Here is a 1,145,548-nt window from a genome sequence, read left to right as displayed (position 1 = left end):
TAGTCACTGTTACGTATTTCCACACAATTTAGTCTAGTCAAGCCTTATCGCATGCCATGGTTCCTGGCCACATGTTGTTGCCATGTTCATGGAAGTAAGTGTTCCATGTGTAATTCTACACTAAACTGACCTTGAGTTAGGCCAGCCACCCTTAACTATTTATACGTTGCTCTTGCTTATTCTATGTGTACTTCGCATTGACCAGCTCGCCTATGATTGCCTACGAAGTTTTAGCGAACTTTCCCGGATATTATTTAGTGTATTTTTAAACGAGGTGTTCTGGGTGAACATATTAGTTATGCATTACTTAATAATAATCTTGTTTATTCATTCACGTTTTATTCGGTTAGTTTCATTGTATCTTAGTTTTATTCCTATTGTTACCAGCCCCTCATTTTCTTTACCAGCCTCTCATTTCCTGAGTAAATGTATTTTGTGCTAAAATGTGCTATGAATTATGTATTTTGCCTTATTTGAACAAAGTACATCAAGTCCTCTCAAAATCATATCAGCATTGAGGCCCCCAACTTTTTCTGGGTATACTTGTAACTTTTGGAAGATAGAGGGCGCTCTTCATCTTGTCTCATTGACATGTCATTAAAAGTCAATAAGCAAAGTTTCTGTAAAACAAAAGGTCCGAAGAAAATCTTCCTTTTTCATCTCAGAGTATGTACTTTCCATTTTCTGTTATCAAATATGGAATCTTCATATATTCAAGTTCATTTAGAGCTCATTATTTGTGTTGGAGATTGTCTGATATTTAAGGATTGAAATGGATTGAAAAGGGAGTTGTTTCTCAGACCATGTGACAAGCACATTGTATGTATTGCATTTAGACATTGGGGATAAATAAGCACATTCCTCGAGTGACACAAGATATGTCTTAGATTCTATAGAGATAATGTAAGTAATTTCTATTCATTTAAGACCAGTGTCCCTCTCTGGTTGTGGCCAAGTAGAAATGCTGAAGCACATGTAGGCCTACAAGAGGTGTGAATTGATGAACGGTTATTTAGATGGATCTTTAGGGGTTGGACAGCATGATGTACATGTAAATGTGTAGTGTTTAGAGTATGGCAACAATCTGGAAATTCCAGATGGACTGAATACGCACATGTACTTAGTGAGAAATGCAGAATTTGGCAGATAAGTTCAGTTGCCACATAAGAATGTGATGCATGAGAATCTATGATGAACAAAGGTGCTTGTGCATTTTTAGTTTTCTTGAATTACAAGGACTGCTTGTTTTAAATGGATGTACATGTGTTCACGTATGTGTCCAAGGTAATGTGTGTACCAGACACATGAGATGGAAGTTTAAGAGTTATGCATGTACATGTACATGGAAATTGAATTATTGTTGTTTCCGAGTATTTGACCAGTTATTGACGGACAATTGTCAAGTCAAAGGCTCAAGTGTAGTGAGGAAATTCTTTATTCCAGTTTATAGTCATGACCAAGTAAATAATTGTGTATTGTAAGAGCAGGTATTGGATACATGTACTTGTAGGTTATTCAAGGACTAAAGTACAATACAAGTGATGCTACTGTGTTGGGTCATGAAGGACACTTGCTGCACACAAATTAATTGTACCTTTTCATGATTTTCCAGTCATTATTAATAATCTGATTTGACATGTCATTAAAAGTCAATGAGAAAAGATTCTGTGAAACAAAATGTTCAAAGAAAATCTTCCTTTTTCATCTCACAGCTCCGAACCTGGTAACACTATCATGTAGTTAGGATTATGTATTAGTTTTGGTGTAACTAAACAAGACTGTTGATCTTTAATTAATTAGAAATTAGCTACAAAAAGATTATACGGATACTCACTGCACTCGGTTAAGTTGAGTATGGCGTGGAAGCATTGGCACTACTTCGGCAGCCGTCGGCATTCCCGCTGTTTTGGGAGCAATTACCAATCCCGTGGGACTAGTAATGGAAGGCATCGCTATTGGCGCGTTTCGCGTTTACGCGATATTAAAATACGCCAGTTGCAGGCTGTCTTACAAAACCCAAAAGCACGATCAAATTCGAATACTCGCTGATGCAAAGCTACATACAATCGAGGAGTACGTCTCGCGCGCGATTGAAGACAGTTATGTATCGCAAGAGGAATTTGTACTGATTTTATCCGAGCACCAAACTGCAAGAAAGTAAATCGACGAGCAAAGAAGAATTCGAACGGCAAGTCAATGAAAGAGCAGAAGCGCTAGCCAACGAACGCGCGGCTGTTTTAAAAAAGATCTTATGCAAAAAACTTGGCAAATAAGTTTTGCCAAGTCGGTTAAATATGAAGCGAGAAAAACCGAGCGAACCTCCCGCTTACCAAGCGAGCGGGTTCTGATGCAATACTAAGCGTCCCAGCAGCTCTCGCGGCGGCCACTATGCTACTTACAATCGTACTTACGGCTAGTGAAAAAACCGTTAAAATGCTTACTATCGTGACGCCTTGCTCTCTAAACAACGTTTTTATCTTCTCGCGTTAAGTTAAATCTTTAATTCATGACCTTTTCAATTGTTTCCTTAATGGGATTAATTTGGCTCCTTAATTGATTGGTGTTTCTAGTGATGACTTCTAATCTACCCCGTCTTTCGTCGCGTAAGTCGTCTAATTGCTGTTGAAGTTCTGTACGTTCTCCTTCTGATGCCGCTTCTTCTAACTCATTTTCAACCTGTTGAATTTTGGCGCCTTACTGATCTAATTTACCTTGATTTAAAATTAATTCCCCTTTTACCGTTTGTAACGTTTGAGATCTTCTGCGATGTCGCTCGCTAGATCTGATGCTTGTGGGAGTTTTCTTAAATTTAAACTTTTGGGGTGAAGTTGTTCCGGTTTACGAGCCACTTCTTGCGCCTGCTGTTTTGTTTTGCCAGAAACGTAGTCACGTAAGCCTAGGACGCGTCTTATAAAATCTGTATTTGTTTTTTGCCTAATTCTATTTAGGCTAAGAAATACGTTACTATTATTTTCCCAGGTTAAGAGAACTGTTTTACCTTCGAAATTTACGTACAGGCGGTCTCTGCTATCTAAATTAAAAATGTTTGGGTCTTTAATTTCTGGGTCGCAACCGTTTCTTTTTTAATAGCAGAGTAAAAATCGTTCACTTTATTTTTGCGCAACAATTGTTTAAGCCTCATTAAGTTGACTTGTCTTTGCAGTTCCGTTACGTCTTTAATTCATTGTATCGCTTTTCGATTTCTAAACTGCTATGTATATCTTCTTTGTCTGGCCCAACGGTAATAGGATGTGTAGGATCAAAGTCTTCTAGCAACGACGTTTCATTATAGTCCCAATCTAAATCATTTTGATTTGTTTCTTCGTTATCTAGATTCAACAGAGGATATTCCTCAAAAATTCCTCAAAATCAACCCCGCCGTAGATCTTTAGTTAACGCTTCTTCAGAATTCAAGTTTGAAACCGAGGAAATCGACGGGAGTGGCAATTCCGAGTAAACGCACGTATAAGCTTAGAATTGCGTTACCATGGGTGTTTACGATTTCTTTTCCAAAGAGTGCTTCGTATAAATTAAATAATTTCTCTTGATCTGCCGGCGCAAGTGGTTCAATTTCCTTTACGGAATATTCTTTACCCAGGTATTTTTTAGATTCACCTGAGGTCCATTTTAATATATGGGTTTTAGAATTGTTAAAGGTGTGTTTAAGTTGTAGGTATTCAATTGTGAGGTAGGTCAAGTTAATCGCAATTACTAGCTCGGTAACTACTTGAATTAATTGCAACATTGCTATCATTTACTTATAACAAAAATAAAAAAGCTACTGTCGAGCTTACACAGCCCGACTGTAGCATTTTAAAGCAAATACATAAGTTACATTAGCTTACAAATCGGTCGACTCGGGTACCATATGACATTTTTTAATTAAGTTGCACCTTCGGCAAGCGAGCGTGCAATTCCATTTCACGTGCCCAAAGTCCGTGTGTAATCTTTCGATGGTTGCTTGGTCGTCTCGCTCCTCGATATATTGTAATTTCACGCTAAAGTCGTTGTAATAACAAAATTCATGATCGCCGATTAATTCTTCTAGAAATTCTCTATCAATAAATTTTTGAGGGTTAAATAAATTATATTTTTAATCGTAATACTTGCAATGACTTAACCAGCGTCTAATAGTAATTTGAATTGCGTTGCTACAAATCTTGCATGCTAATCTCTGTTTTTTATGAGGACATATTGAAGTGCCATCACATTCAATACATTGGTATCTCCTTCTTGCCAATTTTTAAAAATAGTTTATAAATTTTGTTCACGCCAAAAACCACGAGACGGGTGGTCGAGTATTAACGACTAACTTACTAAATTTAAAATTTCGTAAATACTTCTTCAATCTATCACCTTCTTCATATGGTACCACGTCGTTCTCACTTAAAATTTGATCGAATAACGATTTATCTTTAAAATACAAAATTGCAACCCATGCCGTATTGCTTCTGTAGTCTTTTAAAACGGCATTATATTTTTTGTGTAAGAAGCCAGCACGAATGCGAATAATGACTCCCACTAAACGCCATCTTACTTAATGCACACGTGTTGCTATTTTTTATCTTTCCGATATTTAATAATTTGTACCGAGGCACAATCGTCGATAATAAAAAGCGTACTTTATCCATCAAAAATTTTCTGATATAAGTCAATCACCTCGTTTAACTCCAACTTTTCACGATCTAGATCGCATAAATAATACGTTTTCATCGATATAAATCCATAAACGATCTAAATACGTTTTATTCTTAAATAACGTGGAACATATGATCACGATCGCCTCAAATGTGTGGCGGTATTCAGTCTCTAATAGATTCCAATTTATTACACACAGCTCTTAAAATTCCCATCTTCCACTGTCAATTGGGCGTCCATCACCAAAAACACGTACATCATTAACGCACCCGCCGACTCTTCCTCGCGTTCCATTTGAATCGAAATATCGCCCCCGCCTCTCAGAGGTCTACCCGACCCGTGCGCTGAGTTATCATCGGGACTCCGGAAATCGAGCCACAGACCGTATTTATCTTTTAGATATTCAGCCATATCAACCCCGGTTAAATTTAGATCTTTCAACACCGCGCAAGCCAACTCAGTATTCCAATCTCCGAAATACTAGTTCATTTCTGGCCAGTGCTGATATTCAAAAAGTCCCTGTGAATACAATTGATTTGGCTTACCTTCAACCCTTACTACCGTCTTTGTGATCTGCGGGTAATAAAATCGCTGAGCCTTTCAAGCTCTTGATCGATATTAATATTCCATAACGTATCTGACTAATTGACCGCATGTTTCTTCCACGAGTGTATCCTGTCAAATAAATAATATACAAGTCCCTTGTGCTTGGTCCGCAGGGCCTGTGCCAAATCTCGATTGGTGACGACTTCATATTCCAATGTCAAATCCGAAATTGAATATTCCGCAGCCGTGTCTGACGAGTTAACCACTTTGTCGTTGACGGTTAAAAGTCAACTGATACGGCAGAGGCTCTTTTAAACCCGTCTAATGGTATCGCGTATCGATTTTTAAATGCGTCTGCAATCGCTTTATCTTTACCGTTGGTCACAGCTTCGTTTTTATCGCCCGCGTTCAAACGTAACTTGTCACGTTTTCTCGTTCTAATCCGAAACACGCCATATTTTTCGTCTACGACAGAGGTAACCAGTTGTCCTTAAAATTATGAAATGCGTCCGCGTCTCGGTAACTGACGATTTTATTGCTTTTTAAGCTGACGTTGATTTCCGAGATCAAATTTCGCGCCACGTTGTTATACACGGTTCTGTTATCGTCTGATGCTCCATCTAGATCTAATTTAAAAGCCAGTTTCGCGGTACCCAGGACGATTACGTCGTCGATTCCTAACGCTGGGAATTTACGGTTAACGTGAGACCCGCAGCTATTGTACTCGGGTTATGGGTGATTGATTCGACATTTTCTTAATATATACGATTTATATTTTACGTAAAAATTTTAAACAGGAATGATAACGCAATAAAGGATATGCCAGCTGCAAAAAAATAGATCTTCATATTCCATTAATTTATTTTGCTTTCTAAACGTTTCACTTTGAATCTTTAAGACCATGTCACCAATGTGATCGATATCTGCGCGCATGTTGCCCAGCATTTGCTCGATATCTGTTTGATCGGCCTGAATTTCTGAAAGTTGATTTTTAATTCCGCTATTGATATTTTTAAATTATTAAAGCGGGTGCTTTAATGATGGTTGGAGGAGCGATAGTGAACACTTTGGCATTTAAAAGCTCAGATTTTTTATTGAGCAGTTTATCAAAAAGTAAAGTCGACGAGGAACGAAAACGTCACAATTTAGCCCTAGACCAATTGGTGCAAGCGAAAGAATCTTGGGAGCAAAATCGCCTTCATATGTTACATTTTTTAAACGAGCGAAACCGACAAGAATGCGCGAGCCAGCAAACGTTTTTTAAACGTGCATGAAGCGTTACGAGCTTACAGCGAATTAACCGGTAAATATAATGCCGTTACCGCCAGAGGCGAAGTTTTCAGATTTCTACGTACCTTCCGAAGATCAAAAAATTTGCGAATTTATATGGATTTATATGGATTATATCTGGGACGGCTTTAGTCGGTTCTTTTAGTAGTAGTAGATTCGCTTAACTTAAATAAATAGTATTTTAGTATTTTAAAGTGGAGCAAGAATTTTCAAAATTAGTTTACAGCCCACAAGGCTATTGGCGAAGTGAAAGCGCGGTCGATCATTTACACGAAAAGACCAATGCAGACAAATCAGTTATTAGAAACTGGCTAAAACCGCGAGCCATTTGACAAATATATTTACCCGCGCCAAAGTACGTACCACGGCCTATGACGTTGCAATCGGAATTTGTGACCCCAAACGAAGCACATCAAATTGATATATTATACTTGCCTTGGGGTCGAGTGAATCGTAAAACTTTTAAATACACTTTGACCGCAGTAGACGTCAGCTTGCGTTATAAAGAGGCAGCTCCGTTGACCAGTTAAACGGCCGAGCAAACGTCTGAAGCCGTGAAACAAATTTATAAAAGATCGCCGCTAACCTGGCCTAAAATTGTAATGGTAGACTCTGGATCAGAATTTAAAAGCGAATTTAAAAAGTTAATGACGAAAAATAAAGTAAAAAATGTAAGTGGGCGAGCCGGGCGTTCATAGGTCACAGGGGATCGTGGAAAGGTTTGATCGAACTTTAGCTGAAAGGTTATTCGGCCATCAATATGCTCAAGAAATGTTAAACGTGGGTGAGTGAAACGTAGAATGGGTAGAACGTTTGCCCAAAGTCGTGAAATCGTTAAACGAGGAAAAAACGCGTTCAATTCACAAAGAGCCCACAGAAGCTATCAAATTAGACCGAGTGAAACAAGCACCGAGTGCACCTCCAAGAGCGAGCAAGCAAGAATTACCTCCAAGCGTGGTTGTTCGGTATTCATATCAACCTGGCGAGCAAGACGGTGGCACCGTCAGAAGAGCAACCGATCCAGTCTGGTCCGTTGACGTTTATCAAATTGAAAAACGCACCAGTCAATTTAAACGAGTCGCTGGCAGGCGGGTAAAGAGGGGCCCCACTTTATATTATTTATTAAACGGGCCAAATTTTGATCTTCCGTTAGAATCGAATACATGTTTGGATGTATACAAAAGACTTCCGAAATGACCTTACCCCCAAATTCATCTTTCATTTTGCCATACCTTTATTAACTTTGTCTTTAAGGTCTTCTTAAATATCCCGGTATCATCATCTTCTTGACACGAGTAGCTTTTGCTTGAGTGCTTAAAGGGTCTCCAAATTGGCCGTCTGCCTGGATTGATCTTTACCCTTACCCCGTCAATGTAATCTTCATATTTTGTTCTCGAAATTTCGTCAGCGGCCTTCACTGACTCTTTTAACCAATCTAAATAGGTGACACTGCCTTGCTCATACCACTGCAATGACCAAGTCTCGGTAGATATTGTTCCTTATAAAATCCCAGTAAAATTCCCTTTGAACATTCCCCTATCAATGCAAAATAAAATACAAGCCAATATATCTATGTCCTTTCAGTCAGACGGATAAATGCCGCCCCCTCTCATCTCCGTTTTAGCCTTTTGTCAAGGCAAAAGTGGCACCCTGGATGTTCAGCTAGGGTTTGTTTTGGCTACCCAAACCATGAAATTGGTCATTGGTAAAGCGTTTTGCGATTTGGATATGCCTTTATATGAAACCATTGTTCCGACCGAACGAGAACCAAAGATTTTGAGTTGGCTCAGCGAAGGTTCAAATGCCGGAAAATAAACAGAAAAGTATTGTCGTCCCTCAAATGAGAGAATTTTACATTTCAAAACTTGTTATATGCAGTAAATGAAAGAGATATCTTATTTAAAAACATGTAAAAAAAGTGATAATCAAGCCGAGGGAAATTAAAGCGCTTCATGGGATCACTCTAGGGAGACTAGATTTACTATACCGAGAGATGAAGCAGTCGGTATTTGTTTTAATCACGCCTTTCCCACAGATTTTCCACAATTTAAGCTAAATCTAAATCAATAATAAAACACCCAAGATCTTTACAAAATTGGCAGATAAAGGTTCATGCGACCGGACATTATGTTGCTATAAAGAACCCGTTGTCCTAATGTTATTCAAGTGTTGACACCGAAGAGATAAAGTGTTGGAACATGTAGGACATGGTAATCACGTGCATTAATATGAACAGTTGAAACTATGCATTGGAGCATTCTATTGTGCATATTGTTTGCATTTGGTAGTGTTTGTTCACATCAAAGTACTAAGTATATGGAATGATTATTTCAATTTTACTCTTCTAATGGTCGTGCATAATTACTCACATTCCATCACAGTATTAAATATGCCAACCTGCATTACCATTTCTCTCACTTGACTCTAAAGAAACTGGATATTTGACCCTGTTTTGGGCATCGTGTCCGCCAGTTGTTCAAAACTATCTCTCGGGATGCGTACGAATCTCTGCCCGTGCTGTTTGGTCATATTGGGACAGTTGAGGTGGCCGTAAAACTCCGCGGCGTTCTTGTTAGCTCCCCCTAGCAGCCAGTTCATGCCCTTGCAATGGTTTTTAATAGCAACCTGATGGTTGTAATCCAAGATCAATAAAGCTGTCAAATACACATTACAACAAATTGGGTCTTACAACCTAAAAGAGCCTCGCCAAATTGTCAGGTTTTCCAAAAGCTTTACCAGCAATGTCTTGGTATTCCTTGACTCTAATTTTGTGAAAAATCAGGCATACCGACATACAAGTGCCAAAAAAATCATGACCAGTGAGCCAATCATGCACTTCATTCCCAATGTGCCCAGTACATGTTAATTGACACGCAGGAAGACATAAATTACAAGCTTGGCCTTAAATCCATGCCTAGTTTGAAATAGACTGGGATTGAGACCGTTGACTTCTTGGGAGAGAGGATCTCCCAACATGTAGCAGAGTTATGTTTAAAAAAAAATCTGGTTCTTTTAGGGTTTAGTTTGCATGACAAAAAGCTGACTAAAACCTATCGAAACGCAATAAACCTTCAAACACAAACATACCAGTAGAAAAATCTTAAAAGTCCAACCAAAAATAAACCTTCAAACACAAACATACCAGTAGAAAAATCTTAAAAGTCCAACTGTCATTTTGGTGCAACACATTACGGTATTAAAAAGGAAATACCTCCAAAAATAACCTGACGGTGAGAGTATGTTTCTAAGTAGTCTGATATTTATGTGCACGTGTACCGTATATGATTGTACTCAAAATATTAATTACACATCATCACTCACCTCGGCAGCTTTCCCCAGTAGCATCCTTCCAAGACTTTTTCCTGTGGGAACAAAACAATCACTGTCCAATTAATCACTTGAAACAATTTTTGTCGCATTATATACTTGCACTTGAAAGTAATGGCTAGGATATACGAAATATTACAGAGCCTTTAGTGTCCATAGGCACTGATAACTGAATAACATTTGGTTTTCTCCCAATGCACCAGTACTACACAGCCGCCAAAATATGTTGTCCTACAAAAAAATATACAACTTATCACTATAAAAATTCTGTGTTGGATCGAACTGAAACCTGACAGCTTTCCCTAAAAGAACCAGTGTCTTTACATATGTAAGTGTATGCAAATTAAAAAAATGAGCAAAGGAAAGCCAAGTTCTGGACAGAGAATGAGAAAGGAGTTCCGGCTGTAAGATGGCGAGAAAAAGATCGGCTCTTTTAGTTTCAAATGTTTGGCCTTACCTCTGTGGGCGGCTTGAACGAAAAGCTCATCCAAAAAAAGCATCCGTCCTTTTAGGGAGCAGTAGGCGAGGAAGTAACCAATACAACCAACGACCTCTGGCCCTGCTGTCTCGCCTGGGCCATCACCTGTTGTCTCTAACACCAAGAAATGGAAGGGAGCCTCGTCTCCAAAGCTGTGGCTCCTCAAGTCTGCACAAGAAATGAGGTGGACAGAAAGTTGCGCAGGTGCACGTTGCCGTCAGGCACGGCATCGTGCTCCCGCGGTGCTTGGCTGAGCAGGAAAATAGTTTTTCCTTTTTCTTCATTCACATTAGAGTTTTCTTCCTTCCTACTTACCTTTCTTCCTAACAAAGTGAACTAGGTTCAATACCAGAAATTTGTGAAATTTGGTGAAAGTGAGTAAGGAAGTGACTTCAATTTGAATATACCGTTTTAACAGTCTACGGGTGGGTTTACAAAATATGTCTTGAAACAGGGTTGCGTGCATAGACCCAACTGATGTGAAATATTCAACATCTGTTCATATCAAATAATGTCAAATAACTAGAGGTACCAAATTCTTTAATACAGAAACAAAACGTTATTACAGTAAATAAAATGGTTACTAATCCAAAAAAATGGTCATACGTGTGTGAATTGAGCTGTCTATAAAGGTTGCCTAAAACACCATGAAATGTACTTTAAGAAATTTTTCGAAATCAAAACAGAAGTTGCACATATGATAATGAGCGCAGCCCTATAGTTATGCCATGCATATTATTCTAAATATGGTTGGACAATTATTCAGTCAGAATGACTTTGTTCGTGGCCATTTATTATTGAGGAATTCGACTGATAGGAAAATTGACGGTGTGATGGAGCCTCCTTTAAGTTCTTCGAGTCCAACAATGTTAGCCGGGCTGCAGGCAACTAATAGTGCGGAATGTGTATACATATTATATAGATGTACATGTACATCTGTATCATGAACATCGCACTATAAAGTGTCATATAATGTCATCCTAGGCTTGTCAAATTTCCATGGCCAAACTAGTGACCCCCTCCCCATTGCCAATCCCATCCCCCAATTTTCGTCACAAATTTACATCACTGGTTATACCTATTGAGAACGCCTCATAGGTCACAACGTACTCTGGTTTCTAGTGGGTTGTCACGCAACCAATGCTCTTAATGCAAAAAGCCTAGAAGAAAACCATGTATTGCTTTTTTGACTATTCCGTTATATTTTTTACCTGTCATCTGTGCCTTTTCATACAGACAACATCACACATCCCCAGGCGACAAGTACACTGCTCTTTGTATTCGGAGTCTATCGTTAAACCTACTTGTAGTACCTACACACATTCCATGAACATATTGATCCCCTAATACATAATTCATAAACATCTCAGACGTGCAACTTGACCGTGTATTAAAATTTGATAATGCCTGCTGAGAAGTGATAATGCACACTGCGTAAATCACGCGCTGGCGCCTTCATCGATACAAGAAAGTTTGATCGATTCTGATTGGTCAAGAGTCTGTGGGCATGCGGGTCGCCACACGCGCGCCAATTGAATAACTTGCTCAAGGAATATTGTATAAAATGGGCGGGGTTGTTCGGGAAATAAAAGTAAACTTTTCGAACAGAATCGCTGGAAATACATCAACTATTGACTTCTTTTGACATTCTGACTGAAAAGGTTTTTATGAACGAGAATAGAACGTAATTATTTATTCCCTTACTAATATATCATTTCCCTGGATTTATCGTGAACCAACAAAGCACGGTGCTTTCAACACACTGGGGATAATATGTCTGTGTACAGATCCTAAGAAACATCCTGGGATGAGCTTTCCATGAAAATCCGGTTCAATTGCCAGAGCAGAAATCTTTGGTCTTGAAAACTAATCTACCACCCGTAACCTAAGTTGTCCTTTGTCAATGTGCACAAACTGTCATGGTGTAAAACTGTCATTAAAACATCCACGAAAATTCCTGCAAGATCAATTCAATAAGCCTTGGCTAAACATCAAGTGATTTCCATTAATACAATGTTTATCTACCTTCCCCAACACGTTTTTGCCATTATTGAAATAGCTGGTCACACTCGTGAAACTGACTGACTGACTAACTGACCTCCGAAACCGTGGGGCACATTGCCCGACTGTTCCCATTTTAATTTTACACTTGGCTTACCTTCCTCCGCGTGTTTGAGAGCAACGGCAGTGAAGTCCTCGATCTTGGAGTGTTCTTTCAAGAACTCAAGGATAGTTCCGGAGTCTTCCGGCTTACCGTGTCGAACCGTGTACTTGTAAACCATCGTTGCTCACTTCTGGAAAACAAAACGCATTTTAGTTCTTGACTGGCGAAATTTCAGGAGCTCTCCGATTTTTGCAGCTGGGGATACTGCAACTTCACACTCTTTAAGAGTATCACCCTGCACAACCAGCAGCTGTACCTTTGATCTGTAAATTGGCTAAAATCAGTCAACAGTCAAAAGACCATAACCATGACTAACACAATGACCGAGGTACCAGTACTCGGTACGATACACGTCATCCGTATACATGGCTCATAGTGCGACATGATTATTCGTTCCACCACTCCACCATTTTGCACGATTGAAGCGGCATCGTTTAACCATAGATTTATAGCTCTGTGGTTTAAGAGAATGACAGGAGATTTGTTACGTAAGTTCTTGCCGGGTCATTCCATATGAACTCAACCAGACGTAAGACGTAGGCCCCTAAGGTAAATGATGTGCTTTTTGGAGGGGGAGATCCATCAGCAAATAGGTGATTGACATCATTAAGCTTAAATGTAGAAGTTCATCAGACCCTCTGAAAAGGATTTTAGCTTTAGGGACCCAGTTTTTGCCGATAGTGTTGCAACGAGTCACTAAATTTGTTGACTCGAGTCGATTCACTTTGTGTGGTCGAGTCGAATAGAGTCAAGTACCGAGCTTGAGTCAATTTGAGTCAAAAATTTTTGAAAAAAAAATACATTAAAAACACAGCTACATAAGTCATTTTGGGTATTTGTATTTTCAGTTAAACATACTGAAAATAAATTAGGGTGACAGGTGTCTAGCCAATTAATGGCAAAACAAGTCAAGTCACTGTAATCCTGTGTAAGTCGTTAACGTGAACACATGGTTTGACTTAAGTCGGGACTGAAGAAGTTTGGCGGGCTTGAACGGGCTTCCGAGTTTTTATTCCGGAGGACTGCTGCTAGACAGCTGGGTTGATATACGTGGTGATGGCTCCTCTGAGAATATCCTGTAGCATATAACACATATTGTCCAAGCAGTTTTCATTAATGACGGGGCAAAAAAACGACTCCAGTCCAAGTCTTGTGCCTGCCGAGGTTTCTGTTTTTGCCTGGCCTCCAATTCCCCCTTCAATGGCGGACAGACCGCCACCTTCTAGCGATCGGCCGGGGCCCGACCGCTATACGCCACCACAGCTGGTTCCATGTTTATAGTTCTGTTTTCCACGGAACAGGCGAACTCACACTTGTCACGTGCTGTGCACAGTGATGGAAGGAACACATGACACCAGTTTGTTGTTAACATCCCAAGACATAAAATATGCTGTATAGTACCCAATCAAAAATTTCCATTGCATTGCAAGCTCGTGCACAACGAACGTCAATTTCTGAAGGACGGCTTCGGCATTGGTTTCGGCGTCCACTTATGTTTGGGCCCTAAGACTGAGACTGAGATCTGGGTCACATTCAGCGGTTATTTTCTTAATCCAGGGCTGAAGCCTGTTTATTTTGTTCAAGTGTTCGAGGCGTCAGAGTGGAGACAGAGGTACCAAAGATTTGAGGTAGCGGTAGCTTGAAACCAAGTCAAAGACGAGGCCAAGAGAAGTGAAAGCGTTTTAAGTCCGGTTCCGGGTTAGCATTACATGCTACAGAATCACAACGTGATAGTCCGCGAAACGATGAATGTTTCCCATGCTTGGAAGAAGAGAAAGACTGGCGCACGTATGTGCCGCATGTGTACATCCTGTACTACGTATTCACAATCGATATAGCAGTGCATGAGTCAGATTTCAAATATTTTTTTGCCAAAGAAATTTGATTTTGATTTTTTTTGAGACACGAGTCTTCTTGTGCGCAAGTAAAGTCTCCACGAGAGACTCGAGTCCAGTCATTTTTTGACTCGAGTCGAGTCGAATCGCCAAAATGTACTTCGAGCTGGACTCAAGTCATAACAAAACTGGTTCTACGTCAACTGAAAATTTGTTCTTTGAAAACCTTTCTGATTAAGAGGTTGATCTCTGTCTTATTGTTAAATACTCGTGCAACATTAAATTGCTAATGGAAATGGAAATCTTCGATTGCGAAGTAGGTCTAGGCCTACATAAAATCTAGCATTTTTTTTAAATTCCCGGCGTGATACAACACTGAAGTGCCTTCGATCAAATCACAGTGTTGTTCATGAATATGAATAGGAATCAAACCCAAAAGAGCCCATGTCAAATAAATTTGAACAACACGGTGCTATTTCAAGGACTTCAGTAAAACGTTTCTGCTACACGTGGTCCCTTTATGTTGTTTTCCTACTGCAGATGGACTTTTCCCTAAAATTGGAATTTCTGCAATTTTTTTTTAAATTTTTTTAACACATTTTGGGTTGACAAAGGATATTTCAAAATTTAATCTTTGATTTTCATCAATTAAAATAGAAATTATATTTCATACAACTCTGAAAGTATTTTGGTATTTTTAGTAAAAGGATTCTTTTAAATAAGTTTGCCAACTCTTACAGTGGCAAATTTCGAAACTCTAAATGAGTTCATATGGAAAAAAAACAGTCAAACAAACTCAGTCGGATAGGCATGAAAAACAGAATTCACAAAAGCAGACTCAAAATATAGACCCCGCAAACCGTGGCAAATAAACGCACCGAAAAATAAACCCATAATACAATGCATGTTGCAGTACGTTGTACTGTACATCCCAGATCAACCTTAAAACGCTCGACCTCGCTAGGGATTATAAATTTGTGCTGACTAGATAACGAGCCTACATAGTCAAAGAATACATCTACAGGCATATATTTAGAAAAATAAGCCCTAAAATCATTATATACCGTTTTTGTGTAGTGGACTCAATGTACATGTACAGTGCATGTACATGTATATGCACGGCATACACGGCAGTAAATTTTATCGAAACGTCGGAAAAACCTAAATGGCGTCCAATTATTGTGCCCCGGCAGCCAACAAGTCAGCCTACCATGTTAGATACGCTAAAAAGAAAATGAAAAAGGACGTTGCTTGACCAACTTACAAAATTTTCAGGACGAGTAACATCAAGCTCTTTACAAGAATCTGCTGTTGATAGATTGTGCGCAGATAGTTACGTTCAGACGCGTTACGGCTCGGCCCGCTGGTCAGCAGACCGTGCTACATGCGCTGTTCCGTTCTTTCCGTAAACCCCCTCTGAATTATTACAAATAAAAGTCATCAAAGATTAAGAAAGTATTTTGCTGTCGGAAATTTATAGCAACAAAATAAAAGGTTTCCCGAATTATAAACCCAGACTGTCGGTGAGTCTCTGTTATCTACAGTATAATGACTAGGGAAGAAACAGAAAGGTATACTTCCCAAGTCCTCTGCATGTGTGCCTGCATTGGAAGCACTGTGAGTTCAGCGAAAGTTCATACCGCACCCATCACCCCTGTGAACAAAATTAAGCCCTTCCGTGGCTAAATAGTCACAAGAGAGATCCCAACATTAACATTGACCTACTGTTTGGCCTTTCTTGTGAGTACCCTGCGTGTGGAGGGGCAGTGGGCCTAAGATTTGTGTCTCCGTGAAAACGCAACCACACCAGTGGCGTATCCAGCGGGGGCAGGGAGAAACTTCCCCTCCCCCTGATTTTTTGTTTCACTTATTTATATTTATTTATCAAATCTTTTTATGAATATTGAATTTTATTTATCAAATATTAACACCATAACCCTAATAAAACAACATCACAAAAAGTACTGATTTCGGGACCGTAAGAAAGGCTTTCGATATTTTTTCTCCACCCATATCATGATGTCAAATAAACCCGAAGCCGCACTGCTCGCTTTTGAATTTGTCCTCCCCCCACGCCAAAAGCTGGATACGCTTCTGACAACTACTCTTGTTAGGGGGCCTTTGCATATTCTTTTTCTTTCTTTTTTGTGCATTGCGAAAACGATGCGTTCATGCGTTTCACTTTAACGGACACAAAAACTCGACTCTATTAACATAACACACGTGTGCGTTGTGTTTGGCCATCAAAATAGCCCCGGAGGCGATTTTGACGAATACCTCGGCGCTCTGTGAGTGCCATCCGACTTGTTCAAATACTGAGATAATTTATCTCAGTAAGTCGACTTGTAAAGCGTATTTAGTCGATTTAACGAGATAATATATGTAGTTAGGCCGACTTCCTAACTATATCGCGAGATATTTTATAACATCAACCTGTTTCTAGAGTTCCTTATATTGACTTGGAGAGATAATTTATTAGAGATAATTTATTATGTAATTAAGTCGACTTCCTAATTCAAGTAAGTTGACTTAGCAAGACAATTTATGTCATCAAGTCTACTTCCAGAACTCGGTATGTCATCTCGGAGAGATAATTTTTGTTGTCTACTTCCGGATTTTGGCTGTATCAACTTGGCGAGATAAGTTAAATACTCAAGTCGAATTCCTAATTCTATAGTAAGTCGACTTGGCGATACAATTCATGTCATCAAGTCTACTTTCAGAATTCACTTTGTCGACTCGTCGAAATAAATTTTTCTGTCAAGTCGATTTCCCACTTCTTGCAAGTCGACTTGGCGAGAAAATACGCTGCAGGTCGCGTTCACTTGTGAGTAGTCAGTTTTAGCCTGCGTGTTGTACACTTGATGACATGGATTATCTCGCTACGTCGACATACTAACATTATGAAGTCAACTTACAACATAATTTATATCGCCAAGTCCACACAGCAAATTCTAGAAGCAGACTTGATGACATAAATTATCTCGCCAAGTCGACCTACCAGAATTAGGAAGTTGGATTGACAACGTAGATTTTCTTGCCAAGTCTTCTTCCCATAATTTTAAAGTCGACTTGACAACATGAATTATCCCAACAAGTTGACATCGCGAATTCCAAAAGCACTGTGAGACTCGATGGCACAAGTTATCTCGCCAAGTCGTCTCACCAAATAGGGGAGTCGATTTAACTGCAAAAATAATCTCGCCAAGTCGACACAGGGAATTCCGAAAGTAGACTTGATGTCATGAAATATCTCGCCAAGTCGACTTACTAGATTTAGTAAGTCGACTTGACATCATTTATCGACTCGATAAGTCGACTTAATAAGAAAAATTATATGGTATCTAAACAAGTTGGATGGCACTTCCAGAGCTCCGTAGATACACAATGGTTGGCGTATGTGTTGATGTGGACAATGGAAAGACGCCTTTATTCTTTTATATAACGCAGGAAGGAAGAATGCTGGTTCGCTGGTTCACGAACGACTAAAGAATGCAGGTGTTGGAGTCGCATTGCTACCAACAAGTGAACACTCCCAACCAATGTTGCTCTTTTCAAACGACGAGGGTACGCTTCTGCTCGAGGGGGATAACATATGAAAATTCTAACTTGTTAGGCCCTAGGCCAAACTGTTTTACAGCTGTCTGAAGAATGGAAACAGTGGCGTAGCTGTTAGGGCAATCCCCTCCCGAAGCCTGACGTATAGTCCCGCTCAGAGCTTGATGTTTTCTAGAAAATCCCTTTATATTGTTAAAAACTATGACACTACAAAAAATTTCGTTCCTTGGCTTACTAACTAATGAGGGACAATTAAGTGCACAGACGGAATAATTCGCTGTAATTTCTCTAAATACTGTATGCAACAAGAGACTTGTTGGGTTGTTTAATGAAGCATTAAACGATTAATCTAACTGAAATAAATTTTAAAAAATAAAGATTTGAAATAAACAAATAAATGATTCACAGAAATTTTATGCAATAAATAAAGTTTTGCTAAGCGACAGATCGACTAGCTCAAAACCCTACTCCCACGGGGTGGAAACAGTACCACATATTTACAAGAAACACCTATTTTGAAAGGCCAACACAAGCATTTACTTGGTACTAAACTGTAACAATTGTAAGTGCACAAGCTACTCTGGACAAAATATTCCGTAAAAAAGAGTAAAATGGTGTTGCTTAATTATCAATTTCCATGTGATAATGAGATTTGAATGCACTATAAATATAAAATATAGCCTTCAAAGACCATTACCTTTTCGACCAGTAATGGTATATTTAGCTTGGATGAATTGTGATATTTGCTGGAAAATTAAGTCATAAACAAATCGTATTCATGCTGCACACTGACGGATTACGCATATACATGTATGTATATGTTTTTGCAACAGTTATTGTTGCAAGTGGACATTTGCATGAGAAAATTTCCAAATAATCATACAAAAATGACATATTTCTTGGATTAAACCTATGTTTGAACTGTTATTGCACAGCATTGCCTGTTTTTACTCATGATGTAAATTGTTTTAGTTGTTAACGATGTAGAAAAGTAGTTCATATTTTTGTGCCAACCTGAGCAATCATGGAACTTGATGTAAGCTTTCAGAGTTCACAAAATCTTAAAATCTTGTTAAAATGTGATAACGAATCGATATGGATAACATAGCACATTATTACATTATAACTGAAACAGAAGACTTAATACTTATGCTCCCTCTTATGCCTTTGTATTACTCTGGGTGTTGATCTGTTATAAGAATTCAAACAGATTTGACTGATCTTCAGCGTTTTTTATTTTATGAAACCATTGTCCATTGTTTCATGTTGCATTTTATTCTGACGTTTTACTTGTTTTTGCTTTTTCATCTGTTCACTGTGCAAGGGATAATCCTAGGAAACACAAAGGAAAATGACTTTTAATTCCCAGTTGGTGAACGATGAAAGAATAAAGCAGAACTTTATAGTAATACTTGGTGATTATTTTCATGTGTAGGTGTAAATATCTCGTCTTGTGAAGAGTGATTGAACTTATTTACAAACACCTCAATGCTGTAATATACATTTATTTTCATGAAAGAGAAAATCAGTCAATTCTGTTAGCTATCTTTTTTTATCGCTATTAACAGGCAAAGTTTCCACGCCATATTTGTTGGTTAAGCTTTCCAAAGCTGGCACAACTCTCCCGAAGACATTGCTCCATACTCCTTACACTGCGGGTGCGTTGAGCCACTTGACTAATTTTTTTATAGGATTTCCATCGTACAAAAATAGCCAAGTATATAAACTATGCAATCGTACGTCAACATGGTATTACCACACAAACACCTCCAACAAATTATATTTAATAGGGAAATATTGATAAAAATTTTTAAAATGGTTCAACTCTCTTGCACTTCCCCTACACTGATTTTCAGGATTCAAGCTCCTTTGTCGAAAACATTACTAGTGGTTGATCGATAGTGCGCATGTAGGTTTATTCTTTCATATGACCCTGGCCTGCTGGCCATGCTGACTGTTTTGTCGTTCGGTTATCCCCCCTCTGAATTACCATAAAGTCAGCTTATGTTAAGTAATATCGAAATATCGTTGTCTTTTTTTACAAGAACTGAATAAGTTTCCAAATCAATGAGTTTCCAAACTCATCAGCCCAGATTGCCACTGAATCTCTTGTTTCTGCACGGTGCCCTAATTACTGCAAGATGGATAAAGCAAGTGCTCTGCCTGGCTTGGCAGAAAACGGCACTGGCAGGTTAGGTTCATTTCGTCGTTCATCTGTATGAATGCAGTGTTTCCATGCATACAGTCACAGGAAAACTAACTTTATTTACTAGAAACTTAACGAAAGCAGTCCTTTCAAGATAACTGAAACTGCTTTCCAAAGGCTACAGCCTTTGGGGGAGTCAGGTTGGCGTAGTGGCTCTTTCCTCGCCTTCCACCTCTGCAGCCCAGGCTCGAATCCGGCGGACCCGGTCCACTTGTGGATTGGGTTTTCAGTCCCTGCCTGATTCCGTGGGTTTTACTCAGAATATTCCCTTGAGGTTTTCCTCCCACCTCTACAAATGTAACTGCTTCTCACTGTCTCCTCTCTACGGGTTTCTTCAGGCTTGCGAGCTACTGTGCCTGGGGCGCTTTTGAGGAATCCTTGGTGTCATTACCAGAAATATATAATAATAACAACCCTCACATACAAAAATTACAAAAATAAAGTAGAGAACAATCACATAAGTACAGAATATACACGGTAAAAAAACAGAAAACTACCCATAGCCAAGCAACCCAGGTAATGCATTGTACAACCAGAATTCAGGATCCCTTATAAAACTACTCCTCGAGCTCTGCACACACAGATTGCAAAACAAAACGCAAATACAAAAAAACACCTATGTTTTTAAAAATGGGCTAGCTAACCACATTTGTAAGATTTTACTTATGCAGTGTTTTTTATCAGAAGTGTTTACTTCCTGTTCGACTGTTGTCATTTTATGGATGACGTAATCCATACGATTTGCACTTTCTTACTTTTGCCCTAACTCATACAGTATAACTCCATAGTCTAGGCTATTATTATTTCAGAAATGTTTGAGTAGAAGCAAGCAACCTACACCTTACATCGGATTAATATCCCAGGAGTCCAAAAAGTGAGGATACCAACCTGATTTTGTTGTCGTTCATCCAAAGAATTGAGTCTTAGTTTTATTAAGGAGGGTTATTACTATTTTTAATTTTAACGTAGGTTTAGCTGTGATTCGTTATTTTAGTGTCACTATGTCTGGTATAATTACCTTTTTTTATCGTAGGTACGATTAGAGGCGTTTGTCCCCGGGAAAGATCGAAACATCGCTGATGCCAGCAGGGTTAGGTTTGGGTTAAATTATTCCCCATGTTGGTGGGACAGACGTATCCCCATACTGCAGTTTGGGTACTAGCGCGGTGATAATATTATTGTCATTTTATCGTTTCGTAAATAATATTTAACGTCAGTTTGTACTGCGCCGTTGAACATTTTTATGGACACGGCGCATTATAAATTTTCAATTATTATTATTATTGTTAAAACAGATATAGAAATGAGTTCATAACAGCAGGTACTCGATAGCATAGAAAAAACAAAAGATTTTTGGTAAATATGTCGTGTTATTGAAAGCAGAGATGTGCCCTTTCCGAGCTCTTGGGCGAACTACATCACTTTGTCACAAAACAAGGCAGACACTGCTCGTTTCTTATCAAGAGAGCTCCTTGCAAGTGCAGCACATTACAAAGAAATTGTTGTTGGGGGTTGCTTTGAGGATGAAACTGAGGTTTGGTGTTCTATACTCAATACCAATGTCATTCCTGTCCAAGCAACCCACGGAGAGGTTGATACACGTCTTTATTCTACATGCCATCAATGCCCATGTAATGTACATGTATACACAGATATTGCAGCATGGGACACCGATGCCCTCCTGCGTCTGACATATCACTTAATTATGCAACATGTAAAGAATTGTGAATGGTGGCAGGATCTGCTAATAAGCAGAAATACATACGGATGAATAATGTCCATAGTTAAATGCCACTGGTTGTTTGGATGGGCTTTTGCTATACCATACACTCACTGGCCGTGACACTACTTCTTATTTCTTCGGTCACACCAAACAATCATCCTGGTCAGTCTGTATCCAATACAACCATCTATTGATTAGGTTTGAAGTAGAAACACTGAGCGACTCCCCTCTCCACCGAGAAGTTTTTTTATGCAGATGTATATGGCTATAACAGAATTGACCTGGTCAATGATGTGCGAGTCAGAATGTTCTCCAAGGTTCGCAAACAAGAGTTGCTTTCCCGAAATAGATACTCGATTCATTTACACATAAAGTTAGCTAATTTAATATCAACCAGTGATCTGGAAGCAGGCTCACTGCCCCCTAGTTCCAGTGCTCCCAGATGTAGAGCAGATATGGGTTGGCAACGTGATGAAAATGGCCTCAAACTTGTTCTGATGACCCGTGGTACTATTACCGATGCTTGCCGGGAGTTGATGTCATACAGCTCCCGTACAAATTGCCAAACCCTTCAATGTGAATGTTGAAAAGCCAAGCTTCCTTGTAGGCGCCAACAAAAGGAATCGGAAGCATTTTTCAACATTGAAATCCAATGACTTACCGTACTACACTGGTTGATTTACTTGTTCCTCAATCAGTTTGTAGATCATCTATTAGGTGAGACTAGTAACATTCATATTTTTTTACAGCTGTGAGATAACGAATCTTACAATACATGTAAAGGAAACCTAGAAGTATTTTTTTCTAAGAGAAAAGATAGCATGTGCAAACCAACAACTGGTTTTCTAGACAACATAGTATATTTATTTTCCAGTTAATTTCGGCACATAACCATACTGGAATGGAATCAAAGCATGGCAGCATTTTATCAAACTTATAAATTTTATTTTATCTAAAAATGTTTAAGTTTCAGTGCTCTACCCTTTATGCACTTTAAAGAAGAAATAGAGGAAACTCCCATTGTAATTCTGTCTACTGAAAAATTACTTTGCCTCGTGAAAGTACATTTATGTATAATTTCCTCCCAAAGGACCATGAATAGTTTTAAAGACGTAATAGCAACATATGCATGTGCTGTACAGTTACTTAGCACTTAAAGATAGAGAAGCATATCACCTGATCAAAAATAAAAGCAGCCATTTGCAATAAGCGAAACGTAGGTCATATGCTGTCTATTTAGCCGGTGTTTTTGAGCCTTCATTTTGAGGTCAATGGAAAAAAGTAGGGCTTTACCTTTAAAGGTAATGTGATGAATTACTTATTTCAGCAATGATGACCCTTTAACTCAAAATTCGGCTTGGTATCCATCATTTTCGGATTCAGCACCCCCAAATTAGGTTAAATAGGTCACATTACCAACTTGTATTCAAAATGCTCCTTCTTCCCCCTAAAACGAGCCCTTTTAAAAACTATCGTCCAGACTATCAGGCACCGAGTCCACAAACTGACGGGGTCACGGTAAGCCGGTTTTCTAGCAATGTGAAACTCACGGTCAGTGACAAAACACCATGCCTCATTTCAAGTGCCACGGTACCTGTTTTGGATGCGAGCAGCAGCCTGAGGTTTTGTGACCATGCACTGGCAATAAATCAACCATTGGTCAAAGCTGTCTCGCATCACTGACTGCAGCTAAAATGGGTGAAAGGCAGTGAATCAGTGACCTTCGATCGGGGGCAATGCTTCTTCCCATATGCCATATTTATCGCTATACATAGATCTTCAATAAACTGAATGGTCTTCGTTCCCTGCAAAATTAGATGAAGAAATCGCTGCTGCTGTTGTTGTTGTTTCGAATTTAACTTCTGCTCAACGTGGACAACATTTTATGCAGGACTATGTGTAGGCCTTGAAGGCGTGGGCTTTGATATTATTGACAAGGTCTGCCAGATCATGACTGAATCGTGAATTTGCAAACCACGCATTTGCAAATGTGATCGATTCTGTAGTTCTAACATCACGGGCAATGAATGTTCACACAACGGACTGCTGTTAGTTTTCTCTTCATCATAAGCCTGTTTACTGCATTAACTATAAGAAAAACCCTAACGGCTAGGTGAAAGCCAATGTTTATTTTATCATATTCGACCGGGAATTCAAAATTTTATCTCTCACAATAGATTTTCAAACGATTTTAAAGTTATGAAAAATTGAATGTCCTCTCATCATTTAACTTCGGGTCTGCTAAACTCATTAGATTCGAACCTTACGCCTGCGTTTTTACGAGAGTTTCAAGAGTTTCTTGCTTGGTATCCCTATATTCATCTTGGTAGAAAAGCTTTTCTAATTAGGCCTTAGCCTCATTTTTGGACATCACTCTGTTACAGGCTTTGTTTGCCTCAATGCCTCTTTAACGTTTTTCCCTGGTCTTCCCCAATCCCTTAGAATCAAGATCTTCCGAGATGAAGGTTATTTGAAGAAAATCCTTATATCTGTTGACAGCCCATAGTATTTTTCTTCAAGTCTTTTCCTTCTTCAGTTCCATAAATTTCAATCACCGATTCTTCAAAACCCAAGATCACTAAAATTGTGTTCAGTTTTACCCACGTCAGAATGTCCCGAGTGAATAGCTTCAAGTTCGTCACGGTTTTCTCTTGGAGATTTTTCCTCTGCACCCACATTGGTTGCACTCTATTCGGAAAGGACACCACACTGGTAGGAACAAGTACATTAAAATGAATTTGCAGGAAATTGTCCCTAAATTATTCAAGAATCCTTCCATGAATAAGTCATTATTTCGACTGGACTACAGTCAAATCCCATATCCGTAAATTAATGTTAGAAGAACCCTTGTTACATTATTAACAGAGTTTTTCTTATTCCTCTTTCATTCTTTTATTCCTCTTTTACGTGAAGGTGAAATGATCAAACTCCTTCGGGATCAAGAGAGTAACGACTAAGGCTTGTTAAAATTCACTGTGCTGACAAAACGTTACCGGTTCTTGATTTGACTGCACAATGATCGGCCTTTCTAATCCAAATAAAAAGGGGATATCTATACACATACACTGATGATATTAACTACAAACGAGAAGACAAACTGCAACTTTTTGACTTTTTTTGGAAGTACAAAATGTTAAATTTAGATAAGTTATATTTAATTATTAAATAGTAATCTTAATGTTAATCCATAAATTAAATCCAGGTGAGTTTAATTAGCCGATATATATTGGGAGATAGCTGTAGAACGCAGCTCCAACGAACATAATTGTATACCCTTTGACTAACTTGTGACAGTCGATCATGACTCAGTAATGAAAATATCAGTCCAAGCATTATTGATAAACATGTATTCTATAATTGAAATTCCTCCAGCATGATGAATGCAGCCACATTAACAAAGGAATTGGATGTCGTTTTTTACTTCTGGCTCTGTCAAATAGTTGCCAAGCTGCGAGAGGTGATCCCCTTGTACACACATGACACTCCAGCCGTCCTTTTCACTGATGTCAACAGCGTTGAACCCATCGAAGAATTGACGGGCGGCTTTGTTGGATCCCTGCATAAACATCTGCATGCCCTGGCAGCCTTTTTGTGCTCCAATCTGCAGAAAATCAAAATCAAAAGATGACCAACTGACTGGAAAAAATCAAAAACGAGGAGAAAGCGAGAAATAAACGCCCCCAAATTTCTTAAACTCGTCAGTACCTATTAACACAGAAACACACCCACGTGGAATCTATGGCAGCTGTAAGTGGTGTACACAAAAGTTCGAAAGGCAACAACGTTTCTGCTTCTAGTCAGAGTTTCTTGAGCATCTGGGACCTTGCAGTTTCCAGATGCTCGCTTACAATCGCAAACCGCAATATGTGACCAATGCTTACATTGCCATCACTAAAAGTCCAGCTAATTGGCAAACAAACTCAGGCACAAACGGTACACGCACGAGCAGGGTTCCAAACCACATACCTTTGCCACCTTGCAGACCATTGCCTTTCCTACACCTTTTCCTGTGTAATGAAATTAAATGTGCATGTTCGGTTAGTAAAGACAATAATGCTGACAGAAATAACGGAGATAAAAGAGGATGGCATTTTGCCTACACAGTTATGTGTGATGGAGTGGTACAAATATACCTTGACCTCGACATCAAAAAAATTGCATTCGAAGTCTACATGTAACCATTCGTAACCAAGGTGCTTGTTGGGAGTTTAAGAAATTCAAGTACACATGCTTGGAGGAACTGTGTGATGAGAGTACATGCCCTCCCCCCCAAACAAAAAATTAGTTAGGCCTCCCTTACACCTATTTCATTACCTCTGTGTGCTGGCTGGATAAAAAGATCATCCAGGTATATCACCCCTCCAGTCCAGGCGCTGTACGTACATATGTATATGGCATATCCCACCATTGTCCCCCTTTGCGCTTCGTCTGTTGAATCTCCATCATCAATTGCTTCGGCCACAATTGACTGGAAGACGGGATGGTCCCCAAAGCCGTTATCCCGCAAGTCTAATTGAGTAAAATTCATGAATGCTTCAGGACTGACTGCATACATGTATTTTACATGTACGCCTACATTTACGAGAAACTGCACGATAAAAATGAGTTTACAATAACAAACTCTCTTGGTTGAGTTCCTTCAAATACCTGCACATGTAGCTCTTAATTTACGTGTAAATTGAGACTGCATTATACTTTTGCAGTATTTGGAAAGTAATCGTAGTACCTCAGATCATGCACATGTGAAGTACATGTACCTGAATACAGCACTGAAATTCCAGTTCAGAGTAGTTTTTAACAATATACAGGGCCCTTAAGTTGAAAGGCATACCAATTTATAAATCGTACCAGTAGTATTCTAAAAATTGAAACATTAGTAAATCTAAAAAATAAAACAGAACAAAAATAAAACGAAAAAATTGCCTCAGTCTTAACGGAATATGTACACATATGTACTTGTGTCTTTGGAATTGGCCACTGACATTGGGAAGAGCTCCTTGTCCATGGGCTGAATGAACGCCACTCCCCAAAATAAACATTAGGTTTTCATCTGTCATGTACATGTCGGTGTATAAATGACCACATGTCAAGGTCATGTTCACTGTGACGTGTCTGGTACGGTTTCAAATTCGTACGTCATATTTCATTTAGTGCTGATGCAGTGTACTGACGAATTTCATAATACCTCAAATTTTCATAGACACTAGCCAGTAGCCTTTGTGCCTGCATCATACGTTCCAGCATTGATTATTACCATGGGGAAATGGGATAACTTTATTTCTTGAAAATTTTCAACTGAACAAGGCACATGCATATGGACTGATAATGATTTCAGGGAAATGCTAGACCCCAAAATATATTGTGCTCTGCAAGCTCAGGATAAATGTGGCCTCTAGAGGCCACCTTTCAACTTGTCAGTCAATTGCTTGCATACCAGGCCCAACAGAACAGCTCTTCTTTTTTTTTAGTTATTCAACATTTATTTCAACACTGCCCTACGAAGACACACAGGTAGTACATTGCTATACTTAAAGACAAGAATGCACGTATTTAGATTCAAAATACATTTGGTATCACAATGGTAAGTTCTTAATGTTGCTCTTTGGTTAAGCAACACAAATTTACATTTGAATGCCCCACAGAAACCATTCTTTGCAAAATTAATCCCAATACAGAGCATGGATCAGGTTAATGAAACTTTCAACTTTTCCTTGCCTTTGTCAAAATAACATACACACATACATAATGCTTGTACTCCACAATTTTGAAATGGATGCAAGCATTGCCCATGGTTGATATGGTATGTGTTAACCATTTAAGTAAAAAAGTTCGATCTATACAAAATGGTGGTCAATAGTTCTAAACAAAAGAAATGTCTACAACCAGGACAACAAAATAGACCGATTGCACCCGCTAAGTCATGTGACCACTAGTGGGTGTCTAATATATATATATCAACAAACACGGTATCCACCAACAGCGAAGTGTTTCACAAGTATCATTATTTTCACCGAAAATAAAGCCGACCGTGGGTACTCAGACTATATGCTGTTGTGCTGGTTATTATACCGTAAATAGGTTCTGTTGTTTGTAAACAACATTCAAATCACGTCGCAATGGGGTTGATCACACCCATTATAGGTCACGTGATTTAGTGGACGCATCGGTCTTTTCCATTAGACAGGAACAGTTCACCATAATTATAGTGCCAGAATCGTTCGAAAGGACTTCATCAGGTGCACAGGCAGTGTTTTTTTTTTTTATCTATGATAAACGCCCTTGGATGGAAACATGATGCACTCGACTAGGCCCTACTAGACTAACCCTGCTTTGTAAATCCATAAATCACAAAATTGCAACTGATGTTCCTCAATACCAAGTCGATCCATAACGGTGCAACATCTCAACAAGGAAATCAACTTCACTATCCTTTATTCACCCTACATCTAAACTTTAACTGTGGCAGTCGTTGAACGACTGCCTCAGACTTTTCATTTCTGCCAAGTACAGCCCATTGCCAGCTACCGTACAAAGGAAGATACTTCTATGGAGCCCTTTTATGTGTACAGGATACGTTTCAGCTAGTTCTAATTGAAGGGGCCTACCGGGGCAGTCGCTCCTGTATGTTCATAAGTCCTTAATGTCCTTAATACATGTATCCAAGGTGGAGTTTGCTTAAGGTGGGCGATACTTGCAGACACAAAGTCTAGCATGCTACAGAAAGTTCTAATTGCGATGCTGATCTAGGCCTGTGCGTGCCAAATAACCGCAAATTCACACAGGTATGTATATTAAAGCAGACGTGGTTGGACCAACATTTACACTCACTGACCTTCTTCGGTGTTTTGGACTACTCGGTCAGGATCTTTTCCCAACTCCGCCCACTCATGGATCAATTTCAAGATGCTTCCGCAGTCTTCAGGCTTCGCCTGACGCACAATATATCGGAAACCCATTGCTAGGTCGCCTGGAGAAATGACCTTTGATTAGTTAACGCTCAAAAACCTCGCCGCACCACGTACCAGACAGAAATCACGCGGTTTTGTTCATGCATATCGAATAGGCAGTATCACAACCACCCCGGCAAAGGAAGGGCTCTTACGATAATTTATTCAATACTACGCCACTTATGCCGTTGCACTCCGTGGCGGGCGGTACGCGGTAGGCAGTATCACAACCGGAACATTGTTCCATGGGTCATATGTCGTCACTGCTTGTGAAACATCGGTACAGTAATATGCTTTTGGCCAAATGTAGCACGATGCAATGTGCATTGTGCTCGAGGTACTTTTTTAATCTCTGAATCTATTTACAAAACTATAAATAGGCCTTATTTAATGAAAACGGTAGAAGCCGGAAAATGTACAAATGACAGGAACAAGCCTATAATAACAGTTGCCCAAAATACAGTTGTTTGAGGGTTTAATGCCCCTTTCATCAACTATTCACCAATAAAATACAGAAATGCAATCAGACCACAAGACCTATATTTTTAATTACTTTTTACAGTTGTAATACTGCCACTACCGAGGCTGGCATTCCATTTTGTACGTTACTTCTCTAGTAGTCATCCTTGTGCACACATCATGCCACTACACTAGTTCCAAGTTCCCTAGAGCCTGAAAGATTAAATGTCACCGACACTGATCGGTTCCAGAACCCCCTCGCACTGCCCACACGGCGCCATCACGGTCGCTGTTTATTAATTTTGGAAGAATAATTCTAACTGAAGAACCCTAAAGAAATACTCACGTTCAGTAATGTTATTAAAAATACACATGCAAATAGGTTGAACTATATTGACAACCTTTCTTTTCTGTCGTTCCCATGTTCTTGTTCGTGCATACGTGAGAAGGAAAATGTATAAACGTTGAGATGTCCCTACCTAAAAAAAGGTAAAAAAAATAATAAAAAATTAGCCGGCCGACGTGGTTCTCGTTAGTGACGGTTATTATATAGACTAGACATTTTTCGTGCATGCCGATTATATCTTTAAGTTCATTTAATTAATTGTAAACTCTTCTCAAGGTTTCAGCTAAACACTCAGTGTCATAAAATCATGTTACTTTCCATTAAATGGTATTTTAAATACGAGTACGCGCAGCAGCATTTGTCGATATGTATTATTGGACAGGTTGGTTTTTAAGTTTAGATCGAAATGTTAAAGTTTTGGTTCTTTGTCTTCGTTGTTCGTGTCTCTAAAATCCCTCATCCAAGTCTCCATAACATGAGCACCGTCAACACGTCAGTGTTGACTCTGGTCGTTACTCAAAAATAGTATTTTCAGAATTATTAATTTGGGCAAGAAAATAGTTCTTTAAACCAGTTTTAGGCCTACAGATAAAAACTTATGTTTCAATAAAATATTTCTTTCATGCTCAGTGTAAGGCCCAAACAAGTATTGACCATGCTAAAGGCTTCACTGTAAAAATTTATTTGATCCCAAACGCCCAAGCAAGGGCGATAAAAATCAGCAGGGCTCTTTCAGCATGAGCTTACAACAAACTGTACGATTCATGGTACCATGCAGACCTTTCGAGCGAGTGAAATTGCTGGTAGCTGGGGTTTTCCAAATTTCATTGAAAATATTCCAATTTTCGAATACTACACAAGCGTGTCACAACTGCAGATTTCTTACCACTACGGGTGCACTGCCCAATTCAAGGGAAATTCTTCGGCAGGCTGAGGCGCTCAAAAAGCACCCTTATAGTTTATTTGGAAAAGAGGAGATTGTGTGGCCCAACAACTTGTGGGATTGTGAAAGAATGGCCCAGAATGAACTCCCTAGATTCAAGGGCTCCCATCCCTGGGCGAAGCATAGAAAAATACCACTGAAAAATTGTCCCAAGAGCCTGAGAGGTGGAGGGAGTGTCACTTGAAAAATGGCCGCTGACGGACTTGAGAACGTTCACTTTTTGGAGGGTGAGTTTGTTTTGGGTGGATAATTAAAAATTTCATTGGTTAACCTACTAAAATTTGAACATCAATTGAGAGCTGAATGACCCCAGAACACTTTGTTTTTTGTTTGACAGGCCTGAGGGACTTCGGTTGCCCGCACCGGGGCTGCAAACGTGGTCGATTTTACATTGTCTTCAATGCGGCTTCAATTAGTTCAGTGCACCCCTACAGGTGGCTATTGGCTTTGCCGATTGAGGGCGTTATTATTGCCAGCCGTGCTAACCTGGAAGTAACAGCGTTTACAGTAAGTTGTATTTTGGCCATCTTAGCTTTACGCCAGTTTTACATGATTCGTAAGTTCTAACTTTGATGGTGTTACTGTTACATTATACCTTATATCATTATGTCATTGAAACATTTCTAAGTCCTTACCAACATGGCATTAATTATGCATAATATCATGAAAATGTCAGACATTACAGACGTATTGCGATGTCGGTGAGTTTGCTGGGTGTTTACTATTATTGGCCAGCCAGTTTGGCACAATACTTAATTAAAATAATTACTATGTGTGCCTGGTGCAAGCTGGCTGGCCGATTAAGGTTGAAATGGTCGTTGTGTTGCGTACCCGTGTATCGAATTTCTTGCAAAGCACCAAGAAGAGTTTATTAAAATTTCTGGGCTGAGCAGATCACACTTTTGTGAAATCTAGGATGGTACAAAATCGTTTGAAAACAAAAATCAGCCCAGAAAGCGATATTCCCGCTTTTGTTCCTAATCGGGTGCATTGACTCCTGAAATCTATATTATAGAGCGATTTAGATTTTTGCATTTTTTGTATTTCACACTTTCAAATAGATTCCCGCACTCTTTGATATCTCTGCTCAAATTCCATGCTTCTTTACAAACCACCGAGTTCATGTGACACCAACTTTCCTAACAGACGAAAAATTGACAGTATAGAAATTGCACTTCGGTTGGTGAAGGCATTATTTTGGGCCATCATTGTCTGTACTAGCACCCTTATCCATTTTGCATGAAGGCTTAGTGTTTTTTCGTACATATTCCATCTGTGTTTCCTATTGGTGGGAAAAAAAAATTTCAGTTGTTCACGTTGTTTCAAAGCTAAGATACATTCCAGCGAAGGATTTATTTAAACATTGCTTTTTTTCTGTAATTTGTTTGTGGACGTTTATGGGCTCTTTCTGCTATGCTGTGATCGGCCTCCGTAGTATTTCTAGCCGGCTACGTGAACGGTTGCTTGCAGCCGTAAAAATAGCGTCCAGCCGAAAATCAGGCCAGCCAAAAATCCAGCCCGAATTTTGTGCCAATTCCAGCCTGGTTTATAGGGTCGACCGATTTAGTATACCCTGTACATACTTCATTTCTGCAGGCGATTAGATAGCCAAGTAACATGGGTTTCCGATACGTCGTGCGACAGTCAAAGCCCGAGGACTGTGGAAGCATTCTGAGATTAATCAAAGAACTGGCAGAGTTCGAAGGAGAAGATCCTGATCGAGCTGTCCAAAACACGGAAGAAGGTCAGTGTCAAAATCACGGAAGAAGATCAGTCAGTGTAGCCTGTAGGCGTAGGAGAGGCCCAGGCTGTATGATATACATGAGTACAAGCCAGTCCCCATACTACATGTAGTAGGCCTACTATTTTACAGATTCGTCCATGTACAATAAGAGACCTACAACAACCACAATTTCCTCAGAAAATTTTTGTTTTAGGTCATATAATGTCTTGTTTGTCTTTAGTTAAGAGCAATGCAGTCAGCACGTCTAAGAGTATGTATTACGTTATCACATAGAAATCATCGAAATACACAAAATGTCCAAAAAAAAAAAAAAAATTGTGTTCATGTTTAAATTGTTTTGTCTCAACAATTGACTAGCAGGGTTAAATGTGGTACATGTACATGTTCAGTGTTCTTGTAATTTTCTAGCCAGTAATGAAACCACAATATTGTGTAAGTAGTTTTGTTAAATTTTAATTCTTGAACAGGCAAAAAAGTGGTTATTTTTAATTGTGCACATGTAGATGTACATGTAGTAGTAGGCTTATTACATGTACAGTACATGTACATGTACATTATACTTCACATGACTAAACTCTGAGTCATTCTTTCAACATGTTCAAGAAAGAAAAATTAAAATTGCCTTCCTGTTTCATGGGTACACTAGCTTGGAAAACCTACATGTGCATGTAGCTATGTGGTTAAAAATGATTACATGTGATGACATGAGCAGACTAAGCTCTCATGCCAAGAGCTATAATATGTACTATTATAGTACACTTGGAGCTGGGTTATCCAATTGCAGGTCTTTCTACAAAAAAACTTACATGATTATTTTATGAAAAACTGACAAAGATTGGATAACGATGATGTTATCAAATATGTATCAAGGATATATCAGAAATACAACCAAAATAATTGGTTGATGGGTCTGTTTATTATTCTCTTACAAAATTGAGTGTTAGATACTGTGACAACTGTGACTGTGAGAAGCCGGAAACTGTTGCTTGTTCTCTCTGTTTCAGTCCAAGTATGAAACTACATCTACAGTACACATATATTTATGGTGTCCAAAGACTTGAGTTTCCCCCATGTATAAATAATATTAAACATGACCACTGCGAGCTCACTTCCCAATACATGCCACCTGCTAGAAATGCAGTTACCCACATACATGTAAGGTCCGTGGTCCATCAAAATGTTACAGTCCTTGGGTAATCCCAGTTATTGACATGACCCACTTTGTGCATTCGTGCACTGTATTTCAACAACAAAGGTACATCTAAATGCACTGACCATGTGAAAAACACAGGGGTTTGGGAGGTTTACTGGGGAAATGTTTGGGCTAAAGGTAAATTATACATGATTCGCGGGGTGATATTATCCACAGTGATCACCCACACTTGACACAGAAACACCTTCCTTGACTGCTGGGGCTACGTGTACATGTACCAAGGAGTCTGTCCCTGTTACGTAAGTAATATCCCTTAAAGGCAGTAGGCATAACCCTTAATTGTTATGCTAGAATAGAGAGTTCTCTTTTTAGCTATTTTGTGAAAAGGTTATTGTACTGTCCTTTCTTGCTTGAGCATTTAATCTTCTCCAAGCATTTTTTAATTTTTAGGTTAATGTCACATTCTTAACTACTACAGGGTACACGTACATACTGTAGAAAGACCCTTGTTCATGGCCTGACCACAGAGGTTGGACCACCTGCACTTTACATTGCCTGAAAATAAAAGATAATGTCACTGATAAGGGGAGAAAACACTCGTCCCTGCTTCAATGAACTTATCATGTTTACAATATGGGAATAATCCGTAGTTAATTACACGACTTATGGGGCATTGTGGTCAGATGGCAGTGACGTTCTTGTACATGTATTTCACTATTTTGACTGCACCCGGTACATGTACATGTACCATACCATCTGGTTTTGCCTATGAAACTGAACCCCCTCCCTACCCCTGCAAAAAAAATGAGTTTCTACCGACAGAGGAAAAGATACATGTACTTAGTGTCTTTGCTCAATCCAGTCTTAAACTCCTGAGACATTGCGGTATTTCATGGGGAAATGACCACAAGGGGTCAGTGTTTGTAAATCCAAATTTGTAATGGGTAGGTGTACTGTATCTCCCTTTAAAAAGTCAGTATTATGAGCTGAAAATAATCGTTACTGTCAGGAAATCCTTAGCTGTCATGATGTCTAAAGTGTGTCAGTGCCTACGTGCGTGTATGTACTGTACATGTACATGTATGCACATACATGTATTGCATCCCTGACTGACATAACTGATGAAAGGATGCTTACAGTTATGTTATCAAAGAGAAATGCTGCTGTCATGATTTCTTTGACTTAGTGCACTGTGTGAAAATAAATGAATCCACCATAAATAGTTGTGTTTCTGAAAACAAATTACGGCTTTTCAAGTCTGGCTGAATTCTTTTTTGGGAGGGGCCGGGGGGGGCTTATTTTTCAAAAGCCCAAATACATACCGTGGTAAATGCGTATACATGGTCAGTGAATTGTGTGTGTCTGTATATAACCAGTGACGTTAATACCGATATCATCACTGTACAAATGCATGTATATTGAATGGATAATGTCTTAATTTACAATGTAGATGGCAAATGATTGCGAGTTCAAACAAACAATAAACCGATCCACTTGTTCAATGCAAATCAGCTTTAAAAAACTAGGAAAGACTACATGTGCATCTACTCCAAAATTAGGCGCAGAGGTTGGCACCATATGTAAGTTGTTTTGTTCTGTCCATTCTTTCCCTTTCTAAAGATTTGTCTTGCATGACTTTTCTGTGGTAGCTCATGTTGAGTATTTCACTGGATTGACTGGAGAGACAGTTTTGGGCTTGGTCACAATGACATTAGGCAAGAGTGCTCAAAGTCCTAGCTGATGATGAGCAACACTCACCCTCCTCACTCCTGTTCAGATTTACAGGATGACTGCTTTGGAGACCATGCTTACTTTCGCTGTCTTGTCACCGAGGCAATCAGTGATGCAGATCATGCGGACAAGGCGGAGAGGGGAACAGTGGTGGGTTATGCCATGTACTTCTGTGCATACAGTGCCTGGATTGGCAAGCTGATGTACCTAGAAGATCTCTTCGTTCAACCTGCACACAGAGGTACAAGTGCATTGGTATACATGTAGATACATGTAGCTTCATGCTTAAGTTGAAACCAGTCGTTGTTTAGAGTGGTATATGTACACGTATGTCCATAAATATGGGTATACGTGCACACGTACACCCATACACGTATACAAATTCCCTTACATACGTATACCTGTGGGGTATTTCCTTTGTTCTCGTGTACAAAACTCCCACACAACACAGAAAAAATTTCAAATCACTGCCATTTCAACCAAATGCAGTTTTCTGGGTTGAAATTTCGACCATACATGTATGTCCCTTATAAAACACTTCAATTTGCGACGGATGAATGGCACTTAAAAATTCCTCCTTTTTGAGTAAATTTGACATATCTATTTCGTGAAATTCTTGTGGGGTACCACAAGGATCAAAATTGGCCTTGTGGGGTACCTTTCATTGTTCCAGTACCCCACAAGGCATCATGTACAAGCGCACATGTACCTGTGCTGGCACATAAAGATTATGGGGGGGGGCAGGCGATGTAAAAAAAATGCATGGGTACTCGGCATCCATGCTGACCTCCATAATATTGAATGGGGCAGGGGTAGGGGAAGCCCGACAACCTTTTTCAAGCAGTGTGTGTCAGACAATTAGGGGGCACTTTTCAGTTATGAATGCAATTTGTGATGTTCAGTAACTACATAGTAAACTAAAGGACGTACAATAGATGTATTAATTACAAAGGTACACTCATGAAAAGGGCACAAGTTTTGATACAGTGCTCCCCATTATGTTACAAAATATTGGAGACTACAGTATATTCAAGTATTTAGTGTGGCCTCCTGTATTTCTGATTACTTAGGTATGGTATTTATATAATAATAATAATAAAAATTTATTTATATATATTTATTTATATTTATAAAATTAAGTTTTATAAAGCGCCCAATCCATTAAGCTGCTCCCAGGCTTTGTATAGGAATTGAAATGCACAAAATACAAATTACCAGTGCATGTATCAAATCTCAACAAGGACAGTGCAAAGGGCACACATACCAGGAAAACATTTTGTTTCTTTTGGGGGAACTGTAAACTCATACAAGACCATTATTGATGTCCGGTAGATGTAGGTACTTTGCCAGGTCCTCTTCTCCCTTGGAAGAAAAAAAAGCTTATTAATGTGAAATGTATGATGGAAGTGCACGGCATACTCCACCACCACCATCTGTCATTCCAGCACTTGTCATGTCTACATGGTCCGTTGGTTATGCGTCATTGATTGCCTCGGCTTGAATGGAAGAAGGAAGCTACTGTACCTTACATACATACATGTACATGCCCATGTTTTCCAATGCTTTCTCGCTGCTGGTAAATACTTGATTTTATTATTTATGGGCTGACTGATCACCCCGCTCCTCAAAATAAAAGTTTAGCTTTTCATCAGTCATAAACTGTACTTAGATGTGCACCTCACATTGAGGTCTCAAGCTGTCTGGTATAAAGTTATACGTTGTACTTACATGTCAATATTACGCATTGATGCAATGATGAACATGTATCATAAACTACATGTACATGTACATGCATACATGTTGTACATGCACAACATGTGGCTAGAGAGAAGCATGATGTGTCTCTGGTATCTCAATTTTTTGTAAGCCCTGACCATAATGATTGTTTTGACCCAATTAAACAAGCCATCACCAATTATTACCAAGAAATTAGATTACATTTTTAGTAAGATCCATTTGTTTTACATTGTACTTTTATTTTTAACAAGAAAAATGGTTTCATCTTGAGTATAAAGTATAATGCTTGTCCAAATGTCCTCAAGAAGCCACTTTTCAACTTAACGGTCAAGTTTGTACTTGTGCATGTTCTCATGTACATGTGTGATAATGTACTTGGATACTTGTACCGGTGTGTTCTACAGTTCCTCATTTGGTGCAACTTTTTAGGTGCTTCATTAGATACCTGTAAGTGTATGGTATCACACAGACATTTGGAAGCCTTACATGTACATAAACTGTTCTTTACAGAAACAATCCCAATAAAGCGCATGGATAATGATGGTCTTGAAAACGTGGAACTGTGAAGTTTTTTGTTTTTGCAAAATGACATTTACATCTATGCACAGTTAGTGTTGTGCAGTGTTATCAAGTTCGGATGCCATTTTTTGCCCTGGTTAAAAGCATGCATTGACCATGAAGTGGAAAAGTGACCAATTTGAGGCAAATGTTTGTAGCATCATGTATTAAACAATTTCACCTACGGTACAGGTTTTCGGAGCATTGCAAATCATAAAAGCACAAGTAATCAAAGACCTGTCAATCCTTTGCCTGTGAATCATGAAGCCTAGAGCATTCATGTATTTTACTCATCCACCAGTAGACTTGCGGGTAGACAACTTTGGAGACCATGCCTTCTTTCAGTGTCTTGTAGCCGAGGCAATCGATGATGGAAATCCCACCGACAAAGCGCAAAGGGGGACAGTAGTGGGATATGCCATGTACTTCTGTGCGTACAGCAGTTGGATTGGGAGGTTGATGTACCTGGAAGATCTATTTATTCAGCCAGCACACCAAGGTAATAAAACATGTGTTGGTGCAAGGAAGGCCAAAAAATTTTGGATGGGTACTGATCAGATAGGGGGCATGTTGCCCTCGTCAAACATCTTAGGAAGGGTACCAATAAGGGTACCAATGAAAGGGCTATATACACGTATCTACATGTACATGTATAGCAACATCAAGACTTTCTGATTTGGGGTGAAGAGCCATTTGATCACCTCCTTTCTCCCTTGGGAGGGAGAACATGCACACTTCGAGGTGAGTTCAAAATTTGTAATATTAGCAAAAATGGAGAGAAGTAATACGAACCTTTACACTGTTATAAGATAAAAATATGTAAAATATTTATTTGGATTGTAATATGTGATGTGGATATCTCCCACCTTTGACTGGGATTCCAACCTTTAAGCTTTCTTTTTTTGTGATGAGAAACCGAAAATGATTATTTTGAGCTAATAACCTAAATGGGTACCAGGTTGTCGAAACATTTGAATGCACCTTTTTAATGTGTATTTGGGGTTAACACACAAGCTCCCAAATGAGCAAACTTTTTTTTTACGTGTTGCCCAGTTGAATAGGCAGTTTAGGGTTTTGGTCCACACTCGCGCACTCGCCAGATTGACACCCGTGTGCACCCTTTTGTGCTTTGTTGCCTGTGACCATTCTGGCCATCGGAATTAGTTTTTCCAGTTGCAAGTAAAACCACAACACGTGTACCAGACATATAACATTCATGCAATGGTTTGAGAGCATGTACATGTACACTTAGTTTTCATTTGAATGTGCACAAACCCATATTGCTTTAACAGAGGCACACACACTTAAACGCAGATAATGGAAATCACAAAGTTCTCTCTTACATGTATCATTGAGGTTTTTTCACATCTCATACTTGTGCATATTGGTCAAATACTTGTTTTATGTGTCTATTAAAGGTGGATCTGCTCACCACATTCTCTTTACCAAACTAAGCATATACACGTATATGTCAAGTTTAACTGCTATTCCTACAAATTTTACGTTTGCCACACAGGACAAGGTTTAGGAAAAGCATTGGTCTGCAAGGTTGCACAGGTATGTGCCATGGAAACTTTACTTGTACATGCAGTGTTTGTGACTGATTATTCTGTACAGAGTGTTCTGCCATCAGTGCCTAATGCTAGCCTATAGTCATACATGTACAGTACATTGGATGTGATAATTGCAATCAAATTATCTAGAAAGCGAAGTATGAACTTTGTCAGGAACTTTTACTGCATGTTCTACAACTGAAACCTATGTGTTCCCTTCCTTGGTACACTGCACGAGTTGCATATATACCGCATATACGTGGATGTGATTATGTACCAGCCCCTCTTATAAGTTCCAGGAAATACAGCAATACAGTGTAGCTCAAAACACCTTACATTCCAAATACAAAACAGCCTTTTGTGATTTGAGACACTTCTTGATGTGTTTCTGTGTTTGCCTGAGAATTCTTGAGATGTTCTTTGCTGCATGATTTCTTAAATTTTAGAGTCATATCTGAACCCGTTTGGTTAATTTTCTGCAGATTGGATCAGAAAAGGGCTGCAAGGGCATGCAGTGGGTTGTTCAAGACTCCAACAACAGTGCCCGGCAGTTCTACAACCGGCTCGATGCTGTTGACATGACTGCGACGGATGGCTGGCGAGTCATGGGGTTACGAGGGGAGAACTTTTCACACGTCGCCAACTCGTTGACAAATCTGGAAACCAACAACATCCAGTGGCTTTGTTGATGTCCCTGTTAAGGTGGCTCCAATCCTATGGTGCCACAACCTGCTGGTGGAAGAGTGGTGACGGTCTCATTACCTTGGAGCAAGTAAATCAAGATTAACCCTCCTATGTTGTAGTCACTCTTTGGGTCAGTTGGTAAACACCTCAAAGAAGCACAGCTGTGTTGTGTTGTGCACTGCACCAACGGTCCCTCACAGGAATATCAGATTGCACTTTTGTGCTACCCAACAACTGTGCTTCACTATTTCATGTGCATAATTGTGCAGTAAACCAAATGCAGTGAAGAGGACTGCACAAAAGACCCTGGGTCATTTTGTGCTGGCAATCTACTGTGTACCCACTGAACCTGTGCATGTTTTAGTTCCATATAGAAACTACATGCTCACCAGTGACTGTGGGCACTTGTGCACATTTGTGCTGTAAAACCAAAGCACGGTTAATCAATGATTTTTGGACTGGTCTTGTTGATAACTGGCAACTCAGACCAGCATGAGTTGATTACTGATGAACGACTGTCAGAAGTTAGTTATAGCATGTACATTCATTGGTTCCAGGACCAGGAGAGTGCACGTGGCATCCAGCATAATACATGTAATTTGACTACATGTAGACATGCTGCATTTTAACTGTAAGGTTGCAAACCCAAGGCACTGGTGGCTCCTATAGCAATACCTCAGTCATTGTATGTAAATATAAGAATATATTAAAGTAAGTTTGAAAGAAAGTACGGGTACCTCCTTCACTTCTGCACGCGCGAGTCCCTTCTTTGTACACAATTCAGTATTACACACGTACAAGTTTATACTGCAGCACATGTTTAAAACGATTTTTAAAAGGCGTAAGCTGTTTGCTATTCTTCAATTCAAAATTTACTATACTTCCGCTCATTCACATGGGACTGTACATTCATGCATACTAATGTTTTTGCAAGAAGCAGAACTGGTCGAGTAATGGACCCCAGTACAACAATGAGACTTTCACCATTAGATATTACCGTTGGGCAAAGTAAAACAAAACCCTACATGTAGACATTAACAAACTGGATATTTGAGACAAGAGCATATGAACAACAGGACAAATGAACGGCATGGGAAGATATTTTGCAATTAAACACCATAACTTAAAATGAAAAAAACCGCTGTGTTATGAATATTTATTTTCTGTTGAGAAAGTAATAGCAAGCGCGATCGGGCAGGCCGATCTTACATACTAAGTGTAGAACGCTGTAGCAGACGTAGCCTATACGAGGTCAAAAGTAATGGGTTTGCTATTTTGAGGCTTGATATGTGCATATAGGACGGTGGGAAAAAACGCCAGCAACTTAAAATCTGTTTAAAAAAGACTGGCTGTATGTTCAAAGCCTGCGAAGACAGTGAGGCTTCCGGAATGCGTTGGCACTTCATCTCTCAAATCTCTTCCGCCGGTTACTAGTCCATTGGCAGTGGCCTTCTGCGTCTCTTGGATCCGCGGCGACGGGTGAACTGGTCACGGAAGCAGGCTTTTAGTGGAGCCTGAAGCATCTATTCAGTTTTGCACGTATGGTGGTGCAGATCAGATGGTCATAGACGACCAGGAGAAACGGTACCTCAGCCAAGCCAGCAACCTTCGCAACTGGTTGCCTTGCAAAGCTGCAGAAATCCAATCAACGATATCAACGACTTGGAACATTTTTATAAGTGCGGCAGAGCCATTGTTCATGTCCTATCCTGTCAAAACTGCGGATGGTACAACCCTCATTAAGGACCACCTTGGTGTTGTTTCCCGCTGGGTAGAACACCTCAGCGAACTCCCGAACCGCGTCAACCCATGTGTCGCTGCTTTTACAGATCTCCCGACTTTGCAACCCATATTTGAGCTTGAAATGTTTCCTTCCTCAAGAGATCCTCAAGAGAAACAAGGTTGCTGGCCCAGACAGTTCACTTGGGCGTCGGGTATTGTACTCTGGCATTTGAAAGATGCCAGCATTTTTATTCTTTTCTAGGTAGACTGCGGAATCTATCGCTGATTCTTGCCTTATTTCTTCTCTGTACCGCGTTGTCCATACCGTTGTCGATGTTGTTCTTCGTAAGTGCTAGTGTGGTATGTTCAAGGGTCGCGGTACCACCAATATGATTTCTTTGACGCGACCGCGGCTGCAAGAGAAGTGCCGGAAGCAGCATCGGGGTTTAGTATGAAAGCATTCGGCACAGTGAATAGGGAGATTCTATGGAGGATTCTTGCTGTGTATGCCCACCAAAGTTCGCTGTGCTGAAATATATCTACAACAATACATGTGTGTCAGCTGGTGGCGTCTTTGTTATTTTAACCTGTAGTTCGCTGGAGTAACCCCCCTCTCCTGGCAAGACCTCCAGATCAGCGATGTTGTCAGGTTTTGCAACCGGCTGGACGGCAGCATATTCAACTTGCGACGACTGGAGGCCACTATAAAATCTGCTCTGGAACAAGCTTTGACCGTCAATAAGCTGACGATTCATCTTTCCTAACTCTCGTTAAGGAATCCCTGCAACACAACCTTCATACTATGCATGCCTCTCACGCCCGCGGCCTATTCACCAACACTCGTAACGCCGAAGTCCTCTGCCAGCCCCCGAGATCCGAGGATTGTGTCACTACCTCAGCTTTATTTTCTATTCCTTGGGCTCGATTGATGAAGAAATTCAATTGGTGGTCTACGGGATCATGTTTTCCTGAAAAGGGGCCTGATCAGTCTCAGTTTATACATCTATCTGCCTCTCAATCCTTTTATCTGGCATCGAGACTTGGACTCTGTACAGGGTTCACATTAAACAGCTCAAAGCTTTCCACATTAACTTCCTCCAACGATTTTGATCATTTTCTCTCAGGTTTTCTGGCTTTGTTCATTTTTTTTCTTCAGAAAGTCCCATCAAATCCTTTTTGGTATAAAACAGCACGAAAGGAGAGCGGCTTAGATACGGCAGTCTCGCATGCACAGGGAAAATCACGATTGTGAAGTCTGTGTACAGAGCATCAAAAATCCCGCTTAGATTAGAAAATAATAGCAAAAACGATTTAATGCAAATAACGGGCGGTATTAGGTGCGTCATTCTCAAAATTAAGGCAAAACTTGAGGTTCTTCAGTACTATAGTGGTGCTTGCGGCGGACTAGACGTACGTTGGCATTATCCAAAAATAAGTCAAGGTTTCGAACTGACCTGGACTAGTGTCTGTTTTTATGAACTACAAGACAGAAGGCAGTGAGCTTACAGCTATGCCATTGATACATTCCACTTTGTGGAATCAGCAGTTTGTTAATGGTAGCACAGGCTATTTACTGATCTCCTTTTTGAGGCTTTGGGAAAATTAGTGGTCCTTCACTCAATCATGTCACTGCCATAAATAGGCACTACAGGAAAACCCATTCCAGCGGTATTAGACTTCAGGCAACAACAAAAACCAAACAGCTTGATAACGTGCTCGGAATATGGACAAATTTCATTCTTGAAAAAGTTAACACTTTTAACTTGAGGAAAATGAAAAGACAAATGTCCCTCATGCCCAAACGCTACCATCTTTATTCACCATTCTGTTAAAAATAAAACAAATCAGTGGGATCTTTTGTACTTAGCTCTCCGAATGATTGAAATACCACAATCGATCATCACGAATGAAATATTTCTGTGTGTTTCACTTCAGTAGGTGATAGCAAGATTTCAATTTCCCTAGGGACACCCCTCATTTAGCCACAGCAAGTCACATATAATAATTGATAAAGAGGCTTTGCGTTGAAACCATTTTGCCGGGCAGTTCTTTTGTTCCACAAGGAAGACCACCTTTTTATACATAACCTCTGGAACAGACACACTGACCTGCAAGATGGCAGCCATGCAAACCCTCAGTACCGCCAGTAGACCTATTGGCTGTACGCTTACAGAGTTTCAAATTGCAAGTTATTTTCATGTATAGGAAATCTGTCTTGAGGATATTTTTTGGAAAGCAAATGGGTGGACACTACCATCTGAATTGCGTGAAATGTAAGCATGACTTTATTGTGGATATTTTTACCAATTTAACTTAAGTATTTTTACTACATTGGATTGATACATTAGCATCAGATTTCTTCTGGATTTAATAAACTGACAAAATGTGATCAAAGTATTTAAAACAATATTTGCATTTCAAAATGTCTACAAATCTTTTTGATTCACAAATCCCAATAAAATCTGGTACACTGAGTTCTTTAAATTCACGTGAAAATAACAATTTGAATTCTAAATACAGAACACAAGTAGTGGGAAATGGAGAGTTCTGGACCACTTTTTCCCTCAGGTACCCACCCAACCCTAAAAATTGAAAAAAATCTCACACAAACCCTATGAGAACCGCGCAAGGACCAAAGGGTGACGCGGGAGACAAAGGTTATCCGGGCGTGTGGGGAACAACCAGAGATCAAGGTCTCGCGGGCGTGCAGGGTAGTTTAAACTCTAGCTCTCGTTGACAAAATTGAAAAATATCATCACACATTTATATCACAGTCGCCAAACCAAGATTTCGAGTCAGAAAAAAAAAAACCTTAAAATCCAAAAGACCCCACTGGATCATTTTTGTATTCTATTTTCCTATCAACAATCAAAGCTCGCTCCCATATCCCCTCCAATCGGTTCCCTTCGGTTGCTTCATATTTCCTCAGTTGCTCGACCTCTTCAAGGCTCTCTGCCTCGTTACTATCAACCCCCAAAAGCTGCCTCGTTCCTATCAACTCCAAAAGCTCACTCCAAGTTCCAAAGTATCTATTTGCCAGACATCTCGGTTTGGGAGAAACCGACAACCCCTGTTCCAGTTTTGGAATAGGGGTTGAATTTATTGACAAACCAAAATGCGACAAAAACCCAGACAATTTGTTGGACAAAACCTCAGTCTAGAGTTTGACAAAACCTCTCGAGTCCGAAAAAACTTCTAGAATCGAACAAAACCTCTGGAGTCGGACAAAATATCTCGAGTCAGACAAAAAGGTTGATTTTTGGTAAAATAGATAGAAAGACACGTTTCACCATCAGTAGGAAAGCAATCTAACCAAGTAAAATCTAAATAGTTTCTACTTTTGCAACCAAATAAACATACTATGAAAGAAAACAAAATGCAATTCCATTTAGAAAACAAGTGTCAGAAGTCTACCACACCACCACAGCCACACCACCACAGATTCCACGATTGATTGATTGAGAAACCAAATGTACTAGGCGCGGGCTTAGAGATGGATTTAGTGAACGGCAACCAAAATCACCAAAGTCTGGTGCAAGCCCCAAAGTAGACATGTAAATCCGAAAGTTTGATGCCAGGCAACCAAATTAGACGTGCAAACCCCAAATCTTGATGCAAATTCTAAAGGAGACATACAAATCCCAAAGTTTGATGTCAGGCAACCAAAGTAGACGTGCAAATCCCAAAATTTGATGCAAATCCTAAAGTAGACATACAAATCCCAAAGTTTGATTCAAAATCCTAAAGTTTGGTGCAAATCCCAAAGTTTGATGCCAGGCAACCAAAGCAGTATACAAATACTCCAATAGTGGAATGTACAAAATAACTCGATTCAAATGTTGTAGATGTTCATAAAGCGTTTGTCGAAGTCGCAGAGCAACAGAGCAAGATATTCCAACTGACGAACGAAATTAATGAAAGATTATGGTTTCTGCTTAGAATGGCATACACAATTTTAGCAATGAAAAAAGGTACAGAAATACCCTGTATAATGCCAACTACAATTGACAAAAAATTGATACTACTTCTGAGTATACTCAGATTAAACTCAACCAGAATACCAAAAAAGTCAACAACAATCGATAAACTCCAAAACCATTCTTTGTCTTGATACTTTTGTCGTTGACCTTTGACGAATGGGGTGACCTTTGACGAATGGGGTGCAAATCAGAATCTTTTTACTTGTGCTGCGTGAGAATTCCTTACATGTAACCTTTCAGAAACTGCACCTATCTGCTACAGTTGGGGTTTTCTGACAGAAAAATTCCAGAAAATGCGCAATGAATTAGTAAATGCAGCGTTCGTTTTCGAGCGAAATAGAACGAGCATTCAATTCTCTGTTTCCTTTTTAACAAATACAAAATTAATTGTATTTCAATGAGGGTACATTCAGTCTGTATCAATTTCCGATACTGCACTGGTCAAAAACGAATGCCCCTCTGCAGTCCTGTATTCGTGTTATTTTCAACTCAAAACGTGCAGGCAATTTCGTGTGAAGCGTTACTCAAGGTAATTATGCCTGGTCAAAAATTGGAATTTGTTTTTATGCTAACAGAAGTTACATTCTTTATTAAAGTGTTTACAATTCATGTCATGTACTTGAATGATTAAGTGTTTTAATATTCATGATGTAAATAACCATTTATGTATTCTTTGGAAACGAATTAACATAGTACGAATCCTATTAACACCGACGATGAGGGAACATTCCTATGCAACGTTTTCGTCACAATTGCATCATACAGCGACGTACAAGTTCACACGGGCTTTCTTGCGGTGGCTAAACTAGGAGACACGGAAAGAAATCATGAAGACCTTAACAGTTTGGTAATAGGCACACTATAATCCTTCATGAGTAACATTACATTCATTATCAAAGCGGTGTCATGATTTGTGAAACCCTGTATATACTGTGACGGGACAACTGACACCTTTTTGTGGCGGACCAGCAGACTGGCCGGATCGGAGATAGAATTGACCTGGCCTACCCCACAAATATATTTATTAACCTTACGTAAGAATGAGCGGCTATCCTGACGCAAGGGGGGATATCAGTTAAGGAACGGTGGACTTTGCCTTAGGGGCTGTTCGTTTGGTGGAAGTTTACCACCGCTCTGTGATTAGGTAATTGATCCCAATATCAATAAAGATTACAGTTAATGTCAATATAAGTGATACAGGACTGACTAAATCTCACGGTGACCAGTGATTTCTAAGGCAATTATATGATTGGTTTATTCAATGTCAGTGCTCAGTTATCCTTTATATACAACAGCAATTAATTATATAGAAAATTATCCTCACGGGGAGATAGTCCTACGTGGTCAACTGCACCACAAACGTGATTAATCAGCCTTATCCTTAACCTACACCAGAATAACCCTCACGGTGATCAGGGTAAACCTCACAGCGATCAGGGTAACCTTCACAATAACCAAGTAACCCTCAAAGTGATCAGGGTAACCCTTACAATAACCAGGTAACCCTCACAATGATCAGGGTAACCCTCAAGTTTAAATAAATAATCTACTGATGGCTTATAACTGATAAGTCTTGACCACACAAGCAATTACAATCTTCGTAACTGTACAACACAACAGGGTAGACTTATACAAGAATAATCTATACTGCCTTACAAAGCAACACAGTTCCCAAACTGCAACAAGGTTTAAGGTGACTTAAATAACCCTCACCCACTTCAAGTTATTATAAAATAACACAGGTAAGTTGATTAAGAAGGCAATTATAATAGTCCTCACCAGACTCTAACGGAAACCTGCACCCAGTAAACCTCAACGAGGAAAGCAAGCTCCCAGACCAGGACCGCAACAAACCGTCGCTATGCCAACAAGCATGGAACAACGGCACACAATCCGTCTAGTCTAAGCTTCACTAATTCCCCAATTAACTGGTTCGCTCGGGTTCCCTAACCCTATAATTTACCGCTTCTTTAATAAACGAGACTGTCTAACGATTCCCAATCTTCAAAGAGATCTGATATAATCGGCAGCTCCGGCAACTGAGAACAAGCACCATACTAACCGATCGCACCAGGTACACTTGAGGTAGATCCCCAACCACCAGCGGTCGTACGTCAGATTTACTCTCGAAACACAACTCCACAGAGCTCTGGTAAGCACGCTGCCATCTTGAGAAGTCCCGGCAACCCACGAAGCCAGCGCCCAGACCTAAGGTAATGCGCGCCTCTGATTGGTTGCCGCATGCATGTTTAATGCATGATTAAGACGCTCCTGAATTATTAATGACCCAGACTAAACACAAGTCTGCGCAGCTACCCTGTTTCGCCACAATACTTTGCAATTGAACGCGTGTGTTGCGAATTTGAATCACATGACAGTGAATACGCAATACCGAAGCGTCATGGTGTAAGACAGATTTTCAGCGAATAAGATTTCACATTTGTTGTAACTGGCAACGAATACGTCAAACCAAGATCCCATACACCTACTTGTAACCTTTCAAATGAAACGTAAAGCACATTCATTCATTTTGAAGGATGCAAAACAAAGTCAAATGCTTTTAATTACGAAAAAGAAACCAGGTTTTAAGTCGTTTGGAAGCCACAGAACCGAAACCTCAACTCAAACTAAAAAAAAACCGAAACCGAAACCGCTGCACAAGAAAGCATATTTTGTACATGGCCTAATATGTATGCACGTGCTTAGAGTAGAGACACATCTCACCTCCACCCATCTCGGCAACGTTCCCCACCAGAGCTTTTCCAAGACCTTTTCCTGTTAGAAGATAATTATTATCCACTTTATAATTCAAAACAATTTTAAGAGTTTCGGTCTGTATAAAAGTGTCTTGTATGTACCTGCGTTTGGAAGCAACGTTTGGGATACTAGATATTGCTTTTGTATGTTCACAGACACTGAGAGCAGCTGGTTTTTCAATTCAGTTTTTCCCTTCTACCAGTACTATGGCGAGGGAGGATCTTCAGACCGTATTTGGAATAAGGAAATTTGGAAAATAAATGTATATGTCATGGTATAAACATGGCAGCTTTTCCTATTGATGTGCTCAATAATTTACTAGGGTTGACCCGTGTAACGTGAGGCCAGGGACGACAACTATGTTGGATTAAATCGAAATTTCATGGTTGTCCTCATCATGACGTATATGTCTCTTTTAAAAACCTAGTCGCAACCCAAACAGGATTTCACTGTGTATCTTGACAACCGCCCAATCTGTGAATACTGCCAGTTGGCAAGTCCACCCCAATTAGTATCATCTGCCAGATCTACCAAACATCGTTGGTCACTCAATCTGCTATATATCCCGGGCTTACAGACAACATAACATGCTTACAGGATTTGCACTAAGTGCGGTGTTTGTGTTCCAATTAAAGCGATCAAAACTAGATAATATGGTTGTAAAACTTCGTAAGATCAATTCAACGTTAGTGATTAATTTTATTAAAGTCAATGTGTTTGTAAAAACGTATAGGCATACCCCACGCAGAGCAGGAGACCTGTAAAATGATAAAACTCTCACGGCTGCGCATCCCATGATCATTCACCTATACGAGCTGAACTTCTTTTGTCTTATCGTTGGAGCCTTACTTGGCAGGGCATCGTAAGTACGATAGCTTGAGTATAAGCCCCATATTTCCGGGCAAGCTCTGAACATGATGAGATGGTTAACGAGGAACTGGTCTGTCTACCTGGCCTGGGCTTAGGAAATCATGAGGGGAAAAACTCGAGATCTCCTGCTGCGGATGACTGCATACTTTGCGGACAGCACCAGCCATTCCTCAACAACCCGTTCAGAAAAAAGCAAGACAATATAAAAGCACACCAGGCTCACCCCAGGCCTACCATAGGTACTACGCCAGGTCAAAAGAGAAGCTGTCCATTTGCCGGCCTGAGAAATCAGGTTCGGAAACGGGCCTTTAATCTAGAGGAAGACCTCATGCGGGGCAAGGCTCCTGACTGCCTCAAAGTAAAAAAATGGCGGAGTTTTCGATGGAAGTGGGACACTGAACATTAAAGGAATACCACTCAAAATTCACTTTGATTGAGACCCAACTGGTTCCTGCAGGGATAGCGGGGTTAGGCCTGAAGGATGCTCGAGTAGAGAACGGTGGGCCTATGGAGCTGCGGCAGGCCAAGTCTTAATCATCATCGTCGAGTGTGAGGAGCAAAAAAGGATTTGTTTCCAGCTATACGGGACGGGCGACAATGAGTAGTTCTTTGCTCACCACAAACCAAAGGCTCTTTTCAGAGCCACCAAGCTTTCACAGAAGAGAAAAGAACTGTCTATAACGTCTTCCAAATAAAAGAAACAGTACTCCTCCTCTGTGAACTAAGCCAAAAAGGCAAAAAACAAACAAAAATAATCCATTTATTAGTTCAAGAGCGACACTCAACTCGGTCACTTTTTCAGTCCTTAGGCCTATAATATGTACTAAAAAAATGCGAGAATGGTCCTCCCCTGTTCCTCAATTAAGAGTACGGACTTCTCCATAATCATATTGTCTATTATACACGTAGTACTAAAAATGCAATGGTGGTTCTAGAATTCTAAACAAATACACTCTTTCCAATTAAACCCTCATGGTGTCACCACTCCGACATTTGACTATTCACAATTAGGAATGGCAACCCCGGATCCTTGAGGATGCACCGACAATTAAAAGAAATAACAAGATAAAACGGTCTTCTGGAATTCCAATATTCTGTATTCCAATATTTACAACACGAGCTCGATATGGTATTAGAAAGTTAACTTCTTACAGAATTATTTAATTATTTACAGGTCTGTGATTAAGTCATAAAAACTCAATTATACTTAATAAGTCAATCAAGTGACTCTGGGATCATCACATCAATCATAAAAAAAGAAAGGTTCCATCAGATATCCACTTTAAATTATTGAAATAGCAACATTAATCGGTCCACCATCTGTTGAAGTTTCTGTAGCCCCCTGAATCTGGCGTCTGACAAAACCTCAGTAGATCAGCCCAAAGCTCGGTCAAGGAGAGCAAGTGGGTGGGTGGGTGGCTGGGTGGGTGGGTACCCACCCAAAAGGTCAAAAGCTCAGGAAAGAACAGTTACAGTATTCAAAAGGAAAAACACAGTCATAAATAAAATGAAATTTGAAATTATAACCCAAGACCTCTTTTGGGACGGGGTCTCCAAACTTTGTCAACGACCTTTGCTGCCAATCTCGTCACATCTACAACCACGCAAACTTAAACACGGGTTATTGGGTGGTAAAACTTTCTGCAACCGAAACACATTTATTTCCAACAACGTGTTTATTAATTAAAGTTTACAATTAACGCAGTTAACGCAATTAACGTTTATAATGGGCGTTTGGTTTTACAGTGAAGACGCTGTCATCAACTCTGTCATCTAAAATCGAACCTTTGCATCGAGAACATGTAGGTTTTATCAAATAATATATCTTTTAATACCTCACTTTAGTGGTGATTCTGACACGTTAAGTAGACGAGCTTGTTTTCAGAGTTTGTGTGATTTTGTGTTATGGTCTTAAGATTGACCCCTTATTTCCCCTTGAATAAAATGAAAAAAAATTCATTCCGGGTCAAACGTTTGACTTCTTTTCCCCAAGAACGGCAGGCCATCATCCCCCATTAGGAAAGGTTTGTAAATACTATTTTTTTCCTCAAAATTTTCCCTTTTTGACCACACCTCTTATATTAACTGCTGTGTTTATTTTCTGTGATTCTTTGAAACGGCTTCATTATAAAGGCTGCGATAGATCTATTGACATTTATGGCGTACGTGAGATCACGGATTCCGCACTTGACTTCGATCTTTAAACTGTTTTCCTATGTTTATATTATTTTTGTCCAATGTACATTGACACTTTGTTCGGCTTCGCTGTATGATCCACGGCTACAACTTTGAAAAGTGATGCTTTTGTTTAATCTGAAACCACTAGATGCCAGATTATTATTTGTCTCGAGTGTTGTGGTTGAATCCATAACGGTTAACGTGTGCAAACGAATGTGATATACTCAAAGTCGGATCCAGAACTAAATTTTGGGGGGTCCAGAACTGGGGGTGTAAATTATTTACCCAACCTATTAAATGGCTTTTCATTGAAAAAAATCTGTTTGGGCAGTGTACAGTGCGACGCCCGAGCAGATACGACCCACGCGTAGTCTCAGCACCCGGTCGATGATTGACTGGGTCGTGTACACTGAGGTTCGTCTGCCAGCAGACCTCTTCTTAACCCTCACGATGATTATCTGTGGGAACTCATTGTTTTGCGTATTGACAAATGCCCACCGCAATCGACGCCAGACTTATTCCTCATGCAGGGTTCAAATTTCAACGCCCTTTCGTGAATTGTCGCCCTGCAACAGGGCAGCATGAGACCTTTTGCAAAGATCTCGAGGAAGGTGAACAGTTTCTAAATTTTTTCAAAGACCTTTGCCGTTGAATCTCGTCACAAACGCAACCAAGCAAACTTCTGTGTAGCACCAAGCGATACAAACACAGAGAATTGCAACAAACCTGCATGACGTTTACAACACACTCTCAAGCTACATCATGGCTAAAAGTATATTGACTGGTGTAGTTCTCGCCTCTGTGGTGGGCATTGCCGCATACTTGGCTTACCTACCATTCCCTGACGACGTTGCTGACAGCCCATGGGCAGTCCGAATATCTTCGTATAAACTGATGCTGGTAAGTTGAAATTGCGTTATGAAGCCTATTAATTCTTGGTTAAACGTCTCATGCGTAGAGGCAATATCCGTTGTGAAACGCTTTCCTCTAGCAAAATATATATTTGCCCCATATAGTATTGTCTCTGAGTACTGGTTTGAACATAGTTTCCTTTTAACATTTAGGGTATTTATGGCACCCCATTTATACCTACCGGAATCGTGGAATGGCTAGATGAAAGGACCGCGGCGAACCTCCGGGGAGACGGGCCTGGTGTGCCGTACAGAGACACGGTGTTTGACCGGGTACCAGTCCGGATATTTACCGATGAGCAAGCGGGAGGAGATACCAGTAAACAGCCGGCTATCGTTCTCTACCACGGCGGAGGGTTCATATGGGGCAGTCCTGGTGAGACTTAGAAACACAACTCGGAAGCATTGCTTTCTCTTTCCCTTCTCATTTCAGGATCTTTTTTGTTCCGTTTGATCAAGTTAAGTTACCTTAAACATAAGACTTTTTCGGATTTTTGGCATGCCACTTTTGACACGAGTATCTTTTCATAATGTAAAAAACAAGAATCAATCAAAATAAAATACAGGTTTGATGCCAACACACATGTACAAATTTTACCTTTATGCTTACGCATGAAGTAATATTTGAGGTCTTCATCGTTGTCTCAAGTGGCGTTTTCTCGCGTTGGAGTTACATTTGAAACTGATATTCTTAAAACTTTTTTTCCAATTTCGTCACGTTGTAATTAGTCAGGCTCCTAACACTTTTTCATTCAACAGATTCACACCATGCACTAGCGTCGCAGATAGCAAGAGAGCTGAAGGCTGTGTTTATATCTGTGGAGTAAGTTAGTGGGTGTTATTCTACATAACATTTCTGAATTTATAAAACCACGTTATTGATGTTTAAAGACTAAGAGATATCTTTGAAGATATTATCACCATGCTACAATAGCACATGTTGTATTGCTACTTAAGTTCAATGAGAGGATTGACCTTCAACAGTAGAACCGCTTTCCAAGTAATGAGCCTCACTTAAGGAATGACTGGTTGAACCACAAGGCCCTTGGGGAGGAAAGCAGGGCTGGACCGGATGAGTCATGAGGCAGCCCACTGGCCTTAAAAGGAAAAGTCGGTGTTCATTAATTTGACTAACCCTACTCTCAAATTCAAATGAACCAAACATATTTATGCACGCTGTATTAATATTCAAAGAATAGTAGCTAATACCTAATAAGGCAAGGAAACTTGTATGATGGATGAAAAATGGAATGTCCAGCAAATGTATAAAATCCCTATGAGTTCTGGCAATTGGGCAGAGAGCCACACATCGAGCCAGCCGAATAAACTACATCAACTGCAGTACAACTTCGTCTCAAGTCATCCTCAGTCTTGTGTCGATTCATATAACCTGTCGGGTTATAATATGTTATTATGTCTTTAGTCAACAGTACAATTCCAAAAAGTGTGTCCACTCTCATTGGCATACCTTGGACAGGTGCACTTTTAAAATGTTTCAAGGGATGGTGTTTTTCTGAGGTACACGTTTACGTAATTTTCACTTTTTTAAGTACTTGAAAACCACCCGGTGCCTTTTGGGTCATCCCTCATATTAAATATTTGTAAATTTTCGCGCTTTTCCTGACAAATGACACTGCTTTGATGTAATTTCAGCCCAAAAGTAACTTCTTAATCTTGGGGGGCTCAAATTCTCAAACTTGCCCATTGGAAATATTTTTAAACATTACAGCGTCTTCAATGTAATATGTCCCTTTAAGAATGCTAGAACGTTTTTCATTACGACCATCTCAACCCTCATTGATATGATGATATCGTATTTTATTACAGTTACAGATTAGCGCCAAAACACCCCTTTCCCGCAGCAATAGACGACTGCACGGCTGCTACCGTTTGGTTCCTCGAACACCTCAGTGACTACAACGTCGACCCTGCAAGAGTTGCCATCATGGGTGACAGCGCTGGCGGAAACCTGGCTGCAGCAACAGCACAACGACTTACCTTTGATCAGAGGTATCGAGACCTGCCTAAGGTCAAGCTCCAAGTCTTGATCTATCCAGTTTTACAAGGCTTTGACTTTCAGACACCATCCTACCAATGGAATGGTCACTACCCAACATTGCTCAATAAAGTCTTGATGACATGGATGATTGACCTCTACATAAATGGTAGAAAGGGTGGGCCACGTGTTCAAGATGCAATGCAGATCAACAACCACACCTCAGCTGCCGCCAAGAGAACCCCACTAGTCCAAAGGTGTCTCTCTCACAACCTGATCCCAGATGAGTTCAAGCAGTCCGGGTACAAAGTGCCTTCAACTGACTTCGGGGACGAAAACGTCTACGTCGAGATCAAAGGTGCTCTTGGGAATCCAGACTTCGCTCCTCTTATGCAAGAAGACCTGAGAGGACTCCCAGAGGCGTACATCCTGACTGCCGAGTATGACGTCTTGAGGGATGACGGCATCATGTACGCCAAGCGACTGGAGAAGGCAGGAGTGCCTGTGACCTTGAAGGATTATCTTCGAGGTTTTCACGGCATGTTTGGCACTGGCGACAGTTGTTTCATGGCTTGTACACCGATGGGGGATCAGAGCTTCTGGGATTTCATTGCATTTGCAAAGAAACGTCTCTGAACGGTTATCTATTAGTTGTCTATAAGTTGCTTTAGGAGTGTCTGCATAAACTTGAGAGGAGCCGATACAGTTCATGTAGTCTTGTTATCATACATTACTTTTGATTAAATTTGTTGACAAGGCTTTCATGTCACACTATAAAGACTAGTTATTTTGAGACACTGCCTTGAGGCCAGTTCATACCACATCTGAACATGTAAGCAAAGCGAATTTGACACCGTGAAATATTTGCAGCGATATTTCGATCGAGTTGAAATGTGATGAACTGTTGCGAATTCGTAGCGCGAATACTCGATCTGATATGACAAAAAGTTGCTTTCGGGTTCGCTTTTGCGTGAAGTATGAACCAGCCTTTAAATGATTATGTTTGACTCTTAATATAAGGTTCCGTTTGTAGCAGCAAAAGTAACTTTGAGTTGATTTCATAGGTCTTGTAGGGCTAGTTCTAGGAAAATACCCAATAAGCTATTAAAATTTATTCGAGACAAATACACTGCCGCTGGACGTAAAGACTCACAGATCTTGCTTCCTGCTGTGTCATTTCTTGCTAGAGTTTTCATAAACATATACACATGCAATAAACTGCAAAGTCAGCAAGGAAAATGAATACATGCAATGAATGAATACAATACATGCGTCCGACTCTGCATGTATTGTCTTCCTGGTGTTTTGAACGTACACAGGATAGTCATTTACGTTCCAGCCAATGGAAAATTTTGCTTATCATGCTCCACCCACAGTTACCGCCTATCTGACTGTCCCCAGCCTTACTCTTGTTATTCAAATTGTTCGCTTCTTGAATTTTTCGTGATGCAGCAGCTCGTTGGGTGGGCGATCACAGTTGATAAAGCTGACTCGGAGGAAGCACAAACTGAATATAATGGTCAGATATATCGAGCAATAAATGAAACAGATAGGTACCCCAACATGTCCAATCGCCTTAAACACAATAGACTACTGTTACCTAATACATCCCCCTTAAGTGTCTGAAAAGAATTCCTCAGATTCCCGTCAAACAATGACCAACACGAAGCAGGGGGGTCTCCGTCTCATATTTTGCTTTATATGTGGTCAGAGGGGAAAGTGAAAAATCCAGCAAATTGCTTTAAAACCATTTAAAATATTTAGTTACATGTTAAATTCGGCTCTTAGCTCTGTAGATATTCATTAACAGCTATAAATATGTGCTTAAACGTCTAAGGCTGACACAGAAGAGTGTTAGAATGCACGTCAATGATGTCTCTCTCCTTTGGCCGGGGCCGTACGCAGCGTCCATAGCAGCGTCCAGTCTCGTAAACCTTTGCTAGAGGAACAACCATTCAAGTGCTGGGAGCGGAATTCACCCCTCTCACTACCCCCCCCCACCGTGTGACCATGGGCGTAAATCCCGGGGAATGGGGTATATATCCCCCTACACTTTTTGAGGTGGCAGGATCGGCTATTGAATCATCATCACCACTTTGTGGTGAGCAAAAAAATAAAAGCGGATTGTGAAGAATTTTTCAACGAGTCGTTGGCTGAATAACGTTATCACCGGTGAATGGTGGAGGGATCATACAACTTCGTTTATGTTTCTATCCGGCTAATTTTCAACTTCAGGTCAAACATAAGTTAAGAGGTTCAAGTCGTGATTACGTAATGCTGATAGGCCTATATTATGCTTTATCAATGATTATATTTGTGAGGTTTACAATTCATTCGGGGTGTGTTGATCACTTCGCAGAGTCATCCGCGCAATGTTGCAATGTTTGAATTCTATTTCATGTTTTTCCCCACGGTTAAGAAACCAGAGGTAATGACAAGTGTGGCTTTCCTTTTACATGTTAGCAATCACCTGAATGCTGCGCATTAAAATAAGCGCAAAAATTATTTTCACCGCAAAACATCTCTATATCCCTACGCCCTCGAACATCAAACCCCATGAGATGCTCAGTACCACCCCACCTTCAGTCCAAGGAGTCCTTCACCAAGCACACCGTGGTCAACATGAGTAAGCGCTCCTTATCCTCTAGCGAGGAAAAGGTTCTTGCCCTAGGCCTGAACTTTGCGCTCACTCCCCGGTCCCTGCCCAAGGAAGGGATTATCCAAGCCACTGAGCCCACTCTCCGCCGCCTTGACAAGACCAGCGCCGATGAGATCCGCCTCGACATCAGCTAAGCCCTCCGGAAGCACAAGAACCCCAAGCCCAACACCACCAGAGAAGACCGTTCGGCCATCATGTCCCTCCGCCAAGACAAATCCATCCACATCCTCCTTGCGGACAAGGGCAACGCCACGGTAGTTATGGACCAGGTTGAGTATGACCACAAGGTCAGGGATATACTCAATTCCGGCAGCTACCGTGAACTTCGAAGAGACCCCACGGCAGCCACCGAGAGAAAGCTGCAGCAGAAGCTTCTCTCCCTCCACCGCTCTGGGAACAGCACAGAACAACTATACAGACAGCTACGTCCATCCAACTCAAGATGCCCAAGATTCTTCGGCCAGCCCAAAATACACAAGAAAGAGACCCCATTACGCCCCATCGTCGCTTCCAGAGGAGGGCCCACCTACAACACTGCAAGACACCTAGCCAAGATCCTTCGCCCCCTAGTTGGCAACACCCAGCACCACATCAAGAACTCAGATGAATTCTCGTCCATCATCCAAGACCTCCGGCTGCAGCCAAGCGACATCATGGTTAGCTTTGATGTCGTGTCACTTTTCACCAGCGTTCCCACCTCGGACGCAACCACCATAGCAACAGACCGACTCCAAGCCGACACCAGCCTGAAGGACCGCACCGACCTCACCCCCAGCCAGCTTCAAGACCTCCTCACCACCTGCGTCGATTCTGCCAGCTTCAAGTGGCGGGACAAATTCTATGAACAAACAGCTGGAACCTCCATGGGATCCCCTATATCCCCGGTTCAAGCTGACAGATTCATGGAAGAGTTCGAGCAGACCGCCATCGCCACAGCAGACCACCGCCCCAAGATCTGGCTCCGGTACGTAGATGACACCTTCGCCATCTGGGAGCACGGACAAGACAAGCTTCAACTCTTCTTGGACCACCTCAATGGGCTTCACAGCAGCATCCAATTCACCATGGAACAAGAGCGGCATGGCAACATTTCGTTTCTTGATGTTGAGGTGTCCAGAAGGGAGGATGGCAGTCTTGCCCGGTGGGTTTATCGCAAGCCCACCCACACCGACCGGTACCTCAACAGCGCCTCCTTCCACCACCCCAAGATCAAATCATCGGTCAACAGAGCCCTCATCCGCCGAGCCTACAACATATGCGACCAAGAACACCTGCACAAGGAACTCCACCACATCTCCACGGCACTCCAACGCAACGGATACCAGCCCCAGCAGATCAAAACTCAAGACCCAAGATCAAGTCCCCCTCCCGGCCGTCGGGTCCCCTACACCCAAAGCCAACTAGGTAAGGCCCCTAGTTCGGTCACTCTCCCCTACCTTGGACGTACCTCCCACCACATCCAGCGTATCCTGAGCAAGCACAACATCAAGGTGTTCCACACAACCCCCCTCAAGATCCAAGGAATGCTGACTTCTCACAAGGACCGGCAAGATCCACACCGCCGACCAGGTGTATACAAGATCCCCTGCCAGTGTGGCAAAGTGTACATCGGAGAGACTGGTAGGGACCTCCCTACCAGGATCAAAGAACACAGAGCCCATGGCAAAAAGGGGGAATATGAGAAGTCAGCCATCATCAAACTTTCCCACGCCGAAGACCACACCATCAACTGGTAAGAAGCCCACCTCATCGCCTACAATGAACAGTGGTACCCAAGACGCATTAGAGAAGCCTTGGAAATCTCCAAGCACCCCACCGTACCTCAAGACATCGGCTTCTCCATCAGCGATATCTGGCAGCCCCTCCTCACCTCCCGGTCTGATGGGTCCTCTATACCCTAAGACTCCCCCCCCCCCGCCCAGGGTCTCCTATACCCAGGCAAACTTCCCCCACCACAGCCCATGACCAACTGAAATGCATCAGTACCCAGGAGGATCCACCGTTCCACCTGACCACACAGCAGGATCCGTCACACTCCAGTACCTCCAACCAGCATATAAGCCCCACTCCCTGTCGGCATCTCTTCAGTCTCCTGACGACGGACAGAGCACACTGTCCGAAACGTTGAGCCTCTCCGGTTATCAGAACCACACAGACTCAAAAAGAGATATTGCATGGTGCTTACCGCAAGCTTTCCATCTTAGCAAAAAATCTCCTTTGAGCAATCTTTCACTTCAAATGGCCACTACAGTGTTATGCGTGATCCATGTAAGAATCTATGCGCTAAACCGGGTCCTTACTTCGCTCACGTATAGTTATGTGGTTTATTAAAAGCAGCGACAATAACGAATAACGCAGACGAGGGTCAAAATAGGCCGTAACTGTGGGTGCAGCCTGACAAGCAAAGCTTTCCATTGGCTGGAGTGTAAGTGACCGTACGGTGTACGTTCAAAACGAAGGAACGCTAAAAGCACGTGTTATATAACTTAGCGCAACCTGTCCACAGCAAGAACAGGCCAGGAGCGCTGCTACATGCACCCCCTTCCAGTGGTAGCCATGCTGCATCATGGGTTATTAAACACATTTTGCCTACACATGCTCTTGGTGCTGTGAAGACTCAAATGTTTCAGGTTCCACGGTCATTGTTTTTATTTTTTTTATATTTTTGCGATAGTTTAACTATTTTAGCGACATGGATCGTAGTGATAAATGTGTACTGTTCTTATTGCACTTTTAATCATCTTTAAGGAAACAGAGCATTATAAGTTTTCAATTATTATTATTATTGATTGAAAAAATGCATTTTTATTACTTGCAGACAGAAATCAAATCGAAAGGCTGTATACGATTTTTCTAATATTTTGTATGGAGTTTTGAAATGGTGGGCAACGTTGTGATGATCATTATTGAAAAGCTTGTCGTGATAAATAAAAATGCAATAATTCCTAACATAGCAAGCACAGTGAACTCCTAAAAAATCACACTTCATGAAGTTTATACCAAGGATGATAAAGTAAGTAAGTTGTGAAACAAAAAAACTCACTTAATCACGTTTATTCTTGCTAATTGTAAGTTTTCCTTCCTGATATCAAATTGTCAGGGAACCTTCCTAGAAAAATAGTAAAATACAAGCAGCGAAGTAAAGTAATAACGCATTATGACTGCGTTGGCCAGACATTATCGACATTATAGCGTTATCGAAACATTAAAGTAGCCCTCTGGGATTCAGACCGAAAACTTCTTGATAATTGACACACAATGTACATCATTATGCCTATTCCTTGAAGCAGAAATGAAATGAGCTTAGGCAGGCACTGTGTGAAATTACTTACGAAGCCCAGGTGACTAACAGACCTATAACTCATGTGGTCACGCTAATAAGCGTACGGATCAAGGACCTGCCAATTTGCCCGAGCCCTCACAAAAGTCTCGAACTTTGTTACTAAATTTTCTGGAAGTATTATATTGTGGCGGTTTCTCCTCTGTAGTCCGCGAACCCTTGGCTCGCCGGGCCATTCAGCCCGGTCGCGGCGCCGCTCGCGCGTGATTTGGCCAGGGTCTGGATCCGTTTGGGTGGAAATATACCGCCCGTTACACCAAGGACAAGGGACACTGAACGAAATGGTACGCCCGGCAAAGATATGTGTGATACCATCTACTTCTAGCGGGTTTGTTCACTTCCACTCACTTCCTCAATGCGTGAGGTACCCTAACAAACTAATGTTAAACATTTACAAATGGCTAGGAGGGGGCATGAGGACCCTGCCGAGATGCACTGTCGCAAAATTAAGTAAAGGTACAAAACCGGTTCATGCACTCACATGAATTAATTACAAACGTCCTGTCAGTACCCAGTCCTTATGCACAATCCAAGATAAACTAACGATTCAGTCATAATCGTCTACACATTAACTAAATCCCGGTACCAAAGTTGTGTCAGTCGATCCAATCTGAACTCCTCGGCAGCTCTGCTTAGACTGACTAATTTTCCCAATTCTAACATTATTTAATTCCCTCCCCGGGCCCTGTTTTCCACAGTCATAAAAGCACCATCTTAGCACAAAGATGCAAGAAAATGGTCCACAATACCCATTTCAACCTTTCTTCCATTTACTAATTTATCATACTCCAGACACTGTCAAACTCTCCCCCCTTTTTCCATCATGGCAGTCTTATTAGTTCAGTGTCCCACTTTCCACAACATAATTTACTCACTGAAAACACGTTGGCAAATCCCTGACAGTTACACCAATACCCCTTTGTTCCATACCCCTGACTTGACATACTTGACGGCCCCCGGTTTCCAAACTCCTGGACCTAACCCCAAACCTAATTAAGCGCATCACTGGTCAACCCCACTGCCATTCCTCTGGAGTCTAAAAAGGTCACCAGACATTTGCATTACAATATAAAGGTCTGTTACACAGGATTCAAAGTTACCATGATGTGGCCGTACATATCCTTGGCCCAAGTTTAGCTCAAATGATTTACAAGTGTAGGCAGTAATTGGATATGAGCTACTAAGGCAGTCGTGTCGTTTTGGCACTCGATTAAAAAAAGCACTCTGAAATGTTTGTACCTCGAGCAAGCATACGTTTTAATGATTTTTAATACCTGTTTAACAATATGGTGCATTTTCTGCATCAATCTTTCTGTTAGAACGTATACTTTCAATAGTGGTCGTCAAATCAGTCGTTAGGGGCCTACTACTGTACTCCAAAACGTGAGCGATCAAGTCTTAATCAGGACATTGGGCACATTATGACCTTTGTCGCCCTCCTATTGATTATCTTTAACTATGTGTTGTGTGGCATATCAACAGATGCATACAATTCTCGCACAAAAGTTTTCTGTGGGGTCCAAATTTCAACGGCCCTTCCCTAAAACGCTGCTCCAATCAAGCGCTATGTAAGTTAGCACTGTAAGTTAGCACGGACAACATTTTCTGTCAATAATCAGCGAAGTTAGCGCCCGACGACATATCGATACAGTTGTGACACCAATTTCTCTAAGACAGGAGTTCTATTCCAAGTTTGAATTACGATAAGAGGAAGACGGTATAAGTATCATGGGAAAAGGCGTGCTGGCTGGCCTTGTTCTGGCCTTTTTGGTAGCCATAGTGGCATATTTGGTTCATCTACCATTCCCCGATGACGTGGCAGACAGTCCCTGGGAAGTCCGAAAAGCTTCGTATGAGCTAATGCTGGTAAGTTGAAACTGCATTTTGGAGGCTACGTTGACAGTGCTGACGATTGAGCATGGATTTAAAAGGCACATGAGGCTAGGGCCACTGTGCTTTAAGGGATGCTAAGAGCTTTGCATTCATGCACGTTATTTCCATGGGCTAATTTTGTTATAATTTTTCCTGTTTATAGCAATGCAGAAATATATTGGCTTTCTGAGAATATCAGTTTTTATGTTTTTAATTTCATTTTCATGACATTTGCATGATAGGCGTCGGTTTGGGAATCGCATGCATGTATAGACTCATTTCACGAGATATAGTATATCTCGTGAAATGAGTCTATACATACATGCGATTCCCACACCGAATTTTTACGGCGCCGTAAAAATTCCCAGTTTATATACATGTATACCTCTCCGTTAAACCTGCCGGCAGCAGAAATATGTTAAGCTAATAGTTATCAGCGTGCGACCATGCAGTGTCTTCACAGTAAATAAAACTTAGAATAACGTGAAACAAAGTTTGTGGGCCTATAGAGCTTATCTAAATAGACGTTTGTCTCCTTCGCTGTAGCATGTTTATGTTGACCCGTTCCTCCCTACCGGGCTAAACGAATGGCTTCACGAAAAGATGAGAACGCACGCCCGTGCAAGGGGGCCCAGTGTACCATATAGAGATGCGGTTTTTGACAGGGTACAAGTCCGGATATTTGTTGATGATGCACCAGGCGGGAAGACCAGCAAACGGCCTGCCATCGTCTACTACCACGGAGGAGGTTTTGTACTGTTCGAACCAGGTGACTGAAAGTTGAAATTGATTCCATCAACTTTTCTGCACACACAACAAGACGTTGTTTTCTCAAGATTTCATGTTTGTTCCGTTCCATGAAAAAAAGTCTTCAGAAATTTCCGCTCAAATAGTTGGCATGCTACAATGATAATACATAGTAGTTGCCACAAACTCCATATGCGTGCACTGATCATGCAGACCAGCTTGATTTTGGCTGTAGGGACCTCTTTCATCTGAAAATGATACAATACTAAATACTGGTACAATAAAGTCCATTAATCACAATAACAGTACAAATCTAGTACATTAATTATATTACAAGTGGAACACAAAAAGAGGACAAACAGCGTGACGTCATGCCTCTGCTGGACTGCCATAGAGTGAACTGAATCACTGTGTTTTGAGCTCCTGTCGGATACCTATTACAGTAAACCCATATTTATATTTAAAAACATTTGACCTGATTTATTCCACAGATACATATCATGCACTAACTTCGCAGCTGGCGAGAAAACTGAATGCTGTGGTGATATCTGTAGAGTAAGTTGGGAAATATGAATAATTTTCACATATTCCACTGTTGAATTTGTGTACTGGACAATATTATAACAAGCGTGCTCTTCAGTTTAGATTGTGAAGAGGATGTTCATTTGACCTACTTTGACCAGTATAAGCGGATTGTCTGTCGGGCAAAGCATTCAAAGCTTTAAAGTATAGATGGATTAAAGGAAGTCAGTAATTTTGTGTTCCGAACTGACAAAGTTTTAAGGCGATAAGGAATTTTCCAAAAAAGGAATATGTTTCATTAAATTATGAGAAACACGAAGCTTGTAAGTTCTAACAGCTTAACCCTGTTGCAGTGATTGGTGTATTTTCTAATAGCTACAGATTAGCACCAAAATATCCGTTCCCCGCAGCGATAGACGACTGCACGGCTGCCACAGTGTGGTTCCTCGAACACCTCAATGAGTATAACGTCGACCCTGCACGAATTGCACTCATGGGGGATAGCGCAGGCGGAAACTTGGCTGCAGCAACAACACAACGACTTACCTTTGATCATAAGTATCGAGACCTGCCTAAAGTCAAGCTGCAAGTCTTGATCTATCCCGTTTTACAGGCTTTTGACTTTCAGACACCATCCTACCAACGGAATGGCCACTACCCAATATTGCTCAACAAGGTCCTAATGGCATGGTTCATGGACTTCTACCTTAATGGAAGAAACGGTGGGTCACGTGTTCAAAATGCAATGATGAGCAATGACCACACCTCAGCTGCCGCTAAGAGGTCGCCGTTGGTCCAAAAATGTCTCTCTCACGATCTGATCCCAGATGAGTTCAAGCAGTTGGGGTACGAAGCGCCTTCAACTGACTTCGGGGACGAAGTCATCTATGAGGAAATCAGTGGAGTCCTCCTGGATCCAGACTACGCTCCTCTCATGCGAGAAGACCTGAGAGGACTCCCAGAGGCGTACATCCTGACTGCTGAGTATGACGTCTTGAGGGATGACGGCATCATGTACGCCAAGCGACTGGAGAAGGCTGGAGTTCCGATCACTTGGAAGGATTATCTCAGAGGTTTTCACGGCATGTTCGGAACTAATGACAGTTGCCTGATTGCTTGCACACCGATTGGTGACCAGAGCTTCTCGGATTTCATTGGATTCGTTAAGAACCGCCTTTAAATTGTTGTCTTTATGGTGTGTAATGTCATACAAAAGGTCTGGCTCAAATCGTGTTTTAGTACGCTAATCAAACTTTACTTAGTTTAGAAAGCACTAAAGCTCTCAATATTTTGTTCAAGCAAAATGTTTTTAAGTCCATATCTAAACGTATCAATGTAACAAAACTGAAGTGGAAACCGACCAAAGTAGGGGACCATGACGGTATTAAACGTCACTCTTTCTGTGCAAACGTTACATGCATAATAATGGTGAAGTAATTTACATATAAATTTGCCCAAACAATGTAACTACTAAACAAAGTAACAATTATTTTCTCCCAAAACAATTCTAAGAAATTGTAAATTTGACATCAGATTAAAGCTGAAGCCTTCATTTAAATCTGATGGTGCGTTGTTGAGACGATGTCGAGTAAGTACGACAACTGCTTTTTTGTTCTTTCTAAATGCGATCTACCACACCACTCAAAATACTGGTCTACGCCATTTAACACCCTTCAACGCATGACATATTGGAATGAGGATAATGTACTAAATGAAAACATCTTTTATTTTCTGTCAACAAACACGATCCTGAAAAGGTTGGGAATCGTTATTGTTAGAGAAGTTTATACGAATCAGCACCTGCTTTCAAATTGAATTGAAGTTCTACCGACATTGTTTTCTCTGAAACAAACTATGAAACTCTGAAACAGCAAACCCTGCACAATTCATTATTTTTCTAATACTGCTTTTAATAATTAGCATTGCATTTATTTCTCACATGCATCGCCAATGTCATGCAGTAAAACTACTTTATGCTTTTATACTGCATATTGAGTGGATTTTTTGTTCGTGCTTTTTTCTTCATCATCAATTTCGTTTTTGTTAATAAAATCCCTAAGTTTGTTGTAAAGTTCATCAACTTATTTCTTTGTCCTGTTTACTTTCCCTCATGCTTCTGCTACTGCTTCAGTATGCCATTTAATGTCATTTTCTTTTAAACCGTATCATTTTGATATTTTGAGCCTTTATGGAAATGGAATTACTGTCATTCCCTCAAAATTTAACTTCAGGTCAATAAACACTCATCAACCATTTCACCTTTATCCTTGTACTCTATGCGTCATAACAAAGTAGTTCTGGTTTTGTTTGATTTGTCCAACCTGCTCACTCTGGGTTTTTCTGTTCACTGGACCCTCACTCGACGAGCTTTTCTCTCTGTAAATCATTTGAACTATTGCTATGTGTAGTTTTATATGTTACTGAACTCTTAATGCATTCTCTTTTTTTAACTATACGTAAAATTGGACATGAAATAAAGTGAAATGAAAGTATGTAAAATCTGGGGCATTTAAAGAAACTAATGAGAGAATATGTGAAAATCATCAACGTTGCACCAGGCTGCTAGGAGGGGAAGTGAAACCAAAATACATGTACAATTTGACCCTTCTCTCCGAAATGAGTGAGAATGCAATTTAATGAAGACTTGTGAAATCAAGATACAGTATTGACTGAGACAGATTATTGCAAAGTACACCTACTGCTATTTTCACAAAGTGACTAAAACTAAGCTAAAACATAGCTCGTCGTGTGCAAAAAACGCCTTTTTATGTTGCTGTTTGTATGAGGTGATGAAACTTCCACAACCTGCTGCAGCACCGACATTTTCTTTGCTAGTAGTGCAAATTTGACACTTGGCTCACTCAAAACATCTTTTTTACCCCAAAATGGATTTTGTTTCATAGCCGACAGTTTTTATAAACTCTTGCCACAACCGCAGAGAGTTCAAGGATGGAAGGCATTGTCAGCTCCCAAGATTCGTTGGTAGAGGCCAGAGAATCCAACAGAGAAATGTGGAGTAAAACATGTGACAAGTAAGTCAACGAGGGTATGGACGAAGATCAAGCCAGAAAAAGGGCGAAAAGGAAGACCCTTTAGGCATGTAAGCAACTATTTTTCGACAACAACGAGGAGTTTCTGTCAGGTGTAATACTTATATCTGAAAGATAAATGAAACCCATCAAAACATTGTCGGTGATCTTGAAAAAACTCGACACAGGCATGGAAGTAAGCAACGCCTTAAACAGGGTCATGCCTAAACACTTTGTTAAATATGACAAACTGTTCCAGCTAAATGACGAAGAAGAAAATAACTAGAAGATAGTAACGATTAAAGAGTTACGGTTCTAATAAGAAACGTGTACGCTGCAGTGTCTGAAATCAAATATGAAAATATAATATACCTTACATAGTCACTCTAGTAGTAATTGTTATATTTGTTATGATAATAGTAAAATTAAGAAGATGACAATAAAAGAGAATTAAGAAACTGTATTTGAACCAGTGTGTGGAGTCTACTGAATTGTGTCGTGCGCTTATTGACTAATTAGATTATCATTCAGTATTGATGTAGAGTTCTTCATAATTATGTTCAACAATGTAATTATGTATTTACTCCATAAAAAAATCACTTCACTCACAGTTGCGCTCAGCCCTATTCGGATTTGCAGAACTATGTACATGTATAGGGTAACGAAATAAAACGTTTGTTTAAAGTATTTCACTGCAATAAGAAATGTAGCCAGGCCTAATTGCTATACTGATCGGATTTGCTCCTTAACAATAATAAATCGTTCAAAAGACTGGTAGCACGTGCCCACCTATTCTCGTCCATTATCCAGGGATTATCTACCCACATCATTATTTCTCAGGCTATTGCACTATTGCCTGCAAACGATGAATTTCTTCGGTCGAAGATAATCATCATGTCATATTTCCATACGTTACGCAATCTGTTCGAAACAACAGATCAAACTGCGCCAGAACTTTTACCCTAGCACTTATTCCATGTTCACATATTTCAATTTGCTGTGCAATATTTCCATTAGAAAAGGTTAAACTATCAGCGTTTTTTGCCCTAACCTCATTCATATTCAGAAATCAGACGTGATGTCATCGTATTTCTTTAGAATAACTCAAAGTGTGCCAGAAAGTCCCCTACGCTATTCTTGTAGGATTTTCACGGCATGTTCGACACATGCAAAAGCTGTATGGTGGTTTCCACGCAAATGGGCATCAAAGCTTCTTGGACTTCATCCCATTTGCAAAGAAACGCCATAGAACGATTGTCATTATGGATTCCCAGCTCTCGCATGGTATAATCCACTTTAACATCTAAATCAATCTTTGCACTCAAAATATGTAGGTTATTTGTAACAAATATATCTTTTAATTGCACTGTTGCAAAGGTGTTTCAGACACGTTAAGTTTCTTTTTGCATTTGTAAAATCGATAGGCAGTAAGCGGTATGAATGCTTGTTCGCCCTTCATTCTCTATATATGTGGCGAATGAAACGTTCATTTTGTGTCGACAGTTTGACTTCTTTGTCTAAAACGGCATATCATTTTCCACTGCAAAACTACCATAGCTTCAGCACAAATAAAACAATGCACGTTCTAATAGACACGTTTTCCAAAGTACTTTGCCCTTGCCTGTTAAATGATTAGGGTAAGGTTTGTAAAGCACATTAACCCCCTGATCCTCAAAATTGTCCCTGTTTGACCCTGTCTCTTTTATAGTATTTGCTGTAATGTCAAAATCATTAAACCGGCTTACTTTATAACTACAGATTCTGCAACATTTATTACGTGTTGTTCACATAAAGAGCTGCTTAATGCTGCTTTGTATTGCGGCGTTCTGGGGCATTCGAAATAGGGGTCTGGAACCAAAGCTAATGTGGGTAGCTGACAAGACAGCTGCATTCTGTGTGGACATTATTTTTGGGTACTGTTCAAGCAGAGATATCGACGGGCAATGAAAACAGTATCGGTCGTGCTAAGATAACCCAGATTACACAAACCAAGCCCAGCTCACGCACACAAGGCAGTGGATATAGTTGACAAAGGCAGATCACATAAAGGTTACTAGGGAGTGTCGTTTCCAAGACTGCGGATGGAAAAGTTGACTTTGATCTCTATACTGTTTTGCTATGTCGTCTTTTGGCATTACTCGCAAGGTGTTTGATCCATGGCTACGACTTCCAAAAGTGGTACATTAATATAATATTAATCCACCTGAAGATAATGCTGTCGTGGCTTTGGTGCAGGGTTACATTCATTTATTTACATCCAAAATATCTTTGTGGCGGTATAATATTTGCCTTAAGTACTTATACAGTAATAATTTTTGTTTGGGAAGGATTTACATTTATTGACTTAATTTAGAAAGCCTTTCATGAAACTAGTACTCTTTTGGGCTATATACGCGAGGTTCGAGCAAATGAGACCATCGTAACATCTTACTCTGAGCTCAACGCATTGTTTCGCGTATTAACAAATGAGCACTGCAATCGACGCCCGTGACAGCACTAGATTAGGATGGTCCAACTTTCACAAATTTCAATTGCCCTGCTGTGAATTATCGCTCTACAGCAACGGAACATGAGACATTTTACGGCATGTCGATTAATAGTTTCCAAACTCAATTGTCAACGACCTTTGCCGTAAACTCGTCACAAATTGCACCCACACAAATTTCAGCATTGCGCCAGGATACACAGACAAGAAGAGTTGTGACGCCTGCGAGACATGAACACCATAACCAGAGGCTACATATATCATGGCTAAAAGTATCGTGACCGGTGTTTTTCTCGCCTCCTCTACGATAAGCATGTTCGCATACTTGGTTTACCTACCATTCCCTGATGACGTCGCTCACAGCCCGTGGGCAGTCCGAATAGCTTCGTATAAACTGATGCTGGTAAGTTAGGATTGCATTTTGAAGCTTATAAACTCCAAATGCAATAAAATCAAATATTTTCTATGAATTTTATGTTTTCAGGAATCGCTAAAGCTTATCAACGTTTATACCTACTAGCATCGTGGAATGGCTAGATGAAAGGACCAGGGCGAAACTCCAGGAAGGTGAGCCTGCTGTACCGTATAGAGATAGATAGATAGGGTACCAGTCCGGATATTTGCCGATGAGGAAGTGGAAGGAAAGACTGGTAAACGGCCGGCTATTGTCTGCTATCACGGCGGAGGGTTCACATCCGGCAGCCTCGGTAAGACTTTGAAATACAACTCGGATACAGAAGTTTTTCGTTTCCTTCCGATTTAGGGGTCTTTTTCTTGGTTCTCTTTGATGACATTAGGTTTTTTTAACATAAAATTATATTTATCACCAGACTGGATGCATGCAATTTTGACGCTTGATTGTGAGTTTACGATAACGCATAAAATGGAGAACCAGAGGCAGAAACCAACCAATTCAAAAGACGACTTCAGGTTGTCACAAGCAGAGAAATATATTTATACCCTTTTGACTTTTGTCTGTGGTCATTGCCATGGTCCAAAATGACTTCTTTCCTCAGAATGATATCTGAGTTTGACATTTTTTAACTCTGACTCTGAAAAGTTCTTGACACTTTTTGCAAGAGAAATGAAGGCTGTGGTGTAGAGTAAGTTGGTGATAAAGGTATTCTATACGACATTTTAAAATGTTGAAAGCCTTGTTTCTCCTGCTTAATGGGTCCTATTCTCATGATGCAAATCCAGAAAAGTGTATGTCTTCTGAATAGCAGACCGTGAATACATTCTGAAGGTTTCTTTGTTTTGTTGCTCAGGTACTCATTTTTGTCCTATTTTCCACTTCTCCTGAATGTTTGGTTAACCCTAAAAGTGCGTCTCTTTAAACGCTTGGAAATTGTTAACGCTTTTCCAAACATATTATGACGCTTGGAGGTAATTCCAGGAAGACACCGCATTTTGAATTTTTATCTTCAAATTCACGTCCAAAATTTGCCCTTTAAAAATTATTTTTGACATCATTCCATGTTCAAGTAGGCGTGTTGTTTCAGAAGCTAGAAGAACGCATTTCATTCCTACCACCTTTAACCTTATTGACTATGATGATTTTGTGATACTTTATAACAGCTACAGATAAGCGCCGAAATATCAATTTCCTGCTGCGATAGACAACTGCACGGCTGCTACTGTCTTGTTCCTAGAGCACCTCAGTGACTACAACGTCGACCCCTCAAGAGTTGCCTGCATGGGTGACAGCGCTGGCGGAAACCTGGCTGCAGCAACAGCACAACGACTTTACCTTTGATCAGAGGTATCTAAACCTGCCTAAGGTCAAGCTCCAAGTCTTGATCTATCCAGTTTTACATAGCTTCGACTTCAGACACCATCCTACCAAAGGAATGGTCACCTCCTAACAGTGATCAATAAGGCCCTGACGACGTGCCATGATGACCAACAACCACACCTCAGCTGCCGCCAAGAGATCAGCATTGGTCCAAAGGTGTCTCTCCACGATCTGATCCCGAAGGAGCTCAAGCAGTCTGGGTACGAAGCGCCTTCAACCGACTTCGGGGACGAAGGCATCTACGAGGAGATCAAGGGAGTCCTCCTGGATCCAGACTACGCTCCTCTCATGCGAGAAGACCTAAGAGGACTCCCAGAGACGTACATCCAGAATGCTGAATATGATGTCTTGAGGAATGACGGCATCATGTACGCCAAGCGACTGGAGAAGGCGGGTGTGCCAGTGACCTTAAAGCACTACAGGAAAGGGTATCATGGCATGTTCAGTTTGGAGAATTGCCAACTGCTTTCTAGTTCAGTGGGCAACCAGAGTGTCGCGGATTTTATTCAGTTTGAACGAGGGATTTTGTATGAGGGATGAACTAAAAAGACCCATTAAAATATCTATGCTCTAGTCATCAAGAACCCTTTCTCCTGATATTGATGTCAAGTATTATTTTTAACGCAAAAGACCCTCATTTCATAATTTCCTTTAGTCATTGGTACCGGGATAAGTTTGAAAATCGTAATCCTAAATCAGTATTAAAGGATACTATATATTGTGCACATATACACGCTGTGTTCCGTGAGCGACCCGGTGTCATGTGAAATCTGGACCCCAACAAAATCTGTCTTCTTAACATTTTACACGGCATCTTATCCCTCAAGTAGCACTGGTTTTCCAAACTGTTGTGTAACAGCCAAAGGCCGAAGACTTTGGAAGCATCAAGAGATTAATCATAGAACTAACATTGGTAAAGGGAGAAGATCCCGACGGAGTTGTCAGAATCACCGAAGAAGATGATGTTCATTGATGTTGGTTGGTGGACTGTATACTTTATCGAAACGTTCTGCAGCAAATCTATTTGCGTAACCATCGACGGTTATGCAAATAGATTTGCTGCAGAACAACTAACAGCTAACAACTTTTGATGAGAAACCCTTAATTGATCTAAATGCTATGATTTGTCTTTACCATTTTTGAGGTCTTCTTTGGGGACGCCCTGCATAATCCTTGTATAGCAATTAAAATGCCATACCAATTATTATTAATGCTGTATTGCCAGACAAACAAATATCAACTGAATGTTTTCGGAAGTAAAAGGGTGATGACAAATACTGTAAACCGTCCGTTTGTGTTTGTGTGAAGAGGAGATAAATCCTCTTTGTAGCTCTTGATCGGTCCTTTGCGTTTTGTTATGCGCAAGTAATTTTCTTTGAAAGTATTCTTGACGGTGCGTGTACTTGCGAGGACAGTCGAATACCACTGCAAAGGAATACTGCATACCTACACTCATTTTAAAAATAATGCTTAGGGCCTATCTCATTCTTCCGAATGAGAAAAGGTCGCAGAGTGAAATTTAATATCAGATTGTGGATCTTTGTCGGAAACAGTGAAGTAGGATTTTTGGACACTAAAAGGGACTACTCTTTGAAAGTTATGGTCGTGTTTTTCCTACAATTAGCTGGTTGGCCGGTGGTGCAAAAGTAATAGAATGTTACAAAGTGTGTTAAAAATCCCACGTTATTACCAGAACTCCATATAATACACGTACAATTAAATACTAAATGAAAATATAACCCGACTTGACATGAATCAGACAATTGTCCATTCTGAATGAATGGAGGTAAACTCGAAAACCAACCAAAAGATCATATTCGGCAGACTTTGGCTGCCTATACAAGTTGTAGACAAAATGAAAGCGGTTTAAAGACTTCAGGTCCATGTCGACTCCAATCGACAGATTCATTAAACACGCTTATTAAAAGGCCCTTTCCAAGTTTGAAAAGGTTAAGGCTACCCTGGAACAGGAGGACAGTATTTCTCGTGGTGCAATGATGGACAATCGACACAAGAAAACAAGTTTACAGTGCGATTATGATCTGGCACTCGACCCTCACTGTGTCTGTCACGGTGGTGTGGGCTGTCTTTTTTATCAATGTGTTTACCTTGATTGACCTGCAAACCAAAAACGGTGCTAAAGGTAAGTTTACACGAACACTGTTGTGACGACTGGAGTTATTGTCACAGTTAACAGTGATTCACCACAGAGCCACGAAAAGGGATGTGCTATGAGCTTCAAAATTGGGCTCCGTCTAGCGTGGGAAAATTTCCCAAGAGCATTTTATGACAGCATGATGGTCTATGCGCTGCTGAGTGTATTAGACTGTTGAAGAGACAATATGGTGCGGGTTATTCTTGCGGGTCTAGTGGTCGTGACGGCGTTGGTAACGTACGTGATAGTCCTACCGGTCCCTGACGAAGTAGGAGACAGTCCCTGGATGGTGAAAACCGCTGCACTAAAATGGAGACTTGTAAGCTAGTTTTATAAAAAGATATGAACTATGCATCCATAAAAATTTTAAATCATACTTCATATCATAGAAAGTAATTTAGTCTTCTCCTATCCAGGAAAATACGACTTCCCTTATAGCGTGAAAAAAGGAGATTACACAACAATAATTGTTCATAATAGTTTTGTATCTCAAAAACGTGGAAACAACTTACGGAAATGTTCTCACTGTAGTAGGCACTCATTAGTTGTTATTATTCAGCTTTTCGGGTATACTTGTATATATTGTAGCAATATGTCTTGAAGCTCGTCACACCGATTGGTATCAATGAGTGGTTCGATGAAAGGGCAAGGGAAGACTCTAGGGCAGCTGGCCCAAATGTGCCGTACACAGACGCGGTGTTTGACCGGGTTCCCGTCCGGATATTTACCGACGAGCCAGTGGGAGGGATGACCGCTAAACGGCCGGCCATCGTCTACTTCCACGGTGGAGGGTGGATAAGAGGGAGCGTAGGTGAGTAGGTCATGGATCACTCCTTCGTTCGCCTTGTGTTAACCAGTGTCGCATCAAATACTACGGATAAAGAAATTGACTCTTATCTTTTCCTTCTCTTCAGATGGCTACCATCCTGTGACGGCTCTACTAGCTCGAAAACTCAACCTGATTTTAGTATCTGTGGAGTAAGTCTGCACATTTTATTAGACACAATGTGTGATAACATGGAAATAAGTGACAAGCGATGTACATTGTATGAACTAATTAATTTTGCGACCAGAAATCGAAGCCGTACTGCAGTGGCATCACTCTCACACACGTGTCACGTTCCTTTTCGACGAACACGAAACATATATATGTGACTTGCCAAGACTTCGCATAAATCCCGAAATGGGGGTACGTATCCCCTCCAATTTTGACCAAGGGATGGGCTACTGAATCATCTTCCACTTTTTCGTGGTGAGAAAAACAATAAGGCAGTTGTGAAGAATTTTCACGCCTACCAACTACCAAATTGTATTCAACAGCACAGTAAGGGAGAAGAACATTAAAAGCCACGAGGAGTGTAATACATATCACAGATGTACGTCGCTATCATTAATATTGCCCATTATTTCATATGGTGTCAGCACTCCCGCCCACCTGCTTTTAAATTTCCATGGCCAGGTAAGTCATACACACACTGACAATACTCACTTTTCATCCCCCAGTTCCCCGCAGAGTTTTACGCTACACACTTGTCCAGATGTGTGAGCTCTCGATTTTATTTGTAATCCCCTCATAAAAAGTAGCAGCTCTGATATTTTAAACTACACCTGCCTCATGCAACAGTTTGTAACAGTGTGGCTGCCGCTTTCTAAGGGCTACTTTGGCTGTCTCAGTAACCTTCGTTCCAGTAATTATGCCCTGAAAGACAGACGCACTGTGTTGTCATGGTGCACAGTTGAAGTAGCTTATGCTAACGTTATTACTGCATGTTTGTTCCTGTGACTATTCTTCCCTCATGCAGCTACTGTTGCCTTCAAGGCAGTCTGGCTTGAGTTGTTAAGCTGTAATGGTCCACGTGGAAATTATTAAGTTGCGTCGAAAGGCTTAATACGCATTTTTCCAAATACAAAGTTCTTGCATTTTACTTGTACAGGTATCGTTTGGCTCCAAAATACGTGTTTCCGACAGCGATAGATGACTGCACGGCTGCGACAGTCTGGTTTCTAGAGCACCTCAACGAATACAACGTTGACCCTGCAAGGGTTGCCCTCATGGGGGATAGCGCAGGTGGAAATCTGGCTGCAGCAACAGCACAACGACTTACCTTTGATAAGAAGTACCGAGACCTGCCTAAAGTGAAACTGCAGGTCTTGATCTATCCAGCCTTACAGGCATTCGACTTCAAAACGCCGTCGTACCAGCAATATGGCGACTACAGTACTTTGATACTGGACACGGAAATTGCAACGTGGATGTGGAGCCTGTATGGTCACGGTAGGAAGGATTTAGGTAGCCTCGTTAAGGCAAAGATGACCAACAACCACACCTCGGCTGCCGCCAAAAGGTCCCCGCTGGTCCAAGAATGTCTCTCTCACGGTCTCATTCCAGATGAGTTCAAACAGAGTGGCTACGAATCTACCTCACACGATTTTGGAGACGAAGGCATTTTCGAAAAGATCAAAGGAGTTCTCCTGGATCCAGACTACGCTCCTCTCATGCGAAAAGACCTGAGAGGACTCCCAGAGGCGTACATCCTGACTGCTGAGTATGACGTCTTGAGGGATGACGGCATCATGTACGCCAAGCGATTGGAGAAGGGGGGAGTGCCGGTTACCTGGAAGCACTACATGAAGGGTTATCATGGCATGTTCAGTTTGGAGAATCGTCCACTACTTTCGACTACGGTGGGCGATAAGAGTGTCTCGGATTTTATTCAGTTTGCACGACAGAATCTGCATGAGAAATGAACTGGAAAAAATACCTAATTATTATTATTATTATCTTTGATTTATCAGGGAGGCCCATTTACACATGATTGTGGTCTTCCCTGGGGCCCTGGGAAATAAATTAAGTTAAAATTTATTTATTTATTTTGTTTTCATAAGCAACAGCAAGCAAATCGCCGTTCACAGGTTAGGTATTAAAAATAAATATAACACATAGGACTCTGGCAGGAAGCTAAGTGATCCCTGGAGACGGAAGACTCCCTTTGGTTGAGCTCTTCAACGAGGCTTATATTTTATTAATTCCTAAGCACTTACAATCCTATATATACACCAGTACAGCACATTTTGCCTACCTTGTCGGTCTGGTGCGGCGGATCAAACGCTTGTGCGGAGCAGAACCTAAAATGGTGCGGCGGTCAACCCTTTCCGAGAGTAGTTTGGTAGTTCCGAAATAACTGTTCTTATGGTGAAGTGCGCGGGTAGTCACATGAAGGCCCAGCTAGCTTAGGTTGGACCGATGCGAGTGCGGTGCGAACTAGCCTAGGGTGCTAGATTTTGCAGCATCGTAGCGGCGCCCGTCACGGCTACGGCCGAACTGTTTGCCGGGTGAGACACCTCCATATCCCTCACCGCTGTGGTCCTGCTAAATAGCCCTGGTCCTACCCGTCTCCACACTGAGTCAATGGTGCAGTGTGGCTATTGGATCATTACGCTCACCCCAGTCTAGTCTGAGCAGCAGTGTGGCACGGACGTATGCAAAAATCCTGGACTTGCAACGCCTTTGTATGAAAGAGAGGCCAACCAGCAGCCATTTTACCGAGCCGAATAAAAAGCGTTGGTTGGCTCCCTTCTATTGACGTCAGGAAGAACAAAGGCGGACATTGCCAGGAAAGCTTTGTACTCGGCTCGGTAAAATGGCCGCGAGTGGATTCAATGACTCTGTAAGCTGATTAAGGGCACTGCGAGTCCAGATTTTATTATACATGTCCGTGCAGTGTGGTCGATACAGCTGGCCCGGTCCAGCTGTTGCTTGTCACCATGGTGCCTCGGGACATCTCCCACCACGGCCCGCGCCCGATGGGTCCGAGTTATGCGATGCAATACGCGCGTACCGTACTGGTCTTAGTTCCAAGAACTTCCAGTTGTTGTAGGACTTTTATGACATGCAGAGAATGGAAAGAAGTATCTCCTCCATCCTTTATGAAGCATGCCAGAGACAGAATAGGAAGGCGTTATTCGAAGTAGCTAAATTTGGAGTAAACTCAAAAGATTTTACCGGAACCGAATACCGCCCTGGTTTTGTGTTCGCCATACCTCAAATGGACTTTTTTCACCCACGTGTAAACAATACCACCAAGTGCGGACCGCCTTGGCCACGGTGATCGCATACATGTATATTCCTACGGACAGCTGCAACCACGTGCGAGCGCTCTATTCCCGACTAGTTTATCTTGAATAGGTAGATTACCATCATAACACGTCATAGGTCCAGCACGATCGTGACATCACTGGAAAAAGGTCAAAAGGCGAAAGTGCCAGTGTTGTAGTCGAGTACTTTCCGAGTACGAACGTTCTCCGCAAAATACTGAACTGGGTAAGAGGGAATAAAGCCAGAGTGCACAGGCATTTGATGGTAAATGTGCAAATGTAAGATTACAAAATAAATGTTAGACTTCAGACACTCCCAGTTATGTAAAATTTAAGTTTTAAGGAGAAAAGTACTTGGAAAGTACTCGGCCGATACTTTCCGAGTACTTTTGTCCTAAAAAGTTAACTTTAATCAAACAGTGATTGTCTGAAGTCATTATGTTGCTTTGTAATCTTACCTTTATGAATGTACCATTAAATGCCGACGTACTTAAGCTTTGTTCCCTCCTAACTAGTTAAATATTTGGTAGAGAGCTTGGTTCTTAAAAAGTACTCGACTACATCACTGAAAAGTGCACGTGCATAGATTTGCAGTAGTAGACAGCACCATTTTTCAGTGTCGTTATTAATGAACATTTATCCAAGCCCAACTGAAGTGTCGAGCGTGACGCAAATCCGAATGCTGATACTTTGAGCATCAAGAACGATTATATCAACGTCCAAGTATATACTCAGACCTTTAATAGTGTTTTTAAGCCGAATGGACACTTGGATCTGCATATTCAAGAGAATACTTCATAATTACTCAAGTTGAAACAAGTAAAATCTCAAGGAATGAGTGGAAACTGCAAGCAACGCCTCAGTAACACAGTGGATTTAACTGAAGGCCATTGTCAGACTTTTTAGAAAAATATTGTGCATTATATTCAGTTCAAACTGAGAGCAAAACATATAATTAAATTTAACATCTTGAAATACCCGTATTTATCCGGTGCATTCTTCTGGAAATCCGAGCATTTCAGATAAATGAGACCGTTACACCGGCAACCTCGGTGGTCGGGAGGTAAACGTGTCTGCACTAATCAGGAGGTCGTAGAGTCGAGTCCCTCCCGAGTGAGCTCTCGGACAAGCACTGAGTATACAGTGCTGAGTATATAAGTCGATGTTAAGGCAAAACCCATGATTAAAATTCACATCTCCCTGACGCAAAGTACACCTTGACACAGGTTCAAACAGTAACACTGTCATTCAAAACTGCGCGTGTGTGTGTAACAGTCATATGTAATACAATATCATTACAACATCGATGACAGCAATAGAGCAATTTGTCCTTAAATCCCAGGTGTGCGGGCTATAAGGACCAAGTTGGGCGATCTCGGTAAATTAGCTCAGTAAACCTTCCATGTGAACAATTTGCCGCCGAAATACATCTACAAACCAAGGGACACGGACAAATAATTATTTGTAACTGGTTTCATTTTCAGGCCTCCCACGGTTGTCCAAGTTAGTCAATTGTTCTTGTCTTGTAATTTTTTTGTAACTTAAATCTGTCTCCGTGCTTCAATTACTACTTTTTGTTTTCCCTTTGCGCTAAATCGACTTGACTTGCTGTTGTACTTTACCATCGTCGTGCAATCATGGCTTTTTGTAACAAAGTTATATCCAGCAAGAAATGAGACTGAGGGGTACCCCCCCACTTGTCCAATCGCCATACACACTGTGGACTATTTGTTTGATTAATTTGAGTTCATTTTAAGCTTTGATATTTGAGGTTTGCAAAGCCTTAGAGTGAGATAAGTTACCTAAAACTGCTGCTGAAAATGAAAATTTGTTGGAATTAACCTCATATTTTGTTGTGAATTGTTCTGAGTTTGGATTGTTTTCTCGAGTTTGAGTTAATTATGTTCAAGTAAATTTTAAGTTGGAAGTTTCGACATTCTTTCATCTGAATTATTTAAAAAAAAAAACCTAGCTCAACAGCCACTGTATACAGTCTTCCATCGTCACATAATCCGAGCTCAGGTGATCGCTCTTTTGCATAACTTCGAAGATTCCAATCTTGCCATTGAAATGTTTTCGAAACTGTGACAGCTGGTGACACAGGTTGGTAATACAGCAGCGCATGCCCAAAATGAAACGCGTCCGAGGTCATTCAAACGCGTGTAGGGTATCTGCCCCACAGACATATAAACACATAGACCACCAGTCTTGCGCGCATAACCTTGATTTTAAAAAGCAAGCAGTGGGTGAAACGATGAATGGCAGCGCGTTCAGTGCAAATTGCATGTTACTCACTAAGATTGCATGTATTTGCTTACATGTGCTATAAAAAGACGTTCCCTTTTTACTCGTTTGTAGGGCTATCTCTTCTTTTCAAATGTTGCAACCGCACTGTTTTGCATCTGTATGAGCCAGATTAAGTAAACAGAGGATTTTTTTCCAATCGAAAAATGGCTTTATAGAATTTTATGGTTGGAATTCTTCAACTGTGTGTAAATTCCCTATACCTAGGGTCGAATTTGCCCACGCTTTTAGATTTAGTCGAGTGCCGTCTCGGCTATGGTACCCCGCCGTTGTTTTGAATAGGAGCTGTCCGTTTATGTGTTTCTTTGTCTGTGATCCTCCCGGAGCTGAAGTGCAGCCCCCCCCCCCCAAAAAAAAAAACGGCGAAAGACAGGTGGTTACAAGCGGGTTCTTGCACGCGTTCTGCGTGTACGCAAAGACCATAAAAACCGGAATAAATTAGTTACGCGTACTCAGCGTGCTCCGCGTCAAACGCGCATATACGTGCGCGCCTCATGGCGCGCCTATGTGGTCAGTACCAAAAAACATGCCCTATATTGTTCCGCTCGAAGTGGATACCCGGCAAGATATGGGACGGAAGGTCCCCGCTCCATGTCCAATCGGTATACACACTCTAGACTATTGTTACGTAACACATTCCCCCTCCCCCCATGTCTGAAAAGAACTCTTCAGATTCCGATCAGTGACCAACACGGCGATGGGGAGGGCGCTCTCCTTCCCATATCTTGCTTTCATATGGTGTAGGATCAGGGTGCACTTAACTGTCAAACAAAAGAAATGTGTTGTCTGGTCCTTCAGAATTCATTTACTTTTCAAATTTTAGTAGATTAATGAATCATTTTTTTTAATTATCCGCCCAAAACAAACTCACCCTTAAAAAGTGAAGGTTCTTGACGTGTCTTGACTTCTCTTAACTTTCTCAGCTCTTCTGACAATTTTCAATAACATTTTTGTTTGCTTTTCCCCCAAATGGGAGACCCTGAACCTATGGAGGGATCCCAATACGACGCGTTTAGCATCGATCTACGCACTTCCGTTTTTGAAAACGAGGCTGTATGTGTCAGCTTCACACGACAACGCCGCGGCGAGATATGCACGATGCGTGTACATATACTGTCTGCCACAAAGTGACGCTGTGCCTGCTGCAAACGATTCTTCGTCGTATTATTACGATCAGACGATTGAAAGTAAGGAGTCAAGACACAAAGCGCAAAGGTATGATCATCTTGGCCCCACCGACTCCTTTTTTCGAAAGAGATTTGGGGGTACTTTTTTAACCCCCAAAGCTTTGCGGAGAATTCTCCTTGAATTGGGACAGTGCACCATGGCATTAGCGCAGCCCACGGCCCGAAGTCGGTTGAAGGTGGTTTGTAGCCTGAAAGCTTGAACTCAGCCGGAATAAGATCGTGCGAGAGACATTTTTGAACAAATGGGGACCTCTTGGCAGCTGCTGATGTGTGGTTGTTGATCAGCATGGCCTCCCGAGAACTTCCCTTTTTACCGTGGAGATACGAGTCCCACATGAATGTCATTGTAGCCCCGTCCAGCAGCAATGTTGTGTAGTCACAGTATTGCTGGTAAGACGGCTTGTGGAAGTCGAATGCCTGTAAGCAGGGGTAGAGCAAGACTTGCAACCTGATCTTGGGAAGATCCCGGTACTGATGGTCGAAGGTAAACCGTTGCGATACTGCTGCAGCCAGGTTCCCCCCGGCGCTGGGGCCCACGAGGGCTGCTCTAGCAGGGTCAACGTTGTAGTCATCGAGGTGTTTCAGGAACAGACCGTGGCAGCCGTGCAGTCGTCTATCGCTGCTGGAAAGAGGTACTTTGGTGACAAACGATAGTTGAAAAAAGAAATAGACATGCATTATCAGTTATGCATTGCAGCTTTTCTCACATCCATGCCACGTGCACATTTGAAAACCTCCGAAGGAAAAGTTTTTACAAAACACTTGGAATCATAAACCATAGCTAAAACATTACAAACAAGCATCTTTTACATCCATTTTGATTGCCTTCGTTTGCTACTCTTCATCATCTTTCCTCCTTTCTTGCTTGCTTCTTTATAGCTCTCACCTTGAGCGGCCTTCATAGACCTTGCATGGGCGGCTTGTATATAGAGTACTTTAGAAACGAGTAGATTCGGGTTAGACTTCGGTTTCGCTGGTTCCAGTCAGCGGTTGAACATATGGTTTCGAACGCTGCTTCAAAATGGCTGGATCCAGCGAAACCAAAGTCGGTCTACGCCAAATCCACTCGATTCGAAAACGCTCATAGACAGTGGATATTTAGCATTGTTGGGAAATGAAACTGGACGGTATTTAGCTGGCTGCAAATATTGAGCACCCTCTTTAATGCATAGACACAAGTAAGTCATAAAGGTAATTAAATTTCAAGTGGGTTCAGCGGTCTAGTGGATAATGCGCACAACTTTGGATCACATGATGTGCTGCCAGCTGGGATTGATCCCGAGCTGACGTCCTTTTTTCTCGTCCCAAAATGTGAGACGTTTCTTTTGTTTTTGTTTTTTTCAAATTGACTCCAGCATTTCATTACAAAATATTAAATTTTCTTTCTGCTGATTCGTGGCTATGGAGGATTTTTCTCAATGAAATTGAAAAATGGCTGATTTTCACTTTCTGAATACCAAGTCACAGCGACTATGTAGGCGCAGAACCAGACTAAGATTTGAAGAATTTCTAAGACAAGAAAGTTGCTGTGCAAAATAACTTTTGGTTAAGTTTCCGTCAACAACCAAATATCCACGGACGTTCATATACATCAAAAGTTAGCTTTGTAAGTCGAATCCACAAAGAACAACTGGTCCCATTTTCGTCCTAAAACGGATACTTATTTAATGTGTGAAAATGACAACGAAGTTTAGACAGTGAACAGAAAAATGTTAAGTTTACTTACTCGACAGAAATTACAACGGCGTCTAGCCCTCTCGCTAGCATTGCTGTTAAGGGATGATAGGAATCTGGAAGCATAGAGGGTATATGGACGTTGCAGTCTTTAATGTCAGCACAATTCAATGCAAATTGGCTACCTTTAAAAACGAAAAATTGTTTGAAAAGGGAAAGTCATTGATCTGTACTCTGTTGTACAAGGAGATAGGGTTGTAGGATGAGACTGCAGCGTGAATTTATAGGGGTAGTTTTTTACATCCGTTAAAGGCATTCCTAGATCTTCCAAATAGTTTCCTCAAATTTTGATCATGTCCTGCAATTATACATAATTCGGGCAAATATGCCCCTGGTCCTGGAAATTTCTGAAAGACTGTTAAGCAGCGTGTAGACTCGAGTCTCTTGACTTGGACTCAAGCCGCAATTTTTTTTCACTTGTGACTAGACTTGTAACTAACAGTTTTTAACTTGTGACTTGACGTAGAATTGCCAAAATGACTTGTGACTTTACTTGGATTTGCAAAAACTTGACTTGATACCACATCTGCTTTCATAACTCCAAAAATAATACGAACAAATGGTATAGCAAATAAATGATGATTTGCTAGTAACAATGTAATGCGTCTGCAAGTCCGCAAAAATATGACCAATATGACACCCCCCCATGCCAGGATCTTGCTCCGTCTCTTTATTCTTTTATCGAGATCTTAAACTGGAGACAGTAGGCATTGATCAGACTACACACCCAAGTTTCCCCCTATAAACCCTCCTCCGTGGTAGTATAGACAATGGCCGGCCGTTTTCCTTCTGCTGGCTCATCGGCAAATATCCGGATTGGTACCCGGTCAAACTCCGCTTCTCTGTACGGCGCGCTGGGCCCACCTGAACGGGACTGCACCCTGGATCTTTCATCTAGCCACTGGTCGAGGCCAGTCGGTGTCCACCATTTAACGTAGGTATTCTTTTGTATTGAAAAAAGTAGAAGGCAGATCAAGAAAATACAGGACCAACAGAATCTGAATGAGTTACATATACCTAGAAGTATTCCTTTTTCAAACGTACTTGTGGTGAAATGATACGGTGATAATCTGAAACGTTTCTTGTCGCATATCGAAGAGACTGTTTCTGCAGGGTACATTGTACGTTGTAGAAATCAGTTGAGGTGGTTTTTCTAGCTAACACGATGCCCTTACCAGGGCCGTCATCGCACACGTGTTTTTTCAATACCAAACTGGCCTCAATGCCAAATGCACGTGGGCGTCAAGCGAGTCCGTGTATGACCGCGCTATTGAGCTCAATGAAAAACCTACAGTGCGTACTCGTCGCTGACCTGAAGCAACGACCATAGAGTACCGAAGTGTGACGTCACTGTGAACCAGAAAGTGCAGTGCAAACGAACGGAGTACGCGCGCATGTTGGTTTGCGCACTGGTTCTCGCGCTTATGGTTGTACTACACCAAATATGCGCCTACAGAAAACAGTGCAACATTGGACCGAAATAGCGCCGCCTGTTGACTCTTGTGAAGAGGTTAGCCTTCGCTTTTTTCACTGGAAATTCAAGATTATGCCCAGAAGATCACTTTTCGTTTCAATTTCATGGGGGTTAGATACATAAAATTTTTGTTCGCCTTTGAACAAAGATACCCCCAAAATAGCAATAAACTAAGCGCTCATTTCTGAATGTGTCCGCCCGCCTCTATCCAAAATAGGTCCGCAATTTCGAGCTTTTTGTGAAAGAAATACCCTGAACTGGAGACTATCAGTCCTCAATTCGAGATTTATAGAAATGTTTCTATGATGCCTCCTGATTATGGCCTGTCTTATTTTAAAAACCCCGTGGGATCACAACATATTAATGAGCTCGTGCGCAGAAATACAACCATTTGGTGGAATGCACCCTTATACCTTTTACAAACTAATTGTACGCGTGACGTATTCACTTCGGTGCTCTATTGCCATCGTGGAAAAATTCAAACATGCCAGGCGCGAACGTGCGCGCGGTGTTCGTATCCGGTTCGTAAGTGTAACGTCACTTTATTTTAAACCACGCCCACTGCACACGTGCACTGCATAAGAGTACCGAAGTGAATACGTCACGCGCACAATTAGTGTGTAAAAGGCATTAGCACGAGAACCAGCGCGTAAACCAACACGCGCACGTACTCCATTTGTTTGCACTGCACTTTCTGGTTCAAAGTGACGTCACACTTACATGCATTGATCACCGTTTACATGGAACCATGGAACCGGAAGTTAACGCTCAACTTCAGCGATTGTCCTATGAGAGCCTGCAAATCGTGCCGCGTCCACCTTTGTGACGAAGTCACTTACGAACCGGATTGCTCGTTACGTGTGATACGTACAGATACACGTCACAGAAGCACATTCTGGTCCCAGTGAAACCTGTTTAAAGGCAGCCCGTGGTTATATCAAAGATCGTATAGCGCCGCGTAGCGGCGCAAGATGGGGAACTTCACCCTAAATATACGTCAAACGTTGTTATCACATGGGCGCCATTCTGGTTGGACTAAGCCTGCGCAGTGCCGTTTAATGCACAGGCGCAGGCGCCGCAACAGGCACACGCACACACATTAACGTTCACACTCGAATGGCGCCCATGGTGATAACACCATTATGGCCGAATTACCCATCTTGCGCCGCAGCGCGGCGGTATATAATCTTTGGTTATATCACTTCCGGGCACTTTTAGCTTACTTCCGCCCACAATGGCAATGGCGGCTGCACATCCACGTCAGCACACGAGCACTCTAGGTTTTGCACAGAGCTTTATGGACCGCGCTGATAGGGCAGACCTCGTGCACGCGTATTGCTGTATTGTTGAATTTCCTGAAACGGTCCGAATTGTGTTCATGCGATGTGTCACCATCAAGTTTCGTATTTACTTGTCATGAAGGTTTTGCCCCGTTCAAATGAGCTGGTAGGCCTATTGTCAAGGCTTCACATGGTTTGCTTAGTATGTCTATATATAGGACTAACTGCCGATCTTGGGCTCTTAATTATTTTTAACCTCTCGTTTAGGGCTGTATTGGTCATTATTCGAAATTAAATTTTCCAATTTCAATACTCTGAGTAAATATTACACTGAAATTTTAAAAGGAAAAAAATCATTTGTTTTAAAGTGGCTATTTCTAGATTCTATAAAAGCAAAATAAGATGTTACCAGTAAACTTCAAGTCAGGTAATGCATATGTTCAAAAATATACCTCAAATTACTTTTCCTTCAAAGTTTTCTTTGCCCGCCATTTCTATAAATGTGCATATTGTTTCTTCGTTCGTGGGAATTTTGAACAGCTGGATATTTGAATACTTGTATTCGATTGGAGGACGGTCGAATATTTTCTAGTATAACTGACACTCAAGCTGTCACTTGTGCACGACACTAACGTACTCATCTTGGCTGTAAGCCGCCCTCAGTGCTTCATGACGTGTACATTTTGTAGATAGGCCTATATTGGGAAGCGATGAGCTGAGGGAAGCGCTCTCGTGTATGACGTATGCTGTTCGCGAAAACCCTCAGCCTGTTTAGCTCCCAAAGTTTAGCTCCCAAAGTCAGTAAGTCAGTTTTTAAGAATGTACAGTTAACCGTACAACAGACAGATAGACGCAGAAAAAGCAATTGTGACATAGAATAGGCCTAATTATAACTTTAAACACAGTGAAAAACGCTCTAAACAATTAAAAACACCGTTCTACGGTTTCATATTCTCTATGATTTTTTTAGATTTGATGCGCTAATATTTTCTGTTGTAATTACAGATTTCATTTAAAGTGAAACACTTCTTTCCTTGAACAGGTAAGGACACGATGTTTACAGTTTCTTCCGAGCAAACTGGAGAAAATCTGAAACACTCTGACGGCCTGGCGGTGTGGACGGTACGGGTAGGCTTTCTGAGCTGGTGAACATGCCGTGAAAACCTTTCTTATAGTGCTTCCAAGTGACATGAACTCCTGCCTTCTCCAGTCGCTTGGCGTACATGATGCCATCATCCCTCAAAATGTCGTACTTGGCTGTTAAGATGTACGCCTCTGGGAGACCTTTGAGATTTTCTCGCATGAGAGGAGCGTAGTCTGGATTCAAAAGAACTCCTTTGATCTCATCGTAGATTCCTTCGTCCCCGAAGTCGGTTGAAGGCGCTTTGTAGCCCGTCTGCTTGAACCCAGCTGGGATGAGATCGTGCGAGAGACATTTTTGGACAAGAGGGGACCTCTTGGCAGCTGCTGAGGTGTGGTTGTTGATCAGCATGGCCTTCCGAGAACTTCCCTTTTTACCGTGGAGATACGAGTCCCACATGAATGTCATCATAGCCCTGTCCAGCAGCAATGTTGTGTAGTCACCATATTGCTGGTAAGACGGCGTGTGGAAGTCGAATGCCTGTAAGCAGGGGTAGAGCAAGACTTGCAACTTGATCTTGGGAAGATCCCGGTACTGACGGTCGAAGGTAAACCGTTGCGATACTGCTGCAGCCAGGTTCCCCCCGGCGCTATCACCCATGAGGGCTACTCTGGAAGGGTCAACGTTGTAGCCGTCGAGATGCTTCAGGAACCAGACCGTAGCAGCTGTGCAGTCGTCGATCGCTGCAGGAAAGCGATACTTTGGCGACAACAGATAGCTGAAATATGAAACAGACAAGCTTGAAGAGTGATGCATCTCAGCCACTTTTTGCATCAACGTCCAATGCTCATTTGAAAATCTCCGAACAGAAATAATTAATAGAATATTTGAAATTTCAACCTGTGTGTGTGTATGTGTTTTATTTTTATGTCTTCAGTTACACAGGGTTAAAAGTCAAATTCCAGAAACAAAACAAAGGCTTCTAGCTTTGTCTTCTTTTGGCCCTATTGTTTTGCTTTCTAGTGGCCCTCATCCTGAAATGGCTTTCAGAGGTCGTTGGCGACTTGTGTTTAAAATGTACATAAAAACATAACTTCGGCTCTCCTTGTAAGGAACCACTTATCCCATTTTCGTCCTGACAATTAATTAATAGCACTGATTAGGCGGTGAACGCAAACAGAAGTTTACTTACTCGACAGAAATTACAACAGCATCGAGCCCCTTCGCCAGCATGGCTGTTATGGGATGGTGGGTATCTGAGGGCAAAGGGGGAATTGATGTTTCAGTTTTTAATATCCGTCGAATTTCTGGCAAGATCATGACTGAAATCGAAGTTTGGTTAACTTTACAAAATGATCTCTTTATACACAGGGAGCGTCTAGTGTTTTCCAGTAATATGTTTTTTCTCCAATTTTTGTACTTTGCTGTACATGAACAAATGATTGGGGTTAACACAGAAGTATAACTTTAAAAATGCACTTTATTATATCTTTAGAAGGTGTTATGAGATCTTCAAGCTATTTTCGTCGATTTTTCTTGCAAGCCACGCAATAAAACTTGATTCCCGTAAATATGCAACGAGTCCCAAAGTTTTCTGGAAGTCTGTGAAAATATCACAAGTTCACAGCTTCCCTTCATTTCCCCAACAATCCACAATATACGTTGTGTTTTTTAAATTTCCTCGAATTTGTGCACAAACAACTAGGTAAAACTCCCAATCTCCCGATCTATTCTTAAGCTTTCTAACTGTAGACTGTAGGCGCTGCTGAGGCTACGCACCTAAGTTTCCTCGTATAAACCCTCCTCCGTGATAGTAGACAATAGCCGGCCGTTTACCGGTCTTTCCTTCCGCTGACTCATCGGCAAATATCCGGACCGGTACCCGGTCAAACACCGCTTCCCAGTACGGCACCTTAGGCCCGCCTTCCTGGAGGCTGGCCCTGGTTGTTTCATCCAGCCACTGGTCGAGGCCACTCGGGGTCCACCATTTAATGTAGGGTTTCTAAAACAGTGAATAACAAATTTAACATCTATAGAAGCTCAAGAAAACACAACTGCAATATCACTGAGGAATTAGGGCAGTGTTGAATGTCCTTTGATGCTGATGTCCCTGAAATCACAAGTGTAGCACAGAACCCCAGGGTCAGGGGTGGACACAGAATTTTTTTCCAGGGTGATTAAGGCCATTGTATTTTTTTTAATGTCACGAAGTACACATAGATAATAAATTAAATTGTTAAATATGCACTCAGAAGTAATAACTTTTCATGGATGTCATCTTTTTATAGTATGTTTTTCTATCGTTCTTTTAAATTATTTCATTTCTGGTGTCCAAGCAGGGGGATCGACCCCCACCCCTTGATCCGCACGCGAGGGCTGGACATATAGAATTACGGGCCCTTTTCAAATGTGCTCGGGCCAAAAATTGTAATCGATATGACATCAAGTGGCTTGTCGACAATTATTGTGTTTTCCAGGCACGTCATGCGCTGGCTGGAGACATCATCAAGCCCATAATTATTTTACCACAAAGTGTATCGTTGTTGACTGAGGTGCAACTCCAAGGTATCTGAACTTTTTGACAACACAACAATTCTCATCTCAATGTCTGCGTTGTGGTTTTTCAGGCAACCCTGTGCATCTTTTACCCTCGGTTCCTTCCCCTTCCATGAAGCCTATTTTTAGGCCGAAGTAAACAGGTTTTAAACTACAACTGAAGTCTTTGGCTTTAATGAATTGATTCACAGAGTCAGAGTCAGCCATTCGCATGCCTGACCCAATAGTGTAAATTTGTGCCGGGGACTAGGAGAGGGGGTAGGAATGACTGATAAAAAAATCCCAGGGTTGGGGCATTGCTGGACGCCAAGATACTTTGAGAGTTTTCCCATGACAAAGTTAATATGTAAGCCTAAACTCTAAACCATACAACAAATTACATACTTTTAAGGCTGAAAATATATTTCGTGCTGGGAAGTTAAAAAATACCTAGAAATCCACCCTTTTTTCACCATAAAAACTGTGAAAAATGATCTATCTATCCCCCCCACACACACACACAAATTGGGGAGATACCCTTCATCCTCCCGCAGGATTTACACCCCCTGTGTGATCCAAGCATCATATTTCGGGCTTTAATGTACAAACTTTTCATGAGGTATAAACTTTGAAAACTTGCTACATTCACCAAGAAATCCCGGCTTCCCTTTTTTCTTCTTTTTTTTCAAGCACTTCATTAATATGGGACTCTGCAGTCGGTTCACTTTATGGCATTAGTATAGTTCTTTATGTATTTAATTAATACCTGTTGTAGATTACTTTATTGCGCAATTTTTGCTCGGTCTTAATCCTGTTTGACTGAAACACTGTAACATAAATTTGCGTTACTTATGAATGGACGCTAGAAGTCAAGACATTGAAGACGCGTTAACAATCGACTGGTCACAGCGCCCTTATGATTTGAGCAGCATAAACAGCACTCAAAAACATAATCCAGGTATTTGCTGGAATTTTTGAATCAAACAAGTGCATTTAAAACCCTGAAAAGTTTCTGTTCTTTTTTCAAGCCAGGACACATAGGCGTGTACAACACGTGTAAATACATAATTGAGTAGGCCTACTAGGCCTATCCGTTCAATATAGTACATGTAGGGCCTGCCTAGAAAATGGAATGAATGAACTAACGGATCCAATAAGATGGTACTCGCTGTACAGCCATATTTCATCATTAAGCAAAGGCTTTCAGACAAGTAAGTAATTAAGCTGCTATTACAGTGTTAAATGAATGACAATTACAAGTTTCTCAGGTGTTCAAGACACACATCAAATTAAAGCTCATTTCCTCATTATTTATTTCCTTTAAAGATATATATCTCTGTCAAGAGATGATTACCATAAAACAGTCACAAAACCCATTGTCGGTTGTTAAATTGATGCGTACATTCCATTTCAAAATGGACCAACTTGGAGGCCCTTGTTGTTTTGTTTAATATTTTCAGAAACTCAGCTGGTAGACCTGCTAGTACAGTACAAGTAGCTTCCATCCTTTTCCACAAGCCGGACGGAGAGCAAATATTGATTTGGCCCGCGCAGGCAGTTTGGGGGCCGGCACTATCTAATGGCCATTTTTCAAAAATTTAAACTGCATGAAAACGCTTGTAGCCTGCTTCCTAATCATGAAGTCATTGTGCACAATGACTACACAATCCATGTGCAGATACTGGTCAGCCAGCGTGATATGTCGTCGACCTACCAAACTTCGCCGGAGTGAAAACAATTTCACCGTCCACGGGCTGTCCCCAACATCGTCCGGGACCGGTTCCAGCACTACGTACGCCACCACAGCAACCACGACCACTAGCGCGGCCAGGACAATCCGCGTCATGACGATTTTGTTCAACCTGAGTTGCTCTAGACGAACAACGTAGGCCTGCTGTATAGGCGAGATATCCAATACGTGGGATTGCATATATAGCTCGTATCAGCTGCATGATCAAGACGTCACTGAACATTGCGTAATCCCGGCTAAGGTTGGAGGTCACAGGAGCGATTGAATAGCTTGTTGCATTACAAAAAGATAACACCGCAATTCAACTCACTGAGTGTTATTATTATTATTAAGCAGTCTGATGATTATTACTGGAAACAAATATCACTGTATTTCCTTTAGTGAAAGGTTAATCATATTCCCTGGAAAAAACAGAGGTTTAGTTTAAAAGGGGGAAGGTCCCTGTCAATCTTCAATAAATTTGAATCAGCCTGAGTTGTTTTCACGCGATGCGTTATACCATGCTTATACCTTCAAGTTCCGGGTTTATCAAACGTGTGGGGCCGGGTACTGGCCTACGCGTGAACAAATCTATGAGTCCCTGAACACGTTTACTCCCATACGCAAAGGTCAGCAGGTTACAATATGAAAGTTTGTGGTCCGTCCTCCATGGTTACGCATGAGAGATTGATGTTCAACAAATAAAGCAGTAACCGGCAAACCCGAGGGACCATAGGTGGATTTCATATTAGCGTTGTCTGTGCATATCAGCATCGAAACCATGGGCCTCTGTGTTGAACTCGGTCGCGCGCCGTGCCCGCCCGCGGAGTCGACACAGTATATGCAGTATCCGTTTCTTAAGCGTGATGCCACTTCAGTTCGAACCACGCCCACTGCACATGCAGATACACGATCATCGCAGGTACGTTAATTTGCGGTAAATTGCCGTTATTTTTTCGTTTGATTTGACGTGTGGAGTCATCCTGAAAGACTCTTCCACAAAAAAATTGCAGCCTGAAAAGTCTGATTCAACATAATTTATGTATTTTGCGTCTTGACTCCTTACTCTCATTCGTCTGAACGTATTTAGAATTGAAACTGACACATACAGCCTCGTTTTCAAACGCGGAAGTGTGCAGATCGACGCTAAAAGCGTCGCATTGGGATCCCTCTATTGGTTTCTATATGTTCCAGCACCCTGAATCTTTTCTGGGGTACTGGTGTATGGCACCTCGTAGGCCTGCTTTGAATACACGTCTTTTATAACCCAGCTCTCCACTGAGTCCGGCACACTCTCCAGAGGCAATATGTTTCCTTCTTAAACTTAGTTTTGCTTATTCAGGGTCCTACACTGGAACGCCGGTGAGTTGTTGTGATGGAAACAGCCGTCTGATGGATAATTTTTTAGTTAATGATCTACGTAATCAGATATGCAGTAGCCTTTTTCGAGCAGTAATCTATCTTCAAGTTGACTTGTGGGGAATGAAGACACTTCGCCCTACGATCCACTGTGTGTGACTTAAACATGCCCTGTTCATTAAAAAACAGTTGTGCAGCCAGCCCAAAGTTATATACTCCATTAATGGCTTGGGCTGGGAGTAAAGCTTTTGTGTAAATACAGGTGTACATAGCTAGCCAACACTCGATAGGTGAATTCATCTCACGCCTAAAAGCATTACTAAAGACGTTTTCTTCTCATGTACAATAAGGATAACAGTGGAGGGATGAATATGTTTAACTCGAAGAAACATTAAAAAGGTTGAGATTCTTTGATTAACGGGCGAATCAAAGAATTTCCTCTTTTTGTCGTTTCTCATGAACATAATTTACAGTGGACTGTAGTGTAAATTCCTTTTAAGAACTCGTCCTTTCACGCTGGGATAGATGAGCGCGACCTGTGCTTCCATTGTCATCGGGAAAGTCTTATCCAGCCCGTGACCACATGTTTGCCTGATGCTGCTTCAGTGGCCATGCGATCATTCCACTAGAAATCTGGTTTTTGAATTAGTCCAATCATGACCACTGGCCCACATGCAGTCCTTTTTATACAGGGCAGCCGTGCTCATGCTTCGAGTGCACGACGACAAAAAGTAATGATTTGCTATTTTGATCACTTAAATGATTTAATACCTTTACCCAAGACTGCTATAGTAAATTACGAAAATGATATTTTCGTCTGACACCTACTACGCCGTCAGATTCATATCAGGAAGAAAAAGTGTCAATATTTGACGTTAGAGCCGGGCAGAGGAAGCCCAAAGAATCAAGACGTCAGTCTGGCGACCGTCGATGGTTTTATAACCTTCCTCGCGCTTATTAATTTCCAAGAATAATTATTTTGACATTCATATTAATTCAACTTAGAGATTCTTTGTTGTTGATTCTGCCTTACTTTAAATACTTCTTATATCATATCCCATATTGAGATTTTTTAATGCTATTAATTAAAAATTTGATTTTGGCGATTCCGATTTTAAAGTGATATACTGAATAATCGAGTAAAATCGATACACAGACGGAGTCTGAACTCACATAAAACGAGGACCAATTTCGGACATGTATATCTGTCATGGCAGCAACTTTGTTGCCATTCTCAAATACTAGAGGTTTGCATAGTTAGTTAAGACAACAACTGAAGGTCTTATTTGTTTGCTATCATACTATATTCGGTTTGCCACCAGGAAATTGGATAACAGGTAAGGGCACGATCTCACAGTTTCTTCCGAGCAAACTGGAGAAAATCTGAAACACACTGACGGCCTGGCGGTGTGGACGGTTCAGGTAGGCTTTCAGAGCTGGTGAACATGCCGTGAAAACCTTTCTCATAGTGCTTCCAAGTGACATGAACTCCTGCCTTCTCCAGTCGCTTGGCGTACATGATGCCGTCATCCCTCAAAATGTCGTACTTGGCTGTTAAGATGTACGCCTCTGGGAGACCTTTGAGATTTTCTCGCATGAGAGGAGCGTAGTCTGGATTCAAAAGAACTCCTTTGATCTCGTCGTAGATTCCTTCGTCCCCGAAGTCGGTTGAATGCGCTTTGTAGCCCGTCTGCTTGAACCCAGCTGGGATGAGATCGTGCGAGAGACATTTTTGGACAAGAGGGGACCTCTTGGCAGCTGCTGAGGTGTGGTTGTTGATCAGCATGGCCTTCCAAGAACTTCCCTTTTTACCGTGGAGATACGAGTCCCACATGAATGTCATCGTAGCCCTGTCCAGCAGTAATGTTGTGTAGTCACCATATTGCTGGTAGGACGGCGTGTGGAAGTCGAATGCCTGTAAGCAGGGGTAGAGCAAGACTTGCAACTTGATCTTGGGAAGATCCCGGTACTGACGGTCGAAGGTAAACCGTTGCGATACTGCTGCAGCCAGGTTCCCCCCGGCGCTATCACCCATGAGGGCTACTCTGGAAGGGTCAACGTTGTAGCCGTCGAGATGCTTCAGGAACCAGACCGTAGCAGCTGTGCAGTCGTCGATCGCTGCAGGAAAGCGATACTTTGGCGACAACAGATAGCTGAAATATGAAACAGACAAGCTTGAAGAGTGACGCATCACAGCCACTTTTTGCATCAACGTCCCATGCTCATTTGAAAATCTCCGAACTGAAATAATTAATAGAATACTTGAAATTTCAACATGTGTATGTTTATATGTTTTATTTTCATGTCTTCAGTTACACAGGGTTGAAAGTCAAATTCCATATTCAGAAACAAAACAAAGGCTTCTGGCTTTGTCTTCTTTTGGCCCTATTGTTTTGCTTCTAGTGGCCCTCATCCTGAAATGGCTTTCAAAGGTCTTTGTCGACTTGTGTTTAAAATGTACATGAAAACATAACTTCTATTCTCCTTGTAAAGAACTGATTAGGCGGTGAACGCAAACAGACGTTTACTTACTCGACAGAAATTACAACAGCATCGAGCCCCTTCGCCAGCATGGCTGTTATGGGATGGTAGGTATCTGAGGGCAAAGGGGGAATTGGTGTTTCAGTTTTTAATATCCGTCGAATTTCTGGCAAGATCATGACTGAAATCGAACTTTGGTTAATTTTACAAAATGACCTCTTAAACACAGGGAGGGTCTAGTGGTTTCCAGTAATATGTTTTTTCTCCAATTTTTGCATTTTGCTGTACATGAACAAAGGATTGGGGTTATTACAGAAGTATAACTTTAAAAGATGCACTTTATTAATATCTTTAGAAGGTGTTATGAGATCTTCCAAGCTATTTTCGTCGATTTTTCTTGCAAGCCACGCAATAAAACTTGATTCCCGTAAATCTGCAACGAGCCCAAAAGTTTTCTGGAAGTCTGTGAAAATATCACAAGTTCAGGGCTTCCTTTCATTTCCCCAACGATCCACAATATACGTTGTTTTTTTAATTTTCCTCGAATTTATATACAAACAACTAGGTAAAACTCCCGCTCTATTCTTAAGCTTTCTAACTGTAGACTGTAGGGGCTGCTGAGGCTACGCACCTACGTTTCTGTGTATAAACCCCCCTCCGTGATAGTAGACAATAGCCGGCCGTTTACTGGTCTTTCCTTCCGCTGGCTCAACGGCAAATATCCGGACTGGTACCCGGTCAAACACTGCTTCCCAGTACGGCACCTTAGGCCTGCCTTCCCGGTAGTTGGCCCTGGTCATTTCATCCAGCCACTGGTCGAGGCCAGTCGGTGTCCACCATTTAATGTAGGGTCTCTAAAACAGTGAATAACAAATTTAACATCTATAGAAGCTCAAGAAAACACAATGGGGATTTCAGTGAGGAATTAGGGCAGTGTTGAATGTCCTTTTTCCTTTAATCCTTTAAATCACATGTATAGCACAGAACCCCGTGGTCAGGGGCGGACGCATAATTTTTTTTCAAGGGGGGGTTAAGGCCCATCAAATTTTGTTAAATGTCACAAAGTACACATAGATAATGCATTAAATAGTTATTCATGCTCTCAGAAATAATAACTCTTGATGCATGTCATCTTTTATATTAATAATCTATGTTTTTCTAATTTTCTTCTAAATAATTTCATTTCAGGTGTCCAAGCACGGTCGCCCCACCCCCCTTGATTCGCGACTGAGGACTGTACATATAGAATTAACGGGCTATCTTCAAATGTGATTGCGACAAAAATTGTAATCGATATGACATCCTCAAGTGGCCTGTCGAAAATGATTTTGTTTTCCAGCGCACGTCATGCGCTGGTTGGAGACATCATCAAGCCCATGGCTAATTATTTAAAGATTATTTAACTCAACTCTAAAACTCTGGTATCTGAACTTTTGGACAGCACAGCAATTCTCATCCCAATGTCTGTGTTCTGGTTGTGCAGGCAATAACTCAAGCCCTGTGCATCTTTTACCCTCGAGTCTTCCCCTTCCAGCCTATTTTTCGGGTATGCAGTTAACTGATAAAGCCACTGTAAAATACATGTACAGAGTTGCATACTTCTAGCTCTTCTGTAACACAACAGACTAATAACCTGGTCAACTACGCATTAAATTACCACTCTGCACCCTACTGCAATTTGCTAGGTATTGCTAAACATCTCACTTCCGTAAAATTTTAAGTCCCCCAATACCAATTTTTCGATTTTTCCGAGAAGACTCAAGACCAACGTCACGTGTTTGTGATGCAAATATGCCTGTCTTTTGTCGGTTTATTCACAGCGCCCTCTGTTGCTTGCTGATAAAGTTATCAAGCTGTCCCATCTTGCCCCGTGTCCCATCATGTCCCATCTTCCCTTAGTTCTTCATGTTTGATACCTGTTGCAGATTAATTTATTGCACAACTCTTGCTTGGTCCTAATTCTGTTAGACTGAAACACCAGTAACATAAATTTGCGTTACTTGTGGAATGGACGCCAGTCGAGCTAGACACTGAAGGCGCGTTTAATAATTGACTGGTTACAGCGCCATCACGATGTGGGCAGTATAAAAAGCACTCAAAAACTGAATTCAGGAAAACTAATTGCTCAAATATTTGAATTAAACCAGTTCATTGAAAAGCCATTTAAACATCTTAACATTTTCTTTTCTTTTTTTCACACCAGGACGCATAAGCGTGCACAACACATGTAAATACATAATTATGTACATAGATTCATTCAACTTAGTACCTATAGAAAATGGAATGGATGAACTAATGGAAAATAGTATTCTCTGTGCAGCCATATTTCATCATCAAGCAAAGGGTTATAGACCAGAAAATAATTACAGTGATTAATACACCCACTTCAAAAATGACGACAATTACAATTTTCTCCAGTGTTCAAGACACACGTCAAATTTAAAGCTCCTTTCCTCATTATTTGGTTATTTCCTTTGAAGATACCTCTGTCAAGAGATGATCACCATAAAAACAATCACAAAATCTCCTGCCAGTTCTTAAAGTGATGCGTACACTCCATTTCAAACTGGACCAACTTGGAGGGCCCTTGCTGTTTTGTCTATAATTTCAGAAATTTAGCTCGCAGACCTGCTAGTAGCTTCCATCCTTTCCTTTAAGCCTGAGTACAAATCTTGATTTGGCCCGCGCATGTAATTATTTTTGGGACGGCAGTATTTGTCACCCACTCGGCAAAAAAGGCCCTGAAATAATGCTATGCCTCCGAATGTTAAAGACCATACCATACACCTGCCAGCGCCAGAGATCAATTCTAAATTTTACTGTATCTCGGGAATAGAATGTGCAACTGACATCAAAAATACACAAATTTAATCCTCATTAAAATGCCTCTCTATCCGTGGGCATCACTCCAAATCAAATCGTCACACATAGGCCCAAGGGCCATTTTTGCAGAGCCAGTCATATTTAATGGCCTGCAACCATATGACCATTGAACCTGATCACATTTTTATGGTGGCCCTGAAGGTCAATTAAAGTTCACGACTTGTCGCAAATGTTTGTGCAACGTCAGGAATTCACTCACGACTTGTCTTGAATATTTGTGCGACGTCGTGCATATTTTTCACGACTAGTCGTGAATAGTTTCCCGTCTAGTTGTGAATATTTGTGCGATCGTACATTTTTAAACCACTTAAGTTCCGAATTTTTTTTCATTAGCTTGGAGGGCAAGTGCGCAGTCATGTAGTCGAGGCCAATTAAGACCTTCACAAGAACCAGCACAAAACCCCCAGTCTAAATTCAAGTCATGAGCTAATAAAATAAACTGCAACAAAAGCATTCCTTTGTCACTGTTCAGCCTGTTACTTGTGACTGGTCTTGTGTCTGGTCTTGTGGTGGTCTCGACTACAACACTGTAAGTGTGCTAATAATTAAACCGCAAATACATGATGCCTGCCTGGCCTTGCGCATTCTTCATGCAAATGGCGGTGCAGTGAGCATGCATTTATATTATTGCATGGTTGTCCACTTGCGATGCCAAATGGACAGTGAAACTGTGCATTGAGGAAGAAAAAAGGACATTAAGAAACGACGTGGCCTTGGCTCAGAAAAACAAGCTTTGCTTTCCCCATAGTTTGTTCCAACTGTTTCCTAGAGCTAGGTGTAAGTCTTCTCCCCCATTGGAAAAACGGGGAGACGCAGAGACAACAGACCTAGCCGTAGCCTGTAGTAGCCTGTCACGGACGGCCTTAACAAGCCTTTGTGTGCTGGTCGGGCAAATATCAAACCCTTCAAGTTACTGGAAAAATATTCGCGACAAAGTTTGCGACTAGTAAATTTATTCATGACATGTCGTGAAAAATATTCACGACATCGCAAAACTATTTACGACTGGTCGTGAAAAATCTTCAGGCGTCGTAAAAAATATTCACTACAGGTCATGAAAAATATCAACGACGTCGTGCGAATATTCACGACGTCGCAAAAACATTAACGACTAGTTGTGCATAAATTCACGACGTCGCGAAAATATTCGCGAATAGGTGTGAATAATTTCATGACGTCTCAAATATTCGGGACAAGTCGTGAATAAATCCACGAAGTCGCACAGAAATTGACGACTGGTCGTGAATTTTATGTCCCTTCAGTGCCACCATACCTTCCACACCTTCACAATCTTCACAAAATTTAATTTGCATGATGCCTGAAGCCTGCTTCCTGAACATGAAGTGCACAGTGACTGCACAAACCAATGCAGAATGAGTTACCAACCATGTATCGTGATATACCGTCGACCTACCAAACTTTGTTGGAGTGAAAACAATTTCACCGTCCACGGGCTGTCCCCGACATCGTCCGGGACCGGTTCCAGCACTACGTACGCTACCACAGCAACCACGACCACCAGTACGGCCAGGACAGCCCGCGCCATGATGATTTAGTTCACGGTGATCTGAACCCAAATCTGAGTTGCACTTGATTAACAACATAGGCTAGGCCCGCGCGCTGTGCATGATAAATAACAACATTGCCTGATCCCGGCCGAGGTTAGAGGTCACAGGAGCGATTGACTAGCTTGTTGCGCTACACAAAGTAAAAACACCGCATTTCAAACTTACTTACAAGCGGCCTGCTGATTATTACTGGAGACAAATATCTCCTTTAGTGAAAGGTCCATCAAAATTATTTCCCCCGGAAACTTCGGTGGAACAGGATATCATGATTTCCCGAGCAATAAAGTAGTAACTGGCAAACCCACGGGACCACATACGGGGGATTTCTATGTGTTCCATCTTTGAGGTGGAGATACTAGTGTGTGGCACCTCGTGATGTCACGATCGTGCTGGACCTCTGATGTGTTGTAATGATAATGAGTGAATAATCTACCTATTCGAAATAAACAAGTCAAGCATGCAGCGTTCGCACGTGCGCTTGCACGAGGTTGAAGCTGCCCCGAAAAATATACGCGATCACTGAGGCAAAGGCGGTCCCGCGTGGTGGTGTTGTTTACATTTAATCACGTGGGTGAAAACGGTCTATACTTTGAACGCACATCTTAGAGAGATCAGGCTTATAATCTTGCTCTATGCTCTATGCTAATCATTGGGAATTGTTGATCGTAATTTGTAACAAGATTTAATAATTAAATAAAATCGACACTGTGCATGTGCTCTGGTAACATATCGCAGTCCGTTTGGCAGACAAGGAAGAATAAGTTGAAATATTTTGGTGCAGCTGTCGGAAAGGGATGCCACGTGTGTCCTGTGTATTGGCGAACGTGATATCACGACGACCACTCGTAATGTACATGTACCTCCAGGCCCACCATAACACAGGAAATATATTACATTGTACTTGTAGTTAATGTTAATGAGGGGTAGGCCTACTCTCGACACTGCAGGAAAAATCCTTTGCAAGGCTGAGAGGACTGTTATAGGCTTAATACTACTGGCTACGCTTGGTCGTAAAGTTTTGTACCCTTGACATGAGCTTGTTATTGTTCCACTCAAAAAGTTTTCCTCATGTCTGTAAAACGGCCGATCTAAGGCACCGGTCTCTATATTTTTGTTCTTTTAGGTCTGTGCCGATTATTCAAATATTCAGATATTCGATCAAATATAGAACATTCGTAAATGAGATGAAATATTTGGGGTGAAAATCTCAATGAAATTTCAAACGAGAAAAATTCACTTATTGGTTACAAAAAAATAGCCTCTGAACGCATATTCGAAGGTGTTACGAGTAAACCTCAAGATTGCACATGCACATGCTCAACAGTAGTAAAATTATTTTTTCCTCCATTTTTTCTTCACTTTGGATAAAAATATATGCATATGTATTTTTTCTACATCCATAGGAATTTGCACAACTTAATATTTGGATATTTAATTATATGGCACGCTGAATATTTCCCAGTACCTCGCGTAACCAGGTCACGAGTATTCCATTTGTGCACGACACGTGCGCGTTTCATCTCGATAGTAAACTGCCACGTTAAAATGCTCTGTGGCGTCTGCGTTTTGAGCTGACCTTTTCAGAAACAATGACAGAGGTGCTAGGATAAAATGAAATGTTCCAAAAATCCGCATCCTATTCTAGCCAGGCTTTTTCCCTTCTTCTGGTTTCATGGAAAACATGATTGAAATGAAACCTTTTGAATTTCAAAACGGAAAATATGTGTGACGACCATTTTTCAACCTACTAGTCGATTTGCTCTAGTAACCTGTGCAAAGAACATATCTTTAATACCATGGTTGGGACAAGATTGTCGTTCGAAGTTGCCCCACAGTTCAGTAAGATATTAGCGTGAGATCAGTTCATATAAGGCCAGAAAGTCAAAAGGAAACAATTTCGTGTTGACAGTGTGTAATTTTGGTTTTATTGCTTTTGAAACGATCATTAAATTGCAGTTTTAATCTGACAACATACATAAATTTCCTGTTCAGTGAAATGCAGTAAATTGTTTAAAATTAAGCCAACGTGCAGTTTTTTCAAGAATTAAATTTAAAAAAACGCTCAGACAGTTATTTCGTGTGCCTACTTGCACCACATGCACTACATTGTGGCACTACTCAAACAGCATCGATGTGAAATTCATGTAAATTTCATGTGTTTAACGGGGGTACTTCAACGCTGAAATCCTCCTCACTCTGTGTAATCTATCGCAGTTGTGTTTGAGTTAAGTGCATTGCAACTTGCGTACCTCCCTTTATTCCTAGAATTCATGTTGACAAACGGAGACTTCACACTGTGTATGTGAAGGTGGGACCTCCATGGGTCATTTCTGTAAACAGGTAGCAATAACTAACATTTGGCTTCAGCTTATTTATACATCCCTGTCATTATCTGTCCCAACAACGCATGAAAGTCTCTGATATCCTTGCTGACATCATGCAAAGTTCATTGTCACTTTTTTATAACATAATAAATACAGCATTTTACAAATTTTAATCCCGTTGTACAGCACATGTTAACAATACTTCCTGGCATATGCATATGTTTACAGGAATGATTAATCGATATAATGTCAAGCACACTCGGAAAGGGCCAAGGGCTTCGGACCCTTCTGGCATCACCCCACTTGACATAAATGTGAACTCTTCAAAACTTTAGATCCCTTACATTTTTACTCACAGTTAGAAATGTTATAGACGTTTTTTGGTGAATTTAATAAAATCTTCTAGCGCCTGGTCCGCCGATGGTGATGCAAAAACTCCGTTGGTAGGGTTGAACATGGAGTGAAAGCCGTTCTTGTAATGCTTCCAAGTGACTGGTACTCCAGCCTTTTCCAGTCGCTTGGCGTACATAATGCCGTCATCCCTCAAGACGTCATACCCAGCAGTCAGGATGTAAGCCTCTGGGAGTCCTCTCAGGTCTTCTCGCATGAGAGGAGCGTAGTCTGGATCCAGGAGAACTTCCCTGATCTCGTCGTAGATTTCTTCGTTCCCGAAGTCCGTTGAGGGCGTTACATAACCCGTCTGCTTGAACTCATCTGGAATGAGATCATGGGAAAGGCACTTTCTGATCAAGGGAGAACCTTTGGCTTCTGCCGTAGTGTGTTGATTTGCTGACATTGGTGTCTTCAGCGGGTTCCTGTTACCGAGGTACATCGCCCAAAACTCAGCCATTCTCATCCGGTCAAGAATCACCGTGAAGTGTTCTCCGTTCTGCTGGTAGGAAGGTGTCTGGAAGTCGAAGGCTTGGAGACAAGGATAGATCAGAACCTGCATCCTAAGCTTCGGCAGGTCCTTGTACTGTGGCATGAAGGTCAACCTCTGAGCGACGGCAGCAGCTAGATTTCCGCCTGCACTGTCTCCCATAATGGCCACTCTGGTTGGGTCAACGTTGAAGTCTTCAAGATGTTGAAGGAAACCGACAGTAGCTGCCGTGCAATCATTTATGGCGATAGGAAATACGTGCTGTGGGGCCACCCGGTATCTTTGACAAAATAAGCAAAGGGAAAGGTCGGTGGATGGGGCTCACCTGTGCCCATGGCAAAATTCAACAATATCACTTTATTTGTCTTTGGGCGAGCTTTTTTTAGATTACAAAGTTGCCTTTTTTGTAACCCTGTATAATTTTGATGTTGGATGATTGTTGTATACATGTCATGTTTTGCCTGGTAAGTTATCCTATGTTTTGCCTCATATTGAATTATTCGCAATTTACATCCTTTCATTAATTTTGAATTACTTTTCTCTTAATTTTGAAAATAACTTCACTTACTTTTCGTGCAAATTCCCTATGCTTTTCTCGACACCATTGAAGTTGACACCAATGAAATTCGCCGAACCCTTTTCCTGAACAAATTACTCGTGACTCTGTCAATATCAATTATATTTAGTTCAAGGTTGATGTAAAAAGCCTCATTTCAATATTTTCTCTCATTCTCGCCATGAATGAGGCATCTAGTGTCATCTTCAAAAAATATAGAGCACAGCCAAATACTTACTCAACCGAAACGACCACTGCGTCTAAACCGCTTGCTATCTCAGCCGTCAGAGGGTGGAATAAATCTGTGTATAATAAACAGGAATGCAAACAATGAAACAGTCTTGATTCCTCTATTTGACTGATGCCCATTTGTTTGTCAACAGTATGCCTCCTGTTCTGCGCAATTGTCCTCAATTTGGGCTCAATTTGTCCTCAATTTGGGCTCCACTGTCTCCATATAACTGGGGGGGGGTAGTAACGAACGAAATCTACAGTCTTTCTGTGATTACAAGGGCACTCTCTATCTGAAAATGTTTAGTGGCGGAATGTATAATCCATGTGTCTTCGCTCACAAAATCGTGACCCATCCTAAAATGAGGTTTTTTTTTCATTGACGGTGTACTACACGTATTTTGTTGAATCTTTCTTCGACGCCTCCTCCATTTTCAATGTAATGCAACCTCACAACATATATTTTTAAATCAAACTCTCCAGGTTCCAAATTTGGTTGGATAGGCCAACATAGGCAATGGGATACGCCGTGCTATAGCCGCGTCAAATTCAAATAATAAGGCACAGGAAGCTCTAGTATGCCGCAGTAATCAGTGTTCTGAACGACAGTGGCAGGACGCTGCTCTATTAAGTTTAGAGCAACCAGTGACGTAGCCGGGGCTTGGGGAAAATGGCCCTAAGCTTGGGGAAAATGGCCCTAAGGGGGCTGTCCCCCGCCCCCTTTCCGGGAAGAGCCTGGTTAGCGTAGTCAAGTGGAACGACGAGGGGGCAACTGACCTCCCCCCCACCCCGAGGAACTTTGCCTCCCCCAGCCTGGCTGATGGGCCATTGAGGGCAACTGCATGCTGTATTGCGACACTCCTGCTAATTTCGAACTTCGGTATGTCAGTAGCACTGCATATAGAGGCCTCAGAAGGGAGAAAAATCACCCTTCGAGTAAAAAGGACATTATTTTGAATTAAAAGACTGATTACTAAATTAGACCTTGTCCACAAACCTTACCACGTGGAAACATGGCAATTCACTTCGAGCAGGGACCCATAATTATACAGGAATTTGATCAGTAACTCCATTGCAATTCAAGGGCCAGGAATTTAAATGACTAAATGTACTCAAGACTGACCCACACTTCCAAGGGTCCAGCCTCCACCGTGAATAAAGACAATGGCTGGGCGTTTGCCCGCTTCCTTGCTGTCCTGTTTGTCGGCAAAGACCCGCACAGGGACCCCGCCGAAGGTCGTGTCCGTGAAGGTGACATTCGGGCCAAGGGATCTGTGGACATCGTTGATGACTGCGACGAACCAGGCGCGTACTCCGTCTGGGATGAAAGTTGCAAAGTACGATTCCAGGGGTGCCAGGCGGCAGTGCTATGGGATTTGAGGGATTTAGATCCATAAGTTGAGGAGAGAGTCTGTCAGTGATTAGTATTTGTGAATTTCACTTCGGACTTCGAAATCCGCAGAGTCCGCCCAGCTATACTTAGATTTTATCGTTGTGAAACTGTCGGTTTTCATAAATGCGACTTGTGTCTCGTAGGTACGACTTATAACTTACACATGTACGTATGACCGAGGGAAGTTTCTCCATGTCCCCAAGATACTTTCCTAGTTTCAATCTGGAGATTGTCTCCAGATTGGCAGTTTCAAGGTATGCACACTGCCTGGTCTCAACCCAAGAGGTATCTTTATTCTACGCTGGGCACGCACTAGCACTTACCATCTTGAAAATTTGAGTCAGAATTTTCAGTCTCCATGGAATTTCAATATTTTCTGGCGTTGGCTCAAAGGCTGTATACAAAGCTAGCCCGGCCAAACACACGATGAGTAGATGTCTGATTTTGGCCATGACTTTATCGCTGTCTTGAAATAAAGTGAGAAGAGAAAATAGATGTTAAAAGTTTGACAGCCCCAGAAAAGTGTATATATTAAAAAAATGCAATAAATACATGTACTTTACAATTTCATAAATATGTGCAGCTTTACAAATGGCGACAAAGCAAAAAAATTCACGAAATAAAAACCTCAAAAATGTTCGATTCATCTTTCAAATCTTGTTGCAATGGCTGATTACGTTAGTTGGCCTAAACATATATACTGACCTAGTGGCTTTACTGAACCGTTGGGTTGAAGCTTTACATGTAATCCCGTTACTGTAAGATCAGGTGCGAGGATTCTTGTTGCCAGCCGTCGCAGCATGCACGACACATCCAATGAATCAAAGAGAGCTCAGAGTCATAATTGGAATCAACTGTGTATCGTCCCAGGCGCGTAACAGTGAGTCGGTCACTACCCGTATTTTTTAGCTGCCACAAGTGGTCTTGGCCATGTACTGAACTTTTTCAGTACCGGACAAACGTACGTGCATGTATACATACAAGCCTACGTTGGATGTTTCCAAAATGGATGCGGGTCAAACATCCATTTACAAATACCGGATTCAATCGTTGTGTCCGCTTTGAATAACATCAAAGATCGCAGGTACACAACACCCACACACACAACACAGATCATCTACGGTCTCGCCCGCGTTCGGGTTCCAGTTTGTTGAGATCGTTCACGGCCCACTGAGCAGGCGTGCTCAAAGACCACTGACCGCAATGGACGTTTTCATCAACCTTGTTAGGCCGTTACCCACTTGTGGCTAGGTCACGAGCTTGCATGGAAATAACTCACCAAAGTAATACAGTCCCCCGCAGCCATGTGATCACATCATGGAAGGGGAATATGCCCTCTGCACACACAAAATGAACACTCATTCCTTTAAAGGGAAAATTTAGTGAGATCCATTATCTAAAATGAAGGCATTTTCAATGCAACCCACCTTTGCGGTTGAAGGTAAAAGCAAACACACAAACATGAACAAAAATAAATATACAAAAAGCGGAAATGCGTGCACCGCTTCTGGCTTCATGGCACTTTAAAAAACATTTTCTGCTGGTACAAGCTGTAATTTCCAAGATCTATACTTTATATGCTAATGTTTACCTTGAACCTATACGTCCACTGCTTGCATGCCAAGTGACCCCGCCTACTAGGCACTGCATTATTGGAAGATATTAGCATTCTTTTGTAGCTGTAGGTTCGAAACACACTTATACGCACCCTTACAAAAACATTGTAAATCGGACAGAAATAGTGCCGCCTGATGACTCAAAGAAAAAGAGGTTCAAGATTATGACTGCATGAACAACTTTATTTTCAATTCCACGAGTGTTAGCCAACCCAGTTCTTCCTTTCCCCCACCTCCCCTTGCCCCTCAAATAGGAGTCACTAGTCTCCAAGACGATCAAATTTGTATATAGCAGCTCACCTCTATGCAACATAGGCCTAAAGGTTGGGGGTTTTATGAGCCAAAAACCCCGAGTTGGAGTCACAAGTAACTAAATCATGATTTTTAGAAATATTTTTCCAATCGGTCCTGATTTATGGCATCTCTTATTATAAACAAAGCGTGGGCAAGCAAAATAGTAATGAGACGTCTGCGCAGAAAAAAATAGATATTCAATGATTTGAGTGTTTCTCCGATCCCGATGCAGCTGATACGCATCCATTATCGGTACTTCATCTTGGCTGGGTTACATTGGCGCATTTGGCGCTAGATGATGTGATCCTTATCTCTGAACGTGGGACAAAGTCTTCGGAAACAGTGACTTAGTGAACCCAGTAAACAGAATGAAATTCCTGATTCTTCCTGACCTATGTCAAACGCATCGAGGCAGGATATATTACTTGTTTTGAGATCACTTTCTCGATTAGACATTAGGAAGCGCCTTTTTGTACTGTTATAATGCTTCAACCAGATTATAAATAATCAAGAAAAAAGACAAATATGAGTAAAGATATCCAGTTTGTGTCAACCTCTGCTATATAGCTGTACAAGTTGTAGTTCATGGTATCAGCGAAAATGTCTATGACGTCCTCTTCGGCACTCTTGCTTTTACTGTTTCCAGCTTGTTTGAAGAGTAAATTTGATGCACATTGCGCAATTGGCTGACTTTTACATTCAAATGAATTACAAGTGACTTCCTCCATTCATATGACACAACTTTATTTGAGAAACTGAATGATAAGTGCGCTTTGGCAACCAGCATCTGGTGCGCATGAATTAGAACAGAAACCTCTACTTCTCTTTGTAGTCGTCTGACCACTCGAACATCGATTTGCCAAGCAAAGGGTTCGAAGTTAGAAAAGTCGGAGATGCCTGCACGAGTTACACTCGAAGATTTCATCTACTCACGCAGACAGACAAATCTGTGGATGATTACCTCCAAATAAAAAGTAAGCCTCGTAGTAGTTTGTTCTGATAATTTATCAAGAATTGTTATTCAGTTTACTTTGTTGCTACAACTAAATATTCATCACAGACTCCTCCCTGCAAATTCGAAGAAATCTGCCACTGCCACATCGCCTGATGGCGACGTCAATGGCCCATTCTTGGTACTAAACATCGCGTGGAATCCCTTCTCGTAGTGCTTCCAAGTGACCGGCACTCCAGCCTTCTCCAGTCGCTTGGCGTACATGATGCCGTCATCCCTCAAGACATCATACTCAGCAGTCAGGATGTACGCCTCTGGGAGTCCTCTCAGGTCTTCTCGCATGAGAGGAGCGTAGTCTGGATCTAAGAGAACTCCTTTGATGTCGTTGTAAATACCTTCATCCCCGAAGTCGGTTGAAGGCGCTAAGTAACCTCTCTTCTTAAACTCATCCGGAATGAGATCATGGGACAGGCATTTTTTCACCAAGGGGGATCCCTTCGCCTTTACCGAAGTGTGCTTGTTTGAGGTCATCTGATGCTTCAGAGATGGTCTGTTGTTTAGATACACGGCCCAACATTCTGCCATAATATTTATATCTATCACAACAGTCAAAAGGTTTCTGTTTTGCTGATAGGAAGGTGTCTGGAAGTCGAAAGCTTGCAGACAAGGATACAGCAGGATCTGCATCTTAAGCTTAGGCAACTCCTTATATTTTGGGTCGAAGGCCAATCTCTGCGATACAGCGGCTGCTAGATTTCCGCCCGCACTTTCTCCCATGACAGCTACTCTGGCCGGGTCGACATTAAACTCTTGCAGACACTGCAGGAAGCTTACGGTTGCCTTCGTACAATCATCTATACTTGAAGGGAAGAGGTACTTGGGCGTGAGACGATATCTGTGCCATTTAAGAGGTAGAACAAGTTTATATGTAACTAGCTTGGAAAAAACAAATCCAATGATAATATTTAACTCTTGACTTTTTATGATAGACACAGCAAATAATGTTCACTGGCGTCGGCAGGCTTTTCTCGTGGTGGGCAAGACGGGGGCACGAGATTCAGTTGACCCATTTCGCACACTTGGCTAACGGTAGCCATAGGCTATTTTCATGGGGGCAAGAAGGAGTAAGAAGTTCCCAGAGGGGGCACTTGCCACCCTCTAACCCCCCCCCCCCAGCTATGCCACTGTCAAAATTGTACTTACTCTACAGAGACGACCACGGCATCTAAAGTTCTCGCCATTTCTGCCGTCACTGAGTGGGCCATATCTGCCAACAAATTAATGTATGCACTTTTAAACATTAACCTAATACAAATTGTAAAGACTCAAAGAAGCAGAACAGTTATATTACCTGTTCAAATTGCCGATGGAGCGATGAACGCTTAAAAAACACTGTATGAGACCATTGTGCTCACCAAATTTTCACTCTTTCAGTGTTTCATGCACTCACCAACGTGACCGTACCTCCAGCCTCCTCCGTGAAAATAAACGATCCCTGGGCGTTTACATGCATTCTTCCCCATCTGCTCGTCGGAGTAGACGCGTACCGGCACTCCGTCAAACGTGGTGTCGGCGTAAGGAACGTTTGGTCCAGCAGCCCTCATGCTTTCTCGGGAGCCCTTGTCGAAAATTTTCTTTAGTATCTTCGGAGTGTAGGGCTCAAGGGCAACACCCTGCGGTTATAAACGCATTAAAAACTGTGACAGTCGACCGAATATTTTCTTTATGAAAATTTAATATGCAGACGTAATTCCGCACAACACAGTTCTGTCCTACCATTCTACATTCATTCGTGTTGCTCTCGGATTTTTGGGACGACTGTATAAGTAATATTAAGGAGATACTTGTAATTATTTAATGATGCATCCAAAGTATGATTCATACGTAGTCATGTCCAACCTTAAGTCACTACATTGATTATAAAAAGGGCAGGCGACTGTTGAAAAAGAAATCAGACTTGCAAAATGCCTCTTCAACACTGTAATATGTTGGTCAAACAATGTTGGGTATTTGTTATTTGCCGACCTGGGTTAAAGTTGTAACACTGTTGGTCAATTTCCATCACATACTAAAAGTACTGTTGCTACACCTCGTGATTTGGGGGGGGAAGCTTTTGCTTAGTTACATAAGAGATGTCTAGCAACAACGCACTCTTTCAGAGACAGTGGTCGCTATGCAATAGCTTGCCCCGAATCGCACTATGAACATCCAACAAAAGAAGTACGGTGTACTAACAATGGACGCTCATTGTTAATGCACTGTGTTTCTGTTGTTAGTTCGTAGTGTCACGAAGTATAGCAACAGTCTGGGGAATTCAAATTGTTACGTTTATGTGCAAGTAGATAACTCAGTGTGCCAGATTTTATTCAAATTTAACTAGCAAATGGCTTATAGTCAGTGAAACGTGTTATCTTGAAAAATACGCACCGCCTTCATAAACCAAAGGACTTGGATTTCAGTCAAGAGCTGTAAATGATATCGCGTTTAGAACTTGTGCATTCTAAAAACACCAGGGTCATGCCCAATGGGATCCAATTCTGGAGTCAATCTCACCTTGGAGTTTTTAGAATGCCTGTATGCAAAAAAACACCAATGAGTAACCTAACGTGGTCAGATCTCGGTCAATATTCCGGTTTACCAGTACATTATTTTGTTAATGCTTGTACATACCACCATTATCAGCATGGTGAAAAGTTTCAACCTCCAAGGGGATTCAATTCCTGCCGGCACGGGTTGAAGAGCCGCGATCAGGAGACTTCTTATTATGGCAAGGATGCTACACATTTTACTATATCTGTCTTAAAGAACAATGAAAAGGCCAATTCATTAATATACGGGTATACCACGCCAATTATCACAACCACAAGATATGAGGGCGATGAGGGTAAGTATGATTTGGGAATATCTGTGAAATGATGAATACACAAACCCATTCGCGCAAAACGTATCGTAGGCATTTTCAGCAGTCAAAATGTGCACCTTCAACATTTATGTACCATAGATTTGTTGTGAGGATTTTTTTTTCGTTTCACCCGGTTTCATTTTCTTCGTCCTTTCTTTTTGTCGTGCATGGGGACTCATTTAACCCTGTCCTCCACCGGTGCTCAAGATACTGCGACACTTCCTGTACTTGGCCGGCGATTGGTGTCCTGTCTCCTCTCCTTATTGACGGCTACGACGGAAGATGACAGGCTGTGAAGTCAGGAGTGAGCATGCATCATGTCGTTTCATCTGTGTCCTTTCTCTATGGTCGTTCTTAATGCGCGCGCCCTGACTCTGTATTCGCGTAGACTGTTACCAGGTAGTGCACTCAGATTTATGTACATGTTATGATTCCCCCTAACATAACCATGTAAAGCCGTTTACCTGCCTACAAATTGACAAAATGCACTCAATTCCACTTCATCCAGCACCGCTGGATGAAAAGGAATTGAGTGGTGAGTGGCAGGGTACTCTGTAGTGACTCATTATTTGACAAGTAAACTAGAACATTGAGGAATTAAATACAGACTTACGTGGTTGGCAGTTACACCAATAGCCGTATACTAAGTTGTGGCGTATGGTAACTAGTCCTCAGTACACGATGAATCTCAACTTCTCAAGGTCTGTTGCACAAGCTTCTTTGCTCTTTGAAGCAAATGTTTGAAATTAAGAGGTGCATGCTCATCAGAAGACCTGAACTATCAGGAAAGATTAAATCTAGCCCACCTGGCCAGTTTTTATGTCAAGTATCGGGACAGTACAATGTACACGACTCGCCGTCGTTGTGTACACAGACGGATTGCTGTACAGAGTTGACAGTGCGTCAAGTGGAAAAGGTTCAAAGATTATAAGGTTCATATACTGGACTTCAATCAAGTCGTACATGTCTTGATGGAGGCTTTCACCGTACAGGTCTTAGGCCAGAGCTGCGTGTATGTGAGTTCGTTTCTGCATTCAATTGGGGACAATGAACAATAGAAGACAGTAAGGTCCCCGATTGACAGAGGGTTCCCGATTGACAACTGTGTACAAAACATATGGGTGGTCTTCTAAAAAAAAGTACTAGCAAAAGAGGAACAATAGGGGTCCCCGGTTGCAGGCAAATACACACTTTCATGTGTGTGTGTGTGGTTTCGGGGGGGGACTACACAAATCCGGGGGACACACCATATACAGTACGCTCTTGCTGGAAAATCGTTTTCTTGCCATTCTTCAGAGGAACCTGGCAAGAGGAACTGTAGGGTACAGTCCACTCATTCAAGCCCCATTGAAAACAGAGTAAAATCAGCACTGTTCAGGGCCCATAACATGCTAGCCAACATGCCTGAGATTTCTGAAACACCAATGAAATTCTTGTCTGGTCACTTATCTTTCAATTTCTTTTCAAGTCTTTGTGAGTTAACCAGTTACATTTTTGATTATTGCCACAAAACAAAATCACCCCCAAAAAGTGATTTTTCCGAAGTCTGATTGCAGCCATTTTTCAAGTGGCAACCCTCGGGCACTTAGGACCATTTTTCAACAGTAGTTTTTAGCCTGAGCCCTTCTGCTCTCATTTGAAAGTTCAAAGACTCAGGGAGTTGGTCCTGGCAAGGATTTACACAATCTCACCAATTTGGGGTTTCAAACAATCTCCTTTTTCAAAAGATACTGTGGGGGCACTTTTAATGCCAATGAGCTGTCCAGAAACTCTCACTTGATCTTATCTGCATCCTGTATGGAGAGTAAAGCCAACTTCACAACTTGTAAACCAAAATGGCTGCTCGTTATTGTGTCTGCAGTATACAGCATGCAGCTATTGAATGCTAATGTACACTGACGCATAACATGCCGTTTTGGCTCCAACAATTGAGGGGTGCATCCTAAAAATAAGTTCCCATAGGTACTAAGGATAGATCCTTATATTTCAAAATTATTTTTAAAATACTCTCAACTCCCACAGGTATCCAAACTGGACAGCAAGATGATGTTCAACATGTCCTTTTTCATTTTCCTTTCAATTTTTAGAGGGTTGACCGATGAATATTTAAGAAATTCTCACCCAAAGCAGACCACCCCTGAAAAAAATGCAATTTCACTGCCCGGAAAGTATAGCCATTTTAAAAATGCATCCTTCGGCAAAACGGCTAAGTAGTGCCACTTTCGGACGTGACTGCATCAAAATTTCTCAGAATTGGAAGCTCTGAGTCCATGCTAGAGGCTGCCCAATTTCATGTTTCTCAGGACTCTCTAATGTAGAATATTTTGAGTGGATAACCTTTATTACTGAGCTCGGCCGACAACTATTTGCCGGGGTGCACCCTGAGACACCCATGTGGCAATCAGATTATACATCATTAACTGCGCTGGCAGCGCACTCTCACGCACATTTTTTTTCAACGCGCATGTGCATTTGGCAAATCTCTGCACCTTATTGGTCGAACAGGCATGTGACATGCGGACCACCTGTCCACGAGCGTTGTGCCATTGCACTAATAGCTTCTAACGCTAGTTGTCGAATTGCACCATGACTATATATCATAAAGCTCTGGACTGGTCCCCGTCCCTATTATATAGGTGCTGGTAGCTTGCTGCTGTTTCACGTATGCGATTAGACCTGCTAATTTGGATGCTGAATATTTACGTTTTGGTCAGGCCAATAGTAATGCTTTAACATGAAATACGTTTCAGCGGGAAGGCAAATTAAACACAAGTACGTATCCTTGTTAAGCCTGTGGACAGGTGATCACAGCGTGGTAATTTATTTTTCAATAATTATCATCTATAGCCGAAATCATTTTACGGCAATTCAAATCAGTAGTTATTGTGTTTAATTTTAGATAAACAAACAATTTATGGTGAAGTTAGTTTCAATAACAAAGAAGAAAAAGCAAAATATGCTATCAGCTCCTACTTGATTTGTTCATTGAATAGGCATTATTTCCTCATTTACATATACCCGGCAGGATTCTGCCGGATTCATTACCCGCTACCGGTCCCTACGTCATGTATGTTCATACCCCTCATTGGCGCGCATGTGTACAGAATCCCACTACGGTCAGAAGCGGGTAAAATGGCTCTTGACTCAGGCAGGTGGATCCCGATGCCACGGTAATCAATCAATATCAATCTCGGATATTTGTTTGCCCTTCATTTCCATACCGATTGGAATTTAGACACTCAAAGTCCCTTTTGCTAACTTGCACACTATAAAAATCTATGTTCTGCCTAATTTTTGCCCGTCTTTGTCACGTACCTCTAAAGCAAGAAAGTCAGAAGTTGGAACTAGAACCAACATTTAAGAAAGCTTCTCATTTTTGCCAGGTTTTCCCAGCATTTCTCTAATTGTGAATGGTGAGGAATATCATGAACACTCTAATAAGAAAGTATCATGCAAGAAGGAAACCGTGTGATTGAGAACGGAAAGGTTTTGTTTGTGCTGGGCAGTTTCACATCATTGTACGTATTATTGCCATGCAGTAAGAGTCAACTCGTACCGAAAAGCACTCGTATCCAGTGTATGTGTACGCCATGCCCAAAATCCGGACATCTTTTTTGACCGCTGTCCGACACAGTGCGGAAATTTGAATCCGCATGAAAAACGAACCGCATTTCAGACAAATGGCTCTCGATCTTGGAGAAATGAACTGATGGATACAAATGATTCATCAGTCTTGCAGATGGTATCACCAATGATCTGAGGGGAATTCGACAAAAGTGTAAAAAACAGGCACTTCCGTGGTAAAAAAAAATGACGAAAATGGGTCCCAGTGAAAAATGAAGTGCATTTCAAAAGGGTTTCTTCCAACGTGTAGAAAGTAATAAACTGTTTTGTTCATAGGAGTTACTAGTCTTTCATTATGGCATCAAAGTTATCTGAAGGTAAACCCGGCAAAATTGTGAAAATTAGACACAAAGTTATTTATCAAAGAAAAAAAAGATGAGTATTTCATAATTATCCTTTGTCGTAAAACTGACATTTTCCACTTCTTTGATTAGGCCTGTTTTCTTGAAAGATGTCTTACAAGCAGGTATTAGATATCACCATTTGATAGATTCTTGGCAATTTATTCCCACATGAGGTGTTCAAGGGAAATGGCGACAGAAATCCTTCACATGGGTCACCACCGATATGTGTCGTCCACAAGTTTTGAATAATTTCTCGGCCGACGACCCATTGTCATTATTGCGCATGCGCGAATATACAACAAAATGCACGCACAGTCTATGGGTGCACCCTCGAAAAAAAAGCCAGAATTATGTCCGCCAAGCTCATTACTAAAACTCATACACTCAAAATATTCTATATTAGAGAGTCCTGAGAGCCATGAAATTGAAGAATTGTAAAAAATAATGCATTGAACCTCTGGCCTGGACTTTGGGCTTCTAATTCTGAGCAATTTGGGTGCAATCGGGTCCGAATGTGGCACTGTTTGGTCGTTTTGCAGAGGGATAGTTTCCAAAATGGCTTTTTTTCTGGGCGGGGACATTTTCTTTATTTTAGGGGCAGTCTTCTTGTGCTAAAAATTTCATTGGTTAACCCCAAATACATTGAAAGGAAAATGAAAGGGAACATGTCGATCGTCGTTTTCTGTGTAGCCAGAACACCTGTGAGAGTTGTATTTTTGAAATAATTGTGAAGTATGGAGGTTTGTCACTGCTGTCTATGGGGTTTTTATTCTACTCCGAACGTACGTGACGTTCATAGTACATCTGTAAAACGTCTGGAGACTAGTACGGGATGGTACCCAATCTACTCTGTCTTAATCAAAGCGAAAGTGCCCTCATTTGTCGTGAAAAGTATATAAACCATGATTCAAAATGCATTCCACTTAGTCTTTGTTAGGTAGTTTTCGTGCAAGAGTAAAATTTTGCACGAATACTTTTAAGATTGAAATTCCTCAATCAATGGCCCTTTCTTCTGAAACAAGAACAATAAGAGTGAAATACTCAAATTAGTTTTTACAAGTCAGCAACTATTCTCAACTGTATTCTGGATCAATATACTGTTTGATTCGAGATATATGCTGTTTTGGGCACGAGTAACACCTGGAGTACAGTTTCACCATCAAAGATGCACCATTAACTCTTGTCAGCCCAAAGCCTGGGCAGTGCAGCCGAGCGTTGAATGCCGGTGCCTTAGGTGACTGATAACTTGCTTGGCTAACATAACTTTGCCCCGTATCATAGGGTTTATTTGCAGTTTAAAATCTGCTTGGAGCTAATTGCGCATAGTATGCACATGTGTATACACGTGCCACTAAGTGAGACAGCAGTTTTTAATCAAAGTGCAGTTGGACGTTGAGTTGAATGTTGGATTGAAGCTGCGGGATTGGATGTCTACACGGTCATAATTATTCGGCGCTGGACTGAAGCTAAATAATGTAAGAAATTATATCCGTGACAACGAGATTACGATAGGGCATTTCATTTTGGTTATTATATTCTTAGTACTTTAGGTAAATCATTTTTTTCAATTGATTTGGTGTGGGCATTGCTTCCTCCAGACAGAGCATTTGCTGAGTCATGGGTGCGATACGAACGACACTCCTTGTCTGTTTGCTCGGGTCGGCTATCTACGTGTACCTCGAACCCATCCCTGATGCCATTGAGATACCGTGGAAGTTGAAGTTCTTGACTCACGTCGCTCGAATAGTAAGTTCATGTAAAATCGCAAAATAGCCACGGACGGATGATTGCCAACTGCATATTTTTCACTGCGTCTGTAGCCTTGCTGCGACGAGGCACCAGACGCACACTGAGACTTGCAACAATTCTCGCTCTCAATCGATACGCAAATTCTCCAGTGCTGTAAATACATTGTGCAATTATTCGCAGTGTAGTCTGGTTTTCAGACCAAAGAAAATCTCTTTTAGGCCGTTTTCCAATACTCAACTTCGGCTTCGTCTCAGGCTTTAACTAGCTGACGTTGAAGCTGTAAGCGCAGTAATTAGTTTAATAGAGCCACAAAACATCAAATAAGATGCAAGAGAGCCAGAACTTACAGGAATCCAATTTAATTTAATCCCTTCAGGCCCACAATCGGGGATTGGTTTTGGGAACGAAGCCTGAGACGGAGCCCAAGTCTAGTATTTGAAAAGGGCCTTAGACTAAATGTGAACTGAGGCTTGAACTATAGTGTCATCTAAAACAAAATGGAGTTTGATGAAAAAAAACTTTCAGAATCTTTTTTTTACGATCAGTATGAAATATTAACAATTAGGATATATTTACCCGCGGGATTATTTAACTCGGTTGTAGTTTTAACTGTCATAACAACTTATACATGTAATTTAAAAGAAATATATGTTACAAATAGGGAAATTTCTACTTGAACGGAAGTAAAAGTGACAAAGTGGCATCAATTAAGTAACAATTGATTAATAATGTCCCAAGGAGTTGATTCATATTTTCTTTAGTTTGAAAAAGCCGATCGTATTCATCCCATGCAAACACATCAGGATGGTCTCTAGAGCTTGACATAACGCACCACAATGATATTCGAATTCTCAGAATATGCGCCTGACGTCCATCATTCCGGAAGGTGTGAGCGCATGGGTCGGTTCTGTAATTTTAGAAGCCGGTAAGTCCACTGGCCCAAACGTATTCTACGAGGACACGACCTATGGTGGTGTACCTGTGCGGGTCTTCAACAACAAACAAGACGGGGAGAAAGCCGCCAAACGCCCGGCGATCCTTTACTACCACGGAGGGGGATGGACTTTCGGAAGCATAGGTGAGCGCATGGAAAATCAGGTTGGGTGTTAAAAATAATTTAAATAACCTCTGGTCAAGTGGGGCACATGAACAACCTTGTTTATTATGTATGTTGTTCGACAATTGTTCAATGTTATTGTACCTATTCCTCATCTGTGTGTCCAAACAACCTTGGTTTACACAAGGTTGTTCATATGCCCTGCTTGAACAGCGGCCGTTCGAGTTATTTTTTATAGTGCACGTTGACTTTGTAACAAGCATTCCTTTAGTTGATTTTTCCAAATTGTAAACTGAAGGTATTGGGTTTATACTTATTTCTTATGCTTGGCTGAAACTTGCTCTGACGACATGAGATTATTTGTCTCACTGTCTAGATATGTACCATCCTCTGACTGCTGAAATAGCGAAGGAAACGGGCTCGGTAGTCATTTCTGTTGAGTGAGTATTACCCCCGCTGGATGCACTTATTCGTTTTACTTTGTACTTCTTATTCGCAACGAGCTGGTGGCTTGAAATGAAGCATCTTGATAGAATGCCACTCGAGACAATTTATAATTAACACTGTGATTGATTGGGAGTACTTGTTTCAACATCGAGCTACACTAGGAATTCTAAGTGTTAAATAAGAGATACATCTCATATGGGATGGGAGATTATCGATTAAAGGAAATAACGCAGCATTCTCCAGTAACTGGACTTGTATGTTTTTGCCTCACTTTCATTTTTCGGGAATTGCATCCTTCAACTGATCATTCTCAATACTGCAGGTACCGGTTGGCACCAGAGCACATATTCCCTGCAGCCATTGATGACTGCACAGCAGCAACTGTCGGGTTCCTACAGCATCTTGAAGACTTCAACGTCGACCCAACCAGAGTGGCCATTATGGGAGACAGTGCAGGCGGAAATCTAGCTGCTGCCGTCGCTCAGAGGTTGACCTTTATGCCACAGTACAAGGACCTGCCGAAGCTGAGGATGCAGGTTCTGATTTATCCTTGTCTCCAAGCCTTTGACTTCCAGACACCTTCCTACCAGCAAAACGGAGACTACTTCACCGTTCTGCTTGATAAAATCATGATGGCAGATTTCTGGGCGGTGTATCTCAACAACAGACCTTCCTTGAAGATTCCGATGTCTGCAAACCGACACACTTCGGCGAAGATGAAGGGGTCCTCCTTAGTCAAAAAATGCCTGTCGCACGATCTCATTCCAGATGAGTTCAAGCAGACAGGTTATGATACACCTTGGACCGACTTTGGAGACAAAGGCATCTACGACGAGATCAAAGGAGTTCTCCTGAATCCAGATTTCGCTCCTCTCATGCGAGAAGACCTGAAAGGACTCCCGGAGGCGTACATCCTGACAGCAGAGTATGACGTCTTGAGGGATGACGGCATCATTTACGCAAAGCAACTGGAGAAGGCTGGAGTACCGGTCACTTGGAAGCACTACAAGAAGGGATTCCACGGGATGTTTTGCCAAAAGGACGGGCCATTTGCGTCGCCATCAGGGGGGTGTGCTACGGCAGATTTCTATGAATTCACCAAAAAATATCTGTGAACCTTCGGGTCACGTAAATCAAATGGAGGTATTTTGGGCTAGAGCAAATAAGTCCCATGGTAATGAAATAAGAGCGATATTCAAACAAATCTGTAGGCTGAAAGATGTATGCAAAATTTCGATTAAACTGCTTTGTCTATATTCGCTTATACCCAAGCAGGAAAGTTGTTTGAAATATAAGTATAAAACTATACGTTATTGACGAGAGTAATTGAGCCAGCTAGGTCACAAATGGAGAATAAAAAGTCACAGATGGTTGACAAAAGGGTTTATCGAAATGCACTGAAAACGTACTAATAACCGTTTACTGTGTAGTCTTCTTTCTTTGTCATGTCGGAACCGGCTATTTTGTGGCTAAGGCTTTTGACATTTACCCTCAGCGTGTTACCGTGGAGAGCCGGAGCCGTACGTGCCTTTAATGTGCAACTTTTTGTTTACACAAAACAAAAGGGATCCAAAAGATTTGTTAATAGACCATGCAGTTCACTAATAAGTTCTAATTTAGGTGTGTATGCGCATAAATAGCAAGTGGAGTCAAAAGGCTTGAGCGGCCCGTTGAAAATGTACCAGGGGCAGAAATTTCAATGTCATTTTCTCTCAGCTTCTGCACTTTCTTTCACTTTTGTCTCAGGAAAACATCTTAGATTATTATAGATGCATGCACATGTAAGTTACTAAAAGGATCTCATAATGCATCAAAATGAAAAAGTCTTTGCTTTCTCCCCGAGCGCACGAGGTCAACTGATATTAACAGGGCTCCTTGCCGACCATGTCCGATTAAATACTTTCGTACTGAAGGGTCCTGTTCATCACCCGTACTATGCTGAATCGCGGGATGAACGCAGGCGAATCACAGGATTTTCGCTACTTAGGCAACGTTGTCGACCGTGAATGATGGATGGTACCCAAACGTATCTCACAATTTGTTTTACAGCTCACACAGAACAAAACCCTACTGATTTCTTTCTACCACATGCTCTTCGAACGAACGAACGAACTACTTCAAGTTTTCATTTTGTTCTTTAAATAATCCTCTCACATCAGAAAGTAATATCTATAAAGATTTCAGATTTTTTCTTCTAGAGACAACGGTGAAAAAAGTGCAGAAGCTGATGAAATCAGAAAGATGAAAGCAGAAAATGACGTTGAAATTTGTACCCCTGTATATTTCCAATGGGCTGCTCAATCAAATTGCCCCCACTTGCCATTTAATATATATAATATAATATAATAAAGCATTTATAAGGCGCGCTATATCTGCAAAGCATTCAGAGGCGCCGGTCTAGGTGGAAAAATGAAAAATTCAATTGTGCATTCATAGTGAAAAAGCTTGTGAGAAGAAGAATGTTTTGAGATGAGGCTGAAATTGCTTGATGTCATGTTCTTGTCTTAGATGATCCGGGAGTGAGTTCCATAAGCGTGGTGCAATTGTAGAAAAAGCCCTGTCTCCGGCACTGGCCAGCCGAGTCCGGGGAACAACTAGGGTATTACTTGTTGACCTCAGACCCGGCCTGACAGAGCGGAGTTGCAGCATGTTTGCAAGATAAAGGGGACTAGAGCCGTGGAGTGTCTTGAATGTGAGGAGGATCTTGAACTGAATTCTGTATTTGATGGGTAACCAATGTAGTTTGTTGAGAATGGGAGTTATGTGAGCTGTTCTTTTGGTGCTCGTTAGAAGACGTGCGGCAGCGTTCTGTACAAGTTGCAAACGATGAATTGTACTGTGCGGAAGACCGGTGAGCAAGCTATTGCAAAAATCAAGTTTAGCAGTGATAAAGGCATGAATGAGTTGCTCTGCTGCGTGCTGAGAAAGTAAGTGTCTGATACTTGCTATTCTTCTTAGATGCATGTTTATAAGCACGCACGTGCACAAAAATTAGAATTTATTAGTGACTTGGTCGGTGGTATGCAAGTGATGGGCGTTATTCTACAGAATGGGGCTTGAAGGGAGCCTGGATGGCGTGTAGTTTACCTGGTGATTTATACCTTGGGATGATGTAGTTACACGTGTACATTGAAAAGTGGTCGCCACGTGTGTCGGTTGGCCCACTGCAATTTTTCGTGTTGACTGAGAGTTGCCCTGTTTGTGAGAGAACTCCAAAGAAAATGAGCTGTTTCCCTTTCTCTATTGCTCATATCAAAATCGTGCAGAGTCAATTTATCTGGGGAAAAATGTTTCATAGTATCATTAACAAAATCTCCGAGGGTTTGCCATTTTTATATTTCAATGATATAGATTCCAAGCCGATTTGAAATATGCTTTACTGTTTTAATATTTTTTAAAGAGATCAACAGATATTACGCTGGAATTAAACTGTTACATTTCACTTTATACATCTGAAATTATTTTGAATATTGATATTGTGCACAGTATTGATTTGCTCACTGTTTTCGTTTTCATGGCTTGTTTCTTTTTTCAAACAGTAGTGCTGATTTTACTGTACTAAGGATATCTCACTCTTATACTTTTTCTCTGATCAACTTCATTCTCCGCGATTCTTGCTTTTGTTTGAAATATTTGGAACTTTTGCTGCTGAATAAAACCCACAGAAAATAGGAAAAAAAGTGCGTTCAGCGGAAATATCTTTTTGGTATAGCAATAGCATTGTTCAAATGTACGGCATGTTAATGTTTTTAAATTAATTGTTTATCTTTTTCAAAAACTGCCTTGTTATAGAAGTTTTCTTTGGATGGAGACGATAATCTTTTACTCTATTGTGATCTTTTCATGTCCAATAGCTGCAGGCTCTCTACACTTTTCACTTCGGAGGTTTTGACCTTCTCTTATCTCATTTCGCCTTTCACCTGTTTTCATCCTCCTTCGCCCAAGCACGGTCTCCTTCCTTAAACTTATTCATTCTCACTTCCACCCTCTTTTTTCCCATGTGATAAGTAAGTATAGGCCAGAAATATGTTCACCGAGCTCATTAATAAAAGTCATACACTAAAAATATTCTGTATTAGAGAGTCCTGAGAGCCATGGAATTGGGGAATTGAAGAAATATGGCACTGAAACCTGACCCGGTCTCAGGGCGTCCAATTCTGAGCAATTGGGATGCAGTCGGGTCTCAAAGTGGTATTATTTAGCCGTTTTACAGAGGGATGCATTTTCAAAATGGCTACTTTTCCGGGCAGTGGCATTTCCTTCATTTTGGTGGTCTGCTTTGGGTGAGAATTTCTCAAAAATTCATTGGTCAACCCTCTAAAAATTGATAAGAAAATGAAAGAGAGCATGTCGAACATCATTTTGCTGTTGAGCTTGGACACCTGTGAGAGTTGTGAGTAACAATAATTTTGAAATAAAAGGATTTATCATTGGTGTCTATGGGAATTTACTTACAAGGGTACGCCATCTACGTTGTCAAAGACCATCGACTAATACAGCGCCCTCATTAGTCAGGGTAATGCATGAGTAATCACAGTCTAAAACCCACGCACACAATGCTTCGCTGTTATGCTTCCGGTAGGATACCAGACCTACTATCTATTTACAAACATATAGGGTGCCATCACTCAGTAGTACTAGTAGTACCTCTTTGGGGAAGAATTGTTGGCTTCATGTAGTGCAATTCGTGGTTTATTTGCTTTCTTGTGAGTATCCCATTATCATTTATGTTGAAATGGCCAAATTGCAGGAACATCCTTGGTTATATTTTGGGCAGTACTTCACGTAAATCAAGTACTGTATTAGGGACAGTTTTTTAATAATTTAGTTTTAAGAGATACATTTTTCTTTGTCCTTATAACATGTATAACTGTCGCAAAACGTGATATGCTGCTCTCTCCCATGAAAATTGTTCTTATTGGGCCCAGTTTAGGCATCCCTGTATATACAACATACGTACTTGTACATGCATAGATACACCGAAATGGTAAGTTCCCACTTCTTGTGCCCTTACTGTGTAGATTACTAACCCGTTCTACATGTTGGCTGTTCATCTGGGAGCTTTTGCAACCCAAGGTCACAGCAAGGTGAAAACATTGCTGACTTGTCGTATTGTCTTTGTACTTTCACTGCAAAAGGTCACAAAGCACTCGGATGTCACAGAGTGATGCAGCGTCCATTTAGCTGCCAGCAAGAAGTTATAGTTTTACTTCAGTGAAGGAGTGTGGAACTGATTAAAATCTGTGACATCTTGCATCCTTTCCCTTGTATTGTGACGTGTTTTCGAATGTGATTCTGTTTCCTTTCTTGTAGGGATTGTGACTGTGTTTGACTTTATTAACTGTTAACTAGTCAAATGAAATAAATTCACGTGCCATGTTAAAACTGTTTTTACTCATTAAAAAAGAGCTCATTAAATATAATAACGAAAATAGCCCCCATGAATAAGTATTTTGCTCTCCCCCTTGTATTTTTAGTTTAGTCAGCCCCTCCCCTCCATCACACCCCCAGGGCTGTGTGTGTCAGTCCAGTCAGCATGCCGTACATGCATTGTTAGCGTACGTAAATTACTATTATTAGACCTGTATTCTGACATTAAAAATAACTCTGTGTACTTCAGTCTGCTGGGTGCTGTGCTAAGGGTAGGATCTGTGTGGAGGGCTTTGCAAGGTTTGCCTGGGCATGGCAAGGGCCAGGGAAGACCTGAATGTGATGACCAAGTAAGTTAACTTAGTCAAACCCCCTGGGTAGAGTTATGGTGCTTTAGCCATAAGCTACCCCACACTCTGAGACCATCATAAATGTTCACAATATCGTGATCTATGTGACCTATTAATTCAAATTGTACACCACTTGCCCTTTAAATAGTACAGTGGTACAAGTACGCAGATAGTTTTGTGTGTGTGTTTAATAAAATGATTTAATTTCAGCCGGCAAACATCTTTGATTTTTTTTCTAGGAAGGTTTGGGGTAATTATTGTGTACGGACGTGGTAAAAAGCTTGATGAGGTTAGTGGACACTTAGAAACTTAAAGGAACCAGGAAATAGAAATGTTTTTATAAATTTTACTAAAGCCCTTGAAATTGCACCTTTGGGTTTAAGTTAACCTAATTTGAAATTTTTGTTTTTCAATTTTTAACCCATATCTTGATGCTATGATGTCATCCAAGGCACTGAATCTCAATGTTGCACTGATTTCTGCCCAGAAAATTTCTAGATTTATTTAACCACTGCTTTGGCAGATTTTATTGTCTTTGGCAATTTATTGCTCTGTAAGTTACTTATTGCCGTATACTTGAAGTATATGGCAATAATCCAGCAAAAATCCTTTTCACAGAAATGTTCCCAGATAGCAAATTTGAGGTTCATAATTTGAACATGAAAACATGCAACCTGAACCATGTCTTCCTGGATTTACATCAAAGCAAAAGCGCTCTCACTTGTCCAGAAATGCTTGGTCAATTTTTAATGTTTGCAAAAGTGTACCGTTGAGTTCACATAACTCAAAAAGATGTTAGTCTTCATACATGGAAGAAGAGTACACAGATACACAAAAAGTGATTCTAAAAGAATTCATTTCCTGGATCCTGTAAGTGCTAAGGTAAATGTGGGGCTTTACTTTCCGATTATAAATACATCCTTCAACCAACTCCCCACCAAGAAAAAAAATAACCAGACTATGTAGACACGAATCCTCAGCTTGTTGGTTCAAAGTATAACGGTCTTCTAACATAGGTACACGTACCACGAAAGTCGGCCAGAAAGACAATTTTGTTTTATCTTAAACTTAAAGGTTCGTGTACCCCATTTATGAGAATTGACCCCAAGCTTCCTAGATGAAAAACGCATGCGCAACGGTTAAGATAACACACATTTTTCATAGTTACCCCTAACCTCCCTAAGAAAAAAGGTATTTCCAGCGCAAATGTGTCCTGATTCGGCTTCAACAGCTGGCACGAGCGACGACAACCCCAACGCTGTAAAACACAACGTCAAGTTAGGCACGATTTGCGTCTGCACATTTGCATTCCAGTGAGAGACACAACAGAGACGTCATCAGATCGGTTCATCATTTAATTATTTTAGATTCAAAGGTCTGGCATGAGGCGTCGGACACATAACTTTCGTCAAGTATCTTCAGGCATTGTCCAACTGAAGACATTTATCTGCATAGGTGAGAGCACATTAAGCCACAGTGAAGTCAATAACTGTACCGTAAAAAGTTCGTTTTGTTCTCCTGTCCGTGATTTTCAGCTAATTTGGCTTCAAGGCTCGGTTCTCTTACACGGATATCTTGTAGCACATCATGGGTGTGATACCTACAGCAGTTCTTTTATGTTTGGTCGGGCTAGCAATCTACGTGTACCTCGAACCCATCCCTGATGGCATCGAGATACCGTGGAAGATGAAGTTTGTAACCCGCTGTATTCGAATAGTAAGTAATTTATACCCCGAAATAACCTCAAAGGGATGACATACAGACTATATGTAATGTGATTACCAGTTAAAAGAAGTACTGGGGAATCCAATGAAATGTGATCCTTTATTCCGTTCTTGCAATTCATGTGTTTATCTTAAAAGTTGACCGTAGTAAATGGACAAAAATGGAAATTCTGCTGGCTTTTTATCAGATGTGGTATCCACAAAGCTGCCCACATACCCTGCTATGTCCCAGTTGTTCACAATATTGTCAGATTAGTGGCACTTTTTAACCGTTACGGGTAACCAAAACGTTACCCGAACACTAGTCCTACGGCAAGCGCTGCCCTCATCCAATGTACGTGCAGTTCAAGTTCACCGTGAAGCATACCGTGGAGAACACATAGCACTTGATAAAAAGAATACATGTGTGTTTATTTGATGATTAACCAGCAGCCGCGACGACTGCCATGGCTAATTGTTTTTCTTCTGATTTTGCAGCAATACTAACCATTTATTGTACAGAAGCTATCGACGCTCTCTCACTTCGGCGAATAAGATAACGAAAATATCGGACGTGGCCGGACTGGACTCAAGCCTGTAGAACATCATCTCATGCACTTGTATAGTATAGAAAAATCATTTCAGCACATCACTTTAAAAAACATTCTTATCATGTCTCAGAGCACTCGCTTGGCGTCGCTCATGCCGAAGAGACTAAGTGCGTGGTGTGCTGCCAAAGTAGAAGAGGCCAGGGTGTCCGGTGGCCCAAACATTACCTTCACGGACACGACATACAGTGGGGTCCTTGTGAGGGTGTTTGCCGACAAACCAGATGGGGAGAATGCAGCCAAACGTCCGGCGATCGTCTACTATCACGGTGGGGGATGGACTCGCGGTAACATAAGTAAGTGGACCCATGGCAGCGAATAACATATTACAGTGTGGGAGCGGGGGAGGGGGATAATTAATACATACGTGTATAGCAACTTCAGAACGCATTTTTCAGATCAGTGTACATTTTATGCTTGCACTACTAATGATTAAGACCCAACGTAGTCTGGACACAAGATTGGCTACGTCATTTGTTTACGTGGACAAATATATGTATATGGTAATTTATATAATGGGTTTTGCCCTTACCCAACGTATGTATTGATAAACACTCTATGCTCAGTGCTTGTCCGAGAGCTTGTGAAAAAATTCACAAGCTTACTCGGGTGGGACTCGAACCCACGACCTCCTGCTTACTAGTGCAGACGTCTTAACCACTCGACCACCGAGCTTACCGGGGTCGGTTGGCCGGTCCGAGTCAGGTGAAGCAGGTGAAAATATGTAGATGGTTGACCATAAGTGGCCATAATTGCTGCGTGTTTACATTGCTTCTGCTTTGTTCACATGTGCAATAATGTTACTGGTGGTATATCTTACGTACAGAGTTTTACCATCGTCTGACGGCGGAAATAGCGGAGGAAACGGGGTCGGTAGTCATTTCTGTGGAGTGAGTACCCATGTTAGATTCTCATTATTTTATCACTTTGTATTACCTCAGTGCAATGACAGATGAATCAACTGAGGTAAATGGATCCACTAAGGACTCACTTGAAATAAATTGGCCTCATCATATTAGGATTTGGGTCGTCCCTCGCTCCCCCACTTACAGGTGCAAAATGGATTTACACCACTGACTTGAAGTAAACATAATCACTCTGCCAAAGCCTAGAGTCAACAGTCAAAGACATGTCAGAGTTGTCATTCCTCCATAATAAAATCAACATTAGTTTCAAGTTATAAATCAAATCGTGCGTCTGTAACTGTACCAGTTACAAGTCTGGCCAGTGGCTAAAATTAATACGAGGAAAAATGGCAAAGACATGCTCATTGAGCTTGGTCGTAATCCAACAGTGCAGGCACAAAATAAAGAACCCCGAAGGGCCTTTTTGTTTCACACAAATCCAGATCACAATCAGTGGTCCCCATGCTGGTGCCCTCCTCCCATTAGGCGAGTTGTGGTGTCAGTGGACCAACGCCAGAATACTGAATCAGGTCTGGGCCTGTTTGGAATAAAAAAAAAGGCCCTAAATCACTTATCATTTGGGAGGTCGTTCTCTGAATCACGTGCACCGAATGTATTGGAATTATTTGAGCTGGTGCGACATCAGTGCTGAACCGTTTATTGTTGAAATTCCTAATGGGCGTATTGGATAGCTTGCGTTGAACGTCCCTGAGAGATGTCAAAAGTCTATTAAGAGGATGACAATTAAGAGCGGATTTTCTAAAATTAGTGAGTAAAATCAGTGAGCAATCAGTGCACCGGTATGACTACACGTGTACAAAGTTTCAACATATCTTAGATTTGTATTTAGAACTAATTTTGCTGCCTCAATCTCACAATACAGTTTCACACTCATCATACTCAAAACTGCAGGTACCGGTTGACCCCTGATCACATATTCCCTGCGGCCATAGATGACTGCACAGCAGCAACTGTCGGGTTCCTGCAGCATCTTGAAGACTTCAACGTTGACCCAACCAGAGTGGCCATTATGGGAGACAGTGCAGGCGGAAATCTAGCTGCTGCCGTCGCTCAGAGGTTGACCTTTATGCCACAGTACAAGGACCTGCCGAAGCTTAGGATGCAGGTTTTAATCTATCCTTGTCTTCAAGCCTTCGACTTCCAGACACCTTCTTACCAGCAGAACGGAGACTACGTCACCCTTATGCTTGACAGAGCGATGATGGCAGGTTTCTGGGCCGTGTATCTGGACAACAGGCCGTCCTTGACGACTTCAATGTCAGTAAACCAACACACTTCGGTAAAAGCCAAAGGTTCTTCCTTGGTAAAAAAATGCCTGTCCCACGATTTGATCCCGGAGGAATTTAAGCAGACAGGCTACAAAGAGCCTTCGACCAACTTTGGAAATGAAGGCATCTACGAGGAGATCAAAAGAGTTCTCTTGGATCCAGACTACGCTCCTCTCATGCGAGAAGACCTGAGAGGACTCCCAGAGGCGTACATCCTGACTGCCGAGTATGACGTCTTGAGGGATGACGGCATCATGTACGCCAAGCGACTGGAGAAAGCGGGAGTGCTGGTTACTTGGAAGCACTACAAGAAGGGATTCCATGCGATGTTTGGCTCCAAGAACGGGCCATTTGCGTCACCGTCAGGGAATCTGGCGTCGGCAGACCTCTTTGAATTCTTCAAAGAATACCTGTGACGTTCTCTCCTGTGTGAAACAGTTAAACTTTGAAATGAACTGCAATAGCTATTAAAATTTCTCAATAAATGTGTAGCAAATTGTCAAACTTTAAAGGGAAAGAGAGGCTCCTTGTCACCTGTAAGTATTTCCAGCTTGAAATTTTGGTTTTGGTGGAATGGGAGTACCATAACCACTGCTAACTCTGTTCAACCTTACGGCCTATTATAACTTACAGGTTTTGCGTACACGAAAGTGTGTAAATTTTGTAAATACTTCTACATGCGTGCAACAGAAGAGGAAAGTTCGCAAGTTCATGTTGTTTTGTTTTACTAAGCATATTCTGTACTTGATGGCCAAACTTCAGTTGCGACAATCAGTGTTGGTCGAAGTTCAAGGGTATGGAGGGCTCCCAGGCGCCAAGTGGACGAATTTTATCAGTGAAAGCATGATGAACTTCTTCGAAATTAGGAAATACGGAAAACGTTCATCCGTGCATGTAAAACACTAAAGGTACAGTACATGTATAATAAAGACCACTTTCTATTATAGTAGTGTAGTGGGCTGGGAAATTCCCTATTATCATTAAGTCAATATTTTGAGCTTTGAACTCTGCATGGATGCAAGGCGTGGTTTTGGGCAGGCCCTTGCTTGTATTTAGCCGCAAGTGGCCTACTTTTTGGCGCGACTTGTTTTACCTTTTTGGCGCCACTAGAATGATTGCTAGAAGTTTCCCACAGTCCTCAGTTTGCTTTTGACTTGGCTTGGGATCTTTTTGGTTTCGACTGGGAAAGCGAGCAGTATGGCTACGCTTGGGGTTTCTTAACAAAGCGAATTTTACCCCGGAATAAATATTCATCGAGCCAATCCTACAGAAATGTGAAGCACCAGCAATTTTTTCCCTGCCCCCGATTCGGCTTCCAATTCCTCCAGTGACGGACGGACCGCCCTCCCTGAGCGACCGGCCGGGAGACGCCCCGGACCGCTACGAATGGCGTCATAGACAAGGTGGAGGCTATGAGGCAGCATTTTATGCTTAAATTTTATCCGGAACTCGGTCTTGGATGTCTGCTCGGCCTGCATAGGTATATCCATTCGTTGAAGCATCCAATTTTCATCCATATACATAAAATAAATGTTTACGAGTGCAACAGCATAGTCGAGTCTGTGACCGGCAATTGATACGGAGCAGACCACCCAACCGAGCCCTGTACGCTACCTAAACGATCACGGCACGTTAGGCTAGTCCGTACATGGAACTCGGACAGCATTGAACTGACGTGCGTCATCAAATGCATGCATTTTTCGTTGTCTCGACACCGAGTTTAATCATAAAGTATGTTCAATTAAGACCAAATAATGCTGAAGTTAGAAAAGATAAACGGTTAAAATGTATTTTTAGACCTACCTCAATCAGACCATTTCATTAATATCAGAAGGAGGGACATAGACTCGTTCGGCTGGAAACGGCTTTTGATAATCACATGGAATTAATATTCTAGCATTTAATTACCGGTCACCTAATTTGTCACTCACATTTTAATTCATCGTTCAAACATTTAGTGACAAACCTGATAAGTAAATCTGATCAAAACTAATTGGTCTCACAGCAACATTTGTTTGAACAAAATCTGAATCTAAAAAAATAGATTAGTATTTCAAAAACATCGATTTGTCAAAAGACATCCGATCAGTTTTTAAATGTAAAAATTAGTTCTTAAAAGACTAATGTTATTTCTCAAATTGACGAATTTTCGGTGCAAGATGACCAACTCGTGTTGTCAGTGTGGCATTTAGTCTCGGTGTATGACTGTATTTTTTGGTTGGAGAGTATTGTTTGAAGCAATGGGCTAATCCCCATACAAGTGTGAAGCTCCAGTAATTCCTGTCGTCCGCCTGTCTCTCTCCGTTCCTTTTTCCTGCCCCCGATTCGGCCTCCAATTCCTCCTTCGATGGAGGACGCACCGCCACGCCTGAGCGATTGGCCGGGGGCGGACTTCTACAATAATTAATCGGCCATGTATCGAGAGCAAAGAAGGAAAAATTTGAAGTCCGCGTGGCGCAAAACTGAACGCTAACGCAAAATTATAAGGTCGCATCAAATATAGGTGCTTTGAATTCGCAAAGCTAAACACATTTCAACTAAAGAAATTTTCGCTTCAAGTGTTTTGCGCCGTCGAATCTGCTCCAATGTCGCTTTCACCTCAAGCATGAACCAGCCTTAACAATGCGTTAGCGGATACAACCATAGAGCTAGCTGTGTTCCTCTGTGATGCAACAAACCAGAGTTCGTTTAATAGAGTTCGTGAATTTACGAAATTGTCTCAGGGTAAATTGGTTCGTGACATTTTGCTAACCACGGGACTCAGCCTCGAATTCGTAATAACATCTAGGATGTCTTTTGATAAATCTTTGCTGCAGATATCGAAAACTCCCACTTCAAGCCTGCTTCAACTTCCGTCAACCGGCCGTTTTCACAGTCTGCAGTGTTCGAAGAAAACACCTTTCAGGCGAATGCTTACGAAGATTGGACTTGGAAACTATGTTTATACTGTTTAAAATGTCATCAACACAATATATTAAACTGTGGGACAGTACATTTAGTTAAGTTGTTGACATAAAAGGAAACTCGTTTCTCCCTCCAAACATTTAATGGTTCAGGAGCTACTTTTCAATTTTGAAACAAGAAAATTAAATATACAGACAGAAAGCACTGTGACTACTTTGGTTGTTCAAAGACGCCTTTTTAAAAATGCAGCGAAATCCAACTGTCCGAGTTTTTCTGTCGGAGAGCCAAATAATGCGCCAAACATCCCATGAAAGCCTCGCCGGTAGTGCTTCCAAGTGACCGGCACTCCAGCCTTCTCCAGTCGTTTTGCATACATGATGCCGTCATCCCTCAAGACGTCATACTCGGCAGTCAGGATGTACGCCTCTGGGAGTCCTGTCAGGTCTTCTCGCATGAGAGGAGCGTAGTCTGGATCCAAGAGAACGTCTTTGATCTCCCTGTAGATGCCTTCATCCCCGAAGTCGGTTGAGGGTGACTCGTAGCTCGTCTGTTTGAACTCGTCCGGGATGAGATCGTGCGACAAGCATTTCCTCACCAAAGGAGAGGCTTTGGCGCTTGGCGAGGTGTGTAGGTTTGTCCTCATTTTGTAGTCCAGGCTGGAGTTACCGTTCATATAGTTGTCGGCCGCCATGACCGTGTATCGCCTGTTCATGATTACGCTTGTGTAATCTCCGTTCTGCTGGTAGGACGGAGTCTGGAAGTCGAACGCCTGAAGCATCGGGTAGATGAGAATCTGGAGCTTCAACCTTGGTAGGCTCTCGTACTTTTGGTCAAAGGTCAATCGCTGCGCCACGGCGGCCGCCAGGTTGCCCCCGGCGCTATCGCCCATGACTGCAACTCTGGTGGGATCAACGTTGAAGGCAAGGGCGCGCTGCATGAACCATATGGTAGCCACTGTGCAGTCATCGATGGCGGCAGGGAAGCGGTGTTTGGGTGCCAGACGATATCTGTTCGGTACAAATGATAAAATGAATTAACCTTCTGTAATTTGTTTTAGCTATTGCAAATAGATCAATGCCTCCGATATGTAAATTAAAGGAGATGGACGTGGTGGGAAATCAAAAGTAAGTTTAGAATCTGATTTGTTTCTCTTTTTAAAAATCTCCTTTAACACTTACTCAACAGATATCAGCATCACGTGGAATTTTCTTGCTATATGCGCAGTCTGACTGTGGTAGGAATCTGACAGAGCATAATAGAGGAAGCTATCAATTTTTTTTCACACCTACAAACGAAGGGAAAAGATTCGTCTTCTAATTTCAGTTGAATTTAATCAAGAGATTAATATTCTTTGAAGCATTCAGAACTATGCAAGTATTAGAGTAAGAAAGTATCAAAACAAAGTAGCAATATGAAGTCACGTGTTGTTGCCTCCTGAAAGTTTGCTGCATTTTACCCCTGGTGTAACCATTATCAAATATAGGAAAACAAGACCAACATTACTTTGCCAAAGGTAAAGTCCTTGGACACTTAATAGAGGTCAAAGTGTATAACAAACTTTTTCTTATAGATGAAACTTGACTTGAAAAACATGACTTGTTGTGTTCAGCTCAAATGTAATATTTTCATGATGCTGCATTTTGCTGAAATGCAACCTGCAATATGTGCCCACTTCCATTTAAATCACCAAAGTTACCCAAATTCATCATCATGAAGCCACCCCCATGGAAGAAGACAATCGCTGGGCGAAGCGTCGGCTCCCCAGATGTTCTGGTGGCGCCTTTGAAGTCATAGTCGAAGATGCGCACTCGTACTCCATCGAACACGGCGTCCGTAGTCGTTACATTCACGGCCACGAGAGGGATCACAGAGTAGATGCATTTTTCTATCCACAACGCTAGACGGGCTGGCAGGGCAGGAACGAGGTTGTGCACGACTTCACTGTAGAAGAGTCCCTGGAAACACGCACGTGACCTTATTGAAAGCCCATCCGACATGCTTTCAGGTTCATATTAATGGCTAGAAAAAACTATACATGTATCTCCAATTATGGTAATTAGATTCTATTTGAAAGGTTTGACTGCTAACTTATTTTTGCTTGAAGGAAGTTTTCTATTCTCAAAACAAGTCTAGTGCTTACTGCTTTAAACTGGCTTTGTCTAAAAAGTAACTCTTGAGGGAGAGGAGGCAATGTCAGCTGCCCGATCTTAAGCAGATATGGTGCAGGTTACACTTTCGGGATTTTTGTCAAATACATTCCTTACAGAAAGCCAAAATAAAGGCCTATTCCATGGCAAAAGTTATCTGATTTTAAGTATAGCTTTGTGCCCGCTAGCATGAACAAAACTCACATAATCAACTACTCTGGAGGCCATCTTCAACTGCCAAGGGCTGTCTAGCTCCGGCGGTATGGGTTCAAGCGTCAGACAGAGTACGATAGCAGCAATCACGGCCAGCAACACTTTACTCCGTCCTGCCATCTTGATGATCCACGATCATTGACAAACAAATGCGATGAAAAGTGCAGTCTTGCGTAATGTCAGATCGAAATAAGTTTTGCAATTGTTTATAAGAATATTTTCAGTGTTAAACATAGCTGAGGTATTCCCTTGGTAGAAATGCCTTTAAAGTTGTTCGTGTGAATCTCGTTGGACTTTCCTTCACATGAGCTTTATCACTTGCTGAGTCAGAATGACACACCATGCACTCAACTTGAACTTAGAGTTTGCAATATTTACTTAATTATTCCTATCATATCAAAGGACAAAGTCAACCAATTGTAACGTCAACTAACCGCAGACGCGTAATCTGTTGAACTTTGCCGCAGTGTCCTCAGCATACGCCGTGAACGAATTACACAACCACTATTAATAGGCCTAAGCATGCCTGGAAAAGCCGCCAACACGTGCAGCTAAAGGCGCCTTTCCATATGCGCAGCAACACTTGCTCCACGCGTTGCGTATTTGTTAAAATCGCTCTATGAGCAAGTTTGACGGCCGAACGCGACGCACACATGTGTTATGTTAATAGGTCGACTTTTGTGTCAGAACGCATGAACGCATCGTATACGCAACGCGCCAAAAAACATACATTTGGAAAGTCGCCTTTAGGCGACCGCCTATCGGCGCTTATGCTATTGCTGGACGTAACCATATAGCCCGGGCGAAGTGATAGAATTAGCCAAACCCGATTGCACGACGTCACTGAAAGGAGCTCTGTCACATGACTTCTTATCATTGGCCTTATCCACAGTAGGCCATCTTGAATTGAACTTGTGGTGATCCCTTTAAAAGTTTCTAAAATACAAGTCCAGACCAACTTATCGATATGATTATAAACGGTCGGATTATTACAATAATTCAGGAGGGACTGCCATTATACGTATACATGTATAACAATGCAGTTTATGATGAAGAAGTGAAAACAACTGACCAAATATGAAAATGCATATGAGTATCATCTGCACCTCTTTACAACTTCGAGGAAAATCCAATTACATTGTACATTGATTATTGATAGGTAATATTTTCTTTTTGGCACTAGCCACACTTTTTCTTCTCAAACGTTTGGTACCTTTTTTCCATTTCTTCAAGAGCGTTCGAGTTTAAATATTTTGAGATGTTCTTTAGCGAAATCTACGAAATCTTGGAACATTTGTTCGCCAACGTCGAATTCAAAGGGCCAAGAAGGACCAAAAACTCCGTGGAATCCACCATCATAATGCACCCATCGGACCGGTACCCCAGCTTCCCTGACTCTAATGGCGTAGAATACGCCGTGGTCCCTCACGGCATCATACTCACAGGTGGCTACGAAGGTGGGCGGCAACTTGCTCATATTTTGCCTCATCAGAGGGCTAAGTCGGGGGTCTAGGACTTTGTCTTTGATTTCATCCCACAAACCCTCTGCCTCGACATAATGTTCGTGACTGGCAGGGTTTAGGAGAGGGAGGAAGTCATAACTGCGCAAGCGGAGAGGAAGAAGGGAGTGATTCACGTATTGCAGTTGTGGTGCGTTGCTGAGCCTGAATTCTAAGGGAATGTGTACATTGCGGAGAAGGGCATTTTGCAGTCTCTCATGCTCGCCACCTATCAAGTAGAAGCTGAAGAACATGCTAGCTTCATCCCAGGTGACTATGGAGCCGTCCATACCAAAATGGAACTTGGATAGGAGAGTTCCTGGAGTGTGGCTGTCAATGAGCTGGGTGAGAGGGTAAATGGGTGCCTGGAAAGCAAAATCTGGGTAGGCCTGGTCGTCGTGCAACTCCTGCGAAACTGCAACTGCTAGTGTACCGCCAGCGCTATCCCCCGCGATGCCGATTCGCGAATGGTCCACCCCAAACTCATGAGCGTGGTCCATGAACCATTTGGAGGCATTTAGGGTGTCCTCAAAAGCAGCTGGGAAGGGATGCTCTGGGGCAAGACGATAACTACGAAAGGAATCGCAAATTTACAATACGAAAATGGACGCACTTAAGAAGCTTTAAGGCAATGTCAAGGTTCGTATGAGCTGCAAGATTTTATCTCCTGACTTATTGTTTCAGATTTGAAAAGCAATCAAACATTAATCACTTACTCTACTGATACGACAGTACAGTTTAACGTCTCTGCCATGCGTCTGGTTATAAGGTCAAAAGAAGCTGTGAAAATAAACAATTAGAAAGGGAAGAGACTTAGTTTCAGTAGGGGCAGCATGTCTTGTTTTGTCTAAGAAGATTCTGAGAATCTGGGAACAATTTGAGAAATTATCACTGTGGAAATATTCACCAATACAATTGTCTTGAAATAGAAATTACCCGAATTTGAAATTAAGCTTATGTATAGAAGCTATAAAAACAACTCCACAAATATGAATCATTTCCAGTAGTTTTAGTGAAGACAGCTCAGTGTGGGCTGTTTCATGGTCTTATGATTTGCTTTTATTTTGTTTTGTTGTCTTATCTGTTTTTAGCTTCTTACCTGCACTCCCGACAGCAAAAGCCCCTCCGTGAGCATAAACCAGCGCTGGTCCATTACCGGGCTCCCTTCTGATAGGCTGGTAAAGGCGAACTCTGACCCCACCGAAGGTTGTGACAGAAGCCCGGATGTTTGATCCTGGAACTTCCAAAGGCGTAGGTCGAACGAGGATGTCAACAAAAAAACGAAAACTGTCGACGTATGAGGTAGACGCTAATAGGGACAGTGCCTTAGACTGGTAGAAAGCCATACAAAAGTGAAAGAACAAAGTGGTTAACAGTTTATTGGTACATATTGGTGATCGTCGAAAGATTGTTGACTTTCAACAGGTACATGTGATGACTAAGGAAATTCTCATAAGTTATCATTGACCTTTACTTAAAACGCTACAGGGGTTAACACCTTTTTCGCATTTTGTATGTGCCAAGACACTGAATGAACCTGCACATTCCATACTGAGAGGTGCAAGAAATAAGCAACTGCATATGCCATTTCCTCAAGATGCAATGCGTCTTTCGCTCTTTGTAATTGAGCAAACCGCAGAAAAACTTGGCACGCTGTCAAGTGCAAAAGACGCAATGCGTCTTAATGTGTACAAGACACGGCATTTTCCCCACACACCTCTTGTGTTCATTCTATCGTCTTCCAAAACCATCGCAATGTGAATCTAATTTTGTAGCGTCACAATACTGTTGTGACTGTTGAGGTCAACTTGTCAAGATATTAACTACATATGCTACACATTGACAATAACTGCTTTGGCTTTTGAATGATTTCTACTTATTAAAGATTTCCAAAGGTAAGTAAATGTAATTGGTTTCCCCTTTACAGGCTTATGGTTCCACATCTGTGCTTCCATCACGGTTTTTTTCTCAACACATATGAATTCAAATCCAAATTACATAATAACTTTACCATATCAGACACCAATCGCTTGCTGGCCAGAAAACACCTGTACTTCCACGGGTTCCGGATGCCGTCCGGTGTTGGCGAACCGAGGTAGTAGGCGGTTATCAAAATGGTCACCGTGACCACGAGAACCACGCCAAATTTGACACGAGATCCTTTCTGAGATTGCTCAAATGACCTGGTGAGGAAGCCGTGACATACAGTTTATTGAAATAAATTTAGTTTTGGAGGGGGGACACGGTCGTATGCCGCTCTCTAGACGCGGATTCAGGCCAACGTTCGTGACGTCCTCCAATTCTTGAGGCTTTTGTACAATCGTGCACCGTTTGGGAGCTTCCAAAATTGTTCCAAATGGTTGGAAATATGTCCTGAGTACTTAGACAAATTTCAACAGATTTTGTAGTCGGTTCGAGCAGGAAGGTGACATACACCCTCTCAGAGATGTTGGTCCTCCCCCATTTGTAATCGCGGAGGTGGACACTTGAATGCAAGGAAAGCTTCAGGTCCCGATGGAATTTGATATCGTTTACTGAAATCATGCTCTGGTGAACTTTATTTTATGTTTACATCAATTTTTAATTGGTCTTTAACATCGTGTAAAATTCCACAGGTTTTAAAAAAATCAATTATAGTTCCAGTACCGAAAAAAACTCTTGTAAACAGCTTCAACGATTATCAGCCAGTGGCACTCACATCGCAAGTCATGAAATCACCAGGGCGTATTGTTTTGGATTATCTTAAATTAAGTCTGCAATTTCAAAATCCCAGGATCCTTTACAATTTGCATACCGTGCCAACCGATCTTTCGATGATGCTGCATCACTCGTACTTCATTATGTGTTCAAACATTTAAACAGTAGATTTAACATATGCCAGACTTTTGATAATTGATTTCAGTTCTGCATTTGATACAATACCACCATCTAAATTATACAATAAGCTCGCTGAACTCGGTATTAACTCATCACATTGTAGCTGGATTTACGATTTTCTGATACTGATCACAGTCAAGTTGTTAGAGTGAATTCTTTCATCCCAACTCAGCTGTTACGAATACCGGCGCTCCCCATGGGTGTGTGCTATCACTATTGCTATATTCATTGTACACTTATGATTGTGTTTCTTCATTTGATGACTGTAAAATTGTCAAATATGCTGATGACACAACCATTGTTGGGCTTATTATGAGTAATGATGAGTATAATTGTCGCAATCAAATTCAGCAATTTACTCAGTGGTGCTCTGATAATAATTTATACCTCAATGTAGTGAAGACAAAAGAGATCATTGTCAATTTCTGTACAACTCCAATTGCAATCGCTCCCTTTGCTATCAACGAAAATGATGTAGAAATTGGAGATTGTTTTAAATTTCTGGGTATTTATTTAACAAATGATCTGAGTTGGAGTACTTATGTTATGCATTGCATCAAGAAAGCACAGAAACGGCTCTTCTACCTCCGATGCCTGAAGAGTTTCCACTCATCCAGTGATCTGCTGGTCAAGTTCTATCGAGCAGTGGTAGAAAGTGTATTAACACAATCCATCACTGTGTGGTATGGAAGTACCACCATGGCTGACCGGCAGGCACTGGAGAAAGTGGTTAAGTTAGCTGCACGTATTATTGGTAGAGATCTCACGCCAGTTTTAGACATTTACAGATCTAGAGTGGAGAACAGGACCAGCGGTATTATTATTGATGAATTCCACCCAGCTAATGAGTTATTTGAGTTGTTAAGATCAGGGAAACGGTACAGAGTAATTGAGTGTGATACAGAACGGTTCAGAAGAGGCTTTTACCCAACTGCAGTCAGGGGACCGAATGAAACCAAGTAATTTGTCAATTTGTTCGTTTCGAGTGTTATTAAAATTAATTCTTTTTATTGCTTAATTATTTTATTGTTATAAATATGTATTTCTTAACTTTTAGTACGTATTGTATTTTAATGCACGGGAGCCGAAGCAATTTCTATTGTAAATGTATTTATATAAATAGCAATCAATCAATCAGCGCACTAAACTCACTACAACTTCCATGTTGTAAATTCTCAGGTTTTGTACATTAAACTGGAAATGTGTTTCCCGTTTTTCACCTGAAAATGGTGCATACATTCTGTGCCGGTGTAGTTGCATCTGTCATGTTTCCAAAGACTTGTGTAGATTGTACCTCAAAAGTGATGTGTTGTATATGCAGTCTTCCAGTTGTAAACTTCAACCATTAGAGTCGTTGTGGGTTGTTCAACATGTATGATCATTTTCAACCAAAGCATTATTGTCTACTGGCAAAATTTCGCAGTAATAGTTCTCCGTGGTCAAATCTATTAGTGATTGTTTGGCAGCACCATCAACACCGGCGAACGTCAAGCCGGAATTTCCGGAGAACAAATTAACTTTGCAACCTTTGGCTCGATATTCGACATAAAATGCCGTTAACGTAAGTCGACCATTAGTAAAGCTGTTTCAGCTGAAGATAAAGTTGCGAATCTACCTTGCCTTGAACCCTGTACGAATTGATAATGATGATATATCAAATGCACGTTTGTGTCGATATCTAAGCTTAATGTCCATTGATATAATCCTTGTTGAAGGCAATCCTGTTTATAGAGCCATCAAGGATGAAGTAGGATTTTTTTTAATGCTAGATAAGTTTAGATTTGCACCTAGTTTTGTATTGGGAAGCATTTCTAGCAGTGATTCCCGAAGATTAGTTGAAATTTTAACCGCCACTGTACAAACGTTTCTAGAAAATGGCTAATGGTTTATGAGGACCTTTTGAAAACTTTAGGTAAGAAATCTTAAATGTTGACGAGGAGCTAGTGTAATTTCTGGAGGCGACAACGTTAACAGTTGGAGTGGTGGGAGATGAGAGTTTTAAGGTCTTAAAACCTAAATTTAAATATCAAAGATTTTTTATGGTACCTTTCCGTCAGACACTAAAATCAAGTGGTTTTTATACGACGCAAGCGACTGTAATACACTGACACGCCCTATTTCGGGAATATAAATGGTAGTTTGGAATCATGATTCGTGAAGGAAATGTGTCATAGAAGACAGGTCTTGGCTTTTGGCATTTTGCGAATATAAGTGTGGCAACCACTAAACTCGCCATTAAGCTCTAGCTGTCTTTAGATTTACTATTTTATCATAATTTCTTAGTTCCGTTAGACAAAACGCCTCTGAAGAATAGGTAGATGTCCACTACGATCAATACACAGTCTATTATTCGGTACATGAATCACCATAATGGGATCATTGTGTTTTCAGATGACATCAGTGGCGTAACAAATTTACAAAGGGCACTTGGCCGGCCCTCAATCTGTGGAGGGAGGCACTCGGTGGATTTGGTCACAGTTAAAATAATAACCAAGGTGGCCCATCACCAGATTTTGCTTCAATCCTGAATATTCTGGGCCTGGAGGAGAGGTATACAAGCACGGATCCCAAAGCCCCCACCCCCCCACCCCACCCTAGTTACGTCCCCATATTACATTTAACAGTTTCTCTTGTCGGTGGTCTGTATCAGTAATATATGTAGTTTAAGGCATTGAGAATTCACACTTACATTTTTCGGCCTTTGGAAAACTGGAACTCAGTCTCCGTTGTTTCTACAAACACGCATCCGATGTCAAAATGAAGACGGTAACGGTGACGGATAATTTTGAAAAGGGAAATGAGTTTTAGTTACTAGTGTGATGCAGGGGACACTTTGGCATTCAGTATCGACTCCCAGTCACTAGCAACTTTGGAATGAAGTTCAAAACTAATTAACACAGGCAACTGAAATATCCTCTGACTGCCCAAGTTTATTAAAGGTCGAGGGACTTTGTACAAAGGGGTTTTATGCGTACACACGTTATATACAGTTTGCGTCTTGGATTGTGATAAATTACTATTGACAATTCTTCTGCATGCACTTGACCGATCAAAATGTTATCAAATAATCCTGATAGTCCTTATTTAGAATCCGTTCAGTAAAATATTAACCAGAAAACTTACAAAGAATGGGGGCATAGGTCTAACGACAAAGAAAGAAAGAGTCGAGGATGATTTATGGCTACAAAGCACTGGTGCACAGCACGCACGCCGGGGAACAGCAAGCTTAGCCACTGTCAGACCAGCCCAGTGCAATCTTCAGCCTTGACCATAATTTCTGACACTCTTTTGGGCTTAAATTTAAAATGGAATCGTGCAGAACGTAAAGATTGGACTGAGTGGAAACTATAGGAAGCGAGCGCATAGACGGGAAAAGGAAAAGACATGAAAAGTGGAAACGTGCAGCAACAGACGCAAACGCACCTAAAACTGCGATATTCGGGACATGTATACACAAATCATTTTTGGGTGTTTGTTTTTTAATAAAAAACCCGATTTTAACAAACAAGCACAACAAGAGTTAATATGCACAAACAAAAGGAGTTGCCGCAATAATCGCCTGTAACCTTTACTTGTATTTACGTAGAGGTTCGTAACCGCAACTATCCAGCAGTTGTGTTGGCGTTCCTTTCATCAGAACAGAGCAAGGAACAGCCATAGAAAAGCAGCCATCTTCGAGGGATTTCCTTTTGTTCCTTCTATATTTATCATTTTATCATTAATTGACGTATACAGGTTCCTCAAAGAGTGAAACCTGCTGGAACGGTCAACGCATGCGTATCCTTGTAAAGGCCTTTGCAACCTTAAAGTTGCACCTACCACAGGCAACATAAACTATTAACATATTCCTCCCCCCCCCAAAAAAAAACCCTCTTGGGCATTGCCAGGAAGGGGCAAGTTTCCAGGGTTCAAAGAATCAGCAGCAGCTTATGGTATAGAAGGGGGTCAATTCCGAGGTGTTCACAAGTGCATTGCTGATTTTATCCCTCCCCTCCTTTCTTTTTGTTTGTCTCCCTTTTCTCCCCCCCCCCCCCGAATTTTTTGAATTTTACTTTCAAATTAGTTTTGTTTGTCAGTTTTCCTTCAGTTTTCCTTAGCGGCAACCCCTCCCGCCACTCATTGACTAACTTCGGCTGCGGCAGGCTAGGTGCCGGATGCCAATAGCTTGTTTTTTCTCACTGCTGTACCCCTTCTTCAATAGACGATCAAATAAGCCCTGCCCTCTGTGTACGTGGACACTTACTATTCTCCCAATATACCTTTTCACTAATAAATTCATAATCGTTAACGCATGCACACAAATGGCCTTGACAGCAAGGGCCATTGAAAATGTACAGGGGTGCGATTTTGATCAAGTTTCTCGGGTTTTCTGGCTTTTTCCACTTTTTTTAATCAGAAAATATCATTACATTGTTTTTTCTATTAGTGTCTAATCTAAGCGGGATTTTTAATGCCCTGTGCACTGTAAAAATACTTTGCAGTCCAGATTTTTCCTGTGCCCACGAGATTGAGCGGGGAAATTTAAACCCCACTTAGATTAGAAACTAATAGCAAAAGCGATTTAATGGGATCTTCTGATGAAAGAAACTGAACAAAACCAGCAAACCTAAGAGAAAATGGTAAAAATAGCACCCCTGTACATTTTCAATGGCCCTTGCCTCCAAGGCCATTTGTGCGCGTGCGTACATAACTATGCCACACTACATTTTCCAGCTGCGCGCATCACACGCGCGTGAACGCATGTCGGACTTTTGTGCAGTCTGTCGGACATGAATCGGTCAGCCTATTCAGTGAAGAAAATCCAACCAATCAAACCGTATTTTTCCCGTGCATAATTATGTGCTATAATAGTTCAAGGTGCAGCTTAGCACCACGGCCTTGTTAATTCATTACTGTTTTGACACACGGTTTGGGAAATTTCTGGTACCGCTCACAGCTACATGGTTCATGAAGGAGGGAATCCATGCGTGGTTTCAGCCTGAATATGTTAGGATGACGGATGCTGGTATTATGAGTTACGTAATGACATATTGATGCGCCCTGTAATGCACGACTGGGCATCAGGACGTGTGGCAGGGACATTCGGCCTGTGCTTTTTAGCAAAGGTGTGTGTTCTCTATGACCAGGCAGTGATAGGGATCAACCAATGCCAAGAGTGGTGTTTGTGGGCAGTTTGTCTTGCTCCGTATAACCCTTATGCGCTTGTCGGCGCTGAAAGGATTGAAAATTCCGAAATTGTACAGCAGATAAGGTAATATACTGAAGAACGTGTGCTCTTCACGTTGGGACTGTTGTCCACACTTAGAGACGGACCGGCCAGTACCTCTTAGTAATGTTCAAGGTACACGTCCGCGGTACATTGTCACAAAGCACGTTAATTTGTTCAGGCTACTGTAAACATGGGCGAAGGTCCAGCTGAGCTGTCTGCATGATTAACCTGCAGTTGAACGCACTGTATGTACACGTAAATGCCACCCTGGATTTAATTGTAGTTATTATACATGGCAATGGAGACATGACTCCCAGCTTGACTCAGTGCGCAGGCTGCACGTCCATTTAGTACTAGCTAGTTACAAGCCACGGATGAAGCACAGTAATATGGGCCTGGCTAGAAGGTAAGACCAATCCACTGAGTTGACTTAACCGAATTATAGAGAAATGAATATCGGCGTATACAAGTCTGAAAGACTTTTGTCCACACGTATGATGGGACTGAGGGTTCAATTATTTTTGCAGGCCACCGATTTAATATCTCTCTTTTCCCCAGGCTCGTGAAAATAGAACTGGGCCTGAACTGGACTGCTTTAAGTTCCCCGAGCTTTGCATCGGCTTATAAAGCAGGGGAAAACCTTTGCCCAGTTACGATTTGTTGGCGTCTCCATCATGGTGTCTCATAGCATTTAGTTGCTATTACTTGCTATAGTTGTTAATCTAATCGAACCCATGCAGTCCAGGCTGCAGAGATGGAAGAGAGGAACCCGTACGCGACCTCAATTACCCTCAATACAGCAAGTATCATCAGGCGAGGGAAGTGTAACAAGTAGTACTTTGTGTGGGATTCAAAATGTAATTTTATCGGTAAAAAAAAGAAAAACGAAAACAGAGGAAAGGGATGAACATTATGTTTTAATACCAGTTTACTTAAAAAGACCTCGGAAATTACCCCTTCCACCGTTGCTTACAAAGCCTTAGTGCGACCCAAATTGGAATATTGCTCTTCAATGTGGGAACCATAGTATACAAGCAAGATCACAAAACCAGTTGGACGCAGTACAAAGATCAGCTAGATTCGTCTGTAAAGACTCAAGAAGGATCAGCAGTGTCTCCTCTACTATATCTGAATTTGGTTGGGAATCACTGGATATCCACCGGGCCGTATCCAGACTCACACTCATGTTTAAGTCCATACATCATACGATAGCCATCAACACTGACAAGTATCAAATCAAACAAGCCGTCGATAAAATTCACACCCGGAAATCAACTGCAACTTCCTTTGTTCACCCCACCATCAAAAAGGATTGTTACAGATACTCATTTCTGCCAAGAACCATAGTTGGGTGGAGCCTACTGCCGAAAGGCATACGACAAGTAACTACAGCTGACAGGCTGCAGACAAAATTAATCAACATGGATCCAATTCCTTTTTTTTAGGGGGCCATTATTAGTTTACACTGGCCACGACACCTGCAACAGTATATCCCGTTCGAGGAGTTTGTGTGCAGTACTAAGAAGAAGAAGAATGGTTTATCAGTTTGCTGCTGATAAGTGTTATAGGCACTTCAAGGAAAAGTCCAATCTCTTGAAAAAAAATCCTTTAGCTGAGCTCCACTCCCAGTCAGAATCCTGCAGTGTCCTGAAGACGGACAGTGTACACTGTAGGAAACGTCGAGTTATTCCCCGGTTCTTCTCAGAACCACACATACTCAAGAGAGTGATACATGGTGCAACCGCAACCATTTTACTCATCTGGTTTCTTTCACCTTGAAAACCTTCAAGTCTTAAATCCTATAGCATTGGTCATTTTCATCATAATTTCCATCTTGGAGAAGTATATAGCTTTTTAATCAAATTCCTTTGAAGTCATGCTACATCCAGTCAGTCTGGAGTCCGGACTGCTGCAACATCATTGCTACTCATCTTTTGGATTCTGGTGGCAGCCTACTACCTCAACAACCCCACACCAGATGGCATCCGAGACCCCTGGAAATACAAGGGCTTTGTCGCTGCAAAACGAATTGCGATCGATGCGGTAAGTTATCGGAGACACGTCATATAAGATAATTGTTTAACATCATATGGAATACTCGTGCTTTTATTTTGATTATGAGACAACCAAAATAAATCTTAATTATATTTTTATCGACCCCTAATATTATTGCTATCATTATTAAAATACCGCCGACAGGAATCCAGCGTTTCCGTTAGTTAAAGTTCTTTGAAATTCAAAACGCGTTTTGCGGTATTAGAGCTGACTATTGTAAATTTTAGGCTAAAATATCGTAACAGTTATAGTTATTAATTTACCATTGCCTAAATTCTCTGATGGCATGCGTTACACCGATACTGTCGCGCCCTCAGCAACACTTATTTAACAGCAGCCATTATGCCAGCGAATAGTTCCTACTCTTTTATTTACAAGTAGTAAATGAAGAGCCAAGGAAAGTTGTTTGGGATTTCGTTTCGTTGGAATTATTGCTTGTACACAGCAATTGTATTTACCGTAGTAAAGATTGGATTTAAAAATATTTGGCTATAAAAGTGCGTCGTTGTTGAGATAATAATCCAAAATGATATTTGTGATGGCGCTATTGCTTGTACAGAACGATGTATTTAATGATTGGTTTATTTAAAAAGATTGGGCAAGACTAATAGATAGACTAATATACTAATCGAATATGTTCAAAGTAAACCCAGTTTTCATTTTACACATAGGAAATGCGCGATTGCATCATGTACGCCTATGATTTTCAAAGAAAAGTAATGCTCGGCTATCTTTGCCTTTTGGTTCGTAGGCGTACGTTCTCTCTCTCTTTACATCTTCGCATTATGTTCAACTTTTTCGCTCCTTCGTCGAGAGCGCAGCTTTCGTGGTGGCTTCTCCTCCGGAAGTGCGGGGTTCCAACATCCGGTACACGTTAACAACCTTTGAGGGGGTCAAAGTTCGCCTCTATGAACCAATCAAAAGGAGGGCTGACTTTGGACCGGCAGTGGTATTTATACATGGTGGCGCTTTTGTCATTGGAAGTACTGGTGAGTGTGTGGCGATACCGGTATATGTGTATGAAGGCTAGCAGCTAAGTGAGCTCATTTTCACAGAGCTACTGAGTAAAACATTTTTGGCAAAAGACACATTTTGATGAAAACCTGCTGAAAGAAGGATAAATAGCACAATATTTTTGAGCCCCTCTGTAAAAATGAGTCACCAGAGCCACAGTTGGGTTGAAGGCCTTTGAATCTTGCACACAGGAATCCTCAATTTTTTCACCCACATACATTTTCATTATAATGTAAATGAAGAATACCAAACTGAGTGATATGTTAAAAGAGAGGTCTGACTTTGCTCTTTCCAATACACACTAAAACTCAAAAGTGGCTCTGGCGACTTCTAACTCAGTTTCGGTTAACCCTAACCCACTATAGGGCCTTTTGCTTGGGCTCGCCCTCAATCCTCCAAAATCCTTCAGTGGCCCTAGTCTAAAAGTTGCATTCATCGTCAATCCTCCGATCTTTGCCTTTATGCTCCAAATCAGAGGTACCATGTCCTTAATCCTTCAAAATCCTCCAGAAACTCCTGCCATTATGTTGAGGCGGTGCAAATGGCTTGCTCGGGCAGTGTAGTTGATTTCAAAGTAATATCAGGTAAATTTATGCATGACTAAGCATAAGCAACACAAGGTCCAACCCACAACATTCACACATGGCATCCTTTGCAATCGGCCATACACTTTTGCCATTCATCCGCAATGCTCCAAAATCCTCCAAAACCACCCAAAGGATTTTGGAGGATTGAGGAGGGTTAGGGTACGTGAAATCTGTGGCGAACGCAAGTTATAGGCTCCTATGGAGCTGTAAGAATCTGCCAGTATAGTAACAAAATTAGCATGGAATTTGTAACAGTGCCGGTTTTTGTGCTTACAGTTTCTTAAGATCCCTCTCATTTAGCTTATGTAATACTTGCACGGGTGACTAAAGTTTGCGGAAATATGACCTTGGGTAGCTTAAAAAATTGCATCAAAATGCTCATAATAATGCCCAAATATTTGGGGGGAATGTTCATATTTCTTTAGCAGTGTCGTTATTTAGTTTTTCGGTAGCTGTGTGAGATATTTTCAACACTTTTCTTAGAATCTTTTGAACGTGGAAGCTCTTGACCAATGAAAGGAAATGTATGTTTTTCAGTATACACAAAGTTAGTGTAATAACAAAAGTGTCAAAACCAAAAAAAACTGTTATCCCTCCAAGGTGGAATTGCCATTTCATTTTTCTCGCCCTAATGACTTTAACCTGACATTAATAGCCCTTATGAAAGTGATTTAACAAATACCAACCTTCCACCTCGGGCCAGGACAACCAGTCACCCGTGTTTGATCGAGGAGTATTAAGATGATTGGTTGGCTTCTGGAAACCTGTTGTCGGTCAGTAAGGCGGTGGTTGGACAGTCAGCCGGAGTGATGAGAATAAAATCGCGTAACAGCGAAGATTAATGTGCGACAGATTGAGCATGTACATACACGAAGAGAAGAAGACTCCGAAGAGCCTGAGAACAAGTTACATCTATTAGCTGTGAAGAGGAAGCTGATAATTATATTTCTTGGCTTCCATTTTGTCCCGACAGCAATGTTTGACTTTCTGACAAGGCGTTTTGCGGAAGAGCTGGACTGTGTTTTGGTATCTATTGAGTAAGTGTTGTGTAGTCCATGAGTTATAAGAGTTGGGGATGTGTTGGTTTTACCCGCCCTGATTGAAAGTTGGTATACACATAATACTTGTTTCTGTTGGGTTTTCCAAAATAAATTTGTGTTGAACTTTTGTTGTGGGGAAGGGTTAGTTTTAGGGTAAGAGGTTGATTACAGTCAAACACATAGAATATTGATATTATAATAGGCTACAAAGTCATGTTTTATAACAAGGCAAATTGTCCCAAGTCTTTGTTTTTCATTGATGATAAAAAGAGGTACCTCTATAACAAGGTAATTTGGAAAGTCCACAGGACCTTCGCTACTTAACTGTTTGCGTGCTTATCAATGGCTAAAAGAAATCCATGCTTTCTTTTTCTGCAGATACAGACTAGCTCCAGAGCATCCCTTCCCAGCTGCATACGAGGATTGCCTGAACGCCACCAAATGGTTCATGGACCATGCCCAGGAGTTCAACGTTGACTCTTCGCGAATCGGCATAGCCGGGGACAGCGCTGGCGGTGCCCTGGCTGCTGCCGTGGCTCAGATCCTTCACGACGAGCCGGAGTATCCCGACGTGGCCTTTCAGGCTCTCATCTATCCAATCACACAGTTCATCGACAATCACACACCAGCAACTTTCCTCTCCATCTCGCTCTTCGGCGAGGAGGGGTCGATGGTAACCTGGCAGGAGGCGGGCGAGTTTACCTGTTTCTACCTGCTAGGGAGGTTGGATGAGCGCGTGGTACGAGCACTTGTCGATAACACCCATACATCCGTGGAGTTCCGCAGGGAGTCTCCCTTGGCGCAGTTCGTCAACCACACCATGCTGCCTCTGCACATGCAAGACTACGGCCATCTCACCCCACCCCATCTCCAGGAGCAGAGAGGAGACGACTACGTCTGGGATCAGATCGATGACATAGTCCTGGACCCGCGAGCCAGCCCGTTGCTGCGGCGAGAGATGGCCGGCCTGCCACCAACATTCGTGGTTACCTGCGAGTTCGATGCACTGAGAGACCACGGCGCATTCTACGCGATCAGACTCCAAGAGGCCGGAGTACCAGTGAGGTGGGAGCATTACCAAGGCGGGTTCCACGGCGTGCTTGGACCGACCTGGCCGCTGGTGTTTGAGGTAGGGGAAAATATGTTCCGGGATTTGATTTTGTATGCCAAGGAACATCTTGCGATTGAAGCAAACTGATGCAAGAGATCAATGACCACTCCACAATTTGTTAGACGTTTTAAATTTAGTAACAAAGAGGTTTCTAAAATTCTTTTACGAAAGATATTTTGTAGAATGGAATACAGTCTCCGTATGTGTCCACTACTGATTCTTGCCAGTGGGCGTCCAGTAGGGGAGACGATATGTTTTCTGTAAATATCTGTGCAATCTGACTGACTGATGTTTGAAACATGTGTGCCGTTATATGCACTTATATGACATTTAACTTTGTTCAAATTGTAAAAGGACTGTTTTTGCTTTTTTTACTTGATCTTTTAATGTGCCTTTGTTAAATTTCAATCATTTTTAGTCATAAAAATTACATTATTTTTCATGCTTGAATTTTTATGTACTTAATTGTAGGAGATGTTCACCATAGGAGGAATTCACCATAAATGAAATCACGTTTAAATAACCTCTAACTGAACTTTAAACATTTTAATTTCCTGAATAACTATCCAGGAAATCAAATTGGTTAAGAGATAAACAAGTTTTTAGACACATTCTGTGTAATAATTTCATTTTTAATGTACAAAGCCACATTATTTCTACAATTTATCATAAGAACGGATAGAAAGTTTAAAGTGGAATATATACAAAACTGTTTTAAATTAGCAGTATTTAAAGAAAGGAATTACTTATTTACTGAAATTTTACTGGAAATATTTTGGAAAGGTTTCCTGAATGTTAATACAGGATAAGAAAATGAAGACCACATGAACTACAAATAAACACAGAGAATATTTCACAATCCCTGTGTTCTATCTACTGCATGGAAATATTGAATAACTAGGTGCCCTGGAATGCTTCACCAACTGTCTTCTAGGAGGAGGTCTTGAAGAAATTCTGCAAAAGCCCAAAATCTCAGCCCTAACCAAAATCAGTCACTGAGGATTTGACAGTAAAAACACTAATCAGGATTCCTGCAAAGCATGACCTTTCCAGGACTAAAATATAAAAGTTTTAAATGACATTTGACAGAGAAATGTTGTTTGGTATTATGAACTGGAAGACTGACATACTACAGACTGACGAGGAAAGCCTGTAATTTATCTTTATTCCGTCAACACATCAAAAGCTGCCCATCAAAAATAACCCTTGCATTATTTGATTTCGTAGACCTTTCCATGACCATTTTTCCCTCTGACAACAACCTTTTTTTTCCAATCATCCCATAATCCCACAACTTTTCAATGACTTTCGAGGACAACCTTTTTACCAGGATTTTCCATGACCCTTGGAACCCTAACTAATGTCAATGTTCACAGGGCATGTGGGGTTCCTCCATTTCATATGTTCCACTCATTTCAAGTGATGTCACAGACAAAACAAGGGGAAGCACTAGGCAATGCTGGAGGAAGTCTCCCTTGGTTCATCAAGCCATTGGCAAATCAGTCATCCATGTACAGCATCTGCGTGAGCGACTCCACGCTGGTCAGGAAGGAGTCTCGGCAGTAAGGGGAGCAGGAGGTGAAGAGGAAGGGCAGCTTGCGCACCCCGAAGGCCTTGCTGCAGGGCCGGATGACCCGTAAGCCTGGCCCATACAAGGGGCCCTGGCAACAATCGCACCTGGAGTAGCTGTGCAGAAAGGAATTGGAAGAGATGAAATGTGTGACCGTTGTCACAGACTGAAGTGCAAACTTGGGTGTGGGTACTTCATGAAAATTGTGCAATAAAAAATCGTGGTTTAACAACTGACATGCACACACAGTTAACACAGACGCTTTGCTCACAGGTGAGCATGGAGTGGATATACATGTACACCGTTCAGAGAAAATCGTTAGGATTTTACACGAATTTATTTCATTTATTTACTTGTGGGATTGAGAAAAAAAATTCCTGAATAATTTTCTTAATTGGGAAAATTGAGAAAAGTTTCACTCTGTAAAAACCAAAATGCAATGAGTGTGTGCATGCAGTACTCAGTTACAGTTGGCGAAAACTACAATTGTGCAGTTTCGTAAGTTTTATGGAAGCAACCTCGAGTACCATCGAGTGTTGTGGTGTCAGCAATGTATTACTGGCATTAAGTGAGTTTGATGAGCACGTCCACTGTCCCCAAAATGAGTAACCGATACATCTGCCTGATCTCAACCCAGGGACGAATCTAGCTTTCGGGAAAGGGGGGGTTGATGGACGTACTGAAGAGATGCCCTGCTAAAGGGGATTCACCGGAAATCGATGTAATTGTTTAACCGTAGATGGATAGATCAACAGTGCAAACCTCATCTAGGATTTTTTTTTTGGTAGGCCTACTCATTTTCCATCATTTCACTGGTAGTTCCATTCAATCCGCAGCTGAAGGGGGGGTTGCAACCTCCCTCTAGATCCACCCCTGCAACCCGTTTTCTACATCCCATACAGACTCGCTTGGAATTTCAGACAAGTCAGTCCATTTTTCTCAACACTGTGCACAACTTCTGGAACAGTACCTAAATGCCCCAATCTATTAACGAAAACACATTTCTATGCATTTCCCTACATGCCCCTGTGAAAATGATTTGAGTCTTCCCCCTGCTGAAATTGTACACATTTATTCAAGGATAAGGTTTCCTTCCATGTGTAGGCTTTCTAGTCCGTTCCATATCCACATCTGTTTACTGTATGTCACTCCTGTACAATTTCGACAAGTGTGGATTCAAACTCAATTTTCAGGGGCAGGGGCCAAACTCGTTTTGGGACCAAAGAATTCGGAAATTTTTTTGTGAGGGGCGAGGCTGCAGTTTGGAGCTTTTGCATGCTCTTTAAGGGAAATGAAACAGACCACAAAATCGCCTTTCTCTATTCTTATTCAAATTGGTCCCCTTTGGATCTGCCCATGAATTTTGAAGAACACTCTCCGAAACCTATGCACATGGCACGTTGAAATCGTGTGTATAAGAAGCCACCTTATGTAACAGCAAATCTGGAATAATGCCTGCTTACCGATTTAGCACGGAATGCAGGGAATCTGGTAGTACGCTGGGCTTGAATCTATCCAGCCCGCTCTGCTTCACAGCTAGTGAGGCTAGATCCAGCAGTCGCTGCAAAGAATACAGGAATACAGCAATGGAATTTATCAAATCATCATGCACAGGACATGTTCTTAGGGATAGATTCATGACACAGATTTTAAAATTCTAATCAAGTTAAGATGTTACAATTTCAGCAACAGTCTGACTGTTTGGACTAATACACTGTACGTATACCATGAGATCCTTCTCATCTTTGAAACAGAAGGCAAATCACATCTGAATTATTCATCAGGATTGTCCAAGAAAGGGTATTGCATGCTCACTGGCTATACAACATTAATCCTAATGCTCCAGCATCTTTCATAGTACAGCAAGAGCTTGAGAAGGATCTTGCATGACTGAGGAAGTTGTAGAATGTAATGGAGTTTAATCCTCCACAAAAGTATTGTTATTTTTCTTCTCTGTATTCTGAGGGATTCAGAGGATTCAACGCTATTGCAAAAAAACCTTTGAAAATGAGGTTCCTGCATTTCAGGTATCCCAAACAGGCTCAGAAATTTGCCTTTTCAATACCTTCCACGCACGTTATGGTTTTGAGTTTACACACAGCCTCTTGCCTTGCTTTAACAATTTCCCTGATGAGTGAGACATTCCAAAGCCTACCTGTGGGTCATTCTGGCTGTTCTCCTTCCAGAAGAGGGGATGCATGAAATTATTGGTCACCCTCAGGTAGCGTAATTTCCTGAGCTTGAGGGCAGAGCAGGGCAGGGCGGGCAGCTGGTTGCCCTCAACGTTTAGTTCCCGCAGGGTGGACCTAGAGTTGAATGCAAATGAAAGAATCGCTGCTGGTTGGACAAAAGGTGATCACGTGGGTGAATTGAGCCATCGAATTTTTTTAGGTCAAGCTGAAAAAATAAAGCAGCCATTAGAATTCAGATTTGAAAAACTGCTCTGTAGTCTACATACATGTACCACAGAAATAAGACTTCGGAAATGAATTCCTGTTCTTTATGTTAGAGCAGAACGCGCACAGGCACAGAGAGTGAAGCATGCTGGCTCTCTAGTTTTCCACTCCACTCTGTACCTTTACTGGATGGTGGACGAGCATGGTCCAGTGGTTAAGGTTTGTTACTCATGACCACTGGGCCAGGGCTTCAAATCCAACGACTGCCCACATTACATCCTTGGGCAAGCCACTTTGGAGCAGCCGACCACTTTGCACATATGACATACATAGCCCTGTTGAAGAAAATGAGTTCTAAAGTTGCCAGAACAGTGTTGCTACATGCCTCCAAGAAAACATCAGATGACAGATGTAGACCTGTTGCCAATGTCGCTCGTATCTGCCTCTAATGAAATGCCGAAACCAAATTGAATGTGGAATGTTTAGAGGCTTATTCTGTGAGACTGGTGCCTCAAGAGTATTATAAAAAAAACAAGAGGTTGCTTTGCTTTACTATTGGTATCAATAAATCGGAGAGTAAAAAATTGATTAGTTACCTTAAATGTCTTATTTCACTTTGCAGAAATGTAAGCTTGTTGTAGGACAGGTCCAAAAACTGAAGCGGCAATGTAAACAAGCTGTGGTTGGGAGATGAGAAATGAGAAATAGTCACTAAATGCAACTTCCTGGACCAACCAATCTTACCGGTTTCAAATTGAATAATCTAAAATGGTTCAGCTCTGATTGTCTTCCAAGGCAAGATATATCAAACTTAGGAGAGCTACGGACAACAAAATCAACTGATTTGAACAACATCTATGGTTCACGTTTCTTTAATAAGATACACTGTTTAAGAAAATACTGCTACAAAGAACAAGTTCTGAGAATCCCAATTTTTTCAAATTTAATTCTCATGTTTTTCTTTGTGTTTCCACTCCTTTTATAACAAAGTCCTGGTTATAAAAAAGCAATTTACCTGGTCCCTGTAACTTTGTAATGACAGTTTACTGTAGTTGGAAAAGTGTAATACGTAAAAAAGGCTGGTGAAAAAAAAGTAAATTTGGTCCACTGACCAAACACATAGAAAAGGGCTCCTAAACAGCTCAAATTGTGAATCAATGTTTCAATAACGAAACTCTGTGGTTTAACAGTTTTGAAAGGTACTAAGCATAGATATTTATATTGTACATGTGTACAAAATTAAACGGAACACTGTCACTGAATGGCCAAGATTCAAGCCCCCCCCCAAAAAAAATCTCAGCACCTTTCAGGGGTAACTGGAATTCCACTAGAGCTCATTTCTACTTTAATGTAAAGCAAGCAGTGCGTGGGCAGCAATGAAATGCACCGAGGCAATCGCTGGTCGGCTGATGAGTCTTTAATGTACAAGTTGCCCTACCTCGGTGGAAGTGCGGTGATGAGATTGAAGGATACCACCAGCGTCCGGAGCTTGGACAGACGGTGGATGTCATAGGGAAGCTCCTTGAGGGGATTATTGCGCAGCTTGAGGACCTCCAGGCTTCGCAAGGTCAAAAGCTCGGGGGGAAACACCTGCAAGGTTGAAGCACAAACAGCAATTTAGTTCAGGCTGGAAAGTTTATGAAAAGGGAGGCTGGCATTTGTCAGGTATTGGGGAAACGTTTCACATTGTCTGTGTTTTACGTTACTACACTCCTATTCTTTGAATGTGACCTGCTTAGGAATAATGAGTAACAATCTTCAATTTTGAGATACGTAAATGAGAGGAACGAGCAAGAAACAGACTTTCTAGTGATACAACGTGTGCTTGCATCTTACTTCTTTTCAAACACACAAGAAAACTGACAGGGAACATCACAGGGGTGAAGACCCCTTGTCGGCAGGTCACAAATGTGGTGTTCATGATCATGGTGTACATATCTGGTGCTCAGACTGCTTGGAACACTTACCCTGAAGTCATTGAAGGATAGATTCAAGTAGGTCAGAGTCTTGGTCAGTGGAGTAATGTCAGGCAAGGCTAAGATGAAATGAGCCTACAGAAAAAAAGGAGAAATATAATTCAAATCAGCAGCAAAGTGACAAAAATCAATGTCCTAACATGGTGAGCTTCTAACAAGTTATTATTACATAACTGTGTATGATGACATCATTCTTTACTTTGATGAGTGCTTTCTTATGGGAGCTAGGTGAGGATGACAGATTTGAAGCCCCATAGGAAAGGGACATGTAAACAAAGCTTGACATAATCAGTACACGATCCTGTCGACTCAGAAAGGGAGAAAAGGGCTTCCTTTGTGATATAAATATGCAACAGCAAGTTATGGATTAGGTGTGTTAACAACATGTTCACTTCCCAACGACATCTAATTCAAATGGTCACCCAATCAGCTGCTTTCTCGTTTGCTGATGGTATCCATGCACAGATCACAAACGCAAACAGTATTGCCCCAAATGACTGTATTCCATGGGTTTTGGGCCCATTGTCAGTATCATTTGGAGAGAAGTGAGTTCAGGGGCATCAAGTGGTTTTGCCAGGCAATAAGTCTCACAAGAAAACTTTAAAACTGCTGTGTAAGCTGTTCAGTTAGTAAGTTATTGTGATTAAGTGTGACTTTGTTATAGTGATGTAAGCATCTACCGATAAAAGATATACAATAAGTACATATGTATTCGAAACAAGATATGCTCGTGCATTACTCTCAGAAATTCTTCCATTCAATAATTGTCTGGCAAGATACCTTCAAGCTGAGTGCGAGACCGCCGTTGACGAGGCAGTCCAAGATGGCCAGCTCCGATGGTGTGATGGTGGAGGAGTCTTGCTCATCTGCATAGGAAAAACAACATTTAGCACATCTCATGGAACACGATTTAAAAGTTATTATTAAAACAAAAAATGTCAAAAATCTCAAAGTAGAAAACAAAAAACGAATGGCAAAAAAGGGACGAAACAAAAATATATAGACATAGACAACGATAAGAGGGCATTTAGACAAGCATAAAAATCAGCAGAAATATGATCATAAATGATTGGGAATCTAAGCGTATGAGGCGAGAATGCAGGTGTGAGAAAAAAATCACTTGACAACAAAAAAACTTCCAGACAAAACAAAAAAGTACCATGCAGGCCAGGGACAACAAAAACAAACTTCCTATTGCCCGGAAGCAAGTTATCCTGAAAATATATAGTATAAGACAAGAAAACAGAAAAAAAAAATCCCCTCACCCCACAGGAATGACTATCAAACATACATGTAACAGTAGGTCCCTGTTTCAAGATAAGGACATGACCCTGCATTTTCTTTCTTATTATGGCTGAACCATATACATGTATCATGCACGTTGACTCTGAGCTTAATCTGATAAGCTAAAAGACAGTTGACAGAGAGAGACTTACTGAAAGGAGAGTTGCTCCTTCGAGAGCCCTGGAAGTACTTTGAGACGGGCATGTTGAACATGACTTCATTGACTGAATCTGCTTGCCTGCTGCTAGGCAAAACAAAGAAAGTGAGAGTGTTTACGGACTGCGACACATCCAGTAAACATGTTGACTGCCATGCATAATTTCAAAGGGGCGTTCCCATTTGCCAAACGTCGTACGAATGCGACAATATTTATGTGCATGTACTTGTGCCTTTCAGGTGTCCCTCTGAACATAAGCATTTTATGGAAGTGTGTTCTAAACACTGCCAGCAATGTATATGTTGTGTTCTTCGGTGATGCCAGTGTTTTCAATTTACATTACAGTGGCCTTTCATTTCCATTTGTAGTGGCAGAATCCGGTTCACCTGTGAGTACGAGTATACTCATAGTCAACGTATTAAAGGCGTTTCGAGTTGTGGTAACCTTGTTAATTGTGGCCTGAATCTCAAAGACATTTCAAGTTAAAGAGTGTGGGCTACACTTCAACTTAATCAAAGTTTAGTATCTGGATCCAGTTCATCTTGATTGGTCACTGCCAACAAGGAATCATGTGAAAAGAAATGTGAAACATGGCATTGCATGTGTTTTAAAGTGCACATAAATGAAGCAACTTTTTTTGTTAGCAAATGCATACAAGAGACATGCGGAAATACCAACTGGATATCATCTTAGTCCTAGCCCTTCAGAGACCCTTCAGCGTTCTCCAGAAATAAATCCAGAATTGAGGATTTGGGGCATTATTTCTTTACATGAGAGCTTGGTGCCTCTATAAAGTCAAAGTACAAGTACATGTATCTGTAAAGAATGTAACTCAAATTTCCAGCACAGTGGAAGGGCTGAAGATGGTTGGTAAACCAATGAAGCCATCGACTTCTTCACTGGCGGTTTTTTTGCCCCTAGGAAGGTGAAGTACATAGCGTGGGCCACAAGACAATTTCAGAGGATTCTGAGACTTCAAAGCAACCAATAAACCCAAGGTTTTAAGGGATATCAGTGTATGCACGTGCATGTAAATCAAGATGCTCTCCCAGCAAAACCTGACTTTTTACTGGGCTCAAAAGTCTTCAGGCTATGACAGTCAGGTGAAGTCCGAGACTGAGACCAAGTCTAGATTTGGACGGTAGGCTGAACACCTGTTCCTACCTTGACAATGCCGTCAGGGCACTGGAAGCCGACTCAGCCTGCTGGTAGGCCAAGGCTGCCGTGGCTGGGGTGGTCAACACCGTTGTGGGCTGGTCAGTCGTCACAGGGCCTGACAGGCTCCCAACCATCTCCTCGTTGATCATGGTCCTCATCTGCTGGCGGATAATGCTGGCCATCTCTATAAGGAGCTGGTGCTGGGGGACTCGGGGGACAACTTCTGGGATATCCTCACCTTTGAGGGGAGTTCAGAAACAAGAAAAACTCTTTCAAAAAAGGGGACGAACATCAAATGAAAGTGTTCACCAACAAAGTCAAGCATAGGCACTGTACTTCACTTGTACACAACTTCTCCTCACTTCACTTGACTAAAAGTGTCTCCCCAACCAACCAACTAGCAAAGAAGAGAAAGACTGGTCGGAGTGTTTCAACCGAGCTTGAGCACACAGCCAGCACACAAGCAGACATGTACAAGTTCAAGCCAACAAAAACTGGTTACACATGCTCAGCATGGCCTCCACCACCTGTGCACGAACTTGTCCAGGCTACGATGGCTTATCTCTGCCAAGAACAAATATTTTCCTTTCTCTGATATCATCGTCACTAGACATATTAACACCCTGTGAGATGTTAGAACAAATTATGATGACTTAACACAGCATTATAACACCCTATTGCTACATTACATGGACATGTATAATGCACAATGCACATTGAAACTCTACAGAATTAGGGTGTTTTAAAGCTGTAAATTTAGCTATAATAAAAAAATAAAATTGATCTTGGTGGAGATCAGCGCTTGTAGCAGGCACAAGATGAGTTCCCATCAAAGGGTTGTTGTTATGCAAGGAACAAACCATCTCTTCTTCCTGCTAGGAGTAAATATTTAGCAAATCCCTTGCTGCCCACTTGATGTGGTTTCTAGATAATAAGATCAACCTACCTGACTGAAATTTTTGACTTGTGTCTTTGAGCTTACCTTTCAATTCCACAGTGTTGACTTTCTCTTGCACAGGGGAATCCACAAAGGAGGCAAAAAGTGTTGTCAGTTTCTTATAGTTTTGCTTGGATAGTATCGCTTTCTTCAAATTTTCCCGCTGAAATGGTCTCCCGTAGGTTGCAAACTCCAACTGGAAATCTTCTAGGGTGAAGTCTGGCGGCAGGTGGTACCTCATGTGCTCGTGGTCCAGGTATAAAAGCTCCTTCTTGACTTCTGGCAGCCGCTTTGGGTTCCGGAATGGGAAGCCATCTGGCCCACGTGGCTTGTACGGCTGGACCAGCGATCCTGGGCGGAAAGTCTCAGCAGAGGCTCCCCTGGGCTTGTACCGCATGTCCAGGATGAACGGCAGGTCGGTTTTACTGAGGGGCGGCACCCGGGGGGAGGTGACGGGGCCCGAGTGGGACCGGCGGGCCCGAGGCGAGTGCTTCATCAAGGGGATCTTGGGGGTGTTCTGCGGGGCGAGCTGGGCCTCCTGGAAATCAGAGGCCAAGGAAGGGATGACACTGGGCACGGGGCTGAGGTTGCGCCCCTGGAATACAAGCTCCTCCATATCATCCTCCTCCCCAGCATCCTGGCTGAGACTGGACAAGGATGGTAGGCTTCTGCTCTGTAGGTTTCCATTATCAGTCTTCCTGGACAGGCCTGTGTTGGATTCAGAAGGCTTTGCAGCTGGTGGGGTTGGGGGTGACAGCGGTCGCCTCAGTAATTTAGCACCTGAATGTCTGTGGCTCTGATCAAGAAAAATAACAATTATGTCAATATCGGAAAAAAATTTACATACACAAAAATTACAAATTACAAAGTGCTGTCTGATCTTTCAGCTGAGTCCATAGTGCAGCACAAGTGTCTGGGGTGACTGCTGAATTTCCTGGATCTTCAACAAGAAGCATTCTCACCATTTGAAGTGATTTTATCTCTCAAGCTAAGGATGTGATAGTCTCAATTAAAGCAAACTCAACTAATCTAGACACAGCTCAGTCATGTTATTATCATGTCTTTATCTTCCTACTAAATGAACACCTGCTCATGGTGCTGTAGAGCCTTTGTTAACAATTTCGGTGTCATGAATTTCACTTTGAGATTTACTCTGGAAATTGGGCACAAATTGGTCTTGTGCACGTATTAACTAACAAACTTGAGAAAATCTGAAATTAACCTTTAAATAAATAACCTTTTAAAAAAAAGTCGGTGAATTCTGATAATTATCATTATTACCTCAACTCACTTATCAAAACGCAAGTTTGTAAGAGAACTACCTTTTTTATTTTTAGAGATTTTTAAAAAGGGACTTTTTATTGTGCACTTTGAAATTAGGCCTAGAAAAGTATCAGACCTATATATAATTGGAACTACAAAACTGTAGGCTACACAAACTCCAGATTAATGAATGATTAATAAAATGTGCTATAAAATACTGCTCTAACATTAGCAAGGCACTGGAGATAAAAATTAAAAGATGCCACCTTAACTTAAGGACAACGCATGCGCAAGCATGTCACATTAGCAATGTTAGGGTACATCAATGGCCGCAGGCATGCACAGTACTACTTCCTGATCCTGAACAGTAAGGCACTACTCTGTGGGCCTTACTGATGTTTGATGATTCCGTACACGATGGCATTTTGAAAAGTGCCCTGCAATCATACTAAAGAAAACCTCCTTTGCATTTTCTTGATCAAGTCTTCCCCTAAAAACCCATATGAAATTACTGGGCACGTGTGTATTTTGTAGAGTGTAACTTACATTACTGGCAAAAAATGGGCTTTTTCCTACCATCCTGACCTATAATCCCCGCGATGATCCGCACACATCTGCATTCTGTGGTCATACGTCACATGACAAAAACAGGCACAGCGTAACGAGCGTTTATGGGGCTTTGGCTACCAGATCCAATAATTCTGACTACTCTCATTAAGATTATGTATAGTGACATCAGGGAAATCTGTGATCAGGGAATCACATTAATGCAGATGCCAATAAATACACATGGCACTAGTTTCATATAGGGGCCTACACGTAGGTCACCTTTTATGGGCTTTTTAGGGGAACATTTGATTGTTTTTTCTGGTATGATTGCAGGGCACTTTTAAAAATGCCTTTGCGTACGGAACCATCAGTAAGCTTAAGCCTATGGAGTAGTGCCTTGCTGTTCAAAGCCAGTGCACCAAGTCTCAGTGACACTGTGAACAGGACTGTACACGTCACGTAGGGTAGGCCTACATGCTTGTATAAGTTGTAAGTTGTAGGCGTCGGGCCAGCAATACCGACAAGGTCCAACTAAAGACGTTACTTATTTTATTTTACTTAGATGCATTTAACATATTATTTTATCATTATCGTCAAGAGGTTAAGTTATCGTAATTTAGGAGTGAGGACCACCTACTTACAGGCATTTTGCAGACTGAAGGTCTACGCCGAGTCTGTTTACTACTCCATTTTGTTTGTTGTAGCGATCACTATCGACAGCGCCCTCTATCACCTGAAAGAATTTAGCACTTTCGGAACGGCGTTCGCTCGTCACCCGTAGGGTGCACCGCAACAAATGAAATTTCCCACAGACAGCAATGATAAATCCCCATACGACTCTCACAGGTCCAAGCTGCACAGAAAAACGATGATCAACATGTTCCCTTTCATTTTCCTTTCAATTTTGGGGGTTGAGTGATGAATTTTTGAGAAATTTTCACCAGAACCAGACCACCCCTACAATGAAGAAAATATATCTGCCGAGAAAAGTAGCCATTTTTGAAAAAAAAATCCCTTGCACCCACATTGCTCAGAATCAGAAGCCCAAAGTCCAGGCCAGAGGTTCAGTGTCATATTTCTACAATTCCTCAATTTCATGGCTATCAGGACTCTCTAATAGCTCTCAGGACTCTCTAATATAGAATTTTTTTGAGTGTATAACTTTTAGTAGTTAGCTAGGCGGACATATTTCTGGCCTTTTTGCATGGGTGCACCCCCAGCACCCTGGGGCGCAGGGGAGGGGACTGATGGCCCTACACAGATTTTAGTGAAGGAAATACGTCACACAGGGTCACATCTAACAACTCGCAGAGCAACGGTGGGTAAATGTCTGCCAGGAAGGCGCGCGGGCTCTCTCACTGTGTGACACAAGCGGAGGTTATCAGTTCGACTTTTTCTTTCTCTTCTTCATTGCTGAAAATATTCTCACTACACTTTATTCGTGCATCCAAAATTGATTAAGATATGTAATGATTTGAAATGTACCGCTAAAGACACTTAGCGATACTTAGCGAGAAGATAAATTTCCACGAGACGTAAATTACCAAAGGTTAGCACCATTTATCTCTGAAAAAGTTTTGTCATTCCACATGGCTTATTGCCCTCTAAAATAATGATACGTGTAGATCAGTACATGTAACATGTAACCAGGAAGAATAACCCAAAATAGGTTTTGTGAATAAACGTATGTTTATCTTGCAGCATTGCTGATAGTACAGTAAGAACACATTTTATAAATTAAAAAAACAAAATACTAATGATTGTTTCAAAACAAATTGACTTAGAAATTTTAAAAGGCAGCCGAAAATGCACTTTCGCCAAAACGTTCAGCATAAAATTATATGAAACACTATGTGTCTTCATTAAGTTTATGAAATGCCAGAACTTTTCTGCAACTCTACCTAGCAGCTAAAAGGAATTGTAGAACCCTGTAGAACAGCTTAAACCCAGGTCTTCGGACTAGCCAGGCAAAGCGCATTAAGAAGTCGCATGGCCTGACTTGCTCACATCTGTTCCGCTGGTTGTGCGTGAATGGAAGCGTAAAAGAAGCTGGATTAGTTCTCATTTGCACTTACATATTTTCGCTACAAAATCACTTCATCTACTGTTTACCTCGGACTTCATGCATACAAAACTGCTCGTGTCATCCTGTTTTGTTGACAAAAATCAAGTAACTTTTAAGATCTCCATCAACCGCGGTAACGATGGAAAATATATCAACGTTAGACATCGCCTGTGGTGTTTTGCACCTCGACCGCGACCGTGTTTAAGCCAAAAGCAACAGGGGGCAGCTGGACCTCGAACATCGCCCGGAAGCCCATGGCCCGCACGGTGGCATCCGACTGGAATTTGATGAAGACTTCCCCTGTGGAAGACGACACTTCTTTCGGTGGCATCTTGCTTCCGCAAAACCTGTCCGGGTGGAAAGAAAAGTAAGGTTCGTTGTAATTTGGTTTGATCTGTTCTTCTGAGAGTCTTTGGGCAAATTTTGAATGTTTATCTGTGGTGATGTGTAAAAACCAAAAATCACGGCAAAATGACGATCGTCTTGAAATACGCTGTCTTCTACCTTCCTATATGCCTGGACTGCGGATGGTCTTTGTCGCCATCTTGGATATCCAGGAAGTCAAACGAGCACTTGGCCTCCTTCTCTACGTCAAAGGCCTCAAAGTGAAGCATGATCGTCCTCCCAGTAATCTTCCATACGCAGTGCACTTCGTTGGGGTAGGCGTTCGGGTACCCAGGAGATTGAAGCATACCGGATCCAGCTGTGATGAAATATTAATGTAGACAAAGTAACATCAGGGACCAGACAAAGGGAGGTGTTAAGAAGGAAACATTTCTGATCGAAGTTACATGCTCAGAAAAATAAAACAGAAACAAAACGCCGAGAGTCATTCAAAAGCACTACAGGCACGAGAAAACTGGGGTAGACGGAAAAGAAAGCCACACAGAACGACTTGCTTCATATGCATAATTTTATTATGCTCAGAAAGACGGTACGTACATTCTGCGTCCTGAGCGTAATATGCATATGACGTACGTCGTTCTCTGTGGCCTCCTTTTCCGCCTACCAAAAACTGGTTGATAAACTTGTCATCTTTCTGTGTGATGTGACATCTGATCCGCAGGTGGAACGCGGACATGTGAACGTCTGATGCCGTGGCTTTGGCTTTCCTATAGGCACGCTACGGTGAAGGGCGGGAACCGTAGATATCGCTACATTTCTTGCTCAACCACAGAGATGCAGTTTATTACCGACACCAACCTTGCAACTCGCCGCCGCACACCGCACTCTCGTTCTCGCGCCTCCGCGTGAAGTACTCCACGTAGAAGGCGCCTCCGTGCGGCCACAAGGAGCGTGACTGCATCCATAGCAAATTGGAACTGGTGTGGTAGACATGCTGGGCGTCGTCATGGTTACAAATCTGGACGTGAGGACTGGACGGCCCTTGGCCCTCCAAGAAACTGATGTAGTTCAGACAGAGGTTATCGCCAGTCCAATTCAGTAATTCGATTCTGAAGACAGAGCAAAAGTAATGAGACAACATCACAGGACCATAACGCTTGGATGATGCAGACAGGCTGTTATGATCAGTGTAAAAGCTAGTTGTACACAGAAGCGTTGTAGTTCAGTCCATCACAGGTCCCTGCAAGTCCAACCCAAGTCCACCACATACCGTCCAATTACAAATCAAGCCCTACACTATTGCAACGAACTATGACAAAAACATCCCTTTGTCATCCCTTTGCATTGGTACAAGGTCTTCAAAGAGAAAAAACAAACAAAAAGCATTACGGAACCTGAGAGAGATGGTGAAGGTTGAATCCACCTGAATTCGCCAAACACAATCCAGCGTGTTATAAAAAACGGCAGGGGGCAGAACAGGGGAAAAGAACGACCCTTCGGTGCCTCCGTAGCTTCCACCACAATTCTGGACAGCTGCATGGGAAATACAATAAATACGCGTTATTAGTCTGGGGTTATTTCGGAAGTAGCTATAAAGTAGACTACGGAGTATTAAACCTGGGCCTTCTTTCCGTTTTAAAATCTTGTCTGAGAGAGCGAAACTGGTCGCAGACCTACAACTTTAACAGTGAAGATGTCCTGATGATTGGGCTAACGGCATATTTGGGCCAGCGAAATACAGTTTGATGCTCCTGAAGCAAAATATGACCATTTTCATTGAGCTTAAACCTCCAAAGCTGGGGAAAATTAAGACAAACTAAGCCAACATTAATTTTTGTTACATCCAAATTCTGAATGCTCTCACTGCAAAACAAATGATCGCGTCCTATTGCCATTAATGAAAAGCAGAAACAAGATGAACAACAGAAGGTTTGCATGGCTGCCATCGTGCACGCCAGTGCTTTTGTTCCACAGAGTATGCACAAAGGAGCTTTGCCAGTGAAACAAAGGGACTGCCCTGCAAGATGGCTACCACGCAAATTCTTAATATCAAGGACGTGCATCTGCCATATAATTTAGATTGATCAGCTTGGGTCCTTAATTGAGACAGAATAACTCCTGACTTTTCGATGATGACTTGTGGTGCCTAGATGATTGCGAAATTTGTGTAAATTCACTACACTCAAGTGTGGATCCAGAACCCCTTTTGGGGTGGGGGTTTTTCGGGGGGGGTGGGAAGTTTTTATGTAACCTTTTGCGACCTTTCTGAGGGGTGAGGCTACATTTTTTTGAGGGGGGTGTTGCACGTTTCTCGAAGGAGAGGAAATGAAAAATTAACACAATCGCCTTTCTTTCATCATAATATTTTTTAAAACACGTTTTTTTTTGCTCCCTTTTTGGCCCGTGTTATCACCCCCCCCCCCGATTCACCAGTGACTACTTAGCTGCGGTAGATTTTAGAAAATCTTTTTCAAAATTAAGATCTCGTGAACAATTATGGCAGTGTAGCTCAAAGCTTGTCACGACTTGGCCATTTCCTTACCAAAACAGTCCATTCCATTTGGCGCCAAGACAAAACCCGGACTGCATGCGCATGCGTATCTGCCGATTGTATTGTAACAATGTTGCTTGCAATGGTTTCGTGTAGGATCGTCACATTCGTTCACGTCTGAAGAAAATAGAGAAAAAATCAATTCCACGACTGTCTACAAACAGGGTTTATCAGTATTCTGAATACAAACCTTGTTCTAATCACTGTTCTCTTCATACAAACTTAAAGCTCCGCCCACAGCTTCGTGATCAGTAACACGGTTGCCATTATCGTCAAAGCGTGTTTTGATCTTGTGTGCGCGCGCGGATATTATTACAACACAAAAAGCAAGTTAACTACAACGCGGTTCCGTCTGTAGTGTGTTTATTTACTGTCCTTGACAGCATGTAAACTTAGCGCACAGTTTCTTCGAGCCAGTTCCGACTCAACTTGATATTGTACACCCAGGTCACACTTTAACCACACAGGTATAGGTTGCATATATCACCGGTAAATCGGCCTTGCTTTAGATGATAAGAAATGGACATTCGTTATCTGTTTAATCGTATTACAGGTAAGTGATCGTCTTATCAAGTTCTCTAAATCTGCACTCCAAACACATAAAACTATAGCATCGAACCTGGCGATTTGAAATTAACGGTATGCACCACTATAGCTATGCAGGTGTACATAAAACCAAGCTTCCCGTGTACATGTATCTCTAAAAATTCACGCGGGGAATCAGTGAAGACATGGAGAACCAGTAAGGATAGAACTTTAATTCTCATCATAGTCCATGTAACTGGAATAATTTACCGATGCTCTCGAAGTCTTGACCCTGCACACGTTACTCGAGTCTTGGAGGAAGGAAGGTGATGAGTATACAAGTATCGATTCGGGTAATTAACAATATTTTGCTTGATCTAACATAACCAAATGTGTTGAAACGCCATTTCATTCTTCTTCACTGCTGGCGTCTTAATTGACTGGGATTGCAGATTTACAGCCGAATTGCTGGAGACTCCCCAACTGTTTGGGGTTGGAAAGCAAACGATAGAGTGAAATACACCATCCTGAGATCATAACTTTTGACGGCTAGGGCCGATGAAAATCTTGCAGTCCTGCTGCGTTGTGTCAACTGCCGAATGAGACGAGATCAGTGGGGGTGATGGGGACTATTAAGAAACCTGACATAATGTGACATAATTCCCAGAATCGAAGACATCCAGCAATGTTTCCTTCCGCAGTTGACCAGCGACGCATCTAAGGTATGAAGTAAAATAATAATGTTCCACCACTATTTTATTGGTCCGAATTCACAAGGCTGAACAACCTTACTCTGTGGCGTCATAATGTCGAAGTTCGAGTGGGAGGTGACCCAGGCCCGTTTCCAGTCGGCTATGGACCGGTTGGGGTCCGTCATTGAGGAGTACACCTCCTTCCAGTCAGCGCTGGAGGCGGAGGAGAACTTTTTATCCAAGAGGCGGGCACGACTTCAGCAGGTCCGCGCTCATTTTGCCGCCATTGCCCACAAAGTCGCAGACACTAGACAAGATCTGGAGTTACTAAGGTAATTCTTTGTAGGTGTCAGCACGCGAAAGACACGTTCATTATGTCTTCCCCTTTTTAGATCAAAGTTATGGTCCTAGTGTCAGAAAGTGTGTTGTTTTGGAGTCCTTTGTTAAGGATAGGCAAGCATACTAAAGTAACTGTTATGACGTAAGAATCCTGAAAATATGCTGTGTGTAGTTTGGGTGCTCAGTCGCTAAGTATTAGACAAAGGACTATGGTGAAAAGCACGCAGGTTTTGTTGAACAGAAAACAAGCAAGAGTCTTTCCAGAAATGTTTACATGCTGGATGTAAGGCCATTGTGTGTCGAAATTCATTTAAGGCCTTACAATAAATTACTGGCAAGTTTGAGCGGCGGCTATTTTGGCAACTACCGCCTGGTACTCATGCAGAATATAAAGTTTGTTCAAACGTAACGAAGAAGAAAGTTGTCGACAAAGTGCCGCCACCTGAACTTGCCATCTATTTTGATGGCACTCATATAAAAGAAAAACTACACAGACAAGTGAGAAATCACATAGCTCAGAGCTAATTATAGTCATGTCTATCAGTGTTCGGTGAAGAGGTTTTCCCACAGTGTGACTTAAATCCCATTCCCCAGTGTCTCATCACTTACGGCTTTCGCATCACAGAAAGGAAAAGAGTAATCGGCTAAGCGCTGGGTATAGATTAAAAAAAAGATGTTTAAAAGCACTGCATAAATTACATCTTGTTTGCGACGGGCTTTTATTTTTCAGGCGAAAGACAGTTGAAGAGGAAGCGACAGCGGTGGAATTTGAGAGACGACTCTCCCAACGGTTCGGTCCGCTCAGAGGATCCTGGTAATCTGCACAGAGGCATACAATAATTGAGATAACTTTCGGACCTGTACGTTCGTGGTAATCCCTGGATTTTCCACATGTTAAACTCCTGATGACAACGTTCTGACAAAATCCTGACAAATATCACCATTATTCATTTTTTTCACGAAGAACTGTTTTAAAAGTTGACGGCTTGTTGTTATGTGCATAGCTACCAAAAGACAATACAAAACAAAAGCAAACAAGTAAGCATTTGAAAGAATAAATCAAAGCAAGAGTAGCGTTACCTTTCACTGCTTATGCCGCTGTTAATTTTGGCGATAGTAAACAGTTTGAGCTCTTGTGGTTAAAGAGAAAATGACTCTAGGCCTATAGAATGAACAAGAATATAAATAAATTGAAACAATTTAAATTTAGTCTGAAAATTTCGCTCATTCTTGTTTAGACTGTGAGTGTCAGAAATAATTTCAGTCCCTACATATGCCTCTGTACCCCTTTTTCATTTGTGTATAACGTACCGGTAACTATTTTTCTTGTATGTTGTCAAGCGTGATCATCCTTCGTTTATCGCCCCTCTGCATAATTAAGTATGTTGCAATATGGTGTTGGCACCATGTTTTCAATATTGAATGGAATACTGAATGAATTAGCATCATTCATGAGAAACAAAACGGAAAAATACGGCAGGTGTTCCGTTGTCATATGAACAATGGACGACCGGAAACGATGCTACACTTTAGCCGTGAGCCGATATCTCTTCTGGCGTCAGCCGCGCTGTATTACCCACGTATAAAAACGTCGTCATACTAATACCAGTCATCGGACTGAATAAAATATTCAGTGTAATGGTTCTCTGCCTTGTCTTTGATGATGAATGAGTCACATGCTTCTATTTTTGTCACCTTGAGTTTGATATGATGCTGACAACGCACTTCACACCACAACTGATGAAGTGAAGAATGCTAAAGCTTTACATGATGTGAAAACAAGCTACATTGGGGTAAAATTGAATACTTGTCACTGTACTACTTATGATTCAAAAGAGCAGTTGTAAGATTTTTTCCTCCAAAGGCACGTGTAACTACATGTAACCCCTCTGTACGCCGTTTTCATCTTGGATTTGTGTGCAAGTTTATTCCACACGCACGCAACAAGCAAACGCGACTGTCATGGAGAAATGAGTGCCATGGAGACCATAACGCGCTGTTCGAAATAGTCGCAACCGCACGCTAGTGATAACACTACATCGCCGAGAAGAAATCCATCCCAAGGTTTCTCCTCAATCTACTCAGAGCTGAATCAAAAGCAGACGATGGGTCAAGACGTCATGCCTTTGGGCAATGCCGGCCCAGGGTTATCTTCCACTCTACCCCAGCGGGAGCGGGTGTTTCTCCGCGGTCTCTACTCGGACGTCGAGGCCCGGCTCGGCCGCGTAGACTCGGGAATTGAGGCGCTACGACGCAGGGTCCGGGACTTCGACGGCGTGCTGGACGGCCAGATACGGCGCTGTGAGTCCGCCGAGGATCGGGTCAGATCCCTCCGCGACGACTTCTCCCGTATGGACCGTCAGATCTCGGAGATGTCTGCCGAGCTGGAAAGCACTTTGGAAGTAATGGTGGACGACGAGCACAATGCGAATGGACAGGATCTCTCGGAGGATATTCAGGGGACTGATCCCTCACTCAACTGTGACATCAAGGTGAGTCGGTCTTCCCCGGCAAATTTAAATGAGACCAATGAAACGTGCGTTACATCCAAACGTAGAAATGCACGTTATAGCTCTTCAGAATCGGGTCAAATAATGGAAACCTCCGAAAATGAATCTCAAACAAATGTAACTGGTGCAGATGCACCGGCGAGTATAGCCACAGCTAATACGTCATCGCAACATGATCAAGCTGTGAGCAGCCATATTGCAAATTCGTCACAATTACCGGACGAGCAGTTCAGCGATTCTGAAGAACACCAGGTTTCCAGTCCTTATGAGAAGAAGCAACCAAGGAATCGACGCCAACCGTGTGATGGAAACGAGGCAAGCATTTCGATTCGTCAGGACAACAGCGCAGTATCGATCGGAGTCGTCTGTAATTTAAATCAGCCTACCGCAAATGGGCAAGGCCAATCAAAACCAGTCGAAAGAAATCCGACTGAACTGTCACGTGCTGAACAGCGGCTTATTAATTTAGCCAGTGAACTGGTTGAATTCAGGAGCTTAATCTCGTCTAAAAGAAAATCCGAGGACGGCTTGGTCGAGCACGCGAGTCTAACGTTGGACAGCGGTGCAGCGGGAACCGAGCAGGGCGAAGGAAGAAATCAAGGTGTAACGGTGCTTCGAGCAGCCGCATCTACCGTTAACAGACTCCATCATCCGCCAAATCCGGGTTCGCAACGAGTGTCTGTCGAAGAGCATGACAACAGATACGAAGAATTCGATAGATATGTGGAAGAGATAATCAAGCGCCATTCCAGTGACTTATGTCAGGAATTTAAAGCAAATGCCCCAACGGACATTGCGAAGACGTTCGACGACGACGAAGTGACACAAGAACTTGACCAACTTAAGACACAAAGGGGGGAGCGTGTCACTTTGCCCTCTTCCGCAGTCTGTGGGGACGGGAAATCCGAAACGAACACGACCCAATGGCCTGCCCCAAAGGCAGAAGAACCGGATCCAAAGTCTGTAACATCGACTGCGGGGGGATATACCACTAGTGAGGAAACGGACAGCCCTTGTGATTCAACCTCGCGTCAAGACAGGGTGAACATCGCCTCCTGTAAGACTGGAGCAGCAAGACACTGTTCTTTCGCCTGTGACGAAGAGTGCTGCCACCAAGTTGCGAAATACAGATCTGGACACAAGTGTTCAAATCATCGCTTCTCACCCGATGAAGAAACTCGAGATTTCTGCTGCTGCTGCCTTCGCGACGTGCTTGCCACCTACGTCCGCCATTTCCTGCAGCTGCTACACTCTCGCGTGACCAAAGAGACCAAGAAGAGGACGAAGACCAGGCGTCGGGACGAGAGCGACCAGGGGCGGGTGATGGACAGTGACATCGTCCGCGCACGCGACGCCGTGTTCGGCCGTCTCGGGCTGACCACACCGATGCTGGAAGTTCTGCTCGAGTTTGACCAACATCATCGGGCAAAATCACGGAGACAGCAAATCGACCCGGCCCACGTCAGCGATGACGAAATCCACCGGTTGCTGGTTACCATGGGAATGAGCTGGCACACCATGAACAACCACTTGCATGACAACGACTGTGCATTCAGAATTGCAATAGCAACAGTGCACGCTCAAATGCACCACATGGACTAGGTGACTGCGTTGTTAATTTATTGTTCACACCTGTGCCTCCAAAGGACAGCTGAAAAGTACATCATCACATTACAAAATACATTATGGACATTATCCTCCGAACTTAGAGGACTGTGCAAAAGGTATCTGTTGTCAACACTGAAAAGAAATGCTCTCATTCGAGTAAATGAATGAGAAACCATGTAATTCATACTGATTTTTCATTGTTCATTTTTCGCACGCAAATGAAATTAGAGTGGTCTGGTTTCTTTGAAATCTTGGAACAAAGATTACTGAAATCAAAATCTGCAACATTTTTAAAGTACCATCAAATTAATGATGATTAATAGGTTTTACCGAGACAGTGGGATTGGTTGTTTGGAGATAAGTAGAAGCCTTCTGGGCATGCGCAGTGATAGGCACCCTCTGTGTTCACGCAGAGGTCGGAGCATCCGCCGTTGTTATCCCGGCACTCATCAATGTCTGCCAAATCAAATTAAACTCTGAATAAAAAACTCAAAATACCTGCGCGACAGTTTTAATGATAATGTTTTCATGTAGTTTTTAATCTACGAACTTTAATCGATGTTTTCGATTTTTAAAATTGGGATAAGTTTGAGGGTAGTTACTGGCTTTGATTTCTTCACAGAGCTAAGTAAACTGTCTCCAAGTTGCACAGAAGCTCAGGGAGCGGAAACGGGGGGGCAGGGGACCAGTGGCCACCCATTCTTTCGACTGGGGGGGTGGTCCCCACTCTTCGTAGGTCCTTTAATTGAGTGGGGTCCTTTAATTGCATCGACCTATTAATGGCTAACGCTCGATGGTCTAATAATTGCCCCCTTTGAAAATCATTGTTATAAATTACTGCTGATTCGTACATAGAATATTCGGTAGTCATTCAATAATGGACTAATTTTTCTCAGTCCGAAGGTAACTATTTAACCATAGTACAGTACATAGGAAATGCTTCCCGTAATCCACTATACTCTAAAAAGGTTAAATTGGTTCCAGTCTATAATATTTTCACAGAAGGTACAAGTGGGCTTGAAATCCACTCAGTGGTTGGGTCAGGCACAATTTGAACAATTTGGGGAGAAACGTAAAGTTTTCTGTATTTACAGCAATGAAAGCTTCACTTCTGGTTATTGCCAAAGTGCCAATGTTGCTGCCTTGTTGCTCAAAATACTGGGCCTTGGAATGTCTGTCGGAGTAGTGGCTGGCACAGTACTATGTCCCTGTTTACGACCATGTCTGTTGCCTTTTAAATCTCAACGAAATCGTAACGACTGCACTTCGCTCTAAAATTTGTATTAATAAGTCCTAATCATTCAGCTTTTTGGTCTAAACTCGTACTCACCCGTGCAGTTTCGGTAGTTATCGGCCAACATGTACCCATACTGACAGCCACACACAAAAGTACCAATCATGTTTAGGCAAGCTTGCTCACAATTACCGTTGTTCTTGCGACACTCGTTCACGTCTACAGGGAAAATTTCAGAAAGACGTTAAAGGGCGTTACAATGAAGTTAAACTTAAGGAAGCCAGAGAGCCCAGTTCCTGACATGATCTTGCATGGTTTTGAGTTTTTTCACTTGTTCGAACGTGGTCTTTATTCTGGATTGAATATTCATTTAGAACTAAAAATACGTGAAGTGAATTGCGAGCTTAGTCTTTGAATGTTTTAGGAACATTCGAAGCAAAAGGATTGACAGTGTCAAGTAGATTCTCATTATCAAATGGAAAGCAGAGCCGTAGATATCTGTTTCACAAAGAGGATAGATCACTCGCAGAATCTTTTCATGAGAATGTATACACTGCACCTCGCTTCAAGTACTTTGCGTGGAATCTGGTTGGCTGAGTCTCGTTGCCCCGCCTGTCCGGGTGACCTGAGTGCATCTCAACGCGCAGGCTCCGGCCGCTAGAGGCCACGCCCACATTGAGCTGAGTCTGGCATATCTTGGTAATGAGAGGAGATTGTCCGGTGTCTCCGTCAATTATCTTGAGAAAGTCGCCATAGCAACCAGTTGCTGAAGACACTTTAATATTGAAGAGGTCAGCAAGGAGAGGTAAATTCGCTGACGGGAACATTTTTCATTAAACAAGAAAAAACTAATGCATACAACCATGCGATGCAATCATTTTCGCACCATGTCCCAGCTCAAGCGCAATACGTACAATTATTATCTTTCACACTGAATCTGACATGTCTTTGTTTCTATATAACCCAAATGTACTTCACTTTTTATTTCTTTGTCCTGTAGCGCTCACTGATAGACCTGCTGTAGCACAAAAATTTCCCAAACAAGGAAAACTATTTAAGTAAAGATTACCCGTTAACATATTGTGCTAAAGGGCACTGCATGTTATGTAATTGTACTTGGTTTAGGACAACTTTAATGCCTGCTTAGTAAGAATGGCAGCGCCAGTTTAAGGCAGAGGAGTCTTTATGGTGTGTCCTACCTGGTATAAGCAATTCCAGAATCCGGAGGGTAACGATGAACCCTTCATCTACAGTGATCTGCCAGACGCTGTCAGTATCAGGCGGGAAGCAGCCGGGATAATTCGGGCTTTTCAATATGCCACTGCTTGCCGTCAGAGGACTGTCAAAAGCTGTATTGGATAAACAGCTCGTCAAAATGCAAGGCAAAAGAAATTCAAACCACATATCTGGTAAAAACACGCTATTCTAAAGCGCCCTGGAAAGGCAGCTTAATCAACTCTTTTTCTTTACATTTACAGACGCACCAAAAACATGTCACGTATCACCAGGCCTCGGCGGGAAAAAAATCTGCAAAGTCTTTTAACTTCCCGTTTACAGAAAAGTGATAGCAAATATTCCGTGTTCAACCCCCCTATATTCTGCAATCAAAAATTTCTCAATGCTGACACTATAAGATCAAGTGGAACCCAAAACAACCGTTGCATGTAGTTTTCACACCAAGAAGGGGTTTTTGTGCCTATAACAGAACATGCAAATTAATACAAACTGACTCTAATGTTCCCTCGAAACACGTCTTAACCTTTGACTCCAAAAAGGTCCCCAGACCATAACGCAACGTCAATGATAATAAAACGGTACATGTGTAGTTATATGTAGGCCATGGTTACTTTGTTATTACATGTGCAGCATTTTCTCATCAATCCTAGAATCATGCAACTTCTATTCCTCACGTCGTGTATCCGCCAGGATACATATAATTATCTCTTATCCCTAACAACAGCTGCTAAAACAAATATGTACAACCACCAGCAACTCCCCAGCGCGCTAGCGATCTATTGTTCTGATAACATTACTCTGGTATCACATATCGACAGGTTAACCTCCTGGTGCGTGAAATAATATTTAGGCCCATTTGCAAAGGTGCACTGTGTTTCATTTGAAATGCGACCACAGGTAGGTTGCTCCATGGGGAAATCTCGTATAGTGGGCTATATGTCATAGCTGTAAAACAAACACATGTGAAGCTGGTTATTGCCAAATACTCTTCTACTTTTGCTTATAGGGGAGAAAAAAATAAGAAGGCAAATATTTTGGCGATTTTACTCTACTTTGGCGGTAATAATAGGGATGAGGTTAATCTGATATAAGGAACACCCGTCTACATTTATTATTCTGTATTTTATTTGTTAAAAATCATTTTCAATGGGCTTCGAAATACTTACACACCGATTCAAACTTGGCTGCGAAGCCAGCTCGGGACTGGAACTCTGCACTTGTACCAGACCGGAAACGGAGCCATGCCCTTCCCGAGTCCACCGTAATGGGCTCCGGTGGGGTGCTGCCGCAATATTGGCCAATCAGGCGGCCCAGCTCCCCTTGACCATTCCGGACTTCCACGCGGGCTCCGGAACATTTTCCGTCTTTGTCAACTACCAATTTAAACGTGACGGGTCATCATGGATATCATGTATAAATAAACTGGGTTTGTAACTGCACTGGAATTGTTTGTACGACCGGAGCAGTGGATGGTTTGGGCAGAACCCTTTTTTTGTTTGGCAATATGTAGAGTTGTAACCAGTAACTTTTGTGACTGAAGTCGAGTCGTTGTAACGTAGTGACTCGAGCAGAGTCATTAAACAAAAAAGTCGACTCGAGTCAAGTATTTAGCTCAAGTAAATTTGAGTCACCAATATATTGCAATATTTAAATACAACAAGATAAATAAAAACAAAGGAGAAAGTCATTTTGGGGCATTTTTGATTTACCTGTGGATTTCCAAATGTGGTCACTGCACATCTAACTCTTTAAGATAATAACACATGACATCAACATTATAAGCTGGCGCTGTAAGTCATTACAAATATTTTCTTCACAAAAAAGTTTGCTTTTATTTTTGGGACCCGAGTCTCGTTCACTTTCACTCGAGTCGGGTCTTCTGATGGGGGACTCGAATCGAGTGGAGTCATTCGCTTGCAGTGACTCGGGTCGAGTTATTACCCGTTGGGACTCTAGTCGAGTCACCAACTCGGGCCATTACAACTCTGGAAATGCGTCAAAGACAACAGTGACAGCTTAAACAACCTTCTACAAGGTAGCCACAAATTGATTTCACATGTCTATGTAATCAACTGTTGTGAAAATATTTCATTTTGGAATAAAGAGTTATGAATTATTCATAACAGCAAAACTGGAACGATGAACCTGACAAGTGAAACTTAATGAACGTGCGTTAAATTAATTGCGCAGATTAGTTGTTTGCTTCACCGCATAAAAAACTTAGTTTCCATTCGCATTCCAGGTACACGCATATAGGCAAAAGAAATCCCTGTTGGGGAGATAAGTACATCAGTGCTTTTTTTCTTTGGTTAAAAACTGAATAATTTAAATGCCAAACAGCCCAAAACATTAGAAGTACCTCAAAATTGCTTAATCGATAACCTTTAGTTTCACTCTCTGAAAAAACAAACTGACATTGAAATTAAAAAAAAAAATTCGCTTGTCAACAAATAACGTTTCAACTATGTCATGTTTTACTCCTGAAATCGCCGACCCCAATGCGACACTGATGGTATCCGAATAGTTCCGACCCCTTGGTACTCGTGCCCCGCCGTCTGACCCCAAGATCGGGGGTACCATGTCAATCTGTCGTTGCCACTTCAGGTTTCAGACGTTGAAACACGACCGATCCATCCTTGGGGAAATTTGGTGAGGTTAAAAACAGCAAAACGATTGACATATAATTCTGGACCTGACACACAGGAAGTGGGAACGAGGCAGTGAATCCCGAGGGAACTTTACATGGGAAGGCCAAAGCTTTAGAAGGTTAATTACACTATACTTTCAATAATGTCAAAGCAGTGGGAACGTATACACTGCCGTCAGAAAGTTCGAAGTGCCGCAATAGTTCACATTACTATAAACAAATACCGTCATTTAATAACTGTCGATTTTAATTTATCTACAAATTTGGTAAATGGCTGGCAAAATAATCTCTGTCAATCGTGCCATTTTCGGAAACCAGTTTCGACATTTTCAATTGAAAGTGATTAACAAAAAACATGGATGTGAATTATAGTCGCTGTTTTTCCGTCTGACATGGGTAAAGAACGATCGGCCACCCCATGGGGACTGAGGAAGAAACAGCAAGAGTATACCTCTTTCACACACAACGTACACACTCCAAAAAAATCCATCAAATTGAAAAAAAAAGAAATCGCCTAAAATCCCAAGCTGCGCTCCCACCCTCTTTTCACAAAGACGTGGTAAAGCCCTCCATTCCGTCAGAAACACTACTTCCATTCCATAGAACATTTCCTTTATTAGTTCTGTACTCAGTGATTAATAGTCCCAATGATATTTCCCCCTCTTTCCTTCGCTTTCATTGACTGACTGTTAACCTCAGTGCACTCCTTTCCTAATGATGTGCCCCTTGTTTTTGTCATGCTGGATCTGCCTTTAAACAGTAATGTTTTTCATATTGCTTCTGGATAGAAATCAGTGTATTTTGTTCTGGCAGACTCTGTATAAAAACAAGACGCGAAAGATGTAAATGCGCATACCTGGTAGATCGATGTCAATGAAGATGAGCTTTAGTGCGTGGTCTTCGTCCACAGAAATCGCCCAATCACAGGTCGTGTTGGGTGCAAAGGGTTCTGGGTAATGTGGTGAAGTAATCTGTCCACTGGACTTGAAGATGGTTCCACCACACCCTGTAAGTGCAGCATACAAGAAGGTAATATTATTATAGGGACTATGCACAAACTGTTCATTCAGACTTTGCAAGTTGCTTAATGTCTTGCAAAAGCCTTGGTTATGGAATGTACTGACTGTGCTTCCAAAGGAATCATCCGTAACTTTGTACACCGTGATATTTTGTAAGATCGGGTTGCCTATCACAGTCTAACAGAGTATGGTACAATCCGTAGTGAAAACTTAACAAAAAAACCGACTCATAGGTTTTATCACCTGGATTTAATTTAGGATAATATTATTTTGTTTCTCCTGTACTTACAACCAAACCGTGAACACCTGTAGAGCAGGTTGGCCTGGAGGATGTCCCCAACGCTCAGCCCGCTGCGCTGTCCGATTGGCACCTCCTTCTTTGGAATGATGGTCCGCTCGTAGTTACGACTGAAGGACCGAGGTCCGTAGTGCATAATGGAGTCATAGTCATATGGCTGGTCCAAGGAGTTGATCTGACATTGTGAAACAGATACAGTTGACAGGCGAACTACCAAATTGAAAAAAAAATAATAGCTATATTCTTCAAGGCAAGTTTCTTTTGTGTCAAAATGTGATGACGACCAAAGTTCGCCAAGAACTTATTGTTAAGGTATAATTTGCTTTAACTTTTTTTTCTTTTGGAAGTATCCACATAGGCCAAATATTAACTGGAAGCTACAGAGTAAAAAATTCTTAAGTTCCTAAAACAGCAGAAGTTGAATATAGGAGCCTATACTGTATGTCCAAATCAAGCAGAGTATGGGGACTGAAATAACACGTACACCTAACTGAAAGGTCATTCCAAATCAGGGACCCATTTCACAAAGTTCCTAAGCATAGAATATGCTTAGCAAATTTAACACGATAAGCAACACAGCGGGGGAGTACCAGTCCCCACACTTGACTGGTGTACCTCTATTTTCTTATTTGTCATTCTTCCCAAGATTGTCATTTTGTATTACCTCAGTGAAAACCGGCCCTCCGGTATTTTTTCTAGATCACGTGCCCAATGACGTTTTTGGCCAGTCAAATACGCACGCACAGTGACCGCCGAAAACCAATCCCTTCCCAAGTTTGCCTTACAGTGATCATCATGCAACATCGTCAATTATCAATTATCAATTAATCGTCATTATATTTTATAGTATTGTACACACTGTTATTTTCATCAATGAACATAAATTTGGTTTGTCTTTTGCACATGCCAAGTTGGTTCCGTGTGACTAGAACACACATTTTTGTAACCAATTGTTAGAATATCTATGCGGGGAAAACCGACACCCGTTGCCACGAAATGCCATGCAGTCGAAAAACGCTTAGGCAAACATTATAGACCCTTCACTGATAAATTAATTATAATTTATGATTTTCTTTCATTTTTCACTTTTTTCACTTTTGTCTTCGGAAAACCCTCTAATATTATTCACAGCTATTACTTTCCGGTCTAAAAGGACTTTACAATGGACAAAATAAAAAATAGTCTTTGCTTTCTCCCTAAGCGCACGAGGTTAAAAGAAAACAAAAGGGCTCCTTTCTGACCATGTCCAATTCGATAGCTATGTCACCACTCGTACAACGCCGAATCGCGGGCTGAACACAGGGTGAATTGCGGGCTAGCTTCAGACTGGTGTTAGGTTTGTTTTGCCTCGCGCGGCGTCGACTGAGAATGGTGGATGGTATTCTGACGTATTGCACAATTTGTTTTATAGCTCACAGAGAACGGAACCATACTGATTTCTTTCGCTCTCTTGCACTTAAAACGAAGAAATTTTTTTGAGTTTTTATGTTGCCCTCAAAACATTTCTCTCACACCAGATATTAATAGTTATGAGAATCAGATGGTTTTCCGAAGACAAAAATGTTATAAAGTGTAGAAGCTGAGAGAAAATGACGCTGTGCATTTTCAATGGGCTGCTCAAGCTTTCTGTTTCCGATTACTTTTTATGCGCCTGCGCACATAAATGGGTTTTTTTTGGGGGGGGTTGATATTTTGGCACATAAATTAGAATCTATTAGTGAAAGAGTCTATTACCACGCGATGGTCAAATCGCTGGAAATTAAAGTGGTCCCCGGGTGAAACGTTCGACTCGAAGACTGTGACATAATCATCTCGGTCCGGCCGGCTCTGCTCGTGCCAGAAGCCGATCACGTGACCCAGTTCGTGGATGATGGTGCCGAATTTATTGCACCCAGGACCCAAGGAAACCACCTGCCTGGCGCCTGCTCGGCCGATGAAGGAGCAGCATCTGTGCAGCACAGATTAATTAAAGGTAGTATTAGACATTCATAACACAAAATCCAATCCCTCTGCCCACTCATTAACCATTTGACATGTATCTATAATACAATACTGGCCGTTGTTTTCGCAGTTTAGGCCAAGTTCTTGTACACTTTCGTCAGCAGGTTCATGAAGAACGTCGGTGCTGTAATCGAGACCCTCAAGACCATAAAACTACACAAGACCTCCAGTCTGAACTGCAACAAAAGCACTCCTCACTCGTCTTGCATTTGGTATCACTTTGTTAATGGTCTTGGGATGGTCTCGACTACATTACAAGTACATGTACATTCGTGTGGATACCAGACCATCCCAGAACTTGCAATTGCTAGCAAAAGATTAGGCTTAACCTGAATCTTAAAATTTCAGCACAGGCTTCATTCAGTGACTCACAAGTAGTTGTTACAGCAAGTGTCCTTTTCAGGGGCCTCTTTATAACATGTATAGTCCGAATGAAAGTTTAAATAACTTAAATTTACACACATCCCGCATTTGCAGGCCTATCCGTTCAAGGCCGCAGAATGCGAACTTGCAATTGGCCAGAGTCTGACAAGCATTTCTCAAATCGCGGCTTCGATCCCCTTCAGCCCCCCACAGCATCGACGTTGAAGTCCCAGTAAATGGATTGTGGCATCTGGATTTTAACGTAGTTTGTCAAGTCTGACACCAAACCACTGACCCAATATCCTCATGCCACGAACGAGCGTGACTGTCAGACGATACGCACCCACCGGTACAGACGAGATACACGTAGGCAGTCTCGTTGATTCGCGGCAGGAACCGGATGCACGTGTGCTCCTCCCAATGGCGCATACCACGTAGAACCAGATTCTTAGTGTCTTCTACAAAGTGATAAACAGAATGCCAAAATCATAATGGTATGAATTATGTTGAAACAGTGGCAAGGGCGCAGCAGGGAAGCTTTTTTGTAACATTACCTTAAAATGCAAAATGTTGAAGTTAGCATATTCAAGCATAACCTATCTACCCTCGCAGTTTGCGTGGATCTCATACGGAACCAATCCGCCGGGCCACAACCTCGCCTCCTGAGCTGTCGTTCCACGGCGCACGCGAGACCTTTCTTCACGGTCACGGCGCCAGCGTCGATCCATCTCGACCCTGGAGGCCTTCTTGGTTCTGTAGTGTTGTCCCTCTTCTAGTTGCCGTGGGTGTTTCTGTGTGTGTCCGTCGGTCACCTTGACGACATGTGCATCAGACTCGTCATTGTCTTCTGTGACCGCATACTGGACTTCATTCTGCCAGCTGTCCATCACTATATCTTCCTGGTAGATATCTGAAAAACAATCACAACAAAATACCATAAAATGGGTTGAACTTATTTTCAGCTGAATGATGGATGATCCATTTCTTCCAATAGAAACAAGCTGGTGATATCTCCCCTATCCCCTCTTTCGAAAAATTTATTTTAAACAGATTTCGGCAAAGTACAACTCAAGCCAAAGAAGGTTTTAATTCTTGTCTGTGTTAATGCTTCAGTAGGTTTGAAACATAGATGATAAACAGAAAACAAAAATCGATACAAGACAAAACATAGATTAAACTTACTTCATGTCTCGGACTGTTTTAAAACATTATTGAGTTTTAACAGGGTTCCAAACAGAATGAAATCAACTTTTGATATGACTGGATTTGGGATTTGGGGAGCTATTTGTAAATCACACCGGATCCTCCAAAGTTTGAGATGGGTGTAGACTCATGAAGTTGAGCCTAAAGCCACAAAACGAGACACAAAATTGAGAATAGCAAGTGTCCCGAGTCTTTATTTGCGCTTTCCTGGTCTACATTAAATCCCACCATTTGTGTGAACTCACGCTGGTAGTTTTCTCGTGGGGATGGAGATAGAGTTGGGGAGCAAGAAATGTTTTATTTAGCTTAACTTGAGTCTGGCTTCAAACCGCACCAAAACGAGACAACTGACAACTCCTAACCTCAATTTCGCTTCAAACCCCATAATTAATTTCAAATACAAAGGCCTGCGGGGAAGACAGTGGTTTGTAATTCATTTTCTTGTGGTCATGCGTGTTCAGCGAAAGGAAACAGTGAGGGTGTTAACTTTCCTATAAGAGGAAAACGCCTGCTGTTTGCGCATGAGTGTACATGACTTGTAGTCAAAGTGTGGATTTTTATATCGGTTGGGCGTTTTGCAGGAAATGACGGACGCCGAGTTACACATGTAAAAGTGCTGCGGGGTATCTTTGTCTGCGGTACGCTTTTTTCATTGACGGAATACGCAATGAGACAATCTTGTTTAATTATTGTAACATACATCGATATATATATTCAAGAAACTGAGAACGGGAACGCAAAACTTACATTTGAAGTTTCGTTGAGATTTGTACCTTATAGAGACATGGCGCCTTGGGCATGGCCGGCTACAAAACACGCTTAATATCCCACCCCAATTTTTGAATAAGTTCAGTCAACCCTCGTTAGGCTTATAACAAAGTTAGGGAACCAGACAAACTAATATGATATAACCAGGTTTTGTTACAAAAGGAGTGGAAAAAAAGAAATAAAGGAATTCAAGAAATTGAGAAATTTATAACAGTATTTTGATATACAAAGTTCTTTATAACGAGAGTCGACTTTTACATAGTTTCATTGATCATGCGAACAGTGTACACTGTTAAACGTGCCCCCATAAACTTTTCCAACTGAAGGAGCTGAAGAAAAAAAATTACTCTTTTCTGCGGAAGATTGTGTCATTTTCATTCTACACTGTGCGCAAACAGTGCAAGGGCTACTATACATGTGTACGGGACATGTACAGCTGCGTGCACAATTCTCTTCGCTGACATAATGCCCATTGTTGGAATTCGTTCTTTTAAATTCGCCGAAATCTCCAAACGCGCGACCGCATCAAACAGAGTTATTTCGCCAACTGTTTGCCGAACTAAACCGCCAATTAAACGCCAAGTCCAGGGGTACACATGTACATGGAAACCACTGAAAGAAATATAAACGGTGCACGAGAAATTTTTATTGCTGGTACACGTATTTGAGGGGGAAAACCTCCTGTCTTTGAAATATTCTGGCTGGTTCCAATTTTGACTTATCGCAAGCAAAGGCAGATATCCTCAACAGACCTAATAACAACATGGACATGACCTTCACCTGTCTTGTCTAGACACCGCGGTATTTGTGACTGAGAATCTAGATCTTCCGATGATGTCACAATGCGCCCAAAGTAACCCGGATTAAAGGGATTATGCAACGTTCATTTCAGAACGTCAACTAAGGTACAATTCCAAATACAGTATCAACCACATACAAAACCTGACGACATTGAAGTTCTAAGCTCAAAAGGCTCCAAACACACTCAACTTTTGTTTCATGAACTGGAGGGTATAACCAACCGAACGTCATACATAGGCTACTGTCTACATATCGTCTGCCCGTAGGAAGTGTTTACTTTGTCAACGCATTTTGAGAAGCAACTATTTCCAAACGTTATGTGGCCATGGGTGGGCTGTAAATTTCCAGGATCAAATGTTACGATATGGCTATGCATACTGGCATTCCGAATGGAATCATCGAATATCCTTTCATCACCGTGAAACGCACATTGTTTTTTATTTAAAGAATTCATTTGGTTTTTATGATCTCTTGAAATATCTTCCGACTGTCCCCCAAACATTCTTCCATTTAATCTTTTTCCCGGTATTGTAAATTAAATTGAAATTGTGCAATCGGTGCCGTGATTGTAATCCGTAACTGGAAGCAAATCGTATTTGCCGTTCTATTGCTTGCAATAATATGTAAGAAAAAAGTGGCATATTTCACATGAACTTTCTTTCACCTCTTTTGACCAGCGGTTCTTGTTCCTTGAGCAGGCTTTTCAAATGTATATTGAATTTAAAATCTATGGAAAGAATTCCGTGTGAATGAGACCAGAAGGAAAATACCATACAAATGATGAAAGAAATTGAAAAAAAAACAAGAATAAATACATTCCTAAGGAATAATGGGCTCATTTTGCCCGTTATGGCTACATACGTAGGCTATGTCGTAAATCTTAGTATGTAACAGCCCGTATTTATAAGGAATGCGCGTGACCTTTGTACCTGAAAACAAAGAAACGATATATTTAATGAGCCATGTGGGAAACTGTCGTTTGATTCATTCCAGATGTGGGCAACTTAATTATAACCTTGGGGAACAAAACACGGGTAAAACGCGGTGGAAGGGCCTTAAAGCTCCCAAATCGATCCTACGCCGCAAACTAGAGTAGAACCATGGAGCTATAAAAAAGGAGTCGTACAGGGGCTTGGCATAATATTATTTTATTGTAGGCCTACGGTAGGCTGAACTTCCAAGAACCCTTGGGCTTAAGGTATTACAACTGACTATCTTTGAAACAAAATTTCATCCTAAAACTAAGGTCGAAACGGGCTTCCAGAACCACGGCTGGGTCTATTGTCTATGCGTCTCCTTGTATTGCCAATGGAGTGAAGACCTAGCTCCAGACAATTAGTTAAAACAAATTTAAAGCATCACAGGTGTCCAAAAGATGGAGACCCAGTAATAATCTCACAGACACTGCCATTTCAGAAATCAACTAATCTGCACTAAAGAAAAATCAATCTCTTCCATTATGATCAATAAACCGCTAGCAAAACGACGGAATAAGAAGCCACACCGCCATTCACTTTCAAAAATAGGGCCAGTGATTGCCGCGCTATTGTAAATTTTTAAAAATCTTACCAGTCTGTTCCTGTTCTTAATTTCCCCATAGGGGATTATAATTGAGCATTTGAAAAACATGATTTGACTTCCTGTCAATCTGCAATTGCAAAGACATAACCATCGACCTTCCTCTGTGCAGTTTGACATGGTCATAGGGCTAGGGTCTGGGCGAAACAGCAGGCAATTCACAAAACGAGAGTCTTGTTACCCGCGTTCAAATCACCTGGCTGAGGCTTGATATGACGCACGACTGGATAAGAACTAGCTGCGGCCGTTTCCATGAACTTGTGCGTAATTCAGGTCGCAGCCAAGTAATTCGGACAAAGCTTTATACCTTCACCGTAGCACGCAAGCCACGCGTCTTCATCCCGCTCCTGTCCACCGGCACTCTCCTCACTATGGTGCCGTCCGTACCGCCCGCTTCCCCCCTCGCCGAACCTCAGTCCGCCTGGTAAGTTAGCAGCAGCAGCCGGGAGACACTCTGCGACTGGGACACGTGCGGCCTCCCAAAGTGCCGAGGTGAGCACCAACACAAGACAGCTCAAGGCTGGCCTAACGCGTGGCCGGCGGCCAACTTTTAAGACAAATGAGCAAAATCTCAGCCGTGATGGCATGTTGCCGTCTCTTTACTGATCATCTGAAGGAAAACCCGGTTGGTCGTATTGCTCTATGGTATAACACAGGGGAACCCGATTAATTTGTGAGAGGATGAAGCTACGGTCATGAAGGCGTATAGATTCTACAGGCGGACAGCCCAAGTGCGATGTGAGCCAGCTTGACTCCACCGTGGCTTTTATAGTCGCGCGTTGGCGGCGCTGGCAATATTCGAGTGGCAACACTTCCAAAATTGAAGTTGCGGGCTGCATGAACTGAGTTAGTCCATTCCGAGCGTGGTCCGATGTGGCCTGGGCCTAACGTGGAATGAGGGCAACGAACCGCCTGAAGTGAAGGGTACTTCCACCTGTCACCTGTCAATTTGAATCGCAGCGCACGCACGAACTGGGGCTGCTGACAAAAGAATGACTCCCCGTTTTTATTAAACTCGTATGCCTAAACTTCAAGTCAGCATTGTGATACATATTGGGATGGTAGGAAAACCGCTTTGCTGGAACTATCACGAAGGTGGAATCTAGAAACAATGACTTTATGCATTCATAGTATGCTATGGGACTGTCCAGAGGCTTCCTCCGTGGCAAACTTGGCTATTTGAATGGATTCTTCACCTAGAAGTTCAGTATGAACATGGAACATTTCATTTCCCCAATGGAATATAAACTACGCAGCAACGACGTGAAGGAGTATTCAGTGTTTTGCCGGTGTAAATAATTTTCCCACTGGTAGATTAGCGCCAGGGCAACAACACGCAGATCCTATGGGGAAACAGACGAAACCAGCATGGCAGCATGGACTGTTTTATGGTCCGTGTGTGTAGGGGGGTCATTTGTTTCATACAACGTCTAGGGAGGCCGAGCTGAGGTTTTATGACGGTCACGTTGGATCACAGTGCATTTGGCGCGGGCTGTATTAAAGGTGAGGCCTGCGTCGGAATCGGGCACAACCATTGCCCCAGGTCAGGAGGTGATTTTGTTCTTTACAAACATGCTGGCGGAAATTCGAGTTGAACAAAGCTTGAATTAAGAATTTGGAGATTTTTTTTTCAAAGGGAAGTACATTCTGACATTTCAACAGGGAAATTGATTCCGTGGGGGCCTGAGGAATGCTCATCTCAAGACTGGCAATAAAAATGAGAAACACCTCCCGGGCGGCGTGTTATTTTGTTACTCAACTGTCTGAGGATTTTCCATGTAATTTCCCATGGGAAAATGGTTCTTGCAGCTTGAAAGGAGGCTAGTCTTTACGCCTCATGGAGGCTTTCCGTGTTTGAATGTCGGGCTCGACCTTACCAGAGGTGCCGGCAAATAGTTTGCAAGTCTGAAGCCAAGTCACAAGTGATTTGGTTCAGCCACAAGTCATTTGATCACAGGTAAAGTCAAGTCACAAGTCAATTTGGTCCAAAAATGGAGGTAGAATCACATGATGATTCTACCTCCATGGTCCAAACATAAGCAAGTAACACTAAGTCTTTTTGTCCAAGTACAAGACTTTCAATAGTCTGAGTCGCGCGATATGCGTGATTTCAAGCCACAGTTAAGTGATTCAGACTTGGCCTTAGGCGGACGAGACCGAAGTAGAAGTCGTGAACCGAACGAAGTTTTACGCTAATTATTTTAAGATATAAGTTGATAGGCTAAAACTTTAATTTAGTTGAGTAATTTTCTGACTTGCGTTGGTAACCGTCATAATGTTCAAGTCCAAGTTAAGTCAAGTCTAGTTTTGCAAGTCCAGTTTAAGTCACAAGACAAAAAAATGATATCTACAAGTCAAGTCACGTGTCACAAAACATGAGTCCATGGCAACTTGCTCAGTCGAGTCTAAAACTCTGGACTTTACTAGTACTACTTCCCTTTGAAAAATCGTCCAGAGGCACGATTATAGCCTTTATTCAAGTCGGATTTCCCCCAGCCTCTGTGTTGTGTAAAAAAAAATTGTGCCCAGGAGGAGTAGTTATCACAGTAGCGCCATCAAGCGCTCTAATTTTGCCAGACAAAATGGCGGCCTGTTTTTGTTGTTTCCGGTGTTGGCCCGGTGGAGGTTTTCGAAGCGGGCATGTACCGCTGAAAGAAATTCCGACTGTCACATTGGACACCTCACACATGGGTAAGACTTTGCCATGGCGTTCCGTGTTACATTGGCCTGTTTTAATTCTTGTGTTTTCGAAGGGAAATGTTTGTCAAGCCGGTGCAAGTTCATGATATTAAACTTCGAGATTACAGACAATACAGCCTTTACAGGTCATGTATTTTGACACTTTTTCGTGTTGCACCTGTTTCGTGATAACCATTGGTGTCCTCAATGCCTCCACCCCCACTGGGGTCTGACGTCCACCCCGCTCCCATGAACCCCACACAAAACAACATGAAAACAAGCCTTTTTTGCCACAAGCTCTAGGCCTAGTGGTCATTCTAATCAGCGTCAAAACACCGCCAACACGCGTCAACACATTGATAGTAACGTCAACACATCACCAACACTTACAAAATGCATGGAAAACAGAAAACAGACGTACCGAACTGTAATGTATACGCTTAGAAATAATTTCTATTTAATCGAGTTTACATTTTACTGCATTTCAAGGGATTTTTTTCACGCGAAAAAATTGTCTCTGAGCAGCGCCGCTGTTCGCCGCTATCTTGCCTTCTCAAAGTGTTTGGATCGTACCATGGTTTACTGTATAAAGGTGAACCCCTGTAGCGTAATGGTATGGTCCTTCTGATCAAGGCAACATGGCTACCGTCTTTCGTGGTTGTGCGGAGGGTGTTATTTCGTGAAATAAAATGGCGTTTCCCCCCAAATTTCGCCCACTGTTGTTAGCCAAATTGTATTTTAGGCATGATATTGCTATCGAATTGTGTTTCTGTAAACTTAGAATGTGATTTGGGTTTGTTGACAGTGTGTTGACGCTACTAGTACTATCATGTGTTGACGCGTGTTGACATTGTATTGACGTTAATTAGTACGACCGCTAGTAGTAGTAGTACATGTACATGATCACATGACGTTTTACAGGGCACGAACAGGGATTTTGTGGTTATGTACGCATAGAAATGCTACTCCATTCCCCCAAGAATTCTATTTAAGGTAGCTTACATATCTTCGTACTTTGTACCAAGAAAAAAACAGGCCCAAACCTTGCTGATTTACAGAAAAGGTGCAAATATGTCCCGATCATCAGCGTCTGAGAGAGTCATGAGGTTCACATGTGTACTTGTGACGACAAGCCATGACCAAATGGTTGACTACGGCTGCGATTGATACACAAGATATGGAGATTGGCTGCTGCCACTCTCTGTAAATGTTTATGTAATTCTTAGCCACAACTGGACTGACTTGTTGAAATGGCAGGTGGCTGTGGCCTGCTGGGGGTCACACCGATCAATCACAGGGCTCCTCATTATTTATGCCCAAATGGCAAGAGTGACAAGCAACAGCCATTGGGTCAGAGTGCACGTGACTGTGCTGTTGCACTACAGTTTCTTATTAGCCTATTTGTGGACCAAGTGCCATCTTGCACTTGGCTCGCTGCAGTCTTTGGAGCGACACTCTGCAGATTGCCTTTCCTGACATTTCGTTATCAATCATCATTGTTATGGCATTGACATGAACACGATGAAAATGAATGATAGGCCTAGCCCTATGCCTAGGCTACTGCGAGAACTCTAAGTCACTACATGGAGTAGTGACTTAAGAGTTCCTGAATTGGCCCTGTAGCCCTAGGCCAAATAAGCCCTAGGCTTTTGAGTCCGAGTGCCTTTCAACTTTTCAGACAGAATCACACATACAGGCCTAAGCCTTATCGCTAATACTGCATACATAGTAAATTTGCACAAGGGTAGAGAGGTACTTTTGGAAGGAAAAGTGTTCGCTTCTTTTTCCTTCCCACAATGTCTTTCTACCATTGTGCAAAATCACCATTAGCAATTAGGGTTATTGGCTACCAAAGCCAAAAGATCATGTTTACCATGTTTACAGATATGTGCCCCAAGGACTCACATTGAACCACCGAATGTATGACTCCCACAGGCCCACTTTGCCAGAAACCAGCAACTGGTCCATATATACTATTTTTCAGCTTATTTTGGCTGTCAGAAAAGGTAACTAACCATCTGTCTGCCCCTTCAAGTCCTCACACCACCTGTTTAATTGTTGTAATGACATTCATGAATGTACACGTATAGACTTACCGGCTCATGTGTAGCAGATGTGCATAATTATTGTTTATGCCTATTAGTGAATGTCACTTGAAAGGCATAATGGATGTTAGTGCATGGCCGTTTTTCAACCACATGCTTACAGCGTGTACATGGACATTCTGACTTTAATGTACATGTACTATGTGTACATATGCAGTGTTTTAGCCAGCCATATTTTGCGCAGGACAATTTAGTAATGGTGAACAGAGGGATTGAAGTGAATGGAGTCTCGTGGGTCACGGCCGGGGGTCCACTTAAGGGGACTCCAGATCACTTTTTTATTGAATTTTTCTTTCCAAGTTGATTAAGAGTTCAATTTTTTTTTTTAATTCTTCCAGGTAAAATTATGAAATTTTCATGGTGACTAATGTTTTTGAGGGGATTTTTAAGGATTTTTGTGCTGGTCGATTGGCTGTTTCATCAAGCTCAGTGCTGGACGGTAGCACGCTATGGTGGAGATCCCTGACTGGTGTCGACCAGCATAGCTACTGTGTACATGTGCATGTACAACGTGTACACAATGTCCATACATGTGCTGATTTTCAGTGCATAGATTTTGGGTGCCCATGATACATGTACATAGGACAATTTCAGTGGAAATGGACTTGTAATTAGTAAACAGTCTCTGAGGATGTGGGATATGCCAAAATCTCTGATTAAATGTATAAAAAAAATCAGTGAATGCATTCTTTAATTACTCAGTACTTGCATCTACACTGTGCTTTATTCAACTACGTTCTTAGATTTCCCGCTCGTGAATTTAATTTTTTAATTTTCACAAGATAAATTCTGGCAAATGTCTTCCTTCACATTTTGCAGGGAGCGACGTGGTCATCGTAAAATCAGGACGAAGAATATGTGGAACAGGAGGAGCCCTCGGCAATGCCCCACTAGTCCAAGACAAGGCTTACTTTGAAATGAAACTCCAGTCAACAGGTTTGTGTGCACAGACGGAGAAATAAATAGTTCACAAAGTACAATGTATTCTGACCTGCAGATTGGAGCAATCTGATGAGTACCATTTGAAATGGCAGAGGATTCCATACCGGTACCTTGTATTCCATGGAGTTTGGGTGTTTTGCCTACCTTGCACAAGGTTTGCAACATTTCCTCGGATCAGCTGATTTCATTTTTGACTTCACACTCCTGGCATTGCAAATCAAAAAACACTGTACAGTCTTGTAAAGACTGAAATTTTCCTTTTTTTGCCAAAGTCTTATGTATTTGCAGTAAATGTTCAAAGCATATTTTGAGCCGATGTTCAATTTGTTTTGCAGATAAAGGAAAGCAAACAGTTAAAAAAGGAAATCAAAATTAACATGTGCACGAGTGTCATGAGTGTACATGTACATTGATCAAACTGGTCAGTTTCTCATGTTTGTTACCTCTGAGCACCAACTTGCTGAGACTGGGAAAGGTTTACCAAAAAAAAAAAAAACGCTTTACCAGCCAAAAGTGAATATGTTGTGGAATCATTTCTGATAGATTTTCAGCTCTGTCTCTATGCTTGTTTGTTTGGCTCTACCATAATTTCTGCTTACCTCCAATGGTTCCTCCTCCGTATATCACCTCAAAAGATCTTAGGCCATGTCTGAATTACTGTGCTGCAGCTTGAAATTACACAACTCTACAGGAATTGGCTGCGGCCGCAACCATAGACTCATGTGTAATTGCAAGCCATAACCAGGCAATTCAGGGGCGGCCTTACTGTAAGTTGTTAACTCACTATTTGCAGGAAACTGGGGATTCGGTGTCGCTACCCGAAAATGCAATCTGAACATCCTGCCTCTGGGGAGCAAAGCAGAGAGCTGGATGCTGAGATCAGATGGTACCATTTACCACAACGGGGAGTGTCTGAATAAGCTGGAGGCAGAAATTGCCGAGGGTGATATCATCGTACGTCATTTTGTAGAGTATTTTGGAGATTCGCTCGTTTCTAATTTTCAGTTGAATGAACATAAAATCCTTGTGCACCTATTGCTGCCTGTGCTTGTTTACATGTAGGCGTAAGTGAAGCTTATCTGCAGGCTACTTGATACGAAAGTATCCTTTGAAACAGATCGGCCATAGCTTATTCTGAAGACAAGAACGAGTTCAGTTGTATAAGATTTCAAGTGGTTTTGACTGCATGGTCGTTTTTTTTTGTAGGGGATCACATTTGATCACATCGAGTTAAACTTTTACAAGAACGGTACTCCCCTCAATTTGCCTATCACAGGAATCCGTGGGACAGTCTACCCAGCAACATATGGTAAGCTCACTCCAAGAAGTACTCAAAATTATAGAATTTGCCGCTTCTTTTTTCAGCACCTTAGGGAGGTTGCATTTGGTTGAGGTCTACATCAAGAGTTCTCTACTTCCACCCTCGATTCTTTCAACCCTACCTTTACTGCCTCTTCAGTTTGTTTTTTTCTGATTGTTCATGATTGTACAAGTGAGGTGGTGGGCACTTATTAAAGTGCAACAGCAATTTAGACCAAGGGTGGATCTTGGGGTGGGGGGTCATCAAGGACCATGCCCAAGGCATTTGAAGCAAGGCGCAGGACAGAGAGAGCCCTTCCCTCCCCACCCCCGTTGTATTGGTCATTGTTCAACCAGAATCTCATGAATTCTTTTGAGATACCTATGGTGGATACATTAAGTAACAATAGTCTCAAGTGTCTACAGGGTTTGGACATGTAAGGGGGTACCCCTCCATCCCATATCCTGCCAGGTATAGCCCAAGGTCCAGGCTTTTAATGCATCCTGATTTTTTAAAACCGTTTCTCTCTTTTTTCTTACTGCTCTTCCTTACTGCTCTCCACAGTTGACGAGGGTGCAATTCTCGATGTGCAATTTAGTGAGTTCTACCACACACCACCAGCTGGCTTTGACAAGGTCATGTTTGAGCAGTCGTTATTATGACATTATTTTCATCCCACAAGGAACTGGGCAAGCCTGTTTTGCCGTTTCGCCGCCACTGGCATTTGCCTCTTGCCGCAACAACTCTGATCATGCAATTTGCTGAGACGTACCGTAATGCAGCTACAAACACAAATCGGTTACGCACTGGTACAAGTTGCTTCTCACATCCAAGCCACGGGATGCATGCCTTGTCCAGGAAGGATGTCTTTTTTGCACAGCTGCCCTCAATGCAAAGTTGTATGCAGTGTGGATGGTACTTTCATGGTTCAACTTGAGAAGGTGTCTGCAGTGTTGTACAGTACGTGTAGCCGACTACTTACTCCAGTGTCAACATCATCAAAGTGCATTTGCACGCAAGTTCAAAGAGCAAGTTCCGACACTATTGAGTTTGAGATTTCGACGTTGAGTCTGAACCATTCCAACTCGTCCGTTTTTGAGTCATTGTACTATGGCAGTGTAACATGAATGTATATTTGCTTATAGAGCCCATGCTTCAGAACGTTGGTCGATAGAGCCTTAATAAATGAATATTAAACACCAGCAGCACCTGAATGAGATTAACAACACTACACTGTGATTGATAATCAGTTTTTGGAGTGCACTTTGTAGGATTTGTCTATGTGTTTGTTTGCATGTACGGTGCCATCCAGGTATGTAGCAATGTAAAGCAGTGTTAGTACAGTGACATTCTGCAACCTGTCTAAAAGCTTGATATAAGGACACAGGTAGGTGCAAAGGGAACTTCAGGCAAAAATAATTAGAACTACTGTAAATTGTTGAACTTGTGTATCTGTACAGATCATAACGTAGCATGGTTAGGAAAGGTGAAAAGTGGTCGTCTGTAGTAGTGGTGCTTAATGTGATGCATAAGAAAATAAAGTAACACAAGTGCAGGTTTTGACCTTGGTGTTTTAAGAGGCTATGGTGAGTGATTTTGGCATGAAAAATTCCCTAATCAATGAAATTGGTTAGATACGGTATTTCTTGTTTGCAGTGCAGGTTGTGAAGACACTAGACTTGCTGGGGTCCACACATTTTTCCCCCTTCTAAAAGGAACAGTTTTGGGGGGCTTTGTGGGGTAATGATTATCCATCACAAAATGAAGAGGAACAGCCAAGAGAATCATCAAAAATCTCAGTGGAGTATTCACACTGTAAGGAAAATGAACTGTGTGCGAAAGCCAATGAGTATCTACCCGAGGTGCACAATGTTGATGTGTGTACATGTACAGTAAATCCAATCCCAGGGTTATGACAGGCACTACCCACAGTAGGCTAGCAGCTTCACTTGCTATGTGATCTGTAGAGTGAAGCAAGCTCTTTCTGCAGGATGCATTAAATTTGGGCAGTTTTGTAGAAGAAATTTCAGCGATGTGAGGTGCAGTGTCTGAGCTACCCACCTGTCCTTAGCAACGGCAAAACAAATTTGGACAAGCCGTTTTTTTGCGTGTTCAAATTTTACAAGCCCTCATTTTTTCATAAACCTTGAACCCTTGTGAGCAAATCCTCACGTTTCTCCAATAGATTGGGTACAGGGGAAATACGGCCTCAAATAGCACCTACATGTACAGATTTCAATTTCAAAAATTTACTGGGCCAGACAGTTTTGACCTTGGCCCAGGCTGTGCTTGGAAATAAGATAATTGTCCCGGTTGGATTTAAAGCCAAATGCAGAAAGGTTTACTCCTAATTGAACTCGGTTAAAATAGTCTTTACACAAAATATACCAGTACCTTTGGATGCGCATACATGTGCATGCTGTAGGCTCTAGTCTTCTTGTTTCAGGACTGTTGCAGTACATGTATATGCATGTACAAATTATATTTAAATCAGAGGATTGAGGACTGTTCATAGGGTTAATATTTACATGTAATTCATTTAGTGAAGTAGTTTGAGTATGAGATACATGTGTGCTTCAAAACTGCTGTCAGGAATGATGTGGGATAGTATGATGGTTAGAGTTTTATTTTATTGGGATAAACTTTTACAATTAGATGACGACTGCTATTTTGAAAAGATGAAACTTACCTGCCAACTGGCCTCCCATTCAAGATTTTCTCATGGATATGAATGCCTAGGGTAAATGGCAGTATGACTTCACCGAAAACGCCATCCTGCAAAGTGTCTTGAAACAAGCGTACATCTGAAGTGGCAATGTTAGTGTATGTGTACATCGTATTTATTGAGGGATGCAAAGCACTTCCTTGGGGGAGGAGGGAAAAACCAAACATGGGGGGGTGTGCCAAGTAGAAGAGTTTTGGGCCTAAAGAAAAGTGTGCATAGTTAACGATTATATGATTATGCCCTGTGAATTTATCACTGTAATTCCTCAAAACAGAAAGTAGCCCCCGGCTCTAATAGAGTACATTGTATAGTATGTCTCATATGGCAAAGCATGTCACTGGTAAGGCCAAGAAGGTCGGGGGGAGAACATTTTGTGGATTTTTTACCACATTCATGGCTTTTGCATGCTTTTAGACAAAACAGAAAAGTCAAATTTTAAATCAGTAAAAAGGACAAATTGTTCAGTAGACACCATGTGAGATTATCCACCAAGGGAGGAGGCATCTTTGCGGCATGTGAACATTTCCTTTGCACAGGCCACAGAGGCACAATTTTTACTTTGAGGGATGAATGTGCTGATAGTGCTGTGTGGAAAGTACATGTTTATGTAGGAAGAACCTCGGTTGTAAATATAGTAAATCGGTATGCACTGGGGTTTTTTGGGTGGAAGTGTGCTACATGGTATATGTATTTAAAGATCCAGCTTACAGAAATACCCATATTAGGCAGAATCACTGAGATAGGAGAAATAGATCCCTATTTTGTGATTTTTTTACAAGATGATTTTTTACAGACAGAAATACTCATTTTATTATCCACCGCTATATACATGTAGCATGCCAGATATTTGTTATGAGGTTTTTGCAGATTTATGCAAATTGTGTAACCTTTTGGCAACGTTGTTTTTCATGCATTAAAGTGGAGCACCTTAACCTTTTCTAGGGCAGTGTTGCCTTTAAAAGTTGTGTACGTGTCAAGGTAATGTATAAGGAATATATGCCAACAGTTCAGCATTAAATGTTATGCAAAGTGGACTTCGCAAGTTGGAATCCATGTGTTGTGTGTATGATTGGTCAATTAGTTTCACATGTGCATGTACATGTCTTTTACCACAGTATCCAAAAGGAAAGTGCAAGTACTGTCAGCCTCCGATTGTCAGCAAGAGAGCTGAGACAAAGGAAGATCCCAAATTTGGACCTACCGTACATGTAAATTGCCAAAGCATTCACTCGATGTTAGTAATTCATAAAAAGGGAACAACTTGCTGTGCTTGATGAAAAAGCAAGATCTCTCTCCCTCCAATAGCTCTACATGTGCAATCTAGTTTACAAAATTCAGAGAGGAAGGCTACAGAACGTGTTAGCCCCCTACATGTACCTCCGATGACTTGATGTTAACCACTACACACTATTGGTGGGGGGAAAAAATGAGATAAAACACAAAACAACCTCCTCCCCATCCCAACCCCCCCCCCCCGAAAATTACAAAAGACAACACTAACAAAAACTGAAAATAATCCAAAGCATGACAAGCAATTCTACAAATTAACGTCTCTTAATATTCAACTATACATACTCCAAGGTGTTTCAAGCAGAGGACAATGATGTGATGCCTTTTCGATTCTTTCTATACTGTCTTCCAAACGGGAAAAGGAAATTTAAAGGATTCAAAAAGAAAGATGTGACGGATGTTATTTGTGAACCCACACATCAAGACCAAAGATTTTGTTCGCAGCACAAAGACAAAAATAAGCAACCGCTTCAACTGAAAGGCAGTTGAAGTTGTAAGTCAAGTGTTGTCCAGCCATTAACGTCTAGGAGTGCGTGTACAGTATGTATGTGCATATATGTAGGTATGCAGGGGGCAATGTGACCAAACAAGGGGCAGAGTGTGCAGTGAAGTGGTTCCCTGCATCTTTGTTTCAAAACATCGCATGGCAACAGATCTTAAATGTTCATTTGGAAGAGAGCCGTGGTTAAAAGACATTTGAGGGTGTGAAAATAACAACCACATAGTTTCTGGTAAGTCTGACAAAGGTTTCAGGCTGTTTTAGCTATCAAACGAAAACATCTTTTAGGCTAATTTTACGGGCACAATACGCAACTGAACCAGGCTACAGCTGTCACCCAACAATCACCTCCCTTATGATGGAACACTTGCGTAGGCACTCTTGTTCATGTACTGTAACAGCAACATATAGCACAAAGTAGGTCCAAGTAAGTTTCTTGGGGTCTTAGTGTGGTCACTGAATACACAGAGGCAATGATCTCCATGCATAAGCACAGTCCTCTGCCAGGCACTGAGACCTAGACCAGGTCAGTGGATCATCCATAACATGTGTCAGATATTCCACACAACATGCTGTTGAACTGGTACGGATGGACATGCCTATGGTCTTTTTTGTTCCATCACTATCACACTTTCTCAACTGAATTCAATTCAAAAGGGTTGTAGTCACCCGTTAATTTTTTTATTTCCATATCCATAACCAACTACGTGTACATTCCATATCTGTAACCAACTACGTGTACCTAAGTATTGGTCAAGACAAGAGGGTACACGCAAGTCCATAGTGCTGATTGTCTTTGTAGGCCTTAGCAGATCCCTGGCAATGAACGGCGAGTGCTGCTTTCCTTCCACCTTTATCGGCAGAGAAATGAGCCAAGCCAAGAGAAGGCATTTGCTTACTGCCAAACAGGTGCTGCCACTGACAAAAATGCTACCTTTGAGGTAACCATGGCAACCCCGAGAGGGTGTGGTGAGCCTCTCCTCCATCCCAGGGTCTCAATCATCAGCAAAGGAAGGAGGCCAGCGGAGGGAAGGGGTTCTGTTTACTCACAACCAACTTCTGGTGCTGATGGGAGATATAACCCTTGATGTAACCCTGTAAGCAGAAAACATCACAAATACGCACAAAGATTTCAAATACGCATTGTTTCCCCAAACAAAAATTCATTACATTTCAGAAATATAAATCCAAAGTAATCACTTTGACAGTTTAAGTGATCAAAGCAATATAGAGGCATTTTTATTTTTCTCAGATCATTCCTTTTTCATGCACGGTTTCAGAAGCAAACAGCAAAACGTTGGGTAAATTATAGCAACAAGCAGCCAAAAAAAAAGTCACCAGCCGGCAGATCGTTGATGAACAAACCATATACAAAATCAGTAGCAGTAATGCCCACAAATTCACATTTTAATAACTATAATACCTTCTCACTTCTATTTCAAGTTAAAATACTCTCTCGAAGGTTTCGTCACACATGTATTTATTTCAACAAAGTTTGCATCAATACATCATTATTACAAAGACTATTATCTTGGTGCATTCATTTTTTTTGTTAAAATGCTATTTCCATATTCCAGGATGGATTCTATGTTGAACTTTTGGGCAAATCAGGTGCCTTCAAGGGTCTGGAATCTGCTTCAATCAAGCCTCCATTGCAAGGTTTTCTCATTTAAAAAGAAAATTCTCCCTTCTTTTTTCATGAATTTGCATTCAAATATTCAAATTCGAAAAATAATAATAATTATGCAACAACAACCTGGACTTTTTTTTGTTGCTGCATAAAAATAACAATCAAATATTCAAGATTCGATTGAATATTCGGTACAGCCCTATAAAGCAACTCTATGTACCAATAACTATTTTTTCTTGTGCAATTAAGCATGCATTCCTGAAAGTCACATGAATATGACATTATCTCTTCTATGCCAACTTAAAACCCTGTGCTCTTTCTTGGACTCACCTGGTAGATAAGATTCGCCAGAATGCACTCCACTTCGGCAGAGTCTACATCTTCAATTTCTAGGTAGGTCAGCACCACAACAAACCTGTTGATGCTGAGCTGGAATGACTCAGTGAGCATGTATCTACAGCGGGCAAAGATGTGTACATCAATTAACCAAAAACGTCCAGTTTTATTAGGTTGAGTGAACGATCACATAAAAGTTGGTTAATAGAAAACTGTAAGGGCTAGCAGTGTTCATAATGCTGTAATCTTTCTTGGCAGTTTGTTCAACCTACAACTTGAGCCATGGCCTTATTCAAGAGTTGGCCATCTTGAATCGAGAGCAAGGCGATCCCTGTAAACATTTGCTAAACAATAGATATGTGCGGGAACAAAGACGCACTCTGACAGATAGTGCCAAATTACAGATAAATAAGTCACATCACTTTTATTGTCTGAGGAAAAATTATTTTTCAAAGTGACAAGTAGTCAACCTCCATACCATTTCAGAGTGTTGGATAAATAGAGTGGATATGGGGAACATGATCCAAAATGGCCATCTCATAAACAAAGACCATAAAAACTACATATGTATTTCTACATGTTATCTAACTTTCAGAAGCAGGTCCACCACAGGTGTTGGGGGATGTGTATATAGGGTCCACTGCCCTACCACAGAGCAACTTATATTTTAGCAGAGTAAGACATGTCAACCTTTTTGACGAGCTGGCACAACTCTCTGTCTAGTTTACAAAGCACAGCATCTCACATGACAGCAGCCAACAATTGTTAAATACTTTATACTAAGGGGATTTCAAAAGTGCGGAGGCTCTGTTTGTAAGGCACTACAAAAACTTACATACTCTACATGTACACTGTAGATGACTTCATTCTGATGGGTAGGTGCAGGTGTACGAAACATGAAAATGACAGCACTATGAAACTAAAGGGCTAACTCACACTTTCTTGAACAGGTTGCGGTAGGTGATGATTTTCAGCTTGTCGACAATGAGGTAGACACCACACTTGGCGAAGAACGCTTCGTGAGTCTCGATGGCACTGTTGAGGAGTTTCAGGTCGCCCTGGATGACGGCCCGGGCCACATCCGCAAACTGCATCAGGTCGTACTTTTGAAGGAGCTCGATCTTTGGCATTTGACCCTGTGATGGGTGCGACAAGAAATGGCATATGGCCTGTTCTCTGACCCTTGGTGAAATGAAATGCACTGCCTCTGTGTTAACACAGAGCAGGAGCAGTTTGAAGGACCCACTGCCATACTTACAGGTCATGTGCACAAGTTTAGAACCACCTATACAAAATGCATTAACCTGAAGAAAAACCAAACTTAAACCTAGCAATCATGGCAACTTATGTTTTTTTCAATGTGTAATCTCAGTATCTTGGTTAAACAGCTATTCGACTATATTTCCATGATTTGAAATGATAACAGTCTAATATTTAGTGTGCCCTCGTTTATTTCTGAACACCCATGCTTTCATTTCGACAAAATGCCATACAAGACTTGCCTTTGCAAAGAATCTCATTCAAATGGGTATATAGAACTACACGGATGTTATGCACCTCTGTAAAAACATATTAGGTAATCATTCAATGAGGCAATGTAATGCAGTCCCATTGACAGAAATCCCAATAAAATTCCAGGTGGACTTAAACTTTAGCAAATGGCTGTAGCTGGGCACTACAGCCTTGCTATTTCTTGCAGTAAGGCTTTCTTTGTGCAAATTTCACAAAGACTTAAATGAGCCCGTAATTCTTAACTACTCCAGAAGCAAATGTGGTATCACAAATATAGTAGGAGGCAATTTGTGTATTTGAAATGCAAATGTCAACAAATGTTACTTTAATATGCCTCATGCAAAGAAGTATGCAGGCAGTTTTTGTACATCAAGGTCTTTGTAATTAAGAGGCAGTTCACGGCTCAACAGCAATTAAAGGTTGACTATTAAACTTTACATATTCTGGTCCGTTTTTCATCAAAATCAAAGCAATATCAACAAAGTGAGAAATGCATTTATTTTGGCATAACATTTTTAAAATGGAGCTGGCATCAGGGTGATTTAAAGAAATGAAATTGATGCTTTGCAAATGGATCCAAGATTAAGGTCAGGGGTAGAGCTAGCTTTGGTGCTTACCAGAAGCATTTTGACGGGAAGGAGGTAGATCAGGATGAGCCTTTTGTTTTGTCTGCTCGCTCCATGGCATCGCTGGAATGCAAAGGTTAAGAAGTCTTCAGCTGCACATGAAATAAGAAGGAAGCAAGAAGGAAGCTCAATGGCGTTAATGAATACTGTTCAACAATTCACTCAAAGTTGACTTTCATTCAGATAATTTGCACCCAACACCATCAAAATCGAAATAGTACACAACTGTGCACCAATGTCAGTATCGATACATACGTGTATTAGCGTAAAGAACATCACAGTGGGTCGGTTTCAAGTAACTCTCACACAGAGAGGTTTAACATTTAAGCCTGCACATGTACGCGTACGCAAAGCCAGCCACGGTGGTTATCAGATACCATATCAACTATACAAACAACCCCATGCTTCCGTGAACTCACCGCTCTTGAAGTCACTGTCAAACATGGCCTTCCTGCCTACGTAGTACCTGTACGTGACCCGCTGGGAGATGCTGAACTGGTCCTTGAGACTGGAGCTGTCGATGGCTCGGATCAGCGGCTTACAAAGCTGAAGATTGTTGGTCTGGTTATTTAAGGAAAAAGTAACAGGTGGGTACCAACTCTCGTTTTACTCAGAAATTCATTCCTTTCTGTCTGCCCTATGGCCACCTGGTGAAGTATTAAGTAATGACCTGTAGCTAGCGTGCCAAGGGCACAACTTGTTTGGGTTTTTTTCGTAACTTGTGCATTACAAGGTTTATGAGTTGGCACCAACGAGAATGCATTCAACAGTGTTTATCAAATTCTTTAATACTGATGATTCAAGTAGGCATTTCTTGTCTGAGAATAACAATGGTCTTCACTTATAGGGTGCGTTCGTGCCATTACTCCTGTTAACACGAGTAGGATGCGTGTGCATTATACTTGTGTACAGGAGTATACTCCCCCTCTAGCGACAGTATGCTCTCGCTAACCCTCGGGTCGTACTTCAGCCGTTCGAGTACTCAGGAGTATACTCGTGTTAACATGAGTTGCTTGCTCTAACGCACCCATGAGGTTTTTCAGTGCATCTGGGCATGGAAGGCACTGAACGTAAATGTTGAAGAAACCATACTTGTCAACCACTTCCTGCCAGGGGACCTGGTATCCGGTACCTTATGTTTATAAGCGTAGAAAGGGAGCCTGAAATCAGACAAAGGAGCCAGGTCTAGTAACAAAAGACCGCACTCTGAACAAAAGACCAAGCTGCTGGGACTTGAAGAACATTTTTTTAGTTGTCAATAGCGGAGGTAATCTGTCCTTTTTTTGACACACTATGCCACTATTTGTGGCATCCAATTTGAAGGATTACAACCACGGACGAAAGCTCTCCAGTACTGCAGTGCCGAGCAACACAATACTGCTGCACGCTAATATGGCCCCATTGAAAAAGACACCAGTAGCGAACTACTCTAGTTTCGAGAACAACAGAAAATTACGCAACACCGCACAATCGGGGCTCTCTTTAGGCAGCAGACCTAGCTGAAATATATGGGCGCCAATAGATGTTGCCTGTCAAATTAGAGTAGCCACCAGACAGTCATTTGTGTGGGTGTAAACGTCCAGTAAATGAAGTATTAAATTTCTGAAGAATTTTGAAATGTAAAATTCATGAAAAATGCCCGTATTTCTGCAAGGCCATTTTAATTGAACCCAGCGCGAAGTGGTTAACTTTAGAAGACTGAAGTGGAAGGTGACCTTTTCAAAGCAATTGCTTACCGCGGCCACTGGTACATGTATGCCAGATTATGATCCTCTATTTCAAGTTCTTTTATCAACGATGACATTGAAAGCATTTCCAAACTTTGAACATTCCTGTTCTTTTTGGAAAGAACATCATACATTATGAACTGAAAAAAACAGCGTTTCCAACGTTTCCTAATGTCACTGGTACTTCCACAGGCAAAAGTTCCGATTTGGGAACAGCCAGGTTTTCACGCATCCCACTTGAAATGAGTGCAAATTCCAAGAGGTTATATTATTTCTGATGAAATAAGCAATGTTTGGATTTGAGGGCGAGGTGTTTGCCTTTGTTTTACAAGCCAAAATAAAAAATCCCTGAAATATTCATTTCATCCCATGGTTTTTATTTGTATCTCTTGTAGCAATATGCATACATGGCCATCAAGGTTCTACTGTTTTGATCTGCAGTTCATTTTAACCATGCTATTCCCAAGGGTATAAGATACCAGGGTGCAGCATCACCTAGCACACCCAAATGTATAGATTACCGTTATACCTTGAAGTAAATTTTGAAGAGTTGATTCACCAGGTAGAGCATCCCCCACTTTTTAGAGTCTTCAACTGCTGCTCGACTAAAAGACAGAATACAAAGAGATTTACTTTTGAGCCAAAGCACCAAGGCTTAATTTGTTGACAGACTGGATGACACATGCACCTTGGGAACAGTCTTGGACCCTTTTAATACTTTTATAGCTTCCTCTTTTTCCAAATACTCCAATGCCTACTCATCACGTCCAAAATCCAAAGCCTGCATTCTCAGATCCACATAATATCTGAATTGTTTCCGTAAAAAGTAATGAATTTAAACAACAAGGGCTGAAAACCAGATTCTTAATCTTGTACTGCATAAAATGCATAAGGATGAGGTGATTGGTGGCAGAAATCACAGGTGGAGATTGTCAACCGTGAAACTTAAAAGAGGTCTCTGGAAGGCAAACACTAGCCGAAACTTTTCCATAGTGAACGCCCCCATCTGCTTTACAGATCTGTTTATTTACCTGTCGGCTGCGCATATTCTGAAGCACCCCATCAGGGTGTCGGCTGCTTTCTCCAGTTTCTCCCCCGGTTTGCCCTTGCCTCTCTTGGCAAGTTGCGCATCGGCCTGAAGGGAACAACAATCAGACCGACCACACAGCTTACAACCCATTCCAAGGCACTTGATGTAGTAGATACAGAGAAGGCCACAAACTATTACAACATGGTTCTTCTGTCATCCTACATCCTTGATGCTGGTTATTTGCTGCCCATTACTGAAAGCACTGTGAGATTTTGGCATGATTTAAACAGCATCGCTTACATGTATAGTAATCATGCTCTCTATCTTCCACATGCTTAATGTGGTAGCAAGCACTAGCAATGGTTTAGGCAGAACTTCACGCTGCATGTTTACATTTCTGCTGATGCACATCATCCAGGACAGGCACTTATGCCATTTAAGTAATTCTACAGCACGTACATTTTGGTTAAGGATTATCTGGCAAAACCCAAAGGCACAGTGTATGTAGCCTGCCTCCACTGGTCCCACTGGAAACAGAACACCTGTTCTGACACTGCAGTGTCTGAGGCCTTCCGCTCACTGACACTGCGATCTTCCCCTCCCAGGTGGACCCCTACTGCCTGGTGTGCAACAGCTTTGAGTTTGTAATGCCCTCATTAACCTACCCTGTCATCACCAAAGAGGCTGTTCAAGGATCTCTGAGGATGTGCTGACTGAAACATCAACTGACTGCCCCACATGCACATTGACATCGTCAACAGGCCTGTGTAGCGACGATGCCACATCTTTCCCATGGAGTTCATGACCGCGAGCCTCCACTGACTCCATAGAAAGTGCACACGTAAACAAAGTGTGGCCTGTTCATTACACAGGCCTCTAATTTCGTTATTCCATGCAAAGAAAACCCTAAAAAACGACAGTTTTGAGCATACTCACGCTGTTGGCAAATAACCTCAGGTCAAGAGTGACTCCATACATGATCGGTAGAGCCCTGCAAATGATGCACATTCAAAATTGCCAGGTCAAAGCTAAGGCTGCGGTTTGCATATGACTTGAAGAACATTCACGGAAAAATATAATTTTGGTCGTCATCAACCAAATTAAATTATTTAATTCTAACAGTAATTCTAATCCCTTGAGCTTCAAGATAACTGTGAATTATGAGCACAAATGAGCATAAGAAACAAAATGTTCATAACTTACCAGTTCTCATCTTTGTGGCTCTGGAATATTTTGTTAAATGATCTGACGATTAGGTTAAAGTTAACGTATCTACTGTGATAAAACTGCACTCATCATGCATGCATTTGCTGAAAACTGTCATAATGAAACCTAAGCTTCTCTTTTTCCCAATAATGATTGCATTTGAGCAAATAAACTAAGAATAATTTTATACAAACTTATTTCTAATTCTTCCTAAGGACGGTTTCCTGATCCTTTAAAATTCACAGAATTAGATATAGACACTTGAAAAAAAAGATTTAGAAGGTTTCAATCGAAAATGGTAAGTCTTTCAAGTGATGTTTTCCAAATGCGTGAATAATGCTGGCCAGTCCATACACGCTCATGTGTAAGGATACTGCACAACTACGGACTGGTAGGCATAGGCTTCCACAAAGTCATGGTTGGCAACACACTGGATACATCTGAAACACAACCATCAGGCAAATGAAACAGTCAAACTACATGAAGGTAGCTACACCAAGCAGACGGAAAGTATATTCTCGTGTTTTGTAACAACAGACTTTTCCAGCACACTGCCAAATCCAACAGTTAGACTAAAGGTCAGTGCACATCAGGAATGCCACAAAGCACTCTGTTTTTGATGACCATGGGGGGTCAATCAGTGGGGGACAAGTAGGGGGTATCATATCACTTATCTCTTCTCTACTTTCTTCCCTACAATTGATTTATATTTCATATAAAAATTATTTGGAAAATGAAATAAATCTTGAAAGTGGATTTGCTAAAAAATTAGTTAAAAGGGTCAGAAATGGCCTAAGATCGCACCACAATGCATCTAGAATCCAAATTTCCTGAGGCGTTAAGTGGGCCCCGGAACCCATGTTGTTTAATAGAGCTTTGCCCTTTACGCTAACATGAGTTCTAAATGTTCTGATCGAAGGTATGCCCCCCACCCACTTTTGAAAAGAGACTGACACCCATGTCGGTACTCTTGTACCTCACTTTGACAGATGAAGATGTCACAAATTACAAGAAGTCTTAGGGTCTCCAAATAATAGCCTTGTAACTCACTTCAAATGTGCAGCAATCATCTCATCGTAGGGCTGGTCGAACCACTGCTCACACTGGCTCTCTGGACTCTCCAGTCGCTGTAACTTTGGGTTGGCAATGTGGGGATGCTTAAAAGACAACAGTTCCTTTTATGTGGGAAAAAAGGCAACAAAAAGAGGCCCTTTAATGTAGACAATGATGTACACCATGCAAAGTTGAAATTATAATCTGATGGTTTATAATTCGATACAGCCAAACCAAAAGGCAGAACGGCGGAACAATGTTTTGGACTTATTTGGAATATAGAAAACAATACAATTGAAAGCTTATTCTATACATCATGCAGAACTTGTTTTCTTATAGTATTTCATTTATAAATACTGATGGCCAAAAACTGGAAAATTGATAAGCAAGATACATATATTTGGGGCAACTTTCAAAAACAGCCAAATCCCAGAAATGCATTGAAATTCACTTGGAAAAGAGCAATATATACCTGTATTTGCTACATTAGTAAAATAACAGGCTGTGTACAGAGATCAAGTCCAACAAACGTTGTGACCACTAGACTTCTTGGGCATCATGTGCACATACATCAAACCCGTGGCAGGTAATAGAATTATTTCTGCTGCTGGAGACTCGGGCAGGGGACAGCATTTTCAGTCCATCAGCCCTCCCAACACTTCTTTCTTTTAAACCCTAACAGTCCTGAATCCTCCAATTTTAATAAGATTTTGCACACACCCTAGGGAGCTAGGGTTCACCCTAACCCCCTAGGTACCATTGAAATCCCGCATAACCTTGTTGGGTTCAGGATGGTTGCCCCGATCTTGAAGTTCCTTATTTTGTACCTCTGTTTGTACAAATCCCCAGGAATGCCTCACAGAGATCTGAATACACTGTATTCTGTCATTGAGATCTCGGTGCAAATGCAAGCATTTGTTTCTATTTCAACCTACCGCTGCTGTTGGGCCATCTCTCCTGTTGAGGGCATTTTCAAGCTGTGGGCAAAGAAATGTACACTAGTTTAAACACAATATGCAAAGGAATTTATCAGTTCATACATGCTGAAAGTGTTAAGTAATAGCTATCTCTGATTTGCAAGGTTACCATACATGTACATGCAGGAATGACCCTGATGAACATTCAAAAACTGATGGCTGCATTCGCACCATACACGTGGGCCGACTCAGAGCACACAAAAATGTCGTACACACACATTACTCTCAGATCACACTGTGCACACAGAAAATGTTTCCATCAACTTTTATCCCGAGTGTGCATACAGAACCTTGAATAGGGCCAACATGTACGATTACATGTGCATGAACCTGCCTACTCCTGGCATGCCTAGTCTGATGGAAAGCATGCTTTCCTTCTCCGCGGGTCACATTTCTGGGACTGTTCACAAGGTCTGGAGTATGTTAACATAGGTGACATCCCAGAACACAGCACCAGGTTAACTTCTGGCAAGTTTGGGGACTAAACCCTACATGTAAGCAATCATTGCTGTCACAGCCCAATACTAGGGGGAGTCTACTGGACTACCTCAATCCCCTAGCTCAATGCTAGTGGGGACTTTATGAAACAGGGTCCTATCAGCCCCATATTTCTCATACATCACTACTCAAGTGAACTTTTCACAAATGTAACAGTTTCTGTGTTTGAAATTTTGAATTTTTATTCATGACAGACACCCAAGATTACCCCAAGATCTGTGGGAGCAGACATACGTCGGACCCCACGGGGGTAACCCAAGATACATGTATGATGTATGGTTTGATAAATGGTAAGAATAATAGAGATCCAATCACTTTTTTCCCTTGCAGCGGTTTATTAATAAGCTAGGCCTACAAGAAAGTGATAACATGCCCCAAGAAGTCAAATTTAGCAGTGAAAATGTTGAATCATTTACTTCGAACATGTCGTCGCCGAAAACACTTACATGAAGGCCTAGCTAAGCTAGGCTACAGACTTAAAATTGCAGTGCACATGGTGCCAATTAAGTGATCAGATAATGTCCGTATATGTGGAACTCTTTCAAGAAACCTTTTCTGCAAAGTCCCCTCCCTGTTCCAAATTTGGGTTTAGGACTGGGAATGCACAGGTAGGCCTACATACATACATGTAGGCTACATGTCTTGCCGAGCAATGATAATGTTAGTCTACATGTATGTCCGGAAACTGGTAAATCTCGTTCCCATCTACACTGTAACTCAATAGGCCTATTTACTTGCCACTAACAAACGCAATTTGACGTTAATTTCGTTTCATGAGGAGTTATTCTAAACCTCCATACAAAAATGTGGCAAAGCAAACAGTTATCAAAAGGCCAAACCTGCTGCAGGTATTGATTTAAACTTGAGTGCGCCATTTCAGCTTTGCAGGGTCCACATGTCAACGAGCTGGCCATGTCCATCAGAGCTGTTTAGCGCCCCCACCGGGGCAAGCAATCAATACAAATCAAAGTATGATAAAAGACAACGATGCCGCGGCGCAAGCATGGAAAACAGAAACTTTAAAGGTGCCACTTATATTATACGCCGATAATATACTGAAGGATAGCCCTACCCACCAGTAACGCAATACATAGCGGCCAATAACATTCAGTATTTTTGCATGTTATTTGATTACCCCCTTTTGCCCCTGTTTTGTTACCAGGATACGGGGGGTCGAACCCCTGCTCTGAGACAAAAAAAGAGAGGGGGAAGGGGGGAAATGATTTTAACAGTAAAAGCTAATGCGCACCAATACGCCTGTAAACAATGTAAGTCATGTATGTTTCATCATCGTTTCCGTTTATCTGCAAAAATGAGACAAAGATAATCTCCAGCCTGAAGTCCCCACCCCCCTGGAGAAGTTCCTGGATCAGCCCTGATACCTTCTGCGTGATAAAAAGTGATAGCGCTCATTATCAGTGACACAGACCAATTCTTGTAAGATATTGCACTAAAATGTTTGCTCTCCAAATATTCGATATTTGCCTTTATTTTTTTACACTGTCTTGGAACTTGTACATTTACCATCAATATTGATTAAAGTTTACAGATCATAGATTTCTCTACCAGGATTATTTTGTACACTACATGCAAAAAATCTAAAAACTCGGTTTAAATACAGATGTAGAGTTGTAATCATTATCCCATTTAAATACCTCCTAACTCATTTTCAGCTTAACTTTTTTCTTTGTTTTCTTAAAAACTCGAATAATTGAAATTGTTAAATTCAAGTAGCTGTTTGTATCTGACCATAACTTGGCGTTAGAAGTAAAACTTCGGAATAATTTGAAATATCTACGAATTTTAGGACGACATCGTAAAACAGCTTATAAAAACTGCTGTGTCGGTTGAGAGACAAAGGGAAAGGTACAGCAGGAAGTCAGAATTTCGTTCATAACACGATATCTCCAATAACGTCATAGGTTTTGGGACGATGAAAACAGTAGCCTAATCAAGAAGAACTTACTCTGCACATTGCAGATACCAGCTTCGATATGAATATCCGTTTCTAGAACACATTTTCCACATTATTAACATTCTTGCCATGATTATAACAGTGCTATTGTATGAGTAGATCAGGGTATTTTTAATTAGGCCCTAACTTTTATTTATTCAATGCTTTTTGCAAGTTTTGGAAGTAATACTGATTCCTTATTCTATTTTGATCATTGCTTTAGGGTTTGCAGCCTTACATTTTATCAATTACGACATTTTGCTGCCTGGGCCAACTTCGATAACCTATTCAACCTTTTTCGGATATCTGCCATAGCCTCTTTCACTACATCACAGCGGAGTCTCTCCAAATCATGGACAATTGATTCCATCGTTGGCCGATCCTTCGGCACTCGACGACACTGACAATAAATGGAGTCGACCACCCCCAGTTCTGGCTTTTGGAAGGAGACGACGCTGAATACGTAACCCAAACTGTAGACGTCCGTTTGGACTCCGTACTGACAGGTGCCCTCAATCAGCTCTGGAGCTAGTTGCATACAGTTCCTGTAACAGTTTGCCTTTTCCTCAATGCTGTACTGGAAGGGAGGAGGTGGGTTGTCTATCCTCGTAGCCATCCCCAAGTCAATTATCTTGGCACCCCAGTTTCCGTCCGACTTGTTGCTTGGGTCTCGCCATACCATGATGTTGCGAGTGTGAAGGTCATTATGTGACCATCCAGCTTGATGCAAAGCGTGAAGTCCCCTCGATATATCGAGGCATATGTTGATCCATCCCAGCTTGGTGAGTTTAGCTGGGGGATAGTCCACCACGCTGCGTAGGTGTCTGGACTTGAGGGCCACTGAATCACCAACAAACTCTACAGCGAAGGTTGTTCGGTTCACAATTCCCACCACCTTGGGGAATTCACGACGGTGCTGCACGGCCATCATTACCCTCACTTCTTCTAACATCTCTTTGTAAGCTTTCGCGTCATCAGTCACATTCTTGAGGCGTTTCAGTGCAATCAGTTCTCCACTTGTCCTTCTCTTAAGTAGGACCTCACCGTATACCCCACTTCCGAGACAAGTGGGTTTCCCCTGTGCGAGCACGTCCTCTAGCTCAATCTCCAAGAGCACAGGGATGATTGAAGATTCGGCAGGTAGAGGAGACGGGCTTGACGAGGCACAAGCTCCTCCCAGCCCACTGGTTGAAGTTGGTGACACCTGCTTTTGTCGCTTACGAGGATTGATATCCATTGGGCTCTTTGCAGGATTCATCGGTCTCCTGATAATATAACGAGATATTGAGATTGCTAACTACATGAACTAAAGGTTGAATTACACGATAATGTGAAGGTCAAAAGAACGCATTTTGATGGAGCGAGTCCAATGTCCCTTATATAAATGTTTCCCCTTGAGTGAATCGCAAGCCATCTCGTTTCAAACTTAGTCTTAAGCTATTGGAGTATAATCCACGGCCACGGATTTATTTTTGTTGTGATGGACTGGTCATTGGCTTGATTAAACAGCTCTCCTTGGATATTGTTACATTTTCAAGCTTGATTGATATGATAATTAAAAGATCGGTGTCTCTTGAACGAAATACCTCTTAGCTTTGACTGCTGGTTGAGGGGTTGGTTGCTGGACTGCTTGCTGCTGATGAGGGGGCGTGCGTTGCGGTCCAGTAGTAACCTGCTGGCTAAGCCTGGGTACCACACACAGGGGGGGTTGTCCGGCCTGCTGGATATTTCCTCCACTTCCAAGAAAAGAACCAAAAGATAAAACATCAGTTCAAACACTGAGCTAAAATGATGCAGGATTTGATCATGGAAACAGAATTTACTTTTTAGAATCTATTTAAACTAAAAATGTCGAACCTAAATTAAAATTCTTGGCCCAATTCATTTGTTCCCGACGGGATGTATGTTAGTAGATTTACCTTGTTGCCAGTGGCAGGGGCAAGATGGTATCGACCGTGTTAATGACTGCCGAGGCAGGCCTACTGTGCCTCTTGGTACAAGCATTCCTCTGAAAAGACAAAACTTAATACTAGCAAATGTAACATACAGAATAGAACAAAAACAAAAACGAATGGAATGGTGAACTGAAAGAGGCCATCCTATAAAAGTAAAATCAAGGCACTTCGCGCTGACGAGCAAGAGCTATTCTGAACCATAGCTATCCTTTAAAATAATTAGACACACGTGTGGCACCTTAATTCCTCCGTCTCGGTGCAAGGTAAAGCCGCAAACACAACTACAGATTGTACCTCATGTCCAATGGGTTTTAATCCCGGAACCAGGGTAGCTGTGCTTTGCCCAGCCTGAACCGGTGATGGACTTGCGATGGCTTGCCTAGGAAGCAGTGTAGGTGGCTTGGGTGGGGTTGGAGGAGGCAACTGTTGATCAAGCACTGGCTGAGTTGCTTGACGCATCCTCTCAGCACGTCGTAGTGCTTGGAGCCACATTGGTTCAGGCCCATTGTTGCCACTATGAATGAAGCAAATCAATACAAATGGATATTTTCAGTGTATAGAAAACCTTGCAGGATAGTTTCTAGGCAAGATTCATATTTGATTATTCAGTGTACCTGTTCGCCTGTGCCGTCATGGCGTGAACCTTTTGCATAATCTCACGGACAGTCTTCCGTTCTGAAATATCCTGAAAAATCAGATAAAAATGAATAGAAGTTAAATATTAACGCACAAAAAACCAACAGAATATTAAACACCTGTCTAGGAACACAAAAAAAGAATTTGACCAATTTCGCTCTCACCAGATGATCTTGTGATCTGGAGCCCAGTCTAGTTGACGTCTTCTTCGTCTCTGATGAAGAAGTTGCAGAAGAGTCCGGTGGTGGCTGCGGCGCCTGGACTGACTTCCGCCACTTTGGTTCAGGGCCACTCTCTCCACTGTGAGAATTATTGGGACAATGTTAAGGATGTCTGATATCCAGATAGGGCCACTTTCTCCACTGTGATAGTTATTGGGAAAATGTTAAGGATGTCTGATATCCAGATGTCAAATTTTGTATCAAACATTTCTCTACCCTGTCAACAAAACGTATTATCCACTGTTACCTTTTATCTTGTGCGGACATGGCTTCAACTTTCTGCATGATTTCCCGAACGGTCCTCTGGTTTGTATCTTCCTGAAACATCAGATACAAAGTGATTCATAGTTTTAGATACTGACCCTCAGAACATATTGAGAGAAGCGACATCAGTTCCCGATTAGAAACAAATACATGGCATATGGGTACTCCAAGCTAACCTGATGATCTTGTGGTCTTCGTTTAACAGTTATTTCCTTTGCCTCCCTCGAGGACGAGCTTATAGAAGAGTCGGTCAAAGAAGACGATGATCTTCTAGGAGGTGAGATGGATGGTACGGATTGAAGACTATGTCCTGGTTTCTGAGCAGCGTCTGCCATAGTCCCTGGTCTAAAATTCATTAAAATGTACGTACCCAAACGGTACTGAAGCCACATTTTGTAATTTTTTCTTAATTCCTGTTTATACCAAAGTATATCATTTTCATTTCCAGTAAGTTCCAATTGATGTATACTGTTTATGCATCATTCACGATTTCAGGAACGGTGTCTGTTTTTAACATTCTCCTTCAAATGCAGACATATTTCATTACTACCCTCGAATTTTAATGCACGTTCAAAGCTTTTCTGTTGAAAATTCATCGGCAGTGCCAGCCACATCTTCCATAATTCATAGATCTATTTCATACAGATTTTGCTTTTGCTCTTCGTCGAATAAATTTACTACCTTACTACCCTCATATTTCAATGCACTTTCAGGACTCCTTCTGTTGAAAATTCATCAGCAGTGCAAGTCACATCTTTCATAATTCATAGATCCATATTCCTACAAATTTTGTGTTTGATCTTAATAAATTTAAAGTGCCATTAACAATCTCGACCGAGCAGTGGTAATTGGTGAAAATGCTGAAGACGTAAACAAAGTTTTCTCATTGAACACAGTACCTGAGTTGCGATGGCGCTGCCATCTTGGCTTCAGCTGGTTTCCTGAACTCTCTTACGGTTGACTCCTGCTTGGAACTCTCCTGAAAAGAAAACATAAAGATGCAGTCATCCCACGAGATTCCCCCGATCAAAATATAGAAGTAAAACCCTTCCTGATATCTTCGCTTTTTTAACAAGATAAGAAGATACGAATTTTTAAAGCCACTTCGAGATTAAAGAAAATTGTGGATAAAATGTTTTCTGTTTTTAATTAGCAACAATGTGCACAAGGCTGACTGCATCCATACCTCCCCGCTCGAGAGCTGATTTCTACGATGTGTAGACGATGAGGAGTTTTTCTCATCCTTCAAATCTTCGTCATCAACGCGGTAGTCTTCATTGTTCTCGCTCGATGACGACAGTAAAACAGAAGGCACGGTCTCTCTTAATGTTTCGGTGTTTCCTTGAAAATCTCCCTGTGTACCCCCTGGATCCGCTGATACCTCCCTCCCCTCCTCTAAGGCCGAGCTCGTAGAAGAGTCCGCAGAAGAAGATGGCGTTCTTCTTGGAGATGAAATCGACAGCTTGGATTCAAGGTTATCTGCTGGCTTTGGAGTAGTGGCTGCCACATGCCCTCCTCTAAAGTGTCGTTAAAATAATGCAAAAATTCTCACCATTCGATTCCTTTATAGTACAATACCTTCACGGTATCACTAATTGCATAAGGGCTAACCAATTGCAGAGCTAACTGCATGAGGGCTAACCAGTTGGAGAGCTAACGCGCAGACCACCGAAATCTGTTCCTCGTTAGAAATCCTACGGTGTTTTGGGTGAAACTACTAAACATGCAAACAGAGTTTTTGCTTACGTTTTCTCACTGAAGTGCGATGGCAGTGGCATCTTGACTTCAAATGCATTTCTTACAGTTGACTCCTGCTCACTGCTCTCCTGGAAGGGAAACACAAAGACCTAGCAATGCAAGACGATTCCTTCTTCTCAAAACACGTACTAGTCTGCGTAGTTATGTCTGCTTTTTCAACAAGACAATTAATAATTATAAAGACAACAAGAGAGAAAAAGCATGGCATAAAAGGCAACAATGTGTACCAGGTTCCGTACCGCTTTCTTTTGGAGGTGAACTATACGATGCTGAGATGCCTCCTTCAACTCTTTGTCATCAGCATCACAGGCTTCCTGGTTCTCGGACTGTGTATCATTACCTCTTTGGAAGTTTTCTCCAACCTCAGTAGCAGGGATGGGCTGGACACCATCCTCCAGATGGTTGATCAGAGAGAGCTTGCCTGATGCATTCTGGCCTTGAAACACTGGCTGATCGTGGGGGGTGGACCTACTCTCACCTTTTGCATCATTTGTTGGCCTGTGGAGAAATGCAGAAACTCTTCGTCATTTTTCAAATAAAGTACAAAATTAAAGGTTCTGATCATCTCATCAAAACATGTTTTCTTTGGGACAATACTAATAGAAAGTTTTGGTGCACCAGTGTGCATTTTAACTAAATGGGTATTTGGATAATGAGTGAACACTAAATCAGACAAAACGAAAAACTGGACAGCTGGTTATCACAATTAAATTTGAGCTACACTGTGCGTGAAGTGAAACTCATAAGCTGTGACGTGGATTCGTTTTTAGAACAAGTCGTCTGGAAAGTCCCTGCCTGAGGCCACCCGAGACAAAATAGAGTGTGTCTGAGACTGTTGTCCACTCACCTTTCAGCCAGGCTAGTCCACGGAGGTTTCGCTTCTTGCTCATCAGAGAGATTTCCACTGTCACTACCAGGAACGGGTGCAACAGTTGTCGCATCTCCTTGATCTTTGAGTGGAACAGCCGAGTTTTCAAGAAAATCTTCTAGCATTGGTTGCAACCTGAATAGTAAATGACAGTTGAGTTAATCTCTGGTTTCTTAAAACTGATACAAATGCCACAATTTTTTCTGCATATGCACAACAAAAAGCACAGCGGAAGACTATCTGTGTGTGCTGAAGAGAGCAAAATACTTATGGAATTCACAAGATGGTAATTAAAAATACCTTTAAATGGAAATGAGATTTTGCAAAATACAACAATGTTCTGTGTAACCAACTAACCTTTCGACCAAGTTAGGGACATTAGATAGCCCAGATTGGTCCGGGGCTAACTCCTTCCTCGGTTCATCGCACAATGGAGGAAGCAGGGGTGGTGGATCGGTACGTACCGGCCCCAGGCTCAACAACCGATCAGATGGGGGCAACCATCCGCTGGAAAACCACTTGCTGTTGAAGGTATGGCAGGAAAAGGTGTGGTTAAACTTTAGGTTGTTTTTCTTTTGAAATATTATTTCGTATCGCTAAACACTGAAACATCAATGGAAACAGCTATCGCAGGGATGGATATTTCAACATTGACAGGCTTGTGACTTTACCGTGTCTTACTTTAAACTCAACGTCTGTATTGTTTTTTTTTTCAAATATAAACCCAAAGGGATTTTAACTTCACTTGAAGCAACAGGACATCATTATTTCATATTCATATTATATAACCGACGTGGTCGTCTTTATTTTTCCATTTTCTATTCAAGCAGTGACCAATGAAAGAACATAACATTCAGCAGGAAATTATTGATATTCCTTAAATTTTAAACTACAACTTATGCATTAGATACATAACTGGCTCTTGTCCGATGAGATGTCTGAAGGCCAACAGTTAAATGTTTGAAATTTTATTTTTCTGAAACTTACCGGTAATCCACCGTCGTCAGCTCCTCAGCTATACGTAGCACTGTTATCATTGTCACTAAGTATTGTCTCAAGACGAATACCGCAGAAAAATCTCTTAGATCGCATCCGAAAACGCACTGCCAAGAGAAATCCTTGTGTAACGAACAAACGCTAAACAAGAACAGAGATCTCGGTTGTTTTCTGTTTGCTTTTATGCAACGCGGTTGCGAGGCGATTTGAGACGCGCACGTAGTAATCGCGTTCTTGTGTCGTCACAAAAGTCATAATACATACAATACGCACTTGTACGCATAGGCGCTCGTCTGGTTTTTTTTCATAACTAAGCATGGACGTTATCGCAGATAGCCTGTTTTATTTCAGAGTGGACATAAGGTCCTCCTCGGCCTAAGACATATCTCACGATATGTCAGATGTTGTAAACTATCATCACGGAATGGGACAGATTTAAATCATCCATAACAGTATGCCAATATGAGGACGACTGTATATGGAGAATACCTTTCGGACTTTGTCCATTTCGGCAAAAAAGAGTATAAAGGAGTTTTTAGGCCAGGTGTCCGAGTGAGCCCGCTTGGATAACACGTGGTGGGGATAGGGCCGATGGGTTTCGGGACGTAAAATTGTAATCAAGTAGGGCAACAAAATAATGTCACAAATGTTGAGTCTATATCTAGTAGGTTCAAGGGAAGACACGCTGTGTGTTTACAAGTGACGAACTAAAACAATAATTAAATGTAAAGTGCAAGGATATATAAATTAATCTAGTTGATAGCATTAATTGTATATAAAATACAAAAAAAATCTTTTGTTCATAGATTACGTGACAAGGTGCTAAATACGGTGTGAGTGGATATGCTAGAGCAGGTGGATTTTTACAGTGGAAGTGGATTTCTCAGGATAAATTGGTGAATACAAAGTGGAGCTGGCATCCCGTGGTTACATCAGTAGAATAATTACTGAGCTTGTATTTACAAGGTAGGGGAACAACTGGAACATTCGTGGAAATGGATCTTTGTGGATATACCGATTGGATAGTTACTGAGGTTGTATTAACAGAGGAACGTGAGCAGTTGGATAGCATTATGAAATATATGTCTATGGATAGATCAATGTACTGTGGTGAACTAAGATCAAAGATCAAGGCCTAACATAGGGGAAAACTATTGGGTGGAAAAACTAACATGCCTATTATGTATTGGAGATAGGAATTGTAAGATTATGAACAATCGAGGCGTTATACATGGGAATGGAGATTACTATTGGAAAAGCAACTGATACGTGTTTGGAATTAAGAGTTACATTAAGAAATCAAGAGTGACGTCGGGGGATTAAGGAGAATATGGATGACTTGGAAGGAATATAGGAGTGTAAGAGAAATTACAGGTAAAAAGGAGAGCGAGTTTATACGTGGGTTTATTAAGGGTTAGGGAATTAAACAGGAGACGTAGAGATTTTTCCGGGGTCGTAACGATGATCATGACGAAGGCAGGCACTAAGGGCTGGCATGCGATATCAGCTTGAAACTGAAAAAGCCAGTCTGTATTACATGATTAGGGACAAAATAGTGACTGGTCGTAATTCACGGAGTTAGGAAAAAGGAATTGATTTTTACGGTAGAATTTACGGCTGATGAAAAATTAACTCTTAAGATTCTTGTAGTTGGTAACTGAGGCTTGGATATGGAATTTGTTTTCGATTGATTTTTTGTATTTGTGCATGATTTCTGGCATAGAATTTTATTATTCGTTTTGCTATACTTGCTCTTGTAGAAAATATTAATCTTCTTGTTGTTGAGAATGTGAAATGTTCATGAAGAAACGTAGTCGAAATGAGTTTAGTATTGATGAACGATTTCTAAAATCTGCATTTAATTAATCTTGATTTGAATAGATTGCTTATATGGATGGATTCTTGTAGGGGTAGTTGGCAGAGTGGGTTCGATATCCGTGGTATTCTCTTTTAATTATGCAGGAGAAGAATAGGAAACTGATTTGAACTGGAATGTGTGTATGTGAAATTTCGAAAAGGTATTTGATAGATTGTGAAATATATTTTATTGTGTAGTGTGTGATGGTTAATAGATAATTGTAGGTCTAGGACACGTTTCTTTTTTTATTGACTGTAAAATTGATGGGGTGTATGTGGGGTATATGGAGGCAAGTAGATTGATAATTTGTATGTTATCAGATTGACTGTGATGTGGTGGAAGATGAAGCCGTCATCAATATATCTGGCAAAAATCTTTATATTATTGTTTATGTTTCTTTAAGAACAAGTATTCTTTACATACCAGCACAAGATAAGCGATCTATGCAGAATGGTAGCTCCCCATAGCCACGCCTAGATTTTGTTTAAATAAAATTTACCAGTGCTGAAGTTGCTGTATTTATAAAGGTCGAACCAATACATAATAGTAAGAGAATGGTACGTCGCAGATTGCAGTGACGTTAAACAGCGTTTCTGCAATGTCTTGTGGAGTGATTTTAGTATATAAACTGTCGAAGGAGATAAAGGAAAATCGTCAGAACCGATCAGGTCAATTAGTGTTTTAGAATTTAAGAATAGGCTAAGGGAGGTTAAACTCAGAAAACTTATAGTCAAAGAGCCTAAGCAAATAATTCAAATAAAAAACCGAGAATTTTAGAAACGGGTGAAGTGATCCAACAGCATGTGGGCAGTGATAATTGGTCTTCCTTTGAGAAGGTGCTTATTGGAGGGGAGGGCAGAGATTTTAGTTTGTGGACTTTTGGAAAGCGGTCCATGGAAGGTAGTCTGATAGGGGGAGAATTTAGGGTAGAAATGATCTCTATAAAATCAGACTCGTCTGTATTCATTTATATTCATTCATGTTTTTGTCAGAAATTCTGATGATGTTTCGTATTTAGCGATGTTTTTTGTATTTCTATCAGGTTGTCTAGAGTGATGTTGAGTAGGAGGTTGCGGTTAGGTTTAAGGGTGCATCGATGGGGGATATTTGCGACTTCTTCTAATGGACGTAGTCGAAGGTGATTTCATGATGTTAGGATTTGAGCTTCAGTGAAATGTTTGATTTTAGGTAGTTTTGTTCTGGGTTGGAGGGGATAGGTATTTGTGTGTCTGTGGTTATGGATTACATATTTTAAAGAGAGATTTGAGGTTAGATGAATGGAATTACTGTACCCATTCGATTCGCTGCTTTCTGCTCTTGGGAATTCTGTAGAACCAGATCCCTTTCTCTTTGGAATCTGCATTTTGTCTCGCACAACTCCAAACGCAACAACTTGATACCCTTTCTTTCAGTGTTACTCCCTTAATAAGCTATAACCAGGTTCAATGGTAAGCTATGTACGTACAGTACATGCACATTAACATCAGTGTACGTGTTTAAAAATGCACAGGTTGACTCCAAGAACACTAAAGATGTAATTTATACTACTTACGACGGAAGGGGCCATACTAAGAAACGGCGATCTCGTGCGCACAAGAAAAATCACGATCATTGAGTCTTTGTACAGAGCACTAAAAAACCTACTTAAATTAGAAACTGATAGCAAAAGATTTAATGGAATTTTCTGAAGAAAAAATGAACCAAGCCTGAAAACCTAAGAGAAAAATATCGTCAAAGTCACACCCCTGTACCTTTTCAATGGCCCGCTCACACTTCTTACCGCCAAGGCCCTTTGTGCGCATGTATGCATAATTATGAATATATTAGTGAAGTGGTTTAAAGACCGATTGCGCCTGCGGAGTCACATGACCAATTGTGGGTATCAAACATCAGCAAACAGCCTCCTCCCATAGAAAAGTTTGTTAAAAGTGTTATTTACCGAATAACAAAGTGGACTGCCGGTACAGCGCTGGGACTACTACCCTGCTGAGTACTGCACTGACAATTGGCTGTACTTTTGCTAAACAACACCTACAACGCACTTTACTACGGGAGCACGCCATGTTTCAACCACTATAGGTCACGACTAAGCGGAAGCAATCAGTTTGATTATGGTTTGTGGCACTCACCGTTGCAGATGTTCAACATTAATAATAGGGGCCGATATGATGTTGGGCAACAATATGAGAGGAAATAAAATGTGCAACCGTCATACTAAAGAATAAGCCACGGCTTGTTTCTGAACCGATGTGAACCCTAGAACGATGTTTGGGGACGGTACCTTCCGTCCAAGGCGAACAGACTGTAAACCCCTGTCTTATTTGGAAGAAAAACATGACAGAATCTGATGAGACAGGTGGTTGTAACTGTTAATCCTGTTACAGAGGGGCTTGACACAGAACTTTCTCTGGGGTGCAACAGATACGGCGACCTCCTAGATCCTTTGAGGGAGCCTTTGCGCGACAAACCCTCCTGATCCTGCAACCATCAATTTTCACCATCTCCTTTTAAAAACTGTGTGACCACTCCAGATCAGCGACTTAAATTGTGTTTCATTTATTTCTCTTTTATTAATTTTAATCTTTAGTTTTTCCTCACGACCACAGCGTACTAAATCGCAATGTCACCATACCACTGCCATCCGTTGGAGCGGATTAAACAACTTTACTCCCATATCTGTAGATAATACCACATCTTCCGTATGCTGCTCTTTTGAACAGCTTTTATCTGCTCGTGCAGAACCTGCCAACATGCTTCGGTCGCAGCGTTTGGGTACCAGCACTGTTTGTTGACCCATTCCATGGGCTTCCATGTGTGGGTCATTGAAGGAGGTGTATAATGTATATCAAACTAACAAGGCAAAAAAAATCAGACGAACGATTGTTTTCGAAGTATAATTGCCAAACTATTCACATCTCTACGATTTACGTGTGAACTTCACTTTGCTTTCTTTTCTATTCCATCAGATAAATATTAAACAATTATGTAGCTTTATTCATTATAGCCGCTCTAAAGTAAAATGTAACTCTAAAAATGAATAAACAAACACAAAATGGCTTTAAGATATTAAGTCTGCTCATGGACGGAGTTGAAGATAGCCGGTGGCCAATGCCTACCAAAAAAAAGATAGAAAAATGCAAAAAGAAACTGATAAATATTCTAAATAAAATCTATAAACAAAACACAGGAATTAAAGCAGTGATTTTCATGACAAATTGTGAATTTCAACAGAAAGTGGGGCAATACAACAACAAAATGTGCATTTGTGCAGAAAAAGATCTAAGCAGTAAACGCAAGAAAAAACACAACAAGCTGTTCAAAGCTGAAGAGTAAAATTCAATTCAATGAATACAATTTGCCTAAAGTATCAAAAAAGGCAAAAGTAACTGTTTAGCAAAAGAAGAACAGATAAATGAGAATTACCGTCCCGTTAATCATTCCATGTGAACTTCTGCAATGCAAAGGGACAAACATTTTGTTATGATATTACACCAAATATGCTTACAGTTTTAGATATTTTGAGGTTTTTAATTTGTGCAAATCTCAGCAGAGCCTCCAAAGGTAAAAGTCTCGTAATCAATGACACTTAATACCGAGAACCAATCATAAATTGTATTTGTTATTTCCAGGCTTTTCAGCTAATATCTGGATTGACAAGTGCCTTGCCCCATTCATTTAAACATGGCCTCTGAATTTCTCTTGTAAACGTTTTCACTGAAACACATTTTCCTCTTCATAATCAGAGCGACTCCTGCTATACTAAATTAATGGCAAGCAATTGTTCCACACGGTTTTCGCTTGCAATATCCTTACAAATGACACTCTGGCACTAAGATGGACTCAGCTGTGCAAAGGTGTGCTAGGCATTGTTAATGATCTTGTTCACCGTTTCTGACAAACCCACTGCATTGATGGCAGTCAACGTCAAGTGGTAGTCGGTGTACAGTGCCAGCGGTGAGACACGAATATCGGTCTCCATGGTTTCAACCCACTGCATGATGTCACTACCTCCTGGGATGGTACCCAGTGATACCTCATACACCAAGGAGGAGGATGGGTTAGAGAATAGGCTATCCCAGGCAAGCACTACCATCCCATCACCCAGCCAAGAAGATCTGATCAGGCTTAGATCTGACGAAAAAAGGAAACCACAAAAGCTGAAAGGTGGCTACCAATGTCACGTGTCAGGGTTCATTGTTTAGAGGAGGTTAAAGTAACTTTTTTGTAATTTACACCTGTGTTTGAAGCACTAAAGTCCCATGCAATCACAAGGTACTATCTTTATGAGACAAAACATTTCCTGGTTAATTTGGTTTTTTACAGGCTCTGCTGATTCAGCTGTTGATGTGGGCAAATTTAATCCTCATGGGTAATGTGTTCAAGATTGCGAGTGTATATATGAACAACACATGATTTCAACTATTAGCCAGGACATCAAGGTGTCTCGGATAAAAATGAGACAGTACAACTGTGACACTTGGAAAAATTACTGTATGATAGCACTGGTTTTAAGTAAGCTAGCTATTTAAACAGGTATCTTTCAGCGAGATGCATATCTTGGCTTGCTATCAATTAAATTCTTTATTCCCAACTTTCTTCTCGGTCAAAACTTTAATAATAACACAACGTGGAAGTTGGGAACTGAAAATCACCATTAATTCTCATAATGATAACCCTGCTAAACCTTTTTCCTTCCCACAGCAGGAAGGTTTTGAAAGTGGTCACATACCTCCTACAGCTGGCTTGGATGACACCACTGTGAAGTTGCCACAGACAGCCTCACTGCTCAGACCAGCATGATTGACGGCTCTGACTGACAGGCTATATGTTGCATCATCAACCAGGCTAAGACCTGACCAATCAAGATGGGTCTCTGATGCAGACCCACAAGGCTTCCAGGATGCAACGGCACTGGGTCCACTAAGATGGCACTGGATTGGGGGAGAATGTTCATTTACAATGATGTTATGGTTGACAGGGTTTTTTCCTAGCCCACAGAACTTAATGTGATCTTTCAACTGATGGAACTCACTTTATCTTACTGTATATCAAGACCCAACTCACTTTTCCCTTAAATTTCTTATGGTATGAGGATTACAGAAAAAAGGATATGAAGAGACTATTCTTGTTCACATTTCTCCTAAACGCACCACACAGACAATTAAAATATATATGTACTCACTTCATAATAATCAATGCCAAATGGATCTTTAAATCCATCCCATGATCCTTTGAGGGAATCTCTATGAGACTGGTAACCATCTTGTGTTCCATATTGGGTCTCTGATAAGGTCTTCACTTTGACAACAGCAGCTGCTGAGGTGGGAGGCTCTGTCACTATGGTGACACCATCAGATGATTTCCATGACGACTGCTCAGCTTGATTATAGCATGTGACAGTGACATACAGGCGCTGACCTTCAACCATGACCTGGGGTAGACTGGTGGTGATGCTGGAAGTGGCATTCGCTGATAGAGAGCTGGGAAGGATGTCATCGAGTCCAGGTTCTGATCCTGGACATAAAAATAAAACCTGAAGTAAGTCTCTTACCGGGGTCAGTTTATGCACTGACCACGGGATGATCAAATGCTGAAAAACTGGGCATCAGATGTCATTGAACAATGTTAAGACATTTACCATGGGTCAGATGCTTCCCAGCTGATGGTTAGATGCTGGAGTGAGATTCTGAAAAATTCAGCATCGGATGCCGATTAACTGCTCTGACGCTTGCATACTTAGGGACAGACATTAAAAAAGTGTCACAGTCCAACCTAAACACGGTCAGATATCTGCTGAAGAGGGGCAGACTCTCATGTTGGATTAACATGCTGCCCAACTGACATAAGTACTGACCAATTAACAATCCGATACCCTCAAGCTAGGACAAACGATGGCCACGCATTAAGAGTAAATAACCTTAAAACTCAGATGACAACTATCAGATTCTACCACACTGGGAATCAGACACTGGTGACCTGATAGTCAGATGAAGGGCAACTTTTACTCTCTCAGGGCTGATGGACGCTAAGCAACTGATCAAGTCAAAGAATGGCAGATGTTAACTTACCAAGTGCCCACTCACAGCGGTCAATGCCACTCTCAGGGTCAGATGCTGACCAATGGAAGGTGAGAGATGTACCATTTGCAGTAAAGTCTACATCTGTGGGAGAAATGTTGTAACTGCATAAAACTGGGTGTAGAGTAAAGTATTTTTAAGAACTGTCTGCACTGCATTGTAATACACTGGAGTTGAGTGAATGCTTGGCTGTCAACGAAACAAGGGGACATGATGTGCCCTTACAAACTAGACACATTTCATTTAATGGGTTCCTATCCTCACAAGAAGTATGCAAGAATGCAAAGATATCGTCATCTTTTTTTCCTAAGGCAGAATCTACATTCCTGTCTCCTTGTTGCTGCATTCCTTAAGCAATATTTATTGTCTCGTCTCTATTCACAGAAGAATGTGAAACAGAGGGGATAAGATGTCTGTGACACTGACTGAGACACTCTATTATCTATTGCCTCTCAACCCTAACCCCCTAGGGTGCATCTAAAATCATATTGACATTGGAGGATTTGGGACAAGCTTGGTAGACATCGCAGCTATGCCTGATCTTCTGGCTGCACGCTCTGTGAAACCTGAAATTTACTTGCAAGGCTAATAACTTACAAGCAGGGATAATAAATCGGCTGTGAGCATAAAGGAATATGTTTGCATGACACATATTTATATAAATGTATTTGCGATGGGATCTGAGAAAGCCATTCATGTTGTGAAATTTGTAATTTTATGACAAACATCAACATAAAAATAAAGACACTCTAATTCATCGCTCTAGGTTGTCTATAATTGAGTTGCACTCTCAGGGAGTTTTAAGAACCCGGCTGACCAAATTTTCAGATATCAAGCTCTAAAGTTCTGAGTAAACATTTCATTGAGAATACACCAATTCGACTGACCCACAGACCGCATATCGAATCTGTAATGGCATCAAACAAGAATGTTTTGGATATTAACAATTAAAATGGTTTTTAAAAATCTCAATTTGTTCAAAACCAAAATTTGAGACTATTTTGCCATTATCTCCAAAACAAGTTCTGCGACATCCTATGGGTTTTCCTGGATCATATCACATAGTTTCCATATTTAGTATATCTATCATTACTATCGGTGTTTTGTCATACCATGTGCACCACCACCGTCAGTTACATAATGCACTGTGGGCGGTGTTAGATCAATCAGCTTGGGGTCAGAAATTGCTGTGGCAACTAGATCAGCAGCATTTCTTGCCATCACGGTGACATACACATAGGAGCCATGTGCCAATCTCAGGTCAGTGTTGATAGCATCTGTTTCTGTGCCCACTGATGTGAAGCTCTGTAACTGGGTGCCGCCCCTTGTGGTGCCTGGCATATTTACAGAAAAACACAAAGGTTATTCCCTCTGTTGCCCACCATGAGGTTCTGAGGGACAATAACGTGCCATTCTGCCTGAATGACCATGGCAGATGCCTCAACCTACCGATGGCCCAGCTGTAGACTACTATGGGGCTCTCAGGATCCATGAAATGCCACTTGGCCTGTATGGATGACCAGCTGTGAATAAACTGGGTGTGGACTTCCACAGATCCATCCCCACTGCTCGGTCCAGTTGAAACTATCCTCACCTATGGAGATAGCATAAACACCTTTCACATCTAAGAATGTGAATAACTGAATCATGCGAGTGTCTCGGATTACCAAAAACTGACTTTTGTGGTAAGGTTTCTGATGAGAAGCCTAAAAGTTTTGAGCCATTAATGCTGTTCATCTTAAGTAAAGAGTCTATGCACCTGACAATCAGAAGTAAGTAAATGATTAATACATTAGAAATTCGAAATTATAAAATTGCAATGTGTATATCAGCTCTAAACTGAAGTTTACAGTGTATAAAGACAGAGGTTCTGGTTACTTTATATATTTTTTCAGATTAGAAGGAAGGTACTAATTCTTCCAATGACAGATCTGTTAATCTACCTGCAAGTCATCGAGCAGGATTCCATTAGATGGTCCCACTGAGGAGATTTTCAGTGTTGAGATATCTTCACTGGCTGTGAAGTAAAACCTGTGCTGTTGCCACCTGATGGACCCAAGACTCTGGTCAGAGTGGCCGTGTGCAGGTCTGTCATACAACTTAAAGATTCGATGCAACCCTGGGGCCTCAATGCGACCTTCCTGATTCAGCAAAGGATTGTGGGAAGGCACAGCATGACTGGCAAAGACCACTAGCTGGTAGTGGTCTCCCGGTGTTGTGTTGAAGGCTTGGGAGATGGAACCATGGAGAGACAGGAAAGAATCTCCATCATGGGCAACCTTCTTCCCCGCAGCAACCAGAGTAAAATGGCTACCCAAGTCAACAGTCCAAGGCTGTAGTGACAGTAATTGTGCATCATCGGTAACATTACCAGTTGCCAATGTTGTTTGAGTGGTCAGAATAGTTGGAGCTGTGGGATAGCTGTAAGAATCACTACTGTGATTGGATTCCACTGTTACTGACTCTGTTGACGACACTGCCGTAGTTTCATACGTAACTGAATGAGCATCAAAAAGTGATGTAGCTGTTGTGCTTGTGTGTGTCATGTTTTCAACACTATCTGTTGATACATCTTCGAGGCTTATTTCTGGAAAGAGAAAAATTGTCAGAAGAGTCACTCTCAGTAATCTTGAATACCTCTTGTTTGTGCCTGCTGATGTATGTTTCAAAATGTTTCAAAGCAATGTATTGGGTCACCTGTTGGGTTAATAGACTTCTGCATCCCCTCGAATGATGGATTCTGGATCAAGTTATCTCCAAGAAGGACACATTCTTCTGGCAAAGGGGGAGTAACGTCCACCACGAACCCATCTGAAGTGACTGTCAGTGACTGCAGGCCAGCTGCATCAGTAGCTGAGATCTTGGAGTAATACCTCACACCTGATGACGGAAAGAAACCAAATCTTGTCCTCAAAAACTCATTATTTTCACACACGTACCAAATTTATTTTAAAATTCTATGCTTCCAAAACCTTGGTATGTTAAAGTCGATCAATATTCACAAAGCAACATCAAAACTGTCTTAACCAATGCACTGAACATAAACAATTCCGGATTCCACACGGAAACAAGGCTCACCAATCTCCTACCTTCAGTGAGAGGAACAGCTAAAGCGCGAGTAACAGACAGATTAATCCCAACATTGGTACATGGCAAAATGTCGTCATCTGCCGGGCCGGGGGTCTGTCCAACACACCACTCATAATGGTCTATGTAGGATTCCAGATCCACAAATCCGTGCCAGGAGGCTGAGATGACCGCGCTGGAGTTCTGGTACTCTAGATCGTGTAGGTCTGTGGTAAACAGGGAAAGATTTCCATTGATCTTATGAACCTTGTTATTAAATCTCAAGGAAAACTGTCACAGATCCAGAATTCTCGATTTCACATGGCTAAATTAATATTAGACCTGGTAATAAGACACACTCAGTACCATGGGTGAATATTGCCAGCATTTTGACTTTGGACGTAAGATCTGGCCACACCACAAACATGGAACTACTCACTGGGACTACTGATTTAGGCTTAGATGCCTTAATTGAAGGAGCTGATTAGTTTTATAAATTGTTGAATTAAATTCGGTTTCAGTCACATTCCTTACTCTACAAAAAACTGGCACCAATGAAAAACTCAAACTGCATACCGATCCCATCAAACACCAGGCCTGGATCTGGCCCCCTCCTGTCCACCACAAACCCATCACTGCTTCTGAGCGTGTGCAGGCCGGCTTTATTGAATGCACGTACGTTGCTGTAATACCGCTGACCCCTGAGTAGGTTCAGGCTGCTGAACTGCGTAGAGGAGACACTGGCTGGAAAGGTGTGGTCTGCAAACTGACGGACATCTTCACCTGATATCCCATTAAGAAATATGTTTATTCAGGCAGGTGATTTTTCCTGTGGAAAGTTCTTCTCTTTTAGGAATTGGTGTTGTGTGTCCATAAATACAAGAAATATCTGTAGAATTTGATACAGAACTGAAATGAAACTCTCCTCAGTGGAAGTCCAGAGAGTGAAGGAAAAGACCAATACACCAAACTGATTACTTACCTCCTGGATAGGTACTGAGAGACACCTGGTAATGCGACATCGCACTGTCCAGAAACACTCCTTCCCAGGAGATGGAGACAATACTTGGTTCCGTTATGTAATCAGTGTCTTTCCTGGAATCAGATCTTGCAAGATCCTTGACCTGAAAATGAAAAAATGTCTCCCTGGGAATCCTCCTCGCACACTAAAATAACCAGCATTTGTGCCATGCACAAGACAGTGAGGAGCTCCTCATACGCACATGGACATGTTATCGATTTCTACCAATGTGCTACCAACCTTTTTGCCTCTGACCGTCGAGATTTTGGGTGGTTTGATGTCAGGAGTTACGCCATCTGATCTGAACACAGCATACGTATTGGCATCATACCAGGCCCGGATGAACACGTGATATCTGAGTCCAGCAAATAGTTTCCTATCTGTAAAAGACAACATGCCAACACACTGCTCATCATCTTGCAAACTTGATGGACCTTGATCTTGCACAAAGCAGTGCCAACGCTAAAAATTAAGCAAATATTTCTGAAAATTTGGTCACACATGACCAAAACCTATATAAAAAGCTAAAGTTCTCTTGACTCGAACCCCACAAATTTAAAACTCAAAGTCAAGGGATAAGCCCCTACACTAAAAATTTAGCAATTCAATTGGAATGGATGGGATAAGGACTGATATTTTGTGATGCTTTTTCTCACATTACAATATACTACATTAGATTGTTATAAGCACAAAATACTCTGGCTATTGTTTTCAAGATTTTCTAGTCTAAATCCTGCATTAGACTGGCATAAGTTTTTCATCAAGATTCGGAAGTATACAAGTGCGTTATGCACAAAGCATCACAAACAAGCACAGAATGCAGAAGTTGCCTGTGCAACCAGTCTGGCAGGCAGCCAATCAGCTATCCACAAACAACTTAAAGTGATCAAAGGCACAACGGTCAGCATACACAAGAAAGTGGAACAGACGGAAGAACCTGCCACGTACGCATTTCCGTATACCTTTATCAAATGTGATAACGGCATGATTGTCCTGGCCGACATCGAACCATATTCTTTCCCTGGCTGGATCAAAGACTCCTGCCGGCTCTGTGGCAGAGGAATTGGAATCATCACCTACACTCCACTCATACCTATAAAAGAAAAAATGGTTTTTATGGTGAAACAAGACAAGAACAGAAGAACTGTGTCAGTGCACATATGCTGACAAGATGCATATTCAATGTGTTGTCCACTTCAAGTGCATTTTATTGCAAGGGAAACACGGTTCAGGCTTTCTGCAAGTGTTATCGAGGTATACTGCTGGTTATCAGGAGAGGAAATCATATACCAAAGGGTGAAATTGTCAGCCCCACTTTTTGAGAAAGGAACCTGTAATCTGAATGTCTTCATAAGCAATAACAAATTCCAAACTGATACGCTTTATCATCAAGAATCACTCCATGAAATCCAGCCCCAGAGAATTTCAACACTGCAACTGTCGAGTGCTGAGCACCATTATCATTATTATCAATTTTATGACATTTTATCAAACTCACCACTTGACATCCAGCCCTTTCTGCTCAGTGACTCTCCACACTGCAGCCATCATGTGCTGAGTGGCAGTATCATCAATGTCATTGACAAGGTCAGTATCGTTGAATGACATTAGGCTCAATACATCCAAGACTTCTATTTCATGGTTGGGATTACCTGATGAAAAAAAGCACAAGGCAACAAGCTAATGTCAGGACCAAAGAACAGAATCAACTTTATACATAAGGTGTCATTACTTAAAGTTGATTCTTTCAAGACAACTCACAGAAGCAATCTAAGTGTAAATTTTATGTCTAAGCTGAGAGTTGTACATTTAATGGACGTTACATCGATGTGTGGATTTTTTAACTTGGCTTTGCAAGCCTTCATTCAGTGGACTTTTTCAATCATTTCCCCTTCAACGGGCTCTTTTTAAGTTTTCTCTCGGTTACGTACTACCTCCAACACCATCTAACATCATCCAATGGTATCTAACAGCCACAGAATGAAGTCTGTCAATCTTGTTCCAATAAACATATCCGAAATGGATTAGTCCACTGCATGCAAGTGGTATTCACAATAACTGGAGGGAAGTAACAGAGGGGTCACGGTAGGCACCTACTTTGTAGCTATACAACTCCTACAGTAAATCACTAATGCCCACTTCTACCCCATCGGGCCAAGTGCACCCCATATGCATTTGAAACTCAGATGGTTTTTGTAGCCATAAGCTCAACTTACTATTGCTGAAATCCACACACGACCCCGGTGAAGTCGCACAAACTCTGTCAATCGGTGCGCAGGCGCAGTGGCCCTCGCAAGTTGCAGGCGAGCAGCGTCGCATGAGAACCAGAGCGCCCTCCCCGGGCAGAGTAGGGGAGGCTTCAAATGTTGAATGGTGGCGCTTACTAGGCAGGCCAACCTGAGTCAAACAATATAAATTAATACAAATTTATAAATACCTCAGACAGTCTCCCTCTTCAACAACGTGCAACTTGACCGTGTATTGACATTTGGTAATGCTTGGAAGTGATAATGCCTGCTGTGTAAATCACGTACTGGCACCTGGATACGAGACAGTTTCATTGATTCTGATTGGTTAAGAGTCTGTGTGCACGCGGCACACCACACGCGCCAAGTCCATACAAAGAGATTCTCTTGGACAACTATACAATAAAATGGATGAGGGTGTTCAGGAAAAAGAAAGTAAAATCCTACAACAAAATCGTTGGAAATCCGTCTTATATTGACTTGTTTTGACTCGCTGACTAAAAAGGTATTTATGAATGGGAAAAAACGTGCATTCAGTCTCAGAAGACTGAATGCCTGCGGCTCGGGCATCAATCGCGTACTGAGCCGGTCCTAAACGCATGTTTAAGACCAGCCAATCACATATTTGTTCCCTTATTAATAATGCATGAATTCCACAAGTTGTAGATTAGATGAGTACTAACTTAAATATAATCCCAATAGAGTTTAAATTCATCAGAGAGGTTCTCTATTTGAACTTACAGAGGACATGTTTGTCAGAAAAGGGTGTTCTGATTTTGAGGACCCAACGTTTTTTACTTTGTCACATTAAAACATTTGACAAAGGAGTCGACTTTAACCTACAGAGGGTAAATACTTGTTACAAAACAGGCAGACAAGATATTATTGTTGAAGACCTTCTAGATTTTCACCATTACCTCACTGTCTACCACAGGACAGGATAAATCACAATGAACTCACTGACCCTATTTACAGCCCAGATGGAGATGAAGAGATAAGGATGACTGTGGCCTGTGATGCTGCCCTCTAGAGGTATGACAGCTCCCTGTACGATGCCTTCATCCAATGGTATGCCATCGTTGTTGTGGCTGACACGGAATGGTCCACTCTGTCAAAGGGAACAGAGGAACATGTATCAATACTAAGCAGATGATAGGGTAGTATTTTGTTTCACAAAATGTAACAAATATGAGGGAAAAAATAAAAGATGGATTTATTTTTTTAATTTAAAACGCAAGAGGTAGAAGTTAACAGCAGTTGATGAGAGAATACAGATTAAGATGATTCTCACAGCGTCATCATAGAGTTTCATCTCCATGATATCATGAATTGGTATTACATCCTATCCTAAAATTGAAGTACCAAAAACCAGGGAATTTGAATTTTTTTAAAGTCCCTGTTTGAGACTTGTTAAAACTAAAAGCAGATGCTACCAAAGTCTCACCAAGAGACAACTGAGAATATGAAATTAGAACCGTCAGCTTTTAGTACAACATAGCACATACTTTTACCTGCCTAGCATTATTCAACAGAAATATGTCAGTACTCTTGCATCAGAGAAAGACAGCCTTCAGTGACAATGATAAAATGCAACGTCGTTATTACTGAAAAATATACCAGGAGCCGAGTTCATGAAACATGGCATAACTTTGAACCATGAGTAAGCCTTGCGCCACAAATTTGTGCCCTAGATGTGTAAATATATTTCAGTTTGATATCATGAAGAGTTGCTGAGCCGCACAATGTTTTAATTATCATTTCTTGAACGAGGACAATCATGTCTTTTGCAATGGCGGTTCCTTCGTAATATTACAGCATTCATCAAACAGCAAATTTACCTTCACCAGTCATTTTGAAAAATTCATTCTCTTATCTTCTTCCGAACCGGGAAGAAAATCTCGCAGTTCTATTGCAACCAAACAATTGGCTTTCATTACGTTCCAAAACTAAGTTGCATGTTTCCCATATAAGCTTCGAGTTCAGCAATGATGAGCCTTAACTAAAAACGAAGAGTCAGTCAAATTATTCATTTCTGCTTTGTTCAGCACAACTTACGCCACCTAAACATGATTGTGTAAGTTATGCCATAATTTGTTGCACAAGTTGCAGACTTTTGCAGTGCACTCATCTGAGGAAATCACTCTTGCCTTGTTGTGCAACGCATGCAATAAAGTGTGGCATATTAAGTGACATTATGCCAGAGTGTAAAGTTTCGTGAAATCAGCTGCAGGAGTGCCATTGCCCATAGCGAACAGATTTGTACATACCGGAGTGAGCTCTGAGCCACCATATGTGCGTCCAACAGAGACCAAGTAGTGGCTGACCCCAGAGTGTACATCGGCAAATCCCAGCCAGGCGAGAGCTAAGGAGCCAGTGGAGGTGCTGGTGTCTTCCAGCCACGTCATCCAGCCGGAGTGGTGGCGCGGGGGAGATGGGGGAGCATTGGTGGTGAAGTCATTTCCGTCAAGCTGTTTCAAAAACAGGATATGGTGTAATTTCTGAAAGTTTCAAGGGTTTTCAAATGCCAAGAAAGCTACTCACAGTTGTGCTTAGCTTTGCTGGTTCGGTTGGATCAATCCAGATGATGTGATGGCGCTCCAAGTTTGCAGCACTTTCTGTACCTACAGCAAACGTCCCGACGGACGGTGGGCTTCCATCAACCTGATTAAATTCAAATGACATGACATATGTAAGATATGGATGTACACCCTCGACATATGTTAGATATGGATGTACACCCTCTATGACACAAGCAAGAACGACAACAAATTTGAAAAAAAAAGCTACAGTCACCGCTGCTTGATGCTTCGATTATACGATGTCCAAAACAATCCTGATGACATGTTGCCTTAGGCATTTGACAAGCTGTAGCCATTTGACAATCTGTAGCCATTTGACAAGCTGTAGCGGTTTGACAAGCTGTAGGCATTTGACAAGCTGTGGCCAGTTGACAAATTGTAGCCATTTGACAAGCTGTAGCCATTTGACAATCTGTAGCCATTTGACAAGCTGTAGCGGATTGACAACCTGTAGGCATTTGACAAGCTGTGGCCAGTTGACAAATTGTAGCCATTTGACAAATTGTAGCCATTTGAGAAGCTGTAGCCGTTTGACACGCTGTAGCCATTTGAGAAGCTGTAGCAACTGTTGTGAGATTTTTCTGAATGTGTTAATGACAAAAAGTCTCTTAAACTGGCTGATTTGCAATTATCATCTGGGACAGTAAATACTACTCACCAAGACAGGTTCAGTCTCGGCCTTGGTACAGAGGCCAGCATAGTTGCAAGCCACCACGGTTATGGTGTAAAGACTGCCTTCATGTAACGTCAGATTGGTGAATGTGTGGTCCAGCTCACTCCCTGCAATCTACCAAATGTTAAGAGTACAAAAATTCCAACAATTTCATTGAATCACAAAGACATTGCAATCAAGACAGCAATATTGTAACTTACTTCCCATTTTCAAAATGTTAATCAGTTTTTGGATGATCCTAATCACTACTGTTTCCCACACTCAGTTCCTTTTGGGACACTGAATCTTTGGCCATATCTCAAGCCATCTTTGTTGTCTTGGATTTCTGACTTTTGAGATTCTGGATCAATATATGTCCATTTCTTGAACAAGAACATCAAGTTTACACCTTTGCAATCCTCTCCCCAGAAAAAATTAATTCACTAGAGAGGACCTCAGCCTGACTTGAGAAATGATCACAGTCAACTTCTTTCAATGGTCACCCGTCCATTTTCCCACAGATAAGCTCTGTACCTTTATTGGAGGAATATTTATGTCTCCACTGTGGTGTGTGCTGACAGAGACGAACTGATCTTTCACACCACTCTCAGGGTCACTGAACTTCCACGAGAAGCGAATCAAATCACAGAAAACCTAAATAGAAAATTTACACAGATTGAGATTTAAAGTCAGAATTTGAAAACTAAGACAGGAATTGAACCACAGACGATGGAAATATTTGCCCACCTAGCGCAATACAATACAAAGGTTACAGTAGATAAAATAATAAATAATAAATCTGAATTTTCTTACTTCGGAATTGCTTTTGGATTGTAATTACCAGTGTGTTTCTGACAGCCATTCCCTGCGTCTCATAAACAGCAGGTGCATCCACCACATCAGGGGGGCTAGAGTCCACACGGAACCCATTTGATGTAGCCTCGATCCACATACCGAGTCGGTTATAGGCGCGCACTGTGATGTAGATATCGGTGCCTACTGGCAGCTGGTCTGATGCCGGCAGGAATCTCAGAGCATCCTCTGACAGCTCAATGCGGGTAGAGGGGAGAATGTCCGCAGCTCCTGGTGTAGTGCCCGCGCGCCATTCATAGTGGGAGAGGCCAGAGTGAGGGTCATGAAAACCCCACCAATGAGCTCGCAGCTGGAGTCTACATTGCATAATTGTAATGGACAGTGTGTTAATGTGTGAGCTGCATGTTGATATGTAAGTTGAGGGTGTGGCTCCAGAGGTGTGGCGCCTTTGATGTTTGCAGTAATTGGTTATAATGTGGTACTAAGAAAAATTGGAACAACAGTGCTCTGTAGACCGATAACTAAGTCACTTCTTCGGAATCTTGATACCTCACAGAGGAAAAGTCACAGCAATAGGGATGTCAATACAAGTAAAAGTGACTGAATGTACAGACGTAAGGTCCATACCTCATCGAACAATTACTTAAAGATAGCCGAGTTGACTTCTGGTTCTCCATTGCACAGAATGTGCATGGTGCAGTTTTAGGCCTCAATCACCCTTTGGCTGTTGTGAGGGGTGCGGGGTGCACTAGTTTAAACTGTTAGACAGAACTGGAACTCCATGGGAAGGAATAACTATTGTTTTGTATGAGCTCCATTTCATCCCTCTCACGCGTGGATACATGCATCACATGCAATTACATTGCAAGTTTTGTGCACATTCAGCTGACATTTGGATCCATAGTGGCTGTAAACATAGCATTTCCTTTTATGATGCAACACAGCATTAGATCTACCTTGAGGACTGGTAGTTGATGTCCCCACCCCCTGGACCCCCGTCATAAACACGCCCTGGCACAGGGGGCGAATCATCCACCATGACCCCATCAGAGGTCACTGAGATGCACAGGTCAGCAGCATTGCAGGCTGTCACCGTCACAAAGTAGGTCAGACCCGGAATGAGGTTCAGGTTTTCAATGAGAGCATCTGAGAACAAAATGTTAAGATCATATCATCAAAGTTTACATTCTTGTATTTCTATCAAGACCCTTCAGAGACAAGATACGTGTATCAGGTACTGAAGAAGGGTTTTTGTAGGAAGTAATCATCAGGCATGATGTTTGGTGAGATTTACCAGTGTCCAAGCCCACGTGCTGCTCAGGCACAACATCGCCGCACCCTGGACAAGTTCCAGCTCTACAGGAATAGCCAAGGATGGCACTGTGCGGGTCATGAAACCCTTCCCAGAATGCCTTGATCACGGTGCGATCCTCCTGAAAGTCTCCATCCTTGTGATTAGACGGTGCATTGGCCAGAGATCCGTCAAAGACGTGGCCGGCGATTGGGGGGCTTGCATCTACCACAAATGCTCCGTAACTCTTCAATGTGGTCAACCCAACTTTGTTGACAGCCTAAAAAATAATTAGATTGAAAAACACAAAAACATCTACCGGATGGTGCTTACAATTCAAATTCTTTTTAACAAATATGAGGCTATAAATGGCTTCTCATTGACATGCATGACAGAAAAAGAACTGAGTTCAAACCGTAAGACTTTCCTCTCCACAAATAGTCAGGACAATAGGTACAAACTTTTATTGTGGAACTTCATAAGGTGGTAATTATAAGAGGTACAAAACAAATCTTAAAGTTTTTATTTTATTGGCAATCACAATTCACATCTCAAGTCTGGTTACAATTGACAGGGAAAAGCTAAAAAGGCCCCTTTTTAGACAGTTCATTGGAATAACTTTATTTGATGGTTGATGACTTAACTGGAACTGAAAGGTTTTAACTGAGTACCTCTCGGGGACTTTTCAGGACTTGGCAATTATACCAAAACTCTCTGGTAATATTCACAAAGCCTTCACATAAAACAGTTGAAACCTTCCTGGAATCGCACAAACGGACATATGTTCAGTAAACACCACTTGAGGATATGAACAGGCAAATCACCTTTCACCTCTGCTCGGCTCGGTCCACATGTGGATTGGGTTTTCAGTCCCTACCTGATTCCGTTGGTTTTACCCAGAATATTTCTTCTGGGGTTTTCCTCCCACCACCAAAACTGTAACTTGTTCTCACTGTATCCTCTCTACAGGTTTCTTCAGGCTTTTGAGCTACAGAGTCTAGGGCACTTTTGAGGAATCCTTGGCTTCATTACCAGAAAAACTTAGTAATAATAACTAATAATCCACAAAACCTGCAACTTGCCTTCACAGAAACAAAGTATGAATGACCTTCTTGGAGGAGCAAAGGTCGAGAGGAGTCACTGACCCCAGACACTGAAGTCTGGCGAGTGAATGGCATGATGTCTGCATGGCCTGGATGTGACCCTACAGCCCACTCGTAATACGCTATTCCACTCTCCTCGTCAGCAAATATATTCTCCCAACTGCAGTGAACAAGGTAAACTGTTCTTGTTAGTCAAGTTTTGCTCATGTTGCTTCCTTTCAGCCCTTCGGAATTAATCTTTAATCAAATCTGTCATCAGGTAGGATGTCTATTGTCTTTAATTTGAAGAAATGAGGATCTTTCTAAACCGCTTGCAAAAATAAGAAACATTTGATAATAGTTATTAAATTCTGCAAATATAAATATTTCTGGCACTACCTCGCTGACACAGAGGTTGTTGACCGAATGAAACTACCTCCAATGTCCAATGTATGGAGAGCACTGACGACAGGAGGCGACGTATCAATAATGACGGGCTCAGACGTTGCTTGAGAAGACAGACCAACAAAGTCAGTAGCTGATAAATAGAGGACAAACAAGTATTCAGTCATTAGCAACAGGCCTGGAGCACATTATACCATCTTGAACCTTCCAAGTTCAACACAGATAAAGGTAAGCATGCATGTAAAGTCGTGCTTGAGAGTTCATATACACTTGAACTGAAAGTGATTAACCCCAAATAGACTAAGCTAAGTCTTGGCTTCCATTCTGGTTGACTGGCAGGCACATCCAATTCGTCGTCACATGACATACATGTATAGGATAATTTTGGTGCACTACGAAGTGACATACTGTCCATAGACTTTGTACACACCATATGTGACTTTGCGGTGCGGCAACTATCCATGATACGTCACTTAATGGTGAAATCAACGAATTTATTAATGTGTTGACACGAACATAAAAAAAAAAGAATTAAACTACATAAGACATTCAACTAGTCAGCTACTGAAGAATACATGACTACTGGATATGGTCTTACAAGCTGTATACAAACATGTACACTTCAAGTTCATGTGACCTTTCATATCATAAACTTTGATATGTACATTGATATTATCTGACATGATATTCACCTCTGATTGTAGCATAGTACATGTGTCCACTCTGCAACCTCAGGTTGTGTAGAATAGCGCTGTTGCTGATGCCAACACGGGTGAATTCTTTCACGTCACTTCCACCTTGCATCGAACCTGGTGACAGGACACGCAATATGTTCAGGTTTAAATGACAGCTCAAAAAAAGATGAAGCTGGCGATCTCTGAGACATCCAATATGCTGGCTGATGATGCAAGACATCAGGAAAGAGAAATGGCTCCTAACACTGTTCAAATTAAAGACACATATAGCTCACCAACTGTAAACCCAGAAAATCAATTTCAAGTACTTCACGCACAAACATGGGCAAATTCCATTCCGAGAAATGTAAAAGCACATAAATATGCCAATTGACTCTGAAAGATATACATAAGGCAAACAGGACAGGACACCAGCTAAAATGTATTTAATGCACAGTCTCGCTGTGACTGGTACTCAAGTATATTTTTTGCACAGCCTCTTCAGTTTTCTGAGCAATAATTTATTGCTCATGAGCTACCCAAACATTTGGAGTCAAATGAACCTTGCTTACCAACGGCATACTCATAGTATTTGATCCCGGAGTGATGACGTGCCAAGCCATGCTCCTCAATGTCAGTGAAGGATTCCCAACGTAGCACCAACTCAGAGCTAGAACTCTGTCAACAAAACGGAACACAAAGTGACCTATTTCTATATTAAAATTATTAAACATTCTATAATTAAAGCTTTTAGTGTGCGTACATTTTTTGGAAGAATGGATTTCGGTTATGGCGTCTTCACACCTGGTCGGGCGAAAGTGTCACAAAATATCTAAAAAGAGGAGCAGAACTCTACAGCATCATTTATCAGTTTGATGGTTCCCCCAGAGATCATTTTTCTGGGGTTGGGACAGAGATTTGATTTGATATAAAGAATTCTTTGCGTAGTTCACAGGATTTATAACATCCTTGGAAAGGTTTTTCACAGATTTTTATTTGAAAGACAACTAAAAACTTATATTATGCACATGTACATGCACATGCACATGATTTTCCACCTTCCCAAATATCTCAGTCTAGAGCACTGGGCATGTAATGCTTTTAACTACAAAAAATGCAGCTAAGAAAGTGTATAACATTTATTTTCCAAAAAATTTTTATCTATTAAAGGAAAATCTGAATGATGTAATTTTAAATTTGATTAAATTTAAAGAACTTATGATATACATGTAATTAATCTAATTATGTGATTTTAAAACACTTCTGCTCGGGATGCAAAAAGAGAATTTCTTTATCTCCTGTTAACTGGTCTATTCTGAAAAGATTTAGTTAAAGCAATGTTAACTGAGACATGCTGATGAGCAAAACGTATTAACTTGATAGGTTCGATGTTGGCTCCAGCCTATCCACACGGGGCCAGGAGTTGGCGGCGTGGTATCTACGACAACCCCATCACTGCAGCTGGATACAGCGGGCAGCTCTTCCTTCCAAAGCTCATGTTCCAGCGTGACCTCATCGGCGTGGATGCAAATGCGGTAACGCATGCCATGCTCCAGGGACAAATTGGGAACGTTGACAAATTCTTTATCTGTAAAGACAGAAATTTTGACATGAAAGCTGGTCAGATAAAAATGTGCCAAGCACAAACGACTCAATTCTGCCATACACAATGAACATGTAGAAAGGGCACAAGAACTGTCAAATTCCCTCATTTACAGTATTACAGATACACAAAGGTCCCTTTGTTAAACATCCAAAACTTCCTTTTCCTTCTACCTTTCCAACTTTTTTGAAGGCTTTCCAACTAAGGATAGGTTGACAAACAATGACATTAATTGTTATGTGATTTATTGACTCTACACTCCCATTTTACGTGCACAAACAGGCTGGCAGATAAACACAAGTTTGAAGACTTCTTCTGTTTTAAAAATCTACATCGTGGGTGCTTAAACACTTTTCAAATAGCGCTATCCGGCGACAGCAGTGTAGTAAAGTGCAACCTCATTCTCATGGGTACGATCTTGCGCCGCCATGTTGGTTCCTACCATGTTAGAAGTGCCCATGAGTGCATTAGGAAGCAAACCAGTATGTTAAGAGTGCATCTTTAATGTTACTCTTTCAAACGTGTCTTGGTTGGTACAGCTTTCACCTGAGGGCACATTGCCAACAGGGAGCCACATGTATAGCCCACTTATTTTGTGTTCCCTGTAAGCCCACGTAGGACTCCTAACCTGTCTTCCCACAGGCCTTTGCCCTCGGGTGATCACAGGGGTACTGCAGGCCATTGTCCAAGTTCCCAAAGTCGGTGGAGCCTGTGTCTTCAATAGCTGCCCAGACGTAGGCCCTGTGGCGGAGCGTTGGCCAGACGGCCGATAACAAGGACGTAGACGAGATGTAGTTCTTGTCCGGTTCAGGCCACAGTGCATTCTGCTCCACCTTAACTTCATCTAATTCAAAAGATGCATTCAATAATATACTGTTCCGTAAATCAAGACAGCAACATTGGGGGCCAAGCAATAAAACTTTATTTTGACATAAATTTGGGACATAAAAATCAATAAATCTTAAAAAATGCTTTGAATATTCCTCCCACAAATAACATAAGTAAATAGGTGACAGTCAACACAGGCTTCCCCTAGATTGGCTGTAGGTTCCCTTAAATTTTCTCCCTTGATGAATTTTTTAATTTTCAAGAAATGTACTTGTGGTTTTCAACATCAACTGCTACTATTAATCACCAACCTTTAAACCCTGTTCCTCCAGGGCTTCACAAACTAGGGCCGACACACGATCGATACATTTCCAGTTGGTATATCAAAGTCAGAACATAACAGTAAACAAATATTTTCAAGACCGGACATTTGAACTTTCTCCAGACTTCTTATTACGAAAAACTTGGCTGTTCAAAATCAATCTTAAAAAAATGAATCCCAACAGATTCAGCATGTACACGACAGAAACACCGGGGAACGTACTGAGTAAAGCAAATATCAACAGACTTGGTGGAAATCCTAGAGCAAGCCGTAAATATGAAACTCACGATCTGCATCAATGACAAGGTGGGGAACGATGAGTGTCACATCGTCACAGTCAACAATCTCGGCGCTGGCGATGGAGGACAGGCCGGCCTTGTTGTAGCCCCTGACCGACAGCCGAAGACAGACGTCCAGGTCTAAAGAACCGCTCGAAGATGCTGTGAAGAGGGCCTTGAAAACAAACGAGACTTCAAATGAGGTAATCAAACATTACATCTCTTGTTATAAGGCTGACAACTGAAATGGATACTGCTCTCTTATCAACCTGTTGTGAAGAGGTAAAGATGTTGAGTCATCCAGATATTAAAGGTGCATGTAAATTCAAAACCATTTTAAATCAACCCAGGGCTCTGACTGTCAGGGTGGATCCAGATTTTAGCATGTAAATCAGCAATCTAGATTTTAACATGCAGAGTGTTTACATCTTACAGACTACAACTTGACTCACTGTTTCCCTAGTAACCAGGAGATCCTCAATTCTTGTCCACTGACTTGGCAGGGCTCCATCGCTGCCATCCTCGGCAATGCTCCACTCATAGAAGTCCATCAATTCCTGGGGGTCATCAGGACGGACGTAATCATGTGCAAAAGGCTGAAAGCCCACCTGGATCTCTGTCTTGCTTTGGGTGGTCACAATGTTGCTGACTGTGACCTGACCCACCTCAGGGGGTTGGGATAATACCCAGAATCCATCAGTGACGATGGGTTGGAAGCAAACCACTGTATGGCAGAACTGAATCTAAAGTCAAAATCAAAAAACATGTTCTAATTAAAACTACTGAAATTACTATCCACTGTACATGTAGGCCTTACAACGTAAAACAAGTGCATGGTATTTCACTCAACAGGAAAGAGAAGTTTTCTTTTCTAATACCTTTGATCTGTAGTGGGCTCCAGCATGTAACCCCATACTAGACGCAACATGTTGGAATGTCATGCCAAGATCTTGATCATCAAGCAATGGGATCCACACCATGGTAGTGTTGCCCTCGCCTAAGGAAAAAAAATCAAATACTTATTTTGTCACTTTACTGACTTTTGTAATAATACTATTAAGAAATAAACAAATTTTTCCACAATGTTCTGGCAATATAAAAATCAATACTGAATGCTAAAATATAGCAAACAGAGACAGAAGCGACCAACAGTCTTGCCTCATGAAAAGATATGTTCCTTATGCTTAATGTCTACATGGCTGATAAATTTACAGACAAAAAGTTTTAAAAGAGCAGTACATTTTATAACACTTCACAATACAGACTTTTCCTTGATTTTTGGTACTTCCACAAGTCCCTGGATGACCTAAATCCACGGTAGGAATTAATTTTGATATGACTCACCAAAATATACCTCAACCTCCTGCTCGATGGTCAAGAGGACGTTGGTCACAAAGGGCTGAAGCATTTCAGGGATGGTCCATCGAGCTGAGATGTCCGAGGTAGAGGCCTGGTAGGAGATGTCATCCTGGCAGGGTGAATCAGCAGCAGACGAGTGATGGGACAATCCTGATGGTAGAGGCCCTGCAAGACAAAGATGACCAACTGTGAGAGAAGAGAATGTAGAGACCGGGATGATTCAACTGATGAGACATCTCATGTAGCAGACAGGTAGGTGGCGTCATCCTGGCAGGTTGAACCAGCAGCAGATGATCCAATGGGACAAGAGAAAGAAGAGAGATCTATACGGATGATTCAATGTAAAATTGATGAGATGTCTCAGGTAGCACAGATAGGTGATGTCATCCTTACAGGGTTGACCAGCAGCAGACAAGTGATGGGACAATCCTGATGGTAGAGGCCCTACAAGACAAAGACAAGCAACTTTGAGTGAAGAGAAAGAAGAGGGATCTACAGGGATGATTCAATTGATGAGATGTCTCAGGTAGCAGATGGTGATGTCATCCTGACAGGGTGAACCAGCAACAGACGATCTGATGGGAAAAGAGAAAGTAGAGAGACCTACAGGGAAAGGTCTAAGAGACCTAAGAGAAAGTAGATATTTACTGAGGAATGTCTGAAGCACATTGTTGGTGGACTGTCTATCATTCTGGCAGGGTCAATCAGCAGCAGATGAAAGGTGGGATAATCATCACAGCGCAAATACTGTAAAATGGATGCAGTGGTTCCATTTACTGCTGCTGGAGTTTGCTTGAGCACTTCGGATCAAAACCTCTACACTCCAACAGGCTGGGGTGGAAAAATTTCTGGTTATATTTCACCAAGGACAATAAAGATCAGAGCTCTCAACTATGTGGTTACCCAGCAATTAGGTTGGCTCCTGGCAGGAAGACAAGGTTGGTCTACTAGAACATTACATCGAACAAAGACACTTACCACTCTGCTCGTCACAGCCCAATCCATCCTTTACCACAGCCCCCTCCAGTATCTGCCCCTTTGGAATGACTTTGACACCGTCTGAGGTAACACTGACATTTCCGACTTCAGAGTTGGCCAGGACAGTCACATAATAGCTCTGTTGACACCAAGTAGCAATGATACCTGATCTTAATAATGTTAAGAAGATTCTACTTCAGCCCAGGGGAAAAATAAAATTCCATTGGAATCTGGTCTCAGCAAGAAAGCCAGCATTGCTGGTAATCAGGTACTCTGACCTCATTTACTGAAACCAATGGGTAAGAATAATGCAGACCAATGGGATGGCACAGCTACAATTTTGTTCGTCATCAACAATTCAACCTTTCTTGTCAAGCTCACCGTGAGTGGTGTTAGGTCTAATTCATCCAGCTGATAGAAAGTTGCATTGCCAACACTGATGAAACTCCCACTGACATCTGAGGAACCTCGCTCCGACCCAACAGCAATATCATAGCTGACTTCAAGGTGGGGATGCTCAAACCCAAACCAACGAGCTGAGATGCTTGTGGTGTCCATCTGAACATCAATGTCCTTAGCAACCTATCAGAACAATTCAAGAGGACTGAATGAATGCCAAACCCTTCATCTGGTTCATTTTTTAGAAAAGATAGATTGCAGCTACCAGGATATGTAGAATGAATGTATGTAGTAGCAGTAGGATGCATATAGAACAATCCTCAAAAAATACTTCCAGAAATACAATAAAACAGGGTTGACTTCAGGTCAAATGCTTATTTGTATCTAATTTATCTATTACTTGACAATTGAGACTGAACAAACTAAAGTCTCTGTAGACACACAAAATTTTATCCACTGAATAGACTTTCCTGTAGTCAAGTACTCTTCATATGGTGTCAGAAGTGGGATCAATGTTTCTGATGCATGTAAACAGTACTGTCTGACACTTACCAACCTCAAACTAAAAACACTGAGCAAATCGTCTCTGGCACTGTTAGTATCTTGCTGCATTTCTTTCATACAACCCAAGTGTAAATGATCCCTCATAGCAGAGGATGACCTTGAATTTGTTGCCATTTCATGTCCAAAATCAAGAAAAGATCACCACAATCGAACCTAATTTCTGGGTCAATGCAATCTCGCCTCTTTTGAACGGTGCTCTAAAAATATCAACACTAGTATATCAATTAATGGGCATACCCCTAAGTTGACAATTACTGCTTCCTGAGGGGGCGCAACATCCAATACGACACCCAGGGACGGCAGCTGCACGATGTGTCTGTAAACAGAAGAGGTCCCTACCGTTGACAATCCAGCACCATTCTGTGCCCTGATAGACACATAATACTCATGATCACCCTGGATATGCCAGTCTAGGCCATCCAATAGGAATGCAGCACAGAGTGTTCGGGACAAGCATGGGCCAATTTTGTAGTCTCTCTCCAGTTGATATGGAAGTGTTTCAGTGCCGCCTGGACTACTGCCTGTAAAACAGAAGCAGTCATGTTATCACCATCTTGGTTTCGTTTGTCTGTGGATTATCTGCGTTTGTCTTTTTCGTCTGTTTTGTGTGTATGTGCATCTAAATTAAGCTTCAGTGTATCTGTAGTTTGTGTAGTGTGTCCAGGTTGTTCCGGTTACAAGCCTTGGGCTTATATGAAGGGCCTTGCAACTCTCCTCCAGTAACTCTTATCTCATATTTAATTAGTAACAATTAATCTGGCTTTATTTATTTGGCTTTCAAGTATTGCTCTTCATAATTGATATTATTTTCTCTCATAACCTAGATTTATGGCTTTATTTATACCTGTACCTCTTAGTATTGAGAGTTCTAAATGAACGTTTATTGAATCGAAATAAATCGAACTGAATCAAATTGAATCGTCATTAGTTTAAAAAGTGAACAAAGATCAACCTTCCAAGGGACTGATGCCTCCAGTTTATAATAAATACACTGAAATATCAAATAAAAATTTCCCACTCAGAATATTTCTCATGTTGAAGACAACAAGAACATATATGTACAGTAGCCAGATTTCCCCCACAATTTCTGCGAGTTCAATTAGAAACTCACCAATAGCAACTTGGTACCTCAAGCTGGTATCCTCATCATCAATGAAGCCATCAGCTCCCCATTCGGCAATCAGGTACTCATCGTCCACACGTACAAAGACATTCCCAACAAACATGGGTGGGGTTGTATCAACAACGATCGGACCAATCACCTTTGTAAAAAACAAAACATTCAAAGTGGTCGATTTTGGATTCAACTAATTCGAAAGTTCAGAAGGTTTTTTTCAAGCAGACTAAAGGCAATGTGCCATAACCCAACAAGTGATTAAGAAGTCGAACTTCAAACACTGCCTTCATTCCTCTTTACTTGGCAAAAGCATTTTTCACACACACCTTGAATGAAGCTAACTGAGCCTTGTTGGTTGCCTTCAGGACAAGGTAGAATACAGATCCATGGCTGATGTGGGGATGGTACATCACAAAGTGATCGTGGCCTGATGTGGATGTGAAGGTTACAAGGTCAGGAGTCGGGTCTGAAGGTTGGTCAGGGACTGGGTTTGAGGGTTGACTGCTAAGACCAATCTCGTAGTCATAGATAGAGCTCTCTGCATCTTCCCCGGTCCAGGATATAGTCACCTACAAAAGGAAAAACTAAGATCTTTAAAGTCCAAGCCCAGCTCAGCCCAACTGAACCAAGCTCAGCTCAGCTCAGCTGAGCACAGTTTGGCAAAGCTAAGCCAAGCCAAGGCTGGGCCAGTCCAGCAAAGACCAGCTTAGCTCAGCCCAGCCTAGCCCAGCCAAGCCCGCCTCAGCCTAGCTGAGTTCATCAGTCCAGCTGAGCTGAGCCCCCGTTCAGACAAGCCAAGTCTAGCTCTTCCTTGAAAGCCCAAATCAGCAAAGTCTGATCCAAAAATGCACTCATGGTTCCAATAGGCCATCAACAAAAATGCTCCTGCAACCTTTCACATAATTTGTTTTACATATTCTCAGTCCTCTTTATTTCCTTTCCTTTCTAATTTTAATTTGTTGAACAGTCTTTATCCGCAAACTAAATGCAAAATGTATCAATATTTTTGAATATTACTGTAAATTGAACATGTTAACCTTCTGCCTACCTTGCTCATTTTTTGTGTAATAGAGTAATAATAAACTTGAAGGGTGCGATACAATAATTATTTACATGTTTGTGAGTGGGTAGAAAAAACTTCTGCTCAGTGGCCCAGATCCAGAGACAGTCCAGGTCTCCTTGGAGTACCGATGTGGAGTCGTTAGTGCCAGCCATCTCAGGATAAACAGACAAATCATCCAGGAAAACAGCCCTGGAACTGAATGGAAGCACAAGCAGGGAGTATTGATCAGAAGCTGTCATATGTACACTGTCCTTGTTAGATCTTCTGCAAAATTCCTACTTTATCCCCATTTCATATGAGGTAATCTTAACAAAGAATCTTTATTTGTAAGGTCTTATGTAACAATCCTTTCTCCTACACTTCAGGAGGGTTTAACTCCATAAAGTGTGTCATTCTTTTCTCCATGTGCCTTTTTTTACACTGACAACCAATGAAAACCCATCAATATTCAATATTTGGTCTCAAGGTTTCACCCCACCGATGGTATACTGCAGTAACAATGGTCAGACGAACATAAGCAATCAATGTAATCACTTCCAAAGATTCAGAAACCATTTTCAGAATAATATGTTGGTAAGTTTTCATTGCAGCAAATTTATTTTTATTCTTGAAGCCATCGGTGGCACTGCAGTTCACGAACTGTGAACTAATTTTGGAGAAAGGATGAAGAAAACTTATGAAAGTGTGAAGGAAATTCCAAATATTCTGGGGAACAAAACGCAAGGCAGGGAGTGAAACAGCGATCCACACATGAACTGGGCTCGGGTCAGCTCCATCTACATACCTGCAGCCGCTGGATGCATTGAGCACCTCTGTCTTCCTACGGTGCTCGTTGATGAACCACACCCGACCCTCAGCATCCTTGGCCAGGCCGGGCCACATCCGAGCGTAGCCCAGGGCGATCTGTGACAACTCCGGTGGACTGGTGTCAATCACGACACCGTCGGAACAGACGGGCTCTGAGGGTTCCAGGGCCCTGTTGTATGCGATGACGGTGACGTAATACAGACCGGGTGAGGGGGCCGTCCAACTCGCATGCGTGGAGGTAGTTCTCGTCATCTGTGCAATTCACAGCGTTAGTACAGTGCACACCTGTTACTCATTTGCTTATAAATGCAAATGTTCCCCGCCACCCTTCTCCCCCTATCACATTCCTATAGCACTTCTTCAACTGCATGACATTGCTGAATGCTACCAACTTTCAAAATGCCCCACAGAAATTCTACTTCACTTGGGTAATTCTCTGAATGGTACAACTTCATGCAGCGGTGATATGTGATACTGCTTAGCAAAAGTATGGGCCAACCAAATTACAGATGAGAACCAGTCAAAGCTAGCACACACTGCATGGATTTTTTGTTGGTAACCAATTTAAAGGAAGTACTGTGCTTAGCCAAGTTCTGTGCATCACAATTCCACGAAATTGGACCCTTGACATGAGAAACATACACCACAGCAAAGAGATGCAACATCTTCAGGTTAGATGCCATACTGGTCCCACAGTTGGCTATGGAAACACAAACCTGTGGATATCACTGGACACGTATTTACATGGAAAACCATTCAATTAACCAACTCCGATCAGCCCTTTACCCCTGTGCAATCAATTTAAAAATGTATACGCAGGCAAAACAGCCAACTATTTGGGAATCAAAATGGTGTCTAATTACACGACATCTTGGTGCAGCTCTCTCCACAAATGGCTCTGACTTACGCGGTCTTTCACAGTACCGATCATCGTCGTGTCATTCCAGCACGAACTATCAAACAGATACTGATAGAACTTGACTCCGCTCTCCCTGTCAAAGAACCCCTCCCAGTGGGCCGAAAGGATGCTGCCCTCCTGAAAGTCCACCTCGTTGGACCCGCGTATCCCATCATGCACCACTCCGGCTTGAGGGGCTGAGGTGTCCACAGTTACCTGCAGGAAAAAAAATTAAGATAATGCTAAAGTGAAAACACTCAGGAGTTTTTCACCCGGGTTGCTTTCTCTGAAGGTCCAAAAGATTTTGAACAATCCAGGCCCCAGACAGGACGATTTTTTTTAATAAAAAACACAACAAAAATCTACAATCCATTGGTATGTGAGCACACAGAGCATTAACTGAACTCAATTCAATTTTTTTGGCTCAGAAGTTTCCACCTTTCTCCAACATCTCTAACTGTGCAAAAAGCAAATACTTTCAAGACACACTAAGTACATCATGAGGTAATGACTTCAGTTCTGCCTTCCTCAACCCAGAAAAAAATTTGAAAATCTCCTAGCTTTTGATGTGTCTTGCAAGTTGTAGGTTGGGTTGAATGCCGTTCACGTCAACAGTTCATCGCAACTTTTTAAACATGGGCATACACAACGTACTTCATCAAATCTGCGGTCAGATTTTATCAGATACATCTGGCCAGTAATTCAAACATTCCTCTGTACATAAAAGACTTGAAAATTTGGGAAAAAAACCACTCCAGTGATGAAAAATCTACATGTATGCATCATACCTTGATGGTCTGGGTTGTGACAAGTCTTGCTTCATTGGTAACCGTCAGTGTAATGAAGTAATCATAGTCATGGACACCGATGTGGAATGTTGGATTGAAACCGTAGTCTACGGCATAACAGTCGCCAATCACGTCACCAATCGGGATGCACATACAGCTGACAGGATCACAGTCCTCAGTATCCTGGGAAATAAGCAAATCATTTTAGAGTGTATGGGGGTCATGCTTTTTTGTACTTTTACTGCATGCGTTTTCTGTCGTATCAGAAACCTGTAGATGTTGCTAAAGCTGTGAACTACTGAGCAAATCAAGTAAGCTTCTGTAATTGTAACAATGAGAAAAACCACTTTAGCAATTTTTGGACTTGTTTTCACATCTGTGACAATATGTACTGCTGAACTGTCTTACTGCATTGATTTTCCTGGCTGGTACAGTCTGGTGTCCATGCTCCATCTCTGTGCCTGTGTAGTTGTCAAACAGTCGCCACTCGATGGTTCGCACTCCGCTGTGAATGTCGTACGTCCGGAAGGTAACACTATAGAGCAAAATATCAAAGTTCCATATGCATAAAAAGTTATCAATAGATACCTCAGACAGTTTCCCTATTCAACAACGTGCAACATGACCGTGTATTAACATTTGATTATGATGATGCCCTGCTGCATAAAAGTGTGCTGGCACCTGGATACGCGACAGTTTAATCCATTCCAATTGGTCAAGAACTGTGTTTGCTGTGGCACGCAAAACTCACCAGGTGAGCGCCAAGTCCATGTAAGGAAATTTTTCTGGGCTACTTGCTAAAGGAATATACCATAAAATGGACGGGGGTGTTCAAAGTAACGACAGAAAAATTCTTGAACAAAGTTCTCGCAATTTATCGTATATTGACTTCTTTTGTCTTTCTGACTAAATCAGTATTTATGAGTGGGAATAAGCATGTGCTTGGCCGGTCTTACACCAACATTTAAGACCGGCCAAGCATGTATGTATTCCCTTATTTCAGAAAGGTAAAATGTGCCAGCATTTTAGAACTCAACATACTGACAAGCTGTAACAGATAAATGTATATAAAGCCAACAATCTCACCTCATTTCATGCAGATCGGCTGAGTTGTGAACAGCAAGATTCACTTCCCCATCTCGTACCAGCCACAAGTCTTCGATAATTGGCGGGGATGAATCTGCGTGGACCAGCACACTGTCCCTCACAAAGTCACCGGCTAGGTCCCTGGCCTCCACCCAGAACCGAACGGAATCACCATCCACCAGGCTCAGGTCGTAAGTCGCCTGCGTGCTTGTGCCTTCATTGCTCCAGTTGTCAGAGTCGTCGTCGCTCACGGTGACCGTGGTCCGGCCACCGCTGTGGTCGATGTCTCTGAAAGCCCGGAACTGTGTCACGCCCAGGGCATTGGGGATAGATTCGCGGCCACGCTGGCCAAAGTTCTGATCGTAACCTAAGGAGAAAAGGAAAACAGTGAACCTGGTGAGTTTCCAAATGGCTTTTTTAGTATGAGACACAAAGACATGCAAGGTCTTGAGCACAGCTGACAATAATGGTGATGCAACTCAAGTGCCATCTTTTACATAGTAACATGTTTGCCACTCATGACTACTGACGACCTGATACACTGTTGGGAGGACCATGTATTGAAAAAAAAACACTAAACTATTCTTAAAAAACACAAAAGCCGCATCACGTCAAATAGACTGGTTTACATTTTACAGAGAAAGGTGGTGTGAGACACGTATATCAAAGGCAAGTTGCAGGTTTGGTTTAAAACTTTTGTGCTCAAAAATGTAGACAAGCAGGACTTTGCAAAGCACTATCGTAAGTTTACGTAAATATTTCAATAAAAAGACAAGCAATTTCAGAATAGGTGAATTGCAACTAAGGGCAAAATTTATTACCACAAAGCGCTACATACCCTACTTGGATGGAGCGGAAGAGCACACTGCTGCAATAATATTAGGTTCAAATTCAAGTCTATGAAAACATCAATCCAAAACTACATGTACTCACTGCTTTCTATGCTGCCATGGTCATTCAGGTAGTACCCAATGCCTTTCAGCAATCCTTCGCTGTGATGACGCACGTTGGTGAAATGGTTTGTCCAATCAAGCCGCACAGAGGTGGTCCCTCCGCTAGAGTCTAGACTAGTCAGCCACTTGTAGCTGGTCTCTGGGGTGGCTGAGACCACGCGCAGTGGGGCATCACTGCGAGTGGTCACGTCATCGGGATCGTCGTCAAAGAACACAAACCGCCTGCTGCGCTTGACGTTGCCAGCGTTGTCAACGACGTCGAGAATGATGGAGTAAACACCTTGGGGACGCGGGGGACGAAAAGCATGTGGAAATGCCAGTCAAGTTTTGGTCTGGAGCCTCAAAAGACGGCAATAAAGGCAATATACATGCACCTTGCTCGGGTCTGAGATCAAAACAAAATTTTAAATGAAAAAGCCTGAAATCTGGCTTTAGGGCGTCAACAAGTCTTTGATTTCTTTGTTATGGGAAAAGTCTTTTTTTTCAGGGTGGCAAGCTTTGCTTTGAGTTTATTTTAATTAATTCTTTTGGATTGATCCGCATAAATGTAGTGGAAAGGTTTCACACTTGTAGGTAAAGAGAGTATCATTGAACAATTATAAACAGCAATGGGACTTTTGAATTTCAGTGTCAGATTTTTTGCATCAAAGTAGAGGCCATTTCAGCAACACTGGCAAAATTCACGGCATATGTTTAGTGATGTCAAATTTGTTACAATTCATCCGTTTAACCCTGAAGTGTTTCTAATAACAATACAAACACAGCCCCGCCACACACTCTATCTCCAACGTCTCATCAGCTACGACATGACCTTACCCACATGGGGAAAGGTGACACTGTGGCCAGACGTGGTGACCCCCTGATAGACAGCGGAACTGTCAAAGATTTCTGTCATCTCGCTGCCGTGGGTGCCCGACAGCTGTCGCACTTGGAGCTCGTATTCCTTGATGCCTGCAAGATCGTCTGCCCATCCTTGCCAGCTGATTGATGTTGTGGCCTTTGTAAAAGGACAAGAGAGAAGGAAGTGATCACTGAGTAAACTGGTGAAGATGGTCACGTAACCAAAATAACATGCACTGAGCATCCACTGCCATTTCCCACAAAGTAGTGGAATCAACAACACTCAATTAAGCTGCAAGCCGGGTCTCAGAATTCAGTGTATTCACTACCAACATCCACAAATAAGGGTCAACTAACCTGTGAGGTAACATCATCCCCTGCGTTCAGCATGGTACTTCGGCATCCACTACTAACGTCTACACAGTGGTAAGGGTCAACAAAGTCAAAGGTGAAAGTTGAGTACCCAGAGGTTGTCCTACCACTGTAGTACCGCGTGTAAAAGGTGCCGGCATTATCCCTGTTGTGGAGCTTCAGGAATCCACCATTTGAGGAATAAACGTCATATCTTAAACTGTGACAGAAGGGCAGAATGCAGATGAATTTACGAAAATTACAGGTTAATGGCACAGAGATGTTGGTAAAATGAACACAAGAACTAGGATGGGCATGATGAGTTTACAAGTATTCATTATTAAAGGCACTGTCACGTAGTCAAAGGATGGTGTTGATTCAAAATGATTCTGTGTGTCACATTATAGTACAGGGTATGAAACAGACTTCATCATTTTGGTATTTTTGGAAGGCCTTTGTTTTTGTAAAGATTTTTTCCTGTTTTCTCCTTTTTTTATATTTTTCTCCCCCATATTCCTGTAGACCTTGCTATTGGTCAAATCTTTACTTCACATACTTGCAATCATCCAATCTGAAAGAATGCTGGGAGGATGTTTCTTGTGTGTGCCTCTCAAATATGAAATGAAGTCACTGGGTGAATTTTTACCACTTTTTTATTTACTCATTGTTTCCTATAATTTTCTGCTCTAGTCACTTTTAGCATTTTCCAAGAAAAGCTAAATTGTAATTTCACAGATATAAAAATCCCGACAAAGAGATTAAAAGTATCCAACATAACGATGTCATGATGATGCGCCTTCAAGTAATTTAATGTGGCTTTTTACATCTTTAACTAACCATTACAACATTTTACACATATTTCCTTACAGCAAACCCAGAGAGCTGTCAACAGGAGGAAATGCCTTGCATTCTGTCTTGATTGGCAAGCTTTTTCTTATCAGCAAATGGAGTTCACAACGGCTGATATACCCCATCCACACTAATAGCTCAGTGCTTTAATACATTAAAATTCTGACTCAGCCAATCAACAGCCGTTTTGGGAAAAGCAACTCTTTCACGCTATAATGTGAAACTCCTTACCTTATATCGTCACCAATTAAAATGGCTGCTAGATAAAGTTCAGGAATTGCTGACATCTTGCATGTCAATGCCAGCAGCATACGTGTATGTACAATACACAGATCATTTTGAGAATTATTTGGGGACTTGAAAATATGCTTGAAGGTGCTTACATGTACTTGTGAAAGAAAAACATCCAATTGCAATATCAAAAACTTTACCTCGGCCCTGCATCAAAGCAACCGTCAAACGCAAACCCCAGAATTTGTGCACACTATTTAATCACCATGGAAACAATTCACATATACTTACACGTCTCCAGTGGCAGGAGTCCAGGAGGCGTAGTTTATTGAGAACTCCAATTCACTGATGACAAGATCAGTTCTGGGCGACAGCTGAGATCCAGCTCCCGAGTAGGACTGCGAGCCAACGGTATGTGTTCCTCCCTGGGCCCCTGTAGTATACAAGGTGAAAGACAAGTTCAATCAGATCACCAGGGAGTGCGTAATCCCAAACTCCCCCCCCCCATTACCATGACAGTTGTTCAATATTTTCAAACAGGATGAATACAGCCCAGTGGCTCAGATGTTCACAGAATGATTCTTAACCCTAACCCCCCAAGGGTTGCTTGCCCTAACCTTTCCCATTCACACAAAGTAGGCTGTTGGACTTTGTTTTTCTGAGGTATGCCAAACCCAGTGCAAAAGCCAGCTGTCTGGCCCTACCAGACCTATCCCCACAGAATTAAACACTTTAGTACTGTTTAATTCTGTGAGGTTGGGGAAGGTTAGGGTTAAAGTGATTCTCAGCTCTGGATGTGGTTTAAGTGAGGCTGCAGCTGAAATCACATCTTTCCTTTTCACATGGACAACTAAAATATTCAAAAGTTGTTCCTACTGTGCCAACAAGGTGACAGTTAAAAGTCTGAAACTACTTCCCCTCTTTAAAACCTTTTCACCTTCCATTACTTATTTTTTAAAAAGGAAGGCTATTAACAGCGACAGATTTTTGGATCAACACGGGAACACACAAAGCTAGACAGAGTCCACACAAACCAAGTTATGTGGGGCCTTTTTGTTTTCAAAGACAAGCATTATACCCTGCAAGCTGAAGGGACCTTAGCCAGAAGCTCAAGTAAAACTTTTTATAAATCTTAGACAAGATCAAATTTCATGCGTTGGTTTTTATCTTATCACTGACAGGAAATAGCAATTAAAATTATCTTCAATCATACCCTTGGGACTTTTAACTTACTGTTAACAACAGCTGTTGCTCGCGCAGACACAATGCCCAGCCCATAACTATGGACATATGCGTGATTTGTGCTGCAGGAGGCTGTAAATAAGTTATTGACCATGTAGGAGCTCTCCCAATTGATCCTGATGCGTTCAAAGTCCCTCACATTGGTGTAGACAGTGGCTGTGCTGCCTTGGACCGTGGGGGATTCCAGAGTGGTTGTCCCCATGATCAGGGTGGCTCGGTGCTCTGACAACACCGGGGCTTGACTGCTGCCCACTTCAACCGAAAAGAAAGCAATGAGTTTCATATTTCTCGGAGTGCTGCAACATGACCAAGATGCAATGCACTGCATCACAAACCATTTGCATCCAAGAGGCAGATTTCAAACTGATGTCTTCCACGTTGCATACTGAAGTTAAACACCTCAATTTCAATCAGCCCACAAAATAATGACACAATGCATATTTGCAGAAATGCACTTTTTCATGGAACAAGCCCAAGTTCCCAGAGAATCTGAAAATCAATTTTTGTGACTGTTCCAGGGCTTTCCGGGACTAAAATATAACTATCTTTCATTTAACACTATTTTGAAAAGAAAAGCTGTTTATAACAAACATGACAAACTGAAAGACTGTCCTAGCCGCTACAATAGACAGACAAGCCTGTATAAAATTTATTATTACTTTTTTTTACTGTTTATTTACTTTTTATATCATGTCAAAAATGGTCCATCAAAAATAACCCTTGCAGGATCTTGACTTCCATGACTTTTCCAAACAGGATTCCCTGTTTTCCCACTCTTCCATTACTTTCCAGGACAATGTTTTCCAGAATTTTCCCTGACAATGGAAACCCAGATGGAAGTTTCACAAAATTGAATCGCTGCTGCCACAAAAGACACCAACAAATTTGATTTTCAAGATGTATTTTTGCGTTGGGGATGTTAATTTATATAACAGGTTTTGCCCTTACCCAACGTATAAACACTGTATGCTCAGTGCTTGTCCGAGAGCTTGCAAAAAAGTCACAAGCTTACTCGAGTGGGACTCGAACCCACGACCTCCTGCTTACTAGTGCAGACGTCTTAACCACTCGACCACCGAGCTTGCCGGGGTCGGCTGGCCGGTCCGAGTCAGGTGAAGCAGCGGGTACCGCAAACTATTTTCAAGGTGTATTGGGGAGATTGTATGGGCGTTGGGGAGATGTTAATTTATATAACAGGTTTTGCCCTTACCCAATGTATATATTAATAAACACTGTATGCTCAGTGCTTGTCCGAGAGCTTGCGAAAAAAGTCACAAGCTTACTCGAGTGGGACTCGAACCCACGACCTCCTGCTTACTAGTGCAGACGTCTTAACCATTCGACCACCAAGCTTGCCGGGGTCGGCTGGCCGGTCCGAGTCAGGTGAAGCAGCGGGTACCGCGAACTCTTTTCAAGATGTATAAAAAGATGTATAAAAATTTGAATAGACAAAACATACTGACATGTTCTACAGTCGGGCCCCGAGAAGCCAGAGCAGCAGGTGCACTGAGCGTAGTCTGCGCAGGATCCTGGAAAGCAGGCATTGCTATCGCTCCTCCAGGAACATTGCTCTGGGGAAAGGGTGACATCATGTTAAATTGAAGGACCATCTAAAAATCTTCCATCAGACACTGTCCATCATGGATACATGTAGGCTTGATTTCTCCTGAGCTATCATTGGATTGGATTGATTGTTTCCCCCGAAAATGGGGAAATGGTATTGCACTCGACTGGACTACTCCAAAGACTTAACCTTAAAATCTTAGATCAAATCAAAAATCAAATCACAGTGCAGTTTGGGATGAAATAAGAAATCAGGTGGACCACAGCGAAAACACAAATCTTGAATGGAAAGGCGTAGGTGATCGTACAGTTTTTATGATTCTTGAGTGCTAGTACATACACTAATGTGCTTCACTGATGTTTCTATAATGCAATGTTATATCATGGAATGTTATCTAGGCATTAAAATGTAAATCTTTCACGATATTTTATTTTTAATTGTATTTTTTGTTTTGTACACTGAAATCTTTTTGCCCTTGGGCCAGCAGTCTCAATTTCTGTTAGAAATAAATGAGTATTCAAATTCATTTCTCTAATAAAGTGTTTAAGCAAGGACGTTTGAATGGAAAATTGTCTACCATGTCACATACAGTATGCTTAGCCTTCAGCAACCCATGATTCTTACCTACATTTGTCTTTTCATGGCTACCTTATCCACTAAAAAACCTGACTCTCCTAGATGTGTGAAAATAACAACTTAGAGTGAACAGAAAAATAAGTGCACAGCTTTTTTAAACTTATTCACCAACTTGTTCTACAATTTGAATTAGTTGTTGATCTTCTCTGGGAAAAAAAGACCTGATCATTTTTACCAGGTAGAGGTTGATGAACAATTGCATGCATCACTTTGATTTGAGAGATAAAGTTGCTTTGTTTGCTCTTGACATAAAATGGGTATAGTCAGTTATGATATTCAGGTCAGCAAACCTAGACTACTGGGCTACAGCTAACACTTTGAATATAAGACTGAGGTATTCTACAAGAGTGGCAGAAAATGAAAATGTCACTTTAGCAGGTAAATATCCAAACTACTCACTGATACACTGGGTTCGGTCAGAGGACGGCTTGTACGCTGCCCCGAATGAAGTGCCATAGTCACCATTGCAACTCTGGCAAATTTGGTTGTGTGAGGTAGTGCAAGTCACACTGTCACAGAATGAGATGCGTGTGCACTCTGAATTGGTAAATAACAAGAAAAAAAAGAGTCACAGCAAATTTAACTCTAGTGGAGGAGCACAAAACTTGTCAAGCGACCGATTGCGCCCGCTACATGTTAAAGTCACACGGAATATTATGGGTATCACTCCCATAGCAATGTGAGTTTTGAGTGCTGTTTACAAAGCAAGCCGATTTACAGTATAGTATCCAGCACATCGGTAGTCTGAATACGGTACCTACAGTCAGATTTATTTTTGGTAAATGATAGTTACTATGAAACACTTTGCTTTTGGTGGACACCATGTTTGTTGATATTTAATACCTGCTATAGGTTACATGACTCAGCGGGGTGTTAACCAGGGTGTCTTTTGGACATCCTGTAGACCAATTGATGCCTTGTTCCAATACACAAATGCATTTAAAAGCATAAAGCCTTGTACATGTATTTATAAGGTTGGCACTTGTTGACAACCCATTTCCAAATGCTGGCTAAAATCCTGATTGGCAAGACTCATGCAATTCAAAACCTGCCCGATCCAACTGAGAAATGTACATTATCATGAGAGTATGGCTACATAAAGGACAGTTATACAGCTAAACAAGACATTTTTATAACACAAACATCATATAACTTCATACATATTATCAATGCATGGTGTGCCTTAAATAAAAAGTCAAAAATTCAAAACTAAGTGACAAGTGGCAACTTTATTTTTTCGGGGGATGAGCACAATTTAAGTCAGATTTTTCGATGAAAACTCATCACAAGAAATAGACCTATTTTCAGTTACACTGTCCACCAGCGGCTGGAAACTCTACGACTGGCCACCAGCAATTGGAAAAAAAAAATTTAGAGTAGAAAAAAAAACTCAGCCACTTCTACATATTAAAACTCAAATAAGCCCCCTTTTAGATCAAATGTGACATGCAGTGATGACATTTCTGCAAACTTCAGCAGTTCTTACAAAACAGCATTGTAAAAAACAAGGATCCATACAAAAAGAAATATTTAAGCACAAAGAAGAGAGTACCGTCACATCTTGGCGAGTAGTAGCCCGGGTTACAGTTGATGCAGTTATCGGGAGTGCTGCAAGTGCCTCCGTTGGGACAATAATTCACATGGCCATGACATATGGCTGAAATGAGCACAAGAACATTCATATGTGATAACAGCAAGAATATTGCACTTGGATGGTTCAGTTTTAGGCCATTTTCCAATACTTGACTTCGGCTCAGTCTCAGGCTTGAACTGTTGAACTACCTGACTTTGAAGTTGTAAGTGCAGTAAGTCTGATAGTGTCACAAAACATCAAATAAAATGCAAACATGCCAAACATTACAGAACTTCAATCTAATTTAAATGCTTCAGGCCCACAATCGGGGATTGATTTCAAAGACAAAGCTGGAGACGAAGTTGAGTATTGGAAAACGGCCCTAGACATCATGCAGCCTGACCTCTGCTGGGCCACAGGACTGCTGCGAAGAACTGGCCATTACATTTTCCATCCGACACTTTCTTAAGAGTTTCCGATGGACACACGATGCTTTGGGGCAATATTCAGATTTTGGGAGGGTTTCAGACTTACTTTTAGTACAAGTATGTGTCAATTGGCCAAGATTGTCAAGAATGCACATGGGAGAATCAAGTCATCCCAAGGTAGTACCATAGGGTGGCTCAGTTGGGACACTTCAATGTAAACCTTTGCAATCAGGTGGAATGGAATATTGTGGAACCAACTGTTACAATGTAAAAGTTGCACAGTGCTCTTTTTGCAGATTGGAAGTTGCTCCCGGTCATTGTAAATAATTGGAAGATGAGGACCTGCGTCGGCCTTGTACAGTTTTTATTGTTGAGTTCAAATGCGTACACGTTGTTCACATTACAAAAAGAAGCCAAGGTCCTTCATTAACCCTAACAGTCACAAATCCTCCAATTTCAATACGATTTTACACACACCCTTGGAGGTTGGGGTTAATACAGTAAAACACTTTTATTATGTCCAATAAAATGTTGCAAGATGCAGATATTTTGACCATTACATCAACAAACTTGACACTCCGTCCTGACTCGAAATGCACCCTCAAAAACAAAGAAGAGACAAGCTGGTAGGAAGTTTTTCGACCAGGCTCATGCACACACCAAGTGCACAGGCACCAACCTTAAATTCAAAAAGAAATTGGACACATGTGCTCAGGGTGTCTTGAGCCAAACTGGCGTGAACTTGTGTGCCTGCAAAGTGAGTTCCCGACCAGAAAGGGCCATTGTTGAGCACAAGATAAAAAAACCACATGCCCTCTCTCGTTAATTCACACCATGGAGCAACTTCCATGTTTTGCAACGTCCCATGACATGTTCAGGGAAAGTCTATGTAACAGAATGTTGCAGACGAGCATTCTGGAGACATTTAGGCTGCATCCAAATCTGTTTTCTAGAGTTAGGTTAAGTCTTCACGCCATTCGAAATGCGTGTAGATGCCCAGATAACAGACTTAGCCTTAGCTCTGGAAGCCTGTTTCGGACAGAGCCACAGGCTCCATAGAAAAACGAATGATACTCAGATTAGCAAAGGGGCATAATGAATTGACCAAGTTCAAACATACGAGTGTCACAACCAGTGGTGCCTGACACGGTACCAGTCCATCCATCGCAACACCGATAGCAGTCTATTTCCCTGCCAAAAACCATACGTAGCATAACAAAATTTCATTATCAGAAACTGTACAGCATGGTGGGCATGCACACATATCCTTACTTTCAGGATCCTGGTATGTATGTAGGCAATGGTGGGCTCAATGTCTTCATTCAACCATGAATTTCAAGCAACTCAGACATTGTTCAATTGTGTAGAGTTTCTGAGGTGGCAAAGGTAAATTTAGACTGACACAACGAAACACACCTTCAAAGAAGTTTACAAATTGCACGCAACAACAATCTACAGACAGGCATCTCTAAAACTTTTTGTAAAAGTAAAAGATTCCCATTCAAACGGTACCATGCATCACATGGGTCTTAGGCCTAGAGAATATCAAGGTAGAATATCCATGTAAAGTGAGGAACTCTATATTAAGGATTTTTCAGGTGGACTAGAAATAGTTGTGTTAACACCATCTCTTTTGAGCATGTGGGGTTCTGAAAAGAGATATATCCATGGTGCTACCACAAACCTATCTAGTATACCTCCACCATGAAACACTTCAACTCTCAAGGATGTTTCATTCCCAAAGTGAAGTGTGAATTACGGGCAGTGGAAAGAATTCCGTAGGCCTAATCAGATGCCACCAGTTTTCCCTTTCCCTACAGTTACCCATAAGGAAAGAGTTCCAAGACAACACAAATTTACCCTTAAAATCTTACAACCGTCAGAGAGTCGTAGCCTATCACTGAGCAACAGTAAAAAGTGAACTTTAGCCAAGAAAATTCCGAAGCATTTACTTAGTAAACACTCAAAATGTCCGTCCATGGTGTGGAACTCTTTCCGAATCGTTTTGAAAATGAAGGCCAGAGCGACATTGCTTTGAAGTAGTTTTTAACTTCTTGATGCGCCGAGTAGCCCTTCTTTTAACATTTTGTTATGACCAATGGAACGATGAACAAAATGATAGAAGAGGAAAGAGACCTACATCACATACCCACGTCCATGGGTACGGGTGACACTGCACGTTGCCCAGACGAAAATCCACCTTGCACCAAATAAAAAAACTGACCTGCGCGCCTCGTGAGCTGAGCGAGAGCCCTCTGTTGTTTAAATTACGTCAACTTTTTTTTTTCGAGTTCCGGTCCCCGTTTCCGACAACTGACCTTTTTATCAATTTATTTATAGAAATACACATGATTTCAAAACTGAGTGATATTTGTGAAAACTTGTAAATTTCATTTGGGAGAGACTCTCGATAGACATTCTAAATTTAACTTTTGGGGCAATGCAGCAAGCCTATATCGGGCAATAATTTTTTGGTGCATTTGTTTTATTTTTTACGTCCCTTAGACGTTTTGTCGGCCTAATTGTAAAATGTATGAACGGAATCTTAATTTTTACACGAGTTGTGTTGTACAGATTTGTACCTTTCCCTGAAAATCTTACCACAATCAATTATTAATTTTCAGGCAAGGATAGAAATGATCGATCCATCAGCACTTTCAAGGCTTCCATTCGATCTTCAGCATGGCTTATTTGCCTTTTAACCACATTAGGCCTAAGTGGAACTTCTCTCTAAATTAAAAAAGTGAAAATTCACTCCATTTGACTGAAAAATCAATCCCTCAGATTGAAATTAAGGACCAGACGAAATGGAGTGAATTTTTTCACTTCAAAAGACTGAAATTTCACTCAAGCTTCTACTGGAAGGGGCTATTTTCAGCCTTTTTCAGTCTAAATTCAGAGTGATTTTCACTCTTAAATGTCTTGTCCCTAATTTCACTTTTTCCGATTTAGAGAGCTGCAGAAGCTGAGTGTTCAATAGGATTGAGAGTTTATGGTTTCAGTTCCTAGAAAAAGTAAAAATATTGACAAAACTTCCCTCAACATTTATCTGGAAAGCTGTGATCCAAAAAGTTACAGTCTTGTTAATGGGAATTATTATCTGAAAACGTTTGACCCACCTGTGTCGAGTACAACTAAAGAACCCCGTTATATCCCAGCAAGATGTATAGTAACGCTGCTGGCACTTGTAAGAGCAAGCAAGGGCGCTGAGGAAAGAAAAAAAGGAGAGTAAGTAGAGAAAAATGGCCAGGATTAGAACCGGCTCCTAATGTACACAGCCTGACCTGTGAACAAACACCACTACACACAAGCGTGTTTTTAAAGGACGAATGATACAACACATCGCAACCCATGAAACGATTCGATGCGCTGATATCTCTTAATTAATTATACCCAGGTAAATCCAGACTAGTGTGAAAAGGGATCTAGCCTCTTAACTTTGGCGACGGAAATTCTCCTGTCAAGGGCCTAACTGATCAACTGTAATTTTGTGCGGCAGTTTCAGCGAAATATCTCTGCAAAGCACTTTGCTTCAATTTTGCCTTTTCTCTCTTTTGAAAAGTTGTTTGGCCTACCTGATTACACATCAACAAAGGCTGATGACTAAAATTTGCCCATTGCACGGGCGAAATAGGGGACTTTTCCCCTACATACACTAATTTAAATTATAACACCTATCGCACGGAGGACAATAATTTATGGCTAGTTGAATGCTAATGAAATATGGAACACTGCAAAAACTGGGGTGTTAACACCCCGGTGTTAAAAGAGAACTACACCAACACTTTTCACTGGTGTTAAAATTTGATGTTACATGTATTTGGTGTTACTTTTAACAGCCTCCAGTGCGTTGTAACACTTATAGGTGTACAAAGTAACACCAGCAGTGGTAAAGTAACACCCTATGGTGTAGTCATTTGATAACACCAACAAGTGTTGATTTTAACGACACAGTTTTTGCAGTGGACCTTGGAGGGCGTTGAGCGAATACACGCCCACTGCTTCCCGGACACAGCTTTTGCAGTTTGCAAGAGATATGCAATAACATGACGCTAGGTACATAAAAATGCATACTGAGAAGATGCGAACTTACCGTGAACAAGGCAGTCTTGCAACAAAGAGGATCACCATGAAATGAACAGCGATCAAGGTGTGTACTCGAAGGAACATTGTCAGACCTGCAACAGGTATAACAGTAGGCACTTGAGTTTTAGGAGAAGCAGGTGCAATTTGACGGATATACACTTGAGGGGGTGGGGCGAAACCGCCCCAGTGGGGACGCAAAGTCCTTGGATGATGAGGGAGGGGGAAACAGTTATTCCGTCTATCTGCTGAAAAGGAGATGAATATTCTCATCACCCTCCACACTTTTTGGTGGTGAGAAACAAAAGAAGGTTTTGAAGTTATTTTGTTACTATTCTAACAGCCGACTGTATCATGAGCAATACCCCCCGTCATGGTCAACCCTCAGTTCTCTCCATTTTTCGAATGTCTAAGGCCAGGTTTTTATATCATGGACTTTGAGGTCATCATCCCTCACATTGGGCAATGCGGATTTACCCCGAAACCCCGCAAGTTAAAAGTAATTGTATCCCATCAGCACTGTTGTCAGCACTTGATGATAACGTCCTCCACCCACAGGGTCTGAGCTGCGCAATTATGGCAATCGGTCATTCGGTCTATACCAGGCAAGATATGGGACGGAGGGATACCCCCCACCTGTCCAATTCTTATACACACTGTAGACTATTGTTACCTAACACGTCTTCCTAGAAGTCTGTAAAGAATTCCTGAGATTCCGATCAAACAATAACAAACACAAAGGCGGGGGGGTTCTCTCCATCCCATATCTTGAATCATATGATTCGGTCTGGCCTCCAATTTGTGGTAGAGGTACCCACCAATTGAAAAGCAAGAGGCCATCAAGCCAAATTTCATTGTTGTCGGATTGTCCACCGTCCTTCTGTTAATGGTGTGACCATAACAAACTGTTGTCAATGACTCCACCTGGATACTTAATAACTTATACCACTGAAATCTACAATCACTATCGTACAAATTGTACCGCAGCCGTGTTAGCAAGAAACATTGATTTACTTTGGACCAACATTTAAAGGCTACAATTTTTAGTGAGTAATTGACGCAACACAGAGTACAATGTTTTTATTGTTATTTCTAGAATCCAGTTCTCACTCTTCAAGAAGGCCATTCATAAGTTACTTTGCCGAAAAGCTGCCATTATCCGAGAGACAGGCGTGGGTATTTTGCAAGTTTCAATGTGCATTAGAGTGTGTTTAATAGGATTCCCACGCTCATGAACTGACCATAACAAATAAATTTCTGGAAGCAAAACTCAGTGGACATCTCAAGGCGTGAGGCTGTCAAATTCTTGCATTGCCTCCGCCACAACTTTTAAACACGTGAACTGGCAGACTCACCTGATCCGATCAAGTCAGTAATGCAGAATTAAGGCACCTTGGCCAGTTTCAACGAGAACAATTCGACGTATGGACCGGGGAACGAAATTAGTCCGATGTAGGGCCTAACTCAGACTGTGACTAATCGCACTTCAGTCTCCCATGAGACATTGTTATGGCCACAACGCACGCGAGCTTGGCCAACCGTCACTCGATTCCACGGCTTTGTGTAAATGTATTCATCATTCATCAAGTTAAGTCTATTTTCCTGGAACAATATTTTCATGATCATTATGTACCGTGCATGTTTCTCAATAAACAGGACCTCGAATTCAATTTATGCTGAATGTCGTGTTTGCGTGTTATGGCATGTTGCAAATTGAAAAATAAATAAATTCACCGATGTATTATGGATATCCGCATCCTCCTTTTTAGTATGCAAATCGTGTACGCTTTCAATGCTTCGAGTTCAGTAAAAAAAAAAAACACAAACAAACAACAAAAGTAAAAGGCAAAATAACCTCATCTTTCAACATAGATACAAGAAGCAGGAAGCCACCAGGACACATCCCATGCTTGTCATACATCTCTAGCCCTGTGGTAGGAAGAATCACGGTTATAAATCTCTGTCCTAGGTAGGAGCAACTCTTTCTCCTCAATCTGTCCTCATCCTCTAAACCAAATACGATCAAAGCAGACCAAGCCCGTGTAGTTGATACGTAATGGCGAGCATTAGGTCACTTTCGCAGTTTCGAATTCTGGAGATAAAATATCAGCTCATTACCATACACTGTTTCCACAGTTCAAACCAGTATAGCACTGTTCACCCTTTGCATCAACACTGCATATAGAAACTATGATTATTGGCCAAACAGCTAGCCAGGCGGCCTGAAGGAGATGGACATTCAAATCACATGACTAGACTAAGAGATACTAAAGGCAAGTAAGGGTGAGGGTCAAGGAGAAACAAGATTGGGGACGACATCGATGAAACCACACGGGGCACCCTATGGGGGGAAGAGAACATGTGACAGAGAGAAAGTTTGGTTGAGAGGAACACCTCACGCATGGAAGTAAGCAGGCTTGGAGCCCGGCAGACAAAAACAGACAAATATTTTGTAATTTGGAGTTCAGTCTCACCTGTTACGGTGTTAAGATGTTAGGACTGCAGTTAGGCGGCCGTTCTGCTCTTCAGTCTCGCTTGTTCTCTTCAGTGCAGAGAAAAAGGGCTCGTGGGTCGGTATTAGCAATGTCACACTGCTCTGACTTCGAACTTCAGTAACCAGCCCCAATGAGCACATAGATTAAGTCATAATACAGTGCATGGCAACTCACCTGACTGACCAACTCACCTGTTTGCCACAAGGTCGTTGTCAAGGGCCGTGGCCCATCAAATATTAACCTTTTATTACAGAGTACAACAGTGTGTTTTGTCGTCTAACAAAACTTGAAGCCATAGCGGAGCTCCGATGTACATATACTTTTGACTGGGAAAGGTGATCGCTGGATGGCATGAGGGTGGAGGCTGTAATTAAACAAACTGCGTTGAATTTCCAAGTAAAATGTAACGCAATAGGCTGAGGCTTTGTTAAGATTTTTCATCGGGAATTCAGTGAAGTGCTTATAAAGGTCTGTGAAACTAGAAGCTTAAATGTGTCTCGAGAAAATCTGAGCAATTTTGTCACTTTCGTTGGGATAGTTGAGACCAACGCAATTATCGTTATACCCAAGACTCTTTGTTGACACCAATAGAACACGGAGGTCTCACGAAGGTGTTTGTCACCTGAGCTGAGAAAGGGAATATGGATCGAGGACAAGCTTGGGACCTAATTTTGCTACAGTCGCTGTAAAACCGAAAACACAATCATCTGTGCGTTATCATTTCTTCTTGGTTTATTTTCATCTGACCAGGCTGTTATTTATAAAGGAATAAAAACTCACTTCTTTCGGTTTGTCTATGCATGCTTTCAGCTGGGAAACCCTATCGAATCCATGTTTAATGCGTTACGGAAAGGAATCGAGAACTATATACATTCGAAAATCCAGAACTGATGATTTATCAGGATACTCTGTGTACGTCAGTTCTCTGTCGGGTGCAACGTCTTGTTTGTGAAGGCATTTATTTAAATAATAATCAAAGACACCGTGCATGAGTCGGGATTCGCCTGACCAGCCACGTAACACATCATGCATCTCGAGGTCGAGATGACAAAGCCTTCAGCTGCAAAATGTGCATGCTACAATGTATAGTGAAGTTGTGGTGAGTCGCGAACTCTCTAAATCGGAAAGAGTGAAATTAGGGACAAGACGTTCTCGGAGTGAAAATCACTCTGAAGTGAGACTGAAAAGGGCTGACAATAGCCCTTTCCAGTGGAAACTCGAGGGAAATTTGAATCTTTTGGAGTGAAGAAATTTCACTCCAATTCGTCTGGTCCTTAATTTCAATCAGAGGGATTGAATTTTCACTCTTTGGGATTAAGAGAGAATGCATGCAAAAAGTCAGGTCAGCAACCTCTATTCATCAATAGAGTATAACACTTTCGCTTGTACATATTCATTTTGTAAGATGATACAGCAAGCTCTTGTCTTTGACTGTAACTGCGACTTGAGTATTTTGCTGATATTGGGGACTACATGCAACTCTTACATGTGACATGGGGAAAAGTTGCTGATCACATTACCAGCTATTTTGTGTAGTGATTGTTCATTGGGCACACAATTATGTAGTCGCCGCGGCGTCTTGTGTTGCGTAAAATTTCCATACATCTTACGCTAGATCGAAGCTTGTGAGGTGTAGCTTTGGGGGATCGGTGAACTTCGCAACCGGAGCTGAAAACTAATGTTCCAAATGTTAGCCCCCCCCCCCGAACGGGCAATTTTTGTCTTGCACGATGGTCCATGGGAGGGGATGCATAAGGTGTGAAGTTGTCCTTGCCTGCTCCATCCAAGCATAAGTAATTCGTAGGTTAGCTCCTGATCAGTTTGTCTATACGAACATCGAGGACTTTTTCTCGATGGCTTCATCTCTTTCTGACCATTCTTTTTTGGGGGGGGGGTGTTGTTTTGGATATAATTTCCGACTGAGGATACCTCGTCAATAGTGGAAGCGTTATCATTTATTGTTATTGCGTCCTTCGGTATCCACAGTATTCCCGGCAGCTCGAACTTTGATCATAGTACGATATCATACAAAGTGCAGCTCTGTGGTCCGCAAGCACACCAGACGTCGGTATTTGTGTTATGTACACCATTACACGTATACAGGGATTATTTTTTAACCAGTGATTGCGGCATCAAATTCTCACAACTTAAAATTCTGACTTCCTCTGTAAACTCCCGGATTTCCCTAACTCTCTCAGTAAAAAGGGTCCCTGATACGGAAAAGGCGTGAACCACGAGGCAGTGATTGTCAACTGGCACTGGTTGCTTAGAGCTAGCTGTGAGCCCGCGACCTTTGGTCTCACTGTCCACGCAAGTTCATTAGTCGTTCCTCATGCGCTTGCGAACAGGAGCGTCTTTCAAATGAAGAACTAATTTCGCAGTCTAAAGCTGCACCTAAGAGATCCAGCATCATTCTACTGATCTGAATTGGTACTTTCGAATAAGGTAAGTAGATCTGAAGGCCTATATTTACCCGTCAAAGTTTTCTTATGGAGAATGTTGTTGAAGCAACATCATACCTTTACAGGGAGGAACCCTCAGAACAAGCTATGTGTGAGTTCGACAGGTGTCCCGATTAACAGTACTCGCAGCAAGTAGGCTCAGCCTCAGTAGAAGCATATTGTTCTTTATTTTGTTGTTTTGTTTCAACACAGAAGATTAACATAAAATTGACGTGTTAACTTTTTGGTGTCTGTGGATATGTGAACAGGCCGAGGGGACGGTATCCTATACGTTATCATGTATATCTCTTTCGTGGCTGACACAGCAAATTCATTTGGAAATTCGTGGAGGAATCACCGATTTGCAGGAAAAGCACATTAATTTTGTTTAGCATTCGCATAAGCTTTTCAGCTTAATCTGCAATGAGGTTTGGGGTATATCCATCACTTTTCCTGACTTTATTGTTGAGCGGTAAATGCTTCCAAAGCACTCCCAAATCTGCTTACCCGTTCGTAATTCGCACAGTCCTGAGACGATTCACTTGTCAGTTTGATATTACTGGGGTGCGAGCTGAATTTCGTGGATGAAGTCATCGGGTGACACATCACGGTCAACATGGCCATGACCAGGCTGGTCTTTATCCGCTTCAAATGCCCAAATTATGTCAAAATCAGAAATAAAATTGCATTCCAGCGAATTAAATGCATAGGTCCAATAACAGCATATTTATAGCCTGTCCTGGCGAACTATATATAAGCGCAAGAAATTGATTAAATAAAATTAAAGGCATTTAATTTTCCTATTCCTTTCTCTTCGTAGATAAACAACAATGATTTTAGCTTTGTTTACATGTTCTATTTCCTATTGCAGAGAGGTGGGATAAGATAGTGATTCCCACAGGAAAAAGCACGTTTAAAAAAAGAGTGCGCAGAAAAAACCTGAGGGGATGTGTCCGGTAACAATAGTCTCTAGAGTGTCTACAGGTTTTGGACATGCAGAGGGTACCCCTCCGTCCCGTATCTTGCTGCCATGGTAATATGAACTGTTTATGATGGATCCTTTGCCCCTTTTTGAGTCAATGATGGAGTAATAAAACCCTGCCTTTAAAACAATCGTGGTAATATCTCTTTGTGGAATATGCATTCCTAAATGTACCGTGCTGCAGTGTGGTGATTATGCCCTCTCCCTAAAAAAAAAAACGGTGGGATTAGTTGTGGATACGTGGAAAGCCACAAAGAAGCAAAATAGGAACAAGTTCCTCTTTTCAGGTGTGTGGGAAGTCCCTGGCTGATCCCTTATGGCGCCTGGAAACATAATACCTCCTCATTTCATTTAGTAAATTGTAAAATTTATCTCTTCATAAAGTACTTACGTTTCTCTGTCTGACCTAGGCCCTATATATAACAGCAAAAATCAAGGTAAGGTTTCAAATGTACACTTCTCTTGTGACGGTTTTGAGTCCTCCCCAAGGAAGTTCCAAATACATGTACTAGAGGTGGTGGATCCTTTTGCAGTCCGGTTATGAGTGGTGCGAAGACAGTGCAATTCAGAGCAATTATGCGCCAGGAAACTTGAGTATGGAACAGGGTGTCTCAGGCTTTCCTGCCTATTTTAACTGAATTAATACTTTAAAAACCTCCAAATCTCGTGTGCATGTATGGATTTCTACGGCAGACCACCTCAAAAAGTTTAATATAATTTTCATTTGTAATTTGAGACATATTAATTAATCGCATCGCTTTCAGTTGTGATACATGAATCAAGAAATGAATATCTTTTCCCCTGCGCCCAACGAAAAAATCATGGACCGTTTTCATCGCACTGAAGATAAACATGCAGGAAGTGGTACTTTACTTTATGGCATTGCGTCCTGTGTCATTTCAAATACTGGTTACGGTTTATCAGATAAGAGTACAATTTATTGTCCGTTCGGTTTGACACATAACACATGTATTGCTAGCATGAGGTTGTGTTTCCCTCCAATTAAGGTGCCTGATCTGAACAAAATGCCCGGAGTTTCCATGATCTGTCTGTCTAGTTAATTAACCTTTCACAGGCCATTGACGAACGTTTCCCGGGAGAAAAATGTTCTACGCGACATGTTGTTGTTTTGGGGGTCGGGTAAATTTGCGAAGCATTTTGCAGGTTGAAAATTCATGATACATTCACTTTTTTGAAACAGTAATTTCTAGCATAAAGGATGCACGCAGTAATTATTTTTGTATCGAAAAACAAAGCTCCTCGCCGATTTCTCTAGTCGCCAGACAGCTTGAGTGTACGTGCATTAAATGATTTCCTCACTGCCTTGCTTTCTTATAGCCGAGGAGGTACTGTATGACACTAAATAACAAACAATGAAAGGGGTTACCCTGGGGGTTTCCCTCTTTATTCAGCCTGAGCATCTCAAGGTTGGGAGACACGACTGACGAACAAGGAGCTCGGATAATCATTTCGAACGCTGCCTTTGACGAACACAATGACGTCGGCGCGGTACACTTGTGTTTCGGGTTTCAACCCGTCTTCGGACAACGCCTTCGTTCTTTCCAGGCCCAGAGCGTAAGCTTGATGTGTCGTGTGCATGAAAAAATGTCAGTGTCACTAAGATTTCATTACCCCCACCTCCCTGGCAGCCGTCCTAAGGTTCGGCAGGGGTTCCCTTGTCTTCAGTAAAACCCAGATTAATTTTATGCTCTGCTAAGTGCTATGTTTATTTTGATTTAACTGTTTGGTCCAGTGTTCAGTTTCAACTCCACACTTTTGCTTCGTACTTGATTTGCAACAGAATTCCTAAATCTCTTAACCTGTTTTCGAGTTAGATCATCATCCCATAACACGAATTGAAGAGTCCAGTTCTTTCCGCACGCTAGGCCCTATTTACGACGTAATCTGAGGACGCAATACGTGACCTTCAAAACGATGGGCCCGGAAAATGGCCTCAACCCTAACAGTTGAAAAGCTATCCTTCCCTATTGTCACTCTCACGGATTTCCCTGTGCGGTGTTAGGATGGGGCTGTTCAGGCACAAGTGACACGGAAATCCACACCTGACTAGGCACGCGTCTAGTGGCCATAGCAATATTTGAGTCGATACCGCTTTAGTGAACAATTTACATGCACAAAGGTGTGAACTTAGTCATACCGTAGAGCTAAGAACACACATGTATCAATGCTTCTCACCGAACTAGATCAAAGTCTGTGACAGTATCAAAGGTGTTTTGCAACTCGTGCGTAAGATTATTTTTTACGAACGTGTCCCACTTCAGCTAATTAAAGGTGACCAGGAGGCCTGCTTCGTGTTCCATTTACTTGAACGCTACGTACGTTGCTGCTGTGGAATTTCGGTAAGTCTAGCCAGCTCCACGATATGCCAGTGTATGACCGAGGCTGACTCTTCAAGAGTTTTGAGCGTTCTGAGATACAGTTGTAGTTTATTTGCTGTTGTTTAGACAGGTTTCAAGGTGATTTGTAGATATACCTGCACGGGAACATTGTTTACAGAAAATATAGCCCTTTGAGTTGAAGCTCATTTTTTTCCCTTTTTGAAACAGTTTTTAAATGATAGCCCCTGGTAATGAAATAATGCTTCCAACACTGAACAAAAAGTCTACATAGCTCTACTGATTGAATATTGGTTGCATCTGCACTACGTTGGACGATTGATATCAATTTTCACTGAAGAAATTTTGGTGTATTATATTTTAATGTTGTCGTTTAGCTTTCATCTCCTGCAAACCCTTGTATTCTGCAGCAAATTAAAAAAAAACTATCGTCATGCAAGGTCCTTCGGTCGTGGCACAGCAGTGCTTGATTATTTTCCTATTGCGGAAGTCTGCGCGATCAATGAAAAAGACGAACGCATGATGGTGGAATCATTCGCTTGTCCCCATCTGCGCTCTTACACACCACTGAGACGGGCTTGGGCTAAGTTTCAAATGTCACAAGGCTTAACCAGTGTACGTTCACTCAGCGTGCACGTCACGTTGATTCCAGTTATTGCGCAAATTATGTAATTGTCCAGTGAGGGCTCGAGGAAATGACGTCATGCATCTGAAAAATTAAGTTAACACATTCCAGGACCCAGTAAGGGTGGTGAAAACAGACGAGAGGGATTCGCTGAAATAGACGTTTGGCCTGTTATACAGGTATAATAATCACCTACACTTTTTTCTCATGGGGTCTTACATTGAGACATACTCACATGTAGTTTGCAGCTTGTCGCAGTTGCCTCCTCAGTTTCTTTTTTGTGCGTTAATCTTTACAGTACATGTTTTTTGCGTCTGTAGTTCAAGCTTTGCAAGTACTGTGGTCGTCATGTTTAGGGTGCATGCATGCTTCAGCCCATTGTCAACACTGACCCACGCTGACAAGAACAAACTAGTTTTCGACTGTGGGGATATTCCCCAGATATGCCCCTTCATTGAGTCCGCCTGATACAAAAAAATTGTCTTTGTGAATGATTCTTTGTATCTGTTTCTGATTGTAAATCACTAAAAAAAGAAGAAGAAAACTGTCCATGGAATTGTCTCTGAGGTTCTCGTCCCTTGTGTCAAAAAGGAAAGAAACACTTGCATAATAAGTACTATTACACAGCAAAGCTCTGCCCACGAACTCGTGAAAGTTTATACTGAACCAGCTGAAGTCTTTCAGGGGTATCAACTTGTCCAGAATTTGGCTTTCTCAAGTTTCTGATTTTAACTTTTCGATCCGAATTCTTGAATTCCGTTGCCGTCATCATGCCTATGGTATTGGAATAATATACCTCTGGCCTTTGGGTTTAACTGACTCTGGTTCGGAAAAAGAATAGACACATCACAGCCTAAACAGTTAAACGATATAACTTATCTCATTTCAAAGTGCGTAGGGATTACTTTACAATACAGGTTGCGTAGGCCTGTAGATTTCGTGGCCATACATTTGCTGAAAATTCCTATTTCGGTATCCCTAGAACTTACTTTCATGCTTTACAGGGCTTCCGCACCATTCAAGCAGGCCTTGGGTTGGCCTAGATTTGGTGTGATGGCTATGCCGGCACGTAGGACCGATCTCTGGTCCAATATCACCGTGCTACGCAAGGCCGTTCTCATCTTCACCGTTCTGGCTGGCCTGGTCGGTCCCGTCCCAGCAAGCTTCATCCGCTTCAAGCCGGATACAGAGTACATCTATTCCTTCCACTCTTCCACGGATTTGAAGAAAGTTAGGACGTTGCGTGTGGAATCCAAGGTACCGGTATTCTTATTATTCGGATCGAAATTCAAAATATTTACTTTTTTTACCTCTCTGTCAGTGTAAACAAACCCAAGGTGAACCCCCCCAACAAAACTCAGTGAATTTTTGTGATAAAAAAATTAAGTAGCATGTTTCCTGTTCCGAAAGTTGATATATTGAAAGGTATAGCTTGGGAACGTTGCCAAGGGCATATCACAGCAAACAAGGAACTTTTGCAGGAAATATAGCAAAGAGGAAGCCAGAAGAATTAATTACCCGGTACCTGAACTACTCCATTCAAAGTTCAGCAATTTGGCTGCGTGAAAAAGGAGAAACGGTCAGGTTACTGAGACATCCGGCAGTATTTTTCAGATGAAATTACACTCTGCAAACTGGGGATTCATGGTACTGACTTGAATCCGGTTATGCATTCCTCACCGCAATTTCCATCCCCTGGATGACAGGCAAGGGCAAGTTCACATCCGACTAAACCCAATTTCCGATTAGTAGAGCAAACAGCGGGCTTCCTTTGAACATCATGGAGGGGAGTAGTTGGAAACTCTCCAGATAACAACAAATTTAAAAGTACAAACCGTCAGAACATAGTTACTACATGTATTATATACTTACCTCGTGTAAACTTTTGATGCTTATTAATCACCTCAAAAAGTGAAGGAAGAACACTATAATAATTTTAAAGATTCACCTGCAAAAATCCTGAATGTAGCCATGCAAATAAACATGTAGGCTAGATGCGCTAACCTTAGATACCTAGTGAGGAATTGTGAAGAAAAGATGTCCACACGATGCAGGAAAGGAAGACGTTCTGTGGACTTACACTTGTCCACAGGACGTTTCCCCTTCTCTGAAAAAGGGGTTTAGAGGCATTTTGGGGTAGGGGTCATCTGTCGTAAAAGGAAGAGGAAAAGTCAAGGAAACCTTGTTCAAAAAGCCAGTTGAAAATCGTGTTCCCAGTTCAAGAAAAACGAGTATTTTCACTAAGTTTTCTTAACTGTACGAAAAGAAAAGAATGTCCACACTAGGTATGTAAGGTAAGTGGGTATACACGTAACATCCCCGATAAAAAAGAAGGTTATGGCTCTGGTCGTATTCGCCTCCTCAGGGAAAAGTTTATCATAAGCCTACGTATTCCTGTTCTCAAATGACAAACTGTAGTGCTGTTGGACTGCGTTTTAACGCCATCACAAAGACGAAAATGCTGAGTTGGGTTATTCATTTGTTTTGAACCTTAGATTGGCTTCGTTTTGGTGAAAAGATCGAACAGTGATCATCAAGAAATTTACCTTCGGGTTCACTCTGCGGAAGTGACCAGCGAGGAAGAACAAGGTAACTGTAGATTTTGTGGGATTCCCCTGGGTTACCCTTCATTACTGGAGGGATAGGGCCAAGGGCGTATGCCTCCTTCCTCAGCGGATATCTGTGCCTCACCAGTGCCGCTCCTCTTGCATGAACAAAACCTGTATACTGGCGTCTTTGTGTTGCCTTTCATGTCCCTCCCCCGAAAAAATGTGTGAACCCTTCAAGGCTCGAGAGCTTACGCCACTTGTCCCTGACGATCTTGTTAATAGTATACCAAGGTACATCTGGTTTAGCCGTGTCGTTTAATTTCAAATATGATCCCGATATTCATTTTTGTCTGTATTCCGTTTCATGTTGTTGTTGTTTTTTTTTTTTGGTTTGTTTTTGTTCTTCCGTATTCCCCGTGCACGTGTTTTGAGGTGCCGTGACGCTATTTATGCGAATGGTTTTACGGGCGTCAAGAACCCCATTTCTCATGTTTGCGAAAAGGTTTAGTATTTGCGTATGAGGATGCATGTTTTCCAGCATTGCTCTCTGATGAAACCAGTTCCACTTTTTTTCATGAACTGAAGCTGCTTTGTCATGTAACAATTTTCTTCAAAACACTTGCGCAATTCTTTCTGTAGTTGTTAAATCGTATGTTCCTGGTGTCTTCCAACTTTTGTCAGCGTGAGGAGAATGTAAAATGCACTCAAACTCTTTTAAAATAGGTGGAAAACACCATTATAGCCTGCTTTCTTACAGAAAAACACCCTCAGTATTACGGCATGTGCTCAATAAGTACTTTCAAATTCAGTTCACAAACTAGAAACAGGATGTTTATTGGTTGCCATGGGAACCATTGAAATGGAAGTATGTACTGATATACGAACTAATTTTTGTTTGAGCCACGTCAGTTAAACGGAACTCGTTAATATTTGCAATTTACTTTACACAAACCGGACTCGTCCCAGACTGGAATTTTGAGCCATTCAGAGACAACCATCGGGACAGTCGCACAGAATCACTCCATTCATTTTGTTATGGAACCCCTGCATGTGTTCCTAGCCAGGTATACAGTACAGGACATGGGACAAGTGAGCCCAAATCATCAGGTTTTGTTGTTAATCGCACAGCAGGTTCAAAAATAGTTTCTTAAGTTGCTCTGGGGTTTATTTTTTAATGCTCTGTTCACCGAAAAACGGGCATTCCTTTAAAAGAATACATTTTGGAAGACCACACGCGCGGTTCAGTGAGCTAGATATCATTTCCTGTCCCGATTATTTGGATGCATGATCATGTCGCAGTCACTGGTTGCTGTTGTGATGTAACTAGGCCCCCCTATGTCTGTTTTGCGGATGCAGGGACTAAAGTGTAGATCAACAACAGCCTTAGGTTCATCGGTGGGCAACATGTTCTTATAAGGTGTGGCACGGCTCAGTTCTTTCCGAATACGAGGATCATTATTACTCAAATAACGTGGTATTCAGAATTAAATCGGATTTCCCTCTGCTTCCTTTCACAACCTCAAAAAAACCTCCCCAAAGAAAATTCTATTCATGATGCTACTGCAAGCTACAGCTGCGAGGCAGTTGCTCCGACGTAGAGAATAAATCGAGAGATTGAAAGAGCATTATTCTCTCGTCCTTTGCCTTTGAGGTTAGCAAATGAAATGAAATGAACTCGACCAACCCGGATGTTTATTGGTTGCCATGAGAACTATAGAAATGGAGATACTGACCAAATACTTGGCGGCAAATCTACACAATAGAATTTCTAGTGCCCTCAAGCATTTTGTGTCCAATCGTTTTCACAGTTTAAATCTAGTGATAATGTCGGTTCACGCTTGGTTCGAAAAACAATCAAGAACGCAACACTGTGACATCAGAATTCGCAAAAGTTGAGCACATTTCAACTCAAGCGAGTATTGCTGCAAATGTTTTGTGGCGTGGAAATAGCTTACTTTCGCATTTGCCTAAAATGAACCGGGCAGGCCTCAAATTTGGTGTGTTTTGAGCCGTTTTAGTGAAGAACCACAATACCACTTTTCTAGCAGTTGTAATTCAGGTTTTCATAAACAGTTGAAACATGTTCAAAACCGTAGGACGAGAAGACCGAACCGTTTCCTGTTTTCTGGCAACAGTTTTACTGGTTGATCTGGATAAAAACACTTGGCGCGGAGCGAGCTTAACGCCAACTTCAAACGCCAGACCCAATACTCTTAGTGTAAATTGGAAAAATGAGCACATTTCTAATTCAAAGCAAATTTCTCCGCAACTGTTTCATGAAGTAAAATCCGCTTAGCTTTCTCCGTCACCTGAATATGATCTATAGTTCTAGTTAAAAAAAAATCGCTTTTCAGCGGCTTCATGCATGTCAAGATTGTGTTCCTCAAACCTTGCCCATCCTGATTTTTCGTATCAATGATCCTGTCACAGCTATTGTGTGCTGTTTTTCTCGCTGGTTTTTCTTTTCTAGTGACTCAAGTGTTGACCATGAATTAAAGAGCCCCAAATTAAACTGTGAACAGCACGCACTCTTTGTCAAAGTTGACCTTCACACCCTTGTGCTTACGGGCAAATGCATCTGTTGAATATTCGTGCAAAGAACCTTCAACGGACGATGACGAAAACAAACATGCCGGTGTTGGGATAAATAAACTGCATTTTTATACCAATGCCACCTTTTGTTGTTTTTTTAATTGATCTTTAAACATATTCTTTACAGTTCCCGTAAGCGAGGAGAGAAACTTTGATGAGTGGTAAGTTTGAAAAGATGGTCCTAAGAAATTCCTCCCAGAATGTTTATATAGGATTACTGTATAATAAGCAATTATTGTACGAACCAAGAGGCTGGAATTATAGCAGATATTGCCTTTTGTCCTGGGAGTCCTTTAATTTAGCAAGTTTTAAGACGTGAACATGAAAACATGTCATCAACTATGAAAATATATGCCATATGCAGGGAGTTTCCCGTGCAGAAAGGGCATGGAAATCAATGATTGATCACCATTAGCTCACGAACTAAGATTGCTCACTCTTAGGTTACAAACTAAGATAAATGTCGGTTTCTTACTCTTTTGGGCAGGTTTTCTTTTGATGTCAGTGAGAATGGAGTAATTGGTCATGTGTACTACCCCCGTGATGAAGATGATCACGTGATCCTGGCCAAAAAGGGTCTGGCCAGCTTGTTGGCCAGTAACCTTCAACATCCCCCCGATGGCACGGTATGCTGCTTTGATTCACTCAAGGCCTACTCAAATTATCAAGATGTAGTATATTTGGCACAGTTTGCCTATTACGATTTCGGCATGCGCAAAGAAGTCATGTAAAACTTTCCGTTAGCAAGGGCTGTGAATTTAGGGTGACAATTGCTCTATACCGTGAGATATTTCAGAAAAGCATAACTGCTTCTTGGTCATTAGACTCCCAAAGTTTCCTTCACATCTTCCGTCGTCTTTTGTCACGTTTCTCAGTTTCCTCCTGACTGGAAACTAACTGATTCTTGGGGAAATGACTTGTATCAATCTCAGTGTTCTAACTCGTTACAGATCAAGATTGTACTGTTTCACCCTGTTACTCGTGACTGCTCTACGGTGGAAAGACTTATGACAAGACATTGACTACATCCCTTCTTTTGTTTTACCAGGTGAAAGAAAACGGTTGGAGCTACAATTGCACTGAGTCGGGTCACGAGGGTCACCATGAGGCGTCATACACCGCTCAGATGGCTCCGGGCAATGATGGGATCATCGTCTTCACTAAGACAAGACATACTCATCCAATACCATACGGCAAATCCAAACACCAAAAGGTGACAGTGCATTTTGTTCAATCAGTGGTCATTTTGTAGACAAACAGAGAGAAATCCCACAATTATGTTGTGTCCCTTAAGTACTGCCGCCGCCATACTTTGAATGGAGACAAGACTAAGCAGACAAAGAAATGAAGATACCAATTGGGACTACTTCGTTGTCAGTCCTTTTTCTTCTTCTTTTGAAACTAGAGAAATTCAAGATTTTTTTCTTTTAGATAATTATGTAAAATATTGTTTAGGATGATACTTTTTCGTCTGGTGTCTTAAAAGGAGTCATTTAAGGTAAAGGGAAACAGGGATTCCTAATTCCATTAGCAGAAATTATGCTTTAATGCTTCAAGTAACCATTTCTGACGACTTAGTATCATTTTTATTCCATAAATATATTCAGACTTTAGAATCTAATTTGCACTTACATGACCCATTCCGCCTCGATGAACTGCAGGAGATCCACTATCACCAGGGCATGCAACTACCAACTATGGTGAAGATTATGGACCACTTTGATGCTCCCAGGAAGTCAACACCAGGGTATGATTGGGGCTTCATATAAAAATGTCCCCTTCAAAACACACATTTAAAACGCTAAATGTTTCTTTCAGTCGAGTTCATTTAATAAAGTGCATCTCAGCCCAAGATTCTGTCAGCCATTAAAAAGAGCTATTTATTGCAACCACTAATCTACTTAAAGTGATCTCGTGATCGCCATGCTAAAACGTCAAAACCTTTTCAAGCAAAATGAATTGATCATTTTCTTTCATCTTTCTGCATCGGAGGGGTCGTCCTTAAGTGGAGTTCACCTTTAAACATGCCCATTACAAATATAGCATTTTTAGATCCTATTGTTCGGTTCAACTTGGGTTAAAATCTTTACAGTTTCAACTTTCTTGGAATCTGCAAAATTCCAAATGTCTTCCCCCATTTTTCTGTATGCCTCACAATTTCTATTGTGTCGCCCCAAGAAAACGTAATATTTTCAATCTGATAGGTCTTCGTTAAAAATGTTTGAAATGTTTTTCAAAATTGCAGTCAATTAAAATGTTGAGGTCACTTTTCCACGCCCGCAGTTGCATGTTTTACCCACAGAATAATTGTTTTTGTTTAATTAAAAACATATGGAATGATGCATGGTTTCCATTTCACAGATTTGAGCATGGGCTCCAGAGGAGTGAAGAAGATAAAGGAGAAGATTTCGGTATATGTCTACTTAAATGCATATATATGCACTTTTCGATTATTTCCTCTTTTCCTTTTGCGAAAAAAACTTAAAGTAAGACCGGCAAAACCGAACAGCTACACCTGTCATTGTCATATTCAATCACAGTCACAATGAAAGGCCATTAGAGGCTTAAACACATCAAATTCTGAAGAAGAAAACCAAATCGATACTTTCAGGGTTTTGCCAAGAATTATCGCCCAGTAGCTCGCAAAACAAATCACGCTCATCGCAGTAAGTTTGTTGAAAGACAGCGGCTGTATCACAGATGGGCCACGCAGTTGAAATAATTCGTTTTAGAGTGGAATTCCCACAGTGAAAACCGTGACTTGTACAATTATTAATTGCAAGCCTTTCTTTAGCACCAGAGGTGTCTTTTTTGGAGATCATTTTCCAATCTGAACTGGGGTAAGAATTGAACAATTTCTTGCTGTACTGTAATGTTGTTCAGAGCTTCCGGAGATGCAGAGCTACTCCGAAGGGCAGCTGACCTTTGTCCGGGAAGCACGCTACCCCTCACCCACGGGGCCACCCGATGAGGAGGATATCATCACGGACTCAATACACCTGAAGATGGTCAGTCGACCGACAGTTCCTATTTTGTTTTAGAAATCGAAACTTCCCTTTACTCTAAACCCAGCTTCGTAGAGTCTTAAGTACAGAAAAAATCGAAAACTCCATGAAGTTTTTTCTTGCTTTTATTTAACATAATTTTACATCGATTCAAAAAGGCAGAATTTAATTTCGTTATTTAGTTTTGGAGGTGTACGTTAATGCTGTTGAGATTTTTTTGAAAAGCGACATGTGCAGTTGGAGTTGTTTCCACATTTTTCTGAACAGTCATTTACTTCGCGACCATAACCTTGTTAAGATCTGTGTCACAAATCGGCTGAGGAAGGATTAGTTTATTGGTAAGGCAATAAATGCGTTTTTTGAAGATGAGGGGCAGATGAGAATTAAGCAGTGTGCACTCCACCTGATTGTTTGTCAGCTTTGATGTCCCAAGTCTTGAAAGTGGTGCATTCCATTCAAGAGCTTAATTTGTTTTTCTAATTAACGTTGTTGAAAAACTTTTTTCCTCAGACACCAGATAGACACCAAAATTTCAACTTAACAGAACTGAAGGAAGTCATAGCAGGTAACCTGACCTGCATGAGAACGGCATCAGTGAAAGGTAAAAGCACATATTACTACAGTTCTGCAAGAGTAGATTTTAGGGTACGGTGTGATTGGTAATTCAAAACTCCTCCTTTTGTCTGACCGGTCTTACTCTTTGAGCGTATTTCCTCTCCTCAAATTATACAGAACTTTAAATCTCAGATTGGGCTTGTGCTGTCATGAACAGTCAACCATTGATCAAATCTCAGGTTAATGCATTATGAGGTGCTTTCACATCATCATTTAATGAACAAAATTAGCATTTTACCGTACTGTGCTTTTGAAATCAACAGGTCCCAATGATCCGAACAAGTGTTTCCAGGGTTTAGTAAGAGCTTTCCAATCTGTGCCCGAAGGACAGCTGAATGAAATTGTTTCTCCTATGTATAAGCTGCCACTCTCCAGGTAATTTCCTCGGTAGCATGTCCTGATTAAGGGTAGGGATGGGAGCCGAAACGCCCTTTATTCTGCAAAGCGTCAGAAAAACTGTTAACAGCACACAGTGCTCCTTGTGAAACGCAGATGCTTTCATTTCAATGTAACTTAGAACCTGACACCTCTCTATATATGCTTCAACCAAAAAGTGACAGACAGACAGATTGAAGAACATTGTGTGAAAGAACTGAACTCAAAAGGCCATTTTGGAAGCCTATACTGAGCTGTTTGGCATCTATATCCCAATTCCCCTATGCTGTGTGAATTTTTTGAAATAATCCCTCGGACATAAATTGAACTTGTTTAAGTGAGAAATGTTGAAATGATTATTTACTCAATTAAAAATAGCTGCTTTTCCTGGCAAATGATGTAAAATTAAGTACATTTTGTATTATATAACAATATAATGATAAATTTGGAAGATCGTTTATTAGCTTTCAGAAATAGATACTCATATTCAGGTTGTGCCAGTGTCCAGCCTGTGTCGTAGTATGCCAATGTCGATTGAGACTTTCTCTTCTGCTCCTTGGTGTTTCAGTTTTCCGTGGTTGCAGAGTTCAGTTGCAATTAAAACAAACAAAAAACAAGCAAAACAAAACAACGTTTCATGGTTCTTTTTCGGTCAGACGGAATACTACATTATCAAAAAACACACTTTTACTCAACGCAGACGTGTTCGCGACAAGCAGGATCGGCAGAACATGATGGATGCGGTTGCCGCCCTGCTGACAGATGCGTCACTGTCACTCCTCACCGATCTGATTCTACTGTCTCCAAAACCAAACAAGGAGCTGGTAGAGAGACTACTCATCACCTCAGCTGGTTTCGAGCACACCGTTTCGGAGGTGATGCAGGTCTAGTTTTTGGTACAAGTTTCTTTTAAAGTATCCCCTTCGCAGAAATGAGAATCTAAAAGAGTGTAATGATGTGAAATATTTGGTTTTAGCAATCGTGCGGGTGAAAAATCTTTGTTTTTGTGTTTGTTTTTCGTGCAGCATTTCCTGGCGACTGTTGAAGATATTGTCTTCCAGCCTGGAAAATATCCAGGTAAGTTTTGCGGGTAAAAAAGGGAACAAAATGCATATAGTTATTTTTGTTCAGTTAGAAATTTTGTTTCCACTGTATTGAAACACTCAGTTACTAAATTAACAGATCACATCAGATGGAAGGCCTTTAATGTTTAGATAATTACGAACAAATCTGTTCAAATCTGTAATAATTGTTCCATTGTCTAGAAATTTTAAGACATCCTGAGACACAGAGAATAGCTGTTATGGTTCTTGGTGCTCTAGCCGGCCATCAGTGGAAGACTGGATACAAACATCAAGCAGAATCTATTATCCTAAAGATAGAAGACAAACTGGGCGTTCACGGTAAGTTTGAAAGCTCTGATAAAAATAAATCTGGCACTATTTCCTTCGTTTTACTTCTAATTCTGAACTGGGTTCAGTATGTTTTGGGCAAAAGCATGTGGAGTCTAAAAGCATCTGATGCAAGAAAAAAATGAGTATTTATTCATTTTCCTAGCCTAAAGGTGTATATCCTTTTGTCGTGCAAACTTTTTCTATCATCGTAGATCCCTGGGGATATGAGAGAACCTTGACGTCTCTCACTGAGGACGAACAAGAAGAGTTCCACCACGACACAGTGGCTTTGATTGAAGCCCTGGGCAATGCTGGGCTGCATCGCTCCTTCGCTCACATAGAGAGCTTCACCAACTCCAGCGCCACTCATCCGCTGCTGAAAAGGGCCGGCCTGCACTCCATGAGAGACTACCATCATGACTTGGTAGGCAAATTAGTTAATGAGGCCTTGGCTATTATTACGCTGTGCCATAGCTGCGCCAAATTGAAATAATCTGACTTTTGAAATATCGGCACGGCAATTGCACTGCGTTTAGCGCCAACATAGGTTGGCACATTTGGCTTAGAATAAGCTCGACAGAGTATGCCGCGCCATCTGTGTTCTAGGCGCTGATGGCACAACAGAGTTTCATTAAGTTTTGCATGTAGCATATCTACTGCGCTATTACCATGCCGTGGCCAGTAGTCAAGTTCTAATTAAGTTTAACTGACTTTCTCCGAAGGGAGTTATGGTGTTTCAATATGTTTAAATTTTCCGAAAACGTGATTTTTTCATCACTGGTGAGAATTACTATTTCTGGTTCCGGTTGTCAGTTGCTCTCGTTTTTATTTTCTGTAAGAAAAAAAGAGATGTATTTCTCCCCAACAGAAGTGTTTAAAGTTGTCAAGCCTGATAACCTCACCCATTCGTGCACGATATGCGATTGTATCAAAAGATTAGGTCTCAAATATCCGTGATACGCTTAGTTTCCTTGCGTTCGTTTGCATTCACTTGCAATTTTTACATGAATAGGCTGCAGAGACTATGTTGAAAGCTGCCCTGGATGATAACGAGGATGAACATGTCAGATATGAGGCTTCACTGTTCTACAAAGTTCATCCAAACGGTGGCAAGCAAAACATCTCCAAGTTTATCAGCCCCGAGGGGTGAGTTCACTTGTTCGAATGTTAATGTTATTTTTGATACGTAAGCTATCATCATCATCATCATGTGCAAATACATTTGATCAGTTATTTGATATTAATTGTTATTGGATATGAACGTTTTTGAAGAGCAATTTCGTATGAGCAAAGTGTTCTTCTTTTTTGTTTGTTTTTTTGGTTTTTTTGGCCATTTTTAAACTCTATATATCTATTCTATCTTCCACAGTGTCTCCGGCTCCAATTCTTCCCAAGACGTAACCACTACAGAAGTAGCGAGCGTTCCTTCCAGGCACCGTGTCCGGCGCGGTTTCTTTGACGGCATCGAATTGAAGTTGGCCAGCCCGTCAAAGGATTGGAAGAAGCTTATCGGCAAAACACAGACAGGAGCAGAGTTTGGATTGACCATCAGAAACCAACTAGACATGAAAATAGGTAAAGAGTTTGACTCAGTCATGAATGTACCGATCAGAATGCTAGCCCATTTCTTGTCGGGGAAAAACATTTTTGTAAACAGAGCGAGTTGTACATCAGTGAAAAGATCTCTCTGCACCTTGTTGGATCTTTAGTTGCAAAGAACTCGAAGTAGCCACTTTAATTCGAAAGCTGAAACTTTCAAGCAAAGCCGTACTTTCCTCTATTAATTAAATTACTCTCCACAGTAAACCGTGATAGCCTGTGCGGCCAAAATGCTCAAGTGTCACTACACTTAACAAAGCTTATGACCCGCCTAATGGGAAAAAAGGATGCCTTGAAGATGAGGACATGAACTCTCAAACGTCAATAATTTTTTCATCAAGATTTAGTAAGTGTCTCGCCTTTTCAACATAACAGCTCCACTCAGCGGCCATCTCCGTGTGGATCTTTACGACGAGGCTTATGCCACTGTTCTGGTTGGACTTGTTGGTCAGAAATTTGACATGGCCAGAGCCCGCTTCTGCTTCAATGGGTACATCGAGTACAACCTCAACATTTTACAGGTACACTGTACGAGAGAAATGGATTACGCCTATCAAGATTTCAAGATGCTCGGGTACGCTCGAGCCTGCTGGAGACATTCTCCTTTTGCAAAATTCAATGATCATGACGAGGTTGGTGACTTGTTTCAGGAAAGATAAGAACCAGAAATTAGGACCAATGTATTGCAGTCACGTATACAATCACAAATAGGCCCTACATTATGCATGACCACTGAAACAAGCCACCAGCTTTGTACTGATTAGTTGTTTTCAGCACTCATAATGACCAGATAGATATATAACGTTGAGTACAATATGATTGGTATTTCGTTTCGATGACAGGAATTTGGCGTCGACCGTATTAATGAACTGACAAAATTATATGACACTGTCATTGGGAAAGTCGTTGGTAACATCGTGAGAGGAGTGGACATCATCGTTGATCTATTCAACGGTGACAGTAGAATCAGCGAGCTTTTTGATGAATTAGTGCAGACACTTGAGGGCATCCCAGGACGTATCAGTGTAAGTATACTTTCATCACTGTGGTTATTAAATTAATGTTCAGTACCTAACCTTCATCGGCCTTAGGTGGTCTTTGTATCTGGCAATTTGACAACTTTTGGCCCTTCACCCGTAAATGTGTTTCATTTTGTTTTCTTTACTTCTGTGTCATTTTGTCACAAGTTTTCACAAACATATGGGGCACATAGGTTCATAATTGTTAAGATCAAAGAAATTCCATCAAATGTCTCAAATTTCAGGAAGTTGTGGTCACGTCACCCACCGAGCAGCCCAATGATGGCAATTGTGATCATGGTAATGGTCACACTGATTACATACAACCCAAGATACCGTCGGGGTCACATCCCTGCTTTGTGTAATCTAATGCGAAATTTCCAGTTTTCGTGGATCAAAGAATCTTTTGAGTTTGGGTTTTTAAGTTAAAGATGATACATAGTCATGTAGTAAATAATCTTGAAAGTTGAACATTTCTCCTCTGTTTTGGAATAGAATGTAAGATCGGCAGCAGCTAATGCAGTGGCCCGACTGTCTCAGTTTGACCCAGACCAACTTCCACCTTCCATCAGGGGGGTCATCGGTGTGGTCAACAAGGCTGCCCAGCTCTTCAGTGATATCAAGACTGATGTCATGGAATTCTATCAGGTTTAGTTTTACGTTCTTTATAATTTTGGAGTTTCAGATGTGTTTTTTTTAATGAAACATCTTGTCTGCACCTTATTTTGTGATGTGTTTAATGTTTTATAATTAAGCCGAAAAAATATATGTAAAAAGGTTTGAGAACCTCTTCAGATAGTGTCAAATTTATCTTAAGTGTTAAGAAATAACCTTTTTGTGTTATTACAGGCTGTCAATGAAGCAATCACTGTCACTTTGCCCTGGGCAGCAGAGCAGATCTGGACGTCCATTATTTCAATTTCAGACACCATCGGTGACTTGTTAAAGTCACCTTTGAAAGCCATTGGTGATATCTTCAAAGGAATCATCAAGTAAGAGTTTACAGTTGTTATGACTCTTAACTAAAGACCCACAAGGCACTGCGAGCGATCTGTTCAATTTTCAAAAGAAGTTTCAATATAATCTCCATTTGAAGTCCTGCTAATAGCGACTGCTTCAGTAAAAACGGAAGGAAAAGAGAGAAGTAACAAAATTGCTGCGACTAATCTAGCAGAAGTGCATGCCAGAATAGCAAAACATACTTTTATTGCACCTTAAGGTAAGGCTCTTGGAGATTTGAAACAGGCTGACTTGTGTTAATCTGTATCTACTTTGATCATGTGGGATCATACTTTTTTTTTATATTTCCTTCGCTTGGGCTGCATCCGAATCTCTTGTCTAGAGCTAGGTCTACGTCTTCGTTCCATTGGAAATGCGTGGAGACGCGTAGACAATAGACCTAGCCGTAGCTCTGGAAGCCCGTTTCGGACACGGCCTCAGGACGGAGTTCTTTCCAATATGATCGAATTCTTTATAATCCATCCAATACAGTATCAAGACGGCAGTCGATGCAGTTATTGAAGCCAAGATGAGAGTGGATGAAGCCAACTTCTTCAAGGAAGGTAAGGGACATGAGGAATAAGTTGAAGAGGAAAGTTCAGAAAAGGGAAAGAGCAAAGGGGCCTTTGTGGAAAAAGTTTCCTCTTTTGATTACTTGCAACAGTTCAGCTTATACACGACAAGGGAAGGGTGAAAGACAAAAAGGAGAACATGAAGCAACAGAGGAGTTGCATAAAAGAAGTGTGATGCAGTGATTTGCTCAAGACTATCAAAAGCAAAACAAAGGAGGACTTATGAATAAACTTGTTACGAATGGATGAAGTACACCCAAATAATTATAGTGGACTGGGGGGAGTGTTGGATAAAAGAAGAGGAAGTCATTACAAATGATGATTACATGTTGTCAAAGGATAGAGAAGGTATTTCCCATCTTGTAAATAACCTTTAGGATGTATGGTCGTGCCTACTTCTCCTGCTTTACAGGTCAGAGGCCCTACTGGTTTGATCTGCCTAAGGTCATCAGTGATATGCTCAGAGAATTGAGAGAGCACCTCAGTAATATCAAGAGAGACCTGGTCGACTGGGTGAAAGAGATCGCAAGTTCGTTAGATCCGATCAAGAGGCTGACAGGGGGCGCAGTTGACTCGGTAAGATCACTGTAAAACCAGTTTCGTGTGGGGATACTTACAACATGGGGCGATCTCAATACTGTGTTGTACCCGATATCAGCTTGACAAATTAGGAGGCCCACCTTATGGGTACATATTGAACAAAAGAAACCTCTCCGTCAATGGTACAACACCTATGGAAGTAAAAGTACTCTGTGCTAGTAATGCCAAGCCAGCTCTTACGGTTTGCAACATCGGTAGAGAATCAACCAGCAATGCTTATTTTTTTTTCTTTTAAATATTCACCAATGCGTCATCTAGAGAAGCACTTGTTTTCATTCTGTTATTTAAACACCAAATTGATCTCATCTGCCTTAACAGAACACCCTCAGGAGACAAATTGCCGCCGAGATCGAAGCAATCATTTTGGATCTGATAGGTCCGATAGAACCGATCGAGAATCTGCTGGCACCATTTTTTGAGCTGTATGATCTGGTTGTCAACACCATTGAGGGCATCAAAGAAGCCTACCTAACTCTGAAGAATTCGTGAGTGTGGCATGGACCTTATACTGTGTAATTTGCGCCTTCCTAATGCGAACATTGTAATGTTACTCGCGTCATTATTTTAACCTGTCTTTAGTCATGAAGTCAATTGTTTTGATTACCGTTAGGATTGTGATGTCAGCTGAAGATCTGCAAGTAACTCTTAAGAAACTGCACTCTGATGCAGGATTCTCAGCAGTGCTGAAGTTGAGACCACTTCAGACATTCACAAGACCAACACAAGACCACCAGTCTGAATTCAAGTTACAAGCAATTCAAATAAACTGCAACAAAAGCATTCCTTTGTCATTGTTCACCCTGTTACTTGTGGTTGGTCTTGTGCAAGGTCTTGTGTCCGGTATTGTGATGATTTTGATACAACACTGACTCTCACTGCACATCGGCATGCACGAGGAAGTTGAAGAAGGCAATAACTTTTAATATGTATAAATATTTTCGTGTGTAAGTTTGTGCTTTGGATACACAAAACAAATTCGCCATAAAAAGAGAAAAAGTTTGTAATCCTTAGAAACACTTTTATAAGTAAGACTCTTCATGATAATAATCTTTTTTTCAATCTCAGTTTTAACATATCATCAAAATAAAGGAAATCACTTCAGAAACTCTGACAGACAGTGAAAGATTGACCAAATGATTTTACTCCGTTTAGAAACACTACTTGTAGCTCTCTCACGTACAAAAGGGGTATTTATAGTTTAACTACTCATCATTTAAATATCAGTTACTTTTCGACTGTGCATAATTACTGTAAACCTTTTAGCAAATGGTAACTTTAAACAGCTTAGCACCTGTTGATTTATAAGAATCTTTTATCAAGTACAGATACTAAGGGGGTGACAAGGGGAAATAATTGCAAGAATTCTGTTTTAAGGTTGAAACAATCGTCTCTTCAGATACCAAGAGTCTCAAGCTCTCATCATGAAACTCTTCGGACCCAAAGCCCACAAGAGCTTTCCAAGGAAATTCCGTGAGCCTGGATCCGGCGGTTGTGCATCCGGTGGCTTCTACCCAACCGACTCAAACGGACGTTACCGGGACAGAGGTGTTGATCTTGAGATACCGCCAGGAATACCGGTAATAAGCGAAGAGGACCAAAATAATGATTTTCAAATCAGCCACTTAGAAAAAAGTGTGTAAAAATGATAAAATTGTCAATATGTTCATTTCTCTGCTGTTTACTGATAGAAAGCAGTACAATCAGTAGTTTCCTTTGACCTACACTAATTAACCTTGACCTTTTGAAGTGTCTTTTAAATTTCTTTTGGAATATCCTTTAACCGAAGAACAAAATGAAATAAAACAAATTGCCACCTGTGAAAAGTCACAAAGTAAATCCTAGCGTGGTGCTCACCTGTAAAATGAGGCCCATGCACATGGTCTGATATGTGAGGACAAGAAAATAAGGGGGTAAATACTTCTTTAACACTCACCCTGTGCATTCTTAATGGTTCCGTCTTTTTGTAGCTGGTGGCGCCGTTTTCAGGCCTTCTTTTCAAGAGCGCCGGTACACCCAACCAAGTTACCCTGCTTGCCCGTGGTGGGGCTTTCCGTAACATCAAGATCTACATTGACAACATTCAGCCCAACAGCTCCCTGTCTGTTTCCAAGGGAGTAAATGTAAGTACAGATCATATTTCCCTTCGTGAATTTTAAGGGCATTTCTGGTTGAGATACGCCAGTTGCCAGACGTTTGCATTTGGACAAAGTGTACGCACTAATCAAAAGTTACTTGAATACAAATAGAATATCTCTATTAGATATTATAAATTGGTTGTATTCAGGGTTTTATTTGCAACAAGGATTTCCCTTTGTACATTTACAATGAACATTTTCATTGGCCAGTGTCACTCGTCCTCGATGAACTTCAGTAATTGAGTGAACTTCAGTAATAACACTCTAAGAAGTAAAGGTTCAAATTTGCACGCTTATCATTGATACAACTGTTACAGCAGCACCAATTCAGGTGCAAATCTGTCCCCCAGTGCATGGTGTATGCTCCCCTGCAAGTGCGCATACACCCAAGTAGGGATTATCACACCCAAACCGCCGGGGTGCAAGTTTTCACCATTTAATATGGGTGCTGCTATTGTATCAATGGGGGTGAAAATGCGAACCGTCATTACTAAGAGTGAACCTGACAAAGCAGGATTCATCTGTGTCAACTTCTTTTTCACTGCTTTCCAGGTCATAGCCGGCGCCAGGATTGGCACAGTTATCCGATCCACGTCTTGCACGCCCCCTAACTACATCCACTTTTCTATGAAGAACATCAAGCCCAACCGCCTGGCTTCTATCCTGGACAGTAATCTCAATGACGACCCCTCTCCCGCCGATGATGCTGCCAAGGAGGGGTACGTGGACCCCACCAACTACCTGGCCAAGAGGCCCCTGGAGATACCGCAGTGGATTCAAGTTTGCGACGACTACAAGCTGGTGTGGAAGGTAGGTCCTGCTTTGAACGCCAGGTTTTTATATATTGAGTGAATAACAATTGTGCTAGAGTGGTTTTAATCGAAATGTTAAAAAGAACAGAGGCCTAAGGATGATACCGAACCGAGCCCAAGGCGAGATCCATAATCTGTCAATGAATTTCAGTGTTTGTTATAATTTTTCATTAACAGTGTATAGTGTTTTTCTGGACTCTACTTTAAAAGGAGATGGGGTGAATATTTTCAATTATTCATTTAACCTATGCAGGGACGGACAGTGAAAGAAGGTTCTCTGCTCAACCGGGACAATAAGAAGGGGAACAAAAAGAACACCAGCCCCGGACGGAAACCTCCTCCAAACACCCAAACTACAAAGCCTAACCCGGCCAGGAAACCACCAAAACAGCCATCTTCCCTTGACAATGCAGTATCGTCACCAGGTATTTTTCGTTTGGTTATCATGCTCTTGATAAACGAAGTGGAAATTGCTTGCTCCTCACCCAAAAGCATAAATTTCACAGCACCTGCAGAGTAATGGTGGCTTTTACACTGTTCAGCAGATTACATCAATGCACAGTTATCCTTGCAAGGGGGGGATCATGAGGAATGGGGTCATGCCCCCCCATAAAAGTTTCTAAAAATAAAACGTAGTTGGGATTATTTCGTTTTGTTTCCTACCAAAACTGTGAATCATGCCCACACATTAACCCTCACCCCTTAGAAAAGCCGTAAAAACTTGCACAAATAATCTCCAATCTTTTTGGCCCTGAAAAATTGGTTGTTGAACTACAGCACATTTTAAATGATGATGTTATTCTTTCTGCCATGCAGAGAAAAAACAAGAAACTATGGAGGCGCTTGACCTTCCTGAGACAAAAACTGGCTCAGGATCACCTTTCAAGAACTTTACTCTGCGGAACCTTAAGATTGGATCCATTCTGGCATTTGCCCGAAAGTTAGGCTTGGAAAAAACTGCCGATGACCTGCTGACAGTTGTCAAGACGATAGTTGTAAGTTCACTGTTATGCTTGTGCGTAACTTGTGCACCTGGTTACTGAGTTTGTTGTCATGACAACTGTGAATATTATAGCGACAGTGCATTTGTGATAGACACTTTACAGACTTCATGCTTATTATTATAGAGGCATATTTTGCCATTCAAGAAGGAAAAGATTTTCCAATGTATAATTATCATGAAAACTGAAGGGTGTTACTGAATACCAAAATGATGCCTTGCCGTAAACGCTCAACCAACAACTTACATCCAAAACCGTTACCGGTTGTGACCACCATATCACATCCCAATTCGATTTTAATCATCGTAACCGCAGAAACTCGTGAGTGATAAGCCGTGTGTGCTGCCTGAGTCTTTGACAACAGATTCCTTGAGGATTGAGCTCCAGCAGCGTGGTCTGAGCTCACAGGGAGATAGGGAGACCCTAATCAAGCGATACAAACAACCCGAGGATCGTAAGTGATTGTTGTGAAAGTCAGTTAACTTTGTGTTCTGTTTTCTTACATTTTATAGATGTCTGTGTCTTACACTCGATGCCACTAAAGACGGGGATTTCAGTGTACAAATGCTAAATGTCCATGAGTGAAAATAGTAGGAATAATATCATGACGTGACAGATGGAATTGTCCACTCCATGCGGGAACACCGATTGGAGTAGAATATTTCATCTGTCACTGAACGATTTATCAGTGCCATTTTGGTACCTTCCAAGATGCCACCCTCTCCCGATTGCCCACAGTCATTTTCAATGGCGTTTATATATTTCAACACAACCTAATAAGTCCAAAAGAGACACCTGATTTCCTCTTTTTTTATTCTTCAACATTTCATTACCGTGGAAAAATTGGACAATTTTCAAATGGATATATTGTTTTTTAGAATTTTCGATTTTTCCAACTCCTTGTGACTGTTGAATAGCACGCACTGTTTTCCGTGAAATCGGACTTCATCTTCTGTGATGCAGCTGTGCTACACGCCAGGTTGAATAATGACAACCCACCAATCAAATGAGGGGATTTGTTTGTGCATTATATAGATTTGAATATGTTGTATCTAAGAGTTTTGTAATGTTGACACATTCAAATTTGAATTTGAGTCAAACCAATAATGTGTTGGAACCACCTAGATGTGAAGTTGTCCGCTTAAGACAGCCCCCTGTAATCTCAATTTTAGGTTAATAGCTTTTCATCTTTCCATCAGTCATCTTTTGCTTAATATTCGCATTACTTTGATTGATTGTAGGTTGTCCCCTACTTCAAGTGTCCTTGCCCAAGAATGTGTACTGTAAGATTGACGAGAGCTGCCTGGGTGTTGAGTGCTGCATGAATGTCAAAGTCTTCATGGTGTCTCTGGCCTTCAAGGCATTCATGCGCTTTGACCCCTGCGAGTTCCAGTTTGTGCTTGGGGTCAATCAGTGGAACCACACCATCCAGATATTTGATGCTGAATTTGGTGAGTTTAACATTTTGCTCCATGTGACTGAAACTAGTCGGTCAAAAATGTAATTGGCCGATAAAAACATCAAGTTCTCTTTGGAAAGTTAGTTAGTTTTCAATTAATGATTTGCTTTGTTGTGACTGAATTGTCATGATGTTTTTTGGCATTAATTTGAGGCTAATGCTCTTCTCTAGGCGAAGAGTTGGAAGTGCCAGTCCCCTTTGACATCCCATTTATTGATGACATGGAAATGCGTCTCAGGTAGGCATTGTTTGATTGAATATTCTTGTAATTAAGCCTGTTTGATTTTCAACCATTGGAATGCGAATAATTAGCATGTAATATTGGTTAACAATACCTACACATTTTGGGAAGGGCGCTATAAGTGCATTCACATGACAGTGATAATCAAAACTCTCTATTTGTTTGAAATGATGAGAGTTTTAAACCAGACGTGCCACAACATCATACATTTCAGGAGGAGGAGTTGAAGGATTGTTTTTGCAACTGTTCATTTTGCTATACATCTAGTTTGAGTCGTGACTCGAACCTGGTTCCCTGATGATTGTACTTGTGTTGACTTTATTGTAATTCACATTACCGTAGGTTTGGCATCGAGAAGAGCAGGACTCAACTTCTGGTGAGCATGGCCGTGGGTTTCTGCCCAACAACCGGAAATGCCGAGTGCTTGTCATTCATCGATGTCCTGAAGGATTCAGCCATCCCTCTACCCATCTGCCATCCTAATGGGACCTTCACATGGCCAAACAGTTAGTCTTCATTGGTTTTGAATACACAAGATACAAAAAAAGGGCAAACGTTTACTTTGATTGTGTTCTTGTGTAAGTTGGAAAAAATGGATGCCACTTCAAAACCTCTACAGTTTTTCATTAAGCTAAGAAAAAAAAAGAAGTAAGCTAATCATGAAGACTTTTAATAAACGACAACTTAAAATTCTTCTGCTAGTTGGTATGTGTATTTCTGTTACATGAACTTCCTTATGTCTTTGTTTTAGTCGACCTGGAGGAGTACTTTTCTAGAGCTGCCTTAAAGAACCTGATCAAAGCGACGGGAGAGGAGTTACTGCAAGCAGGAACAGAAGCTGCTTTGAACTACGTCCTGGATGAGCTCGGCATACCAAGAGTAAGTCTTGTCGTATGCAAAGTGACCTACTCTGCAACATTTGGTCATCAATACGAAAAGGTCTTAATCTGTTATGATGTCATCGTATAATTACTCTTGCAGGAGTTTTTGAGTGACAAAGAGCCGTGTCCAACGCCGACAAGTATGAGTAAAATGCAGCTGATCGACACACTTGAGGAGAGGCAACTTGCAGTTACAGGAACCAAGACAGACCTGGAAGCCAGGCTGTCTCTAGATGACAGAAGTAAGTAGAATGCCAGAGAACTCTCTTTGATCTTTTTCACTATTTTCACGTGACCAAAATATTTGACCTATAAGCTACTCCATGGGCAAAACATTTATTGATTCTGAGTATTTGTGTTTAAAACTATTCCACCAGTTCTAGTCTTTCATTAAGGAAAGTCTAGGGCTCTAGAGCATGATCAAGAAGGTCAAAACACCCACTGAAGTTTGGAACTGATATAATCACTTTTCTCTCCCCAGCTTGTCAGTTCTTCACATTGCCAGCATTCCCCCCTGAGCTGGCCAAGGTGGCCTACTGCTCACTGAGTGACAACTGCCTCCGTCTTGATTGCTGCCTTGAGCTCAACATCGAGAACCTGAAATTCCGCCGGTCGTTCAAAGCCTTTGTGGAAGTAGATGCCTGTGACTTCACCTTCTATGTTTCCTTTCAGCACTTGCAGTACAAGAAGTTACTGCTAAGTTATGAGTGGGGTAAGTTGACTCTATGTGGGTTATTGGAAGAAGTTAAGAAACCTGCGTATTGTCCCTTTGGGATTGTAAAGTCATTGACTCTGCAGAATTTTCGTTGCGAAAAGTCGGCATTTTTGGGAACAAGGGGAACCATTTTTCTCTTTTATACATTCATAAAGTTTTAAAAGGGATACTGCTGTGTCACAAGGTTTGTCACCCCATTTCTAAGCAATGAAAAAAAATGAGAACTGAGGGCTTAATTTTGAGCATAGCTAGTGGGTGTAACATGAGCTTTATCATAATACTTTGAGTCTTGGACTCTTCATCAATCCGAATTACCCCCTATCCTTGCATTTTGTGTATACCGGCAGGCCGACCAGAAGAGCAAAACATCGGTGACGCCATCACCCTCAGGTACTCCATCAACAAACTGGATGCCCAGAAGGAGTTTGAAATTGACTTTGGGGCATCTATTTGTTCCGGCAGTGATGATTGCATCTTTGATCTGGATATCATTCAGGACTACAGAGTCCCCATTCCATTCTGCAATTCCAATTTCTCATTCTCTTTACCAGGTACAACAAAAGGCTTGGTTTGACATCATAACTTTTTTGACAATATGTTATGTTATTGATTACAGGTGTTTTTGATAACATGTATGTATAATTGCATATCTATACACACAGTCAGCACTATCATTACTTTAGAAAGACGTTAAAACAACAGGTACTGAGGCATATGTGGAAATGTTTCAGAGATTTCTTCATCTGGCTTTGGATAGAGTCGGGCCAATTAAGATATGAGCATTATTTTCATTTAGAATCTGAAAAAAACATAAAGAGGCTGTTAAAATATGTTTATGGTTTAACCATGCTGTGTAACCTATTAAAGTGCACTTATAGAATAAAAAATTTATGTGTATTTATGTACACTGAAAGGAGCTTTATCAATGCAAAATGTCTGTTGAGGCAGGCCATAACCTAGATTCCAATATTATTCATACTTCGATCCCTGGTTTTTGTCCTTAGGTGGTGATACCTTGAAGGATTTTGTGACTCAGGTTGGCCGAAATGCAGGGCAACAAGCTGTTAACATCTTCCTGGAGTATATTGGGCTCAGGGATAAGATTAATGATGGGCCATGTGATACAAGTGCCCTTGTTGGAGAGGATGAAGAAGGTACATAGAGTAACTGCATTGAAATCATCATTTGTAGCAATGTTTTAAACAGTGGCCATCCAGGGTGAAGGGCATGTGGGGAGCAACTCCCCCCCCCCAACTTTTTTTTTCAAAGTATACTTCATGGGTAAGAAAGTAATCAGTATATCTATTCATTTTCAAATATTAGCACCAAAACCTGACGAAAACAACACCAAACCACACCATGACATAAAAGTGAGGATTTTCTGGGCCGCAAGTAAGGCTTTTAATTTTCTTTCTCCTGCAACATCTTGTTAGATAAGCCAGAAGCCACATTCGCCTAATTTAACCCCTCCCCCGCCCGTTACACCAAAAGCTGGATATGCCACTGGTTTTAAATCAAAGAAGGCAAAATATTGCAGTACTCTAAATTGAAAGCTTTCTGATTTCTAATCTTTTTTCTTTTAATAGATTATTTCTTGACTCCAAGATAGTTCGATCCCACATAATGGCTGTTTTTTTGTTTTGCTTATTGTCTGATTGCAAATTAATTCTGTCCCCAGAATGCACTGCTATAAGTCTCCCCTCCCTGCCCGCTGGAGTGACCTGCGAGCTATCACACCGATGCCTTGGCATTCGCTGCTGTGCCGAGCTTGATCTCAGAGTGACCATATTGTCAGTCAACACATGGCTGATACTGGACCCTTGTGAGTTCACTCTGTCTATGGGATTTGGAAAGTGGTCCTTGACGTTCACCATATTTGACTATCACTGGGGTAAGTGCATTAATTGAAGCTGATATTGATCAATTCAAACTTCGGTTGTTTCAAACATTGGAAAGAGTTGTTCCATTGTGAAAATTAATTCTCTTCAAGTGAAATTTCTAATTCTTGTGTGGTTAGGTCAGTTTGTTTTCCTTCATGTCTTTTTTCTGATGTTATCTTTTGATAATTCTTTCTTTGCTATCACCCAAGTTAAACGCATTTGTCTCTTAGCTTAGCTGAACAGAATAGTAAAATGTAAATAAAATTTGGTATTGCATTAAATTTAATTTGAAAAGTTAAGAGTCCTTATAATGTACTTGCATTGTTACCCTTAAAGGAACAGTTTTTAAGATTATGTTAGACTTTACCAACTTTATTTAGTCTTATTTAGCATTTCTACACATTTATGTTTAATATTACAAAATTTGTTGCAACTCTGTGTAAAAGAAATGTTTCTAAGTGACAAAAAGAAATGCAACTAAAAGGATAAAAGCGTTTTCCTTTCAATTGGTAGTATGCCGTCTTGATTCCTCCATACCCAAACAGTCCTCAATCCGCCAATCCAATTTTACGTACACCCTTGGGGGCCAGGTCAATTTTTTAGTTATAACAATGTTTTAATCCATGTGACACAAAGGTACCCAAGAAGAACTCAAGATTGGCAAAGCCTTGACCCTGATCTACACCATTGACAAGCTGACAGAGGACAAGGTGTTTGTGCTGGATCTAGCCCTGTCACTGTGCCTGCCAGAGTCAGAGTGTGACACGCCCTCTATTGACATCCTGAGGAAAACCCGGGTCCCAATTCCTCTCTGCAATGAGAATGCTACATTCACTCTTCCAGGTAGGCCCCCATGTCCATTTTTTTCTCTTAAACCTGCTTCTGTCATGTGGCATAAGCCTACTTGTTTTCAGTGTCATCTGTTTTCTTGTAGGAAATTCTGTGCTGGAAATAACTTCAAGTGGTTAGTCTGTGTACTTGGTATAGGCCTAGTGATACTTTGTTGAAGTGCTACACTTTCATGACAACACTGTAGCCTCAGTGTAGGCCTAGTGGAAGTCTTGTGTGGGTGCTTGTATGCCTGCACTGGAAACCAGGGTAAAGATTTCTAAGACCTGCTGTAAGGTGAATGAGTTCTGCCAAATCAAACATGAAAAGTTTGCTGCTCACTGCTCTGGATTTTGCATAGCCTTACGCATCTGCATGTCACATTACAACCTGTTTTTATGCCACAGGGGATGGAACTATTAAAGGTTTCCTGCAGACGGTTGGTCAGAATGCTGCGGAATCAGCTGTCGATGCCATTCTAGAATATCTTGGGTTGTCTGTAAGTGTTTGCTAAATTAAGTCATTCTGTAATAATCAGGGGAGTTCAAACTTAAGTTTTCTGATTTATTTTCAGTTGTTTGTACAGAAAATAGAATATGTCCAAACCAATAGTTAAATTGGAGTATGAAGTGAATTGCCTACTTCCGTAATACGTATGTAACAACAATGAAGAATTATGAGTGAACATGCATTTATGTTAATGGTTGCACATGGACATGTGAAAGCAACCTAAAAAACGACTTCACAATTATCCTTCAACTAAGATTGATTTTTGTTCTTAAACTTTTTTAGAAATACATCAGTAGGGAACCATGTGTTCGTCCACAAGTCACACAGAATGGTTGGCAGAGACGTAAGTTGTTTGGGTTTTCCTCAATACAATTTGGAGTTGTTGTTCTTTTTTTTTAAGAAGCAACCTAGGATGCGGCCTTTTAAAGACGGTAACTAAAATAAATATAAATTGGTACATGTACATCAATACTACTGTGATGCCATTTTACTTTAGATATGTGCGTTTAGTATAATTTCATCTGTAATTTAAACTTCAACACCCCAGCATCACCCCTAGTCCTTAGTGAAAGCAAGTTTATTCCCCTATACAGTGTGTCCCAGAGATGTCAGACTTCCCCGTCTGCCCAAAAACCTTGTTTGTACCCTGCCGGAGAAGTGTCTCGGGTTCGATTGCTGTCTGGAGCTTCCCATCCCAGGGATTACTACCATCAGCACCCAGGTGTCCTTCATCTTTGACCCTTGTAACTACAGACTTTCCTTGAGTCTGGGCAGCTGGAGCTTGGAGCTGCAAGTCTTGTCCTATCAATGGGGTCAACAGGAAGAGGTCCCTGTTGGAAAACCCATCACCCTGAGGTATCTTTTTAACAGTTCTACACAAACAGTAGCTTATATACATTTCATTTTTCTGTCATTTTTAAAGCAAAGTTCAATAACAGCCATGGTGAATATATAATTTCTTAGGTACCAAAGAATTTGGATGGTAGTTCATACAATATTACTCTTATAGTTTGCCTCCCAGTTCTTTGCAAGGAAGCATTCCCATAGTGACCCCACTCCCTCGGTCTTGTTGATAAAAGACAACTTCTTGACATCTGCCTTGGGCAAATGTTGGGCCACTGTCAGGATGACAACCACGATAGCTTTAATGATGAACTGTAAACTAATTAAGCCTAATATACAATGAATAATTTGGCTCTGTGTAGGGATTGCTTATTTTATAACAGGTTTTGCCTTCAAACCGATGGTGTAAGGGCAAAACCTAGTACAGCTATAGCAAAGCATATTCCTTCCTTGATATAATGAAATGGAAGTACTAAGAGATGTAGGCTTGCTGATACACCATGTACACCATCCTGTTCTATGCTCCACCGCCTCCGGATTACCTTTATAACCCAGCTCTCCACTCAAGTCTGGCACACTCTCCTGAGGATGGCCAGAGCATCCTCTTTCAACAGACCTTGATTCCATGGTGTACCAGCAAGCCTACATTTCATGCAACTTCCACCATGCAAAGCTTCAATCCTGAATTCCTTGAGAAAGAACTAATAGCCAAAAGTCGGCCCTGGAGAATGCTGAGAAACTAGTTGAGAATCTCAACTTCCAAATTCTTGCTTCTCTTGACAATTCAATGTTTTTGGTTTGTTGTTCTCTCAGTGTGACTATCGACAAGTTAGATGCAGAGGAATCCTTCCGCATCAATCTGGACATCTCGATTTGCATCGACAGTGACTGCACCACCACACCAGTGCTTCAGGATTCCCTGGTCCCCATCCCATTCTGCAATCTCAATGCCTCTTTTCAGCTGCCAGGAGATGGCAGCTTTGCAGGGCTTGCCAGGGAACTTGCTGGGAATGTTGGGGAACTGGCTATCCAGGCTGGTCTCCAAAAACTTGGAATTCAGGTCAGTGTTTTTGTTTTTGTTTCGTTGTAGTACATGTACGTACTGAAAGCAGTCTGTACTTCATGGAAATGTAATACAGGTTACATAAAACATTTCATTGTCAGCTGCAGGCTGGTATTTGAGCCTCCAGTGCTCCCTGTACTTCCAGCATATTTGTGTTTAAGATGTAAGATTAAAATTTTTTTTTTTAACATATCCGTACAGCTTGTAGATGGCAAGCTTACTGCAACGTCATCATAACCCATATGATTTTTTCTTTCTCCAAAAGGACTAATTCTTCTTTGCCTCCAAATTCAGCTACCTCTAAAGACTTTATAATAGATTTTTCCTTCATTTTTCCCTGTAAAGTGAATGGATTTTCCGCGTTAGACATGATGTCTTAAATTTTCTATATTCTTATTATTTCTTTTAGCAATATGTTAGTAACCAGCAGTGTGATATGGAGCTGCTTGCCCCAAGCGAAAACAGTAAGTTCAGTGTAACTAGTCTTGACAGGTCTTGGGAGGTTCCATTCCACGCCACATACATGGTCCTTGGTCGAAGATAATTTTGTGAACCATTTTGTCACGTAATACTGAAAAGTTTTTAAAATACTAAAAATATTGATTGTGATGGAGTGAGTGACTTTACAAAATGCACTAGGTTGTGAAAAAGAACATGCAGTTATGAAATTGGTCTGTATATATTAGATATGCCCTTTATCCGAACTAAAGCAATTTTTTGGGTTTTATTTTCAAGCATTATATAAGCAAAATATATGGCATTGTCACAAAACTGTGATGGATTTCACATTATGCACGCTTATTATTTATGAGTAATACCAGGCCAGGCACATAATCACAGTGCAATTTATAGGCACAAGTAATGACAGCGGCACTATGCCAGCTACTGAACAAAATCCCTGGCCCTCATTTGTTTTTGCACAACAGATAGCACAGAGCTCTTTTTCGATCTCATATGAGTTTTGCCAAGTTGAAAAATTTAAAGGTATGAGTGTAGACCTACTCTTATACCACCATTTTCTCTCCGTCCACGATAGAATGCCCTCTTCTGAGGCTGCCCCCTCCAACCAACTTCCTAACCTGCAAAATAGATGACCGATGCCTTGGCCTCACATGCTGTGCCTCCCTTGACCTCATCTTCACCCAGCTGTCCACTACCGCTTGGGCTGTCTTAGACCCCTGCGAATTCCAACTGTCTGTTGGGCTTGGTTCATGGTCTATGAATCTGACACTCTTTGAATATGACTGGGGAGTGGATAAGGTGTTTGATATCAGTGATTCTGTGCGCATAGAGTAAGTACAAAAGTTTATCAGATGGAAATAACTTGAAAGCTTTATGTCAGAGAGATACGTCCATTTAGTGTCACCCTTCGCTAGCAAAATTGATCACAACTGCTTGATACTGGATGCTTTCCTTGGTGCATTTGCACTTCTTCAAGTATATTTTATTCCAGCCTTCTCTTTTCTCTCAAATTGCTCAGGTATAATGTTGATAAATTGACAGCACAAAAGGAGTTCCTGATTGACCTGTCTGTAGTCCTGTGCATAGACGGCAGCTGCAGACCTATCCACCTGCTCCAGGCAGCCCACGTGCCCATTCCAATCTGCAACCCTAATGCCACCTTCACCCTGCCCGGGGATGGCACCATTTCTGGCTACCTGGAGAGCCTGGGGGGCCAAGTCACGGACGCAGCGATAGACCTAGTGCTGGAATACCTGAATCTCAAGGTATTTTATGCAAGCCTTGGTTTTGTTTTTCTTAAATAGCACTACTCTCTATACAAATGCAGCAAGGAAACAAAGACATCCTTTGTTGTCGGTGTCATGGATGTGAGCAATGAATGGAAACTACATGTGTTGTCTTAAATATTCCTACTACTTTGCTCACAGCAACACCCATTCTTTTGCACCACATGGTGGTTATCTTTAAGTTGCATATTTCTCAAGCCTGAACAACTTTCAAAGTGCCTCTTTTTATGCTGCCATCTTTACTGCATGAAGAAACTTTCCTTCTTACTCCAATGTGGAGTTTGATACGTAACATCAAAATGAATCCTGCTGCAGCTAGAAACCTCTTTCAAGTAGTGCTGCAGTATTAGCCGAAGCAACAGTTGTCAGGAATGACACCCTTGTTTACAGTAAGCTCCCCTGTTTAGTTTTGCGGAGGCGTTGTCGTTACTTGACTAATGTTCAAAACTTCTTTTATTGTCAGAACTTTCTGTCCAGAAATCCTTGCACTTTGCCTCCTGCCTTGCCAACTGGTGGTGACAGTAAGTGACATTGGTTCTTGAATTCCGAACTATCAGTAAAACAATTTGAAATATTTGGTGAAAAGGGAGGGTGTCTATTTACAAAGTACGTCTGTTTTAAGGTCTGTTAACAAATTTGTAATTCTTTCTATTGAACAATGTTTGTAATCTAGATGGTCATGCAAATTGCGCTTTCAAACTAATTTACAACATAGTTTGAAGACAACTACTAAGATGAATATCACAATGGAAAATATAAATCATTTCAGTTGGGACTAGATTTACCTCAATGCCTAGATTGTCTCAAGCGGAGGGCAGTGATTTTTACAATTCTAATTTTGCTCCAGGTTGTCCCGTGCAGTTTCCTGACACCCCTCCCCAGTTGTCGTGTCGAATTGGTAGCCGTTGCACCAGTCTCCACTGCTGTCTGAATCTTGACATAAAGGTGACCCAGATCAGCTCCAGGGCCTGGTTCATTATTGATCCATGTGATTACACCCTGTCCGTCGGCCTGGAGTTGTGGTTCTTTAATACATCGCTGTTTTCATATGAGTGGGGAACTTTGGAAAGCTTCATGATCGGAGATGCTCTTGATGTGAGGTAAATTTGTGTAGCATTATAGCTACAAAAGAATTCATAATTACCTGTTAAATGTAGTAATTTTCTGAAAATGGGCCAAGCGCTAGTAATTTGGGCTAATCCTTCTATACGGGATCCAACAAGTTACGAATACAGTATGAACTCCATGTAAGAAACTGTAGATTAATACGCCATGTAGATTATTAATGAACCTCCAGATCCTAAGCTTATTCACTGGCTCAGGTGGACATAATGAAGTGTTACTAATTTTCAGCCCAGTTTCAGTTCTTTTATTTCAGGTGTAACCACTTATTTTCTGATTTACCATTGTGATTTGCCGATTTACCTGTATGTTTTGCAAGTAGAACAATGCCAGACTAAGTTTGACTACAATTCATGCAGAATTGTCCACAAAATCAGTGCTGTGCCATATATTTGTATAAATTACTGTTGAGGTGGATGAGTTGTTAAGTTTATTCGGTTCCATGTAGGTTCACAATTGACAAATTGGATGCCACCAAGGAGTATGAAGTGGATCTTTCCTTCTCCTTCCGCATCGATGGCGTGGCCACAGACTTTCCCCTCATGGCTGACCAGAGGATCCCGATCCCCATTTGCAATGCCAACTTCTCCCTGGAGCTACCCGGGGACGGCTCAGTGAAAGGTTTCCTGAAAGAGCTGGGAGACAATGTGGGCCAGGCAGCCATACAACTGGTCCTGCAAAAGTTAAATCTTCAGGTAGGACTCTTAAACATTGCTGTCAAACAAATCTGAAGGCAGATTTGGGGGTGGTTGAGGTAGCCAGTTAACCCACCTTGAAACCTTAAAAGTCCTTGCTCTGGTACTGCTCTGGTACTCAGAACAGCGGTGCACCCATGCAGGGCTCATGGGCTTAAGGCCCCCCTCCCAGATTTCTATTTAAACTTTCTGAAAATGAAGATCAAACATAAACCTGTTCTAATCTACTAGCTCTTATAAAGCCATGCATCTCAGTCTCCCATGGGGTGACCAGGAAATGGAGAATTGAGCGTCAGCTGTGGGGGGGGATTCTGATCTTAGACCCCCATGACAGATCTTGAGTGTTTCACTGTTCAGAAACGAGATGTTTCCATTATGTAATTCAGGATGTAGTGAAATTGCATAACCAAGGATCAATATGTGAAAACAAAATAATTGCAAACTCTTATGACCAGCCTCAATTTTTAAACTCCTGCCACTCAAATTCCTGTATTTATTAAAATGTTTATCGTAAAAATGGTTCAACTAAATTGGATTTTATATGATTCATTATATATGTATGCGGTGATGTTTTTGTTGTTTTAGGACGTTATCAGTGGGGAAACCTGTGATATACCACCAGCTAGTGCAACAGGTAATCGTAAGTACTATTTTGAAGACCTTCTCAAATTCAAGTTTTCTCCAAACAGGTTTCTTTTCAATCTTATTTTAACAATGAAAATACCAGCTTTCTTTACGCACAGAGTCAAAGCATCAAAGATCTGTGCTAATTCCAATGGGAATCACCCCCAACCTAAAGGGGTGTCATCTAACCCTCTGTCTTTTTGATGCTTTCAAAAAAGTCTTGACTTCGACGTTGAGGTTTATACTCAGGGGGAATTAAAATATCAATAACACGCTGTAACAGCCCTACTCATTTTTTAGTCCATTAGAAATGAATATTTTATTGCTGCTGTTTTTCTGATGCATTAGATTGCCCAATGATCTCCCTACCCTTCCTGGAGAATGTCGTCAAGTGCTCCATCGACGACCGTTGCCTTGGCATCCAGTGCTGCATCACCCTGGACTTTGTCATCACTGAGCTCATGCTCAGTGCAAGGCTTCACCTTGACCCGTGCAACTTCCAGCTATATATAGCCTTTGAGAACTGGAACCTGAACGTCACCCTCTTCAGTTACACCTGGGGCAAGGTCGAGACTGTGGATATCGGAAATGCTATGGCAGTGAGGTATGCCATCATTCATGTGGTTTTGACATTTTGTCAGTTGCAGAATTCCAATTTTTTGGGGGGAGGTTTTTCCCACCCCTATAATATGTATTTAAAATTGAAGATGTTTGATAACTTTTAATGTTTAAATGGTCCTACGATGCTCATTGTGATAAACTTGTTCTTTTTCTACAGCTTTACTATTGACAAGCTGACAGCAAGGAAAGTCTTTTCAGTCACCTTGAACCTCATGCTGTGCATTGATGACACCTGCACCACAACCCCAGTACTGGACCATGTCTGGGTTCCCATACCACTGTGCAACACCAACGCCACCTCATTCACCCTACCGGGTGATGGGACGGTGGATGGATTCATACGAGAGCTGGGCGGACGCATTGGAAACTCTGCCATTGACCTAGTGCTGGAGAAATTTGGCCTGAGTGTAAGTAAATTTCAAATTGATGTGGACTCAGTTTTGCAACTGATTATCTGTTCAAGGCCAGGGAAGAAACTAGAGGCCATCTTGGAAGTGGAAGTTGTACAGTTTGACTGAAAGAAAAGGTAAACTAATTATTAAACTGATTTTTGCCAGCTTTCAATAAAATCAAGCATAAATTATTAGCCCTCAATTCCAGCATTTTTTTATTGGAAATAAACAAAATTGAGGTATAGAGGATGTGGGAAATGATTGTTCAGGAAAGCTGGCCACAGTTTTTTATCTATTCAAATTTCAAACGGTAAGGAAATTTTCTTCTACTATTTATGAAGTGCTGAAGTTTTCCATTTTGAAAGCAAGGGTTCCCTGTCGCTGATAGGTAGCACTGTAGAGACACAGAGAAATTAAAGCCAGATGAAGATGTAGGCCATATAAGCTTTAGTGCATGGACAAAATGCAGCTTTAAACTGCTATTTAAAAGTCTCTCCTAGATGTGAAGCTTTCTGAAATGGGTATATGAATTTAGTGCAATATGATCAATGAATACACATTTTAAAATGTGTGTACAACTGTTTCACTGTGACAGAAATTGAGCTTCAAATTATGCAATTACTGTTTTTCTAATGTGATCATTTCATTGCAGGAATATCTCAATACTGGGCAATGCAACATGGGAACACCAGGGACATTGAAAAGCAGTAAGTCTTTTATTCATTTCGCCACATGTTGCTCAACTGCGTGCTTCCAAATGATCGATGGGGCAATTTTGGAAAGGGGATCATTTGGCCAGGAGCAAGATAGCTTGTGGAATACTTGGCTAAGGGCAAAGAGGAATCCATAGGTTTCTATTTAGATATGAGGTGATTGGCAGGTACATTTTGATGTTGTTAAATCGGTCAATTAGTATATGCACATTAGACTTGACGTTGTTAGTGTTCAGAGTTTTGTTTTTTTTTTCAATCAGAGCATACTTATATGCAATGCTAAACATGTTTCTTGAGTGAGGTACAAATTTCATAGCAATCCATTCAATCAGCTTTCAGACATCTGTTGTTGTGCTTTCACTGCCTAATGATGTTGCGCTATGTTATTTACATTGCAAGTATATGTATGCAAGGTTTTTTAGTTTTACCTTTGACCAATCATCGGAACTTATCTTCAGTATGATAATTGCACAGACTCCTGTGTTCTGTTACATGCTATGTCTGTGCAAAATGTTGTTTGTTGATTGTTTCCTCGCATTATTATGTTTGAGCGTTCATCATGACTGTAACTTTTCTTGTTCATGATTAAACAGTGACTCTATCTTGATATTTTCCATTCATTGTTTTCCTTCTCGTCAGGCTGTCCGGCCGTGGGTGTCACCCAGCTCCCCGACTTCCTCTCTTGCACCGTCGCCGATTCCTGCCTGGGCATCCGGTGCTGTCTGGAGATAGACCTGAAGATAACCACTCGCAGTGTCACTGCCTGGGTCACCCTGGATCCCTGCAACTTCACCCTGTCTGTGGGATTCGAGAAGTGGGAGCGCAGCGTCACCTTGTTCCATTACCCCCTGGGGGACGTCATGGAGGAGGTTGTGAATGAGGTCCTGAGAGTAAGGTATGACTCTGACCCTGAGTGTTTAGTCACACGCTTAGTCGATCCCCATAGTTCAGCTATTGATTGCTGAAGTATCCCTCCTGGATAACACATGATTAGTTGCTGTTTGTTTAACATTGATCACAACCAGTTGCGTAAATTTGTGCTGGAGGATGGGCACAGGTGGGGGGAAGACATGAAAATTCGAAAAGTTGGGGGGTGACACAATATGACTCTACATGAGGTCAATGTTCATGATATTAATGTGCATCTGTAATATGTATCCAAAATGGTATGTTTATGGCTTTCAAAACTTGCTTTCCCTTTTTTGAGTGATTTTGAATTCATTTTAGTCATTGGAAGTCTACAAAATTCTTCACCAACTTTAACTTTTACTCACCGCAAAAAAGGGGAGTGGGGGGTAATGATTCAGTAGCCCATCCCCCCCTCAAAAAGTGGGGGATATATATACCCCATTCCCTCGGAGATTTACGCCCATAATTACAGTAGATAGGCCATCTAATTCTTAAAACCTAAATCTTGTTTGTCCTTAATAACTAAGGAATATATAGAGAATAAGTCCAACATCATAAGCGTGGTCAACTATAAGTTTTGTTGGCCTCGCTGCTTTAGGTAAATTGCTACCGATGCATTCCTCATGTTATGTAAACATTGTGAATAACAGTATCTGACCTGATGGGTACATTCTGATGGTTTTTTACACTCCAGTCCATTGTACATATGTGCCTATCTATACATTTGTATCTTGAAGATGGCGTGTGGCTAAGATCACGGAAGACAAGCAATTTGAGGTCGACTTGTCCCTGGTCATCTGTATAGATGGAGCATGTGACACACTCACCATATTGGATGGCAGTCGTCTACCAATACCACTGTGCAACACAGAGGACTCTTTCACCTTGCCTGGTATGCTTCTTCCTTCTTTAGCAGATCATACAATACAGTATTTTTGTCTCACTTGATTATTTGCTTTTCAAATTATTTAAGGAACAGATTACTTGGTTACTAGGTCATATTCAGAAGGTCACTGCTCCGATCTTCAACTAGACACTAGAACCACAGCAACTTCAGAAACCTGAAAACATCAACTTGAAGTGTGAGAATTAGCTGGAGATATTGTTGATTACCTTGTTTTGTTGTTTTGCTTTATTGTGAACTCACTAGGTGATGGCACCATATCAGGCTTCCTGTCCTACCTGGGTGGCAATATCGGTCAGTTTGCTGTGGACGCAGCCTTGCGTCATCTAAACCTGGCCAACTTCCTCACAGGGAAGGCATGCTCTTATCACAGACAAGGTAATAAGTTCAAATTTTGGTATGGTCTACCTCTTAACATGATAAAATGGCTCAGCAATCACTGTGCAGGGTCATTGTAGGGGTAGTAGGGGTCCAATTTTTTTCGTGTCCCTGTCACATCTGACATATGATTGACATATGTAACCAAACATATAGATAGAGTGTGAAATCAATTTCAGTGAGAGATCCGTGTAAAATTGCACAGGTCAGGTGTAACAGGGACATAAAATGTCACACTTTTGGGTCCTGAATGTACAGAATGATCCTGTAACTAATCATAATGCCCACCTCCTTTTAGATCACACAGAATAAGTTGGTTAATTTGTAGGGGGTGCATTTTGGATGATGAGATATGTTAAGGAGAGACAGAAACACATTTTTCAACTGTTTCACCAAGACATCATAGAAACAAATGCATAATAATTAAAATGGTTGTAACATGGATAATTATGAACTTTAAAAACCGATGAAACCTAATGTGAGAAAATATTTTGAGAAGCTCGGGAAGATAGACATATACACCTGTTACTAACAATGCCACGACCTCACGACCAAACACTCATATTTACTAGCCGATTATAATATTTACATTGAAGATGTCTGCGCAAGTTCCACCAGTATCCTAGGCAACTGCTCCCTGATTGGAGAAACCTGCACAGAGCTACGGTGCTGCCTGGAACTAGACCTGAAGATAGCAGACGTCTCAGCCACGGCCTGGTTCAAGTTTGACCCCTGTGACTTCACCTTCACGCTGGGCCTGGAGAAGTGGTCCTTCCACGGTTCTGTTTTCAGCTATCAATGGGGTAAGAGCTTTCTGGATTCTGGGTTTAATTAATGAGGAGACATTTCTGGTAAGCCCGTGTTCTGGAGCTCAGCTAAGCAATTGGCTTTCAGCTTTCTTATTGGCAACGAGGGAAGAGGTGTCTAATTTTAGGGGGCACGATTCCATCAAAAAGGATAAGATACACCATGTTCAAATCAAGAATGAGTTATACTTATAACCTATTTATTTCCATATCTGTGAGAAAACATGTTTGTTCATGCCTTTTCAGTCAACATCCTTGGGAGTTGTCACCTGGCACAATACTGCCGTCTTTACTGCATTCTCACACTGAAGGTGTGAATGGAATAGTGATAAAATGTATTGCACTCTAAACATAATTTTCCACTTTCAGGAGAGGAAATGACAGAATCGATAGCTTCTGGCATGACCTTGAGGTAGGCACTGATTTTTTTTACTCATGAAATCTGATTGGATGACTCTTCCATTATTTTATGCAGCAGTAAAATGGAGTTTACTGTACTTTTTTCTGAGAGATTCATGACAGTGACATGATTTCACTGGAGGATAAATCTGATTGTGTTGAAGGCATGAAGGCAGCTCAGTCGTTGATTTTTGTCGCAAGGGTGAAAAGGTTCAGTATTTGGGTTGTGCATTAGAGGATTCAAGGATGGTTTTTAAATAATAATAATAATAATTTATTCATCTATAAAGTGCAAATTCAATACAGATATGTTCAAATGCGTTATACAATGAAGACATTAAATGTGGTCAAATGAATGGAATACAAGAACTTTATGTGAAACATATTTAGCAATCTTTTTGCATTCATTCGCATAGATTAAGTGTGGAGCATACAGGTAGAAAGTATTTGGGATAAACATCACCTGTCAGTTTGATAGTTGGAAAACAATTTGATCGGATAAATTTTTTAGAACTCCATTTTTTTGTAATTGGCTTTTATCTACATTTGCATGCCCCTTCTGCACATGTTCAGATATTCTATCAACAAGAGGGATGATACCAAAGAGTTTGAGATAAGCGTGACGCTGGAATATTGTATTGATGGATTGTGCACTGACATCGACATCCAGCATAACATCCCCATTCCTGTGTGCAACCCAGACTTCAGAAACTACACCCTCTCTGGTGAGTCAAACCCAGCTTGAGACTTCCTGTTTCTTATGTCCTGAATCAGTCCACTCCTAATCAGTCCACTTTTCAATTTGATCTGAAAGTATTTCAGTCCCATCCAGTTCCTTACCTGTATGGGCCTGATGAGCTCAACTTTATCAACTTCCTCACAATGACAGCCATACCAATTTGATCAAACCATTGCACGTGCTTCCCCAGTGTACAACACTATCTCCAAAAAACTTAGTCCCGATTTACATGTATCTGAACCCAGTTGGTTTCAACACCAAGCCTGCATAGCCATACTTAGACTAGCCGAAATTGATCTCAGGTTTTCACATTAGCCCCCACAAACCCCACATACCACTACCCTTTACACCTCAGTTTGCATTTCTTCTAGTGAAACTCATGTCCTTTTCAATTATGCACTCCAGCCGATGGATTCATAGAGACTGTGTCAGGACAAATCATTCAGGGAGCAACGCTGGCCCTTCTCTCACGGCTTGGAATTGACCCAGACTTCTTCAGCAGTCAACCGTGTGTCAACCCCAGTGGACCACAGTCCTTTGGCAGTAAGTTCAATTTGCTGGAACTATAAATTGCATTCTCTGACCACTCAAGAGAGACACTGATTTGTGCATAAATTGCATAATGTATGAAGGCTCAGTGTATTTTCAACTGAATGTATTCAAACTGTATGGAAACTTAGAGCTTGACATTTAATTGCGTGCACATAGTGCTTTCTTTATCATTGTTGAGATGTACTCGTGCATATATTTAGAATCCAACACCTGAGAAATTTTAATCAGGATCTTAATCAAGTTTTTATAAATTTGTCTGATTGAAGATTGCCCTAGCATGCAGCTTCCCAGTAATCTAACCTCCCTAGCCCACTGTGGCATCCTCGACTCCTGCTTTGGCGTACAGTGCTGCCTGGACATAAACCTAGGACCGCTGATTCACTCATTCAGTGCCTCCATGGTGATAGACCCTTGCCTTGGCCAGCTGACACTCCAGTTTGGCAACTGGCAGTACAGCAAATCCCTCTCACACCTTGACTTTGACACTAGTCAGGAGGTCACCATTGGAAACTTCATCACGCTCAGGTAACTGCATCATCTTTAACATAAAGAAGAATTTTGCGAGTGTTTTGTTTTTGAAAACAGACACAAACTTTTTTTATGATTTACAAAGACAAATGTATTCTTGAATATTTGCCCCCTTCAAATTTCAGGGTGTCAAACAAAGGCTGACATGTTTTCCTAATAACAAAAATTAAACAACAAAGAAAAGCTCCCGTCTTCATTTTCATAATTATTATATTAAAACATGCTCAGCTTATGTGGTTTATTTTAAGAACCTACTACAATAAGTATGGACCAGCCATGTAAGACTCATGTTGAAGATTTTTGCTTAACTGATGGCTTTAATTTACTCTATGGAATTTGCCTTTTTTTCATGGCACACGTCAGAGTGCTCAGCTGATTGAAAAGACAGGCTCTCTAACTTGTATGTCAGTTTAGCTATTCCTGAGCAACACGGGAACTAAGTTTGGTGAGGTACACGTACCATTAATTAAAGTCTGTGGATTGATTCATGACGTAACTTGCACATAATCAAAAGTAGTGATCCACATATCACCTGTGATTGAATTTCTCACAATTGTCCAGTATACTTATTACAGTCTTTAATACCAGTCTTTGAGTCAGCAACGGTTTATGTATTGTTTGTTAATATAGGTACACCTTAGAGTTGATGAATAGCAAGATATCAGTCAATCTGTCCGTAGATGCATGCATTGATGGGCACTGCACTGGAGAAATCATGATCTTAGATGGTGCAGTGTCTCCTCTTCCCATGTGTTACCCTAATGGAACCATCTCCTGGCGTAATTTACCAGGTATGTTCATTAATAATGATGCCAGTTGAAGAATAAATCTATGTGGAGTTAGTTTCAACATAATTGTCATGATTGGCATTGGGGAACCCCCTTTTAAATCTTTTATAATCATTCATTGTTTCATTAATAAAACGACCGTATAATAGAAGTCTTCGATTTGTCTTATTGGGTATTCAGAATGAACTAGATTGCAGGATTTGATGTTCTTATGAACATTTTCCAAGCCATTGCAATATCGAACCCCCTTTCTCATAATCCTGGGTATGTACACCCCCTTTCATCAGCATGACAGTGCTTGTTTATGTATTATGCACTCCCAGGAATAACCTCTGTGTCTCAGCTGGGAAGCCTGGATGCCGGATTTGAGGCTGTGGCTACGGCTCTTGGCTTGCCACCTCGTCTAGTCTCAGCCTCACCTTGCCCTCCTGTGATCCAGCCAAGTCAGTCTGGAGGTAGAGACAGTATATGTTGTATTCAAACTACCATTGGTGATCCTCAACATTAATACCTTGAATTCTTTATTTTTCTGTGAACGGAAACAGTTCATCTCTTAAAACAGTGAGTAATATAAAATGGAAATTAGTCATTGCAAAACGATTGCCATCAGTGCCATTTTAACAAGTCCCTGTTTTCTCTTCTCCTTCAGTATGTCCACACCTCCCCACTCTGCCCACCCTTCCATCAGGGGGTGTATGTCACTATTCTGATGCCTGCCTCGGGGTCGAATGCTGTCTGGCAGTAGACCTCGGCATCATCAGTCGCACCCTGAGGGCATGGCTGACTGTTGACCCCTGTGACTTCAAACTGAGTGTGGGATTTGAGAACTGGAGTTACAATGTTACTTTGTTAAGGTAAGATAGCCAACAGGATCCTCAAAGCAAACAAACAGAAAGATTTCTATTCAAGTATTGTAGTGCTATTTTGTCTGAATGGGGAGTCTTCAGATGCCCTTTTTTCTCATAAGAAAAAAGGGTTTAATGGCTTCGTCAAAATTTCTAAGAACATGTAATGTGATATTGTGCACATGCTGTAATGTTGTTGGGTAAGCAGTTTATGTAACATATCCACACGACTAGAGTAGAGTTTACTGTAATTGGAAGGTTCGAAATAAATAACGTGTCACGTTGAGACTCAAGGACACGATATCTGGCCATATCTCATTTCATAAAATACCACGTCACCTTTACAGTGCACATAAAGATCAAACAGATACAACTCTCCAACAGAGCAGCTGCAGAAAGTTGCAGTCCGTAACAGTGAATTGTCTCTCTGCAGTTACAAGTGGGGCAAGGTGACAAGGGAAAGACTGAGCGATGCCGTCTCGTTGACCTTTACCCTCGACAAGACCGCTGACAACCGTAACTTCCTCCTGTCCCTCTCCCTCCAACTCTGCATCGCTGGGGTCTGCGCTCCAGACCTTGTCATCCTTCAGGACTTCACAGCACCCATACCATTCTGTAATCCAAATGGCACATTGGAGTGGGCTCAAGACTTGGGTAGGTCTCTAGTTCTCTGACTTAATTATTCATAAAACTGCCAGTTGCCAGACAAGCCTTTTTAAGTAGGTAAATCAAGTCTTCTGCAAGGTTATTTACTTTTTGTTAATGTTCGTCACTACCATTAGTCCTCCTAATACAAAAAGCCGTGGAAAACACATCCAGGCATGAAAAATCAACGGTTAGTGCGAACTACTTATTATCATTTGTGCTGTTTTACAGTGGCTCTTTTTGATCAAAAAATTGTTTCGGAGTCTGAAGCTAAATTTTGGTCTGTGCCTGTATTTCTCAGTTGGTGACATTGGTGACTATGCAAGTGGCCTGGTTGTCAACCGTCTCAGCGTCAGTGCCGATGTTCTCCTACCTCAACCATGCAGTGGTCCACCAGAGCAGATCACTCCAGCAACCACAGGTGTGTATGTGTGTGAAGAGACGTTCACTAGTCTTTGTAAGTTTTATGGAAAAATTTCTTTTTTTTTCAAACAGTGAAAACTTGGTATTTTAAAAATCACTCTTTACTGATTGAAATACTTTATTTTATTAGTACTTTCCTCTTAACCCTATCCACCTCTAGTAGAAGCACCCCCTAATTGGTTGAAACGAGCTATATTGGTCAAGAATGTTGATTTTTCGGTAGTGATGCAACTGTAATGAGGGCATTTCATAGTCCTTCGTGATTAAACAAAGTTCAGTTCCAACCAAAGGAGCCTCTGTTGCTAAGGATATTGCGCCCTCTCTTGGTCCAGCTCAAGGCTCATAGTTGTACTTTAGCTGCTTCATTGCATTTCCAGATCTGTGAGCGACTGTTGCAGCACCAAAATGCTGTAAGGAAGGCACAATGCAAATGAAGTATCTTGCAATTACTGAAGATATTAAAATAGCAGACTTTTTCATGCCTATCTCATTTTAAATTCATTGTGAGATGACAACTATACCTCATTAATTACTCAAACATTCCCAGGAAATTTTTCGGTATAGGAAATTGAGGGTTTGGATGGAAACAAGGAATTCTCTGCAGGGAATCATCAACATCCTTCACGCTTCTGCAGCAAATCCAACATAGTTCTTAGGTTCAAAACTGTTAAAAGCTAATGAGTATTCCAATTTCTCTGTTGCCAGGCTGTAGCTCCCCTTCTCTACCATCATCCATCGCACAGTATTGCTCGCTGGATCAGTCCTGTCTCGGGGTCGGTTGCTGCTTGAACTTTGACCTGGGCGTGGTGCAGAGGTCATTTTCTGTGTGGGTGAAGCTGGACCCGTGCGCTCGTACATTCTCATTTGGGTTTGAGAAATGGAGTCACATTGAGAGCCTTGGCATACAACTATTGCAGTGTAAGAAATAAAAGGCTGAATATCAGATTACCTTTTGAAACCAAATCTGGCAAACGTTTCTGATAAATTAAGGGGTAAAATGACCTTTGGCAGATACATAAAACGCATAGGCAAAATTGTGCATTGTATCTTTGTATTATAGGTCCAAAATACATGTAGGATTAAAAACAGTTTGATCTGAAGAAACTAAGTGAAAGCAAGGTTTAGCAGTTTTCTGTTTGGTAAATTTCTCCAATAAAATGATGGTCCTGCACCTTTCAGTTAAGACTACGTACAGACAAGGATTTAAGTAGTTTATGAAGGCTTGAATGCATAGCACAAATGTGATCCTTCGTTTCAAAGATAATCACAGTTTTGTCATTTTATTTCCACAGCTCATTCATTTGAGAAAAACCTGGGAGTTTTGAAAATCAGGTAAGGTCAAACACACCAAGTAACAGTCAGTGCAGACATTCAAACCACTGTTTTTGGCTAACTCTTGCCTGAAAACCTGTCAACGTTTTCCATGCATACTCAGGGGCTATAGGTCTCTATATCCCACGCATATCATGACCTTTGCACAAGAAAACCCCTCCACCAAATAATATCAAATAATTCCTCTATTTTGGCAAACTCTCTCGTCACAGGTATGATGTAGAGCGTCCTCACAATACTGTCTACGATGTTGACCTGGACATCAGCCTGTGCTGGCAAGGTGTGTGCGACGAGCCCATCATCATTCTACGGGATGCAATGTTCTCTGGGCCAGACTGCAGTGGAGGCAGCAGCACAAGGAGAAGGAGAAGAAGTGTGGATGACCTGTGAGTTGAAAGACAATGCTAATTTCTGTCATCCTGAGGGGTCTTCCATTTTCATGATTTTCACAAGCATACCAAGGTTAATCTTTTTGCTAGACCCCATTCTTCACACAAAAGTTGGGGGTTGACTGGTAGCTGATTTGGATTTTACAAGTTGTGTAGGCCTCATCAATAATGGCGTCCCCAGGAATAGGACCGTGGGTTGGAAATTTTTCCGTTTCTGAAATGCAAGTGGGGGGGTGACTGTTGCATCAGCCCATCCATTGATGAGGCATATCAGATGTACCACCTGTCAAGGAGCATTGTCTGCTACAATAAAAGTTCCTAATTCTTATCCTAAAAAGATATTTTTAGTCCTTTTTAAGTCTGTTTTGTAAAGAATATTGGATGCATGTGCGAACACCCGTCACTTTTGTCGTAGGCCCATATACATTCTTATTGCTGATCGGTTTTGTTCCACCCTACCATAGCTCCGATGACTCTGCTGAGGGAATAGACAACATGGACCTAACAGCCAATCCCATAGACAAGGCCAGGGACTATTTCAAGGCCCTTCTCAACGGATCTTCCACCTCGTACTCGGCAGAGGACAATGCCATGACAAAGCTTCAGCCGGATAAGGTTGTCAAGCCAAGTGAGTTACAGGATTCCAGAGTTTTTGAAATGGAGGTCTTATAAACTAAGTAAGCTTGCACTGAATCTGAACTTGAACCAAATTGAACAACCCTTTAGAAATGCTCTCATAAAATGTTGTAAAATCTCTCTCAAATACTAATCTTTTTCTCCTTTTTGAAAGATTTTGCTTGGATTGAAACATCACGCCTCCTTCCATTTCTTTGATTTATTCCAACCTTATAACAATCTCCCCCTGAAACAATGACATTACACATTAACAGCATGAAGTCTGGAAGGTTTGAAGATTGTTCTAATTTGATAAAACTTATAAGAATAATCAGATATGAATCGAATAGAAATAATTATGATAAACTTCTCACTAATTTGAATATAAAATAATATAAATATCTTCTGGCACTATGCTTAAGTATAAAAATCATGGCATAAATCTTATCGTCAACCACAATAATGTTAATTTGCAAAGAATTGTACTTCGTTTTAGAATTTAATCAAGCTGTGTATCTGATTGATGTTGTAGCGGTTGCTGACTCGGGTACAGCGAGCCGTCGTTCCATGGGTCTCCTTGTGTTTGGAGAAGAGGAAGAAACTCCGGCTACCAGGAGGCGGAGGAGGGACCTCTCTGTCTCAGTGACTTCAGGTAACAATGAGAGAGTGGGGACCGGAGTGCTATTGAATTGATCAGTTTCAGTCAGTATTCTGAGGTACCTGTTTTAAGATTATACATGTCCGGTCACCTGTGTTGATGGGTGCGGCCTAAAGTGGTTTCCTTATTTCACTCCAGGGGGAGCTAGCTTGTTCGACCTCAGCCTGACACCTGGTGCTGACTCTGGCACTTGGCAGGGAGATGTCATCGTTGGTGGAGGATTAACACGTGAGTTTTCGAGGAGTTTGACCTTTGAACACACAGGTTTTGAGCACTGGTCTCTGATAGTTGGCCTTTGCTATCATCCATTGTACTCAAGAATGTGCATTGATTGTGGTACAGCAGTGGTAATGAATTCCTTACAAGTTCTAACTCCCAATTGTTTTGGTGCATTGATGCTGTGGAGGCATCTTGGATGCATTCATTGTTGTACTGATCTGTGAATGTACTCAAATTAAAAAGCACACCTTAGATTAATTGGACACCATATCAGGCATCCATGTTTCATAACTGTTTCCCTATGGACTGAATTTTTCAATGATAACAAAGAGAAAGTTGAGGCACACCCTTGAACTTCATTGCCACAGAATGCTCATTACTCACATGGACATTTAAATGACGAAAACATATTGGTTCTTTATCAAATAAAAAATATATTGTGCATGCTCTGTACTGCATGCTTAAACCAATTTGTAAAAGTAGCATGTCCTCTGCGCTCGAGCTGTAATTTCCTGGATGATAAATCATTCACTGTTTCCCAATGCATCCATAAGCTGACTCAGGCTCGTGAACAGTACACATTGTATTAAAAAGCACTGCTACTTCAGCATTCGTTTGTTTAAAATTAACTGTCTGTGTATTTGCATCAATGCTGTAAATTCGTTTGATTTTTATGATTTGACTCCAACAGAGAAGGGTCTGGATGCTCTCGGTCGTCGCATCGCCAACATGACCATCGGGGAATTGGAAGCAATGCTGGACCTTCAAAACATTGACCCGTTTACTGTGGTTCAGCTGATGAAGGACCTACGCTCTCTCTTCAGGACCTTTGTGAGCCAAATTTTATCCTTATGCCCACATATTTGATGAACTAATGATCTGTTGCACAAATGTGAAGCATTCGTGTTGTCTTGTTTTACACAATGCCTGGAAAAGCATGAGTCAGTCCCTACCCGAGTAAGTCCTAGCATCACCTACAAGAAATTCTCGTGAACAAGCAAAGGAAATCCATTTGCTGGTAGATTTGAACTTATGGTTTTAATTATTGCCAAGCCACATATAACCAATGATTCACCAATCAGCTAGTGGGAAATCGTTCAAGCATTGTATGAAAGTAATTGCCTTGAGGGCTGTCAAATATTGTGTACGATATAGCAGCTGTAATTAACACTGGGAAAATCAGAATTAAGATCACACAAAAATTACAGCTCAGGGTGCAAGAAATGATACGTGAATGAACTTGCAAAATGGTCTCAGGAAATCTTTGGACTTAATGATGGGCAGGAGTAACAAATGATGTAGTTTCATCCTCACAACGTTATTGGAAAGCTCACTCAAGGCTTTATTAATACTGACATTGCTATTCAAAGTCTGATGATGAACTATCCAAAGAAAAACCCTAAACTTACAACAGACCTACATATCTTTTGACTTGCTGGCAGGTGGAAGAGCTCATCGATGTGTTCACTGAAGGCATTGCAGAGGATAACTTTCAGCAATTTGACATTGTACTGAGCGGCACCATTTCATTCCCCAGAGTGAATGCCGTGTATTTCCGATACGAGTACAGGACACTCCTTGGTGGGCTGATATGGCTGGAGTTCAGTAAGTTTTATTTTCGAATCATGAGTTTCTCCTCTCCTAAAAATAACAAATCTCCTTAATCATATTAGGGTATGATTATATATTAGGTATGATTATATTAATCATACGAGGGTTCTGGGGTTATGTGTTTTCCAACATTTTACCTTTTTTAAACCACTTTGATTAAGATCTGTTTTTCCTTCTTTTTGAAGTTGATTTGGCAAATTGTGTGTCATATATCCAGTTTGTTAATAATTGTTGTCACAGGCTGTTACATTTAGAAAAGGAATGTGGATCCTGTTACAATAATCACATTTGCGCAAACCTTAGTTTTGAGAATTCCAAATAAGCAACCTGACTTCACTGAAATGAGAACAAACGTGATCTACAGCTATCATCTGTTTCATTTCATTTTTTTGGAAGATGTGGACCATAACAATTCATCCCTTTCAAAGAAGCCGGTTGGTGGAGATCAAAAATGAAAGCATACATATAGCACCTGTGTAGATGTTTGTATAAATATTTAAATTTTGCGACCTTGCTTGTAGTCATGGTGACCAAAATGCTCTGAAACTGGCCTCTGGTTTTTGATCCTCAAAATGGAGACAGTGATTGGATCGTGAGCATTGATTAGTCAGGGTTTGGATCCTCCTTTCTCATTCAAGAATTTATTTACAGATCAGTTCATTGTTTGGTTTCGTTTCAGTCGTGGAATCTGGTGGTTTCTTTGAAATGCAGATACCCGTGTCAGTCTCCCTTGTTTCAATGCGTGCTACGGTGAGAAACACATGGTTGTGTTGTTTTAGACTTGTATTCATCTGTATCTGCTCTGTGTTGAAGTACTCCCTTGTTATCAATGGCAATAAGAGACAGGGTGGTTGGGACTGTTTTAACTGGGTGCAAGGCACCAAAGGCAGATCCGGGAGGTTACAGGGGCCATACCCTCCCCCCAGCAAAAAAAATGTTTAAATGATGAATGGTGACCTTGTGGTCTTTTTGATTTCCTTCTATTCTCAAAACATGTAAAAGACCCCAAAGGAAACCTCACCAGTCAAAAAGGTCTTGAAAGGTTGCATAAAAAAATTCAAATTTTATCCCCCCCCCCAAATAAAGTGCATAGTCAAAGACTATACATTCCAAGTGAAAGTAGTCGGATAAGCTCATGGCATGGCCCATGTCAAGATTCTTTGAATGAAGGAAGTGTGTCCCCCTCTCTCCCAAGGAGGCAAACTTGGAAGATCTGCTTAATTGTATTATATTATTTGAGGAATTTTTCTGCAGAAATAATTAGCCTTGGTCAGGCAGAAGGGGTTTCATTTGTTAAGCCAACCAAGTAAACCACATCCACTATTAAATAAACCTTATAGGTGCAACATCTGTAAATCACTCTTTCTAACAACTTACACTCTTATACAGGGCGGGGCAGTGCCATCTGTTGGGGCATATGCTAGGGCTACCGTGGCTATTTGCTATGGGTTGTGTGGAGAGATGGAACTCACCGCTGAGATGCTCCGAACGTCTTTCCCCACAACGGCTGAGATATTCTTCTCCAAATTCCCGCTGGATGTTGGGTAAGCTGGGATGGCTGACATAGTCTCTATCACACCCGTCTTTAAAATTTTTTAACCAGGCAAAATTAAGCACTTCACTTTTGTAATATTTTTGAAATGTCAAAACCAATTTGATGGCAATAAAACACTTATTGAACTCTTCCCACATTTCCAGACAGCACTTAGGTTTTACCCAATACCCTCAAGGTTTTCATTATTGGCTACACTACTGTGTATTCTGATCGTTCTTGATATTAACTATTCAATTGTCCCTGAAAATGCCCATTTGCAACAATCAACATTTCAGAGTGTTCAACCACATGTCAGGTGTGTACATACCAGAAGACTCACTAAATTCAAAATAAAAATTTATGACGGTGGTCAACACAGTTAACCCTACTCTTGCTCAAAGCCTTTATTCTTTCAATCACCTTTGTATTGAAAAGAGGAAATTTTAACATGATTGACTTCGTCTTCTCTCTGCAGATTGAAATTGGATGTAGAAATGATCCCGTTGACAATTGTGCTGAAGGGCAAGGTCACCATAAGAATCCCGTTCTTCGGGAAGAAAACGCTTTTCCAGAAGGACCTGTACCGCTACCAAGCCTCCAAAATTTCCAGCAACATCTTCTACATTCAGACCAAGGATCCTGATCCCTCCCCACCAGAGATTTCAGAATATTCTACAGAGGTAAAAATACTTTTCAAGTCCCTCTGGGGGTTTCATCACAAGTCGATCACAGGTCCAATTAGAGGTTAGGTTGGTAACTTGACACAGGGCTACAAGACTTGGGATGAACTTGGCTGTAGTGTGTAATTTTTTTTTCTGTTTTCGAATGGAAATGGCAAGAGTCAAAGATGGATGCTGAAAGAAAATGAAAATTCTGATGTGCATTTTTATGAGGAATAACAATATCCTGGATGTGTGAATTCAAAAAGGGGGTGGGGCTGGACATCATCTGAGGAATACCATTTGTGGTAAAGAAGTACATGCATGTGTTCTCATGTGGCCTAAAATCTTCCACAAAAACGGGGTTTTAAATGCTTCTCCCACTTAAAAATCATTCAAACAACTTTGGAAATGCAGTGTATTGCAGCTACTATCTGCCGTTGAAAAGAGTAGACTTTTTGCTATGGAAAATGCATCCTCAAACCAGCATTTCTTCTTTGTTTCATGCCAAGCTTACTCTGGCATCTTTTGCTTTTGTAAAGGATGGTGTCAGTCAGTCTAGTGCTGGAGGAAACAACTGCGGGATAGAGCAGGTGCCAGGGCTAGACTACACAGAGCCAGCCTTCCAGCTGGAGATGGTGGCAGCTGACGACAAGAGCTTGGTCACGTTCTTCTACCAGGTCGGGACAGCCCCAGGAGGCAGTGATGTACTCTCCAAGACTGAGTTTGGAGGACCCTCGGCAATCATATCCCAGGTGAGTGTTGCCTTTGCAGCCTGCCACCTGTTCCATAATGACAAATGTAAATGTTATGTTATCCTATTCCAAAATCTCCAAATCTAGCATATCTCAAATCACTGATCTTCATACTATTAACACTGGGCAAAAATCTAGATGCAGTCCAGAAAGTAATTTTTCCTGCATTAGATATTAGCCTTATTAAGAATTAAGGTGAACTTTAACCCTCATAGACAATTAGGAAATATTTCTTTTTTTTATCAAATAAAAGGACAGTGTTGAAGCCCACGATCCTTGAAATTTGTTTCATTGTTAACAGATTCTTCTTGGTGGGCATCCGCTCCACTTCACCGTTTACGCCATGAATAACGGAGGAGGCACTGCCACGGCAACCTGCAGCCTTCCGACCTTTGATGTCACCCTCCCGACGGGCCGCATCACGCCAGACTTCACCTCTACCAGCCACCCGCACATACTTCGTGCCTCGGCAGTGGTGTATGACGACTCAGTCATCTTGATGCAGAAGGAAGGCGTCGGGTTTGGCCCTGAGATCTGGGGGGACCAGATTGTACCATGGCATACCGTTGATTTCACAGAGAGGGAAAACGTTGGACCATCAGGTATTAAGACTAGTAGGTCCAGTGCTCTCCTAAATAGGATATTTAGAGATAGATATTTACATTTTGAGATTAGATCCAAACTCCCAATGATGTTTGCAGCATAGACAGATAGTGCTCTGAAGAAGGGATTAAATAGGAAGTTGCCAATACATTCTGTTCACATTGCTGTTTTTTATTATTTGCAATAAATCAATAATATGTAATTAGAAACATATAATTAAAAAATTATAAGAATCATTGTGCAACCATTTATTTTATATTTATTTTTTCTGTCTACAGTTAATGACTTTGACTCCTTCACTGCTGCCAAGCTTGGCCGCCTTATCTCCACACCGACATCGACCATCATCCACCGCAACCCCAACTTCTGTGCGAGGGACTGCCTGGCCCTGCCAGAAACCAAATGCCTGAGCATCAACTACAACTACGGCGACTTCACCTGCGAGCTGCTGGAAGAAATTGAGGGCCATGGGGTAGAGGTTCGCGAGGTAGGGCAAACGTACTCTTGCTGTTATTACAACAGGGAAGGCATGCAGGTCACACTGGATGCAAGAAATTGTGAAATGTTGAAATGTCCATCTATTTTGGAAAAGAGGGATGCTGTTGATCAGTTCCTATTTTAAAAGAAAGGAACTTCATCCGCGGGTTACCCATTTTCTTTGCGGAAAACATCCTTTATAAGGAAGCTCCTTGTTGTGGACATTTTTATTCAATCTAGGTACATTCTGTCATATTAGGACACTCAAATAGTGCAACTTGTTTTGTCAAACCAGTCATACCTTGACATTCTGAACTTTGAATGGGTTCTTCCAGTTTTTCAAAAGGCAGGCAAGGCTAAATATAATGTATGACTTATAACATTTTCTGATTGTGTTCATTATTTGTGGCATATTTTTCATACAGCTGTTATATCTTTATCCTTATGAATAATCTGTTCAGTATCGTAGAAAGCTGTTACCATGGAAGACTTATTTTTTTCCTCTCCATTTTTAATTCATGTTCAAATTATGCCACTTTTGAGTGTGTGGACTTTATTTGTATTCTGTGCACTGATGGCGTTGCCCCCGGCGCCACCTTTTAAAAGGTAGTTATTTTGCCCCCCCCACTTCATAGGCCTACCAGCTGTTGCAGGTACATATTTTGCAACCTCATAATTGTATTTTGTTCAGTCTAATGGCCGATGCTCACCCCCCCCTTTTAAAACCATTCTGCCGCTGTTGACTCTGTCACAGACAGCAGGAGTACTGGCAAGAGGTAAAACTGTGCTTCCAAACTTCATCATCATTTGTACTGTGGTCAACTTAGCACTGAGCTTGACTTCTGTCAGCTGGTGCCTGAGCAGCATAGTGTTGAGAAAGCAACCTCATACAGTGCCCTCAACAGGGCACGCTCAGAACTAATAGTAAACCACGCTTTATGACCTTGCATTTCAGTCTGGACTCTTTTCCCACTTTGAGCGGCTCGGTGTGGGTCACGCTGTTGAGTTCAATCATGAGTCGCTGGGGCTTGTCCACAACAACCTCTACTACTTCAACATTGAGCTCTTGAATTTCGTGGCTTATGAGAACATCATTTCATCCGTGGCCATCACTGCAGACTTTACGCCACCAGAACCAGGACTGATCATCAACAGGACCAGGGATGAAGTGGTGCATGAGCCCTGTGTGGATTTCACTCCAGAGGAGTGGGAGAGACGATGCATTGAGGACACACCACTGGATAACCATCGGTACAAAATGACAGCTAATACAATCTTCTGCTGTTACACCTTGTGCCATTTATATTTTTTTCTATATTTTGATGATACCTACCACAAATGGGCATATGCTGTTAGGGGTAGGAGTTCTACTGGTTGTTAATTGTTCAGCAACTTGTCTCATGCCCTCAAAATGTTATTTCTGATGATAATGTTATCTTGTTCCTTAACCTCAGATATATCTCTGATGGCCCTGGTTCCATGACGGTGTTCAACGGCCATGAGGAACTAGTGGACATGCTGTACACAAGAAGCAATACCTTCATGGCAGGTAAGGGTGGGTGGAGCTTATAAGATGGGGGCAGAACTGTATTTTCTCATTATTCTTCGAGTAAAGCTAAGGTCTCTTACCAAATGGCCAAAACAGTAATCATTGGGCTTGAGCAATCAATTTCTGTTTGCTCAACGTGAGAATATATTATCTCCCAGACATGCTGCAGATAGTGTTATCAACAATATTTAAGTAAGTCACGTCACCTCTGTCTGTACCCAATCACTATTGATCGAGTCACATGTCACAAAGCCATTTAAATAAACTGTAAGTTTCCATCAGTGGCATATGCAGTAGTGGGGCAGGCATGGCAGGGGGGTAAGGTGTCCCCCTGACAGATTTTTTTGCTGCTATGTTTATTTTAAATGTATTTATTCAGTTTTTATTTTAATATGTATGTATCAAATGTTAGCACCAAAACCGTAAGAAAATAACACCATGAAATGAAAGCTAGGATTTCGGGACCGTGAGTGAGGCTTTTAATATTTTTTCTCCCCAACATCATGTCAAACAAGCCCAAAGCCACATGCCCCCCTGACACGAAAAGCTGGATACGCTGCTCCTTTCCATCCTCCAGTACTGCAGTACTAGTGTAACTAGACTTGCAAAGTGCCTGTCTTTTACAGACCAGGAAGAAAAGTAGGAGCTTCATGTATGTGCTTCTTTGTAGTTAAACTTTGAACATATTCCTGCTACATGTATAGTTCTGGCTTGGGATAATGTTCAGGGACAAGATGAACTGATGAGCAACAGTTCAATGGAGAATGGCATGTTTCTCTCTTTAGTGTGTATTTTTTTTTTTTTTTTATTTAAACAAAGCAGTCCGTCTAACATCTGAAATAAGTTCGACTCCTTCACTTATGTATTTAAGTCCCCCTGTTTCGAATTGGCTTTCTCTTTCTGAAGTTATCTCATAATACTAAAAATGCTTGTGATCACTTCGAAAGTGTTCTCTTTTGTGCAGCCAACTGGGAAGGTTTCCATGACAATGAGACCGGCATCCATGGCTACACCTGGTCCATTGGTTATGATGTCTGTGACGATGATGTCAGTATGCACATTGACCCCCATGCTCATCTATTTGATGAATCAGAGTGGACCCATCAGGGACTCGTGGTCAACGTCAATCTCCCAGGTATTCCAACATCAACAATCAACAACTTTGGGGGTGCATTCAAGCAAGTTACTCGTTTTACTCCTGAGCGCTCGAACGGCTGGAGTACAACCCACGGGTCAGCGAGAGTATACTCTTGCTTGAGGAGGAGTACGCTCCTGCACCTGAGTGTAATGCGCACGCATCCTACTCATGTTAACAAGAGTAACTGCGCGAATGCACCCGTGTTGTCAGATAAAACTATTGGATAGGATTGCTACCATATATTGGCAACTATAGTAATTACTGTAGGGCAACCACAAGTGTGCATGGGTATTGTAGTTGTCTAATACGGGCGATTCACAATAGTGTGCCTCCAAGAGTTTGCAATGCATTGGCCAATCACAACGCCCGAAATTTGTCGACCCTTTAAAACGCGCATTGGGTCGACAAATTTCGTGCACTGTGATTGGCCAACGTGTTGCAAATTCTTGGAGGTGCACTTTTGTGAAATGCCTGTATTGTTACTCATCAGATTTTTGAAGAGTGCATCAAAGGACCTCTTGAATCTTAACTTTTTCAAACCATAGACTGCAAGGGTTTTATGTTGGGTGAAAATATCTATTAACTTACATATTTTGATGTGGCTCAAAGTTATTTACTGTATTTATGATTTTTAAATCCTGGATCTGTGCCTGCCACTGAATAAAACTATGCAATAGAAACAATTTTCTTGACAGTTCCATTAGAGTTTTGAGAGCATAAGATAAATACAATTTTCTTTGTTTCTCACATCATCAGATGGTGCATATTTCATCACTGTGCGTGCCCTCAACAAGGTGCAATTTGGTGGTCCCATGGCACTCACTGTGTGCCACAGCACCCCACTCGTTATCGACAACACTCCGCCCATCATTTACGGCATCCATGATATCACCTATGACTCATCCATTGGGAGGATTGGACTGCAGGTCAATGCAACGTAAGCAGTCTTTTCTCGTAATAGTTTTAAATTCACTTAAGATTGCTCAATTGCACAAAGATACACATGTAGGTTTAAATCAGGTATTTGTTGTTGATCGGCTGTAGCAGCAATATTTAACATTAACCCTAACTCTCCTCAATCCTTCACCTGTTGGAGGATTGAGGAGGGTTAGGGTTAACAAGCAAGGTATGACTAAGTCTGCAGGAGCATGGCTGTGCTCTCGTATCCTCTTATATGTATTATATGACTTCTTAAACCTTTCCATACATGCACGTATACGCACAAATGGCAAACTAGGTGGGCATTTGGGAACCTGTTAGAACTTTCTCTCTGTGCTCGCTGTGTGCATTTGGAGAATGGAAAGTTGGAAAAATGTCACTTGAGGCACATACATGTCTGGTTTCCCTGGATATCAGTGAATTTATTTTAAATACATAAGAGTAGCATATGTGATATGCAGAAAACACTAAATAATTTTTTGTGTACTCAATGATTTTGAAATTTGAATAAAAATTTGTTTAGGACATAAATCTTGTTTTGTGAGTAGAGAAGAAGGAACAGATAGAGTGGAACTGATTAAAATATATAGACAGGATTTCGTCCCAATAATATTTAAAATATGTTTTCAAGCAGATTCTTAACTATGCACCTTTAAGACAATTTAAATATTTTATTCCATCTTCTTGGTTTCTCTTGATCTTACACAGCGACCCTGATTCTCATCTGTTTGAGTATCACCTCGCAGCAGGTAGGACACCTAGGGACAAATCGCTACGTGATTGGGAGGCTCACGTGTTGGCCGAGCAGCTCTTCATGGACTTCAAGATACCAAACGGCATACCGTGCTGGCTTAAAGTCCGAGCTGTCAACAATGGTAAGAAAGATGCTTGCACTTTGGAAAGGGCAATCAAGGCAGATGGTGAACATTAAATTATCAGTGTACCTATCCATTTTAAATTTCACCACACTTATTTGCATAATAAAGTATATCGCTTATCATTTATAAAAACAAGAATTCTTTAAAAGTGCCTATATATGTCACCTGGCTCATAAGCCTATGGGTGAATCCAGAACTAAATTTTTAGGGGGTCCAAACTCGTTTTGGGGGCCAAAAAATTGTGAAATTGTTGCATATAACCTTTTATGGCCTTTCTAAATTTTGGGACTTTCTGCATGCTTTTAGAAGGAAGGGAAATAAAATAGGCCAAAAAAGTCAAATTTTTGTCATTAGTCCCCCCCCTCAAATTTTTGGCCCCTTTTTTGAGGGGGGCATGGCGCCCGTTTGCCAACCCCCCCCCCTTAAGCCACCCTTGCACAAGCCTAAGGTTCAGAAATGGGAGGAAATCCCCGAACAAGTTTTGAAGGGAAAGCCCCTTGAATCAGGAAGGATTGACACTCAACCCACACTTTAGCCTTGGCAGGATTCGAATCTGGATCGCAGAGTATCTGCGCTTACCTGACTTCCCCAAAATGTGGATACACAACATTGTTTTAAAACCAAAGCAATTATACCTCCATCCCTATTTTCAGTGGTACCAAGCCCTTTACAGGCAAGTCCTCAAGCATTGTCAGATCACTTGACTAATGTCATACGCATTTACATGTGCACTTGAAAAGTGATAGACCTTGCGTCTTAATATGGCACCCCTTATTATTGCTGGCTAGTGTAGGCAGACAGATTAAATATACATGATGTGGGTGTGTTTTTAACTCTTTCCAGTTGACCTGAGAACTATCGATCATGCCGATGAGCCAATTTTAGTCGATGACAGTCCTCCAATAGCCGGTGACCTGTTTGATGGGCCCTATGCTGGACGAGATCTTGTATTTACCAAAGACAGGAATGAGGTAAATCTCTCTAAATGACATGTAAATATTCCCTTTCCACGATAGTGCATTTATTTCTAAATATTGTATGAGCTTTTAAGAAATGGATATCTCAAATTAGACCTCGTCAGCAGTATAAATTAAAAAAACTGCTGTAAAAGTAACCTACGGATGTTCCTCAGTATTTGACTTTTAAAATTTTTGTGCCTTGTTATCTAGATTTGTGCCAATTGGTACAACTGGTATGACCCCGAGTCAGGTATTTCCTCCTATCTTTGGGCAGTCGGGACCCAGCCCAGCCTGAGTAATGTGGTAGACTATATCAAAGTGTCTCGTCGAGAGCACAGCGCCTGCTCCGGCTATGTGACCCTGCAGCATGGTGAGACGTATTACTCCACACTTGTAGCCTTCCATGGCGGTTATGACAAACTCAACGTGTCAGCTTCTTCAGATGGAGGTATGCAATCGTATTTAGTGACATTTTCCTCAGGGCAATGGAATACTTACTCTTCCCCAAAGCACAGACGGAATTTCATAACTGTCTCAGTGGTGGTTATTATTATTCTCCCAGCCATAGTTATCTTGATCATAGCATATTCATTATCTTCTATGTTCTCAGTGACTGTGGATCTAACTCCACCGATTCAAGGAAGTGTCTATGATGGCCTGCTGCCAGGACCCACAGATCTAGAATTTTCCTCAAAGCCCGCCACTGTGGAAGCCCAGTGGGAAGGATTCTCAGATCCTGACTCAGGAATTGAGGATTACCAAGTCACAGTCTATCGTAAACACAATAGCAGGTACAGATGGATTAGTTTGTACTAGACTGCAATACTGGTGTATCCAATGTAAAGACCGCTCAATGTGAGTTTCTCTATATTTCTGCTTCCTGGATAGGGATTTTTTCTACTGTAAAAGCCGTTAGAACTCAATAAAATGTACTGTATATGCCCCAAATCCTTTTGAATGTTTCATTTCATGCAGCTCTAATGTCACAAATGACTTTGAGGTAATCCACAAGGCCGAGTCAGTTGGCAGGGATACATCCTCCATCGAATGGCATCACTTCCACCTCAAACATAAAGACCAGGTTTACGTCAACCTACGCACCATCAACCAGGCTCTGAATCATATCGACACCCCTACTAATGGCTTCTTGGTGGACCTGACCCCACCGAACCTGCGAACCCTGGGAGACGGGCTGGTGTATGGAGAAGATGCTGACTTCCAGGTGAGTGTCATCCTCATGTAGGTGCTGCGCTGTCTTACTATATATAAGGCACCTTATGCCACCCAACCTATACTGCAAATAAAATATAGATAGATAAGTGATGAGACAAGATACACACACTATTAAGTAAAAAATGTCATAGTTATAAATCTAATTACTGTCATTCATTTGTCCAGAACAGTCACACGTAAATTGTATAAACAAAAAAAACAATTACTAAGATTTAATTTGGGACATAATTGGATAACCTTTTTATATGATGTGTGAGTGCAGACCATAACCTCTTACTTTTATCCAGTTTGAGAGCTGGTGGAAATAAACGGTTTAATACTGCACTCTTCAAACTAACTCATTTCTGACACAGTGAGGCACAGTGTTTTTTAATCTGTATGATTTGTTTACATTGTATCACGCAAGTTTTGACTGCTGCTTGTGCCCCCCCCAGATTCCTGTTATTAACCTTTACTAAATGTAGCTTAGGTATCGTGTGTTCTTGATGTACACAAAATGCTGCAATAGACATCCTAGTTGTCAACTAACATCCACTAACTTGTGTTTTGGTTTATACAGTCACATTCTGACAGTCTTGCTGTACACTGGGACTACTTTGATGATGAGTCAGGCATTGAATCCTTTGAACTGGCCATCTATGAGATGCGACAGGGGAACAAAATCAAGATCTTCCCTGCAGGTGAGACTGCATGTGGAACACAGCTTTTGGCTAACATTACTCGAAGCCAGATGCTGTTTACATTTTTGCATTTGCTTCTTCTAAAACTTCTCTCGTTGGTTTCAGACTCTGACCCAAACAGCTTCGAATTGATCTCGGACGTCAACGCAAAGTCGCACATGCAGACCGGTCTAATGTTGCGCGGAGGGTCTATCTACATCACGCGTCTCAAGGCCAGGAACCAGGCAAAATTGGTAGCATCTCACGAGACGAGCGGCATTAGGGTGGACCCCACCCCTCCAGTGGTGAGTCTCGCATATGCTGCATTCTTCTTCTGATAGTTCTATATTGGCCCTGCAATTTGCATGTATCGTGCATATATGAGTAAGCATGTTGTGTACTTTCATTTTATGCAAGCATATTGAGTCATGTACATGAATATTGTTCACTAAGGAATTTAAAGACCTTGTCCAGAAACCCATCAAGAGTTTGTTACTTTGTACACCTAGCATGGCACGATGCTGCCACACAAATACTATAAGGGCCTTTCTGACTTACAGTTATAATGCGCAGCAATTATCCATACCATCTGACGCATAAATAAGGTAAAGATAGAAGGGGAAATGATATAAGGAGGAATTTATGCATTTATCTAAAATGCATTTCACAGATTTTATTTACATTCTTGGGTAACGTCACCATTGGGTAGTGTACAGAATGAATGGGACTTTTTGGAAATAATTTCCCATGGAACATTGTCTTCTACACTAATCCGAGGTGATGTTGTGTGATGGCACTGCTCTCGCAATGAACATTTATACACTTAGCATGCACGTGCATCCCGCGCTGTTAGTCGAAGAGTTGAAGAAGCAAGTAGGCCCTAATGAACGTATATATCACCTGTCCACAAGTACACTGCTGCAGGTTAATACTGAATTACACTATATTATATACACAGATTGAAAAGCACTTCTGGAAAACGTACTGGAGAGTTACTGTATTTGCATTCACAGATGAGATATGTCCGTGGTGGCAACCTGGATGGAGAGATTGAAGAAGTCATCTATGGGTACTTGTACCAGAACAGTCACAGCACCATCCAGGCATCTTGGCTGGCTGTGGATGGACAGAGTGGTATCAAGAGCTACTGGGTGGCAATTGGAACAGCTCCAAGTCAGTAGAACAAAAAATAATGCCTCCAAAAGAAACTGATCAGAAATTTTTTGCTAAATTCTGAATATATTTTGCAAAGCTAAGGATCTGTAAAGACCAATTATTTCTGATAATAACCTTGAGTTACCAGCATCGTTTAAACATCCTGCTATATCACATTTCCATTGTTTAGCTTTAACTGACCGTTAAAAAGCTGCCACAGCATGCATCAAACAGCTATTTTGATAGTAATATCGGGCCTTGAAAACGTTTGTACGACCTCCTTCATGATGTTGGATGGGAAACTTGTGATATTTAACAGGCTAATTAACTCACTTAGCTGTGTGTTTTTAACGACAGGACAATCGTGCTACGGACAAAAAAAAATCAGTGGGAAACTAATTCATTATTATGAATTACAAATTCGTTATTATGAATTATTATATGGAATTATATTCGCTGTAATGAATAAAGAAGCTTTAACAACACCTAATTTCATACCTTAGCTGGTGATGAGTATTGTTATGCGCAGTTGAGTACATTTGTGTAGTATCTGCACAACATGAATGTTTCCATATTATTATTATTAATTACTAATTCGTAGTGTTGGTAATCCATAATAACGAATAAGTAATCCGTAATAACAAATTAGTAATACGAATTAATGATTCCTAATAAAGAATTAGTAATTTGTATTAAAATTAGTTTCCCACAGACTTTTTTGTCTGGGGCACAAGTGGGCTTTCGTAGTTTTTACCAATGTCTACTGAAACTCACTGTGACACATGTCAGTAGAAAAAACTAAAGTTGTAGCTCCACAACAAAATGGAAAGGAGCCCCAGGAGAATCTGATTATCTGTCTGGCATTAAGGATTAAAAATTTCTCTGATTGTTCCTTTAGATTCCGAGGATATCCAACCTTTCACCTCTCGCGGCCCCAAAGGCAACAGTGTCCTCTCCAATTTAGATCTTCAGCTCACAGACCCATCTACCTGCAGCGACGAGGCATTCACTGAGGGTTGCCGGCCAGTCTACTACGTGTGCGTTAAGAGCGAGAATGGAGCAGGGGCTTTCAGCGATGTCGTCTGCTCCTCCCCGATCAGAATAGTTGAGGAGGATCAAACAGGTTGGTGCAAGGCCTACCACAAACACCACATTAACACACACACACCAAAATTATTTAGCATCTCTCTTTGAACCTTCATTTTTGGGAAAGCCTCGACCAGTTAGGTCACAGCTTATTTCAGCTTAATTAACACAACACATAATGCAAAGTTTCAGTGTTTAGCTGTGCCATGAAATTTTGTGCTTGTACATGGACCAGACTCAGTGAAGTGTGGCCTATGGTGCCGAAAATGTTGGAACGGCTAGTGGTGCTTAACCTGTGGAACACTATGCTCAGCAGATTTGGTGAAACTCCCTGCGGAAATGTCAGTATTCTGCTAAATATTTTTAAATGCACAGTAAAAAAGATGTCGATCGTGAAAAAGCTAAGAAAATTTAATGTTACTGTGCACTTCAAAACTTACTTTCACCGTTTGCTTATCGTAGGGTATGTAACCGATGGCCCCAGCATGCTGCAGGATGTAGATGCACAACATGAGAGAACTACAGTCACCATCTGGTTTGATGATTTTGAGGTAAAGTTAACTTTTTTGTTGTGAATCTGCATCACTTCTTATCCAGCCTTTAAAATGACTTGTTTGCATTGCAGATAAATTTACCTGTAACTGACCTGAACTGTCAAGTTGTTAGAAGTTTCAGGACTGGTCGGGGAATTGTTTTGTTTTTTTTTCTGCTTTTTTTAATTAACACTTTCTGGATTGAAATTATGTTAAGTTTCGGAAAACCAAAAATTACTTCTTTTAGCATAGATGTCAATAAAGCCTGTACATGTTAAGACCATTAAAATACATATTCTTCTGTGCTTTGTAACTGTCGATTTATAGAGCCAATTGCATGGCATTTCTCACTACGAGTGGGCAGTGGGCACAACCCCTGGTGGTGAAGACATCCAACCTTTGACCTCTGATGGCATAGTGCCTGGCAGTGATGAAGACGCACCAGGTAGGATGCTTAGCATATCTGTACCTCATAATGGCAGTTCTGGGTAATACCTGGCTTGCCCGGCCGGTTTGCCTGGCACCCTGACTTGGAGGCCATCACTGCGGTGTTACCATTTAACATACCTCTTTGACCAATTTGGTACCTTAATCTATCAAAATGTGTCCCTTCCTCAAGTTTAAGAGCATGTGTGTAAGTGTTATTACCCCCACATTTAGAGCACCTCTTCAGGTTGCCTAATCTACAAGTTTCATTGTTGAAGTCGAGTCCATTACCAGGTCCTTTCATAACGCCATTCATCAGTACAGGGTGAGAAATGACAGTTTTGTTACAGTTCACCTGAATAGTTTGTGACTTGGCTAAAGAATGTATTGTAGCGTGTCCTACGGATCAGGGTTTGATGCTGGTATAGAATCACACACAGCCGCAACTCGCTGTTTTGGTCACGAAATCTGTTTTAATGCTGTCGTCCACAACAATGCGTTTTCAGCTCAGCTCTAAACATGGCGCCTGTCGGCAGGGACTGCGCAGGCGCGAGGTGGGAAAACCGCGGGCCATTCGCATACCAGTGCGGGCAGCCAGCCAACTCCATGCGGGTCCGAGCTGGCGCCCCCACCGGCCGGACCCGCCGGCGCTACAGTATGAAATGTGATGGTGGCAACACTATATGGACTCAAGTACAACACCGATAAATTTTTTAATAAACATGTTATTAACAACTGGCATGTCATAATACAGGGAGTAAGTAAGTTTAGGGCTCAGTAGCTCTAAAATCACCTTCAAATACCTCTTCCTTTTGGATTGATGCATGTTCTGTAATTGTGACTTTATTTCCAGGATTAGCAGGTAAGGGCAAGGCCCAGTCGCCTCTACCCCTCCAACACGGCATGACGTACTACAGCACGCTGCGAGCCATCACCAACGGGGACAACGTCTTGGAATCCACGTCCAATGGCTTCACGGTGGACATCACACCTCCTGAGATCATGATCACCGACCTAGGCCAGTATGATGCAAGCGTAGATCTGGTGAGTGGATTAACTTCTCATGGGGAAATGCCAATATTTAAGCTTGCACCTGCTCAATACAAAACCAAAATTCCATCCAGGTATGGAATTGGTTGATTGGCCGTAACAATTTAAGATAATGATTTTAATCTTCAAACTTTTTATCAGCAATTTGTCCCACACATGCAAACTACCATGAACAATTGCACAATGCAGTTAATCTGTATTTACCAGTATTTCACGACTTCACCTTTATATTTAGCAAAAAATTGAAATGCAGTCAGTAACCTCAATGACTAATTTATCCATGGAAGTCATGACATCTTTGAAGAGTGGTACGATGTTCACCCATCTTTAATCCCCAGAGTCTGGAAGGCGGTATTGCCCTCTATCAACCCAACACAGACTCCATAGACGGCACGTGGGAGGTTTCAGACGAGGAGAGTGGCATTACCGCTACCTACTTCTCCATGGGGCAGTACCCAGGAGGAAGCAATGTGTATCCTGTCACCCAAACCAATAAATCCTATGTGCCCCTAGCACTAATAACTCCTTCAGATATAGGTAAGGTGCAACTCATTGCCTGTAGGGCTCCTTTTGGGGTTGTTCCTTTCCCTGACTTTAGGTCTCTTCGTTTTGGTTGTTTGGAAGTAGTTTTTATCCGTGAAGTGATGTAATATGGTAATTTTCTGCATATCAGCCATAAATGGTTCATTCATAAAAGTTTCCATTGTGATGGAAAGGGCATGGTGATGGTATTTGCAGTAATGATGATGAATCTGTCAGGCTGTTTCCTTTCTTCTACCCCAATTCCTGGATACACCAGGAATGTATGTTGTTTTGTTAACTTGCTGGTTGAAATTTGCTGTATGGATGATTTTTCTTCCCACTGAGCTATTATATTCTGTTCCTTCTTATCTACAGGGCTGCCCAATATTCTCACAGTGCAGGCCATCAACAGCGTCGGGCTGAAGCGGACGGTCTACACCACAAGTATAACTGCTGATAACACACCACCCAGTGTTGGTCAGGTATGTGTTCTTGTTGCTGGCAATCAGTGAAAAAGGCTGTGTGTTGCAGGTACAGTTGTTCTGTAGATGCTACATAAATGTATGTTTCACAGACTGCAGATCCAGCATACTTTGTACATACAGCCACTTATCCTGGCATATCAAAGACCCAGATCTGAGGGCCTCATAAATTTTGCACCATCCCTGAAGAATCTGCACACCAGGCACTTCTTGATTAAAATGACTTTCACTCATTAATCCAAAAGTTACGTTCACTAAAAAAATTCTGTTCTGTAGGTTAAAGGAGTTAATCTGAGTTTTCGTCTTATCCTTGAATGCTGTTTTAATGGATCATCCTGGGATCTCCCACAAGATACACTCAAGGCTCAAGTCATCACTCAGATGAGAATAGATTGCCTGAAATTCTATTCCAGTGATAGAGATAATGCAGACTAATATTTTGCACCATCCTTTCATCCCGTTTTCTTGTCAGGTCCACTGTCCTGCGTTCATCCATGCTAACAGCGCCCTGCTGTGCAGCTGGTCAGATTTCCTGGATGCTGAGTCTGGTATTGACCACTTCCACCTGTTTGTTGGCTCAGCACAGGGTCTTGATGACGTGTTTCAATCTGGCTACCTACCTGGGCATCTTTCTCACTACAGTGTCAAAGGTTGGCTACTCTAACAATGGAATCATACTTTCATTCAGAAGAGAATACTTACAAACACAAACAAAGCTTAACTTTTCTGAATTATCAGACAATCATCATAAACAGTGTTACTCCACACTTGCATAAATCCCCGTCATCTAATTGGTGGATTGTTGATCACATGGCATTGAATTATTTGTACCCAAATGCAACACGTGCACGAAGCATGCGCGATGCATGCAGAGTGAAAAAAATTTATAACAACTGTGCATATACAAACGAATAATGAACACCTCTGGATCAATTGCACTGTAGCTTTTAGTGGTGCAATTTCTCAATGGCAAAATGATGAGCGATCAAGCTCCGCTGTCCATAATTCTACAAAATAATTTTAAGAATTTGATTTTGTAAGTAATGCTGATGCTGCCAACATAAGGAAACAGATAAAAGGCTGCCAAATGATTAAACAAGCTCGGAATACGATGTCGAAAAATTAACAGATTCACAACTGGACAACTTCCAGTTTGAATCAGATACTTAATCCAGCTGTACTCAGAGTGTAAGAATAATTGCATTCGGTGACAGATGAATTAGTCTATTCGACTTGGCTTTGCGTCGTGGTATCAGTGGCGTAGACACAGGGGGGCACATACCCCCCACAATTTCCCTTGTCCCCACCAGGTGCCCCCCACTAAAAAAAAGGATTAATGGATATTGAACAAGGCCAACAAAAACTTGCCCCCAAAAAACAACACCACTGAAAGCTGGTGCCTCCCCATGAGATGCTGGTGCCCCCTTGTGCCCTCCCCACAAGTAAAATTCTAGCTACACCACTATGTGGAATAGACCGTTTCATCTATCACCTCGTGCAATTATTCTTACTATTGCACTCATAAATATTCATTATTTGTATATTATAACATTATCAAAAGAGAGTCAGGAAAGATTGCATTGCTTCCAAGAGCTCTGTGTTTGAAGTGCCTATGTTGGATTCTGTTTGTGTGATGTTGCTTTGTAAAAATCTCTCTTTGCTCAGATTTACAGAAAAATCTTGGTGGAAAGTTTCCAGTGACAGTAATGAGCATGCAGAATGACATTAAATTTGGAATTATGTTATTGAAAAATGCCACTTTTCTCAACAGATTTGAATCTGATTCACAACAAAGTCTACTATGTCACCGTGGAAGCTTTCAATGCTGTCAATCAAAGTACAACAGCATTCTCTGGTCCTATCGAGATTGATGATACTCCTCCATCTTACGGCCTGGTGGTAGAGCTGCCTGGTGTGTACACCTTCAATTTCAGTGATCCTGTGACTCTGCCGGAATGGGACTGCACAGATGAGGAGGAATGCTTGCGCCTGGACGGAGAGTGTCTGGAATCACTCACCCAGCTACAGATCCTGTGGCAGGCATTCACCGACGAAGACACCCAGATCACTAAGTACGAGGTTGCCCTGGGCACCACGCCTGGAGGATCACAGGTCAAGCCATTCTACGAGGTAGCCAAGGACCAGACTTCAGAGCTCATCTCTAATATCGATCTGAGCGATATCCACAAGGTCTACGCCACAGTCAGGGGCTATAATGAAGCAGGACTTACCAGCACTGCGGTGTCCAATGGCATCTACGTCAGCCGGTTCAGTGCTGGACTCCAACCACTCCGACCATTCGAGGTCAAGGACGGAGTAGATAGCAATGACATGGATGACTCAGACTTCCAGACCGCCCTACAGGAGCTGAGTGCAGCATGGGATTTCAGTGGAGATCCTTGCCCAATGAAGAAGTATGAGTGGGCTATCTACAGAATTGATTGGACAGGAAATTCAAACCATTGACTGACGTTGGAGGTAATTGCACAAATGTTACCCAAATATTAAAGTTTCATCCTTGCATAACAAGGCTGTGACCCTTGCCTCATTTTGCAATCAGTGAAAATCATTGACACTGTTACAGTTTTAATTCTTTAGTAACAGCATTTCAATGTTTTCCGTGCCTCGTTATTTAATCACACAGCAATCTGTAGAACGAAGAGAGGCTTGGTTTAAATTTCCACATAATTGTTGTAACAACATGTAAAAAAAATTAATATGATGCTGTGACTTTGAAACCACTTTCTGTTGACCTAAGGGATGTGAAATTAAAAAAGTATGACTGCTGCTCTCTTTATGCAAATCATGTGAGCATGTTTAATAAACCGTGTCTGTCATTTGTTACATACAGAACAGACATCTGACTCCAACACAGATGTTAATATGATAGACGATGAAACCTACTACACCGTGGTACGGGCTACCAATGCCCTCGGCCTGGCTGTCACTGTTCGATCTGATGGGATTACTATCAAGCGGGAACCCTTGATACCTGGCCAGGTCTACGATGGCCTCCTGGTGGGCTTCGATTTGACCTACCAGAAGGAGACAGACACCATATCAGCAAGCTGGAAGGGTTTTGGAAAGGGGACACAAGTAGCAGAAACTGTAGAACATACAGGTTTGTCTTGCAGGCTCAGTTCCTTTCTTCCATAAAGTGGAGTCTTAATATGTTTTGCTATGTTGGCTGTTATCCTGTCATTGATCTCTTGTCCAGTCAAACCAACTATTAATGTGTCTTAAGTGTCATATATCTGAATCATAAGTTGGATCTAGTATTTTGGGGTTTGGCGTAAAGAGACTCATCAGACTTAATTTAAGACTATGATTATTTTGCATGATTTCAGGAAAGATAATTTTGAAATTTAGACATATTTTGGTCGGTTTTTTGGTGTTGAAGCAAAGCCAAACCCATCTTCACGACAAGTCGGAGTCTGAATAAACAGAGTGACTTGAGCTTGATTGAGGAATGGAACATGATTTGGACTTTAAACTGAGTCATGTGATGCATTTCCACATTTCCAATACATACTGACCATCTACCTGCTGTTCCCAAAGGAAACGCTGAGGTCAACAAAGGCCAAACCACCCAGCAAACTGTTGATTTCTATGAGGCAGCAGTTGGCACTGACCGTCGCTACCCCAAGACCAGAGACAATGTAGTACCCTTCACCTACATGGGTCAGAACACGTCAGTCACCTTCAGAAACCTGGATCTCACTGCCCTCGACTCTACCTATTATGTAACAGTCAGGGGACACAGCGCTAGTTTCTCTACAGCTGAGGTAACATCAACTGGGATCAAAGTTGGTGTGGATACCCAAGTGATCGGTAAATATGTGTATCTGTTTCATTCTTCCCTTCATTTCTACAGATGGCAATCTTCACTTTTACAATTCTATTTGGAAATCTTTGTTTTGTAAGAAAAACGGTAAAATAAAGAAAATCATTACTACGCTTTCAGGACTATTCATTCATAGCCCTAGCAATCCCAAATCCTCTGATTCCAATATGATTTTACATACACCCTAGGAGGTTAGGGTTAATATATTGGAAAGTTTTGACATTTCCAATGGAAGACATGCTAACTGAAAGGAAAAAGTGTTTCTTAAATTTGTTACAATAGTAAAGTTCCTAATCAAGACTGCCCAGGTTGTACGTGTCGAACAAGGAAGACAAATTTTTATGTTACATTTGTTCCAGACACCCAAAAAGCCACCTAAAGCCAGATAAAAGCAATACCTGTATGATTTCTTTTCTGACATGCACCTGTAGTGACATAATCAACTGAAGAATCATATTCTGTTACTTTCTTTATTCATCTAGTAACTGAGGTTGAAGTTCCAGATTTTGTGAACTCCCTGTCTGAGGTCAAACTTCAGTGGGACAAATTTGAATCCACAGTCCCCATTCTGCTCTACTACGTTGGCCTGGGCAAACCCTCTCCCTCTGTCACACCACCTGAAGACATGGATTGCCTGGATATGCTGCTGGTAACTCCACAGTCCCGGGCTACGTTCAGTGAGAGATCAATGCATTTTGTGGGCAAAGACACCTTTGTGAAGCTCAAGGGCCTAAATCTGACACAGGAGGGGTCTTATTACGTGACTGCTGTGGGTGAGTTTATAATGATCATATATAGTGATCAACTGGTGTTCTCAAGTGAGGCATTCAGAAAGTGATGGATTCATAGGATGTATTTATAAAAATGGAGTGAATGTTTTGAAACCTTTTAAATCTGTTAGATACCAGTAGTTTGTATTAGGGGTTCACCACCAAAGCGTTTTTCAGTTGTCTTCTACATCTGGGCCCACTTTTGTAAAGCTGCTTAACAGTTAGCAAAAAAGTCGTGCTTATTATAGCAGAAAAATTTGTAACCTTAAGCACTATGTTATAGCAGTGCTTGCCCTGGTTGTGCCTACGATTGCATGCACACAGAGTTTCCATGGTTTTGCCACTTCCTTAAGCAAATTTTCCTCTCAGGGAGGTGCGCCTTATACTGTGCTTACTGCTTACGGTCTCCATGAAATACAAGGATCCTTTGTTACCATAAATTTGTGTGCTTAGCAGTGCCGTGAAATGGGTCCTATAATTTCCCAAATTTTCTTACAATTTGTATTTCTGTGTATTAAAAAGCACTGTGGAGCAGTGTTGTAGTTGAGACCACTTAAGACCTTTACAAGACCATGCGAGACCAACACAAGCTCTTCAAATGAACTGCAACAAAAGCGCTCCTTTGTCATTGTTCACCCAGTTACTTGTGACTGGTCTTGTGCATGGTCTCGTGTCTGGTCTTGTGATGGTCTCGACTACAACACTGCTGTTGAGTCACAAACAATTTCAAAATGTTTTCTGATGTTTGACAGTTCATTGTACTACTTTCAGGCATGAACGAAGCAGGGCAGTGTAATGCCTCTACCAGCTACTTCTCTATTGATGTCACTCCTCCCACTGAGGGTCGATTGCGTGCTGGGCCTTTCTACGACATGGTAAGTGCAGTCCAGATTCTCTCTTTTATTTTTCATAATAATCGTACACATCCTATTCATCAGGGTGTGCTCAGTGCTGAATTGTTCTATGTTGCAGTGACTTCTTTTGAGATCGCCTACAAGCTACTCATTTTTTGGATATCACACCTCCCCTGAATCTTCGTGTGTTGTGGTGAGACTTTAAGATCTTTTGGCGTCCCACTTCTAGTTGATCACTCCTTTACTATGCGAAACCATAACATGACTTTCTGGAGGGCAGTATAACACACCTGCACAGCCATAGTGATCTCCTAACAAGATAATGTGAGGGAATAATTGGCATGAGAATCCTGAAAAGCTGAACTAAATTAAATGGGCTGGACCATCTCACTACAAAATGTACTCTTCAGTTTTGCATACAAAGTTTTGTATCTGCATATCGTGTCATTACCCAGCACTTTGTATCCTTCCACATTGAGTGAAAAATTGATTTTAAATACTAAATATAGTTAAAAGGTGGACTTTGACGGAGATTGGCATCGTTATTATCGAAATAATAATCCTACCAGTTGCCACTAATTTTCTACCTTCTTCTTCACTGCTAATATCACTACATCTAAAAAGAACCAGGCTTCTTTGGACCACCAAACAGACCCAATGGTCTCAGCTATCGCAGGCCTGATCTTTTTCAAACTTGGCATGCATGTTGAGATGATCATTATGAGTACATCTGTGCAGTTTCAGTTTAATCCGATGGTTGGTTTCATTTTGTTGCAGATTCTGCCCCCCCTCCCTTAAGGTCAATTGCTAATTATCTACTCACTTTCAACCATTGGATGAATCCCATAGGAACACTAGCATCCATGCAGTGGCATACCAAGGATTTTACTAGTGTGGGGGCGCAAGGGGACACCAGCATTATGGGGGCACCAGTTTTCGGTGGAGTGTTTTTTTGGGGCCAATTTTTTGTTAGCTTTGTTCAGTATCCATTCATCTGTTATTTTTAGTGGGGAACACCAGGAATTTGGGGGGGTGTCCCCCCCATGGCTACACCCATGGATCCATGAGAACGTTCCCACATTAAAGGGAATGGTCCACTTTGTGAAAAGACCATTCTGAGGTAGCATTGGGAATGCAGTGTTTCAAGTGGAACAGCTCCCCATTCCAGAATGAGAACAAGGCATTCCCAGGGGGACGTTCCAACTATTCAAAATTGTAAGATACTCCTATATTGCACCCTTTAGTGTGTAATATGCCAGACTCAGTCTTTATATAATAGGGTGTAATAGGGTAATGTACTGTACCTCCATGGTTTATTGCTCTTTCTTTTGACTGTGAAACTCTTTTGGTAACCACAGCTGGTGACATACACCGACAGCGACGAGTCCGTGTCTGTGGTGTGGGAAGATTACCAGGATGACGAGAGCGGAATCAAATCCTTCAATCTCCGCCTTATGCAAGCTGCATCATGTGATGTCAGAGATGACAACAACTTGACACCGGTACCCGACCAAGACTGGTTGGTACTTGGCCCAGGCATCAGGGATCACACATTCGTGGACCTAAGCCTAGAGGTAAAGCAATGGCAAACCTTGTCTTTTATTGACAATAAACTAATTACTAGATTAATATTGTTGTTTTGAAAATCCACAGATGCCAGAATACTTAAGGCCTAATACTGACATTTGTCATTCAGGATGGTAAATTATTTTGTCATTTCAACATTTTAATATAGAAAAGAATGTAAGAAAGAATTAGAGGGAAACAGGTTGCAGCTTTGGCATTTGGTATAAAGGGGTATAGTCCTATTTTATCACAGTGTATAAATCACTGGATCATTTGTATGTGCACAAAACAAGTTGCTTCCTAAAGTTACACTTAGAATCCACCACAATGTATTGGTCTTTAAACTCCAGGTCTTGTAGCTAGACCTAATTTCTAATCTTTTTATTAAGCACTTTAAAGCATATATCGTCTGAAAAGTTTTAAATTTATAAAACGTTCCTGTACCCTTTTCACACTGTTAGCTCTACTGAGTATGGCCCTTTTTGGCATATTTCATCATCTGTCTGGAGAATTATGGAAATAAACTTCATATTGACTTTACATTTATGCTGGTGTTCCTCTTATCAAAGCATGCTGCCGTTCTTGGATATTTCAGTTTTGGTTCTTTTTTTGATTTAGTCTTTTTAAACTATTTGTCTACTATTGTACTTTCCAGATGAACCACCCTTACTATGTTCAGCTGTTAGCTGTGAACCAGGCAGGCGATAGTGTACAGACCCAAGTTGGACCCATCTTTGTGGACTTGTCAGAGCCAACAGTCGGGCTGGTGGCAGATGGAATGGACTTCAAGATGGATATAACAGACAGTGGAGACCGAAGCCAAGTCTCTGGTAAACTGATACTCCTTGACAGTTTATTGTGCCATTTGCTGATTGTGTTATGTTCAGCTGAAATACTTGACTTTTGAAAAGAGTAGGATATTCCACCTCGATTTTAAAATGCAGCCAAATCCCATAAAAACTGACTATTGAGAGTCACTTGAACAATATTTGTACAATTCTTTTTACTGAAAGCTCATATTTTGCAATGTTGACATGCTGAGATGCCTCCACAGAGCAATACTTACAACAGGTAGCCATATGGGTCAGGTTGAAGTTCAACACATGCTTTGTCTTGGTCTTTGGACAGCACAAAAAAAATGAAAATGAGGGATTACAGTGGCACACACATCCACTGCCAGAGTCTTGAAATGCTTAATGGTTCATCAACCCATCAGCCATTCCTGTAAATAGAAATTACCAGATCCTATTTACACATCTTCCGACATCAACCGGTTAATTTTCTTGTTTTTAATGTTGTGCTGAAAGGCTATTTCTGTAATGCCCTCATCTTTTTACAACTTACAATTTGACTTGATCATTACAGGCACAATTCTCCACCTGCCCAACCCAGTGGGTCCCGCCTGTCCATTGAGGGACATTCCCTTCACTGATCCGCAGTGGTCAGCACTTGACTTCAAGGGACTCTGGAACATGAACAGGGACAAGTGGGACTTGGAGTACCATTCACAGCAGGTAGGTCGACAAAATACTAGGCAGTGACTTTCTTAGTGCACATGCGTGCATTCACAGGGACATTTGGGTATCTTGAAGGAAGAATAAATTTATTTTCCACTTCAAAAGCACAGTAACCCTCAGCTTGACAAGCAAAGTGTTGGTATTATTGACGGACAGCTTAAAAATTAAAAATGTTTGCTGAGGTTAAAGTTGAGGCATACAGAGACTCAGAGGCCAAGTTCTGAAGCAAGATTTAGTGATATTTCTTTACTAAACATTCAAAATAAAACTGTCCAGATGAAGGAGGGTGATTAAAACTAGATTTCCAGTCCATTCCTCCTATATCTCCCAGTGTTATTATCGTTAGTGTAATTGTCAGAGAGATCAGCCATGCTGTGGGATGTAGTGAAATTTCTACTGGTTATTAATTTGGGGCCTTTATTCTTACAGCAAGACACGGATTTAAGTGTGGTTTGAGTAAGCATTTGCCCTGGGGATGATTTGATGTTGCATTCTTGAAGCTTCTCAAATAATTCAGAATTTAACTTGTACAGGTGTTTGCAGCCAACGAGAGTTTGACACTGAAGATGGAGCGGGACACTAGAGGGCCACGCATGCTGTCTGGGGCCTATGTCACCAATGCTCAGATTGTCAGGAGCTCTGAGTATGAGGTTAGTGTTCTCAGTCGATTTTGTGTTAAAAGTCAACAAAATATACAGCCCATCATTCCGTTTATATCATGCCCAAAGGATTCCCCAGTGAAATCAGCTTTCAAGGTGGCGTACTGACCTTAGTTGTTTGATAAGTGACAATTATAGTGGACTTGATTAATACATCACATAATGCCAGACACCTTGAGCTTAAATCCCAGGCGGGTATATATCCCCCCCCCCCACTTTTTAAGGTGGGGGAGATGGGCTATGGAATCATCCCCCCACTTTTTTGTGATGAGCAAAAAATGTAAAGCAGATTGTAAAGACTTTTCAGTATTTCCCAATGAATGAAATGTTTGCAATATCACTAAAAAGGGGAAGCAATTTTGAAAAGCCATGAATATCCCATTCCGATGTAAGATTTTGCATGAATTTGATACACATTACAAATGTACATCTTTACCATAAACATCGCCTCCCCCATAAAATGTATATGGTGTCCCCCCCCCCTTTTTCAAATTTCAAACTTCCATGTCTGGGCGAGTCATCCCCCCACCTTTCCCCATCCTCCAGTTTCCAACACAGATTTACGCTACTGCCAGACAATCTCTTCGTACATTTACAGAGATGCATGTTCTGCCACTAAAAGTGGTCTTCTCAGATAACTGTATGTGTCTTGAAACTGATCTGACTGAAGTGTGTTGGCTCCCTTCTAACAGCAAAACCCGGTTTTTCTATAAATTCAGGGTCCAAAAGTGTTACAGTTTTGTGTCCCTATTACATCTGATGTGTAATTTAACCTGGAAATATTACTGAAATTTGACTTCAAACTGTTTGTAGTTGTTTGGCAGATAATTTGCATTAATTACTGATCAATCTGGAACATTCAAGAATATGTTGTAAACTTGCATCGCATGTCAGATATGACAGAGACATCACAAAAGAACTTGGGTGCCAAATTTACAGAATGATCCATTTGTCTTTGATTTCAATCCATTACATTCAGTTCCCCAATTTCCATCTGATGATTTCTGTCTCGTGTAATGCAGAGATTTACTGAAACTTCAAAGTGTTAATTTCCACAGTCAGTTGGGATCTCACGGAAGTCTGATATTGATTTCATCTGTCACTCAGACACTCCTGTCATTTGGTTTGTAGGGTTTTGTAGGAGTTCCCTTACAGCTGTTTAAACTTCCAAAGAATTGCTGGAAACTTTTATTTAAAACAAGGCACTCTACCATTTTTTGTCACTGTTACATTATCTAGTTTGACTTGAAAGCCGCATCATCGGAAACTGCACAGCGTGACCAGTGTCCTATTCTGGGATGGCCCAGATGGAGTGATCGGAGAGTTTGACTTTGGTGGACGAGAGAACTGGCAAGGAAGGGATCTGTCAGTGCTGCTACACACAGCCTCTTAATCAGGTAGGTATAAACATGAAAAAGATAAGGAGTCATCCATCTTTTTTATCACTTTCACTAGTATTGAAAGAGTACCGTACTGTTACTTCTCTCAGTGAGCACAAAGTGGAAAGTACAGGCTGGGTAAGGCTTAATTAACAAGGCCTCTAATACCCCATCCAGAGTACGGTTTGTACACTCAGGAAAATTCTGCAAACAACAGATGGCCGTTAGGTATATTTGCTGATCATTGTCTTTAAACACTGCATTTGATTCAACAAAAAAAGAAAACAGATACCTATGCACATTTTTAGTTCAGATTAAAATTGCCTCAGTGTATTCCATGCCACATATGACTTCATGCACGCATTGTGTGGGCCCTACATCAAATGAACTTTTCCCTATCTTTTACATGCACAAAGGCTGTTTGTGTTTTTAAAGGAACTAACTGGCTTCTTGAACGTATATTTGGTTTTGAAGCAAAAAATGATCAGACAAGATAAGAAATTCTCAAATCAAAGATGCATTGAGAAGTAACTGACGTTTTCCCTACTTTTGCCGTTATTTTGTTTCCCCAGTCGGCTTGCCCATTGTGTGATTGCCTTGACTTCCTTGGCATATCTGATCCTGCGGACAGTAATACGACCGTTGCTATTCCCACGGTCAAGTCGCAACCCAACGGTGCAACCACAACAGAGGCAGCCCAAGGCCTGATCATGACCACTGCCAAAGTACCGTGGTCCATCGAGAGACCTGACGAAGATGGAGACAGTATCTCTGATGACAAAAGTGGCAGATGGATTCCACAGAGAGCCTGTGGCTTCCAACTCTATCCAAGTGGGTTGATATGTCCAGTAACTTTTTTGATAAATGAGTGCCATTCGAGTACATACGACAACTGCTGTCAACTGCATGTCTGCAGACATTGATCAGTTAAATTCAAGCAACGTAATGCATTCACTTCACATTAACAGTGGCAAAGATGTAAAATTTTTCTGTCATCGTGGGACACTTATTGACCACCTTTTGTTGCAACTTTATGTAATGACGATGTAGGATTGTGCACAGTGAGTTGAAAATTAAAATTAGTCGCAGGATGTGTTCAACTTCCCTTATGCTATGATGCATTGTTGATTGTATTGTCTTTTGCCAGATGGAAATAAATCGCAGGCTGTCTTGTGGTGTCGCTACTTTGAGGATGACTGGCCAATGACGTCAAACATTGTGGATCTGGACTACGACCCATCAGTGGAAGAGCGTCATTATTCCATTAACTTCAGGGTCATGCCATTTGATGCTGATGAGGTAAATTCTGTTCATGAGATATTTGCTTCGGCCAAATGCCCGTGCTGTATCAACTGACATTGCCACAGGGAGTTCTTGTAGAAATCATGAAATCATCAATTTCGTGGATCATCTCAGCACCTTTTTGCTGAGTTTAGAAATAAGCTTTACTCACCATGAACAGCTTTTTAGGCCAAAATTTTAATTTGATGCACATGTATATATCTATTTATTTCTCCTCATGAAACAGTAGTTTTTCATGTAGTAGCTTAACCAAGTGTCTCATCTCAATTAAGCAGCTCAATCAGTTCTGTTTTGGATTCAGGAGTAGGGATCAGGAAGCCATGAATAGAATCCCAGCAAGTGAAAATTGGTAATTCTGTCAGGCTCTCATTTCAGGAGTGTGCAAAGTAATTGTGGTCTTCCATTCCTTGTAACTCTCATTGATGCTTTCCCCTTGTCGTAGGATGAATGGTCCTTTGAAGTGAATGTTGATGGTAAGCTGCTCTCCTCTGTGACTGGTGTACCAGTCATGTCCTCATCTACAAAGCTCATCCTTCATGTCTTCAATCGTAACAGCTACATTCCTGAACTGCTGGATCCCTTCAGTCCTCCATCGGTCACAGCAACACTCCGAAACCTGAGGTCTGTATAATTTGCTTCCTCACTTGTTTACCCTTTTGTGAATTTCAATTTTGAAAAGGTCACTTACCACTTCCACTTTTGCATGTTTCATTTTTTTTTAAATTCTACATCATGCATCCATGTATTCAGCCACATGTTTCCTTTTCTTCTGGTTTAGAATGCCACCTGACCAGAGTAAGCTGTGTCGTTATGGGGCACCATTCAGGGCTGGGACCAGTCCTGTCTCCCGCTACTTTGCTGGTGTGGGCTCAGTGGCAGGGGCCACAGATATCGTGGCATTCCAGGAGGTAATAAGCTTACAGTGCTTCAGTGGATTAGTCAACCATTGGGAAGCTGAATTAATTGTAGGCTGTGAACTATTCACCACCTAGTTCTGGTACACATTTATACTTCTGGTAGGTGGAGAGATGGTAGTATGGGTAAAGTGGCTTGCTCAAAGACATGTTGCTGGCAGCTGGATTCTCTATTGTCCAACCCACTCATTATGAGTAGCAAATCCTAACCTGTAACACTCATGCTTCAGATTTGATCCTACACCCAAGTTGATTGTAAAAATGCACAAGCAAATTTACCTGAGCTGGATATGAGCTTGTGACTTCCAGAACACCTTACTTGTGCTCCAATTGAGCTCCAGCTTTACTGTCAGTAGTTCTTCCCATTTATCAATATCTCTGTTCACAATTCAGAAACCCAAATTGCAATGTAGCTGATATCTCTGTTGCTTGTTTGTCTGTTTACAGTTTGGAAGGCCATGTGTCCCTTGCATCAGTCCCTGTGATCGTTACCAGTGCGACCCCTCATGTTCCATGGATGCTGTGGCCATCACGTTCACACTCACTGACCTTCATCTGCCCAGGCTGGAGCTCCTGAATGGAACCAGTGTTGATAATGACACAAATGCAACAATGCCAGCCCCCGGACAAGATGGGTTACAGTATCCATTTTTCTTGACAGGTGAGCTTTTCTGTACATAGAAGCCAAAGAAATAACTATCTTTTGTTTACAGGAAATGTATAATACTGATTAATCGATTGCCAGTGTTAGATGGATGGACATACTTTTTTAAGCAGTTTTTAAGTCAAAAAGAAATTCAGTTGTGTATTTTTGTTGAAAAACCATACTCATATACATGTTTATCGAATTCACTAGTTTTTGTGTGTCTTCTAGTGTTGTATGCATTAGCCCCCGCTAAACTTCATGCATGTTATTGCAAAGCTGGCTTAGATGATAACCTAATTTTTAATTTCAAAGAATTGATTACACATTCACTGAAGACAAATGTTGAGTAGTCCGCTAGTATCCAGATTATCAATACTTCAGTGATAAATCAAATGTGTCACTTGGTACCAATCAACATCTCCAATGTAAGAGAAATATCCAATGAATTTTGAACTTTAAATTATTAGTGTTTTAAAGATTGATTGTCAACACAAACTTGACGCACCTCACTGTTTACTCCACAGTCAAAACATACTTGGGAAATGGTAAAACTGCAGTGGCTTCTTCTAACGGTTTCTACATTGATGACACTCCAGCTCAGCTTGATGTGTTCTTCTACACTGACCCCAACTTCAATGAGTTTGAGCCGACAACTTTCCAGTCCTCAGGTTCTACAATTAAAGTCTTGTGGAGTTTCGTAGATTTGGAGAGTGACATTAAGGTAGAATTTGCATTGTCGGACAAGTTTGCTATATAAAAGTGGGACTTGCAAAGCAGGGCAGGTCTTGGCTTAGATGAAAGGCGGGATGGGTTAACTGTGAATAGAGGGTTAGATGCAGGTATCGTTTCTCTGTTTTCTAAATGTATTTTGGGCAATTCACAAGGGGGTATAATTCCCTGACACCTCCCCCCCAGCCAGTATCCCCAGCATGAGGTTTGGATGGTGAAGAATCAGTACGTCACAAAGATAAAGAGTACCGTGTATGGATATGTGGTGACCTTAGCAGTGTAACAAAGGGTGGGCACAGCCCCACTCCCCAGAAATTAGAGAAGGTGCTCCCCTCCTGTAATTGAGGACCCCCTAAGTCCCCCCCCAAAAAAAGGTACTCAACTTCTGCAGATTCTGTGGATCTACAGAAGGTTTTCAATTATGAGCCACCAGTTGTTGTTAGAGCTGTGCAACCAACAAGATTCAAGTATCAAAGAGCACTTTGACATTTGGTGCTGATTAGTTTTTTCTGAGCACATCTTTATGCAGAGTTGTGATGAAGGTGTAGACAATAGGAAGACTGTACTTTCCAGCACCAGCAAACCGTTTTTCTTTCAGGAGCATTATTGGGCCATCGGAACCTCTAGAGGTGCCACAGACCTGCAAGACTTTGTCAACGTTGGGTTGAACCAGACGGCTATCAGTAAGAATCTGACAGGGGTACTGCAGCACAACACAACATACTACGTAACCCTGAAGGCTGTCAATGGAGCAGGCTTGGAAGCTGTAGTGGAATGCGATGGTAGGTAAAATATGAACAGTTGGATATGCAGACAAACAGACAGCAGTCATGTGGTGTGATTAGATTACTGCTCTGAACTCTGAAGACTATTGTAATCAACAATTTGTATAGTGTCTTGTTCAGCTGGCACTCCATTATTTAACCACCAGTGAAGGGCTGTCAGTGGAGGGCCTCCAGCAGCTGACCTGGTTCTTTTATTGCTTACGATAGCACATTGAATTAGTATCTCTTTTTGGGTTTTCGTTAGGTCACATGGGAAGGGGTTGGTAAGTTCTAAGGTGGGGTAAACTTGTTACAGTGTATTACATTTTGTTTCATGATGTGTTTTTCTGTGCTGAGAATCAGCAGTTGTTTGGATAGCAGTGCATTGAGTTGTCAGCAGAGTTCTTTCGGAAAAACAGCAAAACAGATAAAAGTTGGTTTTGGAGTTGGAAATCCTGTGTATGTGTGCCCTTTCTAGCTTTTTGCTTGTTTTGGAGGATAGGAGCCCAATAAGCTCACACAACACTATCAGGAGAGCAGTCTTGGAAAAACAAGAACAGAATGTGATGGTATATTATATATAACGGGTAGAGTAACTTGCAAACAAACAGTTTCGCACTAATAAGACAGAATATATGCAGGCCTGTGACTGCTGATAAACACGAATTGGACAGGAAACTAAGAAATAATTCACAAGACTCTAAATAATGAAAAGTCGCTTTTGGATATCCCAGGCATAACTGTCCTTCTGGAAGAACCCACTGTGGAAGGAGTTAACACCACCTCCATGTTTAGCGAGAAGTTTGAGGAAGAAATTTTCCCACCAGACGTGGAGAAAAGTAGTGACCCCTCGAAGACTGGGACCTCCTGGTCAGAGTCCAGTGACAAATCAGTTGCTCGCTACGGTAAGATTGTCAGACTATGTGCACAGATTAATGTGACTTCTTTCGAAATTCATTATTAAAATAAAACCACTCCCCATCAGTGTGTTACCTAGGTTACCAACAGTGGGTCTCCCCTCTTCATTCCTTTGCATTTAGTTGCATGTTACCACCTGTTACCACATGTTACCTCCACGTGACCTCCCATTCGGCCTTGCCTTTTGTATCTGAAGTTGTCCTTCATATGTTATCTCATGTGACTTCCTTTGAAAAAAATTACCTTGGGAGCTTTCTTTTCATCAGTGCGGTAGTCTCTGTAAGCATTGTTCAGATTACCATCTGAATCCATCTTCATCTGGATAGTTGACTCCAGATGCCTCCATCTCATCAGAAATGATTTAAAAGCCTTAATTCAACAGGACAAGCAAGGCCAGACATCTTTTATATGTTATGGAAGTGCCATTCCCCACATTAGGGCAGTCAAGTGCTGTTTAATATGTGCATTTAATTATCCTATCCGATGAAGTGTATTCTGAAGACGCTTCCAAACCTTGAAGGCTCTGTAATTATTCTGTTATCATCAGTTTACTTCAGAGTATAACCTTTTCGTTGAGCAATTTTCACAAGCATTGGACTTCCCAGTCCTTGTCAGAGAGATTCTTGTTATCCTGGGTTTAGTTACCCTTGCATTGTATCTCCTCTTTTCCATGCATCTGATTATCTTTGCTTGGTGTCTGCCAATTCATATACTTCCACCAGAGTACTGTGTGAGCAGTTCAGCAGAGCTCCTCGAAGACATTGTTCCCTGCATGGTCGTTGGAGGCAACTCGTCTGGCTCAGTTGCCATTGAGGATGGTGTGATCATTGTCCGAGCCGGTGACCGGGAGGAGAGGTACAGCCTCACTGACTTCCAGATCCCAAAAGACTCAACCAACATAACGGACACTCCACCTAAGTTCAACATGGAACCTGGCAAGTAAGTGTGCCACAGTGTGTGTATTCTGATGTCTCCAATTTGAAGACATATTGTGTAAAATGGACAGTTTTTCAAATTTTGAATTAGGTATTGGATATGTGCCATACATTGGCAGATGATGCCGATGGGCCACAACTCCGCCACAAAGGAGCACTATTGTTTCAAGAATAATGTGAGAAAGGTGGGTGTGGACCATGCCACCCTTCCTTCCAAGAGGAAGTAAAGAGTACCAAGACTTAGCCTTACCCCGTCAGAAAGCTCACAATAGGTTACATGAAGAAATTTCACATTTTTTCTAATTTAGGCCCCTTCATACAAATTTATCCTTGATCTTTTTTCCTGCATGTTCAGGACTCTTCACACTTGGATGAGGGTGTGCAATGCGGCTAAACGCTGTGTGACCAAATCTGCAGGAACAACCACTATACTCGGTCAGTATGTAATTGAAAAGGGGTATACTTAACAATTGTTGACTGCTGTGATGTAGGATTTATGATGTTTTGAACACCTGAGGGACGCATAGTGCCCCAAGGTTTTAAAAATAGTTAGAGAGGGACAAATAATGTAATGCACCACCCTGCTTTGTGTAATGTACCCAACAGAGGATAGTGACATGATGATGACATCCACTGACGGTACAGACCTTGTCCTGGCATCACCAACTATCCAGAGGCGGAGGAAGAGGGCAGTAGATAACCACTTTGATTTCACTCTGGCTACAACAGGTGGTAGGTTCAAGGAGAAATCAGTTTACATTACCAGTACATAGAAGAGTGCTTTGTGATAATTTATTACACAGCCACCATTGCGTCTCAACTGAAAGTTTTAAAGAGCGAGTCTTTGGATTGTTTTGCCAGTCCACTTCTCCGGTAGTGTATAATAAACTTTATATGTGACCCACCATCCCTAAACAAGGCTGAAGTCGGTATTTGTGATGTTGGGCAATTCCTCTCCTTCATCTTTTTTTTACACTTTAAAGTGAAATTTCTGTTTGCAGTGAGCTTCTTACGGGTAGTGATAGCTGTAAAACTCCCGTGAAAATCCAAAGAGTGGAAGTTCCATTTTATGGTTATGAAGTTAAGTACTTCAGCCCGGTTTGGGGATGATGGGTCACATATTCAGAAATTCTTGTAGTGCTGTGTACTTCAAACCACAAGGTAACCTTGGGGGATTGTGCAAGCATAGATCCAACGTGGTACAATTTACTCCAACCAACATCACAAACATCCACAAATAAATCTTCCTGGGTATCTACTCACTTGAAACTGTTCTGTTGAATTTAAACTGTTCGTTGAATTTAAACTGGCCTGCCAGCCTGCATATCCTCACCAGAATACTGAATGGTCCACTAGTACTCAACGCCAATCTTGTACTCATGTGTATTACAGGTCTCCACCAGGGCGGCTCACTCCTCGTAGGCTTGCTAGATGTGAACCGAACCAACCAAGAGTTCACGTCTGATGCCTCCCTTGATTATAAACCTTACATCACCGATCCTCTGAACACTATCCCATACACATCAAGACTGCTCAGGCAACGGTGAGTCTGCAGAAGCACATTTTAACATACCAGGGGCGAATCCAGGAATATTTGGGGGGGGCAGGCCATTTAGATTTTAGTATAGTATGTGGACACAGAATTTATGCATTACATCGTTACTGATGCCCTAACCTTTATACATGTAGTAGGATTGTATTTCTTTTATTGTAATTATTATTTAATTGCACTGTTATTTTTTTTTTATTTTTGGTGTCTGATGAGGGGGTTGACCCTCACATCCTCTAGATCTGAGTCTGCATGCAAATGGATTTGGTTGGATGTTGTGTGCAGCAAAATACAAACAATTTTCACTATTTTAACAGAGATACAAGCACATTAGTGTAGCAGAAAAACAAGCATTTATGTCACCTGGGCTGTTCCTCTTATTTCAAATTATGTCCCACGGGGTGCAATTGTACAGCTGCTCATTGTGAAATACAGTAACATGGTTCTTTCAAAGCTAAATTGATGGGTGATCCAATGCCTTTAATCGACACAAGTAAAGTGATTAATTCACAGAAATTAGTTTAGATGGCCATTTGTTCTTTACAATATGCTTTACTCTGATGAGTGCATTCAAGGGGCAGGCATATCTGCATATCTTTAATTAATGTGGATGCAGAATGTACTGATGAGATGGTGATTCTGGATGCAGTTAAGAAACTAAGTAAACTTTGCTTTTTACAAATGTTATGTAGCAATAAGCCACTTGCGAGTTAAATTTGAATAAAACTTGATACACTTTGTTATCTGATTGCACAGAAATGTAACAATTTGAATTCCTCAGACCAAAGACACTGTTGCTATACCTCATGATTCAGGGCAAGCTTTTGCATAGCAACCACCATCTCTGGAATGGACTGATTCCTGTGTGCCATTCTTCTCCATTGAGAAGAGTGTATTGTTGCAAGACGTCTCTTATGTAACTAAGCAAAAGTTTGCTCCGAATCACAAGGTATAGCAACAGTGGTTTTAGTATGGAGAATTCAAGTTATGTTCATGTAAAAAACTCATCAGTACACCAGATTTTATTCAAATTTTCACTCGCAAATGGCTTATTCTGGCAAAAACCCCAAAAGTGAAAAACTTTGCAAAGTAATAACAAATTTATTTGATTGGCCGTGTTCTTTTAATTAAATGTGTCTTATACATGAGTAATTTGTTGTTTGAGATATTTTCATTATAAATGTGTGTATTCAACAAGTTTGTTATCATATATTGTACTTTGTCCGATCTCAAGCAGTACAGCTGGCCATTTTTGGAAATCAAGGATAATAACTTTAACATTCTATGCTGTGTATAGGATACGTTTTGTGTATGAGCCAACATTCTATGTCACCAGTCTTGGGCAGACAGAACTGCAGGGACCAATGGTGGTCAGCCTTACTCTAAGCGCACCGGGGAGCTGGACCAATGCAAAACCTCGGCTTATCTACTGGAATGTTGGTAAGGAAATAGCAACTGGACAATTACCGTAGTCTTCCTGTTCTATTGCAAGTCCTTAGTATGGTGCTGATGTACCTGTCACGGCACATCCTACAGCACCATGTTCTTTATTTGTTACCCCAATTCCTAGATAACAGCATTATCCCAAATCATGCCTCTAGTGAAATGTTGCAAGGATAAAATGGTTTCTGTATAATAAATCTTGAGTTAAGGATGCAAAGAAGTACGGTGACATTAAAAAAAACCCAGTTTTTAACTCTAGCCCCCTAGGGTGTATGTAAATCATATTGAAATTGGAGGATTTGGGACTATTAGGGTTAAAAAATGCAGTTTTTTAAGAGAATCCACTCTAGGACACTCTGGTCTCCGAATGACATACATGTACCCGTCTTAAGAAGCACACAAGCACTGTAAGAAAACTTTCCATTGAATCAAAGTTTTTCTTTGCTCTATTAAGAGATCTAAATATTATTTGTATATTATATTTCTTTTGATATTATAGCTTACTGTAGTATAATGATATTTTCTTGATGTACATTATTTTGTTAAGGCTTTCCCCAAGCAGCTTTTCCTTTTCTTGTACTTGCGTTTAATCTTAACTTTTACATTATTAAATGAAAAGATTGATCATAGATGGCATTTTGTGAAACTAAATATCCCTTGAATTGAATGTGAACAAATTTGATTAAAACTCAATTGAAGCATGAAGTCTTTCACAGCTCTCTGTCTATCCCTCATTTCTCTGCATCTAGATCAGTCTGAGTGGCAAGATGCCGCCAAGACATGCAGTGAAGTAGATAAGATTACTTATAACGATGGTGCAAATCAGGTCAACGTGGAGGTTTGTGTACCAGTCTTTCTTCTCAGTTGTAATGCTATAAACACAAGTGTTCCATACCGAAATGGATTGCACATGTAAAAACAATCAAATCTGGTTAAAAATTTGAGATAGAAAGAGGGACTTGTTAGCATAGCCTTTGTGAACATGGTTAGCTCTCTACAATCAGGTGGCTAGGCACATGGCATATCCAAGTTTTGAGTCGGGGGGGGGCAAAATGGAGATTTTTCTAAATGATTTTCACATTTCTTTTTTATCTTTAAAAAAGGAATTCCCCATCCTGAAGGCATTTGCATTGTTTGTAAAGTATCAATTATTTCAAGGAAAGTAGCAGTCTGACAAATGTGCAAACTCTTACAAGTGTGATACATTGAGCACATAATATCAAGTACAACTTAGGATTGCATTGAAAAGTGAACAGGACTTTGAAATGTCATTAACTTTTTGATGATGAAAGCAAGGTGTATGAAGCACAAGAATTAAACTTTGGTAAACACTTCACTTCCTTTATAGTAGAGTACTTCCTCGTCTTTTTGACTATTAGTGACTTGCACTTTTAATAGGTTTGTTCTACGAGGTCTTCAGCCTCACCACCCTCAGAGGGGAGTCGCAGGAGGCGCGCCACGGACGACGTGACCTTCTTCAGTCGGGAGACCCAGTTTGCCTTGGCCCAGGTCACCAGCACCATCCCAAACAACGCACCAGAGATCACAAACCTGCCCGACAACTTCTTCATGAATGAAGATGAAGGTTTGTATAATATGCACCAGTTCTTGCTAGGGTGTATTCTATGCCCTGGAGACACAATCAAAGTCAGTTTTCAAAAATGTAATATGCTCAGCCTATACTAAAGATGACAGGTGTTTCAAGTTTGCTGGTATGATCAAATTTTATTATTCTTTGGTTTGGCACAAAACAAAGTTTGGAATTGAAATGGAGTCTGAACGTATCTGGAAGATTGGCCTCATAGACAATGTGACTTTCACGGTTACAAGTTTTTCTTTGTATAAGACACAGGTTTTTGCATAACATACTAAGCCCCCTTGTCATTTATCTTTCTGTGGTTCTTTGCAGGTACTTTGGTTTACACTCTCCAGGCCAGCGACCCTGAAGATGATATCTTAATCTTTGAGCTGGTACCAAATGGAGACATGAGAGGAGAAGCAAATATCACCCAGGAGGGTGTTCTGAGCTTCACGCCGTGCCTTGACTGCCAGGGAACGTTCACTCTGCAAGTCACTGGTTAGTCTTCCAGAGCAATTGCCTCGCTTGCTGTGTTTGTGTGTGGGCTCGTATGGCTGGCAATCGATCCCAATCTCATTTTCATGTATTGCCTCTGATGAATCTTTCCGAAGAATTGCCAGGTTTTAACCTTAAAAGAAAAGTTTTTTTGGGGGGGGCCATCTCATACTTGGGGGAGGACAGAACCTGCCTTCGAACAAATCAGCTGTACCATGCCCAATGTTTTGTATTAACCTTGACATGCATATAAAGACACTCATTATTATAATATGAAGTTTCAAATTAATTTACCTTTATGGTTTTGTTTTTACAGTCATTTGAAGTCTGTGGGCTCATGTATATTTACTCACATTTATCAAGGTCTTCATTGAAATCCTTTGTGGAGGAGTAACGAAATTAGTGATTGACTACACATAACAGATTAAAGATAAATTTAAGTTTGATAGTTCTGCTTGATCTTTATGCACTCAGCGCACGTGCCCCCCCCCCCTTGGTGTTGGCAATGAGAAGAATGTAGTCAATGCTTGAATGTCTAGCCACCCTGGATACGGTTCTCTCATAAAGACTCTCTGAGCTTGTGTACGTTCAGGTGAAAAGTTGCTCTTTTATGAGTGTCACATGCGCATAAAGGAGTGCGAATATGAGCTCCATCTTGTGAGTGAACAGCATCAGTAACTGTTCAGCATGGAATCCACACTGTTTTCATAAAACTGCTTTCCTTCATTTTTGATGTAGAAGCTCATGTTTTTGTATACCCCAAAGTTGTCAACATTTCTTCATTCTTTCCCTCAGTGAGAGAGGTACAGTCGTTGCTTGAGATAACGCCACTGTCTACTACTGTTGCCATTTCTATCAATGTCCAACCAGTCAACGATAACCCTGTGTTGTACATCGCCCAGGATGGGAACTCTGTTGGAAATGGCAGAATGGCATTGGTAAGCCAAACTGTCCTAACCATAACCAGAACCTTGACCACTAAAATAACCTGACACTAGACTTGACCATGTCATCATTACGCTAGAAGTCAATTTTTTTTGCTTGGAAATGATCAGTCTTATACATCTTTGCTGATTGCAATACTGCATTAGATATATCAAAGGTTTCCCTTATCTTCTCCGGCAGCTCACTGTGGAGCAGAACACAGGATTCAACGTCGCCTACAAGGACCTCAGCTTTCAGCTCGGAGCCTTTGACCCAGACATCAGTGACAACCTGACCATAGTGACCCAGCTTCCATCGTACGGCACCCTCAGGCTTGCAAGGGAATCGAAGGCAGTGCCAACTCCACAGAACTGCCACCAGTCCTCTGGTGCGGATGACAAAGTACCAGCCATCCCCTGTGGACTCGATATACCACATGAAGTGGTAAGTGGGGTTGTAATTGAAGATGTCATATTCTAGGGTTCTGTCAAATTCAAGCCTCATTTCATAGGAGCATCTGAGCACTGAGTTGTGGAGAGCAAAGAATAGATTTGTGTTGCACCAAGATGTGGTTACCTATCTGTCTCAAACAGAAGCACCCCTTCATCGGTTTGAAAAGAGCCGCGTTGGTCGGGAGTATTCATTTTGTTGGTAGCAATGCAACTGTAACGCTTGCATTTCCTAGTCGTTCGTGAACATGCCACGTGCAGTTAGTACCAAAGGAGCCACATTGCTATGGAAACAGCACCCTCTCTTAGTCCAGCTCGAGGCCATTACAAACTCCAAAGTAGTCTTTTTGTTTTTCAATGTTTGGATTTTACCCCTCACTGAGGTAACATAAAATGAGAATTGCACACGCATGCCTTGGCTAAGCTCATACTCTGCTGTACGTATCAAAATCAAACCGGTGATTAGTCATGGAGTGGTTTAGACTTGAGTGTCACCTGAGTATGCTCATTAACTTTGCCATGCTGGTTCTTTACACAGCTTGTGAACAGTTAAAAGTGAACATAACTTATTGTGGCAGTGCAAATGTGAAGAGCAAAAGTTTTTCCAGGACAAAATTCCATCACAAGTCTGATTTTTGTAAAATTTAATTTGGACTCTTGCACATTTTGGGCTAAACCCTAACTTCTCCAATGTGACATTTTTCCATTCAGGAGGACATGAGTTGGACAACATCCACATTCACCTATACTCCAAATTCCAACTACCATGGCAGGGATAGCTTCCGGGTCCTTGTTGAGGACCAATCACAGGCTGTGTCTCAGCTACTGGAGGTACAGATTGCAGTGCTGGTCAACCCGTGCATCAACGAGGGCATCTGCAGAGGTGAGCTATACTGTTTGTACCCATCGAATAAATTCCCAACTGGGGCATTATAATCCAGCTCTAGATATGAGCTGGAATGTGTCAGCAGGAAGCAAATTTCAGCAATAAACTTTCAAGCCACCATCCAAATTGCTCCAAATTTAGGTTTTCTCTTGCAGATTCGTACCCCATTCTCATGTCTGTGATGTAGTTTTTACATTCCACAGTGGGATTTTGGAGGATAGATTGAGAAGCCATGAGCGATTTATGACACTCAGATCCCTCTAATGCAGCAGGTCTGTACTGAATGTACAATCACATCATGCCGGTCCCCCGTATACATGGCCAAGGATTAAAAGCATCCAGTGGACAAAACTATTACCTATTTAAGACAAAGAGGGCAGTATATCCACTATCTTGGAAACAGTTTTTTCATGATTTGAAAGGGAAGGAACTCATCACTACCCGTAAACCTAATGATTTTTTCTGTAGTTTATCTACAGGAGTTAGTTTCCCCAAATGATATTTCAAACTGTGGACAGAATTGAACAGTTTCCTTCTTCCCACACTACAGGCCCTGCTGAAGACCCAGACTGCACCTCTCCAGAAAGGAGCAATGGGTTCGATTCCTACTCCTGCATTTGTGAGCCCGGATGGGTTGGTGAGATCTGCCAGACCGATTTGGATGAATGCCAGTCCATACCGTGTGAATACCCATATGTCTGCTATGACCGCCTCGACGGATACGACTGTGCCTGCCCGTTAACTGACCCGGTGTGTGATGACCTGCACTGGAGGTGGGTATTCAATAATGCCTGTAATAGCAAGTTGTGTTTAACTCTAGAAAAGCCGGTCTTTTTTCAGACCAATTCACAGCCGGGGCAGAATCTGACCCCTAGTTTTCATCAGCTTTCCCATGCCCAACCTTTATGAAACTTGGCGTGTGTACAGGTACCTCTGGTCTGTGAAGTTCGAATTTAATCCGGTGAACGGTTTTCTTGTTATAGTCACTTAAATTTATGGCCACGCTTGCATCAGACCACATGCACTGCGCACTTTAATCAAGAAAGTTATCATTTTTGGCTGGCGTCAAGGGCAGATCCATACCAAATTTTCAGGAGGGACTATCCCTGTTTCTTGAGCCAAATGTTTGAAATTTTTGGATGTAATCTTCTATTGCATTTCTGAGGGGTGAGGCTACATTCAGAGTTTTATTTACATATTTGTGGAGGGAACAATGAAATAGAGTAAAAATATCACCTTTCTCTTTTTAAACTTTTGTTGGCTCCCTTTGTGGGGAGCATGGTCATCATAGTGTCCCCCGATCCACTGACTTGCCCACCACATGACCAACCACAGAGGCCCGACTAAGAGCCCTCTGAAAGGGTCAATATAATGGGTTTGAGCAGAGAATGAAAGGCTAGGCAAATGCTGCTCTGGAGCTGTTACCTAGTACAAGACCGTAATGTACAGTACCTCACTTGCTCCCCTGAGCAAGCTCCAGTACACAGAGCACCATGTATTTCTACTGGGATCTGGTGCACAGCACATTTAAAATGTTAAAACAACTCTTTTAAAGCTCTCCAAGAACTCATGAACAATCATAGATGTGCAGTAAATCTACACAATGTTGAATTATCCCTTTTTAAGCTGCATTAACTATTTTTGAAAATCTTAAACCTGGGGTTTCGTAGTTTAGACCTAAGGGATTTTGTAGAAGTCATATTTCAATCACTGTACGGTCTTCAAGGTATCTAAATTTAGACCGGTATAGTTGTTGTGGATCGAAAGTTGTGACCCAAACAGTTGAGAATACTTAATTAGAATTTATAATTGTGTACAGATTCATAGGTGCATGAGTGCACAAGCAATATGTAAAATGAATATTTAAATGTACTTGAGGACTACATAAACAAGATGTTTCCTGGGCAGGTGCAGCTATGCTGCACGTGACTATGCACACTAAGGAAGAATGGAAAATAATATTTAGTATGGATTTGATCTAAAAAATAAGTTATTAGACGTGTTATGGAAAAAGAATGTTTTGAGGAAGTTGGAGAATGGACGGGGAAAAGTAAGCATTGAAAGGAAAATGAGTGTATAATGCACAACAGAAGTGAAGGAATTGAAAACGCTGATTATGCCTTATCTGCAACTCGTAAGACAGTGTAGTTGTCAACTTTGTTATCTTGTACCGTCCGCGATCCGGTGTTTTAATATTCTCCTCACCTCCACACAGAGACTTAAAGTCGTTCCTCTACAACAAATTTGACACGCTGCTGTATTTTCATAACTTTATGGACCTGTGGCCCTACATTGTGTTGTACACGTATATCAGAAGTCCTAGTTGTTAAGGTTTTAAGAAGTATTTTTGAATTCTTCTGCAGAGTGAAGGTAGTCCTTGGCGTGGTTTGCAGTTTGTTGATCCTGTTCGTTATTGCTGCTGTTGTCTTCTTTGTGTATAAGAAGCGATATATCAAATCGTAAGTGAACAAATAAATGCTTTAAACCAGTGGTTAGCTAATTTTGTCTCTCCAAGTCATCCAACCAAGATAAAAGAATCATAATTTCATTTTACCTGCAAACTTCCATTTACCAGCAAACTTTGGATTCACAAAGGCTTGAGACTCTTCAAATGAAAGCCTATCTCAATTTTCTCAAACCAGAGAAGTTTTTGCAACTTCACAGTAGTATTTTCAGGTTGTATGTACATGTGCATTTCACGTAAAGATTTGATATGGGCAATTACATCCAGGTTGACTTCACTAGCTCCTAGTTTGGGCGTCTTTAGAAAATCTGAGAGAGCATGCCACTTGAAATTCCAAATATGATTGTGTTTACCATTTGGTATGCAGATGGAGCGTATCACCTGAACCTGATGACGATGGACTCCCAGCAATTTCCCATGAAATCAAGGAAAACAGTACCTCCACTGCAGCTGCTGATATGTCCATGTTTGTAGTCAGCACTGGCGAATGCAAACATGTCGGCAGTGATGGCGACAACCAGGCTGGCACCAGCAATGTGGGTGATGCTTCTTCTGAGAGGCCCAAGTCAACAGCATCGGTTCATTCCAGTGGTTCTGGCAGCTCTGCAAGTTCCAGCGGCTCTTCCAAGAGGTCAGGCAAGAAGTCCAAGAGGCCCCTGTCTGGCCTTGGCCGCTCCAATGCCATTGGAGATTCTTCCCTCATAGTGGCCAAGGATAGTGAGGGTCAAGATCCAGGGACGTCCACTTCAGTGGACACCAGTCCCTCAGTGAGCCCCACTGTAGCTGATAAATGGGCAGAGCCAACCTTGCACACTCAGAGCTCAGGAAGTCTCAAGAAAGATGCCAATCAGAGTGGAGATTCTCCAGATGCCAAACCTACGGAGCTTCAGCAGGAAGCTTCCCCGGGGTCTGACACCGAGCCCCCTGATCCTCAGCTTGTCCCTTCAGTATGGGTGGAGCCCCCCAAGAGCACTTCAAGCCTGAAGAAGAAAACTGGGGCCAGTAAAGGAGAGGAGATGCTGCTGTTTGAAAAGAGGACTCCACGCTCTGACAATCAGGATGATTCCGACCAAAACCAGGTTGATGTTACCACTATTTGGCAAATATAATATAATAATACTTTATGTTTAGGATTCCCCTCGAGGATTTCCTTGAATAAAATGGCATCCTAATGTACGAAAAAGAACATACTATGTGAATAAATATATATCTTGACAGCTTCTCTCCTCTGCAGCACCGTGATGAAATGCATTTTCAAGTTCAATCTACATGACATCTTTGAAGTTTGAAAGCCCATTTTGGGTGCAAGGCACCACTGTTCTTCAAGAACAAGTACTTCTGCTGTAGAAATCGTGAAAGAGGAACCCCCTGACGAGCCGAGCCTGAACAAGTGTAAAACAAAATCACCAAAATCAATAGTTTATGCATTATTTTCTTTTCTCCACAGCCTGCTGGAAGCCGTGAGAGCTTCAAGGATTTCAGAGACACGGACCTACTAATGGATATCGACGAATCGCACGTGTAATGTCAGAGGCCACCGAACCAATGTTTGCCTTTGCTCCCTCTCCACATCTGGTCAAAAACACGACAAAAACGTCCCCAATCAAAACAAATAAATCAATCACAGATGGCAAAATTTCACAGATTTCAAGATTGTTAATCCCCCTTAAAATATCCCAAACATCGCCAATTTGGAGTATGGTTAAATAAGTCCTTTTCATCTAATATTCCCTTTAAGAGGATAAAATCTAAATCACAGGATCACCGGACAACTTGATGAGTTAATATCCTACAAATTCTCCACATATTAGCAAGAACACATGCTGTGTGCAGACTGCAAACATAAAAACCCTTCGATCTTCCAGCACCTGTTCAATCAGAATTTGTGCAAGTCTCTTAATTTTGCCAAACATCATAAAATGTGTAAAGAGGCAGATCTACTAAACGTCTTGTTCGCCTAGGCCCAGGGGAGAAATAAGTCAAAGGATTAAGGACCTAGGAAATGATTTTGATAGCATTTTTTAGTTTATTCTATGTACTCATATTCCGTTAAGTAGCAACTGGTAATTTAGTTCCACAATCTTCAGTAATATCACAAAATAATTGTGATCGAGACTAGAGTGTTGGTTGTTACACCTCGAAACGTTTGCCTCAAAATATCTGCCCTCTTTCACAGATAAGATGGCTTAAATGTTATCACTGACAGATACAACACATCATTCAATGTTTTGTGGAAACAATTTGGAACACTAGATTACAAGACATTATACCACCTAATCCTGGATACAGCAATAATACAGATTCCTTACAAGAGTTGAAAAAATAATTAATGTAGCCGATGTAGCAATGAATAATATATCAGCACAACATAGAAGAATTATTTGGATATTTAAACAAGGACCAACAAATTACACTTTATTACTCATTGTTACACTACAAGCTTAGTACGAATTAGAGTAAAAATTCAGTTTTCCTTTTACATTTGGCCAATTAAGTAATTAATCTAGTTCATTACACCTGTTCAAGCTGAACTGAAATGTGTTTGTTAGTAACTATATAAACCCAGATTGGATTTCTTAAAATATATCATTAATCAGCAGTAAATGTTACCCTATACATTTTGAAACCTAGAATACATTTGGCAAATCAGCCAGCTAACAAACCATTCATGTGACCAAAAGTTGAATTGAAATATACATTTGGTTAATATCTTATACTCGAAATTAGCACTGTATCCTACAAACAGAATAAGATTCAGATCTCATATACTGTAGCTACTGTAGTTAATAAACTGTTGTCGTGAGCAACAGCATATCCATGAATTGTGTTCTGTACTTAATTGAAGCCAAGTTTAAACAATCCGAGATGCCTACATTAGGCCTGTGCCGGGTACCCGGGTACCCGCCCGTCGATTTCAAAACCCGGTTCCATTTTTCCGGGCCGGGTACCCGTAAAAAAGTAAATAAATTAGGAACAAACAGTCATGCATAAAATGTCTGTGAAATTTCTTACTGAAGGACAGACTTCATGGAAAACCACCGTGCCGATGAAAATCCGGTCCCCAGGTCATACATGAAACTTGAATTCGGAGAGCGACAGCTAATTTTGTTACCCACTCCGCCCATTGCACCGCAAGTCGTTTTCCTAGTTCCGGAATTTCCTAGTTCACAAGAGCGAAAAAACCACTAAAATTCACGGGCGATAGGTCACTCGCAACGTGTGATTTTAAATATTTCTTTAAATTGAATAGTCATATAAACCTTTGCATCTAATGTCCGCTTAATCAAAATGACTTTTTTAGAGTTTCCGTTTTTGTTAATTTAGCGAAAACTGCAAGCTTTTCCCCCACTCTCGGATCACGCGGCGTTACCACGCAAAGTCGTTGCGAACTCAACTACACGGGCGCAGCAGAAATGTACGTGACGTAATGGGTTCGTCAACTGTGCGGCGCGGGTAGGATAACGTTGATAGCTCACTGTACAGTTTAAAAGTCGAGTCAAACCGTACACAATTTCTACCTTTTTAATTCATTGGAATTCTTATTTTTCATCTAATTTTCTCAAAATTAAAAGATTCTCTACTAGAAAAGCAACTTTTTACAATGGTTTTGGCTGAAAATGGATTTTTCGTGTGGTTACTTTTTATTTTTGAAGACGTTTTTGTCTCGATCCGAAACCGATCCAGAACTAGGAAAGGTGTCATCATCACTTTCGTCGATCGATCCTGTGAATCCAAATATAAAAGCTTAGATTTTGAAAAAAAAACTGAAGTATATACAAAGCACAATGTTGACTTCTGACCATATTTCACTCGAATTTGACGATTTTTTAGCTGCAGTCTTACTGAATAATTTTTGCGATCCGGAACTAGGAAAATGACTGTACCAAACCTATATGAACAAGAGACCGAAGGAGTTTTGTCTTATGAGGGGGAAGCGCTGTTGATGTACACTTGCATGACTGTATTTGTAACTATCAAACCCTGTAGGCCTAAATGACTTTTGTGCGGAATAAGTAGTGCTTACTGTTTGAATTAAGAGTATTTTTGTCAAATAAAACAATATGAATGAAAATTACTTTATGTCGGGATTGACGACGAAGCGAGAGCGGATTGTGTAATATTCCTGCGGTACTGAGACCCCACACGGCGTGCGGTAAGTAGCGATCACGCACAAATTGTGTGGTTGATCGGCCTCTTTTTATAATCAAAGCACTAAATGTGCGCTACAAACCCAAAGAGTCAGAGAACCAGTTTAGTTAAGTTTTATACCAAGAAATATTCCGTTTCAAAATTATTTTTAAATTAAAGCAACTTGAATTAGTTAAGTTTTATACCAAGAAATATTCCGTTTCAAAATTATTTTTAAATTAAAGCAACTTGAATTTCCTCAGTAATTCACCGGAACTGTGGATGAGGAAAAAAGCAGGAATGATTTTTCTGTATGTACTAAAGCATTTCAAATCCAAGTATTTTTTCATTCGAAAAAAAGGAAATGTTGACAGGTGCAAGTCATAATACAGTCGGCCAATCAAATATCACTTGTCGAAGTACTTATGCATTAAAATCTCGTGGTACGTACCTTCGTGTGGCAAAACTTTCGTATCGCTTAGTCATTTAACAACGTGAAGCGCTGCTATTTTTTTCACTTGGGCTTCCTTATGTGTGGTCACATGACCTTTCTTTTTACGGTCACATGGCTGCTGCAGTGTCAGCGATTGGACTGCCTGAAGGGGACTACAATTGGGCCCGCGTTGCAATCAGGTTAGTTTTAGCGTCTTGAAAGCCATGAGTACACAGTTGCAGCTACGTTGATTTATGCAACGTGCTGGTCCTCGTCAGAAAAGAAATGAACTTGCGATGACTCCTGACCCTATGTAGACTTCCGATTCTTTCAACGCCGTTTGAAGCATTTTGGTGGCGGTGTTTTGAATCAGAAACTTCAAAATAAGTGGATGTAATGGTGTGGGCATTGTTCGAGTTACGGTGGTATTTTTGTACATAAAACTTTAGCCTTTTAACCCGTGACGTACATAGCACTGATCTGGTCCGCACGTGACACGACCCGCGCTCACCATTCGTGCACGCCACTTGCGTTCCGCGTGTCCGTGGTCATGCAGCATCCGGGACATTTCCTTTGAGCGTTTGCAGGTGCGTATATCATGTACGTGGTTTGCAGCTCTGTTCTTTTTTCTGACGTTTCCCGTGAAGACTTGTTTTTCTGTTTCATACACCCACAAAAAATTTGCAAACTGAAGGTAACAATTTCGTTTGATAAAAGGGTAAGAGAGATTATCTCCGACGTTTAGAACAATGTTCTGCTTGCTTCGTAGGTACCAAAAAGAACCGTGTTTCGGGCACATGATCCACCGGGTTGCGCACAATGCCATTTGTTATTGGGCGATCTCTTTTCATGTTAACAAAAAACGGGTACCCGGCTCTAAAAATACCCGCAAATGCACACCCCTAGCCTACATGGAACATTATTGTAAAATAAGGGTGACCTTCCCTCAATGTTTCTTTTGTTTTGTTTTGTTTTGCGTTTATGGTTTGTTTGTGTTGCATCTCTCTCCATCAAGCGGGTACAAAGTGGCCTGGAATGCATACTCCAGGCTGGCGCTGAGAGTGTCAAATTGGAATGGAAAATGGATTGTCAACACAAATTCATGTGGGGAAAAAATATTACATTGACTACTGTGTTACAAAAAAATCAGCGAATCCACCTCTGCCTTACTTGTATTCATAGCCCCATCTTATTTACTTCAAACAAGACAAAAGTAATATTTGTCAATGGGTCAACAAAACCCCAGCTATGCATCTGCACCTCCCTCTTTCCTTTTTATTAGTCTTCCATGTAGGCAACCTCAACCTACATGTAAATTGGATTGGGACAACATTTTCTTCCCTTTTTTTTTCTCGTGCAACATCACTAGGGAAATGTTCCACACTGAGTTTGCAAATAATCTCTTCTGGTTTATCAACAAACTCGCAATCCTACCACTGTCATTACTAGCTAGATAGGCAATGAATGCTGTGAAAAAAGTGAAATATGTGCAGAGCATAAGCATAAAATAAAACTTCTTTCCATAAATGCCAACATAACCCATAGTTACATGTACTCGCAGAAAAAGACTTTTAGCTTAGCATAATCCGTAAGGAATGCCCATCAACTATGTTCCATCCCTCACATATATTCCCGATAACTTCATTTTAATATCGTGGCTCAAGAGCAATCATAACCTCGTGCAAAGGTTTTAAGGCAATTGTCAGATGAGGAACCGGCTCGGGCTCACCGTCAACTAAACTCAGTCGGAACTGCCTCAAAATTCGTCCCACCAGCACTTTGATTTGGTTATAGGCAAAGTGCTGTCCAATACAGTTTCTGGGGCCGGCTGAGAATGGAACATAGCTGAAAGGGTCCATCTTGGTGAAATTCTCTGGCAGGAACCGAGAGGGCTTGAAGTCCATGTGGTCCTCACCCCAGACCGTTGGGTTGTGATGGAGCTGGTAGGTGTTGAAAGCAACTAACGTGCCCGGTGGGAGAATGACACCATCTACATCGTAAGGAGCTGTCAGCGTGCGGGACAGCAGAACAGCAGGAGGGTACATCCTCAGTGTCTCTTTGATCACTAGAGACATATACTCCATGTGGCTCAGATCTTCGCTGTAACATGATGCCAAACAATAAGCAATAAGTGTGCAAGTACAAATAAACACAGCTCCCAAGTCTGGTTTTCTATTACAAGAATTTCACTGACTTTCTCGGCAGAACATCAGGTTACAATACAAATAATCAAGATTGTGCTTATAAAGCAAAACGAGTGAGAAATCTTATACTTTTGCCCAATTTTATGAAATATGGTAAAGAAGGGGGCAAGCTCAGATGGGCATACAGGGTTTTCTCTGATCGAGTGTAGAAATGATTGTCTGGTTAACCTAAAAAGGAACAGTGGTAACGATGCAGTATTGACATCATCTGGGTGTCTATACCTATTGATTCTGTCTGAGTCTCTCTTCTCTAGTATCTTGTCCACTTCCTCTCTGACTTTTGTCTGGTGTTCAGGATATCTAGCCAGATTATACAGCAACCAGGTAGTGGTAGTAGCCGTGGTTTCATGGCCAGCGAACAGGAATATGTTGACTTCGTCAGTCATTTCCTGGACTGTCAGCCCTTTGCCATCAGTATCGCAAGCCAGGATGAGTGTGTCCAAGAAATCACGGGGCTTGACAAGAGGGTCTCCACCCTCTGCCTGGTAAACGACAGTACATAATACAAAGTACAAAGGTGTGCATTGGCCGACAATAAAAAACGAGATTGTTACATCTGAAGACAAAAATTAATGGTTTCAATATTTCAAAATGAAAAACTGTGCTAACAAGTCACGACTCACATTTTTAATTAATTCCACTGAAATAATTTAAAACAAATGTAAACACAGTCTGAAGACGTATTTTATGTGTGCTGATGGCTCATTTCTCATTTAGGAATAAATGCTATTTGGAGTTAGTTGATTGGTGAGTGACAGATTGTCAACTTGCAGTACGCTATGATGTTAGTTCAGCAAATTTTCATGATTGCAGCTGTGAAGTCAGGGAGCTTGACTTCATCAGGGCAGAATAATTGAATGCTTTTTACCTTTTCAGATATTTCTTTCTTCCTTTTTTCTATCAGTTCATCTGCAATTCGATGTACATACTGACAGGCTCGTTTCCAATCAGGATACAAGGAACTCAGCCGGAACAGCCAGGGGTTCACGAGTAGTGGGCTGCCGGTTTTACGCTCTTGTACAGTGCTTACGAGAATTTTGGTTGCTGACAGAAAGTCCAAATCTCCATTTTTCTTCTTATCCTCCAACTGAATTCAAACATCAAGGTGTAGAATTGTGTTTGATATTTTCAAATATGAAATGCATTTACCCTAGATAGATCCTATTGCAGCTATCTCCTCCCAATTAACAAATGTTGTAATACATGATTGTTACACTATGCGAACAGCTGTGTGACAGTAAGTATAAATAACAAATTGGGTGCTGTCTCTCAAACACATCAACACTTCAACTCCACACCTGATCAGGGAACCTATCGCTCATCTCAGTGAAGAGAAGGAAATTTGAAACTTCCATATCCGGACATCACTTCACACCTCTGTGCACAAACTGGCACAGACGGGTCTCGAAACATTGTACATATTATCCGAGAAAATGCTTCAACATTTTCACTGCTAAATTTGACTTGGTTAGAGGTTCATATATTGTTATTGTAGTAAAATCGGAGACCCGTACGTCAATGGTATAGTCCACCCATAGCTTTCCCCCTCTGAGGAAGATGTGGACCAGTCCATCCGGTCATCCCACCCCTTTTGTTACATGTAGGCCTATCCTTTTGTTACTAATTCTAGTGGGCACGCCTAAACCCAGTATCCCTCACCCATTAGGTTTCTTGCTTTGCTGATTTGCATAGTTCCTTTGTCTGGGTTCCCTACACTGGGTATTGGACCAGTTAAGACCTAGGTGCTTGGAATTTTGGGGGGAATCCAGCAGTTGGGTTTGGTATGGTAACATCTAGTGGAGGGCAAGGCTCTCGCCATACCTGGGTTTGGAGAGATTTTCATGTAAGTTGATTGGTTTTAATTGCCTCTGGTTAATTTGTTTTATTTCTTTACCAGTCACCAAGTCCTGTTTGCATTTCACAACTTGCCATGAACCGCCCTAAATCCAGCCAATAATTGTAGGAAAGGCAGTTAATAATTTTGGTAATTTTCTAAATAAAACTTGATTGTTAATGGCCGGCAAAGTCTGATTTTAAAGTCTTGTCTCTTTTGCTGTTGCACGCCCACGCTACAATATCACGAATTTTCCCTAGCAGTGGATTTTCCCTCGTACATGCGTGTAATACACGAATGTACATGTACATATAGATCCTTTGTTGTACAATGTGCTTTATCCTAAGCTAGAGCAGCATGAGGGCACTCATGCATAACCAATTTGCATTGAGTCATCCTTGAGCTAAGTTAGGCTCGGTATCGATTTAGGCAAGGGTGTCGATTATGTTTCTTCAATAGTCAGCAAGAATCGATACTTTTATCAATACCAGGATCGATTTTTGAGTCTCATGTAGTTTGGGTGTTTTACAAACCTATGCTCGAGAAAAAATTTGATACTCATTGGCCACTTGTAAAGGGGCACAATATAATTAGGGGGGCTAGAGATGTGAGAGTATAGCAAGTCAGAAGATTAGGTTTAAAAGAAGGCACCCTTCCCATTTCACAAGAAAACAAGAAACAGTGTTCTCTTATACCATTTTCATTGTCATGGCAGCCTCCAACGTGTAGTTGATCATGTAAAATGATGCTCAAATTTATCCCAAATGTATCTCCAAAGACTACAAAAATCGTTTCGCATTCAACTACGAAACAATTCATTTCAAAGTCTTTAACATATTATTGCGATAACCGGATGTTTGGCGATGACGATACTCCGACACATATACTCATCGTCACATGAGCTTGTGGTAGCAACAGTGTCATCAACTGCATGCATCCGGCTTTTACTCTGCAGTTTGGCTGATTTGCCACAACTCAGGCAATTGTTGGCAAAATGATTGAGTTTACCACACGAGTGGCATGTCACACCTTTGGCTGGGCATTGTTGTTTGTGAGGAAACATACCTCCACAGGTGCGACAGAGTACAGAGCGTCTGGGCTTGATCGAGCGTGAGGCCCTGCTCGAACCACGTCCCTTTTCATGAGGCTTTGCAGTTATACGGTTGGCTGCGCTCTGGGAATGCTGTTCCATGACTTTGGATTGGCTGTCAGCAGTTCGTAGGCTGGGACTGTGGTTAGCAACTTGAGCATGGAGGAAGGACACAAACGTTTGTGTCCGTCCTCCAAGCTTTGAGACTCGGAGACTGAGCTCCGTTTCGCGAAGTGCTTAGCGTCTCAGCTTTAATGAGGTACAACCATGGATGATTTGTGACTTTGGGCGGGTTGCCAAAGTCTGCGACAGTTTCGCTGTCGTGTTGTTTGGCCTCGCGAAAAACCAAGCGTTGATACTAAATGTTCTTGCTCGGTTCGAAGTATTTTGCAAGACCATCTTGCCCTGATTCATATGTAGAACCAGTGTCCGATAGAGTCTCAAAGATGTCCATTACTTCAGGGCCAGAGTAATGTAGGAGCAATGCCCGCTTTTGTTGGTCACCAGTAGCCCATATTGGACGACGTCTACATTACATTTTGACTAACCGACGTCCAGGGTATGAAAGTCCTTAAGATAAACAATGCGACTTTTTTTCAACGCTTTTTTCTCACATTTTTACCTGACGAAGACAGATCAAAATGTCGTTTACAAGTGCCTTGTATGCTGAATTGCTTCATGGATACTACGTCTTAATCACGGTCTCTATTTCGAGTTTGCACAGCTCTCACAAGAGACGATACACTCATGCGAAGCGAGTTTTCCCAGAAATGTTAGGTCCACGTAGTTTTGTGGTTCGTTGCCCGTGCAGACCCCACTCATGCACAGTCCTAGCTGCCACGCTTATTCGGAGTGTTACACGCCATTGCAACTTCAGTTTTTTGTAAAATTTTAAGAATCAAGGCTTCAAATATATTTTTACATCAACGCATGTTTTGCCACTTTTGAGAGTCTCCATTTCGACAGCTTACGTCCAAAATTCCAAACCTCTCCTGTGTTCTTGGCAGCGAGACAAAATTAAACTGCTTGAAATTTCATATAAAAGTAACTATTCCTACAACGTACACGTTCCGACAGACTAGTTTCACGCAGAACACGGATTTATCTTACCCCAGGCGCTAAGCACTTTCGTTGTGTTTAATGTACATGTACATGTACGTGTACGCTGCCTGCATGCATACAATGTACTTAAGCAGCGCACGTGAAAGGTTCACCTGAATGCTAATGAGTTTACAATCATGCATGATGCATATAGACAGGCGAGGTGCGTCCTGGATGGTCAGTCACGTTCACATGACTCGGACACTTCCATTTTCTTCAAGGGGAGGGATACAACTCTTTTTAAAAAACAACAGAAGGAAAACTTGTATCGAGTAAAATATTTTTAAATCATTTTGCAATGAAAGAAATTATTACCATATGCATACCAAACTTTTTTATTTCACAAATGTTTATACATTACAAATTAAATACAGAAACAACAAATGATCCCGGTGTGTACATTCATTGCAAATCCTTTTTTTACTTCACAGACATGTATTAACACGCAATAATTCCAAAGCTTAAAGCACAGATGCAAGGCCCCGCTCAATAATACAGGGGTGAGATTTCTCAGCTTTTTAGCTGATTTCAGCTTTTTTTGTTTTGGATTTCAACTTTTTTTCCTCACCGGCTGTGTACAAAAGTATAGGACATTTTCGCAGTTCAGCTTCTTTATGTCTTTTTTCAGCTGTTTTCAGCTATTTTTATCATTTGTCAACCTCACCCTGAATAATAATAATAATATCTTCAAGAAAGAAGGAATCATGTTTGCGCTGTGTCTAGTCTAATCATGTCCAGAGTGGACTCGACTAGCTGCGGCTGTGATGCTCGGGCACCGCGGGCCCACAAGGCCGTGTCCGAAACGGGCTTCCAGAGCTACGGCTAGGTCTATTGTCTGCGCGTCTCCATGCATTTCCAATGAAGTGAATACCAAGACCAAGCTCTAGACAAGAGATTCGGATGCAGCCTAAGTTGCGGCTGCACGACTGCGAATACCATGGAGGAAGGAATAGCCATGACAATACCATCGAGACAGGAGACCAGATATTGGTGGTCACTCATAACTATGAAGTTGTGTAGCGTGTGCGAACCGCCTAGCTAAGCTAGGTGTACAAACTTTACATGGGTATTATATATGGGCAGCGTGTGGCTGCTCCATGCACACGTGGCGCAGCGCTCCACGCTCTGCGTCTGCGGGGCTTGGCGGGTACTCCACTGCACAGTTGTGGCGCGGCACTTACAGGTACATGTACAGTCGCGGGCACCGAGGGCTACCATTTCCAGCCACTAGTCGTAGCACAGTCCGACTAGTCGACGCATGAGGCGTCGACTATCTGGAAATTGATAGTCGTGACCATCAATCACCTTTTAGTATTGGCGACGAGTTGCACTCGTCACACGGCGATGTCATCCAGGAAAGTCATAATTCAGTGCATATAGATTTTCTATTGAAACTGTAAACCCAGAATTGAATTGCTGAACACATTAATTCTGAGAGAGGGAGTGATTTTTGCTTAGTGCTATGCACATTAACAATATACAAACAAAACAGAGAAAATTATGTCCAGCAAAATTCGCACGTAATTTCTCGATTTATTTTACTATCTCTCCATAAAATTCTAAGTTTGTGGAATCACTTAAAAGTATTAATGGTTTTGTAGTAGTTTTTAAAATGCACTTGCAGTATGATATTTCTGTCTTCGTAGGGGTGTGACTATATCCTGCAAGTGTTATAGTTTTGAAAACCATGACCTGGGTTATGTGTACATGCTTTTATTTCGAATGAAGAATAAATGTTTAAAATTGACACAAATGTGGGACTCTGAGTGCACAAACCGATGTAATATTCGGCAGCATGCACTAAAATTGAAACTTTCTTCCGGAGGTAACATCAAAGTTTTGTTCATAAATATGGACATATATTAGCATAAAACAAAAGACAATAAAATATCCTTTGAAACAGTTAAACAAAGGTTTATTTTGAAGGTCTGTATTATTAAAATATTGATTGCAGCTTCTCTTTCATGACTTGTTTGGGCCTATGTACATAATGTACAGGTACAGGTACGTACCTGGCAATGAGATTGGTGGGAGCAAGCAGTTCGAAGTATGGCATCAAACGTGCACAAGCCCAGCTCATGATCAGTTCTCATGGGTTTTCCCTCTGCAGCCAGTCGGTTCAGCTTGCCCAGCAGCACCTCGGCACAGTCGTTGTAGGCGGGGACATAGGTCCGCAGAGTATCCAAGTGGAAGGAGCCCGTTAGGAGGCGCCGATTTCTCTTCCACTTGGCTCCGTTTGCGACCGCCAAGCCCTCCCCAACCCAGTCCCGGAACAGGCTGTAGAAGCTGGACTTGACCGAGCCCGTGGGACTGGCCAGCAGGGACTTGAGCGTGTCTGGGTGGACGAGGACAGGAATCGGAATGAACCCACGCCACAGTGTGTAGGCACGGGGGAAGGCCGCCACCGTGTCCCGCTGCCATTGCAGGCCGGGGCTAAATGGGGACTGCTTCTGGTGTCCCGCCAGCCAATGCGCTCCCGGTGGGGATGGGAGCTTTTTGATGGCACGTTGAATTTCTATGGTTCTTTGAAAGAATGACAGTATGCGAACGAAAAAAATGCTTCCCAACACTACGCACAGCGATAGCCACAGCATCTTGGAATTAATGTCTGATCTAGCTAAGTGCAACCACAGCCTTTCAAACTGTCAGCAGTTAGGTACGTGTAGGGCCTACATGTATGTACACTGTACATGTAGGCACCTATGACACTGAATTTCGAGACAAGTACATGTACATTCGTGAACGTCACGTTTGTTACAAAGGTAAGTACAAAGGTCACTAGTCATGGAAAGGCCCTGAAGCTAGGTGTGCAGTGTCCCAATTCAAGGAAAATTTTCCGCCAGAACGAAGCGCTTAAACCGATTCTTCGAAAAGAGGGGTCTGTGTAAGTATGGCCCAGGATCATCTCTGTAGATTCAGGGGCACCCATCTGAGGGCAAATCAGACAAAAATGTGATTGAAAATTTGTCAACTTCCCTTTTTGGGGGGAGGGGGTGAGTTTGTTTTGGCAGATAGGCCTAATTTAAAAATTCATTGGTTAACCTACTATAAAAATTGAAAATCAAATGAAATCTGAAGGACCAAAGAACACATTGTTTTCTGTTTAAGAGGCCTCAGGCACTTCAGTTGTCTGCCATTGGGCTCCAAATTTTGTTGATTTTACACTTTTTTCAATGGAGCTCGAATGAGTTCATTGCACCCCTAGACTGCGCGCGATGGCGCTGTACTGAAACCTTCGAGTGATTATGCTACTCCGTGAACTCTGCTCCATGCTACTAGGGTGCAGTCCACTAATTCAAGTGAGAATTTCTGGCCAGCCATTAGCATTAAAAGTGTCCCCCGTAACTTTTGAAAAAGAAGATTACTTGGCCCCCAAAATGTTTTCGGGCACGTGGAGCACGTGTCCGAGATACTGAATGGGATTGTTGTTTGAAGCAGGGCAAAAAGTATGAACAGTCATAATAAAGTTATAATAATTTACATAAAGAAGCTCGGAGTACTTCAGGTTATCACCTTTATTTAATGAATTTCCTCAGAGTAGTTATGTCTTTGCGCCAAGAAGGCACACAGTTCAGATACAACAGGCATCATCTAATGCCTGTTGTATCATCTAATGTGGGTGTCGGTACACATCCTTCACAGCTCTATCTGTTTTGGAATATGCCATGACATGTTCGACGTAAATTCTACACCTGGCGTGCGGTCATCATTATTGGGAACCTGCTGTACTTGATTTGCTCTGAATTTCGTCATTTGCTTATCCACTGTCACCAAGAAGATACGTTTCATGTGGGAACGGCAAATGCATCCCACTGCATATCTTTAATGAGGCACGCGTACGGACACAAATGAAGCAAACTGTGGGACAGAAAGACCCCCCCCCTCGCCTTTGTTGGGTAATACTGGTATCTCAGGAATCTGTTCAGACATCTAGGGGATGTGTTAATTAAGTGACAATAGGCTGGAGTGCGTACAGGGATTGGACTTGTTGGGGGTACCGAACAGGACAAAGGAAGCTATGATGCGTTAAAGTGTAGCTACAATGAATTTTTCTTCGACACAATTTTGCCGCATCTTTGTACTTTTCTTCAATGTATGAAAACTCTTGCACATTCCTACTTGGCTTGATGCATTGAAAACTGCACATTTTTAAAGAATAAAAATAACCAATGTTTCCCTAGACAACTCAGGGCGCTGTTGCTGTGAAGTCATCCAGGGAAGACATGGTTCACAGTGCATACATATTTCTGTTCAAATGTGAAGCCAGAGTTTACCAATGGAGAGCATTTCTGGGAAAGGTATTGATAGTTTCTTATTGCTATGCACATATAAACAACTATGATAAGCAAAGAAGAAAAACTTGGTCCAGGAAAATCTACAAAGACACAGGACGTTTTGGTGTACAAACCAATGTAACATTGAGGCTTCTTCCTGAGATGACGTCACAGTTTTATCCTGAATATGCAAATCTCATCAGCATAAAAATCGAAAAGGCATCCAAATACCCTTTGAAATGGTGAAACCAAAGTTGGAATTACTACGCTGCCCTTTAATTGTTGATGAATTCAGTTACTTTCAATCGAATTCATTTTTTTAGCCCACGAAGCTAATTCTATGCTGCAAATTGACAAATAAAATTGCCCATGTCTTACTACAGTAATCAGAGAAAGAACTATATTGTATAGGTTGAAAATTACATGAGAAAATGAACTTGTTTATCTGGATGCTCATGCAGTAAAAACGAGGATATCCATTGTAAAATTCGTGTTGTGGCTGTGTTAATTGTCTCTGAATTTCGTGGAAAGTACTGTCGATTGCACCAACTGCTTCCGGAAAAGGTCGGCCACCGACCTCTAAATGATAGCCATTCCTCCGGTGTTGGCCAAAAGATTTGTAAATTGAAATGATATCAGTATAACAATGACAAACACAAAGGCAGAGGGTTCTCTCTGTCCCATAGTTTGCTTCATATGTACCATAGAGGAAGGACACAGAATGAGTTTGAACTGGCTGGGCTATACAGGCCAATTACAGCTTTGTGGCATGCCTGGTATGTCCATAGCCAGAACGCAGAGAAGACTTGCCACACAATTACCTGTTTCACAACCACAAGCTCCGTTTTTTGTCAAGCCCCGTGATTTCTTGGACACATTCATCCTGGCTCGCGATACCAACGGCAAAGGGCTGACAGTCCAGGAAATGACTGACGAAGTCAACATATTCCTGTTCGCTGGCCATGAAACCACGGCTACTACCACTACCTGGGTGCTGTATAATCTGGCTAGATATCCTGAACACCAGATAAAAGTCAGAGAGGAAGTGGACAAGATACTAGAGAAGAGAGACTCAGACAGAATCTTAAGACAGCACTCAAGTGATGTCAATACTGCATCGTTACCACTGTTCCTTTTTAAGTTAACCAGACAATCATTTCTACACTCAATCAGAGAAAGTCCTCCAGGTGTATCTCTGCTTACCCCTTCTTTACCACGTTTTGTGTAAATTGGGCGAAAGTATAAAATTTGTCACTCGTTTGGCTATATATATTACAGCGAAGAGCTGAGCCACATGGAGTATATGTCTCTAGTGATCAAAGAGACATTGAAGATGTACCCTCCTCCTGTTCTACCATCCCGCACGCTGACAGCCCCTCGGCCTTACGATGTACACGGCGTCATTTTTCCACCGGGCACGTTATTTGCTTTCAACATGTACCAGCTCCATCACAACCCAACGGTCTGGGGCGAGGGCCACAAGGACTTCAAGCCCTCTCGGTTCCTGCCGGAGAATTTCAAGATTGACCCCTTCAGCTACCTGCTATTATCGGCTGGCCCCAGAAACTGTATCGGACAGCACTTTGCCTATAACCAAATCAAAGTGTTGGTGGGACGAATTTTGAGGCAGTTCCGACTGAGTTTAGTTGACGGTGAGCCCAAGCCGGTCCCTCATCTGACACTTGCCTTAAAACCTTTGCACGAGGTTATGATTGCTCTTGAGCCAAGATGTTAAAATGGTCTTAACAGGTGAGGGATGGAATATAGTTGATGGGCATTTCTTACGGATTATGCTGAGCTAAAAAGTCTTCTTCTGCAAATACATGTAACTATGTGTAATGTTGGCATTTAAATAGGCAGAACTTTTATAATAAGCTGATTTTTATGTACAGCACATTTTTACATTATTTGTTGCTCATCTGGCTAGTAATGACAGTAGTGGGACTCCGATATTTTTGCTAAACAGAAGAGATTTGTGCAAACACGGTCTGGCACATTTTCACCAGTGATATTACACGAGAAAAAAGGAAGATAATGGTGCCCAAATCCAATATGCATATGCATGCAGATAGAAGTTGCCTACATGGAAGATTAAAGAAAAGGGAAAGAGGGAGGTGCAGATGCATAGCTTGGGTTTTGTTGGCCTATTGACAAATATCACTGTTGTCTTGTTGGAAGTAAATTACAAAATGGGGCTATGAATACAAGTAAAGCAGTGGTCGATTCGCTATTTTTTTTCCATTCCAAATTTGGAACTCTCAGCGCCAGCCTTGAGTATGCATTCCAGGCCACTTTGCACCCGCTTGACGGAGAGAGATGCAACACAAACAAACCGAAACCATAAAACAAAATAAATGTTGAGGGAAGATCACCCTTATTCTACAATATTGTTGATTGTTTAAACTTGGCTTCAATTAAGTACAGAACACAATTCGTGGAATATGCCATTGCTCATGAAAACAGTTTATTAACTACAGTAACTTCAGTATATGAGATCTGAATCTTACTGTTTGTAGGATACAATGTTAATTCTGGGTACAGGATAATACCAACATGTATATTTCAATAAAGCTCACGTGAATGGTTTTTTAGCTGGCTGATATGCCAAATATATTATAGGTTTCAAATGTATTGGGTAAAATTTACTGCTTGTTAGTGATCTATTTTAAGAAATCTGATATGACTAACAAGCAAATTTCAGTTCAGCTTGTGTAGATGACCTGGATTAATTACTAAATTGGCTGTATGTAAAAGGAAAAATGAATTTTGGCAGCAGTAAAGATCGTATAACACCATACAGTCTTTGGGTGGTCTGCCTCTTTACACGTTATAATGTTGGGCGAAATTAAAGAGACTTGTACAAATTCTGATTGAAGGGGCACTGGAAGATCAAAGTTTTTTACTATTATTATTTTGGCAATCTGCACACGCTGTATGTTTTTGCTAATATGGAGAGATTTTTGTTGGATACAAGTTGTCCGGTGATCCTGTAAGATTTTATCCTCTTATAAAGGGGCATATTCGATAAAAAGGGCTTATTTGATCACACTCCAAATTGGCGACGTTTAGGACAAAAGGGGGATTAACAATCTTGACATCTGTGAAATTCTTTCACTTGTTATCGGTTTACGTGTTTTAATTGTGGAATTTTTTGTGTTTTTGACCGTGTCTCTGAAATCCTTGAAGCTCTCATGGCTTCCAGCAGTCTGTGGAGAAGACAAAATAACGTGTAAAATATTGATTTATATATCAATCATATCATTTGTTCAGGCTCAGTTCAGGGGGTTCCTCTTTAACAATTTCTAAAGCAGAACGACTTTTGAAGTTCTTGAACGAAAAGTGGTGCCATGCACCCAAAATGGGCTTTCAAACTTCAAAGATGTCATGTAGATTGAACTTGGAAAAGCATTTCATCACGGATGCTGCAGGGGAGAGAGACTGTCAAGATATTAAAATATTCATTCATGTCAATGTATTCAAGGAAATAACCTCTAGGAGAATCCTAAACATGAAATATTATTATTATTATTATTATTATTATATTATATTTGCCAAATAGTGGTGCCACCAACCTGGTTTTGGTCGGAATCATCCTGATTGTCAGAGCGTGGAGTCCTCTTTTCGAGCAGAAGCATCTCCTCTCCTTTACTGGCCCCAATTTTCTTCTTCAGGCTCGAAGTGCTCTTGCTGGGCTCCACCCATACTGAAGGGACAAGCAGAGGGTCAGGGGGCTCGGTGTCAGACCCCAGGGAAGTTTCCTGCTGAAACTCCGTAGGTTTGGCATCTGGAGATTCTCCACTCTGATTGGCATCTTTCTTGAGACTTCCGGAGATTTCGGAGTGCGCAAGGTTGGCTCTGCCAGTTGCGGCGGGACTCACTGCAGGACTGGGGGCCGCTGAAGTAGACGTCCCTGGATCTGGACCTTCACTATCCTTTGCCACTACGAGGGAAACATCTCCAACAGCAATGGAGCAGCAAAGGCCGGACAGGGGCCTCTTGGACTTTTTCTTGCCTGACCTTGGAGGAGCCGCTGGAACTTGCAGAGCTGCCAGAAGCACTGGAATGCACCGATGCTGATGACTTGGGCCTCTTGGGGGAAGCGTCGGCCACTCTGCTGGTACTGGCCTTGTTCGACCGATCACTTCCAACGTCTTTGCATTCGCTAGTGCTGACGACAAACATGGAGGTATCAGCAGCTGCAGTGGAGGTTGTGTTTTCCTTAATTTAATGGGAAATTGCTGGGAGTCCATCGTCATCAGGGTCAGGTGATACGCTCACCTGCATACCAAACGGTAAACACAATCATATTTGGAATTTCAAGCTGCATGCTCTCTCAGATTTTCTAAAGACACCCAAACTAGGAGCCAGTGACGTCAACCTGGATGGAATTGTCCACATCAAATCTTCATGTGAATTGCACATTGAGACATCATGCATGTAACCTGAAATTTTTACCTTGAAGTTGCAAAAACCTATCTGGTTCGAGAAAATTGAAATAGATTGTTTGTCATGTGAAGAGTCTCAAGCCTGTGTGGAACATTTGACAAAAACTTTTACAATTAATGTCTGCCTTTGTGAATCTAAAGTTTGCCGGTAAAAGATTATATGCCAAAATTTTCAAAATATTTGGCTCAAGAAACAGCTATAGCCCCCCTGAAAATTCGGTTATGGATCTGCCCTTGAGGCTGCCAAAAATGTTAACTTTCTCGATTAAAGTGCTCAGTACATGTGGTCTGACGCAAGCATGGCCATAAACTTAAATGACTATAACAAGAAAACCGTTCACTGGATTAAATTCGAACTTAACAGACCAGAGGTACCTGTACGCACGCCAAGTTTCACAAAGGTTGGGCATGGGAAAGCTGATGAAAACTAGGGGTCAGATTCTGCCCCGGCTGTGAATTGGTCTGAAAAAAGACCCGCTTTTCAAGGGTTAATAGGCCGGTGAGTAGTGAAAGGGTCGATGGTCAAAGAAGGAAATTGTGTATATGTAGGATGTTACATAGTTAAAAAGCTGAAAGGAAAAAATTCAACAACCAACACAGATTGCAAATGAATACTTTATTTACTTGGTTCAAGTGTTTTCATGCACAAAGACCAAATGCATCGTTGTTATAAAAGCATCATTCTGAGTATTACGACTTACGATTGAGGAGGCAGGGGTGTTCTATTGTCCATCAAATCTCAAAACTCCCCTGGTTGACTCCTTAAATTAAATGGATATACATGTAATAATTATGTATGACACTCGCTCGAATATCATTCTTCTAAGTAGTACTGAATCTAGTACTGAAAACGCAAATTGTAGAATGAAGACTAGCTTAAACGGAAAACACGGATTCAAATCGCACGAAACCCTATGAGAAAACCCTTTTCTCTTAAATTTGAATTATTCAGAAGCATTCATGGGACATGATGAATTTCTAAAACATGGGCATAGTCATGATGATGACTTACGTGTCATGATTATGACTTAGTGTTTAGTCATATTTAGGGGTCCATATCGTAATTATGACTAAGCGAAAGCAAGTGAAATTTGACATTGTAATTCAGTGCAAAAATAATGCAAATGCAGATGGCAGCTAGACGCCATATCAATAACATACTTTCCGAAGAAATAATTATGAGATTGAACTTCATGAGACATGTCACAACTATGACTTAATGCAAATTATAATTACGAGATTTTTATATGAATTAACGCTATAATTTATTTTGTTTAATTTTTTCATCATCTCCCCTTAAAGCCTCCGTAAAACGTCTACAGTTACTCTACAGAGAATCTCAGTACTGTATGGTATTCTTAGTGATATCACTTTCGAGTTATGCCATTAAATTTAAACAACAAATGCTGTTAATGACTCCTTAACGGTGGCCCTAGTAACTGTGGAAACAAAAGCTTTCACAACGCTTTCTCTAGCAATAGCTGATAAATACTTTCTCCGTTATTTGGGTCATGATGTAGGCTATGTGCATTGATCGGGCGCTCCAAATTGTTCACAAGATCATCCCGAAAATGCGGCAAAACGTTCCTATACATGATTGATGAATATGAATGATTTTGGTATTTGCAAAATAGAATTTAACAATTAGCTCCAAAGAACATGACGAAGATCCCGATGGGAATCAGGTACCCTAGCTGCAAAATCACTTGCATCTCACGCTCAGGTGTGACTACGGAGGCCATGACTGGTTGCTGGGTATTTCCCAAGGACACGGTTACATGTATTACTAATAGCAAAAACCAGTTTAATCAGATACGGCCTGTCAACTGGTACCCACTCTAAATCGTAACCATTTATCTCCTTCATTTTAGAATTTTATTTATGAGAAAAGTTTTATGGCTGTTTGTGACCATCTGGCGTATTTTATGTCAGCGAGTACTTTTTTCCAGAAAAATTTCAGTTTCAATTTTTTAACTCGGAAGGAAAATCAATTTAAAAGTTAAGGGTTCTTCACTTGTCATTTCTTGATACTCTGAAAAATAACAAAATTAATAAGTTTCTTGCATCTCTACACCGAAACTTTGGTTCTAATAATAACTGAAAGACAAATATACAAGCTGTTTTTTTATAAAAACTACTTTAGGACAGGAAATATACATCCAGGACAAATTTAAACAGGTTAAAATGCTGCTTCATCCCCTCACTCATACAAGAACACTAAATATTGTTAAAACCTTGTTCTAATTCAATATGAAAATGAACATGATTTTATTAAGTGTTTCATTTTAGGATATATAAGCTAATTTGTTATATTCCAAAGCAGGTTTTTGGGAATCTCATTTTGGAAAAGCACGCAATTCAGTTTGACTCAAACAAAAAAAAACAAACAAAACAAACAGAAAACAACGCATTGCATGAATTTCACTGCATGACCAATTATCTTTATATTTTGCTCTCAAACCTAAAGTCTAACAAAATCAAGAGTCATTCTTAAGACATGATAGCCCACTGAATAGGTTACAATACGGTTTTTTCACACTCCGTTTTAGGTGAAAATGATACTTTTAAGACGGCGGCCGCAGCAGTAAGCCCCACTTGTACTGATCTTCAAGGATAATATAATGAACGAGGGCCATAGAATGGTGCCACTCAAGACAGGCTGCACTTGGAGCGCTTGCTTGGATATTCGTCTGGAAACACAGGACCTATAAGCAGGCAAAACAAGACACCAATACCAAATGAAGTAAAGACATACAGACTGGTCCGTAGTGGGTTAGATCTTGGATGCTCACAGGAAACAAAGTGCACTGAAAACATTCCATGCATGGGGGAACTGGTCATGGTAGCAGAAACTAACCCTTATCCTGACATGCATATAATTATAACACTGACGTTTCATTAGTGGTCGAGCCATTCCAGCGGCACAGTGCCGTATCGATTCATACCAACAATTTAGCCTTGACTAGCCCCGTGTTCGAGTGGTAAGACGTTTGCAGTACCAAGCAGGAGGTCATTGGTTCAAATACCACTTCAGAAAGCGTGGATTTTTTGTCATGAGCTCTTTGAAAACACTGCATCCTGTCTCTGTGAAAGGTAAATTCTGGTCGTTAGAGACAGCTTAATCTCGCCATCATGACAGCTTTTGCTGTGAGTGTTTAAACGGGAGTAAATTTTGCACTGTACAATGTGCCAAAGTTAACATTTAACGCACGATGTGTAGCAAAGGGCATGGGCGAAAATCCCGGGGGGCAGAGGGGACACGCCCCCCCATGATTTTGGTACGGGGGCACAATGTCGAATGTCCCCTCCATATTTTAAGCAAAACAAAATACTAAAGAAAAAGAGTGGATGGAGGGTTTTCCCTTTTCAGTTTTTATAAATGGAATAAGATAACCAACACGGTGTGCACAAAAAAGTAAATGGATGTCCCTCCACGATGGAGGACGATTTCCGCCCATGACAAGGGGGGACCCCTCTACTGTGTCTTCTTTTCTGTTGACGGAATCTTTGGAATTCCTTTCAGATTTTCAGGGAGGATGAAGTAGGCACAATAGCCTTAGGTAGAGCTTATGCATCACTAAGGGGTCCCCGTTTGCCACATACATGTATTAACATCCACTGATATCTTTTGCATTTTGTTAAAAATCACGTGCGCATCAGTATGCATCAGCCGGGATATCTAATAAAACCCCAGTCACAGTTTTCAGAACACCCTTCTGCCCTGTATGTGATTGTGCAACATTTGCCCCTCGCTTCTTTTACACTATACCTTCTTTTTGTCTAATGTGGGTTTTCTGATTACTATGGAGGAAGGACAAGAAGGAGTTAGAACTGTGGTACATCAAAGCGCTCGATGACCATCGCTGCCTGGTCAGACGGACAATAGTAAACATTCCAATATCGTCTGATTACTGCCTGCTGCTTAGCTGGACAAGTGGGCCAGTAATATCGTAGCAAAATTTGTGGTGCTTTCTTTGCAATTAACTACAACTTCTCGCAGTGACCAGGAAGTAGAAAGAAAACTATCTATCATTAGATTTACTTTTGCTATCGTGACTAATTTTCAAAGATTTTTTGTTGCACTTTTCCATTGTCCATGCAATGTCTGTAATTTTGTTTAGTCACTTCAAATCAGTTTTTCAAAGTCTTTGTACGAATTTGGCTAAGATTGGCCAACATAATTGACCACCACAGGACAGTTAAGTTCACGAAAAACAAAATGCGCTGTTTCATCAGGAGTTATCATGAGATTTTATAAAATACCTTTTTGTATAAATTCTGTAATAAAAATACTTCAAATAAAACAAAATAATCTTATAAACAAAATGGCCATTTATTCCCAGAATAAGTCCAGAAGAAAGTGTTCGATATGGGCAATAACTGCACGTTAACAATTCAGGTACACAGCCTAACAAAAGCAACTGCACAAGTATTAAATTTGACGTTGATGTCAGATCATATCAAGCACCAACGATGGCATGAACATTCGATTTCCTATACTGCAGTACACGACGTTTCAAGGATGGAGATTACGAGCGAAAAATTGCGGCGACGATCATGAGGTACAAATGGGGCTTATGGTTGTGAAACAGGTGGTGCGTAGCATGCATTCGCTGCGCTCTGGCTATGACATACCGGGCATGCCAGAAACGGTAATTAGCCTGTTATACCCCGGCAGTTCAAACTCCTTCTATGGGCATTTACGAAACAGATGGCTTCAGCTTAGTCTTTGGCTTCACTGGTTCCAGTTGGCATGGTCGGAGTCTCCTCATATGGCTAGAACCAGCGAAGACTAAGCCTGAGCCACTCGTTTCGTAAACTGTGTCTTTCCTCCATGACATTACAGTGCAAACGCTTACCTGGTGCCCGCCCTCTGCTGGGTCCGGCCATCTCATCACCATCGTGGCCGACCCCGGCGCATCCTTCCTCGAGGTCCCTCGCCCGGGGAGACCGCTTCCGGGACGGGGAGACATCTCCTGATTCAGACGTGGAGTCCACGCCTTCATTTTCGAAGTGGAGAGTGCCGGAATCCGCTTTCTGAGAATAGCAAGATGTAAAAGGTATGGGTCGACAGTACTACAAACGCTGTGGTATGTAATGAATGCCATTGTCATATCCAGCAAAGGACAGGGGATTCCCGCCCCTGCCCAGAGACATGTTGCTTTTTCCTGTTCCGTTTAGAAAATAAATTCGTCCATGCCTTTGAAATGGTGAGAGTGCCTTCCCGGAGAAGGGGTTGATTAACATGTGTTACGGTTGAATATTTTGGACAGTGAAAGAGTTTACATTTAACATTGCGCCCCTTGGGAACCAATACCGCAGATACGTCACCAATAACCCTCTGTAATGTCTCAGATGGCCAACTGGATATATCTCGTGCTATAAAAACCAGGTTTCCAAATGAAGCTTATTCCCTCAAAAACGCAATATATTGTCATTCATTCCTCACTCCTAATTGTTGGGAGGAAAAAAGCCCTCTCGGTAATTTCCACTCTATTCGACTTTTTTTTGCAAAATCAGTACAAAGATGTGAGTTGGTGGATGACATATCGAGTGACATCACGTGCATGATCACAACGTGACCAGTTGAGGTAATATTTTTCTAGTATAGTACCAGCCGAAACGGTAACTTAATTATTATGTATACATACCTGCCAACCAGTCGTACTCCTTCCTGAGGTCAGGCATCACCACATATGTAATAGATTAGAATTTTAAATGAACTGAGGGCTCCTTTAAATATCTTTTAATCTATTGTGTGTACCTGACTCAGGAAGGAGTACGACTGGTTGGCAGGTCTGTGTATACGGACGTTCTACAGTTTATCTTCAAATCCAAGGTCTGACGTATTCTGCATTACATAATTTGACAAATTTGAGTACCAGTAATAAATTTATGTGGAACAACCTCTTAAATTTATCATTGAATAGTGTTGGTTTACCCTACTCACCGAATGTAAAAAGCCCCATTATCAAAATGCAATTAGGCCAATTCCTCGGTTTCCTGTTTCGAGGCTTTCGTAGCTACCTTGAGTATCCTTCTATTTTGTATTAAATACCAAAATTCCATTTTCAGTACGGAGCAGCATGCCATAAATCTGTGGGCAGTCAATCGTAAGCTTTTGTCGCATCCCCTTGCGTCATTAATTGTCATTCCGCTCCAGTGGCTTCTCGTTTCGCAGCTCACACAAATTTCTTGCTTTAAAAAGTTTCTACCTCAACTCTTGCTTTACAGTATCAGGCTTGGTCCCTGTCACTGTTATCATCCATAATCGATAACTCAAGTCTTTGTATACCCGTACTCACTTTGAACATCCTGCGATAGTTGTCCAACTCCCTATCCATGTGCATCTTCCCGAGTAGGCACTTCATATCTTCCTTTAGGTCATCGTACTCGATGCTGTGGTTGGACGGTCCAAGTTTGACCTCCATGCGGAAGGCCCTGTTGTAGAATTCCAGCGCCTTATTGTAGTTCTCCGAAACCTTCTTTATGTCTGGGACGTGTGAAAAGAGGATGAATTCGCATTATGTACAGACGGTGATGACTGCACACAGCACGTCCTTCTGTTCAAAAATTCGGCACAGGAAAGGAAATTTGTTGCTTGAATGTGGTGAAAATAGAGATTTCACAGTAGGGTGGAGGAGGGATAAAACAGTTGGGTAGAGAAGATATTTGACAGAAGGGTAGAGAAGATATTTGACAGAAGGGTAGAGAAGAGATTTGACAGAAGGGTAGAGAAGAGATTTGACAGTAGGGTAGAGAAGAGATTTGACAGTAGGGTAGAGAAGATATTTGACAGGACAGAAGGGTAGAGAAGAGATTTGACAGTAGTTTAGAGAAGATGCTTGGCCCATCCCCATCACAATCTGATGAACTTCCCAACATATTCGTCCAACATTGTTCAGTGTGCAGTTTCTCGAAGAAGTTGTTGTCGGACATTCAGTTTTTGTGCTCTCTAGAAAAATGTGTACAGGCAATATTTTAATATTGTAACAATTAGTAAACTTAGTGTAGCTTGTACAGGACGATTCAAATACATATCAAGTAACTTCTTAAAAATAGCAATACACATCTGCAGGTATTGATATCTTGAGTACTTGTAACCTCATGTTCTAATTTCATAATTTACATGGATAAATATGCCATTCAGACATTTAAAATGATTTTTAGTGTTACAAACGTCGTCAACATTAACCCAAAGTCCCTAATCCTCTTATCATACATCACTCTGCACTGAATAAATGCCTTGCGTCAACGAGCGAAACCTTTCACCCTCGAAAGTTTTCTTTCCTTACAACATCATTACAACCACGTATTTGCCAGTCCACTTACCCTCAGGCTTCTTTAATTTCTTGCATTCGTCCCCCAAACTGTCGTATAGGGAACCAATGAAAAAGAGGTTGCGGGCTGTGGTGGGATGCACGCCTATGGTCTCTTCCCGGATGTTAACCGCTTCCGTTGCCAACGGCACAGCTTTCTCATATTCCTAAAGTTCACATAATTGAAAAATTTATATTGCAATTTCCGCTTTTAACATTACAATAAGACGGCTTCCCTTCCTCTTTTGTTGATTCATCCATTGCAAAATTGAATTCGGATTAAAGTTTAGAAGAATGCAAACTTAATTTAAAACGTATTGGATTTTTACTTCCAGATATCAGCATGCAGCCGTCACGAAATTTTATCATGGCAAATACACAAGACTGTTTTTCCCAACGTCGAAACGTGGGGTGCATTTTTAGAGATATGTGTATAACGGTCGTGAAAAATTTAACAACCTGTTCCATCGAGCGCCTCAACGGTAGTCATACCAACACTTACCTCCATTTCACAGTAGCTCATAGCCATGTTCTTGAGGACGAACGCAGTGTTTGGAGAATTGGACAGTTTTAGGGCTTTCTCCAGGTCATATGCCTCCTCATAATTCTTGATGGCAAGCTGAAAGTACTCCTTAGCCTTCTCCTTGTCGCTGCTTTTCCGTTTCTTTCCCATCTCATGAAAGGTGGCGCCAATGTTGAGCAAGTACATGGGCCCATCGAAGTGCTTCTCTGGTTTGCCACCAGTGATTTTCACTAGCATCTCCCAGGCTTTCATGTGGTATTCGTGGGCTTCCGCGGAGCCAGTTGAGTGGCGGTACTCATCTGTCTTAGTAAAGTAGGCATGACCCAAACCGTTGAGGCAGCGGGCTGTGAGTGTGTGATTTCCAAGAAGACGCTCTTGTATCGACAAGGCTTGCTTCAGGACAGCAATACCGTCTTTGTACTTGCGTTTGGCCACCAGGATACGGCCCTTCACGTACAGAAGTTGAGCCCGAGCCCTCTCCAGATCATCCGTTCGGCCAGAGGGGCCAGAAGCTCGCGTTTCCAACACTCTGAGCGGTTCTTCAACTGCCTTCCACGCTTCGTCATATTTGGCCCTAACGTAGAGCTCATCACCCATCCACCCTCGTAGGTAAGCCCACGCTTCGGGTTCTCCGCTGGCCTGCATCCTTATGCTCATATTTTCGTAATATTCCAATCGTTTAGAGGGATCAAGAAAGGTCTCGAAAATGCTAAACAACCCCTCTTTTGTCTCAGGAAAGGGAATGGGAGAGTTGGTGTTCTCCTTTTCGCCTAAAGTCCGACAACCAAACTTGTTACCCATGCCAAGCTCCAAGTAGTGCAAAACGTTGGTCTTGTCTGATTCAAATTTTGCTAACGCTCTGACAAAGTCTGTGTGGCCCAGCTGAGTTAGCTCTTTCAAAAGGTCTGCTATGTGCTTTAAGAACCGGCGAAGCGCGTCTTCATAAGCTAATTTATACATCTCGTTCGATGGTATCTTACTTAAACAAACTGATCGCACCAACGGATGCATGTAATAGTAGGGCTCGTTCTCGGTCATTCCTGTGTCAGTGATACTGAAGTCATCTCTGTCAACAAGGCTCCACTTTTTTAGGTCTTCCAGATCAAACCTAGCTGCACTTGGTCGATCCTTTCCGAGAATCTCCGCCCCTTGACTCAAACTAAAGGAGCTTGGAAAGACAGAGAGTTTCAACAGGGCTTCTTTCAGGTGAGGAGGGAGCTGCTCGTACATGGCATTGAGGGAGTGAAGAACCAGTGTCTGATCTTCGAAATCCTTCCTTTCATCTTGAACGGCGGCTGAAGCTCCTAAGGATCCCGGATCCAATACTCGTTGGGCGTCTTCCGGACACTCTAGAGCCTCAACGAGATCCTTAGGGCTGAACCCACTGCTCAGTCGGCTCGCCACGGCGCGCAGGGCTTTGGGGTTGTTGCCACAGAGCTTGGCGACCTCGATCAGTGCTTCGTCATCTCGCAGTGCCTCCCCGCCGACAGAAACCGGACCAGACAGTTTCTGAGCATGGGTGACCATCTTTGTCAGCAGCTCCAGGGACTCGTTGACAGGCAGCGGCTCAAGTTTTATCTCCACGAAATTGTCGAGCTCCCTGAGGCCCACGAAATCAACAGGATGGCGAGAAGTAAGAAGGATCTTCACTAAGTGGTTGGTAATAGACAGGAGGTCGGTGAGGGTATTAACAAAGTGATCCTTACTGTAGGACGACGGATTAAGGATGTCATCAGCATTGTCCAACAGCAGTATGGTATCTGAAGCGAGACAAAATTGCAATGTTTTATATCTGCGAAGACAATAAAGCTCGACAGTCTTTAGGGAGGGCTGGCAAACTTAGTTTCTCACGCATCAGGAGTGCAAACATAATTAACGACAGTGTGTGGTTTAAGTTCACTTGTTCATGAGGACTACAGTAGGCCTGTTGAAACTGAATGCATTATTAGGTTACTTAGGTTAGGTTGAATTGGGCTGATTGGAATGGGTTAGGTCTTGTCCCCTTGCGTTACATGTTGCTCGAATTTGATACCTTGGGAACAATTCATGATCCATGACCTAACCAGTGCCATGTCAAACTGTCCCTGTGTGATCTGCTTGCCGGTGACAGTGTTGAGGATCCATAACCCAACTTCTTCCATCTCGGTTGCTTTGCGAAGATTGACACGGAATAGCCTATGATGAAACATAGTGGCATCGGTAAAGAACATGCAAGTTTCATTTCGCAAAAGTGAGCGATGAAGAATATCGATAAATGACCCTCTCCTCTTCTGTCTCACTGACTCACCTTGCACCGGATCGAACCTGTTCTTTGTATATTGCGCAGCTCTCCCCAGCCAGTTTGGTCTTGCCTGTGCCTGCAAGTCCGTAGACCAGTACGCAGCGGCATCGCTTGTGGGATTGGTCACGGAACACCTCCAGGATCCGACTGACAAACGTGGTCCGCCCGACGAAGAACGGATCCTTCCGTCCAAGCAAGATCTCAACGTTCTTCAGGTGCTCTCGCCTTTCTTTGTCGTATTCTTCAACCTAGAGAAAGTAAGAAATGAAGGACCGTTGAAACCAACCGACTACAGAAACTAAAAATAAAAACAAATAGGCAAACAGGCTAATAATAAAAAAAATCTTGATAATAAACGTAGTTTCCAATTTTCCATTTTGCAAAACGTACGTTTAACTTGGCTCTACAATATCTCATTAAGGTAAACATGTACATTTCACAAATGATTTTTGATACAAAGGAGAAAGCCACAAAGGGAGAATGGAGGCAATTAACAACATCAAAGCGAAGTGTCAATGGCTGGTCGAATTAATATTCCTCTCTGAATGTACCAAATCTTGCCGCAGTACCAATTCTTATTTGCATGCGAAATGAACGTGTTCAGCTTTTTGCAAAACCCGCAGTGGCATTACTTTCTGTGATGCAGTTGGCACTTAAGTTGCTTTTGCACAAAAAATGAAACCAGCTTTTCAGTTTTCTATAAAGTACCAGACACGCAGTGTTCGATCATTAAAATCTAGAGTCTAATTTATGGCAGTCTATTATTTGGACCATACCAAGGACAGCCCCCTGTCTGTAATTCATAATGACAAAAACTATAGCTTCAGATTACGTAACTATCTGTATACATGTATATAAAACTATTTCTGTTATGTAGGCCTGAATTAACTTTCCAAACATTCTTACCCAAACTCTTCCATAGTCGCAGCCGGATTTCTCCAGAAGCTCCTTCAAAAAGTGCGTGTTGTCCTCTCCAATAATTCCACATTCGTCCAGCACCCTAATACCAAAATTAACCTTGAGGAATAAATCAACATGCAACGGAAAACCAACTAAAAAGTTCGTTCACAAAATACGACGAGATCATATCTCCACAATATCGCCAAAATACGGAGAGTCCCAGACAAAAAGACAGTGTGTTATCCGACCCAAAGCGAAAGAAGAGCTCGACTTGGTGAGCTGATTACTCGTCCACGTCATCAATCACGAGCCTTGACTCGTCTGTCTAGAAATCTTGGGGGAGATCGTTCTTTCACTTCACGTAAACTTCATCTTTACGACAGCTCTGGCAATTCAGAAGTTGATGTACGCAAACTCACCTCAACAGTTCAACTGGGTCTTTAGTTTCGAGTTTGCCAGCTGGCACCCCTTCTTGATTGCTGCACAGGAGGCGGGCTTGCTGCAGCTCACATTTCAAAAGCTCCTTGCTCAACTCGCTCAGGAGCACGTAGAAGGGTTTGATGGTTCGCTGGTCTGTGACATCCACCGGCGAGTCATTACCTGCAGCCTCCACCCCGGTCATAGGTACCACGGTTGTATCAGATGTTGAGTCGGCCATGTTTCGTGTCGGAATCGTCGTGGTTGGTTTTGTTCAGAACACTGTGACAACATAAGGATAAGGAACAAATGAAAGAATTGTGTCTCCCTCGTGGAGGTCTAGTACCAAGTTTTATCTTTATCCACTGGCTACTGCATTATTCGACACTGAACTTCTTACATTTTGAAAATGTTCAACAAGCTCCATCCCCCTATAATCATTTACAGTTTCACAATGGACTGAAACAGCAACTTCTTTTGTCTCTTTATTCTGCGACTGCTTGCTGCAAGGGTTTTCGGGGCTTCCTTAGGATCTGCCAATTTGCCGCCGTTTACCCTTTGTATTGGACTGCTGGCCCAACGAACACCAGTCCTGTAAGCACATCACAACTTCACCATGCCTCATTGACATAGTATAGTTTGGAGCATGCATGTGAAAATGAACAACGGCAGAGTTAACCAAAATTTTGTGTGCTGACCAATTGGCAAGAGGGGGTTGTTAATGGTGGTTTTGCCCTGGCAGGGACGTCGCTGTGTGATTGAAGGTTCTTGCTTGTGAAAAATTCATACCCTATGCGTGGTTCACAATAGTGCGCCTCCACGAGTTTGCAACGCTTTGACCAATCACAGTGCGCGAAATCTGTCGACCCAATGTGCGTTTGGAAAGGGTCAACAGATTTCGCACTCTGATTGTTCAACGCGTTGCAAACTCTTGGAGGCGCTCTTTTATGAATCGCTTGTATTGTGAAATTTAAAGCTTCAGTGTGTTCCAACAATTTATTCTTCCCCAAAGATGGGCATCGCGTGCGGCTTCCTCATCCACTGTGCTGTAGAAACATTCCATGGCTCAGTTTTGATACCATGTAATAAGCAGAGCGTAACAGTCGAACGTGGATCTCCATCAGTGACTGACGAGAACAGGGTAAATTAACGCCTGTAAACCCTTTGAATAAACCACGAAACACAATCGTTTCGGCCCCCATGACTCTCCTATCAAATGGTATTAAACCCGCACGAATCAAATTGAGATTATCATGCAGGCAATAGCATCATCGTATTTCCGAGTAACACCCGAACGTCCCACAGTGCAAAATATTCCTCAGCCACTCCTTTCATAACACGCCCCTCTCCGACATTTGTCATTCTAGACAGGAGGTATCAAGCAGCAACTTTCTTTTATGTAATGCAGTAGAACCGAAATGTGAGGACCATTTGCACATTTAAACTCTACATGTATTTCTATATCACTTTAGGGTGAAATACCAATTTGAAATGTACGGCCTTCCTTCATTTCCACGTCATCCTAGTCCGTATGGAAATGACACACTTACAATCTTGGTTGGGGTCATATTGGTGAATCTATAAGGAAAACTGTGAAGAACACCATTATCAACCCATTGAGTCATTCATTAATTTCAGAGCTTTTTTTATTGTGTGCAGCAACGTTATTGCGCAGTGGAACGTAAATATCGACTTTAATCAATCTGTAACATTCACACCTTCTCCCCATACTGATCCATTATCGGTTGATTTATGATTGTAGAGAAGTGCAATGTTATCGGCTAGACCTTTTAATTAAACCATGACAAGTGATACATCACTAAACAATTTTACTATGTCTCAAAGCAAAATCTGCACGTATTTAGCGTTCAAACGCTTTCTTGTCACCATCTTGTAACTGTGTTAAAATACTAAATGCGTATGTCATTAAGTATTCATAGGATTCAACACCTAACGTTTAGCAAGGAAACATGTTGGCAAAGTGATAGCAACATCGTGTTCATTTGCCAAATACATGTGCAGTGTTTTTGTTCAATTTGTGATACAGTTTCGGTTAGTGATACTATCCAGTACCGAGAATACTAACAAACATAGGCCTAAATCGGGATGGAGGGTATATCCCCAATATCATTTGAGGTGTGAGACGGGCTATTGAATCAGCCCCCACCTTTTTGTGGTGAGCAATAAGCTGAGGCAGATTGTAAACAAATTTTCAGACTTTCGACGAGTAAAATACATTCAGTATCACTCAAAAAGAGAAAAGAATTTATAAAAGCCATAAAAATGCCATTCTAAATGCATAATATACAGCTGTACATCAATATCATGAACATCGCCATGTTTATAGAGTCAAATGGTGTCATTCCCCCCCCCTCTTTTTTCAAATTTTCATGGTCAGGCAAGTCATCTGCCCCACCTTTCTTCACCCCCTATCCCCAATTTCTGGGACAGATTTACACCACTGCTAACACAAGTCTGAAAACAGCACGAGTCGTGCGTGTTACATCTGACACACGTGACGTGGTATGAGAAAAAATTATTATGCGCTTGGGAAACTGAAACGATGGGACTGTAACCGCTGTGGTTTCATTTCCTGATTAATTATTCCGATCGGTTAGTACTATGTAGACCTATGCATTATGTATAGAGCACGAGCTCCTTATACTTTGTGGATTGAAAACGTTGCCAAGCCCATTACAGTGTTAAAGGCGCCTTTCCATATGTACGTTTTTGGAGGTGCGATGCGTACACGATGCGTTCATGTGTTCCACTTTCACGGACACAAAAACTGACCATCAACATAACACACGAGTGCGTTGTGTTCGGCCGTCAAACTCGCTCTGGGAGCGATTCTCACGGATACGCAACGTTTGGCGCAAGTGTAGACGCTCGTTCGTTCTAATCATGGAGGAAGGACACAGAAGGAGTTGTAACTCAGGCACTTCAAAGCGTCCAATGATGGTCGCCGCCGCGTCTGACGAATAATAGAAAACATTCCAAAAAAGCCTTATTGCTGCCTGCATCTTAGCCAGACAAGCAGGGCCAGTAATATCCTGGCAATACTTTTAATTTTTTGCTTGCAATTAAGTATAAACTATCGATGTGACCAGGAAATAGAGAGAGAAAAATCCCTGATATTAGACCTACTTTTGCCATCCTAAATAAACTTTTTAAATTTTGACACACTGTTTCATTTAATATCCATGCAAAGTTTGTAATTCTAGTCTCCTCCGTCCAATACATCAGTGTTCAAAGACTAGGTACGAATTTGGCTAAGACTGGCCATCAAAATCTTCACTAATTCTGGAAAGCCTAGTTCATTAGGAACAAAATGCGCTATTTCATCACAAAGAGTGATCGCGAAATCTCATAAAATATGCCTTTGTACAAATGCCAGAATAAAAATGATTCAAACAAAACACAAAATCTTACAAACAGCTTGGCTATTTATTCCAAAAAGAAGTCCAGAAGAATACGTTCGACAAGGGCAACAACTGCACGTGAACACTTCGGGTACACAGCCTAGTAAAAGCAACTACGCAAGCACTAAATTTGATGTTGTTGTCGGATCATATCAAGCACCAACAATGGCATGAATATTCAACTTCCTATGCTGCAGTACACAACGTTTTAGGGATGCAGATTACCAACGAAAAATTGCGGCGACGATCATAGGGTACAAAGAGGGCTTATGGTTGCAAAACAGGTGGTGAGTAGCAGGCGTGCGCTGCGCTCTGGCTATGGACATACCAGGTATGCCAGAAAGCGGTATTTGGCCAGATGTTATAGCCCGGGCAGTTCAAACTCCTTCTGTGTCCTTCCTCCATGTTCTAATTCACAACTGTCGAATTGCCAGTTTGTATAATCTGGTAGCCTCAGTGCTACTGAAGGTAGCCTTCTCACTGCTGACTCATCTTCCATTACAAAAGCAATTCTGCTTGCTTGAACTTGAAGGGTTAGAGTACCCCCAGGAGTGGATCCGGATCCAATTTGTCGGGGGGGGGGGTAGACTTGTTTGAGGGGATAAAAAAAATGGAATTTGTTTCATGTAACCTTGTTGACCTTTCTGAGGGACAAGGCTTAATTCGGTTTTTTAGCGCGCTTTTTTAAGAAAACGAAATGAAACAAACACCACAAACGGATGTCTGTCATTAAAATTAGTATTCGTTCTTCTTAGATTTGGCTCATTTTCGGGTATGGTCCCCGTGGCACCCCCCATCGATCTGCAGTTTTTGAATCGTGTAAAGGTAAAGTGATTTCAATAATTTTTTTTATTAAAAAAAGGTCCCCATGAAGGTTTTCTCCTGTATATTCTAAAATATTCTTATGTCTGATTTCACACATGACGAACATGGATACGTGTTGGCTGTTGGTCCAGACAAACTAACCCTTGCAGTATATTATATCTCACAATGGCAAATATTACATGTATGTTTTTACATACGAATGTTTTGAATAGGCCTAGTAGGCCTGAAATTAACAAACCTGTCATTCTACTCGCTTTACACTGTTAAAGCGGAAAGAATACTATTCTATGAAATGTGCACTGGAATATTTACAGGGTTGTCACAAAATGGTTTTGGCAGGACCGTGAATAATAAATTCAGTCAGCCTCATCTACATGTATATCTGGCATCTCGGCCACGCTTCGAACAATTTCCTGCAAATGTCCTCCAGTTCCGGGTCGGCAAACACTCATGTTATCGGCATATCCCTCGACCATCCTCTCAGGAAACTGAGGGAAATATAGGTAATGCACATACCTTAATATATCACCGACTCAAAACGGATATCTTGAATCATTTTCCCACAGCACGTCTTCCGGACCGCGCACAGCCAGCCTGGGTGCGGCATTCGTGCTGCATGCGCGACAGCTAGAGGTTGCAAGCCCAGCGTATTGATATATGCACATTATCCTCGAGCCCGCGCATAATGTAAATTGCACGTAGGCCTACGTCGCGGTGGCAAATGGCGGCCGTTTCTTGTTATGATCTGGTTATGTTTTATGATAATACGCCCACTGTCATGCATGAACTCGACCTCTGTCATAGTTCATAAACGTTGTCAAAGGTTGATGTAGAATGCAGTGCAAGCTGTGACGCTCACTCTGTACATCAGGGATATCCAAAAGACCCCTCTGTTGCGTGCTGTTTTTTACCCGATCAACCTGATGAAATGCATTCCCATAGGGCTTAGTTTTCGACAAATCTTACAACCAAGCTGAAAACGTGAAGTACGAGCGTTTTTCCGTTTTCTTCTTGCTTGGGCCTGTAGTTTCGGGTAAATTTAAAATGCTGAGCAAATTCTGACATCGGAGTGTTTTTTCCTGTCAGAAATGGGCTTCAGATGATTACTTTAACGCCGGCAACGTTTCGTGCAACAAGACATTATGATCGTTGCCGGATTATATTCTTTACAACATGTAGTTTCAAGGGGAGGTGGTGATCGGTCACCGCAAGACAGTAGTGTTGTTGTGCCGATTGACGCTTAATTTCATCGAATCAGAAAAAAAACTTTATTTCATGCGGCATTTTTTACACTATTAAGCAATCGGTTGTTTATTATTCACAAAATACGAAAAGTTGACTATGGTTTTTATTCATGCCGTTTACGTGTTCAAGTTTACAGTGTTTTCTACTCAAAGTAAGATTTATTCGAAGCTCGTATTGCTCTGCGGAGATACACTGTAAAAACATTTCCGTTATTTTACAGAAAAAGTCTCGGCAGCAAAATTTCAGGAACATTTCCGTAATTTCACGGAAAACGTATTCTACGTAAAACACCGTATTTTAACGGAATTACCAAAAATGACATCCGTAAAAATACAGACAAAAAAGGTCTGTAAACGAAAACCTGTTAATTTACGGATTTCTATTTACAGAATGTTTTAATTCACAAATTTTCATGTAGGAATTCTCGCATTAACGGATTACAGTTTATGGATTTTTCATTCACAGATTTCTTTTTACAGAACATTTTAAGTACCGGTTTCTCTTTATGGATATTGTCAATTATGTAATACAACTCAGTTTTTTTGTTCTATCGCTCGGAAGTGAATGCAATCAGTGAATTCACAACCTTAAATATCATATACACAACTGAGTTTATAGTTAATTGGAATTTGTTTCTAATCCTAAACTTGATAAAGTTAGAAGTTCATCTCAGAAGGCAGCGGAAATTTAACTTTGCACTTTCAGAGTTTGATAAGTTTGCTTCAGAAGAAAGTTCATTAACTTGTGCAGATTACCTTAATATTTATAACAATGTGCCGATCTTATTTACTTTTGTAACATTAACCACTCTGGACCAGTTCCGGATCCTGTGCGTGTTGGTGGAAAAATAAGAGGTTTGTGCGTAACACAACACATCTGTGGATCAGCTCAGTATCCTCATTCTATGTGAATCTATCCAACGATCTGGTCATGTAGGATGTTAAATGGCGTAAACATTCCGTCTTATTGGACAGAACAACGAAGAATGCAACGAAACATTCCGTCTCATTGGACAGAACAACAAAGCATGCAGTTGTCTTACATCATCGAAATTATCTCCTCAACACATCATGGATTTAAATCAGGTCTTTGGGTTTGAAAAGATTACATTCTAAGCTTTGATTTGAAGAGAAGACAACGATTCCTGGCGCTACGCTAGTTTGGGGGAAAATTCAATTTTAATTAGGTTGCGTTTTTTTGTGGGGGGACCCTGTAATTACCTCCATGTTCCGTATGATACAGGCCTGTATATATCAGCTCTATCATTATAGGGCTTTCTGAAACATAGGCAGGATATCTTCTTGTGATTGTGTGCACAAGTGGTGAATTCTCTGTAACTAGTTTATTTCAAATGAAATGTCAACAACGGTTGGGCGAATTAATGCACTAGAATTTTCCCCCTCGGAATATACCGTACATAACGCATTATATTCATGCATGCCACGTGAACGAATTTGAATGGGAGCATGTTTTAACTGTTTGCCGGTTGATTCAATTAGTTTTTGATAAACAACTCCCCGAGGCTTCGACAAATTTGAATGATTGAAAAGATTAGACCTGTTTCTCGAAAGAATTCCAATAGAACCAAAGTCAAATGTCACTTTTGCAATCGGATATTTCAATGGAAAATTTGAATGGATCTAGTGTTAAACTGAACAATTTTTAGAAGAAATTGGCAAGGGATAAAAACTATTTAACTAAGTAAACTAATCACTGATTAGAAAAACATGCAAATTGGAAAGATTCCATAAATGTGCTTACGTCAGTAAGCCCTTCAATGACCTCTTCAACTTGACTCAAGGGGGAAAAAAGAGAGTCGCAGCAAACTTTAGCAATGCAGACGTTTAATATTCCAGACCAGAATGCATGCAAATACATCTTAGCACAAGTACAACAAATAAAGATTCCTTTACAGGGCTGTCATTAATTTTCTCACCAATGAAAATCGCATAACTCCAGACAATGCACTTCCGTGTTCGTCCAACATTCTTCCAGTAACCAAAAACACTCGTATTATACTGATAAATGTTTAATGCTGAATTGAGTGGGCAACGTTTTAACATTTTCAGCGTAAAACTACTCCATTTAATTTTATGAGGAATCCTCGTCGTTATGCTACAATACGTTTGTATGGCTGCCGGGGATACTTTAATATTTACGTTCTGTTTATATCTAGTAAGATACTTCTGAATAAAAAAAATGCGATAGGTGCAAAATATTACTTGCATTATTCAATGTATTCCAATATTAATATTTTTCATTCAATAAAATACAGTTATAAAAAGTAATAGAATTACAAAAGGTATACAAGTGTTTAGACGTGAACTCTCTGAGCAGTGTTATAGACACTGTGAACGCAAACGTGAAATAATAACACCCAGTCGAAGCATTCAAACAAACGAAAAAAACAGATGAAACTCGTTGCTTCCTCCAATTCCAGAGCACCAACTTGACTTACATTACATCTAGCAGACTGCTCCAATAACACAAATACAACCAAGAAAGGAACTGGACAATGAACTTCATTTCTTTTGTGTGCATTTTTGAATATGTATTTGTAGTCTAACCAATTCCAGTAATCTGCTCAAACAAGCGCAGAACTACATAGCCAAGAAGCCAAAGAGCTTCTAGTCCAACACAGAGAAAAGCGGCTAGTATTTTCGTAGAACGGTAGTAAGGACTGACACCTTGACGACACTAATTATAACGACACATTTACACAGAGTTACATGGGCAAGATGGAATACATGCAAGAAATGCAAATTCCTGCGAGCACTTGGCAGATTAGCAGGAATTACAAATTTGATTGTAGGCTCTTTATTTGGTACCAAGTGGTTGGAATCTTGCAAAATATCTCCCGAATGCATACAAAACCGGGCACCAGAGGTTACAACAATACTGCCGTGCATAGTTCGTTTTTAAACAAGTAAAAAAAGATGCCATTTCAAAAAGATGGACATTTCTCGCATTTACAAAATTGGTCAGAAATTGCCACTATCTTCATCAAGAAGACAGGAGGAGTACAAAATTGATTTGTTTCCAAAACAAATTCAACAACTTTTGCAAGTACTTATTAAAACCACATCCACATTATTTCAAATTTTCCTTAAACATAAAAGATACAAAAATGCAATCGTTTCATAATTATTAAATAATAACTGAATAAATGGAAGAAATATACAATACATAATAATAATGCCTTTAAAATGGAGTTTTACCAAGGAGTAAATAATGCAAGCTACTGAATTCTAAGCAGACTAGTCAGTATAACAAGACAAGAAAGTATCCCAAGGATGAAGACTTTTAGTCTGGGAATGAGGTTGAAACATTGGCAAATCACGGCATGGGCAGATTATGAGGGTGAGCGTATAGATATTTGCATATTGCTGTAGTAGACTGTGTAAATCGTGTTTAACCAACTACAAAATCCCCATCACATGTACACAAAAACCTTTTTTAATCGTAATCTATGAATGGGATTCAGTTTTTTTGTGGTTTTTATTTCAGTGATGACAGTCCAGAACAACGATAAGATCTGGAAGTACATCGCTGAGGCAACTTGTAGTTGGTATGGCCTTCAGACTTCAGTGCACAATGTCTGAATGTAACTTTTCATCCATGTCCACTCAACCACAGTGCATCAAAGTAAAAACAAACATCCCAGAGGAACCAAGCAAGCAGATACTCATTTAAATTCAATAACAACTCAAGTGCAATCTTAATTTCCAAAATCTGCAAAACTCTTTTGTTGATCATCAACAAGGTTTCCGCCCCCCAAACCCCCCCCCACACAAAATCTCACCCACAATTTTAAAAAATGAAGGAATAAAGTACAGCATATCTTTAATAAAACCCAGCATTATAAATACATGTACATGTATGGGTGAGTGGGGACACTTGAGCCTGGTTTCAATATTAACCAACTGAAAAAGGGAGAGAGAGTGGCACATTTAAGGCCCAAAACACAGTTATTGAGTGACATTAGGGCTGTTTACCTGATACCTGACCAAAGGAGCAGGTACCAAGTTCCAGTTTCCCCCAGTTCTATTACCCAGAAGCCTTTCTTGAAAAATTCTAAAAGCACAATCTCTGTCCATTCAGTTACTGATAAAAATGAAATAAAAACACAGTGTGGAAAGAACACTTCCATAATAAAGTCTGGTGTATCTCATTTCATAGAGCTTTGAAGAGATGCAGAATGCGGACAATGCAAGGCACCAATGCCCATTCCATCTGGCTTGATGATGCTTCACAGTATTAAAAGTTCAGCAGCTCCTCATTCACAGGGGAAATCAGTGCCAGTTCCAATACGGTTTGCAAGTACAACCTTGTTGCTACCTCAACAAAGACCACTTGTGACATCCAATGGAATCAGCAGTAGCACGAAGTGGCATATCCAGCCAATGGGCACGTGCACTCAATGGCATGACCAGGTGGGTGGACACCATTATAAACTTGACCAAACTTGCAAAAGCATATCCCCAGACAACATTTCATCTGTAGATTTTGTTGTCCAACCCTGACACAAACTGGCAGAAATGAACCATGTTTTAACTTTACCGATCATGTGCAGTGTGCACCCTGAACTGCTATGTTTCAACACGTGTGTAGTCCCCTCAACCCAGAAACAAGTAAGTGCGTCTTTGTACTTCTATGTACACTGATCATTTTCAGGTAGAAAACCAGACGGCAACATATCTCCATTACACAATCAATCCCACAATGCACTGCGAACACTAACACCACGCCCACTCTTTAGAAATGACCAAGCCCCAGCAGTGTACACGTACCGGTGCGATCATGATTGCAATGACAAAACTCGCCAACTGCCTTGTCTGGCATGCTTGCATCCGTCTATGAGCTCACTGCCATTGTCTGGAAACTAGCCTTCACAGAATTTGAATCCCATTCTGCTGCTGAACGTACATCCTTTTGAAAAAAATGTTGCCCCCTGGAAAGTTCTACGAACTCAAATAGGACCAGAGTGCATGCACTTCAGTACAAAATCTCCCACGCAGATGCAATTGACTGAGACTTTTTAAGTGTTTCCCTGCATGGATCCGGCTGCCAGAAGTTTCACATCCTGTCCCACCGATTTTTATGGGCAATTACATAAGCATTCAGTAAAAACTGAAACAGACAGCCTGTCTCTATCCAGTATCCAGGGAAACACCAGTTGATGCTTCTGAATTCCAAAGAGTTCTGTTCACTAATATCCCTCAGCAGTCTGCAACGGAAAGGCGGGCCCATTATCCGGTCCCACCTACCAAGTCACCATTCAAAATTCGAACAATGGAGGAGGAAGAGCAGTCTACCCTCTTCCAGGAGCAATGGATAAGCCAGTCAGACAAGGCAAATGGTTGAATACGCACCATGCATGGTAATCAATCCATGTACAGCAGGAACACAACATACTGTAATGCGTTTAATGCCATCCAGGGTAACTGATTTCTTACTTTCACTGGAGTGTATGGCCTCTAAAAGGGCAACAGATACCCAGTCAGAACGTGGGACCCATAAGCCTCCCTATTCTTTGCAAGTGAAGGGCTGCTTGAGTATGGAGTACATGCTTCGACAGTACACGTTCCGCCCCCCCATATCCATGCATGGCATGAGGTCGCATCAATGAATCTTTTACAGTGTTTAATCTTGTGTACTGCGTGATTGTGATTGAAGTCACTCAGCCTTGTCTGATTCTCATCATTAGCAGCAATATCTAGTCGAGGACCTGTACTAAATGTATGTAACAATTTTTAAAAAAGGAAACCACCCCCCAAAGCACACCCATACTTGTTATTGGGATTTGGGGATTACACATGGGTTGAAATAAAGATGTTGTGGGTTACCAAAAATGTTACGGAGACAAATTTTTGTCCCAATAATTAGATCCTGACTTTCCCAACAGAAGAAATTGTCCCCATAACACGGGAAGGCCTCACCACAGACACAACCTGGCGTTACCTACCTATTGTGGACATTCCTTTGTTTCGTGTAGTTTAGAAAACTCAGTAAAAATACTCCTTTTTCTTGATCTAGGAAAACTATTTCCACCCAAGGTTCTCACAACCTGCATAATGTGGACCTCTTGTTCACAGGTCTACACCAGGCATGTAAGGTTTGTGCACACACAAATTTGTATTTATACCTACTGAACTTCTGTACCTTGTGCAGGATGAAATTTAATACCCTGGGAATTGCCAGGCCGCCATTCATTCATTAAAGCCTTTGGCCTTGCTCAGCCTCTCCTTGCAATGCAGTTTTGCTAGGAATTTCCAATGTGTCAGGACCTAACAGTGCACTCTTTTTTCCAGATGTAGTGATCAAGCAATATAAACCTCACACAATCCTTTAATAATCCTCCCAAACCTCCCGGTGGATTTTAAAGAAACTAGGAGAGTTGGGGCTAAGGGAGTGAGTTGATCAGCTTTCAAACCAGCAAGAGTTTCTCTCTTTGTTGTGCACACGAGTTCTACAACTATCAATAGCCCTATCTCCTTCCTTTCCTTTTCATCTCCAGTAATGACGCTATGTACACAGCACCAATAAATCTATTTTAAAAAAAATGTCTAAGCATTACTTTTAAATTTGTTTTTGTTTTCAGACTTTGCAAGGCAATTCCATGTGTTTTTCTTAATGGCACTTAATGGCATCATCTTTTTTTCTCTCTCCAGGCACATTTGAAACCACAGCAAGTTGGTTTCTGATATTGTTGCTTAATGTGGCTGAAGCAATGACTAGCACATAATGCATCCAAAACAGTACTTCTTACCAGAGTACTGCTGTAAAATTGACCCAAATTATACTTTTAAAAGCTGCTACGCAATTAAATCAGCTACTCGGCTGCTGCAGCATCGCCGCCTGCATCCACCTCTCCATTTACCTCTGCTTCATCCGTCTTGCTCTCAGCTGCTGCCTCTTTATCCCCGCTTTCCTCTGGGGTATCCTCCTTCTTGTCTGCTTCCTCAGCTTTGTCCTCCTTGGCTGGCTCTGTGCTGGCTTTGCTCTCCACCTCCTTGGCCTCATCTGTCTTGTTCTCTCCTTCGGTGGCAGAAGCGTTATCTCCTTCTTCCTTCTCTGAAACTGCAGCCGCTGGTGCCTCTTTTTTCTCCTCGCTGGCATCGCCATCAGCTTCTTTCTTTGAGTCATCTCCAGTCTTGGCTTCTCCCTCAGCAATTGTTTCTCCTTCCTTTCCCTTCCCCTCCTCTTTATCCCCTGTGGTCACCACCTCCCCGTCTTCCTTGGGTTTGCTGTCCTCCTTGATCTCTCCATTCTTTGTGGGGCCATTGGCGGCTCCCTCTTCCTTGCCATGTTCTCCTCGATACTTCTTGCTACGCTTGACAAAGCCACCTTCAATGATGCTGTAAGCCATTTCAATGATAGCTATCTTCATGTCTCGTGGCTCTGTCATCTGCAGAACTTCTTTCATCTATGCAGCACATTAGCAAACATAAAATGTTCCATTTCAAATTTTGATCGAAGTATACAAGACATTAAATCATAAAGTATTGTCAACAATAGCCCAAGAATTTCATTCAAGAGGCAAGGTTTCCTTTGAAAAGTGAAGGCCAACTGAAATTGAAGGTCACATTTTTAAACCTATCAGGGATGGACTAAAGCCTGGCTTGAAGCAAAAGGCCATATTCTTGGTTGCCTCTTGGAAATCTCAAGCTTACACACTGTCTCCCTGACTTCTGTCAGAAAAGTCCACTGTCTGAGATTACTCACCCTTGTGTTGTCAAACTTGGTCGTTTTGTTCCAAATGGGAAGGACCTGCTTGGCATCTTTTTTGAAGACGCTTGCCATACTAACGGCTGCCTTGGGCACCCCCATGGAAGGGACATTGTAACCTTTGGAAAGAAAATAGCAAATCCTGCTGGAATCCAAATGATTAACAACAAACCCTGTTCACAGTGACCAATTCATTGACATCTATTATGACACATACATGATGTACAGGGGTGACCCTTTTTACTTCCAAGCAAAAGGTCTAAAGTTTTACAAAAGACTGTTCTGGAGACAGGTAGCAACAAGTAACCAACTAAATTTGTATCCCACAGAGGTTGTGCATGGCAACCGGCTTTCCGGTAACTACTTTTGTTACAGAGGGATAGCACAAAAGGTCTACTCATGTGCAACCTCATTCCCATGGGTATAATCTTGCCGTGCCATGTTGGTTCATAACATGCCTTGCAAGATCTTAACCCCTGGTGTTGTGTAATTCAAATATCCCACAATATGGGAGATCTAACTTAGGACTGTAGTTGATGTGTTTACGTGCGATGCAGATTTACGCATGCATGATGTGCAGGAGAATACCTGGGTGCAAGCATATCGCTTTTGAAATATGCATGCAATTCACTTAACGTATGCATGTTCATCCTAAGTAGCCAGTCAGCATCATTTACATATTCTACAAGAGCAGGGGCTAGTGAAGGAACGTGAATGCTGCCGTGCACAACCTCTATAGAGTACATACAATGGTAGCGTCACACATACGTAATTATGTATATGAAAGGCATTAGCGCAAGAACCAGTGTGTCAACCCACATGCATGCATACTCCATTCGCTTGTGCTACACTTCCTGGTTTAAATGACGTCACACTTTGGTACTCCATATAGAGAAGTGGAGACAGTTATGGTGCAATTTCTCCTTTTGTCTGATAACAAAGCATCTGGTAATACACTGTCCATTCTTACCCTGTGACTTGAACTCAGCACTCAAGATGGCTGCAACCTCTGACCACCACATGTTCTGGGTGCACAAGATGTGACGATTCCCTTTGAAACAAAAAGGGGGAAAAAAAGGTCACGGCGTATAAATATCTAAAAACATTAAGTAAGAGACAGATAAGACCAAAGTTATACACGGCAGAAAGATAGACTGAGCAAGAGCGAATGAGATATCTAGCACAGGCAAACATGCTGCATGTATGTGCGGACTTAATGTCGGTGTGCTATTCTTGTTCTTCCTGTGTTGATTTCAAAGTGCATTTCTTGGGGTGTTTCCCTGTCATTAGAGTGGAGATCTGATCCCACATTCATGCATATAAGGAAGGGGACTACCCTTAAAGACTCTCAAATCATATTGGTTGCTGACAATACTGACTGCCTTGTGGTCAGTTTGGTAGGCCTACAGGTAGTTGTCACCAATGTGTATATGTTAAACACACAGGCTTTTTCAAGCAGGGTTAGATACCAACTGGGCTGACCAGGGGTATATGGATCACTGGGCTGTGACAGCTTGCGATTAGTTGGTGACACAGAATTGCAAGATAATCCGCAAATCTAGTGACAATTTTCACTTGGACTCACACTGATTTGGTACTTGCAAAACATTTGTGTATGCCGCACGAGCTCCAAGCGAAATTTCGACCAGTATTCGCATGGAGTTCACATACATGTCGTGCAACTGTAGCATAACATTCATGCCTATTCCGCGACTGGAATGTCTGATTGTCATTTTTGTATTCAATCAGTCCAGTTTTGTTTCATAGGTCGCACCCCTCACAAAGTTGTTTCACATTTCTCGCACTTTCTGACTCACAGAAACTATTAAAACAGAAAAGGGTTTAAGACACCTGTGACGACTCTGTGACTATTTTGAGAGAAAATTTGTTGGACAAATTTTTTGAACATGTTAAAAATTCCCGCAACACAAAAGCAAGACCCAGCCACTCAAGCGAGGAAATTGAGAACCCCTGCGAATGTTTCAAGACATCTTGGAAACTCTTTCAGGGATGCCGTTCGTGATTTGTCACTAACAGTTGCAGCCCAATGAGCTTAAGGATAGCATGTGCATCTATGGAGGCCACTGTAAGCCACAGCCATTTCCAACTGATGTGTGTATAAACAGTAAGTCGTAGCCAAGTGATTTGAACACCATCTGTGTATTGAGTGAGATATTGAGGCAAGAACATCACTCAATACATTAAGGGTTCATTGTACAAAGCATGGTGGCAGGGGAGACTACTGGCAGTACGATATGGAAAGGTCTCACTCTCAGGTTCAACTTCCGGGCCTGGGCCATATATAATTTTTAAAAATCCATATGTTTCAATAGTTTCAACAGGTTAGTGTCACTAAATGTATTCCTTTTATAATTTTTTTTATTTCGTTTTTTGTAAGATCACATGCAATTCACGCTGCCATATTTGTAATTAAATTTCATAACACTAATATAAGTAGGGTTGCTCATTGGGCTGTCTCCAGTGCCATGCAACTTTTTCTCCCGGTTTTCCAGTTTAACTCTCTCAGCAAAAATGACCACTTACAGTCTCTACATGCCTTTGGCTTGGACATGTTGACCAGTCAAACTGACGGATGTCTTTTATGTACAACACACTTGAACATAGCAGTATGACATTTGAACTTGATAAATGAATAAAGTATGATTATTAATTTGGTGTGTCAGTGCTAAAAGGTCCTTACTGAAAAAATAAACATGAATTTGGGCAGGAAAATTTGTTGAAATTAAGATATATTGGCCAAACAACTAGTTTTATAAATAAATTTTAAAAAGGTAGTCTATTTCAATAAAATATTTCTTTCAAGCTCAGAGTACTGCCCTAAGAGTATTTTCAAATACTACATTTTTGCCCTAATGACCTTTTGGCACTGAGCTGACAAATTATAAGTGTGTTCCCATGACCTCACCTGCAGCCTCCGGTATCGTCAGGGCCTTGATATGGGCTGCTGCGGCATCACGCACATCCACCATGGGCAGGTTCATCTTGGGAAGGAACATGGGGTTACGCTCCAGGAGCCGCTTGATCAGCTCGATGCTGGTGCACATGGTGGTGCTGATGACTGGGCCCAGCATGGAGACAGGGTTCAAGACCACTAGCTCAAATTTCTCCTCATCTGTAGCAAGAAGATAGCTGCTATACATGATTTCAAGAAACGTCCAATAGGGTTGCATGAATCAGAACTTTTGTGGCAACACATTGTAAATAACGATCCATTCTTTGAATTCTGAACAACAATTTTTTTATAACGGTACATTTGAGGCTGCACAGGTTCATCACCTTTAAGAGCTCCAGAAAGTGGCTAGAACTAAAAATAAGTTAAAATCAGAAAATAACTTCAGAAATTAACCACTTCATGCCGGGGACTCCGGAATTGGAGACGTATGCTTTATATGCATGGCCAGGCTGCTGGGCATTATCAACTTTTTCACTCTCGAAAGTGGTGATAATCCAGCCTTGTTTTGAAACCATATACCAGGGTTTGGGGCATTTAGAGCGAGCGGATTACCACGGGGGACAAAACCTCTCCACCACCGCAGCGATGAGCCACACAGCACCGTTGCACGCTAATCTGGCCCCTATTGAAAAGAGGTCAGCAGAGCATTGAGCCAGGTTCGTGAACAAAAGAAAGTTACATAACACTGCATAATCTGGGCTCGTTTTAGAAGGCTGCAGGCCTGGCTGAAATTCTCGGGCGTCAATGAAGGTCACCTGTCAACTTAGAGTAGTGCCTAAAGATTACTTCGTGCGGCTATAAACGTCTGTTAAATGAAATGATGAATTTTTGAAGAATTTTGAAAACGGAAAAAAATGATAATTATGCCGACCCAGCATCCTCAACATTGAAAAATGCCTCAGCATGAAGTGGTTAACAAAAGAAACTCACTTCAAAAAGCATGTAGTGTATGGGGCTACACAGTTACATGTACAAGTGTGTTCTTCTAAAGAACAAAATTGGGGAATGACGGTCAGACTTACACGCATTCAAAAAAACGAAAATTATTATTAATACCCACTTGAATTTGATTTTAATTAATGTATTTTATTTGGGCAAATATAAACAAGCCAAAGGACAAGTTAATACATGTACATCAAAAGTGAACTGATTACAAAGCCAAGAATAATCTAAACAAGTATTTATAGATCTGCTCATTTCCGTCAGGGTCATTGAAAGGGAAATACACACATACAGAGAAAGATCAATGAAATTACTAAGGAAATAGCAAGTAAGGTGATTAAAATTAGACATTTTTAAAATAGACTAAGATGATCTTTTTAACAGCTGTTTTAAATTGTATAAAAATGTACTGCAACATATGGCTATTTTATTCTTGGAGCACCAAAACGTGTGGAACTGCCCCTGATAAAATAATTAACTTTAACGACTGGCTGGCCATTCGCACCTTGCAAATTTCACGCTCATGTGTGCTGGATCAGAATTGTGTATCTCTTCCTTAACACATGCACCGCATGCAGTTTTCCGTCAACCAGGTTCAAGGTTCCTGATTAGGAACAGGAGGGCCTAAACTCACCCTTGAGCTCCTTGACAAAGTCCCAGGCTGCCTTCTCTGCTAACGTCTTGCTCTTGGCATAGGCATCCAGCTTGTCCGTCTCTGGCCAGTCCTTCTCTGACACTTCCACACCTCTTAAAGTACCTGTAGTAAATAGGTTGAATACGTATGTACATGAACATGTGTAGAGAAAACACTGTAAATGGCATCTGCAGACCACAGAGCCACAGCTGATGCTTCAGTATTCCTTATATAAGTGCGTGGGCATTGCTAGGCTTTCTTAGGGTGAAAAACCACTTTATAGGGGGGGGTTAATTTGTGGGGAAAGGGACGGGACACTGATCAGCTCCAAACCGATAAAATAATTAACAGTGAAAAGGGGTGAATGCAGACGTTGTTCATGCAAATCAGTGATTTTATCCTCCTTCATTTATTTTTTACAATTTTCTTTTGCTTTTTCTCCCTTTTTTGGTCCTTATGCATTTTTCAGGGGGAGGGGAGAGGGCTTGCCCCATGATGCCACACACAAGACAACCCAGCTTCGATCTTTTGATACTCATGTCCACCCCAGACTTCGCCAACAGTATTTCAGCTTGGAACCTGGTCTCTGGTGGCTGCCCCAAGGCATGCGGCTCGGCAGCGTGAGCCTGGAATGTTGAAGATGGTGAGGGGAAGGATTTACATGTTAAGTATAAGGTAATGAGACTTGTGGTAGAAGCATCAGCTGATTTCATATCAGATGACCTGATTGCAGTGGTGCAGCTGAGCTACCTTATCCCTTCTTTGTTCAACTGAGGTGGTGTGCGACTCTTGCACAAACCAACAGTTGGTGAGAACGCTCAGATTTATGTTAAACTTGTGTTAAATTGACCCAAAGACACTGGTTGCAAGGCTTGGCACAATTTTTTAAAAATGTATTAGACAATCTCAGATGATAGCCCCTTTGACAGGGATGGGGAAATAAGTTGGACGACAAATCAGACCCTGGAAGGCTGTTGGGGTTGGTGTGGGTGTGGGAGGCGGTTGGTATGGGGGGGGGAGGCGGTTGAGGTGGGAGATTCCAGATGTCAGGGAGTCCCATTCTGTATTTCTCTGACAAATGAAGAGGAATTTGATGAGAAACCCCACCATTACAAAATCCAGATGTTTAAAAATGCCACAGAAGGATTTCAGAGCTGTGTGACTCACCGCAAATGGCAAGCCCAGCACTGGTCAGCACCACACGCTTCACCGTCTTGGCTTCCACACAGGCCTTGAGAAGGTTGGTCACGCCCTCCACAGCCGGCTTGATCACATCGTCTGGGTTGCGCGGCGCAGCAAAAGGGAATGGACTGGCTGTGTGAATCACATATGTGCAACTCTCAACAGCACTGTAAGGATGAGGAAAAAGGATAGAAGAAATCCAATGATCTATGTAAAAACAAACTAAAGATTGCTAGCTGAAATTAAACTGCGCAATGGAAAACTCAACTACTGCTGGAAAGGTGCATTATGTCCAATACTGCAATGTTCTTGTATTGAATTACCTGTGATGTACATTTAACTTGGTAATTTACAATGTATCCAATGTAACAAAAACACTTGTCTATGAGTACTTATATACATGTGTAATTAGTCACAAATCTGATAGCCTGCTCAAAATACATGTATAATGAATGCTGGGTAAGCAGGATTGGTGAATGAGGGCATGTATCTGTAGGCCTAAGTGCACATATACGTATAACTGCAGTGTTTCCTCCTTGATGAGAAGCTCTGAAAACCTGCGCAAGGTTATCATCGAATCTCCTCACGAGATAAACTCCAAGTCCACGACCCTACGGTACAGGGTACAGGAAAAAGCTACATGTACAAGTCCAGCAAAGGGGTCACGTTTCCAATGAATAATGTTTGAAGGAGGCTGGGTTCATATGAAGTATGCAGAGAGCTATCTAGGGGCAGCTGGCTTACTTTTCAGGAATGCCTGGAAGAGAAAAAAAGCCCATACAACTGCACATTCGTGACATTCTATTCAAAAACTGATATCAAAAACAGTCAAATACCATTGGTGAAATCAGAGCTGTGCAATCAGATCTGGAATTCTGATGTTACTGTGTACCGGTTCGGCACAATGTGTTCTGCACACATACATGTAAATGTACGGGGTTATATGAAGTATGCAACAACGTTTGATGCAACAGTGAAATGAATTTTTTCTGGCTTAAACAAATAATGGGTAAAAGCTGCCTGTGCTCATTCCCCCTCCTTCGAAGTGCTGGTAGTAAAACATGAAATTACATTGTACATGTACAGTACTAGTACTACACTTTGCTCTCTAATATGGCTAAAACACAAAAAGGTTACATGTATCTTGCTTCTACAGACTGAAATGCATTACGCGGCAGGAATTACGAACACAACCTGTAATTGCTTTGTGAGGATCTACCTACGTAACTGATTTTCCCATTTTGCCTGAACGCTAGAGAGCAATGCCACCCAAGCTCCCTGTTTCACAGTGTCATGCATACATTGTGTTTATGTATGCCTACATGTACATGTATGTGTTTGTGGTATGATTAAGCAAAATGAGCCAAAAGTCAGAAATCTGACCCTGAAATATACCAATGAGCCAAAGTGAAGACGTATGTCAATTTTAACATGTACATGTAAGTTGGTCATTCTTTTCTTTGTGCATAAACCAGAGAGAAATTATGCATTCTCCTTTAAAGTAGCAATGTTAGTTTCGGTTTTAAAGTCAGATGGGAAATGGCAGAACCCATCTTTGTTTGAATCTCATCAAATTTTGGCTACTATCCAGAATTGCCAAATTTTCACCAAAATATGCCCGTATTCCATGGATGTGTTTTTTCCATTCTCACAACACCTTTAATATCTTCAAAATTTTTCTATTCTGTATTTTAAAAAATAGTTAATACCTATATGGTATTTTCACCAAATTGAATCTTTAAGTGCCTTCAAGATGAGAATACAACTAAAGTCAAAACTGGTGAGGGTAATAGCCATTTTGTGCGACTGCGTGACTGCCAAGCCTGGGTGAACGATTATCGTGTTGCAGCTATACATGTAGTTTGCAGAAATACTAACATCTTTTGGTATCAGATTTGCCGTCAAATTGTTCATTTGCCGAATTACTTTTAAAGAGGGTATTATGTATTAAGCAGTGGTATTTTTATATTATGTGGTATTTTGAAGGTTGTCAGATCATTTTTAATACATGTACTATATCATTCTCTATTATTTTTATTTACTTATTTACTTATTTATTGAAGTCTTTTTTAATGAGGGTAAGCTCCATCAGAGCAAAGCACTGCTTTCCACTGAGGCCTTTTACTTTTAAAGGCCTGCCCATAGTTTTACTTTCTACTGACAGGCAAAACTACAATGACAGAGAAAACGCAGACACTATAATCTACCTCTTCCAGCTGTCTGCATCCTGTAACTCCGCCTTCACCAGTTCCACCTCGTGGGCAGCCTCTGGGCACAGCGTCTTGAGGTGCTTGACCTTCTTTTCATCCTCGGGGTCCCGCACTGATCCCCTCACCTTGTAGCCTGCCTTCTGGGCCAGCTGGACAATGTGGGAGCCCAGATAACCTGACGCTCCAGTCACTAAAACTCCTGTGGAGTTGACAGAGAAATTAGATTTTTTCTTTTTTCGGAGGTCAGGGCGTAAAGTGCGACGGTGTTGCCATGGAGAAATGACAAAGAGAATTCTGCAGAAATGCAACCTAACACTGTACCTTTTTCAACTAAATAACTTGGGATTGGGAATTCATCATTGAGTTGTTTTCTGAATTTCCTTTACTCTTGACTTTATCCCTCAGCTGGGTCTGAGAACAGCAAAGCCTCATGGCAGACAAACACACAGAATACATTTTGCTAGATCCCATGTGCAGTTGAGAAATCATTCGAATGTAATGCCACAAATTCCAACCACAGGCAGTACATATTTTCAAAATATACATGTATGCATTTACTTATTTATACTCATAAACTCAACAATATTTATGAAATCATATTCACAAACTTAACATTTTCTTTGTTAATTTTGTTGGCAGCTATTTACATCACAATATTAGGACTGGCTTGAATGTCTGATTTCAGGAAATTGAATTTTGGTGCACTGTGTCAGTAAACAAAGAAATTAATGCAGAGGGCCAAATTTAAGTCTTTTTTGCAGCAATCTAACCACACCTGGCCTTTTCACACTACAGCCCCTCAACCCAGGTTGAACTCAACCCTGGGCGAGCCCTTGGCAACCCTGCATTCAACCCAGCATTGTTTCACACTTGTTTTGCATGGATTAGGCTTATCTGGGTGAGTTCAACCCCGAAATGAGCACAAACAATTTTTAACCCGGGTTGAAAATCTAAACCCTTGTCCGAAGCAGGGTTGAATTCAAGCCGGGTTGAAGTCAATCTCAGGGTTGACGCAGGGTTGAAATTTTTCAAGTGTGAATCGCCGCCCATTTTCAACCCTGCTTCCACCCTGCGTCAACCCCGAGATTTGTCTATTGTGAAAAAGCCTAAAGTGTAGTTTGGGCAGATACCAAGTACGTGTGCTTGATAATACAGGCCATAATCATACATGTATGACCAGGTTATATGCAGCCTGCAAACATTGTACATACATGTACATGTACGTGTATGGTAACTTTGAGGAAATAATTTTAAATCAACACAAATTCAAACAATACTGTTTTTTGCATTACCCGCATGTATCAGAACATGTTTGGCACATGGCAGTTTTGACAAAGCGGGCATTCAAGGCTCAGTGCATTTGCTCACATGCCACAAAGTATTACAGCACGCAGAGTCAGCATGTGTTAATGGCCCCAGAGTGGGATGTAGAAGGAAGTTGAACTTGGACAAAGAGGAAGACAGCGCTGGAAAACTTACCAACTTTTGCAACCCTGCTAGACTGGTCTGGGAGAGCTTGAAGGGGAGAGCTTGAACAGGATGGACTGTTATTTGGCCTTGTGCCAAATTTTTTTCAGCCAGCCCTTTTAATTTTATAAACCCAGTGTTCACCACCCCCAAAAAAATAAAACCGGTGCACAATGACTCAAGCTTTGGCTTATCTTTCCGGTTTTGTGTCAATACACTATATATCCAGTGTCCCAAGCAGATTTCCAAGGTGTCGAATGTGTACAATCTAAGATGTGGAATGTTTAGTGTTTGTGTGGTACCACTACAATTGGAGCCACAGTATTTTAGTCACAAAGTGTCAGAAATATCTGGTAAATGTACCTGTGCATACATGGGCAGTTCCATCAACAAAATTGTAAAAACAAGCCCTGCACGGGAAAATACTTGGCCGTTTCCCAGGTCTGAACTTCAGTTTTGTTGATTTAGGGCCATTAATGAGAATCACTAGCTCACTGGCTTCCCTGACGTCAGGCCAACTGCTCATGAATTTTTTGTTTTCATTTTGTTCACCAGGCAAGTGTCTGGAAACGACTCTGGAGTTGGGGTGAACACCAAGCCAGAAACTCGGCAGAGAATTGGAAAATGGCCTGTTAGAGCAAGGAGTGAGCATGGGCATGGCACCAAGGAGTTTCCCAAATCTTGGCTTTGTTTCCATCTTTGGCTTCAGGCTGCTATAATGGTTGACACATTCAGCCCCGGCCCGGAGTTGCTCCATAATTTGCAATTCATCCAATGCACATCAGCTCCCATGAATTGAAACTGAGAGTGGAGTTCGAAATAAAGTCAAAGAAGGAGACAAACAGCCAAGACCAGGGGAAAAGGTGTTTATAAAGGCAACAAACTGGTGGAAGAAACATAACACTTCACCATAAATGCAGCTTGTTTGTAAGGACAAATTATTTCCTGGTTAGTGCATGCAATGATCCAGTGAAAGCACAAGTGATCACTTCTAAACTTGTTCCCACCCATTTCTTTCAAAATTTAACAGCATATGAATCAGGAACCGACCTACATGTACATGTACACTACACGTATTGCACATGCAAGTTTGTATTTCACTCGTAGCATGGAGCTCTATTATTGTAAGTAGATAACCCCATGCATGGGTTTTGTGGCAACATACATGTACCAGCTACATGTAACTCTCGATGCATTCTCCAGTTATAATAAACCTATGTATATACATACGATGTACAGTATGTACACATGCATGTACAGTGCTCAGAAACTGTCATTTTGCCACTAAACCTGCTCTCTGATTGAAGGTTGACTGTTTTTGAGCATAAAGGAGTTCTAATTCCAAACCAGGAGTGTCAATCTCTTCTCAAAAGTCACATGGAAACCTTGATCAGAACTAATGCTAGCATGCAGCACGAAGCCCTAGCAACATAGGATCCAGGGCCCACTTAAGGACCCCAGGAAGTTTGGATTGTAGATGTTCTGTGGTCCAATCTCAGACACTTTCTGACCACTTTAACCAAAATCGTTTAAAAGCAACTGCTTCTGCGAGATTCATTTCATTGTTAAATAATCTTTCTCTTTCAAAATGTCACACACACATGTACCGTGCAGGTACATGTATGTACATGTAAGTGGGGAAAAAGTGAAGGAGGGGGAACATATATGATATTCACACCCCCCCCAAGTGGTGAGGACACATCCCCACTCTCCCCCACCTATTGACACCCATATTCTGAACAATGAGAAAGCAAAACAAGACACAAAGGTAGAGGTCAACATGAGGGTTGCTGGTTTGAGTATATTAAAATTCTGCACATAATTCTTTTTGTTGCAGTTCAATTGACCACTCTGTCAACAAGTTAAGGTTGTGTGCGAGCACAAGGCACTTGTATGTCAAGTTTGACTTTACTGATGATACAAAATGTAACATTTTAGCTTTGCATTTGGGCAAGCACCAATACAAGTGACCAAGTGCTTTTCATTCACTCTTTTTTGTTCCATAATTTTATACTGTTCTTTAAAATGTTAGTGCACAACTTACTGTATATGAGATTCCAAAATATCAGTGAGTCGGAAAACTGAGACAAATTTAACCCAGTTTGTATTCTTGCATGCTTCACTAACAAAATACCTGTGCCAAGTTCCGTCTCATTTGCCAGAATGTGTCACATTTTAATTCATTTCACACTTCTACAATGTGCTGTGCCATGCTTTGTCTAAACATACATGTACATAGGAAATGAGTTATCCATGGTACACCACATTTCATCACTTCTTTCCTCAAGTGGGCACGGATGACCTGCTTTCAAACCCAACAGGTCACAGTCACAGTGAAAAAATAAGGAACGCTACCAATGCTGCACGTACCGCGTACTGTACATACATGTACATGTACACACCTCAACTTTTGCCGAAGCTGGTTGGTTCTCACAAAAATAATGGTTTAAAGCTCTTCCTGGCTGATGTAATGGACATGCAGAGTATGATCTCAAAGAGTGACAGGAGGTTGTTATCACTTGACATGGGTAATGGGCAATTCACCCCAACTACTGGGACCCTCTTGTGCAATAATTTCATTCTGTTTAGCTACCCTGAATAAGTTAAACTCTTTTACGGGTTTCTAACTTCAAGCAATCTTGTGGACTTCTTTTTTTTCTTTTTTAATTTAAACAAAACCTTCAAGAAATTTTTCCAATGAGTTTAATTGGTTCACCAAGTTTCCATTGTTTCTTTCATTCTTTTAGTGTAATCTCACTTTCACAGTAAAGTCTATAGGTAGTTTGGCATCGGGGGCTTTAAAATCTCTCCAGTCCCAAGTCAAGTCAGAGGCTAAGCCAATTTTGTGAACTGTGTCAAAAGCATTCTTTGATTGCCATTACCCAAGCACTTGGTCTTTTGAAATAACTTCCGGCTGAATTTATGACAGGACTGGTGATGGACCGGTGATATTGCTGTGTAATTCACTTCTTGTTTCCCATTACGAAATGTCTAGGCTACATGTACATATGTATGTACAGAGCTACACGTACATAAACAAAGGCTAGAACACTCAGTAAATGATCAGCAAATTCACAATTCTTTGGGCAAAACAATTAACATTCACTGACAGCTGAGACTTTTGAGTACCTGTTGAAAGGTTACAAGCAATTCAATGCATTGCATCAACGTTTGAAACCTACATGTATAGTACCAGGTATCTACCGATACTACCCCAACAGATTTTTTTTTACACAAAGAAAACTGTAAAGGTGAGTCGGACAGAAAGTAGTCCGTATATTTATCAAATTTTAGCACCAAAACACTGAGAAAACAACACCAGTAAATAAAAGCAAGGATGTCGGGACATTGAAGGAGTAAGGCTTTGTATTTTCTCCCCAACATCATGTTAAATGAGCTCAAAGCTGCATTTCCTTTTGAATGTGCCCCCTCCCCCTCAAACCACCAAAAGCTGGAAAGGGAATGAGCACACAAACTACTCGATGCCCAAATTCTATTACACGTGCTAGTACCGGGGGAGGGGTCAGTGGTCATTTAAAAAGAAAGCTGAAAACAGCTAGCAAAAAGCTGAAATACAAAAAGGCCCCATACTTTTGTACAGACCAGGTGTACAAAAAAGCTGAATTCAGGGTCAACATCTAAAACAAAAACGACGAAATCAGCTAAAAAGCTGAGTCCTCACATCCCTGAAGTACATGTACTTCAGATTTTTGGAATTTATTTATTTAAGTATAAATGTTCATGTAGTTTTTAAATGCGTATGTGTACATGTACATACATTGTAACTAACATGCATTCATCTGCAGGTACATGGACGTTCACTTACATGTATATGTAAATCTGCAGGTTATTTTCTGCATACACTATGTACATTTGTAAATTGTACATGTACCGGAACATGTAGCTTCTGCATATGAACACAACTGCATCCTCATATTGTTTTATGCTTAAGTTTCTGTTTCGTGTTTGCTCTGTACACACACATCAAAAACAAGTCAAGTCACTATGCAGGGATCTGCATAACACAACTGTACAGGTTACATGTATGTACATGTACATGTACTGGTACACTGTGCCAGAAAATACATTTGACATACAGTTGGGACAAAAAGTTTACATACACCCGGTAGAACAAAAACAGTTTTCCTCAAATTTCACAACTTCACTCATTCCTACCAACTTTTATCATCATGAGGACAGACAAGATGGGTCTCTACTTAATGTACATTATGTATGCATCAAATGAGTGTAGGTTAATCAGGCCAAATTCAAAAGATCCCAAAAATGGTGTTTCTGGTTACAACAAGCAAGTGCAAACACACACAAACACACCCAAGCTAACCATCATCCCACCCTAATAATTTGGGCTACAAACTTCATATTGTAAAGTGTAATTTTTTTAATGTACAAGGAAACTTGACTCCAAGGAATCTACTGGTATGTATACAATGTTCCTCAGAAAAAGGAAATTTCCAGTGGGCAGCTGAAAGTGAGTAGCTTGTTTTGTGCCAGGGATGAAAAGATCACAAACGATCTACCAATACTTGTGAAGCAGGAAGTTAATCAGTAAATTAGAATACATACATTTGCATGCATGTACATGTATGTATGCTTTATAGTATGCTTACAAGTAAATGTACATGTACAGTGTATGTACAGGGGATCATTTATAAATAAAAAATATTTCAATGGATTTTCAAGCATTTTTGACATACATATAATATGTAGGCCTACATGTACCGTACTAGTAGGCTTATGGATTAAGTCCAACAACAAAAACTTGTCCAAATGGGTCCACAATACTTTGTACATGTAAGTGTTCATATGTATGTACATGTATCTCACGTCTAAATTACACTGTATACAATGTAAACGGCCATTTCTGTTGCAGAGGGAATTTCACTGCTGGCAAAAAAGTGCTTTGGTATCTCTTGAGAAAGAGTACATGTACCAGGAGGCGACAGTCATCTTTGAGGGTGGGAAGAAAGCGAGTCTCTCCGATAGTCACCACATGGGCCCTAATTTTAAAACACTTTGCATTTCGCAGAAAAACAAGGAAGGCCATCATGGAGATTCCTGAGCTCATCGAAGTTCTTGCGCAGAGGAAAGTTCTACCCTCACTGAATCCCCAATTCCTGGTGATGCAACAGTGAAACTTCTTGCCAAAACAGTGGAAAGCACCGGTATTTCATGGTGGTGCCGAGTTATGTTTGTGTGTCTTAAGCAGTATCACAGCATAGGAATCACTGGGCAGTTTGCCCATGTTGACTCCCCCCAAACCTCCGCTCGCTTCCTGCCTCTGTGGTATCAGTGTCTTAGATAAAATTTCCCCAACAGTTGCCCAAACACACTTTCACCGTAATGGCACAGTGCTGCTGGGTGGGGGGGGGCCTGGAAAAAATTAATGCTTGGTTTTATTTCCTGCTTTGGATGCAATGCTACTAAACTAACTGCGCCACATCAACAAGCTGGGATCCACTTGACCTCAGCTTGGATTCTGACATGTGTTTCATCAACAACTAATAATTTGGCAACTCTTCAAGTGGCCTGTTCTGTGTAATATAACGCTATTGTTTTGGAACCACTTATTTCATGTACATGTTCATACAGTGTAGGCCTACAAGTACATGTATGCATGAGACTTTGAATTGACAGCAAATTTACGCGGAGCAAGGGAACAACCAGGGAAAACACAAAAGATAAAGACACCCACCAAAGCACATTAATGCATTCTTGTACATGTACATGTGATGTAATTAGGCCTACAGTGTACATGTATGTACATGAGCAATGTGATGGGGTATTTTATCCCCATCCCATTGAAGTGAATCTATTGAAACCTAATTCACAATAAATATTGTCTGAAGGCAATCACACATTATTTATTAGAATATGCGTACATGGAAAGGGTACTGTGATCCAGGTGGACCAATCTAGGGAGTGTTGTGGAGTCAATCCTTTTCCTTTACTGTCTTACCAACAGCTCTCCTCCCCATCCATGTAACCAATACACGCACATGTAATGGATACTGCATGCGTAGGGATACTCCACAGACACGGCAGCGCATCAGAGTACTGCTGGTATGTCCGATTCCTTCTGCCCTGTTTTAACGGAACTGTTATTCCCAAATTAGAACTCTGGGTATACATGTAACATACACATACATGTATAGCCCCCATCACTTGCATCCTCCTTTTTAGCAAGTTGATTAACTGATGCAACTAATTTGGCATTGAGATTGGGGTTTGGAGCTTGCAAATGTGCATGAAATGTGGGTCTCATGGCACTTTCTGGGGTGTTCTTTTGATGTCACAGTCGTGTTTTCCAACAAGTGGCCGCTAAAACTACAGTTGGCCATCAGTACAAAAGTAAAAGAAAAATTCATTAAGTGTTACAAATTCCACACAGCTGTCACAGTGTCAGAACACTGGATAATGGTGTGAGTAATACAACCCAATTTAAAATCAAAGGGACAATTGTCAATTTTGAAAGAACTGGAGGTAAAATTCAAAACTAACCAAAAGGTGATATTTCGGAAAACTTTGGCCACCCATACAAGTTATAGGCAAAAGGAGATTTTTCTTTAACCTTCAAATGGACATTGTAAGTGCAGGTTGCAAGCACTGTACATACATTTGTACAAATGTAAGACAGAAGGTTAATTTTAAGGGTGCACGGGCATTTCAATTTCCAAGCCTGGACCTGTGATCTGATAATCCCTTATACGTTTATGTAATGTACTAGTACATCGCCATAAAGTTCACCAAATGACAAGTAGGAAATACAAAGGGGTCCTTTGTTTGCCACACAACTGTGACAGGTCTGCCGACTTTGCTCTTGATATCTTCTGAGCATTGCCCATATTATAAATCCTACATTTCCTTTGATTTTAGGGATTTTAGGGCTCTAATCTCAAGACCATGGTTTCTCTAGAGAGAGATCTACAGTGGATGGGCTTTGGACTCACTCCACACACATATGTACATTGTACTTTGGTCCACCAACAACCCCTTCTGTCAAGAAGTACTAGCCTAACAACATATACATGTAGGTTTACTTATACTAAGAGGCTGTCCTTTTTATCTGAAGTGGGCAATTGTGGTTTTCACCACATCAGAAAAGAAACCAAATACCTTACATCTTGTAATCTTTTTTTGTGGCATGGATTGTACCACTTGTGTGTGAAGTCAAGTACCATTGTTAGCCTAAGCTCTGCCTTAAATCCAGAGATTTACTGAGATTAGAGCATTTATCACTCCTGGCAATCTCTAGGCATACATGTATGGTAACGTGGCAGGAAAGGAAAGTGTTCCATCTTCGCCTCTCTCTCTTTAACGATGCAATTCATCTTTGGCTGCACTGCCAAATCAAATCAAAGAAGGAAGCACTTGCATTTAAACTGAACAGATGTGACCCAAAATAATTTCCTGTCACATTCATCCTTGGAATTGATGGAGTGTTTTGGGCTGTATATTTGCTTTGACAGATGAAACTTCAGCTGAACATGTTCTGTTTTAATAGCTTGTCACTTTTAGTTTTTTAAAGGTTTTTATTACAATTCCTTTTAAAGGTGCATGTAAATTACCCTCCAAGATACCAAAACTGCTTACTACTGGCATATTGTAAATACTATAAATTTCACATGCTTGATGTTCCCCTTCCAATGTATGTATTACAAAAAGAACAGCAAACGTCAGTACCTGTATAGCACAGGTACACACACCTCCAATATAACTGGTACCGAGTACAACATACCCAAGTGCAATCAGATCAAGACTTTTTAATACAGGCATACATGTACATTGATGTATGTCAATCAGTCACAGAACAAGTCACAGAGCTACCATTACAAACAGTACAGTACGTGTATGAGTCCCGAGTTTTGTACACACCTAAAACAACTGCAGCTTTCATTGGAGCAAACATGAAACATCTTGATCTTGACACGAAACTTTTTACCGGGTATACCATTCTTGCTTTTTTCATTCAATCTAGAAACAAAAAGCCCCTGAAATACCAAGCTTCAAAGAGAAGTTACACTTTCAGTTTGACCCCCTATAGATGAATGGTGAACTTTTACACGCGCACAGGTACCGGTACATGTACTGTATATGTACAAGCTTCTCTTGTATTTTTATAACTTACCACCAACACATTTTCCTTGGGAAAATCCTTTTTCTCTTCTTTTCTTTTCTCTTTTCCCCCAGCCTGAATACGGAAGGGATTTGCCAAGGATTAAACATGGATTACCAAGTCTGACAAGGACACACTGGCCTAACATTCCAAGATAATCTAAGATCCGGGTACATAGATTACCAGTTCACCTTGCATACTACATGTACATGTAATTTACTGTACATTTAATTTACTCTGCTTGTTCAACAAGCAGAGTGCACTGTTCCAAGTTCCTTCTCTTTTTTATACACATAGTCCTGATTTGAATTGCTTAAGTCAGACCATCATTATTGTGCTAACTACCACTCAATGCATGCAACCAGTTTACCTCATCAAATTGGTTGCCAGCATTTTGTTTTGAGATTTCTTGTTAGTGTGCTGTAATGTTTTTTTTTTACTTTTTTAGCTTTTGCCACATCTTCTGTCAATAATTTGGTTTGTATTCCTTAGTATCTCAAAATCATTTTAAACCTAGGGATTCAAAGGATATGAAGAGTTGCAGACCAATTCCAGAGCATGTTTCCACATCAGATTGTCAGACTTTCAGAAGTTGGACTGCGATGAGACTTGGGATAAAGGAAAATCTACAACATATCAAGTAGATGGGGCTGCTAGTACACATACATGTAAATGACAAACTTAAATGGTAACGCTTTTCAGTGCTTTTCAGAGCTGACAAGGCATGACTACATACATGTAAACAACAGTTTTATTTTTAAGGGCAAAAAATAGCCAAACCTGGATGATTTTTAACTCTAAAAATTAGGAACAATCCAGTTAACCCTCCTGAAATCTTGAAAAAACAAGCCTGACAAATTGTAGTTTTCAACCCTGGAAGAAAAATAATAGGCATTCTATTTGAAAAGTTTTAGTCTGTGATTTATTTGTTGATTCTGATGCATTTTATTCCCTGTAAAAAGTGGGCATGCAACTTTTCCTCCTATCAGCAGATTTCTTCATTTTTCACTTCACACTCATGCCACTGAAAATTGAAAAACACTATACAAACTCTTGTGAAGATTTGAATTTCCTTGTTTTTTGTCAAAGTCCAAGTTGCATGCCTGAAAAAGCCCCAATGTTTACCATTATCACAGTATCTATAATAAAATACATGTACAATGTACATCTATCAATACACTTCAACTTGCCAACTGGTACATTGGATATTCAGTCATTGGCTTCAAAAGCTACGGCTAGGTCTAGTGTTTACGCCTCTCCACACATTTCCAGTGGAGCGAAGACCTAGCTCTAGACAAAAAATCAGTCATGCAACTTGGATTTTGACAAAAAAGGAGGAAATTCCAATCTTTACAGGACTTTGTACTGTGTTTGTCAATTTCCAGTGGCACGAGTTTAAAGTAAAAAACGAGGAAATAAGCTGATCCGAGGAAAAGTTGTATGCCTGAATTCCTCCACGCCTAAACTCATGATTCTCAGCTGCAAACATTTATCTCCCACTTTCTCAGCATTAATTTCCAAACCTCTAAGGAATTTCTGAGTGGTAAATACCAATAACTCAGGGAGAGGGCCCTACAGGCTACAGAGTAATTGTATGGTTTACAAATTGGGGTACAGATCACTTAATTGTGTCCCTTGGTCAAACTCCTGCCAGTATCTACTCTTACTGCAAATATTCAAAGCCACCATCTGAATTTACAAGTACATGTAACAATTTGAAGTTTTCAGACCTCACCACCCAGTAAAAAGGATACAAATGTAATTTGTACAAATAGCAAAGAGGAACTTTTCCAATGACAAGCTGGTTGTCAACAACATTCCACAATGACTGGACATTTTAGTAAATCTTTGAGCGAGTCAAAAGCAAAAACCACAGTTGATATTGCAACAAGGGGCCTTTGTGTGATTATTGCCTTAGGCATTTTACACATTACATGTACAGGTCCACTATATGGGAGAAATAAGATTGACAAAGGGGCTTTCTTTTCATAAGGTTGTTAAGATACCCTGCATGTGCCATAACAAAAAAGGGTAAAGGGGAGAGCTTCAAAGCCCTTCACAGTTGGCCACAGTCCAGGGCTTTGTTGTCTGGCTGCTGTTGCAAAGTTCCTACAGTAGGAGTACAAGAAATCACTGCCAAATGAACTTGATAAGGGACCCCCCCCCAAGCCAGGGTGGCTGGTAGAACACAGACAAGGAAGATTAAAAAGTGCAATCTCACAATCTTTGGGAATGTTTGAGAAAAATCCCATCCAAGAGTTAATGTACAATAGGTAGGCATTCTTCAGTTCTATGACTAACACAGGAGTGCAAGTACATGTAAATTGCACTGTCTACATACATACCTTGAAGTAACAGGTCATTTGTGAAATTTTGAGTGGCTATGCATGTTCAGAGCCACTTTCTTAAAAAAACCCGTAAAAGAAACTTTTGCACAGAAACTTGCTGAATCTTCAAAAATCTACCTCTTATGAATTAGAACACAGATGCTCTTTACATTTTACTCTTCAAATAGGAATTACATTTTTTTAGCTACATGTATGCCTATAGAAACTAATGCAGCTGGGCTCTGCACATCAGGCCCTACCGGTATGTACTAGAACAGTATACAGTCAACAATGCTACAGAATTAGTTCTGCATATATACATGTACAGCATCCTACCAAATCAGTTCTACAAAGTGAGTTCCAGAGGGTTAAGATTTTTAATGAACAAGCGTCAGTAATTGTATAAATTGTGCCAAAATGTATAAATATGTTATAGTAAATGTTTTGTCATACACAGAGAAAAACGTCAGTATGTTTTAACTTTAAAAGGTTATTTATTCTAATTAGAAGTCCAACTCTAACACAACTGGAACAAGTCTAAATCGCAGGGAAGCCATTTCCTGTCTTGTTCCATGAATTTATCATGTTCAATGTGCTCTGTTAAATGTGGCTTAAAACATTTAGATATAATTTATCACAATTTCAAAATTATTCTACACAAAAATTGAGAAGTAGTGTAGTTTTATTCCATCGCTATTGTTTCAACTCGTGTCCCCAATAAGAAAAGTTTTACCTCAGTTTTAAAAATTTATTTTAAGATGGCCAAGACATGAATGAATACAGCTTACAAGTACTCCAGTAACTCTGAACAGCGGTCGGCCTATACTAAATACATGTATGTTACTGAGCTAACATTCAAAGCAAACTTGAGTAATGTACCACATTCCCTTCCTTATTCCTCCAGTAACAAGCACAATTTAATTCATGACTAAGGTCTGAGAGCAATCTGCTTACCAGCCAATTAATATCCCAGCAATTCTATTTATCTGCAACCCCACCACCTGCAGTTGCATTGCCGGCTAAAGTTGACACCTTGTAAACCAACAACCTGTTGCACTTGTAAACAAATCACTTACACTGTACAGATTCCGATCACCACCCCCAAGGGCACAGCCACCTACACTGTCACTATTACCTGACCTCTCCCCCCCCCACAACAAAACAACGCTTGCTGATGGAGGGTCCTCCCAGAGATCAGAGGGTGCGACCCCCAGTCCAAGTTGATTACCAAGGGGCACTTTCACTGCCTGAGGGTAGGTGTGTCCCTGATCAATGGGTCATGGGAAGCTGGCAGCTTGGGCCCTGGACTGCCTCAGGAATTTAAAGGGAGGGCAGGCCAGACATTTTTGAGGTCAAGAGCAGTAATTCCGAAAACTTATTTGTAACTGCTACCAACACACCAGAGACAAGATCCTTGCATGCAAGACTAAACCATCACTACAGACTGTAGGTTAACTGTTAATACATTTCGAAGACTGTTTCCTAGAATAGCTTTAGACATGTATCTATATCCAAGGGGGTGGGGGTGGATGGGCACTATTGTACAAATGTAAGTCTGGTATAAACAGCAGTGTAACTGTTCCATTTTTATACAATTCCATCAGCAGTCAAACTGTGCACAATTCTGTACAATATCTGGCCACAAATTCATAACAGCTGATAAGCAACAACAAAGCAGGTGTGTATGTCATACTCATAGTGACTTGACTTGAGTCTGGATGGCTTGTGGTTTTAAATTCGGTAGGACAATAACAGCTGTGTAATGTGGTGCTGGACAGTAAACTACAAAACTTGTGAACTATTTCCTGCCAACGTCAGAAATTTGTAAAATCTAAGTCAATAAACCTCTACAAAATAATCTTCAACCCTGCAACATTAACATCTTTAGAATGCATATATGTATAGATTGTAGGTAAAGTAGGCCTGCATGTGCTTTGGTGGTCATCTCTTTCCAAAATTACTTTTTGATAGGTATTGGATCTTGGTCGATGTTCCCTTAACATCCATTGAGATAAATCTCTTGACAGGGTCTACGTGCGAGGTCGCAACTTGACAAGGTTCTGGGCCTGCTTGGTGGGTACTGCTCCCAGCCTTGGCATGCTGTGTTGATGTGTGACGTCATTTCTTCCAGTGTTCCCAGTTGGGTGACAAGGGGTCAGAGGGTGACCCACAACAATTCCAAGCGCTTCAAATATTTCAAATTTTCAACAACTACCACTTTCAAAAAGGTACCATATCATCATTTTAAACAATAAGCATTATGTGTGCATTACATATACTGTACATATGTACAGTGGTATGTGGTTGGAACCACTTCAGAGATTTAATCGTAATGAATTTAAATTGAATTATTTCTTTTCAACACAATAGACATGTTGCATTATTATGCAACACAACTAATGGACAAAAACCACACATATAGCCTGTATATGATAGTTCTTTGTATGAAGACTGTCTGGTCCAGGATCAAGAACTTGTAATTCATGGAAAACCAGGGTTTTATGTTGACAGTTGGGTTAGAGGGCACAAAGAGTTTTTTGACAGAAAAAATGATTCAAAACAGTTTGTTAAACATGTAAGAAATACACGTACATTATTTCAACCTTATTGTATACATACATGGACATGTTCATACATGGACATGTGTATACATGTCCATGTATGTACATTTACAACAGTAGGGATATCCTGAACAGGGGTCGATAAACTGTACCAGTATTTCATCACATTTTTTATCTAGTTGCTTTTAACCGCTGGTCTTGACAAATTCTGTGTGGTTATAACAGATGTTCTCACTGCAGTATCCATGAACTGCCTCAGTGTCACCAGAAGTTGGTACAGTGTACATGTACATTTTGTCATTTCACAAACATTAACCCATGTTAAGGAGTACAATGCTACCTACAGCACTGGTTGATTTTTGTGCACACACTATACTGTGTAGTTTTATTTCACTTTTTCTGTTCCCCTGATGCATTGCTGCACATGCAAAAACTGCATGGAACAGGAGCTGGCAGATGCTTGATCTGAAATGAGACCACAACTTACGCAATGCCCTTCGGCTGTGAATCATTTTGATACATCAGTCACATGACGGCATCTAAAAATAACCAACCAACTTTTATTCTTAACTTTCAATACATCCTGTTGGGACTACTGTGTACTTGCACAGTAGTCAACATACCGGTGTATCTATCCAAAGTTTCCAAACAACTACAAACAATGCTAACCCTGTCTGGGGAGGACTGTGGAGTGGGACTGAACTGGACCATTTCGATGATTGAAATTTTTTGTTTTCATCTTCATGTACCCTGACCCCCTGCCTAAGCAAAAACAATTATTCAACTAAAGTTTGGCCAAATAGAAAATGCTTAACTTTAGAACATACATGCTTTGCAATGACAGCTTCTCTCATTATCAGAGTGAATTATTGTACGAGTTTCTCGACAGCTGCATATAAGCCCTATGTACAGCATGTACATACATGTACATGTACGTACATGTACGTGTCTTTGCTGTACCAGCCGTTAGTGTGCCAAATAACAACCAGTGCCGGCGAACATTCTCACCATGGGAGTAGAAAATGTTCTCATCCCCTCAGGAACACACAAATGTATCTCCTTTTCCTTTTTTTTATCAATTTGCCTGGTTTTAAGCTATTTTATTTTTTGTGTGAGGGTTTTTCATTTTATTTGTGTTTTTTGCTTGATTTTTCTTTTAGTGAAACATGCAGAGCCTAGCTCCAAATGATGAATCTTGAGGTTTTCAGCCAAGCGGTGGATATTTTGGGGGCTGCAGACAAACTGATAATTTGAAAAATGGAAAAAAGCTCCATATGGGTATCAGTAACATCCCACATCCTCTAAGAACAAAATTTCACAAGCTGAACAGTATTGAAGACCCTCTCCTCACTGTGGCGATGACTTCCTGAATCTGTTGACACCATATAATGTCCCGGAAATCCTCGACTGGTTAAATCATTATTTGTCCTTCTCAGCTCTTGGGCGGACCTTGATCTCATTAAAATCTTTGAACTTGAACAAACGATAGTGTGTCCTTGGCATGGAATGCTGAAGGAGTGCGAGCTCAGCCCTAAGTGTTATTTATCTTACAAAATGATGTGAAATGGGCAACATTTCATCAACTCAACATACATATGAACTCAGACAGCATTTGAAAGGACGAACAGATAAACACTGTTAAAATAACACAAGCATTATTTTAGTTCCTACAATTTTTTATTGGGTAGTCCATGTATGTGGAATTTCCCTCTTTCAGAAAAAGACAGAACTTGTAAATGACTTCATACTTAACACAGTAAGACTGCAGCATCCTGACTCCACTGTAGATGTTGGTTGTGTAGAGAGTTTAGTGCAAGGAAAGAGTTCCATATCCGGAATCAATTGACAGCCTGTGCACAAACCCTAGGAGTCTGGTCTGAAAAATTTTGAGTGTTTTCAAACTAAATTTCTTTGAATATTTTCTCTGTTAAATTTGACTTTTCAGGACATGTTATCATTTTCTGATGGCTAGTAAATCACTGCACTGCAAGGGAAACTTAATGATGTACATAAGTGCAACTCTTTACCATGCATTTTCGACATTTTTTTCTCAGAAAATTTGGAAATACTTTTCAACTGACAAAAAAAGGAGGCAGGATGCAAACCCTGTAGTTGGCAAAATTTTACAAGCCACACTTTGCCACTTAAAGAAACTAAATTTACAAACTCGGCTCCTTTGTTGGAAAGCCTGTATACGATACAGGGTAAAGGTGGGGGTATTCGACCACATGAGAAAAGCAAGAAATTTGACCAGCAGTGTAGTTTTTGAATGCAGTTGGTCAAATTTTCTTCCTGGTCGAAAATTCCCGCACTCACCCTACGTTTAACTCGAAAGCCTAGGCTCAGTTTTGCAGTATACTTAAGTCATAAGCTGCATTAGATACAAAAGGAATACAGTAGCCTAGTTTCTCATCCAGCCTCCTTCCTTTTCCCTTGATTTGAGCACCTTCCTTGCACTGCAGTGCGGTATGATTACACGGTTGAAAAAGAAGTCACAAAAACTGAAATCTCGTAACAATAGTCACAACTACAAGCACGATGCAATCATCGTAAATATGTAAACAACGATCCAGCCAAGATCAGCAGCACTGCAGACCGGCTGCACGTCACTCACGCAGCGCAGGACAAAGCCAGCCTTTATGGCCCGTCCACAAACAAAGCACGTTGATGGTCATGACAATAATGATGAAACTGACAGCAGCGATCTCCTTATTCTCGCTTTAGAGAGCAAAGAAATTTAAGCACTTGGGCTACTCACTTTCCGGATCGCCGTTTGTTGCCATTTTCGTCTTTCTCTCACACTGGAATCAATCTCGGGTAGCAATTCACCAGTAACACTCTGCGATCGGGGAACAATTTGGGCCAAACGATCTTTGATGGTTAGATCTAAGACAACAAAAGCGTGCAACACACACACCGGAAACTGTCACCACAATCCCTAGCATCGCCAGCTGAATGTAGCGTTCACGTTGCGGTTGAGTCCACGCCTTACAAACCAACTTCACACGCGTGGTGAATCAATGGGGGTTCCAAATCTAAGCTTCGTATCCATTTCGGCTACACGCACTATTAAAAACACTGACTTCGGAAGTTTTTATCTGGATAAAAAAACCTGTTTTACCAGATAAACATGTTGTTATGATCTTTTTCACTAGAATTTCAAACCGTTTTAATTAAATATCAATATTTATGGGACTTACACCTAGTTTCTATTTCAGCTACAATGACCTGCGGTTGGGAAGCCGTGGTTTGGAAAAGACCTTCATTATGTGAGGTGCAAGTGAATGAATGCATTGTTGAAACTGTTTCTCGGGGCGTGATCATCCGCTCGTGTGAAACCGCTCACCAGCGGCGTGACAAGGCTAGGCCCCCTCGTGATAACCTCACATGCGATTTCACTTTCTACAGTGTTTGGGGACGATCTCGTCAGTTACAACTGCGTAAACTTTGAACACAGATTTTTTCCCCCTTTTTTCGGGGGGGGGGGTAGAGTGATCCAACCATGGGGCGGGGGGGTTGGAATGCTTTCCTCCCTTCCCGTTTGTTTGTTTTTTGTTTATTTGTTTGTTTTCTCGGTCGTCGGCCGTTTGATCTTTCGTTACTCTTTTGGAGTGCTATAATTTAATTTCTCTATGGTTTCCCTTATGAAAAAAACACATAAATAAACGTCTCAACTTCTTGCTACTACTTAAATCATTTTACGAATAAAATCATGGAAATTGAGTTTCTGTAGGTTATTTATTTTACCCATTTTATCTTCCTTTCTTTGCAGTTCTTCCTCCGTGCGCAGAATGGGCGGACAGAGTTTTGGTATGCATTTTTCCTTTCGAGTCTGTGTGGAAAATTCAAGTGAAATTTAGAATGCAGAATCCTGTACAGCACTTTGGTTTCAAATACTTGCTCTGAAGACACCTTGCACAAGGGCGATAATATGTGTTTCAATTTCGCTTCCGAGTGGAAAATCAAAATGAAGTTTGGAACAAAGGATTTATAAGGCATTGCTATATTTGTTTGAACTACTTCTTTCATAATAATATAATAATAATAATAATTTATTCATTTATAAAGCGCACATTTCATACAGATATGTTCAAATGCGCTGTACAATGAAGACATTAAGCATGGAACAATGAATACATTTTAAACATAGTTGAGCCAATGGCATACAAGGGCGCCTCGGGCAGCCGCCAAACGACCCATATTCATCAACATCAGTAAAAAGGAGACAGTAAGAAGCAGTTACAGTTTTAGACGTGGGAGGAAAACCTCAGATGAATGTTCTAGGTAAAACCCACGGAGTCAGGTAGGGACTGAAACCCCAATCCACATGTGGACCGAGAATCGAACCCGGGACCACAGAGGTGGAAGGCGAGGAAAGAACTACCTTGCCAACCTGACTGGCATGGGCACCGTTGAACAAATGTTGCTTTGTCAGTGGTGACATCTAAAGCTTGCTTTGGTGGTTTTCTCAATCGTTGATGAAATTTGGCTGTGCGCAACCTTCCACGCGCATCGTGAATCTAAATCTACCCAACGTGGTACTTAAAACGTTGGCTACCGTTGTTCTGTCTACTCTTCCATCAGAAGGTCATTGAGATCTTACAAGGGGGAACATTGAGATCATAACAGGTTAAAAGGGGGAACAATAAATGTCCATAAGAAAAGATGCAAATTCACGTATTTATAGATATTCGCCGCTTTCTGGGATTCGGCAATTTGTTTAAATGAACCGAAAAATGTCATTCTTGGTTTTAAAAATGGGGGCGCTATTACCTATCAGCCTGCACTTAACCTTTTTTTTTTTAATCTTTTACTGGAGAGAAGCTTGGGGTACGTACATCCGGCCAGTCCCAGATCAGAGCCTGTGTCCAATTACTCGTATATCCAAATATGGAGACGGAGCCAGGGTTTTGAAAACTGCCACGGTGTCTGGTTCCGGGTACGGCACTTGGGTGTGCGATCAGCCCCCCCCCCTCTCGTTTGGCGCAGCGGTACGGTACTTACGTCGCCTTCTATCGCTGCTTTACCCAGGGTTCAAATCCCTCCTGGGCCGACACATGGATTGAGTTCACAGCCCCCACCCGATTCCATTGGTTTTTGCTAGACTATTTCGTCTGGGTTTTCCTCCCACTGCTAAAATAACACTTCTTCATAGTCCTCTTCCTCAGGGTGAGCAGTTTATAACTTTTGGGCTTTACCCTGGACAAATAATGAATAAATAAAAAAACATGAAGGGATCATTTTGTCCTTGATTGAACAAAAATCTCAATCGGCGTGTTAGTGCATGCAGTATTGCCTATATTATACACGGAGATTTTGAAGGAGGGGTTTCTGCGAGTTTAGAGGTCCATTTATTGCTGTAATGGTGCAATGATGTGAAATATACTTTCTGAACGACGGGAATTCCTTTACAGATTGTTTTGAAGTTCTTGGGCTTTCCACTTTGGTTGTTATTTTTATTGTCAAAGGAAATTCATTATTTTAATTTTTAGGACGGAAATTCTCGCAAAAAAGAAGTTTTAGGAGGCTAGATAGGAGACTGAGATGGCGCGAAATGTGCGTGTTTTTCCTAAAAGGTATGCAACCTGTTGGTGAGACCAGTTAACAATCCACCACCAACGTGTTAGATGACGGCAATAATAGTCCACACAGCTGTTGCGAATGATTTGTTTCTATTGACTTTGAGGTCGTTGTCAATTTACTGTGAACTGAAGGTTTCCTCCAAATTATCCCCATCTGTGGTGGAATGACCGCTTTACGTGGTCAGCTGTTGCCTCATGCGCAGTTTTACACTAATTGAACCATCGATCAGAACTGACGTATTGACTCAGAACTATCCAATAGCATTGCAGTGAGATGGTCACCGGCTGATTTAATCAGACTTTTTCCAGAAAGCCAAACATCTATTTAAATCGAAGCCAAACACAAAATTCATTAACCTTCTCTGGAAATTGAAAGTTCAGAAGGCACTTTTGAGAAAGTGAAGTTGGATCACCATATCACTATTATCATTTTTTCTGAGGTTTTTGAAAACAATGAACATTCTTGAAGATATCTGATTCCTTGAGTGACTCGGATATTGATACAGCCGTGGTTCGGTGGACGCGACGCTGCAAACAGTGAGTTCTTTCTGATATTCTGTTGTTTGCTGTTTTTATTTATAGGTTGATTACTTTGATCTTTAATTATATAATTGTCATGAAAATGAACAAATTGTCAGAATTAGTGTAGAATCATGGAGCTATAAGCCAATAACAGCCCTGATTTGAAGAAATGCCAAACGGGTCATAGTTTTGATGCTGCGTTTGTAATTTTCTCCATTTGTTACTGTTAACCTGCCAACTAAAGTGCGAGTCTTTACTTTCTTTTTAAAAATTGGCTGGCGCAGTATTACTAAGGTGGAATTCAAGCTATAGGCTTACTAATAAGTTTACGGAAAGCCATTTTCCTGACTCCTTATGGGGAGTAAGAATATAAAAAAGTTGTGTTGAAAAACTCGAGCTCAGTTTTAAATATTATGTAGCGCACAAGTGTGGTTGTAGTGAAAGCCATGTTTTTTCAAGTTCGTTTAGAAAAATTAATGAAGCTCTTATACTTCGAGTTACGTATTGCAGAAAGGAAAACTGATCTGCCCGACCCATTCCTCAAATCTTACCTATTGTTCCAATCCTGCAAAAGAAAAGGGACTCATTTTTTAAGCAAGTGAAAATAAATCGACAAAAGGATATAACATAGAGTTTCAAATTAAGTGGTACAGGACTTCTGCGTTGCAGTGCTCAGCTGGTCCGAATGATGTATAGTTTAACGGATACAAGGCCATGCAGATATAGGAAAGAGACTTATGCATGATTTTCCGCTAGTTTCTGCTAACTGTGCCTATATAATGTGCACAAGGTAAAATAATTCAGCACTGATGACACGTGAAAGTCTCGGCTCAATGTTTTCAGATGTGAAAGGAGGACTCGTATCTGGTGCAGTTCATTGCAGAACCGAAATGAACGTGACAGGGACTTTCTTTTTACCAAGGGGCGAATTTCTTTATGTGTAGCCTCTCTTAGGTGGGAGGATAAATTTCAGCGATGTTTACATGCTTTGGGAGGAAGGGAATGGCAGAGTCCCCATAAAATCACCTGTCGTCACAATTAAACCACCGCTTCTTTTTGGGGGTGAACAGCGGCGTATCCAGCTTTAGCGGGGGGGGGGGCAAATTCAAAAGCGTATGCGACTTTCTGCTCATTGAACATGATGTTGGGGGATATCAAAAGCCTTACTCACAGCCCCACATCCTTGCTTTTACTTCGTGGCGTTATTTTCTTCGGGTTTTGGTGCTGATATAACGATTACTTTCTTTCCTTCTTACTTGGTATATTCTTTGGAGAAAAAAAAAACACCTTGGAAGGGGGTGGGCAAGTTGCCCCAGCCCTCCCCCCCCAGACGCGCTATTGGTTCTGCAGGGTGAGGCATGACCCTGATGGCCTCCGTCTAACATTGTATGTCATGTAGAAACAGTTGTGTTGTTACTGACTGAAAAAGTTAACGCTTCTTTTGCCTCTCCCCTCACTAGCCACTCCGTGTAATTAAAAGGTCGTGCGTAGTCGTATGTGGTGTGAAAATCGTAAGGCTGCACTAAATTGCATTTTCCCACAGAAGACAATAAGCTCAGGTCTTGTGAAAAGCCATCAGCATTATATTAATCACCTCTCAAGCATGAAAGCTATCGGCCATGAACTGCACGTCCACTGTTGACACACCGTCATCAAGAACACCTGCAGCTACTGGAATGCCTTTTGTCTTTTGTTCTCATGACGCACCTGTACTTAATTGCATAATCATGTAATAAATGCTATTGTAAGTGAAATCTGAGACTGTAACTAATTTTACAGTTAGTTAACTCTATGTTATTGTTGAAGAATAGGCACCAACAGATCAGAAAACAGTAAAATGTTTGCGGCATGCTTGTCGGATAAGAATACACAGACCTCGATTAAGCACGGAGGAAGGATAACCCTTCCTCCATGAATCAAGTCACTGTATTGCAACACTGACTTGCAAAATTGAAATGGGGTGCATTCTCCTGGATTCTGGCGTACTTTCTGTTTCGAATCTACACTTGGTGTTGATTTGACCACGGTAATGATTCCCGCACCATCCTGTGTGGTGATAAAAATGGTAACTAGTGTTTAACTGCAGTCTGCGTTCACATTTCATTTCGCCCCTACAGCGATGTCTTGCTTGCGAGCGGCCCTTCACCCGTTACTGATGCTATCGGCGTTTTGTCTTCATGGCGCCCTTTCTCAGCCACGCGCCTTCAGTAAGGGAGGTGAGTAGATGATATTTATTATTAATCACTCCGTTCTAAAAAATGACTCCCACTCGAGACTTTAATTACGGGGAGCTACCTCCCTCCCTCCTGAACGACTACAGTTTGCAAAAAAGGAAGGAAAAAGTCTAGCTACTTTGGTTTTGGGTTCAAGAAAGGGCAAGGAACTACATCCTACATACACCGATATCGTATCTTCAGTAGAGTTTTTGCTTTCAAAAATTCACGGCTTAGGGCCTACAGTTTTATTTTGTAAGTCAAAACTAGATGAAATATATCCATTTAAGTAAAAATGCTAAAAGTAAAGTTATAGGCCTAACGGGCCTTACAGATTTCCCAGACTTTCCCTGTTGGACCTTCGTGCAACTCAAAGATTTTAGAATGTTATCTGAGCATCTTATCTGAGTTTTAAAAGCGTATATCCGGCAAATTGGTACTACGAACGGTAACCCTAACCATGTGTGTGTTCCCTCCAACCCAGGCCGGCTCATTATGGACTTGTGATGATGATCGAACTATACCAGTAGCCGGTAGGCAGACTTTAACAGATCTGTAATCGCTCCTTTTTGTTTTAGGGCTGACGGCGGATTTTAGCCAGTACGCCGACCGCTGGACGCTGAGCCGAACTGGGTGTACCTGTCAGTTCGACTTCACTCGCAGGGACTGCGCCTGTTGTATTGTGGGCGGGGCCCAGTGTCCGATCGGCTCTCATAATGTCTGTGTCAAGTGTGGACAGGAGTATACATGCGGCATACGTAGGTGTCATAATAATGTGTACAGCTGTAGTTATTTAAAACAAAATAAGAAAAATTCTCTCATATTTTTCTCTCATTCATTTTGTTCACGTCTTTATACACTTAAGAATCACATACGCATAATAGTATAACTTTAGAAACCTTAGAAGAAGTAACTTACATAATCTGACCGTGGATAAAAGGCCTGAAGATTTTCTGAAATAATTAATATGCTTAGTAACACATTACTAATCTATTTAAAATAAATAAACCAACAGAGTCAAGGTCAAGTCAAACACCGGTTAAGATTTTGTAGGGATAAGATTTTTAGACTTGTGTAAGTATGGTATCAGGGATACAGGCATTTTTCGAAAAAAAACAAGTGAGCTGGTCTTTTAATGAACTTTGATGCTTATGATCAGTTCTTCACCGTACCCTCTGGTCTCCGATTCAATCTGCACGTATGTACTCGTCATATGAACTCGTTCATACTGCTCTATACAACGTTTGCCACTTTTCAAGTGTGCACATGTACTCAAACTAAATGCTCTCAAGTGATAAAGGAAAGCTTTCAGTCATTTGATAACTTTTTACCACGACCAGCGCACCCAGTCATCAAGGACCGCGTGGTGAATGGTTGGACGGGGGCCATGGAGTGCCCCTGCCCGGGCAACTCGGGCAGGGACACCTGCGCTTGCTGCATCAACGGGGGATGCCCGTGTGCCAACGATCCCTACCACTGCACAGAATGTGGGACAATCGCCGGTTGTGGAGATGGCAAGAACAGTAATAACGATAACATGTTGAGATTATTTTAAACAATCTAATCTTGAAATGAACTTGCAATCAATACCATAGCTTACAACGACCCCTCGTGGGTCCTCAAGCGCTAAGAATGTGGATCAACCTCTGTAAATAGCAAAACAAAGAACAAACGACAATTTTGCAAAAAGGATTTAATGAAAACCATACACGGCTGACTTTGACGCCCTGCCATTGCACAAAATACTCTCAAGACCGGTGCCGGTGTCGTCATAGACAGGCAGAACAGTTGGAAATTTCATGATGAATATTCATTTTGCCTTTGAGAACGATTCTGCTAGGATCGAAACGTTTTGATTTTACTCTTGTTTGTTTTCAAAATAAATTCGAAAATGTCATTAAAATCTATGTCGTAAAGGTAAATTCCTATTGTAATGGTAGATTGCAACCCATCAAATTTACTCTCTTCTTTTTAAGTTGCAATTCGTGTTTCCGATGACAATTTATATGGAAAAATATTTGTAAAAAATGCTGACTCGCTTGTCTTGTTTATTTGCTTCAGATCCAGCTGGACCGCCTTATGTTTTGAACAAAGAGCTCGGTACGTTTCTGTAGTTATACAATTTATGAGAAGTACATATACAAGTAAACATGTATAGGCCTACAGTTTTTTTATAACTATACAAGAGCCGCGGAGGGAAATCCACCTGTCGACATTTTTCCGATATCGTCGCAGTGCAATTTTTCGCGCACCAAGCCTTCAGGATTTTTCAGTATATCTTGTGGACATCTTCACCCCAATTTTGTGAAAACCAGACTAACGTTTTCGCACAGTGCCATTTTCCCCCGAGAAAGACCAGCGAAATGTCTGTGAGATGATTTGAAAAAAGCCATGTCATGAACGGACGTAGACTCTCCAAGAAAACACAAAACAAATTGCCTTATCTATTTCGAATCGTCACCTCATTTGTTTTGCAGACAGAAGTCGTGAAGGACATGGAATTCACGTTCTACGAGATCCAGGTAATAAATGTAGTGCAGTTACATTGATTTAACAACCCACTATTCAGTATACCACTGATATTGCCAGGTACAAACTTCTGTGTGTTTTTTAGTTAATGAATTCCGTTGCAACTCTTGATCCGAGGTTATTTATTCCATCAGAAATGGAAATGAATCTTGGGAACCCATTGGACTCACCTTTGAAGCAGGCAGGGCCCTAGCACTGGCACAAATTAGATCATCTCTTTGAGCCATTTTCCCCGTGTATTTGCAATTTCCTTGGTTAGTGCAGGGTGAAGTTTTGACACTTGCACTCTGCAAGGTTGTGAAAATGAGAAAGGGAAGTAACAAGTAGTGTGTCAGATGGGATGGCTCACAAATGGAAGTTTAAGCCTTATATTGACCATTGTGAATAGTAGGACCTCATTATTTGATAGTATTGTAGACGGGTAGACTTTGCATGTTTGTTTTGGCCATAGGCCTACCAATTCGTGAAAGATACAGACTTCTCGAAATGTGCAAACACTGGTGTTTCACTTTGCTTCTTCAAATCTGGAGCTGAGAGAGTTGAATGGAGCGTGAACGACAGGGGGTAAGTACAACTTGAGCCAGGTTCTCGAGTTGGTGTGTAACTATTCTCCCCACATGAGCACGCCATTTATTTCATTTTTCAATTGTCTAATACTCATCTGAAAAGCTCTACCGGACACAATTCCCCTGGGCGTGAGTTCCGGCAGGATTCCAGACAGCCAGATGTCGGCTTCATCCTACATCGACCATCACATGGGCCCGCATCGCGCCCGCCTGAACGTCCTGCCGTCCGACGCTGGGGCGGGAGGGTGGTCCCCCCTGGAGCTGAACCGGGACCAGTACCTGCAAATCGACCTGGTCTACCCGACCATCATCACGGGTGTAGCCACCCAGGGCCGAGCCGGGAATTCGGACGAGTGGGTGACGTCATACAACCTCGCGCACAGCATGGATGGGAGCAACTGGAACTTCTACGGAGGGGACAGGGAAGGAGTTCGGAATAGCAGAGGAATGGTAATACATGAATCACTAAATTACGAAAACCATCAAAATCCCTGTAGTTATTTACGGGGGAAGCTTTTTTAAGGTCTGATATGTACACAGTGTCTTCTTACTATGTTGTCACTAAAATGACATGTGTACTAGGACTTTTACATAATGTCACATTTTTGCAAACTTAGCCCAGTTGATGAAAATCATAAATGACGAACTCAAACCTAGGTTAACCCGTGGAGGAAGGAACACACCAAAACAGGCGAGTGAAGCTGAAGGTGGAGCAAAAGCAGAAGTCAACAACGCGCTTGCGCACAGTTAAAAAGGTTTTAAAAAACATTTTTGAGACCATCCCTAATCAACCCAAACTTTTCCCAAGGGATCACTGATATCACATCGCTGGCGAGAGAGGGCGTCCTAAATGAAAACAATCCACGTGGTGATCTGTCAATGTAGTGTACGCTGTTCAGTACTCGATTTCTAGGTAATTCCAACTGCGAAATCAAACCATTAAAACCACATTGTTTGGAAAAAAGCACAATGTTTTAGGCGTATCATCCAGGTTAAGAAGTTTCCCGATAAGTATCGTAAACCAATGTTCTAAGGCCTTAATTCATGCAGGAACCATTGCCAGCGTGGTCGGCCGCGTTTCACTCGTGACCATGTTTAACTTCCTAATCGTTACGAAGTGGCAAACCTAGCTGTGAACTGACCCACGTTTGGCCTTCTTTCAGCTGTTTAAAGGCAACTCGGACTGTGACGAGATCGTGCACCACAACTTAGAGGAGCCAGTCAACGCCCGCTATGTCCGATTCCTACCCCAAGATTACTACAACCGCATTGGCATGCGGGTTGAGTTGTACGGCCACGAACCAGAGGGTAAAATAAATGCATGCCTCTCCCGATATCTTTGGTGAAGATGTTGCTTGGAGATTCTAAATCTCTTGTTGTTTTGATGTTACTATTTACTTGACATCTGATATAAAATGTGTAAGTTTAATAAGTTTTTAATCGCTGATTGTGATTTTCAAAGGCCTTGATCATTTGTCATTGCTTATTCCCTGTCAAGCAAAATGAAAGAAGTCATGTTTAGCATTCAACCCACATATATTTTACTTCGAAGTTTTATTTTTCCCCCAGACAATGACTTGTGTAAAAAAGCCAAAAAAAAAAATAATAATAATCCATCAGACAGTGACATACATGTACTTGCCAATCAGAACTTGAAACATTAGACCCTATCAGTCACTTCCACATCATGTAGTTAACTGCTTTTATCTCCAAGCATGCTTTCACATTTGCATTTGCTGTGGCTGAACATTTCAATTAGTTTTTCAATTTATTTGTCTACAGTATCCATAGTCAAATTACATATATGGTTATAGATGCTGCAGGGAGCCCATTAGGAAGCTGTAGCTTTTTAGCATGACCCTGTTACATTACACACTATCATAAACTGGAAAATGTATTCGTAAAACATCCAATACATATACACATTACGTATAAATACAAATGACAAAAAACACAGGACAGATCAGCAGGCTTATCGAGACCACAAGAAATAATGTAGGTTAGGTTAGTCACAGGCATAATTAATGGTATGTTTGAATTATGGTAGATTTAAATAATTGATTAAAGATAGATAAATTAGGAGGAGCATTGAGTTGACTAGGGAGGGAATTCCAGAAGTTAGGTCCCCTCTGTTTATCAGTATTTTGAGGAAGAGAAGTATGGTTACATGAAATATGGAAATTAGAAAATTGTCGTGTATAGGGAGAATGAATTTTCACAATTCTTCCTAGATGTACTCATCATAGAAGACGGTTTTACCAGTACATTGATACATCAAAGATCCAAGTTGAACACTCTACATTAAGTTTTAAGGTCTTATATTTGATAAAAAGGGGATCTGTATGATCATAGAAATCGGCAAGGCTCTTTTCTGTAATAAAAACAGTCTATTTAAATTTGAATTGTGCCCGGGCCGATGGAAGTAGCTGCTATAAAATAAACCACTTCATGTATGTTCAGTTCTCTTGTCCAGCCAGTGTTGTTAGCTCAAGTCTTAAGACTAGGACTGGAGTCACTATTTTTGTGTTTTGTGAACTGACTTGTAACTGCGAGCTTTGACTTAATTGTGACTTGACTTGGAGTTGAAAAATTTTTGGCTTGTTACTAACACAACTTACAAGCTACTCGAGCGACCCCACAAACTTTTAAATCCGGGCTGTCAATTTACACCTTGTGTGCATGAAAACAATCAGACGTCATTAGGGTCATGGCTTTAACTTCTAATTATTAGCCAGGTCTGCCTTGCGTACTCGTGACTGTTTACTCACAACTAGTGTGCGACTTGACGAGTACATGTACTTGGACAAAAGGACTTGTAACGTACTCTGCGTTGGACCAAATGACTTGTGATTTGAGTTGGACTCGGTTGCATGAAATGACTTGCTGCAAACTTGGTGTCCAACTTGTTACTTACATTTTTAAGTGGAAGCATTCAGTGGTCCCTGGCAATTGACAAAAGAATGGTGGCCATCATGGGAATAAACAACAAGAAATACATGTGAAAGCCCTGACTCTTTCTTTTTGTAAAAACTCGGATACTAAACTTGGTCTTGTTATTTGTGTGTGAGTTTGTGGCCACTGTCATTGAATTTATACATTTACTTCTCAACAAGCAGTTCCGGTGGGCACAGGAGGTGGGATCCAAAATCTTGCATTGTACAAGCCGGCCGAGCAGTCTAGTATGTTTGAGCCCATCTTTGGAGCCAGCGGTGCCGTTGATGGCAAAGATGGTTAGTTTACACATAACGTCCTCATCTTTAAACCTGTCTGCAGATACCGTACATGCAGTTCATGTTTGAGATCAGGATGCTGATCACCTGAAAATGGGACTTAACTACCGGTGGGGCATATCTTCTAGGAAAGAGTGCACTCCCTTCCCTCAGACCAATGATTCTTCATTTAAAAAAGTACTCGGTTACCATTTCCGGAAATCCTGATAATTCATGACAGCCTCCGGAATAGTGTGGCTTATTACATTGTCCCAGCCAAAGTTTTCCAAGAGTCATATTTTGATCCTCTGTGCAGCGGACTGACATTTCAGCTCTGAGTGGCTTGTAGTTGAGAGGAGGCTTTAAATATTTGCCGTAATAAAGCGGCACGTACCTGACTGTTGAGGGTCTTGAGCCCTTCCTTATGACAAACAATTTTGTGGCTTTAAAAACTGCCTCTCTCCTGTGCCAGTAATCTTGAATTCCATTTCAAGCATAAGAACAACATGGCTTGTTTTTTGGATGGGGCTTGCCAGTGTTTTCCAAGGGTTTGTCCATCTAATTTCCTTTTGTTTTGTTTGGGTCAACAGACGAGGGTGTTGTCATCACCAAAGTCCAGACTCAGCCCTGGTGGTCCGTGGATCTCCAGGACCACTACCAGATCTACTTTGTGGCCATCAACAATCCTGGAATTATGTGTAAGATAATTGTTCCACTGACAGTGAGCTACGTGCAAGTGGCACATTGTCAAAGTTATTCTGATCTCACGTCAAATATTCAGGGCGGCATCGCTCAACTCTTGTAAAACTTACCAGTGTTTGGGCATGATCAGTGTAATTTTTGGCATGACCAATTCAAAATTACTGCAACATTTGCAAGACTGGAATACTTTCTTGGCTTTTTAATTATAAAACTGGTCAATTAACAAAACCATCCGTCTATACATCTATTTTTTAAATGAAACTATCTGTGAGGGACTCTTCTTTCTCACGCAGTGTGCGCCGAGCCCAAGATCTTGACCCACTTTGTGGTCCGTGTTGGTGACAACCCTGACGTCAACAACAACCCTCCTTGCTCAGCCATATACCGCAGGAAGGTCGAACCGGGAGAATCTGTCCAGGTAGAGCTTCTTCCTTCTGTGCATGCATATATCGATGACTGGCAATGAGGGCATAGGAGTACGTCTGTGCATGTGCTAGAGATTTTTTTTTTCCTTCAAGGCATATAGCGAAGTCCAGTTGAAATAGGGCTCGTTTACAGACACTCACTTGTCTTAGAGGTGTGTGAACTATTACTTTGATGAATATACGAAGATTAACACAAACACTGCAGTAGCCAAGTACTCTACAAACTCTGAGACATGATATTCAAATTATGATGTTCCTCACAAATTCCAGACGGGTTAGAGTAAGAAACACTTTGACCGCAGATTGAGCAAACCCTAACACTTTCAAAGTAGGAGATCTTGTATGTCTTCGGCGACATGAGAAGGGTAGAAGTAAGATCCAAGATTACTATTTCCCAGACATCCTCAGAGTGACAGAGGATTCCTTCATTTATACTTTTGAATTAGAGGAAGGCGCTGGTGGCGGAAAGACCGTTAATTCATCGGAACTTAACCTTGCTCCAACTTCTTAAACTGAACTTGTTTCACCCTTTTTTTAGTGGAACCGCACGGTAACAGTTGGTTTGATATTAATTCTTCCAGGTTCAGTGCCAGAGCATAGATGGTGTTCCGCCTGTCGGCCGTTACGTCAGCATTCAACTGAATCCGGACAAGCCTGATGAGTTAACCCATCTACAAGTATCAGAGGTCAAAGTGTATGGGGTCGCAAGGCCTGTTCCTGGACCCACCTGTCAGATCAAAGGTCAAAAAAAGAAGTTCCTCGTCATTTTTTTTGTCATTCTTAAAAAATGCACTTTCATTTCAAAAAGAAAGCTTTTCATAACTCTCAATTAAACCCAACCCCATAGACTATTCTTTTAGGAATCTTGCTTTGAATTTTCCCTTGGATCTTTCAGCACACGCCCAAAAAGTTTCTCTTGGCTGAAATCAAGCTGTCAGCAGGAGAAAGGAAGAGGAATTCCATACATAGATTTTGATAGGACCATGCCTTTTAAGTTTTGCCTTGGATCCTTCAAAATCCTAGATTTCCAAAGGGCTTCATGCAACATGATGGCTTGCTTCCATATGTACCTCCAATTTTGCTCTGTATCAGTTTCCACTATGCTGTGGTTCTTTTTCTCTTGTATTTTCCTCAATATAATTTTGTGATATTTATTTCCCCCAACCAAATTTGGGCATGTTTATATTGGTGCAATAGGGCCTGCCCCCAAACTAGACACTGGGCAAAGTTGGGTCGTGGACAAAGTTGAGATGTAACAGCTTCATCTCAGGCTGTTCTAGGATTGTACTCAGCCCTTATTTCAAATATCAATTGAAATAAAATATTTTTATTTCAGAGGGCGTGCATTACCTGGGAATGGAGTCAGGGGAGATTAATGGAGCACAGATAACTGCAAGCATATACTTGAAGGTACATCTGCCATGCTCTGTTTTTCTCTCTCCGCTACCCTCAAGGAACAAAACCTGAAGAGGTTCATAGGAATGTTGCATTTTGTGTTCCATCGTGGTTCTAGAAACACAGAAGGAATCTTACTGGAGATTGCAGTGATAAAGTTTGACATTTTTGTGTGATGGATGCTGTACCTCCTGGAACTCAAACATTTAAAATGATATGGAATTTCGTGGTACAATGCCCTTGTGTTTTTGAGTGGAGGAAAGCTCAAATTGGCACCGGATTTGGGCTCAAGAGTCATCTGTACGCTCACAGTCAAATATCACTGCCTTCCAGAATAACTCTGACCCATAATCGGGGTATAAGTTGCGTATGTATTTCTCACATCAACAATCTTTTTTTTGAAGGGCTCTTACTTAATGTCATCTTTTCCCCCGACAATGAGTGATGTTTCCAATTTGAAAATATTCCGCATAAACTAAATAGATAATTCAATAAGGTGCCTGAACCCTCCAGTCATTACGTCCTGATTTTTCTTGGTATTGTGCAAGTTTAGTTACCAGGTAATTACGAATGATTTTCAAAAGACCCTGTTACAGTTCACTGTGTGGTTTTTGCAAGTTTCATGTGATCTGTTTTTGTGTTTTGAGAATGTAGCATAAATCATTTAACCCCGTCCTCAAAGTTTCTATCATTATTGTGTGTGTACCAGCAACCCTCCAGTCCTGAGGAGGACCAGAGCACACCGGTCAAAATGTCAAGTATACACTCACCGGTTCTTGTCAGGAACCACATCCTCTAAAAAACATCTTTCCACATGGTACCACCACAAGCCCTCTCCTTAACCGTGACATAATCTAATGTGGACCCTTGAACATGATGTTGTGTGGACTGCTCTGAGCCACGTCCACACAAGATTGATAACTAAACCAGGTCCACATAAGGTTACCCTTTTTCTAGAGTTTAACAGGCATTTTTAGGTTAGTTATCCGTAGCAGAAGGAAGAGGAACGGTCAAGGTCAAGGAAACAAATACCAAATTCCAGCATAAAAGAGTATTCATAGTGCCAGAAAAAGGAGTGTTTTCGCCGTGTTTCTTTAATTACACGAAAACAAAGGAATGTGCACCCTAGGTAGGTAACACAACCATGGGTAAGATTGTGTGTATTGGAAAGTCCTGACCACAGCTTTCAAAACTCTGAACCCCGAACTCACCAGGGTTACCAGCCTCAAAATGCCCGCCTCAACCTGCACAACCAAGCTTGGGTGGCCGAGTGCCATGCACCCACCCGCTCCCTGGCAAGGGGGAAGCACTACCACCTGACGATCGACCTGCTGGCACTGACAGACGTGGAGGGCCTGCTGACGCAGGGTAGTTTGTTGCCGGAGGAGTCCTATGTCAGCCAGTTCACCATGGAGACTAGCGTGGATGGGAAGCTGTTCCTGCCCTACAAAGCGGCGGATGGCACCGTCAAGGTCTGTCTGTGACATACACCTGTATCAATTTACACAAGTGTAAATTCTTCATTCCCTGTGTGGAGAAGTTGTTATACCTCCTTGGTGCAGACATTTTGAATTTATACGAACATTTGTGGAAAATAATGAAATAAATTGAATGAGTTCCAACTGATGTACTCCAATGTGCAAGTACAATGGTGCAAATGACATGCCAGTATAACACCTTTTTTATCATCAGTACGAGGCATTAACCAGCAAAATTCATGTGCAGTGCAGTGTGCACATGCTTGCATTGTTTACACAATGATCGCACTTAACTGTGGGCCGTTTACTGTACTACCGCCTGTGGCCGGTATGTCTCGACAACGCTATGACTTGATGTTTGTTCTGCATACAAGATCTAAATCAGCACGTGCATTCATGCATTGCATCGTAGAGGTACATTTAAGACATGAATATGCATCCCGCGCATATTACGTGCCGAGTGTGTATGTATACGCATTACGTTGCTATGAATATGCAATACTGATTTTTCTGATTGGTAGTTGTGACTCTAGCGATGTCACGGTTGTGATTTCGTGTTTGGTTCGTGTGCTACAGCTTGCACAACACCAAATACGCGCCCACAGAACATAAACATTTCAAAATCAGACCAAAATAGCGCCACCTGTTGACTCTTTGGAAGAGGTTGGCCTCCGATTTTTCACTGGAAATTCAAGATTGTGGCCCAAAATCACTGTTCGTTTCAATTTCACGGGGGTTAGCAACAAAAATTTTTTTAATCGCCTCTCCCCTAAGATACCTCCACAATACTAGTAAAACTATGCGCTCAGCTCTGACTACCCCGAACTGGAAATTATCAGTCCCAAATTAGGGATTTATAAAAATATTTGTATGATCTGTCCTGATTATGGCATGTCTTATTGTAAACACCCCTTGGGATCACAAAATATTAATGAGCCTGCACGCAGAGATACAACCATTTGATGGAATGCACCTCACGGGTACTGGACACAGTATAGAATGAACATGCACTGTACATGTATGTACATTTTGCCTGGGGTACATGTACATGTGTTAAAATTTGGGGGAAGACGTGGACAAGTGAAAATGCTGGTGGACAAGTAAAAAGCCATCACTGCCGGTCTAGCTGGCAAGTGAGAAAAAAGTTAAGGGAAAATACTGCTCTTTGTCATCGGTCAAAAAGTACCTGTGCAAAGATGTTGGCCCATCTGGGAAAAATGTTTCAACAAGAATCCAGCATTGCTTAACAACAGGCTGATTGTGCCTGCTAAAATCACATGCTCTATATGGCATCCACCAAAAGCAAAGTGTTTCATAATTATCATTTACCAAAAATAAAGCTGACGGTAGGTACCGTACTCAGACTACTGATGTGCTAGGTAATATAACATAAGTTGGCTTTGTTGTTTGTAAACAACACTCAAAACAGAAGTTGGTACGGGGTTGATACCCGCTGTAGGTCACATGATTTAGTGGATGCAATCGGTCTATTGCTGGGGACACTCTTGACCTTTAGTCGTGCAATTGCTTCTATTTTGCAGTTGTTCCAAAGCAACATGGATGGGACGGATATTGTGTGCCACCTCCTTCCTAGTCAGATCTGTGTCCGAGCCATCAAGATCATCCCCATCTCCTGGCACCGTTGTGTTGCCATGCGGGTAGAGCTGCTTGGTTATAGGGTCCAACATGTTGGTGAGTTAATTTTGGATTTTTCTGCCCTGTATTATAACACTGTATACTCAGTGTATGCCCCGAAGACTTGTGAAAAAAAAAACACAAGCGTACTCAGGTGGGACTCAAACCCACGACCTCCTGCTTACTACTGCAGATGTCTCAACCACCACTCAACCACCGAGCTTGCCAGTGTCGGTTGGCTGGTCCAAGTCAGATGTAGCAGCGGGTATCACAAACAACTATTTCCAAGGATGGACTTGCACCGGGGAAATGTTAATTAATTTTAAAATTTTTGCTCGGCCCAATGTGTATTATAACACTGTATACTTACTCACTGTATACTCACTTTTTATAGTACATGTTGGACAGGGCTAAAATCAAAAATTAATTAACATCTCCCCGGTGCAAATCCAGGAAATGTTACTAAGTTGTCAAGATCAGATAGTGGAAAATGTACCTTTATTATGAGGTAGCCGTCTTTCTCATTTTACCATTCAGAGCAACATAACCAAACTGAGGTTGGAAGGAAGTGTAGTAAAGTTGAAAGTGAAGTTGTATTACCTTTGTCAACGGGCCTACAGGGAACAAGACAAACATGCTAGTGTCACGATGAAGGTCTATGGAGTGGGCATAGCCTTTGCTCCAGTCACTAGGTTAATGTCTGCATGTTTTAATGACAGCTGTATTGAAACATTTATTTTCCAATTGCTCTCTTTCAGTTCACACTTGATGGATTTTATATTTCACCGTCTACATTTGAAATGTAGCTTTATTTTTGTGTATTTCCTTTAAGAAACTTTGGAGGTTAGCCATGTTACAAACTTGAGGTCTTTGAAACTATGGCACTTACAGATTAAAACTTCTTTCTTGTGAGTGAAATCCTGCTGTTTTATCTGTTGTATATCTTCATTTTTACCTCATTTGCATAGCCTTCATTTAAGAAAACAGTAATCGTTTTGAATTTTTTATCTGTTGATGACTTCTTTTCATTGTCAGTCCCTTAGAAGTGTACTTGCTTGCCTGTGAAGCCTTTACCTCAGGGTTCTTGAAGAGGCATGCAAAATGAGACATTTCAAATGACTCTGTGTGCATTATGGTTCAAGCGAGTTTGCTTCCCTTGATTAAAACCTTTGATTTTGACCTTCTCAATTTAGAGCCTGCTGAAATGGTTCCTACAACAGAGCCGTCTGGTGGAGAAACCACTGCAGACCAAGGGACAGATTTGGGCAAACCCTCAGCTGATAAGCCCAACCTCTTGCCGGTCAGACCAGACAAGCCCACTCCACCTCCAGCAAAACCTTTGCCTCCTGTTGCTGACCAAGGTGAGGGTAGTGAGAAAGGAAAGCCTTCAACTCCAGTATCCCCAGCTAACCAAGCGCCCACAACCAAGCCAGCCCTTCCCTTTGAACCAGAGGTGCCAGAAGTGACTACTTCTGGAGGTGAATCTGGGTTGGAATTCCCCACTGTCCGGACAACGCTGCTTGTTCCTGTTGAAGAGCCCGAGGCATCCACCTCAAAGCCTGCTGGAGCAGATCTAGGGGTAGCTACTGGGAAGCCAGCAGCTGATATTCCTATTCCCACCCTAGCACCAAAAGCTGCTCCAGCTGTGACAACTCTTCAAATGGAAGCTGAGACTGAGATGCCAGAAGACAAAACAACAGTCCTTGCACCGGTCGCAGATTCCAGCCTGGTTACCCGCACAGTTGTTGTGGAGGCTTCTACCACTGCTAAGCCAGCATCAGCAGTTGAACCAGCAGTTACAACTGCAGAAAGTGAAACTGAGCTGGGAATTCCTACTGTCCAGACTACACCACTTGTCCCAGATAAAGAGCTGGAGCCAACTACCCCCCAGTCTGTTGGAACAGATCTGGGAGCAGCCACTCAAAAGCCAGCAGCCGACAATCCCATCCCCACCCCAGCTCCAAAATCTGCTCCTGTGGTGACTACTGTAAAAAATGATGCAGAGACCAAGATTTCAGAGGAACCCTCTTCTTATGAATCAAATCAAGTCACTGCCATGCCTGTTGAAGTAACATCAGAACAACCAACACAAGATATTGTTTTGACTACGCCAGGAGATGAGGATGCAGGCAAACCTACATCAGGTGAGCAGCAAGGCAAATCCCAACCAAAGGGCCAAAAGAAGACACAGGGAAGGGATAAAACAAGGGATAGGGGAAGGCAACGTGGCAAGGACAAACGTAATAGGAAGGGAAAGGAAAAAGAAACAGAAATTGGAGAATCCTCAACTGAAGCCCCAAATCAAGCTCCAGTCACTCCTGCTGTTGGACCAACCACACCTGGAATGGAAGAGGAAGTAGATGAGGGGAAACCTGGAGCTGATGAGCAGCAAGATAAACCCAAGCGTAAAGGCAAGAAGAAGAGAAAAGGAAAGGACAAGAATAGAGCAAAGGATAAGGGAGAACGAAAAGGAAAGGATAAGCCGAAAAGGAAGGGAAAGAGGAAGGGAACAGAGGTAGAGGAACCTGCAACTGAAGAGCCAAATCAAGCTCTGACTGTACCCGCTCTTGTAACAACTGCTGAGTCTTTTGAAGCTGTTGCCTCAACAACACCTGGAATTGAAGAAGAAGAAGATGAGGGGAAACCTGGAGCCAATGAGCAGCAAGATAAACCCAAGCGTAAAGGCAAGAAGAAGAGAAAAGGAAAGGACAAGAATAGAGCAAAGGATAAAGGAAGTCGAAAAGGCAAGGATAAGCCGAAAAGGAAGGGAAAGAGGAAGGGAACAGAGGTAGAGGAACCTGCAACTGAAGAGCCAAATCAAGCTCCAACTGAACCCGGTCTTGTAACAACTGCCGAGCCTGTTAAAGCTGTTGCCTCAACCACACCTGAAATGGAAGAAGAAGTGGATCAAGGGAAACCTGGAGCTGATGAGCAGCAAGATAAACCCAAGCGTAAAGGCAGGAAAAGAAAAGGAAAGGACAAGAATAAAGCAAAGGATAAGGGAAGACGAAAAGGAAAGGATAAGCCAAAAAGGAAGGGAAAGAGGAAGGGAAAAGAGGTAGAGGAAACTGCAACTGAAGAGCCAAATCAAGCTGTGACTTTACCCGGTCTTGTAACAACTGCTGAGTCTTTTGAAGCTGTTGCCTCAACAACACCTGGAATGGAAGAAGAAGTGGATCAAGGGAAACCTGGAGCTGATGAGCAGCAAGATAAACCCAAGCGTAAAGGCAAGAAGAAGAGAAAAGAAAAGGACAAGAATAGAGCAAAGGATAAAGGAAGTCGAAAAGGCAAAGATAAGCCCAAAAGGAAGGGAAAGAAGAAGGGAACAGAAGTCGAGGAACCTGCGACGGAAGAGCCAAATCAAGCTCCAACTGAACCCGGTCTTGTAACAACTGCCGAGCTTGTTGAAGCTGTTGCCTCAACCACACCTGGAATGGAAGAAGAAGTGGATCAACGGAAACCTGGAGCTGATGAGCAGCAAGATAAACCCAAGCGTAAAGGCAAAAAGAAGAGAAAAGGAAAGGACAAGAATAGAGCAAAGGATAAAGGAAGTCGAAAAGGCAAGGATAAGCCGAAAAGGAAGGGAAAGAGGAAGGGAACAGAAGTCGAGGAACTTGCAACTGAAGAGCCAAATCAAGCTCCAACTGAACCCGGTCTTGTAACAACTGCCGAGCTTGTTGAAGCTGTTGCCTCAACCACACCTGGAATGGAAGAAGAAGTGGATCAAAGGAAACCTGGAGCTGATGAGCAGCAAGATAAACCCAAGCGTAAAGGCAAGAAGAAGAGAAAAGGAAAGGACAAGAATAGAGCAAAGGATAAAGGAAGTCGAAAAGGCAAGGATAAGCCAAAAAGGAAGGGAACAGAGGTAGAGGAACCTGCAACTGAAGAGCCAAATCAAGCTGTGACTGTACCCGCTCTTGTAACAACTGCTGAGTCTTTTGAAGCTGTTGCCTCAACAACACCTGGAATGGAAGAAGAAGTGGATCAAAGGAAACCTGGAGCTGATGAGCAGCAAGATAAACCCAAGCGTAAAGGCAAGAAGAAGAGAAAAGGAAAGGACAAGAATAGAGCAAAGGATAAAGGAAGTCGAAAAGGCAAAGATAAGCCAAAAAGGAAGGGAAAGAAGAAGGGAACAGAAGTCGAGGAACCTGCGACGGAAGAGCCAAATCAAGCTCCAACTGAACCCGGTCTTGTAACAACTGCCGAGCTTGTTGAAGCTGTTGCCTCAACCACACCTGGAATGGAAGAAGAAGTGGATCAACGGAAACCTGGAGCTGATGAGCAGCAAGATAAACCCAAGCGTAAAGGCAAAAAGAAGAGAAAAGGAAAGGACAAGAATAGAGCAAAGGATAAAGGAAGTCGAAAAGGCAAGGATAAGCCGAAAAGGAAGGGAAAGAGGAAGGGAACAGAAGTCGAGGAACTTGCAACTGAAGAGCCAAATCAAGCTCCAACTGAACCTGGTCTTGTAACAACTGCCGAGCTTGTTGAAGCTGTTGCCTCAACCACACCTGGAATGGAAGAAGAAGTGGATCAAAGGAAACCTGGAGCTGATGAGCAGCAAGATAAACCCAAGCGTAAAGGCAAGAAGAAGAGAAAAGGAAAGGACAAGAATAGAGCAAAGGATAAAGGAAGTCGAAAAGGCAAGGATAAGCCGAAAAGGAAGGGAAAGAGGAAGGGAACAGAAGTCGAGGAACTTGCAACTGAAGAGCCAAATCAAGCTCCAACTGAACCCGGTCTTGTAACAACTGCCGAGCTTGTTGAAGCTGTTGCCTCAACCACACCTGGAATGGAAGAAGAAGTGGATCAAAGGAAACCTGGAGCTGATGAGCAGCAAGATAAACCCAACCGTAAAGGCAAGAAGAAGAGAAAAGGAAAGGACAAGAATAGAGCAAAGGATAAAGGAAGTCGAAAAGGCAAGGATAAGCCGAAAAGGAAGGGAACAGAGGTAGAGGAACCTGCAACTGAAGAGCCAAATCAAGCTGTGACTGTACCCGCTCTTGTAACAACTGCTGAGTCTTTTGAAGCTGTTGCCTCAACAACACCTGGAATTGAAGAAGAAGAAGATCAAGGGAAACCTGGAGCCGATGAGCAGCAAGATAAACCCAAGCGTACAGGCAAGAAGAAGAGAAAAGGAAAGGACAAATATAGAGCAAAGGATAAAGGTAGTCGAAAAGGCAAGGATAAGCCAAAGAGGAAGGGAAAGAAGAAGGGAACAGAAGTCGAGGAACCTGCAACTGAAGAGCCAAATCAAGCTCTGACTGTACCTGCTCTTGTAACAACTGCCGAGCCTGTTAAAGCTGTTGCCTCAACCACACCTGGAATGGAAGAAGAAGTGGATCAAGGGAAACCTGGAGCTGATGAGCAGCAAGATAAACCCAAGCGTAAAGGCAAAAAGAAGAGAAAAGGAAAGGACAAGAATAGAGCAAAGGATAAGGGAGGACAAAAAGGAAAGGATAAGCCAAAACGGAAGGGAAAGAAGAAGGGAACAGAGGTAGAGGAACCTGCAACTGAAGAGCCAAATCAAGCTGTGACTGTACCCGCTCTTGTAACAACTGCTGAGCCTGTTGAAGCTGTTGTCATTACCTCACCAGTGGGAAGTGAAGTAGCCAGGAAACCAGCTGATGATGAGGGAATTGGAATTCCAGCTTTAGGCAAGGACAAGGGCCAAGACAAAGCCAAAGACCAACTACCCAAGCCCCTGGCTACCATCATTGACACTGTCGAGATCTCCTCCTTCAAGCCTGGCTACAACCCAGCCAGCGGCGACGGCTCCTGGGTGGCAGCCACCGAGGATGACAACCAGTTTTTGGACATGACCTTTGAGGATCCCGTGGATATCAGTGACCTGACCATTGCCCCGGTGCTGACCGATGAGGGGGAGGCAATAGTGACGGCCCTGGAATTGCTGTACCAGCAGGATGGATCTGGAGAATTTCTTCCAGTCTCCATGCCTGATGGTAGAAAGGTAGGGCTAATTTTCTTATAGGGTTACCACACATACTGGTGAGGTTGTGGACTCTTGATTTGGACGTATTTTTATGGAAATTGAGTCTGAACTCTTTAGGACCCCTGCAGAGTGATTTGTGAACAGTACTGACATGCGCAGGATAGCAGTTTCATTTGAATCAGCACAAAACTGAGGCTTACAGTGTACCTACTTAGTGATGGTTATGTGAGGAATGCTCACATTGCAATGAAGGGATTGAATATAGAATGAAGAACAATTGCCTTTGAAAGTTCAGATCACCAGTACAGTTCTTTATGTTAATTTTTTTCTTGATACAAAGCTGTTTTCATTTGTGCATGTTGCTACCCCTCCATAGGTTTGGGAACATATTGCTGTGGTTAAAGTTCTCGATTTACATTATTTCCCCTGATATTTTATTTTTATTGTGTTTCATGCAGTATACACAACAGTATAAGACATTAGTCGTGGTAAAATAGTTCTCATTACTGCACTCCAAAATTAATTAATGTGTACGGTAATTATTAAAGAGTCAAATTTCAAAAGGATCAGCCATAAACATGTATTGGGAGCACAGAATAATAAGTGGGGGGGGGTGTGCTTATCCCCATTCCATTCTCCTGGTTTGCCTGGTGATCAACGTAATAAATGTAGTTCTCCTAAAGAAGGTATTTTACCCCCTGCACCCAGGAATGCATGCAGTTCCCTGAAAGAATGTTCGTGTATTTTACCCCCTGCACCCCTTGACAGACCCTATTTAGGCTGGAGCAGTGTACTGAGATGTGAATATGTCTTTCGTAAGGCACATTTAACAGAGTGACAGACCAACTGCTCCCAAAAAGTTACGTCACCTGTAGTGGGTATCAAACATACAAACATTGCATCCTCCCATTGAAAACTGTGTCATATACATATCAAATGACAGATGACAGATGGTTACCATACTGAAAATCAGCTTTATTTTTAGTAAACAACTCTTAAAATACACGTTGCTGTGGGGGGACGCCATGTTTGTTGAGGTTTGGTGCCCACTATAGGTCACGTGACTCAGCAGGCGCAATCCCGCTATTAATTAAACAAATCATTGTAGCCCATTTCCTTTTATGTCCACTTCCCATCAAAAACAACAGATTTTCACATTGGACGATGCTGAAGAAGGACCAAATGGGAAATTGATTTTCAAGCTGCCATTCACTATTCGGACGCAGAGGATACGCCTCCTGCCTCGGAAGTGGAAGGGCCAAATTGGCATGAAGATTGTCGTTTTGGGACAAGAAACTGAACGTAAGATTTATCAAATTTGATATTTCCTACATGTAGTTTTTGGCAGATACGAGCTGGTTTGGAAGTGCCACAAAATGGCAGCAGTGTTTGTCATATGTCGTTGTAATTTTAGGCTTTTTTTGGTCAATTTTGCAGTCTTTAAATACAGGAAGTAACGTAAAAAACCCAGATGTACAGTGAAACAACGAAGAAAATGTTTTCTTAAACAGAAAAGGCTTGCTGGTTATAATAGTGTGTACATTTGGCTTTTGTGGAATTACTGAGAAGGCAACAACTTCATGTATTTGTTTAGCAGAAACATGTCATGCATTTGAGTTCTACTGAACATGCAAATTTGCTGAGCAACAGGTTCTGAATGTCACCAAGCATGTCAAGCAAGCAAGTCTTGCATGTGCCATTTTGCCACTTGGGAGTTGCAAAGTAATGCTGAGTCACTAAAAACCCCATTAAATATTCAAATGTTCGGCCATTCATTAATCAAATTCCCAAAGAAGCAGAAGCAAAATATGCATGTTTTACAAAACGTTAAAAGAAAACTCTTTGGAAAGTAAGTTTTGGGCCTCACTGTTAGACATATGCCTTCTACAACCTAAAGTTTACTCACAGCACTTCGAAATGTGCTTTTAGTATGTAATGTTGTATAAAAGTAATCAATTTTTCCCCCTTTCTCTATCATGGAATGTCAATTTGAATATTCAGTTTTGAAAATAAATATTCACATATGTTATAATGTATTGAATATTTGAATAATTACAATAATGCGCAACCCTATCACAAAGACTCATTGTTGCCTTCAGAGCACCTGCCCAGAGCAAAAGATGTGAGTTTGTACAATTAGTGCTAGTCCTGCGCATTACCTGCTGATTTCTCCTCACCTTCACAGCTCGAACATTCACCCTCGGGAACTTTATCTCAAACATCCGCTCATCTTCCTATGTCCCCGGTTACAATCCGACATCGGGCAACGGGGCGTGGCTGGCAGCCATCAGCGACAAGAAGCAGTTCCTGCAGGTTACCTTCGACTCCCCGAAGGAGATCAAGAAGGTCCAGGTGACTCCTCTCCCGCTGGAAAAAGGGAAGGTTGCCATGGTGACGAAGTTCAAGATTTTCTACAGGTCCCCAAAGGAAACTGAACTTACTCTGTATAAGTTCCCTAGTGGCAAGGATGTGAGTATTAAATTAAATACTGATATTTCATAGGCATCCGGCCTGCTTCGTGGAATTTTTGATTCTAGGGTATACAGTCATGTACTTTAGCATGGAAAAAATGGGGTTGTCCCCGACAGGCAAGAAGTTGTCCCCGACAGGCAGGAAAAGGCATTGAAAATTGGGAAAGGGTAAGGTGTCCTGGAATCCTGTTGTCAGAGGAAAATGTCCTGGAAAAGTCACGGAAACCAAAATCATACCAGGGTTATTTCTTGATGGGCCGCTTTTGATGTGATAGCAGAATAACAAGGAGTTTACAGGCTATCCTTGTCAGTCTACAAGTTGACCCCAAAAAAGGCAGCCCAAAAGGAGCATTCATTTTCTCCCAAAATAATTGTCAGAAACAGTTGTGAGTCCCAGCAAGATCACACACCATCAAATGCGATAAAAGAAGAAACTTTACAGAAAAGTAATTTTGGGCCTTATCATTGGGCATGTGTATCATTTGCTATTATGTTTACTCGTAACACCTCGTACCCATTTTTTTAAAATTAAAATTTCATTGACTTTCAAAAATATATATTCCAATGTTCAATAACCAATCAATTATCTAATTACATGTAGTCCAATTACTGGCACAGCTCAATGGTTATATTGGGAATTCCTTCCTTTTCACAAGTTTGGCTCAAATTTGTTAGTCCTGCCTGACCGTGTTTGAATTTTGTCTTGTAGGTGTTCAATGTGAAAGATGCCAGAGGGAGCAAAGAAGGTGTCCAAACATTCAGGCTACGCCAGCCAATCATAGCCAAGGACCTGCGCATAGTCCCCCTGGAGTGGAGGAACCGGATTGGATTCACGCTGAACCTGATTGGGAGGAAACCAAGTAAGTGGATCTGATGCCTTTATATGTACACTTAACATTGGATTTTCTTACCAGAAAAAGGCTGCAGGGAACATTTTCGTTCACCCACAAATTCTGTAACCTTGCAATTTGCTTTGACCCAACCAAGCACGACGCATTAATATGTCATCTGCTGAAATCCCCAAAGAATTCTTAAACAAGTATACACATCCTCTGTGGAACAAATAGGGAAACTTGTACATGTTTGAGAGTTTTTTTTTTATTTTCACCAGAAAATTCTTTGGGTTTGGATTTACTTTCAAGAAGTCAGTGTTGAACTTTATTATTGTGTAATTTTTAATTCATATATTTATTGGGGGCATGGATTTTGGAAATTGCAAGAAAATAGGACAGTGTTTGGAGTTTAATACTAAAAAAATTAAACTTTTATAAAATTTTCAGGATATATTTCGAGCATTTAAAAAAGTGCAGGCACTGAAATTCTGAAATCATCTCACAAAATGATGACAAAAATTACGTTCGAATTACAAGATAAGCGAAGATGTCAGAAGATGGGAAAAATTGCCCACATGGCTGGGTAGCATTTGGTGGAGCACTGGTACGGTATTCTGGAAATAATAGGTTCGAATTCCACTCCAGCCAATTTATTTGTTAGCGTTTTGCATATGCGTGGACACCTTGACTTTACCCCAAACTCATTTGTGGTATTCTCTGCAGGGGAGACACCACAAAGAGATGAAGGAAAACCACAAAAAGACAAAGGTGAGGGTTGTGGCAGGTAGGGCACTGAGCATACTTGCTGCCAACAGATTTCTCTTGAAGTGACTATTGTACAACTCCAAAAAGTGCATACCGCCATCTTACCGTGCTAAATGCAGAGATGATCATTGGCTTGTATGCCACTGTAACTGGTTAGTTATTAACAGTGGTAGCCTCCATTGTGTTAGCATTGTGATTAACATTGTAAGATGGCCCCCACAGTGGCTTCTGTGGCCTCTGTGTGCTGATTCTGGGAATTGCAACACTGTGCAAAATGATGCTGTGCCCTGAATGGGTTTTCCAGTTTGGGGGTGAACTGGTATGGAATACAAAATTAATGCAAAATGGTGTACCAAAATGTTGTTTGTTATTTATAAAGAACAATCAATCTTTTTTATTTTCACTAATTTTAAATGTGATGACATAGCCCACTACTTGTGAGCTTTAAGTTGTATGGCACTGGAAAATCTATGTACATTTACATTGAATGTATTTCCATTATGGGCCAGTTATTTAAGTTTGTAATATATATTTTTATGCGTGTGCACGTGCTAAAAAGCTGTTCAAATTGTGGCTTCAGGATTTGAAAATTTAAAATGGCAAGAGTACACAATGTTGGCGGCAGATGTAAAATTTGTTTTATCAAGAATGAAACTTCATTAGGAGTTGCAGGCCAGTGCTTTTGTTCCACAGGGTAGGCACAAGGAATGTTTCTATGTGGAACAAAACAACTACCCTTCAAGATGGCTATCACGCAGAGCCTCTTTAGAAAATAACGGAATAAATGGAACTTATAATTATGCTTCAAGCCTGTGGTTAAGTTCACTGGTTTTTACAGAATTGCTCCGTGAGTGTGAGTGATAATGCTACAAATGGGTGTTGTGGCTACAAAGGCAGTCAAAAGAAGGCCTAAAATTGAGTCGTCTTCTTCCTCCCTGTAGGCAAACCCAAGAAGGCCCCAAGACGCCTGAGCCCTGTGCGCCTGACCTTTGCGCCGTCCAGCATTTACAAGGACTACAACCCCACAACATCCAGCACCAGCCTGTGGGTGCCTGACCCCAAGGACCTCGACCCCTTTCTGATGGTGACCTTTGACCAGGAGGTCATCCTGACCTCCATCCAGGCACGGGGCAAGAAGATCCCGAAGCTGGGAGGCGAGGGATGGATCAAAGAGTTCCGGCTGCAGCTCATGGGTGGCGGTGACGACGAATCCTGGGGTGACTACACCTTAGAGGACGGCTCCAATGTAAGTGTATGCCCTTCCGTTGCACAGTTGTGAAGTGATGGGGCCTTATTTTCCGGAGCATGGAACCCAATGCCTGTGGTATTCTAGAGATTGTAGTCTGGCCATTTCTTTACCAGAGTCTTCCCTGAATAGCTGCCCGATATGCAGATGCTTGGGTATTAAATGTGTTCCAGTAATCAGAGAAGACAAGGCCGTCAAGTAGCTAAATACTCTTTGTGCATGATGCTGTTTGGCCACGTCAGAAGCCAGAGTAAAGGGTAAATTGCATGTGTTCACTGGTTTGCAACGGAATGTGCACAGACTCATGGCATTTTCATGAAAGCAGAGTGTACTTGGTGATTTGAACATTGGCAGTGACTGTCAAATGCTTTTTACGGCAATGAAGATTCATCGTTCTACCACTTAGGGTGCAGTCGCGCACCAATAAGGGCAGATCCATAACAATATTTTTGGGGGTTGGGAACGAATTCTTGAGAGGCCACAAATTTTTTAGGGAATTTGTTTATGTATCCTTTAATGGGAAAATTTGGGGGGCTTCTAACATGCTTTTGGAAGGAACAGAAATGAAGTGGTCTGAGGAAAATTGCCTTTCTCGCAATGTTTTGTAAAAACTAAAATTTTGCCCCAAGGAGGGGGGGCATGTTCCCCTTTGGGATCCTTCCTCCATTAGATTCACCCTTGCTCACTGATTGCATTAATTATGTATGCATATCATTTACTGTATAAACAATTTTGCCTCATATTGTCATATTGAACACAGACCTGTATGAGTACTTTATTAATTTACCAGTTTTTTTTCCTTGATGCTTCAGATATTAGCCTTCGACCCGGTTGTGGACAGAGCCTATAAGAAGACAAGTTTCAACTTTCCCGAGGATGTTAATGTCTCCCAACTGAAGTTCTATCCGGTGTCGTGGGAGAAATTTGCAGCAATCAGAATGCAGCTGTGGGGCTACTACAAGGAGAGTAAGTATCGCCTGGATGTATCGCCTCGAGTTGTCATTTGCTGGATGGTTGTTGTGTGCTATCCTCTGTTGTGTAGTCTTGAAACAGTTTTCTGTTTGTCGTAATTTGTCTGTGTTGCCGTGCACGTTCTTGTTCTTGTCTTGTCCCATCTCATCCCTTTTTGTCTTGTAGCAAGCGCAGGCCACTGTTGCCCAGCTTGTGCAATACATTTGCCATGTCTCATTGTCTTCACTTGCTATGTTCTCAACTTGTCTCACTCTTGGCATTTTATCTGGTTGCTTGGCTAAGGTAATACAATATCTCCTCTAACCTTGCTTTGTTTTGTCTCATGTTGTACAATGTAATTCCTTAACATCTTATCTCGTTTTTGGGTTTTGTGATTATTATTTTCCAATTGTAGAGAGAAGAAAACCCAAAGGAGGGCGTCGTTTGACTCTGTATTACCTTCTCTGGAAGACCGATGCATCGTGGGAAGATGCCCAAGCATACTGCAGCAAAGACAATGGCCAACTTGCCAAAATCACTGATGCTAGTGTCCAGGATACAATTGTCCAGAGCATTATTAAGAGCGGCTTCAAAGGTGAGGGAAATGTTATCACAACAAAGTCACAGTGCATCTCAGTCAGCAATTTTCTCACCGACTCTGACTAAACTCTGAGACACATTGGGTGTAGCCTCAGATTCACACTGGTGCGCTTGGAGGTTATGGCCACTTGTTCAGCAGCAATAAACACAAGCAGCTAGGGAATAGGGATTTCTCGTAGATGGTCCAGTTAAAGTGAGCGGCTCAACCATAAAAGTTTTTCTTTTTCAAATGCACAGGAACAGCACTTAGGCTCAGTATGGGTTGCACTTTTGGGGGAGGGGTTAGATAACTGTTGGGTACTGCTATTTGTGTCCGTGACCATTAAAAAGCTGAAGCGACTGGAAGATATTGTTAATGGAGCAGTAGATATGGAGCTAATATTATTAAACACTATTTTTGAATGTAGAACCGTAAGAAGCCAAATGATATAATTTCTTCCTTACGTGCAGCTGACTGGTGGATTGGTGTAACTGACAAAAAACTGGAGGGCACCTGGCTGTGCAGTGACGATACCTCTCTGGACTACACAAACTGGATAGGGGGTGAGAAACCAGACCTGGATGAAAGCAAGAACTGTGCCTTCCTGCAGTAAGTATTCCAAAGTGTTTCTTTTAGATAGGGTGCCTGTATTCTTTTTTCACCAAGTTGTTAGAATAAAAAATTCTCCCCATGGCTTTTTTGGTTCCCACAATGTCCATATTTCAAACTGAATCAGCTGTCAATAACCAGCAGTGTGACCTGGTTCCAAAAGTCGACAAGATGGTCCATGCGATCCATCGTTTGAGTGATGTTGGTAAAAATATAGTTAACTGTAGTTGGCCACAGAACAGCCCGTGAGGGTTTCCTTCTTTCTGTAACAATCACAATGGTGTCTATTCTGGAAACTTGAATGCTTTGCGGCAACACTGCTGTCTGTGCAGCATATGTCACACACTCTAGGGGATTTCCTGGTGCGAGAAATCTTTGTTCATTTGCATGTGGTGACCTTGCCAGGTTGTAGTGATCTTTTCTCACTGATCTCCTTACAGCACCACTGTAAACAAACTCCATAGTTTTGGCTCCCAGGCTCAGACTTTAGTCAGGATGTACATGTAATTACTGACTCGTTCAGGATAAATAAGTGTAAAGGCTGAAATCCTTAGTAAATGCAAGGTGTTGCTATAGAAATGCCTCAGTTTATGGCGCACTATTATTTCATAACTTCAAAGTTTGGGGAAATGGCCCGAGGGACGATCTCAAGGCCTTAGACTTGAGAGCAGGCTTTGCCACACATCCTCAGGAACACCTACATGTACAGCCAGGGCAATTACATGCGTTCCTTTGTACGTGTTTTGATTGTGTGAAGCCACTGTACCCAAAATGCTTGAGCAAGCTTAGAGTTAATTATATTTCGGATCTATGTCTTTATGGGTGTACACCTATATCTCAAGGGCCTAGTATTAAAAATGAAGTCATAAATCCGCTCTTAGTGGAACAAAAGAGGGCATGATTTTTGGTACTGACCGCATAAGCGCGCCATGAGGCGTGCAACTATGTGCGCGTTTGACGTGGAGCTCGCTGAGTGCGCGGAACTAATTTATTCCAGCATGTATGGTCTTTGTGTACATGCAGAATGGGTGCAAGAACCAGCATGTAATCACTTGTCTTTCTTTTTGCCGATTGGGGGTGCACTTCACCTCCGGGTGGGTTGCCAACCTGGGTTTTGGTTTTCTATTGCAGGGTTAAAGTCAGTATCAGTGTCAAGCAGTGTTGTATTCGAGTCCATCACAAGTCCTCTCACGTGTCCCTTCTCATTAAATCCAGTCACAAGTCCCTTCACAAGGCCATTCATAAGTAACATGGTGACCACTGACGAAAGAATTTTTTTCCAGTTCATTTGAATAGCTTGTGAATTGGCTTAAGATTGAATGACTTGTGATGGACTTGAGTACCGGTGTCAAGGTCTAAATTTTGGTGTCAGTCTTGGTCACTCATACTTTGTTCTTGACCTATCTACTTCTGGGTGAAACAGCAATATGAATAAATCTTCGAAGAGAGAAACAAGTGGAATTGCCAACTGCTGCCTCTTAATTCCATTGGGGGATTAACATCAACTCCTTTTACTCCCTAGGGTAGGCCGTTGCACCCGTGCACTTGTTATGTACATGCGATTAATGCAGAGTAATTGGCATACACAGAAGGCCCCACCAGGCACTAGGTCATCAGCCCAGCGTTGGTCTGACCTCTCTCTGTCACATCTAATCATAGGCATCATAAGGGAGCAAGCGATGGAGGCACTTGTCCCCTCCTGTTCCCATCCCGTCCCAGTGGGAAAAAAAGTTCAATATATTTTTTTGGTTACTTGTACAGTTTCTTGTAAGTTAAAAGCTGTGGTTTTCCAGTGCTCTTGAAAGCTCCATCTGTCATACAAATGAAATTTTCAAATTGAAGTCATCAGACTTTGATAAAAATGGTTTGGCTAACATTGCTCCGTTTTTAGTCAAATACGCAATGTGCTTCAATTCAGACAGTCACACATCATTATTTTCCTCAAATCATACATGTAGTTGTTTATGCCGTCAGTTTAAACCACCACACATACTCATTTCAGCCTGTTGACTCTATCAGCTAGACAATTAAGCTATCTATTTTAGTTCACCACTTAGAATAATTAGCATAAAATGAATATGATAACAATGCACACCTGTCTGACATTTATGTTGTCTTGTTTACAGTGTTTTTATACAACCATTCTAAACAAGTAAAAAGTGATACACTGTCCAAGACATATAAAGTGTTACCATTCCTCATACATATTCATAATCGAGAGCTGAACCCTTACTGGTGTGTACATCATCGCAGGCCACTCGTTATTTTTGCCAAGCTGTTCAGTGTAACTGTTGCCTTGGTGAAGTATGCATGCGCGAGCATCACCCAAGCTATGCAACATGCACACTACACATTATAGATGGTGGCACACATACTGTGTGTGTAGCTCTCCCTTCGCTCCTGAACTTTTAATGGTAACAGAATAGGTCTGAGGTATGGTTAAAGCAAATATATCATGGCTTATTTGGGGTGGATGTGAAGCAAACTGCTGGTCATTTGTCAACTTCCAAATACAAAGGGGAGCTACCAGTATTTTTGGCAGTCCACCCTCCAATCATGCTTCCAGGTATATTTGTAGAATAATGACATTAATCAATTCTACAATAACTGCACAGTACACTTTGACTTGATTTTTAGTTATCTGGGAGTTGTGTCATCAACAGTGCTTTGTCAATGACAGGGTACAACATTGAACTATGTTTCCTTGGTTAAACAACAGGTGAAAATGTCTGTGCTTGAAATTAATCCTGTAAAATTGGGCACACTGGTGAGCTGTGAGTTTACACTTCCATTGTTAACATCTACGGTTAACCTGTTAGAGTTCACATGTACAGGTTGACAAAGTTAATACCCATTTATTAGCCTACTTTGCATACTCAACTTCCTTTCCATCAGACGATTTTTCCTCTCTATGTGCTGTTTTAAATGGTCAAACAAGGTTGCAATTGCGTCAAATTTGTCTCACAATTTACATGACATGTTGTAAGGGTCAGTTATCTGAAGTTTCATTTCATTTCCAGGCATTATTTGGTCAAACTGAAAAAAATAGTACATGTAAGGTGCCAAATATAGGGGTGCAGTTCTACAAATCGATATACTTTCATGTATCTACTTATTTTTGTGTTAATTAATACATCAAAGTGAATATTCACTATCACTGATAACACTGAGCAGCATTTGTAAGTATGTGAAGAGTTCTTTTTGTAGGTTTCTTGATGGCACTTACAAAAAACTCAAAAGCTTTTTCTACTGTGATTTCTTTTTGACACTGCTAATATTGAGGAATACAATAGCAAAGCCGCCTCTAACACCAGAATTATATTTGAGTCAGTCACAAGTCGATTGCACCAAAACACAAGTTTGAAGGATAAATATTTGTACTTACTGAATGTCGTTGTACCTGTAGCAGTCCACAAAAAGACTCTGATGGTAAACAGTCAGGTTTTGTCAACCTGGGAAATTCACACTACAGTTCCCTCTTCTACCCAAATCTTTCTGTTTTTTTTTTAACCTTGACATAGCAGCCTAACCCTTTGGAGGCTACAGATAAAAACTTCCACGAAAGCCATATTTTGTGTCGAGTCAGTTTTGTTTTGTCTTTATATTGTCAAAAGAAGATCTCAAAGATGTGATTGCCTCATCAAACACCAACCACCAAAAATTTCTACAGGTCAAGGCTGTAGCAGTTCTCAATGTGCCTCACATCTTGAGCGGCTGCTTTCTGAAAAGTGATGTTGTTTAGCTGGCACATCATCCTGCCCTGGCCTTGGACCAGCAGATTGAAGGAGTTGCATCTGGGATGGGAGAGGCAGGCCTTGCCACAAGACACCATGCCCTGAGCCTGTATTTCCATCATAACATGACCAGTGAGGCACTGTGAGACGATGTGACCATCTGAGCCAATCTGAAGGCAGAACAGCGGGTGATAGTTGTTGATGGGGAGCTCACAGGTTGCATATTTTGGATTAGGACAATTCTGATTGCCCCACTTGCCATCATTCCAATCGACCATCAGTGCACAGTCGGCTCCAGTCGTGCGATTGTCAGGCTTTCCTTCAAGCCAGTTTTGGTATGCATTGGTTTCGTCACCTCTAAGAGGGCAATGCTGCCAAACACCCTCCTGATGGATGTCATTGCACCGAATCCAGGCTCCATCTTCAGGACCATCAGGCTCAAGCTCCCGCAGGAGCAGCTCCCACACAAAAGCCTGTTCTTCTGCTAAGTTCGGAACTGTAAGGTCTGCATGAAACATAGAACAAAATTGCCTGGCATTTTGCCACTCCCATTTTTCTTTGATCACAAAGTAGCAGGCCTTGTCATATCGATGCCAACCAACAGGGCAAAAAGTCGCCACACTCACTTCAAATCCAGCTAGCAGAAGTAGAATGCCTAACACTGCCATTTGTCTTTGACCTTTTTTGTTAATAATACTTTCAATTAACGCTGCTAGAATTTCTTATTGCAATTTCAGCAGTTTGAGTAACGACACATGTAGTGTCAACTGGTAACTAACAGCATTTAAGGGCAGAGATGTAAAGGCTGTGTTTAATATCTCCATAGGCTGAAGTACACAATAAATGACCTCATAGATACTCTTTAATATCACATGAATTGTTTCCCTGACAACATTGCTTCTCTAAGTGTCAATTGTATAAATAATTGATTAGAGCTTTTAAAATTATCCTCACACAGAAAGGCACATACATTATACTACTGCCATGGTTTGCTTGCATTGAAGATGCAAGCAGTGGACCATTGCCCTTGTAAGAGATGGTGATGACAGACATTATGGAAACAATTAATCAGGGAATAACAACATACATGTAGCTCTTTGGTTGCTCTTTGCTTTCACATCTAAGCTCAGCATCTATGTAGCTAAGAGGGCCAGAAGAGGTGAAGAAAAAATACATGGGAGCTATTTTTTGATGCTAATGCTAACCTGGTCATTGTGAATTGTTGATGCTTCCAGGCTATAACCTGTTGTACAGCCCTTTCCTTTGCTATGATGTTGATAGTTGAGGAGTTGAAGATTAGACAGGTGATGTTGCCGAATGGGAAAGATGACTGATGAGTAGCAGAAGCTGGCATAATTCTTCAAACCTCTGTCCTTGGTGTCACTAATATGTCCTCTTGGATGCATATTTTGATTCTCAAAAATAGAAGTTTGCATGATAATTTTAGCCAGTCAGACATAGTCAAAATGAGGATAATTGCACAGTAAGCAACAGGATGGTAGGAACATACATGTTTGGGCATCTGTTCCTCTGTGAACTGTCATTAAAGTTGCCTGGCTCAGTTTACAGATCGACACTGTAGCAGTTCTCAACTTGCTTCAGATCTTGAGTGGTTGCATTCTGAAGAGTTATTCAGCTGGCACACCATCCTGCCCTGGCCTTGGCCCAGCAGATTGTAGGAGTTGCATCTGGGATGGGAGAGGCAGGCCTTGCCACAAGACACCATGCCCTGAGCCTGTATTTCCATCATAACATGACCAGTGAGGCACTGTGAGACGATGTGAGCATCTGAGCCAATCTGAAGGCAGAACAGCGGGTGATAGTTGATGACGGGGAGCTCACAGGTTGCATATCTTGAAAGAGTACAAAGCTGATTATCCCACTTGCCATCATTCCAATCACCAACCAATGCACAATCAGCTCCCGGGTGCCTATTATCAGGCTTTGTTTCATCCCAATTCTGGTAGGCATTTGTTCCGTCTCCTCTCAGAGGGCAGTGCTGCCACACACCCTCCTGTTGGATGTCATCACAACCGATCCAAGCTCCATTCACTGGGCCATTGGGATAAAACTCCCAGAGGAGTAATTCCCACAGAAAAGTCTGCTCCTCTGATGAGTTTGGAACTACAAGGCTTGCTTGAAAAGTGGCACGGATGTCTGTTGCTCTGTACCAGTTCATTTCCTCTCTGATCACATAGTAGCAAGCCATGCCATATCGATGCCAGCCCAAATGGCAGATAGTTGCCATGGTGGCTTCAAGTCCCACTGTGAGAAGGAGAACACTCGATATTCCCATGTTGTGCTTGATCATTTGGAAAAACATTTTGTGTAGGTGTGCAAGAAAGTGCCATTTTCTTTAACCACTAACTACAAAATAGCTCATTGTTCATTTAAATTGGAAAAGATACATTACATGTACCTCTACCATACTAATTTTCTCAGGCAGGAAGTTTGTGGTTTCGCATGTAAAACATTGCTTTACCACACAATTGCTAAAGAACCAGTATTTAAATTGCATTTGGCCCATGAAAAGAACGACGTCTGAAACCAAGTCTTTCTGTTGTTCCGAGTGCCTTCCCGTGTCAATCTTTTGCCTTCTAGCACACCTCGTTGCTCCTAATTGTTTTAGACATTGAACTGTTGTCGTAATTACATTTGCAATTCAAATTTGCTTTTAATTTGGTTTGTGCGACTCTACAACGCCTGTTTGAAATGGGTGTGACTTGAGCAGCATATGAAATTAGCATATTCATATTTTTGTCTGTCGTGCTTCCTGTAATCTGCTGAAAAGACAAGTCGTGAAGACTCTCGTTTCAGATTTTTGAAGATGAATGTAATTAAGAAAACTTGACATAGATGAAGAACACAGAAAACTTCATCTTACTGTCTTTGTTTCATGGAATTAAATGACAGTTAAAATTTGGTTGGGCAGAGTCAAGGTACAGTACATGTCGACTCATCACAACCATTGGGCTTCTTGTCACAGAATATTTGAAATATTAAGGATTTCTTTTGACTTTTGAAAATTGTTTGCAAGACACTACTAATCATTGTCAATCTAACATCATCCTTTTTAGTTTTATATTTTGCTGCCTGATTAGACACAAGTACATGTACATGTACGTATACCATGGTACCTGTATGTATGGACTTGAAAATAGCATAATTTGAGACAAGATCTTTAAAACCTGCTTCAAAAAATTGAACAAATGGTGGTGTTTCTTTGCACGTCGCCAAAAACTGTATTTCAGGATGAACTTTACATGCATGTAGATCACAATTTTGGAAACAGAATTCTGAGCAACTGTGCTTTTCAATTTACATCTGTGTGTTAATGGCCTCATTGAATTCAGTTTCAGTGTCTCTAGCTTTAATTTGCAAGGTTTTATGTACAGATACCGGTAAAGCTGCCAGACTTACAGTGTTTTGCAAATGTTGCCATCAACTGTCAGTTATCATTCTAACGAGTTTCAAATACAGGTATAGAGGTCTGGAAACATGCATGTTGTACCGGTACAACATACAGTTCAGAGAACCTTAACAACCCTGTTTTCAGTCTGTTGAATGTGATAGATGTATTCAAATTAAAATCCTGATGACATTTGTGTAATTGTAAAAATAGTAACCACATGCATACATTCAGTTTGATAGAGTGCGATACAATTTCTTATGTGAATAATGCAATACAAAAAAGAGAGATGTTATCAATGGAAATGATTTGTGTTGGACACAAATTGATACAAAGAGATTTTTTTCCATTTCACACAAAAGTTGACATAATGATAAAGTCATGCCATATTCAGAATTGTTGCTAAACAGCTATAGTATCTGACGACCTGTCAGCTTTACGGTATAGTGCATTGCAGTTGAAAGTTAACCTAAGAATGAAAATTTCTTTTCACGTTTCTTCTCTGGGAACTCATTTTCATTTCATAGAATGTCAAAACAGTTTCTAAAATGGGAAAACAATATCACACCTTTTTGCAAAGTGAGAAAACATTTCTCGCTTTTTCACACAACGGATTCTTTCACATAATTTCCTGTTTTTTCCCACAGTGTTAACTTTCATTTCAAATGTACTGTATAGTAACATAGGATGTCAATGTCAGCTTCATAGTTAACGAGTGCAAACTTCAAAATATATATATGGTGCCAGTTCCAGAGCATGTTAAAGCAAGTGCATATACATGTACTCACAGACTGTGAAAATTACTTGTCTTCTAAATCAGATATGATAAAAGAGGTTTGTCACATCAAAGTGACATTCGGTTTAAGTCTTGGAACTCATGATAAAAGAGGTTTGTCACATCAAAGTGACATTAGGTTTAAGTCTTGGAACTCATGATAAAAGAGGTTTGTCACATCAAAGTGACATTAGGTTTAAGTCTTGGAACTCATGATAAGAGAGGTTTGTCACATCAAAGTGACATTAGGTTTAAGCCTTGGAACTCATGATAAAAGAGGTTTGTCACATCAAAGTGACATTAGGTTTAAGCCTTGGAACTCATGATAAAAGAGGTTTGTCACATCAAAGTGACATTAGGTTTAAGTCTTGGAACTCATGATAAAAGAGGTTTGTCACATCAAAGTGACATTAGGTTTAAGCCTTGGAACTCATGATAAAAGAGGTTTGTCACATCAAAGTGACATTAGGTTTAAGTCTTGGAACTCATGATAAAAGAGGTTTGTCACATCAAAGTGACATTAGGTTTAAGCTTTGGAAACACAGCTTTTCATTTTACTCCACTGCCTCTGAACTGTGCTTGTTGAGCCTTGAGATTTCAGCTGTGCTTCTCTGCATACCAAAAAAGTGTCCTGTGTTGGTTCCCTGTGACTTATGGTTGTTCCACTGGAAAATGTCCATAATTAGATCACCTTCCAAACCATTAACCACAAATGGTTTATTTGGAGAACCAGACCTGGGCAGTTGATCTACATGTACATGTATTTGTCTCATGTCTTCTGAACTGGTTGTTCTGATTGTGATGAAAGTTGTTAGGAGTCCAAGATGAGGCAGCGATATTGCAGCCAAGAAGATGGGTGAGATTCATTTCCTATGTCTTAAAACTTTTAAGATTCAAAATTCATTTTGGAAAAAAGCATCAGATCTTGTTTGATACATGTAGGTTGAATCAGATCGATTTACTGGGCTAGAGTATGGATGACCAATTCTGGTAAGCATTTGTCCCGTCACCTCTCAGAGGGCAGTGCTGCCACACACCCTCCTGTTGGATGTCATCACAACCAATCCAAGCTCCATTCACTGGGCCATTGGGATAAAACTCCCGGAGGGGTAGTCCCCACAGAAAAGCCTGTTCTTCTAATGAGTTAGGAACTACAAAGCTTGTTTGAAAAGCAGCACAGATGCCGTTTCCATTGTGCCAATTCATCTGCTCTTTGATCACAAAGTAGCAGGCCTGGCCATATCGATGCCTGCCGAAAGGGCAGATTGTTGCCATGGCGGCTTCAAGTCCCATTGTAAGAAGCAGAACACTCAATATTCCCATTGTTTTGTTTGATCATATGGAAACAAAAATCCTGTAGGTTTTACATTGTAATTTCTGCTGTGGTTTGAAATACACGTACAGTAGCTTGTTTGGTGCTTGATCCTCCGGCAGTGCTGCCACTCGTCACTAAATTACTTTCAGTGGTGGAGGCTGACACTGGTTTTTTTGTTTTTTTTTGTCAAAGAAAATGCAATTTGTAGTATCATTGATTACAAAATGCATGTAGCTTACTGTTTGTTATATACAGTAAATTGAAAGAGGTAAATAACTTTATACCCTACTGATTACCTCGGCAGGAACTTCATAAATTGCTTTACTACACAATTCCTATGATTGGAAGTACGCATGTACCGGTACATAATGAGTGCTTAGGTACATGTAAGTGGGCAGTTTACTGTTATTTCTCTTGTACTTTTTGAAGGTCAATGCATATGCCTGTATGCATGTATGTATAATATCCATGTGTAGTTAGCCAGCTGAAACTACACGTAGGCACTAACCAATGGTTTTAATAGTTCCCTCTGTGTGTGTGATTACAAGCACGGATGCACTGACTTAATAACAGCACATGCACTCAATGTATACACTTTTTCATTCTGTCCAGTTCCTGTAATCTACTGAAATACAGGTTCTTGTATTGGAGACTCAGCATTTTCAAAATCTATAGACTATTAAAGAGAACCTAAGAGAAATGATGAAGACTGACCACCTCATCGCTCTGTCATTTGTTTCATGAGATTAATTGATCATATTGATTGTTCAAATTTGGCTGGGCAGAGTCAAGATATTCTCATGACAACCGTTGGGCTCCTTGTCACAGAATATTTTTAAAACATTTTGGATTTCTTTTGGCTTAATGAAAATTGTTTGCAAGACACCAAGAGAGGTAATCATTGGGAATGTGACATCATTTTTTATTCTTGAAGAATGAAAAATTTACATTATTGCTGCCTGACTGTGCTTGTTAGACACAAGTACATGTAGGCCTACCAGTGTGCATCTAAAACTACACAATTTTAGACAAATCTTTAAAATATGATTTGAAAACTTGAACAAATGATATTGTGCTTTTGAATGTAGGCAAAAACTGTATTTCACAACCAATTGTACAAAATGGGGATTTGGGGTTCCTATGAATTAAATTTGTCAACCTGAACCCTTTTTCTTTTAAAGGTTTCGGGGAAAGATTCCTTCTAGTTGATTTTTGTGGACAACTGAACTTGAGAAAATTGACTTGTTCAGACGTGGGGTTGCCTTTAACCATTAAATAACAACTGCAGGTTTTTTTCTTTTCCACAATCACAGAGTGTCCATAGTGCCCTCTTGTGATTCAAAGAATTATCTCTGTACATTTGCAAACAATCACCCACTCTGCTGAATTGTCGCATGGAGCAATTGCAGTGGTCGCCGTGACTGAGTGCATCATTATGCTTTTACTTCTTCTACTACAGTGTGATAGAGAAAATGTATGCCTTGTGCTTCTTTAACTCTGGCATGTTGGAGTGTCTTTGGGGTCTTTTGATCTTGCAATGCCGATCTCCATTTGGACAAACAGAGCCTTAGCCCTGTCTGCAATGGCTTTTATAGCCTAGAGGAATGCACGCTGCATGCACACTGCTGTATCAGTGGACTGATTGGCTACACATTAAAAGAATAAGCCAATAATCATAACCTTTCTTGGTAGCTTGTGCGTTTTCAGTTTACCAGCGTGTGCGACGTACATGCTAATTCACACCGTCCACAGCATGCATACTACCGGTACATATACACTACAGTTGGACAAAGCAAAAGATCTCTTATCTCTAAAGATCTCTAGAAGACAATCAGTGTGAATCCTCAAGACATTCTCATTTAAAGGCGGAATCCTAACTCTCTTAACCAAAAGGCTCTAATTACTGCTAAGGGCAAAGGCGGTCTCCACCACAATATGTAGATCACAAGTTTGGAGATGGAATTCTGAGCAACTGCGCTTTTTGATTTACGCCTCTGTGTTAATGGCACCATTTAATTTAAATTCAATTTCTTTAGCTTTAAATGGGAAATATTTGGTGCACAGATAATTCCTTCCGACTTGAAATGTTTTGTAAACATTGCCATATATTCGACTCTCAGTCGTCACTCTAATAAGTTCCATCTACATGTGTATCAGGGCCCAGAAGCATACATATTGCACAATATGCAATTCAGGGAGCCTTAATATTGTTTTCAGTGTTTTGAATCTGATATGATGCATGTGTTAAAATAAAATCCAGATAATATCTTTGTAACTTGTAACATACTAACCACATACAGTTGATTTTGTAGAGTACAATATAACTTCTTACTTAAATAATGCAGTACGGAAAAATGGAGACATTATCATGTAAAATGATCTGTGTTGGGCGCAATTTGGTATGAAGACATTTTTTTTCCATTACACACAAAGTTGACACAATAAGAAATTTCATGCCATATATACAGAAAAATCAAATGTTGGTAACAGCTATCTGACTACTTGTTAGCTTAGAAATACTGAGTACAGCACTTTGCAATTGAAAGTTTACCGACTACTAGGAATGGAAAAAATTCTTTTCACCCTTATTTTCTTCCCAGGGAATTCACTTTCTTTCCATAAAATGTAAAACCAGTTTCCAAAAATAGGAAAACAATTTCACATCTTTTCACACAAGTGAGAAAACATTTTCATGCCTTTCCACACAAGTGCAAAAACTTTAACACATTTTCATTTGAGAAGGAAAACAGTTTTACACCTTGTCACATAAGTGGGAAAATATTTCCATGCCTTGTGAAATACAGATATTTATGTGAATACACATTCTTTTCACCAAATTTCCTGTTGTTATTCACAGTGTTAACTTTGATTTGAGATGTGCTGTACAGTAGTACAGCATTACAGTACCAACTCGACAGCAAATGAGCACAAAAGTTGAAATATGGTGCCAGTTCCAGAACATGTTAAAGCATGGACCATTTACCCAGAGATGTGCAACCGCGAGCGGCCCCAGTGCAAACACATGTGCGACCTTGGTTCCATGCGTGTTACGGATTGTTATTACCCCGGTAGGCGCTCTTGACTTTTCTCAAGAAAACTCGCAACCACATGACACGTGTTGCAGCATGCAGCATGTACAGTGCAGCCGTAGTTATGCCGAGACGATGCGCCGACGCCATGCTTAAATCTATTTGTTTTGATGAATAAATCTTCTTCATTTATCAGTTTCAAGGAGAAATGAAGATTTAAGGAGGCAAAATTCCCCAAGTTTGTGGTACACTTTTCTCAGAATGTATAGGATGAAATATCTTGAGCAGCATATTTTTAGAAAGGGTGTACCCTGACATAAAATATTACAAGAAAACAAAGTGGTAGACAGGAATATATGTTTTATTATTAGAGAAAGTGTTACAAAATCCAATTTAATTTCTGCTTTGATATTGTTCCTGCCGTAACATGCACTGAACCAGCTCTGAGCTCAAGTTACACATCCCTGGGTAAATGGTCCTTGGTTAAAGCAAGTGCATGTTCTTACTGTGGAAATTTCTTGTTTTCTTCCAGTTACGAAGTCTAACACATGAAACTGACATTCCATTTTAGTCTTTGAAACTCAGGTCTGCAGTTGAGTCTTTTTGGGTGAACATGTTAGGCTTGTCTTCAAGCCAGTTTTGGTACACATTGGTTTCGTCATCTTTAAGAGGGCAATGCCACCAAACACCCTCCTGATGGATGTCATTGCACTGAATCCAGGCTCCATCTTCAGAACCATCAGGCTCAAACTCCCGCAGGAGTAGCTCCCACACAAAAGCCTGTTCTTCTGCTGAGTTGGGAACTGTAAGGCATGCATTAAACATAGAAAAAAATTGCCTGGCATTTTGGCACTCTCATTTTTCTTTGATAACAAAGTAGCAGGCCTTGTCATATCGATGCCAACCAACAGGGCAAAAAGTCGCCACACTCACTTCAAATCCAGCTAGTAGAAGGAGAATGCCTAACGCTGCCCTTTGTCTTTGACCTTTTTTGTTAATAATACTTTCAATTAACGCTGCTAGAATTTCTTATTGCAATTTCAGCAGTTTGAGTAACGACACATGTAGTGTCAACTGGTAACTAACAGCAATTAAGGGCAGAGATGTAAAGGCTGTGTTAAATATCTCCATGGGCTGTACACAATAAATGACCTCATAGATACTCTTTAATATCACATGAATTGTTTCCCTGACAACATTGCTTCTCTAAGTGTCAATTGTATAAAAATGACAATGGGGCCATTTTTTATGCTAATGCAGTGTTCTCCAACATGTAGGAAATACTTGACACCCCGGCAAGCTTTCTGCGGCACCTGCCATGCCTAAACATCGCTGCCAAGCTTAAAAACCATGGCGCCATGTTTATATTTTTTGGTTTTACGGTATACATTCACAACAGAAATAATCTAGAAACAATAACCACCACTTTACTTTCGATCCCAACCTCGAGACTCCCCGACAATTTTGGCCTACCGGTACCAGTTGTCAAGTTTCCAACACGAGGTTACCTCGTGCTAGAATCAACATACATTTGAACATCGCCCCACGCGACATCAACAACCAATATTAGTCTGGTCCCGTCTATTTTATTGTATCATCGTATTCGTGTGATCGCCTGGTAACTGGATGCCCACTCGTTCCGTGCAATGTCTGTACGTGCAGGCTATCCATGTACGTGTGTATTACGTTCGTTGAGTGCATACATGTCCGTGGTCTATTTTTGGTGTACATTTTGCCCGCGTCATGGCAAAATGTTTACAATAACTAACATGACATTTCAGCTCCCCTGATCCTTTTTAAAGTAGGTTTTGTTTTCATCAATACTTGGAAGTGAATAAAATTGAGGGATAGATGTGTATGAATACCTTAACAAACAAGAAACACTTTCTTTTAAAAGAAGTGAAAGATGAATTAGATTCTTTTACAACCCAGATCCCTTGGATGACATGTCATTCTAAGTCATTAGTTGAAAATAAATGAAATTGTGGAATGAGGGTCTACACATACTCATTGGTACTGATGTTTTAATTGAAGTTCTTTTTAGTGATTCTGTGCATAAATAAATTGAAGTCTTTCTAAAATCTTAAAACTTTTGCTCCAAAAAAGCTTAGGGAATTGGCCAAGAATTGCCTTAGAATGCACCACTGAGCATGTAGAATCAAAATTTTGTCGGGGCCCTTAAGCGGGCCCCGGACCCCACGCCATAAGAGCTTGTGCTACGCTCCCACATTGGTCCCAAGCCCAGCACCAATCTTCATTTTTCAAAGTTGGAGAACACTGCTAATATGCTAACCTGGTCATTGTGAATTGGTGATGCTTCCAGGCTATGACCTGTCGTACAGCCCTTTCCTTTGCTATGATGTCAGTAGTTGAGGAGTTGAAGATGAGACAGGTGATATTGCTGAATGGGAAAGATGACTGGTGAGGGTCTTGGTCTCCACAACAAGGGACAGTTCCTTAGTGCACAGCCACTACAGAATGGTCAAACAGTCCCAGTTTTGAGATATATTATTTGGATGCATGCATATAAAGTAGCCAGTGAAAGTTTTTCTCAGAACTCCCACAGTTTTTTGTAGCAGAATTTGGCATAATTCTTCAAACCTCTGTCCGTGGTGTCACTAAAATGTCCTCCTGGATGCATATTTTGATTCTCAAAAATAAAGTTTGTGAGATAATTTCAGCCAGTCAGACATAGTAAAAATGAGGATAATTGCACAGTAAGCAACAGGATGGTAGGAACATACATGTATCTTTGCATGGGCATCTGTTCCTCTGTGAAATGTCATTAAAGTTGCCTGGCTCAGTTTACAGATCGACACTGTAGCAGTTCTCGACTTGCTTCACATCTTGAACGGCTGCATTCTGGAGAGTAATGTTATTCAGCTGGCACACCATCCTGCCCTGGCCTTGGTCCAGCAGATTGTAGGAGTTGCATTTGGGATGGGAGAGGCAGGCCTTGCCACAAGACACCATGCCCTGAGCCTGTATTTCCATCATAACATGACCAGTGAGGCACTGTGAGACGATGTGACCATCTGAGCCAATCTGAAGGCAGAACAGCGGGTGATAGTTGATGACAGGGAGCTCACAGGTTGCATATCTTGAAAGAGTACAAAGCTGATTATCCCACTTGCCATCATTCCAATCACCAACCAATGCACAATCAGCTCCCAGGCACCTATTATCAGGCTTTGTTTCATCCCAATTCTGGTAGGCATTTGTTCCATCACCTCTCAGAGGGCAGTGCTGCCACACACCCTCCTGTTGGATGTCATCACAACCAATCCAAGCTCCGTTCACTGGGCCATTGGGATAAAACTCCCAGAGGAGTAGTCCCCACAGAAAAGCCTGTTCTTCTGATGAGTTAGGAACTACAAGGCTTGCTTGAAAAGCAGCACAGATGCCTCTTGCATCGTGCCAATTCATCTGCTCTTTGATCACAAAGTAGCAGGCCTGGCCATATCGATGCCAATCAGAGGGGCAGATAGCGGCTGCATCGGCTCCAATTCCTATCATAAGAAGTAAAAAATCCAATATGCCTACTTCCATGATTGTTGTATGATGGGCTTGTACTTCAACTTAGCCTCTGTTGTCTGATAGTTTCAGTGGGATAATTTCAGTGTGATTGAACATTTGGCGAGCAATGATGCATTCAGAAGTAAATCCAAATGTGAAAAATCTGTACATGTACGAGTATGTGTATGCATGCTCTTTGTAAGTGGCTATAGCTCGTGTAATCTAATTGGCTGCAAACCTCAGCGAACTTACATTAGATGTGACAAGGTCTCCCAAGTCACAGCCCTGGTCCAGTCAAATACGTTATATGTGTACATGTACAAATAGCTCTCCAATATTATAATCAGGTGAACCACTGAAATTTGTTGCAATTGTCTCTCAAGGTTAGGGCCTGCACACTGACATCAAGCCTCATGATGAGATGGCTGGGCTTTCATTTAATGTTTTCTTTTTTATCATGGTGGGTGGGGGTTGGAAATGGACATGTATGTGGCAAAATCACAGTTCTGTTGCTAAGACAAGTGAATCTATTTGAATCTATTTGCCAAATCATTTCTGCCCCCCTTCCACTTCTGGTTCAGACTTTCTGAATCATGAAAAATGTTCTGATTGATTGGTTAAGCAGAAAAGCATTCATGAACGTGGTGATATGACAGTCAGTTGATTGCACCATTTTCTATTCAACTGCAAATGTACTTTTGTTTGCTACTTCTATTGGACTAAATAGTGGACATTTCATGATAATAAAACTTGGCAGTAGAAGGGTCATGTATGCACCAACAAATTGGCAGAAGCTATTAATTAACCTATGCTTGTGTTAACCTACTTTGGAGTGTTCACCATCGGTTTTTCTCAGAACCACACACTCATATAAGAGATATTTTCTTCTACATGGTGCAACCGCAAGCCTAACCTATTTAGTACTTCCACCATGCACAGCTTCTAGTCTTATTCAACCTATGTTTATTTCCAGCGTTCTTTCCATTGTCATTGGCAATGTACATGTTTATGTGTGCATTCATGGGGGTAGGCAGTAAAACAAACAAATTCCTGTGTATTTTGAAGTCTGTGCTCACATAAATCCACAGAAATATATACCAGTAGACCATGTGTTGAACTTGAATTTGGCTGCTGCACAAGGCCTTCCACGAGGCACATATCACTCTATAGCAGAGTCTTAGAGTGTTATAATAGATGATGTTGAGAAGTAAATATCCCACAGACACTGTAGAGATGACTTTGAAGAGCGAGTGTTGGTGTTTTGGACCTGATTTTAAAATATGGCCAATAGGCCTGTTACCTTGTCTATTTTGAAAATGTTATTGTTTTATGGCTGTAAGTCATTTATGTGAGCTATAAGTAGTTCATTGGTACATCTCCAGCTTATTGTATGTATGAAACACATTATCAGTAAAGAGATTAAACCTTTGTGTGGTTTCCTTGACAACGTTTGTGCACGCATGAGAACACACAGAGCCTGATGATGATATTGCCTGAAAGCTCTTAGGTGATAATTGAAGAGGAATGCATCGCAAATGAAGCAAGAAATTTGTAATGAAGAACCCATTAATACCTGTTGCATTAACATGCATGATATGTAGTCTTCCCTTGATTCCAGACAATTATATATGTAAAACCCAGAAATCTTCAGCTTTGAAGGTTGCTAACATAAAGCTGTGGTAGGCAGAGAGAGTGCAATTTTAAAAAAACGTTTAATGCAGAAATGGTTCACACTCAACTGAATATCAGTAAATATGTCCCTGTGTAACTAAGATTTCAAAAATTTTCATCAAGCACTTTATCTTTGTGTGGATGAATGTTGTACTGGTAAATTTTTACGTATGCAATTTCTTAGAGTCATGTAATTTCTGTTTCATACTGTTGCATTTTGGATTTTGCAACTCTGCTGCAAGGCTTGCAAATATCTGGCAGGTGTGCTTTTGGCTCATTTTGTTTTTTGAACCCGCAGAAGCAACCATGAAAGGTGAAATATTCAATAATAAGCCTTTTGCAAGTTAAATTTGAATAAAACCTGGTACACTGAGTTCCTTTGAATTCACGTGAACATCATAATTTGAATTCCCCAGACTAAAGACACTGTTGCTATACCTCGTGATTTGGGGCAAGCTTTTCCTTAGTAAGAGACGCCTTGCGACAATACACTGTTCTCAATGGAAAGAACAGCACAAAGGAACCAGTCCATTCCAGAGATGGTGGTTGCTATGCAAAAGCTTGCCCTGAATCACAAGGTATAACAACAATGTCTTTAGTCTGGGGAATTCAAATTGTGATGATCATGTGAATTTATAGAACTTGGTGTACCAGATTTTGTTCAAATTTAACTCTCAAATGGCTTATTGATGACCTGGGTGGGATTCGATCCAAGTTAATTGAGGTGGAAGGATAGGAAAGTACCACAGTGCCAACCTCAGGAACTCCAACCGTGAATACAAGTTTCCCCGTACATTTTAGTCAGCAGTTTAGGTAGATATGTTATTTATCCCACTTAACTGACAACACTATTCTTTCATTACAGACACAATGAGGATTATCTATGGAATGATGAAGACTGTAACACCAAGAAGAGTTTCATCTGTCAATATGGTTAGATTTCATCGACTATGAAATATTTGTTTTTCTGTCATTCAAAGCAAGTGCCTTTCAACGTTTTCCCAGATTCTTAAAAAGGGCAAACTGGATTGAAGGAAGCAGGGGCAGATCCAAGGGGGGCATGGGAGGGGCATGCCCCCATTTTTCAACCTCCCCCCCCCAAAAAAAAATTAAATAAATAAATAAAAGAGAATAAAGAGAGGGAAGAGGAAGAAAGAAAGAGGGAGGGACCAAACCAGCCCCATAAATGTGACAAAGGCATAAAAAAGAACTGTTCTGCTTCCGATTACCTAACCAACCTCCCTAATTTTATGGCCACAACCCCACATTTTTTAGTTACATCCCCCCCCCTTTTTAGAGAATCCTGGATCTGCCCCTGGCAGGATCTCAAACTTCTGTACTCGTTAACAGTAAAATATGTTGGAGAATGAATATCGTGGGTAAGATCCGTGCATGTTTTTTCCCATTCATCTGTACCGTTTGAGTCACAAAGTCAAAACAAGGTTTAACTGCAATAATTTTGAACAAATTTGTTCAAAACCTTTACTTTTATTATTTCAAACACCCCGTAAATAATGCTATGGCATGTTCATGTCATGAGTAGTTCTATATTTCCTTATATGGAAATTGGCACACATTGAATGAATACTGTGAGTTGGCACTCAGCCAGTTGGTGCTGTATCAACCATTTAAACCCAGACATAAGGTGGGCTTTGACCAATAGGAATGGTTAGATTGCCTTAGGTATTCATGAATACATAAGACAGATTGAAGGGTAGCAGCAGGTGGCAGTGTACATGTTTTTAAATCAGCGTTAACTTGAGAGGTTGCTGAAGTGTTGGAATACTTTTTACATAGCTCTGATATTAATGAGGTCATACTTGTTTCATTTATTGCATACTCCCAATTTGTATGAACGGAATGTCCAAGACCTTTTCCTTTTTAATTTTTAGTTATTTCAAGTTTTGATATTCAGCCCACTGTAGTAGGGTGCACCACCCAGCACATGTCACATGTAGTTTAATTTGCACAAGTCAAAGTCAACTAAATGGTGGGGACTGCCAGATTAATTTATCCAACTTTAACCCCCTTCAGTTTCACAAGGACCATCCTAGATCATGAAAGTGTAGGAAATAAATGGCACAATCTTTATGCCTAAGACGTGGTGAAGTAAGGTGGGTTGCTGGCCGCTTTTATTCTACCTTTTTGTGATGCTTAAGCTGTTCTTTAGTAAATGAATCAATGTTGGCTTTTCTCCAGAGTGATTAAATCTGCTGAGATGTTGGATGAGATATCATGGAAATGTTTCCCGATTGGCTGAATATTTAATTTGATTTTTTGTTTTTAACTTGATCTTTAAATCTCAGACAAGAAGCCCAAGAGAGACCAAGCTTTGGAGCAGAGCCTTGAAGCAGAAGTCACCCCCACCTTCAACTTCTACTCCACCCGGCTCTCCTGGGAGGAGGCCTTTGACGCCTGCAAGGTGGCCAAGGGCACCCTGGCTCGCATCCATAATGCCGAGAGGCAACGTTTCCTGGAGGAATTTTTCAGGAACAACAAAAACATTGATGGTTGGTAGTGGCATTTTTAATAACTAAAAAATTTTGGTTTGACCAGCAGACGGTGATGTAATGGTGCACTATCATTTCCCTTGTCAACTGAAGTCCTGTTCATATGTGTGCTTTGTTGGCCCATAAATATTGCAACAATAGCATGCTGGACAGCCATGTAGAACTCTTACTTCCTCAGTCGAAAGTTGAGAGTTTTTATCTCGAAATACCCAGGTTAAACTCTATGCTGAAGCATGTGTCTTGCTTAGGGCTGCTGCTGCAAATGGGGTTAAGGGGTGTGACCGTTTGCCATTTTGGGGGCAAAAAAATCATGTAAATGTACATGTACCTGTCTGGAGGGGGACCTCTACCTGTGAAAGATGTCAGGTGATGTCCAGAACCCCTTTCCACCCTGAACAGTGACCCCTGGCATCAGATGATGCCCAGCCCCTCACCTTCCTGCCCACACTTTTGAACACCCAGCTTTCATTGAATTTCAGAAAAATGATTCTGATCACTAGCGTGCCACTAGTCATTGTGTTCAGTTGGCCATTTCAAGGTCACCCCCCCCACACACACACACAAGTTCATCTGGCAGCAACTACAGTGCTCAATTCAGCTCAATAAATCTGTTGGCGGTCTTTCAGCAAATATATGGATGGCATGTTCAGAGGAATTTAAACCAAATACAGCAACTGTTCATTTCCAATCATCTGAAATGTCACATCTGAAGGTAAAGGTTGGCAAAAGTTCATCTCTTTTAACTTGACCACTTTTCGAGAAAATTTGAACTAGTCACCAGCAAGTTAAACCATCTTTGCGCTAACTGTTTCCCCATGTTTGTTGTCTTATCAGTTCATTCATTGACAGAGTCAACACAACTTGTCTCTGTTTGTTCCATGTCACTGTTTGTTGTAAGATTTCAAGGTACATGTAAGTTACTTTTGGCCATTGTTCATTGAACCTCATCACAGGCCAGTTCTGGATAGATGCCTCGTACCGCGTCAAGCACAAGAAGATCGATAATTGGGTCTACTCCAACGGGAAACGGCTGGACTACAACAACGGTCTCCCAGAGGAGATGAATCAGAAGAGGAAGCAGTGTGCTCATTTTGGGTAGGTGTTAGTCCAAGTCTTAACAAAATGCGGAAGGTTTTTGGATATGCTTACGTGGGCAAAATTCATTTTTACTTTAATAAGGATAAATGAAAACCAAGGAGGTATTCAGGTGAATGAGAACTTGATGACTCAAGAGATCATGTAGTGCGATTACTTTCGGTTTAGAATCCCATTCGATGGCTTTATTAAATGTGGGATTCTATTTCTGCAATATGGTGGAAATGGAAGCATAGAGAATTACCCTGTTACCTTATAAGGAAATTATCCGTATGAGATGAATGTGTATTCTTGCACACAAACCAATTTTTGTTTCTTAAAGATGATGGCTGATATAATGAGCTTTTTTACAGTAGGGCAGAAGGATGATCAGCACCAAACCACATATGTGGGAAAAGATATCCGCTCTGAGCGGAACAAAAGAGGGCGTGTTTTTTTGGTACTCACCGCATAGGTGCGCCAGTATATGCACGTTTGACACGGAGCACGCTGAGTACGCGTAACTAATTTACTCTGGCATGTATGGTCTTTGTGCGTGCAAGAACCCGCTTAGAACCACCTGTCTTTCTTACGCCGATTAGGGGTGCACTTCAGCTTTGGGCGGATTATGGCCATCTGTGGATTTAGCTCAAACCTGCTTAATCTCCAAATGCTTTTGAGGGCATGAAAACAAGATTGTCCAACTCGTTAACTTCCATACTTGCATCCCCCTCCTTTTTTCAATTTAAAAATGGAGTTTTGCAAAACCAACCATACCGACTACCCCGTTAGTTTAAAGAAATGTTAAGATTTTCCAATAAGACACTTTGTTGATGTTGGTTAACATCAGCATTTTTTAAAGAATTTGAAAGTTTTAGAACATTGTCCAGTGAACTAAACGTCCGTCATCATATTTGTGTGCAGCACTGAGACAGAGCCTAAGTTCCAGTGGACCTCTGGAGGTTGTCACCTGAAGAAGGGTTTCATCTGTGAGATATGTGAGTAGAAATCCTTCAAACAAAGACCTGCATCCTACTAGATTCACTTCAGAAAGCTGGCACAATTTTAAAAGTAGGTTCTAAAATCAGCCAATAAAATGGAGTTGCTTCCAAAATGCCACTTGTCCGACATTATTCTGTCATACCAAATGTCATTGCATAAGTTGTATACATGAGCCATTTTCTTCTTTCTCAAAAAAGTTCTTTTCTCACTGTAATTTCTCTTTTAGTCCCCGACAAAGGGACTCCTCGTAGTGGTCAACCAGTACGCGATGCGTCCTCGTACCAAGTCACCTTGGACATAAGGAAGACCTCGAAAACGTGGATGAAGGCTAAGCGGTCATGTGAAAGATGGGGTGGCCATCTCCTGAGAATCCCAGATGCGGAGTTTCAGGGGCTGGTCGTAGGCACCCTGGATAGCATGAAAACAGACCCAGGTGGGAATATTTCACTGTTTTGTTGGCCTATGATGGCCTGGAAATAGCTACCTGTGGACAGTCAAAGTTTCTTTGCTGTACAGAGGTTTGGTTTCTGAATGTTTCCAATAAAATCACGCTGCTAGAAAATAAAGAAATGAAGCATGCTTTTTGAAACATTTGCTCCTATTGGAGAGCCCAGTGAAAGGGCTGTATTTGACCAGTCAAGCCCCTTTATTTGACACATCAGGCCTTCATGTTGGAGTTAAAGAAAGCCTTCCCTGCACAAAAGAGTTTCCTCCACATTGTAATGAGCCAGATTGCTATTTCAAAAACCCTTTTGGGAACATAGCATGCACGTGAGTCAGCGTATGGCTGTGCTGATTGGACAGACTATCGTGCGCACGTGTAGCTGTTCCCGAATAGCCTCATACTTAACATGCGCTGTTGGAATAATGACTGGCTCATTGTAAACTGCTTGGTAATCATACAAATGTGATCAATGTCTGTGATCTTTAATGTGCTAATTGTCAGTCAGTGTCATTTGAGTTTTCTAAAAAAGATTACAACTTAATGAAATTGCTAAGTCTTTACAGTTTAGTCTCTCTATCAACTAAGCCCTCTGGAGGTATTTCTTCTAGAAATTAGAAAAACATATAACTGGTCCAGTTGAAAATCCTTGTCTTGATAATTTCCAGCATCTTCACTTTGCCCGTTGTTGCCATTTGTACTAACAATTCTAATTTTATCTAACATACACGTAATTTCCTTCTTTCTTATTGATCATCTGTAATAGACATCCTTTAATTTAATCGTTTTTTTTTTTTTGCTTGCCATGCCCTTTTGTAATCCAACCTGTCGATACGTCCCTCTTATCCAACTTGTATCTCTTCCAACTGCCTGACACCCCCCTTTGCATCAGTAGAAGATACTTTCTGGATTGATGCCCACTTTGACAAGAAAAAGATGCAGTACATAAACTCCAACGGTCAGAAGGTGGACCATTCCAATTTTGCCGAAGGGTTCCCCAAAGGTGGTTGTGCTTACTTGAGAAAGAGGTAGACTATATGCCCCTCGCCATAATGTTTGAAATAAAAGTGGAATAGGCTTGTGTGGTAATGCAGGCTATAAAGCCAGGGGCAAAGTGATGGCTGGTAGTCCAAAATCAGCCCTCAGTCCTGTGATTATGTATTCACTAGATTTTCGGGAAACGGTTTCATGAAACTTGTATGAATGCATAACATGCATAGGTTTGGCGCAACAAAGTTGTGGCATAGCAGTGCAATGTACTATAACAGACTATTTTGCACAAAATAAATGCTTACCTGCATGTGTAGAAGATTTTGATTTGTAAATATTTCAGCGGAGGATAGTCGAAGCTTTGATGACAGCTGTTTTTAAAAGATTTTATTACCATTGGTACAAAAGCGTGTTGTTACCCTTAAAAACAACCCTATGAATTTTTCCATGTTGTAAAGTTAAGCAAGGAAGTGCATTGACTCTAAAAATTATACATTTATGAATTTTTCGTTCTCAGTGTGCATTGTCAAAAGTGATTACCTCAGCCAATGCAAAGAAGCAAACCTACTCAGTTACCATATTTGACTTTCTGGTCACTTGAGCTTACTGTTGGAGTATAAAAATAACTACTTGAAAAGTTCATCAATCGTGAATCGTGACTTTCTTTTTTGATCGAGTTCAGTTACTGTGTATTAACATTTATAATGTCTTTAGTGGTGGGGAGTGGAAATGGGAGGATGGTGACTGTGATGCAGACAGACCATTCATCTGTGCTCGTGCAACGCAGAACGGTAAACCGACTAAACCAGGTAGGTGTACAAAATGAATGCCACCGTAAAGTTTAATGCAGAATACTTCCCATTCAGACCAAAAATGCTGACTTGGAATAAACATCATATCCTGTAGTTTTCTTTTGTCATTTTGAATACTTTTGCTGCTGTGGCCCTCGTTTTTTAAGGATATACTGCAATATGGACACTGTAGCTCTTTTTTACTTATATAATTTGTAATATCTAAACAGTGGATTTAGTGGTGACTCGTAATAATTTGTTTGAAAATAAGTTTGCCCTGCATCATCATGCAGTAACTGACAAAGACCTTTGGGGGATTTTATTTTGATGAGTGCTTGCTGTTGGGTCATTCTATAAATTAGGGGTCCGATATTTTCGTATCCTTATCACATCTGACATGATTTTGTACATAGTTCAGCACACATTTTCTCATTTCCAAGAGTGATTAATTAATGCAAATTACATGCCAAACAAATAGTAACTGTTTGAAATCAATTCTGGTGATATTGCCATGTCAAATAACAAAGACCTGAAGGAACAAGGACACAAAAATGTCACACTTATGTAACCTAAATTTGTGGAAAGACTCAATTCTAGAATGTTTGGTTGCATGCTTCTATAAACAGTTGCACAAATTTTAATTACATGTACATGTATATTGATACACTTGTATGCATGCTATTCACCAGAATAGCATAGTTGTCGAGACTGGCCTTGGTCTTGAACATGCTGGCCTTGGTCTTGGACCCCTGGTCTTGGTCTCGGACTGTTGATCTCGGTCTTGGTCTCGCACTGTCTTGACTACAACACTGCTACTAATAAATGCCCATATGTTAGGTGATAACCTTGGTATTTAAATTTGGCTGCACGTCACTAGCTAAGAAATGTACAGGCATAGTCTACATGTAAGAATTGACCTGTTTGGGAAAAACCCTGTGTAAAACAAAGGCCTTTTCTGTAACCACATTGCAAACACAGGCTTTTAAATTGAACACATGAATGGTTTTTGTCAAAGTGAAATACAGCCTTGCTTATGACATTAAAAAGATTGTTAAGAGGCTTCCAAAACTTGGAAATTCGCCCGACTAAAGGTAAAAATTTGATTTCCTTCAATAGACAAAGTATTCCAGATATTCTCAAGCATCACAAGAGAGAGGCATTAGTCAGTTGTTTGTCCATTCACAGTTTATATTTTCGGATTTGTTTCCCACTAGCCAAGCCATCCCGCGACAAAATCCAGACCCAGCTGCCCACGACTTACCTGCAGTACTTCACTGGCTACATGTACACCTGGCAGGAGGCAGCAGAGTACTGCGCTCAGGAGGGGGATGGCACGGGCCACCTGCTGAGGATAGTTGACCAGAACATGTTCAACGAGGTGGCCAAGGCTGTCAAGGGCTCTGCAGGTGAGCGCTAAGCGGAGCAGCATGGCTGCATTTCAAAATGTGATCATCGTGGGTGCTCAGCAAATGTGAGACAGTTCATGCCTGTATTAACCAAGATTTGGCTGGAGTGATTGATGGTGTTCGTGTGAGAACAAGCAGGTGTTTTCTTGTGCAGCTGGGATGACGGACTGGATCTGACATATTTACTGCTTTTGCATACTTTGTTGCAGACGCTACACGTAGGGCTGTCACACCCACTGGGGTGGGGTGCATGGTGTTGGCAGCAATGGTGTCTCATGTCTACCCAACTTTTAATGTTTGTCACCAATTAGGAAGTGTCTATACAGAGAGTTAATGATCCTCTTTGTTAAAAAGGGTGAATTTGAAAAGCAAAATGATTCCAAGTGATTGGAATGATTAGGAAAATGTTTAGGAGATAATGTAAAAAACTCAACTTTTGCTTAAAAATGGAAATTCAAAAGACTTTAAAGCATCCGTGCACAGCATTATGGAGCAGTTCGTGATAGTGGGACATTGTATACAAGGCATACAATTTGTACAATTCTGTATTGTAACTGATTTGGTGTTCTTCCCTTTTCATCCCAAAAGCCAATTTCTGGTTGGACGCAAATGACCTCATGTTGGAAGGCAAGTTTGTCTACTCAGACGACTCCCCGTTGGGTTACACCAACTGGTTTGAGATTGAGGGTGTGGAGAAGCAGCCAGATGGTGGCAAGGCAGAAAACTGTGTGTACATGAGGTAAGGCCATGAAGTCAGTGTTATTGCCACAGCTTGACTGCTGAACGTAAAGTAAAAAAACCACCTCCCTCGCAGCACACATATTAGTGACCCTGACGATACACATTCTACTCAAGATCGCTTGTTTTGTTCTTGTAGTTACTCAGATGATTACATGTGGCACGATGGCAACTGCAATGACCGAATGAGTTTCATCTGTGCCTTCTGTGAGTATTTAAAATGCTCAAATTGAACCAAAGCACCAGTGCTGAACTGTATTTGTAGGGTAGGCCTTCCCCGTGGCAAGGGGACAATTTCTTTTTGTCAGGAAAGTCTTGACTAAGTTTCGGGACCAAATCTGTCCCCCTGATATTTTTGGTCTCCACAACATCTATATGTCAGCACATCTGTAGACCCCCAAAGTATGGAACAAGTATGTGTACTTTCAGTGTACAGTGCTACACAAGTATTATGCACAATATGTTGTAGACAGAAATTGCAAACATTCACACTTTTTCATTAGTCTTTGAATGCCTTTGATTTATTTGGCACACTTATTAATAGGCAAGTTTAAAAGTTAAGCTTAAAGTCATCTTGCCTTTTGGCAAAAAGAATCCTCGTTATTTAGTCGCATTTATTTTTTTATAATCTTTCTCTTCCTATGCAAATAAACTGATGTGTCGGATTTGTTCTCTTCAAAATGTGCATCAAACAGCCAAGAAGCCTGTGAAGAAGGCTCCGCCACGAATCCCGGAAGGTGCGGTGATTGATGACATAAAGCCTGTCATAATTGCTGAACCCTCCACAACACCAGAACCAGGTAAGGCAACATCACCAGCCAATGGATGCCCAGTTTGATGTTTCAGCTTGGCATGGGTTATGGAATAATACAATAGGTAGACTCGACCAATGCTGAGACAGCTCTTGACAGCTGGGAAAGACCACATAAATTTACGGGCACTACCTCGTCATTCCCTGTGCAGATAAGTTTTTATGCCTCCCAGGTGCAGACATTTTGAATTCATGTGCGTATTGTCAGGCCAAGGTGAAATAGATGGAATGAATTCCTAATGATGTACTCTAACATGAAACGTGTATATTCTACGCAAATTTAACATACTGGTACATCATGTTTTCTATCATTATGACAAGCCAAAAAGGCTAAGAAAGATTCAGTAGCAGCGCTATGTACACACGTTTGTGTTGTGTACAGTTCACGTTGGAGAAACTGTGCAGTTCTCTTGCTTTAATGCCACACCAAGGGATTGCATGTTAATTCTGAATTCAGTGGTTATTACTGTAGGTTCACTGCATGCGATTTTCCATTGGGCATTCCAACCTTTAAAGTAGCAAAATCTAGAGAACGACCTAAACTGTTTGCTGAGCATTTTTTTTCTTCTGCTCTGAACGCTGTACTTCGTTGGGTTTTGATGCTGAATGTGTTGGGCATTGGAAGCAGTCCCTTTAAGCATGTTAAGAGCAAAAGCAATGCAAATGTTTTGAATTGTTCCCCTCTGGGATTTGCACCAGAGAAATTCAAAAATATATGCCGGCTATTTGTTTTTATTAGAACTCCAGCACAAAAGTGAGACAGGTGTCCTTCAAATTTCTCTTTAAATGCCTCATTGACTTTGACGTAATGGGTTAACAAATTGACTCTCACTCTTAGACATCAGTGCCATCTTGACCTATGAGGGATCCTCGGCTGAACCCAACCACGGCCCAGACTCCAAGATGGGCTGGATTGCAGCCTTGTCCGACCGCAACCAGTACGTGATCTTCGACTTCCACCAGTTTGTCCGGGTGGACGTGCTGGTCCTGTGCGGGGTCAACGTCCCCGGCTACATGGCCTGGATCACCCAGTTCCGGCTGCTGTACAAGCGATCGGCGGATGCCGAGTGGAGGCCGTACATACAGTTTGATGGGACCAGTGTATGTATTTGGATTCCTGTTGATTATGTGTTTCTTTGTTACCATACTCATGATGTACCCTTTACTCTCAGCCTCAACACTCATGAACCAAGGTGCGCGCATCAGGCCTTTTGGGGATGTTGGCCCCAAAGTACATGTAGGTTGGTGCTAGATAATGAATTACCCATTCTTGGTCGCATCCAGTAATGTTTTATGAATTGAACTTATAAATTTATTGCAGTTTTCAAATGCCGAGGTCGTGTCCTTTTTATTTGTGTTTTGATTCACAAAAAAATTGTGATAGGGTTAAATTTGAATGGAAAAGATGCAAATCTTCCCAGTCTTGCTTTTCATCATCTTATCAATGCACATGCTGCATGGACTGAGTTGTTGCATTTTCATGTAACCAGTAAAAAATATAGCAAACCTGTACCAAAGTTAACATTTGAGATTGTAATTCTGACATTTCTTTCAACTGCCATTTCCATGCCATTCCTATTGCTATAATGGAAGCTTCCATTTGTAACCCTCAAACCCCAATCATCCATATCTTTCTCAACTTTCCCCTTTCAAGTTTCAAAACACAGAGCCTGTTTATTAGTTTTATTTTGTTTTTCATTCTAGGAATTTGACAACGTTATCACAAATGCAGACGAGTGCGCAACATTCCTCTTTGATCCACCCATCCTGGGGTCCCTTGTTAAGTTCCAGCCAATCAGGTGGAAGAATGCCATCGCCGGTCGCTTTACGTTTAACGGGAGGCCCTCTGCTGGTGGGTTGTTAACAAATGTTGATTAAGGAGAAAATAGTTGAAAATAGAATTGACTGCAGCTGCCTGTCATTGATGTGTGTTCATTTGTACGTCGCAGTTCATCACTAATGATGGAAGTTTAATAGTAACAATAATTGAAAATTTATAATGCACCGCTTCCATAAAAATGATCAAAGGCACAGTGGTACAACTTAAGGAGATATATAGATAAAAATTAAACAGGATAAGAATTTAAGTTATGTATTGTTTGCATTAGGGTTGTAAATTCTCATGTAAATTCTATTATTTGTGTTTGCCCTTTATCAGTGTGATCTATTATCAAGCAGTATCAGCCTGAGCTGGATCAAGAGAGGGCTTTTTTTTACATAGAAACAATACTTCTTTGGTGGGAACTCACTGCAAATGAGCACAGCTCAGGTGCATTTTTTGCGGGACCCACCCAGCACGTGCAGCCAATTTCTGTTTGATTGTGCAGTCTTTGCGTCTGGCTTGCACATGTGTATGAACCTCAGTGAAAATTTTTCTCTGGCCTGTCTTGTCTTTGCCAACGAGTGTGCGCTTCAAGTCAGGGCGGATATGCTCTGAACTTAATGCTTGTTAGAAAAAATATGCAGGCTTGCCTGGATAGAACTTAAACCCAAGGCCTCCTCTTTAACAGTGTAGATGCCTAGATTTTCTCAAAGTTGTAGGGGTTGATAAATCATGGAAGGGATTTAGGGCCAATTCAAACTGCAGGCAAAAGTGAAACAAATTTTGATGCTAAGAAAATTTGCTGCGAAATTTGCTTGAGTTGAAATGTGTTTGCAAATTGATTGTGCAAATATTTGATGTGATGTCAAACAATAAAACTATCTATGTATGCTGAACCAATTTAATAAAAAAAATTGGCTCATGAATATGCAGCGAAGGTTATAATTTGTAGTCACAAATCTCATGGCAATTTGCTGGAATGCCTGTAATGTACTTGGAATGTCTGTAATTGTCTTTGTTGTCAATTTGATTGCATTGTTATATGAAGCAAAAGTATAGCATTTCAAGTTTTTTTTTTCGGATATGAAAATTCAACAGCACCAAGAGACATTTCCGATAAGGTTGACTACAAGATGTCTTCGGCCGTCCGCAACTTCAGGCCAGGCAGCAAGTACGGATGGATAGCCAGGAAGTCCAACAACAGGCAGTACCTGATTGCTGACTTCCGGCAGACAGTGGAGCTCTATGGCATGGATGTTGAGAAGGTCATCGTAGGCAATCGGGGAGGGTGGATCCAGGCCCTGAAGGTTGAGTACAGCGATGACGGGGACTCGTGGCTGCCTTACGAGCTGGATCCGGCCAACAAGAATGGGGTATCAAACATTGCTTCTCCCCTAACGCTCGGTCAAAGAATTTGTCAGCTCAGACTTGGTTCTAGTTCTGAGGAGCTAATGAATTAAGAACAATGAGCCGTGCTAATTTGCTGGGAGTTACGAAGCATTTGAAAAGTAGGCATCCAAATATTCCATGAAAACAGGGCATCCACTTTGCTGCAACCTTACATTTTCATATACAAAATTGGGCATCTGAAATAACCTACAGGTTATCCAAAATCCTGCTCGGATTTCTGGCTGAATTCATGCCTATGTGTCTATCGTAGACCAGTAAGTTTCAGCATTAGCTACATGTAGTTCCTCTCCTTTTGTTACTTTCTGTCTGTAGATCGTTATTAAATTGAAAAGCATTTTAGAAAGTCTTTTTCAGTTGGATTTCTTTCGTGATTTTTGAGTACGTGCCTGCATTCATTGTACATGAATGTCATTCAAGGCCTGCCCATGTCAACACTGGATGTCCTTTGGGAAGGTCCCAAATTGCAACCCTTCAATTTGATTGATTTGTTAAACTTTCACAAACTGACACTCTACAAATTTATCCATAATTTCAGTGTTTTTTTTTCAGTGGGACAGCATGTCTAAATTTCAGCCAGTCGGGAAAGATTTTGTCACAAAGATCAGCGTAATATCCCTGGCCGTATTTAGTTGTTTTTCTTCTGTTTTTGTCAGGTTATTGAAGTTCCCTATGATGACTCCAATGCAGCGAGGATAAGACACATTGTACCCATTGTGGCTCGTTATATCAAGATCATTCCTGTCAAGTGGCATAAGGCTATTGCTGGGAAAATCAGGTTCATTGGTTACAGATACAAAGGTGAGATGGTCAGAAAAATGACCAGATGCTGTTGGCTTTATGCACGGCAATTATTCTACAAAATTAAGTTGACAAAATTTTGTTCAGATATTCCACTTTAATTAGTAAAGAATGCAAGACCAATTCTGGCAATCATACCAAATTTTACATATCTAAAATTCACATTCAAAATGAGTGCATATAAGAACATCCAAAACAAATTTATTAATATCTTGAAAAATTCAAGGTTTTGGAAAGTTGGTTTATACATGTATTTGCTCTTGAAAGGTCTTGGTGGTTTATATTTTTAAGGTTTACACTGGGAGAACTGCTTTTTCTGACATCTTTCGTCTATTATTTTTAACTGAGTGCAAACTGTTGGCACATGGTGAACTAGACATTGGTTGACATGTAGTAACTTGCCTCCCATTCCTTGCAGATCTGAAGTTCCGAAAAGTAGGTGCCAAGAGTAAAGGCCAGATTGCATCAGATCAGGGGGCCCAACCTACAGTTCCAAGTAAAGTGGAAGAGAAGGAGACTGGTAAAGAAGTTTAATCATTTTTTGTATGAGTCCAATAGTAATGATTCACTTTCCAGTAGTGTGCCACCAAGTGTTTTCTGCAAAGAGGCGGTTTTACTTCACAATCGACATTTTTTATAAGTTTATATTACCCAGTAGTCAGTCATCAGTTTTTATTGTTTATGAGCAGAACTAAAAATCACTGTATATGGAAGCCTTGTAAAACTTACAGTTCAAATCACACATTCAGAAAACGTTTACAAAATCTGCTGAGTCTTCTTCCTTGGCAAGTGGATGCCAGACTTTTCTTATGATGTGCCAACAAAGTCTGACTATCTGAAATGCACGTGTATATATAACACTGGTGACCGTCATTTGTGGGTGTTAGAGTCCATAAAATGGGAGTCCGAATTTTATCTGGAACTGGAAAGGTGGTCAAAACCAGTTGGTACTTTAATTGTCTGTTAAGAACCATCCACAGGATGGGCCCTTAACCAATAGGAAGGGTACACTATGTGAGGTTTTTGTAAAAAATGCGGATTGAAAAGGGAAGCAATTGTAATGTCAACCCCCATCACATTGGAAATCAATGTAAAAGGGTGCTAAAAGGTACCAATCTTACGACTTGTAATAATCTTATTTTGCTGGTCCTATATTTCCAGGCCTTGCCTATGACCTGGACAAATTCATCGACTCTTACTACGCCAGTGCCTCAGCCAAGGGCTTTGAGCCAGGCAGCGCCAGGGGCTGGCTGTCTCCGCTGGCCTCGGCTGGCCAGTTCCTGATGGTGGCCTTCCAGGACATGGTGAGGATCCGTCACCTCAAGGTTGGGGGGATCCAGCTGGAGAACTACTCAGCCTGGATCAAGAAATTCCGGATCTTGTACAAGACCAAGGAGGACGAGGACTGGACAGTGTACATGTATGACGACAACAAGGATGTAAGTGTTCGCAAGAGTGATAATACTTAGATGGGAAACTTGAATCAGGATGATGGAAATCTGAATATCATTGGCTTTGCCTGTCACCACTGTCATTTATAAGTACATTGAGCTCCGTACATTTTGAGCTTAGAGCTATTCATCTTGTCCCCTTGAAATCCACCAGAAAAAGTTCTCTGAATGGTTGATAGAGGACAGCACCCAGCTTTACATGGGGCTTTTTGATCTTGAACATTGCGTTTGTATTCTTTCAGTTTAACCCAAAAGACATTTATTTCCATAACTTGTGACAATAAACATTTGAATGTGTGTTGTAGTGACAAGATATTAAACCAAGGGTAAAGAACAAACAGGAGTGCGGAGGTCACTTCCTGAAGAGCTAATGCTTGTTGTGGAGGACCTTTGATGAATCAAAGCTTGCAGTTTGCTATGGGTTTTCAGCACAGTGGAGGATATTAGAGGAATTAGAATGGTTCCCAGCAGTAATACTTGGAAGAAAAATCTTCCAGATTAATGCAGTTTTTCCCACACAGGCCACAGGGTCAAGGTTAATGTAATTGAATAATGTTTTGATTTGTTGCTTTTTTTTTAGAGCTGTGTTTTGCATGAAAGTTCTTGGACTTCACAATAAAATTTGAATTGAATTTCTCTAAATCTTCCCCCTTTACCAATTAGGAATTCGAGGCACCGAAAGATGCCAGCCCTGACCAGACAATGACCTTTGACCTCCCCAGTCCAATTAGGGCCAAGTATGTCAAGTTCCAGCCCACGGAATGGGAGAAGGCCATTGGAGCCAAGCTTTCCTTCTTTGGAAGCCGACTGCTAGGTGTGTGTTCCCAACATAAAAATAGACCATTAGTTCATAAAGATTCTCAAACGTCTATCAACCTTAAAAATTGCCTTGGGGCATGTGGCCTTGTGGTTGCTGTCTATACCTCTGGATCACAAGGTTTGGGTTTAAATTCTGTATTGGGTAGATACGTTGCAACCTTGGGGGAGCCTCTTCACCCTCACTTGGCACTGGGCCAACTGTAGTTAACGGTAATGGTCACTTGAACTTGTCCAGAGATTCTTCGCTTATGTTTAGCTGTTGAATATTCACAAGATGTGCAGTGACATAAAGCCGAAGCTAAGAGTTGTAATGCCTGTCTGTTTTTCCTGTCGATCCATCAGGGAGGAGAGGCAATCCCCGTGAGCGGAGGACTATGAGGCTGTACTACTCCTTCCACAAGGACAAGGTGTCCTGGTCCGGGGCTCAGGCGGCCTGCCAGACCAACGGTGGCTCCCTGGCTCGTGTCTTTGCTCCCAAAGTGCAGGAGGCTCTTGAGGATCTCATTGAAGACATTAAAATTGAAGGTGACTTTTTTCCAAGGGGCTATTTGCACTGACGGAGTTGGGCAGCTTTTGGTGTCAAGGGGGCAAATTCAAAAGCAAATGCGGCTTCGAGCTCATTCAACATGATGTTGGGGGAGAAAAATGATCAAAAGTCTTGCTTATAGTCCTGACATCCTTGCTTTTATTTTGGGGTGTTGTTTTCCAAGGGTTTTGGTGCTTATATTTGATAAACAAACAAACGCATACCAATTACTTTCTTTCCTACTCATCTATAGCAAAAAAAAAGTCCCCCCTCGTCTCCCCGCTAGATATACCACTGTATTGTAGACTGGTTTTACATTGCCATTTAGACTTTTGAGCTTTTTTTCAAAGATCAGTATACATGCAAGTTAGCCTGTTAGAATCACTAATTATGCATGGTCTTTTATGCCAACTTGCTCTGTGCTGTTCTCTGAAGAGAACTGTACTTTAAGCCGGGCAATGCTGAGCCATTACTGCTGTAAACTTTCGTAGTTGAATGATTGTTGATTGTGAGATCCAGTAGGTGAGCATACTTTATGCTCATGCACCAGGAGCACCGTCATACAAGATATGGAGTTTGGCTTACCATAAACAGTGTAGTAGAGCAGTATCTCCCTGTTCACCTGGAAGGGTAAAAATACTTAGTTTTAGCAATAGGCAGACTCTCTCAAGGCATATGAAAATTAGTCAAGCTTAAAGCCAGACTGGCCATGTATCTGTTGGAGCTCCTTTTTCCTTTTCCTTTTTGTTGCTTCCAGGTGATTGGTGGATTGATGCCTCCGATGCCAACACAGAGGACCAGTGGGCTACCTCTGTCGGACCTCTTCCGTATGCTGACTGGCTGAGTGGAAAGCAGCCAGCTAGCGTTGATGGCAAGGACTGTGGATTTCTCATGTAAATCATGATTTCATAGGTCATGTCAAGCCTTGGTTGAACCCTAATGTGATTGTTTGGTCCCTTTTTTGCTTCTCTCCTCAAATTTCTTATTGTAACTTGACATTTTGAGATCATCAAACAACTTTTGGATATTTTTTTACTGTCTTCTTTTCATAAATGTATGAAAACATCACCTCCGCCCAAACTAGCCATGTGTTTATGTTTTTAAGCAATGAAGCATTTAAGGAAGGCTGGAATTTTTTTGCAATAGAATAAACCAAAAGAATTGCAATTGAAATCTTTTAAAGAAGTATTCATATTGTTACATGGATGTTACGGGAGTTGAAAATAGTTGTTGGAATACACTTTAGAGAGTTACTGTGCTGACAATTCGATGCTGTCTGCAGGTATGCCGAAAACTACAAGTGGGACCATGCCAACTGTGAAGAAATCAAGCATTACATTTGCCAATACGGTAAGGAAACTCTCACTCAATTCCAAACATACCCACTATCCTGATCGGCTCCTTGTTCGTGGAGCGATATACACTGGATAATACATGAACAAGGACGGATTTCCTGTGTCGTAATAAGGGGGGATTTTGAAACATGTTAATTCTTGCAAATTCCTCATTTAGTACTGGGTGGCGTGTCCTCGCACTAAAAGTGATTCCCATTGAGTTTATACACACAGGCTCTGACCAGTCCACAGAGAATGAGTGTGTGTGGAATCCCCAGGTAAGTGGCCGTGGGTAATGGCCAGTCTTTGTAGTGAATATTGCTCTGGGAGGATTCGGTAGAAAATGTGACATGAATCTTGAACTAAGAAGTGACTTCAGCCGTTAGCCACTGGCTTCCATCGGTAGAGTACACATGGATTTTTCCAGTTTTTCAACCATAACTTTTTCCATGGGCAAGGATACTTCTTTTTCACTAGTTTCCAGGGGCTGTTTTTCCTGGCAGAGAAAGCAAACCAAAGCAGTCTTAGTTGTAGGTTAACCTTTCAGAGAAAGCCTGGTTTATATGGCCTACTGAGATGGAAATGTTTTGCATTTTCTCACCGACAATGTACTTCTTGTGTGTGATAACCGATATGTATTATGTTTTTGTTTAATAGCCTTGAAAGAGATAAATTGACATGTACTTACAGTGTGGTTTCTTAGTTCAGTAGTGTATTTAGACTATTGAAGGTGACATTTCTGAGGGGGATTGTATTTCAAGGGGGCATTGAAAGTAAATCATCTGTAGCTTATATTTAGGTTTGGTACACTTGAAAAATCTCAAGGGGGCACTAGGGGGGCATGGATTTCTGTTAGGGGAATGGGAGACGTGCCCTTGTAGTTACACCACTGAGTATATGTCGTCAGTTTTCACATCACCTCAAGATAGGTGCTCATTTGCCTTCAAAGTTAGGTACATGTATATCCTCAGTTTTCTTTCAATTTTTTTCAACAGATTTATTCTCAAATCATGTAAAGCAATACTTTGGGAGCCACGTGTACTTCATTGCGGATTTGCCAATTTCAAATCTTCCCACTCATATGCTCTTAAATTTCCTTCTTTACCCATGCAGAAAATGAACCAAAAAAGAAGCCAGCCCAGGCCCAACTCCGCCGAGTGCGGCTCTTCAGCTATCGTTTCTTCAGCCGTCGGCTGGCCTGGGTGGAGGCACAGGCAGCCTGCCGGGAGCGTGGGGCTAGCCTGGTGCAGATCCCGGACCTGGTTGTGCAGAACTTTCTGGGGAAGTCCATGAAGACCAGAGGTATGCTGGCAGATGCAGGCTATATGTATTGCTGGGCAATGTTATTCAAGGAATGAAAGTGGATATTTCAGTGGTAGCTGTGTTTTTTCATCTAAACTTTTATCTTGGTGTAGCAAAAAGCTAGCTATGATTGCTATTTCAGCAATAGTTCCGGTGAGGGAAATAATAGGGTTCACGCAACAGCTTTTTGGGCCTTCCACCGTCTTCCTTCGTTTTATTGCCTTCATCCACCACCAATATCCCGCGTTCTTTCTTTTCACCCGCCCAAAGTCTCACAATCTTTTTCCTCGTCCACTTCACTGCGTGCAGTGACCCTGTGACCCCTGGCAGCCTGCCCAAATACATGTACATGGTTATTTTTAGACCTTACCCGGACAGGTGAACGCCGCCGTATGCACATATGTATATTTATACACACACAAAAAGCAATTCCCCTACATTGGAGACTGATTTCTGTTGATCAGTTTGGAAGAAATCATCTCAAAATTTTGTAAACACTTAGTTTGTTGCTTTGTGCGTCAGGATTTAGTTTATGATATATACATTTTCTGTGTATTTGAAATATCAATCTGGGTCATAAATTATATATTCGCCTGCATTAAACATTCATATGATAAAGGGTGCAATCAATTAGTTGGCAATTTGGTATAGTTTGCAAAAAAATAGATATGCTAACCCACTAGTACTTGTTCAAAATCTGGTGAATTCATAAACCTGTAGAGTGTTTGGGCAGTAGAAGAACAGGCTTGGTTTTTGGGGACACTATACCATATAATAATTTAATATAACTCTGTGGACAGTATCGGGACTTGAATGTGCTGTTAAAAATTCTGAAATATCAAGCCTTGACTTATATTTCAAAATGTCGGCTTTTTGCAGGCAGAACTTGGCTGGACCTCACCTACAATGTCGCCTTTCCTGATACCAATGCCTGGCTGTGTAGCTCTGGATTACCCATGACGTACAACAATGGCCTCCCCCTGGAAATAGAAGGGCAATCTTGTGCTATCACCAGGTGGGCTCCACGTATACGTAGCCACTCTGAAGGAACATTTCGGAATGCTCTGAAACTTGGAAAGCAATGAAAAGAATGAAATTTTTCAGCATGTTTAAACTTTGAATGGGATAAGGAGTGACCCCCAAGGAGCATTATATGATTATGATGAAAAAATGGACGCACTCAATTTTTACATGCGTTGCGGTCCAGTTGCTTCCAATGGGAGACTTTGAGACGCATGGTGGCGGCAGACACAATGGTCCTTTTTGGTTGATGTGGGCATGTGCGTGCAGTTCTAGGCAGTTCTTTGCTTTATGTAGGATGGAAGCTTTGATGCCTCCACAGATTGTTGTAGTAGTTTAATCTTATGAGACTTCATCCTTCATTTCTGTTTACAGGAAACAGGATTTGGCGTGGATACCTGAAGAATGTGAGGCAAAACATCCGTATATCTGCCAGCAACAACGTGAGTAATAGCCTGTACACTGATAGCTTTCCAAATTGCTCTCATGCTGTGCTCTTCGGTGAGGCATAAGCCTATCCACAAAACACTGTCAGTGTCCTGTTTTTATCACTTGTGTGAGTTCCTCTGTCGCTTTCACAGTCTTATGTATTCTAAAGTTTTGTGGATGATAGTAAACTTTTTTTGGGATGCACACCGTGCATCTCTTGCCCTGGGATCATTGAAACCAGTATTTTGAATGCCAGTCATAAATTTTCTCAATTATTCTAGGGTCTGAGATGTGCCGCTAATTAAATTATGTTTATTTTTAATAGCGAAAGAAGATAAAAGCAAGTCTCTGTCAGGTGTGAAACAAGCAGAATCTCAGCATCAAGAGTTGTGCAATAATTATACACGTTGTTAAAACTGTGAACAATTCCCTGATTTTTGTCTCCCAGAAATAAATCCAGGAGTCTGTTTATGTAATAAACCTTTTCGATGAAGAATCAGCTCACAGAGTACGGTATTCAAGTGCTCATCATGGCTTTTCCCTGGTTCCTGTGCAGCTAGGGAAAAGGATGGTTTTGTCCTTGAGCTGGGCAATTTGCCAAGATCTGATGCCTTTTGCTCAGTATTGTAGTGAGCACCAGCCATAACGATTGGTTTTTCACAATGTGATAAAAGTGGCTGACCAAGTGGGCCTGGTTGTGCACTGGACATGCCTGCTCCCAGGATATTCAACAGACAAAAAAGTGGATGGATTATGATAATTCTAAACCAGTTTGATTTTTTTTTGCTAAAACGTTTGAGACTTGAACATTGTTTGTTCTTCATTATGAACCCAGCAACCTCCCTGGAGGAAACTCTTGGCATCCAGAGGGACGACACACAGCAGGCACCCGAGGAAGTCACTGGCATCAAAAAGCAGAGCTTCCAGATCGTCCGGATGGTGGGTGGCTACACTTGGAGAGATGCCAAGAAGTACTGCAATGACTTAGGTGCCCACCTGCTCCGCATCCAGAGCCAGGAAGAACAGAACCTGGTAGTCAACTTCCTGGAGACCAACAAATTACAAGGTGAGAGATCATCTTGAAAGTTTGTTTAATTCTTACTTTAAAAGAAAGCTTCATCTAGCGAACCTTGCATGGCATTGTAAACTGCCAACATTGCAGGACTCTGCTGTGTACATATAGCAAATATGTGTGAACTGTCTAAAAATAGTGAACGTTACCTACATGTTCAAAACCAAATAGTGCAAGTCACTTTCTTTGTCACTAAATATGATGCAGTGATCATAAAAAAATTCCTTCTGCTCTTCAATTCTTATCAGTCTCATGCACTGGATGACCCACCATATCTTCAAAGCACTCCACGAGTGTAGCTGGTTGGGTATAACCTAGCTGACAGTGTCAATCCATCAGCCAGAAAAGATCCTCCTAGGGGGTTCAATACTACACTGTAATGTGAACCACCCATTATTAACCACTTCGTGCCGGGGGCATTTATGAATGTTGATGATGGTAGGAGGGGATAATTTTCATTTTTTTCTGCTTTCAAAAATTCTTTAAAATTCATATCTTCATTTACTGGACACTGACACCCACATGAAAGACTGTCTGGTTTCTACTCTAATCTGACAGACAACATCTATTGAAGCTTGAGTATTTCAGCCAGGTTTGCTGCCTTGTAAAAAGAGCCCAGATTGTGCGGTGTTACGTAATTTTCTTTTGTTCAAGAACCTGGCACAGTTCGCTGCTGACCTCTTTTCAATAGGGGCCACCTTAGCGTGCAGCAGTGCTATGTGGCTCCTCACTGTGGTGGTGGAGCGATTTTGTCCCCGGTGTAATCCACCCGCGCTAAATGCCACAAACCGTGGCATACTGTTTCAAAACAAGGCTGGATTATCTCCACTATTGAGAGTGAAAAAATGTTGGTAATTCTCAGCAGCCTGGTCTTTTGTTCCGAGTATGCTCTTTTGTTACAAGGCCCAGTTCCCTTTGTCCTATTTCGGAGACCCCAGCCACGCGTATAAAGAATACATGTCCAGTACCGGCAACCCCGGCGGCAAGTGGTTAATGTTTGTTTATTTTACGAGGAAGTGATTGAAAGGAAGTGCCTTTGTTTTGTGTAGCAAGACCAGTTTGAGCAAGGTCCAATAGAGCCTACTTTTGAAAGCTCAACTTTGTGAGGCCTCTTACCAGTAGACCAATTGATAAAATAAGAGTCTTACATATTGGCATTATATCAATAAATTACTTGGGTAATTAACAAGCCTTCCTCTTAGCTTTCTTTAACTCCAAGCTGATGGTAATTCAGAGCTGTGTTGAAACTTACAGTGGTTCTTGTAAACTATTGTCCCAGATGAATTCTGGCTTGATGCTCAAGTCCCGAGCACTGGAGGGAAATGCATGAAGAGCAATGGGCAGGAAGTGACTTTCAACAAGTTCCAGGTGCAAGTTGGCCGCTCCAGACGCAGACGAGGATGCGTTTATTTCTCGTAAGTCTTGCGTAATGTTTCTCACTAATCACGACAATAGAGGGGGGATGTGGCCCAGTGGATAGGGTTTGTAACTGCAGATCAAGAGGTTACGTATTATGTCCTTGGGCAAATCACTTTACAGCTACTTGCCTCTACCCACCCAGGAATATACATGAGAACCAGTGAGGGAAGAGATAGTAATGGTATTTTTTCCTGTGTTCATTTGAAATGGCTCCATTGTAGCATCATGCTCCCTGGGGAAGTGAGGTGGCGTCAGGAATGTTTCCAGGCCTAGTGTACACTGCGATACTCTGACGAATGTTGTACTGGTGGCTGTGTGCATACTCTGTAAATACTCAGTATGATGGACCTGAAGCTGGACCAAGAGAGGGCGCTATTTTCATAGCAATGGAAGCGTCTTTTGTTGGAACTGAAGTTGGGTGTTCACAAACGACTAGGAAATGCACATGTCATGGTCACATCACTACCAAAAAATTGAACACACCAGATCAGCACGGCTGTTTTCAACGAATGAGTGGGAGCTTCTGCTAGAGGCAGATTGTCATTATTAATTGGCATACTAATCTTGAAATTCTGATTACTGCTGGTCTGTTCTGTTGGATTCTTTTATTTGCTTTTTGGAGACATCACCTTGTTGACTTTCCCTAGTGTAACGGATCAATGGCTCTGCTTCTCTTCTGAAATGTTATTTTGATAAAAAAACGGAAATTTCACAAAACCGCTTTGAAATTTGTTCTGTAATTGTAATTTAGTTTTGTGAATTTTGTGCTTTACAGAAATGAGGACGGTTGGAGTTGGAAATTCAGCAGTTGCAGTGACAAGAAGAATTTCATTTGCCAAGCAGGTAAAGTCCAAACAACAAGCAGTATTTTGTTGTCAAAAGATTAATGTGCTCCATTGCAGTGCTTGTCCCTTTGTGAAGACGTTGGGAAAGTGTTGACGGCAATATTGGCCCAGTTGCGAGGTCATGAAATTTTGATAATAAATGAGACTTCGGTTACATGTCATAATTGGAGGAAGAAGGCCAACCTGATGTGATGTTACTAGTTTAAAACAGTTTAGAAGAACACAGACGTTTAACCAACCAGAGTTGCACCTTTTCTGTATATATTTAAGGACTTCTATCTGTAGTGGTATCAACTGCTAAATCTCTCAATTATCTTTGCTTTGGTATCAACTACAAACTCTCTTCATTTACAATTTTTTACCATTGAAGAGGTTCAACTGCACGTTTTCCTTGAATGCAAATACAAAGAAAGTGTATGCCTTTGCTGAATCCACACTTCCTGTGCATGGTCTCTCACGTATGGGCAGTTCGCATTGACATCCAGTGCATGAAACATTGGATGTTCACGTTGGATCCAAATGTGAAACCTGCAACTATTTTGGAAGGTTTAAAATAATGCAATGAACATTTGCTGATATGAAATGGACGTTTTTGCAATATAGAGCAAAAGTTATGCAACTGTGATTTTGTCATTCCTAGTTTAAACAAAGTGTACACCATTGGTTTTTTGTTGTAATTTCACAAGATTAGCTGATTTCGGTGTGTGAGATTCACTGCAACTTACATTCCACTGAGTTATTTCATGTTTGAGTCAACTGCTTTTTGAAAAATTGAGAAGAACAGCACGGCATTTTCAATGCTTGAATCGAAGATCTTGTAACTTTATCTTGCGTAAAATCTATGAATTACAAGGCATTCATAGTAACGAAGTGAACTCTTATACGATGGTCAGCTGACCATTATGAAAAAAAGAGAACAAAATTTCTATTTTTCGAAAACTACAGCATTCGGGGCAGACAAAGTTTTACAGACTGACTGATGCAGTTTTGTACTTTCTTTCAAGTAAGATATTTCAGGATTATACGGTAGTCTGATTTGGGGGATTTTACCAGTGGTGTACACTACCTTTATATGATGACCGATTAAGCCTCTTTTTGTAGATGTGATTTATCATTTGTCCTTTTATTTGAGTGTTCATCGGAAAATGTGCATTTGTGTGCAGGATGTGCATCTAATTTTTCGAACAGGCATTCCACGCCGGCGCACCCATGCGTAATCAATTTTGTCACATTTGTGTTCGCATTTGCGTAGTATGTGCAACTAAACCTCCCTATTGCTTCAAGTTAAATTGTTTATCCTCTGTGCTTACGTATAATCTGTGAACTGTCATTGCTTCTGTCCTTGTTTGATCTGCTTGTCTTCCAAATTGTGATATGAAACATTGTAGAAAGCGATCAGCGTTTGACAGAGCCACTGAAGCCCCAGCGAGATGTCATCCAGACACCCCAGCTCAAGCCGGTTAGCGTCTACTACCAGTTCTACAGTGGCGGCTCGTACGCCTCCACATGGATGGAGGCCCAGCAGTTCTGCCGGAAGGCTGCTAGGGGTGGGGGCTCCGGCCACCTGGCCAGGATCAAGGATCAGGAGACCATGGACTACCTCATCAAGATGCTGAGCCGAGGGAAACGAGCCAGGAGTCTCGTCGGTGAGATGTGGGGAGAGGGAGACGGGTTGCAAGTTTTTTGTCAATGCCTCTGGTTAGGTTGTATTTAGAATGTAATTGTAAACTTTGGCCTTTGAGAAATATTTTCCAACGACTGTAACTTTAAGGGGGGAAGAGTCTCATTGATGAGATGGGGGGAGGGATTGTAAGCCTTTTGGCTATTCCTCTGTTGAGTTGGATTGAGAATGTACTGGTACACTTTGCATCTGTCAGAGACTGTCATTGTGGCTTTGAGAAACATTTTGTTGTTTGATTGCAATATCAAAGTGCGAATTTTTGTGAAAGCTAGTGTATATGCAATAAATCTCAACCCTAAAGGAAATTGCTTGTGTTCTTTGGACTATCTCACTGCACGGGGGAAGTGGAGATCGTGCCACATGAGATCTTGGCTGTCCCACGCCCACTCGTTTTTAAACTTGGCATGTTTATAGAGGCATTCATTTGGCGTTGAAATTATGATGGTTAATTCAACTAAAACCAAACTCCAAACATTGTCTGTAAAAAGACCGTCTGAACATTTTGCACAAATGATTAAAACATTCCTTTCAATTTTTTTCAACAGTCTTTTATTTGTGTATTCTCTCATAACTGCTAAACGTTTCTTTTGTTCTTTCTACATACATGTATATGAACAGGCAATTTCTGGTTTGATGCAAGTGATGTCCAAACTGAAGGCAAGTACGTGGACAGCAGTGGCGAAGCTCTTGACTACACCAACTGGTTTTCTGTTGGTAATCAGCAGGAGCCCAATGGTGGCACAGCCGAAAATTGTGCATTCATAAGGTAGGAAACCTTGACTTTAATCCCCTAAGTTCTATGTTAATATTGAAATTTGGTTCCCAAAAGATGCCCGATTATTAAATGACATTGAAGTTGCTTTGAAATTCTCATGAATTGGATTTCCCCCATTAATCTCTTGACAGCACCGAGCATGCCTTCAAATGGCATGATGAGGCCTGTGATCACACTCTGGATGGTTTCATTTGCCAATTCAGTAAGTTGTCCCTAAGTAGTCAAACTTTAATCTCTGTACAGCCAACAAATACTATCGGAATAGCCAGAGTATAAATTCTCAATAGCCGAAGCATACTCTTAATTGTAAATCCTCCAACACAGACATCAGAGTGGTTGTCATTGCTATGTTCTTCGTCTCTTTTAGGCACCAGACCAAAAGTGAAGCCCAGCCCTCCCCAGCGCGACTTTGAGCGCATGACGGCCATCCGCGCTGACCTGTCCTTCCCCCGTGGGAAGTTCACGTGGCAGTCTGGGACGCGCTACTGCAAGAGGAAGTACCCTGCCAATGGAGGCGGCCACCTGCTGCGATTCAGGAACAAGGAAGAGGAGGCCCAGATTGTCAGCAGTCTTTTTGACCAAAACAGACTTGGTGAGCAGACCAGTGGGGTTTTGAGAAGATAAAAGTGTGACACTTTTAGACTGCACATTGTCTCTCCTCTGTGGTGTAAATCTGTGCTGGCAAGTAGGGTGTTTTGGGATGACCACAGCCCTAACAATACTCTTAAGGGTAACCATCTTTAAGTGACCCTGTCATGAGAAACAGTTTGAAAAACAACATTGAGTGAAAAGCTACACCAGTTATTGAGCTGATAATTGGCCAAGGATGAAAAATGATTAAGTGTCATTGCTGTCCCTTGGTTCATTATTGTGTATTTATGGCTTTGGCTCTGTGCATTTCTCCACTTTCTTTACTGTCTGCAAAATCTCAATAATGGATTATGCCACAAAATTGTTAGCAGCCGAGTGCCCGAAGCTTGTCTGCCATCTTCTAGCATCCCTGCGGAGCTCTAGAAAATGCTTTTTTTTCCCTGTAACTGACATTGTATAATCATTTTTCCAAAGATGTACTTTGCACAAGGTAGAAGTTGGTATTTCTAATAATTGTTTTTAATTTTTGGCCCTTTTTTGCAAGCTCTTAGATGACACTGAGCATACAGTGTTACAAATTTGTAAGGGTAAATAAATTTCATTATTAAAGATGATTTTTATCTGCAATTCTTTGCTGTCTGACATGCAGGAGACTTCTACCTGGACGCCAGACTTCAGTCTGATGGGACATGGGCTGATTCCAACGGAGTGGTCTTGCCGTTCACCAACTGGGTGGATGGTGAGCCACCTCAAGATGATGACAACACCTGTGCCATTCTCAAGCTGTGAGTTCCTCTGCTCTAGATTCAAAGTCAGATACAAAGGAAGAAAAAAAATGCCCACCCTGTGGTGTCAGTCACCATTTCACCCATGTTCCTTCAGCAGTGTCACCGACCCTCAAAGCAAGGTTGTAGACACAAGCCTAATTCTAGTGTCGTCATGAGATGACGCATGTGTGTTTTATGTATGACAGTACACCGTGCCTCATGCCAACCATTTATTACTTTGTGTAAGGGTCATTAAATACGTTTACTTACATGATTTCGATTGTGGCACCTGAGAACTCAATGAAGAATCATTCACATATTAAAGGTGAAGAATTCAAGTTGAAAGTAATTTATTCAACTTACAAAATTTGTCCAAAAACAAGAATTTGCAAATTTCAATGCATATGTAAAACTCACAAAAAATAAACCAACAAAATCTTTACCAATGTCAGCCATATCTTGCAGCTAGTTCGGACTTGGCAACTGGTGATTTCTGAATGCAAAAACAGTACTAAGTAGCTGAAAAGAGACAGGGATCCCTTCACATCCTGTTCACTCAAAATCGGTGGGGGAAATTAGAAACTAAATTTGCGATGGAACAAAATTTTGGCTTTACTCTGAAAGTGCAAAGTGTTGTAAAACCCTTATGCATGGTTTTGGCTAAAATCCGGAGCACAGGCAAACTTTCTTCAAATCGACAGTTGACACTCCTTTTAACAGTGCTGATTGTTAATCTTACATTACAGGTTTACCTATCAGAAATATTTTCTATTTAAAGGAGAGGAAGTAAGCAAGCATTAAATTTGGTTTCTAACAGGAAAGAAGGTGGGAGCTACTCATGGGGAGCCAATGACTGCAAGAAGTCCCTGCCTCTCATCTGCGTAAAGTGTGAGTAGAAGCAGCATCCTAGGGAACATTCTTTACCATAGACCTGCCATAAACAGGGCTGGATGTACAAGCCAGACTTGTCCAGGCCAGATCGTGCTTGCCCATGCCAGGCCATCTCAGGCCATCCAACACCGTCCAACCTTGTATGGGTTTGCAGGGTGGGCACTTCCCCCTCTCTGGGAAAAAAATGTAAAAAAACAAAAATTAAACAAGAAATCAGGAAAAATGGGGAAAAAGAAGAAAAGGGATGATACCGGGTTTCTTGGAAAAACCTCAGAATTTACCTCCCTTCAAACTCCATGTTCTGTCTTCTACTGTTGAGCGCTCCTCCTTTTGGAAATAACTGTGGTTCCTTGCTAGTGATACAGTTGCCATTCAACAGTGTAAAATATTAATCGGAACTTTTTGTTTGCTTGTGTATTTCAGATGTAGCAGGTCCCAAAGCTGACCTAAAGGGTAAGCGCATTCGTGTTAAGGACAAGAATAGGTCTTCCAAGTCAGTCAGCAGCAAAAGTAAGAAAGCAAAATCCTCCAACAAGAGAAAATCAAGACCAGCTTCTGATGATCAAGCATCTTCTGGTGTCAGGAAAGGAAAAGGTTCTGGTTCAAGCAGTAGCAATGCGAGGAAAGTTAAATCCTCCAAAAAGAGAAAATCAAGACCAGCTTCTAATGATCTGGCATCTGGTGGAGTGACGAAAGGAAAAGGATCCAGTTCAGGCAGTAGCAAGGCAAAGAAAGTCAAATCCTCCAAAAAGAGAAAATCAAAACCAGCTTCTGATGATCTGGCATCTGGTGGAGTAAAGAAAGGAGAAGGTTCCAGTTCAGGCAGTAGCAAGGCAAAGAAAGTCAAATCTTCCAAAAAGAGAAAATCAAAACCAGCTTCTGACGATCTGGCATCTGGTGGAGTAAAGAAAGAAAAAGGTTCCGGTTCAGGCCGTGGCAAGGCAAAGAAAGTGACATCCTCCAAAAAGAGAAAATCAAGACCCGCTTCTGATGATCTAGCATCTGGTGGAGTAAAGAAAGGAGAAGGTTCCAGTTCAGGCAGTAGCAAGGCAAAGAAAGTCAAATCCTCCAAAAAGAGAAAATCAAAACCAGCTTCTGATGATCTGGCATCTGGTGGAGTAAAGAAAGGAGAAGGTTCCAGTTCAGGCAGTAGCAAGGCAAAGAAAGTCAAATCTTCCAAAAAGAGAAAATCAAAACCAGCTTCTGATGATCTGGCATCTGGTGGAGTAAAGAAAGAAAAAGGTTCCGGTTCAGGCCGTGGCAAGGCAAAGAAAGTGACATCCTCCAAAAAGAGAAAATCAAGACCAGCTTCTGATGATCTGGCATCTGGTGCAGTAAAAAAAGGAAAGGGTTCTGGTTCAGGCAGTAGCAAGGCAAAGAAAGTCAAATCTTCCAAAACAAGAAAATCAAAACCAGCTTCTGATGATTTGGCATCTGGTGGAGTAAAGAAAGAAGAAGGTTCCAGTTCAGGCAGTGGCAAGGCAAAGAAAGTCAAATCTTCCAAAAAGAGAAAATCAAGACCAGCTTCTGATGATCTGGCATCTGGTGGAGTGAAGAAAGGAAAGGGTTCTGGTTCAGGCAGTAGCAAGGCACAGAAAGTCAAATCTTCCAAAAAGAGAAAATCAAGACCAGCTTCTGATGATCTGGCATCTGGTGGAGTGAAGAACGGAAAGGGTTCTGGTTCAGGCAGTAGCAAGGCAAGGAAAGTCAAATCTTCCAAAAAGAGAAAATCAAAACCAGCTTCTGATGATCTGGCATCTGGTGGAGTGAAGAAAGGAAAAGGTTCCAGTTCAGGCAGTGGCAAGGCAAAGAAAGTCAAATCCTCCAAAAAGAGAAAATCAAGACCAGCTTCTGATGACGTGGCATCTGGTGGAGTGAAGAAAGGAAGTGGTTCCAGTTCAGGCAGTAGCAAGGCAAAGAAAGTCAAATCCTCCAAAAAGAGAAAATCAAGACCAGCTTCTGATGATCTGGCATCTGGTGCAGTAAAAAAAGGAAAGGGTTCTGGTTCAGGCAGTAGCAAGGCAAAGAAAGTCAAATCTTCCAAAACAAGAAAATCAAAACCAGCTTCTGATGATTTGGCATCTGGTGGAGTAAAGAAAGGAAAAGGTTCCAGTTCAGGAAGCAGCAAGGCAAAGAAAGTCAAATCTTCCAAAAAGAGAAAATCAAGACCAACTACTGATGGCCAAGCATCTTTAAAAATGAAGGAGCAGAAAAGTTCTAATTCAGGCAGTGACAAAACCAAGACTAGCAAGTCTACCCAATCTGTCAGTGGTTCCTCCGGTTCTGGTGGTGGCAACACATACCAGAGTAGCTATACCTATGAAAGTGGCCAGGAGCAGTCCTCTGAGTCCTCTGGCCAGAAGCTATCCTCTGGGTCCTCTGGCCAGAGTCAGTCCTCTGGCAGTGGGTACACATATGAGCAGTCGTATTCTAGCGGTCAGCAGATCCAACAAGAGATATCCGTGTCCTATGGGAGCATTTACGGACCCAAGGACAGTGCTGTGGCCGCTTGCAAACAGAGTGGGATGGAGCTGGCAGTCATTTCAGAGAAGATGATCCAAGACATGATTGCCGAGGCCTTCCGGAACAAGTATGAAGGTAGGGCAGCCCAGAGTGGGTCCCCACAGGGAAACTCACAGAGTGTACCGTAGAATGTAGGGACTGTTTCAAAGGTATGTTAGTAAAACATAATATCCCTTCCAGTTTGAGAATGTAAGTTTATTGATTCAAGTGGATGAAAGTCTGCAGTTAGTTTGATGTCTCATAAAAGGGTAAGATAAGGTGGTCATTTGTGAGGTGTTTGAATGTGGGCATGTGCAAAGGGGATGAGCCAATTTTGAATCTGTGGTGCAACGGAGCGTTGACTATTGAATGAAACGCAGATCAGCTTGTAAAACTGCATGAATTCTTTCTCGTAACCATTTATGGCTGTAGGTGACGTTTGGATAAACAGCAAGTCTAAACATGAGACATGGACCTGGTGGGCCAACGACAAGGGCAGTGGCGATTGCTTGATCATGAGGTACAGACTGATGGTCAACCTGACAACTTTCTGGGGCTGCTAACCTCTGTCAAAAAGGAAACATAATAGATGTCATAAAAATGGGTTATTGACAGAGATTCTATCTTTGCCTCGGGCATTTACTGCCTGAGAAACAAAGCTTCAGACTGAAAGTCAGTCCACTTAATACTTTTCGATTTGTGAAGCTACATTTACATAGATAAAAAAAAATCATCTTCCTTTTATCGAATTTTGCTATTATAAACAGTTTGGAAAAACTTGAGGCTCTGTAGAATTTTCCAATCCCTAATCTTCGTTCATTTCATTCCAAAATCCAGTGGAATGTTATGAGGCATGGCAAATGTTCCTCCAAACTCATTTTTGTGGTTCTGTTTTCCTCTGCAGTGAGAAGGATGACTACAAGTGGAGACAAGCCCCCTGCACGGCCGAGATTGCATTCTTTGCTTGCAGTAAGTAGACCGCTTACCTGCCCCCCCCTACTGCTTGGAATTATGGACACCTTGTCCTGTCCTGTCATTATTTCAGTGCACAATTTTTGAACAGTCCCTTGTACATTAAGCTCTGCAAACCTCCAAGTATTGTGAACTTTTTGCCAGTATTGTAGTATAGAGACCTCTTATAAGAACCACAAGACCACTGGGAGATCTCCAGTCTGAATTCAAGTCACAAGCTATTCAAATGAACAGCAACCAGAGCATTTGTTAGCTATTGTTCACCCTCTTATGCTTGCAGAATACCCCGCTACTTTAAAAAATGACCCCTAGAATGACTGGTTCCATGGGTACAAGGTGAAAGTCCTTTGAGAAGAGTGTGACACTTTGACGTGTACCTGGCCATGAGGTTGATCATGCGGGGTGGCGGGGTCTCTTGTGAATGGACTTGTGATAGTATTGACGACACCGCATTTTGCACACAAGGAACTGTATAACCAGCTTAGTCATGATCTTCACTGTTGCCAGAAATCAGTGAAAAATGTCCAAACTTCAATTCAGAGTTATCAGAGCACTACAATTTGTATAACTTTCTACATCACTAATCTGCAACAGGAACGTCAGACATATTTAAATGGGAATGAAAATCCCACCAAATAGAATGTGTGCACTATGTAGAAAGTGATCCACTCCTTTGTAGAACGAGTGTGGCTCTCGAATTCTGTCACTCCTTTACAGTGTTTCTCCTTTATTGTATCTTGTCATTAAGAATTCTTTATTCCCTGGATGAATATTTTTTATCCATTCAGCCTTTTTAAAAAGACAGACCAGCAATGCTTTTGTCTTGTGTTAGTATTTGTCATAGAAATAAAATTAAGAGTAGCATCTTGTCAAATCTGTGCCCAAACTGTGCAGAAATACAGGACCCTCACAGTATATTTTGTCCCACTGTAACAGCACTATGTTTTGCTTTTTCACAGTGTCAAAAGGACCAGAAACTGTCGTAAACGGCAAGTGAGGAAGAGAGGAATGAAGCTCCATGGAAATTGAGGATTTCAAAATAGTTTCCAGTTTATGCGTTTGAAATTTCAATTATTTTCACTCAGTGCTCTTTTCGGTGTAGGTGAAGAAAAGGGGAATTGTAACAATGTGGGTGTTAAAAGAAAAAGGTCATTTTGTAATCTGTTGCACACATTTTTTGACTGAGACGGTTGATTTTTTGTGTGTCAGATTTTTCGAACGTTTGACAACTTCATTAGAAATTTTGCTTCTTAAGTTTTAGAAAAATTTAAATCATCATTTTTAAAATCTTCTTTTGGCATGGATTCTAAAAAGTTGTTTAAATAAATACTAGGAGATGCAATTGGGCATTATAAAAATTTTGAGATGGAAAATGTTATTTGACTGTTTTGGATGACTTTTCTGTGAAATCTCAGTTCCTGTGTGAAGACTGAGAGAAGCAATCACATACACATGTCAAAACACATATCAAACCCCATAACCTGCTCATTTTGTATCCTTTGATCAATATTACATTGAGTTCCTATCCAATCCAGAGAATAGGAAAGTCTTGGACTTAAGATTTTATTCAAATTTATTCATGAAAATTAGTATTACTGAATATTTATTTGAATATATAATTATTCGGCAAGCATGTAAAGTAGGTACTGATTCACTATTCACTTTTGAGGAGCATTTTTGTTTTTGAAAGTATCTAATCGGCTTTAATTTCCATGTAATTCTATCTAAAAGCTTGGTGTTATTATGGTTTTTAAATCTCTCCTTAGGAGAATTTTGAACTGGTGAAATCAATGAATTAATTAGTGATTGTATCACTATAGTTATTCCCAGATTACAATTTATTGAAAGTGCATGAACACGTGTGATACCCCTCGAGAGTCACTTTGTGACATTTAGATGCATGTTGCATGATACACTTGAAGTTACTCATTAATCTTTATTCCAAAATTTTTTTAATCCTTTCAAAAATGGAATGAGGGTTCACTTCTAGAGCTCACGGATCGAGATGCTTTTAATTATAAGCGTCATAAATTTTTTGAATCCTTTGAACTTTCATTTGGTACTATCTGTGGAATTTCAAAAATCTCATATCGATCATATTGCTGAAAAGTTGAACCTGAGGTGTGTGCACTTGCCAATGTCAGAGGATTGTGAAAGGTTTACCCTGTGAAAACAGGGTGCAAGTGAGTTACAAGTTCACATAAAAAAGAAGACAACGTTGTTGTTTTACTCTTTTTTTTCCTTTCATGTTTGGTTCTGTATGAATGTGTATCATCTTTATCATTGCCTTTACTTGAGAACATTTTTCATATCTAGCTCTGTGGACTGCTTTTGGCCACAAGAGGTCTAGTGACTTTCATGAGTAAAAAGAAAGGGTCAAGGGCATGAAAGTTGGCTGAAGTCAGGTTTTGTTTGCACATGCTTTTGTGCAACAGAAAAATTTCACGAAATGTTTCATTTCACAAATGCATGTGAAAACACCCTAGCTAGAAATCAATGCTGACAACGAATTCCAATAAGTGCATTTTTCTGCAAATCCTTGCAAGCACTTGAAAATGAAAATTCCCAGCTACCATTCATAACTTTACAAATTTAACCTCAAATTCTCAAGCTATGATTTCACATAACACTACAATGCTGGTAAGACAGACAGGTCTTTCCAGCAGGAAGCATTGAAACAAGTACAATGGCAAAGTGTTGTTTAATTTAAAAACTCGACTTTTATTTAAATATTAATGTGCAGTATGAATATTCCTAATATTATGCATATTTATTAGTTTATCAGAGTTTCTTTTCACAGGTAACATTTCATCACTGATCTTTCCTGACTTTCAATTTGGTATCGATGATCACGTTTGTGTACAATACAATGACAACATTCAATATTAAACAGAACAGCAAGTCTGCATTTCAGTTTGAATTGAAAAATACTTCCATGAGAATTTTCCCAAGTTTCACAAGTCTGAAAAGAAACCAAACTAAAACCCTACACATGTTCTGAAATTCAACAAAAATGTTAAAACACTCTGGATGTGATTTCATAATTTCTTATTCATGGCTATACAGACAAAATCTCTTTTTCGGGGGAGACATCCTAAGTTCAGTAAGCATTTTAAATATGGTTTGCAGATGTGAGGTCATTGGTGCTAAAATTCCACCAACTCACAGTTTAGCACTTGAACTATAGGAACAGAAGAAGTATAGAAAGCCACATCCAGTTAGTGCTAGTACCGACGCAGCCACTTACCAACTGGATTCCTTAACCACTTGCTGCCAGGTGGGATTTGAAGTTGCATGACGTAAAACCCAAATTCCTAAAAAAATCACAGCTTCATTTTCTACTGGACGTTTACACCCACACGAATAACTGTTTGGTGACTACTCTAATCTGACAGACAACATCTATTGACATCTGAGTATTTCAGCCAGGCCTGCTGCCTTGTAAAAAGAGCCAAGATTGTGGAGTGTTATGTAACTTTCTTTTGTTCCCGAAAGCAGCGCAGCGCGCAGCGCACAGCTGGCGTCTTTCAATAGTGGTATGTAGTGGTATTGTATCACTCATCACCGGAGAGCTTTTGTCCCCGTAGGTAATCTGCTGGTGCTAAATGCCACAAATAATCTCTCAAAAAAAGGACAGATTTTCTCTGCTATTGACAAGTGAAAAAAACGTTGGCAATTCCCAGCAGCTCAGTCTTTTGTTCGGAGTATGGTCTTTTGTTACAAGGCCCAGCTCTTTTGTCCAGTTTCAGGCTCTCCGGCTTTGTGTATAAAGCCTAGGTGCCCCGGCAGCATATGGTTAATGTGGCATAACGTGAACAGGAATAAACTATTAAAATGAACTATGTTTTTTCAATTATGGAAGTTCTTGAGACTGGTTCCCTCTGCACATCCCTATGGAGGATTTGGAAACCAACATATAGCTTCACTCATTTGTGCATCTCAGAATGACCAGTGATCCACACGTTTTACATGTTGGATCCGAAAGTGTGTAACCTATTGTTTATTTAAAAAACCCACTTTTCATCCAGTCCGGTTCTGTATCACACCGGACTAACTTGCTAACACCCACATGAGATGGAAGGTCAAGTACACCTCCAAAAAGCATTTGCATTACCGGGGAGTCGCATCCGATATTGGGCATTTGCCAGAAATTGAGTTCTGCAAATACATGTTACTCTGGAATTGAGCTCCAAACAATTTTAAGCCATTCAAAGGACATAACTGGCAACTTCGGTTGTTAAATCCATGTGAATCAATTTCCCAACCTCTGGCCATTGACGTTAGCTGCACTGCTCTTGGCAATGCGCCAAAGCCAGGATTTTTCTGTATGCTTGTTACTCACACATCCTGATAAACTACAAACACTTAAATATTCAGAAACTGAGATGTCCATATTTCTAGACTCATAAATATTTTGATTTTCAGCACTCTCCCCCATAAAGTGGTTTGAGAAAAAGGGTCTCGACTGACCCTTGCTTTCTTTTGCCTTATTAAAGGAGTGTAATATTCCAGTATTACAATATTATTTCACTTTGAATCATTACATTAAATAGCTTACAATAAAGTATACATTAAATAGTATACCATGAAATTAAAATATAAGTATATATACACTTGTCTGAAATGGATTTAATTGTGACATTCGTGACTCTGATATGCAAAAAAGTCTTCCAGATTTCTCCCGAGATTACAAGTTCAGAAGTGACTTGTACGACAGTCAAGCAAAGTCGTATACCAATGCAAACTAGTCGTTCACTGCTGCATAGCCTGTATGGGCCCCATATCACCCGAGAATGCTTTTGCTTTGGTATGGCTTATACTCTGGTGAGGGCTTGTGCTGCATGGCCTATGTATGCTCTATGCCATGGCAAAATGCCACGGTGATCAAGGCATATGACACCTATGAGACTCCACAGCCATAGGGGATACCACGAGAATGAGATCTAGGTGATGAGCACTCAATGTGGTATGTTACACTTAATACTGCTCTTGGAAGAGATTCTAACCAGGTGGGGCAACTATGGCTTGGCTTGAGTAGGCCTACACCATAGAATGCCAAGGTGCCCAAGGCACAAGATACCACAGCTGTGAGATCCTACGGCCATAAGATGTGAGTTACGTTGAGTGAATGGAATAGGAAGCTTTCAATGCTACTGTTGGGATTACGAAGCAGAGAAAGGTGTTGCTGCATGGCCTGTGAAGGCCCCACGCCACAGGAGAATCCTGACAGGTGTTGCGACCACAGAACCACAGGCAGGAGATTCTATGGCCATAGTTGATACCACGGTAATGGTATCTCCTGATGAGTTACCACTGCAGTATGCTAACAGTACTGCTGTTGGTAAGGATTATATAGGGGAGGAGCTGTTACTGCATGGCCTTCGCTGGTCCCATGCCATAGGAGTATCCTGACAGGTGTTGGGACCACAGGCAGGAGATTCTATGGCTATAGGCGATACCACGGTAATGGTATCTCCTAATGGGTTACCACTGCAGTATGCCAACACTCAGTACTGCTGTTGGTAAGGATTATATTGCGGAGGGGGCTGTTGCTGCATGGCCTGCGCAGGTCCCATGCTGCCTGGGCCGCTTTGCGTCATCTGGCTCTTCAGGCGGCTGACAAGGTTGGCCGTCTGCTGGTCCTGCTGGTGGTGCTGTGGCGGCTGGTGCTGTTGCTGCTGCTGTTGCTGCTGTTTCTGCAGGACGGCCAGCCGCTGTTGCCGCAGCACCTGGTGTTGGCGCTCCTGCGGGGCAGCCAGCGGCTGCATGTAAGGCTGGCCGCCACTGTGCGGGGCAGTGGGCTGGTGCTGGGGCATGATGTTGCCTGGCGCCATGCCCCGCTGCATGGAGGCTCGTTGCTGCAGTTGATGTTGTAACCTACTGTAGAAGATAGATCGTACAAAGCCGTTATGTGGAGGATAGGCACACCAAGAGAAAGAAGCATATGAACCAAACAGTTAAAATCTACCATGAAATTTAAGATGCATTATTGCCATATGTACACTGAAATCTTGGATGGGTATGTTGCTAGACATTTTGGCAAGAGGGTAGGATTTTTTTAGCAAAGACGGTGGTATGCCATGTTGGGAAAGAGGGTGGGATGACATTTTGGCAAGAGGGTGGGATGGTATGTTGGCTAAGAGGGTGGGATGGCATGTTGGCAAAGAGGGTGCGATGGCATGTTGGCAAAGAGGGTGGGATGAAATGTTGGCAAGAGGGTGGGATGAAATGTTGGCAAAGACGATGGGATGGCATATTGGGAAAGACGGTGGGATGACATTTTGGCAAAGAGGGTGGGATTCATTTTGGCCGAGGGTGGGATGACATTTTGGCAAAGAGGGTGGGATGGCATGTTGGCAAAGAGGGGGGGATGACATTTTGGCAAGAGGGTGGGATGGTATGTTGGCAAAGAGGGTGGGATGGCATGTTGGCAAAGAGGGTGCGATGGCATGTTGGCAAAGAGGGTGGGATGAAATGTTGGCAAGAGGGTGGGATGAAATGTTGGCGAAGAGGGTGGGATTCATTTTGGCCGAGGGTGGGATGACATTTTGGCAAAGAGGGTGGGATGGCATGTTGGCAAAGAGGGGGGATGACATTTTGGCAAAGAGGGGGCGATGACCTGTTGGCAAAGAGGGTGGGATGGCATGTTGGCAAAGAGGGGGCGATGACATGTTGGCAAAGAGGGTGGGATAACATTTTGGCAAAAAGGGTGGGATGGCATGTTGGCAAAGAGGGGGGGATGACATTTTGGCAAAGGGGGGAAGACATTTTGGCAAAGAGGGAGGGGGCTGACATTTTGGCGAGAGGGAGGGATGGTATGTTGGCAAAGAGGGTGGGATGGCATGTTGGCAAAGAGGGGGCGATGACATGTTGGCAAAGAGGGGGGATGACATTTTGGCAAAGGGGGGATGACATTTTGGCAAAGAGGGAGGGGCTGACATTTTGGCAAGAGGTTGGGATGGTATGTTGGCAAAGAGGGTGGGATGGCATGTTGGCAAAGAGGGTGGGATGGCATGTTGGCAAAGAGGGGGCGATGACATGTTGGCAAAGAGGGGGATGACATTTTGGCAAAGAGGGGGGGGCTGACATTTTGGCAAGAGGGTGGGATGGTATGTTGGCAAAGAGGGTGGGATGGCATGTTGGCAAAGAGGGTGGGATGGCATGTTGGCAAAGCGGGGGGGATGACATGTTGGCAAAGAGTGTGGGATGGCATGTTGGCAAAGAGGGTGGGATGGGCCATAGGATCAGTGATTCCCCGACATTTTCCATCAAAACAAAATTGATGGGATGACATTTTGGCAAAGAGGGTGGGATGAAATGTTGGCAGAGGGTGGGATTCATTTTGACAGAGGGTGGGATGACATTTTGGCAAAGAGGGTGGGATGGGATGACATTTTGGCAAGAGGGTGGGATGACATGTTGGCAAAGAGGGTGGGATAGCATGTTGGCAAAGAGGGGGGATGACATTTTGGCAAGAGGGTGGGATGACATTTTGGCAAAGAGGGCGGGATGACATGTTGGCAGAGGGTGGGATTCATTTTGACAGAGGGTGGGATGACATTTTGGCAAAGAGGGTGGGATGGGATGATATTTTGGCAAGAGGGTGGGATGACATGTTGGCAAAGAGGGTGGGATGGCATGTTGGCAAAGAGGGGGGATGGCATTTTGGCAAAGATGGGATGACATTTTGGCAAAGAGGGGGGCTGACATTTTGGCAAGAGGGTGGGATGACATTTTGGCAAGAGGGTGGGATGAAATGTTGGCAAAGAGGGTGGGATGACATGTTGGCAAAGAGCGTGGGATGGCATGTTGGCAAAGAGGGTGGGATGGGCCATAGGATCAGTGATTCCCCGACATTTTCCATCAAAACAAAATTAGCAGGCATGCAAACAAAAAGTCAGAAAAAATCCCAAACTATACAACACTTGCCAACATGTTGGCGCCCATTTCATTACGTAGTTATATTTAGGCAAAATTCTCCTGATGAGCGCCCGCAATGTGTAGATTCTGCTGGAACTATCCCTTGGATTGACAGGCTGGAAATGAGATATATACGCATCTTCCTTTCCCCTGCCTGTTTTTGGGAAATCCCCATGAGTCCCTGTAAAAGTTGCTTGTCAGGTACCAGCCAATTTTGCTTGGAACAATTCTTCTAAATTCTCCACTGTGCTGGAAACCAATGCTACACTCTTCACTCAAAAAGGGTCTTCAGTCCAAGACAAAATTACAGCGACCTTCCCCAATCTTGCAAAATCCTACAATACCTACAGGGGGCACTTGGGGTTTAACAATGAACAGCACTGAAGATTTTCATGCTATGTCAAATCCTACTGGCGTGCACTCTCTTCATTCATATTCATATGGCCGAGAACTTATCAGCCTTTGAGATTTCGACCTACCTGACAGCTTCTGGCACCTGCCTGTGCTGGCTCATGTAGCCTGATTGGCCCGGCTGGACCTGGGGCCGTCCCATCTGGGGGCCCATCATGCCCCCTGGCCCCACAGTGGGCTGAGCCCCGTGGGCGCTGTAGTGGCTGTAGTTGGGCGAGACCATGGGGTCATTGGTCAGCTGGGGTTGCTGCATCATCTGGTTGCCATAACCCCCATAGCCCACCGACGAAGGCGCCTGCTGGGAACATGACAGACACAAATGTTAAAACCCTGGCATTAAGTCACTTGTAACGTTATTGCAAATGGTAACGCCACTACAAGAGAAGCGGCTGAAACTCGAGGTACATGTATGTATGAAGCTGTACTTTATTCATGTACTCCAAGAAATGTCAAACTTATGCGCCCCAAGCTGAAGTGCACCCCCAATCGACGAAAAGAAAGACAGTTGGTTAAAAGCCAGTTATTGCATGTGTTCTGCGTGTACACAAAAACCATACATGCCGGAGTAAATTAGTTACGCGTATTCAGCGTGCTCCGCATCAAACGGGCATATACTTGCGCCCCTCATGGCACGCCTATGTGGTGAGTACCAAAAAACACACCCTCTTTTGTTCAACTCGGAGCGGATAGGCCTCTGTACTTGTGGTTTTACACTTTATGTGTGCGCTTTTCTATGGAGCCACGGGAGGTGGGGGGGCACGGTCCACCAAGCTCCAGATGAATCATGAAAGGCAACTAGGTACAGTGTTCCCATTATTGGTACAACTGATTTGGGAGATCAGACTGACCTGGGGTTGTCCGGGCTGCATGTGGTGCATGGGACCCTCATGGGGGCCCTTGTACTGCATGAACATGTCGGTGGAGACGCCAGAGCCCCCCATGGCTCGGGCTGCTTGCTGCTGCTTGTAGTGGGCCATCTGCTGTTGCTTCTGCATCAGGTGGTACTGCAACCGAGAAAAAAACAAAACAAAACGCTGCACAGTTCAACAAACAAAAAACTGTCCAGAATGTAGACGCCAAAACGTAGTCCAACATAACAGGGCGAGTTTCTGCTGAACTGAGTGTGATCAACAAGTCCATCACAACTCTTTTGTGAGACCGGTCACAACCATATGAGCAGTGTCAAAGAAATGATTTGAAGAGTTTTATCTTGACTTGTGACTGGACGACTTGTGACAGAGTTGTTTTTAGACAGAGTTATGGCATGAGTGCCTCAATTGTTGGAACCAAAATGGGGGATTATGCATCAGTGCACGTGGACAATTAGCACACAATAGCTGTATGCTGTGCTGAACACACAATGAACGGCCATTTTGGTTCCAAAGTGTGAAGTTGGCGCTACTCTCTCTATCTACAGCTCTGACTTGTGACGGACTCGACTGTGACACTGAAGGCCCATCTCTTCTGTGAGCAAGTGGGGTTCTAAAGGACATGTATAACGTAACCTGGTTTGCACAGCAAAGTGTCCTCTTCAAATCTTAATTGTAATTGTGTACAGTCATGGATAATAGCATGTGACGACTATACATTCATTAAGGTTCCTCACAAAGGTGAGAGCCAGCTAGCGACTAAGGACAGGAGTCTATAACTCTTTACAAATGTACCATCAAGTTATAACGATAGTGGAAAGAGCAAATTAGGTTACAGTGAGGTTTTTGTCCACAGATCACATATAAGGCCAAAGAAGTTAAAACAAACCTTGTAAAGGCTTGAAACGAAACTTTTGCTAGTAAACTGAACATCCCAGCGATTACGTTTCAACCACTGAAATCTACAAACCAACAGCTCCATTTCAGAAGTTTTAGATGTGCAAGCAACTAAAATAGATATAAATGTCCACAAAGCATTTCTCCAATAAGTGCTTTTCACTTGTCAAATCTGAAAGACCGACACTGTCGGTATACACCACATTAGGCAGTCCGGGAAAACCAAAACAAAGCTTGATGTCATGACTGCTGACTATGAGCAGAAGATTCTGGGATTAGCATGTAAGTTTGGGTGTTTGCACATGCATAGATTAAAGGTTCCTGTATTTCTAAGCTTAACATTGTAAACACAGACTAGTGATTATAAGCTCTGAATTTGGTAATTAGCAGAGCCATAAACTTGAATTCTGGTCTTTTCAACCTGTGTAATCTGAAGCTGGACAAATGCACTCGCGACGATCCATAACAAATGCATATTAATGCGATGCAGTAGAGGTTAGTAGTGTACTATCCCATTACAATAAAGCACAAAGCCAAAAACACTGTGATTCTTTCGTTTCTATTGAAAATCAAAATAACACTTTCATTACAACTGATTGTCCACATGACACCAAAAATTCAAAGAAACATTCTAGCGTTTCAATAAAGATAAACACAAAACAAAAAAAGATGAATTAAAATTGAGACACTGACAATTAAGAACCACCAAAAACCAAATTGGGTAGCTTGGAATAAACAAAACAATGCATTCTAGTGCACTATTATTGTTTGAGAATAGCACTTGGTCGTAGTATGCACTCAGACACTCATTCAGCTTTTGGGTCTGGATCAGAGGCGATGGGTGGGAAAGATGGCTGTATGATCGATTCTAGTTGAATAGTGTGTTTGCCAATGCCTCTTGGCATAGCAAAACTGGACTTTCATTTGGAGCAGCGGCTTTGATGCTGCTTTGTTTTAAAACACTGACTTCGGTATGAAGGCCAGTTCATACTCAGCACCGAAGCAAACAATGTAATAATGATGTCAGAAAAAAACAAAAGTTGAGCACATTTCAACTCTAGCGAATGTTGTAGCGAACGTTTTGTGGCGTCAAATCTGCATTGCTTCTGTGTTTGCCTGAAGTATGAACTGGCCTGGAAACCAGCACAATGGAATACAAACTCAAAGGTCCAGCAGCTGGCAAACTTTTCAGTGCCACCAAGGTATCAGTGGGATAATAATAAACCGTATTAATATAGTGCCTCCCAGACAGAGTCTTGATGAAGTGCTTAACAGAACAAAATGTAAACAATTCAATAAAATAAACCAGTGACTGTGAATTTAATAAATGGGTCTTTAGCAAGTTTTGGAATTCATACTCGGTTGACGCAGTTTTGACATGATGAGGAAGAGCATTCCACGAGGCTGGAGCAGCAAATGACAGGACCGACAACCGCAGAATTTAGTTCAAGATGTTGGTTGACTGGTTGACTTAATTGGTATGTTGAACTGGATCGAAGAGTGCGGACAGGTTGATAGGTATGAATGAGTTCTTGCAGATATTTTGGAGCAGATCATTTTTGAGCCAGTTATGTTTCTTAATACACTTGATACTAAATACCATTTTTTTTCTTGCCTAATGCTCAGGATTATAGGCAAAGTCACTAGCACCCGTTGGGGTACGGGGGTAGGGGGCTGAGAGGCCAGTGCCCCTCCCCCATCCCACTTTTTGACTTGGAGGGGGCATTCTTCCCTCAAACTCTTAGCCAGAACACAACAGGGCAGGGCTTCGTGGATCAGTCCATTAATGGCTGATGGTCTCACAAATGCCGCCCACCCTGTTGGAAATTGTTCCGCCACCATCGGCCAATGTTGGTAAATATTTGCCATTTGGTAACGATAGTCACTGACACTTGGAACCCACAGACAAAAAAATACAATGCTGTATCAGCAACCGGAGGCTGAAGCAGGAAGGATGAGCCGGCGAGTTCTAAGCCCCCGAGTTTCTGTCTATACTTCATTCTTAACATGCAAGCAATGGTATAAGAAACTGTGGCAGAGCTGTGCAATTTTCTTACAGTCATTTACATGAACAGTTGAATTATATGACACTTTTTGGACAAGGACAATCACAGCTGTTACTGCAACTGTTGCTTTTCAATATTACAGCAGTGATGAAGTCATTACATTACTTGCTGCTCTGCCTGGCATTTTGAAACAAATTCCCTCTTTTCTTCAATGGAAATGGCCAGAAATTCTCGCAGTTCTCTCACAGCCAAAAAGGTTTTTTCGGCACTCCCCCAAAAGTTGTGGATTTCTTGTACAAACTCAGATACGTTGACCAATGACGAGCCTTAATCATTTTCATCTTTTTGTTCGACACAGCTTACAACACCTAAAATGGTTATGTAAAATATGCCAGAATTTGTTGCGTAAGTTGCAGACTTTTGCAGTGCGCAACTTTTGTGAAATGAGTCACAATTTCTAGCATATATCTAATACGAAACATGCAGCATATTAGATGTGAAAGCAATGTATCTAGTTCTAAACACAGAGTTCTAACACATCCATTTCTGAACTGACATTAAACAGCACATCACATCTGTGCTGCTCTTTAGGTAGAAGGGGTACATCTTGGTACACGTCTTCAATCAATGCAAAATTTAACACTGGTTCACTCCCTGTTCATTTACTTGCTGATCTGTACAGTCAGTAACAAGTCAGTCCACAAGACAGTCCACAAGTCAGTCCACAAGTCATACCACAGGTCATTCCACAAGTCATTCCACAAGTCATACAAGTCAGTCCACAAGTCAGTCCACAAACCAGTCCACAAGTCAGGTCATGACTTCAGAGATGAGCAAGGACAAACAAATGCCCTTATCACAGTTCATTTTATTTATAGATATTTTGCGAGTTGACTTATGACAGAAAGACTTGTGACTGACTTGTGGTGATTTGTGACCGACTTGATCACAACTACGCTTCGTTTTCCATTTCTTCCACTCTTTTCACTTTCCTCATTCATGTCATAATAATTTCTACATCGGTTCCGAAACAAGAGTTTTTTGTCCCAAAAAAACTAGAAGTAACCCTTAAATCTGCAGCACCCAAAAATAGCTTGATAACACAAAGAAGCAGAGCCACAAATCGAGCACAAAGTCACAACTTGAACACCAAAGTTTATACTTGACTAAGTAACATGTAAAGAAATATTTTCCAAACCGAAGGCCCTTCTATTCCACTTGTCTCAGACCAACCTGGCATGCAACACATGCATACTAGTAGTAAGGGACAAAGACAACAATCTACACTGCAGCTCCGGTAATAATTTGTATGTCAGCTGGTGGGTTTCGTCAGTGTCAGTGTGTGAGCCATGCAGAAAGCGTTCATGCATAACGGCAAAGGAGGAGTTGATACCCAGCCTGGCATGGGCAAGAGGGAGGGAAGTCGGTTAAAAAAATATGCCACATAAGATAATGCCAGCATCGGTCTGTTTACCTTCAAAATGGGACTTCCATAGTGGACTTCCTCTCTCTGAAAAGAGGGTAGCATGTGGCAAAAGTCAAACAAGCTAGGATTAACAGACTGCAATTTTTTAACACCTAATTTCAATAAACATCCCACTGTCATCCGTCTTATACAACTTCACACAAAAATCTATACAACTTTCGTAATAATGATTGTTGAAAAAGTGACCAATATGGCTCACTGTGCAAGTACTTATCTCTGATTCTTTTGGCATTAAAAAATAAGAATACATCTATTCCCCTTAGATGGGTTACCAATCCATTACAGGCTACTCTTGGGTTATGCTCCTGGGCGAAGAGATGCAAGTAGGGGCAAAATACCTTACCCATGGACACAAAGCATATGGCCAGCACCTAGATCCACGCCACTGACCCTTAGGTCATGAGTCACAAAGCTTGACCAGTGGGTCAGAGCCCTGGCTTGGAAGCTGCCTTGAGAATCTGAAAATCCTTCCCTCAAATCATTAACAAGTGTACCAGACTCACAAAGTGTCGCACAGAACCAAGTCATTCAGCATCACTCTCTGTGGTATCACTTAGTCTGTTTTTCTCCACTATTTCTCCTCTACTGTAAGCATCCAACATACGTACATGTACACCGCATGTACTTATTAACTAGACCATTACTTTTAAGCAAGAATTCTTTTTGCTTAAGTGTAAACACTTGCTAGACTGTAGGTCTCAACAATACTTACGAAGCTGGCCCTTTTTTTGACTGTCCAATCAAATAAGGCCAAAACAACAGTTCTGCTTCCCTACCTAACCTATTTTGACGGTGCAACCCTCAAATTTTTTTGAGGGGAAATATCAGAGAAATGTGGAATTGGAAATAAAGGCATAAACGTGTCTGTCTCAGTTTGAAAGGAGCACAAAAAGGTACCATGGACTTATTTATGCATGCAAGTGGGAGCCTTTAAAGTGTTGTCTTATTGCAAATGCCACCTGATCTCTTTTGCTGTAGCCAATTAACACTTAGCTGCACACTGAATCAGTACAAAACCAAACAGAGCAAACAACAATCTATCTAAACACTATATCTACAACAGTCTGCTCTACGGAAGTTCTGAGCATTTGGTTGAAACTGATGTGTCTCCTCTTGCACTCCATACTGTGCAGGACAATAAAGGCCACTGGTATACCTCTGTCTTGAATACCGTATTTTCATTGGCCCAGAACGATCACATGATCATGACTGGGAAATATGACAACACATACTGTACTACCCTCATCCATGTTCATATTATAGAACTAGTCTCTGCCCCACACGCCAAACCATAACCATAATATCTGCACCTGAAATTAGAAGGGGTGGTGTCCTTAAAATTACATTATACTCTTTTTTTTACACTGGTGGCTACCTGGCCTAAATATTACCACTATAGCAGGGAACCAGCCTGAGCATGTGCAAGGCTTCCTCAAACCTTCCTCAATTCTTTGACCCCCCTGACCTTTGACTCCCCTGCCCTTCCTTTCAATGCTCACCTGGTTGCCGGGCTGTTTCCTGTCTACCAGCATGTTCCGCAGGGCAGCCTTGGAGTTCCCCCCCATGGGCATCTGCCGGTCCATACGAGAAGGTCCTGCTACAGCGAGCCGGGAGGAGAAATACGGGTTGCCATGATTAATGACCAGAAATGGAGAAACGATGGTGAGTCTCCAAAAATCTGCAGCTCAGGCCAAACATAAAAACAAATCACTATTCCTCTCCACTGACAGAGCACCAAGACAACAATGTTACCCAAAAAAATACCGAGGAGGGCGGCAATGTCCTGTAATAACACTTCTTACTTTCTGATAAAAAATCATTGCCCCAAGAATAGCACTTATTTTACAGTCCTGAAAAACTCCATTGGGACTTCACAAAAAGTCATGTTACCCACCTCCATATGCTTTTTGCACCTGTTACATGGACTTACTGGACTGTTACCAATTTTGTCACCCAAACCGAGAAAGTAGTAGGTATTAGATTGACCAATGATAAAAACAGCTGAAAGCAGCTGAAAAAAGCAATAAATAAGCTGGACTGTGAAAATCTCCTATACTTTTGTACACAGCCAGTGAGGAAAAAAAGCTGAAATCAGCTGGAAAGCTGAGAAATCTCACCCCTGAAGTCGTGAAATATTTGTGTGCTTATACAGGAAAGCTCTACAATTACACTTCTTACTGTAGACTTGTGGCAATACTATCGAGCAGTGTTCTTTGCTACGATAACTGACCACAGCAGTTATCGAGTTGCCGAGTCAGGGTGCCACACACGGTAAGCCTACAAAGACTGGTCAGGTCCTCTTATGAGGGTACAAAACCAGCGAAAACAGCCGTAACATATTGTAATCACAATTATTCGAAATTCCACTGAAACTGGAGTAAGGAAGAAGCCACATGGCAGTGAATGACACCTCAACCTTACTAAGCAGAAAGGTAATTTATTTTCAATTCATGGTGATGAAAAAAGACTTCACTCAGTAGTTGGCCATATTGAAATTAAAAGTAACGTTAGCTCTTTATTTGGGAACCTGAGAGTAAAAAAGCAACCAAAAGGCATTTTATGACAATTAATGCCTGTCTACTGGGATGAATGACTTCAAAGTTATCGTTAAATATTTCTCAAATGTTTTGATCCATTTGTTAAAAAATTTAAAGGGAGGATTGGAGTGCATGCCAATCATAAAATAGTCTGATGCCATTCCCTTTAACAGTTTACAATGTGTTAAAAAGAACCAGGGAACAAGATAAGAAATGGCCTCCTAATGAATGAAGTATACCTGGTAGTGTTTGATTGCCAATCATAAAATAGTCTAGTACCATTCCATTCAACATTTTGTGGTCTGTGGAACAGAATCAGGTAACAAGACTGAAAATGACATCCTGTTGAATGACGTCTACTGGGGAGTGTTGGTTTACCTGGTGGTAGTGGCTGTTGGTAAGGAAACTGGCCCGGCATGTAATTCTGCTGCTGTTGCATGAATGGACGCTCCGGGAAACCACCCATATTCTGATTGTAAGCAAACGGCTGTACAGAATAAAACGGGACCAAAGACTTACACTAAACATTCCGAACAAATTTTAGAACATTTGAAATATCTAAGAATTTTGTTAAACTTTCAATGAAGTATTTTCATGCAGAGTCATTTATTTTCTAGTATTTTTTTTTTAACCTCCTTTCTGGTCATGAAACTAAGGAGTTCTTTGAAGCTGTACATGCAATAATCAGATAATACACCTAATATTCCAATAAAAATCTAACGTGAAGAGATGACATGTGATTGTCACGTTTTAGAAGGCAGCACAATAACCTTGGAATGTAACCTTGTAAACCTTCATCATTAAAACAATATTTTTCCTACCCATAATACATTTATACGACGGAAATCAAAAGTCAGGCAAAGCATATGCGTGTACATGTATTCCTAAAAACAGAATCACAAAATCCTCAAAACCAAGCTGTTAACGAGCGTTACATAATTCAAATCTTTCTTATTGTCTAATCCTTTTTTCCACTGTATTGCATTGTTATTTAACTGTTATCTTGTAATAAGTCACTTACTTTGTGCTTTTCTGTTTGATGTTAATTTTGTAAGTAACTACTGGCCTAATAAAGGTAGTATCCGGAATGGGACAGGGGAAAGATATAACATGAGCCTTTGGCTTCTCCTGACTCCTGTGCTGACGCTTTGTATCCTTCTTCAAATCAGTTCTCCTGAACTGAAATTCAGACTTGTTTTTCACTGCACATGCACTTCCACTCATATTGCGCACCTCAAATGTTAATGTCAGCATGAACAACGTTGATGTTAATTAACCATATGCTGCCAGGGAGCCCAGTTTCGGGCACCTAGGCTTTATACACAAAACTGGGGAGCCCGAAATCGGACAAAAGAGCTAGGCCTTGTAACAAAACACCGTACTCGGTACAAAAGACCCGCTGCTGGGGATTGCCATCATTTTTCAGCTTGCATTTATCAGAGGTAATATAGCGCGCCCGTGGATTAGCACCGCGGACAAAAGTGCTCCAGCTCCCCACTGATGGGAGATACAGTGCCGCTGCACGCTAATCCAGCCGCATTTGAAAAGACGCCACTGGCATTCACTGTGAACAAAGGAAATTATGTAACACCTCACAGTTCTGGGCAAAATGAAAACCCTGTTTTAGGTAATGCTATCTGCGAGGATTTTGACAAAGATCTTCAGTATAGAGAAACTTCTGGAGAGGATTCCATTGCAGTCTGTTTTGCTCGATGGCCATTTTTAAAATATCAGCGTTGTCTCCAGCCCTGGCTTTACCCGGGGCTTCAAAATCACTTATAACTACTTACCATCCAAGCTATTATGGACACTTACATGAGATGAAGTCTCGCGCTAAACAATCAGACTGTCAGAAGTCACAAATGCGAGAAAATGAAGCACTTAGGAGGGTCCCAAGTCAGGCCACTTAAGAAAAGAAATTAGAGCCTAGTGCCACACCATAGTGAAAGTTTGAACAAACTTCATAGATTTGCACCAGTCTTTCTGCACATTGATGCCTTGCCCTACCTCTCTCATCATCTGCTGGCCTGGGGTGGGCGTCTTCTTCCGCACCCGCTTCCTCTTCTTGCTGGTGGTGACCCCGCTGGTAATGTCCCCGGCCCCGGCCGTGCTGCCACTGCCGCTCCCCTCCCCCTTGCCGCTTTCCGACAAGCTGTTACCCGATGAATCCGTCGCTGCCTTCTCCGCCTCGGGGCCAGAAGCCGGGGGCGGGGCTGGCTCCTCTTCATCCGGTGGCAATTGGGGAGGCTGGAAGTAGTAGTCATCGGGCCGCTCCCGGTGGTGGGTGTGGTAGTGGGTCAGCCGGAACTGTTCCTGGTACTTGAGGGGCTTGCGCTCCATGCGGACAGCCCCAAAGAAGGACCAAGAGAGCGGGGCAGGGTTCTTGTAGGCCTCCAGGGTGTCCCAGGGGTTGATCTTCTGCTTGGAAGCCACTTGCAGACCCTGTCAGATTATGGATAGTGTAAGACAAGAAGTAAACACTTGTTTCTTCAGTAATTATACTAATTCCCTTTTTGATTATTGTAAGTACTGATGAGTTGTTATTTTTGCGCCTTATGAAAGGAAACCTTTAATTTAACACAAATGTAGCTAAATAATCATCACATCCATGGATTCATGAAGTAGCTAACTATACTTGCGGCCCAAGGACAGTGGGCAGCAATACACAGTGCTTGGCACATACTTCTGATGAAATACTATACTTGCGGCCCAAGGACAGTGGGCAGTAATACACAGAGCTTGGCACATACTTCTGAAGAAATCTCCCAGTTTCTCTTGACAGACTCAAGGTAGCAATTTTAGGATATATCACCACAACTTTTGCAGTCCCTGCTACACATTCCCCCACTGGCTGATCCAAGGTAGATCAACAGGGGCCAAGACCCCCCAAAAGGAGGTAAATTGCCTTTTCTTTTGTTTTGAAATATACTGAAAGAAAGGCAATCTTTTGGGACGACTTCATTTCCCTTTTTTCCCAAAGAATATCGTAAAGCACCCCAAAATTAGCTTAACAAATTAAGAAATGCTACGAAGGATTACTTGAGAAACTGCCGTATATTTTGGCCCTTCCCCCCAAAAAACTTGGCCCCCTCTCCACCTGCCACCTACCTGTTTCTTGTTGATGGAGTCGAAGCCGGCAATCTTATTGCCCTTGGTGTCGATCAGGCTGCCCATGGGTTCCACCGTCACCACGTCACAGGTCTTCTTGGGCACCGGCAGCAGCTGGCGCACCCGGTCGATGTCGTACGAGTGCTTGTCGCCCAGCTCCTTCTTCAGCTTCTTGATGAGCGTCTGGTGCTCCCGGCCCTTCTCCCCCTCGCTGCAGTCACTGGACAGGGTGCTGTTGATCAGCACTGACAGCATGTCCAACACCGTCGTGAACAGCTCACTGCAAAAACGGCGTTTTTTAGTTTGACGGGGGGGTGTGATCATCCTTGCCCTTAAGAGCGAACGTGCCACTGCAGCGTTTTGTAAACGACACGTGAACATGTTCAGTGCTTGTAAATCAGCCTACAGTCATGCTCATTAGGCCAATCTCACATGTGTACTGCTGTTCTTGAATGACCTCCAACACGCTTCATTCTAGGCATGCACTGTTGGAATACCAACCTGCCTCATTGTGAGGGACGTAGCCAAGACAAGCTGGCAACACATGAAAGTGCTTCCAAATGACATATCTGAATGCAGAACGATAGCGGTACTTGAGATTGAACATGCGAATAGGAAGAAAAACCAGAGAACTAGGGAGACACTCTTTTGGCAGATGAAAGGACTAAAGGACAACTCTACACTTTGTATATGGCTGGGACCAGGAATTAAACAAAGGTCGCAGTGGTGAAGGGCGAATGTTTGATTGACCAACCAGCCAAGTCATCTTGTTACAGTTCACTACAGGAGTGAATGCAAGAATGATGGAACAGGTTTTGACTGTGAAAGGTTGCTCTGTTACTTTCCTCACGATGGTCACCTTTAAGACGAGGACGATCAATTTACCTGTTGGAGTGGGTGTCCACGGTCCCCGTAGTAATGAGCTGCAGCAACAGCAAGGCAAACTCTGTAGTCCACTGCTGGCTGCGCAGGATGGTGTCAAACATGTTGCCGACCTGTTGGGCATTATAAGATCACTGAGTTAGCAACATCATAGATGCCAGCGTAAAAGCATGGCTGGTTTTTCAGGGGCATGTTTTTCATAAATAAGACCAGAAACATGATTCTGCTTTGGTCATTAGTTGGGCGTTTCTCCAACTTTGAATATGCCTATGGAGTCACTGTTTCAACTGAACAAGAACCGAAGGTTGGTGATGGCTCTTTGCCGAGTCAAAATGAGGGAAAATGTCTTTTTTTTTATCTCCAATGTCAGTGAATTATGCATCCCCCACTTTTTTGTCGTATGCAGTGAACCAAAACTGGTTATTTTCTTCTCAAATGTGAAAAGAGACAGCAGCAGTAGAAAGACACTTGCCAAAGATTCAGCAAAAATGGCATTTGTGAACAATATCACCTGCTACCTAGTATTAGCCTTACACATAATCCCGGTATTCCTGCTTTGATGTCACAAACATATTTCTGGTTTAACAAGTGTAGCAAAAGCACTGACTGGGCTTGGTGGTAAAGTGGCTAAGGTATCTTTATCACTGCATATGAATAGGACGGTTCTGGTTTCCAGACTCATGCAAGAACTTATTAATGCATAAGAACAGGAGGGTTCTGGTCTCCAGACTCGTGCAAGAAAGCTTGTGACTTTTTTCTCTCACTGAGCAGATGGTGTACAAATAATGAATATTTCACGTAAACAAAACGGTGAGAATACCTTCGCAAGGTGATGGACGGAATGCTCCATTCTAAACAGATTGCCAGTTTTGGAAGTCTTTTGATTTGATCTATAAGTTCCATAATCTCTATCAAAGCTCCAAATCTCAAGTCACCAAAGTGGTGAACTTTAACTTTCTAATTGGAAATGCAAAGTACTCCATACAAAACATGCAAGCTTGTTGGCTTCAATGGCCTGACAAGACGTTGTACAATTTTTGCAAAAGGTATTTGTAATGGCTGTTCTAACTAAGATATGAGGGACATTTGGCTGAACAGTGCTTTTTGCAAGATGCCTCGGACACATTGGATAGAATGTGGCACAGGACAAAATATCTGGATTGATGCGAGGCATCGGTGAGGGCTGGGAGACTGACCAGGCTGAGTCTGAGCTGCAGGGCTTCATGCATCATTCTACGGCTCTGCTCATCTTCCCAACGATCCTGAAAAGATCAGAGGCGGAAATAGAAATTCAAGAGCTGCAGCAAACAATGAAGAGGTTCTTGTAACAGCAGGAGCCGAGATGCAGCTGGATTTGCAGTGCTCCTTTGAGAAAGTGGCGGCTTGTTGCTGTTGCGTGTTGCTGGTGAGCGCATTTCCAAAATAGTTTTTGGGGTCCACTGGATAAGTGCTTATCCCACGTTTTCCTACTGAAATACGGGCGATTCACAAAAGTGCACTTCCAAGAGTTTGCAGTGTGTTGGCCAATCACAACATGTTTAAATCTGTCGATCCAATGCCCGTTTGACAAGGGTCGACAGATTTCACGTGTTGTGATTGGCGAACACGCAGCAAACTCTTGGAGGCGCACTATTGTGAATTGCCCATATTGTACATTCTTTGAAAGCATCCATGGTTCATTCATGCTTTCAAGGAAGGCAGAAGTGAATCCAGAATACCAACATGGCCACGAAGGGTTTGACCACTGCTGCAGTTTCACTTTCATACACTCCTTTTGTACATACATCGTTTGGATTTTGTGTACATTTGTTAATATTTAGCAGTACTTTAACATCTTGTGTAATCTGCAAACGATTTATCCCTTGCCCATGATTTCTGGTAAATGAACCACTCCAATTCTTGTAGGAGGCAGATGAAGCTTCCCGTGACCAACAATTCATGTCAGAGTGACAGCATTTGTTTTTGTTTTTTTCAGAATGAAGCCTTACATCTTTAGGTGACTGCAAGAACTGAGTGAGCTGTGTTTGGAGGGACGTCAGCAGGCCCTCTCGTTGCTCGTCTTGCCCCTTAAGGCAGGTCAACACCAGGGACAACAGGGGCTGGTGACTGACGAGGGACATTTGGCTGTGCACGGGGGAGGAGAGAGAGAGAATGGCATTTTAGGGCCCATGAAATAAAGTTACTAGGAAGCCAGAGAAATATATTTTAAACAAATAGTCATCCCTTTGAGTTGTAAGACACTAAGCATTTTGAAGGTCCTTTTTCCGTTGTCTGCCTAAATTAGAGAGATCTTTCTTCTGAGTTTTGCAGTTGAATAACTGTAATTGAGTAATTTTCTAAATGGGCAATAAACATTTTTAGACACTGAGGTCATTTACAAATGCCATGTGATCTCCACACAGTAACCTGAGAGGGTCATGAGTAATTTTCAACAGAATGAGCAAAACCCCCCAACACATGACAAGCAAGCACCAAAAGTTGGACCCGTGCATGACAAAGTGGCACAGGATTGCCTTATACAAAATATCAGACTTTACCTCTGAGCAAGATCCTGCAAGGATCAAGACATCGGGCGCTCTATTAAACTTTCCAGCTTTGTATGTCTCAGGTTACTCCGATTAGAATTTTGCATCATGCTTCCCACTTCAATCTCTTACTTGTAATTTTTCACACTTGGAGTTAAAGTCAGATGGGTCAATAACTTCAGTATGAAATACTAAACAATAGCTTGACTAGAGGGTCACAATGGAAGTCTGGACGGTACATCTGGACTTACGCTTTGTGACCATGCTTATCCTTGTCCTTGCTGGACTTGGACCACGTGTGGCCCACGCTCTCCAGGACGTTGCCGGCGGCTCTGAGGACCCGTCCCTGGACTTGACTGGACAGCTTGGAGATGAGGGGTGCCACCAGCCACACCCCGCTGCGCTCCTGCTCCAACCTACCCATCCCAAAAATAAAAATCATGGAATCGACAGCATTCAGTTCAATAGTAATCAATAGATCCATACTGATAAATCCCGTGTCCTGGTGACTTTTTTTCAAGTTTCAATTTTTTCTTCACCGAGGGAGTCGCCTCTGACATTGAAACTGTTTGTAGGCTGACCTTGTCTAAATATACCGCTATCTTTGGGTAGACAACCAGAGCTGAAATGTGTTTAGATTAACTGGATTTGCAGCACAAACATTGCTGTGTTGTCATTCCTTTGTGATCACATTGCTTTTACACGGAATACGGACCAGCCTTAAAACGTAAGTTAATAAGACTGGTTGTGAGTACAATTCTTGAGTTTTGTAGAGTGTAAAAAAATATATTTACACTCCTCTGTTCAAATGGGGTAATTAGTTAGAAAATGCCAGATGCCCAACAATAAGTTAAACCTCTGAACATGCAAACATAACAAAATGAACGCAAAGTAACAGGAAGCTTGGCAACATTCCAAACCAACATATCTGTTACTGTTGGCCTACCTGATCTGTTGCACTGCTTTCCTTTGACCGTTCTGCCCGCCGGGGGCACTCTTAGTGGCCGCTGAACCCTCGTCGCTGTGTTGCTGCTGGAACACCTCGATGGTTGCCTTGGCGATGTTGTCCAGGAGGGGGTTCATCTCTGAGTTGGCGCACTGCTTCAGCATGAGCTGCAGCTCCAGCCAGGAGACACGCAGGGTCCACTGGTCCAGGTTCTGGGCCAAGATATCATGGAGAAAAATTGTGACATTGAAAAGACAGAAGACAGATCTTACTGAAACTTAGTCTGGACAGAGACATCCATTCTCTTTTTTTTCTGCAACATTTCAGTGTAAGATTTGCAGTTAAAGCAATTAGCATTTCAAATTACTGTACATGAATCTAGAACTGTTTGTTGGGCACTATGAAAGACAGATTTCACATTTACAAGTGAAACTTCTTTACAAAAGTGACATCAAGACCACTGGCAGAACAAACTTACTCAAAGCCAAGTCCAAAATATACCTCTTTGTGATAAAGGTTACATTGCAATGATTTAACTTTTTCAAATTCCTTATTGGCAAGAGGTATACAGAACAACTGTTGATTGCTGTCACAGGAAAAAATGTTTTCTACACCCTTCTATCTCAGGTGCATGTAAATCTCGGATGTGAAAAATATCATGTCACACATTAACCTGTCACCAAACTGTCAGTGAAATACAGTCGGGCGCCAAATTCCTGGCCCATGACAAATTTTATGCAATATTCCCCTCCTTGCAACAGCTCATACCAACTCACCCTGAGTATTCTGGTAATAGCCTGCTTCTGCTCACTTTCATAGCTGCCGTCCGATATCAGAGGCACGCCGTTGGGATAGCAGATGAGTTGCACCAAATAGTGAGCCTAAACACAGACAAAACCAAACATCAACAGATCACACATTATGAAGTCCTCGGACAAGTGTGCGCTATGGACAAGTACATCGTCAATTCTAGGTGCTTTCAAAATTGTCAGTGAGTTAAGTTGCGCAGTACACCGAACTTAATTCCAGCCAAGACTCACAAGCGCGACAATGAATCGGCAATCTCATTCAGATAGGCAGCCATGCGTTAGTTATTCTGCTGAGTGTCAATCCAAACAACTGAAAGGTCTCCTTGTTTGTCATAACCTCTAATGTAAAACGTGACCTATGTTTGGCTGATGCATACTCAACACCAAAATTCTAAACACCATGTGTTCGAAATGGTTACGTTTCACAAGATCACCGGGCCTGATTTTCTTACAATTTTTTCCAGAAAGTATGAGACAACTATTCGACCCAAGCTGCAGTGCACCCTTACCAGCAAAGGTGACAAAGGCGAGTGGGAAGTTGTGAAAGTGGCTCATGAACGCGCAAGGTGCATATACGATGCTATCAAAGCGCATCCCACACCACAAACCTGTGCACATGGACAATGAGTTCCAGCCCAAAGGACTGCCATTGCTACGTAAAAAGCACGCCCTCTCTTGTTCACACCCAGAAAAGATCAGGGAAAAACAGTGTTTGGAGGCGTTAGGATTGAAACGGGTGCCAGCCTTACGTGTTTGTGGGACAAGACCTGGTCCAGCAGAACCTCCCTGGTCCAGAGTCGGTCAGGGTCCTTCAGGAAGATCTCCCGCACCCAGCTCTGGCTGCAGATGGTCTTGAGGGTGAACTTGGCATAGTCGCTCAGGCTGGCCGTCTCAATGGAGCCTGAGGACCTGGGGTCCTCGGTGAAGTCGTCAAAGCTGCCGCTGGTGCCGCCCCCCACACCCGCCTCACCTGCGTAACGAGGACCATTTTCTGAGTGATTAACAACTTCTACTGATGGAGGACCTCAAAAGTCTAAATGGGCACAACAGTCTAATATGAAAATTTTCTGATTTCAGGGTCCATTCTTGACTTGTGGGATGTTTGAATGGCTGTTGTTCGCCATTTCTTAAAAGTGCTTACAGAAATTTTGGACTTAAATCCATTAGCAGTGTGATCCACAAAATCCCTTTTTCCAGGGTAAAAATTTCAATGTTTGAAAGCAAAGTGTGAAAAAAGTGTACAAAAGTAAGATCCCCAGAGCCATACTCACTTGAAGTAGTACTTTAATCAATATGAAGTCTAAAAAACCTTTGGACAGTGCCACCGAGACGCTTACCCAGCAGTAGGATGGCCTTTAGCACCCCCACCAGTGCCTCCACGCTGATGCTGCGGTGGGCAGCGGCCAGCAGGTGCTGGTCGCAGGACGACTTGACGTAGTAGCCGTTCTTGTCCGACTGACCCGGCAGGGGACCCGTGGACAGGAGGCGCAGGAGCAGCCGGCACATGAGTCTGGCTCCGGGCTCGGCATCCGACTCCATCTGAGTTCCCGCTGAAGCCAACCGAAGGGGAAAAAACCCGCAAGTTTCATTGAAATAGAGTTTGCTATTTGCTTAGTAATGAGGTTTTCAGCTTGTTAAGAGAAAAAAAATTGAAAAATCCGGCCGCAAAGAACAGCTACAAGTGAAAAAGAGTTTTGCAAATGAGTTTAGAGGAACTTGGATTGAGGAAGGATTGATGGAAGAACAGTCCAGCCACTATCCTATCAGTTCCAGTGGGGCTTGATGCCCCCTGATAGTTAGAGACCAAAACCTGTTCTGCTTCTTTCCTGTAATGTCGGGGGGGCTATAACGGAATCTGGAAGGTTCCTAGCAAAGTAGGGCGATGGTTCAATATGCAAATATTACAGTGATATGCAGCATCCCAGCTAGATCTTGACTTCAGCAGCAGTAAATCAACACATTCCAAGGGACACATGATGAGTCATCTGACACATAACAGGTGCTTGTCATTGGGCAGCACTGCATGAATATGCATGTTAGTCGTACCGTTGAGTGATGGTGTGGTGAAGTCCAGCAGTGATGTCAAGGCCACGTGTTCTACTACATCCTCCAATGCAAAGCAATGCCTAGCAATCAGGATGGCTGCAAAGACGGCTACCGAGTCATGGATGGAAAGATCATTCACCTGTATGCAAAGGGCAACCATCATACACATTTTCAAAGCCAAATGCTACACCAGCAGTCTTCGGCGTCTCTAAATCACGCAAAGAGCTTTCATGCAACTCAGTTATTTCAGTTTCTTTTCAACACAACCTGTGACCCAAGCGAACACTACGAGTCTCATTTTGTGGGATCCAATCATACACCTGGCAATGCGTGCTGTGGAAAAATGACCCAAGCGAACACTGCGATTACCATTTAGTGGGATCCAATCATACACCTGGCAATGCGTGCTGTAGGAAAATGACCCAAGCGAACACTGCGATTACCATTTAGTGGGATCCAATCATACACCTGGCAATGCGTGCTGTAGGAAAATGACCCAAGCGAACACTGCGATTACCATTTAGTGGGATCCAATCATACACCTGGCAATGCGTGCTGTGGAAAATGACCCAAGCGAACACTGCGATTACCATTTAGTGGGATCCAATCATACACCTGGCAATGCGTGCTGTAGGAAAATGACCCAAGCTAGCATTACGAGTCTCATTTTGTGGGGTGTCATTTTGTGGGATCCAATCATACACCTGGCAATGTGCGCTGCCGAAAAATCAGCACAATTCTTGAAACAACACAGCGTTCCCAACAGGTGTTCTTTAATTAATAGTAATAAATAAATAAGAACGTGATTATATTGGAATACTGAAAGAAAGGTCTAAGGTTCCAACTATGAAGATCTCATGTTGCTCTGTAGCCAATGACGGCACATTTTAAGCAGTGATAAGTGGTGTAACGGTTCTTATGCAGCGACAATCCTTTCATATAGGATTGATTCTAGGAAGCCCTAGGCTATTCAATATTTTACTGTTGAATGTACCATGAGTATAACAATAAATCGATGTCAATAGGCCACTCTTCAGAGTGGTCAGCATTTCACCTGCGACTTTAGTTTTTGTCCATAACTTAAGACAATAAAAGTCTGACTGCAGAGAGTATGCAAAAGTATGCCAACCATATGGAGTTTTGTCTGCAAAAGTAAATTCTGCATTTCGTTCTATTTGCCCTATTCCTTTGATAATCTTAGAAGTACCACTTTTAAAACTAAATTTCCATTTTCTTTTGCTCTGTATTTGCTCCTTTCGGGACAAAATAGGTTTCACCATCCACACCTTGTCTCCTCACTCTAGTCCAAAATCATCCCCCGCACCCCCTCCCCGGGGAAAAAAATTGTGCCACCGACTCACGTCAACTTGGCAGAGGATGTCGTTGAAGCCACAGCTGGGGTTGGAAGAGCAGCAGAGGGCCTTGAGCACGCCCAGCCATTCTGAGCTCAGCGCGCTGCAGCAGGAGGTCAGCTCGGCGCACATGATGGACAGGTCATTCAACCTGTTAACCAAAAAAGAAAAAAGAAAATCAAATGCACTGAACGTATGACGAGTTAATCTCCAAAATGTGATAAGGGACATTTTGATATCTTTTAGAATCTCATCCTGACTGCATTAAGCCTGCTTAAAGAACAGGGAAAGAAGATTTAACTAACCAACAACTTTTGAATCAAAAAGTGGAAAATAACTGTTTGCAGGACCTGTTTAAAACTTTTTTTTTTCTCAAAATTCTAAAAACACAGAAAAGTTGTCTTTTTCTGGTGAACACAGCATTTTGGAAATAAAAGCTTCACAAAAACCGTCACCTTTCCAGGTATCCAACCTTTCAAGATATACTAAAAGGAAACAAGCCAAAATCTGGAGATAACGCACGAGTATACATATTCATAAACTAAAGATCCATACACAGAAAGGCAATTTACCTTAAAAACTTGCAGTTCCAAAGTAAATAACTGCTGTGAGCTCATTTTTTGAGTCATGTCACAACAACTGTGCGGCACTCTTCTGTGACTTTCAACAACACTGTGACCCACAATTCCAAGTCAGGCTGAAGTAGGCAACCTACGCTGTTCGACAATTAATCTCCCCCACTTTATTTTCATACTTCAAAGTGATCCAAGGACTACATTCTGTCTGCAAATAGCTTTGGTAATTACAAAGAATGACAGCTGTGGAACTTCCACGAACTTAACTATCCATAGAAGTCCCACTTCTTCAGGGAAACGAAGTTACCCACTTCAGCCTGGTTCTGGAAGGATCCATCACATTTACTGACAATCCAACCACTGTTTCTCCTTTGCGAACAATGTAAATTGCGTGATATGTGGCTTCTTATGTGTCTTCTACACAATGTTTTTTCTGAGCTGATAGCTCCTTTTCACACTCTGCCAGGCTGCAGAGCTGAACTTACATTTGCACGTCTGTGGGGCTGCATATGTAGAGCAGGACATTGCACACAAAGCTGTAACGGTCCGTTGAGCTCTCATTCAGTTGTTTGCCCAATGAAGTGTGGTGAAACTGCAGATCCCTTTAGATATAGAACGGCACAACACAAGTCACTATATACCACAAAGCACCTGAGAAACTGAGAAGATTTAAGTCCAAGGGATTGCTAATTAAATGGTGGTGTGTGTAATTGTATGTTTCTTTGCCTTAATTTTGGATTTTTGCCCTGCCCGACGTGTATTTTAACCACTACCAGCCAGGGACTCCGGGATCGGAGCCGTATGGTTTATATGTGTGGCCGGGGTCTCCGAACTCGGACAAAGGAAACAGGGCCCTGTAACAAAAGACCGTACTCCGAACAAAAGACCAGGCTGCTGGGCATGACCGGCATTTTTCACTCTCAAAAGTGGTGATAATCCAGCGTTATTTTGAAACCGTATACCAGGGTTTGGGGTATTTAGAGCAAGCGGATTACCACCGGGGACAAAAGCTCTCCACCACCGCAGCGATGAGCCACACAGCACCGCTGCATGCTACTCTGGCCCCTATTGAAAAGAGGTCAGCAGTGCACGGAGCCAGGTTCGTGAACAAAAGACAGCTGTATAACACCGCACAATCTGGGCTCTGTTTACAAGGCTGCAGGCCTGGCTGAAATATTTGGGCGTCAATGAAGGTCACCTGTCAATTTAGAGTAGTGCCTGAAGATTACTCTGTGCGGCTATAAACGACTGTTAAATGGAATGATGAATTGTTGAAGGATTTTGAAAACGGAAAAATGATAGTCATGCCGGCCCAGCATCCTCAATGTTGAAAAATGCCCCAGTCCGAAGTGGTTAACTCAGTATACCGAGTGTAAAGCTTGGGAAAAAAACCACAAGCGTACTCGGGTGGGACTCGAACCCACGACCTCCTGCTTACTAGTGCAGACGTCTTAACCACTCGACCACCGACCTTGCCGGTGTCGACTGGCTGGTTTGAATCAGATGTAGCAGCGGGTATGGCAAACAACTATTTCAAAGATGGATTTGTGCTGGGGAGATGTAAATCCATCTTTGAAATAGTTGTTTCTATGGAAACTGGCTGCGGCAACCAACATAGACTGCTTTTCAAGATGTACATGTACTTTGCATTGGAGAGATTTTAATTACAGGTTTTGCCCTTTACCCGATGCATACATTTATAAACACTGTTCACTCAGAGCTTTGTCCGAGAGCTTGTGAAAAAATTCACAAGCTTACACCTGACAAAGTACTGAATATACGGTATTTATAAATATATATACGTCGAGTAAGTGGAAAACCCATAATTAAAATCAACATAGACTCGTAATATCTAGCAGAGGGCACGCAACTGCAACACGGCCACTCTACCTTTGGTTTCATCACGTCATATCCACTGACTGAGGGGATAGTGACACCATACATTTCCTATTTGAGGGCATCATATCTCTCAATACAAAAGCGTTCCTGCTTAACCTTAAACCTAAATGTTGCCATCTAATTTAATCAAATGTATAATCCTATGTTATGTAATGTTACTCCATTTAATAGCCTGATATATTCAGTACTTAACCCTAACCTTCCCCAACCACACAGAATTAAATAGTAGTAAAGTGTTTAATTCGGTGGGGATAGGTCTGGTAGGCCCATAACAGCTGGCTTTTGCACTGGGTTTGGCATACCTCGGAAAAACAAAGTCAAACAGCCTCTGTGCACAAAGTCCCATATGGGTGTTTAACTTTGTGTGAATGGGGAAGGTTAGGGCCAGCAACCCTTGGGGGTTAGGGTTCAGTAATGTGAACATGTTTGGTTACACTGTAAAGAATGACAGCACTGAAATAAATGTTTCATCATCATCATCAAGAAGTTTACAGTACATGTATTTCTGTTTGACTGGACATAAAATGCTTCAAAAACAAGAAGTTTCATCCAGAAATTCGGAAAATAGTTACAGCATCAAAAAAAAAAACAAAAAAACTCTTACTGCACACTCAACTCTACGAATTCTCAAAATAAGCACTGGATCGAAACAAAGACATTTCCCTGATCAACCATTTCTCTGCTTGTTCTTTGGGTGGTGTGGGTTCTAAACTCTGCCGAGTCTGACCTTGGGTTCTGAATGTACTCCTGCATGAATTTGGGGTTCCAGAGCGGGTTGGACTCAGAAGGGTGCACGCTGGTGTACAACGTCTGCTTGACCTTGGAGGCAACACTGCTGAACATGTCTGAAAACTTGGCCTAGGTGGCAAAGAATTGACGGGAGAAGAAGAAGTAAATCGGGACAGTCCAGGGAGACCAAAAACGATAAAACAAACATACGGGATGAAAGGAGTCTGAAGATAACATTCCTCTGTATGTAAAAAAGCCATCACTTGGTTTAGTAATCTGTGCACAACATTAAGTGTGTCAAGGTTCATTTGAGATAATTATTATGCAAATATATGCGTGATGGAACCGATCAGTGTGGTCGCTCACTTACACGCAGTGAACACATTCAAGCTCATTTGATGTCGGGTATAGTTAGGTCGTATCGCCTTATGCCACTGAAATACTGAATTGACGGATTGTAATGAAACTTCTTGAGGACACTGTAACAAGAAAGCCAAGTTGCATCAATTACCTTGACGTGGCTGCAGGATGTGTATAGTTCATACAGATAGGCAAGGATGCAGCGCTCGGCTGAAGAGCACACCGTCACATTAGTGACATGCTTCACTATGCCACATAATCTATCCGAAAATAACAACAGAAAAAATTTCCTCACTGATAACCAAAAGTCCAAGAAATACTGTTAGTCATTACAATGTCTCCAATGGGGACGATATGCAAAGCAGTGCGCCCAAAATAATTTAATACCAAATGGGTTAATATCTGGCTCATTGGTTGACATCAGTATTAACAACCCATGCTTTCCCACCTATCAAGCTATCAAGACAACAGACATTCAGCAAGATTGGTGCAAGTTGACAAATTGAAGACGTTCTTGAATGACTGCAGCACCTCATGTAGTGAAAAGCGGCGTGGAATGCAAGATCTAGTTGTGGTTTGGAGTCGTGCATGATCACTATGTAACAGGGCCACATTATGTTGACTCTTTTGCATTTCAATAAAGGTTTAGCGGTATTGTGAATTGCTCTGAGTGATAAACATACGTTGGCCAGCGTTCAAAAATGGATTGAGGGTTACCGTCCTGTGAAGCCTACATTTGAATCCAACAGCATCTCACCAAGTGGATTCTGTTGAATCTCCACAAGGTGTGAAGCCTACGGAATCACAGACCAACAAGCAGTGGGAACAGTCTTTCCTTACTGACCAACAGTGGTAGCATCTTGTCTTTTGTTGAGCCCAACTACATTAAGCAGTCTAAGGCAAATGAACTTACAGCTCAAAGACGGTGGCCGTTTGCTCCTGGGACACCAGCAAACATGCCTGGTATCTCCGCAGCACAGCCACGATGGACAGGCAGAGGTTAGGAGTGTAGTTCCCAGCCAGGGGGGATGATTTCTGCGTCAGCTCTGCCTCGACAATGCTCATGTAATTCAGTAGCTGTACTGAAAACTCCAAGAGGGCGTGTATGTTCAGGGCATTCTCCATCAGTTCAAAGACCAGAGTGATCTGCTCAACAGACGGCAGGTTGTCTAGTGAGCCCTGCGTGCAGCTTTGGACCTGCTCCAGGACGTGGGATGCACAGGCTGCCGTCACGGCATGCTGGTCGAAGTAGGACAGCGTCCGGTAGCGCTCCAGGACATGTTCGAAACTGACGGGCTGGCCTTCAGCTTTGACGTGCTTGGCCTTGCTGTCACTCTTTCCTGGTGTGGTTTCCTTTTTGCTACCCAGGGCCCGCAGGGTCTCCCGCTGGATGCGCCGAGCAGTGTGGCGGGCTTCGTCCCGGGCCTTGCCAAAGCCGTATAGCAGAACCAGCCGCTGATTACATTCATGGGCCGACATCTCGTCTTGGGGGAGGGGGAAGTGGGTGGCGTACATTAGGTGGCGGTTGGGCTTGGGTGGGGGCGGGTGAGGGGACGGGGTCCCCCCTTCCCGCAGGGCCTTCTTCCGCTCGTCCTTGTCGTCCTCAAAGAAAGAGTCCTCGGTGCTGAGCTTGTTGGACTGGAGGGCCTCCAGGAACTTCTCCTGGAAGGAGACCGACTCCTTCTTCTGGATGCCGCTGGGTTTGGTGTCTTCATCCGAGTCATCGTACTCTTCCTTCTCCTCCTGCTCCTGTTTGATTCCTATGCCATCCATATCTTTAGGCTGCAAAATGAATCCATACAGTTTTACATCACGTCATCCTTGTAAAGAACTTTAATGTAAACTTTATCGTTAATTGTGAACAAATTTAAAAGAAAATTGTCATACCCATATCAGTCTATTCTTGTCATGGGCATAATTTATGAACTAGACAACACACCACTTCAAAACACCATTCGGGATGAGATTAGGGGATCAAAGGAAATTCTTGAAGCATCCAGCACACAAGTTGTCAAAAGAGACACCAAAACACTGTAAAATGCAAGGGCTTTCAATTGTTGTACGAGTTTTGTACCAAAAGCAAAACAGTAGCAAAACCTGAATTCCTGCTTCTCTAAAAACTGAGAATTTTTGAGTGAAAAATGCTGACATCTGAGAAAAAAAGGTGAGAAATCACATCCTATTAGTCTTTGCAAAAGTGGCAAGAGGTCATTCTCAAAGAATGTTCCTGGATAGATTTGGTGTTGAAGCAACTGACAAAATGTAAACCTTCCACTACCTCTTCCTTGATTTCCGAGGGCGTTCTCTTCTCCGGGTCCACCTCCATCCTCTCGCTGGAGGGCGGGGGCTCGCTGTTGGCTGAGGGCAAGGGGCTGGTGGTCAGGTCGCCCCGGGAGATCAAAGTACACATGTAGGAGTCGTGGGAGAAGACATCACAGCGGATCAGCTCACTGAAAAGAAGTACCAAGCTGGCAAAGGCTCGCCTGTCCTCAATTGGGCCGTTCTCATCTGGGACAAAACAAGGTCAATTTCTCCTTTAATTACGCTGCGTTAGGTTATACCTTGATTACATGGTCGTTATTGTCCTCACCAAAGAAATTTTATGTAATTCAAACATTGTGCAACTAACTGACTTTTCCTGAAATTGGGCGTAAGTATATTGTGCAGCTATGGCAGAAATTTGTGGCGCAATTTTGTGAAATTGGCTGATGCACTATCTGCCCTGAGCGGGAACAATGTTACATAGTAACAATAGCCCTTTGGTGGGAACTTAGCATGTGCGTGCACACTCATGTGTGTTAGATGCAAACAGGTTTGGAGCACTTGGGACCAATTTCTGTCTGAATATGCAGTCACTGCATGTGATCCGGGCTGTTCCTTTTTGGTCAGTGAGTACTGCACTTCAACTCGAAAAACTTAGCATTTCATTCAAACTTTAATCTTAGTTCATGGAGATCTTGAGTAGAACTAGTGGTGACACGGGGCACTTAAAATGTCGCATAACACACAAACAACTTGGTACCTCGCGGACACCCACACGTGCCCGTGAAATGCACACAAGTGCACTCGTGAGACGTGTCGCGCATCTGAATTGATGACGTCAGAGAAATTTTTTTAAAGCTTCATGTGTGTAGACGACTATGGACTGAACCGTGTGAGCCCATAAGCGTGTGTGTGTTAACATGGCAACGTAAGCGAACACAATGTCACCCTGTTCTAACGTAAACGACTAGGCCTGTCACCTCTAGCTGTACTATGATCTCCATGTCTTAGATCAATCTCAGACAAATTTATTGTTTACTTTTCCACGAAAACAAAGTACTATATGTAAAATAATTAAAAGTTTTGACTGATCAGCTGAACCTTGGAATACGCCAAATCTCAACACTATGATTGACTACTTTCAGTTCCAGTGTGCATGTATGTAAATGTTTCACCACAGCAATGCATCTTACTAATTTAGGCTTACCGACATAGACTGGTGCCTGGGTGTCTAAGAAGTGTGTGAGAAGGCCCTGTAACATTGGCATAGCTCCTGGCATAAGGGAGACTGTCGATAGGGATTCCTTCTCCTCCAGCAAGTCCGGCTCCGCCTTCTGTACAAGTCAAGTGAATAATCCCAATGGTTCAATGTTCACAACTTAGAAAGGGTGGCCATGGATAAATAGCGGTGGCAGGCTGTAGCATGGAGGAATCACCATGAATGAGAATATTTTGGGGAGGGGGGGTGTACAGAAACACATGTACCTGTAACTGGCTGAGGGGAATTTTTCACCACGATAATTGGCGGCCGAATTTGGATTCAGGTGATACCAATTTGAACGTCTGGTTAACCTTTCACAAGTGTCACGTCAGAGTGCTGGACACTCAGCACTTTCCTGAAGCAAGTGTGAAAAATCCAGCATGGGAGGGAATCGAACCCACCACCGCCTGCAGGCAAACTTTTACACGTTAACATAATGTAGAACGCAACATACCTCTCTAAAGTCAATTGTACACATTGAGCGTAGCACTGGTAACAGTAAATGTAGTACCAGGTAGGGACAAGATCCTCGTTTTCAAAATAATTCATGGGGAGCATGGTCTGCACCCAAGGGATACACCATCAGAGTCCAAATAAGTTAGCAAGAGAGCTACAAGCTTTGGCCTGAGACAGACAGCAGAGGTAATTTTATTTTGAGGGGGTGTGAAGGGAAATTTCACCTCGCTTTCCAAGTCAATGACACGTTTCTCCAAGAGCTGGGCCACGACCAAGGCTCTGTGTTCACCGCTGCGCTCCGAGCACACGGCCCACTCGCACAGGAGCAAGATGATAGGATCGTCGCTCAGCGGCATCTACAAAAGAGGAGCGCAAACAAAGCAAAACCTCTCAAACACAATCTTATCATCCGTGATACGACAGAAAGTAAGATTACGGTCATCAGGCATTTTCTCACCACCTATCTTGCAAGTATACTGGCATCAACAAAAACGGATACGCTTGGCCAAGTTGTGTAAAAATGAAGTTACAGGTAAAAAAAAAACACAAGGTGCAGTCCCAGCTGGGCTCTGAACATGTCCAACCATTTACATTTATCTGTTCAGCTGACTATCTAAATGGGAGACTTTTGAGACGCTTTTAAGATTTCAGCCCCACTTAACCGGTCACTTATTGTTTGCATCATTCTGGGCATGCCAACGTTAGCTCAAGTGAATGTAACCAACAGTAGCTAGTAGCATGGGACCGGTATGTTTTTGCCACAAACAAGCATCTCAACAGTCTACCATTAACTACCCACTGCATATATGTAAAATATTATGTACATGTAAGTGTGAATCCTGTTCACCGGGCAAATACAACTCTGGAAATAAATTGTGGGACCAGTGATATTTTGTCACTTTTCACGGATATATCAAGCAACTTTATGTTAAAAACCAATTCCAACCTTCTATAGGGTGCACATGTCTATGCTTCCATTTCAAGGAGAAATGGCTGACAGAACACAACATCCATCTCTTCCCTCACAGACACCCATTTAGTCCTTGATAAGGAGTAGCAACTTTGGATAAAATGTCTTGCCCAAGGACAAACACTGAAACCTCACCGAGAATGAAGCTAAAATCTGAGAGAATTAACCAAGAACTCTGTGATTGCCAGCCAAGCCTTAAAATACCACGTTCACAGCAGTAAACAATGCAGCAACATGTCCCAGAAGACTTACATCTGATCCGTCCTTGTTTGGAGGGGTGTTGAAGATTTTATTGTACAGTGAGTCCAGGCAGTTGGTGGAGTCGCACCGGTCGAAGCAGTGTCGGTCTAGCAACTCCAGCACGTGAAGCACACGGCTGATCGTATGACCTGCAAATGGACATTCAAATAAAAAGTAAAGAGCAAACATTAAAAAGGCAACATGGGTCTATTACTTTCGAACCTTTGTTAGCTGCCTATCGCTTCCCAGTTTAGGAATACCAGAATTCAAATACTGTGGCAGAGTAGAAACCAGATGCAAAACCCAGTTGGTAAGTTGACGGCAATAAAGATTACGAAGATACATGTAATGGGCTTTGTTGCTTCCCCACCCAAGTGCCATGTACACTGTGGGTGCATCTGAACCCTGATAATGGAAGTGAAATGCAACAGCAGTCTTGGACTTTTTTAGTTGTATGCTGTAGGATACATAGCATGCAACACAAGTCGCAGGGTGCCCTGCCTCGTATCCACAGAGGGCATACCGGTATTTAATCACGCTCTGGTAAAATTCTGAATGCCGTACAAGTGCCATGTGACATCTACACTAGTCCTCAAGTTTGAGCTGTTCGTACTGAGTTTGTATACACTCAGGGCAAAAGTAGTCCATGAAGACTGACTGAGTATGGAACCCTCAAATGGCCGCGGGTCACGGCTGGGCATTGTAGCAAATATCGCTGTGCGACACTGACTCGATGAGCAATGTTGCCAAAAACTTATATGACCACCGAGGGTCAGCATTTTACAGAGTCAAACTTTGTATTAAGACTTTGGCTGTGGTCCTTGACAGTTGACATTTCAACCTTTAATCCCTTCCCGCCGGGACGCTTAGGACTGCACCTGCTGGGCTGTGGTATGCCCAGAATGCAAAGCCCTGTTCAGCAGCACGCCCACATTGAAACCGCAGGTGCATGATGAATAGAATGTATGTGTGGTATGCACTAATCCTCCCACAGAGCCGTAGCGTTTGCTGTCTCCGGCTCGAAGGGGTTAATAATGCCATACCTGAGACAAGTCTGCTATAGAATAATATCGTCAGGAGTGGTTAAACTGTAACAGTGCGACACTGGGGTTATTCAGTGCAATAAAATCCAATTCTGGATTCGTTTTTAGCGGCAGGCTGCTTTGAGGAAACGTGACGAGGGTCTGGTTGGGGTGGATCACGATTAATCTGCTCTTTGTCCCCAATGGTTAGGGTGGATTCTGTTAGCTGGTTCATGTGACAATGGAACGTTACTTTTAACAATCTGCAGTTTCTTTTCAACTTGCTGAACTTACAGTGACCAAAGAAAACATGATTATTTAAACTGTGTGAGAGGGAAACGGCATTTTAAGCATGAACCCAAAATGCACAGCACACAAAACAGCCACCCATTGCTCTCTGTACCAAAACTACAAGCACTAAGACTTTTAAAATTCAACGAACATTTTGCATATCAGAGAAAAAAGAGCAGTTGTTCCACAAACTCATTCAATTTTCATCAAATAATTCACCAGTACAAGTTACCAACATTTGTCGCATGCACGATACGATAACTTGTTATACATGTACAAAGTACGTGTCCTGTCTCTGACTTAAATATAACACATCTCCCTTGGTATTGCTTGAATGCAATGTTATAAACCCCATGATAAAAAGATCTCTTCAGAAAGTGCATGTGACACACCAAGTGGTGACGACACCTGATCTGGAGACACAAGGAAATGCTATGCAGATAAGGGATGTTTGCTATTCTCAACCATGGAGGCCAAAAACAGTGATTAACAACAGAACAAAACATTCTGAGAGTGCATGGGGATAAATCTTGCAAATACAAGGCAAATTATGTTAATGTTCCCCAGCGGAACACCATAATGGTTAGTACCAGTCAACAACCAAAACAACTGATGAGTTATAATTTGCCAGGTGATCTAAACACAGTGATTCATACAATAATACCAGAAACACCTGATTGTGTTTAAAGTCAAGTTACATCCGTAAGTTACAGAATGCAAGACCATTATGTTAATCTGTGTACGTGTTTAATGTACGTGTATGTGACAAATATGCAATTTACTTTTGCGACATTCTGACCGCTTTCAAGTATTAAAAAGCAGAGTGAAGTGTCCAGTATGGTGTTATCTGATCAAAACTGTTCACAAATAGAGATTGCAAAAGTTACAGATGTTCAGGAGTCTACTGTGTGACAAAGCTGGAGCTGTTCAGAGCATAACTTTGTGACGGATGGCGTATCATCGAGCACCGCATACGGTACCAGAGAATGACGAGGATTGGGACTTCAAACCTATGTCTGTGTATAAACACAATCTACATCTGAGTTTTGCATTGTTAGAACAATTTGGATTCCATCATGAAAGAAAAAATAACAAATTTGCCCGAGCAATAAGCAACCCAGAAATAAGTTTCTGGTCAAGGTCGCCTAAAAAATGCCCCCAAGGAACAACACAAGTGTCCATGGGCAATGGTTACCGGGAGATCACTGTTAAAGGAAAAAAACCTCTTTCTGTTCTTCATCACTATCAAAAGCCCACATATACATGTATGTACCCCATGTACATGTGGTGTATGTTAAGTGGGTAAAATATGTAAATGTTCCATTTTGATGCAGTTAAGTCCATCACAATGCGGAAGCATAAACAAGTTGACTCAACAGTTATATTTGTGACCCACCACTCCCAAACCAGACTGAAGGCTTCTAAGTTGTTATCTGGAAAATGACACTGCTACACATGTACGATATATGATACATGTGAACAAAGCAAAGTCTACATATAAACATATACCAGAGCTTTCCGCAAACAAATTTTGCGCCGTAGATCATTATGAAGCATGAAAATTAACAGTGGGGTGAGAAATAAAAAAAGCAATGAAACTACCTACGACTTCAGCCCGGCTTTGGAATGATAGGTCACATTTCTGGAAAGATCATCACCACACAGTAGATGAACACTGAAAGTCTGTTTTATTCTTCATTTGAATAACATGCGGCTTGACTTGAAATGCGAGGAGTTACATGTAAACACCTAGGGTTGTTAATGGTTTTCTTGTTTGTTTTTTGTTAACGTAACTACTTGTGTGTTATTGTTTCTGGTGAGTATGGGTTTCTTTATAGAGTCATTCAGTTGTGAACCTGATTGTTTAACATGTGTAACGACAATCTCTTTCAACAGTTCCATTCTTAAATAGCGAATGGCTTTAATAATCCCCAACTACCTCAGTATTCAAATGGTGTAGGTTTCGAACTTAAGGTCAGCAGGGCAACTCACAGCTTGATACAACTGTAGTGCTTCACAGAGTCTCATTCAGAAATGTTCACAGGAAATGTCACTGATTCCTAGCAGGTGGCCCCACACAGTGAGCAAAACACACCAACAGTGCAACTGACGTTCAACCATTTGACGATTTTTACCAACCAACAACAAAATGGAACACAGGTCACAACTCTCGTATTCTATCCACATGGCCAAAGCTTGGAACGAAATGTATGTTGATCAATCGGAAATATTCAAACTTCTTCTGGCATTGCACCAGATGGCTTTAGCAAAAACACAATCATTGCAGTTGCATTTTTCTTGTTGATAACATTTTGCTGGTGGCTGGCAGGAATGTTGTCATGCTACAACATTGACCGAAGAGGGACAACAAATCAGTAGATGTAAACAACAACAAATGACTGGTAACAAACAGAAATCGATGTATGAATGTTAGGAACCAACAGACTTTTGATAAATGAACATCTTAACCAAAAAAGTTAAAAACCGCAAGGCTGTTACAGCACAGCTGGCGTATATTTACCTCTACAGTTATACATGGTTATATTGGGGTTGTCGCCTTGGTAACAAAGGGCAGCCATCTTGGTGTCTGGAGCATGCAAATTCACCATGGAAACTCAAATATTACAGCACAGCAGCGGGGGGTTTAGTTCACAAAGTGAGTACAACAAAAAGTATTAAGGACAAAGGCAAAACAACAAAGAAAAGTTCACGGGATACCAACAGCATTTTCCAAAGAACAGGATATGATTTCTGTTCTTGGTCTCATTTTGAACCAATTAAAATATTTTAAGTGGGTCAGTTTGTCACAGTGAAAATTGAAGGCAATACCCAACTGTCTTCTTTTTATAAATTGAAGTTGATCACTTCTTAAAGTACAGTCCCACTTAAACACTCCTTGTTGAACCATTTTACCAAATCCCATTGTAACTCAAGTACAGTCAACAGTTCCAACTCTCCCTGCGTTCACAGTCTCTGCCATGTTCAACAATCATTTTAAGGTCAAAAAATCACTCTATCCAATCACAACAAGAGAAAGACAGCTCTTCAACCATGCCCCGCGGCCTTGCTCCAAATGGTCGACTAGTCTAACCCAACAATCCATTAGTTGAGTGACATCCCATTGAAATTGTCCTATGATATCATAAAAGCTCAGAGAAGTCAAGCGTTTAATGTTCTATTCAGTACCTGTGGTGGATTCCTGACACTTGTCTGACGACCACCTCACTTCGGCTGCTCGACTTCTCATCTTGATCTGGTGCTCGGCATTACGGATGGAGGCACGAATCTGCAGAGACACACAAGCGCTTTAAAGAGGCTGGCTAACACTGTCAGCGGGTATAGTGCCAACAATGGTTTGAATAGTCTTAACTGCCCATTTCAGCCAATACTGCCCAGGCTTTGGGAAGATGTCATGCTGCAACGAGACCCTTCCACTATCCTTTACCCTGATCCCCCGGGCCATGCATCCTCAGTCCTTCAACATCCTCCCACTGCCCCGTTAGGGTTAAACCTGAGAGGGAAAAAAGAACAAGACACTGACTTACGTGGTGGTTCTGTATGGAGGGCGGGCCGGGCAGGGGCAAGCTGCTGGGGGCGCAGGGCAGGATGTCCAGCGGGGAGCCCGGGGCACTGAGGCTCTTGCCCTCGCCGATGTTGATCCAGACCAGGGCGCTTGGGCAGCGCAGGGCCACCGTCTGCAGGATGAGGCTCAGCCCCACCACGATGGGCCTGTGCTGGGGGCAGGAGGTGTACTCGGCAAAGATGGCCGCCAGCGCCGGCTGGGGGGTGGGCTGACTGCTTGGCATGCTGACACTTTTTTTGTGGGAGAAAAAAAAGTAAAAGGATCAAACAGGTTAGAAACAAGGCAACATTTTTTCCACGGCATCCAGTCCAGACCAAAGACCTGATGATGAAGTTACTGGTAAAGCACCAGAATAGTAATGTTTTTTTAAAATCATCAAGAGCAAACGTAAAATTCTGTTCAAAGCTGCACTTTCAGCCAAAATTAATCAACATATAACATTTTTACATAGTGTAGCGAAAGGAGAATGGATAGAAGTTTTGGACTGTCTGTAAGTGTTCAAACAGAAGTCAAGGGGTAAAGAACGCAGGCCCACTCAAACAGTGTAGCTCTGGTCCCAATGGAGCCGGAAAGCAGTACAGAGCGGCACACTCAGACAGGACGCGCCAATAATCAGCGGTGCATGCTTATGTAACCGCGCAGTCCCTTAAGAGCCTGACTAGGCCCGGATCCTACCGTACCTTGTGGGTGAGGTCACCATGTGCGGTGAGGGTGTTGGTGGGTTGGTGGCACACGTGGCATCGTTGATGATTGCCGTGAGGCGCCGGACGCACATGTAGGCCAGACGGCGAGACAACATCTGACTCCGCACAAACTCCTCCAAAAACTAAACACAGCAGGAGAAGGAACCAGGTGTAATAAACGTCATGGACAAGAACTTGTTGAAAATACACCCTGACCTATTGGACAAGCACAACTCCTTCTTTTGCATAGCACAGCACATTTTCTATCTCCAGTGCAACAAAAAGACTTCAGCAAAAATTTTTCTGGACCCCGATTCCTTTTCCTTAAACTAAATTCTTAATCAGTAAACCTAATTTAAACCTCTTACTGAGTAACAACCTATTATGCTGTTTCTCTTATTCGGTAACCCTTATTAAATCCCTTGGCACGTTTAGCGAGGGCAATCTTCACTTCCCCCAGATCTTACACTGTTCCACTCTACAATGACACACTTTGGGTTCTGCAGTCTTGAGTCCATCCAAATACAGCAACAGGGCGATCGACTGTCTCGCATCCACACAAACTGCCCGAGACAAATTGCAATACCATATGAGACAAACAGCATGAGGTCTCGTTTCCCATAGATAGCAAAATCCCGTGAATGTAGCTTACTTGGAGATTGAAGGGCAGAACGATCCTGAATGTGTTGTCATCGTGCTGCTTCACCTTCTCAGTGATCTCTACGAGCCAAGACAGAAACTCGTGGCATTCCAGCATCCCTTCCTACAAATTGACAACAATTGGGATGGACAAATTAAAATTTTCACATAGTTTACCTCAAGTTTTACGTTTACTCTTGTGCACCATGTCACATGAACGACTGACATTATTCCTGCCCTGTTTCCTTGACATTTGATGTGAGCCTGGGTGACCTCCGGGCTCCTGTGTTGTGGTTCAGCCCGTTCCAAGTCCCCAAGTGCAATGAAGCGAGCCCTAATGCAGAGTCACACCTATGTGCCACGGCTAGGACGCACAGCTTGAGACAACAAGTTTGCAAGAGAAAGACAAAAGTATTTTTGTAGGGCTCTGGAAATACTTTTTACAGTTCCAGTATAACCCCTCTGTCCAAATGTTTAGAATCCAACTTGCGATAACAAGTCTATTTGCAGTCTGGCTTCCTTTTATATTTTGGTTTTCGATTTTTTTTTCTGCCGCAAGTCCTTGAAAGCCCTTTACTTTGTAGGAAACCTGCAGCATGCTCTCTTATTCTGTCATTCATGTTAAATTTTGACGGCCATCAAGCCCTATGCCACATCACAAGGTTTAGCTCTGCTCTTCTCAGTCCTTAAAAACCCTTCTAAACCTCCAAGTGTTTTTAGAAAAGATCTGGGAAGGTTAGAGTTGATGACACAAGAAATGGTTAGCTAATTGTGGCCTTGAATCTTCCTAACTAGCTGTTTTCGAGGTAGTCACCTGATAGAGATACCGGGCCAGTCTGCAGTTATACTGCCAGAGGTTGAAGGCATGCTCAATCTCCAGGGGCAGGCTGGAAGGGGCGGCAAGAGATCCCAGGCCGGACATGGTGGCAGACTGGGTGGCGGCTAAAGTGTGGTGGTACTCGACGATCTTTGTTAGCTGGTCCCGCAAGAACTTGGTCAGCATCTGGCACCAGTCTACCATGAGGATTGCAACAAATGGTTACAAAATTTGTTCAGACCTGTTTTTGTTTTTGAATTATCAATTTGGCAATAGCATGACAACCTTTCCACTTTTGCACAGAACTACATAACTATGTAGTGGTTGCTCATTTCCAAGGAAGAGTCACACCGTTGCTTCTGGATACATGAAGATAACATATCAAAAGACCCAATGGCAGAGAAACATTCCTGGCATAAAGTTTTGAAGTTGTCAATATTGAAATGCTTCTGTGTTTAGTGCAAACGACGTAAAAATGGAAAGTTGCTGGCTATTAAAGATTGATTATTGATGAGGAACATGAATTCTGCTTAAAATGGTTGGAGTTTTTTCCCAATTACCGCCATACAAAACATCTAGTCTTTTACAATTCAACACAATAAAGACTGGCATCCATGCCTTTGACATTACTAAGGTCCTTCTCGAGGGAACAGCAATCACATGCCTTATTAATTTACAGACTGAACATATGGAAGCTGTGTTCTTTGCAAAAAGCGACTGCAAGTTGTCTCAGAAATCTGAGTTACACAGCAGAGTACAACACATGAACAGTAGTTTCGGTTGAACGTTTACAAATACTTCGACAGGAAATGTTTAATTACAATTTTAAGAGTCTGCCGATTCTAGGCAAAATATTATTTGTCTGTAGCTGATATCAGCCAGCACCTCCACTTGATTTTGCAACAAAAATAGTTAATTGGAACTTCAATTGGAAAATAATTTAAAAGTTGGAATTCTCATTAAAATCGGAAAAGTTTCACCTCTAGAGTTGTCGTTCTGATTTATCAGTTTCAGAAAGGAAATGATTTTCAGCAAAAGATAAAGTTTTAAAACGTTGTAACCACGTATCAAATGTAGAAGCTGAACTGTGACAACATTTACATGCTGCACACCATGCCCATATATTGTGCCTGGATCAAGTTGTCTCAGTGGCTGACATTAACTTTGAAACACAATGTTCGAGAACCTGGAAAAAAAAAAATCCATAGCAAGCCATTACCCAGTGAGGGGTCGTTGGGTGCCCGCTTTTTGATCTTGGTCTCTGACATCGCGGCAGAGTGTGCGGCCGTCATCTTGAGGAACCACGTGGCCCTGGTCATGGGCACTCCGTAATCGTACAGGGTCACAAAGATGTCATCCTTCTTGTTAAAAAGGGGGACCTGTGAACAAGATTCATACAAGACGTCTTGGTGACTATAACTCATTTCGTGCAGATTCTCGGAAATTTATCGAGACCTGACAAATGTAAAACTTAAGAGGTTGAGCCACAATGAAGGGTATGGCATTTCTCCTGTATCAACTAAACTTGTTGATAAAGAGCCAGGTTGGTATTTCAATAACGCATGCTCAAAGTGAAGTACAGTGAGGGGTGGGTCATGTGAGAACATCAGTAGGTGCACAAGGCTGGCACTATCACACGGTATGTCAACTCAATTACACGGAACATGGTTGAGCTAGGATGACACCGAGTTCTTTGTCCTTCAATAACCTTGTCATACCAAACAGGCTTGATGTTTTTGGATATCTACCAGGTAAACAATATGATATGGACCAGGCTCTATTGCTCTATTCACCTGTCCTCTTTTTGTGCTTATTATACACTAGAAACCCATTCAAAACATCAGCAAGCATTTACATTGCTTTCATGAGCAGAGAGCACTTGAGGCTGAGTTCTCATTGAGTGTTCCACAATCTGTACCCAACTTACCCTCTTTGCTAGATACGGCAGCGGCTTACTGCCCGCCAGGTCCTGGAACCAGGCCTGTAACACTGCCTTGGACTTACTGGTCTGGGTGATCTGAAAGTTAAGCATAATGGCAAACGTGACCTAGAAATTCCCAGAAACTTGAAAAAGAGAGAGAAAAAGAGTTGTTTCCATTTCCGAATATACTGTATAATTCACAAAGTGTATGAGTGTCTGTCCTGATGCTAAAATGATCTCCCCTGAATTTGAAAACAGTGGATTTACTGTTCAAAGGTCCTTACAGCAGTCATGTGATTCTTACCAAACCCATGTACATGTACTGTTACCTGGTAGGCCTTATTCTGAGCTTGAAAAGAATACTGAAACATGTTCGGGACTGTTTTATAAGCAAAACTATATGCAGGTTTTTTTATTGGGGGGAATTATAATAAAATTTCACTAAATCTTCCTGTCCAGTTTCACATTTAAAGCAATATTTTTCCATAATGGCCTTCAATGTGTATTTTCAATAGAGGCTTCTCAGTTATTGACACCAAACATAACATGTCGTATTCAAAATTTGCCTTATGCCAATATTCACTGCCACAAGTTCCAGATTTATCATTAAAAGCAGGGGTTCTCAAAGTTCTTCAAGATGAATCTTGAAGCTGCTCTTCTGTAGTCTTGTACTGTAAACCAAGACATTATTAAAAGTGTACATGCCAGGTAATGTACAAGTATGCAGCAGCAAAGTTGACAAAGTCCTGTTTCCCACACTGTAACACTGAACAGAGCAGAGAGGGGACTTTTTGTTCAACATTACTTGTTTGGAAATTTGAAAAAAAATTGCTTGAAAGAAAAGCATTCAACTCTTTATAAATTCAGAAAAGTCGAACATCTAGTTGTGGCAGTATTTTTGGGGGTCATCCTTTCTTCTTTTGTTGTTTGCACAAGCATACAAAACATACATCAGGACAGAGGTTTATTGCCTGTACAGACTCTTTCAAAACTGTGAAAAACAGTGATTCATTGGCAATCATAACTGTTGTATGTTCTCTGGGTTTTTGGGGGGAGTACACAAATCAGAAGGAAAACGGCATCTTTATACACGCATGAAGATGACGAGAAACTGAATGGATTTAGGACAATGTAGCCTGGCCAATATGCGATGTCCTACATCATACTTTGTTCAAATACATAGCCTATTATGCAAAGGCTAAAAACCACACAAGAGTCTTACTGGATAGTAGTTGTCCTTGGAAATCTGTATTTTCTTCTTGCCTGAGTCCTGGAATGTGTTGACTTTCTGCTTCTCGGCAACGAGTGTGCTGAAACAGGCACCGAACTAGACAGGGGAAAATTGGCAAAAACAGCAGGTAATGTGACGAACGGGACCCATACATAAGAACCATATCAACTGGTCACTTGCTGTGAAGAGTGCACTTCAAATTCATTATAACATGGCAGGCATGTGCGACGAGCATGAGCAAACATACAAAAAACCAAATGGCTTCCCAATTAAGTTTAAATTGGAAAAGAAGTACAGTATATGGACTGGCTTTACATGTAAATCAAAAACTAGTTACAGAGTACACACAGTGAGCTGAATCACTGGATGAAGCATTGTGAAACAAAACAATGATTTTTTTTATCTCATGGTACAATAAACTGTCTTCCCTCTGTCATCAAAAGAACATTTGTGTTCCCCCCTGATTTCACCTCGGGGGGAAAAACAACAAAACTTGGGGGCTGTTCTATTATATTTATATTTTACGTGTTATGCACCGGGCTCTGTTTTTACACAAATAAAAAAGAACTACACTGACCTTGTTGGGATTGATGTGACTGCTTCTCGCTGAGCCATACTGTAAAGACACACGAACAGAAACAGATGTATGTAGGTAAATCCTGTCTAGTTTTAAGACACAAGAAGACTGAAAGGTATGAAAAGCATCCTTAGTTTTAGATCTGCTCAATGCAATAAGGTGTAATGTAAATTAATCTGCCTCAACCTCAGGATGAATATACATATATGTAAAGGTAAGTGAATTACACTGGAACAAAAGCTACATGCTCACACCCAAATATTCTCCTCCACGCTGCATACACATGCGGGAGTGTTGGAATGGTGTCATCTGAGTAGTCACGCCCATGCTGACACCATGCATTTCAACAGAAACGGATCAATTGTGCTAACTGCATCTAGAACCAAATGCAGACACACCTGCACACGGAAGCAGTGAGTCCCCACCGAAGGACCATCAAGCATGCCATCTGGCGATTCCCGCACAGAGTGAATAGCATCAGGCAATCAACAGAAGCACTGTAGAATGCCTACTTTGTAAATGATTGGGCCTGGTCCCATGGAGCAATGCCACAGAAGTCTCTAGACCACAGAGCTACAAGTATACATGTAATTGCTAGAGTGCTATCTGTACAAAGTGAAGCCTGTTGGGCGTATCCTTGTTTGTGCACAAACCTATGGAAAACTCAAAATCTTGCACGGCTTTGGTTCCGCCATAGAGGTTCTGCATGGCGGTAATTTTTCCGGTAAGGACATTTGTTCCACCGGGATACACATGAGTAGACCTTTTGTACTATCCCTTTGTAACCAAAGCAGTGACTGGAAAGATAGCTGCCATGCGCAACCTCTATTTGCAAACATGCATGCACAAGGCCAAACAAACGCACAACCAGTAATCGAGCATTTTGATTTACTTTGTGTAAACAATGCGAACGCATGCGCATGAGTGCTGCTGTATGCATGTTTTCTGCTGAGGTAGTTTAATGCGTCATGCTAATGACAAAACATCATGCATGTTATTTGCATGTAGAGTACATTATTCAGAATTACTTCCATCTTATATCATCATGTTAGAACTACAAAAATACAAAGTATTCAAAATGCCTGCACCATGGAGATGTCAAAACTTTTCTGTGCAGGGAAAGACGTGCTAGGGCTCTAGTAACAGGTCTAAGCTCCAGAAGTCCATTTAGTTTGATAGCCAGTGATTGGGGGCTTAACCCTAACCACCTGAGGGTTGCTGGACCTAACCTTCCCCAATCACACAAACTTCAAGACCTTGGAAAAACATTCTTATCTCACAGTACCCAATCCCACAGACTTCAACTGTACTCCTGTTGCAGGAGTACCTAATCCCACAAATTCCAACAGGTCTTTACCTGTGTAATTTGTTTGATTGGGTACAGCAGGCCCACTGCACAGTACAAAGAGTACGGACAGGCAGTACCTATTCAAACAAACTCACACACCATCATGCAGCATATCCATCCCCAACTGCTGGGATAAAGTGAGAGGGCCACAGTACCCATTCAGTCAAAATTCCACGGGGTATGTGCAGGCCCACAGCACCCATTCACACAAAATTAAACACCAGATAGTAAGCTACCAGTACCCAATGCCACACACTCACACACTTTACTGGTGTTGAATTCTGTGTGGTTAGGGAAGGTTAGGGTTAACAACTCACCTCGTCAGATGCAAAGGCTGGCTGATTGTTGAATCCTTGCTTGACGTTAGTTGCTGTTAGCTCATCCTAAACAGGAAAGACATGGACCAACATGAACATTAAACGAACAAACCAAACAGAGCATTTTTATTCATTTCTCTGAAAAATATTAGTCAGGATTTCAATGAAGCAAAACCAATTTGCAGTGCTGTTCTGTTCTTCACAAGGCCAGTCAAAAATCCATTCACAAGGCTAGTCACAAGTCCCTTCACAAGGCCAGTCACAAGTCCCTTCACAAGGCCAGTCACAAGTCCAGTCACAAGTCCCTTCACAAGGCCAGTCACAAGTCCAGTCACAAGTCCCTTCACAGGGCCAGTCACATATCCCTTCACAAGTCCAGTCACAAGTCCCTTCACAATGCCAGTCACAAATCCCTTCAAAAGGCCAGTCACAAATCCATTCACAAGGCCAGTCACAAGTCCCTTCACAAGGCCAGTCACAAGTCCCTTCACAAGGCCAGTCACAAGTCCCTTCACAAGGCCAGTCACAAGTCCCTTCACAAGGCCAGTCACAAGTTCACAGGGTGAACAATGACAAAACAATTCTTTTATTGCGGCTCATTTGAATAGCTTGTAAATTGGCTTAAGACTGAATGACTTGTGATGGACCTGTGATGGACTTCCAGGGGCTTGTGATGGACTTGAATATAATACTGCCAAATTACCACTGAGGCCCCAAAAGGTTATAAACGCTTCCTATTACATGGTATCTAAAAACAGAATGGCTGTGGTAGGTAAGGGACAAAACGGAACTCCGAGGGAAGTACTGAGCATCCTGGCGAAATTTCAGCTAATAAAGCCCAGCAGATATCAAAGACTAAAAGTCACCTGTATTTTCTACATCACAAGTCAGGGCCTAGTATCAATGGAGGAGTATACAAAGGGCCATTAACAGATCTATGCCACAGCATGGTCTGTGTAATTAGGACTCCTCATATCACTTCTTTTAACATTTGAACATGGCCGGGCGAAAGTCGAGTACCACAACTCTTCGTAGACCTTCTGTCCCATTAATTTATTTCAATCAAGACAGCTCGTGCCAAAATCAAAACCCTTGGATTTCACCCCCAAATAGTCTTGAAACTGTTCAGTGTGCCCACTTAGGATTCAGTAGGAATTGGGGATTCCAATGGTTGTGGTGAAGTTTACTTTCATTCAAAATGAAATTGCCTGGAAAGATTAAGCTGCAACATCTCAGCCATTTGCTTTTGGGAACTGTATATTTGGGATCCTCTAGTTTCTTGTCATTTTAATCTCGTAAAACTGGCCAGTCCCTCCCCCCAAAGAAAAAAACAAAGGCAATGCTTTCTTTATTACACTGACCCTATATTTTTCGAAATTTTGAATTGTAAATTGAGAGAAAATGTGACTTTCTAATAAACCAGTCATGCAAACTTGAATCCACCATTTAAACCACTCACAATTTCCCGTCATAATTTTCCTCAAAACTCCAAACTCTGCCCTCTTTTTCACATCAACCCTACAGTTATTGAGCAATGAGCATGTCACAATCATGGGTGAAACAAAACATTAGCATGTAGGTCTCCCTTCTGTTTTAGGAACGGGGTCCCCAAATATGTACGATCCCTGCCCTTTGAGGGAACACCCACATGTAGATGAAAGGAATATTGCTGTTTTACACAATGGTTTCAGATAGGAAGCACGTACAGTGTAGGCCTATGTAGTCTAAATCTGGAAAATCATCGCAATCAATGCCATTTTTTTTTATTAAAGAATTAGATCAATGAAGAGATCAGGTACACCAAGAACCGTAGGGCTTGATGTCTACCGCATAAATTCCACATGGGCGGGTGGAGGATGTCAAACCCCACCATGCCCACTGTTCTGGGGTAGAGATCAGGTTCGCCCAAGACAAAGAGCCACGATCTAAAAAACTTTAAAATCAGTAGTCAGTAGAGGTGCACATCACAACTAGAGGACAGTCCCTGTATTCGGAGAAGTCCCTTTATTTGGGGACAAAAACCAGTCCCCTGAAAAAGAGAATGTCTCCTTAAAAGGGGTCTTTTTTTGCAAGCAGGCTTACGTCAAAAAGATCCAAATGCTATTATCGAATTTTTCTCCCTTATTTCCCATTCATATTTAGTTATTTAACAATTAAGTTGTTTTCATGAACTCTGTGTCATGTCACTTGATTAACTACATGTATATCATAAAGAATTGATTTTCAGAAAAATTGTTTTGATGTGATCTTTTCCCCACCCTTTGCATCCTAGACATAAATGGCAGAATTTTTTTTCAAACGGCAGCCTTGGGCATTTGCTTCTGCTGAATCCAATGAACGTATTACTCCAAAGACAAGGACAGTCACCAAGTGATGTGCATCTCTGCTGCCAGTCAAGTGGAGTCACAATAAGCCTATTTCCCGTTGCGTCACCTCATTGATTTTAGCGCCCCCGCGCGAGTAGCCTAAGTGAACAAAGCTAGAGGGGAACAAATTGTCTAAATCAATAACAATTGTGAGCATCCATTCGCCATGCATTACGCAACATTGTCTTGAATTTGTTCCCCTCTGTTAACCCTAACAGTCCTCAGTCCTTCACCTGTTGGAGGACTGAGGACTATTAGGGTTAAATCTTCTGAGCTTGCGCATGATGAAACACGAAAAAGGCAAAGTTATGTAACACGACACGGCACATTTTGCCCAAATACATAATCACACAGACTGAGTTGAATGCCCCAACTCCATTATCATGTAAGCCTAGGCCTACACGCCTTGAACAGTTGAATGGTCGCGTTGTTGGTAGAGTTATTGCTGTCGCAAAATCTCAGCCTAAGTATTTGAATGGAGCAGGTGTCGAAAAGTTTGTGTCATGTGTGTGTCGAGCGAAAACAGTCGGATTTTAACAGATTTGATGTCAGAAATATCACTAAAGCCCAAGAAGTCTTCCTTTGGCATTTAAGAAAGCCAGTAGGCCTAGAAAGGTAGGCCCCTACATGTAGGTGGTGAAAAAGGTATTTTTGGTGAGTCTTTGGAATTTTACTTTACTATATGTAATGTTGTGGTGTTTTCTGCACAATTACTTGATTTTGTTTCACAATTCACTTGTGACATAAGATATGTTAAAGGTGGCGAATCTCACGTGGCGAGTGTTTGTCAGTTGACGTAGCAAAGGCATATGTGAGCGCTTTGTGGTCTGTATACACATGAAATTCTCGGCCCTCAAGTAAATGGCAGAAATGGCGAATGGCAAGGTACACGGCTAACAGTTCTCGTCCAAAGGTGCTGTAGTGTGTTTCAGCTGGCTGAAGCTTTTTGGAGAACAGCTCCCACTGCCACATCTGAAGCATCTGTCATGATGCTCAATGGAGCGCCTGGCTTTGGATGTGTTAGGAGAGTAGCGTTGGTGAGTGCAGCTTTGATCTGATCTTAGCAATCGAAAAGACAGTATCAGCATAGATAGACTTAAAAGTGCTCACTTCGACACTCTTACAATTCCACCTATTCCAACTTCTCAGGATTCTCTTCCAGTGAACGAACCACATCACTCTCCTGACAATACTTGCATAACTCGTTCTGGTTGCCATGTCCACTGGCCAAAACGCTTTGTCACATTTATTCGTTAGCTTTTGCAAACGGGAAAATACCTCAATAGCGTGAGTGAAATCATTAAATAAATGGTTCAGAAAGCGGAAAGGTCAAGAATCATGTCCGTGTGCAAAAGAAATTGCGCCCACAATGATAAGTGGGTGCGCCGAAAATGTTCAGTACGCCGACACGAAATTGCGCATAGGGATGTGTGGCTAAGGATGGATCGGGAGTGAGAGTCGGTGCCACACCAGTGGGGCTAGGCCTATCCCAACTAGAGTGCTACAGTTGGGCCGGCCCAACTTCAGCAGAGAGGTCCTGTGTGCATATGTCCAGCATGTGCCAAAGTCATATCATTTACAAATGTCATGTCATTGGTCATACTCATAGGGCTAGATCATGAAGAGATGAAGTGTCACATTTTAGATGAATTGTGTCAAGTGTGAGACACATTGACTTGGATAATGTTGAGACATTTCCTACAGACATTGGTCAACAATAGTTGGGCCAGCCCAACTGCAGTACTACAGCTGGGACTGTCCCAAATCCAGTGGGGTCTTATGCTATAGTTGGCATTGTCATTATTTAGCCATGTTAGCCTATCACGTGAAATCAACCCTCCAAAAACGCACCAGGATTTCTAAACAGAACCCTAAAACCCCTAAAATTGTCATCATTGATGATCCTAATATGCTTCTACTTGCCTCTTTCTGTTTTGGATCTTGAGGGTAAACGTCCGGGGCCCCTAATCGTGGTCTTTTCAGCGGCCGATTTCCAAAGTGCATGAAAGCCGCCATATTTACGGGCCCGTGCAAAAACGGCTCTGACTTACATGGATTTGAGGCTGCGGCTTGCGCCAAAATATCCAGTTCAGAGTACATGTATGTTAGCCGCAGCCAGATCATTCATACTCTGCCAATATTTTGAGGGAACAAAACCAGTGACAAGTGGAATGCTGCCACCACGGGGTTATATTTTGCTAGTTGTAAAAAGTAACAGGTTCATGAACCGCGTTGAAATTGTTGTGGCACGGGTCAGAGGTTGAAGTAAATTAAACATTGTAAAAAGCATGTCTTTTGCCTTAATTATTGGTAAAGCCTTCACTTTCCACGTTTTTGGCTGTTGGTAAAAATTCGTGCTGCAAAGGACATGGTCCGGGAGTCTTGCCTATCTCACTGTGCACACGCACGTACGCATCTATCAGATTTCCCAGCGCGGTTCAATTCCAGGATAACCAGTGAGCTAACAAAAAGCATCGAAATAAAATTGATGCATGCATAATTTCAATTTAAAGCTTCCAATAATTTTGTAATTTTAAAGCTCGAAACAATTTTGTGAATTCTCTCTAATTTTCTAATGAGAACTTTTGTCACATCTGCACAGGTACACTAGCTGAGACGAGCATTAATTTGAAATGTGTACGACTCTAGACTCATTCTTTTCCAAGAACTGAAAAATTTGTCCCTTTGTTGCACAGCAGAGGTGGGTAACAAGCCAATTTTTGCAAGTCGAAGTCAAATCACAATTGGTCCATTTTTCGACTTTTTCTAAGCCAAGTCATCACATGTCATTTGGTCCAGTAACAAGTCTGGGGTGTAGTATATACGATACACATTTCTGGTCCCTTGCGGCGTGCCGTCGCGTTGCGCCGTCGCTTTCGGACGCCGTCGCCCGTCGCAACGCCCGACTCGCGTGACGCGTCGGCGATCGCGCGTTCAATTTGCTTCATGATGTTCATAGAGGGCACTGTTTTCTTTCATTTCTGTCCACCGTGCTTGCAAAATACATAACATGAGCTGCATGCGTTGATTTTTCTTGTTTTTATTTAATCTATTCATCAATTTGAATTAGTTTCTGTCATATTTTGAAAATAAAAATCCGGTTATTTGTAACCTTACAGATATTTCTCTGTGGTCCATCCTGGTAATTAACTTTCAAATAGTACTTCCGCTCCTGCGGGGCAATTGTCTAAGACCGCAAATTTGATCACGTGTTTAAGAAGTTACCACCCAGCCTGCTCTCTATTATTACACTCAGAATATTCCGTCTTCATTCTTCCTTCAGTTTGAGTCTTCCTCATTAACTTCATGAACGTCACTTCAACTTCACCCTTTTCAATGATATTAGTCCATGTTTCTGAATAAAACACTGTAGACCCTGTTATCACCGTGACGGTGTCTTTTCTTTAACTCTGTTTGGCCACGTATAATTTCACATCAGTTCCCCATGTTACATTACCAAGCACGTAATAATGATTGATGTATTGTAAATGTATCTTAGAGTGGATTTAGAAGTATTTATTAGAAAAATCAGAATAAGAGCAGGAAAAGCTAAAATATTAATTGTTACCGTGCTGACGTTAATATTATTTATTTCCTGGAGACAACTTATGCCGATAGTTGGTCGCGACGATCTTTCATATTACATTTGATTCAAACCAAACCAAACAAAATCAAAACAACCTTTTCTTTAAAACTCATTCTTAATGAAAACACAAAGTTAGAAAGAACACGTGAAAAAGAACAACAGAATCATGATCAAGGCCTGCTACCTACATATATAGACCTTTTCACCCACGTGCGCTACTGTTAACAATTATACCACCACCATGCGTGTGGACCGCCCGGCCCGAAGGCTTGGCCACAGTGATCGTATGGGCCGCTTCACAACCGCGTACAAGCGCACTTGCGAACACTGCGTGTTGACCAGTTTATCTTGAAGCATCACAACACTATCCACTCATTACCATCACAACACATAGTAGTCCAGCACGATTGTGATATCATAGGAAATAGGTCAGTACGGGGACGGAAATGAAAGAAACAGTTTTGGCGCCAGCTATCAAAGGCCAACAGCACGCATTGTGCTAGCGCACGACGCAACATACGCAACATACGACATTGACAAATGTGTGTCGTAAATAGTACACCATATAAGTCAGGTCACAAGTCATTTGATCACAGGTCAAGTCAAGTCACAAGTCAAAAACTGACATCACCCATAGTCGAGTCACGAGTCACTCGACGGTCCGACTCGAGTCCAAGTCAAGTGACTCAAATCTACATGATGTACATACAACACTTTTTTGGGGGGAGGGGCATGGTCCAATTTCCCCACCCCGAAACCGTTAATGAATATAATACAAATAAAAATCTACAAGGGGTGAGGGGAGTGCAAGAGTACATGCAAGCTACTTAACTTTGAATTTGAATGATTAGGGATCGAATATATGCCTAATTCTCCCATCATGGAGGAAGGGCGTGCTCCCATCAACTATAACATTTCCATGGCCTCGACGGAACCCTCCCCTCGATCGCAGTTTATCATAGTGGAAGATAAAATCCTCATTCACAAGTTTTTCCCCGGGAAAAAAATCCAGAATCACTGATAACAGTGACGTTCAGAGAGTATATGTTGTCCTTAATCTTCAGGCTTCGAAAGATTCACTCAGAGTTTCAGAACTGCACCAGCCTTCCTTGAGGACCAACACTCCGAGTCACGGTGGGCGGGTGGGTTCTATTTGGAATGTCAAGAACACTCGATGCTTGGATATCCCGTACCACTCGGTCAAGAACGATAGGTGGCTGTGAACAGAATTAAGTAGCGATTTGTAGTACCCCTTCAAGTTTCAACGGCAAAACGAGCAACTCGTTCGTTTATCGAGACTGTCCTTGTACACACAGGAAGGGTCTTGCGGGCAAGAAGTCTATTTAATTTTGCCAAAAATATTTCTTTTGCTTTTACAGTGCACATTCCATATACACGTATTAATATAATTGCACGGACAATCCTAATTACTGGACAATTTGAATTTAATTTCGTGCTTTCCTCGACGGTGACGTTGTGATCATCTTGCTACATACATTACTGTTTGCAATCACATAGTATAATTTAGCACAAAAAATATAAGTCACATGTAGTATAAGTTAGTAGAAACCATCCAGCTATATATAGCTCTACGTTGTGCCGGCCCTGTTTACCAAATCATGCAAATAATACTATGACGTCAGGAATATTCAGCAGTGCAGTCTAGTACATAGTCTAGTACTGGCCCCGTAGTCTGGTACCCGCCCATCCCTTTAATTTACAACGAAAAAGACTTTGGTCTGATCGCAGACCGGGTAGCACTACATATTTCAGGACAGATGACGCGTAAGTAGTATGACAGATGCTCTAGACAGGCTAGGAACGGCTCGAAGACTGCCACTGCCCTCTATTTCTCGGCGTTCGATTTCACCATTTCACCAAAACTCACTGAAAAGGTATTTTTGACAGTAATTGGATCAAGACGTTTTCTTGGGAATGTTTATGTTCCAGATTAATTGAGATAGGGCCAATGTCTGTACTTAACGATCAGTGGCAAATCGGATCACTGTCTGTTGGCTTGTCCAGTTGTACAGCGTACGGTGTATACAGTACATGTACATATGGACAGCGTCCTGCCACTGTGACAACTTGACAGGCATGACATGCATGATGTACTGCAGTGTGTGCGCGATTAAGCCCAGTCCCTTAAAAAATGGGGCTTAGATCACGGCCTAGGTCATGCTCGGCCTACATTTACATGTACACATACTCCCTTACCGAGTTCATGGAGTTACGGAATTCAAATTCACCGAAAGTCATTTTGTTCCGGAGATCATGGAGATCTCTCCCTTCTGTCATTTCTGTTATATTAAGTATCAAGCAAGGGACTCGGACTGTCACAACTGTTAACCGAAAGCGTCATGATTAGTCAGACTGCCAGGCCATGACGATTTTTTTTTAGCTTGCCCGATCGGGCCGGCCATGCCATAAATTTACTTGCCCGAATTAGATCAACACTGGACCAAGATTTTTCGGAATCCACAATTATTATGGTTATTTAATTTAGGCCTACTGCATGCATGCAGTCTTTTATTAGTCCCCCAAAGAAGTGGTGCTTCCAATTACATGCCTCTTAAAAATAGGGTCGGTAGGTTGGAAATTGTTTTTTTTTTGGTCAGTTTTTTTGTCTTGATTGAATGGCATGAACGGGGACGACAGCTTCCCAACTTATCTCAAAAAGTGATGAACACCTGTCTTAATCTATGTAAAAATTTCTACAGGTGACAATTCACAAGAATTATGGGCGATTCACACAGTGTGACTCAGGCAATCATAACGGCAAACTGGCCAACAATGTATCGCGTGGTGAGCCTGTGTGAGGCATCCAGACTAGTGGGCGGAAAACCTTGTGCCGCGGCAGGAAATTTGTTTTGCTTCAAGTACGAGCAAAACAAACTCAAATTAAACTCATGAACACAGAAAATACACTCAAAAATTGCAAATGTAAGTATGAAAATATACAAAAACAAGCATTTTAACGTGAGAAAAAGTTATTGAAAGATATTTTGTGAAGACAGAAAAGACATCAGCTTTTCTGGACTTGCCCAAACGGGCACATCTAGTTAGAATTTTAAATGAAAATTTGATTGCCCCGGGCTATCGGACAGGCATTTCGTCGCGGCCTGCAGACTGCCATGACTGTGCAGTGTAGCCAAGGCTGTGTCTACTCTTGGGCACGATGGGTCGATCAACATGATGCCACAATCCTGCTTCACTATCACCAGGCCTATAACTTTATAGCCCAAGTCAATCCTGTGTAACATATCCAATTTTACTTTCACTTTTTTCAAAGCAATCTTCCACAATGGCGAATTAGAAAGAAAAGGCACTTGGCTCCGGTGGAATTATTGTTAAATCATACAAGAAGATCAACAGATCACCCAAAGAGCAAGCAATCATGTAGCCCAGGTTGGACGTCGTCTAGGCCCTAAATGCACATTGCATTGCGACTAACATCCAGGGTATAAAAGTCCTCCTACAATGTTAAATTTTTTTCAACGGTTTTTGCGCACGTTTACCTGGGGGAAGACAGCTCAAATGTTGTTTACAAGTGCCTTGTATCCCGAATTCCATAAATGCTGTGTTGAAATTACAAAATTTGCCTGCGGAAACTCCATGCTTTCCGTCGTGATTCATGAATGATCTATGTTCATCTTGTAGTACACATTTGCACATGCGCAAAATAGCCTCCAAGCTTGGCCTACATTCTGTCAGTTATATTGTCTAAAGCTAGGTGTAGGTCTTCGTTCCATTGGAAATTCGTGGAGAGGCGCAGACAACAGACCTAGCCGTAGCTTTTAGAAGCCTGTTTTGGACATGGCCTTATCTGCGACTTCTTTACGCCCACAGCTCTTCTGCAGTCGGTTACTATGCATTTCACAAGTATGCGTACCAAACGAACATAGATCATTCACGACAGAAAGTGGGGAGTTGCACCAAATTTCCTGCACAATACGTTGTCCGCGGGTGTGTTTACTAATCTCAACAGAGCATTTATGGAATTTTGGGTACAAGGCATTTGTGAGCAACATTTGAGCTGTCTTCGCCAGGTAAAAATGTGAGAAAAACCGTTGAAAAAAAATTTGCATTGTAGGAGGACTTTTGTACCCTAGACGTCAGTCGCAAGTGTAAATGAAGACAACGGCCAACCTGGGCTAGCAATCACACTGATTGGCTACATGTAATTACACACGTTGTGTACAAGTAAGTCCGTAGGCTAGTGTTTTGGCTGTCACTTCATAAATTCCAAGATTAAATGTTGGAAATTTTGTATATGAAATTTTCTTTATTAAAATTTTTTGTCAAAGTGAAAGTTTTTTTAGTTTTTAATCAATTTTCCACTGTCTCTCATGCACTGCCAGAGACTGTCAGTGGGGCCCAGGATGTGGAGGTACATATAGCTATGGTTTTCCAGCATCTGGGCCCCATTTATGGAGCCAGTAATGGTCGAGTATTGGGCCAGGGCTAATAATGACCAAAAGAAAGACTTCCATTTATGGATGCTACAAATTTTCCCTGCATTGCCTCATTAGCCATCTGAAGGCAATAAGATGCCCAAGAAGTCAAATTTAGCAGTGAAAATATTGAGATACAGTCACTTAGAAAAATTAAAAATTTTCAGACCCGTCACATGTTTGTTTGTACACAGGGTGTCAAGTGGCAGTTGTATATGGAAATCTTTCCAGTAAAAGTTGAAAAAGAAACCACTTGAGCTTCTAAGTCTGTACACATGAATTTTGTCTTTGTTGATTTTGTCAGCATAAGAGCCTCAGTTCTTATCTAACGTTACCCTTGGTCTCTTGGCTCAACTTGTAAACATGTTACGCTGCAATTCAAGCATCAGTCCCAACTATACATGTACATGTAGATTGGACGGTCCCAAATATATTGACGCAATTTTGGCTGACTGAAATATTGTCAGCACATCTCGGCCGAAAACTTCTCCTTCTCCAGGCTTTTGCGGCTCACACCTGACAGAATTCATCAAAAATATGCCTACCTTTTCATGTCATCTACACCGTATGGCATTAACCAAAAACTGGATTCTGCTAGCATTTGTTGGTGATTCAAAGTGGCATTTTGTACACTGTAGTTGGGTTAGCCCAACTAGAATGTACAGCACAGAGTGCCAGTGTGTGCCATACACGTAACGTGCTAAAATGGTCTCGTTCATATCAACAACTTGTGCTTACCCAGGGTGGCACATTTTCAATGAATTATATGTGCATGTATCTCAGGAGTGAGCTGCATAAACTTGGAGAAGGTTGAGCAATATTTTGAAAGAAATTTGACGACCATAGTTGTGGCAGCCCAACTGTAATGCTACAGTTGGGACAGACACTTTAGTTGGGGCGTAACACTCACACTGGCTCACGTACTACAGTTAGGCTAGCCCAGCTACAGCACTATAGACTTAAGACGATTGGGATATTTACAGTTTGGGGGTAATATACATGTATATGCATGGGTATACATGTACAGGTTACTCAGTAAACCTTCAGTTTCTGTATAGGGTCCATACAGTGAGTACACGGTTTAAAACATAAGGGCTATTCCCAGCCTTGCTTTCCTCATGTTGCAGGGTCTTGTGTAGAATTATTGGAGCATCATAAGGTTTGTAACCTTTGCTTGAGTTGAGACGTTATGCAATGTAATTCCACCAAAAAAGTGGAAATGACGTCTTACACTCAGAAATATTTGCAAAAGTGGCAATGTTGGCTCTTGAAGCCAAACTGAGACTCCAGTTTGATGTAATTTGTTAATGGTCAGCTATTTTGTTGACAAGTGGGGCTACATATGCTAGTAATAAGGAGATAATGGACAAAATGAGTGGTACTAAGTGAGAGAAAAATCGTTGTATGCCTGTCATGCCAGCGGGCGTGTTTGTATCACTTGTGGTGACACTTCCATTTGACATGTTCCCATTTGTCCGCGTTGGAGTTTGCGTCTTGATTGCATTGCTCTCTGCCTTGCTCACATCGATATGGAAACCAGGCTTACCTGTGTGTTGCTTACCTTCATTTGTTTTGCAGTGGGAAAGATGAACCCAGCTTATCCACCCCAGCCATATCATCAGCCCACTGGGCCGCCGCCACGTAAGTTTTTGTCTGGTTATTCAGATGCGTCTTCTTCCACATAGTGTTCAAAAGGGGAAAAAAGTAAAAAAAGAATCCCGCGTCTGGCTACCACTTATCTTCCCCGATCAGACTTGGGAAGTACCCAAAAGTTTCAACCTGATGATGAAATTTAGGAGTGGACGATATTTGGAGCTTTCAAACAACTGGTCTCAGGTGGTGGGCGAATGTTGAAATCTTTCTTATGGTACATTAACGGAAGACAGGGAACTCTATAGTGTGGCGTCTTTTGATTTTAAAATGCCACTGTTGGATGCACACTGTACAGGGGCGCAATGAAACAAAGATAAAAAACTTACATTTACTTGAATAAGCAAGAAGATGGTTAGTTACAGCATGAGAGCTTGAATTTGGTGTTATTGTATTGGAACCAGGCCAAGCATCCCCTGGTCAGTTCATCAATTTGTCTGCAGGTCTCAAGATCTAGTGTACCATGTAGCATAACAGTAAACTGTCAGGGGAAACCTCAGGGGAATGGACAAAAACTTTTAGTTATCCGGATTTTGAGCTAATGAAGTTCCCGAGTCTTGCCCACACATACATGCACAGTGTAACCCTACTTGCCCTATGGTGGCTGTTGGAGACATTATATGTGATGGTTATTTCCTTATATCCAAGAAGATTTCCTGTGTTTCTTATGTAAATGTTTCTGTTTTACTGATAAATAAAACATAAAGCATTAAAGCTTTTTTGTTCTTCCGTTCGGTGCCTACTGCGGTATGAAGCGCACAGCCCTGTGCTTGCTCCATTGACCGGGGCCGGCCAGGCCCGGAGTTTTCCTGTCTGTCCACGTTTGTCCACATGTATGATCATTCCTCTTTAATCGCTTGAGGGTGCAACATTTTGCATTTCAAAACATTCGAGCATAAAATAAAAATGTTTGTGCGTTTTTGTTACTCTTTTCATTCCTTTACCTTTCCTTTTTTTAAAAATTCGGTGAAATTTGGCAACGCAAAACAGCATTTCCAGCACCACACCAGGAGCGCATGTCAGTCAGAATGTGAGCAGTGCACGAGTAATGCAATTGGGCAGGTGGCAGCCAGGCTTTAGCCTCGGCATGCACAAAAGTTCCTTCAGTGTGGTCTACCGTAACAAATCAACAATTAAACTGCGTGCATGCGGGCTACAGTTGGGCCATGATGGCAATCAGGCTTGCTTGAAAGTTGGGATTTGTTTAGGTTGTGGTCAGGAGGAGTTGATTTAAATGGCACTGGCAGCAAGTATGCTCGTGTCCTCACACAAAAAGACAAAGTGCAGTTTGAGTCATAATTAAAGTCTCCGCATTCTTTTTCCACTCATTATCAGTAATTTGGCGGCGGTCTTTTTGGATTGACCCTTAAAAAATTTGAGTTAAGGGGATGTAGTGGTGTGGGCATTTTGAGTTACGGTGGTATTTTTGTATGTAAAAGACTATTCTTTTGGCGGGAATGAAGAATGTCTTCGAGATACGTGGAGGTCCGAGTTAACCGACTTTGAGTTTACTGTACTTAAAAACATGAAGAAATAAAGAAATTGTAAAAAATCTAAATCCTTAAAATGAGGTACAGTGTAGCTCTATGGTTAAAATCAGTCTGAATTCAAATGGAAATGATTTAGTGTACGTTTTAGTCTGGTTACGGTACATGTTAATGTAGATTTTTAAATGGGTCTCTGACTTTGTAAAATGTTCTCTTGAAATTGTTGATTGACCGGGATACAGATTCTAATATTGTTAGAAACAGCATGTGCAACGTAGGGTAAAATACTGTAATTTTCTAAGGATGCACAGTGCTATTGGGATAAAGTCAAGCTTTTGAATAGTATGGGAGTCTTTCAAAGATATACATGTACATGTATATATGCAAGTTGGTATAGTCGCAGTCTTCCTTGGTGTTTTACGATGCAGCGTACAGTGCCCCCACCAATGCTGGCCAGCCTCCGCCCATTGGATTCAACCCTAACCTGTACGCATCTCCTCAACCTGCCTATGCACCCACAAGTGAGTGATATTTGTCAAGATTTCGAATTGTATTTTCAAGGATGTGGGTTTTAGATAATTTCAGATTTACTGAATAACCTCTCATTTTGATGGGCGACATGCTAACAGTATAAAGCTACAACACATGCAGCTTCAAATGGTTTGTAGGACCCACATGTACTGTTGTAGTCAACTGAGTGGCTTGGTGGCCACAGTGTCTTATAGTTGCTACAGCACAGGTTAGGGCTGTACATTGAGGTGGTCGTCTCTATCGTAAATCTTCCTGCAAGTCCCCACAAGTCCAATCATAAGCCATCCAGTCTTAAAGCAGGTCCCAAGCTGTCCAAAGGAACTGTGACCCATTGTTGAACCTGTTGCTTGTGAATGGGTTTGTGACTGGACTTGTGATGGATTCAACCCATCCCTGGTACGGGCAGCCTATCCACCCCGAGCTGAAGTGCACCCCCCAATCGGCGAAAAGGAAAGACAGGTGGTTACATGTGGGTTCTTGTACGCGTTCTGCATTAATGCAAAGACCATACATGACAGAGTAAATTAGTTACACGTACTTGGCGTGCTCCACGTCTAACGTGCATATACTTGCGAGCCTCATGGCACACCTATGCGGTGAGTACCAAAGAAAGCACGCCCTCTTTTGTTCCTCTCGTGGTTAAAATTAGTATTAGGCATACTTATGCTGAACACTTGTACACATTACCCTTGTTGGCTTAAGTGAATGTGGTGACGTGCAATGTGATATTTTGTTTACTATAATAACCACTCTCTGGGGTTTGCCCTTTGATTTGTACACAGGTCACTATGCCGCGGCTGCAGCCCCACCAGTGGCCCAAGCTGCGCCCCCACCTGCAGCTTATTCTGCTTACAGTTCCGCCCCGCCCCCAGCCCCAGCATACATAACCCAGGCTGCGGTCCCATACAATGCATCAGGGGTAAGCTGACACATTGAGAACTAAACAGTAAACACAGCAGTTGTCGAGTCTCTGAAAGACCACGACAAGCCATCCTGTTTCAAGTTAACCAGAAATCCAGTGGCTTATGCTTGGATTGTGATCGGCGTGTTATTTACATGTAATGGACCGACACATTAAGCCGCATCCCATTGTGTTCTGGCCAATCACAGCCGTGATTTATGTCTGACATGCGTGCCCAAAAGTCTGACTTGAGTGCACGTACATTATGATGCACATAGCTGGAATGTGTAGTATGGCATTGAAGAAGAACATGTGTTAAGTGCCCACATGCACAGTGGGCGGGGCTTACTGGATCAGTCTATTACATGTAACTGGTGATTGACTTGTGACTGATTTGGGAGTGACACGATTGACTTTAGTTGGACAAGATGAACTTGTAATTGGTTTGAGATTGACTTGTGATTGGTTTGACTTGTGATTGACCAGAAGTCTTTCAGACAAACCAAGGCACTGTCTTTCAAGCTTATACAGATTGGACTGTTGTCCCGTTTGTTGCAGGCGTACAACCCCAACCAACCTACGTACATCCATCCTCCCCCGCAGCAGCCAGTGTCCAACCTGACCGTTGTCCAGCCCACTCGGACAGTATATGTGGCCAATCCGGGGGTGAGGCACTCATTTCCACAGGCACAGTTGATTTAAATCTAACTAGTGCTACCATGCATTGCTTCTTTGAATGTTAACCACGCAGTGGTCTGCAGCACAGGGCTAACTGCCAGTTGGATTCTTATTGCATTAACTAGTCATCCTTGCTTAGAACAATGGTGGATGTGTAGTGGGTCATGTTGGTCGTTGAGATCACCCTATAGATCTTAAGACAGTGAGTCACTGAATTGCATATTGATATTAAATGGTTCATAACAGTTTTTACCTTCATCGGTTTTTCTTGTGTGAAACCACTAGCCGAGCCCTGGTACCAGTGCCGGTCTGGGCTTCTTAGCTGGGGCCGCACTGGCGGGCAGTCACCACCACCATCACCATCACGGATTTGGCCACCACGGTGCTTTCGGACACCACCACCACCACCACGGATTTGGTCACCACGGATTCGGTCACCACTGCTAGACTACGCACGGGCCCTTCCCCATCAGGTTGGCCCCCCTTCCTTTGTCGACCAAACTGTGATGGGAAATCTGCGAAGAGTATAAACTGCAGGCTTAGGTATGGTCACAGCTGGGTGGCTCTGTCTGAAGTGTTCAAACAGAAATGCAGAGATTGTGGAGTTACTGAGTGTAGACAGTCTGCAGATTTCTTAACGAAGAGCACTTTTAATTACCGACCGTACCGTTCTTGTTATTCAGATCAGGGTTTATCGTCTTGTATCCGGTCAAATCTCATGTGATCTGAGATACGTGACTGGATGAAACTGGATAAAACCGGATGAAGCTAAAATTAAGGCGGGTATCTGCTGCCTGTAGACATTTGGACTTGGCAAAGTCTTACCTGGCTGTGTCCTTGAGTAGCATTTGGATAAGATAGTGGCAGAACTAAGATTTACAAATGAGGCGCTTTGGAAAAGTTTGGCATGATGTTATTCATTATCACCCTCAAGATCACCAAAGATAAAGATAATATTGCACACAAAAGATCCTCTAAAAGTAGTTTATAAAAAAAGAGAAGCAAGTTTAACTCAAGATTACAACTCCGGAAATTAAATATTATTTCTCGCTGCTCTGTTTGCAAAGGGCAAGGTCACTTTTCTCAAGAGGAAAAAACAAAACGGTAAACTACACTTTGAGAACAAACTTCCTGTGCTTCTGTTTTAAGAAGATTCCGAGCAAATATGTATTTTTCCAAAGATTAATGGCGGGATCAAAGTTGAGCAATGTGCGGTGTAAGTGTGTTTGCAGAAGAATGGATATTGTTGTGACCCATTGGTCTATCATGTTCAAACTATGCCTTATTATACATACAATATGTTGCCCGGCAATGGGGGAACTAGTGCATGCCTATGTGCCCTTAGAGACTATGCATGACCTGGTGCTCACAAGGTTTGCTTAGACAAGCACTAGCTCGTCAGTGCTGGCCAATTTGTGTTTTTGTATTAACACACACTGGTCTGTATTGCAAAAAGCTGCCACTCTTGCAGTTTTTGGTTTTCAAACAAGCAGAGAAACTCTGGAGTGTAATAGATGTATTTAAATGGCCAATGTGAAGTCACATGTGAATTAATATGCGACTAGTTTGCATCTCAATGATGCATGTATTGTCACCGGACTAGTTCGCATACAACCAATTGTTGTGTACACTAGGGCCAATCTGTTTCATATCACCTACATGTAAATTTCAGAAAAGTCATCTGATTACTGACATCAGATGGACGAAGCAAAAACAAATGCCTTTGGCATCGTACCAGCAGGCAAAAAATTTGAGCTCCCACCTGCTATCTGCCCCGAGCGGAATCAAGAGAGGGCACAAGGTTCCTAGCAACGACGGCTTCTTTGGTGACAACTCTACTTCTCTGGTTCACAAACGACTATGAAATGCACATGTTACAGTTGCGTGGCTACCAACCAAATGAACACTCCCCACCAACATGGCTCTTTTCAACTGATGAGGCAGTGCTTCTGCTCTAGGCAGATTATGGCCCTCTGAGTAGCTTAACCCAGCGCCCCCCCATGCCTTGATGCACTTTCAAAATATAGGCCTCATGAAATATAAAAGTTGTCACTGATGCAAAAGGTTAACACAAAAGGTAGCTTTTCCTGTGCCCATATCTTGCTTTATACCAATTTCAGCTGGGAACTCAGATTCGTGATTTTTGCATTGAAAGACTCACAAATGCACTGTTCAATCCCAAGAACAATGCATGGCATATTTTAACTAACCAAGGATTAAAAAAACCCAAATAAGAGGGTTTTTGTAAAATTGACTATTTTTTTAATCTTAAAATTTATATGCGGACCTTGCTTGAAAATCGAAACAACAAACGTTGACACATTGACTCAATAGAGTAGCCATAACCTGTGACGCAACTATGGGAGTGGGGCACAGTGGGGGGTCTATGCCCCTCGGGGGATGTCCATGCCCACCCTCCCCTTTGAAATGTTGAAATTTAACAATATATTATCCAAGCTAACTTGTTCACTTCCACTGCATACATGTACATGAAAATAATTATATGCATCCTGTGTTGCCCCCCGCAGCAGTCCCCTCCCCTGGTTATGCCACTGACCCAGATCATTTCTGATCTAGCATGACTCTATTTTACTTTCTAGGGACCTGCAGTAAGGGGGTCAAGGTTAAGTTGCTTTATATTTAATAACGTTTCTGTCTCCTCTAAAAACGAAATGCAACAGTTGGTACAATTCAGGATGCACTGTGCTCCAAGACTTTGCCTTAAAGAGACCAGTTTACTAAACGTTTCGGCAGTTACTGTGTTTAACATGCATTTAACATGAACTTTCCAACCATTCTTTTAATTCACCGGCAGTACATGTGTACCAGACGGACGGCTTCTCTGTAAATGTATTCACTCTTGATTTCGCACACGTGCATATTCCACACAAAACGGTTTTGGTTGAAAGGAGCAGTGTTAGGTGCACAGTTTTTTCCTCAAACAGTTTGTGGTTGCCTTTTTCAGACACATTGTATTTTGAGAGTCCTAACTTAGTTTAGCATTGTGCCACAACACATACGTTATGTACCTAGTGTGGACATACCTTTGTTTTCATGGAGGTTAGAAAAACCCAGTGGGAATTCTTCTTTTTTCTTGTACTTGGAGCATTCTTGTAAGCTGGATTTTAATGCTTTCCTTGGCTGTTCTTCTTTATACTATGGATGTCCTCCAAATGCCTTTAAAACTTTTTTTTCAGAAAGGAGATAACCTTGCTAGGACCTGGCTTGGTCCAGACAAGGTTCACACAACCTTCATCATGTGGATCTCCTTTATTCACGGGTCCACACTAGGTATGTAGGGTTGGCACATGCTCGACAACATTTGCACCGGACCACTCACAAACAAAAATGTTCAGCAAATGTCCTCCATTGTTAGCAATCCTAAAGAGGAAATTACATGTATTGAATTTTGACAAATTTAATCAGCAAATCTCAAGTACATGTATGTACAGTTCCATCATAGAGCTATATAGTACTAGAGTGCTACCTTGTTAAATTCTGTACATGGAGAAACTTGGAAGGCCCCTTGACACAGACATTTTAAATTCATGCGTGTTTCTATCGTACATGATGCCATAATTTGGAATGAATTCCTAATTATGTGCAAGTACACGTAAGTACAGAATTCTTAAATAACACATGTAGCCTCTTTTCTGTCATTTGATTTAGAATTCAAAGCGCATATATGCCCATGTTTTAGTTGTTTATGTGTACATCAAGCAAAACTAAACAGTCATTTGCTAGCCATGACCGATCGTTTTAAAACACAGATGCAGATATGCAAAGCACTGTACAAAAGCGGTTCGGAATTTACATTTTCCCGTTGGTTTGTGCTCAAACATGGATGAGCCCCGCAGGCTTCACTTTGCACAGCGAGGCAGCACTCTAGTAATTCTATACATGTACATGTATCTACATGTAGCTCTGTGAGTTACGGTGGTCATGTTTCCACAGGTGCATCCCACGTGCACCCGGTATGACATGGCATACATGCCTTGTTAAACCCACAGTATAGCCAGATTTTGTATCAGTACTTTATTAGCATTGTCGGTTGTGAATAGGCAAGGATGGTGTTTCCATCCGAAAGGTGAACTGCAAATGGGAAGTGTGAGGTGTAATGGCAAAATCTGTTAGAGTTGCTTGTTGGTTCAGCCCCTTTTCAGATGTCATCACAATATTTGCAAGACAGTTATTGTTCCATTTTTATGGAAGCCCCATTCACAATTCATCCTTTTTTGCAATCAACTCAACCCTAAGGACGGCACAGTACTGAATCGACAACTGATAGGAATGGTACTGAAATACATGTAGAGGTGAATTGTGTGTATGTCAAAAAAGCACTGAGCGAGCAATTAGAGCATATTAATGCAGTTTTTATAATGGGTTTCTATATAATTTTATATTAATAACTCTAGGATCTTTAATAATCTCTGTAAAATCTGTAATTCTGTTTTAGTCTTTACAAAATAGATTCTGTGTTCATATTTTACTATCGTGAATGTTACCTCTGTGCAACAGTGTTGTATTCTGAAGTGTTTTTTTTTGTCCTTGGACTCGTAGCTTTCACCAGCAATACTTTAGAAATGTAACATTGCCTGGAGGGAATAGTGAACAGTTTAAAAGACACAGGTTTTAAAATTGACCGATATAATACCTGGGATTTGGTAGAGCCAGCTCTGTATTCCAGTGGTGCATGAGCTTAATAGGCAGGTGCCAAGACTCACTGATTTTTTTTTTCTGTTGGGATGAATCACAGGGGTTGCATGTACAAAGATCTATGGGGTGCCATGTAGCAAAAATCGTTATTGCAGAATTGGCCGTTGAGATGGTTATCATCAGTATGAGCGGATACCATTTCACTGCAGACATTTCTTTGGCAGGACAGGGGTGACAATAATTGAATCTGTAATCTGTAGTTTTTGGTCATAAATTTCCACCTTCCCAGAGAGAAAAGATGGAAGTGCACAAAGCTTGAGCATTGAAAAAAAAATACCCTCAGCAGAACAAGGCCAGGGGAATTTCGTACATACTTCCTTCAATTTCACTAGTACCCGCCGTGAGTTTGTCCTCATGCATATATGTGTACAGCACATAAATCGTGTAGCAATAGCCAAGAGTGCAGGTGGGGGCTGCTCATGTGCAGTTGGAATACGGTCCAGTCCAGGACATGACTCAAAAAAGAAATACTGTTTTGATCTGAATTGAGCCACTTGTATGAAAGACATCCACTCACGTGTGCAGATACAGTCAAACCTCGTTAATACAAGATTCTGCTGATAACAAGGAAATTTTTAGGTCCCAATCCTTTGTTTTTCAATGTTTTTATTCCTGACACTACAAAGTTCCTGTTATAACAAGGTAATTTGCCAAGTCCGAAGGACCTCATATTAACGAGGTTCGACTGTACATGTATTTGATATGCCTCGGTCACAGTTGTGCAAACACAGCTGGAAATTGACTAATATGCATGCTCGCATGGATGAGTTCTCCACTCGTCGCAAGCAGTGTAAGGGAATGCTTACAATCAATATCTCTTGATTAACTAACATGGATCTGGGCACAACTGCATGGTGAGGTTTGGCAGAAATTGTCATTGTGGATTTATGCCATCCGGCTCTAAGCAAAATTTAGCTGGGAACTAATCAGAAGCAGCATCATGTGGTCCCCCCCCCAAAAAAAGGTGAAAGCCAACACTGTCTGTTTTAAACATGAAATGTCAACTGGCGGTATTTATAACTTGTGTGGGTTTTAAAGAGATTACTTGTGGCATGACGATGCTTTCTATTCTATCTTATTTGCTTTCGGCAATCCAGAGATATGTTCCGGTAAACAAACACACACTTACCTTACATACCTAGTGTCGACATTCCTTTCTTTTTATGCAGTTAAGAAAACTCAGAGAAAATAGTCGTTCTTCTTGGGCTGGAAACAAGATTTTCAGTTGGCTTTTTGTACAAGGTTTCCTTGACTATTCCTCTTCCTTTTACGAATGATGACCCCTACCCCAAAATGCCTCTAATCTTCTTTTTCAGAGAAGGGGAAATGTCCTGTGGACATGTGTAAGTCCACAGACCTTCCTCCTTTCCTGCATGTGTGGACATCTTTTGTTCACAAGTCCACACTTGGTATGTAAGTTTAGTGCATGAAATCAAAACTGACTTTTGGCCACCTTTATAAAGAGGAATACTCAGAAGCATGCCCGTCAAAATTAAAATGTAAAGGTGAAGTGTGCATTTTGCGATTTGATGTAGGTCTTGTGATCAGACTTGAAAGTTGCACAAGCTGACTCGCTTGCATTTGCTGGGCATGTATCCGGATCACCAATGGCAAAATCAAACCAAAAGTGTTATCTATAAAACTATATAGGTTATAAAACTGCTCGTACCTGGGGGGGCAGGCTGCATATTACATGAATTTTGGTCGAGAAACATATTGCTATGAAGCACAGTCCAGCAAGTGCATGTTCTGATGTGCCACATGAATGTCTACGCTTATCAATTCTATGAAATGGGCTCCCAAGTATGTGTATAAAGTGTTGGAGGTATTAAAAATGACAATGGCAAGGCCATGGCACTGCACTGATGGTAACTGGCATTATTGAGTTAACATACATTGTACATGTAGGTCTTTAACATGCTTCATAAACCATGTGCATTTTGCTAGCAGGCACTAGTAATTAAATTATTTACTTTAATTATTGTTTCCTGAATATCTTATTTTCAGATTTTCTTGCGATTGTGTTCCTTTTGGCTAACTGTTCTAGGAAAGTTAATTTTGTTCTCTAGGCTTTGTTCAAAAACGTTATACAGGTAATATTTTTTAGAAAAGGCCTTTTATAGAGTTTGTTGCACATATGTGTTAAAGAATTCAAGGATATCATGTTTGAAAATAAAGAAGGCCAGTGTAAATAAAGTCAAGCATGTTTTGGGAAGAAAATGAAAGAGGGCAAAAATAATTCAATGAAAAAGTTATGTAGCATGGTCACATGTGAGCAGCACCACAGTGGCCTACTGGTGTGAACCATATGAACCATGTTGACTGGGTTTATGTCAGCTGCTGGTGTAGGAACTACACGCATATTGCTTTGTTAAGCACAGAGCAGGCAACATGCATGCACATATACACGTACAGCATGTCAAGTTCAATCGTAGTTCTGACATGCACCCTGTGGACCCATGTTCATATAACTGAAACCAGTGTCAGTTGAAATGATGAGCTAGTGGCCAAGCACAGACCATACACGCTTCTATACATTCAGATGGAAACTGGTGGTATTTGTGCACATTCAGATGAAAACTGGTGGTTCAGTATGCACGGGCATCACGCATCAACGAGCCCGGATTTCCATGGGAATGGCACAGTGTGAGCGTGTGGTTGTTTGTATGCATCTTGCGTGGAGTGTGCACAATCACGTGCAGTTTCACACATCTGTAATATACACACCTGTATACATGTACAGCATTCATGTGGGACCTGGATTCATTGTGTTCTTTCCGTTATTGTCAACCAAGCCTCTCTGCGTGTGTTTGTCACTGGCTGTGAATGAAGCAGACACCATACAATATGCATACATGTAAACCAGCCCAAGCATGTTGATGTCATGAGTTCCAGTCTTGGCTCAAGATGCATTTGGGTCATTCTGTAAATTTGAGGTGCACTAAATTCCTTTCCTGTCCCTGTTACATGTACATCTGTCAACTGATTTTATATTAAAGTTGAGAGCACATTCTTTATTTCCAATTTCCATTTCCAAAGAGGGATTAAGAAATTGTAAACAGGTAAAAATACATTGAAGTCAAGTTCAGTGACATATCCCCTTGTCAAATTACACGTTAGGTGTATTTGTGACAGAAAATATCACTGAAACGGACCTGAAGTTTATGAAATGATCCATTTACATGTAGCAATGCAGTATTTCGGCATGCAAGGGCAATTGACTAGGTCAGTACTGGGCCAGAGGAACATGCATGTCTGTTTGCTTGAGCTCTCACAGAGTGGTCTGCCAGGCAGTGCAATCTGCTCTTCATGCAGGGAGAAGATAGGCCCTGCTTCCCAGAAAGCCAAGCCCAGCCTGCTTTTGTAAATACCAAGTGAGCTAGAATTGTGTGACAAAACTGATGGGTGAACTGCACAGCATAGATACACATTTATCCTGAAAGAGACTGGTTTAAGATTTTGATGCAGGATATATTTCCAAGTATTTCCATGGAGTTGAACGTACATGTAAATGTTCATGAACATATCTCGTCACAAATTTTTCATGCAAGTTTCACAATACGTGTACATTGTAAGATTTAAAAACAAAACTCTCACCAAATTTGACATAAACCAAAGTCAGAAATGAGTGCATTTATTGTACAGATTTGAAGCTGGTTGCCTCTGTGGCAGTCCAAGTGGTTCACAATGCAGTCAGTCACTAAGCGTTTGATCAACCTTTTAAACGGTTACCATCTTCCTGTACAATCCTTCCATTCATCATCCACCCTTGCATGGTTTCTGTTTGGTGCAATCAGTCTGTATATGTGCAGTCCCTTGATCTTACTGCTTGATTTGTTGATAATTCTACCATCGGCCAATCGCTCGCTCTGTCTTATTCACAGTTGTCAAACAGTGATTCAAAAAGGGAAGTTAAGCTGGAGATTTCATGCAGAATCGGTCGATCATGCAGAGTGACTAGGCGATTATGCCGATCGGTCAATCGCACCCAACATTTACATACTTGGCCCAAATTACAACTGTTTTAAGTAAACTCACCTTGTTTTCCAAAGAAACTCAAATTTCAACTTACATACATGTACATCAAGTGTTTCTAAGCAAAGCTGCTGCACTTAATATTCAAGCTTTGGAATGTTGAATGTTGGCTTATTTTCCCATAATCCATAGCCAGACTTGCCTCTCAGTGATAAACTCTTGGTGGCAAAGTGTAATGTGAGCCACTTGTACTAAAAACTGGTCGAGTGATATGCAAACAATGGAAATTAATGTCTGTAAGTGCACAATGTACGAATGTGATACACTGTGTTAAAGCATGCCTGAATAAATCCCTGCATCAGCTATGAGATAATTAATTTCTTATTAACGTAGAGTAGAACGTTCCATTTTAATGTTCTATTTTTTGCAGTGTAGGTGAACTTTACATTGGAATGAATACATCTAATGTCACAAAATGTGATCGTATTACCCATATCAAGTTCTCAGGATTTATTCAGGCACTGCTTATGAGACATCCTACAGCACAGCTTGAGTTACGTTCTTTTCTCAAGAGACAGGAAAATCATGATGGCTTATCTTCAAATTAATGTGTATGTTATCAATGCACCCTAACAACTTCTTCAGTGGGCCTGTTACTTTTTCATGGAAATAAATTTGAAACTATCACTTTATCGGAACAAAGTGAAGTGACCGTTGAATGTGTTTCTTTATTTTGTGGTGTTCCTTTCATCGTAAATAAATAGCTGTACATAAAGCACATGTCTCTGGTTTACGAAAGTCTAAGATTTGGGAACTCCCTTCATACCTTTTCTGACAATACTGTAGTTTACAAAAATGGCTGTTTCTGAACGTATGAAATATTCAAATTTGATTGCACGCAATGGTGCTTGTTTTTTTTTCTTCTCGTGATGACCAAACCTAGAACAGCTCCAGCTGTCTAAGTTCAGTACCCTCATCTGGTAACTTAGATTGCTGGAGGTTGCTGGAGGGAAGGCTAGCAAAGTGAATTCTAAGGTGATCCAGTGCTTTTCTCATGGTGCCGTTTTCTTTCTTCTGCTTTTCCAGTTTCGTTCTGGTTTCCTCTAACTCCTCAAACAACCTCTTGATCTGCCTCTCGTAGTCGAGTCTGATACCGTCCTCCCTCACGATGCTCTCCAGGGCATTGCCCTTTTTGACCTGCAGGAGTTTGTCCTGGAGCTTCGCTTGCTCTAGCCGCAGCTCACTCAGCTCTCTCTCTGCATCCTTCAGCTGTTTCTTGAGTCTGCGCTTGCTGTCCCGTAGCTCGCCAATGTCTTCTTCCAGAAACTTCACAGTCATTCCGGAGTGCCCTAGTTCTGTCTCTAAATGGTGGCAGCGGAGGGATAACCTCTCCGTCTCCTGCTTTCTCTCCAGGAGCTCTGCATCCTTGGCTTCAAGGGCTGCTGACTGCTGCTTACATCTGCGAGCGAGCTTCTCTTTCTGCTTGCCTGTGATGCTGAGCTCTGCATTGAGGCGGGCATTTTCCTGCTTCGCTGCCTCTGCTGCTGTGCGAAGAATCTGCAGCTCCTTAGCTGTCCAGAGGCACTCATCCTCTTCCGTCTTGGAAGGGGTCTTTCTTTTCTCTTTGGATGTTTTGGCACACCCACTGCTTGGTGATTGTTGTGGAAGGTGTTCTGCCAAAGGCTCTCCTACCTATTAAAGAAAGAACAATGATACCAAACTCCAATTAAGTAAAAACAAGGCAAAAACCTCAAAGATTTTTCAGGATTCAGAATCAGATAGTGCTCCTCTCAAACCCTTGAAAATTCTGTATTTTGTCCCGAATTCAGTGTGCCCCAGTCTCTCTGAAATAAGGCTCAACCCAGATTGGTTGACTTACAATACAGCACACCAACGACAGGTTGCCACAGTGAGGCAACTTTTCTTAGAGCATTGTGGGAAATCCTTGGTATGCACAGGGAACTTGACCTATTTCTGTTTATCAGGGAAGAAGATTCGTAAGTGTAGTAGTACATGTAGCAGAAAAAAAGGCCAGTTTTAATTAATCCCCTCTTCTTTCTATTGTAGGAATGTCCGAATCTATATCACAAATGTTCCCAAGTTGTCTACAGACACGCTCAAATGCGATAGCAAGTTGGCCATGCTTTTGTCAACTGTAAATTTGAAAAATCATGGCCTCTCTATGGCTACCTCTTGGTGGTGTACTGTACCATGAAACGCCCACAGAATACAGTGTACAAGAAAGGGGATAGGTACAAGTAGGTAGACATGCAAATTTGAAAACTTTTAAGAAGACAGTTCCTTTAAAGACACAAGTATTGGGAAAAAATTGATCAAATTTGGAGAATCTATCTGCTGCCTTGGGAAACTGGCCATTTTACAAAAAAACACCTCTTCCAGTCCTCCATTAACTTAGACTAGGAACTATTTTTTCTTTCACATGGCCTAAGAGGTGTAAAGGTTGAGGAAAACATATATCCCTGTGCTGGGCTGATCACCCACCTGAATGCACTTCTGCCGTGATTCCTTGTGCTTGTGATTCAGCTGGATCCGTACCCTGTCATACAGCCTCTGGATCCGCTGCAGGTCCTCTCCATTGTCATCCTTCTCCTCAACCTCCGCCTGATGAGATGGGCTGGTTGTCCCAACATTCTCATCTTGGTCCAAGGTGTAAGTGTAAAATGGAGGGAACAAGTCCTCCACCCAGTGCTTTTCCATACTATCTTTTCCTGGTTGACGGCTAAACAGAAAAATGAAATACTTTATAAATGAAGCACTAAATATAATGTGCATTAAATTGCGTGTTTCACCAAATTTCCATCAATGTAACATCATCAAGTCACAGGGGTTCTACATTCATGTAAATAAGGCAGACAATAAAGCAGTCATGATAACATTAGTTGTTCTCCAGAATAATAGCTGCTAAATTCCAATTCAAGTTAACAGTACAGATTTAATTAAATTTAATGAATTCTAATAACATTAACAATCCTTACTTTCCATATGCCTACCTCTCTGCTTAGATCATCTTATCATGTACATTAGGCCTACATACTTTTTACATGAACTAACTGGAGAGTCTTCAGTGCCTTGAATCTTAGTTTAGGTTTTTTTTTTAGTTCATCCTAGTTAATTTACGTAAAAAGAGGAAAAGGGATTTATGCAAGTCTTACAATATCCTGGTATAACATTAGGCCGACTGGCCTGGGCCTAGTACCATCATGACCATTGCTGACATTCAAATCCTGTCAAAACTACATGTACACCCTAGCTTAGTCCGAGTAACCTGGACCCGCCTTAATCGCCTTTTTTAACATGTCCAAATGTTAAAAAGGGCGATTTAGGATGCGGGGATACGATCTTTGGTACAAATTTACCTTTTTTCCCATCAGCCATACAATTTTACAGTAGGCCTATTTGTACAATTTTCTAGCACTAACGTCGTCGTTTTGAGACCTGCGGTGTAGGCACCTGGACACAGGGCAAGCAGGGCCGGTGCAGTTGGGTAGTTCCCCCACCTGTCTATTGGTGTCGCTCTTCATGCAACACGTCGACGTCTGAGAATCCTCTTGACGTGCATGACGTGTGTTCTGCGCGCCGGCTGTTCAACTCAACCTAAATGTGTCCATCTGGTGAAGTTTCTAACGTCAGTGTGAAACAGTAAGGTAAATGTGGCCGATGGCCTCTTTTAGAACACAAAACATGTAAAACATATCGCACCTGCTTTGTCCAAATTCGATTCGAATGCAAAGACCGTGAAGATCACAAAGCATGATGTATATGATGTACATGTAGGTACGTGTACGCCCTAGGGCCTATGTGAAATGAAATTTTGAAGTGCGAGTAGGCCTCATGAAAATAAAGTAGGCCTAGGCCTACTGGTCAGTGGAAAGAGATTTGAAAATGCACTAAAATGACGTTTTATTTTCAGTATGTCTAAATGAAAATGAAAACACCAAAAAATGACTTACATGTATTTGTATTTTTGTTATATTTTGTTCACAAATTTGTGACTCAAATTGACTTGAGCTCGGTACTTGACTCGATTCGACTACACAAAGTAACTCAACTTGACTTCTTGACCTACAATGTTAAAATAACTCGATTTGAGTCACCAAATTTAGTGACTCGTTACAACACTGGTGTCTGTCCGGCAACAATCCCCGGTTTTGCAACAAGACTTTACGATTGGCTGATCTACTCGATCGCATGATTGCTCTACATGATTAGTCGATTAATATCTTAATGAAATCTCCAAGTTTACTTCCCTTTTCAGAAACAAGCTTTCTCAACTGTGAATTAGAAATAAACTGATGATCATACAATGGAATTATCAACAAATTGTGCCGTCAGATCAACCGATCACACAAACATGACAAAGATTAGAGTGATTGCACATGTTGACTAATCGCACCCAAAACAGACATCTACATATACAGTATTTTCACTGATAAATTTAAGTTTTGACATTTTAGGACATTTTATTGCTTTCAGATAGCTACATGTACATGTAATACTAGGCCACTAAAGGGAAAAATTAGTGGCGTCCGTATATACACACATATGGAATTCTTTCCTTAAATACCACTAGACCCACTAACTGGGACAGTAGAATTGCAATTTTTGAATTATGAAGATGGTTAAGCCCAATATTTCAAAAAAGGAATTCTACCACCCCAGTTAGTGGGTCTATTCAGTCCAAAACACCTGAATAGGCCCACTGAAAAAAATAATAAATTGTAGCAACAATTCTCCAGATTGAGCCTAAGGCATTTAAGCATAGTATAGTGTTTGTCGAGACACATCAGATTAAGGCTAAGAGTCTATCTACATGTATACATCTACTCATCTTTTCTGTACAATTTTTGGTCGGTATATAGATGATTTTCAGAGAAACTTCAAAAGTAATTGCCACGCCCAACAACCTCCGATGACAAATTCTTCTCTCGGTTTGACGCGTATCGTTACTGAGGACTGGAGCTGGACCACGTTCATTACTGTATTTCATCGGCAAATGCGACTAATTGCAGGGTATGAAGACTATTGACCCAAAACAAATGGTGGTGAAAACATGCAATTGACAAGAAAATAAGCCTGCACATGCATTAAGCTTAGTACTTTATCTGCACTGTATTCAAGCGAAACATCTGGTGCCTAGTCTCAGTTTTTGTATTAATGAATGATTCTCTGCAACAGGAGTCATGCTCGCTATGCTACTGAATAAAGGATCTTTTTAAGAATGGGACATGATATACTTTCCAACAATCAAGTGAGCTGATATGAAATGATTTGGCTTTAGCGTATGGTGCATGATGCCTCATTTCAAATCTGAATGTGATTTAGTAAACCTGCCTAGTGAAATATTTGGGACATGCTTGGGACCTTGTGCGGTGGGTATTTAGGGAAGTTTGTTTTGTAAAGAGCTGCCTGCAGTCGTGAGTTTGAACTTCCACATTCTTTCCTGTTCTTCCCAAGGTCTTGCTTTGACCAGCCCATCCTTTCGTCCAAGCTGCTGTCCGTCATGCTTCCATCATGCTGCGCACTTCTGCTGGTCTTGTTGCCGCTGTGTGAGTCCAAGACGGTCAGGGGGCGGTTTGACCCGGCCAATGCAGCTAAAACCAATGGGCAGTACATTGGCAAGTTTTGTTTTTCAGGTGAGTGACTGCACCACAAGTCTCCAAAGTTTGGAGCTATTAACTACAGTGTATTGGAAGATTCAAAATGAATCAAAGTTGATCCCTATCATGATTAGCCTACCGGTAGGGTAGGCTAATCATCATAGGGATCTGGTTTGATGCTTTGAACAATCACCTTTTGCAGTAGGGTGGGGGTTTGATCATTGGTAGGTTTAATTTCTGAACAGTTTTTCAAAGAGAAGGTCTTTTCGAAGAGGTCTTCCTTCTCCTCGAAGAGAAGGACTGAAAGTTTTCCCCTGTCAACCAGGTCAGGCAGGCAGAATAGAGCACAGCCGACCAGACGACTCGCCCTTCTCAGGCAAGCTGTTCCTATACACGGCTGAGCAGTGGGACCAGGGCTTGGTCAAGCGGGCGGAGGATGGAGGGATCGACTGCGCGGGCAGGCTGGCAGTGGCAGAACATGTCGGTGAGCAAACTGACTCAGGATCTATCGCCTCGGGTTCCCTAACACTGTAAAGGGATTTCACACAGGTGGTCTTTCTTATGTCATCGCGATGCATTTTTTTTCATGCCTAGTATTTGAGTTTGTAGACTGAGAGCTTGCTCATGTTTTGGACAGGATATTGCCAATCGTTGGAGAAGCATATTTTCAAAATGTCAAATTTTCGCCAGCGGGGGCAACAAAAAAATGTCTTTTCGTAGACCGTTTGCCAAGAGTGCTTATTCATAGCTGGGGCATGGGCAAAACTAAGCTTCCTAATGACAAACAGAGTACTTCTACATTGAAAGTTCATGCCATCTGCTTTAGGAAAAATCACTTACGATCAAGATCTGTAGGGCCATTAGATGGAATAAAGCACGAACACACATGCCGACTTCCACTCTTGCTGTGGAGTACATTGCTCAGGAGTTCAGGTATTACTGAAGTTACTTTGGTATGTGAGTTTTGTATAAACACAATTATTTATATGAGCACTACAGCACTGTGGCGGTAGTCGAGTACATTTCCACCATACCAGCATGAACTTGAGTGCGAGTTCTACCCCAATAACACCATTGTTTATTCCTTGTTACCTTTGCAGTGATGCTTACCAGCAAAGCCGGTAACCACTCCCTCAAGGACCTGAGGAAGCCCGTAGTGCTGCATGCCCTCTACGCAGACGTGTACACCTGCAGTAAGGCCCCGCCCCCCACCCAGCTGTCCACGGTGGACTTTGTCCTGCATTTCTTCAATGCTGATTCCCATGGGGAGACCGTGAATCACTTCGGCTGTGAGGAAACAGGTATTACATGGCGAGTGCTCTCCAACAGGGAGGGGGCTGGGAGTGGATGGAATCTACCCCTGTCAACATTTTCTGGGATATTGCTGCATTGGTTTTTTGTAAATATTGTACTAAGCCTTCCCTTAACCACTTTCTTGTGCCCCCGGGTACCCGGTTTTGGGGACATAGGCTTTATACACGAAGCTGGGGAGCCGAAGCTGGACAAAAGAGCTTTGCCTTGTAACAAAAAACAAACTTGGTACAAAAGACTGAGCTGCTGGGAATTGCCAACATTTTTTCAGTTGTCAGTAGCGGAGGGAATCCGTGTTTTGAAAGATTATACCACTGTTTGTGGCATTCACTGCAAGTGGATTACCACCGGGGACAAAAGTGCTCCAGCACTCCAGGGATGAGTGATACAATACCACTGCACACTAATCTGACCCCTATTGAAAAGACACCAGCAGTGCACTGTGCGGGTTTCGGGAACAAAAGAAACTTACATAACACTGCACAATCTGGGCTCTTTCTACAAAGCGGCAGACCTTGCTGAAATACTTGGGCGTCAATAAATGTTGTCTGTCAGATTAGAGAAGCCACCAGTCATTTGTGTGGGTGTAAACGTCAAGTAAATGAAGTTATCAATTTCTAAAGAATTTTGAAAACAGAAAAAAATTAAAAATTACCAAGCTGAGCAGAATCAACATGGATAAATGTCTTCATTTTGACACCAATTTTAAGAAAATCAGACATGCGTTTCTTGCAGAATGCTTGTTTTTCTGAGACAGCCGAAAATGTCAATTATTCCATACACCAGGCTGTCATGCATACCATATGCAATTTTCAATTCTATTCCAGTTTACAGTCAGAAAGGGGCAGAAGAAAAGGATAGGTCAATGCACTTTTTAACAACAAAATGGATTCCAATTCTTGCCTAAAAATGTTTATAAAACAAAGCGTGCTCTTTCATTTCACCCCACTTTACAGCGTCCATGCCGATGCTCTTATGGATTATGCCATGCGAAGTGTCGGATGCTTTGAAATTTTAAATGCGTCAGGAAGACACTGTAAATCTGAGGGCATAGTTTGCTGCTGATCCCCTTTGGTTGTTCTCTGTGTCATAACCCACATCTCGTTGAACTGTGTCTGTAGATTTGGGCCATTGCGGGGAGAAGTAAAACACACAACTGTATGAAGTGAATTCAGCCACTAGCCAATGACTTTCATAGGCAGAGGTGTTATTTCCAACACTGCCCAAACCATCAGCTACTGCCCGCCATATGTGAGCAAGTTGTTAACGTGGCAAAATGTTTCAAGCTTTCCCTTAATACTTCCCTGTTTACCATTTCCTCACTTGTGCTGTGTTTCTACATGATCACTCTTCCTGGCAGGGCTGCTTGGCTTCTATGAGCTACTGACGCTGATTTATTTTGTTCTTGGATGCATCTGGGCGCCTAGACTTTACGAGAATATCGCCAAAAGGGGGCCCATGCATGACGTAAGTACATTACCTAACTGGGTTTTTTTTTGTCTGTGCTTTAAATACATGTACTTGATAACAAGTCACTGCTGTGCTGGTATAACCTACTATTTGTAAGGCTGTGGACAAAAGTCGTGGCTGTTACAATGATACAAACCCCTGTGGAAGTCACTAGTATACATATATGGACTGGCATTTTAGGTCACTAGTCACATCTGTGTGCCCCAAGGGACTGTGAGTGACCAGAAGAGGGTTCTTTTTCCCGAGGCTAGAAATCTAAGGGAAATAGGACTTTCATTTGGTCACTTACAGACCTTAGGGGGACACGGCTTACACAAGTGACCGAGTGAAACCAGTCCATGTGTGTTAAGCACAGTTTAGTCCACAGTGTGCAGTTAAAGAAAGGAACTTTTCAGGGTTTATGACCAAACTGCTTTAACCTAACCATTCAACAAGCAGTTCAACCATTAAAGGAACATATCAGTATTTCCCTATATTCAATTTTGGAAAAGCTGTTCACCGTTTTTTATGAGGGCGATGTATTAGTCTAACAGTTCAGTATATTGCCCAATACTCTGGGATTTACGTATGTGTGATGCCTGGGTATGCGTCCAATTCATGATGATGCAAACTTTATGCACTAGCCTAAATAGTGAACCACACATGATCATATTTCAGCCAACCAGAATGAAAGAGTTGTGTTATAATTGTAACTGATGGCTGCAGCCGGTTCCAATGGAAACTTGTAATTAGCCATACCCTCAGCTAGTTGGTCGGGGCATGTTCTGCAACGTTTTTTTTTCCTCATTGGCACAGTACAGTCAATATCCGCAGCCCTAAACCATAGTGTCAATTGTAGATGTGGCTTAGCAGTGCTGTTTACTCATTTCCATTCACCAATCCAGGTGCTAGTCATGTTGACAACAGTACTCTGCCTGCAAGCTGTAGGATCGTTGTGTATGTTCATACACCTCTATGGCTACTCGACGGATGGTCAGGGGTCTCCACTTATGGAGAATGTCTCAGAGTGTAAGTCGGCTGGAAAGTTGGTTGAAAAAATATAAATACCTGGTCAATTTATCTTACATACGGTTTGACCTTTGTAGTTTCCCGTGGCAGCTGACATTGTCTGCCAGGCAATTCCAGTGTTTCTACCGCAGGGGAAAATGAATCCCAGTCTGCCTACACCAGTATGTCAGCCCTGTATCACTCATTAAGCTCTCTGCACACCATGCTAAATGCAATAACATGCTACATGGCTGGAGTGGGAACTATGCTGAATACAAAAGAATACAACACAGCAGATGTGAGAACTATGCTGAATGCAACAGAATGCAACACAACTGATGTGAGAACTATGTTGAATGCAACAGAATGAATCACAGCTGATGTGAGAACTACACTGAATGCAACAGAATGAAACACAGCTGATGTGAGAACTATGCTGAATGCAACAGAATGCAGCACATCTGATGTGAGAATTACGCTGAATGCAACAGAATGCAGCACATCTGATGTGAGAACTACGCTGAATGCAACAGAATGCAACACAACTGATGTGAGAACTACGCTGAATGCAACAGAATGCAGCACAGCTGATGTGAGAACTACGCTGAATGCAACAGAATGCAGCACAGCTGATGTGAGAACTACGCTGAATGCAACAGAATGCAACACAGCTGATGTGAGAACTATGCTGAATGCAACAGAATGCAACACAGCTGATGTGAGAACTACGCTGAATGCAACAGAATGCAACACAGCTGATGTGAGAACTATGCTGAATGCAACAGAATGCAACACAGCTGATGTGAGAACTATGCTCAGTGCAGCAAAGTGAAACACAGCAGATTGTAAGAACTACATGTATGCTCAATGCAACAGAATGAAACGCAGGTGAAATGAGAACTTTGCTGAATGCAACATAGCTGAAATGAGAACTATGCTGAATGCAACCGAATGCAACAGAACATGGATTTCGTTGCATTGTGCGTTTTACTGTACACACAACCAGGGGGCCACGAGGCTACACAGGGTACCCCTGGTAGTTGCAGTGACGACTAAATCCAATAATTGACAGTAGTTTTCGTCTTTGTTGCATTTTGCATGGTTAGGGACACAGAAGCATTCTGTATGTTTTCAGTGTTGCGTTTTTTGTTGCATTTTTTGTTTCTAGTGGCAGATATCGCAGCTCAATTCGAGATGCTTTACATGATGCTGAGCTTGTCCTTGGGATGGACCCTGGGCTCAGCTAAGACGCATGCCACATCTCAGATCTGGAAAAGCTCGCCCCTTGCCAAAGTTGCTGCTGGCATGGCCGTCGTACAGGTAGGCAGGTTGCTTCCTTGCATCAAAACTTTTGCTAGTTGCTCCTCTCTGCCCTGACCCCCTCACCAACGAATAAGAGACGGGCTGCCGGGCTCACACATGTACCCGGTGCATTGTGTAAAGACTATCAATTGAAACAGAAATCAGTTTTGTTTTATACCACCAAAGACAGCAGACTGGCCATCTTCGACAGGGAACCAGGCATGGTTCTCTGTCCTCTATAGCAAAACATGTACACAAGACGTGTACACATGTACTTGGTTTAACAAGTGTGAGCATTTTGTTGCCCAGGGGAATGTAGACCTGAATCAGTTTTTGTCTTCAATCCAGACACAACCATTTTTAGGGATCCTACTTACACGTACAGTACATGGGTTCTACATTACAGCTACACTAATTCAGTCTGTACCGTATTCCTGTCTGATTATTAAAGTTATGCATTTTTGCTCCCTTCTGCCCCTGTGGTCTTCCATTTTTTAATCTCATGTCATTTGTGATGCACATTCAGGTTGGTCAAAGTCTACATTACACACCCCTCCCAAGAAATGATTGAAAAATAAAAATTATAATAGTAAATTCAGTCTGTTTGTCCAGTGGGTTTTCTGAGAACTTGAATATGTTAGGGGTATCACTTCATGTCTGTCCACATTGATCCGACTGTGTGTGGACCTGTGAACAAAAGACGTCCACACAATGTACGTTGTGCGAAACCTGTGTGGACCAAGCGAGGTCCTCAAAAATTAGCCCCTGTATGGAGAACAGCACTTTGGGGTTAGATTTATTGTGGCAAACAGTAAAGGAAACCCTTGGAAACTAAAAGCTGGTTTTCTTTACTGCGCAAAAGAAGGAATGCCCCCTCTAGGCATGTAATGCAAACATGGCTATGTTTCTCTTTGGTAGGGTCTACTGATCCTGTGGGAGCAGGTATGGTACTATGACCACAGTCCATACCATGCCCACCACAGCGTGACAGGCCTTCTTATCCTTTTCCTGAGGGTGGCGCTGGCCCTGCTCTTTGCCCACACCCTGCAACAGGTCTTGCCTAAGGAGCGCAGCGCCATGCGGCGGGAGTTCTACAGCAACTTTGCCAAGGTACATGTAGGTTGCCGATCCCACGGAAGCTTTCTGTCTTTAAGTGCAAGAAAAGCCCTGCAACATTGCTTGTCTGCACCTGCTGTCCACAAAAAAAGCCTACAGGTTTATGCATGGGCGTTTCCAGGATTTTTTCCGGGGGGGGGGGACAAAGTTCTCGTTAACAGGAAACCTTTTAATAGTGGAAGGGGTTAGTTCCAAGGTATTTTCAAGTAGATGGGTGATTTTCATTTTCCTCCTTTTTTTAACCCTAACACTCCTCAGTCCTTCACCTGTTGGAGGACTGAGGACTGTTAGGGTTAAGTTTTTGTTTTTTCTTAGCTGTGTTTTTGCTGTTTTCCTATTTTGGGGGGGATGAAAGTGGAGCACTCATCCCCCTTCCCCTCACCACTGCCCATGGGTTTATGCATTTACAGACAGAAATTTAGTGCAAAATTGCGGCAAACAGCTGTGCATGTATGGTAAATCTTCTCCAGGGCTGACTTTGTCAAGAGCTCACTGTCACGCTCAACCATCAATGGATAAACTGCTATTGAGAAACTGCTGTGATTTAGTACTTCAGGTGGCTGTCTCACTCCTGATATAATGTGGGTTTGAACTCTGTGGGTACCATGGTACTTGTGTTCATGGGCAAGACACTTTACTGTAGTTGCTTCTTTCCACAAGTAGAAATGGGTACTGGTGAAGACACAATACAGATTTCTTGATTTTGAGCATCAGCATTCTGAATCCTCTGGCAACCAGACGCTATATAAATAGAAAGTATTAATGTTACTTAATCCTGAATTCTGGAAAATTCCCCTAAGGTCTCCCAGTTGATTTTGAAGGATCTTGGATGTTCAGATTTATTCATATAGATGACACACCTGCATTCTCTGAATCTTCCCAACCGATGTTTCACCACTGTTTGACTTTGTTTCCTCCAGTATTGCTTTCTGTGGTTCTTTGCCTACCCAGTCCTGGTGCTGACATCACTCTTTTTAGCTCAGCATTTAAGGAGAAAGGTAGGACATTTTTGCAATATTTTCACATCTTAAAAACTGGCAGGTCCCTTGCAAAATGGTATAGCTTCGGGGGAAAGAAGTTATAAAATTTAGATGGTACAGTTGGTGGTAGATGCAACAATTTAATAACAGTAATGGACATTTTATAAATTGCATGTGTACAAAATGTATGTGCTAGTAGTGCTATATCATTACTACCCCTGCTCATTGGGCCCATGAAACATTCCAAATATCATCAGCTCCAGGGGCCAATTTCATAAAGCTGATTAAAGCTCAAAATTGGCTTAAGCGTGAAAACTTTGCTTGACAAATCAGGTTACCAGCCCAAACTCCATGTGACGTATATTGTTTTGGAATGGTATTCACCTGTCTTTTGGTTAGCATGAAAATCACATAGATTTTGAGCTGGTAAGCAAATTTGGTGCTTAAGCAGCTCCATGAAATTGGCCCCTTCTGGGGAGTTTACGGCTCGATGCTTCCGTGTCAGCACAGTCAACAGCAGCTTGAGCATGAAAGTGACGGATTCAAAATTTGGCAGTAAACCAGCTACTGCAGAGGCCTGGGTCAAACTTCACAGCCATATTACAAAAAGCACAGAATTGTGTTAAGCAGAGGAAGTATTTGCTTAGCAAAAACAGGTTACCAAGCGAAATTCATACACTGTCTACCTCTTGTAACTAGTACTCTGCTGATTTTTTCCTCAGCAAAAAAAGTCTCTCGTTCTCAGTGGTCCCACGAAATCGGGTGCTTTATTTCATAAGTGAGAACTTGGAAACCACTGCACAGTGGTTGAGGCTTGATTTGTTGCTGTGTGTTTCAACAGCGCCTCCATCTTGGGATGCCACATGTATTCTTACAATACAGTTATTGTATTATAACCCTTGAAATTGCGCCTTTGTGTTTCAATTTATAACCTTATTTTCAAGTTATGTTTTTGGAGCCTTTTGCTTTTTATGCTGCTTGGAAATTCCATAATTGTGAGCAAAACTGCATGTGATGTCATAATTCTTGAGGTTTTAAAAGTGTACTTTGCAATGCACATTGAATCCCAAAAGGATTTCAAACTGTTTTCATGCATAGAAGAAGAGTATAAAGATGCACAAAAGTGAGTCTAAGATGTATATGTATCATTGCATGGATGCTTTTTGTACAGGCTTGTCAGTGACCAGGAAGAGGGCCGTTTTTCCTTGGCCCTTGGCCTTGGGAAATAGAACTGTCTTCTGGTCATTCACAGTCGCTCAGGGCACATCGAAATGTGACCTTATGGCAAGTCCATATGGGCAATTCCATAGTTAGTTTCGTTACATTTTAAGCACTGTTGCATGACTGTTCGGGATCCCAGATCGTCATTTGTTGGGATTAGTTCTCCATATTGGAACCATCAATGCATCTATTCGCTAACAAAGCCATTAGGAAATTTGGTGTCTCTTGTTTTATAATTTGACATTTAATTTCAGTTAGTTACATTACAAAAAATAGACAGAAATGAAAGAGTCTTTGCAACCAGTTTCCGTGAAGTGGGATAAGTCAGGGTGAAATCATGGTATTTCTTGAATTACTTACTGAATAAAAAATGTTTTTGACAGATATCATTTCTAAATTTCTCTAATCACTTTAAGTAATAACCAAAAATCTTGGTTAGTTACGTCACGGTTAGTTACGTTACAGTTTGTCCACTGATCTTCAGCAAGGTGTAAAATATGAGGGGCTAATAAGCAAAAAATGTCTTTTAGCATTATATATGAGCCTTTTTCTTTGACATGATGACAAATATTACATTACCACTCAAGTTTAGCACGTCAAAGCAATATGCCAAAATGGGTGCAAAATATCAGTGATTTTTGCCCCCCAAACAGGTTTTTAACCCCAAATACCACACTCAACTGAATCAAATCTCAATGGTACACCACTCATATGAAAGATATTCTCGTTGTCTTTGATTTGACACCACTTTTTGTGACATTTTTAGTTCTGAAGTTATGTTACATTTCCATTTTTTAACTTTGTCCACTTCTTCATGGAATTGCCCATATGTCGCTATGAACACCTAACAAAAGAATTACGGTGTAATAACAATGGATGCTCATTGTGAATGCTGTGATTCTTTTGTTCGATGTTTGTAGTGTGTGTATACTACATTCTCTTCCTTGAACAGCAAGCGAGGCATCAATTATAGAGTACCGAAGTGAATACGTCACGTGCACAATTAGTGTGTAAAAGGCATGAGCACGTGAACCACTGCGTGAACCAACACGCGCGCATACTCCATTCGTTTGCACTGCATTTTCTGGTTCACAGTGACGTCACACTTCGGTACTCTATTGTCTACCCTCCCTCAAACATTTTTCAGTTTTTATCAAAACTGTCCATTTGCCGCTCTCTACTCAGACGAGTCCTGGCAACATGCCCATCCATGCACAGGCTACTCAGAGATAGACACTGGTAAAAGGCATTTGTGCAGAAACTGTTTGTGTCTCCCCGCAGGTGGTGAATATAGGAGCCGTGACGGCCCAGACATTAGCCGTTGTCCTCCTCTATCGACTGTTTCTATCCCGCAGTCTGTACTGGGAGGTTTCTGCTCTCTCCTCTGCCACCTTACCGCTGCGCATGGACAAGAAGAATTTGAGCATTAAACTGAACTCCTCGTGACAGCAATATCCCTTGGGGCTGATTTGCACAGTATACCATCACCAACTACGTGTAGTTCTCTTGTTTTTTTGTCATGGCAGGGTGTGTTGCTTTTGTGCCTCACAGTTGAGGCATTCTTGCATGACATCTGCTCTCTCCAAATAAGAATAAAGGTCCTTTATGCGAAATTTAAGCCATCGCCATGTTGAAATAGTCTGAGTGTCATGCTTTTGTTCAACAGAGCCTGTAGCAGCTCCCAAACAACATCTAATAAATATAAGCATGCTAAGTTTGAATGTTCCTGTGCACTAGGAATGTGTTAAAAGCTGCTGTTGTATCCTTAAGATGGACAGAGCATACTGTCCGAATACCCTTCGGTCCTTTTCAGAACCACACATACTCGGAAAGAGATATCCTTGCACGGTGCTTCCGCAAACCTCTATGACAGCAAGGTGTTGATTGGTTGATTGGTGTCAGCTGACTGTAGTACTGACCATGGGCACTTGCATGCAATTCAAGTGACTATGCCACAGACTGTACAAGCAAAGATTGAAGAGTAAATCTTCCCCCCAAATTAACAGGTTGTTTGATACTTACACTCAAATGCCTTGCACAGAAGCTCCAAATGGCTTGAAGAAGGCTGAAACGTGAGACTTTGTCAGCAAACATACTGCTGCACTTGTATGGCACAGTATTTAAAAGTTTGTCATATTTAAGGGTGCTGCTGTATGTACCTGTGTACTATCATTTTCCCTGCCCATTCATGTAACACACATGTAAAGAGTAAAGCAGCTTGCCCAAGATAGCAGCATATGACCAGCTGCTAGATTTGAACTCTGTCCTAGTGATCGGGAGTTATAAACCCTAACCACCAGGCCACAACAAACGTGATCGTGGAAAATGTTGCTGCATACTTTGTTCCTTCTCTAGGAAGCTATTTTTGCCTGTCCATGTCAGTGTGTGTGTAATAAACATAATTTCCAATGGTAAAACTCTAGATCTAGCTCTGGACAGTGACTCTAAGGCAGCCATTCTTTCAGTGCTGATGGACAGATGATTGATGGCAGCACCTTTCCTGTGTCTGTATGTAACCTCTTTCACAGTAATTTATTGCTGGGACAATATTTTTGATAAACCATTAAGCCAGTGTCACTTCGTAATTCTTAGCTGTTTACATTATTTCTGAAGTTTTAATTGTACTTTTACAGTGAGAAGCACAAAATACTAGCTTCATTCCTAACAAGCTAGCTGAATTAATCCATTTACTCGATTTTAACAAAAGTTTTTGCAGAATGACTATAAACTGTGATTTTGAGGGATATTTTATATGCAAATCTTAACAATTTCAAAGAATTATGCACTTCTAAATATGCGTTGGTACTGAAAATCTGCTTTTATGGCACTGTGCTGAAAAACATACAGACCATTAAATCATGAAGCCGGAAAAGCTTTGAGCTGTGACACTCATGCATTTGTCGTTTTCAGTGGAAAAAATAATACCAAAGTTTTAAAACCTGTGTTGTTTGTATTCGATGTACGGATTTCAAAGAGAGTTTGAAAATAGAGGCGAATACCAGATGCTTGGAGTGGGAAACAGCCATAGAGAATGGATACAGACGGAGTTGCCCGGGCTTAAACGTCCGACCAATTACCGCTTTCTATCATGCCCAGCAGGCCTATGTCCATAGCCAGAGTTTCACAACCACGAAACCCCTTTGTACCCTCTGATCGCCGCCGCAAATTTTCACTGGTAATCTGCATTCTTAAAACTTTGTGTACTGAGGTATAGGAAATTGAATATTCATGCCATCGTTAGTGCTTGGTACGATTTACTCATATTATAGAGTAGTATGGTGTCATCCCCCCCACGGCTTTTCAAATTTTCATGGTTGGGCAAGTCATCCCTCCCATCTTTCCCCATCGCCCCAATTTCCGGCACAAATTTACGTATCAGTCGTACAGACCCTTTTCACCCACGTGACTGGATTGCGCTAGATGTAAACAATATATTACCACGTGTGGACCGCCACGGCCACGGTGATCGCATATATTCCTACGAGCAGCTTCAACCACGTACAAGCGCACGTGCGAACACTAATTTATCTTGAATAGGTAGATTACCATCACAACACCATGCAATCATTACCATTACAACACATTGCAGTCCAGCACGAATGCTACATCACAGGGGAAAGGTTTATAAGTTTGAGCTACGGCAAAACGATCCCGGCGACATTCGCGGCGACCCCCGCGACTTCTGTATGTATAGTTTTCACGTGAAATTTTAGACACACCAAATGGGCTTTAGTTGAAAGTCTTGTCCGCGGATAGCAAATGGTGCGCGCCCCTTTGGTGGCAACCGACCAGCGAGTTTATTTGCCACTATTATGTGCCACTAGGGTTTTTGATAAGCTTGGGTGTGTGACCTGTAATTAGAGGTAGGCCGAGAAGGAGGGACGGGGAATCATAGGCACCACACTTTGCCAATCTCTTTGCAATGTGGTTGATTAATGATTTTGGTTTACATGTATAAAAAATTATGGTCTTAAATATAACCTTATTTTGCCAGTGGCTTAATTAGCCCAGTTCTTTTTTTAAAGCCTGTCCAAGAAAACCAAAATTCAGAGTTAGTTGAAAATGCTTACACGTTTCCATTTTTAACTCGTTTAGTCTTGTCAATGGCTAAAATTTACAGAAACATAAGCTATAAGTATCAGTCGCAGTGAGATCATAACAGAAATCCATGACACTAGTTTGTTTTAAGTACGTGCACGAGCAGCATGGGATTTTTGTATGCACGCATATGAACGAAAATAAAACCAGACAAGCGCATAATTATGCGCACAACGTCAGCGTTTCAAATGCACAATGAAGTTGTCTCTGTGACGAAACGAGCACGCAACTACTGCGCGCTTCTCAAATCACTTCGCAACCACGTTGCATAAAAACACACAGAAAACAGCCCCGATCTCTGTTCTTGTTTAGCGTTCGTTCGTTACACAAGGATTTCTCTTGGCAGTGCGTTTTCGGATGCGATCAAAGAGATTTTTCTGCGGTATTCGTCTTGAGGCAATACTTATTGACAATGATAACAGTGCTACGTATAGCTGAGGAGCTGACGTCGGTGGATTACCGGTAAGTTTTAAAGAAATTTAGTTAGCATTTAGTTTTCTGTGGCCTACAAACATCGTAGCGGAAGAACTAAATACTCATGTGTCTACTTTCATACCCCTTCTAAGTAATAACGTGCTTTCATGGGTCATAACTTAAATACAAAATCTTAAATGAGAGACGTGAGTTGTTTAATGTGAATTTGAAATATGAGTTGTTCTTTCGTATGCAGTTAATAAATTCCTTTAGTCCGATATTTGTAGTGACAATACCTACAATAAGTTGCAAGTTAGACTTGGTGAAATCACGAGCCAGTAACATAGACCAAGCATTCTTGCGATTGCTGTCCCGAGAAATGCTTAAGTGTTTATTGACACTCGTTAACATAAACGAAAAACTACACCACATTTTTTTCTCTGCTGTGCCTTCAACAGCAAGTGGTTTTCCAGCCGATGGTTACCCCCATCTGATCGGTCGCTGAGCCTGGTGCCGGTACGTACCGATTCACCATCCCTGCTTCCTCCATTGGTTGATGAACCGGGAAAGGGGTTAGCCTCGGAGCAGTCTGGGCTATCTCATGTCCCTAACTCAGTCGAAAGGTTAGTTGTACATGTACTTCCTCGTTTCTGAACAACTGCTGCATGCATTTTACAAAATCTCGTTTCCATTAAAAATAGTCTTTTTCATATTTAGAATTAACATCTTGTAGAATCAGTGTACGTTTTGCAGTATTTATCAAACACACAAATACTCTTCCACTGCGTTTATCGTGCATTTGCAGAATAAAACTGTGCCATTTGTATCAGTTGTTAAAATACTCGAAATAAACTCATTCGCCATTACTTTTCAGGTTGCGACCGATGCTAGAAGATCTTCTCGGGAACTCAGCTGTTCCATTCAAAGATAAAGGGGAAGCGACAACTGTGTTGCCTGCTCCTGGTAGTGACAATGGGGATTCCTCTGATGAGAAAGAAGCGAAACCTCCGTGGACTAGCCTGGCTGAAAGGTCAGTGGAGAACAGTCTCAGACACACTTTGTTTATTCTTGGGTGGCCCCAAGACGGGATTTTCTGGACGACTTATTCTAAACATCCACGCTACAACTTACAAGTTTCAATTCAATAAGCATTAGGCTCCAATTTAATGGTTATGACCAGCTATACTCAATTTAGCTTTCTGTTACATTTAGTCTTTACTGCTTCTCGAAATACCCACGTGGAGAAAATGTTTAATGGCGCTCAAAAACTTTCGTTTAGTGTTGTCTTAAGCAAAAAGGAGTTTAATAAGATGAATAGAGAAGTCCGTTTTTTAGTTTATTTGAAAACTGAAGAAGAGTTTATACATTTATTCATAGGCCAACCAATGATGCAAAAGATGAGAGTGGACCCGCCTCCCTTGATCAGCCAATGTCACGGGGCCAGGATGCATCAGGTACCTTGTCCTCTGATCATCAAGATAATGCCACTCAGCCCATCCCTGCTACAGAGACTGGTGATAACTCCCAAAGAGGTGATGCTAGTCAGGTCCAAGAAGCACCACTGGATGTTGGGACTTCACCGAGTGATCCCATGGGAGACAATGAAACAAGACAGGCCCCGCCCTCTGTACTGTTATCGTCACCGAACAAAGACCATGAAGCCTACAATGCTGACGATGAAGAGTTGAAAGATGAGAGAGACTCCTCTTTATCTCCACATCTCGAAGATCACCTCCAAAGGATTAAGGAGGTATGGAGATGGTGCACATTGTTGCCTATTTAAATAATAAAAGCATTCCATCCACACGTGTTTTCTATTCTGTTTTAATGAAATATGATCCGGTATTTATTTTTATCTTGTTTTAAAAGCAAACATAGCTATGACGAGTGCTGCTTATTTTAGTTGAAGAAGGCCTCTCCTCGCATAACTTTACCAATGTATTTCCCAACCAGGAGAGTGCCAAGCAGGAGTCAACTGTAAGAGAAGTCAAAAAAGCAGACGAAGCGAAGTTGTCACAGCCGTCGCAACTCAGGTAAAAGGTTCAAGTAGAAGTTTCCTTGAAAACAGTTTTATTGACGTATTCAGCAGTTTCAACAAATTCACGCATGATTCTACCTAGAAACAGATTGCTATGGTCTGCGTGTTCCCAATGCAACTAGTTGGTCATCATGTGAAAATGACACTGCAAATCCTTTCTACTTAAACGAAGACATACGAAGACAAATCAGATGATCAGGGGTGTCTGCATTTGTTTATGACATTTTAGAGGAGGGAATATGGCAGTCGCTGCTCAGAGGCCGGCACATAATCTTCAAGCCAGGCCATCCGTCTCGCCTCTGAGAAGGACACCATCTTCTTTCTCGGACTCTTCTGCGAGCTCGTCCACAGAGGAGGCTAAGGAAATAACGATCAAGCTAAGATCACAAGATGGCCAGGTGAGTGTGGAGTAGGCAAAGTAGGATTTTCCAAGCAAGGCAACTGATATCACGTTTTCAAATCTGCTCTTTGGGTAATTTATATAAACCATAACATCAGACTGGGTTTGAATCTGATCTTTCAGGAGGATGCAAAACAGAAGACCGCTTGGGAAATCATGCAGAAAGTTGAACCCATTACTGCACAAGCTAACAGGTACAGCAGATATTCAAAGTTGCCTTTCGTAAACGAGATGGGATGATTTTTGATACAAAGTTTGACATACGGATAATCAAAAAGCATCTTGTAAACAAGATAGCGACATTTTTGATGAAACGTTTGACATCTGGATATCACACATCCTTAACATTTTACCAATAATTCTCACAGTGGAGAGAGTGGCCCTGAACCAAAGTGGCAGAAGACGCACAGAATAGCAGAGGGGATGCAGTCAGTCCAGTTGCTGCAGCCAGCACCTAACAATCAGTCGACGCCACTGGTGGTTTCTCCGAGAAGACGATCGCCACAAGTACCTTCCAAGGACTCTTCTACGACTTTGTCATCAGAGATGAAGAAAACGTCAATTCAACAAGGACCCGGATCACAAGATCATCAGGTGAGAGCAGAGTTGAACAGATACCTCTGTGTTCCTAAGCAGGTGGTTGATATCATGTGTGTTTATTTTATGCATTAATATTAACAATTTATTCATTTCATCTGATTTTTCAGGAGAATTCAAAACAGAAAACTGTCCGTGAGATTATGCGAAAGGTTCAAGCCATGACGGCACAGGCCAACAGGTACACTAAAAACTCAAATACGAATCCTGTCTAGAAATTGTCCCTGTAAGGTTTTCTATACCAGATCTCTTAATTTGCTTTCATTTGTCTCGTTAGTAGTGGTAACAATGGGCCTGAACCAATATGGCTTCAAGCACTTCGACATGCTGAGAGGATGCGTCATGCAACTCAACCAGTGCTTGATCAACAGTTGCCTCCTCAAACCCAATCTAAGCAACCTACACTGCTTCCTAGGCAAGCCATCGCATGTCCATCACCGGTTCAGGCTGGACAAAGCACAGCTACCCTGGTTCCGGGATTAAAACCCATTGGACATGAGGTACGATCTGTGGTTGTGTTTCCAGCAGTACCTTGCACTGAGGCAGAGGTAGTTGTCAGACGTGTGACGTATTTTAAATGATGGCTACGGTTAAGCATAGCTCTTGCCCGTCTGCGCGAAGTGCCTTGATTTCTTCTTTCAGAGGAAGGCATTTCAGTTCACCGTTCAATTTTTCATTTAAAACTGAGCATTTGTTTCTGTTCTTGTTGGATATTTTTGCTAAAATTAGGTTTTGTCTTTTCAGAGGAATACTTGTATCAAGAGACAGAGCATTAAGCCCGTACCAGCAGTCATCAACACAGTTAATGCCATCTTGCCCCTGCCAATGGCTAAAAGGTAAATCTATTAATTAATATACATTCCAGTAGGAAGAAACGAATCAGATCCATAATTACGACTGGTTTAACAGATTCTAACAAGTAATTCTAATTCCACGACCAAATCCTGCTGCATTTTAGCTGTGTCCCTCCTGCGGGGAAGTTTGAACTGATACTTTATCTTTTGTTTCTTTTCTTGGAAGTGGAGGGAATATCCAGCAGGCCGGGCAATGCCCTGTGTTTGTGGTACCCAGACGTATCCAGCAGGTTGCTACAGGACCGCAACGCACGCAGCCTCATCACCAGCAGGCAGTCAAACCACTAAGCCCTCAACCAACGTTCAAAGCTAAAAGGTATTTTATTCAAGAAACACAAAAACTTGATTTCATATTATTAAAATCTAGCTTGAAAATATATTTCTCTGTCATACAGGACGGTTTCATTTAAACGAACCAGTCTCCAGTCAGTTACAAAAAACCGCAAGCAGCTGGCATAAAAAATGAAAAACAAATACCTTGGTCGTAGATTACTTGAATAACTGAAGACTAAGTTTGACAGAAGATGACTTGCGATTCACTCCAAAGCACACTTAAGTTAGGGAAGTTCCACACAGGTCTGGCTCCACAAAAAGCACACTTTGACATTTACATAATTGTATAACTGAACCTTGGGCATAAAGTAATAAGCAACCTCAATTTCTCATTACATTATCAGGAGACATATGAATCCTCCGAAGAGCCCAATAGATATCAATCCTCGAAAGCGACAAAAGCAGGTTTCACCAACTTCCATCAGTGGGCTGGGTGGAGCTTGTGCCTCGTCAAGCCCGTCTCCTCTACCTGCCGAATCTTCAATCATCCCTTTGCTCTTGGAGACTGAGCTAGAGGACGTGCTCGCACAGGGGAAATCCATTTGTCTTGGAAGTGGGGTATACGGCGAGGTACTACTCAAAAGAAGGAAGAATGGACAGCTGATTGCACTGAAACGCCTCAAGAATGTGACTGATGACGCGAAAGCTTACAAAGAGATGTTAGAAGAGGTGAGAGTGATGATGGCCGTGCAGCACTGTCGTGAATTTCCCAAGGTGGTGGGAATTGTGAACCGAACAACCTTCGCTGTAGAGTTTGTTGGTGATTCAGTGGCCCTCAAGTCCACACACCTACGCAGTGTGGTGGACTACCCACCAGCTAAGCTCACCAAGCTCGGATGGATCAATATATGCCTCGATATATCGAGAGGACTTCACGCTTTGCATCAAGCTGGATGGTCACATAATGACCTTCACACTCGCAACATCATGGTGTGGCGAGACCCAAGAAACAAGTCGGATGGAAACTGGGGTGCCAAAATAATCGACTTGGGAATGGCTACGAGGATAGACAACCCACCTCCTCCCTTCCAGTACAGCGTTGAGGAAAAGGCAAAATGTTACAGGAACTGTATGCAACTAGCTCCAGAGCTGATTGAGGGCACCTGTCAGTATGGAATCCAAACGGACGTCTACAGTTTGGGTTACGTGTTCAGCGTCATCTCCTTCCAAAAGCCAGAATTGGGGGTAGTCGACTCCATTTATTGTCAGTGTCGTCGAGTGCTGAAAGATCGGCCAACGATGGAATCGATTATCCAGGATTTGGAGAGACTCCGCTGTGATGTAGTGAAGGAGGCTATGGCAGATATCAGAAATAGACTGAACAGGTTATGGAAGATGGCCAAGGCAGCAAAATTTCGTTATTGATAAAGTGCAAGGCTGCAAAGCCTAAACCAATATTCAAAGTAGAATAAGGTATCAGTGTTATTTCGAAAAAAATGAAAAAAATAAAAAAATAAAATTAACTACACATACACTTATTTACTTATAAAATATCATTGTTATAATCATGGCATGAGTGTTAATAATGTGGAAAACGTGTGAAAGAAACGGACATTCATTAAAGAGTTATCAGAGTTGGTATTTGCAAAATAGAATTTCAAAAAGGTGCAGATTAATTTTTGTTCCTTATTTGGTTACTGTTTTCATCGTCCTAAAACCTAGGGCGTCATTGTTGGAGACATTGTTGTGTTTAAGAACGAAATTCTGACTTTCTGCTGTACTTTCCCCATGTCTCTCTACCGACACAGAATTTTCGGATAAACTGATTTTGCGATGTCGTCCTAAAATTTGTAGATATTTCAAATTTTACTTTTTATAAGCTTTATTTTTAACACCAAGTTATGGTGTTATGAAAAGAGCTACGTGAATTTAACAATATCAACAACTCGAGTTTTAAAGAAGAAAAAGACAAAAAGGAGTAGGCAGGTAGTTAAAGGGAATTTCTATCTTCTGTTTTGTTTTTAAAGAATCATTAAAACTCTTCATCTGCATTTAAACCGAGGTTTGAGATATTTTTTGTATGTCGTCTACAAAGTATAAACGCGTTTCAGTGTAATCAGTAATATAAGAATTGGGCTTGTCATAATGAACTGCATCCTTTAGGAGTAAGATGCGTCTATGAAAATGCAGCCGCTATATTCATATATAGCTGTTAGCATTGATTACATTTTGCAGGTGCACTTTGCTCACACACCCTTTGAAGTAGTTTTAAAGTTGTTATATTGGACCAATGCAATTTTCTAGCATAAAATTGGCCGAGTTTGAAATCCATCTCGCAGTCAACAACCATGCCACTTGATTTTTCAATCACCATGGCTGTTTGACCTTGAAGGGGGCCAAAGGTGAGAGGTGGTCAATCCACCCACCACTTTTTATCTTTCCTGTATTATCATAGTACTGCCCTCCTTAAGATGTTTCTAATCTCAATTTGGCAGCCAGCCAAACTCCTATTACTGACGAAATGGGAGTCAGGAAATAGCTCCACATGTCGCTCTGGTGTTTTAATATTTGGTCACACTGGATGGTGATGTCATCGACAAGGAGTAAAACTGCGTAGTAAACAAGAAAACACAAGCTATGAATACGTGCACTACAGTATTACTACACAAACATTACACATGTATGATGAGTCTTTAGTCTCAAAATACATTGAGATTCATACTAATAACTAGTCGAACGAGTACATGTGCATGTAAATACTGAGCTCACAGAGCCCTAAATATGTCTATTTAACAGGACTATAAGTGCAAAAAATAGGCACACACATCCCTATGAACACGTGGATCGCTTGGTGTGTTATAAGTTGTTGCATCCTTATAAAGCATGTCAACATGTGGGTATTTACATGAACATGTGTAAACAAGGTAAACTTGACATGAAAACCGAATGTTATAAAGGCCTCTAAACTACTTGAAATACCTCTTGACAAGGAATAAAACCGGAATCAACTTACAGGCAATGCTTCACTAGGCGCTGTATACAGTTAGCGAGGAGCGAGAGGAAAATTTGTGCCCTGAAAATGTGGGAAAACGATGCACAAATTCACTGTGAGAAATCCACTGTCTATGGATGAGTGTAAAGCATGGTTCTCAGATTACCGGTCAAAGGAGGGCGCTATTAAGAAATACAGTGGAAGCAATGTAAACATAACAATCATCCTTTTCTTTGCGCATTAGTGACAAATTATGCCCTTTTTGTGCACACCGTGTTTATTATCTTTTCGATTTATAAAAACTCAATCCAATTAGTATTTTGTTTTGCTTAAAACATGGAGGGGACTTTCGACATTGTGCCCCCATACCAAATTCATGGTGGGGGGGGGGGAAGTGTCCCCCGTCCCCCTGGGATTTCCGCCCAGGAAATGAATTTTTCTTAGAATTTCTTTTTGTGTATCTCTGTGCTCTTCTTCCATGTATATGTTATGTTAACTGAACAGTGCACTTTTTGAATCATTAAAAACTGATCAATCATTTCTGGACAAGTGAGGGCGCTTTTGCTTTGTAAATCCAGGAAGACATGGTTCAGGCTGCGTGTTTTCATGTTCAAATTGTAAACCCCAAATTTGCTATCTGGGAACATTTCTGTGAAAAGGATTTTTGCTGGATTATTGCCATATACTTACACAGCAATAAATTGCCAAAGAAAATAAAATCTGCCATAGCAGTAGTTAAAAATATCTAGAAATTGTCTGTGCACAAATCAGTGCAACATTGAGATTCAGTGCCTTGGATGACATCATAGTTCTACTCATGAATATGCAAATAGCATTAGCATAAAAACTAAAAAAGCATCAAAATATGGCTAAAAATTGCAAAGAAAAAATTTAAACTCAGGTTAATTAAAACCCAATGATGCAATTTCAACAGTTTTTAGTAAAACGTATAAAATATTTCTATTTCCTGGTTCCTTTAATTTTGTACCTCTCTCCCATTAAAATGTAACAATTTGGAATGTACGACAGTGGCCCAAATTACACCACTTATTGACAAACAGTGCTATGGAAACCTTCTGCGTTTACCTAAAAAATTTATGACGAAATCTATGCTTTGAACATTCCTGTGTTTAGAAGTTCTAAAAAAGTTGGCTCAGCTGACAGACACGTTATTTTTGTTGCAAGTAGGCGTACGCGACAAGTTTGCTCAGAGGACTGCATTCATCGCACGTGTACCATTGACACAACGGTATACGTACAGAAACGTATAATTATTTTGTCATCTTTTTAACTGGAAGCACTATAGCACTTATTCTCCCGTACTGACGGAAAAGCTTTTTTTTGGGGGGGGGGTAAACTCTTTTTACGAATGAACAAAAACATTGGTCCATCGTTTTTAGAACAAAATCCTATTACCTTCCCCACAAACGCTAAAACATAACTCTAATAAGCACTTAACTTTACTGTTGACCTTTTAAAAACTCATTTCAACTAAAAATAACTGGCTCGAACGCGCATTGAACAAGGAAGGCGCCATTTTCTAGCGCGTAGGCCGACGCGCGTGATAATGAAATGTGCTGTAATAACGCGTAAACGGTACGTGTTTGTTAAAGTGGTCGCAAACTGCAAATACTGCAGCCTAATACTAGAACAAAGGTGCCTGTGCATCATCCCACTTCCAGACTGCCATATCAAAGGTAAGCCAATTATGGAAACATCTACACTTATGGTATTACTAAGCCAGTGGTTCCTTAGCAATGCTTCACAGCACAAACACACCTGCACCTAGTCCGGGTTGGACATCTTCAGAAGGTCTGCATGCATTGTGACCAGTGTTGCCACTGGATAATTTTGTTTTTTCAAGATCAGGGTCTGAAAGTTTTTCAAGATTTTTCAGGCCTTGTAAATTATTACACAACCCATTGTAAACGTAACAAACTACACGTGTATATGTCTGGATCTGATCTAGGCCTACTTCATGTCAGTCTTCCTCAAAAGTGATTCATACAAATGAAAAAGATTGTTTTTTAGGGGAAAAATTAAAACTTTCTCCACTTTTCCAAGGCCTGTCTCGATAAAGGTATGTTTCAGAAGGACATAAACAGCATGTGAAGTGAATCCCACATGAGCAGGAAGTCCAGTTGAAGAAAAAGTTAAGCTTTCATCCTGCAAGTTATAGACGGCGTATGTATAGCCAAGCCACGTACATACATGTACATACGGATCATGTGTATTTGTACGTCCGGTGCGCACACACGTAGAAATATGTGTCGCACAAATATTTGTACCAATACGAGTAGCACGGCGAGACGATCAATTTAAAATGTACATGGTTCCGGTCGCCTTTTAAGTATCATTATAGGGATTAAAATCAGAGCCTTTGTCTACCCTGTGCTTGAATTGGCCCCGTCGAGGCAGACCCAACAATAATGTTCAGTGCAATCTTGAGAGTGCACTCAATTTGCCTTCGAGTAACATCCGCTCATATGATGAGCAACTCAGGATGGAGTACAATGATTTTGCCCAAGAGTCAAGACTGCGCTGAGCAAAAGTAAGGGCCAACGTTCTGGGGGCCTCTGATGTAACGATGCAATTCATTTTTATGTCTTCCTATATCCACACTTGAACAAGCTGCAATTTTTTCTTTAGTGCAATATTGGCGATATAGCTTAGATAAAATGCCATTTGAAGTGATTCCATTCATTTGATTTACTTTGCTCACTTTCGAACGAATTTGTATTTTTTGCAATTAGCAGGGTACATGTATTATTCGATTTAATTTGTGAGGGTCTGTCTGTATTCAGTGGGTGGTCATCACCGACTTCAGGATGGCTACTTCATCACTGCTCCCTCGAATATCCCACCCTATTCTCTATGGAACCCTTTGCCAACCTCGTAACTTGAGATGCATGGCATGGCGCACTCTTCCAGGAGATGTGTTTTTGGAGTCATCATGCTTTCCTAAGGGGAATAGTAAGTTTTCTAGAATGTAGCCATCTGAATAATTAGTAAAGGAAAAGAAGAATACCATTAGTAAAGGAAAAGAAGAATACCATAGTTGCAATGGAGCCACTGAATCTAGGTTTCTGTGTTTTAAACTAAAGGAAATAGCATGTAGCCTCTTGTAGTTTGGTTTGGAAACCAGTTGCGCGGAGAAAATATGATATCCCCTTGAACTGTGGGGGTGGGGAGACTATAAGTATACTTTATAAATCTGATATCAATTAGGAAAATAGTATGTGCGAAAGATGGAAGATGGTCCCAGTGTACAGAGGTAGTCCAATAAAACAAAGCAGGTTGTGCGGCGTATTTTGGGATATCAAATCATAATTTTTAAGAAACCACTAAAAATGAATAAGGTGTTTCTCCTTCATGCTTTGACAACACGTTTACAAACAACTGAGTATTTATCACTTCGTTGTACCTGCTGTGACAATGGGTGAAAAGGTCGATTGGGTGCTGAGCAGCCGTAGTTACATGTGGCTCTGTACGAATCTCCTCAGCCCTGATGACGATAGCTGCTGTAAGTTTCTTTACGTTCTTTACCTGTGTTAGTTAAATGGTTTACACTTGACAATAAGGTCCTTTTGTGTGCCTGTTTAGGCGAACTTTTTATATGTTTCATCCTTACAATTTTACAGGTCTTGTCCAGTTGAGCTGTCAGAGGTCTTTGGCCAGAATTTGGATGGCACTTCTTTCTTAGTTGTGATGCTGCTGACTTCTTATTTTGCCACAATGTAAAACAAAGTAAAGGACTTCTGTTGCAGAGCTCTGCTCCTGGAGAGAAGTTACGTTGGTCTTCGATGCCTGTCTCTACTTCCTGGTGGAGTAACAGGGCTGCCCAGATGTTCTTGGTATGTGGCATGAATGCCTTATTTGGCCCAAACTGATACACTAAACCTGAAGCCATCGATTCCCGGTATCCAGACTATTACAAGCTCTCTCCAAACTGTTGCATTGCTTCAGGAGCAAGCAAGACTTGATAAGCAGTCTTGTTAGACACACCTGATTGAAAGCGGAGACAGTGAAACTGGGTCCAGATTACTGATAAACTTTAAGAGCATAGCAGTTAGGATAACAAAAATAACTCAGGTTTGGCTTGAATTAGAGGCTTCACTGACTCATCAGCTCAGCATACACCCTAATGAAGGGGACCCTACTACTGTACATTCCCGGTGTTTACATACCTGTTGCTCCCATGATGCGATGCATCATGCATAAGTGTTGATAGTCATCGAAAAGGAACAAATCCTATTTGAAATGTCTGCCAACAGTATAGAACAATTTATACACTTAAGTCAGTATTAAACTTCAATTGCTATGAGGTTACACTGGGTAGTAACAAAATTAATGAAAGTTTGTACTGTTGCTTTATCTCCAGGAAGATGCAATTAGCTCTACAACATGTCCCCAGTGTCTCTGGAGGCCAGGAGGCAAAGGCACAGACGACATTGGTGTTGGTAAGAGCATTTGGATGCAGTACATTTCCAATTTGAAAAATCTGCTTGAAACTACATCCTCCTTTGTCTACTCCTAGCTTGATTCATATTTTTCCTTTGGTATAACACCATCATTCCATGTCAGTTTCCCAAGTCTGTTTTGGAAAGAATGAACAGAATATAATAGCCACTGAAAGATAACATTCCAATTTGATAATTTCCAATTTCATCTCCTTTTGCCCTCCTCGTCATAAATGCTGAATACCAAAATAATGCACCTTTCTATCGCTATATTTCAAATACTAATTTTAATGGTCATATTTGTGCAGCGGCTGGAAGATCTTGGACGTCAGGAACTTCACACCAACACAGGATGAAGAGCAGATCATTCGGATATATGAATGGTAGGTTCCCCCGTTAGGTTAACCCCGATAATCATCTGGCCTTGTATACGCAGTACCCTCTGTCCGGATACTGTGTCGTTTAAGTCGCCTGAAAAAATAACCCGTAAATATGTTTAATTAAATAGACTTTTATTTGGCTTTTCAGAACCTTTTGGGTGTTACATTAGACCATTTTCATCAACATTTGTTATATGCATAATGCATTGAAACTTAAATTTTATTTTTAAAAAATATTTATTTCCTTTCACTCTGTCTGTTTCTTGAATTTACAACAAAACCTTGAACCATTTCCAATAGGGTTTCTTATTTGAGTCCCCGTCTCTGACGACGATCCTGCTACCCATTACAGTGTTGAAAATGCTCTCTGTGCCCACTGTAGAAATGGCATAAGGAACTGTTTGGGGACTGATCTTAGGTCACAACTCTCAAACTGCTAAGGACTCGATCTCAATTTTGTGTTTAAGTTAAGGGAATTCATTATTGCTATGCCAAATCCGCTGTATTTCTTTTGACAGTTCTTTTCAGACGTCAAAATAGACCAAAACCTTTTTAACCATCTGCTTTTCTTCCAGCTCAGCTCAGTCAACAAACTTTTGCTACCAGAAATGTGGAATTCTTTGGCTTTCTTGCTGACATGGTCAACACCACTGCTGACTTTTATCAGAGTAGCTGTTCTCCTCTGTCTTCCTTTTTGTGAAGCGGCGTCATGTGGCACACGCTTTTGAGGAATCAATTGTGCTATCAGATTCTAAAGAAACTTGAGAAAAGTCAAACCAAATAAAAGTACATTGTGTTTTAAACAAATTTACTTATATCAATTTACTTACCTACTGGGCACCTGTTTTTATTTTTTAGTGTAGCTGTGCCGTCATTCACAAGAAAGTACAAATTGTTATGGTTATTTTGGCACCAAAATAAATACAACTATTAATAAAAAAGGTATTTTCGACAAATCAAGATACGTTGCAAACAAGCGGGTTACAAATGAGGTGTTGATAACTAAATTAAATTTCAATAGTGTTTTTTCACAATTGAATTATCAGTGAAAATGTGAAACAATATTGAGGTCATTATTACTATTTGTGACACTGACTGCCTTAAAGTCTTAACATTGCTGTTTATATTGTCCTAATAAGAAATTTATATTATGATTCATTAGTCCAAATGAATTTGCAGTGCAAAACTTGACACCAGAATATGGCAATATCTGCCTCAAAGATATTGGGAGAGTTTAAAATATTAAGCAATTTCAAAATAGTGTGATTTCAGTGAAAAGTTATAAAATTTACCCTGTAACTTTCAAATTGTGCTGTATCCTGAATAGAAATAATACTTCCAAATTCTTCTAGAGTAATGAAGTTCATTTGCATTATTAAGAATAGATTGGAGTTTAATAAAATTATTTCATAATATTTTAGCATCAAAAGATTTTTCGAACAATATTTGATTTGTGCCAATAGGTTTGTACAAACAAAAAGTACAACAAAAGGTCCAACCAACCTGCCCACCAGTTTTGAATCCTACGGTGATTCCATCACATGACTGGGTGAGTTTCCACATCAGTATAACTCCCTATTTTTTGATCCTGGGTGTTGGGGGTCACTTGGAGAGGATATGAATAAAGAACTCTTCCCACGGAAGTTGGTATGGAGAGCATGTCGAGCATTGGTAACCGACATTTCCTGATGCAAGCTTCGCCAGCCAGAAAACGAGTAATTTGGGGACCTCATGAAAAATACATTTTTAAACGTGAGACTGCTTGCCAGCCGAAAATTGCTGATAACATTGAAAATATGCATTCGACTTTTTGACAGTTTATCATTTTTCTTTGGGAGAACTAGAAATATTTCAGAAACTTTTCATATCAAATATATACAAATTTTGCACGTAATCGATTTTATGAGTACATCAAAACATACAGCGTCTATGGCCAGCAGAGCAAAAAAAATACGAACAATGCGCTCCTGTATGCAGAGCTACTTAGGCCGTGTCCAAACCACTTGGCTGCGGCTTGGAATTACACACGAGTCCACGGTAGTTTTTATAAAGCCATACGAGCGCGTATGCGTAAAAGTGCATCTCGCATGTATCCGGTTCGTAAGTGTGACGTCACCTGCGTTTAAACTATGCCCACTGCACATACACTGCACATACAGTTATATGCATTGATCGTCGTTAACGTGCAACTTCAGCGATCGTCCAATGGGAGCCTCTAAATCGTGGCGCGTCTTCCTTTGTGACGCAGTCACTTACGAACCGGATTATCACTATTTTTGTGACGAAACAAGTACGCGATTAGTACGCACGCTTCTGAAATCGCCTCGCAACCATGTTGCATAAAAGCAAACAGAAAACAACCGAGATCTCTGTTCTTGTTTAGCGTTTGTTCGTTACACAAGGATTTCTCTTGGCAGCGCGTTTTCGGATGCGATCAAAGAGATTTTTCTGCGGTATTCGTCTTGAGACAAAACTTATTGACAATGATAACGGTGCTACGTATAGCTGAGGAGCTGACGGCGGTGGATTACCGGTAAGTTTCAGAGAAATAAAATTTGAAACATTTTACTACCGGTATTGACCTATAGACATCTTAACGGAAAGAGTTTAACAGTCACGTATCTACTGCATCCAATAGCTGTACGTAGTTTTACATTTAAACACACAACATTTTCCTCCTAAATTTTTTGTTTTTTATTGGACACTACTTCAATAGAAAATCCACAATGATACGTAACCATGTCAATTAAATAACGTGAAAGAGAACTATGTTTTACTGTTTTACATTCAGTTTAAATCCTTTCTGCTTGATATTCGTAGTAACAATACAAACGTTGAGTTTAAAGTGAGACATGGTAAAGGTTGCACTACACCATACGCGCCCATAGAAAACAGTGCAGAATTGGACCGAAATAGCGCCGCCTGTTGACTCTCGTGAAAAGGTCGGCCTGCGTTTTTTTCACTGGAAATAATTCAAGATTATGGCCAGAAGATCACTTTTCGTTTCAATTTCATGGGGGTTAGCCACAAATTTTTTTCATTCGCCTCTGAACGAAGATACCCCCAAAATAGCAGTAAAACTAAGCGCTCATTTCTGAATGTCGCCGTCTGCCTCTATCCAAAACAGGCCTGCAATTTGGGGCTTTTGTGAAAGAAATACCGCGAACTAGAAACTATTTGTCCCAAATTCGGGATTTATAGAAATGTTTTTGTGATGCCTCCATGGTCTGTCTAATTGTGAAAATCCCATGGGATCACAAAATATTAACGAGCTCGCGCGCAGAAATACAACGATTTGGTGGAATGCACCCTGAAGTTACACGCCTCTCAATGTTGAAATATCTACTCCTGCGTTTGCTGTTTCAAATGATGTTTCAGTGTTAAGCGATATGAGTAAATATTAAAAAAAACTAAATTAGGCCTGTAGCAACACATTTCTTTGCTATACGTTCAACAGCAAGTGGTTTTCCAGCCAATGGTTACCCCCATCTGATCGATCGCTGAGCCTGGTGTCGGTGGGTACCGATTCACCACCCCTGCCTCCTCCATTGCTTGATGAACTTGGGAAGGGGTTAGTCTTGGACCAGTCTAAGCTATCTATCCCTAACTTGATCGAAAGGTTAGTTACACCGAACATTTGCTACAGTTCACATGATCCCGTTTCCACTAAAAGGTATTTTTACTTCGAATTAACATCTTGTTAAACCAATTCGTTATGAAATATTGAATGCACACACTTACTCTTCCACTGCGTTTATCGTGCATTTACAGCGTAAAATTGTGACGTGCCTTAGTTTTAAAGTAACCGGTATTAACTCACTCGCCATAAACTTTTCAGGTTGCAACCAATTCTAGGAGATCTTCTTGGGAACCCAGCTGATCAAGGAGAAGCGACAACTGTGCTACCTGCTCCCGGTCGTGACAATAGAAATCCCTCTCATCAGAAGGAGGCGAAACCCCCATGGACTAGCCTGGCTGAAGGGTGAGTGGAGAACAATTTCAGATACACTTTATTTTGTTAGAATGGCCACAGGAAGGGGCTTTCTGAACGACTCGTTCTAAAAATCCACGCCACAGCTTACAAATTTCACTTCACGCGAAGTCTAGCTCTAATTTAATGGTGATTATCAGCTGAACTGAGTTTAGTGTTTTGTCTCACTTAGTCTTTACTGATAATCGCAATACCAACGTGGAGAAAATGTACAGTGGCACACCAAAACTATCTGTTAGAGTTGTCTTAAAGAAAAGAGGGAATGATAAGATAAACAGAGAGTTTATCTTTGCATTTCATTTGAAAATTGAAGAAGAGTTTATGCATTTCCCCACAGGCCAACAAATGATGCGAAAGGTGAATGTAGACCCGCCTCTCTCGACCACCCAATGTCCCAGGGTCAGAATGCATCCGGCAGGTCATCGTCTGATCATCAGGAGGATACTACCCAGCCTATTCCTGCTACTGAGGTTGGTGACAACTTTCACATAGGTGATGATAGTCAGTCCGAGGACCAGGAAGCCTATGATGCTGATGATGAAGAGTTAAGGGAAGAGGAAGATATCTCATCATCCCTGCGTCTTGGAGATATGGAGGTATTGAGCCTGGTGCACATTGCTGCCTATTGAAATAAAAACATTCCATCCTGTGCTGTTTCCTATTCTCTATCTTTATGAAACATGTTTTTGATTATCTTGATGAAAAAGCAGACATAACTACACAGAGTGCTACCCGTTTTAAGAAGGAATCGTCTTGCATCATACTTCGTCTTTGCGTTTTCCCTCCAGGAGAGTAGTGAGCAGGAATCAACTGCAAGAAAAGCATTTGAAGTCAAGATGCCACAGCCATCGCAATTCAGGTAAAATGCTCAATGAGAAAACATTAGCAAAAAGTCTGTTTGCATGTTTAGCACTTTTACAAATAGAACGTGGGATTTCTACCGAGGAACAGAACTATTAAAGTATCGAATAACAAGGATCGCCTGGATTATTTTAACGACACTTTAGAGGAGGGAATGCAGCAGCCGCTACTCCAAAGCCAGCAGATAACCTCCAGTCCATGCTGTCAATCTCACCTCCAAGAAGAACGTCATCTTCTTCGGCGGACTCTTCTACGAGCTCGTCCTTAGAGGAAGGCAAGGAGGTACCAGCGGATGAAGGGGTTTCTCAGGGGGATTCTCAAGGAAACACCGAAATATTACGAGAAACCGAGCCTTCTATGCTACCGTCGTCATCGATCGTTGACGACGAAGACTTGAAGGATGAGAAAACCTCCTCATCGTCTCCACATCTTATAATTAGAGATCAGCTCCCAAGCCAGGAGGTATGGATTCAGTCAGCCTGATGAAAATTGTTAATGATTAGAATAGAAAGCATTTTATTCACAAGTGTTCTTTAATCTCAAAAGTTTTTGTGCCTTCAAAAAATACGCATCTTCTTATCTTGTTAAAGAAAAGCCAAGATATGAGGAAGGGCTTTACCTTTGTAGTTTGATCATGGGGAATCTACGATGACTGTATCTTTATGTTTTCCTTTCAGGAGAGAGCCAAGCAGGAGTCAACTGTAAGAGAAGTCAGGAAACCAGCTGAAACCAAGATAGCAGAGCTATTACAACGCGGGTAAAGTATCAAATAAGAAAAACTTTAGCTCAAACTCTGTTTACCGGTACATCTTCAGCATTAATTGCAACTGCTAAATCGCGATTGTCAATGGCACTTAAAAATTTATGCGACGTAGAGCAAAAGCAAAACCTGTAAGAAATCTCCAAAATGTGACGGTCACTGAATTTTTAACATAAGGAGTCTTGAACTTGCACTTGAAAATATGGGCAGTAAGATACTATGTCTGATTTTGAAGGAGAATGCTAAATACAGACACTGTTCCCGAAGTCATGCAGGACGTTTAAACAATTATTATACAACAAATAGAAGGAACTTACTGGAAATTAAATGATGTGCGTTGGTACAAATAAGAACTTAAAAAGTGTACACAGTGTTGCTTCAATAGCAGTTGTGTGCGTATTTTTATTCTCTTTAGAGGAGAGACTGTGGCAGCCGATGCTCAGACAGCAGCAAATGGTCTTCAGTCTATGCCATTCAGCTCACCTCCTAGAAGATCATCGTCTTCTTTGACCGACTCTTCTTCGAGCTCGTCCTCAGGAGAGGCGAATGAAATAACTGTTAAACGAAGATCACAAGATCACCAGGTAAGCTTGGAGTACCCATATGCCACGTACTTGTTTTTAATCTGGAACTGATGCCACGTCTCTCAATCTGTTCCGTGGGTCAGTATATAAACCACGACACCATTTCGTATCTGATCTTTCAGGAAAATACAAACCAGAAGATCGGTCGGGAAATCATGCAGAAAGTTGAAGCCACGACCGCACAAGATAACAGGTACAGTGGATAATGCATTTGTAAATAAGATAGAGAAAGTTTTGATGCAAGGTGTAACATCTGGGTATCAGACATCCTTAACATTTTTGCTATACTGATCACAGTGGAGAAAGTGGCCCTGAACCAAAGTGGCAGAAGGCGCTCAGAATAGCAGAGGTGATGCAGTCAGTCCAGGCGCCGCAGCCAGCCCCTAACAATCAGTCGACGCCACCAGTCGCACCGCCGAGAACATCGAAACAAGTACCTTCCAAGGACTTTTCTACTACTTCTTCTTCCAACACAAAGAATACGTTAACTCAGTTTGGTTCCGGATCACATGATCATCAGGTGAGAACAAAGTTGGTCAGATGCTTCTTTGTGTTCCTAAGCAAGGGGTTGATATCCTGTTGGCAGCAGCGTATCTCATATTTGATAAATAAATATACCGAATACTTTCAATCTTCTTAACCATTCTTCAACAAACACAAAAAATCCGCATTTTTGGGGGGGGGTTGCTCTCCGTCGCCCCCGCTGGATACGCCACTACATACTGGTTTATTTTGTGCATTAATATTTAGGCCTAAGTATTTACTTATTTATATCCGATTTTCAGGAGAATTCAAAACGGAAGACTGTCAATGAGATCATGCTGAAAGTTCACGCCATGACTGCACAGGCGAACAGGTACATTCAGTAATCAAATTTGTCAAGAAACTATACCAGCAAGGTTTTCTATAGACTACAAATATTCCTTTATTTGTTTTCATTTGCGTCATTCATAGTGGCAACAATGGGCCTGAACCAATGTGGCTCCAAGCACTACGACATGCTGAGAGGATGCGTCAAGCAACTCAGCCAGTGCTTAATCAACAGTTGCCTCCTCCAACCCCACCCAAGCCACCTACACTGCGTCCTACGCATGCCTTCGCATGTCCATCACCGGTTCAGGCTGGACAAAGCACAGCTACCCTGGTTCCGGGATTAAAACCCATTGGACATGAGGTACGATCTGTGGTTGTGTTTGCGGCTGTACCTTGCACAGAGGCAGAGGAAGGTGCCAGACGTGTGTCTGATTGTTTTAAACATTGGCAATGGTTCAGTATAGCTGTTGCCTTGATTTCTCCTTACAGTGGAAGGCCTGTTTCAGTTCACGATATTTCATTTGTTATTTAACGCTGTAATGTTCTGTCTGGATATGCTGCCTTTTACCTTTTCTAATATTAAGTTTTGTTATTTCAGAGGAATGCTTGTATCAAGAGGCCTGCCCCAGCAGACATCAACACAGTTAATGCAGTGTTGCCCCAGACACTGGCTAAGAGGTAAATATGCTGATGTACATCTCAGTGGGAACAAATGAATCACGTCAGTAGTTGTATTTTGGGATTATCATTTCAATACGATGATGCTTTGAAATTCTAGAAAGTAGTTCGAATTCCATGACGAAATCCTGCATCATTTTAGGTTGGGTGATTTCCTCCTTCAGGGAATTTGAGCTGTTTTATTTTTGGTTCTTTTCTTGGAAGTGGAGGGAATATCCAGCAGGCTGGGCAACCCTCTGTGTGTGTGGTACCCAGACTTAGCCAGCAGCTTGCTCCTGGAACGCAGCACACGCAGCCTCATCACCAGCAAGTATCCCCGCTACCAACTCCTCAACCAACGCTCAAAGCTAAAAGGTACTTCATTCAAGAGATGGAGATCTTTAATTTACTGTACCAATCAAGGTCGAAAATACATCTCCTCCATACCAAGCAGAGCTTTTTACTCACAAGTCAGTCACAATAAAAGAAAGTCACAAGTAACTGGGAAATGTAATTGGAAAGGAATGCCTTGATCGTGGATTACTTCAATAACTTCGACTAAGTTTGAGACGAAGTGACTGGCAGTTCACTCTAAGAGAAGTCCGTGTAATTTAACCTTTTGCTAATGTAGTTAGCAATCCCACTATCTCGTTATATTATCAGGAGACAGATGAATCCTCCGAAGAGCCCAGTTGATATTAATCCTCGTAAGCGACAAAAGCAGATGTCACCTACTTCCACCAGTGGGCTGGGTGGAGCTTGTGCCTCGTCAAGCCCGTCTCCTCTACCTGCCGAATCTTCAATCATCCCTGTGCTCTTGGAGACTGAGCTAGAGGAAGTGCTCACACAGGGGAAACCTACTTGTCTTGGAAGTGGAGTCTACGGTGAGGTCCTACTCAAGAAGAGGAAGGGAGGAGAACTGATTGCACTGAAACGCCTCAAGAATGTGACTGATGACGCGAAAGCTTACAAAGAGATGTTAGAAGAGGTAAGGGTGATGATGGCTGTGCAGCACCGTCGTGAATTCCCCAAGGTGGTGGGAATTGTGAACCGGACAACCTTCGCTGTAGAGTTTGTTGGTGATTCAGTGGCCCTCAAGTCCAGACACCTACGCAGCGTGGTGGACTATCCTCCAGCTAAGCTCACCAAGCTCGGATGGATCAACATATGCCTCGATATATCGAGAGGACTTCACGCTTTGCATCAAGCTGGATGGTCTCATAATGACTTTCACACTCGAAACATCATGGTGTGGCGAGACCCAAGAAACAAGTCGGATGGAAACTGGGGTGCCAAAATAATCGACTTGGGGATGGCTACGAGGATAGACAACCCACCTCCTCCCTTCCAGTACAGCGTTGAGGAAAAGGCAAAATGTTACAGGAACTGTATGCAACTAGCTCCAGAGCTGATAGAGGGCACCTGTCAGTACGGAATCCAAACGGACGTCTACAGTTTGGGTTACGTGTTCAGCGTCATCTCCTTCCAAAAGCCAGAACTGGGGGTGGTCGACTCCATTTATTGTCAGTGTCGTCGAGTGCCGAAGGATCGGCCAACGATGGAATCGATTATTCAGGATTTGGAAGGATCCCGGTGCGATGTAGTGAAGGAAGCTTTGGCAGATATTAGAAATAGACTGAATAGGCTATCGAAGTTGGCCAAGGCAGCAAAAGTATCCTAACTGGCAAAAGTCAACGTTACAAAAGCCTTGCCACTTTTCACATATCAATGACGCTATTGCTCGAGAGAAGTATTTTTATCAATCCATTTCTGTCTAGTTTTTTGGTTGTATAATGATGAACAGTACGTTTGATTCATTTATCTGGTGGGATATATTTTGTCATTGCTAAACACACGATTTTCTGTCTGGTTTTTAATTTTTAATGACAAAACAATAATAAGGTCCTACTCTTAATGAGGCCCCTCCTCTTCATTTAAAAATAATATAAATAAGGGGCTTATTATTTCCACAATGTCTTTGAAGCTCCTATAAAGTTACTTGATTATTTTTCTTTTCATGTAGTGCTGTTTCAAACTGACGAGGCAGTCAGTACGAAGCCGATTGCCTAAATAAGAGCACAACATTTAGAAATTACAAATGTCAACGTTTAATGTACATAACGTTTCTGGAACAAAATGGCAGGGGAGCTAGTAAAACGTAAGGGGATTGGTATACTGGAAAAACCAAAGCTCATTATAAATGCGTCTTTGCATTAATTATAAGATTTAACGGTTTAAAATGTTAACACCTTTTTGGAAATAAACGTATGATAGTCTTCAGAAAATGTTACCACCCGACATATTTGTTTTTGAGTCTTGTTATTAACACCCAATTGTGTAATTGTCTTTAAATTTATTAACACATCAACACGTATTTATTTAAAAAAAAACCACAACGTATTTAGCTTTGGATTATTAACACCACAACACGGTCTAAAAAGGCTTGCAACATTAACACTTGGTTTTACAGTGTTTGATTTTTTGGACAGGCAATGTCGAATTAATAATTAGAAGACTTTTGGACATTTTGAAATGAGCGTAAAATACGCTTGAGAGCAAAATTATTTAATGAAGAGTTTTCGTGAAAAAGGTTCATGCCTATTTTTTTCAGTACTTTAAGCACAGATGTAAAGCACCCAACTAAGTTTCATTTCTCTGTATTTCTTGTTTACAGTTGAATCGGACAGCATATGACGGCATGCACTCAGGATAGGTCTACTTTGAATATTTCAGTGTGTTGTGAACAGTTTAATACTAACTAATTCAAAACATACTTGAATACTTGCAAAACGTGATTTACCGGTCCTATTTTCTTCAAGAGTTCAAATCCTTCGAAAACGGGACTCAATCTCAAGACCTCTGGTTGATTGAAGGATGTGGTCATATCATTGTAATAATGAACTGGAAAGCCCAGTTTAAAAGATCGACAATCAATGGGCCTATGACCGGCGCTTAAGGTATTCGAATCGGCACACTAATTTCTAAAATGTGAAATACCTCATGCAAGTACCTAGACTCCTTCTGGTTCTGATGAAGAACGCGTATGAAAGGATCGGCTGCGTTGATCTTGCATTCACGGCAACTCTCCCTTCGCCAACGATTTCCCATTCTGTCACGAAGGCTGCTATCTCCTGTTCTCAGAATGGCTAATATTTGATTTAGTCCTCTTCTAAATGTTGCCGGTTTCACTCCACGACTGTAGGAGGCGGGGCGTAACGTACCCTTGAAAACAAAAAAGTTTCCAATCTCTTTTTATTTGCAATTGAAAGCACTAGCATTTTAGAAACGGTGCTACCGAAGTTGTTAGGGCCGGATATAATGAATTTGTTTACAGACCTAGATACGTTACTGAAGTATCGTTTAGTATTTTTTTCCTTATCAGTGAAGACAAACTGGACTGTCATCTACCATGCAACGTGTTCAAAGTACACAAATGAGAAGTTTGTTTACAAGACCAGCACTTAACATGCTGGTAAGGGCCTCTGTACAAGCCATTCATTCGACTATACTTGACATTTAAACAAGTGTGGACCTTGTACGGTAAAATACTGGTCTGTGTTCTTTTGAACGTATTACAACCTTTGCTGCAATCATTTACTTCTTTGGGGTATTTTGATCTCGCACTGTATTGTATCAGCAGGATTTGTTTGGCAACACAAATTCATTCTAAAACGCAGGAAAAGGCAGGTACGTTGATAAAATGCTTAAATTTTGTATATTAATTATGAAGAAGAAAATGATGTTGTCTCAAAATACAATTAATAAATAGCGTAACTAAAACCAACTTGGATAACAGCAGCTAGTATTTAATCCGGCACGTCGTAAGTGCTAGTTTAATTCAAGACCATATATTAGTAAAGTAACAGGATATAAAATAATACCAGTACGTACGAGACACGTCTAAAGAGAAGACTGGTGCCTCCATTCCAGACCTCTTCAAAATTTTAAAGAAAAAGACTCTCTGTTAATCCCATGAGGTAGAACTAAGCGACAAGTGTCTCCCTTCAGAGAATGAGGCACCAGCTTGCGAAATGCTCCGTAGACGGACGCGGAAAGCACTGGAGTGAGCGACCAGCAAATCCACCGACCGGCCGGTTATTTGTGGCTAACCGGTCATCCGACTGACTGAACGATCAATCAGTAATGATGGTTTCAGAACCAAATATTCGGGGAGGGGGCAAAATGGTTTTCCGTCATGTTACCTGCATGTTGTAGCCTATCTCAGGGAAAGGCTACACATTGGGGTGGGGGAGTTTTGCACGCTTTTTAAAGGAAAGGAAATAGAGTAGCGCCGCATGCGGATCCGCCATTGTCAACGAGACAGTCAGTCACACAATAATTCTCAACTACGTTTCTTGGTATTTTTTTTTCAGGACAAAGAGTAAGAAATCCATACCTCAACGCCGTAGCTCCATGATTCCAGCCATTTAGTTCCCTCCAGTGTAATGCTTTTCACGACTTTCTTGCCAAACTTCGCGGGCCTCCTTGGCCTTGTCCTCGCTAGCCTGAACTCACCCAGCCGTGGCGAGTCCCTGGCCACTATTCTGCAGCATGTACACCTTGACGACTTCGCCGACCGCATAGAGGGAAAGGCCGGAACGGGAACTACGCTCAATCTCACTGAAATCGTGGTTGGGCGGTGTTGGGACTACCAGCGAGTGACAGGGATGGAAAAGGGAAAGCCAGACAGGTAAACTTGCATAGAGGTCAAGGATCATCTGAAAGGTTAAAAAAGCTGGTTATCAAATCTGAATTACCATAGAATAAACTACCAATTTGGCATGCTTTGCGAGTCTCTCTGTTGGAAGTATGTTGTTGACATGACAATCGCTGAACGGGTTCCACTGGGGGTGACCACTGAGGTACAAGTCACGCTTGGTGATTTGGAACTATGGCGTAATCAAAACCACATTAGGAAAATGTACTTCAACCCGCTCAGTTAACCATTGATAATCATGCTTTGGAACAGGTTCAGTCGTTGAGGGCGTTAGGGGTTACTATCCAGGCATAGGCCTATTGCAAACGGGAGAAGCATTTACAAGACATGGTCAGAAAGGCTTATAATACCAGTAAGCATATGCTACAACAACTAACTTATCTTAACTTGCCTCAGCGTGACCTTATTATCAGACATAGTGGCTTTATTCGGCCTCTCCTTGATAATGCTACACCTGTTTGTGTGACGGGTGTGACGGATGTGACGGTTAACAAATATATCCACTTGACAAGCTTGTTATGATCAGGCGAACATTAACAGCACAAAGAGCACGGTTTAATGTGTCCAAAACAAATATGCAAAAATTGACTTTAAACAGTTGGAAATTATAAGTATAAATCAACAACAATTTTGTTCATAATTGAAGTTAAGCAATCATAACTAATCACACAGTATCTGGCAATTAACAGGATCGATGACATTAACCTGGATCCACATATACATTTTACACTGCACGCAATAAACCTAAAGTGACATGTAATCGACCCCAATACGCATTGTAAATTGTCCCAATTATGTTACTTGTGCATGTTTTTTTCCCCAAAATAAATGCCTTAAACATATCCCACAACCCAAAGAATGTCTATAATAACCAAATAAAGGAATTACAAATGACAAGTTATGCATATTTCACTTACGACTTTGGGATGACGTGGAAACGAAACACGAAATATGGCGACTGCAAAGCGTGACCGGGAAGTTCTAGATTACAGTACAATTGTAACAGCGCCCTCTATCATTGAAATATAACAAACAATAAATTTACCTATAAAGGAGCATTCTGACTTAACATTCCGACCCCTTAAATGCCATTACATACTTAATAAGGCATTTACTACATAACTATATCATTAAGCAAAATGCGACCATTTCAACAAACCGAATGTTATATACCTTTAAGCACGGAAAAAATGATTACATAATCCCAACAATAACACCATTCAAATTACAATGGACAATTACACATATCCTTACAAGAAACTTGATGCTGGAATGTTAGGGTTTGATTTAAGCTGTAAATCCGTGCTGTAAATCCCTGATGAATACCAGATGGTTCACTTGTCTTTATTTACTGACTCTTAGAGGCACAACTTCTGAACTGGCCTAGTCAGAATGGATGACTTGGTTTTTACTTTGACCACTCTTACAAGCTGATCCTTCCCTGGGTAAGTTTCAAGAACACGCCCAAGAAGCCATTTGTTTCTAGGGAGGTCATTGTCAACAATAAGTACCAAGTCGCCAACCATGATGCTCCTTTGGGGTTCAAGCCATTTTTGTCTCTTTTGCAGTGAGGGGAGATATTCCCGGATCCATCTTCTCCAAAATACATCAGCAAGGTATTGCGCTTGCTTCCATCTTCTCCGCGAGTACATATCCTTTTTGTCGAATTCACCAAGGGAATGTGGCGCACCACGAAGAAGTAGCAGGTGATTTGGAGTGAGTGGTTCCAAGTCGTTGATGTCGTCTGAGACGGTGGTAATTGGCCTGTTGTTTATGATACTTTCGACTAGACACATTACAGTCGACAAAGTTTCATCGCTCACTACCTGTTCTGTCATCAGTGAACTCAACAGCCTGCGTGTTGACCTAATTTGTCTTTCCCAGACGCCCCCCATGTGGGAAGCACTCGGGGGGTTGAACTTCCACTGGATTCCTTTCTTAAGAAGGAACTTGTCAACCTTCTCTTGACTCAACCCTTTCCAAGCTTCCTTGAGCTCACACTCTGCTCCAATGAAGTTGGAGCCATTATCGGACCTCAGCTCTATCGGTTGTCCTCGTCGACAGATAAATCTCTGCATGCCATTTATGAAGGAATCTGTATCCAGTGTATGCAAAACCTCTATGTGCACCGCTCGAGATGCAAGACACGTGAATATGCAACCGTACCGTTTGATCTGGTTTCTACCCTGTTTCACTAGAAACGGTCCAAAACAATCGACTCCAACAAATGAGCATGGTGGTCTGTGTGGGGTAACCCTGTCAGATGGTAGGTCTGCCATCTTCTGCTGGACTGGAACTACAGAACTTCGCCTACATTCAAAGCAACTGCTCAAAACCTTGCGCAAAATGGATCTAGCCTTGATGACCCAGAATTTTTGTCGTATCAGTGACAGAACATTCTCTCTTCCCGAGTGACCAGATTCCAGATGGTAGTGCTTCATGATAAGAGAGACTACATGGTTGTCTTTTGGCAATATGGGTGGATGGTTTGATGTATCTCCCGGGGCATTCCGCAACCGTCCCCCAACTCTGATGATGCTGTCGTCTGTCAAGATAGGATCCAACTTGTACAGTTGACCTTTCTTCTTCTTTTCAGACCTAAGCTTCTGAGCCTTATCTTCACCCTTCTTCAAGCTGCTGAACTCCTCCTGGAAGGACTGGGCTTGAATGTATCTTATGATGGCAGCCTCTGCCCTGGCTAGGTCGTTCGTTGTCAGCGTCTTCATGTCTTGTATTGCCGGTTGCTTTCTGATTCTTCTTAGCGGACTGTCAGCCACTCGCAAAATCCATGCAACACTTCTTCTCAGCTCATACCATGAGGAGTGTCTGGCCATCAATCTGTCGGTTGGGTTAGCTGAGTCTGTATGTTGGGTGGCATAAATGGTGACTATCTCCTTCTCAAGCTTCACTTCTGGATCTTTATCGTCTAGAGTTGTCGAGATCGGTAAACTTGGCCACATGTAGTCTTCTTGGCGTAAGAATTCAGGACCAATCAACCACTTCTGGTTGGCCAGCAGCTCATCTACCATTTGCCCTCTGGTGATAACATCTGCCGGGTTTAACCCGCTTTTCACATGACGCCACTGATGAAAACTTGACTGGTTCTGGATGACGGCTACTCTGTTTGCCACAAAGGTGTGGAAACGCTTCTGTTCATTATAGATGTATCGAAGCACTACTGTGCTATCAGTCCAGAAAACTGATTCTTCCAAAGGTAGGTCAAACTCCTTCTTGATCATTGCATCCAGCCTCACAGAGAGTGTCGCAGCCGTCAGCTCAAGCCTTGGTATCGTAACCTTCTTCAAAGGTGCCAGACGTGACTTTGATAATAGCAGACATGTGTGGCTGAGGCCTGCAGAATTCACCATACGAAGGTAAGTTACAGCTCCGTAAGCTGCCTCAGACGCGTCGGAAAAGTGGTGCAACTGATAACTGACGCCATCCTTGTACCCATAAGGCTTGATACATCGGTTTATCCGCAGCTGTTCGAGCTATCCCAAGTCCTGCTTCCAACGTTGCCAATCCTCTCTGTGTTGTAACGGTAGCTCTTCGTCCCAACCCAACTTCTTCCTGCTTAAGTCTTGGACAATCTTCTTGGCTAACAGCGTGAAGGGACTCGCAAATCCATGCGGGTCATAGATGGAGGAAACAATACTTAGTAACCCCCTCCTTGTCAAGGGTTTTTCCCTTTGGCTCACTTTATACCCGAAGCAGTCAGTCTCGACGTCCCACTGCATACCCAAGGCCCTCTCTGTCGGTAGCGCTTCATGATTCAGGTCTAGCCCCCTGACACCCACAGCTCTATCCTCCTGTGGGATTGACTCAAGAACTTGAGGGCTGTTACTCAACCACTTCGTCAACTGAAGACCACCTCTGGACAGAAGTTCTCGTAGTTCTCTAGAAACCCGAATAGCCTCAACTTCAGTTGCAAGTGAGACTAGGCAGTCATCTACGTAGAAATTGCGCATGACGCAATTGACTGTGTCTGGTTGGAAGTCGTGACGGTTGTTCTCAGCGGTATGTCGTAAGGCAAAGGAACAGCAACTGGGACTCCATGTCCCGCCAAAAGGGTGTGCAGTCATCCTGTGCACAGCCGGTTCACGTGAAGTATCACCGTCAGGCCACCAAAGGTAACGCAAGACGTCTCGACATTCCGGGGACTCTCTGACCTGGTGGAACATGGCACGAATGTCTGCCAAAACTGCCACTTGCTCTTGTCAGAAGCGAAGGAGTACGCCTTACAACTTGTTTGTCAGGTCTGGCCCACTGATTGTCTGCGTGTTCAAGGACTGACCATGGTGTTTAGCTGCATAGTCGAAGACGATTCGCATCTGCCCTTGTTTACCTGAATCGAGTACCGGGTGATGTGGTAGATACCATATGGCCGTATCTGTCACGCAATCATCTCCTAGTGCCTCAGCATATCCATTATCAACCAGGTTTTTCATGCCTTCTATGTAGCGTGACTTCAACTCATGATCCCTCTCTAGACGTCTGCCCAATGAAGTCAGGCGTTGCTCTGCGACCATTCGATTGTCAGCAAGCCTTGGCGGGTTGTTCTTGAACGGTATTGGCAGTTCATAATGGCCATCTTTCATGCAAACGGTGCTCTCCCACAATGTAATTGCTCTCTTGTCTTGGACTGACATGCCCTTGTCGTCGTCATACAGTGACTCAGCAGCATCCAATTTCCAGAATCTCTGCAGCTGTTGCTCAAGAGCATTATCAACTGCCACATAGCTTGACGTTACCGCAGGCCTCATGGACATTCCCAACGGCCCATTTAAGGACCATCCAAGTCGAGTTCTGGTAGCATACGGTGCCTTTGTTTCACCACTTCTCACTTCCAATGGAAGGAGTGCCTCTGGCGAGTCTTGACCAATCAAGAGGTGTACCTTGCCCTTCTCAACCTGGGGGATGCTGATGTCTCGCAGATGTGGCCATTTCGTGATGTCTTCTGGCTCAGCAATGTTGTCGTCATTAATCGGAAGTGAGTGTCGTGTATAAACCTTATCAAGTTTAACTGCCGCTTGTTGGTCAAAACTGTTCACCACCAAGCTGACGACGGTTGTTTCAGTCTTGACCTTTGCCTTTGTCATTGTCGTTAGGGTCAAGGATTCCCTTTTACCCTTGATGCTCAGTCGACATGCAAGCTCCTCCGTACAGAAACTGCTTGTTGAACCATTGTCAAGAAGAGCATAAGTGTCAATGCTACAATCGCCATCTACTGCACTGACCTTCACTGCAATGATAGGTAGGGCGACTCTGTACACCCCGACCCCTGTGACGCAAGATGTGCCATGATCCGTCTCAGTGAAGCTACTTTGCGCTGTTGCCTCCGGCCCAGCTGGTCTATCATCTTCAACACCAGATGACGGTGTCTGCTTTAATGGATGCAAGAACTTTGTGTGTCTTTTACCGCACCCTGCAACAGAACAAACTCTATGCAAACTACATGCACTTGAAACATGACCTGGCATTAAACAATTGTAACACAATCTTTCAGCGTTGGCAAAGTTAAACCGCTCTTGTGGGGGTTTTACCCTTGAATTCAGAACAACCAAACAGTGTATGGTTACCCTTACACATCACACATGTTACATGTACATGTTCATTCATCTTGCTAATGGTTGACAATGCATAGCTAGTTTTGTCTGGTCTGGTTACTCTAGGTCTCATCTCTGGTTTGTGTGGCTTATATGTACTTGCATGCAAATTACTATATACAGGATCATTGGCCTCCTGGGCCGCATCTTCAACAAACTCAACCAAATCAGCAATCTTAGGACACTTGTCACTCTTCCGAAGCCCCCTTACAAGTTTTATCCATCGATTACGTAAATAACCGGGCAGCTTCTCTACAAGTTTTACCATTACACCTTGGGTTCTTATTTCCTGAATATATCCCATTGTGTCCAATGTTTCCTTACAAACTTTGAGGTCATCAGCATACTCTCTTAGCCCTACTTTATCATGGGAAGCCAAGGGTACACCTTTGGTTACCTTATTTACCCATGCCTCAGCTATGACATAATCACTGCCGAAGCGTTCTTTGAGAAGTGCCTTGGCCCTCTTGTAACCAACACTTGGCGCCATTATGGCACAACACTCTAAGATCTTTCTTGCCTTTCCAGTACAGTATTTCAGAAGCCTTACTAGCTTGGCACTGTCGTCAATATCTGCAATGTCTACACTGTTCTCGAATGCACGCAGAAAGGTCCAGTATTGCAGTGGGTTGCCGTCGAAGGTTGGCAACTCTGCTCTCGGAAGTTGCATCGTTGCCAGCATGCATCGCTGCTGTTGTTGTCCCGTTTTTACCAATTCCATCAGCGAGGCTTCCTTTTCTGGGTTGACATCATCCATAGGGGCTGTCTTGAGCTTGTCTGCGGAGGGCTCTCCATTCTTCGGTGTCGTAATTGACAGACTATCCACAGGGGAGTAACCTGGCTCCTTCCGGGGTGTCTGCTCATCCCCTGCTTCATGCAAACTGTCCTTCTGTGACTCCTACTTGTCACTCAGTACTGGTGATGGTGTCAAACTTGGGGGTGTCGTCTGAAGACTGTCCCCATCGATGGCGTAAACTATTTCTTCCGCCTTTGCCATGTCCATCTTGGTCTTGATTGCGAGCTCTTGCTTTCTTTGACGCAGTTTCAACTCTTCGAGCTCTATCGCCTGCATCTCTCGTAAGCATGCTGCCTCTGCCTCAAGCACTGCCATCTTGGCAACAAGCTTTCTCCTGGTTCTACCCAGTGACGACTTCGTTGTGCTTGTCGTTGACGTTATCTGACTGGAAGAGTCCTTTGGGCGTACTGACTCCTCCTTCCTTTCATCATCTCCTGGTAACAGGCCACCATCATGGTGGTTGACACTCTGTGACGCTATCTGACTGGAAGAGTCCTCTGGATGTACTGACTCCTCCTGCCTTTCATCATCTCCTGGTAACGGGCCACCATCATGGTCTTGGTGCTTGGCGCTCTGCTCACCTCCACTAACTACGCTCATGTTGTCGGTGTACAGGTATCCTCATAGATCCCAGTCATTAAACTCATGTGACGGGTGTGACGGATGTGACGGTTAACAAATATATCCACTTGACAAGCTTGTTATGATCAGGCGAACATTAACAGCACAAAGAGCACGGTTTAATGTGTCCAAAACAAATATGCAAAAATTGACTTTAAACAGTTGGAAATTATAAGTATAAATCAACAACAATTTTGTTAAGCAATCATAACTAATCACACAGTATCTGGCAATTAACAGGATCGATGACATTAACCTGGATCCACATATACATTTTACACTGCACGCAATAAACCTAAAGTGACATGTAATCGACCCCGATACACATTGTAAATTGTCCCAATTATGTTACTTGTGCATGTGTTTTTTCCCAAAATAAATGCCTTAAACATATCCCACAACCCAAAGAATGTCTTTAATAACCAAATAAAGGAATTACAAATGACAAGTTATGCATATTTCACTTACGACTTTGGGATGACGTGGTAACGAAACACGAAATATGGCGACTGCAAAGCGTGACCGGGAAGTTCTAGATTACAGTACAATTGTAACAGCGCCCTCTATCATTGAAATATAACAAACAATAAATTTACCTATAAAGGAGCATTCTGACTTAACAATTTGGCACTCCGCCCTCACATGTGCCCAGACCAAGCATATTGAGAGGGTTCCAAAGCGGGTTTTGCGTTTAATTTTAGGATTGCATTACAAATCTTATGCTGAGCGTGACTCAACTTGAAACACTGTGTGACAGAAGGACCACTCTTTGTCACAAATTCGCTTGTCAAGTCCTCCACGTTTTGTCATTGGTTACTGTCAAATAATGCAACAACTTTGAGACTAAGAAATCCTAATCCATCATTTAAACAAATGTTTGCAGAACTGAGCGGTAAAGAATAAGTCCTATTCCTTCCTTTATTAAGCTCTTAGATAATAGTGACAGTAATGACAATACAAACGAACACTGATCCCATCTGTCAGTGCGCGACGTTGTTCAGATCGGTATACCATCCAAACCCTGCATCGTTTCAGGGGTGATTCTTCGATTTGTCTGTTTATACCACCGGTATTGTGTTGGGAGCTCCCACCCATTCGTCATCTAGATGTTGTAATGATTGCCTACAATCTCTGACTGAAATATCTGTAAACACAATAAATTGCCAAGAACGTTACAGTTATTCATCCCTGATCGTAATTGTTCGACGACTATACATACACGCCTGGGTTTCACAGAAAACCGAAGATTGCTACATTTTAAAAAAAATGTCAGCAATTTTTTCTACTCAGAAATTTGAAATAGGAAAGAGTATTGACATTTCCACGATGAAATGAAAATTTATCAAGGTAGCCTACAACAAACTTACGAGAGGTGTTGTGATAACACGCAGAAGAGAGGAAATCGTACGCTGCCCTGCCTGGTGCTCTTCACAACTGCACCGGTTTCTTTCTGAACCGAAGCCAAGACTTGATACTGCAGAAAAAAAGATCTTCATTTCCACAGGTTCTGATAGTCTGCTTGTCATCTCTTTGTCTATCAGCCAGGTCGACTGTGACAACACTGCCTGGCCAGCCTTCGTGAAAGCATTCGCCTACAAGGACCCCTGCAATACGCCCGATGACGCTTTCCGCGACTTCATCCTCGCAATGACAGTCAACCTACCTATGGATGGCGTGAGTGGCCAATAAATCATTATACGCTTCACTGTCACTCGACTGCGTTGAGAAGGGACACATGAGGGCGTATTATGTAAAATTAGGGTATAACACGAATGCGGTCCTCGCTCCGCTGATCTCCGTTATGGACACTACTATAGATACGCTTTACTCCTATCAAAGATGTGAATTCTTCTTAACGACGATAAAAATGACAATGAAAAAGCAATATCCAGAGGTTTTCCAGACGTTGCAAAGGTTGCAATCCACTGAATTGGTAATATCTGCATATCTGCGCGAACTCTCTCTGATCTGCCGGGGTTATTTTTAACAGTAAGGGGTGCCAAAATTGAGACCGAAGAAGAACCTTTTCTATAAATGAAGCAATTGCTTCTAGCATGGAGCGTGTCTTTCACAAAACCTCCAACTTCGGGGCCTATTTTGTACAGAAGCGGGAGACCTGAGTCCGGGATTTGAGTATTTGGAGTATTGGGAGGAGGGCAGGATAAAAAAGACGTTGCTGACATGTCTGAAATTGGAAAGAAAATTGTCCCAGCGACCATAATCTTGAATTTCCAGTTGGACACGCAAGGTTAAGCTCTTCCTACTCATCACCAAAGGGCGGTATTTTTCTACAATTTCGGAAAATATTTTGGTCGAGTTCGGGCGGCCTGTTCTTGGCACGGGTCTCTTGTTCTCGCGCTGGAACGGCGGGAACACGACTCAAGGACACTTTTCCCGGAACAGGATCACACACCACCTCTGCGTCAGGGATTTACAGGAACACAAGGAAAAACTCGTGAGATTTTGATTTTTGAACAGCCGCAAAAAATAGCGAGATGGCTTTAAAACAAAGCCAGAGACAGTGGAAAGTTTTTGCAAAATTAATAATACTTATTTTCCACAACATAGGAAGAATGTTCCTTTTTAAATAGAAAAGAATTCAGCCCAGCTACCTAAAATTTACTCTGGAAGAACGTACATGGATGCCGCCATGTTGCATGCAACAACCAGCGATAACCGGTGTTACGTTCCTGGCATTCGATCAAACGGCCGGCGCCGACTCGCAAACAACAAATCGAGCTGTGAACATACGAGAACAAGCCGCCCGAACTCAGCCTAAGTACCGTGCAAACCCCAAAAGGCGGACACCACCAAAGACTATTGTGGCGCTGTTTAAATGTTAATTTGAAATTGAAATGTTGGTTGGTGCTCTTTTTCGGACCTTTGGGTGGCAATGGTTAGAATGTAATTGTACACAAGCTGCCTATAATTATGTCAAAGTGTGCGTGTCGGATGCTTCCAAAGTAAGTCCTTGGGAAGCATTCAAGTAACACAAACCTGCTTGCCGTATGTGTAAGATGCAAAAAGCCCCGTGCATTGCATTCACACATGAACTAATAAAAAGCACTCGTGTTTGTTTGTATCACCAGTATGACACGTAGTACTCGGCAGCAATCTGGGCGATGTGTTCTTACCTTGTACTCATTGTTTCCTTCACTGATTGCGCGTAAAAGCAATCAGGACCGATGGTTTTTGTGCGCTGAGACCATTTGTATTGTCTGATACTTGAATAGGCTTGGAACTCAATTTCCTTTCAATAATAAATAGGCTATGCTCGTTCTTATTTTTTACCCTCTAATCTCAAGACTTTTTTGCTTTCTTTTTCTCAATTAACTTAGACCATCTTCTGGTCTGGAACCAAGTATCTTGCCATGATGTACTCGATGCTCTCCGGTGGCACCATGTTTTCCTTAGAAACGACCTTCCTCGGGTACACTGTCGACGGGCTCACGTGGTGCGGGGCGACTACAGGAGGCCAGCAAGGGATCAACTACCACCACTGCCCGCCATTTGCTGACCCAAGTTGCGAGAGTTCGGTCTCAAAGGTTTTCTGGGGCGCAGCTTCCATGGCAGTAAGTGCTGTGGGTTAGTAGGTGGGGGGGGGAGGCATCATAAATTGGCCAGCAGCACAAGCCAGCATTTTGTGGGAAAGGTTTCTACTCTATGTAATATTTTTTTATTTGGGTCAATATTGCTCTTTTTTAGAAAGGAGATCTGAAATGCTGAAGATCGTGGACTACTCTTTACGCCTGACTGGTATTATTTTATCTTGGCTAATCCGCTCCAAGAGGAAAAAAGAGGGCGTTTTTTGGGGGGGTTCTCACCACAGACATAAATAACCCATATCTATGGTACTCACCACTCACTGCATAGGCGCGCCATGAGGCGGGCAAGTATATGCGCGTTTGACGCCGAGCACGCTGAGTAAGCAAAACTTTTATTTCGGCATATGTGTTCTTTGCGTATACGCAGAACGCGTGCAAGAACCCTGTCTTTCTTTCACCGATTGGGGGTGCACTTCAGCTTGGGGCGGATGATTTCGGATAAATGTTTCATAAATGTTATTGTTTGTTGTGCACGTATTTGCATCTGTTTTTGTGACATGCATGTGCCTTTGGCAGGGTCGTTTGTTTTAAACTATGTAATGCCCAATGTTGTTTTTATTGTCAGTTCGCCAAGCAAGCACGAGGAAGGGTCACCGTCCTCTTAAACGGAAGCGACCCAGGTGGGGCCTTCCGGAACAACAGGTGTGTGTAGGGCTACAAATGATACTTGTGTGATGAATTTCAGATTATTAACACAAACAGTTTTTAGTTTACAACGAGACAAACTGAAACACCTTATTTGAATATAAATGTACATAAAGCCAAGAAACAAGTAACAGTGGAAAAATGAGAAATTGCTCAGCAAAGTCTTACAAAATATTTCCAGTTTTAGAGATGTTAATGTGCTCGGTGGATATTACTTTCCATTGTACTGCAGCTTTTTTGCCACCATAGAACTTCCCAACTTGAAAACCTCTGCGGTAGATCTAGTCAACATTATCGTTGTACATGATCTGGACGGGCAGGTTGTGTAAGTGCTGTTGACATACGTTTGTACAGTAATCATCCTAAAAACTACTTTCTGATTGGTTACCACTTCTGGGGCTGTATGGCACGACTCTATGCTACTGCCTGTAGTTACTATACTACCGTACAGTCGGATGCATGTTCAAGCCTCAGCCAAGTAATTCAGACCCAGGCTGATACTTTCTGGGATATAGGGCGCTCTGTTGCAAGCTAAGACCGCTGCACTGTAGCCAAACGCTTTAATATCTACGTCAGTGGTGTCAGTTTATCGTCTTTTGATTGGATCCCATACATGTACATTTGCTGCAGCGAGCAAGCACGTGCTAACGCTGTGCTTCGGTGCGCACGAGATGAGCAAAGGCATGGGCGTAAATCCCGAGGCGGAAGGGGGGGGGACATATTCCCCAAGGTGGAGAATGGGCTATTGAATCATCCCCCACTCTGTTTTGAGGTGAGATAAAATTAAACGGATTGTGAAGAATTTTTCAGACTTTCAACGACTAAAATGCATTCAACATCTCTCAAAAAAGGGCAACCAATTTTAGAAAGCCGTAAATGAATACATATTACAGCTGTTCATCAATTTTATGAGAATCGACCTATATATAGAGTTATACTGTGTCGAACCCCCCCCCCCACTGTTCAAATTTTCAGGGCCAGGCAAGTCATCCCCCACCTTTCCCCACCCCCAATTTCCGGCGCAAATTTACGTCACTGAGCAAAGGGGACGACTACCAAGGCACTTTGGGATATTGAAGTTACCATTTCACACACAGAACCCAAAGCGTTGAGATGAGCTTTAATGGTGAGGGCCTGCCTCCAGAAATTATTTAGAATCTAGTTATTCTTTCGCCTATTTTTTCTATTGGTCACTTACAGATTTCAATAGATGATGATACTCCTTGTACTAATTAAATGGTTTCGGAGGAGAAACGCAAGGAAAGATGTGAATTAAAGTAATTTAAAAATAACTCACTGTAATGATCTAAAAAGTAATGGAAGAAAACTAATTTGTTGACATTCTTAGAGATACCTGTGATACTGGGACAGTGAAGACGCTAAAGAACCGCATTGCCCATCGAGGATTAAAATGGACTTGCCAGGACGACCCGAGGTAAATCGTCTTTAAAACAAAATGACATTGACCAAACCAATTCATAAGCCTAAATACGGTAAAAAAAAAAACCACCAGCCAATCAATATAACGAAGCAGTGTTCTTTAAACGCACTTATTTTCTGTTTCTTTATATGGTTGCTGTTCTGTATTGATTTTTACTTTCTTACACTGTCAAAAGACAGACATGGCTTGGAGCATTTAAGCCTGTATCCAGATGATTTTCAAAAGATATATCATGCATTGGACATCGATAACAACAGTTTAGATTGTAGCGACTTATAAGCAAGCATATACATGTACCATTAAGTGGGAAGGATCTCTTATTTTGGTGTTGAAGTTCCATCATCAGGAAACGTATACATATATCGTTGATACATCGTTTCATTTAGGATGTTATTGATTTAAATAACAGGAGGGTGTGGGATCTTTCACAGGTTGGCTAGACTCATCCTATGCACTGAGAATCTGGACAACGAGAAATGTAGTCTGGCATCCAAAACCCACTTGGGTTGGTACCTCATCGTCTTCGCTTTTGCTACTGTGCTTTGGACAATCGAGTTTGGCTAGATTCAGGCTTGCCATGCGACGTATTCATCTCTACAGGACAAAGACAATGCTAAAACGATAAGAAATAGGTAAAGTGAACTGTGGGTACTATTGCAAATTAAGTGAACCTGTACGGCTTAGAACAGAAAAGGAGAGAGTCTATAAAAGACAGCATGATTTTTTTTATTACACAAGTGTCTGGCGATACACCATATAACTTCCTATTGGGAAAAGTTTTTTTGGTCATTTTTCACAGGAGACTGGTCTTCGTGTCTCATGGAAGATTCCCTGTTGAAATGGCAGACTGTACTTCATATTTGAAAGCTAAGGTCCTCTAAAGCCACGATTAGCTTTTATTCTATTCGGGTCTATTTTATGTAGCGTCTTGTGTTACAAAAATTTCACCTCTTAATAATTTCATACTGAACTTCTGCTTTATTCAAGGAGAGGCCTGGTTGGACATTGTAAAGAAATATAAAGTTTGCTTCACCTATTTTTATTGTGATTTGCTCACATCCAAAATCAGAAGGGAAATCCAGCAGAAATGCAAACATCGTGGATTTCAAATGGGCATCAGTACAGGAAGATGTTCAATATACAATACATTCGTGTTTTTTCTCGATAAATATTTGCATTTTCAAAGGAGAGCGATATATATGCTTTGTAATTTAAGAAACAGATGGGCGAGGCGATTTACAGTTTTCCTCATGTGACTTCCAGAATTTGTCGAAAATGGGCTTATCGTCTAAAAATAATTATCAAATAATATTCATGCATAAATTGTTCGCGTCGTAAAACGCTCGCCTAATCTCCAGCCTTATTTGCTAAACACAAATTGGGAAAACATATGTTTCTGTGGCGTTGCAGCCTTTGATACATTTGATAAAATATTATGATCTTTGCCAGTAGAACCAAGGAGAAGTGGCGGCATTCGGCGTGCACGTTGCTTAAATGCCTAAGAACACAGGCACCTATGGTAATATACCTGGCGGCACACTGATCATAATTGAATTTGGGGTTTGCTTTCACCAAAAAGTGCATCCGATCAGGTAGAAATATCGGTCAAGTTGAAATTAAACATTTGAATTGAAATTAAAAACTAACATACAGCAGTGATACTTAATTATGTACAGCATCAATACAACTCGCTTAAAAATACACATGCAGTAAAACAATATAGAGAGAATGAGGGGAACAATACTAAATTTCACAACGAACTCTTTGCAAAAAGGGGACACCGCACGCAGCGAATTAAGTTAAAAACTCAAATGCTATGCTCCTCGTTTTCTTCTTTTGACAAGTTGAAAATAGTATAGATGTGTACAAAAAATACTCTGACTGATGGAAATAGAAATGAAAACCTATGCTGTCAATGTGAAGTTCATTCAAGAAGTACAGTTGCTTCGCCACACTCTTGCAGTCGAAGTTATGCCCCAGGGAATGAGGGTATCCCCTGGGATTTACGCCCTTGGGAAAAACTTTATAAATTTCATGTTACGTGGGGGTGGGCTACATCCCTTTATCTTCTTGTAGTGAGGAGAAACAGGCGGATTTAAGGGTTATAAAACAATACTCACAACAAGCACCAAAATATATGCAAAAGTACTGGAAAAGGTAAAAAAATGACAAAACCCCGCTTAAAGGTGAAGGGTTGTTATGATGATTAGCGCCTCCAAGTATCATGTGGTTATCCACGAATCCCAAGCTTTCGAATTTGCACAGCCAGGCCATTCACCCTCCGTATCGTGTCGCAATATGTGGGAAAAGATTTACTCCACATCCCCCGCTGAAAAAATTAACCCCTCCCCCAAATGGTTCTGGATCCTCCTATGAAGGAGCGGTGCTAAGAGCCGGGTTTAGGGGGATGAAAATTCGCTTGGTTTTGCAAGTAGCCGATCAATGTGAGAGACTGTTCATATCAGTCTGTAAGTGGCGTTGTCTAAGTCAAATCTAATTATTCCGGAAAATCAAAGGCATCATCAACAAAATGCAGTTGGAATCAACCTAGTTGGGAATGTCATTTTACAACCTTACTTATTAACCCCATCAAATAATAAATCTACTTTATCATAATCAATGGGACTAGATAACAACCCATATACACATTGCAGTGGCCAGAAAAGATCTTACTGTAATGATTTCGCCAGAATATTACCAAAAACTGTAAAATTGTAGAATTAGCTTCTTGGTTCAGCATTGCATTATGTGATTGTTGTTCACTTTTTGTCAGTCACTGGTGTCATGTCAACGTTGTAGACCGGCCCTAGAGATAGGCTTTTGATCAATAGAAATGGGTAAACTGTCGAAGGTCTTTACGAATATATTAAAAATATTACCCGTGTCTCCACCCGCTCTCTCTCTCTTTATACTAGCCATGGTAAACACGATATTCTTACACGTCAGTTTATTGCCAATGAAGTGTTTGTGCATTTACATTAAAAAAGAGCAAAATTCACTCATGCATTTGATAACTGTTGCCGAACGTTTTCATGACACGTGAACAAGAAATAAAGTAATGTTGCTTAGAATGCCGTGAATGAGGTGGTTGTCAACTTGATACTGCGAGAACCTGAAGTCAAAATGGAACGAATAGTCTGGGCCATCAAAGTCATCTTTTAACCTTTTGTTTGTCCATTTAATTTATTGATTTCATTTTGAGGGATTCAAATGGTCACTTTGTATGGTATATGTGAAGGAAGGATTTGTCCCTCAAGGCTTGTGAAAACAGACTTGAGATCAGATCAGTGTCTTAATCTAACTATTGGATAATTTTCACGCTTGCCTTTTTATATATCTAACTCTAACTTATATTTCATCATTCCTTGGGAAAAGATGACATATTTTAAATTTGTTCTGGTTGCAAATTGTACTTATGTCTGCCAGTCAATTTTGGACCACCACACTGTATGGTAAATTAATACCGTAATCTGGATTTTTCATATACAGCTCTGGCTCTTTACGTATGTAGTGGCTCTTGTTTGAGTGAACGGTGGGCACAAAAAGGCCTCAGTGGAAAGTCGTATATGTCCTCTCAGGAGTTGATTGCAACCTCCTGTATTACTTGTCAATAATTTAGCGGTATCTTCTATTTTTCAGTTGGGAATATTAGCAATCATGTTAGAAGTTATTCGATCCCGTTACTGTTCTGTATTGATTTTTACTTTCTTACACTGTCAAAAGACAGACATGGCTTGGAGCATTTAAGCCTGTATCCAGATGATTTTCAAAAGATATATCATGCATTGTACATCGATAACAACAGTTTAGATTGTAGCGACTTATCAGCAAGCATATATATGTATCATTAAGTGGGAAGGATCTCTTATTTTGGTGTTGAAGATCCATCATCAGGAAACGTATACATATATTGTTGATACATCGTTGCTTTGTAATTTAAGAAACAGATGGGCGAGGCGATTTACAGTTTTCCTCATGTGACTTCCAGGATTTGTCGAAAATGGGCTTATCGTCTAAAAATAATTATCAAATAATATTCATGCATAAATTGTTCGCGTCGTAAAACGCTCGCCTAATCTCCAGCCTTATTTGCTAAACACAAATTGGGAAAATATATGTTTCTGTGGCGTTGCAGCCTTTGATACATTTGGTAAAATATTATGATCTTTGCCAGTAGAACCAAGGAGAAGTGGCGGCATTCGGCGTGCACGTTGCTTAAATGCCTAAGAACACAGGCACCTATGGTAATATACCTGGCGGCACACTGATCATAATTGAATTTGGGGTTTGCTTTCACCAAAAAGTGCATCCGATCAGGTACAAATATCGGTCAAATTGAAATTAAACATCTGAATTGAAATTAAAAACTAACATACAACAGTGATACTTAATTATGTACAGCATCAATACAACTCGCTTAAAAATACACATGCAGTAAAACAATATAGAGAGAATGAGGGGAACAATACTAAATTTCACAACGAACTCTTTGCAAAAAGGGGACACCGCACCCAGCGAATTAAGTTAAAAACTCAAATGCTATGCTCCTCGATTTCTTCTTTTGACAAGTTCAAAATAGTATAGATGTGTAAAAAAAATACTCTGACTGATGGAAATAGAAATGAAAACCTATACTGTCAATGTGAAGTTCATTCAAGAAGTACAGTTGCTTCGCCACACTCTTGCAGTCGAAGTTATGCCCCAGGGAATGAGGGTATCCCCTGGGATTTACGCCCTTGGGAAAAACTTTATAAATTTCATGTTACGTGGGGGTGGGCTACATCCCCTTATATTCTTGTAGTGAGGAGAAAAAGGCGGATTTAAGGGTTATAAAACAATACTCACAACAAGCACCAAAATATATGCAAAAGTACTGGAAAAGAGAGAAAAATGACAAAACCCCGCTTAAAGGTGAAGGGTTGTTATGATGATTAGCGCCTCCAAGTGTCATGTGGTTATCCACGAATCCGAAGCTTTCGAATTTGCACAGCCAGTATATTCACCCTCCGTATCGTGTCGCAATATGTGGAAAAGATTTACTCCACATCCCCCGCTGAAAAAAATTAACCCCTCCCCCAAATGGTTCTGGATCCTCCTATGAAGGAGCGGAGCTAAGAGCCGGGTTTAGGGGGATGAAAATTCGCTTGGTTTTGCAAGTAGCCGATCAATGTGAGAGACTGTTCATATCAGTCTGTAAGTGGCGTTGTCTAAGTCAAATCTAATTATTCCGGAAAATCAAAGGCATCATCAACAAAATGCAGTTGGAATCAACCTAGCTGGGAATGTCATTTTACAGCCTTACTTATTAACCCCATCAAATAATAAATCTACTTTATCATAATCAATGGGACTAGATAACAACCCATATACACATTGCAGTGGCCAGAAAAGATCTTACTGTAATGATTTCGCCAGAATATTACCAAAAACTGTAAAATTGTAGAATTAGCTTCTTGGTTCAGCATTGCATTATGTGATTGTTGTTCACTTTTTGTCAGTCACTGGTGTCATGTCAACGTTGTAGACCGGCCCTAGAGATAGGTTTTTGATCAATAGAAATGGGTAAGCTGTCGAAGGTCTTTACGAATATATTAAAAATATTACCCGTGTCTCCACCCGCTCTCTCTCTCTTTATACTAGCCATGGTAAACACGATATTCTTACACGTCAGTTTATTGCCAATGAAGTGTTTGTGCATTTACATTAAAAAAGAGCAAAATTCACTCATGCATTTGGGTACTGCTGCCGAACGTTTTCATGACACGTGAACAAGAAATAAAGTAATGTTGCTTAGAATGCCGTGAATGAGGTGGTTGTCAACTTGATACTGCGAGAACCTGAAGTCAAAATGGAACAAATAGTCTGGGCCATCATAGTCATCTTTTAACCTTTTGTTTGTCCATTTAATTTATTGATTTCATTTTGAGGGATTCAAATGGTCACTCTGTATGGTATTTGTGAAGGCAGGATTTTGTCCCTCAAGGCTTGTGAAAACAGACATGAGATCAGATCAGTGTCTTAATCTAACTATTGGATAATTTTCACGCTTGCCTTTTTATATATCTAACTCTAACTTATATTTCATCATTCCTTGGGAAAAGATGACATATTTTAAATTTGTTCTGGTTGCAAATTGTACTTATGTCTGCCAGTCAATTTTGGACCACCACACTGTATGGTAAATAAATACCGTAATCTGGATTTTTCATATACAGCTCTGGCTCTTTACGTATGTAGTGGCTCTTGTTTGAGTGAACTTTGGGCACAAAAAGGCCCCAGTGGAAAGTCGTATATGCCCTGTCAGGAGTTGATTGCAACCTCCTGTTGTACTTGTCAATAATTAAGCGGCATCTTCTATTTTTCTGTTGGGAATATTAGCAAACATGTTAGAAGTTATTCGATCCCGTTACTGTTCTGTATTGATTTCTACTTCCTTACACTGTCAAAAGACAGACATGGCTTGGAGTATTTAAGCCTGTATCGAGATGATTTTCAAAAGATATATCATGCATTGTACATCGATAACAACAGTTTAGATTGTAGCGACTTATCAGCAAGCATATACATGTATCATTAAGTGGGAAGGATCTCTTATTTTGGTGTTGAAGATCCATCATCAGGAAACGTATACATATATTGTTGATATATCGTTGCTTTGTAATTTAAGAAACAGATGGGCGAGGCGATTTACAGTTTTCCTCATGTGACTTCCAGGATTTGTCGAAAATGGGCTTATCGTCTAAAAATAATTATCAAATAATATTCATGCATAAATTGTTGGCGTCGTAAAACGCTCGCCTAATCTCCAGCCTTATTTGCTAAACACAAATTGGGAAAACATATGTTTCTGTGGCGTTGCAGCCTTTGATACATTTGGTCAAATATTATGATCTTTGCCAGTAGAACCAAGGAGAAGTGGCGGCATTCGGCGTGCACGTTGCTTAAATGCCTAAGAACACAGGCACCTATGGTAATATACCTGGCGGCACACTGATCATAATTGAATTTGGGGTTTGCTTTCACCAAAAAGTGCATCCGATCAGATACAAATATCGGTCAAATTGAAATTAAAAATTTGAATTGAAATTAAAAACTAACATACAACAGTGATACTTAATTATGTACAGCATCAATACAACTCGCTTAAAAATACACATGCAGTAAAACAATATAGAGAGAATGAGGGGAACAATACTAAATTTCACAACGAACTCTTTGCAAAAAGGGGACACCGCACGCAGCGAATTAAGTTAAAAACTCAAATGCTATGCTCCTCGATTTCTTCTTTTGACAAGTTCAAAATAGTATAGATGTGTAAAAAAATACTCTGACTGATGGAAATAGAAATGAAAACCTATATTGTCAATGTGAAGTTCATTCAAGAAGTACAGTTGCTTCGCCATACTCTTGCAGTCGAAGTTATGCCCCAGGGAATGAGGGTATCCCCTGGGATTTACGCCCTTGGGAAAAACTTTATAAATTTCATGTTACGTGGGGGTGGGCTACATCCCCTTATATTCTTGTAGTGAGGAGAAAAAGGCGGATTTAAGGGTTATAAAACAATACTCACAACAAGCACCAAAATATATGCAAAAGTACTGGAAAAGAGAGAAAAATGACAAAACCCCGCTTAAAGGTGAAGGGTTGTTATGATGATTAGCGCCTCCAAGTGTCATGTGGTTATCCACGAATCCGAAGCTTTCGAATTTGCACAGCCAGTATATTCACCCTCCGTATCGTGTCGCAATATGTGGAAAAGATTTACTCCACATCCCCCGCTGAAAAAAATTAACCCCTCCCCCAAATGGTTCTGGATCCTCCTATGAAGGAGCGGAGCTAAGAGCCGGGTTTAGGGGGATGAAAATTCGCTTGGTTTTGCAAGTAGCCGATCAATGTGAGAGACTGTTCATATCAGTCTGTAAGTGGCGTTGTCTAAGTCAAATTTAATTATTCCGGAAAATCAAAGGCATCATCAACAAAATGCAGTTGGAATCAACCTAGCTGGGAATGTCATTTTACAGCCTTACTTATTAACCCCATCAAATAATAAATCTACTTTATCATAATCAATGGGACTAGATAACAACCCATATACACATTGCAGTGGCCAGAAAAGATCTTACTGTAATGATTTCGCCAGAATATTACCAAAAACTGTAAAATTGTAGAATTAGCTTCTTGGTTCAGCATTGCATTATGTGATTGTTGTTCACTTTTTGTCAGTCACTGGTGTCATGTCAACGTTGTAGACCGGCCCTAGAGATAGGTTTTTGATCAATAGAAATGGGTAAGCTGTCGAAGGTCTTTACGAATATATTAAAAATATTACCCGTGTCTCCACCCGCTCTCTCTCTCTTTATACTAGCCATGGTAAACACGATATTCTTACACGTCAGTTTATTGCCAATTAAGTGTTTGTGCATTTACATTAAAAAAGAGCAAAATTCACTCATGCATTTGGGTACTGCTGCCGAACGTTTTCATGACACGTGAACAAGAAATAAAGTAATGTTGCTTAGAATGCCGTGAATGAGGTGGTTGTCAACTTGATACTGCGAGAACCTGAAGTCATAATGGAACAAATAGTCTGGGCCATCATAGTCATCTTTTAACCTTTTGTTTGTCCATTTAATTTATTGATTTCATTTTGAGGGATTCAAATGGTCACTCTGTATGGTATTTGTGAAGGCAGGATTTTGTCCCTCAAGGCTTGTGAAAACAGACATGAGATCAGATCAGTGTCTTAATCTAACTATTGGATAATTTTCACGCTTGCCTTTTTATATATCTAACTCTAACTTATATTTCATCATTCCTTGGGAAAAGATGACATATTTTAAATTTGTTCTGGTTGCAAATTGTACTTATGTCTGCCAGTCAATTTTGGACCACCACACTGTATGGTAAATAAATACCGTAATCTGGATTTTTCATATACAGCTCTGGCTCTTTACGTATGTAGTGGCTCTTGTTTGAGTGAACTTTGGGCACAAAAAGGCCCCAGTGGAAAGTTGTATATGCCCTGTCAGGAGTTGATTGCAACCTCCTGTTGTACTTGTCAATAATTAAGCGGCATCTTCTATTTTTCTGTTGGGAATATTAGCAAACATGTTAGAAGTTATTCGATCCCGTTACTGTTCTGTATTGATTTCTACTTCCTTACACTGTCAAAAGACAGACATGGCTTGGAGTATTTAAGCCTGTATCGAGATGATTTTCAAAAGATATATCATGCATTGTACATCGATAACAACAGTTTAGATTGTAGCGACTTATCAGCAAGCATATACATGTATCATTAAGTGGGAAGGATCTCTTATTTTGGTGTTGAAGATCCATCATCAGGAAACGTATACATATATTGTTGATATATCGTTGCTTTGTAATTTAAGAAACAGATGGGCGAGGCGATTTACAGTTTTCCTCATGTGACTTCCAGGATTTGTCGAAAATGGGCTTATCGTCTAAAAATAATTATCAAATAATATTCATGCATAAATTGTTGGCGTCGTAAAACGCTCGCCTAATCTCCAGCCTTATTTGCTAAACACAAATTGGGAAAACATATGTTTCTGTGGCGTTGCAGCCTTTGATACATTTGGTCAAATATTATGATCTTTGCCAGTAGAACCAAGGAGAAGTGGCGGCATTCGGCGTGCACGTTGCTTAAATGCCTAAGAACACAGGCACCTATGGTAATATACCTGGCGGCACACTGATCATAATTGAATTTGGGGTTTGCTTTCACCAAAAAGTGCATCCGATCAGGTACAAATATCGGTCAAATTGAAATTAAACATTTGAATTGAAATTAAAAACTAACATACAGCAGTGATACCTAATTATGTACAGCATCAATACAACTCGCTTAAAAATACACATGCAGTAAAACAATATAGAGAGAATGAGGGGAACAATACTAAATTTCACAACGAACTCTTTGCAAAAAGGGGACACCGCACGCAGCGAATTAAGTTAAAAACTCAAATGCTATGCTCCTCGATTTCTTCTTTTGACAAGTTCAAAATAGTATAGATGTGTAAAAAAATACTCTGACTGATGGAAATAGAAATGAAAACCTATATTGTCAATGTGAAGTTCATTCAAGAAGTACAGTTGCTTCGCCATACTCTTGCAGTCGAAGTTATGCCCCAGGGAATGAGGGTATCCCCTGGGATTTACGCCCTTGGGAAAAACTTTATAAATTTCATGTTACGTGGGGGTGGGCTACATCCCCTTATATTCTTGTAGTGAGGAGAAAAAGGCGGATTTAAGGGTTATAAAACAATACTCACAACAAGCACCAAAATATATGCAAAAGTACTGGAAAAGAGAGAAAAATGACAAAACCCCGCTTAAAGGTGAAGGGTTGTTATGATGATTAGCGCCTCCAAGTGTCATGTGGTTATCCACGAATCCGAAGCTTTCGAATTTGCACAGCCAGTATATTCACCCTCCGTATCGTGTCGCAATATGTGGAAAAGATTTACTCCACATCCCCCGCTGAAAAAAATTAACCCCTCCCCCAAATGGTTCTGGATCCTCCTATGAAGGAGCGGAGCTAAGAGCCGGGTTTAGGGGGATGAAAATTCGCTTGGTTTTGCAAGTAGCCGATCAATGTGAGAGACTGTTCATATCAGTCTGTAAGTGGCGTTGTCTAAGTCAAATTTAATTATTCCGGAAAATCAAAGGCATCATCAACAAAATGCAGTTGGAATCAACCTAGCTGGGAATGTCATTTTACAGCCTTACTTATTAACCCCATCAAATAATAAATCTACTTTATCATAATCAATGGGACTAGATAACAACCCATATACACATTGCAGTGGCCAGAAAAGATCTTACTGTAATGATTTCGCCAGAATATTACCAAAAACTGTAAAATTGTAGAATTAGCTTCTTGGTTCAGCATTGCATTATGTGATTGTTGTTCACTTTTTGTCAGTCACTGGTGTCATGTCAACGTTGTAGACCGGCCCTAGAGATAGGTTTTTGATCAATAGAAATGGGTAAGCTGTCGAAGGTCTTTACGAATATATTAAAAATATTACCCGTGTCTCCACCCGCTCTCTCTCTCTTTATACTAGCCATGGTAAACACGATATTCTTACACGTCAGTTTATTGCCAATTAAGTGTTTGTGCATTTACATTAAAAAAGAGCAAAATTCACTCATGCATTTGGGTACTGCTGCCGAACGTTTTCATGACACGTGAACAAGAAATAAAGTAATGTTGCTTAGAATGCCGTGAATGAGGTGGTTGTCAACTTGATACTGCGAGAACCTGAAGTCATAATGGAACAAATAGTCTGGGCCATCATAGTCATCTTTTAACCTTTTGTTTGTCCATTTAATTTATTGATTTCATTTTGAGGGATTCAAATGGTCACTCTGTATGGTATTTGTGAAGGCAGGATTTTGTCCCTCAAGGCTTGTGAAAACAGACATGAGATCAGATCAGTGTCTTAATCTAACTATTGGATAATTTTCACGCTTGCCTTTTTATATATCTAACTCTAACTTATATTTCATCATTCCTTGGGAAAAGATGACATATTTTAAATTTGTTCTGGTTGCAAATTGTACTTATGTCTGCCAGTCAATTTTGGACCACCACACTGTATGGTAAATAAATACCGTAATCTGGATTTTTCATATACAGCTCTGGCTCTTTACGTATGTAGTGGCTCTTGTTTGAGTGAACTTTGGGCACAAAAAGGCCCCAGTGGAAAGTTGTATATGCCCTGTCAGGAGTTGATTGCAACCTCCTGTTGTACTTGTCAATAATTAAGCGGCATCTTCTATTTTTCTGTTGGGAATATTAGCAAACATGTTAGAAGTTATTCGATCCCGTTACTGTTCTGTATTGATTTCTACTTCCTTACACTGTCAAAAGACAGACATGGCTTGGAGTATTTAAGCCTGTATCGAGATGATTTTCAAAAGATATATCATGCATTGTACATCGATAACAACAGTTTAGATTGTAGCGACTTATCAGCAAGCATATACATGTATCATTAAGTGGGAAGGATCTCTTATTTTGGTGTTGAAGATCCATCATCAGGAAACGTATACATATATTGTTGATATATCGTTGCTTTGTAATTTAAGAAACAGATGGGCGAGGCGATTTACAGTTTTCCTCATGTGACTTCCAGGATTTGTCGAAAATGGGCTTATCGTCTAAAAATAATTATCAAATAATATTCATGCATAAATTGTTGGCGTCGTAAAACGCTCGCCTAATCTCCAGCCTTATTTGCTAAACACAAATTGGGAAAACATATGTTTCTGTGGCGTTGCAGCCTTTGATACATTTGGTCAAATATTATGATCTTTGCCAGTAGAACCAAGGAGAAGTGGCGGCATTCGGCGTGCACGTTGCTTAAATGCCTAAGAACACAGGCACCTATGGTAATATACCTGGCGGCACACTGATCATAATTGAATTTGGGGTTTGCTTTCACCAAAAAGTGCATCCGATCAGATACAAATATCGGTCAAATTGAAATTAAAAATTTGAATTGAAATTAAAAACTAACATACAACAGTGATACTTAATTATGTACAGCATCAATACAACTCGCTTAAAAATACACATGCAGTAAAACAATATAGAGAGAATGAGGGGAACAATACTAAATTTCACAACGAACTCTTTGCAAAAAGGGGACACCGCACGCAGCGAATTAAGTTAAAAACTCAAATGCTATGCTCCTCGATTTCTTCTTTTGACAAGTTCAAAATAGTATAGATGTGTAAAAAAATACTCTGACTGATGGAAATAGAAATGAAAACCTATATTGTCAATGTGAAGTTCATTCAAGAAGTACAGTTGCTTCGCCATACTCTTGCAGTCGAAGTTATGCCCCAGGGAATGAGGGTATCCCCTGGGATTTACGCCCTTGGGAAAAACTTTATAAATTTCATGTTACGTGGGGGTGGGCTACATCCCCTTATATTCTTGTAGTGAGGAGAAAAAGGCGGATTTAAGGGTTATAAAACAATACTCACAACAAGCACCAAAATATATGCAAAAGTACTGGAAAAGAGAGAAAAATGACAAAACCCCGCTTAAAGGTGAAGGGTTGTTATGATGATTAGCGCCTCCAAGTGTCATGTGGTTATCCACGAATCCGAAGCTTTCGAATTTGCACAGCCAGTATATTCACCCTCCGTATCGTGTCGCAATATGTGGAAAAGATTTACTCCACATCCCCCGCTGAAAAAAATTAACCCCTCCCCCAAATGGTTCTGGATCCTCCTATGAAGGAGCGGAGCTAAGAGCCGGGTTTAGGGGGATGAAAATTCGCTTGGTTTTGCAAGTAGCCGATCAATGTGAGAGACTGTTCATATCAGTCTGTAAGTGGCGTTGTCTAAGTCAAATTTAATTATTCCGGAAAATCAAAGGCATCATCAACAAAATGCAGTTGGAATCAACCTAGCTGGGAATGTCATTTTACAGCCTTACTTATTAACCCCATCAAATAATAAATCTACTTTATCATAATCAATGGGACTAGATAACAACCCATATACACATTGCAGTGGCCAGAAAAGATCTTACTGTAATGATTTCGCCAGAATATTACCAAAAACTGTAAAATTGTAGAATTAGCTTCTTGGTTCAGCATTGCATTATGTGATTGTTGTTCACTTTTTGTCAGTCACTGGTGTCATGTCAACGTTGTAGACCGGCCCTAGAGATAGGTTTTTGATCAATAGAAATGGGTAAGCTGTCGAAGGTCTTTACGAATATATTAAAAATATTACCCGTGTCTCCACCCGCTCTCTCTCTCTTTATACTAGCCATGGTAAACACGATATTCTTACACGTCAGTTTATTGCCAATGAAGTGTTTGTGCATTTACATTAAAAAAGAGCAAAATTCACTCATGCATTTGGGTACTGCTGCCGAACGTTTTCATGACACGTGAACAAGAAATAAAGTAATGTTGCTTAGAATGCCGTGAATGAGGTGGTTGTCAACTTGATACTGCGAGAACCTGAAGTCATAATGGAACAAATAGTCTGGGCCATCATAGTCATCTTTTAACCTTTTGTTTGTCCATTTAATTTATTGATTTCATTTTGAGGGATTCAAATGGTCACTCTGTATGGTATTTGTGAAGGCAGGATTTTGTCCCTCAAGGCTTGTGAAAACAGACATGAGATCAGATCAGTGTCTTAATCTAACTATTGGATAATTTTCACGCTTGCCTTTTTATATATCTAACTCTAACTTATATTTCATCATTCCTTGGGAAAAGATGACATATTTTAAATTTGTTCTGGTTGCAAATTGTACTTATGTCTGCCAGTCAATTTTGGACCACCACACTGTATGGTAAATAAATACCGTAATCTGGATTTTTCATATACAGCTCTGGCTCTTTACGTATGTAGTGGCTCTTGTTTGAGTGAACTTTGGGCACAAAAAGGCCCCAGTGGAAAGTTGTATATGCCCTGTCAGGAGTTGATTGCAACCTCCTGTTGTACTTGTCAATAATTAAGCGGCATCTTCTATTTTTCTGTTGGGAATATTAGCAAACATGTTAGAAGTTATTCGATCCCGTTACTGTTCTGTATTGATTTCTACTTCCTTACACTGTCAAAAGACAGACATGGCTTGGAGTATTTAAGCCTGTATCGAGATGATTTTCAAAAGATATATCATGCATTGTACATCGATAACAACAGTTTAGATTGTAGCGACTTATCAGCAAGCATATACATGTATCATTAAGTGGGAAGGATCTCTTATTTTGGTGTTGAAGATCCATCATCAGGAAACGTATACATATATTGTTGATATATCGTTGCTTTGTAATTTAAGAAACAGATGGGCGAGGCGATTTACAGTTTTCCTCATGTGACTTCCAGGATTTGTCGAAAATGGGCTTATCGTCTAAAAATAATTATCAAATAATATTCATGCATAAATTGTTGGCGTCGTAAAACGCTCGCCTAATCTCCAGCCTTATTTGCTAAACACAAATTGGGAAAACATATGTTTCTGTGGCGTTGCAGCCTTTGATACATTTGGTCAAATATTATGATCTTTGCCAGTAGAACCAAGGAGAAGTGGCGGCATTCGGCGTGCACGTTGCTTAAATGCCTAAGAACACAGGCACCTATGGTAATATACCTGGCGGCACACTGATCATAATTGAATTTGGGGTTTGCTTTCACCAAAAAGTGCATCCGATCAGATACAAATATCGGTCAAATTGAAATTAAAAATTTGAATTGAAATTAAAAACTAACATACAACAGTGATACTTAATTATGTACAGCATCAATACAACTCGCTTAAAAATACACATGCAGTAAAACAATATAGAGAGAATGAGGGGAACAATACTAAATTTCACAACGAACTCTTTGCAAAAAGGGGACACCGCACGCAGCGAATTAAGTTAAAAACTCAAATGCTATGCTCCTCGATTTCTTCTTTTGACAAGTTCAAAATAGTATAGATGTGTAAAAAAATACTCTGACTGATGGAAATAGAAATGAAAACCTATATTGTCAATGTGAAGTTCATTCAAGAAGTACAGTTGCTTCGCCACACTCTTGCAGTCGAAGTTATGCCCCAGGGAATGAGGGTATCCCCTGGGATTTACGCCCTTGGGAAAAACTTTATAAATTTCATGTTACGTGGGGGTGGGCTACATCCCCTTATATTCTTGTAGTGAGGAGAAAAAGGCGGATTTAAGGGTTATAAAACAATACTCACAACAAGCACCAAAATATATGCAAAAGTACTGGAAAAGAGAGAAAAATGACAAAAACCCCGCTTAAAGGTGAAGGGTTGTTGTGATGATTAGCGCCTCCAAGTGTCATGTGGTTATCCACGAATCCGAAGCTCTCGAATTTGCACAGCCAGGCCATTCACCCTCCGTATCGTGTCGCAATATGTGGAAAAGATTTACTCCACATCCCCCGCTGAAAAAAATTAACGCCTCCCCCCAAATGGTTCTGGATCCTCCTATGAAGGAGCGGTGCTAAGAGCCGGGTTTAGGGGGATGAAAATTCGCTTGGTTTTGCAAGTAGCCGATCAATGTGAGAGACTGTTCATATCAGTCTGTAAGTGGCGTTGTCTGAGTCAAATTTAATTATTCCGGAAAATCAAAGGCATCATCAACAAAATGCAGTTGGAATCAACCTAGCTGGGAATGTCATTTTACAGCCTTACTTATTAACCCCATCAAATAATAAATCTACTTTATCATAATCAATGGGACTAGATAACAACCCATATACACATTGCAGTGGCCAGAAAAGATCTTACTGTAATGATTTCGCCAGAATATTACCAAAAACTGTAAAATTGTAGAATTAGCTTCTTGGTTCAGCATTGCATTATGTGATTGTTGTTCACTTTTTGTCAGTCACTGGTGTCATGTCAACGTTGTAGACCGGCCCTAGAGATAGGTTTTTGATCAATAGAAATGGGTAAGCTGTCGAAGGTCTTTACGAATATATTAAAAATATTACCCGTGTCTCCACCCGCTCTCTCTCTCTTTATACTAGCCATGGTAAACACGATATTCTTACACGTCAGTTTATTGCCAATGAAGTGTTTGTGCATTTACATTAAAAAAGAGCAAAATTCACTCATGCATTTGGGTACTGCTGCCGAACGTTTTCATGACACGTGAACAAGAAATAAAGTAATGTTGCTTAGAATGCCGTGAATGAGGTGGTTGTCAACTTGATACTGCGAGAACCTGAAGTCATAATGGAACAAATAGTCTGGGCCATCATAGTCATCTTTTAACCTTTTGTTTGTCCATTTAATTTATTGATTTCATTTTGAGGGATTCAAATGGTCACTCTGTATGGTATTTGTGAAGGCAGGATTTTGTCCCTCAAGGCTTGTGAAAACAGACATGAGATCAGATCAGTGTCTTAATCTAACTATTGGATAATTTTCACGCTTGCCTTTTTATATATCTAACTCTAACTTATATTTCATCATTCCTTGGGAAAAGATGACATATTTTAAATTTGTTCTGGTTGCAAATTGTACTTATGTCTGCCAGTCAATTTTGGACCACCACACTGTATGGTAAATAAATACCGTAATCTGGATTTTTCATATACAGCTCTGGCTCTTTACGTATGTAGTGGCTCTTGTTTGAGTGAACTTTGGGCACAAAAAGGCCCCAGTGGAAAGTTGTATATGCCCTGTCAGGAGTTGATTGCAACCTCCTGTTGTACTTGTCAATAATTAAGCGGCATCTTCTATTTTTCTGTTGGGAATATTAGCAAACATGTTAGAAGTTATTCGATCCCGTTACTGTTCTGTATTGATTTCTACTTCCTTACACTGTCAAAAGACAGACATGGCTTGGAGTATTTAAGCCTGTATCGAGATGATTTTCAAAAGATATATCATGCATTGTACATCGATAACAACAGTTTAGATTGTAGCGACTTATCAGCAAGCATATACATGTATCATTAAGTGGGAAGGATCTCTTATTTTGGTGTTGAAGATCCATCATCAGGAAACGTATACATATATTGTTGATATATCGTTGCTTTGTAATTTAAGAAACAGATGGGCGAGGCGATTTACAGTTTTCCTCATGTGACTTCCAGGATTTGTCGAAAATGGGCTTATCGTCTAAAAATAATTATCAAATAATATTCATGCATAAATTGTTCGCGTCGTAAAACGCTCGCCTAATCTCCAGCCTTATTTGCTAAACACAAATTGGGAAAACATATGTTTCTGTGGCGTTGCAGCCTTTGATACATTTGGTCAAATATTATGATCTTTGCCAGTAGAACCAAGGAGAAGTGGCGGCATTCGGCGTGCACGTTGCTTAAATGCCTAAGAACACAGGCACCTATGGTAATATACCTGGCGGCACACTGATCATAATTGAATTTGGGGTTTGCTTTCACCAAAAAGTGCATCCGATCAGATACAAGTATCGGTCAAATTGAAATTAAACATTTGAATTGAAATCAAAAACTAACATACAGCAGTGATACTTAATTATGTACAGCATCAATACAACTCGCTTAAAAATACACATGCAGTAAAACAATATAGAGAGAATGAGGGGAACAATACTAAATTTCACAACGAACTCTTTGCAAAAAGAGAACACCGCACGCAGCGAATTAAGTTAAAAACTCAAATGCTATGCTCCTCGATTTCTTCTTTTGACAAGTTGAAAATAGTATAGATGTGTAAAACAAAATACTCTGACTGATGAAAATAGAAATGAAAACCTATACTGTCAATGTGAAGTTCATTCAAGAAGTACAGTTGCTTCGCCACACTCTTGCAGTCGAAGTTATGCCCCAGGGAATGAGGGTATCCCCTGGGATTTACGCCCTTGGGAAAAACTTTATAAATTTCATGTTACGTGGGGGTGGGCTACATCCCTTTATCTTCTAGTAGTGAGGAGAAAAAGGCGGATTTAAGGGTTATAAAACAATACTCACAACAAGCACCAAAATATATGCAAAAGTACTGGAAAAGGGAGAAAAACAACAAAACCCCGCTTAAAGGTGAAGGGTTGTTATGATGATTAGCGCCTCCAAGTGTCATGTGGTTATCCACGAATCCGAAGCTCTCGAATTTGCACATCCAAGCCATTCACCCTCCATATCGTGTCGCAATATGTGGAAAAGATTTACTCCACATCCCCCGCTGAAAAAAATTAACCCCTCCCCCCAAATGGTTCTGGATCCTCCTATGAAGGAGCGGTGCTAAGAGCCGGGTTTAGGGGGATGAAAATTCGCTTGGTTTTGCAAGTAGCCGATCAATGTGAGAGACTGTTCATATCAGTCTGTAAGTGGCGTTGTCTAAGTCAAATTTAATTATTCCGGAAAATCAAAGGCATCATCAACAAAATGCAGTTGGAATCAACCTAGCTGGGAATGTCATTTTACAGCCTTACTTATTAACCCCATCAAATAATAAATCTACTTTATCATAATCAATGGGACTAGATAACAACCCATATACACATAACAGTGGCCAGAAAAGATCTTACTGTAATGATTTCGCCAGAATATTACCAAAAACTGTAAAATTGTAGAATTAGCTTTTTGGTTCAGCATTGCATTATGTGATTGTTGTTCACCTTTTGTCAGTCACTGGTGTCATGTCAACGTTGTAGACCGGCCCTAGAGATAGATTTTTGATAAATAGAAATGGGTAAACTGTCGAAGGTCTTTACGAATATATTAAAAATATTACCCGTGTCTCCACCCGCTCTCTCTCTCTTTATACTAGCCATGGTAAACACGATATTCTTACACGTCAGTTTATTGCCAATTAAGTGTTTGTGCATTTACATTAAAAAAGAGCAAAATTCACTCATGCATTTGGGTACTGTTGCCGAACGTTTTCATAACACGTGAACAAGAAATAAAGTAATGTTGCTTAGAATGCCGTGAATGAGGTGGTTGTCAACTTGATACTGCGAGAACCTGAAGTCAAAATGGAACGAATAGTCTGGGCCATCGTAGTCATCTTTTAACCTTTTGTTTGTCCATTTAATTTATTGATTTCATTTTGAGGGATTCAAATGGTCACTTTGTATGGTATATGTGAAGGAAGGATTTTGTCCCTCAAGGCTTGTGAAAACAGACTTGAGATCAGATCAGTGTCTTAATCTAACTATTGGATAATTTTCACGCTTGCCTTTTTATATATCTAACTCTAACTTATATTTCATCATTCCTTGGGAAAAGATGACATATTTTAAATTTGTTCTGGTTGCAAATTGTACTTATGTCTGCCAGTCAATTTTGGACCACCACACTGTATGGTAAATTAATACCGTAATCTGGATTTTTCATATACAGCTCTGGCTCTTTACGTATGTAGTGGCTCTTGTTTAAATGAACGGTGGGCACAAAAAGGCCCCAGTGGAAAGTCGTATATGTCCTCTCAGGAGTTGATTGCAACCTCCTGCTGTACTTGTCAATAATTTAGCGGTATCTTCTATTTTTCAGTTGGGAATATTAGCAAACATGTTAGAAGTTATTCGATCCTGACTGGGTTTGTTTAAGTTTATTAAAATTGTTAATAGTGTTAAGAATGCGTATGGGGGGGGGTTAATGATACTGGCTGTGAAGCTTTCGCGATTACAATTTTCTGAGTAAACAGCCTGACTTTGATGTCTTCTTTCGCAAAAATATGGAACTGCATTAAATAAAGAATCTCTTTGTTGGGAAACATGAAAATGAAACCTCACGCCAATGGCAACGTCAAAACCGTGGCTTGAAAAGTTCCCCTTATTAAGATTTGCTGGCGCAAAAATGACAGAGCTGTGCTTATTAATTAAAAGGCGAACAAAATACAAAAACCAAGAGAAAAGAAAATGATATTCGTTTTCACATTCCTTGTGAATTAAAGCAATGTGCAATAAATAATGAGACATTTGTTTGGCCTAAAAAATATAAATATCCTAACGAAGGACAACCGACCTGTGCTTGTGCACGAGACGGCCTCATTTTTCCTAACGTCGGAACACTGACCAATCAAGAGTATTTTGCGCTTCAGTAACATACAGGGCGAATTTTAGCCAATAGAGTATCACATTATAATAGGTACTACTGCCATTGGTCAGTAGGTGCAAAACCATCCTGCTGACCCTTTAGTCTCGGACAGAATAAAAACTGTCGTCAGCATCGTTATGAATCACTCCAGCTGTCGTCGCCACTTCCATAACTGCAATCCTGAAGACTTTTCACTTCGAATGGTACACTCTTCATTTTCTCGAGAGGAAACTTCAATGTGTAAGTATCTTTTTTCCTGTAAGCATTTCAAAAACAGATAGAGATCGGAAGCCTTAATAATTCCTTCAATCGAAACGGGGAATAACTGCTTTACTTAGACTTACCTTCTGTATTTTAAAACTTTCATTCGATTTGAATGGTCTCGTTAGTGGCTTACGGCATTTGTTTCATTATAGCCAAATTGCAGAAACACGGTTACTTGAGTCCACGAGTGCATACTTTGCGCTGGTTGTTCTAGCCAGCCTCTTTGGATTGACCCCAATTACATCGGTGAAAGTGGTAATTTAGAAGGCTGACGTGGTGTCCGTAGACTGACAATCAAGAATCTTTAGCGTTTCAACAAAAAGCTACTGTCCTAATATGCCCTTTTAAAAGTCAACTTCAAACTCCCAATTTATACAGGTGACCCTGAGGTGAGACAGCATATCTCAAAAAAGTGGTCCTTTGGTGAAAAGTCATCCATGTCAGTCGGCCCAAATGCAAACATGAAACTGGTTGGCTTCGCTTAAGGGGCAAGGATATCTTGGGCGTATGATATATCCGCGCCAAACTCGTCACAATTAGGCCTACTTGGTGAACAGAAATAGTTCTTAATCAGTTGAGGTATACGGGTGACAGGCTGTGCTTTTCGTGTGTACTTTTATTCTACGTGACTCTATTGACTGCCAATGGAGTATTTTCTGTGAAAGTGATTATGATGCCGCTGGCATTCCGTAATTGTTAAGCCATGCGAGGCGTTTACGTATAAAACGACCTGACATGAAGTCACAGCCAGTCTCTATCGGACGGTCAGGTTTAAATATCAGTGCAAAGAATCTGTCATTTTTTAATAGCAAGAAAATTGCTCAGTAGGTGCCTTCTAACCCCTCCACTATTAAAACCCGCAAAGACAGAGAGGGGTCAGAGTAATAAGGCCAGGGTACTTTTATTTCCAGTCCTGCTGAATTCGAAGGGAGGGGGAAGCCTTCATCACTTTATCAACTGCCAAGTCACAGCTCATGATCCTGCCCCCAACTGCGAGTCAATGACTCTAAACACATCAGCGAGAGCCTCGAGCCTGCTAGACGTGCTATATGACAGGTCCTGGCTAACTTTGGCAAACCTTGGCTCCAGCTGAGTAAATAATTCCGTGGGGCCAAATGGCGGAAATGTTTAAATACATTCCAATGGGACCTGGCAAAATGCCGGCTCTAGAATTTTTTTCTGGCTCAGGGGAATCCTCGAAGTGAAAGGTGACTAAACTAGGCTGTTCAGCATGAAGAGAGGTAGGCATAAACAGAAGGTGGTTGCATTTTGTTTGTAACCGGGAAATTAGCAAAAAAAGGACTTCAAGACTCGGAGGCCTTTCGCTTCACCCACGGAGAGGAGCATGGCAATAATTTAAAAACTTGCCAAACCACTTTCCCTTTGCAATTAGGCCTATAAAAAGCATCCACAAACTTTGTTTAGGATTCATCCCCCATGGAATCATTTGCCTAGTTCATGTAAGCCTGCGAATCAGCTCGCAAGATTGATGCATGGTAACCCAAATCGCAAAGTTTGATTGAAAGTTCATACTGACGGGAGCCATGCTGAGTTCTTCTGACCTCGGGTAAATTAAAAAAACAATCAGACCAGAAAGTAAGAGCTATGACTTTAAAGGGCTTCTATAAAAAGTGAGAACTCCTTGGGATTTTTGGCGAAAATTACCTTAAAGTTTCTACCATTGTGCGCTTTCAATGGGCCACTGACACGAGCTCCATAAACTGACTGGATAAGACTAGGGCTAGACACGGCTTAATGCCATCTTTAGGGCCTAATGTGCATATGTGCTTGATACAGTCTCTCCGAAAGAGTCAGAATTTTAGGCACAGTTGGCTGTTGTGACACTTGCAGGCCATTAATGTGCGCCAATGTTTTTTTTAATCCGTATTTACGCCAGGAAATTTAAACAAAACTTCCGACGGGTTATTTAGTTGCCACTCGATATTTTTCGTACGTGAACAGTGCAACCATTCAGTCCGAAATGTAGAAGCAATCTTTGGAATCCCAAAAAGTCGATCCACGGAAGATGCAAGTGTTTCTCAGATTCGTAACGGGTCACTGAATTTTGAGACTGCAGTCCAGTAGAGTTGTAGATCACGACAAAGCTCGGGTCAATTCCATTCACAAATATTTGAGTACAATACGAGAAAATACAACACTAGAGATAAGGCCTTTTTGGTATTTTTCAAATTTAATCTGTGGGTTATAACATGTTGTCACACCACTCTTGGTGATAATAACACGTAATACGAACAATGTAAACCTGCATTGTAAGTAATTGCACTTTTTTGCACTGTGGTTTGTTTTATTGTGGAGATCGAATCCTATTAACTTTCATTCAAGTCAGATCTTCCGATGAGCTACTCGAGTCGAATCATTTGCTGGTAGTATGGAATCGAGTCGAATACACGTCGGGACTCGAGTCGAGTTGAGTTACCAAAAATTGTGACTCGAGTCATTACAATTCTGGTGTCTGCGCATGGTGATATGGGCACGCGCTGGCCAGCTGTTGGGAGTCACTGTTAGCTCACACCATTTGCCAGCATGCCTATTATGTGCATGATACGTGCATTACTAGTAAAATGAATTCATCAATGAAAAGGTCAATTAATTTGTACAGATGGCAGATAAACGATGAATTCATTCATTTTGCTACACATTTTCAAGTGAATGGTTGAGGAACCATTGCTTAGCTTTACTCGTCAAGTGTCAACCAGCTGTCTAGATTTTATTACACATGATGGTAACCGCTGGAGCTTGGGAACGCGGCGCTCATAATGACGCTCTTCCAAAATACATCATTCAAGCAATAAGTGAACCCTCTTGATTTTAACCCTCCCCCTTCTTGTTATTTTGGCCCCTCTTAGAGGAATGCCTTCCTTGCCAAACATCATGTTCATAGACCTACTGGTCTTTCTGGGTCTCAGCCTGATCAGCAATGGCACAGCTGGCCTGGTGAACGTAAACGACATCGATCTCAGGGAGGCCGAGGCGGAAACCACCCCCAATCTCGTGGAAATGATGACAAACCGCCTTTGGGGGGTCGCCGAGCCAGAAACGTAAGGAAAACAGCTAGATATTTAACAACTGAATGAAAGGTAATGTCTAGCACTTGGCGCTACCAAGTACATAATTTTACGATAAACGAGGTCCCGCGTTTTTTTAGACCGTAAGCTGTACGTACAGTATAGTCTAGGTTCCAAGATCCTAGTTTCTAGTAGCTTCTTCAGCGACTTGAGCCATTACAAATACCGGTACACCGTTTACAGGGGGCTATCATCATCACACTAGTGTTGAGCGATTCCAGCATTTTTGGAATCGATCCTAATTCCGTCCAGGAATCGCGATTCCTAGACGGAATTCAATGAATGCAATGAATTTCGGAATCATCAAACAATTTGAAAACCGGAATCGGTTCCAATTTTCATATGTGCGAATGTCATGTTGAGTATACCCGAGGTTACATGCAAAATGCACTAGTAAGATGTTTCCTTAACACTATCTTGTGTCATTAAAAATTATCCCCTTTTATTGCATCGGAATCATGAAAGATTTATTATCATTACAGGTTTTTATATCAGAAATTTTAACTTGATTGAAGCACATCATTTATGGGAAAAGATTATCAATATACGTAGCCGGCTTTCAAGTTTTCCAGTATAGAAGTGACCTTGAGTTCTAAAATGCGTATTTGACAAGAAAGAAACATAGGATATGTACCTTTATTTTCATGCCGCCAAAAACGTCCTGAAGACTTTTTTTCTTAAAGTCCCCACAAATGTGACCTTATTCCACCGACGACGAACTATGATAGTTTTTCGATCTTTCGATTGTAAATTCCATCAAACAGCACCGCATGTGTCAGCGGCCGGTTCGTGCAATCGCTGGTGAACATGCCTAAAGCTACATTCTTCCTGTGTACACCCGCTGTCAGCTTCAATACGAGGCCGTTAGTCTTGTTCCAAGGCGGAGATGGAAAATTTTGAGAATTGTTCGTTTGACCTTTAATTCACTCAACAGGTTGAGTAGAATTTTCTTTTCTTTATGGCAGAAACAAGAATGAAAAGTAGTCAAAGATTTGTGTTTTGGCAGAGTGAATGACAGTAATCATGGTGCACATCTCATAGACTCAAACACGAAGCACTCGCAAAGAAACGCTTGCAGTCGGCCTGCAGCCACAGGTCCGTACGTCCGTGCACCAACGGAGAGCGGTCGATGCATGCAAAACTATTAGAAACATGCATGAATTTAGTAGCATACTTCCAATAGCCTCTGAACGTTCTCATTTGTCTTCCCTGTGCCGTGGTGCCCGAGGCAAGTAGGCCCTGCCTCATGATCTGTGCCCACCCTGGCATTGAAATCGCCAAGGAGAAATAAGGACTCATCTTTTGAAGAACCTTTGATCAGAACATCAAACTGCCCATAAGACTGATCCTTTGTTTCTTCTGATGAGATGAGGGTGGGAGCATACACGGAGAGGATGTTAACAGGGCCTCCGGCAGTGCTGGACAGCTTGGAGAGCAGGCGCTCGGTGCGTCCAGAAGGGGGCTCTACCGAAGCCAGACAGGTGTTCTTGATGGCAAGCCAACTCCATGCTGGCGGGGTTCTCTACCCTTCCAGAAAAAGTATAGTTCTACTCTTAAAGGGAGCCACTGGAGGGGAGCCTGCTTTGTTCAAGGACAGCTATGCTGATGTTGAGTCTGGAAAGCTATCTATCGATGATAATTGTTTTCCTGGTGTCATCCACCTCTTCAAGGTCGCCAGTAACATTCGTGCACAAGGTGTGCACGTTCCAACTTGCAAGTCGAATAACGGGAGACTTTTTTGTTTTCTTGATATGTTTGCCTGGTGCGAAATTTACCGTCTACTTGTCATGTCCGAGGTGAACATTAAGCTTTAGGCACCTACTAAGGCAGGCAGACGTTGGCGGGCCGACACCTTATTGACCAGGGGCTGCCCGGCTTGAGGCGGAAAGTAGTTGGCCAATGGAACACGATGGTCCCTCCCACTGTCCAAACTCACCCCTAGCGCCCCGTTCCATACGCCAGTTGGGACGGACTTATAATCCGTAAACTGTCAGCTTCCGCGTTGTTTCCTCACTCAGAAGCGAGGCTGGAGTGGCCTCTCCAGGGCGCAAGCCTGGGCAGAAAATATGGAGATCCTGGGTTGCCCAAACGTCAGGGTCCCCCTCTCAGCCTTGCTGATGGGACCCGAAGGAATGCTGAGCATGACGTTTGGCACCAGTTTGGCTGCAGGAGCTGCCGAAACAATGTGTCCAAGACAACAGCCCGCCTTAGCGGCCCCACTCTTCATTTGGAAGGTTTACTGCTTTACACCTAGCCGTTGAGTCTCTGGAATGGCCGGCTATTGGTGCCTTTCTTATCCATTGAAAACAGTGTATTGGCGCTAGGCTTCTCTTTATGTAACCAATTTTCAACACAGATTTACGCCACTGGCTATACTGTATATGCTCCTTGATTTTTTTCTTTTGACGACATGCGAAAACTGCTCTGCATCAGGACTGATGAAAAACAATTGGAAGTCTATACTGTCAACATGAAATTCTCACACGAAATGTAATCTTCGATTTGCTTCACTTCGCACACTAGGACCCCAGTACCTGTGCTGAGATGCTTAGTGAATGCGGATGATCATAAATGACAAAAGGTTTATGGTTTATCAAAGAGCAATTCCGTTCTTTGGTAATATTGAGAACCACGTGCATCCTAATTGGTATTATTGTATTAGATGTTTCTACCCGACAAAAAATATAAGAAGAATACAGATAAAGAAATATAAGGATCCATAAAAAACAAACAAGTAACAAAAAACGGAAAGTTGGTCCTCTTTTCGTGTTAACTCATGTGCGCTCTCGTTTTTTGACATTGGTTTTGCAATCCCATTACTATTATTTTTTTGTTAAACTTCCTACATGAATCTCCTCTGCAAACTTAAGATCAATTATTGGGAAGATAAGATTGAATTTCAGGAGATAAGATCAAATTAAGTTTTATGAAACACCTAGTCTCATATATTAAGATGGATTGAGAAACTTAAATTTCTTAGAGAATAAATAAATTGAGACCAGCTCTAGAATAAAAGCAATGCAGTTCGGAGTGTGGTGCATCTTCTCCTTCGAGTTCTTCGGGGGTGTCATATGCCACAACAAGCGGGACCAGTGATTTGTAGAGAAAGAACCTTGTGTCTAAACACCATCGGCTACCGTACAAATCAGTTGCCATGGTATATGCATCTTGGATTATATAAGCTAATGGTGATGCCTATAGTGGAGCAAACGGGAGATACACGAATGCAGGGACGGATGTGGGTTCGGGCCAACGGGAGCTATGGCGCCCCAAAGGATCTCTTTTTATTAATAAAAAGAGGAAACTAATTGTTTGCGAAATTTCATTTCCCTGTCTTTGGGAAATTTCCTATTTCCCTAGCCAGGGTAATTCCCCCAACTTTTATGACCAGGATAACGGGCTATTAGATCAGCCCCCGTACACATTTTCGCGTTGAGAGGAAAGGGTGGATTTTGAGGTGCATTTTCGTACTTCTGAACAACCAAAATGCATTTCATAATACTGAAAAAGGGCTAAAAAATACGTAAGTACATAAGTAATAATTTTGTATCATATTAAGCGCCCTCTACTGCCATGTGGGGTCCTGGAACCCCTCCTCCACGGCTGGGCAATTTTTAAAGTCATTCCTTCTCCATCACCCAAACCAGATTTACGCCCCCCCCCCGTATGAAACGTATTCCCCGAAATTTTGTTCTGAATCCTCCTTTGAAGGAGTGAACAAAAAAAGTAAATTTCGGCTGAGGGTAACGTGCTTTTGGTTTTGGAGTGATTACAAATCTTTCGTTCAGTCTGTAAAACCAAGGCCTTCATCTACGAACAAAACACGTTCCAATTGGACCTCGCAGAGAATGTCGTTCATAAACATATTTAACAAATTAAATAAATATATTTCGTTTGTCATACGAAATAGACTAGATGACGGTCTACGCATCACCCGGCGGTGACTGGTAAAGAAGATACTTTCTTGTCATTGGTTGGCCAGGATAATGACAACAATCGCACATGAACCGCCTTTTGGTTCAGCATAGTACTTAATAACAGAAACCCAACTCGTCATTCATCACTCCAGCCGCCAACGCCATTGAACAACCGTCGATATTTTACATTTTTCCTCCCCATAGACTCTGCCGGGGGCGAACTTTCTCTGGGGTAAGTTTTGTTTCATGTGTAGTTACCGACTCCTTCCTAGCTAGTGGAAACAGTCTATTGTATTGGGAAGAGCATGTGCCTGACACAAAACAAAATGGAAGTATAACAAAGTCGAGTTGGCACAGAGCTGGCACATTGTTTTTATAATTTAATTTCACTTCCAAGGACGCATAGGATGGGGCAAAAGACAGGGAATTCTGTATGGAACATTTTCTGGCCTTTCCGAGGTGTTAATTTATACACAATTCAACTTAATCAGGCTAACTTTACTTTTAAAATTTCCTCACTTTTTGACTGAAGTAAACTATGATAAAAATGAAGGTTTTAATGAGTATCACAGTCTTACTTTTACTTCTACTAGGTGGATTTCCTTATAATCCATTAACCCAGACAGCCAGAACATTGCTTCATTCACTGAAAAGCTTCTAAATGTGAACCACAATTCTAACGAAATCACTGAAACACTGTTGGATTCTAGGATTTTTCTTTACTTGTCTAAAATCACTCCAAATGCATTATTTATGACTTGTTGCCTCCTTGTTGGCGACACCCTTGTTTCACTTTCTTATAATTACACAATTATCTGGGGATACATCGTGTACTATCTAGTAGGAAAATTGTTTCATTGCCTGTCTTTAGAGGAAACTAGTCTTTCAGCCTCGAAGAAGTTTCCCCGGTTGCTAGGGTCGGACTTAAAACCCCCCTCCCGAAAAAGGGGGGAAAATCCCCCAGAGCCCCAATTATATAGCCTTTATTCAAGTCGGGTTTTCCAGAGTGTCATGTAAAAGGAAAATTCGTCAGCGGTATATGTGTGGCAGGGCCAATTTTCAGTTGTAATTTTATGTATTCTTTATTGTTTAGAAGATAGGAGTAGTGCCCCTTAGTGAGGAAAACAAAATTTATTTCAGACTCAGTTGGATCATGTGCGCCCTGCTTGTGTTTTTCTCTGTTCAAGTCCTTGGTGAGTTTTCATTCCCATGATAATTGTTTTCTTTCATGTATTGTGAGTAGTTTAAGTATAGTTTATTCAATGTAGTTTTTTTTTAAGTTTGTTTAGTTTTCAAAGTAAACTTTGATTCTGGACAAGGTTAGTCTTTTGAAGAAGTTCTAGTTTTGTAGCTTTGGAATTGTTCTATTTGCACAACTTATTCAATCTGTTTGAATGTTTTTGAGAAAGTATTTCAGCTGGTTGAATTCAACTTGAGTCAAGTACAGGACCATGCTGTATTCTTTTCTGTCAAACTGGTAATTCATTTGCTTTCTAGATCCTCTCAGTGTCCTTTGTACATCTTATATGACATACATAGAGTTTAGTGAGTCAAGACCATCCATGGTCAAGTTGAGGTACTATTGGCCTAGTCTCCGTAACGAGACGATGAAGCACATGAGACGACACCAAAAAAGAGTGCAGCAAAATCACAAGTCAACCCACCAAGCAACCACTCAAGTTCAAGAGCGTGTGTGTGAAATCCCACCGCCTCTTCAGTTCAGAGATGTCTGCCAGCATCAATCTAGTTTAGGTTTTGGTTGATAATTATACCTATGCATGTAGTTGTCTTTTTACCTTTTTGTTTTAAGTGCTTAAGCGAGTTGTGTATTTCTTAATTATGTCCTTTTCATAATATTGTTATGAATTGCGTCAGGTTTCTATACGTATTGCTGAGGACAGCAATATTTTACAGATGGCATGAGTGTGGCAGGGCCAATTTTCAGTCGCAATTTTATGTATTCATTACTTTTAGAAGATAGGAATAGTACCCGTTAGTGAGGAAAACAAAATTTATTTCAGTCTTAGTTGGATACCCGCCCCCTTTTCTTGGTTGTGTGTCCTCCTGTTTGTTTACTTTAGCTCACAAGGTCCCCTACAAAGTTGCCTCCTGGTCAAGGCAGATCAGCATAGCAGACCAGCAGTGAAGTGTGTACATGTGCCGGTACATGTATGCATCTTTTACCCTCTTAACTAGAGTGGTGCGCCCTAGTTGCTTGTGTTTTTTCTGCTCACATCATTTGTGAGTCTTCATTCCCATAATAATTGTGAGTAGTTGTAGTATAGTTTAATTCATTGTAGTTTTTTAAAGTTTGTTTGGGTGACAAAGTAAACTTTGATTCTGGACAAGGTTAGTCTTTTGAAGAAGTTCTAGTTTTGAAGAGTTGGAATTCTTCTATTTGCCCAACTTATTCATCACGACAGATTCATTACTTTTACTTTTGATTATAGTCATTCTTTTTGAATTTTTTGATGAGGTAAACAAGATTTTTATTGGGAGTTTCAATCTATTTGAATGCTTTTGAGAAAGTATTTCAGATGGTTGAATTCAGCTTGAGTCAAGTACAGAACCTCGCTGTATTCTTTTCTGTCAAACTGGTAATTCATTTGCTTTCTAGATTCTCTCAATGTCTTTTATACATCTTTTAAGACAGACATAAAGTTAATGAGTCAATACCATGCATGTGTTTTAGTTTTCGTCTGAATTTTCCAACTGCGCTCACTCCGTACGGTTCTGTGGTGCCACATGCACACTGGACACGTTGGACTTGTTGCATAATGTATTCATTCTTGCCTGGGGATTAGCAAATTCCACTTCCTTTGTATGAGAGAACTTGTTTACTGTGTCATGAATATTTAGCAGACCCTGTTTCTTATTATATTCTTTACTTTTCTTATCTTGGTTCGCAAACTTCTTGTCGGAGTGTAAATGTACTTCAAAGGCCACTTATACACACTGTCTTGGTTTTGGTTTTTAGTCCTTTTAAATTTTTAGTTTTTTTGGTTTAAGTCCTTTTAAAGTTTTAGTCTTTTGGTGTTTTTAAGTCCTTTCAAAGTTCTCTTATTCCTTAAGTCTCTTTGGGTTTTTGCATTTTTTGGGACATTTTCATTAATAAATTCTTTTATGTTCTTTGTTGAAGTCAAATATTGGTGTCTGAGTCCTTATTAATTCAGTTTCCTGCAACTTTTCCCTCAAAGATCCTTGGTTTAGTTAGAGTTTTTTTGTTGTTTTGCAAGTTCCCCATAATGTGCCATTTTCCCTGTTACATATATTTCTTCCAGAAAGATGCTTTCGCAGTCAGCTTTGTCAATGCTGCTGGACCTACTGGTCTCCATCAGCCTCGGCCAACACACTGGAAAAGGATCGACGCTCAATCTCAAGGAAATTGTAGTCGGCCGGTGTTGGGACTACCAACGAGTGATAGGGATGGAGCCTGGCAGACCCCACAAGTAAGCAAGAAAATCTATAGCTTGACATTGTAATAAATACTACACTAGAGAAAAGTCTGCTTCCCACAAGGTTTCCCTGATCATATTGTGACTCAGTACTGTACTGTACTGCGTTTGTTTCCACAGCATTTGTTTGTTAGACCAGCAATTCATTAGACCGAAATAAGGTGTTGACATCGATATATGTGGGCCGTTTTTGAAATGTGCTGATATTGGAAAGGTCAGAAGTTTACATTATACACCTTCTATGCACCGCAACTTTAGGCTTTTGGAAATTCCAGAACGCAGTGAAATCCTCTTCTGGTATAGTTTCTTAATATATGATTTATTTCTTAATAATAATGAGGTCCGGTGTTAAGTTGAACAAAGCAAAATAAAAGAAGCACGGCATGGTGCTTCGGTGCAAAATTGTCATTTACATCTACCGTTGTCAGTTTACTTGCTCGAGTTCAGTGGATTGGTTTTGCCGTATTTGGTTCGGACACTGAACGCAAGACTACGGTATAACTTGGAATTGGACAGTCACAGTGTGTGGTAAACTTTGATATGTTTCGTCTTCTTCCAAATATGGCAAACAATCTCCCGTGCGAGATGCATTATTGCGGGTTCTATTTTTAATGGAAACGCGGGGGAGGGGTTGCCACAAACTTCACGTGGTTGAAAATAGAATAGTAAGTAAAGTTTGAATCAACTTTATTGAGTGTAAGTTAACAGAATAGTGTGGTCAGCCTCTCAACCACGAATCTTCCTGCAGAGGCACAAAAACCCTATGATCTCCCAGAAGAAAGACCGACTGACTTATCGATGTAAGCAATAAATTGAAGCTGAATAAGCCTTAACTACTAATGCAGTTACTCGTAAAAAAGCCTGTAATATAGAGCGTCTCCAGTCATTGTCAATGTTGTATGGGTGTTTAAGGAGCTTCCATTTCATCTAGAAATTTTATTTGGCTTATAGATTACTGTCAAATTAGAATTCATGCTGGTTTTGTGGTGTAATTCACAAGTGTGGCTTTCTTATTCGTTTGAACTTCCCTGCATTTTCCTCTCATATATCCTGTCAACCAGCCATCAATTGAAAACGTTGAAAGATCGAATGACTGAAATGAAAGACACGGTCTTGCTATACGAGACAAATTTGCGACAAAGTCGAGCACTGTACTCTAAAGAATCCTTTTCAGTTTCGCGTTGGACAGATGGAGAGGAGCTTGCTTATCCATTAGTTTCAAATTGGACTTTATAATGTTTCTGTATAATGATTAATGATCATGACGAAAAGGCTGGTAAATTCATTTTCCCCCCGTACAACCTGTCAACTAACCATCCATTGCAAAAGGTGGAAGATCAAATGACTGAAATAAAAGACAAAGCAACCGGACCGGCTATGCGAGGCAAAAGTACGATACAGTCGAACCATTGAGAATATTTTTACAGTTACAGTGGCATATGTAGAAAACATAATGTGTTGAATTTTAATTTTTAGACAAATTGAATAGAACCTAATTTCACTTGGTGGGTCCCATCCTCAGCCATATATTTCATTCACAGTAATAGAGTGGAAAATAATGAAGGGACAGAAACCAGTCTAACATTAACAAAAATACCAATGAATGGCATTTCAGACGCAAATCTGTTCGCAAAAAGGCGAACAGTACTATGTGGAACCGTTAATTTGTTCTCTGAACAGAAGAGGATTTATACAGGTGTTGTTTAAAAACAATGAAGGTTTCACACTAATGCAATGGTAAGAATAATTTCAGTCAGAGACATATGGAAAGTTCATTCAACTCAGCTTCTCCTCGATCTTCCACCTCATGAAATTCTTCTGACCACTGAACTCATAACCATTCTTTTTAGTATAATGTTTCACAGTAAAATGTTTCACAGTAACTGATGTCCAAAGCAAGCAATGTCATATGGTGATGATTTCAAATTTGTTGCTTGTTTTTTTTTTTTTGTTTTTTTTTGATCGGTGTTGATGACGTGATGCATACAAGCCCTGTGGACTGTGCTAAAGCTTGGGCAGTCTTCACGGACGCCTTTGCCCACAAGGACCCTTGTGAAACGCCACCGGACGCTTTCAGTCAGTTTGCACACATGATGACAGTGAGCCTTCCAAAAGATGGCGTAAGTACAAATGCAATAGCACGATGTAATATAAGCAACAAAATGAAACTTGGAGGTTGGGGTATGCACTGAATAACATGGACATGAAACAGCAGCTGGGTTGGTATGCATTTTGTAGCGAATCAATAAAAAGCAGAGGCTACCGGTATGCTTGCAAAATACAGAACGCTTTCTCGAGGTTATCTACTGTGTAATTTTGGACAATGTTCCCTTGGAAACCCACACCAATGTAGGTTTATCGGCTGTTGAAAGAAAATAGTTCAAATTTACAGACCTTATATTGGCCCAACGGCATTGATTTAATGCATTTTGACGTTGGCTTTCGTCACTCGTCCTATTATGCCAATCGAAGTCAACCCGTGGACCCATCAATTCAGCTAGTTTTTCATCTTCACCGCAGCCAGAAACATAAGTTATTCAGAAACACATAAGCTTTCTGAACTCATGACATGTCATTGTGGCATTCCCAGAGGAAGGCATTAAGGTCCCAAACAAGGCTATCTTTGAACTCTTTGCCTTTTCTTTATTGTTCAGAAATGTATTGTTTATTTCTCTTGAGCTGATCCTTTTACAAGTGTCAAACTCATTCCAGGCCCAAATAGAATGTGACAGTGAAAATACGAGCCAAAGACGTTTTTGTGATTTTTATAATATGTTACCTTCTTTTGTTTTGGCATTGTCCAATTCTCTGTTTTCGATGCCACTTTCTAACCAGACCATGTTCTGGTCTGGCACCAAAGATGTTGCCTTGACAATCTCTAGCCTGTCTCATGGCTCCAACTTCTCGCTGGAGAATACCTTGCTTGGGTACACCGTCAACGGGCTGACGTGGTGCGGTAAAGAAACAGTCAACGGGGACGGTATCAACTACGATAACTGCCCATCATTTGACGACCCAAACTGCAGGAGCTCCGTGTCTTCGGTGTTCTGGACGGAAGCGTCTAAGACGGTAAGTGTCGTTCTGCTCAAGCTTTAACAGCAATATGCTTACTGGATTTGATGTATATTATGTATATACTTGACTTATATTGTATGAAACATCCTTAAAGAGCCAGGATCAGGCCAAATAGAATTTTTCTGAATTTATGTAGTGCTTCTGACTTTTATTATCAAAATTAGATTGTCTTGTGAAAATTTTGACACAATCTGTCATACTTGACGAATGTGTATAAAGCATAATCTAGATTGATCTAAAAGAGGGCTATACGATTCGGTGGGGATGTGATGCGAAAAAAGGTCGTCTAAGCAAAAAACACATCGTGAAAAGTGCCCTTGCTATTTTCATTGTCAGTTTGCAATGCAAGCTACAGGGTCCGTTGATGTCTTTTTAAATGGAAGCGACCCAAGGGGAGCTTTTCGGGAAAACAGGTTGGTATGACTTTGGGTTCACTCAACGCAAGTGTTTATTCCGATTGCGAAAGAACACCACTAGATTTCACTTTCAGAACATTATAATTCACAAAAATTAAAGAAAGACATTGAATTAGAAAAGCAAACTCATTTTTCGTCATATATTTTACCGATTTAAATGTTCAATTTCGAATAAAAAGCTGGATCCCATGAACTTATTTATTGGATTGCCTCCTCACATTCCTCGAATTTGCATGACAAGAGCATTTAATTGAATGATCATTCTAATAACGACCAGAAGATGACTGGTCATCACTTGTCATTCATGAACTCTTCATTCATGCTACTGTCTATGCATTGATTGCTTGAAAGGTCGACTGTTTGGGTACAGAGGTCTTCCGATAGGGACACAAACGTTGGAAAAAGTGCACTCTCACTGAAAAATAGAACCAAGTATCTGTACAGATGTCCTTCTTTTTAACCAATCAGTGCTGTTTTCAATTGCATGATAGCTTTTTCGCGACCGTGGAGCTGCCCAACTTAAACACTGCTTTGGTCAACCGAGTTAACATCATCGTTATCCACAACCTGTATGGGCCAGTTATGTAAGTGAAGTCGTTGTCTTGTGTGGTGGTCCGGTGTTTAAACACGTGATTGTTGCAATAACCAAAAAAGCAGACAAAAAGGAAGAAAAGAACCAAAAAGAGCAGACAAAAAGAGGGGGGAAAGAACAAAAAACAGCATGAGTGTGTCGCCATCACCAGAACGACGCCTAGTTTGAGACGACTGGTAAAAGTGATGACAGTGACAATGATGAAAATGTGAATGGAAGCCAACAAATAGGTTGGCGAAGGTGTGTGGTGCTGTTAATTGTGCTCGGGTGGCGAGATGGGAACGAATCAATTTTACTCAACACGTTTAAAGGGTCCATGAAGACCTCCTTGGACAAACTATTCATTATTTGTTTAAAATATTTACTGGTGTGCTAGTAACACGATAAGGGATGTAAAAGTGGAGTGCAGTTGAATTTGCTGTGGTTAATTTCACGGATCCCTCAAATGAATGTTTTAATCCTAGCGAATGATGGCGTTATGTGTGACGTACATTTGAGAACCCACAAGAACTGACACATATCTTCACTTTTGTGCCAGTTCGTGAAAACTGTGAATAGAACAGTTTTGGTTTCACGAAGTGACACAAATGTGTTCATGCGCATATTGTGCACCTGTGCATTATCGAACAATCTCGTTTTCACAAAGAAGCACAAATGTGTGTTTTGTCAATATAGCATAGAAAAAAAGCTTTAAATGTCTAAAATGATTGTATTTTACCCGTAAAATGGGTGACTAAACTGAAAAAATGCTGTTAAAACTCGTAACTATGTAAATTAAGGAGCACTTCAATTTCTGAATACGGCAAATCACGAAGCACGTGACGCAAGACATTTGTGCCTCTTCGTGAAAACGAAAATATCACATTTCTATAAAATACGCGTTGAAGCGCGCACACATCTATAGATTTGTGTTACTTCGTGATGTTGGTGACAAATTATAATCAGGCACCCTTTTGGTACACCAGGAAAGGAAAGGAACAAGGACATTGGTCATGAGCAATACGGGCGATTCACAATAGTGCACCTCCAAGAGTTTTCAACGTGTGGGCCAATCACAATGCGCCAGATTTGTCGACTCTGTCCAAACGCGCATTGCGTCGACAAATTTCGCGCACTGTGATTGGCCAATGCAATGCAAACTCTTGGAGGCGCACTATTGTGAAACGCCCGTATTCCCGTGCCCGTGTAATGTTCGAACGTAAAATACATTAAACATGTAAACATATGAGTGGTTGCGTTCGATTAGCTTCCCTGAATACACCAGTGTTACATGCAACGGAAGACTCGGGATAATCAAACGCTGCAGTGTATTCACCAAGGCATTCTGGGAAAAAGGTCAAGTCCACGCCACGTTCCATCACGTACGTCCATGCTTGAACAGTCCATCCGTGATGTCATTACACTCGGGCAGCCTCCAGAGACCCGCTCGCCAGCTGGGGTAGGGTGGCTGACGCCAGGGCAGTCACGAAGATCACGTGATGGCTAAACGAACGCTCTCGTGTAAGCTAATCGAACGCACCCTAATATGCCCACGTGCCCTGTAAAAGCGTGAGCACACGCGGTACAACCACCGTATGGGCAATTACAACCGAGTACATTGAGCGGAATAGCCCGGGCCGATTGGAAGCATTTTTTACCCTTTGTCGTTCACGTTTCATGAAAGCTTCTCTTCGTCTTAGCTCACAGGCTTTTTTTTTTGGGGGGGGGGTTATTTTCCAAAGATCGTGGGAGTGGTGTCTGCATTCAGCAGTTTGGAACTCGCTGTCAGTCGTGACCATTTGGCTCTGGTCAGCCTGACTTTCGATGTCCACGTTCGTCTAAATTTCGCTTCGGTTGAAAGTTACACAGGCTTGACCAAACTTTACCTTTATTTGTCGCGGCAACAAATCTGGTATAATCTCTAAACTCACCCCAAAATTGGACTGAATTTCCGAACTCGGCCCAAGACAAGCATTGATACTCTAGCAGACAATGTTTTCTCAAATGTACGTCACAGATATACAGATTTTCTATGTTCATGAGATACGTCTCGGGGAGAGATTGTTTCGCCCAAATTTTGGTTTAATTATATCTCCCATTTATTAATCAAAACAATTCTTTATATCGTTTAAACCATACAACTTTCAATTATTACTAATAAAAACCACTTTTCATGGGCCCACTAATAAAAAACGACAATGGTGTTTGGGACAGGCCGAATGGTCACATAAATTGAAAGATTGTAAATAGCTTAAAATCCTGTGTCACAGAGATACCTGCGGGACGGGGACCATTTTGACCCTACAGAGCCGTATTGAAGACCGAGGAATGGACTGGTCGTGCGACGATGACCCAGAGTAAGAGCTAGCGATAAAATGATTACTTGATATTAAACAGAAACGCCCCCTGTTTTAACGACGGAGAAACACGTGTGTATTTCGAGGCTGAAATTGGTACCATCCACAGGTCAACACTCGGCTGCCAAAGCGAAATTGTGGTCAGTGTTTGTAAACAAAAGAAAGGCTTCTGGAAGTAGCCGGCAAATCATGCCGGCGGTAACGTCTCTGCCATTTACACGGGGATTCCGAATGTAACATATTTCAGCATTTTCATATAATTTTATACGGATTAATGAACTTTTGTGTTGCCTTCCGTTGTTGAGGAAAAAAAACTAACCACGTCATTTTCCACCTTTTAAACAGGGAAACCAAAATCATCCAGTGCCTCCAGTATCCTCACTCCTACGAATGTGAACTCGGAAATCAAAATTAGGTGTTTCGATCGTCTACCCGCTGCACTTTGCCAGACGGTAGTAAGGGCTAATCTTTTTGTCACAAAATTCGCTTATCAGAATTTTTCAATTGCACGTACGTGCCACTCGCCCTGCTCACAGGGAAGTTCGACACCTTATACAAACTATGCCATTCATCAGGGAGTCCAAGAAATTGTATCGCTAAAAAGATTAGACCTGACAAGCGCACTGCATGCGATGATGGGCGGGAGCAACCGAAGTATACGTGAATATAACCTCACTCCTTAAGTTGGGTTTCGGTACTCTTCTTCGGTGACCTTTATGAATAACCTTATTTAGTTATTGTGCTGGCCCAGAGTATATGCTTAATTACACGTTGATGTAAGCAATAAAGCATAAGGCTAACGGTTACTGTGTATGCACGAATACCTCAGACATGCAGTTTGGCCTTTGCCATTGGTCTACAGCCCAGCATCAGGGTAGTTATTGATGAAATATGAAACTGCAAATTGCAAACATTTTCTGGCTGGAGAACAAATTTGTGACGTGAATGGGGGGAAAGGGGGTTATGGGACGGATGACTAGCTCGACCATGAAAATTTGAAAAACAAAGGGGGGGCGACACCAGCTGACACTAGAGGGCGACGTTCATGATACAGATGTACACCTGTGTATTACACACTTGCAGAACTGTAGATCAAAACTGAACGTTCACGTTTTAAAATTGGTCTCCTTTTAAATGGTCTCCTGAGTGCTATTGATCCATGTAGACACAGTAACAAGTTGGTCGAAATTGAACAAACATTGTGGGCCACTGTAGACAGCTTCCAACTTTTTTTGTTTTGTCCATGTAATTTATCATTCCATTTTGAGGGATTTCAGCGGTCGCTTGGTATGGTAATCAGTAGGGAATGATTCATCTTATCCCTTATGTTTATGTTAAAAGATTGAAACATTATTCTCTTTATGTAATTGCCTGATAATATTCACATTAGCCTTGATTTATGTAATTAGTCCCAGTTTTGTTCCTTAAAAGAAGATACAGTATTTCAATTTTGCTCCAGGTGCATATTGTAGTTCTACCATTTTTAAAAATGTTTTTGGACCACCAAATGCCAGTTTTCATACATATCTATAAGTCAAGGATATGATTTTTTTCAAGTTGGGGTTGAATAAGCTTATGGTCTGAATATGATCGTCTTACATAAATACACACACATGCATTACTGCACGGGTATGCACGTGCATACGTCAAAAATCATGCATTGATTTTTCGTGTCAGTTTAAAATTCTGGTATTTTTACGTATTCAATGGGTTGTGTGACAATGGAACAATATTTTCGGGCACAAAAACGGTCCCTTTGGAAATTCTTATATATTTTCCCTCTATTTGAATGCAAACTGATGCTTGTTATTAATTTAGACTAATAATTTAAGTTAGACATGCTAGCTTTTCCTCTAATAGTATGTACTGCATGCGTTATTCATTTTTCAGTCGGATTTCTATCATTCAGGAGTGTATCAGGTTTTAGGGTCTGATGGGCATTTCTATCCGGAAAAACGGTTCTAATTTTCCCCTCCCATGTGCATTGTGTGGGAGGTTGATAGAACTGGCCACACTCCCTGAATAAAAAGGAACAGAAATAAAACAGTTTGAAGTTTCTGTGGCTGAAATTTGGAGCTATGTTGAATGGGGAGTATCTCATCTTAAAGTTTGCAGATTTCGAAAATTCAATCTGAAGCTGGAGGAGACAACAAAGCCATGGTTTGAAGAATTCCCTCCACACAAGATCAAGACCGGTTAACCCGTTGAATTTTATTGCAAATCCTACGTGCGTACTTTTTTTTCCTATAGGAGGGATAGGAGTAATTATAATATCAAGACCGCCGCCCGTGCGTGCGATCGCGAAAGATCAGCAATCGTAATACGGACGTGGTTGAAACTACTAGAAGTCCAGTAGCTGCAGCTTTTGTATCGTGCCGGAAGTTTGTGAACAAACCGCTGACCTGTGGAAGACTGCTACGATCCTTGATATTATTGTCAAAAATAGTCAATAATTTCAGTGCACCACATTCAATTACTGCCCCAAAGTAAACGTTTGGAACAAACACTTGCAAACGAAAGTCGTGTCCCACGTAATCAGGAAGAAAGTCCTAGATTCCGTGAAGGCCGATCCAAGAAGTGCTCGCATGGTCGCCTTATGCGCGTAGTCTCAGCAGATTTCTGTGGTATCGTTTGTAGAACCAAATTCAACGAAAAAAAAGAAAACCTGTATCTTTTTGGAGTTTTTATAGAAAGTATTAGGATAGGGATTTTCTTTCACAAAAACTGCAACACGGGGATCCGGAGGATCTGCTGCTTTGTGATGCCGCCGTATGCAGCACATTTGGCAAGACGTCATTTGGCAAGGTACGTCGGGAAGGACTGCCCTTCACATTTCACTGGTAGATTTCTGACGATTGCCTTTCATATAAACAGAAACTGAAGGATGTTTTGAGACATTCCTGACACCCCCCCCGAAGGGCATGAAGTGCTTGAACTTAAAAATTAAACAAAAACACTGACGGTGCCCTGTATTATTGTGGGCCTACACTTTGTCACAAAGGAGTAAAAATAAAATCCAGTTGGCAATCCAAAATTATTCAAAGCAAACACGCAAGCAATTTTTTTTTCAATCTTATAATTTTTTTTTTTTAAAGCATGATTGAATGTCCAGTACAATACGGTCAACCGTAGTGGTGGCATTCGGATTGAAATCACGAGTGTGAGTTTATCCTTGTTTGCAAGCGTTCCTGTCTGAATTATCGGGCGCGTGTTTTGGCAACCATGAACCACGCTTCATCTTTAGGTTAGTGGTTTAGTGATATGGCGATTCGGTTGCATAAGTGACGTCATATTGTTCTGACCAAACCAGAAACAAAGGAGGCGGAAAAGGACACTGTTTTTGTGTCAAAATGAGTGAATTATGTGTGCTTCAGTTAATTGGTGCACGCATGCAACGTTTCTAGAATAAAACGAACTTGCCGAATATAACGTGAATAAAGTCGTCTGCTACTTTGTGTCCCTTTTGTGGATGACAGTTGACTTTATTTCTCCTAGGTTGAACGTCAAAGACAAACGAAACTCGAAAAATAAAACACAGCACTAACCCTGTATGGTACAACTGGTTGCGTTTTAATTGTATTTTCGTTTGCTCCTTAGATAAAATGACAAACAAACAAACAAACCATTATGTGGAGCATTTGAACCTCGGTATTTGTTACTCGTTATCGCCATATCATACATGATATTTTTATTATTATCATTACTCATATTTATCCAGGGTAGCATATTCACCAAAACGGTGGTCTTCGATAAGGCTCTGTCACACCACTTACAGAAAATCAACTTTAAAAGCTTCATTAAAATTAATAAATTTTAAAATCAAATACTACAATATTTACATTTTAAAAGATTACCACAGAATAAATTTGAACAGTAAACGGGAAAGTAAAATTAGTAAAAAATAACATAGGCCTAAAAACATCAAAAACCAAAAAACAACACAACATGATAACAACAATACTATAATGGTTATTATGCTTGAAGAAAAGTTGAAAAATAAACTAACTCTCGTAACCATGGTAAGGCCATGTCCCAATAAATTGGCTGGGGCTTGACATTCACATGACTCTATGAGAGGTGACTGCCGCAACCACCAAATTCAAACACGGCCTAATATTTTAGCGAAGCGTTTTGTGTGTTGCCTTCTTTGGGTTAACACACACAACAAGAGGTGCATTCCAAATACGCCAGTGCCGAAGTATGAAATTATTTTCATTCCAAACGTCGACAGCACAACGTTTTAGCTTGCACTGTGCAAATGCTGTACAGAATGACGGTCACTGTCTCTCCTTTTAAAGGAACCAGGAAATAGAAATATTTTAATAAATTTTACTAAAAACACTTGAAATTGCATCTTTGGGTTTCAATTAACCTCAATTTAATTTTTTTGGTTGTTATGCTAATGATAATTTGCATATTCATGAGCAAAGGTATGATGTTATCCAAGGCACTGAATCTCAAAGTTGCGCTGATTTGTGCACAGAAAATGTCTAGATTTTTTCAACCACTGCTATGGCAGATTTTATTTTCTTTGGCAATTTATTGCTGTGTAAGAACATGGTAATAATCCAGCAAAAACCATTTTCACAGAAATGTTCACAGATACCAAATTTGGGGTCCACAATTTGAACATGAAAACATGCAACCTGAACCATGTCTTCCTGGATTTACATCAAAGCAAAAGCGCCCTCACTTGTCCAGAAATGCTTCGTCAAATTTTAATGTTTGAAAAAGTGCACCGTTCAATTCATGTAACTCAAAAAAAGATGTCAAACAGTCTTCATACATGGAAAAGAGTACAGAGATACACAAAAACTGATTCGAAGAAAAATCCATTTCCTGGTTCCTTTAATTAAAGGATATAACACAATCTAGTACTCAGTGAACTACACTGAGCAGGGATTACTTTTATGAATAACTCAATTCAATGTTCCGGATTACTTAATTTAATATCATGAATAATTCAGTTCCCTTTGACAGATTATCAGGTAGTTATTGAAAATCATTTGAAGATGACAAATGCCCAAGAGTATTTCTTTTTAAAAAGCCATCTTTCAAACTTGGTGTCATGCAATTGGAGAAACTGAATGCCCGAGTTCACGAACTAGGCTGTCTGTACGAGAAGACTGACCAACCGTGAAAAGGGGATAGACAGAGAGAGAAAAAATGAGTCAAAGAAGAGCTATTCCAATAAAATTTAAAACACTTTTCAGATATATTCATAACAAATTTTGCTATATAACATTCGAAAGCGGAATAATATTGAAAAATTAATGTACGAATGACGTCATGAATCAGTATGGATACTGGGCGTCGTTACATAATAAGCTACACATTATTAACTGCGCTGCCGATGTACAGACTATGGTACTGGTAACCAGACTACTAAAATCTCAAGGTCAGTCTGTGACGTGGCAAACGTTTTTGCATTTGAAAGGGAAAGTCAAAAAAGTTTGAGATAAACCGTCCACTCCGTCATTGTTGCTGTCTATCTAGTATTTGCCGAGTTTTATTGCGTCTGTTTGGAACTTCATCATGCTGGTTCTAGTGCATTGGGTTGAAACAAACCAAACGAGTATCCTGGACGAAGAAATGGTCGTCGACAAAACAATGTTGCAGGATGCAACGAAAGTAGGAATGGTGAAACATGGCGACTCGTCAAAGAAGGCACCAAAGCACGGCTGGAAAGCGTACCCAGCAAAAGTTTTATCAGTCAGTGGTAAGTTGATAATGGAGATATGAAGTGATAAGCATTAGCCTGGGGTTGGTGACAATTTTTATTTTAAAAAAAATGGATTTTTAAATTTAAATCAGATTCTTTTTCTTTTTTTTTTTACTTTTATAATATATATTTTTTTCATAATTCAGAACATTACCCAAAATTCAAATATCGACTCCATCCTTGTGTCTTCCCTAATATTTGATTAAAATACTTAACATGATTGTGGACAGTATTTTGGAATTAGGCCTAGGCCTAGGCCCCTATGCCCAATTAAAATATTGACCAGACATGCCAGATAATTGGTGTGGAACGGGTATTCAGCTCCTATGGCCTGGTGCACTCCAAGCTGAGGAACCGTCTTGGAACAACCAAGGCTGCTAAACTTGTGTTCCTATTCAAAGCATTGAACATGAAATAAACTGTCTCTAATGACTATTAATAAGGGATAAATGTAGCAGTGACTAGACCTCAGTTTTTATACATACATGTACATGATATCTAGTTATTTTAAATATTTTGTTGCATTCTATTACATTAAGTTATTTCTCTATTTAACCTTAGCCCCCCACACCTTTTCAACTTACAAAATTACATGTGGAACCCACCTTGTGTCAAAGAAAACTATTTAACCTAAATCACGCGATCAAGATTTTAATCAAGACTAGTGTTTCTATAATTAGAATTTTTTTTAAACAGATTGTGTCATTGCCAGGGGGGTATCTGGATGTTTAAAAGTGGTTTAGCTCTTTTATTTTGATGAAAGTAATTGGTTTTAATTATTAAAAACTACTTTAACAATTTATTTTTTAATTGTTTAGTTTTTACTAGTGATTTAAATTTAAAAAATCATTTGATTTAAATCAGCCAACCCTGGATCTAATGATTTTTTTGGTCAAAGTTGGCAAATTTTTGTAAGCATATTGGTCTTTTTTGCATCATGTAGACAGCAAGTCTTTCCTCCAAAAAAAGGAAGATCAGTTTCTCGCCACAAGTGGTCCTGGATGTTCTGTGGATGTTGATGGCAAGAAAAGCCGGGGAATGCGGAAAAAGCGTGTGTATTCTTCAAGTTCTGATGAAGAAGAGGAGACCGAACATGAGCTCAAGAGAATAGAGAAGGAGGTAAGGCAAAGTAAAAACATGGTAAAAGATGTTAAGCATACCTCATGTACCTCTGTGGGCTGACCATTATTAGGCCTATGACTTTTTATTGTCCTTTTTGTCTTGATAGAAACAACGCAAAAAAAATGCAGCAGAACAAAAGGCCATGAAGGACATCATGCATTACAGCCATTTGCTGTCATCGGATGATGAAGATGGGAGTGACAACTCTCAGTTGTTGAAGCAAATTCGACAACTTGAGACAGAAAAGGGTGAGTTGAAGTTGAAGATCAAAAAACTTGAGCGTCACTTCATTAACTATGCGGGCTGATCCATGTAGCTAATAGGTAGGGGCCTAAAGCTAGCAATGCATCAAACAGTATACACTATGTACAGGGACATTCTTTAGAAGGAGAAAACAGGAGGTTAAACAAAAGAAAATGGGGGGGGGGGAATTTCCGTCTTCCCCACAGTATTGCATGCACAGTGCTTACATGATACAGGTACATGTAACCTTGTATACACTGCTCCCAACCATATTTCTGCAGGCTGAAGGACAAACTTACATCTCGTCAGCCATCCTGAGGCAGATTCAAAGAGCAAAGGATCAAAATAAAATGACCTGTCAATTGATGACCTCGATCTTTTCGCTAGAGGAAATGGCATCCTCTCTAGTCACAGGGAAGCGACTTAAAGCTGCCGATAAAGAACGACCTGTGCTGGATCAGGAAAAAGTGAACTATATAATAGGTAATATTTTCAGTTTTAAGAAAGTGTTCATCATATTTGGTGTAGGCTAGCTCCGAAAACTGAGTGCTGCAGTTGAATTGTCAAAGCTTGCTCAAATTTTCCTGTTGCCTGTTTTTTGTCCCAAAACTTTGATAATTCAATTTCATTGACTATTCTTCTTAACTGTGCCACATATATAAATCATGCAGTAATGGGATGGGGCACATAAGTCTTGCAACTGTGCTTCTGAAAGCCGAGTTGATAGAGCGCAAGAGGGTTTTGTGAGTGTCCTAAATATACAGTATTATTGTATGGTTAATTAACTTGTATTTATTTTTATTTTCTCCTCAAAGCAACTGTGATGTGTCTAAACTCATTTTACTGCCTGAAGGTATTTATTCATAGGGTAAAACGGGATCCAAAATGCGCGGGGGAACTGTGAGTCAGACAAAGAAATCAGCAGGTGTTTGTGCATTATGTTACGTGTCAGACTCAGAACGGGAAATTTAACGGAGGGGGCTATGTTAATACTCAGCGGGAGGATTCTGTGCCAGACCGGATACAACAGTGGTGCAGCCAACCACGTCTGTAAGATCTCGTGCAAACTCTGCTTCTCGTTGGGATGCGAGACAGCTGAAATTGAACAATGGGTTCATTGTAACAATTGCAATCGTAACTTAAAAGTCAGACATGCTTTAATAATCACAAGATGAGAGTGATAGGAAAGAAAACAGTGTGTCAGTCGTTTTATTGTTGTAAGCGATGTGATGTGTACATAAGTGTTGCCGTAACTGCCAAGCGCGGTAAGCATGTTTCCATGAAAAAGTTTTCTACCACTTGAAGAGAGATGGTTCAATTTGACCACAAGTGTTACATCAAGCCAATTGAAAAGAGTGTGGAGAAAGACCCATGCACTAGAGTGTTTGAGATGGGAAACCACACGGGAGAAATGTTGAATGATGCACAAGTTGAGGGGGGAGCGCTCGCTGAAGAGGTAATGGAAGAAGTAGCGGCAGAAGAAAAAGAAGGCGTTGGGAGATCAAAACAGGGCTGAAGAAATAAGAAAACCAAACGAACGCTGAAGTACATATTCTTTGACTTTGAATGTACGCAGGACAGCGGCACTCACATACCCAATCTTTGACCTGCAGGAAGAATTACTTTCTTACTGCATCAGCGATGTTGACATCATGAAGCGCTGCTGCGTACAGTTTTGGGAGTTGTTCATGCGGGCGTCGTCGACTGGGTCAGAGGACCATGGAGTTGATCCTTTTAAGCATACCATCACCATAGCCTCTGCGTGTAACTTGATTTTCCGGCGCAACTTTTTGGCTAAGAATACAAAACCGGTCTTGCTGCCTGGAGGGTATAATAGGCATGAAAACAATCCCAGAAAGCGATCACGTGGTTGAATTATGTAAGCCGCACAGAAGGCATACACATCAGGCACGCTCGAAATGGGGGAGAACTGAAAATTGGTAAATTCAAAATGGACGGGGGGGTAGGGACGTGAGGGGGAAGGCGGGCGGCAGGCGGCGGTGGGAAGTGGCATGAGGAGGGAGGCGGGCGCGCGGTCGGGTTGATGAGGGGCGGTGACGCGGGAGGAAAGGGTTGACTCGGGGGTGAGAACGAGAAAGAAGAAACGATGTAACACGGGTGCCTAAAACCAACCGGAATTCGACGGAATTCCTTAAGTGGTCAACGGGCAATGTAAGGGGTACCTTTTTTGTTGTTTTATTACACTTTTTAAACGCCATTACAGAGAGGTTTACTAGATTAATCGGTAAACGTACATGCTAAGAATTGCATAGGAAACGTTACCATGTAAGGGGCACTTTTTTTGTGTGTGGATAGTACCCTTTCTCAACGCCGCTACAGAGAAGTTCGCAAAATTAATCGGTAAACGTATACACTAAGAGTTACGAAGGAAACATTACCATGAAAGAAAATTACAAAGTTCGCTTAGTGGTTACTACACATCGACGGAAACATTTAGTTCAAGTTGTTACTCGTTAAAGCCCTGGCAACTTGCATTAGGATAAAGTCACTGTCATACACCGACGTGTCTACGCGAGGAAAATGCCTCCGAATGAAATCATTCACGAGGACGTCATTGTCCAATGTATCCAATGAGAACAAGTTGACGATCTTGTCCAAACGCAGACCCCGACAACGCTGTAAGAGGAAGAAGATGCAGTACTGCCCGCAGACGGCGGACAGCGGTCCTTGAAGAGGGCGGCGATTGTGGTGAACGTGATGGCCATTTCTCCGAAGAAATTTCTTCACCCGTTGCAGCTGTGGCGGCTGTCCGTAAGAATCGAAGTACTCGGCATCCCCGTCTCTCGTAATATAGATGGCCACCCAGTGTTGGCCGGGTTTTGAGGCCGGATCAGTGTTAAACACCAAATTGCTAGGTCGCGGTAAGTTACCCCGAGGCAATCGGTCGCTAGCGAAAACACCCCTGAAAAAATGCTTGGTAAAGCAGTCACGCTGGAGGATCTGTGTGATTTCGCGGCTGTCCATGGCCACGGTTATTAACTGGCGTAGTCAAAGATTACGTTGCGGGCCTGGTCCAGTTCGATGATGTTGTTGAACTCGGCGTATATGATGACGTTAATAGTCTCCCGGAGTGGCTCCGCAAACTGCACCTCCAGCCTCAGGTTGCCCCGCCTCACGAGACTGTAATGTCCACCCGCCGTCAAGTCCGGGCTGAGATCAAACGCAAACAGTGTGTATCCGGAGCCGTAGTCGTCACGAGTGATGGCGTTACCCTCGTCCTTGTACATTTTATCCGTGCCGGAGAAGAGGGTGTGGTAGGCCCTGATGTAATTGCTACCAGGCTCGCCAAATCTGGGTTTCAGCGGGGAATAGGGTATCTGATTGCCATCGACATACACGGGGAAAAACGAGATGTTCATGTGTTTGAAATTGAAGGGGCTTTTCCCGTACCGTCCGTTGAAAGCTTCGTTGGTCACACACCCTACCACGATGCGAAGGGGTAGTTGCCCCAGGAACACGTGATCCTGACTGAGGGTGAGGTTACCACGGGGCACTGACACCATTTTGCACAGATTGCGCCTGATAGGGTATTTGGCAGTGCCCTGCGCCAACGCCTTCGCGTGCCCTAGCATGACGGCCGAGCTGACTTTGACTTTTCTCACGAACAAGGAGGCGTTGAGGATGACCACTTTGTAGGCAGGGCTCGGGCCGGCTGCGATCAGGCAAAACGCATCACTGTTTCGGATCAGTTTCAATTTGACGTCAACACCATTCAGCATGTGCTTGTCTTGGAAGAAAATGTCACTGTGCAGCGGTTCAATCATGTCAACGACGCCGCTGTTGTTGGTGTACCGGGCATGCTTTTTCAGTCCGGCGTTGGCTTCGTCATCCGTCGCCCGCGGGTCGGCGCTGTCCATCCGGCCCGCAGTATCCTTGTAAAACAGCCCCGCCGTGAGTTGGGACGTTTTAGCATCCGCGCCGTAGATAAGCAGCGTCTCCAGCATGGCACGGTAGGGGTAAGTCGGGGTAGAGGGAGAGATGAGGCGCTCGTTCAAACTGACGTCGATCTGGCTGAAAAGGGCATGCAGAAACAAGTTGACCGGGCCCACGCGATCGTCGTCCGTCAGGTTGGAACCGTCTGCCTTAGTGATCTTGGCCCTGACGCACAGCTCCGTCTGGTTGAGATCCAAGTACTCCTCTCCAGAACCAGGCACGAAAATCTCGATGGGTCCCCCATCCGTGATGGTGGAAATGGGATGATACTCTTCCCACTGTCCTTTTTCGATGCTTGTCTGTGTGGGAGGGACGGAGAAGATATCAAGTTCGGACTTGGCGCACTTGCAGGACTTGTCGTGCAGCAGCGACATGGCGGTGTGCTGGAGAGGGTGTTGCGAGCGAGGGACTTAGTCAAAGATGTCTCTCGACCTCTTCACTTTCCTGCCGGCTGAAGAAGTGGGGCGTCTGCTGCAGGCTTTCCTTTTTATAGGTCGTCGTGAGAGCCGAGATTCTACACCACGAATGGCCGTTTGGGCGAGATTGCGTCCGGCATGCTTGACTCTGCCTTTGGCAGCGGTGTTTATACTTTTTCCCTCTAGGGCGTCTTGTGCGATCCCCACACCTGCGCGCAGAGCCTCGCGTCCCAACGTCTTAGCCCCTTGCTTAAGCAGGGGCACGGCGGAGCGGTACAGCCTGCCCAATATTCCTCCTAGGCCATATCCTCTCTGAGTTCTGGGACCGGTAAACACCGGATGACCGCGACCCACTTGACCGACGTAATAGTCCTCGTAATGCTTGACGTTGGGGAGGAAATAGCGAGTCATGGTTCTCAGTGGAGGAAGGTAGCCCGCCGCCTTCGAAAGTGTAGTTTCACAATGACTCTTCCGCTCACAAATGGAATGGGCTTGCCAGTGTCGTCCCTTATATCGACCTCGATCGTGTCGATGAACTTGTGCCTCAGGGGAACGTAGTGGGGACTGTCGTAGGTTTTGGTAACGATGTTCCCATACTCCCCGTCAACGTTCACGATGCGTAATAGGGGGGCGCGTGTGTCTCCTACGGTCTGGTATTCAACTACGTTGGAGTAAAGAAACATCGAGTAGAAGGGACGAAGATCCACCGCTCGCTCACCTTTTCTGGTTCCCATCACGGTCGCGCCATCATCGAAGCCGAGTAGGGCCGCTAGTCGCTCGACCAGTTTGAGCACTACCCCCTGGCCCATTTTGATGACGACCTTTTGAAGAAATTTGTTGTAGGTAAATCGAACGAGACCGTCATGGTCGATGGGTGGCTCAAAACTTTGCAGCAACTCTTCGGGTATCGCATAATATCCCTCGGGTATGTGGTGAAAGTAGAATCTGGAATCTTGCCGTCCGGCGGAGCAAGCTAACACATTGCCCTCGGTTACGTTCAGCCAGCGGTGGGGATAGGTGACTTCGGCCAAGGCCACTTCCCAATCTCCTTCTAACGTCAGCAGGGTGGGTAACCTCGAAAAGAAATGACTCAGCGTGTTGTCTGGATGGACGTTAGAACTGTTGCTCGGGAGCGTCACGTAAAATGAGTCCGCCATGGCGGCAAATCATGAGAACAATGGGGGCCGAAGCGAGAGCGAGTGGAACTTTATAGTTTGTGTAGTCCAGGTACCCAGCTGTTAAATTTGTCCGGGTATCCCAACCACTTGACGAAGTACTCGTTTTTTCCCCCCGTTTTTGCCGACGGAGTACCTTCTCCACTTCATACAGCTGGTCGGACTTGATCACTCGTTGTAGTTCGTGCTCATAAAACGTTCCGTCCAACTCTTCGCCGTCGTAATCCTTCACCCGGTAAACTGGGGGAAGGCGCGGGAGTCGATCGCTGATAGTAAAGAGTTCTGTGGTCCATCCGGGAAAATACCCCTTCCTGAAGGGTCCGGCCGCCATGCTGATTCGCACCGTGTCTCCCAGGCTGAATTTGTAAGAGACCGGACGGGGCGCAGAGTCGGCAGCGGAGTAGAGAGTATGCCACACCCTTTCCGCATTTCGTTCATTCACGGAAGCTGGCGCCGACTGGATGCTTCGGTGATAGGCATGATTGTAGGCGGTCACTAGTTTTGGCAGAGCATCGATGTAGGTCCGACTGCGAGATGCTGTAAAATACTTGTACATCTTTGTCTTGAGCGTCCGGTTAAACCGCTCCACCACGCTTGCCTTTGTTTCATTGCGGGTGGTAAAAAAGGCGATGTTATGCTTTCAGAGGAAGGACTGGAACGCGCGGTTGGTGAATTCGGTGCCCTTGTCCGTCTGCAGCGAGAAGGGTTTTCTTCCGCTCTTCAAAATAGTGGAGAATCCCTCGATAAGAGAGGCGGCGGTTTTACTTTTGAGTGGAACTGCCCAGGCGTACTTTGAGAGTACGTCGATGCACGTTAGCAGGTACTTAAAGTCGGTGTTGAAGCGACTTAGGGCTCTCATGTCGACCAGGTCCGCCTGCCACTGATGATCGATTCCCCCGACAAGGACTCTGTTTCGCTCAAAGCGCTTCCGGACTGGTTTGTGCAACGTGTAAGTGGGTTGCTGACTAAGCCAGGTCTGAATTTGCCGCCGGCTCAGGTCTTTCCCGTCCTCTGCGCCAGCACGGTAGACAGCCTCCACACACCCCCATCGCCGCGGGGTGTTTCGGGTCGTAGTACACCCGGTTCAGGTACGTCTCGGGCGGCTCCATCGGTTTCCGCTGTCTATCTCCTTTACTGTTTCGGCTTGTTTATCTTGGGTAGATTCTCGACAATTCACATGGTACTGCCCTATTTCCCCGGTTATTACAGGACATCTGGGAAATGTATAAGAGAGCCATCGCTTCCTTTTGGACAACGGAAGAGGTTGACCTCGCAAAAGACCATGAACACTGGGAGTCCTTACAACCCCAAGAAAAACGCTTCATTTCTTACGTGCTGGCGTTCTTCGCTGTGAGTGACGGCATAGTCAACAAAAACCTCGTTGAGCGCTTTGCACAGGAGGTGCAAGTTCCGGAGGCCCGTTGTTTCTACGGGTTCCAAATTGCCATGGAGAATATTCACTCCGAGATGTACAGTCTCTTGATCAAGACATACATCAGAGATTCGGCCGAAAGGTAATTTGAAACACTACAACAAAATACCATACCAAAAAGCCAATAAGCCCCAAAACCAGTCCACCCAGCACACCATACCAGGACCTTTTTCTTCAATGCCATCGACACATTACCATGCGTGAAGCGGAGGGCCGACTGGGCGTTGAGATGGATTACCTCCACCGCCGCTTCGTTTGGGGAGCGGGTCGTAGCGTTTGCGGCAGTTGAGGGAGTTTTTTTCTCTCGGATCCTTCGCCGCCATCTTCTGGCTGAAGAAACGGGGCCTGATGCCTGGATTAACTTTCTCCAACGAGTTGATCAGCCGTGACGAGGTAGGCCTCGGTACTTTGATCCAGTCCGTTTGGTCTGCGTTTGTTGGTGCCTTTTTGTTATTGTTGCTGGTTGCACCTAACGATTATTGCGCGAGACTTTCAACCCAGTTTATGTTGGTATTCACCATTATCATACCACAGGCACTCCACTGCGACTTTGCGTGCCTCATGTTCCAGCATCTGCGACGCAAACCGACGGTTGCACGCATCCAGGCGATTATTGAAGAGGCAGTGTCCATCGAGTTGGAATTCCTCACCGATGCCCTTCCCGTCGGTCTCATTGGCATGAACGCCGAGTTGATGACTGAATACATACACTTTGTGGCTGACCGCTTACTGGTCGAGTTGGACTGCAGTAAGGTACGTGTACATGTACAAAGATTAAGGCGCACAAACACACACTATGGACGTGGTCGCCGCGTTTAACTCTTCCTCTCACTTTGCGCTTATTCGTGTACATTCAATTTTTCATGTGCTGCAGATATGGAAGGCTACCAACCCCTTCCCATTCATGGAAAACATCTCTCTAGAGGGAAAGACTAACTTCTTCGAAAAGCGGGTCGGAGAATACCAGAAAGCCGGCGTCATGAGCACCAAAGGAGAGCGGTTTGTGTTCACATTGGATGCCGAGTTTTAATTATCCCAGTTTTTCCTGATTTGTGCTAACGCAGCCCCCCTCCCCCGCTTAAGTCCGTCCTTAAAGGGTCTATGATAATGTGTTTTTTATTATTGTAATTGATAAAGTGTTTCTACCTGAACTAATTTTTGCCCATTTTACCTTTGCCTGCACTGCCTTGGTATCAATAAAAACATAAAAACATGTTTGAGGGGTGACCAACACGCCCCGCCTATCTCCTCATTAACATAAGAATGTGTGACGTAAACTCCGGAGATCGGCATACTTTCCCGGTTATACGTGGCAGCTTGATCGGCAGCGTCACACGCACTTCTTGTAAAGTTTCTTGAGATTTTCGCCGCACTCCTTCACGAAAATAACGTAGTTTTTCGGAATGCCACCGACCTGTATTGTTGCTGGCTGCAGCAACACTACCAAAGATGGTTTTAGTCTGCATCGGTTTCCATCTGACCCGAAATTTCGACGAATTTGGACGGCCAAAGTGAAGCTGACCCGAGCCAAGTGGTCAGGACCAACCGAGCACTCGGTGATCTGCTCCGCGCACTTCGAGCCTTCTTGCTTTGATCGAAACCCCAACGATCAACAACATCAGTTTGGGATTAAGTTCAAGGCAATGCTTCGTCCCGATGCTGTGCCCACAATATTTCTAACAAGCAAGAAAAGCGAGCCGGTACTGGAAGAGAAGAGGAAGGGTGCTTTTGCAAAACGCGAGCGACTCCGAGTAAGTTTTATCGTTTCTCACTTGTCATGCATGCACGTACGTTAGTTTCATCATCGCATGGTACATGCGTTTTGCAGGTGATCGTTTTGCACACGTTTCGTTAGGCAGGGTACACTTCATGTACAGTGTGCGCGCGTGTACGTGTGTACCGGTCACGTTGCTACCGGGTGGGTGCGTAAGTGTACATGTACATGTATGGTACATATCCCACCACGTCGTGGGCTTACACGCACATGCGTGTACACGGATACTTGTACATGTACATGTACATGTACATGCACAGATCGCCATGAAAACACGTACTTCACAAATGACAACTATTCGCACTGCACACTCCACGCACTGTCTATGCTGGCGACTGCCCAGAATTCGATTTTGGTTGTTTATTCTGTTGATCTTAAAGCTAGAAATACTGCACTGTAAAAACGTTGGGTAAAAAATGTTGGGGTTTACAGCACATACTAATAATTGGTATAGGTTTCTAGCAAACGTTGGTCAATTTTTCCTGACATTTGTTCCAGATGTTGGGTTGTCAGCGTTGACCTAAATGATTGGTAAGAAATACCTTATCGCATGGGATTCCAACGTGTAGTCACTACGTTGGACAAATTTTGCTCTAAGATTAGGTAATGTCATTAGAATTTGTGTGAGTGCACAATATTTTGGGTTTGCCGACTGTTTCTACGCTCAATCGTTTCTTTACTGGTTGGTGCCTTGAGTCAAATCATGTTGTTGAAACTAAATCGGCTTTGACTGTAACCGTCCACGCGAATTTCTAGAGTGAGACTAATAGAAATTATTATCCTCGAAACAACTTCGGCCTATACACGCTGGCTTCTCTGATATCATGTTCCAGCAATAAAACTGATTGCTAGGTACGTGAAATAATGATTGCTTGAGCACACACTTGAAAATGAAGCACAGACGAACTTTGACATAGGCCTATTTAGCCAAGATGTGTGAACGTTTCATCTCTCAACAAAATGGGCGAAAATCATCATCAAATGGGCATTATTTATCAAAGAAGTTTGTAAATTACAAAAGATTTGTTGACATTACCAAATAAATTAGTAACAATGCGAGTGTTTTCAAAATAGTTGGCATTATTTCAATCAACAAGCAGCGCGTAGTTTTGCGTTTTCCCAGAAGATAGGAAAAAAGCACGTGTGTAATTGGACTCGGAGCGCGGCATGCGATGTGCACACGACGCCGCGCCGCCGCAGTCATACGTATTTTCACGCGCATGTACATTGTATACGTCGAGTCAACAGCGACTGGTGACAAGAGATGGAGTTGCTTGAAGATTTGGCAGAAGGGGGCAGTCCTATCCCTGATTATTCAAGCATACATGGTTTTCTGAGGAAGTGGGGAGTTGAGCAGCTGCTTGGGTTGTTTGAAGGTAAGCTGCAAGTTTTCAAATTAACACACAATGCGTGGGACACAACACACTAAACTTGAGTTTGAATGTGTCCCACTGAGAATGCTTGGGTCATGTACATGTATGTGTGGACTATATACGTGTACGTGTGCGTAGGCCTTCATGTGTGTACGTGTATATAAACCTTCCACGGCCACAGCTTTGGTCTCGAGTCAACTCAGTCCCCGTGAACGTGTTTTTATTTAGAAGATAAGCCATGGGAATAATCCAATTACCCCCATGCGAAAAAGTATGCCGGAAAGTAGGCCCCTAACAGTCATGACATAGGCATGGTTTACAGGGGACTAGCTGCTCACTCAAAGTTGTATATCGTGCGTAATTGGCTTCGCTTTTCCCATGATAGGCCAGTCTATGATTTGTTGATGGGAAGTTGACTTGGGACCAAGTTGACCTGGGACCGATTTGACCATGTTGATAGGGGAAGTTGCATTGGGACTGAAAAAAGCATGGGACCTACGTAATTTGGGTCCATGTGGACTGGGAACCAAGCTGGTTTGGGACCGAGTTGGCTGGGAATAAATGTAATAGAAGCAAGATACATGTACATCCTTCAAAAATTGTTCGAATTTGTTAGCCTGTAAATGGTTAAAAAATACCACTATTAAGATAGTGTTTATAAGCAAGATAGGCAAATTTGAGTGCTGGGATGGTTTAATTCCAAAAATTGGAAAGAAAAGGAGAATGAGTGGTATTGCCTTAGCCAGGTGCATTGCACTGCAAAACATATCATTTGAAAGTTTCAAGAGAAAAGATGTTTAATAATGGTGACCTGTATAATTTTGTTAAATCTTATACATAAGACATAATGAATGCCACCACTAGTGTAAGTATGTCTATTTTTTAACAAAATAAAAAAAGGTAAATTTACATCAATAAGAAACAGAAATGAACCTTGTAAAGGCTTATAGCAGTAGCATGTACATATTCATGTACATGTACCTGCATGCAATGTACGTCGTATATAGCCTTTGCCACAATTATTAATAAAGAAGTAAGCACAAAAACGAGGTGAATCCAAGTCTTTTATTTAACAAGATGTTCTTCATGGTCTTCAATTTTTCAGGGTTTTTGTTGGGGTTCTTTACAATCATCTTTTAGTGTTATCATGGACAGTTATCCACTACCTTTCAGTTGTTGGTATTTGTTTTATGCCCTTTAATTTCTGTTGAATTTTATTCCTTTGAATGCAGAACACAAAATTGATCTGGAAGTGCTACCCCTTTTGGATGAGCAGACAGTTACAGAACTAATTCCTCAGATAGGTGTTCGCATGAAGTTCCTTAATGGCTGGAGAAGAGAAGTAAGTTTGAACTGTTGACATATTGGCACAAAACCCTCTGCATCAGCCATGAACTACACATGCTTTAAGTGCTTAGCCATTGTTGATGGTGGAATCAAACATTTATTCAAGCACCTGAAATATGTGCATCATTTGTCATCATCATCCAAAGCCAAAATTGTATGCATTCAAGATGGATGTTCCGAGACATTTTCCTATATATCATCATACAAGAGACACCTACTTGCTAAGCACATTAAAACAAACTGCCCATGCACAAATTCTGAAAATTCAGCGAATCTTGCAACTTCAGCAAGTGAAACGGACAGTGATGAGTGCCAAGAAGACTGTCATTTTGAACCCATGGAAGATGATGAACCTCTTCTTGATATCACAGCACATATCGAAACATTCATTTTCAAAATGATGAGTGCTACAGTTCCATCATCATTTGTTCAGAATGTGGTTAGAGAGGTTGAAGAGTTGTTTCAAATTGTTACCAAGGCTTTGGAAAAGGCAGTAACAACCACAAAATTGAGATTGGTGAACAGCCCTGATGGAGCCTTAGATGACATGGAACAAATTGTAGAGACTCTGAGGAACTGTTTCAGACATTTGCAGACTCAACATCAGCGAATTGCAACTTTGAAAGAAAATTGTGACTTACTTAGTCCTGTGGAAAAAACTGTTGGCACATCATTCTCAACGAAGATAAACAAAAAAACTGGACATGTGATGCAAGTTCAAAAAAGAGACACCTATCAGTATATTCCCATTGAAGAGTCCCTGAAGAGATTTCTGGAGCAAGAAGGTATTATGCGTGCAATTATGGAAGAAGGAAAATCAGAGGATGTTGACATCTTAGAATCATATCGTGATGGTCTCCTGTTCCAGGAAAAAGACAATACAGACCCCAACTGTATTACTCTGCCTGTTATTCTCTACAATGACTCTTATGAAACAGCAAATCCCCTTGGATCTCGAAGAGGAGTCCATAAGCTAAGTGGCTTTTACAGTAATGTCCTTAGCCTTCCGTCGAAGGCTCAAGCATCACTTCACAATATTTTGCTGGTAGCTTGTGCGAAAACAACAGTTACTTCGAAGTACGGTATCGATGTGGTTCTTTCCCAAATTGTAAAAGATCTTAATTGCTTGCATAACCGTGCCATTGAGATTTCATGTGGATCATCATCTGTGAGAGTGAAACCACTTTTGTTTCAGGTTGTTGGTGACAATTTAGGGCTGCACGAGGTTCTTGGTTATGTTTGCAGCTTTTCAGCAAACTACCCTTGCCGCTTTTGCAAGGCATCCAAAGAAGTGATTGCTCGACAACAAGTGGAAGATGCCCACCTTCTCAGAAGTCAAGAGAATTATGAAGATGACGCTTCTAAAGAAGATCCCAGCGCTACTGGCATAAAGCGAGTTCCTGTCCTCAATGAACTCATTGGGTATCATGTCACGGAAAACTTAGCACCAGATGTAATGCACGACCTTTTGGAAGGTGTTTTTCCTCTTGAGATAAAGCTAACTGTAAAATCGTTGATATCACAAGGTTGCTTTACTCTAGATGAGTTGAATAACAGAATAAATTCTTTCAGTTATGGTTTTTGTGACAAGAAAAATAAGCCCAGTCCTATCAGTTTGTCAGCTTTGAGCAACCCAGGAGGACCAAGTGGCCAGAAAGCCTCCCAGATGGCATGCTTGGCTATGTATTTGCCACTTATCATTGGAGACAAAGTTCAAGAAAATGATGATGTATGGGAAGTGTACCTGCTATTACTAGATATTTATAAAATCGTCATGGCTAGAAGCATCTCAAGATCTGCCACATATTTCCTAAAACATTTGATACATGACCATCATGAATTGTTCAGACAAGTGCATCAGCGCAATCTTACTCCAAAGCAGCATTTTATGCTGCACTATCCAAGGGCAATCAGATACTTGGGGCCATTAGTTCAGTACTCAAGTATGCGTTTTGAAGCCAAGCACCGCCAGTTTAAGAAGTGGGCAAATGCATGTAACAACTTCAAAAACATCGCTAAGACCGTTGCAACCAAACACCAACAAGCTCAGAGTACTTGTGGAAGATTTCTTCCAAAGGAAGATCTTCAAAGCAGTGTTGAAATTCAGTACCAGATCCCTGTGCCAGTTTCATCTCTGGATGATGATGTGAGTTCTTCAATTTGTGCTTCCCTACATTGCTCAGAAGATTCTCTCATTGCAGTTGCAAGCAAGGCAGAGGTAGAGGGTTATCAAATGAAACCAAATAGCATGGTTGTGACAAACTGGACAGAAGAAGGACCCATGTTCAGTCAGATTCAACAAATCATCGTTTACAGGGAACATCTGTATCTTGTGTTAAAACCATGGAAGGTTACTGGTTTTAGCAGACATTACCATGCATACACTGTACAGGAGTTAAGCAACAACATATGTGTAAAACGACCAACAGAGTTGCTTGACTATCGTCCTCATCATATTACTCAGTGTCACAGTAAAGATGATTCTTCAATATATATTGCAGTGAGATTTAACTTAGTTTAAATCTCACATCATGATCATCACCATCATTGTCACAGTCATGAAGCAGTTTAGGTGAGACATCACTGTTATTGCTTTAAGCCCAACTATTCATGTTTGAATTTAGATTTCATCTGCATCTGTCTACATGTAGATAAAAAAAAATCACAGATATATGTGTACCTATATATGTGTGTGCTGCTCTATAAAATTAGCTGACAGTCACAGAAATTTAGATCCTCAAAACTCTAACTTGATTCCTGAAAGCATTTTCTTCTTTTCTTTAAATTGTGACAATTATCAAAAGTTCCTAGCTTTCAAGTGATAAAATTATTAGTATTTTTGTATTTGCACAGCTTGCAGATGCAATATGTATGCAAATAATTTGTGTATCTTCAGATCACACCCCACCATATAAAATTTAAGATAATTTGTTGACAGAAATATCCATGTTTTGTTGACATATACATTTATAATAATTTGTTTTTCTCCAAATTTTGATGTTTTCAGTTTCAGCAAGATAAGCAAGAACCAACGTTGCGGCATGCTGATTCATTCTCAACTTTAGACATAGATGAAGTTTGCAACACTTCTACATGTACATCGAGAAGCACAAGCATTGTTATGCCTTGCTCCAGGCCAGACACTGGCTCTGTGTCATCCATGTCTTCAGTTTGCACACCACAACCACCGAAAAAGAAATGTAGAGTACAGGCAATTGTAAGTGAGCTTACATGTGCATGTAGGTTAACTGATGAGCGTTGTTTTGAATGCGAGCTCTTTGTCGAAGGTTGACTTTTGTTCGCAAGATAAACTCGTCTTTTAGAATTCAACAAAATGCATTATGAGTTAAATTGTTTATAACATAATGTCACTCTCCTGATGGAATGTAAGTGCAGTTGTTAAAAGTTATTACTGATTTGCTCAACACAAGTTTACGTGTCACTCAATAAATTGCATCATTGCTAATGAATTCCCTCATCCATTTGTTTAATTTACTGAATATGATCACAGGGATCTGACTGCGTAATGATTAATACTTGACAAGATTTGTTGTCACCTAAGTTGAATGCTGCTTTAGATTACATGAAAATAACTTGTATATTATTAACTGCATGACCCTGCCCCACAGGATGCCAGAGCAATTCTGCAGACAACAGTTGCAGGTCGTGACATAATTACCCATCTTGAGAAAAACAAGTGTTTGACCAAGACATACAGGTGCAAAATGACTGCTCTACTTGTTGGGCATCTGATAGACAACTATGGTTTAAAGTAAGTACATGTAAACTAAACTGTACATGTAAAATAAACATGTTTCATGTGATTTCCAACTCAAGTTTTAGTTTATTTAAGCAGAAAATTGAGGATTGAAGGCAGTCCATATTGCCATCCTGACAAATTGAGTTAAAAAAAACTTGAAATAAAACATTACCTACTACAGTGTGTAACCTTTTTCCTCATAGACCATGTGCTTATGAGAAGCAGGCTTTGGCAGAGAGCATCATTCGTGACTTTCCCTTCTTAAAAGACCCAGAAGGCACCGGATATGTGAGTAAAATTATATACTCCAATTTTTGCCTGTCATTGTGAAATTGTTGCAAATGCAAAGTAAATTTGCCTTGTCTTTGAAAATATTTCCAGCATAAGTGCAGTGATTTCATGTTAGTCCAATTATATCTCTGGAAAGGATGCATGGTACACAAAAGGAGCAGCTAAGCGTCCAGCCACTGGATATCTGGAAGAGAGACTACGCTACGTTCGCAAGACTATGCTGAAAGTAGAGACCTCACCATCTGCTGAATCATTGTCTTCTGACAAAGGTGTGTTCTTTTAATCTGGAGCTTAGAAGAATTATACACAAAAGACTTTTTAACCAAAAGTAGATTCCTCAGTCTATGCAGGTAAGACTGAACTAAAACGTAGAGAAGGCCTGGATTCAATTCAGCTGGAGTACAGTCAAATTTGGCTGTTACGATTCCAAACCTTGTTCACATCATAATTCTATCTAATGTGCCAATTAGTAGAGGCAACGGACTGCTGTATTTGTGTTAAAAGCAAAAGATCATGTTGAAATTGATTTGTTATTTCTTTACCCTAACTTTCCAAAGATTCTCCGGAAAGGTCTCAAGATGAGGAAGAGGACATTGCAGGGATGACATCCTGGCTGCAAGAAAACAGTGAACCAGAACATAAAGTCAGGGACTACATGGCTAAAACCGCTGGTCATCGACAACAGCTAATCCATCAGAAGAAGGTACCTTTAGCCGAGATTCTTCAGCAGTACCCAAGGATTTTAGATGCAGCCATGGTAAGATTACTCTTCTAATAAAACATGGATTGTGGGAGAGTGGGTAAGAAAAAGTTGGTTGTCCCACTTGCATGCATTTTGCAAGGGGATAATTGTCTCTCATTGTTCCCTCTACACTTCCACTTTTACACGAGCCATGTGCGTTTGACATCATGCACATTATTCTGTTTGTAATGTGTCCTCAATATCTTGGCTACATGCTTAAAAGTGTTTTCAAAGAACCCAACTGAATTTGGACAGCACTTTGTATTGATATGTTCTCCTTTATTACCTTTGAGGACATTAAAAACACAAACAAGTTTTTGATTGATTAATGTAAGCATTGTTTGTACATTGTGTCAAGATTCTGCAGGATTTTGATCTGGGCTGTTATAGTGATGCTGCTGACAAGCTGTTGGAGAAATGGGGTCAACTGAGTGACCATATCATTCTATATGCATCTGTGATGAATTCAGCTTGGAAGGAGCTAATTGGTATGCCTCACCTTGACAGCAGCATACTCTCAGCTGGTGAGCTTCAATTTTGAACATAGCATGAAACTGATTGCTAATATGACCCTTGATCCTGAAAATGAAGTTTGATTGTGTAAACTGTGATTCATACCAGAATTTAACTTGCTTCAACCTTCATTCCTTCTGGTACACTCACACCCCCCCCCAGACAATTGCTTTTCCAGTCCTATTTTGGTTTTGTTCTTTCTCTTTCAGAGGAAAAGAGCCACTTAGCATTGTACCTGCTGGCATTTCTTCTTGGTGGAAGAGCAAGGGGTGGACGGAGGGGAGGACGCTTTGCCATAAACATGGAGTCTTTCATCGACTTACAACCGGTAAGAGTGCATTATTAGTCCATTACAACATTACAATATTAGTTGTTTAAAATTAACTCATTTGTTAAATGTTACATGTCAGTTACTAAGTGGCCAAAGGCTAAGGGGTATATGCAGCAGAGATACACATTTATCTTAAAGCAAGCTTGACATGCGTTTAAGCTTGAAGTTATTTTTTTAAAAAAAACAATACCTTAATGAAACCAGCATTATTAAGAAGTGTGACCTTGCAGTGGTCACTCTAGTGGAAATGAATTATCACATTTTGTTGTAGCATTCTGAGCTGGTCACAGATGCTTCTCTTAAAATTTACCCATGATACATAGTGCAATACATTTGGTGCTTTATCATTTATGTCATCAATGGCAGAGGAAAGTCCTCCCTTGACATGGAGCATCAAATATGCAAACACAGCTTTTGTAACTGAAATTTCAGAAGTCAGGAAATTTGGGCTGTCCTTGTGCTTATGCAGTAGACAACCACCTATCCCTGATAACCTTTTGGAGGCAGTGCTTTTAACATAATTTGAGCAGAGATTGCATAATTAAAACGACATTTGCCTTATTCGAGATTGTTTCCAGAACAAACAAATGTATTCATAGATTTTGAGAACCTGTTTGACCCAAAGTAGCCCATTTTGAGGCTCATCCCTGCATCAATAAACAATTAAGGCAATTATATTTTCTCATTCTTTTATACAATTGTTGCAGCTATACCAACTTGTTTGTGCGATAACTCAGATCTTTAGACTTGGTCTTAATTAATGTGTTTTCCCTTTTATCTTCTTCCACTACTGTTTGCTTTGGGGATGCTTTTCTTCTTTCATCTTTCTGGTCTCCTGCGCCTGCTTACTCCATTAGTGAGTTTTGAAATTATTTGTTTTTACAGGCAGTAACCAACGTGGCGGAATATTTAAATTCCATCAAATCATCTGAGAGACCACAGCCATACATCTTGGCACTGGTGACCACCAACCGACTACTTCCAACCCAGTCGTTCTTAATCATTGAACGTAAGGCCATCGAGATGCCATCACTCCTCAAGACAGTGGACCTGGCCTTCAAATCTCACTATGTCTTCAATGTTACCTATCAGCCACAGGTGCAAAATGTTTGGGATTTCCTGCAGTGTGTGGTCTATGAGTTGCCTGGTCTAGCTCGCCCCATTGTAAGAGACATGAGGGCATTTCTGAGGCGACAACTGTCAACACAGGCTTAAAAAGAGCTCTTCTCTGGGTTTCGCAAGTCCAGGGTTTTTTCAAAACTACAGTTTATGAAACGTCCTCCAGTGTTTTTGATACTGCATTACAGCTTTTATATCACTAGTTCAATGCCATTAGTTTCTTATTTACCTTTATTTTTGTGGTCATCAGTGGTTTTTCGTGCAGACACATAAAAGGACCACAAGCAACATTTTAATTTTTGGCAGTTTGTTATCTTGACAGCAAGTTATTCTCTTCTCTGCTTGGACGACAGAAGAAACCCTGTAGTAGTGATTTTGACAAATGTGTTTTTTCAAAAGAATATTGATCTGTTGTCGTAATTAAAATGATTTGTTGTTGATTTTATGAGCTACACATACCAAAATTGATACTTTTTCTCAATGATTACACTATATCCTCATTTCACAATTTGCCTGTACCAATATTTCCAATAGTAAAAAAATATGTAATTATGTTAAAGTTTATTGAGGGAACTGTGTGTTTAAGCTACAAATTTTCTGTATATTTTTGTTCTTTGAACAAAGACAACAAAAAAAGCCTTGTTTAGTCGTGATTTGAAAAACAAGTTTTATTGTTCAAAATTTACTAATCTCTTCTCATAATCACAGTAATTTAATTGTTTCTTCATTTATAGCATCAAACCTGTTTCACAATTTGTGTTATTATTCCTGACTGTCAAAACAATTATTAATGGGTCCTGCAGAGAAGCCAAGTGTTAAAGCCAGATACATAGCAGTAGTTTATAACCAAGTACATGTACATGTTTACATAAATGAATCTCATCTGATGTGTCTTCTGACACTTTTTGATTGGTTATTTCTTGCGTGCACAAAATATCAACGGACCATTTCTCAAGAAATAAGAGCAAATCAAATCAGCCGTAGCGGGAATTAAGCCCATGACCATTAACTTTGATATTTATATTGAAGACTTCATATTTCTTTCCACTAAGATGGGCAAAAACCAGGGCAACATCATTTTTGTGCCATGTAGTAAAGGACTTATATTGGGTTGTGATTTGCTAAAACTCAAGTTAAAGACGTTATGTAATGTTTTATTGTAAAAGTTCAAGTTAAGACCTTGTTTACAATAAATTGTTTTTTATTGTTTAACAATAAATGCTTGTTACAGTAATGTGTAAGATTTAGTCTCCATGCATTCTGTTTTTCTTTGTATCAGACAATTTGCCAGAAAATGGTGATGTGATGAAACAACCATGCATTGTTGGAAATTGAACAGCTTTTATGCAATCAATTGCAATTACAATGCTTCTACCAATAAGAAAGTAATTTTAAAGATTTCCCCTGCAGTTGGGCAAATACAATTGATCATTAATTGGGTACGTTCAATTTCAACAATAACAGAGCAAAACATTTTGACAACTAATTGGGTAAACGAAATTGACCAATTATTGGACAACGTGATAGCGACCAATAAATGGGAAGCAAAAATTTGACCAATATTTGGGTACATGAAATTTGACCAAATATTAGGTAAAACGGGTTTGACCAATTATTACATAAATAAATTTTACCAACAAAAACATAAATAAAATTAACCAATTTTAGGTAGAAAACAAATTACCAACCATTGGTAAAATTGTTTTCCTCATTTAATGTGTAATAACCATTACTCATCTTGGGTTGGTAAACTTAGCCCAATAATGTTTGCAGTTGGTATTTTGACCAACGTTGGGTGAAATATTGGTAAATTATTGACCAATTTTTTTAAGAGTGTATATACCCGTACTGTGCCACGTTTGATTTCGAGTCCTACTTTCAAAGAGTGCCAACTCAACTCCAACGGCCAGACGTAAAACTTACGTGGGGAAAATCGCCACGAAGTATTGAGTTGCAGCGTGGCAAGTAACGTGCCGAACTTCGAGGAACCAGTATGCTTCGTGACAGCAGGTAGTTCGAGTGAGGTAGTGAGTTAGATGGTGGACCACTTGTTTGCTATATCAGAGGCTGCGTATGAACTGTTCCTGAGCAAGTACAGAGTCACCTTTGAATAACTTAACCACCTCATCGAGCAGAGCCAAGACGAGGGAGGACAGCAGGCAGTCCGCAAAGGAAAACACCCAGCCGAGGTCAAAGAGGAGCTGGAGGGCTTCTTGCAAGAGCTACCGGTGCTTGGCTTCAAGACCCTGCAAGATATTTTGGCTAACAAACGAAGTATCGTTAAAATTCAAGATGAAGGTACAAATACGTGCCTGGCCCATGCCATTGTAGTTGGCCAAGCATTTCAAGAAAGAGAAGGCAATGCTTTAACTTATATTCTCAAGAACAGAAAGAACCACATTGCACTGCTAGTTACCGATTTGCACAAGAGAGCGGGAATTGTAGAAGGAATGCTGGGTGGGATTGATGAGCTTCAGCAATTTCAAGATGTCTTAGAGAATTACAGGCTTATTGTTCTCTCTAGATAACATTGCTACGCTTGCATTTTCAAGGGGCCAGAAAAACCTCGTACAATTTATCTGCATTTGGCTGAGGGGCATTATGATGTCATACGCTCTACGCCAGGTTTTCTGAACCGTAGTAACTATTGCGACGTGTGTCAGACCGGATACAATAGTGGTGCAGCGAACCACGTCTGTAAGATCTCGTGCAAGCTCTGCTTCTTGTTGGGATGCGAGACAGGTGAAATTGAACAATGGGTTCATTGTAACAATTGCAATCGTAACTTCAAAAGTCAGACATGCTTTAATAATCACAAGACGAGAGTGATAGGAAAGAAAACAGTGTGTCAGTCGTTTTATCGTTGTAAGCGATGTGTACGTGAGTGTTGCTGTAACTGCCAAGCGCGGTGAGCATGTTTAAACAAAAAAGTTTTTGTCCCACTTGCAGAGAGATGGTTCAATTTGACCACAAGTGTTACATCAAGGCAATTGAAAAGAATGTGGAGAAAGACCCATGTGCTAGAGTGTTTGAGATGGGAAACCACACGGGAGAAATGTTGAATGATGAACAAGTTGAGGGGGGACCGCTCGCTGAAGAGGTAATGGAAGAAGTAGCGGCAGAAGAAAAAGAAGGCATTGGGAGATCAAAACAGGGCTGAAGAAATAAGAAAGCCAAACAAGCGCTGAAGTACATATTCTTTGACTTTGAATGTACGCAGGACAGCGGCACTCACATACCCAATCTTTGCGTAGCTGAAATGGTGTGTGAAATTTGAGCGGGGAAGCTCCCCGATTTTCAATGTTCATGCTGTACTTCTCGTAGAATATTTAAGGGAAAAGATACTCAGAGCCAATTCTGTGAGTGGTTATTTATCTCATCCGAAACAGAGAATTTATAGCTATTGCACATAACGCTAAAGGGTATGATTCATACTTCCTTCTTGGGTTCCTGTACAAAAATGCAGTTACTCCATCCGTAGTGTACACCGGTGCCAAGGTTATGTGCATAAATATCCTTCAGTTCAACAACAAGGTCATTGATTCTATGAGTTTTTTGCCTATGGCCTTGTTGGCATTGCCCGCCACCTTCGGTTTGGATGAAATGAAGAAGGGATTTTTTCCTCACTTGTTTAATACCACGGCTAATCAAAACTATGCAAGGACCCCTGCCGTCCAAACAATACTACGATCCTGATTCAATGTCAAACAAGCGCAGGCAAGAATTCAATGATTGGTATGAGACACAGCAAACACTCAATCGCCCCTTTGACCTGCAGGAAGAATTACTTTCTTACTGCATCAGCCATGTTGACATCCTGAAGCGCTGCTGCGCACAGTTTTGGGAGTTGTTCATGCGGGCGTCGTCGACTGGGTCAGAGGACCATATCGCCGAGAAACTGGAAGCCATCATCGATGACTGGCATCTCCCTAAACCAAAAATTGCAGCCATCATGACTGACAATGCGTCAAACATCACTTAGGCTGTGCGTGAAGTGATGGCAGTCACCAATGTCCCATGTTGCGGGCATACTCTAAACCTTGTAGTAAAAGCTGGATTACCTTGCCGCGGTATTCACACAACATTGGCAAAGTGCTCCAAGCTAGTGGAGTTTGTCAGACGTTCTGCCAAGGCCAAGTACGCGCTGACTGAGGCACAGGAAGCGCTGGATTTCCCGTCTCACAACTTTCAAACTTCACGTCATGCAGTTGGAGAAACTGAATGCCCGAGTTCCCGGACTAGGCTGTCTGTACGAGAAGACTGACCAACCGTGAAAAGGGATGGACAGAGAGAGAAAAAAATGAGTCAAAGAAGAGGAAGCAATCTTGCCCAATTAACGGACAGTCATTCCACAACGAAGTATAACAGCATGCAAGTGGTGACTCTCTTTTTTGTAGTTAAATCGTGTAGTCACAAGAGGGGGCGCTAGTCGCGTTGTCCATGAATGGCCCGGTTACGTTACCGTGTAGCTATCAGGAAAAGAAAGAGAGAACAAGAAGAAAATGCAGCTAGAAAAGTAGAGGGAGAATGAAAGAGGCAAGAAAAGGTGAAGACGAAGCAAGAAAAACAAGACCATAAACATAACTAAAAGAAAAATAGAAAGAAAGACTCAAGATGAAGGAAAGCAAAACTGGGAGACAAGGACGAAAGATTGGTGTGTTTGTTGACTATGACCGGAATGACATGAGCATTACTGTACTCATTGCGAAGGATTCTATGGGGATGAAGAAGATCAGCAGGAGTGGTGAACACAGCCTATATGCATGTGCCTTTGCCCTGCCAGTGGCGGACATGTAAGGGCTTCATCAGTGTGGTGAATCTGAGCTGTAGCACGTTCCAACAGAATACCTCTAAAGAATATTGTTAAGAACTAGCACCACAAATGTTGCCTGGCTATTACTTTGCTCAATAACCAGGCCCAGTGGGGCTAGTTCAGTGTGAATTATTTCTGCAGCTAAATTCTGCAGTTAATTGACCTATATGCATTCACATACATTTAATCTAAGTTTAAAATCAAGTTAAGAATGTTAAACACTTGGAACCTTGTAGTCTTTCTGTTACATATTGTATGTTTTCAGGAGAACACATAAAAAATGGGGTAATGAAGTGGTACTTGCGCCTCGGATTGGACCTCGCCGGATTCTGCAGAAAAGAATTCCTCAGCTTCAGGGATATTTGGTGATTGTTGGAATAGCCACTTGTTATTTAACAAAATGCCATATCAGTGCTTGTTATGTTTTTTTAGGGCAAATGTAGAAGTTTGTTTTCAGAGCAGAACAGAGAAAAGCACAGATGATCCAGGCTTCATCATTAAACGAGGGAATTGCAAAACTTCATATGAGAAATATGATTCCTTTCGTAAACACATCTCGTAAACATCAACTGATTTGACATTGGAGAGAGATATTGGGAGGCATGTGGCCTAGTGGTTAGGGTCGGTAGCTTCTTATCATAGGGTCAGGGACTAACAGGAAAATAATTCAAGATCGTCACATTTGAAACCAACTGTTTTGCCCTCCTTGGATGAAATTTTCTGTGGATGCTTGATATGCTTCCCCCCTTACAGGCTGCTACACTATGACATTTGAAAAAACTTATGAGTTTGTCTACACAGTAGTAACCTTAACAACTGCATGTATGTGGCCCAAATTTGCTTACTTCCCAGTCGCTGTTTACAGTGGACATGGAAATTTGTATCCAAATTTATGTGGAACTCGGTTGGGTAATACATGATCTAGCTTTGATTTCATAGCAAAATCATTGTTGTTTTCTCTTTCATAGGCTAAAAACTTCAAGTACGTCTTCTTGGGAGATCAGCATAACTTTCTTGCTATGCAAGACATGCACAAACTGCATCCTGAGGAGGAGTTCTTCAAATGTCGATGGTGCAGTGTTTATTACATGCAGCACAGTCAATAGAAGCCACCCTGGCCTTGGCAAACATCCACAATGTCATTGGCAGATTTAGGCACAAGATGACACTTGTGCATATAAAAAAATGTTTAAATGGTACTTAAAATGTCTTGGGTTAGTTTCAATCATATTACATTTGCTCATCATATTTTTACTCTGTTATAACACAGTTGGTAGAGCATTGAAGTGGCAGTGTATATGCTTGAGGCTAAAGTCCAAGTTCTGTCCATCTACCTTTTCAATGAAATTGAATTTGATTTTAAGCATATTAAAAAAGAGTAAGCATAACATGATTTCCTCTTCTTTGGTTGCTCATTAGTGTATTAAATTGAAAATTGTACATTGAAAAGGCAAAAAATACCACCTATTCATGCTCATGCTTGACTGTGTTATAGTTAATGACTTGACATTCTTATTTCATTGATAAGGGTTCCATATCATAAGCTTTTATTTTTCTTGGTTATTTTACATTTTTGGTTGGCCTACATGTAGGTGCAGTCGTGTCACACAATAAAGAAGGAGACAGCACTCCTAGGAAAGGGGGAGTGGAAGAACACTTGCTTCAAAGCCTTGAACCAGAAGGTAAGTCCACACTAAATTAAATCTAGAAACACAGGTTTATTGATGCAATTATATTTACACTGTATCCACCTGAACAAATAGAATGCCTTGATGTGGCACAGTACATGTACTTTGTTTCAGGGATTCCTTTTTTCCCCCCAATTGTTGGCCTCATAGGACTTGAACTGGGTCCAAGAGATGAAAGGCAAGGAAAGAACCAAAGTCCCTCCGCTGACGGTCGCTGAAACAATAGGCGTGTACAATGAATGTTAATGAAGTGTTTCAGGAGATTTTTGGAGACACTGACTCCGCAGATTCAGACTCTAAAAAGCCTTTTTTGAGCGGTTTTGACGACAATTAAGTGTAATAATGGCATGGACCGGACCGGAGGAAATGACGGCAGTGGGTCGGATTTTGTCAATGGCCCCGGTGAAAATTGGCAACAGGCGGCCAGGGCTGGTGATGATGTCGCGTGGGAGGCCTTTCGGAGGGCGTACCAAGACGACTGGCAGGTAAATTTCAACCATCAGAATGGTCAGCTGTTATTTGATGGCGATGAGGAACCCACTGAATATGGGATTTTTTCTCATTTTTTGGATGGGGATATCATTGATCTGTTGGTTCGTGAAACAAACCGATATGCTGCCACAACCATAGAAAGCAAGGGAGGCATGGACAATCTCAGCCAACATTCAAGATTCAGGAAATGGAAAGAAGTTCAGGCCAATGCTGTTGATGGGTATTGATCGCCGTTCCAACTACGAACTCTACTGGACCACTGAGTGGACATTGGAAGCCCCCGGCATCATATCTATCATGTCACGTGATAGATTTTACCTGATACTGACCTTCCTTCACTGCACTGATAATGCCCAACTCACTAGACCTGCAGATGAAAATCATGACAGGCGGGGAAAAATCAAGGAAATAATGGATTTGCTTGTGGATCGATGGCAGACAGCCTGTTACCCGGATCAAGAACTATCCGATGAAACGATAATCCCTTTCAAAGGGTGCACTGCTATGAAGGTGTACAAGCCGAACAAGCCCCACAAATGGGGATTGAACTGTTGAAACTTGGCTGAGGCAAAAACAGGATATGTGTGGAAATCGGAACTTTATCAAGGCAAGCAGGATAACCAAGCTGAGGTGGGCTTGTACCATGATGTTGTCACAACTCTGTGTCAGCCTGTATATAATAGGGGCCACCATGTTTACAAGGAAAATTTGTTTACGTCCCCTACCCTGTTTCATGATGTCAGCAACCATGGTACAGGGGCATGTGGAACCCTCCGAACCAACCGTGTCGGAACACCAGATGAAATAAAAAAAGCTAAGCTTAAAGCCAGTGACCCCCTTCTTGCTGTTTGCGATGGAAAGGCCCTGTACTTGTCATGGTTTGACAAACGACAGGTAAATGTCGTCTCAACTGTGCACAATGCGACTACATTAAAAAAAATGTTCATGCACGAGGCCAGAACAATCCACTCAAGGTGGATAAGCCTGCAGTTATTGAATGCTACACCAAGTACATGGGAGGAGTAGATCGGGCAGACCAGGGTATGTGGTATTACTTGAATATCCACAAGACATTGAAGTGGTGGAAGAAGGTATTCGTCTACCTTCATGAGGTGAGCTATGTCAATAGCTGGAAAGCAGTTACTGCATGTTACTGTACCAAGAACAAATATTTTGTATCAATAGATGAGGAATTTCATCAGGAACATTTGTTTTATTTTGCATATCCCTCTAAAACACTTCCTTCACCAAGTAAATGCCGTTTGACTTATTGTGGGTCTAAAAAAAGTTCCCCGGCACAGGAAATACAGCAGCAGAGGATACGTGTTTAAAAAATCCATAGCGTGTTAAGGGTTAAAGGGTTCTAGCCATCCCTGACGGTCTCTACAAGAACTGCAAGGGCTAACTGAGGAGGCATCCTGCCATGAAAGAGCTCATTTCCCCCGAGACAGAAAATCAATTTTCATTCAATTTTTTATTTATTTATTGCTGTTTATATTGTTATTGTATTTTCTTGTATTTTATGTCTTGCTTTTTATCTTTAATTTTTGATGTATGCATGTAAAGATCTCAACCATTGGCTGTAATTGAGATTTTAATTATAAACCAGTAATGAATGATGCCACGAATGAATGAAATGGAGTAAAATTAAGAGCCGATACACGAAGATGTCTCCTTAAAATATCATTCATACCTGTAGTTTTAAACCAGTACACTGGAAGTCTGTTAATTCTTGAATATCTGTCAAAATGGCTACGTACATGTACATGTACGCGTATCTGTGTACATGTAGGAATGAACGGAGAGGAAATTACATTGTAAGAGAACAGGCAAGGTGTCATCGGGCAGATCAAACCACGATTATAACTAATGGCATGGCACAGTCAAAAACTGATGTGCCCACCCCTCTCAGGCGTGACCAAGCATCTGTACATTAATCTGTCCAGGTGTATTGATGAACACAGTAGTTTCAGAGGGGAGACTTCAGATGGTATTCATTGATCATAAGAGAAGAACTGCATGACAGCAATTGACAATTCACTCTCCACACACACGTCGTGCATAGAGAGAGAAATTAGGAAAAAAGCTTTTTCTTCAGATGGATAATTGCTTCCAAGAAAACAAGAACGGCTATATCCTTGGTTTTGCTGCACGTCTGGTAGAACTTGCTATGTCTGAAGAGGTAAGGAGCATACCACGCACAAAGAACATGAACTTACAGTTACCGGCCCAAATAACTGCCCTGAAAGATCTGCTGACGACCATCTCAGCCACCCAGCCAACTACCCAGCAATTACCAAGCGCAAGACAGAATCAGTTCCACCCCCACCGACCCCCCAGTTTTCCAACGCCAACAGTAAGGCTGAGGACAGCAGCAAGCACAACTGGCCAGGCCCTGATGATGATGATGTACCCGTGCCGTGGACGTGGAGGTGAGTGTAGAAGTAGGCAAACATGTCCGGCCTGGGGTATTGAATGTAACTATTGTCATAAGTTCCGTCATTTCGCTAGAGTGTGTTTCCAACGTAACAGATCTAACACCATCAATGATATACACCCGTCAAATCAATGACTAAAAAATAAGACACCTCTTGTTCAACACCTTACTAATGTTTCTGCCATGTCAAGCGGAAGCAATCTAGTCCAGATAAAAATTGGCTTCGATAATTGATTTGCGTTACTTGATACAGGTGCATTAATACACATACGCGCAGCATTTTCCTCAAGATCACTTCCCTTGGGGACGTTCAGACATGCCATTAATTTCAGGTGTTGCTGGCCATGTAACCAGAGTTATGGGCAAGGTTGTTCTGCCGCTTGCTATTGGAGAGCAGAATTTCAGGCATCCTTTCTACATCCTGGAAACTATGAACCATGAAATCATTCTTGGTATAGACTTCTTGAAGCGCAAAGGCCAAGATGAGGAAAATCATGTAGTGCTCCCTGATTCCCCTTTATTCCATTAGTAGGTAAAGAGGCAAAGAAGGTAACTGTCAGGGCAGTGTGTAATGTATCATTGCCACACAGAGCACAGACTGTACTTCCTGTTCAATGTAGTAATATTAAGACTCAGTACGGCATTATTGAACCTGTTCCAACTTATATGATGACAAACAGTTAGGCGCTAAGTATGTTGTTAATTCTGTTTATGGTAACACTATATATCAGTTCATGAATCCCGCTGTCAATTCCGTGCAGATAAACGTAACCAAGTGGTTGGCTTTTGGGAGCCACTCTCTGTTATGTGTATTGAAAGTTTTAAGGTCAACGGAAATGATACCACCACGGTTAAGACTAAACAAACAGATGTGACACACTGTAACTGAAAGTGTTGAGCACCCTGACATTGTAGAGGAACTTGCTATCACTATGGAAGATTCTGATTTAACAACAGATCAAAAGCAACAACTTATCTCATTTTTGGCTCAGAACAAGGAGGTTTTTGCGAAAGATGCAACTGATTTGGGCACCACCAATGTTCATCACCACAGAAAAGACATGGGTGACGCAAAACCAATCCACCAACATTTCTATCACACTTCCCTGTTCATAAGGCAGAAATTGACAAGCAAATCCTAGATATGCTCAATGCTGACATAATAGAACCATCAACCTCACCCTGGGCTAGCCCGGTTGTTCTTGTGAAAAAGAAGAATGGCGAATTCCGCTTTGCTATCGATTACCGTCGCCTCAATTGAGTCACAAAACCCATGTCTTTCCCTCTACCACGAACTGATGATGTATATGACACCATAGGTGAATCACATGCTTCGATATTCACTGTAGCCGATCTCGTGTCAGGATTTTGGCAAATATCTTTGGATAAAGATAGCCATGTGAAAACAGCTTTCACATCCCATAGTGGCGATTACCAGTTCAAGAAAGTTCCATTTGGTTTATGAATTTATGCACCAGTTCCTTCCAACAGTGTCCAAATGGTTATGACCTAAGTGTTGTGTGGGCTAACTTGGAAATCCCAGTTTGACAAGAAACCTAACCCCCCCCAGCTTATCAAGGACAAAAAGTATGGTTGTACTCTGCAAAACTTCAAGTTGGCTTGTCGCCTAAAATGTGCCATAAGTGGCTAGGGCCTTACTATATCTGTGACAACTTCACCTACAAACTTCTGCAGGTGTAGTGATAACAAACTTATGTTATCCCCAGTCCACGGGAATCGGCTGAAGCAATACCATGATCCTAAAGACAGACTGGTTCACTTTCTTAGACAGCCACACTGAGCTCGGTGCTGACCAATATGAGGGCAGTGACACTATCAGTGACCCTGCTAAGGACCCACTTAATTCTAAACCCACTCAATTGGACAATGAACAGGTGCCACAACTTCCACCTGTTGTCTTGGGCAGTCCCACACAGCCCTCTGGCAATAAACCACCAGACACTAATGACCAAGGTCATAGTGATTGGTTTATTGTTCATAGTCTCAGATGATCTGCCACTATCAATAGCAAGCGTCATTATCAAGTGAAGTGGAAAGGGAAAAACACAACAACTTGGGAACCTGAAGAAAATATTCCTGATAAATTGATCTGAGACTTCCACATACCAAAAACCAAGCAGTCTAAAGCATATAAGTGCAGAAGATGAACATAATTGTATTCGAGAGTTCACACTTTGTAATTAGTCTCTTGAAGAAACGTGTTCATGATGTAGTATGAACTTTCACTGAAGTTATGTAATGTCTAATGTACCTTCTAATCTTTATTCGTTATTTGCTCATTTTTCTTAAGGTATTTGTCAGTTTGTTACCTTCTTTGCTTTGTACTACATGTACATGTATATGCCGGCCATGGACAGGATTGCAGTACCTGTACACTCATTCTCATGTATTTCTGTGGTTTTATACAGCTATATACTCTTGTATTCCTCGACTTTTTGAACGAGTAGGTTTTAACTTTAACTCATTATGATTTTCGTGATTGGACTTTAATTACATGTATATGTCAAAATGATTTTACTAAGTTGTCGACATCAAACGTTGTATTTGCCATCACAAAAACTCCAGAAGTTGTGTGACAAAGGTGACGTGGAAATGTACACAATATCTTTTTCATTCACTGCCATTCAGGGTTGCCTCCCCAAGTTCTACACCCTTCATGGCCGTTCCACCCACATAGCGCTAGCGTAAAATAAGTACCGATATTCGTTTGTTCCTTGTTTTCTAACTCCACTCATGCGTGTGACGTCACACAAGATGGCGCTCCCCAAGCACGGAATTCCGTGCAGAAATAATTCTCGATAAAAAACAGATTAACTCAAAGAATTATATGTCTTATTGACGGAGGACTGTAAAACTAATTTTTCCACTCAGAAATCACAAAATAGATCGCTATTTGCCTCCAGGAACTGTTAACGCTGAAATTTTCTGTGACTTGGTCAACGTACTTGCGTGCAATGTGGACGACGAAAAGACCTCAGAAACAGAGAACCGGGGTGTTCTCCAAAAAACCAATATACGCAAATAAAAGGCCAATGTGTAACAAGTTCAAAATGATTCATTTAGTCACTGGGTCAGACCACTGTGTCTGAATCTGCGACGTTGAAATGTACGTTAAAATCACTTCCCAACGTAAAGAATTTTGGTTGCCTCGTCGCTGGTAAACGGCATCCTAAGCGCGTAACGCACATCGCAATACGGGAACCTATAGGCTGCGCGCTGAGCGCGCGCTGTACAAAATTTGCCGGGAATACACAATACATGTACACTGTGTTTATCCGGGATTGTGCTTTAGTCATGTTTACATATCGGGGGGTAACAACATGAGCTTCAAATTTCACCAAGAGTCACTAGAGAAAATCTGCCGAATTTGCACCGAAAGGCTCCATCCAGGAATGAGAAATCCAAGTCGGAAACCAGTCTCTTGCATCAATATCCGTAAGGAAATTTACAGCGTTTTTCAAGTGAGCACCTGGAAAGACTGTTCAGACCAGCATCCTGCTTTTGTTTGTGAAAGGTGTTCTAGAAACATTCGGCATTTTACTGCTGGCACAAGAAATATTGATATTGATAAACTGCGATTGAACCAGATTGTGCAATCAGATTGGCCAAAGCATAAACGACAAGGCGACTGTTTTGTGTGTGATCTGGTAATTAAGCAAGGGAAAGGGGGAGGATCACACAAAAGAAGATCGAGTACGGTACCAGCAGCCTCTCTTGTGCCACCTTCACAATTTTCAATTAATATTACTGATGAGAACATCTTTCAATATTTGCACAAAACCTTGACAACAGTTCCAGTACCCATTAGTTTGGACCTGATTGACGAGAGAGGAGGCATTTTCATATGTCCCATCTGTCAGTGCATATTAAGCAGGCCAGTAGTTCAAACTCCTTGTGAACATAATTTGTGCCACATGTCTCAGTGCTTATTTTAAGCACTGCAGGAGTGATGATGTCAAATGTCCACTATGCAATCGAGTAATTGGTTACGGACAAGTGACTAAAGTGACTAACCTGAATCTGTCAGTTTTTGCACCAGCACCCGAGCTGGAAAAAGAAGAAACTCTGGGGGCGGGTAGTTAAATTAGAGAAGCCCCTAGCATAGTGTACTTACCACACTGCAATAGAAAAACACAACCATCATTTTTTTGTTCATTGTTCCGTTAATATAGTTATACAACTTCATACGGTGGGTGTTCGACCCAATCGGACACCCGATATAGTGATTATAATACCAAATTAAAAGATTTCTTTTGTGAAAGACATACTCAAAACTTAATGTTTTCAAGGACATCAATGACACTGCAATGCTCCACACCTATGTGTATTTTAGTTCGACCCCGTCTCATTCTCAATCCCAAGCAAATTTACTCCACCTCTTGGGTTCTGCGATGCCCACTGCCCAATTCTTAGTTGCTGAGAGACATTTTCGTGTTGATACACACTAGCTGTCAACTTTTAATTTAATATGGTAATCTTCAATTTACAGTCTGTGTTATAACTCCAGTGTTGTCTTCACACCCAGGATGATATAGCTGGATATGGCATCGATCACTACATCCCGGACTCGAAGATCTTACTGTCTGTTAATACATGTATATAATGTTGCTTATAAAAGGATATCTTTTGTGTCTTTTCATTTGTTCTAGTGACATTCTGGACGCCTTGAGCTTCCGACTAGTATAACTTTTCCAATAAGTGGTCATGCTGAATTACAATTTGGAAAAGAAAAATAATTTACTAACTATGAAAGATCTTACGTCCTACGTCTTGACGAGAGCTGGATTTATACAGAAATGATTGCCCAAAACACATCATGTTTTCTGTTGGCTTAATAATTTAGTTTCTTATTTAATCCTGTGTTTTAACGTTTGCACTCTATGGGTGAAAGATTTCAGTGCATTGTCAGTAGTGTATTGGGCCTTGATAAGACACTTTATGTAAATTTATGCATGACATCATCATGTCATTTGCATAAATGAATAATGATGTTACTGTGAACGTGTCTAAACTCATTTCACTTATAGGGTAAACGGTATCCAAAATGCGCGGGAGAACTGCGAGTCAGACAAAGAAATCAGCGAGTGTTTGTGCGTTATGTAACGCGTCAGACTCGGAACAGGAAATTTAACGGAGGGGGCTGTATCAATACTCGGCGGGAGGATTCTGAAACAGATCCGGAGGTCAACCAATCAAAACTCAGTATAGTAGAGCCAATCACAGGACGTCTCTTATCAACTGTTTGCATTTGAAGCCCTGTAAAGGTGCTAACCTTAGAAAAACTGTACATAACCTTAAAATCTTGATCGGACAGAATACGCAGGTTTTGGAAAAAACAAGGAGCCACGAATCGTAATTTAAGCAGGCAGAAAATTCAAATGGAACAGTCAGTTTGTTGAGCGTATTCCCGTCATCATGTACAGCGCAGAAGATGTGCATCTTTACCCGGCTGAAAAATGGATGTTTTTTCTCGAGTTCTTTGCACTGACACAGTTTGAGCAACATACATGTACCTTAGAACTTTGGCTTGCTGAAATTGACGGTCTGCTGGATTCGAGCGATCATCCCTTTTCATCACAAGATCTCTTGTTTGAAAATGAACAACTGTGTGCTCATCTCGTGGGGAACTCGGAACTCAGTCAGTATGACCAGGCAGGTGCAGGATGGAGCGAGCACCCGCCCGCTAACAGGGAAAACCAACCTCTCATGCCAGGTAAGAAAACTTTTTAAAAAAAATCTGTTTTGCAAGCTTGTTTTGTGTACACCGTTGTACCGTCTAATTTTGCACAAATCTGTTTTGAGCTGTTAGTCTACGCTTAACTAATGACTCATGCTTGATTTGTTTCAGACCACGGCCGTGTCAGCAGGGGTAGTGAACCCGGAACAAGCGGGGTAGGATCTATACCGGTAGCTGGTGCTAGCCCTGGCTCTGTCAAGATTGATTCGGACGAGGAGAGCCTTCCATCTTTTACCGACGCTGATTTGGACCCTGAGTGGAGCTTGGACGAGCCACCATCCAAGAGACTTCGGACAGCAGCGCCAGAGGATTTCTACAACATCATGAGTGTTAAAGAAAAACACATCAAGAAGTTTCAGGCGCATACTTATGATTATAACATCCAGTTTCAAAATATGGAAGAGGCGAGCCTTCACAAGACTTTGCCCCTCTTGAATGATATATTTGAGAGCATTATAAGGCGTCTACGGTATGGTGTAGAGCATAACGATAGGGTTCGCATGGTGTTCAATTAACCTGTCTTGATTTTCCTTATATCCCTCCCGTTCATGCGCATGGATCAATTATCGGCCGAACGATTGTTTGGAAGGATAGAGACCATGTTAAATAGCTATCAATTTATTCGATTTGATGAAACCATTACCATTCATTTTCGTACACATGAAGTGTCTGAGGGGTGGTAAGACCAACACCCCATCCCGTATCATGACCCTGCAAGACATTTTGGCTAACAAACGAAGTATCGTTAAAATTCAAGATGAAGGTACAAATACGTGCATGGCCCATGCCATTGTAGTTGGCCAAGCACTTCAAGAAAGAGAAGGCAATGCTTTAACTTATATTCTCAAGAACAGAAAGAACCACATTGCACTGCAAGTTACCGATTTGCACAAGAGAGCGGGGATTGTAGAAGGTACGCTGGGTGGGATTGATGAGCTTCAGCAATTTCAAGATGTCTTAGAGAATTAAAGGCTTATTGTTCTCTCTAGAGAACATTGCTATGCTTGCATTTTCAAGGGGCCAGAAAAACCTCGTACAATTTATCTGCATTTGGCTGAGGGGCATTATGATGTCATACGCTCTACGCCAGGTTTTCTGAACCGTAGTAACTATTGCGACGTGTGTCAGACTGGATACAATAGTGGTGCAGCCAACCACGTCTGTAAGATCTCATGCAAGCTGTGCTTCTCGTTGGGATGCAAGACAGCTGAAATTGAACAATGGGTTCATTGTAACAATTGCAATCGTAACTTCAAAAGTCAGACATGCTTTAATAATCACAAGACGAGAGTGATAGGAAAGAAAACAGTCGTTTTATCGTTGTGATGTGTACGTAAGTGTTGCTGTAACTGCCAAGTGCGGTAAGCATGTTTAAACAAAAAAGTTTTTGTCCCACTTGCAGAGAGATGGTTCAATTTGACCACAAGTGTTACATCAAGGCAATTGAAAAGAATGTGGAGAAAGACCCACGTGCTAGAGCGTATACGATGGGAAACCACACGGGAGAAATGTTGAATGATGAACAAGTTGAGGGGGGAGCGCTCGCTGAAGAGGTAATGGAAGAAGTAGCGGCAGAAGAAAAAGAAGGCGTTGGGAGATCAAAACAGGGCTAAAGAAATAAGAAAGCCAAACAAGCGCTGAAGTACATATTCTTTGACTGACTGTACGCAGGACAGCGGCACTCACATACCCAATCTTTGCGTAGCTGAAATGGTGTGAAATTTGTGCGGGGAAGCTCGCCGATTTTCAATGTTCATGCTGTACTTCTCGTAGAATATTTAAGGGAAAAGATACTCAGAGCCAATTCTGTGAGTGGTTATTTATCTCATAAATTTAGAAACAGAGAATTTATAGCTATTGCACATAACGCTAAAGGGTATGATTCATACTTCCTTCTTGGGTTCCTGTACAAAAATGCAGTTACTCCATCCGTAGTGTACACCGGTGCCAAGGTTATGTGTATAAATATCCATCAGTTCAACCACAAGGTCATTGATTCTATGAGTTTTTTGCCTATGGCCCTGTCGGCCATACCCGCCACCTTCGGTTTGGATGAAATGAAGGGATTTTTTCCTCACTTGTTTAATACTGCGGCTAATCAAAACTATGCGGGACCCCTGCCGTCCAAACAATACTACGGTCCTGATTCAATGTCAAACAAGCGCGGGCAAGAATAGAATTCAATGATTGGTATGAGACACAGCAAACACTCAATCGCCCCTTTGACCTGCAGGAAGAATTACTTTCTTACTGCATCAGCCATGTTGACATCCTGAAGCGCTGCTGCGCACAGTTTTGGGAGTTGTTCATGCGGGCGTCGTCGACTGGGTCAGAGGACCATATCGCCGAGAAACTGGAAGCCATCATCGATGACTGGCATCTCCCTAAACCAAAAATTGCAGCCATCGTGACTGACAATGCGTCAAACATCACTTAGGCTGTGCGTGAAGTGATGGCAGTCACCAATGTCCCATGTTGCGGGCATACTCTAAACCTTGTAGTAAAAGCTGGATTACCTTGCCGCGGTATTCACACAACATTGGCAAAGTGCTCCAAGCTAGTGGAGTTTGTCAGACGTTCTGCCAAGGCCAAGTACGCGCTGACTGAGGCACAGGAAGCGCTGGATTTCCCGTCTCACAAGCTTATTCAGGACGTGGAGACACGATGGGGCTCAACCTACGATATGCTAACAAGAATCGTTGAGCAGCAACAACCTTTATGCAATATGCTTGTGGCCTCAAAGCGGAAAGATCTTGATCTTTCCGATAAAGAGGTCAAAATCGTCGAAAACCTTATTCAAATTCTAGGGCCAATGAAAAAAGTTACCGAGCTATTCTCAGGGGAGACTTAGGTCACACTGTCTGGAGTCTTACCTGCTATCAGATACATCGAAGGAGTGCTCGATGAGAAGCACCAAGACATCCGAGAAATCATCTCCAACTACTACGGTGACCTTGATATTCGCAATTTTTTGCTCTTGTCAAGTTTTCTAGATGGGAGGTACAAACGCCTTGCCTTTCTGCCAGACGCAGCAGCAAAAGCGAGGGTCATAGACTTGGCCAAGCGTCACGTGGCCGCATTGATTGCCCAACACGACAGCATATGTATGAGGTTGGAGACAAAAGGAACAATGCCAAGGGTAGAAATCTTAATGAGACAGCATATGTATGAGGTTGGAGACAAAGGGAACAAGGCGAAGGGTAGAAATCTTAATGAGACAGCATATGTATGAGGTTGGAGACAAAAGGAACAATGGGAAGGGTAGAAATCTTAATGAGACAGCATATGTATGAGGTTGGAGACAAAAGGAGCAATGGGAAGGGTAGAAATCTTAATGAGACAGCATATGTATGAGGTTGGAGACAAAAGGAACAATGGGAAGGGTAGAAATCTTAATGAGACAGCATATGTATGAGGTTGGAGACAAAAGGAACAATGGGAAGGGTAGAAATCTTAATGAGACAGCATATGTATGAGGTTGGAGACAAAAGAAACAATGGGAAGGGTAGAAATCTTAATGAGACAGCATATGTATGAGGTTGGAGACAAAGGGAACAATGGGAAGGGTAGAAATCTTAGTGAGACAGCATATGTATGAGGTTGGAGACAAAAGGAACAATGGGAAGGGTAGAAATCTTAATGAGACAGCATATGTATGAGGTTAGAGACAAAAGGAGCAATGGGAAGGGTAGAAATCTTAGTGAGGCAGCATATGTATGAGGTTGGAGACAAAAGGAACAATGGGAAGGGTAGAAATCTTAATGAGACAGCATATGTATGAGGTTGGAGACAAAGGGAACAAGGCGAAGGGTAGAAATCTTAATGAGACAGCATATGTATGAGGTTGGAGACAAAGGGAACAATGGGAAGGGTAGAAATCTTAATGAGACAGCATATGTATGAGGTTGGAGACAAAGGGAACAAGGCGAAGGGTAGAAATCTTAATGAGACAGCATATGTATGAGGTTGGAGACAAAGGGAACAATGGGAAGGGTAGAAATCTTAATGAGACAGCATATGTATGAGGTTGGAGACAAAGGGAACAATGGGAAGGGTAGAAATCTTAATGAGACAGCATATGTATGAGGTTGGAGACAAAAGGAACAATACCAAGGGTAGAAATCTTAATGAGACAGCATATGTATGAGGTTGGAGACAAAGGGAACAATGCCAAGGGTAGAAATCTTAATGAGACAGCATATGTATGAGGTTGGAGACAAAGGGAACAATGGGAAGGGTAGAAATCTTAATGAGACAGCATATGTATGAGGTTGGAGACAAAAGGAACAATGGGAAGGGTAGAAATCTTAGTGAGGCAGCATATGTATGAGGTTGGAGACAAAAGGAACAATGCCAAGGGTAGAAATCTTAATGAGACAGCATATGTATGAGGTTGGAGACAAAAGGAACAATGGGAAGGGTAGAAATCTTAATGAGACAGCATATGTATGAGGTTGGAGACAAAGGGAACAAGGCGAAGGGTAGAAATCTTAATGAGACAGCATATGTATGAGGTTGGAGACAAAGGGAACAATGGGAAGGGTAGAAATCTTAATGAGACAGCATATGTATGAGGTTGGAGACAAAGGGAACAATGGGAAGGGTAGAAATCTTAATGAGACAGCATATGTATGAGGTTGGAGACAAAGGGAACAAGGCGAAGGGTAGAAATCTTAATGAGACAGCATATGTATGAGGTTGGAGACAAAGGGAACAATGGGAAGGGTAGAAATCTTAATGAGACAGCATATGTATGAGGTTGGAGACAAAAGGAACAATGGGAAGGGTAGAAATCTTAATGAGACAGCATATGTATGAGGTTGGAGACAAAAGGAACAATGCCAAGGGTAGAAATCTTAATGAGACAGCATATGTATGAGGTTGGAGACAAAAGGAACAATGGGAAGGGTAGAAATCTTAATGAGGCAGCATATGTATGAGGTTGGAGACAAAAGGAACAATGGGAAGGGTAGAAATCTTAATGAGACAGCATATGTATGAGGTTGGAGACAAAAGGAACAATGGGAAGGGTAGAAATCTTAATGAGACAGCATATGTATGAGGTTAGAGACAAAGGGAACAATACCAAGGGTAGAAATCTTAATGAGACAGCATATGTATGAGGTTGGAGACAAAAGGAACAATGGGAAGGGTAGAAATCTTAATGAGACAGCATATGTATGAGGTTGGAGACAAAAGGAGCAATGGGAAGGGTAGAAATCTTAATGAGACAGCATATGTATGAGGTTGGAGACAAAAGGAACAATGGGAAGGGTAGAAATCTTAATGAGACAGCATATGTATGAGGTTGGAGACAAAAGGAACAATGCCAAGGGTAGAAATCTTAATGAGACAGCATATGTATGAGGTTGGAGACAAAAGGAACAATGCCAAGGGTAGAAATCTTAATGAGACAGCATATGTATGAGGTTGGAGACAAAGGGAACAAGGCGAAGGGTAGAAATCTTAATGAGACAGCATATGTATGAGGTTGGAGACAAAGGGAACAATGCCAAGGGTAGAAATCTTAATGATTGTAAGAATTAAAATGTGAAAATGTACTATTGTGCAGTAATATGTGAAAATAGACCTATGATGACCTATGATTTAAACGGCCTTACATGTATAGTGGTAAGGTCATCAAAAGTAGTGGGGATACAATTGCAGTCCATTGGTTTCAAGGCTCCTGGTTGAAGCCATGGATGGAGGTAAACCTAGGAGTTGGGAAGAACAGACGTGCGTACACCAATAAACTATCAGTTGAATCAGTCATTCACTGGGGGTTTTCTTTGACATCAAACCTTAAGGCATTGTCTGAATAGTGCAATGAAGACAGAACTTCGTGCAAAGTATGCTGAATTAGATGAATTCCACCATAATACATCATTGATATAAAAACAAGTTCCAAGTGTTAATCACAGTGGTCATTCACTATAGCAATTTCAAATGCTAATGAACAATTCCATGGTATCTGGTTAGCCCAATCAAATGATAATTTGACTGTGAATTGGGGAGTACATGTACACATGGCCTTGGTGATCCTGTTGATGTACATGTAGCGTGAGTACATGTAGGTTATACCAATTGGCGTACTGAATTGGGGAGTACATAGTGTACATGTGTGGAGTCCGTAGAGCCACAGCTTTTCATTGCTTATTGGAGCCCTCCCTTTAATTTTTTAATGTAAGTACTGTATGTGTACTGTCAACTACTGTTTGATGCTTGGCTGTGGTGTGCAACATGAAACAGCCAGAGAGCTGGCTGTTACATAACAATTCCTGTGCAGGCAGGACACTGTAACCATGTGTTAGAAGCCTTTGTTCTGTGAGTCATTCTGACTCCATGCTTTAAGAGAGTAATATGACTCCACACCACAGCTCACACAGTGTTTGCCTGATCTGTTTTATTACAGTTGTCAACTTCTGGAGTCCTTAATTCAATGTGCCCCCTGGGGTGATTCCATTCTGAGTCACCTGGGGTGCAACACATGCACATGGCTTTGACTGCTTCTCTGCGCTGCAATTGGTAGTCCTTTTGAACCTGTTGTCTTTTTTAATTTTTATACATTTTTAATGTAACATTTCCTTAATAGATTTGTACACATAATTATTTTGACGATTTTTGTGATTGTCTACACTTAACTTCTAATGTCTTTTTAAACTTTATAGCATTTTTACCTGGGACCTGTGGGAGAACAGTTTTCATAAACTAAACGTGTCCCCAGTATAAATAACAAATAAATGAATGGTCAGCGCAGTGTGAGTAGGGTATACCAATTGGCATACTGACATGAAGAGTACCACATGGCTTTGGTGATACAACACGGTCAGTGAAGTGTCAGAAGGGTACGTCAATTGGAGTACCATAATGTTAAGTACCCAGTGACTTACATGTACATGTAGGTTATACAGCCTGTCAGAGTAGCATCATATCACTCACATACTGATCACTGCTTTATGACCAGACAATGAGATCCTCGGTTACTTAAAGTTCTATTTTTTTTATCAAAATGTTATTGTTGGATGTGTAATGATTGCCAATATTTTGTCTTTCCAACCCTTACACCAAGATTAAATTGAATGTGAACAACAGGGAATTTCAATATTTTGTTAAACATAAACAGCTGCTGGGGAAAAAGGAAGTTTTCCCATTAATTCCTTTGATTTTATCTGTTTTTCGAAGGTGTTTTCATTTTTAATTAATGTGTTTTTGCAGTGTCAGCCTTTAAAAGTATGCAATTATCGGAAAGATGTGTTTGTTATTTAGTTGAAAAACATCCACTTGTTTGAACAGTTAGAGCTTTTCAGTATTTGTGTATAAAACTTCAACTTTTTTGAGAATGCTCGCGTAAAACTATTGAGCTAAAAAAATTAATTTTATCGTTGTGTTATAAATTTTCGTGTGTGTTGCTAGAGCAGCATAAATGAAGTGGCGGGGACACGAAAAGGACTCGTACATGTATTTGCATTTACGCACATACTTTTATGCACATGACTCGGCCACACTTCATCCCTTTGTGGTGTATATGTACATGCATACTATGCATGTAGTGAATGTTCAAAGCCTGTGTCAGAAAGTTGCATCATGACACAAACAAAGTGAAGACTTGACCCAGGATTATCAAAACAAAGTGCACCTTTTGTCTGAAAACATCACTTTTCTATGGAGGTCACAATGCATTTGATCATTTTTGCCAGGGGTCGTCCCACTTAATTGAACGGCAAACTCGCTAGCAAGCTCGCAGCAATCTAGATCGCGCAGTTTAGGAAACTAGATGAGTTAAGCTTTCCATCCATGTAACATGTGTTTCGATTGGTAGACCAGAAAGAGGGGCACTTTTTGTGTCAAGTCACAAAGCCTGTGTTGGTGAGTATGACCTTCCTTCTCCTTGATAGTCTGGACAATGATCTGTTTTTGCACAATATGCATTACATCGGCAAGGCAGAAACAAGACAGGTCAAATCCGCGCGAATTACTACTGAACCGAGAATTTTTATGAAGAATGTCAGCTTCATTTCCCTTGTAAAGCTGGTTTTGCTGTTTTAGAACGTAAGTATTTTTACCCAAGGCATCGTTTTGAAATTTAGAATCCTCTGGATTAAACATGTGCCATTTTTACAACTCAGATTACATCGGATTGGATGTATTTCCAAGGTGTCTTGTGTCTTGGCTGGATCACTGCATTGTATTGACAGGGGTGTTTGTGTTTCCACTTTGCAGCCTAGTATTGTGTAGATGATTGGGGTACGACTGGACTGACTGCGTATTTTACTCCATAAACATGGTAAGAATTGTTCTTTGTATTGGTACATGTAGCATGTTTCAAACTACATGTAGGCCTAGGCCTACATACCTACATGCCTATACATGTAGACCTAATACAATAAGCTCATGGCATGAATCATTGAAGGAAGCCTCAACAATAATGACATGTTTGACAAGAATTTTAAAAAGCTGGGCCTAGGATAGACCATGGAGGAATAAAAAACATGCTATTTGCTACTAAGGCAAGTGGCCTAGGGACAGATGACGCAGTTTGTGTATTTTTACAATTACATGCACAAAATTAGTGGAGGCCTAATTGAACAGTTTTGTATTAACCAGACAAGAGAAGTCACATCAGGCCTAAAATTTAACATGTTAAATATGGGCAAACATGGCTAGAAAACGGTTTGTTTTTGTGATTTGTTTCTTTTATTTTCAACTGAGGAGGCCCCTAGGCATGCATACTTAACACGTTATTTCACTGTTAACACATTTAACACAGAATTAATGGCTGATGGCGGTGTGAGAAGTGGGAGATTGCGTAAGCCGGTAGACTACAAACTCCTGAACTGTGGAGCGGATGTGCCCAAAGATCATCATATTCATAGGCAACAGATCATATTCACAGGCAGCAGGCAGTTTTTTTGAACTTAATATAATTGACACAAAGACAATAGATCGACAGTCTTTAGTGAGAGTCCATTATCTTGATGAAGAGTAGAACTCTTCAAAGTTTGACGAGTGGCGAGATGCTAACGACGTTATAGACATTCCCCAGTGCTATATTTCGAACACTCCGGATGTTGAATCAGCTTCATTATTGTGCTTTGTATAGGAACTGTATGAATGTTGTTCCTGGGGTTGACTGACTGGCCCCCAACAACAGCTAGTCTGACTTAAAACAACTGTATGAACATGGCCCCAGTGGAACTTCTAAATTTCCTGGCATTGTGCACTGGCACAGCAGAGGGCTTCTCAACAGAGGAAGTTGCTCTGAAAAATGACAGCATGAAAAAGGTCATTTCCATTGTCCAAGACATGATCAGTTTGTCCTCCCTTAGAAGGAAGCTCATGTCAAAACATGTTGCATTTAGCGTGACAATACGCCATCTTCGTGGTTCGGACAAGATCCAGCATTTGTTGAATAGATTCGGCCCTTGTGTTGTTCATTCAAGGACACTCAAGCATGATACAGCACTTGTCACACAACTCCAGAAGAGTCAGGAAACAACTCCCGGATTTTCAGAGCATGTCTTTAACACACTGGTATGGGACTTCGGTGAAGAAACACTAACAGGCATTTCTCACCAAGAATTCCATATCCAGCTGCCACTTATTAGAAATTAGAAAGATTAACAAACAAGGCACATCAGACATGTCAGAATACTCCTCAGGCTAGAGTGGCCATCTCATACATGAAGTAAAGTGCTTGAGAAAAGGCAACAACACTTGATAGGATAGGATAAGACACATGAACTTTCTGAATACCATTATGAGTAACCTGTAATAAGAAATTAATACTCTGTAACAATGAATCAAACAATCCGGAACAATGAATTGATGCTTTGTAATAATAATCCATAATAACAAATTAATAACCGAGGATGAAAACAATTTTTGAAGTCTAATGTACGGGTAAAAAAAAAACAAAACGTAGATCCGAAAGCAGTACATGCTCATAGCATAGCATAGCGTTTTCTGAAGAGAAAGGTGGAAATTTCTTGAGTACTCAAGAGAGAAGGACATTAAAGTCTGCACCCTTCCATACCATCAATAGGAAATTGATGGCCTCTATGGCCAGTTGTGCTCATAACTACATGTACATGTATGTGAATTTATTGGTGCAAAGGTCGATTGTTTTTTAGAATATTGCCACTATGCAAGCACAATATACCCACACTTGAATTGCTATTACTTGTATTCACTTTTTGCCACGGGCTGTACATATGCCTTTGTGATCTCTGCCATCTCATCAATCCCTCAAGAGGGCATTAATTACCAGTGTCACCATGGTAACAGGGCTTACATGTACGTAGAACACTGTTAGCTACATCACGGTTAGATGGCATCAATCATTCGTTGCTGGAACCTGCCCCGAGTTGACATATTGTACCTGTAAATGTACATGTACTAACACACATTTGTACAGATAGCGGCGCACACCATAAATGTACTGCTCGTGCATGTAGAAGACTGGGTACAAGCAAATGCAACAGTTTGGTTCAAGAGACTCTATGATTCTGGCAAAGTGTTGATAACATGGCCATCAACAGATTGTCCGCCGTCAACTGTTGGTTTTCCTGCCAGTCTTTTGTTCATCATTTATGCCTCTTCATGTGATAAATACCATTGGGCTGTGTACATACATGTATAGCATCACATCTAATGTCCTTAAAGACTTTTCAGCCGTAGTGAATCAGTTAGTGTCAGTTAGCGAATAATTAGGTGTGGAAAAAATAAAACACTCCTTAGAAACCTTTCAGAATTCAAATTCACATCTTAAAATTAAGTAATTTTCTTTACATGAATACAGATACAATCATGTCAATGCATATCATAATCTGCCATTCATGTCAAAGAAGAAATCAAATACGCAATAAGTTTCACAAATTAAAGACTGCCACTGAAAACTTTTTTCACTGAAAAAAATTGACATTGGCAATGTTTATGAAGAATTAAGGACGTAGTAACAAACCAATAAAACATACAGTGTTATATCTCTTTTAAAACCCTAACCCTCCCCAATCCTCCAAAATCCTGTGGGAAGTTTTGGAGGAATTTGGAGGTTTGAGGGTGAATAGAAAAAGTGCATGGTTGATTGCAGGTTAGGGGTTAGACCATGTGTTGTTTGGGCTTAGCCATGCATAAATTCAGCCCAACATTTCTTTTGAAACAACCGTACTGCTCAAGAATGCAATTCGTACTGTCTCAACATGGAATGACAGGAATTGCCAGAGGAGTTTTGACAGATTGAGGCAATAGGCACACTTCCAAGTAACATTTCCAAGAAATTTCGGAATATTTCAGAGGATTGAGGGCGAATCCAATTTTTTTGGAGGATTTTGGAGGATTGAGGAGGGTCCCTAGCAAAAAGGGCCTAGTATTAAGAAGCAGTATTTCAATCAATTTCCAGTGTTCGGTCTAAACAGATAGAAGAATAATGATAATCGCACCTTTATTCTCCTAAAGGTACATCTTCTCGTTACTGTGAGAAAACTTGTCTCCAAGATTGGCTGACTTCTTCAGGAGCTGTTTTCGTCTGGCTTCATCAAATCGGTTGACCTGGAGGTCGGTCTCACGGTCAAATGGCCGTCGCTCTTGCTCCTTCAATCCTCCCTCTGCCTGCAGACATGTAAAGTAGAAAACCACCTTATTGATTCATTGAAAAATACCTCAATGTACTGCTTCCTATTGGTCAAGAGCCCATTAATATTAGGTTTGATGCTAGTTTGCAGATACTACACATTTGTGTATTCATGTATTGTGTGTTTATGAGGAAAGGTTTTCAACAAAATGCCAAGGGCATCATTTTGTAACTGGCGAGAGAAACCCCACTCAATTTTTTAAGCGCCACTTTCAATTAAAGAGAAGCTATGTTAACAGTTACACTGTGGAGATAGTGGTGACGTGTCTACTTGTAACTTCAGTACCGTGCAACACAAAAATAATCAGAGGACAATCTAGCCACCAGTGACCCTTCCAATCAAGGGATGTGACAATGTGGATGCCCCACAAGGCACATCTGACAACAGCTGATGGCAAAACAAAGATCAACTCACCAATTTCCGCTTTCTGCTCTTGGTGTGCATCTCCATGAGAGACTCTGGCCTTGTCGTCTGATTGTGCTGGGCAACCTCTTGGGCAAGCCTCTTGTCTCGCTCTGATACTTTCTCCCCTCGTCCCTCCTTCTTCTGTTTTTTCTCCTTCACGTCCTTGGAGGAAGATGAAGCTAGCATCTGAGCTGCAGCCTTCTCCATTCTCTCCTGATGTAAGCACAGTGATGATTTCATGTTAAAAAGATTGACGTTTCTTTACTAGCATTTTTTTCACCCAAATACACTGTATATTACACTACTTGGCCATTTACTGGTGATGGAGCTGTCAGTGAAGGTTTTGAAGGATATGACTTGTTCAGCTGAAACTTGGCCTGGTCCAACTGCAAATAAGCTGCATATACTCTGGAACATTTTACCAATGGCAACTGAGTATGCTCAGTATGTAGGGGTGGGGGCTACAGGTCATGTGCGGCTGTGCACTTTTAAAAAAATACTGAAGTGTCAACAATGCCCAGCGCAGACCAGAAATTATGATTTCCTTTCTACTGCAGTGTTGAACCCTCTATGGGAAATGGGGACACTGAAAAAGAAATGGGCCGACTGAAAATTTTCAGTGTTTTTAAATTTCAACTTTTTTCCAAATTTTTTTGACCCACCCACGCTATTTCTGATTTAAAAACAATTCACTTACCACAGAATAAAAACCCTATTACATGTACCTGAATATAAATGTATGCACATGAGCATGGGAATGCAATTTTCAGTGACACTGTGCCACAACTGCTGTTGGTCCCAATTTTTGAAGTGTTTGTAAACAAGTTAATCTTACTTTTAAACCCAAGTTTCCTTTGTCAAAGGGCTTTCAACTTAAAGTACAGAAATGGTGACCAACATCCGCCCTACCCATTCCAACAAATCCTTAAAAAACCTGGTAGATTTAGGATTGAGGAAGGTTAAGACAGAATTGTAACCATGTGGTCTGATACCACAATGTTATCACAGTTCGTGTACCTGGTGCTTCCGCGCCCTGTCAGCTGGGGTTTCGGTCCAACCTGACCGGTCCTGCTCATCTGGGCGTGCAGACTTGCGGAAGGTCCGGGGGCCCAGGCCAAAGTTTTTGGAGAACTCTGGAAGTTCGGTCATCCAAGAATCTCTTGCTGGAGCCACATCTTCAACCTGGTATTGCATACAGAAAAAGTTAACTAATGGCAATGTCATGTAATCAAGGAACCATCTCTCTTGCACAGTTTAGTGATGACATTGATGAAGATATTCAAAGTGCAGATCAATGGAAAAGGTCCTTTAAATCTCAGTTAACTGCAAATTCTCTTGGCATGCATACAGAAAGAGAATTACTATCTCATTGTACACTGCATGTTGTGGCATGGAGCCACAGGTGTTATGTAACGCATTGCACTCTAACGCAAATTGCCAGGAGTGGTTATATATGGGTTGGAATGCTGAGTGTTCGTATTCACAGTCACCACGCTACACTATTCACTTTTTTTTCATTTTGGAGATTCCTACAGTATTCTTTCACTTCCTATATTCACTTCACGTATTCATGTTGAATATTTGAGATCCTGGGGCTCGTTGTATGGTTTAATGCCCGATCGCTTTCATGAGGGTGAGACAGGAATTTTCCACAATTTTTTTGCAAGTGTTTCTTTTGAGGCTTTTATCTCTGGTTTTTCACCTATCTCAGGGTCTGGAAGCATTGTACAGCAACATGTACATGTATATTATCAAAAGGCGCTGGCAGGAGATCCTTTGAAAACCACCCATGTTGAATGAATGAAAGGTACGTGTACATATGTACACGTATGGCAGAGACTTACACATACTGTACGGTATATAATGTAAAAAAACTGAAAATGCCCATTTTATCTGCTCCATGCACAAGTGGAGCCCACTCAGCTGTGACAAATATGTGTTGAGACTGTGAGAAGATTTAAAAACCCAATGCACCAGGTTTGCGAAATCAGGTCTTTGTAAATACTAAACGTCGGACGTTCAACTTCCATGATCTTCTCATACATGTACATGTACTCATCCAAAAACCATTGCAAGCAGTGTGTCCCGAGTGATGGACTTCTCTGTCAGGCATGGCTACTGTTTTCTTTGTGGAATTCATGGATTGGAACCTCTGATTTTGCATGGAGGGGTCGTAAAATGGGGAGGGGGGTGAAGTACATGCAAACAAACTGAAAACTAAACCAAAGACAGGCAACCTGAGGACAAGGTGTTTACATGTACCAGCCCTCTAGAACACCAAAGGCTGGTTCATATGCACTTGGTACGAAACTGAACATGCGTGTAAACCTGTGACGTTAAATCAAATACGGTACATGTATTCCAGCTGCGACTTTGCAGAAATTTCACATACACGTACTTCAACTCAAGTGAATTTTGCCGCAAATCCTCTAAGACATATTTGCTCCACTTTTACATCCACCTGAGGTACATGTAAGATCCTGCCTTCACCCTCCCTGTGGTACAGGTACATTATGTCTTAATATCAGGGATCTGCCGCTGCCGGTCGGCGCCGGTCGGGCCCGACTGGCACGCAGAATTGCCGACCACCACAATCTGCCAAATCAACTTTTCCGACCGGCACGTATTCCCGATAAAAACCCAAATAAAATAGCATCTTGGTCGAGGGATCGATCGTGAAGATATGAAGATCGTGAAGAAACCATAAAATTTCTTCGTAAATTTCACTTTGCACTGCCATGCATATCGTCTGCCCAGAAAGTGCTGTTTCCGGCCATCTGGGGGCTTTTAGATTCCAAAAATTTTCTGGTACGCTCCGCGCCAACAGATGGTAGCGCTCCACTTAGATAGTCCTGCCGGCACTAAAACCATCCTGGGCAGAACCCTGTATACATGTATATATTGTCATGGGGTACAATGATTATGGATTACATGTACATGTACAACTGGTACCAGTACCTTCCTTGTCAGCTTGTCCTTCATGGCTGCAGCTCTGCTCTCAAACTCCTCAGCCACTGACTGCTGGCGCAAGGAGTTGCCCTCATCAGCTGGAAGCATTGGGCCAATGACTTCTTCTTCATCCGAGCTCTCATCTTCGGAGACTTCATCTCCTTCAGGGTCCACGTCCCCGTCATCTTCAGCTGTTGTTTTCCTGAATCCTGGAGGGAGTGCAGGGCCTATTGTGCACGGTTTGTCCGATGGGCGTTTGGAGGTGGCAAACCCGGGTGGCAAGGCGGGTCCGTAGGTGCTGTCCTCGGGATCACTATCCTCCTGATCATGACTGTCCTCAGGGGCAAGTTTCTCACCTTTATCACTTGCGTTGAGTCGAGGAGGCAAGACCGGCCCGATTGGGCAGATGCTAGGACTAGACGACCCATCCGTTCTCCCTTCATCTGTTCTCGTATCTGGTGGGAGTGACGGACCAACCATTTCGCACTGTTCATCTGGTCTTCCTGATAGAGACGATACACCTTCTGGACTCAGGGGTCTCGAGAGATGGGGAGGCAAAACAGGCCTAATGGTAACGCGACCTTCCATCCTGCTTTCCTCTGGACCAGAGGCTCTGTCACCTTTGCTGGCTGCCCTCATGTGCGGAGGCAGTGCAGGGCCTATATCACAGTCCGAAGAATCAGACATTGCTGAACCTGCCCCTGATGGTGAAATTGATGAAAAGATAGTACATCAGTTAAAACAAATGTTCCTGACTGAAACCACTAACACCAGCATTACGTGTTCATTTTGTACATGTATATCCTAATGGTGCCCACTGCCCTAAATGTACATGTACAATGTACTTAGGACAGACCCAGCCATGTCAGCAGAGTTGGTCATGTCCAACTTTACACTGTACATGTGTATACGAGGCAAATCTCTCTCGTCAAAATTATCCAGTCCCCCCTCCTAAATCAGGATTTCATTATCTATAACAGTTGCAGGGAGGATGACATTATCAGCTCAATCTCCGAACACTAGCCTGCAGACAGCAAGTCCACCCTTCTTTTTTATTACATTTATCTGCCAGATTTACCACTGAAATTATTGTTGGTCACACATTAGAGCTACATTTGAAGCCCTCCTATGCAAAGTTACATGTACATATACCTTGTCAGTCAAATGACCCGTGTGTGTCTATGTACTGTGGCCAATCCAGTGGAAGGAATTTTTGACTGTCTGTGACTGTTGCAGCAAAAAGAGCGCTAGTTCTATGGGTTTACAGGGAACTTCACAGAATCAGGATTTACATGAACTAACTGACTAATATCAGGCACTTGTTCACTACATGTACATTTATACGTAATTTAAGCAAATACAACTGGAAAATGTGGTTTCAAAACTTCACAAAATTACATTCAACATTAGTGATTAACTGAATGAATTAAAGTCAAAGTGTGCTAAGAAAACTATAAGAATATCCCAACATGTGCATGTACATGTAAGCCTACTGTAGACTACGTGTTTATATATGTACGATGTGGGAGCGGGACAGACGTCGGACCTCACAGGGTTGATGTTGTGAAAAGACTAAAGAGGGCAGGGTTTTGAGTTTTAAGAAGAATTATGCCTGAAAAGTGTGTTTTAACACATGACACATACATGTAAATGTGTCATTTAAATGACACATTTGACACAAATGACACATCGGTTTCATAAATGTTGTGGATTCAAATTTGCATGGCTGGTTCAACAGTGAGAAAGTCACATACAGTATTCTCACAATTTATGATTCCAAATTTCAGAAAAATAGGTCAGCGCAATAAAGAGAGGGGGGCTAACCAGTTTTACAAGATTAAAGCATGGAGGAATAAAACATGATTAAAGTGACAAAAAACTGGGGGAGATATACATATGTACAATACCCACACAATGGAAGGATTACAAAAAACGCCGGGCCCGGCCCAAGCTTAATAGCGTTATGACTCTTGTGTCCGGAATCTAGACCAACACAAAACTTCAAAATCATCATGAAGAAGCATCCCATTAATGAGTATTTTAATTTTTTTACGCTGAAAAAGACTTCAGATTTTCTGTGAGATATGAACTTATGCTTCATACTTTCCAAAACCAAGAAAACAGGGTTGGCGTTCTAACACATCTTCAAGTTCATCAGCTTCCCCCGCGTGCTCCCATACTTGCCAGTACCAAGATGAATCGTAGCTAGCTCACCATTGGTCAGATAAGACGTGTTGGATGAAAGAGTCGCAGCAATTGGATAAAGCGGGACCGCCACTCGTATTGTTTGTTTGTTATTTCATTACTCCATGTCATGTGGCGAGCACGTCGACCCACCAAACCACATGAATGAATGTAGGCTTGCCAAGTGAAAATAGTTTTGTGGGCTTTCTTGTCGTCTTTTTGTCCGGGTTTTCCCATGCCTAAGAACAAGGGTGGTGGTGGGGGATCAGGAGGGGCCAAAGGCGGCGGAGGTGCTGCCAAAGGGAAAGGGGGCAAAGGGAAACCAGGCGGTGCTGCAGCAGCCGGTAAGATTAAGAATGGTTGGACCAATGTAGGCCTACATACATCATGACATAGTACTTATTACATGTAGACATGTAGGTCCGACCATTAACCCCGGCCCTGGGCGTATCGCAGGATTGAGGAAGTAGTCCTGCGGTTGTTGATCTTGTCTTGGCATGCTTGGCCCGGCCTCTTTAAGTTGAGTTTGAGCATTGAGTTTGTCCATCCCAACTTTGGTTATCCGTCAAAAGCGAATATCAAAAGAGCGCTTTAAAATAACCGTGAATAAAAATTAAAATTGTGAGATCTGGGCTCATTAGTTGGCTGTAAAAATAATTTATCAGTAGGGCCTACTGCTCTTAAGTACTGCTGCTAGTAGTACTAATGTTTAGTACTTGACCCAGTAAAGTAAGGATTATATTTGTATTATCAGTCATGGTGAAGGCCATAGGACCCTGCTTTTATCATATCTGATGAGTCTACATCATGTTATGTACATTGTGTTGCAGTATAGTTGCATGTGCATGTCTTCTAAGTTCTACTGCCAGAAGTCATAAATTATGTCACATTTTCTGGCAATATGTCACCCCAGAATGACTCCTTAAGGAAGACTTCCCTAAGCAGAGCTGCAGAAATAATTCTGGTCTCACAAAAACCTTGTTGGGGGATTGTTTATTTGGGGACCCCCCAGTTTTTTGCCATTTTAATCTTGTAAAAGTGGTTGTTCCCACCGCCCCCCCCAAAAAACAGCCCAAAGGTAACACTCTCTTTATTGTGCCGAGCCCTAGTTATTGGAAATTTTAAATTGTGAGAAAATGCGACTTTCTGGCTGATAAACCAGCCATGCAAACATGAACCCACCATGTTCCATGTTGTGTGAAACACACTTTCCCCTCATATCATTTCTCCCAAAACTCAAAACCCCGCCCTCTTTTCACAACATCAACCTTACAGTAATTGAGCATGATGTCAAGTCGTACTCGTCATTTACCAAGGTGAATCCAAAAATGAATGTACATGTAGATTTCCCTTCTCTTCTCTATTATCCCTTTGATTATACATGTATATCGGACCAGGGTCCCCAAATATACAATTTTCTTGTTAGAAGTTGGAAAAAGGCTAAAACAGAAGTGTACGGGTGTCCTGAAAGAAGGGGCTCGAGCTGACTCAATGGCTATTTCATCCGTGTACATGTACTTCCCAGGCAGAAGTGTTGGTTTCAGGAATTCTTAGAGTCGACATGACATCATTGGGTCTCGTTTCTTATCTCTGATTGGTCTGTCATATCTCATGTGGTTGTTCCTTTTTGCCCCCTCTGGACTCAGGGGCATGAATATTGCTCTAGTCAATGGGGAAATGAATATCTCAGTTATTACCCTTATATTACACCTTTTCGTTAAAAAACTTTAAAATTCACTATTTTATGCAGTAAAAATATTTGAGGCATACCCAAAAACTTGCACTGGATTTATTTTTTATATTGCCTTAGAAGTGAACAAAACAAGTACACGTACATGTACATGTAACTCCTTGTGGCAAAAAGATGCATATGCAGTACGTGTAGGTTGAACAGCCTCCAACCGATAGAATGTTTGAGCAGTACCTGTAACAATAACGATGCAGCTCCCCGGTGCACCTGTAGCACTTCGGATAGGTGTGCAACCGTACATGCCAGTGATGTACATGTACATTATTAATGTCGATATGCACCTGTCTATTTCCAGATGACGATGGAGGGGGAAAGCAAAAGAAGGGAGGGACAGCAGTCAAGGTAAGAGCCAAGTTCAGGTCTGAAGAACCTGGCAAATCTTAAGAGGCTGTAAATTTTGAATTAATCACTGTACGGGGACCATAGATTGTTAATTAAGGAAGCGAGGGGATGTTCCCACTTCCTCTCAACACCTGTCATAAAATTGTCCCATGAAGAAATTAAATGGACTTACAGTGCAGCTACAGCAAGGAGTATCTTCTTTGATTTTTCTGGTGCATGGTGAAATTGACTGGATTTACTGGAGAAATTGGCAATTGACTTGTTAAAATCCCAATCCATGTAAGTTCTATGAAATTTACACATTGACCCAGCATGTACAGTGTACATGTATAAATTTGCATGGTGTACAAATGCCTTCAAGAGCACTGATACAATGTTCAAGGGATTTGGGGGGATTTCTTACGTTTCCACCTGCGTCAGTCCTCTATCCTCTAAGTTTACAGGTGGACCCCAGTATGATTTTTTTGACTCACCTAGAAGGGTAGGGTTATAAGAAGCTTGGTTCAAACTTCATTCTTATGTTTTCATAATCTTCTGCCATTGAAAGATGCAGAAATATGGAAATCAAGATCAGTAATGCTTGAACCATCTCTCTCATCCTTAACCTCTGCATGCGTGACATGCATACACCTACATGTATTGAATGGGGGAAGCATATACATTTAGTTCTCACATTTACAGAAGAGACTGTTTGGTGATTTTTACTTCAAGGTGAGGCACATTCTTTGTGAGAAGCACTCTAAATGCATGGAGGCAATGGAGAAACTGCAGTCTGGTGTGCGGTTCAATGTGGTGGCAGAACAGTACAGTGAAGACAAGGCAAGACAAGGGGTGAGTCGGCATAGTTGTCCTTGGTTGTCTGACCACCGTAGAACGTACAGGCCCTGTGATGTACATGTAAATGGACCGGTATGTTGGACACATTTGGCCGACCTACCCTAGCCTAGGGCTCTATACGATTGGTCGATTCTGCATGAAATCTTCAAATTTATTTTTCTTGGTTGAAATGATCTTTCGCAATCATGATTTTGAAAGAAAAGGAAATTAGCTGATGGTTGAATTACCAACAAATCATGCTGTAACTCAGATCAACTGATCACGCAAAGATCGAGTGATCAAGTGTTTCTTAAATGTACATGTACATGCAAAGATCACCCTCAGGATTTGTTTCCATCAGAAGGGGAACAGACTAACATGAATTCATCGAGACACCGTTGGCTCTGTTTGGAGTTGCTCCCATTTGGGTACACGCTCTATTTCCAGCGGGACCTGTTTTCCTGATGAGAATACACAATGCTCTTGTTTGAACGTTCCATAGGCTCTTCATTAGTAGAACCAGGGCCATTGCCCTCTCCCCTTAATAAAGGGGTATTATGATTTTTTTTTTTTTAATAACCAGAGAACAATTTTGTGGACCATTTCATATGATCAGAATCAGAATTTTCAGAAATTGACTGCATGAACTCAATTGCTTCAAGTCTGGCCTTAAAGTACTTCAAGTCAGATGATTCCTTAATATCTGCTAGGATTAGGTTTCATTCCAGTTTTTGGTAGAAATAAGTATATTGGTGGAGCGAGAACCTGTAATAATTCTTGTTGAAAGTGATTCTTGTGGTCTGTTGCTTCTTTTGCAACTTTAAGTTGGTCAATGTAAGGTGGGATGAGATGATTTACACCTTCATTGTAGCTCCTTGAATATGATGGTTAGATGTGATTTCAAGTGTCCGACATCAAGTCTTTCCCACTGAGGTTGATGAAGAAGCTTGATAACACTGAATTCACATCTTTACTCTTTTTTGACAAAGCGTGCTGCTCCGCATCGGACTTTCTCAACTTCTTCTGTTAATAGTCTGTGTATGTGGGTCCCACATACTGCTGCAGTAATGTAATTGGGGTCCAACTAGTCTTTTTGTAGGCAGTGGATTTGGTCTTTTCATTGCAAGATCTCAAGTTTCTTCTCAGGAGACCAAGGATCTATTTGCTCCAGATAATATTGATGGATTTGTTTGGACCATGCAAAGTCTGTATTCAACTCCAAGATATGTGTTTCCTTCCAAAAATTGCATAAAAGCCCCAAGGATTTAGCCTCCTCCCTTCTCAGAGCCATAAAGATTCCATGAGAAAATAATTCCTCCTGAAAAAATATTGTCCCGCCCCCTGAAACGAAGTTCTAGTTCCACCCCTTAGAGCTGTCTCAGACACAGCAGGCATGGATGAACAGAAAGTTCACTTCATCCTCATCAAAACCTTTATCTTGCTGATTTCAGATTGGCCGTCCAGAATTCCAGTACATGTACAGTGTATACAAAGTTAAAAAGAAATTGGACCAATACACTTTTATGTTTTTATTCTCACTGTGAATATCTTAATGAAAACTCCATCATTTGGGACTAGTTTTTGAAACCACTAATACCTAAACGGAAATTTAACAATGGACAAGTTTTGCTTGGAATAACTTTTGTGCGGTACATGTAAATGTACAAGTAATTTGTCATTGCCCACAGTGCCCAAGATGGTTCCAGTTCCTCAATGTTTGTGCTGCATAACCTGTGACCTTTGAAAACACAGTAGGCAGAGTTGGCAAAAGTGCATTAGCAGATTTACTAGGGCAGAACTTTTTTTTGCACGCACATGTACAAATACGTGACAGTAACCATTCTGCAATGTTTTCAGCATTTTCATGCTTGGCCCGAGTGTGTAAATTTACTCTCTTTTTTTTTGGTAAGCATGATTCCCGGGTTTCATCTGGCTCCAGATCATTGAAGCTTCACAAGGAAACTACTTACAATGACCAGGTTTTCAGTGAAGACAAGTGCCAAATTCATTGGTTTTTCTTGCCATTCCTTTGCCAGGGGGACCTCGGTTGGATGACCAGGGGCTCAATGGTCGGACCATTTCAGGATGCGGCATTCGCTCTAGCCACTAGCACAACGGATAAACCTATTTACACAAATCCTCCTGTCAAGACGAAATTTGGTTATCACATCATCATGATTGAGGGAAAGAAATGACAGAAACAAGTAATAATTTCAAATGTGTATTTTAACTCCATTGCCTTAATTTCCATCATTGGTCGTGCATATACCTGTATGTGTACATGTATATATTCACAAAACTGATTTCAGACATCATATTCACATTATATACATGTATACTATTTCTTTTAATGCTTGCAAATTTTATAATATTTGTAAACCGTGCACCATGGAAGCCTACAAGACAATGTCTTATGTTCAGTGGCCATCAGGCTGAGGAAACATTGACATTTGATAAAACGGTACAGTTTTCCGCATGTAAGTCACAGTTCCACAAGTGGGATTTTTTGTTATCACCGCTAGAAACGCGTAGAGTTCCCTCATCAAACATCCATAAGAACACAACTACATGTAATAAACAATCAAAGGTGGCTGTCTTATGAATTGCCACCATAAAATATGCAGTTATTCTAATCAACAGTGCAATTTACCAATACTGTACTACCAATATGATGTGCATGTTTGTGTAATAATACATGTATATGCATGGCCAGGTCGACATCCGACCCCAACTTTGTTTCACTGCACGTATATGTAGGCCTACATGTACATTTTAATTTAACTCTTTAAATAGAGTCCTTAAACTAAAGCACAGTGAATGACACTTTAATAATGGACACCTGAAGAAGAATGTTAGTGCATTTCGTGCGGGTTTATACATCGTACATAGTGGTCGACTTTCAGCACGGACAGTGGCGGGAAATAAATTCGGAATGGAGTGCTTTTAGATTCTGTGCGCCTAGAAATTCATTTACTGCATTATTAAAAATGACCATAACTTCAATCAAGTGTACTAAATAAGGTTCTCTTTTTAATAAAAGTGCAGTTAATGACAAAAATTAAATGGGCGTGGCCTGTTCTTTGAGCCAAGTTTTTCTCTTCACTTCAAACGGTTTCGTTGTTTTCATTCCTAAAGTTTTTTCCCCGCATTCTTTTTGTTTTGGGGCGGAGTCCTCCACATGTTTTGGCTGAAATATTTTTTGGTCAGGTGTGGTTCCTTATTTTCGTGAAGGTAATACATGTACACGTATTTTTACTGACCATTTACTTACTTTGTATTTAGTTTGCCTGATGTCCATTTTCTTAGACAAATGTGTCACATTGATGAAAATCTAGGCGGTGGGGAGGCATTCATTGGCCATTTAGGCTCTTTGAACATGGCTGCCTTAATCGTCTCTGACTTTTTGAAATAGATTTTTAATGTACGTTGAGTCACATGGTAATTATTCTACCATTTGCCAGCAGAATTTAATTGCTCACTCATGCGTTCATTCAAAATACTATTATTAACTTTTTTGATACTCACTTTATAAACAATTGTCAAGAAACTTGGCTGACATGTACATGTACCAAACAATAGAATTCATTATTGGACTACAGGGAATATGTGTGTTTTGATTCACATAGTTCCCTTTTTGACCCTTATCCATGCAAATGGGTAAAATCATATCAAAAGCGGGTTACAGTGTTTCCGATGTTAATCAGATTAAAACACGACTGGAAAAGGGTAAATCAGCAACATACCTTGATTAGACATAATTATAATTTGTAGATTGGAAGATTCTCATTGAACCTCCTAAAGCAACCTTGAAGCATAGTTATAGTTCGTCGAAGTAAAGATTTTGATTTTAAAGGTTGTTCTATATGCCTAAATCCTCACCTAAAACAGCTAGAAATCATAATAAACAACAACAATTTTCTTAAGCTGAGCTCTTTTCATTTTTTGTCAAATTTCCGTGGCAACGTATTGCCACGGAAACATAAATATGTGTACATAAATATCAGCTATTAAGGTCAGATATTCTCCCCTTGCTCTCTCGGCACAGCCCACAGAGGGCGCTAAATTGTGACTTTGTCCGCGCTTACTCCCTTTCGTATCTGTAGGATGATCAATAAAAACTGGAGAGTCTCCTGCAACTGTCAAGTAGGCCTATGACGAAGGATCTTACTCATGGGTCTGTTAGTCATGGACTATTTATGGTATAATTTTCTTAAAAAGTGTGCTTTTCGATCAAACTTTACAGGATTTTCTTTTCCCAAAACCATGTATGCAGCGTGTCGCCTAATAACAAGTGCAACGCAAAAGTAAAAACAATTTTCTTTTAAAGCAGTTGTCTGAAGTTTCTGTTTTGAAGTGTTCTGTTTTGTATTAAATTTAAATGTTATCATTTCGAAACTGAAAAATTCATTCACATCCAATAATGCGCTGTGAAGATAATTTCAATCACAAAAGACTGCTCTTTCGTTAACAGGGTTCTGTTCTTTGATGTTAAAACGTACACTATTTTCCACCAACAAAACAGCATTCTTAAATAGTTCAAAGTGGTTAACTTTACAGAACTAACCAAGATCAGCACCTTGATAAAATTAACTGAAGTAAATTGCACAAGTGCAACTAAGGTTTTCTCTGTAAAAAAAGAAAAAACACTAGTTGCACAATTAATCAAACGACCATTGACTTCTGAAGTACAGGCATCAGTTTCATCAAGTTTGGAACTAGTCATTCAAAATGAGTAGAGAGTCCAAACAGCTTAAATACACTGGAGGATTTCATTTCAGTGATGCGTACACTTGCAAGATAAACTGCTTAAACTTCCATTGGTCAGAAGTAAATTAGTTGTGTTATGTGCTTCAACATATCTCCGCAAGTCAGCATAATCTTCAAATGAAATTGTAAGAGTAAGTGGAAAACGCCATGGGTTTTATTTGATTCCAACTCACTGATTTCTGACAATTACCTGGGGTCAAAATGAATGCTACATGTACGTTTGAGTTGCGGGAGGGAGGATTGGAGGGGGCGAAAGTTTATTTTTGAGCAATAAAAAAGAACATGAAAAAGGACACCCTATTCTTCATTATCTCTGCACTACATGTATAGGTTCACTGAAAAAGGTCACGTTTGTGCTAACAACCCCCCCTCCCCCGCCGATCTCCCCCCTCACTCCTTCCAGTCGGGTTCCACGTCGTCTTGGATACGGTACTGGATGCGGCCGGTCGAGGTCTGCTCGTACATGTGGGTGTAGCGTACTTCATGCAGCCCAGGGTCGTTCATGATGTTCGACTGCTCCGAGATGGGCTGTATGATCTGCTCGAAGTTCTCGCGGCCGGTCAGCCAGTACGTTGTCATAACACCTTTGCCCTGCGATGTAAACAGACGCACCAGGTGCATTCAGGGGCAAATCTAGGATTTTCCAAAAGTGGGGGGACGGGGGCTTGAATGAAAGCAGCAATGGTAAAATGCCTGCGAGCGCGTAGCGCAAAGCCCTTACGTCGTGAGGCCGGGGCATTCGTCTCTTGTGCAATTTCACGCAGTATGACCCCTTTATTCTTCTCCATCCATCCTTTTTTATTATTTTTGGGGGGAGGGAGAAAAAAGGGGGCGCACCCCCAGCCCCCTCCCCCGATCAACCCCTTGGATTGCTTTGAAATTTGCGCCTCCCGCTGAAATCAGAAAAAGTACTGTTCAATATCTATGTAGAGTTGCCCAAGAAGGATTTGGTATGTACAAAAATGCAGTCAGGTGAGATTTGGGACGAAAAAGGGTGACTTTCTTCGAATCCACCAGAGCGTGAGAAAACACAACATATCCATGGCGCATCTGGCATACAGATTGTTGACTACGTTTATAACTGAACGTTACGCTTGAAAACACAGCTTGGCTCGGGAGAAATGTGTGTTGTTTGTTTGTTTGCTGTTTTTGTAAGTCTCCACACGCCTTGGGTTCCAACTGAAAAGTAAAGCAAAGTTTAATTCTAATCAAACGACTTGTATTCATCTGGTTTGTTATCTTGATCGTTGGCACGTCAGGTTTCCATTCTGGATTGAGCAACTTTCTCCACTGTCCATGAATGAAAGCTGAAACTTTTTTCTGAGCACTTTAACTGGTTTATTGGAACGATAATCGCAATTAAAACTCGATTTACAGAAAGGCTTGAGCCGTAGAAATGATGCGTGGCGACGGTGATAGTTAAAGGGAATATCGGAATCTGCCTTTTCTGGTCAAGAGTTACTAGCTTGCTGTAGAAAAACGAAATCTTCCGATAATATCACTGGGATTTTTGTGGGAGGTATGTGTGTTGGGCAGAGCGCACCTGTTAACGCCCGATCTCCACTCGTACTCTCGTAAATCTGTCATCTGCACTCACCTTAATCTCAATCTCTCCGCGTCGAATCAGCATGAATCCGCCGATATCTTGCAAGGCCAGGTAGGTTTCACTAGTCACGTGAATGCGTCCGGCTGACAGGAAAGGTATGGCAGAAGAAATCATGTCATTTGACGCGTGGGATTGGAGTTTCAGTTTGAGAAAATTGTACCAACAAGTGTGCAACTGTGCTTCTGTGACTATCGATATGCTCCTTCATGTTGGCACAACACTCTCAAACCGCTTCCATTAATCTCGAAGAGAGGGAAGTGAAAAATTTAAAGGAGCATTTAAGAAAATTGAAGTGCTCATTCCCCTGATAGCTAAATTCATTGCAACTTTACAAAATGTAATGACATTTTCTTTGATTCACAGTGCAATCAGAATGCTGCAATAAAAGTCCATTTTAAGGGCTGCATGATATTGAAATCGTAAATATGCCGGCAGTAAGTCGGCAAACCATCAATTGCTTTTCTTTTTTCTACTTCATGTAAATCCTCCTTCATGTCAAACAACTGTGTTAGCACTAAAGACGTACGTAGCCCTGATGTCTGCATCCGAGAAGCAGTATTGACCGTATCTCCAAAAAGACAGTAACGAGGCATCTTGATCCCAACCACGCCCGCAACCACTGGACCTGTATAGAGATTCAGATTAAATTTGATTGTCAGTCGATTATTCGATTTCCAAGCGTTAGAGTTCTGAGGTGAGTGCGAGCTATCCGTGGGACCTGTAGAAGCTGTGTCTATATTTATGTAGATGTTCTTTACGAGGAACGACTCTGTATAGGTGACATTTCAATCAAGCGAATATTAATAAAATGGCCAGTATTTCCTCAAGGAGAGAGTGAATTTGATGGCTAATCGAGTATAACAAAACCAGACATGGTTTGCCATACTGTATGTGTTGAGATAACATAGGCTGGCCCTGCATGAGACAATGCAGTCATAAAGTCCGTACCTGTTGTTGGGGCCGACATCAAAATCAAGTCGTTTAATGTTCAATAAACTTAGTATGACAGACAGCAAGCCGTATACATGGAAAATTACAAGCTCGGGCCTAAAAGACTTTTATTATTTTTTTTATTATATTTGATGGACACTGAATCAAGGACGCAACATACGAACCAGACACGACTTAGGCCTAATGGTTTTGAGACAATTGTCATGCCGTCCCTGAGTCAATGCCTGCTCAGGAAGATCATGAACAGCAACCTGTACCTGGAAAATTGCAACCTCGGGCCTGAAAGAAACAGTGCAAATGCAACTTACGTCCACCTCTGATGAATAACTACATATACAGGGTACTTGAACAAAGATGTACTGTGTTTTGCGCTGTTCGTTAATGGTGGAAACAGCCTTAAACAATTTCGGTGGATGCATCCCGTCAGATACACACACGAAAAGACTTTAACAGTTGTCTTTTCCACTAAAATATTGTGATTTTTCCATAAAAGTGGAGAACGTCCAAAAACTTTAGTGTCACCGTTGGTTCGAACAGATTCACTGGCAAACATTGAGGCACTTTACCATGGATGCTAATGCGTCCTTAGTAAATTTCAATTGAAAATTGTCAAAACAAGTCGACATTGCGCTCGTCGTTTCTAGAATCTAGGTTAGTTTAATAGTTTCGCACTTCTCTGATTGTGACAAAACGATTTTAACTCAAAGGTGTGATATTACATGGGAAAACTGCAGTTCATAGCTGACACTGTGCGATGTTTGATGGGGACTTAACCAATTTAAGATGCTGTTTTACACTGTGGTGTATTGAAGCAACTTCTCGAATTCTTAAATCAAATTGTTTTTAATGGTTAATTTAAATCAGACTCGTTGAGGAGTTGTGAAAATGGCAAAACCGTCTCTGTTTTCTCTTTCAGTGTTGGTGTGGTTTTTATCATCGTCTTTGTCATTGTGGTGATTGTTGCTGTTATGGTCCCTACTGTCGATGTTGATGTTCTTGTCCTTAATAATGATCTGTGTTCCTTTTAACTCTGCTATTATTTAAATTCTTGGGTATGCTCAAGCTTTTTCTTGGGAAATTATAAAGTGAAATGTGGGATTTGTATTGGAAGTTCAGGCACCATTGGGGTTGAGATGAACTTTGGGGGTTTATTTTCCTTTAGTATTTTTGGTCATTGTAAATACGTCGATGTATTTTAAGAATATTCTTGGTATTTGAACTATTTTTGGTTGTATTTGATTTTTACCTATGTCGACTTGATGCAATTCTATCTTCGATTGTCACATCTTGTCTTAACAATAATCTACCTACCTACCAACCGACCGGTTTACCTGTTTTCAACTGATTTGTAACTTTTTCAAGTATTTCATGATCAAATGACAAACTTTACACTTCTGATGTAGAGTATCGGTAAGTGTTATAGGTCCACCCGTGTAATAAGCAATTTACATGTAGGTTGACAGGGGTTTGAGGTTCAGTCAAGCCACTTGTTTAAAATTTGACGCAGGAATGAAATAATTCATAAACATGATTACACTTTACTAGTGAAAAAGTCCACCTTTAAGTTTACCCCAGTAAAGTGTAAGTGCAACTACATGTATGCATTGTTTTAATCAACTTTGACTTTTCTCTATTTCATTGGGATTAGAATTGCTAGTCAATACGCAGTGAAACCAAAATCAGCAGTAAGAATTTTTTTCAGTAATGAGAGTATAATCAAGTTGAGTCATTACTCTAGTAACCACCAAGAAACTGGATCACAAACAGACCTAACATATGTAAAGCATTTCAAAAAGGGGTCTCAAGATTGTAAAAGGCTCAAGTTTACTGCGTACATACCAAACACAAAAGCTAAACAAAAACCACGGACACATTTAGGAGCAATTTGTGTGCAAAGCATCCTCTTCATTTTGGCTCACAATTTAGAAAACAATACGATTTAAGTTTCAAAGAATCTGATTACATTAATGTTAAAAATTCAATTTTTATTGAAACATATTTAAAAAATTGCCAACCCTGCCTGCGAGAGAATGACCTCGAAAGGTTGATCGAATTTTACCCAATACGACTTTGTATCAGTTAAGCCGTCCCACGTTGGAATTTTGTGGTGTAGGCCTACATCTTACACCACTCTTTTTGCTGCGTATCGGTGAGCCTGCACTGTTAAAACAAGTGTTAACGTTTTGACGCCTTTTAAACGCCCTCCTGGCAGTGTGAATGTGTTGTGGTTTTAATCATCCAAAGCCAAACACATTGTGTTATTATTATTTTTTTAACACCACGTGTTGATGTGTTAATTTATTTAGACACAATAACAGTTTAGGGTGTTAATAACAGGACATATGTTTCTCGAGTGGTAACACTTTCGGAACACCGTCTGAACACACATATGTTTCCAAAAAGGAGTTTATTTTAATCTAAACGGTCACATCTTTGCAATGGACGCAAAGACGCGTATATAATGGGCGTTGGTTTTTATAGTGTTGAGGTTTCTCCCGAATAAAAACGTTCGTTGAAAACCCACCTCGTCAACCCCCTAGCATTACTCGATCTCGATCATCCCCAAACTGGTTCGCTCTACCCATAAGCTGGTTCTTGTGTCAGTGAACCAGTGTCGGATCGCTAATCGCAATCCGGATCCCGCACGAAACAAACCGGCTCTAGTTTTCCTCTAGTGATCCGATTTACCTGTGTGGATACCGATCCGTATCTTGATCTTCATGTTCTCTCTATGGGGAACCTCAAGGAAGCTGACTTGGTGGAGTAAGTCCAAGGCCACGGTGGCCAGCTCAGTGACGTGTTCTCCCCCCACCATTCGGCTTGGCAAACCTGTCAACAAAGAAAGCAAACATATTTAGGCCCATTTGGATATGTCTTCCGACAATGCTTCTTCGATTCGGGTCTGTGGACACTGGAATAGAATTTACTGCTCTAGTTAGCTTGTCCGTAACGAATCCTATCCTTGTTTACATGAAGACTACTCGACGGGATTCGTCTGTCGAGTAGTTGAGGTAAATGGAAAGACCAGAATACAGCGAGTGCAGTACAGCCTGACGAATACGAATTGTGTTTTCGTATTCTTTGCCTCTGCATTCTCGCGCGTTGTATTTTGGGTTTATTCCTAAATATTCATCTCATCCTTTTCCAAAGAATTGTCTTAAAGGAAGTCGTTATTGCAGTGCGCGCCGGTAAATTACCTGATCGACCAGTAGCGTGCCCTGACTTTCCGGAATGCGTGCGCGCGCGCGACATGTTGAAGAGCTTGCACCTGAGGGTAGTACCATCGCATGACGTCTCTTTTGATAAGTCTATTATGTTTATCATACCAGCAGCCAGCATGTAGGTCTCGTTGACAGTCTCCACCTTGTACACTTTGTAATGTTCGATGCGGGAGTCGAAGACGAGATACAGCCCATTAAGCATTTCAACAACCTGGGAGTGACATTTACAAAATAAAAATAACAGCGGGAGTTTCCAGTTCACAAATGTTTAAACACCACATGTAAGACCACTTGTCCGACTAAGTTAACGCTATCTGAGATAGGTGGGTTTATCGTTGTAGAGATATCACCACCGTCTCCACGAAGAGAGACAAGTGCCCCAAATCGTGAGTTTTTTTCACATTTCTGTTTTTCTGTAGCAAAATCAGCAAGGCTAACTGCTGCCTGCAAGGTGGTGTAATCATTTTTACCAAATCTACTCCAATCAGCCAAATCACGATAATCGTAATGGGCAAAATGCAGCTTACTCTACGTTTACCGTTTTCACGAAGAGAGAAAGTAGCCCTGCATAGATGGAACATTACCAAGGGCAAAACCATAGGCAAAATCCAGTTTACAGACAAAAGTGATTCAGGCTATGTATAATTTGCACCTAGCACTCGCCAATACGGACCGTTTTCACGAGGACGCAAAATGCACACGAAATCCAGCGTTTTCACAAACCGACAAATTTGTTTGTTTACAAAAATAAACAATTTTAGGCCTAATTGATTCCTAAATGATGTTGTGGGTTCTGTGTCATTTAAGATCTGATCCCTTCTTGAAAATGGTGACGATATCTTTGTAAAATGACATGGTAAGAATCCTTAGCGCCATATCAGACATTTACCCAGCAATATTAATAGCCTCATTGTCGTGGTTACTTTTTATGTAACCCGAAGAGAGAGGATACAAGAGAAAAAAGGTAGTAATGCAGAATTTTGGGACTTTACCATAAGGCCTCTTAATGATGTACATGTAATTGACTGAAAGTTACCTGCATAGGTGAGCTGACAGCACAGAGGTGGTTGAATCCTACGATGTCCGAGAAGAGCACCGAAGCGCTTGCGTATGACTCGGCTTTGACGTCCTTCTTGAGAACCAGTTGTTCAGCAACGGTTGGAGGCAACATGGAGTACAGTAACCAGTTGGATCGCTTCTTCTCCTTGTTCAAGGCCTTGGTCTGGGCTGCTAGAGTCAGGGCGTAGTTTTGGATATCAGAGGTCAGAGACCAGATGGCTCGGAGTGTCAGAGGGCACATGACGATGACGATGACCACCAGAAGGATGCTAACGGCGATGGCCTCCGTGTCTTGTTCCAAGTCGTTCTCCAGCAGGAGCAGGATCTCGTTGGCCATATTCTTTTGAACGTTCTCCAAGATGTTGATATAGACAGTCATGCTGTCGAACCACACTGTTGCATGCTTGAAGTTTGGCTCGATCTGGGACGCGTGGTTGACCAGTATAGTCTTCCTCATCATATCGATGGTCGCTGTGAAGTTGTCGGACATCCCGACCACGTGCTTGTCGAAGAATTTGGTGATGAGTGATGAGTATTTCTTGGACGCCTCATAGTGCCAGATGCCCAAGTTGTATTTTTCGATGTACCAGACGTAGTCTTCGTGCCTTTCGAACCCTCCAAGTGTGAAGAAAACGGAGCCGAGAGTACGCTCGATACCCGTCTCGACGTTGCTGACAATCAGCAACTGGTACGCTACCAGCACCTGCCAGAGACCATTGCCTTCCGAATTGCCGATGCTTTCATACAGCCAGTCGATAAAGATCTGGAGTATATCCGTGTAGAAGTTGACTTCGTCGTAGACGGCAGTGTCGGAGCGGGTGACAGACTTGCGGTGCTCGACCAGGTGCATCTTGAAGTCACTTTTCCGCTGGAAGAAAGGCAGCTCGTTCAGGATGCTGGTCTCCACCGGCCAGTCTTGCAGCTCGTCGATGGCTTCGTCGGTCTCTGGGTAGATTTCCGTAAGGAACTTGATATCCTGGGGGCCGATGACGCTGACGTACAGCGCCGTCATGTCGCGCTCCCTCTGCAAGCGGCTCAGCAGGACCCCAATGTCCCGGCTGAATCGGATTACGTTGCGGATCTCGATGTCCACGCCGTTGCTCTGCGCGATGGCCTGCAGATCCAAAACAGCCAGCACGGCCAGCGAGACGATTGGCACGAGGACGAGTAGGAGAATCTTGGCCAACTGAATGCGCTTCCCCTTGATTGTCAGTGGGTTCTCACGACATTTACTGACGTCGTTGGAATGGAGCAGCAGCTTGCGGACTGACTGGTCTAGCATAGACAACGAACCAAAAGATGAAATGGATGCTGTCATCTGAGGCTGATCTCTGACCATCTTGTCCAGTAATGCATTGGTGTTTTCAGTTCCTGACTCCATTTGCAATAGGATCCAGCAAAACTCTGGTTAAATCTTAAGCCAGGATCGATTCGGTGAGAACACATTCAGCCACGGGACTTTTGTCTGGAGTGACTGTATCATCAGATGATGTCTTCCTAGCTGTTGATATCACTCGCCAATGTTATGTAACTACAAATGCGTCACTGGTCAGTTTGCACCGACTAATACTCAGTATGGGGCTTGTTTGAGGTTTCTCTTATGTCCTCATTTACGGCAGATGTAGCCTGGCGTCTGTCTCATTAAGCGAAATCATACAGCTTCTTGTTTGGAGACTGTTCACGCTGTCCCATTGCCCTGCATCCTAAGGACGTTTCAGCATAATTTGGTTTAGGGTCTGTGTCATGTAACATTCAAAGAGAGGGTAAATCCCGTCAAACAGACAGGACACTATTTAAACCTGAGATATCTTTAAGACAAATGTGAACGTGGATAAGCCACAAGAAGACATTTTTATTTATGAGTAAATTTACGTAGTTTGCTAGTGTTAAATAACCCCCAAAAAGTATACCTGAAATATGTCAAAGCAAGCCTGGAGAAAAGATACGCGATGAACTAAGTTGTCGATATTGCATTGAAGTGATTGCTAGAGGATTTTATTCTGTTTGGGGTTCTATGAAAATGACATAGAGTTTGAAGAAAATGCTATGTTAAAGGATCCATTCAATAAATTTCTCTTAGACTTACTTTTTATGTTCTTACTCAACGTGTGGAAACTGTTTAAAATCGTTTTGCAGTTAAGCGTACTGAAACGTGCACTGTTTTAAACATTAAAATTGTTGAAGCTTTTCTGGACAAGTGAGAGCTCTATTGCTAATGTAAATAAGGGAAAACATTGTTCAGTTGACATGTTTTCATGTTCAAAAATGAATCCCAAATTACTTTTTGAAAACATTTCTTTCAGAAGCTTGCTGGATTATTATTGGTCTCGAGCTGGACCAAAGAGGGCGCGATTCTCCTATGAACAGAGGCTCCCTTGATAGGAACCACTGATCTCTATTACAAGGAATTTATAATGAAGACCAATGGTAGGAACCTTATTTTCGCTGGTTCACGAACAGCATAGTCTTGCCTCAAGACTGGTTTGGGTGTTTTGGCAGGGACATCGTGCATATCAAATAGTAGTACCAATAGAGGGAGCTGCATTCACAAGAAACGAACTGCAGAACCAGGCTGGCAGGATTATTGCGCCCTCTACTGGTACTGCTTTTCGGCTATTTTCGCCAGCGCATATTACCTGCACGGTACACCGGCCAAAACAGTAAAACCGGTCTTGGGGCAAGACTACCAATGGCCATCCATTGCGTTCACGTCGCTACCAACAAAATGAACACTTCTAACTAGCATGGCTCTTCTCTAAACTGATAGAAAAATCTAACAAAACTCCAACAGTGTTTTATGCACTAGTCAATTCAACATTGAGGTATTGTGAATGACAACATGGTTTAGCTAATGAATACACATACTGTCCACATAAAAACCAGAAAATGCTTATTGTTTGGGGTGGCATTACAGTTTTGCTCATGAGTATGCAAATTTGCAGAGGGATGAATTGCAAAAAGTTCCAAAAAACTTACCAAAAAAATCAAAACGAAAATTGAAAATAAGTTAAAAGAAGCCTAAAGGTGCAATTTCAATGTTTGTAGTAAAATAATTGTATTAGATGATCCTTATAGAGTTCAGTTCATCCTTTTTGTGTTTTGTTTTTCAAAATGGAATCGAAGTTATAATGAGCCCCAAGGTGGACTGAGAGATTGCACTATATTCTTAGCAACAGAGGCCACTTTGGTGCGCAAACGACTGGGATTAATGCACGCCTTACAAAATGAGCACTCCCGACCAACATGGATCTTATCAACCAATGCTTCTGCTCAAGGCAGATAAGGCGTCAAGAGGTTGCTTTTGAAGCTCACAGCAGGAAGATTGCGCTTTAGAAGAAAGTTCACTCGAATTGTTTTGATCTCTGAGCCCTTACACTGCGGCATTGTAAAGCTGTCTGGTGTGATAGTGAGTTCCTTGATGCCTTACGGTATGCGTTACACTTAAAGCACCATCAGTGCAGCCGGACTGACAGAAGCGCATCATAAGCGAATGTATAGAGTCTTATTGCAACAGCATGGAACGTGCACCTGTATTACACTCAATTACTGAGACCTTATTTAAATTTTACGAACTGTGAAGAAAAATGTTCTCATGCCTGTCTGACAATCAATAAAACTGACATTGATTTTTTGGTGGTTCTCCCCTAAAAGGTTTTCCTGAAGTTAAATGACTCCTTAATGCAATTTGAGTCTTGGAAATGTTTACAGCCATCTAAAGACTCGTTCCGTGGCGCGTAACTCTATCCTTGGGTTTTTTGTTGAGCTGAGGTTGTTTACCATGTAGCAGTTTGTCCAAGAGGAAAGTCATCTGATATCAGCTTTAGACCAGACGCGAATAGTGTGACACAGTCAGTATAAAAGGAACACACCGTACCCATTCAACATTTCTCTTCACCTCTCTCCGGTGAAGTTGATGACATGATTCATGTCGTTCTCATGAGTCTGCAAGGGGCTTTTTGCAGAAAGGACAACTACCCGTTGCTGTTTCATGTATGAGTGCCAACGAGTGCTCGTGCATATTGAATACGTGCGCTTTTCCCATTGATTAGGGCCGCGCCAGTTTGTTATAGCATCCATCGGTCGTTGGCTCCAACGACAAGTAGAGGTGTGCCAAGCAGATTGATTTACTGATCACTTCATTCACCTTAAACAGCAACATGACCATAAATCTTGGCTGATAGCCCATTGGCGAAGACTGATTGCTGGTAGGCACCGTGATACCAGGGACCCGACAACCACTGAGCGTACGTTTGGTAAGTCAAATAGTGCATACTTCTAGCGAGTGAAGCAGCACCTTGCCTGCTACTTATTCATTATTTTAAGGTCTCCTCACAACGCCAATGCACGGGTGGTATTCTACACTGAATTGGATCTGATATTGTCATTCCCTTACGCCATTTTTAAACTGTCTGTGAACGATTCTCCACCATTCTGGGGATGCTTAATACAGTTATAGCCAAATATCTTATTAATGCCATCCCAGCTATCCAAAGAGTCACCATTGTTGAGTTCGAAGAGCCTGACCTGGGTCTCGGCGGGAGGTAAGCTTAACCGTCAAAGCAAACCGTTTTAGCTCACCTGCAGCGCAATTTGCAATTCATTTTTGGGAGGGGGGCAAACAGTCTTCCTTGCTAAAGAAAATGGTCGTTTAAATGTCCCTGCGCGGCGCCAAACGGTTCCGTGTTCAGGCGCAATGTCATAATTCGCGTTTTTAAGCTTAAAAAATGGATAGACATTCCACGAGGAACCATGTTAAATTGTGATCCCCGAATCCGTTTTATAAATTGTAAAGTGTTGCTTTGGATGGTACAATACTATTTTATGATGGCATGCTTTACTTTAGTGCAGGCCTCCCCTTGCCTTAACTATACTTCAAAACTTGGCTTAAAACACTAACACTAAAGTGCGTTAAATCACAAAGTTGAAATTATTCATCAGAGTATCTTCTTCATAAATTTCGTTTCATGGCCTTTTTGCTCTCGGGTCCATAAAATGTAGAGTTAACCTCGCTTTCAATTTCATTATGGCCGATCCATGATACACTGGCTATTCCGCACGACTTCATTCCTTTACTATTGCTTGCTTTTACTCCTACAAATACTTGCACTTGCCCTTTACTCGACAAAAATAATGTGCCTATCGCGTTGGCTTTCAGTCTTAAAAGAGACATTTTTCTTTGACCCGGGGAGTTAATTGAAATGCACACCACAGCCGGTCTCTGTTTGTTACTGTCTTTTTTCCTGAAGAAAATGTGAGAAGCTTAAGAGGGCAACCACACTGATCAATGATGTGTACTCCAATCGGACAACTGTTTTTGCAGCAGGCCACTTGCAATTTTTTTCTTCGAGTTACTATCTCGCCATGGCAGAATACTATCTCGCCGCGGCGACTTAGTATCTCCGCCACGGCGACTTAGTATCTCGCCGCGACGAGTTATACGATCTTCTCCCGCGTGAAATCCTACCCTGACAGATATTTCAGTAGTTTCATAAATCCTATTTAGCATGTCGTGGTACTCGGATGTATAATCAGGGTGCAACGCAGTGAAATTAAGATTCAGTTTGCTTGAAACAAAGCTTGATCCAACCAAGCTTGATTTCCAACACAAAAGAAATCTCTTTTAGGGATATGAATTTCCATATTCGGAAGTGGTGTAGACTACTTTGACTCCCTGATAGACTGCCTGTTCAAAGGATTACGGTGCTTTTTCATTTATACTTAATCAAATTATTCTAATTTTGCATAAGCGCCACGAGGATACCCTGAAAAGAACCGGGCAAAAGAAAACAGCCAAAGAAATGACAATTAAAGTGAAATAGAACACAAGAATTTGTTCGAGAAAAAAAAAGAAATCCTCCCGCAGTTAAATATTATTGTTCTGCATATTTTTAGCCAATGTGTGTTGCGATTTCAGACCAATCCTCGATGTTGATATTGTAACATTAAAATTTTCTATGATGGAAACTAACCATGGACGTAAATCCCGGGGATGGGGGGGGGGCCAGGGTATATATCCCCCACTTTTGAATCATCCCCCACCTTCACTTTTGTGGAGAATTTTCGGTATTTCCCAACGACTAAAGTAATCGGTTTGAACCTCTCTGGCAGCGATTTTGACGGCTGAATACAACATACGCGTGTGTTATGTTAATGAAGGCGATTTTTGTGTCCGTGAAAGTGCAACGCGTGAACGCATCGCCTACGCAACGCAGCAAAAAAAATGTGCATATGGAAAGGGGCTTGGAAAATGTAGGAAGGAATACAATCTATTCATCATCTGAACGTGGAAATTCACACTACATAATAAGATTTCTTTTGTTGTATTTTGTGTTGGAAAACAAGCTTTGTTGAAATGTAATACCCCTTTTGTTCCAATTAGCAATCTAGACTAAATCAAATCTCACTGCATTTCACCTAAACAGACATTTGAAAACGATGACGCGCTGAATGGACTCATAAAACTATTGAAATATTCGCAGCGCGCGGCGGGATATCAATTTGACGACACGGCAAGATCTCATAACTCGCCGGGGAGAGATAGACAAGTTCAATCATTTAACTCGCCGCGGCGAGATGGCCAATCGCCACGGCGATAGTAACTCGACAGAAATTTGCGTTCTAGAGTAACGACGAACCAAATTAAAAGCAGATTTTGAATTAATTACGGCGAAAGTTCGACGTCTGAAACAATTAGGAACGACAAGGCGCGCTGGAAGGCGAAGATCGACACTTTAAGGCGCTCGGAACGACAGCAGAGCGACTTGGTTTCACACATCTCTCTTGCCATGAGCTAAACCAATGCAAATGTGTGTATTAAGTTCGTCTGTCTGAAACCAAAATTTAATTGGGTCGACCCGAGTCGCTCTTGATTCTAGTTGGTTCGGCGTGACCCTAGAATGCCCGTCTGAAACGTCTCCCGTAAAAGTGAGTTGTGATGATAATGAGAAAATATTGGTCAGCAGCGGGTCTTCTAAAGTAAACGGTGGCCGAGGGCATCGGCTGTTAAATTCCTACGACTAAAGATTTGCCGGATGAATCTTAATTCGGTTCGGAAGTGTGCCGTCACTTCAGTTTAAACCGCGCCCACGGCACGTAGAGTTACATGCAACCAGGGAACTAGAAGTTAACGCGCAAGTTGAGTGGTTATCTCCATAGTGGTGTTCATTCCTTGGAGGCTTGTATTCAGTGGTGCATGCGTGATGATTGAGTCACGAACCGACCGTAGCATATTATGTGCGTTTCACGCGCGCGACTTGCAAACAAAAAACCTGAATACGCAGCCGTTAAACGTGCGTATCCGTTGCACGTACACGATCGTTTAGTTGATTACGCCTGGCGTTTGGCTGTACTTATTTGATTGGTTGCCTGGTATTCGTGACATGATTGCATTCGCTGACAAGAAAACGAACTGGTCGTAGAGAGTCGGGCTCCGTGCTATATACTGACATGTCAACCAGCGGCATTCGTAGTGCTAGCCTGGGAAAAGGTCACAGGTGAGGCGTTGCGTGAAAACAACATTGAATACAACTTGGTTGAGAAACTGTGAGTTCACAATCTGAGTGCTCTGAAATTAAAAGTAATTTAATTACATTCCGGATGCGTACTTACAAGAGCGGTAGTCCATCACACATAAATGTATTTTTTATTGGTATCAATGTGCTGTTATCCGTTGTTGCCTTTTGTCCTCTCCGCACTTAAAGCCGTGTCCAAGTCAGGGATCCCAGACTGTTTGATACCTATAGCGCCCTCTTGTCTCTCTCAATCCCTCAATATTTACTGTGAAAGACTGCATAACAAAATAATTGAGCATGTTTTTGAGAAAAAGGAGAAAATGTTATTAAAATGTGCTGCATTCTGTTGACGTACTTCAACCTTGCATTGCGCAATCACCTTGATAATTTTGCCTTGCATTCGATCTTGACAACAGTGAATATTATTCTCGCCTTTTTGAAGTGAAAGTCAAGGTATTTGGAGTTTTTAGTGGGAAATAATTTGATTATGCCTCATAAAAGTAAATTTGAAATGTTAGGCTGGAATTATTATCCAATTAGTGTAGAGCTTGTTTTTCAAATAGCTATGGAAAGGTAGGCTTGCGTACTAGTAGGTTGTAATTTTTGAAATCATTTAATAATATCTGGGTGCTCTCCCTTTGGAAAATATATTTACTGAATTTAAAATACCATTCGATTTGTTGTCCATCTGATATCTTCCTTTTGATATTCACAACTTGTAACCGAAACGCTTATATAAGCCCAGCCTTGTTTGCATCACGGAAACCTAATCATTTTCATACACATGGATTTCGTTCCCCCCCCCACCCCCATCCCCACCCCCCCAAAAAATCCTGTATCATGTCGATACCTTCTTCTGCAGGGATGTGATACATTCTTGGTGACGAACTGTTGTTGTTGATACGATGGTCGCATGTAGATGCAGTTGGTGACCTAATTACTCGCACACTGGGGCAATGACCAGTGCTGAGGAGGCTGATCCCAGACTGGTGCTTGCGATCACTCTATGCCAATCTCTCCGTCAGTCAACCCGCTCGCACTACCCGTAACTTGATCCGCAATTAACCGGTAATGCGAAGCCAAAATTCTGCTGTCAGATTTTTCTTTCCTAGTATTTCTTTACCTATTTCATTCGTATCCTTTCTCATAGCTATACGTTTACCGGGAAACTCATCAAGCCCTCTGCTGAACCCGAGGGTATAAACGTGAATTACATCTGTGGTTGCCCCCCCCCCCCAGTCTTGGCCTAGGCCTATAGTCGGTCTTCTCTCTGCGAGACCCAGAGACGGCATCGGGAAGGTTCTAATTTGTCGGCATCGTCAGGGGGTGAGTGTGTCGGCGTTTGCAGAGCGAGGAATTGTCGGCGGAGCGATAGGAGCCAAGAGGCCCTAATGAAATGGCAATTATCGGCACTGCTCATCCAAGCATTGGAGTTACAGAAATTCCACGTTTCCTACTGGATCGCGAGTGCAGTTTGTGTCTTTGACGCTCGAGCAGTTACAGCAACGGTTTAAAGAGATTTTGCTGTGATCCATACTACTGTGTGCCCTGTGGTCATCTCAAAGGAGTGAGGCCTGCAACTTCACATTGAAAAATCCTCGAAGGTTGCCCCTTGATTTCGTACAGAACAGTATACCATAGTTCCAGCGATCCTCCAAACTGTGCCGGTTGTACTGTTCACGAGCGCCACGCTGTTCACTTCTTGACTGCGTCTGATTTTGGTAAGTCTGTCGCTGTTCTATCCTGTCTAATAAGTTGTCTTCCACATATAATTACCAAGTGTTAATGTTTTACATGTAACGCCTTTTAAAACGCCTTCCTGGTAACACTTTGTGAACGTGTTGTGGCTGTTTATAATCCAAAGCTAATTATATATAACAGGTTTGCCCTTACCCAACGTATATTAATAAGCACTGTATGCTCAGTGCTTGTCCGAGAGCTTGAGAAAAAACCTCACAAGCTTACTCGGGTGGGACTCGAACCCACGACCTCCTGCTTACTAGTGCAGATGTCTTAACCACTCGACCACCGAGCTTGCCGGAATCGGCTGGCCGGTCCGAGTCAAATGGAGCAGCGGGTACCGCAAACAATTTTCAAGATGTATTTTTTGCGTTGGGGAGATGTTAATTATATATAACAGGTTTGCCCTTACCCAACGTATATTAATAAGCACTGTATGCTCAGTGCTTGTCCGAGAGCTTGCGGAAAAACCTCACAAGCTTACTCGGGTGGGACTCGAACCCACGACCTCCTGCTTACTAGTGCAGATGTCTTAACCACTCGACCACCGAGCTTGCCGGAATCGGCTGGCCGGTCCGAGTCAAATGGAGCAGCGGGTACCGCAAACAATTTTCAAGATGTATTTTTGCGTTGGGGAGATGTTAATTATATATAAAAAACCCTGTTTATCGGGTGGTAACACTTTCTGGACATCAAAACATGTTCATTTCCAAACAGGTATTCAATTTTAAATGGTTACATACATGTATTTACAATAAACGCGAAGACGCGTTTATAATAGGCGTTGTTTTTTCATTTTCATTTTAAAACTTCAGATATAAACAAAGCTACACACGGGCTGTTTTGGAAATACAAAAGTAAAGTTAAAAAACTATCATCTAAAGATATGTATGACCAGACACCTGACAACAATAAATGAAACAGATAAGAAGAACACGAAAACAAAAAAACAAAAACCCCCCAAAAAATTTTAAAAATGGGCAAACACATATCAGGGTATTAACTCTATGTACCCATTTGATCGTATTGATGAGTATAATTGCATTGAGAAAAATGTTCGCTTTTAAGTTATTTCGTGTATATTTGAAATGAGTAATTACAGAAAATTTTGACATACTTGAGATGAGTTGCTTGATAAAACGCATATTGCGGTTATCGAGATGCCCAGCTCTGGCATCGTCGACGTAACTGAGAAATAAATGATGTTTTGCTCGTGGAAGCCTGTCAAAATAATCAAGCTCGATGTTTAAAAGCAATTTAATAAAAAAAATGAAATGTAATAAATGGTCATTTCAACATGCCCGTCCCTTCGTGAAAACTATGATTATATACAGTCTGTATCAAATAAAAGAAAGCAATTAATTTTCCCACCGTTTCCTTTAATTAAAGACCGAAGTGTTGCTGTATTTAAAGCAGTTTTATCTATGCTTTTACCGCAACATGCTCTTCAAAACTGGAACGGCAAAGAGAAAAACCCTTTTGTGTTGAGTGAAATCTGTTGTTCGGTGAAAACATGTGAGAGTATGTGAAATTGATCTTCGTTTTTGCTGTCAATAATAATGAGTCATAGGCCTACGCATGATAGACGGTGCAATGGATGTCATGCCCAATCCCCCAAACCGTAAAAGCTACATGTACTTAAAAACCAGACAATACAAAGCCAAAGGCAGACTTTCGGTGAATTCTAATAAACGACGGATAAAAGGATAATGATCAAGCCGTACTTTGTCTCTGGCGTTTATTAATTTCGTATTGAATTAGTGCAAAATTATGGCCATGTCCATCTTGGGAGAAGGCATGCTTTTGTCATGGATAAATCAATAAGAAGCGAATTCTGGTATTCCGCCGAAGTGCACAAAAAGTGTAAAGCTGGTAGAAAACAACTTCTATTGTTCGTCTCCATGCGTAAAATGTGACCAAGTGTTAGAATTTAATCAACCCCCCAAAATATAGGCACTTCATGTTTTGACTAATGTCAAGCGAGCAATTTGCTGCTCAAACAAATACTGCCCCGTTATTAATGTGGTAAAACTATGTCACATCTTATCCTTTTGAGTGTGTGGAGTGTTTCGTCCTGGGGAATGTGCATACGAAGGGACGACAATGTGAAGATTCTCCCAGTGGTGTACACTTTACCTACAAAGCTCTCGGGTTGCATGCTCCTATTTCTCGGGTAATATACTTGAGTAGTGCAATCACGTACAGCCGCTTATTTCTAGGCAGAATGCATACGTGCCCCGCACGGGGGCAACTCGATTTACAACGATTTCCGAGGGTCCACAGCAGCTACTTGGCGGGGTCCATTAGCACTTGCGTGGAGAGAAGGGACTCTTTCCTTCGACAACCACAAGGAATCTTCAACTCACTGCAAGTTACCGAGATTTATGAAGAGACGGTTACAGGAAAGGGATTAGTTCTCGCTCCTTTTTTTAAAAACATGCCGTGGAAAAATAAATTGGTAAAAGATTCAACTATATAACGACATTTGAGGGTCACATCCTTTTAATAATATTGAAAGTAGGAAAATGCATCCTTGCCGTTTAATTCTAAACTTGAACTGAACTTTGTATAAAATTCTCCGGAGAGCTCCTCACTGAGTATGTGGCTGCATTCATTCCGATAGGCCTATTCGAGCGGGAATCTCATGTACAATGTGTTTGTCTTCGAAGGGGAAAAATGAATCGAAAGCAACAGTCGTCCACTGTACTTATGACTAGCCCTGCTGTCATGCACTCACATCTTCAAAAATGTAAAAGAAAATTGAAAGACTGTGCAACAAGAATACTAGCCAGCTAACCTGGCTTCAAGGTTGTTTTTTAACATTTATTGTTCGTCCTATGCCTTTTCATTTTATTTTGAAATCTTTCAGCCCATTGCAAGGGTGGATCCAGGGGGCGGCCAACGGGGCCACGCCCCAGGCCTTTTTTTCCTTTCATAATAAGAGAAACGCGATTTCTGGAGTCGATTTAGTTTTGCTCCCTTCTGAAAGGGTTTTAAAAAGGCCATAGGAGGGTTGCATAAAAAACGTCCGAATTTTTGGCTCCCCAACAAGTTTGGGTCTCCCCAAACATTCGGTTCTAGATCCACCCTTTATCAATCGGAAATCGATTGGAGTGAATTTAGCGAAGCAGAAGATCGCCATGAATGAGCTGCAGCTCAAACGGAAAGTAGAATTGGTTCTAAGTCTTTGATCACAGGGGATCGCGGGGGTTGATGAGACGGTATGTACAGAACAGAACTCCCCAATAGGACAAGTAGCTGTTCCAAGCAGATGTAAACACTAAATGCGATTTGCACAACCTGACACGTTAATTTGCACAATCCGAGCCTGCACTGCGCATCCTAGCGCTTCCTTGCCTGCAGTTATTCGCCTATTCTCGCAAACTACAAGCAATGGGTGTGCATTGCTTTTCCCTGTACTGCATGGCGCCGCATTTAAAGAAGAAAGGCCCAGCGTAAACTGCCACCTAGAGCGCTTTTCAGACTTTTTTTCTCTCTTATTCTCCAATTTCCCTGAACATATTTCTCTCTTAGTCGTAGATCCGTCGGTATACTTGGAAGTAACGCTTCAATTTCCTGTACATGTAATTACTATTCTTCCGTTCTTCGACAATGAAGCATTCACTTGAATGTTTGCCAGGTTACCTAGTTTCGTTGTCACACCATCACCGGTTTCCAGCTGTTGTCTCGAATGTTTGATGTTTTGTCAGTCTTCGTTGAAAAATGAAATTAGTTTTTTTTCTCTCCTTCTTCTTCTTTTCCTTTTTTTCGATCTCGTAGAACTGTGTGAGTTGGCTAATGTAAAATTGTTGTTATTGAATGAATAAACTGAAATTAAAATTCACTAATAACAGGTAAAATAAACACGAAGGAAGTGTCGTAGGCCGATACTTTGTAAAAAAACGACGTTGTGTAATTCGCTCTGAACGAAGCTATTTGGGCCATCGAATTTATAAAAACTGTTGGATGACTTTGCTTTAAATGTAAAAGAAAACTACCTTTGATTACGTATGACGAATATGGGCAGGACGTCTCCTTATGCTCAGAGACTAATTAGCTTTTCCTCAACGGTTTTCTTCAACAAAACGTGCACTCCCTCCGTCGTTTCATCGTAACATTAAATTGTAACCAGATCCGGCGCCAATCTCAGCCCACCACTGCAGCTGCTCTATAGAGTAAACTCAAGATACAGTTCTCAGGAATATCATATTTGTCACGTGTCAAATACTGAAAGAAAATCAGGCTGCTCTGAACTTCAATTTGCGAGGCTGTGGGATAACGACTTGCTATGTAGCGATAATACCCGCGCCGTGTCTGACAAGTGAATGGAAGTGAAGCTGTCGTTTTGAGGAATAACGCTATCGGAAGGATTGCAAAGCGGGTCACTTAATTTGTCGCTACATCATTGCACGGCCTTTGGATGTTTGTTGCCATGGAGGCACATAAAGGTCTACTCCTAGGTTGACCAGTTCACAGAGCACGACAGGAAGTACCCCTGAAAAATTAAAGTTATCAATGAAGATAAAAAGACAACTATAATTACCTTCCCTGTATAAAACCAGATTCGACGGCTGAGTCAGCTCAAAAACAAGGTTGTCGTTTGAGGTAATGCGTTTTCCATTCTTAACTCTTTGGCTTGTAACTTGCAGTTTTGTTAAATCGCACTTGTCTTCTCTCTCGCCTTTGTATTTCTTTGTCATTTTGTATCCCGCACCTTTTTAGAAGTAATGTCCACCAGCTCTTTCGCTGTCCGCATAAAGGAGGCAGTTTTTGACGTGAAAAAGGAGTACACTTTTTTCAATCTCTCAAGTTCCTCTCCCTCGTTTCTCTTTTCAAAAGTGCTAAAGTCTGCGATTATTCTTCCCTCGTTGTCATCCACTACATCTGTTTCTCGTGAAGACTTGTTTGTGACGAATTAGTACTTGACGAGCTCAATGATATCCGTTAGTATATCCAGACTTGATGTCAGCTGCTATTGCCCACCGTTCCAATATTGATATAGGTTGGTTCTAATCTGCAGACATCATCGGAATGTTGCCAAGAATTTTGATACCTTCAACAAATGGGAAGTCTGTACTCTCAATCTTTACTTGAATATACCACTGTCCCAAAACCCAGTCGTCATCTATTAAGGGCTGTTCAACTTTTGTTGTAGGATATGAAGATTTGTAGAAAATTCCTTTAAATTAGTGTTTGTAAGTTAACCGGAACACATTCTGCAGGGGTCCACCCTGGGGCTGTTGCTTTCCTTAGGAGGGCACTCAATGGCTGAGTTCGGGTGGCTTGTTCCCGTATGTTCACGAACAGCTCGATTTGTTGTTCGTGGGTCGGCGGCTCGAACGCCGGGAACAAACAACCGGTTATCGCTGGTAGTTAGTGACAAGCAACATGCAACATGGTGGCGTCCCTCTAGGCTACGTTATTCGAGAGTTAATGCTTGGATGGGCTGAATTCTTTTTTATATAAACAGGAACATTCGTTTCTGTGTTACGGAAAATAATTAATGTTAATTTTGCAAAACTTCCCATTGTCTATGGCTTTGGAAGCCATCTCTCTACTTTTTGCAGCTGTTCAAAAATCAAAATCTCACGAGTTTTTCCGTGTGTTCCTGTAAAACCCTGACGAGGAGGTGGTGTGTGATCCTGTTCCGAGAACATTGTTCTTGAGTCGTGTTCCCGCCGTTCGAGCGCGAGAACAAGAAACCCGTGTCAAGAACAGGCCACCCGAACTCGACCAATGTATTTCAGTAACAGTTGAAACACTGACCAAGGCGGACTATCAAACGATTTTTTCCTTCGCTAATTTCTGATCGAAAGCACATCGAGGGGTTCAGGCCTCGGGTGGGGGACGTACCCCACGCCTTCTTGGTTATGCCATACACTACTGGAGATAGTAAACCTTACTTCGTGTGTTCTGTAGTTTGTGCTAATTGAAATGAACAAACCATCGTTAAGAGCATGAGTTGTATATTGTTAATCAAGCACCTGAATGCGTGGATTTTTACCAAGATTTTCCCGTCCTTGGTAGTCCGATTTCTTGTCTCAATAGTCTGACATTTGAATTGTTCATTTCTGTAACATTTCTATAGTCATTTCTTTTCTTTTCCCCTTGCAGTGTTAGTACTAAGAAGTCAGTCAGTTCCAACCCTGCCAACAACGAAAATGATAAATCTCCCCATGCTTTTCCGTACAGCTGTTTTGATATCCTAACTGTGCGTGCGCAGTCGAAGGGTTGTAATTGTTTATGTTGGGATAAGAATTCCACCGTAATGTGTGCACACTCAAACAGCACGCCTAAGGAATTAAAAAGTTCATGTTAATTTTTAGATGTGTGTTTTCTACTCAGTTGCTCGTCTGTGAAATGCATTTTCGTCATCCGTTTACATACGCACGGAAATTGAAGGTCGCATATTTGGTGATGATCTCCCACGCAAGATATATTTTCATTTTAACTATCTCCTGATTTCTCTGCAGTGTTGAAATCGTCCAAACCTGGTTGGAGTGCGAAGTTAAAAAAAAAGCCGACGCATTTTAATACCAGAAATAAGGTTTATTTGGATTTTCATACCACCGGAATTTAAAAAAAAAATTCGTAGTGACCCTGTTATTTTCCACTTAAAATCCGAGCAAATATCATGTGCATTTATCTAGCATCGTAGACCTCACATGATGTTCCATCGTCCATTGGCCATATTGATGTACAGATAATCATGTGAGCCCGCATATAGGCCTACTTGCTTGCCTTTGGGCACTTTTTGTTAAAGCGAGCACCGTGAATGTCGTTGTTTGCCCCATCTGTTAATAAGATGTGTGAATAGATCAAAAGATTAGGCGGATGTTGAAGAAGCTGGTGCGCTTTTGTGGCAAATTGTCTGTTATTAGTTTCATTTCAACAGGGTAAAGGCTTTAGGTATTAATCTGCTATTCATGTTAGACTACAATTAAACGTGTGGGAAACAAAAATAAAGACAATACAACCCGAAACGTTGACTCAAAAGGAACTTTATAATTAAAAGAGATACTAACACGATAATAGAGCCTCTATTATAGAGGTTACAAAAACTGTTTGTCTAGAGTACGTCTCGTATATTAGGAAAAAAGATAATGTTTTCACCTTATACACTTTGTATTCGTCCAGCAACAAAATACCCTTCGGTCGGGTTTGCCAAGTCCACACCAAAATGAGTTTGGTATTATGAGCAGTACATTACCTTTTTAGCATATTTTGAGAGAGAATGGTTTTTGAAGACAATTCATAAATACCTTGGACAGTTTCCCTTTCAACAACGTGCAACATGACTGTGTATTAATTAACATTTGATAATGCTCGCTGAGGTTTGATAATGCCCGCTGCATAAAACGCGATGGCACCTTTAAGGTGCCTTTCCATATGCGCGTTAACACTTGCGCCGAGTGTTGCATATCCGTGAGAATCATTGATCTACTGGATAGGACACGGCGCCCTCCATCTTGTGCACGCACGCGTTTCATCGATGAGGGTTTGAAAGTTTGAAGTACGATCATGACACCAGACCGGCGCGTGCGTGCGCACTTATGCTGCGCACGAGGAAATAATACTGGCTGAAGAGTTTGTTTCTCCAGATTCTCTCTCTCTTTAAAGGAAAATTGTTGAAAAATTGTTCGGACTTGCACAGCCGTTGGATGCCCTCAGTCCGGACTGTCGATAACTGTGCAGCTGATCTGAAACAAAAATCATACCGATCGCAATAGGCCTGACCAACAGTGACCAAAGTGAAAGTGATTTTTAATACATGTACTAAACTTGGCATAGGGCAGCGCGGACATCCGGGATTCTCGCAAAATGGCAGGTACCGCGCAGGTGAAAACAGCGACGATGGTGACGTACGCATACACCAGCCAGCCCAGGGATCGGATTACACAATTTTTCTCTCATGAGTACATACGTACGGAGGCATATAAGGGCCACTTGCAAAAAAATAATTTCGAGATGCTATCGCGGTGAGTTAGCTAAAACTAGCTGAACTCGCTGCATATTAAGACTCAGTCTGGAGACCAGACCCAATAATTCCGACTACTCTTCTTATCAAGGGTCCTGTATCACCCAACGTCCACGTGAACAACACTCCCCCAGATTTCCGGGAACAGTCGAACCATTCCGAACTTATCCTGTCTATATTAAATTCAGTTTAATATCAACACTTTTTCTTTAATGCTCCTCAAAACTGTAAAATTTGTCACAAAGATTACAATTGGTAGCCAAATGAAAGGGGAAAGGAAAAAGACCATTTGGGTGGTATCGTTAATATTCGCGCATTTCCGGCCTCGTCTGCACCAAGAAATTTGTGAACTGTCCGTGGTATACAGGCCCGCATATACCATCCACTACAAAATAGAATTAGGGTAAAACAAATTGGAACATGTTTTTGTTAAATTGATTGCATTTTAGTTTTAAATTTAATGTGTTTTAAGCGAATGTCATTTTTAAAAAGCTCGTATTTTTTCAAAAACCGAACAAAATCTTAAGGATCTCATTTCTTTTTTAGATTCCGAATTGAGCGAATTCTTAAAGAGTGAATGATTTTTTTTATATACGCAACGTAATCTCAAGGATTGAATGAATTTTTAAAGTTCGAAATTTATAATGTGAACATTTATGTCGAAATTCAGACATTTTCTTTACAACGTAACGGCTTATGTATTTTACGGAATTAAGAAATCATCTTAATTTAGAAACTCTCTGATCTGAGAAAGCATCCGAATTGAGAACGCATCCAAAGCCACGTATAAAAAGTATTCGATCTTTTAGACGGTACTCTGCGAAAGCCTCATAGTGCTCAAGTATTTTTTTTGAAAAAGTGAAGCATGTTTTTCCAAGATTGTTTCAACGAAGTTTTCACAAGTTGCCTTTTATTCGTGGTTGCTTATAAATTTGGATTTATGTTAATTTGGGTGCTTTCTCATTTAGGATGGCATGAAATTTTGTGTAAAATACGTGCACCATATAGCTGCTTCACGCAGAAAAAGTGTTCCCATTTCCGAAATACGTTCAGTCTGTTCTTTACAGAATTATTTATGTCAATCTGAAAAAAGTTTGGACTTTAAAAATTCGTTCCACTCTTGAAAAATTTTGGCTTTGTAAAAATTTATGTACTTTTAGAATTCCTTGGAATCTAGAAAATACGCTGCATCAATGAAAATTCATCCATTCTTTAAAACTTCATTCCAATCTAGAAAAAAATATATTAGATCCTTAAAATTTCGTTCTGCTTTTGAAAAATCTACTCCAAATTTCTAAAATACGAATTGTTTTAAATGACACTCGCTTTAAAACACGTTCAATTTAAAAAAAATACTTTCCAATTATCAAAGCGTGTTCCAATCTTTTCGACTCTAGCTCTGCTTCGTAATTGGGGAGTACTCTGATCGATATAACCCGGACAATTCACAAAATTCTTGGTACAGACGCCGCTGGAAATACCCGAATATTGCCAATATAATCCGAGTGGTCTTTTTCTTTTCCTTTTACTCATTTGGCTACCAATTTTATTCATTTTAATCTTTGAAACAAGTTTTACAATTTTGAGCAGCATTAAAGAAAAGGTGTTGACGTTAAACGGAATTTAGTATGGACAGAATAATTTCGGAATAGTTCGACTATTCCGGGGGAGTGTTGGTCACGTGGACATTGAGTGATACAGGACCCTTGATTAGAAGAGTAGTCAGAATCATTCGGTCTGGTATCCAGACAGAGTCTGAATATGCAGTGAGTTGAGCTAGTTTTCGCTAATGGAGATAATAACTCGCCGCGGCGAGATAGTAGGTCACCGCGGCGAGATAGTAGGTCGCCGCGGCGAAATATTAACTCGATTTTTTTTCTTTTTACGCTTCGGTACGTACGAACGCACTCGTTGATGCAGTTGTTTTCACCGGAGCGGTGTGGTTGATACCCTCAATTTTGTGAAACTCCCGGATGTCCGCGCTACCCCATTACGAGAATTTTATTTATTGGGTTTTGACAATACAACTGGTTGTCTTTGACAATACAACTAGTTGTCCAACAAAATGCATAGGCCTTAGCCTTTGCTCGGATCCCAGTCAAATTTCAGAACATACGTCGTCATTATTAGTATGATCTTTATTTGAAACTATTCAGTTTAGGTATTTGCTCTCAGTTTTTTCGTTGGCATGATATGTTTTGTTTGTTTTTATGCATAGAATTCTAAGAAACAAACACTGGATGATTGAGCCGTATTCACTCGGCAAATACAAATAATTTTGGAAGCCATGATGCCATGTTCGGAACCCTCACCGCTAGCTGTCCACGTTTTCCGAATCCTCTCCATGCGTAAGCGTACGCGTGTCCTATCCAGTCTTTATGATGGAAATCAATGGTCAGAATCTCTCCCGGGGCGATTTTGATGGCCGCACGCAATGCACACGTGTGTTATGTTAAGGAGGTCGATTTTGAACGTGACAGTGAGACGCATGAACGCATCGTGTACGCAACGCACATACATTATGGTACACAAGACAGTTTAATCCATTCCTAACGTTCAAGAGTCTGCGCGCACCGCGGCACTCAAAACTCGCCACGCACGCGCCAAGTCCATTTAAAGAGATGCTTCTGGACCACTTGCTCAAGGAATATACCATGAACAAGAGGGGGTGTTCAAAATCCATCGAAATTTATTGTCCATTGACTTTATTTGACTCTCTGACTAAAACGGTATTGATTGGATGAGAAAAAAACAATATGCTTAGTCGGTGTTAAACTAACGTTCAGGAGAATGAACGCTGATACTGCCCTCACCTTGCGGCTCGGGCATTAGTGGCGTCCATTCTCCTGAGCCGGTCTGAAACGCGTCTCCAAGACAGGCCAAGCACATCTTTATTCCCTTCATAATCGATGGAAACAATTTGTGTCACAGTAATTTGTGTCCATCATTGGACCAAATTTAGGTAGGAGCAATGGGGTAACATTTCACGTTAAAAGTTGCCGAATAGAGATAAGGTAGAAGACTCTTTGGCAAACAGTGATATCACGATGATTGTCACCACCCGTGTTGCTGTCGTCTTTAATTTGACATGGAATGGATTAAGCCAATTTTGTCCATAGAGCTTGTCTGTATATTTACTATCTACAGTGGTGTTTGTGGTGTAATGTTTTTGATCTTGGACCTTTGTCATTTTGACTGACGGGTCGGATTTCTTATTTTATTTTGTCTTATTTTGTGAAAGGCCTCTGATTACTCTAGATGTTGTTTAATAATGCGGTTTGTTTTTACGATAAAAGGCACTACAAACAGTTCGTTGTTTAGTCAATAGCGAAACGATGGTTTTAGTATATGAGAACAGCATTTAGACCCATTGGCGACTTTGGTTTTTACGGTTTTAAGAACACGCTATCTAAACAACCACGGTCATTTTTCTATTTTTATAAGCAGCTGCGGTCATCAGAGATAAGGAGTAACCTGGTTTTTTATCATCGTCCCTACCCTATAACTCTGTTTTTCCAAACTGAATTTGTAAAGAGCATATTTTTTTCTGATGATGTTCTGAGTAATCCAGTCAGCTAACAATTATTTGCGGAAGGCACGCTTTAGTAAAATGTGCATGCGCAATGTTGCGCGGTAATGCCCATGATGTGCTTCTCGCTGGACTTGCTGAGTTCTCTATAGGTTAGCTGGATGGCGTCATTGGCATATACGCAGTCTACACGTCACGAGAAACTACCTAGTAATAATTTAGAAGGCAGTGCAGCCTGTACACTTGCGCGGTGATCACGGGTGGCAAAGCAGTTTTCTGATTTCAAGGCGAAACGTAAGGCCGGTCAAGAAAATTTATTCCCATTCATAAATACCTTTCGAACAGGTTCTAAACCTACTATATATTTCCAACGATTTGGTGCAACAGTTTTAATTCATTTTTCAATACACCCCGCCATCATGTCATGGTATATTCTGCGCGAGAAGCCGAAAACGTCTCCTTATATCGAGATTAGTGCGCTCTTTGTACTGCGTTAGCTGGCGTACAGCCAGTCGGTTTAAGACCGACAACATTCCGGGCTCTCAAGTACGAAGCTGTTTTAGGGACATGAAGAAGAAAAACAACATTCTATCCTCCTTGAGCTAAGTCTTACATACGACTTATGATTTATAAGTTGGACGTACAAGATAAAAGTCGTTCGTACGACACACAAGTCGTACGTACGAGTTAGCTCAAGGAAGAGAGGTTTTTTTCACCATGTCCCCAATACAGCTTCATACTCGAACAATAAAATAGCTAAGCTGTCTTAGTATTTATAAATTAAAAATGGCTGTGACAAAGAATAATTATGAAGGAATGTATTTTGGTTAATGTTCCTTCTGCAATGCAAAATGGAAATTCACATAAAAGGTCAAAGCAATGTGATGAAACTCATCTTCAACTGGAAAGTCTGACACGGCGTGTTACCGTCAAATAAGCAGGTGATCGTTAGGTACTTAATCGCCGTAGTCACTAATATCATCCGGAAATTCAGTACGCCTGATGTAGCGGAGATCATCACACCAGTCTTTGGTCGCATTTTCTTCAGAGCACTGTATTTCTTCCGCCGATTAGCAATTAATTAAATAGTGCACGATATGTTTAATAAAACAGCCAGTCCCCTGGCAACTTCCAAATGGAAAGCCGTCTGCCAATAAATTACGTATTCTGTCTGATGACATATGTCATGGTTTAACGGATATTTAAAGCCCAAGGTTCAGCGCAGGTTGCTAATGCCTTCTGCCGTTCTGTGAAGAGACATTAGTGATACATGCATTTCATCACAATTGCTAACAACTTTTCATCAATACGTGTGGTATAAAGTTTCCTAATGATTTAACAGTATGATAAAAAGAAATAGAAGTTCATATTTTCCTGTGTTGTTTCCATTTCCATTTGTTTTCCCTAGCTCACTTAGTGTACGTCGCAAGGAAACATTTGCGTCAGTACTCCATGCGCTTGAGTTTTAAGTGACGCTTTTCCTTGCTTTTCCTTCGATACACTATGGTCATTGGCAGTGTATATCCTATACAGCTCATTGTTACCACCAAAGCAAGCAAACTTTCAAGTGAGAGTATTTACTTTCCTTTCCTTTCTACTCTAATCGGTGGTGCTCAATTCTCCATCACTCCAGCCATGGTGATGCAATTTAAGTCAGATTTACAAAGATAGCGACAAGCCAGTCCGTAAAATGGACACAAGCCAGCAGCATGCAACTCCATTAGTAACTGAACTGCTAGTTGTGGGACAGACCTACCTTTTTGGAAAACACAATATGACAATGAACGTGTAAAATGCATGCATTTTCACGAAATCGATCTTTTCTTTTTATATTCCAGGTTCTGATTCAGAACGATACGGGTTAATTGGCAAATCTCATAAAGGTTGTTCCATGGCAGTGGTTGCACAATGTACCTTTAATAAAAAGAGGCCCACACCATTTCTCCAAGTTAAATGATTTACACGGATGTTTGCTTGGGGTCTGGTAAATTGAATTTGGTAATCCCGTATAGTGGCGAGGCATGGATTTAGACATGATCTAGCGGAAGCATCAGACAAACGATAGCATCTCTCCCATCGGGCTTTGATTTATGTTTTCGTGTGTCTGACAGAAAGAGTGCATTCAATAATTGCATTGTGAATTTTCAGCGGCTGTTCTCTCGGAATTTTGACTCGCATGTGTAAAATTTCAGTGACTGGATAAAAGTGTTGTATATTGTTTAGGGCCCTCTCGGTAATTCTTACAATGACTCTTTCCAAAGAGGCCAACCTTTTTAACCAGGGGCTAAAGAACAGATCATCGTTCGAGGGTCTGTATTAAGTATCCTTCAAGTGTACGTGAGAGTTGGGGACTCTACATGCTTTTGTTATCTAAAATGCTGATCCTATATTTCTCACAGACTGTTTTACCAAAATGATAGCTAATTTGCCCCTCATTGGATGTTCCTTGGTCTCAGTTTCGGTTAAGGAAGACTTGAGACGGTTATCAAGGTAGAACATCCTGAGAAGGCATGTGTTAACGACTCGAAAGGTCTGTACGTGGCGCACAGCCTCACGTCAGTTGTAGAGATGCAATCCTTCCGCGACAGCAGATAGCCCGGCAAACCGTATCTTTTTCGCTGATGACGTCATCACTTGAGGCTGTTTTGTTATACTTAATGTGGAGAAGACCCATGAACAACTTCCGTACGGAACTGGTGCGTATGACGTTTCAGTTTTGCATTTGCATTGTTACACGACCAAATTGTATTCCCCAAAACAAAAAAATAATTGATGTGTTGTTTGTTCGGATAGCAATGCCGTCGTGTGCCTGGAAGGATGACGTACATGCTTACGCCCTTTTGCTGGGAAGCATAATTACGAAAAAACCTTTTCCTGGCAAAAGGACGTATGTCTGCACCTGTTTTATTTTAATGAAATATGAAGATATTTTTTCAAAAAGTTTTGAACAATTTCCCAAGTCGTTTGATAAGTTGTTCAAAGGTTGCTTTTTACACAGCCTGTGTTGATTTTGTAGTAGATTTATCCGTTTTTACTAAAATAATACGCCTTTTTTGCCGGGAACTTTTTGCTGTGATCATGCTTCCCGGCAAAAGGGCGCAAGCGTGCTTCCGACCTTTTGCCGGGCACATGACGCCTTGGACTTAAATTTGGGATGAACACATTTTGTTTGTGAAGAAATCAGCGACACAGATGTTGCTACATCGCTGAGTCATGCTGAGTACTATAGAGTTTTGAAACCGTATAAACGTACCCGTGTACGTGTTGTGTCATGCGGATACGCGTACGAACACCAACAAATTTACTTGGATGCCGAGAATTGTCTAATGACACGCGCACGTAACCCGCGCCATTTTTTTTTGCCATTGCCGTGTTAACAGTGCAGAGCCCAAGCAATATGGAAGGAAGTCTACATTTCGGACACGACAGCGCATCCAAGATATTGAATCGCGTATAGTGCATTTATGACTTACATATCAACAATATAGAAGTGCGAGAAGATATTACGTGATGAAGACAGAAAAAAGGATGCATTCCTCCCTTTATAAGCTATCAAACTATCGAATGTCAGGGTGATCTGATAAACAGGTAAGGAGATACTACCAGTTAAAACGAAGAAACGAGTAAGCAAAGCTTACATTGAAATGTTGCGGGTTCGCTTTGATAGTATGCATTTAATGCTGCACGGTTTCGGGACTGGTGAGTGCAGGCGTATCATAAACTTAAAGAAGCCCGGCTGGGTCTTCCGATATGTTTTCAAGTGCGCACTTATCCGAGGTGGCGCCACGTACTGGCCTATCGGGGTACTACCCTGTTGCTGGAAGAGGCGTACAGAGTTCGTGTAAACCATCTGCGTTTGTCGCGTCCGAGGTGTCACCGCAGCAAATGGCTTCTATGTGGCCACCTGATTCATCATCAAGGTCTGAGCTCAAGGCAAGTAGCGCTGTTATTTGTCAACAAGGAATCAACACCAGGGCTTCGTTTATGAGACTAATGATCCGGCCCGAGGGTATCAATTTCACGTCAGCCTGAAACTGGGGAAATTGTTGATCCATATCGGGGCCAAGAATGACCACTCGAAAGCTGTTCCGCGTAGGGTTTCAGACTGTCTAACGCGGGTTTGGCCACCAAATGCAAACCGCATTTAGCTGTTGCTGCGACTGAAACGTGATGATTTCCACGAGCGAATGTGTTACAATGACTCAAATCGTTTCTGGTTTTTGTCACAGATCAAGAAAAAGTGAAAGAAATAAGAAAACAAATCGAGACGTGCAAATACATGAAACACAGGGAGCAGTCAATAACAATAGAAAAGAAAAGACTGCTTAGCCACTCGATCAATTTGAATGGACAAACTTGCAAAAAAGAAGTAAAAGAACATGCGTTCAGTGTTGTAATAAATTTAAATTTCATCAAATTAGAGTCGTCCCTGAATTTTTGTTCAATCGATTCCCGGGATTTATCGGCAAACCAAGTGTTATTCAATTTTGCTGTTTCAATAAAAAATGTCCTTGATTGTTGAATTGCTACAATAAGTGCTGTTGGGGTTGGGACTTTATTATATTGGATCATGCTCCTTGTTTTCTTTCAAGGAATACTCCCTTGATGCCGTGGAATCGGCAAGATGCGACTTGGCATGAAAACGGATCACGTGAATATAAGCTGGATGTGAATTTCAACGAGAAACCTTTCAAATCAGGCCCACTCCCAATCTTTAGTCCTTTTCAACTTCACATCTAGGATAGACTCAGTCCAGAATCACATCATGGGATGTCCTATAGACCCTATGGGTTCTGGGTCGATTTTAAGTCACTATCTGACGGGGGCTTTAAAACGATGTCAAGGTTCATCGTGGTATTCACCGCCAGCTAACAACCGGCTCCTGTCCTTTCCGACTGCAGTATTACACTATGCCCATTCCCAGAGTTACACTGGACAGATTGTTGTAAAAGACAAGACGAGGATTTTTCGTCAAGCCTTTTTTGTCTCTTCCAGTTACAGTGAGGGGAGCACTATACTTAAATTAGTCAGAGTGACCATAGATTCTACCAAGGTTTCACTTGAAGCGTCCACTTGCATTGTACGACTATCAATCTGCTTCAGAGTCGGGTAAGTTTGAATGATAAATTATTTGTATATTTCACCTTCCATTCGATTGAATATTCAAATATTCTTCCATGCAAATTGTTCACATATAGAATTCGTTGTCACCATTACATTTTTGTCACGTGGAAAGTAATTAGAAGCGTTTTGAGAAGATAGAAGTATCAATTATTAAGTTGCTGATGCAACCGGCTGTAAAGGCAGGAAGCAGGAGCGGAGGTAATTTTTGGCCTTATTGTTGGGTCTGTCGATTAGAAGCCAGTAATTTTATCATAACACCTTGAAACAGTGTTTTAGAATAGGCTTACTTTTTTCCCAATAAAATGATCACTGTTTCCCAATTTTTTCGATTTCAAAAATAAATATTTGGATGCTATGTTGAATCGGGTATTCAGTGACCACTTGTTGCATTTAGAATGACTGAAGTTGACTGTTAAATGTTTGAGTCATGTTAAAAGCACCAGCATTTCAAAGTAACAGTAATCAATTCGGAATTAATAGACGTTGGTTACATGCTGTCTAATCAAGTATGCATCACTTACAACTGCAACTCATCCACAAACCTGTCAGATTTCTATTAACTATATTCACCCTTGTCAAATGCAGGATGAAGGCAGATTTTCCAGTTCAGCAGTTTGGGCGATTAGTTTGACGGTTCATTTACTTTTTAGCCTCGTGTATAGGCTTCAGTTTTAAACGTTTCATTGTGCGACACAGCACAATGACGAAGAAAACGTAACAAAATCACTCTGTGCCTGTCACATCCAATTAAACGTGTTCCCTGGTTACCCTGGTAACCTCCACCGCTCATTAGTCGTGTCAAGGACTAATGGTGAGAAGGACGGAAAGGATGTTTGCAGTTGCAAGAACAGATCCGCTGTTTGGTTGGAATTGACAGAGAAATTTTGTTTACTCTTCACCCAACATTACAAGGTTTAGAGTTTTAATTAAAGGTTTCTCCATGAAATTTGTGCCATTAAAGTTGGGTTTGTTTGATGTCTTCCCATTGATGGGTGTTCCCAGTTTGGCAATTAATTTTGTCTGCCCTCTTCATCAGTCGGTTTTCTGTTGAAACTGTTACCTGCTTTATGAGCCTCTGTTTTGACGATCATGTATTCCAGCGCATCCCGGGTGAAACCACGTTCTACTTACAAGTGTCGAAAACGTTTTCATTTGAAGAGAATGGAGTGCGGTGCGTGCCTTTGACTATAAAGGCGGTACGGGAACTATAGGCAAATGGTTTGATTGTCAATAGGGGAGCAGCCTTGTACCATTTCAACCTCGGCAAACATTTCCTTGGTTTAATTAAGCTACAAATGGCAGCAGCTGTATACCATTTGAACCTTGGCAAACATGGAGTCGATTTAACTAAACTACATGTACAAATGACAGATTGAAGTTTGCTACACCTTGTCCCACTTTCAGGACACTCACCGTGCGCAGCATCATTCGTGCAAATATTTGCTGGGCGGGGCAGGGGCACTTGGTGCCAAAATATTGGGGGGACATTCAACAGGTTTGAGCGGGGGGATGAGCACAGGCCGCTATAACAGAAGGGAGCGTTGTACCTCCCCGAGCTCTCTGTATTACGCCACCGGGAATACATATACTTGGTCAATATCCGCCTATTTAATACCGACATTCCTTGTCAGTCAGGAATAACGTTTATAAATTTTCTCACCGGACATCCCACCCATGCGTTTCCTGGTTGCCTTGAAATAACAACCATACCACCGTTTGATCACCGATATACGCACAGGCACATTTTGGGTCGTATAGACTTAGTCGTCTGCACTGCATCTCTAGCACACTTTAGAGTTTAGTGGTTATCAATGATCTCCACTTAACTAACATCTCCCCTTGCCTTCGTTGTTCTTAACCTTTGGTGAGTTTTGTTGGAATGAGATTTGAAACCTAGTCTCATAGCTGAGATTTCACTTACGTGAGCTCCCGACACGACGATTCTGTGTCTTGGTCAAACTGATGGTGTTACTGCTCTTGATTGCCTCATGACCTAATTGAACTTTAGTCCCTTGAGCTTTGACAAAAGGATGGACTGGTACACGGATGAGCTTTATTCGAATCTCACGCGAGCATGCATTATATTTATAGTTTTCTTCAGAGCCTTTTTTCGCCATCGATGAGGTCGTCTTCACGGTACGGAAATTAACTTGCTCCCACCTTGAAAACTGATTCCGTCGTCTTCCCTCGAAGGATTTCTTCCGTCACCGTGTTATAAGAAATTTACTGTCCATGTTGTCTTTGGCTAGAAAAACCTTGAAACGATTACAGTTTATCAAAGAACACATAAAGGCAAGTAACAATTACGTTAAAATTCTGTCACCCTCAGGAGTGTCTGAGCCAAGCTTTGCTGAAGTTTGCTCCCGTGCATCGAGCATTCGATAACTCCATAAGCCCAAACAAAAGCCACCAACCGAATGCATTTTATTTTTCACATGTTTGGAATGTCTGGTATATTTCAGGTTTATGAATTATGAAGTCCCCCATTGTAGTCCATTTCGGATCAATCACGGGCATTAATCCCCGCTGGATGGGGAGTATCCCCCCACACTTTCTGACCAGGGGATGGGCTATTGAATCTTCCCGGTCCTTTTCTTTAGGAGAAACAAATCAGGCGAAGGAGTGTGAAAGATGTCTTCGACTTCCCCAAAACAAAAATGTATTCAGTAGCAAGTAAAAAGCCATCAATATGCCGTTGTGATGTGAGATTCTGCAGGAATGTAATACATGTTACAGACGCGTACATTTGCCATGGCCAAGCAAGTGATTCCCCCACAATTCCCCATCCCCCATCCCCTTATATCCGGAACAAATTGACGCCTCTGAGGCTCAATTACCGATGTTTCTCGAGCATCATTAGTAGGCTCCCTATGAGCATCAAACCATTTCAAACCGCGCAGAAACCGCCCAGAATTATACCAAGTGTAGAAGCCCAGACAGTATACCAAGTTTTAATAACAGTAATGCCGGGGTAAATGTGGTTTTGGGGACATACTTTACCGTAATCAAGAAATCTGGGGTAGATATTGGATATTAGGGAGACGGTTCAGAGTCTAAACCTAACGCTTTTGTAACCAGAAGAAGACAGTTCTTTTCGTTCTTGTCAGACAGTTTGCAAAATTGGGTTGGTAGGTTTCATCGTGTTAAGATGGATGCAAGGGCGTCAAAGTTTGTAAGCAAGTCTATGGAATTGTTGTCCTATTTTAAAGGTAGTGTACACCATTGGTAAAATCCCCCAAATCGGACTACCGTATACTCCTGAAATATCTCATTTGAAAGAAACTACATGACAGCCTCAATCAGTTTGTAAAATATTTCCGCCCAGAATGCCGTAGTTTTCGAGAAAAAATTTGTTGTCCTTCTTTACGATGGTCAGCCGACCATCGTACAAGACTTCATTTCACTTTGCATAGTACATTCTTTAACAGACGCCAATTTTCTTGTGTGTAGTGTTTGCAGATGTTGTGGGAGTCTCCATTAATAAACGGGTAAACCCAAAAGCAGCTTAAAATATAGAGTACCGAAGTAAATACGTCACGCGCACAATTATTAGTGTGCGGAAAGCATTAGCGCGAGAACCTGCGCGTGAATCAACACCCACGCACTCCTTTTGTTTGTACCCATTGATATCCATTATAGACAATGGAGATCAATGTTTGTACCGTACTTTCTGGTTCAAAATGACGTCACACTTCTGTACCCTATATCAACAAAAATTTACAAAAAGCATTGTAAAAGGAAAATATAGGAAGCTGAGTGCAAGGTGTAAAGTGGAAAATTAATTAGGTCACTGTGAAGTTAAATTTTATTTAAGGAAAGGGTTTTCTTAACGCGAAAACTCCGAACAGAATGGTGAAAGGGATTTTCGTCAATAAAAAGTACTATTTCCACACTATAAACCTCCCTTGACTCAAGACGTATTTTCTTCTTTGCTTATATATGTAATTATTACTGAATCAACTATAAGAATGGAGTTTTTAGACTTTTGTCGACGTGTAAACTGACGTGAAAGTGTGGTCATTAGACACGATGGTGCGCGAACGTGCGTTATTATATAGAAGTGCATTACTCCAAGTGAATTTGGGACGCTAGTATTTTGCCTCCATCTGGGACATGAAACTTTAAGGAGCAATACCTCCCTAATATATGTCTCCTGAAGGTTAAATCACTATCAGTGTCTCCGTATGCATGCTTTTAGTAGAATAGTAAACAGTGTAACTTCCTACAAATTGCTTTCCCAATGATTTGAATAGTTTAATAATTTAATTCTTTGGGCAAAAAAAGCTCACTTAAGTTAATGAATTGTACAAATGCTGAAGTTAAGCTCTCAGCGTGTTTTTAATTTGGCATGATTGAAAATGATTGCCCCATTAAAAAATGATGGTTTCTTCCCACGGAGGTATATTAATAAAATCTGGACTTGCAACGCCTTTGTATGAAAAAGAAGCCAACCAGCGGCCTTTTTACCGAGCCAAATAGGCCTACAAATGGGTGGGTTGGCTCCCTTCTACTGACGTCAGGAAGAACAAAGGCGGGCATTGCCAGGAAAGCTTTGTATTCGGCTTGGTAAAATGGCTGCAAGTGGATTCAATGACTCTATAAGCTGATTATTGGGCATTGTGAGTCCAGGTTTTATTATACACGTCCGTGTTTCTTCCTAGGATGACATCGCGGTTTGCTTATGAATGTGGGATATACTCATTAGCATAAAGACCACGCGGCAGCAAAACACCGTGTTAAATAGTAAAACAAACTAAAATTAAGGTTGACATGGAAACGATGGTGTATTTTTTTGCAGCTACCCTTTATGGGATATTAATAAACGTATTGCAAGCATTTGCAGTTAAATATTGAATGAAATGTTAATTGGCGGAATCTACTTACTGCTATGAGTACAAAGAAGCAGCATAGACAGTAACGTGTACCTTCTGTCGGGCACCAGCTGGGTGCTTTAATACTTCAACCGATCACTATTTTGGCACTGTTGTTCCAACACTGGAAATAGGACGATGCGGCGAGGTTATAGTACTTTATACGCTAGTCCGATTTAATGGTCATTTATCGTGCCGCCGTTCAAATCTTCTGAACCATCCATCAATGCTACAAGCGAAGGTCAGACAATTAGCAAAAATCGAGGGGGAAACACAACTTTTAGAAGCAAGTACTTACGGAGCAGCTCGATCAAGAAACATTGCCTTGGTGCTTGCATTGCGTTATTTGTTCGAACAGGGAAACTTTTCCGTCATGAAAAAGATAACCGTTAGTACGGGTATTCAGTTGGACTTAGAAAATGCCCCGGTGCAAATATATCCCACAGATTGAACCAGGAAAGTACTAGTAAAGCAAAAGCTTGCTGCGAGCAGGTAGTTTCAGGGAAACCTAACACCCTCTCCAAAATCTCTGGAACCTATTTCTCCAGGCCGACTATAATTACTTTATGGAGGAGGCGGAAAAGTTAGGCCATTCTCGTGTGTTTTTCTATAAATTTACACCAGAAACCGTTTGATAACAGTTGATATAGGCAACTTCCTGGATCAGTGGCGTCTCAATTGCTCTTGCCAAAGGGAGTGGAATTTTTGTAAAAACGACTTTTTTCATCTGTAAGGGAATGGTTACACCCACGTTGAGTAGAGTACAAAGTACCGTTTCTCAAATCCTTTACCTCCCCCCGATACGCATCCTGGATGAGCAGGCATAGGTCTAATTATCGCTGAGGACGCAGCCTTTAAACTGGTTTCTAAACCGAATTTCTGTCCGTACACTGCAAGCAACACAAACAGTTGAACGCTGGCACTTCAGGTTTTCACCTGTTGAAAAATGCCATTATTTACTGGAGTTATTATTCTGGTCGAAGATAATTTATAACACGCCCAATTTTTGTTTAACTCAAAGACATCAGCAATACAGAAACTTGAAAAACTCTGTCGGCATTGCTTCAAGTTTCTGTATTTTCAGTTCTGACAAGCCGTGTGACTACCGTGTTTGGCACTATTAACAATGTGCCCCTAATCGACTGACCTCTGACTTGCCAGTGATCGATGATTACGACGTTTCATGAATGTTTACGCATTCACTAGCAGCCCCTCATCCATGTAACCGCAAATGAAGTCAATTGATTGATTGATTTGAGAAGCAAAGAAATCAGAATCCTGGTTACATTTATAATATAATATAATATAATATAATATAATATAATATAATATAATATAATATAATATAATATAATATAATATAATATAATATAATATAATATAATATAATATAATATAATATAATATAATATAATATAATATAATATAATATAATATAATATAATATAATATAATATAATATAATATAATATAATATAATATAATATAATATAATATAATATAATATAATATAATATAATATAATATAATATAATATAATATAATATAATATAATATAATATAATATAATATAATATAATATTATATAATATATAATATAATATAATATAATATAATATAATATAATATAATATAATATAATATAATATAATATAATAATGTGGATGTCATTAATATGACTTCAGAATCTGAATAATTGTAACTGGTGCTTTCCTAGTTATGTGCAGGCATTCTTTTTTCACCACGTTATTAGAGTTTCAGACGATTGTGTGAATTTATAGATGGCACTGAACTGAATCCGCTTGCACAGAAGAAGGTACTCAGTTACCGAAAGTTCGGCAATCACATATTCCAGAGCACTGATTTTAAATTATATTCTTGTCAGTATATTGATTTGCGTCTTTGTTGGTTCGCATTGCAAAAATTCTATAATTAGCATGGCCGTATAAATAGCATGCAGATAGGGCTATTGCGGTAATGTATAAGGATTTGATACGTAAGTTCGTTTTGTCCCAAATACAAAGGGAAAGAAAAGCATAGTAAAAATGAAAGAACAAAAGAATTATCTGTACGTAAAAAGGGACTGTCCTCGAATGTCTGAATTATGCCTTTTGTGATTTGGACATGTAATCACGAGATCAAACACACGGTGTGCTTGTACGAGGGCAGATCAAAACGTCCTACGACTTGGCCCCATATTTCTGATGATACACACACTATTTCAAAAGTTTCAGTCTCGTTCCCTCGAAGAAGCTTCCCTCAACTTCTATCTGCTGTGTCCTCATCCTCCACTTTTTGGAAGCCTTGGCGGCTGTACTCTAAAGTAGGTTACGGTCCTCATCGCATGGAACCAAGTCAGGTGAGTGTGGTTGATGTTCCATTTCTATCGAGGACGTCTTTATGAGGCGAGATGTGAGGATCAGCATCATCGAGTTGCAGTAGGAATCGACGGCATCTTCGGGTCAGTGATGTTGAGGATATGCTGGAGGATAATGTTATGCCCGACGAAGCTGTACAAACACTGCCATATATTACATTACCTCTATGAAAATGCTATCAATTTGATGGAACGTCGGCCATACGTGACTTGGCTATGCCACTTCATGCTCTGTCTGAAAATCAAATCAAAGCTTATAAATAGGATGTCTTTTTCAAGTATGACAAACCTTGCCAAAGCGTTCTATTCAGAGATGAAAACTATAGGCCTAATGCTCTTACTTCAGAGTAGCGCAGATTAATACCTTGAGTAGAAAGGGGGGATGCTGCGGTGTATAGATGTCGAAGGAAGCTATTTTGTAGGAGTATGACTGTAACTATTAAACTGTATGAGTATCATCGGAAATAGGGACCAAATGACAGAACGTTTTAATCTGCCCGTGTATGTGATGCACGTGTTCATATACACAAATGAAGCTGACTCTGGTCGGTTTTACATGGGATCCAGACCCGGCGTCCCACGTTCAAACATGAGAGTAAAGTTAGTTCGATGGTCGATATTCGATGTCGTACCATGAAGGTTTTTTATTCACGCGAATTTTCAAAGGTGTATCAATAACAGAGCAGATGTTCGTTTCCATCTTTAAATGTTTAATGTGTGAATTACATTACGATTTGTAACAACTCTTTAAAAACGTGCAGCGCACTAAATGTTGTTTGTTTTATTTCACTAAGTAATGAATATCCCTAGTGTTTTAGCGATAGCCTTGCGGTAATGCTGTTTTCAATATGGAGCTGCGTAGGATGAGTGTTAAAACCTCTTTTATTATTATTATTATTTATTTATTTAGCCACTCTTCATAAAAATAACGAGAAAAGAATGGAGCAGCAAAAGTAAAAATATTATGATATAAGGACCTGCTGCCCCAATAAGACAAATATTAAAACAATTAAATAGGAAACAATTAACATTAAAACTTTAAAACAATAAACATTTGTTAAAGACACTAATCCAGCATTGGGCCCTTTACCGTTATGTTTCACCGTGTATTTTCCTGTTATTTTATAAACTAGACAGATTTTGGTAAGTGTACAATATGGCTGTTTCAATTGCACTGGCCTTCATGCTTTCTTTTGTTTATTACAAAGGAAAAAAACAAAAAGTGGTTACATTATTCCATGATCAACTTGCTTGATATCCTTACAAATTCACAGACTATAGGCTGTTCCCGATTGCGCGGGCAACTGTTCGCGTAGGTCGGGGCCAATCCTATGTGATTGATACTCCCATAACGCACGAAGTGTTCCAAGCTGGTTCTTCGTTCAACGATCATTGGAAAATACAGTGTTTTCCCTTCTGAAATACTCACGAAAATAGCTCTATCCACTGCTGGAGAAAACTGCCAACTTCAGTCACTTTCTAAACTACACGTTCATTTCAATTTAGAATTGATTCGCTGTTTATTGTATGGAAATGACAAACTCATCCACAAGTGAGAATGAATGGTTTTTCCCTTTTGTCGATTCCACTCGTACTAAATTATGAAAGGTTGCAACACCTTTGTGCGCACATCACCGTTGGTATACCATTAGGCCCATCCATGAAATAGGCCTCCCACAAGCAAATAATGTCTGTGGCGTACTTGCATTATTAATTTGTTAGATTTCATTACTGGCAAATACGACTAGGTGAGGCCCTCGGGCCTACGCTTCATTAAGTATTTTGGGTCATGTTGTAATAGTGTAACAAACACGAGGTGATCTGGTGACATGGCTTTCGGGTTTGGTGACGTCACAGAATTGTTTCATATGAATTACTGCCATATTCAAACAATTGGAATTTGACTGACCTACTTGTTGTACCCATTTTTTTCCTGTGTGCCATCGCCATATATCTGCCCTTTGTCGTTTTGGGGGAACCTCATACCCTGGAGAAGAGCACCCCTTGAGAGTTTGTGGATTATTGTCAACATGTATCAGGGTAAATGCTGATCTGTCACGAACAGAAACGGTATCCTCAGTCGTTTCTTGTTAAATGTCGCTCTAGTCTTACCTTGAATTTTGTCGAAATACAACACGTGCTCTGCACAAAGTGGACAGAAGACTACAATAAATGGAATAGATAGAATAGAATACATAGGGGTGAAGGGGGCCCTAAGCTTACTCTCCCAAGATTTTACTGTAAGTTAACTGTGTTGCCGTGTTTAACTGTGTTGCTGTGTTCCATCAAATTTGTTTCGCCTTTATTGAGTTTGTGCTTGAGGAAAGTTCTGTATACATTTTGACGAACAGAGTTGATCATTATGTGACGTAGTCGTTACGACCGCAGTCTTGCTCCATAGGTTGTAGAATTGCCAAAAACAGCAATATGATGTTCAGGGGAGATGCTCTCAGGTGGCAGGTTTGATCACATTCAGTGCGGGACAGGTTTAGTCAAATGCTGATCCGTCTAAACCTGACCATTTCGAGCTTCCAAGTTGTTTGCCTGTGAAAAAGGAGTTCCAGCATCGTCAGGCTACATTTTACCCTCTCGACTCATTGGAGAAGTTGCTATGCTAATCCAAATTTGTTTGCTGCGAGTTCTGTCACACACCCCTTTGTTTTTTTGTTTTTTTATTCTCAGAGAAAAAAAAAAGTTGGCCGCAATTCTCCGCCTGGCTGCGCCTGCACTTCCGTCGGGGTCGTTTGCGCTCGCTCCCTTAGGACGGCGGCCGGTGCTCTGCTTCAGAGGCTGGCGGAGTGTGGCTACGCATACGAAATCAAGCACTCGTCAGATCATTAGGGAAACTCGGAAGACTTAAGACCGCCACTGTGCCAGAGTAAATGGAGGGAGACCTAATCGATGTTATTATCGGCAACCGCTATTTGGTTTCCGGGACAGATTCAATTAGTTTGTCTCCATTATTGGTACCTCTTCTTTGCTACTGCATTGAGCGTAAACTTGAAAGCACATCGTTACACTTACAGCTCCTTGGCACTTCTTGAGCCGAAGCTGTCAATCATATTCCCGTCATATTCCTTTAAAAGGAAGAGTAAAGTTGATTTTGGAAATTCCGTCTTGCATCTATCGAATTTACTGAGACTACTTGCTGCATTAGTTTTGTAATGCTAGCAGTCATTTATCAAATTTGTATCTTTGTATCGAATGTGTAATCACTTTGTATCAAATTTGTGATCTTTTGCCAAGAATTGAAGGCGTGGACTGGTATCCCAAGGCGTTTGTAACTGTAAATTAATGTCTGTGGCCCTAGATTTTGAGTGATACATCTCGCTTCTACATCTATTTACCTCCATGTATGGAACTAATTTGGATAATTTACTTTATTAGAGACACTTTACTCATCTTTTGTCAATACCTCCAATGCAAAACAAAAACAAATTAAAAAACCTCCAATAACGCATCAATTTCTTATTCCTTTAACCTATACCTCTGAACTGTACTTTTTGTGATGGACAAAAATGGTTTGAAACAAAAATGGAAGTGATACAAAAAGTTTGTGCAAGATTAACAAACCCAAGGAGCTTAAAAGCTCAATTTATTCTTTTAACGTTACATTGAGTTGTGTGCAGCTGTCATGTTCGTCGCTGACCCAAAGAGAATCCCAATCCGATCGTATGAACTAAAACCATCCTGAAGTACATTATATAAACTGGTGACAGGCGGAGTGTGATTAAGCAACCCGGATGGAAATGCACAGAGAAATATATTCGTATATCCGACACATGCGGGCGATGAACCAATTTTCTGAGGACGTAAAAATGCGCGTAAAGCCATTTTGCAAAAGACAGAAAAGGGGAAACGGGTGCAAATCATTATTGAATATGTATCCCGATCAACATGCCTGAGGGACTTGACCGCCGCGGTATACGGGCTTCCTAATTGATTTGGTACGCCTCAGTGCTGTACGAAGCTTCGCACCGTGAAAATCCCACCACACTCCGGCGTTGCAATCTACATCTGTGCAGGCGTCTTTGTTACATATACCCGAAAAACTATTAGTGGTTGGCTGCATGCTTTACATCACCAGAGCTTTCTACGTCGATTGCTACGCCCGAGGAATTCGTTTATGTACATTTCTGTCACTTGGCTGGCCTACATCGAAATATCCTTGTGGCCTTATCAGAATGATTTTGGCATATTCAAGGGGCGCATGCCATGCTTGATACCAACATGCAGGATTACTGATCACCTAACCTCCAGTCACCTGCAATCCGGGGGGGGGATGATTTGCACACCGAAGGTTGTTCTTGATTTAGCAGAAGTTCGCATAGTAAATTTCCATTTTGTATCAAGTTACTCTTGCATAGGGATGTTACCTTTTCAAGCAAAATGTTTTTACCGTTTTGACCGATTTTATGATTGTCCTTGAAAGTTGTCGGGGGAGAAAGACTGGGAATTCACGAACATAATGTACACGCATTCAATTAAGTAATAATAAGCTCCTTAAGGATTTCCCTCTGGTCGTAATACCAACGAAGCGGTACTATTAAACTTATGCGACTGTTAACCATTTTGCAGTAGACTGACCCGCCTGTGTAAGCATGTGGTCATCGTTTAGCTTCAAAAATCCCTCATAAGACAGCTGGCTACTGCAGAAGTTTATAGGATCATACACTTAACGGATTTATCCTCATTGGTGTCGCAGGAGAGATTTTCTACCGGGTTCAGAGAAGGACCAACACCACTGCGCCAAGCTGTCGGTCTGGTTGTTGGCAGTAGCCACGCGAACTGTGGTTAACTACCGGCCTGTGTACATAAATCTCGCAGGCGGGTGGCTACTGTACAAATATATCAGATCATTTTACCTTTTTGCCCACCGAGTAAGTTCTCCTCTCTGACGTCAAGTGCTTGCGGACAGTTACTGAGGTGATCGGGTGCAAAGCACAGAGTACGCTGGAGAACAAACAGTGAACTCTGATTGTACTGCCGACGGACATGTGTGTCCTGATGGAAACGAGTTTCTGACAAAGCAAGTTGAGAATTCTGAGATTTTGAGTGGATTCACAATCAATCAAGTGGACTAAAGAACTTTAAATCTTCATGTAGGGTTTTAAAGGAGCAAGAAAATTTAGTTTGATCGATGTCTATGATTCTGTCCAAACCAAAAGAAACAAGTACTCATTATATAAAAGGGCAAAGCTGTGAGAAAACACTTGCTCAAGTTATTAGAATGACTCTGAAACAAAAGTATTATTACTTTTTACTCCAACGCACCAAAATGTTTTGGCTCCATGAAATGCATACATATTTTCCGTACTGCGCAAGACCTAGTGCGCAGAGCAATTTACAGGTTAAACAACATCGGCAGGTGAAGACCGTAAATGAATGGAAGGCCAACCTTTGTTGCGCCCAAATTGCACATACTGCAACTGTGTTGTTCCCGGCAACAGTACGTAATTGGCATATTGATTTAAATTAATAACTGTGATAAAGAGGTGACGACCCAGATGGTTGGAAGTTGCAGGCCCTATGCTTGACTGATGGGCGGAAGGATACTTGCGGCGCGATGTGCCCGTAACGACTCACCTGGAGAAATTTATTGATTCGAGAGGAGAGTTTTGTCCACCCTACTCCATGGGGAAAACCCGAGAGAGTGGAACCCCATTACAAGGCTAAGGCTGTGCAGGGAATATGTACCTGCCTGTTACAATTTTTTTCCAACCGCCGGGATTTTTTTAATCAGTGTAGTGTTTTAATCGAACAGCTTCTTAAATGTACGATTGTGATGAGATACGGTGCTAGCATAGGCCCCTATGTCTCACGTTGAACAGATATTGCCGGTGGTTGAGCAGTATATATTGGAACATAACCCTGATGATTCTAATTTTGCTACAAAAAAGGATGCGTACTCAAAAGGAACATGATTATTATTATCATTATTGAGTAAGCAGACTTGCCACAGTTGAAAAGTGTGAACATCTATAATTACCTTGGAATAGTGGCACTTTCCAAGAGAGGGGTATTTTTTGAGAGAGGGACGGTAGGCATGCCAAAAGTTTTGCCTTTTCTCTGAATAGAGCTCCGAGAAAGGGGAAGTTGGTGTCGGTCCTGGGAGACTGTGGTCTTTGGGATGGGAATCCTATCCGAGGGGTTTGGTCCTCGAGTGTCAGATTGCTGTCCTCGTGTGTGCCAATTCTAGTGTTCGTTTGCGCGCATGATGGCCACGAGAGGTTTGGGTCTCGCGAGACACGCACGCGGCTCGATTGGCCAATTGTTATTACGAATCGTGATCTACTCCAGTCCCCAATCTACCCGGGATAACAAAAACGTACTTCTCTGCAATGCAATCCGGGTGCTGTCTTCTGGCTTCCTGGTTACTCACTGCAATATTTTGACAGCATTAAGGTAACACCCACAATGCAGTGGTACGGAGCTCATCCCGTCAACAAGATTCGCGGGATTGTCTAGGTTAACAAGATTCGATTTATCATCGTTGAGGAATACGTTATTTTCCTGGTAGGGCGAAAGATCTGATCTCTTCCGAACAACTTTTTTTCGGGATAGCAAGTAAACCCCTCTCATATTTAATAATTACATGTCAGCACGATAACGCTGTTTTGTACAATGTTTTTATGAAGTAGTTGGGTTTTTTCAGCCAATTTTATAGTTTACCAAATGGCGTACAGTGTTTTCTGAAGATGCCTGCACATCCCTTCAATATTTAATTGACATCTGCATGTACACCTCATAAACACTCAAATAATCATGGCTGACATATTTAAACAATAAATATACATGGCATTTTCCTGTGACAAAAAGCAGGCTGAGTCACGCAGTTTCCTTTATATACGAACGCGAACTCCAGTGACTTGGAATCACACGCATGTATAGCTACTTGCAATGAACAGGTTCTATGTTCTCATTTTGTTTAAAGATGTATATGACTTAAACTGTAATCATGTATCTTGCACTCAAAGCTGCATGGGCAAGCAGCTGTTGCAGTGACAATGAATTTACGTGGATATGAACTCCCTCAAGTTAGAAGTTAGAGTTAAGAAGTTCACAGATATGAGGCAAAATGTTCACAGCTGTGAGGCAAATTGTAAAGTAACTGACAATTTTCGGCCAAATTGGGGGGAATGCAGTCTTTTCGCTTATTTTCTCTAACAGCCAATTTGTCATATCGACAAATGCATGTCAGCGAAAAATCAGAGGAGGAGTGGATAAAACAGGGACAACTTTTCGCCCCAAAGTGACCTGAAAGATTCCCTTTACGTCTCCCAGCTTTTTCAAAGTTGTCTTGAGCGACATAGTGTCACGAGATTGTAAAATTAAAGTGAGCACTTCAGCACGGAGTGATTTCCATCAAAGTGAGGCAAAAATGATACAGCAAAAAGTTAGCACCATCATATCCTCACTCAATCGACAGCAATATGGGAAGTTTTGTGCAAAGCCCTCTGACTATGAGGATCTGGCGGGAGTGGCCTAACCCAAATTTTAGCTAGAGCACTCTGGTCTTTTTCACTGTTCAAGGTGGGGGTTAATGCCTGGTATGGTGTTACAGTAACCAACGAATAACCGCACCACCGACCGATAATGTATCATAGATTGACCTACACTGTACAATATTAATTGAAGTATTAAAGGGGAATGCCGTGAATGCTATCGATGAATCTAAATCCGGTCCCACTGAATTGCACCCAGGTACAAAAAATGTATTTGGTTACATGTGAATGTCGCACCATCCCAAATGGTTGATGTACTGTACATGTAGTGTGTAGGCAACGTGATGCTGGACAAAATAATTGAGTAATTGCATGCTGAGATCATAAGCTGGTTGGTTGTCATAGTTGAGGTTTACCGTTCGGCCACCGCATGGGTGAAAATGATTCGATTACACATCAGGCACGGCAGTCCTCAGTGCAAACCTACCAAGCCTGTTGCTAGCCGTTGTCGATAACCATAGAAACCGAGGCAGCACGCACATGCACGCGGCCAGCAATGCGAATGCTCGCTATTTAAGCACGCACTCAACCCAAATCACACTATTCGGTAATGTGACTAGATGTGAAACGTGCTCTTCCGTCTCTCGTTTTTTCGTCTACAGTAGACAGCTGCCCGACGACCTGCCGTAGAGGCTGACAAGTTTCTATCTTGTCAGCAGAAGTCGGTTTCGGCCAGCGCTGAATTTATGGAGGCGGGCGAGCGGCGTCTCCCACGGCTTAAAGAATAACGATGATCGCAGCTTACCGACCGAGATTGATAGATTTAGTCTGAGGGAGGGAGCTCACCACATGTGGAAACCGTTGAACCTGGACACCATTTCTTCGACTGAGTTCTGAAATGGTAAGTATGCCACCTTTGAAATGCAAAAGTCCCGTTTTTTTTGAGTTGGACAGTCTGCTGTTTAATCCTGTCTGTGTCAAATTTTGTATTTAAATAAATGTGATATTAAAGATACAGTCCATCTTTTGTCATTTGTGCATTATGTTCCTCTGAGGCAACAGCACGTAAAATGTCAAGAAGGGTGCCGAGGAACAAACCTGAAGATCTTTCAACTCAGTAAATACACTACTGTATATTCCGAGAAAAAACAATATTTTAGAATTCTAATTTCATATCAAAAGTTGCTGAATCACATTTTGAATTGCACCTGAACTCAGTGTTTTGAGAAACGTTCTCAGGTTCAGTCAAATGCTGATACAATGTCACGCACAGAACCATCGACTTGTCTGAACCACGTATGTGACGTCAGCGCTTGCGCTGGCTTCTTAATGACAAATTTCGAAAACATGCGTCACCAGACGCATCATTGGAAACGGCCTCCTTTCATTGTTTTCTTCAGCTTGCCAAAAAGAACAATTTCACAGGGAGTTTAGCCCTGTGCTTTTCAACAATAGTTTTGTCAGTTACCTTTTGGATGATTGCAAATAATGGTTCTGCCTTTGAATTACCTAGTCCACCTGTTGAATTTGACATCAGCATTCAAGATTCACATTTTGTTTCATTAAAACGTTGCGTGTTATCAATTTGGTAAAGCTCACGGTTCTCTGAGGACTGGCAAACATGAACCAATTATTTATATATCATCCAGGACAACTCAAAGATTGTTACGCCTCACCACGATAGATTCCAAAGTATGTGGTGAAAGCGGAGAATGCACCTTATCACTAAATAATAATCAAAAGTCTAAAAGAAATCGCCTCCGATTCTCTGCTGTTCCATTTTTTGCTGAAAACAGCAGGGCCAACAAATTGCATGCCTTTACGTCTCGTCGTAATTTAACAAGCTACAAAACCATTTCCAATGTAATATTCTCTCTTTTAGTTCTCGTTTAAAAGGAAATGGCATTTTTTCTTATGAAACGAATGCTATAGATTTAACTGTAAGTCGGCATGACCTTGCGGTATAATATGTACCGAGTATTAAACATACAGGGTTTGGAAATGTGGTTAGAATTTTACACTTCGTTTAATGAGCGACCACATGCGCTCAGCACCTAAAAAAACAAGCTTGCCTGTTTTATGGTAAAATACATGGGGCATATTCAGATTGATTCTAAATTGAATTCTCCGTCACATGCGCGCATTCCACTATCAAAAACAGGTGATCAGATTTCGTTATTTGAGCGCCCATTTGTGAAACAAACAAATTCCATTTTTAACTAGTCATCCACTCAAATTCGTATTGGGCTTTGGGAAGAGGTTAATTAACCAGCAAACAATTTCCGCATGCTTCCATTCAAATTCGTCTGTTTGGCATAGCATTCTCCCCGATTCGCATTTGTATGTATTGCAGTATATTTTCTGGAAAAGAAACTAGGACTTAAGGATAAGTGTCTTCGGAAACAAACACACACTTCCCTTTTTTGTCAAAACGAGGACACTGCGGTTATATCTGGCACTCTTCCTGATTCTCAGCGGTTTTGACATGTAAGAAAAGCGGAGTCTAATGCACAAAGAGAGCAAAACAACATGTTTTCACGTATTTGTTTTCATAACAACAGCCTGCTTTTATTGCCATCTCAGTTAACTGTTCATTTGGACTGTTTGAAATAATTATATACAGAAATAAAGAAATCTGAATAGTATACATGCACTCTCAATCGCAACGAAAACATACTGCAGTGGTTTCAATTGGACTCTGGAGAATAAACATTACTTCAAAAAATCAAGACGACACAGTTAGTTTTAAAGGAGATAAATAAGGACAGGAGCAGTTGGATTGATATGAAATGAACCGGGGGACGGAAGATGACAATAAGATGTATGATAACTGTGGAAGCATCAGATTGTTAGTTAAGTCTATGCACCCGTATTTAGACCAACAGTGATAGTTGTATTGTTTCATGGGGGCAGTAACCTCTCCAAGTCTCCCTAAGACTGGCAGGTGTTTTTGTTTTCCTTGTCTCTATGCAATCGTTTTGTTTAGGAAAAACCGGATACCCCACATGCAACTTTAATGTGTCTTTGAACAGGACAGTCAAAAACCTTTGAAAAATCAATTTAAAGTCCTCGTGGTTCCTCACTTCGACGAATTGACCACCTTCATCAAACCACGACCCGTGTACCTGTAATACGTGCACATTCATGGCGCAAAGGGGAGGGGACCTAGTCACACCCCCTCCCCGGTGTTGAATCAGTATAAATAATCATGAAAACGAGCTTCCGAATTCCGAGAGCTACCGCGTAAACGTTGTTTTCGAACAGGATTTTCACTCGTTAAATGGGGAATGTAGATAGAGAATATCAAGAACAAAGATGATAAAAGTAGGTACACAAACCAACTTCACAGTGTTAAGCATAAAACTGAACGCTCTCTCGCAATAATTTTAATACGGTAATGCAGGATCAACAAGGATGAAATTATACAACCGTAGACCTGCATGTTTAAATAGACAATTTGTTCTTGGCAGTCTTTGGTACAGCTGTATTGAGATTTGAGTTATGATAGTATTATAATTCTTTCTTTTCATTCAGTTTATTTTTAAATAACGGGACTAATACATTGAATTTTTGCCCAGCTTTTGTCCATATGCTCATGGATCTTCGTAATCAGCAACATGGTGCACTTTCGCGAGTCTCAAATACATCCGACATGTTCCATGTAGATTTCGACAACGCTGTATAAACCATTTTTCACACTGCTGTATGTTAACACTTTCCCCTGAGGATATAATGCCTCGCCATTTTCAGTCAGCTTTTTGGCCGATGGTTTCTCAAACTGGTTCTTTTCAATTTCGTAGCCCTAACTCTTAGAAGCCTCGAAATCCTTTGTCCCTCAAAATCAGAGGGATAGAAACTAGGGTGAGAGACATCGCGCAGACATTGTGATGAGTCGACAGAGTGTCTTCGCAATCTCTGCTGTTAGGACATTTGTTGCTCTCGGGTCTGCACAAGCAATTCCATGCTTATTCAATTTGTCGGCGTAGGGGTTGCTGGAAATTGTGGAAAAAGTATCAGTGGCGTGTTTTTTGTTGGAAATTATCGTATAGAAAGCATTCACAGGGATATGTCTGACATTGTTACCGGTATATATCCGTCCGTCGTTTGTAACCACTCCACGTCGCTTATCCAACCAAGTTTTTTAGCGATTCGACAGTTATACTCGGCGGAAGATACTTTGATATAATTCTTTGAATAAAGGATCATCCTCGTGATGAAAAAAAAACCAGGTGGCTAAAATAGGCGTATTATTAACTTCCCCGGGGGTCAAAATCTGGTTTGCATGTGCGCCCTGTCTGCCAATCCCGTTCAAGGATTTACCTTTGTACGCCATATACAGAGCAGAAGCACCGCCCCTCCTATTGCAGCCACCATGATTAAATAGAAATCCAGATCACGGCATTGACCCAGGTTGCATCCGTTGCTGTGCTGATGAAGTTATGAGTGCATTAGGGCAGGGATTGATAGCCCGTCTTTTCAAGGTCAATGTGCTTCCAGTGATGAAGCAGGATGAGACTTTCCAAGGAGAGGATGATTGGTAGTTGATTTTACTTAGAGTTTGAATTCCACTTTATTCTAATTTGTTTACCAATGCTTAATTCAACCTCTGAAGTAATCGTTGGTGAATATAGAAATTTGCGAAAGAAAGAAACAGACAGGTGTCGCGTGAAAGTAAGTGCTGCTCCAAGTCCTTTATTTTGGTTATATAAATATACATGAGAATTGTTGCATGGTGAGATGATTTAATGTTCTGCCTGAACAGTATTCACATTTGCAGGTGCGTTTTGCGTAGCGCATTTGGTCACCCAGATTCACTATTAGACAATCGCTTGCAATGTGTTACTTTGTGTTTTGTTAATTTCATATCTCTCCTGGTAATACCTCTTCACGTAATGCAAGGTATTCATTGCTATTAATTGTTTGGTATGAAAATCGCTTTCCGGTTTTACCTGCAGACAGCAACCACAACCATATAGCGCGCATACTATACACTTTCATAAAGTGGTTATTTGCAGTGACTACGTACACGTTTCAAATGTAGATCAACAACTATTGAGACCTTCAACTGAAATGAACGGGACTACCTTTAGCTTCCAAATGATCTAAATATTATGAGCTCAACAGCCAGTAAGAAACTTGTGGATATGGGAAGCAAGCCTGGTGCATACCTTTTTGAATTTTCGTCATGTAAACTAATTGCTGTTGTAAAATGAAAATGGAATTGAAATTGCAGTGAAAATCGCCAGTCCAGACAACCATTGTGCGAGCCTGGACATGCTGAACGTGAAATTGAACTTCAAATTCTTACGCCTCTCTTAACTGAAGAACAAAATCGGTGACAGTAAAAAAACCGCAAAATTCTGACCACTTTGACAAGTCCTGCTCCATATGTCATTCTGTTTCAAGCTTTGTCTTTTTGTTCTTCGAAATGTTTTTCCACGTCTAGAAATCAATTTTTGTGTTATGTGTCTCTAGTTTAGTTTACAAATTAGGCTTGGGCTGAATGCCCATTGTCTGAAAGTAAAAAGATTGCATGTGGAAAAATTGTTTCAGTACGTGCTGGAAACTAAAACTGTTTTGATTTTATTAGCTGTTTTAACAGGTCTTTTCGTTATTTGTCCGTTTTGTAGTACGGATTCATAAACCTCTGTGTAAGGGCTCTCGTGTTGGACAAATTTGGAGACGAGGCTTGGCACAAAATCAGGTAAGCACTTGATTTCCTTTGATGCAGCATTAATAAAAAGCTGTTTGCGTAAGATCCCCACATCGGGTCAAGGGTGCGCTGTCAACGACCGTTAGGAATTCAGTTTTCCAAGTGTCAAGCTACATTGTATTACGTAAGAACCCTGACTCAAGAGGGCAGGATAATCAATTCAGCCTCTCTGTCAGTCCAACCGAAGCTACTTGGAAGAAGATACCACTACAAACGAAACACATCGTGTAACTTGTGCCCCCCCCCTCTTGAAAGAAAGACCATAAATAGAGGACAAGAGAGGAGGAAAGGGGAAATGTCGACTTATTTACGTGAAATTTCTCAGAATTGTCCCCCCCCCACCTCCACCCTTGATAGTTTGTCAGTTTGCCACTGATTAGTACCTCCGCCACCATCCTCTTGTCCCCCTCTTGGCGACGCCCTTGCCTATAACCTGTCTCTGCTCAGCGGATAATTTCGTGGCCAAGCATCGCTGTGAGTTCAACGTCTCTCCCTTCCTGTGGAGTAAACGCTAAAGGCACTCGGAAGCCTAGTCACATCATTTACGTGTTTCTTACGAAAACAAAGATCCCTCTGACTAAGTCAAAACTGGCTCGGAAGCTTTCAGAAACGTAGAGTGAAGAAAATGAAGAAACCTTTTTAGAGGCGGCAGGAAAATATTTAAGAGCAAGCTCGCAGATTCACGCACAGAGGGATCACCTAGGCCGCCGAAGGAATTGAATTTGGGTTTGGAGGGAAGAAAGAACTCAATACAGAAATCTCACTCTATCAATTAAGTAGGTAGTCATCAGATATGGAGATGGAAGGACCAGAACTATCGACATACTGTCACAAACTTGTACAAGTACAAGGTTGAAGTGTTTTTCCAAGAGCGAACTTACCAAAAGGGAGTGGCTTGTTTGTGCACCTTTGATTTTCAGTGAGAAGCACGCTGGAGGTGTGTGGGCTGGAGATCAGCGAACAACTTCAACCCTCGACCTTCAGTTTCCACTGCTACTTTGTGTCATTGCAAACGATCGCAATGACAAGCCAAGGCCGCGAAGGGCCGAAGACCAGGTGTTGCGCAGAATTGTGCGTGCTTGTACCATGAAACTAACGCCAAATTTAACACGTTCCTGGGTTTTTAGGAGCTGAGCGTGTAAAAGACCTTGAAGTTTGTTTTCAAGTTTCGAATGTGATGGCAAAAAACGAAGGATTCGCACCAATTTGGAAACAGAGTCTTGGTTGTCACAACTCAAGCAATAATTTCTTCACGTTAGAGTTGATTTGGGCAACATCCAGCTTCGTGACTGGTGATGTTTCTGTCAAAGTGTCACTGTGTTGATCGACGAACCGTGCCGCTTGCCCGCAGTGTGAAAAATGTCCTAGCTCTGTATTACAAATTACCATCGCTTCTCTGACAGTTGGCCGGGTGTTTCCTTTCGGGAATCTCTCCTTTGTTCCATTATTATTGACAACAGAGGTGGCAGTTTGAGGCAGTGTAGAGGTGGCAAGTGACGTTAGAAAAACTTGCTTGCGTTCTTGTTAGAAAACTTACAATCATTCAGTGCTTACTCTTTGAACTTTAGAACTAATTAGGAGCATTATGGAATCACAATCCTTAACAACGGGAATTTTGACTATGGAGCTGTACCATGGTTATGACATGGTGCAACGCTTTATGTTGAGAAGGAAATTGTTTTAGGCAATGATTCAGTAACCTCTTGAGCAATAATGTGGTGACGTTTCCATGGATGGAGTTCACACTAACAGCCTGGTTAATTTACTCAGACTGGCGTTAGCAGATGTCATGTCCCGGGGTAAATAACAGATCGTACACAATGATGTCTTTTGGAGATTACTTACACTGAGAAAGGAGAAACCACATGGTAATGCGATGTGTTTAGAAACCAGAATGAGATCATTCACTTAAAAAGCTTGTTCTGGCCAATCAGCGATTTCGTTAGGTATGACGGTATGGGCTCTCCTTCATAATTTGTCACTGCCTGCACGAAGATACGCACATTTGGATTTCGAAAAAAAAGGTTTCTCTCAGCTGTTAAACCTGCCACTTCGCAACACTTCATGCAGTCAGGAAACATCCAAATGATTGTTTGAGAGGTAATCTTTTTCTTCAACCCTAGAATGGTTACTTAATTTAATTAGGGAAGACGGGCGCCCATTCTTTACAACGGAAAGTCACGCTGTCTTGCATTATTTTACGCCATTCTTTTCAGAGAATATTTCCACAGGGACGGGGTGAGTTTGTGTGCGCTTGCTTACACGCGCGCGCATGAAAACGAAATTCAAAGTTCTACTTTTATGCCTTTCCAGGCAATACGTTTTATACGTGTTCTAGGGCAGGAATGTTTCTTCATAAAAGCAAAAATGCCGTTATCTAGCTGCCTGCCCCTTTAACATTGATGTAGGCTAATTTAGACGTGAATATTTCGTCAGCGAAAGTGTGTCCAACCGGTCACAACATTATGACAACATAGTGAAAAAAATGGAGAGCGAGAATATTGTCATTTCTGACATCTCCGTTTCTTTATGGCAACGATAACACAATAACAGTTTGAGTAATCCCTCGTCATACCTTTCGGTACTTTCGTCGGGCGCTGTTGTTGTGCAAAGTTCAGTAACATAATGAGTTAACTTCCCGGATGCGTTCCTGTCCCTCTGTCTTTACGTACAAGTATCGCGTAACATGCAGCCTTCCTGTGCACGCGTTACGTTACCATCCATCTGTGCAGAGCGGCCCAAACGACTACTTTCAAAACATAAGAAGAGATTCTGGTGATCGTTATGTTACACCCAACCCTCCTCTCGCCTGTCCGGGAAGGCATGCTTTCACAGTCCCTTTTAAGATAGCCTTCTGTGTTTAGCTGCGGTCTCCTGTGACGAAAGCAGCGTTTTCCGGTTCAGTGTTACATGCAATCGCGCACCGGGGATAAAGTTCTGCGCCAAAGGAAATGCGTCGGTTGCTCTCAAGTATTTTGACCAAAAAAGGCACGGAGAGTGGCTGCTGCGAATTTACTTCCATGTTGAACAAAGGATGAAGGCAGAGACTCCTTACGAGATATCAGCAGAACATTTCGACAAAAATTCTATCTTTTGTGAAACTATTTGGACAATGTTCAGTCAACCGTGAAAATGTAGCTAAAGCGACAAGAAATGTGTCGTCGGACAAATCATATCTTAGACCAAAACCATGATCAACGGTAAAATCTTAACGCTGAAGCAACACGACTTTTATGTGACCTCATCTGCGAAGTTAAGACTGTGTTCCCTATATGTGCTTTACATACAGAGATCATCTCGTTTATCCACAGTGACAAGTTACGTTTAGAACGTTATGTTTTCCGCTAACCTTTAGGTCTATACAAGTTGTAGAATTTTTAAAATTCAATTTAGATTACGAATTATCTGTTCAGATCTCCAGGTCGAGTGATCTCAAAGTGTATATCAACTTTGCATAAGACATAATGCTGCTGAAGAAAAAAACTGGTGCTTTCACTTACTGTTATAAGAGGCTATAATGTGAAAAATGCCACTTGCCAATGTCGCTCAGTAGCCAGCATGTAGTTTAATTAATAGTGGTGCTTATCGTAACAGCGATGCTTGATACTCAATCTTGCTCATGCCAGTGTTTACATACCACTGATCTGTGCTTTCTGCCGAGTATTATTTTACAGCAAACTTCGCTCAGTCGGGCATAACTGTCTGACTAGAACAGCCAGTCCGAGCGACCCGTTTATTCCCGCTATTAACAACGTTTGCTGTCAACTTAAGAACCTTCCACCACATTTTGAGTAATCAGGGTGCACCCCTAAAAATAAATTCCCAAAATTATGTTAAAAATACTCACAACTCTCACAGGTGTCCAGGCTGGACGGGAAAATGATGTGTGACATGTCCTCTCTCATTTTCCTTTCAATTTATAGTCGGTTGACAGATGAATATTTGAGAAATTGTCACCCAAAGCAAACCACCCCTAAAATGAAGGAAATATCACTGCCCGGAAAGGAAGCCGTGTTGAAAATGCATCCCTCCACAAAACTGCTAAATAGAGCCACATTCGGACTCGATTGCATTCAAATTGCTCAAAATTGGAAGCCCTGAGTCCGGGCAGAGGTTCAGTGCTATATTCCTTCAATTTCCCAATTCAATGGCTCTCAGGACTCTCTAATATAGAATATTTTGAGTGTATAAACTTTTATTAATGAGCTCGCCGGACATATTTCTGGCCTTTTTGCGTGGGTGCGGTTTAACAGTTGCCGAAATGATCCAGAGTGAATGACATCAAGGTTATCACTAGGTACTGGGTATGAACGGTTTTGTCAGTTGGGGGGAAACATTACTTATTGGTTGCCACTTTCCATGACCGGTGGGGCGTCAGGGTCCTAGGAAGTCGGCTATGGAGTAACAGAGGGACTGATTGACACATGGGATTGCTCAAAGACTTCCCACTCTGACCCTTCGAAGCCCAGTTTCCAGTGTCGTAAACGAGTCACGACTCTACTCGTGTCGAGTCATTTTAACATTATGACTCGAGTCGAGTCATTAGGTCAAGAAGTCGAGTTGAGTCACTTTGTGTGGTCGAGTCGAGTCCAGTGCCGAGCTTGAGTCAATTTGAGGCACAAATATGTAAACTATATACAGTAAAAAGACGACTACATGACATTGTAAGTCATTTTTGGTATTTTTATTTTCATTTAGACATACTGAAATAAATTAGGGTAACAGGTATTTAGCCAACTACAATTATTTTTTTTTTGAAACTGGAGTCTAAACTTGTACTGGAGTCAAGTCTCCATGAGAGATTCGAGTCGATTCGAGTCATTTACTGGTCGGGACTCTAGTCGAGTGGGCAAAACTTATGACTAGAGTCGGACTCGAGTCGAGTCATTGACTCGAGTCATTACAACTCTGCCAGCTTCCTGTGTCGGCCTCTAGATCTGAAGCCTCTAAATCGACCTCTCGGCCGGGAGGGAAAACCCACGAAATATTTGTAATACAGTACAGTTCAGGCAACAAGTTTGCAAACACCACCAACCACAAATGCTTATGGAAATATTTTTGGACTCGGTTTTAACACCAATTCCTCTCAATTTTTAAGATGGCTTTATTTTTTGGAGCAGATGACGGATGAAAGTTTTGGCCTCAACTGTACACTGAAACCTTTTGTAGATACAAACTGGTGGCATGTCTTTTTCTTGAGATAACATTCAATCTGTCATTTCTGCTGGTCAAAACGAAACCTTGTTTTCTTGTCTTCGATCGACGGTCAATACCCAGATGCTTTCTTTTATATGTCCTCCAGTCCCATCAGTGAGCAATTTTGTAGCTTAATTATCTGGCCATGCTGCGTGTATGCATCATTGAACACTTTTTGATGTACGTTTCCATTTCGCAATACAGTGGAGTGCTCCGTTGATATTTAATTCACCGTTGAAACCCCACCGTCTTTGCTGATACCGCTTAGACATCATTGCCAAGTTTAACCTTGAATACCTATAGACCTTGTGTAACTGGCATCGAATGCTCGTGGGGTCGTTTTCATTTAACTTCAACCCCTTTCAAGAGAGTTAAACACGTAACTATCAAGTGGTTTCTCAAGATCTCAATCCATTGGAAATTTATTTTCTTCTGAACACGTCAGACTTTTGCCGCTTAGGGCTTTTTATATAACTCAATCATAAAAATCCGATGATGCCTGACCAAGGGAACGTAATTTTCGAATAAATAGCGCTCTTTGTATTTAAACGTGCATGTGTTTACTTAACCTTGCACAATTTGATGATCACGTGTAAATAACTTGTCTGCCTCTTAGGCGATTGAAGTCATGCGGAATTTTGACATCTTTCGAAATATTTATTACCCTTCAAGAAAACCAGCAAACCTTAATTGCCCGGTCAAAGTCACATCAAAATGTATTGTTTTTCTTTAAGTCGGAAAACCAATCTGTACGTTGAAGGAATTGATCTTTCTATCTTGGCAAAATCTTTTCTCTTTGGAAAAGAAGACATGTAATTGAAAGAGTATTTTACCAAAGCCAGCTGTATGTCCTTGTATTGGAAGTTTTTGTGAGGGTTTGAAAACTCAGGCAAACAGCGGCGATTTCTTGTTTCTGACGAGGGGAACGGCACCCCTCTTCAGAGTGAACACTCTGACCCCGACATTTCTCTTATACTCTCATTCTCTGAAAAACATACGCAGATCGTTTGAGAGTGGATCAAAATGGATCAGAACTATGTATATCCACCTCGAGCGGAAGCACCCCCTCATCGGTGGAAAAGAGCCATGTTGGTCGGGAATGTTACAATGCAATGTCTATGTAACGAGTGCATTTCATACCGGTAGTCGTTCTAGAACAGGCGAAGTTCAGTTCCGACCAGAGGAGCCACCGTTGCTAAGAAAATTGCGCTCAAGGCTCATAGAGAGAGTATTTCAGACTTGGGACAAGAATTGCAATTCATTATGTGTGCAGTACAGCGTGCAGCTTTTATGCGCCAACTGTCTATGTACACTAAAGTACAATCCACCATTTCAGTTCCAATTAAAGAAACATTCATGTCGCAATTCCCTCTATAAACACTGCTGAGATGAATGGGTACCAATGGCACAACGTGCTGCAGGACGCACACAACACGGGCATCCTTCCATTGGAGGCTTGTTTCCACTCGGAATTCGCATAAAAATTTGAGCATTTCCATCGTCTGAAACAGGATCGTGCCAGCTGAGCGCTCCCTTTTTCTTGCCGTCCAGCAGACAGAAGTTTAGAATAAGCCATTGCTCAGACGGACTGCAAATCGAGCCATACTGCACGAGCTACACAAATTTTATCAAATGCCTCAGTGCCATGATAGTTCAGATTCAAATATAAAATGGTCTGCCCCGTACCACGGCAGTAAAATGTGATACCAAAGGCAGTAGTACCTTAAGAGAAAGATTCTTTACTTTTCTGGACGACGAGTCCTAAATCACAAGGCGCGAGTCCTCACTCATGTGATAGCCACAGAGTGGCAAAATGTGATGTTGAATTTGCTAAACACTCTTTCGCGCCGTCATGACGGCGTCAGTCCAACAATCTAGGGATGGCCCGTTACGTCGGCTAAGAAAACCACTGAATAAAAAGTAAAACTGAAAAGTTTAAACCCAAACTTTACAACTTTTTACATTTTCCCTTGCTCAATCTTCTTTCTGCTTTACGCACTATTGCTTCAATAAACAACCAGTCCCCGAATCTCCAGGCATATCAAAGGACAGTGCAGCAGCACAAGCAATTAGTAACTGAACTTTACACTTTGCAGGAGAGAATCAGCAGTAAACCGAACGCAAGTAATTATCTGTCACAGACTTATGACATGATCAGTGTCTCATACTGCACATTTTGGTGTCTCCTTCTACCATAAAATAGCTTTTGTTGACATTCACGCAAAGTGTGTACCTAATTGCACATTATGTGTACCTTGCGTGTGCCCGATCACTCAGAATTCTGGTTTGTAAATAATGAATTGTCCGTGTACATACACGTCCAGCTTCAAGCCCATTTTGTTGATGAAAGCTCCCCGTTTATTCTCCGCTCTGGAACCATAACTCGGCGGAAATGAGTTGGTCCACTGCTCAACCTTCCTCCTCTAGATCCGGAATATTTACATCAATCACGCGCAAGTAACCCGAGTCGTGTTTCAGCAGACGATGCAACTCGTCATTAGTTCTGACACCGTGAGCTGATAGTCGTATCTTGTAATTTGGGGCGAAGGATGAGTAGGCTTCTTTTTTTTACAATCCAACTGCTTTACGAACGGGCAAAACAGACTCTGTTCTCTGAATTCTAGTTACTGATGGGAGCTGTTTACAGAAATCAAGAATGTTGAGATTTGACGTCTGTTATTTTCCTGAACAAGATTCGTTATTCTGGATTCCCTCTGCTTCTTTCCGTGTTTGAAGTTATTGTGCTTGTGAATTATTGCTTTGTTGGACTGACAAAGAATACAGCCGAAATGTTTGATGTTATTAACCCACTATTTTGTCATTTTGGCAATCTCTGTAGTCAAAAAAGGCAAAGAAACGCGCTCAACCAAGTTACAAAATATCTTTGTAGGAATTGCAAAAATATGATGCATTTTTCATCAATTTCTTTCAATAAGACGACCTCCCAAACAAAGTCGTCCCGAATCACGAAAAACTTATTATCGAAGATAATTTTGTATTGTGTAGTACTGAAATAGGAAAATGAGCATATATGACGGGATTATAAGGATATAAGGTTATGTTGAGGTATAAGCCCAAGGGTTTTTTTTTTTGTTCACTTTGTGTCTTTTCTGTACCAGATACGATTGGTAACTCGTAACGTCCATTCTCTTGGAGCATAATTTCGTGCATCACATTAACAGACGTTAATTGCTGATTCTCTTCCCTCATGACACGCAATATATCTTCGAGGATATAATGTTATCAGTCGAGAATCCTGTCTCCCCGTAGAGGTCGAAGGCTTGTTGTTCAGTTTCTGTGGATACGGATTTGGAGAGGTGGTATCGAGGCCTCTATTCATCCGATTTCATGCTTCCTGGAGATTTGTGAAGTGATCATAGCAACCGGTACTATGGACTGGGGAATGTGCGAGGGCAATATCTGGGTTCGTCGGAAGTGATAGTGCCCTTAACATATGCAAAAGGATATTGGACCTTACTTGGAAGAAATGTAAAGGGTCACAAATAGGATCCTTGCAACAACACTGTAGCTGACATTCATTGAAAGAAAGGAAGAAATACGAAAACCTCCTATAGCCGCTTGTTAGGTGGAGTACGCTGTCATACCATCTGTCATCTTTCCTGTAAAATATCTTCTCGGCATTAACTTTACTAAACGTTATCCAAAACGTATGCTTTTCGATGTAGTTGTCTGTGTTTTTGGTTTAACAACAACATTACAACACTTGTGCATTGGTTGATTGGTTGATGCAGAGAAAATGCCGGAGTGGAGGATAGCTTCATCACCCACGGCTGCTACGATGATACCATTACGCTGCAACTCGTGCAGGCTGCCAGCGAAATATCAGGTAAGCTCAAGCCGCTCTCGCGCCGTGAACTTGGTTGGTACGCTCCTGGGCGTGGAAGCGAACCCAAGCACCGTGACTGGTTCCCACAAGTTTGAAAGTTTCATAGGCCCTTCTGCGCATTCGCAGGGCTCTTTTCTTTAGGGCTGTTAAAGGAGAAATGTTAGTCAGCAAATTCGTGTGCTAAGCTCAAAGCAGAGGGGAGCCAATCACGAGGCAGTAATTGACTCTGGTGTTGTCCGTAATTTGCACAACATAATGGACTCACTGATTGCTCATGATGCGCATGCGTGGTTGTGAGTCCCAAGAAAGAAAGACTATCGCGCTCGCATGAAAAGAAGTTTAATTTCATTAAATGAACACTGAATGGACAAAACAGATAAGCATTTGATTGTAGTTTTAGTATTCAGCATGGCAGAGGGAAGTTTCACAATACAGCTGAGTTCTTCAACCTTCTGCTTGCAACTAGATACAAAAGAAATTTTCAATTCAAATTTCTAAAATCGCACATAATATTTTGGAGCTTTTGTTTCGATAATGAAAGCTTTGTATCGAGCACAATAACATAAATAGTATGTAATCTGAAGGCTAACAGACAGTGTAAATTATGAACGATATACAGTAAGATCTTGTCCCACTGTTGAGTAGGCCTATATTAGAAACACTCAATACATCACTGATGAACAAATTAATTATACAAACTTTAGGTAAATATATTATATACAAAGTGATCTTCTGACTTAGTACAGCCAAGTAATTACAATCAAAGCAGAATTCGTGCAATTCATAACTGGTCAGTTTAAGTTATAGGAAAGTACAATTTTCAAAGCATTAACAAGTGCCCCTGCTTTCCTTGATAATTGAGGGCGTTGTTGCTGTGGTTTCATGCAGGGCAGACAGAGTTCAGTGCATAGGTTTTTCTGTTCAAATTGTGACACCGGAATTTACTCATTGGAAACTTTTCTAAGTAAGGCTTACATGCTTGTTTCATGCTATGTGTTACAAAAGGCGAAACCAATGGAAAGCATTTTTTGTGCACAAACTATGTGGCATTCGGGTTCTCTTCCAGTATGGCATCATAGGTTTTCCATGTTTTTTAATGAATTTGGAAATTCTCTTTAGCATAAAGCCAAAGGATAGCAAAATGCCCCTCCAAGTAGTGAAGCAAAGTATTGAAAATGAGGTTCACTGAGACACGGAGGTGTGGGTTTTTGAGTGGCTGTATTTAAAGAAAAAAAGCAAGCCTTTGGGCGCCTGACTTCCTGTTTCTTGAACTTGTTCTGTTATGCGAGCTCAGGAGACATGATCTGGTGCCTATTTAGCATCTTTGCTGTGTCATTTCGGCTTCAATGTTTGACAAGAAGAATAACGCCCACAAAGTTGCGCAGATCAACAGTGTCGTTTGCTAACTCGCAACTCCAAACACAGCGATACAAATTTAACAGCTTCGGTATTCGTAGTATGTGACAACACCAGTCAAGTCCAATCCAGTGTTGAGATATTACATGTATATAGTTACAGGATGCAAATTCAACATTAATTTAACCCCGCCGTTTTGCAATTTATATCTCAAAGCACTGAAATTAAATCAATGATGTCTCAGAAAAAAGGAGAAACAATCATCGTGGAAACATTATGAATAACATTCACAGACACAACGGAAGCATCAAACGAGCACGAGAAAAACGCGCATAAGGGGATGAATAAAAGGATTAATTTAATAACGGCTTCCACTGCGGCTGACGGCGCTTTGCGTCGTTGAGAAGGAGCTAAGAGTCAACGTCGCCTCGTCAAGCCCAATTCATCAGGGAGGACTGGCTTGTTGCATCCCGCTGGTTCCCGAGCTATTGTGACGCACCCGTATCCGCCCTAGCAGGAATGCTAACAAGTGTGTCATGCAAACTAAATTGCCTAGGCAAACACACAGTGCGCAGGGGAGGTTGCTCATCGCCTATGTACAGTGTGTATTTACTTTGTCATGAATAATCCCCGCCTTGTAGAAATTTGCAGACGTTTGTTGATCGGCTTCCAAAAATAAACACACATCTTTATGCACATTTTAATGCCGGCAGCTCATAAATTGGTATTTTAAAAAATTAATAATAAGACAAACCGTAATCAATGCATGGGGAGGTATAACTATGTTTTACATACAGCGTTCTGACCAAAGTAAGTCTGAAATACTATGCTGTATGGTATCAGCGAATTCTTGTTGTGATTCATAACCAGTCCGCGAGTGTATGTTGCATCATAACTAGCGTGGACATTCCCTCGTTTTCATGTAAGTCAGAAAGTTTGGAGAAAATACTTTTTCTTTGTTCAAAGCTGGATATTTGTTGATGGTTTCCTCAACTGATCCTCGTCCTTTTACTATGGATAATCTGCCCCTAATTTACCTCCAAACTGTTCTCCGGAAAGGGGGAACCATGGCAGACCTGGCTTAGTCCACACAAGGTTTGCTCCACCTGCATGACGTGGACCTATTTGCTATCAGGTCCACACAAGGCACGTAACAAACTCATAAAATCGCGTCGAGCAATATGCATAATAGGGTTTTGCTTTCACGAATTTCTTGAATTGAAAATGTTTCTGGACCTTAACTATCAAGACGATTTTTTCACCGTTTCAAGAAATAAAAATGGAAAGTTTTGGGCAGGACATCAGAACATCAAACGGCTGTGTCTTCGAGTGACTCCCGTGGTAACGAAAACTCAGTGAGTTGCCGTCATCTTTGAAGTTGCACATTTTTATGCATACCCTGGTAATATTCTGGCATTGGTTCACACAGCTTTCTTTCAAGTCAAATGTATTAAAACAGAGGCTATTTGAACCTGAAAGATGAGTATACGAAATGTATGAACGAGGACACAGTGTTCGTTCCTAATGTACTCAACGGGTGCCGGGGTCTGTTGATTGCTGCGTCATTTATTTTTGACATGACATAAGCCAGCATCGTCTTTGCTTTATCATTAATCTTCCACATGCATTTGACAAAATATTCTTAGTCATTAGAATGATGGTACAGATTAAACTAGGGCGTTATATTTCCTGTTAATCAGTGGTTGCAGTGCAAGTACTCTCTCATGCATGCCACTAATGGTTCTTTCCACATAACCTCGTTTTGAGACAGAAAAGAGAAAGGGGGATGGAAAGAAGGAAAACAAAACTGTAGATAACGAAGCTGTAACATCAGGCAAAATAATATCAAAGCATCTGCACGTGGATGCCAACGAGTCCAACTGAGGAGTTAAGTGTTTTGTTTGGCTGAGGATTGCGCGCCTGAATGGAGCCAACTGCACATCCACGTTAAGCTTCCTGATTAGATTTCTCCCACTTTGTTGTTCCTGGCTTGTGCCTAACGACATCATGAAAATTCCTGCTCTTCTGCCATTATGCAAGGTTGATCCTTGATTGGGAGGAACGCAGAGGTACAGGTCTGAATTGACTGTGACCATCAGGGCGTCTTAGCTCCATGACTGAAGGGACAGGCTTCTTGGTATAGAAGCCGCAATATAATAGGGTGGGCTTGTTTCTCCAGAGTCATTACTGACACCTGTTCGCGCTTTTGGGACGGATTGACATAAAGAAACTAAGACCCAGAATTTTTCCGGGGGGGATTGGGGATGGGAAATGGGTTTTCAAGTTCAGGGTTCACTGGGGCTTGGTTTTGGTTTCTCTCGATAAAACAAATGGGTCGGCCGAGGATGAAAACGTTAACGGAATGGGGTTGGCAAGGTGTCTACTTCGGAGGTCACCCGGAATGCGTGCCATTAGGTTTCCAGTTGGTTCTAAGAAGTCACTTGGAATGACGACGTATGGACTGGCAACGGTTTTTTTTTTTTTTTTTGTAAAATGAATTCTGGTGGGGGTGCTTAAATGTGACGTCAACTCTTTTGCATTGAGTTCAGAGAGGCGTAATTTTTGCGTGGATTTCTAGGGTTCGCTTGAGAGTAGCACGGATAGCCTAGGTTTGTTTATGCAAGGAATCACGTGAGAAGAGATTGTTCAGTTGTCCATTAGTGTTGAGTTGACTGTTTGCTGGTAAATTAGTTTTTTCCGGGGAGTTGCATTTCGAGTAAAACTGGTAAAATGGCAATTAGGTGTTAGGTGACTGCATAGGATTCGACGACCTGACCCTTGTTGACAGAGGAGCACTCGCATTCGACAAAGTGGCTCTAAGGTCAAAGAATCATTGAAGCGCAAACCCAGTCATGCTTTTAGTCAATTGATTTTAGGGATGACGTTGTTTACTTCGGGGCACTTGTGATGAGAACTTATTTATCTCTCTTGTGATGATGTGTGATGACTTGTGATGAGGACCCTGTAGTATTCATGACACGTTAAGCGCTCCGTACTTGCAATAGAAATTTCCAGGCTAAAGGTCAAAAGGTCAGCCCTCATGTTACAGCCAAACAGTGTGTGACTGTGAGCATGAAACACTTACTCTGTCCTAACTTTCCTGCCTTTGATCTTACAATTGGCGACGAGGATGGGATCTGTCTCAATGTTTAGGAACCCAGCAACACCCAAAGGAGATTTCTGAACTCTTTTTTCAGCTGGGCATATATTTCGGGTGGAAACGGCCGTCTAAAAAGTTCGGAGTGAATCAGGCTTTCCGTTATCACATCCATTCCTGCAATAAGCGTGCTGTTGTTTGCCGTAACTTTCGTCGTCTGACAGGACAGAATTTGTGCGTCGCCTTTCAGGTCAATGATGACAAGCAACAGCGGGCATTGCTGTTACACTATGCTGGCCCCAATGTCATGGATATTTTTGACACACTATCTGAAACCGGCTCAACATTTGCACCTGCCAAAGAGGCACTCACCAGGTATTTTGAGCCTGTCCGCAATGAGCCGACACCGTGGGTTTCGCCCATCCACGAAAAGCCAGAACAACCAGGTGACATTCGCTAGTGCGTAGCCATGCAAAACGTTAACACTTCCATCAAATGTGAACGCCACGTCACACCCACAATATCGATGACACCCTGGCCCAAGTCAATGGGCCTACAGTGTTCAGCAATTGGACTTAAGCGCCGGGTATCATCAGGTTAGAATTGGCCCCCCGAATCCCGCCACCTAACCGTTTTCTCAACACACAAAGGCCTGCTCCGCTATAAACGCCTTAACTTTAGTGTTTGCTCCGCTGCTGAGATCTTCAAAACCCGATCTCCTCAGCACTACTCGGATTTTAGGGAGCCCCCGATAATTATCAGTGACGATGACATTTTAATCTTCGACCGAACTCCTGAAAAGCACGACACTCGTCTCGCAGCATGTTTGAAGCGACTCCGCAAATGCAACCCTGAACAGAGACTTACGCAGCTCAGAAGGCATCTCCCCTGACAAGAAGAAAGTGGATGCAATCCCTAACGTGCCTGACCCCACTAACACAAATGAAGTGCGGGGCTTCCTCGGACTGGTTACATACTGTAGCCGGTTCATTGCAGATCTTGCTACTATCTCCGCACCCCTCTGTGCGCTGACAAAGAAAGACGCCACCTGGCATGGTGACACAGTCAGAATGACCCCGTGGAGTAAAACGACTCCGTGAAGAAAAGTGTTTTCTTGAAGAAGGGCGTGTGCTTATTTAGTTCACATGCTCGAATGAGGAATAAGAAATTCAAGGGTCATTATGGTCTGACTTGTGCTGGGTATTTTAATACAATATGAAGACAGCTCAACGTCAATGGTAAATGGTTAGTGCGCACTGCTTGATACAATATTTACATACAATATTTAAATCACAAAGCCAACCAATTTTTCAATCAATCAAAATCCTAACACCACTCTCAATCCAATCATATGAAACGGTACTGTACGGTAGAGGTACTGGTACTCGTCACTAGCGTTGGTACTGGCACTACTTACGTCTGGTTACTCGTACTGGTACTACTTACCTCTGGTACTCGCACTGGTGCTACTTACCTCTGGTTACTCGTACTGGTGCTACTTACCTCTGGTTACTCGTACTGGTGCTACTTACTTCTGGTTACTCGTACTGGTGCTACTTACCTCTGGTTACTCGTACTGGTGCTACTGACTTCTGGTTACTCGTACTGGTGCTACTTACCTCTGGTTACTCGTACTGGTGCTACTTACCTCTGGTTACTCGTACTGGTGCTACTTACCTCTGGTTACTCGTACTGGTGCTACTTACCTCTGGTTATTCGTACTGGTGCTACTGACTTCTGGTTACTCGTACTGGTGCTACTTACCTCTGGTTACTCGTACTGGTGCTACTTACCTCTGGTTACTCGTACTGGTGCTACTTACCTCTGGTTATTCGTACTGGTGCTACTTACCTCTGGTTACTCGTACTGGTGCCACTTACCTTTACTCGGCACTATGTGGCTGACTCATTAAGTTGACTTTGAAGATCGTTCACGTACCGTTTAAGAGTTTACCTCACAGCTAACGTTCTAGTCCTGCTATCAGGAAATAGCCGGCGGTGAGATATCCACGGTCCACTGCGTTCGGTTGAAAGCTGGATCTCCCTTGCGGAGTTCTCTGGTCGTCAAGCTGGGTATAGTGTGGCCGCCGCTTGGGTAACAGGTGCGTTGTCCCTATGACTTGGTGGATCAGATCCCCAGTCCTTAGCGGTATGATAACCTCCGGGACAGTCAAGCACAAGCCCCACTCTAGTTGGCCATCTAAATAAAACATTCACCAGCGAATTACGTGCATCTGCATTCAAACGTGCTCGTGACTAAATCTAACTAATTAACTGAAAAAGATCTCGTCATTTCTAACGATCCACATGCAATCAAACTTCATTAATCAGCAAAGATTTAAGTTAGGTTCCCCACAAATCCATGAAATACTGTGAGAAACAGTTAACCGTTCGTACTTCAATCAAAGGTCATTTTAGTGCAAAACTCAAGTAACTGTAAGGCCAAATTTCAAATAATAGGGTTCCTTATCCTGTCAATATTTACTAAATGCACTCTTTGGTATAAAGGAATCACTTATATAAAGTACCTTATGGCGTAATCACCCACTTATTGCAGGGGTATAAATTCAAATTTAATTAATAAAATAGCATAATAAAATTTACATACAGTCACAGAAGTTTCCTAGCTCATAAATCAAATGGAAAGAGTGTCTGCTCTTTTCCCGAGCCTCTAATCAACGCAGAATCTTGAAACTTACAAGCACAAAATCCAAGATCGGAAGGGTAGGAAAATATTTCAGTACCCTTAATAAATCAGACTCAAGGCTCTGCTTGCTATTATGGCGTTCGTCGTACTCGCTTTTCTGGCCCGCTACTGCGTCATATATAAAAAACAATCACCTAGCGACGTCACACCGCTCCAGAAGTCTTAAGAACCCCAAACCTATTCAAAATTCTCCCGCAACGAACGTACCTTTAACCTTCTCTTAGACCGAAACATTCAAACCTTAGACCCAACAAAAGATGTGACTATGGCCAACGACACCGTCAAACATAAACATGTACAAGTCTTTTAGGAGGTGAAATAGGCAGTTTTGTATGCAAAAAGGAACTTTGTGATAGACACGAACACCAGCAAGCACTCCGGGAGATCGGCGAACGTGTTGCACGATACTACACAATGGCATACTATATGACCCCTGCAAGAAAACAAAACTTTAGTTGATGCAAGCCCAGCGGGTCTAGTTGGTATCCATGCCCAGCCCTACGACGATAATCTGAACATTTTCACCTTCGCGAGCAGATCGCTTACCCCTGTCGAACAGCGTTACTCCCGAACAGAACGCGAATGCTCTGACAACTCAATGGGCAGCGCTTCACTTCTACCTTATGTTTATGGCAGTGACTATACAGTCGTCACAGACCACAAACCAATGGTCCCACTGTTCAGCAACCAGCGTAGTCAATCACCAACACGCATTGAACGGTGGCTCCTAACGTTGCAGAGGCATAACTTTAAGGTGAAGTACGTGGACCAGCAAGGCAAGCTGGACCGTGCAGACTACATGTCCTGCCATCCCCATGAACAGCCCAGCGTCACTAGTTGCGAGCAGCGCCTGGCGGAAGAACATGTTAACTTCATCTCAGTGGACAAGTACCAAAGTCCGTCACTCTTGACCGCTCTGCTACATGCAACGACCAAGCTGTTCAGTCTGCCATAAACGCATTCACCACCCAAAACCGGGACACTATTCTCAAGCAACCTTATCACCAATGGGACCTCGCCACACCCAAAAGCCTGTACCAGATACGCGGTGAACTCACTGCAGGCACCTACCACTGATCGCGATCCACTACACCGCAGACACCGCTTGGTGATTTCACCGGCATTCACACACAATATCGTTGACATTGCCCAGCAGGGACACCAGGGCTTGACTAAAGCTAAACAGTTGCTTCGTGTAAAGGTATGGTTACGTATCATAGATTGCGTTGTGGCAGAAACCATTCGCAACTGCATACCGTGCCAAGTGACAACTCCTGAAAATACCACTTGAACCCCTCTAAAAATGTCTCCCCACCAGACGGTCCCTGGTTGAAAGTTTGAATAGACTTTTGCGACCTTCCAACAGGAGAACATCTCTTTGTCGTTGTTGGCAATTATAGTCGCTTCCCAGAAACCGCGATCGTGTGTTCCACCTCAGCCCGTTGTGTGATCCCAAAACTTGATCACATCTCTGCCTCGTTCGGTATACTCGTCCGCACTGATAATGGACCGCCCTTTAGTAATGCTGAGTTCTCCTCCTTCGCTGCGTACTTAGGGTTTCACTACAGGAAAGTTCCTCCACGCTAGCCCCGTGCAAATTGGGAGGTGGAACGCTTTATGAAAGCAGTGAAAAAGACGTATGGTACTTCAATCGCAGACAGAATATCTTGGAAGCAAGGTCTTTCCAAGTTCCTGCACAAATACCGTGCAACCCCCCATGCCACGACAGGAGTTGCGCCTACGACACTCCCCTTCGGACGGCCTCTCCGCACCCGCCTTCCAGAGACGCCACGAAGCCTCGGGCTGAAACTGTCCGTTCCCTGGACGCGTGCAAGAAAGTAGCCATAAAGGAATCGAGCACCCCCATCCCAGGGACGTCAACATTGGCGACACTCTTCTACGACGTGAAGGACCGGTCGCAAAATACCAAATCCCATACCACAAACACCGGTATACCGGTATGATCACAACCCAGTCTGGTTCTCGCATGGTCACACGTGACGCCTTAACATTTTAACGCATCCAAACCCTCAACAACTTCCACGCGATTCTGACAGAGATGGTGAGCCTGCCGTAACGCATATGTCAGCTCAAACCCCAGCACCCCGCCGAAATCCTCCTCGGAATCGCCATCCACCTGCTCACCTCAAAAAATTTACATGTTGCATACACAATTTGTTGGATACACATTTGTTTATAAAAAGGGTTTAAATAGCGGAACAAGATATTGCCAGCATGCTTTAGAATATGACACAGTCTCATCTTTTGCTCGTATCAGTCATGTTCTTATACACAGTTTTTAATCTGCAGAGTTCAATTTTTGTACATACTTTTGTTCAAGGTGGAGAGGGGTGTAGTATTCATGATACCCTAGGCGCTCCATACTTGCAATGGAAAATTCCACAGTAAAGGTCAAAAGGTCAGCCCTGTTTGGTCGGCCAAACAGTGTGCGTGTGTGACAGTCCTAACTTTCCAGCCTTTGATCATACAGACCCTGCTGGGGGAACATGTTTCATTCAGTAGAGGAGCGCTACTGGTTTTCGTGGAATGGGTTTATATGCATTCACTTTGCACAGTGCAGTTTATGGCAGTATTTTTTGAGTAACTGGTGATTTAGCAGAATGATGAAGAAACGAAGTGAGATTTCTCCTATATATAGCCGTAAGGCTGTCGTATAATTTTACAAAAAGGCCAGTGAAAAGGGAATAAGTTGCCTAAGGAAACATCGTGAGAAATGAAGAACTCATTAAGTTCGTAACTGCCAGCGGGGACGATGAACCTTGAGAGGCTCACATTTTCATTCGTTATCTTTTTCCTAAGACCATTATAATGAAGCCCCGCTCTGTCCACGACCGTCGTGCTAGTACTTGTATGGAAGCGACAGATCCAAATTGTTGGACGGATCGTCAGCCTTGATATTCCCGTGTTTGATGTGCCAGCTGACAAAATGAAGCGACTACAACCGCCAGGGGCCCTACTGATCCAAGTGAGGAACGGAACTGTAATATCGCATCGGGCTGGACAGCTAAGTGCTGATATTGATGTGCACTCGGCCATCGAACCTGACAAATGGGACACGAATCTCATCACTTTCAAATTCAGCAGAGAGGACATGTGAAACAACGGGAGAGACGGTGAGACGTTGCGAATAACTGCCTCTGCACGCCCTGGATTCCCAGCAAACATAACCCAAGGCGTCACTTAAGATGTGCCCCCAGCGTTGGATATATAGCTCCGCCGAAGCCAGCGAACAAGGCTGATGTGGAAGGGGAAGGCTGTCGAGAGCGACGAGACATCTCCTTCTCGCTGTGACAGGACATCTCTTTCTGAGTTCAAAAGGCCGGTGAATCACGTAAGGCCCGGGATTATTCCTCAGATAGCCATCTCTTCGGGGGCTGTATCACCTGGGATAACATGCGGAGCCCCAGGGTCTACGCGCTGCGGTGATGCCCGGCTCATACCGGCTATACAAACACCGCAGCTAGGGCACGGGGAAAGGATCGCGAAAACATCAATTTCCGGCGGCCCTGGAAGCAGCGATCGTGACGACTGGGAATTTTTTTCCCCTGTCTCCGCGGTGCAGATTAACGTCGGAGATTTCTGACCCCTGTTCCATGCATGGTCTGGATTTACACGTGATGAGAATAAGGACATGGATTTATTATGCAATGCCTGGCTAGCTGGAGGGGGAAAAGCGGGAGTTAGGACCGGGATTGGTAGACTTGCTCGCGGTTCATCTGCCAGGCTTTACAATTAGAAAATCTTCACATGTCAAGAAGTAGTATCGGAGTCTTTGCGCATTGGCAGTGTAAAGAATCTCATGTCCTCACACTGTGACGACTTCTAATCTCCTGTACGTCCTCGTATTGTAACGAATTTCGTTCTCTTGTCGTTAGAGTGTCACAAATTCCATCCTTAGTTTATGTCATCACAGCTAAACAAATTTGGTCCTCTTGTTAATGTCCCATAATACAACGAATTCCATTCTCTCGTTAATGTCCCCACAGTGTAACAATTCCATCCTTTGTTAGTGACGGTCCTAATATAGGGGATGTGTCAAGCGAAAGGTTCACCCGTCAAATCCTACCTTTCCACGCTGGTGAAAAGTATGAACCCAAATACAGTTACTGTAAATGCATTATATGAAGGGTGCTGTATATTGTCAGTTTTACTTAAAGTTAAACGCTTGTACGTCCGTGACCTTTAGAGTGGTTTCATTTTTAAAACCAATGCTAAAGCACCAAGACAGACTAGTCCTTTTCCGACCAAGGCTTTAGCTAATATGCAGCGTATTTTGAATGAGGTAGTTTGTAAGCTAAACCATTAGTCTGGTTCCCTGACCTGAAAATTCCTGACCACTCTTGATTAAATTTAGGCAGGTATGCCCCATGACGCAACGTGTCAGGGGTCAACAGGGAAGCCCAGTCTGGGTCGCGGACCTCAAAAGTATTTTTTTTTATTATAAAAGGAGCCAATTAGATCTTCAGTTTGAGCGTATGTTCAAGATTCACCACCGTTAACACATGTATTTTGACTAAGCTTATATACGTTTCAAAACATTTTTACTTATGTTTATCCGCTGATCAATACGTACATGTATGCACTGCCGAAAATGTCCGATCACATGTGAATGTTGACAACAGTGAGTTCCGGGTGTTTTCGAATTTTCATGTGACAATGGGTGATATACCTGGTCTGGGAACCAGACTAAAAATTATAACAATAATGAGATTCGCATTAAGACTTTCATAACGCTCGTCACTCAGCGCATGCATTATCCATGGCGACGATAGACTGTGAATAGGCTCATCTGAACACTGAATATGTCAAGTGCGCACAAAACCGGGGGGGGGAGAAGGAGAGTTTTGTTTGATATCTGTGAGGCGCAGTTATCCACGCTTGCATTTACATGAGATATCAGGGAAAGAATGGTAAATTACGAAAGTTTTTGGGCCATCGTATTAATCGTCAGCAAGTTTTTCCACGTTAATATTTCATTGTAACAAACCTTGAGCAAAGATTGACAACCGTCTGTGTTTTGCGAAAGAGCAGTGCAGGTTATTAGATTTCTGTCCAATATCGGAAATGGCCTACGTGGTTACTGCATGCCCAGCCAGTAACCAGCTCACTGGAGTTGTCGGTACTGTGTTGTCGTCGCGGGCTTCCATTGTAAAAAGCCATTTGTCCACTGCTATATCAAACACTCCACTTTAAACATTAATTACTTACGATGACAAAAAACTCAGGCAGGTCCTGACCTGCCTGATTTTTTTTTTTTTAGTTTCCATTTTCCTTGCATCAATTCCTTAGTGTTGTGACCTGATTACGTCAACCACCAAGCAAGCGATCTGTCACCTAGCCACCAAACCTCCTCAATTACTGTTCCAGAAAACTGACTGCGTTGGCCAAGCAGCGGCCTTTTTCTACTTTTTTACCCTCCACGTGGTGACTTTATTTACCAACTTTATTTCATGTACAATGGCACTCGAACTTAAAATCCCCAAAAGTCTACCCTCCGTGAAACGAACTTGACTTTCTCCATACGTTCAAAAATGGCAGGATATATTTCCTCAAAATAATTATTTGCTGGCAAAATTACATCGTCAAAGTCCTTGAAAAGCTAGCCCTGATGGATTAATATCGATATTTAGGCATGCCCTTCTGATTATCTCAGCATATTCTGAAGTATAATCGCGATGCACTCTTTTGTTTGTTCCACTACCCCCGCCTGAGCATGTGTGCATAATCATCTCACTGTCAATTTGAATTGGAATAGTAATTAAAGTAAACGGATGGTCCATCCCTTTGGCGGAATAGCCGACAAATCAGCGACTGATTCTGGCCCACGCGTGAATGTGGTCTCTACTTGATGTTGAACTGAATGTTTGAAGGTTCATCACAAGTTAAAAATCAGCAGAACTCAGATTCTTTATTTTCACCGCTGTGTCCATGATGCATTGACCGGTGAAGGTAAAAGCTTTCTGTTTGAAAGTATGGGCGAATATATAAGTGTCAGTGAATGGGACCTACGGCTACCGCGCAGCAAAGAACCGTTTTGAAAGGCACTGAAACCGACAATCGTCCATGACCACTCGAGACCGCCATTGACGTAAATTTGTGCCTGAAATTGGGGGATGGGGAGATGGGGATTGTGGAGGGGATGACTTGCCTGGCCGCGTATTTTTTCCCAAACGGGATCCAACAGTTTCGAAAGAGGGCGCCCTCTGTGCTTATGCATTATTCGTAATTCTGTCTTTGGCTTTGATGAGTGGTTATATAATAACGAATAAAGGCTTTTATTGATTGGTTGAAAGTACTTCCGACTTTGAATCCTCCGTCTTAAGTTTGAATCATCTTTCTCGTTTTACAACTCTTTTTTTTAAACTTGTAAAAAGTGAGAAAGGAACGTTTGGTTTGTGAGGTCGAAAACCATGCATTAAATATTCATGTAACAGACCAGTCACAAGACAGGAAACCAAAACTGTTTTGAACAAAAATTTGCTTCCCAGCCATGGATATTTTAAAGGGGGGGGGCACTAAGGAGCGATATTCGTGGTACAGATGTACCCCTCTAATATGTATTACATTCATGCATAATATGACACCTGCACTGCCCGCTTTTGGCAGTTTTTATTGTACTCGTATTTTGAATGATATTGAATACATTTTGGTTGGAAAGCCTAAAAAAAAATTCCACGATCTGCATGAATTTTTCATCACTAAAAGTAGAGTAGGGATCTTTATTAGCCCACCCCCAGTCAAAATATTGGAGGGTGTTAACCCCGCTCCCATCCCCTGGATTTACGCCCACGACGACCCCTGATTGGGCCCACGAGAAGGCCCGTCAACACTTTTCTCTGCCAACAGACTTAGATATCTACACCCATTCTTCTATTCAGCTCTGTTCCCACGGATCAGTTCTTGACAACATCCGTATGTACAGGAGGTGGGGACTCCGTCATATCAGGCATTTCATTTTGTTTAATTTATGATTGGGGATTTTCAGCTAATCAAACAGGGAAAATTGGAAGAATGAGTCGAATTTGATTGTAGCAGGGGCAATCCTTCGTTGCTCAAACAGTCCTGTGGCACTCGATAACGGGAAGGTGTTCTCTGAACAGTTGGCTTACACCATACTTTTTACCATGCTTTCCGACCCATGGCCGCGATCGTAGGGGCATAGTGACCAGGGGGCGGGGGTGCCCCCTAATTAATTCCAGAATTAATTAATAGAACTTCAGCTGGCAAATGAATCCAGCGATATACGTTGGCCGTCGACATTTCCCTTGAAGCATGAAATGTAGCTTACCACGGATTTCCACTTTGCACCGCATGGGGTTGGCGAGCAAGTTACAAGTCGGCAAATTGACTGTGGCATACCCCTCAAAGAATATGCCTTCGCTACGCCACTGAAAGCCATGTCACAGTCCTTTGCGACTGTAATGCTTTACCGTGTCCCGGGTTATGTCCGAATTACTTGGCTACGACCGCCAATAGCGCACAGGTCTATCAGAAATGGCTGCAGATGGTGGCTACTCACCTCAACATTTAGGGTTTTTGCCGCCGTAGCCTAGGGCCGAATTGGGTATTTGGAGACTGCGGGTTCGGAGTCACAAAATTAAAATTGCCATCAAAGGGCTCCACGATGATTAGATATAGCCGTTGACAAGGCCGATTCCCGAAAGGCCTGGCGATACCAAAGATGGCGGATTGAAGAGGTTTGTGGGAAATACATGACGTCAATGTAAACAGTCTGTACATAAACGTGTACAAGCATGGTCGACCCCGTTACTGTGAGATATGTATCTTCTTCATGTCTGTATATAGAAAGGTTATTATCTGTCAGTCCAGACGTATCTGTTGACGACAGATCATTCGGTCAGTTTTATCTTTATCCCGTTTCTTAATCTAGTAATGTGCCATCCCCCGCGGTGAAAGTGGCCAAACATCTTCTCTCTTGTTTGTTCCAGGCCTCAAGGTGCCTGTTATTCTGGAGCTCTTCGGGGAGTTCTTCTTCAGCTTCTGCCAGAAGTCCGGCTACGACGAGATGCTGCGGGCCCTCGGCGGCAATCTCAAGAGCTTCCTGGAGAACCTGGACTCCCTGCACTCTTACCTCAGCTTCTCCTACGAGCAGATGGAGGCTCCGTCCTTCAGGTGTGAGCGGCGGCACGACAATGCGCTCATCCTGCACTACTACTCCCACCGGAAGGGGCTGCACCCGATCGTCGTCGGTGAGTTGCTCCAATGTTTTTGTGTCCATCAATATGAAATTTTCTTAGGTTGTGACGTGGACTGCTGTAACTTCTTGAGGAAGTGACTTTGGTAGTTTCTCCTGTACAAAGTGTTTGACAAAAAGGTCACTCTACTTTAAAGAGTTTCTTTGTCCAAAACTACATGTTTACCAGCAGAAGAGCTTGGTATTATCTGCAAGATTGTCTTAAACAACAAAGTCTCAGCTTTCCAATGATACATTGACTTTAAAGATCCCCAGTTTATTGTCAATAACTTAAAATGCTGCTTATAAAATGTGAGTTTTAATGAGAATAAGTTTTAACTTTAGAAGTATCAACGGATGGTATTGCCACTGGTAGCATATTCCAAAGACGAGTGTCATAAACGTAACAGATCGGTGACCAGAGTAAATTTTGCGGGCTCCAATATGGTTGGAAAGCAAATGCCAGAGCAATATTTTGATGTCAAATGAAATATTTGCGCTTCGGATTCTCAGAAGTTGGACACAATTCAACCTCGGTGAATTTGGCTGCAAATATTTCGTGACGTCAAGTTCGCTCCGCTTTCGCAAGTGTGAGCCGGCCTTACGCGGTTTTGCAAACTTACTGACGTAAATATACTACAATGGGAAGGGATATATACTCCCACACACTTGTTTAGGTGGGAGATGGGCTTTGAATCACCCCCACCACTCTTTTGTGATGAGTGAAAATTAAAGCGGATTGTAAACCATTTTGGGACTTCTCAACGACCGAAATGTATTCAAGATCACTCATATCGGAGGAAAATTAAAAATCTAAAATATGCCATTCAGGTGTAGGATTCTGCATGAATGAAATATATATTACAGATGTAGGCCTACATCTGTATCACGAACATTGCCCCACATATAGTGTCATATGACGTCAACCCCCCTCCCCATTTCAAATTTTCATGGCAGGGCAGGTCATTCCCCCACAAATCCCCATCCCCCAAATTTCCAGCACAAATTTACGCCACTGTGTATTACGAAACCAGTCATGGGCAGTAGCTGAGAGAGATAATTTTGGTACGATACCTTTAAAATATTACAAACAAAACACACAATTTTAAGTTACAACAGTTCGTCACTGTTTTCACAAAAAGAGAAAAGTCTTGCCGGAGAGTAAAAATTAGGTTTCGTGGAAATCGCATTAATGAAGTTGGTCTGTTTTTCAAATACTTATTTCCGCAATATTTAGCATAATATCCAATGCTATATCATGAACGATCTAAAATAACACAAAACTACAAGATAGTATTCATAGAAATCAGTTAAAATTGTTTTTTTGGAAACACACTTGTGTCTCTCCAAGGCGAAAACGGTAAAACGAGTTTTGCCCTTTATTGCTTATACTATACAACTTTGGCTTATTGTGAAAATGAAAAAAGCGTTCGGTTGAACCTTGCCCCATGGAGATCCTCGTGATTGGTTTTTTTCAGTAGATTTTGTTAACAATTATTACACCAAGTTGTTGCCCATAGGCATCACATAGCCAATTTTATTTTGCAAAAGACACCCATAAATTTGAAAAAAAAAAAAAGAATTGGGGCAACGTTGTCTCTGCGTGAAAATGATGACGAGTTTATAGCTATAGGAAGTCAGTGTAATCCAGTCAGCAATGGAGTTTCATAATGAGGTCCCTGATAAAGAAACACTGCAGCTTGCGCCAGATGCAAACATTTCCACTACACATTTTCCCTTCGTCATTGAGGATTTGATATTACATTTGTTTTCACATGAATACGAACTTTGCCAAACAGGCGTAGCCATTCAAATTCTACGGGAAATTACACTTCAAATCAAGATCTTTGTACTAGGCCAAGGAAAATTCTTTCTCTCGTGGTCTTTCTTCCGTCTCCACTGTGTTTTAATCGATATGCCAGGGCCTTGCAAACCACGTGCAATTTCCGAATAAGATCCCCCTGAATCAATACCTCATTCTTGTAACCCTAAACTGGTTTTGTATTCCAATTTCCTGAAAATGTGACTGCTTTTCATCGAGAATGAGGATTGATTGCTGCATGTGTAGCTAGGGTGCCTCAAGAGAAGTTAGTCCCACAGGTACTTGGTTATGACTCAGGTGCACTCTGCAAAGAAAATCGGCCTGATTGGGCTTATCTGGTCAGGGTTATGAATCTTCGCACACGCTCATGTATCGTGTCAGTCTTATCAAGAGTTTCCCCGAATCGACAGGGAATAATAGGCTGCTTACAATGACGCCAGGCATTCTTTCCTTGTGTGCTTTCCTGTGGTAGTGAGATGGGGCGCGATCCATCAAGTCCCCAGGGGAAAGCGCATATGAAACCAAAGCCTGACGTCACTATCTTTTTGAGTAATTAAGTCCAAATCATAGCCAACCCACAACAATCAGTGGATTAAGAGTTAAACATCTTAGGTTTTCATAGTGTGGTGATACAAAGTGGGGACTTCCTTTCAATGTTTGAAAACTACTTGAGATCAGAACTCGCAAAATAAGTCATATAGGGCCATTTGATCAGATATTTTGGTTTAGTTTGCTCAGAAAGACTACTTACTTGCATCAACTAGTGTGCATGGCGTCCAGACGACAACGGTCAGTGAGTGTATGCAAATGTAGAGGGTTCCCTTTGATTCATTATGCAAGATTTGAGTCAAAAATGGCACCCAGGGGCCGCTACTCGTTTGCGTTAAAGGTCGGATGACACATTTGAAATATAATCACTTTTTCCTTTCTTAAGTGCTAACCATGATAAATTTCTCCCATAGACAGAGATAATGGCGCGTAAAATCTTTTGTTTATAATGGGACGGATACGTCTTACATGTCATTTAAGCCTTTATCAACGCAAAGCTGCAAGTGATCTCTTTCGTGTTCGAAACTTGAAGTTTCACCATCTTAAGGCTATACCATAGCTAATGGTAACACACTGGAAATGTTAACCTTTTTATAGTCAAAATGGAAACTTGGAAAGAACGGAGAAAACCGTTTTCCCTCAGACGCCAGACAAGAATATGTCGAATCTTTAATTCCCTGTGCTAATGCAAAAGCTAAATGATTACTTTTGAATCAAAATAAAATTCTGATGTAGCTTCCATTTTCAATTTTATATGATTGTAGTCTGTTCCTGAAGTGGAACTGACATCCATTTTGCTAGTGAGGCTGGGCATTGGTGTTCTCCCAGAATAACATTGTTATGATTTCCTCTTTCATTTCACTTCCAATCACTCCCGTCGTAAATCACGTCCACAATTGTAATCGAGTCGAGTTGGCCGGCTTGTTCTTTAACCAGATTGCGGTTCATTTCTCTTGGCTGTCGATCTTTACAGTCTGTGTTGATTCGTTTAGCTGGGCTGAGTCTGCCTGCCCGCCGCCGATGAAATACTGTTCAGTTCAATAAACGTGTCACCTTATTGAATTATCGCGCGCCTTTATTGCCGCTTTACAAGCGCCGTCACGGGCTCGGATATGCGCGTTAATGCGCTCCACTAAATCTCCACTGCCGGAAAAAAACTGGCAGACGCGTTGAGCCGAGTAACCTGATCCGTAAAAAGCAACTGCTGTGTGTTTAGAAGTGACAATGAGAAGAGACGAATTAGGCCTGCGAATGGCAGATCAGAAGTGAGCGCAACGAGCCGTTGACAGGTCCCAGCTTCCGGAGTGACGCACGTGGCTTAGGAGAGGTGTCGGATGAAGAGTAGATGTTACCAGTTGTCAATTCGCCATCGAGGAGAGTCTAGAAACACCTGGCAAAACTTGGGCAAATTTTGCGCGAGATCAAGCCGTTTTTATTCCAAGGTATCGAGTGATCTGGTCCAAGCAAATCGTGAGACATTACTCGTTGGGTTATTTGGAGGGGGTTATGGATGTACCCTGAGACAACATCAGCGCGTGAAAGGGGTTGTCGCGCTTCATTTTGAGCACTGCAGTCACTTGATGAAGGCACGCCGAGTTTCAATCGATCGGCTCTTACGGACAGATCCGGCTGATAATCTGTAAGTGCATCTGGCGAGCCGTACATGTGACGGTTCGTGCATGTTCGATGACATCAGCAATCTACGGCCGGAGGTTCACGCCACGTTGAAAGTTGCCTCCACTTTTAAAGGTAGGCTGTCGCTTCATGTTCCTGGAAGAGGGACTGTTATTAAATAACGCGGAGATCTTTTAAAAGGGAATGTGTCTCTGCACTGAAGAAAAAAAAACAGCAGATCCCTCTACTATTTCAATGCATGTAGATGAGTATTGTTGAACTAATTGAGTTGATTGTTTCTACGCTCATGGTGGATTGTTTCTACCCATGGTGTTTTGAGATCTCTGTACGTCATACAGCTGTCAACACCAACTTCAAACCTCTATTGCAGAAAAACTGGAGCATTTCTCCCTGATGAATTACATGATAGCTTTTTGCTCAACCGCGAATCAACACTGACGAATAGGAGTGGGGCGAATAAATACATGTAGGCCTATAGAAACCTGTAAGATCGCTGACTGATTTTCGTTGAGGCATGTGTGCGATAAATGGACGCAGAGGAAACGGCTGAGACCAGCAGGTTTATTGTGCACGTTGTTTTCGTTATTTTTATCGTCATTTGTTTAGAATGACTAATAATGAAAGGCATCCATCATCCGAATAACGTCGAAAGTATTTTACAACCCAAATCAACAATCAATGAGGACTCATCAAACCACCAGAGTAGCTGATTATTATAAGTGTCACGCTAACTTAATGAATGAATATAAACGAGCACTTTTCATGTCATCTCCAAGAGAAATACATCCAAGACGTCTATTGCATTCATATTCCCAATGGCGTATCCAGGTCTCGAGTCAGGGGGAGGGCAAAATGGGAATTTAATTTTTAACCGCTGTCCAAATTTCTAATCCATAAAAGAATCCTTACTCCCCTACCCTATAAGAAAGCTGGAAGAAACGATTGTAAAATGCTTGTTGGGCTGTCATTTTTAAAAAGCAGAATAATGAATAACTAAATTGACAACATGGCTCGAGTACACCCCCCCCCGCTGAAAACGCCAATGGCTCGTCGTTTAGAGAGAGCAAGTATACCATGTTCTGCCCGAAAGGAGAATATAGCTCTGGATTTAAATATATGACTGCGAGTGCACTGTGCAAAATTGGGATCTTAGAAAACCAAAAATGAAAAGACTCCCTAAAGGCTACACACAAAGTAACTTTCATTTACGAAAGAATCGATCTCTTAACGACCCCATTGCTGAAAATAAGAATGTAATTATATGCAGGTTTTAAAAAAAGTAGAGTTTTCTTCAGATAAGTTGGAAGGTAATGAAGTAGTGAAGAAGTACTTCATGTTTTGAATCGAACGAAAATACTATGTGTCCCAAGAAAAAACACAACTCAAACGTAGCATTCATTTTCTATCGAAATAATTGTTTAAAAAATTGATATGGCATTAAGTTAACGCCTATAGTGTTTTCCACGTACACTGAATATTTGATTGAATCTCATGTTGCGTTGCGTAACACAACTCATTTTTGTCCTGCCCAATGTAAGTTCAAACGGTTTATTTTACAAGTTTATGACATCACTGAATTCCGATCCTAAATTGTTACATAACTGCATTGGTTGTTCACTTATTTGGAATTTTTTTCTAGTTCCCAAACTTGTTCAAATCGATGCTTATTTCAGAGGGCTAAATGTGGCACACCACATTTTACCTTCAATAATAATAACAACACATGACATAAACTGGCACTGTAAGTCATTGCAAATATTTTTTTCACAAAAACGTCTTCTTTTATTTTGGAGACTCCAGTCTTAATAAATTTCGCTCGTCTCGGGTTTTTTGATGAGGGGCTCGAGTCGAGCCGAGTCATTGACTCGAGTCATTACTACTCTGACTTCTGTAACATTTTCCACTTTGAAGGATCCTGTTTGTTAATGTAAAGTGAAAGAGCTTTTAACCGTGACACAGAACAATAGAAAATTGTTCAGTTCTGTTATCCTCATTCTGTAGAACTTTGCAGTGATTTCTTATGTGAAACGGTGTTCAAATGGCGCTGGAACATGCACCTAATTCAAAAGGGAACACGCCCTCTTGCTTTAGCAACTGAGGGAACTGTTATTTTTTTATTTTGTTTATTAATTTATTTATGATTTTTTCTTCTAGAAAACTCTGTGAGTAATGGAAAGGTGAAATTGAATTTCCAGATAACAAATTATATCCGTTAGCCTTGTAGATTATGAGACTATCTGGGCATTTTACGTCTAATTACAATGTAAATTGCAAGTGAGGGCCCGTTAATCTAATAAACAGCTGGATAAGAGGCTAAGTTTCACCGGCCGCAGGCAAAAGTCGAAGCAATTTACATATTGTCGGATTACCCTTTCCTAACCCAGTGATGATTTTTAGAAATATGTTTGCGTTTGAGACATGCTGTCCCCAAAAATTCAAATTTATAAAAATTTAATTAAAAATTTAAAATGCATGCACTGTGAAATATATATCATTTTTTGTCTATCGGTTATCAAATTTACACTGAAACAATACATGTGCAATTGTGAAAGCTAGCAATATATTAAAATGAATTCATATTGTCAAAACACTGTAAATTAAGTATAAATTATGATAAAGTAACAAAGAGGTCATCTCAACAAATACATTGGTACGCGATCATTATTAAGGAAGCAAACAGCCCTTGAACGCAAACTCAACAGCATATGACTTGAGTCCAATTAAATTGGTCGATATCGCTTACCTGGTTGCATAGATTAAGTAAAAAGCTTAAGCCCGGGAGACAACACCTTATTTTATTTACATTGACACAATTTGGCATTGATTTAGAAGGAATGCACTTGAAATGCTCTGTGAAAAATTACGCACAATGCGTTACCACTCAGGGGTTAGGGCGAAGCAACGTCGAACAACAAATAATCTTGACTCATGTCGTTAATGTTTGTTGCCTTTTTTCACAAATTGGTTAATTTGAATTAAAAAAAAAATCTAAAACGAAATATTTTAGGATTTAGCATGAATATCAGGTTTTAGTGTTTGCTGGCAAGGATGCAGAAACGTTTGTCTCAACATGTTGAATAGTAATACAAAGACTATTAACATAAATTATTTTACATTAAAATAAATTGGACTCAATAAAAAGAGCAACATATGTACGGTAGACGCTCAGTGTCTTTTGTCATATGTTAGTAACAGTATCGACCGCTTCGTTCTTTGGAAACTTCTTCCCAAGGTTGGTCACATTTTGCCCAAACTAACCGATGAATGAAGCATAAAACAATCCTGCAGATGTCCTTTAAATAATCTTGCCCAACACATTTAACCACTTTTAACACTTATTGAGACGTGGTGAAATTTGGAAGAAACCTTACCCCTTCTTCGTTGTGTGAAAAGAAACAATGTCCTCTCTCCCCCATATTTTTGGGACGAAACATGAAACCGCGTGATTTAATAAAATGATTCGAATCCAACATCCGACACCTTGCGGGCATTCTGATGAGATCGATTTCTGTTCCGTGATTCACATAACAGACCTACCTTAAGTGTGGTATTTGAAGCAGACACATTAGGGAGGAGAAATCGATGGGAAAATACAGTAGCATCGCATCTTTTAATAATTCCTGCACCATCTTTTTCGCTTTACATAGAAGCGGTCATTCACATTTCTACTGGAAACGAGAAAAGAAAATGAAAAGAATAAATACGGCCATATCCAGCTTTTGCATTCGGCATATTTTGAGGAGAAATCTCGAGGATTTAAATTGCCTACGTCAATCGGCCAACAGAAATGCAAACATGTACGAGGGCATTTCTCAAATTGTGCCAATTCAAGTCAATCAATGCAGGATTTCATGATATGTTTGTGGTATTATTTTCATTCATTATTGCGCAAGTATTTAGTCTCAGTGTTTGCGGAATGAGGGCTTGTTTTAACTATCACATTTAAATGACTTCATTTTTGTTTGTATAATATAAAGTATTTAGGAGCATTGTCATACGGTCAGCATTTTCCTCTTTTAATTAAGTTACATCGAATATCTGATGAGAATTTGAACAAGGTGTTTCTTCACTTGAGATATCCATTTCATCATCACTGTTTCGTGGTAACACGGAAACAGACACTTTTTATACTTAAAATATTTAAAAGACTGTTTTCAAGCTGATAAGATAGATCTAGCTCCTCAAAAATGTCTCCCTGTTTTTCTAGAATGACGACGAGTTACATTCTGTAATTTTAGACACCCGATAAATCTTGTCTGCATGACCCGTGCTCATTTTCTGAGTGTCAATGTCAATTTTTTCCCTCAACCCAGATCTCAGAGGTAATTCGATAACGAAGACGCCTTAGGAACACTTTTTTAAACCTTGTTTAAATGCCTAGGTTAAAAATAGAAGAATAGGCCGTGTCAGGAAATAACAGTCAGTTTTGGTGCATAAACGTTGCCAGGCATTGTCCGCGCAGTCGCCAAGGAATTCTTTGACAGCGAGCTCAAGATGGAGGTGATAGACGAGACTCACGAGGAGGAGCGCAACGGCAAGAAGGAGCACGTGACCTTCGCCATCTACCAAAGACGTATCCGCAAAATCGACGAGGGACCGCCCAAGTTTGTGGCGCAGTCACGGAAGCACAGCGAGCAGCAACTCAACAAGGAGGTATGTCCTAGCACACTTAGTCTTTCGACACTCAATCCACGTCTTTTCACAAGTTTTGTTTACCCTATGTCTTTCAGTTCTAGATCTTCCTGTTTTACTGTAGTAGTGTCCATGCCAGAGTTAGACAAAAATAGCAAATTCCAAATGCCAGAAATTGATTAAAATAACTATTCTTCCTTTGTCGATAAATCTGACGGAAGTATTTTGTGTGAGAAAAATTCCCCATTAACTAATATCGAGTCTCCAGTAAAGAATTGGTCGTTGCTGTCCCTTGCCTTCCTCTCGGTTTTAGCAGACGTAGTTCCTGGCCAGCGATTTTTAGTTTGGTAGCTAACTGCAGTCAATTAACCAACCATTACAGCTCCGCGTGTGGGCTTTAGAAATACTTCCTTTGCCTCCCCATGTTCTCGTTCCTGTACTAATTTCAACTTTTTAACAGTTTCCAGATGCACTAGCGTGATTAGAGCTTGATTTATGACTTGAGTGCTTTCCTTTTCTTCGGCGTGTGGTTTCTTTTGCTTGTAGCCTGTTACCTTCCCCTTAACTGTTAGCCTTCCTCTTTCTCCCCTCTTGACCCGCTGCCTACGTCACCTGCTCCTAACCCCTTCCTCCAACCACGGTAGAACAGTGGGTGAGCGAACAGGCTTGCTCTCCCGTGGGTGATGAGTTTGAGGAGTGGCAGCCTTATCCGTGGGTGAGTGTTCGCTCCTTCTCGCCGTCTCCTCGCGATTTGGGAAGGTGCTTTCTTTTCCAGACCACTTAAGCCGATGCTCATAATTTTTTGCCTAATTTTGAGGCTTCCATTCCATTAGTAGGCCTATAGGCCTTGTCTGAATCTTCCGACTACATGTAGCTAGGTCTGGATCCTCACCGTCTGCATATACAGGGGAGCGTGCTGACAATAGACGAAGCCGGAACCCTGGAAGCCCGTAGACAAATATCCCGTTTGCCCCCCATTTTCTACTAACACCATTAACACTGGATGAACGCGCCATCTGGGCTCCTGCACCATGTTAATTAGGTGGATTGGTTCTTTTTAGTACAAATTCACTTTGCACTTTGACAAATATACACGAGAACAAGTGGCTGTGCAAAGATACTCAAGTTGAGAAACAAAACATGAGACCTTCTGCTTCCTAATGCAGTCGACCTTCTTCTTCCCTTCAAGAACAAACGGTACCACACAGTTTATTTCCATGTTTAAATAAAGAATTTGAAAATCAGGCTTGTTTTTACATCTCCTGTTCCCTTCTTCCTTCCATGCTTCCTCGTCTGAAGGATGAAACGGTAAATCTTTTCATTTTACACTCAGTCATGTTGCATCTTTTATACTTACTTCCTTGTCGTATACTAATGATCTTTCTTATGATTTGCCCCGTCCACGCGACCGCTGAATGCATTAGAATACCGCTGTAAGTCTTGAACATTGTTGTTTGCATCCGCAGGATGTTCAAGCAGTGTTCCGCAACATTGAAGAGCACAAGGAGGCGGGCACCAAGCCCCTGAACCACTACTCCCCTAAGAAGATCCAGTCCCTCATCTCCCTGGGCAACCTGTACGGCAGCTTCAACCCCACCTACCCGGAGAAGCTCTGGATGACGCAGCAGGTCTTTTGCGAGTATTTCCCCTACCACCTGGTCTTCGACGGGGAGCTCATGATCATGCAGGCCGGCGTGCACATCCAGCGGATCATGCCCCGGCTTCGTAGCCTGGAGGGCAACCCGGTCTGCGTGTTCTTCGATCTGATCCACCCCCAGATAGATTGGAGCATCCGGAGCATACAAAAGTTCGAGAACATGCAGTTTGTGCTGCAGACGAGGCGGGATTCCATGACGCCCGAGTGGGGTAGAGACCAGCCCATGTTACAACTACGAGGTTAGGAATATACCAAGTTTGACATACCAAATTGAGGCAATGCTGTGTTTAAAATTGCCGTTTCCTGCAATACATTACAATCTTCTTCACTCTCAATCAGTGCTTCGGCTCTTTAACCTTTTTTAATCGAAATCCTCGGGCTGGTTCTTCTGTGTGTTTTTAAGTTATAAAGAAGCGGCAACTCGATTTTCAATATTAAACTCATGCATGTATGGGTGCTTTGTTGAAAGCATTTGTACTTCGTGCCAGCTCTTAAAGTGTGTAATTTGCCTGAACTATAAAACACACCCACCACGCGCATGGATGGTCATTACACTACAAAGCAGCAGTGTAAAATAAACGCCCAATGCTATCAGCATTGACTGTGTCATCAAATGGCCAAATATAAAGCATCGCCTTAAGTTAATAAGCATCTTCAGGCCCTATATTGTGAGACGCAGATGCCTTTATATCTAGATAGGGAGCTTTAATGTGGATTTTCTATTGATTTTTATCCGACAATGTTGAAAGCAGTTAGCAAGCAGACCCTGGCATCCTTGTGATGACATATCACTCCCGGTGTTCATAGAATATTCTGTAGCATCACACCCCCACAATGCACTGTACAAAGCCACAAAGCAGGTGTTCTTTGTCAGTCGATCGGGCGTTATTGTTTCACTTGGGCGGTGCGATTTAGAACCCATTATTTGGAACTCCTTCCTTTTCTGCTTCAATTATGTTCTAAAAACAGGAACATAGTATGACATGTAAGTGCAGTTAGTCACGACTTTCGAAAGTTTCACGCCTTAGAGTGAGTGTATGCTCCAGTTCGTCGCCGTTTTCACGAAGGGACGGGCGCGTCAAATATGACATTTTTTTCGATTTCTCCTTATTTCTTAATTTGCTTTTTGACATGCTTTCGTCAGCAAAACATCACAAATTCTCAATTACACTGATGATGCCAGGGACAAACATCCCAATTTGCGTTTTCACGAAGAGATGCGAACACTCCTGTCCCGGGAACACGTATAAAACGTATTGCCTGGAAAGCTGAATTCTCAGCTGTCATTTTGTAAATTGAGGATCTAATAGTGTGGCATTTTGTGTCCTGTTACGCCTGACCTGTGTAATTCGATATGGAAATTTCAATGAAATTGATTTCAAACTATTTCTATTTGTTTGGCAGGTAATTTCGCCTTATTTCGTCACTCTTGGAAATTACAGAATGTGTTCTGAACTGACAAACAAAATCATAATGTGAGATGTGACTGGAACACGAAAAGAATTGGACGCCTAATTTATAGAATAACCCAACTGCGCGCGCGTAAACATGAGCGCTCCTTCCCGTGGAAGACACTCTGAATGGTTTGGAGGAGTAATGTGGATTTCCGTGTTTATGAAAGGACGCGCATCTTACTTATTAATTCCAGCTTGTAAACCCCTGTATTCATTCAAATTAAGAGGTACATGTACAAATTTACCTCTCAAAGAGTCATTTGAAGGCTTCTTTACTGAATTAAGTTGTTGAAAAGTAGTATAGTTTTTGCAGTTTTGAAAAAGGAGAAACCTTTGTTGCTTCTGTTGTTTCTCATTGTGAAAACGGTGACGAATTACCATAGCCAAGCGTGTTTTATACCCTTAATTTAAAAGTATACCAACACATGTACATGCAAATGCGACCCAAAGGACATGGCATGAATTGCAAGTCCAGAGCTCCTCGTTTGACTTTAATACGAACCCTCAAACTTTTACCCATGTTTTGACAATTTGAAGCAGTGTGCCACAGTAAGGAATACATCATAGCAAAGGGTTCATTTCCCTAATGCCAACTTAAACAAATAATTCGGTCACAGATATTGTATATACCCTGATCTGTTCCTACCCGGTGCGCAGGTCAGATGGTGTGGATGGAGTCCCTAGACGCCATGGTCTACATCTGCTCGCCCCGCGTGGCCAGCTTAAAGGAGTTGGAGGCCCGCAACCTCCACCTGTCCGACATCCCCTTCCACGACGTCACCCGCGATCTCATCCTCTTTAACCACCAGCGGCTGGCCGAGATCGAGCTGGGCAAGCAGCTGGAGCAAAAGAAAGAGGAGCTTCGGACGGCCCTGCAGGCCCTGGAGACGGAGAAGCAGAAGACGGACATGCTGCTCCACTCCATGCTGCCGCGGCAGGTGGCCGACCAGCTCCGGGAGGGCAAGAAGGTAGAGGCCGGTGAGTTGCCAATTCGACCAAGTCACATATCAGCCGAATTCAGGCATCGTGCCTGACTAAATTCTTTTTACCGGTCCATTTTTTTCACAATCGAGTAAAGTTGTTCATTGTAGAACCTTTATGAACTCTACCCACTGAACTCTCGATAGAGGCCACTTGGTATGGAGGGCGCTATTTGGTTTGGGTTAAATCTTCTATGTTTGGTCAAAATTTAGCCATACTGCAAAAGGGTAGGGCCTAGGGCCTATAGAGGATTCGGGACGTCTACAAAAAAATTGAGGGCTTACGAAAGTTGTCATGAAACTCGAAAGCCAGTATTCCGGCACTCCCAGAAAATGTCAGCGTGCATCTCAATTTACGATAACGGGGAAGCTTCAAACTAACCTATTAGTGGCTTTTCCAGCTCAGTATCAATATCAAACGCCAGGCTCCAGCACCAAACAGCACATGGAAATTGTTGCATGTAACTTGGGCCGAGTATATGGCTTGCCTGACACTGCTGCCAAAGGCAAACAGAACACCTTAATCAGCCTCTATCAATGCTATTCAAAATACCTGTTTTCCTATGTGTTTGGATAAATTCTTCCCAGACATACGTCCTATAGGTTTTAAAATGTAACATCATGTCAAGTTTCTGTCAAATTATATTACCAGGGCTTGAATCTATTTATATAATCAAATTTGCTACATACGAGGGAAATATTTTTACATTTCTGCCAAAGAATTTACCGAAACATGGGACAGAGGTTTTTGTGACAGATCCGTAAGTTTCTCTATCATTGTAACAATTTTCAGGAGAATATGAACTTGTGACCATCTTATTCAGCGACATAGTCTCCTTCACGAACATTTGTTCAAAGTGTAGGCCCATCGACATCGTCAACATGCTGAATTCATTGTATATACGGTTCGACAAACTAACGACTGTTCACGACGTCTACAAGGTAAAGTATCCTCTCAATCAGTGTTAACTATCCTGCACAAAGGTTGGCGTGGAGGAGACTGCAAGAAATATAGAGGGCGCTGTGGGAATGCCCTAATCAGCTCACGACATCCTGAGTGCTTTGGCTACGTCATAGAGTGTGCAGGACTAGATTATAATTGAATCCGCACAAAAACTGCATTCTCTCTTAAGGAGAGCTCACCCGAACAGCAGTGGCTCTTTATATTGTCCAATAACTTATACCCTTTGAATTTTTTACTACTAAGGGCGTCTCTATATAAACAGAGTTATTAGGCAAGCTCTGAGTGCAAATATCATTATCAGAGCTCGTAGTCAACATTATCTTATATATCTATATATCTTACATATTTGCTCTGAATATTTTGGCAGTACAGCCATTCATGTAAAAAGATCATACATGAAAACGTAATTTTCATGGACTGGTGTCAGTTGTTTAATGCTCCCGCGTTCATACACTGTTAATATTCCGATTTATAGTTAAATACATTTTCATATATAGATATGAATACCAAATTAAATACAAGTATGGCAAGTGAAAGAAATTATACGTTGGTTTGTTTTCTATTGCAAAAAAACCACATTCTTCCAGTGATACTTTGGAAAAACCGGGAGAGGGATCGTGCTATGGCTATTCGAAATAGACCTTTTTCAAGTGCTTGGAGGCGCTGAATATTTTTCTTTACCAATGACTTTTCCTCCATTGACGTCCTATGCGGTGACCGACCATAAGCCTGTAACCCTGCATACCACTTGTTTTTGACAAACATTCTTGTAGTTTTTCTGCGCTCTATCTCTCCCTCTTTGCTCACAGACGATAACAAAGTTAAGGTGCTTTTCAGGTCATTTCTTCACTTGTCTGTGCGAGTTACCATTCATAATGAGCATTATTATTGCTCAGTTCATTTCAGTACGTATGCAGTGAAGCAGCTTACAATTTTAAACCAGGATGAATACCGTCTTTATTTTGCAGGTCGAAACCATAGGCGACGCGTACATGGTCGTCGGGGGACTGCCCATACCTATCACAACCCACGCAGAACGCGTGGCCAATATGGCCCTAGGGATGATGGTGTTATCAAGCGAAGTCATATCACCTGTCTCGCGGGAACCGATTGGGGTCAGTATTTAATACCAAAGGTTACCAAGGTATCAGGTTTTTGTTCCAAAACGGGCAGGCAATGACAGCACTCTTTTGTAATCCGTCCAGATCTCACCTTTTCGCTGACTCATTTCTTTGGTAATTTGATATGTGTTTCAAGAGACCTGGCTTAGTAGATCTGCAAAGCCTCAAGTCATGCAATCTGACAAGGCTTCTGCTGCTGTGTTTCTGAGTCCACTTTCGATATCTGTTTCCAGATAAGAATTGGTATCCACTCGGGACCGGCGGTGGCGGGGGTTGTAGGCGAAAAGATGCCTCGCTACTGTCTTTTCGGGGACACCGTCAACACGGCGTCTAGGATGGAGAGCCACGGAGTTCCTAACAAAATTCACATCAGCTCGAGCGCTTATAGGTACATTCTTAATAATGAAGCATTACACACAAACGACGGTGGTTGGAGTAACTGGCACATTTATTAGACAAATCCAAAATTGAGGCTCACTTTTTTGCATGGTTGCCGGTGTGACAATTTAAAAATGAGCCTCGGTGGTGTTCAGTGAAAAATATAAGTGACAAAATGGGAATCTGTCATGCCGAAAAGAAAAACTTCAACGAGGTTATGTGACGCCAGAAGCTCAATTCGGTTGCTGAAAAGAAAACTGAAAATAAGGGAATTCAAAAGTCAGCGCCACCACGCGCTAGCTTTGAAAGCGTAATGGTAACGTTTCAGCATTACAATTTAATGTGCGATCCAACCGTCAATAGTCTCAGCTATTAGTCTTACAACAAAACCACAAAAGCGCTCACGAGCCCTTGAAGTAAACGATGGAACTGTTAGTTATTTAGGGAAGAAATTGGGAGGCAAGCACGCGTCCAGAAATGTGTTAAAGGGAGTAATGCCCCATGGTACGCAAATGGCCATTGCAAAACAATTGCACTTCCGTTTTAAACTCTAGTTGCGTCACTGTATCTTCAATGTTTCACATTGCAAGCAAACTAGCTCTTTGCACGTCCCCACATCCCTTATACGATGCGCTCGTAAGGACATTTACAGAATTACGTCCATACAGGAGTGGCAAAGCCTTGTGAGGTTACTTAATCCCAACCATTGCGCACACATTGATGTTGACAGCCGTCGGGGCGCACATTAAAACTTTGACTAATATTATTGTTCGAGCAAATTGAAAGTTCCAAGAAATTAATATGCAGCCTGAAAAAATTGGCCAATCCCAGAGCCTAAGAGCGATGGGAAGAAACAAAACTCGGCTCCAACCGAACCCACACATATCACTGATTGTCCCCCAACAGTTGTCTGAGCGACAAGGCCTTCCGCTTTGAGAATCGGGGAGAGATCGTGATCAAAGGCAAGGGGCTCATGAATACCTACTTCTTGGAGGGCAACGACAGCGCCACCATGGAGGAGATCTTGGGCACCTACCGAGGGAACGAGGCTGACTCCAGCAGAGGATCGACCCCAGAGAAGACGGATAAGACGAAAACGCCACCAGACACGCCGTCCTTACTTGTTGGTCGCTATGTCGGAGGTATGCGCAGACCTACTATGTTTTGGTTCAAATCGAGATTTTTTGAATGCCCAACTTTTGTTGTGATGCATGCAACAATTATCGCGCATAAAGGGAAATTAGACCGAAAGTACAGCCAATCACAATCTTGTTTTCCTGCAACAAACGTTTTTATTGTTAAGAGTATTTGAACGCGTTCTTCAAACCGATACTTATTTTGCAAAATTCATGGTGGTAAATAATGTGATCTGATTTCTGTAAACATTAGGAAGTGGTCACTTGATGCTGAATTTTAAAATAGTTTGTTTATAACCAGAAGTATCAGAGATCAAAAACGTGACGGTAACGGTATACATTGAATTGCATAATTGATATTTCTATTAGACAAGGAGGCTTCCACAGCAAAATGCCGCACCGTCGGAAGCTTGCTGATAGTACATTATGATAATTTTTTCAACTTACGCAGGCCGGTATAAAGTTTTGGCCTAAAAAAAGCTCAGATTTACAGACTCCACCCCAAACAACCCTCGTCTGTGTTTACCCCACCGTCACTGTCTTCCACGTATGAACATCCAACATTCTCTGTTGGAAATTAATATTCTTGTTTTTACTGCCTGTCAGTTGACCGATTTGGGCCGAAAGTAAGCGATGACACGAAAGTCGTCCCCATGTACTATCCTGATAACGATAAGAACCGCACTCCGTACAGAACAGGTCAACGCTCATCGACCGCCAAGAGTTCTTCTGGTACCTCAGGTATGGGATTGAGCAGGTCCCCTGTCTATACATTGGTTTTCTTTCCATGAGTAGATTAAATTCTGACCCATTTGGGCTGACAAGTGGCAACAGAAGGCCTTAACGAGGAGTGATATACCGCGCGCAGTCTCAGCCCGGTGTGGCGGTCTCAGCGGTCCCCTCGACGTAGCCGGACATTTAAACGGACTACTTTCCCATTGTTGTGCGCAGAGATGACATGATGTATTTTTACCATATTTGGTAAGGGGGACGGCTGAGACGGGGAGACCGCAACACCGGTATTGAATATTGTTCGCGTTTTTTAAATACTGCAGTTGATCGCCTAATTGCACGCGTTTTTCCGCTGCAAGTGTAAACAATCCTACAGGAAACCAGTGTGTGTTCGATGTGTTACTGCATGCACAAAACAACAGACTTGGATTAATCCATAAATTTGCATCAACTCCATAAAAAGGTGGAGATCCAGGTGGTCAAAACCCCCTGTTCTGACGCCAAAGAATAAATAACTTATTCTAGCAATTAATTGTAAAAGATGATATCATGTAATAGTCTATGTAATGCATTACGTGTGTCAGTCTGTTCGCAAAAATTAGACTTTAAAAAAATTTGCGGGTTTGGCACCCTCCCCCCCACGAAAAACTCCCCGGATGCGCCTCTGCTAAAAGAGCCAGGAACAGCTACAGTGTAGTTTTTGTGCCGAGGCTTCATGAGTTTTTGTAATAATATCTTATTGTCATTTCGACTCAAATTTTATGAAAATCAAACAATGCTGTTCCTGCGAAAACTTCCACACTCTGAGGCCAGCCATCTGTGAGGCTGTGCACTGTAAAAGACTATCACAGCGAAACTCAGTGTTCAGTTGACCGGTGTGCTCATGAGGAATGCAAATACATGCAGGCAAATTTCTTTTAAAAAAATTAGGCAAGGGACGGTCCAGGGTCTAAAGATACGCGATCTCCTTGGTTAAGCAGTTAACCCTGAAGCCCTGTTGTGCTTATCCACTAGCCTCCAGTTCCAGTGAACCAACAAGTGATGACAGGCCCAAGTGTCCAGTGTACAAGGAGCTGTCGCAGGCCCAGACGAAAAGACCAGTGGACGGCGAGGGCGCAAGGTCGTCACGCAGCTCAGGCGCAACGTCTAGCCCCAGGCGCATGCGCAACAGGATTTCAAATCACAGGGAATCCAAAACGTGTACATTACTGTAGTCTTGTATTATAATTTTATATAACGTAATACATGAATGATCGTGCCAAAGTATATTTGTATATATTTTGCTGTAAACCTGAAATTTTGAAGAATATTTATTGAAATTTTAAAGAAGTAAAGAATCGGTTGTGCCTAATTAAGGGCAACATGCTGGCCAACTGCCCGGCTATTCTGTAGCAGTTGAAGTAAACAAGATATGTTGGTACAATTATAGACTAATTACAGTTGTTATAACTGAAGTAAAAGGCAATAAGCAAGTATGATTTTTTTATAAGTTATAATTATTTCTATAATCCACGAAGTTCGAGGTGTACTCATACGGATATTCTAGCTCCTTCCAAGTTGTCAAGGTCATTATGAGGTTGATAAACATAAAGCTGTCGTGTAACATTGTTTTCATGTGAAAGAAAATGGTTCTCAACAAAAATCTGTGGGAAAATATCAACTCCAAGTGGTATTATATTAATGATTTGGAATCGATTTCATATTCTTCTCGTATTGGTGTTTCAATCATTGTTTTCCAGTGATGGTATTCATCATGAAAGTATTATTTTGTATGCAATTTTATCACGTTTGTCTAAGCTGTTGTTCACATCACGGAAGATATATGCCACCCGTCTGAAGTTTTGCCGCACACGACACAAGTAGGCCTACCCAAAATCCCTTGGACGATATAAAACTCTGACATAATGCCACTTTTGTTTAAGCCGTCAATTGTTGCTTCCGCGCTGACAGGAGCATGAGCCACTGAAACACTACTATAACCCATTTAACCTGTGAAGTTTTCAGCTTTGTTGACAGTGTTTCTTTTGAAAAACAATTTTAAAAACCTGTAATAATTATACTATCGCGCCAAGGTTTATCTTTCTCCGTGCACCTTGGATTGTTATGGAATTACAGAACTGGAGTGGAAAGGTAATATTCGTTTTTCACTCTTGACATTTGTCCTATAAACCACTTTAATATTTAGTTTTTCCAAAAGTACTTAAAACTGTTTAGAAGTTATTAGCTTTTTGGTTTTCTTTGCTTTGATATATAAATCCATGCTACTGTCATAAACCATCCGTAAGCTATACGGTGATAAAGTTATAATTAAGTTTGACATAAAACTAGCATGCTGAGAAATACAAATTTCCAGTGAAACCTCAATCTCGCTGAAGTTGTAATAAACTGTAAATTATTTTGATAACATTGGTCTTGTGCTTGTTCTGCTTCAGCGAAATGTCGAGCTCTTTGAAACGGATGAGCGATTCCATTGAGTTGATATGGCTTTCTCTTTGAACTGTGCGGTAGAGAGACGGGCAGATTCACTGATTTATTGATCGGTGGATTTCGATCTAACAGTTGCCCTCTGCAAGTTGTAATGGCAATACCAAACTTAAAGTCATGGTCATGATGCGACAGATCCAAAACCAAACTTTGTGGCCAAAAATTAAATTGGGGGATCTCAAATTAAGACTTTCGTTATGTATTCTTTGTGGCCTTTCTGAGGGGTCAAGCTACATTTACGCTTTGGGAAGAAAGGAAATGCCTGTAACAGGAAGCACTCCCCCCCCGGTCACAAGCCAATGTACCCGACGAGGATTCGTAGACATTCTGCAAACCTTCGCTTGGGCGAACAGAGTACTTGCAAGTATCCATACGAACAACGCTACGCCGTGTTTGGATATCGTTCCGAACTTGCGGCACCTCTTGTCACGTTATCGATTTTGCACCGTCAGGGAAATATAAGTGAAAAGAGAAGACTTTTTTCTGATGTTATCATGATGCTCCTGATCGCTGACAATCTGCTTACAGATGTGATACTGCGCGGAAGCAAAAAAAAATGTTGCTGCCCTCAAGAGGTGCAACTCGCAGACAGAAGACGTAAACAGCTCCAGTTTGCATGATTACCGCCCTCTAGTGTTACAGATCTCAAGACTAGTACTTCCCTGTAGTATTCAGAGGCAAAGAGGATGATAATGAGGGCAAAGGTAGGCATTCATTCGCAGGAAAATAATTCGATTTACATGGAATTGTTTACATTAGGGGTCTACAGTTAAAAAAAAAAGGACAAGAAAGAAAGAAAAGAAAAAGCGCCAAGCACATCTTCTCTAAATACTCACTTCCTATAATTCTGGCGTAAAACAGTTAGCATTTGGAGGCGTCAAATTCCTTTTGCCTGTTGTGCAATGAAGTACAAGTACACCTTTTTCCTCAAAAGGTGGAGAGTGGAAGGTTTAGAAACCCACCCCTCCACGACACGCTCCATCTAAAACAAACTACCTGACAAACTAACAAACGGGACACAGAAACGTCAGGGGAATAGGTTCACGTAAAGACGCCAATATGGCGTGCAAAGTTAACATTTAATCCGCGTATAGGGATATTTCTATTCATAATAGATATATCTCTATTACGATTAGAGAATAAATGTTAACTTGGCACGCCATAGGCTTAGGTATAGTTTGTGAAGACTTCTGCCATACGTCAAAACACTATTATGGCCATGTAGCTAGTCTGTTAATGTTCCCACTTGTGCTGGTCTATGTTTGGTATTAAAACACAGAAGTAGTGTAGTAACGAAAAACCATGCTGTTGTTCAGGGCAATGAGATTTTCCGCAGATTGCGAAGCAATCATTTCCTGGATGGCGTGACATAACTCCAAACAAACAAACTCACTTACCGCGTACCAAATTAAGTTTGCACCGGCTTGCCAACTACATATTCAGTTACCAATCAATGCACCCTTGAGCTTAATGAGCGGTTTTGCTAAATAGGAACTCTCACTTGCCCCCAGATATTGGAGGTCATGGAAAGTGAGCAAATACGGAGAAAGAAAAAAAAGTACAGCCACATTGCGCCATGTTTGCACACCGTCACCGTCCAGTAATAATTGGCGTAACACAACCAACACAGTGTGTGCACAACTAATGGGCGGTAAACAGCGGTCTCGTGTCGTGTTCATCCCGCGCCGTGTGCCCAAGCGTTTACAGAGCGAGTCCTCAGTTCCGGAATGCTTCGTCCGAGGCGGCCTCAGTGAGTTCAAAGTAGGAACCAGTGTGTCGCAGTCAATATTTCTGTGAACCCAGTCAAGGAATAGTTGTGTTCAAGTGCAGGGTTCTTCGCCATTCAGACAAGAATGACAAGATTGACTAAAGAACACCAGCACAGCATAAACCGGCGAAGAGCAAACAAACCTGCAAAAACCGAAGAGAAGTGAAAAAATGCTTTATTTGAGAAAAGATTCCTAAGTTTCAGTTATGTAACTATCTGTAGTAGGAACAAAATCGTCACAATGTTGCAAATCATCGCAGTTAAAACATGGTGCAAAATATGACCTAACATATTGTTTCCCACCCCGTGCGTTGAACATTTTAATAAATCTCAAATCACATGACATATTAGTAGGCCTACATATTCATTCCTGTCCGTTTAGTTTCCAAAGGATTTTGTTTGCATCATGGGAAGCTAAAAAATTCTCACCCTTCCCCCTCTCCCCCCCCCCACCCCCTCTCTTCTCCCAAGTTCCCGCTGGCAACTCATTCCAAAGGTGGAAATACATTCAGCTTGAAGGGGAAATTAACTTATTTCTTCAGCGGTGGAGGATACCTCGCCCGGATCCATTAGTCTGGTAATTGGGACGAATCGCCTGGAAGCTATATATTGGCTGAAGATTGATCTTCTGTGAAGACAGGAGCCAGAAAACCATACACTTGGTGGAGTTAGCAATCCCACCACCACTGATTTCCTTTGAAATCAAGGTGACCTTTGAAGCCACTCAACTTTTAATTCAGTTATATATGGAACTAATATAGGGGAAAAATAATAAACATGTCAATTTTATTATGCACTCTCTTGATTTTGATGGTCGAATAAGCATTACAAAAGACTATAAAGATACAGCTGAATTCACAAGACTATGAGATGACCTAGCGTTCCATGCTGGTGCACTGACCACAGAATGGGAAAAGGTCTGTCCCTTTGGCGGGATTTAACTACTCACATCGGTTAAATCTGGAGTTTATTTCTAGAGACAGACGCCTGGAATCCAACCCAGGCGACTATGTAATGTAAATATACACAATTCGGAGCGCCTGAAAACTTGTTTATTTGCCATAAAACTCAGATTTCGTTTACGTGGCCGTTTCAGAGCAGTCTTTGTTATACCTCATTTCAACACATTGAAATGGCAGTGGCAAATAAACAACATGCTCCCTCTGTAATGTTCGCACAAATCGGGCCCCTCCGATAGGGTGTTCTTTAGAATCCATTTGCCGGATCCAGTCACAAATGGTATGTAACACAACCTGGCGAGGGGCGTTTTAGTCCCTTTCAGCGCGGTAGGGAAGCGTGGTAATTCGAACAGGATCATGGATGTCACGACCAGGTGGGATCTGCTATTATTGTGTGCTCCTCGGGCCTAGGGCAGCTGAAAAAGAGCAAGATCAGAGATGGGAAACAGCATGACGAAAGCATGGGCGGAGTCGAAGTGACTTGGGAAGGGAGGGATGTTATTAATCGTGTGTGGCCGCCTCAGTGAGGCTTGTGCCCCCAGTAGCCATTGCGAAAAGTTTAGAAAATGAGAAAAGAGCTAAATGGGCTTGTTTGATGCGCTGAAGTAGTCACTTCAGCCTCCGTGCAAACGTGTCATCTTCAGCAAAGTGGACCCTTCTTAGGTCCACTGAGGACCTGTCTTAAGTATCTACTTTCAACAATGAATAAATAATGTTTACTCGCCGATCGTCTGCGGCAAGCCAGGAAATACCACATCCAGGAATGCCTTCTTTGGCACGTTTTATCTTTCACAGATCGCCGGTTATTTTGACTAGAAAATGAACAAATTGCCATTTCCCGCCGTAAACCAGGCCGCAATTCGAATGCATAGGAATGCTGAGCTTTTAAAGCCACATAAAGATGAACGTTCGTCAAAAGCGCGAGAGCGTGACCGGCAAACCGGGGCCCTCATTAACCTCGTAAGGCCGTCGCTCTCGTCTGATAGCCGACAAAGGTGCACCGTGCTCTCTCCACGGAAGTGGATATTTCGACAGGATAAGCCTAGTCTGTGCCTAAAGGGCGAGCAACACAAATGGTTCCCCAATTAGGAAAAGCATTTACGTAAAAAACAAATGACAGGACCGAAGACTCTTGAATTTGCTTCTTTTATTCATCCTTTTTGCTGTATGCATATCAACAATTTCCCCTCAAAGGATCTTGTGGATTCCGGTGACGGGTAAAATTTCTATTCAAAAGTGCGAGTAAGACAGCAGCTCATTTCTGTGTGCTTTCATGATTATTGTGAAGCCTTCTGGAGACGCCTAAGACTAACTATTACCAGGCATTCCCAATGGTGCGTTCTATCAATTATATTGTAAAGGGTAAAAGTGTTAATAATTATGTGTGAAAACTGTGAGAAATCCTGAAAATTGGTAGCGGTGAACTTTACTTTGAAATGCAAACGTGCAGCACACAAGACAAGACATGAAAAAGGAGTGTTAACCTGTTGCCTACCCCCCCCCAATTATGTTGGCATTCTTTTCTCTTTTGGGGAATTGAAAGCACTTATGTTTTCAAAGGGGAACCATCACCTTTATTGATGAAAAACGTAGTATTGCCGTTTTTTGAAAAAGCAATCTCATTTTGCCCCTCCCCCGCCAAGGATACGCCACTGGGAATATTTCTCTGAAAAAAGTAGCTTCTCCACAAAATTCCCTACCGATATTATCTTCTTTTTTAAGATGAGGACACCTCTACGTTATCCGATTGCTCGAGCAATAACCGGTGAATCCATCAGCAATAATTATGCACCAACTATCCATTGAAGCGGGTGATCACACTTTTCTCTCCTCCCACCTCTGTGGTCCCGGGTTCGATTCCTGGCCCGGTCCACATGTGGAGGATGTGGAGGTGGGCTTTTACCCAGATTATTCTTCTGGGATTTTCCTCCAACCACTTATTAATTTCGTCTCATTGTCTCCTCTCTACAGGTTTCTTCAGGCTTTCGGGCTACAATCCTTGGTTTCATTACCAGAAAGATTTAATAAATAAATAAAAACCTCTGGTTCCCTCGTCTTCGAGCAAGACACTTTTGTAGTATCTCACGCCAGTCTATCCAATGTACGAAGCCACCGACCTATTGACCTACCGAAGATGTCCACGCACTAGCTGAAATCACGTGTTCCACAATAGAGAAATCCCAATACGACGCTTTTAGCGTTGATCTGAGCACTTCTGCGTTTGAAAACGAGGCTGTATGTGTCAGCTTCAATTCTTAATACGATCAGACGATTGAAAGTAAGGAGTCAAGACACAAATGCATAAATGTATGTTAAATTCAGACTTTTCAGGCTGCAAATTTTTGTGAAAGAGTCTTTCAGGATGACTCGACACGTAAAATCAAAAGAAGAAATAACGACAATTGACCGCGAACTGACGTACCTGCGATGGTCATGTATCTTGTGCAGTGAGCGTGGTTTAAACTGAAGTGGCGTCACACTTACGAACCGGAGACGCCATTTACTCGTTGTGTGGACTCTACGGGCGTGCGCGACAAACTTCAACACAGAGAGCCTCGGTTTCGATGCAGATATGTGCAGACGGCGCTAATCGTTGTCCCTGCTTGTTGCATGAGTAGGGCGATTTTGTGTCCCGATTTCAAAGTTTCACAAGGCTAAACTTTAAAAATAGAAAACAACTATTTCAGTTTCCAAGAGGAACTTCTAACTTACTTCACCCGCTTTTTCTCCGTTCTTGTGCTATAAAGTATCAAGCATGGAACGGTGCCGATAAGCGAACGCAATAACCGATGACATAACGTATCTTTGGAGAAACATCTGCGTTACATCCATGAATAAAAAGCACCTTTTGGCGGTGAAAATTTTTGTTGTATCTCCATGGTGGTTGTATTCACGCTTTCGCGCTTTAGTAATTGGCCCTTAACTCCCATTTTTTACGATGCTGACAGGCGATCCGTCCGATGTGCGTTGTACACAGGGCAATAGGTGATTGCATAATACACCGCTCTGTGATGCCCTACTGAGAAGTCCAAGACACTGGCTGCCCTGACTGGATTGCCCATAATTATGACTGTTAACCCTATGAGAGCGGGTGGGAATCCGCCCGCCTTCACGAATTTTTTTCCGATATCGCAGCAGTGCATTTTTTCAGGAGTTGAGCCTTCAGGAGTTTTAGAACAACTCTTCCCAGTCATTTTGACACCAATTCTGTGAAGTCGGGCAGGCCGTTAATGTGGCGCAGCGACCATTTTTTCTGAGACGGGTCAGCCAAAATATACTTGCTCCACTGCGGTGGTCAGTGCACTCTGGCTAACACGCGTGTAGCCTGAACTTCAAATGACTGTCACAACTAACCCACATTTCTGATTAAAATTTAAATTGTGTAACGATAGTCATATTTGTAAAGATAAGGGGAGTGTTTATAAGCATGCAAAGTTTCAAAACAATCGTACCAGGCACAGCCGAGTTCGGGGGGAATCGCCCCCGGCTGTAAGATGGGCCAAATAAACCGGTCTCTCGAGGGTTTTAGCTTTAATGGGAGGGACTTGACGAGGCTTTCACTTAAAGTGATAAACGAGAAAATGAATATCCCTGAGTTTTGTGTCATAGCTTATATGTCTTGACTGAGATCAGCGGTGGGAACAACATTTTGCAGCAATAGTATAAGTGGTAAAATGGACGGGGAGTGGTGGCTTTTAAAACGCTCACTTTACCGGGCCCAATCGGCTTAATACGTAATACGCTATTGTCAAGTAATTGTCAAGTGGACAACGTGCATTGGGCGGATCACCTGTTTCTCAGCGTTGTACAACGTTAGCTATTGTATACCAATCCTTTAACCGTAAGCGACATTACAACTCACCGTGGTGATACAACTTGACATTCACAGCAAAGAGGGTCCTTTTTATTCTTGGCATGTAGCGCAGATGCCTCTCCGGAGATACGTTATGCTATAGGTTATTGCGTCCACTTATGCCATTCCACATATGGAGAAAGATATGAGAGAGAGGGAGCCCCCCCGCCGCTTTGTGTTGGTCATAATTTCACTAGATTCTGAGGAATTCTTTTTAGATATCTAGGAAGGATGTGTTTGATAGCAATAGTCTAGAGTGTGTATGGCGATTGGACATGTTGGGGGGTACCCCTCGGTTTCATTTCTTGCTAGATATACCGTTCCATGCTAAAGCCCCCTATTACGGCCGCAAGGTCAAGAAACTCTGGGGTCAAGAGCCGTATTATGACCATGTATATTCACCCAGCACTTCCTGTGTATCAATTTAGTTAATACATGGGATTGTATGAGCGGCGCATGACAGGGGTAGCCAAAATATCCGGTCTTGTCTCCCACGACTACAGATTCGAATTTTGATCAAAAGAGGCAGCGGGGGAAAGCTGTAGCCAGTGTTCGATACTTGTGCGTTCCGTAGTCTCACATGGAGACGCCGCGCGTGTTGCCAAAATAGAGTGCAACATATAAATTTATTTCTTGTTGGGATTTTCTTGGAGATACACCACAAATATATTTGAGATGGACGCTTGTAATGACACACACGATAAAGCCAAAAGTAGAAAGGTTATTTTTAGTGATATTGAGCCATCAATTTTTATGCAGTATCGTCATTAGAAGCCAGTATCATCCTTCACAGACCATAAACTGATTTTTATCGACACCATTAAACCCTACTAAATTCTACATTATTCGAGTATCAAATGGACTTTCGGTAACCCAATAAATAAAATCACAGAATAAAAACACAGTGAATCAGATTTTTAAGCTCGTGAATCTGGCTTTACAACCTTTCTAAGATTTCCAGGATGATTTTTATTATAACTCTTCATAATGAGGGCTCGTCCATAAAGTACGTAGGCCTACGCACAAGGAAGATGGTGCCTTTGCGTACGCCAGAGGGGGGGGTTTCAATCCTGGGGATACCGTACGCAAACCGAAAATTGGCCTTTTAATGAATCTGATCAGTACACTTTCTCATACAACTCTCTACCAAAATCAGCTTTTGTGCGTCGAAGTTCAAACACAGTATTCTCCATCATCCACCCCACCTCTCTCCTCCCGCGCCGACGCCCATTATTAGTAAACTGCAACATTACTCATGACACAAAGACAAGCAGTGTCTTCCGGAATTGTGAAATGCGTATGCGTGGGGGGGGGAGCCACTGCGTACGCCAAGCTAACAGGGGAGCTAGGGGTCTGAAAAGTCGGCAATTTGTGCGTACGTACTTAATGGAAGGCCCTTATGTGTTTCACATTCTTGTGAAAAACCTGGTTGCAAGAATAGGCCTACATTGATTTGTTTTACAGGAAAAGGGGGAATAAACGAATTTTCACCGCTCGAAAAAAGGCTACTGCATATTTGATTACATAAGATCATTGAATAACAAAATAATAACGAAAAACTGAGGACCGAAACATAAGTGTGACATCATCAAATCGCTGGATTTGTTTGCCGTCCTCATCGACGCATTTTCTTTCACTCTGGGCATACTCGCTGTGGAACTGAACTCCCAAAAGGATGATTTTTTTATGAATATGCAGAGAAGCTGCTACGTGCGTCATGACATGGGTACATGACCAATTCCCTGTTAAATAACCATTTTATGTCAAAGCAATGTGACTGATCTTTAACTTGGCCCTCGTTTTGGCAATTAAAACGTGAACAAATAATAACACTCTGGAAAATTGGGTCCAATTAGTCTCTCTTTCATGAACATCAAATTTAGCCGAGAGCTTTGAAATGCCAATTTGGTTCTCAAGGCTACAGAGTTGTCATCTAATTTTAATGCCAGACACATATTTCATCCCAAGACCTCATTTCTGCTTTATGGGAAGAGTCGTGCCAAATGCAACTAGCACAAAACTCTTGTCGATTTCGTCGGTCGAGGGCACAATAAGAATACTGATAACAAGCCGGGGGGGGGGGCTAAATCAATCCTATGGGTTGCTTAAGAGGAATGTGAGTGAATATACAATAAAAATGTTCATTAACATCACACAGGTATCCCCATTGGACTGCTGAGTCGATCTAGAAGTCAGAAGACTCTGATTTAACATTCTTTGGTTTCTCTATAACACAGTGTAGCGTATTAGACGAGACGTCTGATATAGACAACATGTAATAAAAGCTACACCATGTGATATCATTGGATAAATAAGTCAATGTTACCACAGACATAGAGTTGATTTAGCATTATTTGTTTTCTCTTTTGGACAGATGAGTTCTGCGACACAGTGCTACTTTAAGAACTAGTCGTATCTCGTTTGATTGAGAGGGGCGACATATGCTATGTGGTACTAAATAAATACCATAAAAGTTGTTAGAGTGATTGAGGCACCCTGAATTGTGTATTATGTATGGTGTTCCATATGTGCCATCTGGTCGCATCTTTCGACGGGCGTCGCATCTTTCGACCGGCTTCGCATTTTTCGAACGGGCGTCGCATTTTTCGACCGGCGTCGCATTTTTCGATGATAAATTTTAACTTTGACCTCAACACAGCCCGTTGTGTTGGTCGTTGTTTGATCGGGATCTCAGGAATTCTGTGTATAGGGATTGGACAGGTAAGGGGGTACCCCTCCGTCCCATAGCCTGTAGCGTACATGCTGTAGCCTCCGACCTGAGTAGAAATGTATACGTTGCTACAACCACAACGTGCTTTCAGCAAGGTGAACTTCCACGAATAATTGGGTTCATTAAAGGGCTGTTAATTTATTTACACACAGTTAATCGACGCATACATGCTGATTTAACCGTTTCCATAATCATTAAAAATATGTGCGCATACCTTTAGCATCTAAGTCAACAACGTCAGGTCCGGCTGGACCAAGGTTGACCATTGATGATTAATGGCTTATTCACATTGAAAGGCAACGCCTGTTGAAAAATGCGACGCCCGTTGAAAAATGCGCGCCCGTCGAAAAATGCAACGCCGGTTAAAAAATGCGACGCAGGCTGAAAAATGCGACCGGACGGCACATATGGAACACCATAATTATGCTGAAACAGTTGAGAAATTATTTCTTTCCATTGCAGTATTTGGTGTCACTGATTTACTTCAGCCGAGGATCTGCTTTTTGTTCAGAATCTTCGTGTCTGTCTTATTTTTTCCCCTTTTCAATCTCTTCTTGGGGATATTTTTACTCGAGTGCCTCTAGCCTCTGAAAAGCCGACATCATTTGCACGCCGATAGAGTCAACAGGAAGAAGAGGAAAATTAATTCTGAAATCCAGTGCGGTTTGTTAATATAGGCCTATACTTTACAAAAAGAACCTGTTTTGGCCCCATCAAACCAGCAGGTGCCAAAATGTCATGCCATGGATGCATGCTCACATTTCACCACACCCTCGAACTGTCCAATCACACGACAATAATGCACCCAAACCACGCATTCTTAAGTGCCACTTATTTCTCTCCTTTTACTTTATATCTTATAACAATTATTTCTTTTCGGGTAAATGACATTGAAATTCATCCCAGTTTGAATTTCAACGTCATGATTCAGATCACATTGCCGGAAGTGACAGAGATCTTGCAGCTACCGGTCGTTCTTTTTAGGGAATGCGCGAGCAAATGCCAGTGACACCTAAAGACGTCATTAATTTGCCCGACGCCAAGGCGAGCGATCCACGTGCTCACATGCAACTCGCTTGTAAGTTTCAATCCCTTCTTCAGTGAATCGGCGACGCATACGTGGCAATTCAAGGGGCCCACAAGAGAGCACTGATTAACGGTTCGCGCTGCATTTGGAGACACGTGCGGCACTGCCGTTCATTGACGCTGACAACGGCCATTGTCCCTTGAGAGCGCAGGAGAGAGCAAGTTTTATTCTCCTCCATGGTAGCTCCATTAACGTAGGTGCCCGGATACTCCGTGCAGAGTTCGCCTTGGCGCCAAGGCCGCCAGCTCCACATATCACCGAGCACGCGCGTGTGCGCATGCGCATTTTGTCTGAAGCCAATCTCGGCCTTGCTATGTGCCACCTACGAGACCATGACATGACTAATTCTACCCAGACTCTCTTTTCCTAATGAGATTTCTCTACAGAGCTGGTGTCATGTATCCCACATAATGTTGGCTTCGCCAGCTGATCTCACTTTGACAGATATTCGTTTGGCTACGTCATCAGATTTCGTCAGATTTCCAGGTCGGTAATCAATGACGCCACTCTTTTCACAGAATGGTGGCACCTTTTTGTAGAGGTCGTGATGCGGTTGTTTACAGTAAATTGCACCATGTTCAAATCGTTCCTTTTCTAAACATGAAATCAACAGATTTTAAAAGTTTTTCACTAAAACTGATAGTAGAATAATGCCATGTTGGGTTTTTTCATAAGGCTAAAAATGCAAACAACATTGCTTGCGCTATAGGGCAAACTGTCAGCTCTTTGACTTTTGAAGTGCCCAGGCTCTTATACTAAGCGTATTAACGTAGTTTGGGGGTGATATCTTGAACCTTCTTATGTATGAATACATGTTTGAGTGCACTCGTAAGGAATCGTAGTTCTTGTGGAGTTGGGGAAGGGCAAACACGTGACAAGGTCCGGCCAGACCTGTCATAGTATGAACCCATGAAAATATCGCGTGTGCACGGTAGCCGCCCAATGTCTAATAACATGCTCCACCATTATTCCATCGGTCACCACACATACTAATTCTCTCTATTTCAGGGACAAGCGAGTCAGTATTTTACAAAGCAAAAGGAAACTCTCCAAAAATGAACGGAAGGCATGGGATGATGGGATGTTACACGGAATCACTTTCCTCCTGGTTCAGTCTTGATTCATCAGTCAGCACAAAGCTGTTTTCGTTCAGTTTCGCAGTCTTAGGTGGCGCGACAGTAAAAGGAGCCTTGCAGTCAGCTAAAGCGGACCAAATCACTTCATTCCTCAACTCTCTGTGAAATGAAACAGGTTGCAAAATCAAAATTTTGTCTCGGTCGAAATTGGCGTGAAATTGTGGGCGCAGCCTCGGTGCGCATGTCTCAAGACTGCGCCTATTGAATTATTGTTGTGTGAGATAACCTTGAATTTAACTTGCTAAACTCAGGAACAACAAACTTGGGTTTTAATGAAAACTGCAGCAACATTTCTTCTTGGAGAATCACCTTAGCACCGACCTTTGTCACGACTGCTTTTATTCAAATCAAATTTTGGCATGCTTAATTATGCTCAAATCGTTGACTATTCTTGAAGCGGTACGTTTAGTCTTACATCCGCAGTACATATCAATACAATGTAGTTGCGTTACTAAACTGAGCGTGTAAGAATCACGGACGTAGGCAATATATAAAGTAAACTGGACTCGCAATGCCCTTAATCAGCTAATAGATATCATTGAATCCACTAGCGGCCATTTTACTTAGCCGAACACAAAGCTTGCACGGCAATGCCCGCCTTTGTTCTTCCTGACGTCAATAGAAGCGAGCCTACCCACGCATTTGTATTCGGCTCGGTAAAATGGCCGCTGGTTAGTTTGTATTTCATACAAAGGCGTTGAAAGTCCAGGGGTTTTTTATATATACATCCGTGGTAAGAATACAGGCCATTATCAAAAGTGCGCCTCCAAGAGTTTACAACGCGTTGGCCAATCACAACGCACGAAATCTGTCGACCCTTCCAAACGCGCATTGGGTTGCGCACTATTGTGAATCGCCCACATTGTAAAAGGTTGGGAAAAAACGGGATTGGCCTGCAGCGGCTTTGTTCGAGTTGATTGTTTTTTGTAGCTTTTCATCCCACGGTTCTAAAGAATAGCTTTATACGGGATGGTCGTTTAATGGAATGTCCTCCTCGCTTGATCCTTCAATATATCTATATGGCTATAGGTCGCAAGGTCATTTGTTTCGATTCTTTCCCTGCTTTAGAGACTATTTATCCTGGAGTCTCACTTTACCGATATGGGGCCCAAGTTCCACTTGCCATGTATACCAGGTTTGTGTGTTCTAAGTCTTTCAAAATACGAACTTTTGACCTATATAAAACTGGGGAATATTCTGAAATCGATTTCTGTACAAGTGTACAAAAGTATTTGCACACTTTTGAAGCCAAAATGGTGCGAATGTGTTTGTAGCGATAAAGAGATTCGCTGTAAGCCACGTCTCGGGACATTGCACGACATAGCACCAGCAGGTGCAGATTAATTTTCCTTTGACTTGTTGATTTGTATGACGGACCGGATACACACAGGCGTTTGTGCTACTTCCAATGAAGAAAAAAATGACTCCGCAGTGATTTGGAAATAATGAATGACATTCAATTAATAGAGTTGAAGATCGTCGTTGTAGCGTCAGCTGTGCGCAGGGGCGAACGAACAAGTCTCTGCCATTCCCCGAAAAAAATGGCATGCTCTTGAAATATCGAGTGAGACAATTGCCTATGGCAAAGCGCAGTATACACTAACGCGAGCATCTTCACCCCTGGGGACGCAAAAGGTATAGCTACAAAATTGATTTCCTTTTCCCGCGAATTCTCGGGTCTACGGGGGAGAAGGCTGACTAATAACCTGCCTTGTTTAACCCTCCCCCTTTAAGAAATCGAGCCCGCTAGACAAGGCAAGCCCAGGGATTCGTGGGATTTAATGAAGCTGTCAATATAAATGCTAAAGAGTTTGGGCAGGGTTAGGCTTGGGGTAGATGCCAGCCTGATTTGGTTTTTTTTTCAGTTGGGATGGGGGTAGTGTGGTTGAGAACGTGGGTTAGCGTCTGTGTTTGTGACGATAGTAATGATAAGCTGCAAACTAATAAAGACTTCGACTCAGGAAAACCATTCCAGCGAGCATGTTTCTATTTGACTTCCCTTGTCAGGGGATAACCAGCTTGGGGGGGGGGTTGTCAGGGGATAACCCGCTTTTGTGGGGGGGGGGGCTAATCTAGGACAACCTGACAGCTCAAAAGTTGATGATAACCTCTTACCAACGAGAAAAAAGGATTGAACTTCGTTTATTTCGTCAGTTGATGAATTCAATTTGGGTGAGTTCATCTCCTGCGCTTTTGTACCAATGAAAATAATCAAAGATCTATGGAGTATTTTGTTGTGATCTCTTTGCACTTGTTTGTGACAGGATCTGGGATATGGCGGGGCATGCAGCCTCTTTGTGTCAGTGTCATTTCCGGTAACTCTTTGTAAATCTTCAGTGTGTGGGTAAATCGCTGATGTGATGGCTGTTGAACTTGTTTTCATGTTGCCGCCGAGCCCAATATTTAACGGTGTTCAATATTAATGCGCGTTTTGCAATTGCAGCCGTAAACCCCGTGGAAGTCTCAAGTGCAATATGGAACTAAGTGTCGACGGAGTCTATAGTAATAACACAGCTACACAGGGCATCAGCAAGTTGGAGATTTTAAAAATACAGCTGCCTCACAATTCCAGATAATTTCACATAAAACTTTCCTGTATACAAGTTTTTTTAAAAATTTCAAAAGGGGATCGATTGTGGTTTGGATATAGGTTTGCAGATTACTGTATAGGCTTACAATTTTCAAACGAGGATTTCATGAACTCTTCTCACATTATTGTCGTATTCGAGCCCGTTCTCTCTACTTATTGATTGTTGATACATAATATGTTAACCTAAATTTTTTGTTGTTTGTTTTGAGGACATGCAATGTGATATGATTTTGTCATTGTTTGTATGCTACTTAAAGAGAATTGAGTGATTAGTTGAAATGGGATTGTCAAAAATTGAAGTCAGATGGGCTCAGACAAAAAAAATCAACTGATTTATAAGATAAGAAAACAAAACAACAATTACAGTAACTCATGCTAACTTACACCAGAACAGCACGAATGTCAGTGACAAGAAGGTTGAAGGGGAAAAAATCCAACAACTTTTGAACTATTGAAATCATGAGAAATGGCACTCAAAAACAGCCTTCTCATTGAAGCCTATGGACTGTTTTTCAGCATGCCAGGGTGATTTTGTACAGTGGCGCAGACGGGAGAGCAACTGCAACTCCCCCCCGCCCAGTCTTGAAACTGAAGGACAGCTATAGCCCCGTATGCATTGTATTGAAATGCGTCACTTTAGTGTAGGCACAGATCAATTTACCAAAGTTTTTGTTTTAACGAGCCCAACACTAGACAAACTCAGTGGAGTAGCGGGGGGGCAACTGTGCCCTGGATGAACTCCCTCCCCCAAAAAAGAGCCTGGCTACGCCAGTGCGCACGGTGGAGGAAAACATTGGTTGGACCGACCAAGAATCAGACCTAACGACGTGTTTGGAGAATCTTTGAAATATTTACTACATTGACATCCAAATAGAAATACATGAACGGCTAGGCCAGAAAGGCTTACAACGAGAGATAAACCCGAGAACAGGCTAACCATTCGGTGAGTCGGTCAGTTTGCCGACTTTGGTTTTCGAGGGCAGAGGTTTACACTGATGGGACGGCATGTTTAGTCGAACCCACAAAATATGTTAATCTGCTTATTTAATCATTGTTATGACCTAATGACGGAATGAGTAACAGCTGCCCGTACACAAAGTCGGGATCGACGACCGAAATCAAGACAATTAAGGTTTTCGGGATCAAATTCAGCATAAAGTTAATCAAACACTGTCCACATTTACAGAAATTGGGCCCTTGTGGCCCGGCGTCACGTTTAGGGACACAGACATCGAGGGCGTGGAGCCCAGCCCCTTTATAACAATCGCAGTAAAAGTATTATGTAACAAAATACCCAGATGATTTACAAACGAAAATCTTAAGAGGGTTGGGCGGCACGTGCCGACAAATAATAACGTTACATCACTCTGTTCCAAGGCTTGCAGATGTTTTCTTCCCTGATACAAATCCGGCTCAGACACAAGTTTCGCACCACTAGTGCATGTTGGCTTGTTTCGATCATTTATGAATCAGTATGATTCGTGTAATTAAACAGTGATCAGGCACGACTCTCCAAGTTGATCGGAGATGAATTTTATTCCACTCAGTTTCTTTGATGTTTGCCGCTGTGCTGTTTTTGATGGGAAGTGAAAATTGCCTTTGGCTAGAAGATCTGCGCCAAACAACAAACAAATAAAATGTCGGCTAAAAGGTTTTTTTGCCTTTAAAATGGCTCCCGGGAGCCCGAGGTGCTGTTTTATTCACCCCGACGGGAAAAACACTGGCGAGAATCGAGGTGACAGCGGTCAGGCGTTTCAGTAAAGATTAAGTTCGGGGAATTTCAACTTCAGCTTACATAAATCAGGAGCAGAAAGTCCACCATAAAAGCGGCAAGTATATAACCCCCCCCAAGATTCTGTCGTCTTTACTCCCCTTGGAGAGCACTCGACACCACTGACCCGCTGCACCTGTGTAGTATTGGGCGCCATAATTAAGTGTATGTTGTACCTTTTGAAGTAGCCGGTTAGTTAAGTGGTTTCGGGCTCGTCCAGCTCACAGGGGCGGCTGATGAGGCGTTAAATGTTGGCGTTGAAACATCGCTGTACAATGACGCAACCAAGTTAGCCTAATGGCATTCCCGCGTGTAAGGTGCGAGGTGAGCTTTGGATCGCGTCATGCACGGATTGTCCCCAAAAGTGTTGGACTTTGATTGGAAAGCAAAATTATATGAAATCAACAACCACATTCGAACAAATAAGCAGCAACACTGGGCTGGTGAAGTTGATGAAGCACCTTTTAATCAAACCTCTGCTTTTCATTTACCAGAAAGATGTTTGTGAGAACGTTGGTTCAAGTCATGTGTAGAAGCAGAATCGGAACTTTGGCCTTAGTGAATTTACATCGGTTGACCGCCCTAGGCACTTTAGTTCGGTTATCTACTATATTTCTCGAAGTATGTGGTACTTTCGAAAAACGAGTATCCATTTTTTACCAGTAATAAAATAAAAAGGACGAAATACCCATATCATTTATTTAAAAAATCATAATTCAGATCATAACAAACCGGCAAATTAAAATAAAGGTTATTAACATTTTGCTATTTTGTTTGTGGATAAATTGGTCCATGCTTTTCCAAGGTCAGTATGCCACCTGATATTTGAATAATGGATTGAATCGGTGCATTTTGTTCGGATGTAAATTTGATACGGTAGGTCAGCTTCCACTGCAACTTTAGATGCACGTACACCCGCATATATGCACATAGGCTGTATTGACCTGTAACTGCGCTTTGGTTACATCGCACACTCTCCAGTGGCAGTGAGGTGGGACGCATAACAGTCAAGTTAGTTTGATACCGGTATTGGACATCGGACGTTCCCATATCAATATACAGCGAATGTCTCAGTTTTTAGAAATTCGGCATTCCCGAAGGTTTGTGCACCGAAAGCCTCAGTATTGGACATTGGCTATTTCCACTGGTTTCTACCGCAAATTTCTCGGGTTTGGGAAATATGACTTTCCCATAAGTTTCTACAGTGAATGTCACCCAAAATAAGACTTTCGCCGCAGACATCTATGAGTATTTTCAATATCTAAACTAGACATTTGATGTAGAAACCTAATAGGAATGTCCAGTCTCTGAAAACCGAAACACCTGCTGTGGAACCCTATTTCAGTGTCAAATGTCGAGAAGAAAATTAGACATTCACTGTACAAAATGTAAGGCAGAGTGGAATATCCAACATCAAACTAGCTTTACTCTCACAGAAAACGCATATGCAAACAAAGCGCGACGTCATAGATCTGATGGAAACTCCAACTACTCATGCCTGCATGGAAAGGAATCTAAGGTGCCTACACCTAAACTAAAACGGCCTCGTCTTTGGTCACATGGCACTGATATCAGATTCTAGTGCATGTGATTTAAAGTATTTTGCTTTGATTTTTACAGCATTACTTTATTAATCATAAATTTCTTGTTGTTTGTTGTTCTTTTTCTTCTTGTCGTCGTCGTTATTGCCGTTGTTGTTGTCGTCGTCGTTGTTGTTGAGAATTAAGTGAGGGCTATTTTAAAATATTTAAATAAATAAAATCAAAGAAACGACAATGTTTCCTAGTTCTGTCCCTGATACAAATTTTGTTCGCCCCCTGGCAAACAGGTGATGCGATGCTCAAGGGGTATATCAAGTTGTACTGTAATTCGGGTTTCATGAAATGAAAAGAAGGCAAGTCAAAGCCTGGAACTGGTAAGGTGGTATAATTCAAGGCGGCCGCGCTTGACCTAGTTTGGTGAATACAATATTCTGTATGTGTTTATAGGTCAAGGGACAATTTGCCATTGACACTGAGTCATCCTTGTCCAGCCGCGCCGGATCGAAAGTGTAACGGTCCTCAAGAATGCCGTTAGCGTTTCTTAGCTTGGAAATTTTACTTGGACGATTTATACTGCGCAGCGTCACAGTCGACCGAGAAAGTAACAAAATCCGGTGACATTATTCTTTCCCGACAGTAAAGACACTTTTCTTTTCCCGTCCAACAAAGCGCTTACGAATACCAAATTTTACTGGTAATTTAGACTGAGTTTTCGCCTGTGTAAAATTGCCTAATAGCGAGCATGAAGGTTAAGAAAGTATATTGTCTTTATTAAAGTGAGCAAGACATTCTTTTCTCAAGAAAACGGAACCAAAACTTAAGCAAAACAGTGCACCGTCAAATTGTTGACACAGTAGAAAAACTACCATGTACCCTAAAAAAAATCTCCTTTAATATAGCGTTCCACTGGAACAAGCTTTACGACTTTCCTCAGCTAAACAGGTCAGAACTTCAGCAGAACCAAGAGCTAGAAATGAGATAAACATCCCACTTGGAAACGTTTTCGGTGGTACTACCTTCAGTTGGGTTTGTCAGAAATATAATTAATCGTTGTGCTTGTATTAGATGCATGACGTAAAGGTAGTACGAGTTCAATTAAAGATTAACCATTAATTAATCAAATAAGGATTCTGAACATTATATAGCACGCTTTACAACATTTTAAATTTTCGGTGTCACACTATTAAATGTCATTTGTCATCAACTCATACGGTTCTCAATAATATTGCCAACTAAGTTATTAGTATTCCAGTGCATTATGTTTGTATTATGGGCCTAGGGAGAAGCGGATTTAAAATAAGAGCATACGTGAATGTTTGTAATGTTTAATAATCTCAATATGGATTCAACTTATAAGCCTGTAAGAATTGTGTAAGGGTTAACGCGAACACGAGTTTGTGACAACACGGTTAATCGCGATGATTGTATACGCGTTCAAATTGACTTTCTCTTTATTAATTTGTTTCTTACATCGAATTAACTTCCTTCAAACTCGTTATCCTCTGTTAGATTTACGCATTGATTGAATCATTAGGGTACTTCTTGTGAAGTGCGAACTCATGCTGGCAAAGAACAGTAAGTCATTTCGTTTGGCATTCTGCCACTTTAGAATTGGATGGGTGCAGTACAGTAGGGTTTGATCCAAATGGCACACCTACCAACGAAGGCAAACATTAGCTACCGTGCCAGATTTCAACATGCACACATTTTCAGCTGATTTTTAGTACGTGTCGTCGACGCGTCAACGTAAATTCGAATCCAATTGACAAGTTTGCATTGTTGTAATACGTTTTTCTTGAATTAGCAGCATCTTTTGTTCTTTATACTCTAATTAAAAAGTATCGATAGGTTTTCAAAAGCCTTTAAAATGGTACAACAAAATTCAGTATCAGGTTAAACGGGACACTAAATAGCATGCCCGAGGACTGCATTAAAATTACATTTCATGGGTTCTTTAATCAATACACTCATATGCACTCGCTGTGAGCTCGCACTGTCTTCAAGGAATGCTTAAAGTACTAAATACAAGGGCCTAATGTGCTTGCTCATACGGCTTCAGATTCGGCGGACTTTGTTGCTCATTGCACATGCACGGTGCGCTCCTCGTCCCTGATCTTAAAACCGACAGCAAATGCCGTGTTGGTTATCAGGAAGCATTTTCCTGTGACTTTAACTGCTGACCTTCGGCAATTAGGGTAAGAATCCATGCACTCAACGTGTTTACTTCCAGAAAGCATCCATTAAAGCTATTGCACAACATGACGAATCGGGTAAGATGCAGGTACCTATGCGGCCTGTATGCTTTACAATATGCCTGCACTGCAATAAAATGATACCATGTGTTGGTCAGCGCCTAATGCAAATGACAATAGCAAGCGCTCTCCCCTTCCAGATGATGCAACCTTTTAGCGCGCAATATATATCCAGCCATCTCATCCTGTCATTCCTATGGCAATTTGGACAAAATGCATACCTTCAGTGGAGTGGTACTTCAGTCCGAATGTAAAGAGACAAAAGTTACTATAGTGATTGGGCTTTCAACTGGTTTTAAGGATTTAAAATGCATTGCAGTTTTGGCACAGAACAAAAACCGAGGATTAGCTATAATAAAGTACTGTTGAGATCACAGCACTGCTGGTACCTGAGCAATAGACCAATTTCAAAAATGTCACGAAATCTTCCTTTTGAGCATCAGTACACATTCCGTCGCGTGAACGTTCTCAAAAGTGGGTGTAGTGTGAAATTGGGACTCTTTGAAAACTGACTTTACAGTTGCCACGAAGTGCATGGTGCACATCAGACCGAGAACCACTTCCATGCGGGCTACGAGTGACATAGGAGGAGAGGCTAGACTTTGCGGGAACGTAACTTCCTACAGATATTGGTTGCGGTGGTGGAGACCTTTCTAGAGGTGTTTTGGAGTCAAAACTCAATTTATACCATCTATAATGGCTCGGTTTGTATTCATGAAATGGCTCTTCAGAGAGCGGGTGCCACCTGGTGCCATTCGACGCTTGTCAAGGTTCACAGCTACCCACGAATCAGGTACTAACCTGTCGGACGTGTTATGTTGACATCATTCGGATGGGGGGGACCAAATCATAAGCAAATGCGGCTTTTGGCTCATTTTACATGTTGGGGAAGAGAAAATATATCAAAAGTCTTACTTACGGTCTTAACATCCTTACTTTTATTTCGTGGTGTTGTTTTTTAAGGGTTTTGGTGCTAACATTTGATAAATAAACATACCGATTACTCTGCTACTCATCTATGAAGTATTGTCTGTGTTAAAGAAAAAACCTCAGGGTCAAGTTGCCCCCTGCCTCCTCCCTCCATATGCCAATGAGATCAACAGCGTTTTGGCCAATCACAACTTTACGTGTGGTTTCAACCCCTTCGCTTACTCACTCCATCCACATTCAACCATCCCACGCATTTGCTTCCTGACGTTGATGATGGCGGTGACAGTGACGACGAAGATGATAATGTTGCCAAAGCGACGCGTCACGACGGGCGCGAAGTTGAGGAGGGCTGGGACGACACAGACAGCGAGCTGATGACAATGTCAATGGCACTGCAAGATGAAAATCGAGGCGCCTTACATGGAATTAAAACCATCCTAGCGAATTGTCTTAAATGAAAAGTACCCCTTGGACAACCGTGTGAAACTGCGATATCAGCCGATCAACTATCGATTGATTGAATCTGCTTTTGAAACGATGTATTTAGCGAGCCTACCTCTGGCAGGATGAGATTTAAAGGCAGATATGAAATAATTGCATACAATAGTATACGTGGTTTAGACGGCACAGACTGAATCGGCGACTTAAAGCCCTGACCCTTACCCTCAGAAGTTCGTAGCACTAAAACAAAACGTACCCCTCCCGAAAAAACCTCATGAGCCTTTGAAACTGTTAAAGGACATGGTGAAAATATTTCTTCTTCTTGGGCTAGGCTCGTACACATGAATTACATCTTTTGCTATACCAACTTACGAGTTTCGTACGTATGAGATGTAAGTCGTAGGCGTAAGACTTTTAACTTGTGCGTATAGGAAATATGAGAGAGGATAATTTTTCCCTGTCTCTCATTCAGCGATGTATGAGCCAGACTAAAGTAAAATCAACCTCGTTCACAAGTATGTTCATTGCTATTCATCACAGCAATAGACTGATGCCTGAAATTGACCACTTGTGTTCGCTGCGACACGGGAGTGCATCGTGAAATTAACGATACAAAAATGTCAAGTCTGAATCAGTTTACCGACGATGCGCAGTGGCCATCACGTCGTAATGGGTGAAACGACAAGGCTACTTACACCTGATTTCTCTTGCTCTCCTGCCCATAAATGCCTTAATATGAATTAGGTGCATGAATGCACTTGTCCTCATGAGGGCATTTTTATACGAATACTCGGCTTTAGAAACATTCCCAGCGTATTCCTTAATACGTCTACCGTGGCTGCGGAAATTACCTGTTTTTAACCAACTGACAGTAGCTTCAATATGAGCTGGCTTGGTTCCTGCAGGAGGTCTTCAAAATGCATGTCCCACTAAATGTGGTGTGAAATGTGGTTTTATTGAACCCCGCGACGAAGATATTCTCGATGATGTTCAGTGTATGACCGGGAAAAAGCTAGGGATAAGTCTAAGGCCGCTATATGTTTAGTTCTATTTGGCGCTATAGCACATGAACGTGAGCGTGGACGTCACAAGGGGACAAGGGGGTGCTTGCTTCCCCCCCCGAAAAAATTGCAAAAAAAACACGAAAAAATAAGGAACGAAAATGGAAGAAACAAAAAATAAAGATTAAAAGACGTGCAAATAAACTTTCCTTGAAAAACCATTTTTTCAAAGCCTTTTTTCAAAGCTGATGTTTCCTCCTGGAAATTCTCCAAGGAAAAACGTGGTTTGCTTCCCCCCCTGGAAAATCACAGTGACGTCCGTGGACACAAAGCATACCCCTTAAAAAGGGCGTGGGGTTAGTCTCCCCCGCTTCTCTCTAGAATTAGAAAAGGAAAGCGACATTTTAGCATACGTCTAGTCCTTCAGTCTCGTCGAAAAGTTCATACTTCTCATTGAAAAGAAAACTTTCCCGAGTTTGGAACAAACATTCTTCTTTTCCCTTGCATTCCTCCCTTGCTTAGTTCTTCCAGGATTTTCTAGGCCTACAAATTAAGTCCTCAAAATCAAGAACGTCGTACATGGACCTGTCCAATGTGATGCTACCACAATCGCAAGCATGTAGACTTGCACCTCGCAGTGCCCCATTAGTTGAGGAGACTTATATAAAGCCCGCGCACCACCTTGGTGCACCTGTCGACGGGCACGGTGTCACCGCAGTAGCTTTAGTCAAGGCGCAAGGGGCACTCCGGATGAATACGAATAGGCCTTCATTCCTCACGGAAAAAAGAGCAGTGCTAGTAGATTCGTGTAACCCATCCGATTTCCCACCGCTACTTATAAGTGAGGCCTGTGCAGCAAGATAGCCATGCTCTAGCTGCGATGCTGATATAATCGTATGATGCAATACAGTAGGCAAACTATAAGTGAGGCTTGTTCGAGCCTTCTGCTTCCAAATTTTCGTGACGCTGACTAGCCTCACAAGTTTGCCTACTGTATTGCATCATACGATAATATATTAGCATCACAGTTAGAGCATGGCTATTTTGCTGCACAGGCCTCACTTATAAGTAGCGGTGGGTAGTCGGATCAGGTGTGTAACCAGCATCTGAGGTGCAACGGCCGCCTTGACTGAAGGCTATTGCAGTACTTGCCACCGAATGAGTCAACACAAGGCGATTTAATTTAAAAACGCCCTTTCACCTCCTTGGGATACCTCCAAACCTGCATTTTATACTGAAAACAAAACCTTGAGTAGCAACACAATGCAACACAGAGCTCACATAACATGGTTTATGACATGTTCAAAAATTCATGCACATCTGCTTTGATCAGGGTTGCAATTATCACTCGGGCAAATGTGTATCTTAACACAGTTAGACCAAAATAGAACATCGGTCATTCTGAGCGGCATATCCTATGACGCATGTTGTTTCGTTTTTCTGCAACCAAGCCGGAGACCGTAGAAAATTGATTGGCTGAGCGGGGCTCAAGCGTTCATTAGATCGATAAAATTGGTGGATACCAATACAAGGTCATCCACTTCCAGAGAGTCAACGCCATATTTTAAACCTCTGCCTCTAAATCACAGCGTGCCAACCAAATGTTTCTTTTAAAATGTCTCCTAAAAATTGGAGATTGAGCTGCATCTGGTACATATCTTTTAACAGAATAACCCTTAATGATTGGATCCCCTTTCTAAAAGCACCCCCAGTCGCCTGAGATTTTACATTCAGGTCAATTTTACATTAAGGCCATACTTCGCATGAAAAGGGAACATTAACGTTAATTTGTGACGTCAGATCAAATACTCGCGCTTCCAATTCGTCAAAAGTTGAACTCATTTTAACTCAAGGGAGATTTTGCTGCAAGTCTTTCCTGACGTCAGATTCGCTTCGCTTCCACATTCGCTTTTAGTACGAACTGGCCTTTTAGGGAGAACACACTAGAGTATTTTTCGCGGATTATGTAAGAACTAATCAGTTAAAGCTGGTTTAGACTTCAGGCGAGTGTGAAAGTGAAAGGAATTTAACGCCATGAAAGGTTCGCAGCAAAATTTCGCTCGAGCTTAAATGTGTCCAACTTCTGCGAATTCAGAGCGCGAATATTTGATCTGACGTCATTAATTCGCGTTTGTGTTTGCTTTCGCCCAAAGTATGAACCGTCCGTTAATCAGAAACGGCACTACTACTGCGTTGGCACCACGCCCGCGCGCGTCAAATACCTCTTCGGCCAATAGGATGCTGTGAATACGGTGCCCCCCTTGGCACCGCAATAATTCTTCCAATTAAATCTTTAACCCAGCCCCCAAAATATCAAAATTGGTCTGAAGAGAAGCAATTTAAGTTTTTGATTGGACTTTTTGGTCAGTGTCACTTCTGGTGGTCAACGAGAGACGAGTGTCCTCAGGAGAGGACGGTGAGAAAACGCTCACTGAAACGTTCTTCGAAGTCTCTTTAGCGCCACTTTGATCTAAGCTCATTAAAAACGTTAATACGATTCCATGCGGCAACCTCCGGCGCAAATGTGGGGCAATTCAAGTATCTACCATTCTGTGTCATCATCAGAGGTGGCTTACTACAGGCAATTCAAGGCAAAGTGTCTTGCCCTGGGACACACGCACATCCAAGCTGACTAGACTCAAACCCACTGAATTGGGGTCTCAAGTTCATTCCCCGCGGCACCACACTGGCAACCGAAAATTCTCTGCAAAGTCGCAGTATCTTTCACTACATACAGTGTATTTTGATACCAACACCCCCTTTCCTGTTTCGCTACGCCCATTTTTCTTCCGTTCAGTTACATACGCTGCAGTGAACGGCGAAATGTCATTACATATAGTTGTTATCATGTCCCTTAAAAGCTCAAGTATTGCTTTCAATTTCCTAGAGTAAAAGAACTTATAGCGCGGCGTGTCCTTTGCATGCCAGCTCAGAAATAGCAACCCCATTCTCTATATCTGCCTCTGTAACGTCGAAATACTCAATGTTGTGACACTAATCATGCTTGCCAATTTAACTTGGCCAGTTGACCTTAGCAATCTTCAAAAATACAAAGGCGAACTACGAAATATCTCATACTGACTTGGAATGAGCATTATCATATCATCCTCCTCTTCCGAGGGAGAAATTTCCAGTGCAAGGAAACCGGTAAGACATTTGAACTCGTGTTATTTGCAATAATGTAACATAGAAAAAATTCCCATGGCTAGTGTTAAGAGAAAGATATTCTTTTTCTCTCTGAACCAGACTGCATCGAGGTCGTGTGGGAATCCCGCATCTGGAGGTCATTTTACAACCGAGACGGAAAGCTTTAATTTTATTTGTGTAGCGGTTTTTCTCTCGACTTTTCCCCGGAGCTCTATCTAGTCCGCCATGGTCCACCACCGCTCGAGGGCCTGTTGATATTAACGTTTTGCCCTGCGCCGTTTCACACTCGATAGGGCCTCAATGTAATTGAAACGCTGCACAGAGCGTCCTTACGGCTGGCCCCGGCCTGTTCTTAAAACAATCTTTGAGTCGGAAGTACTTAGAGCGGGCTGGTCGCGTTTTTGCCCACCTCTTTGGACCCGTGTAAACGTGCCAAATTGAGCGAAATCCGCGGAAATGTACCCGGTGTTCCTATTTGTCATCTTTCGGCTTCACGCCCCACGCAGGTATTTCCGGTCGTGGTTGCACTGTATCTCTTCGTGGTTTGTGGTCTGAAAACTGCGCCCGCATTTTCTGGCAAGCAGCGGGGGCGGGGGCTAAAAAGTGGCGGGTGTTTTTTCTGGTTGGGTCCTGTCGGTGACGTCAAGGGTGACAGAGTTGTACTGAAAGATACGACCATGGCAACGGTCGTGACAGGCAATAATTATGCATCAGCAATAATCAAGTAAAAGATGACGACGGAGACACTGTTGGACCTGGGAATGAAAGTTACTCTACCAAAAACATTTCAAAAAAGGAACGAAAACAGTTTGTAGCAATTCGATTGTAGCGATATAGTTTTTTTATTCAAAATGTCAAATAAGAACAAAACGTAATAATATCGGCCATTCTAGTCCGTAAAACGTATGGGGTTTCAGAGTCAAGCGGCCTCTCGTGGGCACGTGACCCCACAGGGGTAATTAACACCCACATACACGATAGTAGGCCTACGTGTCTGACCAGAAACCATACAACAATCGCGCCCAAATATGGAAAATACTTCTACCACAGGGGACAGCGAATGCGTAACCCAATTATATCCATCTGTTTGGTAACATCTCAGGCCACATTTATTATTTTGAAGCATCGCCCCCTCTGTAACACCAGGCAGTGATTCCCAAGCTTGCACTAGAACACGGCGACAGGCAGTCGTTAATTTCTACGCTGGCGCACAAAAATAGTCCGTCTCCCCCGAAATCTCTGGAAGACAAATGGAGTGGACGCACTTAAGAATGCGTCGTTTATGCACCGAACCTTGGAAGAACGGGTACCCCGTAGGTAGCATGTATCATCATTACTTCCCCGATTTCTCTGCAAACTGCTTGCACCGCTGTTGTCTAGGCAACGACACGTTTATGAGGACAGCCAGAGGTATACAGCAAAACAATGTTCACATGTTCAAGCTGATCCAATGTGGATGTCACTTTCATGTTACATTCTGTAGTGAAGTCCGGTACAACGATATGTTTTTTTTTTCGAGCTTTATGAGTAGGTCGGCATGAAAACAAAAGGAAATGCACTGCTCATTATGCACTCTTTAAATCAAAGCTACAGAAAATGGGTGAGGCTCATAGTTACGAAGAAAGGAGAGTGTACCGAGCGTCATTCAAAATGTTGGGTCTTCTCTAAAATTCACATATTGAGTAGTCTCATCATCAAACAGAAAATGTTTGTCCTAAAAGCCCTCGCGGAAAACACACTCGTCACTGCACTATGGGCAATGCAAGACACTGGAAGACGAAGGGAATGGAGGCAAACATCGTATACAACGCACGTTACGGTGCATCTCATTTAAGTTAATGTCGATCTAACAAATGCGTTCGATGGATCGCGAGCGCTATATCAACCTCCATGTTTTTGGCTTGTCTTCAGTTCCACTAAAATAAAGCATGACCTTCACTAATGACGTTGTTGCGCTGTATGAACATAAATTTGCTGTTGTTTTTCAAACGGGCTGAGGCAATAACGGTTTTTATACTCGGTTTTAATAGTGCCTTGGATATAGTGAGGAAAAAGAACAAAAAGTGGTTCTTGCATGACATTCCGAAGCAAAGGTTAACGGTGTTGCAATACGGATATGCGCTGCTTTGGTTATAAAACATTCATGCCTGAATTAATACACATTTATGAATTCAAAAAATTTCAACACATCATGAAGTGTATGTCTACATTCAGTTCCTACCAAAACTATGTGCATTTAACTTAATTCGACTCATTCAAAATCTGAGTATCTAATATTGTCAAACAACTGCATCAACTCCTGTGAGATTGTCAGATACGGTGACCAGTAATCCTATTCATGCATATCAGGTTTGTAAGCTGAGAAATGTAACCTGCCTTTAAATCTCATCCTGCCAGAGGTAGACTCGCTAAATATATCGGTTTCAAAAGCAAATTCAATCAATCGATACTTAATATGCATGTGTGTACTCACAGTTTTTATGAGTATAGATTAATCTAACTGAAACAACGTCCTTCGGCACTCAGATGACAGTTGCTCTGTCAATATTGGTGTTTCTGTAACAACTGGGACGTCAGAATGTGCGGAGGGAGATGCCGGTTCACTCAGACTTGAATTTCTTTTATTTTTGTTTATTTTAAACAAATAAGTCAATCCACAAACAAGTGGATACATTGTTTTTGTGATGTGTGTAGTTTCAACAACCACTGGTTGGCAAAGAGCCGCACCTATACGCCGTGTTTCTGGTTAAGACTTAAGTGATTCACAGCAACTTTTTGACGTGATTTCTAATAGTGATCGAGAAGTTAAACCACAGAGCTGCTGCACCCCCCTTTGCGTGCGGCTCTACACACCGTCTTATAGATATCGAAACAAAATCTTATTTTCAATGCAAATAATGCTTAATATCCACACCATAAAGACTGAGTGCAACCCCTTGGCTCCTTTGCAGTAGACTTTCACCACCACCACAACAGCTTTTCCCCTAAACCTAGTCTAGCATCCGTGTGTACGTTAACGTCATGGGCTTTAATGTCAATGCGCACAGCGTAGTATGGCACGGTATAACATACCTTCTCGTGGTTTGCTGAACACAGGCAAGGCACTATACGTTAATGTCTGCCGCAGAGATGACTCCTGTGTGAAATAGAAATAGCAAATATTTAAAGATTAAGCGCAAGTTTAATCTGCTTTATGGAACGCAGTCCCCGAAATGCTATCGTCTCCTCTTACAGCGGTGCGTGCATAGAAACGTTAACTGGTAAATAAACTACTTGCGAAGATCCCTAATTATGCAAGCAACGCGAGGTGGTGGCGCACGGTCATTGGCCGATGAGTCTCATGCCATTCCTGTCCGTATGCGATGAACGTGTACGTGGTTGGTGGGAAGTTTCGTTCATAAACAATGCACGATAGGCGATGAGTTCAGTGCATATGCTAGTGACAGCAGCACATTCGCCATTACATGCAGCCTTTCAGACTACAACGAAAATATCCCTCCATCTCCCCAACAACCGCTTTTTTGGGGGTTTCTCTTCTGGGGGCTCAGGATTTCCTCTGGGTAGGCGTTATTTCCCCACAAAAACACTGTATAAAATTTAAGCTTTCAGATGTTTATACCTAACTTTAATCTAATTTTGATCTGATCTGACCGTAATGACGGTGGAGTTGGAAGGGTTGAAGTTTGTCAAGTTATTTTAAAGACTTACCTTCACTTATAGTTTGAGTTTTTGTGATCAAAAGGTTAATAGGTAGCTACATTTTGTACATGATAAATAGGGGACTCGCACATTAAGGATTAATGCTTGTGAGTTATACAACAACAGTATAGTGAATTATTCCTGTGATGAAATACACTGTATATTGTGTAACACATTTCTGGAAAAGTTTAAACATGGTACAAGGTTTATTTGGTATTTAATCTTGTGACACATGAACGAATGATAAGAAAACAAGATAAAGGAAATATAATTAGAAAATTAAATTTAAAGAAGATATAAAGGACTCTCGAACCCTAAGCCGAATTTGTGTCTAAAATAGCAATGTGCTTTATTTACGTGCTCGGGTACCGCCTGTCCATAAAAAATGCAGTATTCCAAATTCATCTATCCAGTTAGCTACTTTTCGCAAGTGGCTCTGTTTGTGACAACGTACAACAAATCCCAGTTCTCCGCTTGTTCCCCTTTCGACGTTAACTCATGATTTGTTATTAGTTGCTGTTTTTGGTCTTTACCACTGAGGAGAATGAGCGTCCACTTTCAAGCAGATATGCAAAACCGAGAAATCTCCAATACTTAAGAGCAATCTGGTGTTCAAAATGAACGCGCTTGCTAACCTTGAAATACATTGGATGCATCCAGCTGCTTTCGCTCCATTGCTCCAAAGACTTATGAGACTGCACATTGAAGGTCAGATTCCACGAGCAAGTCAACCGGTGCAAGTGCCGTACCAATTTTTAATATCTACTGCAAGCAGGCAGGTGGCTCCATGCTTGGCTTGTGGTATTCAATGGGACTTACTTTGCTCGGAAGAAATGTTGGTTCAGGAAAGAGCTGGTTGCTTTCGGCCCAGTTCTTTGACTTTCTGCTCTCGTTGCTGCGTGACTTCGAAAGATGAACTTCTCAGGACCTCTCAGGAGGTGATTCGCTCACACTCCCCGTTCATTAGAATCAGCCAACTCCACACAAAACTAGCATTTCTCCCGAGTAGAATAACAAGCAGATGATAAAATATATTCACAAAGTGGTGTACATAATGACAAGTATCCAGCTTAATTTGTTGCTGAGTTTGATGAAATCGCTCGGGTGCACGAGTCGGATCACTCATACAATCAGCAGGTGGGAAGAAAATCTGCCGTTACTGCATCATAAAGGGGGTTCATTTTCGGAATGAAAAAATAACGCTTTCATGATTCCTGAGTCCCATATCAAGCAACAGTTTGTGAATGGTTGGATCGGGAGACGTTACTTGAGCAGAAGTCTCAATTTGTATCGGTGTGTGGCTTCTGAAAAATCCACTTTTAATCGTAATGGCGTATTACCTCGGTGTTTTCGGAGCAATGCGCAGGCTGTACTTTCGAAGTGCGTCTATGAAGTGCATGGCCTTAAGGGGAAATTATAAATTTGGGTAGGCCTACCACTGTGGTTTTCATAGCTGCAGTAGGATTTTTGACAGTGAAGTTTGTTTTCTGCCTTGGCAAAACCATTAGTTTAATATATTTGATTTTATCTACCATCTTCAAGATTAATCTCACTGAAGTATAGACTTCAGAATGAATTAAACGTAATTTCAATACTTTTCTCCGAGTACAACTTTTTGGAGAAGATTCATCACGATTTCCAGTGCGTGTAGGCCAAAACCTAGAGAACTTGGGAGCAGTAAGCAGTTCCCAGAAAATACGGTGACGCGTATGCATTACTTGACAGAGGATTCTTTCAAGGAAAGTTTTATTTGCTAGGTAAACTTCAGGAGAATAGACACCACGTGCGCATGTTTAGTTCACAATTTCTACACCTGTGCCTTGACAACCTGGTAGAGTTGCCAAGTACCCGTTAATATGGCTGTGACAGTTGATAATACCTATATTAACTTCTGACGTTCGTACTTCAAAGGTTATTGTTCAGTCATGCTAAATAAGCGCATGACCATTACTCAACCAGCATCATTAGCTAATAATTGTTTTAATTAATCTGTGCTCATCACAGGCGATATTCATTCAGGGGATTATTTTGATAGCAAATGAATGCTGTATTAGCACAATGAAACAATTTCATTGTTAAAATATGTGTCACATATTAATCCATCATAAGTCACTTTTACTTGTTACAAAACGTAACTGGTTGAAGAACTTGTTGAAGAATGTACATTGTAGTACAAACCTGGACGACGCCGTATGAGAAGTTATACTGTATTTACGGGTTGAACACTAAGAAGTGCATGGAGAATACAGCCTTTAGCAAAACAAGTTGAGGTTCTTCACCGTGCATACACTCATTCCCTTGTACATTGACGTCCACGCATGTTCAGTCCATAAACGACGTCGGTTGATCGACATCCACAACTAACCACGTTACGTACTGTCACCATTCTAACGTTGACAGTTTTGCGACTGGGTCTTTTCATTAATCCGGATTCCCGCAGCGGGAGTGTTTTCAAAAGCTGTGTTGATAACCTTCGCTAGAAACACGGGAGACGGGGTGATCGAAGACATCATCCTCTGTGAATCTCATTGTGCCGCTGAAAACCGCGTCTCTCGTCGCACACATTTTGTGCGGTATTGTTGGGAATGATAAGTGTTCTTGTTTTCGCTTGTTTTCTTTTTTCAATTATTAATACAAGATTGACAAAAACAGATAAGCAATGCATTGATCCCGATATGAACCAAACACTCAACATCTCCTCAGTCAAGCCATTAACCAATCAGCGACCCCACAGTTCCGTCAAAACAGTTCTTCACCTGATAATGTATATTCATTTTTTTCAATGAGATATTTTTAAAGCAATACCAAAAACAATGTATTACCAGGGTAAAAACACCTCTGTAAAGTGAAAAGTTTCACAGAAAGCGTTTTTTTAAGTTTCAAAGTTCAGGAAAGAGCACTCGAACATGGACCTACATAAAGCTATTGTGGTAAAATACTCCTAAATTAGTCAGCATACACATTTCAATTTTACCGTAACGAATTCAGTCACAACAAATCTTATTGATCGAGGGCTGAAAATTCCTCTGCGCTGTTTAAACGAGTGACATTTGAGAAGAGCAAACGTCCACAAATATGAGAATTGCAACGTTGATGTTTTTCTTTCTGGTTCAAGTTATCTTATAATAACAGTTGGCCTGATATGCCAAAGCCGAATATCTAAAAATTCAACCACGATATTTGCCATCAACAGCTCTTGAAGCCTGTTGGTTTGGAGGACAGATTTGTTCGCCGTTTTTTTCTTCACTTATTACAAGAAAAGAGGCGCGTTAATGTTTACCTAGAAGAAGTTAAGTAACTAACAAGGAAGAAGTTTGGGATGGCGGCTGTAAGGTGAAACACATTCTTTTAAGGAGCTTACAGGTTCCAAACAATTCCATAAAAGGAACCAAATTTGATCAGGAACACAAATAAATGGCAAGGTTCTAACAGGATATTCTTGACTTTGTCCTCCTAACAAACTTGGAGGTTTATGGGGGATGCCTGTTTACAAGTATAATGTGTCTATACAATTTGAAAATGGTATAGACAATTAAATTTGTTTTTACAAAGTTTAACCCCCCCGTCTGAAAAACAGATTTTGTTCACATGAATATTTCGGAGAAAAAGACATTTAAGTAGAAATATTAGCAAAAAGTCCTGTGACAGTCCTGTTGGAGCTGTTTATTATGCTACGTCAGAAGTCACAGGTGACTTTATAAGGTGAACGTGTGGTGTTGAACAGCGCTTTAATGGTACCATTATTTACATGAGTGTATCTTTTTTATCTTTAAGGAAATGCAAAATAAAGAGAGTGTAGCAATTCAAGGCTCCTTAGAAATGTTTATAAGACAACAAGACAATTAAGAAAGAGTATAACAGACGACAAAATGCAAAATAATGGTAATGGAACCGGTACGAAAATAAAGTTATGTTGTTGTCTTGACTACAGATTTAATGTGTCCTCGCACAATTTTAAGATTCAAAGCTTAACATTGGGTTAAATTCTAGCAGACCGACTGAACATACTTTAAATGCAGTTTGATATAAGCCAATTAACTAATATTTAGTGTCCATAGTAAAATGTTTTAAACGTCTTGTAACTGAGACAGACAATATTTAGGAAAGCACTCCCACCTAATCTTACAGAACCAAACGCTTTTTTGTTTTGCTACCACCAAAGAAACTTCATACATGGAAAAAATTCATTTTTTTTCAAAATTATCGTTATAACATAAAGCAAAAATCAATTTTAAATCTATTAAAGAGGGACTGAGTGTTCAGCATATATTTATATATGAATATGCTGAATTCATTGTTGAGAGGGTACTTGGTTTCACTATAAAGCTTAAAAGAAGGCACGCGAGGTTTACTAAATTATTGTCAGAGATTAATGAGACCAGAAGAGTGGAGAAAAAAAATCAAGAATGCGCTGCAAAAGTTACTTCAAAGACATTAAATACAATACTCTTTATGCATAGAGTACTGGCGAAATACCCGTGAGACTATCGTCTTTTGTTAAGAATACAAAACACCTATCTGCACGACATCTATTGGTGCGATCTTGACATTCCTTGTTACAAATCAAACAATACGACTCCTGGGGCCTTAAATATCGCCAAAGGAAACTAAAGGAAAAGGCACAACGTAAGAGGCTCATTTACCGAGACAATTTTCAGCGTGTAACTCCCACAGCTTTGCTGACCTATGATCATTTCAACGTTGATCATTATATTAAAAGGATGTAGGACAATATTGCCATGTCGCATTTGTTGATGTAAGGCTGTTATCCGTGTTGTTGCAGTAACGTAAAGATTTATATGCAAAACGTTTATGCTTTGCACACAGAGGGATAAATTGGAGCGCTACAAAAGTCTGCCGATGTACCTGTTTCAAATTCAAATTGGAAAGCGAGGTAAGAAGAGTGGATATCAAACCAATCTTCCAACTCTCCCCCCCCCTCTCTCTCTATCTATATATATCTCCTGAACAATTTCCACAGTTTGATAGATGCAAAAATGAGACGTTCGATAAAGTAATCTAATCTTTACGGTGAAACAAAGAAGTTATTTTTGGAACATTCCTTGCAATTAAAAAAATACAACATCACCTTTCCTCTCTAAATGTATTTAATTAATAAAGAAATTTACCGTATATTCTTTGTTGTTCATCCTAATTGAAATGTTGAGGTTTACCAACGGTGAATTTGTGCCATTTAAGAATGGGAGTCTAGATTAATTGCTTAATCATTTGTGCATCTTATTTGTCGAAAATTCCAACCACAATCATGTTCCCAGCGGCTTTTTAGTGTTCTCAAAGGATTTATGTCATGAGGCCCAGTTCACACAAACTGTATGACTCGTCCACTTGTAAACAGCATAGCAATGAAATGCATAATCATCTTCCTGTCGCAATGACACAATGACAAGGACGTCGATCAGAAACTTCCAGTATGGGCTATTTCCAGTCAGCGCCCAGCCAATTTTAACGATTGCCACCTCCCTCAGGCAGAAACCACGCAAATGATGGCAGCTGAGCATGCGCCAGCTCGACCTGCTCAAACGAAGTCAGAGATAGAAGCGCTGAGTGCATCCTCGGCGACGTCGCGCCGAACGTAGAGACGATTTCATTGGATGACGTCCGACTGGAGCAGACGGCTCTTTTTATCATCTCCCGTTGCACCACGGCGAAAGAGCAAATATATACGTGTAAGTGCTCGAGAGCAGGACCGTACTAGTTTGAACAACACAGAAGACTGCGCTTCCTTACGGGGAGACGTGTGAAGGAATAAACGGTAAGTCGTTTAGTCGTGCCATTGAGACCAGTGTCGGTCTCGCTAGTCGGAGTTCACGATCTTGCCAAGGGTGTTTATCGCTGAAGTATGCCGGAGTTGAAGAAATGTTCAAATCTAACGACTTTAAAATTTGTATCGGTTTGTCGGGGTTTTTTTGCGGTTACTTAGTTTCATGAATTTTTTGCCCTACTCCGGAAAAAAGTAAAGGATGTTGGTTTGGAGAAAAATGGAGAAAGTTGTAACACGAATACACAAATCTGCCAGATTTTAACATAAGTGTTCTAAACCATAAGTATTGTTTTACACGCCAAAAAGATGTTGGCTGTTAATTGTTTGTGATGTGAAGATATCCTGGTAACTAATCCTTACGTGTGACTTAAATTAGTAAATGAAAGATCGATCATCCCTACTTGACAAGGTGATTTCAAAATTTCCATCTGTCCTTTTCTGTATTATTCCCTCTCGTAGGTATTTCCATCTTTTATCATAACAGGTAAGCAGAGAAGGATTCAACCTCAAAATGTACACATATTTTTCACAGAAATATTAGGATTCCATTGGACGCCTTACGTCTTCTGTTAGAAAAAGAAAAGAGTCAGTCTGTCGTAGTGTGCAAGTGCTTAAATTTTCACACAAATTGCCTTCAATAATTGCCCTTTTCAAATTTGACAACCTTGAAGATGTGAAGATGGACAAAGTGCGGATTTCCCTGCTTGCGGTAATGCATCGAAAAATGTCAAACATCGTTTTCGCATCGCAAAGAACAACATAAAAGATGAGGCAGAACCCGAGGATATTTACCATCTAGAAATAACCTTAGTCTATTTGAATGGCGTTATTGGTCGTATGCATTTGTCCCCTTTACCGTCCTAGCTTATGTTGTGGGTTACATCCAAACCCCCTGCCACTAGATGGCCGATCCCCTGCGGGTAGAACTTGTAGTCATTTGCCTCTCGGTGTTGCGATGGCTTAAAACGCCGGGACACGACACACCAAGCCCTATCCTGGGGTATCGCAGTTGGCTGTCCCATCTCTGGGTAGCCAGTCACGCTCGCTGATACTAAATTTCACATCTTGATCTTAGACTGGGGTAAGTCTTACGTTGTTGGACGTTAAATTTTCGGTAAGATTTTTAACATGGTAAAGACGCAAGTTTAGATCCATAACTTTCTTTTTGGAGGACCGGGAAAAGATTCTCCGGGGTCTAGATACAATGCATGGCATTTCTTTCTGTGATCTCTCAGAGAAAGAGGCTAAAATATAAGGCTTTTTATACGCTTTGGAAAGACAGAAAAATAAAATACCAGAAGTCTTGTTTTCTCGCATTATATTTAAAACGAAAAACTTGCCCCTTTGTAGGAGCAATGTGCAGACGTCGTAGATAGGGTAGATTGTATATCTGTTACTAACTGAAAAAGAAAAATCAATCGGTGCAAATAATATGCACGATGAAAATTCTCAGTGGAATTAGGAGCTATGCTGAATGATGACTTTGGCCAAGTGACGATTTCAGCAGATTTTCAGACACGACACGTTATTTCCTGTTTTACAGCAACGTATCCTGCAGCAATAACTCAAACTAATCTCAAACTAACGAAAAGAACCCCGTGAATAATAAGCATAAACTTCATTGTGGTTTCGTGTTTAACAAAATAATAATATAAAAAATGGCACATAAAAACGATGAATAGAATAATAGGAAAATTTCCAAATTAAAAGTGCCCAAAATGGCGAAAATATTTTAGGGAGGCAACAAAATTGAACAAGAAATGAAGAAAACTGTTAATTTCAACCACTGAAGTGTGTTTAGGCTACAACATAAATGTATAACAACCATCCTTACATTGCACATTAGGGAAACACGCCCTCTAGCGTTGTTAATACTGGTGTTCAGGGCTTTAAAAATTGGCCTAACGAAACAAGAGTTAAATATGAATAAGAGTTCAATACAAATGAACACTTTGCGCAGAACTGTAGAGTGCGACAAGTCTTGTAAAGCGTAGAGGCCAATCATGACGGCGTAATGTCGACATTGATCCAGGCAGTGTAGTGCATCGTGAGTTCGATTGAATCCAGTTGACTCAGGTGCCCCGTCTGCTACAAAGGCACTTGTCCTGAAAACTTAACGGTCTCATGGGATCTCCCACGCACTATTTTTGCAACAAACATCACAGTGCACCTGCCAACTTAAATCGTAATTGTAAAGAGACTTATTCTAACCTGATTTATTCATTAATCAATCGTCTCTTTTTTATCTTTTCATTCTATTTCTTGGCGATGTGTATGCTTCTTTTGCACATCTTCTAGTTCTGTTTCTGTGTCTGCTAAAATACAAGCGCAAGTCACTCTCCTCTGAATGAAACTGTGAATAGTGAAGACGTTTCCATTGGGGCTTGGTCATATTCCGTTACGGTAATGATTGTTCCACTCTGTTTTTCTCTTTTCAAAATAAGACCGCAGTCAGTGAAAAGTAAAGACGTAAAACAAATAGCTGTATGCAAAACCTCATCGTAAAATATTCTGAACATTTGGAGCGACAGAAATATAGTTTTCGCAGTTTGAAGCACATTGTTATAGCAGTCAAAATACCTGATTTTTTTACATAGTGTTGGACAAGTTCTGATCCTTAAATCAATTATTTATGCTTCTTAGAATTATCTTATGCTGCCTCTTTTTAGTAGAAAAAATATTCAAGGGCTTTTCGCTCGGAGCGTTGCATGAGCCTAGACTTGAACACCTACACCGTTCCGAAACTCGCCGGCGTATTTTGAGGGTAATAACGTTAGATGAACGTGTGTCGCTACTACGCGTGATATATATCGATTTACGGACTGCTTTTGCGACTGTTTTTGTGAAACGCGGTGCTTCTTAACAAGCTTACGCGGACGCATAAGTTATTGTCATTTTGTTTTACGCTAGGGCTTGGTTTTTAAATACTAATTACAAACCCCAACTCTAATGTTCAATATGCGCCATGGATATTGATAGTGTAACACTAACAGAACAATTTGCAGTGTGGAAATGTGTGCATTTGACAACATACATTGCCATAAAGATTTAGCATTCCTGAGAGATGAATTGAGATTCACGGACAAGGAGATTTAAAGTTACATTGTTTGACTTAATAACATATCCAATGAAAAACTGAAGAAGTGTTAACAGTTAATAATTTTTCCTTTAAAGGCCACTATAACTGTCATCGATTATTGATTTTTATTTTAGTCGTTTCATTAATTGGGAATTTTTTGGAATTTGTCCATCATATTCAAGTTTTAGACGCAGTGTTTGATATATTTACAATATTCCATCATCAATTTTCCATCAAACTAAAAAGTTTTGTCGCCTCAATGTTTCCTTTAATTTATGTTACCAGAAAGTTTTTTTTAAAACTTGATTTGACTTGGAATGATAATTCCCTCAAATAATTCTGAAAGAGACCATTTAATGTCAAATCACTTAGAAACAATGAAATAAAGGAAAATGGGTCTATTTATCCCCAGTAACAAGTTACTTTCACACAGGCTATCATTTGCCATCTTTAAGGATCATATTTTTATTCGTTTTTACACTTTTAAACCATATCATAATTCTGTCACAAGCGACTGGACACATTCGCCATTTTTAAAATGATATCACAGCAAACCTGTTTTCTTGTTATTCTGCGACCCCGAAATAACAGGCTTAAGTTCCTGGACCGTTGACATCTAAACGTTTCCACGATAAAAATGTGCTTACATTATCTTGTCAACAATGACATAGAAATGAATGTGGCAGCAGGTGCCCCACCGACAGGCAGGATTCTGCCATTGGAATATGTTGACACGGCTTTCGCGTTTATGCTGTTAGATTAATTAGGTTACAAAGTACAATTTGGAGGTTTACGCGGCGTTCCCAGACAGACAAGCGCAAAAGGGGAAAACAGAAAAGGCGAGAAAAAATGAATAATTCTGATTTTAAAGCATACAATTCTAACACTTCTACTGTTAAAATATTGGTAGCAGAAGTGCCAAAATTGTTTCCAGAATCAGTATTGCGGAAAATAGGTGTGTTTTTATACCGATACGGTAACTATTCAACTTGGGTAAATTCGAACTGTTTGGGGTTCTGCCACACTGTCAGCAATTCTCAGCGAAGATTTGTGTTCACGTAAACCAGACGTGGCCTTGTTTGCTGAGATTGTATTCCGGAGCCAGCCCACGAAAAAAACGGGTGAAAAAAACTACTTGACGCCAAACAAGGAATGTGAAGGAATTTGTCACAGATTATACCGTTCCTATCAAATGTAACAGACTGATGGTTTCCCTCCTTTCTTGTCCTTTCCCCTGGCTAGATAACATCAGTGTCACCCCTGCTACTTATACGGCCAGACAGATTAAGCTGAGGAGAGACGAAGGCTCCAACCAAAAGAGCGTTTGTCGGTGACTCCACCGAGCACCTGCCCCAGTTTCTTCATTAATTGTGAACCCCAACGAAACAATAACTGTTGATCAGCTAAACACCAAGACCACTTTGACCCTACAGTATATCCCTCCCCCGTGCGTTGGTTTGTTTCTTTCGTTTGTCCTTATCCCTAAAGATGGCCACACCCAGGAGACTGTTGTGCCTGTTATTCCCACTGGCCCTAGCGTGTTCTGTAGCGCTGGCGGCGCCGGCAGTCGATCCTAGGTCGGCGACCACGAACACAAACGCTGCCCCCGCGCGAGGCTCGGGCTCCAAGCTCCTGTACCGGGACGCCGTGGAGGTTGTGGACAGCATGCACGAGTTCCTCAGCACCCTGAGCGAGTTCGAGGAGGTGAAGGCCGGCGAGGGGGCGCGGGAGAAGGAGATGATACGCTACGGGATCCCAGCCCGGTCTAAAAAGGAAAAAGTAGGGTTCCAAATGCCGGGCTGGAGGAAAAGACGACGTCGCAGCACGGTGGAAGAGGACTTGGTCTCAGCTGCCTACTTTGGACAGCTGGATGAACAAGCCAACGTCATGGTCAAGGCAATCCATACGTTTTTGGATGATTTGCAAAAGGTAAGTCACCAAATCCTCATAGTTCCTATCAAGTGAACTTATTTGACATGACTTTACGTGTGAATTTCCTACGTAAATTTCAATGGCATAAATAAAAACTTGTTTCGACTCATTAAGCCGTAGGCAACGGTACAGCGTAGGAGACGCGATCAAACCAATATGCTTTGCTCGTAGTAGATACTTATCATGGTTCCCCGGGAATCTTGAACCAGCATTTGAAAGGCCATGATTGTTTACTGGAATACATTAGAATAGTTTGTAACAAGGCCAAGTTTACTTATATCAACGGAGGATGTTAGAAATCTATGCTTACTTGTGAGAAACGATCTGCGAGAGAAGCAACAACAGGATCATGACTGGAAAGGAGTTAGTCAAGTAAAGCCTGGTTTCCAAGTCGTCGTTTGTAACGCAGACGTCTGCAAGACGTGAAGACGCAGACCCGAACGGAAGAGACAGTGCATAACATCAATTGAACAAAAATGGCTTCTGAAACTCCGTGATATTTTGCAGAAAATACCATTTTAGATTGACTGTAACGCCCCACAATGCCAAACTTGTACTCTAGTTTCATGCATTTCATTGATGGCCAGCAATTTACTTGATCATAAGGGTGTTATATTTAAGCAATGAGAAGAAAATGATCAAAATTCTTGGAACGAATCGAGAGGGGCATCGTTGCACGCCTTCCGTGCCAGCTTGCGTGTTTGTATGGGGATACCACGGATACTCGACGCAGACAATCGGCGAAGTTGAACCTGACGATTATTCGCGGGCTGGTTTGCGTTTGGCTAGGTGTCGTCGGCGACACCTCCGTTTGACGTGTCTCCAAATGTCCGCGTTGCAGTTTGAGTCTTGATTGAATTACTTTCTGCGTTTATTGAGTCAATATGGAAAGCAGGCTTAAGAATGCAGTCAATCGAAATTGAAAAAAATTTCGAACATACGAATATTCAGCACAGTCCTCATGGATCCCTTGTATTCTTTCATGCCATTCACTAAAAGTAAACTGCCGAAGGAAGATTATTGCACGAATTGCTATTTGGATGTTTTAGTCAGGGACCTGTAATGTCCCATTGGTTAACAAATCACCTGGGACTTGACGCCAGTTTCATTGAGCACTTCAGATTCCAACTGAACTTTGCCTCTGGAAGTACAGGTGTAATCAATTCCTGAACAGTTATCGCTTGTAACAGGCCGTTATTGTAGAAGGTAACCACCGGGTTTACTGGCCTGAACGCTTAGAACACTGGTTCATTTCCGTAAAAAAGGCGTTAGTGGCGTCAAATGTGTCTACATTAGTAAGTTGATCATGAGTCTAAAGGTGTTTCGATTCTCTTCCGCTTTGTCCGCATGAAAAATGCAAAGGTCAGGCCATCTCCGACTTACGAACACTTGAGCCTAAAGTTCTCAACTCTTTTATGCCAGGCCTATGTCGGGCCACGTTGCAAACACCGCGAGACGCGGGAAACTCAAACCCTCGAGGACATGTAACGTAAGGCGTGCACTGGCCACGTCAGAATTACAAATAGTGTAAAAGTAGACGCCTCTGTGTTCGTTGGAGGCAGCAAGCCTACCGCGGTGTTGCGCACGCGGATGGCTTGGCCACCTTCTTGAAATTTGTTTAGGAACTGGAGAGTAGACACTTGTTCATTTCCCACCGCAAATCTGGCGCCAGAATCCTCCCCAAATGAAGATTTCTCGTTTGTCAACCGGCGTTGGAAGAGACTGTGGGAAGAAGGTTTGCGTGTGCGCGCATCGATGTGTTTAAATAACAATTTTGCACGATCGATTTTGAGGAGAGTATACAGGCGGGGAAGTATGTTGAACTGTGTTGGACTTAATACAATGATGAATTGTCTAGATCCAAATACCTCACGAACCAATCAGTTAAAGAGCAGTCATCTTGAAAGATAACAAAAAGGTAGCATATTATTCTTGTTAACCGTTACAAGTCCACCCCTTTTACCACAAAGAGGGACGATCAGAGCGCCTCTTAATGGCCTCAGGATAAAGGCAGAAATATTATCGTGAGTCATATAAGCCGTTTTACTTTTTATGGTGATGCACTGAAAACGTTGTGAAGCCATAACTTACAGCAGTAAAGCTGAAAAGGGCTGATTATTTGTCCCAGGAACACACCATAGTCCCTTAATGTTTGTCAGCCACAATAGGTGCTATTTTGCTCGATGAGTTGAATCGGAAATTGAAAATATATGACTCTTTGGCATTCTCATTATTGGACGACATGGGGGGTCATTGTCTGCGGGTTGTGGACTACTGCACCTTATCGGATATACGCCTATAATACATGTGTACGGGAAGGTGGGGCTACTGGACCACTTGAGCACATTGATTCTAACCATATTCAATAATCCTGGAAAAGGATAAAACTACTCTTAAAACATGACCAAAACACTTGTTTATTTATTACAGCTTAAATGAATTACATTAATAAAACGTATGAATATTAACTCATTAAAATTTTATACCTGGGGCAAATGGACCACATCAAAAAACCTTAAAACTTGCCACCAAAAGAGTACGAAATGAATGTTGGAATCAGTAGGCCTACATTGATAATAAAACACTGAAATTGAATTATCTCAGAAGCACCAGAGTTCAATTTAAAAAAATTAATTAGAAAATTCCTTTACCTTTCCTCCAGTCAGGTAATTTCTGGTTTGGGGGATGTGAAGCTAAATATGGAGTTAGTTGGTTTGAACATTTTTATTATCCTAAATCATGATTTGAAGTTTATTTTTTAAGTTTATTTATATTTTTTCACTTGGGCCTCAATTTATGTTCAGGTTAATCTCTGAAAAAATAAAAAGTTTAAACGCAAGTGGTCAATTTCCTAACCTTTTAGTTTAATTTGGTCTAAGAGTGGGCCAGTTGCCCTGATGACCCACTTGCCCTACCCTCCTCTACGACGTACCGCCTGATTTTAAAAAAATCCATCTTTGAAGCATGCTGGTAATATATTATCGCATATTGTGACACTGGTGTTACGCTAATAAGTGAAGCCTGAGTCGATAACACATTGAAGTTGGCTTTTTGGCCTTTAATGAAAAATTAATAATTTAAGGTACAAATTATGGTAGTAAATTAAAGAACCTTTCAAAATTGCTCTTCTCAAACAGGAAACTGACTGGAAGTACCATCAAGGATTCGAACCACATACCTCCTCAATGCTTATCCTTTCCCTTATCCACTGCATGTCGCAAGCCAGCTCGACCAAACTCCTTTTCTTCCCTTCTGTGCCCAGGGCCCCAAAGAACATGCGGCAGCTGTTACATGTTTCACAAAGCCTACTTTTACCGGCACTCTTCAAAAGCAGCAGTATACTTTTAAAAGCCTGGTTTATTATCAGCACTGGGTAGTCGGTTCGGATGATACGATTTTTTGCCTCTCGAAAACGCGCAGACGCCGCGTGATTAGGTCCAGGCGCAAGAGAGACTGATTACTGGTGGGTCAAATGTTCATGGAATTAGTGATTCGGCCTGTTTAAAGATTAATTTCCCTTTTGTCGTACACCAAAGTCAGGTTTGAACCTGTATCGTATGAGGATCCTTACGCAAATCTTTTGGCCTTTGTGTGTACGGCATCCTTCTCTCCATCCTTACGCAAATCTTTTGGCCTTTGTGTGTCCGGCATCCTTCTCTCCCAACCTTCTTTAACGTACTCGCTTTGGTCCTCTTATATTTTTCCAATATCAAATTATCATATCATAATCTATAACATTATGCGTGCGTCCACCGTAAGTATCCACGCTTGATTTACATTTTATTTCTCACTCTACTGCCTCAGCATATTTTTATTCTCAACTGGTAAGTCTGGCGTCTAGGCAACCCTCGTCTTGCCACAAATTGATATTTTCTGTGTTTGCTATCTCATGTGGGCGGTTGCAATATTTTCTGAATCAAATTCGGTTTGCATCTGTTTAAATGACGGTGGGTGCATTCAGGGTGGATGCATTTCTTGATTAAATTGGGATTTGAAAATAGTCACCAAACTGGGGTAGTAGTAGGTGAAAGAGTGCTCACAAAGTGAAAACCCATTCGAATAACTTCTGAATATGAACAAGGAAAAATGTGGGTGTAAGGCCAATGTATGTACTGTTATCGTGCGAAATAATGTCAAACCCACCTGTTACATCCCAGCCGCACGGCTATACTTGGTTACGTCGAGCCTGGCATCATTCCAATGTAAATCGTCACATTATCCACGGTGATGGATGTTCATCAAGGTACGATTACCGATTAACGCCTCAATCAATGCTGGGACATTCATTCTCCATCGACCCCCCCCACACACACACACAAGGGCGCCAATCGCTTGCTCTGCAGCTGCCCTCCCGTAGGGACGAAGTTCGCAGCAGCCCTCAGTATACATGAGCAGGCGAGACAAACATACGGCATTTGCAGCGGTAACGTGTGCCCGATCGATCCAGCGGGCCCTCGGAGATTTCTCGGGTCTATCTGCGATGACACCTTGGTCTCAAGGGCCGGCCATCGATTAACAGGGTGTTAGGAGCTGCGGCGTTGTGGCCTTGGAGGAACGCCGCGTGCATACTGAGCACAAATCGTAATGATCTGAATTGCAAAATCTTCGGTGTTAATTCGGACGGGATGAGATGAAAAAGCCTATCCTTTTAACGACTTACAATGAATGTGAATTAGAAAAACCCTTAAAGGAATGCCCAGTGAAGTGCTTGAGTTGCCACTGCGTGTATATTTTAATCACTAAATCAAGCTGTTAAAGTTCCAACCAGAGCTGAGGTATACTATCAATGCACGTGCTTTTAAACTCTCGAAATAAAAACATGTACCTATGTGAAACTATAAGAAGAAGAAAGTCCTTAGGTTCACCACTTTACTCTTTTGCAGACTGTCGAGATAAACATTCTCTTCCTGCACCGAAAATTGCTTCTATATAGGGAGTACGAATCTTCCAATTTGCAACCCCTCATTATCCTGAGACGAACTATTAGTTCGCTTATGCATTAAAGCAATTTTCTTGTCAATGGGAAGTCATTTGATAGCACATGTACCTTAGCTTGTAGTGATGCGTAGCTCATTGGAAAACAGCAGTTTAAAAATTGCATCTTCACTGCTGCGAAAATTGAGTACCCGGACACTTTTTGTCAGGTAAAAATGATACGATTACTCCAAAAAATTAACTCAAATTCCCTAGAATGTCTCCCATGTTGTGCTTATATAGCTGTGGTGTAGCCGGGGGGCGGGGGCACGTGCCCCAGCCCCCCCCCCCCCCGGTAAAAAAACGGATGAATGGATATTGAACAAGGCTAACAAAAACTTGCCCCAAAATACCACACCACTGAAAGCTGGTGCCCCCCCCCATAAGATGCTGATGCCCCTTTGTGCCCCCCTAATAAAATCCTAGCTACGCCACTGGTAAATTGCCCTCAAAGTGACCCGTTGAATAATGTACGGTACGCTCCTTAGGGACTTGCTTTCATATCTGGATGAAATCTTTGTATAAAGTTTAACCGCTTCGGACATTATGCCGTCCTCCGCGGTCTGCTAAAATGAAGTCAATTGTGGCTGTCGGGCGTATTGATCGGAGAGACGTGGATTGTCTATTGGGGATAGATAACAAGTTAAGAAAGTGATCCCTGTGCATCGGGAACTCAAATTAATTCTTCCTGTCCAAAACCAAAGAAAAATATACTTTTATCCCCGGGGACACGGGGTCTATGTGGAGATGGAACAGTTGTCTAATAACGTTGAGGGTGTGGGGCAATCTTTTTCTTCCTACTTTTTTTTCCTTTTCCTGGGCGTCCTGCCACGCCGAATTAGCTGCAAGTAGGAGGAACTTTTCACCCACGCGGAACCATCTGAGAAAACATTGCTGTCGGCACAACAACAATCGCGCCCTGTGATCAGTATCGTATTAATTAAACAAATTGATTCGAGTTGCTGGGCATTTCGGAGCTGTGCGTACTATCAAATGGGTTTCTCTCTGCGAGGCATAACATTCCGTTGTAAAAAAAAAGGCGTTAAGATGACACTGGCTTTTTCACATACGCCCCTACGTCCTTTCATTTTCTTTAAGTTGACGGTTACTGAACACTTCGTGTCGTGTTTTACGCTCAGTAGGGTGTTGTATGTATTTCGTGTTTTTTTGGCAGGCAAGGATGGACTCTGTTTTGCATGAAGTTATTCATTAATGGGATGCCTCTTGTTGAAAGAATGGATCACTGCAGGTTTTAAGGATACTGGAGAAAGATGTTTCCAGGATTCCTCTTGGAAGATATTCGCACTGCAGGCAACATGAAGATAAAAAATGTGACGCGATATTAAACCACGCTTTGATCCTGTCTTTCAAACAAACTTATTGTGACTTCTGAAAAAAATCCTTTTACTTAAATAAATACAGTGACATTTACCAGTTTCAAGGAATGACGTCAATACTTGTACCTCCTGAGTTTCTGTCACTTGAGCAAGATTGCCCAATTTAATATACCCCATTCGCTATAAACTGTCACTAATCCCAATCACGTGAACTAATGGTTAGTGGAAACATTGCAGTTATAGTCTAATGTCCAACTTCAACTAGATTTGGTAGTATGAGCGTTGCTCTATATCTTGGGTTACCCAAATTGTTTGCAGGGAGCTTTGGGGGGGACAGAGTTGTATAGCCATCCACTTTTTATATGCCTTCTGGAAATGTCCCCGCCCACTAAATCACATTTCACGCTTATTATTCAGATTTCTCATCAAGCAAACGGTTGGTCACAAAATAATGGTGCCTGGCCACTGTAAGGCACGTGGAAGACAAGGGAAGCAGTACGAGGGGACTATAGGAGACACATGCTGCCCCCCATTAGACATTTTTGTTCCCTAGTGCCCCCTTTCAAAATGTCAATGCTATTTAAATTATTTGCCTTAAAGGCACTCTGAGCCCCCTTCAGATTAATAAGGAACTTCGACGTGCCTGCTGCCGAAGAATGAGTTGTAGTAACACTACCGGTAGCGGGGTAACCTCTCCACAAGTCGCCCCTTTTATTACGAGCGCAAGTCAGTAGCGTGGCTAGGATTTTACTGGTGGGGGGCACAACTTGAGGGGCACTAGCATCTTATGGGGGGCACCAGCTTTCAGTCGTGTGGTTTTTGGGGCAAGTTTTTGTTAGCCTTATTCAATATCCATTCCTCCGTTTTTTCAGTGGGAGGGGCCACCGGGAATTTGTGGGGGCACGTGTCCCCCTCCCCCCCGGGCTACGCCACTTCGACTTCTTCACAAAGACCGGCTCATACTTGGAGCAAATACAAAAGTGGAGTGAATCGAACATCATAAACGTTTGTGGCGAACTTCGCCGAGGTGGAAAGCTTCTCAACTTTTACTGGTATACAGATTTGCAGGACACACAATTTTGATCCGGCGCGACAAACTTGCCCTCGCGTTTGCATTCGTGCGAAGCATCACCCGGCCCTTAGGACGATTTAATTCGACAAAAACCTAAACATGACTAAGTTGACTGAGATTAGAAGACCGTGAAATGGAAAGAGGAGTTGATATTTAGTCATGAGTCACCATTATCGTCAGGCTTCGTGTATGCACAAAAGGCCTGCTGGCGCTGAACTCCACTACTCGGCGAGAAGATTGGAGCATACACTTCTGAAGATTGGTGTGAATAGTTTCAAACTCTTTTTTCGGTTAAAACACATCTAGTCCCCTCCCTTGCCCTGGTCCGAATCGATTTTCAATTAGTTCTGAAGTGGCACTACTACGAAAGACGTTTATATTTTCAGTAAAAAACCAGATGTCTCAAAAAGTTGCCACGGCACGAACCCCTCCAGATTCGTGTATATAATATGGAAAATGTCAACAATTCCAACTCAATGAAGTTATGAACATGTAAAATAAAAAGCTTGGACCATTATCAATGTTGTCTTTAGGTTAGCGTTTATTTTTCGGGGACCACTCTGATAACAAGAAAGCAGACTTGCTTTGTGATGTTTGGTTATTAAATTCTGTGCTTTTCTTGATGTCAAAATTCACGAAAAACATACATATATGCATAGCATAATAAAAGCTTGAAGCGTGTGATTCATAAACCAAGACGTGACGACGATAGACCTGTCGATATTTACTGCCCCTATTAAATTCTGTGTACCGCATTGGTGTCTTCACGTATGCTACCCTTTGTTTTCCACTGAAATATGAACCACAAAGTGACAGCGGCGGCGGTAAAATGTGACACTTCATAAAACTAATTTGTTGAGGACTTGTACAAAATAGCGCCATCCGAATCCCACCAGGTGAGCATGCAATCAGATATGGAGAAACTTTGTCGGGTGTTAATATGTCCCATAAGCAAAAACAGCTGCTTCTGCCGTCCATTACAGCAGTTGATAGCAGCACTCAAAGTGTCTGGAATTGCTTTGCTGGTTATAGATACGATAGATACGATTTGCAAGTAAATTGACAGTTAATGAGTGAGTGAATGGACATTAATAAATTGAAATTGAAACCCCTAGTGAAGCCGAGCTTACACTGAAGATGACATTCGCATTTTTTCTTTTTATAGTTAAGACTAAAATCTGTTTCTGAATGAGCTTTTAGATTAGGGGAAAACATTGCGGGCATAATTATACGCTGTATTCATTGATACTGCTCACACTTAGCCCAACCACTCGTTTTCATTTTTTTTTCAAACAAAAAATCCAGTCTTCGTGCCTCCCCATTAACTAAATGAAAGTGATTTACCAATCTTTCGCCCCAGGACACCTTCTAGCACCATCTCGACAGATTTTTCCATCGCAGCGATGATTCAGAAAAATTTCTGAAAACTGGTTGTAGCGTTCCCACAAAATTTCAGATTTAAAAACACAAGTCAACAGAATATATTAATATTTGCAAATGACTTTAGACCATGAAAAGTGTTGGTGTGCCAACTGTTCTATGCAATAATTATGATCAATCAATGGCAACAAAAGCAAAAGCTGTGGTCCAGTCAAACTACAATTTCACAGCTGAGCTAGAAAAGGATGTCATTGCGCATGCATGCAGTACCCAACTTCCAAAAACATTGTGTTGAACAGTGAGATCGGAACAGGATCTATCTCTGCCATACTCTTTGTCAAAATTGAGAAAAACCCATCCTCTTTCCAGAGTCTCCTCCAACTAAAAAAGGCACTGTAATTAGGATCCATCTAGTGCCTCCTCGACTGCATACATCGACCCTTACCTAAAAGCGACAGGCCCACCAACGCCAAGCAGTTTGATAGTCAAGTTGACCGTTTACCACGTCCGTGTGCTGCAAACCACATTCAGTCGACCTTCTGTTTCTGGCCTTTCAATTATGATTTCGCTCGTTCGTCTGATTGTTTGTTTGCCTGTCCGTCATTGCATTAAGACAAACGTGACCCAGCAACAGAATCCACAATCTGGGCTGCGTACGTCGTACTACCCTTGGCGGAGGGGTGAGCTGGCTGTGCCATTCTCAATCCGGGCACGTAACCAATCGACTTAATTGGGATTTCACGCCCTCTGGTCATTCAAGAGCACATGTTGTCACTTTGTCAAACCACTGTAAGCATGACAGGTAACTTTCGCAGCGTCTTAATTACAGGTGTTATGAAACCAGCGCGGCAAGAGATTAGAACATCTCTCAACTAGTCATGAATTAGGCAGTTGAAGGCACAGCACAGCCTTGTAACTGTTGATGTTTAATAATTTTTTATTTCTCAACGGAGATTTTGACTGAGTGCTATCAATATGTGTTTTTGGGTTGCTGTCTTCATTAGATAGCGAACAGTCTATTCAAATGATGGAAGGTCTTAGTTATCACAAAAGCAATCCAACATAAGTACATACCGTCTGCTACTTCGTTAGAACGTTGACAAAACAACCAAGAAAATTACACCCAAAGTGCTGTCCCAGTGTTTGAAGAGGCATGTGTCAGAAAAAAAAAAGAAAAGCGTCAAACCTCTACTATAACATGGTTCAGTGCAGCTCTGGTTATACAACGCTCATTCCAAGTGTTTCCTGTGTTACAACACTGCTTCAACGGGTTTCTCTTCTTTTGGATTTCTACCAAGTCAGAAAAGTTCCATCATTTTTGTAAAACAAAAAATTCCAAATTATCAGAGAGGAAGCGTGAAGAAGAAGTACGTCTTGAGATGCTTTATGCAATTAAATCGAGGGAAATAATTTTCTTTGTACATTTCCCTCGTCTGTATTGAGCGTTGGGGTTTTGTTCCCAGCAAAAATATATCAAATAAAACCATTATAACACTAAAATTTGAAAAAAATAGAACGATAAATACAAACCAAAAAATATCTGTTCTCTTGCAAGTGTACTGTGTCTGAGGAGATAACAGTACTGAAATAAATCAATTTTTAAGGCTGAAGAGGCGCTTTGAATGTTTTTGGTGGGGTTTTGTGTATGGAATTTGGTTAGATTCTTTGGATAGATTGAGTGGGTACCGACATTCGGCTCTGAATGAATAACAATCAGTATATAGCTTTTATGAAGATAATAAAAATAATTCGTTCACTTATCAAGGGACTAGCTGCCTCAGTGTTTTGACTTCAGAACAGGCTGCTTAATATCCCTGCACAATGATTTGTGTTGATTGAGTTGCGGAAGGTTAATCACCTGGCTCCCACTACCAAGTATGCAGAATCAAATTTTGAGTGGTCAGTGTCTTTCCAGTTTCTCCGAGAATGTATAACATTCGGGTGGCCTTACAAAGACATGAACTTTCGAGATGAGGTTTTGATCTCGGTTACTGGAACATGAATAAGCCAGTGTCAACAATAGCTGGCCTCCGATCGGGCTTATCTCAACTAGCGAAACACTCGCCGCGTGCGGTGTTAGCAACACCAGATTCCCGCGTAGACTAACAACACGGCCTAGTTTGTTCCCCATCACACGGTAATTCCACTGAATGAAAATGCGTGCTTGAACCGGTCATTCCATCTTTGCCGGGCCACTCAAGCGCGTGCCTCGGGGCCGAGCTCGGGTAATCCGAGGCCCGCTGGCCCAAGACTCAAAAGCCACAACGTCGGCCAGCCCTGGCCAAAGATCCGGTTTCACTTTGGGCTCACGCGTGGTGCGCTCTCGGGCTGATTATTCTTATTCGTACGCAGGGCCCCGGCGGACACAGCCCTCTTGATTCATAAAAAAGGGACAAAAATTCGATATTTGCCTCCAAGGTTGTGACCAACGACGGAGGTGAATACAGAGTGAACTGGTGAAAAAGTACTCAGCATCATCGTAAGCAAACACACAGAAAGACACCGTCCCGTTCATGTTTACTCTACTGGGAAATATTTTGTCACTCGAGAAATAATATCAACATTGGTAGTTTTAAATCAACCGAATAATGAAAATATGTTCGTGTTCAAAAATAAATGGAGGGAGGGAAAACGTGGGCAAGTACGTCAACGACATGTCTGACGGCTTCTATTTACATAAGCTTAGGTTAAAAGAAAGTACTGGTAATGATAACAGATTTCATGTTCAAGACATTCTGAGCAACTTTCTCTTTTAAATTAAAATCTTTAAATTCACATTGTAAAATATTTGTTAATTTTTTGGTGCATTTTATAAAACTCCCTCCTGCTAACACCGTTTTCACACTGTGAATGCGTTGTGGCGTTAATAATCCAAAGCTAAACATCGTTTCTGACTTGACACATTTGGGCGTTCATTACAAGACACAAAACACACCTTTATTGCGTGGTACCACTTTCGATACCGTGCACGATATGGTGCCGATGGGTACCCCCCACATGTCCAATCCCTATACACACTCTAGGCTATTGTTACCTAACACATCCCTCCTAAAAGTCCGTAAAGAATTCCTGAGATTCCGATCAAGTGATGACCAACACAAAGGCCGGGGGTTCTCTCTTCCCCATATCTTGATCATATGCCACTTTCTGAACACTGAAACGCATTTATTTCCAAACAGGTGTTTCATTTAAACGTTTACACGGAAAACGCAACTACGCGTTTATCACGGGCGTTGGATTTTAGTTGTTTAATATGTCCAGCGGCTACGCAGTCTGCCTTGCTTACTGGCCTTCAAAGAAGCTAAACTATTCTCCCAAAGTGGGTGGGTTTTGAATATCAAGGAAATCTGGGGTAATACAAGAATTGTGTTGAAATCCATTTTAAGTGAATTACAGTTTTAAACCATTAAAAAGAAGTGTAAACTTCTTGCCCAAGCCCGAAAAAAATGATATAAAATATCGTCTTCTTTCCCCCAATAAAGTTTTGAAACATCACAATTTCGAAAGATATTTTTTAATCACAGAAACTTAACTGTGCGTTTAAAAATTTTCCCTTGTCATACAGATTGACTTCGGTTTCTATCCAAGTAGAATGCCAGTGCTACTAAGGCCGTCAAGGTGCTGGTTCGTGTTATTTAAATTGCACAGAGGCAGGAACAACAGGCATTTGACAGTGTCCCCTGGAGATAAATTGAATAAAAGGGGAAAAATGGCAAAACATTAATTAAACTTTATGCTGTAAAAACCAATCAATACTAACATGTAACCATTTAAAATAAAACACGTTATGGAAGTAAAGGTGTTTCGGTGTTTACAAAATGTTAACATCTGATAAACATGTTTTTGTGTCTTCCAAACGCGTCATTGTGTCTAAATTTATTAACACTTCAACGTGTCTTTGTTTAAGAGATAAACACCACGACGTGTTTCGCTTTGGAATATCAACACAACAATGCGTTCGTAACCTGTTACCAGTGTTAAAATGAACAGTTGCTTTTAATTAAAGTGTACGTTCGTCGTGTTTATTTGCTGAATTATACAAAAAGTATTTTTGAACTGGAATAATTATGTGCTTGGCCAGTCTCAAACGCCATTTAAGACCGGCTTAGGAGAATGAACGCTGATGATGTCCCAAACAAACTGACTGATGCCATCATTTATGGCTCTTCTACCAAATGATTGCGAAGTTAAAAACGATAACATTCAGATTTCACAGTTTTGAAGGGTCACACATCACCCGCATTTTACAATATCCACGCTGTTTTGAACACCTTTGGGTTTGTTATTGTGGATGCGATTGAGGACTCTTCTAGATGTTTTTCTGTCCAAACTATGATCCTAAGTTTCACTATTGTTTGATCAAAGTGCTTACAATGGCATCACTATCTTGCTCATGAATATGCAAATTGCACGATCAATATAAAATCGATGCTAATTGCATATTCATGAGCAAGATAGTGATGCCATCCTCATAATTTTTCGCAGTGTTTGTTTCGCCATAACAGTCAAAAGTATTATAGTAAAACAAACACTGTAAAAAAAGATAAAAATTATATGAACCGTATCTCTGACCTTCAAGAAATCTCCATCAGAATTATACATACTTTGAGTTGCAAAATTTGACATTATATATAAGTTAACCAGTCCAGTGTCCTTGCTGTTCCGGAAAATTTCGACAGGGTAAGTTGTCTCAAAAATTGTTGTGTTCGCGTCATTCGATATCATTCGATCGAGTGTTCGGCATCAAATTTTCTTCAGATGTTATCTTTAGTGTACTTACAATTCGGCACTTGTTTTTTTTAGCTACCGTTTTACGTAAGCGGAGCATTCACACATAATGCTCGAAGCTATAAGGTCACAAGAAACTGGCATCTGCGGTAGGGAAACCAAAGATAAAAGTGGTAATTTTGATGGAATCCGAAAACGGCAGAGTGTAGGCCTAATCCAAACAAGACAGACGGAATTTAACTGCATTCTATTCTTCAAGAATACATCCGACGAATTTGACGAGAACTAGCTGTCATTACTGCGGTAGCACAACCCTCGTGGACAGGCGGTACGCGCGCGTTACCTGCCTCTTCGACCAATAGGGTGTCGTGATTTGCCAAATGCACATGCGCGTCAAGCTGCGTGTGAATGCAGTACCACCAAAGTTATGGCGTCTAATCGGAAAAGTCTGTAGAAAGTGCGTTTCACTTTTTTCGAAGAGTCATGAACACAACATACTACCTCACTCCTTCAATTTAAATTGACAGAATTAGCTCTCAGAAACCAAGTTAGGTCCCTCCTTTACCAACAAGTGCATGAACGGGCAAAAGGCCATGACCACCTCCAAGGACTGGTACTGAGCTAACCAAGACCCTCTAATCTACCCGTCTCGATTTCTGTGTCAGCACATCGCAGGTGGACCATTCTCACACCCAATGAACGAGAAAAACATATCAGGTGTACTTACCGTACTCTCCCGAGATTCTCACCGGGCGATCATTTCGTGTTCTAAAAGCACTCGGTATTCAGGAAAGCGCTAATTCTCTTCGCCAAGGTGAAGAGAAAGGGAAGAGAGATAGGCATTCTGTAAAGGGTGTATAAATTCCAAATACGAGAAATGGAACACATTTCCCAGGAAGAAATGATTATAAATGCATTATCAATTCGTCTCTTGTCTTTCAGGGAACGAGCGTTGAACGGAGAACTGTCCAGGAAATTGTGATTCGCTTGGTATTGGAAAGGGGGAAATTACCAAGCAGACGATAATTTGGGGAAGTCCCTATTTCAATTGAATCTGTCGCCTTTGATTTTTGGCTGTATAGCATTTAATTTAAAAAGGACAATGACACAGTTAATTTCAAAAGGGGAAGGGTATAATGTAAAGACTTTCATGGTCATTTCACAGACATCAAACAAGATCATCAACCCGATACAGTTTTGTTTTGTGTGTGTGTGTGTGTTTTGTTTTGTTTTTGTTTTTTTGTTTTTTTTTCCGTGGAACTCTTTACCAAACATTGTATACATTTAAAGGAAAAAGGCACTTGAATTAAAAAGACAGTGGTTCATGTAATCATATTTCTTACCATAAACTGAACTATGATTTTGTCAGGAAGGACATGTGTCCCACAAGACAATTGGTGCCATTCGAACTTAGCAAATCTAAAAGAAATAAATAAATCTGAAACAATGCTGACATGTACTTTCAGTAACCAAAATTCCGTCGAATTTCAAAAACCTGGATAACTATTTTTACAGTGTTGTTCCGGAGCACGCTGGCCAACACTTCCTGTTCCGCAGTGCGATATTTTGAGATATCATTCAGTTCAATATCCCAAACAATGTGGACATCCATAAATGGCACAGACGCCCACGGTTGTTCAGAATGTTCAATCTTGCAACATTTGTTCAAGATCACATTCTTCAAGCCTGACCATAAGGCAACTTCCATCTTTTTTGGGGGGGTGGGTTGGGTTGCGGAACATTCTTCCATGTTGAAAGCGACACAAACGACAAAGACGGTTTTAGGGTTTATGTCGCCTAACTACTTCTTTATTCAGTTAAATCTGACATATTTGTCTGTTTCCCTGTTTTGTGGTTTCTCTTTAGGTCCGGCAATTTTACGAGGGCAAGGGCATGTACCGAGAAAGTAGGAAGTACCATCTAGGGGACTCCAGAGGTTTAACCCAGGCAGACGGTGCAGTTCAATCGCAGGAATGAGGAGGATTAACAGCGTAGGATCGGTGAAAAAACCTTAAGCGCTTAATTAACATTTCTTCGTGAAGTGTTCGCGTGCAATCAGAGGGATGTAACAGATTATTTTCACCTGTGGGTGTCATTTATTTTCCTGGGAAGAATGTATATTTGAATTAACTTCACCATTTGTTTGAAATCCAAATTGATTTGATTTATGTGCTGTGGCGACTGATCTAAAAACCGACGGTTTATGACTCCGACGATGAACAGCAACTCGCCAGTATACATTGCAACAGTAGTCATTGTCTAATCATTTGTACCAGACAAAATTAAGGTATATGACTGGTTTACTGAAGGTCAGACAATGCGGGTGAACTTGGATGGGTTCCAATAATGAGGGGTTTCAGCCAATCAACTTTAACGAGCTAACTGTTGGCTACAGCCGGCAATGATGCGAAGGCCTTTCGAGTCCGAAAGAGAGCCAAAATTCTTCAAGGTTGGATGGAAATAATCTGCCAATGTGTTCGCTTCCCCTGCACATTATTGTCACGTATCTTTCGGCCTTCGAGTGCTTCTGCATTAGACAAACTTAACCTTGTGCGGATCGTTGCTCAACCCACTTGTAGTCAATCATTCAAAAACAATCATCTTAAGGTAATGGGACATTTTAAATGACTGATCAGTCACTGTGAAAATCAGGACCTGCGTTTTCGGACAGGATATTCCACTACCATGGCTGGGAATAGAATATAGCATGATGCTGAAACATGATCCCTAAGAAAGGAAATGCTGGTTCCTTCGAGACAACCTCAGCACCCATGTCATTATTGTACTATTTTGCAGTAGTCTCGATTATTTTGAATTGAAGATTACCTTAATACCTGACTTCTAAATAAAGTAAGTATATTAGGGCTGCATTAGACGATGCAGGGTCAGTCGTAGGAACAACTTCCTTGTTGTGCAATCAATCTCTGATCCTTAGTAAGCCTTGTTTTTCCCTTGCTTTGCAATCCAACTATTCATCCTTGGTAAACCTGGGGTTTTTAGTCAGCACAATTACAGCCCAGGAAATAACTACACTGGCAAAAAGATATGGTTGTGATCTACGTGAAATAACATGATCAATCTAAAAATATGGCGTTTGAAAGGGACACATATTTTTTATCCACTTGTTTAATTAAATACTACCGTTTGACAGATTTTGAAAAAGTGGGGAATTATTTCGTTTATTATTATTATTATAATTATAATTATTTCGTTTAGTACGAAAGTACCTGCATGTTTTAATTGAGAAAATCGAAAAAAGGATAACCGTTGCAAGCTTATGTTTAGAAAAATATTCCTTTGTTTCTGTTTTTTAAACTTAGATTGGAAGTTAACAAGTAGCCTCTTGAATTACCTAGGAAATGAACACCTTTAAAACGACCTAACCTACAGATTAAATTAACAAACCAAAAACATCACTTCGAGAAACACTAGTATATATTGACACGAAGACGTACTGTAATCGTGAAAATTGTAAAATACTTTTCAACTATATTAGTCTTTGAATTTTATTCTCCATATATTAATTTCTTAAACACGAACTCTGAAATACCTGTCTGATTTCAACAAGAGATTCCTGTACCTTTTGTCTATATGTTATTTTTCGACGATTTCAGCACACAGTCGTAGCGATGCGAACACATAAAATCTGAACTGGAACTGGAACCTACGATGATGAAATGCAACTCCGTATATCAATTCAGAGAAAACGATTTAAAGTGGAGGTACTTCCGCAGAAATTCAAATCAACACAAAAACGAAATCCAAGAGTCACGACAAAAGTCACACCGCTATGTTTTCGCCGTTACAGTGAATTAATCCTGTAAGTGTAATTTTTATACCGGGCACGAAATGGGACAGAGGACCAACACAAAGGCGGGGGGGCTCTCTCTGTCCCATGGTTTGCTTGATATGTCGATTTTCGTAAGTGGGTGTTTTTGTGATGCATTTCTAGGGTCCATTAATAGTTCACATCCTTTCTTTATTCCCTTGATTCTTTGAATACAGAATCACAATCAGTGGTTTGTTAGGAAACCAGAAGGGAACTTGCAATTCACAATTTGAAGCATTTAATTTTTAACCCGACTCCTAGACGATGGTTGGACATAACGAGGCTTTTGTTTGATGCAAAAACCGAAAATGAAAAGAGAAATGGTCCCTGTTCACCTTGTGTCTTTTCGCTAGCACAGGGAAACAAACAATTACGCTAACACCACAAAATCATATAATCCACCATCAGGGGCACTTTATTCATGAAATCATTTGCAACAGTTAGCATTGAAATGGACCATTAAGTGTTTGGTGTAAACAAATGGATCTCTAATTTGGGTGTGTCCGTATAAAGAATTGAATCGTCTGTCCTGTCTCACAGGTGATTTCAACTGAAATCGTATTTTCCTGCACCCTTATTTCCGATTTCCGACTTGCAGCGGTTTTTCTGATTTTAGACCACTTCATTTTTAAAAATTTATTGTGTACGTGGCTTTTATGGTTACTCTTGAGATTGCGATCTGTAATGAGATGTCAAAGGTGCAGTGTTACAATATTTGCTTTGTAAAAAAATCAGGAACAATGTTTATTTGTTCATTTAATGTGGATACTTCCGTCATGGGCCGAAATAGATTGTTAACATACTGCACTTTCAAAACAACTTAAATAAACTAAATACAGAGGAAGAACCTTTGGTTCTCGTCCTTGTTAATACTTTTGAGAGGTCAGAGGTATTAATTATCATTTACACTATAAAAAAATATTTGCAGCTTTATAGTATTTAGTTATGTAATATTTCTCTTTGCCTTACATAATAATCAGTATGCTACAATAGTTACATAGCCTAACTCTTAAATATTATATTGACAGCCGATCGAAAAGACCATCTGCTTGTTTCTGACACTGGAGACAATTTAAAAACTGTAGATGGTGACAGTCTTAGACTTTAAAATGACTCAAAAGGGGACATATCAACTCGACCGATAGACATTAGTAGCTTGACATATCAAGATCACTAAAAATACGATCTGTACGCTTTAACATTTAAACAGAATCTTGGGCTGTAGGTTTCTCAACAGAATGCTATCACTGCGCCAATCTAGTTTTTAGCCTTAGTGGAACAGCGAGATCAAATAAATGAAATATGGCATGTTATTTATTTAATTGATTTCTCCCACAATTCTTGAGTGCTTTTCTCGCAGTTATGTGTTGAGGTACACTGTCAAGTCACTTGGCCAGGAAGATTAAATCAACTGTAAATTTACAGGAGGAATAAAAAATGTCACGAACGTTGCCGATAGAAAAGTGGATCGAACAGAAGTGGAACAGGTTAAACGCCAGCAGGAATTTTTCCTGAGTGACCTTCAGTCTTGTTTAATCACTAATTGGAAACAGTTCGGTAGTTTGCAGGAGGACCATTGGCGGATGCCACCATTCCGTCAATAATTTTGCAAAATGCACACTACAGTACCTCGCCGAAGAAGGATTCGTGCTTGTCTTTATGGATGCCAACAATATTTTGCGCCGCCTTTCCAAACGTTCAGAAAACAACATCGGTTACTTTCAGGAAATTGATCCTTAACATTTAAAATCTTTCTTTCCCACGTGTTAGGGTTGCGTTCATTTATGGCGAAGACTATATCGTGCGTTTTTTTTTTATTTTGTGGATAACCCTTTAGTTTAAATCACCCAGACACACTCTCATTCTCTAACATTGAACTTGATCGCTACATCAAATTCCTACTTAAGTCAAGAAATGAAAAAAAACTAAAAGGCTCTTCGTGCATTGTAATCTGAATAATTTAATGGTGAAGACCACTTAATTTATAGAGGACCACACTCTGCAAGAAAATAAAACATATGCAAAGCAATTCATACATGTACCCTGAAATAATGGAAGGTCAACATTGCCAACGGCTTTTCTCAGGAGAGTGCTGTTGTATTTGCATTGCCAAGGTTTATCCATGAGGAAGAGTCTTCATAGTAATTCAGCTTCGGAGTAACCTGGCTGCCTCAAAAGGCGAAACCTAATACCATCCTGAGTTTTGTGTTGAATGTCCGACAACATCATGGGTTTTGAGGACCACACAAAAGGCGAAACCTAATACCACGTATGACTTTTGTGCCGAATGTCCTACAACATCATGGATTTTGAGGACTGCACAAAAGGCGAAACCTAATACCACGTATAACTTTGGTATCGAATGTCCTACAACATCATTGGTTTTGAGGACCTCACATTCGCTGAACCGCTACAAGCCCAAATGGAATACTTTAAATCTTAAAAACCTTAAGCTCCTTCTCAAGTAACAGCACGCGTAGTTAATTGGGAGATTACGGGTGTTGAAGGTATTCATTTTCGTGAAACGATAATCTTTGGTGTTATGTTTTGGGAGATTCATCGTATAAGGCCCGAAGAATCATTTGTCAGGTTTTGTGACACGTATTCGGACTAGCGTGGGCTTAAGGGCAGTTGTTTCTTAATTTTTCAGTAAAAATAGTGTAATTTAAAATTCAAATATCCATTAACCTTGCAACAACTTCAAAGAGGAAAAAGAACCAAATTGGGATTTATTTGTAAACAGTCTTGAGCAGAAGCGCACAGGCTGAAATATGTACGATGAATGCCAGGTTACCCATTCCAGATATATATAATCATTTAGATAATGGAAAGCTGGCGGCCTGCAATCATTTTGTAATATATAACCCGGGGACGTTCGCAGCCTAGTCCACTGTTGAAATAAATGATAGGCCTACCACACGCATTTGAAAGCAGCCGACTGGCTGGGAAAAGATGGTAGCGCAACACAGCTTCTGGGGATTTGAGCGGCTGGAGTGCGGAGATTCCGAGAAATTTAGGAGCAGAGTATCTATCGGGCTGCGGTCGGGGACGCCAGGCCAAGATCTCGGCTGGTGTAATGTGATTGTCCACGGCGTCCCCCGTTCGCTTTAGCCCCCCCCCTCCCACGGACCTGAGCTTGAGAGGCTCATATGAAGCACTGCAATTTGTCTAGCATCAGCCGACCTCCCCCCAAGGGTGGTGTGGGGATGGCCTTGCAAAGCCGACACTTTGTGTGATGTCATGTTAGTTTTGCGCTGGGGCCTGCCGACATTTTCATAGGGTCCGTGCCGCCCCATCTGACGCAAGTGAGGCTTCTCTGGCGTGTTTCACCTGCGCACGTGCGTGCGTATGTACGATCAGTATAAAGGGGAAGTAATCTTCTTTTCCTACGTTGGGCGATAACATTCGGGTGTTCAGTTGATGCCATCTATACACCGCAGTGTTGCAATATTGGGAGATCCTACGTGACGACAACCCAGAAATGTCAGTTGTTGAAACGTTACTTTAGCCATTTGCTATGCGCTTTATGCTCAGAAAAAAAAGGATATCGCCTGAACTGTACTACAGCGAGCCATGTTTGAGCGAGGAATGAGAAAAATGTCAGATGCAATAACAAAAAAGGTAGACGGACAAAAAAGCTCAAAATATACAGACGTCCATAATCTTGTAATCATTGATTTGCTTTTGATATGTAAAGAAAAGCACTGTTACAAACAATAAACACCGACTACTGCACCGTACTCTGAAATATACTTATCAAAATAGACCTTCTTCAAAGGTCTTTGAATGAACCTGTATGAGCCCCAAGCTGGACCAAGAGAGGGCGCAAAATTGTTAGCAATGCAGTGTCATTTAGTGGAATTTGCACTTCGCTAGTTCGCAGAAGACTAAAGGCGCCTTTTTCCAAAATGTACGTCAGCACTTGCGCCAAGCGTTGCGTATCCGTCCAAATCGCTCCCGGGCGATTTTGACTGCCGAACGCAACACAGACGTGTGTTATGTTAATGGTGTCGATTTTTGTATCCGTGGAAGTGAAACGCACGAATACATCGTGTACGCAGCGCACCATAAAAACGTATAGGTATGGAAAGGCGCCTTTAAAGAAACGCACGCGTGACGGTTGCGTCGCTACCAACAAAATTAACATTCTCCACCAACATGGTTCTCTTCAACCGATGAAGGGGATTCTAATCAAACGCCAGGCCCACTGGTTTTACTTGCATTAATAAAAGGGATTATTGTAACACAAATCGGATGAGATGAGAGACAAGAGGAAAACTGATAGGAAACAAAAATTGTAATGGCGGCGGTATGGGTATATGAACAGAAATAGATAAACGCGTGGATATAGGCGTCCCAAGGGACCGAGGGGGAACTTAACTCCCATTTTGAGAACAAAATGAAAGGGGAAAAGGGGAAAAGGAAAAGAAAAGACGAGAGAAAAAAGGGGTAAATGGAATACAAAATAACCACTTCGCTCGAAAATAGCTTGGAATTAATTCCTTCCTCCATGAACGATTTATTAGTTTGTTGGTAAAGAGTGTTTGCTCTGGTTCCTCGAAAATCTTCTTGCCCCCTGAGAAACAATCTTGTTGGTGCCCTTGTGTGCACGGACGGACGAATCAATTAAGAAAGTTGGGAATGACACAGATGGAATTTGGCATTCTTGTTATCTGAGAAAACCAAGCAACTGTCTCCCCAGATGATCCTTTAGGAAGCAAATTCAAAGTGTGGCCCGTGTGACCGTGTAATGCATGCGTCCCGCATCATCTAAATGCTTTCCCACCAATAACACCAACCTTTGCTTTCTTAAGAACAAGAACAGGCAGTCTAGTTTTGAAATCGATGGAGGTGCAGTCTCATTGAGTCTTACAAGAGCACTGCGTTCGATACGCTATTCCTCGCTTACTATTTTGGAATGTTGCTAAGGCCAAATGTGTTCTTGATTAAACGCAGACATGTGCCCGGAGGGTATGTAGTCCCTGCAAATGGCATCCACTGTCGCACCTTTGTACGTTCTTGCTTTGATCGAGTCTGCGGGGAATAAAGCGTCAAAGAGGTTCGTGAGGGCGAAAAAAGCATTAGTGCGATCACGTGGTCTGTGTTCATGCTTTTCCCTGTGAAAAGTCTGGGAAAACACTGGTGTGGATTTAATCAGAGAGAAAATCTGCATGTTCACGGGCAACTTTATGCCATCAAAACGCTGAATATTTAGTTCATTACGCCACAAATGCTCGCCCTTTCAGGAAGAATGAATGTTCTTCTGCAGTTTATATCACCGCCAACGTCAAATATAATTTGGTGACATTATAAGCAAAGCAGGGGCATATGAACTTTCCTTTTTGCCAATTTGTTTTAAGCAGCCAAATTAGAGAAGAAAAACAGAGGATTTGGAGCTAAAAACTTAAATAACCTTAATGGCTATTGCCTTAAAAGTATTATAAGATTATTAATTCGAGCTTATGATTTATTTGGTTAAATGATTCGCAGTGCCGTTTCCTTAACCATCCGTGCACAAGCGCCTGGTACCTTTGCCAACAAGCTGTTAAATAATCCAGCCAGTATAACACTTAAAAAGACCTGATGCCTTCCTTAAGCAGGCCTATAAGACTTGAATACTGTTTCAGAGATAAACTCATTCAGAACCCCTAATAAGAACTACCCCACTCTCTTGTTCCAGTAATGGAAGATGCGTCGTTCCAGTCCATTTTTTTATAATGCCCTGAACAGTTCTTGGAACCACAAATCGTCATTCTACATGTCTATCCTCGTTCTATATACGTCATTCACATGCCTGACGTATCTTCATTGAGTGCCCTCCTATACCGAAGATCATACCTAGGGATTTCTTTATCCGCTCCAAAGCACAATCATTTCTGTTCCTTGTAGGATCGATTAGACAATTGAGAAATGGGTAAGTAGTCGATTTGGGAATTCTTTTATGACATATTACTCAATACTTTATCATCCATTTTCATCATCTTGGATTTTGAAGTTATGATATCTTTTCACCCTTCTAAGTTTTCATTTTAGAATTCTTACTGCCGCGCTTCCCAACATTTTGCCGCTACAGTGTACCTCTTATTGACGACCATACACATATGTGTAGCGCCACTGCTCAGTTTTGCACTAGTTTTTTCACACAAATGTGTCATTTAGGTAGACTACCAATCACATCCATACACTGTCACTCTCCTCAACTCTACCCTCGAGAAATATTTTTCTCCGACTTTCTTCCAACGTGCTGTACTAATTACCTACTTCCTAATAGCTTTGAGTTACAAGTCGGCCGTATTGAACACTTTGAAAACGCTGAATCGCCTAACTGCTGGGCAAACAGATTACCCAGCCGCGTTGATTTTCTCCTGAAGTAGGAACTGTTTTAACCCAACGGTTGTAAAAGATGCTATTTGTTCTACAACTTTGTTACCCAGTGTTATGCCATTTTTGCCCAACAGGCGACTCACCTGGTACCCAAAGTCGGGCAAAAAAATTTGCCCAGAGTGTAAGCGAGGTAAGCTCTTTGTGCGAGGAAGTTGAGAGCAGAAACTAAAGCAATGAAATTTCACCAAAATTTAATACCCATCTACTCTGATGACCGATTGAAACTGTGATTTAATACACTTTGAAGTCTTTAGTCACATTTCAAGAAATGAAAAAGGGAGGCCTAGAAATAAATAGTCTGGTACCATTACTTTTAGTAGTTTACCTTTTATAACACAGAATTGGGGGAAACAATCAAAACTGGGCTTCCCTGCGATTCAGGTCTATTCTTTGCCTTCATGAATCATTTGCTCAAATGTCCACATCTCATTGTCAGCACGATATGACTATTTTTTTTCAGCTTGAATTTGTTCTCGTTTTCTACCATTCCCCTCTTCGCCTGGGGGGGCCTTTTGAGCCTCGTGATGGGCGACATGAATTTAGAAATATACATGACACAACATTTCCAATATTACTCGTGGGTCCACATAGGCCTAGTTCCAGGTGGTCTGAGTTCAAGAATTCTTGGTTGAAGGAACGATAGCGATGTAGTGCCACACGGACTAGTTGTCACAGAGCGTCGGTAGCTAGTAGATGAAAAATCAAATTAAATAAAATTTAACTGCGTTTTAAACTTCGCTCTGGAAATTGAAGATAGCTTCAACGACATTGCCCCATTTCTTGTTCTAGCTTCAACGACATTGCCCCATTTCTTTGTTCGAAATATATTCTTGAAATAACCATTTAGAACATGTTCAAGAGAACGTTGCTTGCGTATAAATTGAAAGGCGGTGCCTTCAACAAAGCCGCTCCCATTTCATTAACTTTAAATACTGTCACGCGAAAGCACACATTGTTACTGACCTTGACATTCAATTTCAAATATTGGACCTATATTTAATTTTGTTCGTCTAAAGCACGACAGGGAATGGAAAGATCGAGGTTAAAACTCTCCAGTGCTGTAAAATAGCATTTATTTTCCTGCACATTTCGTTCTTGACGGTGTACAACTATTCCAGTGATTTTTGAAATCCACTTTCTAACCATGGAGCGAATTCTTCCAAAAATGAACACGTCACGGCCTGAAGATTTTTTGTATGCATGGCATCTCATTTATCTAAACTCATGTAAAGTTTGCCACGACTAGCCTTGTTTTAATCGAAAACTCGCGGGCTCACTTTAAAGATTAAAACGTTACATCAGAAAATTATGACATTTCTCGTATTTGAACAGAAAAACGGCGAGAATCCCAAATCACATTACTCTGATTAAAAGTGGGTCACACTATCCTTCAGGCAAATGCGAAAGCGAATTTGACGTCACAAAAAAAAATTGGCAGCGAAATTTCGCTGAAGTTTAAATATATTCAAATTTGGGGAATTTGTAACGCAAGTATTTGATCTGGCGTCACAAATTCGCGTTCGTTTTCGCCGACGAGCGAAGCACGAGCTAGTCTTTGGCTGTGTAATGCTAAAGGTAAGGCGAACGCAATAGTGCGAGCTAGATGCAAAATACAACCACCATTCAAGCTAAATAATCTTTGAAAAGGAAACGGTGGCCTTGACTCACTGACCCTAATCAAATCGCATGTCGTTTTTCGCTGCACGGTGGTAACTTTTTCTTTATTTTGGGATTCAGTCATCTGGCCACCTGGCTCACCTAAAGGAGCTTCGGCCAATCACCATCAACAGGAAAGATCTCCTATGCAGGGGATTGCTTTTCCTTCCTGGACAAAAAAATCAGAACGACTATTGTTCCTATGTGCAGATGATTGATGAGGTGCGCTCTTCTGCCCTGAATAAAGAATCTAAGTTAATTTTGAGGTTTGCACACTAGTAGATATGAAGTTTCTGGTAAATGTTGCAGGTATGTATCACTGGCCCATTGAAAAAGAAAAAAAGGTGAGTCATAAGAAGCACATTAACCAATGGACGCGCTCCCTTCCTGCGTGGGGTTTAGAGTTACTATTTATTTCCCCAGGTATTCGGCAAAGCCTGCTTTTACGTTAAATTGGACATGGAAATAACGTCCAATACAACAACATGTTTCATCTCGTTCATTAACGTAGAAGACTGTGCTACCACGCCCCGCCCAGGTTTGATTCAGCCTAATCAAAGTTTCCAACGTAGGATTCAGTGAAGAATATTTCATGAAGTCTTCGCCAGTTCTACGTATATATATTTTAATGTTATGTGTGCTTCCTGTCTTGGAGTGCCTCCCAGACGAAGCTGTTCACTGCGCAATTCGAACTATCCTCTTTTGTTTATTTTATCTCTGAGGACAAACGAACCATATTATTGAAAAGATCAAGTTAAACATTCAATGCAAAATACACGCTGGCTCAAGAAGGAAACATACCCACGTAGCACCACTGCAGATTGTGACTCAAGGTATTAATTGACCATTTCTAAATTTCGACAGTGAAACTTTTTTAATTTTCCAGCCCCGTCGCCATATTTGCTTTGCGCCCTACGTCAAATGAAGTGGCGAGACAAAAATCGATTACCAAGATAGAGGACCTCGTACCCATGTCTGACGTCTGAATATAGGCCTTCAGTGTTGATTTGGTCTAAAACTAGAGCGTCAGATGAAAATAAAAGGGGCAGCAACTGTGACTTGAACGGACGGAGAGACCAAATGGAAATTGTAAAATTCTGCTGAGTGCATGCATTTCAAAAGTTGGCTAGAATTCTTTTTCAAGAATTCTGAAAATCCACTGCAGCTACATTACCCAAATCCAGACAAATCTACGGTTGAGACTTCGACACAGATACCAAATACTGTAAATCGTCTCCTTTGCGAACACTTGTCACAAATCATTAGGAGGTTCATACAGGACATTGTTTTGCTATATTCGAACTTGGCAGGCTTCACTCTCCGGCACATAATATCAACGCACGGTTTGCCACGACGAGCATTGTTTTAATATTCCATGTTTTGTCTGATATTGAAATAACTTGCTGAAATAAAGTTTCTTTGCCTCATGCCAGGATCACCAATTTTGCACAAATTCCAGATTCATTTGCTAAACAATTTTATTCTGCCATGTCTTCCGCTTATTTAACTTTTCTCAAAAACAAAACTAAAGGCTGCAGCTTTCAAAAGTAAGTTAACCAGCCTGTCAAAGTTAAACTTTTCCAACAGGAAGCATAAAAGAGTAAAGAGGTACCCGCTCGGATTCAACCAGTTCCCGTAGGCACTACGCTACTCAAGCAAGCTGGACCGAACCCCTTTTCTCTTCTTTTGTGTCCAAGACGCCACCTAATATGCTGATGCTGTTGGTAACTCAGAGGCCTATTATAATGTTTTAACGGCACTCTTCAAAGGTGGCATTTTGCTCAGTAAAAGCTTCGCATAATGAAGGTATAGTAGGTAGTCGGATCAGATGGCACTCATGCCAAACAGGATGTGTCCTCCCAGTTCAGGGGACTTTTCATGCAACTTTATCACCCGATTCGACTACCCACCGCGGCTTATTAGGTGGGGCCTGTAAAGCAAAATAGCCTGCAATGACTGTGATGCTAATATATTATCGTATGATGCAATACAGTAGCCAAACGTCCGAGGCTAGTCAGCGTCACGAAAATTTGCATGCAGAAGACTCGAACAAGCCTCACTTATAGTTTGCCTACTGTGTTGCATCAAAAGATAATAATTAGCGTCAAAATTATGTTGCATGGCTTTTTTGCTGCACAGGCCTCACTTATAAGTTACGGTAGGTTGTCAGATCGGGTGCACCACTTTATAGGCTAATTTATCTGGACCCTACTCCGAACTGTGCAGAACCACCTGTTATACAGCCTCGTGAAAAAGACCTCGAGCACAAGTCAGTGTCAGAAACGGAATCTTGTGTACATCAGATGGATATTATATTAGTACTCTCCTCGCCATCTGTAACTCAAGGTGAAAATGATGATGTCTCTATTGTACTGCATAAAAATACCTTCATGTTCCCAGACCGACTGAACACACAGGGGCGAGTCCAGGAGTTTTGCTGGGGGTTTGGGAAATTGTTGTTCATACAAAGGAGATGTTTTCAGCGTGTAGTTGTCGCCGTTGGTGGAGCCATTCAATTTTTGCTTTGTCCTTAACCGTACACGCAAAATAAGACACGTGTCACATCCCCCGGTTACCCCCAACCCCGTGGACATAACCTTCGGCAGTTATTTGCACTCTCACGCAAAAGAAGACACCTGATATAAGATCTTCTGTTTTACAGATACCTATTTACAAATTTATTATAGTTTGTTAAAAAACATATTTACAATTTTGCTGATCTGACACAATATGAGATACACCCGGGACTTTTGGGGTTTTGAACGCAGTCGATGCACAATTTAAATTGAACGTAAAATTCTAAAGGATCCTTTCTGTCACTGCAGCGATGACTGGTTTACGTTTTGGCCAGGAACTCTCGGGCTGTCTCACCGCAGAGTAGCCTTCGGGGCACCGGCCTGACTCTCCCTCTCGTACAGCAGTCTTGAGTTGACTCCGAGTCTTGAGTTGTTCCTTGAGTCTCTGGCCAGCCCTTGAATCGGACTGCTAGTCCAATACCCACAGTAGAACCCTATGTAAATGAAATGCAAACCTTTTCTGAACATCCATCTAGTACAAATGTTCGACCACGTCAAAGGGTGTAATTATAACGGATATTATTATTATCGTAGTTGCACCCATTATCACAACTATTTACAAAATAATGACCACTCCACATCTTGACACAGCTAATCTTTAAAGTGATCAATGCAACCATAAATCCAAGTTCTCTAATACATCTTTGTTACTCCAGTAAACACTTATCTTAATGTAAATACGTATAACCACAAAATTTACTCTATTTCCAAAATAAACTTACAGGTTACGTAGACACCTGGTTCTTGGGAAATCTTGCGCCTCGAGTGGTTTTATTTTTCCGGATTGTGTTTAATGTTGACTGCATGTCCCCACTCCAGTGTACTGTTTACGGGTGAAAGTAGCAAACGTCACGGTCCTTGCGTATTTTTTCGCAACACATTTTAGCGGAATTTATGAAAAGAAAGTTATATTCAGAATGCATAATGTGCAACGCATATTCTTAGCGTTAACGCTCATACACAAGGACTCTATCCCTTGCCTTACTCACCGTTGTCGTAAAATGGATACCATTGGTTACCTTCACCCTTAATTGTTAAATGCAGTCATGGTATTCTCCTGTATGGAGGTAGACAACCTTGATCTGCACCTCAGCCGATTACTTAAAACGGGCATGGCAACCTCTTGCAGTTTCAGTTTCTTTTCAGGAATGTTTACTGAGCTGTTAACCAATGATTCCACTTTGATCACACGCCAACCTGAGGAGGCAGGTTCCGGCTATTAGTATGCAATTCGTCAAGTGTTGCCCTGTCTGGTAATTTGTAATAGTCCTGGCCACTTCAACTGGTTTAAGGAACATCAAATATCTGTCGCTCGTGCGGGGTGAAATTGATCGAGAAATCCCAGTAGAATAGCCAGTATTCCACACTGGAGGAAGTCAAGTGGCTGCATCCAGTCTCGAGTGCTCCGACCACTTTGGTCCATCACTCAATTAGTTTGTTTCTCGCACATCCGTGGCTTTCTGTGAGAGAGACTCACGACTTTGGTGAAGAACAGGAGAATCACAGCAACAGGGAAGTGCACGTTGACACGTTTGGTCCCCAGAGAATGAGGGTGACGACTTTGTCTGGCCTCGTATTTGTTTTGGTTTACCCCAACCCTCTCATTGAACACCAGTGTCCCCAGGGCGGGATTTTTGCCTAATGTACGACAGCGCTTAAACACGTGCAATTGGATTTGGGCGCTGAAGTACGAAATTGTCATTAATATCCAACCTGAATTTGTAAAGGAACCCGACTGTGGTAACGAAGAGTACGGTATGTGTGTACATACGCATTTCCCGATATCGAACCTCTATCGCGACGTGGTAAAGCGTGTTTGTAAAACTTTGCTGCAAGTGTTCTTGTGTTAATTTGTCTCCACGAAGTTAAAGGGAGGGTGCACTTTGCGGGGTTTTTGTCGTAATTTCACAAGACTGGATGATTAAGGTGTGTGAGATTCGCTGCAGCTTACTTTCCACTGGCTTAATACTTGTTTGAGTCAACCGCTTTGTGGAAAATTGAGAAGAACAGTGCAGCAGTTTCAACGATTGAAGATTTTGTAATTTATCTTGCGTAAAATCTATGCAGTACAGGGCGTTCCTAGTACGTGAACAACACTCGCCGGGTCAGGGTGGCTAACAGGCATAACAGGTTCTCTTTCGCTTTAAAAAGAGAAGCTTTCAACGGCCAGGAGTAATCAGCGAATCTACCTTGGAGTAATGTGCCTCCTGGACAGTCACAATGTAGCATTGTGGATTTATGATAAAAACTTCATCCGGGAATGAAGTATGAAGTCAACTCTTATCCGTGAAACTAAAACAATATGCACGTGCGTGCGCAGTCACGCTTAATGACCACACTACCACACTTTCACGTTAGTTTACACGTCAGTGAAAGTCTAAAATGTGCATTCTTTGTTGACAAACTAATAATTATGGCAAAGAGGGAAGTATCAATTGAACCACGGGAGGTGTAACGTGTGGAAATCGTACTTTCTCTTAACGAAAATCCTCTCGCCAGGCAGTTCAGAAACAGCCTACATATTTGGACCATACCATTGTGCTGTAAGGGGATATTTTGATTTCGGAAGTTTTTGCATGAAGAAAATCCTTTCCTTTAATAAACTTTAACATTCCTCTACTTTTAGTTTGCTTTTGGTGACTTTCTGGCAGTAAAATGTTAGCTGCTTGTAGCATTACCCGTTCAGTCATGGAGACTCCTACAACATCTGCAAACAGCACACACACGAAAATCGGCGTCTGTTTAACGAATGTGATATGCGAAGAGAAATGAACTGTAAAACGATGGTCGACCTACCATCGTGAAAAAAAATTCTGTTTTCTGGAAAGCTACGGCACTCTGGGCGAATACTTTACAGACCGACTGAGACTATTATGTACTTTCTTTCAAGTAAGATATTCCCGGTATATATGGTTGTGCAATTCGGGGGACTTAATACCAATGGTGTAACCTACCTTAAAGCGGTTCGTCTAGCTGAATGCACGGTCATTTTGCGTTACTAATGGCCAACCTGATGACGGACATTCTGCGGCTGGTTCATCGAACTGGCGAATCCTTCATATTCAACGGTAGCGTCTGATGTCTTTCAACCCGTTAAATCATCCGCTATGCATATCGGCGGCAACTCGCTCCATGCTCGCACAAATACAAATACCTACCCACTGCCTGGTTAAATGACAGAAAGCCTTTCGCCTACATTTTGCATACCGTCTACAGGGCATGAAAGACCCTTTAAAGTTGGAGAAAGATATCGCCAACAAAAAATTCGGGACGTGGAAATCATATGAAGTGACTTTTGAGCTTTGAAGCTTTTCGTGGTGAAGGTGGCAAGTTGAGTGCAAGGTTTGAAGTATCGCCGTCTAGAAAATATGTAAAATAGTTCTGAAATATTTCTTTTCGAGAATGTGTGATTCTAAAAGAGCTGGAGGGTACTAAGCGTTTCGGACAGTATGCTCTGTCCGTCGTTAGGAGTTTGCCCCCTGAGAAATGAATTTTCTTTGACGAGAAAAATAGTGGGACATTTTTTGCTATGTCGTGAATAAACATTGACATATCCCAGAATAAAAAGAGTTGCCAGCGCTGGCGGTATACTGCGTAGAAAGTCACACATTGTGGTCATTATTTTGTGAAAATCGAACATATCATTCTTGCACAGAGTGCATTTTTCCGAGATGGGACAGCCAAAAATGTATACTTCGTGCACTGCGCGGTGCTCGATAATGTACACATTTAGACGTGAAATTCAAATGACCATAACAACAAAATTGTAGGTCTGACCGAGTTCAAACTTCACATTTATATTGATAAAGAATGTCTTTACATGTAGGCCAAGTTTCCAAAAAAATATAGAAAGTGGCACATCCAAATTTTTAGGGGGCAGAATCCGCCCCACTCAGCCGTGAAATGGGCCAAATTAACCCGGTTCTGTGTGGGTTAAATTTTGGGCTCTTTTCGGGGGGTTGAAATTGCCCCCGTGGCAGCTTAGCGTCTCTACTTCGATAGGCCCTACATCGCTGTATTGTGTGTCCCAATCTCGACCCCTTAAAACGTCATGGCCTGAGATCCACAACACAGGGCTTCATAAAAAAATGCATTCGCACTTTTAATAACTCTCAAGAGTTATCCTTCAGATGCACGGGTGTTGTCAAGATCTTTGATAGCAAAGCAATGTGTTAGTCTGCAAAATGCATGAGAGGTATCGTTCGAGAGAAGGATCTGATAATGGAGGCAATTAAGCGGTACGCTGATGGTGTGAGCGGTGTGGTGGACCATAAGAGTTGAAATTAACAGCTCCGGTGGGGGGACTGCTTACAGCCATGAAGAGCCAAGTATGGCTGTAGTTATCATGATTACTGACATGAGTGGTTTTTAAGGTTTGATTTGAAATCTGACAATGGCATCATAATATCTTTTGAGCCAAGCGGCGATCGCTTGTGTTCAATACCCTCTCAAGGGCATTGTCATCGCCTATTAAAGATATATCAATAGCAGCCACAACGTAACATGCAAATCCTTTAAATCAAACTATGTGAAAACTTCCACAAAAACACACCGTCGATCGCCAATTCCCTTTGTAAAGAGCCCATGCAATACAATTTTTGATGACAGGATCCTTGTAGCCTAAAAGCTCCTTTTTGTTAAGTTATCCTGATTTTTAGGTTTTTGTGCTATTTGAAAAGAATTTAATGCATCGTTTATATTGTACTATCATGCAAGAAATAATGCACATTTAGGAGCACAGTGTCACGTCGTCCGATGTGGAAACCTCTGTGTCCCAACTATTTCTGCACTGAAATTTGCTAGGATCGCAGATCGATAATTTGCTGTCATATATTTTATTTCGCTTGGGTAATTTGCTGTTATTTCAGGTGATGACAGCAAGCCAGCGAGCAAAGTGTTCTCACTGAAGTTTTGGTGAGCAAATTTGGGTTCACAATTTGAAAAGAAACCCTCCAAAACGAAGTGCCCCTTGCATTGATATTAAGAGCCGTGTAAAGAGATTTGCGGCGTAAGTGTCGACGTCATCGGAAACAAACTGGCAAGTATGTGCGCCAGTACACACAGACGTACAGTTAGTATAGAACAGCTACACGCTATGGCCCAGAGCTGGACCAAGAGAGGGGCGATTTTCCTAGCAACGGAGGCTTCATTTGTAGGAACTTCTCTTCGCTGGTTTATAAACACTCTCTACCAGCATGATCCTTATCAACCGATCAGGGGGCGCTTCTGCTCGAGGCGGATACTGTGCACAAGGCTTGGTCGAGTTCGGGCGGCGTGTTCTTGACACGGGTTTTTAGACTCAAGAACACTGTCAGCGGAGCAGGATCACACACGTACCACCTCCTCGTCAGGGTTTTACAGGAGCTCACGGAAAAACTCATGAGATTTTTATTTTCAAACAGCCAAAAAATAAAGAGATGGCTTAAAAAGTCGGAGACAATAGGAAGTTTTGCAAAATTAACATTAATTGTTTTCCATAACACAGAAGCGAATTTTCCTGTTTAAATAGAAAAGTACTCAGCCAAGTTATCCAAACATCAACTCCCGAATATTACACAGTGGGACAGAATAATTTTGTTATGTGCTCTTTCTATTCAGACAGTCTAGTGCGCGGATCTAATGTCTCACAAGGTAACTAGTCCTGCAGACGAAGTTCGGTGCCGAGTAATTTGATTGGCTAAGTATACACGAAACTTCTACAGAGAACCCAAAGACGGTAACGTTATAATTATTGCAACTATTGCCGTGTACAATGATGAGGTCATGACTTTGCTGGGGCTGCCATTTTACTTTGGCACTGAATAAATTACATGTAAGTGAAGAAGAACCAGTCGTTTTTCGATCCACCGGGCACCCGTTTGGTGCAGTAACAACTGCTACAAAGTAGCCAAAGGAGCCATCTTGCTTAGGCCTAGGCTATACGCCGTGCTACTGTCGTACCAAATTTAAATAGATTTTTTTCAAGTAAAGCACAGCCATAGCACTGCGTTTAGTGCCGATTCGGCTTGAAAAATTGCCTCGGCACGGCAAGGCCTTTAGTTCGCCAGGGTATGCCGCGCTCTCGGTATCTGAACTGCAGTGGCAGGACATTGCTCCGTTGAGTGCGGCGTTTAGCGCAACTGTCCCGTCATTGTCAGTTCACATGGCAGTAGCACGGCATATAGCCTATATAGACCCTTACCAAAGACAGTACGCTAATGCATAATGACGTCACGCTTTGTATATTTATGTACATTCGTATAACGGCTCGACGAATCGTACCTCACCTGAATGCAATAAGAAGATCTCATGTGAACAAAGTGTGACGTCATAATATTACAGGTCTATCAATCATACCTAATGGCTTTTTACGGCGTACATACACGACACTGATACTGTCGGTGATGTCGGCAGATTTCAAGAAGTAAACAGAGATATTTCAAAATGAAATATCCTAAAATATATTGGGATATAGCTCAATATAACTAGCAGATATCTCCAGAAGATTTACGCTTTATTGAATCTCGGTGCAATATTCGAGACAACTTTCAAAAATAATTACAGATCTCTTTGTTATTTCAATCCCTTTTCACGGAAGAACTCAACATCACTTATTTGCGTCATAGCTGTTGTCGCCGTCAGACTATTTCAGGCACAGGTTGCATTGACAGCGGGGTTATCATCCAAGGTGAGATTATAAACTTGAATATTTTGATTCTATCGATAACGCGGCAATTGAGGTGTAGCCCTATACAACTGTAGTGGCAAAGTTGATTGGCCAAATTGAATTTCACAATTTCACGACAAGCAGAAAGGGGGAGCTACAACTATTGCTTTAAGTACTGCTGACTGCTGCTGTAATTGACAGCCTTTTGTAAATCTTCCAACAATGGGGGACTTTGAGACGCTGGTGGTAACAGACATACTGGTCTTTGTACAGTTTTCCGCGCGCTCAGAACTAAGCACGCATGCTCAGAACAACGCGCGCAAGCTCGGAACTGGTAAAAAGGACCAGTATTTTTGCCGCCATCAAGCGTCTCAAAGTCTCCCATTGCATGCTGTCGGTGTATCTTCTCAAGGTACTATCAGTAGCTACATTTTCAAACCTACTACGAAGTACCTGGGCCTTTTAAGGCTGGGTTAATAATGTTATTCTTACAACACGAACAAACGAAAAAGACAAACATTTTGCCTGATGACCATGCCTCCAAACTTCAACTTCATTCCAAGTAGAGCACCTCGATGCTATTAACGAGCGCCGGCCACCCATTTGGATTACATAATCACTCGCATGAAGTGAGGGGAATTTCAATGAACATAATCTCTCCGTCGCCCTCACTCACCACGGACGGAAGTCGTCATATTGGAAAGGCCATTTCGACACAGATATTACTGTCCTCAACGTCAATGTTAAGGGCGCTGCGCACGAACAGACGACGATAGAATAACCTGGCATAAACAGCTTTAAAGTTGAAACTTCATTACGTTTGTATTATTCACTGCGATCTGCCAGTGACTGTGTGTAAAACAAAGAGTTCGAGAAAAAACTATAAATATAAGCCCGAAGACTTGTCATCTTTTATGAATTTCTGAAATTCTGCCCTTTACATGGCAACTGCTCTGAGCAGACAAACCTCAATCAAACCTCAACGACTCATTTCTCACTTGGATCATGTGTCCTACTTTCTCTTTCATTTGATTTCAATCAACACTGGTGTATAAAAAGGCGGAAACAACCTGGTATCTACGATCACTGTTGACAAATCCAGCCAATCATCCACATTACATCTCGAAAGAGCTTTTAAATGGTGCGAATCGCTACTTCTGTTACACAGGCCACCTTCTCCACGAGTCAACTCACACCACTTGTCCATAAGAAGCACCGGGGAGATCTGTTTCATAGATCGGGCCACTCACTGTACACTCATGACAACTGTATCCATGCAACACAGCGAAATTACACGAAGGGACAAAAACACTCTTCTCATTTTGACGGGAAGCCGTGAAAAGGGCGCGAATTTAATTTACCTCTTGAAAAACACCCGTGGCTGTTACAGTCAACACTTGAACTCGAGGTGGCGGGACCTCGGCTGTGCGTGGTGCAATGACGAACTACACTACCGCAGGTGGCCGGGCCGGGTTACCCTAAATACGCCGGGCTGGCGCAACGCGAGCTAGGTTCAGCAACGAGGGTGGCAGGCTGGAGTGATCATTTACTCGAAGGACAGGGTCAGATTACGCTAGTGGAAGGAATGGCTGTCAGCTGAGACAGAATGTTTCAAACAAAAAGTAAAAGTGGACAAATACAATTGACCAAACAATGCTCCAGACAGAACGGCTTTGAGTTCTGCGTTTAGAAGAGCTTGGCCTATATTGGGGATGTTATTTTAGGTCTGGTTTTCTGTGCAGAGAAAAAGTCGGTGCGTGGTTGTACGTGAGGACCGTAACCTGAAAGCTTTCACGAACGGAACGGAATGGCCTCACTCGTAACTCATTTCAATGTGCCTCGTGCTATAATTCAAAAAGTAACATTGCCATCGCCTCGCACGCGGGCCAAATTCTCGTACTCACTTTTGACTCAGCTTTAGCATCTTTTTTACCTCTCACAATGTCCACACCAGTCAAACCACACTAATGCTATCTGACCAGTCGGTGGCAGCCTACCACGTAAGAAGGAAGCCTAGACGTCCTCGGTTGACAGCATTTATATTTACATAGTATTGTACGGGATCCAGAGTGTTTGATCCCTGGTGGCAGTTTATGTAGTGCATGTTCTTCACACACGTTGCACAATCCTACACCAACAGTCACGTTTTTCATGCCTCAGCAACTTCACTTTTAGCGCGGGTAGATTGATTGTGCTGTATTTTCTTACCTGCCTTATGTCTTATGTCTCGTTTATTGTCTGGTGTTGCAAACGCAGGTGGTTCAATTTGCGTTCATTCCCGACACTTTAGTGGTGAATTTAAATTCCAGTAACCTCTAACAGTTTTGGGTTCTCATTTATCATCAGTGTACAACGTGTTAAGTCAATACGGCCTACAAACGCCTGGTTAAAAAGTGTGCGATTTTAGACCACTTCCCATCGATGATTATACAGCTACGGCTTTAGTAAAACGTAGACAATCTATTAAAATTGAGGTTAATCACACTTATCGGCCAAAAAAATACGAAAAGTAAAAAGCCTTCAAATAATGTGACAAATGCAATGGGAACGAAGCTACATAAAAGCTACATGAAACCTTGACTTTTCTCCTCCCACAACCATATACCATCTCACGGAAGAGGACTGTTGTAACAGTATGTCACCACGCATTCACATCCACTGCTGAAGTCTCTCCTTCTCTCTCTAAAAACGTTTCAGTCATATTCGCATTAATAATCCGGTAAAAGGTTGGAGATATGAAAAGGGTAGTCGTGGGGGAGAAAAAACTGCCGGGTGAGTTCTCTGAAAATCCACGTGTGATGCGTGGGAGGGATAAATCCCTGTACCAAAAAGTACTAATTTAACCAAACTTCCAAAATAGTGTCCTAACTTCCTAGAATAGAATTAGTCTAGTAGTTATTTAGAACCAGGTGGTATTTATAGTTGGGTTTAGAGTTAATTGGTAATTAAGAAACAGGAACCAAAGTTCTGCAGAAATGACTAAAGTATCAATCAATTTCGTCCCACTGCAAGGGAGAGCAAACACAAAACAAAAATCTAAAAAAGCTGTAGTGGTCTGTCTACATCATCCACACCTCAGAGTTTATGCATTCAAAATATTACCTCAGGCGGAAGAATTCAGAGAGTGTCAAAACTGGCGGAACTTTAACGAGTAGTTTGTCATTCTTGAAACGATCTCGACAAGCTGTCAACTTACCCTTATACGGTCGAATATGAAAACAACGGGTCCGGCCCTTTTATATAATTAAGTCTCGTAAATCTTGCCAGCACATTGCCAAAACCAGGGTGTTAAATTAACAACTTTGGTATCTCCACGGGGTACAGGCGTTGCTGATAGTGTTGTGATACTACATACGTACTGGATATTGTATCAATGACGGCATTTCATAGTATTGTTTCGTGCGTGTGCTTGATCGAGAACACTGAGAACAACCGAGGCGTGGGTTTTGGTCACTATGGAGACTGCTCTTGACAGTAGGAAGCGACAAGTTCCGTTTCTCATACTGACAAGATATGGAAACAAATATTCGCATGCTCGTGGTGTGAGAAGACAATATTATTGCACTGAAAACAGTCGATTTGTTTAACCTGATTATAACAAAATCTATTTCTAGTGTTAGTGGAAAATGGCAAGTTCCGTTTGTCATAATACAAAAAAGATGCTGAAAAAACCATTCGACACTGATTAGTATAGGTGAATGGTCACTCGTTTGAAGAAGCAGAAGGTTATTTTGTTGAATATAAGCAGCAAACTTCCAATTATTTCCAGAAGTGCAGGGTACTGAAAATACAGTGTATAATAAAAAGAAATGCGTTAACTGGGGCAAAATAAATCTCGTCAACATGGGAACATGGTATAGGCTCTGGTTGTGAGTGAACCTGCGGTCGAACGATTTTCAGTGAAGACAACAGCTTAAAGACCCGTTGCCTTGCCAGTGGGCAAGCATGCCAGCTGAGTCAAATTTATTAAGCTCATTTGAAGCTCTTGTCAGACGAGGTGACGAAAAGCGGGCGTGAGTTCGAGAGATGGGGACAGATGAATAACTTCTCAGCCGCCAGCTATGTATCGGAGGGCACAGGTGGATTCGCCGTATTGTCAACGCGCGGTCAAGGAGCTTTCTTTAATCGAGCTGTCGTCTGAGATTTGCACGACGTGACCTTGCGAGGTGCATGAGGCCAACCCCGAAAGGGACTTTTTTCAGTACATCAATTTCACGTGTAGCGGTATGATTTCCAGGGCAACCAAGAGATTTCAACATTAGGAAACTGATTCGTAACCAAGCACATCTATATGTCTCTCCTCGTCACTGTAAAACAAGCGTTAATGTTGTAACGCCTATCCAGTAACACTTTATGAACGTGTACAGTATTAATAATTCAATGCTGAACACGTCGTGGTGTGTTTTGTAGACAAATAGGTGTTGATGTATTAATAAATTTACACACAATGACACATTTTGGTGTTATTAACAAGACACAAAAACACATTTATCGGGTGGTAACTTTCTGAACACCGAACCACATTTATTTCCGAAAAGGCAATTAATTTTAAACGGTTGCGTGTCAACAATCAACACAAGGACGCGTTTATAATGGACGTTGGTTTTTACAGTATTCGGAAAGCGCTTTAAAGGTTACAAGACTAATCTACTTTTAAGATCAATGATTATAAATGTCTAGTGCGTGTTTTCCTTCGTTGACGTCGAGCATGAAAGCAAGTCACCAAGCAGCTGTGTGATCATGGAGGAAGGACACAGGAGTTGTAACTCAGACACCTTCAAAGCGTCCAATGATGGTCGCCGCCGAGTCTGACGAATAATAGAAAATATTCCAAAAATGCCTTATTGCTGCCTGCATCTTAGCTGGATAAGCGGGGCCAGGAATCCCCTGGCAATGCTTGTAGTTTTTTGCTTGCAATTAAATACAAACAATCGATGTGATCAGGAAATAAAGAGAGAAAAATTCCTCATATTAGACCTACTTTTCCCATCATGAATAAACGTTTAAAATTTTGACACACTGTTTCATTATCCATGCAAAGTTTGTAATTCTAGTCTCCTCCGTCCAATATACATCAGTGTCAAAGACTTGGAACGAATTTGGCTAAGACAAGCCAACAAAATGTTCACTACTACTGGAAAGCTTAGTTCAGTAGCAACAAAATGCGCTATTTCATCACAAGGAGTGATCGCGAAATCTCATAAAATTTGCCTTTAAACAAATGCCATAATAAAAATGATTCAAACAAAACACAAAATCTTACAAACAGCTTGGCTATTTATTCCTAAAAGAAGTCCAGAAGAAAGCGTTCGATAAGGGCAACAACTGCACATGAACACTTTGGGTATACAGCCTAATAAAAGCAACGGCGCAAACACTACACTTGATGATGTTGTCGGATCATATCAAGCACCAACGATGGAATGAATATTCAACTTCCTATATTGCAGTACACAACGTTTTAAGGATGCAGATTACCAACGAAAAATTGCGGCGACTATCACGGGGTACAGAGGGAGCTTATGGTTGCAAAACAGGTGATGGGTAGCAGGCGTGCACCGCGCTCTGGCTATGGACATACCGGGCATGCCAGAAAGTGGTAATCGGCCAGATGTTATAGCCCGGGCAGTTCAAACTCCTTCTGTGTCCTTCCTCCATGGTGTGATGCACAGACGTTGATACGTTGAGCGGCGCAGTTCAAATTCCTGCAGGGAATGACAAAAGAGCTTAAAAGTCACAGTAGCAGCGCCCTCTGGTGCCGGATTTGCCATGGACCATGGGCGTAAATCCCATGGGCACAGGGAGGATATTTCCCCACCTTTGAACCATCTCCCACTTTTTTGTGGTGAGCAAAAAAATTAAAGCACATTGTAAAAATGGTTTTAGACTTTCAACGATTAAAATGCATTCAATATGACTCAGGTAAGAAAAACAATTTTAAAAAGTCATATGCCATTTTGAATACATAGGTATTACAGATATACACCAATATCATGAACACTGACCTCTATGTAGAGTCATAAGGTGTCATCCCCTGCTTTTTAAATTTTCGTGGTCGGACAAGTCCCCCCCCCCACACACCTTTCCCCACCAGCACCCCCTAATTTTCGGCACAAATTTGCGACACAGCCACGTCATTACAAAGCGTTCAATTATGTAACGCTATTTCTTAGTTTTTGTACTAACGACTAGCCACAATCTTCCAACAGAACTTCTTTCTTTGTTTTGCAAAAATGGGACCGTGACGTGTTATGGCAAAAGTGCTTGCGGACACAATGGTTCGCCTGAAATTAACCTCACGTAATTGTATCAAGTCAAGTAAATATAATTCTCTCGGAGAAATTGTGTTGTAGCCAGCGAAAATAAAATTGATATTAACAAATAATAAGAAAACGGCTAACAGCTAGGGTAACATTTATTGAGCAGACTCCCATTGTTTTTACTAGAGATAAAGAAAAAAATGATCACCATGTGAGACAGACTCTAATGAAGAACAGAAATACATTACTGTTTGTATTTCTTTTAATTTTACTACGAAGGCACTCAAAGTGACAACCACCAGATTAGGACCTATACCTGTGCAGTTGAGAACACCAAATTCTCCTGTCTCGCTGCTTTGGGGACACAATTTTCACGCTAAAAATTATTCAAGAAACACTTTCATTTCCGTAAATTTTCTTAACACTAGAATCAAATTTTTCTCGTGGATGACCTAAAGATACGCAAACCTCGATTGAATTAGGTCCGGAGCGATAGTAACCCGATCCAAGCTCCTTCTCCCTGGCAAAACGTGCGCATGCGCATACCTTTCACAGTCTTAACCCAACGGATGACCGTCTTTTGTTTTTGCTTTAAATCATGGTTTGTCTTTCGTTTTCTTTGGCGAGGGATAACACACCGCTGGGCTCTAATCATCTTTCTTGGAAGACAAACAACCAGCCCTCTTCCGTACAAATCTTGGATCTGCCTTTGGTTGGGTAATTAAGATGGAGGATTGGAAACGTACCAGGAAACGTCGTGTGCAGCATCCCGACGTGATCAAGCAGCTGAGTTTCCCACTTAAAGAAAAGTAGGGACGCGGGAGCAGGGACCGTGACGCGCTTTCCCCTACCTTGGCTAGTGCACCTGCCCCTGGTTAATGAGCCGAGAGGCTGTGAATGGTTCAATTCTTAATGACGTTTTTGATTTCCCCCTTCCTTTTGAAAAGAGGTAGAAAACGTCACTTAATTAGGTGCGACACATCGGGGATGGTCAAGGTCCTTATAAAGAAGTTATAGTTAAGTGCATGGGCTAATTGGCTATTATGACGTCAGTCTTGTAGTGTGCAAAATGAGAGACAAGTTGTCATTGAAATTCTACGCTTGCATTCATGTGCAGAGGGAAATCATCGTTGGTGTGGAGGGTAAGTGTTGGAAAATTACGTTCGTGAAAATGCATAAATTATAAAGCATAGGCAGGAAACTACATACATGTACTTGGCAACACCGGGCATCCACCTTTGTTAATGTTATCCATCTATTCAAATTACTGAAGAATGCCGCTCCCAGATTTAAAGTAACCGTAGCCACGCGATCCACCTAATCGTCGAAACGACAGTTGTGGCTCAACTGAAAAAAAATTTTAAAACATTTTTAATTGTTCTGAGACGTTCACGAACGGTACCGTTAGTTCATAGCAAAGACGGATAAAGCACAAAAACTGGTTAAAATATTTGAAGCTCTTACTCACAAGGAAAGTTCAAATAAGACTGTAACTTTTAATTTGGGGGTTGTTATAGTTACAGTTCTGTGGAAGCCCTACGGTATTTTCCTAAACCCTCAGTGTTCTTGATAGCAGTGATGTAGTCGAATAATTTTTGAGAACCAAGTTCTCTACCAAATATTTAACTAGTTAGAAGGGAACAAAGCTGAAGTACATCGGCATTTGATGGTACATGCATAAAGGTAAGATTACAAAGTAACATAATGACTTCAGACCATCACTGTTTGATTAAAATTAACTTTTTAGGACAAAAGTCTCGGTCTCAGTCGAGTACTTTCCGAGAACTTTTCTCCTAAAAGCTTAAATTTTACACAACTGGGAGTGTCTGAAGTCTAACATTTATTTTGTAATCTTACCTCTGCACATTTACCATCAAATGCCTGTGCACTCTGGCTTTATTCCCTCTTACCCAGTTCAGTATTTTGCAGAGAATGTTAGTACTCGGAAAGTACTCGACTACAACACTGCTTGATAGGCTCCTGAATTTCATGGTCCCTATCAGCAAACAGACGGTTCTGTACCCATACGTTGGATAATCTGGCCCAAATGTAGAAATCACACACGAGAAAAATCAAAACATGATGATAAAAGAGTAGAAACATGATTCTCTTTAAACGACAATCGTTCTGCCTTGACTGGGCCTTTGGGGGGAAAAAGAGCAATCTACATTATTGTGCAAATGAAGTTCACCACAAGTCATCAGTTTGTCGGAAATATAAAGATGTTCTGGTTTGATATTGGAATGTGTGATTGGCAGCTATGACTGCAGGAGGGAAAATGAATTGCAAAATGAGAAACCGGAATAACACTGACAGCAGAAAAACACTCTCCTTCCTTGCAAATGCTGTCGAGGCCGAAGGCGAACTTTAGATCCATAGCGAAAAGTGGTCACCACAAGATGATATCACCCTTTGATGTAAGTTCTACATAGAAGCTTTGATAAAGGATCACTCTTCCTAATGCAAACGTGCTTTCCACATTTTGCAACTCAATTATTGGATTTCCCTCCTACCAATAAAAGGGGAATCCAAAATTAGTATGTGGGAATTTTTTATATTAATCCTCCCCGAGTGATTCTCCTTTACAGGGGTAGATTGACCATGATGCTTCCCCCATTTTGTTTTTCGTCGATGCGTCACCCCAACTTCACGTCCCTACACCATAATAATTTCGTGCACCGCAGAGAATAGGGCAAAAGTCTGTAGAATTTTCAAGACAGGGATGGAATTCACAGAACAGCTGAAGGAGACATTATTTATTTATGCACTCGTCAGAACGTGTTCTTCTATTTCAGTGGACAGTGTGACCGGTCGTCAAACCCATCTCGGCAGTCACTTCCTGAAAAGACAACGCACCCCCCCCCCATTGTTAACGAGATACAGAAATTGCAGTTGATACGTCGCACTGAGGAAAGTTCCCTTCACTGAATAATGAGTCTTTTTTGACATCATGGAAATCTCCAGTTTCTAATCCGGGCGGGCAGCGCCAGTGCCAGGGGTCATAACAGGTCAGTTTCGTCGTTTCTTGTTTCTCATTGTCACTGCATAACGATAAGAGAGATGGAATTTCATTTCACACATTTCACATCTGCATCGCAATTTCGCTTTACTTGGGACACAAGCAGGGGCGTAACTAAGGGGGCACTCATGCCCACTCGAGGTCTGTGCCCCATATGTGCCACCCCCCCGGCTCAGAAATGAGAGTAGGAAAAATCTGGCAAAAGTCCACCTCGAACCCGTGGAGTACCCACAAGGTTTGTCCTACATCTTCAAACTTTCTGCTATATTATACTGTTCTATCTTTGCTCTGTTCCACGGCCATGTTTCGTCTCAACTTGCAGCAGCCTACTCTTCTGTGAACGCAATAAAATACCTAATCATTTGGCCTCGAAGCGTTACTGGTTGATGGGTTGGAAGGGGGGGGAGAGATTCCCGAAACTGAAGCGTAAGCAACCGGATACGCCGCCACCCTTACGGCAAGCTCCAACTCACCTTGCTTCCCCGGAAAACGGGAAACTTTAACGGCCGGATGAAGAGAGGTGCCATAGTAAAACCCAAATATTTAACAGCAATGTGTGTTTTCTTCTGAGAGGAATTCTCCATGCACCTCGTCAGTGGCTGTCATCACCTGTGAAGTATTAAACTGCTTTGCATGCATTACCTGCCTGATGTGCGTGTAAATAAGTAAACAAAAAAATCTCCTTCACGAGACATCGGAGTATTTTCACAGCCTTGCTCTCCAGAGTTATTCAATGGAAAATGATCAGTGAATATCCGAACAGTTTGAAGGTGCATGACGTTGCTTAGGCACTCGAGATTTGCACTTTTTGTCGTCGGCTGCACTTTTCTATCCAAAAGGTACAAGCACTTGGAGTGACGGTTTTATTCGCACGTTTCATATGGCAAAATATTTTTCAAAGAGTGCATAGGATGAATTTGTGGCTATAGAGGCAACAGTGAGATAAAACTGGATTGGGGAGTTTTTTTATAGCATAGTTCTTATTGTTTCAATTATATAAATGTATTGTCATCATCTCGTTTCATTCTCGTTATCATTTTAATAAGAAGCACCCCCTCGTCGGTTGAAAAAAAGCCATGTTAGTGGGAATGTTAGTTTTGTTGGTAGTGATGCGACCGCAACGCGTGCATTTCGTAGTCGTTCCTGAACCAGCGAAGTTCAGTTCCCAGCCACTGTTCCCACCAAAGGAGTCTCAATGTTGCCAGGAAGATTGTAGCCTCTCTTGGCCCGATTCGGGGCTCCTTTTCGTCATCCTGATTTTACATTAATAAATTTAAATAGTTTACTCGGGATAGCAGAAGAATTATATTTGATGATAATATAGGCCTAATGCATTTGCCGTCCCAAGTTCCCCTTTTTAACCAGAATTAGTCTCCATGCTTACTGCAGTGGCATAACGCTCATGGACAAGTGGTACGCGTGCGTTACTCTTCGACTGTAGAGCATTGTTATTTTGCTAAATGCCCGCGCACATCAACTGATGAATGTGTGTATGTGTGTCGTGTACAAGTATGGTGCCACCGCTTTAATGGCGTCTACATCAAATTAATCTATAACTTCCCACCTTCACTTTGCACTTGAAATCTGTACTTCATTGTGTTCTGCCACTTCGCTCGTCGCCAAGGGCGCTGGGAAGGGCTGATGGCTTTGCACTGTTATTGGCTACATTGTGCGCTACCTTTGACCGCGAGGTTAGCACTTCCTGTTAGCAAAGCGTAAATTGAAAGTTTTTTGTTTGCAAATGGTACTGCTTTAGCACGGGCAAAGTGTCGGCAATATGATAACAACATAGCCTTTATATAATTACCGCGTGGTAATTTATCTCCTCATCACTAAGCATATCACTGATCATGTGTCTTTTGGCCATATACATGCATTTCAAATTTAATCAATTTTGGATTAACGAATAAAGTGCTGTGAGAATATTTTCAGCAATGAGGAAGAAAAAGAAAAATATCGAATTGATAACCGCCGCTTGTGTAACGCATTGAGCGAGCTCGCGCTACTGGCAGAAATTTACCCACGATGCTTTGCGTGTCGTTAAAGTGACCTCGTGTGACGTATTTAAGGCTTCACTAAAATCTGTGCAAGGCCATCAGCGCTTGGCGCTGGGTGACTCTGCGAGCGAATTCTGCCACTAGGGCCTATATTCACTGTGATGTATCAGTTCGGCTTTGCTTTTGGAAATGTGGTTTCGTTCTTTCAAACCAAGGCCAAAGTGTCATTGCACTTCAGAGTTACTGTTGTGTGTGTAGAAAGCGCTGGCGTACATTTTGAGCCAGGATTTGGTGGAATTAAATGTGGGATTGTGAGGGGTGGTGGAAACTGAAAAGCGGGGGGCGGTGTGTGCCGACACCACACGACTCCTGTCGAATCTCATGGCACCAAAACGCGTATTTATGGACTTTGAAACAACCGTTCTCCCTTTTTGAGTGTTGCTGAATACATCCTAGTTGTTAGGAAGTCCGAAAATTTGTCATAATGCTTGATTTTTTTCTCAAAAAAGTTGGGGGTCAAAAAGTAGTGGGATATGGGGCGCCATCCCCCTTGAATGACGTGCTAGGAGCTGATCTGTAGTTTTCACTTGCATTATGACAGCTTGATGTATTTTTGATTCGTATCGATGGAATCCATTTGCACATAAACGGAGTAGTTTGTGTTTTCGACCCGAAAAATAAAGCACGTTGAGTAACATCACATTCGAACGGGTATTAAATCCAGACAAGGAGAAGCCTCTAGGGGGCTCTCGAATCTAGACATGAGTAGGGAGAACCTCCATATAGGCTTACGTCAAGTTTTCTCCCCGTCAAAAATGACATTTTGCGCATAATTTGATCACAGGCGCTTTGGGGGACTTTTTTCTAACAGTGGGTAATGGTAATCGATAAAATGGCTGAATCGATAATACCTTTATATTGAGAACACTCGCCAGGATTCCTTATCAATAGTAAAGGATTTTTGACATGGTGTCCTCGAGGAACTCTTCACAGATTACCAGGTTTAACTTGGCTTCGTATCAATGAAGTTACTCGTGAAAGTACAAAATCATCACAAGAGGCCAAGGACCATAGTCTCGAGTCGAGGGTTGCCGAACTTAGGCAATTGTTTGTGAATCAAGGGAGATAATTCAACTTTCCTCTATATCCGGATTAAAATCATTCATGACTGAGTAATATTTACATTTCACTTTAAATTGAAATCAGTCCGCAAACAGAACTTATAAATGCAGCTATGCTCAAGTAAAGGCAGCGGTATGCTCAACAGTCAAAATTAAATTCCACATTATCAAACATTCGTTTTGTAAGCCTATCATTGCAGAATGAGTAGACGCACATAGGTAAATATCATGTGGGCAATCTTTAGTTTTGAACATCATGAAGGTATTCACTATTCTGCAATCCTTGTTTCTTTTTTTAAAGTTATAAACCAAACTCGAGCAGATGAAAACTGAGGTACATCAAATTAACGCTTATTTCCCCCTTTGTTCTGCCTGGGAGGTGTAATCTTAGGCTGACAACGTGTTATAAATACGTGAAGGGATTACAAGTATTTCTTCATTATAGACACGACGCCCTCTATTACTATTGGGAAACTAAAAGTTTTAGCTGGCTGCCCACATTTCTCGTTCAAAAAATGCAGCACGGGTACCATTGACATGGTTGTTACGCGCCATATGCAAAAGTTTGCCAGATGCTCGAGCTCGCCGTCTGCTGTCACCAGCAGTTAGGCCTACTAGGCCTACGACTACAACTTACAAGTGTGAGATTTCTGGTCAGGCCTGCGTTCGTTCAAAGAATTTGTTGGTTTGTTGCTGTAGATGTGATTTTGTTTTTGAAAGGGTTATCAGTGGTTAAATATTTTTGATGACTTAAATGATACGCTTAGTAAGTTTACACCTTGTCTAAAGTTGCACAGCCGCCACTCGACTTTGGCTCCTCCCGCCCAGATTTCGGACAAATAAGACGTTCTTCGCCGTAGTTGATCAGTTGATAGGTGCCAGCACTTGGCATTTAAAAAGAGCAGTTGCTAGGCCTACATGATGAAAACACTTTGCTTGGCCTACATCTACATGAAAAGAAAATCTCCCCAGAATTTGTCTTCTTTCAGATCCTCCTCTAAACTTTCCATGTAGGCCTAATGACCTAATTTGTATAGCCTAGGCGTAATTCTCCTTTTGTTGTTATGCATGAAGGCCTATGTACAGGTTTGACCATTTTTATCGGCCCTTGAGAGTTGAGTCAAAGTTGATCGACCATGGAGGACTCTGCACCTAGTTTTGGCATCGATATCATAAAAAACAGCATCAGAGATCTCCAGGAAGGTATGAAAAGACTAAATGAAAAACAACATTTTCTCATCTCTGCCTGCTTCAGTTTTTCCCAGGAGCTTCATTTATCTTTTTTAGGGGGAGTTCTTTCTTTATTTTTTGTTTCTGGAGTTTTTTCTTTCTTTATTTTTTGTTTCTGTATTCAAATTACAATGTGAATTAGACCTAGGACTTTTTGTTTGTTTCTAAGAAAATATCAGCCATATTAATGTAGGTTTAAAGCCTGCATACAGGTTTGGGGACAAGTCCTTCAGAAACAGAAACATTTAGTAACACACTCACAAAATCCAGCCATCACCTTTGAAAATTTCACCAACTTTAAAAAGAAAGACAGGCTCCGAGACACTAAATTGTTTTGTTTTTTGCCTAATAGCCAGTGTTTCTATGACTTAAACAAATTGGCAATCAAACATTCAAATAAAACCCTTTCAACAATAAGGCTAAAAAAAGTAGATTTATTGTTTGTCGTCAGCGACTGCATGTGATTTTGCTCCCGCATCGTGAAATTTCATTGTTTTTGAGAAAAAAGGCAAAACTTAATGGAAAATCCAACTCCCAACATCGGCAGTCACGTTCTGGCAATCCCACTTCCCAGTCATCAAAACACAAAAAAAATTGGAGCCTGAAAGCCCATGGGCACCTTGTCAGCCTAGCGTTGGGCCGCTATCCCCGCTCTTACACCGACACTTTAACTTAGCAGAATCAACAACCATATGGGCCCCAATCCAACAGTCAAACACTGCATCAGACCAGCTCACAGTCATGAGTGACGGAGCCATAGGTCTTATACATGTGAAAAAGGGTATAATTTTTCCATGATAGAAAATAATGTATAATGAAAAGTGGATAAAAAATGTTAAATTTGAAAACCCCTCACAAGAAACAGTAAATCAAATTTCATTGGCCTAATGAAGGTAATACTGTAGCCTGTTACATTGCATGTAAAAGTATTAATTTTTAGTAACAAGAACCCTGATATTCAATTTGGTAACATTTGAAAAGGATTTCAAGAATCTGGCCCACTATGGTATCGAGATCTGTTTTTTCATTTTTGTATGGTTTTATTTATTTATTATTTTATTTCCACCACGCAGAAAAGGAAAAGAATGAAAGGAAGTTGTCAGAAGCATGGTCAAGAAGGAGAAAGTTGGAAAGCAGATATGAAGCAGGTAATCAAGTTTCAGGATAACTCCCATTGCCAATTCAGGGGGGCCAACGATGACATGACAACGATGACATGAAAGGAGCAAAATTTGGGGTTGTTTTTTGAAATACAGTGAGAGAAAAATGATATTTTTGGAGGATTTCTTTTCCTTTCCTTCTCAAAATGTCCAATAACCTTAAAATTCATTTTCAGCTCAGACAGGCCATAAAAGGTTACATAAAGAAATTTTCTGCCCCCCCGATAGTTTTGGATCCATGCACTGAAAGAAATCATTACTTAACGGGAAGCCAATTAATTGTATTTCCGTTGTACTTCCAGCTTTCCCATGACATGGTTCCCGATATTTCAGAGTGGATTGTAAATAATCATTTTATGATAAGGAGGAATGTCTCTAATAGTTGCCTCACGGTCACTGACAGTGCCTTCTTTCAACTTGGCATCAGTTTTGATCAGAAGTCAGACCCTGAACAGAATATTGAAACTAATGCCGAAACTCACTTCGTCACCCAAGCCGCATTTATGTAAACAGTAACTACAACCAACAAAAGGAAGTTTTCAGGTCACATGTCTCGGAAGAGAGAGAAAAAAATGGTTGCGTAATCCTTTCTATTGCCTGCCTAGCTTTGAGTAAATTCAATCAGACCACAGACACCAAAGGCAAGATGGCAGACACACTGAAGGTTGCCCAGTATAAGGTCAGCCAGTCCCAAGCAGCCATTGAAAGGTGGGTCATCTGAAAATTGTTTAAAATATAAACACTGAACTGTAAACAACAACACAATTGAACGTCCTAGGGATAGAGATTAGACAATTGAAGTTGTCACCAGTAGTTTTCTTTTGTGGGGATACCACATAGCCTCAAAATACTCTTTAAGTGGGTTTTTTCATGAAGAGTAATCCATGTGTGAGTGGGTTTATTGGCAGATCCACAGACGGGGGAAAATGGGACCACAGGCTTCCCCCAAAAAGGGGCAATTTGTTTTTCGTCTTTTTGTTTGTGAAATGTGAGAGAATGGCAGTTTGGGGACTATCATGATTTCATTTCCCCTCATTACCAAACCATGAAGAAAGTCCGTAATTTGGCCTGCCCACCCCTCAGAAAGAATATGAAAAGTTACTTTAAATATTGCTGACTTTTTTTGCCCCCCTCCACAAAACATGGTCCTACTTCCAGACAGATTCATGGGGCTAACAGTGGCCATAAAACCAGATAAAGGATCCCCAAAATTGTTATTGGAAAAACAAAAATGCCACTTTTCGGTCTATGTCATTTGCCGTCCAAAAGTGTGAAAAACCCCCCAAAATATAGCCCCACCCCTGAGAAAGGGCCATAAAAGGCTCCATATTAAACAAATTCTTACATTTCTGCCTGTCCCCCCCAAGAAAACAGTTTGCCCCTCCCCAAAATCTAGTTTAGGGTCTGCCCTTGGCCCTTAATGTATGAATGCAAATTGCGTGCCCCATTACATTGGTGTTCAACTAACCAGGCTGAGACGAGCAAGTTTTGCTGTGAGAAAGTTGTTAAAGAAGGAAAACAGAAGCCACTACTAAGAAAACACTTCAGTATCTCTCAACTACACTTCTTTCCCAGATATTGGATTGGATTCAACGCTAGCACTCCCTATAAAGAGCTACCAATTAACAAAGTACTTATAATTGTGTTTGCCTCAACAAAGAGGAGATTGTCAGGTCCCACGTGTCCTTAGGTCCTTGCTTTTCTTCCTTTTTCCAGTGCCTTTATTGCAAGGTTCCTTTTATACTAAGGTATTTGGCTAGTCCCTCCAGTCTTGTTATCGACATCACTTCCTACATCTTTAATATTGTTTCTCAGTCAGCAGAGCATTAATCAAGAGCTGGAGCAGAGAATTTCTCACCTCAGAGCCAACAAGGCGGCTGAGGAAACACGCCAGCAGGAAGAAAAGTAGGCATTTTTCCTCATTGCTTTCTCATCGAATGCATCCAGCACCTGAGGATATTTCACCATTAAAACAATATGTGTGATAAACACCAAGCTTACTTATCCAGTGACAGTTATCTGAAAGCCAGGCTTTAACACTGGCAGGACCTGTGCAAAGTGGAATTTGTATTTACAGGCCTGAAAATGTGAGAGTAATAAAGTTTAAAACTTTGGGCTTTGACACTACAAATCATGAGTACTGCATATAACTATATGGTCATTTTTGTTGTAAAGCTGTTCGAAGCTTTCCTGACTCAATACTTCAAGTCTCTCCCAGCTCCCAAAGCGCAGAGCCACAATTGTTGCTCTGTTCCTAGATTTCTTAATAACAGACTGTGAAGCGTACCTTCCTCAGAAATTATTCAGGGGGGAAATCATGCTTAATCGAAGTGAAAAATACATCCGTTCTGGTTTGGGAAAGCCAACTTCCAGCAAGGACTGCCCATGATTATTACTGAAACTTGCAACCTTAAGAAATTTATCTTGTCCATGTGGTGAAGATAATACCTAGGGCAATACATGTTACATAAATGCCTTCAGGAATGCAGTTTCATCCTCCTTGATTCCTGACTTCAAACTTACAGTGCTTAACTTGACAAGAGAGATGACAGTTGGAGGGAGCACCATGTGGACTTCTGAGCAGTGTCACATTTAAATTGATCCCAAAATAACAAGATATTTGATGGAAATTTAAACATTTACAGCCCCAGAAACTTATTGTATCGCCAGATATCAGGCGTACTGCTTTGATGATCGTGTCCTCCCCAGAATCAGTGTAATTTGAAGGAAAGGATGCATTCAAATGTGACCCGTGGGGGATATGCAGAGGATGTATGGCCAGTCTGGTTTGATGACCACTTTGAATGTTGAGGCATTAGTTCAGATGTGTAGCCAGAGTTTTGCCTATCACACAACAGAAATGTTTCTTGTTTTCACCCCTTTTGCCCAGCTACACATCCCAGTTTTGCTGTTATGATCTCTGGCCCATTCTGCCATGGGCTCAGTGCTGTGTATTTCTGTAGTTTACCGTTTTCAGCAGACAATCAATTAACTGGTACCTTGTGTTAAAATAAGGGCATTCCACAGCATAGTTTCCTTGCATTGTCAGCAATATTGCACCACTCTTTGGGCTCCTACATGTATATCTACATATGTAGGGATCAGTTCTGCACATTTCCATCATTGATACATTGGAACAGGATTGACAGTACAGTCATAAAGCAAAATTCATTACACTTGATTTACAAACTGTAATTGGACAGCAAAAATACAGGTTTTTGCAAAAATCCCTGAATTTGTATGCTGATAAGTAAAATTATATATTGTCTCTGTAATTACTTACTGACTCAGACATGGTTTTATGCATATATCATTTCTCATGAGTTGAAAGCATTGTCCAAAGATTTGGGTTACGGTTACAGTTTTCCCACCCATCCTTGACTCAAGCAAACACAACAGACTAGCAATCAAGAAAGCTAGATCTGTACATAGCCAAGAATGAGAGAAAAATATTTGTGACTGATTGTTTAGAAACTACAGGTGTTGAAGGGTTAGAATGCTTTGCCAGAAAATAGCGAAACCCAAATATTATTGTAGTTTTAATACCTGAAAAAGTACATTTGATGCTGACTTTAACAGCCATGAAAGAAGTCAGTGACTGGAGAGAAGTCAGGCTTAGAAGTAATAAATGAAAGTAGTGCATTAAGACATCAATAATTGAAGAAGGCTAGATTCACTGAGAATTGAACAGTGATCGAGTTGCTGTAAATAGCCATGTTCTTTTCCGTTGCAGGGAATTGCTGGAGGGCAAGCTGGCTAGCTTGGCGGACATGTTCCACCATGGCAAGGACTTTTATGTGAGTAGAAGTACATGTGCATGTATGGGGATGTGGGCCAATCGCATAAACAAAGTTCTAGGTCTTAATTCTGTTTTGTGAAAAAAACAGTAATACACTATCATTTCAAGAAAAGTCAGAGTGCCTTTTTGCTGTATTTTCATCTGCAATTCTAGTGTATGAAATGTGGGTTTTGATCTTAAGCTGTGATTGAAATTCCTTCAAGTCTTCTATTATTTATTTAGCCGCTCCACAAACAAGCTGTAAAGCATTGGATGAAATTCAGTTTTACTTATCCTGTTCTGCGAGTAAAGTCCCTGCGAGATATCAACTAGTTGACAAGCGACATTACTTATTCAGTTGCTTCGCCCACAAAAAAGGTGGTAATCCACCTGAATCTTTTGTATAAATTTCCAAAAAAGCAATTCCTTGGTGAGATTTTGTCGAGTAATTGGACCTTACCTTCTTTGCCCAGACTGATCAGTTGCTGCAAGACGAAGTCAGTTCAGTAAAGAATGAAATGCAGAGCCTGACCTCAAAAGGTAAAGAACCCAGACCGTTATCCTTGAAATAATCTACCATAATCAGACCTCTGCAGCAGCAGAATGCCAAATCACAGACAGTACTCAAGAGCAAAATACATCGGAACAAAATCCAACAGCTAACACCAAAGATGTTATATTCTGCACTTCAACTGAATCCAATGGCATCCTTCATCTTACATTAGTAATTTAACAAATATGGAAGTTTTTTTTTCTTTTTTTGAGGGCATACCATCGAGTCTAAAAATTTCATGCTATATTGCAGAAAAAAAATATTTCGGTACAGAAAGTTGCACAAAGTGGTCCATTCATACACCATATTGAATTGCCACTATTTTCAAAAGGTTATCAATGTAATGGGAAGGAGAGAGGGAAGTACCAGTCAGTTTAATGAATTCCCTGCCAGGGCTAATGTTTGCGTGCAGTCTTTTTTCTGAACATTGTGAGAAAGTGGAACAAATTACCTCAAAGTGAGACATTTTATTGTTGTGCCTTCAACCACTACCAGCTTAGCCCTGATTGAGTATACTTTGCCACCCTCCAAATATACTTCCACGATGAGTCCTATCTAGATAAATCTAGTGACTAAAATTAGAAGCCATTACTTCAGGGCCATCCTGTTCATCGCAAGTGGAACGTGCATGTTACTTTCCTTTCCGACTAGTATTATGAATTGCCAAAGTGTAAGCGGGCACTCAAAGTTAAGACATGTGTGTAAGTGTGATGGCCCCGCAGGAATGGGGTCTCCTCTGATTTGTCTATACAAATGGATAACCACCAGGTAGTACACCATGGACATCATAAGGGGGGCAAGAGGGAGTGCTGCTTCCGTGAGTGTGATGGCCCCACAGGTATGGGGTCTCCTCTGATTTGTCTATACAAATGGATAACAACCACGTAGTACACCATGGACATCATAAGGGGGCAAGAGGGGGTGCTGCTTCCGTGAGTGTGATGGCCCCGCAGGTATGGGGTCTCCTCTGATTTGTCTATACAAATGGATAACAACCACGTAGTACACCATGGACATCATAAGGGGGCAAGAGGGGGTGCTGCTTCCGTGAGTGTGATGGCCCCGCAGGTATGGGGTCTCCTCTGATTTGTCTATACAAATGGATAACAACCACGTAGTACACCATGGACATCATAAGGGGGCAAGAGGGGGTGCTGCTTCCGTAGTGTGATGGCCCCGCAGGTATGGGGTCTCCTCTGATATCTCTATACAAAAGGATAACAACCACGTAGTACACCATGGACATCATAAGGGGGCAAGAGGGGGTGCTGCTTCTGCCCCCCCACCACCACCCCTACCCCCACCCCAGGTTTTAAAAAAGTTAACCACACAGAATATGAAAAAGCGAGATGAAAATCACCAACTTCTTTGAAGTATGTTTGAGTATACTTGTTCAACATGATGACATCATGATTTTATATGCGCTCTTTCCTATAGCAGTGATGAGGTGGGATGCGATCCATCGAGCTCCCGTAGGAAATAACATATGTAATAAACAAAGCATGACATCATGTTTATGCCTGTTGATCCTCTTCCACTGTTAATAGTTCATCAGCTTGCCGGTGACGATAAGTCTTTGCAGCCTACCCAATCCACCCCCCCCCCTTCCCCCAAACAAATCAAGGTGACGTCCATGTTGACCACACTGTATGCGTCCCAGTAAGAAGCATATGGCCAGGGTCATAGCATGTTGCCAAGAAAGGGCCACAAATATGTGACCTTCACTTTTGGACCCCACGAGGAAAATCAGTCATCAATTGGTCAATTAGCACCACCCATGAAAGATGCCAAAGCTCAGCAACGGGAACCGCCAAACTAAAGAATGATGAAGGAATACGGTTAACAACAATCACAGAGATTGCTGAGTTTATCGTCAGAATGATGGCTATCTCAGTAAATTGAACAAGCTCGTCCTACCTTTGATGTATAATTTTTTCAACTGCTTGGGAGATCTCTTGGCACAATTTGATTCTCATCTGGCCGTCACATTGCTGTTGTTGAATTCCATGTGATGAGAGCATTTATATAATGAGAGTATTTCTCTTGAGATCACTTTAAGGACGAGAAGGTCGGCCTCATCCTGCAAAGTAAATGAAACAATTTCCATCCCTGATTTTAGTGTGAATATAAGATGCATCGAATTATCCTTCTTCCCATGTACATGTAGTCAGACAGACAGACAGGGAGGCAGAGCGGCTCATAGGGCTGTTTGAAGCCTTGGAGATGGTTGCCAAGAAAAATGAAGATGAGAAAGGTTTCCTCGGAATATCGTTGGAGACCCAGCATCAGGCCTTGTAAGTTGCTTTCGCCTTGCCGAGTAATACAATTTAGAGCTGTTTCACCACAAACTTTGACATGAATCACCTTTGTAAAACTTTCGGTCCACAATTTTTGCTTTTGAGCAGAGACCTGTTTGAGCAAGAGAAGAAAGCCGAAGAGCAGGAGCTTGTCAAGATGAAGGAAGTGGAGAGACAGCTACTCACTCAACTTGAGGAGTAAATACACCATTTTGGAAACTCTTGTTTCACTCTGTGCAATTGCTAGATGTTTTGACTTGCCTCTGTTTTAAGGCCCGACATGCGTGAGAGCACCTTGTACTCTGACAGTTTCAGGACCATTTGTCTAGTGTTTGCAAGTAAAAAACTTACTTTGGAATGTCTAAATGAGTCAACTCCGCCACTGAATTACTTCAAGTTTTGGGGGTTCCAAGATTCCTGTACCAAAGCTTTCAACATTTTTTTTCCATTTCACCCCCCCGGGCAAGTCCCGCCCCCCATGTTGTAATGCCCATGTAGACTTGTATAGCGTTATTTTACCAAACAGCAATTTCCATGTTCATCCGTTTTTATTCTCCTGAACGGCTTCGTGAAATTGACCACAGAGCTACCTCTGATTTCTTGTTCACCTCCGACAACCAAAGAATAGACTGACCAACTCAATGAGATTAAGTGACATAAAGAAAGAAACAAATTTAATATCTGATATCAAGATGGACGGGTGTAGTTAAAATGCATTAGAGGTGAGGTGGGTTGCTGTCGATGGGAATATCCCCAACTTTTCAAACTGTAGCACTAGGCACTTTACACAACTATGTCATCAAGTTCAAAAGAAATATTACATTCGTTGAAAAATGGTAAAATATTTAACAAATACATTTATTTACACACTTTGGAGATGACTTAAATAGGGGTTAAAGAGCAAACCAGCTAATTCAGAAAGCCATGAAGTTGTTTGGTGTTCCATTTCTGTTTGAAGTTGTTCAACTCATGTTTAAAAAGCGGAACGAAATACGCTTTAATTTGTGACAAAAAGTCTGTTTGGTGCTTTTAACATTTAAACAGTTCAGCATTTGCATAATAAATTCAAATGCCGTTAACATTTCGTGAACATAACAATAGATGGTCTTAGTTTCTGTTTTGCTTTTACTAATCAGTCCTTTTTAACTTACATGCACATGTCCTGACGTGTGGCATTTTGCCAAACAAAAGATATTCAAAACGTATTTCAACAGCAAAAAATCTCTCTTTAAAATATTTACAAATGAATCAAATTGATGTACAAAACTAAACTGGAATCAAGCCACCTCCAAGACTCAGTGGCCTCATATCTACAACACAGTCTGACAGTATCAGTTTAGATGATGTAAAAAAAACTTCATTAAATCACAAATAAGATTGTTGGCATTGGCGCATAGGGTCCCACATTCGGCGTCGTGACTTATCAGAAGTATGGCTTTACTTTTACATAGGTTTCTGTTTCATTTGAGAGTATGAAACAACATGCTAGGACCTATTTCTGGGTGATTTGTCCCCCAACTCTTAAGTAAACCAAAATTTATTTACATAGGGTTGGTAAAACCTGGTGCTTTGTGTTTTGAAGTCAAATACCCTGTAATTTGCAAGAGTCCAACAGTAGTGTCAAAAGAATTCCCAACCGAAAAACTAACCATTATTTTCTCTGCTGTCTAAAAACTCTTGGCCTGGCTCAACCAAACATGAATCAAATGTGTGAATCACCACTGAATGTTATTACAATACAGTTCATGAAAATAGATAGTTTGTAACATGTTATACCTTGCGTTAAAAATGGCCAATGTACATGTACATGCATATTGGTGTTTTTGTGACACTGTATGTGAATTCACTGTTATATGCTGGCCTGCTTGATTTAAACACTCTTATGCACGTTTATGGAGACCTTGAGTGCACTGCTTAACCCTAACCCTCCTCAATCCTCCAACAGGTGAAGGATTGAGGAGGGTTAGGGTTAAAGTAAGTCATCGTCTTTTTGGCCAAAGTCATGGTAAATCAAATAATGAGTAACAACATCTTACATTAAAGCTAAAAATGCCAAATTTAAAGATGCTGCTGTCCTAAGGCCGGTTCCTACTTCAGGTGAATGCCAGGCCAAGTGAATGTGTCATCTCATTAATACCGGCAGCAAAATTCACTGAAGTCTGAAATACGTTTAACTTTTGCAAATTCACACATTTGATATGACTTCACAACAGAGTGTTTGTGTGCACTTTCACATCAAGTACGAATCCACCTTAAGACTTATATCCATGAAGAGACTGTGAAGTGACTGTGTTTCAGAGACCCGCCTTAAACAAGCCTGCTGGGAATAGGACAAAGATGTGCACGTTGCGCGCATAACGCAGCGTCGTTTCTAAGACTGCTCAGGGAACAGTGTGCCCAGCAGCGCTGTGTAGTTGACTCGGAGCACAGTGTCCCGCTTCTCTTGGCCCGTCCAGGCCTCATCGATCTTGGTAGGTGGGGGCTGGTAGGGGGGCAGGCTGACAGGGCTGTCCCTCCAGTTCAGGTAGCGGACAAACATCTCGTAGTTGACCTTGCCCTCGTCGTTCTTGTCCATTCTGTGATGAGAAATTGAAAAAAATCAAAGCTATAGAGAAGACTTTCCACCTATGCCCCGAATCAAACTCAATGCGTATATTGAGGTCTGTACACCTTATGTAGCTCAGGGCAAGTCTGAGCAACAACTATTTGCTGGCCACTGGTCAATTTTCCCTGGTGGCCAGTGCAAAAAAGATATCCCGGGTACCAGGTAAAATCATCAAATGGTTTAATATTTGACACTGGAACTTGCCCTTAATTTACACTGGGTTGGTTGACACTTGCCCTTAATTTACACTGGGTTGGTTGACACTTGCCCTTAATTTACACTGGGTTGGTTGACACTTGCCCTTAATTTACACTAGGTTGGTTGACACTTGCCCTTAATTTACCCTGGGTTGGTAGACACCTGCCCTTAATTTACACTGTTTGGTTGACACTTGCCCTTAATTTACCCTGGGTTGGTAGACACTTGCCCTTAATTTACACTAGGTAGGTTGAAACTTGCCCTCAATTTACACTGGGTTGGTTAACGCCCTTAATTTACACTGGGTTGGTTGATGCCCTTAATTTACACTGGGTTGGTTGACGCCCTTAATTTACACTAGGTTGGTTGACACTTGCCCTTAATTTACACTAGGTAGGTTGACACTTGCCCTTAATTTACACTAGGTAGGTTGAAACTTGCCCTCAATTTACACTGGGTTGGTTAACGCCCTTAATTTACACTGGGTTGGTTGATGCCCTTAATTTACACTGGGTTGGTTGACGCCCTTAATTTACACTAGGTTGGTTGACACTTGCCCTTAATTTACACTAGGTAGGTTGACACTTGCCCTTAATTTACACTGGGTTGGTTGACACTTGTCCTTAATTTACACTGGGTTGGTTGACACTTGTCCTTAATTTACACTGGGTAGGTTGACACTTTCCCTTAATTTACACTAGGTAGGTTGACACTTGCCCTTAATTTACACTGGGTTGGTTGACACCTGCCCTTAATTTACACTTGGTTAGTTGAACTTCAACTGATGTGCTACTGATTAACCACATATTGTTTAATTGTTTGTGGCTATGCAGCAGTGTCTAGAAGACATACTGTAGAAAGTTTCCTTCAGCATGCAGTCTTCCATATTTTTGTTGTTTTTGCTTCCAAGTTGTATGGATATCACTCTTCATCATGAACTTTGTGCATTAGCCAGTAGTTTCACATTTTGATATTCCACATGAGGCTGCATAACGTGTATGCATACAGGTTGGTTTGTTTATGGTGTGAAGTATACATAACCAGAAGGACCCAAAGAAGAGCCAGAAGCGGTATTATGTTAGCCCATAGCAATAGCTTTCTATTGGCCCTATTCAGCCAGAGACACCAGCACCAATTCACAGTGCTGATGAGCACTAGAGCATTGCGTTCCATCCTGACGCTAAATTTTTTATTGCAGAGCGTACATGTCCTCACTGAAGCTTTATCAAAATTGAAAACTTACAGAGAAAACGATTTTGTGATATCTTTGTACACCATCCAATTTTTCATACATGTAGGTTCTGACTTTTTCATGGGCCCTAGGTATGTCTACTGTTCCTATTATATAATCCAGCCCTGATCTACAGTCTTTACAACAGTGCCGGAGTAGCTATTGCAACAGTCACCCATCAATCTCTCTCTACTCTGCTGGTCAAGTGGGTGACTGCTCAAGCAAGGAACGGGCCTGTAGTACAACTCACCTGAAGAGCAAGGCACGCACCAAGTCGTCGGGCAGCGGCAGGTGGAAGGCCCGGCAGGTCTTGCGCACCAGTTCGGCGTCCACGAAGCCTGAGCGGTCCGTGTCATAGGACTGCAGCCCCTCGGCCAGCCGGGCAAAGTTCTCAAAGTTGCTGCGGCGGAGCTGCTCCTGGGCCACCGACACCAGACCCTCCAGGGGCATCTTGTTGTCCTGACTGTCACTGTAGTAACGCGCCACCGTCATGATCTCGTGCTCAGCCAGCGAGGAGCCGCCCAGCTGTACCATTAGGTTTCTGTAGGACAATCCAAATGTTTACAACTGTTGTATAGATCAACTGTCCACTATAGATTGGGCACATTGTATTTAGCAACATTTGTGCATTTGAAGCAATGTGATAGAAATCTTTGGGGTGAAGCGTGTAAAGACAGGATGATTACAAAGCGTTCTCATGAATTTCTCAAGAGAATTTGTATGACATGAAGCTTGCTTCGTTGACTTTCACAGCCCTTTCAGCTGGTTCCCAAACATGACACGTTTCTACTTTGAAATTGCACTGCACAGTCCACAACAGCCTGGAAGGAGGATCTGTCTGATGTAACAATCCTGGACTGACACGATTACACATTTCTATTATGAATGTCCTTGCATTAAATACTAAACTTGCTCACATTCACCATTAAAGACTGAACACAGGGCAGTTTTCCTGTGCAAATGAGCAAAGGCCAATTTTTGCAAATTGGAAGAGTTACCAAAATGAGTGCCTTGCATCAAGCCTCTCGGTGTATGAGAACTAGGCTAACGGTAACGGTAACAGGTTCTGCTAACAGTACAAGACAGGAATATCCAAAGCTTGAAAGACAGCAATATCTAAAGCTTGAAAGTCTAAAGTGGTGTACATGCATCACTGATGGCCCAATAGCAGTGCAAAAGCCTAACATGTTTTGTGTCTAGCAAGCAGAGTTGTAGGGGGCTACTAACCTGAACAAGTCATATTCCAGTTTGCCAGTGCCTTCGGGGTCATTCCTCTTGAAGAATTCTTTGATCTGTTCCATGTGCTGAGAGGCGATCTGGCCCAGCTTCTGGATGATGGAGTTGATGTTAGAAACACTGAACTGCATCAGAGAAGAAAAAAGGCAAATACAACTAAGTCACAATGGGAAATGTTTTAAAAAATGACTTCCTACCAAATCTGACTGACCCCCATAGACAGAAGTGTCTTGGTGATATTACCACTTCATCAGGAAAGGGAATTTTCACTTGATGCTCAAAGCACTAATAAACCTGAATGCAAACATGATTCAGTAAGTTGTTTCCACAAAGTTTTGAGGTGGTCTGACATTCCCCAAGCACTATAAACTTTTGGCCAATGATTCCACACATTGCAACAGCTTGGGAATCAAGTCCAAATGGCGGGCATTGGTATTAAGACAAATGCATGAGTGTCTTAGAGTACTTACCTCCTGGGCCTGCTTTTCCATGTAGCGGAAGGCGTACTCATCGGCATTGATCAAGATAAATATGTGGTTGTGGAAGTTGACCCGACTGCCCACGTACAGGTCCCTGGCCTGGTAATACTCTGACAGCTCAGTGCCAAAGCGCTCTTGGTTGGGCTTCTTGATACGGTTCCTCTCCAAGAACTTGCCACCGATGATCCCTGGAGATTGAAATCAGGAAAGGGTTCATTCCTAAAGCACGATCAGTGGATTTTTTAAGGACGTGGATGTGCAACCTAGGCCACTGGATCACAATCTGGGTGCTTAGACTGAGGGAAGTGGCCTAGTGGGGTTTGTCACTTATATTCAGAGGGTCAGAGTCTGAATCCAGCTTCTGGCCTAAAGTTGTGGCCTAAGGCAAGTCATGTCACCCCCTACTTCCTCCTTCACACCAGGGGTAGGCCCATAAATAGGGACCGGCATTAGCTGGGGAGTAACCTGCGATGGACTGGCACCCCCCGAGAGGGAAGTGGAAATATCCTCAGTCTTTTCATGTCATGGAAACCAGAGACAACACCAGCCTGATGGGCCACAATGGTTCTTAGCTCCACCCCCTACTTCAGCTTTTTTACAAAAAATTTTACAGTCGAATATCAAGAGTCCTTTTTTGCTTACATAGATCTGAAAGATACGTGTCAATCTGGATATTGTTTAAGTTGCATGGCTGTTGTTTCTCAAGAGTTTTCTCGATTTCAGGATTTTGCCCTCCAATTTTTCAGAGGTTTGTTTAGATTTTGCTACTTTTTGGCAACACAAATGAACAATGAGAGATTCTCATGATGGTCACGGGAGAGAACTCATTCCTCTATAAAAGCCCTAAAAAAATCACTAAGTTAAGAGAGAGTTGAAATATGCACTATATCGCACCAGCTGGGAGCTGGAATATTTACCAGAGTTGCGCACGGGTGGCTCAAAAACTGCGATGGTGTCATCTGACAGGAAATAGGAGAGAATAAATCGGCGGTCCATGTCAATGGGCTTGGTGGTGTCCAGGCGACAAACAAAGCGTAGTACGTTGCTGTCAAGTCCATGCCTGAATGGAACAGAAAGAAAAGTGTATGTCAAAGTTGCGTTTAGCTGATAACAAGTGTCCACCATCTGCAATAAGGCAACTACACATTTCAAACATTCCTAAATCCTTCCAAATCCACTGGAGGGTCTTGGAGGATTTTTATAGTACACGTATTGAGGAATTAAAGTATACCCCAGCTGATGGTAGTTGTACACCGAGAGTGATGCCTGTGGACAGTTGAAGTACAAAGAATGTGCTATCGGTCTAACACAGCACAGGGGAGGATTTGGAGGAATTAAGAAGGCTTGTAAGAAAAAAACAGGAACTGTTGTGGGTTGATAAGCCTAAGGCCATTTCTAGCAATACAGTGAAGAACACTAAATTCATTAAGATGTCTTTGGTAATCTCTTTCAAAACTGAGTCACAGCCAAAACAGCCACAAGTGGCCAGAACTGAAATGCTTGTAGAGGGTAGTGAATGTGGAGATTTGGGGAAGTATTTGTAACCATTTGCATCTTCCAACAGTAAACATGAAAAATTTACGTCTGATCTATTTGAAGGCTATAACAACACATCCAGTTTGTAAAAGCCGCAAGACTTGGTACTTAAAAGAGGACACAACAAAAATGTCAGCTCCAAAATGCTCTAGGAAATATAACAATTTACAATGAGAATAGTGTGACCAATCAAAGTTCTGAAGCTGGTAAGTTGATGAATAATGCCATGTGGTGAAGTCAACATGTGCACTGCAGATATTACCACACAGCGGACCACTTCTGAATCAACTCCTCACCGCCCGATTAGTGTTGCATTTTGAGGACTCCAATCCTAACAGGATTCTGCTTTGGCTCACCTGTCTTTCTCCATGAATTTGATGAAGTCCCTTCGCGGCGGCTTGGGTAGCAGGCCCATGCAGGAACAGAGAGAGTCCTCCTCTGAGCCGAAGCCAGTGTAGGGGGGCCACTCACGCTTCATGGCAGGGGCTGGCTCTCCCTTGTAATTCAGCGGGGTGAAGTGGGCTGCAGTGTGGAAGGAAGACAGCTTGGTTACAGTTTGGTCAAGATCTACCAAAGCATCATTAGAGAGCATATATGCCATGCGCAACAATCCTTCTGGGGACAAAACAGGATTTCATCGTCTCGTTTAACACTATCGAAATTTAACAATGTACACTTTTTTAAGTTACTGACAGACAATCTTGAGCCCTTTTTGTCACATGCCCATACCCAAGTGCTTTCACTCGATGTGAACAGACCATGGATTTGTGCATATTCTGCTGAAAATTGGCTGCACCCTTCTGAACCTTATGAAAAGTAAACCAACACAAAGGATAAACAATCAGATATCTGAAATCTACTCACCCACACCATACTTGGAGCGATAGTACTCTTTGGTGAAGTCATCGCAGTCACAGAGCGTCAGCTTGCGTCCCCAGATATTTATTTCTGTGCCAATCTTAAGGTCGCTGTCCTTATAATACTCAGTGTGCACGGCCCCGGTCTGAAATCATTGGGAAATGTGGAGGAATCGTTAATCTGGGGTGACATATATGGTTCCCTATAACAATTTAAACAAAAACTGATCAGTACATATTTTTAACGGATGGGCAGAACATGTTTCAAAGCTTTTGGCTGATTCCAGGCTGACCACATGTTGTGTGTGGTAGAAAATTGACAATACATGATTTGCTTGAGAAATACCACAGAATTGCTCGTGACACATGGTACATCAAAACATGTATACATGGCATTACATACTTTGTTGTTCAAAAATAGAAATAGGCTTTCCCAGAAATGTGCAAGTAGTTAAAGCAAATGGTATTTTCAAATTCAGTTTAAAAAGTGTTCGTCATCAGAACAAATTTTCCATGCAAGAACAAATGACCAAACCAGCTTGCTTTGTATACTTTTAAAACTCAGTCTGACCATTTTTAATATACATACATGTAGGTGACGCAACCAAAGACAAAAGCATGATCTTTTCAACCCCTTGCACTTGTTTCAGCTCAGTTGTTTTTGAAAACAGTGCAGAGTTTTTATTTAGATATTTCTTGAGTTTCAAATCAAGCCAGTACTTTCTGCTCATTTTGATGGATAAAAAATATGCAGAATCAACTCTACCTTCAGACTGTCCAAGATGTATCGGCCGCCGTGACCCATGGGCCCAAACACATTGAGAACGGTGCGGCCTGTGATCTCGCCAGGCTGCCGCAAGGGCTCGGGCCCGCTCTTGGGCAGCCGGGCCCGGCGCAGGAACATGGGGGCAGCATCCCGGCCCGAGTTGGCCGGGATGACCTCCTTGACCTCCACCGTGTCGTCGGCCAGGAAGTAGTGCAAGATCATCTCCCGGGTGTCGCCAAACATGTTGTCGGTGTCATCCCAGTAGCAATAGAAGCGTAGCACATGCCGGTCGTGGTCAAGGAACTGCTTCAAAGTGTCCACCTTCTCATAGGGGCGAAGCGGCTGCTGCGACTCATCCATCTGGTTGAACATGAGAATATTTGCAACTTTGATCGATTATTGAATACTAATAAATACCTCGATTACCTATTCCTTTAGACGTCTGCAGTACTGATGATGTCACACTTTACACACTTATACGTGTGCTTTCCTACGATGCTCGTGACCAGACCATGGGGCCCCAACTCCACAGACAAGTGCACCTCAACGATAAGAGGTACCATACCAGCAATTGTGAGTGGAGAAGTGATGTATTAGGCTGGTGTAAAACACAGGAGTTCTTGCTGGTGTTAATCATTCAGATCAATCACATCAGTGAACTGTCTTGTATCTCAGTGTCTGCCAATATCAAGTCCAACTACAGTTCCCTATCTTTTGCTACTGTGAACATTCACGCTGTATGTCACCTTGTCGCCGTGTTTGTTACTTTTTCAGTAATTGTGGGTCAACTTTGATCAACTATACAATCAGACCAGACCACAGGTCGTTGATGGAACTCCTTTTAAGCTGGAAACCACATAAGCCTGCAGCCAAATTCACAAGTTTATATGCAACAGTGCAACTCCACTTACGTCCAAATGTTTTTACATAAATTACACCAAAAATTAGGACACATCATGTGAAAGTTGGCTGTTTGCATAAGTCTGCGACTTGCATAACAAATTGCAGCGTTAACTTTCCCAATCATGTTAGGTTGTGTAAAGTGCATCGGGAATTCATGATTTCACCAACTAATCTTGGGCTGTTTAGTTACTAAGCTTGTCATTGCTCAACTTTACAGGGTTTAAATGAGAAATGAAAATCATAAACAGCCTTACCCTCAAACCCTGGTGCAGCTACATGTATGTCACAAATTTGCAGCGTAAGGATTATGTGTGGCCAAGTTTGGTGAAACAGCTATCTAAATCTTATGTTCTTACCCCTTTCCTGTAATTCGAGTATGGATCCTCGGGCGTGCTTTCTGGTGGGTTGATGCGCATGCCTGCCTTTCGCAGGAAGTTGTAGGTGAACTGGTCACAGCCAGTGATCTTGAAGGTGCGGCCATACAGAGTCAGCTCTGTGTCGACATTGAAATGCTCCATGGTGTAAAACTGGTCGTCGTTTGGAGGTGGAAGGGGGATTCGATGGCGGCGAATCAATGTACCTGTTGACAAAGCCCAAAATCACCAAACATAAGTAAATGCTAATAAATAGAAATATTTTATTCATTTCTAAAGCCCGAATTTCATACAATCATATTCAAATGCGACATACAATGAAGACATTAAACTATGTGTGATGGTGAAGCTGATGGCATTGTTTAGGACATATACATGTATGTACACAGTTGTGATTGTATCTTTCGTCAACATAATTTGATAAACTACAATAACTGTACATGCCAGGAACAGGTTCTCAAACTATCGCACAGGACTAAAGAATTTTGAAGGTGAGATCCCAAAGCAAGCTTCTCATGAAACCAACTTTTAGTTTTACTTCTGACAAAGGAGGGACTTTAAACACGGCTGTAACAATTTCTATAAGAAGCATTTGTAAATAAAAAAAATAAAAATTGCAGAAACAACTATGTGGAGCTTGTGTGATCATTTGCACCTGCTGTCATCAGTTATTAATTGAAGACTAATTAATGGTAGTTAATTTGTTTTCAAAAATACTTTTTCATGAAAGATGAATTCAAAAGATCTATGCAGGTAGTATAGCGTGAGTATGTATGAGAATCAAATAAGTTGTGGTATGCCACTCTACCTTGTGGTATGCCGCTATTGTTGACTTGGGGTTCAATGACCTGGATGGAGTCATCCTCCAGATAAAAGTAGACCTTGCACTTGCGGATGCGATACTGCTCTTCAGGTTTCTCGTGGACTGCCTCCTGGAAATACGCATCAAAACGCAGAACCTGCAAAAGACAAACATTCGACACAAACATTTAGAGCATATTTTTGTGGAAATCTGTGAGTGGAATGCAAGTGGTTAGAAATTACTAGCTTCCCATCACAGGGTTTTGAGGTTTGAATTCAGCAATTGAAGTGAAAATTGACAAGGAAAATAAAGGGGAATTTATTTGGTTGAATCCAATAACATATTTCAAGGGGTTAGGGGTAATTTTCAAGTGAATTGATGCATCTGCCCAACAGTCAGTCAAAAAATAGCCTACATGTACTTTTATTTTAGTTTTTGTGGTTAAGCTGGGACTAAGGGAATAGATCATCAATTAGGACCCAACTTCAGTTGGACTGTATACTAGCCTCCCACTTTAGATAGGAGACCTACATTTACTTGAGCTTAAAACTCAGTGAGGTAGACCATACTAACATGCATTATGTTTCTTCATGTGTGGGAAGTTGGTATGACCAAATACATTTACCCTTATTTGAATTTTTCAATCGTCTAGCAGGTCAAGTATTTGACTGTCCAGTAACTGCTCCTACCTGCCTGTCGAAGGCAACCCATGCAGGGGCTGCATTGCCTTGGCCCTGGGGGATCTTGCTATTTTGTGGCTTGGGTTTCTGTCCCAGCAATTTCTCTCCACCGATGCCCGGTTTGTGTTCCCCGACCAACATGGCCACTTGATTACAGTGGTCAAAGTGGTGGGACTTGTGGAACTTCTCTTGACCAAGCTGAGGAATCAAGAAATACAACCCCCCCCAAAAAAAATTTCAGAAACTTTAATTTCAAAACTTATGGGCAAAAGTACATTAATTTTTACAATCTTTCTGCAGTACTTGTCAAAATTTAAAACTGAAAGTAGGACCAAGGTCTGGGAGTTGTTCTTTTGGTTTAACGATCAATGCACTACCAATGACACAAGCAGAAAAAAATAACAGGTTTAATTACTCTCTGAAGGGATACAGACACCTGTTTTTTACGAATGAAGGTGTATAATCTGCAGTCATTCAGTCACACAATACTTTTTTCCTTACAAACAGCAGTAAGCCTATAACATGTACTTGCTGAATTCTCCTATTGGAAGTGCATCAATTGGCTTGTGGTCCAGTTGGCATCCAAAACATATTGACCGCAGAATTGAATTCCAGCCATGCCCATGTTGGCAAACTGCAAATTTGTGTTTTTCATACCCGCAAAGGTCTAAATCCCATTCCAATTTAAAGTGTAAAATATTTCACTTTAAGGTTTGTGAACTGAGATTTTTGAGGCTTCTTTTAAGGGAAGTAAAAGATGAAAATTATTACATGTACATGTAAGTCCGGATTTCATCCTGTGAACCGGAATTTGCAATGACAATATACATGTACCGGTAGGCCTAGTCCGCAAAATGTGCAATGCGCATTCTGAATTGCCATAGGATCTACCAGAACAGCAACAATAGTATATGAACCATAAATTGATCAAATAGCTGCAGTCTTCTACAAATAGACCACCTTAACGTTTTATCATCTTCTTATTAGGCTAACCTTACATAGTATGTCAATTAATACTGAGGTCTTACTGTCGAAATGTACACTATAATGTGGGATTGTCAGAAAACATTAAGCCAGTCAGTGTCAGTAAAATGGATGTCGGACAACTTGACCATTTGCCAACTCAACTTCCGCCAACTTGACTGTTGAGACAACTCAACCAGCAGTGGGAAAACTTGATCATTTGTTGAATCGTCCGTTAAGACAACTTGACTTTGACATGCAGACAACTCGACTCTGTGAAGTCTCTACATAAAATTTTAATTCATGGCCAGGTCAGCATGCATGCAAGTTAATCATTGGCCTAGCCTACAGCTCTGTTTTTAACCATTCTACATTTTTTATGTAACGTCACACGATGCAAACAGTTCAACTAGAAAAACAAATCAATATTGTTTTCTTCTTTCAGTAATTATACATACAATAATATCAATCTATGAAGTAAAACAGTTTGAGGCCTAACCAGTTAACTGTGAGGATAAAAATAAGTTTGAAAGTAGGCCTAACCTTCCTTGGAGCTAGGCCAATAGAATTATAAATACTACTAAATACGGCCTACCTTCCGATCGAAGCTATTCCCGGGTAAAAAAGGCAGCGACATTGTGTTCCTGCTAATTTCACGAGCACGCCGTAAGGAAATTCCAGTACGTATTCCTTCTTAATCTTTCAAAAGTAAGTTGGGTTTCCAAACGCGTTTTACAGTTTAACTTCGGCAAACCTCGATTAAATTCACAGTCAACAGACTTGATCACGATGGATGCACTGACGTTTCGGCTCACAAACACCAAGCACACCGACTGCACGCCGAGGCCCTGTTGTATTTTGCGTGTTGGCATCATTGTTCGCGGTTGCTATGCGGGTGTCAGAGGTCAATCGGGCTGCGTTGAAGCTCGTACAGAGGGCGCGCTCTGCATTTTTCTAAAGGAACTAAGTCACTAAGTAAGAGGCTCTATAACAATGCAAGCCAAACACTGCTAGATTTTCTCGAATCAAAACAAAAGTATATTGTCTTGACATTAGGCTTTCCATTTCTTTTCAACTCCAGTTTAGATAGTTGATCACCTCATTGACTGTCGTTTTTATTCTTCGTCACTTTCTCAGCGTCCATTGGTTCAACAAGAAAACCGTGCTCCAACCCCTGAGTGTGAAATGTGTTAATGAAATGTGTAGATATTAAAACGAAGATTCCTTGGCCAGCCATTTTCCTGTTTCCTTGTTTGTTGGTTGGTTTTTCTTCTTCTTTTTCTTTCGTGTTTTAATTTGCTAAAGTCATCGACTGGGATTAAAATCCCAGCGGTTACATTAGCCAATTACAATTTTAATCATAGAGGCAAAATAAACTCACCCGTCGAAAAGAATAGTTGCCAAGCCGCTGTCGCTCGCAGCCATTTTTCCAATGGCTTTCCTCTGCTTTTCTGGACAATAAGGACCGTTTTTCTTAAGTAAGTTTATCAACTATCTGCCAATTGATGGAAGCCTCCAAACCCAGGGAGTTAATCCTGGCCCACACTTTCACAACAATGGCATATCCAGCTTTCGGCGGGGGGGGGTTCAAAAGCGAATGCGGCTTTGGGCTAACTTTTTTATGGCAGCACAAAATATCACAGAGATACCATACTAATTTGCACCCCTCAAGAAAGCAGCTGCGTAACGACTGAAACTCAGTGTTAAGAGGAATACAAAGTGTTCATGGTGGAATATCAGCGAGGCACCCGCAGAGTTGTAAAGAGTTTCCAATAGTCATGACTCGAGTGGTGTCATTAGGCAAAAATTCGATTCGAGACAGGTTTTAGCTCGACTCAATACAAGAGTCACATATCTGAACAATTACGATCAATGAAAAAAGAGAAAAAGGTCATCTGGGGAATTATAAAATTTACCTCTGGGTTTGATCAGACCATTGTTGATGATAACAACACATGACATGAACATTTTAAACCGGCAAGTCATTGTAAACAATACTTCGTAATGAAGTTTGTTTTGATTTTTTTTATTTTAGTCTTATTAACTTTCACTCATTACTCAGTCGAGTATTATTTTGAGGGACTCTAGTCGAATCATTTGCTCGCAGAGACTCAAATCAAGTCGAGTAATGTGCCCTCGGAATTTGAGTCCAGTCGAGTCGCCGAAAAAGTGTGACTTGAGTCGGACTCAAGTCGAGTAACTGACTCGAGCCATTCCAACTCTGAGTGCCTGTGTAATTATTCCTAGCAGTTACTTGGGAGTTTGACAGTTTCCAGGTCTTTTAAGATGTGACCAAAGTCTAAGAATCATTGGGAAGAGAAATGAAAAACAAATTCAAAGCTGTTTAAAGCATTCTAATAATTAGCCTTTTTCCAATTTAACCAGATTAAACTTTATTTCAACGAGTCTCTAATTAGCAGTTCATGTACTCGCCCCAGGATTCGACTATCAATTTTCTACAGAAAAAATTTCCACAAAATAGTTCCCCTTTCATCCAACCGGCGCCGTGGCTTAGTAGGTTAAAGCGCCTGTCTAGTAAACAGGAGATCCCCGGTTCGAATCCGGGCGGTGCCTTTTGAAACTCTCTCCTTTTGTAGATTTATGAAGGATTTATTGAACAAAAGTGTTTGGAGGACGATAGTGGAAATCTGTTTTTAAGAAATTGCAAAAAAGCGCATTAAAGGCTTCTGAAAAATTCCAACTTTACTTTTTGAGTCCTTCATGCGTGCTGTCGTAGAATAAATTGGCTTAGCCCATTGTCCATGTGTTCGTTTCGTTTATTTATTCCTTAATTAATATTTGAAAACGAAAACCAGGTCGATTTACGTTTTTCGATTCGAAAAAAAGATACTTATATTTTTCAGGCTCTTTTTTCCATTTGAAAAGAACTGCAATTATGACCATACAAGTTCGTTTCTCGTTTTTCTATGTTGAGAAAGACAAACGGAAAAAGTTAGCAATTTCTTTGGAATTTTATTTGAAATCAAGAAATATCGATAAATTGTTATAGATTTTGCTGCAAGCAGGGAAATCTGCAAAGAAAAGCAATTCCCCACTCAGTATACGCCCAATATTTGTGGATGTGGGCCTATATTAACTGTTATCGAATATCAGCGGAATGGGTTCGAAAAGCGTCGGCCAGTTTCGGAATTATTCGGAAATGGGGGAAATCCCATATCTTAATATTCTTTTTTCAACCATCTTCAATTTATGTAACTTGGCAGACTATAAAGAGGTTTCTTAATCAATTCACCAAATGAAAAAGGGGAGGTTATTTGCATTCTTTGTCCTTTACGGAAAACTGCATTAAAGTGACCAATTTTGCCCCTAACCCAAGGATTAAAAATGACCCCCATGATACGGTACACAATGAATGTGTTCAGAGGAAAGCAAGCGCAAATATGGGCAAAAACTAGAGTAAATCAAAATAAGTTACCCTTCCTCTCCCACCATCACCAACTCCGCCTCCTGGATCGATCATTCATTACGGTGCCCAAAACCGTGCTGTAGGTTGATACTCGACCTTTGTTCACATTGCCAACGTTTCCCACTGTTTGTCCTTCGTTGCACGTACTAGGGAGCAAAGGACGTTCTCTACCGGGGTTGCAAGGTTCAGTTCTGAACAGCAACACTCGTGAAGCTTTTGGAGTTAGTCCAAGATCTTTTACATTCTTGGCTGTGGTCCTTCAATAACACACGGGCTCGTTGGGTTCTGTGTAGGTAAGTCATTTTAGTCAGTTTCCTAAACCTCTGAAACGCCAGGGATGACACCAACCTTGTTATTTTGGCCCACCCTCGATCACCCACTGCGTAAACCAGGCACAGCCCAATACCTACATGTATATATCATAGAGCAAGGAAACAGAACAACGCCCATTGACTCTATGCTCAAACTGATTATGTGCTTTTGGATCTGTCTGGGAATGGATGCTGAAAGTGATGAGAATAGCAGATGGGAATTGCTCGACTGTTTCATTCATCTATGAATGAATTAATATAAATATTTCAATGTGTTGTCTCATTTGTTCCACTAAATTAGGTTTTTGTCATTAGTATTCGTTGTGTGAGTTTTAAAGCTTGTGCCGGGGGCGTAAATTAACCGCAGGGTTGTTTCATGTTCCAAAAAAAGGGATTTCATATCCACAACCTGATACTAATCAACAATTTTGGGCCCGCACCCGCGCGCTGGACAGCAAAGTGAATATGCATGAGAGTAATGCACTTCCTTCTCTTTGACGTCAAAATGTGTAGATGAACTGCAGGCGGCTCCGGTGGAAAAACACATGGATCTCTTTCTGTGCACGTGTTAAAAATGAATGTTCCAAACGTGACACGCGTTGTTGATAAGTTTGAATTTACTCGTTTTGTTTTCTTTATTTATCACTTTTTAAAGGGAAGATAAAAACATGCAGAAATTTTGATCAGGTTTATAATATCTTTCTACCTTCTGAGATGAAACCATTAAATCGGCTTTATTCTCATAATAATCCTTTGAACACGCGTGATTGGGTCCGTCAAGTTGAGGCACGTTTGTAACCAGATAGGCATGAAGATGCGGTATATTGTTTGTTTGTTTGTTTGTTTGTTTTTTGGAAGTGGCTCAGTATTATTCTCTTTTGGGGCAGTGGTTGCTCATTCGAAGACAACTTCGGTGTGTTTTTACTTATCTAATCAGCTAGGATTATTTGAAAAGAAAAAAAAGAAGGCAGTAACCTTCTCTGACCACGTGAGAAATATCTGACAATAGAATCAAGCCGCATCTACTTGGAAAATATTTTTGCCACCCATAGCTGGGATATTTCTGAAATTTCAAACTTCGGGATGCCTAATTTTTTGTCTTGTTATGCATTATGTATGATTATGAAGGTATACAACTATATTTTATCATCTGTTATAATTGTTGAAAGTGAAATTTCGTTTGAATAAGGCAACTTTGTGGTAGATACACTTTTCTCAGAATGTACAAGATAAAATACCTTGAGTATCATACTTTATGAAAGGTGATACTCTGACTTTCGAACATTAAAAGCAAATGAAATGACGGGAAGGCACACATGTACAGACAATCTAGCAACGTCATTCCTTACCTTGAGGAGTAGACGTGATGTTGACTTCAGCTTTGCGTCCATGACGTCACCGTTATTCATCGAAGACAATGTCTTGCAGGCTGCTTTGACTAGAGGTGGTATGGAATCCAGTGTTACGTGAATGTAATTTCGCTTTTGATACTTTGCCAGACATAACGCGTTGTACCAACTCTCAACTGAAATTGCAAATAATATGTTGTGATATGTTGAACCTGACCTGTCATTCAGGGATGAGCACAGCTAAGTGACGTAGCCTGTATCCTATCGCATCACGTGCTGTGAACGAAGATCTAAATTTGTTTCACAGTAGGCATACTGTCTGTGTAAGGCCTGTGCCTAGGCAACTATTTCAATGATAATGCGCTATGAACTCCAGGAAGCAGCGCACACATAGATAGCAGTAAGTAAAAAATCGACGCGTCAACGCTCAGTTTTCAGTCAGTTTCCAGTCATTCAGTTCTTGCAGAGTCCAATTTGTGCTGAATTGGACCAGACCCAACGACACTCTACCCATCGGCCTGTGAAAGGCCGCGCTCGTTGTAACTTCTATTTTTACAAGAATTGTAACTGTAAACTGAAATATGTGTAGGCCTACATTAATGTATACGTGGTACTTCTCACATGGATAAACAAATTGGTAAGTTTAATTAACAAAGTCTCGAATGAGATTTGAAGGTTGGTGTATGAGGGGGCAGCTGAGGGTGCTCACATTTTCTTCAGTGGGGTAAAATTATTTCAAATTATTTGCTTGTAAAAAATCTCAACTGGTTTTGGGCTCATGCTCTTACACTGTATAATCTATGCAGTAATGTTCTCATGTTATGCCCAACTCAGTGACAACGTACGACAGGGCCTACTTTGGACAGAAATAAACACTTGCCGAGAAAAGAGCACAGGCACGCAATAAGAATATTGAAATTGTACTGAAAGCTAAATAATGAGGAAACTGGCAAAAGGAACCCTGTGTTTGAAAAAAATAATACATTTCAGGATATAATGCAGACAGAAGGGTAGAAAGTAAATTTACCTTAATTTAAAAGTAATAATGAATGCATAAAATGCCTGTTCACGGAGTTTGCGTATATAGTTGTACATGCCAACGCAGCTGAATCGATTGGGCGTAATCTCCCATGGTTGGCACAGAAAAAAAGTTGGTACGGTGGGCAAACTTGAATTGGACGTCGCTTGTCAATTATGATCAGACGATTAACCTGTGGACTTAACATTTCGACGGTGTACAGTATGCTCTGGACGTACTGAAGGGAGGCAAACTCGGAGAGGGTATGTACAACAAGAAGCACTGGAGCTGATGTGTACCCAGGCACCAACTACACGTTTTATATTAAAACAGTGACTGCAGGGTAAATAAAGAGATAGAAGATGGCAGCCCCCACGAAAAACTAAACCAACGTTTGGTGAGTCCGTTCCTTTTGTCCCATTTACTGGGTAGAAAGAACCCATAAATACAACATAGTGGCAGCGGTGGTCCCAGTAAATATTAGCGGACATAACAGTCACGTTTACAGGATCTAATTAGCATTGCAGTGCAGAATTTCGGGGCCCAAAGTTTCTTGTCCGATTTTTGCCGCACATGCACGTGTACGTTTTGCACAACGGTAATTTCCGATCATGTCGCAGTCAGAGGGGGCGCAGGCTAGTTCAGTTTTGATCGGGCGATTAGATCCCTATGATCAAATTGAAGAGATCACCAACTGCCTTGAACGCTTGGACCAGTATTTCAAGGCCAATGATATTCCAGCTGCCAAACAGTCTGCTGTTCTGTTGAGTTGTATTGGGGCACCTGTGTACAAAACCGTGAAGAGTTTGTGTGACCCTGCGGCAGTCTCTGAAAAGACATATACTGAACTGTGCACTCTGCTCAAGTCTCATTATGGGCCTAAACGCCTTGTAATCGCTGGACGGTTTCGGTCCTATCAGCGCGGTCAAAAACCTGGTGAAACCGTGGCACACTATTCCGTTGAACTGCAAACCCTGGCAGGACCCTGTAAATTCGGCTCTTTTCTCGACGATGCCCTCCGTGATCGCCTGGTCTGTGGTATACGCAGTGAGTTTATCCAGGAACATCTGTTGACTAAAGATGGTTTTACATTCTCTCAATGCCATTGAACTAGCCAAAACACTCGAGACGGCCACAAAGGATCTACAGGAAATCAAGGCTAAGGGAGACGGCACTGTAGTCCAGGCTGTCCAAAAGTTGAAACTGCACCAGCCACGGCGCTTAAACAAACCTCCAAGCAAGGATCAGCGTTCCCCCCCCCCCACCCTCGGCCTAGTGGGGGATTGTGTAATAAGTGTGGCTATGACTCCTCCCACAAAACATGCCCTGCCACAGGACAGCACTGTAAGAACTGCAAGACGATGGGCTACTTCTCTAAAGTCTGCCGTTCGAGGCCCAAACAGATGCGAGCCATTCTCCCAACTGATTCGGAAGAGGATGACATGACCAGCGGTGTTGCAGAAAACGAATTTTTCGTTGGTGCTGTCCGCCTCAAGCAGCTGCCCATTGATGATATTTGGAGGCAAGATATATACATTCATGGCCATACACTGTCATTTCTGCTCGACACTGGATCAGAGGTCAATATTCTTCTGCAAGACATTTTCAACTCACTGAACATCCCTGATAAGAACCTCCAGCCATCCTCGACTCGTCTGACTGGCTTCTTTGGAGGGAAAGCCACGCCCATCGGCGAGACTACACTGATATGCCAAGTCAAAGGCAAGACTCAGACTTTGCGGTTCCTCATTTTGGCTCAGGGGGAACCAGTCATAGGCAAGCACGCCTGTGAATCACTTGACTTGGTGCAACGTGTCTACACTCTATTCGGCCATGAGAGTGTTTTTGAAGGAGGGGGATGTCTGCATGGACAAACAGTCACCATCAAGATAGATGGAGCAGCCATTCCTTACTGTGTCACAACCCCGTCGTCTTATGCCCATCCCTCTCATGCCCCAACTGAAGGAAGAGTTGGAAAGGATGGAGAATCTGGGCATTATTCAGCGGATCACCAAACCCACTGATTGATGTTCGCCCATTGTAATTGCACCGAAAAAGAATGGTGCGATCCGTCTATGTGTCGATCTCAGACAGCTAAATAGAGCCATAACCAGGGAGAGATTCACCATACCGACTGTCGAAGAACTCTTGGGAAAAGTATCAGACGCCCAGATATTCTCCTTACTCGATGCCAAACACGGCTTCTGGCAAGTACCACTTGCTGAGGACAGCCAGGAGTTAACGACCTTCATTACGCCATTCGGGCGCTTTTGCTTCAAGCGATTCCCATTTGGCATCACGTCAGCCCCAGAAATGTACCAACGATAAATGAGTGACCTGTTGATCGGAATACAAGGAGTTGTGGTATACATGGATGATGTTCCGGTCACTGGCCGCACAAAAGAAGAACACGATGAACGACTCCAACACGTTCTCACGATTATACAGAACGCTGGGCTGAAGCTCAACCGAGACAAGTGCAAATTAGCTCAGAGAAAGGTTGACTTCCTTGGCAAGAAGCTGAACAAGGACGGCATCCATCCCGGCCCTGCAAAGATAGCAGCTATCATACAGATGGTGTCACCAACTAACAAAGCCGAAGTGAAACGACTAATGGGCATGGTGAATTGGTTGGCCAGGTTCATTCCTCATGTATCTTCAGTTGCTGCTCCAATTAATGACCTACTGAAGAGTGATGTCAGCTGGATGTAGGGACCACACCAGCAATCAGCCTTCCGCGGATTGAAGACGCTCCTGACGTCAGCCCCTGCCCTTGCATTTTATGATGCCGCTAAGCCGACGATTGTCGGAGCTGATGCCAGTGAATATGGCCTTGGCCGGTGTATTCTACAGCAACTAGATGACTCAGAGTGGAAACCGGTGGCATATTGCTCAAGTGGTCTTACCAAAGCAGAACGCCAGTACGCCCAGATAGAAAAAGAGCTGTTGGCCTCGGTGTGGACATGCGAAAAGTTCTACGTGTACCTGAGAGGCCTCCATGTCACAATTCAGACAGACCATAAGCCGCTTGTTCCACTCATCAACAACAAAGACCTGTGTGACACACCACTGAGGTGTCAACGACTCATCATGTGCCTCATGAAGTACAACCGCACCGCTGTGTATGTACCCGGCAAACACCTTGTAGTGGCCGATACCCTGTCTCGTGTCCCACTGACTTCACCGGTCACTGAATGTGACAATCTTTCCGATGAAGTAGAAGCACACGTCTATATGGTGACAAACCATTGGCCAGTTTCCCATGGAAAGTTGGAGGAGATCACACCAGAAACTGCCCTTGATCCTGTGCTCAAGCAAGTTACACCACATGTAACTAGTGGTTGGCCAAAGTACTCCAAGGGCGTGGAGTCTTCAACAGTGTACTGGGAGAAACAGGAAAACTTATGTCTCTTCAAGGGACTTCTCTCCTATGGAGACCATATTGTTATCCCAGCAAAGATGCAACAAGAGATGCTCTCCAGAATCCATGAAGGTCACCAGGGAATTTCCAAGTGCAGAGCACGAGCTGCCCAAGCTGTCTGGTGGCCAGGTATTGGGACCGATATTGCCCAACACGTAGAGAGATGTTCCTACTGTCAGTCCAGGCAGTTAGTACAACGTGCAGAGCCCTTGATCTCCACCCCACTTCCAGACAGACCTTGGCAACGACTCGCTTGTGACTTAGCAGAAGTCAATGGTAGACACTACCTAGTGCTGGTGGACTACTACTCCAGATGGATAGTGGTAAATAATCTCCACAAGCTCACATCATTGGCAGTTATCAATTTTTTGAAAGCTGCTTTTGCCAGATTTGGGGTGCCAGAGGTCATAATCACAGATAATGCCCCCAATTCCTCACCGAGTTTGACGACTTCGCCAGAGAATACGACATTCAGCACCATACTTCCAGCCCTAACTACCCCCAGTCAAATGGGATGGTGGAGAAAGCAGTGCACAGATCCACACCAATTCCGGGCCTCAATCTAAGTCCTGCACGCCTACTCATGGGACGAGAGCTACGTACCACACTGCCAACACTTCCTCAAAATCTTCGACCCAAGATCGTCAACTCACATCAGTTAAAAGCTACCGACAAGCATCGGAAGGCCAAGAGTGAGTCGTACTTCAACCAGAAGCACGGTGCCAGACAGCTGTGTGAGCTGAACCCAGGTGATCCAGTGCGTATCTGTAACAAATCACACTTGAGTCCGGTGGGAGAGGTGGTACGAAAGGCAAGTCTTCCTCGCTCATACATTGTGAACATCCAGGGTGTGGAGTATCGACGTAACCGTCGCCACTTGCTGCTTATTCCAGACCTGGAGCCAGTCCTGGAGGATCAAACACCACCAGACCACATCAACCAACAGCATCCCAGACCAGCAATGGACAGACCTCATCGCACAACGAAAACCCCACAGTGGCACCAGGACTACTAAACTCGGAACTGTATCACTAAACTCAAAACATCCGACTTGAACTTTGAGGAACTTTTATTTAAATTCACCACAAATCTGGACATTGGACTGACTTTATGTTTCAACAATTTCATTCAGTTTTAGAACAAAACAAACCTTCATTTTGGATTTAACAGTATAGCACTCAGAGAAGCGAAACGTTTTTTGTTCCATTCTAACATTTCAACAGCCTAGGGCATTGAGTAACAAATAAAGTTTTGGAGAATTCAATTAGTCTTTAACACCAACATTTCTCAGCCTAAACCTTAATGTCTCATTTTGATAGAACAGTTTACTATGTGATTGTTGTTTCTGTGCTTAACAAGTTTTATTTGTTCACAGCTTAAAGGGGGAGGTGATGTTTGTACCCAGGCACCAACTACACGTTTTATATTAAAACAGTGACTGCAGGGTGAATAAAGAGATAAAAGATGGCAGCCCCATGAAAAGCTAAACCAACGTTTGGTGAGTCCGTTCCTTTTGTCCCATTTACCGGGTAGAAAGAACACATAAATACAACAGAAGCGTCATGAGGATGTAACAGTGAAGTGTTGGTGAAGATCAGGGTACCCTGTGAGCTGCTGTTAGAGATGCTGGAGGGCGGTGAAGCGTGTCCAAGAGTGGAGGCACGGGCAGAAAGTGTAGTCGTGTTTCAATATAAGTACATGTACAAGTGAATGTCCATGGTGGCAGCAGTGAATGGAAGCCATCTTATTTATCTGATACACTACGGTTCTCGACGATTTTGTCTTGCTTGCTTTTGGAAATTGGATACTACAGTTCCTTCGTTGTCATGTCTGTCACAAAAACATTTTTAATCCTTAATTTACCCAATTTCATGCGCTCCCTGGATCGGATGTCTCGATGTAGACGCAATTTGTGTATAGCGTAAAATGAGGTTTTCTGCTTGTTTCCCTTTTGCTCATTATAATCAGTCAACTGGGGAAAGTTCGAGAGATTGCTGCTTCTAGTGGATTTAGTGTGGGAACCTATGCATTAAATATATCCTGGTTACCAGGTAAAATCGAGTAGTGGTTTGACCGGTAGTGGTCTCTCCAGGTTCTCTTCTCTGGCAACTGTTTTCATTGAGAGCATAGCGTAAAAGGGCATAAACCCACCAGCGACACAGCAAATAGATTGCTAGTGCATAAAAGTAAGTAAATCCCATCCACTGGCAGTGGTGGTAAATATCTCAAACTTTGGAAAGGGGGAAATTACCCAGAGAGCTTCTGCGTGATTATTTATATGTGGTTTTTCTTTTCCTTTCAAAGCTTACAAACTATGGCGAGCTCCTCTAGGGCACCGACTCGGGTGACGGAAAGTCCAAACTCCCCAGAGGGTGGATGGGGCATCGTGGTGGTCATTGCCACCTTCTCTGTCAACGTGCTCTTGTTTGGTCTGTTACGATGCGGGGGCATACTCTATGTCAGCTGGATGAACGAGTTCGACACCAGTGCTAGGGAGACGGCTGCAGTTCAGAGTATTGCCACTTCGCTATTGTGTCTATGCGGTAAGAGAAGCGATTTGGGACCGTGCAGGACGGTCAGTGGAGAGAGATTTTGATTTCTTTGTATGTGAGAGTGGGTGTGTGGGTGTGTACGTGGCCATCACTGACTGAAAGTTTGGATACATGACGCATAGCGACAAACCTAGGGTGAACATGCGTTCACGTGCACAGTGTCAGGGAAAGATGTGGGTACGACCAATTTTCATCTGAATACACACATACTCCTGCTGTCTTCGCACTGGGCATCAGCGATTGTTTCTGACTTACACTACCGAATGGCGTACTTGCGTACTGCATCCTTGCATTGGCTAAGGATGGCGTTGTGAATGTTTGGTACAACACTAAAATAGATGGGATTTCAAGCTATTCATGTTGACAGACAACTAAGGTGGAAAACTTGCGGTAGCGCCATGCAAGGATACGATCTCTTTGTGAGTCTGTATGGTTCTGAAAAGAGCACCATGCAAGGATACGATCTCTTTGTGAGTCTGTATGGTTCTGAAAAGAGCACCATGCAAGGATACGATCTCTTTGTGAGTCTGTATGGTTCTGAAAAGAGCACCATGCAAGGATACGATCTCTTTGTGAGTCTGTATGGTTCTGAAAAGAGCACCATGCAAGGATGCCATCTCTTTGTGAGTCTGTATGGTTCTGAAAAGAGCACCATGCAAGGATGCCATCTCTTTGTGAGTCTGTATGGTTCTGAAAAGACTCACGGTTCTTTTCAGAACCATACAGACTCACAAAGAGATCGTATCCTTGCATGATACAGACTCACAAAAAGATCGTATCCTTGCATGATGCTACGGCAAGTTTTCCACCTTAATCACTAAAATAGTTTAAAATCCTGGCATTCATTCGTGTTTTCTTGTCCCTAACCAGGCCTTGTGGGTGCAATCTTATGCAAACGCTTCGGCTGCAGAATTGCAGGAATAACCGGTGGAGTTCTGTCATCTTTGGGTCTTTTCTGCAGCTTCTGGGCGAAAAGCGTACTTCACCTCTACGTCACATTTTTCATTATAGGTAATGCACAGCCAGCTGCAAAGTATGATTAGCGCTCACAGAATGATGAACGTTCCGGCAACTGAACTACATTGGTATTGTCGCACATAATTACGGTATAACTTCGAAATGCTGTCGGAATCTCGAGTAGAAGCATGCATTATGAATACCACGCTAGCAGAGGCGTAAATTTGTGCTGAAAATACGGGGCGTGGGGGACAGGAAAAGGTGACGAGGGGGATGAGTGACACCATGTGACTCCATGTTAAGGTCGTGATATAGACGTACATCTGTAACGTGTATTCAGAATATTTATGGCTTTATTGCTTTCTCTTTTTTTTAGTAATACTGAGTGCATTTTAGTCGTTGGAAGTCTAAAAAATTCCTCACAATCTGCTTTAATTTTGGCTCACCATAAAAAGTGGAGGATGATTAAATGCCCCTTCCCCGTTTCCTGGTATTTATGCCCAAGAACGAATCCCATTTACGATAGAATAACCCGACGTTATTGTTGCACATAGAAATATATCTGTCGGCAGAAAAGTGTTTCTTTAGGTCTTTTTGGAGAACAGGAAGGGAAGGCACTTTCTCGCTCATTTAATTTTACAGATTTGAAAGCGGCAAATTAATAAAATTAGGTTTACGACTTTATCTTCATCTTCTTATCTTTTTCCACCAAAAAAATGCTTCATTGTCTAAGTTGATACGATAATTGGTCTTTGCCTTGATCAAAAAGGCTACTGCAGACCAAAAAGAGAGTTTAAACACATGAACAAAATAAATGAATAAGGGTTTCCGCTTCAGTCTTGCAAAAAGTACACAGTTTCATGGTAGACTTTTGGATTTTAATCAAGAAGCTATTTGTTTCTGCCTTTTTTCTGAACTGATTTAGGTTTTGGGGTCGGGATTTCGTACAACTTTGGGATGGTTGCAGTAGCTATGCACTTCGACAAGAAGTACAAGACGGCCAATGCGGTGGCCTTCTCCGGAATAGGCACAGGAATCATGGTTGCACCTCCGATTTTTCAACTCCTCTTAGACCGCTACGGCTGGAGAGGAACTCTTCTCATCATCTCGGCAATTATGGCCAATTCTATTGCGTGCGCTGCTCTTTTCAGGCCCCGGCGCAGAATTGAATCGCCCGTAGTCGAACAACCGAATGACGATGACGGTCAAGAAGAACTGGAGATTGTTGAGGAAGTACCCGAAAGACAGGCAAGTGCATCTAATGCAGATGGTAGGGAGGTGATCATCTCCGAAACAATTTTTGATGGTGAGAGATCCTCCTTTGATTCAGGATTACACGAAGAGCGAGATGAAGCTTGCTACACGTCCACTGACCAGACAGGCCGTACTGATTATATGCCCCTCAAGGACTCAAGGGGATTAAAACGCGGTGCAAGACTGTTACACAGAGTGGCATCTGTACTGGGGATCACAGTTTTGCTGAAAAGCTATCGGTTGCTCTTGTTATGCTTTCTGTCCCTTGAGTTCAGCCTCCCATACATTTCGTTCCCGTTATTCATCATTCCTCGTGCTGAGAGCATCGGCGTGGAGCCTTCTCGTGCTGCCTTCCTGCTCAGTTTCCTAGGCATCGGGAGTCTACTTGGCCAGCTGGGCAACGGACTGCTGCTCAGCTGCCGGTTGCCAGCCGAATTCGTGCTGGCTGTGTGCCTGGCCGTGGGCGGTGTTTCGTTGCTTCTCTTGAATCTGGACGGTTATGCCTACTTGGCCATCGCTTCCTGCCTGCAGGGCTTCACCAGTGGGGCCTTCTTCCCTATAGCCTCAGTCTTAATCCGGCGTTTGGTCAAGTTGGAGGAGTTCGCTCTCAGCACAGGATGGTACCACATTTTTCTTGGAGTTGGCCACCTGCTTGGACCGGTTGTATCAGGTATGTGGGGGTTTATTAGTGATGGTGTAGTAACAGACTGATCCGATACATGCCAGTACTGCGATGGTGCCAAACTCGCACGTTTTACACGCGTTCTTGTAAGGTTGGGCGCGAGCACTTTTAGAACGGGACAACCTATTCGGTCGAAAAGCCATTTAACGTGCATGTACGCCATACCAGTCATTAATCCAGAATAGACTGGCCTTTAAAATGGTAAACAGCAGCGTGTTCAACATGCGTACGTCGGCAGGAATGGGTACTGCAGCTGTGGGCCATGATTCTCAGTGATTACAAAGATTTCCCCAAAAAGATGATCCCATATATACCGGTACATGTATACGTATCAATTAACTTGAAAACATGGATGGATAGGCCTAGACACTTTTTTCGGAAGTTCTTATGGAAAGATGTCATCTCCAAAAAAATGAAAGTGACCCCTTCACTCAACACTATGTTGGCCAACTCTGACACATGCTTATGTTTTCCTCCCTCTCAGGCTGGGTGTTTGATGTGACATTGAGTTACAGGCCGGTGTTCTTTGTGTTAGGGGCAATAAGTTTCGCCTGTTGTATCCAAACACTTCTTTTCCCTGTCTTCAAGCGACTGGAAGGAAGGAGGTGAGGACCGACCACCCCAAACAACACGTGAGCGAAGATTAAGTGATTTCTGCGGTTTGGGTGTTACTGAGTCAGTTTTACTAGAGATTGAGCCAAAAACTTGAGCCAAACTGGAAAACATCATAATGCTCACACAAACTTGACCAGAGTCATCCATCCTAGGGAAGCAAGTAGATGATACGTTTGAGCTTTCTTCCTGATCACATTATGTCATTTTTCTCTTCTGATATCTTGTAAGTCCATGCATACTCTCCTGCATCTTTCATGTCAGGCAGTTGCGTTGCCACGAGGGGGATGCAAAGTGATGAGGCAGAGCGCAGTTCAGAGCAAAATCGAGACACCAAAGGAGGCAAATTGGGCGGGCAAATAGATTACAGGCCGAAAAACAGGTAATTGTGTACAAGCTCATAAGGTGACGAGAATATCATTTCTTGGGTCAAGACGCCGTCTCATGGGTGCATTCGCAGCGAAAGCTTGTCATCTTGACGAGATAGCCTGAAACGTATTTTACTCTTACAAATGAATCATTAGGGAGACATTTTGTGGTAGATTTTTTTACCTTAAGGAGACATCGGTCATTAGGGAGACATTTCAATGTCTCCATGTTTGCACATATTTACCAAAGTTCAAATGAAAAGGTCGTTTATTTTAAGTAATCCATGTTTCTTTGTTACATAACCTGTTTTTGATATTATTCGGGCAACTTTTTTCTGCAAAAGAAACAGCTTGTTGCATTGAGAGGTCAAACTGCCCCAGGAAAGAATGGCATAATTTAAGTAGGAAAGAATAAGGGTATTATACAAAGTTAAAAGTATAGTTTCTGGCAAACTTTTTTTTAATCTACTCATAATGCCAATAGTTTTGGAGATTTTGCACACAACATGTTGATATGTTTGGTCCAAGTGAGATTCTCATCAGTATAAACACCCAAGAATTTGGTACTTTTGACCTGGTTCAGAACATTTTATATTATATATTCCGTGTATACTTATTTGTCTAGAGTTAAAAATCATGTAATTTGTCTTGAGTAAATTAACTGAAAGTTTATTTGACAAAAGCCATTCATTTCAATTTTTCAATTAACCCTAACAGTCCTGAATCCTCCAATTTTAATATGATTTTGCACACACCCTAGGGAGTTAGGGTTAACATTTATTTTGATAGTGCAAATGTATCAATCAGGTTATATGAATGTGTACAATTAATCAAGGATATAAAAGAATACAAATAAATACGATAATAACTAGGATGGCATAAGTTATGCACTACAGAGGCATAATCAAAAGCCGGGGGCTTGTACTGAAATGTCTTGAGAGAAGACAGACAGACAGACAATAGGTCACAGGACTAACAAATAAGACAAGAAACGAAGAACGACGGACGGAAAACAAAAATAATTTATACAAGGCAATAATAGATACAATGGAATCAAAAATAGTGATATGCAAGTAATGAAACTGAGAGGGAAATTATGCTAAATAACTGGAGATAAGACTATTTTTGTATGAGGTTTTGAAGCGGCCCACAGACGATTGTGTTTTCAGGGTCATGCTTATACTATTCCATAGTCGTGGCCCCTGAAATCGTAAAGTATTGCTCGAATAGGTTGTGCGAATGTATGGAAGATAAAGATTGTTGCGAGACCTTGTGCAATAGTCATGGACATTGTGGACAGAGGTGAAGAAAGACGAAAAGGCGTGTGGAAGAAGATTGTTGGTGTATTTGAACATAAAAATCCCAGTTTGGAGTTTGTTTATATCAGTGAGTATAAGTGTGTTGAGTCGTGCAAAGAGAGGGGCTGTGTGTGCCTGTGGAGGTGATTGAGTACAAATCCGAACAGCTCTTTTCTCAATAATTCATTCTTCACCTTTACAAGTTCTGTATTCAGATTACTTATGGCTGTATTCACATTATGATAACAGACTCACAGTGGCAGACTCAGATCACAGCGGATGGTGCGTGTAGGCCCTATGTTTATCATTATGCCAAAGCTACCTGTAGATGTATGGTAACTGTAGGCCTACAGTACATATGTACATGTATATTAAAATTTAGACAGCAGAAGGAAGCAGAATTTGACTTTCAGAGAGCAGGAAATTCTGGACTTTTATTTAGGCCCTCAAAAATGCTACCAGTACTTTTGGGTGCAACAAAATTGAACAACACTTGAACTTTCAGAGGCTGTAAAAAGAAAACGATTGGAGATATCAAGCTGCAACCTAATTTACCTTAATTTTTAGGGATTTTTCGGAAAACTTGTTGCGGTAATATGGGAGACACACCTGAAATCCGTGTGTGATTTAGCATGAATGAAGTAGAAGTGTCTTGGAAACAATAATTGACAAATTGAGTCTCTTTTCTGTTTACTTGGTGAGGCCTTGATTATTTGGTGTGGAAATTTGTAAGGGATTAGTGTGAGGAAAATGAAAGATTCTGGAGGAGAATATAGAATAAAGGGGCTTTCAAGTTTTTCCTTTATACAGTTTTCATGGCCCAATCACCATGTCCATTTATGCACATGCGTGCATAATTGAGAAGATAATCAATGGAAAGTTCCATTAATTTAACCATTAATGACGAACTCAATTTGGTCACATTCCGACATAGTGAATGCTTATTATTCTGTGAAACCTCTTAGTTTAGTCGTACAGAGCAGACGACGCACGTTTTAACGCACAAACAAAGGCTCTTGATTAGTTTAAATTTACTGTTTCTTCCCCCTTTTCTTTTGACAAAGGCATCCCTCGTATGGTTCATAACAAACAAGTAACAACTGTTTCGGGGCACGTTAGTAGGTTGGTGTTCATAACACTCACAAACTATACTGGGTGTCCATTTGACTTTGTTTATGTATGAATAATAAAATCTTGATCTGAGTCAGTTTGCTTACGTTATTCCAGACTACCATTTGTCATAATGTGCATGATAATGCGGCATCATAGGTGACATCTACATGAGCGGCACTCAATGACAGAAATCCTCAAATGGCATGAAACATGCGCACACACCCCGCATTAGCCCTAACAGTCCTGAATCCTCCAATTTTACAATATGAGTAGGCCTATGTGAAGGATGCAAGTCTGCTACTACAAAATTCCAAATTCACCGACTGCTGAATTCCTAGGGTTTACATGACAACAGATATTTATGAAATCTTGATTCGTCATCTATAGATATAGAGTTCAGTATGCAGAAATATCCTGACCCTTCGATTTGTCAAATAAAGGCGCTATTACAGATGTGGAAAGTAACGATTATATGAGACAAACCTGATAAAACCACTTAAATCGGTTTGATTATATACTACACGATCAATTAAATGAATCATAAAATAGCGAAGGTTGGTTCAAAGTGACCCATGGACCTGGATGACAAAGATCAGAGTGGTTTTTTTGGTTGGAAATAAAGCGTCTACATGCATCATATCAAAGTATGCATAATAAACCTATCATTCATACAGCTTCAAACTTTAGAACTTGGTGATGTTTGCTCAATAAAATCTGGTGACTGGATGACGATTTCCTCCAAATAAAGACGCTTCGTTAATAATGGAATAAAATTAATATAATGCCTGGCCTGTCAGAATGGACACTGCTAAAATTTCCAAGCCGAAATCCATTCTTAAACACCTTTTTTTGTACCTCTTGCATGTCGGAAAGTCAAAGCATATTAAAAGTAGATTTTCCAATGATTTGTTCAATAGTTTTAAGGTACCTTTTTGTTATTTCAAACACCCTCATAGTCATGTAATGGTGTGTTCCTCTCGCGAGCAGTCGTGACCTATCTCCTTGTGTGGAGTGTGGTGCGCACGAGACGTATTAAACTACTACATGAGGTAGCAGACGGCCAACTAGTACTTTATCAACCGTTTAAGACCAGCCACGTGACGAGCTCTCGACCGATAGAAATGGTACGAGCAAGGGAATAAATGTTTGCCTAGCCAGTCTTAAAAAAGATAGTTAGCGGACTTACTCGGAAATATTAATGTATTCCACTACTGTTATTTATTCATAAATATCTGAGACTGTTTAACTATTCTTATTGGTCGAGAGCCCGTCACGTGGCTGCTCTCGAATAAGGGAATAAAATATGCCGGTTACTTCAAAGATAGATTTGCGTCAGGGAGACGAAATGAATTTTGGATTTTTGCCCTGCCCGACGTGTATTTTAACACTGTATACTCAGTGTGCCCCTGAAGGCTTGTAAAAAAAAACACAAGCGTACTCGGGTGGGACTCGAACCCACGACCTCCTGCTTACTAGTGCAGAAGTATACAGTGTTAAAATACACGTTGGGCAGGGCAAAAATCCAAAATTAAAATATGCCGGATTTAAACTTGAGTTTAAGGCTGGCTCAGGACAATGGACGCGACTGCTGCCAGAGCCTTTGGTGAGGACATAATCAGCGTTCAAAATCTTAAACGTTAGTTTAAGACCGACCAAGCACATATTTGTTCTCATTTATAAATACTGTTTAAGTCAGAGAGTCCAAAGAAGTCAATATACGATCAATATGCAATCTAGCGTTTATATGTCTGTCCACTTGAGCAATGGGCCTTGAGCAGGAACAAGACAGGGCGCTCTTTCCATAGCAACGTAGGCTCCATTAGTAGTAACTTCTATTTTGAGATTTTGAGATATAGATATAAATTATGAGTGATTCAAGAGATTCAAGAGCGCTCCTTTCATTGAACAAAGTCGAATCAGCCCGTTATGGCGGAACAATGTATCTTATGTTGCAAATGCTGTGGTGTCGTTTAATATTGCTCAGGTAGAACCCTGAATCTATTTGTATATGTTACACATTTCTTGTTTGCAGATTTGCTCTTGGAAGCTTCACTGAGCATTTAGCAGAAAAGCTCATATATTAAATGACTTCTTTTTTATTAATTTGGAACACCTTGTCTGAAAGAAACTTGGCTAGGCAATACCACCAATATCAAGGATATAATTGCCATAATACTTGTCTGTAAAGTGAAAGTGTATCTCCACGTACTTTATTCAATGCAGTTTGGCAAAACAATGCATCTTCAAGATACTTCCTTTTGCTAAAATGTCTTTGGATTTAAAAGAATGTCTTTTTGTACACTTAAACACATTTTCATTGATATTACTGAAAATCTAGCTTTTGCTCTGACCCGACTGGGTGATTTACTATTCCACGTTCTTACTGAAATAATTAGACAGCATTGCTGCATGCTGTTATGATTTTCACATATGCATGCTAAGTATCAACATGACTTGTGCTCAGCCTTGGCATGGTATGTTTTAAATACATGTTAAAAGTTTTTGTGACTTGAACTTTGGCACACATTTCATGTTGAAATTATTTTACAGTGTGTTAATAAAATCTGATGTTAAAATGAAGTTATAACATTTTACCATGAGTTTTAATCTTGGGAGTTAATTACATTATGAGTTTGATTAACAGTGGCATGGCGTTGTAACTGAAGTGAATAATTATTGCAAATATTTTATAATCAACATGAATTAAACTGACACTTGCCATGAACTTATGACTGAACTATGGTGTTCCCAGGAAATGTGTGTACTCTGCATAAAGAATAATTGAAGAGAAGAACGATGTACATGTATCTCTTGTAAAGTGATTGTAACATCCTAAACATCGATGTAAAACTTTCTAGAAAATACACCTCATGACATGCTTGTGAAATTTCAACGAGATTGCACCCATAATCAGAAAATTGAAACCACCTCAAGTTTGAAGTCGTTTTACTCAAATTGATCATTTTCAATGTTACTTTGTTTTTCATGGAGCAGGTCGCGATGTAGCCGCATCGCTCCCAACAAACATAACAATCCCGGCCAACGCTCCTCTTTTCACCCGATGAGTAATGGCTTCTGCTCGAGGACATTATCAAATTGCAGCGGACTTTTTCACATGTTGATACACGGTCTAAGATATTTATGGATGAACGTTCAAGACCGACCAAGTACATATTAGTCCCACCCATCGATACCTTCTGTTATCGAAAATCACAAGTCTAAAAAATTATGATCTTCCAACGATTATGCTCCACAATGTTATTCTTTTACAAACACCCCTCTAGCCATGCTATGTGTGTACCTCCCAAGGCATAGGGGCGGTGCTTATCAGCCAGCCATTCACTCGCACTGGCTTTTTTCGTGTTACTACGCCGTTTCAGGGTTCCACCCGCGCCTTGACTAAAGGCTACGTGATGTGCCGAATGTTGAATATTGATGTTCAGTGTCGTCACGGGACACCGTAGCCCACAGATAAGACTTGACGTCTTCTCTAGCGTGTGGCTCTGTATATATCTATAATTATTGCCATAAAGGAAAGAATGCACCCATGACATGTGGGCCTACTGTTCAGAGTGTGTTAATACCTATGAACCCATTGTAATAATGCACTTTGAACCAAAAGAAGTCGCACTGCTAAATGTACAGTTGGTGAAGATTGGAGGCGTGTGTGCTACAACCAAGACTCACATTTTGCAATCATTGAGCAGGCCTACGTGCTGAATTGAAACAGCCCAACGTAGGACGTGAGTCAAACTCGTGTAGGTACAAACCCTAGCTCAAAATAACATTTTTGTAAGAATTTTAACTCTTTCAACGGTCGGTGCAAAAACAACATTTTGTGAACATTGTAGTTATTAGACGGATGATTCAAGGTTTGCATGGTGGCAGTGTTAACTATTAGGTTAAGAAAATTTCTATTGGAGGCACCGTACTGAAAGCGTATCGCAAGTGCTTACCACAATGCATTGGTGGGACCACCTAACATGTATTCCTTGCTCTATGGTGGGACAACGGGGTTCATCGGCGTGTACACTGCTATTAGTTACGGGGACGAACTCCGTTTCCAAAGGGCAGTAGTTTTTTTTTCCAGGGAAATTATCCTCCACTACTGAAACAGGAAGATTACGCCTTTTACTTCCTGTGATCACTTGCGCCATTTCTCCTCCTCTTGACATGGGACGACCCCATTCTATCCCACCATGCACTATGGTAAACAGTCAACTGTAAATAAGGTTATTCAGCTCATTCAATTAAGAATTAAATTGAATGGCCTTACTGACTGTCATTCAATAATAAAAAATAACTAATCAATTTCCCTATGGTATTCCTTTAAACTCAATTCGTCCTTGAAAAAATGCTTTCAAAATGAATTATCGAATCAGTGATTCTTTTTCGTTGTTTTGGTAACTATTTTGTTAGTGGGCAGATAATTTATATTTTTTTAAAGAAACGTTTCTTCAGGCATTCCCGAATGTCACTATTCTTATAGAGATTTTTCACGTGACGGGCAAAGGCGATTCAGGGAGCGTTGAAAGGCCACAGCGTCTTTTCATTGGCAATTTCATGTATTCCAGGATGCTGTGAGACCTCATAGGCGCGCGCATTTCCAGACACATTCTGTGCATATTGAATGCTGACCCTCAAAGATCACGTGAATGAAAAACCTCTATAAAAGTCTGGGGTATTTCGGTGTATTTATCTCCATTCAAGGTTTTTTGTCCGAGATGTGTACATGTCTCCATTACAAAACGTAAACAAAACAAATGTTGCCTATTGTGACGGGGTCCATGGGGGTACATGCTCGGGTGAAAATGGATCCAGACTCAGCTTCGCGTCCGGAATCATTGGCCCCTTTTGGGAGTGCAAAACACCGTTGACTTCAGTCTACCAAGCAGGCAGAATTAGTCTTCCGTGAATAAACAGGCTACATAAAATCAATCAAAATATTTCAAACGATCATGATTGACAAATCCTTCTCAAGTGATACATAATGAAAAAGACAACCCATAGTCCTTTTCATTTTATTATGAATTTCACCTAGTCTATAAAGGGAATCCCCAAAGAAGACAGGACAATGCATCCATTTAAAAATGTCATTAATTTTAACAGACAGGGGATAAGAATGATTGCCCCAAAACGAATTAAAAAAGAAAGGCATGGCCATACGCCCGAAGGGCATCAACGTTTTGTTCATTTGAAAGCATGCATAAGCATTAAAAAAAATGCCATACACGTAAAGTAAATGAAGCATTAATTGCCCCAAAACGAAATAAAATTCGCCACCATTAAAATGAACGTTTGGAACTAAATACTGGTTGCCGAAAAGTTTGCTTTGAATGCTCCATCAATGAAAAAGAAACCCCAGTTTATCTGATGTGTAAATTAATGGATGTCATCGGTGAAAATACAGAGAGAAGCAGAGTAAACATGGCCAAGAAAACCTATAATACCGCAAAGGTCGGTTCACAGTGGCGCGAAAGCGAAGAAAAACGCGAATTTTTGAGGGCAGATCTGAATATTCATGCTGCGAATACGCAAAAGTCAAACACACCTTGAACTAAATTTTGCTGTAAATCTGTTGTGACGTCAAATTCGCTTGGCCTTCACATTTGTCTAATGTATGAACTGCACTTAAACTTATCGAAACACAACTACAATTCAACCCTCTCCACCTTCACACTTGGACAAGCTTCACCGTCGTCTGGCTTCCCAGGGTACTCTGATCTCAGTCATCGAAACTCCACCGTTGAATCTTCTCACGCCTCAATGTTCCCCTTCAGTTTTCCGATGACAGACGCAGACAGAGCGTACAGTCGAAACGGTGACTCTGCCGGTTCTCTTAACATCACTCAGAACAGAGATTCGCCATCCAAACTGACCACTGTTAACAAACGAGGTTTTTACGGAGAAACGCGTCCGTTCGGAACGGGGCTGAAATATATCATGGGTATTACCTGATCGAGAACGCTTTGCAGTGAGCTTTGGTCCTTAAATTTGATAAACCTCAATGCTAAAAAATTTCGACAGTAATACAATATTCTTCAAAACAGATATTTTCAACAGGAAAGAACCTGAAAAAGGGGGGAAATCCTCTGGGATTCGAACCAAGGACACCTACAATGCAAAAACTCTGGTGTTAATATATCAACACTTTTTAGTGTTGTGAGATGACCACACCATAAGGTGTTACTTTAACACCACTGGTGTTACTTTGCACATCTATATGTGTTACAGTGCACTGGATGGTATTAAAAGTACCATCAAAATGTTTAACACCAGTGAAAAGTGTTGATGTAGTTCTTTGATAACACCAAGGGTGTTAAATTTAACACCCCAGTTTTTGCAGTGATTGGGCTATTGATAAATGGAAACCTATAGTTCTAACCGCGAAATTACAGCCTTCATTACACAGGGACATCATTCCATCATTTTCTTCCTTTTCAAACTTTTCGCTGCAATATCTTCATTTTCATCTGTTGTATACGAACTATATCCCGAGTAAAAGGCAAAAACGACAAGTGGTTGACATAATGGTGGTGGCCCAAACTCTCCCTTTTCTGGTAACTTTAACTTTGGTTGGTTTGCTCATCTTTTCCAGCCTAGGTAAATGAGCAAAACATAATGGGAAAACCATCAGCTACACAGTAGTTGGTGCACCTTAATTAGTAAACTTCATTCACTGAAATCAATAATAAATACTTCAACACTTTAGAAAAGGTGGGAAATTTCTCAGAGATCTGCTGGCTGATAGATTGATAGGGGTTATCTTTGACTTTCGAAGCTTATGAACTCGTCTGGGACACCGACTCGGGCGATGGAAAGTCCAAACTCCCCAGAGGGTGGATGGGGCATCGTGGTGGTCATTGCCACCTTCTCTGTCAACGTGCTCTTTGGTTTGTTACGGTGCGGGGGCATACTGTACGTCAGTTGGATGAACGAATTCGATACCAATGCGAGGGAGACAGCTGCAGTGCAAAGTATTGCCACCTCACTGTGGTGCTTGTGCGGTAAGAGAAGTGATTCAGAACTTAGGACAGTCAGTGGGGAGAGGGGTTTTGGTGTGGGGGATCGTGCCTGGCTATCTTTGACTTCAAGGGAGAACTAGGGTCACTAATAAGACAAATACTGATAAACCTATAAGGTATACATCCAGTACAACCTATTTTCATCTGAATACGCACAAATTCTTGCAATCATTCGGACTTTTGCTACTGAAGGGCGTATAACTATACCTCATACATATTCATGACGGATCGCCGAACTCTCATCGGTACATTCACGGTCACGCGCCAGCGGCTAATTTTGCTGTTTACCAAGCACACACGCGATCGTTCACTCAAGGAGTAAATACACATGCGTTTTTAACGGTGTGAGCCGGGTGACAATTAAAAACGCATGTGCAGTAGCAGAAAATCCCGGAATTGTCGCCCGGATGTAGTGTGGACTCGTAATGGCGCCAATCTAGGTAGCTCATATAAAAAGATGGCGGCACTCGTAAAAGACAATCAGCGTTTTCCTCAGCTGAGCGATGCCGAACTTGAAATTATTGTGTTTGAACCTCTGGAACAAAATGAAAGTTCGTGGAAACAAATTAATGATTAAGTTTTTTTAGAGGTTTTTAAATAAAATATGTATGAGGTATTGTAAAACAAATATAACATGGTTAAGCTGAGGGAACTAGTTTGTCAACTTCCAATACCTCGGGGAACTAACATCGACTGTCCAACCTCAAACCACATTAGAATTTTATACCCCCCCACCACTGCATCACTAAGGATGACGTTTGGGATAGTTTTTGCGTAGCTTTAATAGTATATCAACGCCCAACATTTATCCTTATTTGTCTTATCCCTCACCAGGCCTCTTGGGTGCAGTTTTAATCAAACGCTTCGGCTGCAGAATTTCAGGAATTCTTGGGGGAGTTCTGTCATCTCTGGGATATTTTTGCAGCTACTGGGCGGAAAGCATATTTCACCTCTACGTCACATTTTTCGTAATAGGTAATGTCATTGCTGTAACGGATAACTATGGTCACAGAATGGTGAATGTTCCCAGCTCAGGCATTATAGAGTACCGAACCAGGAAGCGTACAAAGGATTTCTAGTCACGTGATTTATGACGGTCAGCGTTCAATTTACACAGATGTGCGTGAAAACGTGCATCTTCATAGTCTCTCAACTCTGTGGAATACTTGAAATTTCCAGTAGAAGTACCTAGATTCGGAAGTGCATGCGCCTACTTTATACTACTATATGTACACGGACATGGTACGCTTCTTGAGAGAGGCATTTGCCCGTTGGTACTCTGTGACATCAATGTTGTTATCAATAGAAATGTATCACCAACCTATAAAATTATCCATTAGTGACTGCATTATCAGCTGTAGCACACACGACAAATTACTGTCGGAACCTTGCGCAAAAGACTGTGCTAGCAACTGTGCCAAAATTACCCGCCTCGAGCACAAGCGGCCCCTCATCGGTGAAAGAGAGCTGCGTTGGTCGGGAGTGTTCATGTTATTGGTTGCGATGCGACCATGACGCGTGCATTTCCTACAGTCGTGTGTGAAACAGCGAAGTTCTTAACAAAGGAGCCTCTGTTGCTGTAGGAATCGCAAGCTTCTTCTTATTAATATCGCCTAGGACGGCCCTCAACAAATGCAGGGTCGAGTGCTAACCGTACGAACCGGTGAAATTTGTTTCATTTCATTCTGACGGCGGCAGAGTTCCTCCGCGTTTCTTAGGCATCATTTCAAAATTCCTATCGGTTGACTATAGGATGGGGCCATCCGACGGATAAATAAATGATAACAGTGACTTGTGTTGAGTGAATAATGGAGGTGGTGTTGCTCCACTGAAACCACATAGCCTTGGGAGTAATAAAATAAAAAGAAATAAAAAGGGGTTTATCGCTTAGAATTTGCCACTTGAGAACACTTAACCTGATAGCCAACCGATAATAGAATTTATCGGTCGAACCATTCTGTCGGACACCTACCTGATAAGAATTTTGAAATGGTGCCTTAGCCATTTCAAATGCTCTTCAAACTATATACATCTTAATATCACCCGGTGGCCCAGCTGGAGCGACATTTCTAAGGGCACATCTAAGGGAAACTATGGGTAAACTGACCTTGGCTTGTACATAGGTTATAACAAAATGACAAAGTTTTAAATGAAAGCACACTGGGGGTAACCCCTACTCCATATTCAAGCCCGCTTCATGCTTGGCGCGAAAACAATCATGAATTTGTGACGTCATATCAAGTATTTGCGCTGGGAATTCTCAAAAGTTAAATATATTTCAATTCAGCGAAATTTCGCTTCGCTTTCACATTCGCTTGTAGTATGAACTGGCATTTATGCGACTGAAATGCATTGACCTGTATCGTATTGGCTTGTATATTTTGAGCCGTACCAAATGAGTGTTTTTTTCATTTTTTCTTAGGTGTTGGTGTCGGAATTTCGTACAACTCCGGCATGGTTGCAGTAGCTATGCACTTCGACAAGAAGTACAAGACGGCCAATGCGGTGGCCTTCTCCGGAATAGGTACGGGAATAATGGCTGCGCCTCCGATCTTTCAACTCCTCTTAGACCGCTACGGCTGGAGAGGAACTCTTCTCATCATCTCGGCAATTATGGCTAATTCTATTGCGTGCGCTGCTCTTTTCAGGCCCCGGCGCAGAATTGAATCGCCCGTAGTCGAAAAACCGAATGACGATGACGGTCAAGAAGATTTGGAGATTGTTGAGGAAGTACCCGAGAGACAGGCAAGTGCATCTAATGCAGATGGTAGGGAGGTGATCATCTCCGAAACAATTCTTGATGGTGAGAGATCTTCCTTTGATTCAGGATTACACGAAGAGCGAGATGAAGCTTGCTACACGTCCACTGACCAGACAGGCCGTACTGATTATATGCCCCTCAAGGACTCAAGGGGATTGAAACGCGGTGCGAGACTGTTACACAGAGTGGCATCTGTACTGGGGATCACAGTTTTGCTGAAAAGCTATCGGTTGCTCTTGTTATGCTTTCTGTCCCTTGAGTTCAGCCTCCCATACATTTCGTTCCCGTTATTCATCATTCCTCGTGCTGAGAGCATCGGCGTGGAGCCTTCTCGTGCTGCCTTCCTGCTCAGTTTCCTAGGCATCGGGAGTCTACTTGGCCAGCTGGGCAACGGACTGCTGCTCAGCTGCCGGTTGCCAGCCGAATTTGTACTGGCCGTGTGCCTGGCCGTGGGCGGTGTTTCGTTGCTTCTCACGAACTTGGACGGCTACGCGTATCTTGCTGTCACTTCCTGCCTGCAGGGCTTCACCAACGGGGCCTTCTTCCCTATAGCTTCCGTTGCCATTCGGCGTTTGGTCAAGTTGGAGGAGTTCGCTGTCAGCACGGGATGGTTCCACATATTTGTTGGCATAGGTCATCTGCTTGGACCGCTTATATCAGGTATGTGATGCAATTGTATGCTAACAGCGTAATCTTGATCTCCACTTAGAATTGATATCGATGGTGGCGCCATACTCCAAAACGAAAGACTAGATTGACAGTGCATGCTTACGGGCGATCTTGAATGGAGTATGGTGTACTATCTATGATACACATTGTCACGTCGTGCGTCGTGTTGCGTTGTTCCGTCTTATTGCCCTTTCCAGATTGGATATTTTCTACCTAAACGTCGCTCCTTCCGTAGCCCGTAAAGTCGTACGTCGTGTCGTGCGTCGCAAGGCGTATTACGTCAGCTGAAGCAAGACGCGCGTCTCATTGCACAACGCGACGCGTCGTGAGCGCGCGTCGCCCGTCGTGCGTCGCCCGTCGTCCGTGTTTTTTTTTTGTCACGGTATTTTTAACTTTGACCCTTGAACGTTTCACATGTACATGTACTTGTTCGATCGATCCACCATACCTGACTGTCATTTAAGCAGTAGAAACTAGAAGATGTATTCGTTTTTGCAGTTGCGCCGAACTTTACTTGAGAGAAGAAATAATATCCTTTCATTTTTAAAGACTGACATCGTTAAAGTGATGTGTATATGAAATAATACCATTTTTGTTACATAAATTAACAAAATAGACTTTTGTTAGGGTAGATTGTTTTTTAACTTAGTTACTCTATACGTAACTTTACTCGTTAACGGCCTGACGTTAGGCCTATAGCCTATGTAATATTTCTGTCTGTCCCTGCACGATATCCCACAGAACGGAATGTAAATAATAGATTATTTACAATGTTTGATTCCTTAATATTTTCATAAGAGACGAACTGATTCAACATTATTTTGAAGGCGGATATACCTATGATCAAATCTGCTGTATACTCCAGATAAGACATGACTTTAGTTGCAGGTTGGCTCACAGAAGTCTTTTAAACAGTAACGTTACTTGTTAGCCCCATAAATATTGCCTGATGTGCTGGACAACCTGTTCTCATTGGTCTATCCACCATGGCATAACACACTCTACCAAAACCAACACGTCATATTTTCTGAAACTTAAACCTAGTGGTAATTGCCCCCTAACAATACATCTAATAAACAGTTTGTTATCCACAGCACTGTCTAGTATTTCTAGATGTCAAGGTAAAATTGAGAGGACAAGATGGAATATCTGTATCGGTTGGCATATTTCTTTCTAGAATTTGATGAAAATAAGTCGGCACATTTTTACAGTATGCAAATTAGAATTAGACGGTGGATAAGTTGGCCTGAACAATTTTGCTGAAAATATTTTTAAAAAAGATATTTGGTTAAATTCTCAGAAAGGCGATATTTTCTTGTCAAGGGGCAGGGGCACTCTAGCATTATTGGCACTAATTATGGGACTAGTATATGCTTTGCAGGCGGGATTTGTACTTGCCTTATTGGGAAAAGATCCTTAGAAGTGAATGGAATTTAATGATTTTAGTCAGTGTTACTCTAATGATGAACACGTGAATGTTTTTTGAAGTCAGGAATGGACTCAAATAATTCCTGCCTACAGTGAGCTTGTGCATTTATCGACGGGGATGTATCAAAACGCTTCAAAAATAAGAGAACTATACTATAGCTTAAAGAGTTGTTCACCGGAGTGTTAGGCCTACCTTTGACAGCGCGATGTCTTCTACCATGTCTGCGTGTATGACGTGTGCACTGGACGTGAAGGACAAGCCGAGATTCATCTCTGCTTTTTCAACGATTTTAGCCTCTGCCGATTCCTGCACATTTTTCCACCTGCCGGCACACTCGAGGAACTTCATCCAGCTCTTCTTGGAGAAAGGCAAAACCCTCAATTTGGACTCTGAAACGTGCATAATGCACTGGTTTTTCACCCGAATCGTCATCGAAGGAGCTCGAAATGTCGGCCATCTTACTGTCCTGCTGGTACCTAAAACAACTTACGTACCGCTTCTGCTATTGGTCAAACCATAATGATATACCACGCCTTGCCATAAAAGTCTCATTGATTGGCCGTATAAAAACGATGACGTAATTTTTCATGTCGCGCTTTCCTGCACCAAAAACGTGAAAATTTGAAAATTTTGGTGGCGTTTTTGCTAAAAACGGCACACACGACGGAATTGTGGATTTTAGTTTTGAGTTTCCTATCATCAGTCTGAAGAGGTTTCCGTAAAAATTACATAGATCCATGAAGTGCACCAAGAAAGTGCAAGATAATCGGCCATGCCCCGTGGTCTAGAAGCATCACATTGTCATTTGTTAAACCCCGGCTTTTGCAGGTCATATGCAACCCATTTGATGGGCGACGCGCGACTGGTGACGGGCGACGCACGACGGGCGACTGACGACGCGCAACGCACGACGGGCGACGGCAGATATGGAATTCCATACTCAAGGACATGAAAACGACTGTTCTTTGGTCGGAAGTCATCACTTGGGTGCGCAAGTGTGTGGGTCGGGCTGAGCACTTGCAACCAAATGTCGAAATGTATCGTGTTTGCAGGTTCGTCGGGCGCCTGAATGAAAAACCTTCTCACAATCCGGTCTCTTCTTTACCGTTAAGGGTGCACTTAAACGCAGGGTGAAGTTCACAGGCATTATAAACCTACAGACCACCATATCGTACGCAAAACTACATGCTCATTTCGTGATCTCCGCAGTGCCAGATGAATATCAACATCCATTAGCAAATTCACCCCTCCGTATAAGAAATTTATGCACATTTACAGAATTCCACAAAACTATTTTTCGACTGTTAAAAAAAAATCCTCAGTGTACTTAATCTGGCCCGTCTAGATTCAAATCAGTGCATTCGTGGCTCATCTGAAACAGAGGTATGAGCCTTGATTGTTAGTGCTAAACAAAATCAAACGAATAGTAAGATCCTACCAAATAAATCTTTATATTATATCCACCAAAATGATCCGCAAAAAAAAAAAATTGGATAACTTTTCCTTGATGTTGTAGTGGAATTGGTGGCTTCAAGAAATGAGCGTGGAAATGCTCCATTCACGTACTGCTATGCTGTCCAACTGTGACTGATATACAGTTTTCCTTCCTCTCAGGCTGGGTGTTTGATGTGACATCAAGCTACAGGCCAGTGTTCCTTGTCTTGGCGGTAGTCAGCTTTGCCTGTGGTCTCCAAACTCTTCTTTTCCCTGTCCTCAAGCGACTGGAAGGAAGGAAGGGAGGACCGGCCAGCCCTCACAACGCGTGAGCAGTGATTAGAGGATCGCTGTAATTTTGGTGTCAGTGAGTCATATCAGTACATGCATATTCCAACTAAACTACATATGACCAGAATGCAGAGCATACTGGCTGTCTATCTTTCGCCGGTGAGGGTACACTTCAACTCGGAGTGGATAGGCGAGTGCAGGGCCTGCCCAATCAGCTTGGCCATATGCCATCTCGCACAATGCTTTGTCCTGAACGACCTTGATGTTTTGAAACATTAAACTGGCTCAGCGGTTCTATTTTCAACCCCCCCCCCCCAATCCAGGGAATCTTCAGAATATTTCACTAGAAAAGGCTGGGCGCCATCACAAGTTTTCAGTTCGCATCGGTAACCATGCATGAATTGTGTTCATTGAAATGGACGACGAGGGTCAAATGTGGATCAGGAAACCGACCACAAACAGTACTCATGGAAAGGCGCCTTAAGGTACGTTATGAAGTTATTGAGGGTTGAAGTTTGTCCCGTCGGATCATTCATACACGTTGTAAACTTTGGGTTCAATGGAACATTATGATGTCAGTGAAAACGGCTCCCGTTTCGTTGAACCCTGCATACAGATAGTACAAAAGGATCAAAAACAAAATCTAACTCAAGGGAAATTTCCATTTTTACCTTACACGAGGAGTCATATCATATGTCCTAGTTTGGACAATTTCTATCCTTACACCAAAGAAGGCGGCTTAATATTAAAAACTGGAAACAGAAGACACGATTAGAAGAAGCAATTATTACTTTTATTGCAGCATATCACAGAGAAGAACAGACTTTGCATCAAGTTAAGTTAAACACTCCTTAAATCTCCAAAATTTCGTCGTTACTTGCTTTAAAATTTTGCTTCTACCACAGTAATGTTCAAATCCTTTTAAATTTTTGTGTCATATCAACAAGTATAAAAAAGCCATATATTTCGTTCTACTTCCAAGGGCTCATAGATGCAAGATCTTGCAAAGGACCCAACTATACGATCGTGGTTACAATTACACAGAGTTACTTTTTGAGTATTTTTTCTTTGAAGTAACGTTTACCCACTTTTACACATTTTCTTAATGTTGACATTTTGTCTCGTGTATAACCAAATATATTCTTGTTTAATATTGCATGTTGTGTACACAATACGGGCGATTCACAATAGTGCGCCACCAAGAGTTTGCAATGCGTTGGCCAATCACAATGTGCGAAATCTGTCGACCCTTTCCAAACGAGCCTTGGGTCGGCAGGTTTCGCGCACTGTGATTAGCCAACGCGTTGCCAACTCTTGGAGGCACACTATTGTGAATCACCCGTATTGAAATTAATCATCTTTAGATCGTTTGCAACGTACTTTTCTGGTAGCAGTAAGACACTGTAACCAACACTGGCTACAAGTACCCCTAATTCTATGAATCACATTATTGCCCGATGCGATTGACCCTCAGAGTTTTTCTCCAACTGAAATCTCCCGTCTCATGAATCGCTTAAAGGTTCCCACTGGTCACGACAGAAAGGGATTTTGTCTCACTGATTCGATGTTAACTTAATTCAATTGGCAGAGACAGATAGCTGGCTGAAATTTTTGAAAAGCGCACAAAGAGCATATATTAATGTAACAAATGCAAAAAACAGTCACTGACATTTACCTAAATACATACAAACCAGACAAATTAACGGGATTTTTTTTGGTTTAAACTAGACACATACGTAATCACCCACAGGGGGATATTGTTTGGCAAGTTTGATTGGCTGTTTCCGTTTTGCTTAATTTTATTTATTTCCTTTTGGGGAAGACTTGTCAAAAATATTGACACCACTTTTTTACCGGCGGACCATGCTCTCGCCGCTCCGGCGCTCAATGGTACAAACGCGAGTAACACTTTTGAACAAATAAGAATGTCACAGGTATTTGCTATTTCATTAGAACAGGTGACAGCCCGACAGAAATGTTAGAAACAGAACATTATGGACTGTATTATCGTGGCCGATGAGTTTTCTAGGAAGTCGTTCAGTCCAGTTTAAAACTACAAGTTCACAAACAGGAACTTATCAATTAAAAGACTACAAGCTGCCTTTTTATCTTTACGTAATCGAATTTTTCATCCAATTGATCTGGATTAAATCTCAGCTCCACCTCAGAATAGGAAAGAGCAAGATTTTTAGGTTAAGGTAATAGTCAGGTCGCTATGTGGTGCAACAGCTATAGACCGCTCTCGTGTTGCCTACATTGGCGGCTAAAATTGGCCAAAGTTGCAAATAAACCCCCCCCCCCTTTTTTTGGTTATTATTTATTCCTTCAAAATATGCATTTGTCCCATTAATAAAGGGTCGAATTTTCATTTACAATTCAGCAGTAGGTGTTTTATCATCAGTTCTGGGGGTCTGATAGGATTGCGCGGAATTTTGAAGACTTTGTGAACTATTCTCTAACTTTTGTATTGACGGCCAGCCATAGTTTAGACTGCGACGTAAAAAAACAGCCTGGTAATGAGCCAGCAGTTGGCAAAGTAACAGAGAATTTTACTGATTATAAAACACCGTGCAATGAGACGGATAGCTGGTTGATGTCGTTGGCATCGATGTTATTGAATCGATGCCGTCCTTGGGGAGCAGACTAAGGAGCAACAGCCGCTTTCGGTCCTCGACCACAGACTTGGCATGTATCCAGCTTAGGGGCTTTTCGTTGTTTTCGTCCCCGCAGTCTTTGCCACAGAGACAATTTCTTCGTCTTATCTCCTGCCCAACAAGAAACACCTCATTTAAAATAATTTACAGTTCTTCTTGCATTATTTCTAAGATTTCTGGTTGATGCTTGACATAAGGTAAACGCAAACACACATTTTTGAATAAATGTAAAAAGGAAAATACGTCTACACCAGGTGAATTTGGTCGAGTTAAATTTGTACAATAAAAAAAATTTCGGTTATTAGATTGTTTTGACAAAACGATATCACTGATGAATTTGTATCCATTTATGTGTTGTCTTACGGAACATGAAGGGGCAGGATGCAGACTCCTTGCAACGTTTCTGCCAGAGGGCGCCCCCACGGACTACCTGCAGTGTCTTCAGCGGTGTGACTATGATGGCATGGCGGTTGGGCACGCGGTAGTTACGACTGATGCTGATCCGCTTGGCCGCCCCTGGTGCCACCCCACCAGCCTCCATGGCCGGCGGGTCAGCCTCGGCCGAGAAGAAAGAGCCGATCATCTTAAGCGTGTGGTGGGGGGCCAAAGCCGTGAAGCCCTCGGTGAGGTCGCTAGCCTGCGAAAAGTCGAAGCCGCCGCCGGTGGAGGCGCCGGACATGAGTTTGACCTCCGTGGAGAATTTCAGCTGCTGCCACTTCTCGTAGGTCGTTCGCACGTAGATCGTCTCTGATGACGTGTTGCCTACGTAGACCGTCTGGTCAAACACCATCTTGGTGGATTTCTCAGTTAAAACCTGCCGTGTCGAAATGATATCGAAAAAAATTGACTCAATTCGACACAACGGTCATGAAGATGTAATACCCATCTTGTTCAGAATTCATTAGATTGCCAACATTCTATCGTACGCGTCAAATTGACTGTAAAAAAGACACCATGTTACTTGTAACACCCTACCGATCTATACTGGCCCAGGCAAGCACCGATTCCACTTCAATACAACCGTTTCTGAAGTTTTGAACTCATTTCTTGTAAGGGATCTGGTCCCCATCGGCGTCTCAAAGACAAAATTTCGGGAGGGGAAGACCACCTGTGAGCAGAGAACCAAAATGTCACCCTCATCTTTCAATTACAGATCTGATTCTGAACTGCAAAGAAAATAAGTAGGATTAATCTTTTATTTAACAATGTGTTGCGGACAAAACTGGAGGCAAGAGAATTATACTTGGTGAATGCCCCAAATGCATCCCTAAACTACCATAGAGAATAGTAAGGGGGTTAAGGTTAAAGAGGGCGCCAGAGAAACGCCTGAACCAGAGCTGTTTAACGTAGAACCAGCTTCAAATTTTGAAAACTAAATGGCTGTTCATTATGTACAGGGTGCACCCGTGTACATGGGCCAAATATCCGTACGCCAAGTTCATTGGTAAAAGTTATTTTATGTAAGCGAGTTCGGAGACATGGAATTGGGGAATTGAAGAAATTTGGTACTGAACCTTTGGCCTGGATACAATTACTAGCAAGGTGGATACAACTGGATCAAAAATTGGCAATATTTGGCTGTTTCCAGAATAATTCTGTTTCATAAGGGCTACTTTTGCCAGTCAGGGAAATATATCCATCGTTTTAGAGGCGATCTGCTTTGGGTAAGAATTTCTCAAGCAGTTATTGGTCAACCCGCCAAAAATTGATGTTGATCATATTTTTTCTGTGCAACTTGAACACCTGTGAGAGTTGTGAGTATTTTAAAAGAATTTGTAAGTAGAGTGTACAGGAATTTATCACTAGTGTCTTGAAGGAATTGGGTGCATCCTAAACGTACATGTATAAACAGCTTGTGACTATTGCATACCAACTGTCCGGGTGCACCGGCCCATACACCTGCCAATTTGTTTCCAACAATGGCGCACTCGTGTCGCAATACTGTCTATACTGTGTATAGACCTTTTTCACCCACGTGACTAAATGTAAACAATACCACCACGTGTAGACCGCCTTGGCCACGGTGATCGCATGTATACCTACGGGAAGCTTCAACCACGCGCAAGCGCACGTGCAAACGCTGCATGCTTGACTAGTTTATCTTGAATAGGTAGATTACTATCACAACGCTATGCACTCATTACCATCACAACACATCATACGTCCAGCACGATCGTGACATCACAGGAAAAAGGTCTATATACTGCTCCGGTCTGACTAGTACCGAAGCCACAAGCTCCATATGCTCCCCCCCCCGGCCTTGGATTTGGGGAAGAGACATCCACGGAACGCTCCGGCTTTCATATGATTGGTAGAACTAATGTCAAACAAAGTCATGAAGAAGTTTTTTTTAAACAGTCATTTAGCATTTTAGTATGTTCATTTTAAAACAACACATTTAATGCTGACTGCAAACGCTGAAACACAGCCAACTGTTTTGTTGGCCTGTAACAAGTTTACAGTATCTTATAAAATTCTGGGGCGAGTTTTGGTGCACAAACATCGTGTACTAGTAATCGAAAACAAAAACACAAAATTTGGAATTGTCCAAATCGAAAGGCATTGACTTTGAGCACTTAAGGAAAGAGTATACTCTCGACTTCGAGAGTAAAATTTATTAGAGTTTATTTTGGAATGGGGTTCAACTTGAAGTTGCATGATTTTTCACATAAAAAAGGCTGTATTAAAAAATCATTAAGCGCAACCGAATCGTTTTAAACGTCTCTTGTTGCTGTGAGGTCTCTGCGTTGCATCCTTGCCAGATAAAGCCCGGAAACCAAGCAGCCTGATATAGGCCAACAGGAAACGTCCTCGGGGTTTTAAGGCATGATGAATGAACGATCGCGGGGATAAACAAAAACCCATGGAAGAATTTTTCGGGACTGGGATAAATTCCTGATCCTACGCTCGTTGGTTTTTCATATAATGTTATTACCCCTTTAGCGTAATGGTATGGTCCGAGCTGCCCTCAAGGCAACATAGCTACATGCCGATTTCTGTTCGTAGCTGTTTGGGGGAGGCAATTTTTGTGAAATAAAGATGGCAATATTAAAGAGTCTAACCCTTTGAAGTTTAATCAAAGTGCCATTTTGATAAATACTTCACGGTCATATACTGTTCCTTTCCATTTTGTACGTGTTTTAGAGGTGTTGACGGTGTGCTGGTGCTGTGTTGACGGTACTCTGCCTGTTGACGGTGTGTTTACGGTAATTGGTAAGACCATGGTAAGACCAAGATGCAGTGCCTTAATAAAAAAAATTCTGCTGAAAAATGGCAGGATTGTTGAAATGTAGGCCAGGATGACCTCCTTGGGTTTAGGTTTCCATCCGAGAGCAGAGTTGGAAAAAAACACGACTACGTACAGGCTTGGGAACTATCGCATTTCGAGAAGTTAGATTGGTTTGTGTAAATAATATAAAATGTACTTGGCTAACCCACCAAAAAAGTCAAGAGAAGACAATTATTTAATTTTGTTTGCCAAACTCCAGCAATGGTGGCTTCCATGATATTGATCCCTGAACTTTGTTGATTTTACAGTGTGTTCGATGCAGGGCTTGAAGTGGTTCACAGCACCCCTCAAGCAGAAAATTTATGTAGAAGAGCGTCTCCGGTGCCTGTGTCCATACCCATTTAGTAAGTGACTGAACCATGCCGGGCAGGGACACCTTGAACTGCACCTGACACTCGATCCACACGACCTCTTCTAGGAAATAACAGGGAGATTCCCCTAATACATCTGTCTACGAGACCGTAATGGAGCTGTGCTGTGAGTGTAGATACCCGTGAGTAACATGCAGGTTCCAATGCATCAACAAACCCGGAAGCTGTAGAGTTGTACATAAAATCAAGAGGCAGATATAAAAGACGTCTGGAAACTAGAACTTGAATTGGGTATTATAAAACACCAGACACTATGCGTAAGTGATACCTTATTATTTTTCCATTTGTGTCGATGTTGTTATTAATTTCACTTTCTGCGCTGCACGCAACGCCTGTGTAGGCCTGATAGATTTGAGTCTAATATCCTTAGTTTTTATTCATCCATGAATCAACTATCCCCTAGACATTACAACCATATATGATGCCTTTACGGTCATGACGGTGTAACATGAACACGCATTCAAATGAGGTCAAACTTGATAAGTTCGGTGACTTGCTTGACAAACACACGTCCCCATTTCTAAGTGTCACTGGTCATAGAGGAAGGAAAACAGATGCACAGGTCATTTTCCACAGGGCACTAGTCGCGAGGTTTAGGTTCTCGTCTACATTCTCTTCAGAAAAAAAAAACAAAATAGACAAAATAAACGTCAGCAAACGACGCCATATTGTTTTCATTTGTGACTAATTACTTACCAATTAACAGAAATACGTAATCACTGTGCAGTTTGCGAGAAATTCGACAGCCAACATCGAAGTGTAGGCAACTGGCAAATTGATGGTGTTCTGAATCTATTATTTTAAACGTGTATTTCGTGTCACATCCGGCATTCAGAAAAATCACGTGACAGTTGCCGTTTAAAGGTGCTCACACTTCCTTTACTGACTTGTGGTTTGTTCGGGGTTTTTTTGTGTGAGTTGACTACTTCAAACTCCGTTAGAAATGTGAGACAATTTATACGTGCAACGTCTTATGGCCACCTCTGGCAAAGACTGTACATTGCTCACGTATACAAACGTACTGATCAAATTCGTCATAACGGCATTCCGATTCGGTTAATTATGTAGGCCTACAGACGGACGAGACCAAGTCGATTTTGATCCTGCGGTTAATTCCGGGTTAAATCTCAGCATTCCATTCGCTGTGTCCATTCAGACTGGTTTGATAACACGTGCATCATAATTTAAAATCTTATCAGGAAATTAAACGACAACCAGTAGGCCTACTCATTCAATAAGATTTAATGAGGTTTCTCCTTTCAGAGTCTCCTTTCCTATCCACTATATGCAAATCATTTAGCATTTTGCCTATTCGAAATAATTACATGCGAATTCAATGGGCAAAAAGTAGGCAAAGGCAGCGATGAATTAAATGAATACATAACTGAAACTGCCCTACTTTCTAATGTTGGTATTATATTAATTGTTTGGCATTATGTGCTTTCGTCAGGCTATATTTCTTCTGACCAGAATGCCAGAATGTGAACTTCTCATGGTCTCAGGAAAATTTGCTTTGGTGTATACTTTAATTATACTCCAAACATACTTGTTTACTTTGAATCAAAAGTGATACATGTTTGTATATCGTATGCAGTGTATACGATCGAAAATTTTTGCATATATTACGCTATTTTATTTTTTTTTAAACGTACTTTTAAATTTGTTGGCATAAAACTAATAGAATGTCCCTGCAGTTACTACTCTTAATCATAGAGGATTGTAATCGTGAAAGTTCATATTTTTAGAATGTTGCAATTTACACGCTGTTGGAAACTTTAAGACAGAGAACAAGATCGATTTCTCCAACAGATCGAGATAAGATCAGTATGGCCTTCACACTGAACATTTATCCAGAAAAAACAGAGATCTCTGTATATGGAAGCGAAAAGCATACAAGTTTTACGGAATGACCTGTGTGTTTACTACCAGCGAAGCAGTTAAAGGTTAAACAGGAATTGAAAACATTTAGATCATGTGACTTTTTCAAAATAACAATAAATACGTAACCATTAAAAAAACATCTCAAACGGAACAGTTTCATTCCAAAATCATACGCCGTTCAATAATTGAGCTTTGTTTCCACAATTATTGAATATTTAAAAATAAAAAGAGGGTACCAGGTTTCTCTCAATGTTATTCACTGGTCAGACTCATTTAGATGTTATCTTTACGAAATAAACCCCCTAGAAACTGGCTAGAAGCAACCACGAGAAAGGGAAATTCAAAGAAGGACCAAAATGGAGCTTATTTCATTTTGGAAATAGACTCTTCAAAAGTTTCCAAAGATTTAAATCAATGAGTGTTAGCTATCCGTCAGTGAATTTCATCACTGAAACCTCGTACCCCACTCCAAAAAATTGCAATAATGACGAGGGATTTTATTTTCAATTGAAGGAACGCGTGTTATAACTTGCAATAACAATTTTACTTTGCAAATTCTATCCGGAAATATCCAAAATGTGTTTTAGCATAATAAACGTTGGGTACATTAAACAGTGTGCAGGTATGTAAAAATTCCAAATTTACTTGTATGTACCAGATATTCAAAAGTTGCAATTAAAAAGATGATTACATAAAAAGGACATGGATAAAAGTAAGTCTTAAGTAAGAGTCGTGAAAAGGGTGACACAATTTATAACAAATCAAATGCAGTCTGATAGAGATGAGTTTTTGAAACGGCGTAAACGTGGTTTGGCAGTTGGCGTATCCCATGTCAGCGTCACGGTATGTACGATGCCTTGTGCATTATTGAATGAATCCAACACCCCCCCCCCGCCTCGCCTGAGCACCCTTATCGAGCTTGGGAAAATCTCGCTGCCGTTAACAACAACTGACCATCACGCAGAATTTGCTGACCGGTTTATGTCGACAAGACTCCCACGGTGACTGAGGTCGGTGCCTTCCGCGGGTAAAAAATTATACAACCAATAAAAATACTGTAGTATCAACACGGTAAACAAAATGTTCGTAAAGACAATGAAAAGGCTGGGGTGGATTATCCTGATGATTAAGAAATCCCGATAAACAATGGCAAAGATTCTTTCCACGACCATGAAGGCTCACTGTGAAGAGCAATGTACATTTTTATAACTGCACCTGTACCAATAGGCTACATTAAATACCAAAACACTAAATCTAAATACGGGGCTAGAGCTCACATTTTAGTATAAGCTTTTTGAAAGGCGTTTTCAAATCAAAAGAGTTTTTTCAAGGGAAAGCCAAAATGTTTGGATTTTTAAAAATGTAACCATGCATTTGTGGCCTTTCTAAGGGTGGCGCTATATATTTTAGGGCTTTTTACAATCTTGTAGGAGGTAAGGGAAATGACCCAGCCCCCCTCCCCCAGATCGCTTTTCCTTTATTATTATTTATTTTAATTTAAAATTGGTCCTTTTGGAGAGCATGGCCTCCGGCCCCGTTAACCCGTCCCCGAATCTGCCTTGAGTTCACAAACGTTACCGTGGCACTACATACAGCAACGCATACGGCCAGTCTCCCATGTATTTACTAATCTCAACGAACGCAGTTATACACAGGGTAGTTAAATTTTGTAAACCCAGTTCCAAATTTTTAATGGAGATAGTGTTTGAGGCGTCAACTTGCCGAGGGAACCGTCATGCTGACATCAGACGAGTCTCGCCAGGCGGGTCGGTCAGTCCAGAGACACAGTCGGCTCCGAAGAAACAACACAACAGAACAACGCAGGTTTACCTGCACAGAAAGCCTTGGAAGGAAGAATGGACAAACCACAACGATAACACCGTCCGACATCAAACTGTTTCTTTAGGGACGATTCTCTTTTGAAAACAACAAATACAATTAGGAGGCAGTCTGCCAGCGATATGTTTTTGTTGCTCCAATTGGCGACGGCGTTATTGTGAACGGTACGGTGTCGGTAACCTATCGATTATGAAGTCTGTTCCGGCTAGGCCGCGGGTTGACTCCTGTGGTTCCTTCATTCACGTAGGATACCAGTATGTGTGTCGAGACGATGGCACTGACATTTTGAACATCTTAATGAATCTCCGTACAATGGACATTTTGTTCATGGAAAAGAGTATTTAAAACGCACCTTTGTTGCCCATTTACCCTATTGGTTCCGTTTCTGTATTGCAACTTGAAGTTTTTTGTCTGTTTTATACGGCCTACGCATGAGATTTTAAATTTCCTTATATGAGCAAAACAGTTGTGTCCTTCCATGGGGAAGCTTTGGAAACGGTATTGTCCCTCAATAGACAGTTATCTTTTTATGCGTGTGTTGATTTTTTTATCCATTTTATTACAGCCTCTACCCGCAAACTTTATTTCTAACCTGTTGGAATGAAATGGTACATTTCACACTTTTAACAATCCTTGAGGCTTCAAGTGATATGATGAGTAAACAGCGCCCCCAACAGTCGTAAAATATTATTTCTGATCTTTAGTCAAGGCAGCCCGTTTACATTTCAGTGTGGTCTTCCACGGGGCCCTGAGAATAAAAGTTGCAAGAGAAAAATAGTAACAAAGGTGACATTTACAAATTATAAAGGTAACAGATATTCAGAATAATAGATAACAAAGTTATATACTAAAATAACAAAAGTATATTTTATAAACGAAAACTGAAATTTAACATATTCAAACAAGTAACCAAAAATAATTATACGTGTGGGCAATAAACATACACAACAAAAAGACCTATTAAAGTAAATATAACTTTAAATATAAATAAAAACGGATTTATATAACAGGACGGTATTACATTGACAAAGATAACCATAAAAGAAAATTGATGAATTTAAGTTAAAACAATAAACAAGTAATACTTTACAAATGGTACACAAGTATTAAAACAGGTTAATAAAATCAGGTGTAACTTACAAGGTTAGAATGTTATCTTTCATCAGTGTCTTAAAAGAGCCAAGGGAGGCTGTTGATCGGATTTCTGTATCTAAACTATTCCAGACCGTAGCCCCAGCGACAAAAGGACTGTGTTTGAAGCATGTGTGAATATTCCAAGCATCGAAGCAAACACCCGCTGACAGATTTTTAAAAGGCACCACCTAATAGTTTAGAAATGGAAATTTACACAAAATATGTGTTACTGTAGAAATATTTTAATGTCAATTGCACTTTTCCAAGATGAACTACTAAGTATTTAACCTAAGACAGATTGTAGGCTCTTATAAAGCCTAAAATAGAAAATTCTTCCCCAAATAGGAATCCCGTCTGCAGCCGATGTGATCTTTACCTCAAGCAAACGGCGCTAAGCATGTTTTGCCTGCCTTTTAAAATCAAATCATTAAGAAAAGCAAACATGCATTTAATCAAAACAGGCTGAATTTTTAAAAGTAAAAAAGATCAACCAGTGAAGAGAATGAAGTTGTGGTTCTGGTTCATGACACGTTTTGAAACTTTTCTATTAAATTGTATTACTCGTCAATGCATTATTTGGCTTGAAAATGGATTATACGTCGAAAACAATGTCCAACTTGAGGAGCGATTGGCAGTGCAAAAGTAATGCTCTTTTCGAATTTTTCATCAAACAGAAACCTCGATAGTCATCGTATATATCAAAATACCAAGACAGCAGCAATAAGAACAACTTTGCGTTACGTTCCCCTAACCTTGTGGTCCATTATTTTCCGGTCAGTCACAGGGCCTAATTATGTAAACTCCCGCCAATTTAAGAAGTCAAAATCAACATCTCATAGAGGGCTTGCGGTTGAAAATTTATTTTCGCATGATCACATGGAAATTATGCACAGGGCGACAGGTCTGCGTGATCATCACTTATCAAAACACAAATTACACTATGGTAGCGGGGGTTCACACTGCACCACGCTGTTAAAATTAGTAATGAGTTGCGGACTGAATGAAGCAACGTGTTTTGAACAGTTATTGATATTGTGGGCTGGACAAAACACCCACGACGGGGAGTAAGGGAACGCCTGAACCGACGGAATTCAAAATACCTGGGAATGCAATGGTCTAATTATTTGCACTAAACTTGTATGCGAAGAACGGGAAGTTCTGCATCAAGACCATTTTTTTGCCTAATATTACAATAAAAGCGCACTTGTGCGAAAACAAGAAAAAAGACACAAAACTGCCGGTAATTACCAATTGGTCAACTAGCAAAATGGGGAAGTAAGGTGAGAAGCGATTGTAATGTAGAAATACCTCACGCAAATACAAAAGGCAAATTGAACATTTCCCTTAGTGCTGGTGACTTGGGTAGTACATTCGCCGAGGACATATACTTCACGACTTCGTCACTGGTCATGCACAACAAACCCGGTTGTGGCTTGAAATAAAACACGACTCTACGGAAAGCAGCTACAGCCACTGCCATAGACTCGTGTGTAATCATGATTGCAAGCCGCTGCCAAGCCTTTCTGACTCCGCATTTCCTTTACGTCTGTAGCATACTGCAAAGTCTGTCTTGCTTTGCAATCTCGTTCTGCAGACCGTCGCTTAGCTGCTGCGGAGGTCAATCACATAACACGTGAACCCATGAAATCCACAAGCTAACGGGCCGTAGCCACTTCCTATATGGCCTAGACGGTAAAATTTCTCCTGTCTGCAACCAATTGATTCAAAATACGACCTTTCACGATTCTGTGAAGTAAACCCGAAACATTGTGGGCACGATAAGATAAAACCAAATGTTACCGCAACACATGCATATTCGCGCGCACTTTATAAGTGTCTTACGACCTCGTGTCCAGTTAAACTTATCTCCCTCCAATGCTTTTGGGTGGAGGCAGTGAGTAGTACAAGCGAAAAATGAACTGAATTTTAAACGTAAGGGTGTTTTGTGCCTCTCACCGAGGCTCCTTTAAAAAAAGAACAGTTTAAATCCAATTGTGGATTTAAACCTGCTGGGCATATCCCAAAGGAAGGTCTTTGATCCGTCCGGCTTAAACCGCTGCTTCCCTGCAGCCGGCTTATTGTCCCGTTAAAATATCAATAATACAGTACCAAAAAACGACGTTAAATTGCAGTCTTCCGTTCATTACTAATCTGATTTCCAACAGCACGATACAGTGTGAAAACTCCACCGCAATCGTGTAATGTTTGCCCCGATAAATGGCGGATCCTACGCTCCCTTGGACCTCTTCAGACTGTGCAATCGACCAGGGGCTGCCTGTCTCGGTGTTCTGGGGTGTACTAAATCTTGTGTAAAAAAAGACCCGCAGAGGCATTGTGTGAAGGTTTAGAAACAAGTTTTTATGATTTAATTTTTGAATAGAAGGCAGCTTATAGTGGGACATGTTGCAAATAATAAGGTAATGTTTCGACCATATAAAAAATGTTACAAGGGACGTTTGAACTTATTGTTGTGTGGGCAATGTTTGACAAGAGTATGTTGACAAAAAATGTTTTGCACTTTGTTCTCTCTTGCCAATTTCCTGTGTCACGGCAAGTCTAGATTCAGTGAAGTGCCATGTGGCAACAATGATCGTGTTTCACACAGAGATAGTCAAGAGATTTGTCAAAACCTATATTGGACGCAGCGCGTGGGAGTTTGAGAGCGATAGCCTGCCAACTCATACCAAAATCATCATGCGCAAGTTGATCATGGCGATACTGTTATCACATTGTATCGCTCCCATTTTTGATGGAATGGTATACAGGTTCGATCACTGCCTTCACATCGCTGACTTCGGACTGAGCCAACTGGGAATTCCACAATACATCTACAGAGTTATTGTAGGTTATAGCCTAAACCCGTGTAACCAATTGTCTGCTTCATACTGTTTCATGGCATTGTATGTAGTGATTGTGCCCAACAGCCAATCAGCTGCCGAGTTGGAATCGACTGGTGCCAGAGTGTGTCATTGACACCGTCAGGTTCACAATACGTGCCATCACCTTTGTCAATCAATAACAAAATACATGTATCGCACTGCGCCCAGCCACGGCACCTGTTAGTTTAAAAAGCACCGATGCGAAACAGTTTTTGTAAGAAGTCTGGCGTTATATCCCCCTGCCGAGTCTGGTTGAACATTCTGTTTAAGTGATTTTACGGGAGCCAGTTGTGTCTCCGGACAGCCTGGAATCTGCCTGTGGCCGAACAAATCAGAAGTTTGCTGGACAACATCCCCGCATCTTGCTGGCGTATCAAGCGTCCGAGAAACTCATCTCCTAACAGAACACTTGGCACATTGTTCCAGCAACCCCTGTCCAGTCAATTCAGGTTTGAATTCAGTTTTTAAAACCTTTCAGTGTCTCTCCTCACTGAAAATTGCCTGGGTTAAATTTTAACGCAAGGGAGGTTGAAAACAGCAACTACCCGATAGTTTAGGTTGTTTCAACCCAATTTTGGTGGCTGAAATAACCTCCTGGTTTGTTTTAACCAAGCAATGGTTAATACCCACTCACTTTGTGGGTGGAAAATGAAACAGAAAGTATTTCCCATTCCCAAAATTGGGTTAGCACAGCCCATATTTGGGTAGTTGCAGTTTTCACCCTTCCTTGGGTTGAAATTTAACCCAGGCAATTTTGAGTGCCGTATAACCGTAACTTTCTAAATCAACGACGATGATTCATGGCTGATACAATGAAAGCATAGGCCTACTTTGAGCAAAACACTAGAATCGGCTTGTTTCAGTTTAATTTTTATGGTATCCGGCGGAGATCCAGTGGACGGTTTGGAGGATGAAACCCGATGGTCACAGCCATTTTGTCAGGGGTCTTACTTTGCGTGTTCCGTTGTAATGGCTTCACCAACTGCGACAAATATACCCCCAACCAACAAAAATTTCCCATGCCAGCATTATATTAAAAGCCCACCGAAAATCCTGGGTCCACCCTTGACTTTCTCTTTTTATTGATTGTGCTTAAAGGGGACTAATGTAAAAGTAAATTTGAAAAGTTTGTTGACCGTCTAGCAAAGTGAATATTGTTGTCAAATAGACTCGGGTGATTGGACATCAAAACATCAAATGTTTTTAGCTACAGTGCCCCAAGTTTAAAAGTATCGTAATATGGAAAACTGAAATTGCTTTCTTAAATATCAGGCCCAAAGGGCTTGTAAATGCCGACTGGTTCGTAAACGAACCGTGCTGGTTTTAAAGATGACAGCATTTCACACGGTCAAACTTTCAAAATGGTCCTGGAGAGAGACGTGGGCATTTAGGCAATTGTATATCCCCCTTACAAACTGATCTATCTGACAAACATTTGGCAAATGTACAAACTTACAGTCCACATCAGAGAGCAATCATCTGGACACAGCTTGAAAAAAATAACCGTCAAAATAGTTAGAATAATGGGTTTGAAAAGATCAGACTTTTTATACTTAACACTCCCAGCCTTAACTTTCATTTTATACAACTGGAAAAATCCAGATTCGAACAAGTAACTTTAAATGTTCCCCTTACTTATCACGAAACACATTCGAGAGTGAAATGTAGCGTGTTGGGGGCGTTGCTGTTGATGAAAAATCTCTTTTTTTGGCACAACACAATAGTATTTCATATTTCCATAATAAAACTGCGGTCAGTTTTATGCATCCCCTTATAACACGAAGCTTTCTCAGAACCTTGAATGGCAATAGGGTAATGTCATGGTTATATCGACTACGGTCAATGTATACAAAAATACAAAGGTTCGGATGGATAGATGCCCTGATGATTGATGGAATAAAAGTCTCGATCTTTTCATTGAGTTGAGGTAGAGGTTGGACAGTTTCCAACCTTGAGTGGACTGTTTCCTCAAAGAATGACCTCGCTGGTATTCTCAATGTCGTCATGGGATTAGGTGAAAAAACAAGCCGCAGATTTTATACATGAAACCTGTGAAGAATTAGTGAATCGGTCAAAAATAATAACTTTTAGGACCCCCTGCGTATCAAGTTATAGATAGATGGTTATTGTATAAGAGTATTTTGTAAATAAAAATGAAGTTTAGAGGAAGAAAACTCACCCTCAAATATCTTTTTAAAAGCTTCGGTCACTATACAGAAAAAGATAAATATAATTGGTTGATGCGGAAAGAACCAGCCTCCGACAATAATAATTCTGATTGGCAAAAACTAGCCTATGGTTTGTTGTCTGAACAAAACTGTTGTTCGTGACAGGGATTCACAAAATCTTCTCTTTCGGATAAACTTTGAAACTTTTAGAAGATAAAAACAGACTCAAACTGAATCATCAATGCAGCATTATGTGAAAATATGATTGGCATGTTTTGGGATATCTAATATAACCTAAACTGACAAGTAGTTTCCCGAACCACTAGCCACATTGATTAAAGGAATAAATCTGTCCTTGGAGTTTGGAAGCCGAATATAAAAGGAATGCAAGATGGGGGTCGACCAGGAGGCCTCTTTTCTTACTGGTCTTTACCACTTGTGGCTAGTGTTTTAGACTTCACACGTGACGGTCTCTTGACCAATTGGAATGGGTCACCTTTCTTGGGTATTTATGAAATGCACATAAAAACTAATAAGTTTTCATCCGATACCATGCTTTACTGCAAATGTCTCAGATATATGATCGGCCTATTGCCCTATACGCTCAGAACGTCTAACTCTGGATGAGATTAAGTCTTAGTTACATATGGGAGCATGATCAATATGAATAAATAGAAGAGTCTTGTTAAACATATAAAGGAAGAAGACTGGTGTTAGTATGGTTGATGAGCAAACACTGGGTGAATAACACTTACACTCGTTCAAGTAGCAACCAACCCCGCAAGGTTGCACTCGAGACGTTGACAAGTGGCGGGGTTATGGTTTGCTCAGGCGAAGGGGTTGTGTACACGATGCGTGTTCGTATTCGTGTTCACAAACCCGTACGCTTGTGCACCCAGTGCTGTTTTTCTCTCGTACGCAGCGACTCGGTGACGATTTGCCAATTTGGCTCTGACAGTTCCTACCTAAATCTCCTTCTCTCGGAGGTTTCCCAGTGTAGCAATTCCTTAATTTGCATCAAAGTTGAAAGTCGTGCAACTTGTATACTTCGGCTAGATAGACCTCGGGTTCATGGCATTTGAGAATAGCATCCATGAGCAATGATACCGGATACCGTCCGTACGCAGGTCGGAAAAATTGGATGGTTCGATCACCAGTTTCAGCAGTTGCAATTGGTTTGTTTTTATACAGACCCTCAAAATGCTCCTTTGTGTCTCAGCTTACCTTATTTTCAACTCTCATTTTACTATTTCAAGGGGCATTTTACTGCGATTTGGCTTTTATGCCATTCTTTATTTCCATATTCATGAGAGAAACTGTGACGTCATCTCAGGAAGAAAGCCTCAAATGTTACATTGGTGTGTACACGAAAAAGTACTCCATTTTTGTAGATTTTGCTGTACTCAGTTTTTTTCGTTACTGATCCTCTGTTGTTTATGTGCACAGCAGTAAACAAGCATCAGTCCCTGTCTCAGAAATATTTCAGTAGGTTAATTCTGGTTTCACAATTTAAACAGAAATACCTATGCTATAATCCATGTCTTCTTTAGATGACTTCACGGCAACAGCGCTCCCAGTTGTCCAAGAAGTCATGAATAATTTTAATTGTTTTAAAAAGTGCACTTTTAATGCATTTAACGAAATAGGGATGTAAAAGCGTTTTTAGACATTAAAGAAGAATACAAAATTGAAGGAGACTTGTGTCTAAGAAAAAATCATTGCAGCTACACCTTAGGCAACCTCCGTATCCGTGAACTGGTTGATGCATATTGCTTATTGTGCTTTGGATACATGATAGCCACGCTAAATGGCGATGTAACTGAGCTGCATTTACTAATCCGGCTGTCATGCGAAACTATTTAACGGTCCCTGCTTGCACATTGGGGGAACCACTAATATAGGGCTAGAATGGGTAAGTTACTCCCACGGTTCTATGTTTCCACAAAACACTGACCATTAACATAGCATTACAATCGCAAGATGAAGGGAAACTTCGATCCTTCATGCAAAAACTGAAAAATCGGCTTCCATCGGTATACCGTATAGCCCTGAAGAAACTTCAGATCAGCAAAGTTCTTTTCAAGCATCGGGAAGATTTTTATCAACATCCAGTAAAAATATCTCAGGGAAAGAAGTTAAACCAATCTTTGAATTACTGGCTGCTAATCTCATTTAGATTATCCGCGTCCACAGCACACCCTGAGCAAGGTTCCTGTTTTCTTTATCTTCCAAGTTACCAACCGCCCTTGGGTGGCAGGTATAACGTTGATTCCTGCCCTGTTTAAAACTACATAGACACCAAGTCGCACTGTCATTACTGTTACAACAAACCCCAAACTGTTCTATGTCAACTTTTTTTGTTGACGTTATGTTCGACTGTAAATAATTGTGAACATGAAAGTTGTTACCCTAGGGTATACGCAACTGTGATTTTACGTGATATTCATCGTGTGTAAGTTTTTGCAAGGCAGGGGAGGCTGGACTCAGCTCTGTTTCTGGCAAAATAAGCTCCGCACTTGAAGAAAAATGACAACGATTCTGAGAATGACAACAGAAGGCATGATGATGTTGGTATTGTTTTATTTTCATATTTTATAGGCAGCCCCCTTTGCAAGGTTGGTGAGATTCTTTCTGCGATCAACTGAAAGTTCTTTCTAGTTTACTTGTTAGACTGGTTGGATCGCTCACATCACAGTCCAATCATGCAACTAGACGAAGCCCTGCGCTACCTCGGCAACTTCGGCCGGTATCAGACGCTGGTCTACGTTCTCTACTGCCTGGTCGGTTGTGTGTTCTCAGCCTGCCAGATGATGGCCATGGTCTTCATCGCTGACAAGCCGGCCGGTTACCGGTGCACGGCTCCTCTTGCTGCCGGTGATGCCGGCGATGTGATCAACGGCTCGTACTTTGCGAACGTCTCTGCGAACCGCGTTCAGGATGGTATCAACTCATCAGTCGGGTTTAGTGACGTCGCAGAATGCTTCGTAAATAGCTCAGAGACTGGAGACAGCACTGCTTGCACTGAGTGGGAGTACTACTTCGAGTATGGTGAAAAGACAGCAGTTTCTGACGTGAGTATAACGACAGTAGTTTTCCTAATCAAAATTAATTTTCAACCTCATTCGGCTTTTTGAGACTTCACATACTGGTGTTACTTTATATCCATTATGTCCTTTGGCATGATGTATTAATTGAACTCTCTTTATGCTTCCCTCAAAATTAATGATCTTTATACACAGGTCAAAAGACGGAAGTCCTTCAACAGAACAGTTTCATTTGTTTGCTAATTTTAGATGATATTTGGTGACCTTTTCTCCTCACGTCGCAGTAGGTTTTGCCTAAAAGAAGAAGGCAACTGTGTCAATAGTCTTAAAGTCAAAAAGTAAAAATCTCACTTAAGTATTCAAACACAAAATGCTAATAATAATAATAATTATAAAATATCCCTCTTTGACGTTAATGTGAAAAATTTGCAGTTTAGGCAAAACCCGCTACAACTAACTAAGAATTTTCAAGATGTATTTTTTTTTGCGTTGGGGAGATGTTAATTATATATAACAGGTTTTGTATGCTCAGTGCTTGTCCGAGAGCTTGCGAAAAAAACCTCACAAGCTTACTCGGGTGGGACTCGAACCCACGACCTCCTGCCTACTAGTGCAGATGTCTTAACCACTCGACCACCGAGCTTGCCGGGGTCGGCTGGCCGGTCCGAGTCAAATGAAGCAGCGGGTACCGCGAACTATTTTCAAGATGTATTTTTTGCGTTGGGGAGATGTTAATTATATATAACAGGTTTTGCCCTTACCCAACGTATATCAAAGACATCTGCACTAGTAGGCAGGAGGTCGTGGGTTCAAGTCCCACCCGAGTAAGCTTGTGAGGTTTTTTCGCAAGCTCTCGGACAAGCACTGAGCTTATTGATACAGTGCTTATTGATATACGTTGGGTAAGGGCAAAACCGGTTATATATAATTAACTAAGAATTTGTTTATAACATTTTCCCAAGTCACAATGACGTAGCCTCACTATTTATAGCTATACTGCATGATACGTGTCAATTCGCCACGCTGACCTCCTCTGAGTTACCCATACTTCGACATGACAACCATGGCTACTCCTAACTCCTAAAAATCCTCCTTGAACTCCCCCTTCAGAGGACAAGTCATACGGTTCGCCAATTGAAAACGGCATGTGGCGACCACAAAATGAAGACATTGTGGTAACTGTGTATACATTTTCATATGCTACAGAGATAACACACTATATAAAGTACCACTTTTCACACACTCCTATATGAATGCAACAAGGTTTGAGGGTGGATGGTCGATTAGAGCTCCCCGAGGCATTAGAAGTTGACAAACCAGTCGCAAGGCGAAGTCTTAGGTCACAGAGGGGATCTTTTTGTATTGGAGAGGCTGTGATGTTGCCTGACTTTAGTGGTCAGTTTCGACGAAACCGACGTGAAAGAAAAAATCACAGCAATGCTCGGATGTAAACATTAAAGTAAAGGGCAAACCAGACTTTGTTGGTCACCATAAGTTTCAATACCTTGACGTCATAGGTGAATGGTAGCAGTACTGCAACCTGCGTTTAATTGGTTCATCTTACAATAAAACCAGTAGGTTTAATGAAACTTTTTTCTTGTACAAAATGGATCAGTATAGGAACGTTGCAGACTGTACATTAGCCGTATACTTAGTCGTTTGGGCAGCACAGACCATTGTTGAGGTTGTGCTAATATGAGACGTTTCACGTACTTTCCAACTGAAGGCAAAAGTCCCTTTCATTTTCGCTCCATGGGGCGCAATAATAGTGTTTTCACGGCGAAACAAAATTGTAAGCGCCCCATAATAGTAGTCTTAGGGTAACAAATGGCCAGGCCATTACAGAATGTACCACCCCCTGGGAAGTGCCTCCAATCTCCGTGGATTGTGTCCAGCAATTGGTGTCTAATTGTTCGGCTAAGTGACAACAGACCAACTTGATCCCTTCTTTGGAATTCCCCCGGCCTCGCAGACACACTGGTACTTCAAAAAGTGAAATCGGACAGGGTTTCGAACATTAACCTCGTGTGTAGAATAAAGCTTTCATTCGCTGAAGGATCGAGCTCCTCTATTTCCACAGAATTCTACATGAACACATAATGTGACCCGCCATTCCAAAGCCATGCTGAAGTAGGTAACTTAATATCCCTGAAGTAATGGAACTGCTATTGTTCAAAGGATCATTTTGAAGTCTAACAAAAATTGGGTGAGAGGAATTGTCAAATATCATAATTACTTATTTCAGCATGGTGTTACCTAAAAGTAAACTTTTGTGTTACCACCAATGTATACATTCAACATTATGGACCTTGAAAAAACACAATCCAGTACTTCAGCGGTCATGAATCTTCATCACCGCATCAGTCAAGAGAAGTGATTCAAACAGCTCTACGCTTCTCTCTTTAAATTAACACAGCAGGACAAAACAGTTTGATAGAAGATTCAGTGTTAATGTCAGATAGTCGCACCTGAAGGGGTCTTTTTTTTTCGTTTGCTTGGACCAAACTGTTTCAACTTAGTCACCCATGGAAATCCACTAGTCTCGTCCTATATGGATAAATTTTGTAGCGGTATTGTGTAAAATATCTACTTTGACAAGATTTTGGCGGGAAAAAATGTGCCCGGACACAGTTTAGTTTTTGTGGCATACAGTGAAATCCTAAGGTCATCGTTGTGGATAGTATGCCACCAGTCGCGTTAACTTTGAAGGCTGATAGAGTTTCAGTCAGGGACTTGTTCTTTATGGGTACGTATTTGCGCTTCAGTTTCCATGATCAGTCACCGATTTACTTACCGTAAATGCTTCAGACCTATCAGATTCAAACTGGGCAATTGACCCCCTGCAACTCGGTAAAAGCTTGTGTATTACATTATGTTATGTGTTTCAGCCTCACTGGAGTACATTAGAAACCAGAGTTATCGCACTTTAAATTAGATGTCCTTTTACCAAAGTATCAACTGCTGTCATTTTAATAAATTATCATGATAATGCCTAAATAAATTACCTGATTTTACCAATAATGAACAACTTATTCTATAGGTTGGACCCTGATTAAAATTTTGTTCGATCATGACGTCAAACCAATACGTGCAATACAATACGATCAGTTAATGATTAATCTGATAATTATCGTTTTTACTGGTTTCTATTGATGTACACAAGGAGGGCCCAGCAAGGGTCATACCCCTTCCTCAAAAAGGGACGATTTTGTTTTGCAATGTAACGAGAGAAGGGAGACAATTTCATTTGCTTTCCTTCTTAAAGACGTGAAGAAAGCCACAGAATGTATCACCTCACCCAACCTTTGGCCCCGAAAATTTGGTCACAATGGAACGCCCTCTAAAATTATTAAACTGTATAACATGCTCGCCTGTTCTCAGTTCGACCTGGTGTGTGATAGAGCCGTCCTTGGTAGCACAGCTCAGTCCATCTTCTTCGGCGGTGTTCTGGTCGGGTCGCTCGTGTGCGGGGCCTTGTCCGACATACTGGGGAGGAAGACGGTGCTGGTCGGTGCCATGTTCCTGGAGGGCGTCTTCGGCATTTGCATAGCCTTCGCGCCGAGCTACACCGTGTTCGTTGCTCTCTGGTTCTTCGTCGGGGCGATGGAGCAGGTAGACGTATAGATTGTGTCAGATTTTCTTTACCCTTAAAGATATGCCACTTGGTTTCCCCCAAAAAGGAGGAAAGGTGAAAGAGACGATCCTCCGACAAAAAAAGAGAAGAGGAAGATAAAAGTCATTATGTACGATGTTAGCTGCATATTGCTCTAAACATTTCCAAAGAAATACCATGTCGTTCAGCAACGACCATTCTCATAGCACACATACACTTTGGTGTGAGCGTATTTGACAGAGGTTTATGGGACTGGAATTAAGACGAGTGCTCCAACCACTCAACAGATCACGGTACGAATCGCGCATGCGCCCATCTAATTTGCATATTTCATGCTGAACCAGTGTGTGAATCATGCGCGCGCGTACTCCATTTGCACGGCGTTTACTGATTCTACATGACGTCACATTTACATTATGGGGAGAAATGGAAATTTTTACAGTTATCGATCTCAAGCCTCATTCACGTCAGTTATGTTTACCCTTCAGGGTCTCAATTTGACTGGGTTTGTTTACGTCATGGAGTTGTTTACTCCAGAGAAGAGGACCCTAGCCGGCTGCCTAACAGGCGTGGCTTGGGGTGTGGGTGTGGTCCTGATCACCCCCTACGCTTACCTGCTGAGAGACTGGCGACACATGGAAATAGCTGTGTCTGCGACTTTCTTGGTCGTCGCGCCTCTGTCACTATGGTAATTAAGCGTTTTACTATAAACTCCCATAGTATGAGCCTATTGTGAGCCTGAGTTATCCTATCTACCATAAACCCTTCATACAATCCCATTTGATTAGCAGGGTAATTAGAAGCCACCGTGGCGTATTACTCTTCTATCTAGACAGTATACGGATAAGAACGCGCACACGAGTGTGCCGTCGCTGCCGTGACGTCTTCTGAATTAGTCCGCAAATTGTATAACACTTGTTTAGTTGCAAGCTTCCAGAAGGCACTTTGCAAGGTGGTACAAATAATAAACATTTGTTGAGATTTGATTGAGAAATATTTGTTTGTCGAAATGGTACTGAATTTCGTATTTGGTATAGAGAACTCCACCTTAGTATTAAATGTACATGCAATTTGATGTGCTCTATAAAGTGAAAAAAATGTGTCGGGACAAAATAGTTTATCGGTTTCTGAAACAGACAATAAGGTGGGCAAAGGCATAGCGCAGGCCCGAAGACTGGGGGGGGGGGGTTTCGGGGGGTTCCAACGACCCCCCCCCTCGCTTCCGAGTTCCGCTCGTTGGTGTGTGTGTGTGTGCTTTTTTTAAATAAAAATATAATTTGTATATCCCATAATTTTCGGAATGTAAGGCGCGGTTTATATATTGATTCCAACGCAGAAAATATCTCCGCGGTTTATAATGAACTGCCGGCGGTTTATACGGCAACATTTAAAGAATGAAATCAGTCACTAAACGCCGCTTTATGCCTCAGCGCAGCCTAACCCGGGCCGCCGCCGCGGCCGGCCAGCAACACGTACCAGCGGCGCGGTGCAGCGTTCCGGGCGCGAGCGTGGACCCTATGGGCACTTCGAATTTTCGCTTCTAACGTTCGTGTGTGGAGCAATATTTTATCTCCAATTTTACAAAAGGTGAAATTTAATTAAACTCTAAATACTTTAATTCATAAATGTCGATTTCATATATACCCGCTTAGGCTACCAAGTTCCAATGACATGTTAATTTGGTCCGATTTTTTTTCCGAAGTGCAAAATGAAATCCCCCCCCCCAATTTTTTTTACCATTTTTAGTCAGGTGAGTGAAGGTAATAATGATTTACTAGAATGTATCACCTTTTTAGAACTTCTGAATTTTTGTGGGATTTTCAGAGATTGTTTTAATAATAATGTTCATATCATTCGCTTGATTCAACGTGCTGCATGGTGAAGAGAAAATTCATTACCAGGCCAATTTACAATCCGCCGTGAATATTGAAAATTGAAGTAGGGGGCCTACACAAGTCTTACCCGCATCCTTCGGTTCGCAGCATTCATGGAACTTGTTCGATGTTGTGCTCCAAAGCTCATTATGATAGGCCTTTGTATAAAAATAGGTGTTCACAGTGCCAAACGTTCCACTTTAGGGTTTGACAAACCCCCCCCCCCTTTCCGTCTCTGGTCAGGAAACGGGCCTGTAGCGTGGACAAAATCGGCCTGAAAATTTAACGCTTACAGGCTAAAATGCGATGAACATGAGAAAATTGGATTAATGTTTAACGCGTCAATTCATCTGAATATGTCTAACGTTGCATGCAGGATTGTGTCAGAATCCGTCCGCTGGTTAGTGTCTAAAGGTCGCACAGATGCCGCCGAGAAAGTCCTTCATCGCATCGCGAGGCTGAACAACATCAAAGCGCCCGAGCGATTCTTGAAGGACAATGACGTCGTCTTGCTAGAAGCTGGAGAGCCAAGAGTTAAGCATGCCCCGTCGGATGTCAACGAAAACACCGATGACGACGATACGGAACCCAACGACAAAGGAGTAGGAACCGAAGTCAAGATTGACACCGAAATGCGCGCGTGGAAGTCGGCCGATAAATTCCGATTGACTGAGTGGAGGAAGACACCGCTATTGTTTCGTAATGCCTTCATCATGTGTTTCAGTTGGTAGGTGAAGCAGAAATTCAGATTGCCAGTTTGAACACCAGAAACGATACATATGGTGTTAAAAATCTAGTTACACAAACAATAAACTGAATAAAACGTAGGCTTAGGCCTCATTTGGCGGTGTCGCAAATTTGAGCGATAACCTCATCTTCTGGTGCATGTATCCACGAACATTATGAACGTTACAACTTAAGCGTGCTGCTTGATGGAAAATGCTTCACATAATTTGAAAACTTCAGATGTTTTGATTGGTCATTAAAGTAGGCACACACTGTAAACAAAATGGTCAAAATAGTGTTGGGCATTTGTTACTTACCCAACCTTGGTTAAAACTACCACACTATTGGTTAAATTCCATCACTGTTGGTCAAATATTGACCAAATATTGGGGAGAATTTACCCAAAGGTTGAAGTTGATATTTTTACCAACAATGGGAAAAATATCAACCGAAAATTGACCAACCATTTTACAGTGTACCAACGAAGTATTGCTCTGATACCAAACTGTAACAATTCGTAACTAATGCCAACTCAAATTCGACCAAATTCGACCACAATTTGGCGGTAGTCAACATTCCCCCAAGTTGACACGTTAGCAAGCATTTGCTGTGATCTCACAATAATTTTGCGTTGAGGTCCATGTTTTTGTGCTGAAAACCCAAGACATCTCAATTCACATCTACAGGTTGGTCAGTAGCATGGTGTACTACGGCATGTCGCTCAACAGCTCCAACCTCGCTGGGGATAAGTACCTCAACTTCTTCCTCATTGGACTGGTCGAGGTCCCAGGCTATCTTGTGCTCTACTTCTTGATTGAATGGTAAGATACCAGACCTTTTTATGTTGCACATTTTTTCTTGGTCGCTACGCTCTTTTAGTCCATTTGCATAAAAATAAACCAAGTGTCTGTGATACGTGCCCATATCCGGCGATTTTAACATGGAAGAGAAACTTTTGAGCTTGCCGATTTCGACCAGACAGCAACCATGTATTATGGGGCCTTTGGCATGGGGAAACTCGATGGCGTAGGCGACAAACATGATTAGTAATTGATTGGCATGTGTCAGTTGTCCAGGCTGTGCCAGCGAACTGTTACCGGCTAAAGACAAACATGGTCATACTGGTCAGCTGAAACAGTATGGTCTATACTGACAGTGTCAATCAATCAATAAACAGATTTCGAGATATTTCTTCTCCAAATGGTGCGTCACATAAAACATTTGGCGTATACTCCGACTAGAAAAATTCTGAATTGGCTACCCCAAACAAGTGCATATTGTGATGTAGAGCTCTTGATTGTCCAGATGAAAATACCTGTATGTTTTTATAATTGCGCATGAATGAGCCATAGTTTGTTGTTGGGAAGAAGAAAATTTTCTCGCTTCAACGCGTCCAAGCGGGTTTTGATGATGATCTTGCCGGAGGCAAAAATTGCTTTCAGTCCAACAAGTTTTAAGAAAAAGAACGCGGGAAACTGGCAACAGCAAAGTGTAGCACTGTCGCACGCGAAAGTCTGTTCTTACAACACTACTTCACAACAGCGCACCGGGGGTCCGGAGAGCCGGCCTCGCATTGAAAGATAGAAGGTTATGTCTCGGAGTAGTACGGTGAGCCTCGTATGGTCAGAACCGTATCGGCCAGTCTTTTTTTAAGTGAAGAATTTTGTTTGTCGTGTCTAGCTCCGACTGTAATAGGTGTTCAATGACCTTTCAACAAACAAAAAAGAGCTTTCCCATCGCACCGATTTTCGACAGTGGTAAAATCCGAAAGAAAATGTTTCTGCAGAATTGACAAAACCTGATAATTTACCGAAGTTACGGGCAGCGTGTATGCCTTGGACTGTTCCTAGACTTTGAATAGTTGCTTTATGAAGTTCGGAGAGCTATACAAATCAAGAAAGAGGCATTTTATTTAAGATAAGTGTTACTGCCAGCTCGGTTCAATGTTCTTACCCCTTTGCCAAGCGACGCCTTCGGCCATGCTCAGGCCTAATATTCAGATTATTTTGGTAACGAGGTATTGAAGCACAGAGGAGGAAGGATTTTGATATTTCAAAATAAGTGATTGGCGGAGTTCAGTTGTATTTAGGCCCACTTCGTAGCCTCCAAGATTGCCCCGAAAAAATGAAATTTTAATCCGGCCCCATTGTCAAAGAAACCACGAGCAGCCTAGGAGCGATACTTCCTGCCCACCTTTTGAAGGGCTGTCACCACATCGGAACCCAAATATCCTTGGTTCCCATACTCAGATTGGAGGGTTGTTTGGGCTTTGGCTCAGGGCTCTGAGTTTTGATATCCATTGTCAGTTTACCTATGACGGCAGGGAATTATTCAACCGCCATTGAAAAGACATTTTCACGAGGTTACTACTCCAACTGCGGTCCACAGAAGTTCTGACTGAGAACACTTGATCTGTTTTTATGTTTTTATTTGTTTGTTTCTTACTTAATAACGACCATTCCTATATTTCAAATGAGAATCCAATGTAACTAAAAATTAAAGAAAAACAGTTGTCCAGCATGATGGGCAATGTTATTCCGCGGGTGTATCTAGGCTTATATGGGTGTTGAAAATGCAAAGCTTTGAGATCCTCACAATGAGGTCTGGGCATTATACGCTATCGGGAAATGCAATAATGAACAAGACTGATAACCTTTTTTCTTTTGAATAGGTCGTTATTCAGTCGCTGTTAAGGGCAAAGTAGGTCTACGCCTTCCGTCTTAAATACGATATTGTTTCGTCAGCTCCCGGTATCGTCATGCAAAGTGACAAGCCGCAAAGTTCACAAAGCCTGATTGAAAGAGACCGTTATTTCTCGAGTTAAGTGGGTCACTTTACAGTAGAGACGTTCGAGTAAAAATTTTAAAAGAAGAGCTTTCTTAATACTTTTGAATTACTTCAAATTGAAAGAGCAACGGAATTATTCGCTTGAGGGAATCTCAGTATGAACGTGGCACCTATAATCATAACCTTTCCCCGTGGGAATTATGAGGAATTAAAGTGAGCATGGGAGATCATTCCGAAAAAACGTGAAAACACCGTCATAGCTTTGTTAAAAATCGGCAATGCAACCAGAAAACAACGGCCCACTGCCTTACAAAAGCATGGTATAAAATACAGGTGTAATTAATTAGTGGCGTTAGCGTTTACCGGTATGTTTTATAGTTACCTACGTTTGGAGGTGTTAAATACTTCACTGTGAGGTAACACGTGAAATGTGTATTTTGGGGCCAATCGGTCGATCTTGTTGTATAATTTGCTGGCAATTCCACCGTCAGCCAATCGCATTTTGTTTCGCTATTTGCGGCTGTAGAGGATTGTTTTGATTAAGGGAAGTTTAAGTTGACAGGGTCGACTGACAGGGTCGACTGACAGCGCGCAGCGTGATAGCGCTGATCGACTGTCGCACCCAACATAGTATGCCCCGTCGCTCCAGGCCTCCCTCCATGGAAGTGTCCCCTCGTCCTGAGACCCAGTCCTTCGGTTTACCACCCATGTGCACGGCTTATTCGGCGGTGATTCTCACCATCCTGGAAATCATAACTTGTGATGTTTCGGTCCTTACTTTCACATTTTGAAGCCTTTGATAAAAAAGAGTTATGAGATCATTTACGTTCAGATTTTGTTTAGGCTCCAGCGACAGCACTCGTGGTTTTCCTTGGGACATTTCTACCGGCAGTGAATAACAGAGAACTAATTGTTATCAGAACTAATAGTCGCTAAACAATAACAGCTTGCGTGCATGAGAAAGTTTTCATTTATTGGATACAAAAGACTGTAACTCTCTCCAACAAGTTTAACAAGTATTTTTTTTTCGTACTGTCAAACTTTTTAAAACTTCCAGCATGTCACGATTGTGCTGGACCCGTGTGTTATGATGGTAATATTGCATGGTGTTGTGATACATATTCAAGTTAAACTAGTCAAGCATACACACTTGCACGTGGTTGAAGCTGCCCGTCGGAATATATGCGATAGCCTTGGCCAAGGCGGTCTACACGTGATGGCATTGTCAACATTCAGTCACGTGGGTGAGAAAGGTCTATAGTGAAAAACTTGCACGTAGCAATGTGGTGTTTTTATTCATAGCCAGATTTGGGAACTGTGATAACGTTCGTGGCCAAAGTTTAGTGTCAGTAAAACCACACTCAAGCTCACACAAATCGAAACAAAAAGTGTCAGTTGATTCGACAGGCGCATCCAGGTATTTAAAGTCCAGGGGACCGCTGGGTATATTTTCTGACACAAATTCAGAGGCGCAACTATTTGAGGCTGAATTTCTGGGGAGCACACGGGGGTGCACATATGTTTTCAAGGGGGCACCCCAGGAAAATAGTCTGCAGCTGCATTGCAACGGACATTAATCATAGATTTCACATGGGGGTACCCGGGGGACACGCGCAGGGGGCACCCCCCTCCCCGTAGTTACGCCTCTGACAGCTTCCATTTATTCAGCCTTCAAGTGTAGAGTTTTGATGTTTACCGTCTGGCCATTGAATATTAGGGCGTTAGCGTCAAAACGTGTCTACGAAGTGACAACAAGATTATATTTAATCTAGTCAGCTTAATGTAGTCAGCTTAGAACCTTCTATAATCAATACAGCTCACGGCTCCATATTTGGATATTTTGACCACTACGCATGTTTCTTTCACAGGTGGGGTCGCCGCCCATCTCTGAGCATGTCTCATTTCATCGCGGGGATCAGCAGCATCATCTGTGCGTGCCTTCCACCAACAACAGGTGGGCCCTATTGACAGGTTTAAGGCATGGTGGCCCAGGTAAACTTTAGCACGTCAGTCTCCACAGCCAGCCGCTCATTGTGGAAACTGCGCAAAAGTTTACTGATATATTCAGGTCCACTGGTACACTGTGAAATACAACACAAGTGTGGGAGGTGATTATGTAGTAATTGATTGTATAATAACATTTATAGGCCTTTAGCAACCTGACAAAAAAGACCTTTGTCGGGAGCGGAGATATTCCCTTCCTGAATTGGTTTGAGCCCGCCGCACGGCAAAGAAGCTTTTCACATGGAGAAAACTGAGGATAAATGTTTCTGCGGAACTGATTTCAATTAAATCGGGGGTTTTCATTGAGACTATAATGAATGTAATTCCCGTCCGTCTCTCCACTTTGCCTCCAGAGGAAGGTGCAGATTTCACCCCAGCTATCTTGGCCTTTGCTCTTATTGGTAAATTCTTCATTACCATCAGTTTTGCCGTGGACTACGTGTATGGCTCTGAAATCTTCCCAACATCAATACGGTAAACCGATCTTGGCTTACAAAAACGTCATCAATCGGCGCTCATCAATCGGCGCTCCTGCATAAGGATTTTGACACTTATGTAACGTTTGCGTTTCATGCAGCTAATTCGTGCTGTTCTTCTTTGCATGAAAAGGATTCGACCACCTTTGGGCTTAAGCGTATTGAAAACGGCTCATTTTTAACTCGTTCAAAATTGTCGGTGCTTTTCCTGGACAACAGAGGACGCTGTTGCTGTGATGTAACAATGAAAACATTCACCGGGTTGTAGTTTTTCTGTGAAGATTAAGAACTCAAAATTGGCTCATTTAAGAAACATTTATGAGAAAGGCTTGCTCATTGGCTTATTGTCATATACTCAAAAAACAATGTATCTTTAAAAAAAAAGGAAATTTGGAGCAGCAAAGTATAAAAGATGTCATGCCTTTTTGTATATACACAAATCAATGCAACGTTGAGGTTGCTTTCGTACAAAGGCATCAAATACCTTTTAGCATAGCAAAAAGGGGAAAATATTAAAATAAGGTTAATTGAAACACAAGCGTGTACTTATCAAGGATGGCCTTTAAACATTAATCGCAGGAAAAATCCGCAGTGTTACTTCAAACTTGAAACAATCACCGTTTAGATTTACTCCAGGGACATCGACTTAAACGACTTTTGGACCTGATTTAATCACTTTGACTATGTCATTCTTTTGAAGTGATTAATTGCAGCGTTTGTGCAGACAATTATTTACATATACCATTATTACAAGTGCGCGTATAACAAATAACCAGTGCATGTACGGTGTTGCTTCCAAAGTGTTTGCGAAGAATCTCCAACCATACCACTACACGGCATCCCTTTAACATTATTTTTCTCATCTGCTGCACAGAAACATGGGAGTTGGTGTGTCCTCGTTTTCAGCAAGAATTGGTGGGATGTTGGCTCCTTTCGTAGTGTACCTGGTATGCAATCCCAAAGAATTTTCATTCATTATACCCTGCCCTCGCCCCAGTGGTCTGTTTTAGGGGAACACCATATACGTTTCTGGAGCCATTGTGCTGCTATTTCGGGGAACTAACACTGTTATTTCGTTAGCGCCACATACTATAACCTTTTTGCGGGAATGAGGATTTCTCCAAGGATGAAAAATGGAGAGTTGTTTTTGGAATAAAATCGGTTTTGCCTTCACCCCTCCCCCGGAACCCAAGACCTGGATACCCTTCCTGGGTGTAAGACAACGTGCGCATGTACCGTTTTATGGTTAAACTAAACTACCGGGAACTGACTTCTGAGACCAATAGTTGCCACCAAGATTTTGGAAAATTTAAGGCAGCAATTCTTTCGATATTCCTGTGTTCCTTTACACAAATTAATTAATTAAAGAAAGTCTTGGGGTCTTTCTTTGTTTTTTTATTTTTTTAATCCTTCAGGCTGATGTAAGTCCTTACATACCTCTGAACGTGTTCGGCATAGCGTCTGTGCTCGCTGCGGCGCAAGTTTTACTCCTTCCCGAGACAGCCAAGAAGCCGCTACCTGAGACCGTGGCTGACGGTGAGTGGCTGGCCCGCTCGGCCGTCCCGCCCAGGTTACCCAGGTGTCTGCAGCTCGGTCGGCAACAGCGGTTCGACACCAACGGATACGAGGCTGCCAAATCCACGGCGTGAGGAAAATAAAAAGGGTCCATGAAGACCTCCGCAGACAAACTGTCATTTGATCGTTTTAAGTTTCACTAGTTTGCCAATTATGCGACATGGGATGTAAAAATGGAATCAAATTCCCATTGTTGTGGTTAACTTTACTGACCTTTCAAATGAATGTTTTAATACTGTCAAATGATGGAGTTATGTGTAGTGTACATTTAAGAACCAACAACTATAATCTGGCACCCTTGCGTCCTGAACGAAAAGGAACGTGGACATTATTGCCTGTGTCTTTATTTGATACTATTCTGCTTTGAAGGTTTTGTTTACAAAGATAACTCTTTCTGTATTTCCTCAAGTTGTCTGACATTGTCAAAAAACGGACATGGATTGGAGCATGAAGCCTGTTTCCACATATTTTTTTAAAATATAGCATGTATAGGACACCGATAACAACATGCTAGATTATAAAGACTTAAGTAATTGTCATGTACCGTAAAGTGAGAAAGATCTCCTATTTTAATGTCGAAACACCGTCGTCAGGAAACGTTGCTGATATATTGTCTCATTCAGGATGTTATTAATTCAACCTTGCGTAGAGTGCCCTCCAGCTTTTTTAATGGACAAGATGTAATTATAGACTTAATTCTCATAGGTTGGCTAGACTCATCCTATGCACTGAGACTACCTTACCGTTTTCGCTTGTGCCACCGTGCTTAGGACAATTGGGACGGGCTAGGCCTAAGCTTGACATTGCATTAATTTTTCACAGGGTCAAAAAAATGCTAAAACGACAATTAACATGTGAACTGAACTGCAGACGCCACTGAAAAGTGAACTTCTGCGGCAGAAAACAGAAAGGCACGAGTCCTGTGGAATTAGCATGTTTTTTATTACTGTCTGACGATACACATCTAATTTCCTACTGGGAATGGCTTTATTGCCAGTTTTGAGGGGAGACTATATAGTCGTCGTGACGGTGGAAGCTTCTCAGTATGTTGAAATGTCAGACAGTACGGTGCTTCCCGTTTGAAAATGAAAATCCTCGAGCTACGATCATAGCCTTTATTCTATTTGGGTCATTTTCTCCTGCGTGTGTAAAGAAAAGTTTGCCTCTGAATAAGTCCATACCGAACTGTTTGTCATCTCAAGGAAAGACCCTTGTGGACATTGTATAAAAATATAAAGATTACTTCAGCTATTTTTTTATCATCAGAACATGAACTTAGTAACCACTGTATTTTACTGCATTTTTCGTCGATGTCTCTTTGTATGTTGGAAGGAGATGGATATTTTTTTCATTTAAGAAAAAAGATTTACAGTTTTCCTCATAAGACTTCAATAATTTTTCTCGAGATGGGCTTATCGTCTAAACATAATTATCAGATATAGCATTCATGCACAAACTGTTTGCACCATAAAACGTAGGCTTTATCTGTATCATTATTTACAAAACATTAATGAGGGAAAACATGATTTGTGGCGATGCAGCCTGCAGTTAATTTTGGTATAATGTGATCTTTACCAGGAGAACCAAGGAGAAGTGGCGGCATTCGGCGCGCACGTTGCTCAGGTGCCTAAGAATACTGGCACTCATGGTAGGCCTAATATACCTGGCGGCACGGTGATCATGATTGAATTTGGGGTTTGCTTTTACCAAAAAGTGCATCCGATCGGCTACGAAAATCGGTCAAATTAAAATGAAACATTGAAATTAAAATTCAAAATTAACATTCTTATTATCTATCTTGAAAACTTCATTGAATACAGCAATGATACATAATTATGCACAGCATCAGTACAACTCACTTATTAATAGTAAGAGTAATACGATACAAAAAAATAAGGAAAACAACACTATATCGCACACGAACTCTTTGATAGAAAAATGGGGACACTGCACGCAGCGCACAAAGTTGACGGGGACCTTGGTGGTTAAACTGTTACTGAATCATTTAAACGTATTTACTGGTATGCAAATAAAATGATAGGGGATTATGGTTACTTTACTGACTCCTCAAATGAATGTATTAACCATGACAAAAGTGATGACGTTATATGTGACGTACATTTGAGAACCCACAATTATAGTCAGGCACCCTTCTCTTTTGCTTTCATCTCTATGGTACGTCTGGAACGGAGAGGAACATGGACATTGGACCACAGAGGAAGGAACATCGATTGGAGATACCGTGCACGATATGGGGCCAATGGGTACCCCCCCCCATGTCTAATCCCTATACACACTCTGGACTATTGTTACCTAACACATCTCCCCTAGAAGTCTGTAAAGAAATCCTGAGATTCCGATCAAACAATGACCAACACAAAGGCGGGGGGCCTTCTCTCCGCCCCATATCTTGCATCATATGACGAGGTATAGCAACAGTGTCCGAGCCGTACATGTGTTCGAAAAACACTGTGAAATGCGCACTGCGCGGTTCGGAAATCACTGTCGGTTCTGACCACTTGGCTCTGGTCAGCCTGACTTTTGATGTCCAAGTTTGTCTAAATTTCGCTTCGGTTGGAACGTTAAACAGGCTTGTCCATCTTTATAGGCGTTGCTGCAACCTGCAGCAGCACATCTGGTAGGCAGGTTAATAACACCCAACAATGAGTCAGTTCCGTATTCCAACTGCACATGCTCAGTGCGAGGCTATTCGGGAACAGCTACGCACGCGTGCGATAGTCTGTCCCATCACTGCAGCCGTACGCTGACCCACGCGTGCACTTTGTTCCCGTAAGATCTTGCTGTTTGAAATAGCGAAATGGCCCTTTGGGCTGAATTTCCCGAATTCGACACAAGACGGGCATTGATGCGCTTGTGACGCGCGACGTGCTCTCAAATATACGTCACAGGTATGTAACTTATCTCTATGCTAATGAGATACCTCCGGGGCCGTTTTCGCCAAAAACTGTTTACTTTCTCTCACCCCCTCTCTCTCATTTATTAATCAAAACAACTTTTACATTCTGGATATCGTTTAAAAAATACGTTTTCAATTGTAACTAATAAACAACCACTCTTCAATGGGCCCTTAAAATTTCCTGTTTATAAACAATGATATCCGCAGGAAAGTGATGTGGGCGTCTAGTTCATCAAACGGGCTAAGCTACGGTGAACTGTTTGGCAAGAAACAGTTTTCATTTGTTTTTCAGGGGTCGGGAGAACGTGTACTTACACACCGTGCCGTTTCTTGTACATACAAATAATTGTACATGCCTATTGAGTTTGTCCTTATAAGCCTTATCTTTCGTCCATGTACAAATCCTTTCTGTTCAGTGGGTGTAGGATAAAAAGATAAAGGTTCTCTTTAAAGGCACTGTATGTCACTCATTTCGTACATCATTCACTTTGAATATCTTATGATGTTACTGTAAACTCTTTTTTCTTGTGTACAAATAAATTATCCATTTAAATTTTAATTCTAACTTAAATTTTTATTCTCCAAGTATCATACACTTCTTACATTGATAACATAAAAATAATTAATTCTTGTTTTTACGTAAGATCAATGTCGACTAGAAAATAATCCAAAAATTATATGCTCTTATTAACATCAGTATTTAGAACGGATTTACTAGATTTCGTATTTACTGTGCTTATGTTTATGCTTATTTTTTAAATATTTTTGTGAAATATTTTCAAGTATTTCTGAAAAAGTTGTAAAACAATGACCGTTTTCCTTTTCTTCAAGCCCTATAAACTCACTACTGTATCTTTCTTGCAGCTTCTTCTTGTGGGAACAACTACTACAAATAGGCCGGGTGTGGTGTGAGGTTTCGAAAGACTATTTAACACACAATTAAAGTGTTTTTCACTTGCTGTGTCTCAAAAAGTACCACTGTCACTGACATGACTTCTCCGCTGTTACTGATAATGACAAATACCCTTTTTTGTGGTAAATTGTGACTTTTGATTGTATTGTTTTGGTTAATGCGAACTTAGACGAATAAGAGAATGGTCAGGATTATAGAAACATTCATGTGTGCCTACTCAGGCGTAGCACAGAAAAAGATGACAGGGACTTGCCAATGCCAGCCAATTGTTCTCATGCACAGACTTGTGCAGATTCCAATTGAATTTGATTTGTGGCATCCATGTGATAATCAGGTTTGTGCACAGTTAGTAAAAAAAAACTAGTTAGTACACATTCTGAAGAAAAATCTCTTCTTTTTAATGCACATCATAGGTATGAATTGGTTTGTACATGCTCAGATGTAAATTGCTTTTTGTGCACATATAGATGTAAACTGGTTATGCACATCCAATTGAAAATTGGTTTGTGCACTTCCAGAGGCAAATTGGTTTGTGCACAACCTAATAACAAAAACCTGGTTTGTGGCCAATGAGTACAAATTGGTTTGTGGACATCCAGATGCCAGTTGGCTTCTGCTCATTTAGATGGAATGATTCAAAGATGAGAAGTGGTTGTGCATACTCCACTAAGTCCACTCTGTACGGACATGCATTAAAACTGTGCACTGCCCAGCACACACACTGTCCTGTGAGTGAGCCACATCCTGCGATCATCTAACATTTCATAAGAATGTGCATAACGTACCCAAACTACTTTAGCTACATGTATAAACCAACTGGAAAAGGCACAGGCCCCACTGACTTCACATATTTGCCATAGAAACGTTCAATATATGCTGACTCCAGCCATAGCCCAACATTTGGACGTGGCTACAGACATCCCTGCAGATCAAGTTCAACAACCTGGCCAAGGGTACAAGTTTGTGCACTCTGTTTACTTGCAGTCAACATTCCTTGCTTTTTTACAGCCCCAGCCAACAAATTGTGCTAAACCGATTACCTGTTATTACATTTACTTATCAGGTGTAGACATACCCACAACCCAAATTCCCTTCCTAATCTGTGAATTACACTATTCCAATTTCTGAAGACTCTCCATTCACTGTGTAGAGGCATGAAATTTGCCCCCACAAATTAATGTACATCTATGCAACAATATGACTGAGGAATCTTTTCTTGAATTATACATGGTGGTCTACCAAACACAAAGTACAGCTATCTATTTATTAAGACAGTAAAAATCCCCCCCCCCCACATGGTGGTAAAGGAGAGCCTATTATATGTTGGCCGGTATCTCCAGTTTCTGATTGGCAAACTTGGTAGCCGCTCGCTCAAACATCCTGGTAAATATGTCCGTGCCCTGAGCACCTGAAAATGTGGACTGTCCGTTCATGTAAAACGTTGGCACACCTGCAATACAAATGGGTCAGAAAATGTGACAACTGGATGCAGATTCACTTCTACTAAATGAATTAAAGGATAAAATGTACATGTACCCAAATGATTTGTGTCAATAACATGTCATTAACACATTAGAGTGCTAAAACCTTTACTGTGATTCCTGTGAAGTATTCATTCATCAGCCTGGACAGAATGGCAACATGCTGATATCATTACAGAGTTTTAAAAAGAATCTTCTAAAGAATGCTTCAGCTGAGGAATTGTGCATGACGTCACAAGGGGGCACGCAAAGAATTATGCTGACAGTGCGGCAGTAAAAACTGTGCAAAAGTTGAGCGCATGTCACAGTGAACATGTACTGATTCTCAGTCATGCAGATGGAGATTTCTACAGCTGAGCCAACAGTTCTAGCAACTGAATCTGCTTGCCCTGAAGAAGGTACTCAGTTACCGAAAGCTCAGCAATCACATATTTCAGAGCACTGATTTAACGTTATATTCTCGTCAATATTCTGATCACGGTGCTACACAGCCCTTTATATATCTAGGTTCTCAGCTGTGCTCACTACAGTGGAATGCCGCTATACCAAACACCGCTATACCGAACATTCAGCTGTACCGAACATCATCCTTGGCTCCCAACAATTTGTGCACAGAACCTACCGAACACTATTCAGTTGCCGTTTGTAATTTCCGAACGTCAACATGATCAACCAGTCGGTGTTTTTGTATGTTGGAAAGTGACAAGTGGCCATTATTTCCCCATGGATTAGAAGGGAAAGTCACTTGTTGTCAATGGTATTGAATAGACACTGGTTTTGCGACTCCACATGATCAGGTGCGGAAGAAAACTGCACGTACGCGCACGGTGGCATTGCACTAACAATAGTCTAAAGAGGGCACCGCTGATACACAAATCAACTGAGATTCGCCACAGCATGCATCAGAGATCGATCCTGAGCGGTAGTTTCACAACTTTTAGGATAAACTTGACATCAATTTTTTGACTCAAGTTTAAACAAAAACAAATTAACAGATACATTTCTAGAAACCTTAAACTTGAGTGCAACGGCAAAACATCACGAAAAAAGCGAACCAAGGTATCACAAGAAGGTGCACTTCAGTTAGACAATAGAGGGCGCTATTCAACATGGCAACGAAACGTTCGGCAGTTAAATTAGCTATACCGAACGAGCGCTGTACCGAGCATTTAGCGTGGACCCCGTCTCGTTCGTTATAGCGGCGTTCCACTGTACTTACAGTCTATGCAAGACAAAAGTTGCGTAAGCAGGAAATAGTATGTCTGCATGAAGCTCATTGAAACAGGTTCCAACACATAAACACAGACGTCCCTGTAGTTGGGGCTCTATATAAGGACTGCTCCTCTCACCTGTGACACCTTGCCGTGCCCAATACCTTGCCCTGTCGTAAACTTTCTTCTGGTTGGCCTTGTCCTGAATAAATGAATGGGCCTTCTCGATGTCCAGCCCCACTGCTTCGGCAAACTTGAGGAGATTCTCTCGGTCGGGCAGCAAACCATCTGTGAAGTAACCCTGCAAACAACAAAATGCGCAACTTAAGTATGGAGTTGCATTGTGCTGATTGTTTTTGTCAGTATGGGCGTCTTGAACACATCTATTGTGATCAAGACAGTATTATCAATCAAGACTGTTCCTCCAATGGAGAGTAAATGACACAGCACAGCCCCTTCTGCACTCTCACCTTCATATCAATGATTATCACCACAAACATCCTCGTTCTCATCACCATCTTCATACCGACCAGCACACTACATAATCAGTGCCCTTTTCAACATCATCATCACCACCCACACCATTATAATCATCACTACCATGAAGAAGTGTGACGATGGCGAGGCGTTTCTTGGCTCCTCACCTTAAAGATAACCTCCTGCAGGTCATTCTGCATCTGGCCTCCATCCGTCTCCTTGGCAAACTCCAGCAGCGTGTGAGCCAGTACCGTCCAGGGAATCCTCTGGCTCCTCACCGTGAAGTCGATGCCTACAGTCTTGCCTGCCTCCCTCAGGTTTTGCACGGCACTTCAGACATGCACAAGGAAATCATACAGTCATCATCAAAAGTTTATGTACACTTCTTATTTATATGTGGCAGCCATTTTTCTATTGCAGACCAAAGCATCTACTCAAACACTTTCCTTACAAGTTCCTGCAAATCAAGTGGAAGTTCAGGCTGATCAGCTACAGGAAATCAAATAATTACCAAGAATCGGTTTAGTCTTAAAAGTTGGAATTAACCACTTCCAGTCAAAGTGTATGTAAACTTTCTACCAGCATTGTGTCACTATACCTTTTCGAAAAATGATTTCAATGCATGGTTTCCATGGTGATTCCACCACAGAGTGTGGGTTTGCGTGTGCGGGGTGAACTGCATCTTCTAGTTACTACAAGTTTCATTTGATTTAATATCAGTAATGAGTTGCAAACAAGCCCTAGGTGACTATAGACCCCAACAGAATTGATTTCTAAAATTAAATTTGTGATGACCCCTTTTTCTTGGGACATCAACTGTCTGAAGCAACTAATCCCTGGGAGTCAAATCCGGGTAGAATTCAAACATTCTAATATTTAGACAAATATTAAAAAAAAGATGTGCTCAGGGATTGGGCAGTCCTAGGAAAGATGCATTCTAGGAGAGGTTGGGCATTGGGGTTTCGATCAGAGGGCTTTCTGGGTGTTTGGCACCAACAGTAAGACATGAGATGGGATGTGAACGTTAAGTTAATGACAAGTCCTTGCAAGTCCACCACAATCCATCCCGTCTTTGGGTAAGTCATTTACAAGCCATTCAAATAAATAGTGACAAAAGTTCTGGATGTTTTCTGTTACTCATAAATGGTCTTCTGAAAGGACTTACAACGGGACTTGTAAAGAACACTGATGTTACCTCCCTCCGAGAAAAAAATCCTACACAAAATTGACTACATTTGTACATGTGGTAATTAGATGCTTTTAAATACAGGCCTCCCTCAAGACCAACACCTCTGAAGCACTCAACTGGACACAAAATGGTTCAACAGTCACACTGTACATGCATGTACAACGTAAATGAGGTGTGTGCTTGAGGTATTCTGGCATGCATGCTCCATGTAGGTTTATCTGTCCTGCTGTATCAGTGTAGACTTGCATGCATGCTTTGCTCCAAATGACCTTGCTCCTTTGAAATAACAAACTGGCTCTTTTGAAGTAATTTCCCTTGCAATCTCCTCTCACCTTTCACTTGGAAATCCTGGGGGTCTGGGCACGCCTTCCTCTGGCATCTCTGGCCTGAGCAGAAATGGCTCCCAACGAACCACAAAGTCATACTTATCTGCAGTGTTTGAAATTGAATGGAAACGAGTAATGCATTTATTCACACCCAATAATAAATAACCGTTAGACAACTCACACGTTCAGTTTTCAGTGGTAACGCCATGCTCTGAAGGGGAACGAGCACATTGAGGATATACATGTATCTATAGACCTTCTTCACCCACGTGACTGGATTGTGCTAAATGTAAACAATACCACCACATGTGGACCGCCTTGGCCACGGTAATCGCATATACCGGTATTCCTATGGGCAGCTTCAACCACGTGCAAGCGCACGTGCGAATGCTGCGTGCTTGACTACAGTTGTTGTTTATCTTGAATATGTAGATTACCATCACAACACTATGCACTCATTAACATCAAAGCTAGCACATCAAAGGTCCAGCACGATTGTGACATCACAGGAAAAAGGTTTATGTGGGATACATGTGTACAAATATGCATCCATGATGTACTGTATGATGCATATACAATGTACATGTATCTATTGCGCCATACCATAGAGTAGTAAGTGTGCTGTTGTGTACAACCAGGAAATGCCGTATAAACAAATGAAGTACATGCATGCATTGATTCACGCATTTTGACTGGTTCTCGCACCAATGCCTTTTACACACAAAATTGGGTGCGTAACGTATTCACTTCAGTACTCTTACAGGCCTATATCATGTATAATTGGGCCTATATCATGTATAATTGGGCCTATATCATGTATAATTGGGCCTATATCACGTATAATTGGGCCTATATCAAGTATAATTGGGCCTATATCATGTATAATTGGGCCTATATCATGTATAATTGGGCCTATATCATGTATAATTGGGCCTATATCACGTATAATTGGGCCTATATCAAGTATAATTGGGCCTATATCATGTATAATTGGGCCTATATCATGTATAATTGGGCCTATATCATGTATAATTGGGCCTATATCACGTATAATTGGGCCTATATCAAGTATAATAGGGCCAATATCATGTAAAATTGGGCATTTAATTGTCATGCAAAATAGGCTATTGGGTTTGCATTTTGCGCAGGTGCGAAAGGTGCTGATTAAGAGTGAAAATGATGTCCATCAACGGTTTTGTCTGCTTCCTTGCGTTTGCCTCTGTCAGATGATGTAACTCCTTCTGGATCTTCATTTTTGTAGGCCACCCCTAACTCTTTGCACGCTGCTGCCATATGCATGCAGAGCCTTGATCTGGCAGCTTTACACAAAAAATACATCTTGGAAAAAAAAAAAAAAAAATATATAGCTGGTTCAGTGGTTGCCATGTATGTTGCTTATGCATCAACCATGCGATTGAACAAGGCAATTCTGATGCGACTCAAGGCTCTGCATAGCAAAGGCGTTCGTCATTCATTGCAGCGCAGCGCACACCAGCTGCTCGCTGACCTAGTACGTGGCTGCGTATATTATTATGATTTGCAGATTTCTTAGGCCACGTGGGGTGGCTCTTTGCTTTGATTTTCCAATATATGCAGGTATGTACGTACATAGCTACGTACAGAGCTACGTACATAGCTACGTACAGAGCTACGTACATAGCTACGTACATGTGTACTAGGTCAGCAAGCAGCTGGTGCAGGCTGCGCTGTAACGAATGATGAACGCCTTGACCAAGGCTAGGCTCTGCATGCCTATATGCCATGCAGCAACGTGCAATTAAGAGCATGAAGAACGAATCTTCCAAGTTTTGCTTTAATGTCACAAACATGTTTCTGGTTAGGTTTTGCCAAAACATAACCTTGGTAGTGGCAGTGGCGTAGCTGGGGGGGAGACAGTTCCACATACGGATGTCAGTAATTATTCCCTACAGCGACTTAATAGCCATCAGAATACAAAAACATGCCTTTTCATTCATCTTTTTTTTAGTGGGGGGGGGCACCGGGGATCAAACAGATCCCGACTGTGTTTACAAACGTGAGTAAACGAAAGATTTGAACATGGTGAAGACGACAGAATCAAAACAAAAATTTTCCAGACAGAAATAAACTGGAAAATCACCCACATTAATTCATCAGTGATCTAAAAGTGATGGGGTGAGCCATGGAGGAAGGAAAACTGTTTTCCTTCCTCCATGGGTGAGCTTGCTGAGTGAGCCATGTACGCAATACGGGATCGGAGAAGGCGTTTTCGCAGTGTCTCCACTTTTTGGATGGATTTGTCCAGTAGACTTGCCGCCAGTCTGGGGCTAGGTCAAAATGTACACTACGAGTACAACTGCAATGCCAATACACCATGCATAAAGGTAGAAATATTTCTACCTCCATGAATGTACAGTGGCGAGCCACCGCCGAGTAGGAGTGGTCAAGCCATAGGCCTACCTTTCTGCTCTCGCATAGCTTCTTCCAAGCGTCTCTTTCCCACCCAGCACCAGGGACATATCACATCACTCACGACATCAATGTGAATTACGGGTTTTCCACTCATGTTTTTTGCACCTGATCTCAAACTCACATATCCTAAAAGCCATCTGCGCACGACATACGGGACAGTTACCTCTACGTCTGGACTCTACTATGTAGGTCAAGGACATAGCATGCGCTTCACGGGTGCACTGTGGTTATGTTCTTTAGGAGAGTTTGGCCTGTGCATCATGGAAGGAGAAAATGGGGGCACAAAACGTGACTTCCTCCATGCTTCAAGTGTTTCAGAAACCAGCAGGCAAAATCTAAGTGTGATTGACATGGTGACTACTTGAACTAGTAGGACTAAGAGCCTAACAGGAAAAACTGGAAATAATTTCTGCACTGGAAAACACCGGAAAGTTAAAGTTTGACTTCGGGTCTCGAAATGTATACAGAAACGAAAGATCGTCAGGCCGTTCATCAGAAGTACATGTACATGTAGGCCTAGGCCTTTAAGGTTTGTTAATTGTGTTGTTACAACTTCGTTCATTAACCCATAGAGGAAGGACACACCATGATTTAGCCCCACTAGTGTGGCATGGAGTCGAGTCCGTGTCACACTAGTGGGCTAACCATGATTACCCCTTAGAATTTTAAAGAGCCTAGCCATGTGATACAAAGAATGTCCTAGCCTCCTACCTGAATACAAGCATTTAAGTAGGCAAGACCGAGTTTTTATCCGTACTGTACACAGGCCTACAACCTGTAACATTATTCCAGCAAAATATCGAAACTTTTTAAATTGCGAGAGCTGAGCTGTGATACTAGTCTGAGTAACTTGGACCCTACAAATTGCCTTTTTTTATACATTTGGACATGGTTAGGCAAATGTTCTAAATGGACTAAGCTGTACTGTTAGGCCTAGATCAAATGTCCAGCACTAAATTGTAAAGTGTTTTCTTTGAATTTTGTGGCAACCCACAAGGGGCCAACCGGGGGGGGGGGGACTAGCTATTTTACATTAAGTTTGATACTTCGTGGAAAACCAAACAATGAAAACACAAGAAGTCCATGTACTGTTTAACAACTGAAATTACTAATTTAATAGATGCTTCTTCACCTGCAGACAGTATGATTAAAAGACCACAGGGGAAGGCTGGTTGGCTTATAAATTGGAGGAAATTACACATTGTATATAAAAAAAATAAAAAGAACATACACGCAGTGACTGGCAGAGCACATATTATGAAGGCACCGTAGTCTGGGCGTAGCAAGGGTGAGAACAAGGCAAAACTAAATGAAAAGAAATTGGAACATACAGAAAGATTACGCAGACCATGCACTGAACCCCTTCCAAACAAATGAATAAATGGTAGTGGTGGTGTAAAGCAGCATAAATTCAGTCATTTCAAATGACTAAAGATGCATAGATACATAAGTAGGCACCACTGTGCTGAAAATGTGAGACGAAATTACACACCACCTTCCACTACCACACCCTGGCCGCAAATCCACACCCTGACTATGCTGCAGGCAGCTTTTATAAGCCTGCAGTAAAAGTCATCCAAAAAGAATGTAGCACAACTGCTCATATGAAAGGACCAGAATTCCTGCAGTGAACAGCCCAAACTAGAATTTCTGAACACACAGAGCCGGGCCAGGGCTCCACAGTGAAATAGAGAACAAAAGGTAAATGAACAATAGGAGCCTACAGTGCCATAGTGTAGCCTACATTAACCCTAACCCTCCATAATACTACAAATTACTACTTGTAGTAAAATGTAGTACTGAGCGCTGTCACTTGTAACAGAAGATGACTTTATTGTTCTCTGAAGCCATACAATACAATAGATAAGACAATGTACCATACAGTGCTGTGGCACTATGAATATTGTTCTCTGTACAAGTAACAATGGAAGTAACCTAGCCAGAAGTAGTAATTTGTAGCGCTAGGTCCTTCAGGCTAAGACTATTACCTAGTATTTTGTAGTACTGTGTAGTGTAAGCCAAATAATTTGCTTGGCGGTTAGGATTACAGGAGCAACTGCTTGCCGTAAAAAAATTAAGCTCAAATTTTGTTACAGCATGGTAGGCTAGGCCTGAGTGTTTGTCAGTATTTACCCTGCTGTACTGAGGAAAAAGTTCTGTGGACGCTGCTTGACACCCTGTGCACAAACACTGTGAGACTGGTCAGGAAATTTTGAAGTGTTTTCTAAGTATTAAAATGACTTGGTTTTTCTTCCTTCCTAAATTGAACTTTTCTGGATTTATAAGTTTTTGCTTTCTGACGGCTTATAGGTCACTATAGGGAATAATTACTGTCTGTATGATGGAACTCTTTCCCCTGCTAACTTTTCCAACGTAGGCCTACTGTACATATGTAATCCCTTTTTGTTGCCTGAATATAAATCATAGCAGGAAAAAATTCAATAATGATGTCATTTAAAACTCAAATGTTGTGGCATGTACAACGACATAAACTCAACAATTGTGACCCGTGATATGATTGGAAGGTGTCAATAATGTGTCATTGACTTACTGGGTACATGTACATGCATGTTATGTGGCGTGACTTCACACCCTGTTAAATGTAGCACTGAGTTACGCTCTTGCATGGCAGGAAATATTGTGGCTCTTCACATGCAAGCTACATGAAAGAACCATGCTAATTGGGCATACATTCACTGCTGTTTTGCGTAGTTGATGTCTATCAATGTGTATCTGTATAGATGGAGATCAGTGACACAAGACAAATCACAGACAAAACTTCAGTCATGGCTCAGGGTGTGAATAGTTTGGGTTACGCTTTTATGCCAGACTTTGAAATTGAATAAAGGCTGACTTGTAGATGTTACAAAGAGCCCTCCACACATTGTATAAAACAAATGACAAACAATTCCCATTTGTGCAATGGAAAAATTGATTTCATTCGGTGACAGATTGAGCGTCCCATTCCACAAGGCTTCACCTTGTAGAATGGAACATTCCATTGCACTCATGGTCGTTATTTGTATAATGAACAGGGGGTAGCTGCAATTTACTGGAGTGTGTTCACCTTAAGAAGTGAACACCACTACCTTGGCACAGACTTTCTACAACAGTTTGCTACACGGACATGTGTTGTCAATCATAAATGTACTCAAACACATAGCTCACTCTGTGTACTGTTATATACAGTGTACTGCTCAAGATACAATCCTTTGATCGCTTCCCCTTAGAATGGCTGACGGGGATGAGGGAGAAGGTAGCAGAGAATGGAAGAGAAGAAAATTACAAAATCAACCTGAAGCAGCAGGTAATGTACATGTATATAGAGTTTCCTGTTGGACCATGATGGTGATTGGCTTCATATCTCAAGAAAAATTGTATTACAGGTTCATCTTCTATAATGAAGGATTACGCAGCGCAGATAAGAGTTCTAAAGCTCTGTCCAAGTTAATATTAATATGAATAAAAAAAGTTAACTGATACATTGCATTTTATGTATATATTTAAGTCATACATGCGGATGAGTCACTTCTTAGCAACTGAATGCTAATCTGCTTGATTTGATTGTAGAATGCGGTGCATACACATCATTCCAGTCTGGTCAACCATCAGAGAATCAACCAACCACACAGGGTGCTATCTCAAACTCACTGACACCATGTAGACACCAAACACTGGCTCTATGCAGACCATGTACCCAGAACCAGACAACAGAAGGGGAACAAACACTGGCTGTGAGGAGACCAGACAACCAGGACCAGACAACAGATGGGGAACAAATACTGGCCGTGAGGAGACCTGACAACCAGGACCTGACAACAGGTGGGGAACAAACACTGGCCGTGAGGAGACCAGACAACCAGGACCAGACAACAGGTGGGGAACAAACACTGGCTGTGAGGAGACCAGACAACCAGGACCAGACAACAGATGGGGAACAAACACTGGCCGTGAGGAGACCTGACAACCAGGACCAGACAACAGATGGGGAACAAACACTGGCCGTGAGGAGACCTGACAACCAGGACCTGACAACAGGTGGGGAACAAACACTGGCCGTGAGGAGACCAGACAACCAGGACCAGACAACAGGTGTGGAACAAACGCTGGCTGTGAGGAGACCAGACAACCAGGACCAGACAATAGGTGGGGAACAAACAATGGCTGTGAGGGGACCAGACAACCAGGACCAGACAACAGGTGGGGAACAAACACTGGCTGTGAGGAGACCAGACAACCAGGACCAGACAACAGGTGAGGAACAAACATTGGCTGTGAGGAGACCAGACAACCAGGACCAGACAACAGGTGGGGAACAAACACTGGCTGTGAGGAGACCAGACAACCAGGACCTGACAACAGGTGGGGAACAAATGCTGGCTGTGAGGAGACCAGACAACCAGGACCAGACAACAGGTGGGGAACAAACACTGGCTGTGAGGAGACCAGACAACCAGGACCAGACAACAGGTGGGGAACAAACACTGGCTGTGAGGAGACCAGACAACCAGGACCTGACAACAGGTGGGGAACAAACACTGGCTGTGAGGAGACCAGACAACCAGGACCAGACAACAGGTGGGGAACAAACACTGGCTGTGAGGAGACCAGACAACCAGGACCTGACAACAGGTGGGGAACAAATGCTGGCCGTGAGGAGACCAGACAACCAGGACCAGACAACAGGTGGGGAACAAACACTGGCTGTGAGGAGACCAGACAACCAGGACCAGACAACAGGTGGGGAACAAACACTGGCTGTGAGGAGACCAGACAACCAGGACCAGACAACAGGTGGGGAACAAACACTGGCCGTGAGGAGACCAGACAACCAGGACCAGACAACAGGTGGGGAACAAACGCTGGCTGTGAGGAGACCAGACAACCAGGACCAGACAACAGGTGGGGAACAAACACTGGCTGTGAGGAGACCTGACAACCAGGACCAGACAACAGATGGGGAACAAATGCTGGTTGGAAGGAGACCAGACAACCAGGACCAGACAACAGGTAAAACAAACATAACATTATTTCCAGTTAGAAAGTCACAACAAAATCTTGAGGAAATGGTAGAAATTAATTTTTTTTCGTCTTTTTCCCCAACATTTTCAGACATGGTACCAGTTGCAGTCGTCAAAGAAATACTGCAAACAGCTTTATTACAACAGGTGTCAGGCTCTGGAAACATTCCCATCAACAACCCAACAGATTGCACCATTCACATCTATCAATCTAAAGGTAATAGCAAGCAACCAATTCATCTCTTCCATTTAACTGTTCATCACTTGTGACTGGATATTGACAGACTCCAGGGTGGTTTTGCAACTTGTGCCAATTGTCACATGTTCCATCTGCCATTGATCGCAAATGACTTGGCCCGGAACCTGTTAATATATCCCAATATATCAGAATATAATAAGTGGACAAACTTTAACAAATACAGTTACTGTGCCGGCAAGATGTATGAAAAGAGAATGTTTAACAGCAAACAGTAAACTTTTTTCTGTCCATTTTTTTTTCATTACCCATAACAAATCAGAAGATAGCACCCACATGTACTTTCTTGTGTGTTTTTTATTTGGTTTAAGCTGTGCCCACTGAATATTAGACCAAGACTGTATGGCTGTTATGAGAAGCATTATTGATCAACTGAGTCCAAGTTGCAGTTGTAAGCATTTTGCTTTTCAACTCTTGATCCTTTTTTTCCAAGTTGATGGGCTTCATGATGGGTTGCTTGATTGTAGATGGTGCTTGTTCATCACATCAGTCTGGTCAACCATCAGTCGACATGCCAGAGGATCAAGCAATCACATCACAGCATCCAACCCTACAGAGTGCTGTCTCACACACACAGACATCAGGTAACAATCAATATTTAACCCTAACACTCCTCAATCCTTCCCCTGTTGGAGGACTGAGGACTGTTAGGGTTAAACTCCACATAATAGTCCCAATATAGAATAGAGTATCTGTATATGACTGTGCAAGAAATGTGAATGTGAAGGCCTCTCACTGACTTGAGCACAATGTCTTTGGAATTATGGCCAAATCCACAATTTGTTAGGAATGCTTATGTGGTGTTCTGTGCATTAAGCTAATGAGCAATGTTTGGAAGATGCGCTGAAGACATTCTCACTGAAATATTAAAAGCCTTCCATGTTACCAAAGATGTACATGTATTGGGCATCATGGAAATAATAATTTTTAATTAACGGTTTTGCAAGTTCCTAGATGACACTGAGCACAAAAGAGCAAAATGTTGAGTTTTGCAAGGGTGAAACTCATAATTAAGTGCATTCTGCTGTTCACCGTCTATTTGTGCCACTTGGGATTCCCTTCTAATGCATCTTGTGTTCCATTATATAATAAATAGGAGAGCAATCCAAGAGGAAACTTCAGTGTAGCAAAATATGATGCTTTCTTCTCAAACACTGTTCGTCAGCTCTTCAACATTTTGCAACCATGTTACGTGATCTCTGCAGACCTGCCAACATGCCGCACTCCTTCCTGAGGTCAGGCATTACCACACAATAGATTAAAAATTTAAGTGAACTGAAGGCTCATTTAAATACATTTTAATCTATTGTGTGGTAATGCCTGACCTCAAGCCCCTACAATGCCAGGTCTGTTTCTGTGGTTACCTGTGCAAGATATTTATTTTGCAAAATCGAAGTATCTCATCTTACAAACAGATTGTCCTGAGATGCCTTGAAGCTGTTTTTAAATATTGCATTTTTTACTTTAAAAGTGATAGTTTTGACCAAAATTTTTAAATTTCAAATTGCGTCTTTGTGTGTCAATTAACCTCATTTTAATTTTTATGCTAATGAGTGTTTCCATGTGTATGAGAAAAACTGTGATGTTATCCCAGGAAGAAAGCCCCAATATTTCATGTGACAAAAAGTCCTGCATTTTCCTGGATTGAATTTTCTCCTCTTTACCAATTCATTTCTTTTTATGTGTAAAGACTAATTTGATTAAATGCCATAACTGCGGTGGCACCACACTCACATGAACATTCTTCAGCTTGACGTGTGCATGCATTTTGCAAACCACGACACCATATTTGTCGAAGAGGCATGTAACGCATGCGTACCACCTGTCCAAGAGCGTTGCACCACTGCAGTAATGGCTTATAATTCTGGTTGTCGAATTACACTATAGGAATAAGCAAGAATGAATCCTTTTCTCGGAAATGCTTTCAGTGAGTAAAACCTACGCACTGAACTATGTCTTCCCTGGATGGCGTCACAGCAAACGTAAATGTAAACGTCCAGTAAATGAAGTTATGATTTTTGAAGAATTTTGAAAACGGAAAATCTTGAAAATCCCCCGGGTATTCGTCATCCAACTTCAAATTAACCTCGGCAGCAAGTGGTTAAAGAACCCTGGGAAGTATTAAACCATCTTTAACAGAAGTCACTCTTTGGTTCAGTTGGTAAGTCGCTCAAAGATGCACAGCTGTGTCATGTTGTGCACTGCACCAACTGTCCCTCACAGGAATATCAGATTGCACTTTTGTGCTGCCCAAGAACTGTGCTTCACTGTTTCATGTGCATCATTGTGCAGTAAACCAACTGCAGTGAAGAGGACTGCACAAAAGAGCCTGGGTCATTTTGTGATGGCAACTAACTGTGTACACACTGAAGTTGTGCATATTTGTATTCCAAATAAAAAACACCCATGCACAAGAGTGACTGAGGCCACTCATGCATCCTTGTGCTGTTAAACCATAGGAGAGTTAATAACGTGTTACATGTCTCTATTTGTGGCTATTCACTCTTAGAATACAGTGCATCTGATGTCCAGTCCCTGAATGCTGCCAATACCTGTGAAGATGAACTGAAGTCACTCTATGATGAGACAGGTAGCTTTGTACAGATGAACCCATGGTGTGATGATCTCAAAAAACCCATTGCGGACATGTACACCAAGTTACAGCTGATCACTGGTGAGGGAAAAACAGAATGCACCTTTGTATCCTACAAGGATATGTTCCTGCTGAAAACAAAAGAAGGTAAATTGATCCCTATAGCTGTATTAAGTGGGCTGGCTGGTAGAGGAAAGACCACTCTTTTTGACAAGATTGCGTATGATTGGGCAGTTGGCTCTTGCATGGTCTTACAGAAGTATAAACTGCTCTTCCTTTTGAAAATGTGTGATCTGAAGCAGGAGTCGGATCTTATTGATGCAGTTTTTGACCAACTCTTAGCAGAAGACACAAGTGTAGACAGGAATGCTCTGGGGTCATACATCAAGATGAATTCTGGCAAAGTCCTCATTCTCTTGGATGGCTTTGATGAGTTGAGGACCACTTCCCTCAACAAATCCTCATTTGGTTCCATTCTGAAAATCCTCAATCGTAGGATGTGTAGAGGTTGCACCGTACTTGTGAGTACCCGCCCCTCCCACTTAGACAGATTGACAACAAAGGAACTGATTCAACCACCATTCACACATGTCAGGGTCATGGGGTTCAGTAAAGAAGACATCACTGAGTATGTGAACAAGTTTTACTGTGATGAACCTACTAAGGCAAAGGAACTTCTGACAAGGATTAGATCCTCAAACCTTTTGTCAGTTTCAGCCGAGAGTCCCATGTTGCTTCTCATGATGTGTTCCCTGTGGAGTGAAGATTCCAAACTTCCAGAAACAATGTCACGCTTCTACCACAACGCAGTTAATGAAATTGGCAAAAGAAAAGATGTTTCAGAACAAGAAATGAACAGGGTGGTGATTAAACTTGGCAAGGTTGGATTACAAGGTCTTCTTTCCCCAGATCAAGTGCTGTGCTTTAAAGAAAGTGACTTTGAGCCGGGTGTGCTTAGCCTTGCTGTAAAAGCCGGTATTTTGACCAGACAGAGAGTCCTTAAGAGCCGAATACCTCACAGCAGTGTGCAGTTCATTCATAAAACGTTTCAGGAATTTTGTGCTGCATTATACTACCAAAACTTGTTTAAAGCAGACAGAGTAGAATTTCAGAAGACTCTAAGTAAGATTGTGTCAAAAGGTCCAATGGATTTTGAGAACCTTCTGCGCTTTTGTTGTGGTAGAAATGAGGCATGCACATTTGAGATAATAAAGGTATTGCAAGAGGAGTGTAATGAGGAGGATTTGTCCGTTGATTTACAGGTCGGTCAGTTGGCTCTTCACTGTTTTTTTGAAGGTCAATGTAAGATTTTGCCTCCTGAGGATTTCATACGCTCTCTCATACCTGATAGCATCATCTTTCAAGGTCTTGATAATGACAGTCTCAACTCGGTAACATACTTTCTGAAATGTGTTGCTCAGGACAGTGGCAATGCTCATCACCTTGCAAAAGTTAAAAAATTTAGGATTTTGCTTGGTAATTTGACAAGGTGTGTCAGGCATTTGGGCATTGCTCTGAGTGCAATGACAAATCTACGCGAGGCAGAATTCACTACTTGCTTGAACTGTGAGACCATAGCACACGTCACTAAGTCACTCAGTGATCTACCCAGCTTGGTGAAACTATTTTTTTCTGATAACCTGGGTGGTACAGCAGCATCATGGGGGATGCATCTGAAGGCGCTGAAGCCCCTTCAAGAGCTGACCTTTAGTCGCTGCCTTTTGAATAGACAGGACATGGTACATCTTGCCAAGTCACTTGGGGATCTACCCAACTTGGTTGAACTAACTATTACTTTTAATAATCTGGCTGGCACAGCTGAATCATGGTCAATGTATCTCAGGTTCATCAAGCCCCTCCAGAATCTGTTGCTAAGTTACTGCTCATTGACTGGACAAGACATGGGGCATGTGGCAGAGTCACTTGGACACCTACCCAACTTGGCTACATTATATCTTTCGAGTAATAACCTGGGTGGTACAGCTGAATCATGGTCTATGCATCTGAAGCGCATCAAGCCCCTGAAAAATCTGTCGCTGAATAACTGCTCATTAAGCGGACTGGGCGTGGTACATGTTGCAGAGTCACTGAGGGATCTACCCAACTTGGTTTTCTTGAATCTCTCTGGTAATAATCTGGGTGGTACGGTAGCATCATGGGGAATGCATCTGAAGGAGCTCAAGCCCCTACAATGCCTAGGCTTGAAGGCCTGCTCATTAAATGGACTGGACATGGTACGTGTTGCTGAGGGTCTCAAGGATCTACCCAACTTGGTTTCATTGGATGTTTCTGGTAATAACCTTGGTGGTACCGCAGCTTTATGGTGCATTCATCTAACCCATGCATTGTCCCTAAGGTACATGTACCTGGATCTCAGAGACTGTGGGCTGACAGATGAAGATAAGAAATACATCCATGTTGCACTGGGTAACCTACATGTAGGTGAATTGCACATGTAGCAGTGGTGGTATGGTACATGTAGAGTAATTGACGGGAGTAGCCAAGTGACTCATCAGCAACAGTACCTTTCATTGATCATCTCTGTTTGTTTGTTAATATTCTGAGGAGTGAGTTCAAGTCATGCACCAGCCTTTGAATGAAAACTTATTCTGCCAATCAGCTGTGAGAGGAGTTGTCCCTTAATCGTGCCTCTTTGTTTTTCCGCTGCTCTCTGTTTCTCTTGGGGGAGTGAGTTCCAGTCATGTGCCTTTCTCTGACTGGACACATTCAGCCTGTTAGCTGTCAGATCGTTCAGAGGCCTCAATGTAATTTCTACATCTTTGAGTTGACTTTCACCTACCCATACTCCAAACATTTGAGAATCCTGTACCTGCTTTAAGCAATTCATTAATCCTTGTAAACTTCAATTCAGCAGTGCCAAGCCCACTGTCCCAGGAGAAAACCCTGGAAATATGTATTTCTGATCAGGCTCCATGCAGACAAACGAAAGACGGACAAGTAATCTGTGAATCTCAACACTTCATTGAATTTACCTTTTTATTCAAAACCAATTAACAAATCAAAATTACATCCAAAAATTAATTAACTGAATACATTACAAATCATCAAAGAAATCGGGCCCAAACCAACACTTTATTGGCTCCGCTGGGGAAGTGAGCTGCCTGGGTTAAGATGTTAAAGCACCGGTGCATGATCTGCAAAGTGGAGTGTCTGGCATCTCTGACCTTCATTTCTCATAGGTGAGCTGGCTGATAATCCTGCTGTTCTGGTTGACACTGGTTCAGCCTCATGAGGCCATCTCTTATCGGTAGTATGGAGCGTCTGCCACGCATAATTTCAAACCCTCATGGAAACCCTGGTTTTAAATCAGATGTTGAATCACCACCAGCAATGCAGCATAAACTGCACAGAATGTCACGGTTACAAATACCATTACAATTTCACATAATAAATCTCATTAAAATGATATTTACAGGTTACAGCGAATAACCTGGTCTAGAACATGTTGGAATCATTTGTGGAGGCAAAGATATTGTGACAAATGCAACAATTGTGCAAATTTTGGTTCCAAGAACCTGCAACTCCCTGACAAATGGGTACAAACTAGCAGGCCCCAAATGCCCTGGCGTAGTGTCCACCCTGCAGTCTTGCCTCCAAGTGAGGAGCCAATGCCCTAAGCAGTCTTTTATAAATTAACAGGCCCCAAATGCTCTGGCGTAGTGTCCACCCTACAGTCTTGCCTCCAAGTGAGGAGCCAATGCCCTAAGCAGTCTTTAAAAACTAACAGGCCCCAAATGCTTTGGCGTAGTGTCCCCCGCAGTCATGCCTCCAAGTGAGGAGCCAACACCCTAAGCAATCTTTTATACCCAGCCCTATTAGTGGAGAACTCTTTAAGAAATCTACACAATGCTGTATTTACCCATGGACTTGGCATACCAACCATCAATTCAACACCGCTGCCCATTGAGCACTCATTGGATTAAAAGCTTATTCAATGTAATGACAAAGGATTAACCAGAAGTTAAGTGGCACTGTATGTGAGACTAAGTCCATCAAAAACTCTGGTCAGGATCTCCACTGGATCTCTTAATACAAAGAAGGGAGTTTATACAATCTAAACTGGATCTCTTAAAACAAAGAAAAAGAATTTTGCAATACTAGTAAAGTTTGAAGACTTGGAAAAAAGCCCTTTAATCAGACGGTGACATCCACTCACCTAAAGAGCCATCACGTTTCCATTCCATTGGCTAAGTGCATTTGACAACCCAACTAGACTTGTCATTGTTTGCAACCTTTAACCATTGACTGGAAGTATCTCCTCATCAAATTAAAGCATTAAAATGCATGTATAACCCTCACAATTAAAAATGGAACTTGATCCTCAATTTGAAGAAATGCTTGTTGCAAGATGGAATTGCATGGTTTTCTTTGACTTTGTAAAAATGGCCCTTTGAGGCAGTCCTATTGGAAGTTCTTGTTTATTATTATTACTGTTAAATCACTTGTCAGCTTTCATCAAGGAGGCTCTATGCAGATCGTTTGCTGCCATAATGTGTCATGTATGCAGTGCTGTAGTTTCCTCAAATCTTACAGTTAATTGGCTAAGGCCAGTCACTTACAAAGGAGTATAGAGGGAGATGATGGGAATGCATTACTTCTGGCAATTAGGCCTGTAATCTGAGAATGATGAAACATCCTGCCAGTGTATGCCAGTAACTTGAGTATAACTGTTGAAATCACATGTAGTTTGAATATTCCTCAACAGTGATGGAAGGATACTAAACTGCCCAAGCATAGATAGACAAAAGAGTTCTCTATTTTTGTAATAATTGTAAATAATAGTTGTATGATTAATTATGGAGAAGAAAAGCAAGCTTTATTTTTCTACCTTATACGTGTCAGCATTGAAATTTGTGCAACTCAAATGGTTTGGTTTTCCAATTTGCCACGCTGGCAACTGCAGAATAGAATATGATTTGCTTCTCCAACAGACCACAGCATGTACATGTAACAAGCCTTAATCATCACTCAGTGAGCAGTGAAGACAACACAGCTACACGCAAACATGAAGAATTTGGGAAGCATATCATTGAAACTGTAGAGGAGAAAAATAACTTCAAGTTGCTGTATGTGGTCTAAGTAATGATTTTAATCAGTTTGTTTGATGAGAAATGCGGACTAGCAACAGATGTTTTGGAACACAAACATTTTCTGTTTTTTGTGTTGGTTGCTACGATGTACATGTACTTAGATTCATCAATTTAATTTAACCAGTTTCCTGTATGTGTTGGATGGGATATGCTTAAATTTCATTGATGTTAAAATATGCACTGAAGTGTTTGATTAATGTGGGATTTTTCAAGGAGGAATATAAGTTATTGGAAGAGGCTGACCATTATTACTTGTGTTGACTGAGCAAGTTGTGGAGTATCAATATGCCGACACATTTTATAGGTCTTTTATTGTAGATATTAAAACAAATGTCTTCTATGTTACGTTGCTCTGGGGGGGGTATCTTTAAGGAAATGTGATCCTGACACATTGTTAAATCACAGAAAAAGTTAAGAGAATGTTACATTTCAAGTTTTAATCAAACAAGTGTGAGTTTTGCCGTCATACTAAATATAAAACTACAAATGTACTCTTGTGGTATACACTTTTGTCGTACATGTACACTGTATGTATACTGAAGTGGGCTTAATTCTAATGGTTTAGTTGTTATAATGAGCTTATTTATTATATGTATATACAAATATGTACCGTTATTGTGCTTTTTATTTTGAAACCAGTTGTACATTTTTGTATATGTTGAAATAAAAGGCTCCAAAATGGCATTTGACAAAAAAGAAAGAAGTACAGTTCTCTTTGTTAGCAAAGGACATAATGAATTTCACATCAATAAAAGGTACTCATCTGTACTCTGTACATATTGTGTCATTTTGAGACACTAGCACTGAAATATTTCTGATTTAGACTTTCTGTACTAATATGATACACTGTGCATGTACATGTAATTCTGAAGATGAAATATTGAGTAGTTTGCATGAGTTATGTGTCTTGGAATGGTCAGAACGGTTCTGCATTCTGAAGTTCTAAACTTCCATATCATTTTCTTGTTACATACCGTACACACATGCATTCTTTGGTGGAAAACTTTTATAACCTATTAATCCACATGTCAATAGCATATTAAGCATGTTGACTGATTTTGAAGAAGTTGATAATCACATCATGTCATGCTTCATAAGGAATGAAAGGTTGCAGATTCCTGGCATTAATTTTGTGGTTGCTAGTTACCTGAGAAAGTCTCACTTCCCAGGCTGTACAGTTTGAAAAGATAGAACTTGCCATATCATGAGACTCTAGGCTAGTGGCCACACCTTACAACATCAAGTTATGATCACTCCAGACAGATTGCTTTATGTTGTGTTTTATAGAAGTCTAGCTATATTTGAGATGAAGTTTCTCTCAAGTTATTCAACCTGTAATGAGCCAGCTCGATCCATTTACCGAAACTGGTGCACATCCGATGATAATCAGGAATGGCAGCATGCGTGTATGATAATTTGTCCTATCAACATAGCCATATACACCAAGCATGCTCAGGGCTTTGTTCCCAAAAGACCTTAATTTCCTTTTTGAAATTCCAAACTGGTTTTTGCAAACAATTCCTTGAGCCTTCACAGTTTAACTTTGTCACACAAACAGGTATGTCTTTCACCTTAAATTTGCATTTTGTGCATGATCTCAGAGAAATAAGTTGCCTGCTTGTTGCAGTGTGTCTACTTTTTAACTTATTTGTAATACAAATGTTGATGCTGATTAAGCTTAAATCTTTTCTCTGTTGTTCCAAGCAGTTGTCAATAAACAATGGTAAAGTTATCAGGAACTTCTATCATCTGCTGAATTTCGTTGTTCGCTCGTTGCTTTCTATGTCCATTGCAATCCAATCTCAAAAGAACATACTACAATTACATCAACCGATCACACTTAATTAAACAAGGAAGTAATGACCACCTCCACCCCCGCAAGTTAAATTAAAAACTATCAGAGATGTATGCCTTTACCTAACTTCTTTTCTTTCCTTATTTAGCTTTAAAATAGATATAATATAAACACGTACATATTGTGAAAGCGTGCCAGAAAGAGAAATACATAAATCACAATGCCAAAAATCGGCATCGATCAAAAATCAAACGAGGTCAACACCGCCTCTTCTGCCCCCCCCCCGAACTGCAGTCTGAGCAGTGTCAACACCGCCCTCTATTGGCAAAGGGTCAATGACCGTTACAAGGAGGTAACTCGCACAGGTGAGTTTGGTAGACTTCGTTATGAGCTGACGGTGCTGTCGGCTCTTCTAATTTTTGATTAAAAAGTCTCCTTGATGAGTCCATATGTGACAGTCTACTTGTAGTATCAACTTTGTCACTTTATAGCGTCATATGAAGGTATGAACATGATGGAGTATTCAAGATGTTGTGATTTTACTTCGGCCCCAAGCTGTTTTCCTCACCGCGCTCCCACCATGCCCACGAAACAAATGCATGCCTGGAAATTGGAACTGGTAGCGTGGCGCTGGTGGACAACGAACAGTGATCAAAGAGCAAGCAGCAAGGATACATGATGGATTGATGAATGCCTTGCTATTAGCCCTACTGAGTGGAGCATTAGTATTCCTCTTTTTCGAATTTCGGACTGGATCAGTCATACTAACACTCCATGACATTACTTGGTAAAGTGACATTGTCGGTTCTCAAAAATTCCAAAGACTCAACAAAAATACCCTTTTCATTGCTTACTGGCTTTCTTAAATGCCAAAGGCAAAGTTCTGTGATATTTTCGACTTCAAAACCTGTTAAAATCTGACCGTTTTTACTCGACTCATGCTCGACACTTTTTCAATCTTGAAAGTCAAGAATATGATTTAACCTTTCAAAATCGTCTGCCAGATTTGACAGGGACACAGAAACCATTGGTCCCCAAATTTAAAGGATGTCCAATTTCTCAGAGACTCGTTTTTGTTAACCGCTTGCAACTATTTGATATGCTGTCACTGAGTTGCCAACTGACTAGATACAAAGACTTCATCAATTACCAACAGAATGGCTGACTGGGATGGAGGGGAGAGCCAGAGGAGATTAGGGAGACATGACGAAGCAACAGGTGATGTGTGTTATTCAAGTGGAGTATTAGGAAACTAAATATCAGCTTTAATTAACTTTAATTAAAAAATAACTTAGAACAGAATGTTCATCATCCTTGATGGCTCAAGCCTGTCCTGATCCATACAAGCTGGCAAATTTGTGTTTACCTAAAATAGAAAGAAAACTGTTCTGCAATTAGATTGTGAAATTTGCTTTCAACTTTTCACCAAAGTTGTTGTTTTTTTAATTTCATGTCAACTTATAGAAAATTACATTCATATTTCATGTACATGTAAATTATGTAAGGCTATACAATGTCATGTACATTTCCACTGTGTTTAAAGTTTTATGTAATTTTCTATAATGGGCCACAACATTTCCTGTCATATCACATACCTGGAGGTGGAACTCATTCGGATCATTGAGGAATACTGGAAGGACTTTTCAAATTTCGTGTACATAGATATCCAGTGCAGTTTTTGCAGTACTTTCATTGGATGGTTCATTTGTTTAATGAAGAAAATTTCATGTAAGCCGCATGTTTTGTGAACATTGCTCATTTCAGTACGGATTCTATTTTATAATGTCTGCCTTTCTTATTATAACAGGGCCACTGGATGATGACAGCCTCTACAGCATATCTACACAGATTCATGCAGGTGAATGGAAGGGACTGGCAACAAGGCTTGGCTTCAGTGCTGCAGAAGTCTCCCACTTTCCAAGTGATCACTCCTTCACTGCAGAACAAATCAACCAGATGCTGGTCACCTGGAGAAACAGACAACCTGTTCATGTCAATCAGACAGAAGCTCTCTGCAAAGCATTGAAGGAGGTTGGAAATGCACAACTAGCTGACAACTTGACAGGTAAGTTATAGTGTGATAGGTAAGCAACAGTTGTGTTTTATGGATTATCTGAAGAGTTTGTGTTCATTATGAGATTCACCAGAAAGTCTGTCAGTAGTTGTGATCTTTAAGGAGGATATTGTTTTTGTAGCATTTACTTTATGTCGCATAATCCTGATTGAATTCGGACTTATAATTATCACCCAGGTGTGAAACGGCAAGTTACTATTAATATTGGAGTTGGTAAACTTGAATTTGTGTAACTGACTCCTTTTTCACTGTCCAAAAGGTAAACTAAACATTACAAAGGCAATTTTTAGAAATCTCCTTTCTTTGAAAGTACACGTATGCAATAATGAAATGCATAGTGATGGGTGCATGCAAGAAGGAAGGGAATTTGTTATAAAATTATGAAATCCAAAAACTGTCCTAATGCAAAGATATTGAATACTCTCTTTTCAGAAATTTTTTTAGCAATTAATACAGGTTGGTGTAATTTCAATGAATTTAGAGCAGTTAAAAGACATGGTTGTTTGCACAGAATGTAGTCACAAACGTTGTAATGTGTTTTGTTTTATTTGATACTTTATCAGAGAATCAACCAAATACCGGTACATTCAAGAAAGCAACTACACAGAGGGCTGTCTCATGCTCACAGCCACCAGGTACTAACCAGTGTTTGAGGTACCTTGTGCTTTCTTGTGTGGAAAATAATCACTTTGAGGTTACTTTTGCTAGAAAGGTAATTGTGAGAACCTTACGTGTCCATGTTACAGTGCAGTTTAGATTCAACTGCATATCGTCCATTGTCGTTTTCTTCACAACAGGGGAGTTGGATGATAGCAGTCTGTATGACATAGCTGAACAGATTGATGCAAATGAATGGACAAGACTTGCTGCAAAGCTTGGCTTCAACCAAGCAAGAGTCTCTCACTTCAAGGACAATCATTCCAATGTTCGTGATCAAATCAATGGGATGCTGGTCGCATGGAGGAAAAAACAACCAGGTGATGTCAATCAGAGAGAAGCTCTCTGCAAAGCACTAAGGGAAGTTGGGGACATCAATCTTGCTGATAAGCTGAGTGGTGAGTATGTAAATGTTAGGATAAGAGTAACCTACATGTATGTCAGTATTGTATTTGGAGAAACTTTATCTGCTTTATCTACACTGACATTTCAGGTGATATCCATGTATCTACCTAGATACCTTTTTCTAAATCATGACTTCAGAAGCTTTTTAACCACTTCCTGCCGGGTGACTTGTTTTTGAAGTACCTAGGCTTTATATACAAAGCCGGGGGTGGGCCCAAAACCGGACAAAAGAGTTGGGCCTTGTAAAAAAACACTGTGCTTGGCACAAAAGACCAGGTAGCTGGGCATTACTAACATTTTTTCACTCTCAATAGTGGAGATAATCCAGCCATGTTTTGATACCATATACCAAGGTTTGGAGCATTTAGAGCGAGCGGATTACCTCTGAGACAAAAGCATTCCACCACCGCAGGGATGAACCACACAGCACCGCTGCACGCTAATCTGGCCCTTATTGAAAAGAGGTCAGCAGTGCACTTTTCCCGGTTTCCGGAACAAAAGAGTCTCACATAACACGGCACAATTTGAGCTCTATTTACAAGGCTGTGGGCCTGGCTGAAAAACTCCGGTGTCAGTGATGGCTGCCTGTCAACTTGGAGTAGTGCCCAAAGAGTCCTTCCTTTGTGTTTAAACGTCCCTTAAAAGAAATGATGAATTTTTGAAGAATTTTGAAAACTGGAAATCTTGAAAATGACCCCTATGTGTGCACTGCATTTTTCAAAGCACCTGGCAGCAAGTGGTTAAAGATTAGGTCAATGATGGAGGACATTTTTCTGAAAAATCTCTTTATGTAGATATATTACAGAGACAAGGTCTTTCGTATAGTCTCGACTGTGTGTGGTTTTAAAAGTTAGGTGTACATTTCTTATGAACTCTGGAAATACTAAATTTTAGTTACAGCTGTTGAACTATGAACATGAATATTGTAGAAACTCACAATGAAATTTGTGAGGGAAATGTGAGGAAATTTGTTCTGGGGCTATTCTGTGGAGGGTGGCATCCACCAACAAGACAGTTCTTGGGCATGCCATGGCTTTGGTTGTACGTGACTAGTTTTATCTACTGCAAATCTCTGCTGCTACTGACTGTAGCTGGGCCAAGACGTCTACAGTGCGGATTCCATGCATTGAATGGTGCCATTCTGCATTGCCATGCCTTCATATGCTTTCGTATCATCATGTAAGATTATTGCATGGACCGTGCAGCACGGAGTGATTAAAATACCCCGCCATAACTGCTTCCAGGTATCATGTCATACTTTGGCCAATTTGCATGCCTCCCTCAATGACGATTTTTCAGACAGATGACGACTTTTTTAATTATCCAGCCTGAAAAATTAGTTTCTAAAAATCCTTTTTATACTTGATTGGATGGCAAGAATCCTGTTTATTTGGGTTTAGTATGTTTTCAGTTACTCATAAGCCTAATATGACACAAATGCCCTCCATCATGGAACAGCATCTTTCTTTAAGGGTAGTAAAGTCCAAAATCTGTTCTTTTACAGTGATACAAATATATTTGTAAAATGTACACATAGTTGCTTCCAGAACAAATTATTGCACCCCACTAACAAGGCTGAAATACTGAAAACTGAGCCAAAAGTCAAATAGACTTTGATATTGCTTGAATAATTTTGATAGGTCGTTGAGTAACAGTAGGCCATGATTTGCTTGTCAAAATCAAAATCAATCATGCCTACAACAAAATGAATACCAAAATACCATAGTTTGAAAAACTGCATTAATTGACTAAATTTATATTTCTTTGTGGATCGGATATGCAACAATATGACAATAAAAATGCACACCTGTCGTATTGAATTGGGCTTTTGAACAGTTGTGGGGTTAGTCACAATGGTCCCTCTGAGTTTCTTATCAGAAACTTGGAATAATGTGTTCTGTTTCTTTGTGAAAATTTCACTCTTAGAGTACAGTGCGTCTGATGTCCAGTCCCTGAATGCTGCCAATATCTGTGAAGATGAACTGAAGTCACTCTACGATGAGACAGGTAGCTTTGTACAGATGAACCCATGGTGTGATGATCTCAAAAAGCACATCATGGACATGTACACCAAGTTACAGCTGATCACTGGTGAGGGAAAAACAGAATGCACCTTTGTATCCTACGAGGATATGTTCCTGCTGAAAACAAAAGAAGGTAAATTGATCCCAATAGCTGTACTAAGTGGGCTGGCTGGTAGAGGAAAGACCACTCTTTTTGACAAGATTGCGTATGATTGGGCAGTTAGCTCTTGCAAGGTCTTACAGAAGTATAAACTGCTCTTCCTTTTGAAAATGTGTGATCTGAAGCAGGAGTCGGATCTTATTGATGCAGTTTTTGACCAACTCCTAGCAGAAGACACAAGTATAGACAGGAATGCTCTGGGGTCATACATCAAGATGAATTCTGGCAAAGTCCTCATTCTCTTGGATGGCTTTGATGAGTTGAGGACCACTTCCCTCAACAAATCGTCATTTGGTTCCATACTGAAAATACTCAATCGTAGCATGTGTAGAGGTTGCACTGTACTTGTGAGCACCCGCCCCTCCCACTTACACAGATTGACAACAAAGGAACTGATTCAACCACCATTCACACATGTCAGGGTCATAGGATTTCTTGAAGAAGACATCACTGAGTATGTGAACAAGTTTTACTGTGATGAACCTACTAAGGCAGAGGGGCTTCTGACAAGGATTAGATCCTCAAACCTTTTGTCAGTTTTGGCAGAGAGTCCCATGTTGCTTCTCATGATGTGCTTCCTGTGGAGTAATGATTCTGAATTTCCAGAAACAATGTCAGACCTATATCACAATGCAGTTCATGAAGTTGGCAAAAGAAAAGATGTGTTAGAACAAGAAATAAACAGTGTGGTGGTTAAACTTGGCAAGGTTGGTTTGCAAGGCCTCCTTTTTCCAGATCAAGTGCTGTGTTTTAAAGAAAGTGACTTTGAGCCGGGTGTGCTTAGCTTTGCTCTAAAAGCAGGTATTTTGACCACACAGAGAGTCCTCAAGGGACGAGTTCCCCACAGCAGTGTGCAGTTCATTCATAAGACATTCCAGGAATTCTGTTCTGCTTTATACCTCCAGAACTTGTTTGAAGTAGACAGACAAGAATTTCAGAAGATTCTGAATGAAACTGTGTCAAAAAGCCCAGTGGATTTTGAATACCTTCTGCGCTTTTGTTGTGGTGGACATGAGACATGTACAGTTGAGATATTGAATGTGTTTCTGGAGAAGTGTAAGAATCGTTTGTCAGTTGAGGATAGGGAGGGTCAGTTGGCACTTCACTGTTACTTTGAAAGTCAGTGTACGTACCTACCTCCTGAGAAGTTCATACTAGCAGTCTTATGTGATAGCATCAATCTTTGTGATCTTGATGTTGATACATTGCTTTCAGTGACATACTTTCTGAGATGTGTTGCAGAGGACAGAGGCAGTGCTTACCTTAATAAAGTAAAAATACTAAGGATTTTGAACTGCAGGTGGAGAAGGTCTGCCACAGATTTGGCCGTTGCTGTGAGTGCAATGAAAAGCCTGAATGAGGCAGAATTCATTGATAACTTAACTAGTGAAATGGTAGCACCTGTCATGAAGTCTCTCCGTGATCTAGCCAAATTGGTTTCATTGAATCTCTTAAATCACAATCTGGATGATACAGCAGCATTATGGGGAATGCATTTAAAGGAGCTCAAGCCCCTGCAGAGACTGTACTTGAGTAGCTGCTCATTGAATGGACAGGACATGATACATGTTGCTGAGTCACTCAAGGATCTACCCAATTTTGCTGGATTGGATGTTTCTTGTAATAACCTTGGTGGTACAGCAGCATCATGGGGAATGCATCTGAAGGAGCTCAAAGCCCTGCAGAGGCTGAACTTGAGGAACTGCTCATTGAATGGACAGGACATGGTACATGTTGCTGAGTCACTCAAGGATCTACCCAATTTCCCTGGATTGGATGTTTCTTGTAATAACCTTCGTGGTACAGCAGCATCATGGGGAATGCACTTGAAGGACCTCAAGCCCCTGCAGAGGCTGGACTTGAGGGGCTGCTCATTGAATGGACAGGACATGGTACATGTTGCTGAGGCACTCAGGGATCTACCCAATTTGGTTTCATTAGATGTTTCTGGTAATAACCTTGGTGGTACAGCAGCATCATGGGGAATGTATCTGAAGGAGCTCAAACCCCTGCAGGAGCTGGACTTGAGTAGCTGCTCATTGAATGGACAGGACATGGTACATGTTGCTAAATCACTCGAGGAGCTGCCCAACTTGGTTACATTGGTTGTTTCTGATAATGCAGACCTGGCTGGTACAGCCACTTCATGGTGCTTGCCTTTGAAACATGCAAAGGCCCTGCGGGACCTGGAGCTCTACAGCTGTGAGCTGACAGAAGAGGATAAGAAACACCTTCATGGTGCACTGGGTAACCTAGATGAAATGTTCTAAGGGGATATTGGTTGGTAATTGACAGGAGAAGCTGGATTTTGTCTGTAAAATTTCAATGACAAGTAGATATGAAATCTCATACAAGCAAACACTGAGAGGTTTAGTGTGTGTGCTGTGTGCTTCGATAAAAAAAAACACATTAAGAGCTGGTGAGACTTTGACCTTGTGAGGCGCATTGACCAGTGATTGTGAGTGATGGTCCTTGTTGCCGTTGTTAGCTTGGTCATTGAAGCGTAGGAAGTCAGAGTAGGAAACAAGGCAAACAAAAACAATCCGCACCATCGGCTAGTGGCATTTGGGTACCTGTGGATGTTGAAAATCTTGTTTTATTTGTTTGGTGTGATTGGCACTTGCCAAACTAGTAATGATGAGTGAAGGCATTTGAAACCTTGCCAGAAAGTGTTACATGTAATCATCATGATGACCATGTGAGAGGGTGAGCTGGTCTGACTGTGGACCCTGTTAACCGCTGCTGTGGCAGACTCGGCGATTGTCTTGTGTCCAGAAGTCACAAGATGTGTAATGTACAATGCTAGGCAAAATGGGTCAACAGGAAACACTGTGATGCCAGCTTGGGAAGATGCCCTACTCTCCTACCTTCCCCAGATGGCTTGGTATTTCTTGGTAGTTGAAGAAGCCTTTGCTAACATGAGTAAAGTTTGTTGGTTGAATCTGGTCAGACTGTGTAAGATCACTTTCAGTTGTGAGGGGAATCTTTCCTTGACCATGCCTCAGCTGCTTTGTGTTTCCCTGAGGGAGTGAGTTCCAGTCATCCATCACCTTCTGATGGTACACACTCAGCCTGTCAGCTGTGAGATGATCTTTCTTTGACCTCGTCTCTGCTGCTTTGTGTTTCCCCTGGGGGAGTGAGTTCCAGTCATCTAACACCTTCTGGTGGAACCCACTCAGCCTGCGAGGTGTGAGGGGATCTTTCCTTGACCATGTCTCGGCTACTTTGTGTTTCCCCTGGGGGAGTGAGTTCCAGTCATCTACCAGGCATTGACTGAACACATTCAGTCTATCAGTTTGGAGATCTCCATATATCATTCTACAGTAAAATCTCGATAGGTCGAAGCCCATTAATTCGAAACTCCGTTTACCTTGACGTCTTTCTGTTTTCCCGACAAAAGAATAGGCCTTTATGTACAATAAACTATCCGTAACTCAAAACGTCAATACCACTAAAGCCGCATATCTCAAAGTTTTAGCAGGCCAGTTAAAAATGGCCAGTTTGAATGAAAAAGTGAAACACTTTATGTTTTGAAAGAGGTGCTTTTCCCTATTGCAATTAAAAAATGGATGGTTGAACAAAATCAACCTGTAAATTTTGACATTAAAAATTGGACATTGATTTTCATTGCATAATAGAAATCACTGTCTGGCCCCAATCCAGTTACTTTTGCAGCCTTCACACTGAAACACATGAAAAGCAGGCAATGGAATAACGGCATGTATGTAACACCATCTAGGAAGCACCCCTCTTATGTAATAGTAACTTACTGGCCCCCTTTGTTTTGTGCATCAAAGCAATTTCTTGTACAGGAAATGCAGAAAGTAATTGTATTGCTATTTGTACCCTGTTAATTATTAGAATTACTGAGGAGATTTTCCTTAAAACCAGCAATTTGACTGTAATAATTGTAATTAATGGCAGTGAGGTCATTACTCATTGGAATATTGATCAAGGATATTTTCTGCAGAACCAGGATTTTTTCGTGATAATCATTGAAAACACTGCTACATGCATGAAGTTGGAATAGAAACAAGTCAAAAGGCTGTTATCTTTGCTACTGGATTTTGATATCATTTGTAAATAGTCTAACAAAGAGTCAAGATTGGTGTTTGTAAATAGTGCACAATCTTGGAACTTGTCACAACATGTATTGAATTTATGCAGCTCAAATTGGGTTATTTACTTATTGCTGGCAACTGTTGAGCAAGATTGACCACTAAAGTCAACTATCGCACGTGTCATTGCACTATCAACTCTAAGCTAAGACAGGGTCATGCGGTGGATGTACTGTGCACATAAATGTACATGTATGTGTCCATGTAAGTCATTGGAAAGTAATGTGATGTGACATGTCAACTAATTATAAATTAAAGAGCTGATGTGTACAACTTGTGCCCATTGAATGTGATGTCAAATAATTTTCTTTGGGATTAATTGTTTAACATAATGTTTGTGGACAGACCTTAAAATTCAAGGGGAGCAGCAAGGATCTTGTATTTTCTGCCCTCAGTGGACCAAATTGGAATTATGACCTGTTGTAACTGCCAAATGTTAGGTTTTAAATACATTTGTACATGAAATTTGACTTTTGAATTCCATGATTTTTTCATGGAATTCAGCAATGGTTAAGAGATATATTTGGTGAGTGTAAGATTTGATTGTATACAAATGCTCATGTATGCCAATTTCTTGCACAGCATTCTAGAATTCTGTGGGGATTTTTTATAAACTGAAAGACAGCTACACATTGATTTGTGCTTTTGACATAAGGGTGGATTTCAGTTGAACTCCAAACATTAACAAGACAGTTTTCAGTGATAGGGTTTGACTGTGTGCATCAGTATCATTGGCTGCAAATAAAAAGAATCAACATTTAGAGACTGGGTCATTTCAAGGCACAAATATCACTGAAATATTTCTGATGCATTCCCTGCAGGGACCAAACTATCAAAATGAGGGTTAAGTTGCTGTTTGTTTTTTTTTGCCTGTTGCACATACTCGGAGAGAATTGAAAATTCTCATCTTTAGAATTCCAAAGTTGATTTACAAGTGCATGTATGATCAGCTCTGCATAAAAGGATAACAAGTCGCTCATTGCCAAAACACAAAATGACCTGTTCTATTTGGAGAAGGCAAAATTCTTCAAAAACGTGATTTTGTCTTTTTTCCTATAACAAATCTGCAGTATTTGTATTTTCAGAATTTGTGACTACAAACATGGATACTTGTGAATAAAGATGAAAAATTGATTATAGCATTGTGTTTCCAAGTGCTACACTTTATGAGCTTTTTCTTGAAAAGTGCTTTTATTGAGTCTGAAAATGTGGATATACAGAAACATTTCTCTCCTTAGTGCAGCACACTAGAGGGTTATTTATATATCAAATTGTAGCTCTTGATGTACAGAATCCAGCCATGTCAAAAACTCATCGCCTGAATCTGGCGACTTATTACCCCTTTTTCTAGAGCAAATCACATATTTTCTGAAAGGTGTAGCAATCCTTAACAATAGATTCTGCAGCCAACTTGAGTTAAGAACCTACCCTTTTTTAAATGTATTTCAACAGTTGTTTAAATCAACAGTCACTTGAGATTGAATTAGGTAAATCAAGTATTAAGAAAATGTAAAGTGCAGTTGTTTGAGGGAGATTGTGACATTGTTTTAAAACCTGTGAATAATGGACCTTATCACTGTTGGCCAGCAACTTGCCGATACTAAACTCTGTATATACACGTATATAAAACCAGAAGGGCTGTGTGACAAAAGGTAACAATACATTGATAAAGACAGAGTGCATTTGTTCATAAAAGACAGCTTAATCTTCACTACTTTTATATGATTTTATATTTACATGTATTATTGTCTTACATGTACAAATGAGAAGGGATGATGCATTGTAAGCTTTGATCTAAATCATGGAGCTTGCAGCATTTAACTATGCAACTCACATGGTTTATTTTTCTATCCTGGATCACTGACAACTGTGGAATTAATATCGTTACTCAACCATGACCTGTAAAATTCCGCCCATGGGTAAGTCACTGGGAAGCAGTACCGTTAATAATGCAAGGTGAAAATGCTTTGAAATAATGTCAGAAGAGTTAGAGAGCTTACGACTTGTGTCTAATGAGTATGCCATGGAACATCTGTTCTGAATGTTATTTGCGTTTTCCATGTTTATAATTTTTGCAGCTTATAAAGTTGCCTATCCTTTGTGGTGAGTGTACCACATTGGTAAAAACAAACAGTTCTCAGACAGTGGTTCTCAGATTGAAACTTGAGTCATCATTTTACAATATGGTACTTGTACTATAATCAAGTGTGTGTGTGCTTTTTTCCATACTCAGATTTCATACTCAGATTTTACTCAGATCATATTAGTTACAGCTACAAAATGGACTCAAACATGTAGTTGTGTGAATGTTCTGGACTGCAATACATGTATTTGAAAACTGTTACTGACAGAATGCTTGAGTTTCACATTACCGTTTCACCTGATTTTCAAAATTTCTTTCCAATGCGCCCATGCTTTTAGAATGTGCCAAAAAATATGAAAATAATTTTTGGGCACACTTAGTGGATTGGTAGGTGAGCAGGATTTCTGCTTCCCAAGAAGTTATTAACTTTAAAAACTTTTGATAATGTTTATGTGGAATTTTCTGAGATTTTTTCAAGTGCACCACATAAGGGACCACTCCGCTGAATTCGAGTCCTATTTCTGAATGCCGACATTTTTAGATATCAGACGAAATTTCAGAACACCGAAATTGTTTACAGTGGTTCAACACTGTGTACCATGAGGGTAAATTTGGAGTTTTGAACTGAAAATGTTTGGTAATGCTGTGAGAGGAGAGTTGAGTGAAAGTTGAAGTGTGTCATGTAAGGGGAATGCACTACATTGTTTTTTGTTACGTGTATGTATAAACATATTCTTTGGTGGAAAACTTTGCAAGGAAGTGGTTTTAATTGATTAAAATTTGTTGACTCTGTAAACATGTCAGTATACTAAGCCTGATTAAATCATTTCCATATTATGATCACCTTTAATTTGTGGTTGCAGTTAGCTGATCAAGTCTTGAATATGTTTAAAACCTTTCCAAGGCTGTTTTGAAATTTCCACATCATGAGACTCTAGATTTGTCCAACTCGGAATGCAAAAGTAGCTTGATAGTGTATATCAGTGGCCACACCTTATAACCTGAAGTTATTGTCACTCCAATTAGATTGCTTTGACATGGTGTGTTTTGTATCAGATTAGCTATACTTGTAGTGAAATTTCCCTCTTATTTAATCTCAAAACCAGTTTTGTATATGATGCCAAAGCACAATGCCCAAACTGAAGCACATCTGAGAATACTTCAGAACAGCAGCAATTCACGTGTGATAATCTGTCCTATTAGTGCAGCCATTTACAATCTTTCCCAGAAGACCTTGCCTTTTTGAAATTCCAAACTGGCTCGTCATAAACAATTCCTGGAGTCGTTAAATTTCAACTTTGTCACACTAACAGAATGAGCCCTAAACTGTCTTTCATTCTGAGTTTGCATTTTGTGCATGTTCTGAGTGAAATAAGTTGCCTGTTTGTTGCATTGTGTCTTATCATTTATAATTCAAGTGTTTTATGTTTAAATTTGCATCTCATCCTCAAGTTTCTGTTCTAAGCACAGTCATCAATAAACAGCAGTAAAGTTTTCAAGATGTATTTTTTTTAAAAGTTATCAGGAACTTTTGTTACCTGATGAATCTTGTTGTTCAGATTTTTTTTATGTCGAAACTGATCTTAAAAAACATGTTACAACCAAATCAACTGATCACCCTTGTTTAAACAAGGTAACGATGACCCCCCCCTAAGTAATTTATGAAAAAATTAGAGATTTATATACTTTTACCTTAATGTTTTCTTTCCTTTTTTGACAAGAGCAGATGTCTTTGAAATAAAACACAAACAAAATGTGAAAGCGTGGCAGAGAAAGAAATATCACAATGCCATACAATCAGCATCAATCAAATTAACTCTTCTGGCTCCCCCTGCTGTCTGAGCAGAGACATGTAAACACCGCCCTCTATTGGCACAGGGTCACCGACCGACACAATTTAGGCCTACCTTGTTTACTACTACTAGGGAGAGGAAGTGAATTGCCAACGACTGAATTCATGATGAGCATGAGGTTTCCGTTGATTTTTCTAATTTTTGGTCAAAGAGTCCATACGTTACAGTCTACATAGTATCAATCTTGCCATTTTACACTGTCATGTGAAGGTGTTTGTGATTTTTTCTTGATGCTAGCTGTTTCCTTACCGCGCTCCTTGCCCCACAAAATCGAGGAATGGGCGTGACGGCCCAGTGGACGACAAACCCACAGTGATCAAAGAGCAAGGACACTTTTTGAGCCTTCTGAAACTTGTAAGTTGTAGTCAGAAGGGCACATCGCTGACTTGTGCGAGTTGTGTTACTACATGTGCATGTATCGTGCTGTAAGTGCTCACTTGATTCTCTCCACTGATGTAGACTTCAAAATGTCATTATCAAGTTCATGCGTTCCCTCGGTCTTGACCCATGCTTGAAGATCTTACTAAATATGAGTTCCTATAAGTCTCAGTCCTAGCAAATAATTTCAATTTATGGAAAAAATGTTGCATCCTGACTCCAATTTCCTCATCATATGTCATCTCAATAAAAGTCAGTCATTACAAAAATGCTGGAAAGACACGAATTCTGGACTGAGAGTGAGAAACATTTACCGATGTTGTTGGGAAATACTTAGAAAATTCTCTTCACTCCACATAGACTTTGTACACAACTGCTGCAGTGGAGTCAGGATTTCCTAGGGAATAATTATGGGCATCCGTGTATGGAACTCCTTCCATTTGACTTTTTAGGACATTTTAATCATAGTGCTTGAAGATGGGCTTTACTTTTTCACTGCATCCATATTAGGCCCAAAAAAATACTCGGTCTCTGGTCAGACCAAAGTTCCAGAATTGACTCAACAATTTGAGTTTTTTATTTCCTTTTTTTTTTCTATTTTTTTTAAGGGGGGATAGGTTGTCTTTTTAAGACTGGCAACGGACACGGAAATGAGTGACATATTTAATCAAAGAGCAAAGGCTAGTAGTAGCACGTCGCACGTCATGACGCCATTGTTTTTGATCAGCTGGCTGCAACTTTGTAACCTATCCATGGTCATCTTCTGTGATTCGACATCAACATTAAGCAGTCGTAACGATCTGTCACTGGGTAAGAGCTGCCAATGAATTAGTCTGGCTGCTGTAACAAATTGCCCTTCCAACTTATGTACTTGTGGCCAGGAGTCAGTCTACTCACGAACATTCAGGTGGTGCGGAAATTGAGGGTGCTGTTTTGAAAATTTTGAGGAAAAAAAAACGGGAAAAAAATTGCCGCACATGTTCAAAATCAATGCATGCACTGACCGGAGACGGACCATTTTGGGGAGGGGGCCTTAGTAGCATCCGTACACGTAGACCCTCAACAGTTGGGAGTGTCCAATTACAGCACAAATGTCCAGCATGTCCAGTGTGGACAACTGGACACCAGAGAGCGTGCATGATGTCTTTTAACCCCTTGACGGAGGGAATTTCTTGCCGAAAGCGGACTCCAAGGATTCCAGCCTCACTTGGCCACGAAGGCCACCTGCCAAACCGCAAAGTCTCGGTTTGTGGCCCTGCGTACTCTGAACACTTTGAATTACACGGTGGAAAGGCTGATTGTTCGGTGGCATGTGGCTCTACTCACCCTTCCACATTCCCGTTGCCTCTTTTCAAAGTGGGGACTATTGTGAAGCTGGTGATTATGATGCAAATTCGATCTTTTCTTTCTGGGCTATGCAAAAAGACCAATTACCATGATTACCGTATATACAAGCGCCAGGGTCTGCCTTCTTTCACCGTGTTTGCGCGAGCTTGGACCAAGAATAATAGCTGAAAAGCGGGCTTAGGATCTCAATTTTTTCGGCGTGTCCAGCCGCCTCCCGGTGCGAGGGGTTAAAACTTGAGCGTTGTTGCAGGTACGGTACAGTAAATTACCACATTTTTAATCAGAAATATTAAGACCTTGATGAAATCACAACCAATGGGTACATCAGCAATAACTGACATCACTGCAGTCTGCTGATTTGCTGTCCTCTTCACTGCTACATGTATATGTACATGTATAGTACATATGTCTTCTCATCCCGTTTTGGAATCGAGAATTTTTGTTCACTTCCTGTGTTCATTTCGTCTTATTTTATTTTCATCTTATTAATCTGACTAGCGCCCCCCAACAAAGATAATTTCCACAATTGGGAAGAGCCACCAATGTAGGTCTGCATAGCTCAGTCGGTAGAGTACCCGTACGGAATTCCAGAGGTTGCAGGTTCAAGTCCCAATTCAGTCAATTTCTTTATCTTTGTAATTACATGCATGTGTAGGCACCTAGTCAGTTTCCCTAGAATGGTCCTTGTTCACCAGTTCCCAGGCTGCATCGTTTGTAATTGGGACCTGATTAGACTTGGCTATATGGTACATGTACCTGTATATCAGGTTGCATAGCTTTTGACTAGTGCTCCCCCCCTCTCCTGAACAAAGATAATTGACAATTGGGAAGAGCCACCAACGTACATGTATGGCTGGGTAGCTCAGTTGGTAGAGCACTGCCATGGTAATCAGTTGGTAATCAGTCAATTTCTTTTTTTCCAGTCAATCATTATTTTAATCTCACTTTAACACTATTTATTGCTACTGTGTAGCTCATGCCCATGGTCCTATCAGGTATTTCTTTCCAACTTCCACCATTGCACCCAGCTCTCTGCATATACTACACTGGTCAAAGAACCATTCCCAGATATACATGTAGATAGTTGATTGGGTATACATGTACATGTGTGTGTCTAGTTCCCATGCACAGCCCCATAAGTCATGCATAAATGTGACCCGGTACATCGAAACCAGGAATAAGTCACAAATTGACTTTCTGACCGTACATTGTCAGAAAGAGAATTTCATGAACTTACAAATGGTACACATTACAAGTGTGTGGATGGTAATCTTTCTTACTATTTACTTCAAAAATATACCAAACCACCACATCGATTTTTCAACATTACCCGCATTCCCACTTTACTCAGCCATTGCATAAAACGGCCTCAGTGACTTATTCCTGATTACGATGTACCAGGTCACATATCACTGGAATTCTTTTATTTCTGCAGACGTTGAGTTGTAGTCTACCATCAAACACCTGCAGCAGTTGACCTGTGTTGGGAAGGGTAACGAGATTGTTCAAGTGCTTGGAATTCAACAGATAACCCCCTTTGTCCTTGGAATACATTGTGAATCTCAATGTCTGATTCTCCAAAAAATTAAGCATTTAAGGTATGTGTGGATACTTTGGCAGTTGTAATTCTTAGATTATCCTTTTTCTTGACAAGAGATAATATGATCAAATGCATTTTTTTATTAAACAACACATGGTACACAACATGTGAGTAAATCTGCATGGTATGTTTGGAGGATGTTGATAATGTATCATTGATTTTGGTATCTGCTCCAAGCAGGAACAAAAGAGGGTGTGTTTTGAAATGAAATTGATGGTCCTTTGGTACGCATTCACTGCATACGCATCACTGTGTGCAAGTTGATGCACCTTTGACATGGACCACTCTGAGTACGCACAGTGAATTTAGTCTGAAATGTTTGGTCTTCATGTGCACGCCAAATGCATTCAAGAACCTAGTTGAGGGTGCACTTCAGCTCGGAGTAGATGGCATGACTACACATACATTACATACCCCATTTAATGTGGCATTGAATTACACTTTTGCATGGTTGGCATTGACAGTACAGCAAAGAACCATACTAGTGGGTCATGTACTCCCAGCATTTTCTCAGTTGATGTTCATTAATATCTGTGTAGAAGAAGATCAGTGGAGCATAAATCACAGACCAAATTAGTCATGGCTCAGAATGTCAACACGTTGGGTCACACTTTTATGCCAGACCGTAAAAGTGGAGAAAGACTGGCTTGTAGATGTTACAAAGAATCCTTGACACAGTGTGTAAAACAAATCCATGTCATACATTTTTCACATTTGTGTAGTGGAAAGAATTTGATTCAATGACAACTGAGGCTGTGAGGCTTCACCTTGTAGAATGGGACATTCCATTGCACTAGTTATTTGTATGTTGATGAGCAGGAGGTAGCTGTATTTTACAGGAGCGTTTTCACCTCAAGAAGTGAACACCGCAACCTTGTCACAGATTGCTGCATGAACATTTGCTGTCAATCATAAAATTACTCCAACATGGAGGTCACTCTGCGGACTGTTCACTGATACACACATGTAGATACAATCTTTTGATCACTTCCCCTTAGAATGGCTGGCAGTGGAGAAAGTAGCAGAGAATGGAACAGAAGAAAATTGGACAACCAACCTGAAGTAGCAGGTAATGTATACTTAGAGTTTCCTGTCGGAGCATGATATGGAACGGTTTTGGATTTCAACAAAATTGTATTGTATGTTCATCTTTTGTGATTCAGGATTACGCAGCGCAGACTGCTGTTCTGAACCTTTGTTATAATGTAGATGTTAATCTAATCAAAAAAGTTAACTTATGTCATGCACTGCATTCTACATGCATGTATGAAGGAATCATTTCTTAGCAATTGAATGCTGATTTGCTTGATTTGACCGTAGAATGTGGTGCATACACATCACTCCAGTCTGGTCAACCATCAGAGAATCAACCAAGTACATCAAAACAACATCCCACACTGGGTGCTATCTCAAACTCACAGACACCTTGTAGACACCAAACACTGGCTCTATGCAGACCATGTACCCAGGACCAGACAACAGGTGGGGAACAAACATTGGCTGTGAGGAGACCAGACAACCAGGACCTGACAACAGGTGGGGAACAGACACTGGCTGTGAGGAGACCAGACAACCAGGACCAGACAACAGGTGGGGAACAAACACTGGCTGTGAGGAGACCAGACAACCAGGACCAGACAACAGGTGGGGAACAGACACTGGCTGTGAGGAGACCAGACAACCAGGACCAGACAACAGGTGGGGAACAGACACTGGCTGTGAGGAGACCAGACAACCAGGACCAGACAACAGGTGGGGAACAGACACTGGCTGTGAGGAGACCAGACAACCAGGACCAGACAACAGGTGGGGAACAGACACTGGCTGTGAGGAGACCTGACAACCAGGACCAGACAACAGGTGGGGAACAGACACTGGCTGTGAGGAGACCAGACAACCAGGACCTGACAACAGGTGGGGAACAAACACTGGCTGTGAGGAGACCAGACAACCAGGACCAGACAACAGGTGGGGAACAGACACTGGCTGTGAGGAGACCAGACAACCAGGACCTGACAACAGGTGGGGAACAAACACTGGCTGTGAGGAGACCAGACAACCAGGACCAGACAACAGGTGGGGAACAAACACTGGCTGTGAGGAGACCTGACAACCAGGACCAGACAACAGGTGGGGAACAGACACTGGCTGTGAGGAGACCAGACAACCAGGACCTGACAACAGGTGGGGAACAAACACTGGCTGTGAGGAGACCAGACAACCAGGACCAGACAACAGGTGGGGAACAGACACTGGCTGTGAGGAGACCAGACAACCAGGACCAGACAACAGGTGGGGAACAGACACTGGCTGTGAGGAGACCAGACAACCAGGACCAGACAACAGGTGGGGAACAGACACTGGCTGTGAGGAGACCTGACAACCAGGACCAGACAACAGGTGGGGAACAGACACTGGCTGTGAGGAGACCAGACAACCAGGACCTGACAACAGGTGGGGAACAAACACTGGCTGTGAGGAGACCAGACAACCAGGACCAGACAACAGGTGGGGAACAAACACTGGCTGTGAGGAGACCAGACAACCAGGACCAGACAACAGGTGGGGAACAAATATTATTTACTGTTCGAAAATTAGTACCCAAATCTGGAGGAAATTGTAGAAATACATTATTTCTCTTTTTTCCCCAACATTTTCAGACATGGTACCAGTTGCAGTCGTCAAAGAAATACTGCAAACAGCTCTATTACAACAGGTGTCAGGCTCTGGAAACATTCCCATCAACAACCCAACAGATTGCACCATTCACATCTATCAATCTAAAGGTAATAGCAAGTAACCAATTCATCTCTTCCATTTAACTGTTCATCTCTTGTGTTTGGATATGAACTAGACTCCAAGGTGTTTCTATGGTACTGATTATCACTTGTGCCATCTGCCTGTATTCCTTAATCATTTTACCTAGGAGATGTATGTATCCCAGTGTCAGAATACATGAAGTGGATAAACTTTAACCAAACACAATTTACTATGTTAACAAGACGTGACATATACTAGCAGCACTGACCAAGTGATGTTTGTCTGTTTCTTTTAATTTTTTGTCAGCACCCATAAAAAAATCTGAAGATGGCACCGACTTTCCCACGTGCTTTTTATTTGGTTTAAGCTGTGCCCACTGAATATTAGACCAAGACTGTATGGCTGTTATGAGAAGCATTATTGATCAACTGAGTCCAAGTTGCAGTTGTAAGCGTTTTGCTTTTCAACTCTTGATCCTTTTTTTCCAAGTTGATCGTCTTCATGATTGTTTGCTTGATTGTAGATGGTGTTTGTTCATCACATCAGTCTGGTCAACCATCAGTCGACATGCCAGAGGATCAAGCAATCACATCACAGCATCCAACCCTACAGAGTGCTGTCTCACACACACAGACATCAGGTAACAATCAATATTTAGAACATGCATGTATATAATACTATAGTTCCTTTATAGAACATTACATTTGAGTTCTCTACCAGAGATGTGAATGTGAAGTCCTGTTGACTTGAGCATATGACTTTGGAATTACAAATACCAAATACACCATTTATCAGGAATGCTTACATGGTGTTCTGTGCATTTAACTACCAAGTAATATTTGGTAGCTGCAATGAATACACTCTCACTGAAATATTAAAAGCCTTACATGTTTCCAAAGATGTACGTGTATTTTGTATCGGGAAGATAATCAGTTTTAATTGATGGTTTTGCAAGCTCTTGGACAACGCTGAGTACAAAGGGCAAATTCTGAGTTTTACAAGAGCAAAAATCATAATTAAACATTGAAAGTCTTGTTTGTATCACGTTCAGGGCTCGCAAAAGTTTTTTAAACAAGGTTTCAGACTATTCCAAAGATGGATTTGTGCCGGGGAGATGTAAATTAATTTTGGATTTGCCCTGTCAGACGTGTATTTAAACACTGCATACTCAGTGTATGCCCCAAAAGCTTGTGAAAAAAATCCACAAGCACACTCAAGTCTTCGGGGCATACACTTAGTATTCACTGTTTAAATACACATCTGACAGGGCAAATCCAAAATTAATTAAGGTTCCAGACTTCTTTTTCAATTGCCAAATGCCCCATGCTATATAATGCAGCTTTTTGCATACTCTTGTTCTCTATCTATCTGTGCCACTTTGGAGTCCACCGGAGCATCATGTGTTCCATGATACAATTAATAATTAATTAGCAAGAGACAGTAAAGGATGTTAATTTATATTAAATGGGTTTTGCCCATACCCAAGGTATATATAACACTGTATGCTCAGTGCTTGTCCGAGAGCTTGCGAAAAAATTCACAAGCTTACTTGGGTGAGACTCGAACCCACGACCTCCTGCTTACTAGTGCAGACGTCTTAACCACTCGACCACAGAGCGTGTAAAGGATGTGTCCTTCTCAAACACTTCTTGTCAGCTTTTCAAGATTTTACAACCATGTGACTTGATCTCTGTGGTTACATGTGTATCTTTGTAAAATTGAAGTTTCTCATCCTACAGACTTTCCTGAGATGCCTTGCAGTTATACTTATTAGAGATGTTACATTTCTAATATGATACATTTTCATGTGCTTTCAAAAGTCTAACAAAAATAATTGAATGATCTCCTATATGGTTATAAATAGCTGAAAAACAAAATCAGCTCAGTTTCAGTCTTTGTAGTGTTATGTTAAAATAATATGACAATGTGACAAGTGCTCGTCTTCCATATTGAACAGGGAAGCGTCCCTTTTATGTTAATGATGAAACAATTGTAACCAACATTCAATATGTCCAAGTAATATACTTGAGAATTGACCTTTGTCACCTGATCATTTTACTCACAGATTTCTGAAGTATGAATACTGTTTTACATGTCTCTATTTGTGAATATTTCACCCTTAGAATACAGTGCGTCTGATGTCCAGTCCCTGAATGCTGCCAATATCTGTGAAGATGAACTGAAGTCACTCTACGATGAGACAGGTAGCTTTGTACAGATGAACCCATGGTGTGATGATGTCATAAAACACATTGCAGAGATATACATCAAGGTACAGTTAATAACTGGTGAGGGAAAAACAAAATGCTCCTTTGAGGATATGTTGCTGCTGAAAACAAAAGAAGGTAAATTGATCCCAATAGCTGTACTAAGTGGGCTGGCTGGTAGAGGAAAGACCACTCTTTTTGACAAGATTGCGTATGATTGGGCAGTTGGCTCTTGCAAGGTCTTACAGAAGTATAAACTGCTCTTCCTGTTGAAAATGTGTGATCTGAAGCAGGAGTCGGATCTTATTGATGCAGTTTTTGACCAACTCCTAGCAGAAGACACAAGTGTAGACAGGAATGCTCTGGGGTCATACATCAAGATGAATTCTGGCAAAGTCCTTATACTCTTGGATGGCTTTGATGAGTTGAGGACCACTTCCCTCAACAAATCCTCATTTGGTTCCATTCTGAAAATCCTCAATCGTAGGATGTGTAGAGGTTGCACTGTACTTGTGAGCACCCGCCCCTCCCACTTAGACAGATTGACAACAAAGGAACTGATTCAACCACCATTCACACATGTCAGGGTCATGGGGTTCAGTAAAGAAGACATCACTGAGTATGTGGACAAGTTTTACTGTGATGAACCTTCTAAAGCAGAGGGGCTTCTGACAAGGATTAGATCCTCAAACCTTTTGTCAGTTTTGGCAGAGAGTCCCATGTTGCTTCTCATGATGTGCTCCCTGTGGAGTAAAGATTCTGAATTTCCAGAAACAATGTCAGGCCTATATCACAATGCAGTTGATGAAGTTGGAAAAAGAAAGGATGTGTCACAACAAGAAATAAACAGGGTGGTGATTAAACTTGGCAAGGTTGGTTTACAAGGTCTCCTTTTTCCAGATCAAGTGCTGTCTTTTAAAGAAAGTGACTTTGAGCCAGGTGTGCTTAGCCTTGCTCTAAAAGCAGGTATTTTGACCACACAGAGAGTCCTCAAGGGACGAGTCCCCCACAGCAGTGTGCAGTTCATTCATAAGACATTCCAGGAATTCTGTTCTGCTTTATACCTCCAGAACTTGTTTGAAGTAAACAGACAAGAATTTCAGAAGATTCTGAATGAAATTGTGTCAAAAAGCCCAGTGGATTTTGAATACCTTCTGCGCTTTTGTTGTGGAGGAAATGAGGCATGTACATTTGAGATATTGAATGTGTTTCTGGAGAAGTGTAAGAATCGTTTGTCAGTTAGGGATAGGGTGGGTCAGTTGGCACTTCACTGTTACTTTGAAAGTCAGTGTAAGTGCCTACCACCTGAGAAGTTGATACAAGCATTCTTAACTGGTAACTTCAAACTTCGTGGTATTTATGGTGATAGGGTCTATTCGGTTACATACTTTCTGAAACGTGTTGCAGAGGTCAGTGGCAGTATTCACCTTGATAAAATAAAAACACTCACTATGGTATCTTGTGAATTGACAAGGTCTGTCAAACATATTGCCTTTGCCATGACAGCAATGATAAATCTGCATGATGCAGAGTTCACTGCTACCCTTACCAGTGAAAACACACATGTCCTTAAGTCACTCAGTTATCTACCAAACTTAGTTAGCTTGTCTCTCCATGATATTCATTTTGATGTTACAGCAGCATCATGGGGAATGTATCTGAAGGAGCTTAAGCCTCTGCAGAGGCTGAACTTGATGGACTGCTTATTGAATGGAAAGGACATGGTACATGTTGCTGAGTCACTCAAGGATCTACCCAATTTTGCTGGATTGGATGTTTCTTGTAATAACCTTGGTGGTACAGCAGCAACATGGGGAATGCATCTGAAGGCGCTCAAGTCTCTGCAGAGGCTGAACTTGAGGAACTGCTCATTGAATGGACAGGACATGGTACATGTTGCTGAGTCACTCAAGGATCTACTCAATTTGGTTTCATTGGATGTTTCTTGTAATAACCTTGGTGGTACAGCAGCATCATTGGTAATGCGTCTGAAGGAGCTCAAGCCCCTGCAGAGGCTGAACTTGAGGAACTGCTCATTGAATGGACAGGACATGGTACGTGTTGCTGAGTCACTCAGGGATCTACCCAACTTGGCTTCATTGGATGTTTCTTGTAATAACTTTGGTGGTACAGCAGCATCATTGGGAATGCATCTGAAAGAGCTCAAGCCCGTGCAGAGACTGAACTTGATGGGCTGCTCATTGAATGGAAAGGACATGGTACATGTTGCTGAGTCACTTAAGGATCTGCCCAATTTGGTTTCATTGGATGTTCCTGGTAATAACCTTGGCGGTACAGCAGCATCATGGGGAATGCATCTGAAGGACCTCAAGCCCCTGCAGGAGCTGGACTTGGGGGACTGCTCATTGAATGGAAAGGACATGGTACATGTTGCTGAGTCACTCAAGGATCTACCCAATTTGGTTTCATTGCACGTTTCTTGTAATAACCTAGGCGGTACAGCAGCGTCATGGGGAATGCGTCTGAAGGAGCTCAAGCCCCTGCAGGAGCTGAACTTGTTCAACTGCTCATTGAATGGACAGGACATGGCACACGTTGCTGAGTCAGTCAAGAATCTATTCAATTTGGTTTCATTGATTGTTTCTTATAATTACCTTGGTGGTACAGCAGCATCATGGGGAATGTATTTGAAGGAGCTCAAGCCCCTGCAGAGGCTGAAGTTGGTTCGCTGCTCATTGAATGGACAGGACATGGTACATCTTGCTGAGGCACTCAGGGATCTACCCAATTTGGCTAGATTAGACGTTTCTGGTAATAACCTTGGTGGTACAGCAGCATCATGGGGAATGTATCTGAAGGAGCTCAAGCCCCTGCAGGAGCTGGACTTGAGTTACTGCTCATTGAATGGACAGGACATGGTACATGTTGATAAATCACTCAAGGAGCTGCCCAACTTGGTTTCACAGATCGTTTCTGGTAATACAGACCTGGCTGGTACAGCCACTTCATGGTGCTTGTATTTGAAACATGCAAAGGCCCTGAGGAAACTGGATCTCAGGTACTGTTGGCCGACAGAGGAGGATAAGAAACACATTCATGATGTTCTGAGTAACCTAGATGAATTGGTCCTTTATCGCTAGGGGATATTGGTTGGTGATTGACAGGAGAAGCTGGATTTTTTCTATAAATTTCAATGACAAGTAGATACAAGTATGAAATACCATACAAGCAGGGTTTGTAGGTTGAATCTGGTCAGACTGTGTATGGTGAAGTTAAAGACTAGAGGAAGTATGCTATTCCAAAGCCTTGTCAAAATGAATAAAGAACAGCAACAGTTATTTGGCTTAACATGAGCACACAAAAAAAAAGTAAAGAGTGATGATACTCATGATACAGAAATCACCATAGGTAGTTCCTCAAATAGAACTTGACAGGTACTGAGAACCTGTGTTGCAAAATTCATCGTCAATGGCAGAATGCTTATTAAAATATCCTTTAAAGTGCCAACCTCTTTGGTAAGGGTATTCTAGGAGTTGAGATTCAAGCTTGGTGTGAACTTTCTTTGCCTGTATTCATTGTGATTTGAAATTGTGCTCCACAGCTCTTGTGAAGACACACAGTTATATGAATTTTGCACAAAGAAATTTGTAGTACATGGTTTCAGTTGTCAGGGGACAAGTAGACCGAGGTAATATCGTTGATGATGCAAGGGTAAGTACTTACCTGAAGTATAATCGAGATTATACAAGTCCTCCGGAGGTGAGAATCAACTAGCGTTCTGCTGCCTGCCAGGACGCCCTCACCAGTCTTTAAATGAAAAAGCTCTTCCTGCCACACCAAGTGACCTCTGACCTCTTTGAAAGTACTGCACTATCTGGGTGGGTCGTATCCCTATGGCTCACCAAACCGGGATGAAGTAAGGGTGCACTGATTTTTTTTTATTTTTAATTTTTTGGAAACACACGCCGTTAGGCAACATCTTCTACAACATAGGAATAAACATGAGAAAAGCCAGAATGTGGCTAGAACAACTTTAACACTAACAAGTGAAACTTCAAAACATTCAAAAGTTAAAGAATCAACAACTGAAAAGTAAAATAAGCAAACTTAGCTCTATGCCACTTACAATACACATTACATGCACATGCATCTAGATCATACGTGCATCAGAAGATCATGACAAATATTTGCATCAGAACAAGTAATCAAACTCACAGAGTTTAGAAACATGTAGGGTCAACGCATACCATCTGTCCAAATCATGCCTCATCAATCTCTAGCATGGAGAATCAAGGGCTAGGGATACTGACATTATCCCAACAACAAGGTGGGAGTTGATACTCACCTCTGGAGGACTCATATAATCTCAATTATACTTCAGGTAAGTTTTACGCTTGCGTAATCAACGATTATACTTCGCTTCCACTGGTTTTGAATCAACTTGCAATTTTGAAGCTGATTTCAGGATTACTTCCGCCATGGGCGAACTTGTCAATGGCTTATGATAAAAGGTGTGGAAAGTGGAATCTGAATCTATGATAACTTGCAAGGATATCCCTAAACTAAAAGATGCTGAAGTCACTTCACCATGCGTGGAATGTGCCTTAAACTTTGTGGTGTCAACCCCAGCCAGACGTAACATTTCAACAATCTAAAGGCTCACTGTTGAAGATACCACCTTTTTATGAGGTTTCATGAGACTGATCAGAAGCTGAGTTTCCCCATTCCGGAGGGGAGCTGTACAGTTGATGGAACAGGACACTGCCCCCACTGGACACAAGGATTTCTTCTCAAAGGCCTTAACTTCAATACTTTTTAGTGGATGGCCAGGTCGACTTTGTTTCTGTAATCTAGAGTGGATGAACCTGAATGAGTTACCTGTGATCGCCAATCGATTGATATCTATGTGGACCAGAGAAGACACTCTACCCACTGTTACCAAGGCCAAGAGAAGCACCATTTTCAAAGTCAGCATCCTCAAGGAAAGTGACCTCCTAGGGCCAAGCTGTGACAGGAATCTCAGTACAGGCTCAACTTCCCATGTAAGGACCTAGGCCTGGGAGGGTTACGATTAAAAAGACCTTTCATTAGTTTAATGATGCAAGGACATTGTCCCACTGGTATGAAGAATATTGAGGCCAATATTCGTGGGTTGCAGTGTTCATGTAAACTTTATTCGTGGTCATGGTGGAGGCTACGGTACATATCACATGTCGGTTCAGGTGATGAATAAACTAAAGGAGGTTACATTTGGCTTGTAGATCCATCCCTTTATCTTCAATAAATAACCACAAGAAGAAGTCTAAATCAAGGATAAAAGAAAAAGGAGCAGGAGATAAATTATCTTGGCTCGCCGATAAGTAAAGGTATACATGTACATGTAACGTTACGGGGTAAGAAGATATGAAACTCCGTGTATTTCCGACACTACGCTGATCGTACCCCATTTTAGAGAGTGTCGAATGAAAAATAAATGCTCATATTTTGCGTCTTTAATAAGGCTTAAATAAGTACATAAGTTTAAGGTTCTTGTAATAATGAAAAATATCCCCATTACAAACAAAAAAGGCACAGAACTCACCATCCAATCCACCTCCCGACATGTTAGGAAAATGTGGCGAGCGGGCTGCACGCAATCTGGCACGAGAGGGCACTTTCCAACCAAAACAATTTGCAACAGGTATGCCACCAACTTGATCATGATATTGTGAAATTACTGACCTGAAAACCCCAAGGGACCGATAACTGAGCCCTTTCTTCTCACTTTCAACCCAAAATTCCATGATATCCTTCAAAGATGCTGAAATTGGATCAAGCGATCGTTCACACCAGCAATCCCATGTCTTCCAGGTTGATTGATATTGTATGTGAGTTGAGCCTCTACAACTGGCCAACATGACTTGGGTAAGGTCATCTGATAACCCTTTGGTATGATACTGTCTCCTGAGACAATCCAAGCCGCTAGATGAAGGGAGTGTATCAAAGGGTGGGGTTCGCCGGAGTGAGGTTGAGTTAATACATGACTCCCTTGTGGCAGTAAACTGGAGTTATTATGGCTAGTCGCACAAGCATTGGATACCAGACCTGAGTGGTCCATGTTGGAGTGATTACCATCAGAGTTGCCCCCTCCATTTCTACTTTACATAGGACTTGAGCCAAGAGACAAAAGGGCGGAAACGGATGAATCGCATTCGTTCCTCCATGGTATCGAGAAGGCGTCTATCATCATCGCTCCGGGATCTGGTTTCCATGAAATGTAACGGGGAAGTTGGAAGTTTATTCTGGATACAACCAGGTCCACAGTTGGTTTGACCCCCAACCGTGTGCAAAGCCTTGCAAATATCCTTGGGTCTAGCATCTACTCTAACCTGTCCACTAAGACTTGGGACTGCTGGTCTGCCAACACATTGTCCACCCCAGGAAGATGAGAGGCTGTCAGCGTGATATTCCTCGTCAGGCACCATTTCCACATTTTCACAGCCAGCTGGGACAAATTTTGTCTGTGTGACTACCTCCTTTGTGCTTCATGTACGCCAGAGTAGTTGTATTGTCCAGACGTAAGATGATCTGACAATCTGTCACATCGCATCTTTCAGATCGACCGTAACCATGACATTTCCCTGTTGCACCAGGCTTTTCATGTGTTGGATTGACTCCATCTTGAAGTGTTCTGAGCGGATATACTTGTTGAGGCTCTTGAGATTGAACACTGGCCGGAAACCCCCCGTGGCCTTCTGAAGTACAAAAATTGTTGAGATGAATTGATCTGGAATGTCCTGTACCCTTACTACTGCCCCTTTGAGGATCATTCTCTGAATCTCTTTGGTGCATATTTGATGTTGTAGGTCACTCATTTGGATTTGAGCAGGCACTTTGTGCTGTACTGGGTCTTGTGAGAATTCAGTTCTGTAACCAACCACGCTTTGCAAAATCCATGGGTCGTTTGTCAGTTTCTCCCATTCTGTGATGTGGTTTTGGATATTCCCTGCATAACAAAGCACAAAGCTCGATACAGAATCAAAGTCGTGTGCCTTCTGACCTAGTTTTTTTGGAAAGTCTTCTGTGACTTCTTATCTCCACGAAAAGAATCTTTCTTCTTGGGCATCTGCATGTGGGACCGATCACAGTCATTGGTATGGAAATCACAGGGGTATGGCTGATACCTATTGGGGTGGTACTGTGTACTATACTTGTGACTGGTTTTTTCTCTACCGGACCAACCTTTCGGATTGGTATACCGATTCCAGCTTGTGGCCCTATGCTTCATGGTTGGAGCAGATGAACCGGATTTGGCCAAGTTCTTCACCACCTTTTGAGTGGCCTTGTGAATCTTCTCTTCTTCATCCACTTTTTGGGTCCACTCATCACCATACAAGCAAGACATCAAAGGCTGAACATCTCGGAGATAGCCCTCTTTGAGAAAAGGCTCAGCTCGGTGCATCCGATAGAGAGACAGGTGGTGGATCGCTGACACCAACAAACTTCCTGCTGAAGTCAAAAGGGGTTTTAACTCTTCATTTTGCAGCTTCTGATACCCCGCTATTGCCTTAATAACGGAATGGCCGCTTTGAGGAAGTCTTCCTGTATGGACCATACCGAGTTGTCATTTTTCCAGTCAGTGACTTCTTCATTGTAGACCGTATGTACTTGGGCATATCAGGAGCCCTAAAGTATTTTTCAAATGTTGCATCAGGAGTTAGGCCCTCTAAAAGCTCATCTTTTTTGGCCTGATCCAGTGAATTGGTTCGCTGTTGTTGCCACCAATCAAGAACTGCTTGGTTAAAAGAGGCCCACTTTAACCCCTTCATGAGGATTAGGCAGTGGAGAAACCTCTTCTTTTTCATTAGTATGACTATGACCGCCTGCATCATCCCGGTCCAAGTCCTGCAAACTCTCAGCATGCGTGGAGATTAAATCTTCTTTGGTTGTACCACTCTCACTAGCTTGTCTTCTCCCAACTGGAGAGAGTGATGCTGATTCCTCTGAATCTGAAGACCAAATATAGTCACTGTGTCTGCTGGAGCTAGACCTGGACACCGATCTATGTATGCCATGTTTCTCTGTGCGATGACTTCTAGCTCTATGCTACCTACGAGAAGTAGGACAGGAGACTCTTTCTTGACATGTCTGTATTTTCTCAAAAGCTTTCTCAATCATGCCTTTAAACATTTCAGTTTGGGTCTGCTGCATGGCAGTCAAGACTTCCATTTGCTGGGGTGAGAACCCCGCTGTAGCTCCATCTTGTGGAGGTCTGGAGATTGAACCACTTTGCCCTGATCTAGTATGTGATGCCTCTGCTTGATCACGGCCCCATGAAGGGAGGCGTGCATCTGGCCTTATGTCGCGGTCCCGATCAATAGGGAAGCGTGAAAGATGATCATCAGGGTCGTCCCAGTCCGGCGTCAGGAAGCGTGACGTGGGTCGTGACACAGATTCATCTGCCGACCAAAACAAGGCTATAAACAGCTGCAAGGACTGAGTTTGGGACACACAAAGCCTCAAGAAAGACTGACAATAAGTCAAGGAGAATAACACACCAAAAGAGCATCTGAATAACAAGTATAAATCAATGAAATCTGCCAATTTCTCGCACGAAAAAAATCACTCACATGAAGCGCCTGTTGCAGTAAGCAGAAGAGGTCAGAGGTCACTTGGTGTGGCAGGAAGAGCTTTTTCATTTAAAGACTGGTGAGGGCATTCTGGCAGGCAGCAGAACGCAAGTTGATTCGAAACCGAAGGAGGCGAAAAGTATAATCTGCTTCATTTCTATTTAATCATAAGTGCTGTAAACAAGGTGACTTAGCAACAGTGTCTTTCCTTGACCATGTCTCTGCTGCTTTGTGTTTCCCCTGGGGGAGTGAGTTCCAGTCATATATCACCCATTGACTTCAGAAACACATTCATTCTATCAGCTCAGGGGGATCTCCATACATATCTAGTTGTCTTTTTTCACTTTCTGTTAGGAATCACTAAATCCAGAATTTAACAGTCCTAGGTCCCCTTCCCTGATGTTCCATCCCTCAAGAGAAACACATGAAGAACCCATGCCATGTCAGTGATTGAAACCTGTCTCAAGTCAAGAGTAAAATAGTTTCTGCTTATCAGACTAATCAGTGGAGAGTCTGTTCAGACGAATCCTTGCAGTCAAATGTAGATCTTGTAACGCCCTAAATGTGGCCTGAGAAATATTTTCCTCTTTGCTTGTCAATTTCTGCGAGTTTTTCAATGCACCTAGAATATTTAATGCTCATGAGTAAAGCGTGCATGCTTTAGTTTGAATGAAAAATGAAGCATTTTATGTTTTGACACAGGTGCTTTCCTTATTGCCCAACAAAATTGACCTGTAAAATTTGACCTGAAAAATGGGCATTAACTTTCATTACATAATAGAAATCACTGTCTGACCTCAATCCAGTTGCATTTGTAGCTTTCACACTGAAACACGAGTAACGGCATGTATGTAACACCATCTAGGAAGCACCCCTCTTATGTAATAGAAACTTACTGGCCCCCTTTGTTTTGTGCATCAAAACAATTTCTTGTACAGGAAATGTAGGAAGTAATTGTATTGCTATTTATACTCTGTTAATTATTAGAATTACTGAGGAGATTTCCCTTAAAACCAGCAATTGACTGTAATAATTGTAATTAATGGCAGTACGGTCATTACTCATTGGAATATTGATCAAGGATATGTTTCTGCAGAACCAGGACTTCTCTTTTTATGATAATCAAAGAAAACACTGCAACATGCATGAAGTTGAAATAGAAACAAGTCAAAGGGCTGTTATCTTTGCTACTGGATTTTGATATCATTTGTAAATAGTCTAACAAAGAGTCAAGATTGGTGTTTGTAAATAGTGCACAATCTTGGAACTTGTCACAACATGTATTGGATTTATGCAGCTCAAATTGGGTTATTTACTCATTGCTGGCAACTGTTGAGCAAGATTGACCACTAAAGTCAACTATCGCACGTGTCATTTCATTATCAACTCCAAGCTAAGACAGGGTCTTGCGGTGGATATACTGTGCACATAAATGTATGCATTCATGTAAGTCATTGGAAAGTAGTGTGATGTGACATGTCAACTAATTATAAATTAAAGAGCTGATGTGTACAACTTGTGCCCATTGAGTGTAATGTGAAATATTTTCTTTGGAGTTAATTATGCAACATAATGTTTGTGGACTGACCTTAAAATTCAAGGGGAGCAGCAAGGATCTTGTATTGTCTACCCTCAATGGACCGAATTGGAATTATGACCTGTTGTAACTGCCCAATATTTAGTTTTAAATACATTTGTACATGAAATTTGACTTGTGATAACCTTTCATGATTCAGGATTTTTTCATGGAATTCAGCAGTGGTTTAGAGGTATATTTGGTCACTTTTTATGTAAGATTTGGTTGTATATGATTGCTCATGTGTGTCAATTTCTGGCACAGCATTCTGGAATTCTGTGTTTGGATTTTTATAAACTGAAAGACAGCTGCACAGTGATTTGTGCTTTTGGCAATGGGGCAGATTTCAGTTGAACTCCAAACTTGGAAACCAAACAAGACAGTTCTGAGTGACAGGGTTTGGCTGTGTGCGTCAGTATCGTTGGCTGCAAATAAAAAGTATCAACATTTAGAGACTGGGTCATTTCAAGGCACAGATATCACTAAAATATTTCTGATGCGTTTCCTTCAGAGATCAGTTTATCGAAAAGAGGGTTAAGTTGCTGTTTGTTTTTTGGCCTGTTGCACATACTCAAAGAGAATTAAAAATTCCTATCTTTAGAATTCCAAAGTTTGATTTGCATTTATATTGTCTGAAAGGTGTAGCCATCCTAAACAATAGATTCTCCAATCAAGTTAAAAAGCTTCCCTTTTTTCATATGTATTTCAACAGTTGTTTAGATCAACATTCTTTTAAGATTAAATGAGGTAAATCAAGAAAATGTAAAGTGCAGTTGTTTGAAGGAGATTGTGACATTGTTTTAAAACCTGTGAATAATGGACCTTATCACTGTTGGCCAGCAACTTGCCAATACTAACTGTATATATACGTGTATATAGAACCAGAAGGTCTGTGAATAGCAAGAGGTAACAATACATTGATGAAGACAGAGTGCATTTGTTCATAAAAGACAGCTTTATCTTCACTACTTGTATATGATTATACAAGATGCATTGTTGTAACCTTTGATCTGAATCATGGAGCTTGCCAGCATTTAACTATGCAACTCACATTTTGTTCCTATCCTGGATCACTGACAACTCCTGCATTACCATTAAATCAACCATAACCTGTAAATCTCACCCGTGGTTAAGTCACTGGGAAGCAGTACTGTTAATAATGCAAGGTGAAAATGTTCTGAAATAATGTCAGAAGAGTTAGAGAGCTTACGACTTGTGTCTAATGAGTATGCCATGGAACATCTGTTCTGAATGTTATTTTTGTTTTCCATGTTTATAATTTTTGCAGCTTATAAAGTTGCCTATCCTTTGTGGTGAGTGTACCACATTGGTAAAAACAAACAGTTCTCAGACAGTGGTTCTCAGATTGAAACTTAATTAGTCATAATTTTACAATATGGTACTTGTACTTATAATCAAGTGTGTGTGTGCTTTTTTCCATACTCAGATTTCATACTCTGATTTTACTCAGATCATATTAGTTACAGCTACAAAATGGACTCAAACATGTAGTTGTGTAAATGTTCTGGACTGCAATACATGTATTTGAAAACTGTTACTGACAGAATGCTTGAGTTTCACATTACTGTTTCACCTGATTTTCAATATTTCTGTCCAATGCGCCCATGCTTTTAGAATGTGCCAAAAAATATGAAAATAATTTTTGGACACACTAGTGGATTGGTAGGTGAGCAGGAGTGCTTCTTCACAAGAAGTTATTAACTTTAAAGACTTTTGATAATGTTTATGCAGAATTTTCTGAGATTTTTTCAAGTGCACCACATAAGGGACCACTCATCTGAATTCCAGACGAACCCCGACATTTTTAGATATCGGACAAAATTTCAGAACACTGAAATTGTTCACAATGGTTCAACACTGTGAACCATGAGGGTAAATTTTGAGTTTTGAAATGAAAATGTTTGGTAATGCTGTGAGAGGAGAGTTGAGTGAAAGTTGAAGTGTGCCATGTAAGGGGAATGCACTACATTGTTTTTTGTTACACGTATGTATAAACATATTCTTTGGTGGAAAACTTTGCAAGGAAGTGGTTTTAATTGATTAAAATTTGTTGACTCTGTAAACATGTCAGCATACTAAGCCTGATTAAATCATTTCCATATTATGGTCACCTTTAATTAGTGGTTGCAGTTCAAGTCTTGAATATGTTTAAAACCTTTCCAAGGCTGTTTTGAAATTTCCACATCATGAGACTCTAGATTTGTCCAACCCGGAATGCAAAACTAGCTTGATAGTGTATATCAGTGGCCACACCTTATAACCTGAAGTTATTGTCACTCCAATTAGATTGCTTTGACATGGTGTGTTTTGTATCAGATTAGCTACACTTGTAGTGAAGTTTCCCTCTTATTTAATCTGTAATAAGCCAGTTTTGAATTCCAAAGCACAATGCCCAAACTGAAGCACATCTGAGAATACTTCAGAACAGCAGCAATTCACGTGTGATAATCTGTCCTATTAGTGCAGCCATTTACAATCTTTCCCAGAAGACCTTGCCTTTTTGAAATTCCAAACTGGCTCGTCATAAACAATTCCTGGAGTCGTTAAATTTCAACTTTGTCACACTAACAGAATGAGCCCTAAACTGTCTTTCATTCTGAGTTTGCATTTTGTGCATGTTCTGAGTGAAATAAGTTGCCTGTTTGTTGCATTGTGTCTTATCATTTATAATTCAAGTGTTTTATGTTTAAATTTGCATCTCATCCTCAAGTTTCTGGTCCAAGCAAAGTCATCAATAAACAGCAGTAAAGTTATCAGGAACTTCTATTATCTGCTGAATTTCGTTGTTCGCTCGTTGCTTTCTATGTCCATTGCAATCCAATCTCAAAAGAACATACTACTATCACATCAACCGATCACACTTAATTAAACAAGGAAGTGATGACCACCTCCACCCCCGCAACTTAAATTAAAAACTATCAGAGATGTATGCCTTTACCTAACTTCTTTTCTTTTCTTATTTAGCTTTGAAATAGATATAATATAAACACGCACATATTGTGAAAGCGTGGCAGAAACAGAAATACATAAATCACAATGCCAAAAATCGGCATCGATCGAAAATCAAACGAGGTCAACGCCGCCTCTTCTGCCCCCCCGAACTGCAGTTTGAGTAGTGTCAACACCGCCCTCTATTGTCAAAGGGTCAATGACCGATACAAGGAGGTAACTCGCACAGGTGAGTTTGGTAGACTTCGTTATGAGCTGACGGTGCAGTGGGCTCTTCTAATTTTTGATTAAAAAGTCTCCTTGATGAGTCCATATGTGACAGTCTACTTGTAGTATCAACTTTGTCACTTTATAGCGTCATATAAAGGTATGAACATGATGGAGTATTCAAGATGTTGTGATTTTACCTCGGCCCCAAGCTGTTTTCCTCACTGTGCTCCCACCGTGCCCACGAAACAAATGGATGCCTGGAAATTGGAACTGGTAGCGTGGCGCTGGTGGACAACGAACAGTGATCAAAGAGCAAGCAGCAAGGATACATGATGGATTGATGGATGCCTTGCTATTAGCTCTACTGAGTGGAGCATTGGTGTTCCCCTTTTTCGAATTTCGGACTGGATCAGTCATACTAACACTCCATGACATTACTTGATAAAGTGACATTGTCGGTTCTCAAAAATTCCAAAGACTCAACAAAAATACCCTTTTCATTGCTTACTGGCTTTCTTAAATGCCAAAGGCAAAGTTCGGTGATATTTTCGACTTCAAAATCTGTTAAAATCCGACCGTTTTTACTCGATTCACGCTCGACACTTTCAATCTTGGAAGTCAAAGAATATGATCTAACCTTTCAAAATCATCTGCCAGATTTGACAGGGACACAGAGACCATTGGTCCCCAAATTTAAAGGATGTCAAATTTCTCAGAGACCTGTTTTTGTCAACTGCTTGCAACTATTTGATATGCTGTCACTGAGTTGCCAACTGACTAGATACAAAGACTTCATCAATTACCAACAGAATGGCTGACTGGGATGGAGGGGAGAGCCAGAGGAGATTGAAGACACAACGTGAAGCAACAGGTGGAGTATTGTGAATATAAATATCAGCTTTAATTAAAAAATAACTGTTATAACAGTATGTCCATCATCCTTGATGGCTCAAGCCTGTCATGATCCATACAAGCTGGCAAATTTGTGTTTACCTAAAATAGAAAGAAAACTGTTCTGAAATTAGATTGTGAAATTTGCTTTCAACTTTTCACCAAAGTTGTTTTTTTAATTTCATGTCAACTTATATAAAATTACTTTCATTTTTCATGTACATGTAAATTATTTAAGGCTATACAATGTCATGTACATTTCCACTGTGTTTAAAGTTTTATGTAATGTAATTTTCTATAATGGGCCACAACATTTCCTGTCATATCACATACCTGGAGGTGGGATTCATTCGGATCATTGAGGAATACTGTAAGGACTTTTCAAATTTCGTGTACATAAATATCCAGTGCAGTTGTTGCAGTACTTTCATTGGACGGTTCTTTTGTTTAATGAAGAAAATTTCATGTGAGCCGCATGTTTTGTGAACATTGCTCATTTCAGTACGGATTCTATTTTATAATGTCTTCCTTTCTTATTATAACAGGGCAACTGGATGAAGACAGCCTCTACAGCATATCTACACAGATTCATGCAGGTGAATGGAGGGGACTGGCAACAAGGCTTGGCTTCAGTGCTGCAGAAGTCTCCCACTTTCCAAGTGATCACTCCTTCACTGCAGAACAAATCAACCAGATGCTGGTCACCTGGAGAAACAGACAACCTGTTCATGTCAATCAGACAGAAACTCTCTGCAAAGCATTGAAGGAGGTTGGAAATGCACAACTAGCTGACAACTTGACAGGTAAGTTATAGTGTGATAGGTAAGCAACATTTGTGTTTTATGGATGATCTGAAGAGTTTGTGTTCATTATGAGATTCACCAGAAAGTCTGTAAGTAGTTGTGATCTTTAAAGAGGATATTGTTTTTGTAGCATTTACTTTTATGTGGCATAATCCTGATTGAACTCTGACTTATAATTATCACCCAGGTTTGAAACAGCAAGTTACTATTAATATTGGAGTTGGTAAACTTGAATTTGTGTAACTGACTCCTTTTTCACTGTCCAAAAGGTAAACTAAACATTACAAAGGCAATTTTTAGAAATCTCCTTTCTTTGAAAGTACACGTATGCAATAATGAAATGCATAGTGATGGGTGCATGCAAGAAGGAAGGGAATTTGTTATAAAATTATGAAATCCAAAAACTGTCCTAATGCAAAGATATTGAATACTCTCTTTTCAGAAATATTTTTAGCAATTAATACAGGTTGGTGTGATTTTAATGAATTTAGAGCAGTTAAAAGACATGGTTGTTTGCACAGAATGTAGTCACAAACGTTGTAATGTGTTTTGTTTTATTTGATACTTTATCAGAGAATCAACCAAATACCGGTACATTCAAGAAAGCAACTACACAGAGGACTGTCTCATGCTCACAGCCACCAGGTACTAACCAGTGTTTGAGGTACCTTGTGCTTTCTTGTGTGGAAAATAATCACTTTGAGGTTACTTTTGCTAGAAAGGTAATTGTGAGAACCTTACGTGTCCATGTTACAGTGCAGTTTAGATTCAACTGCATGTCGTCCATTGTCGTTTTCTTCACAACAGGGGAGTTGGATGATAGCAGTCTGTATGACATAGCTGAACAGATTGATGCAAATGAATGGACAAGACTTGCTGCAAAGCTTGGCTTCAACCAAGCAAGGGTCTCTCACTTCAAGGACAATCATACTAATGTTCGTGATCAAATCAATGGGATGCTGGTTGCATGGAGGAAGAAACAACCAGGTGATGTCAATCAGAGAGAAGCTCTCTGCAAAGCACTAAGGGAAGTTGGGGACATCAATCTTGCTGATAAGCTGAGTGGTGAGTATGTAAATGTTAGGATAAGAGTAACCTACATGTATGTCAGTATTGTATTTGGAGAAACTTTATCTGCTTATACACTGACATTCCATGTATCTACCTAGATACCTTTTTCTAAATCATGACTTCAGAAGCTTTTTAACCACTTCCTGCCGGGCAACTTGTTTTTGAAGTACTTAGGCTTTATACACAAAGCCGGGGGTGGGCCCAAAACTGGACAAAAGAGTTGGGCCTTGTAAAAAAACACTGCGCTTGGCACAAAAGACCAGGCAGCTGGGCATTACTAACATTTTTTCACTCTCAATAGTGGAGATAATCCAGCCATGTTTTGATACCATATACCAAGGTTTGGGGCATTTAGAGCGAGCGGATTACCTCTGAGACAAAAGCATTCCACCACCGCAGGGATGAGCCACACAGCACCGCTGCACGCTAATCTGGCCCTTATTGAAAAGAGGTCAGCAGTGCACTGTTCCCGGTTTCCGGAACAAAAGAGTCTCACATAACACGGCACAATTTGAGCTCTATTTACAAGGCTGTGGGCCTGGCTGAAAAACTCGGGTGTCAGTGATGGCCGCCTGTCAACTTGGAGTAGTGCCCAAAGAGTCCTTCCTTTGTGTTTAAACGTCCGTTAAAAGAAATGATGAATTTTTGAAGAATTTTGAAAACTGGAAATCTTTAAAATGACCCCTATGTGTGCACTGCATTTTTCAAAGCACCTGGCAGCAAGTGGTTAAAGATTAGGTCAATGATGGAGGACATTTTTCTGAAAAATCTCTTTATGTAGATATATTACAGAGACAAGGTCTTTCGTACAGTCTCGACTGTGTGTGGTTTTAAAAGTTAGGTGTACATTTCTTATGAACTCTGGAAATACTAAATTTTAGTTACAGCTGTTGAACTGTGAACACGAATATCGTAGAAACTCACAATGAAATTTGTGAGGGAAATGTGAGGAAATTTGTTCTGGGGCTATTCTGTGGAGGGTGGCATCCACCAACAAGACAGTTCTTAGACATGCCATGGCTTTGGTCGTTTGTGACTGGTTTTATCTACCGCAAAGCTCTGCTGCTACTGACTGTAGCTGGGCCAAGACGTCTACAGTGCGGATTCCATGCATTGAATGGTGCCAGCCTGCATTGCCATGCCTTCATATGCTTTTGTATCATCATGTAAGATTACTGCATGGACCGTGCAGCACGGAATGATTAAAATACGCCGCCATAACTGCTCCACGTATCATGTCATACTTTGGCCAATTTGCATGCCGCCCTCAATGACGATTTTTCAGACAGATGACGACTTTTTTAATTATCCAGCCTGAAAAATGAGTTTCTAAAAATCCTTTTTATACTTGATTGGATGGCAAGAATCCTGTTTATTTGGGTTTAGTATGTTTTCAGTTACTCATAAGCCAGATATGACACAAATGCCCTCCATCATGGAACAGCATCTTTCTTTAAGGGAAGTAAAGTCCAAAATCTGTTCTTTCACAGTGATACAAATATATTTGTAAAATGTAGACATAGTTGCTTCCATAACAAATTATTGTACCCCACTACCAAGGCTGAAATACTGAAAACTGAGCCAAAATAGAAGAAACTCAAATAGATTTTGATATTGCTTGAATAATTTTGATAGGTCGTTGAGTAACAGTAGGCCATGATTTGCTTGTCAAAATGCCTACAACAAAATGAGTACCAAAATACCATAGTTTGAAAAACTGCATTAATTGACTAAATTTATATTTCTTTGTGGATCGTATATGCAACAATATGACAATAAAAATGCACACCTGTCATATTGAATTGGGCTTTTGAACAGTTGTGGGAAAGATTCAATTTAGTCACAATGGTCCCTCTGAGTTTCTTATCAGAAACTTGGAATAATGTGTTCTGTTTCTTTGTGAAAATTCACTCTTAGAGTACAGTGCGTCTGATGTCCAGTCCCTGAATGCTGCCAGTATCTGTGAAGATGAACTGAAGTCACACTACGATGAGACAGGTAGCTTTGTACAGATGAACCCATGGTGTGATGATCTCAAAAAGCACAACATGGACATGTGCACCAAGTTACAGCTGATCACTGGTGAGGGAAAAACAGAATGCACCTTTGTATCCTACGAGGATATGTTCCTGCTGAAAACAAAAGAAGGTAAATTGATCCCAATAGCTGTATTAAGTGGGCTGGCTGGTAGAGGAAAGACCACTCTTTTTCACAAGATTGCGTATGATTGGGCAGTTAGCTCTTGCGAGGTCTTACAGAAGTATAAACTGCTCTTCCTGTTGAAAATGTGTGATCTGAAGCAGGAGTCGGATCTTATTGATGCAGTCTTTGACCAACTCTTAGCAGAAGACACAAGTGTAGACAGGAATGCTCTGGGGTCATACATCAGGATGAATTCTGGCAAAGTCCTCATTCTCTTGGATGGCTTTGATGAGTTGAGGACCACTTCCTTCAACAAATGCTCATTTGGTTCCATACTGAAAATCCTCAATCGTAGGATGTGTAGAGGTTGCACCGTACTTGTGAGTACCCGCCCCTCCCACTTAGACAGATTGACAACAAAGGAACTGATTCAACCACCATTCACACATGTCAGGGTCATAGGATTTCTTGAAGAAGAGTATGTGAACAAGTTTTACTGTGATGAACCTACTAAGGCAGAGGGGCTTCTGACAAGGATTAGATCCTCAAACCTTTTGTCAGTTTTGGCAGAGAGTCCCATGTTGCTTCTCATGATGTGTTCCCTGTGGAGTGAAGATTCTGAATTTCCAGAAACAATGTCAGGCCTATATCGTAACGCAGTTGATGAAGTTGGAAAAAGAAAGGATGTGTCAGAACAAGAAATAAACAGGGTGGTGATTAAACTTGGCAAGGTTGGTTTGCAAGGTCTCCTTTTTCCAGATCAAGTGCTGTCTTTTAAAGACAGTGACTTTGAGCCAGGTGTGCTTAGCCTTGCTCTAAAAGCAGGTATTTTGACCACACAGAGAGTCCTCAAGGGACGAGTCCCCCACAGCAGTGTGCAGTTCATTCATAAGACATTCCAGGAATTCTGTTCTGCTTTATACCTCCAGAACTTGTGTGAAGTAGACAGACAAGAATTTCAGAAGATTCTGAGTGAAATTGTGTCAAAAAGCCCAGTGGATTTTGAATATCTTCTGTGCTTTTGTTGTGGAGGAAATGAGGCATGTACATTTGAGATACTGAATGTGTTTCTGGAGAAGTGTAAGAATCGTTTGTCAGTTGAGGATAGGGTGGGTCAGTTGGCACTTCACTGTTACTTTGAAAGTCAGTGTACGTACCTACCACCTGAGAAGTTCATACTAGCAGTCTTATGTGATAGCATCAATCTTTGTGATCTTGATGTTGATACATTGCTTTCAGTGACATACTTTCTGAGATGTGTTGCAGAGGACAGAGGCAGTGCTTACCTTAATAAAGTAAAAATACTAAGGATTTTGAACTACAGGTGGAGAAGGTCTGCCACAGATTTGGCCGTTGCTGTGAGTGCAATGAAAAGCCTGAATGAGGCAGAATTCATTGATAACTTAACTAGTGAAATGGTAGCACCTGTCATGAAGTCTCTCTGTGATCTAGCCAAATTGGTGTCATTGGATCTCTTAAATCACAATCTGGATGATACAGCAGCATTATGGGGAATGCATTTAAAGGAGCTCAAGCCCCTGCAGAGACTGTACTTGAGTAGCTGCTCATTGAATGGACAGGACATGATACATGTTGCTGAGTCACTCAAGGATCTACCCAATTTTGCTGGATTGGATGTTTCTTGTAATAACCTTGGTGGTACAGCAGCATCATGGGGAATGCATCTGAAGGAGCTCAAAACCCTGCAGAGGCTGAACTTGAGGAACTGCTCATTGAATGGACAGGACATGATACATGTTGCTGAGTCACTCAAGGATCTACCCAATTTCGCTGGATTGGATGTTTCTTGTAATAACCTTGGTGGTACAGCAGCATCATGGGGAATGCACTTGAAGGACCTCAAGCCCCTGCAGAGGCTGGACTTGAGGGGCTGCTCATTGAATGGACAGGACATGGTACATGCTGCTGAGGCACTCAGGGATCTACCCAATTTGGTTTCATTAGATGTTTCTGGTAATAACCTTGGTGGTACAGCAGCATCATGGGGAATGTATCTGAAGGAGCTCAAACCCCTGCAGGAGCTGGACTTGAGTAGCTGCTCATTGAATGGACAGGACATGGTACATGTTGCTAAATCACTCGAGGAGCTGCCCAACTTGGTTACATTGGTTGTTTCTGATAATGCAGACCTGGCTGGTACAGCCACTTCATGGTGCTTGCCTTTGAAACATGCAAAGGCCCTGCGGGACCTGGAGCTCTACAGCTGTGAGCTGACAGAAGATAAGGAACACCTTCATGATGCACTTGGTAACCTAGATGAAATGTTCTAAGGGGATATTGGTTGGTAATTGACAGGAGAAGCTGGATTTTGCCTGTAAAATTTCAGTGACAAGTAGATATGAAATATCATACAAGCTAACACTGAAAGGTTTAGTGTGTGTGCTGTGTGCTTGGATGAAAAAAAAAACACATTAAGAGCTGGTGAGCCTTTGACCTTGTGAGGTGCATTGACCAGTGATTGTGAATGATGGTCCTTGTTGCCGTTGTTAGCTTGGTCATTGAAGCGTAGGAAGTCAGAGTAGGAAACAGGGCAAACAAAAATAATCCGCACATCGGCTAGTGGCATTTGGGTACCTGTGGATGTTGAAAATCTTGTTTTGTTTGGGGTGATTGGCACTTTCCAAACTAGTAATGATGAGTGAAGGCATTTGAAACCTTGCCAGAAAGTGTTACATGTAATCATCATGTTGACCATGTGAGAGGTGAGCTGGTCTGACTTTGGACCCTGTTAACCGCTGCTGTGACAGACTCGATGATTGTCTTGTGTCCATAAGTAATGTACAATGCTAGGCAAAATGGGTCAACAGGAAACACTGTGATGCCAGCTTGGGAAGATGCCCTACTCTCCTACCTTCCTCAGATGGCTTGGTATTTTTTGGTAGTTGAAGAAGCCTTTGCTGACATGAGTAAAGTTTTTTGGTTGAATCTGGTCAGACTGTGTAAGATCACCGTCAGTTGTGAGGGGAATCTTTCCTTGACCATGCCTCAGCTGCTTTGTGTTTCCCTGAGGGAGTGAGTTCCAGTCATCCATCACCTTCTGACGGTACACACTCAGCCTGTCAGCTGTGAGATGATCTTTCTTTGACCTCGTCTCTGCTGCTTTGTGTTTCCCCTGGGGGAGTGAGTTCCAGTCATCTAACACCTTCTGGTGGAACCCACTCAGCCTGCGAGGTGTGAGGGGATCTTTCCTTGACCAAGTCTCGGCTACTTTGTGTTTCCCCTGGGGGAGTGAGTTCCAGTCATCTACCAGGCATTGACTGAACACATTCAGTCTATCAGTTTGGAGATCTCCATATATCATTCTACAGTAAAATCTTGACAGGTGGAAGCCCATTAATTCGAAACTCCGTTTACCTCGACGTCTTTCTGTTTTCCCGACAAAAGAATAGGCCTTTATGTACAATAAACTATCCGTAACTCAAAACGTCAATACCACTAAAGCCGCATATCTCAAAGTTTTAGCAGGCCAGTTAAAAATGGCCAGTTTGAATGAAAAAGTGAAGCATTTTATGTTTTGAAAGAGGTGCTTTTCCCTATTGCAATTAAAAAATGGATGGTCGAACAAAATCAATCTGTAATTTTTGACATTAAAAATGGACATTGATTTTCATTACATAATAGAAATCACCGTCTGGCCTCAATCCAGTTACTTTTGCAGCTTTCACACTGAAACACATGAAAAGCAGGCAATGGAGTAACGGCATGTATGTAACACCATCTAGGAAGCACCCCTCTTATGTAATAGTAACTTACTGGCCCCCTTTGTTTTGTGCATCAAAGCAATTTCTTGTACAGGAAATGTAGAAAGTAATTGTATTGCTATTTGTACTCTGTTAATTATTAGAATTACTGAGGAGATTTCCCTTAAAACCAGCAATTTGACTGTAATAATTGTAATTAATGGCAGTGAGGTCATTACTCATTGGAATATTGATCAAGGATATGTTTCTGCAGAACCAGGATTTCTCTTTTTATGATAATCAAAGAAAACACTGCCACATGCATGAAGTTAAAATAGAAACAAGTCAAAAGGCTGTTATCTTTGCTACTGGATTTTGATATCATTTGTAAATAGTCTAACAATGAGTCAAGATTGGTGTTTGTAAATAGTGCACAATCTTGGAACTTGCCAGAACATGAATTTAATTTACGCAGCTCAAATTGGTTTATTTACTTATTGCTGGCAACTGTTGAGCAAGACTGACCACTAAAGTCAACTATCGCACGTGTCATTGCACTATCAACTCTAAGCTAACAGGGTCATGCTGTGGATATACTGTGCACATAAATGTATGCATTCATGTAACTCACTGGAAAGCAATGTGATGTGACATGTCAACTAATTATAAATTAAAGATCTGATGTGTAAAACTTGTGCCCATTGAATGTGATGTCAAATAATTTTCTTTGGGGTTAATTGTTTAACATAATACTTGTGGACTGACATAAAAATTCAAGGGGAGCAGCTAGGATCTTGTATTTTCTGCCCTCAGTGGACCAAATTGGAATTATGACCTGTTGTAACAGCCAAATATTTAGTTTTAAATACATTTGTACATGAAATTTGACTTGTGATAACCTTTCATGATTTATGATTTTTGCATTGAATTCAGTAATGATTGAGAGGTATATTTGGTGAGTTTCTATGTAAGATTTGATTGTTTACAAATGATATATGCCAATTTCTTGGACAGCATTCTAGAATTCTAAGGTGGAAAGCTTGCGGTAGCACCATGCAAGGATACGATCTCTTGTGAGTCTGTATGGTTCTGAAAAGAACCGTGAGGAACTCAACGTTTCAGACAGTATGCTCTGTCCGTCGTCAGGAGACTGAAGAGATGCCGACATGGAGTGAGGCTTATAAGCTGACTGGGAGTACTGGGGTGTGACGTTTCCTACTGTGTAGTCAGGTGGAATGAGGATGCAGCTGGTGGATCCACCTGGGTACTGATGCATGTCAGTTGGTGATGGGCTGTGGCGGGGAAGGTATAGGAGACCTATGGGCCAGGAGAAGCCGATGTCTTAAGGCACGGTGGGGTGTTTGGAGATTTCCAAGGCTTCTCTAATGCGTCTTGGGTACTACTGTTCGGTGCTAGCGATGCGGTGGGCCTCTTCCCAGTTCATGGTTTGGTCTTCGGCGTGGGAATGCTTGATGATGGCTGACTTCTAAATGTCCCCCTTTCTGTCATGGGCTTTGTGTTCTTTGATCCTGGTAGGGAGGTCCCTACCAGTTCCTCCGACTTTGCCACACTGGCAGGGGATCTTGTATACACCTGGTCGGCGGTGTGGATCTTGCCTGTCCTTATGGGAAGTCAGCATCCCGTGGATCTTGAGGGGAGCTGTGTGGAACACCTTGATGTTGTGCTTGCTCGGGATACACTGGATGTGGTGGGAGGTACGTCCTAGGTAGGGGAGAGTGACAGAACTAGGGGCCTTATCTAGTTGGCTTTGGGTATAGGGGACCCTACGGCTGGGAGGGGGACTTGATCTTGGGTCTTGATCTGCTTGGGCTGGTATCTAACACAACGGACGCTTGGGATGGTATCTTGAGCTCCCCTCAAGATCCACGGGATGCTGACTTCCCATAAGGACAGGCAAGATCCACACCGCCGACCAGGTGTATACAAGATCCCCTGCCAGTGTGGCAAAGTGTACATCGGAGAGACTGGTAGGGACCTCCCTACCAGGATCAAAGAACACAAAGCCCATGGCAGGAAGGGGGACTTTGAGAAGTTAGCCATCAGCAAGCATTCCCACACCAAAGACCACACCATCAACTGGGAAGAAGCCCACCTCATCGAACAGTGGTACCCAAGACGCATTAGAGAAGCCTTGGAAATCTCCAAACACCCCACCGTACCTGAAGACATCGGCTTCTTCATCAGCAACATCTGGCAGCCCCTGCTCACCTCCCAGTCTGATGGTTCCTCTATACCCTAGCCCCCCCTGCCACATCCCATGACCAACTGACATCCACCAGCTGCATCCTCATTCCCCCTGACTACACAGTAGGATCCGTCACACTCCAGTACTCCCAGTCAGCTTATAAGCCCCACTCTGTCGGCATCTCTTCAGTCTCTTGACGACGGACAGAGCATGCTGTCCGAAACGTTGAGTTTCTCACGGTTCTTTTCAGAACCATACAGACTCACAAAGAGATTGTTTCCTTGCATGGTGCTACCGCAAGCTTTCCACCTTAGTTGTCTGTCACCATGAATAGCTTGAAATACCGTTCTAGGATTCTGTTGAGATTTTTATAAACTGAAAGACAGCGGCACAGTGATTTGTGCTTTTGACATAAGGAGGGATTTCAGTTGAACTCCAAACTTTAAGGAAACCAAACAAAACAGTTCTCAGTGACAGGGTTTGGCTATGTGCATCAGTATCGTTGGCTACAAAATAAAAAGTATTAACATTTAGAGACTGGGTCCTTTCAGGGCACAAATATCACTAAAATATTTCTGATGCCTTTCCTGCAGAGACCAAACTATCAAAATGAGGGTTAAATTGCTGGGTTTTTGTTTGTTTGTTTTTTTTTGCCTGTTGCACATACTCGGAGAGAACTGAAAATTCTCACCTTTGGAATTCCAAAGTTTGATTTACATGTGTGGCGGAAATGGCAAAGGAGGGGGGGTTGTCTCAGATGCATGTCAGGACTCAAACAAAAGGAAGTGGGGGGAGATCACTTTTTTCGAGCCGACACCTCCGATGATAGCGCTGCCAGCAGGCAGAAAATTTATAGGCCCTAAACCTCCGGAGTTCCGCCTCACCGGCTTAGTAATTTCGAGATCTAAGACAAAGATTCGCCGTCAAAATATATGACCAAGTGAAGAGATAAGTCGAGCAATTAAGAGTGTAAGATTTTCCTAAGGACAGACAGTCTACTGAAGGAATTTACAATGCAGACCAGTTTCAGAACGACTCAACAATAATAATTGAATTCAAGTCTGACAACATTGAGAAAACGAGGGCAAGAATGAAATGAGAATAATTTTATACAAAGTTAATTTGTACATTATACAGCTAATAAATGCCCATGAACCCAGTTGATTGAGTGCGCTCCAACGACTTCATTGCAATGCGAGTACGAGCAAAATATAAACAATCGTCGTAAGAGTGTAGAGTCTAGGCAGCAAGTCTAGGCAATGGTAGATCTTGAAATAGGCCTAGGCAACCAAATGCATATGCTCCTCAACAATAACTCTCTTATATATTGTAGCGTAGGCACCGACCAACTGATAGAGGGCACCAACATGTAACCACAATGGTGCCGTGCAGTGGAGCCCCTGCTGGTTGGACCCTATAGCCTGCGGCACCGACGCAGTAGGTTTGTTTTGTTTTGGCGGCGTTGCTAAGGACATGAAAGTGCGTGTTTGGCAAGAGTCCGACTAGGTTGTTTTACGAGATAAACGGTGGACGACGCCCGTGAAAACCAGAAAAATCCTGTGTGCCATGATTTTTGTCAGGAGTAAGAGAACCCATCGACTGCACACGTTACAATATCCTTGATAACTCTAGGCACCACCTAGGCCTCTCTTAAATCTTAAATAAATATCACTAGGGAACTCCTTTGCCTGTCTTCAGTCTAATTGCCACAAGGTCTGTGTAACAAAAGGTAACAATACAGTGATGAAGACAGAGTGTATTTGTTCATAAAAAACAGCTTTATGTTCACTAGTTTTGTATGATGACACATATATATTGTCTTACAAATGATGAGAAGGGAAGATGCATTTTTGTAACATTTGACCTGAATCATGAAGCTTGCCTGCCATTCACATGGTATATTTTTCTGTCTCTGATCACTGGCAACTGTGGAATTATTATCGTCCAACCATAACCTGTTGGACGGGTGGTCAACTGCTGTCATTGTCCTAGCCTGTTCTGGATTGCGCTGGTCCCTGTGGTTCTCTGTTGGGTTTGGCTGCTTTCTCAGAGGAGCACTATCACAAACAAATACGAAACTGCAGTATGAGTAGTAGTAAGGGCAGTGGGGTCGCTAAGATAGAGGATGACAAAGGTTCTGTCCTTGATGACCTGAACTGCTCCAGAATGGAAGTTCAGAGGCTCAAGTGGGAATGGGATTGTCTCTCCGCTGAGCTAGAGGCTGTCAAAAAAAGATCACAACCTGAGATTGTAAGTGAGGTATATACACCCTAAGGGTGAGGATATACCTCGTCTGAAAGTCGACTCAGAAGTCAACTGGAAGTTGCCAGAGGATACCTCAGGATATTCCTCATTGAAGGCATGAGACCATTCCAACATTGGTATATCACTGGAATTTGTTTGGAGGGAGGCAGGACAGCATGGGAGTATACCTCAGACGAGGTTAACTCCAACACCAGTAGTTAGCCCTTGCACTAATCCCGTTGTAAGCAATGAGGACGATGGCAGAAGGGAACGAGGGCTAGATTGTGACTCGCTCAGGTTTGCAACTACACAGAAGGTGACAATGACAAACAAGGTTGTTGGTGAGGTTGACTGGTGAATCACGGTTAGTCGGTGGTGAGGTTCCTGGTAAACCTCAAAGTAAGCCGCACAGACCTTCAATTACTACCAACGAATACAATGGCAAAGTTCTGTAGAACGATTATTACCAACATTTTGAGGCATAAAGGAAGGTGAATCTGTGGAGTGAGGAATGGGCAGCCAAATTTCTGGCTGCTAGCTCTCCAGGGTGATGCCCTGTGAAGTCTTGGCGATGGCTCGAAAAAGTTTACTTATGGTGAACTTGTTAAGGTGTTGGAGAGAAGATTCAGCCCTGGTTGACTGGCCGAAAACTTGGTGGAGTTAAGACATCTTGAACTAAGTATAACCAGGGTGAGTTTTCGTATTGTTTACTCTTACCGGACACCGGTTCCTGCTAATTTTTCTTCTCTTCTTGGTCACGCTCCACCTTTCTATAGGTGTACGCTGTAGTGCAGGTACTGTGCGCGGCGGTGCTCCTTTTTCAATCTCTTGCCCGCAAATATTTATAGCGCCCTCTAGCGATTCACAAAACTTTTTTTTGTCACTGCGCGCATCTCCAAAATTTAGCAATGTCGTTCTTTTGTTTAAATTGAATACCGGGCATTCATTGACGTCGACTTAAATACTGGGCATTGTTGGGTGTCAGCTGCGTACCGGGCATTCTTGGGTGTCAGCTGCGTACAGGGTATTCATTGACGTCGACTTAAATACTGGGCATTCTTGGGTGTCAGCTGCGTACCGGGCATTCTTGGGTGTCAGCTGCATACAGGGTATTCATTGACGTCGACTAAAATACTGGGCATTCTTGGGTGTCAGCTGCGTACCGGGCATTCTTGGGTGTCAGCTGCGTACCGGGCATTCTTGGGCTTCGTTGAGTTAACTTGTAAAGTGACGCAGTAGCAGAAGGCTGATTTCGATCTAGCTACCACAGCTATTGCACGTCTACCTGTTTGCTGGTGCATCTACAAAAATTTTGTGCAGCACTTTCTCTCATTTCTGCCGCACATGTCAGAATACTAAGCCTGATTAAATCATTTCCATATTATGGTCACCTTTAATTTTGTGTTTGCAGTTAGCTGATTAACTCTTGAATATGTTTAAAACATTTTCCAAATAGCTGTTTTGAAAAGATAGACATTTCCTTATCATGAGACTCCGGATTTATCCAACCCTGAATGTTAGACTAGCTAGCTTGACTACCTTATAACGTCAAGTTGTCACCCAATCAAATTGCTTTGACATGGTGTGTTTTGTATCGGATTAGCTATACTTGTTGTGAAGTTTCCCTCGTTGCCCAAACTGAAGCACATCTGAGGATACTGCGGACCCAGCAGCTGATCACTTGTGATAATCTGTCCTATCAAGGCAGCCATTCACAATCTTTCCCAGAAGACCTTGCCTTTTTGAAATTCCAAACTGTTTTTTTGCAAACAATAATTTGAGCCTCAACAGGTCAAATTTGTCACACAAATAGAATGAGTCCTAAACTTCCTTTCATTCTAAGCTCACATTTTGTACGTATTCTGAGTGAAACAAGTAGCCTGCTTTTTGCAATGTATCTTCTTTTACATTTATAATTCAAATTTAATGTTGATGGCTAGTAAGCTTGATTCTTTTGTTTGTTCTGTTGTTCCAAGCAGTGGTCAATAAACAATGGTAAAGTTACCAGGAACTTCTGTTACCTGCTGAATTTTGTTGTTTACATTTTGTTTTGCCTTTTCTAGTTCTGCCCCCCCCATCAGGAACTGCAATTTGAGTAATGTGAACGCCGACCTCTGTTGCCACAGGATCAATGACTAGTACAAGGAAGTATCTCGCCTTAATTTACCAACTTCATGATAGCCAGAGATTGCAGTTGAATCTTCTAATTTTTGGTTAAAAAGTCTCGTTGATGAGTCCATACGTACATTATAGTCTATGTGTAGTATCAACCTTGTCAGTTTATGCTGTCATATGAAGGTAGGAACGTGACAGAGTGTTGAAGATGTTATGATATTTTTAGATGATGCTGTTTCCTTTCCATGCTTATGGTACGCCTCAACTATAGTATCAGTTCCAACTATGGTTTGGCCTGTCCCAACTATGGTTGGGCTCATCCCAACTAGAAGGGCTACAGTTGGGCCAGCCCAACTACAGCACAGAGGTCCTGTGTGCATGATGTGTCCAGCATGTGCCAAAGTCATGTCATCGGTCAAGTGTCATGTTATCGGCCATCGTGTAGATGAACAGTTGAAGTGCCACATTTTAGATGAATTGTGTCAAGAGTGAGCCACATTGATGACTTAGATAATGTTGAGACATTTCCCACAGACATTGACCAGCCCAACTGCGGCACTACAGTCATGACAGTTGGGACTGATAGTTGGGACTTGTGTTATAGTTGGGGCATAACACTTTCATTAGGTTCGACATTGCTCTATTGGTTCAAGAACTCGAAGTCACTACTTGAAGTACTCCGTCATATTCCGTGGGACTTAAACAAGGTTTACATGGTGTCATAACCCAATGGAGTTTTGGAATCTGATTTTTTTGGTTCACTGGTGTAAGTGAGCTATTAAATCAAATATTCCCGTCAGCCAAAATCAAATAATTAAAACTACTGATAATAGTATACTGTTTACAAAGTGGGATAACAAGGTTTCAGAGCATGAGATGGAGTATTTTTGCAAGAAATGAGAATTGCCCACCAATTTCTCGCTCCCAAGTTCCACCCAGAGACTGTCGCTCCATTCATGTCGTTCCTGTTTATCAGACTGCGCATGATCTGCATCTTGTTTCAACCATTTTCGGTGGCAGGGGGATCTTTCAGTCTTGCAATCGGTCACAGCTACATAGCATAGCTTATGTTGCATGTCCCTCCCATGGGTGTTTCCAGGTCACATCATGAAAACAATACAAGATGTCATTCCCACCACTGCTTTTTAAGAGGTATAGATTAATCAGGTTTGGTTTTTTTAGGGGAAAATTTGATTTTAAAGCTTTCTTACATGAATCATTTCATCACAAAAATCTAATTCCAAAACCCCATAGCATTATGACACTACGTAAACCGTGTTGGCTCAAGTATGATGGAGTTGTGACTTGGAGTTCTCAAAGTATTCCATGCTCTAACCATGGACCATTTGCCCAGGGATGTGCAACTTAAGCCCAGAGCTGGTTCAGTGCATGTTACGGCCGGCACAATATCAAAGCAAAACTTAAGTTGGATTATGTTACACTTTCTCTAATAATAAAACACATATTCCTGTCTACCACTTTGTTTTCTTGTATTATTTTAAGTCAGGTAACACCCTTTCTGAAAATATGCTGCTCAAGATTTTTCATCGTTTAATTAGGGAATTTTGCTTCATTAAAACTTCGTTTCTCATTGAAATCGATAAATGAAGGAGATATATTTTTATTCGTCAAAACAAATAGATTTAAGCACCACATCGGCGCGTCAGCATAACCATGGCTGCACTGTACATGCTGCAACGCGTGTCGTGGTCGCGAGTTTTTTCGAGAAAGTCGAGAGCGCCTCGGGGGTAATAACGATCCGTAACATGCATGGAACCAAGGTCACACATCTGTTTGCACTGGGGCCACTTGCAGTTGCACATCCCTGGGTATATGGTCCGTGCTCTAACGTAGCTCTACTGAGTGGAGCGTAGTACTCCTCTTACTCAAGTTTTGGATAGGATCGGTCATTCTATGTTCCATTCAGTAGAACTAGCTCTAATGTAGAACTGTAGGGAACAGGTCAATTTGTACATTGTAGGGCCTTCCTTGGGCAACTCTTTCCATGAACAACTCCTACATAAGTCAACATAATTGTACCAACTCGTACTTTTGCAGAGTCACACCTTGGACAACTTGTACCTCCAGTAAAGACAACTCATACCTTCGTGTACGAGACAACTCGTACTTTTACAGAAATCAGAGATTGCTCAGAGCTTATTATTATTGTAATTAATTTGAACAATAATTTGATATCTTAGTCAAGTGTTCATCAGGTAATTTGCTGTTTCAGCTACACTGCCTTCCCTTCACGCCGGTGGGTGACATTAATGTGAGATGTGTCCATGTTATGCACGTGAACGCACAGTCAGGCAACTGACGCGAGTCAGCGTGGCCAGCCGTCATTCCATGCAATTCGGAATTTTCATCGTGCAGTCTACTGTGATGATAGAGTGATGCCATGTTTTCATTTACATCAAAGTTTATAAAGTAATAAGAACTTTAATAAGTAAGGCAACCACCCCCCCTAAAAAATTAAAAACGAAACCAGAAACATTTCCAAAAGAAATCAAGACATGCTGTACATGTTACAAGTTTTTATTAAGTGCATTCCACCCCCCCAAAGTTACTAAACAAAGCCATCATTCCCCCTGCATAATGAAAAAGTCCAGTAACGTTCTCCCAGAGCCATTAATAAATTGAAGTTAGCGCTCTAGTTATATAGCTCTATGATTCTCATTCGGGTTTGCATTGTTTTGTACGGGCTTTCAACAATTTTAGGACATAAGTTCATTGAAATATAAGTGCGACACAAATGTACAATCGTCCAGAGAGATTCTGATTTGGATAGTCATTTAAAAGACCAATCCTCAGGTTGCAAATCCACAGAAACGGTCTTGAAGGGAATACACCATGGATGGGCAGATGTTAAGGTAATACAGTCAGCACTTAGAAAATCCCAAAATCCTGAACAAGCAAATTGAAATTTTGTAAAACGGTGTGAGATCAGGTGGGAAAACTCTCTCTACAAGCCTCGATATTTACAATTTTGGTACACCTACAAGTGGTTCATTTTAACCTTCAGGAATTTCAGACACTAATACATGTACGTAAAGCAAAAGTAAAATTACAAATTGAAAGGGAAAAAAGACCAATGGTTGCAACAAGACGCTGTAAATGCACCATAAAGCATCTGCATTTCCAGATGTGCATTGATGCATATATGATAATGTACAAATGTAAAACAAACATGTACACATGCATACAACCAGCATCCTGTGTAAAACAGCCAGCACTAAAAAATCCCTAGCTACAACCCAGTATCCAACATGTCCTCAGTCCAGCGTGGAAAACTTTACTCCAGATCATGTGTCAAAGCCGTTTTTATATCCACAACTTATACTTGTAAAACAAGTTTTTATTGTTATGATAGCGCCCTCTTTAGATTTGTTAAGGGCAGTCGTTCATGAGGTCTCTTTAATATGAACATGACCTAAGTCTGCATCATGTAATCGCACTGTTTTGTGTCCTTCCTTTGTCTCTGATATCAGACATTTCACTGACATCAGCCCTACTATATAGTGACTATTAACATAACGAAACATTTATTTATGTCATAGATTAAGTGCTCCGTCAGGTGTGAGATCCATATAAACTTACGGAAGACCCAATTTCAGTCATATTCCTGAATGTATTTGTAGCGGGCATAATATGAAAATTATGACACCTGCTTACATTATTTATTTGTTTACTAGTTTACGCCATTTTATTGTCAGCCAACCAGTGGAGATTAGTGCGTTTCCGGCTAAGTTAGCGAAAAGTTTTAACACGCTGTACAAAAATACAGATATCCTAAATCTAAAGGATACATATATTTAAAAACAACAAGAAAAACCCAGGGATTCTGTTTACACAGGATAATTATTAATTAACAATAAAAATAAATGGAGGGCGTAGCTTGAGGTTGCGTTGAAGTTGGGGGTGACTTGTCCTTGCTTCACTGGCACCAAGCTGGAGAGCCTGCAGTTGAAGGACTTGCGGTTCAAGGGGGGTTTGGATGAACTCTGAGGGCCGTTGGCTATGTGAAGATGGTGTGTAGGACTCGATTGCACAGTCTCTCCTTCCCCGGCTTGAGTCAATCAGGTGTGGGGAACACAATTCATGCGACTCTGCTTCAAGTCACTCCCTGTCCAGCAGTACATACAGCTCGATAGGCTCACTGAGGTTACCTTAGTGCCTCAGTACTAGCGGTGTCTTTGCCTAGAGCAGGACAGGGACGAATATGTAATTGTGGCAGGTTCAATGCAAGGAGAGATCACAGAGACAACAGAACAGTCTCTGTGGAGTCCAGTAGCCAAGTGCAGTGAAATACTAACTATACTAAGTAAAACAGTTGTATGGACTATCAAAAGTGAAAGTCCCTTTAAAACACTACACTGTGTGTAAGGTTGTCATGGTTACCAGTGCCGGTCAATGCCTTCGTCCACCTGGGTACCTCATTTATGTGTGTGGGTTGGTCTACACAGAAATGACTAAGGTGCTACAAGGACACTATACCAAGACCGGTGTCTTAGGAATTACAAGGTTACAACTGTTGCGGTCAAACTTTGGAAGTCTGAGTCCGGGAAATATGAGTAACTCATAATCAGGAGGTAAAAGTTAATTAAGATTAAACATTAAAATGTCAAAGTTCTGGGCAATCAAATCGATTTAAAGCAAAAGGAATACACATCAAAAGATTAAACACCCGGATATAAGAACTGAAATAGAATAAAGAAAAACTAACTATTGAATATATGGAACTATGGTAAAAACTAGATAAAGGTGAATCAAGTCAAATGATTGAAACTTATCAAGTAATAAAACACAGAAGAATGTTGCAAATTCAAAGACTTAACTTGTACAAGAGGGAAATATCCCTCTCTTCACTTTAGTCAAGGGAATGTAATTATTCAATGTATGCTAGAAGTAATATATCATAAAAACCTAAGTAAAATAATATTATACAAGTAATCCTAGGAATCACGTCTTTCTAAATTAAGTTTTACTTAATTTAGACAAGTCGCCAGAGATCTTTTACATGGAAATGGTAAACTTCCAAATCAATGGAAACTCATACAACAAGTTAAATTCATTTAGTGTTCTGGGACTAGGAAGTCAGAATGTTTGGACGGATCGTGGAAGATATCGCACAAGAAATGGTGTTTGTATCTGGAAACAACAGAACCTTAAACAGATGTCAACATGGATAGAACTTCTAAAATAGACTTTGGCTTGAATTAAGACGTGCACATTCGTTTACTCTTTCAGAGCATTCTCAGCAAAAATTACAATGACTGCAATTCAGAAACGCAATATGATATTGACCTATGACGACTTGGTCTAAACGTTGAAGAATAGACACTTCAATCTAGGCATAAAAGTAAGACAAAAGTATCATCAAACTCACCTAGAGCAGGACAGGGACGAATATGTAATTGTGGCAGGTTCAATGCAAGGAGAGATCACAGAGACAACAGAACAGTCTCTGTGGAGTCCAGTAGCCAAGTGCAGTGAAGGGTCACTGGCCACTGAATTTATCTGCTCCTCCTCAAGGACTCTTGTGGTTGGTTGCAAGTTCTGCTACCAACCTGCCCACACGCACTGCCAAGCAACCCACACATTTCTAAGAAACTGCATGACCTAACTCTGGGGGAGATGATTTCAAAAAAATGGGGGCACAAAATTCATCCTATTACATATTGTATACATTTGAAACCTTTAATGGGATGGTACTCATGTTTTATGAGGGTTGGAATGAAATCATAGAATAGAGTCTGGTTCACGTGATTACTCCTTTGCTGCAGAACAAATCAACCAGATGCTGGTCACCTGGAGAAACAGACAACCTGTTCATGTCAATCAGACAGAAGCTCTCTGCAAAGCATTGAAGGAGGTTGGAAATTCACAACTTGCTGCCAACTTGACAGGTAAGTTATAGAGTAACAGTTATGTTATTTTTATGAAACCTTTAATGGGATGGGACCAGGTGGTTTTGGGGGGTCAGATTGAAATTGTAGAATAGAATCTGGTTCTTTAAATGTCACATTTTCGACTGAATCACTGTGCTGGGGAATCTGACTGAAATTGGGTCCTCTTGCGAATACGGTCTGTAGAAGAATTTTCCATTGTAATATACCCACAATAGTTAGGCCAGCCCAATAGTTGGAGCTGTCCCAACTATAGTGGGGACGTATACAGTTATAGTACTATAGTACTGTTTGGCAATAACAAAATCACTATGACCAACACGCACAATTAAAATACATGCAGCGTATATGTATGTATGTTTTGTGACCTCTGTAATTGGAGCCTGATTGAATAGGAAATGTTGGAAATGGTTTGGATGAGGGATACATGTGATGTATGGATTGGACAAACTTGGTTGTTATATTACTGATTTGTGTAGTTATCTTAAACATCTACTTACATGTATGTATGTAAGCAAGTATTGCTGTGAAATGAAAATTGCTTACAGTGTGTGGGATAAACTAACCCATATGAGCCTGTGGTTTAACCACCAAGTTTTTCTTAGCCAGGTTTACATATCCTGTATTCATACCATTTCTAATGGTCCCGAATATTTAGAAGATGTCACCTTAGTTCTGACAAAAGAAGTTGGATGAAGTTCATCATTTCAAAATGAGTGCACATTCTCACCCTTAACCCCTTCACGCCGGGATGCGTTAAGACACGCCGTAAAAATTGAGATCCTCAGCCCGCTTTTCAGCTATTATTCTCGGCCCACGCTCCAGCGAACACGGTGAAAGAAGGCAGACCTGGCTCTTGTGTATATGGTAATTGGTCGTTGTGTGTAGCCCAGAAATGAAAAGACTGAACTCATAATCACCAGCTTCACAGTAGCCCCACTTTGAAAAGAGGCAACGGGAATGTGGAAGCTTGAGTAGAGCCACATGCCACCGAACAATCAGCCTTTTCACTTTGCAGAGCACACTGGGCCACAAACCGAGAATTTGTGGTTTGGCAGGTGGCCTTTGTGGCCAAGCGAGGCTGGAATTCTTGAAGTCGGCTTTCGGAAAGAAATTCCGGAAAGAAGGCGTTAACTATCCTAAGATTTGGGTCATTCTAGAAATTTGGGGCCCAAAAGTGTGACATATTTGTTGTCTTGTTACATCTGACCTTTGTAACTTGGCATGTCTGGGAATATCATTGAAATTAATTTCAAACTACTTGTAAATATTTGTTTGGCAGGTAATTTGCATCATTTTTCACTCTGGGAGATCAAAGAATATATTTTAACCTTTCAAAATCATCTGCCAGATATGACAGGGACACAGAAACCATTGGTCCCCAAATTTAAAGGATGTCCAATTTCTCAGAGACCTGTTTTTGTTAACTGCTTGCTACTATTTGATATGCTGTCACTGAGTTGCCAATTGACTAGATACAAAGACTTCATTAATTACCAACAGAATGGCTGACTGGGATGGAGGGGAGAGCCAGAGGAGATTAGGGAGACATCACGAAGCAACAGGTGATGTGTGTTATTCAAGTGGAGTATTGTGAAACTAAATACTTGTACTAACTTTGCTAAAGAAAGTGTTTGTTATCCTTGCCAACTTAAGCCTATCATGATTCATGCATGCTGGCAAATTTATGGTTCCCTAAAATAAAAAAACAGAATTGCACTGAAATGAGTTTGTAAAGTATACTTCCAATTTTTCACCATCTGAAATTGAGTTTTTTTTTTTCAATTTCACATAAACTTACATTCATGTTAAATCTTCATGTAATTTTCTGTGATGGGCCACAAAGTTTCCTGTTCTACATTTACCTCAAACATGGAACTCATTTGAATCATGGAGGAGTACTGAAAGGACTTGTCAAATATGTGTACACAGGTATCCCATCCAATTGTCTTTGCGGTAATTTAATTGGGTGACAGTGTTAGACCTTCACAAGACCACACAAGACCAGCGCAAGACCAACACAAGACCTTCAGTCGAAATTCAAGTCAATTCAAGTCATTCAAATGAACTGCAACAAAAGCATTCCTTTGTCATTGTTCACCCAGTTACTTGTGACTGGTCTTGTGCATGGTCTTATGTCTGGTCTTGTGATGGTCTCGACTACAACACTGTTGGATGACTTCATTGGTGTCATTAAAGAAAGTGAATTGGGCTGCATGTTTGTGAACATTGCTCATTTCAGTACAGATTTTATTTTATAATGTCTGCCTTTCTTATTATAACAGGGCAACTGGATGATGACAGCCTCTACAGCATATCTACGCAGATTCATGCAGGTGAATGGAAGGGACTGGCAACAAGGCTTGGCTTCAGTGCTGCAGAAGTCTCCCACTTTCCAAGTGATCACTCCTTCACTGCAGAACAAATCAACCAGATGCTGGTCACCTGGAGAAACAGACAACCTGTTCATGTCAATCAGACAGAAGCTCTCTGCAAAGCATTGAAGGAGGTTGGAAATGCACAACTAGCTGACAACTTGACAGGTAAGTTACAGTGTGATGGGAGAAAGCAATAGTTGTGTTATTTGGATGAGCTGAAGACTCTGTGTTCAATATTTATCTTTTTGTGAGATCCATAAAAAAGTTAGTAAGTGCAATCTTTAGGGAAGATGCCGTTTTTGTAAAATTTATATGACATAATCTTGATAGAACTCAGACTTGAAATTATCACCCAGGTTTGAAACAGCAAGTTTCTATTGATATATTTTGTTAATTTGGATTTTTGTAGCTATCATTTTTCACCGTCCAAAAGGGAGACTTAACATTGCAAAGGCAAGATTGTGAAATTTGTATTTTTTGAAAGTACATAACTAATGAAATACATAACCCTCCTTCTGTTTAAACCGTCAAAAACAGTCCAAAATTCTTTCCACTTGATTTGCCCTAGTCACACAGACACATATGAGGAATGTGACTGATTTTGACTGATTTTGACAACTGTGTCAAGAATGCATCTTTGCTTAGAAGGGAAAATAATGGGTTCATGCTTGAAGGAGGGACATTTGTTATAAAATCTCATTAAATCTTAAAACTATCCTAATGCAAAATTACATTGGAACTTTGAAGAAAAGGATATTAAATACTTTCTTTTCAGAAAGATATTTAGCAATCAATACATATAGTTGTATTTTTTATGAATAAAGAGCAGTTGGAAGACATGGTTGTTGAACATATTACAGTCACAAAGTTATACTTGATATTGTAATGTGTTTTGTTTTATTTGATACTGTATCAGAGAATCAACCAAGTGCATGCAAGCAACCAACCACACAGAGGGCTGTCTTATGCTCACAGACACCAGGTATGTGCACTAACCAATGTTTTAGGTATAATTTCTGAGTTACTTTTGCTAGAAAGGTCATTGCGAGAGCCTCACATTCTTCAGTAGGGGACTTAGTTGGAAAACAGGGTAAGTTGAAACATTCAGATTTTCTTCCACAGCTGGGATGAATTTTATGAAAAGCTGCTTCCTAGGGGTAGCCCTTAGCAAGAGCCATCCACCATATTGCCAGCAGCACTAATGTATCGATACATGTAGTTCTTAATTGGGAAAGGAAACATTTCTTGGTTCCTGCCGTGCGACTTATTTTGGTACGTATGTGTGCATTCATTGGACTTTGGAAGGACTCAACTGTAACGTTACAGTCAATGATTATTTATGTTAAATGTGGAGTACATGGTAAGTTTTATGCAGTCTGAATGTTGTATGTTGCAACATCGTGAGCCTTACAGGTAATTCTTAATTCTTTTTATTTCAAAAATTTCTATTGTGTACTGATTTACTGTCCAGCAAAGTGTTAAGTGGTTGAAAAATAATAATTTATACTTTAACAGGTATGAGTTGCATGCATTATAAGACTATTGAACCATTTTGCCCCACATTCAAAGGTAAATAGATATATTTTGCTTTCTTTCACATTTTCCATACCCTCCCCTAAAAATAGGTTTCGTGACATAGAATATGGTCGGTATAAGGAAAGAGGCATCAGTTATTATGTGGAGGGGTGTAAGTGAGAAAACCATGATGAACTCACATGAATATTTAAACATGAATCTTTTCATTTATATTTGACATTTATACATTTGACATTCTTGATACAAAGGAGGCTGTTTGGGACCATTTACCATGTCCATTCTACAGTGCAAATAGATTAAGATAGTTCCATTGTCGTTTTCTTCACAACAGGAGAGTTGGATGATAGCAGTCTGTATGACATAGCTGAACAGATTGATGCAAATGAATGGACAAGACTTGCTGCAAAGCTTGGCTTCAACCAAGCAAGAGTCTCTCACTTCAAGGACAATCATTCCAGTGTTGTTGATCAGATCAATGGGATGCTGGTTGCATGGAGGAAGAAACAACCAGGTGATGTCAATCAGAGAGAAGCTCTCTGCAAAGCACTAAGGGAAGTTGGGGACATCAATCTTGCCGATAAGCTGAGTGGTGAGTATACATGAACATGTTAAGAAAGGAATAAACTACAATGAACTCCGGCTTTGTGTATTTTGGCATTCTCTGGACCCAAAAGTTGTGACTTAAGCAAAGCCGACTTCTACTGTAAGTCCTCACTTTGCCAACTTACATGTACATGAAATGATGACCGACACAAACACACTTGTAAATGTATGCATGCAATTCGGTTGCAACACTCCAAATATCTAGTCCAAGACTCAATGAAAACATGCAACATGATTTCTGTTACAGTGCTCCGAGTATTTGTAGCGAAGCGTAGCATTCCATCAGTCCAAACTGAGTGCCTACATGTACATGGACCAGAAAACGCTGAATTATCCTGGCAACAACCCAACAGGAAATTATGCTCTACTAAACCACTGAAAAACATTTGAAATTCATGAAAGCTGGGCATAAAGAGGATAAAAAAAAAATAATAATAAAAATAAACTAGGCATAAAGAGGAATCTTGTTCTGTTTACTAACTCACTGTACTATTTCAGAAGTTTTTGATCATTCCAAGTTTTCAGAGGCTTGAAGTTTGGATTGTATTTTGAGTTGTTGCAGGGGTCACTGGCTCCCGGCCATTCCGTGGCTTTGTCACCTTTTTTAGCAGTAGAAACGAATGTTCGTCAAGTCGTCCCAAAGTAAAGTCATCCCTGGGTCAACTCGTTCCCGAGTCAACTCGTCCCCAAGTCAAGTTGTCCCCCGTATAAAGAACTAAATTATAATCTTAGTGCGGCAATTCTTTGTGGGGGGGATATTTTGTTTCTTTTAATTTTTTACTGCAGCAATTAATTTTTTTGGAGGGGGGAATTTATTTATTTGGCGTTTTCGCAATTTTGCGAAAAAGGCATTCTTTTTGTTCTTTTTTGTTTTGCTTCTTCTTCTTCCTTTTTCTTCTTCTGCTCAAAAGCCTGTTTGTTTTGTACACGTTTTTTCTACCGGTGACTTCAAACTAATTACACCAATGAACAACCCTTATGCATAGATGGTCCTAGAAACATGACGTCATGATGACATCATTTAATGATTTATTTTCGATTTTTAGATATTTATTTCAGCCCATTAACTTTGTACACCTTTTTGAGGCACTATTTTCGTACCTTAGTAATCATTGACTGTCGTCAAACTTGCAGCTAGTACTAACTATAAAGCAAAGATAATTCTGAAGTATTTACATCATGATGACGTCATCACGTGATTCATTATTAAATTTTGAATATTTAAATGTTCCGTTTAATTTATAAAAATCCATATAAATTGACTCTGGACTCCCGCAACATTCTGTTTGCAGCAGGTGCCATGAAAAAAATGTGGTCTTCAATTCATCTCGTGTGGGTCAAATCACGTGACCCCTCCTTCCGGTCAAAACCTAAAGTGGTCTTATTGTTTAAAAGTGGTAATAGGTATCAAGTTGTTTTCAACAGTGTTAGTCTGCTGAGGTATAGCATTTTTCAAATATCTACCGATGACATCACCTAATTGTCGAGTGCCCTCTAGCGACAGGTTAAAAATTAGAAAAATGCGTTTTTAATAGATGTCTGTGAATAGATGTTTGTCCGAATTGCCTAAAAATTGATGTAGATGACTGACTTTACCCAATCAACACGTGTGTGAAGTTTGGGGCTTATCACGTCATCACACCGGAAGTTTCTTTTATTCTTCAAAATTCGGTAAAAAAAATCAACCGTAAGAGATATAAGCGTGAATTGTCCACGAGATGACAGCTAAAACATTGGAGTCAGGTGCACGAAGTGCATGACTGGTGTACTTTTTCACACATGTGAAGCGCCGTCGACAAAAAACCCTAAAATATAAATTGCCAACTCAAAAATCCAATTTGCATGCTGTGAATATGCTACTGTGTGTGTGTAGACACCCAATATCTGCCTGCAACATAGACGGCGCACAGTGCGTAGGGCATTATCCTCGGGACTTGCCAAAATGACGACCACGTGCTGCCGAGAGCAGATCGTATGTATGGAATACCAAAAGGGACAAATGTGTAAGATATCTAATCTGTGCCTTTTCCACGATAAGTATTATGTTTTGTGTTGTATATTGTATTGTACATGTCTTATAGGGTTGAAACCTTGCAGGTAGTTAGGAAGGGAAGGTATACAAATGAAAATTGACCTCAGGTGATGACAATACCATCAGCAGACGAGTCACGTGACATTAAATGGTGCCTCATTTAAAATACTATATCTCCTGAAGTGTATATCCAAATTGGTTCAAATCTTGCAGATATCTTGAAAAGGGAGTGCTTGAGACAAATTTTGACCTCGTGTGATCATGACTTCATCAGGAGACAAGTCACATGACATTAAAGGTGCACACTTCAAGGCCCTATATCTCCTGACGTAGCTGTCCGATCGGGTTCAAATCTTGCAGATATCTTGAAAAGGGAGTGCTTTAGAGGAAATTGAACTGACATTAAAGCTGCACTGTTTAAAGCCCAATATCTCCTGAAGTACATGTTCTATCAGGTTGAAACTTTGCAGATAACATAAAAGAGGGGTGTTATATACGAAAAATGACTTGATGTGATGATGTCGTGGTTGTTTCAATGTACAAAAGAATGCAAAAAAGCCCTCTGTTCTGTTGGCAAACAGACAGATAAGCTCTCGTTCTTTTATTGGGATTTTTTTCTATTTAGTTTTGTTTATTTTTATTTATTTTTATTTCAATTAATTATCATTTCTCAGACAGGACTGAATTATTTCTTTTGAAAGTGTGTTGGCTCTGAAAAAAGCTGGTTGATTTGAAGATTCAGGCCTGGTTTTCCTACAGTGATGGTCCAGTGAGATGCTTGCATTTGGCAAGGAGACTGGACGTCTTGGTAGCACTCCCACAGCAGAAACAGCTGCCCCTGCTTTCTTCGAACGTTCTTCCTCTGACGACGGTGAAGCTTAGACTCCTTGACCAGGCGCATCTGCATCGTCACCAGAGCAGCTTCTTGGTGGAGGAGCTTGATGACAGTGTAGAAGTGATCTTGCTCCATCCTGCCCGGCCATTGAGACGCTGGTGCCAGCCCTCTTCATTATTATTCGTCCTGATGCTCCGCATAAAAACGGACCAGTTGGCTGTGCTCCAGGTAGGATGCTGCAGCCCTGTTGCGGAGATGTGTAGTCACATAGCTGATGCAGTGGTGCTGAGGTAGCTCTCACTGCCAGCTGGTGGAAGGCCTCGGGGATGTGTTCTGCGGGTAGAAATGGCAGAGACATCAACTGCCTAATGAAGTCGTTCACAGATGCATCTGTGGTGTAACCTCCCTGCAGGCCCAGCTCTTGAGACTTCCGCCAGACAGCCTGGGTCCAGTGGTAGAGACAGCCGTACATGTGCATGTCACCAAAGACGGACCTCACTGCCTCCCAAACGGTGGATTCAAAGTCCACGACCACTTTGCAGAGACTGCTTGCGTGTAAAGGAAGCCGTCGCTGTAGGGCCCACAGCACCTGAAATGGATAGAAAGTGAAAGAAAAATACACAAGAAAAGAACTTGTTCAATTATTTATTCACCTACAACAAGGAAACAAATCAAAAGAAAAATTGACTCAACAATCATTACCATTATTATCCATTAGGATAATTTAAAAAAGGAAAAGAGAAAAGAATTAACTTGTTTATTTAATTAACTTGTTAATTATTTCTCCACCTGTAATAAGGATACCAATGAAAAGAGTAATTGGCTCAATAATATTACCATTATTCCCCTTTTAAAAGAATAATAATACAGTAACGGCAACCTAAACAGGCCCAGCCGCCAGTAAGGGGAACTAACTATATTTCTATTAAGTTAAACAAAAAAACTCAGTGAGAATACAAGGAAGGAAATTCAAATTATACCTTCAAACAATTGAATTTATTAATTTAATAGGCGCTTCTTAACCTATGACCAAAAAGGGGGGGCGAATTGCAAACTGAAACAGTCTGAATGGTATAAAATAGTACCAGATGGGACCAACTACGGTGAAACACCGTTGTCTGGCGTGGCAAGGGAAATGGGCACAAGGTAAAACTACTAAGGAAAATAAATTAGAACATACTCACAGAAAAATTGCGCAAACCATCGAACCCTTCCAGAAAAATTAATTGTAGTGGTGGTGTAAAGTAATAGCGAGAATATATTTCATTCAACTAAGGATCCTGCAGCAGGAACAGAAATGAAAACAAGGGATCAAAATCTCACCACCATCCACTACCGTGCCCCAGCCGTAAGTCCACACCTACTAGCCTAAAAGGCAGCTTTTATAAGCCTGCAGAGAAAGTTATGTAAGAAATGTTGCAACACTGCTATAGAAACAAGAAAAGGAATTCTTAAGACTGCAATGAACAAACCAAATTAGCATTACTGAGGAAAACAGAGCCATAGCCAGGCCAGGGCTCCAGGGTCAAATGAAATATCAAAAGATTAATGAACAAGAAGGGCCTGCAGTACTGTGGCCAGCCCACTAACATTTTAAAGGAACTTACTTCTTAACTTAAAAAAGGAAAGACCCAAATTTTGTTACAATACCAAATAATAACAATAACACCATACCAAAAAATGACCTACCCTTTTGTAGTCTTTCTTGGTCCGTCTTGACATCATAACAAATGCTAGAGGCACGTGCTTAATGTCACCCACATCTCCCTTGATGAATGCATGGATGGAAAACAGCTGGCTGAAGGACGCTGCACCAGCATGAAGGTTCCATCCATGTACCAGGTCTTGGCACCGTCGGGGACAGCAGCTTGCTCGTCGGTGAAGAACATAAGATACCTTGCCTCACCGACCTGGATGTCCTTCCGGAGGAAATTGCTTGGAATGTGGCTGTCCATGATGTCCAAGGAAAGATGCTTTGTCTCTGGGAGGCGCTGACCTTGACAGGTTCGGTTGGTGGTGCGTTTGAGCAGCTGGAAGAAAACCCGGTGCCCTTTTCCACCTGAACTTCTTCTACAGTGGCACTGGCGGAGCGGGAAAGGTCGCCCTGGGCCACCTCTTTCACCTTGGCAACAATTTCCACCGCTGCGTCTTTAACTGGCCGTGCTGGGTGTATGTGGTGGCAGTCAACACCGAAGTTGAGCACCTCGCTGTAAAACTGTGACAGAGCATCGGTAGGACTTGCTTCGGACGCTGCACAGCCAGGTTGTGCTGGTGGGGCTTGTCGTCTTCCAGGCGTTAGTGTAGCCGTGGTTGTCAATGACCAGTACCTTCCCTCATTGAGACCCACCCTCCGCCATGCGGAAGTCGGGAAGGGGTGTCTCCTCGGGTGGAGATGGGATGTCAAACAGTGTAGCGATATGTAAGTTGTTTTCGCTGCTGCCCTCCCTGGGTTCCTCTGGGATGAGAGAAGAAGCCGAAGCTGGACAGGAGACACATTCATTGCACACCCACAACTCAGGGAGCAAAGGATCCTGCACTATCCACCAGTACTCTTCGGAAGAAAACCTGATGTTGCCAGCACTCACACTGGTCACACTGGAAGGCCTGCTGGCATGCAGTAACAGCACTGGAACATACAACACAAAAAGCCGTCGCTTTTCGGATGCAGATCGTTGGAATCTTGACTTAATAGCTTGGATCTTCAAGAGGCTTGGCTTGATCTCCACATTTAGCACCACTGGATTAACTGCGACAACATTTTATAGACTTTGATGGGATTCTGAGTGGATTACAGCCAACCAATCAAATTACAGACGAATTGAGGGTGAAATGAGCCCTAGAGAAATTTGCACGACAAGTATAGAGTGTCCCAACGCAGAGCGTCCCCAGCTCAGTTGTCAGCCTGTGTGCCACATCTAAAGCTGCCGTGAAACACCGCCTTCGTCAGTGAAACGTCAAAAGGGTGGCTGTGAGCATTGAGCATTGCTGCTCGGACAAAGCTGAATTTGGAGCGCTCACACACACACCACTGATACAGAACCCCAATTATACCCTAATTTATCGATAAGTAACTTCGTTTTACAAGAGCTTTATTACAAAATACAACTTTAATACAATCGTGACAAAATTTCCTTCACTATACACTCTTAAAACAACCCAGTCAAAATGTTAACTGATTTCCCAGTAATTCAAAGTAACTAAAATTCATTTCTGCATTACTGATTTCATAAAATTATTCAAATAAACTGGAAATGACTACTGGAAGATTTGAAATTTAAAAGATGTTCAAACTGCTTTGACAATTCAAAGAATAGGCCTATGTGCTGCTACATTAGTACACACCAGGAATCGCCTTTTTAATAAAAATGTGTGTCACGTCTTGGTTACTGTCGATATCAAAATGGTACGTGTTGTTTTAGTAGTTTTGTTACGGTGCATCTTTTTTGAATACTTGTTTTTCAGTGTTTTGCTTACAAAAAACAGTCTAAGGATATTTGTTTTAATGTTCACATCCACGTCATATCATTTGGGACACTCAGGTTATAAAAATGACCAGACCAGGGTGAGAAGAGCAGTATCACTGATAAAAGAACTGAGACATTCTTTAACAAATATTTGACCTATTTGTGTGTATGAGTTTATGCTAATGTTTTCATTTTATTTTTTTTGTACTCAATTGTACTGCCATATGTTTGTCCCTATTTACCTTTTGGTACAAACTAAATATTGGTTTATGGTTGGTATCAGTCTCGGATGTCATGGTCTCGGTCTTGAAGGAGTAGGTCTTGGTCTCGGTCTTGGTCTCAGACATCAAGGTCTCGGATACAACACTGTTACAAATTAAACATTCTAATGGATATACATTAGGGAGACATGGGGACTTGATGAGAGAGACTGCCGACTTGCGTGATTTGCAGAGTTGTACCATTTCAACTTAGCTGGAGTCTACTGTAATTGCCTGTCATGCATGTGATCAGTGAACAATACTTCCACATATTGTGCCCTGCTAGCAAAGCTGAAATATCTTTTTGCCATAAATTGTTAAATTCTTATTTGAGATTTTTTGACATTGCTTTATTTATTTGATAATATTGGTCCTTGCATAAAAGTCATGCAGGGTTTGCTTTTCAAAAGGCCTACAAGTATAACTAAATGTCGTATTATCCGGCCGGGCTGCCGGATAGGTTTCTGTGCCGCAAGCGCAAGGTTCTCACTGATACGACTGCGATTAACGGACGACGACACTGTCTCTGTTGTTTACTCTACAACTGACGAAATCTTTATTGAAGCTCTCCTCAATAAAATAGGGTTAACAGACTGATTGGATGGTACATAGGTCGACAGGCCGACGGATAAACGGACCTCTGTAATATTAGGAAAATAACACAATTACTTACATGTACAGTAGATAATAGAGGGATCCCACATTAGCGCCGTCTGCGCATATCCGGGTTGAAACACTTACTACACACAACCTGCATGGTGCAAATACTGTGCACACACTGGTAGTAAAAAGTCATGGGTCATACACAGTGGTTGGAGTGTATAGCCTTGAGTTCTTGTTATAACCAAAACACAGCTGTTTCTGAAGGAATGCGACCAATTACACAACACTTTCTTTGGGTAGTCTTCACACAACACATCATAAAATGACTTGGCGCACAAATAAAACCTCTTAATCTGTGTTGGTGAGCACATACTAACTTTCCAATCTGACATACAAAATCATGTAAAAACAGTTGCAAAAGTCAGAGTGTGAAACTGAAACTGCTTGGAATATAAATATACAATATAATTCTGGAGCTAACCTGGATATGCTAACTTGGCTTCTCTCCTACTACTGGCTACATCTGCCTCAACACAATTCAACACAGATGCCACTTGAGCTATATAATAGAACAGAAATTTATCCTTACAAGGTGTACAATCATCCTTAATTACAAACTAGGACATTGTTGAATCGAGTGTGCCAAACAAGGAGGTAATCAGAACAAATGGAGAAAAGAGTACACTGTAAAATAACTTCATGTGAATGCCACGATTGTGATTGATCATAAAAACAAGCTAACAATACAAGTCCATCAACATCAGAAGTAACACAGTCTATAATACTAAGTAATCAAAATAAATTTAAAAATGAAGTTACACACAGGTAGATTACTAAGGACAGCAACTCACCCCATATGGCTACTGTGTAGACTTGAGTGTCGGGCTGTTGACCAGTGGTCTGCTGGGTGGTGCAGACTGAATTCTTACCCCGAAATAGGCCCTTAAATGCCTGTTATAGTCTCTTGATGGACATTTCCATCAAGACTATGATTGGTCACTTGCAAGTTTGACCAACCCTTCCTCAAAGTTTGATTTACATATAAGCTTCCCCATTGGTCAAATCTTTGAAGGTTCATTGTGTAACTCTGCTAATCAGCAGGATCAGCAGATTTTCTCCCAGGGTCCAACAACCTGCAACCTCCAATTTGATGAATCTCCCAAAGAATGAAAACCGGCATTCTGTTTCTAAAAATACTTGGTCAGGACTGTGGGAAATTTCCCCTAAAACAATGGACTGGTTTAGGAAGTGAGGTAAGCATCATGACCTCCACCATTGCATACCACAAATAGTTCCATTTTGGGTTGTGTAAGGTTGGAAAGTATCCCGGGAACGAGGGGAGCAGAATAAGAAATGTAAGATATTAAACCCACACAAATTACACATTTTTTCCATTTCCTGACATAAATGATTGATCAAAATTCAACAGACTGAACAACTGTGTTAGCTCATTCAGTTTTTCCTTGTTGATTCGACACTATGCACACCATTCATATTAAATCTGGGATTGGAACAGTTGTGCCTGATTAAAATTAGATTAAATTTGTCATAGTGTTCAATCACATATTTCTTATCAGAAAGATTAGAATTTGTTCTGTTTCTTTGTTTTGTGGAAATTTCACTCTTAGAGTACAGTGCGTCTGATGTGCAGTCCCTGAATGCTGCCAATATCTGTGAAGATGAACTGAAGTCACACTACAAGGAGACAGGTAGCTTTCTACAGATGAACCCATGGTGTGAGGATCTCAAAAAACCCATTGCAGAGATGTGTACCAAAGTACAGTTAATAACTGGTGAGGGAAAAACAGAATATACACTGGTATCTTATGAGGAAATGTTGCTGCTGAAAACAAAAGAAGGTAAATTGATCCCAATAGCTGTACTAAGTGGGCTGGCTGGTAGAGGAAAGACCACTCTTTTTGACAAGATTGCATATGATTGGGCAGCTGGCTCTTGCAAGGTCTTACAGAAGTATAAACTGGTCTTCCTGTTGAAAATGTGTAATCTGAAGCAGGAGTCAAATCTTGTTGGTTCAGTTTTTGACCAACTCCTAGCAGAAGACACAAATTTAGACTTGAATGCTCTGGAGTCATACATCAAGATGAATTCTGGCAAAGTCCTCATACTCTTGGATGGCTTTGATGAGTTGAGGACCACTTTCCTCAACAAATCCTCATTTGGTTCCATTCTGAAAATCCTCAATCGTAGGATGTGTAGAGGTTGCACTGTACTTGTGAGCACCCGCCCCTCCCACTTAGTCAGATTGACAACGAAGGCATTGATTCAACAACCATTCACACATGTCAGGGTCATGGGGTTCAGTAAAGAAGACATCACCGAGTATGTGAACAAATTTTACTGTGATGAACCTACTAAGGCAAAGGAACTTCTGACAAGGATTAGATCCTCAAACCTTTTTTCAGTTTTGGCAGAGAGTCCAATGTTGCTTCTGATGATGTGTTCCCTGTGGAGTAAAGATTCCAAACTTCCAGAAACAATGTCCAGCTTCTACCACAACGCAGTTGATGAAATTGGAAAAAGAAAAGATGTGTCAGAACAAGAAATAAACAGTGTAGTGATTGAACTTGGCAAGGTTGGTTTGCAAGGTCTCCTTTTACCAGTTCAAGTGCTGTCTTTTAAAGACAGTGACTTTGAGCCGGGAGAGCTTAGCCTTGCTCTAAAAGCAGGTATTTTGACAACAGAGAGAGTCTTCAAGGGACGAGTCCCCCACGGCAGTGTGCAGTTCATTCATAAGACATTCCAGGAATTCTGTTCTGCTTTATACCTCCAGAACTTGTTTGAAGTAAACAGACAAGAATTTCAGAAGATTCTGAATGAAATTGTGTCAAAAAGCCCAGTGGATTTTGAATACCTTTTGCGCTTTTGTTGTGGAGGAAATGAGACGTGTACATTTGAGATACTGAATGTGTTTCTGGCGAAGTGTAAGAATCGTTTGTCAGTTAGGGATAGGGTGGGTCAGTTGGCACTTCACTGTTACTTTGAAAGTCAGTGTAAGTGCCTACCATCTAAGAAGTTCATACAAGCAGTCTTACGTGATAACATCAACCTTCATGGTCTTCTTGATGATACATTGCTTTCAGTGACATACTTTCTGAGACGTGTTGCAGAGGATAGTGGCAGTGCTTACCTTGATAAAATAAAAAGGCTGAACATTTCGCACTGTGAGTGGATAAGGTCTGTCACAGATTTGGCCTTTGCTGTGAGTGCAATGAAAAGCCTGAATAAGGCACAAATCATTGGTAGCTTAACCAGTGAAACCATAGCACCTGTCATGAAGTCTCTCCGTAATCTAGCCAAATTGGTTTCATTGAATCTCTTTTATAACTATCTGGATAGTACAGCAGCATCATGGGGAATGCATTTGAAGGAGATCAAGCCCCTGCAGTGGTTGAACTTGAGTCACTGCTCATTGAATGAACAGGACATGGTACATGTTGTTGGAGCACTCAAGGATCTACCCAATTTGGCTAGATTAGATGTTTCTGGTAATAACCTTGGTGGTACAGCAGCATCATGGGGAATGCACTTGAAGGACCTCAAGCCCCTGCAGAAGATGGACTTGAGGGGCTGCTCATTGAATGGACAGGACATGGTACATGTTGTTGAGTCACTCAAGGGTCTACACAATTTGGCTACATTGGATATTCCTGGTAATAACCTTGGTGGTACAGCAGCATCATGGGGAATCCACGTGAAGGAGCTCAAGCCCCTGCAGAGGCTGGACTTGAGGAACTGCTCATTGAATGGACAGGACATGGTACATGTTGTTGAGTCACTCAAGGATCTACCCAATTTTGCTGAATTGGATGTTTCTGATAATAACCTTGACGGCACAACAGCATCATGGGGAATGCATCTGAAGGAGCTCAAGCCCCTGCAGGAGGTGGACTTGAGTCACTGCTCATTGAATGAACAGGACATGGTACATGTTGTTGGAGCACTCAAGGATCTACCCAATTTGGCTAGATTAGATGTTTCTGGTAATAACCTTGGTGATACAGCAGCATCATGGGGAATGCACTTGAAGGACCTCAAGCCCCTGCAGAAGATGGACTTGAGGGGCTGCTCATTGAATGGACAGGACATGGTACATGTTGTTGAGTTACTCAAGGATCTACCCAATTTCGCTAGATTGGATGTTTCTGATAATAACCTTGGTGGTTCAGCAGCATCATGGGGAATGCATTTGAAGGAGCTCAAGCCCCTGCAGAGGATGGACTTGAGTCATTGCTCATTGAATGAACAGGACATGGTACACGTTGCTGAGTCACTCAAGGATCTACCCAATTTGGCTAGATTGGATGTTCCTTATAATAACCTTGGTGGTACAGCAGCATCATGGGGAATGAACTTGAAGGACCTCAAGCCCCTGCAGAGGATGGACTTGAGGGGCTGCTCATTGAATGGACAGGACATGGTACATGTTGCTGAGGCACTCAGGGATCTACCCAATTTGGTTTCATTGAGTGTTCATAGTAATAACCTTGGTGGTACAGCGGCATCATGGGGAATGCATCTGAAGGAGCTCAAACCCCTGCAGGAGCTGGACTTGAGAAGCTGCTCATTGAATGGACAGGACATGGTACATGTTACTAAGTCACTTAAAGAGCTGCCCAACTTGGTTTCATTGGATGTCTCTGGTAATGCAGACCTGGCTGGTACAGCCACTTCATGGTGCTTGCCTTTGAAACATGCAAAGGCCCTGCGGGACCTGGAGCTCTACAGCTGTGAGCTGACAGAAGAGGATAAGAAACGCCTTCATGATGCACTGGGTAACCTAGATAAATTGCTTCTGTAGCACTAGGGGATATTGCTTGGTAATTGACAGGAAAAAATGAATTTTGGTTGTAACATTTCAATGACAAGTTGATATGAGATATCATACAAGCAAACACTGAAAGGTTTAGTGTGTGTGCATGCCTTAGCCAGACTAATTTATTGTGCATTTGTTGTAAAAGAAACTTCTGGATTCTAAATACATGCATTGAACAAATAACCAGCCCATTGTGTACCTTACATTTTGTTCAAATTTATGAAATTCATATATCCATTAAACTTATGTGGTCACCAGATTCCCCTGAGCGAAGCACTAATAAAATCAGAGCTTTACAACTCAGTGCAACTAGTTACATGTCCCTCATAATGCAAAGTCCCATTGAAAACCTACCCTGTCAAGAAGATACAAGCTTGCAACAAAACTAGAACTTTGGTAGCACATTCATGCATGTTACACCAACAGTAGATTTTCTAGATGTTGCACATGCAGAAGAGAGAATATTTCATCCTTCTTTGTTGCAGCGACTCAAGAGAAGTCGTGGTGCCTTCAACAATATTAACTGTAACCTTCTTCCTCCATTCTTACAGTTAAAGTTTTATGTTCTTTTTCCATTTCTCCTTGGATGAAAAAACACATTGAGAACTGGTCAGACTTTGACCTTGTGAGGTGGATTGACTAGTGATTGTGAGTGATGGTACTTCCTTGTTGCCCTCGTTACCGGTAGCTAGTAGGTTGTTGAAGCGCAGGAAGCCAAAGTTGGAAACAAGGCAAGCAAAAACAATCCGCACCATCGGCTAGTGGCATTTGGGTGCCTGTGGATGTTGAAAATCTTCTTTTATTTGTTTGGTGTGATTTGCACTTTCCAAACTAGTAATGATGAGTGAAGGCATTCGAAACCTTGCCAGAAAGTGTTACATGTAATCATCATGTTGACCATGTGAGAGGGTAAGCTGGTCTGACTGTGGACCCTATTAACCGCTGCTGTGGCAGACTCGGCGATTGTCTTGTGTCCATAAGTCACAAGATGTGCAATGTACAATGCTAGGCAAAATGGGTCAACAGGAAACACTGTGATGCCAGCTTGGGAAGATGCCCTACTCTCCTACCTTCCCAAGATGCCTTGGCATTTCTTGGTAGTTGAAGAAGCCTTTGCTGACATGAGTAAAGTTTGTTGGTTGAATCTGGTCAGACTTTGTAAGATCACTGTCAGTTGTGAGGGGAATCTTTCCTTGACCATGCCTCAGCTGCTTTGTGTTTCCCTGAGGGAGTGAGTTCCAGTCATCCATCACCTTCTGACGGTACACACTCAGCCTGTCAGCTGTGAGATGATCTTTCTTTGACCTCGTCTCTGCTGCTTTGTGTTTCCCCTGGGGGAGTGAGTTCCAGTCATCTAACACCTTCTGGTGGAACCCACTCAGCCTGCGAGGTGTGAGGGGATCTTTCCTTGACCATGTCTCGGCTACTTTGTGTTTCCCCTGGGGGAGTGAGTTCCAGTCATCTACCAGGCATTGACTGAACACATTCAGTCTATCAGCTTGGGGATCTCCATATACATCTGCAGTAAAATCTCGATAAGTCGAAGCCCATTAATTCGAAACTCCGTTTACCTCGACGTCTTTCTGTTTTCCCGACAAAAGAATAGGCCTTTATGTACAATAAACTATCCGTAACTCGAAACGTCAATACCACTAAAGCCGCATATCTCGAAGTTTTAGCAGGCCAGTTAAAAATGGCCAGTTTGAATGAAAAAGTGAAACACTTTATGTTTTGAAAGAGGTGCTTTTCCCTATTGCAATTAAAAAATGGATGGTTGAACAAAATCAACCTGTAAATTTTGACATTAAAAATGGACATTGATTTTCATTGCATAATAGAAATCACCGTCTGGCCCCAATCCAGTTACTTTTGCAGCCTTCACACTGAAACACATGAAAAGCAGGCAATGGAATAACGGCATGTATGTAACACCATCTAGGAAGCACCCCTCTTATGTAATAGTAACTTACTGGCCCCCTTTGTTTTGGGCATCAAAGCAATTTCTTGTACAGGAAATGTAGAAAGTAATTGTATTGCTATTTGTACCCTGTTAATTATTAGAATTACTGAGGAGATTTCCCTTAAAACCAGCAATTTGACTGTAATAATTGTAATTAATGGCAGTGAGGTCATTACTCATTGGAATATTGATCAAGGATATTTTCTGCAGAACCAGGATTTTTTCGTGATAATCATTGAAAACACTGCAACATGCATGAAGTTGAAATAGAAACAAGTCAAAAGGCTGTTATCTTTGCTGAACTGGATTTTGATATCATTTGTAAATAGTCTAACAAAGAGTCAAGATTGGTGTTTGTAAATAGTGCACAATCATGGAACTTGTCACAACATGTATTGAATTTATGCAGCTCAAATTGGTTTATTTACTTATTGCCGGCAACTGTTGAGCAAGACTGACCACTAAAGTCAACTATCACATGTGTCATTGCACTATCAACTCCAAGCTAAGACAGGGTCATGCTGTGGATGTACTGTGCACATAAATGTATGCATTCATGTAAGTCATTGGAAAGTAATGTGATGTGACATGTCAACTAATTATAAATTAAAGAGCTGATGTGTACAACTTGTGCCCATTGAATGTGATGTCAAATAATTTTCTTTGAGGTTAATTATGTAACATAATGTTTGTGGACAGACCTTAAAATTCAAGGGGAGCAGCAAGGATCTTGTATTTTCTGCCCTCAATGGACCAGATTGGAATTATGACCTGTTGTAACAGCCAAATGTTAGGTTTTAAATACATTTGTACATGAAATTTGACTTTTGAATTCCATGATTTTTTCATGGAATTCAGCAATGGTTAAGAGATATATTTGGTGAGTGTAAGATTTGATTGTATACAAATGCTCATGTATGCATTCTAGAATTCTGTGGGGGATTTTTTATAAACTGAAAGACAGCTACACATTGATTTGTGCTTTTGACATAAGGGTGGATTTCAGTTGAACTCCAAACATTAACAAGACAGTTTTCAGCGATAAGGTTTGACTGTGTGCATCAGTATCATTGGCTGCAAATAAAAAGAATCAACATTTAGAGACTGGGTCATTTCAAGGCACAAATATCACTGAAATATTTCTGATGCATTCCCTGCAGGGACCAAACTATCAAAATGAGGGTTAAGTTGCTGTTTGTTTTTTTTTTGCCTGTTGCACATACTCAGAGAGAATTGAAAATTGTCATCTTTAGAATTCCAAAGTTGATTTACATGTGCATGTATGATCAGCTCTGCATAAAAGGATAACAAGTCGCTCATTGCCAAAACACAAAATGACCTGTTCTATTTGGAGAAGGCAAAATTTCTTCAAAAACGTGATTTTGTCTTTTTTCCTATAACAAATCTGCAGTATTTGTATTTTCAGAATTTGTGACTACAAACATGGATACTTGTGAATAAAGATGAAAAATTGATTATAGCATTGTGTTTCCAAGTGCTACACTTTATGAGCTTTTTCTTGAAAAGTGCTTTTATTGAGTCTGAAAATGTGGATATACAGAAACATTTCTCTCCTTAGTGCAGCACACTAGAGGGTTATTTATATATCAAATTGTAGCTCTTGATGTACAGAATCCAGCCATGTCAAAAACTCATCGCCTGAATCTGGCGACTTATTACCCCTTTTTCTAGAGCAAATCACATATTTTCTGAAAGGTGTAGCAATCCTTAACAATAGATTCTGCAGCCAACTTGAGTTAAGAACCTACCCTTTTTTAAATGTATTTCAACAGTTGTTTAAATCAACAGTCACTTGAGATTGAATTAGGTAAATCAAGTATTAAGAAAATGTAAAGTGCAGTTGTTTGAGGGAGATTGTGACATTGTTTTAAACCTGTGAATAATGGACCTTATCACTGTTGGCCAGCAACTTGCCGATACTAAACTCTGTATATACACGTATATAAAACCAGAAGGGCTGTGTGACAAAAGGTAACAATACATTGATAAAGACAGAGTGCATTTGTTCATAAAAGACAGCTTAATCTTCACTACTTTTATATGATTTTATATTTACATGTATTATTGTCTTACATGTACAAATGAGAAGGGATGATGCATTGTAAGCTTTGATCTAAATCATGGAGCTTGCAGCATTTAACTATGCAACTCACATGGTTTATTTTTCTATCCTGGATCACTGACAACTGTGGAATTAATATCGTTACTCAACCATGTCCTGTAAAATTCCGCCCATGGGTAAGTCACTGGGAAGCAGTACTGTTAATAATGCAAGGTGAAAATGTTGTGAAATAATGTCAAAAGAGTTAGAGAGCTTACGACTTGTGTCTAATGAGTATGCCATGGAACATCTGTTCTGAATGTTATTTGTGTTTTCCATGTTTATAATTTTTGCAGCTTATAAAGTTGCCTATCCTTTGTGGTGAGTGTACCACATTGGTAAAAACAAACAGTTCTCAGACAGTGGTTCTCAGATTGAAACTTGAGTCATCATTTTACAATATGGTACTTGTACTATAATCAAGTGTGTGTGTGCTTTTTTCCATACTCAGATTTCATACTCAGATTTTACTCAGATCATATTAGTTACAGCTACAAAATGGACTCAAACATGTAGTTGTGTAAATGTTCTGGACTTCAATACATGTATTTGAAAACTGTTACTGACAGAATGCTTGAGTTTCACATAACTGTTTCACCTGATTTTCAAAATTTCTTTCCAATGTGCACATGCTTTTAGAATGTGCCAAAAAATATGAAAATAATTTTTGGACACACTAGTGGATTGGTAGGTGAGCAGGATTTCTGCTTCCCAAGAGTTTATGAACTTTAAAAACTTTTGATAATGTTTATGTGGAATTTTCTGAGATTTTTTCAAGTGCACCACATAAGGGACCACTCCGCTGAATTCGAGTCCTATTTCTGAATGCCGACATTTTTAGATATCAGACGAAATTTCAGAACACTGAAATTGTTTACAGTGGTTCAACACTGTGTACCATGAGGGTAAATTTGGAGTTTTGAACTGAAAATGTTTGGTAATACTGTGAGAGGAGAGTTGAGTGAAAGTTGAAGTGTGTCATGTGGGAATGCACTACATTGTTTTTTGTTACGTGTATGTATAAACATATTCTTTGGTGGAAAACTTTGCAAGGAAGTGGTTTTAATTGATTAAAATTTGTTGACTCTGTAAACATGTCAGTATACTAAGCCTGATTAAATCATTTTCATATCATGGTCACCTTTAATTTGTGGTTGCAGTTAGCTGATCAAGTCTTGAATATGTTTAAAACCTTTCCAAGGCTGTTTTGAAATTTCCACATCATGAGACTCTAGATTTGTCCAACCCGGAATGCAAAAGTAGCTTGATAGTGTATATCAGTGGCCACACCTTATAACCTGAAGTTATTGTCACTCCAATTAGATTGCTTTGACATGGTGTGTTTTGTATCAGATTAGCTATACTTGTAGTGAAGTTTCCCTCTTATTCAATCTGTAATAAGCCAGTTTTGTATTCCAAAGCACAATGCCCAAACTGAAGCACATCTGAGAATACTTCAGAACAGCAGCAATTCACGTGTGATCATCTGTCCTATTACAAGTGCAGCCATTTACAATCTTTCCCAGAAGACCTTGCCTTTTTGAAATTCCAAACTGGCTTGTCATAAACAATTCCTGGAGTCGTTAAATTTCAACTTTGTCACACTAGCAGAATGAGCCCTAAACTGTCTTTCATTCTGAGTTTGCATTTTGTGCATGTTCTGAGTGAAATAAGTTGCCTGTTTGTTGCATTGTGTCTTATCATTTATAATTCAAGTGTTTTATGTTTAAATTTGCATCTCATCCTCAAGTTTCTGTTCTAAGCACAGTCATCAATAAACAGCAGTAAAGTTTTCAAGATGTATTTTTTTTTTAAAGTTATCAGGAACTTTTGTTACCTGATGAACCATGTTGTTCAGATTTTTTTTATGTCAAAACTGATCTTAAAAAACATGCTACAACCAAATCAACTGATCACCCTTAAACAAGGTAACAATGACCCCCCATAAGTAATTTATGAAAAAATTGGAGATTTATATACCTTTACCTTAATATTTTCTTTCCTTTTTTGACAAGAGCAGATGTCTTTGAAATAAAACACAAACAAAATGTGAAAGCGTGGCAGAGAAAGAAATATCACAATCAGCATCAATCAAATTAACTCTTCTGGCTCCCCCCCTGCAGTCTGAGCAGAGCCATGTAAACACCGCCCTCTATTGGCATAGGGTCACCGACCGACACAATTTAGGCCTACCTTGTTTACTACTACTAGGGAGTAGGAAGTAAATTGCCAACGACTGAATTCATGATGAGCATGAGGTTTCCGTTGATTTTTCTAATTTTTGGTCAAAGAGTCCATACGTTACAGTCTACACGTAGTATCAATCTTGCCATTTTACACTGTCATGTGAAGGTATGAACGTGACGGAGTGTTGAAGGTGTTTGTGATTTTTTCTTGATGCTAGCTGTTTCCTTACCGCGCTCCTTGCCCCACAAAATCGAGGAATGGGCGTGACGGCCCAGTGGACGACAAACCCACAGTGATCAAAGAGCAAGGACACCTTTTGAGCCTTCTGAAACTTGTAAGTTGTAGTCAGAAGGGCACATCGCGGACTTGTGCGAGTTGTGTTACTACATATGCATGTATCGTGCTGTAAGTGCTCACTGGATTCTCTCCACTGATGTAGACTTCAAAATGTCATTATCAAGTTCATGCATTCCCTCGGTCTTGACACATGCTTGAAGATCTTACTAAATATGAGTTCCTATAAGTCTCAGTCCTAGCAAATAATTTCAATTTATGGAAAAAATGTTGCATCCTGACTCCAATTTCCTCATCATATGTCATCTCAATAAAAGTCAGTCATTACAAAAATGCTGGAAAGACACGAATTCTGGACTGAGAGTGAGAAACATTTACCGATGTTGTTGGAAAATACTTAGAAAATTCTCTTCACTCCACATAGACTTTGTACACAACTGCTGGAGTGGAGTCAGGATTTCCTAGGGAATAATTATGGGCATCCGTGTATGGAACTCCTACCATTTGACTTTTTAGGACATTTTAATCATAGTGCTTGAAGATGGGCTTTACTTTTTCACTGCATCCATATTAGGCCCAAAAAAATACTCGGTCTCTGGTCAGACCAAAGTTCCAGAATTGACGCAACAATTTGAGTTTTTTATTTCCTTTTTTTTTTCTATTTTTTTTAAGGGGGATAGGTTGTCTTTTTAAGACTGGCAACGGGCACGCAAATGAGTGACATATTTAATCAAAGAGCAAAGGCTAGTAGTAGCACGTCGCACGTCATGACGCCATTGTTTTTGATCAGCTGGCTGCAACTTTGTAACCTATCCATGGTCATCTTCTGTGATTCGACATCAACATTAAGCAGTCGTAACGATCTGTCACTGGGTAAGAGCTGCCAATGAATTAGTCTGGCTGCTGTAACAAATTGCCCTTCCAACTTATGTACTTGTGGCCAGGAGTCAGTCTACTCACGAACATTCAGGTGGTGCGGAAATTGAGGGTGCTGTTTTGAAAATTTTGAGGAAAAAAAAACGGGAAAAAAATTGCCGCACATGTTCAAAATCAATGCGTGCACTGACCGGAGACGGACCATTTTGGGGAGGGGGCCTTAGTAGCATCCGTACACGTAGACCCTCAACAGTTGGGAGTGTCCAATTACAGCACAAATGTCCAGCATGTCCAGTGTGGACAACTGGACACCAGAGAGCGTGCATGATGTCTTTTAACCCCTTGACGGAGGGAATTTCTTGCCGAAAGTGGACTCCAAGGATTCCAGCCTCACTTGGCCACGAAGGCCACCTGCCAAACCGCAAAGTCTCGGTTTGTGGCCCTGCGTACTCTGAACACTTTGAATTACACGGTGGAAAGGCTGATTGTTCGGTGGCATGTGGCTCTACTCACCCTTCCACATTCCCGTTGCCTCTTTTCAAAGTGGGGACTATTGTGAAGCTGGTGATTATGATGCAAATTCGATCTTTTCTTTCTGGGCTATGCAAAAAGACCAATTACCATGATTACCGTATATACAAGCGCCAGGGTCTGCCTTCTTTCACCGTGTTTGCGCGAGCTTGGACCAAGAATAATAGCTGAAAAGCGGGCTTAGGATCTCAATTTTTTCGGCGTGTCTAGCCGCCTCCCGGTGCGAGGGGTTAAAACTTGAGCGTTGTTGCAGGTACGGTACAGTAAATTACCACATTTTTAATCAGAAATATTAAGACCTTGATGAAATCACAACCAATGGGTACATCAGCAATAACTGACATCACTGCAGTCTGCTGATTTGCTGTCCTCTTCACTGCTATATGTACATGTATAGTACATATGTCTTCTCATCCCGTTTTGGAATCGAGAATTTTTGTTCACTTCCTGTGTTCATTTCGTCTTATTTTATTTTCATCTTATTAATCTGACTAGCGCCCCCCAACAAAGATAATTTCCACAATTGGGAAGAGCCACCAATGTAGGTCTGCATAGCTCAGTCGGTAGAGTACCCGTACGGAATTCCAGTCCCAATTCAGTCAATTTCTTTATCTTTGTAATTACATGCATGTGTAGGCACCTAGTCAGTTTCCCTAGAATGGTCCTTGTTCACCAGTTCCCAGGCTGCATCGTTTGTAATTGGGACCTGATTAGACTTGGCTATATGGTACATGTACCTGTATATCAGGTTGCATAGCTTTTGACTAATGCTCCCCCCCTCTCCTGAACAAAGATAATTGACAATTGGGAAGAGCCACCAACGTACATGTATGGCTGGGTAGCTCAGTTGGTAGAGCACTGCCATGGTAATCAGTTGGTAATCAGTCAATTTCTTTTTTTCCAGTCAATCATTATTTTGATCTCACTTTAACACTATTTATTGCTACTGTGTAGTTCATGCCCATGGTCCTGTCAGGTATTTCTTTCCAACTTCCACCATTGCACCCAGCTCTCTGCATATACTACACTGGTCAAAGAACCATTCCCAGATATACATGTAGATAGTTGATTGGGTATACATGTACATGTGTGTGTCTAGTTCCCATGCACAGCCCCATAAGTCATGCATAAATGTGACCCGGTACATCGAAACCAGGAATAAGTCACAAATTGACTTTCTGACCGTACATTGTCAGAAAGAGAATTTCATGAACTTACAAATGGTACACATTACAAGTGTGTGGATGGTAATCTTTCTTAGTATATACTTCAAAAATATACAAAAACTACCACATCGATTTTTCAACATTACCCGCATTCCCACTTTACTCAGCCATTGCATAAAACGGCCTCAGTGACTTATTCCTGATTACGACGTACCAGGTCACATATCACTGGAATTCTTTTATTTCTGCAGACGTTGAGTTGTAGTCTACCATCAAACACCTGCAGCAGTTGACCTGTGTTGGGAAGGGTAACGAGATTGTTCAAGTGCTTGGAATTCAACAGATAACCCCCTTTGTCCTTGGAATACATTGTGAATCTCAATGTCTGATCCTCCAAAAAATTAAGCATTTAAGGTATGTGTGGATACTTTGGCAGTTGTAATTCTTAGATTATCCTTTTTCTTGACAAGAGATAATATGATCAAATGCATTTTTTTTATTAAACAACACATGGTACACAACATGTGAGTAAATCTCCATGGTATGTTTGGAGGATGTTGATAATGTATCATTGATTTTGGTATCTGCTCCAAGCAGGAACAAAAGAGGGTGTGTTTTGAAATGAAATTGATGGTCCTTTGGTACGCATTCACTGCATACGCATCACTGTGTGCAAGTTGATGCACCTTTGACATGGACCACACTGAGTACGCACAGTGAATTTAGTCTGGAATGTTTGGTCTTCATGTGCACGCCAAATGCATTCAAGAACCTAGTTGAGGGTGCACTTCAGCTCGGAGTAGATATTCAGTGGCATGACTACACATACATACCCCATTTAATGTGGCACTGAATTACACTTTTGCATGGTTGGCATTGACAGTACAGCAAAGAACCATACTAGTGGGTCATGTACTCCCAGCATTTTCTCAGTTGATGTTCATTAATATCTGTGTAGAAGAAGATCAGTGGAGCATAAATCACAGACCAAATTAGTCATGGCTCAGAATGTCAACACGTTGGGTCACACTTTTATGCCAGACTGTAAAAGTGAAGAAAGACTGGCTTGTAGATGTTACAAAGAGTCCTTGACACAGTGTGTCAAACAAATCCATGTCATACATTTTTCACATTTGTGTAGTGGAAAGAATTTGATTCAATGACAACTGAGGCTGTGAGGCTTCACCTTGTAGAATGGGACATTCCATTGCACCGGTTATTTGTATGTTGATGAGCAGGAGGTAGCTGTATTTTACAGGAGCGTTTTCACCTCAAGAAGTGAACACCGCAACTTTGTCACAGATAACAGCTTGCTGCTTGAACATTTGCTGTCAATCATAAAATTACTCCAACATGGAGGTCACTCTGTGGACTGTTCACTGATACACACATGTAGATACAATCTTTTGATTACTTCCCCTTAGAATGGCTGACAGTGGAGAAAGTAGCAGAGAATGGAAAAGAAGAAAATTGGACAACCAACCTGAAGTAGCAGGTAATGCATACTTAGAGTTTCCTGTCTGAGCATGATATGGAACGGTTTTGGATTTCAACAAAATTGTATTGTATGTTCATCTTTTGTGATTCAAGATTACGCAGCGCAGACTGCTGTTCTGAACCTTTGTTATAATGTAGATGTTAATCTAATCAAAAAAGTTAACTTATGTCATGCACTGCATTCTACATGCATGTATGAAGGAATCATTTCTTAGCAATTGAATGCTGATTTGCTTGATTTGACCGTAGAATGTGGTGCATACACATCACTCCAGTCTGGTCAACCATCAGAGAATCAACCAAGTACATCAAAACAACATCCCACACTGGGTGCTATCTCAAACTCACAGACACCTTGTAGACACCAAACACTGGCTCTATGCAGACCATGTACCCAGGACCAGACAACAGGTGGGGAACAAACATTGGCTGTGAGGAGACCAGACAACCAGGACCTGACAACAGGTGGGGAACAGACACTGGCTGTGAGGAGACCAGACAACCAGGACCAGACAACAGGTGGGGAACAGACACTGGCTGTGAGGAGACCAGACAACCAGGACCAGACAACAGGTGGGGAACAGACACTGGCTGTGAGGAGACCAGACAACCAGGACCAGACAACAGATGGGGAACAAACACTGGCCGTGAGGAGACCAGACAACCAGGACCAGACAACAGGTGGGGAACAAATACTGGCTGTGAGGAGACCTGACAACCAGGACCTGACAACAGGTGGGGAACAAACACTGGCCGTGAGGAGACCAGACAACCAGGACCAGACAACAGGTGGGGAACAAACACTGGCTGTGAGGAGACCAGACAACCAGGACCAGACAACAGATGGGGAACAAATACTGGCCGTGAGGAGACCTGACAACCAGGACCAGACAACAGGTGGGGAACAAACACTGGCCGTGAGGAGACCAGACAACCAGGACCAGACAACAGGTGGGGAACAAACACTGGCTGTGAGGAGACCAGACAACCAGGACCAGACAACAGGTGGGGAACAAACACTGGCTGTGAGGAGACCAGACAACCAGGACCTGACAACAGGTGGGGAACAAACACTGGCTGTGAGGAGACCAGACAACCAGGACCAGACAACAGGTGGGGAACAAACACTGGCTGTGAGGAGACCAGACAACCAGGATCTGACAACAAGTGGGGAACAAATATTATTTACTGTTCGAAAATTAGTACCCAAATCTGGAGGAAATTGTAGAAATACATTATTTCTCTTTTTTCCCCAACATTTTCAGACATGGTACCAGTTGCAGTCGTCAAAGAAATACTGCAAACAGCTCTATTACAACAGGTGTCAGGCTCTGGAAACATTCCCATCAACAACCCAACAGATTGCACCATTCACATCTATCAATCTAAAGGTAATAGCAAGCAACCAATTCATCTCTTCCATTTAACTGTTCATCACTTGTGACTGGATATGAACCAGACTCCAAGGTGTTTCTATGGTACTGATTATCACTTGTGCCATCTGCCTGTATTCCTTAATCATGTGACCTGGGAGATGTTTGTATCCCAGTGTCAGAATATATGAAGTGGATAAACTTTAACCAAACACAATTTACTATGTTAACAAGACGTGACATATACTAGCAGCACTGACCAAATGATGTTTGTCTGTTTCTTTTAATTTTTTGTCATCACCCATAAAAAAATCAGAAGATGGCACCGACTTTCCCACGTGCTTTTTATTTGGTTTAAGCTGTGCCCACTGAATATTAGACCAAGACTGTATGGCTGTTATGAGAAGCATTATTGATCAACTGAGTCCAAGTTGCAGTTGTAAGCATTTTGTTCTTCATCTCATGATCCTTTTCCATGCTAACTATTTCCAAGTTGATGGGTTTCATGACTGGTTGCTTGATTATAGATGGTGTTTGTACATCACATCAGTCTGGTCAACCATCAGTGGACATGCCAGTGGATCAAGCAATCACATCACAGCATCCAACCCTACAGAGTGCTGTCTCACACACTCAGACATCAGGTAACAATCAATATTTAGAACATGCATGTATATAATACTATAGTTCCTTTATAGAACATTACATTTGAGTTCTCTACGAGAGATGTGAATGTGAAGTCCTGTTGACTTGAGCATATGACTTTGGAATTATAAATACCAAATACACCATTTATCAGGAATGCTTACATGGTGTTCTGTGCATTTAGCTACCAAGTAATATTTGGTAGCTGCAATGAATACACTCTCACTGAAATATTAAAAGCCTTACATGTTTCCAAAGATGTACGCGTATTTTGTATCGGGGAGATAATCATTTTTAATTGATGGTTTTGCAAGCTCTTGGACAACGCTGAGTACAAAGAGCAAATTCTGAGTTTTGCAAGAGCAAAAATCATAATTAAACATTGAAAGTCTTGTTTGTATCACGTTCAGGGCTCGCAAAAGTTTTTTAAACAAGGTTTCAGACTATTCCAAAGATGGATTTGTGCCGGGGAGATGTAAATTAATTTTGGATTTGCCCTGTCAGACGTGTATTTAAACACTGCATACTCAGTGTATGCCCCAAAGGCTTGTGAAAAAACCCACAAGCACGCTTAAGTCTTCAGGGCATACACTGAGTATGCATTGTTTAAATACACATCTGACTGGGCAAATCCAAAATTAATTAAGGTTCCAGACTTCTTTTTCAATTGCCAAATGCCCCATGCTATACAATGCAGCTTTTTGCATACTGTTGTTCTCTATCTATCTGTGCTACTTTGGAGTCCACCGGAGCATCATGTATTCCATGATACAATTAATAATTAATTAGCAAGAGACAGTAAAGGATGTTAATTTATATAAAATGGGTTTTGCCCATACCCAACGTATATATAACACTATATGCTCAGTGCTTGTCTGAGAGCTTGCGAAAAAATTCACAAGCTTACTCGGGTGGGACTCGAACCCACGACCTCCTGCTTACTAGTGCAGACGTCTTAACCACTCAACCACAGAGCTTGTAAAGGATGTGTTCTTCTCAAACACTTCTCAAAACACTTCTTGTCAGCTTTTCAAGATTTTACAACCATGTGACTTGATCTCTGTGGTTACATGTGTATCTCTGTAAAATTGAAGTTTCTCATCCTACAGACTTTCCTGAAATGCCTTGCAGTTATACTTATTAGAGATGTTACATTTCTAATATGATACATTTTCATGTGCTTTCAAAAGTCTAACAAAAATAATTGAATGATCTCCTATATGGTTATGAATAGCTGAAAAACAAAATCAGCTCAGTTTCAGTCTTTGTAGTGTTATGTTAAAATAATATGACAATGTGACAAGTGCACGTCTTCCATATTGAACAGGTAAGCATCCCTTTTATGTTAATGATGAAACAATTGTAACCAACATTTAATATGTCCAAGTAATATACTTGAGAATTGACCTTTGTCACCTGATCATTTTACTCACAGATTTCTGAAGTATGAATACTGTTTTACATGTCTCTATTTGTGAATATTTCACCCTTAGAATACAGTGCGTCTGATGTCCAGTCCCTGAATGCTGCCAATATCTGTGAAGATGAACTGAAGTCACTCTACGATGAGACAGGTAGCTTTGTACAGATGAACCCATGGTGTGATGATGTCATAAAACACATTGCAGAGATATACATCAAGGTACAGTTAATAACTGGTGAGGGAAAAACAAAATGCTCCTTTGAGGATATGTTGCTGCTGAAAACAAAAGAAGGTAAATTGATCCCAATAGCTGTACTAAGTGGGCTGGCTGGTAGAGGAAAGACCACTCTTTTTGACAAGATTGCGTATGATTGGGCAGTTGGCTCTTGCAAGGTCTTACAGAAGTATAAACTGCTCTTCCTGTTGAAAATGTGTGATCTGAAGCAGGAGTCGGATCTTATTGATGCAGTTTTTGACCAACTCCTAGCAGAAGACACAAGTATAGACAGGAATGCTCTGGGGTCATACATCAAGATGAATTCTGGCAAAGTCCTTATACTCTTGGATGGCTTTGATGAGTTGAGGACCACTTCCCTCAACAAATCCTCATTTGGTTCCATTCTGAAAATCCTCAATCGTAGGATGTGTAGAGGTTGCACTGTACTTGTGAGCACCCGCCCCTCCCACTTAGACAGATTGACAACAAAGGAACTGATTCAACCACCATTCACACATGTCAGGGTCATAGGATTTCTTGAAGAAGACATCACTGAGTATGTGGACAAGTTTTACTGTGATGAACCTTCTAAAGCAGAGGGGCTTCTGACAAGGATTAGATCCTCAAACCTTTTGTCAGTTTTGGCAGAGAGTCCCATGTTGCTTCTCATGATGTGCTCCCTGTGGAGTAAAGATTCTGAATTTCCAGAAACAATGTCAGGCCTATATCACAACGCAGTTGATGAAGTTGGAAAAAGAAAGGATGTGTCAGAACAAGAAATAAACAGTGTGGTGATTGAACTTGGCAGGGTTGGTTTGCAAGGTCTCCTTTTTCCAGATCAAGTGCTGTCTTTTAAAGACAGTGACTTTGAGCCAGGTGTGCTTAGCCTTGCTCTAAAAGCAGGTATTTTGACCACACAGAGAGTCCTCAAGGGACGAGTCCCCCACAGCAGTGTGCAGTTCATTCATAAGACATTCCAGGAATTCTGTTCTGCTTTATACCTCCAGAACTTGTTTGAAGTAAACAGACAAGAATTTCAGAAGATTCTGAATGAAATTGTGTCAAAAAGCCCAGTGGATTTTGAATACCTTCTGCACTTTTGTTGTGGAGGAAATGAGGCATGTACATTTGAGATATTGAATGTGTTTCTGGAGAAGTGTAAGAATCATTTGTCAGTTAGGGATAGGGTGGGTCAGTTGGCACTTCACTGTTACTTTGAAAGTCAGTGTAAGTGCCTACCACCTGAGAAGTTCATACAAGCAGTCTTAACTGGTAACTTCAAACTTCGTGGTATTTATGGTGACAGGGTCTATTCGGTTACATACTTTCTGAAACGTGTTGCAGAGGTCAGTGGCAGTATTCACCTTGATAAAATAAAAACACTCACTATGGTATCTTGTGAATTGACAAGGTCTGTCAAACATATTGCCTTTGCCATGACAGCAATGATAAATCTGCATGATGCAGAGTTCACTGCTACCCTTGCCAGTGAAAACACACATGTCCTTAAGTCACTCAGTTATCTACCAAACTTAGTTAGCTTGTCTCTCCATGATATTCATTTTGATGTTACAGCAGCATCATGGGGAATGTATCTGAAGGAGCTTAAGCCTCTGCAGAGGCTGAACTTGATGGACTGCTTATTGAATGGAAAGGACATGGTACATGTTGCTGAGTCACTCAAGGATCTACCCAATTTTGCTGGATTGGATGTTTCTTGTAATAACCTTGGTGGTACAGCAGCAACATGGGGAATGCATCTGAAGGCGCTCAAGTCTCTGCAGAGGCTGAACTTGAGGAACTGCTCATTGAATGGACAGGACATGGTACATGTTGCTGAGTCACTCAAGGATCTACTCAATTTGGTTTCATTGGATGTTTCTTGTAATAACCTTGGTGGTACAGCAGCATCATTGGTAATGCGTCTGAAGGAGCTCAAGCCCCTGCAGAGGCTGAACTTGAGGAACTGCTCATTGAATGGACAGGACATGGTACGTGTTGCTGAGTCACTCAGGGATCTACCCAACTTGGCTTCATTGGATGTTTCTTGTAATAACTTTGGTGGTACAGCAGCATCATTGGGAATGCATCTGAAAGAGCTCAAGCCCGTGCAGAGACTGAACTTGATTGGCTGCTCATTGAATGGAAAGGACATGGTACATGTTGCTGAGTCACTTAAGGATCTGCCCAATTTGGTTTCATTGGATGTTCCTGGTAATAACCTTGGCGGTACAGCAGCATCATGGGGAATGCATCTGAAGGACCTCAAGCCCCTGCAGGAGCTGGACTTGGGGGACTGCTCATTGAATGGAAAGGACATGGTACATGTTGCTGAGTCACTCAAGGATCTACCCAATTTGGTTTCATTGCACGTTTCTTGTAATAACCTAGGCGGTACAGCAGCGTCATGGGGAATGCGTCTGAAGGAGCTCAAGCCCCTGCAGGAGCTGAACTTGTTCAACTGCTCATTGAATGGACAGGACATGGCACACGTTGCTGAGTCAGTCAAGAATCTATTCAATTTGGTTTCATTGATTGTTTCTTATAATTACCTTGGTGGTACAGCAGCATCATGGGGAATGTATTTGAAGGAGCTCAAGCCCCTGCAGAGGCTGAAGTTGGTTCGCTGCTCATTGAATGGACAGGACATGGTACATCTTGCTGAGGCACTCAGGGATCTACCCAATTTGGCTAGATTAGACGTTTCTGGTAATAACCTTGGTGGTACAGCCGCATCATGGGGAATGTATCTGAAGGAGCTCAAGCCCCTGCAGGAGCTGGACTTGAGTTACTGCTCATTGAATGGACAGGACATGGTACATGTTGCTAAATCACTCAAGGAGCTGCCCAACTTGGTTTCACAGATCGTTTCTGGTAATACAGACCTGGCTGGTACAGCCACTTCATGGTGCTTGTATTTGAAACATGCAAAGGCCCTGAGGAAGCTGGATCTCAGGTACTGTTGGCCGACAGAGGAGGATAAGAAACACATTCATGATGTTCTGAGTAACCTAGATGAATTGCTCCTTTATCGCTAGGGGATATTGGTTGGTGATTGACAGGAGAAGCTGGATTTTTTCTATAAATTTCAATGACAAGTAGATACAAGTATGAAATACCATACAAGCAGGGTTTGTAGGTTCAATCTGTTCAGACTGTGTATGGTGAAGTTAAAGACTAGAGGAAGTATGCTATTCCAAAGCCTAAAAGAATAAAGAACAGCAACAGTTATTTGGCTTAACATGAGCACACACAAAAAAAAGTAAAGAGTGATGATACTCATGATACAGAAATCACCATTGGTAGTTCCTCAAATAGAACTTGACAGGTACTGAGAACCTGTGTTACAAAATTCATCGTCAATGGCAGAATGCTTATTAAAATATCCTTTAAAGTGCCAACCTCTTTGGTAAGGGTATTCTAGGAGTTGAGATTCAAGCTTGGTGTGAACTTTCTTTGCCTGTATTCATTGTGATTTGAAATTGTGCTCCACAGCTCTTGTGAAGACACACAGTTATATGAATTTTGCACAAAGAAATTTGTAGTACATGGTTTCAGTTGTCAGGGGACAAGTAGACCGAGTTAAAATCGTTGATGATGCAAGGGTAAGTACTTACCTGAAGTATAATTGAGATTATACAAGTCCTCCGGAGGTGAGAATCAACTAGCGTTCTGCTGCCTGCCAGGACGCCCTCACCAGTCTTTAAATGAAAAAGCTCTTCCTGCCACACCAAGTGACCTCTGACCTCTTTGAAAGTACTGCACTATCTGGGTGGGTCGTATCCCTATGGCTCACCAAAACGGGATGAAGTAAGGGTGCACTGATTTTTTTTTATTTTTAATTTTTTGGAAACACACGCTGTTAGGCAACATCTTCTACAACATAGGAATAAACATGAGAAAAGCCAGAATGTGGCTAGAACAACTTTAACACTAACAATTGAAACTTCAAAACATTCAAAAGTTAAAGAATCAACAACTGAAAAGTAAAATAAGCAAACTTAGCTCTATGCCACTTACAATACACATTACATGCACATGCATCTAGATCATACGTGCATCAGAAGATCATGACAAATATTTGCATCAGAACAAGTAATCAAACTCACAGAGTTTAGAAACATGTAGGGTCAACGCATACCATCTGTCCAAATCATGCCTCATCATCTCAAGCATGGAGAATCACGGGCTAGGGATACTGACATTATCCCAACAACAAGGTAGGAGTTGATACTCACCTCTGGAGGACTCATATAATCTCAATTATACTTCAGGTAAGTTTTACGCTTGCGTAATCAACGATTATACTTCGCTTCCATTGGTTTCGAATCAACTTGCAATTTTGACGCTGATTTCAGGATTACTTCCGCCATGGGCGAACTTGTCAATGGCTTATGATAAAAGGTGTGGAAAGTGGAATCTGACACCCAATCTGCTGAATCTATGATAACTTGCAAGGATATCCCTAAACTAAAAGATGCTGAAGTCACTGCACCATGCGTGGAATGTGCCTTAAACTTTGTGGTGTCAACCCCAGCCAGACGTAACATTTCAACAATGCAACGGCTCACTGTTGAAGATACCACCTTTTTATGAGGTTTCATGAGACTGATCAGAAGCTGAGTTTCCCCATTCCGAAGGGGAGCTGTACAGTTGATGTAACAGGACACTGCTCCCACTGGACACAAGGATTTCTTCTCAAAGGCCTTAACTTCAATACTTTTTAGTGGATGGCCAGGTTGGCTTTGTTTCTGTAATCTGGAGTGGATGAACCTGAACGAGTTGCTTGTGATCGCCAATTGATTGATATCTATGTGGACCAGAGAAGACACTCTACCCACTGTTACCAAGGCCAAGAGAAGCACCATTTTCTAAGTCAGCATCCTCAAGGAAAGTGACCTCCTAGGGCCAAGCTGTGACAGGAATCTCAGTACAGGCTCAACTTCCCATGTAAGGACCTAGGCCTGGGAGGGTTACGATTAAAAAGACCTTTCATTAGTTTAATGATGCAAGGACATTGTTTCACTGGTATGCCACCAACTTGATGATGATATTGTGAAATTGCTGACCTGAAAACCCCAAGGGACCGATAACTGAGCCCTTTCTTCTCACTTTCAACCAAAAATTCCATGATATCCTTCAAAGGTGCTGAAATTGGATCAAGCGATCGTTTACAACACCAGCAATCCCATGTCTTCCAGGCTGATTGATATTGTATGTGAGTTGAGCCTCTACAACTGGCCAACATGACTTGGGTAAGGTCATCTGAAAACCCTTCGGTATGATACTGTCTCCTGAGACAATCCAAGCCGCTAGATGAAGGGAGTGTATCAAAGGGTGGGGTTCGCCGGAGTGGGGTTGAGTTAATACATGACTCCCTTGTGGCAGTAATACTGGAGTTGTAATGGCTAGTTGCAAAAGCATTGGATACCAGACCTGAGTGGTCCATGTTGGAGCGACTAACATCAGAGTTGCCCCCTCCATTTCTACTTTACATAGGACTTGAGCCAAGAGACAAAAGGGGGGTAACGCATAAATCGCGTTTGTTCCTCCATGGTATCGAGAAGGCGTCTATCATCATCGCTCCGGGATCTGGTTTCCATGAAATGTAACGGGGAAGTTGGAAGTTTATTCTGGATGCAACCAGGTCCACAGTCAGTTTGACCCCCAACCGTGTGCAAAGCCTTGCAAATATCCTTGGGTCTAGCATCCACTCTAACCTGTCCACTAAGACTCGGAACTGCTGGTCTGCCAACACAATGTCCACCCCTGGAAGATGAGAGGCTGTCAGCGTGATGTTCCTCATCAGGCACCATTTCCACATTTTTACAGCCAGCTGGGACAAATTTTGTCTGTGTGACTACCTCCTTTGTGCTTCATGTACGCCAGAGTAGTTGTATTGTCCAGACGTAAGATGATCTGACAATCTGTCACATCGCATCTTTCAGATCGACCGTAACCATGACATTTCCCTGTTGCACCAGACTTTTCACATGTTGGATTGACTCCATCTTGAAGTGTTCTGAGCGGATATACTTGTTGAGGCTCTTGAGATTGAACACTGGCCGGAAACCCCCCGTGGCCTTCTGAAGTACAAAAATTGTTGAGATGAATTGATCTGGAATGTCCTGTACCCTTACTACTGCCCCTTTGAGGATCATTCTCTGAATCTCTTTGGTGCATATTTGATGTTGTAGGTCACTCATTTTGATTTGAGCAGGCACTTTGTGCTGTATTGGGTCTTGTGAGAATTCAGTTCTGTAATCAACCACGCTCTGCAAAATCCATGGGTCTTTTGTCAGTTTCTCCCATTCTGTGATGTGGTTTTGGATATTCCCTGCATAACAAAGCCCAAAGCTCGATACAGAATCGAAGTCGTCTGCCTTCTGACCTAGTTTTTTGGAAAGTCTTCTGTGACTTCTTATCTCCACGAAAAGAATCTTTCTTCTCAGGCATCTGCATGCGGGACCGATCACAGTCATTGGTATGGAAATCACAGGGGTATGGCTGATACCTATTGGGGTGGTACTGTGTACTATACTTGTGACTGGTTTTTTCTCTACCGGACCAACCTTTCGGATTGGTATACCGATTCCGGCTTGTGGCCCTATGCTTTATGGTTGGAGCAGATGAACCGGATTTGGCCAAGTTCTTCACCACCTTTTGAGTGGCCTTGTGAATCTTCTCTTCTTCATCCACTTTTTGGGTCCACTCATCACCATACAAGCAAGACATCAAAGGCTGAACATCTCGGAGATAGCCCTCTTTGAGAAAAGGCTCAGCTCGGTGCATCCGATAGAGAGACAGGTGGTGGATCGCTGACACCAACAAACTTCCTGCTGAAGTCAAAAGGGGTTTTAACTCTTCATTTTGCAGCTTCTGATACCCCGCTATGGCCTTAATAACGGAGTGGCGGCTTTGAGGAAGTCTTCCTGTATGGACCATACCGAGTTGTCATTTTTCCAGTCAGTGACTTCTTCATTGTAGACCGTATGTGTTTGGGCATATCAGTAGCCCTAAAGTATTTTTCAAATGTTGCATCAGGAGTTAGGCCCTCTAAAAGCTCATCTTTTTTGGCGTGATCCAGTGAATTGGTTCGCTGTTGTTGCCACCAATCAAGAACTGCTTGGTTAAAAGAGGCCCACTTTAACCCCTTCATGAGGATTAGGCAGTGGAGAAACCTCTTCTTTTTCATTAGTATGACTATGACCGCCTGCATCATCCCGGTCCAAGTCCTGCAAACTCTCAGCATGCATGGAGATTAAATCTTCTTTGGTTGTACCACTCTCACTAGCTTGTCTTCTCCCAACTGGAGAAAGTGATGCTGATTCCTCTGAATCTGAAGACCAAATATAGTCACTGTGTCTGCTGGAGCTAGACCTGGACACCGATCTACGTATGCCATGTTTCTCTGTGCGATGACTTCTAGCTCTATGCTACCTACGAGAAGTAGGACAGGAGACTCTTTCTTGACATGTCTGTATTTTCTCAAAAGCTTTCTCAATCATGCCTTTAAACATTTCAGTTTGGGTCTGCTGCATGGCAGTCAAGACTTCCATTTGCTGGGGTGAGAACCCCGCTGTAGCTCCATCTTGTGGAGGTCTGGAGATTGAACCACTTTGCCCTGATCCAGTATGTGATGCCTCTGCTTGATCACGGCCCCATGAAGGGAGGCGTGCATCTGGCCTTATGTCGCGGTCCCGATCAATAGGGAAGCGCGAAAGATGATCATCAGGGTCGTCCCAGTCCGGCGTCGGGAAGCGTGACGTGGGTCGTGACACAGATTCATCTGCCGACCAAAACAAGGCTATAAACAGCTGCAAGGACTGAGTTTGGGACACACAAAGCCTCAAGAAAGACTGACAATAAGTCAAGGAGAATAACACACCAAAAGAGCATCTGAATAACAAGTATAAATCAATGAAATCTGCCAATTTCTCGCACGAAAAAATTCACTCACATGAAGCGCCTGTTGCAGTAAGCAGAAGAGGTCAGAGGTCACTTGGTGTGGCGGGAAGAGCTTTTTCATTTAAAGTCTGGTGAGGGCATTCTGGCAGGCAGCAGAACGCAAGTTGATTCGAAACCGAAGGAGGCGAAAAGTATAATCTGCTTCATTTCTATTTAATCATAAGTGCTGTAAACAAGGTGACTTAGCAACAGTGTCTTTCCTTGACTATGTCTCTGCTGCTTTGTGTTTCCCTGGGGGAGTGAGTTTCAGTCATCTACCACCCTCTGATGGAACACACTTAGCCTGTCAGTTGTGAGGGGATCTTTCTTTGACTATGTCTCTGCTGCTTTGTGTTTCCCCTGGGGGAGTGAGTTCCAGTCATATATCACCCATTGACTTCAGAAACACATTCAGTCTATCAGCTCAGGGGATCTCCATATATATCTAGTTGTCTTTTTTCACTCTCCGTTAGGAATCACGAAATCCAGAATTTAACAGTCCTAGCTCCCCTTCCCTGTAGTCCCCATGGTATTTCCATCCCTCAAGAGAAACACATGAAGAACCCATGCCATGTCAGTGATTGAAACCTGTCTCAAGAGGCTTGAGTAAAATAGTTTCTGCTTATCAGACTAATCAGTGAAGAGTTTGTTCAGACGAATCCTTGCAGTCAAATGTAGATCTTGTAACAGAAAAGGTATCTTTGATGCACAGATGAAGCACCTGTCTTGGAAAGACAGTCCCCTGACTCTGTCCTGTTGAAAGGTTTTGTTTTGTTTCAGGATTAATTTCAGTGCTGTGCAAGCAGCCTGACAGTTTATGAGGAGGCTGTAGGCAGACTTTGCATTTGTAACCACAGAGTACTTCTAGAAATCCTGAGCTTCACAGCCATCTATATTGGCAGCTGTTTTACTAAAGACACAAAAATGCTCTAAATGTGGCCTGAGCAATATTTTCCTCTTTGCTTGTCAATTTCTGCGAGTTTTTCAATGCACCTAGAATATTTAATGCTCATGAGTAAAGCGTGCATGCTTTAGTTTGAATGAAAAAGTGAAGCATTTTATGTTTTGACGCAGGTGCTTTCCCTATTGCCCAACAAAATTGACCTGTAAAATTTGACCTGAAAAATGGGCATTGACTTTCATTACATAATAGAAATCACTGTCTGACCTCAATCCAGTTGCTTTTGTAGCTTTCACACTGAAACGCGAGTAACGGCATGTATGTAACACCATCTAGGAAGCACCCCTCTTATGTAATAGAAACTTACTGGCCCCCTTTGTTTTGTGCATCAAAGCAATTTCTTATACAGGAAATGTAGAAAGTAATTGTATTGCTATTTGTACTCTGTTAATTATTAGAATTACTGAGGAGATTTCCCTTAAAACCAGCCATTTGACTGTAATAATTGTAATTAATGGCAGTACGGTCATTACTCATTGGAATATTGATCAAGGATATGTTTCTGCAGAACCAGGATTTCTCTTTTTATGATAATCAAAGAAAACACTGCCACATGCATGAAGTTGAAATAGAAACAAGTCAAAAGGCTGTTATCTTTGCTACTGGATTTTGATATCATTTGTAAATAGTCTAACAAAGAGTCAAGATTGGTGTTTGTAAATAGTGCACAATCTTGGAACTTGCCAGAACATGAATTTAATTTACGCAGCTCAAATTGGTTTATTTACTTATTGCTGGCAACTGTTGAGCAAGACTGACCACTTAAGTCAACTATCGCACGTGTCATTGCATTATCAACTCTAAGCTAAGACAGGGTCATGCTGTGGATATACTGTGCACATAAATGTATGCATTCATGTAACTCACTGGAAAGCAATGTGATGTGACATGTCAACTAATTATAAATTAAAGATCTGATGTGTAAAACTTGTGCCCATTGAATGTGATGTCAAATAATTTTCTTTGGGGTCAATTGTTTAACATAATACTTGTGGACTGACATAAAAATTCAAGGGGAGCAGCAAGGATCTTGTATTTTCTGCCCTCAGTGGACCAAATTGGAATTATGACCTGTTGTAACAGCCAAATATTTAGTTTTAAATACATTTGTACATGAAATTTGACTTGTGATAACCTTTCATGATTTTTGCATTGAATTCAGCAATGATTGAGAGGTATATTTGGTGAGTTTCTATATAAGATTTGATTGTTTACAAATGATATATGCCAATTTCTTGGACAGCATTCTAGAATTCTAAGGTGGAAAGCTTGCAGTAGCACCATGCAAGGATACGATCTCTTGTGAGTCTGTATGGTTCTGAAAAGAACCCTGAGGAACTCAACGTTTTAGACAGTATGCTCTGTCCGTCGTCAGGAGACTGAAGAGATGCCGACATGGAGTGAGGCTTATAAGCTGACTGGGAGTACTGGAGTGTGACGTTTCCTACTGTGTAGTCAGGTGGAATGAGGATGCAGCTGGTGGATCCACCTGGGTACTGATGCATGTCAGTTGGTGATGGGCTGTGGCGGGGGAAGGTATAGGAGACCTATGGGCCAGGAGAAGCCGATGTCTTAAGGCACGGTGGGGTGTTTGGAGATTTCCAAGGCTTCTCTAATGCGTCTTGGGTACTACTGTTCGATGCTAGCGATGCGGTGGGCCTCTTCCCAGTTCATGGTTTGGTCTTTGGCGTGGGAATGCTTGATGATGGCTGACTTCTAAAAGTCCCCCTTTCTGTCATGGGCTTTGTGTTCTTTGATCCTGGTAGGGAGGTCCCTACCAGTCTCTCCGACTTTGCCACACTGGCAGGGGATCTGGTATACACCTGGTCGGCGGAGTGGATCTTGCCTGTCCTCATGGGAAGTCAGCATCCCGTGGATCTTGAGGGGAGCTGTGTGGAACACCTTGATGTTGTGCTTGCTCGGGATACGCTGGATGTGGTTGGAGGTACGTCCTAGGTAGGGGAGAGTGACAGAACTAGGGGCCTTATCTAGTTGGCTTTGGGTATAGGGGACCCTACGGCTGGGAGGGGGACTTGATCTTGGGTCTTGATCTGCTTGGGCTGGTATCTAACACAACGGACGCTTGGGATGGTATCTTGAGCTCCCCTCAAGATCCACGGGATGCTGACTTCCCATAAGGACAGGCAAGATCCACACTGCCGACCAGGTGTATACAAGATCCCCTGCCAGTGTGGCAAAGTGTACATCGGAGAGACTGGTAGGGACCTCCCTACCAGGATCAAAGAACACAAAGCCCATGGCAGGAAGGGGGACTTTGAGAAGTTAGCCATCATCAAGCATTCCCACACCAAAGACCACACCATCAACTGGGAAGAAGCCCACCTCATCGAACAGTGGTACCCAAGACGCATTAGAGAAGCCTTGGAAATCTCCAAACACCCCACCGTACCTGAAGACATTGGCTTCTTCATCAGCAACATCTGGCAGCCCCTGCTCACCTCCCGGTCTGATGGTTCCTTTATACCCTAGCCCCCCCTGCCACATCCCATGACCAACTGACATCCACCAGCTGCATCCTCATTCCACCTGACTACACAGTAGGATCCGTCACACTCCAGTACTCCCAGTCAGCTTATAAGCCCCACTCTGTCGGCATCTCTTCAGTCTCTTGACGACGGAAAGAGCATGCTGTTCGAAACGTTGAGTTTCTCACGGTTCTTTTCAGAACCATACAGACTCACAAAGAGATCGTTTCCTTGCATGGTGCTACCGCAAGCTTTCCACCTTAGTTGTCTGTCACCATGAATAGCTTGAAATACCGTTCTAGGATTCTGTTGAGATTTTTATAAACTGAAAGACAGCGGCACAGTGATTTGTGCTTTTGACATAAGGAGGGATTTCAGTTGAACTCCAAACTTTAAGGAAACCAAACAAAACAGTTCTCAGTGACAGGGTTTGGCTATGTGCATCAGTATCGTTGGCTGCAAAATAAAAAGTATTAACATTTAGAGACTGGGTCCTTTCAGGGCACAAATATCACTAAAATATTTCTGATGCCTTTCCTGCAGAGACCAAACTATCAAAATGAGGGTTAAGTTGCTGGGTTTTTGTTTGTTTTTTTTTTTGCCTGTTGCACATACTCGGAGAGAACTGAAAATTCTCACCTTTGGAATTCCAAAGTTTGATTTACATGTGTGGCGGAAATGGCAAAGGAGGGGGGGTTGTCTCAGATGCATGTCAGGACTCAAACAAAAAGGAAGTGGGGGAGATCACTTTTTTCGAGCCGGCACCTCCGATGATAGCGCTGCCAGCAGGCAGAAAATTTATAGGCCCTAAACCTCCGGAGTTCCGCCTCACCGGCTTAGTAATTTCGAGATCTAAGACAAAGATTCGCCGTCAAAATATATGACCAAGTGAAGAGATAAGTCGAGCAATTAAGAGTGTAAGATTTTCCTAAGGACAGACAGTCTACTGAAGGAATTTACAATGCAGACCAGTTTCAGAACGACTCAGCAATAATAATTGAATTCAAGTCTGACAACATTGAGAAAACGAGGGCAAGAATGAAATGAGAATAATTTTATACAAAGTTAATTTGTACATTATACAGCTAATAAATGCCCATGAACCCAGTTGATTGAGTGCGCTCCAACGACTTCACTGCAATGCGAGTACGAGCAAAATATAAACAATCGTCGTAAGAGTGTAGAGTCTAGGCAGCAAGTCTAGGCAATGGTAGGTCTTGAAATAGGCCTAGGCAACCAAATGCATATGCTCCTCAACAATAACTCTCTTATATATTGTAGCGTAGGCACCGACCGACTGATAGAGGGCACCAACATGTAACCACAATGGTGCCGTGCAGTGGAGCCCCTGCTGGTTGGACCCGTAGCCTGCGGCACCGACGCAGTAGGTTTGTTTTGTTTTGGCGGCGTTGCTAAGGACATGAAAGTGCGTGTTTGGCAAGAGTCCGACTAGGTTGGTTTTACGAGATAAACGGTGGACAACGCCCCTGAAAACCAAAAAAATCCTATGTGCCATGATTTTTGTCAGGAGTAAGAGAACCCATCGACTGCACACGTTACAATATCCTTGATAACTCTAGGCACCACCTAGGCCTCTCTTAAATCTTAAATAAATATCACTAGGGAACTCCTTTGCCTGTCTTCAGTCTAATTGCCACAAGGTCTGTGTAACAAAAGGTAACAATACAGTGATGAAGACAGAGTGTATTTGTTCATAAAAAACAGCTTTATGTTCACTAGTTTTGTATGATGACACATATATATTGTCTCACAAATGATGAGAAGGGAAGATGCATTTTTGTAACATTTGACCTGAATCATGAAGCTTGCCTGCCATTCACATGGTATATTTTTCTGTCTCTGATCACTGGCAACTGTGGAATTATTATCGTCCAACCATAACCTGCTGGACGGGTGGTCAACTGCTGTCATTGTCCTAGCCTGTTCTGGATTGCGCTGGTCCCTGTGGTTCTCTGTTGGGTTTAGCTGCTTGCTCAGAGGAGCACTATCACAAACGAATACGAAACTGCAGTATGAGTAGTAGTAAGGGCAGCGGGGTCGCTAAGATAGAGGATGACAAAGGTTCTGTCCTTGATGACCTGAACTGCTCCAGAATGGAAGTTCAGAGGCTCAAGTGGGAATGGGATTGTCTCTCCGCTGAGCTAGAGGCTGTCAAAAAAAGATCACAACCTGAGATTGTAAGTGAGGTATATACACCTAAGGGTGAGGATATACCTTGTCTGAAAGTCGACTCAGAAGTCAATTGGAAGTTGCCAGAGGATACCTCAGGATATTCCTCATTGAAGGCATGAGACCATTCCAACATTGGTATATCACTGGAATTTGTTTGGAGGGAGGCAGGACAGCATGGGAGTATACCTCAGACGAGGTTAACTCCAACACCAGTAGTTAGCCCTTGCACTAATCCCGTTGTAAGCAATGAGGATGATGGCAGAAGGGAACGAGGGCTAGATTGTGACTCGCTCAGGTTTGCAACTACACAGAAGGTGACAATGACAAACAAGGTTGTTGGTGAGGTTGACTCGCCTGGAAAGGGACCTTGGTCCCTGAAAAATGAATCATGGTTAGTCAGTGGTGAGGTTCCTGGTAAACCTCAAAGTAAGCCACACAGACCTTCAATTACTACCAACGAATACAATGGCAAAGTTCTGTAGAACGATTATTACCAACATTTTGAGGCATAAAGGAAGGTGAATCTGTGGAGTGAGGAACGGGCAGCCAAATTTCTGGCTGCTAGCTCTCCAGGGTGATGCCCTGTGAAGTCTTGGCGATGGCTCAAAAAAGTTTACTTATGGTGAACTTGTTAAGGTGTTGGAGAGAAGATTCAGCCCTGGTTGACTGGCCGAAAACTTGGTGGAGTTAAGACATCTTGAACTAAGTATAACCAGGGTGAGTTTTCGTATTGTTTACTTTTACCCGACACCGGTTCCTGCTAATTTTTCTTCTCTTCTTGGTCACGCTCCACCTTTCTATACGTGTACGCTGTAGTGCAGGTACTGTGCGCGGCGGTGCTCCTTTTTCAATCTCTTGCCCGCAAATATTTATAGCGCCCTCTAGCGATTCGCAAAACTTTTTTTTGTCACTGCGCGCATCTCCAAAATTTAGCAATGTCGATCTTTTGTTTAAATTGAATACCGGGCATTCATTGACGTCGACTTAAATACTGGGCATTCTTGGGTGTCAGCTGCGTACCGGGCATTCGTGAGTGTCAGCTGCGTACCGGGCATTCTTGGGCTTCGTTGAGTTAACTTGTAAAGTGACGCAGTAGCAGAAGGCTGATTTCGATCTAGCTACCACAGCTATTGCACGTCTACCTGTTTGCTGGTGCATCTACAAAAATTTTGTGCAGCACTTTCTCTCATTTCTGTCTGTCAGAATACTAAGCCTGATTAAATCATTTCCATATTATGGTCACCTTTAATTTTGTATTTGCAGTTAGCTGATTAACTCTTGAATATGTTTAAAACATTTTCCAAATAGCTGTTTTGAAAAGATAGACATTTCCTTATCATGAGACTCCGGATTTATCCAACCCTGAATGTTAGACTAGCTAGCTTGACTACCTTATAACGTCAAGTTGTCACCCAATCAAATTGCTTTGACGTGGTGTGTTTTGTATCGGATTAGCTATACTTGTTGTGAAGTTTCCCTCGTTGGCCAAACTGAAGCACATCTGAGGATACTGCGGACCCAGCAGCTGATCACTTGTGATAATCTGTCCTATCAAGGCAGCCATTCACAATCTTTCCCAGAAGACCTTGCCTTTTTGAAATTCCAAACTGTTTTTTTGCAAACAATTCCTTGAGCCTCAACAGGTCAAATTTGTCACACAAATAGAATGAGCCCTAAACTTCCTTTCATTCTAAGCTCACATTTTGTACGTATTCTGAGTGAAACAAGTAGCCTGCTTTTTGCAATGTATCTTCTTTTATCATTTATAATTCAAATTTAATATTGATGGCTAGTAAGCTTGATTCTTTTGTTTGTTCTGTTGTTCCAAGCAGTGGTCAATAAACAATGGTAAAGTTACCAGGAACTTCTGCTACCTGCTGAATTTTGTTGTTTACATTTTGTTTTGCTTTTCTAGTTCTGCCCCCCCCCAATCAGGAACTGCAATTTGAGTAATGTGAACGCCGACCTCTGTTGCCACAGGATCAATGACTAGTACAAGGAAGTATCTCGCCTTAATTTACCAACTTCATGATAGTCAGAGATTGCAGTTGAATCTTCTAATTTTTGGTTAAAAAGTCTCGTTGATGAGTCCATACGTACATTATAGTCTGTGTGTAGTATCAACCTTGTCAGTTTATGCTGTCATATGAAGGTAGGAACGTGACAGTGTTGAAGATGTTATGATATTTTTAGATGATGCTGTTTCCTTTCCATGCTTATGGTACGCCTCAACTATAGTATCAGTTCCAACTATGGTTTGGCCTGTCCCAACTATGGTTGGGCTCATCCCAACTAGAAGGGCTACAGTTGGGCCAGCCCAACTACAGCACAGAGGTCCTGTGTGCATGATGTGTCCAGCATGTGCCAAAGTCATGTCATCGGTCAAGTGTCATGTTATCGGCCATCATGTAGATGAACAGTTGAAGTGCCACATTTTAGATGAATTGTGTCAAGAGTGAGCCACATTGATGACTTGGATAATGTTGAGACATTTCCCACAGACATTGACCAGCCCAACTGCGGCACTACAGTCATGACAGTTGGGACTGATAGTTGGGACTTGTGTTATAGTTGGGGCATAACACTTTCATTAGGTTCGACATTGCTCTATTGGTTCAAGAACTCGAAGTCACTACTTGAAGTACTCCGTCATATTCCGTGGGACTTAAACAAGGTTTACATGGTGTCATAACCCAATGGAGTTTTGGAATCTGATTTTTTTGGTTCATTGATTCACTGGTGTAAGTGAGCTATTAAATCAAATATTCCCGTCAGCCAAAATCAAATAATTAAAACTACTGATAATAGTATACTGTTTACAAAGTGGGATAACAAGGTTTCAGAGCATGAGATGGAGTATTTTTGCAAGAAATGAGAATTGCCCACCAATTTCTCGCTCCCAAGTTCCACCCAGAGACTGTCGCTCCATTCATGTCGTTCCTGTTTATCAGACTGCGCATGATCTGCATCTTGTTTCAACCATTTTCGGTGGCAGGGGGATCTTTCAGTCTTGCAATCGGTCACAGCTACATAGCACAGCTTATGTTGCACGTCCCTCCCATGGGTGTTTCCAGGTCACAGCATGAAAACAATACAAGATGTCATTCCCACCACTGCTTTTTAAGAGGTATAGATTAATCAGGTTTGGTTTTTTTAGGGGAAAATTTGATTTTAAAGCTTTCTTACATGAATCATTTCATCACAAAAATCTAATTCCAAAACCCCATAGCGTTATGACACTACGTAAACCGTGTTGGCTCAAGTATGATGGAGTTGTGACTTGGAGTTCTCAAAGTATTCCATGCTCTAACCATGGACCATTTGCCCAGGGATGTGCAACTTAAGCCCAGAGCTGGTTCAGTGCGTGTTATGGCCGGCACAATATCAAAGCAAAACTTAAGTTGGATTATGTTACACTTTCTCTAATAATAAAACACATATTCCTGTCTACTACTTTGTTTTCTTGTATTATTTTAAGTCAGGTAACACCCTTTCTGAAAATATGCTGCTCAAGTTTTTTCATCGTTTAATTAGGGAATTTTGCTTCATTAAAACTTCGTTTCTCCTTGAAATCGATAAATGAAGGAGATATATTCGTCAAAACAAATAGATTTAAGCACCACATCAGCGCGTCAGCATAACCATGGCTGCACTGTACATGCTGCAACGCGTGTCGTGGTCGCGAGTTTTTTCGAGAAAGTCGAGAGCGCCTCGGGGGTAATAACGATCCGTAACATGCATGGAACCCATGTCGCACATATGTTTGCACTGGGGCCACTTGCAGTTGCACATCCCTGGGTATATGGTCCGTGCTCTAACGTAGCTCTACTGAGTGGAGCGTAGTACTCCTCTTACTCAAGTTTTGGATAGGATCGGTCATTCAAAACTCGACGAAGAGGAATTCTATGTTCCATTCAGTAGAACTAGCTCTAATGTAGAACTGTAGGGAACAGGTCAATTTGTACATTGTAGGGCCTTCCTTGGGCAACTCTTACCATGAACAACTCCTACATAAGTCAACATAATTGTACCAACTCGTACTTTTGCAGAGTCACACCTTGGACAACTTGTACCTCCAGTAAAGACAACTTATACCTTCGTGTACGAGACAACTCGTACTTTTACAGAAATCAGAGATTGCTCAGAGCTTATTATTGTAATTAATTTGAACAATAATTTGATATCTTAGTCAAGTGTTCATCACCTACCAGGTAATTTGCTGTTTCAGCTACACTGCCTTCCCTTCACGCCGGTGGGTGACATTAATGTGAGATGTGTCGATGTTATGCACGTGAACGCACGGTCAGCGTGGCCAGCCGTCATTCCATGCAATTCAGAATTTTCACCGTGCAGTCTACTGTGATGATAGAGTGATGCCATGTTTTCATTTACATCAAAGTTTATAAAGTAATAAGAACTTTAATAAGTAAGGCAACCACCCCCCCTAAAAAATTAAAAACGAAACCAGAAACATTTCCAAAAGAAATCAAGACATGCTGTACATGTTACAAGTTTTTATTAAGTGCATTCCACCCCCCCAAAGTTACTAAACAAAGCCATCATTCCCCCTGCATAATGAAAAAGTCCAGTAACGTTCTCCCAGAGCCATTAATAAATTGAAGTTAGCGCTCTAGTTATATAGCTCTATGATTCTCATTCGGTTTTGCATTGTTTTGTACGGGCTTTCAACAATTTTAGGACATAAGTTCATTGAAATATAAGTGCGACACAAATGTACAATCGTCCAGAGAGATTCTGATTTGGATAGTCATTTAAAAGACCAATCCTCAGGTTGCAAATCCACAGAAACGGTCTTGAAGGGAATACACCATGGATGGGCAGATGTTAAGGTAATACAGTCAGCACTTAGAAAATCCCAAAATCCTGAACAAGCAAATTGAAATTTTGTAAAACGGTGTGAGATCAGGTGGGAAAACTCTCTCTACAAGCCTCGATATTTACAATTTTGGTACACCTACAAGTGGTTCATTTTAACCTTCAGGAATTTCAGACACTAATACATGTACGTAAAGCAAAAGTAAAATTACAAATTGAAAGGGAAAAAAGACCAATGGTTGCAACAAGACACTGTAAATGCACCATAAAGCATCTGCATTTCCAGATGTGCATTGATGATGCATATATGATAATGTACAAATGTAAAACAAACATGTACACATGCATACAGTGCATGTACACGAGTGCATACAACCAGCATCCTGTGTAAAACAGCCAGCACTAAAAAATCCCTAGCTACAACCCAGTATCCAACATGTCCTCAGTCCAGCGTGGAAAACTTTACTCCAGATCATGTGTCAAAGCCGTTTTTATATCCACAACTTATACTTGTAAAACAAGTTTTTATTGTTATGATAGCGCCCTCTTTAGATTTGTTAAGGGCAGTCGTTCATGAGGTCTCTTTAATATGAACATGACCTAAGTCTGCATCATGTAATCGCACTGTTTTGTGTCCTTCCTTTGTCTCTGATATCAGACATTTTACTGACATCAGCCCTACTATATAGTGACTATTAACATAACGAAACATTTATTTATGTCATAGATTAAGTGCTCCGTCAGGTGTGAGATCCATATAAACTTACGGAAGACCCAATTTCAGTCATATTCCTGAATGTATTTGTAGCGGGCATAATATGAAAATTATGACACCTGCTTACATTATTTATTTGTTTACTAGTTTACGCCATTTTATTGTCAGCCAACCAGTGGAGATTAGTGCGTTTCCGGCTAAGTTAGCGAAAAGTTTTAACACGCTGTACAAAAATACAGATATCCTAAATCTAAAGGATACATATATTTAAAAACAACAAGAAAAACCCAGGGATTCTGTTTACACAGGATAATTATTAATTAACAATAAAAATAAATGGAGGGCGTAGCTTGAGGTTGCGTTGAAGTTGGGGGTGACTTGTCCTTGCTTCACTGGCACCAAGCTGGAGAGCCTGCAGTTGAAGGACTTGCGGTTCAACGGGGGTTTGGATGAACTCTGAGGGCCGTTGGCTATGTGAAGATGGTGTGTAGGACTCGATTGCACAGTCTCTCCTTCCCCGGCTTGAGTCAATCAGGTGTGGGGAACACAATTCATGCGACTCTGCTTCAAGTCACTCCCTGTCCAGCAGTACATACAGCTCGATAGGCTCACTGAGGTTACCTTAGTGCATCAGTACTAGCGGTGTCTTTGCCTAGAGCAGGACAGGGACGAATATGTAATTGTGGCAGGTTCAATGCAAGGAGAGATCACAGAGACAACAGAACAGTCTCTGTGGAGTCCAGTAGCCAAGTGCAGTGAAATACTAACTATACTAAGTAAAACAGTTGTATGGACTATCAAAAGTGAAAGTCCCTTTAAAACACTACACTGTGTGTAAGGTTGTCATGGTTACCAGTGCCGGTCAATGCCTTCGTCCACCTGGGTACCTCATTTGTGTGTGTGGGTTGGTCTACACAGAAATGACTAAGGTGCTACAAGGACACTATACCAAGACCGGTGTCTTAGGAATTACAAGGTTACAACTGTTGCGGTCAAACTTTGGAAGTCTGAGTCCGGGAAATATGAGTAACTCATAATCAGGAGGTAAAAGTTAATTAAGATTAAACATTAAAATGTCAAAGTTCTGGGCAATCAAATCGATTTAAAGCAAAAGGAATACACATCAAAAGATTAAACACCCGGATATAAGAACTGAAATAGAATAAAGAAAAACTAACTATTGAATATATGGAACTATGGTAAAAACTAGATAAAGGTGAATCAAGTCAAATGATTGAAACTTATCAAGTAATAAAACACAGAAGAATGTTGCAAATTCAAAGACTTAACTTGTACAAGAGGGAAATATCCCTCTCTTCACTTTAGTCAAGGGAATGTAATTATTCAATGTATGCTAGAAGTAATATATCATAAAAACCTAAGTAAAATAATATTATACAAGTAATCCTAGGAATCACGTCTTTCTAAATTAAGTTTTACTTAATTTAGACAAGTCGCCAGAGATCTTTTACATGGAAATGGTAAACTTCCAAATCAATGGAAACTCATACAACAAGTTAAATTCATTTAGTGTTCTGGGACTAGGAAGTCAGAATGTTTGGACGGATCGTGGAAGATATCGCACAAGAAATGGTGTTTGTATCTGGAAACAACAGAACCTTAAACAGATGTCAACATGGATAGAACTTCTAAAATAGACTTTGGCTTGAATCAAGACGTGCACATTCTTTTACTCTTTCAGAGCACTCTCAGCCAAAATTACAATGACTGCAATTCAGAAACGCAATATGATATTGACCTATGACGACTTGGTCTAAACGTTGAAGAATAGACACTTCAATCTAGGCATAAAAGTAAGACAAAAGTATCCTCAAACTCACCTAGAGCAGGACAGGGACGAATATGTAATTGTGGCAGGTTCAATGCAAGGAGAGATCACAGAGACAACAGAACAGTCTCTGTGGAGTCCAGTAGCCAAGTGCAGTGAAGGGTCACTGGCCACTGAATTTATCTGCTCCTCCTCAAGGACTCTTGTGGTTGGTTGCAAGTTCTGCTACCAACCTGCCCACACGCACTGCCAAGCAACCCACACATTTCTAAGAAACTGCATGACCTAACTCTGGGGGAGTTAGAATTTCAAAAAAATGGGGGCACAAAATTCATCCTATTACATATTGTATACATTTGAAACCTTTAATGGGATGGTACTCATGTTTTATGAGGGTTGGAATGAAATCATAGAATAGAGTCTGGTTCACGTGATTACTCCTTTGCTGCAGAACAAATCAACCAGATGCTGGTCACCTGGAGAAACAGACAACCTGTTCATGTCAATCAGACAGAAGCTCTCTGCAAAGCATTGAAGGAGGTTGGAAATTCACAACTTGCTGCCAACTTGACAGGTAAGTTATAGAGTAACAGTTATGTTATTTTTATGAAACCTTTAATGGGATGGGACCAGGTGGTTTTGGGGGGTCAGATTGAAATTGTAGAATAGAATCTGGTTCTTTAAATGTCACATTTTCGACTGAATCACTGTGCTGGGGAATCTGACTGAAATTGGGTCCTCTTGCGAATACGGTCTGTAGAAGAATTTTCCATTGTAATATACCCACAATAGTTAGGCCAGCCCAATAGTTGGAGCTGTCCCAACTATAGTGGGGACGTATACAGTTATAGTACTATAGTACTGTTTGGCAATAACAAAATCACTATGACCAACACGCACAATTAAAATACATGCAGCGTATATGTATGTATGTTTTGTGACCTCTGTAATTGGAGCCTGATTGAATAGGAAATGTTGGAAATGGTTTGGATGAGGGATACGTGTGATGTATGGATTGGACAAACTTGGTTGTTATATTACTGATTTGTGTAGTTATCTTAAACATCTACTTACATGTATGTATGTAAGCAAGTATTGCTGTGAAATGAAAATTGCTTACAGTGTGTGGGATAAACTAACCCATATGAGCCTGTGGTTTAACCACCAAGTTTTTCTGAGCCAGGTTTACATATCCTGTATTCATACCATTTCTAATGGTCCCGAATATTTAGAAGATGTCACCTTAGTTCTGACAAAAGAAGTTGGATGAAGTTCATCATTTCAAAATGAGTGCACATTCTCACCCTTAACCCCTTCACGCCGGGATGCGTTAAGACACGGCGTAAAAATTGAGATCCTCAGCCCGCTTTTCAGCTATTATTCTCGGCCCACGCTCCAGCGAACACGGTGAAAGAAGGCAGACCTGGCTCTTGTGTATATGGTAATTGGTCGTTGTGTGTAGCCCAGAAATGAAAAGACTGAACTCATAATCACCAGCTTCACAGTAGCCCCACTTTGAAAAGAGGCAACGGGAATGTGGAAGCTTGAGTAGAGCCACATGCCACCGAACAATCAGCCTTTTCACTTTGCAGAGCACACTGGGCCACAAACCGAGAATTTTTGGTTTGGCAGGTGGCCTTTGTGGCCAAGCGAGGCTGGAATTCTTGAAGTCGGCTTTCGGAAAGAAATTCCGGAAAGAAGGCGTTAACTATCCTAAGATTTGGGTCATTCTAGAAATTTGGGGCCCAAAAGTGTGACATATTTGTTGTCTTGTTACATCTGACCTTTGTAACTTGGCATGTCTGGGAATATCATTGAAATTAATTTCAAACTACTTGTAAATATTTGTTTGGCAGGTAATTTGCATCATTTTTCACTCTGGGAGATCAAAGAAT

The 1,145,548-nt window shown here is 41.4% G+C and overlaps 63 protein-coding genes, 5 long non-coding RNA genes, 1 other non-coding gene and 4 pseudogenes across 173 annotated transcripts in view; 41 read left to right on the top strand and 32 right to left on the bottom strand.

The window, feature by feature from the left end:
• Positions 1 to 7,690: 7,690 nt before the first annotated feature.
• Positions 7,691 to 15,688, bottom strand: LOC110985387 (thialysine N-epsilon-acetyltransferase-like). 2 transcript variants are annotated; one of them, XM_022246369.2, is made up of 5 exons: positions 15,543 to 15,688; positions 12,438 to 12,573; positions 10,259 to 10,447; positions 9,796 to 9,836; positions 7,691 to 9,099 (listed from the first exon to the last, which is right to left on the bottom strand). In XM_022246369.2, the coding sequence occupies exons 2-5, from the start codon at positions 12,559 to 12,561 to the stop codon at positions 8,899 to 8,901; spliced, it is 555 nt and encodes a 184-aa protein (XP_022102061.1). In that variant the 5' UTR covers positions 12,562 to 12,573; positions 15,543 to 15,688; the 3' UTR covers positions 7,691 to 8,898. The 2 variants fall into 2 exon arrangements, with proteins under 2 accessions (XP_022102061.1, XP_087001846.1); XM_087145720.1 differs by having other exon boundaries at positions 12,438 to 12,570; positions 15,543 to 15,668.
• An 8,126-nt stretch (positions 15,689 to 23,814) lies between these two features.
• On the bottom strand, positions 23,815 to 28,857 carry LOC110985388 (thialysine N-epsilon-acetyltransferase-like). Its single transcript, XM_022246370.2, has 4 exons — positions 28,598 to 28,857; positions 26,080 to 26,274; positions 25,732 to 25,772; positions 23,815 to 25,366 (listed from the first exon to the last, which is right to left on the bottom strand). Exons 1-4 carry the CDS (start codon positions 28,719 to 28,721, stop codon positions 25,157 to 25,159), a joined length of 570 nt encoding a protein of 189 aa, XP_022102062.2. The 5' UTR covers positions 28,722 to 28,857; the 3' UTR covers positions 23,815 to 25,156.
• Positions 28,858 to 30,836: 1,979 nt separating this feature from the next.
• On the top strand, positions 30,837 to 42,251 carry LOC110985358 (thialysine N-epsilon-acetyltransferase-like). 5 transcript variants are annotated; one of them, XM_022246331.2, is made up of 6 exons: positions 30,837 to 30,967; positions 32,057 to 32,204; positions 35,135 to 35,329; positions 37,685 to 37,882; positions 38,900 to 38,940; positions 39,419 to 42,250. In XM_022246331.2, exons 2-6 carry the CDS (start codon positions 32,078 to 32,080, stop codon positions 39,623 to 39,625), a joined length of 768 nt encoding a protein of 255 aa, XP_022102023.2. In that variant the 5' UTR covers positions 30,837 to 30,967; positions 32,057 to 32,077; the 3' UTR covers positions 39,626 to 42,250. The 5 variants fall into 5 exon arrangements, with proteins under 5 accessions (XP_022102023.2, XP_022102022.2, XP_022102024.2 ...); XM_022246330.2 differs by having other exon boundaries at positions 30,921 to 31,016; XM_022246332.2 differs by having other exon boundaries at positions 30,921 to 31,016; positions 37,688 to 37,882; positions 39,419 to 42,249.
• Positions 42,252 to 51,610: 9,359 nt separating this feature from the next.
• Positions 51,611 to 55,277, top strand: LOC110985375 (neutral cholesterol ester hydrolase 1-like). Its single transcript, XM_087145717.1, has 4 exons — positions 51,611 to 52,027; positions 52,192 to 52,414; positions 52,798 to 52,861; positions 53,866 to 55,277. Exons 1-4 carry the CDS (start codon positions 51,890 to 51,892, stop codon positions 54,668 to 54,670), a joined length of 1,230 nt encoding a protein of 409 aa, XP_087001843.1. The 5' UTR covers positions 51,611 to 51,889; the 3' UTR covers positions 54,671 to 55,277.
• Positions 55,278 to 56,887: 1,610 nt separating this feature from the next.
• Positions 56,888 to 59,814, top strand: LOC147796810 (uncharacterized). The gene is made up of 3 exons (XM_087145803.1): positions 56,888 to 57,657; positions 57,811 to 57,994; positions 59,794 to 59,814. The coding sequence occupies exons 1-3, from the start codon at positions 56,888 to 56,890 to the stop codon at positions 59,812 to 59,814; spliced, it is 975 nt and encodes a 324-aa protein (XP_087001929.1).
• Positions 59,815 to 61,572: 1,758 nt separating this feature from the next.
• LOC110985357 (neutral cholesterol ester hydrolase 1-like) lies at positions 61,573 to 66,666 on the top strand. Its single transcript, XM_022246329.2, has 4 exons — positions 61,573 to 61,899; positions 62,452 to 62,674; positions 63,144 to 63,207; positions 63,550 to 66,666. Exons 1-4 carry the CDS (start codon positions 61,762 to 61,764, stop codon positions 64,352 to 64,354), a joined length of 1,230 nt encoding a protein of 409 aa, XP_022102021.1. The 5' UTR covers positions 61,573 to 61,761; the 3' UTR covers positions 64,355 to 66,666.
• On the top strand, positions 66,124 to 71,939 carry LOC147796809 (neutral cholesterol ester hydrolase 1-like; annotated as a pseudogene).
• A 718-nt stretch (positions 71,940 to 72,657) lies between these two features.
• Positions 72,658 to 78,593, top strand: LOC110985360 (neutral cholesterol ester hydrolase 1-like). The gene is made up of 4 exons (XM_022246335.2): positions 72,658 to 72,957; positions 73,227 to 73,449; positions 73,553 to 73,616; positions 74,573 to 78,593. The coding sequence occupies exons 1-4, from the start codon at positions 72,826 to 72,828 to the stop codon at positions 75,384 to 75,386; spliced, it is 1,233 nt and encodes a 410-aa protein (XP_022102027.1). The 5' UTR covers positions 72,658 to 72,825; the 3' UTR covers positions 75,387 to 78,593.
• An 881-nt stretch (positions 78,594 to 79,474) lies between these two features.
• On the bottom strand, positions 79,475 to 84,808 carry LOC147796808 (neutral cholesterol ester hydrolase 1-like; annotated as a pseudogene).
• A 149-nt stretch (positions 84,809 to 84,957) lies between these two features.
• LOC110985391 (neutral cholesterol ester hydrolase 1-like) lies at positions 84,958 to 91,424 on the bottom strand. Its single transcript, XM_022246378.2, has 4 exons — positions 90,043 to 91,424; positions 87,573 to 87,795; positions 86,986 to 87,049; positions 84,958 to 86,571 (listed from the first exon to the last, which is right to left on the bottom strand). Exons 1-4 carry the CDS (start codon positions 90,256 to 90,258, stop codon positions 85,770 to 85,772), a joined length of 1,305 nt encoding a protein of 434 aa, XP_022102070.2. The 5' UTR covers positions 90,259 to 91,424; the 3' UTR covers positions 84,958 to 85,769.
• A 727-nt stretch (positions 91,425 to 92,151) lies between these two features.
• Positions 92,152 to 98,723, bottom strand: LOC110985339 (neutral cholesterol ester hydrolase 1-like). Of its 3 annotated transcripts, none has more exons than XM_087145564.1 (4): positions 98,514 to 98,723; positions 94,529 to 94,751; positions 93,949 to 94,012; positions 92,152 to 93,569 (listed from the first exon to the last, which is right to left on the bottom strand). In XM_087145564.1, the coding sequence occupies exons 2-4, from the start codon at positions 94,695 to 94,697 to the stop codon at positions 92,768 to 92,770; spliced, it is 1,035 nt and encodes a 344-aa protein (XP_087001690.1). In that variant the 5' UTR covers positions 94,698 to 94,751; positions 98,514 to 98,723; the 3' UTR covers positions 92,152 to 92,767. The 3 variants fall into 3 exon arrangements, with proteins under 3 accessions (XP_087001690.1, XP_087001691.1, XP_087001689.1); XM_087145565.1 differs by having other exon boundaries at positions 98,518 to 98,723; XM_087145563.1 differs by lacking the exon at positions 98,514 to 98,723 and adding an exon at positions 98,195 to 98,423.
• A 1,520-nt stretch (positions 98,724 to 100,243) lies between these two features.
• Positions 100,244 to 105,358, bottom strand: LOC110985392 (arylacetamide deacetylase-like). 3 transcript variants are annotated; one of them, XM_022246379.2, is made up of 6 exons: positions 105,013 to 105,358; positions 104,438 to 104,546; positions 104,056 to 104,198; positions 103,463 to 103,706; positions 102,347 to 102,410; positions 100,244 to 101,832 (listed from the first exon to the last, which is right to left on the bottom strand). In XM_022246379.2, exons 2-6 carry the CDS (start codon positions 104,532 to 104,534, stop codon positions 101,040 to 101,042), a joined length of 1,341 nt encoding a protein of 446 aa, XP_022102071.1. In that variant the 5' UTR covers positions 104,535 to 104,546; positions 105,013 to 105,358; the 3' UTR covers positions 100,244 to 101,039. The 3 variants fall into 3 exon arrangements, with proteins under 3 accessions (XP_022102071.1, XP_087001688.1, XP_022102074.1); XM_087145562.1 differs by having other exon boundaries at positions 104,056 to 104,194; XM_022246382.2 differs by having other exon boundaries at positions 104,056 to 104,194; positions 104,438 to 105,358.
• Positions 105,359 to 106,369: 1,011 nt separating this feature from the next.
• On the bottom strand, positions 106,370 to 110,395 carry LOC110985389 (neutral cholesterol ester hydrolase 1-like). Of its 4 annotated transcripts, none has more exons than XM_022246374.2 (5): positions 110,110 to 110,395; positions 109,265 to 109,392; positions 108,045 to 108,267; positions 107,798 to 107,861; positions 106,370 to 107,489 (listed from the first exon to the last, which is right to left on the bottom strand). In XM_022246374.2, exons 2-5 carry the CDS (start codon positions 109,376 to 109,378, stop codon positions 106,697 to 106,699), a joined length of 1,194 nt encoding a protein of 397 aa, XP_022102066.2. In that variant the 5' UTR covers positions 109,379 to 109,392; positions 110,110 to 110,395; the 3' UTR covers positions 106,370 to 106,696. The 4 variants fall into 4 exon arrangements, with proteins under 4 accessions (XP_022102066.2, XP_022102065.2, XP_087001692.1 ...); XM_022246373.2 differs by having other exon boundaries at positions 109,265 to 109,388; XM_087145566.1 differs by lacking the exon at positions 110,110 to 110,395 and adding an exon at positions 109,725 to 110,062.
• A 4,384-nt stretch (positions 110,396 to 114,779) lies between these two features.
• Positions 114,780 to 118,121, top strand: LOC110985390 (neutral cholesterol ester hydrolase 1-like). The gene is made up of 5 exons (XM_087145732.1): positions 114,780 to 114,939; positions 115,063 to 115,210; positions 116,069 to 116,291; positions 116,647 to 116,710; positions 117,040 to 118,121. The coding sequence occupies exons 2-5, from the start codon at positions 115,082 to 115,084 to the stop codon at positions 117,830 to 117,832; spliced, it is 1,209 nt and encodes a 402-aa protein (XP_087001858.1). The 5' UTR covers positions 114,780 to 114,939; positions 115,063 to 115,081; the 3' UTR covers positions 117,833 to 118,121.
• Positions 118,122 to 121,307: 3,186 nt separating this feature from the next.
• LOC110985378 (neutral cholesterol ester hydrolase 1-like) lies at positions 121,308 to 127,909 on the top strand. 5 transcript variants are annotated; one of them, XM_022246354.2, is made up of 7 exons: positions 121,308 to 121,423; positions 122,338 to 122,437; positions 122,677 to 122,726; positions 123,973 to 124,153; positions 124,822 to 125,044; positions 125,575 to 125,638; positions 126,566 to 127,909. In XM_022246354.2, the coding sequence occupies exons 4-7, from the start codon at positions 124,025 to 124,027 to the stop codon at positions 127,356 to 127,358; spliced, it is 1,209 nt and encodes a 402-aa protein (XP_022102046.2). In that variant the 5' UTR covers positions 121,308 to 121,423; positions 122,338 to 122,437; positions 122,677 to 122,726; positions 123,973 to 124,024; the 3' UTR covers positions 127,359 to 127,909. The 5 variants fall into 5 exon arrangements, with proteins under 5 accessions (XP_022102046.2, XP_022102050.2, XP_022102048.2 ...); XM_022246358.2 differs by lacking the exon at positions 122,677 to 122,726; XM_022246357.2 differs by lacking the exon at positions 122,338 to 122,437 and having other exon boundaries at positions 121,329 to 121,423.
• A 725-nt stretch (positions 127,910 to 128,634) lies between these two features.
• On the bottom strand, positions 128,635 to 133,406 carry LOC110985380 (neutral cholesterol ester hydrolase 1-like). Of its 2 annotated transcripts, none has more exons than XM_087145730.1 (4): positions 132,198 to 133,406; positions 131,543 to 131,801; positions 131,025 to 131,088; positions 128,635 to 130,853 (listed from the first exon to the last, which is right to left on the bottom strand). In XM_087145730.1, exons 1-4 carry the CDS (start codon positions 132,324 to 132,326, stop codon positions 130,070 to 130,072), a joined length of 1,236 nt encoding a protein of 411 aa, XP_087001856.1. In that variant the 5' UTR covers positions 132,327 to 133,406; the 3' UTR covers positions 128,635 to 130,069. The 2 variants fall into 2 exon arrangements, with proteins under 2 accessions (XP_087001856.1, XP_087001857.1); XM_087145731.1 differs by having other exon boundaries at positions 131,543 to 131,820; positions 132,198 to 132,324.
• On the bottom strand, positions 132,565 to 139,491 carry LOC110985374 (arylacetamide deacetylase-like). The gene is made up of 5 exons (XM_087145728.1): positions 139,272 to 139,491; positions 135,717 to 135,888; positions 134,805 to 135,036; positions 134,422 to 134,485; positions 132,565 to 134,275 (listed from the first exon to the last, which is right to left on the bottom strand). Coding segments are annotated over exons 1-5 (1,311 nt in total). The 5' UTR covers positions 139,274 to 139,491; the 3' UTR covers positions 132,565 to 133,434.
• A 2,165-nt stretch (positions 139,492 to 141,656) lies between these two features.
• On the top strand, positions 141,657 to 148,457 carry LOC110985386 (arylacetamide deacetylase-like). The gene is made up of 5 exons (XM_022246368.2): positions 141,657 to 142,197; positions 143,666 to 143,834; positions 144,598 to 144,835; positions 146,421 to 146,484; positions 146,866 to 148,457. The coding sequence occupies exons 1-5, from the start codon at positions 142,166 to 142,168 to the stop codon at positions 147,683 to 147,685; spliced, it is 1,323 nt and encodes a 440-aa protein (XP_022102060.2). The 5' UTR covers positions 141,657 to 142,165; the 3' UTR covers positions 147,686 to 148,457.
• Positions 148,210 to 159,625, bottom strand: LOC110985384 (uncharacterized). Its single transcript, XM_022246366.2, has 11 exons — positions 159,530 to 159,625; positions 157,122 to 157,872; positions 156,146 to 156,377; positions 154,977 to 155,065; positions 154,321 to 154,406; positions 153,532 to 153,615; positions 153,003 to 153,154; positions 152,161 to 152,241; positions 151,324 to 151,474; positions 150,632 to 150,729; positions 148,210 to 149,284 (listed from the first exon to the last, which is right to left on the bottom strand). The coding sequence occupies exons 1-11, from the start codon at positions 159,533 to 159,535 to the stop codon at positions 149,098 to 149,100; spliced, it is 1,917 nt and encodes a 638-aa protein (XP_022102058.2). The 5' UTR covers positions 159,536 to 159,625; the 3' UTR covers positions 148,210 to 149,097.
• A 799-nt stretch (positions 159,626 to 160,424) lies between these two features.
• On the bottom strand, positions 160,425 to 183,660 carry LOC110985363 (tolloid-like protein 1). 2 transcript variants are annotated; one of them, XM_022246337.2, is made up of 16 exons: positions 182,979 to 183,652; positions 178,926 to 179,231; positions 178,665 to 178,779; positions 177,692 to 177,905; positions 175,949 to 176,132; positions 175,497 to 175,646; positions 173,160 to 173,366; positions 171,957 to 172,106; positions 171,317 to 171,532; positions 170,854 to 170,976; positions 169,854 to 169,979; positions 163,841 to 163,966; positions 162,693 to 162,831; positions 162,157 to 162,407; positions 161,458 to 161,656; positions 160,425 to 161,300 (listed from the first exon to the last, which is right to left on the bottom strand). In XM_022246337.2, the coding sequence occupies exons 1-16, from the start codon at positions 183,256 to 183,258 to the stop codon at positions 161,111 to 161,113; spliced, it is 2,976 nt and encodes a 991-aa protein (XP_022102029.2). In that variant the 5' UTR covers positions 183,259 to 183,652; the 3' UTR covers positions 160,425 to 161,110. The 2 variants fall into 2 exon arrangements, 1 of the variants encoding a protein (XP_022102029.2); XR_015427624.1 differs by lacking the exon at positions 160,425 to 161,300 and having other exon boundaries at positions 161,574 to 161,656; positions 161,963 to 162,407; positions 182,979 to 183,660.
• Positions 164,258 to 166,610, top strand: LOC110985364 (uncharacterized). 2 transcript variants are annotated; one of them, XM_022246339.2, is made up of 3 exons: positions 164,258 to 164,402; positions 165,152 to 165,398; positions 166,136 to 166,610. In XM_022246339.2, exons 2-3 carry the CDS (start codon positions 165,181 to 165,183, stop codon positions 166,221 to 166,223), a joined length of 306 nt encoding a protein of 101 aa, XP_022102031.2. In that variant the 5' UTR covers positions 164,258 to 164,402; positions 165,152 to 165,180; the 3' UTR covers positions 166,224 to 166,610. The 2 variants fall into 2 exon arrangements, with proteins under 2 accessions (XP_022102031.2, XP_087001634.1); XM_087145508.1 differs by lacking the exon at positions 164,258 to 164,402 and adding an exon at positions 164,461 to 164,727.
• On the top strand, positions 167,156 to 170,038 carry LOC147796807 (uncharacterized). The gene has a single exon (XM_087145506.1). The coding sequence runs from the start codon at positions 167,511 to 167,513 to the stop codon at positions 169,515 to 169,517; it is 2,007 nt and encodes a 668-aa protein (XP_087001632.1). The 5' UTR covers positions 167,156 to 167,510; the 3' UTR covers positions 169,518 to 170,038.
• Positions 183,661 to 183,817: 157 nt separating the features above from the next.
• spryd7 (SPRY domain containing 7) lies at positions 183,818 to 193,475 on the top strand. 2 transcript variants are annotated; one of them, XM_087145507.1, is made up of 5 exons: positions 183,818 to 184,174; positions 188,275 to 188,391; positions 189,191 to 189,351; positions 189,604 to 189,706; positions 190,262 to 193,475. In XM_087145507.1, exons 1-5 carry the CDS (start codon positions 184,126 to 184,128, stop codon positions 190,357 to 190,359), a joined length of 528 nt encoding a protein of 175 aa, XP_087001633.1. In that variant the 5' UTR covers positions 183,818 to 184,125; the 3' UTR covers positions 190,360 to 193,475. The 2 variants fall into 2 exon arrangements, with proteins under 2 accessions (XP_087001633.1, XP_022102011.2); XM_022246319.2 differs by lacking the exon at positions 183,818 to 184,174 and adding an exon at positions 185,212 to 185,362.
• Positions 193,476 to 193,957: 482 nt separating this feature from the next.
• On the bottom strand, positions 193,958 to 205,762 carry pcid2 (PCI domain containing 2). The gene is made up of 13 exons (XM_022246317.2): positions 205,646 to 205,762; positions 204,267 to 204,308; positions 203,329 to 203,453; positions 202,653 to 202,718; positions 202,276 to 202,317; positions 202,009 to 202,063; positions 201,074 to 201,177; positions 200,572 to 200,647; positions 198,735 to 198,876; positions 198,307 to 198,407; positions 197,114 to 197,313; positions 196,172 to 196,295; positions 193,958 to 195,306 (listed from the first exon to the last, which is right to left on the bottom strand). Exons 1-13 carry the CDS (start codon positions 205,724 to 205,726, stop codon positions 195,214 to 195,216), a joined length of 1,251 nt encoding a protein of 416 aa, XP_022102009.2. The 5' UTR covers positions 205,727 to 205,762; the 3' UTR covers positions 193,958 to 195,213.
• A 502-nt stretch (positions 205,763 to 206,264) lies between these two features.
• Positions 206,265 to 213,948, bottom strand: LOC110985361 (uncharacterized). The gene is made up of 15 exons (XM_087145802.1): positions 213,450 to 213,948; positions 212,820 to 212,984; positions 212,442 to 212,597; positions 211,834 to 212,092; positions 211,583 to 211,662; positions 211,023 to 211,353; positions 210,736 to 210,815; positions 210,013 to 210,106; positions 209,820 to 209,890; positions 209,516 to 209,651; positions 209,330 to 209,400; positions 209,010 to 209,229; positions 208,680 to 208,768; positions 208,347 to 208,496; positions 206,265 to 208,025 (listed from the first exon to the last, which is right to left on the bottom strand). Exons 1-15 carry the CDS (start codon positions 213,497 to 213,499, stop codon positions 207,005 to 207,007), a joined length of 2,973 nt encoding a protein of 990 aa, XP_087001928.1. The 5' UTR covers positions 213,500 to 213,948; the 3' UTR covers positions 206,265 to 207,004.
• A 3,908-nt stretch (positions 213,949 to 217,856) lies between these two features.
• Positions 217,857 to 263,448, bottom strand: LOC110985345 (uncharacterized). Of its 8 annotated transcripts, XM_087145675.1 has the most exons (57): positions 263,338 to 263,448; positions 262,749 to 262,921; positions 260,073 to 260,157; positions 259,099 to 259,185; positions 257,100 to 257,170; positions 255,531 to 255,635; positions 254,378 to 254,515; positions 253,242 to 253,349; positions 251,770 to 252,030; positions 250,828 to 250,969; positions 249,463 to 249,676; positions 249,082 to 249,262; positions 248,246 to 248,545; positions 247,313 to 247,679; positions 246,635 to 246,761; positions 246,227 to 246,409; positions 245,448 to 245,654; positions 244,518 to 244,792; positions 243,784 to 243,928; positions 242,997 to 243,239; positions 242,665 to 242,815; positions 241,791 to 242,074; positions 240,972 to 241,172; positions 240,591 to 240,729; positions 239,598 to 239,777; positions 239,132 to 239,250; positions 238,706 to 238,996; positions 238,263 to 238,428; positions 237,454 to 237,669; positions 236,599 to 236,810; positions 235,795 to 235,900; positions 235,241 to 235,357; positions 234,543 to 234,681; positions 234,144 to 234,324; positions 233,065 to 233,341; positions 232,727 to 232,916; positions 231,799 to 232,126; positions 231,492 to 231,611; positions 230,964 to 231,092; positions 230,268 to 230,387; positions 229,994 to 230,194; positions 228,691 to 228,834; positions 227,697 to 227,877; positions 226,979 to 227,132; positions 226,443 to 226,573; positions 225,721 to 225,860; positions 225,442 to 225,583; positions 225,036 to 225,242; positions 224,483 to 224,686; positions 224,091 to 224,273; positions 223,337 to 223,980; positions 222,843 to 222,987; positions 222,506 to 222,727; positions 221,385 to 221,477; positions 220,499 to 220,830; positions 220,046 to 220,247; positions 217,857 to 219,447 (listed from the first exon to the last, which is right to left on the bottom strand). In XM_087145675.1, exons 3-57 carry the CDS (start codon positions 260,147 to 260,149, stop codon positions 219,176 to 219,178), a joined length of 10,494 nt encoding a protein of 3,497 aa, XP_087001801.1. In that variant the 5' UTR covers positions 260,150 to 260,157; positions 262,749 to 262,921; positions 263,338 to 263,448; the 3' UTR covers positions 217,857 to 219,175. The 8 variants fall into 8 exon arrangements, with proteins under 8 accessions (XP_087001801.1, XP_022102003.2, XP_087001802.1 ...); XM_022246311.2 differs by lacking the exons at positions 262,749 to 262,921; positions 263,338 to 263,448 and adding an exon at positions 262,537 to 262,694; XM_087145676.1 differs by lacking the exons at positions 262,749 to 262,921; positions 263,338 to 263,448 and adding an exon at positions 261,918 to 261,962.
• Positions 263,449 to 264,488: 1,040 nt separating this feature from the next.
• Positions 264,489 to 361,349, top strand: LOC110985344 (uncharacterized). Its single transcript, XM_087146159.1, is given in 136 exon segments — positions 264,489 to 265,002; positions 269,967 to 270,219; positions 271,458 to 271,551; positions 274,231 to 274,264; positions 274,591 to 274,729; positions 275,152 to 275,316; positions 275,765 to 275,850; positions 276,465 to 276,514; positions 276,987 to 277,111; positions 277,619 to 277,709; positions 277,987 to 278,098; positions 278,799 to 278,973; positions 279,124 to 279,175; positions 279,364 to 279,501; positions 279,705 to 279,916; positions 280,505 to 280,638; positions 280,862 to 281,067; positions 281,467 to 281,612; positions 281,934 to 282,116; positions 282,606 to 282,758; positions 282,960 to 283,102; positions 283,602 to 283,672; positions 284,094 to 284,257; positions 284,600 to 284,766; positions 285,678 to 285,858; positions 286,249 to 286,401; positions 286,969 to 287,226; positions 287,482 to 287,653; positions 288,045 to 288,223; positions 288,545 to 288,683; positions 289,471 to 289,680; positions 289,860 to 289,926; positions 290,272 to 290,435; positions 290,681 to 290,808; positions 290,911 to 291,052; positions 291,292 to 291,522; positions 291,873 to 292,076; positions 292,530 to 292,679; positions 293,204 to 293,416; positions 294,042 to 294,248; positions 294,641 to 294,732; positions 295,026 to 295,086; positions 295,337 to 295,598; positions 296,400 to 296,646; positions 297,059 to 297,113; positions 297,686 to 297,941; positions 298,130 to 298,376; positions 298,861 to 298,918; positions 299,245 to 299,497; positions 299,968 to 300,214; positions 300,800 to 300,848; positions 301,187 to 301,442; positions 301,617 to 301,866; positions 302,504 to 302,558; positions 303,204 to 303,459; positions 304,211 to 304,365; positions 304,624 to 304,755; positions 305,352 to 305,558; positions 305,931 to 305,973; positions 306,534 to 306,685; positions 307,105 to 307,242; positions 307,518 to 307,776; positions 308,410 to 308,570; positions 308,891 to 309,022; positions 309,217 to 309,421; positions 309,846 to 310,066; positions 310,359 to 310,478; positions 311,186 to 311,398; positions 311,773 to 311,812; positions 312,025 to 312,198; positions 312,666 to 312,829; positions 313,349 to 313,468; positions 313,613 to 313,702; positions 314,385 to 314,524; positions 315,136 to 315,298; positions 315,984 to 316,054; positions 316,694 to 316,848; positions 317,314 to 317,518; positions 318,040 to 318,252; positions 318,554 to 318,854; positions 319,134 to 319,342; positions 320,288 to 320,583; positions 320,787 to 320,881; positions 321,846 to 322,016; positions 322,776 to 322,956; positions 323,667 to 323,833; positions 324,680 to 324,807; positions 325,006 to 325,243; positions 325,406 to 325,586; positions 325,771 to 326,017; positions 326,588 to 326,708; positions 326,814 to 326,992; positions 327,701 to 327,860; positions 328,741 to 328,965; positions 329,391 to 329,479; positions 329,789 to 329,906; positions 330,741 to 330,931; positions 331,276 to 331,474; positions 331,835 to 331,941; positions 332,414 to 332,591; positions 333,713 to 334,383; positions 334,386 to 334,419; positions 334,793 to 335,062; positions 335,500 to 335,772; positions 336,268 to 336,558; positions 337,327 to 337,430; positions 338,768 to 338,983; positions 339,631 to 339,805; positions 340,341 to 340,489; positions 341,026 to 341,142; positions 342,391 to 342,417; positions 342,419 to 342,505; positions 342,507 to 342,548; positions 343,103 to 343,361; positions 343,678 to 343,829; positions 344,275 to 344,453; positions 344,611 to 344,740; positions 345,194 to 345,407; positions 345,917 to 346,113; positions 346,720 to 346,903; positions 347,620 to 347,790; positions 348,526 to 348,742; positions 349,094 to 349,173; positions 349,345 to 349,470; positions 350,131 to 350,281; positions 351,585 to 351,727; positions 352,480 to 352,568; positions 353,129 to 353,315; positions 353,640 to 353,807; positions 354,600 to 354,742; positions 354,930 to 355,172; positions 355,889 to 356,060; positions 356,614 to 356,836; positions 358,427 to 358,522; positions 358,895 to 359,606; positions 359,975 to 361,349. Coding segments are annotated over 135 exon segments (22,710 nt in total). The 5' UTR covers positions 264,489 to 265,002; positions 269,967 to 270,015; the 3' UTR covers positions 360,053 to 361,349.
• On the bottom strand, positions 360,164 to 372,012 carry LOC110985354 (cytochrome P450 4F12-like). Its single transcript, XM_022246326.2, has 4 exons — positions 371,330 to 372,012; positions 366,161 to 366,379; positions 365,515 to 365,774; positions 360,164 to 365,188 (listed from the first exon to the last, which is right to left on the bottom strand). Exons 1-4 carry the CDS (start codon positions 371,909 to 371,911, stop codon positions 364,735 to 364,737), a joined length of 1,515 nt encoding a protein of 504 aa, XP_022102018.2. The 5' UTR covers positions 371,912 to 372,012; the 3' UTR covers positions 360,164 to 364,734.
• A 1,384-nt stretch (positions 372,013 to 373,396) lies between these two features.
• Positions 373,397 to 376,142, top strand: LOC147796806 (cytochrome P450 4F4-like). The gene is made up of 2 exons (XM_087145772.1): positions 373,397 to 374,815; positions 374,870 to 376,142. Exons 1-2 carry the CDS (start codon positions 374,238 to 374,240, stop codon positions 375,324 to 375,326), a joined length of 1,035 nt encoding a protein of 344 aa, XP_087001898.1. The 5' UTR covers positions 373,397 to 374,237; the 3' UTR covers positions 375,327 to 376,142.
• Position 376,143: 1 nt separating this feature from the next.
• On the bottom strand, positions 376,144 to 377,847 carry LOC110985370 (uncharacterized). The gene is made up of 2 exons (XM_022246346.2): positions 377,164 to 377,847; positions 376,144 to 376,797 (listed from the first exon to the last, which is right to left on the bottom strand). Exons 1-2 carry the CDS (start codon positions 377,845 to 377,847, stop codon positions 376,657 to 376,659), a joined length of 825 nt encoding a protein of 274 aa, XP_022102038.2. The 3' UTR covers positions 376,144 to 376,656.
• Positions 377,848 to 378,637: 790 nt separating this feature from the next.
• LOC110985352 (uncharacterized) lies at positions 378,638 to 394,448 on the bottom strand. The gene is made up of 10 exons (XM_022246324.2): positions 394,240 to 394,448; positions 389,479 to 389,758; positions 389,066 to 389,159; positions 388,166 to 388,407; positions 387,911 to 388,053; positions 385,858 to 387,638; positions 385,369 to 385,522; positions 384,342 to 384,529; positions 382,896 to 383,073; positions 378,638 to 380,741 (listed from the first exon to the last, which is right to left on the bottom strand). The coding sequence occupies exons 2-10, from the start codon at positions 389,715 to 389,717 to the stop codon at positions 380,686 to 380,688; spliced, it is 3,075 nt and encodes a 1,024-aa protein (XP_022102016.2). The 5' UTR covers positions 389,718 to 389,758; positions 394,240 to 394,448; the 3' UTR covers positions 378,638 to 380,685.
• On the top strand, positions 382,982 to 390,702 carry LOC147796805 (uncharacterized). Its single transcript, XR_002598986.2, has 3 exons — positions 382,982 to 383,096; positions 383,557 to 383,627; positions 390,489 to 390,702. It is a non-coding gene; the product is annotated as an uncharacterized LOC147796805 (long non-coding RNA).
• A 2,347-nt stretch (positions 394,449 to 396,795) lies between the features above and the next one.
• LOC110985353 (uncharacterized) lies at positions 396,796 to 428,103 on the bottom strand. Its single transcript, XM_022246325.2, has 8 exons — positions 427,886 to 428,103; positions 410,636 to 410,837; positions 408,414 to 408,595; positions 407,247 to 407,369; positions 405,623 to 405,829; positions 403,667 to 403,747; positions 402,694 to 402,815; positions 396,796 to 402,394 (listed from the first exon to the last, which is right to left on the bottom strand). Exons 1-8 carry the CDS (start codon positions 427,908 to 427,910, stop codon positions 401,801 to 401,803), a joined length of 1,536 nt encoding a protein of 511 aa, XP_022102017.2. The 5' UTR covers positions 427,911 to 428,103; the 3' UTR covers positions 396,796 to 401,800.
• On the top strand, positions 410,874 to 423,166 carry LOC110985356 (uncharacterized). 2 transcript variants are annotated; one of them, XR_015427733.1, is made up of 4 exons: positions 410,874 to 411,536; positions 412,661 to 412,749; positions 417,153 to 418,186; positions 420,314 to 422,200. It is a non-coding gene; the product is annotated as an uncharacterized LOC110985356 (long non-coding RNA). The 2 variants fall into 2 exon arrangements; XR_002598984.2 differs by lacking the exon at positions 410,874 to 411,536 and having other exon boundaries at positions 412,283 to 412,749; positions 420,314 to 423,166.
• A 2,798-nt stretch (positions 428,104 to 430,901) lies between the features above and the next one.
• On the top strand, positions 430,902 to 510,653 carry LOC110985368 (uncharacterized). Of its 2 annotated transcripts, XM_087146079.1 has the most exons (61): positions 430,902 to 431,246; positions 433,349 to 433,447; positions 434,023 to 434,202; positions 434,785 to 434,967; positions 435,506 to 435,544; positions 435,922 to 435,966; positions 436,643 to 436,989; positions 437,703 to 437,847; positions 439,656 to 439,769; positions 440,339 to 440,446; positions 440,744 to 440,868; positions 441,457 to 441,616; positions 442,212 to 442,285; positions 443,485 to 443,742; positions 445,290 to 445,440; positions 446,577 to 451,348; positions 452,479 to 452,632; positions 453,516 to 453,799; positions 454,511 to 454,661; positions 455,358 to 455,402; positions 456,341 to 456,645; positions 457,458 to 457,611; positions 458,012 to 458,191; positions 458,647 to 458,785; positions 477,100 to 477,167; positions 478,541 to 478,744; positions 479,698 to 479,839; positions 480,743 to 480,816; positions 481,047 to 481,253; positions 482,158 to 482,290; positions 482,967 to 483,061; positions 484,258 to 484,449; positions 485,038 to 485,188; positions 485,327 to 485,394; positions 485,883 to 485,987; positions 486,837 to 487,099; positions 487,703 to 487,850; positions 488,919 to 489,193; positions 489,884 to 490,028; positions 490,447 to 490,548; positions 491,190 to 491,467; positions 492,143 to 492,293; positions 492,641 to 492,823; positions 493,582 to 493,717; positions 494,107 to 494,174; positions 495,272 to 495,460; positions 496,340 to 496,475; positions 496,856 to 496,923; positions 497,745 to 497,975; positions 499,261 to 499,396; positions 500,176 to 500,243; positions 501,634 to 501,891; positions 502,545 to 502,692; positions 502,833 to 502,903; positions 503,069 to 503,293; positions 503,942 to 504,077; positions 504,877 to 504,947; positions 505,374 to 507,548; positions 507,885 to 507,972; positions 508,357 to 508,421; positions 509,384 to 510,653. In XM_087146079.1, exons 2-61 carry the CDS (start codon positions 433,351 to 433,353, stop codon positions 509,419 to 509,421), a joined length of 15,501 nt encoding a protein of 5,166 aa, XP_087002205.1. In that variant the 5' UTR covers positions 430,902 to 431,246; positions 433,349 to 433,350; the 3' UTR covers positions 509,422 to 510,653. The 2 variants fall into 2 exon arrangements, with proteins under 2 accessions (XP_087002205.1, XP_087002206.1); XM_087146080.1 differs by lacking the exons at positions 430,902 to 431,246; positions 433,349 to 433,447; positions 434,023 to 434,202; ... (2 more) ...; positions 435,922 to 435,966; positions 436,643 to 436,989 and adding an exon at positions 437,398 to 437,452.
• On the bottom strand, positions 460,243 to 463,426 carry LOC110985377 (snaclec A10-like). The gene has a single exon (XM_022246353.2). It carries the CDS (start codon positions 463,185 to 463,187, stop codon positions 462,450 to 462,452), a length of 738 nt encoding a protein of 245 aa, XP_022102045.2. The 5' UTR covers positions 463,188 to 463,426; the 3' UTR covers positions 460,243 to 462,449.
• On the bottom strand, positions 463,615 to 464,878 carry LOC147796804 (hepatic lectin-like; annotated as a pseudogene).
• On the bottom strand, positions 469,981 to 474,692 carry LOC110985376 (snaclec A10-like). The gene has a single exon (XM_087146091.1). The coding sequence runs from the start codon at positions 474,594 to 474,596 to the stop codon at positions 473,853 to 473,855; it is 744 nt and encodes a 247-aa protein (XP_087002217.1). The 5' UTR covers positions 474,597 to 474,692; the 3' UTR covers positions 469,981 to 473,852.
• Positions 510,654 to 511,121: 468 nt separating the features above from the next.
• LOC110985351 (mediator of RNA polymerase II transcription subunit 12-like protein) lies at positions 511,122 to 561,817 on the bottom strand. Of its 7 annotated transcripts, none has more exons than XM_087146081.1 (38): positions 561,689 to 561,817; positions 557,400 to 557,465; positions 555,735 to 555,773; positions 555,149 to 555,253; positions 553,933 to 554,022; positions 553,225 to 553,384; positions 552,003 to 552,202; positions 551,202 to 551,312; positions 550,547 to 550,692; positions 549,829 to 550,096; positions 549,470 to 549,569; positions 548,805 to 548,870; positions 544,983 to 545,119; positions 543,985 to 544,116; positions 543,251 to 543,377; positions 542,060 to 542,289; positions 540,695 to 541,563; positions 539,933 to 540,041; positions 539,420 to 539,550; positions 537,279 to 537,395; positions 536,228 to 536,369; positions 534,867 to 535,005; positions 534,158 to 534,370; positions 533,570 to 533,790; positions 532,788 to 532,892; positions 532,012 to 532,223; positions 531,317 to 531,481; positions 530,529 to 530,664; positions 529,737 to 529,802; positions 528,544 to 528,653; positions 527,659 to 527,938; positions 526,558 to 526,992; positions 524,929 to 525,037; positions 523,513 to 523,610; positions 522,002 to 522,037; positions 517,604 to 517,759; positions 516,824 to 517,053; positions 511,122 to 514,304 (listed from the first exon to the last, which is right to left on the bottom strand). In XM_087146081.1, the coding sequence occupies exons 1-38, from the start codon at positions 561,779 to 561,781 to the stop codon at positions 513,932 to 513,934; spliced, it is 6,522 nt and encodes a 2,173-aa protein (XP_087002207.1). In that variant the 5' UTR covers positions 561,782 to 561,817; the 3' UTR covers positions 511,122 to 513,931. The 7 variants fall into 7 exon arrangements, with proteins under 7 accessions (XP_087002207.1, XP_087002210.1, XP_087002208.1 ...); XM_087146084.1 differs by having other exon boundaries at positions 511,122 to 514,301; XM_087146082.1 differs by having other exon boundaries at positions 516,824 to 517,050.
• A 3,306-nt stretch (positions 561,818 to 565,123) lies between these two features.
• Positions 565,124 to 579,746, top strand: LOC110985343 (uncharacterized). Its single transcript, XM_022246308.2, has 6 exons — positions 565,124 to 565,246; positions 569,384 to 569,446; positions 571,371 to 571,463; positions 572,256 to 572,392; positions 572,933 to 573,040; positions 573,338 to 579,746. Exons 2-6 carry the CDS (start codon positions 569,392 to 569,394, stop codon positions 573,497 to 573,499), a joined length of 555 nt encoding a protein of 184 aa, XP_022102000.2. The 5' UTR covers positions 565,124 to 565,246; positions 569,384 to 569,391; the 3' UTR covers positions 573,500 to 579,746.
• A 1,623-nt stretch (positions 579,747 to 581,369) lies between these two features.
• LOC110985341 (uncharacterized) lies at positions 581,370 to 585,331 on the bottom strand. Of its 4 annotated transcripts, none has more exons than XM_087145289.1 (3): positions 585,262 to 585,331; positions 584,246 to 584,483; positions 581,370 to 583,435 (listed from the first exon to the last, which is right to left on the bottom strand). In XM_087145289.1, the coding sequence occupies exons 2-3, from the start codon at positions 584,459 to 584,461 to the stop codon at positions 582,683 to 582,685; spliced, it is 969 nt and encodes a 322-aa protein (XP_087001415.1). In that variant the 5' UTR covers positions 584,462 to 584,483; positions 585,262 to 585,331; the 3' UTR covers positions 581,370 to 582,682. The 4 variants fall into 4 exon arrangements, with proteins under 4 accessions (XP_087001415.1, XP_022101998.2, XP_022101997.2 ...); XM_022246306.2 differs by lacking the exon at positions 585,262 to 585,331 and adding an exon at positions 585,184 to 585,258; XM_022246305.2 differs by lacking the exon at positions 585,262 to 585,331 and adding an exon at positions 585,121 to 585,253.
• gpr180 (G protein-coupled receptor 180) lies at positions 585,287 to 598,690 on the top strand. Of its 2 annotated transcripts, XM_022246303.2 has the most exons (11): positions 585,291 to 585,408; positions 586,624 to 586,774; positions 587,219 to 587,397; positions 587,687 to 587,845; positions 588,462 to 588,662; positions 590,033 to 590,139; positions 591,027 to 591,150; positions 592,298 to 592,449; positions 593,350 to 593,541; positions 594,468 to 594,545; positions 597,030 to 598,690. In XM_022246303.2, the coding sequence occupies exons 2-11, from the start codon at positions 586,674 to 586,676 to the stop codon at positions 597,192 to 597,194; spliced, it is 1,458 nt and encodes a 485-aa protein (XP_022101995.2). In that variant the 5' UTR covers positions 585,291 to 585,408; positions 586,624 to 586,673; the 3' UTR covers positions 597,195 to 598,690. The 2 variants fall into 2 exon arrangements, with proteins under 2 accessions (XP_022101996.1, XP_022101995.2); XM_022246304.2 differs by lacking the exon at positions 586,624 to 586,774 and having other exon boundaries at positions 585,287 to 585,408.
• A 129-nt stretch (positions 598,691 to 598,819) lies between these two features.
• Positions 598,820 to 606,479, top strand: LOC110985338 (uncharacterized). 2 transcript variants are annotated; one of them, XM_022246301.2, is made up of 13 exons: positions 598,820 to 600,308; positions 600,719 to 600,883; positions 601,135 to 601,290; positions 601,638 to 602,010; positions 602,214 to 602,293; positions 602,528 to 602,696; positions 602,822 to 602,892; positions 603,067 to 603,292; positions 603,406 to 603,476; positions 603,576 to 603,795; positions 604,040 to 604,131; positions 604,316 to 604,465; positions 604,827 to 606,479. In XM_022246301.2, exons 1-13 carry the CDS (start codon positions 600,259 to 600,261, stop codon positions 605,845 to 605,847), a joined length of 2,844 nt encoding a protein of 947 aa, XP_022101993.2. In that variant the 5' UTR covers positions 598,820 to 600,258; the 3' UTR covers positions 605,848 to 606,479. The 2 variants fall into 2 exon arrangements, with proteins under 2 accessions (XP_022101993.2, XP_022101992.2); XM_022246300.2 differs by having other exon boundaries at positions 603,573 to 603,795.
• Positions 604,452 to 608,496, bottom strand: LOC147796803 (uncharacterized). The gene is made up of 2 exons (XR_015427577.1): positions 607,436 to 608,496; positions 604,452 to 607,031 (listed from the first exon to the last, which is right to left on the bottom strand). It is a non-coding gene; the product is annotated as an uncharacterized LOC147796803 (long non-coding RNA).
• Positions 608,497 to 608,978: 482 nt separating this feature from the next.
• Positions 608,979 to 613,913, top strand: LOC110985367 (uncharacterized). Its single transcript, XM_087145290.1, has 6 exons — positions 608,979 to 609,111; positions 610,219 to 610,387; positions 611,056 to 611,268; positions 611,796 to 611,874; positions 612,183 to 612,257; positions 612,830 to 613,913. The coding sequence occupies exons 3-6, from the start codon at positions 611,218 to 611,220 to the stop codon at positions 612,952 to 612,954; spliced, it is 330 nt and encodes a 109-aa protein (XP_087001416.1). The 5' UTR covers positions 608,979 to 609,111; positions 610,219 to 610,387; positions 611,056 to 611,217; the 3' UTR covers positions 612,955 to 613,913.
• Positions 613,914 to 614,296: 383 nt separating this feature from the next.
• On the top strand, positions 614,297 to 622,218 carry LOC110985348 (uncharacterized). 2 transcript variants are annotated; one of them, XM_087145286.1, is made up of 15 exons: positions 614,297 to 614,787; positions 615,712 to 615,873; positions 616,093 to 616,236; positions 616,583 to 616,841; positions 617,037 to 617,104; positions 617,253 to 617,568; positions 617,784 to 617,863; positions 618,282 to 618,450; positions 618,573 to 618,643; positions 618,748 to 618,970; positions 619,236 to 619,306; positions 619,405 to 619,624; positions 619,862 to 619,941; positions 620,146 to 620,295; positions 620,584 to 622,218. In XM_087145286.1, exons 1-15 carry the CDS (start codon positions 614,738 to 614,740, stop codon positions 621,599 to 621,601), a joined length of 3,081 nt encoding a protein of 1,026 aa, XP_087001412.1. In that variant the 5' UTR covers positions 614,297 to 614,737; the 3' UTR covers positions 621,602 to 622,218. The 2 variants fall into 2 exon arrangements, with proteins under 2 accessions (XP_087001412.1, XP_087001411.1); XM_087145285.1 differs by having other exon boundaries at positions 614,298 to 614,787; positions 617,034 to 617,104.
• LOC147796802 (uncharacterized) lies at positions 616,836 to 626,744 on the bottom strand. 2 transcript variants are annotated; one of them, XR_015427575.1, is made up of 7 exons: positions 625,555 to 626,744; positions 624,317 to 624,638; positions 622,918 to 623,142; positions 618,350 to 618,421; positions 617,726 to 617,805; positions 617,321 to 617,585; positions 616,836 to 617,055 (listed from the first exon to the last, which is right to left on the bottom strand). It is a non-coding gene; the product is annotated as an uncharacterized LOC147796802 (long non-coding RNA). The 2 variants fall into 2 exon arrangements; XR_015427576.1 differs by lacking the exon at positions 616,836 to 617,055 and having other exon boundaries at positions 617,390 to 617,585; positions 624,317 to 624,568; positions 624,678 to 626,744.
• Positions 623,438 to 646,277, top strand: LOC110985382 (ADP-ribosyl cyclase/cyclic ADP-ribose hydrolase-like). Its single transcript, XM_022246364.2, has 8 exons — positions 623,438 to 623,607; positions 624,294 to 624,610; positions 633,202 to 633,334; positions 634,999 to 635,232; positions 635,831 to 635,907; positions 636,143 to 636,235; positions 637,259 to 637,345; positions 637,783 to 646,277. Exons 2-8 carry the CDS (start codon positions 624,366 to 624,368, stop codon positions 637,913 to 637,915), a joined length of 1,002 nt encoding a protein of 333 aa, XP_022102056.2. The 5' UTR covers positions 623,438 to 623,607; positions 624,294 to 624,365; the 3' UTR covers positions 637,916 to 646,277.
• An 11,732-nt stretch (positions 646,278 to 658,009) lies between these two features.
• On the top strand, positions 658,010 to 677,108 carry LOC110985337 (ADP-ribosyl cyclase/cyclic ADP-ribose hydrolase 2-like). Of its 2 annotated transcripts, XM_087146004.1 has the most exons (9): positions 658,010 to 658,132; positions 661,024 to 661,215; positions 668,441 to 668,608; positions 670,605 to 670,734; positions 671,450 to 671,683; positions 672,026 to 672,102; positions 672,597 to 672,689; positions 674,947 to 675,033; positions 675,379 to 677,108. In XM_087146004.1, exons 2-9 carry the CDS (start codon positions 661,028 to 661,030, stop codon positions 675,446 to 675,448), a joined length of 1,047 nt encoding a protein of 348 aa, XP_087002130.1. In that variant the 5' UTR covers positions 658,010 to 658,132; positions 661,024 to 661,027; the 3' UTR covers positions 675,449 to 677,108. The 2 variants fall into 2 exon arrangements, with proteins under 2 accessions (XP_087002130.1, XP_022101991.1); XM_022246299.2 differs by lacking the exons at positions 658,010 to 658,132; positions 661,024 to 661,215 and adding an exon at positions 665,248 to 665,391.
• Positions 677,109 to 680,171: 3,063 nt separating this feature from the next.
• On the top strand, positions 680,172 to 682,663 carry LOC147796801 (uncharacterized). Of its 2 annotated transcripts, XM_087145283.1 has the most exons (4): positions 680,172 to 680,308; positions 680,471 to 680,752; positions 681,699 to 681,874; positions 681,984 to 682,663. In XM_087145283.1, exons 2-4 carry the CDS (start codon positions 680,569 to 680,571, stop codon positions 682,182 to 682,184), a joined length of 561 nt encoding a protein of 186 aa, XP_087001409.1. In that variant the 5' UTR covers positions 680,172 to 680,308; positions 680,471 to 680,568; the 3' UTR covers positions 682,185 to 682,663. The 2 variants fall into 2 exon arrangements, with proteins under 2 accessions (XP_087001409.1, XP_087001408.1); XM_087145282.1 differs by lacking the exon at positions 680,172 to 680,308 and having other exon boundaries at positions 680,397 to 680,752.
• A 2,453-nt stretch (positions 682,664 to 685,116) lies between these two features.
• LOC147796800 (uncharacterized protein F54H12.2-like) lies at positions 685,117 to 686,448 on the bottom strand. Its single transcript, XM_087145801.1, has one exon. It carries the CDS (start codon positions 686,446 to 686,448, stop codon positions 685,117 to 685,119), a length of 1,332 nt encoding a protein of 443 aa, XP_087001927.1.
• A 2,997-nt stretch (positions 686,449 to 689,445) lies between these two features.
• Positions 689,446 to 690,157, top strand: LOC147796799 (ribonucleoside-diphosphate reductase small chain pseudogene; annotated as a pseudogene). Its single transcript, XR_015427685.1, has 3 exons — positions 689,446 to 689,490; positions 689,632 to 689,850; positions 689,972 to 690,157. The product of XR_015427685.1 is annotated as a ribonucleoside-diphosphate reductase small chain pseudogene (transcript).
• A 168-nt stretch (positions 690,158 to 690,325) lies between these two features.
• Positions 690,326 to 701,588, top strand: LOC110990748 (uncharacterized). 6 transcript variants are annotated; one of them, XM_087145275.1, is made up of 10 exons: positions 690,326 to 692,247; positions 693,477 to 693,586; positions 696,599 to 696,808; positions 697,221 to 697,363; positions 697,555 to 697,639; positions 697,779 to 697,911; positions 698,200 to 698,345; positions 698,743 to 698,908; positions 699,107 to 699,225; positions 700,114 to 701,588. In XM_087145275.1, exons 1-10 carry the CDS (start codon positions 692,136 to 692,138, stop codon positions 700,441 to 700,443), a joined length of 1,554 nt encoding a protein of 517 aa, XP_087001401.1. In that variant the 5' UTR covers positions 690,326 to 692,135; the 3' UTR covers positions 700,444 to 701,588. The 6 variants fall into 6 exon arrangements, with proteins under 6 accessions (XP_087001401.1, XP_022111533.1, XP_087001403.1 ...); XM_022255841.2 differs by having other exon boundaries at positions 698,200 to 698,399; XM_087145277.1 differs by lacking the exons at positions 696,599 to 696,808; positions 697,221 to 697,363 and having other exon boundaries at positions 698,200 to 698,399.
• On the bottom strand, positions 701,001 to 732,743 carry gpalpp1 (GPALPP motifs containing 1). 4 transcript variants are annotated; one of them, XR_015427574.1, is made up of 7 exons: positions 732,623 to 732,743; positions 730,529 to 731,220; positions 728,588 to 728,752; positions 727,580 to 727,783; positions 726,974 to 727,142; positions 713,580 to 715,848; positions 706,685 to 713,507 (listed from the first exon to the last, which is right to left on the bottom strand). XR_015427574.1 is itself a non-coding variant. In XM_087145281.1 (6 exons), the coding sequence occupies exons 2-5, from the start codon at positions 731,204 to 731,206 to the stop codon at positions 726,984 to 726,986; spliced, it is 1,206 nt and encodes a 401-aa protein (XP_087001407.1). In that variant the 5' UTR covers positions 731,207 to 731,220; positions 732,623 to 732,743; the 3' UTR covers positions 701,001 to 704,607; positions 726,974 to 726,983. The 4 variants fall into 4 exon arrangements, 3 of the variants coding, with proteins under 3 accessions (XP_087001407.1, XP_087001406.1, XP_087001405.1); XM_087145281.1 differs by lacking the exons at positions 706,685 to 713,507; positions 713,580 to 715,848 and adding an exon at positions 701,001 to 704,607; XM_087145280.1 differs by having other exon boundaries at positions 706,685 to 715,848.
• A 71-nt stretch (positions 732,744 to 732,814) lies between these two features.
• Positions 732,815 to 739,525, top strand: pin4 (peptidylprolyl cis/trans isomerase, NIMA-interacting 4). The gene is made up of 4 exons (XM_022252587.2): positions 732,815 to 733,047; positions 734,749 to 734,795; positions 735,507 to 735,626; positions 737,648 to 739,525. The coding sequence occupies exons 1-4, from the start codon at positions 732,939 to 732,941 to the stop codon at positions 737,804 to 737,806; spliced, it is 435 nt and encodes a 144-aa protein (XP_022108279.2). The 5' UTR covers positions 732,815 to 732,938; the 3' UTR covers positions 737,807 to 739,525.
• A 935-nt stretch (positions 739,526 to 740,460) lies between these two features.
• Positions 740,461 to 748,876, bottom strand: LOC110988765 (uncharacterized). Its single transcript, XM_022252563.2, has 6 exons — positions 747,193 to 748,876; positions 746,262 to 746,367; positions 745,624 to 745,764; positions 742,511 to 742,609; positions 741,976 to 742,067; positions 740,461 to 740,969 (listed from the first exon to the last, which is right to left on the bottom strand). Exons 1-6 carry the CDS (start codon positions 748,594 to 748,596, stop codon positions 740,769 to 740,771), a joined length of 2,043 nt encoding a protein of 680 aa, XP_022108255.2. The 5' UTR covers positions 748,597 to 748,876; the 3' UTR covers positions 740,461 to 740,768.
• Positions 748,877 to 751,444: 2,568 nt separating this feature from the next.
• On the top strand, positions 751,445 to 837,384 carry LOC110988774 (guanylate cyclase soluble subunit beta-2-like). Of its 9 annotated transcripts, XM_087145667.1 has the most exons (17): positions 754,532 to 754,757; positions 755,877 to 756,447; positions 772,969 to 773,082; positions 788,453 to 788,691; positions 793,421 to 793,494; positions 802,452 to 802,546; positions 817,676 to 817,936; positions 826,374 to 826,579; positions 827,208 to 827,273; positions 828,025 to 828,454; positions 830,327 to 830,647; positions 831,443 to 831,591; positions 832,582 to 832,728; positions 832,968 to 833,122; positions 834,019 to 834,254; positions 834,855 to 834,989; positions 835,995 to 837,384. In XM_087145667.1, exons 4-17 carry the CDS (start codon positions 788,689 to 788,691, stop codon positions 836,192 to 836,194), a joined length of 2,478 nt encoding a protein of 825 aa, XP_087001793.1. In that variant the 5' UTR covers positions 754,532 to 754,757; positions 755,877 to 756,447; positions 772,969 to 773,082; positions 788,453 to 788,688; the 3' UTR covers positions 836,195 to 837,384. The 9 variants fall into 9 exon arrangements, with proteins under 9 accessions (XP_087001791.1, XP_022108285.2, XP_087001793.1 ...); XM_087145665.1 differs by lacking the exons at positions 754,532 to 754,757; positions 827,208 to 827,273 and adding an exon at positions 751,445 to 751,468; XM_022252593.2 differs by lacking the exons at positions 754,532 to 754,757; positions 827,208 to 827,273 and adding an exon at positions 751,498 to 751,756.
• A 34,577-nt stretch (positions 837,385 to 871,961) lies between these two features.
• Positions 871,962 to 895,805, top strand: LOC110988779 (uncharacterized). The gene is made up of 3 exons (XM_022252599.2): positions 871,962 to 872,143; positions 876,474 to 877,160; positions 892,521 to 895,805. Exons 2-3 carry the CDS (start codon positions 876,720 to 876,722, stop codon positions 892,629 to 892,631), a joined length of 552 nt encoding a protein of 183 aa, XP_022108291.2. The 5' UTR covers positions 871,962 to 872,143; positions 876,474 to 876,719; the 3' UTR covers positions 892,632 to 895,805.
• A 21,199-nt stretch (positions 895,806 to 917,004) lies between these two features.
• LOC147796798 (uncharacterized) lies at positions 917,005 to 933,018 on the bottom strand. The gene is made up of 2 exons (XR_015427633.1): positions 932,781 to 933,018; positions 917,005 to 917,450 (listed from the first exon to the last, which is right to left on the bottom strand). It is a non-coding gene; the product is annotated as an uncharacterized LOC147796798 (long non-coding RNA).
• LOC110988770 (uncharacterized) lies at positions 924,676 to 934,258 on the top strand. 3 transcript variants are annotated; one of them, XM_022252572.2, is made up of 9 exons: positions 924,676 to 924,783; positions 925,217 to 925,345; positions 926,446 to 926,520; positions 927,138 to 927,240; positions 928,348 to 928,437; positions 930,266 to 930,329; positions 930,784 to 930,850; positions 933,031 to 933,157; positions 933,269 to 934,258. In XM_022252572.2, the coding sequence occupies exons 2-9, from the start codon at positions 925,279 to 925,281 to the stop codon at positions 933,360 to 933,362; spliced, it is 687 nt and encodes a 228-aa protein (XP_022108264.2). In that variant the 5' UTR covers positions 924,676 to 924,783; positions 925,217 to 925,278; the 3' UTR covers positions 933,363 to 934,258. The 3 variants fall into 3 exon arrangements, with proteins under 3 accessions (XP_022108264.2, XP_022108263.2, XP_022108262.2); XM_022252571.2 differs by having other exon boundaries at positions 924,689 to 924,795; XM_022252570.2 differs by having other exon boundaries at positions 924,704 to 924,827.
• On the bottom strand, positions 933,808 to 946,663 carry efhc2 (EF-hand domain containing 2). The gene is made up of 12 exons (XM_022252568.2): positions 946,386 to 946,663; positions 944,837 to 945,025; positions 944,154 to 944,304; positions 943,328 to 943,551; positions 942,069 to 942,428; positions 941,310 to 941,448; positions 940,802 to 940,967; positions 939,827 to 939,969; positions 938,901 to 939,097; positions 938,422 to 938,555; positions 937,445 to 937,735; positions 933,808 to 935,736 (listed from the first exon to the last, which is right to left on the bottom strand). Exons 1-12 carry the CDS (start codon positions 946,425 to 946,427, stop codon positions 935,532 to 935,534), a joined length of 2,241 nt encoding a protein of 746 aa, XP_022108260.2. The 5' UTR covers positions 946,428 to 946,663; the 3' UTR covers positions 933,808 to 935,531.
• Positions 946,664 to 948,290: 1,627 nt separating this feature from the next.
• Trnat-agu (transfer RNA threonine (anticodon AGU)) lies at positions 948,291 to 948,364 on the top strand. The gene has a single exon. It is a non-coding gene; the product is annotated as a tRNA-Thr (tRNA).
• A 995-nt stretch (positions 948,365 to 949,359) lies between these two features.
• LOC110988769 (monocarboxylate transporter 13-like) lies at positions 949,360 to 964,260 on the top strand. 7 transcript variants are annotated; one of them, XM_022252569.2, is made up of 6 exons: positions 949,360 to 949,510; positions 957,621 to 957,859; positions 958,739 to 958,879; positions 959,751 to 960,749; positions 961,246 to 961,366; positions 961,638 to 964,260. In XM_022252569.2, the coding sequence occupies exons 2-6, from the start codon at positions 957,631 to 957,633 to the stop codon at positions 961,669 to 961,671; spliced, it is 1,524 nt and encodes a 507-aa protein (XP_022108261.2). In that variant the 5' UTR covers positions 949,360 to 949,510; positions 957,621 to 957,630; the 3' UTR covers positions 961,672 to 964,260. The 7 variants fall into 7 exon arrangements, with proteins under 7 accessions (XP_022108261.2, XP_087001647.1, XP_087001646.1 ...); XM_087145521.1 differs by lacking the exon at positions 949,360 to 949,510 and adding an exon at positions 949,518 to 951,277; XM_087145520.1 differs by lacking the exon at positions 949,360 to 949,510 and adding an exon at positions 955,823 to 956,814.
• Positions 964,261 to 967,798: 3,538 nt separating this feature from the next.
• Positions 967,799 to 984,776, top strand: LOC110988763 (monocarboxylate transporter 12-like). 4 transcript variants are annotated; one of them, XR_015427705.1, is made up of 7 exons: positions 967,799 to 967,910; positions 970,934 to 971,159; positions 972,012 to 972,152; positions 973,600 to 974,598; positions 977,651 to 978,246; positions 983,560 to 983,628; positions 983,953 to 984,776. XR_015427705.1 is itself a non-coding variant. In XM_022252561.2 (5 exons), exons 2-5 carry the CDS (start codon positions 970,937 to 970,939, stop codon positions 977,800 to 977,802), a joined length of 1,515 nt encoding a protein of 504 aa, XP_022108253.2. In that variant the 5' UTR covers positions 967,799 to 967,910; positions 970,934 to 970,936; the 3' UTR covers positions 977,803 to 978,415. The 4 variants fall into 4 exon arrangements, 1 of the variants encoding a protein (XP_022108253.2); XR_015427704.1 differs by having other exon boundaries at positions 983,560 to 983,639; XR_015427703.1 differs by having other exon boundaries at positions 983,560 to 984,776.
• On the bottom strand, positions 978,533 to 984,895 carry LOC110988780 (uncharacterized). Of its 2 annotated transcripts, XM_022252600.2 has the most exons (4): positions 984,772 to 984,892; positions 981,391 to 981,523; positions 980,779 to 981,229; positions 978,533 to 980,526 (listed from the first exon to the last, which is right to left on the bottom strand). In XM_022252600.2, exons 3-4 carry the CDS (start codon positions 981,203 to 981,205, stop codon positions 980,405 to 980,407), a joined length of 549 nt encoding a protein of 182 aa, XP_022108292.1. In that variant the 5' UTR covers positions 981,206 to 981,229; positions 981,391 to 981,523; positions 984,772 to 984,892; the 3' UTR covers positions 978,533 to 980,404. The 2 variants fall into 2 exon arrangements, with proteins under 2 accessions (XP_022108292.1, XP_022108293.1); XM_022252601.2 differs by lacking the exon at positions 981,391 to 981,523 and having other exon boundaries at positions 984,772 to 984,895.
• A 6,646-nt stretch (positions 984,896 to 991,541) lies between these two features.
• LOC110988781 (organic cation transporter protein-like) lies at positions 991,542 to 1,014,277 on the top strand. 4 transcript variants are annotated; one of them, XM_087146156.1, is made up of 10 exons: positions 991,542 to 992,257; positions 996,647 to 997,047; positions 1,000,402 to 1,000,632; positions 1,001,122 to 1,001,321; positions 1,002,884 to 1,003,234; positions 1,003,920 to 1,004,054; positions 1,007,889 to 1,007,974; positions 1,008,378 to 1,008,498; positions 1,009,375 to 1,009,447; positions 1,009,916 to 1,014,277. In XM_087146156.1, exons 2-10 carry the CDS (start codon positions 996,679 to 996,681, stop codon positions 1,010,147 to 1,010,149), a joined length of 1,800 nt encoding a protein of 599 aa, XP_087002282.1. In that variant the 5' UTR covers positions 991,542 to 992,257; positions 996,647 to 996,678; the 3' UTR covers positions 1,010,150 to 1,014,277. The 4 variants fall into 4 exon arrangements, with proteins under 4 accessions (XP_087002282.1, XP_087002281.1, XP_087002280.1 ...); XM_087146155.1 differs by having other exon boundaries at positions 996,635 to 997,047; XM_087146154.1 differs by having other exon boundaries at positions 996,579 to 997,047.
• On the bottom strand, positions 1,013,044 to 1,021,163 carry LOC110988777 (uncharacterized). Of its 2 annotated transcripts, none has more exons than XM_087146157.1 (5): positions 1,021,029 to 1,021,163; positions 1,018,596 to 1,018,692; positions 1,017,242 to 1,017,404; positions 1,016,736 to 1,016,898; positions 1,013,044 to 1,015,355 (listed from the first exon to the last, which is right to left on the bottom strand). In XM_087146157.1, the coding sequence occupies exons 1-5, from the start codon at positions 1,021,132 to 1,021,134 to the stop codon at positions 1,015,222 to 1,015,224; spliced, it is 663 nt and encodes a 220-aa protein (XP_087002283.1). In that variant the 5' UTR covers positions 1,021,135 to 1,021,163; the 3' UTR covers positions 1,013,044 to 1,015,221. The 2 variants fall into 2 exon arrangements, with proteins under 2 accessions (XP_087002283.1, XP_087002284.1); XM_087146158.1 differs by lacking the exon at positions 1,021,029 to 1,021,163 and adding an exon at positions 1,018,890 to 1,018,941.
• A 267-nt stretch (positions 1,021,164 to 1,021,430) lies between these two features.
• LOC110988778 (uncharacterized) lies at positions 1,021,431 to 1,035,552 on the top strand. 6 transcript variants are annotated; one of them, XM_087146149.1, is made up of 8 exons: positions 1,021,431 to 1,021,569; positions 1,024,271 to 1,024,347; positions 1,024,611 to 1,025,132; positions 1,025,241 to 1,026,050; positions 1,026,153 to 1,026,278; positions 1,026,785 to 1,026,901; positions 1,028,827 to 1,029,057; positions 1,033,863 to 1,035,552. In XM_087146149.1, exons 2-8 carry the CDS (start codon positions 1,024,272 to 1,024,274, stop codon positions 1,033,880 to 1,033,882), a joined length of 1,902 nt encoding a protein of 633 aa, XP_087002275.1. In that variant the 5' UTR covers positions 1,021,431 to 1,021,569; position 1,024,271; the 3' UTR covers positions 1,033,883 to 1,035,552. The 6 variants fall into 6 exon arrangements, with proteins under 6 accessions (XP_087002275.1, XP_087002274.1, XP_087002278.1 ...); XM_087146148.1 differs by having other exon boundaries at positions 1,024,611 to 1,025,672; positions 1,025,727 to 1,026,050; XM_087146152.1 differs by having other exon boundaries at positions 1,024,611 to 1,025,834.
• LOC110988776 (NACHT, LRR and PYD domains-containing protein 3-like) lies at positions 1,029,066 to 1,035,552 on the top strand. Its single transcript, XM_022252595.2, has one exon. It carries the CDS (start codon positions 1,029,156 to 1,029,158, stop codon positions 1,031,367 to 1,031,369), a length of 2,214 nt encoding a protein of 737 aa, XP_022108287.2. The 5' UTR covers positions 1,029,066 to 1,029,155; the 3' UTR covers positions 1,031,370 to 1,035,552.
• Positions 1,035,553 to 1,036,163: 611 nt separating this feature from the next.
• On the top strand, positions 1,036,164 to 1,049,116 carry LOC110988772 (NLR family CARD domain-containing protein 4-like). The gene is made up of 6 exons (XM_087146146.1): positions 1,036,164 to 1,036,319; positions 1,036,953 to 1,037,034; positions 1,037,624 to 1,037,881; positions 1,038,454 to 1,038,525; positions 1,038,688 to 1,038,945; positions 1,040,879 to 1,049,116. The coding sequence occupies exons 1-6, from the start codon at positions 1,036,314 to 1,036,316 to the stop codon at positions 1,043,404 to 1,043,406; spliced, it is 3,204 nt and encodes a 1,067-aa protein (XP_087002272.1). The 5' UTR covers positions 1,036,164 to 1,036,313; the 3' UTR covers positions 1,043,407 to 1,049,116.
• Positions 1,049,117 to 1,049,194: 78 nt separating this feature from the next.
• On the top strand, positions 1,049,195 to 1,070,409 carry LOC110990856 (NLR family CARD domain-containing protein 4-like). 9 transcript variants are annotated; one of them, XM_087146132.1, is made up of 8 exons: positions 1,049,195 to 1,049,615; positions 1,052,351 to 1,052,513; positions 1,053,514 to 1,053,584; positions 1,053,836 to 1,054,969; positions 1,055,176 to 1,055,301; positions 1,055,799 to 1,055,915; positions 1,057,399 to 1,057,547; positions 1,059,121 to 1,059,293. In XM_087146132.1, the coding sequence occupies exons 3-8, from the start codon at positions 1,053,515 to 1,053,517 to the stop codon at positions 1,059,142 to 1,059,144; spliced, it is 1,620 nt and encodes a 539-aa protein (XP_087002258.1). In that variant the 5' UTR covers positions 1,049,195 to 1,049,615; positions 1,052,351 to 1,052,513; position 1,053,514; the 3' UTR covers positions 1,059,145 to 1,059,293. The 9 variants fall into 9 exon arrangements, with proteins under 9 accessions (XP_087002258.1, XP_087002252.1, XP_087002251.1 ...); XM_087146127.1 differs by having other exon boundaries at positions 1,049,206 to 1,049,308; positions 1,049,428 to 1,049,615; positions 1,057,399 to 1,070,409; XM_087146126.1 differs by having other exon boundaries at positions 1,049,202 to 1,049,400; positions 1,057,399 to 1,070,409.
• Positions 1,070,410 to 1,072,445: 2,036 nt separating this feature from the next.
• On the top strand, positions 1,072,446 to 1,114,314 carry LOC110987957 (NLR family CARD domain-containing protein 4-like). 4 transcript variants are annotated; one of them, XM_087146145.1, is made up of 6 exons: positions 1,072,446 to 1,072,502; positions 1,093,394 to 1,093,455; positions 1,094,176 to 1,094,433; positions 1,095,185 to 1,095,250; positions 1,096,136 to 1,096,393; positions 1,105,230 to 1,114,314. In XM_087146145.1, the coding sequence occupies exons 2-6, from the start codon at positions 1,093,395 to 1,093,397 to the stop codon at positions 1,108,418 to 1,108,420; spliced, it is 3,834 nt and encodes a 1,277-aa protein (XP_087002271.1). In that variant the 5' UTR covers positions 1,072,446 to 1,072,502; position 1,093,394; the 3' UTR covers positions 1,108,421 to 1,114,314. The 4 variants fall into 4 exon arrangements, with proteins under 4 accessions (XP_087002271.1, XP_022106821.2, XP_022106826.2 ...); XM_022251129.2 differs by lacking the exon at positions 1,072,446 to 1,072,502 and adding an exon at positions 1,091,641 to 1,091,890; XM_022251134.2 differs by lacking the exons at positions 1,072,446 to 1,072,502; positions 1,105,230 to 1,114,314 and adding exons at positions 1,091,641 to 1,091,890; positions 1,099,199 to 1,104,460.
• A 382-nt stretch (positions 1,114,315 to 1,114,696) lies between these two features.
• Positions 1,114,697 to 1,145,548, top strand: part of LOC147796797 (leucine-rich repeat-containing protein 31-like) — a 31,880-nt gene continuing 1,028 nt past the window's right edge. The window contains exons 1-8 of one of the 12 annotated variants that reach the window (XR_015427743.1): positions 1,114,697 to 1,115,038; positions 1,117,823 to 1,117,985; positions 1,118,996 to 1,119,066; positions 1,119,318 to 1,120,235; positions 1,120,334 to 1,120,459; positions 1,120,969 to 1,121,085; positions 1,122,580 to 1,122,728; positions 1,144,105 to 1,144,227. Coding sequence is in view for 11 of the 12 variants with exons in the window: in XM_087146135.1 (XP_087002261.1) it covers positions 1,118,997 to 1,119,066; positions 1,119,318 to 1,120,235; positions 1,120,334 to 1,120,459; positions 1,120,969 to 1,121,085; positions 1,122,580 to 1,125,764 (4,416 nt within the window). In the remaining variant the exon portion in view is untranslated. The other 11 variants (XM_087146142.1, XM_087146144.1, XM_087146135.1 and 8 more) reach the window with 11 other exon arrangements.

Source organism: Acanthaster planci, linkage group LG14 (assembly GCF_054643075.1).
Source record: "Acanthaster planci isolate LZ-2023a linkage group LG14, COTS_SCS, whole genome shotgun sequence".
Lineage (NCBI taxonomy): Eukaryota > Metazoa > Echinodermata > Asteroidea > Valvatida > Acanthasteridae > Acanthaster > Acanthaster planci.
This window is presented reverse-complemented; position numbering and strand designations above follow the sequence as displayed.

Bases quoted from the DNA above. Each gene is read 5' to 3' on its own strand.
- LOC110985387 (XM_022246369.2), bottom strand. From the start codon at position 12,561: ATGGTTTACAAGTACACGGTTCGACACGGTAAGCCGGAAGACTCCGGA. The intron at 9,837-10,258 runs GTAAGGCCAAAC...TTGTTCCCACAG, and splicing joins CGTTCAAGCCGCCCACAGAG to GAAAAAGTCTTGGAAGGATG. The intron at 9,100-9,795 runs GTGAGTGATGAT...TACAACCATCAG, and splicing joins TACTGGGGAAAGCTGCCGAG to GTTGCTATTAAAAACCATTG.
- LOC110985388 (XM_022246370.2), bottom strand. From the start codon at position 28,721: ATGGGTTTCCGATATATTGTGCGTCAGGCGAAGCCTGAAGACTGCGGA. The intron at 26,275-28,597 runs GTCAGTGAGTGT...TTACTCAATTAG, and splicing joins AGTCCAAAACACCGAAGAAG to ACTTGCGGGATAACGGCTTT. The intron at 25,773-26,079 runs GTAATGAAATAG...TTCATTACACAG, and splicing joins TATCCAGCCAGCACACAGAG to GAAAAGGTGTAGGAAAGGCA.
- LOC110985358 (XM_087145718.1), top strand. From the start codon at position 32,078: ATGGGTTTCCGATACGTCGTGCGACAGTCAAAGCCCGAGGACTGTGGA. The intron at 35,330-37,684 runs GTACAAGTGCAT...CTCATCCACCAG, and splicing joins CGTTCAACCTGCACACAGAG to TAGACTTGCGGGTAGACAAC. The intron at 37,883-38,899 runs GTAATAAAACAT...TTTGCCACACAG, and splicing joins TATTCAGCCAGCACACCAAG to GACAAGGTTTAGGAAAAGCA.
- LOC110985375 (XM_087145717.1), top strand. From the start codon at position 51,890: ATGGCTAAAAGTATATTGACTGGTGTAGTTCTCGCCTCTGTGGTGGGC. The intron at 52,028-52,191 runs GTAAGTTGAAAT...TTTAACATTTAG, and splicing joins CTTCGTATAAACTGATGCTG to GGTATTTATGGCACCCCATT. The intron at 52,862-53,865 runs GTAAGTTAGTGG...ATTTTATTACAG, and splicing joins GCTGTGTTTATATCTGTGGA to TTACAGATTAGCGCCAAAAC.
- LOC147796810 (XM_087145803.1), top strand. From the start codon at position 56,888: ATGTCCCTCCGCCAAGACAAATCCATCCACATCCTCCTTGCGGACAAG. The intron at 57,658-57,810 runs GTACGTAGATGA...TGAGGTGTCCAG, and splicing joins CGCCCCAAGATCTGGCTCCG to AAGGGAGGATGGCAGTCTTG. The intron at 57,995-59,793 runs GCACTCCAACGC...TCAAATTGTCAG, and splicing joins AACTCCACCACATCTCCACG to GGAACCTTCCTAGAAAAATA.
- LOC110985357 (XM_022246329.2), top strand. From the start codon at position 61,762: ATGGGAAAAGGCGTGCTGGCTGGCCTTGTTCTGGCCTTTTTGGTAGCC. The intron at 62,675-63,143 runs GTGACTGAAAGT...TTTATTCCACAG, and splicing joins TTTTGTACTGTTCGAACCAG to ATACATATCATGCACTAACT. The intron at 63,208-63,549 runs GTAAGTTGGGAA...ATTTTCTAATAG, and splicing joins GCTGTGGTGATATCTGTAGA to CTACAGATTAGCACCAAAAT.
- LOC110985360 (XM_022246335.2), top strand. From the start codon at position 72,826: ATGGTGCGGGTTATTCTTGCGGGTCTAGTGGTCGTGACGGCGTTGGTA. The intron at 72,958-73,226 runs GTAAGCTAGTTT...TATATATTGTAG, and splicing joins CTGCACTAAAATGGAGACTT to CAATATGTCTTGAAGCTCGT. The intron at 73,450-73,552 runs GTGAGTAGGTCA...CCTTCTCTTCAG, and splicing joins GTGGATAAGAGGGAGCGTAG to ATGGCTACCATCCTGTGACG.
- LOC110985391 (XM_022246378.2), bottom strand. From the start codon at position 90,258: ATGCAATCCCACGTATTGGATATCTCGCCTATACAGCAGGCCTACGTT. The intron at 87,796-90,042 runs GTAGGTCGACGA...TCACTGTTTTAG, and splicing joins TTTCACTCCGGCGAAGTTTG to AAACCCTACATTAAATGGTG. The intron at 86,572-86,985 runs GTAAGTAAACTT...TTCATATTTCAG, and splicing joins GCTGTTGTAATTTCTGTCGA to CTATCTGTTGTCGCCAAAGT.
- LOC110985339 (XM_087145563.1), bottom strand. From the start codon at position 98,326: ATGGCGCGGGCTGTCCTGGCCGTACTGGTGGTCGTGGTTGCTGTGGTA. The intron at 94,013-94,528 runs GTGCGTAGCCTC...CTTTGCCCTCAG, and splicing joins GTTTATACACAGAAACGTAG to ATACCTACCATCCCATAACA. The intron at 93,570-93,948 runs GTAAGTAAACGT...TTCATATTTCAG, and splicing joins GCTGTTGTAATTTCTGTCGA to CTATCTGTTGTCGCCAAAGT.
- LOC110985392 (XM_022246379.2), bottom strand. From the start codon at position 104,534: ATGCTGCGACGGCTGGCAACAAGAATCCTCGCACCTGATCTTACAGTA. The intron at 104,199-104,437 runs GTCAGTATATAT...CTTTATTTCAAG, and splicing joins CGGTTCAGTAAAGCCACTAG to ACAGCGATAAAGTCATGGCC. The intron at 103,707-104,055 runs GTAAGTGCTAGT...CAAATCCCATAG, and splicing joins TGACTCAAATTTTCAAGATG to CACTGCCGCCTGGCACCCCT.
- LOC110985389 (XM_022246374.2), bottom strand. From the start codon at position 109,378: ATGTGTAGCATCCTTGCCATAATAAGAAGTCTCCTGATCGCGGCTCTT. The intron at 107,862-108,044 runs GTGAGTGCATGA...ATTTGTTGGCAG, and splicing joins CTGGAGGTACGGTCACGTTG to ATATGGCCCACTCAGTGACG. The intron at 107,490-107,797 runs GTAAGTACAATT...TAAATGGCACAG, and splicing joins GCCGTGGTCGTCTCTGTAGA to ATATCGTCTCACGCCCAAGT.
- LOC110985390 (XM_087145732.1), top strand. From the start codon at position 115,082: ATGGGTGCGATACGAACGACACTCCTTGTCTGTTTGCTCGGGTCGGCT. The intron at 115,211-116,068 runs GTAAGTTCATGT...TCGAATTCTCAG, and splicing joins TGACTCACGTCGCTCGAATA to AATATGCGCCTGACGTCCAT. The intron at 116,711-117,039 runs GTGAGTATTACC...TCAATACTGCAG, and splicing joins TCGGTAGTCATTTCTGTTGA to GTACCGGTTGGCACCAGAGC.
- LOC110985378 (XM_022246358.2), top strand. From the start codon at position 124,025: ATGGGTGTGATACCTACAGCAGTTCTTTTATGTTTGGTCGGGCTAGCA. The intron at 124,154-124,821 runs GTAAGTAATTTA...ATCATGTCTCAG, and splicing joins TAACCCGCTGTATTCGAATA to AGCACTCGCTTGGCGTCGCT. The intron at 125,639-126,565 runs GTGAGTACCCAT...TCAAAACTGCAG, and splicing joins TCGGTAGTCATTTCTGTGGA to GTACCGGTTGACCCCTGATC.
- LOC110985380 (XM_087145730.1), bottom strand. From the start codon at position 132,326: ATGGCAGGACGGAGTAAAGTGTTGCTGGCCGTGATTGCTGCTATCGTA. The intron at 131,089-131,542 runs GTAACTTTGGTG...ATGCTCTGTCAG, and splicing joins CTTCATGATGATGAATTTGG to ATTCCTACCACAGTCAGACT. The intron at 130,854-131,024 runs GTAAGTGTTAAA...TGTACCGAACAG, and splicing joins GTGATGCTGATATCTGTTGA to ATATCGTCTGGCACCCAAAC.
- LOC110985374 (XM_087145728.1), bottom strand. The intron at 134,486-134,804 runs GTAAGAAGCTAA...TTATTTTCACAG, and splicing joins TTTTGCTGTCGGGAGTGCAG to CTTCTTTTGACCTTATAACC. The intron at 134,276-134,421 runs GTAAGTGATTAA...TTCCTTTCGTAG, and splicing joins TGTACTGTCGTATCAGTAGA to TTATCGTCTTGCCCCAGAGC.
- LOC110985386 (XM_022246368.2), top strand. From the start codon at position 142,166: ATGAAGCACAGTAATATGGGCCTGGCTAGAAG. The intron at 142,198-143,665 runs GTAAGACCAATC...ATTCCTTTGAAG, and splicing joins AATATGGGCCTGGCTAGAAG to TCATGCTACATCCAGTCAGT. The intron at 143,835-144,597 runs GTAAGTTATCGG...TTTGGTTCGTAG, and splicing joins AACGAATTGCGATCGATGCG to GCGTACGTTCTCTCTCTCTT.
- LOC110985384 (XM_022246366.2), bottom strand. The intron at 151,475-152,160 runs GTAACTAATCAA...ATTCAACTCTAG, and splicing joins AGTGAAATAAGACATTTAAG to GTCCACCCTGCGGGAACTAA. The intron at 150,730-151,323 runs GTAGGCTTTGGA...TATTCTTTGCAG, and splicing joins ACAGCCAGAATGACCCACAG to CGACTGCTGGATCTAGCCTC.
- LOC110985364 (XM_022246339.2), top strand. From the start codon at position 165,181: ATGTCGAAGTTCGAGTGGGAGGTGACCCAGGCCCGTTTCCAGTCGGCT. The intron at 165,399-166,135 runs GTAATTCTTTGT...TTTATTTTTCAG, and splicing joins CAAGATCTGGAGTTACTAAG to GCGAAAGACAGTTGAAGAGG.
- LOC147796807 (XM_087145506.1), top strand. From the start codon at position 167,511: ATGGGTCAAGACGTCATGCCTTTGGGCAATGCCGGCCCAGGGTTATCT.
- LOC110985363 (XM_022246337.2), bottom strand. From the start codon at position 183,258: ATGCCATCACGGCTGAGATTTTGCTCATTTGTCTTAAAAGTTGGCCGC. The intron at 172,107-173,159 runs GTAAGTATTTCG...TATCCAATACAG, and splicing joins AGCCAAGTTTGAATCGGTGT to CTTTTGACAGTCCTCTGACG. The intron at 161,657-162,156 runs GTTGGTGTCGGT...ATTTCATCACAG, and splicing joins GTGCGGCGGCGAGTTGCAAG to CTGGATCCGGTATGCTTCAA.
- spryd7 (XM_022246319.2), top strand. From the start codon at position 185,254: ATGGCGGCCTGTTTTTGTTGTTTCCGGTGTTGGCCCGGTGGAGGTTTT. The intron at 185,363-188,274 runs GTAAGACTTTGC...CACATTTTGCAG, and splicing joins ATTGGACACCTCACACATGG to GGAGCGACGTGGTCATCGTA. The intron at 188,392-189,190 runs GTTTGTGTGCAC...CACTATTTGCAG, and splicing joins AATGAAACTCCAGTCAACAG to GAAACTGGGGATTCGGTGTC.
- pcid2 (XM_022246317.2), bottom strand. From the start codon at position 205,726: ATGGACATGGCCAGCTCGTTGACATGTGGACCCTGCAAAGCTGAAATG. The intron at 204,309-205,645 runs GTTTGGCCTTTT...CTTTGCCCACAG, and splicing joins TAAATCAATACCTGCAGCAG to CTTGAAAATGCCCTCAACAG. The intron at 198,877-200,571 runs GTATAACGGTAA...TTAAATAACCAG, and splicing joins TCTTCAAAATTTACTTCAAG to ACCAACAATCTTCAGCTTTG.
- LOC110985361 (XM_087145802.1), bottom strand. From the start codon at position 213,499: ATGATAACAGTGCTACGTATAGCTGAGGAGCTGACGACGGTGGATTAC. The intron at 209,652-209,819 runs GTAACAGTGGAT...TAATTCTCACAG, and splicing joins ATGTCCGCACAAGATAAAAG to TGGAGAGAGTGGCCCTGAAC. The intron at 209,401-209,515 runs GTGAGAGCGAAA...CTGATTTTTCAG, and splicing joins CCAGATCACAAGATCATCTG to GATATTTCAGAACGGAAGAC.
- LOC110985345 (XM_087145673.1), bottom strand. From the start codon at position 260,335: ATGAGAATATTCATCTCCTTTTCAGCAGATAGACGGAATAACTGTTTC. The intron at 244,793-245,447 runs GTAAGTCAGAGC...TGAATTGCACAG, and splicing joins TCGGTACTGTGAAAGACCGC to ATGACGAGAACTACCTCCAC. The intron at 224,687-225,035 runs GTATGCAGTTTG...TGTTTACCACAG, and splicing joins CCTGGTGTTTGATGGGATCG to ACCTACACGATCTAGAGTAC.
- LOC110985354 (XM_022246326.2), bottom strand. From the start codon at position 371,911: ATGCTGTGGCTATCGCTGTGCGTAGTGTTGGGAAGCATTTTTTTCGTT. The intron at 366,380-371,329 runs GTACGTACCTGT...GTTTGAATTCAG, and splicing joins CCCACCAATCTCATTGCCAG to TTGGAGGATAAGAAGAAAAA. The intron at 365,775-366,160 runs GTAAAAAGCATT...GTCGTTTACCAG, and splicing joins AGAAAGAAATATCTGAAAAG to GCAGAGGGTGGAGACCCTCT.
- LOC147796806 (XM_087145772.1), top strand. From the start codon at position 374,238: ATGACAAACACAAAGGCAGAGGGTTCTCTCTGTCCCATAGTTTGCTTC. The intron at 374,816-374,869 runs GTAAATTGGGCG...TATATATTACAG, and splicing joins CCTTCTTTACCACGTTTTGT to CGAAGAGCTGAGCCACATGG.
- LOC110985370 (XM_022246346.2), bottom strand. From the start codon at position 377,847: ATGACGATGGACTCCCAGCAATTTCCCATTAAATTAAGGAAAACACAA. The intron at 376,798-377,163 runs GTTGGTGGCACC...TCTTCTCCACAG, and splicing joins ATGATTCCGACCAAAACCAG to ACTGCTGGAAGCCATGAGAG.
- LOC110985352 (XM_022246324.2), bottom strand. From the start codon at position 389,717: ATGGCCGACTCAACATCTGATACAACCGTGGTACCTATGACCGGGGTG. The intron at 383,074-384,341 runs GTGAGTACGGGT...TGCTATTCTCAG, and splicing joins ACTATCGCAGGATGTTCAAA to AAAGCGGATTCCGGCACTCT. The intron at 380,742-382,895 runs GTAAGCGTTTGC...GCCTGCTTATAG, and splicing joins CAGCAGAGGGCGGGCACCAG to GTCCTGTGTTTCCAGACGAA.
- LOC110985353 (XM_022246325.2), bottom strand. From the start codon at position 427,910: ATGGCAACAAACGGCGATCCGGAAA. The intron at 408,596-410,635 runs GTAGATTATAGT...TCATCCTTACAG, and splicing joins GATGCAGACAGCTGGAAGAG to TGCTGTTGAGAGTTGCACAT. The intron at 402,395-402,693 runs GTGAGTAATCTC...TGTGCTGCATAG, and splicing joins CCAAGTTTGACAACACAAGG to ATGAAAGAAGTTCTGCAGAT.
- LOC110985368 (XM_087146079.1), top strand. From the start codon at position 433,351: ATGTCTTGCTTGCGAGCGGCCCTTCACCCGTTACTGATGCTATCGGCG. The intron at 479,840-480,742 runs GTAGGTGTTAGT...ATTTGTGTGCAG, and splicing joins AAGCAGTGTGCTCATTTTGG to CACTGAGACAGAGCCTAAGT. The intron at 491,468-492,142 runs GTAAGTGTTCGC...TTTACCAATTAG, and splicing joins TGTATGACGACAACAAGGAT to GAATTCGAGGCACCGAAAGA.
- LOC110985377 (XM_022246353.2), bottom strand. From the start codon at position 463,187: ATGGCAGTGTTAGGCATTCTACTTCTGCTAGCTGGATTTGAAGTGAGT.
- LOC110985376 (XM_087146091.1), bottom strand. From the start codon at position 474,596: ATGGAAGTAGGCATATTGGATTTTTTACTTCTTATGATAGGAATTGGA.
- LOC110985351 (XM_087146081.1), bottom strand. From the start codon at position 561,781: ATGGCGGCTTTCATGCACTTTGGAAATCGGCCGCTGAAAAGACCACGA. The intron at 555,774-557,399 runs GTGAGTTGTTAA...GTGTCTTTACAG, and splicing joins CAGCCTTTGCATCTGACGAG to TATGGCTCAGCGAGAAGCAG. The intron at 541,564-542,059 runs GTAGTGGAAGGT...TTCATTTTGCAG, and splicing joins CCTCGGAAATCAAGGAAGAG to CCTAAAGATATGGATGGCAT.
- LOC110985343 (XM_022246308.2), top strand. From the start codon at position 569,392: ATGAACCCAGCTTATCCACCCCAGCCATATCATCAGCCCACTGGGCCG. The intron at 571,464-572,255 runs GTGAGTGATATT...ATTTGTACACAG, and splicing joins ACCTGCCTATGCACCCACAA to GTCACTATGCCGCGGCTGCA. The intron at 572,393-572,932 runs GTAAGCTGACAC...CGTTTGTTGCAG, and splicing joins TCCCATACAATGCATCAGGG to GCGTACAACCCCAACCAACC.
- LOC110985341 (XM_087145289.1), bottom strand. From the start codon at position 584,461: ATGGAAAAGCACTGGGTGGAGGACTTGTTCCCTCCATTTTACACTTAC. The intron at 583,436-584,245 runs GTGGGTGATCAG...TTTCTTTAATAG, and splicing joins CACGGCAGAAGTGCATTCAG to GTAGGAGAGCCTTTGGCAGA.
- gpr180 (XM_022246303.2), top strand. From the start codon at position 586,674: ATGACAAATTCTTCTCTCGGTTTGACGCGTATCGTTACTGAGGACTGG. The intron at 587,846-588,461 runs GTGAGCAAACTG...TTACCTTTGCAG, and splicing joins GGCAGTGGCAGAACATGTCG to TGATGCTTACCAGCAAAGCC. The intron at 591,151-592,297 runs GTAAGTCGGCTG...TTTTGTTTCTAG, and splicing joins TATGGAGAATGTCTCAGAGT to TGGCAGATATCGCAGCTCAA.
- LOC110985338 (XM_022246300.2), top strand. From the start codon at position 600,259: ATGATAACAGTGCTACGTATAGCTGAGGAGCTGACGTCGGTGGATTAC. The intron at 604,132-604,315 runs GTAAATCTATTA...TTTTCTTGGAAG, and splicing joins CCCCTGCCAATGGCTAAAAG to TGGAGGGAATATCCAGCAGG. The intron at 604,466-604,826 runs GTATTTTATTCA...TTACATTATCAG, and splicing joins CCAACGTTCAAAGCTAAAAG to GAGACATATGAATCCTCCGA.
- LOC110985367 (XM_087145290.1), top strand. From the start codon at position 611,218: ATGCCTGTCTCTACTTCCTGGTGGAGTAACAGGGCTGCCCAGATGTTC. The intron at 611,269-611,795 runs GTATGTGGCATG...CTTTATCTCCAG, and splicing joins GGGCTGCCCAGATGTTCTTG to GAAGATGCAATTAGCTCTAC. The intron at 612,258-612,829 runs GTAGGTTCCCCC...CTTTTCTTCCAG, and splicing joins ATCATTCGGATATATGAATG to CTCAGCTCAGTCAACAAACT.
- LOC110985348 (XM_087145285.1), top strand. From the start codon at position 614,738: ATGATAACGGTGCTACGTATAGCTGAGGAGCTGACGGCGGTGGATTAC. The intron at 615,874-616,092 runs GTTAGTTACACC...TAAACTTTTCAG, and splicing joins ATCCCTAACTTGATCGAAAG to GTTGCAACCAATTCTAGGAG. The intron at 619,307-619,404 runs GTACATTCAGTA...CGTCATTCATAG, and splicing joins ATGACTGCACAGGCGAACAG to TGGCAACAATGGGCCTGAAC.
- LOC110985382 (XM_022246364.2), top strand. From the start codon at position 624,366: ATGCTTTTCACGACTTTCTTGCCAAACTTCGCGGGCCTCCTTGGCCTT. The intron at 635,908-636,142 runs GTGTGTGTAGGG...ATTGTACTGCAG, and splicing joins GGGGCCTTCCGGAACAACAG to CTTTTTTGCCACCATAGAAC. The intron at 636,236-637,258 runs GTAAGTGCTGTT...TGACATTCTTAG, and splicing joins GATCTGGACGGGCAGGTTGT to AGATACCTGTGATACTGGGA.
- LOC110985337 (XM_087146004.1), top strand. From the start codon at position 661,028: ATGCCTTCCTTGCCAAACATCATGTTCATAGACCTACTGGTCTTTCTG. The intron at 668,609-670,604 runs GTAAGCAAGAAA...GATGCATACAAG, and splicing joins GAGCCTGGCAGACCCCACAA to CCCTGTGGACTGTGCTAAAG. The intron at 672,103-672,596 runs GTTGGTATGACT...ATTGCATGATAG, and splicing joins GGAGCTTTTCGGGAAAACAG to CTTTTTCGCGACCGTGGAGC.
- LOC147796801 (XM_087145283.1), top strand. From the start codon at position 680,569: ATGCTGGTTCTAGTGCATTGGGTTGAAACAAACCAAACGAGTATCCTG. The intron at 680,753-681,698 runs GTAAGTTGATAA...TGCATCATGTAG, and splicing joins AAAAGTTTTATCAGTCAGTG to ACAGCAAGTCTTTCCTCCAA. The intron at 681,875-681,983 runs GTAAGGCAAAGT...TTGTCTTGATAG, and splicing joins TCAAGAGAATAGAGAAGGAG to AAACAACGCAAAAAAAATGC.
- LOC147796800 (XM_087145801.1), bottom strand. From the start codon at position 686,448: ATGTCGCTGCTGCACGACAAGTCCTGCAAGTGCGCCAAGTCCGAACTT.
- LOC110990748 (XM_022255841.2), top strand. From the start codon at position 692,136: ATGGAGTTGCTTGAAGATTTGGCAGAAGGGGGCAGTCCTATCCCTGAT. The intron at 693,587-696,598 runs GTAAGTTTGAAC...TGATGTTTTCAG, and splicing joins TTAATGGCTGGAGAAGAGAA to TTTCAGCAAGATAAGCAAGA. The intron at 696,809-697,220 runs GTAAGTGAGCTT...CCTGCCCCACAG, and splicing joins AATGTAGAGTACAGGCAATT to GATGCCAGAGCAATTCTGCA.
- gpalpp1 (XM_087145281.1), bottom strand. From the start codon at position 731,206: ATGTCTGATTCTTCGGACTGTGATATAGGCCCTGCACTGCCTCCGCAC. The intron at 727,784-728,587 runs GTACACGAACTG...TGCTTACATCAG, and splicing joins ACAGGGCGCGGAAGCACCAG to GAGAGAATGGAGAAGGCTGC. The intron at 727,143-727,579 runs GTGAGTTGATCT...ACATGTCTGCAG, and splicing joins AGAGCAGAAAGCGGAAATTG to GCAGAGGGAGGATTGAAGGA.
- pin4 (XM_022252587.2), top strand. From the start codon at position 732,939: ATGCCTAAGAACAAGGGTGGTGGTGGGGGATCAGGAGGGGCCAAAGGC. The intron at 734,796-735,506 runs GTAAGAGCCAAG...TTTTACTTCAAG, and splicing joins AGGGAGGGACAGCAGTCAAG to GTGAGGCACATTCTTTGTGA. The intron at 735,627-737,647 runs GTGAGTCGGCAT...TTCCTTTGCCAG, and splicing joins AAGACAAGGCAAGACAAGGG to GGGGACCTCGGTTGGATGAC.
- LOC110988765 (XM_022252563.2), bottom strand. From the start codon at position 748,596: ATGGAGTCAGGAACTGAAAACACCAATGCATTACTGGACAAGATGGTC. The intron at 745,765-746,261 runs GTATGATAAACA...CTTTGTTGACAG, and splicing joins GACCTACATGCTGGCTGCTG to GTTTGCCAAGCCGAATGGTG. The intron at 742,610-745,623 runs GTAAATCGGATC...ATCTCTATACAG, and splicing joins ACGGATCGGTATCCACACAG to GTCCAGTGGTTGCGGGCGTG.
- LOC110988774 (XM_087145667.1), top strand. The intron at 828,455-830,326 runs GTTAGGAATATA...CCCGGTGCGCAG, and splicing joins GCCCATGTTACAACTACGAG to GTCAGATGGTGTGGATGGAG. The intron at 834,990-835,994 runs GTATGGGATTGA...CTTATCCACTAG, and splicing joins GAGTTCTTCTGGTACCTCAG to CCTCCAGTTCCAGTGAACCA.
- LOC110988779 (XM_022252599.2), top strand. From the start codon at position 876,720: ATGGCCACACCCAGGAGACTGTTGTGCCTGTTATTCCCACTGGCCCTA. The intron at 877,161-892,520 runs GTAAGTCACCAA...GTTTCTCTTTAG, and splicing joins TTTTGGATGATTTGCAAAAG to GTCCGGCAATTTTACGAGGG.
- LOC110988770 (XM_022252572.2), top strand. From the start codon at position 925,279: ATGGAGGACTCTGCACCTAGTTTTGGCATCGATATCATAAAAAACAGC. The intron at 925,346-926,445 runs GTATGAAAAGAC...TCCACCACGCAG, and splicing joins CATCAGAGATCTCCAGGAAG to AAAAGGAAAAGAATGAAAGG. The intron at 930,330-930,783 runs GTGAGTAGAAGT...TTCTTTGCCCAG, and splicing joins ACCATGGCAAGGACTTTTAT to ACTGATCAGTTGCTGCAAGA.
- efhc2 (XM_022252568.2), bottom strand. From the start codon at position 946,427: ATGTCGCTGCCTTTTTTACCCGGGAATAGCTTCGATCGGAAG. The intron at 944,305-944,836 runs GTAGGAGCAGTT...TGTCTTTTGCAG, and splicing joins GGGTTGCCTTCGACAGGCAG to GTTCTGCGTTTTGATGCGTA. The intron at 939,098-939,826 runs GTAAATATTCCA...TTCAATCTCCAG, and splicing joins GCCACCCGTGCGCAACTCTG to GGATCATCGGTGGCAAGTTC.
- LOC110988769 (XM_087145517.1), top strand. From the start codon at position 957,595: ATGTGGTTTTTCTTTTCCTTTCAAAGCTTACAAACTATGGCGAGCTCC. The intron at 957,860-958,738 runs GTAAGAGAAGCG...GTCCCTAACCAG, and splicing joins TTCGCTATTGTGTCTATGCG to GCCTTGTGGGTGCAATCTTA. The intron at 960,750-961,245 runs GTATGTGGGGGT...CCTCCCTCTCAG, and splicing joins GCTTGGACCGGTTGTATCAG to GCTGGGTGTTTGATGTGACA.
- LOC110988763 (XM_022252561.2), top strand. From the start codon at position 970,937: ATGAACTCGTCTGGGACACCGACTCGGGCGATGGAAAGTCCAAACTCC. The intron at 971,160-972,011 runs GTAAGAGAAGTG...ATCCCTCACCAG, and splicing joins CTCACTGTGGTGCTTGTGCG to GCCTCTTGGGTGCAGTTTTA. The intron at 974,599-977,650 runs GTATGTGATGCA...CCTTCCTCTCAG, and splicing joins GCTTGGACCGCTTATATCAG to GCTGGGTGTTTGATGTGACA.
- LOC110988780 (XM_022252601.2), bottom strand. From the start codon at position 981,205: ATGGTGTTTGACCAGACGGTCTACGTAGGCAACACGTCATCAGAGACG. The intron at 980,527-980,778 runs GTAAGACAACAC...CTTGTTGGGCAG, and splicing joins ATCCTGCCCCTTCATGTTCC to GAGATAAGACGAAGAAATTG.
- LOC110988781 (XM_087146156.1), top strand. From the start codon at position 996,679: ATGCAACTAGACGAAGCCCTGCGCTACCTCGGCAACTTCGGCCGGTAT. The intron at 1,003,235-1,003,919 runs GTAGGTGAAGCA...TCACATCTACAG, and splicing joins TTCATCATGTGTTTCAGTTG to GTTGGTCAGTAGCATGGTGT. The intron at 1,004,055-1,007,888 runs GTAAGATACCAG...TTTCTTTCACAG, and splicing joins CTCTACTTCTTGATTGAATG to GTGGGGTCGCCGCCCATCTC.
- LOC110988777 (XM_087146157.1), bottom strand. From the start codon at position 1,021,134: ATGAGTGGAAAACCCGTAATTCACATTGATGTCGTGAGTGATGTGATA. The intron at 1,017,405-1,018,595 runs GTGAGAGGAGAT...GCATGTCTGAAG, and splicing joins CCAGGATTTCCAAGTGAAAG to TGCCGTGCAAAACCTGAGGG. The intron at 1,016,899-1,017,241 runs GTGAGGAGCCAA...TGTTGTTTGCAG, and splicing joins TGCAGGAGGTTATCTTTAAG to GGTTACTTCACAGATGGTTT.
- LOC110988778 (XM_087146147.1), top strand. From the start codon at position 1,024,272: ATGGCTGACGGGGATGAGGGAGAAGGTAGCAGAGAATGGAAGAGAAGA. The intron at 1,026,902-1,028,826 runs GTAACAATCAAT...ATTCACTCTTAG, and splicing joins CTCACACACACAGACATCAG to AATACAGTGCATCTGATGTC. The intron at 1,029,058-1,033,862 runs GTAAATTGATCC...CTTCTCCAACAG, and splicing joins CCTGCTGAAAACAAAAGAAG to ACCACAGCATGTACATGTAA.
- LOC110988776 (XM_022252595.2), top strand. From the start codon at position 1,029,156: ATGGTCTTACAGAAGTATAAACTGCTCTTCCTTTTGAAAATGTGTGAT.
- LOC110988772 (XM_087146146.1), top strand. The intron at 1,037,882-1,038,453 runs GTAAGTTATAGT...ATACTTTATCAG, and splicing joins ACTAGCTGACAACTTGACAG to AGAATCAACCAAATACCGGT. The intron at 1,038,526-1,038,687 runs GTACTAACCAGT...TCTTCACAACAG, and splicing joins CTCATGCTCACAGCCACCAG to GGGAGTTGGATGATAGCAGT.
- LOC110990856 (XM_087146126.1), top strand. From the start codon at position 1,053,515: ATGGCTGGCAGTGGAGAAAGTAGCAGAGAATGGAACAGAAGAAAATTG. The intron at 1,053,585-1,053,835 runs GTAATGTATACT...ATTTGACCGTAG, and splicing joins CAACCAACCTGAAGTAGCAG to AATGTGGTGCATACACATCA. The intron at 1,054,970-1,055,175 runs GTGGGGAACAAA...CAACATTTTCAG, and splicing joins CAACCAGGACCTGACAACAG to ACATGGTACCAGTTGCAGTC.
- LOC110987957 (XM_087146145.1), top strand. From the start codon at position 1,093,395: ATGGCTGACTGGGATGGAGGGGAGAGCCAGAGGAGATTAGGGAGACAT. The intron at 1,094,434-1,095,184 runs GTAAGTTACAGT...ATACTGTATCAG, and splicing joins ACTAGCTGACAACTTGACAG to AGAATCAACCAAGTGCATGC. The intron at 1,095,251-1,096,135 runs GTATGTGCACTA...TCTTCACAACAG, and splicing joins CTTATGCTCACAGACACCAG to GAGAGTTGGATGATAGCAGT.